The following is a 1,153,433-nucleotide window of genomic DNA, read 5'->3' as shown; positions in this document are numbered from 1 at the left end:
AGATGAATCCCTCACCTTTTGCTGCTGTTTAGAGCTACAAGATGGATCTTGGCATGGAGAGCTTCTATCGTAATCTGGATTTGGAATTGAAATTGTCTTTTGCCTTTGCAGTGGCTTGCAAAGAAGAAGAGCAAGACGGAGAAGACATCATTGCTACTGGCAACACCCCATCGTTGAAGTCTGAGAGAGCCATGGAGCCTACCACTCGTTGTACACCGAGCTGCGTGCAAACTCAGAATGTTTTTGACTACACGAGGATGTCTGAACAGAGCTTCGATGAATTGCTGCAACGTGTGCGAGGATCTATCACCAGGCAGGACACGCAACTGCGTAGAGCAATTCCTGCTGAGGAACGTCTGTTGGTGACCCTGAGTTACGTAATTTTGAAAAATTAACACGTCGTTTGTAATATTGTTAGAAAAGCCATGTACTGATTTTTTTCCCATTTTCTGTTCGTCAGATTCCTGGCTACCGGAGAGACCTTAAGCTCTCTACATTTCCAATTCCGGATTGGAGTGTCCACCCTTTCTGGGATTGTTGGAGAAACCTGCCGTGCTTTATGTGATGTTCTGCGTGCAGAATTCCTTCCACAACTGAACTCTGGCTGTAAGTTTTTATTTTCCTAACTGTGTGGGGGTTGTGGACGGCAAACATTCGGATTCTGAAACCTGTTGGAAGTAGATCCGAGTATTTCAGTTACAAAAAATACTTTTCGATTGTTCTCATGGCAGATTCTGAGGGTCGATTTGTCGCCATTGACGTTGGCTCATTTGGACAAGGAAATGACTCAAAGACTTTCAAAAATTCTGACATGGGACAACATTTGCATGGTAATGATTTTAATTTTTCTCTGCCACAACCTCTTCCGGACACTAATGGACCGCTAATGCCATTTGTTGTGGTTGGGGATGAGGCATTTCAAATGTGTGCCAACCTCATAAAACCCTACTCGAGTCGGGACTTGAATCATGCCAAAAGGGTTTTCAACTACCGACTGACAAGGGCACGAAGAACTCTGGAGTTTTTGCCTTTGGTTTGCTGGCGTCAAAATGGTGTGTTTTGAGAACACCAATCAATCTAAAAACTGAGACAATTGATGATGTGGTCAAAACGTGTGTTGTTATGCACAATTATATCCTGGCAAAAACGTGACTACAATTAGATCTTGACGAACCTGTTGATACCACTTTGCAGGATTACCGTGATCACCCTCTGAGGACTACAGTGGAAGTTTCCCACATGAGGGACAAGTTTGCTGCTTCCTTTGTTTAGGATATTGGACGTCTTGCATGGCAAGACAATATGGTTTAATACACTTTAAGTAACTGTTATATGTTTGCTGACTTTCTACTAATAAAACACCTCCAGTTAAGGTACCGTCACATTTAGCGACGCTGCAGCGATCTAGACAACGATCCCGATCGCTGCAGCGTTGCTGTGTGGTCGCTGGAGAGCTGTCACACAGACAGCTCTCCAGCGACCAACTATGCGAAGTCCCCTGGTAACCAGGGTAAACATCGGGTTACTAAGCGCAGGGCCACGCTTAGTAACCCGATGTTTACCCTGGTTACCAGCGTAAACGAAAAAAAAAAAAACACTACATACTTACATTCCGGTGTCTGTCCCCCGGCGCTGTGCTTCTCTGTACTGACTTCTAATCCCTCATATCCTTCCTGTCTCAAAACCCTAAACAGCTTTTCAACACTTTCAATTCGCTACACCGTCCCCCAGCACCTCCTCCCTCTCCTTTCTGTTGAAGACTTTGCCTCTTTCTTTAAACAGAAGATCAATATGATCAGAGAAAGCTTTGGCTCGCAGCGCCCAATGCCCCTCTTAGCTGCTCAGCTCCTAAACCACCTTCTCCACCATGACCGAAGATCAGCTCTCCACCCTCCTGTCAAGATCACACCTCACCACCTGCACACTTGACCAGCTCCCGTCCCACCTCATCAATAACTTCACCAGTCTTGATCCCAGCTCTAACACACCTCTTCAACCTCTCACTTACAAATGGTGTCTTTCCCTCATCCTTCAAACACACCTCGATCACACCCATCTTCAAAAAGCCCTCCCTTGACCCATCCTCTGTGTCTAACTATCGCTTGATATCTCTTCTCCCTTATGCCCCAAAACTACTGGAACAGCATGTCCATCTTGAACTGTCCACCTACCTCTCCTCCTGCTCCCTCTTTGACCAGTTACAATCTGGCATCCGACCACATCACTCAACTGAAACTGCCCTTACTAAAGTCACCAACGACCTACTAACACCCAAGAGCAAGCGACACTACTCTGTCCTCCTGGACCTGTCTTCAACACTGTGGACCATTCCCTGCTGCTACAGATTCTCTCATCTCTCGGCATCAAAGACTTGGCCCTATCCTGGATCTCGTCATATCTATCATATCTAACGGACATTCAGTGTCTCCCTCTCCCACACCACCTCCGCACCTCGCCCCCCCGACTGTCGGTGTTCCCCAAGGCTCAGTTCTAGGACACCTACTTTTCTCCATCTACACCTTCCTGGGAAAGCTCATAGAATCCCACGGTTTGCAGTATCATCTCTATGCCGATGACACGCAGATCTACCTATCTGGACCTGACCACACCTCCTTACTGACCAAAATCCCACAATGTCTGTGTGCTATTTCAGCTTTCTTTTCTGCTCACTTTCTAAAACTGAACATGGACAAAACAGAATTCATCCTCTTTCCACCTTCTCACTCTACCCCTCCACCAAACCTATCCATCAATGTCAATGGCTGCTCACTTTCTCCAGTCCCACATGCTCGGTGCCTCGGGGTGATCCTCGACTCTGCCCTCTCCTTCAAGCCACATATCCAAGCCCTTGCCTACTCCTGCCATCTCAAACTCAAAAACATTTCCCACAAAAACACTAGTGCATGCCCTTATCATCTCCCGCCTCGACTACTGCAACCTCCTACTCTCTGGCCTCCCCTCTAGCACTCTGGCACCACTCCAATCATCCTACACTCTGCTGCCCGATTAATCCACATGTCTCCCCGCTATTCCTCAGCCTCTCCCCTATGCCAAACCCTTCACTGGCTTCCTATTGTCCAGAGGCTCCATTTCTAAACCCTAACTATGACATTCAAAGACATCCACAACCTGTCTCCTCCATACATCTGCAACATGGTCTCCCGGTACTTACCTACACACAACTTTCCATCCTCTCAAGATCTCCTCCTCTACTCCCCTTTCATCTCTTCTTCCCACAACCGCATACAAGACTTCTCCCATGCTTCCCCCATACTCTGGAACTCTCTACCCCAACACATCAGACTCTCGCCTACCACGGAAACCTTCAAAAAGAATCTGAAGACTCACCTCTTCGACAATCCTACAGCCTGCAGTGATCCTCAGTCTGCTGAACCGCCGCACAACAAGCTCTACCCTCTCCTAGTGTATCCTCACCCATCCCCTGTAGACTGTGAGCCTTCGCGGGCAGGGTCCTCTCTCCTTCTGTACTTACGTGTGCCTTGTTTTTGCTCATGTTTATTGTACTTGTCTATGTATGCCCCTCTTCACATGTAAAGTGTCATGGAAAAAAGGTGCTATAAAAAGTCTAATAATAATAACAACAGGCCGGTGATGCTGTGCTTGTTGATGCTGGTAAAATCCGGCCTGCGTCTGATAGCTTCGGGACTGCTGCTGTAATGCCTGGTAGGCAGCCTGGCAGGCCTGCATGATGTTCAGCTGGAGTTCAGGCGTAAGGTTTTCCGACACTCCCTGCCCTATTGCTGAAAAAAATAGTCTCTGAAGGTCAGCTTCTAGGCAGTAAAGGCGTCTGCAGACATCCTGGAAAAGTGTATTTACCTGAGTGAACCCACTGTCCAGTCTATCTCCAATCACCTTCATCCCATCCTGGAAGACCAAGCTTAAGTGAATAAACTCGGACATGACTGCCCTCTCCCAGGCCCTCTGCCGCTGATGAGAAGTCCCCACAAAAGCAGTGGCAGAGGGCTGGGAGAGGGGATAACCTGATGGACTGGCTGCCTGTTTCCCAGCCTGTGAAGCCTGCCTGGTTGCTACGTCGCTGGTGGATGATTGGGACCGTTGAAACTGTTCGTTGGCTGGTTGATGAGGGGCCACTTCAACAGAGGAAGATCCGGGTTTTATAGTGCTTCTCTAGGTTCTGTGTGGAAAATAAAATAAAAACATTGCAATTTTTTTTTTTAAAGTTTATATAATAGACAACAGAAAAGATACGTTCGCTGAGCAAGCACAGGACTCAGAAAAGCATACGATTATATTTATACTTCGAAAGCTTTGGAGCAGCACCACATTTAACCCGCATCTCCTGTCTGATATCCTTATTGAAGCGATCCTTCATTGAATGCCAACAAACTTTTACTCTCTTCACTGTGAAGGGGAAAAAAACAACATTTACAGCAAAACAGAGACCACATTGCAATACTTACAAAAATCCTTTCTGACTTGTGGCCTTGCATGATCCCAATCATCCAACAACGATCTGGCCACTTCTTCCCAGAGTCGTCGAATCAATACTGAGTCGGAATTATTACGATCACGGGGGTCCCACAATGCTACACACTCTTGAACCAGTGGAATGAGTAGGTCATTGTTAATAACATGTTGACCTTCCTCACGTTGTCGAAGCTATAGATCAAATAAAATAAGGAAAAAAAAATTAAGTACTACAGTTTTAAATAGACAAAACTGAAAAAAAATCCAATTACTAGTCTGATACTGTAATGAAAAGAATACTTACACCCCGTATTTCCTCACGAATTTGAACCCGACCACCCCGGGAAGATTCATTTCTACTTTCTACTTTCTTCATTTCTACTTGACTGCTCCTGCTCTTCCACACTAGAAGGTTCCTATAAAGAAAATACATGATTTACCACATGTGTAGTATTGCCAGTCAACACATACCAATCAGTATATCCAATGTGATTACATAGTTAGTGTCATGTCCACCCTGGGAAGCAGTCAGGTCTTCACTGGAGGACATGTTTGAAGAGCAGGCAGCAGTCAAATGAAACACTACAGAGAAGAACAGAAAAATTGAACTTGTTTAAAAGAGACAAACACAATGTAGTTTAAGCAACAAAAAAAAAAAAATTTGAAGGCCAATACATACACTACAGGCAGCAGTCCATCAGCACAGCAGGCAGCACAGCACCGGAACAGCAGCTCAACACGGGGACAGCAGCACCGCAGCGGAAAAGCAGCTCAACACAGGGACAGCAGCACCGCACAGTCTACAAGAAAAAAATAATTTCAAAAACCTGACCGTCACATCCAAATATAGACTAAGTGTGAACAGGTGCTGAACCTAAAGTTGCCAACTTGTATATAGTTAAGTAAATACCGTATATACTCGAGTATAAGCCGACCCGAGTATAAGCCGACCCCCCTAATTTTGCCACAAAAAACTGGGAAAACTTATTGACTCGAGTATAAGCCTAGGGTGGAAATGCAGCATTTACCGGTGAATTTCAAAAATAAAAATAGATCATTATTTCCCCATAGCTGTGCCATATAGTGCTCTGCACCGTTCATATTTCCCCATAGGTGTGAACCATATAGTGCTCTGCACCGTTCATATTTCCCCATAGGTGTGAACCATATAGTGCTCTGCACCGTTCATTGTGCCCCATAGATGTGCCATATACGGTGCTCTGCACCGTTCACTGTGCCCCATAGCTGTGCCATATACGGTGCTCTGCACCGTTCACTGTGCCCCATAGCTGTGCTGTGCCATATACGGTGCTCTGCACCGTTCACTGTGCCCCATAGCTGTGCCATATACGGTGCTCTGCACCGTTCACTGTGCCCCATAGCTGTGCTGTGCCATATACAGTGCTCTGCACCGTTCACTGTGCCCCATACATAGCTGTGCTGTGCCATATACGGTGCTCTGCACCGTTCACTGTGCCCCATAGCTGTGCTGTGCCATATACAGTGCTCTGCACCGTTCACTGTGCCCCATACATAGCTGTGCTGTGCCATATACAGTGCTCTGCACCGTTCACTGTGCCCCATACATAGCTGTGCTGTGCCATATACGGTGCTCTGCACCGTTCACTGTGCCCCATAGCTGTGCTGTGCCATATACGGTGCTCTGCACCGTTCACTGTGCCCCATAGCTGTGCTGTGCCATATACGGTGCTCTGCACCGTTCACTGTGCCCCATAGCTGTGCTGTGCCATATACGGTGCTCTGCACCATTCACTGTGCCCCATACATAGCTGTGCTGTGCCATATACGGTGCTCTGCACCGTTCACTGTGCCCCATAGCTGTGCTGTGCCATATACGGTGCTCTGCACCGTTCACTGTACCCCATAGCTGTGCTGTGCCATATACGGTGCTCTGCACCGTTCACTGTGCCCCATAGATGTTCCACATAAATTTGTGCCGCCGCTGCCGCAATAAAGAAAAAAAAACACATACTCACCTCCCTTGATTGCAGCTCCCGGCGTCTCGTTCCGGCGCCTCCATCTTCCCGGCGTCTCTGCTCTGACTGATCAGGCAGAGGGCGCCGCGCACACTGTATGCGTCATCGCGCCCTCTGCCTGAACAGTCAGAGAGCGCAGACGCCGGGAAGATGGAGGCGCCGGCCGGGAAGATGGATCGGCGCCCGGCGGCTGGAACGAGGACAGGTGAATATGCTATACTCACCTAGTCCTGGCGATCCTCGCGCTGTCCCCTCCTGTCTTCGGTGCCGCAGCTTCTTCCTCTATCAGCGGTCACCGGCACCGCTGATTAGAGAAATGAATAAGCGGCTCCGCCCCTATGGGAGGTGGAGCCGCTTATTCATTTCTGTAATGAGCGGTCCCACGTGACCGCTGAAGAGAGGAAGAAACTGCAGCGCCGAAGCCCGTGGGACGGCAGGGACAGCGCGAGGATCGCTGGGACTAGGTAAGTATACCTCAGCGCCCTCACCCCCTCACCCGCCGACCCCACCGCTACCGTGACTCGAGTATAAGCCGAGGGGGGCACTTTCAGCCCAAAAATTTGGGCTGAAAATCTCGGCTTATACTCGAGTATATACGGTAAGTCAGCACACTGCAGCGCTAAAACATGCAAACATGAAAATTGAACTGCATTACTGCACTAGAAGTATGAAAAATGAGAGCGTTTAGCGCATAAAAATGGCCATTTTTATGTGTACCTGCTAGCCACATTAGGGCATCTCTCTTATACCAGGTCCTAAACTTGCCTTTCCTCGCTGAGAATAAACGTCTCCATCTGAATGGGTACATGTGAAACCTCTTCTTAGACTAAAATTCTCTCTCTCTGTGGAGGGGTATGGGACCTGCTGTAATTAAAACACATGTGGCTAAGAGGCAGAGTGCTCAATCAGAAGGCTAGAGAATACATTTCAAAAACCTTCTTTTCCCAATGCATTAAATAGCGGGAAAAGCGGAAAAATCTGCAAAATTAATGAACATGCTGCTTTTTTTCTGCGAAAAAAACGCATCATGTGCACAAAAATTGCAGAATGCATTCTAAATTATAGGATGCATATATATGTGTTTTTTATGCGTTTTTATCGTGTTTTTATCGTGAAAAAAATGCGAAAAATCCTGAACATGTACACATAGCCTGAAAGAAGTGGAAGCCAGCATAGACGTCTAGAGAAAGGCATATGAAAGGAGACTTGGAAAGGTGTATCCCAATCTACCTGGGAGTTTGCTGGACCACAGACCTGGAGGACACAGCACACCCGGCTGAGTGCCATAAAGAACTATAAGTAAAAGTCTGGAAACTGCACCTTGCTGTGTCCTTGACGTTATTCCAATCGCACCTGCCCGGCATAGCCACCACCACCATCTTATATCCTCTACACCACATCTGCCCTGGGGTTAGCTCTACCCATGGAGAGCTGAACCAACTGCTGCATCACCATCTGCCCCAGCGGATCTGAACTGCAGCGTCGGCCACCACCTCATTGCCAAACATCACGGGTGGCATCACAAACATTTCCCCTTCTCCCCATAAACTTTATTTCCATTTACCACAAAAACATTGCTTTATTATTGGACGCTTAAGGCCACGGACCGGGTCACTGTTGCGGTGACCTTCCCCTTTAAGAACTGCCGTGTCGGACCTGGTACCGTGTATCCCACGGCGCTATGGGGCACTCCATCCTGCATGTCAGTAATTAAACCTGCAACACTACTACTCAAGCCTGCTAACAAAGATGGAGGAAATACTCAAGCTGTTAGCCCTCACCCAGCAGCATCTGCAGTTTCAGCAGCATGTCCAGCACAATCATCATCAGCAGCTGTTGTATCAGCAGCAACAAAAGACTAATGAGCTGACAGATTGCGGCCCTGCAAGAGATGTCCCCACCAGCGACCCCGATCCATTCGGAGGCACGGTATAAAGTTCGGTCCGCCTTGAGGAAGATGAGTCATGAGGATGATTTAGAGGCTTTCCTCACTGTGTTCGAGCACACAGCAGAGCGAGAGAGCTTGCCGATGTCCCAGTGGGCTGAAGTGGTGGCCCCATTCCTGACAGGAGATGCCCAGAAGGCCTACTTGGACTTCAGTTGGGGTGATGCCCTGAACTATGAGAAACTGAGAGGTGAGAATCTTGCCCGACTGAGGGTTAATACATATGTGGGGGCCCAACGGGTCTTTCAGTGGTCCTTTGCGAAGGCTAGTCCAGCCAGGTCTCATGCATATGACTTGTTACAGCTCGTAAAAAAAAATGGCTTAAGCCTGAGATCTTATCCCCCTTACCAGATAGTGGAGAGAGTGGTTGTTGACTAGCTAGTACGAACTCTGCCAGCCGCTGTTCAGCATTGGGTGGGCCAAGGGGATCCTGGCAGCCTAGAGCAGGTGGTCAGCCTGATTGAGCGTTATATGGCGACTCAGGACTTTATACGGGACTCTGCTCCACTATGGTTATAACGTCGGGCCCCACTAGCCCAGGAGCCTGGGAAAGGTCCACGACCCTCTGCTGGGGCTAATAAGGACCGAGCCTATACTGAGGGGGTACCCCGGAGTAAGAGTGATAAGAGACCCGGTTCCCCTAAATTGGCCCCAAGGTCCAGTCGTGCCGCAGCTATTAAGTGTTGGCGGTGCCAAGGGCCAGGACATGTGGCTTCCAACTGCCCCTGACAGCTGAACCCATGGACTGTGGGTATACTAGCTGTATGTCACTGTAAGCCCAGATTGTTTTCACCATGGATCTGTTCATCCCAGCGGGTGAACCGCATCTGTGCCAGGTGCACGTCAACGGACACCAGACCGAGGTCCTCCTGGACTCAGAGAGCCTGTTGACACTTGTGGTGGGTCATTAATCTCAGGCTTAGAACCCACTGGGAAAAATGTGGGTGTTGTATGCATTCATGGTGAACTCCACGAGTAGCCGACAGTGGAGGTCTCATTTGCTATGCCCTGCAGGGAAATTAAACATATGGTGAGAGTAGTGAAGACCCTTCCTTATGGGGCTGTTCTGGGAAGGGACTTGATCCTCTTCTGGTCTCTATGGAATAATAAAATTACCCCTCCCAGGGTAAATGTTATTCCGGGTGTGAAACCCAAAGATCCCGAGTCAGGGATACCTGCCATAGCGGTTGCCAACCTAGGGACAGAGTGTAACCTTGATAGGTTCCCCTAGAGGTATTGGCAGGAGAGGTTGAGGAGACCCCATCGATCCCCGAACTGCAAGTGTCCCCTGGTATGTTTGGGACAGCTCAGCTCCAGGATGCCACAATGACCCGGACTCGGGAAATAGTAATTGAGGTAAATGGGTTGGCTCAACAACCGGGTCCGGAGATGGTGTTCCCACATATGGCAATCAACCAGAAGTTAATATACTGGGTTGCTAAAATCCGGGATGAGGTGGTAGAACAACTTGTAGTGCTCCAATCCTACTCTCGGGCGGTGTTCAAAATGGCTCACACCCATATGCTTCGAGGGTGCTTGCAGGCCAAAAAGACGCAGGAGCGCACATTGCAGCTTTTTTTTTTTTTGGCCTGGAGTCTACGCTGAGGTGCAGAGGTTCTGTGAAACGTGTCCTGAGTGCCAGCTAACCTCACCCTCTGCAAACTACCGGAGTCTTTTGGTACCTCTACCCATTATAAGTGTTACCTTCCGACTGGATTGCGATGCATCTGGTAGGGCTGATAGTAAAATCCACCCGGAGCCACCAACAAATATTAGTGGTCGTAGACTACGGTACCTGGAGTCCATTCTGCTTTGGCACACCTCGGTTAAGCTTATCGCCCAGGAGTTGTTTGCCATGTTCTGTCACCAGTAGCGTAGCTACCGGGGAGGGGGGCAGAGGGTGCGAGCGCCCTGAGCCTAGTGCTCGGAGGGGGCCTACCCGGAGCTACGCTACTGTAACTGTATCAGCATGCACAGCGTGCCTATACAGTTACATTCTGCTGCAGAGCAGGGAGAACCGATCTCCCTACTCTGCTGCTGGCCGCTGGGGGGCCCGGTGCCAGCAGTGTGCCCCCCCGCCCGTCATCGCAGGGTCAGCTGTATCGGCATTTTAGACAATACAGCTGATTGTATTGATGAGGGAAGGGCGCTCCTCCCATCACTCCCCTGTCAGCGTCTGACGATGCCGACACTGACAGGGGGAGCGATTACGTCACTGCCCGGCGCCCACGGTCCGGAGGTGAGTGGGAGCAGGGAGCAGCGAGCAGCGCAGGAACCAGGAAGAAGAGAGGTATTTATTGTTTTTCTTAATGGGGGTGCTGCCTTATACTACAGAGTTTGCCTGGGGAAGGGGGGGTTCTGCCTTATACTACAGAGACTGCCTGGGGAAGGGGGGTGCTGCCTTATACTACAGAGTCGGCATGGGGAAGGGGGGGTGCTGCCTTATGCAACAGTTTACCAGGAATTCTCGGACGTTTGTGACAAGATAATGGCAGACCAACTCTATCCACATAGACCATATGACTCCCCCATAGAACTTCTTTCTGGGGCAGCGATTCCTTTCGGCCATGTTTACCCATTGGAAGCTCGAGAATGAAAGACATTACAAGAATATATAGATGAGAATTTAGCCAAGGGATTTATCCGACCATCTTCACCAGCGGGAGACCCCATATTCTTTGTAAAGAAGAAAGCTGGGACTCTAAGACCTTGCATTGACTACCAGGAGTTAAATAAGGTAACCATTCGTAACAGGTACCCGTTGCTGCTAATTCCTGAATTGTTGGAGAGAGTTCGCCAAGCTAAAATATTTACCAAATTAGATCTTTGCGGGGCATATAATTTACTCCGTATACGTCCAGGAGACGAATGGAAGACAGCTTTCAGATGCCGGTATGGACATTTTGAATATTTAGTGATGCCATTCGGACTCTGTAACTCTCCTGCTGCTTTCCAACACTTAGCCAACTATATTTTCAGGGATTTACTGGATCATTATGTAGTAATTTACCTGGATGACATCTTGATTCTCTCTTATTCCCTACAGGAACATCAGGAACATGTCAAGACCGTTCTCAGACGTTTGAGGGATAATCATTTGTACATCAAACTCAAAGTGTGAATTTCATTGCTCCAAAATTCAATTTTTAGGCTATGTTATTTCTCCCTAGGTATTGAATATGGAGTCCAGCAAGATCCAGGTGATCATAAATTGGCCGGTACCAGGAAACATTTAAAGAGGTACAACGATCAGGCTCGGACTGGCCCACCGGGAAACCGGAGGATCCCCCGGTGGGCCCCTGACTCCGACAGTCTCTCTCTTCTCAGTATCCCTGCCCTGCACGCACGAGTTAAGCCCCGCCCCTCCCCGCTGAGCTCCCGGCAGGAGCCTCCTGCATTGCCTGGTATAACAGGGTGAGAACAGTGTGCGAGCAGGATCTCTACCTTCTCTCTCCCTCCCCCAGTCTCTGGCTAGGATGGGGGGAGGGAGGCTCAGCACACAGCCATTTCCCTGAGCTACACAACCTAAGATGCTGCTGGAGCAGCTCACAGCAGTAAGCCCCGCCCACCAGCACAGCCGGGTCAGGCTGCTGGAGCATGGGGCCAGGAGAGCTGTGCAGCCGCTGCTGAAGACAGTTCTTAATGACCTGAATGGAAGATGGCCTCTCTCAGAGCCCCATACTGCTGCAGCCTGTCAGACAAGCTCTAAGCTCTGCTGTCGGCACAGTCAGGAGGGGGAGGGGAGCTCCAGAGGAACACAGTGCTGACCTGAAGTGAGTACTGGAGCTTCCTGTTTATGTCTCTATCCTTACCTTGTTCTGTCCTCCACCCCAACAAAAGCTGTTTGTCCTGTTTGCCCCATACATCTGCGCTCTCCCTGCCCCCTCTACCCTTTCTGCTTTCTAGTTGCTGATATCACAATGTCTCCCCCACTGCTGTGCTGTGATGGTGACAGCAGATCCCCATCTTCTTCACAGCGCTTGCTGCACGAGATCCATCTATATTATTTTTGTGTGTGTATAAGGCTCTGTGCACACATTGCTGATTTTGATGCGTTTCCGCAGCGTTTTTGGATCCGCGGAATTGCCTCAAATCCGCGGTGCGTTGTGCACACATTGAGGGTATGTGCACACGTTGCGGTTTTTGCTGCAGATCCACAGCGGTTTTGACGCAGCAGATCCGCAGCTGTCTTCCATGCGGTGTACAGTACAATGTTAACCTTTGGAAAACAAAAACCGCTGTGCACATGCTGCGGAAAAAAACACGGGGAAACGCTGCGGTTTATTTTCCGCAGCATGTCAATTCTTTGTGCGGAATCCGTAGCGGTTTGGCACCTGCTCCATATTAAAAATCCGCAGGTGTCTAAAACCGCAATGGAAACCGCACAAAAAAACGCAATAAATCCGCAGTACTTTATGCACTGCGGATTTAATCAAATCCGCAGCGGAAAATTCCACAACGGAATCCGCAGCGTGTGCACATGGTCTGACACATTGCTAATCAATGGGAAATACAAAACCGCAGTGCACATGCTGTGGAAAAAACGTGCAGAATCGCTGCAGGTTTTTTTCCGCAGCATGTCAATTCTTTGTGCAGAAACGCAATGTTTCTGCACCCCTTGACTATACACTGAGTAAGGCAAATCCGCACATCAAAAAACGCATGACAATCCGCATCAATTCCGCATGAAATTCGCAAGCATTTTGGCCTGCATTTTCTGCCAAGAGATGCAGATTCTGTGTGGAAAATTCCACAGGCCAATCCGCAACGTGTGCACATACCCTAAGGCTAGGTTCACACTTGCGTTGTGCAGTCCGTTCAACAAATCCATTAAACGGACTGCACTAACGCAAGTGCCGACTTTGGCACTGGGCTAGAGCAGATGGAGCATCTGCTAGCTCTATCTGCGCTAGCAGTGCGCTACTAGTGACGGACCCAGAAACGCTGCAGCCCGCGTCTAAGGTCCGTCACTCAATGACGGCACATCCCTAGCATCCCGATGCATTCGCCATTGCAAGTAATGGTGGCGTTAACGGACTGGGCTACACCGCGTTATGCTGCGGTGTAACGTAGTCCGTTAAATGGGTTCACACAACGCAGTGTGAACCCAGCCTAAATGTATATACAAGCGCACACCTATACACTATATAAATAAGTACAGTGTGCATGTCTGCAATGCATTTATGTAAGTGAATTACAATACATTTGCCATTTTTAGTGATGGAGTCAAACATAAAAAAGCATATATGCTTTAGTTAAACGCGCCACAAAAAATGCTCATGAACCTTTAAAAAAAACCTTGCACTTTTAAATGCAGAATGAATAATATATCTATAATGTTATTTATAGCAAAAATATAATAGTAAAAAAAAATTTCCAGCTCCACATGCCCAAATTTGTTCATAAAAGTCGATAATTAAAAGGGTTGTTCCATATTAAAAATTACTTCATAATCTCCGGGATATTAAAAAAAAAAAGGTAAAAAGCAACTGAGTTTTAGGCTGTGTGCCCACATTGCGTTCTTTATACGTTTTTGCCACAGCGTAAACACTTAAAAACACATTCCCATGCAATCCTATGGGATTCCGCACTTGTACCCATGCTGCGGATTTTCTCACTCTGGAATCGCATAGCGGTAAAATAAGCAGCATGTTCATTATTTCTGCAGAATCGTGGCGATTCTGCCACCATAGGAATGCATTGAAACGCTCACTTTACGCATGCGGCTATGCCCACCATGCGTAAAGTGAGCGCTTCATGTGCGGATGGTACACAGGGTGGAGGAGAGGAGACTCTCCTTCAGGCCCTTGGGAACCATATTCATGTAAAAAAATATATATATACGTATCTTCTGATGGCCATCCGGAGTCCTCCCACCTCTCAGCGGTGCACGTGGCAGCTTCCTTTCCCAGGGATGCATTGTGCAAATCACCTGGGATGACATTGCGGTCATGTGACCATGAGGTCACAAAGGTCCTTCACGCAAAGCATCCTTGGGAACGGAACGTGCAGGGAGCGCCGCTGAGGAGATCGGCGGCCTTTGGAAGGTGAGAATAACGATACCTGTATTGAGTCCTGGAGGTATGTCTTCTCCCCGGTGTCAACCGCCTCCTAAACGTCAATTATCTCCCTCTTGCGTCTGTGCGACGCCTCCTGTGTTCAAAATACATGCCCAGCGCCTGCGCTCTGCCAACATTACTCGCCTGATGTAAGTTCAAAGGCAGCGCGCATGATGCATGCCCGAGAAATGTTGGCAGAGTGCAGGCGATGGGCATGTATTTTGAACACAGGAGGCGGCGCACAGACACAAGAGGGAGATGATTGACGTCTCAGATGCGGTTGACACCGGGGTAGAAGACATACCTCCAGGACTTAATACAGGTATGGCGCGAAATTTATAAAAGTGATTATTTCAGCATTCCTAGGGATACTAGACATAAGCGCCACCTTCACAGAATGCAGCCTTGGTGCTGCTGAAGGTGGCTCTCTTACTTAAAAACGCCGTGGGGGGGTGACAGGTTCCCTTTAAATTCAGTGATCAGGTCTTTGTTGTTTCCGTTAGAGTGTCTATCTTTTTAGCGAAAAAAAAAATGTGCAGCATGTTGTACCTGTTCTTCTAATGAATATAATGAAACTTACTACTGAGCCTCCTAACAAATGCTACAAAACAAAGATGTACCTAGCCTGAGCATTGAAATTTAGAGTGGGCCCCTGGAGTCAGTTCCATTGGTGGGCCCTAGGCACCCCAGTCCGACACTGACAACGATTCATTGGTTTTGCTAACTTTTATAGACGTTTTATCCTAAATTTTTCAGAAATTGTCCATCCCATCACTCTCCTCACTAAGAAGGGGAAGAAGTTTGTATGGTCTTTGCAAGCCCAGGGAGCCTTTGATCACCTCAAGGTTTGCTTTACCACGGCTCCGATATTGACGCACCCGGATCCTGCACTGCATTTTGTCGTGGAGGTGGACGCTTCTGACCGTGCACTGGGAGCAATCTTCTCACAACGAAGCAGAGACAAAGGTTTGCTGCACCCGTGTGCCTTCTTTTCTCGCAGGTTATCATCTGCTGAACAGAACTATGATATTGCAGATAAGGAACTTTTGGCAATCATTTCCGTCTTTAAGGAATGGAGACACTGTTTGCAGGGAGCAACTCAACAGGTAGTAGTGCTCACAGATCACCGTAATTTGGAATTCCTTAAGTCCGCCAGATGTCTCTCTCCTCGACAAGCTAGGTGGAGTTTATTCTTGAACCTGTTTGATTTTATTATCTCGTACCGCCCAGGTTCACGTAATGGGAAAGCCGATGCATTATCCCGAATCCACACGATGGACTCCGTGCCTGGGACCCCGTCTAAGACCATCTTGTCTGATGCCAATTTCATAGGAGTGCTTCAGGACCGAGACTTGTGGAAGATCAAGCTGGCCTATGATGGTGACGTATTTCTTGCTGCCCCACCTGACAATGTGAATCTTGTCTTTCAGAATGGTGGTGTATGGCTTAGAGATCGATGTATTTATGTCCCTTAGGCTGTGAGACTTCGAATTCTCAAATTGACTCTGTATTGGCTGGTCATCGGGGGGTACAGAAGACGCAGGAATTTTTAAGTCGCTTTTTCTGATGGCCCACCTGCTTGAAAGATGTGAATGACTATGTCCGCTCTTGTGAGGTTTGTGCCCGGTACAAAGTTCCTCTTGTTTCACCTACTGGCCTTCTTAAGCCGCTACCCATACCACCTCGCCCTTGGGGGTCTATTTCGATGGACTTTATTGTAGAGTTACCCACCTCTGGCGTTAAAAATACTATTTTGGTGGTAGTGGACCGTTTAACGAAGGCTGCTCATTTTATTCCTTGTACCGGTCTTCCCTCAGAGACAGTGGATCTGGTTATCAAGAATGTTTTCCGGCTGCATGGGGTACCAGATGAGATCATTTCTGACCGGGGAATGCAATTTACCTCTAGGTTTTGGAAAGGATTTTGTTCTGCGCTCCACATTAATGTTTGCTTGTCTTCTGCATACCATCCTCAGACCAACGGGCAGACCGAACGGACCAATCAAACCTTGGAGCAATATCTACGCTGTTACGTCAGTCATTTGCAGGATGATTGGCTGAAGCTACTTCCTTTAGCGGAATTTTCGTATAATATCTCACAGAGCAGTTCCACGAAGGTAGCGCCTTTTTTTTGCCAATCTGGGATATCATCCAAATATTTTGCCGAGGTCTCCGGTTGCTACTTCGGTACCAGCAGTTCAAGACAGAGTGGTGGTGTTGCAACGTAATCTTGAAGTTTTGAAAGATTCCCTGACTGCAGCACAGGAGCGTTACAAGAAGTCGGCCAATAGATTCTGGAAACCGGCACCTATGTATGAGGTAGGAGACTAGGTTTGGTTGTCCAAGAATCTAAGATTGGGTGTTCCTTAGCAGAAACTGGGACAGAAGTTCATCGGTCCATTCAAGATCACCGGGATTGTGAGCTCTGTTGCTTGTCGGCTGAAGCTAACACGAACTCTAAAGGTACATCCAGTATTTCATGTTTCTTTATTAAAACCGGTTTCTCTTAACACATTTCAGTGACGTATCGTACCTCCTCCTCCACCAGTATTGGTTGATGGCGAAGAACAATTTGTGGTACAGGACATTATTGATTCAAGACTCCATAGGAATCGGCTTCAGTATCTAGTTAGATGGCAGAGTTACTCTCCTTAAAACGATTCTTGGGAACCAGTAAGTAACATCAATGCTCCCCTGAAGGTTGCTCAGTTTCATCATAGATACCCAGACAAGCCTGGTCCAGGACCGTCCTGAGGCCGTTTCTAGGGGAAGTGTTGTGAATTCTGTGGCAGAGCTCCCTCCTGTGGTCACAAGTGGTACTTCGGCTGATTCTCTCTGTGAGCTTCCGTTGGTGGAGGAGAGTTGTACTGCGGCTTCTGAGTTTCCTTCCTCAGGTGTGGTGGTGAAGTCGTTAGGTGCTGCTCTATTTAACTCCACCTAGTGCTTTGATCCTGGCTTCCAGTCAATGTTCTAGTATTGGACCTGTTTCCTCCTGGATCGTTCCTGTGGCCTGCTGCTCTGCATAGCTAAGTTCTGCTTTGCTATTTTGTTTGCTGTTTTTTTTCTGTCCAGCTTGTCTATTTGTTTTTTCTTGCTTGCTGGAAGCTCTGGGACGCAGAGGGTGTACCTCCATGCTGTTAGTTCGGTACGGAGGGTCTTTTTGCCCCCTTTGCGTGGTTTTTGTAGGGTTTTGTGTTGACCGCAAAGTTACCTTTCCTATCCTCGCTCTGTTCAGAAAGTCGGGCCTCACTTTGCTAAATCTATTTCATCTCTACGTTTGTCGTTTCATCTTAACTCACAGTCATTATATGTGGGGGCTGCCTTTTCCTTTGGGGTATTTCTCTGAGGCAAGGTAGGCTTATTTTCTATCTTCAGGCTAGCTAGTTTCTCAGGCTGTGCCGAGTTGCATAGGGAGCGTCAGGCGCAATCCACGGCTGCCTCTAGTGTGGTTGGAGAGGATTATGGATTGCGGTCAGCAAAGTTCCCACGTCTCAGAGCTCGTTCTATGTTTTTGGGTTATTGTCAGGTCACTGTATGTGCTCTGACCTCTATGTCCATTGTGGTACTGAATTACCTTATCATAACAGTACTGGAAGCCCAAAGTACTAATGATTCCCAATAGAGGGAAAAAAAGAAGTTCTGAGACCATTTTTTTTCCTTTGCACTGTGTTTTGCCTTTTTTTTCCCCTAGACATTTGGGTGGTTCAGGACACAGGTGTGGACATGGACATTCAGGGTCTGTGCTCTTCAATGGATAATCTCGTTATAAATGTGCAAAAGATTCAAGATTTGGTGGTTCAGAATCCTATGTTAGAACCAAGAATTCCTATTCCTGATTTGTTTTATGGTGATAGAGCCAAGTATGTGAATTTCAAAAATAATTTCAAACTGTTTCTGGCCTTGAAACCTCACTCCTCTGGTGACCCAGTTCAACAAGTGAGAATTATTATTTCTTTTTTGCGTGGCGACCCTCAAGACTGGGCATTTTCCCTTGCGCCAGGAGATCCTGCATTAAGTAATATTGATGCGTTTTTCCTGGCGCTCGGATTGCTGTACGATGAGCCTAATTCAGTGGATCAGGCAGAGAAACATTTGCTGGCTCTGTGTCAGGGTCAGGATGAGATAGAGGTATATTGTCAGAAATTTAGAAAGTGGTCCGTACTCACTCAATGGAACGAAGGTGCGCTCGGAGCTATTTTCAGAAAGGGTCTCTCTGAAGCCCTTAAAGATGTCATGGTGGGATTTCCTATGCCTGCTGGTCTGAATGAGTCTATGTCATTGGCCATTCAGATCGGTCGACGCTTGCGTGAGCGTAAATCTGTGCACCATTTGGCGGTATTACCTGAGCTTAAACCTAAGCCTATGCAGTGCGATAGGACTTTGACCAGAGTTGAACGGCAAGAACACAGACGTCTGAATGGGCTGTGTTTCTACTGTGGTGATTCCACTCATGCTATCTCTGATTGTCCTAAGCGCACTAAGCGGTTCGCTAGGTCTGCCACCATTGGTACGGTACAGTCAAAATTTCTTTTGTCCGTTACCTTGATCTGCTCTTTGTCTTCGTATTCTGTCATGGCATTTGTGGATTCAGGCGCTGCCCTGAATTTGATGGACTTGGAGTATGCTAGGCGTTGTGGGTTTTTCTTGGAGCCCTTGCAGTGTCCTATTCCATTGAGAGGAATTGATGCTACGCCTTTGGCCAAGAATAAGCCTCAGTACTGGACCCAGCTGACCATGTGCATGGCTCCTGCACATCAGGAGGTTATTCGCTTTCTGGTGTTGCATAATCTGCATGATGTGGTCGTGTTGGGGTTGCCATGGCTACAAGTCCATAATCCAGTATTAGATTGGAAATCCATGTCTGTGTCCAGCTGGGGTTGTCAGGGGGTACATGGTGATGTCCCATTTCTGACTATTTCGTCATCCATCCCTTCTGAGGTTCCAGAGTTCTTGTCTGATTACCGGGATGTATTTGATGAGCCTAAATCCGATACCCTACCTCCGCATAGGGATTGTGATTGTGCTATCGATTTGATTCCTGGTAGTAAATTCCCAAAAGGTCGACTGTTTAATTTATCTGTGCCTGAGCACGCTGCTATGCGGAGTTATGTGAAGGAGTCCTTGGAGAAGGGGCATATTCGCCCATCATCGTCGCCATTAGGAGCAGGGTTCTTTTTTGTAGCCAAGAAGGATGGTTCGCTGAGACCTTGTATAGATTACCGCCTTCTAAATAAGATCACGGTTAAATTTCAGTACCCCTTGCCGTTGTTATCTGATTTGTTTGCTCGGATTAAGGGGGCCAGTTGGTTCACCAAGATAGATCCTCGTGGTGCGTATAATCTAGTGCGTATTAAGCGAGGCGATGAATGGAAAACTGCATTTAATACGCCCGAGGGCCATTTTGAGTATCTAGTAATGCCATTCGGACTTGCCAATGCTCCATCAGTGTTTCAGTCCTTTATGCATGACATCTTCCGAGAGTACCTGGATAAATTCCTGATTGTGTACTTGGATGACATTTTGATCTTCTCGGATGATTGGGAGTCTCATGTGAAGCAGGTCAGAACGGTGTTTCAGGTCCTGCGTGCTAATTCTTTGTTTGTGAAGGGATCAAAGTGTCTCTTTGGTGTTCAGAAGGTTTCATTTTTGGGGTTCATCTTTTCCCCTTCTTCTATCGAGATGGACCCTGTTAAGGTCCAAGCCATCCATGATTGGACTCAGCCGACATCTCTGAAAAGTCTGCAAAAGTTCCTGGGCTTTGCTAATTTTTATCGTCGCTTCATCTGCAATTTTTCTAGTATTGCTAAACCATTGACCGATTTGACCAAGAAGGGTGCTGATGTGGTCAATTGGTCTTCTGCTGCTGTGGAAGCTTTTCAAGAGTTGAAGCGTCGTTTTTCTTCTGCCCCTGTGTTGTGTCAACCAGATGTTTCGCTTCCATTCCAGGTCGAGGTTGATGCTTCTGAGATTGGAGCAGGGGCTGTTTTGTCGCAGAGAAGTTCTGATTGCTCGGTGATGAAACCATGCGCCTTCTTTTCCAGGAAGTTTTCGCCTGCTGAGCGAAATTATGATGTGGGCAATCGAGAGTTGCTGGCCATGAAGTGGGCATTCGAGTAGTGGCGTCATTGGCTTGAAGGAGCTAAGCATCGCGTGGTGGTCTTGACTGATCATAAGAACTTGACTTATCTCGAGTCTGCTAAGCGGTTGAATCCTAGACAGGCTCGTTGGTCGCTGTTTTTTGCCCGTTTTGACTTTGTGATTTCGTACCTTCCGGGCTCTAAAAATGTGAAGGCGGATGCTCTGTCTAGGAGTTTTGTGCCCGACTCTCCGGGTTTATCTGAGCCGGCGGGTATCCTCAAAGAGGGAATAGTTGTGTCTGCCATCTCCCCTGATTTGCGGCGGGTGCTGCAAAAATTTCAGGCTAATAAACCTGATCGTTGCCCAGCGGAGAAACTGTTTGTCCCTGATAGGTGGACGAATAAAGTTATCTCTGAGGTTCATTGTTCTGTGTTGGCTGGTCATCCTGGAATCTTTGGTACCAGAGAGTTGGTGGCTAGATCCTTTTGGTGGCCATCTCTGTCACGGGATGTGCGTTCTTTTGTGCAGTCCTGTGGGATTTGTGCTCGGGCTAAGCCCTGCTGTTCTCGTGCCAGTGGGTTGCTTTTGCCCTTGCCGGTCCCGAAGAGGCCTTGGACACATATCTCTATGGATTTTATTGCAGATCTTCCCGTCTCTCAAAAGATCTCAGTCATTTGGGTAGTCTGTGATCGCTTCTCTAAGATGGTCCATTTGGTACCCTTGTCTAAATTAAATCAGACCTTGGAAACATATCTGAGATGTTTTGTTTCTGCTGATCAGGATGACTGGGTGTCCTTTTTGCCTTTGGCTGAGTTCGCCCTTAATAATCGGGCCAGCTCGGCTACCTTGGTTTCGCCGTTTTTCTGCAACTCTGGGTTCCATCCTCGTTTCTCTTCAGGGCAGGTTGAGTCTTCGGACTGTCTTGGTGTGGATACTGTGGTGGACAGGTTGCAGCAGATTTGGACTCATGTAGTGGACAATTTGACCTTGTCCCAGGAGAAGGCTCAACGTTTCGCTAATCGCAGACGCTGTGTGGGTCACCGACTTCGTGTTGGGGATTTGGTTTGGTTGTCTTCTCGTCATATTCCTATGAAGGTTTCCTCTCCTAAGTTTAAACCTCGTTTCATTGGTCCATATAGGATTTCTGAGGTTCTTAATCCTGTGTCTTTTCGTCTGACCCTTCCAGATTCTTTTTCCATACATAACGTATTCCATAGGTCATTGTTGCGGAGATACGTGGCACCTATGGTTCCATCTGTTGATCCTCCTGCCCCGGTTTTGGTGGAGGGGGAGTTGGAGTATATTGTGGAGAAGATTTTGGATTCTCGTCTTTCAAGACGGAAACTCCAGTATCTGGTTAAGTGGAAGGGTTATGCTCAGGAAGATAATTCCTGGGTCTTTGCCTCTGATGTCCATGCTCCCGATCTTGTTCGTGCCTTTCATATGGCTCATCCTGGTCGTCCTGGGGGCTCTGGTGAGGGTTCGGTGACCCCTCCTCAAGGGGGGGGTACTGTTGTGAATTCTGTGGCAGAGCTCCCTCCTGTGGTCACAAGTGGTACTTCGGCTGATTCTCTCTGTGAGCTTCCGTTGGTGGAGGAGAGTGGTACTGCGGCTTCTGAGTTTCATTCCTCAGGTGATGTGGTGAAGTCGTTAGGTGCTGCTCTATTTAACTCCACCTAGTGCTTTGATCCTGGCCTCCAGTCAATGTTCTAGTATTGGACCTGTTTCCTCCTGGATCGTTCCTGTGGCCTGCTGCTCTGCATAGCTAAGTTCTGCTTTGCTATTTTGTTTGCTGTTTTTTTTCTGTCCAGCTTGTCTATTTGTTTTTTCTTGCTTGCTGGAAGCTCTGGGACGCAGAGGGTGTACCTCCGTGCCGTTAGTTCGGTACGGAGGGTCTTTTTGCCCCCTTTGCGTGGTTTTTGTAGGGTTTTGTGTTGACCGCAAAGTTACCTTTCCTATCCTCGCTCTGTTCAGAAAGTCGGGCCTCACTTTGCTAAATCTATTTCATCTCTACGTTTGTCGTTTCATCTTAACTCACAGTCATTATATGTGGGGGCTGCCTTTTCCTTTGGGGTATTTCTCTGAGGCAAGGTAGGCTTATTTTCTATCTTCAGGCTAGCTAGTTTCTCAGGCTGTGCCGAGTTGCATAGGGAGCGTCAGGAGCAATCCACGGCTGCCTCTAGTGTGGTTGGAGAGGATTAGGGATTGCGGTCAGCAAAGTTCCCACGTCTCAGAACTCGTTCTATGTTTTTGGGTTATTGTCAGTTCACTGTATGTGCTCTGACCTCTATGTCCATTGTGGTACTGAATTACCTTATCATAACAGGGAAGGGGGAATAATGTCAGTATTCCAGGTTTTCCAAGTCACCTTGTGAATGATTGTTACGACCGCACATACTTACCTGTCTTCATCTATCCCTCGGCGCGCTCCCGACTCTGTCCCCCGCCGCTCTGCTTCTCCCTTCTCTGGGTCGCGGCGTTCAGTTCTTCCATGCATGCGCAGTTGCATTTCCTGCACCGCACAGCCTCCTGGGAGGTTGCGACCCGATGGCTCTGCCCCAACATGGCGGCACCCATCGGGTAATTGTTCCCAGGTAAGACGCCTTTGCTTTGTAGGTTTCTCTGTACTTCTCGTCAGCGTACCTATGTCCTAGGCGCCCCAGTCTCAGTACCTTTCTCTCCACCGTGCCTGCCCTGCGTTCTTGCCTTGTCAACCCTGTGTCTCCGTCGTGCCTGCCCTGCATTCTTGCCTTGTCAGCCCTGTGTCTCTGCTGTGCCTGCCCTGTGTTCCAGCCTTGTCTGCCCTGTCTCTCCACCGTGCCTGCCCTGCGTACGTGCTCGTCAGCCATGTGTCTCCACCGTGCCTTCTCTGTGTTCCAGTCTTGCCCACTCTGTGCCTCCGCTGTGTCTGTCCTCTTCTTTTGTTTTAGTAGCCGTCCCTTTGGCTCCAGTTGTTGTCTCCATCCCCCTTGGGCCTGCTGCTAACACTCCCTGTACAGGGGGTGGTTCCATCTGGTCCGCTCATCCTAAGGGGCTCTAGAGTCACGACCCAGAGGGTCCACTCTTGGGTTCTTCTCCGAATCCCTACAGTAAGCAAAGGCCATGGACCCCGCTGGAGCGTCAGCTGCGCAAAAAGAGTTAGTCTTTTTGCGGGAGAACCAGACCCGTATCATGTCTTTCATGAAAGCTATGGACTCTCGTCTTTCCTCTCTCCAGTCTTCTGACCATGGTAATACCTCTCAACTAGCTGGCTTACAGCAAGAGTTGGTTCAGCAACATGATACCCAGGCTCATATTCTTAGCTACATGGCCTCGGTGGACGACTGGCTGCTTTCTTTGCAAACGGCCGCCTCGGCCTCTGCTCCCCACCCACCTCCCCGCTTAGCTAAACCTCCACGGTACAGTGGTGATCCCAAATTAAGTCGGGGTTTTTTAAATCAATGTCGTCTTCATTTTGAACTTCTGCCCCAGCAATACCCTACCGATCGGGCTAAAATAGCTTTTTTAATTTCCCATCTGGAGGGTGACGCCTTGGCATGGGTTAATCCCCTTTGGGAGTGACACAATCCCATGGTCTCCCGATTGTCTGAATTTTTAGAGACTTTTCATCATGTTTTTGACGAACCCGGAAGTCTGGCCTCTACTACTGAGGCTCTTTTTAATCTCCATCAAGGATCCTTAACTGTGGGCCAATACGTCATTCAGTTCTGTACTCTCTCCTCCGATTTAAGCTGGAATAATGAGGCATTGGTAGGAGCCTTCTGGCGAGGTCTCTCCGGGCGTATAAAGGATGAGCAAGCTGGTCGCGATACTCCTACAGTTTTGGAGGATTTTATTTCCTTGGCTACCCATATGTTGTGATTTCCTCTCTTGGGCTCCCTCCGGTGGTTGTAAGTGGCATTTTTGTGAGTTCTGCTCTTGGGCTTCCTCTTGTGGTTTCTAGTGGTATGGCTGCTCCTTGGAGTTAGCTGTCATCAGCTGCCTCCACTTATCGTCTCTTCTGCTCCGCTATTTAAGTCTGGCTCTTTCTTCAGCCTGTGCCACTTGTCAATGTTTTCTGGCTGGATTCACATCTCTGCTTGGATTCTCCTGGTTTCCTGACCAGTTCTGCAAAGATAAGTTCTGGCTTTGCTCATTTCAGTCCACATGTTGTGGACTTATTGTTCTGTGCATTCTATATTTGTCCAGCTTGTCAGTATGGATTATTTCTGTTAGCTGGAAGCTCTGGGAAGCAGATTTACCCTCCACACCTTTAGTCAGGTGTGGAGATTTTGTAAACTCTGTGTGGATTGTTTTGTAGTTTTTATACTGACCGCACAGTATCCTTTCCTGTCCCATCTATCAAGCTAGACTGGCCTCCTATGCTAAAATCTGATTTCATTTCTGCGTATGTTATTTTCCCCTCCTCTGACCGTCAATATTTGTGGGGGGCTATCTTTCCTTTGGGGATTTTCTCTGAGGCAAGATAGGTTTCCTGTTTCCATCTTTAGGGGAAGTTAGATCTTAGGCTGTGCCGAGGGGTCTAGGGAGCGTCAGGTACCCCCCACGGCTATTTTTAGTTGCGCTGCTAGGTTCAGGGTTTGCGGTCAGTATAGATACCACCTCCTTCAGAGCTTGTCTCATGTTGTTCCTAAACCACCAGATCATAACAGTACAAGTGGCCAAAAATGAATTAAATGTATCTCAAAAGAAGGAAAAGAAAGTTCTGAACCATTTTTTTCTCCTTCGCCTCATTGGGGGACACAGACCGTGGGTGTATGCTGCTGCCAATAGGAGGCTGACACTAAGTGATACAAAAAAAGTTAGCTCCTCCCCTGCAGTATACACCCTCCTGCTGGCTCTCAGCTAACCAGTTCTTGCTTAGTGTCTGTAGGAGGCACATGGGTCTGTTTCAGACCCCAACGTTTTTATTTTATTGTTTACTTTTCTGTAAATTTTTATTTTTTAATTAACGGAGTGAAGGGGGCGATGGTTCCTTTCAAGGTTCTGATCTCCCCCGAACCATCAACAGGCGAGCACGGCGAGTATACCTCCCCGTACCCTCTCCTGCCACGTGGGACGCCATGCCTGAGCTCACCACAGGGGCGACGGTTCCTTCACGGTCCCAATCTCCCCACACCAGCAGCAGGCGAGCACATGGAGTGTCGCCTCCATGTATCCTCTCCTGGAGCCAGGCCTAATGCCGGACAACTGGCCCTGTCCACCCGGACTGAACTCCGAGGATGTACAGACTCTATGGCGTCCGAGCAGCCCCCACTGTCCCACCACTGTGAAAGCGGATGGCACAAGGAGGCGGACGGTTCCTCTCCACCTCCCTAACAAAGGGGTGATGGATTGAGGCTTATCCCTGCACCGTCCACACTGCACAGAACAGCGCTGAAACCCACATCCGCGGCGGCTCCATGCCGGGACGCGCACCAATGGTGAGTGGATCCATCTTCAGAGGGATATTCACATGCCGACAGGCAGCCTCAGCCACTTCCCTGTGGCCCACCTCTCTGAGGTAACGCTCTGGATGGCTGCAAAAATTTAGCCCCCGGCTTCGGCCGATTTGTAGGCCGCATCCTGGAAGTCTTGCCTGGAATGGCCAACTGGTGACTTCCGCCGGCTACAGAAATTTAGGCCCCAGCTTAGGCTCTGTTTAGTAAGTCGGGCCTCACTTTGCTAAATCTATTTCATCTCTACGTTTGTCTTTTCATCTTAACTCACAGTCATTATATGTGGGGGCTGTGTTGTGAATTCTGTGGCAGAGCTCCCTCCTGTGGTCACAAGTGGTACTTCGGCTGATTCTCTCTGTGAGCTTCCGTTGGTGGAGGAAAGTGGTACTGCGGCTTCTGAGTTTCCTTCCTCAGGTGATGTGGTGAAGTCGTTAGGTGCTGCTCTATTTAACTCCACCTAGTGCTTTGATCCTGGCCTCCAGTCAATGTTCTAGTATTGGACCTGTTTCCCTGTGGATCGTTCCTGTGGCCTGCTGCTCTGCATAGCTAAGTTCTGCTTTGCTATTTTGTTTGCTGTTTTTTCTGTCCAGCTTGTCTATTTGTTTTTTCCTGCTTGCTGGAAGCTCTGGGACGCAGAGGGTGTACCTCCGTGCCGTTAGTTCGGTACGGAGGGTCTTTTTGCCCCCTTTGCGTGGTTTTTGTAGGGTTTTGTGTTGACCGCAAAGTTACCTTTCCTATCCTCGCTCTGTTCAGAAAGTCGGGCCTCACTTTGCTAAATCTATTTCATCTCTACGTTTGTCTTTTCATCTTAACTCACAGTCATTATATGTGGGGGCTGCCTTTTCCTTTAGGGTATTTCTCTGAGGCAAGGTAGGCTTATTTTCTATCTTCAGGCTAGCCAGTTTCTCAGGCTGTGCCGAGTTGCATAGGGAGCGTTAGGCGCAATCCACGGCTGCCTTTAGTGTGGTTGGAGAGGATTAGGGATTGCGGTCAGCAGAGTTCCCACGTCTCAGAGCTCGTTCTATGTTTTTGGGTTATTGTCAGGTCACTGTATGTGCTCTGACCTCTATGTCCATTGTGGTACTGAATTATCTTATCATAACAGTACTGGAGGCCATAAGTACTAATGATTCTCAATAGAGGGAAAAAAGAAGTTCTGAGACCATTTTTTTTTCTCTGCACTGTGTTTTGCCTTTTTTTTCCCCTAGACATTTGGGTGGTTCAGGACACAGGTGTAGCGATGGACATTAAAGGTCTGTCTTCATGTGTGGATCAGCTCACGGCAAGAGTACAAAATATTCAAGACTTTGTGGTTCAGAATTCTATGTTATAACCGAGAATTCCTATTCCTGATTTGTTTTTTGGAGATAGAACTAAATTTCTGAGTTTCAAAAATAATTGTAAACTATTTCTGGCTTTGAAACCTCGCTCCTCTGGTGACCCAGTTCAACAAGTTAGGATCATTATTTCTTTTTTACGTGGCGACCCTCAGGACTGGGCATTTTCTCTTGCGTCAGGAGATCCTGCATTAAGTAATATCGATGCGTTTTTCCTGGCGCTCGGATTGCTGTACGATGAACCTAATTCTGTGGATCAGGCAGAGAAAAATTTGCTGGCTCTGTGTCAGGGTCAGGATGAGATAGAGGTATATTGTCAGAAACTTAGAAAGTGGTCCGTACTCACTCAATGGAATGAAGGTGCGCTTGCAGCTATTTTCAGAAAAGGTCTCTCTGAAGCCCTTAAGGATGTCATGGTGGGATTTCCTATGCCTGCTGGTCTGAATGAGTCTATGTCTTTGGCCATTCAGATCGGTCGACGCTTGCGTGAGCGTAAATCTGTGCACCATTTGGCGGTATTACCTGAGCTTAAACCTGAGCCTATGCAGTGCGATAGGACTTTGACCAGAGTTGAACGGCAAGAACACAGATGTTTGAATGGGCTGTGTTTCTACTGTGGTGATTCCACTCATGCTATCTCTGATTGTCCTAAGCGCACTAAGCGGTTCGCTAGGTCTGCCACCATTGGTACGGTACAGTCAAAATTTCTTTTGTCCGTTACCTTGATCTGCTCTTTGTCGTCATATTCTGTCATGGCATTTGTGGATTCAGGCGCTGCCCTGAATTTGATGGACTTGGAGTATGCTAGGCGTTGTGGGTTTTTCTTGGAGCCCTTACAGTGTCCTATTCCATTGAGAGGAATTGATGCTACGCCTTTGGCCAAGAATAAGCCTCAGTACTGGACCCAGCTGACCATGTGCATGGCTCCTGCACATCAGGAGGTTATTCGCTTTCTGGTGTTGCATAATCTGCATGATGTGGTCGTGTTGGGGTTGCCATGGCTACAAGTCCATAATCCAGTATTAGATTGGAAATCCATGTCTGTGTCCAGCTGGGGTTGTCAGGGGGTAGATGGTGATGTCCCATTTCTGACTATTTCGTCATCCATCCCTTCTGAGGTTCCAGAGTTCTTGTCTGATTACCGGGAGGTATTTGATGAGCCCAAGTCCGATACCCTACCTCCGCATAGGGATTATGATTGTGCTATCGATTTGATTCCTGGTAGTAAATTCCCAAAAGGTCGACTGTTTAATTTATCTGTGCCTGAGCACGCCGCTATGCGGAGTTATGTGAAGGAGTCCTTGGAGAAGGGGCATATTCGCCCGTCATCGTCGCCATTAGGAGCAGGGTTCTTTTTTGTAGCCAAGAAGGATGGTTCACTGAGACCTTGTATAGATTACCGCCTTCTAAATAAGATCACGGTTAAATTTCAGTACCCCTTGCCGTTGTTATCTGATTTGTTTGCTCGGATTAACGGGGCTAGTTGGTTCACCAAGATAGATCTTCGTGGTGCGTATAATCTTGTGCGTATTAAGCGAGGCGATGAATGGAAAACTGCATTTAATACGCCCGAGGGTCATTTTGAGTATCTAGTAATGCCATTCGGACTTGCCAGTGCTCCATCAGTGTTTCAGTCCTTTATGCATGACATCTTCCGAGAGTACCTGGATAAATTCCTGATTGTGTACTTGGATGACATTTTGATCTTCTCGGATGATTGGGAGTCTCATGTGAAGCAGGTCAGAACGGTGTTTCAGGTCCTGTGTGCTAATTCTTTGTTTGTGAAGGGATCAAAGTGTCTCTTTGGTGTTCAGAAGGTTTCATTTTTGGGGTTCATCTTTTCCCCTTCTACTATCGAGATGGACCCTGTTAAGGTCCAAGCCATCCATGATTGGACTCAGCCGACATCTCTGAAAAGTCTGCAAAAGTTCCTGGTCTTTGCTAATTTTTATCGTCGCTTCATCTGCAATTTTTCTAGTATTGCTAAACCATTGACCGATTTGACCAAGAAGGGTGCTGATGTGGTCAATTGGTCTTCTGCTGCTGTGGAAGCTTTTCAAGAGTTGAAGCGTCGTTTTTCTTCTGCCCCTGTGTTGTGTCAACCAGATGTTTCGCTTCCGTTCCAGGTCGAGGTTGATGCTTCTGAGATTGGAGCAGGGGCTGTTTTGTCGCAGAGAAGTTCTGATTGCTCGGTGATGAAACCATGCGCCTTCTTTTCCAGGAAGTGTTCGCCTGCTGAGCGAAATTATGATGTGGGCAATCGAGAGTTGCTGGCCATGAAGTGGGCATTCGAGGAGTGGCGTCATTGGCTTGAAGGAGCTAAGCATCGCGTGGTGGTCTTGACTGATCATAAGAACTTGACTTATCTCGAGTCTGCCAAGCGGTTGAATCCTAGACAGGCTCGTTGGTCGCTGTTTTTTGCCCGTTTTGACTTTGTGATTTCGTACCTTCCGGGCTCTAAAAATGTGAAGGCGGATGCTCTGTCTAGGAGTTTTGTGCCCGACTCTCCGGGTTTATCTGAGCCGGCGGGTATCCTCAAAGAGGGAGTAATTGTGTCTGCCATCTCCCCTGATTTGCGGTGGGTGCTGCAAAAATTTCAGGCTAATAAACCTGATCGTTGCCCAGCGGAGAAACTGTTTGTCCCTGATAGGTGGACGAATAGGGTTATCTCTGAGGTTCATTGTTCGGTGTTGGCTGGTCATCCTGGAATCTTTGGTACCAGAGAGTTAGTCGCTAGATCCTTTTGGTGGCCATCTCTGTCGCGGGATGTGCGTACTTTTGTGCAGTCCTGTGGGATTTGTGCTCGGGCTAAGCCCTGCTGTTCTCGTGCCAGTGGGTTGCTTTTGCCCTTGCCGGTCCCGAAGAGGCCTTGGACACATAGCTCTATGGATTTTATTTCAGATCTTCCCGTCTCTCAAAAGATGTCAGTCATTTGGGTGGTCTGTGATCGCTTCTCTAAGATGGTCCATTTGGTACCCTTGTCTAAATTACCTTCCTCCTCTGATTTGGTGCCATTGTTCTTCCAGCATGTGGTTCGTTTACATGGCATTCCAGAGAATATCGTTTCTGACAGAGGTTCCCAGTTTGTTTCGAGGTTTTGGCGAGCCTTTTGTGGTAGGATGGGCATTAACTTGTCTTTTTCCTCGGCTTTCCATCCTCAGACTAATGGCCAGACCGAATGAACCAATCAGACCTTGGAAACATATCTGAGATGCTTTGTTTCTGCTGATCAGGATGACTGGGTGTCCTTTTTGCCTTTGGCTGAGTTCGCCCTTAATAATCGGGCCAGCTCGGCTACCTTGGTTTCGCCGTTTTTCTGCAACTCTGGGTTCCATCCTCGTTTCTCTTCAGGGCAGGTTGAGTCTTCGGACTGTCCTGGTGTGGATACTGTGGTGGACAGGTTGCAGCAGATTTGGACTCATGTAGTGGACAATTTGACCTTGTCCCAGGAGAAGGCTCAACGTTTCGCTAATCGCAGATGCTGTGTGGGCCCCCGACTTCGTGTTGGGGATTTGGTTTGGTTATCTTCTCGTCATATTCCTATGAAGGTTTCCTCTCCTAAGTTTAAACCTCGTTTCATTGGTCCGTATAGGATTTCTGAGGTTCTTAATCCTGTGTCTTTTCGTCTGACCCTTCCAGATTCTTTTTCCATACATAACGTATTCCATAGGTCATTGTTGCGGAGATACGTGGCACCTATGGTTCCATCTGTTGATCCTCCTGCCCCGGTTTTGGTGGAGGGGGAGTTGGAGTATATTGTGGAGAAGATTTTGGATTCTCGTCTTTCAAGATGGAAACTCCAGTATCTTGTTGAAGTGGAAGGGTTATGCTCAGGAAGATAATTCCTGGGTCTTTGCCTCTGATGTCCATGCTCCCGATCTTGTTCGTGCCTTTCATATGGCTCATCCTGGTCGTCCCGGGGGCTCTGGTGAGGGTTCGGGGACCCCTCCTCAAGGGGGGGGTACTGTTGTGAATTCTGTGGCAGAGCTCCCTCCTGTGGTCACAAGTGGTACTTCGGCTGATTCTCTCTGTGAGCTTCCGTTAGTGGAGGAGAGTGGTACTGCGGCTTCTGAGTTTCATTCCTCAGGTGATGTGGTGAAGTCGTTAGGTGCTGCTCTATTTAACTCCACCTAGTGCTTTGATCCTGGCCTCCAGTCAATGTTCTAGTATTGGACCTGTTTCCTCCTGGATCGTTCCTGTGGCCTGCTGCTCTGCATAGCTAAGTTCTGCTTTGCTATTTTGTTTGCTGTTTTTTTTCTGTCCAGCTTGTCTTATTGTTTTTCTTTGCTTGCTGGAAGCTCTGGGACGCAGAGGGTGTACCTCCGTGCCGTTAGTTCGGTACGGAGGGTCTTTTTGCCCCCTTTGCGTGGTTGTTTGTAGGGTTTTGTGTTGACCGCAAAGTTACCTTTCCTATCCTCGCTCTGTTTAGTAAGTCGGGCCTCACTTTGCTAAATCTATTTCATCTCTACGTTTATCTTTTCATCTTAACTCACAGTCATTATATGTGGGGGCTGCCTTTTCCTTTGGGGTATTTCTCTGAGGCAAGGTAGGCTTATTTTCTATCTTCAGGCTAGCTAGTTTCTCAGGCTGTGCCGAGTTGCATAGGGAGCGTTAGGCGCAATCCACGGCTGCCTCTAGTGTGGTTGGAGAGGATTAGGGATTGCGGTCAGCAGAGTTCCCACGTCTCAGAGCTCGTTCTATGTTTTTGGGTTATTGTCAGGTCACTGTATGTGCTCTGACCTCTATGTCCATTGTGGTACTGAATTACCTTATCATAACATCTCCCTATCCGAATTCAATTGGATAATGCCACGGCGGTGCCTTACGTCAGTCATCTAGCAGGTACCCACGGTCAGGCGCCATGACCGAGGTACCTCACTTTCTCTGATGGGCCGAAGTCTATTATTCGGTGATCTCGGCAGTATATATCCCAGAAGTAGAACTCTGAACCGCATACAAATTCAGCCGTCAGGGTTCCGCCTCAAGTCAGTGGGAACTTCACCCCGAAGTCTTCCATCAGATCTGTCCTTACTGGAGCTCTCCAGTTGTAGGTGGGATGACATCCAGACTGAAGGCCAATGTACTCGAGTTCGTGGTTCGGCCTCGAGATCCAAGAGCCATCGCTCTCCATGCTCTGGTTCTGCCGTGGTACCAGTTTCCATAACTCTCCTTCCACTGCTTCCGAAAGCCTTTCGGAAGCAGAAAGGGGCCCCAGTGATCCTCAGAGATCCGCACTGACCACGTCCGTTTTTTGTTTGCGGAGCTAGTATCTTCTCGCCTTATCGCAGCACAACCGCAAGTAGGGACTTTCTCACAGGAAGTTTTCACACGTAGTTCTTCCCTATCGCATACCGTTAGATCATTGGGACCTTAATATTCCTAGGAGCCATACAGTAGGCTCCTTTTTCATCCGGGCAGACTTTACTATCAGGGAAAGTCGTCCCGTTCTCCTCTGCGATATTCTCACTCTGACGAGTCTTCGGAGCTAGCTTCTCTGCTCTTTCAGACTTTTTTCCCTTATTTCCTTCGAGGCAAGGTTGTCCTCAGGCCATCTCCATCCCTTGTTACCAAGGTGGTACTGTATTACCACTGTTATGAGGGCATAGTTCTTCCCTCATCTCTTTTGGCTCCAGTCCACAAAATGGAATAAGATCCCCCATATTCTGGACGAAGTGAGTGCTCTGAGTAGGTACGTCTTGAGGATGGCGTCCTTCTGAAGGTTGGACGTTTTATTTGGGCTTCCTGACGGTAGAGGAAGGCTTCCTGACATTTTCAGGAAGGGTTTAGCCGTTTCATCGACCATGATAACATGGTGAATTCTTTTCACCATCCAGGAGTCCTTCCGTGCTAGATGTCAGCCTATCTCCCTGTCTTTCAAGGGTTCTAGGCACCAGGCGTCAGCAAGGCACGCCTGCAAGCTTGCGGATTCGTCCAGTCCGCATGCATTCTTGAAGCACTATAATTCCCACACTTCCACAGATGTGAGTCTGGGCAGGCGGACTCTGGAGGCCGCGGTGGCACACTTGTAAGCAGCGGTTACACAGGGCCTGATCTGTTGTTGTCCCCACCCAGGGACTGCTTTGGGACGTCCCACGGTCTGTGTCCCCCAATGAGGCGAAGGAGAAATAGGGATTTTTGTGTACTCACCGTAAAATCCTTTTCTCCGAGCCATTCATTGGGGGACACAGCTCCCACCCTGTTATTAGCTTATGATTGTTTTTTTATAATCTGACATGCTATACTCTCATATATAATATGACATGCTATACGCTCATATATTTTTATTGATCTCCTACTGCTTTTGCACCGAACTGGTTAGCTGAGAGCCAGCAGGAGGGTGTATACTGCAGGGGAGGAGCTAACTTTTTTTGTATCACTTAGTGTCAGCCTCCTATTGGCAGCAGCATACACCCACGGTCTGTGTCCCCCAATGAATGGCTCGGAGAAAAGGATTTTACGGTGAGTACACAAAAATCCCTATTTTTCTGTGCTTTGGTTTGTCTTTTTCCTCTTGATATCTGGGTGGTTCAGGATATATGCTTTGGCATGGATGTTCAGGGTTTGTTTTCCCGTGTGGATCAACTTGCTGCAGGAGTACAGAGTATCCAGGACTATGTTGTCCAGACTCCGGCTTTAGAGCCCAGAATTCCTACTCCTGATTTGTTTTTTTGGGACAGATCCAAGTTTTTGAACTTTAAAAATAATTGCAAATTGTTTTTTGCTTTGAAACCCCGTTCTTCTGGTGATCCCATTCAGCAGGTGAAAATCATCATATCCTTGCTGCGTGGTGACCCTCAAGACTGGTCTTTTTCTCTTGAAACAGGGGATCCGGCATTATTGAATGTAGATGCATTTTTTCAAGCGCTCGGATTATTGTATGACGAACCTAATTCTGTGGATCATGCAGAAAAAACCCTGTTGGCTTTGTGTCAAGGTCAGGAAGCGGCAGAGTTATACTGCCAGAAATTTAGAAAATGGTCTGTGCTCACTAAATGGAATGAAGAGGCTCTGGCTGCTATTTTCAGAAAAGGTCTTTCTGAAACCCTTAAAGATGTTATGTGTTATGAACAGGTAATTCAGAACCACAATGGACCTTGAAGTTCAGAGCACACAAGGTGACCTGACATTTACCAAAAACATAGGACAAGCTCTGAGACGTGGAAACTCTGCTGACCGCAATCCCTAATCCTAACACACCACACTAGAGGTAGCCGTGGATTGCTCCTAACGCTCCCTATGCAACTCGGCACAGCCTGAGAAACTAACTAGCCCTGAAGATAGAAAAAAAAAGCCTACCTTGCCTCAGAGAAATTCCCCAAAGGAAAAGGCAGCCCCCCACATATAATGACTGTGAGTAAAGATGAAATACAAACACAGAGATGAAATAGATTTAGCAAAGTGAGGCCCGACTTACTGAATAGACCGAGGATAGGAAAGATAGCTTTGCGGTCAACACAAAAACCTACAAACAACCACGCAGAGGGGCAAAAAGACCCTCCGCACCGACTAACGGTACGTAGGTGCTCCCTCTGCTTCTCAGAGCTTCCAGCAAGCAAGAAAAAACCAATATAGCAAGCTGGACAGAAAATATAGCAAACAAAAATAACACAAGCAGAACTTAGCTTATGCAGGATAGAGAGGACACAGGAACGATCCAGAAGGAAGCAAGACCAATACTAGAACATTGACTGGAGGCCAGGATCAAAGCACCAGGTGGAGTTAAATAGAGCAGCACCTAACGACTTAACCTCATCACCTGAGGAAGGAAACTCAGAAGCCGCAGTACCACTCTCATCCACCAAAGTAAGCTTATAGACAGAACCAGCCGCAGTACCACGCACGACCACAGGAGGGAGCTTGGCCACAGAATTCACAACAGTACCCCTTCCTTGAGGAGGGGTCACCGAACCCTCACCAGAGCCCCCAGGCCGACCAGGATGAGCCACATGAAAGGCACGAACCAGATCGGCAGCATGGACATCAGAGGCAAAGACCCAGGAATTATCTTCCTGACCATAACCTTTCCACTTAACCATATACTGGAGTTTCCGTCTCGAAACACGAGAATCCAAAATCTTCTCCACAATATACTCCAATTCCCCTTCAACCAAAACCGGAGCAGGAGGATCAATAGATGGAACCACAGGTGCCACGTATCTCCGCAACAATGACCTATGGAACACATTATGGATGGAAAAAGAAGCCGGAAGAGTCAAACGAAAAGACACAGGATTAAGAACCTCAGAAATCCTATATGGACCAATGAAACGAGGCTTAAATTTAGGAGAGGAAACCTTCATAGGAATATAACGAGATGACAACCAGACCAAATCCCCAACACGAAGTCGGGGACCCACACAGCGCCTGCGGTTAGCGAAACGTTGAGCCTTCTCCTGGGACAAAGTCAAATTGTCCACTACATGAGTCCAAATCTGCTGCAACCTATCCACCACAGTATCCACACCAGGACAGTCCGAAGACTCAACCTGCCCTGAAGAGAAACGAGGGTGGAACCCAGAATTGCAGAAAAACGGCGAAACCAAAGTAGCCGAGCTGGCCTGATTATTAAGGGCGAACTCAGCCAAAGGCAAAAAGGACACCCAATCATCCTGATCAGCAGAAACAAAACATCTCAGATATGTTTCCAAGGTCTGATTGGTTCGTTCAGTCTGGCCATTTGTCTGAGGATGGAAAGCTGAGGAAAAAGACAAATCAATGCCCATGCTAGCACAAAAGGCTCGCCAAAACCTCGAAACAAACTGGGAACCTCTGTCCGAAACGATGTTCTCCGGAATGCCATGTAAATGAACCACATGCTGGAAAAACAACGGCACCAAATCAGAGGAGGAAGGCAATTTAGACAAGGGCACCAAATGGACCATCTTAGAGAAGCGATCACAAACCACCCAAATGACCGACATTCTTTGAGAGATGGGGAGATCCGAAATAAAATCCATAGAGATATGTGTCCAAGGCCTCTTCGGGACCGGCAAGGGCAAAAGCAACCCACTGGCACGAGAACAGCAGGGCTTAGCCCGAGCACAAATCCCACAGGACTGCACAAAAGAATGCACATCCCGCGACAGAGACGGCCACCAAAAGGATCTAGCCACCAAATCTCTGGTACCAAAGATTCCAGGATGACCAGCCAACACCGAACAATGAACCTCAGAGATAACTTTATTCGTCCACCTATCAGGGACAAACCGTTTCTCCGCTGGGCAACGGTCAGGTCTATTAGCCTGAAATTTTTGCAGCACCCGCCGCAAATCAGGGGAGATGGCAGACAAAATTACCCCCTCTTTGAGAATACCCGCCGGCTCAGACAAACCCGGAGAATCGGGCACAAAACTCCTAGACAGGGCATCCGCCTTCACATTTTTAGAGCCCGGAAGGTACGAAACCACAAAGTCAAAACGGGAGAAAAACAGCGACCAACGAGCCTGTCTAGGATTCAACCGTTTGGCAGACTCGAGATAAGTCAAGTTTTTGTGATCAGTCAAGACCACCACGCGATGCTTAGCTCCTTCAAGCCAATGACGCCACTCCTCGAATGCCCACTTCATGGCTAGCAACTCTCGATTGCCAACATCATAATTTCGCTCAGCAGACGAAAATTTCCTGGAAAAAAAGGCGCATGGTTTCATCACCGAGCAATCAGAACTTCTCTGCGACAAAACAGCCCCTGCTCCAATTTCAGAAGCATCAACCTCGACCTGGAACGGAAGCGAAACATCTGGTTGGCACAACACCGGGGTAGAAGAAAAACGATGCTTCAACTCCTGAAAAGCTTCCACAGCAGCAGAAGACCAATTGACCACATCAGAACCCTTTTTGGTCAAATCAGTCAACGGTTTAGCAATGCTAGAAAAATTAGCGATGAAGCGACGATAAAAATTAGCAAAGCCCAGGAACTTCTGCAGACTCTTCAGAGATGTAGGCTGAGTCCAATCATAAATGGCCTGAACTTTAACAGGGTCCATCTCGATAGTAGAAGGAGAAAAAATGAACCCCAAAAATGAAATCTTCTGAACACCAAAGAGATACTTTGACCCCTTCACAAACAAAGAATTAGCACGCAGGACCTGGAACACCGTTCTGACCTGCTTCACATGAGACTCCCAATCATCCGAGAAGACCAAAATATCATCCAAGTATACAATCAGGAATTTATCCAGGTACTCTCGGAAGATGTCATGCATAAAGGACTGAAACACTGATGGAGCACTAGAAAGTCCGAATGGCATAACCAGGTACTCAAAATGGCCTTCGGGCGTATTAAATGCTGTTTTCCATTCATCGCCCCGTTTGATACGCACAAGATTATACGCACCACGAAGATCTATTTTGGTGAACCAACTAGCCCCTTTAATCCGAGCAAACAAATCAGACAGCAGCGGCAAGGGGTACTGAAATTTGACCGTAATTTCATTTAGAAGGCGGTAATCAATACAAGGTCTCAGCGAACCATCCTTCTTGGCCACAAAAAAGAAACCCGCTACCAATGGCGACGATGACGGGCGAATATGACCCTTCTCCAAAGACTCCTTCACGTAACTCCGCATAGCGGCGTGCTCAGGTACAGATAAATTAAACAGTCGACCCTTAGGAAACTTACTACCAGGAATCAAATCGATAGCACAATCACAATTCTTATGCGGAGGTAGGGCATTGGACTTGGGCTCATCGAATACATCCCGGTAATCAGACAAGAACTCTGGGACCTCAGAAGGGATGGATGATGAGATAGACAGAAATGGAACATCACCATGTACCCCCTGAAAACCCCAGCTGGACACAGACATTGATTTCCAATCTAATACTGGGTTATGGACTTGTAGCCATGGCAACCCCAACACGACCACATCATGCAGATTATGCAACACCAGAAAGCGAATATCCTCCTGGTGCGCAGGAACCATGCACATGGTCAGCTGGGTCCAATACTGAGGCTTATTCTTGGCCAAAGGCGTAGCATCAATTCCTCTCAATGGAATAGGACACTGCAAGGGCTCCAAGACAAACCCACAGCGCCTAGCATACTCCAAGTCCATCAAATTCAGGGCAGCGCCTGAATCCACAAATGCCATGACAGTATAGGAAGACAAAGAGCAGATCAAAGTAACGGACAAAAGAAATTTCGACTGTACCGTACCAATGGTGGCAGACCTAGCGAACCGCTTAGTGCGCTTAGGACAATCGGAGATAGCATGAGTGGAATCACCACAGTAGAAACACAGCCCATTCTGACGTCTGTGTTCTTGCCTTTCAGCTCTGGTCAAAGTCCTATCGCACTGCATAGGCTCAGGTTTATGCTCAGATAATACCGCCAAATGGTGCACAGATTTACGCTCGCGCAAGCGTCGACCGATCTGAATGGCCAAAGACATAGACTCATTCAGACCAGCAGGCATAGGAAATCCCACCATGACATCCTTAAGGGCTTCAGAGAGACCCTTTCTGAAAATAGCTGCCAGCGCACATTCATTCCATTGAGTGAGCACGGACCACTTTCTAAACTCCTGACAATAAATCTCTATCTCATCCTGACCCTGACACAGAGCCAGCAAATTTTTCTCTGCCTGATCCACTGAATTAGGTTCGTCGTACAGCAATCCGAGCGCCAGAAAAAACGCATCAATATTACATAATGCAGGATCTCCTGGCGCAAGGGAAAATGCCCAGTCTTGAGGGTCGCCACGTAATAAAGAAATAATGATTTTAACTTGTTGAACTGGGTCACCAGAGGAGCGGGGTTTCAAAGCCAGAAACAGTTTACAATTATTTTTAAAATTCAAAAACTTAGCTCTATCTCCAGAAAATAACTCAGGAATAGGAATTTTAGGTTCTAACATAGGATTCTGAACCACTAAATCTTGAATGTTCTGTACTCTTATAGTGAGATTATCCATCAAAGAGGACAGACCCTGAATATCCATGTCCACACCTGTGTTCTGAACCACCCTGATGTAAAGGGGAAAAGAAAGACAGATCACAGTGCAAAGAAAAAAAAATGGTCTCAGAACTTCTCCTTTCCCTCTATTGAGAAGCATTAGTACTTTGGGCCTCCAGTACTGTTATGAACAGGTAATTCAGAACCACAATGGACCTTGAAGTTCAGAGCACACAAGGTGACCTGACATTTACCAAAAACATAGGACAAGCTCTGAGACGTGGAAACTCTGCTGACCGCAATCCCTAATCCTAACACACCACACTAGAGGTAGCCGTGGATTGCGCCTAACGCTCCCTATGCAACTCGGCACAGCCTGAGAAACTAACTAGCCCTGAAGATAGAAAAAATAAGCCTACCTTGCCTCAGAGAAATTCCCCAAAGGAAAAGGCAGCCCCCCACATATAATGACTGTGAGTAAAGATGAAATACAAACACAGAGATGAAATAGATTTAGCAAAGTGAGGCCCGACTTACTGAATAGACCGAGGATAGGAAAGATAGCTTTGCGGTCAACACAAAAACCTACAAACAACCACGCAGAGGGGCAAAAAGACCCTCCGCACCGACTAACGGTACGGAGGTGCTCCCTCTGCGTCTCAGAGCTTCCAGCAAGCAAGAAAAAACTAATATAGCAAGCTGGACAGAAAATATAGCAAACAAAAATAACACAAGCAGAACTTAGCTTATGCAGGATAGAGAGGCCACAGGAACGATCCAGGAGGAAGCAAGACCAATACTAGAACATTGACTGGAGGCCAGGATCAAAGCACCAGGTGGAGTTAAATAGAGCAGCACCTAACGACTTAACCTCATCACCTGAGGAAGGAAACTCAGAAGCCGCAGTACCACTCTCATCCACCAAAGTAAGCTTATAGACAGAACCAGCCGCAGTACCACTCACGACCACAGGAGGGAGCTTGGCCACAGAATTCACAACAGTTATGGTGGGCTTTCCTACGCCTGCCGGTTTGAGCGAATCTATGTCTCTAGCCATTCAGATTTATCGGCGTATGCGCGAGCGCAAAGCGGTGCACCATATGGCAGAATCCTCTGAGCATAGTCCTGAACCTATGCAATGTGATAGGATTTTGACTAGAATAGAACGGCAGGAATTCAGACATCAGAATAGGCTGTGTTTTTACTGTGGTGATCCGGCTCATGTTATCTCTGATTGCCCTAAGCGTACTAAGAGAGTCGCTAGGTCTGTTACCATTAGTACTATACAGCCTAAATTTCTCTTATCTGTGACCCTGATTTGCTCTTTGTTGTCCTTTTCTGTCATGGCATTTGTGGATTCAGGCACTGCCCTGAACTTAATGGACTTAGAATTCGCCAGGCGCTGTGGTTTTTCCTTGCAGCCTTTGCAGAGCCCTATTACTTTGAGGGGCATTGATGCTACACCCTTGGCCAAGGATAAACCTCAGTACTGGACACAGATGACTATGTACATGGCTCCTGCACATCAGGAAGATTGCCGTTTTCTGGTGTTGCATAACCTGCATGATGTTGTTGTACTGGGATTTCCATGGTTACAGGAACATAATCCGGTGCTGGATTGGAAAACCATCCCATAAGGGATGGGGGCAGTGTTCTGGAATCACTGCGTTGAGAAACACGTGATGGTGTCTCCGCGGTGTTGGATGTTTTGGTCTCCCCGAGGCCAATCATCTGTGCCTTTCTAGCCTTTTTACTAGGCACTGCTCCTAATAGCCAGATTCCTACTCCACACTGATGAGGGGCAAAAACCCCGAAACAGCTGTCTGTGGATGGATACCATGCTTGGCATAGGTGGCTTTCCTTCATAGGATGCTGCCCTTCCCGTGGTTGTTCCTTCCCGGGGAAAGGCCTGGCTATTCACTGCTTGCGTCGAGAAACACGTGATGGTGTCTCCGCAGCTTCTTTACATGCATCTGCATATTTCCCATAAGGGATGGGGGCAGTGTTCTGGAATCACTGCGTTGAGAAACACGTGATGGTGTCTCCGCGGTGTTGGATGTTTTGGTCTCCCCGAGGCCAATCATCTGTGCCTTTATAGCCTTTTTACTAGGCACTGCTCCTAATAGCCAGATTCCTACTCCACACTGATGAGGGGCAAAAACCCCGAAACAGCTGTCTGTGGATGGATACCATGCTTGGCATAGGTGGCTTTCCTTCATAGGATGCTGCCCTTCCCGTGGTTGTTCCTTCCTGGGGAAAGGCCTGGCTATTCACTGCTTGCGTCGAGAAACACGTGATGGTGTCTCCGCAGCTTCTTTACATGCATCTGCATATTTCCCATAAGGGATGGGGGCAGTGTTCTGGAATCACTGCGTTGAGAAACACGTGATGGTGTCTCCGCGGTGTTGGATGTTTTGGTCTCCCCGAGGCCAATCATCTGTGCCTTTCTAGCCTTTTTACTAGGCACTGCTCCTAATAGCCAGATTCCTACTCCACACTGATGAGGGGCAAAAACCCCGAAACAGCTGTCTGTGGATGGATACCATGCTTGGCATAGGTGGCTTTCCTTCATAGGATGCTGCCCTTCCCGTGGTTGTTCCTTCCCGGGGAAAGGCCTGGCTATTCACTGCTTGCGTCGAGAAACACGTGATGGTGTCTCCGCAGCTTCTTTACATGCATCTGCATATTTCCCATAAGGGATGGGGGCAGTGTTCTGGAATCACTGCGTTGAGAAACACGTGATGGTGTCTCCGCGGTGTTGGATGTTTTGGTCTCCCCGAGGCCAATCATCTGTGCCTTTATAGCCTTTTTACTAGGCACTGCTCCTAATAGCCAGATTCCTACTCCACACTGATGAGGGGCAAAAACCCCGAAACAGCTGTCTGTGGATGGATACCATGCTTGGCATAGGTGGCTTTCCTTCATAGGATGCTGCCCTTCCCGTGGTTGTTCCTTCCCGGGGAAAGGCCTGGCTATTCACTGCTTGCGTCGAGAAACACGTGATGGTGTCTCCGCAGCTTCTTTACATGCATCTGCATATTTCCCATAAGGGATGGGGGCAGTGTTCTGGAATCACTGCGTTGAGAAACACGTGATGGTGTCTCCGCGGTGTTGGATGTTTTGGTCTCCCCGAGGCCAATCATCTGTGCCTTTATGGATTGGAAAACTATGTCGGTGACTAGTTGGGGTTGTCGAGGAGTACATAGTGACGTTCCTTTGATGTCAATTTCCTCTTCCCCCTCTTCTGAGGTCCCTGAGTTTTTGTCGGATTTCCAGGATGTATTTGATGAGCCCAAGTCCAGTTCCCTTCCACCACACAGGGACTGTGATTGTGCTATTAACCTGATTCCTGGTTGCAAGTTCCCTAAGGGCCGACTTTTCAATCTATCTGTGCCAGAGCATGCCGCCATGCGGATTTATGTTAAGGAGTCTTTGGAGAAGGGGCATATTCGGCCCTCTTCGTCACCATTGGGAGCAGGTTTCTTTTTTGTTGCTAAGAAGGATGGCTCCTTGAGACCCTGTATTGATTATCGTCTTCTTAATAAGATCACGGTTAAATTCCAATACCCCTTGCCTCTGCTTACTGATTTGTTTGCTCAGATTAAGGGGGCTAGTTGGTTTACTAAGATTGACCTCTGAGGGGCATCTTGTTCGTATTAAACAGGGTGACGAATGGAAAACTGCATTTAATACGCCCGAAGGCCATTTTGAATACCTTGTGATGCCATTTGGGCTCTCTAATGCTCCATCTGTGTTCCAGTCTTTCATACATGATATTTTCCGCAATTATCTTGATAAATTCATGGTCGTATATTTGGATGATATTTTGATTTTTTTCCGATGATTGGGAGTCTCATGTGAAGCAGGTCAGGATGGTGTTCCAGATCCTTCGTGATAATGCTTTATTTGTGAAGGGGTCTTAGTGCCTATTCGGAGTTCAGAAGGTCTCTTTTTTGGGTTTTATTTTTTCTCCCTCGTCTATAGAAATGGATCCTGTTAAGGTCCAAGCTATTCATGACTGGATCCAACCCACATCTGTGAAGGGTCTTCAAATATTTTTGGGCTTTGCTAATTTCTATCGCCGTTTCATTGCCAACTTTTCCAGTGTGGTTAAGCCCCTTACTGATTTGACGAAGAAAGGCGCTGATGTGACGAATTGGTCCTCTGAGGCTGTTGAGGCCTTTCAGGAGCTTAAACGCCGATTTACTTCTGCCCCTGTGTTGCGTCAACCGGATGTTTCTCTTCCTTTTCAGGTTGAGGTCGACGCTTCTGAGATTGGGGCAGGGGCCGTTTTGTCTCAGAGGGAGTCTGATGGTTCTTTGATGAAACCGTGTGCTTTTTTTTCCAGAAAGTTTTCGCCTGCGGAACGCAATTATGATGTCGGCAATCGGGAGTTGTTGGCTATGAAGTGGGCATTTGAGGAGTGGCGACATTGGCTTGAGGGAGCTAAGCACCGCGTTGTGGTCCTGACCGATTATAAGAATCTGATTTACCTCGACTCGGCCAAGCGGCTGAATCCTAGACAGGCTCGATGGTCCCTGTTTTTCTCCCGTTTTGATTTTGTGGTCTCGTATCTTCCGGGATCTAAGAATGTTAAGGCTGATGCCCTCTCTAGGAGTTTTTCGCCTGATTCTCCTGGAGTCCTGGATCCGGTTGGCATTCTTAAGGAGGGGGTGATTCTTTCTGCTATCTCCCCTGATTTGCGGCGGGTGCTTCGGGAATTTCAGGCTGATAGGCCTGACCGCTGTCCAGTGGGGAAGCTGTTTGTTCCTGATAGATGGACAAGTAAGGTAATTTCTGAGGTTAATTGTTCAGTGTTGGCTGGTCATCCTGGGATTTTTGGTACCAGAGATTTGGTTGCTAGGTCCTTTTGGTGGCCTTCCTTGTCTCGCGATGTGCGTGCTTTTGTGCAGTCCGGTGGGACTTGCGCCCGGGCCAAGCCTTGCTGTTCCCGCACTAGTGGGTTGCTTTTGCCTTTGCCGGTCCCTGAGAGGCCCTGGACGCATATTTCCTTGGATTTTATTTCGGGTCTTCCTGTTTCCCAGAAGATGTCTGTTATCTGGGTTGTTTGTGACCGGTTCTCTAAAATGGTCCATCTGGTACCTTTGCCTAAGATGCCTTCCTCCTCAGATCTGGTTCCATTGTTTTTTCAGCATGTGGTTCGTTTGCATGGCATTCCAGAGAATATTGTGTCTGACAGAGGTTCTCAGTTTGTCTCTAGATTTTGGCGGGCCTTTTGTGCTAGGATGGGCATTGATTTATCTTTTTTTTCGGCGTTTCATCCTCAGACTAATGGCCAAACTGAGCGAACTAATCAGACCTTGGAGGCCTATTTGAGATGCTTTGTGTCTGCTGATCAGACACCAAGCGGACGTGGCTAGTTGAGAACAGCGGAGACTTTTCCTGGATCCATGCACAGACCTGCATCGGAAATAATAAAACCCAGAAAAGGTAGAGATGATTGTTCAAACACGCACTTCTCCAGTTTTGCGTAAAGCCGGTTTTCTCTGAAACGCTGAAGCACTAGTCGAACATCTCTCCTATGGGAGGGCAGATCTGGAGAAAACACAAGAATATCGTCCAAGTACACCACAACACAGGTGTAAAGAAGATCCCGAAATACGTCATTCACCAGTTCCTGGAAGACTGCGGGTGCGTTGCATAACCCGAAGGGCATGACTAGGTATTCGTAACGGCCGTCCCTGGTATTGAACGCAGTCTTCCACTCGTCACCAGAACGGATTCGGACCAAATTATAGGCCCCTCGAAGGTCCAACTTGGTGAAGATTCGTGCACCACGCAGACGGTCAAAAAAGCTCGGGAATAAGAGGGAGTGGGTACTTGTTCTTAATCGTAATGGCATTGAGTCCCCGGTAGTCTATGCATGGCCGAAGGGACCCATCCTTCTTAACGAAGAAAAAGCCAGCTCCAAGCAGGGGAAGAAGACTTCCGAATGAAGCCTCTGGCCAGATTTTCTTGGACGTAATCTGACATGGCTTGGGTCTCAGCAGGCGATAAAGGATAAATGCGGCCTCTAGGAGGAGTAGAACCAGGAACCAGATCAATTGGACAGTCATAAGAGCGATGTGGTGGTAGGATCTCCGCCTCTTTCTTGTTAAACACATCCGAAAAAGAGTGATAGGCAGAAGGAATATTCACAGGTTCCAGAGAGGCTCGAGGGGAGCCGGGTGACGAGACGGAGAGTAGGCATCTGTTCTGACAAGACTGTCCCCAACGTAAAATATCCCCCGAACGCCAATCCAGAGTGGGCTCATGAGCTCTTAACCAGGGGAGACCTAAAAGAAAAGAGTGAGACAAAGATGGTAAAACCCCAAAAACCAATTTCTCACGATGTAGGGCTCCAATCTGAAGTTCAACCTCTTCCGTGACCAAATTGATGGTCTCCCGCAAAAGCTGACCATCAACAGAAGCTATATGTCTAGGAGTCTCCAGAGGTCTTACGGGTATCCCAAGTTTATTTACTACCTCAAGTTGAACAAAGTTACCCGCAGCACCGGAATCAACATAGGCGTCTAGAGAAAAATGACGAGAACCCAAATGTAAAATAACGGACAAAATCAGGGGGGGAGAGGAATCAAAGCTACCTAAGGAGACCTCTCTTACCTGCCCTAGGCAGAGGCGTTTCCCGGCTTCAGAGGACAGGAACGTAGGAGATGAGAGGCACTGCCGCAATAAAAACAAAGACCCTGAGTGAGTCTCTCCTTGCGGCGTTGCTCAACAGGCTTGAGGCGATCTACCTGCATGGGTTCAGGAGACGTAGTGGAAACAGCAGAGGTAACTAGAGGAAAAGAAGACCCACGAGAGGGTGTTGACTGATGGAGGGGTTTCTTCTCTCTGACAAGCTTGCGAGAGCGCTCCTGAAAGCGCAAATCAATACGTATAGCCAAAGAGATTAGATCATCCAGGGAGGTGGGAGTATCTCGTCCTGCCAAATCATCCTTAATCCGAGAGGACAAACCACGCCAGAAAGCACCAACCAAAGCCTCGTTGTTCCAACCTAAATCAGAGGACAGCGTACGAAAACGGATGGCGTACTGGGCTACAGAAAGGGTCCCCTGAAGAAGGTTGAAAAGAGACTCAGTAGTAGAGACCAGGCGACCAGGTTCGTCAAAAACTTTACGAAAGGTGTCAAGGAATGGTGCGAGTTGGGTGACTAACGGATCTACTCGTTCCCAAAGAGGATTAACCCATGCCAGCGCCTCGCCCTCCAAATGAGAAACTATAAAAGCTATTTTAGCGCGGTCTGTGGGGTAGAGTAGCGGAGACAAATCAAAGTGCAGTTGACACTGATTAAGAAATCCGCGGCAAAGTTTAGGTTCCCCTCCATACCGAGGAGGCCTGGCTAAACGAGGCGATGGTTGGGGAGCGGAGGCCTGGACAGGAGCAGAAGCGACATTTTGGAGAGAGCGCAGCCGATCATCCACAGAGGCCATGAAATTCAAAATATGGGATTGAGTATCCCGCTGTTGACCGAGCTCCTGCTGAAGAGCGGCCAGCTGAGTGGCATTAACAGGATCAGACGACTGTAAGGCCGCAAGACGAGACTCCATGCTTTTAAGGAAAGACATGATCCTGGTCTGATTTTCACGCAGGAAAAGTAATTCCTTCTGGGTGGCAGAGACACCAGCGGGGTCCATGGCCTGATGATACTGTGAGGAATCTCGGGGAGAAAGGTGGACCCACTGAGACCATGACGACGAACCCCTTACGGACGAGCTGACCAGGTGGACCACCCCCTATACAGGGAGTGTTAGGGGCAGGAACGCAAGGGACTATCGCCACAGAAGCTGGAGGACCAAAGAGGAAGGAAAAACCAAGAGAACCGCAGGGAGACGGGGATAAGAAGGAACACGGTACCGCTAGAAACGCACAGAACGGAAGCCGGCGTGTGTGCGCACCCGACGATCAGCTGACGCCGGGAGCGAGCGCTGGAGGAGGGACGCCGCAGCAGCAGAGCCGCGCCGGGATGCCAAGGACAGGTAAGTATAGCAGGGAGAAGCGGGTGGCGGCGGCGGCGTAACACTTTGGCGACCCGCATCGATTTACGTTTCCAAGAACGTTCTCGGGAATCCGCTAGGGAGAGAAGGTTTCCTCGTTGTCTTCCGGCTATTCCTAGTACTTCTCGTCCTCGTTCAGAGTTGATTTCTGCTTGTCCTGCTCCTGAACCTATGCAGGTGGATCGCCTAAAGCCTGTAGAACAGCATAGGAAGGAAAGGCTAACCCAAGGTCTTTGCTTCTGTTGCGGCAGTGCATCTCATTTTTTGCGTTCTTGTCCAGTCAGGCCGGAAAACGCCTCCACCTAGGGCAGGTAAGAGAGGTCTCCCTAGGTATCTCTGAACCCTTTCAACCCCTTTCTCTTTCTGTTCTTTTGCATTTGGGTGACAAGCGTTTTTCTGATTTTGCCTATATAGATTCTGGGGCCGCTGGGAATTTCATCTATCTCTAAGCTGTTAGGAGATTTCGGATTCCGGTCAGGTCCCTCGAGACTCCTCGATAGATTGCGTCAGTCGACGGTCAACCTCTGCGGGAGTCCGTTACTTTGGTTACCGAAGAATTGGAGCTTCAAGTTGGAATTCTGCAGCGGGAAAAGATTGCCTTCTATGTGCTGCCTTCCTTGTCCCATACTATTTTGCTTGGTCTTCCTTGGTTGAGAATCCATGAGCCTACTCTTGACTGGTGGTCTGGTGAAATCCTGCATTGAGGTCTCTTCTGTCAGAAGAACTGTCTTCTTCAGCCAAGAAACCTTCTCTTCTTATTTCTGAGTCCTCTAATTTACCTTCCTCGTATCAGGCTTTTTTGGAGGTCTTCAATAAGAGGGAAGCAGAGACCTTACCTCCGCATCGACCATACCACTGCCCAATTGATCTTGTTCCTGGCTCTACTCTTCCTCAAAGTCGAATCTACCCGTTGTCTCCTAAAGAGACACAAGCCATGACTGAATATATTCAGGAGAATCTAGCTAAAGGCTTTATCCGCAAATCCTCTTCTCCAGCAGGCGCAGGGTTTTTCGTTAAGAAGAAGGATGGAACCCTCCGTCCTTGTATAGACTACCGAGGTCTCAACAACCTCACGATCAAGAACAAGTATCCACTTCCACTCATCCCAGAGTTGTTTGATAGTCTTAGAGGAGCACGTATTTTTACGAAACTGGATCTTCGTGGAGCCTACAACCTCATCCGTATTCGCCCAGGTGACGAATGGAAAACCACCTTTAATACCCGATATGGCCACTATGAATATTTAGTCATGCCTTTCAGCTTGTGTAATGCTCCAGCGGTGTTTCAAGAGTTTGTGAATTATGTTTTCCGGGATTTGCTCTACTCCAGTGTGGTGGTATATTTGGACAACATTATTGTGTTTTCTTCAGATCTAGCTTCCCACAGAAGACAATTCCGCTAAGTCCTGTCTCGACTAAGACAAAACCATCTTTACGCCAAACTCAAAAAATGCGTCTTTGAACAAACTTCGCTACCGTTTCTTGGTTATGTCATTTCTGATTCTGATTTGTGGATGGACCCGGATAAAGTGTCTGCAGTGCTCAACTGGCCGCGTCCGCAGGGAGTAAAGGCGATTCAACGCTTTCTCAGATTTGCAAATTATTATCGGCAGTTTATCCCACATTTTTCCTCTCTGGTTGCCTCAATTTCAGCCTTGACTCGTAAAGGATCCAACCCTCACGTTTGGTCTTCGGAGGCTGTAGATGCTTTTCGCTCTCTAAAACAAGCATTTGCCTCGGCTCCTGTACTCCATCGACCTCAGATCAATAAGCCCTTCATTTTAGAATTGGATGCCTCTGCCAATGGCACCGACTCAGTACTCTCCCAGAGATCTTCTTCCGGACAACTGGCTACCTGTGACTTCTTTTCCAAGATCTTCTCCGTCTCAGAGAGAAATTACACCATTGGCGACAAAGAACTATTGGCCATCAAGTTGGCGTTTGAGGAGTGGCGGTATCTGCTAGAAGGAGCTGTTCATCCTTTCAAGATCTATACTGACCACAAAAATCTGGAATATATCCGCTCAACGCAAAGACTTAATCTCCGACAAGCCAGATGATTGTTATTCTTTGCCCCCTTTGACTTTGAATTACATTTCTGTCCCGGCGACAAGAACCTCAAGGCTAATGCTTTATCCAGATCTTTTCTCGCATCTGATGCGGAAGCCTTCACACATCGTTGATCCATGCAAAATCATTCTTGTGGCACCAGTTAGCATGTCTTCCTTGCCCCCTGGTAAGATCTTTGTCCAGGAGAATGAGAGGACTCAGGTTCTTCTTTGGGGTCTTGCCTCTAAACTGGCAAGCCATGTGGGAAACAAGAAGACACTCGCTCTCATCTCGCGCCACTATTGGTGGCCATCTCTTCTTCCGGATGTCCGAGCTTTTGTCACTGCATGTTCTTTGTGTGCAAGGAACAAGGTTCCTAGACGTCTGCCCTCCGGTCTCCTGCATCTTCTTCCAGTTCCTTCGGCTCCCTGGCAACATATTGCAATTTGCCCTATTTGCCATATTACCGATTTACCCCGGTCTTCTGGTCATACAGTCATATTTGTAGTCGTAGATCGATTCTCCAAGATGGCTCATTTCGTCCCTTTGTCAGGTTTACCTTTTTCTCCAGAATTGGCAAAAATCTTCATTACTCATATCTTCTGGATTCATGGTTTCCCGCTACACATTGTCTCGGATAGAGGAGTCCAGTTCACCTCTCGATTCTGGCGGGCTCTTTGCAAACTAATGAATGTTACTCTAGATTTCTCTACAGCTTACCATCCACAGACCAACGGACAAGCAGAGCACACAAACCAAATTCTAATGACTTATCTAATCATTTTTACAACGATCATCAAAATGACTGGTCTGATTTGCTACCATGGGCCGAGTTCGCTTACAATAACCATTTCAAAGTTTCTTCTTCCAACTCTCCCTTCTTTATCGTCTACGGGCAACATCCTGGTATTCCTCTGCCGGTACTTCCTGTCTTGGGTGTGCCGGCGGCTGATCTTCTGTCCGAGGAGGTCTCCAGGGTCTGGCGAGAGACCAAAATCGCGTTAGAGCAGGCAAAGGACAGGACTAAGAGATATACCGATAAGAGACGCCTGGATCCTCCGTTATTTCAGCCAGGTGACAAGGTATGGTTGTCTTCCAAGTTTATTCATCTTAAAATCCCATCATATAAACTGGGTCCTCGCTACGTAGGTCCTTTCGAGGTTTTGTCTCGTATCAATGATGTTGCCTACAAATTGAAATTGCCCACCTCTCTTCGCATTCCCAACTCCTTTCACGTCTCTCTTCTAAAACCTGTCGTTTTCAATCAGTTCCATGTTTCTCCCACTCAAACTCCTTTACCTGTTTCCGATTCGGATGTCTATGAGATCAAAGATATTCTTGCCATGAAAAAGTCTAGAGGTAAAACCCTCTTTTTGGTCGATTGGAAGATTTTTGGTCCCGAGGAGAGTGTAACAACTCTGCTGGCATCACGGCATGGCCTCTCATCTCTCACATTATCTTACCCACTGCTCCAGGTCATGTTGCGGTTTCTGTTTCTAGCCAGTGCCATGTTCTGTGCCTCTGCATGCTTCCTGGCTGTGTGTATAGGGGGGCGGCGCCTGAACTCTCTGGTTCTTATCTCGGTCTCCTTGTCTGTGGCTTCCTTCCCTGCTGTGTCTTTCCTTGTGTTCTCAGTCTGCTTTTGCTCCGAACTCTTGTGACTCTGCTCTGCTTAGATTCTGCGGCTGCAGTAATCTCTTGCTGCAGCTCCTCTCCACATTCCTTATGGCTCTGCTCTGCTTAGCTTCTGCGGCTGCAGTAATCCCTTGCTACAGCTCCTCTCCGCATTCCTTGCGGTTCTGCTCTGCTTTGCTGCTGCAGAAATCTCTTGCTGCAGCTCCTCTCCATATTCCTTGTGGTTCTGCTCTGCTTAGCTTTTATTGCTGCACTATCTCTTGCTGCTATACCGCTCCTGTCCGCAGCCTTGCGGTTCTCTTCCTGTGTGAACAGGTCCCAACCTGTTCCTTCATTCTCCTTTCCTTCTGGCTTGTTTCCTTTCCTGCACCTCCTGTGTGAACAGGTTCCTACCTGTTCATTCATACTACATATCCATACCTGCACCTCCTGTGTGAACAGATCCCTACCTGTTCCTTCATACACCACAGCATCATACACCACACCATCATACACCGTCCCTGCCAGTCCTGTGTTATCTGCCATGTTCCTGCCAGCCCTGTTTTTTGCCGTGCCTGCCAGCCCTGTATTCTCTGCCGTATCTCTGCCAGCTCTGTGTCTCAGCCGTGCCAGCCTACTCGTCTGAATCTCATCCGTGCTCATCTGCTAGTCCTGCCTGATGCCCGCACCAATCCTAGTGTTCCTGTCTCCTAGGTGGGATCAGCAGCCACAGCCAGACACCACCCTGGAATAGCACCTGGCAGCTACCTGCTGCACAAGCCTGACCTCACCATAAGAGGCTCCAGTGAAAACCCAGGCAGCTGTCATAGTCATGCCCCTTCCAGGGTAGTCTGGTTTGTGGCACAGTGGGGCCACAAACCCCCTGAGCTCACGCCCACCAGTCAGGGCATGAGCGTGACAGAGAGGTCTTGGGTGCCCCGTGAGAATATACAGGCTTCTCAGATTTTAGCCAAGTTTCTTTCTGGTCTTCGAAAAAGGGGGAGTAAGAGGGGGAATACTGTCACAGCCTCCGTTCCTGCTGCCGTGCCTGCTGCCTCCTTCCTCGCTCACCGGCATTCTTACAATCTCCGGCGCGCTGTCCCTGTAGGTTCGCGCCCTCCTCTTGTTGATTCACCGCTACTTCCGGGATCTTGCCAGGTGCGCGTGCGCACCTCACTCTAGCTCCCTCTGCGCACGTGCACCTCCTTTCTCTGATCTACAGGCGCTCCATACAAACACTCGATGATCCTGGAGGATCCTGACCCGGAAGTCCTCCTGTACGCCGCATATTTAAGGTGACTCTTTCCTCTACTTCTTGCCTGTCTGTCATTTGTGCTCATTTGACCTAGGTCCTCCTTTGTCTCTGCTCTGTCAGCCCTGTGTCTCTCTCAGCCCAGCCAGTCTCGCCTTCCCTAGAGTGTGAGACACTCTAGGAGTCTTAAGTGTCTCACAGTGGGTGTCTCTTCTTCTTCTTCTACCTTTTCTGCTTTACCCTGTGTCTACAGTTCTTTCTCGGATGTCTTCGACAAGAAGGAGGCAGAAGGTTTACCTCCACACCGACCATATGATTGTCCCATCGACCTCGTGCCTGGGGCTATCCCTCCAAGAGGTAGAATCTATCCTCTCTCCCCTATTGAGACGCAAGCCATGTCGGAGTATATTCAAGAGAATCTTGCAAAGGGATTCATTCGCAAATCCTCTTCTCCTGCTGGAGCAGGCTTCTTTTTGGTAAAGAAGAAAGATGGCTCACTTCATCTCTGCATTGATTATAGAGGCCTAAACAACATTACGGTGAAGAACAAATACCCACTGCCACTCATTCCTGAACTCTTCGATCGTCTCAGAGGAGCGCAAATTTTTACCAAACTGGATTTGCGTGGAGCGTACAATCTGGTTCGAATTCGTGCTGGAGACGAGTGGAAAACCGCCTTTAACACTCGCGACTGTCACTATGAGTATTTGGTTATGCCGTTCGGCCTCTGCAACGCACCTGCGATAGTCCAAGAATTTGTTAACAATGTATTCTGGGATCTTCTCTACTCCAGTGTCGTGGTTTATCTAGACGACATTCTCATCTTCTCTCCGGACCTTTCTTCTCATAGACGGAGATGTACGTCGTGTTCTGCAACGACTAAGGGAGAATCATCTTTTTGCAAAGACTGAGAAATGTGTATTTGAGCAGTCCTCCCTGCCCTTCCTTGGATACATTGTTTCGAAGTCTGGTCTATAAATAGATCCCAAGAAGGTTTCTGCAGTTCTTAATTGGCCTCATCCTCTTGGAATAAAAGCAATCCAACGTTTTCTTGGCTTTGCCAATTTCTATAGGCAGTTCATTCCTCATTTCTCTTCGATTGCTAAGCCTATTTCAGCTCTTGTTCGCAAGGAAGCCAACTCCAATCTTTGGTCCTCTGAAGCTGAAGAAGCTTTCCAGATTCTAAAGCAGAGGTTCGCTGCAGGTCCTGTGCTTCTTCGCCCAGATGCAAATAGACCATTTATCATCGAAGTCGACGCATCGTCCGTCGGAGCCAGAGCAGTTCTCTTGCAAAGATCCTCTTCCGGCCGTTTAGTTACCTGTGTTTTTTTCTCCAAAGCCTTCTCTTCTGCTGAACAGAACTATTCCATTGGAGATAAGGAACTATTGACTATCAAGTTAGCTTTAGAGGAGTGGCGCTATCTTCTTGAAGGAGCCGTTCATCATTTACACAGACCACAAGAATCTGGCCTATGTTCAGTCAGCTCAGAGACTTAATCCACGACAAGCTAGATGGTCTTAATTCTTCGGATGGTTTGATTTTGAGCTTCATTTCCGACCCAGAAATAAGAACATCAAGGCGGATGCTCTCTCTTGATCCTTTCAGCCCATGGATGTAGAAGACTCTCCGGCTCATATCATTGATCCTGTAAGAATCGTCACCCTTGCTCCTCTAAGAGTCGCGTCTCCGCCTCCTGGTAAGAGTTTGGTGTTGGATCAAGACAAAGTGAGAGTTTTACGTTGGGGACACTCCTCCAAGATCGCAGGACATGTTGGAGTCAAGAAGACACTCTCCCTTATCTCTCGTCATTATTGGTGGCCGTCCCTCCGTCAAGACGTCTCTGAATTCATAGCTTCTTGTCCTTCCTGTGTCAAGAACAAAGTTCCCAGACAGCTTCTGTCCGGACTCCTGCATCCTTTGCCAGTGCCTTCCGTCCCTTGGAGCCATATCGCCATGGACTTTGTCACCAATTTGCCCCGTTCCTCGAATTGCTCTGTCATCCTGGTTATCATAGATCGGTTTTCCAAAATGGCTCACTTTGTTGCTTTGCCTGGTCTGCCTTCCGCCCCCGAGTTGGCAAAAATCTTTTTACATCAAGTCTTCCGACTTCATGGTTTCCTGCAGCATATTGTCTCTGACCGTGGAGTTCAATTTACCTCTCGTTTTTGGAGAGCTCTTTGCGGATAAATGAAGATTAACCTGGATTTTTCTTCCACGTATCATCCACAATCCAACGGCCAAGTGGAGTGAGTTAATCAAGTTCTAACTACATACCTGTGACATTTTTCCAATGCTCATCAGGATGACTGGGTTTCGCTTCTCCCTTGGGCTGAGTTTGCTTATAACAATCTTCCCAGTGAGTCTTCTTCCAAATCTCCCTTCTATGTGGTCTTTGGTCCGCATCCGGGCATTCCTCTTCCTGTTTCTCTCACCTCGGGGGTACCGGCGGCTGATTTCTTGTCCCAGGAGTTCTCTAAAATTTGGAGTGAGACCAAAGGGGCTCTCGAAAGTGCTAGTTATAGAATGAAGAGGTTTGCCGATAAAAAGCGTTTGGATGCTCCTCCATATATTCCCGGCGATAGAGTTTGACTATCTTCTCGCTATATTAAGCTTAAGATTCCATCTCATAAACTGGAACCTCGCTACATTGGTCCCTTTCTTATCTTAAGTTGCATCAATGATGTTTCCTACAAATTGAAGCTACCTGCTTCCTTACGTATTCCCAATGTCTTCCATGTGTCTCTTCTCAAACCTGCAGTGTTCAATCGTTTCCATCCGTCTATCCCTCACTTTCCACAACTCAGTACTTCTGATGGTATTTTTAATGATAAAGATATCCTTGCCAAAAAAGTTGTTAGGGGAGGACCTATTTTTTGTTTGATTGGGAGGGATTTGGTCCTGAGGAGAGATCCTGGGAGCTCCGTGAGAACATCAATGCTCCTCTTATCATGAAGAGATTTCTCTCCAGCCTTAAAAAGAGGGGGAATAAGGAGGGGGGGTACCACCTTAATAATAGGGGGCCATGACAAAGGCTCTGCTGAAACGCGCGTTGGGGTGACGTGGACTGTGCTGACGGCTCCCCCATCTATTATTCAAGTTGTCTCCTGTTCATCTATCTAGGTATGAGAAGCTACAAATACTAGTTTCATTATTGTCCATAGCTCTGTGATTGAGGTAATACTATATAGCTTTCTCGTTATCATCGGTGGTCCTTTGTGACCTTATGAGCTACCTTTATATCATTGTTAATACATCCATACTATCCAGGAGTACCTTACCATTATTAATCTTTAGGGGTAATGATTGTGATATTAGTCTATGACTATATAATTACTATATCTTTTGCCGCTGGCCTCTCCATGTCCCGCGTTTCTTTTTAGATTGCACATATGCCCTGTGGGAGTATCCACTGTTTTGCCTGTTATATATATTTATAATAAAGTTTTTTCTACTTTTACTATATTCTTGGCCTGTTTGATCATTTTTTTTCTTTCCTTTCTGTGGTTTAGAAATCTTTGCTATTTGGCCTACTATCTGTCCAGCCTTTTCTGCAGCTATTATAATGAATTATTATATTCTTATACCAAGGTTCTATTGATTTATTATTATTATTTCTCTGAAATGCTGCTAAGGTATACATTGTGATATTTCCTTTACTGAGAGAGGTGTCCACATTTACCTATGCATACAGACATTAGCCTTTGGTAAGTGTTCACATTTGGACAGGGAGGTCAGGGACCCATCAGATTAATGAGACCACCTTGACGATGGTTGATGGGCTCACACTATTTGGTCAAATTCTGTGCAAAGCGTCTCAAATATTTTTCCTAATGTTCAAAAAGCCATTTTGCTATTCATATTTCATATTTGACATGCTTTGGCACGATAGTGCAACCTTTTTTTGTATATTATACTACAGAGTCTGCCAGGGGAAGGGGGGGTGCTGCCTTATACTACAGAGTCTGCCTGGGGAAGAGGAGGGGTGCTGCCTTATAGTACAGAGTCTGCCTGTGGGGAGGGGGGCTGCCTTATACTACAGAGTCTGCCTGGGGAAGGGGGGCGCTGCATTATACTACAGAGTCTGCCTGGGGAAGGGGGGGTGCTGCCTTATACTACAGAGTCTGCCTGTGGGGAGGGGTGCTACCTTATACTACAGTGTCTGCCTGGAGAAGGGGGGTGCTGCCTTATACTACAGAGTCTGCCTGTGGGGAGGGGGTGCTGCCTTATACTACAGAGTCTGCCTGGGGAAGGGGGGTGCTGCCTTAAACTGCAGAGTCTGCCTGGGAAGGGGGGGGTGCTGCCTTATACTACAGAGTCTGCCTGTGGGGAGGGGGTGCTGCCTTATACTACAGAGTCTGCCTGGGAAGGGGGCATGCTGCCTTATACTACAGAGTCTGCCTGTGGGGAGGGGGTGCTGCCTTATACTACAGAGTCTGCCTGGGGAAGGGGGGTGCTGCCTTAAACTGCAGAGTCTGCCTGGGAAGGGGGGTGCTGCCTTATACTACAGAGTCTGCCTCTGGGGAGGGGGTGCTGCCTTATACTACAGAGTCTGCCTGGGAAGGGGGCGTGCTGCCTTATACTACAGAGTCTGCCTGTGGGGAGGGGGTGCTGCCTTATACTACAGAGTCTGCCTGGGGAAGGGGGGTGCTGCCTTAAACTGCAGAGTCTGCCTGGGAAGGGGGGGTGCTGCCTTATACTACAGAGTCTGCCTGGGAAGGGGGCGTGCTGTCTTATACTACAGAGTCTGCCTGTGGGGAGGGGGACTGCCTTATATTACAGAGTCTGCCTGTGGGGGGGGGGGGCTTCCTTATATTACAGAGACTGCCTGTGGGGAAGGGGGGGGGGGTGCTGCCTTATACTACAGAGTCTGCCTGGGGAAGGGGGGTGCTGCCTTATACTACTGAGTCTGCCTGTGGGGAGGGGGGCTGCCTTATACTACAGGGTCTGCCTATGGGGGGCTTCCTTATACTGCAGAGTCTGCCTATGGGGGTGCTGCATTATACTACAGAGTTTGCCTATGGGGTGCTGCCTTACACTACAGAGTCTGCCTATGGGGTGCTGCCTTTTACTATAGAGTCTGCCTATGAGAGCTGCCTAATGCTATAGAGTCTGCCTATGGGGGTGCATTATGCAATATAAAGTAGGCCTATGGGGAGTGCATTATACTATAAGGAGGCCTATAGGGAATCCATTATACTATATTGAGGACTATCTGGTGCATTATACTATATGGAGGCTTTCTAGGGGGCCATCATGCAGTGTGGGGATTACATTAAGTGGGTCATCTTACAGTACTGGAGCCATCAAACAGTTTGGGGGCTACCAAGGGGCCAGTATACTGTGTGGGTGGTACTATATAGTGAGGGGGCGTTATACTGTGTATAAAAGAGCATCATATTGTGTATAGGGGAGCTGTACAGGGGGCAGACTCGGGACATTATTCAATGTAAAGAGGGCACTTTTTGTTATAGGGGAACTCAGGTTTCTGTGACTGACAAAGGGGCACACAGTGCATTATTACTTTCTAGGGGGCAAAATATGGGCACTGTCTTCTAGGGCACTTGCACCCGGCATTACTATATTATAGAGAATTGCTTTAGAATTTAGAAGGCACACAGTACCACACAGTAGGGGCAGTAATAGGGACACATACGGTAGCAGCGGCTCAGTTTTGGGGTATCAGGGGCAGTAATAGGGACACATACTGCAGCAGCGGCTCAGTATTTGGGGTACCGGTAGGATGAGGAGTTTGTGCAGGTTGGGAATAGATGGTGATGGCTGGAATATGAGAAGTGAAATGTGTCTTTGTTGTAATCTCTGCAGATGAGTCCTGGCTTGAGAAGTCGTCATGTTGGTCTGGGCCAGATGGAAAAGATGTGAAAAGTGACGACTCAATCAGAAAGAACGTCAGCGGTAAGACATTATCTGTAACAGTGCTGTGATCTCTTCCATGTTCTGTAGGGCTGGTATCTACCACTAACCATAATATCCATGTTGGTCATTATATAGAGATTATCTTCAGTAACAACGTAGTCATCTGCTGAGGTTCAGCCAATCACAGCGATCGGGAGGGTTGGGGGCAGCGACAGACCCCAGGATGCCGAGGCCATCTATCCTGAGGTAAGATGGCGTCAGAATTTTAATGCGATCACCGCGACTTAAGTCGCAATGTCGCATTAAATGCAGTGACGTACTATCCTGTGGGAATTAAGTCCCAGGTCACCTCGACGGGATAGTACGTCAGATGGCAGAAAGGGGTTAAATGGAAGAAGTTTGGGACCACCAGAAGTCTTCCTAGACCTCGCCGCTCATCCAAACTGATCAATCGTGGGAGAAGAGTCTTGGTGAGAGAGGTAAAGAAAAACCCCAAGATCACTGTGGCTGAGATCCAGAGATGCAGTAAGGTTACTAAGGAGATAGTTTACTTTGTACTTTATCACTGCAGCCCTCCACCAGTCAGGCCTTTATGGCAGAGTGGCCTGACAGAAGCCTCTCCTCAGTGCAATACATATAAAAGCCCGCATAGAGTTTGCTAAAAAATACAAGAAGGACTCCCAGACTATGAGAAATAAGATTCTCTGGTCTGATGAGATGAAGATAGACCTTTTTGATGGTAATTCTAAGCGGTATGTGTGGACAAAACCAAGCACTGCTCATCACCTGCCCAATACAATCCCAACAGTGAAACATGGTGGTGGCAGCATCATGCTATGGGGGTGTTTTTCAGCTGCAGGGACAGGACGACTGGTTGTCATTGAAGGAAGCATGAATGCTGCCAAGTACATAGATATCCTGGATGAAAACTTCTTCCAGAGTGCTCTGGACCTCAGACTTGGCCAAAGGTTCACCTTCCAACAAGAAAATGACCCTAAGCACAAAGCTAAAATGACAAAGGAGTGGCTTCAGAACAACTCTGTGACCATTCTTGACTGGCCCAGCCAGAGCCCTGACCTAAACCCAATTGAGCATCTCTCGAGAGACCTGAAAATGGCTGTCCACCAACGTTCACCATCAAACCTGACGGAACTGGAGAGGATCTTCAAGGAAGAATGGCAGAGGATCCCCAACTCCACGTGTGAAAAACTTGCTGCATCATTCCCAAGAAGACTCATGGCTGTACTAGCTTAAAAGGGTGCTTCTACTGAATACTGAGCAAAGGGTCTGAATACTTATGACCATGTGATAGTTCAGGTTTTCTTTTTTAATAAATTTGCAAAAATGTCTACAGCCAGCACGGTGGCTTAGTGGCTAGCACTGCAGCCTTGCAGCGCTGGGGTCCTGGGTTCAAATCCCACCAAGGACAACATCTGCAAGGAGTTTGTATGTTCTCCCCGTGATAGGGTGGGTATTCTCCGGTTTCCTCTGACATTCCAATTACATACTGATAGGGAATTTAGATTGTGAGCCCCATCGGGGACAGCGATGATATTGTGTGCAAAGTGTAAAGCGCTGCAGAATATGTTAGCGCTATATGAAAATAAATATTATTATTATTCATTTCTCTTTTTTTCAGTCAAGATGGGGTGCAGAGTGTACATTAATGAGAAAAAAATGAACTTTTTTTTATTTTACCAAATGGCTGCAATGAAGCAAAAAGTGAAAAATTTAAAGGGGTATGAATACTTTCCGTACCCATTGTATATATAGAATTGTAATTTCTCCTATCTCCTGCACCCCTTCTCACAGTTTTCCCCACACATGCGTTTGCTTCCGATTTCCTCTGTCCTGAATGTGTGTTTTTATTAAATAAATTTAGTATTTTTGGAATACAACTTTGGACTATCAAAACTGATTTACAGTGTAGCCTTACCACGCCAGTGGGGGGATTTACCTCTGCCTATTGGGGGTATGCAATTGGGGAAGCCAATGTTTTTATTGTTTATTTGTGTCTATTAATTATGGTCAGGGTATATAGTTTTATTTTTTTGTGGATTTCAGCGCAGGGTATATGATTTTTAGGATTAATCTTATCAAAAGTCTCTTCGAATCCATTGACATGGCTATTAGCCTCCTAATTAGAGATGAGTGAACCTGAACTTAAAAGTTTGGTGTTCGTATCTGACAGTTATGATCGGAAGTATGCTAATTTCTGGAACGGGCCAAAATCTACTGTCAAGCCTTTCAAGAACTCATTATTATTATTATTATTATTTTTTATTGTTATAGCGCCATTTATTCCATGGCGCTTTGCATGTGAGGAGGGGTATACATAGTAAAAACAAGTACAATATTCTTAAACAATACAAGTCATAACTGGTACAGGAGGAGTGAGGACCCTGCCCGCGAAGGCTCACAATCTACAAGGGATGGGTGAGAATACAGTAGATGAGGATAGAGCTGGTCATGCAGCGGTTTGGTTGATCGGTGGTTACTGCAGGTTGTAGGCTTGTCTGAAGAGGTGGGTCTTCAGGTTCTTTTTGAAGGTTTTGATGGTAGGCGAGAGTCTGATGTGTTGTGGTAGAGGGTTCCAGAGTAGGGGTGATACGCGAGAGAAATCCTGTATACGATTGTGGGAAGAGGAGATAAGAGGGGAGTAGAGAAGGAGATCTTGTGAGGATCGGAGGTTGTGTGTAGGTAAGTACCGGGAGACGAGGTCACAGATGTATGGAGGAGACAGGTTGTGGATGGCTTTGTACGTCATGGTTAGGGTTTTGTACTGGAGTCTCTGGGCAATGGGGAGCCAGTGAAGGGATTGACAGAAAGGAGAGGCTGGGGAATAGCGGGGGGACAGGTGGATTAGTCGGGCAGCAGAGTTTAGAATAGATTGGAGGGATGCGAGAGTGTTAGAGGGGGGGCCACAGAGCAGGAGGATGCAGTAGTCAAGGCAAGAGATGATGAGGGCATGGACTAGGGTTTTTGCAGATTCTTGGTTGAGGAATGAACGGATTCGTGAAATATTTTTGAGTTGTATTCGGCAGGAAGTGGAAAGGGCTTGGATATGTGGTTTGAAGGAGAGATCAGCGTCAAGGATTACCCCGAGGCAGCGAGCTTGTGGGACTGGGGAGAGTGGGCAGCCATTTACTGTAATGGATAGGTTCGTTGGGGTTGTCGCGTGAGATGGGGGAAAGATGATGAATTCTGTTTTGTATAAATCAGGTTTATTGAAGCAAATAAACAATACAAACAATGGTACAGTGCTGAAACAGTTATTAAATTCAACGGGGTACAACCCATAGATCGTACAAAAAGAGAAAGTCTCAGCAAGTATTAAATGTGGTTGGCCAATGCCAACGATAACACTTTCAAGTTAGCAATGATACTTTTCATAGTTGAAACATACAAACAGCAGCAAAGGCAATCAAGCATTACTAGCTATATTTAATCGTTTATATTAGTATAGAATGTCACTAGGTATAAGAAATAAGTAGAAGTAGAAAGAATGAAAGAAACGGAAAGAGGGGAAAAAAGAAGAGAAAGAAAAAAAAAAAAAGGGGGGGACTAATGGGGGGGGGGAAGCGGGTGAAGGTAAGAGGGTACGCTAAGTATGAGGAATGCGACACCCCTCCCGGGCTGACCCCAGGCCCCATGTAGTGGAGAGAAGATCATTGAGTCACCAACATTGGCTTTAAGCCACGACAGCAGGCCAGAGGATAGGGGCAACAACCATTAAGCGAACGCTTCCATATCGGCTCCAGATATGAATTAGGACCTGGACAACCATATGTCCAACTCCGGGGTCTCCCTGAATACAATCCATGAAGCCCAAGTGTTAAAAAATTTTGCCGAGTCCCCCATGGATTCACTTATCAATTGTTCCATTCTGTAAATGTTGTTAAGTTCCACAACAAAATCGGAGCCTGAGGGGTAGCGATCCTGCTTCCAGTATCTAGGTATCAAGTTTCTGGCAGCCGTAAGAAAATGTCTGAGAAGACTCCTCTTAAAACCAGAGATCGACATGTCACACAGAGACAAGAGGGCCAGTTCCACTGTGGGTTGTATTTTGCGGAAGGATAATTTATTATGGAGATCGAAAACTAGCATCCAGAATTTCTTTATGGGTGGACATTCCCACCAGATATGGACATAAGTCCCTTTTTCTGATGTGCATCTCCAACAAATATCCGGTATCACCGGGAACATAGTATGAACCTGGCAGGGGCATCTATACCACCTCAACAGAACCTTGTAACTCCTCTCCTGTGACACAGCCGACAGCAAAGTCCTAAAGGTGAACAGCAAAATCTTATCCCTTTCCTCTTGGGTCAAAGAAATCCCCAAGTCACTCTCCCATCTTGAGAAGAACGTTGGGAAGTCATGTGTTGGGGTCTGACTCTCCTGGGAAAGATTATATAAGAGGGAAACCTTATGAGACGGGGGCTCCTCAGCGAGACAAATTTTCTCGAAAGAGGTTAACACCCCCATGGACTTATTGAGTTTAAACGATGTGCCTATGAAGCTCTTTAGCTGTTCGTAAAAGAACCAAGAGTCCTCAGGAGGTTCCCCCCCTGGTATATTTCGTGTAGGGACTTAATACCTGTCTGATTTATTAAGTCAAATACAATGGGTTTTGAAGCTGTTTTTACTCAGGAAATTTTCCCTACGGAGACCTGTGGGGAAGTGAGGATTGTCGTAAATTGGGGTTAGTGGACCCGGGGCTGTAGAGGTTATAGTATTTCTGCCACTCTGTCGTACAAGTAGAAGCATGTTCCTAGTCGTGAATGGAAGGTCCGACCTCCCCCCCCTCCTGTGTTCCATAGTATCGTCTGAGGATCCCCGCCAACGAGATCACCCTCCAGGCCCACCCACTTCTTGTTACTGCTGTGGTATAAGTCTAAAATGCAAGTACCTATTGAGGCACGACTATATACTAGGAAGTCTGGTAGGCCAATTCCCCCCCTCCTCTTGGACCTGCTTAATACAAAATGTGATATTCTTGATCTAGCATGAGACCAGACCAATCGGATGACCGCTTTCTTAAGTCGCGAGAAGAAGGACGCGGGAAGATATAACGGGATTCTCTGGAAATAATATAAAAGGCGAGGCAATAAGTCCATTTTAATTACATTGACTCTGCCAAACCAGGACAGTTGAAGTTTATGCCACTTCTCTAAGTCCAGCTCCGCTTTTTGTAACGCCCCGTATCTCGAACGTGTCCGAAAGGGTGCCATTTACTTTCACCTGGGCGTTAGGGGAGGTATACAAGGCCTTGATTCTATGCATCATGTTTTCTCCCAGACCAATGCCCCCTAGGGCCTGGAACAAAAACTCCCAGTGAACCCTGTCGAAGGCCTTCTCAGCATCGATCGACAGGATACACATGGGATCTCCCCCCTCCCGTCCCGCCCCGTCTATTAAAGAGATGGTCCAAATAGTATTGTCATGTGCCTCCCTACCTGGGACAAAACCAACCTGGTCTTGGTTTATCACGTTTGGAAGGAGAGGGCTCAATCTATTTGCAATCATCTTTGCGTAGATTTTAATGTCTAAATTTATAAGAGATATTGGACGATAGTTATTACGCAACAAGGGGTCTTTATCTGGTTTTGGTATGACCGTGATATGAGCGACTAGAGCCTGAGGGGGAAAGGAACCACCCGAGGAGACCGAATTACACACTTCAAGAAAAATCGGGCTCAATAATGAGGAGAATGATTTATAAAAACCAGCTGAGTACCCGTCTGGACCTGGACTTTTCCCTTGCTTCAGGCCTTTGATAGTTTCCACAACCTCCTCCAGTGTAAACTCCCTCTCTAGGCCCAGGATCTCGTCCTCCGGTAGAAGGGGTATATTGTTTTGATGTAGATATCATTGAGATCTCTTTTGTGTTGCGTTTCTAATTTATGAATTTGGTCTGATTAATTATTTCTGCGACCCTCTCCCTCTTCAAGCGTGCACCATGTGAAATGAGAACTCCCCGTGATGAATTCTGTTTTGTCCATGTTAAGTTTCAGAAATCTAGCGGAGAAGAAGGATGAAATAGTGGACAGACATTGAGGGATTCTGGTTAGTAGGGAGGTGATATCTGGTCCAGAGATGTAGATCTGTGTGTCATCAGCATAGAGGTGATACTGAAAGCCATGAGATTCTATTATTATTATTATTATTATACATTTTTATAGCGCCATTTATTCCATGGCGCTTTACATGTGAATACGGGGCAAATATAGACAAATACATTAAACATGAGCAGATAACAAGGCACACGAGTACATAAGGAGGGAGGACCCTGCCCGCGAGGGCTCACAGTCTGCAGGGGGTGGGTGAGGATACACTAGGATAGGGAAGAGCTGGCTGTACGGCTGTTCAGTAGGTTGAGGATCACTGCAGGCTGTAGGCTTGTCGGAAGAGATGAGTCTTCAGGTTCTTTTTGAAGGTTTCTATGGTAGGCGCAAATCTGATGTGTTGGGGTAGAGAGTTCCAGAGTATGGGGGAAGCACGGGAGAAGTCTTGGATGCGGTTATGGGAAGAAGAGATGAGAGGGGAGTAGAGAAGGAGGTCTTGGGAGGATCGGAGGTCGCGTGTAGGTAGGTACCGGGAGACCATGTCACAGATGTATGGAGGAGACAGGTTGTGGATGGCTTTGTATGTCAGTGTGAGGGTTTTGAACTGGAGTCTCTGGGCGATAGGAAGCCAGTGAAGGGCTTGACACAGGGGAGAGGCTGGGGAATAGCGGGGGGACAGGTGGATTAGTCGGGCAGCAGAGTGTAGGATGGATTGGAGTGGTGCCAGAGTGCTAGAGGGGAGTCCAGAGAGTAGGAGGTTGCAGTAGTCGAGGCGGGAGATGATAAGGGCATGCACTAGCGTTTTTGCAGTGTTGCGGTCAAGGAAAGCACGGATCCGGGAAATATTTTTGAGTTTGAGACGACAGGAGGAGGCAAGGGCTTGGATATGTGGCTTGAAAGAGAGGGCAGAGTCGAGGATCACCCCGAGGCACCGGGCGTGTGGGACTGGGGATAGTGAGCAGCCATTCACATTGATGGATAGGTCTGGTGGAGGGGTAGAGTGAGATGGGGGAAAGATGATGAATTCTGTTTTGTCCATGTTCAGTTGTAGAAAGCGAGCAGAAAAGAAGGCTGAAATGGCAGACAGACAGTGCGGGATTTTGGTAAGCAAGGAGGAGAGGTCAGGTCCGGAGAGGTAGATCTGCGTGTCGTCAGCGTAGAGATGGTACTGCATACCGTGGGATTCTATGAGCTGTCCCAGGCCGAAAGTGTAGATGGAGAAGAGTAGGGGTCCTAGAACAGAGCCTTGAGGAACACCGACTGACAAGGGGCGAAGTGAGTAGGTGGTGTGGGGGAGGGAGACACTGAATGTTCGGTCTGTCAGATATGACGAGATCCAGGAAAGGGCCAAGTCTGTGATGCCAAGGGATGAGAGGATTTGTAGCAAAAGGGAGTGGTCTACAGTGTCAAAGGCAGAAGACAAGTCCAGGAGAAGGAGGACAGAGTAGTGTCGCTTGCTCCTGGCAGTTAGTAGGTCATTGGTGACTTTAGTTAGGGCAGTTTCAGTTGAGTGATGGGAACGGAAGCCTGATTGTAACCGATCAAAGAGGGAGCAGGAGGAGAAGTGGGAGGACAGTTCAAGATGGACGTGTTGCTCCAGCAATTTGGAGGCATAAGGGAGAAGAGATATTGGGCGATAGCTAGACACAGAGGATGGGTCGAGGGAGGGCTTTTTGAGGATGGGTGTGATCTTGGCATGCTTGAAGGATGAGGGAAAGACACCTGTTGTGAGTGAGAGGTTGAAGAGGTGTGTTAGGGTTGGGATGAAGACCGTGGAAAGGTTAGGGATGAGGTGGGATGGGAGCGGGTCAAGCGTGCAGGTGGTGAGGTGTGATCTTGACAGGAGGGTGGAGAGCTGATCTTCTGTCATGGTGGAGAAGCTGGTTTTGGAGGAGCAGGGTTGAGCAGCTAAGAGGGGCAGTGGGCGCTGTGGGCCAAAGCTTTCTCTGATCGTATCGATCTTCTGTTTAAAGAAAGAGGCGAAGTCATCAGCAGAAATGAGGGGGGAGGGAGGAGGTGCGGGGGGACGGAGTAGAGAATTGAAAGTGTTGAAAAGCTGTTTAGGGTTGTGGGACAGGGAGGATATGAGGGATGAGAAGTAAGTTTGTTTTGCGGCAGTGAGCGCAGACTTGAAGCTGGCGAGGGACTGCTTGTATGCAGTGAAGTGGTCGGCAGAGTGGGATCGCTTCCATCTCCGCTCAGCAATCCTGGAAGCCCGTCTCAATTCTTTGGTCAGGCTGGTCAGCCAGGGCTGCCTGTTAATTGTACGAGTTTTACTATGCATGAGTGGGGTGGCCGAATCGAGTGTTGTTGTTATTGTGGTGTTATAAAAAGTGGCAGCAGCATCTGTGTCATGAAGGGAGGCTATGTCTGTGAGAGGGAGAAGGGACTCAGAGAGTGATTGTAAGTTGAGATGTTTGAGATTTCTGCGAGGGTGAGTGAGTTTGTGGAGTGGGGGTTGCACACTAGGAGAGGAGAGGGACGAGAATGTCAGTAGGTTGTGGTCAGACAGGGGGAGGGGTGTGTTAGTGAGGTTAGTAAGGGAGCAGAGGCGGGTGAAGATGAGGTCCAGCGTGTGGCCATCTTTGTGAGTGGCCTCAGAGGACCATTGAGTGAGGCCAAAGGAGGCAGTCAGTGATAAAAGTTTAGAGGTAGCTGAGGTGAAAGTGTCAATTGGGACATTGAAATCACCCATGATGATAGTGGGGATGTCAACAGAGAGGAAATGAAGTAGCCAGGTGGTGAAGTGGTCGAGAAAGGTGGAGATGGCTAGTTCTGGGGGGCGGTAGATGACAGCCAGCTGGAGGTTGGAGGGGGAATAGATGCGGACAGAGTGCACCTCGAACGAGGGAAGAGTAGCGGAGGGTGGTAGCGGGATTGGAGTAAAGGAGCAGGTGTCGGACAGGAGCAAGCCAACTCCTCCACCGCGTTTGTTGCTGGGGCGAGGGGTGTGAGAGAGGTGGAATCCGCCATAGGAGAGCGCAGCTGGAGAGGCCGAGTCAGAGGGGGTGAGCCAGGTTTCAGTGAGGCCGAGGAAGGAGAGTTTGTTGGTGATGAAGAGGTCATGGATAAATGGCAGTTTGTTGCAGATGGAGCGTGCGTTCCATAGTGCTCCAAGTAGGGGGAGCGGGGGAGTGGGGGCTGGATGAATGGGTATGAGGTTGTCGTGGTTGGGAAAACGTGCGGAGGATCGTGGCAGGGGGTTAGAAACGAGTGTGGGGATGAATTGGGGAGGGCCGGGATTTGGGGATATGTCACCAGCAATGGGGAGTAACAGACAGATCATTAGAAGGTGGGAGCAGGATAGGACATGATGTGGCCGTGTGTGTCTGGATAAAAAGGATTGTATGTGGAGGAACAGTTCTGAGGGGAAGGTGAGATGGCTGGGGAGTATGGAGGAAGAAATGACTAGTTCCTTACTAGGAGGAGGGATTGCAGGAGATTGTAAGAAGGAAAGTAGTATGGGGGTGAAAGAGAAAAGAAACCGAAACATTGTAGTGGTCGGTGTTCTGTTACCTTCCAGTCAATTCCAGTCCAATTCAGTCTAATTCAGAATCATAATTAAAAAGATGTAATTCAGTCTAATTCAGAATCATAATTAAAAAGATGTAATTCAGTCTAATTCAGAATCATAATTAAAAAGATGTAATTTAAAAGATGGAAGTTAAAAGATGATTTGCAGCAGACTGAGTCTATAGCAGACTCCTGCATGTGAATATATCCCCAGTTAAGGGCAATCAGGTGTGAATGAGGGGGTGGCTGGGTATGGGAGACCAGATGTAGAGAGTTAAGCAAAGGTCATAAAGTGAGGGAGGGGTAAGACTGACCACTCAAAGAGATGCCAGGATCACACAATGAGAGACATGAAAACAGGTCGTGGAAACAAGCTCATAGGTGAGAAAGCATACTAAAAGGATTATATGTGCTGCACCAAGACACTCAGATCCAGGGGAAGCATAGAAAAGCCAGTGCAATATACAGAGACATTCAGAAGCCAGGGAGAGATTCTATGAGCTGTCCCAGGCCAAAGGTGTAAATGGAGAAGAGCAGAGGCCCAAGGACTGAACCTTGTGGGACTCCGACAGATAGGGGGCGAGGTGAGGAGGTGGTGTGTGAGTGGGAGACGCTGAATGTCCGGTCTGTTAGGTATGAGGAGATCCAGGATAGGGCCAAGTCTGTGATGCCAAAGGATGAGAGGGTCTGTAATAATAGGGAATGGTCAACTGTGTCAAAGGCAGCCGACAGGTCGGAAAGGAGGAGGAGGACATAGTAGTGTCGCTTGCTCTTGGAGGTTAAGAGGTCATTGGTGACCTTAGTTAGGGCAGTTTCAGTGGAATGGTGTGACCGGAAGCCAGATTGTAAGTGGTCAAAGAGGGAGCAAGAAGAGAGATGGGAGGACAGTTCAAGGTAAACGTGTTGTTCCAGTAGTTTGGAGGCATAAGGGAGAAGTGATATAGGGCGATAGCTAGATACAGAGGATGGGTCAAGAGAGGGATTTTTGAGGATAGGTGTGATGGAGGCATGTTTAAAGCTTGAGGGGAAACACCAGTTGTTAGTGATAGGTTGAAGAGATGGGTTAGGGTTGGGATGAAAACTGTGGTGAGGTTTGGGATGAGGTGGGATGGGAGCGGGTCAAGTGTACAGGTGGTGAGATGCGATCTTGAGAGTAGAGTGGAGATCTTCTGTAATGGTGGAAAAGTTGGTTTTGGAGGTGGAGGGCTGGGAAGTCGGGAGGAAGGGCTCTGTGGGTTGTTGAGCAAAACTGTCTCTGATGCTATCAATCTTCTGCTTGAAAAATGAGGCAAAGTCTTCAGCAGAGATAAGTTGGGAGGGAGGAGGTGCTGGGGGACGGAGGAGAGAATTGAAGTTGTTGAATAACTGTTTAGGGTTGCGAGACAGGGAGGATATGAGAGATGAGAAGTAGGTTTGTTTAGCTGTGGCGAGTGTGGTCTTGAAAGTAGTGAGGGACTGTTTGAATGAGATGAAGTGCTCGTTGGAGTGGGATCTTTTCCATCTGCGCTCAGCAGCCCTGGAAGCTCGCCTCAGTTCTTTGGTCAGGCTGGTGTGCCAGGGCTGTTTATTTTGAGAGCTTTGGTATGTGTAAGTGGGGCAGCAGATTCCAAAGCTACAGCTATTGTGGTGTTATATAGAGCGGCAGCGTCATCCGCATTGTGTATGGAACTTATGTCTGTGAGAGGGAGGAGGGATTCAGAGAATGAATGTAGGTCAAGGTGTTTAAGATTTCTGCAAGGGTGTGAAAGTTTGTGGGGTGGGTATTGTAGACATGGAGTGGAGAGAGATGAGTATGTGAGAAGGTTGTTGTCAGAGAGTGGAAAAGGTGAGTTAGAGAGGTTAGATAGGGAGCAGAGGCGGGTGAAGATGAGGTCCAGTGTGTGACCATCTTTGTGAGTGGCTGCAGAAGACCATTGAGTGAGGCCGAAGCAGGAATTGAGAGATAGAAGTTTAGTGGCAGCTGAGAGGGAAGTGTCAATGGGGATGTTGAAGTCGCTCATGATGATAGTGGGGATGTCCGCAGAAAGAACATGAAGTAGCCAGGTGGTGAAGTGGTCAAAGAAGGTGGTGGCTGGCTCTGGGGGGCGGTAAATGACAGCCAGTTGGAGGTTGGAGGGGGAGTAGATGCGCACAGAGTGCACCTCAAAGGAAGGGAGGGTAACAGAGGGTGGCAGTGGGATTGGGGTGAAGGAGCAGTTATCTGTCAGGAGAAAACCAACTCCTCCACCATGTTTGCTGCTGGGGTGGGGTGTGTGAGAAAGGTGGAAGCCACCTTAAGAGAGTGCAGCAGGGGAGGCTGTGTCAGAAGAGGTGAGCCAGGTTCCAGTGATAGCGAGGAAGGAAAGTTAGGTAGTAACAAAAAGATCATGGATGTAGGAAAGCTTGTTGCAGACATTGCGAGCGTTCCATTCCACAGAGCTCCTGTTAGTGGGACTGGGGAAGCGGGGGCTGAGTGAATGGGTATAAGGTTAGAGAGGTTACGGAAATTTGTGATATAGCGTGGATGGGCGGTAGAAATGACTGTGGGAATATAGTGAGGAGGACCAGGATTTGGAGAGATATCACCAGCAGTGAGAAGAAGCATAGAAAGTGTTAGCAGGTGGGAGCAGGAGAGGGCATGAGGGGGCTGTCTGTTCTTTGAGACAGAGGATTGTATGTTAAGGAACAGTTCTGAGGAGGAGGTGAGATGGATGGGGAGGATTGAAACAGAGATAAATAACACTGGGGTAAAGGTACCTTCACACATAACGATATCGTTAACGATATCGTTGCAACGTCACGCTTTTTGTGACGTAGCAACGATCCCGCTAACGATCTCGTTATGTGTGACAGCGACCAACGATCAGGCCCCTGCTGGGAGATCGTTGGTCGTTGGGGAATTATCAGGACCTTTTTTTGGTCGCTGATCACCCGCTGTCATCGCTGGATCGGCATGTGTGACGCCGATCCAGCGATGTGTTCACTTGTAACCAAGGTAAATATCGGGTTACTAAGCGCAGGGCCGCGCTTAGTAACCCGATATTTACCCTGGTTACCATTGTAAAAGTTAAAAAAAAAACAGTACATACTCACATTCCGATGTCTGTTACGTCCCCCGCCATCAGCTTCCCTGCACTGACTGTCAACGCCGGCCGTAAAGCAGAGCACAGCAGTGACGTCACGGCTGTGCTCTGCTTTACGGCCGGCGCTGACACAGTCAGTGTGGGAAGCTGACGTCGGGGGACGTGACAGACATCGGAATGTGAGTATGTAGTTTTTTTTTTTTTAATTTTACATTGGTAACCAGGGTAAATATCGGGTTACTAAGCGCGGCCCTGCACTTAGTAACCCGATGTTTACCCTGGTTACCCGGGGACCTTGGCATCGTTGAAGACAGTTTCAACGATGCCGAAGTCGTTCCCCTGATCGTTGGTCGCTGGAGAGACCTGTCTGTGTGACAGCTCCCCAGCGACCACACAACGACTTACCAACGATCACGGCCAGGTCGTATCACTGGTCGTGATTGTTGGTAAGTCGTTTAGTGTAACGGTACCTTAAGCTGGGGTTAGCTGAAAGGCATACCATGAGAATGCTAGAAGCAGAGGAACGTCTGTGAGCAATCGCATCCCACCTCCCAAACACACCACACCCTGAGGCCGATTCCCTGAAACAGAGAACAAGGGCAAGGCGGGTCCCACCCCTCAAAGGTAACACCCCACCTCTTCCCAGCTGCCTGACATGTATATTCTTCTCCAAGAGCCAAATTATTCCATTAGTGATCGTGAACTTTAGCCATAAAATTGGGCTTTGAGGAATGGTGACATATTCTTGAAGGAGCTAAGCTTCTGGTGACTCAAGATATTTCAAGGTTTTATGGTGAATATAAATATTCACCATAAAACCTTGAAATATATTGAGTCTGCTCAGAGGCTGAATTCTCCTGATTTGATTTCATCATCGCCTATGGTCCAGCTAAGAAAACTGCAGGACTGACATCCTATCCAGGTCCTTTTATTCGTCTGATGTTGCTAATGATCCTCTCTCACATGTAATTGAAAATAAATGTATCGTTGCTGCCAACTCTCCTTCTTTCAAATCACCACCTAAGGGACTTTCTCTTGTTTCAAAAGCATTCTGCTGCAAGGTCTTATCCTGGGCATATTCATCCCTTGTCTCCAGTCACGTAGGAGTTAAATATACCACTGAACTTCTCTCCTGTTTCTGTTTCCCATTTCTGGACCAAATGGAAACAAAACGTCAAGGAGTCCTCAGTGTGTGCAGTTCAAACCCTCTCGTTAAGCGCCTCTCGGTCTTCTTCAACATCTTCCTATTCCACAACAGCCTTTGGCTAAGATCTCTATGGACTTTTTTAACAATCTTTCTGAAGTGCAGGGGTTCACTATGTTTTGTTTTGTGCCCCTACCACGTCTACGTCTTCCATCTGCTCCACAGTTGACGCAAGTGTTTTTTAAAGAATTTTTTTGGTTCCATGGTCTTGCAGCTCGTATACTCTCTGACTATGGTGTACTTTTAGAGTGATTCTTTAATTTAAGGAAACAAACTTACAGATTGTAACACTAGTACTAAAAATGTACTAAGGTAGATTTATCTTTATACACAATAGATTTATATCTATATACATTATCGATTTATCTTTATACTGAAAAATAAATTTCTGTTATCTGTTTATGCACAGCCAAAAGACTGGAATTTAGCTAAATTGGGTGCTTTGGACGGTTTTAGACCAGATTTCAGTTAGGCCAGGTTCACATTGTGCTAAAGCAGCCCGTTCAACGCATAGCGTTGACGGGCTGCGTTATTGCTCTAGCGTACATGCCATCGCGTTATACTATACCGCTAGCGCAGATGATTCATCTGTGCTAGCAGTGACGGAGCCTCAGACGCTGCAGCCCGTGTCCGAGGCTCCGTCACTGAATGACGGCACATCGCTAGTACATGCCGATTATGGCATGCGTTGGAGATGCGCCTGATAATAGGGGTTAATGGCAGCGTTAACGGACTGCGTTACACCCCGTTATGCCGCGGTGTAACGCTGTCCGTCTAACGGACTGCATTAACGCAATGTGAACCCAGCCTTATCATTCTCAATGCCCATCTGCCAAAAGCTCTCAGCAGACTCAAGCCAATCCTGACCAGCCAACAGTGAGTTGCTGAAACTCCCCAGTAAACTGATCCATGACTAGAGTATCAGTAGCACAGTTAAGCAGCAGAGACTTTCTTGCAGTTGCAAGGCCATTTCCAGACTGACCTCTACCGTGCCAGCCATCAGAGAGGTGCTTGAACTCTCCAGGAGACTGAGGAAGTTTCAGCAAGACAGATGACCAGCAGACAAACGCCCCTAGTCAAGCTAAGCATGCAAGTGCTTCTCACTAAATTAGAATGTCATCAAAAATTTATTTCAGTTGTTCAATACAAAAAGTGAAACTCATATATTATAGTCATTAGAAACAGAGTGATCTATTTCAAGCGTTTATTTCTATTAATGTTGGTGATTATGCTTTCAGCCAATGAAAACCCACAAGTCATTATCGCAGTAAATTAGAATACTTTATAACACCAGCTTGAAATAGTATTTTAAAATCCAAAATGTTGGCCTACTGAAATGTATGTTCAGTAAATGCACTCAATACTTGGTTGGGGCTCCTTTTGCATCAATTACAGCATCAATGCGACGTGCCATGGAGGCGATCAGCCTGTGGCACTGCTGAGGTGTTATGAAAAAGAAAACCAATGAAAGATGGACACCCGAGCTAAAATAAACAATTTTTATTGAAGACAAAAATCTAAAAAAGTATATAAATACAACAATACAGACAACAATAGAACAGATGCAATGAAAAAAGAAAGGCAACACTAGTGCCACGCACAAGAAAAGATAATCAGGTAAACTTTACACAGGATACATATAAATGTATGCCTATAAATAATCAAAGTAGGTGAGCTGATTACTCCACATGCGAACAGATCCAAGATAATAATTGTGCATATAGCTAATAGAGCATAGGAGTAGCTACACCAACATTAAAAGGCTCCATGGCGTACCACATCAAAAAAAGGGGGGGGGGGGTCCAGAGTATACACATACAAGCAATTACTTTCATATAAACCTAGCACCATCAGGAAACCCATATAGCCTATTGGAAATAGTATGAACCAATATTATACCGGGGACGTCCCATAGATACACAGTGGGTAAAGCCAGGCTAGATCCCGGATGGTAGCAAAGGATAGAGGTGGAGAGTAAGAAATAATAAAAGATTGAAAACACTGAACCAACCTGTTATTTGTGCGTGGTAAGAGGGGCCCCAACGCGCTTTTCGCATATGTTGCTTCCTCGGGGAAGATGCGAACTCGGCTTCAGGAAAATGGCTGTCGAGATCGCCATCTGCGCACGCGCGGCATCCCGTGGCCATTTTCCCGAAGCCCCGGGAAGCCGAGAAGAACCATCTGCGCACGCGCGGCCTCACAAAGATGGCCGCGCCCACCGATAAACGGCTGAATAGCGCAGATTGCGCTATTTTCCTTGAAGCTGCGCAGTGGATTCGCCACTTGAACATGCGCACACCACTACGCCACCAACGGAGATCTGGGGGAGAAACAGCGCTGTCACTACGCCCACCTGACCTGACCAGCGTGACAGCCCAAAACGGCGACTTTACAAAGGTATTTCGGCAGCATAGGTGGGGAATAAAGGCTCCAAAATACACTAATGTAAAGCCCAGCTCTGCCCCATTTAACGCTATTTTTAGCTCTTCTTGAAAAAACGGGGTGACAGGTTCCCTTTAACAATCATGTCAAGGCTGCAGTTATCATGGTTGCTTGTGCACCTTTTTTAATACACTTTTTCCTTCCACTCAACTTTCCATTAATATGCTTGGATTCAGCACTCTGTGAACAGCCAGCTTGTTTAGCAATTACCTTTTGCGGCTTACCCTCCTTGTGGAGTGTATCAATGACTGCCTTCTGGACATCTGTCAAGTCAGCAGTCTTCCCCATGGTTGTGGAGCCTACTGAAACAGACTAAGGGACTTTTTTAAATGCTTAGGAAGCCTTTGCAGGTGTTTTTTTGTTAATTATTCTAATTTACTGAGAGAATAACTTTTGGCAGGGCCGGCTCCAGATTTTTGAGGGCCCTGGGCGAAAGTGTCTCAGTGGGCCCCCCTTTAAAACATACCACGATTCATGATCGCATATAACACAGCCATGTAGTATATAACACAGCCCGTGTAGTATATAACACAGCCCATGTAGTATATAACACAGCCATGTAGCATATAACACAGCCATGTAGTATATAACAGCCCACGTAGCATATAACACAGCCACGTAGTATATAGCACAGCCCACGTAGCATATAGTATATAGCACAGCCACATATTATATAACACAGCCCATGTAGTATATAGAACAGCCATGTAGTATATAGCACAGCCCACATAGTATATATATCATGGCCCACATAGTATATAGAACAGCCATGTAGTTTATAGCACAGCCCACGTAGCATATAACAGCCCATATAGTATATAGCACAGCCACATACAGCAGTATATAACATGGCCCACGTAGTATATAGAACAGCCATGTAGTATATAGCACAGCCCACGTAGCATATAACAGCCCATATAGTATATAGCACAGCCCACGTAGTATATAACACAGCCATATAGTATATAGCACAGACATGTAGTATACAGCACATCCCCCCTCCCCCCAAGAATGGCCCCATAGTCCAGTACTCACTGTTATACTTACAAAAAAAACACTCCTCACCTCTCAACGTGCCCGCGCTGCTCCCTGTTCCGGTCTTGGCGGCTGCCGCTGCACTGCCTAACACACAGCAAGTGCACAATGACGTCATCGCGCACCCGCAGCGGCAGTGTCAGAGGCAGAGTGGGGAATGATGGCCCACTAGAGGCCCCATAGCAGCTGCGTGATGTGCTGCTAGCTGAGGGACCCTGGGGGAGCGGGGGCCCTAGGCAGCTGCCTGCCCCTAACACCGTCCCTGAATGGGCCCCCCTGTCTCGCCAGGGCCCCGGCACTTGCCCAGGTACGCCGGGTGCTGACGCCGGCCCTGACTTTTGGGTTTTCATTGGCTGTAAGCCATAATCATTAACATTAACTGAAACAGACACCTGGAATAGATCACTCTGTTTGTAATGACTCTATATAATATGAGTTTCACTTTTTGTATTGAAGAACTGAAATAAATTTTTGATGATATTCTAATTTAGTGAGACGCACCTCAGTTTGCTTGAAGTTTTGAACAACACAGACAACAAATAGTTAAACAAAATAAACTTGTGGGAAGGCAGTAATTTTGCTACTGCTATATTTAAACTATAAATTATTTTTTCTTTTTTTAGAAAACTGATTTTGCTGACATTTTAATTAGCTCTAAAACTGTTTTTTAAAATAGAGCAACGTCATATAACTTACCCATATTTTGCGTTTTAGGCGTTTTATTGCTTACCGGGAGTGGTGGCTGCGGTGAAGCGGGGTCCAAGGGTCCCTCCTGGTGCTCGGTGGTGCAGGCCGCAGTGGAGCAGGGTCTCAAGGTTGCTGCTGGAGGCAAGAGTGGCGCTACAGGTGTCCGGTGGTGCTGGGGCTCCGCCGACATTTTGTGAAAGCCCAGAGCCCCTGCGCTGTTTATTATGAGGTGGACTCCGGGAAAATAGCTGCCGGGGCAAAGCATGGGCAGATGGAGATATTGGTGCAGAGATCTCCATCTGCGCCTGCGCCGCATCCAAAGCCATTTTCCTGGAGACATCAAGTAGGGACAGGCGCAGATGGAGATCTCGGCTTTCCTCCATCTGCGCCTATGCTGAGTTAGAAGCCAGACCCCGGATGAAGAATGGAGGCCGCCATATGCCGCCACCGCAGGACTACCGCTCGCCACCGTACCACCACCGCAGGACCACCACACCACCACCGCAACACCCCCAGCTCCGGGCCTGCAGTATTGACCCCTCAGTAAGAACAGTGTTCGGTTTATAAGACGCACCACCATTTTCCACCTTATTTTGGGGATCATAAAAGTGCGTCTTATAATCCAAAAAATACGGTACCTTCGGCAAGCCAATGCCCTACTCACAAAGGTAATTTTCTTTTAAAATGTAATATAATATCTATAGCTCAGAGCTACTGCATTAACCAGGATAAAACCACAAATGGCTAAAAAAAACGCTATAAAAATATTATGCAAGCAGACTTTCAGTATTAGCATTATTGATGAAGCACTCTCATTAACTTTTCCCCCTAAACCTGTGTGAATGTTAGTGTAATGTCAGTGTGTTAATATACTCCACGATCACTGTCTTCTCCGGTATCCAATGCTATTCAACTACTCTGCATTTTTACCCTGTCCACACGGGCCCAGGAAGGCATGTAGAGTGAGGGAGGTTGACCCATGCAACCGCTGACGTGGCACTACACTCACCCACAACTCTGACAGGCTGAGAAGCCCCTTTTGCTAGTACCACTGAAACAGAGCGTTGCCAGCCCGATAGGTCTGCCACCAGTTCTACCAGTTCTACGTTATATATAAACGGGATAATATCGGGCCAGAATCCATCCCCGGTAGCCTGGAAAGTTAAAGCCGAGAACATGGACGTGTAGATTCATGGATCGAGATAAAAGAACAGCCCAAAATTAAATTGTATATTTAATCACCTTAAAGGGAACCTGTCACCCCGAAAATCGCGGGTGAGGTAAGCCCACCGGCATCAGGGGCTTATCTACAGCATTCTGTAATGCTGTAGATAAGCCCACGATGTTACCTGAAAAAGGAGAAAAAGACGTTAGATTATACTCACCCAGGGGTGGTCCCGCTGATGGTCAGGTCAGATGGGCGTCTCTGGTCCGCTGCGGCGCCTCCTATCTTCTTTCCATGACGTCCTCTTCTGATCTTCAGCCACGGCTCCGGCGCAGGCGTACTTTGCTCTGCCCTGTTGAGGGCAGACAAAGTACTGCAGTGCGCAGGCGCCGGGCCTCTGACCTTTCCGGCGCCTGCGCATTGCAGTACTATCCTCTGCCCTCACTAGTTTTCATGGAAAACACAAATTGTCTGGGTGACCCTAAACTTTTGAACGGTAGTGTATATACACATCACATGGGAGAAACTGAGACTGCTCTGTATTTATCACGTAGGAGACATTGTGGCTGGTGCATATACATCACATAGGAAAAACTGAGTCTTGTGCATATACAATACATAGGAGAAATCAAGACTGCTGCATGCATTACATAGGAAACACTGAGACTGGTGTATATACATCACATATGATACACTGGTGCATATTCATTACAAGGATACACTGGGGCTCGTGCACATACATCACATGAGAGACACTGGGGTTGGTGCATATACATGAAAAAAGGAAACACTGATGTGTCATAGGAGACATTGTAACTGCCGTCTTTATCAGAGGGATGGGAGCGTCCAAAAATAACATACTGAAGCTGACACTGGCCAGTGTTAGGACATAATCCTTCATTGCATGCGCCACAGCATTCAGTAGTGAATTGTGCGTGATCACATAGTAAGGAGCGTAAGGTCGCTGCAGGACAAATAATGGATAGGAGATAAGTATCACAGAGCTGCATGTCCTCTGTGATATAAACCTGGAGTAATGCTCTAGTACACGTAGTACTAAGAGGCCATGTTAGGGAAAGCTCTAATTGTGAGCAGCTAAAGAGTTAGGGCGGGTAGGCTGCTCACCATATCTCCTCCCCCGGGGGTGGTTCACATTGTAAAATGGGACCTGTTTATCTGACACATGGTTTTGTGTAAGGGAGGTGTGTGAACCTCCTGGATTGTGTGGCTTTACTGAAGGACTAAGCAGCTAGACTCTACGCCAAGCTGGCAAACCTGCACTATTGTATGATCTTGCTACTTGTTTCACTTTGTGCTGGACAAATGCTGTATTTGAGTTTGTTATGTGGTTTATGAGGACTGAAATAAACCAGCCAGACTTTTAAGGAGAAACGCTTCCTGTGATACCTCATCTCGTTCCCAAGTGAAACGCTTTGTTACAGGAGGAATTAACCTCTTTCTGACATATGACGTACTATCCCGTCGAGGTGGGGTGGGCCCGTATGACCACCGACGGGATAGTATGTCATAGCGATCGGCCTCGCTCACGGGGGGAGCGCGGCCGATCGCGGCCGGGTGTCAGCTGCCTATCGCAGCTGACATCCGGCGCTATGTGCCAGGAGCGGTCACAGACCGCTCCCGGCACACCGCGATCAAACATGATCGTGGTGTGCCGGCGGTACAGGGAAGCATTGCGCAGGGAGGGGGCTCCCTGCGTGCTTCCCTGAGCCCCCCGCAGCCCCCCGAAGGTCTCTTACCTCCTTCTTCGCTGCAGGCCCCGGATCCAAAATGGCCGTGGCATCCAGGTCCTGCAGGGAGGGAGGTGGCTTCACAGCGCCTGCTCAGAGCAGGCACTGTGAAGCCTGGAGCTGTGCATGTCAGATCGCTGATCTGACACAGTGCACAGCAAAGTGTCAGATCAGCGATCTTACACTATAACATGTTCCCCTCCCCCGGGGCAATGTTATAGGGTAAAAAAAAAAAAATTTCACATGTGTAAAAAAAATGTAAAAAAATTCCCCCAAAATTCCCCCCCCCCAAAAAATATTGTTCCAATAAATACATTTCTTTATCTAAATAAAAAAAATAAATAAAAGTACACATATTTAGTATCGCCACGTCCGTAACGACCCCACCTATAAAACTGTCCCGCTAGTTAACCCCTTCAGTGAATGCGGTAAAAAAAAAGAGGCAAAAAACGCTTTATTATCATACCGCTAAACAAAAAGTGCAATAACACGCGATCAAAAAGACGGATATAAATAACCATGGTACCGCTGAAAACGTCATATTGTCCCGCAAAAAATGAGCCGCCATACAGCATCATCAGCGAAAAAATAAAAAAGTTATAGTCCTCAGAATAAAGCGATGCAAAAATAATTTTTTCTATAAAATAGTTTTTATCGTATAAAAGCGCCAAAACATAAAAAAATGATATAAATGAGGTATCGCTGTAATCGTACTGACCCGAAGAATAAAACTGCTTTATCCATTTTACCAAACGCGGAACGGTATAAACACCTCCCCCAAAAGAAATTCATGAATAGCTGGTTTTTGGTCATTCTGCCTCACAAAAATCGGACAAAAAAGCGATCAAAAACTGTCACGTGCCCGAAAATGTTAACAATAAAAACGTCAACTCGTCCTGCAAAAAACAAGACCTCACATGTCTCTGTGGATCAAAATATGGAAAAATTATAGCTCTCAAAATGTGGTAACGCAAAAAATATTTAAAAAAATTTTTTGCAATAAAAAGCGTCTTTCAGTGTGTGACGGCTGCCAATTAAAGTAAATCAAACCCCCCTTCATCACCCCCTTAGTTAGAGAAAAATTAAAAAAATTTTAAAAATGTATTTATTTCCATTTTCCCATTAGGGTTAGGGTTAGGGCTAGGGTTATGGTTAGGGCTAGGGTTAGGGTTGGGGCTAGGGTTAAGGCTACAGTTAGGGTTGGGGCTAAAGTTAGGGTTAGGGGTGTGTCAGGGTTAGGGGTGTGTTTATGGTTACTGTTGATATTAGGGTTAGGGGTGTGTTTGGATTAGGGTTTCAGTTATAATTTCCACTGTTTAGGCACATCAGGGGCTCTCCAAACATGACATGGCGTCCGATCTTAAAGGGAACCTGTCACCCTGTTTTTTCAGTAGGAGATAAAAATACCGTTAAATAGGGCCTGAGCTGTGCTTTACAATAGGGTATTTTTTGTCCCCTGATTCCCTACCTATGCTGCCGAAATACCTTACAAAAGTGGCCTTTTTCGCCTGTCAATCAGGCTGGTCAGGTCGGATGGGTGTGGTCACAGCGCTGTTTCTCCCCCACATCTTGCTTATGTTCCCATTGGTGGCGTAGTGCTTCTCGCATGCGCAAGTGCCGAATGCACTGCGAAGCTGTAGAAAAAAGAGCGCGCTCGCCGCTATTCAGCGGTTTCTCGGTGGGCGTGGCCATCTTCCTGAGGCCACGCATGCGCAGATGGAGTCTCCTGCTTCCCGGGGCTTCAGGAAAATGGCCGCGGGATGCCGCGCGTGCACAGATGGACATCGCGGCGGCCATTTTCCTGAAGCCGAGATTCGAACCGAGAAACCGCTGAATAGCGGCGAACGCGTTCTTTTTTCTACAGCTGCGCAGTGCATTCGGCACTTGCGCATGCGAGAAGCACTACGCCACCAACGGGAACATAAGCAAGATGTGGGGGAGAAACAGCGCTGTGACCACGCCCATCCGACCTGACCAGCCTGATTGACAGGCGAAAAAGGCCACTTTTGTAAGGTATTTCGGCAGCATAGGTAGGGAATCAGGGGACAAAAAATACCCTATTGTAAAGCACAGCTCAGGCCCTATTAAACGGTATTTTTATCTCCTACTGAAAAAACGGGGTGACAGGTTCCCTTTAATTCCAGCTAATTCTGCATTGAAAAAGTAAAACAGTGCTCCTTCCCTTCCGAGCTCTCTCGTGTGCCCAAACAGGGGTTTACCCCAACATATGGGGTATCAGCGTACTCAGGACACATTGGACAACAACTTTTGGGGTCCTATTTCTCCTGTTACCCTTGGGAAAATACAAAACTGGGGGCTAAAAAATAATTTTTGTGGGAAAAAAAAGTTTTTTTTATTTTCACGGCTCTGCGTTATAAACTGTAGTGAAACACTTGGGGGTTAAAAATTCTCACAACACACCTAGATAAGTTCCTTGGGGGGTCTAGTTTCCAATATGGGGTCACTTGTAGGGGGTTTCTACTGTTTAGGTACATTAGGGGCTCTGCAAACGCAATGTGACGCCTGCAGACCATTCCATCTAAGTCTGCTTTCCAAATGGCGCTCCTTCCCTTCCGAGCTCTCCCATGCGCCAAAACGGTGGTTCCCCCCCACATATGGTTTATCAGTGTACTCAGGACAAATTGGCCAACAACTTTTGGGGTCCTATTTCTCCTGTTACCCTTGGGAAAATACAAAACTGGGGGCTAAAAAATAAATTTTGTGGGAAAAAAAAGTTTTTTTTTTATTTACACGGCTCTGCGTTATAAACTGTAGTGAAACACTTGGGGGCTCAAAGTTCTCACAACACATCTAGATAAGTTCCCTGGGGGGTCTAGTTTCCAATATGGGGTCACTTGGGGGTTTCTACTGTTTAGGTACATTAGGGGCTCTGCAAAAGCAATGTGACGCCTGCAGACCAATCCATCTAAGTCTGCATTCCAAATGATGCTCCTTCCCTTCCGAGCTCTGCCATGTGCTCAAATGGTGGTCCCCCCCCACATATCGGGTATCAGCGTACTCAGGACAAATTGGACAACAATTTTTAGGGTCCAATTTCTCCTGTTACCCTTGGAAAAATACAAAACTGGGGGCTAAAAAAAATGTTTGTGGGAAAAAAATTTTGTTTTATTTTTACGGCTCTGCATTATAAACTTCTGTGAAGCCCTTGGTGGGTCAAAGTGCTCACCACACATCTAAATAAGTTCCTTAGGGGGTCTACTTTCCAAAATGGTGTCACTTGTGTGGTGTCAATGTTTAGGCACATCAGTGGCTCTCCAAATGCAACATGGCGTCCCATTTCAATTCCTGTCAATTTTGCCTTGAAAAGTCAAACAGCGCTCCTTCCCTTCCGAGCTCTCCCATGCGCCCAAACAGTGGTTTACCCCCACATATGGGGTATCAGCGTACTTAGAACAAATTGTACAACAACTTTTGGGGTCCAATTTCTTCTTTTACCCATGGGAAAATAAAAAATTGGGGGCAAAAAGATAATTTTTGTGAAAAAATATGATTTTTTATTTTTACGGTTCTGCATTATAAACTTCTGTGAAGCGCTTGGTGGGTCAAAGTGCTCACCACACCTCTAGATAAGTTCCTTAGGGGGTCTACTTTCCAAAATGGTGTCACTTGTGGGGGATTTCAATGTTTAGGCACATCAGTGGCTCTCCAAACGTAACATGGCGTCCCATCTCAATTCCAGTCAATTTTGCATTGAAAAGTCAAATGGCGCTCCTTCGCTTCCGAGCTCTGTCATGCACCCAAACAGTGGTTTACCCCCACACTTGGGGTATCGGTGTAGTCAGGACAAATTGTACAACAACTTTTGGGGTCCATTTTCTCCTGTTACCCTTGGTAAAATAAAACAAATTGGAGCTGAAGTAATTTTTTTGTGAAATACCTGAAGGGTTAATAAACTTCTTAAATGTGGTTTTGAGCACCTTGAGGGGTGCAGTTTTTAGAATGGTGTCACACTTGGGTATTTTCTACCATATAGACCCCTCAAAATGACTGCAAATTAGATGTGGTCCCTAAAAAAAAAATGGTGTTGTAAAAATGAGAAATTGCTGGTCAACTTTTAACCCTTATAACTCCCTAAGAAAAAAAAATTGGTTCCAAAATTGTGCTGATATAAAGTAGACATGTGGGAAATGTTACTTATTAAGCATTTTGTGTGACATATCTCTGTGATTTAATTGCATAAAAATTCAAAGTTGTAAAATTTTCCGAATTTTCGCCAATTTTCCAATTTTTTCACAAATAAACGCAGGTAATATCAAAGAAATTTTACCACTATCATGAAGTACAATATGTCACGAGAAAACAATGTCAGAATCACCGGGATCCGTTGAAGCGTTCCAGAGTTATAACCTCATAAAGGGACAGTGGTCAGAATTGTAAAAATTGGCCTGGTCATTAACGTGCAAACCACCCTTGGGGTTAAAGGGCCAGTGGCGAGCAAAACAGGGTAGCCAGCCCGAGCACTGCAGTCCCTGGAGGCCGGAGGAAAGGACATTCAGCCCAAGGGCTGAAGGTTCCGTACCCCTCCTATAGTAGAATGGAGAGAAGGAAATACAATTTTAAAAAAATGTTTTAAAAGCTAAAAGTTTTGACCTATAAAGTAAGTAATGATTGAGGAATACTAATCCATGTGAAAGCCACTATGGCGAAACTGGTTTTGTACATATAAAATACGGGGATTACTATTTTTACCAGGTCCCACACAGTGGCCTTTTTTAAAATTGTTGTTACAAGCTGGACTCCAGGATTTTGTTGAGCAACCTGTGAAGTGAGACAAGTGCAGAAGGCAAAAAGAGGCTTGTGACTTTGAATTCACAAAAAGCAACCTGTGACTCTGAATTCACAAAAAACAATCTTTTGATCCCAGTCGGTTTCCGTAGGTTCAAGTATTGTGGAGACAGAAGTTTTCAATGTAACATCTAATTACATTGTTAGCGACAGAGAAAAACACGCTCTTTGTTGGAGTTAGGACTAAAGCGCTATCACTTCAAGAGAGACATGGGCGACGTGCTGGCCATTTCCATCACTTTGGCTGTCTGTCTAGCCCACTAACTGGGACATGCAAAGGGCAGGAAGCAGTGGTGTACCACATCAATGCGGCAGCATCCGAGCCTGGTGTCCTAAGGCTGCAGATGTCGGGGAATAGATTCAGTCGACGGCTCCATGTTCAACTAATGTGAGGGTCATCATACTGTGTATAGAGGGCGGGGTCCATAATACTGTGTGGGGGCCATAATACTGTATATAGTGAGCTATGAGGGATATCATACTATGTATATGGGTTGATGGGGTCCGTCATACTATGTGGGGCCATAATACTGCATATAGGGAGCTATGAGGGACATACTTTGTGGTGAAATGCTGGACAGGATACTGAGCTGTGGGGAACATCAATCTATGGGGGTGTAATTGGGGGCATCATACTTTGTGGTTGTAATTGTTGATCAAGGTACAAGGGCTGAATAACAGGAGCAGTATTGGTATAAATTTGTTATGAAACTAATATTAGTTATTTTATGAAAAGTTGTACATTTTATTGTTTTGATTAACTGCTACTGATAAAAAATACAAGTAACAATAATCCAAAGCAGTAGGAGCGAGTCAGACTTAAATCTGCTCAATATTAAATTATAAAAATAGAAAAATAAATGAAGTTACGGTATTTAATGTGCAATATCTTCAATGTAATGACTTCTATAAAAGAGGCAAAGAAAAAGTGTTTTATATCTTATGGAAGAAACTTTTGGTTAATCTATTCGATTTAGAATATTAAAATTATTAAAAAATTGCAAGTCAGAATTACATGTAACAGTCATGCTACCAATAAACAGTGAATTAATAATACTTCCAATTACAATAAAGGCCAAACAAAATGAACTGTTCATGTGGCAAAAGAACGCTCAGGAATATTGACTAAAGGTTTGCTTAGCCATGCTATTTTTCAAACCTAGCGACCAGCGGCCTATAGTCACGTTCAAATACTGATGTGCCTTTCTTTCTTGTACAAACTGCTGGATAGTAGGGTGCTTTGAAAGGATTCCCTTTAACAATGACCATAGCACTTGGTGCTATAATGTAGAAGGGTGTAGTAAAAGAGAAACCGCTAAAAAGACTGAAAGACTGCTGGGTGAGCTTTTCCTTTTATTGAAAGGAGCATTTGAAATATAACTATACATATTCCTTATAATAGTTATTTCGGTACGTTACTTCTAAATGCAAATAATTAGAAACTGTAAATGCCGAAGTTACCATGTATCAAGGCTGACTTTGTTGGCTGCAGTCACCAATTATGGAACATTTTCATTGCAGTTAGGAAGTGAAACAAATGAAATTAATTCTGATTGGTTGTGATGGACACCAATGTCATGTTTTCTCTAAAACTGTATTTCAGTATTGATCCATGAGACTTTAAATTGGCATGCTTGATAAAAATATACCCCGCCAAAATCCAGGAACGCCAGTTACCATTAGGGTAGAGGAACAAGTTTAGAGGCATGCACAGCAACAGTTATTGTTCAACCTCCATGCAAGGAAGTATTCCTATATCACCACAGTGTCAGTCATTTCCTTTGTGCCTTATGGGATTTTTAGTCCTGTGCATAGGAAACGTGTGCTGCATATTCTATTGTGAGTCCTGCAACAGGGAATCGTGAGTAAGCAGTGAACACTATTTCCACAGTGAACCAAACTGTGTAGGCACATCCATGGCAGTAATATAACTGAAGGACTGTGTGAATTAATAGAGTAAGGCTGCTTTCACACTAGCGTCGTACGACGCACGTCGCAATGCGTCGTTTTGCTGAAAAAACGCATCCTGCAAAGTTGTCTGCAGGATGCGTTTTTTCTCCATAGGCTTGTATTAGCAACGCATTAGCGTCGGCACCAAAAAACGTTGCATGTAACGTTTTTTGGTGGTTGTGTCCGCCATTTCCGACCGCGCATGCGCGGCCGGAACTCCACCCCCTCCTCCCCGGAGCTCACAATGGGGCAGCGAATGCGTTGTAAAACTGCATCCGCTGCCCCCATTCTGCTGCGCTTTCACAGCATGCGTCGGTACGTCGCCACGACGCAGTGCGTCATGCGACGCTAGTGTGAAAGTAGCCTTACCCGGTATATAACCAGCAGTCAGCCATCACTTTATTTAAGCCATTAACTGGGAAGATTCCAGTCACGGTGACCATCTCTCTTGCTACCTAAAATTTCAAGCTTTTATGAAAGACTGTGATACCATCACTATGGACAATGTATTTGGAAGTGAATACAGTAAAGATCCCTTTTGATTACGTTAATACCCTTGTCAGCATTCATCCTTGAACCTGCGCACACGCACTAAGAGGCTGTAAGGGCTCGGTGTGAGGGACACAGGGCTAGCACGCCACAACGCCACCTGTGAATTCCTAATTTCTTTATTAGTGGCCGGCCCTGGCACCTATAACATCTAGTTCCCCCCTGGGCACTGCAGAGCTGTGCTGTTCTGCTTCCCAACTGATGACATTGGGCCATGCCATCACTGGGAGCAGCTGACAGGCAGAGGTGTCAGTTGTCACACCCCCACTGTATCCCAACAGGCAATCAATAGAAAAGTACTAGACAACCCCTTTAAAACGTACACAGCTCCCTCCAGTGGTACAGAGCAATAACAGCAGGAGTTCTTGAGTCACTGCACAGCGTGAGGCTTCTTTCACATTTCCGTCGGTACTCGACCGTCGCCAAGCGTCGGCGCGACGTATCGATGGAAGTTTGTGAATTTGCGAGTGAAGAGAGCAGCAGACGCAGTGTTTCAACGCGTCTGCTGCCCATTGTAAAGTCCCAGGGAGGAGGGGGTGGAGTTCCGGCCGGGCATGCGCAGTAAAAATGAAGGCCACAACGTACGAAAAAACGTTCCTTTGAACGTTTTTTCGATACGACGGCCCGCCAAATACCGATGCATCCAGTGCACGACGTATGGAACGTGTGTCCATACGTCGCGATGCGTCGGTACAACAAGTCTATGTGAAAAAAACACATCCTGCGGGCAACTTTGCAGGATGCGTTTTTTCAACAGAACGACGCATTGTAACGGTCTGCAAAATACGGAAATGTGAAAGTAGCCTAAGCCAGCATTGATTGTATCAGCTTAGAAGTCAGAAACGTGGTTTTGCATTTACTATCTACATTGCACCTTTCCAAAATTATCCTAATTGTATGATTAATAGTGATGAGCGAATATACTTGTTACTCGAGATTTCCTGAGCACGCTCGGGGGTCCTCTGAGTATTTTTTAGTGCTCGGAGATTTAGTTTTCATCGCCTCAGCTGAATGATTTACATCTGTTAGGGTACTTTCACACTGGCGTTTTTTGTAATACGTCGCAATGCGTCGTTTAGGGGAAAAAGTGCATCCTGCAAAGTTGTTTGCAGGATGTGTTTTTGCCCCACAGCGTAACATTACCGATGCATTGCGGCGTATTGACACACGTCGCAACCGTCGTGCGACGGTTGCGCAGTGTTGTGGCGGACCGCCGGGAGCAAAAAACGTTAAATGTAACGTTTTTTGCTCCAGACGGACCGCTTTTTCCGACCGCGCATGCGCGGCCGAAACTCCGCCCCCACCTCCCCGCACCTCACAATGGGGCAGCGGATGCGCAGGAGAATGCATCCGCTGCACCCGTTGTGCGGTGTTAACAACGCTAGCGTCAGAATCTCGGCCCGACGCAAGGCGACGGGCCGAATTCCGACGCTAGTGCGAAAGTAGCCTTAGCCAGCATAAGTACATGTGGGGGTTGCCTGGTTGCTAGGGAATCACCACATGTAATCAAGCTGGCTAATAGCTGTAAATCATTCAGCTGCAGCGATGAAAACTAAATCTCCGAGCACTGAAAAATACTCAGAGGTCACCCGAGCGTGCTCGAGAAATCCCGAGTAACAAGTATATTTGATCATCACTAATGATTAGGTTTGGAGGGATCCTACCCGCAAAGTGGAAATCTGCAGGTAAACGCAAATTTTAATTTCCTTAGATTTATTAACTCTTTAACCCCTTCCCGACCTTTGACGCCACGTAGGCGTCATGAAAGTCGGTGCCATTCCGACCCATGACGCCTATGCGGCGTCATGGAAAGATCGCGTCCCTGCAGATCGGGTGAAAGGGTTAACTCCCATTTCACCCGATCTGCAGGGACAGGGGGAGTGGTAGTTTAGCCCAGGGGGGGTGGCTTCACCCCCTCGTGGCTACGATCGCTCTGATTGGCTGTTGAAAGTGAAACTGCCAATCAGAGCGATTTGTAATATTTCACCCATTATAACGGGTGAAATATTACAATCCAGCCATGGCCGATGCTGAAATATCATCGGCCATGGCTGGAAATACTAGTGTGCCCCCACCCCACCCCTCCGATCGCCCCCCCAGCCCTCCGATCTGGCCGGTACACTGCTCCGTCTCCCCTCCGTCCAGTGCTCCGCTCCCCCCCGTGCTCTTGTCCGCTCCCCCGTGCTCCAATCACCCCCCCGTGCTCCAATCACCCCCCCTGCACTCCGATCCACCCCCCCGGTGCTCCGTTCCACCCCCCCGTGCTCCATTCCAGCCCCCCCGTGCTCCGTTCCACGCCCCCCGTGCTCCGTTCCACCCCTCCCGCACTCCGATTCCCCCCCCCCGTGCTCCGATCCCCCCCGTGGTCCCCCCCCACCCCATCATACTTACCGATCCAGCCGGGGTCCCGTCCGTCTTCTCCCTGGGCGCCGCCATCTTCCAAAATGGCGGGCGCATGCGCAGTGCGCCCGCCGAATCTGCCGGCCGGCAGATTCGTTCCAAAGTGCATTTTGATCACTGAGATATAACCTATCTCAGTGATCAAAATAAAAAAAATAATAAATGACCCCCCCCCTTTGTCACCCCCATAGGTAGGGACAATAAAAAAATAAAGAAATTTTTTTTTTCCACTAATGTTAGAATAGGGTTAGGGTTAGGGGTAGGGTTAGGGGTAGGGTTAGGGGTAGGGTTAGAGCTAGGGTTAGGGTTAGGGGTAGGGTTAGGGCTAGGGTTAGGGTTAGGGCTAGGGGTAGGGTTTCGGTATGTGCACACGTATTCTGGTCCTCTGCGGATTTTTCCGCTGCGGATTTGATAAATCCGCAGTGCTAAACCGCTGCGGATTTATGGCGGATTTACCGCGGTTTTTCTGCGCATTTCACTGCGGTTTTACAACTGCGATTTTCTATTTGAGCAGTTGTAAAACTGCTGCGGAATCCGCACAAAGAAGTGACATGCTGCGGAATGTAAACCGCTGCGTTTCCGTGCAGTTTTTCCGCAGCATGGGCACAGCGATTTTTGTTTCCCGTAGGTTTACATTGAACTGTAAACTCATGGGAAACTGCTGCGGATCCGCAGCGTTTTCCGCAGCGTGTGCACATACCTTTAGAATTAGGCTATGTGCACACGGTGCGGATTTGGCTGCGGATTCGCAGCAGTGTTCCATCAGGTTTACAGTACCATGTAAACATATGGAAACCAAATCCGCTGTGCCCATGGTGCAGAAAATACCACGCGGAAACGCTGCGTTGTATTTTCCGCAGCATGTCAATTCTTTGTGCGGATTCCGCAGCGTTTTACACCTGTTCCTCAATAGGAATCCGCAGGTGAAATCCGCACAAAAAACACTGGAAATCCGCGGAAAATCCGCAGGTAAAACGCAGTGCCTTTTACCCGCGGATTTTTCAAAAATGGTGCGAAAATATCTCACACGAATCCGCAACGTGGGCACATAGCCTTAGGGTTAGGGTTGGAATTAGGGTTGTGGTTATGGTTAGGGGTGTGTTGGGGTTAGGGTTGTGGTTAGGGGTGTGTTGCGGTTAGGGTTGTGTTTAGGGTTATGGCTACAGTTGGGATTAGGGTTAGGGGTGTGTTGGGGTTAGTGTTGGAGGTAGAATTGAGGGGTTACCACTGTTTAGGCACATCAGGGGTCTCCAAACGCAACATGGCGCCACCATTGATTCCAGCCAATCTCGTATTCAAAAAGTCAAATGGTGCTCCCTCACTTCCGAGCCCTGACGTGTGCCCAAACAGTGGTTTACCCCCACATATGGGGTACCAGCATACTCAGGACAAACTGCGCAACAATTACTGGGGTCCAATTTCTCCTGTTACCCTTGTGAATCAAAAAAAATGCTTGCTAAAACATAATTTTTGAGGAAAGAAAAATGATTTTTTATTTTCACGGCTCTGCGTTGTAAACGTCTGTGAAGCACTTGGGGGTTCAAAGTGCTCACCACATATCTAGATAAGTTCCTTGGGGGGTCTAATTTCTAAAATGGGGTCACTTGTGGGGGTTTCTACTGTTTAGGCACACCAGGGGCTCTGCAAACGCAACGTGACACCCGCAGACCATTCCATCAAAGTCTGCATTTCAAAAGTCACTACTTCCCTTCTGAGCCCCGACGTGTGCCCAAACAGTGGTTTACCCCCACTCATGGGGTATCAGCGTACTCAGGAGAAACTGGACAACAACTTTTGGGGTCCAATTTCTCCTGTAACCCTTGGGAAAATAAAAAATTCTGGGCTAAATAATTATTTTTGAGGAAAGAAAACGTATTTATTATTTTCACGGCTCTGCATTATAAACTTCTATGAAGCACTTGGGGGTTCAAAGTGCTCACCACACATCTAGATAAGTTCCTTTCGGGGTCTAGTTTCCAAAATGGGGTCACTTGTGGGGGGTTTCTACTGTTTAGGCACATCAGGGGCTCTGCAAACGCAACGTGACGCCCACAGAGCATTCCATCAAAGTCTGCATTTCAAAACGTCACTACTTCAATTCCAAGCCCCGGCATGTGCCCAAACAGTAGTTTACCCCCACATATGGGGTATCACCATACTCAGGAGAAACTAGACAACAAATATTGGGGTCAAATTTCTCCTGTTACCCTTGGGAAAATTAAAAAATTCTGGGCTAAATAATTATTTTTGAGGAAAGAAAACGTATTTATTATTTTCACGGCTCTGCATTATAAACTTCTATGAAGCGCTTGGGGGTTCAAAGTGCTCACCACACATCTAGATAAGTTCCTTTCGGGGTCTAGTTTCCAAAATGCGGTCACTTGTGGGGGGTTTCTACTGGTAAGCCACATCAGGGGCTCTGCAAACGCAACGTGACGCCCACAGAGCATTCCATCAAAGTCTGCATTTCAAAACGTCACTACTTCACTTCCGAGCCCCGGCATGTGCCCAAACAGTGATTTACCCCCACATATGGGGTATCAGCGTACTCAGGAGAAACTGGACAACAACTTTTGGGGTCAAATTTCTCCTGTTACCCTTGGGAAAATAAAAAATTGCAGGCTAAAAGATCATTTTTGAGAAAATAATTTTTTTTTTTTTTTCATGGCTCTGCGTTATAAACTTCTGTGAAGCACTTGGGGGTTCAAAGTCCTCACCACACATCTAGATTAGTTCCTTTGGGGGTCTAGTTTCCAAAATGGTGTCATTTCTGGGGGATCTCCAATGTTTAGGCACACAGGGGCTCTCCAAACGTGACATGGTGTCCGCTAATGATTGGAGCTAATTTTCCATTTAAAAAGCCAAATGGCGTGCCATCCCTTCCGAGCCCTGCCGTGCGCCCAAACAGTGGTTTACCCCCACATATTGGGTATCTGCGTACTCAGGACAAACAGGACAACAATATTTGGGGTCCAATTTCTCCTATTATCCTTGGCAAAATAGGAAATTCCAGGCTAAAAAATCATTTTTGAGGAAAGAAAAATTATTTTTTATTTTCATGGCTCTGCGTTATAAACTTCTGTGAAGCACCTGGGGGTTTAAAGTGCTCAATATGCATCTAGATAAGTTCCTTGGGGGGTCTAGTTTCCAAAATGGGGTCACTTGTGGGGGAGCTCCAATGTTTAGGCACACAGGGGCTCTCCAAACGCGACATGGTGTCCGCTAACAATTGGAGCTAATTTTCCATTCAAAAAGTCAAATGGCGCGCCTTCCCTTCCGAGCCCTGCCGAGTGCCCAAACAGTGGTTTACCCCCACATATGAGGTATCGACGTACTCGGGAGAAATTGCCCAACAAATTTTATGATCCATTTTACCCTACTGCCCATGTGAAAATGAAAAAATTGAGGCGAAAAGAATTTTTTTGTGAAAAAAAAGTACTTTTTCATTTTTACAGATCAATTTGTGAAGCACCTGAGGGTTTAAAGTGCTCACTAGGCATCTAAATAAGTTCCTTGGGGGGTCTAGTTTCCAAAATGGGGTCACTTGTGGGGGAGCGCCAATGTTTAGGCACACAGGAGCTCTCCAAACGCGACATGGTGTCCGCTAATGATGGAAATAATTTTTCATTCAAAAAGTCAAATGGCGCTCCTTCCCTTCCGAGCCTTACCATGTGCCCAAACAGTGGTTTACCCCCACATGTGAGGTATTGGTGTACTCAGGAGAAATTGCCCAACACATTTTAGGATCCATTTTATCCTGTTGCCCATGTGAAAATGAAAAAATTGAGGCTAAAAGAATTTTTTTGTGAAAAAAAAGTACTTTTTCATTTTTACGGATTAATTTGTGAAGCACCTGGGGGTTCAAAGTGCTCACTATGCATCTAGATAAGTTCCTTGGGGCGTCTAGTTTCCAAAATGGGGTCACTTATGGGGGAGCTCCAATTTTTAGGCACACGGGGGCTCTCCAAACGTGACATGGTGTCCGCTAAAGAGTGGAGCCAATTTTTGATTCAAAAAGTCAAGTGGCGCTCCTTCCCTTCCAAGCCCTGCCGTGCGCCCAAACAGTGGTTTACCCCCACATATGAGGTATCAGCGTACTCAGGACAAATTGGACAACAACTTTCGTGGTTCAGTTTCTCCTTTTACCATTGGGAAAATAAAAAAATTGTTGCTAAAAGATAATTTTTGTGACTAAAAAGTTAAATGTTCATTTTTTCCTTCCATGTTGCTTCTGCTGCTGTGAAGCACCTGAAGGGTTAATAAACTTCTTGAATGTGGTTTTGAGTACCTTGAGGGGTGCAGTTTTTAGAATGGTGTCACTTTTGGGTATTTTCAGCCATATAGACCCCTCAAACTGACTTCAAATGTGAGGTGGTCCCTAAAAAAAATGGTTTTGTAAATTTCGTTGTAAAAATGACAAATCGCTGGTCAAATTTTAACCCTTATAACTTCCTAACAAAAAAAAATTTTGTTTCCAAAATTGTGCTGATGTAAAGTAAACATGTGGGAAATGTTATTTATTAACTATTTTGTGTCACATATCTCTCTGGTTTAACAGAATAAAAATTCAAAATGTGAAAATTGCGAAATTTTAAAAATTTTCGCCAAATTTCCGTTTTTATCACAAATAAACGCAGAATTTATTGACCTAAATTTACCACTAACATGAAGCCCAATATGTCACGAAAAAACAATCTCAGAACCGCTAGGATCCGTTGAAGCGTTCCTGAGTTATTACCTCATAAAGGGACACTGGTCAGAATTGCAAAAAACGGCAAGGTCTTTAAGGTCAAAATAGGCTGGGTCATGAAGGGGTTAAGGACCAAAAGAGTCTTGGCCCTAAGGGGAACCAATCACTAGGTTGTTTCCACGGTCAGGAATGGCTCAGTATTTTCTCAGGATTTGACGCAGGTAAAATCTGCACCAAGTCTGCATCATATGTCACTGGCAGGTCTCCTGCGTTTTTTTGTAAACTAAATAAATATTATTTAACAACAAAAAAAAGATCTGTGATGTCATTTCTGGTCCAATTTCCTCTTTAATATTTGTCCAACCCACACTCCATTACATAGACAGATAGAGATGGGATATAGATATGGGATAGATCTATCTATCTATAGTTAGATATGAGATTTATAGAAGGAATAAGATAGATACATATATCTATCTATGGATCTATCTCTCTCTCTATATAGTCTATCTATAGATAGACAGTGCCGGGTATTGAGGTGCGAGTTTCTCGCAAGTGTGACCCCGGCCTTAAACGCAATGTCTGTTTAATTAAAAAAAAAAAAAAAAAAGGGAAAAAAAATGTGGGTGGGTTCCTGCGCAATTTCAAGTCTAGAGTGGGAAAGCTGGCGACTGGGGGCCGGTGTTTATAGCCTGGGAAGCGGGTAATACCCATGGCTCTTCCCAGGCTATGAATATCAGCCCGCAGCTGTATACTTAGCCTTTACTGGCTATTAAAATAGGGGGAAACCCCCCCCAAAAAATGACGTGGGGTCCCCCTATAATTTATAGCCAGAAACGCTACGCAGACAGCTGTGGGCTGATATTCATAGCCTAGAGAGGAGCTATAGATATTGCCCCCCCGGCTACAAATACCAGCCCCCAGCCGCCCCAGAAATCGCGCATCTGTAAGATGCGCCAATTCCGGCGCTTAGCCTCTCTTCCCACTGCCCTATAGCTGTGGCATATGGGGTAATAAGGGGTTAATGTCACCTTTGATTGTAAGGTGACATTAAGCCGGCTTACTAATGGAGAGGTGTCAATAAGACACCTATCCATTACTAATCCTATAGTTGGTAAAGGGTTAATAAAACACACACATGCAAAATAAAGTATTTTAATGAAATAAAACACCAAATAGTTTTGCCATCTTTATTGGTGATTCAAGCGAAGCCATCGATCTTCTGAAAAAAAAACAAAAAAAATAAATAAAGCAACAGTATACTCCCTGGCCTGACGCAGTTCTTAATAACAAGTGTCCCACAACGAGTCAAATTCTGCTACATCTGGATGCCTGACATCCAGACATGGCAGAGCTTGCAGATGACCACCGGAGATAATTCTCCAGTGATCACTTACCCTCTAGCTCTTGCAGTCAGCTGACCATGAGAACTAGCCTAGGGTGACCCCCACATCACGTGCACGGCAGTTCTCGCGGTAGTCACGAGACTTGCAGTGGATGCGGACTTCTGGCAGTGTGACAGGCAAGACCTTATTTAACCTCTTAACGACCGCCGATACGCCTTTAAAGAAATTTAAAAAAACGCGATTTCCCATTTAATTTCTCTGTCCTCCGATGTGATCGCACATCAGAGGACAGAGAAATTGGGTCCCCGATCGTCCCTTGGTGCTCTTCGTGGCTCCCAATGGGCGCCATCTTCTTCCAGGAAAAAAATGACGGGTGCTTGCGCAGTGCGCCCGCCGGCTGGCACCCTGCAGATCTTTGGGGGTCAGTTTTTATCGACCCCCGTTTTGCGATCGCCGGTAATTAACCGTTTACCGGCGACCGCAAAAAAAAAAGAAAAAGCGATGTCTGTCATTCTCTGTCCTCTGATGTGATCGCACATCAGAGGACAGAGAAATAGGGGGATCGGGGACCCCTATCCCTTCCTGGCCGTCGGCTTCTTCCTCCGGTAAGAAAATGGCGGGCGCATGTGCAGTGCGCCTGCCTTGATCAGCCGGCAGAGGAAGATTCTTCCTCTTGTTTTATTTTGGTCACTGTGAGATCCTATCACAGTGATCAAAATAGAAAAAATAATAAATAACCCCCCACTATCACCCCCTTAGTTAGGAAAAAACAATAAAATAAAATGTATGTATTTCCATTTTCCAATTAAGGTTAGGGCTAGGGTTGGGGCTAAAGTTAGGGTTATGGTTGGGGCTAAAGTTAGGGTTATGGTTGGGGCTAAAGTTAGGGTTAGAGTTGGGATTAGGGTTGGCATTAGGGTTAGGTTTGAGATTATGATTAGAGGTGTGTTGGGCTTAGGCTGGGTTCAGGCTGGGTTCACACTGCGTCAGTGCAGTCCGTTCAACGCATACATTAAACGGACTGCGTTAACGCAAGTTCCGAAAAAGATCATATTTATGCGATCGCGCTAACACAGATGCTCTATCTGTGCTAGCAGTGACGGACCCGAAAACGCTGCAGACTGTGTCCGAGGGTCCGTCACAGAATGACGGCACATCGCTAACGCATGCTGATTATGACATGCGTTAGCGATGCGCTACATAATGGCAGTTAATGAGTGTGCTAACGCATCCATTACATAGCATTAGTGCCGCTATGTAACGGATGCCGTCAGCGCATTGCCATTAACGCAATGTGAACCCAGCCTTAGGGTTTTGATTAGGGTTATGGTTAGGGTTGTGATTAGGATTATGGATCAGTTGGGATTAAGGTTAGGGGTGTGTTGGGGTTAGGGTTGGAGTTAGAATTGGGGGGTTTTCACTGTTTAGGTACATCAGGGGGTCTCCAAACGCGACAACCAATTTTGCGCTCAAAAAGTCAAATGGTGCTCCCTCCCTTCTGAGCTCTGCCATGCGCCCAAACAGTGGTTTACCCCCACATATGGGGCATCAGCGTACTCAGGACTAATTGGACAACTTTTAGGGTCCAGTTTCTCCTGTTACCCTTGAGGGGGCAAAAAAAATCATTTTTGTGGAAAAATGATTTTTTTTATTTTCATGGCTCTGCGTCAAACTTCTGTGAAGCACTTGGGCGTTCAAAATGCTCACCACATATCTAGATAAGTTCCTTGGGTGGGTCTAGTTTCCAAAATAGGGTCACTTGTGGGGGGTTTCTACTGTTTAGGTACATCAGGGGCTCTGAAAATTCAACATGACACCCACAGACCATTCCATCAAAGTCTGCATTTTAAAACGTCACTACTTCCCTTCCGAGCCCTGATGTGTACCCAAACAGTGGTCCCCCCAACCATTGGGTATCAGCGTACTCAGGACAAAATTGGACAACAAATTTTGGGGTCCAATTTCTCCTGTTACCCTTGGGAAAACAAGAAAAATTGGGGGCTAAAAAAAATCATTTTTGTGGAAAAAAACTTTATTTTCACGACTCTGCATTATAAACTTCTGTGAAGCACTTGGGCGTTCAAAGTGCTCAGCATACATCTAGATAAGTTCCTTGGGGGGTCTACTTTCCAAAATGGGGTCACTTTTTGTGGGTTCCTACTGTTTAGATACATCAGGCGCTCTGCAAACGCAACATAACGCCCGCAGACCATTCTATTAAAGTCTGCATTTCAAAACGGCACTCCTTCCATTCTGAGCTCTGCCATGCACCCAAACAGTGGTCCCCCCACATATGGGGTACCATCGTACTCGGCATAAGTTGCACAATAAATTTTGGGGTCCAATTTCTCTTGTTACCCTTGTGAAAGGAAAAATTTGGGGGTGAAAAAATCATTTTTGTGGAAAAAATGATTTTTTATTTTGATGGCTCTACATTATAAACTTCTGTGAAGCAGTTGGGGGTTTATAGTGCTCACCACACATCTAGATAAGCTCTTTGGAGGGTCTAGTTTCCAAAATGGGGTCACTTGTGCGGGGTTTCTACTGTTTGGGTACATCAGGAGCTCTGCAAATGCAACATGACACCCGCAGACCATTCCATCAAAGTCTGCATTTTAAAACGTCACTACTCCCCTTCCGAGCCCCGATGTGTGCCCAAACAATGGTGCCCCCCCACATATGGGGCATCAGCGTACTCAGGACAAACTGAACAACAAATTTTGGGGTCCAATTTCTCTTCTTACCCTTGAGAAAATAAATTGTGAGCTAAAAAAATCATTTTTGAGGAAAAAAAAGGATTTTTTATTTTTAAGGCACTGCATTATAAAGTTCTGTGAAGCACTTGGGGGTTCAAGGTGCTCATTACACATCTAGATAAGTTCCTTAAGGGGTCTAAATTCCAAAATGGTGTCACTTGTGGGGGGTTTCTACTGATTAGGCACATCAGGGGCTCTCCAAACGCGACATGGCGTTCCAGCCAATTCTGCATTGAAAAAGTCAAACGGTGCTCCTTCTCTTCCAAGCCCTGCCGTGCGCCCAAACAGTGGTTTACCCCCACATGTGGGGTATCCGTGTATTCAGGAGAAATTGCACAACAAATTTTGTGGTTCATTTTCTCCTTTTACACTTGTGAAAATAAAAAAAATTGAAGTAAAAGGTTTGCAAAAAAAAGTTAAATGTTCATTTTTTCCTTCCACGTTTTTTCAGTTCCTGTGATGCACGTAAAGGGTTAATAAACTTCTTGAATGTGGTTATGAGCACCTTGAGAGGGTGTAGTTTTTAGAATTTAACCCTTATTACTTCCCAGCAAAAAAAAATGTTGTTGCCAAAATTGTGCTGATGTAAAGTAGACATGTGGGAAATGTTATTTATTAACTATTTTGTGTGACATATCTCTCTGATTTAACCCCTTCACCCCCGGAGCTTTTTCCGTTTTTCGCTCCCCTCCTTCCCAGAGCCATAACTTTATTATTTTTCCGTCAATATGGCCATGTGAGGGCTTAGTTTTTGCGGGACGAGATGTACTTTTGAACGACATCATTGGTTTTACCATGCCGTGTAACAGAAAATGGGAAAAAATTCCAAGTGTGATGAAATTGCAAAAAAAGTGCAATATCACACTTGTTTTTTGTTTGGCTTTTTTGCTAGGTTCACCAAATGTTAAAACTGACCTGCCATTATGATTCTCCAGGTCATTATGAGTTCATAGACACCTAACATGTCTAGGTTATTTTTTATCTAAGTGGTGAAAAAAAATTCCAAAGTTTGCTAAAAAAAAATAAATAAATAAAATAAAAGATTGCGCGATTTTTTGATACATGTAGCGTCTCCAATTTTCGTGATCTGGGGTCAGGTGAGAGCTTACTTTTTGCGTGCCGAGCTGACGTTTTTAATGATACCATTTTGGTGCAGATACGTTCTTTTGATCGCCCGTTATTGCATTTTAATGCAACGTTGCGGCGACCAAAAAAACGTGATTTTGGCGTTTTGATTTTTTTTTTCGCTACGCCATTTAGCGATCAGGTTAATCCTTTGTTTTTATTGATAGATCGGGCGATACCAAATATGTGTATTTTTGATTTTTTTTATTGTTTTATTTTGATTGGGGCGAAAGGGGGGTGATTTGAACTTTTATATATTTTTTATTTTTTTTATATTTTTAAACACTTTTTTAATTAAATTTTGGCATGCTTCAATAGCCTCCATAGGAGGCTAGAAGCATGCACTACACGATCGGCTCTGCTACATAGAGGTGAAGTACAGATCACCTCTATGTAGCAGAAATGCAGGTGTACTTTGAACGCCGACCACAGGGTGGCGATCAAAGCAATCGGCCATCAACAACCATAGAGGTCTCAAGGAGACCTATGGTTGTTATGGCAATGCACCGCTGACCCCCAATCATGTGACGGGGGCCAGCGGTGCGATCACGTCCGGCCGCGCAGCCGGGAGAGCTAGTTAAATGCCGCTGTCATCGCTTGACGGCGGCATTTAACTAGTTAATGGGCGCGAGCGGATCGCGATTCCGCTCGCGCTCATTGCGCGCACATGTCAGCTGTACAAAACAGCTGACATGTCGCGGCTTTGAGGTGGGCTCACCGCCGGAGCCCACCTCAAAGCGGGGTACTATTCCGTCAGCTGGCAGAAAGGGGTTAAGGGCATAAAAATTCAAAGTTTGAAAATTGCAAAACTTTAAAAATTTCCGGCATATTTGTTTTTTCATAAATAAATCGCAAGTAATATCGAACAAATGTTACCACTAACATGAAGTACAATATGTCACGAAAAAACAATCTCAGAATCAGCGGGATCCGTTAAAGCGTTCCAGAGTTATAACCTCAAAGTGACAGTGGTCAGAATTGTAAAAATTGGCATTAAGTACCAAATTGGCTCTGTCACTAAGGGGCTAAATTAGTAGATATGCGCAGTAAGCTGGGTTTACGCAGTTACTACGCATGTGACTAATCATTAGATGCGGTTTTACCGCATCTAATGATAGTCTATGGGAAATTTACGGTGCGGTGATGGAGCGTCGCCGCATTGTAGACAAACATGCTGCGTTCTGGAAAGATGCGCCACATGTCCGTTTCCGCTGGTCTGCTGCCTGCATCTTTTAACGCATAGTGGAGACAGGATTTCATGAAATCCCCTCCACTATGCTGTAACATCTGGACGCTGCGTGTTTGACGCTGCAGCTGTATGCAACATCAAACACGCAGCGTTTCCTGACAGTGGAAACATACCCAGAGCAAAGTGCTGCAGTGATCACCGGATGATGATGGGTTGACAGAGACCCCAGAGGTCTGCCATTATTCCACACAGGAAGAGTGGCCTTATGGACTGTCACCGATACACTGACATGCAAACTTTTCTTCAGAGCACTAAGTATTCCAAAGAATTATGTAAACATTTGAAGATTCACAGCGTAATGTCCCCTAGTGAGACAAAAATCTATAACATTATACGGATATAGACAGCCGCAAGGGTATTTTTAACACATGTATTTGGGGCTTAAAATTATTTTTTGCAATTGGGGTTCATTAAAAATAATGTTGCAGTTTGCCTTCTATATCTGCAATGTTGGATTGTCCATTGACTGACAGCAAAATGAGTTATCAAAGAATCAGTCAGAGAGGTGTCTATTCTGCCATTTTCCAAGCTCATCTCTGCTGATTTGTAACCACAGACGGCATCAAAATGGAGCTGTACTTTGTGGCCAAATCAGATGAGAGGAGCTCAGAAAAAAAGCCAAGTGTTATAAACTGACCGGTCAGAACAAACTGGCTGACTGATTCTCAGTTAACTCATTCAGCAGCCAGCAATATACAAGGAAATAAAGCGCCTGTAAAAGCCAAACAGTGAAAAATTGTTAATGAAACCCAATAGCAAAACATGATCTTAAGCCCAAAATATACAAATTTAGATTGAAATAAAATTGTCCCTAATGGTGTATAGCCTTCATGCCCCCTAAAATGACACTAATAAAACTAGAACTAAAAGTGCGACTACTAAATAGCATAAAAGGGCATGTAAGCAGGCAAGTGCTGAGAGTAAATGAGATGCAGATGGTAGATTCAGTATGAGAAGAACCTTACCACTCCACCCGGGGAGGCCAGAACACAGTCATAATAATCCAGAAATGTAATACAATAGTGCTGGACAAAGGTCAAGGCCCCCAATACATATTCACTAGGTACAAAATTACAGAGGCTCAAATTTATTCAAACAATATTCTCTTTTTACATCTGCTTGTAATATCAGAGGCCGCACAGTTTAGGCCGGCAGTGCAGCCATGCAACAAGGCCCGAACTGCACGATGTCTCTCCCCGCCGGCAAACATGAAGCCAGGAGGCAGAGGAGTGGTGCATTCTGGGAGAAGGATCATGAGACAACCCCTTTAAAGTTAATATTATGTTGACAGAATAAGCCACGTTCATTCATAGTATCATTTATTAACCTCTTCAGTTAACGATTGTACATTTTTCAGCATTCCTTTTACATTCAGTTTGAACAAAATGTCAGCATTGATCATATAATTTAAGTTTACAATATACATACGGATTAGAACTTTTACAGAATTTACGCCCCAGGTTAAACAAATCATTTATTTATAAATGTAGCACAATGAAAAAGCGATAGGTTGTCCGGCTGTCAGTTTAGTGCTGGCTTTTCAGCTACAGTTCAGAGTAGCAAACCAGGATGCATCTGCCAAATGGGGTAGGTGGTCATTACTATAATCAAAGTGCAATTATAACAGGTGTGTGATGATTCACATAACCTATTAATATTGTACTGAACCGTATTTAACACATTCCAGTCAAACTATGGATATGAATCTTCAGAATTAAAAATAATAATTTAAGAAAATTACTTAAGAAAAACGGTAAATAAAAAATACACATTTTTTTAAAAGTGAGTCTGTCAGGATGATTTTACTGGTGAAACCAGTGGTATGGCATCATTTCTACTATAGGTCCAAATAAAGCGAGGCATGTAGTAATACACCCAGAGCAACGACATGCCCTCAATGCGCTTCCAGGCTTGACTTCTCAGCGCTGGCACACTGGTCCACTACAGAACAGGAATCATTTTTATTGCTGTACCAGGACTACAGGATACAGCCAAAACACTAGTGTCAGGAAATCGTCCCGACAGATTGCCTTTACACAACCCTTACATCTGGAAAAGGCAAGTTTACATCATTTCTATAGCGCTAATTCTTCGATATCATCTTCCACAGAGTTAACAGCATTGACCGCCGTCCGTCCTGGTGTGTTCTGCATGCGACCTCTACTGGAACTTGACATTTTCCCATTCCCAGATAAGAAATGATCACCTTTCCCTTTGATTTTGCTGTTTTGTTCCCAAGGTAAAGTGCTGCTTGAGTCCTGATGTGAGATTCTGCTGCTGTTTGAACTGGGTCCATCTTGGTGGCCAAATTTGTGAACGGAAGGCAACGTAGCATTAGAAGTGTTTCCAAAAAGCTGCTCCATTAAATTAGTTTTTTTGTCTTTTTGTATGTCCAGCTTTGAAGTGCTTATAATCGGCTCCTCCAAGACTTCCTTCCTTTGATTATTAACAGTTGATCTTCCCCTTCCAAAAGATGGAGTGTAACTTCCGAATGTGAACTCCCCATTGGTATCTCCTGTGTTAGAATGACTCTGGACATCTCGTTTTGATTCTCGTCCTCCCTGGACTGGAAGGCCATTGAACAGGTTGTCCGTCGCCTCCGAGAATTTGTATGTTGTAGGCTTTGAATCCATCATGTCGGTCTTTATTGAATTATTTGTAAGAGGTGTTGGAGCAGGTCTAGAGTTGTCAGAATAAAACGGGTCATGGTTTTCGCTGTCAATTTCAAACATTTTTGCCAATAACAGCTCCTTCTTAAGCCTTTCTTCTTCATTTTTGTTTCCTTCTTTTATAATTGTATCTTTATTTAAGAAATCTTTCTTCTTCCTTTCAAATTCTTCATTTTCAAATTCTGCAAGGGGAAAAAAAAGAAAGATACATTTGGATGCACCACACATAGAAATAGAAAGTCTGTTAGATTAGCCATTTAGAGAGAGGTCTTAACAAAATGTCTAATTTGCAATAAGAATTTTTATTGGGAGAAATTGCAGTGAAAGCTATCATGCAGTGGTCTGACAAAAATGGATGTATAGAACTGATCTGTGTGGATGTGTTATACATTTTCTGGTGTACTTGCAGTAAAATATATATATATATATATATATATATATATATATATATATATATATATATATATATATATATATATATATATATATATATATATATATATATATATATATATATATATATATATATATATATATAGTAAAAGGGATGGAGCTCAACTTAAAGATGCACTCCTTCCATCAAAATTTGTATCCTCTTGATATATTGCAGTCATCATATTCTGCAGCACCATGTGCTTACAATTGCTCATTTTGCCCTTCTACCCACTTAGTTATTCTCTTTTCCATTAGGTCGATGACATCACGTGATTAAAAACGGACTAGCTGGGGGGCGTGGCCTAGCGAGCGATGTGAGCGGACGTGCGACGGATCTCTCTCCCCGCACCGCTCCTAAATCCTCACCCTTGAAGGCGCCGCCGAGCGCCGAAAACCGGGCGAAGTTGCTCCGCAGGACCCCTGGGCACGGAGGAGAGTGCCGGAGGCAGCGAAAGGAGAAGAGCGGTAATGCCGCGCAAAAGACAGTCAGCGCCCGCGGCTGGCGCGAAAATCCAAGATGGCGCCGTGGCAGAGGAGGAGGCGGCCAGAGCCAGCACCGCATACCGCCGGAGGCTTGAGGTAATCGCCCAGCTGGAGCGGTTTGCTCGGACAGAGGAGGGGGGTGCCCTGCTGCTGGGCCCTGAGGAAGTCCCGCAGAGACAGGAGAGAGGAGGGGATGACACCCTCAGTGTGGTGGAGGAGCGGCTTTCTCTAGGGAAGAGGCAGGAGATGCAAGAGACAACTAACATGTCACCCACCGCCAGTCCAGTGCAGGCTAAGGACTCTGAGGGTGCGCAGCAATCAAACGTGGGGGAACCTACACTGCAGGACATTTTCTCAGTCGTTATACACTGCAAATCTGCCCTGGCTGCGCTGAACCTAAGGGTAGACGATTTAACAGTTGAAATGAAGTCCCTTAACTCTGCTATGCGTAAAGTGGAGAAAAGAGTGGAGGTGGTGGAGGAGCGCGTGGGCAGTGTGGAAGATCAGACAAATGAACTGTTGAAAAGAGAAAAGAGATACATTCAGCGCATTGCAGAACTGGAATTTAAAACAGATGACCTGGAAAATCGTTCCCGTAGGAACAATCTAAGAATAATTGGGGTGCCGGAGAAGGTGGAGGGGAATAATCCTACGGAATACATTGAGGCATGGCTCAAAAACTCGGTGGGAGGAGCAGACCTTACCAACCACTTTTCCGTGGAAAGGGCCCATAGAGTCCCCACCCGGCCCCTGCCGCCTGGATCCCCCCCTCGAGCTCTGCTGGCAAAAATTTTGGACTATCGGGACCGGGAAACCCTACTAAGGAAGGCCAGGATCAGTGACGGACTGAGCATAGACGGAAATCGGATCTCCATTTATCCGGACTACTCGGCATCGGTGCAGAAACTGAGAATGAGGTTCGGCGAGGTCAAGAGGCGGCTCCGAGACCTGGACCTAAAATATTCGATGTTATACCCGGCTAAGCTCAGGGTGGTGGCGCTGGACCGTGTTCATTTTTTCCAGAACCCGGAGGAGGCTATGCACTGGCTAGATACCAATACTAAGAAAATTGGCGTGGATCGGAGCCGATGAGACTGACGCTGAGACTTCGTCACTCATTTGTTTATACCCCCTGATGGTGATTTTTGAACTTGTCTTACAGAATGCACCTAAAAGTTTGAAATAGTGTGCTCGGCGGCGCAAAGAATATTTCATGTTGATAGCGGTGGGAGGGGGAGAGATGGACTGCAAGGGGCTCAGTTCTAGGTTGTATCAAGAGCTCTCAGTTCTCATACAGAGAAAGAAAGTTTGTACTAGTTGAATTCTATTGAGTTTTAGATGGGGAAGTTGGGAAAGGGGGATGGGAGGGGGTGGGGGGGTGTCGGGGGAGACCTGAAGGAGACTGCTCTAACTCATTGTTTTTTCTCTAGAAAATGGGAGGGGACGTTAATATTATAAGCTGGAATGTTAGGGGGTTAGCGGACGCCACTAAGCGCGCGGCAATATTTCAGTATCTTCTGAAACAGAGGCCCTCGGTGATCTGCCTGCAAGAAACCCACCTAGTGGAGGAAAAAGTTGATATATTACAGAAACGGTGGGTGCGCAAGGCGTATCATTCGACGTTCTCTAGTTACGCGAGGGGAGTGTCAGTCTTAATTCACACTAATACCCCATTTGAGGAAGTTGAGGTTAAAATTGATACGGATGGTCAATACGTTTTGCTAGTGTGTAAAATCTTTGACTGTTTAATGTGCATAGTATCATTGTATATACCTCCGCCATACTCTGGAAGGAAGATCCAGGACATATTGGAGGCTATAAGAGGTTGGGATGGGATCCCCCTTCTGGTGGTGGGTGATGTAAACAATATAGCAAATGACCACTGGGACAAGAGTAACCACGCATCACAGCGCAGGGACGGTAATGACACTCCCTTTGGTAACTATCTCAGAGAAATTGGTTGGATTGATTTATGGAGGGTCCGCAATGCCAATACATATTCCTATTCCTGTTACTCGACTACATACGGCTCGATGTCAAGAATTGATGTTGCCTTGGGTAACGATAGGATGAACGAACTGTTAAACGGGGTGGAATATAATCCCAGGATTTTATCAGACCATAGCCCAGTTCGGGTCTCTCTAAAGTTGTCAGGTCAGGTTGGTTTGAGGAGGGCGGGTTGGAAAATTCACCCAGTCTGGCTACAAATTTTGGACATGGCAAAGGTGGGAGTAGAGATAGAGGAATTTTTCAAAATTAATGAAGGGAGCGCGGAATGCCATGTAGTGTGGGACACCATGAAAGCTTATTTAAGGGGAATTTTGTTTAGGGATATCTCAAGACATAAGACAAAGACCAAAGAGCGGGATCAGGGCGTTTTAGAGGAGTTGAAAGCAGCAGAGGCGGCATTGGGGGAACATCGTACCGGGGAATCTCAGAGTCGTATGAGGGCAGCTCAGCGGGAGGTCGATCAGTTATTTTTGAAAAAGGCGGAGAGGTTGAGGGCCTTCCAGAGAGAAACTTTCTACTCGGAGGGGGAGAAAGTGGGGCATTTGCTCTCGGTAGTGGCATCCGCGCAAAGAGACTCTTCACATGTTTACTCTATTAAGACGGAGGAGGGAACGTTGGTTACTCAGGGGGAGCAGATCCTGGAAGTGTTCAGGAAATTTTATGGAAAATTATATACGTCCAGTGTGGAGAAGGGATCCGAGGATATGGAGAGGTACTTGGAAGAAATTGATATGCCCCGGTTGAGTAGAGAGGAGTGTGAATTATTGGAGGAACCGATTGGGGAGGAGGAACTGGGGGTGGCTTTGGCAGGTGTTGCGGGGGGTAAGGCCCCGGGAGCGGACGGCATTCCAGCTGAGGTTTATAAGACCTTGAAAGAAACTCTGTTGGCCAGGCTGGTGGGGGTGTACAATAGCTCGCTGGAAAGAGGGGAGTTGCCTTTGTCGATGAGAGAGGCTATAGTGGTGGTTAACCCTAAAGCTGATAAAGATCCACTGATGCCAGAATCCTATAGACCAATTTCACTATTGACTGCCGATATTAAGATTTTGGCAAAAGCCTTGGCAAATAGGTTGAGTAGGGTGATAGACAAATTGGTGCACCCTGACCAGTCAGGCTTCATGCCTAACAAGTCAACGGCAATCAACCTGAGAAGGTTGTTCTTAAATTTACAAATCCCTTCAGATAATGCTGGCAAACGGGTTGTGGCATCTTTGGACGCCCACAAAGCCTTTGACTGTGTGGAGTGGAGTTATCTGTGGACAGTGTTGGAACGTTTGGGGTTTGGACCTAGGTTCATCTCATGGGTGCGGCTGCTGTATTCTTCCCCGGTGGCAAAGGTAAGGGTGAATGGCGTCCTCTCTGAGACTTTCTCTTTGTCTAGGGGGACTAGACAGGGCTGTCCTTTGTCCCCACTGCTTTTTGCCCTGGCGGTGGAACCCCTTGCTGCAAAAATTAGAGGTTCCCGGGAGGTGAGGGGATTTATGTACGGTGATTCGGAAGAGAAGGTAGCGTTATACGCAGATGATATTTTGCTCTTCTTGGAGGATTCGGGGGAGTCCCTGACAGGGGCGGAGGCCATTATTGAAGAATTTGGGAGCTACTCTGGCCTGAGAATCAATTGGGAAAAGTCCAATATGATGTTAGTGGATGGGGATTATGAGAATAGTGCTATGAGGGAAATCTCATGCAAAGTTGAGGTTGGTGGATAAATTTAAATATTTGGGGATTCAGATTGCGTTGCCTCTGACGAGTTTTGAGGAACTAAATTTGGCGCCACTACTGCGGAAGATACGTATTAAGGTTCAGGCGTGGAAAAAGTTACACTTATCGGTCATTGGTAGAATAAATCTAATAAAGATGATTGTGATGCCGCAACTTCTCTACGTGCTGCACAACTCCCCTATATGGATATCGCAGAATAGATTTCGGAGGATTAGATCTCTATTTGGCGAGCTGATTTGGGGAGGGAAAAGTCCTAGATTTAAACAGGAAATCCTACAAAGACCAAAGACGGAGGGGGGAGTGGCACTACCCAACCCATGGTTATATTTTTTGGCTTCACAATGTCAGCATTTTAGGGGATGGGGTGTGGAATCGGGTTGGGAGCGGACACCCTGCAGTCTGAGGAAACTGATTGGGTCAAGGGTACTAGTTGAGGGTTTGGAGGGTGGGCATTTCCGAGAGAAGGGGACTAAATTTTGCACTGTTAGGCTCATCCATAAGGTTTGGGACAAAGTTAAAGGAATTAGGGGTGTGAAGGCACTTACTAGGTTTTCGCCCATATGGAATAATTGTCTCTTGCAGGAGTTTAGACAGATGGAGGGATTCCATGTTTGGAAGGGAGCGGGAATTTCTCGGATAAGCCAAGTTTTGCACCAAGGTAGAATTAAGAATTTTGAAACACTACAGGAGGAATTTCAGCTGCCAAGCTCTGAATTGTACCAATACAACCGCATCTCTCATGCATATCGGGCACAATGTAAGAAGGGGCCTATGGAGATCCAGGTGGATCTAATGCTAGATTTTATCCTCATAGGGGAAGGCACGAAGGGGGTGATCTCAGGAATATATGAATTTCTATTTTCCTTTTTAGAGGGGCACCCTATCAGAGCTAGAGCAAAGTGGGAGGCAGACCTGGGGGTGATTGACGGCGATCAGTGGGACTCAATATTGGAATACGTGCCCAGGATCTCGATGAGTGAGCCTGGGAGGCTGTCACAGCTGTTGGTCATTCATAGGGCTTATAGAACTCCGGACATGTTGTATAAAGCTGGTCTAAGACCTAACTCCGAATGCCCTAGGTGCTCGCAGTCCGAGGCGGGTATCCTCCATATGATGTGGCAGTGCCCCAGGCTATCCTCGTTTTGGATCGTGGTGCTAAATAAAGTGGGACTAACATACAAATGTTCGATACCACGGGATCCTTTGGTATGCATATTGGGTTACGTAGAGGAGATTGTAACTGATAACTCGTACAAAACAGTCATTGCAAGATTGCTGTTTATTGCTCGAAAGTTGATCGCTAAGTTTTGGATAAGGGTAGAGCCACCAACGAGAAGAGATTTCATGACACAAGTGGACTATATCGTGGCATTGGAGAAGAGCATTTATTCTAAAAGAAACAAGATGGACCTTTTCAACAAGTTGTGGAACCCTTGGCTCAAGTCGGCGTGATCTGGAGATTGTTTTCTAGTTTTTTGGGTACTCTGCCCCCGTGGGAGCAGTATTGACATGACACCTTCTTGTTCTTGGTTAAGGATAGACGTTTGGGAGGATCTGAGTGGTTCTTCTTGGGTCTCCGGGGATGGGGGGGAGGGGAGGGGAGGGAAGCTGGTTTGGGATTAAAAAGTTTATTGAAAATGCAGAACATATGTATGTACTGTTTACAGTAATGTAATCTCCTTATATTTTTCTTACTGTTTAATAAAAATATTTGATTAAAAAAAAAAAAAACGGACTAGCTGAATCCTTCTAAGCTCTATGTAGAAACAGGAGGTCAATTCTTGCAAAATCATTGGCAGGAGGGGGTGGGGCGGGGGGAGTTGAAGAGAGGGATGACTAATGCAGGGAAAAGAGATTTCCTGTTGCTACAAAGAGCTTAGAGTGATTCAGCTAGTCATTTATTAATCATGGGATGTCATAGACCCAATGACATGGAGTAGAATTTACGGTGTAGAAAGGCAAAAAGAGCAACTGTAAGTACAAAGTGTTATATTATATATTGATTGTAACATGTCAAGAGGATATCAATTTTGATGGCAGTGCTTCTTTAAATTCCAATATGTGTCTTCTCCAAAGGTACTGAACAGGTGGCTAAATTTAAAAGGGAACCTATCAGGAACTTCACGCTGCCCAAACTGCGAGCAACATGAATCACAGCCTGGCTGCACTTTTGCATTCAGGTATATTATTTTGGCATAGTTTGAAGAACCAGATGGGGGCAACAGCTGGAGCAGAGTCTAGTCCAGCTCCGCTCTGCCCTCTGGTCGGCTCGTCACAGAGTTACTACAGGTGATTGACAGGTCTCTTTCTAGCGTGTACACAACAGGTCTCTAGCATGTATATTGACAGGTCTCTCCCAATTTACGCGTGATGGAGACACTTATCAATCACCTCTAGCAATGCTAGTAAGAGGAGGATGGGGGTGTCTCCCTAATTTTTCTGGATCAACAATGTATATTCAAGAGTCCACCGGTGGATTCATAGGCACTACCGGTTTATTGACGTGCAGAATATAGGCCACTTGTTTTTGTCATTGGAGGTACATAACACTGCTTGCTGTATGTCATCTACTGCCTTGTCATCCTGCAACAATTTTAATGGTATGTAACACTGCTTGCTGAATCTTTGCTATAATTCATCTGTTGCAATGTATTCAATACTCACTGCTCTATATCCATGGTTGGGTCACTGTAGATATCTGGTGAAAGGGGTTATAGCATAGAGATGGAGCCAGGTCTAGTGTCTTGGATCATCTATCCATCTTCGGTGCGTTGAGCAGCTGCTAATTTATCCCAAACCAGCTCCCACAATCCCCCTCACCTGACCCTCTAGTGAGCCCTATAAATTTAGAAGCGTTGTAAGGGGTGCACACATGTGGGGTGCATGCATGCATCCCTTCAGCAAAGTATCCCTGTAGCTAAGTATCCAGAAGAAGCAGTTAGTCAGGGCAGGAGTCAGGTATCCCATACTTTGTACTCCCTTTTAGCCATGAGCTTTATTTCTTTCCTCCTGTGTGCCCATACCATCCACATTGAGCGCCCAACCTCCCTCATCAGTAGCGTAGCTACCGGGGGGGGGGGGGGGGGAGGCAGAGGGTGCAGTGGCCCCGATGCACAGAGGGGGCCCACCCGGAGTTACACTACTGTAACGCGTGCCGATACAGTTACATTCTGCGGCAGAGCAGGGAGAATCGATCTCCCTGCTCTGCTGAAATTGGGCCCCTGAGCAGGTGTGGGGGAGGGGGGTGTGTGTTTCGGTGCCAGCAGTGGGCCCCCCCACCCGTCATCGCATGGTCAGCTGTTTTGGCATTTAGCCGATACAGCTGACCGCATTGATGAGGGAAGGAGAGCTGCGCTACGCTCCATCTCTCATCATCCCCCTGCCAGCATCTGACATCACTGACACTGACAGGGGGTAGTGATGACGCCAGTACCCGGCGCCCACTGTCAGATGAGCGGGAGCTTGGAGCACTGCAGGAACAAGGAGGAAGAGAGGCGAGTATTTACTTATTTTATGGGGTGCTGCCTTATACTACAGGGTCTGCCTATGGGGGTGCTGCCTTATACTACAGGGTCTGCCTATGAGGGTGCTGCCTTATACTACAGAGTCTGCCTATGAGGGTGCTGCCTTATACTACAGGGTCTGCCTATTGGGTGCTGCCTTATACTACAGGGTCTGCCTATGGGGGTGCTGCCTTATACTACAAGGACTGCCTATGGTGGTGCTGCCTTATACTACAGAGTCAGCCTATGAGTGCTGCCTTGTGCTATAGCGTCTGCCTAAGGGGGTGCATTATACAATGTAGAGTAAGCCTATGCGGAGTGTATTATACTATATTTAGGACGATCTGGTGCATTATACTATATGGAGGCTATCTAGGGGAGCATCATACAGTGTGGGGATTACAGTGAAGGGGTCATCATACAGTGTTGGAGCCATCAAACAGTTTGGAGGCTAGTAAGGGGCCTGTATACGGTGTGTGTGGTACTATACAGTGAGGGGGCATTATACGGTGTATAAGAGAGCATCATGCTGTGTATAGGGGAGCTGTACAGGGGGGAGACTCGGGACATTATTAAATGTAAAGTGGTCACTTATTGAATAGGGGAACTCAGGTTACTGTGACTGTCAAAGGGGCACACAGTGCATTATTACTTTCTAGGGGGCAAAATGTGGGCACTGTTTTCTAGGGCACTTGCACCTGGTATTACTATATTATAGATTCTTACTTTAGGCACAGAGAACCACACAGCAGGTGCAGTAATAGGGTCACATAGGGCAGCAGCGGCTCAGTATTGGGGTATCAGCAGGATGTGGAGTTTGTGCAGGTTGGGGATAAATGGTGATGTGGCTGGAATATGAGAAGTGAAATGTGTCTTTGTTGTATTCTCTGCAGCTGAGTCATGGCTGGAAGAAGTTGTCATATCGGTCTGTGCCAGATGGAAAAGTGAACGACTCCATCAGAAAGAACATCAGCGGTAAGTTATTATCTGTAACTGTGCTGTGATCTCTTTTATGTTCTGTAGGGCTGGTATCTACCACTGACCATATGGCGTAATATCCATGTTGGTCTTTGTATAGAGATTATCTTCAGTAATAACGCGGTCATCTTCTGAGGTTCTCCTCCACTATTAGGGAGTGTCACCGAGTTGTAATCAAGGTTACCTGGTTAGGGGCCCACTCAATAGCTTCGCCCCTTCCTGAACCACAACCCTAGCTATACCTATGCCCCTCACACATCAGACCCTCTATACTTCCCTCTCCCATATAAAGCTCCCATGCACTTCTCAACTCCATGAAAAACCTCAGCCCATCTTGCCCAAATACATCGCACAAAAAACAGTTCTCATAATTCCAAGAACTACATGCTCTCTTTCTACTGCTACTGATCTCAGGGGATATCTCCTCGAACCCTGGTCCACCATCTCCCAACCTCATCCCCTCCCCCACCTCACATCGAAACCTTACTAACCTGATTAACATTAGTTGCACTCCTTCATCTCCCTCTTTTAAATTGTGCACTATGGAATCCACAGTCTATATGCAGTAAGCTTCCTTTCCTGCACACCTACTTTCTGAACAACTCTTTTAATCTATTGGCCCTCACTGAAACCTGGATTCAGGATTCTGCCACTGTCTCCCCTGCTGCCATTTCCCAAGCCTGGTGGTGGAGTAGGCTTACTCTGGTCCCCACAATGCACTTTCCAGGTCATCCCGCCAATTCCATCTCGCTCATTCCCTTCTTTTGAGGTCCCCACCATCAGGCTCTTCCATCCCCTCTCCCTTAGAGTAGCTGTCATATACCTGCCCCCAGGCTCACCCACCCACTTCCTTGACGATTTCTCTGCCTGCCTGCCTGCCACACTTCATGTCCTCAGAACTATCAACCCTTATTTTGACAGACTTCAATATCCCCATCAACAGTCCCACTTCCACATCTTTATCCCAGCTTCTATCACTAACCACTTCTCTAGGCCTCTCACAGCTCTCAACTTCGAGACACACAAAGACAGTAACACCCTTGACCTGGTTTTTCTCCTACCTAGATAACTTACCACTTCCCCTCTCTGACCACAACTTTCTCTCCTTCACGCTCACAAATCCTCGCCCACCTCAGCACACTCTTACCTACCGCACTTGCAGAAAGTCGTTAACACTCATTCACTTATGGACTCCCTACACCCACCACTGTCCCCAATCTCCTCTTTTTCATGTCCTGATTTGTCTGTACATCACTACAATGACACTCTCAGAAGCACCCTGAACGAAGTAGCGCCCCTCACCTACAGAACCTCCAAACACAGAGTAAAACAGCCCTGGCTCACATTGCAAACCTGATTTCTCCAGCGATGCTCTAGGTGTGCTAAAACGCCTATGGAGGAAAACTCGCACACCAGAAGACTTCATCCACTACAAATTTATGTTAAGGACCTATAACTCAGTCCTTCACCTCGCTAAACAGACCTACTACACCTCCCTGATCTCCTCACTATCTAACAACCCTAAAATACTTTTTGACAACTTTCACTTCCTCCTCAGTCTGAATGCACAGACCCCTATCACAGACATTTGTGCTGATGACCTGGCCTCCCACTTTATAGGGAAAAGAGAGAATATCCGTCAGGAAATCCGCTCCAAGCCATCAAGTGCTGTGACTCCCATCCCTCCCTGCATCTCCCCTGGCTCACTCGCCACATTTGATCCCATCACAGAAGAAGTTTCCAGGCTCCTCTCTTCTTCTCGCCCGACTACATTCACTGCCGACCCCAATCCCTCACATCTCCTCCAGTCTCTCTCTCCAGTTGTCACCACTCACCTAACTACAATCTTCAATCTCTCCCTCTTTCTGGCATTTTCCCTCCTCCTTCAAATACTATTATTACTCCATTATTAAACAAAAACCCTCTCTCAACCAATCCTCAAATACTTACAGATCAGTCTCCAATCTCCCCTTCATCTCTAAACTCTTGCAGAACCTGGTCTACTCCCGCCTTACCTGTTACCTCTCCACTCACTCTCTCCTAGATCCATTACAGTCCAGCTTCCGCCCCCTACATTTGACAGAAACTGCATTCAAAGTGACCAATAACCTTCTGACAGCAAAATTTATCGGTGAACACTTTCTTCTCATTCTTCTCGACCTCTCTACAGCTTTCAACACTGTTGACCACCCTCTCCTACTCTCTAGGCTCCAGTCAATAGGCATAAAGGACACTGCTCTCTCCTGGTTCTCTTCCTATCTTTCTGACCGCTCCTTCAGTGTATCGTTCGCTGGCTCCACTTCGTCTCCTCTTCCTCTAATTGTTGGGGTTCCTATCGGCTGAGTCCTTGGCCCCCTTCTCTTCTCGCTACACGGCCCCAATTGGACAGACCATCAGCAGATTTGGCTTTCAGTACCATCTTTATGCGGATGACACAGCTATACACTTCATCCCCTGACCTTACCCCCACTGTACTACAGAACGCCAGTGACTGACTGTCAGCAATCTCCAACATCATGTCTGCTCTCTATCTGTAACTCATCCTTTCCAAAACTGAACTTCTTCTGCTCGCGCTGTCTACTAACCTCCCTAAATCTGACATCTTCCACTCCATGGGTCGCACCATAATAACGCCTAAGCAGCAGGCGCACTGTCTGGGAGTTATGTTTGACACCAATCTTTCCTTCTTCTCCAATATACAATCTCTTGCCCACTCTTGCCGCTTACACCTAAAGAACATCTCTAGAATCCGCCCTTGTCTCACCATGGAAACAACAAAAACCCTCACTGTGTCGCCCTAATCCACTTACGCCTGGACTACTGTAACGCTCTATTAATTGGCCTCCCCATCAGTAGACTTTCCTCTCTCCAGTCCATACTTAATGCAGCAGCCAGGGTCGTCCATCTGGCTAATCGGTACTCGGACACGTCCGCTCTTCGCCAGTCATTGCACTGGCTGCCCATTCAGTATAGGATCCAATTCAAACTGCTTGTTCTCACCCACAAAGCTCTCCACAGTGTGGCACCCCCCTACATCTCCTCCCTCATTTCTGTTTATTGGCCTACCTGCTCGTTATGCGCTGCAAATGACTTTCGACTAACCTCTCCACTAATCCGTACCTCTACTCTCGGATCCAAGACTTCTCCCGCATTGCGCCAATCCTCTGGAATGCTCTACCCCCAAAAATTAGGACTATCTACAACTTGCACAGTTGTAGGCGCTCATTCCAAACACATCTGTTCAGAGCGGCCTATCACGTTCCCCAATCAAAGTCATTGTGTGGGGTGTGTGTGGCCCATTCACTATCTGAGAATAACCCTCCATTAAACTCTACCGCACCCAACAGCACCACAAATACTGGCTGGTCAGGCAGCTCATGCAGCCCTTATCTATCCCACACTCCCTCAAGATGGCTGGACCATCATTGTAAATACACACCTGTACTTTGTATCTCCCCCACCTCATTGTAGATTGTAAGCTCTCACGAGCAGGGACGTCTTATTTTGCTTGAATTATTGTATTATCTTTAATGTTGCTACTCATGACTGTTGTGTATGGACTGTGAAACTGTAAAGCGCTGCGGAATGTGTTGGAACTATATAAAAAAAAGATAATTATTATTATATCTTCGCTGATCTGCCGAAACGTTTCAGAGAATATCGTACCTGGCTGCAATTGTTCAGCCAAATTGCATTTAATGCTGCATGTGGTTTTAGAAGCATGAGTCACCTACCAGGTTCCCTTCACTAATTATCATACTGTAGTGTACAATATTATGAGACAGTGTTTAACTGGTTTATCATCCAGACAAATTGCCATGTACAGTGGGGCAAAAAAGTATTTAGTCAGTCAGCAATAGTGCAAGTTCCACCACTTAAAAAGATGAGAGGCGTCTGTAATTTACATCATAGGTAGACCTCAACTATGGGAGACAAACTGAGAAAAAAAAATCCAGAAAATCACATTGTCTGGTTTTTTAACATTTTATTTGCATATTATGGTGGAAAATAAGTATTTGGTCAGAAACAAAATTTCATCTCAATACTTTGTAATATATCCTTTGTTGGCAATGACAGAGGTCAAACGTTTTCTGTAAGTCTTCACAAGGTTGCCACACACTGTTGTTGGTATGTTGGCCCATTCCTCCATGCAGATCTCCTCTAGAGCAGTGATGTTTTTGGCTTTTCGCTTGGCAACACGGACTTTCAACTCCCTCCAAAGGTTTTCTATAGGGTTGAGATCTTGAGACTGGCTAGGCCACTCCAGGACCTTGAAATGCTTCTTACGAAGCCACTCCTTCGTTGCCCTGGCGGTGTGCTTTGGATCATTGTCATGTTGAAAGACCCAGCCACATTTCATCTTCAATGCCCTTGCTGATGGAAGGAGGTTTGCACTCAAAATCTCACGATACATGGCCCCATTCATTCTTTCATGTACCCGGATCAGTCGTCCTGGCCCCTTTGCAGAGAAACAGCCCCAAAGCATGATGTTTCCACCACCATGCTTTACAGTAGGTATGGTGTTTGATGGATGCAACTCAGTATTCTTTTTCCTCCAAACACGACAAGTTGTGTTTCTACCAAACAGTTCCAGTTTGGTTTCATCAGACCATAGGACATTCTCCCAAAACTCCTCTGGATCATCCAAATGCTCTCTAGCAAACTTCAGACGGGCCCGGACATGTACTGGCTTAAGCAGTGGGACACGTCTGGCACTGCAGGATCTGAGTCCATGGTGGCGTAGTGTGTTACTTATGGTAGGCCTTGTTACATTGGTCCCAGCTCTCTGCAGTTCATTCACTAGGTCCCCCCGCGTGGTTCTGGGATTTTTGCTCACCGTTCTTGTGATCATTCTGACCCCACGGGGTGGGATTTTGTGTGGAGCCCCAGATCGAGGGAGATTATCAGTGGTCTTGTATGTCTTCCATTTTCTAATTATTGCTCCCACTGTTGATTTCTTCACTCCAAGCTGGTTGGCTATTGCAGATTCAGTCTTCCCAGCCTGGTGCAGGGCTACAATTTTGTCTCTGGTGTCCTTTGACAGCTCTTTGGTCTTCGCCATAGTGGAGTTTGGAGTCAGACTGTTTGAGGGTGTGCACAGGTGTCTTTTTATACTGATAACAAGTTTAAACAGGTGCCATTACTACAGGTAATGAGTGAAGGAAAGAGGAGACTCTTAAAGAAGAAGTTACAGGTCTGTGAGAGCCAGAAATCTTGATTGTTTGTTTCTGACCAAATACTTATTTTCCACCATAATATGCAAAAAAAATGATAAAAAAACAGACAATGTGATTTTCTGTTTTTTTTTTTCTCAGTTTGTCTCCCATAGTTGAGGTCTGCCTATGATGTAAATTACAGACGCCTCTCATCTTTTTAAGTGGTGGAACTTGCACTATTGCTGACTGACTAAATACTTTTTTGCCCCACTGTATGTATTGTAGCTACAGTGAACAAAGAGGATTACACCATGGATTCTACTTTTTCTCAAAATAAAAATTTTGCAATTTGAATTTTTATTCAACAAATTCACACTTTTATCTAGCACTACATATCCTGGCTTCTACTGTCTGATCATGGCAAACATTTTGGAGGTACACAAAACGATATTAGGCAAATATTACTGATCCTGATGGAATTTTGATGACGATCTGTAGCAGCGATTTACAGATTTAAATGGCTGTTTTAGTGTCATAGGTCAGTCTAGGCTGAAACTAATTAAAACTCAGAGTTCGCAGTCCTCATAATTCATAAAATTCTGACTGAGTTAGCATTCATTAATTTCAATATCATCATAGATAATCGTGCAATACCGTCGACTCAAAAATGTGGCATATTTTCACACTGTACAGACAGTATTCATAATTCCATACTTCAGAATGGATAAAGGTGTCAGTTTATATTTCAAGAGGATTCTTACCTTCACGCATTTTCCTTGCCTTGTCCTCCAAGATTCTTTGCTCCTTATTTCTATTCATCCTCTCTTCTTGATCTTGTTTTCGTTCTGCCTGCTCTCGTTCTCGCTTAAGTCTTTCTGCTTCTTGTTTCTCTCTTTTAATCTTTTCTGCCTCCTCTTTGAGCTGCTTTGCTAAATTGTCTTCCCTCTTTGAGAAAACAAAATAGATACTAATGTCAGAGAAGTAGAATTTAATAAAACTGTATTTGGAAACACTTCTCATGCCAAAAGTAGTATCCCAGTTACACATTGTATCGTAAGTTGAATGGTAGATCCACGTTTACTCAGACTTTCTGTAGTTTGAGTTTTTGACAATTGCTCCTCAGCAGCTGTCAATTTTTTTATGGAAATTTTTCTTTTTTCTTTTTCAGGGCTGCAAAGTAAATAGTATTTAGAGATTTAATAGGGAGTAAATGACTACATTTTCTCCCTGTTGTGTTCAACAAAGAGGGAACTAATTTTGAAAATATTTGCAATATTTGCAGGGGGTAAAAATAAATCTGTCTGAATAGTAACAGGAAGGAAGAGAAAAAAAAATGACCATGCATTGTGGATCAGGAGGGGGTTCACCGCATCACAAAAACTATGGCTACCGCCTAGGCCTCATGGTGGCACACAAGCACCAAAATAAAGAGAAGCCAATCTTTGGGTCGTAGATGGGTGCGTTACATTTCATGCAGCAAAACTTACTGAAGGTATAGCTAAGTGTTAAAGAATTTAATGCCATATCTATAGTCATGGCCAAACGTTTTGAGACTAACACAAATTTTTGCTTTTCATGATTTTGCCACTTCAGTGTTTAGATCATTTAGGCTATGTGCCCAAGTTGCAGAATCTATCTATATACATAATTGTCTAAGGGGTACTTCCGTCTGTCTGTCTGTCCTTCTGTCACGTACATTCATTGGTCCTGGCCTCTGTCTATCATGGGAATCCAAGTCGCTGATTGGTCGCCGCAAAACAGCCACGACCAATCAGCGACGGACACAGTCCGGAAGAAAATGGCTGCTCCATACTCCCTGCAGTCAGTGGTCGGCGCCCGCTCCCCGCAGTCACTGTCCCCGGCGCTCCGCAGTCAGTCCCCGGCGCTGCGCTCCCCGCAGTCACTGTCCCCGGCGCCCGCTCCCCGCAGTCACTGTCCCCGGCGCTCCGTTCCCCGCAATGTGTCCCCGGCGCTCCGCTCCCCGCAATGTGTCCCCGGCGCTCCGCTCCCCGCCCTGTGTCCCTGGCGCTCCGCTCCCCGTAGTCAGTGTTCCCGGCGCTCCGCGCACTGTGTCCCCGGCGCTCCGCTCCCCGCACGCTCCATACTCACCTCCGGTCACCGCTAACACAGGGTTAATGCCGGCGGTAACGCATTCCGTTACCGTCGCTATTAACCCTGTGTGTCCCCAACCTTTTACTATTGATGCTGCCTATGCGGCATCAATAGTAAAAGAAAGTAACGTTACAAATAGTACAAAAACAAAAAAACTGCTATACTCACCCTCCGTTCTCCGCTGAGCCGCCCGCCGCCATCTTCCTTTGCCACCCATGCTTTGCGAAATTACCCATAAGACCTAGCGGTCTCGCGAGACCGCTAAGTCATATGGGTAATTTCGCAAAGCATCCTGGGAACGCAAGATGGCGGCAGCCGCGCGCCCATCTGCACAGGATCCCAGCAGGCGGAGAAAAGGGATGCAGAGGAGCAGCGACGAGAATGGTAAGTATGTTCCACTACAAGGGGCCCTCGGATCGTTAGGTGAGTATGTTTATTTTTTATTTTTTGAACCTGTGACATACGTGGCTCGGGAATAGAGTATGTCACTGTGTCATATCCTACGTGGCTCTGTGCTGTACACTACAAGGCTGGGCAATATACTACGTCTACGTGGCTGGGCAATATACTACGTGGCTCTGTGCTGTATACTACGTGGCTGGGCAATATACTACGTAAATGGCCAATATACTACGTGACTGGGCAGTATACTACGTCGCTGTGCCATATACTACGTGGCTGGGCAATATACTACGTGGCTCTGTGCTGTATACTACGTGGCTGGGCAATATACTATGTAAATAGCCAATATACTACGTGGCTGGGCAATATACTATGTAAATAGCCAATATACTACGTGGCTGGGCAATATACTACGTGACTGGGCAATATACTACGTGGCTGGGCAATATACTACGTGGCTGGGCAATATACTACGTGGCTGGGCAATATACTACGTGGAAATGCATATTCTAGAATACCCGATTCGTTAGAATCGGGCCACCATCTAGTCTACTATATAATTGTCTAAGGGTCACTTCCGTCTGTCTGTCCTTCTGTCACAGTTATTCATTCGCTGATTGGTCTCGGCAGCTGCCTGTCATGGCTGCCGCGACCAATCAGCGACGGCCACAGTCAGATTAGTCCCTCCCCTACACTCACTGTCCGGCGCCCGCTCCGTAATCCCCTCCGCTCACACAGGGTTAATGGCAGTGGTAACGGCCCGCGGTGTACCGCACTCCGTTACCGCTGCTATTAACCCTGTGTGTCCCCAACTATTTACTATTGATGCTGCCTATGCAGCATCAATAGTAAAAATGTCATGTTAAAAATAATAAAAAAATTAAAAAAACCTTCTATACTCACCCTCCGCCGCCTTTCTCGCTTCTCTCCACGCTCCCGGGACCGCTCCATTGCAAGTGGCAGCTTCCGCTCCCGTCCCAGGGCTGGTGTGCGACATGGACCTGCCGTGACGTCACGGTCATGTGACCGCGACGTCATCATAGGTCCCGCTCACACCAGCCCTAGGACCGGAAGCTGCCGCTTGCAATGGATCGGTCCCGGGACCGTGCAGAGGAGCGGGAAAGGCAGCGGACGGTAAGTATAGCACGACTTCAACGGGCCTTCGGAAGGTGAGTATATGTTTGGTCTTTTTTTAAGTCTCTATACTACGTGGCTCTGTGCTGGGCAATAAACTACGTGACTGGGCAATATACTACATGGCTCTGCTATATACTATGTGGCTGGACAATATACTCCGTCGCTGGGCAATATACTACGTGGCTGGGCAATATACTCCGTCGCTGGGCAATATACTACGTGGCTCTGCTATATACTATGTGGCTGGGCAATATACTACGTCACTGGGCAACATACTACGTGGCTGGGCTATATACTACGTGGCTGGGCAATATACTACGTGGACATGCATATTCTAGAATACCCGATGCGTTAGAATCGGGCCACCATCTAGTGTTTGCAGAATTTTCCTGATCAAAACCAGACTCCTTTCGCAGGAAATCCGCTCGCGTTTAGTAAGCGTTTTTTAAGCGAAAACAACGCAACGTGTACATATAGCCTTAGGCAGAGGTTACTGAAGTACAAGTATAAACATTTGATAATCTTTTATACTTTTATTGACAAACATCAAGTTTATACAAACACTCAATATTTCCACGCTTTTCAAGACTTCTGCATTGCTTAATATTGGCTTCTGGGCTAAATCCCATTCTTACCTAATCAGCAGGGGTGTATGTAGAAATCATTGGGCCCCATAGTAGATGTCCTAATGTTAATCCCCCCAAAAAAACACTATATAAAATTCAGTGGGGTCACAGAAGAGCATCTCTCACAACTTTGCATCCCTTTCAAAAGTAATTTTGCTGCTATTGAAGCAACTTAGTCTTCACACGCATTAACCCCTAAAAGTATGATGCCAACAAAAGTGCCCCTCCAAACACAGTATTATAGCCCAACAGAGACTTCCTCTACACGCACAGTATGATGACCCGATGACCCTACTGTACCACCCAACCCCAGCAAAGTAACAAACCCCCACAGTGATCCCAACACTGGGTGGAGCTCTGCGATGACAGGCACAGAGGTCAATAGACCCCCGACTGTCATAGCAACCCATTAGCACCCACAATCACATCATGGGAGCGCGGATGGACACATAGAATGATGCTTCCCTGTGCCGAAGCGCTTTTAATGCAGCTTTAATGGAATTTAAATAAGCATATACCATACAGCAAGTAAATAGTAATAGTACATGTAAATAACATAGGGTGCTTAGTTAACGCTAGTTTGATTAAAAAAATAAACATAAAATCCATCCCACCAAGACAAGATGGTTTTGTTTGTGAAATGGCCACAGTGAACATGCTCTTACACTTTGCATGTATACAAACTTAAAGTCCTGCTGATTTCCATGGTTTTGCTGTAAACTCTTGTACTTTGTAAGAACAGGGGCGTGACCGTCCTTTCTGAGCAAAGTATTGCTGGCATCTGTACAGCTTCCCGTGGGTGGGTGTCTCAGTCAGGAACCGGTCCTGCTCTGCCCTTATTCACACTGAGGTGGTTTGACACATGGTAAGGTTTTAATACTAGAGATAGGTTATGACCGATGGGTACACCTTGGGATGGCTTTTATGAGCAAAATAGCGTTAACCCAAGTACCTTATGTTATTTACAGGCACTATTACCATTTAATGATTTAGGGTATATGCTCATTTAGTTTTTTTGTAGTTTTCTTAGGTTGTGTCTTGAAATGGTCACAGTGTGAAAGTGCTCTTACACTTTGCACATCTACCAGTTCATAGTCTTTGGCTTTGCTGTAATCTCTGGTATTTTACACAAACAGGGGCGTGACTTCCCCCTTTTCTGAGCCAAGCATTAATTTGTACAGCTTCCCATTGATGAGTGTCTCAGTTGGAACCCTGTCCTGCTCTGCCCTTAAGGTACCTTCACACATAACGATATCGTTAACGATATCGTTGCTTTTGGTGACGTTGTAACAATATAGTTAAGGAAATCGCTATGTGTGACAGCGACCAACGATCAGGCCCCTGCTGGGAGATCGTTGGTCGCTGAACAAAGTCCAGAACTTTATTTCGTCGCTGGATCTCCCGTGGACATCGCTGGATCGGCGTGTGTGACACCGATCCAGCGATGTCTTCACTGGTAACCAGGGTAAACATCGGGTAACTAAGCGCAGGGCCGCGCTTAGTAACCCGATGTTTACCCTGGTTACCATCCTAAAAGTAAAAAAAACAAACAGTACATACTTACCTACCGCTGTCTGTCCCCGGCACTCTGCTCTGCAATCCTCCTGTACTGGCTGTGAGCGTCGGTCAGCCAGAAAGCAGAGCGGTGACGTCACCGCTCTGCTTTCCGGCCGCTGTGCTCACAGCCAGTACAGGAGGAGTGCAGAGAAGCAGAGCGCCGGGGACAGACAGCGGTAGGTAAGTATGTACTGTTTGTTTTTTTTACTTTTAGGATGGTAACCAGGGTAAACATCGGGTTACTAAGTGCGGCCCTGCGCTTAGTTACCCGATGTTTACCCTGGTTACCGGCATCGTTGGTCGCTGGAGAGCGGTCTGTGTGACAGCTCTCCAGCGACGCTGCAGCGATCCGGATCGTTGTCGGTATCGCTGCAGCGTCGCTTAATGTGAAGGGGCCTTTAGTCACATTGAGGTTGTTTGACACAAGATAAGGTTTTAATACCAGAGACAGGTTACAACAGTCCCGATAGGTACACCTTGATGTGGTGGTATGGTTTTTATTATCAAAATTGTGTTAATTAGGTACCCTATGTTATTTAAATGCACTATTACTATTTACTTGCCGTAGAGTGTATACTCTTTTTTTTTTTTTATTTGGTTACCTCAGTAAAATGGCCTTAGTGTGAAAGTGCTCTTACACGTTTCACGTATACTAACTAATAGTCCGACTTATTTCATTGGTTTCGCTGTAAAAATTTGACAGTGACACTTAGCAGGTTAACAGTCAGGGGCAGAGTTCCACTCCACCCACGGCTGTTAGAGGCAAGACCCGACTGTAACACACAGTCATTACCAGCCGGGTATGGGGTGAGCTTACCAGGCTCCATACACCCACTACTGACTATATACAGCTTTGACAAAAATTTAAGAGACCACTGCAAAATGTTTAGTTTGTCTGATTTTTCTCTATATAGGTATATTTGAGTAAAATGTAAATTGTTCATTTATTCAAAAAACTTCTGACAACATGTCTCCGAATTTCCAAGCAATAAATTTTGCATTTTTTTTTCTGAAAAGGAGAAATGGTCAAAATAAAAAACAAAACAAAAAAAAAAACAGTGCTTTCAGACCTCAAATAATGCAAAGAAAACAAGTTCATAATCATTTAGAAACAACAATACTAATGTTTTAACTCAAGAATTCAGAAATCAATATTTGGGGAATAACCATGACTTTTAAAGGTACCTTCCCACATAACGATTTAGTTAACAATATCGTTGCAACGTCACGCTTTTTGTGACGTAGCAACGATCCCGCTAACGATCTCGTTATGTGTGACAGCGACCAACGATCAGGCCCCTGCTGGGAGATCGTTGGTTGCTGGGGAATGATCAGGACCTTTTTTTGGTCGCTGATCACCCGCTGTCATCGCTGGATCGGCGTGTGTGACGCCGATCCAGTGATGTGTTCACTAGTAACCAGGGTAAATATCGGGTTACTAAGCGCAGGGCCGCGCTAAGTAACCCGATATTTACCCTGGTTACCATTGTAAAAGTAAAAAAAAAAAACAGTACATGCTCACATTCCGATGTCTGTCACATCCCCCGCCGTCAGCTTCCCTGCACTGACTGTCAGTGCCGGCCGTAAAGCAGAGCACAGCGGTGACGTCACCGCTGTGCTCTGCTTTACGGCCGGCGCTGACACAGTCAGTGCGGGAAGCTGACGGCGGGGGACGTGACAGACATCGGAATGTGAGCATGTACTGTTTTTTTTTTTTTACTTTTACAATGGTAACCAGGGTAAATATCGGGTTACTAGGCGCGGCCCTGCGCTTAGTAACCCGATATTTACCCTGGTTACCCGGGGACTTCGGCATCGTTTAAGATAGTTTCAACGATGCCGAAGTCGTTCCCCGGATCGTTGGTCGCTGGAGAGAGCTGTCTGTGTGACAGCTCCCCAGCGACCACACAACGATTTACCAACGATCACGGCCAGGTCGTATCGCTGGTCGTGATCGTTGGTAAGTCGTTTAGTGTAACGGTACCTTAAGTCATAGCTTTCATGCGTCTTGGCATACTTTCCACTAGTCTTTCACACTGCTTCTGGCGCAAAAAATGAAGCAGTTCTTCTTTGTTTGATGGCTTGTGACTATCCAGCATCCTCTTGATTACATTCCAGAGGTTTTCAATGGGGTTTAAGTCTGCAGATTGGGCTGCCCATGACAGGGTTTTGATGTGGTGGCCTCTTAATTTTTGCCAGAGCTGTATACGGCGGATGTTGGTAAGAGGTTGAAGAAACATTGCTCAAGACATGTGTCTTGACTGTCAGGCTGAGAAGCAGCATTTCTTCAGACTGCAGTCAGTCCTACTACGTGAGTAGGATGGGTTGCAGCCTGAAATAGGTGATGGTGGCAATCATGGGTTACTTCTCAAAGAACCCGTTTAAAGTTCCAAGGTAGAAAAATAAACAAAAAAAAAGTTTTAATTTATTACCAGAACTTCCTGCTCACTTTCCAGTTTATCTCCACTTAGAAATGGAGGTGGGGAAGGTGGAGGAGGGAAATCCAGCCATGAGGCACAGTCATTGGTCTGAACACCTACGTTAACATTATGGCTCGTCCCTATGAAGAAAACAATAGATTCTTTTTAGTTACAAATATCTTATACACAGTGTATTACACTCAGCTACTTAAAAGCAGAGTTTCCATATGCTTTTCAAGACAGAAATCTGTTACCTTTCTTCCTAGGTGTAATCTCAGTGTCCTTTTTAGGTGATGGTTTGGACAAGCGCAAAGCATAGATATTTTTTGCATCAAGTTCTCTTTCCTTGTCCTATATGGAGAAAAAAAACAGGTAAAAGGTCTGGAGTTAATACCAGTTGTGGCATTTGCAAGCTGTTGCTGTGCACCCACAAAATGTGGTCAAAGCAGCTGTGAATGCAAGTGAAACAAACCATCATTAGGCTGAAAATAAAAGAAGAAATACATCAGATAGATAGCAAAAATGTTAGTAGTGGCCAAATCAACAGTTTTGTACACTCTGGAGAAAAAAAAAGAGCACTGGTGAGCTTGGGAACTCAAACAGGCCTGGATGTCCACAGAAGACAATAATGGTGGAAGACTGTAGAATCCTTTCCATTTGTGAAGAAAAACCCCTTCACAACATCCACCCAATTGAACAACACTCTCCAGGAAGTAGGCGTTTCAGTATCTAAATCTACCATAAAGAGAAGACTTCACGAGAGAAAATACAGTGGGTTCACAAGGTGCAAACCATTAATCAGCCTTAAAAATAGAAAGTACAGATTAGATTTTGCCAAAAAAACACCTAAAGAAGCCTGATCCTTTCTGGAAACGCATTCTTTGGACAGATGAAACTAAGATCAACCCGTACCAGAATGATGGGAAGAAGAGAGAATAGAGAAGCCAAGGAATGGTTCATGACCCAGAGCACACCACATCCTCTGTAATACATGGTAGAGGCAGTGTGATGGCATGGGCAAGCATGGCTTCCAATCTCACCGAGTCACTATTGTTTATTAACAATGTGACTGAAGACAGAAGCAGCCAGATGAATTCTGACGAGTACAGGGCTATACTTACCTGGAATTCTACCCACTCATACCTCACTTGCACAGTCAGCTATATTCCTTGATCATATCTACTTTGCCTATATGCTTGATCTTGGTTTTATATTGTGTATACAGTTAGGGCCAGAAATATTTGGACAGTGACATAAGTTTTGTTATTTTAGCTGTTTACAAAAACATGTTCAGAAATACAATTATATATATATAATATGGGCTGAAAGTGTACACTCCCAGCTGCAATATGATAGTTTCCACATCCAAATCGGAGAAAGGGTTTAGGAATCATAGCTCTGTAATGCATAGCGTCCTCTTTTTCAAGGGACCAAAAGTAATTGGACAATGGACTCTAAGGGCTGCAATTAACTCTGAAGGCGTCTCCCTCGTTAACCTGTAATCAATGAAGTAGTTAAAAGGTCAGGGGTGGATTCCAGGTGTGTGGTTTTGCATTTGGAAGCTGTTGCTGTGAGCAGACAACATGCGGTCAAAGGAACTCTCAATTGAGGTGAAGCAGAACATCCTGAGGCTGAAAAAAAAGAAAAAATCCATCAGAGAGATAGCAGACATGCTTGGAGTAGCAAAATCAACAGTTGGGTACATTCTGAGAAAAAAGGAATTGACTGGTGAGCTTGGGAACTCAAAAAGGCCTGGGCGTCCACGGATGACAACAGTGGTGGATGATCGCCGCATACTTAATTTGGTGAAGAAGAACCCGTTCACAACATCAACTGAAGTCCAGAACACTCTCAGTGAAGTAGGTGTATCTGTCTCTAAGTCAACAGTAAAGAGAAGACTCCATGACAGTAAATACAAAGGGTTCACATCTAGATGCAAACCATTCATCAATACCAAAAATAGACAGGCCAGAGTTAAATTTGCAGAAAAACACCTCAAGAAGCCAGCTCAGTTCTGGAAAAGTATTCTATGGACATATGAGACAAAGATCAACCTGTACCAGAATGATGGGAAGAAAAAAGTTTGGAGAAGAAAGGGAACGGCACATGATCCAAGGCACACCACATCCTCTGTAAAACATGGTGGAGGCAACGTGATGGCATGGGCATGCATGGCTTTCAATGGCACTGGGTCACTTGTGTTTATTGATGACATAAGAGCAGACAAGAGTAGCCGGATGAATTCTGAAGTGTACCGGGATATACTTTCAGCCCAGATTCAACCAAATGCTGCAAAGTTGATTGGACGGCGCTTCATAGTACAGATGGACAATGACCCCGAGCATACATCCAAAGCTACCCAGGAGTTCATGAGTGCCAAAAAGTGGAACATTCTGCAATGGCCAAGTCAATCTCCAGATCTAAACCCAATTGAGCATGCATTTCACTTGCTCAAATCCAGACTTAAGACGGAAAGACCCACAAACAAGCAAGACCTGAAGGCTGCGGCTGTAAAGGCCTAGCAAAGCATTAAGAAGGAGGAAACCCAGCGTTTGGTGATTTCCATGGGTTCCAGACTTAAGGCAGTGATTGCCTCCAAAGGATTTGCAACAAAATATTGAAAATAAAAATATTTTGTTTGGGTTATGTTTATTTGTCCAATTACTTTTGACCTCCTAAAATGTGGAGTGTTTGTAAAGAAATGTGTACAATTCCTACATTTTCTATCAGATATTTTTGTTCAACCCTTCAAATTAAACGTTACAATCTGCACTTGAATTCTGTTGTAGAGGTTTCATTTCAAATCCAATGTGGTGGCATGCAGAGCCCAACTCGCGAAAATTGTGTCACTGTCCAAATATTTCTGGCCCTAACTGTATGTTACCCTGCTGTGAATTGCGCTCTTCTCCTTTTGGTTGTATGGGTCCCTACAACTTTTTATACTTAGATTATTCAATTTTATAATATTTTAGAATTTAATCACTTTCTGTCATACTGACTTTTTATCGATTTCTTTGTGCTTGATTATATCTAATTTACAGATTAATCATTTGGGAATCAGAATTCAGACATATTTGCATATCTTGAAATACAAATTACCAGCCACAAATTGATACAAAGATCACCAATATATTGACTCTGATATTACATTTGAAAATAAGAGAACCTGAGTCTTCATATATTAGAAAAAAATAGCATTTATTGATACAAAAAACATGAGAAAAGTACACAATACATAAATAAACAAATCAATTCCTATAAATATTACATATGTATGGATAAAAAGTGTGATCCTCAAAAGGACTAAAGATTGAGCAGCCGCAGACCAGGACCCAAATGGCGCAGCACCTAAGGTGATATCCTAATAAACATGTATCTATAGCCACATAGTAAGAAGGGGGGGAGAATATCATGAGCCATTCACCCACATATAGTGAGGGAAATAAAGTAAAGCAACCCTAATTAAGATATATGGCTAAACCAGGCTGGGACAGCCATAAGATAAGTTATACTGAAGTGCTGCACCAAAAACACAGAGCTAAAAATAGATCAGGGGTTAATTACCCATAATGATGGTGTCTCCAGTCCAGTCCAGAGAGCAGCCACTGACCCTGACGCGCGTTTCGAGAGCGTGACTGTCGCTTCCTCAAGGGGGAATCTAAACATACATACATATCTCGTGAATTAAGAGTAAGGGCAAGGGAACATGTGAGGGACATCGTGGCCGCCAAAAACTGTGAGGATCCCTCCGTACTTAAGACGATCCCTAGACACTTCAGGCTGCGCCATGACTGCGACCCCACCGCATTACACGTATGTGGTATTGACAAACTACACTGTGGTATAGGGGAGGTGATTTTAAATGGGTTTTGGCGCAGCTTGAGTCTCAATGGATCGTCTCATTAGGCATGATGTCTCCTCATAGCTTAAATGAGAAGTTAACCTTTGTCCCATTCCTTTAAGTAGGTGGGCTGGGTTTAGATTGCTCGTTCCGTTTTTCTTGTTTTAATATTGTATGTTGGTGATATTTTATTGCTTGTCTCTATGCAGTGTCCAATCTAATTGGGTGAAGGTCTTTTGTACTTCTTTCACATTGGTGTTATGATGTATCCATACCACCCAAGCGGATGAAACAAATTATGTAGAAGATGGCCATACACTGGACGTGGAACCGCGTGGAGAATAATCGAAATATTGAGCATGAAATACATTTGGACTTTTCATTAATGACAGCGGTTCCCTTCAGTTCTATGGATATTATATCTGCCTCTTTAAATTTCCATTTGCTCTTTATTCATTATTATTTTCAGCTATTTTTTTTCTTTCTTTTTTGTCACCCACTTGATGATTGGCACATTTTAACTGTTTGTATTGTCTGCATACGGTATTCTAATCTACACCAGATATGCCTGCACTAATTGCTAATATTTATTGTATTCTGGGGCGGTTTTGCTTTTTGCCCATAATTCTGCCCTTACCTAAGATGTATGCCGCCAGGTGTGCATGCGCCGCGGTTCCTGGGCCTGCCTGCGTCTCAGAAGGCATCCTGATTGCTTTGGTGCGGTTAGTGACGTCACAGGAAGTTTTTCTTTGACCCGCACCGGAAGCTGGATGGCCGGACGTGACGCATTGGCGGGCCCAGGTCCCACTCCACATGCGCCCACAGATGGTGGCATTTATGCAGCACATATAAACTCTGGTATGTCCTGGGGATCCACACTGCCCCCTGAAGAAGCCCGCAATGCGAAACGCGCGTCGGGGTAACGGTTTCACACGGCGAGACGTCACTCTCCCACATTGGTAAGAAACAAAAAAAGTTTATTATTCATCTGCACTATTATCGGCACTTTGTATCATCTTGCTTACAAGATTTCTAGAGATTGGACCGCATGTACACAGAATATTTTCCGTTTTTTTCTGGTCACATAGACAAGTAGCGGTCTCTGGACCTAATTAGGCTCAGTTTCACATACAATCAATGCCATTTTTTGGTGCGTTTTTTTTCTGAGTGACATGTTAAACCTGTAGTGCACCTATCCCTTGTTTCCCTCCCTTCATATGTACTTGTCCTTTGTATTGGATTTAGGGTGAATGGTACCCGATATTTTATCTTGATGTGAGCTAATAAAATTTATATTTATTTGATTATTTACAAAATGTTGTCTCACTATATTGAATTTTTGAGTAACTGAGCTCCATTTTTGTGTAGGTTTATATGTAATATTTATTGGCATTGATTTGTTTATTGTATTGAGTACTTATCTCATTTTTTGTATCAATAAATGCTATATTTTTTTTATATATGAAGACTCAGGTTCTCCTATTTTCGTATGTGCATATCTATTGTATTATTCATTACAGTCTCGTTTATGTACATATTGATTCTGTTGGTTGCTTGCAACCTTTCTTTATGGATCATAATTAGATATATAGGAGAAGTTATTTATTGACTGTTTTGTGTCGTATGACTATCTGGTTTAAAGATATAAGGATTCAAAGTTTGAAAATTGCACATTTCAACATTTTCAAAAAAAAAAGTGCAAAACAGATCGAGCTAAGCTTACCGATAACAAAACCCTCCACAAGCTTAGAATCACTGGGATATGCGGAAGCAGGAGTTATTACCACATAAAGTGACATTAGATTTAAAAAAAATGGGGCTTTGTACTGAATGTCAAAATTGTCTCTGTCACTAAGGTGGTTCTAAAAAAATATATTTTATTAATTCGCTTATTAAAAGATTTTAATAATAAAAAAGGCTTTAGAGGGTATATAAAAGTAATTTTAAAATAGTCTTCAATGATCTTAAAGGAAATCTATCACCTGCTTTTTGCTACTTTATCTGAGAGCAGTATTATGTAGAGGCAGAAACCCTGATTCTAGTGATCTATCACTTACTGGGCTGCTTGTTAGTTTTGATAAAAACAAAAAACACACAATTTTAAGCAACAGGAGATTATTAGAGTACTAGTAAACCTGTTGTCATGTAGTCCACCGAATTCATGAGCACTGCATAACTTCGCCCCCACTGATTGGCAGCTTTCTGCCTTTTTACTGTGTACACAGAGGGCTGCTAATCAGTGGTGTGGGTGGGGTTATACAGAGCTTAGCATTTAGAGAACGGCTAGATCTTAGCAGATAAAACAGGAATTTAAAAAAAAAAAAACACAACAAGCAGCCCAGTAGGTGATACATTGCATTAATCAAGGTTACTGCCCCTAACGACAGGTCCAACCAACGTTAGTCTAATGCATGGGGGCCTTAACTCTTTAGCAGAACTAGGCAGATGCCTTAGTTACAGTGCACCAGATTCATAGTAGACAGACTTCAAACCTAGGGGCAGCACGGTGGCTCAGTGGTTAGCACTGTTACTTTGTAGCACTGGGGTCCTGGGTTCAAATCTCACCAAGGACAACATCTGCAAGAAGTTTGCGTGGGTTTCCTCCGGGCACTCCGGTTTCCTCCCACATTCCAAAGACATACTGATAGGGAATTTAGATTGTGAGTCCCATCGGGGACAGCGGTGATAATGTGTGCAAAACTGTAAAGCGCTGCAGAATATGTTAGCACTATAGAAATAAAGATTATTATTATTTAGATTACAGACAGTAATAAAAGGACACATACCCTTAATTTCTGAGTCAAACGTTGAAGCTCCTCTTGTAACCCTTTGTTGTCCTCCTGAACATCATGGACTTTCTTTTTCTCAGCTATCAGCTGCCTCTGGAAACTGCTCTGTGTCAGTTCAATGTTCTTCTCCAGCTCCTGTAACACAGGAATCCATTAATATCAGAACTATTGCTGGCGTTTCAGAAAGAACGGGAACGGTTTAACATTTCTCAACCAGCTCTTCAACAGGTACGCAGCGATTAGCACACATCCTCAAGACTGAAGAAACAGACTTAATGTCTGAATGGGACAGATAAGCGGGATTTATTTTCATAACGTATCAATTGCATAGCCGATACAAACAGACGCACGGAGACCCCCAATAATTATTATAGGGTCCATCTGGCACTTTTTATCACTTGCTTCTGCTTGCATCAGTTATACAACATGGTAGCAAAGGATGAAAGGCTGATCATTATTGCACATTACATAGGAGTACTACCTTACTATTTGTTTCCTGTATTTTAATGACAGGTCCGTCAGTGACCGGCCTCCTATTTTAAATATCTTGTCGGTGCCAGGTCACCAATAAAATGGGGCTTTCACAAATCATCCATGTGGATTCGGATGTGCACGCGGCATTCTAGTGGGAATATAATGTATGAAACAGTGCAATATTAAAATAGGAGGCGGATCAGTAACCTGTGATTCAAAAACAAGAGGGCGACGGAGGGGCCGGGGCACCAAGATAAGACCCTGCCCACAGTCCCACCCTGATGAATGACTATAAAACCTCAAACAAGGGTTACACAAGAACCACAAAACAGATTTCATCACCACAGGGATCGTTTTACTCAGTATCACAGCGCCAATATGGCCATGTACGGTATATATTTAACAAATTCCTGCTGACAGATTCTCTATAAGCTACACGTGTGCAGTCACTATGTGACTGCAGAGGTGTAAATCCTCACATCCCGCACACAGTACAATGTGAGGATTCTCCGATGCAAGGAGTGGGCGGTCATGTGACTGCAAGTACGCAATTCCAACTAGACCAAACGCAGCCGCGCACCATACACTTGCATTTAGTGAGGCCGTGCCAACCTAGTCGGCAAGTGACTACATGTCAAATTCACGTACTTGTGGTTCACCACGCTGAGACGAATCACAAGCCTGCAGTCTCATAGAATGACTGCAGACTTGTAGTTTAAGACCGGACAACACCTTTAAGCAACGGTAAAATAGATTAATGACAATATATTTTTAAGAGCAGGGCTACATAATGGGTAGGCATCCCATCATTTGATGACTAGGCTCAACTGTCAACTAAACTCTGCTGCCCGACTAATCCACCTGTCCCCCCGCTATTCCCCATCCTCTCCCCTCTGTCAATCCCTTCACTGGCTCCCCATTGCCCAGAGACTCAACTACAAAACCCTAACCATGACGTACAAAGCCATCCACAACCTGTCTCCTCCTTACATCTGTGACCTCGTCTCCCGATACTTACCTACAGGCAACCTCCGATCCTCACAGGATCTCTTTCTCTACTCCCCTCTTATCTCCTCTTCCCACAATCGTATACAAGATTTCTCTCGCGTATCACCCCTACTCTGGAACCCTCTACCACAACACATCAGACTCTCGTCTACCATCGAAACCTTCAAAAAGAACCTGAAGACCCACCTCTTCCGACAAGCCTATAACCTGCAGTAACCACCGATCGACCAAACCGCTGCATGACCAGCTCTACCCTCGCCTACTGTATTCTCACCCATCCCTTGTAGATTGTGAGCCTTCGCGGGCAGGGTCCTCACTCCTCCTGTACCAGTTATGACTTGTATTGTTTAAGATTATTGTACTTGTTTTTATTATGTATATCCCTCCTCACATGTAAAGCACCATGGAATAAATGGCGCTATAACAATAAATAATAATAATAACTGGTTTAAAAGGTTCCCCGGAGAAAGCTGTCTCTGTGCCCCACCTCCCCCACACACACACACACATCAACCAGCAGTCGACTCAATGTGCCGCAGACCTCTCCCTATCTGTAAAACCCACCCAGCATGGTTCACGTGTGTCAGTTGTACATGACGATGGGTAGCTATGAACAATACCTTAACTCTTCTTTCTCGATCATCCAACCTGCTTTCAAGGAGATCCACTTTCTTCGTTAGCTCCTCACGTTCAGCTAGGTGTTTATTTTCAGAAAGCAGCTTCAACTTTTTTAATGAAACATTTGCCCTATACAGCTCTTCTTCTGTTTCCTTCAGTCTCTTTTCTGTATTCCTCTCCCTTTCCTGAGATTTGCGCAATCGTTCTCTTAGTATCCGGATCTCATTATTATGCCGGGATATAAGCTGGGAGACCTCATTTTCTGTATCCTCAAACTTATTTAAGGCCTTTTCCTGTCTGAACTGCAGCCTCTTTAGGGCCTTGTTTTCTTTCTGGCACTCTTCTAGTTTCATCTGAAGCTCCGTTACTTCATTTCTTAGTTCATTTATTTTCAAAAGCCGAGCTGAAAGAACTCTCTTGGTGACCACATCTATGTCCCTTGGTAGAGACTCTTTGTTTAGGCTCTGGGAACGAAATCCCCATCGTGGTGTCTTTTTACTTGATGAAAATTTGCTATTTACTTTTTTTAAACCTGAAACTACAAAAATACTATGGCAATTTCATAGACTTAATCTCTATATGAATGCACTGAGCCTAATGGGAGAGTATAGAGGCAGCAGGTGACGTACAGAGGCGCCAAAAGGATAGACATTGTATTGACAGAGCATAATTTACAGTCCATTACCCTATGGATGACATTGACCGTAGAAATCAACAGCTAGTGATATATTTTAGCACAAGACTAGACAGTGGCTGTAGAGAGCCCCCAAGCCATTTCATCCAAAAGCAGAGGAAATACATGGTCTTTCTTCCCTAATACCTGTCAAATATGTCCAGGAAACAGTCCCAATTCTAATGCTCTGTAACTTGCCTTCCACTCTTTGAGTGGGTGATTCTTCTTCATCCAGCACTAAAGGTGTTGGAGCTTTTAATTCACTTCCCAGTATGCATTGTATCTGTCGAAACTCAAAGCCCACCTCTCTATTATGACTACATGCAGTCAAACAGGAGAGGAAGGAGAGAGACATTGGCTCCAATTCATCAAAACCAGTGCTTTTTCTTACAGGTCTTGATTCAGGGGGCGCTGGTAAAATCAGATGCCCCTTATTCAGGAACGTTTGATAAGTGGCGCGGGCCACTGTGTATAATGCCTGCATTCTTTCTCCAGTCCATTGGGGTTACATTTTCAGCTTAGTGAGGGTCACATCTCATCATGAACTAAATGAGCTTTAGTGTCACACTCCACCGAGACCCTCTGCCCACCCATGTTGGCAGAGCTGGAAAAAACTAGCATGAAATTACCAAATTTTCGCACAACTCTGAGTTGCACTAACACTTTGTGACTTTTTGGAGCAATTTAAGGCAGAAATCTGGCAAAATTGCTTCGATGGATTAGGGCCTTGGTGGTTGCCACTTTGGTATGATTTCTCTGGCAGAAAATTTAATATTGGGTAAGGGAAATTTATTGAAAAAGCAGTGACCAACTTTATTATACAGGGTGGGACATTTATATGGATACAACTAAATAAAATGGGAATGGTTGTGATATCAACTTCCTGTTTGTGGCATATTAGTATATGGGAGGGGGAACACTTTTCAAGATGGAGGGGTGATCATGGCGGCCGTTTTGAAGTTGGCCATTTTGGATCCAACTTTATTTTTTCCAAGAGGGAAGAGGGTCATGTGACACATCAAACTTATTGAGAATTTCACAAGAAAAACCAATGGTGTGTGTTATGAAAGGCAATTCAGTATCACAATGGACATGGAGGTCAGAGCACATACAGTGATCTGACAATAACCCAAAATAATAGAACGAGCTCTGAGACGTGGGAACTCTGCAGACCGCAATCCCCGATCCTCTCCAAACACAACTAGAGGCAGCCGTGGATTGCGCCTAATGCTACCTATGCAACTCGGCACAGCCTGAGAAACTAACTAGCCTGAAGATAGAAAAAATAAGCCTACCTTGCCTCAGAGAAATACCCCAAAGGAAAAGGCAGCCCCCCACATATAATGACTGTGAGTAAGATGAAAAGACAAACGTAGGGATGAAATAGATTCAGCAAAGTGAGGCCCGATATTCTAGACAGAACGAGGATAGGAAAGATAACTTTGCGGTCTACACAAAACCCTAAAGAAAACCACGCAAAGGGGCAAAAAGACCCTCCGTACCGAACTAACGGCACGGCGGTACACCCTTTGCGTCCCAGAGCTTCCAGCAAAACAAATAGACAAGCTGGACAGAAAAAATAGCAACAAATAGCAAAGAAGCACTTAGCTATGCAGAGCAGCAGGCCACAGGAATGATCCAGAGAAACACAAGTCCAACACTGGAACATTGACAGGAAGCATGAATCAAAGCATTAGGTGGGGTTAAGTAGAGAAGCACCTAACGACCTCACCAGATCACCTGAGGAAGGAAACTCAAAAGCAGCAGTACCAGTTTCCTCCACAAAAGGAAGCTCCCAGAGAGAATCAGCCGAAGTACCACTCGTGACCACAGGAGGGAGCTCTGCCACAGAATTCACAACGTTACCCCCCCCCCTTGAGGAGGGGTCACCGAACCCTCACCAGAGCCCCCAGGACGACCAGGATGAGCCACATGAAAGGCACGAACAAGATCGGGAGCATGGACATCAGAGGCAAAAACCCAGGAATTATCCTCCTGAGCATAACCCTTCCATTTAACCAGATACTGGAGTTTCCGTCTTGAAACACGAGAATCCAAAATCTTCTCCACAATATACTCCAATTCCCCCTCCACCAAAACCGGGGCAGGAGGGTCAACAGATGGAACCATAGGTGCCACGTATCTCCGCAACAATGACCTATGGAAGACGTTATGTATGAAAAAAGAATCTGGGAGGGTCAGACGAAAAGACACAGGATTAATAACCTCAGAAATCCTATAAGGACCAATGAAACGAGGTTTAAACTTCGGAGAGGAAACCTTCATAGGAATATGACGAGAAGATAACCAAACCAGATCCCCAACACGAAGTCGGGGACCCACACGGCGTCTGCGATTAGCGAAACGTTGAGCCTTCTCCTGGGACAAGGTCAAATTGTCCACTACATGAGTCCAAATCTGCTGCAACCTGTCCACCACAGTATCCACACCAGGACAGTCCGAAGACTCAACCTGTCCTGAAGAGAAACGAGGATGGAACCCAGAATTGCAGAAAAATGGCGAAACCAAGGTAGCCGAGCTGGCCCGATTATTAAGGGCGAACTCAGCCAAAAGCAAAAAGGACACCCAGTCATCCTGATCGGCAGAAACAAAGCATCTCAGATAGGTTTCCAAGGTCTGATTGGTTCGTTCGGTCTGGCCATTAGTCTGAGGATGAAAAGCCGAGGAAAAAGACAAGTCAATGCCCATCCTACCACAAAAGGCTCGCCAAAACCTCGAAACAAACTGGGAACCTCTGTCAGAAACGATATTCTCTGGAATGCCATGCAAACGAACCACATGCTGGAAGAACAATGGCACCAAATCAGAGGAGGAAGGCAACTTGGACAAGGGTACCAGATGGACCATCTTAGAAAAGCGATCACAGACCACCCAAATGACTGACATCTTTTGAGAGACGGGAAGATCTGAAATAAAATCCATAGAGATATGTGTCCAAGGTCTCTTCGGGACCGGCAAGGGCAAAAGCAACCCACTGGCACGAGAACAGCAGGGCTTAGCCCGAGCACAAATCCCACAGGACTGCACAAAAGTACGCACATCCCGCGACAGAGATGGCCACCAAAAGGATCTAGCCACTAACTCTCTGGTACCAAAGATTCCAGGATGACCAGCCAACACCGAACAATGAAGCTCAGAGATCACTTTATTTGTCCACCTATCCGGGACAAACAGTTTCTCCGCTGGACAACGATCAGGTTTATTAGCCTGAAATTTTTGCAGCACCCGCCGCAAATCAGGGGAGATGGCAGACACAATTACTCCTTCCTTGAGGATACCCGCCGGCTCAGACAAACCCGGAGAGTCGGACACAAAACTCCTAGACAGAGCATCCGCATTCACATTTTTAGAGCCCGGAAGGTACGAAATCACAAAGTCAAAACGGGCGAAAAACAGCGACCAACGAGCCTGTCTAGGATTCAAACGCTTAGCAGACTCGAGATAAGTCAGGTTCTTATGATCAGTCAATACCACCACGCGATGCTTAGCTCCTTCAAGCCAATGACGCCACTCCTCGAATGCCCACTTCATGGCCAGCAACTCTCGGTTGCCCACATCATAATTCCGCTCAGCAGGCGAAAACTTCCTGGAAAAAAAAGCGCATGGTTTCATCACTGAACAATCAGAACCTCTCTGCAACAAAACAGCCCCTGCTCCAATCTCAGAAGCATCAACCTCGACCTGGAACGGAAGAGAAACATCAGGTTGACACAACACAGGGGCAGAAGAAAAACGACGCTTCAACTCTTGAAAAGCTTCCACAGCAGCAGAAGACCAATTGACCAAATCAGCACCCTTCTTGGTCAAATCGGTCAATGGTTTGGCAATACTAGAAAAATTGCAGATGAAGAGACGATAAAAATTAGCAAAGCCCAGGAACTTTTGCAGACTTTTCAGAGATGTCGGCTGAGTCCAATCATGGATGGCTTGGACCTTAACAGGATCCATCTCGATAGTAGAAGGGGAAAAGATGAACCCCAAAAATGAAACCTTCTGCACACCAAAGAGACACTTTGATCCCTTCACAAACAAAGAGTTAGCACGCAGGATCTGAAAAACCGTTCTGACCTGTTTCACATGAGACTCCCAATCATCCGAGAAGATCAAAATGTCATCCAAGTACACAATCAGGAATTTATCCAGGTACTCTCGGAAGATGTCATGCATAAAGGACTGAAACACTGATGGAGCATTGGCAAGTCCGAATGGCATCACTAGATACTCAAAATGACCCTCGGGCGTATTAAATGCAGTTTTCCATTCATCGCCTCACTTAATACGCACAAGATTATACGCACCACGAAGATCAATCTTGGTGAACCAACTAGCCCCCTTAATCCGAGCAAACAAATCAGATAACAAAGGCAAGGGGTACTGAAATTTAACAGTGATCTTATTAAGAAGGCGATAATCTATACAAGGTCTCAGCGAACCATCCTTTTTGGCTACAAAAAAGAACCCTGCTCCTAATGGCGACGATGACGGGCGAATATGCCCCTTCTCCAGGGATTCCTTCACATAACTGCGCATAGCGGTGTGCTCAGGCACGGATAAATTAAACAGTCGACCTTTTGGGAATTTACCACCAGGAATCAAATTGATAGCACAATCACAATCCCTATGCGGAGGTAGGGCATCGGACTTGGGCTCATCAAATACATCCCGGTAATCAGACAAGAACTCTGGAACCTCAGAAGGGGTGGATGACGAAATTGACAAAAATGGAACATCACCATGTACCCCCTGACAACTCCAGCTGGACACCGACATGGATTTCCAATCCAATACTGGATTATGGGCTTGTAGCCATGGCAACCCCAACACGACCACATCATGCAGATTATGCAACACCAGAAAGCGAATATCCTCCTGATGTGCAGGAGCCATGCACATGGTCAGCTGGGTCCAGTATTGAGGCTTATTCTTGGCCAAAGGCGTAGCATCAATACCTCTCAATGGAATAGGACACTGCAAGGGCTCCAAGAAAAACCCACAACGCTTAGCATATTCCAAGTCCATCAAATTCAGAGCAGCGCCTGAATCCACAAACGCCATGACAGAATATGATGACAAAGAGCAGATCAAGGTAACGGACAGAAGAAATTTTGACTGTACCGTACCAATGGTGGCAGACCTAGCGAACCGCTTAGTGCGCTTAGGAGAATCAGAGATAGCATGAGTGGAATCACCACAGTAGAAACACAGCCCATTCAGACGTCTGTGTTCTTGCCGTTCAACTCTGGTCAAAGTCCTATCGCACTGCATAGGCTCAGGTTTAAGCTCAGGTAATACCGCCAAATGGTGCACAGATTTACGCTCACGCAAGCGTCGACCGATCTGAATAGCCAAAGACATAGACTCATTCAAACCAGCAGGCATAGGAAATCCCACCATGACATCCTTAAGGGCTTCAGAAAGACCCTTTCTGAACATAGCTGCCAGCGCAGATTCATTCCATTGAGTGAGCACTGACCATTTTCTAAATTTCTGGCAATATACCTCTATCTCATCCTGACCCTGACAAAGAGCCAGCAAATTCTTTTCTGCCTGATCCACTGAATTAGGCTCATCGTACAGCAATCCGAGCGCCAGGAAAAACGCATTGATATTACTCAATGCAGGATCTCCTGGCACAAGAGAAAATGCCCAGTCCTGAGGGTCGCCGCGCAAAAAAAGAAATAATAATCAAAACCTGTTGAACTGGATCACCAGAGGAACGAGGTTTCAAGGCCAGAAATAACTTACAATTATTTTTTAAACTCAGAAACTTAGTTCTATCTCCAAAAAACAAATCAGGAATAGGAATTCTTGGTTCTAACATAGATTTCTGATCAATAGTGTCTTGAATCTGTTGTACTCTTGCCGAGAGCTGATCCACAAATGAAGACAGACTTCTAATGTCCATCGCTACACCTGTGTACTGAACCACCCAAATGTCTAGGGAAAAAAAAAGACAAAACACAAAGCCAAGAAAAAAAAATGGTCTCAGAACTTCTTTTTTCCCTCTATTGAGAATCATTAGTACTTTTGGCTTCCTGTACTGTTATGAAAGGCAATTCAGTATCACAATGGACATGGAGGTCAGAGCACATACAGTGATCTGACAATAACCCAAAATAATAGAACGAGCTCTGAGACGTGGGAACTCTGCAGACCGCAATCCCTGATCCTCTCCAAACACAACTAGAGGCAGCCGTGGATTGCGCCTAATGCTACCTATGCAACTCGGCACAGCCTGAGAAACTAACTAGCCTGAAGATAGAAAAAATAAGCCTACCTTGCCTCAGAGAAATACCCCAAAGGAAAAGGCAGCGCCCCACATATAATGACTGTGAGTAAGATGAAAAGACAAACGTAGGGATGAAATAGATTCAGCAAAGTGAGGCCCGATATTCTAGACAGAACGAGGATAGGAAAGATAACTTTGCGGTCTACACAAAATCCTAAAGAAAACCACGCAAAGGGGCAAAAAGACCCTCCGTACCGAACTAACGGCACGGAGGTACACCCTTTGCGTCCCAGAGCTTCCAGCAAAGCAAATAGACAAGCTGGACAGAAAAAATAGCAACAAATAGCAAAGAAGCACTTAGCTATGCAGAGCAGCAGGCCACAGGAAGGATCCAGAGAAACACAAGTCCAACACTGGAACATTGACAGGAAGCATGAATCAAAGCATTAGGTGGGGTTAAGTAGAGAAGCACCTAACGACCTCACCAGATCACCTGAGGAAGGAAACTCAGAAGCAGCAGTACCAGTTTCCTCCACAAACGGAAGCTCCAGAGAGAATCAGCCGAAGTACCACTTGTGACCACAGGAGGGAGCTCTACCACAGAATTCACAACAGGTGTGCTTGGTTTAATGTAATTTTAGTCTTTCATGTGTTATTTACAAGTTTATGAGCACTTATAAAATGTGTTCATAATGCTGCCCATTATGTTGGATTGTCAATGCAAGCCTCTTCTCCAACTCGACATGCCAACTCTTGACACACATATACTAATGTGCCACAAACAGGAAGTTGATATCACCAACCATTCACATTTTATTTAGGTGTATCCATATTCAGTGCCTTGCGAAAGTATTTGGGAAAAGGTTGAAAAGTTCCAGGGAGCCACATATAATGCTTCAAACATAAAGATACCAAATGTAAATTTGTGGTGAAGAATCAACAACAAGTGGAACACAATTGTGAAGTTGAACTAAATTTATTGGTTATTTAAAATTTTTGTGGAAATTCAAAAACTGAAAAGTGGGGTGTGCAATATTATTCGTCCCCTTTAACTTAATACTTTGTTGCGCCACCTTTTGCTGCGATTACAGCTGCAAGTCGATAGAGACATACCCCAATCAGTTTAGTACATCGAGAGACTGAAATTCTTGCCCATTCTTCCTTGGCAAACAGCTCGAGCTCAGTGAGGTTTGATGGAGATCGTTTGTGAACTTATTATTCCCACTTATTAAATCTGACAGGGCACACCTGTGAAGTGAAAACCATTCCCGGTAACTACCTCTTGAAGCTCGTCAAGAGAATGCCAAGAGTGTGCAAAGCAGTCATCAAAGCAAAAGGTGGCTACTTTGAAGAACCTAGAATATAAGACATAATTTCAGTTGTTTCACACTTTTTTGTTAAGTATATAATTCCACATGTGTTAATTCATAGTTTTAATGCCTTCAGTGTGAATGTACAATTTTCATAGTCATGAAAATACAGAAAAATCTTTAAATGAAAAGGTGTGTCCAAACTTTTGGTCTGTGCAGTATGGGGTATCAGCGTACTCAGGACAAATTGCACAACAACTTTTAGCTTCCAGTTTCTTCTGTTACCCTTGGGAAAATAAAAAATTGGGGTCGAAAAGATCATTTTTGTGACAAATATGATTTTTTATTTTTACGGCTCTACATTATAAACTTCTGTGAAGCACTTGGTGGGTCAAAGTGCTCACCACACATCTAGATAAGTTCCTTAGGGGGTCTACTTTCCAAAATGGTGTCACTTGTGGAGGGTTTCAATGTTTAAGCACATCAGGGGCTCTCCAAACGTGACATGGCGTCCTATCTCAATTCCAGTCAATTTTGCATTGAAAAGTCAAACGGCGCTCCTTCCCTTCCAAGCTCTGCCATGCACCCAAACAGTGGTTTACCCCCACATATGGGGTATCATCGTACTCAGGACAAATTGTACAACAACTTTTGGGGTCCAATTTCTCCTGTTACCCTTGGTAAAATAAAACAAATTGGAGCTGATGTAAATTTTTTGTGAAAAAAGTTAAATGTTCATTATTTGTTAAACCAGGGCCGGATTTAAGAGGTGGGTGGCCCGGGGCCCATTTTGGAGGGAGGCCCATTTTTCAAGGTGTTGCAATATGTAATGCAAAAGCACAAAATGAAACGAACGCAAGTTTATTTACAAAAAAAACATTTACGCAGAGTAAATCAGGTAAAATCATTCATTTTTTACAATCCAGGCACTGTCCTTGATTTTCGTGCTGCAAAATCACTAATGATGTCACTAAAGTCCAATTCATGCAGTAGATCTGACTCGATGCTCATGATAGCCAAATTTACAAGTTGTTCCTGCTTCATGGATGTCCTTAATCGGTTTTCAACTAATTTGAGTTTTGAGAAGAAACACTTACCACTGCAGTTTGTTACCATCAAATTATTATTTGGGTCCTTTAAGTTAATACTTTGTTGTGCCACCTTTTGCTGCGATTACAACTCCAACTCGCTTGGGGTCTGTCTCTATCAGTTTTGTACATCGAGAGACTGAAATTCTTGCCCATTCTTCCTTGGCAAACAGCTCGAGTTCAGGGAGGTTTGATGGAGATCGTTTGTGAGCAGCAGTTTTCAGCTCTTTCCACAGATTCTCGATTGGATTGAGGTCTGGACTTTGACTTGGCCATTCTAACACCTGGATATGTTTATTTGTGAACCATTCCATTGTAGACTTTGCTTTTTGTTTGGGATCATTGTCTTGTTGAAAGACAAATCTCCGTCCCAGTCTCAGGTCTTTTGCAGATTCCAACAGGTTTTCTTCAAGAATGGTCCTGTATTGTTCTCCATCCATCTTCCCATCAATTTTAACCATCTTCCCTGTCCCTGCTGAAGAAAAATAGGCCCAAACCATGATGCTGCCACCATCATGTTTGACAGTGGGGATGGTGTATTCAGGGTGATGAGCTGTGTTGCCTTTACGCCAAACATATCGTTTGGCACTGTTGTCAAAAAGTTTGATTTTGGTTTCATCTGACCAGAGCACCTTCTTCCACATGTTTGGTGTGTCTCCCAGGTGGCTTGTTGCAAACTTTAAACAACACTTTTTATGGATATCTTTGAGAAATGGCTTTCTTCTTGCCACTCTTCCATAAAGGCCAGATTTGTGCAGTGTGCGACTGATTGTTGTCCTATGGACAGACTGTTCCACCTCAGCTGTAGATCTCTGCAGTTCATCCAGAGTGATCATGGGTCTCTTGGCTGCATCTCTGATCAGTCTTCTCCTTGTTTGAGATGAAAGTTTAGAGGGACGGCCGGGTCTTGGTAGATTTGCAGTGGTATGATACTCTTTCCATTTCAATATGATCGCTTGCACAGTGCTCCTTGGGATGTTTAAAGTTTTGGAAATCATTCTGTATCCAAATCCGGTTTTAAACTTCTCCACAACAGTATCACGGACCTGCCTGTTGTGTTCCTTGGTCTTCATGATGCTTCAAACAGAACCCTGAGACTATCACAGAGCAGCGGAGACTTGATTACACACAGGTAGATGATAAATATAATCATTAGGCATTTAGGACAACATTGGATCATTCAGAGATCCACAATGTACTTCTGGAGTGAGTTTGCTGCACTGAAAGTAAAGGGGCCGAATAATATTGCATGCCCCACTTTTCAGTTTTTTTATTTCCACAAAAATTTAAAATAACCAATAAATTTCATTCAACTTCACAATTGTGTTCCACTTGTTGTTGATTCTTCACCAAAAATTTACATTTGGTATCTTTATGCTTGAAGCATGATATGTGGGAAAAGGTTGAAAAGTTCCAGGGAGCCGAATACTTTCGCAAGGCACTGTAAATGGCCCACCCTGTATTTCTCTTACATTACTATTAGAATTTAGAGAAAAAAAGATACATGAAACATTTTGTTTCATCTGTTGCAGATAAAGTTGATGTTTCAATGTTTAGGCTATGTGCACACGTTGCGGATTGTATGTTTTTTTGCCCCATTTTTTCGCTGTGAAAATGCATACACAACACAGCCCATTGAACTCAATGGGATTCCGCAATGCTGTTCTAAGGCTGCGTATTTTTCCCGGCGGAATCGCATCGTGGAAAAATACGCAGCGTGCTCATTCTTTCATTCTTCACACATAGGAATGCATTGATCCACTAACTTCCCGAATGGGCTACGGCTCTATCTTTGGAACCTCCACTATGTTAGGGACTGCGGCTCTCTGGACAATGGGTCACCACCGTGAGTGATGCCACTGTGAAGGTAAAACTACTGTAAAGTACACTACAATAGCCAGTGTCGCATTTATTCACAAGATCTGTGAGAGTCCCAAAAGGTGAGATTATCACCGATCATGAATTAAGGTTCATTCTAGCAAAAGGTTATTACCCTGGAGCAAAGTGCAACCTAGGGGCCTTTGCTAGTTTAGGTATGGTCAGACCAATACAGCGGTGTCCCGTACCATGTGGCCGCCCCCACCCAGCATCTCACTTTCACAGGTGTCTGCATCCTTGAGACACACATATACCAGTGAAATCAGTGATGGAATAAAGGGCAGTCAGTTCGCTCCTCCATCACTGAGCCTGTGCTTCCGAGAGCGCAGCAGACACGATAACCAGCTGTACTCAGGTACACAGCGCTGACTGAAGGAACAGGGTTAGGAGAGTAGTTTTTTTTTTATTGATAGCACAGGACACAATACTTTGCAAGGGAGATGTATGGCGGCAGCATAATGTGTGAGGGGACATCATATTATGTTGTGAGCTGTTTATCAAGTGAAAAGGGCTGAATAACATAAGTACATTTTATAAAAAGCAGTAAATTATATGCTTTTGATTAGCTGCCATGGATATGATACATGTTATAATAAGCCCTATAGCACTAACAGAGTCAGCACACTTAGTTCTGCTAAATATTAAGTGATACAAATTAATATAAAACAATAATGAGCAAAATTAAGTTCAACACTCCACAACAGTCATGGTCTCTACCGTGGCCCCTTGGGAAAATTAATGGTTGACCCCCATCCTAGAGGATGGCAAAACCCCTTTAGCTAAAAAGGAGGTCAAAGCATTTGCCGAAAAGAGAAAAAACAAAAAAATAACACCACTTACCTCTGTTATGTAATGGTGTGACAGATCTGACTTTATAGCCAGGCTTTTTGGCACGAGGTGACAGGGTCTTGGAGCTCGGTGTTGGTGATCGGTCAGACCCATATGTTGTGTTCTCATAATCATCAGAGTAATAGGAATCACTACTTTTATCATCCTGGCTTCTATTCCGGTTGCCCCTTGTCCTCCCTCGGTCTGTTCTAGCCATGTCCTGGCCATCCTTCATGCTTTTCTTTGCAGTGTACGTTTGTGAGCTTGTAGAACCCTGGCGGGATGAAGGACTCCTTCCTCTACGTCCTTCAGTCTCATGGTCCTGGGAGTGTGGGCTCCTGCTATTCATGTCAATGAGTTATGCATTTCTGTCAGTAATAGATAAAAATGGACATTCATTAATAGGTAGGTAGGTATATACTATGCCTAAAGAACCTAGGGGAAAATTCATCAAAAATGGAGTTTTGATCTTCAGTCTTGATTCGGAGTCCACTGGATTAAGATGCGCCAAATTCCTTAATAGGTTTACACTTCTTAATGAATTTGGCGCATCTTTCAGCGGCCAATGTGCCAGCATCAGAAAATGTACTGCAGTTGTGGACTGGAATATATTTCTACCATAATTTAGAATACCATGAAGTAAATTATAGTGATGGTGTAGGGCCTCGCTAGACTACAAAAATGATAAAACTGACACAAAAATGGGCAACAAAGTGGGCACAGGAGGGCGTTATTAAAGGGTTAAATGACTTTGGGCCACTGATCTCACACTGCAGACACATAGGTCAGAGGGCCCCACATCAAATTCAGGTCACGCCAGCCTGGCCCAAATATGTTATGGGCATGAGAACTAGCATCAAAATGGGCAAATATTCAAATGTGTGAAAATTGGCTAAGTAACTGGGGTTTTTAAGGGGTTAAATGAATTTGGACCACTGATCTCAGACCACCACTATATACATAGTGATGACCTGCATCAAATTCCCGTTACTCTAGCCTGAATTAAACAGGTTCTGGGCAGCAGAGCTGGAATAAAAATGGGCAAATAGCTAGTCTTCACAGATATAAATAAGTAACTGTTTTTTAAAGTTTTAGTTGACCTTGGGCCACTGGTCTTATAACAGCAGCACAAAACAGGACGCTCTACATCAAAACCAGTTTTCTTTCAGGCTCTCCGGAGTGGTTACTGATCAAAGTTGGCAATTTGAAACTTTGTACTGATTTGATTAAGTTGCTTATTCGTTCTAAGGGTTAAAGATGTTGTCCCATATTAAGCTAAAGGTCTGCAGTATCTCTATGACTGCAGACTTGTGAATCCTTAAATCGCACACACTGCTCACTGTGAGGATTCTCCAGTGCCAGCGCCATGAGCAGCGGGCGTGTGACCGCAAGAATGCCATTTGCATACTTTCGGCCACATTCTGACTAGACGTGTCTGGCCTCGCTGAATTCACTTGCATTGAGCAAAGCTGCACCCATTTGGTCGGCACGTGACAGCATGTGTGCAAATCACATACCATATTTTTCAGACCAAAAGATGCACTTTTCCCCCAATTTTTGGGGAAAATGTGGGTGCGTCTTATGATCGGAATATACTTACAAGTACTATGGCGGCGATCCCGGTCCGATGCTGCAGGGACATGCAGCCTACCTTCCCTGGCTGATGTGGCTGTGGGGCAACGGTGATGCTCTGTTCAGCAGCGGGGCTCCGCTGGCATTTTGTGGAGGCCCCCGAAGATCCAGTGGAAGAGATCTCGTTGCCGAGATCTGAATCTGAGCATGCGCCGCCCCCGGGGCCACTTTCCCGGAGGCCACCGCATTGCAGCACTGGATCTGCGGAGGTCTTCGGGCTTTCATGAAATGCCGGCGGAGTCCCGCCATCCCACAGAGCACAGTCGCCGCCCCACAGAGGAGGACCACCGCCGCACCAGCCTGGGATAGGATTTCCCAGAGGCCACCGCACCAGCCTCGACCATTCCCGAACAACCCCTGTGGACCTCTCCTCCACCTGTGCCGATCCCCCCTGGTAAGCTGAATTTGGACTAATACGGACCCCCATTTGACACATTATATATTTTTCCCTCTTTCCTTCTGAAAAGTTGTGGTGTGCCTTACGGTCCGGTGTGTCTTATAGTCTGAAAAATACGGTACTTATGATCATACGCCCGCTGCTCATGGCGCTGGAGAACCCTCACAGTGCTGAAAGAAAACGGATTTTGATGTGAATCTTCCTGTTTTGTGCTGGTGATATAAAACCAGTAGCCCAAGGTCATTTAACCCCTTAAAAACAACAGTTATTTATTTAAATCTGTGAAAACTAGCTATTTGCCCGCTTTTATGCCCAGGACCTGTTTGGGCAAGGCTGAAGTGACCAGAATTTTAATACGGGGCTCCCTGATCTGTGTGTCTGCAGTGTGAGGTCAGTGACCCAAAGTCATTTAACCTTTTCAATAACGTCCTTCAATGCCCGCTTTGATGTCCATTTTTGTGTCAGTTTTATTTTTGTAGCTGGTTTAAGCGTATTTACATCAGGACTCTTGGCTGCATTGTATTTTATTACTGTGATTTTTTTACTTTTGTTGTTAAACCTGTAAAAAACTGGAAAAAAAAATTGTCGAATAAGAAACCAACTTCAACATCATCTGTAATCCCCATAAACTTCTTTAATTTGAAAAAACCTGAAAAGTATATATCTAAGTGTATTTAATTATACAAATATATATCTAAGGGTACGTGTCCACGTTCAGGAAGGCCGGCGGTTTTGACGGAGCGGCAAACTCGCTCCGCCCCCTGGAGACGCGATGATGCCGGATGTGTTCATTGCACACATCCGGAATCATCGCACCCCACACATAGGGCCCTGTGTTATACCTTGTGGCGGCGCAACATCGCCGCAAGGTAAACGGACATGCTGCGATCTAAAAAGACGCACCACATGTCCGGAATCGCAGGGCCGCCGGATGCGTGTTACCACGCATAGTGGAGACGTGATTTCATTAAATCCCCTCCACTATGCTGTAACATCTGGACGCTGCATGTTTGACGTTGCATCTCTATGCAGCATCAAACACTCAGCGTTTCCGGAACGTGGAAACATACCCTAAGCGTATTTAATTATAGAAATGTTCAGAGACAGGCACAGGCTGACCTGTTACATGTACATACAGTTAAGCCCAGAAATGTTTGGATAGTGACAGAATCTTCATGATTTCAGCTCTGCATGCCACTATTTTGGATTTAAAGTGAAACAACAGATACAATTGGAGTGTAGACTTTTAGATTTAATTTAAGGAGTGAAACATTTAGAAATTGCAATCATTCTACAAAGCCTCCTCATTTCAGGGTCCCAAAAATAATTGGATAAATTAAGTTTATCATAAATAAAATGCTAATTTTTAATACTATGTAGAGAATTCTTTGCAGGCAATGACTGACTGAAGTCTGGAAGCTATTGACGTCACCAAACGCTGGGATTCCTCCTTTGTGATGCTTTGCCAGGCCATCACTGCAGAGGACTTCAGTTGTTGCTTGTTTGTGGGTCTTTCTGCCTTAAGTTTTGTCTTAAAGAAGTTGTCCACTGATTGGACAACTTTCTCTCATTCCACACGCTTGGCTCCGATAAAATAATAAAGCTTTTACTTGCCTCGTGTGCTGGTAACATTCCGAAGGTGTCGCCACTTGCGCTCTTCGGTGCTCTGGTGCGGTGACACGTGACCCCGGCACCCAATCAGCGCTGGCGTCACTGTCTCCGCCTCCTGTTGAATTGAACATGACGAAGAAGTCAGGGGTCAGATGCAGCCATGACTTCCTCTTCATGTTCGATTTGTCCGAAGGCGAAGACAGTAACGCCGGCGCTGATTTGGCTCTGGGGTCACAACAACCGCACAAGTAGTTAACCATCTGTATTTGCTGTCATGAAATCTTCTCTTTAACCCATTATCTACCAATGCCCTTTTTTTTGGGATGCCTAATCTTTTGCTTCTAGCAACTAAGATTTTATAATTTTTATAATTAGGTCCAATTTTTTGTGTTGTGTTTGTAAAATGAATGTTTTCAAAATAGGAAATCATGTCATTGTCATTTTTAATTGAATATTGGGACGCCCTTTTCTGAAAAATCCATAAAATGAAAATTTCTAATTTGGCAAGTAATGGGGATTTAGACACTGAAGCACCCACTTCCTTGAGAATGTTCTTCACATGGGAGAGAAGGGGATTTTCTTCACCATGGAAAAAATTCTGCAATCGTCCACCACTGTGGTCTTCTGTGGACATCCATGCCTTTTTGAGTTTCCCAATCTCACCAGTGCACTTTTTTTTTTTTTGCAGAAAGTACTAAATTGTTGATTTGGCCACTCCTAACATTTCTGCTCCCTCTCTCTCCAATGAGCTTTTTTCCTGCTTAATTATGGTCTGTTTCTCTTCAACTGAGATACTCTTTGACAGCATGTAGTGGGTTCACGGAAACAACTTCCAAATGCAAAAGCCATACATGAAATCCGCTCCAGACCTTTTACCTGCTTAATTGATGAAGAATTAATGAGGGAATAGCCTATTAAAGAGCTTTTGAGATAATTTTCCAACTACTTCTGGTCCCTTAAAAAAGAGGCAGCTACATATTAAAGGGTTGTAATTCTTAAAGGGAACTTGTCACCAGGTTTGGCTGATACGGGTTACGGCCACTGCCTTTCCCGGCTTATCTACAGCATTCTATAATGCTCTATATAAGCCCCCAATCCGACCTGCAAGTGAAGAAAAATAGGTTTCATTATACTCACCTGCAGGCCCGGGAAAGGTCAGCGAGACCCGGCGCCTGCGCACTGCAGTACTTTGCCATCAAAAGGGCAGACAAGTATGCCGACTCAGGAGGGTGATGCTGGGGAGCCATGAAGCAAGCAGGAGTACCCGGTCTGGGAAGTGTGAAATTCAGGCTTTCCACATTCATTAATCTACCAAAGGATATCTCATGAACTATACCTTCCAGATTTAACAAATCGCACCTCCAGGGAAGAAAAAGCCCTGTCTAGGAGAGAATACCTGCTGAGTGCAACGGTCGTGAAAAAGGCCGAGTTGGCCGAAACGCATTGACATTCAAAGGTTGCTCTTATTTTTTACCTTAACCCCTTAATCCCATATGACGTACTATCCCGTCCAGGTGACCTGGGACTTAATTCCCATGGACGGGATAGTACGTCATATGCGATCGGCCGCGCTCACGGGGGGAGCGCGGCCGATCGCGGCCGGGTGTCAGCTGCCTATCGCAGCTGACATCCGGCACTATGTGCCAGGAGCGGTCACGGACCGCTCCCGGCACATTAACCCCCGGCACACCGCGATCAAAGATGATCGCGGTGTGCCGGCGGTGCAGGGAAGCATCGCGCAGGGAGGGGGCTCCCTGCGGGCTTCCCTGAGACGATCGGTACACGGTGATGTGCTCACCGTGTACCGAGCGTCTTCTCCCTGCAGTCCCCGGATCCAAAATGGCCGCCGGGCTGCATCCGGGTCCTGCAGGGAGCACTTCCGGGTCAGGATCAGGCTGCAGCTGCAGCTCTAATCCTGCCCGGCTGTATGTCAGATCACCGATCTGATAGAGTGCTGTGCACACTGTCAGATCGGTGATCTGTGATGTCCCCCCCTGGGACAAAGTGAAAAAGTAAAAAAAAAAATTTCCACACTTGTAAAAAAAAAAATAAAAAAAAAATTCCTAAATAAAGCAGAAAAAAAAAAATATTATTCCCATAAATACATTTCTTTACATAAAAAAAAAACAAAAAAACAATAAAAGTACACATATTTAGTATCGCCGCGTCCGTAACGACCCGACCTATAAAACTGGCCCACTAGTTAACCCCTTCAGTGAACACCGTAAGAAAAAAAAAAAAAAAAACGAGCCAAAAAACAACGCTTTATTATCATAACGCTGAACAAAAAGTGGAATAACACGCGATCAAAAAGACGGATATAAATAACCATGGTACCTCTGAAAACGTCATCTTGTCCCGCAAAAAACGAGCCGCCATATAGCATCATAACCAAAAAAATAAAAAAGTTATAGTCCGCAGAATAAAGCGATGCCAAAATAATTATTTTTTCTATAAAATAGCTTTTATCGTATAAAAGCGCCAAAACATAAAAAAAATGATATAAATGAGGTATCGCTGTAATCGTACTGACCCGAAGAATAAAACTGCTTCATCAATTTTACCAAACGCGGAACGGTATAAACGCCTCCCCCAAAAGAAATTCATGAATAGCTGGTTTTTGGTCATTCTGCCTCACAAAAAAATCGGAATAAAAAGCGATCAAAAACTGTCACGTGTCCGAAAATGTAACCGATAAAAACGTCAACTCGTCCCGCAAAAAACAAGACCTCACATGACTCTGTGGACCAAAATATGGAAAAATTATAGGTCTCAAAATGTGGAGACGCAAAAACTTTTTTGCTATAAAAAGCGTCTTTTAGTGTGTGACGGCTGCCAATCATAAAAATCCGCTAAAAAACTCGCTATAAAAGTAAATCAAACCCCCCTTCATCACCCCCTTAGTTAGGCTAGGTTCACATTGCGTTAATGGGTTAACGCTAACGGACAGCGTTGCACGGCGAAAATGTCACAATTAACGCCGTGCAACGGGTCCGTTAGCACAACCATTGACAGCAATGTGATTTTCAGGTGTAGCGCATCGCTAGAGCGTGCCATTTTCGGCTTGTGCTAGCAAGGTGCCATTCTTTTGTGGCGCGCCTCAGACGCTGCTTGCAGCGTCCGCGGCGCGCCCGAGGTCCGATCCCCGATCTTCCAGAGCGGGGACGTTAACGCGACCACTAAACACGACACCTAAAAAGACATTGTGTTAGCGCAATCCGCTAGTGCTAAACGGATTTCCCTAACGCAATGTGAACCTAGCCTTAGGGAAAAATAATAAAATTAAAAAAAAATGTATTTATTTCCATTTTCCGGTTAGGGTTAGGGTTAGGGCTAGGGTTGGGGCTAGGGTTAGGGTTTGGATTACATTTACGGTTGGGATTAGGGTTGGGATTAGAATTAGGGGTGTGTCTGGGTTAGGTGTGTGGTTAGGGTTACAGTTGGGATTAGGGTTAGTGGTGCGTTTGGATTAGGGTTTCATTTATAATTGGGGGGTTTCCACTGTTTAGACACATCAGGGGCTCTCCAAACGCGACATGGCGTCCGATCTCAATTCCAGCCAATTCTGCATTGAAAAAGTAAAACAGTGCTCCTTCACTTCCGAGCTCTCCCGTGCGCCCAAACAGGGGTTTACCCCAACATATGGGGTATCAGCGTACTCGAGACAAATTGGACAACAACTTTTTGGGTCCAAGTTCTCTTGTTATCCTTGGGAAAATAAAAATTTGGGGGGCTAAAAATCATTTTTGTGGGAAAAAAAAGGATTTTTATTTTCACGGCTCTGCGTTGTAAACTGTAGTGAAACACTTGGGGGTTCAAAGTTTTCACAACACATCTAGATAAGTTCCATGGGAGGTCTAGTTTCCAATATGGGGTCACTTGTGGGTGGTTTCTACTGTTTGGGTACATCAGGGGCTCTGCAAATGCAACGTGACGCCTGCAGACCAATCCATCTAAGTCTGCATTCCAAATGGCGCTCCTTCCCTTCCGAGCTCTGCCATGAGCCCAAACAGTGGTTCCCCCCCACATATGGGGTATCAGCGTACTCAGGACAAATTGAACAACAACTTTTGGGGTCCAATTTATTCTGTTACCCTTGTAAAAATACAAAGCTGGGGGCTAAAAAATCATTTTTGTGAAAAAAAAAAAGAATTTTTATTTTCACGGGTCTGCGTTATAAACTGTAGTGAAACACTTAGGGGTTCAAAGTTCTCACAACACATCTAGATAAGTTCCATGGGAGGTCTAGTTTCTAATATGGGGTCACTTGTGGGGGGTTTGTACTGTTTGGGTACATCAGGGGCTCTGCAAATGCAACGTGACTCCTGCAGACCAATCCATCTAAGTCTGCATTCCAAATGGCGCTCCTTCCCTTCCGAGCTCTGCCATGCGCCCAAACAGTGGTTCCCCCCCACATATGGGGTATCAGCGTACTCAGGACAAATTGGACAACAACTTTTGGGGTCCAATTTATTATGTTACCCTTGTGAAAATACAAAACTGGGGGCTAAAAAATTTTTGCGAAAAAAAAATAAATTTATTTTAACGGCTCTGCGTTATAAACTGTAGTGAAACACTTGGGGGTTCAAAGCTCTCAAAACACATCTAGATAAGTTCCTTAGAGGGTCTAGTTTCCAAAATGGTGTCACTTGTGGGGGTTTTTAATGTTTAGGCACATCAGGGGCTCTCCAAACCAACATGGCGTCCCATCTTAATTCCAGTCAATTTTGCATTGAAAAGTCAAATGGCGCTCCTTCCCTTCCGAGCTCTGCTATGCACCCAAAAAGTGGTTTACCCCCACATATGGGGTATCGTCGCACTCAGGACAAATTGCACAACAACTTTTGTGGTCTAATTTCTTCTCTTACCCTTGGGAAAATAAAAAATTGGGGGCGAAAAGATCATTTTTGTGAAAAAATAAGATTTTTTATTTTTACGGCTCTGCATTATAAACTTCTGTGAAGCACTTGTTGGGTCAAAGTGCTCACCACACATCTAGATAAGTTCCTTAAGGGGTCTACTTTTCAAAATGGTGTCACTTGTGAGGGGTTCCAATGTTTAGGCACATCAGGGGCTCTCCAAACGCAACATGGCGTCCCATCTCAATTCCAGTCAATTTTGCATTGAAAAGTCAAATGGCGCTCCTTTCCTTCCGAGCTCTGCCATGCGCCCAAACAGTGGTTTACCCCCACATATGGGGTATCGTCGCACTCAGGACAAATTGCACAACAACTTTTGTGGTCTAATTTCTTCTCTTAGCCTTGGGAAAATAAAAAATTGGTGGCGAAAAGATTATTTTTGTGAAAAAATATGATTTTTTATTTTTACGGCTCTGCATTATAAACTTCTGTGAAGCACTTGTTGGGTCAAAGTGCTCACCACACCTCTAGATAAGTTCCTTAAGGGGTCTACTTTCCAAAATGGTGTCACTTGTGGGGATTTCAATGTTTAGGCACATCAGGGGCTCTCCAAACGCAACATGGCATCCCATCTCAATTCCAGTCAATTTTGCATTGAAAAGTAAAATGGCGCTCCTTCCCTTCCGAGCTCTGCCATACGCCCAAACAATGGTTTACACCCATATACGGGGTATCAGCGTACTCAGGACAAATTGGCCAACAATTTTTGAGGTTCAATTTCTTCTCTTACTCTTGGGAAAATAAAAAATTGGGGGCGAAAAGATCATTTTTGTGAAAAAATATGATTTTTTATTTTTACGGCTCTGCATTATAAACTTCTGTGAAGCAATTGGTGGGTCAAAGAGGTCACCACACATCTAGATAAGTTCCTTAGGGTGTCTACTTTCCAAAATGGTGTCACTTGTGGGGGGTTTCAATGTTTAGGCACATCAGTGGCTCTCCAAACGCAACATGGTGTCCCATCTCAATTCCTGTCAATTTTGCATTTAAAAGTCAAATGGCGCTCCTTCCCTTCCGAGCTCTGCCATGCGCCCAAACAGTGGTTTACCCCCACATATGGGGTATCAGCGTACTCAGTACAGATTGTACAACAATGTTTGGGGTCCATTTTATCCTGTTACCCTTGGTAAAATAAAACAAATTGGAGCTGAAATAAATTTTGTGTGAAAAAAAGTTAAATATTCATTTTTATTTAAACATTCCAAAAATTCCTGTGAAACCCCTGAAGGGTTAATAAACTTCTTGAATGTGGTTTTGAGCACCTTGAGGGGTGCAGTTTTTAGAATGGTGTCACACTTGGGTATTTTCTATCATATAGACCCCTCAAAATGACATCAAATGAGATGTGGTCCCTAAAAAAAAATGGTGTTGTAAAAATGAGAAATTGCTGGTCAACTTTGAACCCTTATAACTCCCTAACAAAAAAAAATTTTGGTTCCAAAATTGTGCTGATGTAAAGGAGACATGTGGGAAATGTTACTTATTAAGTATTTTGCGTGACATATCTCTGTGATTTAAGGGCATAAAAATTTAAAGTTGGAAAATTGCGAAATTTTCAAAATTTTCGCCAAATTTCCGTTTTTTTCACAAATAAACGCAAGTTATATCGAATAAATGTTACTACTAAAATGAAGTACAATATGTCACGAGAAAACAATGTCAGAATCGCCAAGATCCGTTGAAGCGTTCCAGAGTTATAACCTCATAAAGGGACAGTGGTCAGAATTGTAAAAATTGGCCCGGTCATTAACGTGCAAACCACCCTCGGGGCTTAAGGGGTTAAAAAAAAAAGAAATCTTATTTGCATTCAAAAGGAGTGTGCAATTGACACTTATTCTACATGGTCTACGAGGGATTTAACGAATCCCCTCAATTGGCACCTCCACTAGTGAAACTCAGAGTGCACGCCAATATCTATTTTTCATTTTTTTTAAAACAAGTCAGTGAGTCCGGGATTAAAAGCAAATATTGCCATCCACGTTATGGATAGGAGAAGCATTACAATGCGTTTATTTCTCACAAGAAAAAAATCACTGATGGCAAAAGCCGATACACTGACCAAACACTGATGAAAATCGGTCAGTTTTCTTTGCATACCAGAAAGATCACTGACTTCTTAATGAGATATCACGTTCACACTTCTGTATTGTAGTCAGTTTGTTACATCACTTTATGGAAGCTAGACATACACGTGTGATCCAGGCCTCAAAGGGGTTCGCTGTGGTGTTGATACTGATGACACCAATGTAAGGCCTCGTTCAGTATTTCACCTCATTATTTGGATTCCAAAACCAGGAGGAGAACAAAGCCAGGAGGGGAACAAAGCCAGGAGGGGAACAACACCAGGAGGGGAACAATCAGAGGGAAAGTATAATAGAAACACATCACCACTTCCGTACATTATTTGTCACCTTCTCCTGGTGTTAGCTTACAGACACCGAAAGTGTGAACATGGCCTTATGGTAGTGCCAGATTGTGTGGAAAATGTCACCCACTGAGATCGCTTGTCATTCTCTCTAGCCCAGAGGTGTCAAACTGCATTCCTCGAGGGCCGCAAACAGGTCATGTTTTCAGGATTTCCTTAGCATTGCACAAGGTGCTGGAATCATTCTGTGCAGGTGATTAAATTATCACCTGTGCAATACAAGGAAATCCTGAAAACATGACCTGTTTGCTGCCCTCGAGGAATGCAGTTTGACACCTCTGCTCTAGCCCTAACCTAACAATAGGTCATCAATAGTGATGAGCGAATATACTCGTTACTCGAGATTTCCTGAGCACGCTCGGGTGTCCTCCGAGTATTTTTTAGTGCTCGGAGATTTAGTTTTCCTCACCGCAGCTGAATGATTTACAGCTACTAGACAGCTTGATTACATGTGGGGATTCCCTAGCAACCAGGCAACACCCACCTGTACTTATGCTGGCTAGCAGATGTAAATTATTCAGCTGCGGTGATGAAAACTAAATCTCCGAGCACTAAAGTCACCCAAGCGTACTCGGGAAATCTCGAGTACCGAGTATACTCGCTCATCACTAGTCATCAATATCAAATCATGAGGCGCTCCCACTGATCAGCAGCTTTAAGGGCCAAGGTATCATCACTGATCAGCAGGCACAGCGCTGCACCTTTTGTAGCCCCTGTGCCTGGTGCTAAATGGGACTTAGGCTTGGTTCCCATTGCGTTAATAGGAAAGCGCTAACGGACAGCGTTGCACGGCGAAATTAACGCCGTGCAACGCGTCCGTTAGCGCGCCCATTCACGGCAATGGGAACGTGCAGCACTAGCGCGTGCCAAGTTCGGCACGCGCTAGCGGCGCGCCGGTGTTTCCTGGCGCGGCGCGGACGCTGCTTGCAGCGTCCGAGGCGCGCCCGCGGTCCGTTCCCCGCTCTCGCAGATCGGGGATCTGCGAGAGCGGGGACGTTACCGCGACCCCGGGACGCGGCCCCATTAAAAACATTGCGTTAGCGCAACCCGCTAGCGCTAAACGGATTGCACTAACGCAATGTGACCCTAGCCTTATCTAGAGAAAGTCAATACCAGGATCAGCCACAACTAAAGGCGAGACCCCCACCAATCACCTGAGACCCCCACCAATCACCTGAGAGACCCCCACCAATCACCTGAGACCCCCAGCAATCACCTGAGAGCAAGACCCCCAGCAATCACCTGAGAGCGAGACCCCCAGCAATCACCTGAGAGCGAGACCCCCAGCAATCACCTGAGAGCGAGACCCCCAGCAATCACCTGAGAGCGAGACCCCCACCAATCACCTGAGACCCCCACCAATCACCTGAGAGCGAGACCCCCACCAATCACCTGAGAGCGAGACCCCACCAATCACCTGAGACCCCCACAAATCACCTGAGAGCGAGAACCCCACCAATCACCTGAGAGCGAGAACCCCACCAATCACGAGCGAAACCCCCACCAATCACCCGAGACTCCCACCAATCACCTGAGACCCCCACCAATCACCTGAGAGCGAGACCCCACAGTGAGTGAGACCCCACCGATCTGATATTGATGGCTTCTCCTGAGGATAGGTCAGTGATCGCACAGGATAACTACATAGCAGACAATGCCACCTTCTTCACAGTGTGTATTGTACCCCACATGTATGGAATCAGAGACCCCCACATCCCCGACAGAGCAGCACGGCCGGGCGGGCCGCAGGCAGTCGTACCCCGCTGGTCGGTGAGCCGCGGTCGTCCTCAGTCCCCGGGCCTCTGCTGAGCCGTGTAGCTATTTACACGCAGCTCCACGGTAACCGCTCTGTACCGCGCCGAGTTCTATCCACTCACAGGAGCCGCGCCAGGCAACCAGGCAGTGCTGCTGCTGCAAGCGGCCCGCTCATTAGAGGATGTGAGTCCCCGTGCGATTGGTCCGAGCGGTCCGTGACCTGCTGCTCTCCCCGGTGCTGGTTACCAGGCAGCGGCCGTAGTCGCCGGTGTGCACTCACTCGTGGCACAATCACACTGCCAATGTCTTCCTGTCCCACTGGCTCCCAGAGCGGTTCTGTGGCACAAAGCACGCGGCTGCCCTCCCACCATGGCGCCCTCCTAACAGAGCGGGGCATGGGCATTGTGTGCCTGTCCTGGTCACCTTGTGGTAGTGGTGTGCGCTTGCAGCAGGGTCGCCATTGCCAACCTCACTGTTTATTAGTTCTTTAATAAGCCCGGACACAATATTTCTCACTGACACATTAGGAAACCGTAAGGACTGGTGTGATTCTCTGTGTCTGCGGCCCTGAAATCCTATATGAGGCCATTAGCTGTATACACTGTAAGGCCGGGGTCACACTTGTGAGTGCGATGTGAGAAACTCACGCGAGTCTCTCGCCTCAACACCCGTCACTCGGACCCGAGCGTTCAGCCGCATAGAAATACATACAGCCGCACACTCTGACGAGTGCCGGCGGCAGTGCCGGGTACTGAGGCGCGAGTTTCTCGCATTGCACTCGCAAGTGTGACCCCGGCCTAAGTGTAAAAGTTGATAAATCCAGTCATAAATCCGCACTAGTGTCTCCAGTGTCACAACATCCCGCAAGGTAAAAAAGGACCGATGGTGGAGATGAAATTAAAAGATGAAGTCGAGAATGATAATGAGGGGGGGCTCGGCATATAGGATCTGATGGGTTGAGGTGGATTCAGGTATCCTCCGGTAATGTTGATAAGAAGTCAGGACTGGAGCGGAAGGTAATCCACGGTTTCCAGGTAAGTCTAAACGAGGTGAGGGATTCTTGTGTATTGGCAACTAACTCAGCAGTGTGGTATAGAAGGTCAATTTTATCTAGTACTTGTTTTTTGGTGGGTGTGAGAGTAGATTTCCAGAAAGTGGGGATTAGATATTTCCCGGCTGCTATTATGTTGCTTGCTAGTTTCGAGGCCGGGGAATTCTCGGGCCATAGGGGTTGGTTAAGGAGAGTAGATTGAGGAAGTAAGAGAGTGTTTTGATCTAGCACCTTAGAGATTACGTTCGAGACCATTTGCCAAAAGGGGACAATTTTTGGGCAAGACCACCAGATGTGCAGATAGGAGCCTGAGTCTGAACGGCATCTCCAGCACAGATCGGGAGTGGAGGGGTGCCAATGATGGAGTTGGGTTGGAGTGCGGTACCACCTAGATATTACCTTATATGAGTTTTCTTGTATTTTTACGCATTGTGAGGGTCCGTGAGATTTGTTGTAGATAGAGGCAATCTGGTCGTCCGTGAAAGAGATGGTGAGATCTCTCTCCCAGACACCTATGAAGGCTCTTTTGACATCGGCGCCATCCATCAACAGAAGGTTGTAAATTTTTGATAGGACTTTTTTGGGTGGGTTTTTGTGGGCGCACAATTGTTCGAAGGGAGTCAGAGGGCGGAGCAAATCTAACTGTCTTTTGTGCTTATGGCAGTAATCTTTTAATCTTTTGTAGTGAAGAAAAGAAATATTTAATTGTGGGTTCGAGGCCTGGAATTCAGCGAGGCTCATTAGGGACGCGTCGATAAAAAGAGTGTCAAGCAGTATAGGAGAGTTAAAGTTACTGGTGGAGCTGGGGGGATCTTTAGGTAATTTAAAGGGGATGGGTCCCGCGATGTCTTGTATCGTCAGAATTGGGGAGGTAGGCGGGGTTAATTTGGGAAATTCTGTTCTCCAAATTTTGAGAATAGCGGTTGTAATTTCGTTGAGTAGCAGTTGGTCTAGGTTTGTGTGGTTATACAGAAGGGCTAATGTCCTAAGGGGAATAGGTGCTAGATGTTCTTCAATTGGTATCCACACTTTTTCTGAAGGATTTCTAATCCAATCTACTACTTTAGTGAGCATCGCTGCTCGGTAGTATTTGAAGATATCCGGGGGCCCCATTCCTCCTTTTGACTTCGGCATGGCAAGAGAATTGGCATTGATTCGTGGGCGTTTGCCATTCCAGATGTAGTTAATGAAAAAAGAGTTTATCTTCGATAGATAGTGCTTTGGGATGTAGATGGGGAGCATCTGGAATAAATATAAGAATTTGGGTAAGATAATACTTTTCAAGAGGTTTTTTCTGCCCATCCAAGATAGGAAGGGGGCTCTCCAGGACTGTACCGTGGAGGTAGCTTGTTTCAACAGGGGGATGATATTAAGTTCCAGAAGCTCCCCCGTCGATCTCCCGATCTTAATCCCTAGGTTGGTGATGAAACTCGAGGGCCATTTGAAGGGGTATAGTTTTTTTAATTTGTCTATAGCGGGGTTGGGGATATTAATGCTGAGAGCTTCCGATTTAGTAATGTTGATTTTGTAGTTAGAAAGCTTCCCGTATAGGTCTAATATGCGGACGAAGGCAGGGATGCCCTCCTCGGGATCCGATAGGAATACCAAGAGATCATCAGCGAACGCTGCAGATTTATGGTGAAAACTACCTATCTGGATTCCCTTAATGCCTGGATCTTGTTGGATGCTCTGAATGAGAGGCTCCATGGCCAATACATATAGAATCGGAGAGAGAGGGCATCCCTGCCTCGTGCCATTTTGAATGGAGAAAGGGTCCGATAGTAGATTGTTTATTCTTAAACGGGCAGTGGGGGTAGTGTACATCTGGAAAATGGCATCTACAAGTTGAGGGGGGATGTGAAAAGCAAGAAGTGTTTCTCGAAGGAATATCCAGTCCACCCTGTCAAAGGCCTTTTCAGCGTCTGTTCCCAGTAGGACGAGTGGGGTTTTCCGTATTTTTGCGTACTGAATAAGGTGAAGAATTCTAGCTGTATTGTCCCTTCCCTCACGTCCTATCACGAAGCCCGATTGATTGAGAGAAATGAGTTGTGGCATGAGCTCCGCCAATCTCCCCGCAATAAGACTGGCATAAATTTTTAGATCAACATTGAGTAGGGAGATAGGCCTATAGCTTCCACAGCATTCTGGGTCTTTACCTTCTTTATGAAGAAGAGAAATGTGGGCTTCTAGTGACTGAGAAGGGAAAGGATTCCCACCCAGGACTGCGTTACAGACGTTCAGGAGGTACGGGCCTAAGATATCAGCAAAGGTTTTGTAATAGATTTTAGGGAGCCCATCTGGGCCAGGGGCCTTCCCCCCACCCCCCCCAGACAGGGTGGACTGGAGGTCAGAGAGGTCGAAGGGTCTGAGTAGGCAATCTTGCTGGAGGTTGGTTAGTTTAGGGAGGTGTAAGGAGGATAAGAAAGCTTGGACATGGGATCTCCTCTGATTTTTATCTTCTGTTGTGTCATTATGTCGGAGTTGGTATAGGTCTTTATAGAAGGACAGAAAGGAGTCGGTGATTTGATTATAATGCTGGAGGACTTTGCCATCTTTAGATTTGATTCTGTGGATAAATGTACGGGTTTGGCGTTTTTTGATCAGCGAGATCATGAGTTTAGAGGCTTTGTCTCCGTGAGCAAAGATTTTGTTTTTCCAGGATAGATAATGTTTGGAAGACTGTGTGTTGAGGAGGTCCCTGAGAGATTGGCGTTTCTCGGTGAGTTGGGTGAGTGTAGTTTGAGAGAGTTCCTTTATGTGTTGGGTATCCAGAGCTACGATATCATTGTATAAAGGTACCTTCACACATAACGATATTGTTAACGATATCGTTGCTATTTGTGACGTAGCAACGATATCGTTAATGAAATCGTTATGTGTGACAGCGACCAACGATCAGGCCCCTGCTGGGAGATCGTTGGTCGCTGAATAAAGTCCAGAACTTTATTTCGTTGCTGGACTCCCTGGAGACATCACTGGATCGGCGTGTGTGACACCGATCCAGCGATGTCTTCACTGGTAACCAGGGTAAACATCGGGTAACTAAGCGCAGGGCCGCGCTTAGTAACCCGATGTTTACCCTGGTTACCATGCTAAAAGTAAAAAAAAACAAACACTACATACTTACCTACAGCCGTCTGTCCTCCAGCGCTGCGCTCTGCACTCCTCCTGTACTGGCTGTGAGCCGGAAAGCAGAGCGGTGACGTCACCGCTCTGCTTTCCGGCTCCCAGCCAGTACAGGAGGAGAGCAGAGAAGCAGAGCGCAGCGCTGGAGGACAGACGGCTGTAGGTAAGTATGTACTGTTTGTTTTTTTTTTACTTTTAGCATGGTAACCAGGGTAAACATCGGGTTACTAAGCGCAGCCCTGCGCTTAGTTACCCGATGTTTACCCTGGTTACCGGCATCGTTGGTCGCTGGAGAGCAGTCTGTGTGACAGCTCTCCAGCGACCAAACAGCGACGCTGCAGGGATTCGGATCGTTGTCGGTATCGCTGCAGCGTCGCTAAATGTGAAGGGGCCTTAAGGCAAGGATTTTTGATTTCCTTTGTTTGTTTAGGAAAGAGGCAATTGAAATAAAAACCCCTCGGATTGTGGCCTTATGTGCTTCCCATAACACGGGAGGAGCTATGTCTGGAGAAGCGTTAATATTGAAAAACTCTTGAAGCGACTCACGGATACGGTTTTTGAATTCCTCGCTATGTAGTATAGACTCATTGAGCCTCCATGAGTTGAAACTAGAGTATGGTTTGTGAAATTCTAATTTAGTCAGTACCACAGAGTGGTCCGAGTGTATGGCAGGGATTATTTCAGCTTTTAATGTGGAAGGTAGAATGGATCTGGATACCAGTATGTAGTCAAGGCGGTGATAGGAATTATGGGGATGCGAGTAATATGTGATATCAACATCAGAAGGGTGCAGATATCTCCAGGCATCGATCAGCTCTAATGAATGAATGGTTGATTTAAGGCGCGCCAAATCTTTCAGAGAAATAGAGCTTTTTTTTGTAGATGTGTCCAAAGATGGATCTAGAGCGACATTCAGATCACCCCCTAGGATGACTACACCTTCCTGGAATATACGTAGGAGGGATAAGGCTTTGCGAAGCCATTTCAGGTGGCGTTTGTTGGGGGCATATAGACTGCCTAGGGTCACCATGTTACCGGCTATAAGCCCCTTGATGAAAACGTAACGGCCTTCAGGATCAATCTTGCTGTCTAGGAGGAGGAAGGGGACATCCCTAGCAAGGGCTATTGAGACGCCTCTAGATCCTTTTTGGAGGGAGCTAGCGTGGAACCATCTGTCAAAGAAGCATTTCTCAAAGGAAGGGGTCCTGTCGGGGATGAAATGGGTCTCTTGCAAGAGTAGTATATCGTAGCCTGATTTTCTGAAGAAGGCAAGTGTTTGTGACCTTGGGATTGGGGAGTTTAGACCGTGTGAGTTGTGTGAAATAATCTGAAAAGACTTACAGTTTACCGTCATGGTGGAAGTGATTGAAGGCAAGTTGGATGAGGATGAGACTCGACCATCGGATCCAAAGGAGGGAAAGACCCCAGAACTTCAAAGTCTTTTAATGATCAGCGTACTCTCAAACAGAAAGTAAATAGGATCCTCTGGATCACACCTGGGAAACAAGGAAAATCGTGTCAGTGAGACACATATATGTATATATATTAACTAGCTATTGAACCCGTTCTATGCCCGGGTGGCGAGCATTTATATTGGTATATGGTCTCCATCCTAGTATGTGTTGCTTCCATCCTGCGCCCTAATCTTGTCATGTCCTGCTACCATCTTGCGCCCCCATCCTGTCATGTGCTGCTCCCATCCTGCGCCACCGTTCTGTAATTTGCTGCTCCCATCCATATGCCCCATACGCTGCTCCATAAAGGTTGATGGCCCCCATAAGATGCTCCATAGTATATGCCTCATATGCTGCACCATTATGGTTGATGGCCCCCATAAGATGCTCCATAGTACATGCCTCATATGCTGCTCCATTATGGTTGATGGCCCCCATAAGATGCTCCATCCATATGCCCCATACGCTGCTCCATAAAGGTTGATGGCCCCCATAAGATGCTCCATAGTATATGCCTCATATGCTGCACCATTATGGTTGATGGCCCCCATAAGATGCTCCATAGTACATGCCTCATATGCTGCTCCATTATGGTTGATGGCCCCCATAAGATGCTCCATAGTATATGCCACATATGCTGCACCATTATGGTTGATGGCCCCCATAAGATGCTCCATAGTACATGCCTCATATGCTGCTCCATTATGGTTGATGGCCCCCATAAGATGCTCCATAGTATATGCCACATATGCTGCACCATTATGGTTGATGGCCCCCATAAGATGCTCCATAGTACATGCCTCATATGCTGCTCCATTATGGTTGATGGCCCCCATAAGATGCTCCATAGTACATGCCTTATATGCTGCTCCATTATGGTTGATGGCCCCCATAAGATGCTCCATAGTATATGCCTCATATTCTGCACCATTATGGTTGATGGCCCCCATAAGATGCTCCATAGTATATGCTTCATATGCTGCTGCATTATGGTTAATGGCCCCCATAAGATACTCCATAGTACATGCCTCATATGCTGCACCATTATGGTTGATGGCCCCCATAAGATGCTCCATAGTATATGCCACATATGCTGCACCATTATGGTTGATGGCCCCCATAAGATGCTCCATAGTATATGCCCCGTATACTGCTCCATAAATGTTGATGGCTCCCATAAGATGCTCCATAGTATATGCCCTGTATGCTGCACCATTATGGTTGATGGCCCCCATAAGATGCTCCATAGTACATGCCTCATATACTGCTCCATAAATGTTGATGGCCCCATAAGATGCTCCATAGTATTATATGCCCCGTATGCTGCTGCGATATATAAAAAAAAAATAACATACTCACCTACCGTCGCTGGGCGCCGAGTGCTGGGGGCCTGAGCAGGCGGGGACACCGGCGCGCTGTGGGGGTCAGGTGCCGGGAGTCGCCGCTAGCTCAGGCTCCCGACACTTGCTATAGTCACCTGTCCCGTTCCAGCGCTGAGTGCCACTCCGTCTTCCGGGTCCTCTGGCTGTGACTGTTCAGTCAGAGGGCGGCGCGCATTAAGCGCGTCATTGCGCCCTCTGAACTGAACGTCACAGGCGGAGGACCCGGAAGACGGAGCGGCACGCAGCGCTGGAACGGGACAGGTGACTATAGCATACTCACCCTCTTGGCACGTCCCTGCTTCTCCGTTGGAGATCGCGGTGTGCGTTCAGTGCTTACGCATACCGCGATCTCCTGGGTCATTCTGCGGGGTCCAGACTGCGCCAGCGTTTGCGCTTGCGTAGTCTATAAAGGCTTCAGACAGAGTGACGCTCCCAGCGTTATATTATAGATATTTCATACAGCGCTAGATAGCTTAAAAGCCGGTAATTCAATTGCCGGCTTTTCCTATCTCCTTCTCAAACCCGACATGATATGAGACATCGTTTACATACAGTAAACCATCTCATATTCCTTTTTTTGCATATTACACACTACTAATGTTAGTAGTGTGTAAGTGCAAAATTTGGGCACTCTAGCTATTAATTTAAAGGGTTAAATCGCAGAAAAAAATTGGCGTGGGCTCCCGCGCAATTTTCTCTGCCAGAATGGTAAAGCCAGTGACCAAGGGCAGATATTAATAGCCTGGAGAGGGTCCATGGTTATTAGCCCCCCCCCCCCCCCCCCCGGCTAAGAACATCTGTCCCCAGCCACCCTAGAAAAGGCACATCTGGAAGATGCGTCTATTCTGGCACTTGGCAACTCTCTTCCCATTCCCGTGTAGGGGTGGGATATGGGTTAATGAAGGGTTAATGTCACCTTGCTATTGTAAGGTGACATTAAGCCAGATTAATAATAGAGAGGCATCAATTATGACACCTATCCATTATTAATCCAATAGTATGAAATGGTTAAAACACACACACACACACACACACACACATTATTACAAAGTATTTTAATGAAATAAATACACAGGTTTTTGTAATATTTTATTATACTGGTAATCCACCTGAAGACCCTTGTTCTGTAAAAAAGGTACCTTCCGTCGTTCTGTCACGTCCAACGATGTAAATCCATCTGAAGAGGTTAACTAATTTTACAAGCAGGAGCCTGCTAATGCAGCTGTGCTCCTGCCAGTAAAACCCCAGTGAATGAATGGAATGTAGGTCAATGACCTGTAGTCACCTTCAGTCGCGGTGATGCGCCCTCTGCTGGATGTCCTCATATGAATTCGAGCCTGGGAACTTTTCAGAATATTTTCCCACGCTCGAGTTCATATGAAGACATCCAGCAGAGGGCGCATCACCGCAACTCTAGGTAACTACAGGTCATTCACCTACATTCCATTCATTCGCCGGGGTTTTACAGGCAGGGGTGGCTGCATTAGCAGGCTTCTGCTTGTAAAATTAGTTAACCCCTTCAGATGGATTTACAGCGTGGGGCGAGACTGATCATCGGAAGGTATGGAATATTGTTGTTTGTTTTTTTTTTCCAGGTGACAAGGGTCTTCAGGTGGATTACCAGTATAATAAAATATTACAACAACCTGTGTTTTTATTTCATTAAAATACTTTGTAATAATGTGTGTGTGTGTTTTTTAACCATTTCATACTATTGGATTAATAATGGATAGGTGTCATAATTGACGCCTCTCCATTATTAATCTGGCTTAATGTCACCTTACAATAGCAAGGTGACATTAACCCTTTATTACCCCATATCCCACCGCTACACGGGAATGGGAAGAGAGTGGCCAAGTGCCAGAATAGGCGCATCTTCCAGATGTGCCTTTTCTGGGGTGGCTGGGGGCAGATGTTTTTAGCCGGGGGGGAGGGGGGGCAATAACCATGGACCTTCTCCAGGCTATTAATATCTGCCCTCAGTCACTGGCTTTACCACTCTGGCGGAGAAAATTGCGCAGGAGCCCATGCCAATTTTTTCCGTGATTTAACCCTTAAATTTAAAAGCTAGAGTGCCCAAATTTTGCACATACACACTACTAACATTAGTAGTGTGGAATATGCAAAAAAAGGGATATGAGATGGTTTACTGTATGTAAACCATGTCTCATATCATGTCGGGTTTGAGAAGGAGATAGGGAAAGCCGGCAATTGAATTACCGGCTTTTAAGCTATCTAGCGCTATATGATATATTAATATATATATATATATATGATATATATATATATATATGTGTGTGTCTCACTGACATATATATATATATATATATATATAGACAGTATATATGTTTTTACGATTATTTGAGCCTATGGATCCATTGTATGTCCATATGTCGGTTTTGCAAGCCTGCGAGAAAATCTCGCAGTACGGATGCCATACGGATTACATACGGAGGATGCCATGCACAAAATACGCTGACACACCCTGCCTACGGATAACATACGGATCACTATTTTGGGGACTTCTCTGCGTATTACGGCCGTAAAAAACGGACCATATTTTTATACGCTAAGTGTGAGGCCGGCCTGAGGATTGCGAACGTAGTTACTGATGTGATTTTTGAGACCAATCGGCTGGATATAATGGTTCGGGAGAAGGAGGCGGCAGCAGAAAGACGGAGGATGCTTCAATCTTGACGTCGCAGACTATGGATTCATCCCATTAACACACTGCGGATAACCCGGGGCGTCTATTCTACTCTGTACATGGAGTTGCGGCAGAACCCCGAGAAATTTTTAAATTATTTTTGGATGAGGCAGGAGCACTTTGATTTCTTGCTGGAACAAGTTGGGGATGTCATCCAAAGGCAGGACACATGCATGAGGTTTTCCATTTCACCGGCGGAGCGGCTGATGGTGACCCTGCGATAAGTTTTTTTTTTGCTTTTTTTTTTTAATCATTGTTCATAATTAATGCCATGTAAACATATTTTAACCTATGGAAAACCACATCAGCAGTGAACATGCTGCACAAAATACTGCGCTGAAACACTGCGTTGCATTTTCTGGAGCATGTTAATTTTTTTATTGTTTGTGGCCATTCCACTGTGTTAAACTTAACAAAAAAAGAATACAATTTTAAATTTGTGTAAATTGCTTAAAAATGTTATGTTGGTCTTTGTAATTTTTACTAACATTGTCATTTGTTTTTCCCAGATTCCTGGCTACAGGAGAATCCCTAACCTCACTACACAACCAGTTCCGCCTAGGAGTTTCAACTATTTCCGGAATAGTGAAAGTGACCTGCCTGGCTATATGGGATCGGTTGCACACGGAGTACATTCCACAACCAACAATGGACATCTGGCTGCAGAGTGCAGAAGTGTTTGAGAAACTGTGCCATTTCCCAAATTGCTTGGGTGCCGTAGATGGCAAACACATCCGCATTGCAAAACCGGCAGGATCAGGCTCAGAGTACTTCAATTACAAGAAGTACCGTATATACTCGAGTATAAGCCGACCCGAGTATAAGCCGACCCCCCTAATTTTGCCACAAAAAACTGGGAAAACTTATTGACTCGAGTATAAGCCTAGGGTGGAAATGCAGCATTTACCGGTGAATTTCAAAAATAAAAATAGATCATTATTTCCCCATAGCTGTGCCATATAGTGCTCTGCACCGTTCATATTTCCCCATAGGTGTGAACCATATAGTGCTCTGCACCGTTCATTGTGCCCCCTAGCTGTGCCATATACGGTGCTCTGCACCGTTCACTGTGCCCCATAGCTGTGCCATATACGGTGCTCTGCACCGTTCACTGTGCCCCATAGCTGTGCTGTGCCATATACGGTGCTCTGCACCGTTCACTGTGCCCCATAGCTGTGCTGTGCCATATACGGTGCTCTGCACCGTTCACTGTGCCCCATAGCTGTGCTGTGCCATATACGGTGCTCTGCACCGTTCACTGTGCCCTATAGCTGTGCTGTGCCATATACGGTGCTCTGCACCGTTCACTGTGCCCCATAGCTGTGCTGTGCCATATACGGTGCTCTGCACCGTTCACTGTGCCCCATAGCTGTGCTGTGCCATATACGGTGCTCTGCACCGTTCACTGTGCCCCATAGCTGTGCTGTGCCATATACGGTGCTCTGCACCGTTCATTGTGCCCCCTAGCTGTGCCATATACGGTGCTCTGCACCGTTCACTGTGCCCCATAGCTGTGCTGTGCCATATACGGTGCTCTGCACCGTTCACTGTGCCCCATAGCTGTGCTGTGCCATATACGGTGCTCTGCACCGTTCACTGTGCCCCATAGCTGTGCTGTGCCATATACGGTGCTCTGCACCGTTCACTGTGCCCCATAGCTGTGCTGTGCCATATACGGTGCTCTGCACCGTTCACTGTGCCCCATAGCTGTGCTGTGCCATATACGGTGCTCTGCACCGTTCACTGTGCCCCATAGCTGTGCTGTGCCATATACGGTGCTCTGCACCGTTCACTGTGCCCCATAGCTGTGCTGTGCCATATACGGTGCTCTGCACCGTTCACTGTGCCCCATAGCTGTGCTGTGCCATATACGATGCTCTGCACCGTTCACTGTGCCCCATAGCTGTGCTGTGCCATATACGGTGCTCTGCACCGTTCACTGTGCCCCATAGCTGTGCTGTGCCATATACGGTGCTCTGCACCGTTCACTGTGCCCCATAGATGTGCCATATACGGTGCTCTGCACCGTTCACTGTGCCCCATAGCTGTGCTGTGCCATATACGGTGCTCTGCACCGTTCACTGTGCCCCATAGATGTTCCACATAAATTTGTGCTGCCGCTGCTACTGCCGCAATAAAGAAAAAAAAACACATACTCACCTCCCTTGATTGCAGCTCCCGGCGTCTCGTTCCGGCGCCTCCATCTTCCCGGCATCTCTGCTCTGACTGATCAGGCAGAGGGCGCCGCGCACACTATATGCGTCATCGCGCCCCCTGCCTGAACAGTCAGAGAGCAGAGACGCCGGGAAGATGGAGGCGCCGGCCGGGAAGATAGAGCGACGCTCGGCGGCTGGAACGAGGACAGGTGAATATGCTATACTTACCTAGTCCTGGCGATCCTCGCGCTGTCCCCTCCTGTCTTCGGTGCCGCAGCTCTTCCTGTCAGCGGTCACCGGCACCGCTGATTAGAGAAATGAATAAGCGGCTCCGCCCCTATGGGAGGTGGAGCCGCTTATTCATTTCTGTAATGAGCGGTCCCACGTGACCGCTGAAGAGAGGAAGAAACTGCAGCGCCGAAGCCCGTGGGACGGCAGGGACAGCGCGAGGATCGCTGGGACTAGGTAAGTATACCTCAGCGCCCTCAGCCCCTCACCCGCCGACCCCACCGCTACCGTGACTCGAGTATAAGCCGAGGGGGGCACTTTCAGCCCAAAAATTTGGGCTGAAAATCTCGGCTTATACTCGAGTATATACGGTACTTTTCAATTGTACTCATGGCCATTGCAGATGCCTACTGTAAATTTCTGGCTGTGGACATTGGAGCCTATGGCCGGTCCAACGACTCCCAAGTCTTCAAAAATTCACCGATGGGACGTTGTTTGTATGGAGACACGTATGACTTTCCACCAGCCAGACCACTCCCGGGAACAACTGGACCACCTATGCCATATGTCTGTGTGGGTGATGAGGCCTTCCAGTTGTCCCCACATCTCCTAAAAGCATATGCAAGCAGAGACTTGACCCGAACAAAAAGAGTGTACAATTACCGTTTAACAAGAGCAAGAAGAGTGGTGGAGTGTGCATTTGGCATTCTCACTGCAAAGTGGCGCGTGCTGCTCACCTCCATAAGACTGAACACACAAAGAGTGGATGAGGTTGTGAAGGCCTGCGTGGTCCTACATAACTATGTAATTTCCAAGGAGCCTGTTTCCGTGGATGATGAGGACTTGGAAACCACCCTGTGGGATTACCACAGCAGCTCTGTACGTTCCGCCGGTTCTGTTTCCAGAATGAGGGACCACTTTGCAGAGTATTTTGTTTCACCTGTGGGCAGGGTGCCATGGCAAGAGAACATTGTGTGACATCTTTCTTTCATGTCTTGGTGATTAATGTTTGTGTACAAAGTTGTTTTATTGACATCAACTTTCAATAATTAGTTTACAAAACTTTGGTATATTTTGGGTAATAAACCAAATGTTATACTTTCTAACGTGTGGTGTGTAATGTTTTTTTACATTTATTAGCATACTTAAATGAAGGCACTTCACAAAAAAATTGTTTTTAAACCAAACCAAATTTTATTTTACATATTACAACATAATAAACTTTTGTAATACTTTTTTTTATAAAAATATTTGGTAAACCTTTTTTTTTGTTGGTAAACCTTTTTTTGGTAAACCTATTTTTTTGTAAACCTTTTTTGGTAAACCTTTTTTTTTGTTGGTAAACCATTTTTTGGTAAACCTTTCTTTTGTAAACCTTTTTTTGGGAAACTTTTTTTTAATAAAAATGTAACAGTAAAACATTTATAAAACATATATTACAAAACATATATTACAAATCTGTAAAGTGTGGGGTGGAGATACTAGCGGAGGGGCTGTAAGGTTGGACCACGTCGATAGTTGGTGAAAGCCTACTGGGTTGGGGTGTAGTGGAAGGGGGGGAAAAACAGGAGGCTTAGCAGGGGAGGGTGATGTTGGGGTAGGTGGAATACTAAATGGGGAAGGTAAGGTGGACAAGGAAGAAAACATTGGGGAAGACACTGGGATTTGGGGCTGGGATGGGAATTGAGACTTGGTTGGGTATTGCGACTGTGTTTGGTATTGGGCCTGGGGTGGGAATTGGGCCTGGGTTTGGTATTGGGCCTGGGGTGGGAATTGGGACTGTGTTTGGTATTGGGCCTGTGGTGGGAATTGGGACTGGGCTGGGAATTGGGACTGGGCTGGGAATTGGGACTGGGCTGGGAATTGGGACTGGGCTGGGAAAGTTGTAGTGGCTGTGTGGGGAGGTGTGGGAGTTTGGGCTTGGGACATGGCCCGCAATAGAGCAGCATGGCAGTCGTGCATTACCTGCATCTGCTGGTCAAGACTAAGCTTTTCCATGCTCCTGAGCATAGATTGGAAAAAAAGGTTGCTTGGAGCTTGACTTGCATCTGAATGCAGCCTATCCAAGCGACTGCTGTTTTCACTGATGCGTGTTTGCACCATGTTGAACCCAGTAGTCACTTGCTCTCCCAAAATTTTGAAAGAGCTTTGGAAGGATGCATTCAGATGCAAGAACTCAGGAGCATAGCTCCTTTCCGGACCCCTCTGTCGCTGCCGCCACGAACCTAATGGTGGTCTAGAGGTGGCAGGATAAAAAGGGTGTGGTAAAGGGAACGCCAAGTCTTGACCAGCAGCTTCAAGTAACGAAGGCTGCGATGCTGCTCCAGTGCTTTCGGCGGTGGAAGTGGACGGGGCAGAGGTACTGGAAGGGCCAGACGAGGGGTCAGAGGGGTGGGGTCTACCAACATGGCCCTTGGTGGTGGACATCTGAGAGATCGCTCCAGAGGGTTCCAAGGTAGATGCAGGCACCCAATGACTACAGACGGTGCTGTGAAATAGAGAAAAAAACAATATATTGATAGGGGAAAAGCCCTGACTGAAACCAAACAAGTTATACAGGTAACTTTGGTCATTCAATGGGCTGTTGAATACTTACACTCGACTCAGCATACTTTCCCAGAGGAAGGACAGAGCAGGGCCATATTTATAACGTGTCCTTCGCCGACGTGCTGAGCCACTCGGGGCCTGCATCTCCTCGTTAAACTCCGTCTTGAAGCGATCCCTGAGTGACCACCACCGCTTCCTAACCCTTTCAATAACATGGTAAAGCCTGCTTTTATAGGAAGCTCAGAACCAACTGTGTTTGGATGTAATTAAAATCACAGCATGGTGAAGGGCGGGGCGTTCAAATCAGAAAAAATAGTACATAGTAAATATAGGAAAACTGACTGAACAGCAATCTAGTCTGAACTGGTGCATAACCAAAAAAGTCATATAGCAAATAGATCAATGGCTGCACTCAAAATTTTCTGTTTTGGTTATGCACCAGTTCAGACTAGATTGCTGTTCAGTCAGTTTTCCTATATTTACTATGCCCCATAGATGTGCCATAGATAGCTCTGCCATATAGTGCTCTGCACCGTTCATTATGGTCCCATAGATGTGCCATAGAAAGCTCTGCCATATAGTGCTCTGCACCGTTCATTATTGCCCCATAGATGTGCCATAGAAAGCTCTGCCATATAGTGCTCTGCACCGTTCATTATTACCCCATAGATGTGCCATATAAAACTGTTCTACCGGTATATATAATGCTGCGGCTGCTGCAATAAAAAAAAAATGACATACTCACCTCTCTTGCTTGCAGCTCTTCAGCGTCCCGTCCCGGCGTCTCTCCGCACTGACTGTTCAGGCAGAGGGCGGCGCGCACACTAGTACGTCATCGCGCCCTCTGACCTGAACAGTCAGAGCAAGAGGATGGGAAGATGGAGTAGCGCCCGGCGTGTGGAACGTGGACAGGTGAATATGTAATACTTACCTGCTCCTGGTGTCCCGCTCCTTCTCCCGGACAGCTGGTCTTCGGGTGCCGCAGCTTCTTCCTCTGTCAGCGGTCACTGCACCGCTCATTAGAGAAATGAATATGCGGCTCCACCCCTATGGGAGTGGAGTCCATATTCATAAGTTTAATGAGCGGTGCAGTGACCGCTGAACAGGGGAAGAGCTGCAGCACCGAAGACCATGGGACTGCAGGGACAGCGCCAGGAGCACCGGGAGCAGGTAAGTATGCCTCAGACCACTCTCCCCCTCACCCACCGACCCCACCGCCAACCATGACTCGAGTATAAGCCGAGAGGGGAACTTTCAGCCCAAAAATTTGGGCTGAAAATCTCGGCTTATACTCGAGTATATACGGTAATTAACGCATATAGTGATTATAACCGACATTTTAAGTATAGCACGAAAAACTTAAAAAATTTTAAATTACTGCAACACGTTGTCGCTGTGGAGAAGGGCTCTCAGAAGAAGACATATTTACAGGAAGGTCGCCTGTAGTCCCTGGTGGCTCTGCAAGTATAAAAACCCCTTGTAATCTACTATACACATTGAAATGTCAGCTTCATAGAATGCAAGTTTTTATACTTACATCAGCAAAGCGGCTTGCTCCTGTGGCCCTTCCGGGCTGGCGGCTGTGGTCCCTGGCGATTTACATTTTTCACGGCCCGGCGGCTGTGGTCCCGGGTGGCTCTGCAAGTACAGTCATGGTCAAAAGTATTGACACCCCTGCAATTCTGTCAGATAATACTAATTTTCTTCCTGAAAATGATTGCAAACACATATTATTTGGTATTATTATCTTCATTTAATTTGTCTGAAATGAAAAAACACAAAAAAAGAATGAAGCAAAAAGCAAAACATTGATCATTTCACACAAAACTCCAAAAATGGGCCAGACAAAAGTATTGGCACCCTCAGCCTAATACTTGGTTGCACAACCTTTAGCCAAAATAACTGCGACCAACGGCTTCCGGTAACCATCAATGAGTTTCTTACAATGCTCTGCTGGAATTTTGACCATTCTTCTTTGGCAAACTGCTTCAGGTCCCTGATATTTGAAGGGTGCCTTCTCCAAACTGCCATTTTTAGATCTCTCCACAGGTGTTCTATGGGATTCAGGTCTGGACTCATTGCTGGCTACCTTAGAAGTCTCCAGTGCTTTCAAACCATTTTCTAGTCCTTTTTGAAGTGTGTTTTGGGTCATTGTCCTGCTGGAAGACCCATGACCTCTGAGGGAGACCCAGCTTTCTCACACTGGGCCCTACATTATGCTGCAAAATTTGTTGGTAGTCTTCAGACTTCATAATGCCATGCACACGGTCAAGCAGTCCAGTGCCAGAGGCAGCAAAGTAACCCCAAAACATCAGAACCTCCTCCATATTTGACTGTAGGGACTGTGTTCTTTTCTTTGAATGCTTCTTTTTTTCCTGTAAACTCTATGTTGATGCCTTTGCCCAAAAAGCTCTACTTTTGCCTCATCTGACCAGAGAACATTCTTCCAAAATGTTTTAGTTTTTTTTAGGTAAGTTTTGGCAAACTCCAGCCTGGCTTTTTTATGTCTCGGGGTAAGAAGTTGCGTCTTCCTGGGTCTCCTACCATACAGTCCCTTTTCATTCAGACGCCTACGGATAGTACGGGTTGACACTGTTGTACCCTCGGACTGCAGGGCAGCTTGAACTTGTTTTGATGTTAGTCAAGGTTCTTTATCCAACATCCGCACAATCTTGCGTTGAAATCTCTTGTCAATTTTTCTTTTCCGTCCACATCTAGGAAGGTTAGCCACAGTGCCATGGGCTTTAAACTTCTTGACGACACTGCGCACGGTAGACACAGGAACATTCAGGTCTTTGGAGATGGACTTGTAGCCTTGAGATTGCTCATGCTTCCTCACAATTTGGTTTCTCAAGTCCTCAGACAGTTCTTTGGTCTTCTTTCTTTTCTCCATGCTCAATGTGGTACACACAAGGACACAGGACAGAGGTTGAGTCAACTTTGATCCATGTCAACTGGCTGCAAGTGTGATATAGTTATTGCCAACACCTGTTAGGCTGCTGTCACATTATCAGTATTTGGTCAGTATTTTACATCAGTATTTGTCAGCCAAAACCAGGAGTGGAACAATTAGAGGAAAAGTATAATAGAAACATATGCACCACTTCTGCATTTATCACCCACTCCTGGTTTTGGCTTACAAATACTGATGTAAAATACTGACCAAATACTGCTAGTGTGACGGCAGCCTTAGATACCACAGGTAAGTTACAGGTGCTGTTAATTACACAAATTAGAGAAACAGCACATGATTTTTCAAACAGTGCCAATACTTTTGTCCACCCCCTTTTTTATGTTTGGTGTGGAATTATATCCAATTTGGCTTTAGGACAATTCTTTTTGTGTATTTTCATTTAAGACAAATTATATGAAGATAATAATACCAAATAATTTGTGTTTGCAATCATTTTCAGGAAGAAACTGAGTATTATCTGATAGAATTGCAGGGGTGTCAATACTTTTGGCCATGACTGTATAAAAACCCTTGTAATCTACTAAACACATTGAAATGTCAGCTTTATAGAATGCAAGTTTTTATACATAACTAGCTAATATAAAAGATTTAATATCCACCCTGCTCAAATGATGTGAGCAATGTTCATGTAGGTGTACACCAAAAGTTTTGAAAAACAAACCCCCCCCCAAAAAAAAACAAAACAAAAACAAAAGCACACCAGTCTGAGCTGGATTACCTACTTCATTAGTATGTGAAAGCTGTAAAACCATTTCCCCCCACACCAAAAAAAAAAACCAAAAAAAACACCCTCTTGTAAAATTGAAATGCCTACACTCCAGTTGAAAATATATTGAGAACATATATCTGGTTTTTAAAGATCCCTTTTAAAAACACTTTAGAAAATTTAACCCTTTAAAAATTTTAAAGGGTTAAATTTGCCAGGAAATACTCACCCAGCTCCAGCGATGTCTCCTCTCAGCGCCGGCAGCAGGTCTTGTGTGAGCGGTCACGTGTTACCGCTCATTACAGTGAGGAATATGCGCATATTCCTCACTAATGAGCGGGACCATGTGACCGCTCACACAAGACCTGCTGCCGGCGCTGAGAGGAGACATTGCAAGAGCTGGGTGAGTATTTCCTGGCAAGCGGGGAGGAGGTGGCACAGGGGATGGGAGGCGGGAGGGGACGCACAAACTTTATTTTTAAGGGAAAAGAAAATAAAAAAAAGATTTTTAATTCCTTCTCTCCAGTGAACACTGCTTGGAAGAAGGAATGAATTCTGGATTCAGCACCCAAAGCAGGGGACAGCGCTTACTGTAGCGCTGTCTCCTGCACGGTCCGTATGGTCCTCAGTCGGCACACGGGCGGCACACGGCTGCCGCACGTGTGCCACACTGATGTGCTACGTGAGCACACGGACACGGATAATTCCGGTACCGATTTCTCCGGTACCCGAATTATCTGGATGTGTGAAAGAAGCCTAAAAGCAACTCAATGTTGCATGTGTGGCCATTTGTACATACACCATTTTAAAATTTAACATTGTAAAATGATACTACGGACATTTTTTTAAAAATTTTTATTAATACTTTTTTAGTTTTCTTTTTTTTTTACGATCACAGGAGCTACAATGCTCTTTATTTTAAATACAAGTACATCAACTGGAAATGTTTTCAACCATAACAACAACAAAAAAAAACTTGAAAAAAAAAAACTAATACACACACAAGGCACACGCTCACACTGAAACCACATGCTGCACAGATCACACTACTTGGTAAATACATCACATAAAAAAAATGCACATGCACTCACCCAGTCGCACGGATGCATACACCCGCAATCACCCAGACGCATGCACAAAAGCACACTGGCACATGCACAACGAATGCACACGCACAAAAGAAACACAGGCGCAGGCATAACACAGGCGCAGGCATAACACAAAAGCAGGATGCTGGACACAGGGGCAGAATGCTGGACACAGGGGCAGAATGCTGGACACAGGGGCATTATGCTGGACATGCTGGGGCAGACATGCTGGACAAAGGGGCAGTATGCTGGACACAGGGGCAGAATGCTGGACACAGGGGCAGAATGCTGGACACAGGGGCAGAATGCTGGACACAGGGGCATTATGCTGGACACGCTGGGGCAGAGATGCTGGACAAAGGGGCAGAAAGCTGGACACAGGGGCATTATGCTGGACACGCTGGGGCAGAGATGCTGGACAAAGGGACAGAAAGCTGGACACAGGGGCATTATGCTGGACACAGGGGCATTATGCTGGACACAGGGGCATTATGGCATGCTGGACAAAGGGGCAGTATTCTGGACACGGGCAGAATGCTGGACACGCTGGGGCAGAGCTGCTGGACAAAGGGGCAGAAAGCTGGACACAGGGGCATTATGCTGGACACAGGGGCATTATGCTGGACAAAGGGGCAGTATTCTGGACACAGGGGCAGAATGCTACACAGGGGCATTATGCTGGACACGCTGGGGCAGAGATGCTGGACAAGGGGGCAGAAAGCAGGACACAGGGGCATTATGCTGGACACAGGGGCATTATGCTGGACAAAGGGGCAGTATTCTGGAAACAGGGGCAGAATGCTACACAGGGGCAGAATGCTGGACACACTGGGGCATTATGCTGGACAAAGGGGCAGTATTCTGGACACGGGTCAGAATGCTACACAGGGGCAGAATGCTGGACACGCTGGGGCAGAGATGCACAACGAATGCACACGCACAAAAGCACACAGGCGCAGGCATAACACAGGCGCAGGCATAACACAAAAGCACACAGCCGTACGCAAACACACACAGATGCACGCACACAGACTTATGCCTACACACACAGATGCACAAAAGCACACAGGCAGACCAAAACACAAAGACGCACAGACACGCACACACAGGGCCGCCATCAGGGCATGACATCCATGACTGGCGTATGGGGCCCGGTGGACAGAGGGGGCCCGCATCGGGCCCCGTCTCATATGCTCACCGGGCCCCCCCTGCAGGCGCTGCGGCACACTATTGACGTGCGGGCCCGTGCCCGCACGTCAATAGTTAACAGTCGCCGCCAGCCAGTCGGAGGCTGGCAGCTGACTTCAGCGGGCGCAGTCGCACTTCGCCAGCGTCTGACGTCATTGTCAGCCGCTGGCGAGTGCGTCCTTCACCTGCGTCATTGCGTGGAGGAAGTGAGCTTCGCCCGCCGCGGGAGCATGGCGAGGTAAGGACTCCTTTTTTTTTTTTGAGAGCGGCATTATGCTGGACACGCTTGGGCAGAGATGCTGGACAAAGGGGCAGGATGCTGGACACAGGGGCAGGATGCTGGACAAAGGGGCAGTATGCTGGACACAGGGGCAGAATGCTGGACACAGGGGCAGAATGCTGGACACAGGGGCATTATGCTGGACACGCTGGGGCAGAGATGCTGGACAAAGGGGCAGAAAGCTGGACACGGGCATTATGCTGGACACGCTGGGGCAGAGATGCTGGACAAAGGGACAGAAAGCTGGACACAGGGGCATTATGCTGGACACAGGGGCATTATGCTGGACACAGGGGCATTATGGCATTATGCTGGACAAAGGGGCAGTATTCTGGACACGGGCAGAATGCTGGACACGCTGGGGCAGAGCTGCTGGACAAAGGGGCAGAAAGCTGGACACAGGGGCATTATGCTGGACACAGGGGCATGATGCTGGACAAAGGGGCAGTATTCTGGACACAGGGGCAGAATGCTACACAGGGGCATTATGCTGGACACGCTGGGGCAGAGATGCTGGACAAGGGGGCAGAAAGCAGGACACAGGGGCATTATGCTGGACACAGGGGCATTATGCTGGACAAAGGGGCAGTATTCTGGAAACAGGGGCAGAATGCTACACAGGGGCAGAATGCTGGACACACTGGGGCAGAATGCTGGACACGGGCATTATGCTGGACAAAGGGGCAGTATTCTGGACACGGGTCAGAATGCTACACGGGCAGAATGCTGGACACGCTGGGGCAGAGATGCTGGACAAAGGGGCATTATGCTGGACACAGGGGCATTATGCTGGACAAAGGGGCAGTATTCTGGACACGGGCAGAATGCTACACAGGGGCAAAATGCTGGACACACTGGGGCAGAATGCTGGACACGGGCAGAATGCTGGACACAGGGGCAGAATGCTGGACAAAGGGGCAGTATGCTGGACACAGGGGCAGAATGCTGGACACAGGGGCAGAATGCTGGACATAGGGGCAGAATGCTGGACACAGGGGCAGAATGCTGGACACAGGGGCAGAATGCTGGACAAAGGGGCAGAATGCTGGACACAGGGGCAGAATGCTGGACACAGGGGCAGAATGCGCAATCCACTGCTGCTTACCTATGCAACTCGGCACTGCCTGAGGAGCTGACTAGCCTGAAGATAGAAATACAAGCCTGACTTACCTCAGAGAAATACCCCAAAGGAATAGGCAGCCCCCCACATATAATGACTGTTAGCAAGATGAAAAGACAAACGTAGGAATGAAATAGATTCAGCAAAGTGAGGCCCGATATTCTAGACAGAGCGAGGATAGCAAAGAGAACTATGCAGTCTACAAAAAACCCTAAAACGAAAACCACGCAAAGGGGCAAAAAGACCCACCGTGCCGAACTAACAGCACGGCGGTGCACCCCTTTGCTTCTCAGAGCTTCCAGCAAAAGACAATAGCAAGCTGGACAGAAAAAAAACAGAAACAAACTAGAAGCACTTATCTAGCAGAGCAGCAGGCCCAAGGAAAGATGCAGTAGCTCAGATCCAACACTGGAACATTGACAAGGAGCAAGGAAGACAGACTCAGGTGGAGCTAAATAGCAAGGCAGCCAACGAGCTCACCAAAACACTTGAGGGAGGAAGCCCAGAGACTGCAATACCACTTGTGACCACAGAAGTGAACTCAGCCACAGAATTCACAACAGTACCCCCCCCTTGAGGAGGGGTCACCGAACCCTCACCAGAACCCCCAGGCCGACCAGGATGAGCCACATGAAAGGCACGAACAAGATCTGGGGCATGGACATCAGAGGCAAAAACCCAGGAATTATCTTCCTGAGCATAACCCTTCCATTTGACCAGATACTGGAGTTTCCGTCTAGAGACACGAGAATCCAAAATCTTCTCCACAATATACTCCAATTCCCCCTCCACCAAAACAGGGGCAGGAGGCTCCACAGATGGAACCATAGGTGCCACGTATCTCCTCAACAACGACCTATGGAATACATTATGTATGGAAAAGGAGTCTGGGAGGGTCAGACGAAAAGACACCGGATTGAGAATCTCAGAAATCCTATACGGACCAATAAAACGAGGTTTAAATTTAGGAGAGGAAACCTTCATAGGAATATGACGAGAAGATAACCAAACCAAATCCCCAACACGAAGTCGGGGTCCCACACGGCGTCTGCGATTAGCGAAAAGCTGAGCCTTCTCCTGGGACAAGGTCAAATTGTCCACTACCTGAGTCCAGATCTGCTGCAACCTGTCCACCACAGAATCCACACCAGGACAGTCCGAAGACTCAACCTGTCCTGAAGAGAAACGAGGATGGAACCCAGAATTGCAGAAAAATGGAGAGACCAAGGTAGCCGAGCTGGCCCGATTATTAAGGGCGAACTCAGCCAACGGCAAAAATGACACCCAATCATCCTGGTCAGCGGAAACAAAACATCTCAGATATGTTTCCAAGGTCTGATTGGTTCGTTCGGTCTGGCCATTAGTCTGAGGATGGAAGGCCGAGGAGAAAGATAGGTCAATGCCCATCCTACCACAAAAGGCTCGCCAGAACCTCGAGACAAATTGGGAACCTCTGTCAGAAACAATATTCTCAGGAATGCCATGTAAACGAACCACATGCTGGAAGAACAAAGGCACCAAATCAGAGGAGGAAGGCAATTTAACCAAAGGCACCAGATGGACCATTTTAGAAAAGCGATCACAGACCACCCAAATGACCGACATTTTTTGAGAAACGGGAAGGTCAGAAATGAAATCCATCGAAATATGTGTCCAAGGCCTCTTCGGGACCGGCAAGGGCAAAAGCAACCCACTGGCACGTGAACAGCAGGGCTTAGCCCTAGCACAAATTCCACAGGACTGCACAAAAGCACGCACATCCCGTGACAGAGATGGCCACCAGAAGGATCTAGCAACCAACTCCCTGGTACCAAAGATTCCTGGATGACCGGCCAGCACCGAACAATGAAGTTCAGAGATAACTTTACTAGTCCACCTATCAGGGACGAACAGTTTCTCGGCCGGACAACGATCAGGTTTATTAGCCTGAAATTTCTGCAACACTCTCCGCAAATCAGGGGAGATGGCAGACACAATGACTCCTTCCTTGAGGATACTCGCCGGCTCAGATAACCCCGGAGAGTCGGGCACAAAACTCCTAGACAGAGCATCCGCCTTCACATTTTTAGAGCCCGGAAGGTATGAAATCACAAAATCAAAACGAGCAAAAAATAACGACCAACGGGCCTGTCTAGGATTCAAGCGCTTGGCAGACTCGAGATAAGTCAAGTTCTTATGATCAGTCAATACCACCACGCGATGCTTAGCACCCTCAAGCCAATGACGCCACTCCTCGAATGCCCACTTCATGGCCAGCAACTCTCGGTTGCCCACATCATAATTACGCTCAGCAGCAGAAAATTTCCTGGAAAAGAAAGCACATGGTTTGAACACTGAGCAACCAGAACCTCTCTGTGACAAAACCGCCCCTGCACCAATCTCAGAAGCATCAACCTCGACCTGGAACGGAAGAGAAACATCAGGTTGACACAACACAGGGGCACAGCAAAAACGACGCTTCAACTCCTGAAAAGCTTCCACGGCAGCAGAAGACCAATTAACCAAATCAGCACCCTTCTTGGTCAAATCGGTCAATGGTCTGGCAATGCTAGAAAAATTACAGATGAAGCGACGATAAAAATTAGCAAAGCCCAGGAATTTCTGCAGACTTTTTAGAGATGTCGGCTGAGTCCAATCCTGGATGGCCTGAACCTTAACCGGATCCATCTCGATAGTAGAAGGGGAAAAGATGAACCCCAAAAATGAAACTTTCTGCACACCGAAGAGACACTTTGATCCCTTCACGAACAAGGAATTAGCACGCAGTACCTGGAAAACCATTCTGACTTGCTTCACATGAGACTCCCAATCATCTGAGAAGATCAAAATGTCATCCAAGTAAACAATCAAGAATTTATCCAGATACTCACGGAAAATGTCATGCATAAAAGACTGAAAAACAGATGGAGCATTGGCAAGTCCGAACGGCATCACCAGATACTCAAAATGACCCTCGGGCGTATTAAATGCCGTTTTCCATTCATCTCCCTGCCTGATTCTCACCAGATTATACGCACCACGAAGATCAATCTTAGTAAACCAACTAGCCCCCTTAATCCGAGCAAACAAGTCAGAAATCAATGGCAAGGGATACTGAAACTTAACAGTGATCTTATTAAGAAGGCGGTAATCAATACACGGTCTTAGCGAACCATCCTTCTTGGCTACAAAAAAGAACCCTGCTCCCAATGGTGACGACGATGGGCGAATATGTCCCTTCTCCAGGGACTCCTTCACATAACTGCGCATAGCGGTGTGTTCAGGTACGGACAAATTAAATAAACGACCCTTAGGGAATTTACTACCAGGAATCAAATCGATAGCACAATCACAATTCCTATGCGGAGGTAGGGCATCAGACTTGGACTCTTCAAATACATCCTGAAAGTCCGACAAGAACTCTGGGATGTCAGAAGGAATGGATGACGAAATAGACAAAAATGGAACATCACCATGTACTCCCTGACAACCCCAGCTGGTTACCGACATAGAGTTCCAATCCAATACTGGATTATGGGTTTGTAGCCATGGCAACCCCAACACGACCACATCATGCAAATTATGCAGTACCAGAAAGCGAATAACTTCCTGATGTGCAGGAGCCATGCACATGGTCAGCTGGGCCCAGTACTGAGGCTTATTCTTGGCCAAAGGTGTAGCATCAATTCCTCTCAACGGAATAGGACACCGCAAAGGCTCCAAGAAAAATCCACAACGTTTAGCATAATCCAAATCCATCAGATTCAGGGCAGCGCCTGAATCCACAAACGCCATGACAGAATACGATGACAAAGAGCACATTAAGGTAATGGACAAAAGGAATTTGGACTGTACAGTACCAATAACGGCAGAGCTATCGAACCGCCTAGTGCGTTTAGGACAATTAGAAATAGCATGAGTAGAATCACCACAATAGAAACACAGTCTGTTCAGACGTCTGTGTTCTTGCCGTTCTACTTTAGTCATAGTCCTGTCGCACTGCATAGGCTCAGGTTTACTCTCAGGCAGTACCGCCAGATGGTGCACAGATTTACGCTCGCGCAAGCGACGACCGATCTGAATGGCCAAGGACATAGACTCATTCAAACCAGCAGGCATAGGAAATCCCACCATTACATCCTTAAGAGCTTCAGAGAGACCCTTTCTGAACAAAGCCGCTAGTGCAGATTCATTCCACAGAGTAAGTACTGACCATTTCCTAAATTTCTGACAATATACTTCTACATCATCCTGACCCTGGCATAAAGCCAGCAGATTTTTCTCAGCCTGATCGACTGAATTAGGCTCATCGTAAAGCAATCCGAGCGCCAGGAAAAATGCATCAACATTACTCAATGCAGAATCTCCTGGTGCAAGAGAAAACGCCCAGTCCTGTGGGTCGCCGCGCAAAAAAGAAATAATAATCAAAACCTGTTGAATAGGATTACCAGAAGAATGAGGTTTCAAGGCCAAAAATAGCTTACAATTATTTCTGAAGCTCAGGAACTTAGTTCTGTCACCAAAAAACAAATCAGGAATCGGAATTCTTGGTTCTAGCATCGATTTCTGATCAATAGTATCTTGAATCTTTTGTACATTTACAACGAGATTATCCATTGAGGAGCACAGAGCCTGAATATCCATGTCCACAGCTGTGTCCTGAAGCACTCTAATGTCTAGGGGAAAAAAAAGACTGAAGACAGAGCTAAGAAAAAAAAATGATGTCAGGATTTCTTTTTTCCCTCTATTGGGAATCATTGGTGTGGCTCCTTGTACTGTTATGGCTGGCAATCAGGCAACACAGCGTGCAGTAATCAGCGCACATACAGAGATCTGGCAATAACCAAAAACAATAGGACGAGCTCTGAGACGTGGAATCTCTGTAGACTGCAGTACCTGATCTATCCTCACACAACTGTAAGCAGCAGTGGATTGCGCCTAACAACTACCTATGCAACTCGGCACTGCCTGAGGAGCTGACTAGCCTGAAGATAGAAATACAAGCCTGACTTACCTCAGAGAAATACCCCAAAGGAATAGGCAGCCCCCCACATATAATGACTGTTAGCAAGATGAAAAGACAAACGTAGGAATGAAATAGATTCAGCAAAGTGAGGCCCGATATTCTAGACAGAGCGAGGATAGCAAAGAGAACTATGCAGTCTACAAAAAACCCTAAAACGAAAACCACGCAAAGGGGCAAAAAGACCCACCGTGCCGAACTAACAGCACGGCGGTGCACCCCTTTGCTTCTCAGAGCTTCCAGCAAAAGACAATAGCAAGCTGGACAGAAAAAAAACAGAAAACAAACTAGAAGCACTTATCTAGCAGAGCAGCAGGCCCAAGGAAAGATGCAGTAGCTCAGATCCAACACTGGAACATTGACAAGGAGCAAGGAAGACAGACTCAGGTGGAGCTAAATAGCAAGGCAGCCAACGAGCTCACCAAAACACCTGAGGGAGGAAGCCCAGAGACTGCAATACCACTTGTGACCACAGAAGTGAACTCAGCCACAGAATTCACAACAGTATTTATTTTATTTTTTGAGGATACTGTTTTAAATGAGGGGGCGGTCCTGTTACTGTGTAGAGTGATACTATGTCGCCTCTTTTTCTTTATGTGGTGTAATGTAGAAGTTGGGAAAATTAAGTAATGTATTCTACAAGCAGAGCTTGAGATAACTGTGTTATTTCCTGCAGCAACGAGTCCTGGCTGGATGAAATGATGGCGGTCTGTGCTGGATGAAAGATGAAGGACTTCACCTAGAGACGTCACTGGTGAGTCAGTGTGTTACCTATACACTAACACCATACACTGTATACAGAGCTCCTGTGTATAATTTCACTAGTGATCACTGTATTATCTGTACACAGACACTGCATACTAAGTACAGATCTCCTGTGTATAATGGCACTTATGGTGATAGTATGGTGCTTTTTTTTTTTATTACTGATCAGAATTGTAGTATTCAGTCACTATATGGTGGTAATATGCGGTCTGGTCATGGTGTAGTGGTATTTGTTCTTTGTATATGATATTATTCGATCACTGTGGTGGTAATATGTCATCTGGTCATAGTGCTGTGGTATTTGTTCTTTGTATGTGATATTATTGGTCATTTAAAAAATTGAAAAATAAATTAAAATATACCTAAATTGTATTGCATATTTTAACAAATATTTAATAGGTTACAGTAGAGTAGGGCCCGGCCAAAAGTGTCTACCGTGTTATGGTGGCGGCTTAAAAAATCTTTTGGCCAAAACAAAAGCTGCTGGCTATATGTGTGATCTGGTGATGGGAACTGTTAATGTGTGATAGGTGAGAAGTGGAGCTTTTCCAAGAGAGAGAGAGGTGGGACTGTGGACAGTTCGAGGGGTGGAGCGTGGAGGCGGGGCTGGGGTGGAGGCTGGGCGGAGTCTCACACACACGCAAAAATGGTAGGACTCTCGCTGCCTGGATGCTGGCAGGCCTCAGGCTGGAGCTGGAAGCTGGCTGTCTTCACAGTGGCAGGCCTCATGCTGGAGCTGGACTCTGGCAGGACGCTGGCTGGTGCAGGACGATGACAGACCTCTGGCTGTATTGAGGTTTACCTCAGGCTGCATTCAATACGTCATACAGACACATGCACATGCACACACAGACATGCACACAGACGCACGCAAAAATGGCAGTACTCACACTGGCCTCTGGACGCTGGCAGGCTGGGCAGATGCTGGCAGGCTGGGCAGATGCTGGCAGGCTGGGCAGATGCTGTCTTCTCTCTGTCTTCTGGCACATTTGGGGTTGAAGGCCCAGGCCAGGTTTATATAGATTTGGGGGTGTCTGACCAATTGGCTACAAAATCCTGATTCTGAGCATGCTCAGTGTAAAAAAAAGTATTACATTCCGTCATACGACTTGTCCCAACGCATCCTGCGCCCATAGGCTTCCATTCTAGCCAACGACGCATGCCGCAGGATGCGTCGCTACACATTTTCCTGGCACAGACAAAAAACGTTACAATCAACGTTTTTTCCAGACGTGTCGCCAAATTTCGACGCATTCGTCGCACGACGTACACAACGTTTTTTCACAAAACGACGCATTGAGACGTCCGCAGAAAAACGCTAGTGTGAAAGTAGCCTTAAGCATACCTGGCTGACGCCATGAAGCCACAGTCTGACTCATTCTGCCTGTGGATTGGGCAGCATGTATCATCTGTCAGGTTCCCATGTGGGAATAACAATTTAAATGGCTTCTTCTCGTATTCACTTTCTTGTAGGGTTTAAACACTTTAGTTCATTAAACAAATTATTATAGGAAATATTGCAGGATAAACCATTACCAGGACACTAAATTTATACATAGAACTACAGTATATGACAGCATCTGAGACACTTTAGACATTTCTATATGTTGTCATTACTCTGCACTTTGTTTTTTTAGTCTAACAAAGAATTTTTTTCCCTTGTAAACGGTCACAACCTCTAATGCAGCACTTTTCAGTCTGCAGAGCAGGCATCACTGATGAGGTTACCCTAGCTGTTCGTGGGGCACCTCTGGGGAGGCTGAAATCCTGCTCTCATTCAATAGGATTAGGTCTTCGGTTCTTTATTCTATTATATACTAGATACATTTATAAATGTATCCAGGAGGTGGCAGCATCACACATGGAAAGAGGTCACTGATGCTTCCTTCTGCTCACAGAGCCTACAGTCTGTTGGACAAGAGCGAAATGCAATGAGATGACTAATCTGAATTTGCAGTTCGCATCTGGACCACAAACGACACAGTACCAGTTAAGGGTTTGTAAAAACCTCATTCACATATAGCGGAAAACAAACATACAAAAATAACTGCCAGGTGTGGTATGTCCATTTTTGTGGATTTCACCCTATCTAATGCTTTGTAATGGAGTGTGACAAACAGGGTCCAGCTCCAGGTTTTCGTGGGCCCTGGGCGAAAGAGTCTCAGTGGGCCCCTTTAACACACACCACAATTCATGACGCATTCCAAAGACATACTGATAGTGAATTTAGATTGTGAGCCCCTTCGGGGACAGTAATGATAATGTGTGCAAACTGTAAAGCGCTGCGGAATATGTTAGCGCTATATAAAAATAAAGATCATTATTATTATTATGATGCATAGATACAGCAGAGAAATATAGGTCTAGTACAATGCAAAGATTTCACTTACTTCTTACATTACATGAGTGATATATATTGTAAATACTGCAATAGCTCAGAAACCAGACAGTATAGTCCTCCATACAGTATGATGGTCACCAAATAGCGCTCCATACAGAATAATGAGCCCCGTATATTGCTCCATACAGAATAATGAGCCCCATATATTGCTCCATGCAGAATAATGAGCCCCATATATTGCTCCATGCAGAATAATGAGCCCCATATATTGCGCCATACAGTATTATGGGCAGCACATAGCGCTCCATACAGAATAATGAGCCCCATGTATTGCTCAATACAGTATTATGGGCAGTACATAGTGCTCCATACAGAATAATGAGCTCCATGTATTGCTCCATACAGTATTATGGGCAGTACATAGTGCCCCATACAGAATAATGAGCTCCATGTATTGCTCCATACAGTATTATGGGCAGTACATAGTGCTCCATACAGAATAATGAGCCCCGTGTATTGCTCCATACAGTATTATGGGCAGCACATAGTGCTCCATACAAAATAATGAGCCCCATGTATTGCTCCATACAGAATAATGAGCCCCATGTGTTGCTCCATACGATATTATGGGCAGCAAATAGTGCTCCATACAGAATAATGAGCCCCATGTATTGCTCCATACAGTATTATGGGCACCACATAGCGCTCCATGCAGAATAATGAACACCATGTATTGCTCCATACAGAATAATGAACAACAAAGAATCGGACCCAAAAGGCTATGTGCACATGTTGCGGATTTTGTTGCAGATCCGCAGCGTTTTTTCCACGCGGATTTGGACCAAATCCGCAAAGAGTGCTCAGGCAATGTTAATCAATGAGAATCGAGAATTGGTGTGCACATGCTGCAGAAAATTCCGCACTGATTCTCAGCGTTTTAGTTTCACAGCATGTCAATTCTTTTTGCGGATCTGCAGCATTTCTGCACCCATTGACTTACAATGAGTCACGCAAATCCGCAGCTAAACTGCAGGTGTAAAAAGGTCTGCGGATTTGCGCACCAAAAATGCTGCAGAAAGGAAGGAGGAAGAGTGTGTGGGCAGATACTGTGTGTGGACGGAGACTATGTGTGGGTGGAGACTATGTGTGGGCAGAAACTATATGTGAGCAGAGAATATGTGTGGGTCTGTCTGCGGCTGTCTGAGTGTGTGTGCGGGTGTGTGTGTGTGTGTGTGTGTGTGTGTGTGGGTGTGTGTGCGGGTGTCTGTGTGTGTGTGTGCAGATGTCTGTGTGTAGCCAGGTATCGTCTGATGGGACTACAAATCCCATCTGGCTATGTCTGGTGTCACACAGAACAGTGAGAGCATGAGCTGATGATGGGACAGTAGTAGTCCCATCATCTGGCGACTGAGTTCAATTGTAAAACAAAAAAAAATACATTCATACTCAACCAAACACCTAATTAACCGATGCCCTCGATTTCCTGCAATAAAAATAAAATAATAAACCAACATAAAAACTCCCTGTACGCTGTAGTCCATTTAATAATTAGTGTCCCAAGACGATCTCATGTGTAGAACAGTTACATCAGGAGATGAGACCACGCTACACGGCTCCAGTGATACAGTGACAGGAGGTATCCTCCCGCAGTGTATCACTGCGCCACCGTCAGAGATCGTCGTGGGACACTCGGTAAATGGACTACAGTGGACAGGGAGTATTTGTATTGGTTTATTATTTTATTCTTGTTGCAGGAGATCGATGGATTTGGGGATTAGACGATGCAATAAGTATGGTTTATGCTTCTCCATTACTAAGCCGTAGGCTTGATGTCACCGGACAATACAAAGGTGACATCAACCCCATAAATAGTACCCCACTTGCCACCGCTACAGGGCAAGTGGGAAGAGCGAGACTAAGTGCCAGAATTGGCACATCTATAAGATGCACCATTTCTGAGGCAGCTGAGAACTGATGTTTTTAGCCTGGGCGGTGCCAATGTACATGGTGCCTTCCCAGGCTATTACCTAGCCTTTGCTGGTTTAATTTAATTTTATAGGGGGCCGCATGTCAATTTTTTTCTGGGGTTCCCCTGTAAACTAGCCAGTAAAGGCTGAGCAAACATCTGTGAGCTGATATTAATAGCCTGGGAATCTTTATGGCTATTGGCTCCTTCTCAGAATATTAACATCAGCCCTCAGCTTTCCCTCTTCTGTTTATGGAAATTACGTGGGAGTCCACATAATTTTTTTTTTTTTTCTTTTTTAAATAAACAGATATTGCATTTCATGCAAATTTCGTGTGTGTGTGTCTTTTATTTAACTCTTTATGTACCATTTTATTAATGAGGGTATCTGTCTGACACATACATACATACATACATTTATATATACAGTACAGACCAAAAGTTTGGACACACCTTCTCATTTAAAGATTTTTCTGTGTTTTCATGACTATGAAAATTGTACATTCACACTGAAGGCATCAAAACTATGAATTAACACATGTGGAATTATATACTTAGCAAAAAAGTGTGAAACAACTGAAATTATGTCTTATATTCTAGGTTCTTCAAAGTAGCCACTTTTTGCTTTGATGACTGTTTCGCACACTCTTGGCATTCTCTTGATGAGCTTATGAGCTTCAAGAGGTAGTCACCGGAAATGGTCTTCCAACAATCTTGAAGGAGTTCCCAGAGATGCTTAGCACTTGTTGGCCCTTTTGCCTTCACTCTGTGGTCCAGCTCACCCCAAACCATCTCGATTGGGTTCAGTTCTCATGACTGTGGAGGCCAGGTCATCTGGCGCAGCATCCTATCACTCTCCTTCTTGGTCAAGTAGCCCTTACATAGCCTGGAGATGTGTTTGGGGTCATTGTCCTGTTGAAAAATAAATGATGGTCCAACTAAATGCAAACCGGATGGAATAGCATGCCGCTGCAAGATGCTGTGGTAGCCATGCTGGTTCAGTATGCCTTCAATTTTGAATAAATCCCCAGCAATGCACCCGCACACCATCACACCTCCTCCTCCATGCTTCACGGTGGGAACCAGGCATGTACAGTCCATTCGTTCACCTTTTCAGCGTCGCACAAAGACACGGTGGTTGGAACCAAAGATCTCAAATTTGGACTCATCAGACCAAAGCACAGATTTCCACTGGTCTAATGTCCATTTCTTGTGTTCTTTAACCCAAAAAAGTTTCTTCTGCTTATTGCCTGTTCTTAGCAGTAGTTTCCTAGCAGCTATTTTACCATGAAGGCCTGCTGCACAAAATCTCCTCTTAACAGTTGTTGTAGAGATGTGTCTGCTGCTAGAACTCTGTGTGGCATTGACCTGGTCTCTAATCTGAGCTGCTGTTAACCTGCGATTTCTGAGGCTGGTGACTCGGATAAACTTATCTTCAGAAGCAGAGGTGACTCTAGGTCTTCCTTTCCTGGGGGCGGTCCTCTTGTGAGCCAGTTTCTTTGTAGCGCTTGATGATTTTTGCCACTGCACTTGGGGACACTTTCAAAGTTTTCCCAATTTTTCAGACTGACTGACCTTCATTTCTTAAAGTAATGATGGCCACTCGTTTTTCTTTAATTAGCTGTTTTTTTCTTGCCATAATACAAATTCTAACAGTGTATTCAGTAGGACTATCAGCTGCATATCCACCAGACTTCTGCACAACACAATTGATGGTCCTAACCCCATTTATAAGGCGAGAAATCCCACTTATTAGGCCGGCCTCACACTAGCGTGTTTTACGGACATAAGAGAGGTGCTGAAAATACAGATTGCATACGGTAACATAGTAACATAGTAACATAGTTAGTAAGGCCGAAAAAAGACATTTGTCCATCCAGTTCAGCCTATATTCCATCATAATAAATACCCAGATCTACGTCCTTCTACAGAACCTAATAATTGTATGATACAACATTGTTCTGCTCCAGGAAGACATCCAGGCCTCTCTTGAACCCCTCGACTGAGTTCGCCATCACCACCTCCTCAGGCAAGCAATTCCAGATTCTCACTGCCCTAACAGTAAAGAATCCTCTTCTATGTTGGTGGAAAAACCTTCTCTCCTCCAGACGCAAAGAATGCCCCCTTGTGCCCGTCACCTTCCTTGGTATAAACAGATCCTCAGCGAGATATTTGTATTGTCCCCTTATATACTTATACATGGTTATTAGATCGCCCCTCAGTCGTCTTTTTTCTAGACTAAATAATCCTAATTTCGCTAATCTATCTGGGTATTGTAGTTCTCCCATCCCCTTTATTAATTTTGTTGCCCTCCTTTGTACTCTCTCTAGTTCCATTATATCCTTCCTGAGCACCGGTGCCCAAAACTGGACACAGTACTCCATGTGCGGTCTAACTAGGGATTTGTACAGAGGCAGTATAATGCTCTCATCATGTGTATCCAGACCTCTTTTAATGCACCCCATGATCCTGTTTGCCTTGGCAGCTGCTGCCTGGCACTGGCTGCTCCAGGTAAGTTTATCATTAACTAGGATCCCCAAGTCCTTCTCCCTGTCAGATTTACCCAGTGGTTTCCCGTTCAGTGTGTAATGGTGATATTGATTCCCTCTTCCCATGTGTATAACCTTACATTTATCATTGTTAAACCTCATCTGCCACCTTTCAGCCCAAGTTTCCAACTTATCCAGATCCATCTGTAGCAGAATACTATCTTCTCTTGTATTAACTGCTTTACATAGTTTTGTATCATCTGCAAATATCGATATTTTACTGTGTAAACCTTCTACCAGATCATTAATGAATATGTTGAAGAGAACAGGTCCCAATACTGACCCCTGCGGTACCCCACTGGTCACAGCGACCCAGTTAGAGACTATACCATTTATAACCACCCTCTGCTTTCTATCACTAAGCCAGTTACTAACCCATTTACACACATTTTCCCCCAGACCAAGCATTCTCATTTTGTGTACCAACCTCTTGTGCGGCACGGTATCAAACGCTTTGGAAAAATCGAGATATACCATGTCCAATGACTCACCGTGGTCCAGCCTATAGCTTACCTCTTCATAAAAACTGATTAGATTGGTTTGACAGGAGCGATTTCTCATAAACCCATGCTGATATGGAGTTAAACAGTTATTCTCATTGAGATAATCCAGAATAACATCCCTCAGAAACCCTTCAAATATTTTACCAACAATAGAGGTTAGACTTACTGGCCTATAATTTCCAGGTTCACTTTTAGAGCCCTTTTTGAATATTGGCACCACATTTGCTATGCGCCAATCCTGCGGAACAGACCCTGTCGCTATAGAGTCACTAAAAATAAGAAATAATGGTTTATCTATTACATTACTTAGTTCTCTTAGTACTCGTGGGTGTATGCCATCCGGACCCGGAGATTTATCTATTTTAATCTTATTTAGCCGGTTTCGCACCTCTTCTTGGGTTAGATTGGTGACCCTTAATATAGGGTTTTCATTGTTTCTTGGGATTTCACCTAGCATTTCATTTTCCACCGTGAATACCGTGGAGAAGAAGGTGTTTAATATGTTAGCTTTTTCCTCGTCATCTACAACCATTCTTTCCTCACTATTTTTTAAGGGGCCTACATTTTCAGTTTTTATTCTTTTACTATTGATATAGTTGAAGAACAGTTTGGGATTAGTTTTACTCTCCTTAGCAATGTGCTTCTCTGTTTCCTTTTTGGCAGCTTTAATTAGTTTTTTAGATAAAGTATTTTTCTCCCTATAGTTTTTTAGAGCTTCAATGGTGCCATCCTGCTTTAGTAGTGCAAATGCTTTCTTTTTACTGTTAATTGCCTGTCTTACTTCTTTGTTTAGCCACATTGGGTTTTTCCTATTTCTAGTCCTTTTATTCCCACAAGGTATAAACCGCTTACACTGCCTATTTAGGATGTTCTTAAACATTTCCCATTTATTATCTGTATTCTTTTTTTTGAGGATATTGTCCCAGTCTACCAGATTAAGAGCATCTCTAAGCTGGTCAAACTTTGCCTTCCTAAAGTTCAATGTTTTTGTGACTCCCTGACAAGTCCCCCTAGTGAAAGACAGGTGAAACTGCACAATATTGTGGTCGCTATTTCCTAAATGCCCAACCACCTGCAGATTTGTTATTCTGTCAGGTCTATTAGATAGTATTAGGTCTAAAAGTGCTGCCCCTCTGGTTGGATTCTGCACCAATTGTGAAAGATAATTTTTCTTGGTTATTAGCAGAAACCTGTTGCCTTTATGGGTTTCACAGGTTTCTGTTTCCCAGTTAATATCCGGGTAGTTAAAGTCCCCCATAACCAGGACCTCATTATGGGTTGCAGCTTCATCTATCTGCTTTAGAAGTAGACTTTCCATGCTTTCTGTTATATTTGGGGGTTTGTAACAGACCCCAATGAGAATTTTGTTACCATTTTTCCCTCCATGAATTTCAACCCATATGGACTCGACATCCTCATTCCCTTCGCTAATATCCTCCCTTAAAGTGGACTTTAGACAAGACTTTACATAGAGACAAACCCCTCCTCCTCTCCGATTTTTACGATCCTTTCTAAACAGACTGTAACCCTGTAAGTTAACTGCCCAGTCATAGCTTTCATCTAACCATGTCTCGGTTATTCCCACTATGTCAAAGTTACCTGTAGATATTTCTGCTTCTAGTTCTTCCATCTTGTTTGTCAGGCTTCTGGCGTTTGCGAGCATGCAGTTTAGAGGATTTTGTTTTGTTCCAATCTCCTCACTGTGGATTGTTTTAGAAATGTTCTTACCTCCCTTCTGAGTATGTTTTCCTGGGTCGTCTTTGTTCGAGTCTAATGTTTTTCTTCCCGTCCCCTCTTCTTCTAGTTTAACGCCCTCCTGATGAGTGTAGCGAGTCTTCTGTACAAATGCTTCTCGATGCCCCAGCTCCTATCAGCCGTATTTTACTGATCCGTATTGTACAGTGTACTACGGCCGTAGAAAATCGCAGCATGCTGCGTTTGTCACCGTATTGCGCAAAAAATACGCCAATGAAAGTCTATGGGGGCTAGAAAAATACGGATTACACACGGACCAGCAGTGTGACTTGCATGAAATATGCAGCGGTGTTCTATAGAAAAGCGGGCAATTCAGTGCGGTGTACAGTAAAATCACACTGACAGGTTAGAATAGAATAGCTAAAATAAATGTCTATACATAGTATAGGGGTATACATATACAGGTCCTTCTCAAAAAATTAGCATATAGTGTTAAATTTCATTATTTACCATAATGTAATGATTACAATTAAACTTTCATATATTATAGATTCATTATCCACCAACTGAAATTTGTCACGTCTTTTATTGTTTTAATACTGATGATTTTGGCATACAACTCCTGATAACCCAAAAAACCTGTCTCAATAAATTAGCATATTTCACCCATCCAATCAAATAAAAGTGTTTTTTAATAACAAACAAAAAAACCATCAAATAATAATGTTCAGTTATGCACTCAATACTTGGTCGGGAATCCTTTGGCAGAAATGACTGCTTCAATGCGGCGTGGCATGGAGGCAATCAGCCTGTGACACTGCTGAGATGTTATGGAGGCCCAGGATGCTTCAATAGTGGCCTTAAGCTCATCCAGAGTGTTGGGTCTTGCGTCTCTCAACTTTCTCTTCACAATATCCCACAGATTCTCTATGGGGTTCAGGTCAGGAGAGTTGGCAGGCCAATTGAGCACAGTAATACCATGGTCAGTAAACCATTTACCAGTGGTTTTGGCACTGTGAGCAGGTGCCAGGTCGTGCTGAAAAATGAAATCTTCATCTCCATAAAGCATTTCAGCCGATGGAAGCATGAAGTGCTCCAAAATCTCCTGATAGCTAGCTGCATTGACCCTGCCCTTGATGAAACACAGTGGACCAACACCAGCAGCTGACATGGCACCCCACACCATCACTGACTGTGGGTACTTGACACTGGACTTCAGGCATTTTGGCATTTCCTTCTCCCCAGTCTTCCTCCAGACTCTGGCACCTTGATTTCCGAATGACATGCAAAATTTGCTTTCATCAGAAAAAAGTACTTGGGACCACTTAGCAACAGTCCAGTGCTGCTTCTCTGTAGCCCATTTCGGCACCTGTAGCCCATTTCCTGCACACGCCTGTGCACGGTGGCTCTGGATGTTTCCACACCAGACTCAGTCCACTGCTTCCTCAGGTTCCCCAAGGTCTGGAATCGGTCCTTCTCCACAATCTTCCTCAGGGTCCGGTCTCCTCTTCTCGTTGTACAGCGTTTCCTGCCACATTGTTTCCTTCCAACAGACTTACCATTGAGGTGCCTTGATACAGCACTCTGGGAACAGCCTATTTGTTGAGAAATTTCTTTCTGGGTCTTACCCTCTTGCTTGAGGGTGTCAATGATGGCCTTCTTGACATCTGTCAGGTCGCTAGTCTTACCCATGATGGGGGTTTTGAGTAATGAACCAGGCAGGGAGTTTATAAAAGCCTCAGGTATCTTTTGCATGTGTTTAGAGTTAATTAGTTGATTCAGAAGATTAGGGTAATAGGTCGTTTAGAGAACCTTTTCTTGATATGCTAATTTATTGAGACAGGTTTTTTGGGTTATCAGGAGTTGTATGCCAAAATCATCAGTATTAAAACAATAAAAGACCTGACAAATTTCAGTTGGTGGATAATGAATCTATAATATATGAAAGTTTAATTGTAATCATTACATTATGGTAAATAATTAAATTTAACACTATATGCTAATTTTTTGAGAAGGACCTGTATATATATGTGTCAGTGAGACACATATATGTATATATTATTATTTCATACAGCACTAGATAACTTAAAAGCTGGTAATTCAATTGCCGGCTTTTGCTATCTCCTTCTCAAACCCGACATGATATGAGACATGGTTTACATACAGTAAACCATCTCATATCCCCTTTTTTTTGCATATTCCACACTACTAATGTTAGTAGTGTGTATGTGCAAAATTTGGGCGCTCTAGCTATTAATTTAAAGGGTTAAATCGCGGAAAAAATTGGCGTGGGCTCCTGCGCAATTTTCTCCGCCAGAATGGTAAAGCCAGTGACTGAGGGCAGATATTAATAGCCTGGAGAGGGTCCACGGTTATTGGCCCCCCCCTGGCTAAAAACATCTGCCCCCAGCCACCCCAGAAAAGGCACATCTGGAAGATGCGCCTATTCTGGCACTTGTCCACTCTCTTCCCATTCCCATGTAGCAGTGGGATATGGGGTAATGAAGGGTTAATGTCGCCTTGCTATTGTAAGGTGACATTAAGCCAGATTAATAATGGAGAGGTGTCATGTTATGGACCTGGTGGTTAGGAGCACCCGAAAAGACCTGATGGTTAAACTAACAAAGGACAAGCTCTGGGAAGTGGGAGCTCTGCTGACCACAACCCCTAATCCTATCACACACACTAGAAATAGCCGTGCAGCGTTCCTGACTCTCCCTAGACGCCTCTTCACAGCCTAAGAGCTAACTAGCCCTAGAGATAGAAAATAAAGCCTACCTTTCCTCAGAGAAATTCCCCAAAGGTAAAGGAAGCCCCCCACATATATTGACTGTGAGTTAAGATGAAAGTCACAAACACAGAAATGAAACAGGTTTCAGCAAAGGGAGGCCAGACTTACTAAACAGACTGAGGATAGGAAAGGTATCTTTGCGGTCAGCACAAAAAAACTACAAAAAGACCACGCAGAGTGTGCAAAAAGACCTCCGCACCGACTCACGGTGCGGAGGTGCCACTCTGCATCCCAGAGCTTCCAGCTAGTAAGGCAAAATCATGATAGCAAGCTGGACAAGAAAACAATGAACAAATAATAAACTAGCAGGGACTTAGCTTCTGCTGGAGTAGACAGGTCACCAGAAAGATCCAAGACCGAATTGAACCAGTACTAGAACATTGACAGCTGACATAGAGTAACGATCTGAGTGGAGTTAAATAGAGCAGCCAGCCAAAGAATAAACTAAATCACCTGTGGAAGGAACCTCAGAAGCAGCAGCTCCACTCACAGCCACCAGAGGGAGTCCATGGACAGAACTCGCCGAAGTACCATTCATGACCACAGGAGGGAGTTCGATAACAGAATTCACAACAGTGTCAATTATGACACCTCTCCATTATTAATCCAATAGTATGAAATGGTTAAAAAACACACACACATTATTACAAAGTATTTTACTGAAATAAATACACAGGTTTTTGTAATATTTTATTAGACTGGTAATCCACCTGAAGACCCTCGTTCTGTAAAAAAGGTCAAATAAAAAAACAACAATATCCCATACCTTCCGTCGTTCTGTCACGTCCAACGATGTAAATCCATCTGAAAGGGTTAACTAATTTTACAAGCAGGAGCCTGCTAATGCAGCTGTGCTCCTGCCAGTAAGACCCCAGCTAATGAATGGAATGTAGGTCAATGACCTGTAGTTAGCTTCAGTTGCGGTGATGCGCCCTCTGCTGGATGTCCTCATATGAACTCGAGCCTGGGAACTTTTCTGAATATTTTCCCAAATGACTACACAGTATTGAATAGGGTAAAACAATCAAAATGTGTGGTTGTTACATAAGGTTCCAGCAGATATATCACTAATGTATATTAAATAATAGATATTAAATAACAAAACATATCACACAACCACATGAATGGTGTGCTCTCAGCTCAATAAAGAATCGCCCAAGAAGAGGAACCATAAGAATGAACAGGTAATGGAATATGACAAGGTAAGCCTAAAGAACATAAAGAAATCCTATATAATCAAGACTAATAGATGTTTGCCTCCTAATCTGCTAAATAGACGGCAAAACCATTGCCTAAACAAAAGTCCAAACCTCACTCAATAAGGCCTCTTTCACACATCAGTGTGTCCAGTATGTGTGGTGACAGTTATCACACGTATCGGAGACACTGGCACATGTACACCCATTCAAATGAATGGGTCTGTGCACATGTCAGTGTGTTTCCACGGATCGTGTGTCGTTTGCTCCACAGGTAGACACATCCGTTTTTTACCATCAGCACAGGCCACAAAAAGTCCCGCACACAGGCACATAGAGAACACACATGGATGTCATCTGTGTGACATGCATCGGCACCGGGGAACAAGCTCTACAGTAAGCGCTGTTCCCCGGCGCCGGGTTCTGAAGACGACTCTCATCATTCTCCCCTGCTCTGCCGGCGAACGGCATGAGCAGAAGAGAATGATGAGAGTTATATTGAAGCCAGAACAATGACAGCAGGTGGGGGCTTTAGGGACCATTACTCCCATCAACCTACACCTGCTTCCGCTAATAACAGGGACAGCAGGAGTGGATGATGGGGTATTCCTCACCTGCGATATAACTAAATAAATGAATGAAAAACCCAGAGTGGGTTCATCCACATTTTTGATAACAAGCTAGGCAAAACTCATAGCTGGGGGCTGCAACCCTCAGCTGTCAGCTTCAGCAAGCTAGTTATCAAGAATAGAGGGTCCCCACGCTGTTTTTAAAATTATTTAAATGATTCTAAAAATTTTCACCTGTAGCGTCTCCATTTTTTGTGATCTCGGTTTGGGTGAGGGCTTATTTTTTGTGTGCTGAGCTGACGCTTTTATTGATACCATTTTGGTGTAGATACGATCTTTTGATCACCCGTTATAGCATTTTAACGCAATGTTGCGGACACGAAACGTAATTCTGGCATTTTGACTTTTTTTTTCGCTGTTACCGATCAGATTAAGGCCGGCGTCACACACAGCGTATGAAAATACGGTCCGTATATTACGGCCGTAATACGCTGAAAAGTCCCGAAAATAGTGGTCCGTAGCTCCTCCATAGGCAGGGTGTGTCACCGTTTTTTGCGCATGGCATCCTCCGTATGTAATCCGTATGGCAGCCGTAATGCGTGTTTTTATCGCAGGCTTGCAAAACCGACATACGGTTATACAAGGGATCCATGTGTTAAAAAAAAACAAAACATATATACTGTCTCTATATATATATATATGTCAGGGAGACACATATATGTATATATATTATTACTTAATACAGCGCGAGATAGCAGAAAGCCGGTAATTCAATTACCGGCTTTTGCTTTCTCCTTCCTAAAGCCGACATGATATGAGACCTGGTTTACATACAGTAAACCATCTCATATCCCCTTTTTTTGCATATTCCACACTACTAATGTTAGTAGTGTGTATATGCAAAATTTGGCCGTTCTAGCTAGTAAAATAAGGGGTTAAATGGCGGAAAAAATTGGCGTGGGCTCCCGCACAATTTTCTCCGCCAGAGTAGTAAAGCCAGTGACTGAGGGCAGATATTAATAGCCTGGAGAGGGTCCATGGTTATTGGCCCCCCCCTGGCTAAAAACATCTGCCCCCAGCCACCCCAGAACAGGCACATCTGGAAGAAGCGCCTATTCTGGCACTTGGCCACTCTCTTCCCATTCCCGTGTAGCGGTGGGATATGGGGTAATGAAGGGTTAATGTCACCTTGCTATTGTAAGGTGACATTAAGGCTAATTAATAATGGAGAGGCGTCAATTATGACACCTATCCATTATTAATCCAATACTAGTAAAGGGTTAAAAAAAAAAACCACACACACATTATTAAAAAATAATTTATTGAAAAAATCACAAAGGCTGTTGTATTAATTTATTCTACTCTCAATCCACTCACTGAAGACCCTCGATCTGTAAATTAAAAAAAAATAATAAACCAACAATATACATACCTTCCGAGGATCTGTAAGGTCCAACGATGTAGATCCATCTGAAGGGGTTAAAATATTTTGCAGACACGAGCTTTGCTAATGCAGGCTGCTCATGTCTGCAATACCCCGGCGGATGAAGCTAAATATAGGTCAATGACAAGCAGAGCTTGAGATAACTGTGTTATTTCCTGCAGCAACGAGTCCTGGCTGGATGAAATGATGGCGGTCTGTGCTGGATGAAAGATGAAGGACTTCACCTAGAGACGTCACTGGTGAGTCAGTGTGTTACCTATACACTAACACCATACACTGTATACAGAGCTCCTGTGTATAATTTCACTAGTGATCACTGTATTATCTGTACACAGACACTGCATACTAAGTACAGATCTCCTGTGTATAATGGCACTTATGGTGATAGTATGGTGCTTTTTTTTTTTATTACTGATCAGAATTGTAGTATTCAGTCACTATATGGTGGTAATATGCGGTCTGGTCATGGTGTAGTGGTATTTGTTCTTTGTATATGATATTATTCGATCACTGTGGTGGTAATATGTCATCTGGTCATAGTGCTGTGGTATTTGTTCTTTGTATGTGATATTATTGGTCATTTAAAAAATTGAAAAATAAATTAAAATATACCTAAATTGTATTGCATATTTTAACAAATATTTAATAGGTTACAGTAGAGTAGGGCCCGGCCAAAAGTGTCTACCGTGTTATGGTGGCGGCTTAAAAAATCTTTTGGCCAAAACAAAAGCTGCTGGCTATATGTGTGATCTGGTGATGGGAACTGTTAATGTGTGATAGGTGAGAAGTGGAGTTTTTCCAAGAGAGAGAGAGGTGGGACTGTGGACAGTTCGAGGGGTGGAGCGTGGAGGCGGGGCTGGGGTGGAGGCTGGGCGGAGTCTCACACACACGCAAAAATGGTAGGACTCTCGCTGCCTGGATGCTGGCAGGCCTCAGGCTGGAGCTGGAAGCTGGCTGTCTTCACAGTGGCAGGCCTCATGCTGGAGCTGGACTCTGGCAGGACGCTGGCTGGTGCAGGACGATGACAGACCTCTGACTGTATTCAGGTTTACCTCAGGCTGCATTCAATACGTCATACAGACACAAACACATGCACATGCACACACAGACATGCACACAGACGCACGCAAAAATGGCAGTACTCACACTGGCCTCTGGACGCTGGCAGGCTGGGCAGATGCTGGCAGGCTGGGCAGATGCTGGCAGGCTGGGCAGATGCTGTCTTCTCTCTGTCTTCTGGCACATTTGGGGTTGAAGGCCCAGGCCAGGTTTATATAGATTTGGGGGTGTCTGACCAATTGGCTACAAAATCCTGATTCTGAGCATGCTCAGTGTAAAGAAAAGTATTACATTCCGTCATACGACTTGTCCCAACGCATCCTGCGCCCATAGGCTTCCATTCTAGCCAACGACGCATGCCGCAGGATGCGTCGCTACACATTTTCCTGGCGCAGACAAAAAACGTTACAATCAACGTTTTTTCCAGACGTGTCGCCAAATTTCGACGCATTCGTCGCACGACGTGCACAACGTTTTTTCACAAAACGACGCATTGAGACGTCCGCAGAAAAACGCTAGTGTGAAAGTAGCCTTAAGCATACCTGGCTGACGCCATGAAGCCACAGTCTGACTCATTCTGCCTGTGGATTGGGCAGCATGTATCATCTGTCAGGTTCCCATGTGGGAATAACAATTTAAATGGCTTCTTCTCGTATTCACTTTCTTGTAGGGTTTAAACGCTTTAGTTCATTAAACAAATTATTATAGGAAATATTGCAGGATAAACCATTACCAGGACACTAAATTTATACATAGAACTACAGTATATGACAGCATCTGAGACACTTTAGACATTTCTATATGTTGTCATTACTCTGCACTTTGTTTTTTTAGTCTAACAAAGAATTTTTTCCCTTGTAAACGGTCACAACCTCTAATGCAGCACTTTTCAGTCTGCAGAGCAGGCATCACTGATGAGGTTACCCTAGCTGTTCGTGGGGCACCTCTGGGGAGGCTGAAATCCTGCTCTCATTCAATAGGATTAGGTCTTCGGTTCTTTATTCTATTATATACTAGATACATTTATAAATGTATCCAGGAGGTGGCAGCATCACACATGGAAAGAGGTCACTGATGCTTCCTTCTGCTCACAGAGTCTACAGTCTGTTGGACAAGAGCGAAATGCAATGAGATGACTAATCTGAATTTGCAGTTCGCATCTGGACCACAAACGACACAGTACCAGTTAAGGGTTTGTAAAAACCTCATTCACATATAGCGGAAAACAAACATACAAAAATAACTGCCAGGTGTGGTATGTCCATTTTTGTGGATTTCACCCTATCTAATGCTTTGTAATGGAGTGTGACAAACAGGGTCCAGCTCCAGGTTTTCGTGGGCCCTGGGCGAAAGAGTCTCAGTGGGCCCCTTTAACACACACCACAATTCATGACTCATTCCAAAGACATACTGATAGGGAATTTAGATTGTGAGCCCCTTCGGGGACAGTAATGATAATGTGTGCAAACTGTAAAGCGCTGCGGAATATGTTAGCGCTATATAAAAATAAAGATTATTATTATTATTATGATGCATAGATACAGCAGAGAAATATAGGTCTAGTACAATGCAAAGATTTCACTTACTTCTTACATTACATGAGTGATATATATTGTAAATACTGCAATAGCTCAGAAACCGGACAGTATAGTCCTCCATACAGTATGATGGTCACCAAATAGCGCTCCATACAGAATAATGAGCCCCGTATATTGCTCCATACAGAATAATGAGCCCCATATATTGCTCCATGCAGAATAATGAGCCCCATATATTGCTCCATGCAGAATAATGAGCCCCATATATTGCGCCATACAGTATTATGGGCAGCACATAGCGCTCCATACAGAATAATGAGCCCCATGTATTGCTCAATACAGTATTATGGGCAGTACATAGTGCTCCATACAGAATAATGAGCTCCATGTATTGCTCCATACAGTATTATGGGCAGTACATAGTGCCCCATACAGAATAATGAGCTCCATGTATTGCTCCATACAGTATTATGGGCAGTACATAGTGCTCCATACAGAATAATGAGCCCCGTGTATTGCTCCATACAGTATTATGGGCAGCACATAGTGCTCCATACAAAATAATGAGCCCCATGTATTGCTCCATACAGAATAATGAGCCCCATGTGTTGCTCCATACGATATTATGGGCAGCAAATAGTGCTCCATACAGAATAATGAGCCCCATGTATTGCTCCATACAGAATAATGAGCCCCATGTGTTGCTCCATACAGTATTATGGGCACCACATAGCGCTCCATGCAGAATAATGAACACCATGTATTGCTCCATACAGAATAATGAACAACAAAGAATCGGACCCAAAAGGCTATGTGCACATGTTGCGAATTTTGTTGCAGATCCGCAGCGTTTTTTCCACGCGGATTTGGACCAAATCCGCAAAGAGTGCTCAGGCAATGTTAATCAATGAGAATCGAGAATTGGTGTGCACATGCTGCAGAAAATTCCGCACTGATTCTCAGCGTTTTATTTTCACAGCATGTCAATTCTTTTTGCGGATCTGCAGCATTTCTGCACCCATTGACTTACAATGAGTCACGCAAATCCGCAGCTAAACTGCAGGTGTAAAAAGGTCTGCGGATTTGCGCACCAAAAATGCTGCGGAAAGGAAGGAGGAAGAGTGTGTGGGCAGATACTGTGTGTGGACGGAGACTATGTGTGGGTGGAGACTATGTGTGGGCAGAAACTATATGTGAGCAGAGAATATGTGCGGGTCTGTCTGCGGCTGTCTGTGTGAGTGTGTGTGCGGGTGTCTGTGTGTGTGTGTGCAGATGTCTGTGTGTAGCCAGGTATCGTCTGATGGGACTACAAATCCCATTTGGCTATGTCTGGTGTCACACAGAACAGTGAGAGCATGAGCTGATGATGGGACAGTAGTAGTCCCATCATCTGGCGACTGAGTTCAATTGTAAAACAAAAAAAAATACATTCATACTCAACCAAACACCTAATTAACCGATGCCCTCGATTTCCTGCAATAAAAATAAAATAATAAACCAACATAAAAACTCCCTGTACGCTGTAGTCCATTTAATAATTAGTGTCCCAAGACGATCTCATGTGTAGAACAGTTACATCAGGAGATGAGACCACGCTACACGGCTCCAGTGATACAGTGACAGGAGGTATCCTCCCGCAGTGTATCACTGCGCCACCGTCAGAGATCGTCGTGGGACACTCGGTAAATGGACTACAGTGGACAGGGAGTATTTGTATTGGTTTATTATTTTATTCTTGTTGCAGGAGATCGATGGATTTGGGGATTAGGCGATGCAATAAGTATGGTTTATGCTTCTCCATTACTAAGCCGTAGGCTTGATGTCACCGGACAATACAAAGGTGACATCAACCCCATAAATAGTACCACACTTGCCACCGCTACAGGGCAAGTGGGAAGAGCGAGACTAAGTGCCAGAATTGGCACATCTATAAGATGCACCATTTCTGAGGCAGCTGAGAACTGATGTTTTTAGCCTGGGCGGTGCCAATGTACATGGTGCCTTCCCAGGCTATTACCTAGCCTTTGCTGGTTTAATTTAATTTTATAGGGGGCCGCATGTCAATTTTTTTCTGGGGTTCCCCTGTAAACTAGCCAGTAAAGGCTGAGCAAACATCTGTGAGCTGATATTAATAGCCTGGGAATCTTTATGGCTATTGGCTCCTTCTCAGAATATTAACATCAGCCCTCAGCCATCGGCTTTCCCTCTTCTGTTTATGGAAATTACGTGGGAGTCCACATAATTTTTTTTATTTTTATTTTTTTAAATAAACAGATATTGCATTTCATGCAAATTTCGTGTGTGTGTGTGTGTCTTTTATTTAACTCTTTATGTACCATTTTATTAATGAGGGTATCTGTCTGACACATACATACATACATACATTTATATATACAGTACAGACCAAAAGTTTGGACACACCTTCTCATTTAAAGATTTTTCTGTGTTTTCATGACTATGAAAATTGTACATTCACACTGAAGGCATCAAAACTATGAATTAACACATGTGGAATTATATACTTAGCAAAAAAGTGTGAAACAACTGAAATTATGTCTTATATTCTAGGTTCTTCAAAGTAGCCACTTTTTGCTTTGATGACTGTTTCGCACACTCTTGGCATTCTCTTGATGAGCTTATGAGCTTCAAGAGGTAGTCACCGGAAATGGTCTTCCAACAATCTTGAAGGAGTTCCCAGAGATGCTTAGCACTTGTTGGCCCTTTTGCCTTCACTCTGTGGTCCAGCTCACCCCAAACCATCTCGATTGGGTTCAGTTCTCATGACTGTGGAGGCCAGGTCAACTGGCGCAGCATCCTATCACTCTCCTTCTTGGTCAAGTAGCCCTTACATAGCCTGGAGATGTGTTTGGGGTCATTGTCCTGTTGAAAAATAAATGATGGTCCAACTAAATGCAAACCGGATGGAATAGCATGCCGCTGCAAGATGCTGTGGTAGCCATGCTGGTTCAGTATGCCTTCAATTTTGAATAAATCCCCAACAATGTCACCAGCAATGCACCCGCACACCATCACACCTCCTCCTCCATGCTTCACGGTGGGAACCAGGCATGTAGAGTCCATTCGTTCACCTTTTCAGCGTCGCACAAAGACACGGTGGTTGGAACCAAAGATCTCAAATTTGGACTCATCAGACCAAAGCACAGATTTCCACTGGTCTAATGTCCATTCCTTGTGTTCTTTAACCCAAAAAAGTTTCTTCTGCTTATTGCCTGTTCTTAGCAGTAGTTTCCTAGCAGCTATTTTACCATGAAGGCCTGCTGCACAAAATCTCCTCTTAACAGTTGTTGTAGAGATGTGTCTGCTGCTAGAACTCTGTGTGGCATTGACCTGGTCTCTAATCTGAGCTGCTGTTAACCTGCGATTTCTGAGGCTGGTGACTCGGATAAACTTATCTTCAGAAGCAGAGGTGACTCTAGGTCTTCCTTTCATGGGGGCGGTCCTCTTGTGAGCCAGTTTCTTTGTAGCGCTTGATGATTTTTGCCACTGCACTTGGGGACACTTTCAAAGTTTTCCCAATTTTTCAGACTGATTGACCTTCATTTCTTAAAGTAATGATGGCCACTCGTTTTTCTTTAATTAGCTGTTTTTTTCTTGCCATAATACAAATTCTAACAGTGTATTCAGTAGGACTATCAGCTGCATATCCACCAGACTTCTGCACAACACAATTGATGGTCCTAACCCCATTTATAAGGCGAGAAATCCCACTTATTAGGCCGGCCTCACACTAGCGTGTTTTACGGACATAAGAGAGGTGCTGAAAATACAGATTGCATACGGTACAAATGCTTCTCGATGCCCCAGCTCCTATCAGCCGTATTTTACTGATCCGTATTGTACAGTGTACTACGGCCGTAGAAAATCGCAGCATGCTGCGTTTGTCACCGTATTGCGCAAAAAATACGCCAATGAAAGTCTATGGGGGCTAGAAAAATACGGATTACACACGGACCAGCAGTGTGACTTGCATGAAATATGCAGCGGTGTTCTATAGAAAAGCGGGCAATTCAGTGCGGTGTACAGTAAAATCACACTGACAGGTTAGAATAGAATAGCTAAAATAAATGTCTATACATAGTATAGGGGTATACATATATATATATATGTGTCAGTGAGACACATATATGTATATATTATTATTTCATACAGCACTAGATAACTTAAAAGCTGGTAATTCAATTGCCGGCTTTTGCTATCTCCTTCTCAAACCCGACATGATATGAGACATGGTTTACATACAGTAAACCATCTCATATCCCCTTTTTTTTTGCATATTCCACACTACTAATGTTAGTAGTGTGTATGTGCAAAATTTGGGCGCTCTAGCTATTAATTTAAAGGGTTAAATCGCGGAAAAAATTGGCGTGGGCTCCTGCGCAATTTTCTCCGCCAGAATGGTAAAGCCAGTGACTGAGGGCAGATATTAATAGCCTGGAGAGGGTCCACGGTTATTGGCCCCCCCCTGGCTAAAAACATCTGCCCCCAGCCACCCCAGAAAAGGCACATCTGGAAGATGCGCCTATTCTGGCACTTGTCCACTCTCTTCCCATTCCCATGTAGCAGTGGGATATGGGGTAATGAAGGGTTAATGTCGCCTTGCTATTGTAAGGTGACATTAAGCCAGATTAATAATGGAGAGGTGTCATGTTATGGACCTGGTGGTTAGGAGCACCCGAAAAGACCTGATGGTTAAACTAACAAAGGACAAGCTCTGGGAAGTGGGAGCTCTGCTGACCACAACCCCTAATCCTATCACACACACTAGAAATAGCCGTGGAGCGTTCCTGACTCTCCCTAGACGCCTCTTCACAGCCTAAGAGCTAACTAGCCCTAGAGATAGAAAATAAAGCCTAGCTTTCCTCAGAGAAATTCCCCAAAGGTAAAGGAAGCCCCCCACATATATTGACTGTGAGTTAAGATGAAAGTCACAAACACAGAAATGAAACAGGTTTCAGCAAAGGGAGGCCAGACTTACTAAACAGACTGAGGATAGGAAAGGTATCTTTGCGGTCAGCACAAAAAACTACAAAAAGACCACGCAGAGTGTGCAAAAAGACCTCCGCACCGACTCACGGTGCGGAGGTGCCACTCTGCATCCCAGAGCTTCCAGCTAGCAAGGCAAAATCATGATAGCAAGCTGGACAAGAAAACAATGAACAAATAATAAACTAGCAGGGACTTAGCTTCTGCTGGAGTAGACAGGTCACCAGAAAGATCCAAGAACGAACTGAACCAGTACTAGAACATTGACAGCTGGCATAGAGTAACGATCTGAGTGGAGTTAAATAGAGCAGCCAGCCAAAGAATAAACTAAATCACCTGTGGAAGGAACCTCAGAAGCAGCAGCTCCACTCACAGCCACCAGAGGGAGTCCATGGACAGAACTCGCCGAAGTACCATTCATGACCACAGGAGGGAGTTCGATAACAGAATTCACAACAGTGTCAATTATGACACCTCTCCATTATTAATCCAATAGTATGAAATGGTTAAAAAACACACACACACATTATTACAAAGTATTTTACTGAAATAAATACACAGGTTTTTGTAATATTTTATTAGACTGGTAATCCACCTGAAGACCCTCGTTCTGTAAAAAAGGTCAAATAAAAAAACAACAATATCCCATACCTTCCGTCGTTCTGTCACGTCCAACGATGTAAATCCATCTGAAAGGGTTAACTAATTTTACAAGCAGGAGCCTGCTAATGCAGCTGTGCTCCTGCCAGTAAGACCCCAGCTAATGAATGGAATGTTGGTCAATGACCTGTAGTTAGCTTCAGTTGCGGTGATGCGCCCTCTGCTGGATGTCCTCATATGAACTCGAGCCTGGGAACTTTTCTGAATATTTTCCCAAATGACTACACAGTATTGAATAGGGTAAAACAATCAAAATGTGTGGTTGTTACATAAGGTTCCAGCAGATATATCACTAATGTATATTAAATAATAGATATTAAATAACAAAACATATCACACAACCACATGAATGGTGTGCTCTCAGCTCAATAAAGAATCGCCCAAGAAGAGGAACCATAAGAATGAACAGGTAATGGAATATGACAAGGTAAGCCTAAAGAACATAAAGAAATCCTATATAATCAAGACTAATAGATGTATGCCTCCTAATCTGCTAAATAGACGGCAAAACCATTGCCTAAACAAAAGTCCAAACCTCACTCAATAAGGCCTCTTTCACACATCAGTGTGTCCAGTATGTGTGGTGACAGTTATCACACGTATCGGAGACACTGGCACATGTACACCCATTCAAATGAATGGGTCTGTGCACATGTCAGTGTGTTTCCACGGATCGTGTGTCGTTTGCTCCACAGGTAGACACATCCGTTTTTTACCATCAGCACAGGCCACAAAAAGTCCCGCACACAGGCACATAGAGAACACACATGGATGTCATCTGTGTGACATGCATCGGCACCGGGGAACAAGCTCTACAGTAAGCGCTGTTCCCCGGCGCCGGGTTCTGAAGACGACTCTCATCATTCTCCCCTGCTCTGCCGGCGAACGGCGTGAGCAGAAGAGAATGATGAGAGTTATATTGAAGCCAGAACAATGACAGCAGGTGGGGGCTTTAGGGACCATTACTCCCATCAACCTACACCTGCTTCCGCTAATAACAGTGACAGCAGGAGCGGATGATGGGGTATTCCTCACCTGCGATATAACTAAATAAATGAATGAAAAACCCAGAGTGGGTTCATCCACATTTTTGATAACAAGCTAGGCAAAACTCATAGCTGGGGGCTGCAACCCTCAGCTGTCAGCTTCAGCAAGCTAGTTATCAAGAATAGAGGGTCCCCACGCTGTTTTTAAAATTATTTAAATGATTCTAAAAATTTTCACCTGTAGCGTCTCCATTTTTTGTGATCTCGGTTTGGGTGAGGGCTTATTTTTTGTGTGCTGAGCTGACGCTTTTATTGATACCATTTTGGTGTAGATACGATCTTTTGATCACCCGTTATAGCATTTTAACGCAATGTTGCGGACACGAAACGTAATTCTGGCATTTTGACTTTTTTTTTCGCTGTTACCGATCAGATTAAGGCCGGCGTCACACACAGCGTATGAAAATACGGTCCGTATATTACGGCCGTAATACGCTGAAAAGTCCCGAAAATAGTGGTCCGTAGCGCCTCCATAGGCAGGGTGTGTCACCGTTTTTTGCGCATGGCATCCTCCGTATGTAATCCGTATGGCAGCCGTAATGCGTGTTTTTATCGCAGGCTTGCAAAACCGACATACGGTTATACAAGGGATCCATGTGTTAAAAAAAAACAAAACATATATACTGTCTCTATATATATATATATGTCAGGGAGACACATATATGTATATATATTATTACTTAATACAGCGCGAGATAGCAGAAAGCCGGTAATTCAATTACCGGCTTTTGCTTTCTCCTTCCTAAAGCCGACATGATATGAGACCTGGTTTACATACAGTAAACCATCTCATATCCCCTTTTTTTGCATATTCCACACTACTAATGTTAGTAGTGTGTATATGCAAAATTTGGCCGTTCTAGCTAGTAAAATAAGGGGTTAAATGGCGGAAAAAATTGGCGTGGGCTCCAGCACAATTTTCTCCGCCAGAGTAGTAAAGCCAGTGACTGAGGGCAGATATTAATAGCCTGGAGAGGGTCCATGGTTATTGGCCCCCCCCTGGCTAAAAACATCTGCCCCCAGCCACCCCAGAACAGGCACATCTGGAAGAAGCGCCTATTCTGGCACTTGGCCACTCTCTTCCCATTCCCGTGTAGCGGTGGGATATGGGGTAATGAAGGGTTAATGTCACCTTGCTATTGTAAGGTGACATTAAGGCTAATTAATAATGGAGAGGCGTCAATTATGACACCTATCCATTATTAATCCAATACTAGTAAAGGGTTAAAAAAAAAAACCACACACACACATTATTAAAAAATAATTTATTGAAAAAATCACAAAGGCTGTTGTATTAATTTATTCTACTCTCAATCCACTCACTGAAGACCCTCGATCTGTAAATTAAAAAAAAATAATAAACCAACAATATACATACCTTCCGAGGATCTGTAAGGTCCAACGATGTAGATCCATCTGAAGGGGTTAAAATATTTTGCAGACACGAGCTTTGCTAATGCAGGCTGCTCATGTCTGCAATACCCCGGCGGATGAAGCTAAATATAGGTCAATGACCTATATTTAGCTTCATTTGCGGTGAGGCGCCCTCTGCTGGCTGTTTCTAGATCGTGGGAACTTACCTAGAAAGCTCCCTTGCTCGAGTTCATATGAGGACAACCAGCAGAGGGCGCCTCTTATGATCTCGAGCCAGGGAGCTTTCTAGGAAAGTTCCCACGATCTAGGAACAGCCAGCAGAGGGCGCCTCACCGCAAATGAAGCTAAATATAGGTCATTGACCTATATTTAGCTTCATTCGCTGGGGTATTGCAGACATGAGCAGCCTGCATTAGCGGAGCTCGTGTCTGCAAAATATTTTAACCCCTTCAGATGGATCTACATCGTTGGACCTTACAGATCCTCGGAAGGTATATATATTGTTGGTTTATTATTTTTTTTTAATTTACAGATCGAGGGCCTTCAGTGAGTGGATTGAGAGTAGAATAAATTAACACAACAGCCTTTGTGATTTTTTCAATAAATTATTTTTTAATAATGTGTGTGGTTTTTTTTAACCCTTTACTAGTATTGGATTAATAATGGATAGGTGTCATAATTGACGCCTCTCCATTATTAACCAGGCTTAATGTCACCTTACAATAGCAAGGTGACATTAACCCTTCATTACCCCATATCCCACTGCTACATGGGAATGGGAAGAGAGTGGCCAAGTGCAAGAATAGGCGCATCTTCCAGATGTACCTTTTCTGGGGTGGCTGGGGGCAGATGTTTTAGCCAGGGGGGGGGGGCAATAACCATGGACCCTCTCCAGGCTATTAATATCTGCCCTCAGTCACTGGCTTTACTACTCTGGCGGAGAAAATTGTGCGTGAGCCCACGCCAATTTTTTCCGCCATTTAACCCCTTATTTTACTAGCTAGAACGGCCAAATTTTGCATATACACACTACTAACATTAGTAGTGTGGAATATGCAAAAAAAATGGTGATATGAGATGGTTTACTGTATGTAAACCAGGTCTCATATCATGTCGGGTTTAGGAAGGAGGAAGCAAAAGCCGGTAATTGAATTACCTGCTTTTCTCTCTAACAGCGCTGCGTATTCCTCGCAAGTCACACTGCTGGTCCGTGTGTAATCCGTAATTTTGGGGCTTCCATTGACTTTCATTGACGTTTTATTTGCGCAATACGGTGACAATCGCAGCATGCTGCGATTTTCTACGGCCGTAGAAAGCCGTATAATACGGATCAGTTTAATACGGCAGATAGGAGCAGGGGAATAGAGAATAATTGTGCCGTATTTTTTGCGAGTTTTACGGACGTAGTTTCTGCGCTCTTACGTCCGTAAAACTCGCAAGTGTGACGCCGGCCTAATTCTTCTTATAGCTTGATAGATTGGGAGATTCTGAACGCGGTGATACCAAATATGTGTATATTTTATTTTTTTGTTATTCTTTTATTTTGAATGAGGCGAATGGGGGTGATTTTAACTTTTAATTTTTTATATTTTCAAAAACATTTTTTTTTTTACTTTTAGCATACTTCAATAGTGTCTCCATGGGAGACTAGAAGCTGCAGTACTTTGATAGCCTTTGCTACACACATGCGATGATCAGATTGCCTGTGTGTAGCAGAAAAGCTCACTTTCTATGAGCGCTGACCACCGGGTGGCACTCATAGCAATCTGCCTATGACATACATGGAGGTCTGCTGAAGACCCCTGGTTGGCATGCCGACCCGCGATCATGTGACGGGTCATTTATTGGCGGGATTAGTGACGCGCTTCCAGTGCGATCACATTAATTGCTGCTGTGAGAGATTGATAAAGGCATTTAACAGCCGTGGGTGGATAGGGACAGTGATTCCACCCGTGGCTCTTGGGGGCACATGTCAGCTGTTCAAAACAGCTGACGTACCCGAAAAGATGTGGTTTCAGCGCCAAAACCCAAATCAAAGGGAGGGACACGACATGCGCAGCACATGTACGGCTCATGTCGTGAAGTGGTTAAGCACCTGCAGTTTCAAGGTGCCCACCACACATCTAGATAAGTTCCTTGAGGGGTGTAGTTTCCAAAATAGGGTCACTTGAGGGGGTTTCCATTGTTTAGGCACATTGAGGGCTCTGCAAACGCTACATGGTGTCCAATATCTATTCCAGCCAATTTTGTGCTTAAAAAAAGTTGAAGGGTGCTCCTTCACTTCCAAGTGCGCCCAAACAGTATCGGCGAACTCAGGAGACATTGCACAACAAACTGTATGGTCCATTTTCTCTTGTCCGATTGAAAATGCAAAATTTGGGGCTAAATCAGTATTTTGGTGGGAAAAAGCTCAATTGTCACTTTTTCCTTCCACATTGCTTTAATTCCTGTGAAGCACCTAAAGGGTTACTAATCTCCTTGAATCTGGTTTTGAGCACTTTGATGGGTGTTGTTGATAAGATGGGGTGACATTTAGGTATTTTCTGTGACATTGACCCCTCAAAATCACTTCAAATATGATGTGGATCCTAATAAAACATTTTTATACATTTTGTTGGAAAAATTAGAAATTGTTGACCGACTTTTAACCCTTCTCACCTCCTAACAATTTTTTTTTTTACCACTGCCATGAAGTACAATATGTCATGAAAAAACAGTCTCAGGCTATGTGCACACTTTGCGGATTCCACTGCGGATTTTTCCGCAGCGGAATTCCAAAATCCGCAGTGAAAACCCGTCGCGGTTTTTACTGTGGATTCTTATGCAGATTTTCATCTGCATTTTCCTATTGGAGCAGGTGAAAATCCGCAGAAAAGAAGTGACATGCTGCGGAATGGTTTCCGCGCGTTTTTTTCCGCAGCATGTGTACAGCGTTTTTTGTTTCCCATAGGTTTACATTGTACTGTAAACTCATGGGAAACTGCTGCGGATCCGCAACAAAATCCACAGAGTGTGCACATAGCCTCAGAAACACTTGGATATGTTGAAGCGTTCCAGAGTGATTATCACATGAAGGGGTTAAAAACTTCCGTGTGATCTTGCCCTTACCGGTGTGCAGCCGCTGATGTATTCTTCTAGGTCACCACTACTAATCCTAGTTTAGTCACCACAATACCAGGTAATGCAGTAGGCGTCCAGCAGGTGGCGCTACATACTCATATAACATGAGGTATTAAATGATATTACACGAGCCGTACATATCCGTTTTTTTTATTACTGGCGCTCGGCTGTGCCACCTTTTTTGGGGCTGTGCCTTTGCACTGTTGAGGTAATGTTCGGTAAGGTAGCAATGTGCGCCCATATTTCTAGCCCAGCGCCCTTTGGCCGGCCCCTCCTCCCCGGCCTGGGCGGTGCAGTGGGAGGTAGCAGAGCGGAGTGTCGGCCGGGGCATTAGGGACACGCACCCCGGTGTCCTCCTCATCGTGTGCCAGTGATCTGCAGGTATCCCAGGAGGACACCCGTCAGCTGGAGAAGATGGTGACCCGAGTGTACACTGCATCCTCCTCCTGCTCCACCACGGTGAGTGCGGCTCTGGAGTTCCCCCGGCACTTAATGCTGCTTCGTTAGTTTTTCTACGAAGTCTGTGATGTTTGAGTGACCAATGAATTAATATACACCGTGGGCTATGTGTGCATCGTCTATGTGGGGGATGGGTCCAGCTTGGCCCCCTCACCATCCACCTGATCACATAGATGGGGGGCTGACTCCAGCACAGTGCTTGCCTCTGCCACTCTCATTTCTGCCTAGTACACGTTACCGATGTGTTATATACACGGGGTCTTGTATGAAAGTCAGGTCTCCATTTGTTGCCCCATCTGTGGACCCTCCGGCCCAGGGTGGTATATTGTATGGAAGTGAAAGGGCAGCTGAATTTAGCATATGGGTCCTGATAGTGCCACTCCTCTACCTATACAGCCAGTATATAGCAGGCTAGACCTGTCCCACAGGCTTTCTTCCTGCCGCTTGAGAAGGTTTTTGACATTTTTGTTTATGGAGCCATAATTGTCAGGAAAGCACCAAATTCTCCACGTCTGTGGAAAATATCACAACTGGGCCATGTTCAGTATTTGCTCAGTATTTTACCTCAGTATTTGTAAGCCAAAGTCAGGCAGGAGTGGGTGAAAAAATACAGAAGTGGTGACATGTTTTCCTCAGACTGTCCCACTCCTGGCTTTGGCTGATAAATACTGAGGTAAAATACTGACACAAATACTGAGGTAAAAAAAACCTGACACAAATACTGAGTAAAAAAAACCTGACACAAATGCTGAGGTAAAAAACCTGACACAAATACTGAGGTAAAAAAAAAACCTGACACAAATGCTGAGGTAAAAAACCTGACACAAATACTGAGGTAAAAAAAAAAACCTGACACAAAGGCCGGCTTCACACTCAGCGTATGAAAATACGGTCCGTATATTACGGCCGTAATACGCTGAAATGTCCCGAAAATAGTGGTCCGTAGCTCCTCCGTAGGCAGGGTGTGTCAGCGTTTTTTGCGCATGGCATCCTCCGTATGTAATCCGTATGGCATCCGTACTGCGTGGTTTTCTCGCAGGCTTGCAAAACCAACATACCGCTATAGAAATGATCCATGTGTCCCAAAAAGAAAAAAATATATATATACAGTGCCTACAAGTAGTATTCAACCCCCTGCAGATTTAGCAGGTTTACACATTTGGAATTAACTTGGCATTGTGATATTTGGACTGTAGATCAGCCTGGAAGTGTGAAATGCACTGCAGCAAAAAAGAATGTTATTTCTTTGTTTATTTTTTTTTTAAATTGTGAAAAGTCTTTTCAGAGGGTCATATATTATTCAACCCCTCAACCCACCAGAATTCTGTTTGGTTCCCCTAAAGTATTAAGAAGTAGTTCAGGCACAAAGAACAATGAACTTCACATGTTTGGATTAATCATCTCTTTTTCCAGCCTTTTCTGACTATTTAAGACCCTCCCCAAACTTGTGAACAGCACTCATACATGGTCAACATGGGAAAGACAAAGGAGCATTCCAAGGCCATCAGAGACAAGATCGTGGAGGGTCACAAGGCTGGCAAGGGGTACAAAATCCTTTCCAAGGGGTTGGGCCTACCTGTCTCCACTGTTGGGAGCATGATCCGGAAGTGGAAGGCTTATGGAACTACTGTTAGCCTTCCACGGCCTGGACAGCCTTTGAAAGTTTCCTCCCGTGCCGAGGCCAGGCTTGTCCGAAGAGTCAAGGCTAACCCAAGGACAACAAGGAAGGAGCTCCGGGAAGATCTCATGGCAGTGGGGACATTGGTTTCAGTCAATACCATAAGTAACGTACTCCACTGCAATGGTCTCCGTTCCAGACGAGCCCGTAAGGTACCTTTACTTTCAAAGCGTCATGTCAAGGCTCGTCTACAGTTTGCTCATGATCACTTGGAGGACTCTGAGACTGACTGGTTCAAGGTTCTCTGGTCTGATGAGACCAAGATCGAGATCTTTGGTGCCAACCACACACGTGACGTTTGGAGACTGGACCCCAAGAATACCATCCCTACAGTCAAGCATGGTGGTGGCAGCATCATGCTGTGGGGCTGTTTATCAGCCAAGGGGCCTGGCCATCTGGTCCGCATCCATGGGAAGATGGATAGCACGGCCCACCTGGAGATTTTGGCCAAGAACCTCCGCTCCTCCATCAAGGATCTTAAGATAGGTCGTCATTTCATCTTCCAACAAGACAACGACCCAAAGCACACAGCCAAGAAAACCAAGGCCTGGTTCAAGAGGCAAAAAATCAAGGTGTTGCAGTGGCCTAGTCAGTCTCCTGACATTAACCCAATTGAAAACTTGTGGAAGGAGCTCAAGATTAAAGTCCACATGAGACACCCAAAGAGCCTAGATAACTTGAAGAAGATCTGCATGGAGGAGTGGGCCAAGATAACTCCAGAGACCTGTGCCGGCCTGATCAGGTCTTATAAAAGACGATTATTAGCTGTAATTGCAAACAAAGGTTATTCCACAAAATATTAAACCTAGGGGTTGAATAATAATTGACCCACACTTTTATGTTTAAAATTTATAAAAATTTAGCTGAGCAACAAAACTTTTTGGTTTGTAAGATTTATGCATCTGTTAATAAATCCTGCTCTTGTTTGAAGTTTGAAGGCTCTAACTTATTTGCATCTTATTAAAGCTGCTAAATCTGCAGGGGGTTGAATACTACTTGTAGGCACTGTATATATATATATATATATATATATATATATATATATATATATATATATATATATATATATATATATATATATATATATATGTCATTAGACACATATATGTATATATATTAATATTTATTCCAGCGCTATACAGCTTGAAAGCCGGTAATTCAATTACCGGCTTTTTCTTTCTCCTTCTTAAAACCCGACATGATTTGAGACATGGTTTACATACAGTAAACCATGTCTTCTCTCCATTTTTTTTGCAGATTCCACACTACTAATGTCAGTAGTGTGTATCTGCAAAATTTGGCCGTTCTAGCTCTTAAAATAAAGGGTTAAATGGCGGAAAAAATTGGCGTGGGCTCCCGCGCAATTTTCTCCGCTAGAGTAGTAAAGCCAGTGACTGAGGGCAGATATTAATAGCCTGGAGAGGGTCCACGGTTATTGGCCCCCCCCCTGGCTAAAAATATCTGCCCCCAGCCACCCCAGAAAAGGCACATCTGGAAGATGCGCCTATTCTGGCACTTGGCCACTCTCTTCCCATTCCCGTGTAGCGGTGGGATATGGGGTAATGAAGGGTTAATGCCACCTTGCTATTGTAAGGTGACATTAAGCCTAATTAATAATGGAGAGGCGTCAATTATGACACCTATCCATTATTAATCCAATTGAATGAAAGGGTTAAATAAAACACAAACACATTATTTAAAATTATTTTAATGAAATAAAAACAATGGTTGTTGGAGTATTTTATTCTACGCCCAATCCAATCACTGAAGACCCTCGTTCTGTGAAAGAAAAAACATAATAAACCAACAATATACTTACCCTCCGCAGATCTGTAACGTCCAACGATGTAAATCCTTCTGAAGGGGTTAAAACATTTTGCAGCAAGGACTTTTGCTAATGCAGGCTGCTCCTCGCTGCAAAACCCCGGGGAATGAGTCTAAATATAGATCAATGAGCTATATTTAGCTTCATTTGCGGTGAGGCGCCCTCTGCTGGCTGTTTATAGATCGTGGGAACTTGCCTAGAAAGCCTGGGAGCTTTCTAGGAAATTTCCCACGATCTATGAACATCCAGCAGAGGGCGCCTCACCGCAAATGAAGCTAAATATAGCTCATTGATCTATATTTAGACTCATTCCCCGGGGTTTTGCAGCGAGGAGCAGCCTGCATTAGCAAAACTCCTTGCTGCAAAATGTTTTAACCCCTTCAGAAGGATTTACATCGTTGGACGTTACAGATCTGCGGAGGGTAAGTATATTGTTGGTTTATTATGTTTTTTCTTTCACAGAACGAGGGTCTTCAGTGATTGGATTGGGCGTAGAATAAAATACTCCAACAACCATTGTTTTTATTTCATTAAAATAATTTTAAATAATGTGTTTGTGTTTTATTTAACCCTTTCATTCAATTGGATTAATAATGGATAGGTGTCATAATTGACGCCTCTCCATTATTAATTAGGCTTAATGTCACCTTACAATAGCAAGGTGGCATTAACCCTTCATTACCCCATATCCCACCGCTACACGGGAATGGGAAGAGAGTGGCCAAGTGCCAGAATAGGCGCATCTTCCAGATGTGCCTTTTCTGGGGTGGCTGGGGGCAGATATTTTTAGCCAGGGGGGGGCCAATAACCGTGGACCCTCTCCAGGCTATTAATATCTGCCCTCAGTCACTGGCTTTACTACTCTGGCGGAGAAAATTGCGCGGGAGCCCACGCCAATTTTTTCCGCCATTTAACCCTTTATTTTAAGAGCTAGAACGGCCAAATTTTGCAGATACACACTACTGACATTAGTAGTGTGGAATCTGCAAAAAAAATGGAGAGAAGACATGGTTTACTGTATGTAAACCATGTCTCAAATCATGTCGGGTTTTAAGAAGGAGAAAGAAAAAGCCGGTAATTGAATTACCGGCTTTCAAGCTGTATAGCGCTGGAATAAATAGTAATATATATACATATATGTGTCTCACTGATATATATATATATATATATATATATATATATATATATATATATATATATATATATATATATATATATATATATATATATATATATATATATATATATATATATATAATAGGTATATATATATGTGTACACATTTATTCTACCTATTGGACTGTAAGCTGTCAGTGTGATTTTACTGTACACCGCACTGAATTGCCGGCTTTTCTCTCTAACAGCGCTGCGTATTTCTCGCAAGTCACACTGCTTGTCCGTGTGAAATCCGTATTTTTCACGCTTCCATAGACTTTCATTGGCGTATTTCTTGCGCAGTACGGTGACAAACGCAGCATGCTGCGATTTTGCACGGCCGTAGAAAGCCGTATAATACTGATCAGTAAAATACGGCAGATAGGAGCAGGGGCATAGAGAATAATTGTGCCGTATTTTTTGCGAGTTTTACGGACGTAGTTTCTGCGCTCTTACGTCCGTAAAACTCGCAAGTGTGAAGCCGGCCAAATACTGAGGTAAAAAAAAACCTGACACAAATACTGAGGTAAAAAAAAACCTGACACAAATGCTGAGGTAAAAAAAAACCTGACACAAATGCTGAGGTAAAAAAAAACCTGACACAAATGCTGAGGTAAAAAAAAACCTGACACAAATGCTGAGGTAAAAAAAAACCTGACACAAATGCTGAGGTAAAAAAAAACCTGACACAAATGCTGAGGTAAAAAAAAACCTGACACAAATGCTGAGGTAAAAAAAAACCTGACACAAATGCTGAGGTAAAAAAAAACCTGACACAAATGCTGAGGTAAAAAAAAAACCTGACACAAATGCTGAGGTAAAAAAAAAACCTGACACAAATGCTGAGGTAAAAAAAAACCTGACACAAATGCTGAGGTAAAAAAAAACCTGACACAAATGCTGAGGTAAAAAAAAACCTGACACAAATGCTGAGGTAAAAAAAAACCTGACACAAATGCTGAGGTAAAAAAAACTGTGTGCATGTGACCTCAGACAGCAGTGATTTTTCTTGTACGCAACGGAGCGGTCTGAGTTTCATCAGTATTTTGATTTTTTTTTTTTTTTTTTTTATTAGAGCTTGGTCCTTTTTACCATTCCGATTTGGTCAGTCTTAGATTAATTAATAAAATGGTAGAGGTTTCTTCAGCTTCTCCTTTCAGTCTATGAATAATGGACAGCTCACAGGTGAGTAGTTTTTTCTCTTCTTCTTCCCCCACAGTCCCATCTGCATTGGCAATTTTGATCTGAGAGTCGGATCAATAGCGGACATGTCTCTTTGGTTTTGTGCAGACCACCACTTGGTCCACCAAAATACACGGTCATGAAAAAAGCCCCACAGATTATCATAGGTCGAAGTTCTATATGTGATAAACACGGATAGAACGTGTACATGAAAGACTGACAGCTGAATGAGCCCTTAGGTCTAAAAATTAGTCGGCTCTTTTTTTCATCTGTTTTGTCATCCACATGGTATTAGTAAAAATAATATGCTGTATGGGTCACCCTATGGGTCTCTTAATTTGTGCACCCATAGATTTCAAGAGGCGAGTCTCATCTGAAATATGGAAGAGAACAGTGCACGCTGCTTTTTTTTTGTTTTGTTTTTTTGGTCCAAGTAAAACAAAAAAAGAAATAGAAAAAATTGGTCACCTGTACAGCCCAATTAAATAACTTGGGTCCGGGTGTTGTCTGTGCAATGTCAGTTTTTCCACAGACACCATTTTGACTGAAAATACGGTGGTGTGCACGTAGCCTCGGGGCTTATCAATGTGATCATTTTCTATTTCTTTTTTTTCCTATACAAAATCGATTTTGCGCATTGTGCTATAGACGATGTCCATGTACAGTTTGTTGTGATCACACCCTGTAACAGTCAAAGGCACAATTCACACAAGTGATTTTTCCCACATAGAAAACCTCCCAACATGCGCCTACTGTCAAGAGTTAGTTATGCTAAAAGGGACACAAAGCGTGCGCCACATGGACTGCTGTCACATCCACTACTAATGTAACTGGTCCATACCTATACAGTGTTTTGAATAAGTCCTTATCCTATTTGACCCCCTACGTCTGTGATTACACACACGTAACCGTGCATCGGACGTTATCCGGCCTGTAGTGAATCACCTATGTCAGGCACTCCTTGTTTTCCACAGTAGCGCTTCATGAGTGTATTGGGTTTTCTGTGTACAGAACCTAGGTGCAAATATTTGTTCTCACATCACTAATCACAACTGCTGGGACAGATTGGAACATATTGAGCAAAGTTTGCAATTTACTACATAGAAAAGCATGTCTGCTCTGACTTGAGTAGCCAAGAAAGTTACCATACACTATAAGAAATGGCAGAAAGTTAATGACACTCTGACAGACCTTACAGTAACGTCAGATAAGCAGTTTTATGGGATGTTATGAAGGGTGGCGTATCCTTATAACTTGCTTTATTTACTTGATATATACCATAGTTTTGGCTCCTTTTTGTCACAGATTTTCCACAATAAGCCTTAAGCCTCATTCAGACATCAGTTCTTCTCATATACGAGACAAACGGACCAATTTTGATCAGTGTGTTGTCCAAGTGTCATCGTTTTTTCTCATACATGAAGAAAAAGAAAGTTTCTCCAACTATTCCTCTCTGACAGTCTCAAAAAATCAGTCTGATTTTTTTCACGGACACCTAAGGATATGTGTCCACGTTCAGGATTGGATCAGGATTTGGTCAGGATTTTATGCAGGTAAAATCCTGACCAAATCTGCACCTGAGGTCACTGGCAGGTCACCTGCGTTGTTTCAGCAATGTAAGGACATGCTGCGTTCTTGAAAGACGCGCCGCATTTCCGTTTCCGCGGGTCTGCCGCATGTGTCTTTTAATGCATAGTGGAGACAGGATTTCATTAAATCCCCTCCACTATGCTGTAATATCTGGACGCTGCGTTTTTGACGCTGCGGCTTAACGCAGCGTAAAAAAAACGCAGCGTTTCCTGAACGTGGAAACATACCCTTAGACTTGCATTGTTGATTTTGATCTAACGCTTGGATCAAAATCTACAATTTTGCCACTGACTTCTCAGTCAGCGAAAATTCAGATATATGACTGGCCGCATAGAATATCACAGGTACAGGTACCTCCACTTATTTGTCGGCATACAGTTAGGTCCATATATATTTGGACAGAGACAACATTTTTCTCATTTTGGTTATAGACATTACCACAATGAATTTTAAACAAAACAATTCAGATGCAGTTGAAGTTCAGACATTCAGCTTTCATTTGATGGTATCCACATTAAAATTGGATGAAGGGTTTAGGAGTTTCAGCTCCTTAACATCAGCCACACTCAGATGACATGCAAGTACGTTCTGATTTTTTCCAGACATTTTTTTTCGGATGGAAAGCATACGGTCGTGGACCCTAGCCTTTCAGTGCATACATGTGGAGTTGTTTTAGGGTCTTTTCTCATAAGGTGATATGCAGGTGAATATATGAAAAATACAGCAGCCTGCAGCTCTTTTGTGTGGATTTGTGTGATCAATAGAAGTAGAGCATAAAAAGAAAGGGGAAACACACTTTCAAGGTATTTTCCCCATTAGTGCAAGTAGATATGGACTATATTCACATGTGCAGTATTTGGTCAGTAAGGGTGCGTGTCCACTGTCCGGATTGACGGCGCTTTGGACGGAGCGGAAAACCCACTCCGCCCAAAGCGCCGCCCCCTTCTTTTCACGCGGTGATTCCGGATGTCTTCATTGCACACATCCGGAATCGCCGCAAGGTAAACAGACATGCTGCGGTCTAAAAAGACGCACAGCATGTCCGTAAACGCAGGGCCTCCGGATGCGTGTTCGCATAGTGGAGACGGGATTCCATAAAATCCACTCCACTATGCTGTAACATCTGGACGCTGCGGGTTTAACACTGTGGTTGTAGGCAGCGTCTAACCCGCAGCTAATCTGGATGTAATCCGGCCTGTGGACACATACCCTAATTCAGATCAGTATTTGTAAGCCAAAACCAAGAGTGGATGAAAAATACAGAAGTGGTGACGTGTTTCTATTATACTTTTCCTCTGACTCTTCCACTCCTGGTTTTGGCTATAAATACTGATGTAGAATATTGACCAAATATTAAATGTGTAAATGTGGACTTACAGATTTACACAGAGGTCTCACACACTTACCGTATATACTCTAGTATAAGCCGAGATTTTCAGCCCACTTCTTTGGGCTGAAAGTGACCCTCTCGGCTTATACTCGAGTCAGGGGTGGGGTCGGCGGGTGAGGGGGAGCGGCGGCTGTGATATACTTACCTGCTCCTGGCGCTGTCCCTGCATGTCCCATGGTCTCCGGGCAGCGCTTCCTGTGTTCAGCGGTCACGTGGTACCGCTCATTAAAGTAATGAATATGCACGCATATTCATTACTCTAATGAACGGTACGTGACCGCTAAACACAGGAAGATGCTGCCGGCTCCCAGAGACCATCTGACAGTGAGACGCTGCCAGGAACCGCGCGGGGAGCAGGTGAGTATATCAGGGGAGGGGTTGCATTGCGTGATAGTCACCTTCCACGTTCCATCGCTGCGCGCTGCTCTGTCTTCCGTCCTCTGGCTGTGACTGTTCAGGTCAGAGGGCGCGATGACGCGATTAGTGTGCGCGCCGCCCTCTGCCTGAAGTCAGAGCCGAGGATGGATGACAGAGCAGCGCGCAGCGATGGAACGAGGAAGGTGACTATCGCAAGTGCCGAGGGCCTGAGCGAAGAGAGCAAATGGGGCAAATGTATGGAGCATCCTATGGGGCATATATGAGGAGCATCTTATGGGGCATATATGAGGAGCATCTCATTGGGCCCCTAATGTATGGGGCCCCTAATGTGTGGAGCATCTCATGGGGCCCCTAATGTGTGGAGCATCTCATGGGGCCCCTAATGTGTGGAGCATCTTATGGGGCCCCTAATGTGTGGAGCATCTCATGGGGCCCCTAATGTGTGGAGCATCTCATGGGGCCCCTAATGTGTGGAGCATCTCATGGGGCCCCTAATGTGTGGAGCATCTCATGGGGCCCCTAATGTGTGGAGCATCTCATGGGGCCCCTAATGTGTGGAGCATCTCATGGGGCCCCTAGATGGTGGCCCTATTCTAACGCATCGGGTATTCTAGAATATGCATGTCCACGTAGTCTATTGCCCAGCACAGAGGCACGTAGTATAGAGACTTAAAAAAACAAACAAAAGAAAAAAAAAAACATATACTCACCTATAGCCCGTTGAAGTCCTATACTTACCCTTCCGCTGCCTTTCTTGCTCCTCTCCACGCTCCCGGGATCGCTCCATTGCAAGCGGCAGCTTACGGTCCCGTCCGAGGGCTGGTGTGAGCAGGACCTATGATGACGTCGCGGTCACATGACCGACCGTGACGTCACGGCAGGTCCTTGTCCCACACCAGCCCTGGGATGGGAGCAGAACCTGCCGCTTGCAATGGAGCGGTGCCGGGAGCGTGGAGAGGAGCGAGAAAGGCGGCGGAGGGTGAGTATAGCAGGTTTTTTTTTTTTGGTATTATTTTTAACATGACATACTTTTACTATTGATGCTGCATAGGCAGCATCAATAGTAAAAGGTTGGGGACAGAGGGTTAATAGCGGCGGTAACAGAATGCGTTACCGCCGGCACTAACCCTGTGTTAGCGGTGACCGGAGGGGAGTATGGAGCGTGCGGGGAGCGGAGCGCCGGGGACACAGACTACGGGGAGCGGGTGGCGGCCAGTGACTGCGGGGAGTATGGAGCGGCCATTTTCTTCCGGACTGTGCCCGTCGCTGATTGGTCGCCGCAAAACAGCCACGACCAATCAGCGACTTGGATTCCCATGATAGACAGAGGCCAGGACCAATGAATATCCATGACAGAAAGACAGATGGAAGTACCCCTTAGACAATTATGTATATAGATAATGTGTGGAGCATCTTATGGGGCCATCAACCTTTTATGCAGCATTGTATGGGGCAAATGTTTCCATGGAGCATCTTATGAGGCCATTATTAACCTTTGTGCAGCATTATATGGGGTATATTTTAATATGGAGCATCTTATGGGGCCCATCATGAACTGTATGGAGCATTATATGGGGCTCCTGATTCAATATGGATATTCAAAAACACTTAACCTACTGATGTCTCAATTAATTTTACTTTTCCCTTTCGCCACGACAGCACCCCACTGGAGAGAGGGATCCGCCCCGCAGGAACAGGAAACCTACCGAGAAATAAAAGGGGGCGGTCCGCCTCTCCTCCTCAGTTTAGGTTTCCTGTTCCTGCGGGAACATCCAGGAACGACAGGACTACACGTACCTGGGCTAGCATGCCGCCTGCACGGTGTCCTTGAGGACGGCAGGGGCTGCAGCTCAGAAGCAGCGTCAGGGGAGTTCCGTTAGACGGCTCCCTCCTCGTCTGGTGGAGCGGGCAGACGGCCGGGTTACGGGGAGGGCTGCCCGGCGTCTTCCCCTGCGTGCGGTGCGGCCAAGAGCCGGGTAAGGTGATCTCCATTGCGGTCCGGCGCTAAATCCCGGACCGCGCATGCGCCGACCGACGCAATATTGGCTACCCCGGAACTGAAGAAGTCACTTCCGGGGCGCCTAGGCCGGATCTGGGGCGGGGGAGCCAGCGACGATCCGCGCATGCGCATTGCGCAGCGGAAGAAAAAAAAAAAAGGGCGCACTATTTAAAACGCCAAGAAGCAATAATGCGGCGATGCAGAGATGTCGTCCCCAGGTGCCATGGACCCCACAGCTGGAGATCCAGTGCCCCCGCCAAAGATCACAAAGGATCCTCGGAGACCGCTCGTAAGAGTGACGGTTCCAGAACAGGATCTCGGCCTTCTGATCCGGTACTATTCGCTTCACTGGGTGAGTGTTAAAACTCTGCCTATTAAGCTGACGTTGTCTCCCTATCTCTCTCTCTCTTTTCTCTCTCTCTCGCTACTTATTACGCCCAGTCTAAAAAACGACAAAAGTCCAAGCATAAGGAATGTGCCTTGTGTAGCCAGCCCCTTCCGGACTCATACCCCAAAAAACTGTGCAAGGACTGTTTTAAGGAAACAACTCAGGGAGCGACAGTGTCCGTTACGGACTTACGTGCCATTATTAGGGAGGAGCTAAAAAATATGGCCCAGGAAAAACCGCGTAAAGCTAAGTCCAAAACACCAACACTTATGTCAGACTCCGAAAGTGACCAGATGGTACTGTCAGAAGCCTCCCTATTATCATCGTCATCGTCATCATCATCATCATCATCTTCCTCATCAGAAATCGAGGGTCGTTCATGTTTCCCCTTAGACAGTGTGGACAACTTGGTAAAGTCAATCCGCAATACCATGGGGTGTGAGGAGGTAAAGGGTGCGCAAACCACGCAGGAAATTATGTTTGCGGGTTTGGCAGAGAGAAAGAGGAGATGTTTTCAGGTTATACCAGCGGTGAAAGCATTAATTAAAAGAGAGTGGGAGAAGCAGGATCAAAGAAGCTTTTTGCCCTCCGCGTCTAAACGTAAATATCCGTTTAGTGATGAGGAGCTTCTTACATGGGCCAAAGTTCCTAAGGTCGATGCAGCCGTAGCTTCTACCTCCAAACAATCCACTCTGCCTGTGGAGGATGCGGGACTTCTGGTCGATCCATTGGATCGTAAAGCTGAATCATCCCTTAAACGATCTTGGGAAGCGGCTACAGGAATCTTTAAACCTGCAGTAGCCAGCACCTGCGCTGCCCGGTCAATGATCATTTGGATTCATCAATTGGACCAGCAGATCGAAAATAAAATTTCTAGAGAGAAACTACGAGCGGCCATCCCCTTAATACGAGGAGCAGCAGCTTTTATGGCGGACGCATCTGCCGACTCTCTTCGGTTAGCAGCGAGATATGCAGGCCTTGTGAACAATGCAAGACGCGCACTTTGGATGAAAAGTTGGAAAGGGGACGCGCAGTCTAAATCTAAGATATGCGCAATCCCATGTGAGGGTGAGTACCTCTTTGGTAAAACCTTAGATGAGATACTCAAAAAGGCAAAGGACAGGAAGAAAGCTTTTCCTGATTCCTCTATTCCCTTTTACAGGAGAGCCTTTAAGAGGAGACCGTTTGGTAAAAGGAGGCAAATGGATAGGTCTACAACATGGACTGCTAAAGAGGACAGGCAAAGAGGTACCATGTTTAGAAGACCCAACCCCCCAAAAGACAATAAATTCTGAGGATATACCAGTAGGGGTCAGACTGAAGTTTTTCGCCACCCAATGGGAAAAAGTAACATCTAGCTCGTGGGTTTTAAACATCATCCGAGATGGAATTAAACTACAATTCTCTCGTGTTCCCCACGAGTCATATATTATAACATCCCTCAGCTCGCCTGCACAACAACAGGCTCTAGAGCTGGAAATTCAAACCCTATTATCAAAGCGGGTTTTAGTCCAAGTCCCCGAGGGACAGGAAGGCAGAGGATTCTACTCTCCCTTATTCCTGATTTCTAAACCCGACGGTTCTTTCAGGACCATCGTAATCCTTAAAAAACTCAATTCATTTGTTGAAAACCATACATTTAAGATGGAATCCATTAGATCCACTATAAAACTCCTCTTTCCAAACTGTATGATGGGGGCATTGATTTGAAAGATGCTTATTATCTTCTCCCTATCCATGACAGATACCAAAGGTACCTCAGAGTAGCAGTGACAATCAACGGCGAGATTCATCATTTCCAGTATACAGCCATACCCTTCGGCCTTTCAACAGCACCGAGGATCTTTACCAAGATAATGCTAGAGGTGATGGCCTACCTTCGCCAAAAAGAAACCTTAATTGTTCCCTATCTGGATGACTTTTTGGTCATTGGAAATTCAGTTACTCAATGTGCTGATCATTTGGCTCATGCAATTTCCTCTCTACAGGATCTAGGCTGGATAATCAATACCAACAAATCCAGACTCACTCCGCTATCCTGTCAGGCGTTCTTGGGGTTCCATCTAGACTCCGTATCTCAAAAGTGTCTCCTGCCTCAGGTAAAAATACTACTGATCAAACACAAAGTCCTAGCGGCAATAAACAATCCACGTATATCCCTAAGACAAGCTATGTCCTTACTAGGATCCCTTATCTCTTGTATACCTGCGGTAAAATGGGCTCAACATCATACCCGTACACTGCAACACCAGATTTTACAAGAAGATAGACTGTTATCTGGTCACCTAAATGTAAAAATAACCTTATCTCAGGAAGTTTTAACTTCCTTAACGTGGTGGCTGAATTCAGACCATTTGATGAGTGGTGTTCCATGGATAATAACGCCATCTCATACCATAACCACGGACGCCAGTCCTCATGGATGGGGCGCTCATATGGGGAATGATTTTTGCCAAGGGTTATGGAACATGGAGGAAAGCTGCTACTCCTCTAATGTTAAAGAATTAAATGCAGTAAAATACGCCTTATGCCATTTTCTCCCACAGCTACGAGGGAAAGACGTCAGAATCCTTTCCGACAACACCACCACAGTGGCGTATCTAAACAGGCAAGGAGGCACGCGATCAGAGACTCTGATGTCTTCTGCTACAGAAATCCTGAATCTAGCAGAAAGTCACCTAACATCCCTTACTGCACTGCACATAAGAGGGGAAAACAACCAGCAGGCAGACTTCTTAAGTCGACAAACCTTGAAACAAGGAGAGTGGTGCCTAAACCAACAGATTTTTCAAGACATAGTATCCCTATGGGGTCGGCCTCAAGTAGATCTCTTCGCCACAAGAAAAAACAAAAAAGTCCGGAAATTTGCCTCCCTATCTCTAGCGGATCATCCGGACATTCTGGACACTCTCCAAGCCCCTTGGCAGTTCAGTCTAGCATATGCTTTTCCGTCGATCATACTACTACCCCAAGTCATTCGCAAAATCAGAACCGAAGGAGCGAGGGTGATACTAATAGCTCCATTCTGTCCGAAGAGGCCTTGGTTCTCGTGGCTGCAAACCATGTCGGTCTCAGATCCTTGGGTCCTCCCCTCAACACCCAATCTTCTCTTCCAGGGTCCGTTTTTTCCACCCTCAAGTGGACAGTCTACATCTCACGGCCTGGAATTTGAGAGGCAGATGCTAAAATCAAGGGGGTTCTCGGAGGGATTGATAAACACACTCCTCCAGAGAAGAAAACCTTCCACTACAAAAATTTATACAAAAATATGGAAGAAATTCCTGCAATTCCATACATCTTCAAACACGTCAGAAATTCCGATAGTCTATCCTGGAATTTCTTCAAAAAGGGAGAGAACTAGGTTTAACTGCAAACACCTTTAAAAGTCCATGTTTCAGCACTAGGAGCTCTCTATAGCCATAACATTGCGGGGGATAGATGGGTATCCCGATTTATTACAGCCTGCGAACGGATAAATCCAGTTAATATACCTAGAGTTCCTCCCTGGGATCTACATTTAGTTTTACAAGCCCTAACAGATTCTCCATTCGAACCAATAGATTCAATACCAATCAAAATCCTATCGCTAAAAACGGCCCTCTTGGTAGCACTGACTTCAGCCAGGAGAATCAGTGACATCCAAGCACTCTCTATAGATCCACCTTTCCTGCTAACTTTTCAGGATAAGTTGGTCTTTAAACCAGACCCTTACTATCTTCCCAAAGTAGCTAAGAGATTCCATAGGTCTCAGGAAATAATCTTGCCCACTTTCTTCAGTAATCCTTCCACTCCTGAAGAACAAAAGTGCCACACTCTAGATGTTAAAAGAGTAGTGTTAAAGTACATTGAAAGAACCTGTAGCTGGCGACAGTGTAGGGCTCTGTTTATTTCCTTCCAGGGTCACAAGAAGGGTCATGGAATAACAAAAAGCACGTTATCCCGGTGGATCAGAGAGTCTATCAGACTGGCCTATTCCGCGAGTAAAGAAAACCCTCCAGAAGGCATAACAGCGCACTCTACCAGAGCTATGGCATCCTCCTGGGCAGAAAGGGGAGAGGTCCCAATTGAGACTATATGTAAGGCGGCAACTTGGTCAAATCCCTCTACATTCTATAATCACTATAGGCTTGATCTATCGTCAACTTCTGACCTAGACTTTGGCAGGACTGTCCTCAGCATGGTGGTCCCCCCCTAGGTGATGGTCTCTGTAAGATCTCCAGTGGGCTGCTGTCGTGGCGAAAGGGAAAAAGCCGGATTACTCACCGGTAATACTCTTTTAGTGAGTCCACGACAGCACCCTCTTACATCTCTCCCTATATTAATATAGTACTTACTATTGAGTAAAATTCTTTTAATCATACATGAGCAAATAAGTTTGAAAATGAAATAAATTATATTTTCCTAATACTGGCGGTCCTCCGGGTACTCTGAAATCAAAACTGAGGAGGAGAGGCGGACCGCCCCCTTTTATTTCTCGGTAGGTTTCCTGTTCCTGCGGGGTGGATCCCTCTCTCCAGTGGGGTGCTGTCGTGGACTCACTAAAAGAGTATTACCGGTGAGTAATCCGGCTTTTTATTGGTATCTATTTTTATTTTTGACATTAACCGGTAGCTGCTGCATTTCCCACCCTAGGCTTATACTCGAGACAATGTTTTCCCAGTTTTTTGTGGCAAAATTAGGGGGGTCGGCTTATACTCGGGTCGGCTTATACTCGAGTATATACGGTATATGAAAACATCAGATTTTAGAGGCTCAATTGGGAAAATTTGGTATGGAGATCTAATATGGCCATATACATCAGTTATTCCAGATAAATTGACTTGACTTGCAATACTAATATGGCAGATTAGTTTAACCCCTTAGCGACCGCCGATACGTCTTTTAACGGCGGCCGCTAAGGGTACTTAAACCACAGCGCCGTTAATTAACGGCGCTGTGGAAAAAGTAAATAGCGCCCCCCAGAGTCGGATTTTAGGGTTAGGGCTAAATTTAGGGTTAGGGTTGGGGCTAAATTTAGGGTTAGGGTTGGTGCTAAATTTAGGGTTAGGCTTCTTTCACACTTACGTCGGTACGGGGCCGTCGCAATGCATCGGCCCGACATACCGACGCACGTTGTGAAAATTGTGCACAACGTGGGCAGCGGATGTAGTTTTTCAACGCATCCGCTGCCCAATCTATGTCCTGGGGAGGAGGGGGCGGAGTTACGGCCACGCATGCGCGGTCAGAAATGGCGGATGCGACGTACAAAAAAACGTTACATTGAACTTTTTTTGTGCTGACGGTCCGCCAAAACACTGATCCAGTGCACGACTGACGCGACGTGTGGCCATCCGTCACGATCCGTCGGCAATACAAGTCTATGGGCAAAAAACGCATCCTGCGGGTACATTTGCAGGATCCGTTTCTTGTCCAAAACGACGGATTGCGACGGATGCCAAACGACGCAAGTGTGAAAGTAGCCTTAGGGTTAGGGTTGGGGCTAAAGTTAGGGCTAGGCTCGGGGCTAAAGTTAGGGTTAGAGTTGGGATTAGGGTTAGGGTTTGTATTAGGGTTGGTATTAGGGTTACGCTTGGGATTAGGGTTAGGTTTGGGATTAGGGTTAAGGTTAGGGTTGTGATTAGGGGTGTATTGGGATTAGGGTTAGGTTTGGGATTAGGGTTAAGGTTAGGGTTGTGATTAGGGGTGTATTGGGATTAGGGTTAGGTTTGAGGTTAGGGTTGAGATTAGGATTAGGGGTGTGTTGGATTTAGGGTTTTGATTAGGGTTATGGTTAGGGTTGACATTAGGGTTGTTTTGAGGTAAGGGTTGTGATTATGGTTAGGGTTAGTGATTAGGATTATGGATCAGGTTGGGATTAGGGTTAGGGGTGTATTGGGGTTAGGGTTGGAGCTAGAATTGGGGGGGTTTCCACTGTTTAGGTACATCAGGGGGTCTCCAAACACAACAGCCAATTTTGCGCTCAAAAAGTCAAATGGTGCTCCCTCCCTTCTGAGCTTTGCCGTGCGCCCAAACAGTGGGTTACCCCCCACATATGGGGTACCAGCATACTCAGGACAAATTGGACAACAACTTTTGTGGTCCAATTTCTCTTATTACCCTTGTGAAAATAAAAACTTGGGGGCTAAAAAATCTTTTTTGTGGAAAAAAAAAAATATTTTTTATTTTCACGACTCTACATTCTAAACTTCTGTGAAGCACTTGGGCATTCAAAGTTCTCACCACACATCTAGATAAGTTCCATGGGGGGTCTAGTTTCCAAAATGGGGTCACTTGTGGGGGATTTCTACTGTTTAGGCACATCAGGGGCTCTCCAAACGCGACATGGCGTCCGATCTCAATTCCAGCCAATTCTGCATTGAAAAAGTCAAACGGCGCTCCTTCACTTCTAAGTTCTGCGGTGCGCCCAAAAAGTGGTTTACCCCCACATATGGGGTATTGGCGTATTCAGGAGAAATTGCATAACAAAATTTATGGTTACATTTCTGTTTTTACACTTGTGAAAATAAAAAAAATGGTTCTGAATTAAGATGTTTGCAAAAAAAAAGTTAAATGTTCATTTTTTCCATCCACATTGTTTCAGTTCCTGTGAAGCACGTAAAGGGTTAATAAACTTCTTGAATGTGGTTTTGAGAACCTTGAGGGGTGTAGTTTTTAGAATGGTGTCACACTTCATTATTTTCTATCATATAGACCCCTCAAAATTACTTCAAATGTGATGTGGTCCCTAAAAAAATGGTGTTGTAAAAATGAGAAATTGCTGGTCAACTTTTAACCCTTATAACTCCCTAACAAAAAATTTTTTTTTCCAAAATTGTGCTGATGTAAAGTAGCCATGTGGGAAATGTTATTTATTAACTATTTTTAGTGACATATCTCTCTGATTTAAGGGCATAAAAATACAAAGTTTTAAAATTGCAAAATTTTAAAAATTTTCACCATATTTCCGTTTTTTTCATAAATAATCGCAAGTAATATCGAAGAAATGTCACCACTAACATGAAGTACAATATGTCACGAAAAAACAATCTCAGAATCAGCGGGATCCGTTGAAGCGTTCCAGAGTTATAACCTCATAAAGTGACAGTGGTCAGAATTGCAAAAATTGGCTCGGTCATTAAGTACCAAATTGGCTCTGTCACTAAGGGGTTAAGGTCATGTGCACATGGTCAGGATTTGGTCAGAATTTTACCTCCGTATTTGTAAGCCAAAGCCAGGAGTGGGTGATAAATACAGAAGTGGTGACGTGTTTCTATTATACCTTCCCTCTCATTGTTCCTTTCCTGGTTTTGGCTTACAAATACTGAAGTAAAATACTGACTAAATGTGAATATGACTTTAAAGCTATAACTTTATTAAAATTCCTTAAATATATAAACGCGAAGGGAAGTCTGTTTGATTAACATGGAAAAAAAATCTTACCTGCTGTATGTGAGCAGAAGGTACTCCTGCCGTTTATTCCATGAAGTACTATAAATCAAAATGTCAGTGATTTACAACACACTAAGGCTAGGGTCACATTGCGTTAGGGCAGTCCGCTTAGCGCATAGCGTTACGGACTGCGCTAACGCAATGTCCCAAAAGGGATCACGTTTAGCCGATGCCGCTAGCGAGGAACGGACCGCGAACGCTGCAATGTGGGCGTGCACTAGCGATGCGTTCGCCATTACAGGCAATGGCGGCGTTAACGGACTACGTTACACCGAGTTTTGCTGCGGTGTAGCATAGTCCGTTTAACGCGGTCACAGAACGCAATGTGACCCTAGCCTAAGAGATGGAGGACAGCTTAGGTCGGCGTCACACTCAGCGTATAAAAATACGGTCCGTTATTTACGGCCGTAATACGCAGAAAAGTCCCCAAAATAGTGATCCGTATGTCATTCGTAGGCAGGGTGTGTCAGCGTATTTTGCGCATGGCATCCTCCGTATGTAATCCGTATGGCATCCGTACTGCGCCAAGCCTGCGAGAAAATCTCGCAGTACGGATGCCTGCCTACGGATGACATATGGCTCACTATTTTGGGGACTTCTCTGCGTATTACGGCCGTAAGTAACACACCGTATTTTTATACGCTGAGTGTGAGGCCGACGTCACACTAGCAAGTTTTACGATCATATGAGAGGTGCAGAAAATACGGATTACATACGGTACAATGAACTTTTCAGAATATTTTCCCAGGCTCGAGTTCATATGAGGACATCCAGCAGAGGGCGCATCACCGCAACTCGAGGTAAGTACAGGTCATTCACCTACATTTCATTCATTCATGTAATAATGTGTGTGTGTTTGTTTTTTTTGTTTTTTTTTTACCATTTCATACTATTGGATTAATAATGGATAGGTGTCATAATTTACGCCTTTCCATTACTAATCTGGCTTAATGTCACCTTACAATAGCAAGGTGACATTAACCCTTCATTACCCCACATCCCACTGCTACAGGGGAATGGGAAGAGAGTGGCCAAGTGCCAGAATAGGCGCATCTTCCAGATGTGCCTTTTCTGGGGTGGCTGGGGGCAGATGTTTTTAGCCAGGGGGAAGGGGGGCCAATAACCATGGACCATCTCCAGGCTATTAATATCTGCCCTCAGTCACTGGCTTTACCATTCTGGCGGAGAAAATTGCGCGGGAGCCCACACCAATTTTTACTGCGATTTAACCCTTTAATAGCTAGAGCGCCCAAATTTTGCACATATATATTTTGTATATATTTGCCTAGAATACTACTTCCTGCAATTTGTGCCAACTTCCGTGGCTTTGTCCGGAGCTAATGTCCGGAGATTAATTGCCTAGAATACTGCTTCCTGCGATTTGTGCCAACTTCCGTGGCTTTGTCCGGAGCTAATGTCCGGAGATTAATTGCCTAGAATACTGCTTCCTGCAATTTGTGCCAACTTCCGTGGCTTTGTCCGGAGCTAATGTGCGGAGCTAATGTCCGGAGCTAATGTCCGGAGATAAGTGACGTCAACAGTGTCCAGTGTCTGATTGGTTGCCGCCTGCTGTGAGCGACCAATCAGAAACGTGCCGTACTGTGACACACTCCGCCCGCCATTTTGGTGTGATTTTTGAATTTTTACTTCACAGCAAGTTTCTACTGCGTGGAGGCGGGCCCAGTGACGTTGCTCTTCAAGCTCCTGCCGAATTTCGTCAAAAAAATGATAATACCATTTACCAAAACTATATATATTTAGTTGTGAAGTGGTTCAGTGACATTTTCACACCAATTTTGAACTTTTGTTTGGTGTTTTCTCCATATACTGCCTATTATTTTTGTTCTTTCTTACTATTATTTATTAATTGTATTATTCTTACATTTGAATAAATAAAGTATATATGGATTCTAGACTCCCGATTCTTTAGAATCGGGCTGCCATCTAGTATGTGTGTGTGTGTGTGTGTATATATATATATATATATATATATATATATATATATATATATATTTTTTAGACATTTATCTTAGCTATTCTATTCTAGTGTGATTTTTACTGTACACCGCACTGAATTGCCAGCTTTTCTATAGAACACCGCTGCGTATTTTTCGCAAGTCACACTGTGTGTAATCTGTATTTTTCTGACCCCCATAGACTTTCATTGGCGTATTTTTTGCGCAATATGGTGACAAACGCAGCATGCTACGATTTTCTACGGCCGTAGAAGACCGTATAATACGGATCAGTAAAATACGGCAGATAGGAGCTGGGCCATAGAGAATCATTGTACCGTATGCAATCCGTATTTTCTGCGCCTCTCATACGTCCGTAAAACTCGCTAGTGTGAGGCCGGCCTTAGGGTGTTTACATGTGGCTCTAACTTCCATCATGTTTCTTGCTCCCTGTTGCCCACAGGAATTGTCTGCAGCATCAATTTCTGTCTGCTGTTATGAAATATGACACGACTAGAAACATTACTGGATTCTGCATTCTTTCATTTCTGTGAACACTCGGACAACGAGCATATGGAATTTGATTTTTTTTTTTGTGGGGCTATATCATTAGTACATATGAATAAATGAAATCTTGTTCTAAATAATCATATTATCGGCATCTTGCTGACTTTCCCGTAGCTTACAGGATTACTCATTAATCCTTAATTTGTGATAGACAAGACAGAACTAGAACTTGGTCCTAACATAGAAAAGGTTCATATCTTTTAATTATATTTACTCCATTATGTTCCATTACTACTTCTGTATTCTGACCAAAATAATAACCACAGTACTGCCGTATAAGTGTGTGGCCTTAGTCAGTGTTCATATCACGTTTTACCTGACGTTCAGTGGCTCTGTCGAGGCTTGTGTCTGAACCCACTGAAACGGGATTTGGGCATATGTGCTCATGTGGCTATTGACAGCAATGATGCAAATGAAGTAAACGTTTACTGTCGTACACCATTTTGACACTATTGTTTTTTTTTTTTTTTTTTTTTTTTTTTTACATCCTCACTAGAGATGAGAGGTTAGGCAAAATATGACATATTGTACTTCATGATGGTGGTAAAATTTTTCCCTTCACCATGACAGCGCCGCACGTGAGAGATGGCATCCGCCCCCAGGAACAGGAAACCTGTAGCAGAGATATAAGAATGGGGCGGCCCCTCTCTCCTCAGTTTGGATTCCTGTTCCTGCAGGTGGACGCCTGTCGCAGAGCTCCTACCTCCGGAGGGATACCCCCTCTGATGAGTCCGGTCCGGAGGCCGAGGTCCGCGGGGAAGCCAGCCGTACTCGGCGGCATCGCGTGCGGTGCTGTCCGGTGTCGGGCTGCTGGGTCCGCGCCATCCCTTTCCTCGCTGGACTCCCCGGCGACCGCTCTGTGCAAGAGGCCGGTCCGGGGTTGCGGGGGCGTGTCCCTCACTGACGCTGGCGCCGAAGTGAGGGATGACTACTTCCGGTCGCAGGAAGTGACGTCACACGCCGAGGGAGCCGGTGTGCTGGACACTTCCGGGCGGAAGCTGATCCAGTGGCGCGCACACCGCTCCTCTATAAAATACGGCAGCAAAGAGGAGTCGCTGGTCCTGCTCTTCAGACGGAGATGACCGAACCAGCGGTAGATCCGGAGCTGCTGATGCCTGCGCCTAAAATGTCGGAAGACACTCAAGCTGCAGGGGTACCCAGGGTCCTGGAGGGGTGAGTGCCTTTGTAAGGCAAGCTACGCACACACTGATACCTGTACACTGTGTTTTGTAGGAAGGGAAAGCCACCTCCAAGCAAAAGAATAGGGTCTGTCCACTATGTAAAGAAAAACTCCCTAGGCTATACAACAAAAAGATCTGCCAGCCCTGTATTGACAGAACAGTTGCGGAGGAATCTTCTTCCCTATTACAAAACATTAAAACAATCATACGGGAGGAAGTTAAATCTACAGTTAAAGAACAGTTGAGACATCACACAAAGGAGACCCCCCCTCCCCCAACAAGTGAACAAGGGTCGGATGTAGATTCAGGGGATGAGCCGGGAGCCTTAACCCCCTCTGATGCCTCAGATTTAGACTCCTCAGATGAGGAGTATGGCCGCCCATGCTTTCAGTCGGAGGACATTGGAAAGCTGCTCAAACTTGTCAGAACGACTATGGGAGTAGAGACCCCTAGAGAACCACGGACAATCCAAGACACCATGTTTAGCAACTTGGAGGAGAAGAAGCGAAAGTTTTTCCCCTTCCATGATAACATAATTAAATTAATAAAACGTGAGTGGAAAAAGCCTAATAAAAAGATGTCTGTCCCTCAGGCATTAAAACGCAAATACCCCTTTGATGAGGAGGTCTGTGAGAAGTGGGATAAGGCGCCTAAGTTAGATGCAGCCATCGCCAGCACTTCTAATGGGGTTGCGTTACCATTTGAAGACATGGGAGCCCTAAGGGACCCCCTCGACAAAAAAGCAGATGCTTTTCTAAAGTTGGCTTGGGAAGCAGCGACATGGTCATTTAAACCCGGGGTTGCTGCCACTTGCACGGCACGTGCTATGGTCAAGTGGTTAGAGGAGTTAAGTGACCAAATCAAAAACAAATGCCCAAGAGAGAGGCTTCTGGAAGCATTGCCCTCTCTGCAAGGCGCCGCAAGATTCCTAGCAGACGCCTCGATAGATTCAGTTAGAAGTGCCGCACGCGTGTGTGCCTTATCTAATTCAGGAAGGAGAACATTATGGCTGAAAAATTGGACGGCTGACTTCCAATCAAAGGTCAAACTCTGCGGAGTACCCTGTGAAGGGCAATACCTTTTTGGCAAATCTCTAGACGAGATCCTTGAGAAAGCGTCGGACAAAAAGAAGCGGTTTCCACCCCCTTCCTTTCCCAGGCGCCGATGGGATACCTCTCGTTCGTCCTTTCGTGGTGGATATAGAGGGACCCGCGGCCGATCAGATGACAGGTCTAGTCGAGGCAGACCCTGGAGAGAGCGAAAGGAAAGGGGATTCCTTTTCAACAAACCTCCCCCCAAGCCTGATCCCAAAAATCAGTGACGCCAGCATTCCGGTGGGGGGAAGACTCCGGCGGTTTGTCCATCACTGGGCAGCACTGCCGGCTTCTCATTGGATAACAAATTTGTTGTCAGAAGGTCTAAAGTTCAAATTCTCCAACCTCCCACCAAATCGTGTAAAAATGACCCAGGTGGGGGGAAAAAATCAGGCCATATTAGAAAGAGAAATTGATCTCCTCATGCAAAAAGAAGTGTTAGTAGAAGTACCCCATCAAGAGATAGGGAAAGGGTTCTACAGCACTTTATTTCTAACACCAAAACCAGACGGCTCGCTGAGGGTAATATTCAACCTAAAAGCCCTAAACCATTACATTCAAATAGACAAGTTCAAGATGGAGACTTTAAAGACCGCAGTAAAAGTACTCGACCCAAACTGTTACATGGTGGTGATCGATCTTACAGACGCTTACTACCATGTGCCAATCGCCGTCCAACACCAACAATACCTAAGATTGGTGGTAAATCTGGGAAAAACCCCCGTCCATCTACAATATCAATGTCTTCCTTTTGGGGTAGCCATTGCGCCCCGTATATTCACAAAAATTATTTCCGAAGTAGCATCTTTCGTCAGGAAAGAAGACATAATGTTGGTACCCTATTTGGACGATTTTTTGATAATAGCAAAAAACAAAGAAAGTTGCAAAAGTGCGGCCGCAAGGGTGCTGGAGGTACTGACCAATTTAGGATGGATGATAAACCTGAAAAAATCAAGGCTTGTCCCAACTCAAACCCAAGAATTCCTCGGAATTGTGTTAGATTCAGTCAAGCAGGAGTGTGTCCTCCCACAGAGGAAAGTTCAATCTATCCAACAGAGGGTAGAGTCATTCCAATTACAACAGACTATCTCTCTGAGAAACGCAATGTCACTCCTAGGGGTCCTAACGGCAACGATTCCAGCAACGCGATGGGCACAAAGCCACACACGGGAGTTACAATGGCAGATACTAGCCGAACAAGAAAAAAATCCATACAATCTGAATCGGAAGATTCTTCTGTCACCAGAAGTTCAAAACTCACTAGAGTGGTGGCTGAAAACAGAAAATCTAACCAACGCAGTGCCATGGTCAGTACGAGATCCAGTAGTCATTACTACCGATGCGAGTCCGTGGGGTTGGGGGGCACATTTGGGAGATCAGGTCCTACAGGGTCAATGGGGAAGCCCAATGACAACAGCGTCCTCCAATCTAAAAGAATTGTCTGCGGTGAGACTAGCACTTCTTCATATAGGGGAAAGAATTCTGGGAAGACATGTGGTAGTGTTATCCGACAACAACACAACAATAGCTTATATAAACCGCCAAGGGGGCACAAGATCAACATCCCTTATGGCAGAGGCCAAAGAACTTTTTATATGGGCCGAAAACAACCTTCTTTCGCTAACCGGAACATACTTGAAAGGATCAGAGCCGACTACTTAAGCCGTCACACGTTACATCAGGGGGAGTGGTCCCTGAACCAGCAAGTATTTGGGAAAATATGTGCCAGCTGGGGCGTTCCAGACGTAGACCTGTTCGCCACAAAACAAAATCGGAAGATGAAGAGGTTCTATTCTCTGAACCCAAGAGAGCACCCGGAGGGGGTAGACGCGTTCCTGTATCGGTGGAACTTCCATCTAGCATACGCATTCCCCCCAATACCATTAATCCCGGCAGTCCTCAGGAAAATTCGGGAGGACAAAGCACGAGTGATCCTCATAGCTCCCTTTTGGCCGAAGAGAGCGTGGTTCACGTGGCTCAGGCGCATGTCTATCTCGGACCCGTGGATCTTTCCGGATGCTCCGGATCTCCTATACCAAGGGCCAGTTCAACATCCCCAAGTTCACAGATTGCATCTCACCGCCTGGAACTTGAAAGGGGACTTCTGTTAGCAAAAGGATTCTCAAGCCCTTTGGTGACCACATTGCTTGCTAGCAGGAAAAAGGTCACCTCAGACAAATACCAAAAAATCTGGCAAAAATTCCTAGATTTTTCGGGACGACAGTTGTCTGACTCTGGTCAACAGGTCCCAGTAAAAGAAATTCTTGAATTTCTCCAAAAAGGGTTGGAAAAAGGTCTGTCTACTAACACCTTAAAGGTGCAGGTCTCTGCCCTTGGTGCACTGTTCTATCAAAAACTTGCTGACCACCCTTGGATCTATAGGTTCATTCGAGCCTCCTTTACTTCCAGACCCTCAAAATTAATACCTAAGATAGTTTTAAAGGCTCTTACCGTTTCCCCCTTTGAACCTCTGGATTCTATATCAATAAAATCCTTGACTCTAAAAACGGTTCTCCTAGTTGCCTTAACGTCTGCCCGCCGTACTTGTGAGTTACAAGCTATGTCGGTGAACCCTCCTTACACTACTTTCCATGATGACAAAGTAGTTATTAAAACCGACCCTGCCTTTCTTCCGAAGGTCAATTCTAAATTTCATAGAGACCAGGAAATTATTCTGCCCTCTTTTTGTTCCCAACCAAAATCCCAGGGAGAGAAGACCTTCCATTGTCTCGATGTCAGACGCTGCCTCCTTCAATACTTAGAGGCCACAAATTCCTGGCGTCAGTCATCGGCCCTTTTTGTCACCTATCAGGGGACAAACAGGGGAAAAAAGGCCTCAAAGGCAACTATTGCACGGTGGTTGCGTACGGCTATTTCACTTTCGTATTCTTTTTCTGGTCAAGTTCCCCCACAGGGTGTTACGGCTCACTCCACGCGTGCTATAGCCACTTCTTGGGCGGAAAGGGCTAACGCCTCGATAGAACAGATTTGTAAAGCGGCAGTATGGTCATCACCCTCTACCTTCTTCCGACACTATAGGTTAGACTTAGGTCAATCAGACTTGTCTTTTGGGAGAAAGGTGTTGTCTGCTGTCGTCCCACCCTAGGAATCTTCTATTTTTTCCTCTCACGTGCGGCGCTGTCATGGTGAAGGGAAAAATGATAATTACTTACGGGTAATTTGATTTTCCGGAACCATGACAGCGCCGCATTAATTCCCGCCCTATCTTGGTGATGGTTGTGTGATTCACAAAAAAAAAAAAAAAACTTATTGTATATGGATAAATGTATATGTACAAAGCATGTGTGTACACAAGAGCTAACGAAATGGCTATACAAATGTAAGTATGATACATAACTGTGTACTAACAAAGCGGTCATCTTCCATACTCTGCAAACAAACTGAGGAGAGAGGGGCCGCCCCATTCTTATATCTCTGCTACAGGTTTCCTGTTCCTGGGGGCGGATGCCATCTCTCACGTGCGGCGCTGTCATGGTTCCGGAAAATCAAATTACCCGTAAGTAATTATCATTTTCTTTGATATCACTTGCGTTTATTTGTGAAAAAACAAACATAAATTTGGCGAAAATTTTGCAATTTTCAAACTTTAAATTTTTACGCCCTTAAACTAGTCATATCACACAAAATAGTTAATAAATAACATTTCCCACATGTCTACTTTACATCAGCACAATCTTTTAAACAATTTTTTTTGTTAGGAAGTTATAAGGGTTAAAAGTTGATCATCGATTTCTCATTTTTACAACAAAATTAGCAAAACTATTTTTTTTAGGGACCACCTCGTAGTTGGTGACTTTGAGAGGCTTATAAGACAGAAGATACCCAGAAGTGACACCATTCTAAAAACTGCACCCCTCAAGGTACTCAAAACAACATTCAAGAAGTTTAACCCTTCAGGTGCTTCACAGGAATTTTTGGAATGTGGAAGGAAATAATAACATTTACTTCTTTCACAAAAAATTTCCTTTAGACCAATTTTTTTTTTTTTTTACTTTCGCAAGGGCAACAGGAGAAAATGGACCATATTATTTTTTTTTTGTGCAATTTCTCCTGAGCATGCCGATAGCCCATATGTGGGGGAAATCTACTGTTTGGGCACAAGGCAGGGCTTGGAAGTTGATAAGCGCCATTTCACTTTTTGAATGTAAAATTTGCTGGAATAATTAACTGATGCTGTCACGGGGTCCTTCTCCGGTACCACACAATCAACAGAGCCAGCTAAGAGTGAACAATCCTAAGACCTTTATTTAGGCAAAAATACGAAAGGTCCATATACGATCGACCACACAAAGAATCAAATAGTCCAGAACACGAATTCAGTTCAGTAACAGGATAAAAGTCCAACAATCCAGCAGACAGAGGATGGCATAGTCCATATACTCTTCTTTCTCTCTGAGATCCTGTGAACACATCATTCCACACAAGACTGATCTGTGTCTCACCTCCCTGATATTTACAAGTATCCCTCCTCATTCACAGGTCAGGAGGGGGAAGGTCTCAGGGGCTCATTGTTTCAACAAGCTAGGTCAACATGTCATTAGCATACAATACAGTACTGTGGGGGCTGATATCAGATGGCAGCAACAGCCATTCATCAATTAGCTAATAACTCCTTTTACAAGAGAACACCATGAAAATAAGTAAAATAGAAATATACACAAAAATGATACCCACATAGCATATCACACCATCACAACCTCTCCCCCCTCATAATAAGTGAGCAAGCTATGAGGTCTACACAGACGTCTGGCCTGCTCACTTAAGTCCACATTGCTCAATAGTTTATAGTTCGTTGTACAGTGGCAAGGGTTGCAATAATCATGAGCACTTGTCCATAAATTCCCGGGTCCTGGCTTTATGGTCATACCAGGCTTTTTGACTGGACTGGGCCGTTCTCTGATGTTCATTAGCCAAGGTAGCTAGCTGGGCGAGACAGTCTCTGAACTCTAGGGAATGATGGGCGTTCCAGTATCTGCGATATCTCCCTCCAATTGCTCTTTCAGAAGAGTGAGAGGCCCACGGACCTTCTGCTCCCACAAAATTACTTTGTAACTCCCCAATGTCATTTCCAAGGAGGATATCTGCAGGGAGTCCTCCCATAATGCCAATCCAACACAGTTTTTGTCCAAAACCATAATCCAAGCGTACCAAAGCTCGCTGTATATATTTGCGGACACCCCCTGCCAGGACAATGGGAATTTCCGGGCCCTGGTGAATTGCCTCGGGTCGAACCACACGGGGGTCAGCGATAGTCAGGAATGCCCCTGTGTTTCTAAATCCTGACACTTTGTATCCATCAATTAAGACATCCTGCAGGTGGCAATGCCTTTGCTCTGTATTTCTGAGGGACAAAGACCGGAGTCTGTACACTCCAGGAAGGGTATCTATGGTGCCGTGGTCGGTGATCCACTTTGGTGGGGGTGGTGGTAGCTCTTCCTCAGGCGGCATGGAGTGCACAAGATGTACTGGACGAGGTGGGGCTCCCTCCGAATCCTTGAGGTACAGCCAGACTGCAAATGTCCAGGTTGCCCACACCCATAACACCTGCTTGCGACTAGGTGGAAGGGCAGATATAATTGGAGGGGGGCGGAGTGCAGGAGAAGGCAGTGGTTCATTGTCCAGAAGCCTCCTCCATTGCAGTCGGATAATAAGGGCTTCATCGGCCAGGACTGCAGCTCTATCCACGGTGCACGGCGTGCGCTTCCGGACAGGAGTACCATCCGAAACGCGCGTCGGGGCGCGTTTGTATGAGGACCCGGCTGACCCCGCTGACCCAGTCTATCTATTAAGGTATAGTGAGCTCCCCTGTTTGCCACCTTTCATACTAGAATATTCTGGCTGAGGCGGTACTTTCAACGATCTGTGGGCTGTGTGCTTCTATTGCCCTCAACCGTAAGAGGGTGCCAGCAGTATTTCTGCTGGTAGGAAACTTATATTCTATTGGGCACCCTCTCTGCTTTATCGGCTGCATTGCACTTTGGCACTTTCTCTCTATGTACTGACATTATGGTAGAGAGTCAGACTGGATAGACCACTTTTTTTATATTATTATTATTACCTGTCTTTTTACAGTTTTGCACATTTTTTGCACTTTAGTAATATTCCCTATTAATATATTAATAATTACCCTCATTTTGTGGTATATAATTTGTGGCACGTTACACTTTGATCTGTGCAGTCTGACACATCCATACAGGAGTTTTTTTTTTTTGTGCCTTTCATTTTACTCAGCACTTGTATTAGTATCTATTTTTTTACCAAAAATTCCCCCTTGTCTTTGTTTTTTCTTGCTGTATACATTTTAGGGGAGCCACACCCTCGGTCCTAATTGTGGATACTGTTGGGGTCAGCTAGTGTTTTTATTCCAAACAAGCATTTTTTATATATAATAAATTCTTTTATCTATATTTTTGTATTAGATGTTTGGTTAATATTAATATTTTGTCCTTATGCGCATCTCTTATGATTATTTAATATACATATATTGTGCCAATTATATTCAATAAAGGCGTTTTTTTAATATATATCCTGTGTGGTGTCAGATCTTACTTCTATCCATATGCTGGCTATGGTTATACCTATCCCTTGGTGAGTGGGTTCTCCACAAAGTGTTCCACAGCGCACTGGTTATTTGCATAATATTATCTATTTTTATTATTGCCTACGTGGCATGTATATGTATACATAGTACCATTGTGCCCTGTGGATTTGTCTTAATTAGTCATACGGAGAGACTCTGAAGGGATGGAACGCTATTTGCCTCCTGGAATAGATTTTCTAGATTACTTTGCAGATTCCATGTAAAGAGCCCCTAAGTGATAGAAAAGCAGAATCCCTCCTAAAGTGACCCCATTTTGGAAATTATAAGGGTATGTGCACACGGTCAGTGGATGCTGCTTACATCCAAGTCTCCGGAAGATAAATTTCCCCCGTCCAATGTATTGGACGTTGTGATTCCGCACGGTTCAATGAACACATGCGGAATCACCTGTGTTCAAAAGCCGGCAGCGCTTTGGTCGCAGCAGACATGTGCTTTGTCCAAAGCGCTGCCAATTACTGACAGTGTGCACCTCATCCTTTGGGAATTTATCTACAGATGTAGTGACGATTTTGACTCCATGAGTGTTTTCCAGAAACAAGCAACAGTGGATGTTGCTGGTTAAAAATTGCAAACTGCTGTTAGTGACCAGTACATTATGCTCAGCTCATGTTTCTGGAGACACACCTGTAAATAAGGCGGGCTCTCATCACTACAGAAATACCAAACATGTGGACACTAAATGTGGTTTAGGCTAACTGGGGCTCAGAAGCAGCATCGGACTGGAGTACCTTGGGCCCACCAGAGAAAAATCATTCTTGGGGCCCACCATGCAGTTTAAAAATACCACACAGGATAGATCTTATATATGGGCAGCACGGTGGCGCAGTGGTTAGCACTACAGCCTTGCAGCACTGGGGTCCTGGGTTCTAATCCCACCCAGGACAACATCTGCAAAGAGTTTGTATGTTCTCTCCGTGTTTGCGTGGGTTTCCTCCGGGCACTCCGGTTTCCTCCCACATGCCAAAGACATACTGATAGGGCTCACAATCTAGAATTCCTATCGGGGACAGTGATGATAATGTGTGCAAACTGTAAAGCGCTGCGGAATATGTTAGCGCTATATAAAAATAAAGATTATTATTATTTATATACCACACGGGAGAGCTGACAGATCCTCTATATACTACACCACACAGGAGAGCTGACTGATCCTCTATATACTACACCACACAGGAGAGCTGACAGATCCTCTATATACTACACCACACAGGAGAGCTGACAGATCCTCTATATACTACACCACACAGGAGAGCTGACAGATCCTCTATATACTACACCACACAGGAGAGCTGACAGATCCTCTATATACTACACCACACAGGAGAGCTGACAGATCCTCTATATACTACACCACACAGGAGAGCTGACAGATCCTCTATATCAGTGTTCCCCAAGTCCGGTCCTCAAGAGCCACCAACATGTCATGTTTTCAGGATTTCCTAAGTATTGCACAGGTGATAATTGCATCACCTGGACAGGCAAGCATTCAATGACCTGTGCAATACTAAGGAAATCCTCAAAACATGACCTGTTGGTGGCTCTTGAGGACCGGACTTGGGGAACACTGCTCTATATACTACACCACACAGGAGAGCTGACAGATCCTCTATATACTACACCACACAGGAGAGCTGACAGTGTTGTGAATTCTGTGGCTGAGTTCACTTCTGTGGTCACAAGTGGTATTGCAGTCTCTGGGCTTCCTCCCTCAGGTGTTTTGGTGAGCTCGTTGGCTGCCTTGCTATTTAGCTCCACCTGAGTCTGTCTTCCTTGCTCCTTGTCAATGTTCCAGTGTTGGATCTGAGCTACTGCATCTTTCCTTGGGCCTGCTGCTCTGCTAGATAAGTGCTTCTAGTTTGTTTTCTGTTTTTTCTGTCCAGCTTGCTATTAACTTTTGCTGGAAGCTCTGAGAAGCAAAGGGTTGCACCGCCGTGCTGTTAGTTCGGCACGGTGGGTCTTTTTGCCCCTTTGCGTGGTTTTCGTTTTAGGGTTTTTTGTAGACTGCATAGTTCTCTTTGCTATCCTCGCTCTGTCTAGAATATCGGGCCTCACTTTGCTGAATCTATTTCATTCCTACGTTTGTCTTTTCATCTTGCTAACAGTCATTATATGTGGGGGGCTGCCTATTCCTTTGGGGTATTTCTCTGAGGTAAGTCAGGCTTGTATTTCTATCTTCAGGCTAGTCAGCTCCTCAGGCAGTGCCGAGTTGCATAGGTAGTTATAGGCGCAATCCACTGCTGCTTATAGTTGTGTGAGGATAGATCAGGTACTGCAGTCTACAGAGATTCCACGTCTCAGAGCTCGTCCTATTGTTTTTGGTTATTGCCAGATCTCTGTATGTGCGCTGATTACTGCACGCTGTGTTGCCTGATTGCCAGCCATAACAGTACAAGGAGCCCCCCAATGATTCCCAATAGAGGGAAAAAAGAAATCCTGACATCATTTTTTTTTCTTAGTTCTGTCTTCAGTCTTTTTTTTCCCCTAGACATTAGAGTGCTTCAGGACACAGCTGTGGACATGGATATTCAGGCTCTGTGCTCCTCAATGGATAATCTCGTTGTAAATGTACAAAAGATTCAAGATACTATTGATCAGAAATCGATGCTAGAACCAAGAATTCCGATTCCTGATTTGTTTTTTGGTGACAGAACTAAGTTCCTGAGCTTCAGAAATAATTGTAAGCTATTTTTGGCCTTGAAACCTCATTCTTCTGGTAATCCTATTCAACAGGTTTTGATTATTATTTCTTTTTTGCGCGGCGACCCTCAGGACTGGGCGTTTTCTCTTGCACCAGGAGATTCTGCATTGAGTAATGTTGATGCATTTTTCCAGGCGCTGGGATTGCTTTACGATGAGCCTAATTCAGTGGATCAGGCTGAGAAAAATCTGCTGGCTTTATGCCAGGGTCAGGATGATGTAGAAGTATATTGTCAGAAATTTAGGAAGTGGTCAGTACTCACTCTGTGGAATGAATCTGCACTAGCGGCTTTGTTCAGAAAGGGTCTCTCTGAAGCTCTTAAGGATGTAATGGTGGGATTTCCTATGCCTGCTGGTTTGAATGAGTCTATGTCCTTGACCATTCAGATCGGTCGTCGCTTGCGCGAGCGTAAATCTGTGCACCATCTGGCGGTATTGTCTGAGAGTAAACCTGAGCCTATGCAGTGCGACAGGACTATGACTAAAGTAGAACGGCAAGAACATAGACGTCTGAACAGACTGTGTTTCTATTGTGGTGATTCTACTCATGCTATTTCTGATTGTCCTAAACGCACTAGGCGGTTCGATAGCTCTGCCGTTATTGGTACTGTACAGTCCAAATTCCTTTTGTCCATTACCTTAATGTGCTCTTTGTCATCGTATTCTGTCATGGCGTTTGTGGATTCAGGCGCTGCCCTGAATCTGATGGATTTGGATTATGCTAAACGTTGTGGATTTTTCTTGGAGCCTTTGCGGTGTCCTATTCCGTTGAGAGGAATTGATGCTACACCTTTGGCCAAGAATAAGCCTCAGTACTGGGCCCAGCTGACCATGTGCATGGCTCCTGCACATCAGGAAGTTATTCGCTTTCTGGTACTGCATAATTTGCATGATGTGGTCGTGTTGGGGTTGCCATGGCTACAAACCCATAATCCAGTATTGGATTGGAACTCTATGTCGGTAACCAGCTGGGGTTGTCAGGGAGTACATGGTGATGTTCCATTTTTGTCTATTTCGTCATCCATTCCTTCTGACATCCCAGAGTTCTTGTCGGACTTTCAGGATGTATTTGAAGAGTCCAAGTCTGATGCCCTACCTCCGCATAGGAATTGTGATTGTGCTATCGATTTGATTCCTGGTAGTAAATTCCCTAAGGGTCGTTTATTTAATTTGTCCGTACCTGAACACACCGCTATGCGCAGTTATGTGAAGGAGTCCCTGGAGAAGGGACATATTCGCCCATCGTCGTCACCATTGGGAGCAGGGTTCTTTTTTGTAGCCAAGAAGGATGGTTCGCTAAGACCGTGTATTGATTACCGCCTTCTTAATAAGATCACTGTTAAGTTTCAGTATCCCTTGCCATTGATTTCTGACTTGTTTGCTCGGATTAAGGGGGCTAGTTGGTTTACTAAGATTGATCTTCGTGGTGCGTATAATCTGGTGAGAATCAGGCAGGGAGATGAATGGAAAACGGCATTTAATACGCCCGAGGGTCATTTTGAGTATCTGGTGATGCCGTTCGGACTTGCCAATGCTCCATCTGTTTTTCAGTCTTTTATGCATGACATTTTCCGTGAGTATCTGGATAAATTCTTGATTGTTTACTTGGATGACATTTTGATCTTCTCAGATGATTGGGAGTCTCATGTGAAGCAAGTCAGAATGGTTTTCCAGGTACTGCGTGCTAATTCCTTGTTCGTGAAGGGATCAAAGTGTCTCTTCGGTGTGCAGAAAGTTTCATTTTTGGGGTTCATCTTTTCCCCTTCTACTATCGAGATGGATCCGGTTAAGGTTCAGGCCATCCAGGATTGGACTCAGCCGACATCTCTAAAAAGTCTGCAGAAATTCCTGGGCTTTGCTAATTTTTATCGTCGCTTCATCTGTAATTTTTCTAGCATTGCCAGACCATTGACCGATTTGACCAAGAAGGGTGCTGATTTGGTTAATTGGTCTTCTGCTGCCGTGGAAGCTTTTCAGGAGTTGAAGCGTCGTTTTTGCTGTGCCCCTGTGTTGTGTCAACCTGATGGTTCTCTTCCGTTCCAGGTCGAGGTTGATGCTTCTGAGATTGGTGCAGGGGCGGTTTTGTCACAGAGAGGTTCTGGTTGCTCAGTGTTCAAACCATGTGCTTTCTTTTCCAGGAAATTTTCTGCTGCTGAGCGTAATTATGATGTGGGCAACCGAGAGTTGCTGGCCATGAAGTGGGCATTCGAGGAGTGGCGTCATTGGCTTGAGGGTGCTAAGCATCGCGTGGTGGTATTGACTGATCATAAGAACCTTACTTATCTTGAGTCTGCCAAGCGCTTGAATCCTAGACAGGCCCGTTGGTCGTTATTTTTTGCTCGTTTTGATTTTGTGATTTCATACCTTCCGGGCTCTAAAAATGTGAAGGCGGATGCTCTGTCTAGGAGTTTTGTGCCCGACTCTCCGGGGTTATCTGAGCCGGCGAGTATCCTCAAGGAAGGAGTCATTGTGTCTGCCATCTCCCCTGATTTGCGGAGAGTGTTGCAGAAATTTCAGGCTAATAAACCTGATCGTTGTCCGGCCGAGAAACTGTTCGTCCCTGATAGGTGGACTAGTAAAGTTATCTCTGAACTTCATTGTTCGGTGCTGGCCGGTCATCCAGGAATCTTTGGTACCAGGGAGTTGGTTGCTAGATCCTTCTGGTGGCCATCTCTGTCACGGGATGTGCGTGCTTTTGTGCAGTCCTGTGGAATTTGTGCTAGGGCTAAGCCCTGCTGTTCACGTGCCAGTGGGTTGCTTTTGCCCTTGCCGGTCCCGAAGAGGCCTTGGACACATATTTCGATGGATTTCATTTCTGACCTTCCCGTTTCTCAAAAAATGTCGGTCATTTGGGTGGTCTGTGATCGCTTTTCTAAAATGGTCCATCTGGTGCCCTTGGTTAAATTGCCTTCCTCCTCTGATTTGGTGCCTTTGTTCTTCCAGCATGTGGTTCGTTTACATGGCATTCCTGAGAATATTGTTTCTGACAGAGGTTCCCAGTTTGTCTCGAGGTTCTGGCGAGCCTTTTGTGGTAGGATGGGCATTGACCTATCTTTCTCTTCGGCCTTCCATCCTCAGACTAATGGCCAGACCAAACGAACCAATCAGACCTTGGAAACATATCTGAGATGTTTTGTTTCCGCTGACCAGGATGATTGGGTGTCATTTTTGCCGTTGGCTGAGTTCGCCCTTAATAATCGGGCCAGCTCGGCTACCTTGGTCTCTCCATTTTTCTGCAATTCTGGGTTCCATCCTCGTTTCTCTTCAGGACAGGTTGAGTCTTCGGACTGTCCTGGTGTGGATTCTGTGGTGGACAGATTGCAGCAGATCTGGACTCAGGTAGTGGACAATTTGACCTTGTCCCAGGAGAAGGCTCAGCTTTTCGCTAATCGCAGACGCCGTGTGGGACCCCGACTTCGTGTTGGGGATCTGGTTTGGTTATCTTCTCGTCATATTCCTATGAAGGTTTCCTCTCCTAAATTTAAACCTCGTTTTATTGGTCCGTATAGGATTTCTGAGATTCTCAATCCGGTGTCTTTTCGTCTGACCCTCCCAGACTCCTTTTCCATACATAATGTATTCCATAGGTCGTTGTTGAGGAGATACGTGGCACCTATGGTTCCATCTGTGGAGCCTCCTGCCCCTGTTTTGGTGGAGGGGGAATTGGAGTATATTGTGGAGAAGATTTTGGATTCTCGTGTCTCTAGACGGAAACTCCAGTATCTGGTCAAATGGAAGGGTTATGCTCAGGAAGATAATTCCTGGGTTTTTGCCTCTGATGTCCATGCCCCAGATCTTGTTCGTGCCTTTCATGTGGCTCATCCTGGTCGGCCTGGGGGTTCTGGTGAGGGTTCGGTGACCCCTCCTCAAGGGGGGGGTACTGTTGTGAATTCTGTGGCTGAGTTCACTTCTGTGGTCACAAGTGGTATTGCAGTCTCTGGGCTTCCTCCCTCAGGTGTTTTGGTGAGCTCGTTGGCTGCCTTGCTATTTAGCTCCACCTGAGTCTGTCTTCCTTGCTCCTTGTCAATGTTCCAGTGTTGGATCTGAGCTACTGCATCTTTCCTTGGGCCTGCTGCTCTGCTAGATAAGTGCTTCTAGTTTGTTTTCTGTTTTTTCTGTCCAGCTTGCTATTAACTTTTGCTGGAAGCTCTGAGAAGCAAAGGGTTGCACCGCCGTGCTGTTAGTTCGGCACGGTGGGTCTTTTTGCCCCTTTGCGTGGTTTTCGTTTTAGGGTTTTTTGTAGACTGCATAGTTCTCTTTGCTATCCTCGCTCTGTCTAGAATATCGGGCCTCACTTTGCTGAATCTATTTCATTCCTACGTTTGTCTTTTCATCTTGCTAACAGTCATTATATGTGGGGGGCTGCCTATTCCTTTGGGGTATTTCTCTGAGGTAAGTCAGGCTTGTATTTCTATCTTCAGGCTAGTCAGCTCCTCAGGCAGTGCCGAGTTGCATAGGTAGTTATAGGCGCAATCCACTGCTGCTTATAGTTGTGTGAGGATAGATCAGGTACTGCAGTCTACAGAGATTCCACGTCTCAGAGCTCGTCCTATTGTTTTTGGTTATTGCCAGATCTCTGTATGTGCGCTGATTACTGCACGCTGTGTTGCCTGATTGCCAGCCATAACATGACAGATCCTCTATATACTACACCACACAGGAGAGCTGACAGATCCTCTATACACTACACCACACAGGAGAGCAGTAATGTAAGTCCAGTGTGTGTAGTAAAATACTTACCGGTGGCCATATTCCACTGCAATGAAGACACAAGCAACGACACAGCGGCAGAAGACGGCGACTGCTGCGTATTTTATTACACACAGGGAAGTTTTCTGTTGGGGGCGAGACATTGTTTTTATTAGTACGATTTTGGGATAGATGTAATGTTTTCATCATTTGTTATAGGTTTTTTTTGTGGAATTGTGGCGAACAGAAAAAAGGACATTTGGCATTTGTTTCTTTTTACGGTGTTATCTGATCAAGTTAATTGTTTTTATAGTTTGATCGATCGGACTTTTCTGAACCCAGCAATACCAAATATTTGTTGCTTTTTATTTTTAAAATATATTTATTTTCAATGGGATAAAAAGGGTGATTTGAACTTTTAGGAATTTTTTTATTTTCTTTTTACCTTTCACTGGTACAGTTAGCCCCCTTAGGCTATGTGCACACGTTGCGGATTCTCTGCGGATCCGCAGCATTTTTTGCGGTGCAGAAACGCTGCAGATCTGCAATTGATTTACAGTACAATGTAAATCAATGAGAAAAAAAAATGCTGTGCACACTTTGCGGAAAATCCGCTGCGGAAACGCTGCGGTTTAAAAGAAGTAGCATGTCACTTCTTTTTTGTAAACATGCAGTGTTTTTGTACCCATTCCATTATAGAAAACCGCAGGGGTAAAAAACGCAGCAAATCCGCAAGAAAACCGCAGCAAAAACACAAACGCGACAAATCCGCAGGTGCGTTTTCTGCCAGGAGAGGCAGAATCCGCACCAGAAATTCCTAAGCCTAATCTGTAACATGTGCACATAGCCTTAGAGGACATGAAGATGCGATCATCCGATCGCATGTGCTATTATATACAGTGATGCCACAGCATCCCTGCATATAGAAGAAATTATGGTCTCCTTTAAAGCTCGGCTACAGGAAGAAGACCCCTGGCTGTCATTAAAACCCATCGGCAACTCACGATCACCTCGTGGGCACCAATGGGTGAGAGAATGATACGCACGCATGCTGGCATGTGTTATATGCTGCAGTCAGAGATTGACACTGGCATTTAACACGCGCCATACATGTAAGGCAGATGTTGTAAAGGTGTTAATCACCCGAGGACCCCCTTCACCACTGTGTCACCCAATATCCTATGGGCCCCCTCCCCCACTGTTTCACCTCTATTTTCCTGTGGCCCCCTCCCCCACTATTTCACCTCTAATTTCCTATGGGCCTGCTCAGAGAGTGAAAGAGGAGCTACAGTAAGGCTATGTGCACACGATGTGATTTTGCTTGCGGTCCGCAGCAGTTTCCCATGCGTTTACAGTACCATGTAAACCTATGGGAAACAAAAAACGCTGTGCACATGCTGCAGAGAAAACTGCGAGAAAAGCAGCGGATTACATTCCGCAGCATGTCACTTCTTTCTGCATTTTCCGCAGCAGTTTTACAACTGCCCTTATGTAAAACCGCAGTGGAAACGCAGAAAAACCGTGGTAAATCCGCAGCGGTTTTCCACTGCGGATTTATCAAATACGTGTGCACATAGCCTAAAATAGAGGTGGTTGACACAATAGGGGAGGGGGCCCACAAGAAAATTAGAATATCACTGTGGGCCCCCACCCGTGTCACCTTTAGGATGCATGGGGCCCCCTCCCCTAACTGCCTTAGTGGCTGCAGATCTACTCAGGGTGCAGGCATCATAACTATGTACTTACAGTCACACTGACTGCAGCCATCCCTCTGCTCCTGCACTATATAGCCCTGCTGTGTGCTGCTTGGGCAGGACAGCTGACCAATCACAGCACAGCTCCTTGCCTGAACTGTGCTGTGAGCTCACACAAAGAAAACTAACGCTGATTGGCTGAATTGCAGCCAATCAGCGTTTACACTGCTGCCCAGGGATTTGTAGAAGAGGAGCAGAGAGTCTCAGCACAGGAAACAGGTGACTGCGGGTCAGCTGCTGTGTGCTGTCTGCTCTCAGCCTCACAGTCAGCTGTTCCTCTGACGTGGTGGCTGAAGTGAGGGTCGGCGCACACACACACACCTCTCCTGGCAGAGTAATGGCAGCAGCAGCAGGTGATGTGAAGGAGCTGCTCCTGCTCTTCCCATCACCTGTGCAGTCTGCCAGCCGCTGCGGTGCCGGCTATACAATAACGTGTGCACTGCTGGGTGCACGCTATGAGCATGATGCAGGGCAGGCACAAATGAGGGAGGCAGGGGCTCGGGGCGGGGCCCACCGGAGGATTCTCCGGTGTCCAGGTGCCCCAGTCCGACCCTGCTCAGAAGGAAGGGGGGGCAGTTGGATTTGGGAGCAGAGAATTTGCTGAATTTCTTTTGGGAGGGCCAGGAGCCAATTTAGTTTTTCTAGCGCCTTTGTGCTACCAGTAATGTGGAAACCCCCTATATTTCTGTTAACAGATGACAGACCTGAGTGAGGACTTGCTTTTTTGTGTGGATTGAGTTGAAGCTTTTATTGGAAACATTTTATATAACGTTTGGGATCAAATTTATCCGGCGCTCTACGCTGAGCACTTGCATCGGGGTTTCCATCTAAATCTCCGAATGACGTGACAGATGAAAATCTGTTTGATCTTTTCATAATGAGACCGCATGCTTATTCTGGACTATGTCTGGCTTCTGTTCAGCTATGTCCTTTTCAGAAGTGCACAAAACTGGCCAATTGCACTGTAGAGTATCAGATCAGAATCTGACAGGCACTCACAAGCCACTTTTCCTGCAGGACCCAGAAGGACCTTGCGACCGGGGATCTCCATGTAGACCATGAAGACAATATGATTGCATTGTCCCGATGGAAGCGCACAGGGAACGGATTCCCTGCGCGATGCTCCTCTATGCCACTGTCACTACTGACAGCGACATCAGAGGGGTTGTATATCCGTGATTGTGCAAGCACCGATTGTGGGCGTTTCTGCGGGATGTCAACTACAACACAGAGCTGACACCCGCACCCAATTGCCTGCGCGATTGTGCCGCCATACATATACTGCTGATTGTGGGAACGCAGCTCCCACAGAGCAATATGTGTATGGCGCATTTCGGGAAGGGGTTAATGTCCCTCCCTGTGCTCACCTTTCTAGCCTCTTCACTACTCGCGACCATGCGTCTGTTCCTCGCCACATCTACTGATCCCCTAGCACTTGCGTTGAAATCTGCGGTTCTCTTCACTGTGCCAGATTTTCAGATGTCAGTGTGCAGGAAGTCGGCTGCTCACATCGTGAAGTTTTGATGCCTGTATAGCGCCATGACACTGAAGTCCAGCACAGGTTTAGAGACTCGAAGATTCAGTCATGATCAGAAGATGTGACCTACTAAGGGGACGAAGAGGTGAGTTTAACAAGCACAGAATCCGCATTTGGCAAATGTAATTCAGCTTACTTGAATGTATTTACTTATTTCTAATCCGAACTATAAAATTAAATAAAAAGTGATCAAAAAGTTGTTGATGAATGGTATTTAACCAAAACCAAAAGAACTCAGAAGTGCGATTTTGTTTTTTTTCATTCCATCGTCCAAAAAATATAATAAAAAGTAAACAAAAAATTGTATATTAACAAAATTTGGACCAATGATTAGATCCTGTCAGGTGGAAAAAAAAAGCCCTCACACAGGGTCAGTTGACTGAAAAATGATATACTTGTGGCTCTCAGAATATGGTGATACAAAAACAATTTTTTTTTTTTTTAAAGCTGTGTAGTTATTGTATAGATTAATAAAACTATTAATTTGATGTGCAAACTTATAGAAAACTAATACTTTATGTAGCATATGAACAGTGTAACAAACAAACAAACAAAAAAGCAAAAATATAGTGTTTTTTTTCTATTTCTCCCCATACAGAGTTAAGATAGAAAAATAAGTTACGGTATATGTACCCCAACATAGTGCCATAGGCAAATTCATCTAATCCCAAAAAAATAAGCCCTCGTACAACTACGGTATGCTGACAAAAACATAAAAAAAATTACGAATCCTGGAATACAACAATGAAAATAGATGTTTAGAGCCAAATTAGGCCTGGTTCTTAAAGGGTTTTTGTGGTTTAGGCTATGTGCACAAGTTGCAGATTTAGGTGCAGAATTTTCTGCACAAAATCTGAATCTCCTGGCAGAAAACGCAGGTGCAGATTTGATGCGTTTTTCTTGCGGATTTGCTGCGGATTTCATGTGGTTTTTTTTTAGCCCTGCGGATTTCTATAATGGAATGGGTGCAGAACCGCTGCAGATCCGCACAAAAGGAGTGACATGCTCCTTCTTTCAATCAGCTGCGTTTTCTGTGCGGAATTTTCTGCACCATTAGCACAGCATTTTTTTTTTCCTGGACGTCCCCCTGACAGCACATTGGAGGACGTCCTCCTCCTCCTTGCAGGGACAGGAAATACAACACGAGAGGTTAAAAGGTCCCACTCCACCCTCTTTCACTCAGTGTTTTTCCTGTCCCTGCATGGAGGGATACACGAGAGGAGCAGCGCAGCACAGCGCGGAAGCTTACCGGTCCGGAGGGCTCGAGGATCGTGCGGCTGGGCCAATATCCTTCCCCCGCAACAAAAGCCCGAGGCAGAAACTTCCCGGTGGGGAGTCCCTCTGCCTAGAGACCAGTCGAGTGGACGGGCTCCTGGGTTGAACCGCTTCCTCCCGGGGAAGCATTCTTAAGGGCGCACAAAATCTCAGGGCACTTGCAGATCGTCATCCAGCGCTCCTTCTGGTGTAAGAGAGTGCCGGATTTGAATCCCTGCAGAGTATTGTCGGCGGCAGGACACAGAAGTTTGTGGGTCCGTGCTAGCAGGCTACTGAAAAATGCCGGAGACTAAGGGTGAGTGCAGCAGAAGCTGCTATATCCCTTATTTGTGTGGGAGATCACATGTTTATAATGGGCATCTCTCCACAGAGTATACGGAGAACAGAAATGAGGAGACGGGGGTAAGTGCGCAGTGCGCAGAGTACATATATACGCCTGCACACACACTGAGCCGTTCTTATTCTTATATTTAGGACAAAGAGGCCACTCAGACTCCCCTCCCTCAGACAAAAAAGTCTGGAAAGGTGTTAACAAAATCTAAGAGGTGTTCTATATGTAATGTGAAGCTGTCAGAAACATACAAGAAAGATCTCTGCAGCTCGTGTATTGAAAAGATTGTTGGAGATGAATAACCATCGATGTTATCTGAGATGAGTATAATCCGTGAAGAGGTTGAGAATTCCTTGGCCTCAATGTCTCAACGGGACATGTACAGTCCGGGCCCTGCTCGTAAGAGACCAAGAAGGGATCCAGAACAAGAAGATCAGGATGGTTCGTCAGAAGCGGAATCAGAATACAGAGGTTCTGATCAAGAAGAAGGAGAATTGCCAATGGAAGAACAGGAAGGAAAGAGGTATTTCCAGTAGAAGACACAGAAGAGGTGGTTCAGGCGGTCAGACGTACTATGCAGATGAAAGAAGATCCACGTCCGAGATCTAGACATACCAGATGTTTGGAGGGCTCACATATCAGGAACGGACAGTGTTCCCTGTGAGCGAGCATATTCGTCAGATGATATCACAAGAATGGAAAGACGCGGAGCGAAGATTGGTGATGTCCAGAGATTTTAAAAGCGGTCTGCCGTTCGATCCAGAAGAGATCAAGATTTGGGAAGAAATTCCTAAAGTGGATGCCCCTATAGCCAAGGTGGCAAAGAAAACATCCATACCCTTTGAGGATTCATCGAGTCTCAAGGATGCAATGGACCGCAAGGCGGATATCCTTTTACGTCGAGCCTGAGAGACTTCAGCAGCCTTAATAAAAACTAACATCGCAGCCACGTCTGTAGCAAGATCCATGTTCCTGTGGATGGAACAATTGGAGGAACATTTAATTAATAAAACTTCTCGGGCAGATATACCGTATTTTTCGGACTGTAAGATGCACCGTACCAGAAGACGCACCCCAAATTTGGGGTGAAAATTGCAGAAAAAAATATTTTTTAAAAGATGGGGGTCCGTCTTATTGTCCGAATATAAGATCTCTTACCTGAGGGCAGGCACCTGAGCAGGGTCCCATCCTGCTTAGGTGGGCGACACCATAGCGTGGTGTCCATGGGGAGGTTGCGGCAGTGCTGTGGCGGCAGCAGATGTGCGGTCACTTCCTCAGGTGGCAGCGGCCAGGGTCCCTTCCACATTTGAGGTGACGCCGTGGCCCGGTATTGAAGGAGAGCAGCAGAGCTGGGTGAGTCACAGTTTTCCCAGTGGCGGCGGCCATCTTCCTGAGGCCGCGCATGCGTAGATTCAGTACTCTGCTTCCCAGGGCTTCAGGAAAATGGCCGCGGGAGGCCGCGTGTGCGCAGATGGAGATTGCGGCGGCTATTTTCCTGAAGCCGAAATCTCAATCTGCTAACTCGGCTTCAGGAAAATGGCCGCCGCGATCTCAATCTGTGCACGCGTGGCCTCCCGTGGCCATTTTCCTGAAGCTCCAGGAAGCAGAAAACTCAATCCGTACAATAATAAATTTGAAACCTCTGAACGTATTCGTCAAATACAAACGATTCAGAATGGAATCAGTCAGGTCAACCATTCACCTTATAAACAAGGATTCGGTAATGTGCACTCTCGATCTGAAGAGTGCGTATTATCAGGTTCCGATACACCCCTCATCTCAGGAGCTACTGAGATTCTCGGTAAGATTCCCAGACCAGACCTGCCACTTCCAATTTCAATGCCTCCCATTCGGTTGTTACGCTATCTGAGACGAAAGTGAGAGTGGACCCTCTGGACCATGGCAAGGTACTACCTCCGGGCGAGCGGACCAGGTGTTAACCAACCCCTATACAGGGACTGGCTGGGGCAGACCCGAAGAAGACCCTACCACGGTAGCAGATACCAGAAGGGACGGCTCAGGAAGAAACAATAAAGAAAGACACTGAACGGATCACAGGAGCGGGATACACGGAGGCAGGGAAGCTGGAGCACAATGGAAGACACGAAGACTGGCAGACAAGCTGAACTGAAGAGAAGCAGTAGACGAAGGCGAAACTGCAAAGAAAAAAACGGAAGAGGTGACCGGAAAAGTAAAAACACACTGGCGGAAGGAAAACAAGAAGTATCGGACAAGTACGAGCAGAAGAGGCCAGAGGCAAAGGCAAAAAGCTAATGACACTCAGGCACCTCCTAGCAGGGGAGATGGCCTGAAATAGTGAGGGTCTTACCGGGATTGGTTGGACTGCCGGATCCCGGAAGCAGGAGAAGCCAGACAGGAGCGCAGGCGCCCTCCATAGACCCCCGCGTGCCGGCGCAGACACCGAACATCCTCAGCAGGACGAGGAGGAGGCGGGGCCAGCAGACGACGAGCGCGCCGTCCCCCGGAAGTAATGCAGCGGGGACGAGCAGCGGCGAGAGGAGCCGGCGCCGCAGAAGAAGCAGGAGGAATGACGCGCCGGGACCCGAGCGAAGAGCGGCCAGAGCAAGCAGGGGCAGCGCGCCGGCGGCCAGAAGCGGAGCGACGAGGGCAAGTAGCGGCGGCCGTAACATCGGTCTAGCATCTGCTCCAAGAATTTTTACGAAATTGGTAGCAGAAGTGGTGGCTTTCCTAAGAAACCAAGGAATAACAATAATTCCATACTTGGATGATTTTCTGGTTGTAGCACGAACAAGGGACATTCTGCAGCAGCACAGAGATCGGGTCATAGCAGTATTGGAACAACTAGGATGGGTGGTAAACCAGGAAAAGTCGCATCTAAGGCCAGAATCCCGAAAAATATTTCTAGGAGTACTCTTGGATTCTACATTCAGACAATCCTTCTTACCAAGGGACAAACGAATCTCAATAAAAAATGATCTTAGAGTTCCAAAGAAGTCCAGTTACGATAAGAGCGGCTATGAAGGTCTTGGGGAAGATGACAGCTTGCATCCCGTGTGTCAGATGGGCTCAGGCTCACTCAAGACCATTACAAGAACAAGTCCTCCTGGTATGGGATCGTTGTCAATGGTCATTAGACAAAAAACTGCAGCTATCAATGAAGGTAAGAAAATCTCTACGATGGTGGACCCAGGACTACAATCTAAGAATGGGTGTCCCTTGGATATCAACCCCTTGTGTGGTAATCACCACGGACGCAAGTCAGTGGGGATGGGGAGCGCACTTGGAAGGAAAATTCTTTCAAGACAAGTGGCCCAAAGAGATCAGTCAGATGTCGTCAAATTACAGAGAACTATACGCAGTTTGGGAAGCTCTCTGAAGAAACCATTCTCGCCTAAAGGACAAGCACGTAAAAATCCTATCCGACAACATGACAGCGGTATCCTTCTTGAGACATCAGGGAGGTTCCAGACACAAGGCGTTTCAGGATCTAGCGCAAAGAGAAAACGTGGTCCTATCGATAACAGCAGTGCATCTGGAAGGATCCAAAAACGTGCTAGCCGACTATCTAAGCAGAAGGAAAGTTTATCCAACCGAATGGGAACTAAATGAAGAAATGTTCCAAATACTTTGCCACCGTTGGGGAACTCCTTATTTGCCACAAGAAAAAATGCGAAAGTGCCCAGATTTTATTCCCTCAACCCTTCAGACATGCCGGAAGCAGTCGACGCCTTAAGTCAAGCATGGAACGAACCTCTGTCTTATGCGTTTCCCCCAATAGCACTTACCCCAGTAGTGCTCAGGAAGATTCAAGAAGACCAGGCAACAGTGCTGTCGATTGTACCATTTTGGCCAAAGAGAAGTTGGTTCCCATTGTTGGGAGCCATGACAACGGAAAACCCTATCAAACTCCCGTTATGGAAAGATATAATTCATCAAGGGCCCGTTTTACACCAAGACCCGGAGAGATTACATCTGTCAGCATGGATCCTGAGAGGGACATCTTGAAATCCAGAGGTCTTTCAGATGAAGTAATTACAACCATCCAGGCTAGTAGGAAGACTGTCACCTCAGCCATCTACCACAAAATCTGGAGGAAATTTTGTATGGAAAGTGGCGGGTCGGCCGTGATTCCGGGAGCCTTAGATATTCCTAGAGTCTTAAATTTTTTACAGGCGGGCTTTAACTTGGGGCTCAGGCCAAGTACGATTAAAGTCCAGATCTCGGCCCTTAGTACTTTCTTGGATTATCCATTAGCCTCCCACCCCTGGATAATCAGATTTGTGAAGGCCATCCAGAGATTACGGCCTACCTTAAGACAGTTAGCTCCTACATGGGACTTAAATCTGGTCCTCAGGGCTCTGTGTAAAAATCCCTATACTCTTGAGGAGGACATGCCTATTTCAATTCGTACCTGGAAGACGGCCTTCCTAGTAGCGATTACAACAGCTAAACGCGTAGGGGAAATTCAGGCCCTATCAATTAAGGATCAACATCTTCAGGTCCGAGAGGACCATATAATCCTAAAATTAGATCCAGCTTTTATCCCTAAAATAGCCTCAGCTAGAAATCGAGACCAGGAAATAATTTTACCTTCCTTTTGTGAGAACCCTTCTGATGAAAAAGAACAGGCTTTACACTCCCTTGATGTTAGGCAGGCAGTATTAAATTATCTGGAGGCCACTAAGGGTACCGTCACACTATACCATTTCGATCGCTACGACGGTACGATTCATGACGTTCCAGCGATATCGTTACGATATCGCTGTGTCTGACAAGCAGCAGCGATCAGGGATCCTGCTGAGAATCGTACGTCGTAGCAGATCGTTTAGAACTTTCTTTCATCGCTGGATCTCCCGCTGTCATCGCTAGATCGGTGTGTGTGACACCGATCTAGCGATGCGATCCAGCGATGCGTTCGCTTGTAACCAGGGTAAACATCGGGTAACTAAGCGCAGGACCGCGCTTAGTAACCCGATGTTTACCCTGGTTACAAGCGTAAAACTAAAAAAAAAAAAACAGTACATACTTACTTACATTCTGGTGTCCGTCAGGTCCCTTGCCGTCTGCTTCCCGCACTGTGACTGCCGGCCGTAAAGTGAAAGTGAAAGCACAGCCGCTGTGCTCTGATTTCACTTTACGCTTGTAACCAGGGTAAACATCGGGTTACTCAGCGCGGTCCTGCGCTTAGTTACCCGATGTTTACCCTGGTTACCCAGGGACCTTGGCATCGTTGGTCGCTGGAGAGCTGTCTGTGTGACAGCTCCCCAGCGACCACACTACGATTTACCTACGATCACGGCCAGGTCATATCGCTGGTCGTGATCGTAGGTAAATCGTATAGTGTGACGGTACCCTAACTCCTGGAGGAAAGATTCTAATCTTTTCATTCTATTTGGGGGTAAGAATAAAGGTAAAAAAGCTTCCAAGGCTTCAATAGCTAGATGGATCACCACTATAATTTCAAAAGCCTACTCATCTGAAGGGGTAGCCTGCCCAACAGGGATTAGAGCACACTCTACTAGGGCTGTTTCAGCATCATGGGCTGAGCGAGCAGGAGCGTCCCTAGATCAGATTTGCAAGGCCGCAACTTGGGCCAGAGTAAACACGTTCTGTAAGCACTAGAAGCCAGACGTAGTAGCAGCTCAGCAGACGTCTTATGGGAGAAAGGTTCTCCAAGCAGTTGTCCCACCCTAAACGAAGTTTTCTTTGGTATTCTCCAATGTGCTGTCAGGGGGACGTCCTGGAAAATGGGTATTATACCTACCGATAATTTCCAGGAGTCCATCCTGACAGCACCTTTATTTCCCCCCCTATGCATGCCAGTTCATATGCTGTAATATGTTTGGTTAATAAAGTATTCAAAGTAGATCTATTCATGGTGTGGTACTTGTCAAAACACTGAGGGAAAGGGGGTGGAGTGGGACCTTTTTAACCTCTCGTGTTGTATTTCCTGTCCCTGCAAGGAGGAGGAGGACGTCCTCCAATGTGCTGTCAGGATGGACTCCTGGAAACCGAATTATCGGTAGGTATAATACCCATTTTCCTATTGATTTACATTGTACTGTAAATCACTTTGCAGATCTGCAGCATTTCTGCGCGGAAAAAAGTGCTGCGGATCCGCAGTAAATCCGCAACGTGTTACTAATGTTTTTTTTTTTTTTTTTTAAATCCTGTCCTGTTGTCAATCCTGCATGTTTGATTCATGACAGTGTGAAAAAGGCAATGAAGTCAGATTGTAAGTACCGTATATACTCGAGTATAAGCCGACATATTTCAGCCCAAATTTTTGGGCTGAAAGTGCCCCTCTCGGCTTATACTTGAGTCACGGTCGGCGGCAGGGTCGGCAGGTGAGGGGAAGAGAGGTCTGAGGCATACTTACCTGCTTCTGGCGCTCCCCCTGCCCGTCCCACGGTCTTCGGTGCCGCAGCTCTTCCCCTGTTCAGCGGTCACGTGGGACCGCTCATTAAACTTATGAATATGGACTCCACTCCCATAGGGAGCGGTGCCAGTGACCACTGACAGAGGAAGAAGCTGCGGCACCCGGAGACCATCTGTCCGGGAGAAGGAGCGGGACGCCGGGAGAAGGTAAGTATGTCATATTCACCTGTCCACGTTCCACACGCCGGGCGCCGCTCCATCTTCCCGTCCTCTGGCTCTGACTCTGCAGGTCAGAGGGCGCGATGACGTATAGTGTGCGCGCCGCCCTCTGCCTGAACAGTCAGTGCGGAGAGACGACGGGATGCTGAGGAGCTGCAAGCAAGAGAGGTGAGTATGGCATTTTTTTTTTTATTGGCGCAGCAGCATTATATATACCGGTAGCAGTGTTTTATATAGCACATCTATGGGGCAATAATGAACGGGGAAGAGCTTTCTATGGAACATCTATGGGACCATAATGAACGGTGCAGAGCACTATATGGCAGAGCTTTCTATGGCACATCTATGGGGCAATAATGAACGGTGCAGAGCACTATATGGCACATCTATGGGGCAATAATGAACAGTATGGAGCATTATATGTGGCACAGCTTTATATGGAGCATCTTATGGGGCAATAATGAACGGTATGGAGCATCTAATTTTATTTTTGAAATTCACCGGTAGCTGCTGCATTTCCTACCCTAGGCTTATACTCGAGTCAATAAGTTTTCCCAGTTTTTTGTGGCAAAATTAGGGGGGTCGGCTTATACTCGGGTCGGCTTATACTCGAGTATATACGGTACCCTAAATCCTGGATGCATTTGTTTTGTAATGTATTTTATCAGGTTTTAACCTGCATTCAACAAGTGTGTACATGAGCTCTTAGAATAATAGTGCTTTCTGTGTAATGTTTTGCAAATTAGTGTTGTAATGTATTTGTTTTCAGTAGCAGTGCCCTGTGTAGGAGTTTGATGTAATGCTTATCATTCATGGCCAAGTCTTAAGGAAGTAACCAGAGACAGCTGAGTTTACATTTGTGTGCAGGACCTTGGTGAATTTTGCTTACTATTCAGCATTTTTTTTTTTATAGTTTTGCATTAGTTGTGTTTTCATTACTAATGTATCCCATGTCACATTGTCACTGATCACAGTCAGCTGTTGCCATTGTTTTTAACCCCTTAACTCCCAAGGGTGGTTTGCATGTTAATGACTGGGCCAATTTTTGCAACTCTGACCACAGTCCCTTTGAGGTTACAATTCTGGAACTCTTGCATGGATCCTGGTGATTCTGACGTTGTTTTCTCGTGACATATTGTACTTCGTTAGTGGTAAAATTTCCTCGACATTACTTGCGTCTATTTGTGAAAAACGGAAATTTGGTGAAAATTTTGAAAATGTCGCAATTTTCCAACTTTGAATTTTCATGCCCTTAAATCACAGAGATATGTCACACAAAATACTTAAGTAACATTTCCCCATGTCTACTTTACATCAGCACAATTATGGAACCAACATTTTTTTTTGTTAGGAAGCTATAAGGGTTAAAATTGACTAGCAATTTCTCATTTTTACAACATTTTTTTTTTTAACCCTGTTACCCCCAAGGGTGGTTTGCACATTAATGACCAGGCCATTTTTTACAATTCTGACCACTGTCCCTTTATGAGGTTATAACTCTGGAACGCTTCAACGGATCTTGGCGATTCTGACTTTGTTTTCTCGTGGCATATTGTACTTCATGATAGTGGTAAAATTTCTTTGAAATTCCTGCGTTTTTTTGTGAAAAACTTTGAATTTTTATGCAATTAAATCACAGAGATGTGTCACACAAAATACTTAATAAGTGACATTTCCCACATGTCTACTTTACATCAGCACAATTTTGGAACCAACATTTTGTTTTTGTTAGGGAGTTATAAGGGTTAAAAGTTGACCAGCAATTTCTAATTTTTACTACGCCATTTTTTTTTTAGGGACCACATCTTATTTGAAGTCATTTTGAGGGGTCTATATAATAGAAAATACCCAAGTGTGACACCATTCTAAAAACAGCACCCCTCAAGGTGCTCAAAACCACATTCAAGAAGTTTATTAGCCCATCAGGTGTTTCACAGGAATTTTTGAAATGTTTAAATAAAAATGAACATTTAACTTTTTTTCACAAAAAATTTACTTCAGCTCCAATTTGTTTTATTTTACCAAGGGTAACAGGAGAAAATGGACCCCAAAAGTTGTACAATTTGTCCTGAGTACGCTGATACCCCATATGTGGGGGTAAACCACTGTTTGGGCGCATGGCAGAGCTCGGAAGGGAAGGAGCGCCCTTTGACTTTTCAATGCAAAATTTACTGGAATTGAGATGGGACGCCATGTTGCGTTCAGAGAGCCACTGATGTGCCTAAACATTGAATCCCCCCACAAGTGACACCATTTTGGAAAGTAGACCCCCTAAGGAACGTATCTAGATGTGTGGTGAGCACTTTGACCCACCTAGGGCTTCACAGAAGTTTATAATGCAGAGCCGTAAAAATAGAAAATAAATAAATTTCCCACAAAAATTATTTTTTAGCCCCCAGTTTTGTATTTTCCCAAGGGTAACAGGAGAAATTGGTCCCCAAAAGTTGTTGTCCAATTTGTTCTGAGTACGCGGATACCCCATATGTTGGGGTAAACCCCTGTTTGGGCTCACGGGAGAGCTCGGAAGGGAAGGAGCACCGTTTTACTTTTTCAACGCAGAATTGGCTGGAATTGAGATCGGACGCCATGTCACGTTTAGAGAGCCCCTGATGTGCCCAAACAGTGGAAACCCCCCAATTATAACTGAAACCCTAATCCCAACACACCCTAACCCTAATCCCAACGGTAACCCTAACCACACCTCTAACCCTGACACACCCCTAACCCTAATCCCAACCCTATTCCCAACCGTAAATGTAGCCCCAACCCTAACCCTAACTGTAGCCGTAACCCTAGCCCCAACCCTAAACCTAGCCCTAACCCTAATGGGAAAATGGAAATAAATACATTTTTTTCAATTTTTCCCTAACTAAGGGGATGATGAAGGGGCGGTTGATTTACTATTTATTGCGGGTTTTTTTTAGCAGATTTTTATGATTGGCAGCCGTCACACACTGAAAGACTCTTTTTATTGGAAAAAATATGTTTTACGTTACCACATTTCGAGAGCTATAATTTTTCCATATTTGGGTCCACAGAGTCATGTGAGGTCTGGTTTTTTGCGGGACGAGTTGACGTTTTTATTGGTAACATTTTCGGGCACGTGACATTTTTTTTGATCGCTTTTTATTCCGATTTTTGTGAGGCAGAATGACCAAAATCCAGCTATTCATGAATTTCTTTTGGGGAAGGCGTTTATACCGTGCCGCGTTTGGTAAAATTGATAAAGCAGTTTTATTCTACGGGTCAGTACGATTACAGCGATACCTCATTTATATCATTTTTTTATGTTTTGGCGCTTTTATACGATAAAAGCTATTTTAGAGAAAAAAATAATTATTTTTGCATCGCTTTATTCTGAGGACTATAACTTATTATTTTTTTCGCTGATGATGCTGTATGGCGGCTTTTTTTTTGCGAGACAAGATGATGATTTCAGCGGTATCATGGTTATTTATATCTGTCTTTTTGATCACGTATTATTCCACTTTTTGTTTGGCGGTATGAGAATAAAGCGTTGTTTTTTGCCTCTTTTTTTTTATTTTTTTACGGTGTTCACTGAAGGGGTTAACTAGTGATATAGTTTTATAGGTGGGGTCGTTACGGACGCGGCAATGCTAAATATGTGTACTTTTTATTGTTTTTTTTTCTATTTAGATAAAGAAATGTATTTATAGGAATTTTTTTTAATTTTTTTTTTTTTACACATGTGAATATTTTTTTTTTTTTACACTATAACATTGCCAAGGGGGGAGGGGGGCATCATGTTATAGTGTAAGATCGCTGATCTGACACTTTGATGTGCACTGTGTCAGATCAGCGATCTGACGTGCACTTGTCCTGGCTTCCCGGCGCCTGCTCTGAGCAGGCGCAGTGAAGCTACCTCCCTGCAGGACCCAGATGCCGCGGCCATTTTGGATCTGGGCCTGCAGCAGCGAGGAAGGAGGTAGGAGACCCTCGGAGCAACGCGATCACATCGTGTTGCTCTGGGGGTCTCGGGGAAGCCCGCAGGGAGCCCCCTCCCTGAGCGATGCTTCCCTATACCGCCGGCACACCGCGATCATGTTTGATCGCGGTGTGCCGGGGGTTAATGTGCCGGGGGAGGTCAGTGACAGCTCCTGGCACATAGTGCTGGATGTCAGCTGCGATAGTCAGCTGACACCCGGCCGCACTCCCCCCGTGAGCGCGGCCGATCGCGTATAACGTACTATCCCGTCAGTGGTCATACGGACCCACCTCGACGGGATAGTACGTCATATGTCAGAAAGGGATTAAGGACCACATTTTAAGTCACTTAGAGGGGTCTATATGATAGAAAATACCCAAAAGTGACACCATTCTAGAAACTGCACCCTCTCATTTAACGTTTTTTTCACAAAAAATGTACTTCAGATCCAATTTGTTTTATTTTGCCAAGGGTAACAGGAGAAATTGGATTCCAAAAGTTGTTGTACAATTTGTCCTGAGTACGCAGATACCCCATATGTGGGGGTAAACCACTGTTTGGGCGCATGGCAGACCTCGGAAGGGAAGGAGCCCCGTTTGGAATTCAGACTTAGATGGAATGGTCTGCCGGCGTTACGTTGCAATTGCAGAGCCCCTGATGTACCTAAATAGTAGAACCCCCCCCCCCCCCCCCACAAGTGACCCCATCTTGGAAACTTGGAAACTAGACACCCCAAGGAATTTATCTAGATGTATTGTGAGAATTTTGAACAACCAAGTTTTTCACTGAAGTTTATAACGCAGAGCCGTGAAAATAATAAAATCATTTTGTTTCCCACAAAAATGATTTTTTTAGCCCCCAAATTTTTATTTTCCCAAGGGTAACAGGAGAAATTGGACCTCAGAAGTTGTTGTCCTGAGTACGTTGAGTAGGGCAGAGCAAAGTACTGCAGTGCGCAGGCGCCGGGAAAGGTCAGAGAGGTCATATGCCTGCGCAGGAGCCACAGCAGGAAGCAAAGAGGATGTCATTTTATGAAGTTGGGAGGCACCGGCCCCAGACCGCGACGCCCATCGGACCGGACCACATCGGGACTGTCCCTGGGTGAGTGTAATCTAAGGCTACTTTCAGACTAGCATCGTTTTCAATACGTCTCAATGCGTCGTTTAGGGGAAAAAACGCATCCTGCAAAGTTGTCTGCAGGATGCGTTTTTTCCCCATAGACTAACATTAGCAACGCATTGCGACGCATTGACACACGTCGCAACCGTCGTGTTACGGTTGCGCCGTGTTGTGGCGGACCGCCGGCAGCAAAAAATGTTACATGTAACGTTTTTTTGCTGCCGACGATCTGCCATTTCCGACCGGGCATGCGCGGCCGGAACTCCGTCCCCACCTGCCCGCATCTCACAATGGGTCAGCGGATGCGCTGGAAAAATGCATCCGCTGCCCCCGTTGTGCGGCGCATTCACTGTGACGGGCCGAGTACGGCACGAGTGTGAAAGTAGCCTAACATGTTTTTCTTATCTTTTAGGTTACATCGGGGGCTTATTTACAGCATTATAGTACTTTCTGCTACCTAAAGTGAACATGTGACTTCTCTTGGCTCAGCTGTGTTTCACTTGCAAGTCTGTCCCTACATACAGTCATTGTTATACACGTTTATTTACTTTGTTTGTATTGGAACAACACAAAAATTCTGAGAAAAATAGGAAAATTTGACATGATTTCACACACAGCTCCAAAAATGGGCTGACCAAAATTGTTTGCACCTTTCCAAAAATGCTGGTAAACAACTTTGTTTCAGGCGGCCTGTTACGCTTGTTCAAACTCACCTGTGGCAAGTAACAGGTGTGGGCAGTATGAAAATTGCAAGTGAGACCAGATTAAAGGGGAGAAGTTGACTCAATCTTTGCATTGTGTGTCTGTGTGGAGAACAGAACGAGGAGAAGAGAACTGTCTGATGACTTAAAAACCAAAATTGTTGAAAGATATCCACAATCTCAAGTCCAGAAATCTAGATGTTCCTTTGTCCACAATACGCAACTTAATCAAGAAGTTTACAACCCATCACACTTTAGCTAATCTCCCTGGATATGGACAGCAGAGAAAAATTAATGAAAGGTTGCAACGCAGGATAGTCTGGATGGTGTATAAGCAACCCCAATCAAGTTCCAAAGAAATTCAAGCTGCCCTGTAGGCTCCGGGTGCATCAGTGTCAGCATGAACTCTCCGTTGATGTTTGAATTAAATGAAACACAATGGCAGGAGATCCCGGAGGAGCTCGCTGCTGACACAGGGACATAAAAAAAAATCTAGATTTCAGGTTGTCAAAATGTATTTGAGTATGCAAAAATCCTTCTGAGAAAGTGTCTTGTAGACAGATGAGACCAAAATAGAGCTTTTTGGTAAAGCACATAATTCTACGGTTTACCAAAACTGGAATGAGGCCTTTGAACACAGCATCTTCAATCAAATATGGTGGAGGTTCAAAGATGTTTTGGGGTTGTTTTGCTGCCTCTGGCAATGGGTGCTTCGACTGTATTTAAGGCATCATGAATAGTGATGAGCGAGTGTACTCGTTGCTCGGGTGATCTCCGAGTATTTGTTAGTGTTCGGAGATTTAGTTTTCATCACCGCAGCTGAATGATTTACAGCTACTAGACAGCTTGATTACATGTGGGGATTCCCTAGCAACCAGGCAACCCCCACATGTACTCAGCCTGGCTAATAGCTATAAATCATTCAGCTGAGGTGACGAAAACTAAATCTCCGAGCAGGTACAAATACTCGGAGATAACCCGAGCGGCTTCAGGTTTTCCTGAGCAACGAGTACACTCGTTCATCACGAATAATGAAATCTGAAAATTACCGAAGGATTTTGGGTCACAATAGGTGATGAGTGAATGTGTTCAGATAAGGTGCTATCCGAGTATGCTCGGGGGGCAAACGGAGTGTTTTCAGAGTGCTCAAAAAATATGTTTGAGGTTCTGCTGCATGTCTCGCAGCCGCAACACTTGCAGAGATTGCCCGTTTGTTAGGCCAGCAATGAGTCGGATCTAAGACTACTTTCACACTTCCGTCTTTTTTCCTCCATCGCAATCCCTCGTTATGGGCAAAAAAACGGATCCTGCAAATGTGCTTCCAGGATGTGTTTTTTGCCCATAGACTTGTATTAGCGATGGATCGCGACGGATGGGCACATGTCGCAACCGTCGTGTTTTGGCGGACGCGACGCACAAAAAAAGTTCAATATAACTTTTTTTGTGCGACATGTCTGCTCCCTCATCACAATGGGCAGCGGATGTGTTGTAAAACTGCATCCGCTGCCCACGTTGTGCCAAATTTAGCACAACGTCCGTCGGGCCGACGGTTTGCGACGGCCCCGTACCGACGGAAGTGTGAAAGTAGCCTAAATCCCATTGTGGAGAATTCTTACAATTGCTGTTGAGACAAGGCACCCTTCAAATAAGAGACCTGGAGCAGCTTGCAAAAGAAAAGTGATCCAAAATTACATGGAAGCAATTGACTGCAGTTTTCCCTCATCACTGGTGCCAACACTTTGGCCATAATTGTACATATGACAGGTCACTTCTTACATAGACTTAGAGAGCGACTTCTCAGGCAACCAAAGCCAGGCTAGGAAAAGTTGGTGGGAACTCGATCCCAATAACTGTTTCTCTTCGTCATATTGTTTACTGGCAATCTGTTAATAATGTTTTGTGAAACACATATTTGCAATGCTCTAGCTTGTTTCAGATACGTGCTGGCCATGTGTCTTGCAGCATGAATAACCCAACCGGATCCTTTCAAGGGCAATGCCTCCCTAACCTAGACCCTGATTCTCAAGAAATGAACCAGAGCATCTCTTTAGTGCTCAGGATGTATTACTTTCTCTAAAATGTTAGTCTATTATTAATCACACTTTAATTTCCTTCTATGTTGTAATTTTTATTTAGAGGTTAAAAGGGAACTGAAAAGTTAAAAGCTTTCCTTTGTTGCCCTATTCGATCTGGGAGACATTACTCTTTTTTTTTTACATTGTTTTAATAAGTCATACAATTGTTACAGTAAATCACTCTTTAGAAACATCTATATCCATTTTTCCTAATCTATATATGATCAAGATTGAGCATAAATAGATTGGAATCTAGCTAATATATTTCTCTATTGTTCTTGCAGATAAAGAAGCAGCAGCAGGAGCTAATGCAGTACTTGGAATCACATAATATCACTTGTGAAATAGTGGATATCACCATGTCGGAGGAACAGAAGCAGTGGATGTACAAAAATATTCCTAAGGATAAGTGGCCTGAGCATGGCAACCCCCTACCTCCACAGATATTTAATGATGAAACTTATTGTGGGGTATGTGTTCTCTATTTTTAGTTTTATAGGTGCTGTTTAAATGAAAAAAAAAAAAACTTTAATAACACTGTTCTACATATTTTCAAAAGTTGTCAGGTTCAGTTATGAAATAAGCCATTTCTTAAAGATTTTGTCCTCCTGAATTTAAATTCATAGTTTTCCTTTTACTGTTGGATATAATTAATAGCAACAAAATTCTTAGAAGAGAGTTCTTAGTATGGCAGTAAGGCCTAGTGGTAAAAGGGCCAGAGTAGTAAAGGACGTTCCCATTTATGCTAGACGTACAAAGAGGAGAGAGATTTTGTCCAAAATCAGTGATATCAAAATTTGACAAATACATAATAAATTAAGCATAAAACCTCAAAACAGTAATACTAATAGAGAGTAGTGGACACAGGTGTAAAAACACCGTCTATAGAAAAGTAATTCATGAATTGGTTAGGCTAATGAATAGCAGCAAATAGAATAAAGTGCCAGTGCTTATAAAGTTAATACCCCATACATATGTTTACAGATAATCAATATTACATGTTAATCTATATTTTGATAACCCAGTCATTAAACCCCTTCACCCCAAGGTCTGTTTTCAACTTCCTGAGAGCGCCATTTTTTCCAATTCTGACCACTGTCACTTTGAGGTTATAACTCTGGAACACTTCAACGGATCCCGGTGATTCTGAGACTGTTTTCTCGTGACATATTGTACTTTGTTAGGGTGGTTTCACATTTGCGTTTTTTTTTGCGTTTTTGCGGCAAAAAACACACAAAAAAATGCATGCATTTTTCCCCCTATATTTAACATTAACCCCTTTCTGACATCAGACGTACTATCCCGTCGAGGTGGGGTGGGCCCCTATGACCAGCGACTGGATAGTACGTCATGCCCTTTAATGCGACACTGCGACTTAAGTCGCGGTGATCGCATTAAAATTCCGACTCCATCTTACCTCAGGGAAGATGGCCTCGGCATCCTGGGGTATGGCGTCCCCTTCCCCGCCTCCCGATCTCTGTGATTGGCTGTTCAATTCTGAACAGCCAATCACAGCCTTTCTCATTGTTTCAGCCAATCAGCTTGGCTGAAACAGTGAGGTTCCAGGCTAGGATCGAGTACCGATGTACTTCATCCTGGGGCCGGTGCCTGGCAACCCAGGCACCGGCCAAAACCCCCCGGATTGGCGCGATCGACTATCACATCGATCGCGCCAATCGCAGGGCACAGCGGCGGTGTTACCGCGCTGTGCCCTGCCTGAAAGTACCTGATCTGGAGCCTTCCCCAGCTGCCCTGCGGCTCCGGATCCTGCAGCTGTGATTGGCGCGATGGAACAGACCCGCCGGATCGGCGATCGCGCCGATCGCAGGGCACAGTGGCGGTGTTACCGCACTGTGCCCTGCTTGGAAATACATGCAGGAGGGCCCTGCATCTTCCGGCCACCTCCTGCAGCTCTGCCAATCAGGGCACAGCAGCGGTGTGCCCGCGCTGTGCCCTGATGGTCACCTGCCGGTCACTTGCTGGTGACCTGCCGGTGACCTGCCTATGATCGAAGCTGTGAGCTCCGATCATAGGCTGGTGCCTAGCGACACCGGCGTCACCAGGGCCACCTCTGATTTGGTGGGATGGATGTGATCATTCGATCCCACCAATGACAGGTCACAGCAGCGGTGTGACCGCTCTGTGACCTGTCTCACCTGTCCCTGACCTGTCTGACTGCTCTTCAGGAATCCTCACACTTGGTGAGGATTCCTGAAGAGCGGTCACGCTGACAGATCCCCCTCCTGTGCTGAGACTTGTGGTGCCACAGTAGCCTGTGACACCACAATTCTTGCTAAAGAAAGAAGACAGAAGAAAGAAGAGAGACTACAACCGTAAGTGTTCATCCCCGATCCCGGCCCGATCTTACTTCACCCCCCCTTACCCCTTCCCCCTCCACCCCCACTTTGCGCCGCGTCCGTCCGTGCCCAAATTTAGCAGCCGCCGAGCGTTGATTGGTGACGCAGTTCACCGATCAACACTCGTGCTCGCTTTTCTTTCCCACATCCCCGTCCGCGCACCCAAACGCTGCGTCCAAACCCGTGCCTTTCATTTTTCTTTTTCCACATCCCCGGCCACGCACCCCGCCGCTGCGTCTGAACCCGTGCCTTTCATTTCTTTTTTTTTTTTCCACATCCCCATCCACGCACCCCGCCGCTGCGTCTGAACCCGTGCCTTTCATTCCTTTTTTTTTTTTCCACATCCCTGTCCACGCACCCCGCCGCTGCATCTGAACCCGTGCCTTTCATTCCTTTTTTTTTTTTCCACATCCCCGTCCACGCACCCCGCCGCTGCGTCTGAACCCGTGCCTTTCATTCCTTTTTTTTCCCACATCCCCGTCCACGCACCCCGCCGCTGCGTCTGAACCCGTGCCTTTCATTCCTTTCTTTTTTTCCACATCCCCGTCCACGCACCCCGCCGCTGCGTCTGAACCCGTGCCTTTCATTCCTTTTTTTTTTCCACATCCCCGTCCACGCACCCCGCCGCTGCGTCTGAACCCGTGCCTTTCATTCCTTTTTTTTTTTCCACATCCCCGTCCACGCACCCTGCCGCTGCGTCTGAACCCGTGCCTTTCATTTCTTTTTTTTTTTTCCACATCCCCGTCCACGCACCCCGCCGCTGCGTCTGAACCCGTGCCTTTCATTTCTTTTTTTTTTTTTCCACATCCCCGTTCACACACCCAGCAGCCGCCGAACTTTGATAAGTGACGCAGTTCACTTATCAGAGCTAGGGCCTGCTGTTTTAGACTTTTCCTTTTACAGGTATTTTTTTTCCCTTTAGCTTTTTCCTTTCAGAATAGTTTGCACCAAACACTATCCCCCCCCCACACGTACACAGTTACCAATAAATATTACACCCTAGCACCATACTCACACAAAAAATGTCCTGTTCATCCCAGCAGCGCTATTCATTGGAGGAGGCATATGCTTTCATTGCCTCCGACACTGATAGTGAGGGAGAGGATCCCACATTCCTTTACTCTTCAGATTCTTCATCCTCTTCCTCCTCCTCATCTTCCTCCTCGGGTCCTGCGGAACCGCCACGCAGACGCCCCAGGAGAGAAGATCAGGCAGCGCCCACTCCTGAAAATGAACCAGCGCGACCCTCTTCGGACCCCATATGGACCTCGCCCCCCGAAAATTACGAGCCACTGATTCCTGATTTTGTGGCAGAATTAGGAATCAAGTTTGACACCACCGGCCTCACAGAAATAGACTTTTTCAAAGTCTTTTTCTCTGAGGCTTTCGTTAACCTCATGGTGGAGCAAACTAATTTGTATGCTCGGCAATTTTTGGAGCAAAACCCCCGTTCATCATTTTCTAACTAGTCTCCTGTAGACGCAGTTGAAATGACGCAGTTTTGGGGCCTGGTCCTCCATATGGGGATCGTGAAGAAGCCAGAAATTTCGGCAATATTGGAGTGTAGATATTTTATATAACACTCCAGTGTTCCAAATGGTCATGGTTCGGACGCGTTTTGAGGCCATCCATAAGTTCCTGCATTACAACGATAATGCACGGTGTCCCGCACGAGATGACCCCAATTTTGACCGTCTGTTCAAAGTTCGGCCGGTCATCGAACACTTCAGCAAAAATTTTGCTGACGTGTACGTGCCCGAAAGGGACATCTGTGTGGATGAGTCCTTGGTTCATTTTAAGGGGCGGCTCAGATTCCGTCAATACCTGCCCAGCAAAAGGGCCAGGTACGGAATCAAACTCTACAAGCTGTGTGAGAGTACCTCAGGGTACACCTACAGCTTTAGCGTGTACGAAGGGAAGGACAGCAGGATTGAACCGCCTGAGTGTCCTTCCATCCTGGGAGTGAGTGGGAAAATTGTGTGGGATTTGGTGCACCCACTGCTGGATAAAGGTTATCACCTCTACACCGATAACTTTTATTCCAGCATCCCACTCTACAAATCCCTCTCTGCGCGAGGTACCGCAGCCTGCGGTACTGTCCGCAAAAATCAGAGAGGCCTCCCGAAGACGCTACTTGGGCAGATGCTCAGAAAAGGTGAGAGCAAAGCCCAATGTAGCGACCACCTGCTGGTGGTCAAGTACAAGGACAAGAGGGATGTCCTTCTCTTGACCACCATACACGGTGATGGCAGTGCCCTCAGCAGTGTACGGGGTACCTCAACACAGGTCTGCAAACCGGACTGTGTACTGGGGTACAACAAAAACATGGGGGGCGTTGATCTCTCCGATCAACTCCTCCAACCGTACAGTGCTTTGAGGAAGGCCAAGGTGTGGTACAAAAAGCTGTCCGTGTACATCGTACAAATGGCAATGCTCAACGCTTTCCTGCTGTCACGATGTGCACGACACACTGATACGTCGTACCTTCAGTTCCAGGAGGTAGTGGTTAAGGCCCTGATATTTGGCACGAGGGAAGGAGCGGGCCCCAGTACTGCCGGAACTGAGGGTGCTCGTATCGTACCAGGTCAGCATTTTCCGGGGGTGGTCCCGCCAACTGATAGAAAAAGTAAGCCGCAAAAAAGGTGCCGAGTGTGCTACAAAAGAGGAGTACGCAAGGACACCATCTATCAATGCGACACCTGCCCCGACAAACCTGGCCTGTGTATGCAGGACTGCTTCAAATTGTACCACACCTCCATGCACTACTAATTTACTTAACAGGAACCAGTAGATTAGTTCCAAAGAGGGGGCACATCTAAGTAAGTTCCTTGGGGGTCTAGGTTCCAAAATGATGTCACTTGTGGTTTTTTTTTTTTTTACTGTTTAGGCACATCAGGGGCTCTGCAAACGGAACATGACGCCCTCAGAACTAGTCCATCAAAGTCTGCATTCCAAATCGTCACTGCTTCCCTTCTGAGTCCCACATATGGGGTACCAGCGTATGGGGTCTAGTTTCCAAAATGGGGTCACTTGTGGGGGGTTTCCATTGTTTAGGCACATCAGGGGCTGTCCAAACGCGACATGGCGTCCGATCTCAATTCCAGCCAATTTTAGCTTGAAAATGTCAAACGGCGCTCCTTTCCTTCTAAGCCCTGCCATGCGCCCAAAAAGTGGTTCCCCCTCACATGTGGGGTATCAGCGTATTCAGGACAAATTGGACAGCAACTCTTGAGGTCCATTTTCTCTTTTTACCCTTGGGAAATTAAAAAAATTATTGCTGAAAGAACATTTTTGTGACTAAAAAGTAAAATGTTAATTTTTTCCTTCCATGTTGCTTCTGCTGCTGTGAAACACCTGAAGGGTTAATAAACTTCTTGAATGTGGTTTTGAGCAGCTTCAGGGGTGCAGTTTTTAGAATGGTGTCACTTTTGGGTATTTTCTGCCATATAGACCCCTCAAAATGACTTCAAATGTGAGGTGGTCCCTAAAAAGAAATGGTTTTGTAAATTTTGTTGTAAAAATGAGAAATTGCTGGTCAAATTTTAACCCTTGTAACTTCCTAGAAAAAAAAAATTTTGTTTCCAAAATTGTGCTGATGTAAAGTAGACATGTGGATAATGTTATTTATTAACTACATTGTGTCACTTAACTCTCTGGTTTAACAGAATAAAAATTCAAAGTTGGAAAATGGCGAAATTTTCAAAATTTTCGCCAAATTTCCGTTTTTTTCACAAATAAACGCAAGTTATATCGAAGAAATTTTACCACTATCATGAAGTACAATATGTTACAAGAAAACAATCTCAGAATCGCCAAGATCCGTTGAAGCGTTCCAGAGTTATAACCTCATAAAGGGACAGTGGTCAGAATTGTAAAAATTGGTCCGGTCATTAACCCCTTTACCCCCAAGGGTGGTTTGCACGTTAATGACCGGGCCAATTTTTACAATTCTGACCACTGTCCCTTTATGAGGTTATAACTCTGGAACGCTTCAATGGATCCTGGTGATTCTGACATTGTTTTCTCGTGACATATTGTACTTCATGACAATGGTAAAAATTATTTGATAGTACCTGCGTTTATTTGTGAAAAAAACGGAAATTTGGCGAAAATTATGAAAATTTCGCAATTTTCCAACTTTGAATTTTTATGCAATTAAATCACAGAGATATGTCACACAAAATACTTAATAAGTAACATTTCCCACATGTCTACTTTACATCAGCACAATTTTGGAACCAAAATTTTTTTTTGTTAGGGAGTTATAAGGGTTAAAAGTTGACCAGCAATTTCTCATTTCTACAACACCATTTTATTTTAGGGACCACATCTCATTTGAAGTCATTTTGAGGGGTCTATATGATAGAAAATACCCAAGTGTGACACCATTCTAAAAACTACACCCCTCAAGGTGCTCAAAACCATATTCAAGAAGTTTATTAACCCTTCTGGTGCTTCACAGGAATTTTTTGAATGTTTAAATAAAAATGAACATTTAACTTTTTTTCACAAAAAATGTAATTCAGCTCCAATTTGTTTTATTTTACCAAGGGTAACAGGAGAAAATGGACCCCAAACATTGTTGTACAATTTGTCCTGAGTATGCCAATACCCCACATGTGGGGGTAAACCACTGTTTGGGCGCATGGCAGAGCTCGGAAGCGAAGGAGTGCCATTTGACTTTTCAATGCAAAATTGACTGGAATTGAGATGGGACGCCATGTTTCGTTTGGAGAGCCCCTGATGTGGCTAAACATTGAAACCCCCCACAAGTGACACCATTTTGGAAAGTAGACCCCCTAAGGAACTTATCTAGAGGTGTGGTGAGCACTTTGACACAACAAGTGCTTCACAGAAGTTTATAATGTAGAACCGTAAAAATAAAAAATCATATTTTTTCACAAAAATTATCTTTTCGCCCCCAATTTTTTATTTTCCCAAGGGTAAGAGAAGAAATTGGACCCCAAAAGTTGTTGTACAATTTGTCCTGAGTACGCTGATAGCCCATATGTGGGGGTAAACCACTGTTTGGGCGGATGGGAGAGCTCGGAAGGGAAGGAGCGCCGTTTGACTTTTCAATGCAAAATTGACAGGAATTGAGATGGGACGTCATGTTGCGTTTGAAGAGCCACTGATGTGCCTAAACATTGAAACCCCCCACAAGTGACACCATTTTGGAAAGTAGACCCCCTAAGGAACTTATCTAGAGGTGTGGTGAGCACTTTGACCCACCAAGTGCTTCACAGAAGTTTATAATGTAGAACCGTAAAAATAAAAAATCATATTTTTTCACAAAAATTATCTTTTTGCCCCCAATTTTTTATTTTCCCAAGGGTAAGAGAAGAAATTGGACCCCAAAAGTTGTTGTACAATTTGTCCTGAGTACGCGGATACCCCATATGTGGGGGTAAACCACTGTTTGGGTGGATGGGAGAGCTCGGAAGGGAAGGAGCGCCGTTTGACTTTTCAAAGCAAAATTGACAGGAATTGAGATGGGACGCCATGTTGCGTTTGAAGAGCCACTGATGTGCCTAAACATTGAAACCCCCCACAAATGACACCATTTTGGAAAGTAGACCCCCTAAGGAACTTATCTAGAGGTGTGGTGAGCACTTTGACCCACCAAGTGCTTCACAGAAGTTTATAATGCAGAGCCGTAAAAATAAAACAAAATTTTTTTCCCACAAAAATTATTTTTTTAGCCCCCAGTTTTGTATTTTCCTGAGGGTAACAGGAGAAATTGGACCCCAAAATTTGTTGCCCAATTTGTCCTGAGTGCGATGATACACCATATGTGGGGGGAACCACTGTTTGGGCACATGGGAGGGCTCAGAAGGGAAGGAGTGCCATTTGAATGCAGACTTAGATGGAATGGTCTGCAGGTGTCACATTGCGTTTGCAGAGCCCCTAATGTACCTAAACAGTAGAAACCCCCCACAAGTGACACCATTTTGGAAAGTAGACCCCCTTAGGAACTTATCTAGATGTGTGCTGAGCGCTTTGACCCACCAAGGGCTTCACAGAAGTTTATAATGGAGAGCCGTAAAAATAAAACAAAAATTTTTTCCCACAAAAATTATTTTTTAGCCCCCAGTTTTGTATTTTTCCGAGGGTAAAAGGAGAAATTCGACCCCACAATTTGTTGTCCAATTTGTCCTGAGTGCGCTGATACCCCATATGTGGGGGGGAACCACTGTTTGGGCGCATGGGAGGGCTCGGAAGGGAAGGAGCTCCATTTGGAATGAGGACTTAGATGGAATGGTCTGCAGGTGTCACATTGCATTTGCAGAGCCCCTAATGTACCTAAACAGTAGAAACCTCCCACAAGTGACACCATTTTGGAAACTAGACCCCCTAAGGAACTCATCTAGATGTGTTGTGATAGCTTTGAACCCCCAAGTGTTTCACTACAGTTTGTAACGCAGAGCCGTGAAAATTAAAAAAAAAAATCTTTCCCCCCAAAATTATTTTTTAGCCCCCAGTTTTGTATTTTCCCGAGGGTAAGAGGAGAAATTCGACCCCAAAAGTTGTTGTCCAATTTGTCCTGAGTACGCTGATACCCCGTATGTTGGGGGAAACCAACGTTTGAGCGCATGGCAGAGCTCGGAAGGGAAGGAGCGCCATTTGGAATGCAGACTTAGATGGAATGGTCTGCAGACGTCACATTGCGTTTGCAGAACCCCTAATGTACCTAAACAGTAGAAACCCCCCACAAGTGACCCCATATTGGAAACTAGACCCCCCAGGGAACTAATCTAGATGTGTTGTGAGAACTTTGAACCCCCAAGTGTTTCACTACAGTTTATAACGCAGAGCCGTGAAAATAAAAAATCTTTTTTTTTCCCACAAAAAATATGTTTTAGCCCCGAGTTTTGTATTTTCCCAAGGGTAGCAGGAGAAATTGGACCCCAAAAGTTGTTGTCCTATTTGTCCTGAGTACGCTGATACCCCATATGTTGGGGTAAACCCCTGCTTGGGCACACGGGAGAGCTCGGAAGGGAAGAAGCACTGTTTTACTTTTTCAACGCAGAATTGGCTGGAATTGAGATCGGACGCCATGTCGCGTTTGGAGAGCCCCTGATGTGCCTAAACAGTGGAAACCCCCCAATTATAACTGAAACCCTAATCCAAACACATCCCTAACCCTAATCCCAACAGTAACCCTAACCACACCTCTAACCCTGACACACCCCTAACCCTAATCCCAACCCTATTCCCAACCGTAAATGTAATCTAAACCCTAACTGTAACTTTAGCCCCAACCCAAACTGTAGCCCTAGCCCTAACCCTAGCCCTAACCCTAGCCCTAACCCTAACCCTAGCCCTAGCCCTAACCCTAGCCCTAACCCTAGCCCTAACCCTAGCCCTAGCCCTAACCTTAGCCCTAACCCTAGCCCTAACCCTAGCCCTAACCCTAACCCTAGCCCTAACCCTAGCCCTAACCCTAGCCCTAGCCCTAACCCTAGCCCTAGCCCTAACTCTAACCCTAGCCCTAATGGGAAAATGGAAATAAATACATTTTTTTAATTTTTCCCTAACTAAGGGGGTGATGAAGGGGGGTTTGATTTACTTTTATAGCGGGTTTTTTAGCGGATTTTTATGATTGGCAGCCGTCACACACTGAAAGACGCTTTTTATTGCAAAAAATATTTTTTGCGTTACCACATTTTGAGAGCTATAATTTTTCTATATTCTGGTCCACAGAGTCATGTGAGGTCTTGGTTTTTGCGGGACGAGTTGATGTTTTTATTGGTAACATTTTCGGGCACGTGACATTTTTTGATCGCTTTTTATTCCGATTTTTGTGAGGCAGAATGACCAAAAACCAGCTATTCATGAATTTCTTTTGGGGGAGGCGTTTATACCGTTCCGCGTTTGGTAAAATTGATGAAGCAGTTTTATTCTTCGGGTCAGTACGATTACAGCGACACCTCATTTATATCATTTTTTTATGTTTTGGCGCTTTTATACGATAAAAACTATTTTATAGAAAAAATAATTATTTTTGCATCGCTTTATTCTCAGGACTATAACTTTTTTATTTTTTTGCTGATGATGCTGTATGGCGGCTCGTTTTTTGCGGGACAAGATGACGTTTTCAGCGGTACCATGGTTATTTATATCTGTCTTTTTGATCGCGTGTTATTCCACTTTTTGTTCGGCGGTATGATTATCAAGCGTTGTTTTTTGCCTCGTTTTTTTTTTTTTTTTTCTTACGGTGTTTACTGAAGGGGTTAACTAGTGGGCCAGTTTTATAGGTCGGGCCGTTATGGACGCGGCGATACTAAATATGTGTACTTTTATTGTTTTGTTTTTTTTATTTAGATAAAGAAATGTATTTATGGGAATAATATTTTTATTTTTTTTTTCATTATTTTGGAATATTTTTTTTTTATTTTTTTTTACACATTTGAAATTTTTTTTTTTACTTTTTTACTTTGTCCCAGGGGGGGACATCACAGATCAGTGATCTGACAGTTTGCACAGCACTCTGTCAGATCACTGATCTGATAGGAGTGCAGGCTGCTTCACAGTGCCTGCTCTGAGCAGGCTCTGTGAAGCCACCTCCCTCCCTGCAGGACCCGGATCCGCGGCCATCTTGGATCCGGGGCTGGAGGGAGCAGGGAGGGAGGTGAGACCCTCGCAGCAACGCGATCACATCGCGTTGCTGCGGGGGGCTCAGGGAAGCCCGCAGGGAGCCCCCTCCCTGCGCGGTGCTTCCCTGTACCGCCGGCACATCGCGATCATCTTTGATCGCGGTGTGCCGGGGGTTAATGTGCCGGGGGCGGTCCGTGACCGCTCCTGGCACATAGTGCCGGATGTCAGCTGCGATAAACAGCTGACACCCGGCCGCGATCGGCGGCGCTCCCCCCGTGAGCGCTGCCGATCGCATATGACGTACTATTGCGTCCTTGGGAAGTAAAGCCCACCCCACATGGACGCAATAGTACGTCTAATGGCAGAAAGGGGTTAACGTGCAAACCACCCTTGGGGGTAAAGGGGTTAAAAACGCATGCATTTTTTTGTATGCGTTTTGACGCGTTTTTGCAACGCATGCGTTTTTTTCTGCATGCGTTGTGTTGCAGAAATGCAACATGTAGTATTTTTAGCGGCTTTTTTTGCGGCAAAAAAATGCATTGCTGTCTATGTAAACACATGCTTTTTTAACCACATGCGTTTGCATGCATTAAAAACGCATGCGTTTTTAAAAAAAAAAAAAAACATAACGCACTGATAAACCACCCCACACCATGAAATTGATAAAGGGATCCTAACCCTACCCCAAACCCTAATCCCTTTAAGGGTAGGGTTAGGGGTAGGATCCCTTTAGGGGTAGGGTTAGGATCCCTACCCCTAACCCTAGCTCTTTCTGTTTATAGTGGGTTTTTTACTTTATTTTGATGATTGGCAGCTGTCACACATTTGTCTGCATGCGTTTAAAAAACGCAAACGCATGAAAAAACGCATGTAAACGTGTCAAAACGCCGCGTTTTTTTCACCACATGCAAAAACGCATGCGTCAAAAAAACGCAGCGTTTGCACGCGTTTACATGCGTTTTTTCACCATGCGTTTTTTTTTTTTTAAACGCATGCGTTTTGAAACGCAAGTGTGAAACCAGCCTTACTGGTAACATTTCTTCATTTCTTGTGAAAAAACAAACATGCCCTTAAATCAGAGAAATGTGTCACACAATAGTTAATAAATAACTTTTCCCACGTGTCTACTTTATATCAGCACAATTTTGGAAACATAATTTTTTTGTTAGAACGTTACAAGGGTTAAAAGGTGACCAGTGATATCTCATTTTTCTAACAAAATTTGCAAAACCATTTATTTTAGGGACCACCTCACACTTGAAGTGACTTTGAGGGGCTTATATGACAAAAAGTGCCCCAAAGTGACACCATTCTAAAAACTGCACCCCTCAAGGTACTCCGAACCACAGTCAAGAAGTTTATTAACCCTTCAGGTGCCTCACAGGAATTTTGGTAATGTTTAAAAAAAAAAAATGAACATTTAACTTTTTTCACAAAAAAATTACTTCAGATCCAATTTGTTTCATTTTACGAAGGGTAACAGGAGAAATTGGACACTAAAAGTTGTACAATTTGTCCTGAGTACGCTGATACCCCATATATGCATGTAACCACTGTTTGGGCGCATGGCAGAGCTAGGAAGTTTTATAATGTAGAGCCGTAAAAATTTAAAAAATATCACTTTTTTCACAAAAAAGATCGTTTTGCCCCCAATTTTTAATTTTCCCAAGGGTAACAGGAGAAATTGGACAGCAAAAGTTGTTGTGCAATTTGTCCTGAGTATGCTGATACTCCATATGTGGGGGTAAACCACTGTTTGGGCACATGGTAGAACTCAGAAGAGATGAAGCGCCATTTGACTTTTCAATGCAAAATTGGCTGGAATTGAGATCAGACGCCATGTCGCGTTTGGAGAGCCACTGATGTCCTAAACAGTGGAAACCCCCCAATTTTAACTCCAACCCTAACCCCAACACACTCCTAACCCCAACACACCCCTAAGCACAAACCTAACCCCAAAACACCCAAACCCTAACCCTAATTCCAGCCCTAACCCCAACCCTAACCCTAATGGGAAAATGGAAATAAATACATTTTATTATTTTATTGTTTTTCCCTAACTAAGGGAAAGTTTGATTTACTATTTATAGCAGGTTTTTTTAGCGGGTTTTTATGTTTGATGGCTGTCACACACTAAAAGACGCTTTTTATTGCAAAAAATAGTTTTTGCATTACCATATTTTGAGAGCTATAATTTATCCATATTTTGGCCCACAGAGTCATGTGAGGTCTTTGTTTTTTTGCGGGACGAGTTGACGTTTTTATTGGTACCATTTTCGGGCACGTGACATTTTTTGATCGCTTTTTTATTTTTGTGAGGCAGAACAACCAAAAAACAGCTATTCATGAATTTCTTTTTGGAGGGGGGGTGTTTATACCATTCCGCGTGTGATAAAATTGATAAAGCATTTTTATTGTTGGGGTCAGTACGATGACTGTGATCTATTTTTACGTTTTGGCACTTTTACACAATAACAACAATTTTATAGAAAAAATAATTTTGCATCGCATTATTCTGAGAGCTATAACTTTATTTTTCTGAGGATGGAGCCATATGGCAGCTTGTTTTATGCGGGACAAGATGACGTTTTCAGATGTACCATTTTTATTTATATCCATCTTTTTGATAGCGTATTATTGCACTTTTTGTTCAGCGGTATGATAAAGCATTGTTTTTTGCCTCGTTTTTTATTTATTTTTTTACCGTGTTCACTGAAGGGGTTAACTAGTGGGAAAGTTTTATACAGTGGGTCGTTACAGATGCGGCGATACCAAATATGTGTACTTTTATAGTTTTTTTAATTAACATAAATAGCGATTGCATCGCTCTGTGCCGATGGGAGCACAGAAGGAGCTCCCTCCCTCTTCGATGCCCTGTGATGTTTCTGTCTCTGTTGATAGCGGCGTCACAGGGGTTAAATGGCCACAATTGGGGAGGCACGTTTCATTAAAAGTTCACAGGTTTATTGCTCCATAAACCACATAGCAACAGGAACAACAGGTAAACAGTCTTACTTCAGACAGTTGAATCCTCAATGTCCATATTAGAGCTCCGCTCTCTCTCAGACCTGTAGGCATTCAGGCTGTGCCATGTCCAGCACGTAGGCTCTCCAGCCTAAATATGGTCTCTGTGTGCTGTTCAGGACGTCTGTCCCCACTTGGAACCGTCCAACACATAGGCCACTCTGCAGTGTCCAGCCAGGACACATGGAAGTCTGTCCACTCTTGCAGACTCCCAAACACACTCTCCATGTGCTACACACACCTCTTTACATAGGTGTAACCACACCCAGGAACCCATCACATGATTAGACATGTGGTTCTGACATCACCACAGGTCCTGAAACAAACATAGATAGGCACGGTTATGCCCCTTACCCAGGGGTGAGGTATATGGGTAGCCAGACCCTCCCATCTCTCATAGCTACCCGTAACCCGGACCCAAATATCCTAAACAATTTCTTATTGCTTTATGTGCATTACAGAAAACACTCCGGGTCACATCACAGCGACAAGCCTTCTCTGTGATACATACCTCCCGTCGACTATCCAACCTTTAGCCACGTTACATACCTCCCCCCTCTGCCTAAAGCCGTGGGGCTTGGCACTTGTCCTAAACAGACTAGAGACCCCTCTGTCGTCCCTGACAGTCAAACCGTCTGTCTAAGTCAGGGCCTGTTATTGAACCCTTTCGTCGGCATTCGTCATCCCTTTCCGTCACATCCTTTGATAATGATGACCCCTTGTCATCTCGTCTGCTACAGGATCTCCCGCTTAAGTCACTGATCCCTGAGCTGAGAAGTCACTATTTCTAGCTCTTCAATCTGACCACCTTCGGTTCTCTCTCGGTCGTTGATCTCTCCTATTGTCTTTCTTCGGAGAGCAGCTCTTCTCTTTACGTCTATATCCTCTGTTAACTTCAGCTTGAGGTCTTCCAGGCTTTAGAGCACCTCTTCGCCTCTCTAGCAGCTATTTATTAACTTGCAGTCTCAAGTCTCAGCTGCTCTACCTCCCTTAGGTATGCCATGCGATATTCCAGGAGCATGCGGATATTCCTAAGACTCTCTCTGGATCCGACAACCAGGAACAAAACCATCCCATCTTCACCCATGACCTGGACCTCTTCATCAGCGGATATCCTCAGTCTCTTCAGACCAGATTTATCCACCATCTCCTGCATCACTCTCCCAAGTTTCCCAATGACTTTCGCCACCAGACCTTTAGGTACTTGGACTGTGTCTTCCACTAAGCCCAGCCGACTAAGAGCTTTCCTTTCATGCTCCAAACGTCGAACGGCTTCATCATTCTTCAAAATGATCTTCTGCTTTGTACGGAGGCAGTGTAGGTGCATATCCCTCAGGACAGCCACCCGCTTCACTGTGACTTCCCTAGTCGACAGTATGACCAATTGCCGAGTCTCAGGCGCCCAGTGCACACTACAAGCCTCTACTGCCTTTCTAAATGCTTCATGCACACCCTTCCTGGCGCACACTTCTCGCATGTCTTCGGGTACTTCTATTATGCTCTTGAAAAGCGGGGACTCATCTTCACGGACATCTGCCACAACCGGCTGACTCTCTTGTTCCGCTTTTAGCATGAACTCTTCCTCAGTCTTTTCTTCCGTTTGAGCCTTCGCCAAGATGGGCATTGGCAACTCCTCTGCCAGGCAGCAACGTACCTCCTCTCTCTGGAGAAGCTCCTGCTGATGCTTTTCTTGAACCATTCTGAGCACATCCATATCTTTCAATATGGCCCTATTTATGGCCTGACACGCTGATAGGTGACCTCTGAGTTCAACGACCTCCTTCTCTAGGTCACCCACTTTGTGCTCAATTGCTTGCCTCAGGAGTCGGGACCCTTTCTTGTTCAACAGTTTCTTTAAGCAGCTCTATGTTATGGTCCTGCTTTCTTTTGGCCAGCACATGTCGCACCACCAGTTCTTTAATTAAACTTTCAAACGGGGGCTCTTGTCCACCCACACTCTGCCTCTTCAGAGTTCCACCTGTTTCCGCAACCACCTCTATGGTCTCTCCTGGGCTCTCTGCCTGTTTACTGTTCGGTACCTCTGGACTCTTGGTAACTTCAGAGTTCTCCATCTCTTCAGCATCAGGTACTTCATCATACTGAGCCAGTTCAGTCTTTCCGGGCATTGCAGACGTGGGTCTACTACAGATCTGTTCTAATCCCAGCCCGACACTAACTACCTCAGTGCTAGGGTTTGTCAGAGATAAAGTGACCTCCTCATCAAGGACAATAATGTTATCTGCACCTGACCCTGTCTCTTCCTCATCATCTCTCTTCTCAGAGGGTGTAATCTGTCCCGCCTTTTTGCGTCCCCCGCGACGAGATGAAGATCTGTGATTTTTACTCGGCTCCTCCTTACTGCACTCTTTTCCCTTTGCGCTCGAGTCACAGTCTGAATAGGAGTCACCCCCTCTCCCTCTGTCATCCTCGAACAGCAAGTCCCCACTTAAACAGGTGTCAGACCCACACTTTCTTCCGGTCACCCGTAATTCTGGACTATTAACCTTAGATGTCGCTATCTCCTTTTCACACATCACACCACTCGGAATCACTACAGCCGCCTGTTGTGGTGGGGCTCCATTAGGGTCATTCTGGATCCTTTTTGAGCAACCAGACACTTCCCTTTCCTCCCACAAGTCCCAAAACCTTTCAAAGTCCTGGCCTATTACAACAGGGAATGGTAAGTCTGGGACTACAGGTACATCATGGCTGGCAATAATAGTGGGCATCTCAATGATTACTCTGGACACCGGATAATCCCTAGCGACCCCATGAACGCAGTAGGCTTCCATCTTCCTTCCTGGAATCAGATAGACAGGGAGTGTGGCGCTCACCAGTGTCACCAGGCTCCCCGAGTCCAGAGATCCAGTCACGCACACTCCATTGACTTCTACAGAACAGCTCTGTGTCATCTTGCCAGATGAAAAGTCAGTACAATATTCTGAACATGTGCTGTTCGAACACTGAACCCGGCAACAGTCCATCAGTGCATTCACCGCCACCCCTATTTTGGGTCGCCGCCCCCTTTTTGGACTCCACCCCCTTTTGGGTTACCGCCCCTTGTGGACCATTTTCTCCTTTAGGGCCACTGCCCCTTTTAGGGACTCCACCCCCTTTTGGGTTACCACCCCCTTGTGGACCATTTTCTCCTTTAGGGCCACCGCCCCTTTTAGGAACTCCACCCCCTTTTGGGCAACTACCCCCTTTTGAGATGCACCCCCTTTTTGGCCAACCATAATTATTTGGGCACCGCTCCGTTTTTGGGACTCCACCCACTTTTTAGGGACACCACCCCACTCTGGGGTACACCCTGTAGACTTCCCACAGTACTCTCAGGCCCCAGTTTGCACAGCACACCAATGTGACTCTGGCCCTTTAAGAGTCTACACACTCTAAACCAGCACTGTCTTTTTTTTTTTTTTTTTTCTTTTGCTTCAACTGCACTTCACAAGGCTCTGCACCGCGGACTTCGTGGACCCGCCGATCCACAGCAAACCGCTTGTCACCTTCGTGGACCCGCCGATCCACAGCAAGCCACTTGTCACCTTCGTGACCCCACCGAGCCACAGCAAACTTCGTGACCTCACTGAGCCACAGCAAGTCGATCACAGAAGAAAAAAAAGAAATACATGGACTCGCCGGTCCACAGCAAGCACTTGCACATGTGCTTATAGAAAAAAAAACAGTCTCTCAGTGACCTCTGGTCAGCATAGCACAGACTCCTGTCTGTTACAAAAAAATCACTGATCCCAATCAGCACAATACATGGTTTTCAGACCGTTACCCGCTGGCAACCTGCACGGGTTCCTGGACACCTCTTGACCTCAGAGGTGCCCCAGACACAATGTCTCTTTCTTTGTTTCACACTGACCCCGGTCAGCACACCACGGATCTCCATCCGTTCTCAGCTTTACAGCCCAAACACATTTACTCACTGATCCCAATCAGTATAACACGGATCTCCATCCGTTACCTGTTGGTGCCGCACAGGTTCTCGGATACCTCTCTTCTCCTCGAAGGTATCCCATAAACAGCAGTTCTCACTGATCCCGATCAGTATTTACTCACGGTTGTCAAGACCGTCCACTCCTCTGGCTCAGACCAGCCAGCGCTGCAACATATGCTCCTTGGATCGTTGCCCGCATTCGAAACACCAATTGTAGGGATTGTACTCGCTCAGGTGTGGCGGATGACACTCTGGAGGTACGTTTCATTAAAAGTTCACAGGTTTATTGCTCCATAAACCACATAGCAACAGGAACAACAGGTAAACAGTCTTACTTCAGACAGTTGAATCCTCAATGTCCATATTAGAGCTCCGCTCTCTCTCAGACCAGTAGGCACACAGGCTGTGCTATGTCCAGCACGTAGGCTCTCCAGCCTAAATATGGTCTCTGTGTGCTGTTCAGGACGTCTGTCCCCACTTGGAACCGTCCAACACACAGGCCACTCTGCAGTGTCCAGCCAGGACACATGGAAGTCTGTCCACTCTTGCAGACTCCCAAACACACTCTCCATGTGCTACACACACCTCTTTACATAGGTGTAACCACACCCAGGAACCCATCACATGATTAGACATGTGGTTCTGACATCACCACAGGTCCTGAAACAAACATAGATGGGCACGGTTATGCCCCTTACCCAGGGGTGAGGTATATGGGTAGCCAGACCCTCCCATCTCTCATAGCTACCCTTAACCCGGACCCAAATATCCTAAACAATTTCTTATTGCTTTATGTGCATTACAGAAAACACTCCGGGTCACATCACAGCGACAAGCCTTCTCTGTGATACATACCTCCCGTCGACTATCCAACCTTTAGCCACGTTACTATATATATATATATATATATCATCATCATGTTCAGCCGTGATCAAGTGCGGGTGTGGTGTCAGCTCTATATGAGAGCTGATATTCTGCAGCAACACCCACGATCAGTATATATATATATATATATATATATATATATATATATATATAGCACCATGTTCAGCCGTGATCAAGTGCGGGTGTCTGCTCTATATGAGAGCTGACACTCTGCAGAGATATATATATACAGTATATATTAAACACAGCGGCACATTTACATGAATCTAGGCCATGTGATGCAGCTTGCACGTGTTCACATTAGGAGTGCTGATTGGCTTTTATTCTCTTTTTTTTATCTATCTATCTAGCTATTGATTTGTGGGAACGCTGCTCCCGCAGCGCCTTATATATACAGTTATACTTATATGAAAAAGTTTGGGCACCCCTATTAATCTTAAGCCTAATGTTTCATAAAAATAGTTTTTTTTGCAACAGCTATTTCAGTTTCATATATCTAATAACTGTTGGACACAGTAATGTTTCTGCCTTGAAATGAGGTTTATTGTATGTGCAATCTGCATTCAAACAAAATTTGACAGGTGCATAAGTATGGGCACCTCACCAGAAAAGTGACATTAATATTTAGTAGATCCTCCTTTTGCAAAAATAACAGCCTCTAGTCGCTTCCTGTAGCTTTTAATGAGTTCCTGGATGAAGGTATTTTTGGCCATTCCTCTTTACAAAACAATTCCAGTTCAGTTAAGTTTGATGGTCGCCGAGCATGGACAGCCCTCTTCAAATGATCCCACGAATGTTCAATGATATTCAGGTCTGGGCACTGGGATGGCCATTCCAGAACAGTGTAATTGTTCCTCTGCATGAATGCCTGAGTACATTTGGAGCGGTGTTTTGGATCATTGTCTTGCTGAAAGAGCCATTCCCTGCGTAACTTCAACTTTGTCACTGATTCATGAACATTATTGTCAAGAATCTGCTGATACTGAGAGGAATCCATGCGTCCATCAACTTTAACAAGATTTCCGGTGCCAGCATTGGCCACACAGCCCCAAAGCATGATGGAACCTCTACCAAATTTTACTGTGGGTAGCAAGTGTTTTTCTTGGAATGCTGTGTTTTTTGGCCGCCATGCATAACGCCTTTTTGTATGACTAAACAACTCAATCTTGGTTTCATCAGTCCACAGGACCTTCTTCCAAAAAGAAATTGGCTTCTCCAAATGTGCTTTTGCATACCTCAGCCGACTCTGTTTTTGGTGTGCTTGCAGAAACGGCTTCTTTCGCATCACTCTCCCATACAGCTTCTCCTTGTGCAAAGTGCGTTGTATAGTTGACCGATGCACAGTGACACCATCTGTAGCAAGTTGATGCTGCATGCTCTCGGCACCTCTCTAAGGCTACGTTCACATTGGCGTTCCGCCAATGTGCGTCGCTGTTGCGCCGGCGACGCAGCGGCGACGCGCCCCTATGTTTAACATAGGGGACGCGTGCGTCGTTTTGGTGGCGTTTTTCGCCACGTGCGTCGTTTCCGACGCTAGCGTCGGACGCAAGAAAACGCTACTTGTAGCATTTTCTGTGCGTCCGATTTTCGTCGGAAAACGACGCACGCGTCGCAAAACGCGCGCGTTTGCGCGCGTTTTAGCGTGCGTCGCGCGTTGCGTCGCCAACGCACGGCGGCGCAACGCTAATGTGAACGTAGCCTAACAGCTGTGCACGCGTTTATTCTTATATATCTTTTTTTTATCTAAGTGATAAAAATTCCAAACTTTGCCTAAAAAAAAAAAACAATTACGCAATATTCAGTTACTCGTAACATCTCCATTTTTCGTTATATTTTTTGCGTGCCGAGCTGACCTTTTTAATGATACCATTTTGGTGCAGATATGTTCTTTTGATTGCCCGTTATTGCAATTTAATGCAATCTCACGGCGAATAACTACACTGTTTAGCGATCAGGTTAATCCTTTTTTTTATTGATTGGGCAATTCTGAACGCGGCAATCCTAAATATGTGTATGTTTGATTTTTTTTTTTGTTTTGTTTTGTTTTATTTTGAATGGGGCGAAAGGGGGGTTATTTGAAGTTTTCATTTTTTTTTTTTTTTTTTTTTTTTTTTTTCTTCTTTTTAAAACGTTATTTTTTTAACTTATTTGTCCGTCGGATTCGTTTTTTTCAAAACTTGCCGGATTGTGCCTGACGGCAAAAACCTGATGTGTGAAAGCAGCCAGATATATGGATAGATACATCTATGTATCTATAGATATATCTATCTGTAAATATTTCTATAGATAGATATATCCATAGATATATAATAGAAAGTTTCTAAGGCTACTTTCACACTTGCATTTTTAGCAATCTGTCGCAATCCGTCATTTTGGGAAAAAAAATACGTCCGCCATTTTCTACCGCACATGCGCTGCCGAAACTCCGCCCCCTCCTCCCCGGACTTCAGAATGGGCAGCGGATGCGTTGAAAAACTGCCTCCGCTGCCTAAGTCGTGCACAAATTTCACAACATGCGTCGGTACGTTGGCCCGACGCATAGCGACGGATCCGTACCGACACAAGTGTGAAAGAGGCCTTAATGAGCGTTGAATTTAAAAAAAAAAAAAAAAAAACACGGCGTGGGCTCCCGCGCAATTTTCTGCGTCAGAGGGGGAAAGCCGACGGCCGGGGACCAATATCTGTAGCCTGCTATGAATATCAGCCCGCAGCTGACTGCGTAGCCTTTACTGGCTATTAAAATAGGGGGACCCCCCCAAAAAATGACATGGGGTCTCCCTATATTTTATAGCCAGAAAGGCTACGCAGACAGCTGCGGGCTGATATTCATAGCCTAGAGAGGGGCCATGGATATTGGGACCCCCCCCCGGCTACAAATACCAGTCCGCAACCGCCCCAGAAATGGCGCATCTGTAAGATGCACCAATTCCGGCACTTAGCCCCTCTCTTCCCACTCCCGAGTAGCGGTGGGATATGGGGGTAATAAGGGGTTAATGTCACCTTGCTATTGTAAGGTGACATTAAGCCGGGTTAATAACGGAGAGGCGTCAATAAGACGCCTATCCATTATTAATCAAATAGTAATAAAGGGTTAATAAAACACGCACACATTCGGAAAAAAGTATTTTATTATTCTTCATTTAACCATACTTGCCATACTTCTTCAGCGGCTGCAAAAAATGTAAAATAATAAACCGTATACTACCTGTCCACCGTAGTCCAATTAATAACGAGTGTCCCACGACGATCTCCCCTATAGAACAGTGACTTCGGGTGATGTCACTGCTCTATAGGACCCTCAGTGACACACTGACAGGAGACAATGGCTCCTGCAGTGCATCACTGAGGTTACCTTAGGACAAAGTCTCACTTATGACAATTGCTGCGTGGGAAAATTTCTCATACAGCAATACCAAAAGTGAGACTAGGGACTACTTTTTTTTTTACAGCAGCGGGGGAATACAGTGCGGAAGAATACCTTCCTCCCGTCGTTGTGTTCCTGGAACCCCTAGAGAGCGGTCGCATCAGCTGATGCTGCCGTTCTCTACGGGAGATCGTCGTGGGACACTCGTGGATTTCTGCGGACAGGGAGTATATTGGTTGTTTGTTATTTTCATATTTTTTTACAGATGACACTGGCTTCGGGGAACAAAGTGACAAGTAATGGTGAGTATGAACTCTGTTTAATGTATTGTATGTAATGTATGAATGTACTGTATGTAGCATGTCTGTTTTATTTTTTCATTCAACACATTAGCCGGATGATGGGACTACTACTGTCCCATCATTGACTAATGTGTCAATCACTGTCACTGTGGCACAGAGCCCCGGCACGCCGCACATAGCCATGCCACGCCCGCACAGACTCCCCAACGGTCACGCACAGACCCCGCCCGCACACACACGCTGTCTCCGCCCACGCACCGCCCACACTCCATTATAGTGCATCATTGCACTATAGGAACTTCCTGTATCTGATATCGCAAAAGTATCGGAATTCCGATACAGCGAATATCGGCCGATACCCGATATTTGCAGTATTGGAATGCTCAACACTACTATTGACCAAGGGAATTCTGTTTCCAGGTCCTTTTTTACTATATACACTGCGGTTTCAAAGTTTAGGGTCACCCAGACAATCTTGTGTTTTCCATGAAAACTCATACTTTAATTAATCATGAGTTGCCAAATGAATTTTAAAATCTAGTCCAGACATTGACAAGGTTCGAAAAAAAGATTTTTATGTGAAATAATAATTTTCTCCTTCAAACTTTTCTTTTGTCAAAGAATGCCACCAACGCAATTACAGCGTTGCAGATCTTTGGCATACTAGCAGTTAATTTGCTGAGGTAATCTGGAGAAATTTCACCCCATGCTTCCAGAAGCCCCTCCCACAAGTTGGTTTGGCTTGATGGGCACTTTTTGAGTCGCAGAAGGTGAAGCTGCTCCCACAACAGCTTAATGGGGTTGAGATCTGGTGACTGCGCTGGCCACTCCATTACAGATAAAATACCAGCTGCCTGCTTCTTTCCTAAATAGTTCTTGCATAATTTGGAGGTGTGCTTTGGATCATTGTCCTGTTGTAGGATGAAATTGGCTCCAATCAAGCAGGGCTGTGGAGTCGGTAAGCCACAGTTGCGACTCCGACTCCTGGATTTTATCAGGTTTCGACTCCGGCTCCGACTCTTTCATAAATGGCCAATTCTTAACAATAAAATTACTGTTGTCAAATATTAACCGTGCTTATTCAGTTTCTCACCATCATATAAGTAATCAGACTACTTAGAGCAAAAACTATATTTATTAGAATACAATTATAATATAGCAAATAACTTTTATAAACTCTTGTAAGTAAATATGCAATAAACACTGTAAGGCTACGTTCACATTTGCGTTGTGCGCCGCTGCGTCGGCGACGCAACGCACAACGCAAATAAAAATGCACGCAAAAACGCTGCGTTTTGCGACGCATGCGTCCTTTTTTGCCGAAATTTGGACTCAAGAAAAATGCAACTTGTTGCGTTTTCTGCGCCCGACGCTTGCGGCAGAAAAAACGCATGCGTCGCGCAACGCAGCACAACGCATGTCCATGCGTCCCCCATGTTAAATATAGGGGCGCATGACGCATGCGTTGCCGCTGCGTCGCCTGACGCAAACACGCAAAACGCTAATGTGAACGTAGCCTTATGCAGTTAATAAGAACATCTAGTCTAGAGGAGGAGCTTTACTACTAAAGGTACCGTCACACTCAGCAACTTTGCAACGAGAACGACAACGATCCGTGACGTTGCAGCGTCCTGGATAGCGATCTCGTTGTGCTTGACACGCAGCAGCGATCTGGATCCCGCTGTGCCATCGCTGGTCGAAGCTAGAAGTCCAGAACTTTATTTCGTCGCCAGGTTGGCGTGTATCGTCATGTTTGACATCAAAAGCAACGATGCCAGCAACGTTTTACATGGAGCTAACAACCAGCGAGAACGATAAGTGAGTCGCCGTTACGTCACTGGATCGCTCCTGCATCGTTCTGGAGTTGCTGTGTTTGACTTCTCTACTGCGACGCTCCAGCGATCGGCACGTTGTCTATATCGCTGCAGCGTCGCTGAGTGTGATGGTACCTTAAGAATTTGCAACACATTTTCACTTTCAGTTTCATACCTTGTAAGTAGGGGGGTTGGGGCAGCATGAGGTTAACCAAGTATAAGATTAGATAAGGGCAGTGGAGAACAGTGACACACAAGAAGTAAAGGTACCTTCACACTAAACGATATCGCTAGCGATCTGTGACGTTGCAGCGTCCTCGCTAGCGATATCGTTCAGTTTGACACGCAGCAGCGATCAGAATCCTGCTGTGATGTCGTTGGTCGGGGCTAGAAGGCCAGAACTTTATTTGGTCGCTGGATCTCCCGCTGACATCACTGAATCGGCGTGTGTGACACCGATTCAGCGATGTCTTAGCTGGTAACCAGGGTAAACATCGGGTTACTAAGCGCAGGGCCGCGCTTAGTAACCCGATGTTTACCCTGGTTACCATCCTAAAAGTAAAAAAAAAACAAACGCTTCATACTTACCTTCCGCTGTCTGTCCTCCGGCGCTGTGCTTTCCTGCACTCACTGTGAGCACAGCGGCCGGAAAGCAGAGCGGTGACGTCACCGCTCTGCTTTCCGGCCGCTGTGCTCACAGCCAGTACAGAGAAGCACAGCGCCGAGGACAGACAGCGAAAGGTAAGTATGAAGCGTTTGTTTTTTTTTACTTTTAGGATGGTAACCAGGGTAAACATCGGGTTACTAAGCGCGGCCCTGCGCTTAGTAACCCGATGTTTACCCTGGTTACCGGCATCGTTGGTCGCTGGAAAGCTGTCTGTGTGACAGCTCTCCAGCGACCAAACAGCGACGCTGCAGCGATCCGGATTATCACTGCTTATCACTGTTGTTCATAGTTTGATATAAAATATATATTTGAGTAACATTTATAAAATTCATATGAAAGTTCAATTATGAAATATTAATACATTTTTTTAAAAGCTGGAGTCAGTACATTTCTACCGACTCTCCGACTCCACAGCCCTGCAATCAAGTGCTGTCCACAGGGTATGGCATGGAGTGATAGCCTTCCTTATTCAATATCCCTTTTACCTGGTACAAATATCCCACTTTACAAGCACCAAAGCAACCCCAAACCATCACATTACCTCCTCCATGCTTGATAGATGGCGTCAGGCACTCTTCCAACATCTTTTCAGTTGTTCTGCATCTCACAAATGTTCCTCAAACTTGGATTAATCTGTCCATAAAACTTTTTTCCAATCTTCCCCTGTCCAATGTCTAATAATAATAATAATAATAATAATAAACTTTATTTATTTAGCGCCAACATATTCCGCAGCGCTTTACAGTTTAACAGTTTCAAACACAACAGTCATAAGTAACAACGTTAATACAATAATTAAAGCGAAATAAGACCACCCTGCTCGTGAGAGCTTACAATCTACAATGAGGTTGGGGAGATACAAAGCACAGATGTGTATTTACAATGATGTATTTACAATGATAGTCCAGCCATCTTCAGAGGGTGGGGGATAGATGGAGATAGTGAATGGGCTACACACACACAAACATAAAATGACTTTGATTAGTGAGCGTGGTAGGCCGCTCTGAACAAATGTGTTTTGAGCGAGCGCCTAAAACTATGCAAATCGTGGATGGTCCTAATATCTTGAGGTAGAGCATTCCAGAGGATTGGCGCAGCACGGGAGAAGTCTTGGAGTCAGGAGTTGGAGGTACGGATTAGTGCAGAGGTTAGTCGAAAGTCGTTTTTAGAGCACAGCGGTCGGTTAGGCCGATAGACAGAAATGAGGGAGGAGATATAAGGGGGTGCCGCACTGTGGAGAGCTTTGTGGGTGAGAACAAGTACTTTGAATTGTATCCTGTAATGAATGGGCAGCCAGTGTAACGACTGGCGAAGAGAGGAAGCGTCCGAGTAATGATTAGCCAGATGGACGACCCTGGCTGCTGCATTAAGGATAGACTGGAGAGGGGAAAGTTGAGTGAGGGGGAGGCCAATTAATAGATCGTTACAGTAGTCCAAGCGGGAGAGGATCAGGGCGACAATGAGGGTTTTTGTTGTTTCCATGGTGAGAAAAGGGCGGATTCTAGAGATGTTCTTTAGGTGTAAGCTGCACGAGCGGGCAAGAGATTGTATGTGGGAGGTGAAGGAGAGATCGGAGTCAAACATAACACCCAGACAGCGCGCCTGCTGCCGGGGTGTTATGGTACTACCCACGGAGAGGGAAATGTCAGATTTTGGGAGGCTGGTAGATGGCGGGAGCAGAAGAAGTTCAGTTTTGGAGAGGTTGAGTTTTAGATAGAAAGCGGACATGATGTTGGAAACTGCAGACAGACAGTCAGTGGCGTTCTGTAGTACAGCGGGGGGGTAAGGTCAGGGGATGACGTGTATAGTTGTGTGTCATCAGCATAAAGATGGTACTGAAAGCCAAATCTGCTGATGGTCTGTCCAATTGGGGCTGTGTAGAGGGAGAAGAGAAGGGGGCCAAGGACTGAGCCCTGAGGTACCCCGACAGTGAGAGGAAGAGGAGATGAAGTGGAGCCAGAGAACAGAACACTGAAGGAGCGGTCAGAGAGATTGGAAGAGAACCAGGAGAGAGCAGTGTCCTTAATGCCTAGTGACTGGAACCTAAAGAGTAGAAGAGGGTGGGCAACAGTGTCGAAAGCTGCAGAAAGGTCGAGAAGAATGAGCAGAGAGTGGTCACTGTTACATTTTGCTGTCAGAAGGTCATTGGTCACTTTGAGTGCAGTTTCTGTTGAATGTAGGGGGCGGAAACCGGACTGTAAAGGGTCTAGGAGGGAGTGAGTGGAGAGGTAACTGGTAAGGCTGGAGTATATGAGGCGCTCTAAAGGTACCGTCACACTAGACGATATCGCTAGCGATCCGTGACGTTGCAGCGTCCTGGCTAGCGATATCGTCCAGTGTGACAGGCAGCAGCGATCAGGCCCCTGCTGTGATATCGCTGGTCGGGGAAGAAAATCCAGAACTTTGTTTCGTCGCTGGCTCTCCCGCTGACATCGCTGAATCGGCGTGTGTGACACCGATTCAGCAATGTCTTCGCTGGTAACCAGGGTAAACATCGGGTTACTAAGCGCAGGGCCGCGCTTAGTAACCCGATGTTTACCCTGGTTACCATCGTTAAAGTAAAAAAAAAACAACCACTACATACTTACCTACCGCTGTCTGTCCTCGGCGCTCTGCTTCTCTGCTCTGGCTGTGAGCACAGCGGCCGGAAAGCAGAGCGGTGACGTCACCGCTCTGCTTTCCGGCTGCCCGGCGCTCACAGCCAGAGCCGAGGACAGACAGCGGTAGGCAAGTATGTAGTGGTTGTTTTTTTTTTACTTTTACGCTGGTAACCAGGGTAAACATCGGGTTACTAAGCGCAGCCCTGCGCTAAGTAACCCGATGTTTACCCTGGTTACCGGGGACCTCGGGATCGTTTGTCGCTGGAGAGCTGTCTGTGTGACAGCTCTCCAGCGACCAAACAGCGACGCTGCAGCGATCCGGATCGTTGTCGGTATCGCTGCAGCGTCGCTAAGTGTGACGGTACCTTAAGAGTTTAGAGATGAAGGGGAGATTGGAGACTGGTCTGTAGTTGTTTGTGCAGGATGGGTCGAGAGCGGGTTTCTTTAGTAATTGAGTAATGATAGTGTTTGAAGGAAGAGGAGAAAATTGTAGTTACAGGTCCTTCTCAAAAAATTAGCATATAGTGTTAAATTTCATTATTTACCATAATGTAATGATTACAATTAAACTTTCATATATTATAGATTCATTATCCACCAACTGAAATTTGTCAGGTCTTTTATTGTTTTAATACTGATGATTTTGGCATACAACTCCTGATAACCCAAAAAACCTGTCTCAATAAATTAGCATATTTCACCCATCCAATCAAATAAGTGTTTTTTAATAACAAACAAAAAAACCAACAAATAATAATGTTCAGTTATGCACTCAATACTTGGTCGGGAATCCTTTGGCAGAAATGACTGCTTCAATGCGGCGTGGCATGGAGGCAATCAGCCTGTGACACTGCTGAGATGTTATGGAGGCCCAGGATGCTTCAATAGCGGCCTTATGCTCATCCAGAGTGTTGGGTCTTGCGTCTCTCAACTTTCTCTTCACAATATCCCACAGATTCTCTATGGGGTTCAGGTCAGGAGAGTTGGCAGGCCAATTGAGCACAGTAATACCATGGTCAGTAAACCATTTACCAGTGGTTTTGGCACTGTGAGCAGGTGCCAGGTCGTGCTGAAAAATGAAATCTTCATCTCCATAAAGCATTTCAGCCGATGGAAGCATGAAGTGCTCCAAAATCTCCTGATAGCTAGCTGCATTGACCCTGCCCTTGATGAAACACAGTGGACCAACACCAGCAGCTGACATGGCACCCCACACCATCACTGACTGTGGGTACTTGACACTGGACTTCAGGCATTTTGGCATTTCCTTCTCCCCAGTCTTCCTCCAGACTCTGGCACCTTGATTTCCGAATGACATGCAAAATTTGCTTTCATCAGAAAAAAGTACTTGGGACCACTTAGCAACAGTCCAGTGCTGCTTCTCTGTAGCCCAGGTCAGGCGCCTCTGCCGCTGTTTATGGTTCAAAAGTGGCTTTACCTGGGGAATGCGGCACCTGTAGCCCATTTCCTGCACACGCCTGTGCACGGTGGCTCTGGATGTTTCCACACCAGACTCAGTCCACTGCTTCCTCAGGTTCCCCAAGGTCTGGAATCGGTCCTTCTCCACAATCTTCCTCAGGGTCCGGTCTCCTCTTCTCGTTGTACAGCGTTTTCTGCCACATTGTTTCCTTCCAACAGACTTACCATTGAGGTGCCTTGATACAGCACTCTGGGAACAGCCTATTTGTTGAGAAATTTCTTTCTGGGTCTTACCCTCTTGCTTGAGGGTGTCAATGATGGCCTTCTTGACATCTGTCAGGTCGCTAGTCTTACCCATGATGGGGGTTTTGAGTAATGAACCAGGCAGGGAGTTTATAAAAGCCTCAGGTATCTTTTGCATGTGTTTAGAGTTAATTAGTTGATTCAGAAGATTAGGGTAATAGGTCGTTTAGAGAACCTTTTCTTGATATGCTAATTTATTGAGACAGGTTTTTGGGTTATCAGGAGTTGTATGCCAAAATCATCAGTATTAAAACAATAAAAGACCTGACAAATTTCAGTTGGTGGATAATGAATCTATAATATATGAAAGTTTAATTGTAATCATTACATTATGGTAAATAATGAAATTTAACACTATATGCTAATTTTTTGAGAAGGACCTGTAGGTGAGTTGTGACAACTGGAGAGAGAGACTGGAGGAGATGAGGGAATGGGGTCAGTGGTGCATGTAGTCGGACGAGGAGAGGAGTCTGAAGGCTACTTTTTCTGTGATGGGTTCTGTGTTCTTTTGCCCATATTAATCTTTTCCTTTAATTAACCAGTCTCAGATATGGCGCTTTCTTTGCCTCTCTGCCCTGAAAGCCAGCATTTCGGAGTCGCCTCTTCACTGTAGACGTTGACACTGGCGTTTTGCGTGTACTATTTAATGAAGCTGCCAGTTGAGGACCTGTGAGGCGTCGATTTCTCAAACTACAGACTCTAATGTACTTGTCTTGTTGCTCAGTTGTGCAGCGGGGCCTCCCACTTCTCTTTCTACTCTGGTTAGAGCCTGTTTGTGCTCTCCTCTGAAGGGAGTAGTACACTCCGTTGTAGGAAATCTTCAGTTTCTTGGCAATTTCTCGCATGGAATAGCCTTTGTTTCTAAGAACAAGAATAGACTGTCGAGTTTCACATGAACGTTCTTTTTTCTGGCCATTTTGAGAGTTTAATGGAACCAACAAATGTAATGCTCCAGATTCTCCACTAGCTCAAAGGAAGGTCAGGTTTATAGCTTCTCTAATCAGCCAAACTGTTTTCAGCTGTGCTAACATACGTGCACAAGGGTTTTAACCCCTTCATGACCTTGGGATTTTTTGTTTTTCCGTGTTCGTTTTTCACTCCTCCTCCCAGAGCCATAACTTTTTTATTTTTCCGTCAATTTGGCCATGTGAGGGCTTATTTTTTGCCGGACGAGTTGTACTTTTGAACGACATCATTGGTTTTAGCATGTCGTGTACTAGAAAACGGGAAAAAAATTCCAAGTGCGGTGACATAGCAAAAAAAGTGCAATCCCACACTTGTTTTTTGTTTGGCTTTTTTGCTAGGTTCGCTAAATGCTAAAACTGACTTGACATTATGATTCTCCAGGTCAGTACGAGTCCATAGACCCCTAACATGACTAGGTTATTTTTTATCTAAGTGGTGAAAAAAAAATCCAAACTTTGCTGGAAAAAAAAAAAAATTGCGCCATTTTCCGATACTCGTAGCGTCTCCATTTTTCGTGATCTGGGGTCGGTTGAGGTCTTATTTTTTGCGTGCCGAGATGAAGTTTTTAATGATAGCATTTTGGTGCAGATACGTTCTTTTGATCGCCCGTTATTGCATTTTAATGCAATGTCGCGGCGACCTAAAAAACGTAATTCTGGCGTTTTGATTTTTTTTTTCTCGCTACGCCGTTTAGCGATCAGGTTAATGCTTTTTTTTTAATTGATAGATCGGGCGATTCTGAGCGCGGCGATACCAAATATGTGTAGATTTGATTTTTTTTTTATTGATTTATTTTGATTGGGGCGAAAGGGGGGTGATTTAAACTTTTTTTTTTTTTAATTTTTTTCACATTTTTTTTTAACTTTTTTTTTTTACTTTTGCCATGCTTCAATAGCCTCCATGGGAGGCTAGAAGTAGGCACAGCACGATCATCGCTGCTATGTAGCAGAAATGGAGGTGTGCTGTGAGCGCCGACCACAGGGTGGCGCTCACAGCCACCGGTCATCAGTAACCATAGAGGTCTCAGGACCTCTATGGTTACAATGGAGACGCATCGCCGACCCCCGATCATGTGACGGGGGTCGGCGATGACGTCATTTCCGGCTGCCCGGCCGGATGCGGTAGTTAAATGCCGCTGTCTGCGATTGACAGCGGCATTTAACTAGTTAATAGGTGCGGGCAGATCGCGGTTCTGCCCGCACCTATTGCGGGCACATGTCAGCTGTTCAAAACAGCTGACATGTCCCGGCTTTGATGCGGGCTCACCGCGGAGCCCTGCATCAAAGCAGGGGATCTGACCTCGGACGTACTATCCCGTCCGAGGTCAGATAGGGGTTAAAGGGTATTCTAACCATCCATTAGCCTTCTTACACAGTTAGCAAACACAAAGTACCAGAAGAACACTGGAGTGATGGCTGTTGGAAATGGGCCTCTATACACCTATGAAGATTTTGCATTACAAACCACATGTTTGTTAATGTGGTATATGACTATTCTATAGCTGCAATGTATAGAGTGTATTTCTGAATCATTTAATGTTAGCTTCATTGGAAAAAACTGCTTTTCTTTCAAAAATGGGGAAATTTCTAAGTCACCCTAAACTTTTGAACGATAGTGTAATAAAATGGCTCCTGGAAGATGGGGAGGGGAAACTCAAAACCTAACAATGAAAAACTGACTGCGGTCATATAGGGCTATTATCAATGGTAATGGAGAGCTTTTCACCAAGAGTGACCAGAAAGTAACTGTAGGTCATTTACTAATCAGTGTATTGGGCTTTGTTACATAGTATAAATTTTGTATTGTTCATATTAAGCTTCTGTTTTCACAGAGTCAGGGGAATTTCCTGATATTAACTATGTGGATGCCATGGATTTTTTTTTTTTTTTGTTATTGCTTTGTCATCCATAGTGAAGGCAGGATAAACAGACACAGGCACCAAAGTTCTGCAGTTCCAGAAATAAATTATTGTTAGGCTTCCTTTTATGGGCATAACACGATCATCTGATGCTCCCTTTTCTACATTGTTATAAACTATTATGGTATCACATTCTCTGTCAGCACTGACCTCAACTTATACAGTGTTGGCTAATTTGTTAACTTTTTCTAATTTTTTTTCAGGATTATAATGCTTTTTTTGAAGCAAAGGAAAGTAATACAGTGTCGTCGTTCCTACGGATATAGTCAAACTAAATAACAAAGGTAGTTTTTTTTCTTTTATTTCTTGTGTAAACAGTGTTTTTAAGCTGTTACTTAGTAGACATGAGATTAGTTTATTTCCAGTAACTGCTTAAAGCTGATTTTGGGTTAGGCTACATTCACTCTTCCCAAACATTTCCCAAAGTTGTCCCATTCTCTTTTTGGAGTAGTATGCATGAACAGGTTTAATTCCTGCTCCCTGACCCGAGACATTTATGTAAACTAAAATGGACTGGAAATTATGAATAGTATAAGGCTATGTGCACACGTAGAATGGTCCTCTGCTGATTTTTCCGCAGCGGATTTGATAAATATGCAGTGCAAAAACGCTGCGGTTTACCGCGGTTTTTGTGCAGTTTCCACTGCGGTTTTACACCTGTGGTTTTCTATTATGGAGCAGATGTAAAACCGCTGCGGATTCCGCACAAAGAATTGACATGCTGTGGAATGTAAACCGCTGCTTTTCTGTGCGTTTTTTTTCCGCAGCATGTGCACTGCGGTTTGCGTTTCCCATAGGTTTACATTGTACTGTAAACTCATGGGAAACCCCTGCGGAAACGCTGCGAATCCGCAGCGTGTGCACATACCCTAAGGAGGAGCAGATAAAGAAACTTTGCCCCCAACTCCCTAGAAGTGAGGTAGGATGCCCTCTGAGAGGAGGGAAAGATAGTCTGATTACAGAGAGCTGGGGAGATAAACTAACAGTACTCTGTGCCTTGAGGGAGTACCCACCACTGTGTGATTCCTTAGATATTTTCAAGCAAAGACACTTTATAAGCACAGAGAAATTTATTTTGGAAGTAATATTCAGATTAGTCAGTCTCTGCACCATGGGCGGTCTGCAGCACCATCACTCAGTCAATCTGGTTGCTCAACTACTCTACTGCTTGATTAATCCATTGAAGGGTTTGGAGCCATCACATAAATGTTTCAATATACGAAATATAGTGAACTGTTTAAAGTTATGCCATTTTGATTTTTGGACAAGAAGCATCATAAATCAGTCACTCCCTATAGATAACTTCTTTCTCAAATTCTAGAAGCACTTATGAGAACATGTGAACTCTCTCTCTGGGAATCCAAAATTTGGAGGAGTAACCACTTAACACTGTTTTTAAACACAAAACAACATAATGCTGATCAGCATAATATATTCAGACGTTTTTCAGGGCATTACATGAGCAATCAAGCCTTTTGCAGTTCTAGCATGCAAGGAGGACCAAAATAAAAAGTAAAAAAAACAAAAGGCAGTCTATAAGGGCACATTTTGACGGTCAGAAGAAATAGCAGCACGCCTCCTATCTACTGTATATGTTTATTTAGCACAAGTATTTTATTCAAGAATGGATTAAATGATTCGTTTATGTACTTTAATGATGAAGAAAAAAACCTGTCTTTTGAAAATTAACTAAAGCGACAACTGTTAATTGTGAGCCCATAGATATTAAAGGGGGTCCAATGCCATAGCAGAGTGACAACAGTACCTGTTGCCTCCAAAATGCTTTTTAACTGCAGCTAATAATAATAATAATTATTATTATTATTATATATTTATATAGCACCATTAATTCCATGGTGCTGTACATGAGAAAGGGGTTACATACAGAGTTATAGATATCATTTACAGTGACAGACTGGTACAGAGGAGAGAGGACCCTGTCCTTGCCGACTTACATTCTATGGGATAGTGGGGAAGAGGCAGAAGGTAGGGGGCGAGACGGCAGCTCTGGCAATGCGGCAGAATGGTTATTGCAGGCTGCAGGCTTTCTTGAAGAGATGGGTTTTCAGGCTCCGTCTGAAGGATCCGAGGGTGGTGGATAATCGGACTTGTCGAGGCATGGAATTCCAGAGGATGGGGGATATTCAGGAGAAATCTTGGAGGCGGTTGTGTGAGGAACGAATAAGAGTGGAGGGAGAGTAGGAGGTCTTGGGAGGATCGGAGATTACGTGAGGGAAGATATTGGGAGATTAGTTCAGAGATATAGGGAGGGGACAGGTTGTGGATGGCTTTGTAGATCAGTGTTAGTAGTTTGAACTGGATTCGTTGGGGAATTGGGAGCCAGTGGAGGGATTTGCAGAGGGGAGAAGCAGGGGAGTAAGGCCGGGGACACACACAACGTATAAAAAAGGTCCTTTTTTGATGGACGAGAATCGCACAAATGTTACCAAAACAGTGATCCGTGTGCAGTGCGAGGATGCGATTTTCTCACATGAAATGATCCGTTTGACATCCGTGTGACATCCGTATGGCATCCGTATGGTGAGATTTTCTGACACACTTGCAAAAATGGGCAAATAATAGCCGAGCCTTTCCTGTCACCTGCCCAATGCCTGAGAATTTCTCGCAAGTCACACTGATGGTCTGTGTGCTGTGCTATTTTTTCTCGCCCCCATAGACTTTCATTGGCGATTCTCGGCCGAGATACGCTGACAATCGCAGCATGCTGCCATTTCACTCGGATCCTGAATACGGCCAAGAAAATATCGGATGATAGGAGCTGCCCCATAGATTAACATTGGGACGAGCGCTATGCGATTTTCTATCGCATTGCACTCGTCCGTATTACGGTCTAGTGTGACCCCGGCCTAACGAGGAGAGAGGTGGATTAGCCGGGCAGCAGAGTTGAGGACAGACTAGAGTGGTGCAAGAGAGTTAGCGGGGTGGCCACAGAGGAGGGTATTGCAGTAGTCAAGGCGGGAGATGATGAGGGCATGCACAAGAGTTTTGGTAGATTGTGGGCTGAGGAAGGAACGGATTCTGGCAATATTTTTGAGTTGGAGGCGACAGGAGGTGGCAAGAGTTTGGACGTGCGGTTTGAAGGACAGGGCAGAGTCGAGAGTTACCCCCAGGCAGCGGATTTCAGGTGCGGGAGAGAGCGTGAGGCCGTTTACCATAATAGATAGATCAGGTAGGGTGGAAACGTAAGATGGGGGAAAGATGATGAGTTCGGTTTTGTCTACATTGAGTTTTAGGAAGCGAGAGGTGAAGGAGGATATGGCTGACAGACACTTCGGGATTCTGGACAGCAGAGAGGTGACATCTGGGCCAGAGAGGTAGATCTGAGTGTCGTCCGCATACAGGTGGTACTGGAAGCCATGGGATTTTGAGTTGTCCTAGGCCAAGGGTATAGATGGAAAAAAGTAGGGGCCCTAGGACAGAGCCTTGAGGGACTCCAACAGAGAGCGGGTGGGATGAGACGATGGTGTGGGAGTGGGAAACGCTAAATGTGCGGTCGGAAAGGTCTGAGGAAATCCAGGACAGGGCAAGGTCTTTGATGCCAAGGGAAGAAAGAATCTGTAGCAGTAGGCAGTGATCAACTGTGTCGAAAGCAGAGGACAGGTCAAGAAGGAGGAGGATGGAGAACTGTCTGTTAGCTTTGGCTGTGAGTAAGTCATTAGTAATTTTTGTCAGGGCAGTTTCGGTGGAGTGGTGGGGGCGGAAGCCAGATTGGAGGTTTTCAAGGAGAGAGTTAGATGAGAGGTGGGAGGAAATTTGAGCATGGACATGCTGCTCAAGGAGTTTTGAAGCAAACGGGAGCAGTGATATGGGGCTGTAGCTGGGCATAGTAGTTGGGTCAAGGTTAGTTTTTTTGAGGATGGGTGTGATGGTGGCATGTTTGAAGGCAGAGGGGAAGATACCTGAAGATAGCAATAGGTTGAAGAGATGGGTTAGGGCTGGAATGAGCATGTTAGTGAGGTTGGGGAGCAGGTGGAAGGGGATGGGGTCAAGTGCACAGGTGGAAAGGTGCGATTTGGAAAAGAGGTGAGTAAGCTCTCCGTCAGTGATTTTGGAGAGGGAGGTTATTAGGGAAGGGCAGAGGTCTGGTATATGGAGTGGTTGGGGTGGTGGAACAGTTAGGGTTTGCCTTGTTTGGTCGATCTTGTTTTTGAAGTAGGTGGCAAAGTCCTTGGAAGTGATGAGGGGAGTTGGAGATGGCAGTGGTGAGCGAAGGAGGGAGTTAAATGTGCTAAATAGTTGTTTTGGGTTGTAGGATAATGAAGATACAAGGTTAGTGAAATAGGTCTATTTAGCGGAGGTGAGGGCTAATTTGAAGTCAAATGTAGCTTGTTTGAAAGCAGTGAATTCGTCTGGCAGGTGTGTTTTCTTCCAACACCGCTCCGCAACCCTGGATGCTTGTCGAAGTTTTTTTGTGAGATTATGTCAAGGTTGCCTATTGGTTCGTCGCACTGTGCCATGCATGAGAGGGGGACTGAGTCTATGGCTGATGTGAGGGTGGAGTTATAGAAAGTGGTGGCGCTGTCCATGTCGTGGAGTGAAGATATGGAGGACAAGGGTAGGAGAGTCTGAATGTCTAGATGTGCGAGGTTTCTGCGAGGATGTGGTAATGGCTGGACATGGGGGGCAGGTGAGGAGGACAAGGATGAGAAGGTGAGTAGATGGTGGTCAGATAAGGGGAAGGGAGAGGTTGTGAGATTAGATAAGGAACAGAGGCGGGTGAAGATGAGGTCTAGTGTATGTCTGTCTGTCTGGGTGGCTGTGGGGGACTACTGAGTGAGTCCAAAGGATGAAGCAAGGGCCAGTAGCTTGGAGGCTGCTGGCTGGTGGGTGTCAGTAGGGATATTAAAGTCACCCATGATGATGGTGGGGGATGTCAGCAGAGAGAAAGTGAAGGAGCCAGGTGGAGAATTGGTCGAAGGCAGTGGCTGAGCCCGGTGGTCGGTATATGACAGCCATTTGGAGATTGGAGGGAGCGTAGATACGGACAGAGTGAACTTCGAAATAAGGGAGGGTGGGGGTTTTATAGGGTTGAAGGAACAGTTTTTAGAAAGAAGGATACCCACTCCTTCACCATGTCTGTTGCCAGAGTGAGGAGTGTGGGTAAATTGTAGGCCACCGTACCTCAGTGCTGCAGGCGAGGCCGTGTCAGGGGGCGTCAGCTATAAGGATAATGTATTGATAAATTGCTTTTAAATCATGCCTGGCTGGATTATTGGAAGAGCAGTTACAGGGAGAAAATGAAATTCTATTTTATCTGTAGCAGCTCACTTCAATTAATTGGGGTAGTGCCGAAAGCAGTTGCAGTCACTGATCACTATACAGTGAGTGCGCTGTACTTACACACTATACACATACGCTGCAGAGCTGGCTGTTGATCATTATGCCAGGGAGTAATACAGTCATGGCCAAAAGTATTGACACCCCTGCAATTCTGTCAAATAATACTCCTTTTCTTCCTGAAAATGATTGCAAACACAAATTATTTGGTATTATTATCTTCATTTAATTTATCTTAAATGAAAAAAACACAAAAAGAATTGTCCTAAAGCCAAATTGGATATAATTCCACACCAAACATAAAAAAGGGGGTGGACAAAAGTATTGGCACTGTTCGAAAAATCATGTGATGCTTCTCTAATTTGTGTAATTAACAGCACCTGTAACTTACCTGTGGCACCTAACAGGTGTTGGCAATAACTAAATCACACTTGCAGCCAGTTGACATGGATCAAAGTTGACTCAACCTCTGTCCTGTGTCCTTGTGTGTACCACATTGAGCATGGAGAAAAGAAAGAAGACCAAAGAACTGTCTGAGGACTTGAGAAACCAAATTGTGAGGAAGCATGAGCAATCTCAAGGCTACAAGTCCATCTCCAAAGACCTGAATGTTCCTGTGTCTACCGTGTGCAGTTTCATCAAGAAGTTTAAAGCTCATGGCACTGTGGCTAACCTCCCTAGATGTGGACGGAAAAGAAAAATTGACAAGAGATTTCAACACAAGATTGTGCGGATGTTGGATAAAGAACCTCGACTAACATCCAAACAAGTTCAAACTACCCTGCAGTCCGAGGGTACAACAGTGTCAACCCGTACTATCCGTCGGCATCTGAATGAAAAGGGACTGTATGGTAGGAGACCTAGGAAGACCCCACTTCTTACCCCGAGACATAAAAAAGCCAGGCTGGAGTTTGCCAAAACTTACCTGAGAAAGCCTAAAACGTTTTGGAAGAATGTTCTCTGGTTAGATGAGACAAAATTGGAGTTTACAGGAGAAAAAGAGGCATTCAAAGAAAAGAACACGGTCCCTACAGTCAAACATAGCGGGGGTTCACTAGGGTTTTGGGGTTGCTTTGCTGCCTCTGGCACTGGACTGCTTGACCGTGTGCATGGGATTATGAAGTCTGAAGACTACCAACAAATTTTGCAGCATAATGTAGGGCCTAGTGTGAGAAAGCTGAGTCTCTCTCAGAGCTCATGGGTCTTCCAACAGGACAATGACCCAAAACACACTTCAAAAAGCACTAGAAAATGGTTTGAGAGAAAGCACTGGAGACTTCTAAGGTGGCCAGCAATGAGTCCAGACCTGAATCCCATAGAACACCTGTGGAGAGCTCTAAAAATGGCAGTTTGGAGAAGGCACCCTTCAAATATCAGGGACCTGGAGCAGTTTGCCAAAGAAGAATGGTCTAAAATTCCAGCAGAGCATTGTAAGAAACTCATTGATTGTGGTTACCGGAAGCGGTTGGACGCGGTTATTTTGGCTAAAGGTTGTGCAACCAAGTATTAGGCTGAGGGTGCAAATACTTTTGTCTGGCCCATTTTTGGAGTTTTGTGTGAAATGATCAACGTTTTGCTTTTTGCTTCATTCTCTTTTGCGTTTTTTCATTTAAGACAAATTAAATGAAGATAATTATCTAATATATAATTGCCTAGAATACTACTTCCTGCAATTTGTGCCAACTTCCGTGGCTTTGTCCGGAGCTAATGTCCGGAGCTAATGTCCGGAGATAAGTGACGTCAACAGTGTCCAGTGTCTGATTGGTTGCCGCCTGCTGCGAGCGACCAATCAGAAACGTGCCGTACTGTGACACACTCCGCCGGCCATTTTGGTGTGATTTTTGAATTTTTACCTCACAGCAAGTTTCTACTGCGTGGAGGCGGGCCCAGTGACGTTGCTCTTCAAGCTCCTGCCGAATTTCGTCAAAAAAATGATAATGCCATTTACCAAAACTATATATATTTAGTTGTGAAGTGGTTCAGTGACATTTTCACACCAATTTTGAACTTTTGTCAAGAGCTGGTGAGTGCAGCCATTTTTTGTTCTTTCTTACTATTATTTAATTGTATTATTCTTACATTTGAATAAATAAAGTATATATGGATTCTAGACTCCCGATTCTTTAGAATCGGGCTGCCATCTAGTACCAAATAATTTGTGTTTGCAATCATTTTCAGGAAGAAAATGAGTATTATCTGACAGAATTGCAAGGGTGTCAATACTTTTGGCCATGACTGTAAGATGTATACATATATACACTATTTTGTTTCATTGCATATATGAACAAAGTGGCTTAGCTCAATGTAAGGATTTGTATTTATTCTATTTTTTTTTCTTCCACAGAATGAAGAAATGTAAAAAGCATTTGATGCGTTTAACAGAAAAGAAACACTTAATTCCTGTACAGCTCGATACCATATTGTCACATATTATGCAATCTTGACCCGTTTTTTTTTTTAACAAGTGACTGTGGAATAAAATTCCTTATAGATTCCTTTGTACGGTTTCTTATCAGTTATGTGCATACTGTTTCTTTTCTCTTCAAACCTGCAACTCTTTACCAAAATCTCCTTTTACTTAAAGGGGTTATTACTTTTTTTATTGCTATGATGCTAAGATCTTACAGGCAGATAGTTGCTAACTCCCTGCCTATTCTGCCCAGCTCAGAGCAGTCATAGATCACTCCTGAGTACCTAAATGTGACCATATACACTGTGTTCAGAATTATTAGGCAATTTGTATTTTGATCACATTATACTTTTTTATACATGTTGTCCTACTCCAAGCTGTTCAGGCTTGAGAGCCAACTACCAATTAAGTAAATCAGGTGATGTGCATTTCTGTAATGTGGAAGGGTGTTGTCTAATGACATCAAAACCCTATATAAGGTGTGCTTAATTATTAGGCAACTTCCTTTCCTTTGGCAAAATGGGTCAGAAGAGAGATTTGATGGGCTCTGAAAAGTCCAAAATTGTGAGATGTCTTGCAGAGGGATGCATCAGTCTTGAAATTGCCAAAGTTTTGAAGCGTGATCACCGAACAATCAAGTGTTTAATGGCAAATAGCCAACAGGGTCGCAAGAAGCGTTTTGGGCAAAAAAGGCGCAAAATAACTGCTCATGAATTGAGGAAAATCAAGCGTGAAGATGCCATTTGCCACCAGTTTAGCCATATTTCAGAGCTGCAACGTTACTGGAGTAACAAAAAGCACGAGGTGTGCGATACTCAGGGACATGGCCAAGGTAAGGAGGGATGAAAAACGACCACCTTTGAACAAGAAACATAAGATAAAATGTAAAGACTGGGCCAAGAAATATCTTAAGACTGACTTTTCAAAGGTTTTATGGACTGATGAAATGAGTGACTCTTGATGGGCCAGATGCTGGATCAGTAAAGGGCAGAGAGCTCCACTCCGACTCAGACGCCAGCAAGGTGGAGGAGGGGTACTGGTATGGGCTGGTATCCTCAAAAATGAACTTGTGGGACCTTTTCGGGTTGAGGATGGAGTGAAGCTCAACTCCTAGACCTACTGCCAGTTTCTGGAAGACTACTTCTTCAAGCAGTGGTACAGGATGAAGTCGGTATCGTTCCAGAAAAACATGATTTTCATGCAGGACAATGCTCCATCACATGCCTCCAACTACTCCACAGCGTGGCTGGCCAGTAAAGGTCTCAAAAAAAAAAAAGACATGGCCCCCTTGTTCAACCCCATAGAGAACCTGTGGTCCCTCATAAATTGTGAGATCTACAGGGAGGGAAAACATTACACCTCTCGGAACAGTGTCTGGGAGGCTGTGGTGGCTGCTGCACCCAATGTTGATCGTTAACAGATCAAGCAACTGACAGAATCTATGGATGGAAGGCTGTTGAGTGTCATCATAAAGAAAGGTGGCTATATTGGTCACTAATTTTGGGGGGTTTTGTTTTTGCATGTCAGAAATGTTTATTTCTAAATTTTGTGCAGTTATATTGGTTTACCTGGTGAAAATTAAACAAGTGAGATGGGAATATATTTGGTTTTTATTAAGTTGCCTAATAATTCTGCACAGTAATAGTTACCTGCACAAACAGATATCCTCCTAAGATAGCCAAATCTAAAAAAAAAAAAAAAAAACACTCCAACTTCCAAAAATATTAAGCTTTGATATTTGAGTCTTTTAGGTTGATTGAGAACATAGTTGTTGATCAATAATAAAAATAGTCCTCTAAAATACAACTTGCCTAATAATTCTGCACACAGTGTGTAGTAACAAGGCCCTTCCCAATAGAAAGCAAAACGGAGTTTAGCAGCCAAAGTAAAATAGAAGTAATTAATTGAAACATAAACAATAAAAAGTGGATGTCCTACAGAAGGCTGGAAATACATAGGGAGTCCCAGGGGATCAGACAAAATCAGAAAAGACGAAAAAATGCAGGTGTATAGATAGTAAATAAATAGGTCTTGTATATTCAGTGAGGATAGAATACAAAAAAACAGCTTGATAACAAAATTCAAGGGAGCCTTCAAAATGTTATGAAATATTAATAATTACTGAAGAGGATCCAGAAACGCAGGTTAAAAATGTAAATAATTCCTATAGTTTACTGCACTAGATCCATATATTATGGCCAAATATACCGGTATATTAGTACATGGATCTAGTGCAATAAACTTCAGGAATTATTTACATTTGTAACCTTCGCTTCTGGATCATCTTACTACAGTATTTGTTGTTATTTTTTTGAAGGTTCCCTTTAATTTTGCTGTCAAGCTTTTTTTTGTACACCATATTCATTGAATATATAAGAGCTATTTACTATCTTTACACCTGCATGTTTTTTCCTTTTCTGATTTTCTGATCAGCTGGGGCTATCATTGCACCTGGGATTCCCTATGTGTTTGCAGCCTTCTGTGTGACAAAATCTTTTAATGAAATCTTGTCGTCTTTACATGTTTCAATAAAGATTTTTATGTTACTTTGGTTGCTTTACTCCTTGTTGTTCCGTAGGTTTGTGTTTCACAGATCTCTGCCTGCAGATTGGCAGTAGGGAGTGGGCTGTCAGTCAGTATATGATGTTGGCAGAGAAGCCCCATCAACAGAGCAGAGCTCAAAAGAAGCTGCTCTATTGAAATGACATCACCAAAAGCCCTGGAATTACTGGCAGAGATCGTCGCCACACATCTACCTGCCTGTAAGTTCTTAGCCGCATTACAAAAAAATCTGCAAATTCCTGGGTAACCCCTTTTTAATATAGATGAAGCCACTTAGGCATTAAGCGGGCATACAAAGTAAATTAGCCACAGTGGTTACAATACAGTTGCATATACAGGGGCACCCAATAGTGACCACATTTAATTGTAAACATTAATTTGTGGTGCTGTTTGTTCCATTTTCATTTTAGGAATGACAACCTTAATATTATTGAAAAAATATTATACACAAATATGAATGTCACACTAATATGTGTGTATATATATATATATATATATATATATATATATGTGTATATATATACACACCCTGAAGGTAAAACTAATTGTTACTAATAAAGTTGATGTCGAGATTCCCTTTAAATGGTCCCTATTTTGATATTTGAATCCTTTAATAACCATCGTTACCATGAAAGGCTAAAATGCTGCGGGTTTCAGCTGTATACTATAGCTGACATTTTGATGCTGGCAGTGTTGGCACTGATCGTGGCTGTTTAATCCCTTATATGTCGCTGTCAATAGGAATAGAGGCATCTGAATAGTTAAAAAAGGGGAGGGGGCTCCCACTTTTACCCCATCGTTATTTACAAACTTGGGGCCAAATAATGGTCTTTTGCTACAGTGGCCTGTTAAACGCCACTATAAGCAGGGTCTAGCAGGCAAAATGTCAATATGAAATTGATGGGTCTTTTGTGTTGTAATATAGAGGTATAGCAGTGTAGAAGGTCAGTGATCAGACCATTGAAAGTACAAGTCCCACAAAAGGACTAAATAAAACAAAATAAACATTTACTTATAATTGGTAGTTCCACACTTGCAACAACCTTTCACATTATTTATCCTGTATATGAATACTGCAACAAAAACACACCAAAAATTTAGCTTTTTCATCATACTGACACACACAAAAATGGAATAAAAATGATCAAAAAGTCGTTAGTTAAAAAAATGGGTAAAACTAAAATATCAACTTGTTTCGCAAAAAAATAATTCTTCATACCATTATTCCTGCGCCCTGCACTCCCTCAGAAATACATACCTCATTCTCCCTTCTGTGGGCACTGCATTCGGTGATCTTCTCCGCAGGCACCAGCGACTTCTGCTCCAGCGTGTTCACTGATATTTTGCTCTCCCTACTTCCCCTCTGCATAGTCATTGCTGTGTACACATGGTTCCTAGCGATGACTGTGCAAGGAGGAAGTGGGGAGAGCATATTATGCAGGCGCACTCCAGAGGTCTCATTGACTCGCCACATGCGCAGAAGATCCCTGAGTGCAGCACCCACAGACTGGAGGGTAAGGTATGCATTTCTGAGGGAGTTCCGTAACAGACGCTGATGGGGGGAGGTAAGTATTACAATGAAGACAGGAGGCAGGGATTTCTTCCAGGCACCATACGCCCCAGAGCCTGGAAGAAATCATTAGCATAAAGAGAGAAAATAACCTTTCTCAGCAGCTAAACCATTTATATGAGGCATGCAGGTAGGACTAGTGTAACATTTCTATTACCTGTATGGCCCATATTAATAGGTCATATACAGTACGTCCCAGGGTGTGACAGATTCCCTTTAAAAATAAAACTCATCACTTATTCTGCACAGTGAACAGTGTAGAAAACAAATACAACAGTTGCTGGATTGCAGGGTTTTGTTCATTTTGTCCAAAAAATAATTAAAAAAGTACCCCAAAATGGTAATGGTAAAAACTTTAAATCATCCTTGAAATAGAAGGCCCTCCTACAGTTCTGTGGTACAAAAAAATGAAAAGTTATAGCTCTAATAAGAATACAGTGACAAAAAAACAAGGGTATTTTTTATGAAAAAAATCTTTAGTGTTAGTGTTTGAAAATCACACAACTTAAAAAAAAAAATAGAATCTGGTATTGGTGTAATTATAACTAGATGAAGAAAACTGTTTTATTACTTCTACTAAACAATGCAAGGCGTTTAAAAATAAAACTATCCTGTGCTCTACGCTGAGCACCTACAGAATATGTAATAGGCACTAAACTGGCATATTTGCAATTTTCAGTGTGCAACATCCACTACATGCTCCTTTTTTTCTGGAAAAAATAGTCACTTCATTTGTAGATTAATTTACTGAAGGTGGAATTATCAAAATGGGGTCACTTTGGGGTTTTCTACTGTTTTTACACCTTAAGGGCTCTGCTGGAATACATTTTGATCGCTATTTTCAAAGTCTGCGCTCCAAAAGTCAGGCTGCATTCTCTCCTTTTAAGGCCCCTTTCACACATTAGTATCCGGCAAATAGGAAAAAAGTCGGAGCATGCTCAGTTAAAAAAAAAAAAACGGAATCCGTCGCCGGACTCCATCATTTGACAGATCCGGCGCCATAGGTTTCCATTCTAACAAACGACGGATGGCGACGGATCTGTCGCTGTCTGTTTTTTTCAACGGACATAAACGTTACTTTGTCCGTTGTTTCCAGCCGCCGGACAATTTTCGACGGATCCGGCGAACGACTGATTAAACGTGAGGCAATCCGTCACTAATACAAGTCTATGAGAAAAAACTGATCCGGCGGCTTCAGTCGCTGGATCCGTTTTTGTTTTTTGATGTAAAAAAAACTGATGTGTGTAAGGGGCCTAAGCCCTGCTGTGTGGCCAAACAGTAGTTTCTGATGATGTATAAGGCATCAATGAGTTCAGTAGATATTTTGTAACAAATTATGTGGTCTAGTTTCACCTATATTTTTTTTTTTATTTGCACGGCTCAATATTATAAAATTCTGTAAGGCACCTGTGGTTTCAAAATACTCAGTTCAGCCCTGGATGATTTCCTTCAGCGGTATAGTTTCCAAAGTGGGATCACTTCTTGGGGAGTTTCTACTGGTTTGGTACCGCAGAAGCTCTACGAGTGCCACATTTCTTCCACAATCTATTCCAACCAAAATTTCACTCCAAAAGTCAAACAGCGCTCCTTCCCTGCAAATCCCCGAAATGTGACCAAATTATAATATTCAAACTCCATTAGTCATACCACTATGATTGGGAGAAATGGCATTACAAATTTTGTGATAATTTTTCTCTTACTACCCCTTGGGAGAATTAAAAAATTAGGTACTTTGGTAAGATTTTGAAAGAATTTTTCTATCAGTTTCACGGCCCAAACCTATAAAACTGCTCACCATTCTCGTAAATGAATTCTTGCAGGGTATAGTTTTCAAATTTACTAATGGGTGGTTTCATCTTTTTTGCTGCCACCTTTGGAGAGCTGCAAATACACCATGGCATCTGAAATCTATTCCAACCAAATTTCGAAAAATCAAATGGCACGCCTTCTCTTCCGAGGCCTGATTATTGCCCAAATTGACATTTTTGACCACATATGGGATATTGCTGCGTGTGGGAGAAATTGCTAAACAAATTGTGGGGTCCATTTTCTCTCATTAACCTGTGTGAAAATGAAACATTTGGAGCTTACCCAGTGTGTTAGTAGAATAACTTTATTTTTTTTATTTCCTTATACTTTACATTAATTCCTGTGAAGCAACTAAAGGTTAACACATTTCTTGACTATTTTTTTTATAAGATGAGAGGTGCAGTTTTTAAATTGGTATCACTTTTGATGCTGTAATGGTCCATGTAATAATGAGATTTGTAAATTTTCTTTAAAAATGAAAAATTGATGCTAAATATTAACTTTTGACAAAAAAGGATGTTTAAAGCATTATGCTTACGTAAAGTATGTATGGAAAGTGTAGTTTATTAGCAGTTTCAGAACTTAAAGTGAATTTTTCTAACGTTTTGTCAAATAAATCTAAATTTACTATTCGCAAATTATAATGTGTTACGAAAAACAAATCTCAAAAATCACTGAAATGTGTTGAAGCATTTCAGAATTATTTATTATGCTTTACTTATTTAGCACCATTGTATTCCACAGCACTTTACAGAGAGAAAACCCATGCATGCAAACTCCTTACAGATGTTGTACTTGGTAAGATTTGGACACATCACAATGGTGCTAAGCTCTGAGCCACCTTGCTGCCCATATCCTATAAAGAGACACATCTCAGATTTAAATAATGGGGCTTGGTCATTAAGGTTAAAATTGGCTCCATCACTTGGCACCCCCTTTTCGATAACTGTTGAGTACATTGCATGCCAAGTCCCTGACAGTCTGACATGTTTCCCGAACCACATCACCCTGTGGGGCATCATACTGGACATTTGACTATTTAAAGGAAATCCGTAAGATTAACCCCCCCAAACCACATATATTGGCGTTCAGGTTTTTGAAATGTAAATCCATTTACACCTTTTATGTCTTGTATATGTTGAAGAATTTGAGTAATTAGTGTTTGTTAGTTCTGTGGGTGTGAATGAGCACCTAGCAAGTCTCTATCTCCTCAGGTTGTTTTACCACCCAGACTCCTCAGATTGATTGCTCACTGTCTAATTTCCTTGCCTGGTACTTGAGGTTACACAGACCGTAAGCTATCAATCACGCGAAACCGGTCCGAAGCTTGGCGGTAAAACAAGCTGGAGAGGCAGTGGATCCTTAAGCCCTCTGTCAGGCCCAGATCACTTCACACTTAATTTGCATATTAATGAAAACACTAATTACTTTGCAACAGATAGAAAATATAAAGTTGTAAATGGATACACCTGCATTTACAAAACCTGCATCCCACCCATACATGTGATTTGGGTTGGGGTTGATTTACTGACAGATTACCTTTAACTTCACTATCTTAAAATGTATTATTATATGGAAAGAACTATGAAAAAATGTTTCTTGATTTCAAGTGACTATTTCTAATATGAAAAACAATCTCTTTTACAAAAAAGATGTTATTTTTATGTATCTATATTTTTATGTAATTACTTTTTGTTTCAATTTTTTTTCTGTTTCACTTTTCATTCAATGTCAGGTACTGTATGATCCTCTTTAGATGTGGAAGGCAAATGGATGAATGTAAATTATTTTTAAAAAAATGTTACTTTTCATTTATTAATCCACGAAAATGGTTAATAGTTATACTATAGAAGAATGTAGAAAGAGACCTAAATGACACTATTTCTTGCACAACTGAGTATGTTTATCTGGTATTTTCACTGTTATTGTGCGCTTTAGTTTCTTAATAAAAAACGATTAGTGACATGATACTGACCATGATTTTTTTTCACTTACGTTAAACCAACTGTGGGTTTTTAAACACCTATACAGTTGTGCTCAAAAGTTTACATATGTGGTAGTTGTGGATGAGGTTCTATATTTTCTCAGATGGTAAAGCTGCCCACTCTTCTTGGCAAAAAGTCTCCAGTTCCTGTAAATTTCTGGGCTTTCTAGCATGAACTGCACGCTTGAGATCTCCCCAGAGTGGTTCAATGATATTGAGGTCAGGAGACTGAGTTGGCCTCTCCAGAACCTTCACTTCTGCTGTAGCCAATCACAGGTAGACTTGGCCTTGTGTTTTGGATCGTTATGTTGGAATGTCCAAGTATGTCCCATGCGCAGCTTCCAGGCTGATGAGTGCAAATTTCCCTCCAGTTTTTGCTGATAATATGCACTCATCTTTCCTTCAACTTTGACCAAGTTTCCTGTGCCTTTGTAGGTCGCACATCCCCAAAATGTCAGCGATCCACCTCTGTGCTTTACAGTAGGAATGGTGTTCCTTTCATCATATGCCTTGTTTTCCATCTCTTCAAATGTAAAGTCTATGGTTGTGGCCAAAAAGTTCAATTTTGGTCTCGTCACTCCAAATGACCTTGTTCCAGAAGTTTTGAGGCTTGTCTCTGTGCTGTTTTGCTTATTGTAGGCAAGATATTTTGTGGCATTTGCGCAGTAATGTCTCTTCTGGCGGCTTGACCATGCAGCCCATTTTTCTTCAAGTCCCTCCTTATTGTGCATCCTGAAACCGCCACACCGCTAGTTTTCAGAGTCCTGTATTTCAGCTGTTATTTGTGGGTTTTTCTTTGCAATTTTCTTGGCAGTTTTTGGACGGCATTTTTGTTGGTCTACCTGACTGTGGTTTTGTTTTTAGAGACGATGATTTTCCCTTTGTTAATCACAGCTTGGGCGCTTGCTGACTGGCTTTATCAATTCCTTGGATATCTTTTTGTATCCCTTTCCTGTTTTATACTGTTCAACTACCTTTTCCAGTTGATCCGTTGACAATTCTTTTGCTTTCCCCATGACTCACAATCCAGAAATGTCAGTGGCTGGATGAAAGATGCAAACGTCTGTCTGGATCTCAGAAACTCACTCAGCTTTTATGCATACTGATTACAAGCAAACAGGTGACGGGTGAGGATGTTACCTTTAGTAGCCATTCAAACCAAATTGTGGCAACTTCTGTGCATGTTATCAGGCTAAAGTCACCAGGGTATGTGAACTTTGGATCAGGGTGTTTTGGATGTTTTGGGTTGTGATTATGATTTAAAAAGAACACAGAAGTTTGACAATAAATGGCTTCACCCAACCAGTAACCATAAGTGGAGATGGAAAAAAATGGGCCTTCGATGACGTCACGGCTTGTGATTGGACGCGTGAGCGGTCACATGGGCGTCACGCGACCAATCACAAGCTGCGACGTCATCTAAGGTCCTTCAGGCGCTAATTCTTAGGAAGGAAGCGTCCGAGGGTGAGTATATTCGTAATAGGTATATACTCACCCTCGGACGCGCCCTGGTTCTAACCCGCAGCCTTCCTTCCTAAGAATCAGCGCCTGGAGGACCTTAGATGACGTCGCGGCTTGTGATTGGTCGCGTGACGCCCATGTGACCGCTCACGCGACCAATCACAAGCCACGACGTCATCGAAGGTCCTTCACGCGCTGATTCTTAGGAAGGAAGGCTGCCGGTGTGAACCAGGGCGCGTCCGAGGGTAAGTATATCAATATTTTTTATTTTGATTCTTTATTTTACACTTAAATATGGATCCCAGGGCCTGAAGGAGCGTTTCCTCTCCTTCAGACCCTGGGAACCATTAGAAACCCAATGCACTGCATTGGGTTTTGTGTTTCGGCCGACCCCGACTTTTCTATAGGATCCGCCGATTTCACTCGACCCGACTTTTGAAAAAGTCGGGTTTCGTGAAACCCGATCCTATAAAAAGAAAAGTCGCTCAACCCTACTTGGGATACTTGTAATAGTAAATAAAATAAACACACACAAATACTCTAGGAGTAAACCCTGTTGTAACATAACAGTAGTACAGTGGGTACGGAAAGTATTCAGACTCCTTTAAATTTTTCACTCATTGCAGCCATTTAGAAAATTCAAAAAAGTATATTTTTTCACATTAATGTACATTCTGCACCCCATCTTGATTGAAAAAGCAGAAATGTAGACATTTTTGCAAACTCATTAAAAAAGAAAGTTATATCACATGGTCATAAGTATTCAGACCTTTTGCTCAGTATTGAGTAGAAGCACCCTTTTGAGCTAGTACAGCCATTCATCTTCTTGGGAATGATGCAACAAGTTTTTCATACCTGGATTTGGAGATTCTCTGCCATTCTTCCTTGCAGATCCTCTCCAGTTCCGTCAGCTTGGATGGTGAATGTTGGTGGACAGCCATTTTCAGGTCTATCCAGATATGCTCAATTGGGTTTAGGTCAGGGCTCTGGCTGCGCCAGTCAAGAATGGTCACAGAGTTGTTCTGAAGCCACTCCTTTGTTATTTTAGCTGTGTGCTTAGGGTCATTGTCTTGTTGGAAGGTGAACCTTCGGCGAAGTCAGGTCCTGAGCATTCTGAAAGAGGTTGTCATCCAGGATATCTTTGTATTTGGTCGCATTCATGTTTACTTCAATGACAACCATTCGTCCTGTCCCTGTGGCTGAAAAAACCCCACCATAGCATGATGCTGCCACCACCATGTTTCACTGTTGGGATTGTATTGGGCAGGTGATGAGCAATTCCTGGTTTTCTCCACACATACCGCTTAGAATTATCACCAAAAAGGTCCATTTTCGTCTCATCAGACCAGAGAATCTTATTTCTCATAGTCTGGGAGTCCTTCATGTGTTTCTTAGCAATCTCTATGCAGGCTTTCATATGCCTTGCACTGAGGAGAGACTTCTGTTGGGCCACTCTGCCATAAAGGCCGATTGGTAGAGGGCTGTAGTGATGGTTGACTTTGTAGAACTTTCTCCCATCTCCCTACTGCATCGCTGGAGCTCAGCCACAGTGATCTTGTGGTTTTTCTTTTCCTCGCTCACCAAGGCTCTAATCCCACGATTGCGCAGTGTCTGGGCGGCCACGTCTAGGAAGACTTCTGGTGATCCCAAACTTCTTCAATTTAATAATTATGGAGGCCACTGTGCTCTTAGGAACCTTGAGTACAGCTGAAATTCTATTGTAACCTTGGCCAGATCTGTGCCTTGCCACAATTCTGTCTCTTCTCATTTGGTCTGACATGCACTGTGAGGTCTTGTATAGACAGTTGTGTGCCTTTCCAAATCAAGTCCTATCAGTTTAATTAAACGCAGCTGGACTCCAATGAAGGCGTAGAACCATCTCAAGGAGATTCGCAAGGAAATGAACAGCATGTGACTTAAATATGAGTGTCTGAGCAAAGAGTCTGAATACTTATGACCATGTGATATTTGAAGTTTTTTTTTTTATTAAATTTGCCAAAATTTCTGGGGGGTTTTCAGTCAAAATGGGGTGCAGTGTGTACATTAATGTGGAAAAAAATGAACTTTTTTGAATTTGCCAAATGGCTGCAATGGTCCTGAGTAGGGTTGAGCGAAACGGATTAGACAAATTCAAAAATCGCCGACTTTCGGCAAAGTGAAACCCGACCCGATCCTAGTGTGGGATCGGCCATGAGGTCGGCGCTATGCGCCAATGTCGCATTTCGTATGATGCTTTCAGCGCCATTTTTCAGCCAATGAAGGAGGACGCAGAGTGTGGGCAGCGTGATGACATAGGTCTCGGTCCCCACCATCTTAGAGAAGGGCATGACAGTGATTGGCTTGCTTTCTGCGGTGTCACAGGGGCTATAAAGGGGTGTGCACGCCGACCGCTATCTTACTTCTGCCGATCGTAGCATTGGGAGAGGTTGCCGCAGCTGCATCAGAAGAAGGGATATAGTTAGGGAGGGAAGATTAAGCAACAAAACTGCTTGTGCTGTAGCGATTTCCAGTGTCCAATACCACCATTTGTTTGCAGGGACAGAGGAGGCTATATTTTTGTGCATCAGCTCTGTAGCTTATTAGGCTGCCTTATAAGGCTCCCTGATAGCTGCATTGCTGTTTGCACGCCGCTGTGCAAACCAACTGCTTTTTTAAAAGCAAAAATCCTGTTGCTCCTTTCTGCACAGTTATCTTGTTTATTTGTCCACACTTTTGTGTGCAGCAGTCCTTTTTATTGCTGCCATACTTGTCCTGAGATCATTGTAGGGAGATTGAAATTGTACTAGAGGCCTTGTATTTTTTCATATATCTTCCAGCCACTTTCTGCCACTTAGATTGCGTTGTTGTATACACTGGGCCTAAGTTGTGGTTCAGTCTCCCCCTCCCCAAAAAAAGGGAGATTCAAATTGTCACAAAGTGGATATAATTCTGTCCTGTTAGTTTGTCGTATATCAGCCAGCCACTTTCAGCCACTTACATTGTGTTGTTTTTTGCACAGGGCCTGATTTTTTTTTTTTTTTGTTGAGTCTCCCCCCCCCCCCCCAAAAAAAGGGAGATTTAAAATCTCAACACGTTTATATACACCTACCTTGTTTTACAGTACCATATAACGGTTGTTATTTTAGTTAGATTTTCCCAAAAATGAGGAAGTCAGGTGGAAGAGGCCGTGGGCGGTGGTTGCCAGCTGGTACTGATGGTGGTGCATTTGGTGGTAGTGGCAAAAGCACAATAACACCTGGAAGTGTTGAGCCAGCGTCATAGTCTGGCTACACAAGTCCTCGAAGGCTCCCTTATCTGGAAGTAGGAAAACGGCTTTTAAAGCCGGAGCAGCAGGAAAAAGTTTTGGCTTTCCTTTCTGACTCAGCCTCTAGCTCTTTCGCCTCCTCTTCAGAAAGTTCCAAATATAGAAGCAGCGAGTCGTCAGTGGATGCTCCCGGTCAGGAACAAGATGTTTCCTTGTCTTCTTCACCCAAACCAAAAGTGAAGGATGTGTCAGGTGACACTACAGGTTAATCTATGGAGCTCTTTACACATACCGTGCCTGGGTTACAACGAGAAATTGTTAACTGCCCATTGCAAGATGAATCGGACATGGAGTGCACTGATGCACAGCCACAGCTAGATTATAATGCTGTTCCATTGAGTCAGATCACTACATTGCCTTCGCAGTGTACTGAGCCAGAATCTGACCCTGATGAGACTATGGTGTCCAGTCCCGAACGCTATAGCACCTTACATGGTGACACAGAGGAAGGTGCACATGACATTGAAGAGGAGGTGATAGATGACCCAGTTGTTGACCCAGATTGGCAGCCATTGGGGGAAGAGGGTGCCGCTGCCAGTAGCTCTGAAGCGGAGGAGGATGATCCACAGCAGCCATCTACATCGCAACAGCTGTCACCTGGCAGGCCCGTATCAGGCCAAAAATGTTTGTCAAAAACAGTTTTAGGACAGCGTGGCCATCCGGTGAAAGTAGCACAGCGTGCAATGCCTGAAAAGGTATTCCATAGTAGGAAGAGTGCAGTGTGGCAATTTTTTTTAACCAAGATCCGAATGATCAGTCAAAAGTTATCTGTAAGAAATGCTCAAAGACCTTTAGCAGAGGGAAGAATCTCCTAAATTTAAATACAACGTGCATGCGTAGACATTTAACCAGCTTGCACTTGCAAGCCTGGACTAACTACCAAACGTCCCGTACCGTTGGTGCACCTGCTCAGAATGAAGGTGGTCAGCAACGCTACATTGCTTCCCTCACTGTAAGCCCACCGGTTAGGACACCACCAGCCGCAAATGTGGAGGTATCGTCGCAAGGCCAAAGCAGTCAGGGAATCACAAGGTTAGTGGTAGGAAACACTGTACGTAGGCCAACATTGAGAATACTATCACCAACCTTCTCTCAATCCGCCATGTCCACCACCACCGCCAGGACCACAGGGGTTAGTATTGGGCCCTCTTCTTTTTAACATATTTATTAATGTAGGGGGCATTCAGAGCAGAATTTCAATATTTGCAGATGACACTAAACTCTGCAGGGTAATCAATACAGAGGAGGACAATTTTATATTATAGGATGATTTATGTAAACTAGAAGCTTGGGCTGATAAATGGCAAATGAGCTTTAATGGAGATAAATGTAAGGTCATGCACTTGGGTAGAAGTAATAAGATGTATAACTAGGTGCTTAATTCTAAAACTCTGGGCAAAACTGTCAATGAAAAAGACCTGGGTGTATGTGTGGATGACAAACTTATGTTCAGTGGCCAGTGTCAGGCAGCTGCTACAAAGGCAAATAAAATGATGGGATGCATTAAAAGAAGCATAGATGCTCATGAGGAGAACATAATTTTACCTCTATACAAGTCACAAGTTCGACCACATTTAGAATACTGTGCACAGTTCTGGTCTCCAGTGTATAAGAAAGACATAGCTGAACTAGAGCGGGTGCAGAGAAGAGCGACCAAGGTTATTAGAGGACTGGGGGGTCTGTAATACCAAGATAGGTTATTACACTTGGGGCTATTTAGTTTGGAAAAACGAAGACTAAGGGGTGATCTTATTTTAATGTATAAATATATGAGGCGACAGTACAAAGACCTTTCTGATGATCTTTTTAATCTTAGACCTGAGACAGGGACAAGGGGGCATCCTCTACGTCTGGAGGAAAGAAGGTTTAGGCATAATAGACGCGGGTTCTTTACTGTACGAGCAGTGAGATTATGGAACTCTCTGCTGTATGATGTTGTAATGAGTGATTCATTACTTAAATTTAAGAGGGGATTGGATACCTTTCTTGAAAAGTATAATGTTGCAGGGTATATATACTAGATTCATTGATAGGGCGTTGATCCAGGAAACTAGTCTGATTGCCGTATGTGGAGTCGGGAAGGAACTTTTTTCCCCAAAGTGGAGTTTACTATTTGCCACATGGTTTTTTTTTGCCTTCCTCTGGATCAACATGTTAGGACATGTTAGGTTAGGCTATGGGTTGAACTAGATGGACTTAAAGTCTTCCTTCAACCTTAATAACTGTTACTATGTTACCATATGCACCTCTCCAGTCCAGCTCACCCTACAAGAGACTCTTGTTGGGTAAAGAAAGTACTCATCCTCTCATCCGCATACATAGGGTTTGAACGCCCACATTGCTAGACTAATCTCATTAGAGATGATGCCCTACCGGTTGGTTGAAAGCAAAGCTTTCAAAACCCTGATGGCCTACGCAGTACCACGCTATGACCTACCCAGTCGACACTTCTTTGCGAGAAAAGCCATCCCAGCCCTCCACCAGTATGTCAAAGACCGCATTGTCCAATCCCCTTTGAGAAAGCCATCAAAACGTGAAACGCGCGTCAGGGGTCATAGGGCGGACCACTGTACCTCCTCGACTTACAATGGGTAAGCATGAATGCCAGTGACATATATGAGCTTTAGAACTGGGTGGTGCTTTTAACACATGTGTACCTTTGATGCAAGTCTGATTTTCCCTCATATGAATGTGTAGGCACCCGCAGCAATGGAGCTGCTTTATATACATGGATATATGCTATGCCAAGTCTGACTAATGGGGCAGTGCTCCTCCCTTTGAGTGCTCAGTTGTTGTTCCTTCATGTACTCTTGCGTTATATGTCATTAGAATATATGTTTAATAAAATTTATATATTTTTAATCTGGTGATATACGTACTCTATTTCTTTGGTGTAAAAATAGCTGTTTGGAGTATTTCACCTGGCGATATGCCAATTCAATATAAGGGAAAGGTCCTGACAATAATATACCTTTGGCTCTAATGAATATGAAGTGCTGGATTATTTTTGTGTGTACACTTGCAATACTTACCTCTCCCTGCTTCACCACTGTGTAGTCTGTGCTGTTAAATCCTTCAATGGCACTGCCAATACAAATTTGTTGAAATGATAGATGATAGTTAAAATATACAGGGGCCCTGGCCTCCATTTAGACCAGTTAATACTTTGCGCCTACTACCACTGTCTGCTACTCAGCAGAGGAGCCCACCCCAGTACCTAGCTATGCCGCCTATTTAGTCCTGTTACCAATTTTTAACTGCTTTTAGCCTACTTTTGTACCACTCATTACAATTGTCCTCCACTTAACAAAGCTATGCTGCATGTTTAGTCCTGTTACAATTTTTGAACTGCATTTAGCCTACTTTTTTATTTTGGGCCTATATCTCTGTTTCCTCCTCATCCTGCCCATTGCCCAGCCACTGCTAGATGAGTCTGCCGGTATATTGACCCAGACCACTACATTCCCCTTGCACTCTACACAGCCAGAATCTGACCCTGCTGAAAGTCAGGTTCCCCTTCCCGCATACTATACCACCTTAGACGGGGACAAAGAGGAAGGTGCAGATGAAAGTGCAGGTTCCTTCATCAGGTGTGGGGGCATACTCGTTGGCACTGGCACATGGCCCCTCATAGTACGCAAAATTGTCTCTGGCAGTGGGAGGTGCCACCCGCCGTCAAACACCGCCGTACTATGAGGGGCCCCGTGCCAGTGCCAACTAGTGGGCCCCCCCTGCTTGCTTGCGATCACAGCACTTGCAAAGGTGAAATACTTAACTCTTCCTGCTCCACCGCCGTGACGTATTCCGCGTTTCCTGGGCCCACGAAAATCTTGAGCCAGCCCTACCCCCCCACAACTTTAGCCAAATGACCCCCTGTTTTCAATGCCTAACTATTATTATAAAGTAAATTAAGATTGACAAGCTTAAGAAATAAGAATTGATGTTTTTGGCATTAAAGGTTCCCTTTAAATCTCTACTCAGATATTTAATTTGTCTATACCACCTAGACTACTGTACCTTTGGGGAGTAAAATCATCTACCTTCCTTTGAGCTGCACACATGCCAGAGCACCATGGGATGAAGAGTATACCCACTCGTTTACAATGACATTCCTACTGCTACCTGAATTCAGACACATTGGAGCTGGTGGAGTTTTTGCTGCACCTTCTCTGGACATTGCCTCCAACAATTATATTCACGATCAAAGCTGCCCGTGCTCGTATATGTATGTAATTATCTATATATATAATTGTCTAAGGGTTTTTCCGTCTGTCTGTCTTTCTGTCTGTCTGTCCTGGAAATCCTGCGTCTCTGATTGGTCGAGGCCGCCAGGCCTCGACCAATCAGCGACGGGCACAGCGACGATGATGTCATAAAGGACGTAGAAATCCCACGTTTCTGATTCAGCGACGGGCACAGTATCGACGTAGATGTCATAATGGTTGCCATGGCGACGATGATGTCATAAAGGTTGCCTCGACCAATCAGCGACGGGCACAGTCTGCCGTGAATTCTGGAATCATCATTGTCCATATACTACGGGGACATGCATATTCTAGAATACCCGATGCGTTAGAATCGGGCCACAATCTAGTATATGTATAGTCAGTTTAGTTAAGCTGCCATTGAAGGGAATCTGGCAGTAGGATGAATCCTCCTAAGCCATCTATATCAGCACGTAGATCATAGGAAGCTGAATAAAATGATATCTGCGATCTAATGTTTTATTCCAAAGAAATCAATGTTTTTCTTATATGTAAATGATGACTTCCAGGCTCTGGGGAGGACGCTGCCTAGTAGGTAACTCCATCTCCAGAGCGTATTTCAAATAGAAGGAGGAATTACTGGTATGAGACAAGTACAGTATATACTCGAGTATAAGCCGACCCCTCCTAATTTTGCCACAAAAAACTGGGAAAACTTATTGACTCGAGTATAACCCTAGGGTGGAAAATGCAGCAGCTACCGGTGAATTTCAAAAATAAAAATAGATGCTCCATACCGTTCATTATGGCCCCATAGATGCTTCACATAAAGCTGTGCCATATATAATGCTCTGCACCGTTCATTATGGCCCCATAGATGCTCCACATAAAGCTGTGCCATATATAATGCTCTGCACCGTTCATTATGGCCCCATAGATGCTCCACATAAAGCGGTGCCATATATAATGCTCTGCACCATTCATTATGGCCCCATAGATGCTCCACATAAAGCTGTGCCATATATAATGCTCTGCACCATTCAGTATGGCCCCATAGACGCTCCACATAAAGCTGCCCCATATATAATGCTCTGCACCGTTCAGCAGTTGCGTATCTAGGGGGGGGGGCAGCCGGGGCATGTGCCCCGGGCGCAGCCGGCAGGGGGGCGCAGTTGGGCAGCCTAATTTGGCGGTCCGCAGTGTCTCCACCGGCGGCTGCATTCTGCCGCCCCCGGTCTGGGAGTCAGCTGTTCTCTGTGCCGACTGTCAAGCTGACAGCTGGCACAGAGAAGCTGCAGAGCGCCGGCTCCCAACGTGTGCAGAGGTGGAGGGGAGCCCCTGCAGAGTGGCTGCGACGGGCAGGGAGAAATCCCTGCCGCTCCGCTGCCCAGTGATCTGTCTTCCTGCTTCCTCTCACACAGACTCGCCGCTGGATGATGTCATCATTCAGCAGCCGGCTGTGTCAGAGGAAGGCGATGAGATGCTGCGGCAGAGCGTGAGGAGAGGTGTATGTAAATGTGTGTGTGTGTATGTGTTTGTGTGTATGTGAATGTGTGTGTGTATGTGAGTGTTTGCGTGAATGTGTGTGTGAATGTGTGTTTGTATGTGTATGTGAATGTGTGTGTGTGTATGTGTGTGTGGCTCAGTATTGGGTGTGTGTGTATCGCACTGCAGGGGAATGTGTAGAGAAGTGAATCGTGTGTGGGGGGGAGGAGAGGGCAATGATGGGGCTGCCGGGGAGAGAGCAATGATGGGGATGGTGGAGGAGGAGAGGGCAATGATGGGGCTGACAGGGAGAGAGCAATGATGGGGATGGTGGGGGAGAGGGCAATGATGGGGATGGTGGGGGAGGATATGGCAATGATGGGGCTGACGGGGGGCATATGTCCTTTGGGGTAGGGGGGCGCCAAAATGAATTCTTGCCCCGGGTGCCAGAAACCCTAGATACAACTCTGCCGTTCAGTATGGCCCCATAAATGCTCCACATAAAGCTGCCCCATATATAATGCTCTGCACCGTTGATTTTGGCCCCATAGATGCTCCATAGAAAGCTGTGCCATATACAATGCTCTGCACAGTTGATTATTGCCCCATAGATGCTCCACATAAATCTGTGCAATATATAATGCTGCTGCAATAAAAAAAAACGACATACTCCCCTCTCTTGCTTGCAGCTCCTCAGCGTCCCGTCTCGGCGTCTCTCCGCACTGACTGTTCAGGCAGAGGGCGCCGCACACACTAGTACGTCATCGCACCCTCTGACCTGAACAGTCACTGCAGACGACGCGAAGATGGAGCGGCGCCCGGCGGGTGGAACGTGGACAGGTAGCTATGACATATTTACCTGCTCCGGCATCCCTGGCTCCTTCCCCCGGACAGCTGGTCTCCGGGTGCCGCAGCCTCTTCTTCTGTCAGCGGTCACCGTTACCGCTCATTAGAGAAATGAATATGCGGCTCCACCCCTATGGGAGTGGAGACCATATTCATAACTTTAATGAGCGGTACCATGGGACCGCTGAACAGGGGAAGAGCTGCGGCACCGAAGACCGTGGGACGAGCAGGGGGAGCGCCGGGACTAGGTGAGTATGCGACATGCTCTCTCCCCCTCACCCGCCGACCCCACCGCCGACCGTGACTCGAGTATAAGCCGAGAGGGGCACTTTCAGCCCAAAAATTTGGGCTGAAAATCTCGGCTTATACTCGAGTATATACAGTAACTAGCACAGAACATTAGAAAAGAAATTTGTCTTCTTGCACACACATTTTCCTCAGTTCTCCGAGTGCTGCTGTATTGTAACAATATTGCAACTCTGTCTGCCTGTGAGATTGAAGTTGAGCGGAACCTGCAGATGTGTCAGTTATAACCACACACAGCTCTGCAGGGAGAGCATGGAGTGGCCATTACCCATCACACTGGTAACTCTACCTTCATGTAAAATAAGTTCTGGAGGCAGAATTATCATCCAGGCAGCATCCTCACCATAGTTTGGAAGAGGTAATTTACATAAAGTGGTAAAAGATAAATTTCTCAAGTCTATCGCCTGTAAGCCCATTTTAATAGTTTAGATAGGTCAAATGTGGGGACATATTCACGTTAAAGGTGTTGTCCGGGACATTTAGATTGATGGCCTATCTTTAGGATTTGGCACCTGACACCCCTGCCGATCAGCTGTTCCCAATGCTGGTGGTGTGCAGATGTGCTGAGTTGAGTATATCCCCTTTAGGGTATGTGCACACGTCAGGATTTCTTGCAGAAATTTTCCTGACAAAAACCGGACATTTCTGCCAGAAATCCGCATGCGTATTTACCGCGATTTTGACGCGTTTTGATGCGTTTTTGGTGCGTTTTTTCCCAAATGCATAGAATCGCGGGAAAAACGCAGAAAATCCGCAAAAATAATGAACATGCTCATTTTTTTACCGCGATGCGTTTTTTTCGCGGAAAAAAACGCATCCATGTGCACAAAACATGCAGAATGCATTCTAAATGATAGAATGCATAATGTATGCGTTTTTAATGAGTTTTTATAGCGTTTTTAGCGTGAAAAAACGCGAAAAAACCTGAACGTGTGCACATGGCCTTAATGTATTAGATGCATCTGTTAACCAGTGTGCTACGCTGGCAGAAACGTACTTCAGTCAGTGACTGGAGTAGATTGCACTACTAGTTAGCGTAATGTATCATGAATTTGATTGACAGGAGTAGCCTTGCCAATGTCCTGCACAAGATATGCCCATATTGGTGTAGCTGGCTGGAATTGCAAGTAAACATCAAATGTCACAATATTTTTGTGTGACTTCCAAGTTGCGTTAATGAATTGCCATATAGTTTTGTGTGTTTTTTTTTTAAGTAAGGTCAAATCAGAGGCGTAGCTAGAGCTTTTGTCGCCCGGGGCTGATCCCGAGTTTGGCGCCCCCCCATCTCAATACACACAAAGGTTACCAAAAATGGTTTTCCTGTTTTGTAGAACTTAAACTGGGCCTAATGGTGTCACCCCCACATGCCACACCTGTGACTTAATACCACCACACCATGACCAGGCCACAGTGACCGAATAATACTACATACAAGGGACAAATACCACCGCACCATTTCCAGACCACATATTACCACCACATAGTGACTGAATACTACAATACTGATCAGTAATAAAAAAAAAACCACAATACTATCACCATAAGTGCCAGTATTCACAGGAGATCTGTACTTAGTATGCAGTGTGTGTACAGGTAATACAGAGATCACTGGTGACATTATACACAGGACCTCTATATAGTATACAGTGTATAGTGTCAGTGTATAGGTAACACTGACTCACCAGTGACGTCTCTAGGTGAAGTCCTTCATCTTTCATCCAGCACAGACCGCCATCATTCCTTCCAGCCAGGACTCGTTTCTGCAGGAAATAACACAGTTATCTCGAGCTCCGCTTGCAGAACACATTACTTAATTTTTCACAACTTCTACATTACACCACATGAAGAAAAAAAGGTGATATAGTGTCACTCTGCACAGTAACAGGACCGCCCCCCCATTTAAAACAGTATACTCAAAAAATAAAATAAATACATCACTGCAGTAACAATATCCCTTAATTATCCCCTATGGTAATAATATTCCCCACCCTGGCCCCGTTTATCTCATTCCTGGCTCCAGCCATATGTTGTCGTATCCTGCCCTCATGAGTATCCATTCTACCCCATATGATCTCCCCATCCTGCCCCACCAGCCTCCATCGTATCCGTCCTGCCCCATGATCCAATCCTGCCCCGTGTCTCCAATCATGCCCCGTATCTACATTCTGCCCATGCCTCAAGTCCTGGCCCCAGTGTGTCCAGCATATTACCCCCATGTTGTCCAGCAATCTGCCCCAGTGTGTCCAGCATATTACCCCCATGTTGTCCAGCAATCTGCCCCAGTGTGTCCAGCATATTACCCCCAGTGTGTCCAGCAATCTGCCCCAGTATGTCCAGCATATTACCCCCAGTGTGTCCAGAAATCTGCCCTCAGTGTGTCCAGCAATCTGCCCCAGTGTCCAGCCTTTCCCCAGTGTGTCCAGCAGTCTGCCCCAGTGTGTCCAGCATATTACCCCCAGTGTCCAGCATTGCCCCAGTGTGTCCAGTATATTACCCCCAGTGTGTCCAGCAATCTGCCCCAGTGTCCAGCATTGCCCCAGTGTGTCCAGAAGTCTGCCCCAGTGTGTCCAGCATATTACCCCCAGTGTGTCCAGCAATCTGCCCCAGTATGTCCAGCATATTACCCCCAGTGTGTCCAGCAATCTGCCCTCAGTGTGTCCAGCAATCTGCCCCAGTGTCCAGCCTTTCCCCAGTGTGTCCAGCAGTCTGCCCCAGTGTGTCCAGCATATTACCCCCAGTGTCCAGCATTGCCCCAGTGTGTCCAGTATATTACCCCCAGTGTGTCCAGCAATCTGCCCCAGTGTCCAGCATTGCCCCAGTGTGTCCAGAAGTCTGCCCCAGTGTGTCCAGAAGTCTGCCCCAGGGTCTCCAGCATTGCCTCAATGTGTCCAGAAATCTGCCCCAGGGTCTCCAGTATTGCCCCAGTGTGTCCAGCAATCTGCCCCAGGGTCTCCAGTATTGCCCCAGTGTGTCCAGCAATCTGCCCCATGGTCTCCTGTATTGCCCCAGTGTGTCCAGCAATCTGCCCCATGGTCTCCTGTATTGCCCCAGTGTGTCCAGCATTCTGCCCCATGGTCTCCAGTATTGCCCCAGTGTGTCCAGCATTCTGCCCCATGGTCTCCAGTATTGCCCCAGTGTGTCCAGCATTCTGCCCCATGGTCTCCAGTATTGCCCCAGTGTGTCCAGCAATCTGCCCCATGGTCTCCAGTATTGCCCCAGTGTGTCCAGCATTCTGCCCCATGGTCTCCTGTATTGCCCCAGTGTGTCCAGCAATCTGCCCCATGGTCTCCTGTATTGCCCCAGTGTGTCCAGCAATCTGCCCCATGGTCTCCTGTATTGCCCCAGTGTGTCCAGCAATCTGCCCCATGGTCTCCTGTATTGCCCTAGTGTGTCCAGCAATCTGCCCCATGGTCTCCTGTATTGCCCCAGTGTGTCCAGCAATCTGCCCCATGGTCTCCTGTATTGCCCCAGTGTGTCCAGCAATCTGCCCCATGGTCTCCTGTATTGCCCCAGTGTGTCCAGCAATCTGCCCCATGGTCTCCTGTATTGCCCCAGTGTGTCCAGCAATCTGCCCCATGGTCTCCTGTATTGCCCCAGTGTGTCCAGCAATCTGCCCCATGGTCTCCTGTATTGCCCCAGTGTGTCCAGCAATCTGCCCCATGGTCTCCTGTATTGCCCTAGTGTGTCCAGCAATCTGCCCCATGGTCTCCTGTATTGCCCCAGTGTGTCCAGCAATCTGCCCCATGGTCTCCTGTATTGCCCCAGTGTGTCCAGCAATCTGCCCCATGGTCTCCTGTATTGCCCCAGTGTGTCCAGCAATCTGCCCCATAGTCTCCTGTATTGCCCCAGTGTGTCCAGCAATCTGCCCCATGGTCTCCTGTATTGCCCCAGTGTGTCCAGCAATCTGCCCCATGGTCTCCAGCATTGCCCCAGCCCCAGACAGTCAGACATAAAGAAAAAAAAAAAAAAAAAAGTAAAATCCTCACCTCTCCCGCTCCCAGCGTAGGTCCGGTGCAGTAGTCAGCGTCTCTCCGGCTCTGCGACGCTCAGGACAGAGAGGCAGAGCGGCGCGCACAGTAGTGACGTCATCGCGCCCTCTGCTCTGAGACGTCGCAGAGTCAGAGGACGCTGAAGCCGCAGGAACCAGGAGAGGTGAGTATTAGAGCGGGGGGCGGGACCCGGGGGCGGGACCCGGGGGTGGGGGGAGCTGGCCCTGGTCGTGGCGGCGGACGGCGCCGCACGAAGATTTAAAGGGGCGTCTTTTTTTTTTTTTTTTAATCTTCTTCTCCTGCAGCGCCGGCCGCCCCCAGCATTGTGCCGCCCGGGGCGGACCGCCCCCCCGCACCCCCCTTCCTACGCCACTGGGTCAAATTACTCTTACGTGCTAATTGTCTGAACCTCCTCCTGACTCCTGTGTTTATGCATGTTGCAGCCTTAGACCTGATTAACGGCTATGAACCTCATTTGAGTCCCATAAATTAGATAATACATCTGAAATGAGGCCCTGATTCAACAAAGATTTCTCAGCAAAATTCTGATGTAAAAGTTTTGAAAAGGAGCAAAATGTAAGCGCGAAATGGAGCTGCATCTAAATTTTGCATCTTCAAGTCAGTTTCTCCCACCTCTGCCAAAATGGGGCGCTGGGGCATGGCAACTGCAACTAGTCAAATTTATGACGAGTGGTGGCATTTGTGATGCCACATATCTTACTCTAGCTGGAGTAGGATTTGTGGTGAAGTGGACAATGAGGTGTACAGGAGTAAGCCACTGCAGGAATCGGGAGCCTCTGACTCTAGAACAGCCCCTCATCAAGATCGACGTGAAAAGTATTTTTTACAATTGGGAGCCACTCCAATTCAGAAACCCAGGTTACATGGTTGCATCCTGAGTGATTGCACTACGTTCATGATCTGTTGTGTCCAGCAGAGAATCAAAACAGGTGAATGAGATTCCAAGACTCCATCTTTTCTTCTGCGAATGTAGTTGTTATATACTGTCCTATATGGCACTGTGCCTGATTTTATCTTTTCTAGTACCTCCCTGACTCCAATACAATACTTTATTTTGTATATTCAAGATAGACAGCTCTGTATAAAACTGTGCCATATATAATGCCCCATGTAAAATTGGGTCCTTAGTAAGTTTATTATGATGCGCCTGCTAGGGCCGTGGGGTACTTGGGCCGGGTACGACGGTTCTTAAATGGGTGGTCATGGCAACAGTGATCCTGTCCATGGCCCTAGGCATCCAATAAAAGTGAAATTAGATTAAAGGGGAAAAAAGTTTACGGGGAGATTGTTCGTGATGCCACCTGTGGTGTTCGGCAATGATAATATGGGCGACGCTGCAGTTCAGATGCACTGGGGCAGTTGGTGATGCAGTAGAGTTGATACAGCTCTCCACGGGTAGAGCTAGGCCCCAGGGCAGATATAGAGTTAAAGTCAATGTTGGTGAATGTTGTGATGAAGGGCAGGTGATGCAGTAATAATTCAGAGGACACAGCAGGGTGCAGTTTCCACACTTTACTCACAGTTCTTACATGCTATCCCCAGCCGGGTGCTGTGTCCTCCAGGTCTGTGGTCCAGTCAGCTCTCAGGTAATTTGGGGTACACTTCGCCAGAACTCCCTTCTTATGTTCCTTCCCTGGCTGTCACACTGCGCAGGTTCCTGCCTCTCCTGCTGTGCGCCTTCGCACAGTGTCCCGAGCCAGCAGCCTTGGATCCTGTCGGGCGACATCCTCTTGGTCCCCTTGATCGTATGTGGCTGCCTTTTCAGCGAATATGTGTGGATTTGGCTGTGGCACTTACATATACCACAGCGTCCTCTTTGCTAGCTGAGTCCTCAGTTTCTTCACTAGTCTGGGGACAGTCCCCTACTGTGGCCTGGTCCCTCCACCCAACTGCGGTCTGCATGGATTCAGGCCCCACGAGTGGATTCCTCACTACCTGTGCCCCTAGGACCCTTTCTTCCTCTCTCACTCTCTGGAACTTCTCTCTCTGTCTTCCTTGTTCTCTCTCTGCCTGTCCTCCCGTGCTGGGACGAGCTCCTCACTCCTCCAGTCCCCAGCTCCAACTGCCCAACTCCTCCATCCATCCCAATATTGTGAAAGAAACGCACAAAACACTTTTTTGATGTTAAATGGACCAAATTTTATTACAAATCAAATTATTATTATTTCATTCAGTGTTTGAAATTTAGAATCAACCAATTACTATGAAAAAGACACTGAAAATGGCAAACCTGCGACTCACGAAGAATCATCCTTCAGCACTCAGGAGAGGAAAAACCCCCTGTGGTGGAAACCTCTAGAAAGCCATGGCTGGAAAATTGCCTTTCCTTGGGCTTAGAAGGTTAATGCCAACATGTATTATTGTATCAGAATTTGTACATTGTATCATATTTACAATGAGACATAATATACATCCACTATATATATGATAGCAATGACATCACATAGTCACACAGATTACACATTACATCAGCAGAAGGCAGACAGTAATGAAGAAGGTCCAAGCAGGTGCCCTGTGCAAGCACAGTATGGAGAAGCCTAATGTGACCTCTCCAGGCCACAAAGGAGAAAGCGGCTGGTACGGTACGTGAGGAAGATCTGGCTGCAACATCTGTCACCCCATTGATTGCTAGGGTTAGTTTAAAGGGACACTGTCACCTGGATTTAGAGGGAACAATCTTCAGCCATAGAGGCGGGGTTTTTGGGTTTTTGATTCACCCTTTCCTTACCCGCTGGCTGCATGCTGGCTGCAATATTGGATTGAAGTTCATCCTCTGTCCTCCATAGTACATGCCTGCGCTGTGCAAGATTGCCTTGTGCAGGCATGTACTACAGAGGACAGAGAATGAACTTCAATCCAATATTGCAGCCAGCATGCAGCCAGCGGGTAAGGAAAGGGTGAGTCAAAAACCCCGCCTCCATGGCTGAAGATTGTTCCCTCCAAATCCAGGTGACAGTGTCCCTTTAATCTGGCTGGCTAGGCCATAGGGCTGATCTGGCTGGCTGGGCGGTATGGCTGATCTGGCTGGCTAGGCGGATGTCCCCTTCCTCCCATTGTGGAGTGATGAAGCTCCAGGTCTCCAGACACATCAAGTACAGCTCCTCATACCATACGGCTGAATGACCGGTGGTTCTGGAATCTTCTGTATCATAGATGCATGTGTATGTTCATTGGCTAGAAAGTCCCTCCCAGTGTTCCAAAGTATTAACCCTTGAATCCCTGCCATTGTGCTTTTCTTCAGAAGCCTGTAAAATAACCTTGTCACTAGGCAGGACCACTATCATGACATTTACAAGATGCCCCAACCAAAATCTAATTAGTGGGCACATCTACAGATGTGATGTGTAACATTCACATTAGAGCCTACCAGCCTTATAAAGAGCATAAATGTAGTGTTTAATTATATAGGTGGTCCGTCTTGGCCAATCCAAAGTACTATGAGGTCTCATGTACCAGCTCATTCTTTTTGGAAATTGTCTACATGGTCGGAAGGAGTTGACGTGCGAGACAATTTGGTGAATACTTGGATGTTTGTAGCTCATTTACTTCATATAACTCAAGTCGTGTGGCTTCGCTGGCTAAGGCTGTGTTCACAGTCCTTTTGCATGCAGCACTAAGGCTTCCCCATCAAAGAAACTGACATCTTGGTAATATGGCGGTGTTTGCTCATGTATATTCATTTGGTTACAATAAACATATATGGGGGGGAATTATATTGATGGTTCTCTTCAGGATGAAATTAAGATTGGCTAATCTGGCACTTAGTTGGGCTGTTTAGTTGTAAACAAGGTTACCTCGTCCATGGCCCACTCAGAAGTTTCCCCTCCCTGAACCATACCCCTAGCTACACGTCTGTGCTATGCGGATGCTTTTCTTCAGCAGGGACAGGGAAGCTGGTCAGAGATAATGAGAAGATGGATGGAGCTTTGATACAGGGCAATCCCAGAGGAAATTCTGATAGAGGCAACAAAAGACTTGAAAGTGGGGCGTAGGTTCACCTTCCAGCAGGACAAGGATCCTAAACATACTGCAAGAGATATAATGGAGCCTCTAAATGTGCAAAGCTGGTAGAGACATACCCCAAAAGACTAGCAGTAGTAATTGGGTGCTCCTACAAATGATTGACTCAGGGGGAGCTGAATGCAAAAGTATGTCACAATCTGGTTTGGCTCTTATCCTAAGTCATGTGACAAGGCTCGTTAAAGGGTCGACATTGACTGTTAGGATTGCTACTTCCAATAGGTGGCACTAGAGTTCTAGTCCGCTTCCTCTCTGAAGAGACAATTTGCAATTTTCTGTGTTACATGATTATTGTAAAAATATATCATTTATTTTATTCTTCTCTATTACTTGCTACTTTGTATTGGTATATTACATAAAATCCCAATAAAATACATTTAAGTTTGTGGGTGTAACATGAAAAAATGTGGAAACGTTCACGCAGTATAAATACTTTTTCAAGGCACTGTAAAGGTACCGTCACACTTAGCGACGCTGCAGCGATACCGACAACGATCCGGATCGCTGCAGCGTCGCTGTTTGGTCGCTGGAGAGCTGTCACACAGACCGCTCTCCAGCGACCAACGATGCCGGTAACCAGGGTAAACATCGGGTAACTAAGCGCAGGGCCGCGCTTAGTAACCCGATGTTTATCCTGGTTACCATCCTAAAAGTAAAAAAAAACAAACAGTACATACTTACCTACAGCCGTCTGTCCTCCAGCGCTGTGCTCTGCTCTCCTCCTGTACTGGCTGTGAGCACAGCGGCCGGAAAGCAGAGCGGTGACGTCACCGCTCTGCTTTCCGGCTGACCGACGCTCACAGCCAGTACAGGAGGAGAGCAGAGCACAGCGCTGGAGGACAGACAGCGGTAGGTAAGTATGTACTGTTTGTTTTTTTTTACTTTTAGGATGGTAACCAGGATAAACATCGGGTTACTAAGCGCGGCCCTGCGCTTAGTTACCCGATGTTTACCCTAGTTACCAGCGAAGACATCGCTGAATCGGCGTCATACACGCCGATCCAGCGATGTCTACGGGGAGTCCAGCGACCAAATAAAGTTCTGGACTTTCTTCCCCGACCAGCGACAGCACAGCAGGGGCCTGATCGCTGCTGCCTGTCACACTGGACGATATCGCTAGCAAGGACGCTGCAACGTCACGGATCGCTAGCGATATCGTCTAGTGTGACGGTACCTTTGGTTTCCCTTGTTTATTTGTATGGGCATTCCTGGACAGACTATTGTTTTTTTCTCGCACCCATAGACTTGCATTGGCGAGACTCGGCCGATAAATGCGTACAATTGCACCATGCTGTGATTTCACTCGCATGTAGAATAAGCCTGGGAAAAAAAACGGTGATGTGAGCGTCCCCATAAATTAACACTGGTCCGAGTGCTATGCGATGTTTTCTCGCATAGCTCTCGTCCGTATTATACCCTAGCGTGACACCGGCCTAAGATCAGATCTCTCCTATCAAAGGTCTCCGCAAGATTTATAAGTATTTTCATGGTAAACCTAAGATGCTTTTCATCAACAGGCATCTCGCCACGTCAAAAGTGGAATGTTTTTGCTTTCATATTATTGCCGCTATTATCCTTACTTGTTTTTAATACCCACGTTCCAGAGGAATGGGTCTTTGTCTAGTCACCTTCCACGACAGCCATTTCGGAGGTTGTCTTCCCCGCCCTAATAGGGGACAGGAACACAAAGAGGTTAAATACCCCTCCCCTTCCTGCACCGCCAGTGTTTTCCTGTCCCCTATGGGGCATGAGGAGATTCTGAAGGGGCTGCCGTGGCCGGCGACCGGAGCTCCACTTACCAAAGCCGGGCAGCATGGAGGTCGGGCGTTCCCTCCTCAAAGAATGCTGCTCCCGTCTCCTCTCTTCGGAGGGACTCTGGACCTTCCCGCCCCTCCGGCGCTCCCTTCGTGGAGTAATGCGGGGCGGTGACGTGCCTACCGGGGGCCTCCTGCAGCCCCCCGGTTCCCTCCTCCCTGGCTGCAGCGCTGGAGGTGGCGTGCGTCCCGGAGTCTGTGGCCGGCCGAGGCCTGATCACTTCCGGGTTAATGCGCGTCACTTCCGGTTCACTCAGGTGTGTTCCAGGATGGAGCGCACGCTGGCCGGCAATGGCGTCCGAGCAGCAGGCACGCCATACAGCAGCGTTTTTGGGGGCGTTCCAGGACCCTACCCCAATCGGGCAACACGGGGGAGGAGCACTATGATGCTGGGCCACCGATCCTTCATAAAGAGATTCGGGTAGCAAGGTAAACTGTCTGACTGTTAAACTACATGACGGACATCAACGGTGACAGACCCTCTTGCTCTGCATCTGCAGATGCCAGCGTTCCCCCTCCTACCAAAGTAAGTAGCAGGTGTCGGGCCCAGCTATCCCGTATATACGTATATGCATGCATGTATATATGTATATATAGCTATATACCCCTAAGTGGCTTAGCAAACCCTCTTTCTCTCTCTTAAAGGGAGAAAAGGTTTCTGATCCTAAAAAGTCAAGCCGCAAATGTAAAGTGTGTACGGCCAAACTCCCATCAACATACGGGAAAAAGCTCTGCCTGTCCTGTACGGATGAGGTCCTACATGCTGAACAACCCTCGCTGCTGGATAGAATCAGATTCCTCATTAAAGATGAGGTCCATTCTTCTATGGCCACCTTCTCACAAATGTCGGTGCCTCAGCCACCCCCTCCAAAAAGGAGGAAAAAAGCCCCGATAGAATCCGACCCAGACTCGGGAGAGATCCAGTCCTCGGGTTCGGAGGATAACTGGGAAAACGAAGGCTCCACTTCTACCCCCACCTGTAAACCAGAAAACAAAAAATATTATTTTAATTCTGAGGACATGAGTGACCTAATCAGTTTAGTAAGAGGCACCATGGGGGTAGAGGATGAAGAAGTTACACTCACAGTACAGGATGAGATGTTTGAGGGTCTGAAACCCAAAGATCAAAAAGGGTCTCCAGTACATAAGAATTTACGAGATCTAATTCTGCATGAATGGGACCTCCCTGAAAAAGGTCTGACTGTGCCATCAGAGCAAAAGAACCGGTGTCCATTGGACGGGGATAACTCCTTATGGGAGACCCCGAAAGTGGATGTACAGGTGTCCAGGGTAACTAAGAAAACAGCCCTTCCCTTTGAGGACTCTTCGCAACTCAAGGATTCGATGGATCATAAAATAGAGAGTTTATTAAAAAAGTCCTGGGACACCTCCACAAATTTACTAAAGTCCAATATAGCCTCCACTTGCGTGGCCAGATCTCTATTTATCTGGTTACGCAAACTTGAGGATCGCTTGACACAGGGCACCCCAAGAGAGGAGATTTTAGACTCCCTACCCTTGCTACAGAAAACAACAGGGTTCCTAGCTGATGCTTCTGCTGAATCGGTCTGAGTAGCCGCGAAAGCTGCCGTCCTCTCTAACTCATCCAGGAGAGCACTCTGGATAAAATCTTGGGGAGGCGATTTTGTCTCCAAGTCCAAATCATGTAGCATACCCTTTCAGGGTCATAATGTATTTGGACCCGTTCTGGATGATATTTTGGATAAGGCGGCAGATAAAAAGAAATCTCTCCCCGAGCAGAAGATACCCAAAAACGCTTTTTTCGTCCCTCCCGTGACCAATCTTCGCATAGAGGAAAAGGCAAAACGGGAAGGTGGAGCTATCTCAAGGGAGGCAGGGGCAAAAATATCCTGGCCCCTCAGGCCCAGCAAACACCAGATAAGCAATGACTGTGCTCCGGTCGGGAGTCGACTCTCACGTTTTTTCACCAAGTGGCAGACCATCTCCACAAATCAGTGGGTCCTTCGTACCGTTCAAGAGGGACTAAAAATAGAATTCGTGAGACCACCCCCACAATGCTTAAAGATAACCTCCCTTCAAAACCCAGATCTCCAAAACTCCTTGTTACAAGATCTACAAAAACTAATGCAATCAAATGTGATCTCGCAGGTACCAAAATTGGAGGAAGGACGTGGTCATTATTCACGCCTTTTTCTGATAACCAAGCCGTCGGGGAAGAACAGAATTATCATAAATTTGAAACCCTTAAACGAATCAGTCCGATACAGGAGATTCAAAATGGAGACCGTCAAATCAGTAATCCCCCTCATCGGTCAAAATTGGATGATGGCGACTGTGGATCTGAGGGATGTGTATTACCATGTGCCGATCCACCCAGAGCACAGGAAATTCCTCAGATTCGCAGTCTCCAAGGGTCACCAGATCGAACATTTCCAGTTCAATGTTCTCCCCTTCGGCATCTCATCGGCCCCACGGGTTTTCACAAAAATTATGGCGGAAGCGATAATCTTCATCAACAAGGAATATGCATTGTCCCGTATTTAGACGACTTCCTTATCATGGCTCCATCTGCCTCCCGTCTGGAAACAGACGTATCAAAGACCCTAGAGATATTACAAACCCTGGGTTGGATCCCAAATCTGGAAAAATCAGAGATCCATCCCTCCGCAAGAAGGAAATTTCTGGGGGTACTACTGGACTCTGAAGTAAGAACATCGTTTCTGCCCAAAGATCATTAAATCAACCTTGTCCGCAAGGTAGCCAAGTTCAGAGGCCAGCGTGCACCGACCCTCAGAGAATAGATGCCTGCACTAGGGTCCCTGACCGCATGTATACAATTGGTTTCCTGGGCCGAGGCTCACACACACGAGCTCTCCAGACTTACGTGCTCCTACATTCCAGGAGACAACAGACTCCATTGAGTCAAAAGATTCTTCTCCCTGGCCATGTGAAATCAGCTGGTGGCTAGATTACCAAAATCTCTAGAGAGGGGTCAGCTGGGATCACCTTCCCCTGAAAACACTCCGCTCAGATGCCAGCAAAAGAGGCTGGGGTGCGGTGGTAGAGGGTTTCCACTTTCAGGGACAATGGGCATCGAATATCAGCAGCAGCTCCTCGAATCTAAAGGTACCGTCACACTGAACGATATCGCTAGCGATCCGTGATGTTGCAGCGTCCTGGATAGCGATATCGTTCAGTTTGACACGCAGCAGCGATCAGGATCCTGCTGTGATGTCGTTGGTCGCTGCAGAAAGTCCAGCACTTTGTTTCGTCGCTGGACTCCCTGCAGACATTGCTGAATCGGCGTGTGTGACGCCGATTCAGCGATGTCTTCACTGGTAACCAGGGTAAACATCGGGTTACTAAACGCAGGGCCGCGCTTAGTAACCCAATGTTTACCCTGGTTACCAGCGTAAAAGTTAAAAAAAAAAAAAAAAAAAACCTACATACTTACCTTCCGCTGTCTGTCCCCGGCGCTGTGCTTGTCTGCACTGACTGTGAGCGCCGGCCAGCCGGAAAGCAGAGCACAGCGGTGACGTCACCGCTCTGCTTTCCGGCCGCTGTGCTCACAGTCAGTGCAGGAAAGCACAGCGACGGGGACAGACAGCGGAAGGTAAGTATGTAGGGTTTGTTTTTTTTAACTTTTACGCTGGTAACCAGGGTAAACATCGGGTTACTAAGCGCGGCCCTGTGCTTAGTAACCCGATGTTTACCCTGGTTACCGGCATCGTTGGTCGCTGGAGAGCTGTCTGTGTGACAGCTCTCCAGAGACCAAACAGCGACGCTGCAGCGATCAACATCGTTGTCGGTATCGCTGCAGCGTCGCTGAGTGTGAAGGTACCTTAAAGGGAAGGTGCCACCAGTTTTCTTGTATTTTGTTTTTTTTGTGAAATTAAGCTTAAAATAGTAATTAAACTGTATTAATGCAATGTTTGCACTGTTTGCAAACATTTCTATATGAAAAATATTATATATTTTTCTACAAATATACATATTTACCACTAGGGGGAGCATTTTCCGTTTTAGACCTCAAGCAGCTATAGTAAGATTTAGCAGCTCTGCCCCAGGGATATTAGACCACTCAAAAGGGGAGGGAAATGGTGATGTCAGCAGTTACTGCCCCAACAGTAAGAATGAAGAGCAGCATCACAGGGCAGAGCCATTTTGTGTGTGACTGCCCTGTGACCTGCTGTCACCAGCAGTTACTGCATCAGAGTGACAGCTCGTTTACAGAGGAGCAGAACACAGTGGGCTCAGTAGAATCTGGACCCAAGAAGAGTGAAGACATGTGGTGTGCATGGAGCAGCATTAGGAGCTGTCTGGGAGTTCCAGCTCTGCAGTGAATAGCCAGGCATTATGGAGGGAGGGGAGAGATGCATTGTATGGCTAAGGCCGGGATCACACTAGACCGTAATACGGACGAGTGCAATGCGATAAAAAATCGCATAGCACTCGTCCCAATGTTAATCTGTGGGGCAGCTCCCATCATCCGATATTTTCTGGGCCGTATTCAGGATCCGAGTGAAATCGCAGCATGCTGCAATTGTCAGCGTATCTCGGCCGAGAATCGCCAATGAAAGTCTATGGGGGTGAGAAAAAAATCGCACAGCACACGGACCATCAGTGTGACTTGCGGGAAATTCTCAGGCATTGGGAAGGTGACAGGAAAGGTTCAGCCATTATTTGCTCATTTTGCAAGTGTTTGAGAAAATCTCACCATACGGATGTCATACGGATGTCACACAGATCATTGGATACGAGAAAATCTCATCCTCGCACTGCACACGGATCACTGTTTTGGTAACATTTGTGCGATTCTCGTCCGTCAAAAACAGACCTTTTTTTATACGTTGTGTGTGTCCCCGGCCTAAGAGTGACTGATGGAAGAGAAAGAGGCGTGAAGTATGATGAGTGAGACACATATGGAGTGTGACGGGGAGATACACATTGAGGCTGTGTGCACACGTTCAGGATTTTTCGCATTTTTTTTGCGTTTGTTCGCTATAAAAATGCGATAAAAACTATTTAAAAATGCATACATATGCATCCCATCATTTATAATGCATTCCGCAATTTTTGTGCATATGTTGCATTTTTTCTGGGGAAAAAACGCATCGCAGTAAAAAACGCAACATGTTCTGCGCATGTCGTGTCTCCTCCTTTGATGTGGGCTCCGGCGCTGAGCCCACATCAAAGTCACGACATGTCGGCTGTTTTGTACAGCTGACATGTGCGCGCAATAGCGTCAGGATGGTCACCATAGAGGTCCTTGAGACCTCTATAGTTACTGATGCCGGTTTGCTGTGAGGGCCACCCTGTGGTCGGCACTCATAGCAAGCCTGTAATTCAGCTACGGATCAGCAATCTGATGATCGCTGCTATGTAGCTGAGCCGATCGAGTTGTGCCAGCTTCTAGTTTCCCATGGAGGCTATTGAAGCATGGCAAATGTAAAAAAATTTTTTTAAAAATATGAAAAAAAAAATAAAAAAAAATTAAAGTTTAAATCACCCCCTTTTGCCCCATCAAAAATAAAACCATTAAAAAAATCAAACCTACACACATTTAGTATCGCCGCGTTCAGAATCGCCCGATCTGTCAATAAAAAAAAACATGACTGACATGTGCCCGCAATAGCGGCGGGTGAAATCGCGATTCAACCGTTCCTCTGTATGTGTTTTCCGTCCGGCGGAAACAGCTGTTTTGACGGATCCTGCAAAAAACGGATGAAACGTGTGGCCATCCGGCGCTAATACAACTCAATGAGAAAATAACGGATCCAGCGAAAAAAACCTGATCTGGCAGAAAAAAAAGGAACTTGTGGAAAAAAAACAGATCCGGCGGAAAAAAATGGATAAGGCGGGAAAAAAAGGATCCGATGGGAAAAAAACTGATCTGGCAGAAAAAAAAGGAAATTGATGAAAAAAACGGATCAGGCGGGAAAAAAAGGATCCGATGGAAAAAAACCTGATCTGGCAGAAAAAAAAGGAAATTGTGGAAAAAAACGGATCAGGCGGGAAAAAAAGGATCCGATGGGAAAAAAAACTGATCTGGGAGAAAAAAAAGGAAATTGTGGAAAAAAACGGATCCGGCGGAAAGAAACGGATCAGGCGGGAAAAAAAGGATCCGATGGAAAAAAAACTGATCTGGCAGAAAAAAAAAGGAAATTGTGGAAAAAAACGGATAAGGCGGAAAAAAACGGATCCGATGGAAAAAAAAACCTGATCTGGCAGAAAAAAAAGGAAATTGTGGAAAAAAACGGATCCGGCGGGAAAAAACGGATCCGATGGAAAAAAAACCTGATCTGGCAGAAAAAAAGGAAATTGTGGAAAAAAAAATGGATCCGGCGGGAAAAAACGGATCTGGCGGGAAAAAATGGATCCGGTGGAAAAAAACGGATTTGGCAGGAAAAAACGGATTCTGCAAATGTGCTCACAGGATGCGTTTTTTCCCCATAAACTTGTATTAGCGACGGATCGTGACGGATGGCCACACGTCGCATGGTCGCGTCTGTCGTGCAACGGATCCGTCGTGTTTTGGCGGACCGTCGGCACGAAAAAACGTTCAAGTGAACTTTTTTTGTCCAGCGCGTCCGCCATTTTCTACTGCGCATGCGCTGCCAAAACTCCGCCCCCTCCTTCCAGACTTCAGAATGGGCAGTGGATGTGTTGAAAAACTGCATCCGCTGCCCACGTCGGGCACAAGTTTCACAACGTGCGTCGATACGTCGGCCCGACGCATAGCGACGGACTCGTACAGACGCAAGTGTGAAAGAGGCCTTTATGAGGGTTGAAATAAAACAAAAAAAAAAAACGCGTGGGCTCCCGCGCAATTTTCTGCGCCAGAGGGGGAAAGCCGATGGCCGGGGGCCAATATCTGTAGCCTGCTATGAATATCAGCCTGCAGCTGTCTGCGTAGCCTTTACTGACGATGCTGAAGTTGGTTTCTTATTCGTTCAGTTTCTTATTCGGGCTGAAGTTGGTTTCTTATTCAGCAGTTTCTTATTCGGCTATTTTTTATTTTCTGTTTTTTTCAGGTTTTGGTATAAAAATAAACCATTCTGAGTATATAATAATATGCGGTCATGTGTCCTTTTGTGAATACACTTAAAAACAGATACAAAATTTGGAAGGCTGGCACAAAAATGGGCATCAAAGTGGGCACTGAGGTATGGTATTGAAGGGGTTAAATGCCTTTGTGCCACTGATTTAACACCTGATTTACATATTTACTGATGCCCCACATGAAATGCATGTCACTCCAGCCTGGCACAAATGGGTTCTGGGCATCAAAACTGACATCAAAGTGGGCAGAGAACCAATTTTCACACATGCGAATAAGTAACAGCTATTTTTAAGGGGTTAAATGCCTTTGTGCCACTAATCTAACACCTGATTTACATACCTACTGATGCCCCACATGAAATCCATGTCACTCCAGCCTGGCACAAATGGTTTCTGGGCATCAGAACTGGCATCAAAGTGGGCAAATCACCAATTTTCACAGATTTGAATAAGTAACAGCTATTTTTAAGGGGTTAAATGCCTTTGTGGCACTGATATAACACCTGATTTACATACCTACTGATGCCCCACATGAAATCCATGTCACTCCAGCCTGGCACAAATGGGTTCTGGGCATCAGAACTGGCATCAAAGTGGGCAAATTGCACATTTTCACAGATTTGAATAAGTAACAGCTATTTTTGAGGGGTTAAATGCCTTTGTGCCACTGATCTAACACCTGATTTTCATACCTACTGATGCCCCACATGAAATCCATGTCACTCCAGCCTGGCACAAATGGGTTCTGGGCATCAGAACTGGCATCAAAGTGGGCAAATAACCCATTTTCACAGATTTGAATAAGACCAAAGACTACAGTCTCCCATGTAACCTATTGGGCAGAATATTGCAGCGATGTGGGCACAACCCGCTGTCTTATCGCAATTTGCCCACTTTGATGCCAGTTCTGATGCCCAGAACCCATTTGTGCCAGGATGGAGTGACATGGATGTCATGTGGGGCATCAGTAGGTATGTAAATCAGGTGTTAGATCAGTGGCACAAAAGCATTTAACCCCTTAAAAATAGCTGTTACTTATTCAAATCTATGAAAATTGGTGATTTGAGTACTTTGATGCCAGTTTTGATGCCCAGAACCCATTTGTGCCAGGCTGGAGTGACATGCATTTCATGTGGGGCATCAGTAAATATGTAAATCAGGTGTTAAATCAGTGGCACAAAGCTATTTAACCTCTTAAAAATAGCTGTTACTTATTCAAATCTGTGAAAATGGGTGATTTGCCCACTTTGATGCCAGTTCTGATGCCCAGAACCCATTTGTGCCAGGCTGGAGTGACATGGATTTCATGTGAGGCATCAGTAGGTATGTAAATCAGGTGTTAGATCAGTGGCACAAAGGCATTTAACCCCTTAAAAATAGCTGTTACTTATTCAAATCTGTGAAAATGGGTGATTTGCCCACTTTGATGCCAGTTCTGATGCCCAGAAACCATTTGTGCCAGGCTGGAGTGACATGGATTTCATGTGGGGCATCAGTAGGTATGTAAATCAGGTGTTAGATTAGTGGCACAAAGGCATTTAACCCCTTAAAAATAGCTGTTACTTATTCGCATGTGTGAAAATTGGTTCTCTGCCCACTTTGATGCCAGTTTTGATGCCCAGAACCCATTTGTGCCAGGCTGGAGTGACATGCATTTCATGTGGGGCATCAGTAAATATGTAAATCAGGTGTTAAATCAGTGGCACAAAGCTATTTAACCTCTTAAAAATAGCTGTTACTTATTCAAATCTGTGAAAATGGGTGATTTGCCCACTTTGATGCCAGTTCTGATGCCCAGAACCCATTTGTGCCAGGCTGGAGTGACATGGATTTCATGTGGGGCATCAGTAGGTATGTAAATCAGGTGTTAGATCAGTGGCACAAAGGCATTTAACCCCTTAAAAATAGCTGTTACTTATTCAAATCTGTGAAAATGGGTGATTTGCCCACTTTGATGCCAGTTCTGATGCCCAGAACCCATTTGTGCCAGGCTGGAGCGACATGGATTTCATGTGAGGCATCAGTAGGTTTGTAAATCAGGTGTTAGATCAGTGGCACAAAGGCATTTAACCCCTTAAAAATAGCTGTTACTTATTCAAATCTGTGAAAATGGGTGATTTGCCCACTTTGATGCCAGTTCTGATGCCCAGAACCCATTTGTGCCAGGCTGGAGTGACATGGATTTCATGTGGGGCATCAGTAGGTATGTAAATCAGGTGTTAGATCAGTGGCACAAAGGCATTTAACCCCTTAAAAATAGCTGTTACTTATTCAAATCTGTGAAAATGTACGATTTGCCCACTTTGATGCCAGTTCTGATGCCCAGAACCCATTTGTGCCAGGCTGCAGTGACATGGATTTCATGTGAGGCATCAGTAGGTATGTAAATCAGGTGTTAGATCAGTGGCACAAAGGCATTTAACCCCTTAAAAATAGCTGTTACTTATTCAAATCTGTGAAAATGGGTGATTTGCCCACTTTGATGCCAGTTCTGATGCCCAGAAACCATTTGTGCCAGGCTGGAGTGACATGGATTTCATGTGGGGCATCAGTAGGTATGTAAATCAGGTGTTAGATTAGTGGCACAAAGGCATTTAACCCCTTAAAAATAGCTGTTACTTATTCGCATGTGTGAAAATTGGTTCTCTGCCCACTTTGATGCCAGTTTTGATGCCCAGAACCCATTTGTGCCAGGCTGGAGTGACATGCATTTCATGTGGGGCATCAGTAAATATGTAAATCAGGTGTTAAATCAGTGGCACAAAGGCATTTAACCCCTTCAATACCATACCTCAGTGCCCACTTTGATGCCCATTTTTGTGCCAGCCTTCTAAATGTTGTATCTGTTTCTAAGTGTATTCACAAAAGGACACATGACCGCATATTATTATATACTCAGAATGGTTTATTTTTATACCAAAACCTGAAAAAAACAGAAAATAAAAAATAGCCGAATAAGAAACTGCTGAATAAGAAACCAACTTCAGCCCGAATAAGAAACTGAACGAATAAGAAACCAACTTCAGCATCGTCCTTTACTGGCTATTAAAATAGGGGGACCCCAAAAAAAAAAATTGCGTGGGGTTCCCCTATATTTTATAGCCAGAAAGGCTACGCAGACAGCTGCAGGCTGATATTCATAGCCTAGAGAGGGGCCATGGATATGGCCCCCCCCCCCCTCCCTCCCAGGCTACAAATACTAGTCCGCAGCCGCCCCAGAAATGGCGCATCTGTAAGATGCGCCAATTCCGGCACTTAGCGCCTCTCTTCCCACTCCCGTGTAGCGGTGGGATATGGGGTAATGAAGGGTTAATGTCACCTTGCTATTGTAAGGTGACATTAAGCAGGGTTAATAACGGAGAGGCGTCAATAAGACGCCTATCCGTTATTAATCCAATAGTAAGAAAGGGTTAAAAAAAAACACGCACACATTAGGAAAAAAGTATTTTAATATTCTTCATTTCACCATACTTACCATACTTCAGTGCCTGCAAAAAACGTAAAATAATAATCTGTATACTACCTGTCTGCCGTAGTCCAATTAATAACGAGTGTCCCACGACGATCTCCCCTATAGAACAGTGACATCGGGTGATGTCACTACTCTATAGGACCCTCAGTGACACACTGACAGGAGACAATGGCTCCTACAGTGCATCACTGAGAGGTTACCTTAGGACAACGTCTCACTTTATGGCAATTGTTGCCTGGGAAAAATTCTCATACAGCAATGGCATAAAGTGAGACTAGGGACTTTTTTTTCACAGCGGTGGAGGAATACAGTGGTGGAAGGATACCTTCCTGCTGTCATTGTGTTCCTGGAGCCCCTAGAGAGCAGTCGCATTATCTGATGCTGCTGCTCTCCACGGGAGATCGCCGTGGGACACTCGTGGATTTCTGCGGACAGGGAGTATATTGGTTGTTTGTTTTTTTCATATTTTTTTTACAGATGGCACTGGCTTCGGGGAACAAAATGACAAGTAATGGTGAGTATGAACTCTATGTTTAATGTACTGTATGTCTATAAGTATGTAATGTATTGTATGTAGCATGCATGGAGTATGTACAGTGGGGCAAAAAAGTATTTAGTCAGTCAGCAATAGTGCAAGTTCCACCACTTAAAAAGATGAGAGGCGTCTGTAATTTACATCATAGGTAGACCTCAACTATGGGAGACAAACTGAGAAAAAAAAATCCAGAAAATCACATTGTCTGTTTTTTTATCATTTTTTTTGCATTTTATGGTGGAAAATAAGTATTTGGTCAGAAACAAACAATCAAGATATCTGGCTCTCACAGACCTGTAACTTCTTCTTTAAGAGTCTCCTCTTTCCTCCACTCATTACCTGTAGTAATGGCACCTGTTTAAACTTGTTATCAGTATAAAAAGACACCTGTGCACACCCTCAAACAGTCTGACTCCAAACTCCACTATGGTGAAGACAAAAGAGCTGTCAAAGGACACCAGAAACAAAATTGTAGCCCTGCACCAGGCTGGGAAGACTGAATCTGCAATAGCCAACCAGCTTGGAGTGAAGAAATCAACAGTGGGAGCAATAATTAGAAAATGGAAGACATACAAGACCACTGATAATCTCCCTCGATCTGGGGCTCCACGCAAAATCCCACCCCGTGGGGTCAGAATGATCACAAGAACGGTGAGCAAAAATCCCAGAACCACGCGGGGGGACCTAGTGAATGAACTGCAGAGAGCTGGGACCAATGTAACAAGGCCTACCATAAGTAACACACTACGCCACCATGGACTCAGATCCTGCAGTGCCAGATGTGTCCCACTGCTTAAGCCAGTACATGTCCGGCCCGTCTGAAGTTTGCTAGAGAGCATTTGGATGATCCAGAGGAGTTTTGGGAGAATGTCCTATGGTCTGATGAAACCAAACTGGAACTGTTTGGTAGAAACACAACTTGTCGTGTTTGGAGGAAAAAGAATATTGAGTTGCATCCATCAAACACCATACCTACTGTAAAGCATGGTGGTGGAAACATCATGCTTTGGGGCTTTTTCTCTGCAAAGGGGCCAGGACGACTGATCCGGGTACATGAAAGAATGAATGGGGCCATGTATCGTGAGATTTTGAGTGCAAACCTCCTTCCATCAGCAAGGGCATTGAAGATGAAACGTGGCTGGGTCTTTCAACATGACAATGATCCAAAGCACACCGCCAGGGCAACAAAGGAGTGGCTTCGTAAGAAGCATTTCAAGGTCCTGGAGTGGCCTAGCCAGTCTCCAGATCTCAACCCTATAGAAAACCTTTGGAGGGAGTTGAAAGTCCGTGTTGCCAAGCGAAAAGCCAAAAACATCACTGCTCTAGAGGAGATCTGCATGGAGGAATGGGCCAACATACCAACAACAGTGTGTGGCTACCTTGTGAAGACTTACAGAAAACGTTTGACCTCTGTCGTTGCCAACAAAGGATATATTACAAAGTATTGAGATGAAATTTTGTTTCTGACCAAATACTTATTTTCCACCATAATATGCAAATAAAATGTTAAAAAAACAGACAATGTGATTTTCTGGATTTTTTTCTCTCAGTTTGTCTCCCATAGTTGAGGTCTACCTATGATGTAAATTACAGACGCCTCTCATCTTTTTAAGTGGTGGAACTTGCACTATTGCTGACTGACTAAATACTTTTTTGCCCCACTGTATGTAGCATGTATGTAGCATGTATGTATGGAGTATGTATGGAGTATTTTTTTTTTTTTTCGTTCAACACATTAGCCGGATGATGGGACTATTACTGTCCCATAATTGGCTAATGTGTCAATCACTGTCATTGTAGCAGGCATCGGACGATGCTTGCATACACGCATAGAGACCCCCCCCACGCCGCACAGACCCCCCCACGCCGCACAGAGACCCCCCCACGCCGCACAGAGACCCCCCCACGCCACAGAGATCCCCCACGCCGCACAGAGACCCCCCCACGCCGCACAGAGACCCCCCACGCCGCACAGAGACCCCCCACGCCGCACAGAGACCCCCCCACGCCCCAGAGACCCCCCACGCAGCACAGACACCCCCACGCCACACAGAGACCCCCCCAAGCCGCAGAGAGACCCCCACGCCGCAGTGACCCCCCACGCCGCAGAGACCCCCCAATGCCGCACAGAGATCCCCCATGCCGCAGAGACCCCCCCACGCCGCACAGAGACCCCCCCCACGCCGCACAGAGACACCCCCACACCGCACAGAGACCCCCCCATGCCGCACAGAGATCCCCCATGCCGCACAGAGATCCCCCATGCCGCACAGAGATCCCCCATGCCGCACAGAGATCCCCCATGCCGCACAAGACCCCCCCACGCCGCACAGAGACCCCCCCACGCCGCACAGAGACCCCCCCACGCCGCACAGACCCCCCCACGCCACACAGAGACCCCCCCACGCCGCACAGAGACCCCCCCACGCCGCACAGAGACCCCCCCACGCCGCACAGAGATCCCCACGCCGCACAGAGATCCCCCCACGCCGCAGACCCCCCCACGCCGCACAGACCCCCCCACGCCGCACAGACCCCCCACGCCGCACAGAGACCCCCCCCCACGCCGCACAGAGATCCCCCACGCCGCACAGAGATCCCCCCAAGCTGCACAGAGACCCCCCATGCCGCACAGAGACCCCCCCACGTCGCACAGAGAGGGAGAGCGACACAGGGGGAGAGTGCAGTTTACCGGAGATCACTGGGATTGTGGGGAGGTGAAGACAGAGCAGGGGGAAGCACACGGCAGAGTGTGAGAGCAGAGGATGTCTGCCCAGGACGTGCAGTGCCTGGAGTACAGAGGAGCAGTCAGTGCTTCTGTCCTGCGATAGAGAGCAAGTGGAGCTCAACAGATAGCACTGGACTATAATAAAATGGCAGCTAGTCACACCTACAGCAGTGAGTTGTGCAGCCCACAGAGGCGTGCCCAGCTCACTGCTAATGCTGCTGCAATGTTACAGATAGGGTCCAAGCCGGTCTATTATCTCCTATGTCCATGGGGTGCCGTAATCTGACACTGATAGTGACGTGCTACTGCTGCAAAACCAAGATGTCAGCCCCCAGTGCCTTCTTTCTACTCATATATCACACGAAATCTGTTTTACATGCATTCAAATCTGGGTTATAACAGCATGTTATGCTACATTACATTGATTAATTAATGATCTACAAACGCGGTACCTTCCCTTTAAGAGAACTGAAAGCTGTGGAGGAAGCCCTAAAGGCGTCATCTGCACTGATCAAAAATCATCACGTTCGTATTTACTTGGACAATATGACCACGGTAGCCTATCTACGACACCAGGGGGGAACAAAGTATGCCTCTCTAAAGGAGGTAGCTGCAAGAATATTTTTCTGGGCAGAGAAAAACCTATCGGTCACAGCAGTACATCTGAGGGGGTTGGACAACACTCAGGCGGATTTCCTCAGCAGGAAAGACGTTCATCCAGGAGAGTGGTCCCTAGACCAAACAGTGTTTCAGTCCCTAACCGCAAAATGGGGTACTCCAGAGGTGAATCTATTCGCCAACAGGCAAAATGCGAAGGTAGAAACATTTTTCTCCCTTCATCACAAAGACAAGGCACAGGGAATAGATGCCTTCTCACAGCAGTGGAAGTTCAACCTTGCATATGCCTTTCCTCCCATTCCCATGCTGGCAAAAACTCTGCAAAAAATCAGAACAGACGGAATGACCACAATCTTGATTGCCCTATTGTAGCCCAGGAGGAGTTGGTACGCCACCTGTTATGACCTGGTGGTTAGGACAACAATGGACCTGATGGCTAAGAGCACCCGGAAAGACCTGATAGCTACTAAAACACAGGACAAGCTCTGGGAAGTGGAAACTCTGCTGACCGCAATCCCTAATCCTATCACACACACTAGAAATAGCCGTGGATTGCTCCTAACGCTCCCTATGCAACTCGTCACAGCCTCAGAACTAGCTAGCCCTAAGAAAGGAAAATAAAGCCTACCTTGCTTCAGAGAAATTCCCCAAAGGAAAAGGCAGCCCCCCACATATATTGACTGTGAGTAAAGATGAAATCACAAACACAGAGATGAAATAGATTTAGCAAAGAGAGGCCCGACTCACTGAACAGACAGAGGATAGGAAAGGTAACTTTGCGGTCAGCACAAAAACCTACAAAAAGCCACGCAGAGAGTGCAGGGAAAAAAAAACCCCTCTGCGTCCCAGAGCTTCCAGCAAGCAAGGCAATATTCACAATAGCAAGCTGGACAGAAAAAATAGTAAACAAGAAAATAGCAAGAGGAACTTAGCTTCTGCTGGAGTAAACAGGTAACCAGAACGATCCAGGAGCGAACTAGACCAATAGTACAACATTGACAGCTGGCATGGGGCAAAGATCTAAGTGGAGTTAAATAGAGCAGCCCACTAACGAATTAGCCTCGTCACCTGTGGAAGGAAACTCAGAAACACCCACAGGAGCTCGACAACAGAATTCACAACATTACCCCCCCCTTGAGGAGGGATCACCGAACCCTAACCAGAGCTCCCAGGCCGACCAGGATGAGCCAAATGAAAGGCACGAACCAGATCGGCCGCATAAACATCAGAGGCAAAAACCCAGGAATTATCATCCTGACCATAACCCTTCCACTTGACCAGGTACTGGAGTTTCCGTCTCGAAATGCGAGAATCCAAAATCTTCTCCACCACATACTCCAACTCCCCCTCAACCAACACCAGGGCAGGAGGATCAACGGATGGAACCACAGGCGCCACGTATCTCCGCAATAACGACCTATGGAACACATTATGGATGGCAAAAGAAGCTGGAAGGGCCAAACGAAATGACACAGGATTGATAACCTCAGAAATCTTATACGGACCAATGAAACGAGGCTTAAACTTAGGAGAGGAAACCTTCATAGGAACATAACGAGACGACAACCAAACCAAATCCCCAACACGAAGCTGGGGACCCACACAGCGTCGGCGGTTAGCGAAACGCTGAGCCTTCTCCTGGGACAATGTCAAATTGTCCACCACATGAGTCCAAATCCGCTGCAACCTATCCACCACAGTATCTACACCAGGACAGTCCGAAGACTCAACCTGCCCTGAAGAGAAACGAGGATGGAAACCAGAATTGCAGAAAAACGGTGAAACCAAAGTAGCCGAGCTGGCCCGATTATTAAGGGCGAACTCAGTCAACGGCAAAAAGGACACCCAATCATCCTGATCAGCAGAAACAAAGCATCTCAGATATGTTTCCAAAGTCTGATTAGTTCGTTCGGTTTGGCCATTAGTCTGAGGATGGAAAGCCGAGGAAAAAGACAAATCAATGCCCATCCTAGCACAGAAGGATCGCCAAAACCTCGAAACAAACTGGGAACCTTTGTCCGAAACGATGTTCTCTGGAATACCATGTAAACGAACCACATGCTGGAAAAATAATGGCACCAAATCAGAGGATGAAGGCAATTTAGACAAGGGTACCAAATGGACCATCTTAGAAAAGCGATCACAAACCACCCAAATGACCGACATCTTTTGAGAGACGGGGAGATCCGAAATAAAATCCATAGAAATATGCGTCCAGGGCCTCTTCGGGACCGGCAAGGGCAAAAGCAACCCACTGGCACGAGAACAGCAGGGCTTAGCCCGAGCACAAGTCCCACAGGACTGCACAAAAGAACGCACATCCTGTGACAAAGACGACCACCAAAAGGATCTAGCCACCAAATCTCTGGTACCAAAGATTCCAGGATGCCCAGCCAACACCGAACAATGAACCTCAGAGATAACTCTATTAGTCCATTTATCAGGGACAAACCGTTTCTCCGCTGGGCAACGGTCAGGTCTATCAGCCTGAAATTTTTGCAGCACCCGCCGCAAATCAGGGGAGATGGCAGGCAAAATTACCCCCTCTTTGAGAATACCCGCCGGCTCAGAAACACCCGGAGAGTCAGGCACAAAACTCCTTGACAGGGCATCAGCCTTCACATTCTTAGAGCCCGGAAGGTACGAAACCACAAAATCAAAACGGGAGAAAAATAACGACCATCGAGCCTGTCTCGGATTCAACCGTTTGGCAGACTCAAGATAAGTCAAATTCTTGTGATCTGTCAAGACCACCACGCGATGCTTGGCTCCTTCAAGCCAATGACGCCACTCCTCGAATGCCCACTTCATGGCCAACAACTCTCGATTACCAACATCATAATTGCGCTCAGCAGGCGAAAACTTTCTAGAAAAGAAAGCACATGGCTTCATCACCGAGCCATCAGAACTTCTCTGCGACAAAACAGCCCCTGCTCCAATCTCAGAAGCATCAACCTCAACCTGAAACGGGAGTGAAACATCTGGCTGGCACAACACAGGGGCAGAAGAAAAACGACGCTTCAATTCCTGAAAAGCTTCCACAGCCGCAGAAGACCAATTGACCACATCAGCACCCTTCTTGGTCAAATCAGTCAACGGTTTAGCAACACTAGAAAAATTAGCAATGAAGCGACGATAAAAATTAGCAAAGCCCAGGAACTTTTGCAGGCTCTTCACAGATGTCGGCTGAGTCCAATCGTAAATGGCCTGGACTTTAACAGGGTCCATCTCGATAGTAGAAGGGGAAAAAATGAATCCACAAATGCCATAACAGAGTAGGATGACAAAGAGCAAATCAGAGTAACGGACAATAGAAATTTAGACTGTACCGTACCAATGGTGGCAGACCTAGCGAACCGCTTAGTGCACTTAGGACAATCGGAGATAGCATGAGTGGAATCACCACAGTAAAAACACAGCCCATTCCGACGTCTGTGCTCTTGCCGTTCAGCTCTGGTCAAAGTCCTATCACATTGCATAGGCTCAGGCCCATGCTCAGATAGTACCGCCAAATGGTGCACAGCTGTACGCTCACACAAGCATCGATCGATCTGAATGGCCAAAGACATAGACTCATTCAGACCAGCAGGCATGGGAAATCCCACCATGACATCTTTAAGGGCTTCAGAGAGACCCTTTCTGAAGATTGCTGCCAGGGCACATTCATTGCACTGAGTGAGCACAGACCACTTTCTAAACTTCTGACAATATATCTCCGCTTCATCCTGACCCTGACACAGAGCCAGCAAGACTTTCTCTGCCTGATCCACTGAATTAGGTTCGTCATAAAGCAATCCAAGCGCCAGGAAAAACGCATCAACATCACGCAATGCCGGATCTCCTGGCGCAAGGGAAAATGCCCAGTCTTGAGTGTCGCCACGTAACAAAGAAATAATGATCCTTACTTGTTGAACAGGATCACCTGAGGAGCGAGGTTTCAAGGCAAGAAACAATTTACAATTATTTTTGAAATTCAAGAACTTAGATCTATCACCAAAAAACAAATCAGGAATTGGAATCCTAGGCTCTGACATCGGATTCTGAACCACAAAATCTTGAATGTTTTGTATCCTTGTAGTGAGATTATCCATCCAAGAGGACAGACCTTGAATGTCCATGTTTACACCTGTGTCCTGAACCACCCAGAGGTAAAGGGGAAAAGAGAGACAAAACACGCTGCAAAGAAAAAAAAATGGTCTCAGAACTTCTCTTATCCCTCTATTGAGATGCATTAATACTTTGGGCCAGCTGTACTGTTATGACCTGGTGGTTAGGACAACAATGGACCTGATGGCTAAGAGCACCCGGAAAGACCTGATAGCTACTAAAACACAGGACAAGCTCTAGGAAGTGGAAACTCTGCTGACCACAATCCCTAATCCTATCACACACACTAGAAATAGCCGTGGATTGCTCCTAACACTCCCTATGCAACTCGTCACAGCCTCAGAACTAGCTAGCCCTAAGAAAGGAAAATAAAGTCTACCTTGCCTCAGAGAAATTCCCCAAAGGAAAAGGCAGCCCCCCACATATATTGACTGTGAGTAAAGATGAAATCACAAACACAGAGATGAAATAGATTTAGCAAAGAGAGGCCCGACTCACTGAACAGACAGAGGATAGGAAAGGTAACTTTGCGGTCAGCACAAAAACCTACAAAAAGCCATGCAGAGCGTGCAGGGAAAAAAAAACCTTCCGCACCGACTCACGGTGCGGAGGCGCCCCTCTGCGTCCCAGAGCTTCCAGCAAGCAAGGCAATATTCACAATATCAAGCTGGACAGAAAAAATAGTAAACAAGAAAATAGCAAGAGGAACTTAGCTTCTGCTGGAGTAAACAGGTAACCAGAACGATCCAGGAGCAAACTAGACCAATAGTACAACATTAATCTGAAAAAACTCCGGCACACTATTAAATACTAGAAAAGTCTCTTATTCATCCATCAAAAATATTTATTACAGGAAAACATAGGTGAAATTCCAGGATATTCTCAAGATATTCTTATACTTCAAAACAGTAATGGGATTTCCAAAAAATATGTTTCATGTACTCCGTATGGACATATAATTTATCATCTCAACGTTTCGGCTGTGAAGCCTTTTTCAAGAGATTCAATTTCCCTGAAATACATATGAAGAAATATAACAGAAAACAGAAATATAAGTGTCAATATCAGAAAAATATAAACAAAACAAATAAAGGGGAACACAAATGTAGTGTAACTCTCCTAGATGTGTGGACTCTACATCCTTCACCATTCAAATGTCATATTTACGTTAATCTCATATTACCATTACTATCACCGCATCACACACTATATGATTTTCATAAAGTCTCAATAATGACGGTAATCTTAGGGGAGACACCCTAAAATATGTCCACTCAGGTTCCATTACACAAGGTATATAAGTGTACCCATAGGTTCTAATTACAAATAAAGTGTGGCTGATGTTAAAACTACCACTGTCTAGTAATCCATATTGCAGGCAAACCCACATCAAGCCCCGTGAATAGTAACGAATAAAGATTCCATACTTGAGAGTGGGAACAAAGCCGGTTTAGGGAAATCCCCTGTGGAGATAAATAGGCAGGATACTTAGGAATACTGGACCAAAAGGATGTCCGTGCCACCGTAAGAGTGGAAATGTAAACTCATTACCTTAGGAGTAGGAACGCGTCGTATCGGTGCTGGCTGCGACCACAAGACGAACCGCTGAAGGGAGGCAGTAATAAGCTACTGTGCGGCCGGCATTTTATACCGTTCCGGTGCTCGTGCCCGTTAAAGTGAGTCCGGGTGAAAGTGCAAGTGATGGACCCGCGCGCTGAGGTCCGGAGAAAGCCGAGGACGGCCGAAATAGTGCGCCTGCGTGGAAGTGTCTAAGCCCGGACTTCAAGAAGCCCCCGAGTGCTGCAATATGATAAAGAAGGAGAAGAGCCATTAAACATATGATAGATCTTACATATACTTAGTAAATGTAATACTACTATAAATAAACAAATGTATATGAGATTCTACTTGGGTAAATAAACTAACTAATATTATATATTAAGATGAACCTGAGGTAAAAGCCTGGAAGACTCCAATATCCACATACAAAGATAGAGATTAAGGTCGGATCCATAGAGAGAAAGAGTTATAAAAATTACATAATGTTACAACATATATTATGATGTCACATTAGACATGATTATTATAATGTGAAAAAAAGGAAAACTTCAAACCTCAAAATTATACATTTAATAAGATACCTCATATTCTCTGTTAAGGCCATAGGGGGACAAGGTTTGTAATGTGTAAATCCAAAAGGATTCCCGTTCCTTCAACTTCTTGATCCTATCTCCTCCCCTCCTAAGAACCGGCACATGATCTATTACTTGGTACCTAAGTTGGGCCACATTATGATTGTTCTGTAGAAAGTGGGCAGGAATAGGTAAGAGGGTCCTACCACATCTGATGGTAGATTTATGTTTCGAGATGCGGTCTCGGACATGCTGGGTGGTTTCCCCAACATATCCGAGACCGCAGGGACACTTTATCAAATAGACCACAAAGGACGAATTACACGTAAATTGTCCTTTAATAGGAAACCTCTTCCCCGAACGCGGATGTGTGAAAGAGTCTCCTCTCAAGACATTAGAGCATTGGTGACAACTCAAACTACGTGCCATTGCGTGGTGAAGTTAACACACTTTGTATACAACCTCTATTACCAGAGCCCACATCAGCCCTAACCAAGCGGTCCTTAATATTAGAACAACGCTTACTACAGATTATAGGTTTGGAGTCAAACTCTCTAACCTGAGGGTATGCGTTTTTTAAAATATCCCAGTATTGGAGGACACATTTGTTAATTAAATGGTTTAAAGGATGAAATGTACTTACAAAAGCCATCCTAGGTGTCTCAGGACGTACATATGGTCTAACTGGGTCCCTTTTAGATGAAAGAACATGATCCGGGTACCCCCTGGTACGAAATTTATCATTCATTTCCTGATGTCTGATATGGCTAGTCTCAGGGTTGGATACAATTCTGTCTACCCTAACGTGTTGAGATTTAGGAAGAGCTCTTTTGATGTGATGAGGATGACAGCTATCATATCTCAAGAGGCTGTTCCTATCAGTGGACTTAACGAAGAGATCCGTCTCAATCTCTCCATATTCAGTAATGGTGACCCTAGTGTCCAAAAAATTCATGGAGACTGGATCATAAGATATAGAAAAAGTAAGGCCAGGTAAACATAAATTGAGGTCTTCATGAAATTGACAAAGAGTTTTTATGTCGCTAGTCCATATTAGAAAGACGTCGTCTATATAACGTCGCCAGTAAATCACGTGAGACATGAAACTGGGATGTGTATAGACGTATGTTAGTTCGAAGTGATCCATAAAAATGTTGGCGTATGGGGGTGCCACGTTGGACCCCATGGCAGTCCCCTTCTTCTGTATGAAGAACTGATCCTCAAAGATAAAGAAATTACGAGTCAATACTAACGTAAGCAAGTCCTTACAGAATTTCTGCTGTTGATTAGAGAAGTTTGTGTGGGAGGCTAGAAAGGACCTGACCGATTCTATACCATCTTGATGTCTTATGCTCGTATATAGGCTATTAACATCCATTGAGACCAACAAACAATTCATCGGAAGTCTCCCTATGTTTTTGAGAGATGTTAAGAAATCGGTAGTGTCCTTAAGATATGACCTAATACCCGGTACCAGGGGGGATAAAAATTTTTCTAGCGTCATAGCTAATGGAGATAACAGGGATTCTGAAGAGGCCACTATCGGACGCCCAGGGGGCTTCAATGGATGTTTGTGAATCTTTGGAAGTGTATAAAACACAGGTATTACCGGATGTTGTTTCACAAGGAAATCTCCTAATTTGGTATCTATTATTCCTATAGTAGTGTAGTGAGTCACTAGGTCTTTAATTTCTTTACTAATTTCAAAAGTGGGATTGTTACCAATAGGTTGATAGGTGTCTATATCCCTGAGTTGTGTCCTAATCTCCCGCATGTAGTAGTCCCGGTCTAATACTACTATTGAGCCCCCTTTATCAGCCGGTTTTATTATAATTTGTTTATTCTCCTTTAGTGTGGATAAAGCCCTCTTCTCTTCAACTGAAAGATTATGTCTCACGTGGTAATTTCCCTTCTCTATGGATTCCAAAACCTTCTTAACATCATTTTTCACCAATTCAATATATGTTTCAACTGGACGGTAAATATGTGGGGGTTGAAAGGAACTATATGTACGTAAATTTAAAGATTTCAAAGTAAATTCTGGGTCAGTAGAATCGGACACAAGAGAAACATTGGTCAATGTTTTAGAGAAATGTGCTTTCAGCCTAATATTCCCAAAAAAACGATTAAGCTCCTGATCAACCTGGAACGAGTTAAACCTAGGAACCGGACAAAAACTAAGTCCTCTTTGTAGAGCATTCAGTTCAGTAGGGGATAGGCATTGTGACGAGATGTTGTATACGATGTTATTGATGGTATCAATACCTGGGACCTGGTCGCCATTCGGCGTTGTTCTGATCCGTGTCCGTTGCCCCCTCCTCGTTTTCCTCTGTACCCCCGGCCTGGACGCTGTTCTAAAAAAGTAGAGCGTGCTGAACCAATATCGCTTTCTGAACTGGTGGAAAACGGGCTGTAGTCTCTTCTCGTTGGTCTCCGATTTTTGGAATAAGTGGTATATTGCCATTTATATACTTGATTGTTCTTATAATCTTCGGTGTCACGTAAAAATTTATTTCTTTTCCGGATCTGTAAACTGTCACGTAAGTCTGAAGTAGTCTTATCCACTCTGTCCTTTAACCCTTTGAAGTCCTCCGGTGTAGATGTACTCCTTAGTTGTTGCTCCGTAGATGTAATTTTCTTCTTCAATTCAGTAATCTCCTTCTGTAGAAAATCAATAGTTAATATTATCAAGTCCATGGAACACTTATTAAGAATTGCCTCAAATTTACCACAGTATTCGGTATTATCCTGAAATAGTGTTGGTCTTAGGGGAACCCCTATACCGATGCAGAAGGTGTATTTCAGGGAAATTGAATCTCTTGAAAAAGGCTTCACAGCCGAAACGTTGAGATGATAAATTATATGTCCATACGGAGTATATGAAACATATTTTTTGGAAATCCCATTACTGTTTTGAAGTATAAGAATATCTTGAGAATATCCTGGAATTTCACCTATGTTTTCCTGTAATAAATATTTTTGATGGATGAATAAGAGACTTTTCTAGTATTTAATAGTGTGCCGGAGTTTTTTCAGATTATTATTGATTTTTTCCAGAGCACCTACTATTTAGTGAGCACCTTCTGCATCGGTATATTTAGTTTAATTTTTGAAGGTAGCTCCTACTTGTTTTAAATGTCTTTTTCCACTTTATCGTATAACCAGGAGGAAGCATCTACAATTGTTTCTCAAATTACCACACCAGGGACTTTTTTACATACTCCTAGTGAGGAGCTACGGACCAGGGACTTTGAAAAAGATTTGAAGCGCTTTACGGCTCTGGATCTCCATAGCATAACTTTGGCGGAGTACCATCGGGTCCAACGCATACCTCGGGGCCTAAGGGTTCCCCTAAGACCAACACTATTTCAGGATAATACCGAATACTGTGGTAAATTTGAGGCAATTCTTAATAAGTGTTCCATGGACTTGATAATATTAACTATTGATTTTCTACAGAAGGAGATTACTGAATTGAAGAAGAAAATTACATCTACGGAGCAACAACTAAGGAGTACATCTACACCGGAGGACTTCAAAGGGTTAAAGGACAGAGTGGATAAGACTACTTCAGACTTACGTGACAGTTTACAGATCCGGAAAAGAAATAAATTTTTACGTGACACCGAAGATTATAAGAACAATCAAGTATATAAATGGCAATATACCACTTATTCCAAAAATCGGAGACCAACGAGAAGAGACTACAGCCCGTTTTCCACCAGTTCAGAAAGCGATATTGGTTCAGCACGCTCTACTTTTTTAGAACAGCGTCCAGGCCGGGGGTACAGAGGAAAACGAGGAGGGGGCAACGGACACGGATCAGAACAACGCCGAATGGCAACCAGGTCCCAGGTATTGATACCATCAATAACATCGTATACAACATCTCGTCACAATGCCTATCCCCTACTGAACTGAATGTTCTACAAAGAGGACTTAGTTTTTGTCCGGTTCCTAGGTTTAACTCGTTCCAGGTTGATCAGGAGCTTAATCGTTTTTTTAGGAATATTAGGCTGAAAGCACATTTCTCTAAAACATTGACCAATGTTTCTCTTGTGTCCGATTCTACTGACCCAGAATTTACTTTGAAATCTTTAAATTTACGTACATATAGTTCCTTTCAACCCCCACATATTTACCATCCAGTTGAAACATATATTGAATTGGTGAAAAATGATGTTAAGAAGGTTTTGGAATCCATAGAGAAGGGAAATTACCACGTGAGACATAATCTTTCAGTTGAAGAGAAGAGGGCTTTATCCACACTAAAGGAGAATAAACAAATTATAATAAAACCGGCTGATAAAGGGGGCTCAATAGTAGTATTAGACCGAGACTACTACATGCGGGAGATTAGGACACAACTCAGGGATATAGACACCTATCAACCTATTGGTAACAATCCCACTTTTGAAATTAGTAAAGAAATTAAAGACCTAGTGACTCACTACACTACTATAGGAATAATAGATACCAAATTAGGAGATTTCCTTGTGAAACAACATCCGGTAATACCTGTGTTTTATACACTTCCAAAGATTCACAAACATCCATTGAAGCCCCCTGGGCGTCCGATAGTGGCCTCTTCAGAATCCCTGTTATCTCCATTAGCTATGACGCTAGAAAAATTTTTATCCCCCCTGGTACCGGGTATTAGGTCATATCTTAAGGACACTACCGATTTCTTAACATCTCTCAAAAACATAGGGAGACTTCCGATGAATTGTTTGTTGGTCTCAATGGATGTTAATAGCCTATATACGAGCATAAGACATCAAGATGGTATAGAATCGGTCAGGTCCTTTCTAGCCTCCCACACAAACTTCTCTAATCAACAGCAGAAATTCTGTAAGGACTTGCTTACGTTAGTATTGACTCGTAATTTCTTTATCTTTGAGGATCAGTTCTTCATACAGAAGAAGGGGACTGCCATGGGGTCCAACGTGGCACCCCCATACGCCAACATTTTTATGGATCACTTCGAACTAACATACGTCTATACACATCCCAGTTTCATGTCTCACGTGATTTACTGGCGACGTTATATAGACGACGTCTTTCTAATATGGACTAGCGACATAAAAACTCTTTGTCAATTTCATGAAGACCTCAATTTATGTTTACCTGGCCTTACTTTTTCTATATCTTATGATCCAGTCTCCATGAATTTTTTGGACACTAGGGTCACCATTACTGAATATGGAGAGATTGAGACGGATCTCTTCGTTAAGTCCACTGATAGGAACAGCCTCTTGAGATATGATAGCTGTCATCCTCATCACATCAAAAGAGCTCTTCCTAAATCTCAACACGTTAGGGTAGACAGAATTGTATCCAACCCTGAGACTAGCCATATCAGACATCAGGAAATGAATGATAAATTTCGTACCAGGGGGTACCCGGATCATGTTCTTTCATCTAAAAGGGACCCAGTTAGACCATATGTACGTCCTGAGACACCTAGGATGGCTTTTGTAAGTACATTTCATCCTTTAAACCATTTAATTAACAAATGTGTCCTCCAATACTGGGATATTTTAAAAAACGCATACCCTCAGGTTAGAGAGTTTGACTCCAAACCTATAATCTGTAGTAAGCGTTGTTCTAATATTAAGGACCGCTTGGTTAGGGCTGATGTGGGCTCTGGTAATAGAGGTTGTATACAAAGTGTGTTAACTTCACCACGCAATGGCACGTAGTTTGAGTTGTCACCAATGCTCTAATGTCTTGAGAGGAGACTCTTTCACACATCCGCGTTCGGGGAAGAGGTTTCCTATTAAAGGACAATTTACGTGTAATTCGTCCTTTGTGGTCTATTTGATAAAGTGTCCCTGCGGTCTCGGATATGTTGGGGAAACCACCCAGCATGTCCGAGACCGCATCTTGAAACATAAATCTACCATCAGATGTGGTAGGACCCTCTTACCTATTCCTGCCCACTTTCTACAGAACAATCATAATGTGGCCCAACTTAGGTACCAAGTAATAGATCATGTGCCGGTTCTTAGGAGGGGAGGAGATAGGATCAAGAAGTTGAAGGAACGGGAATCCTTTTGGATTTACACATTACAAACCTTGTCCCCCTATGGCCTTAACAGAGAATATGAGGTATCTTATTAAATGTATAATTTTGAGGTTTGAAGTTTTCCTTTTTTTCACATTATAATAATCATGTCTAATGTGACATCATAATATATGTTGTAACATTATGTAATTTTTATAACTCTTTCTCTCTATGGATCCGACCTTAATCTCTATCTTTGTATGTGGATATTGGAGTCTTCCAGGCTTTTACCTCAGGTTCATCTTAATATATAATATTAGTTAGTTTATTTACCCAAGTAGAATCTCATATACATTTGTTTATTTATAGTAGTATTACATTTACTAAGTATATGTAAGATCTATCATATGTTTAATGGCTCTTCTCCTTCTTTATCATATTGCAGCACTCGGGGGCTTCTTGAAGTCCGGGCTTAGACACTTCCACGCAGGCGCACTATTTCGGCCGTCCTCGGCTTTCTCCGGACCTCAGCGCGCGGGTCCATCACTTGCACTTTCACCCGGACTCACTTTAACGGGCACGAGCACCGGAACGGTATAAAATGCCGGCCGCACAGTAGCTTATTACTGCCTCCCTTCAGCGGTTCGTCTTGTGGTCGCAGCCAGCACCGATACGACGCGTTCCTACTCCTAAGGTAATGAGTTTACATTTTCACTCTTACGGTGGCACGGACATCCTTTTGGTCCAGTATTCCTAAGTATCCTGCCTATTTATCTCCACAGGGGATTTCCCTAAACCGGCTTTGTTCCCACTCTCAAGTATGGAATCTTTATTCGTTACTATTCATGGGGCTTGATGTGGGTTTGCCTGCAATATGGATTACTAGACAGTGGTAGTTTTAACATCAGCCACACTTTATTTGTAATTAGAACCTATGGGTACACTTATATACCTTGTGTAATGGAACCTGAGTGGACATATTTTAGGGTGTCTCCCCTAAGATTACCGTCATTATTGAGACTTTATGAAAATCATATAGTGTGTGATGCGGTGATAGTAATGGTAATATGAGATTAACGTAAATATGACATTTGAATGGTGAAGGATGTAGAGTCCACACATCTAGGAGAGTTACACTACATTTGTGTTCCCCTTTATTTGTTTTGTTTATATTTTTCTGATATTGACACTTATATTTCTGTTTTCTGTTATATTTCTTCATATGTATTTCAGGGAAATTGAATCTCTTGAAAAAGGCTTCACAGCCGAAACGTTGAGATGATAAATTATATGTCCATACGGAGTACATGAAACATATTTTTTGGAAATCCCATTACTGTTTTGAAGTATAAGAATATCTTGAGAATATCCTGGAATTTCACCTATGTTTTCCTGTAATAAATATTTTTGATGGATGAATAAGAGACTTTTCTAGTATTTAATAGTGTGCCGGAGTTTTTTCAGATTATTATTGATTTTTTCCAGAGCACCTACTATTTAGTGAGCACCTTCTGCATCGGTATAAATAGTACAACATTGACAGCTGGCATGGGGCAAAGATCTAAGTGGAGTTAAATAGAGCAGCCCACTAACGAATTAGCCTCGTCACCTGTGGAAGGAAACTCAGAAACACCCACAGCCACCAGAGGAAGTCCATGGACAGAACCAGCCGAAGTACCATTCATGACCACAGGAGGGAGATCGACAACAGAATTCACAACAGCCACCCTATTAGATATGGCCCTGGAAGGTCCCTGCCTTCTACCTCAAAAGATCGATCTCCTACACCAGGGTCCCCTACTACATCCGGACCTAAACAGATTGAACTTGGCAGCATGGCTACTGAAGCCACAATCTTAAAAGCTAAAGGACTCTCAGATGACATAACTAAGGCCCTTCAAAAACGCAGAAAGGCGGTAACCAATGCCATCTATACTAAGGTCTGGAAAAAATTTCCGTCCTGGTGCTCCCCAGAAGTTCCAGACCCCTTCAATCCTGATATAGCGAAAATCTTACAATTTTTACAGAAGGGTTTGGAAATAGGTCTTACTGTTATGTTAACCAATTCAGTAACACAATGGACATAGCGGTCAGAACACATACAGTGATCTGACAAACACCCAAAATTAAAGAACGAGCTCTGAGACGTGGGAACTCTGCAGACCGCAATCCCTGATCCTATTAAACCACACTAAAGGCAGCCGTGGAGCGCTCCTGACTAGAACCTAGGCGCCTCGTCACAGCCTGAGAAACTAGCTATTCCTGAAGATAGAAAAATAAGCCTACCTTGCCTCAGAGAAATTCCCCAAAGGAAAAGGCAGCCCCCCACATATAATGACTGTAAGATGAAAACACAAACATAGAGATGAAACAGATTAAGCAAAGTGAGGCCCGACTAGCTGAATAGAACGAGGATAGGGAAGATAACTTTGCGGTCAGCACAAAAACCTATAAATAACCACGCAGAGGGGACAAAAAGACCCTCCGCACCGACTAACGGTACGGAGGTCGTCCCGCTGCGTCTCAGAGCTACCAGCAGACGAGAAAAAACCAATAAAGCAAGCTGGACTGAAAAATAGCAACAAAATAACAAAAGCAAAACTTAGCTTTGCAGAGCAGCAGGCCACAGGAATGATCCAGGGAAAAAACCAGTCCAACACTGGAACATTGACAGGAAGCATGGATCAAAGCATCAGGTGGAGTTAAGTAGAGAAGAAGCTAACGAGCTCACCAGATCACCTGAGGGAGAAAACTCAGAAGCTGCAGTACCACTTTCCTCCACAAACGGAAGATCCCAGAGAGAATCAGCCGAAGTACCACTTGTGACCACAGGAGTGAACTCTGCCACAGAATTCACAACAGTACCCCCCCCTTGAGGAGGGGTCACCGAACCCTCACCAGAGCCCCCAGGCCGACCAGGATGAGCCACATGAAAGGCACGAACAAGATCGGGAGCATGGAAATCAGAGGCAAAAACCCAGGAATTATCTTCCTGAGCATAACCCTTCCATTTAACCAGATACTGGAGTTTCCGTCTTGAAACACGAGAATCCAAAATCTTCTCCACAATATACTCCAATTCCCCCTCCACCAAAACCGGGGCAGGAGGCTCAACAGATGGAACCATAGGTGCCGCGTATCTCCGCAACAATGACCTATGGAATACGTTATGTATGGAAAAAGAATCTGGAAGGGTCAGACGAAAAGACACAGGATTAAGAACCTCAGAAATCCTATACGGACCAATAAAACGAGGTTTAAACTTAGGAGAGGAAACCTTCATAGGAATATGACGAGAAGATAACCAAACCAGATCCCCAACACGAAGTCGGGGACCCACACGGCGTCTGCGATTAGCGAAACGTTGAGCCTTCTCCTGGGACAAGGTCAAATTGTCCACTACCTGAGTCCAAATCTGCTGCAACCTGTCCACCACAGTATCCACACCAGGACAGTCCGAAGACTCAACCTGTCCAGAAGAGAAACGAGGATGGAACCCAGAATTGCAGAAAAACGGTGAAACCAAGGTAGCCGAGCTGGCCCGATTATTAAGGGCGAACTCAGCCAAAGGCAAAAAGGACACCCAGTCATCCTGATCAGCAGAAACAAAGCACCTCAGATATGTTTCCAAGGTCTGATTGGTTCGCTCGGTCTGGCCATTAGTCTGAGGATGGAAAGCCGAGGAAAAAGACAAGTCAATGCCCATCCTACCACAAAAGGCTCGCCAAAACCTCGAAACAAACTGGGAACCTCTGTCAGAAACAATATTCTCTGGAATGCCATGCAAACGAACCACATGCTGGAAGAACAAAGGCACCAAATCAGAGGAGGAAGGCAATTTAGACAAGGGTACCAGATGGACCATCTTAGGAAAGCGATCACAGACCACCCAAACGACTGACATCTTTTGAGAAACGGGAAGGTCAGAAATAAAATCCATAGAGATATGTGTCCAAGGCCTCTTCGGGACCGGCAAGTGCAAAAGCAACCCACTGGCACGAGAACAGCAGGTCTTAGCCCGAGCACAAATCCCACAGGACTGCACAAAAGTACGCACATCCCGCGACAGAGAGGGCCACCAAAAGGATCTAGCCACTAAGGCTACGTTCACATTGGCGTTCCGCCAATGTGCGTCGCTGTTATGTTTAACATAGGGGACGCGTGCGTTTTTAGGGTGGCGTTTTTCGACACTTGTGTCGTTTCCGACGCTAGCGTCGGACGCAAGAAAATGCAACAAGTTGCATTTTCTGTGCGTCCGATTTTGGTCAAAAAACGACGCACGCGTCGCAAAACGCGCGCGTTTTTGCGCGCGTTTTTTCGGGCGTCGCGCGTTGCGTCGCCGACGCAGGGCGGCGCAACGCTAGTGTGAACGTAGCCTAACTCTCTGGTACCAAAGATTCCAGGATGACCAGCCAACACCGAACAATGAAGTTCAGAGATAACTCTATTCGTCCACCTATCAGGGACAAACAATTTCTCCGCTGGGCAACGATCAGGTTTATTAGCCTGAAATTTTTGCAGCACCCGCCGCAAATCAGGGGAGATGGCAGACACAATTACTCCTTCCTTGAGGATACCCGCCGGCTCAGATAAGCCCGGAGAGTCGGGTACAAAACTCCTAGACAGAGCATTCGCCTTCACATTTTTAGAGCCCGGAAGGTACGAAATCACAAAGTCAAAACGGGCAAAAAACAACGACCAACGAGCTTGTCTAGGATTCAAGCGCTTGGCAGACTCGAGATAAGTCAAGTTCTTATGATCAGTCAATACCACCACGCGATGCTTAGCTCCTTCAAGCCAATGACGCCACTCCTCGAACGCCCACTTCATGGCCAGCAACTCTCGGTTGCCCACATCATAATTTCGCTCAGCAGGCGAAAACTTCCTGGAAAAGAAAGCGCATCGTTTCATCACTGAGCAACCTGAACCTCTCTGTGACAAAACAGCCCCTGCTCCAATCTCAGAAGCATCAACCTCGACCTGGAACGGAAGAGAAACATCTGGTTGACACAACACAGGGGCAGAAGAAAAACGACGCTTCAACTCTTGAAAAGCCTCCACAGCAGCAGAAGACCAATTGACCACATCAGCACCCTTCTTGGTCAAATCGGTCTATGGTTTAGCAATACTAGAAAAATTGCAGATGAAGCGACGATAAAAATTATCAAAGCCCAGGAACTTTTGCAGACTTTTCAGAGATGTCGGCTGAGTCCAATCATGGATGGCTTGGACCTTAACAGGATCCATCTCGATAGTAGAAGGGGAAAAGATGAACCCCAAAAATGAAACCTTCGGCACACCAAAGAGACACTTTGATCCCTTCACAAACAAAGAATTAGCACGCAGGACCTGAAAAACCGTTCTGACCTGCTTCACATGAGACTCCCAATCATCCGAGAAGATCAAAATGTCATCCAAGTACACAATCAGGAATTTATCCAGGTAGTCTCGGAAGATGTCATGCATAAAGGACTGAAACACTGATGGAGCATTGGCAAGTCCGAACGGCATCACGAGATACTCAAAATGACCCTCGGGCGTATTAAATGCAGTTTTCCATTCATCGCCCTGCTTAATTCGCACCAGATTATACGCACCACGAAGATCTATCTTTGTGAACCAACTAGCCCCCTTAATCCGAGCAAACAGATCAGATAACAATGGCAAGGGGTACTGAAATTTAACCGTGATCTTATTTAGAAGGCGGTAATCTATACAAGGTCTCAGCGAACCATCCTTCTTGGCTACAAAAAAGAACCCTGCTCCTAATGGCGACGATGACGGGCGAATATGCCCCTTCTCCAGGGATTCCTTCACATAACTGCGCATAGCGGTGTGCTCAGGCACGGACAAATTAAACAATCGACCTTTTGGGAATTTACTACCAGGAATCAAATTGATAGCACAATCCCAATCCCTATGCGGAGGTAGGGTATCGGACTTGGGCTCATCAAATACATCCCGGTAATCAGACAAGAACTCTGGGACCTCAGAAGGGGTGGATGACGAAATTGACAGACATGGAACATCACCATGTACCCCCTGACAACCCCAGCTGGAAACCGACATGGATTTCCAATCTAATACTGGATTATGGACTTGTAGCCATGGCAACCCCAAAACGACCACATCATGCAGATTATGCAACACCAGAAAGCGAATATCCTCCTGATGTGCAGGAGCCATGCACATGGTCAGCTGGGTCCAGTACTGAGGCTTATTCTTGGCCAAAGGTGTAGCATCAATTCCTCTCAATGGAATAGGACACTGCAAGGGCTCCAAGAAAAACCCACAACGCTTAGCATACTCCAAGTCCATCAAATTCAGGGCAGCGCCTGAATCCACAAATGCCATGACAGAATACGATGACAAAGAGCAGATCAAGGTAACGGACAGAAGAAATTTTGACTGTACCGTACCAATGGTGGCAGACCTAGCGAACCGCCTAGAGCGCTTAGGACAATCAGAGATCGCATGAGTGGAATCACCACAGTAGAAACACAGACCATTCAGACGTCTGTGTTCATGCCGTTCAACTCTGGACAAAGTCCTATCGCACTGCATAGGCTCAGGTTTAAGCTCAGGTAATACCGCCAAATGGTGCACAGATTTACGCTCACGCAAGCGTCGACCGATCTGAATGGCCAAAGACATAGATTCATTCAGACCATCAGGCATAGGGAATCCCACCATGACATCTTTAAGGGCTTCAGAGAGACCCTTTCTGAAAATCGCTGCGAGCGCAGCTTCATTCCATTGAGTGAGTACAGACCACTTTCTAAATTTTTGACAGTATACCTCTATCTCATCCTGACCCTGACACAAAGCCAGCAAATTTTTCTCTGCCTGATCCACTGAATTAGGCTCATCGTACAGCAATCCAAGCGCCAGGAAAAACGCATCAATATTACTTAATGTAGGATCTCCCGGCGCAAGAGAAAATGCCCAATCCTGAGGGTCGCCACGCAAAAAAGAAATAATAATTCTCATTTGTTGAGCTGGGTCACCAGAGGAGTGAGGTTTCAAGGCCAAAAACAGTTTGCAATTATTTTTGAAATTCACAAACTTGACTCTGTCACCATAAAACAAATCAGGAATAGGAATTCTTGGTTCTAACATAGGCTTCTGAACCACCAAATCTTGAATCTTTTGCACATTTATAACGAGATTATCCATTGAAGAGCACAGACCCTGAATCTCCATGTCCACACCTGTGTCCTGAACCACCCAAATGTCTAGGGGAAAAAAAAGACAAAACACAGTGCAAAGAAAAAAAAAAATGGTCTCAGATCTTCTTTTTTCCCTCTATTGAGAATCATTAGCACTTATGGCTTCCTGTACTGTTATGTTAACCAATTCAGTAACACAATGGACATAGCGGTCAGAACACATACAGTGATCTGACAAACACCCAAAATTAAAGAACGAGCTCTGAGACGTGGGAACTCTGCAGACCGCAATCCCTGATCCTATCAAACCACACTAAAGGCAGCCGTGGAGCGCTCCTGACCAGAACCTAGGCGCCTCGTCACAGCCTGAGAAACTAGCTATTCCTGAAGATAGAAAAATAAGCCTACCTTGCCTCAGAGAAATTCCCCAAAGGAAAAGGCAGCCCCCCACATATAATGACTGTGAGTAAGATGAAAACACAAACATAGAGATGAAACAGATTAAGCAAAGTGAGGCCCGACTAGCTGAATAGAACGAGGATAGGGAAGATAACTTTGCGGTCAGCACAAAAACCTATAAATAACCACGCAGAGGGGACAAAAAGACCCTCCGCACCGACTAACGGTACGGAGGTCGTCCCTCTGCGTCTCAGAGCTACCATCAGGCGAGAAAAAACCAATAAAGCAAGCTGGACTGAAAAATAGCAACAAAATAACAAAAGCAAAACTTAGCTTTGCAGAGCAGCAGGCCACAGGAATGATCCAGGGAAAAAACCAGTCCAACACTGGAACATTGACAGGAAGCATGGATCAAAGCATCAGGTGGAGTTAAGTAGAGAAGAAGCTAACGAGCTCACCAGATCACCTGAGGGAGAAAACTCAGAAGCTGCAGTACCACTTTCCTCCACAAACGGAAGATCCCAGAGAGAATCAGCCGAAGTACCACTTGTGACCACAGGAGTGAACTCTGCCACAGAATTCCAAACACCTTACCCCTGGTACACTCAAAGTGCAAGTATCGGCCCTTAGTAGCTTTTTTTATTCGAATTTAGCCAATCACCGCTGGATCAAGCGATTTATGACAGCAGCATCCAGAATTCGTCCTACAGTCCGTAGTAGGGTACCTTCCTGAGACATCAATACAGTACTTAACGCACTAACCCAGGATTCATTTGAACCCCTGCATGCTATAACCATAAAGAACTTAACTTTGAAAACAGTCTTTCTAGTCGCAATCACTACGGCTAGACGTATTGGTGAATTACAGGCCCTGTCAATACAGGAGCCCTATCTAACGATCACTACGGATAGCATTATACTAAAACTAGACTGGTCCTTTTTACCTAAAGTGGTCTCGAATTTCCACAGAGATCAGGACATTCTACTACCTTCATTTTGCCCAAATCCCTCCAACCCTAAAGAACAGACCTTCCACACCTTGGATGTTCGCAGGGTGGTCCTATCTTACTTATGACAGACTGAAGCCTGGCGAATTGATCAAAATGTATTCATCCAGTTCTCGGGACAAAACAAGGGAAAGAAGGCGGCAATAAACACCATCGCAAACTGGAGCAAACAGTCTATTTGTCTGGCATATTCATCACAGGGGCTGGATCCACCTGCCTCTCTGAAGGCACACTCTACCCGAGCAATGGCAACATCATGGGCAGAGAGGGGGAATGCCTCATCAGAGCAGATATGCAGAGCCGCCACCTGGTCGTCCATCCATACGTTCACCAGACATTACAGGCTAAATTTCAATAGGGATTTAACATTTGGGAGACGTGTTCTGCAGGCCGTGGTCCCTCCCTAGAGAAATTAGTTGTTGGCATTACTCCGAAGTGGCTGTCGTGGAAGGTGACTAGAGAAAATAGAATTAGTTCTTACCGGTAATTCGGTTTCTAGGAACCTTCCACGACAGCACTAATTTCCCTCCCTATATCAGATATTCTTATTGGATTATTCCTGCACTTTTGTGGTAATTATACATGCTACTGTGTCCAGGAAAACACTGGCGGTGCAGGAAGGGGAGGGGTATTTAACCTCTTTGTGTTCCTGTCCCCTATTAGGGCGGGGAAGACAACCTCCGAAATGGCTGTCGTGGAAGGTTCCTAGAAACCGAATTACCGGTAAGAACTAATTCTATTTTTTATTAAATGCTAATTTCTATGGTTATTTTAATGGGACACGGCTCACAGCATTCTATACGGGATGCATCTTTAAGTTGCTATGCATAATTATCCTGTGAGCAACAGACCTTGGTAAAGACCAAAAACAGTAATAAAATAAGAGTTCCAGATCTCTAGAGCTGTATGGTGGATTTGAAAAAATGAATACTCAGAGGAGCAATGAGAATGAAATAGAAGAATGGCCACCAGGTAGAGATAAGGCTACATTCTGACATCCGTTTGTCATGATCCGAGCAATATATGAGGCTGCTGACTTTGGGTCAGGAGAGCCGCATCTGCTTTGTATTATTATTATTATATTATTATTATTCTGCATCACAGTGACATGACAAACAAATCTAACACAAAGCTCCCTAAGAACAGAACCTGTTAATAATAATAATAATAATAATAATAATTTAATAATTTTTATTTATATAGCGCCAACAAATTCCGCAGCACTTTACAATTAAGCGGGGACATGTACAGACAATAAATTCAGTACAAGTTAAGACAATTTAAACAGTGACATTAGGGGTGAGGTCCCTGCTCGCAAGCTTACAATCTACAAGGAAATGGGGGGACACAATAGGTGAAAAGTGTTTGTTATTTCAGGTCTGGCAATTATAATAAATAGGGATTTTCATATAAAGCTGCATGATCCGGTCATCAGCCCGTGTGTTTAAGTGCAATAGTCAAGTATCAAGTGCAGTTATGTGCATGGAGGGTGTGGAGACAGATGAATAGTAGGGTGCAGATTCACATGCAGATAATATTTGGAAGGAGGGAACAGGGCAAAGTTAGTTTACTGAGTAGTTGATGTGGTAGGCTTGTTTGAAGAGATGGGTTTTTAAAGCGCGCTTGAATAGGTCGGGGCTAGGTATCAGTCTGATCGTCTGGGGAAGTGCATTCCAGAGAGCTGGCGCAGCACGAGAGAAGTCTTGAAGACGGAGGTGCGAGGTTCGGATTACGGGGGATGTTAGTCTTAGGTCATTTGTAGAACGGAGGGCACGTGTAGGGCGATAGACGGAGATGAGAGAGGAGATATAAGGCGGTGCAGAACTGTGGAGAGCTTTGTGGGTGAGAAAGATGAGTTTATACTGGACCCTGTAGTGACCCTGTAGCGAATGGGTAGCCAGTGTAATGACTGGCACAAGATGGAGGCATCAGTGAAGCGGCTGGACAGAAATATGACCCTGGCTGCCACATTTAAGATGGATTGGAGAGGAGAAAGTTTGGAAAGAGGGAGACCGATCAGAAGAGAGTTGCAGTAGTCCAGACGGGAATGAATGAGAGCGACAGTAAGAGTCTTAGCAGTTTCAAAGGTGAGAAAAGGTCGGATTCTGGAGATGTTTTTAAGATGCAGGTGACAGGAGCGAGTGAGTGATCGGATATAGGGAGTAAAGGAAAGTTCGGTGTCGAATATCACCCCAAGACAGCGGGCATGCTGCTTGGGAGTTATGGTTGAACCCTCCAGGGTAATTTCGATGTTGGGTAGAGTGAGGTTAGTAGAAGGGAGAAACACAAGTAGTTCAGTTTTGGAGAGATTTAGTTTCAGATAGAGGGAGGACATGATGTTAGAGACAGCAGACAGACAATCCTTGGTATTTTGAATTAGGGTAGGGGTGATGTCGGGGGAAGAAGTGTATAATTGGGTGTCGTCAGCATAGAGATGGTACTGGAACCCAAATCTGCTGATTGTTTGTCCAATAGGGGCAGTGTATAGAAAGAAGAGGAGGGGGCCCAGGACTGAGCCCTGTGGAACCCCGATAGTAAGGGGACGAGGAGAGGAAGAGGAGCCTGCAAAAGATACAGTGAAGGAGCGGTCAGAGAGGTAGGAGGAGAACCAGGAGAGGGCTGTGTCCTTGAGGCCTATGGAGCGGAGCATGGTGAGAAGGAGCTGATGATCCACAGTGTCAAATGCGGCAGAGAGATCCAGGAGAATCAGCAGGGAGCAATGACCTTTGGATTTAGCTGTTATTAGATCATTAGAGACTTTAGTGAGGGCAGTTTCAGTGGAGTGTAAAGAGCGGAAACCAGATTGTAAGGGGTCAAGAAAAGAGTTATCCGAGAGATAGCGGATTAGACGGGAGTGGACCAAGCGTTCCAGGAGTTTAGAGATGAAGGAAAGGTTAGAGACAGGTCTGTAGTTAGCCGTGCAGTTCTGGTCCAGGGATGGCTTTTTAAGTAAAGGGGTAATGATGGCATGTTTAAATGAGGAGGGAAAGATGCCTGAGGAAAGAGAGAGGTTAAATATTTTAGTCAGGTGAGTGGTGACCACTGGTGAGAGAGACTGCAGGAGAGGTGAAGGAATGGGGTCACTATTGCAGGTTGTAGGCCGAGCTGAAGCGAGGAGCTTGGAAACTTCTTCTGAAACAGGCTCAAAGATGTCTAGTGAGCTTGAGGTGCGGCAGGGAAGGGGATCCAGGCACTGAGGAGATTGGGCTGAGATATCCTGATGGATGTGGTTGATTTTTTCTAGGAAATAAGTGGCCAGATCCTCACCACTGAGATTGGAGATGGGGGCCTGTACTTTAGGTTTCAGGAGGGAGTTTAAGGTTTCAAAAAGTTGTTTTTGGTTGTTGGATAGTGAGGTGATGAGGGTGGTGAAGTAGGATTGTTTGGCCAGAGAAAGGGCAGAGTTATAGGTTTTGAGCATGATTTTATAGTGGATGAAGTCTTCTGCTAAGAGAGATTTTCTCCACTGCCGCTCTGCACACCGCTGAAGAAAGCGTGTTTGCATAGTGTGCCAGGGCTGCTGTTGTCTGTGTCGGGTCTTTCTGCGTGTAGAAGGTGCTGCTTCATCCAGGGCATTCTTCAGTGTAATATTGAAGTGTGACAATGCTAAGTCTGGACAGGGGAGTGAGGCGATGGGGGCTGAAGATGTGTGGAGGTTGTCCATAAGCTGCTAGGTATTAATGGTACGTGTATTCCGATAAGTGTGGTAAGTGGGGGTATCCCGGGTGAGGAGACAATTCTTGACAGAGAAGGAAAGAAGGTTGTGGTCCGAGAGCGGGAGAGGGGAGTTAGTAAAGTCGTGCGGCACTCCGGGACGGGAGAAAACCAGGTCCAGAGTATTCCCGTCCTCATGCGTAGGAGAATTAGTAAACTGTGAGAGGTTGAATGAAGAAGTTAGAGAAAGAAGATGAGAGGCAGATTGGGAGAGGGGATCATTGATTGGGATGTTAAAGTCTCCCATGATGAGGGCGGGGATGTCACAGGATAGAAAGTGAGTAAGCCAGGTGGCAAAGTGGTCTAGAAACAGGCGGGAGGAGCCTGGAGGGCGATAAACAACTGCCACCCGCAAGGGGAAGGGCTTAAAGAGTCTGACGGCGTGGACTTCAAAGGAAGGAAATGTAAGTGAGGGAACCGGGGGGATGACCTGGAAAGCACATTGTGATGAAAGGAGTAAACCAACACCTCCACCCTGTCTGTTCTCAGCTCTGGTGGTATGTGAAAATTTCAGCCCACCAAACGAGAGCGCGGCAGCAGCAGTGGTGTCTGAGTGCTGGATCCAGGTTTCTGTAATAGCCAGAAGGTTTAGGGAATTAGAGAGGAAAAGATCATGAATGTAAGTTAGTTTGTTACACACAGACCGTGCATTCCAGAGAGCACAGTGGAAAGCAATAGGAGAAGGCATGCACTGAAGGTTAATAAGATTAGCAGGGTTTCTATATGTAGCTGGAGGAGAGTAATGTATGCTGGTGGAGGGAGGTCCAGGGTTTGGGGAGATGTCACCTGCAACTAGTAAAAGGAGAAAAAACAGAAAGAGCAGGTGGTGGGATGATTTGTATGAATGTTTTGAGTGCTGCATGGCGGTAGTGGCTGGTTTGGAGTGGGTAAGAAATGTCAGTAGAGCCTCAGAGTTATACATGGGAGAAGGGAGTGGTGGATATAGAGAGAGTGCACAGAATGTGTTAAAGGGCGGGCGAGTTGTGAGAAAGCAGAAGTAAAAACAAATAAGAAGCAGATTGATATGATCAATGCATAATGTTGTCTGACTGACCAAGAAGCATGATTCTTTGAAAAACTTATGCACCTTACCTGTCTCCTGCCCAACTACCATTGTCTAACTGAAAAGCACTTTTATCTGTTGCACTTAAAATCTGTTGCACACGCGAACCCGCACGCGTGCTATCCCAGCCAGACTAAATATATATAAAAAGGAGTGACTGCTCGCATCAGGAGCCAAATGGTCCCAATCAGCAATCAATCAATTAGCATAAGGCCAGAGCAGGCATTACTATGGAGGGTAAACAACCAATGCTGAACAAAGCCATAAAACAGTGGGAAAGAGGAATAAAGAAAAAAAAATATAGCTTTTAACACTTTAAATCAGAAACCAAAAACAGAGGGAAAAAAAAATAACACAGTATGGATGGATAAAATACCGTGAGCAAAGCTTGCTAGATATGAATCTGTTCACACTTGCGGTCAGCACACAAATGGATGGATGGATAAAATACCTGTGTGAAGAAGAGAAGATAGATGATACCATAGAACAATAGCTCACTGAGGGGAAAAACACACAGGAGGAAGGGAAATAAGCAATGTCTTAAATACAGATAATGAATAATTTTATAGCTACAAGGGGCCATTAAATAAGATTAAACCGTCAAGAGATATAGGTAGTTTCTCTATAGTTGAGCAAAATGTCGACCATACGACGGCTGCCGCAGTAGTTACCAAGCCTTTATAGCTGGCATGTTTATCAGAATATCCAAGGGTTACATCAGCGTATTTTCTTTCATCTGAGGCCATTGGGCCGATTATCACACTGTGATGAAACTCTGGTCAGGGTGTGATTATACTGTGATCCGATTCTCTCAGATGAGGAGAAGATGAAGAAAACAAATGTCTCCATCTCCTCCATTCTGTCCGTCCATGGAAATTGGACTGCACTCAGATGTCATCGGAGTGCAGTCCAATTGTTTCTACAGAATCATTGCCTTGCATTGCTGAGTATGATCATAATATCGGACCAAAATGTGGCATGATGCATTTTTATTCCTGACGGCTCTGTGCGAGGAAAAAATCTGATGTGCACGGCCCCATAGACTAAGATTATTCTGAGTGCAATCCAATGTTTTTTGGATCGCACTCAGACAAATAATATGGTCGTCTGCATAAGCCCTTACACAGAAATAAAACTATAAGCTCACAAGGGGCTAATAACACTTTACAAAGCAGATTCTTAAACTAGTAGGAAAGAGAATGCAGCCCTCATTGTTCAGGAGCTGCAAACCAGGAGACTAACATTAGAAACACTGCAGCCCTGATCAAACTGAGCCGGGTAATCCAGAAACACCGGCTAAACCTTACTTATCTGCAATAGTGAAGATTAGCTCTAGAAGTCAGTAAAGACCTACAAAAGAAACAAGCTCCATTAGCCAGTTGCCCATCCACCTATCCCATCATTGGTAGGAAATAAAAATCAGAAAGGGAGTAATGGGGGGAGGGGGTGAACTTACATAGCGTTCAGGTGACAATTACATTTTCCACCTGTACTATCAGCTCGCAAAGTAGAGATATCACCCGTAGGCCTCCTTCACACATCGTTATAAAACACGTACGTGAAAAACCAATACCGGTGTCATCACTGATTTCCATTAGCATGTCCTCCGTGTGTCCATTTCTACTATGTGTGTCTATCTATGTGTCTCAGTGTGTCTGTTTTTACCATCAGTGTTTTTTCAGTATGGAGAAAGAAAGAAATACATTACAAAGCTTCTCATATACTTTGCAATGTTAAATATGTACAGCACACAGCAGTAGCTTAGCTACTGGGGGACAGAGGGGGCTTTCACCCTGGGACCCGTACTTTAAGGGCCCACAGTTACTTACTGTTAACTGTACGGGCATGCACCGTGCACCCATACAGTTAAACTCTGTGGCAGAACTCTGCGGCTGGATGCCGATACAGTTGATAGCAATGATGAGAGCGTCCCCCTGCATCTGACTTCACTGACACAGACACTGACCGTGAGCGTGGTGGCGTCATTACTTGACGCTCGCTGTCCTGAGATGTGCAGGTGCTCGGAGAAGTGGTGAAACGAGAAGGAAAGGTGAATATTGTATTTACTTTTGTTTTATGGGGAGTGCGTTATACTGTATGGAGGCTTGTGGGGAGTGCATTATACTGAAGAAACCTAATGGGGTGCATTATACTATAAAGAGTCTGCCTATGGGGGTTGCATTTTACTATATAGAGTCTGCCTATGAGAAGTGCATTACACTATATAGAGGCCTATTGGGAGTGCATTATATTATATAGTGTCTTCCAATGGGGACTGCATTATACTATATGAAGGCATATGGAGAGTTTACTATACTATATAGAATCTGCCTATGGGGAGTGCATTATACTATTTAGAGTCTGCCTATGGGGAGTGCATTATACTATATAGAGGCCTAATGAGAGTGCATTATCCTATATATAGGCATATGGGGAGTGCATTATACTATATAGTCCTATGGGGAGTGCATTATCTATATATATAATTGCCTAAGGGTTTTTCCGTCTGTCTGTCTGTCTGTCTGTCTTTCTGTCTGTCTGTCTGTCCTGGAAATCCCGGCTCTCTGATTGGTCGAGGCCTCCAGGCCTCGACCAATCAGAGACCGGCACAGCATCGACGTAGAAATCCCGCGTCTCTGATTGGTCAAGGCCACCAGGCCTCGACCAATCAGCAACGGGCACAGCGACGATGATGTCATAAAGGACGTAGAAATCCCGCGTCTGATTGGTCGAGGCCGCCAGGCCTCGACCAATCAGCAACGGGCACAGCGACTATGATGTCATAATGGTTGCCATGGCGACGATGATGTCATAAAGGTTGCCTCGACCAATCAGCGACGGGCACAGTCTGCCGCGAATTCTGGAATCATCATTGTCCATATACTACGGGGACATGCATATTCTAGAATACCCGATGCGTTAGAATCGGGCCACAATCTAGTCTATATATATAATTGTCTAAGGGTTTTTCCGTCTGTCTGTCTGTCTTTCTGTCTGTCTGTCTGTCCTGGAAATCCCGGCTCTCTGATTGGTCGAGGCCGCCAGGCCTCGACCAATCAGAGACCAGCACAGCATCGACGTAGAAATCCCGCGTCTCTGATTGGTCGAGGCCGCCAGGCGGCAGGCGGCACAGCGACGGGCACAGCGACGGGCACAGCGACGATGATGTCATAATGGTTGCCATGGCGACGATGATGTCATAAAGGTTGCCTCGACCAATCAGCGACGGGCACAGTCTGCCGCGAATTCTGGAATCATCATTGTCCATATATTACAGGGACATGCATATTCTAGAATACCCGATGCGTTAGAATCGGGCCACAATCTAGTACTATAATAATTGTCTAAGGGTTTTTCCGTCTGTCTGTCTGTCTGTCTGTCTCTGTCCTGGAAATCCCGCGTCTCTGATTGGTCGAGGCCGCCAGGCCTCGACCAATCAGCAACGGGCACAGCGACGATGATGTCATAAAGGACGTAGACATCTCACGTTTCTGATTCAGCGACGGGCACAGTATCGACGTAGATGTCATAATGGTTGCCATGGCGACGATGATGTCATAAAGGTTGCCTCGGCCAATCAGCGACGGACACAGTCTGCCGCGAATTCTGGAATCATCATTGTCCATATACTACGGGGACATGCATATTCTAGAATACCCGATGCGTTAGAATCGGGCCACAATCTAGTACTATATATAAGCATATGAGGAGTGCATTATACTATTTAGATGCCCATGTGGAGTGCATTACACTATATAGTTGCCTATGGGGAGTGCATCATACTATATGGAGACCTATGGAGATTGCCTTATACTATATGGAGGCCTATGGGGAGTGCATTATACTATATGGAGGCCTATGGAGAGTGCATTATACTACATAGAGGCCTATGGGGAGTGCATTATATTATATTGAGGACTATCTGGTGTATTATACTACAGTATATGGAGGCTATTTAGGCAGCCATCATACAGTGTGGGGATTATTATATAGACCATTACAGTCTATGTGCCGACAGGGCCATAGACTATAATGGTGCCTGTAGAGCAAACGTGTGCTCTGCTGTGCATAATTTTCGAGTGTGTACACCTACTGGAGGCATCTGAGTGTCTGCCTCTAGTAGGCGAATGCACTCAAAAATGATGCACGGCAGAGAGCACGTTTGCTTTGCTGGCACAATTAAAGGCTAAGGCCCCGTCGGTGCGAACGTCCAGATCCCGTTTTGTGGTGAGTGAGATGTAAGCCCCAACAGGGCAAATGAGCGGGTGCCTGAATACAATGTGAAAGCACCCTTAGGTCGGGATCACAAATGCGAGTAATACGGCCTAGTCTCGCATGTTAATACCCGGCATTGCAATAGCAATACATGCAGCCGCACGCTCCGCTCCTGAATGACGGCGGCAATGCCAGGTATTAACATGCGAGACTCGGCCGTATTTCTCGAATGTGTGATCCCGGCCTTAGGGCTCCTTCTCACTTGCATAAAATACGGCCGAGTCTCGCAGGTTAAAACCCGGCTCTGACGCCAGCACTCCAGAGCAGAGCATGCGGCCGCACAGCAATACATGGAGCTGCACGCTCCGCTCTGGAGTGCCGGCGGCAGAGCCGGGTTTTAACCTGCGAGACTTGGCCGAATTTTACGCAAGTGAGAAAGGGCCCTTTGGGTGAAATCTGCAGGACAGAAAATATACTTTTATTATGATAATTATATATAAAATAAAAACAAGACAAAAAAAAGTAACAATAACAGCAAACCTAATAAATAACAGATTCACTATAAATGATGCCCTGTACTGACCCTCTCACAGGGAGCAGGTAGGGTGGGCAGTAACTTCTCTCATTTTTCGTGAAGCTGCTTCACTTGTATGTGTACCAAGTCCATAGCAAACAGCTAGAGTGGGGAGGTACAAACACAAGTGCCATTGTTCATTTCTCCCCCCAGGAGTTAATAGAAGGGTTACAGCTTCATTGTGTGAACTGTTTACTGTTGGCCTTGACAACAGCCTCAGCTTGACAAGGTGCAGCTCTCTATATAGGAGACTGACTGTGAGGGAGTGTAATATTTGTAGCATTAAAGTAGAGGAATGGACGAGAGACATTGGTGGATAGCAGGAAAAGTGCAGCAAGCAGTGGATAATGCCAGCGAAGAGAGCTCCGCTGCCTTAGAAGCCTTCATCCTGGAAGCTGACCATCTCCAAATTCTCAACAGGTTTCTGCAGGGTCAGTACTCCTCACATCGGGAAGGGTGTATATCTGAGGGAGGATAGGAATAACTGCATCTGGAAGGAAAGAGATAACCTCATTTATTCTTCCACACTGAGACAAATTGGTATTTGCAATGTTACTTGCATTAACCATTGGGGGGCATGAGTAACAAAATGTCTTTTGGGCAGCCTATTACTTAAGAGTCTGAAGAAAGTGAAACATTTTAACCAAGCACGTTTTTTTGGAGTGGAATTCTTATTTGATATGATTGTATAAGAAAATTGGTTTTACCATAGCTTCAACATATTTTTCTGACACAAATGACAAAAATTTGGAAAAACAAACCTTCAGACTTGTGCATTGCTTAGCGATCACCGGTCTTACAAGGTCTTACAAGGTCTTACAGTTTGAGTGAACAATTATGATTTACAACAGTGTTCTCTTGCTAAAAATTTCAAAAATGTTCTAGACTTTAGCAAATTTGTAGAAAATCAGCAGAGGAAAAATATGCAAAAATATCTAATAAATTCTTTAAAGGGTTTTCCAGCCCAACACAAAATCACCAGATTTGGGGTGCCCGAGCCGCATGTACCATGAGGCAAGAGGAGCTTCTCACCTCAGGCCGGTTCTGCAATTTCTAAAAGGTGGCAGCACTTGTCGCAGGGCTTCCATCCGAGACAGTGACAACACATAATTCTGGTCAGCACCCTCCTATCTACGTGCTCCATGGGGGCTAAAACATTTCTGTGACCTTTACCTTTTGGCCCGGCTAGCATAGAGAAGCAATCACTATAGCTTCCTTCCAGCCTCATTGAGAGTCTGCAGGACAGGACATGGCACTCAACCCACAGAGCTTGTTTCATGGATGGAAGTGTGTGCAGAATAGTATTTATTGCAACATTGCCAAAATACATGTGTCTACTACTGCACCGAACCACAAGGGCCTATGTTTGTAGAACGTTAGGTGACGAGGAGGAGATAAGGGCAGATACTGCCCTGGGACAATAGTGATTCCAACAGCAGGGACATCTTCCATCAATTCTGCTGCTCCAAATTTTTTCAACTCTTTGGAAAATTTAGAACTACTGACCTACTGCTCTGTGCCTTGCCCCCACTGTTAGATTGCATTGTGGGAGTAAGGGTACCCCTTCGCCAGATGACACTGTGGATGGTAGATGGAGAACCACTGGTAGACGACACTCTGGGTGCAGGGAACTGTTAAGTAATTAAATTGGGATTACAATTGTGAAGCACTCTATATGTTATTTTAGGGGTTCCTTGGGTGAAAAGTTCTTACTTGAATCTGATCTTGTATGAGGGGGTCCCAACTTAAAGTTAACTTTGTTTTGGGGGAGAATAAGTCGTAACCTTCATGCATTGTGTGTAGCTATTGTAAGCAGACTCCTTGAGTTATTCTGTAAGGGGTATACAAGGGACACTTTTTTGTGATAGATGGAACGCCATTAGTTGATACTATATAGGCAATCGGTGGGCCTCAGCTTATGGATAATTCTGTATGGAGACTGTGTAAGGTTGGAGGGTGGCTTCTACCGTGGGATCCAATTTTCTATCTCTATATTTTTAGGAGTTGCCCCATATCATTCTGTATGGGTTTTTCAAAGGGGAGTAGCTCCAGCTTCCAGCATGATGGTCAGGCTTTTTTGTCCTGAAATCCTCTTCCTACCCAAACCATGGATCATCTGCTCCAGTACAGTAGAAAGGTTTTAGGCAGGTGTGAACAAAATGCTGCAGAGTAAAAATGCTTTCCAAATTAGAGGTGTTATTAGTTTATTTTTGTCGATTAACAACAAGCAAAGTGAATGAACAAAAGAGAAATCTAAATCAAAAGAATATTTAGTGTGAACAAACACTCTTTGGGGTTGTTGCTTTTCTCCAGAAGCCAATCAGATGCCTACTTGATGTCATTGCATGATGGATAAGCTTATTCCTGTATTTTGCAGCATTGAGGACACCTTAATCCTGATAAAATCCCAAACTATATTTGCTGAAATGCAGAATCAAACTTGCAAGGAACCTTCACCAACTTCCCAGTTTCCTGCAGACCTCATTATTGTACTGCTCTTCAACCCTTCAGCGAAAAAACTGCCTTCTGTTACATCCAAATATTTCACATTTTCACTTATGAGATCAGAGTTCCTGCTGCCATTTTTCTGCACATCAGTTCCTATGTTTACATGCATATTTGAGTCACTTGGCCTTGTTTCTATGTCACAGACATAGCAATTCTTCCATTAAGACCACGACTGGCAAGTCTTCACTGAACAATAGATGGGTGTAGCTGGGTCCAAATGGTTACTGTCAGTTATTGCTAAATGCCCTCAGCCTGTTGCTGAGAGGCAGAGTCTCTCAGAAGCAAAGACTGATAGCTCTTAGAAGGTGGAGATCAAAAAAATAAAATCACCTGTCAAAATTTCCTAATTCAGCAAGCGGTTAAACATCAACTTAACAAGTGTTCACAATGGAGTGCACTTTGTACAACTTTGAAGGTCTGTCTACTTTTCGAACACGTGGTGCAGAGATTTTTCATTGAATTTACAGCAGAAAACAAAAATATATTGATAATTCGGCCCCAATATCAGAAGTAGTCTTGAAACATATTTATGCATATGGAGCTACAGGTAGAAAGTAATTGACGGTCTCCTTTAAACAGTCCTATTTAAAATATGGTAGCCATTAAATTGGAACAGAATGTGTTGTAATTGGATGGTGTCATTTTTTAAGACTCAATGACATTTCATACACAAGGATATAATAAAGCATTTGACTCTTTTTTTGACTAAAGTAAGACAATATCAAATAGTAGTCATCTTGTATTAATGGGAACTTGTAACTCGATTCATACTGCCCAAACCACAGGCAGCATGAGTCAGAGCCTGGCTGCAAGATTGCAGTCAGGTAGGTTCTTCTCCGAAACGTTCTGCTGTACCAGGGTAAACATAGTTTGGAGAACCAGCTGGGGACCATAGGCAGAGACTACAGTACACAAGTGCCACGGCTGGCATCTCTCCAGCACCACTCTGTTAATTGTCAACCAACTAGAGCACGGTGAAGAAACGTTGACCAGAGGCAGTGTTGGACTACTCTCTTCTCTTCATATGGTCCCCAGCCTGCTCTTCAAACTATGGTTCTTCTAAATTGTTGGAGAATTTCAGACAAATATGTACCTGTCTGCAATCATGCAGCCAGGCTCTGATTTATGCAGCCCATGGATTGAGTAGTACGAATCAAAAATCTGGAAGTGTTTCCCTTAAAGACCACTACCGTCATTGCTTTCATCTTCTAATCTTGACTATGCAATGCTATCGAGGTGACTGCTAAAATGTAATTTTTTGCTACTCAGATGGAGGTCACCAAGCTATCTTTTTTTTGGTTGAAGCTAGCGACAAAATTAATCCATCTACTTGGAAATTCCAAGTCAAGTCTGATCTCCATAGTTTGGAAAGTGTGAACTTAAAGACATCTTTCCCCACATTACTTTATTTTCTACGCTTTGAGGTGAGTGCAAAGATGATACCTTACAATGTTGTCTCTTAAAAAGTATGGTTAGATGCTAATAACATGCTAAAGAATTGTCCCACTAAATACTTTTGACACCTACTTAGGGGTAAATCCGCTCTGCCCCTATTTATCCCATGAATGGAAGTCCATAGTCCAACATGTAAATGGACTGGTAATGCACATGTGCAGTCACTCCATTCACTGCTATGGGACTTGCAGAAAAGCTACCTAGATTCGCTCCATTAATGTGAATGGAGAAATGGCTGCCCATGCTATTTTCCACTCCATTCACACAAGGGACTTTAGGAACCCTGTTCTTGGGATCAGTGGGGATTCCAACATTCGGACCCCCAGCAATCATATACTTATATCACATATCCTGTGGACAGATGATGAATTCGTTTAGTGAAACAAACTCTTCAAAAGAGATTATTCACACATTCTAAACATTTACGACTTAATCAGAGGGTCAGTTGAAAGGGGTCTCCTAGTTCTATCCTCACATACTCTTGCACCTCTCGTCCTTTATCATGTAGCTGTATGCTGCTACTCCCACTTAGGACTTATTCACACGTCAGTATTTATTCAGTATTTTGCATCATTGTTTGCAAGTCCAAACCAGGAGTGGAACTTACAGAGAAAAATTATAATTGAATGATTGACCCCTGTTCTGTGTTTTGTAGACACTCCTGGTTTTGATATACAAATACTGATGAAATACTGTTAAAAAATGCTGATGTGTGAATAAAGCCTTACCTTGCCTGGTAAATCATGGTCCAAGACATCCCTTCCAACAGATAGGTCCCAGAGCGGTTAACCCCACCTATCATATATTTATAGCTTTAAGGGGTGGTTCGAAAGTAAAACCTATTTTAATCCTAAATGCCTATTTAATGTAATAATCTAATCAATTTTCTAACACACTTTGACATGCAGCATCATCAATGACTCCCGTTTCAGGGGCTAAGTGAGTCCCTGCTCTACTGTGCATGCATCGGTTGTCAATTTTTACGTATGCTCAGCAGATTCTGTCAGTAGAGTCTATCACTCACTACCTTTCCAGTACAGTCATCTCTGCTGTCTTCAATCAATTTGCAATTGTAGAAGTTCTTCGATTTAGATTCTCAGTAGATTCTGCCACAATGCAATTTGTACAGTGATAGTGCCCTCCCTTGCAGAAGTAATGAGCCGGCAACAGAACGCACTGTCAGTGTGCATTGTAAGATTACCCAGCGTTGTGCAAGAAAAGTAGAGACCAGTGCTGGTTGCTGCTCTTCCTGTAATCTTACAACACAAAATGACAGAACTGATGCATTTCTAATGATACATTACCTGTAATGAGAATCTCTGAGCAGGTTTTTGTTATGTATGTAATCTGAGAGCAGTATGATGTAGGGGCAGAGACCCTGATTCCAGTATCACTTACTGGACTGCTTGGTGCAGTGTTGATAGAATCCCTGTATTCTTTGTTGTAGATGTAGCAGTGATTAGAATGCTGTGCTGTATATACCCATGCCTACACTCCTGATTGGCAGCTTCCTGTGTACATTGCATTATCAGCAAGTTGCCAATCAGTGGTGGTGGCAAGGTGAAACAAATTAGCCATATTTGCTTGCATGTGAGACCAAGTCCTCAAGTGATAATCTTCTTCTGATAAAACATTGATTGCGTTGAAACTACAAGAAAAAGACAGGAAGCTGCTCCTGGTGTAGATCAAACTGACTATGTAGTGCAGGTATGCTAGTACCACTCACCTGTAGTGATGGGTGAACCCGAACAGTAAAGTTCAGGGTCTGTACCGGACACCTACTATTCGGGCACATACCCCGAACACGGACATCAACTGACATCAAGCCACAGGTTAGTAATGGAGAGGCATCTATAAGACATATCCATTACTAACCCTATAGTCATATTGTAAATAAAAAACATCCAGAATAAAGTCCTTTATGTTAAATAAAAATCCACCCCGTTTTACAAATGTATTTAAAAATAATAATGTTATACTCGCCTTAAGCCCATTCCACTCATTCCACCTTGTCCCCTGTAAAAAAAAGAAAATAATAAACAATAAAAAATGCTCACCTTATGCCTAATCCCCGATGCCCATGTCCCCTGAAAAAAAATTAAAAATAATAAACAACCATATTCCTTCCCTGTCCAAAGTGCAGCTGATCCATACTGTCTCATGACGATTTGGATGATTAGTAAAGCGGTGACCACCACTATCACCACCAGCCGGCACACACAGACAGGAGAGACAGTGAGAAAGTTCACCAGAGATCATTGCTGAACTCCAGTGAACTTACAGCACCGCTCGCTGCATGAGAATATTGCAAAAACAAAATGACAATTTTGGCCAAATTTCCAATATTTTAACAAATAAACACGAAAAATATTGACCTAAATTTACCACTCGCATAAAGTAACACATGTCACCAAAACCCACCTCAGAATCACTGAGACACATTGAAGCGTTCCACAGTTATCACCTCATAAAGAGACACTGGTCAAAATTGTAAAATGCGGCTGGGTCAGGAAGGTGAAAACAGGCTTCGGAATGAAGGGGTTAACATAAAAATCAGATTCAAACACTTATTCCCTTTTAATGTACTCTGTTACAAGCAAGGTGTTCACAGAAGTTTTGTGCAGTCACAAATTGTTCAGAATTGTTTCGTTATTGGATGGTGCAGAAGGGGTTAAGCCATGTGTGGTAGATTTTGAATAACCTTGAGCTCGGCTATTTTTCTTTATTGTGTTCAGATAAATCATGATGTTGAAGCTGGTTTGATGGAAAAAGACATTCTCTGTGGTGAGATAAAGGAAAACCCAGTGGAGAGTCTTCGATGCTTATTGACTGAATTATACATCCCACTTCTGCGTGCTCAAAAAGACTGGGGATCCTGCAATCAGGAGAACGTGGCTGGTTTTCTTTCAGGCCTAGAGAAATATGTATCATCTATTGACGAAGCAGCCACCGTAACTAATCTAGAAAAACACAATATCACAGTAAGTAAGAACAGCAACCGGAAACCCATCATTTGTCTACTTTTGTTTTAGAGTGATGTACCTATTTATTAGCTAAAGAATAATGTCCAAGACAAAGCCGACCAGCTATATTTGACTATGTGGTCTTAGACTTTTATCCAAGAAGTATCGTTTCTCCTTGCGTAGAGTGACATGATAAGCATGTCGAGGTGGGGAGACTTAAAGCCGCAATGCTCCTCTGGGAAATATGCAAATTGTCTCTTCAGAGAGGAAGAGAACTAGAACTCTAGTGCCACCTATTGGAAGTAGCAATCCTAACAGTCAATGTCGACCCTTTAACGAGCCTTGTCACATGACTTTGAATAATAGCCAAACCAGAAATTTGCAAATTGAGATTCTGGTTTGGATATTATCCTAAGTCATGTGACAAGGCTCGTTAAAGGGTCGACATTGACTGTTAGGATTGCTACTTCCAATAGGTGGCACTAAAGTTCTAGTCCTCTTCCTCTCTGAAGAGACAATTTGCGTCTTAGACTTTTGAAACACATGCATAGAAATCTTTTACAATATATATTCTATAAATTGTTCTGATTTGGATTGTAATATGACATGTTTCTTTCAGAATACAGTATATAGGAGTGTTATATGTTATGCCACAATATTGTTAATAGGAATCTATCACCAGGTTTTCAATAATCCAACTGAGAACAGCATTATTTAGGGGCACAGACGATATATAACTGTCTGGGTCGGGCTGTTTGCTGCAGGTTTGATAAAATCGTTGTTTTATTTGCCACAGATATACCAGTTCTCTAATTCTGAGCTCTGTATTATCCTGCCCACACCACTGATTGACTGTGTATACACTATGCATAGGCAGAAAGCTGCCAATCAGAGGAGGGGGCCTTATACAGGGCTCATGAATATGGAAGACTACATATGGCAGCAGGTTTACTACTCGTGGTGATAATTTGATAAAACTGTGATTTTATAAAAACTACAGCAAGCAGCCCATTAAGTGACACATCACTGGAATTGGGGTCTTGGTCTCTATATTTTGCTTCTCCCAGATTAGGTGGCAGGCAACAAACGGATGACAGATTCCTTTTAAGTAAACAGTATCATTGCTTATGAGATCTCACAGACAGAAAGTTAATTAGTTTTGCTGTCATTTCATCCCAAATGGTTTCATTCCTTGTGACTGGGAACATTTTTGTTGTTGCAGATTTTGAAGAGACCACAGAATATTGTCAGTCCTGACTTTCTACTACAGAGATCTGCTGTATTAGACCCAGAAATAGTCAGTGAAAACGAAGCACTTATTTGTGAGTGGATAAAAACCATTGATCAGGTTTTGATGGAAGCCGTTGATGAAAGGTAATATTGTTTAAGAAGCAAAAATAAAGAACTGAGGAGCGTTTTTCAATTTAGACACATTTTAGTATAATAATACCACCCAGTTTAGAAATATTTGATATGAGCCAGTTTAGGTTAAAACCTAGATGTGCTCTAATAGGGCATATAGTAATAATGTGCTAATATAATCATATCCATCGTTTCCAATACATTACAAGTAGACAGTCAGGCAGACAGAGCAATAACGATCACAGTCACGTACCTGGTTCTTCCTTATCACATGAAAAGACAGCCATCTTTTGGTCTCATCCCTTACACCCTTAGTATTTCAAATCAGTTTTCTTGTTATTTTCTAAAACAGCCATAAAATGGAAATGAAAGAAAGAAAGTCAGAAAAAAAAAATAAAAAGAAAAAAATCCCAAACCATGCTGATTTTCCCCCACATCTTTTCCCCAATATTCCTTCTCCTCCCTACTTGTGGTTCACCTCCCAGACATTACATAGTGGAAGAAAGCCCATTTTGTAGGCCATATCAACTCCACCGTCCCTTTGCCCACCCAGTCCTCTTCCTGTACACAATTATGACTTCCTAAAGATCTCTTGCTTCCATCAATCCAGAGACTTCCTTGGTGTCCATAAAAAAAGTGGGAGTTATCGTCTTATATATAATACTAGCTTGAACCCGTTCTACGCCCGGGTGGCTAACATCTATATTGGTATATGGTCTCTATCCTGGTATGTGCTGCTCCATCCTGCATCCCCATCCTGTCATGAGCTGCTCCATCCTGCGTCCCCATCCTGACATGTGCTGCACCCATCCTGCACCCCCATTCTGACATGTGCTGCTCCCATCCTGCACCCCCATTCTGACATGTGCTGCTCCCATCCTGCATCCCCATCCTGTCATGTGCTGCACCCATCCTGCGCCCCCATCCTGCCATGTGTTGTACCCATCCTGCACCCCCATTCTGACATGTGCTGCTCCCATCCTGCACCCCCATTCTGACATGTGCTGCTCCATCCTGCGTCCCCATCCTGTCATGTGCTGCACCCATCCTGCGCCCCCATCCTGCCATGTGTTGCACCCATCTTGCGCCCCCATTCTGTCATGTGTTGCACCCATCCTGCGCCCCCATTCTGTCATGTGCTGCTTCCATCCTGCGCCCCCATTGTGACATGTGCTGCTCCCATCCTGCGCCTCCATTCTGTCATTTGCTGCTCCCATCCTGTCATGTGCTGCTCCCATCCTGTGCCCCCGTTCTGTCATGTGCTGCTCCCATCCTGTGCCCCTGTTCTGTCATGTGCTGCTCCCATCCTGCGTCCGTTCTGTCATGTGCTGCTGCCATCCTGCACCCCCGTTCTGTCATGTGCTGCTCCCATCCTGCGCCCCCGTTGTGTCATGTGCTGCTCCCATCCTGTGCCCGTTCTGTCATGTGCTGCTCCCATCCTGCACCCGTTTTGTCATGTGCTGCTACCATCGTGCGCCAGTTCTGTCATGTGCTGTTCCCATCCTGCGCCCCCGTTCTGTCATGTGCTGCTCCCATCCTGTGCCCCCGTTCTGTCATGTGCTGCTCCCATCCTGCGCCCCTGTTCTGTCATGTGCTGCTCCCATCCTGTGCCCGTTCTGTCATGTGCTGTTGCCATCCTGCGCCCCCGTTCTGTCATGTGCTGCTCCCATCCTGCGCCCCTGTTCTGTCATGTGCTGCTGCCATCCTGCGCCCCCGTTCTGTCATGTGCTGCTCCCATCCTGCGCCCCCGTTCTGTCATGTGCTGCTCCCACCCTGCGTCCGTTCTGTCATGTGCTGCTGCCATCCTGCGCCCCCGTTCTGTCATGTACTGCTCCCATCTTGCGCCCCCATTCTGTCATGTGCTGCTCCCATCCTGCGCCCGTTCTGTCATGTGCTGCTGCCATCCTGCGCCCGTTCTGTCATGTGCTGCTGCCATCTTGTGCCCCCGTTCTGTCATGTGCTGCTACCATCCTGCGCCCGTTCTGTCATGTGCTGCTGCCATCCTGCGCCTGTTCTGTCATGTGCTGCTGCCATCCTGCGCCCGTTCTGTCATGTGCTGCTGCCATCCTGCGCCCCCGTTCTGTCATGTGCTGCTACCATCCTGCGCCCGTTCTGTCATGTGCTGCTGCCATCCTGCGCCCATTCTGTCATGTGCTGCTCCCATCCTGCGCCACCATTGTATTATATGCCCCCCATAAGATGCTCCATTATATATGCCCCCTATGCTGCTGCCATATATATATGAAAAAAAAAAAACATACTCCCCTATCGTCGCTGGGCGCCGAGTGCTGGGGGCCTGAGCAGGCGGGGACACCGGCGCGCTTTGGGGGTCAGGTGCCGGAGTCACCACTAGCTCAGGCCCCCAGCACTTGCTATACTCACCTGTCTGTCCCGTTCCACCGCTGCGTGCCGCCATCTTCCGGCTCCTCTGGCTGTGACTGTTCAGTCAGATGGCGGCGCCGGCACGCATTAAGCGCGTCATCGCGCCCTCTGATCTGGGAACGTCACAGCAGAGGACCCGGGAGACGGAGCGGCACGCAGCGCTGGAACGGGGGACAGGTGAATATACTCACCCTCCTGGCGGTCCCTGACTCTCCGGTGGAGATCGCGGTGTGCGTTCAGTGTTTACGCATACCGTGATCTCCTGGGAGAGTCACTCTGTGAGGCCCAGACTGCGCCGGCGCTTGCGCAGTCTATAAAGGCTTCGGACAGAGTGACGCTCCCAGCGTTATATTATAGATATAACTCTAACTTTTGCTCAAAACAAATAGCCAACGTGTTTGATTCTCAGCTTTTCCTTGATTTCACTAAATGGCATTCTTGTTCATTGAGTTTTCCTTAGAATAGTCTATAAAATATATGGGCGATTCAGCAAACTCTTTCTCCGGAAAACTGGAGTTGAAAAGTTCCAAAATGTTTGTGAAAAAATGATGTGACTTTTGGCCCTTTCATGCCAGTTTGAAGCAGCTCTGCCAAAATGGGCAAGGCTGGCGAGTAGCTGGGATGGGGTGTGGAATACAGCTAATGTATCAATATGGACGGTAATTTCTGTCATTTACTGGAGTAAACCCTCTGCGAAGGCGCATGAAGGCAGATGCTACTAATAAGATGTGTTTAATACAAGGGGTGTGTGTCTGTTTATGAGCTTGGTGCATCTTACTCTTGCACGCTCCTCAATAAGACTATCATATATCAGAGTTTGATTGCCCCAAACCTTCCTTAGTATTTAATCTCTATCTTTGGGGATATGGTTTTAAAATGTCAAAAGCACCTGTGGGATTTTAGATGCTCACCACACTAGATAAATGCTTGGATGTGTGTAGTTTTCAAAATGGGGTCACTTGGGGGGGGGGGGGGGGGGAGGAGGGTTCTGCTGCTTTGGCAACTCGGATGCTTTTCAAAGGCAACATGACATCCTCAGCCTACAGTGTTAAGGCCAAATGAGCGCTCGAAAAGTCAAACTGCGCTTTGTGGTTTCAAGAGGCTCAACACATGCCTAGATAAATTCCTTTAGGGAGTAGTTTCCAACATGGGGTAACTTGTAGGGGATTCTGTTGTTTTGGCACTTTTGAGGGATCTCCAAACACGATATGATGTCCGTAGTCTATTCCAACCAAATCGCAAAACTCAAAAAGCTAAATTGCACTCCTTCCCTTCTGAGTCCTGCCATGTGACCAAACATTAGTTTCCACCACATATGGGTTATCGATGTACTCAGGAGAAATTGCGCAAAACATTTGGTAGTCCTTTTTATCCTGTTAACTTTGTGGAAGTAAAAATTTTTAGTGAAATAATTTTTCATTATTTTTCGGCCACTTTGCTATTATTCCTGTGAAGTACCTGAAAGGTTAACAAACATCCTGAATACTATGAGGGCTGCCGTTTTTACAAAAGAGGTTTTGTTTAGGGGTTTTCTGACAAATAAGACCCTCAAAGTCACTTTAAAGTGGTCCATAAAAAAAAACAGGATTTGTAAATTTCGTTTGAAAAATTAAAAATTACTCCTAAACTTTTAGCGAAAAAATACGTTAAAGAAATTATACTGATAATTTATTGATTATTTTGTGCAGTATGACTATTTTTTGCTGACATAAAATTTTAAAGTTAAAAAATTGCAAATTTTTAAATATTTTTGTGAAATTTTAGATATTTTCATAAATAAACGCAAATCATATCGACCTAAATTTACTGCTATCATGAAAGTCAATGTGTCATGAAGTAACAGTCTCAGAATCACTGGAATATGTTAATGTTATGTGATTGATTGCCTCACTTGGCTGCAAATAGAGTTAAGGTACCGTCACACTAGACGATATCGCTAGCGATCCGTGACGTTGCAGCGTCCTGGCTAGCGATATCGTCCAGTGTGACAGGCAGCAGCGATCAGGCCCCTGCTGTGCTGTCGCTGGTCGGGGAAGAAAGTCCAGAACTTTGTTTCGTCGCTGGACTCCCTGCAGACATCACTGAATCGGTGTGTATGACACCGATTCAGCGATGTCTTCGCTGGTAACCAGGGTAAACATCGGGTTACTAAGCGCAGGGCCGCGCTTACTAACCCGATGTTTACCCTGGTTACCATCGTTAAAGTAAAAAAAACAAACGCTACATACTTACCTATCGCTGTCTGTCCCCGGCGCTGTGCTTCTCTGCTCTGGCTGTGAGCACAGCGGCCGGAAAGCAGAGCGGTGACGTCACCGCTTTGCTTTCCGGCTGCCCGGCGCTCACAGCCAGAGCAGAGAAGCAAAGCGCCGGGGACAGACAGCGGTAGGTAAGTATGTAGCGTTTGTTTTTTTTTTACTTTAACGATGGTAACCAGGGTAAACATCGGGTTACTAAGCGCGGCCCTGCGCTTAGTTACCCGATGTTTACCCTGGTTACCGGGGACCTCGGGATCGTTGGTCGCTGGAGAGCTGTCTGTGTGACAGCTCTCCAGCGACCAAACAGCGACGCTGCAGCGATCCGGATCGTTGTCGATATCGCTGCAGCGTCGCTTAGTGTGACGGTACCTTTAGACATAGAAACACCATCTCTTTTTGTTGGCAAAACAAACATGGCCTTCCTGTCCTGACGGGGAAAACAAAAACATAATGTATGGCACAGTCCTTGTTACTACGGGAATCCGCCCGCTTTAAGAACAAACAACAAAAGGTTCAACTTCCCTTAACATGACACCACAGCTCCAGAGCTTGCACCTCCAGGCCCACCCCACACTAAATGCTCTAGAAGGTTGGGTATTTATCCTCTGGACTCCTCCTACTCTATAGCTGTTCAATCAACCTAGCACTAAACATGGCTGATTAATCCCTCTCAGCCAGGTACCGACTGAAGCTGAAATTCAGCCCTGGCATTTGAAATCACACAGACCCATGTTGTCCTCCTCCCCATGTACCAAATGGGATATATTACTAATATTACCCTGGATGAAGGAAAGGAAGATTTTCTACAAGACCAATATTTCTAATGATACCCGTGGCCTGCTGGGGTAAGTGATGGAGTCAGTGACTTTGTGCTCCATCACAACTCTTAACAGTATTGGAATCTTGAGAACACCGATTCTGTTAACAACGTAGCAGACAAGGCAGCCCATGACCAGACAGGCCCTCCTGGCATTTGCCAGAATTGCCAGATGGCCAGTCTGGCCCTGCTCTCAGCACATGGTTTGCTGGAGCTTATGCTAGATTGCTATCACTGGAGCTAACGCCCTTAGTGAAACTTACCTTCCCTCCAGTACTTTGCCAGTGACTTTGTCTCAGTTATTACTACATAAAGTGACATTGGTCGGACTTGAAAAATTTGGCATGGTTAAGAAGGTGAAAGCAAGCTACGGAGTGAAGGGGTTAAAGAGAATCTGGAAATGGGGTTCATCTGAAAGCCTACATCTTTGGACAGTGCAGGTTTCTTCTTTGTAGAGAAGAAAGACAAGTATCTGAGGCCATGCATAGACTATAAGGATCTGTATAATCTCTCACTAAAAGCTGTTATTTATTGTCACTCATCTCTGAGCTGCTTGATAGGTTTAAGGATGCTACAATCTTCATCAAATTAGATCTATGTAAAGCTTATAACCAAATAGGGCACTTTTTTCCTCTGTCCGTAAAAAAAATTGATGTGTCCATGACTGTTTTGAAACTGGAGAGACCTGTACAGATTTTTATGATGACATTTTGATCACCTTTATACAGTTCACACTGAAGACAGCTAATTTCTTGATATAGGATTTAAGATCTGTAGATATGTGTCATTTATTATATCTTAATGATCCATTTTGGTCATCTAATGCATCTGTAAAAACAGTTGTCTATCCATGATTTTTAAGAAGGTGTCCAGAAAAAAAAAAAAGAAAAAAGTTTCCAACACTGTCAAACAGAAGACTACATTCTACGTGATGATCATTATGAATATCTTGTCATACCTTTTGGATTACGCAATGCATCGGCTGTGTTCCAGCACTTCGTTAACAAAAATTTTATGATGTCCTTTACCAGTATGTCTTAGTCTATCTACAAATTGCCTCTTCAGAGAGGAAGAGGACTAGAACTCTAGTGCCGCCTATTGGAAGTAGCAATCCTAAAAGTCAATATCGACCCTTTAACCATCCTTGTCACATGAACTAGGATAAAAGCCAAACCAGAATCTCAATTTGAAGACACAGTGTTTTAGGATATTGCCCCTCATCAGTGCAAAGTATGAAATCTGATTTGGCTAGGTGAGAGGCTTAAGACTGATATCTAAGGGGTAACGTTTTTACTTGTGGAGTGACAAATCAGGCTTGCTTTGTCATAGTGAGGATGCCATGCATGCTCCTTTGGGAAATTAAATTTGCAAATTGCCTCTTCAGAGAGCAAGAGGACTAGAACTCTAGTGCCACCTATTGAATGTAGCAATCCTGAAGGTCAATATCAACCCTTTAACGAGCCTTGCCATTTGACATAGGATAAAAGTCTTAGTCTATCTGAGACCTTGACTCACATCCTCATGTCCGCTACATTTTTAAGAGATTGTATCAAAACGCTTTCCTTTACCAGCTGGAAAATGTCTCTTTTAGCATAATGAACTGCCGTTTCTCTGTTACTTCACCTCTTCTGGAGGTCTGCTTATGGAGATTGTTTAAGCTATTCTTGATTGGCCATAATTCGGTTTTAAAGCTCTCCAAAGAGTTGTAAGCTTTGCTAACCAATACTCCCAAGTCTTGGATAACAACAGTTATCCAAGACGATAGTTTGGAGAACCCCTCCATGTTCAGTCTGCACCACCTATAGCGAGAGTGCACGTCTTACCCTTTACTACAATACTCCCAAGTGGTTGTTCCTTCTACAGCCCTCACTTGGAAGTGCAGTAATTATACATCATTGTAAGACATACAGAGGCTCTGAAGTGAATTAAGAAATGAAACCACAGAGACGTTACCTCATTCTGAAAGCTACCCAACTCAAAGTCATTATGAAGGGGTATGGTGGGCATTTTAACCTCACAGATGTTTTCCGGAAACCAATGCACAGCTAAGGCTAGGGTCACATTGCGTTATGTGACCCCGTTTAACGGACTACGTTACACCGCGGCATAACGCGGTGTAACGTAGTCTGTTAATGCCGCCATTACTGTCTATGGCGAACGCATCGCTAGCGCACGCCCACATTGGGCATGCACTAACGATGTGCTGTTATTTGAGTGACGGACCGTGAACGCTGCTTGCAGCGTTCGCGGTCCGTTCATCGCTAGCGCAGATCGGGGATCTGCGCTAGCGGGATCGGCTAACGCGATCCCTTTTGGGACATTGCATTAGCGCAGTCCGTAGCGCTATGTGCTAAACGGACTGCCCTAATGCAATGTGACCCTAGCCTAACAGTGCAAAGTAAAAACTGCATTTTTTTCCCACAGATATGCCATTTCAGTGCCAAATATGTTTTGCTAGGCTTGTGTCATTGGAGATACACATCCCTTAATTTATAGAGTAGGTTCTCCTGGTAACAGTAATACCATCTGTGTGAACATAAAAGGCTGCTTTTGCTTGGAAGGGAGGTTTTCCATTGGGTTTTGGAGTGCGGATTTTGTTGACTTGTTCTTGAGCGAAATGGTAATTTTTTGCATATTCTTAAGTTGCTATTACAGTGAAAATATATATCATATCCAAATATGGATGCAACATGTAGTGAAGGGAATCATGACCCCAACAAAATTAAATATAGGGCTTGGGAACTCCTAAATTATACATGATATCTATAGAACTGTGGAGTATATGAACCCCCAATAAAATAGACAAAGAAAGTATATAAAAAAGTATAACCACTTTATTAAATGTCCCCAAAAATATTAACAACACATATAACATAAAGTAGCAAAATGGTTGGTGGGGAGGGCTCAAAGATAGACAGTTAAACACCTACTGTAATTGGACCAATAGAATAAGTATGTAAAACTAAACTACTGATAAATTCATCAGAGTATATCTCTCCACAAGACTATACAGGGTATATGCCTCAGTTTTAACTTTGTACAAACAATCACCCATGCATATCTACTATATAATTGTCTAAGGGTCACTTCCGTCTTTCTGTCCTTCTGTCTTTCTGTCTGTCACGGATATTAATTGGTCACGGCCTCTGTCTGTCATGGAATCCAAGTCGCTGATTGGTCTTTGCAGCTGCCTGTCATGGCTGCTGTGACCAATCAGCGACAGCCACAGTCCGATTAGTCCCTCCCTACTCCCCTGCAGTCGGTGCCCGCTCCATACTCCCCGCAGTCACCACTCACACAGGGTTAATGCCAGCTGTAACGGACCGCATTATGCCGCGGGTAACTCACTCCGTTACCACCGCTATTAACTCTGTGTGACCAAGTTTTTACTATTGATGCTGCCTATGCAGCGTCAATAGTAAAAAGGTCTAATGTTAAAAATAATAAAAAAAATTAAAAATCATCATATACTCACCCTCCGGCGCCTTTCCTGCTCTTCGCGACGTTCCGGTGCTATGGATGGTATACGACAAGGACCTTCCATGACGTCACGGTCATGTGACAGCGACGTCATCACAGGTCCTGCGCGTCTGCGCGAGAAGGACCTTCCATAACGTCACGGTCATGTGACCGCGACGTCATCACAGGTCCTGCACGCCTGCGCGAGAAGGACCTGCCATGACATCACTTTCATGTGACCGCGACGTCATCACACCCTGGGACCGGAACCTGGTGACAGAACTACAAGGGGCCCTTGGATCGGAAGGTGAGTATATGTTTATTTTTATTTTTTTAACCTGTGGCATACGTGGCTGGGCAATATACTACGTGGCTGGGCAATATACTATGTAGCTGGGCAATATACTACGTGACTGGCCAATATACTACCTGGCTGGGCAATATACTACGTGCCTCTGTGCTGTATACTACGTCACTGGGCAATATACTACGTAACTGTGTGCAATTGTCCATCTTTGAGCCCTCACCATCAACCATTTTGCTACTTTATGTTATATGTGTTTCTGATGACATTTAATAAAATTGTTCTACTTTTTTATATATATTTTCTTTGTACATGTATGGATATCCGTATAACATTCAGCAGACACTGAACGATAGTTTGTTCTGAGAAATAATATTTTTTTCCCTTAAATTATTAAATAACAAAATATATGTTGGGTTATTTTATCTCATGCTTTTTTTTTACTGTCATACTAACATTTTGTTTCTTTTTTCCTTCAGAGTACTTGATATAACCACATCACCCCTGACTGAACTTGAGCGTTGGCACCACAGACAGAAAATTTTAGGTTTAATAACTGAACAATTACGAGGAAAAGAGTGTAAATCTGTGATTGGTATTATGATCTCAACAAAATCGCGTCTTCTAAAAAGATGGAAAGCCATTGATATCAGGTTAGGATATTTTGCTATAAAATTCTTAAGATGTCATTTAAAAGCATATGTATTTATATAGTGACATAGATGACCAGTTTTTTATGTTTTTGGTATAATATATATATATATTTATTTATATATATTTATATATATATATATATAAGTACTACCGTGTATACGCGATTATAAGCCGACCTGAGTATAAGCTATGACCCCTAATTTTGCCACAAAAAAACCTGGGAAAACTTAATGACTCGAGTATAAGCCTAGGGTGGGAAATGCAGCAGCTACTGGTGAATTTGAAAAATAAAAATAGATACCAACAAAAGTAAAATTAATTGAGACATCAGTAGGTTAAGTGTTATTCAATATCCATATTGAATCAGGAGCCCCATATAATGCTCCATACAAAATACACCCCATATAATGCTCCATAAAGTTTATGATGGGCCCATAAGATGCTTCATACAAAAATATGCCCCATATAATGCTGCACAAATGTTGATTATGACCCCATAAGATGCTCCATAGAAACATTTGCCCCATACAATGCTGCATAAAGGTTGATTATGGCCCCATAAGATGCTCCATAGAAAATGTGCCCCATATAATACTGCTTAACCCCTTCATGATATACACCAAAACTTCCATATTAAATAATCTTAAATGGAAACATGAAGAGATCCCACAAATGATGCAAATAAAATACAACTTTTATTATACCACATTAAAAACAATTAAAAAAAGCAAAAATACCGTATAGTGGAAACCGAACAGGAAAAACCGGTGAACAAATATAAACCGGTATTATAAGCTGGCAGCAATCATATCTCATGACATAAACTCTGGCACAAAGTATATATAGTATTCCAACATAAATAAATGTCAGGATTTCAATCAATACCGCCCATATCCTAATACATAGCAAAGTATCAATACAAATTTACTCAGCCATGGAGGGGGTAGCAAGGAAAATTCCTAAGCCTAATGTGTGCCCACAAAGCTACACTCTAGATATAATAAAGTCATGTAAGCCAGCCTAACAAATAGAAGTAAATCGTGCTTACCGCATCTCATCTATACATCCGTTCGGCGTCCACTCACCCCGACGTACGTTTCGCCACCTGCTTCTTCCGGGGGCGTGTCAGGGTGAGCGGTAGCCGGGCTTAAATATAATGCTCCACCAATCGGGAGATAATAGGCGGGTAGAGTCCAGCGCAGCCGTAGTGTCCGCATTGCGCCTATGCCCACCCCCTCTAATGGACACTTCCCTGGCAACGCTCAATGGCACGCAAGCACTAAGCCTGCGTGTCATAATAAGAACGCCCAGCGAAGATCCGGGAGGTCTGGGAACAAGCGCATGCGCAAAGGCTCGCTGGCAGAACTTTATAAGTCTATATCACACACGGAGGATGGAAGAAAAATGCCTGGACAGACAAGTAAAGTGCTTATTATAAACAATACACCCAGTGAAGAAAAAGAGAAAAGCCTAATGATATATGGATGTGCACGTGATGTTTATTGAAATAAATATAAAGTGTCCATAATAAATGCCAACATCACATAAAAGTGAATGGTCACTGAACAGAATGACCACATAAACATATATATCTATATATTCTACCTCATAAAATATATTAAATGAGTATAGAAAAACAATACAAATTTACCCACACATATAAGATGAAAAAGATGAAAAAAATGAAAAAAATAAAAATAAAAAATAAATAATAATCAATAAACCCTATAAATACGCTAACACAGACACCTAATGACCATAATATCTGTATATATACTACCCCCTCCATAGTGAATACCATATTTTATCACAATAATATTTTATGTTAAATGCCACATAACCACCTAGTGGTGAGTATAGATTATTTATCGCATGAACACCTAATCAGTCCTACATAATAGTGAACACCATATTTTATCACAATAATATTTCAAATATTTTATGTTAAAAACCACACATAGTTGTGGGTATGGATTATTCCTTGCAAGAATACCTAATCAGACATACATAATAGTGAATACAAAATGCAAATATTCATTATAAATTACATAACAACAATATAAATATACAAAACATAGTATAAATACAGCGTCCACAAATTTATGACATTACACTAATATAAATAATTCTGTCCAAAAAATGTCCATCTCCAGAAAATTCAAATCCTTCCGTGGCAACGATGGTATTGACAACAACCTCTCCCACCATATGTAAGGAATACTAGAATGAAAAAACAAATGTTAAAATCAACATAAAAACACAAATATAAAATACAACCGGACACCTCCCACCCAATAAAAAGAAGCACCTGTTATTTATAAGAATGCTGAAAATCCCATTGTCTCATTGAGACCAAATGGTCTAATTGTCCTCAGACGGTATATCCAACGGCATTCAAGTCTAGCCAAATTTTTGCCTACGTCACCACCCCGTGAACCCAGATCCACTTGATCTATGGCCTTGATCCTGAGACCACGAGGAATACAATCATGGTATTTCTTAAAATGACGAGCTAATGTTTTTAATATTGTATCATCAGTGACATTTTTAGCCTTTTCAATGTCCAAAATGTGCTCTCTAACGCGGATTTTAAGTTCCCGTGTGGTAAGGCCTATATAGACCTTACCACAGGGACATTCGGCATGGTATATAACCGCCCTCGAGACACATGTCAGATGTTTACGGATCTCATACACTCTTGACCCATCAAAGTTTTTAAAGGTTTTCCCTTTTATCAAGTTGGCACACGCCTTACACAGACCGCACGGGAAAAACCCCTTTACCAAAGGACGAGATGTACTACTTTTTTTAGGATCATAATGACTGTGGACCAAAAGATCCTTGAGGTTAGCGGAACGTCTGGCCACACATTGAGGAGTCACAGGCAAAACCTGTTTCAAAATAGAATCTGATAAAAGAACCTCCCAATGTTTTTGGATAATTCCAACCAATGGTTGCCATTGGGAATTATAGGTTGATATAAATCTTACCTGTTTATCATCCTCATTTTTCGGTTTCGCATAATTTCCATATAGCAGTTCATTTCTAGGCGTCCGTTTTGCTCTATTGTAACCCCTCCGTATCATCTTCTTGCTGTATCCTCTCTCCATGAATCTAGCCGACAGATCCGTACATTGTCTCTCAAAAGATTCATTATCTGAGCAAATTTTCTTCATTCTCAGGAATTGACCTATCGGAATTCCCCGAATTGTATTCATAGGATGTGCAGAATCCGCTCTAAGATAAGAATTAGTGGCGGTAGGCTTTCTGTAAACGTCTGTTTTTACACGTCCATTAATGGAAACATCAATCCATATGTCCAAAAAATCCAGGCTCCTACCGGATTTAAAAGTGAGATGTATATTTTGGTCATTATTATTAAGTTTCTCCATCAAACATCCAAGTTCCTCCTCTGGGCCTTCCCACACAAATAGGACGTCATCAATATATCGCATCCAATTATGGACCTGCTTTATCTCGATGATGTCCTCCTCCATAAAGATTTTACGCTCCCAGGCGCCCAAAAATAAATTGGCATATGAAGGGGCACAAGATGCCCCCATAGCCGTACCTTGGCATTGAAGATAAATCTTTCCATTAAAGATGAAGGTGTTGTGCCTTAAAACGAAGTCCAGTAGGATCATAATCAAGTCCACCAAGTGGTTATCCATATTACTCTCCCTCAGAAACCATGACGTGGCCTTCAGGCCATCCTCGTGCCTGATTGACGTGTACAAGGATTCCACGTCCGCTGTTACGAGTAACATATTCTTCTCCATTTCCAACTCATCAATACGCTGTAACACCTGGTTGGTATCCCTAACAAAGGACGGAAGAGAAGATACAATGGGTTTCAAAAAATAGTCGATGACCTCTGAAATCACCTCACACAATCCCCCATTTCCGGCCACAATTGGTCGCCCAGGGGGATCAATTGGGTCTTTATGTACCTTTGGAATAAGGTAAAAGGTACATAACCTTGGATGTAAATCCCGGATCTTCTCAAAAAAGGTTTTCGTTATAAGACCATCCTCCAAAGCCTTACCCAGAATATCCACCAGAATCTGATGAAAAGAGGATAACGGATTATATGTTAACCTTCGATAACACCTGGTGTCTTCTAACAATCTGTATGCTTGTCTTTCATACATGTCTAGTGGCCAGATAATGAGGTTTCCCCCCTTATCTGCCGACTTGAAGACTACATCATCCCAACTCCTAAGTTCGACCAATTCCTTTCGCTCCATTTTAGACAGATTGTTAGCACCCCTCCCATGTTTAGATGCCAACTCTTCAACATCCTGGGTCACCAATTTAGTGAATATGTCCACCGCAGGACATAGTCCCAAAGGGGGAAATTTTTTTGACTTCGGGACCAATTTATCCGGGATCATACTCACCTCAGTAGTCTCATTCTCCAAAAGTAGAGATTCCAAAATTCGACAAGTCTCATTCTCTTCCTCAGTTTCCAAAATAACTTCCAATTCGGGTTTAAAATGAAGTTTACGTAATAAAATCTTCCTGGCAAAAAGGTTGACATCTTTTACCGCATTAAAGGCATCTAAATGTGAAGAAGGTGAAAAAGTGAGACCCCTACACAGAAGGTCCTCCTGTACGGGGGACAAAAGATGTTCCGAGAGATTAATTACCTTCATTTGGTTTCCATACTTTTTGGACTTAGATGGTTTATTAAACATATCCGGAAACTTCTTACGTCCTCCACTACGTAAATGAAAATCCCTGGTATACGAGGTTTCTCCGCCTGACATACCACTTTCGCTCCCCGACATACTTGAGGAGTCAAATTTTTCTCCAGGTACACCATATTTCACATTTCTCATCCTCTGTTGCCAACGAAAGATCTTATTTGTCTCATAGTCCTTAGAGTCTCGTAAGAATTTTTTCAATTTTCCCTGACTCACTTCTTCCTCCCATTTACACTCCTCCTTATTTAATTCCTTAATCCATGCCTCCATTTGCTCCGTAGTAAGACTAGAATGTAAACTCTTATAAATAGATTCCAATTCAACATCAATTGTCTTTAAAATAGCAGTATTATGTTCAATGATGATTTTGATGAAATCAATAGAGCAAACAGAAGCCGTCTCAATCCAGCGATTAGTCAAATCCTCATCATTCAGGTCAAACGTAGGATATATTTGTACTCTTAAACCACGAGGAACAATTCTTTTGTCCACATAATTTTCTAAGGAAGCACGATTCCACCAAATTTTGGTCTTTTTGTGGAGAGCATTCTTATATTTCAGCATTATTTCCCTATTAGATACAGATGCATCTTACGAAACACTAACGGTATTTTGCTTAAAAATATTCACTGCTTTATTACGCCAAGTCAATTCTTTAGCTCTTAAATCCATGGTAGGACGGACTATCTGTCATAAACAGAAAAATACTAATGAACTACATCAAAAAGACGTCCCATATAGAAACAAGGGCACTTCTAATCATAATATACACCAAAACTTCCATATTAAATAATCTTAAATGGAAACATGAAGAGATCCCACAAATGATGCAAATAAAATACAACTTTTATTATACCACATTAAAAACAATTAAAAAAAGCAAAAATACCGTATAGTGGAAACCGAACAGGAAAAACCGGTGAACAAATATAAACCGGTATTATAAGCTGGCAGCAATCATATCTCATGACATAAACTCTGGCACAAAGTATATATAGTATTCCAACATAAATAAATGTCAGGATTTCAATCAATACCGCCCATATCCTAATACATAGCAAAGTATCAATACAAATTTACTCAGCCATGGAGGGGGTAGCAAGGAAAATTCCTAAGCCTAATGTGTGCCCACAAAGCTACACTCTAGATATAATAAAGTCATGTAAGCCAGCCTAACAAATAGAAGTTAAAGGTTGATTATGGCCTCATAAGATGCTCCATTGAAAGGTTTGCCCCATATAATGCTGCATATAGGTTGATTATGTCCCCATAAGATGCTCCATAGAAAATGTGCCCCATATAATGCCGCACAAAGGTTGATTATGGCCCCATAAGATGCTCCATAGAAACATTTGCCCCATATAATGCTGCACAAAGATTGATTATGGCCCCATTAGATGCTCCATAGAAACATTTGCCCCATACAATGCTGCATAAAGGTTGATTATGGCCCCATAAGATGCTCCATAGAAAATGTGCCCCATAAAATGCTGCATAAAGGTTGATTATGGCCCCATAAGATGCTCCGTAGAAACATTTGTCCCGTATAATGCTGCACAAAGGTTGATTATGGCCCCATAAGATGCTCCATAGAAACATTTGCTCCATATAATGCTGTATAAAGGTTGATTATGGCCCCATAAGAAGCTCCATAGAATATTATGTACCATATGCTGCTGCGATTAAAAAAAAAAAGACATACTCACCTCTTGTCCTGAGTAGGCAGGGACATCGGCACTTGCGATATACACCTGTCCCCGTTCCACCGTGCGCTGCTGTGTCTTCCGGCTTTCTGCAGTGACTGTTTAGGCAGAGGACGTGCACTAACCACATCATTGCACCCTCTGACCTGAATGTCACAGCCAGAGGACGCGGAAGATGGAGCCCGGCGGTGGAACAGGGACAGGTGAATATCACAAAGCTCACCCTCCCCTGTCATACTCACCCTCCCGTCGCGGTCCCTGGCACTTTCGCTGATGCGATTGTCTCCGGGCGCCGGTAGCTCTTCCTGTGTTCAGCATTCACATGGTACCGCTCATTAAAGTAATGAATATGTGCTCCACCCCTATGGGAGTGGAGTCACGTTCATATTCATTACTTTAATGAGCAGTACCACGTGACCGCTGAACACAGGAATTGCTGCCGGCGCTCAGAGACCATCGCATTGGAGAAGCTGCCAGGGACCGCGCCGGGAGGGTGAGTATGATGAGACAGCTGCTGCTCCCCCTCCCGCGCTGACCTCCTGGGACAATGACTCGAGCAGGGGCACTTTCAACCTAAAAAAATGGGCTGAAAATCTCAGTTTATACGCGAGTATATACAGTAATTTTCAAATAGGCCAATTCTGCTTCCTGTTCTGCACATAAGAATTTTCAGCAGCCTCATTGTTATCATAGACTGGATTGCAATAAAATATAACACCTCTTTAGGCCACCTTCACACGTCTGTGTCTCCAGTTTTCACACGTACCGGAGACACTTATATAATTAGAGAATGGGTCTGTGCACATATCAGTGTGTTTTCATGGACCGTGTGTCCATGGGCAAAGCAAGCTGACATGTCAGTTTTTTCATCAGCAGCATGGGCTGTGAAATATTCTGCACATGTGCACACTGCTGACACATGGATGACAGTGAGAATTTTCTGATATTAATAGCCTGGGAAGCGGCCAGGGATATTGGCCCTTGTCCCAGACTAACAACATCAGCCCTCAGCCCCCCAGAAATGGCGCATCCATAATATGCCCCAAATATGACGCTTAACCTCACTCTTCCCACTTGCCCTGGAGAGGTGGCAAGTGGAGTAGTGGGGTTGAGGTTGGAGGGTTGAGGTTGATGTCAGCTATTTTATGGCCACTGACATCAAGTCCAAGGGTTAGCAATGGGGAGGCGTCTATTAAGCCTCCATATTCGCATAGTCATATTGTAAAAAATAAACAAAATGAATAAAGTCCTTTTATTGACAGAGAGACACATACTCATTTATTTGACATAAACATTCCCCACCCTCTGTTTCCCATTTATTACTGTCAAATTTAAAATAATAAAGAAACATATTCCTTACCTGTCCAATGACAATTAATTTGTCCTACGAAGAAGTCCGGCTCTGCTACATCTGGATTACATGGCAGGGCAGTGGCATGATGCAACTGCTCAGCAATGAATCCAGTACACACTGAACTGAACTTGATACGCAGCTTCAGTGACAAATGGAAATATCATATAGATTACCGCTGGTTACGGTCAGCTGTTCCCACACTCAGTTGAGTGGGAGCTGGCCTATGAACTGCAGTAACCTTCATGACGTCACCGCTATCATCATGAGAATTTTATAACTAACCAGTAAAGGCTAAGCAAACAGCTGTGAGCTGTTATAAATAGCCTGTGAACTTTTTGGGATATTGTCCCCTTTCCCAGATTAGTAACATCAGCCCCAAGCTTTGGGCTTTCCCTCTGCTGGTTCTGAAAATTACGCGGGATCCCATGGCATTTTTAATTTTTTTAAATTTATTTTACACATGATGTACACAGCGTATACTAAATACAACTCCTATCATTGTCGCCTGGTTTCGCTGATCTCAGGGAGACGAGGCAACAATGATTCGAGCAGTCTTCAGCACCTGGGAACAGTGAGAACTGTACCACTTTTCCCAGGTACCAGTATGTGTCACACTGATACGGCATACGGACAACACAAGGATGCCACACTTGTGCCACATATATGTAACACATTTGACACACGGACACGGATAGCTTCTGTACTGGTTTTTCCAGTACTGAAAATATCAGGACGTGTGAATGAGCCCTTATACAGTAGTTAAGATAAAATACATCATTACCAATAAGTAGTGTTGAGCGATACCTTCTGATATCCGGAAATATCGGTATCGGATTGGATCGGCCGATATCCAAAAAATATGGGATATCGCCGATACCGATACCGGAAACCAATGCAAGTCAATGGGACAAAAATATTGGAATTAAAGTAAACCCTTTCTTTCCTTGTAGGTTAATTCTACATGAAGGAAAACAACTAAGAATTATGTAGAATGTATTGGGGGAGGTGGAGGAGACATTAAAAGCATAGAGGTTTAGGTCAATTAAATGGAATAGCAGGAATTAATTTTTTTTAAGACGTTCGGAGTTACAAAGATATTGACTATGTTAAGCTTTTTTATAGTTTGTCAGATATTTATGTTTCACTACTTCCATGCTCTTCACCTTCTTTTTTACTTCTCCAACACTTTCTCCTTCATCATCCTTAGCAGCAGCATCTTTTTCATCAACTTCTTCTTCACCTTATTCATCTTCTTCTTCTTCACCTTCTTCCTATTCTTCCTTTTTTACTTTCTGCATATTCTTCTTATTCAACTATTATTCTTCTTCATTTTCTACTTCTTCATCTTCTTCTTTTTCATCATATTCTTATTTGTGACAGGCATTCTTGTTGTTGTTATCTATAAAAGTGTGAAGATTACACCTTCCGTTCTGCCTGTCCCAAAAGATTTACAACAGGATTTGTCCGCGTTCAGTTTTGCCTGCAGCAGCAGGTTTTTTCCAGGGGCACCACGAGGAGGAACGGTCTCACCCCCATACACTGCTTAGTCTTCTTCTGCTTATAATTTAGATAATATCTTTTGCTCTGATTTTTAGTCTTATGCTTAATGTACTTCTGCTTTTTGTTCTGCAGCTTCTTGTTCTTCTGCTTCTTGGTCTTCTTCGGGGTGATCTTCAGGGTCGTCGTCTCCAGGGTCGTCGTCTCCAGGGTCGTCGTCTCCAGGGTCGTCGTCTTCTTCGGGGTGGTCTTCAGGGTCATCGTCTCCAGGGTCCTCGTCTCCGGGGTCCTTGTCTCTGGGGTTGTCATTTTCTTCGGGTGGTCTTCAGGGTCGTTGTCTTAAGGTTCGTCGTCAGGGAGATGCAGAGTGATTAGCAAAAAACATTTCCAAAAGCTTGAACTTGGAAATGTAGCAGAAGGTACAAGAAGGCTGAGGAACTGCCGAGAACCAGCTGACAGTACTGGAACCCGGATGGCTACCTGAAGGTACAAGAGCCAATGGAACTACCGAGGACCAGCTGACGGTACTGGAGCCTGGTTACTAAACAGGAGGTACCCGTGCCAGAAAGCACTACCAAGGACCACCAGACGTTGGTGGAACTCAGATACCGAGAAGGAGGCACCTAAGCCAAAGGCTCTGCCTGGAACCAGCTGATGGTACTGGAACCAGGATGGGGAGCAGAAGGTACAAGAGCCAAAGACACTGCCGAGGACCAGCTGACGGTACTGGAACCAGGATGGGGACCTATTCAAGATTGACTTACAAAGAACCAGCTAATGGTGCTGGAGCTCAGATAGGCAGCAGAAGGTCCACATGAAAAAAAAAATTACAAGGCCGCGAGCCAGCCAGAGTTACCGAAAACCCACAGTCCTACAGGGGGAGCTTGTCCTATTGGCACTACGGAACCAGCCTTGATTGCCAGATCCCGCAGCCCACATAGGAAGCACCTAAACTGCAGGCACCATAGAGTCAGCTAACCCGACCGCAACCCGACAGGACATCATATTGGAGGCAAAGTGACCTTGACACTACCCGGAAACAGCTGGCGTGCTGTAACCAGGCTGAGCAGGAGGGAGTACCCGTGCCAAAGACACTGCTGAGAACCAGCTGGCGGTGTTGTAGTGTAGGCCGAGGCCTAATTGGAGCAAGTTTAAAATCTGGAGTAGTGTGAATGTGGAGGGAGCAGGAGAAATTGCTGCACACACAGCTGGGGATCAGCTTATGTTACTGAACCCCAAAACACTGGAGCATGTGTTGACTGTGCAGATGGCACTTCTGAGCAGCAACTGGCGGTGTTGGAGCCCAGGGATCACAGGAGAAACAGAGTGTAGGCTGTTGTGAATTCTGTTGTCGGGCTCCCTCCTGTGGTCATGAATGGTACTTCGGCTGGTTCTGTCCATGGACTTCCTCTGGTGGGTGTTTCTGAGTTTCCTTCCTCAGGTGACGAGGTTAATTCGTTAGCTGGCTGCTCTATTTAACTCCACTTAGATCTTTGCTCCAGGCCACCTGTCAATGTTCCAGTATTGGTTTAGTTCACTCCTGGATCGTTCTTGTGTCCTGTCTTCCCAGCAGAAGCTAAGTTTCAGCTTGTATTTCTTTGGTTTGCTATTTTTCTGTCCAGCTTGCAATTTTTATTGTTGTCTTGCTTGCTGGAAGCTCTGGGACGCAGAGGGAGCGCCTCCGCACCGTGAGTCGGTGCGGAGGGTCTTTTTGCGCCCTCTGCGTGGTCTTTTTGAAGGTTTTTGTGCTGACCGCAAAGCAACCTTTCCTATCCTCGGTCTGTTCAGTAAGTCGGGCCTCACTTTGCTAAATCTATTTCATCTCTGTGTTTGTATTTTCATCTTACTCACAGTCATTATATGTGGGGGGCTGCCTTTTCCTTTGGGGAATTTCTCTGAGGCAAGGTAGGCTTTATTTTTCTATCTTCAGGGCTAGCTAGTTTCTTAGGCTGTGCCGAGTTGCATAGGGAGCGTTAGGCGCAATCCACAGCTATTATTAGTGTGTTTGATAGGATTAGGGATTGCGGTCAGCAGAGTTCCCACGTCCCAGAGCTCGTCCTTATTATCAGCAACTATCAGGTCATTTCGTGCGCTCTTAACCACCAGGTCCATTATTGTCCTGACCACCAGGTCATAACAGTAGGCCAAGGCCTAATTGGAGCAAGTTTAAAATCAGGAGTAGTGTGAATGTGGAGGGAGCAAGAGAAATTGCCGCACACACAGCTGGGGATCAGCTGATGTTACTGAACTCCAAAACTCTGGAGCATGTGTTGACTGTGCAGACGGAACTTTCGAGCAGCAACTGGCGGTGTTGGAGCCCAGGGTCAATGCTAGAAAGAGTGTAGGCTGAGGCCTACACTCGAGGCAGTTTAATATATGTTGTAGTGTGAGAGTGGATGGAGCAGGAGACATTGCCGGATACACAGCAGGGGAGCAGCTGACGTTACTGAACCCCAGTAACACAGCAGAAAGTGTTGACTGTGCAGACGTCACTTCTGAGCAGCAACTGGCGGTGTTGGAGCCCAGGGATTACAGTTCAGGTGGTAGAAACATGAACACAACAGGAGACCTGGATACTGTTGCCAACCAATTATTTAATCTGGAAGAGGAGTGGCAAATTCCTGCGAGATCCAGGCCTTGTTCATTTTCAGAAAAGTAAGCCGGTCAACGTTATCAGAGGATAGTCACATGTGACGGTCTGTTAGTACACCGCCTGCGGCACTAATGACGTGTACCGATAATACACTAGCAGCAGGGCAAGCCAGCACCTCCAATGCATACTGGCTAAGCTCTGGCCATGTATCCAGCTTAGAGAACCAAAACTTGAAGAGGGAAGAGCCGTCTGGGAGTACACTGAGAGGGCAAGACATGTAGTCTGTCACCATCTGAGGGAAATGTTGCCTTCTGCTGATTGGAGCCGTCTGTGATGGTGTAAACATTTGTGGCAGGCACACAAAACTTTGCCACATTTGGGCCATACTGGTCTTGCCTTGTGCTGAGGCACTGCTTCTGCTCCCTCTTTGTGCAGAGCTTCCTCCACTGCCTCGACGCACTGAGCTGCTTTGTAAAGCACTAGCAGCACTGCGCTCGGTTGGAATGGAGAATATGATGGAATGCACCAGTGTGTCTTGGTACTCCCGCATTTTACACTCCCGGTTCAACGGTGTTATGAGGCTTTGTAAGTTGTCCCGGTAGCGAGGATCTAGGAGGGTGTACACCCAATAATCAGCCGTGTTGAGAATGTGGGCGATGTGCGGTCGTTTCTCAGGCACTGCAGCATGAAATCAACCATGTGCTACAGACTGCCAACTGGCCAAGAAACGCTGTCCCCTGCTTGAGGCGTGATCTCTGCCTGCTCTGCATCACCCCACCCTCGCTCTACATACTGACCTCTAGAGCATTGTGTACCTCCCTCCTCTGGACAGATGTCTTCCTCCTCCACTGACTCCTCCTCATCCTTCTCACAAAGTGTCCCTTGCCTAGGCCTTTGTGAGGAAACACGTTGCGCAGACTGTCCAGAAGCAGATGGCATTTGTGACTCCTCATCCTCCACCTCTTCCACAACCTCCTCCCTTAGCGCTTGCAGTGTTTTTTCAAGCAGGCAGATAAGGGGGATAGTTATGCTGACTAGTGCATCATCTGCACTCGCCATCCACGTGGAATCATCAAAGGCACGCAAAACCAGGCAGATGTCCTTCATAGTGGCCCACTCAGTAGTGGTGAAGTCTGAACGGCGCGCAGTGCGACTTTTTTTGCGCCTGATGCAGCTGGTACTCCATTACTGCTGGCTGCTGCTCACACAACTGCTCCAACATATGTAATGTTGAATTCCTCCTGGTGGGTAGGTCACATATGGTGGTCACTGGCCCACCCGCCTCTTCAGATTCAGAGAGACAAAGCAGTTGCGCATTACTGCATACTGCCTCTTCTTCCATTTCTTGAATGCTGCTTGGCTGGCCCCCTCTTTCCAAGCCAAGAGATTCAGAGAACAGAAATAGAGATGGCTCCTGTCCAGGGCTCTCTGACTGCCTGGGCAATTTGGCAGGTGGTGAAGAGACAGATGGGTGCTTTTCAGTGCTCTGGACCTGAGAGGATGTGGCACTAATTGAAGTCGATGCGTTAGCTGCCATCCATCCGACAACGGCTTCAATTTGTTCATCCCACAGCAGCAGGGTACGGCGAGCTCCTACAAAGCTGCGCATAAAGGACTGTTCCCTGGTAAAACTGGGGGATGCTGAGTCACTGATGCCCGCAGCAGGCACAGAATCCCCACGCCCACGACCACGTGCCTTACTCCCTGCCTTCTTCACCTTGGTAGACTGATAAAGATAGGCAGAAAAGTACTAAGGGCATAGTGTGCTTATTCCTGAACAGCTGCTAACAGGTATAAGAAACACTAATTTTATTAAGTGTGGACTGGACTTTAATATGAGCTAATGTGGCCTACACAACTGTAAAGTGGAGTTTTTGGTGAACTTTATTTAGGTTTTTTTTTTTTTGACAAAAAAAAATGGATGTGTCCAAAGATGTAAAACCGATAGTATCACAAACTTTTTGTAGCTATTAAATGCAGGAAGGTAACCTACAATGCAATAGATGAGGCTCCAAAAAATAAGCTAATACTAATCTGGCTGGGGCTGCAGGGCACAAGACTGCAGAAAGGCTACTCTATCTACTCCTATATAGTGCACACAATCTAGCTGGATACGGATGGAAACACACCACTAATAGGAGAAATCAGGAAAAATGGGCTGCACTAATGAAAAAAAGGACAATGTATGAGGCAGTGACGCATGCTGAGCGGACTACAACCAGATGTGGCTGCAGAACACACTGCAGCGAGAGCTGCACTCACACACACAGACCTTGCAGACAGCCGTGAACGGCGCTCTACTCCTATATACTGTTTGTACGCTATCTAGCTGGATACGGATGGAAACACAGTAATAGGAGAAATCTGGCAAAATGTGCATCAGCACAAATGCAAAAAAGGACAATGTAACAGTATGAAGCAGTGACGCATGTTGAGGGAACTACAACCAGATGTGGCTGCAGAACACACTGCAGCGTGAGCTGCAGTCATACACAGAGACCTTGCAGACAGCTGTGAACAGCGCTGCAAGGCCAATAAAAGGTTCTCACACAGCGGTTGCTACAGTAGCCTGGGTAAAGCACAATGAAGCAAATTGCTATCTCAAACTGTCCCTCAGTCAGAACAGCAGCATCCTGTCCCTAACTGAATTCACAGCATAGTGAGCCCAAAATGGCGGCGGCGGCTTTTTATAGTGCATCATGACATCATTTCAGCAGCCAATCACAGCCATGCCAGTAGTTACATGCCTAACATGCATAACAGGATGTGCCCACACTTCTTAGGATTCCTCATTGGCTGAATTAAATCAAACTGGCTCATAGCATTATGGGAACTTCCGATTCCGGTATCCGATATTGTGATTCCGGTATTCCGATAACGCTAATATCGTCTGATACCAGATATTTGCAGTATCGGAATGCTCAACACTAACCATAATTGATGTTACTGCTCCTCCTGTTTCCTTCACAATGACCTTTGCTCTGAAGAAAGCATGCTTATTAACGCTTTAGTGCAAAATGACGTACATGTATGTCAGAATCTTGGTCAACGTATGTGGTGGTTGCTCAAGAGCTGAACTCACCCCCACACAATATAGATGACAGCTATGTTAAATAGCCAGCACATGTCTCCAACAGCAGCAGCCATGGAAGAGCTTTGAGCCCCAACGACTGCATGAACCGATTGGTTACCTGGACAGCCCCACCCTGGACAACATCTGCAAAGAGTTTGTATGTTCTCTCCATGTTTACGTGGGTTTCCTCCGGGTTCTCCGGTTTCCTCCCACATTCCAAAGACATACTGATAGGGAATTTAGATTGTGAGCCCCATTGGGGACAGCGATGATAATGTGTGCAAACTGTAAAGCGCTGCGGAATATGTTAGCGCTATATAAAAATACAAATTATTGTTATTATTTTTATCTGAGTGCTTCTGTGAATTTTAGCCAAAGATGTTCACTATATATTGTAAACTGCAATACTTCTGTAGTATAAGCGATCAGAAGATCAAAAGTGCAAGTCTCTTAGGGAATGTAAAAAGTAAAGTAAAAAATAAAAAAAAGTTTAAAAAAAACTATAAAAATGTAAAAAATATAAAAGTTGTACCTCTCCCCAATAAAAATAAAGAAATGAAATAAACTAAAAAATAACATATTTGATATTGACATGTCAATAATAATCTGGTCTATCACAAGATAAAATTAATTAACCCAAACAGTAAACTCTGTATAGTGAATAAAAAAACAGGATTGTGGGTTTATAGGCACTACACCTCCCTACAAAAACAAAAAACAAACAAAAAGAAAGCTGATTATAATGTTGTATTTACACACAATGGGTATCAATAACACTATCAGTTCACCAAGCAAGAGACAATCCCTCAGGAAGCTTCAGCGATAGAAAAATAAAAACATTACGGTTATTGGAAAATGGCAATGCAAAATAGTTACAATTTTTGTAAAAATGTTTGTCACTACTCATTATAAAAAGACTATAAAAATTTGGAATTACCATTGACCAAACAGCTGCATGACCAGCTCTACCCTCGCCTACTGTATTCTCACCCATCCCTTGCAGATTGTGAACCTTCGCAGGCAGGGTACTCTCTCCTCCTGTACCAGTTATGACTTGTATTGTTTAAGATTATTGTACTTGTTTTTATTATGTATACCCTTCCTTACATGTAAAGCGCCATGGAATAACTGGTGCTATTACAATAAATAATAATAATAATAATAATAATTGTCACACTGACATGCTAAACATATTTTCATGTAATTTTTACAATACAATAAACAACTAAAAAACAACTAAAAAAGAGAAAAAAAACTTTGGTAGAATTGTGAGTTTTTCACCCCATCAACACTCGGAATTTTGTTTTTCACATTTTTCAATGTATTGTATGGAAAAATGGATTGTGTCATTCCAAACTAATTTAAACATTAGGTCATTTTCTGAAGAGACATTCTGTCTCACTGTAAAGGCTTGCTCACACTGGCGTATGTTCTCTCCTGGGAGAGAATCGGGCAGATTAGGCTAATTACACCTGGCTCAAACTCTGTCAGAGGTTGATCCAAGTTTCATCTGAGTGTGATCCCAGAGAATCACAGCACAGGTGTGAAGAAGATGGAGAACTTAAAGGGGTTGTCCACTACTTGGACAACCCTTTCTTGATATAAATGTTTGGCCCCGATAAAATACAAAAAACTATACTCGCCTCCTGTGCCAATGCCATTCCATCGCGGTCCCGGGGCTACTGTACTGTTGTTGTGACATGTGACCCCAGCACCCAATCAGTGCTGGCATCACTGTCCCCACCTTTGGACAAATCGAACATTAAGAGAAACTCCAAGCTGCAGCTGCTATCTCACTACCTCTTCATCTTCTATTCGACAAGAGGAGGGGACAGTGATGCCAGCACTGATTGGGCGCCGGGGTCTCGTGTCACAACAGCACAGGGGCACCAGGAGAGCGACTGCCGGCACAACGGAATTGGCACCAGCATAGGAGGTGAGTATAAGCTTTTTTATTTTGTCGAGGCGTGTGGAATGACAAGAAGATGTCCAAGTAGTGGATAACTTCTTTAACTTCTTCATCTACTCCATTGTCTCTGTGAACTTATATCATATTGCACTCGGATGACATTCGGAGTGCAGTCCGATGTTTCATACGTACCCATTGACTTGTATAGGTGTGCGTGATCCGAATGTCAGAGTCATTCGTAGTATTCTGTGATTGTTTAATCATGCTGAATCGGCATGAGAAAATAATCGCAGATCTACACTGCCCTATAATATAACATTGGGCCAAGTATTACCCGATAAAACATCAGATAGCACTTGGCCTTGTTATGCGGCCCTTAAATTCATGCATTTAACATAATCAGCTGTATACACTATTATTAAAATGCAACTTTTTCTCCTTCAGTATTACAGAGGCAATGAATGCTACAAAGGATCGGGTTAAGTATTTAGAAGCACTTCATCGCCATTTTGATGCTTTGAATACAGACAATGATCCGGAAAATCTTATGAACTGTATTCTACCAGGTTTCTTCAATAGCATCCAACAAATGGAGATACTATCACGACATTTCTCAAAGAATGGATATCTGGGACTACTGCTTACAAAGGTGCAAACTGATAATATGGTCAACATATTAATTTGTTCATTTGGAACCTCCTGCCAATGTGATGTTTTTTACAGGGCTGAGTTCTAATGATCGCATATTGTTAATAGTGTAATCTTTTTTGTTTCAAGTGAACCTGTCGTCAGATTCACATTGCCTGAACCAAGGGCAGCATGAAACAGACGCTGGCTGCACGATTGCAGCGGGGTACTGTATGTTTTTATCTGAAATGCACCATTTTCAGAGTTAACATATTTATAAAAGCCAGATGGGAGCTATTGGATGTGTAGTCCGAGACTCGTCCCTTCCACCTTTTCACAGTTTCCCTTTAAATTATATATGTATAATAAGAACATTTCTCCTTATGGAGATTGCTAAGCTGTCGTAAGGATCTCATAGGCCATGTAATTCTTTCCTGGGAATTTAAATATGCAAATAGCCTCTTCAGAGAGGAAGAAGATTTGAACTCTGGCGTGACCTATTGGATGTAGTAATCCTAAAAGTCAATATCGATCTTTTAACGAGCCTTGCCATGTGACTGAACACAAGAAGCCAAATCAGAAATTCAATTTTCAGACACGTGTTTCAGGGTGTTTGCCCTTCCTTAGTGCAAAGAAGGAAATATGATTTGACTAGGTGTGAGTCTTCTGACTGTGGGTAAAAGGGGGAACATTTCTCCTTGTGAAGAAGCATCCAATAGGTGGCGCTGTATTTCTAGTCCTCTTAATCTGCGTAGATGCTATGTGCATATGGTGATCAGCAAGTAAAGACTTTGAAAAAGATTCTCCACCTAAATCTACATTTTAAAAATGTAATTATTGTGACAGTAAGAAACAATGAAAAACTCAGTGTGAGTACTGTGAGGCCTTATTGTATCTTCTATACTATTAGCCCTCTATCAGACGTCCACAAATAACATGATTTTTCAGGAATAAAATATATATTAAAGTCTATATGGCTGACTGATGAAATAAAGAAGGTAAAATCTGAAACAGGGAACAAACACTGATGAAGATCGGATCCTAACACCGATGAAAATTGGACATTTTTTTTTGCATACCAGTAAAATCATTGATGTCTGAATGAAACCTAAAGCTGCCAATTACAAATGTTTTAAGAATCTCAGAGCAAAACAAATGGAAAATATGAGGATTTTATTTACTTTTTTTGCCAGTGTATGTTACTTTTGAAATGTCTGTGGAAAAAAGGGTTAATTCCTTTGCAACCATATAATTGAAAATATGTCACATGGGGCGCAGGGACCCATGGTGCTGGCCAAGAAACTGAGCCCGCACCATACCCAGCAGATGCCATCTTTGGTTGCCTGTACTAGCAGAAACCAGAGCTTGCTTCAATCTCTGCTATTTAACAATTTAGATGCTGCAGTCAATCACTGACAAAGCCATTGAAATACGTTGGCTGGATATAGGGTTACCAAAACATCCAAGGCCTGATGAGGGCTCCCATAGCTGCTGTGACAAAGTCACTGGTAGAGTACTGGAGAGGAGCTATGTGTCACTACGCTTGATGGCGTCAGAGATATAAAACCAGAGTATTTTCCTCCAGCACACTAAAGTGTTGTGAGGCTTAAGCTAAATTTGCATAAATGGGCTGGTTTTAGGTGGACACCCATAGAGTGGGTGGGAGGGTGTCCACCTTATCCCCACCTGCAGAGCTGGCACCATCATGTCCTGACAGGACCTGTGTGATGTCACAGTCATGTGATCAGTCACATGATGGAGGAGTCACACAGTCCAGGGATTAAGTAGCTGGCATTCAAAGACAGCAGTGTTCAGTGTGCCTGGAGAGGAAGCATTCCAGGAAAGTGTTTGTACCTGTGTTAAAGGACCGGAACCATGGATGTTGCTAACCGTGAGGGGGCTTATCCCCACCAGGAGAAGGACTGTGTTTTTGTTTTGCTGTTTTGCCAGGAAGGCTGTGTTTATTTTTTCTAGCTTGGTTTTTGCTGCCTTCAATAAACCAAGCATGTTCTAAAAGAGACATTGTTCCATTTCTACCTCTGTATCCAGCCAAGGGAGCCGCTCCACCACACTGCATTAATGACCTTGTGGATGGGATTGAGAGTAAAGTGTCAGTCTTTGCTGACGACATCAAGCTATGTAGGATATTAAAATCTGAACTTGACATTATAATATTGCAAAACGATCTGAATAAGATGACTGAATGGACAAACACTTGGCAAATGAGATTTATTGTAGATAAATGGAAAGAAAAGCACCTAGGACGGAGTAATCCTATTGCTACATATACATTAAATGGGAGAATACCTTGGGACTACAGAACAGGAGAAGGACTTGGGTATTCTGGTTACAAGTAAGCTGAGTAGTACTCACTGTCAGGAAGCAGCTGCAAAAGTGAACAAGATTTTAGGATGCATAAAAAGAGAGATAAAATCCCATGATCCCAATGTATTATTACCCCTTTATAAATCACATCTAGAATATGGGCTCCAGTTTTGAGCTCCACATTTTAAAAAGGATATTCAGAAGTTAGAATCAGTTCAATGATAGGCAACTAGATTATTACAAGGGATGGAAGGCCTCTCATATGGGGAGAGGTTGGAAAAGACAGGCTTATTTAGCTTAGAAAAAAAGACACCTCAGAGGGAATCTCATTTACATGTATATATGTGTGGCCAGTACAAAGGACTAGCACATGACTTATTCCTTCCAAAGACTGTCCTGAGGACCAGGGGGCACTTAATATGGGTGATAGAAAGACGATTCTGGTAGCGAAACAGGAAAGGGTTCTTTACAGATAGAGCAGTCAGACTGTGGAATGCCCAACCACAAGAGGTAGTAATAGCAGACACTATAACAGCTTTAAAAAAAAGGGCTGGATGAAAAAGGAAAGTAAAATTAAAAAAAGGTAATAAAATATTAAAATAAGAAAGAAAAATATAGAGCTACACAATGGATGCCATAAAAGCAAACTCCCCCAAAAATGGTAGAATTGCAGAGTGTTTTTTTCCATAATTTCACCCAAGTTATATTTTTAGCATTTTTCAGTACATTATATTTTAAAGTGATTGGTGTCATTAAAAACTGCAATGTGTCCTGATTATTAATATTATTATTATTATTTATTTATATAACACCATTGATTCCATGATGCTGTACATGAGAAGGGGTTACATACAAATTACAGATATCACTTACAGTAAGCAAAATAACAACTACAGACTGATACAGAGGGGCAAGGACCCTGCCCTTGCGGGCTTACATTCTACAGTATCGTGGGGAAGGAGACAATAGGTAGAGGTTTGCAGGAGCTCTGGTGTTGGTGAGGCGGTAGCTTCGGTAGTGGTGAGGAGGCAGCGGGGTCAGCGCAGGCTGCAGGTTTTCCTGAAGAGATGGGTTTTCAGGTTCCGTCTGAAGGATACGAATGTGGTTGATAGTCGTACGTGTTGGAGCAAAGAATTCCAGAGGATTGGGGATATTCAGGAGAAGTCTTGGAGGCGGTTGGGTGAGGAGCAAATAAGTGTGGAGGAGAAAACGAGGTCTTGGGAGGACCGGAGATTACGTGAGGGAAGATATCGGGAGATTAGTTCAGAGATATATAATATGGAGGAGACAGGTTACGGATGGCGTTGTAGTTTAGTATTAGTAATTTGAACTGGATACGTTGAGGGAATGGGAGCCAGTGAAGAGATTTGCAGAAGGGGTAAGTGGAGGAGTAGCAAGGAGAGAGATAAATTAGTCAGGCAGCAGTGTTAAGGATGTACTGGGGAGGTACAAGGGTGTTAGCAGGGAGACCACAGAAAAGCAGTAGTCAAGGCGGGAGATGATGAGGGCATGCACAAGCATTTTAGTAGATTGACGGTTGAGGAAAGGAAGGATTCTGGAGATATTTTTGAGCTGGAGGAGACAGGAGGTGGAAAGAGCTTGGATGTGCGGTTTGAAGGACAGGGCAGAGTCAAGGGCAGTGGACTTCTGGTACGGGGAAAAGCGTGATGTTGTTAATTGCAATAGATAGGTCAGGTAAGGAAGATCTATGAGATGGAGGAAAGATGATGAGTTCAGATTTGTCCACATTGAGTTTGAGGAAGCGAGAGGAGAAGAAGGATATTGCTGATAGACACTCCTGGATTCTGGTCAGCAGAGAGGTGACGTCTGGGCCAGAAAGGTACTGTAGATCTGAGTGTCATCAGCATAAAGGTGGTACTGGAATCCGTGAGTTGTCCCAGGCCAAGTGTATTATAGATTGAGAAGAGTAGGGGTCCTAGAACAGAGCCTTGGGGGACTCCAACAGGAAGGATGCGATGAGGAGGTAGTGTGGGAGTGGGAGACGCTGAATGTGCAGCTGGAAAGGTATGAGGAGATCCAGGATAGGGTGAGGTCTTTGATGCCAAAGGAGGAGAGGATCTGTAGTAGGAGGCAGTGGTCAATTGTGTCGAAGGCAGAGTACAGGTCTTGAAGGAGGAGTACAGAGTATTGTCCGTTAGCTTTAGCTGTAAGTAGATCGCTAGTAATTTTGGTCAGGGCTGTCTCAGTTGAGTGATGGGGGCAGAAACCAGATTGTAGATTGTCAAAGAGCAAGTTAGATGAGAGGTGGGAGGAAAGTTCAGCATGGACGTGCTGCTCCAGGAGTTTGGAAGTAAATGGGAGCAGCGATATTGGGCAATAGCTGGGCATAGCTTTGGGATCGAGGGTTGGCTTTTTAAGGATAGGCGTGATTGTGGCATGTTTGAAAGCAGAAGAGAAGGTGCCAGAAGTTAGTGATAGGTTGAAGGGGTGGGTTAGGGATGGGATAAGAGTGGTGGTGAGGTTGGGGAGGAGGTGGGATGGGGTCGAGCGCACCGGTGGTGAGGTGCGATTTGGAGAGGAGACTATTAAGCCCCCCTTCAGTGATGTTGGATATGGAGGTTATGGGGTTTGGGCATTGGTCTGGTATACAAAGGGATTGTGGTGGTTGAACAATGAAGACTTGCCTTGTTTGGTCGATCTTATTTTTAAAGTGTGTGGCAAAGTCCTCAGCAGAGATGAGGGAGGATGAAGGGGCAGTGGGGGGCGGAGGAGGGAGTTAAAGGTTTTGAATAACTGTTTGGGGTTGTAGGATAGGGAAGATACCAGGGTTGTGAAGTAGGCCTGTTTAGCAGAGGTGAGAGCAGATTTAAAAGCGAGTGTTGCCTGTTTGAATGCAGTGAAGTCATCTTGCGAATGTGTTTTCTTCCAATGCCGTTCTGCAGCCCTGGACACTTAACCATACCATTAAAAAGAGGGGTATAGGACACGACATGAACGTAACAATGTACACCATGACATCACATGAGAAAAAGGGGGAGAGAAACATCCCGCCACCCCGACGTATAGTAAATAGGTGGTTGTAATCTGGCAGCAAATGGAAAGCACCCATATAAGTAACCATGTACCAAGGAAATGGATAGGGTCACGATAATGAATATGTCCCACCAGACAGGCCGGGACCTAATGTACACTGGCCAGACAGGGAGTCCCTGCAGCGGTGGTAGTGCCTGGCTCATACACGGCAAAGTATATAACCGAGCCTAATAACTAGCATCTCTGGCGTTCCCTGTCACACCAATAAAGACACTGTGACATACTGTGAAAGTGATGTGGCGTGAGAGGGAATCGCTGCTGCACTAGTACCCCATGCAGAGTGCACAGCCAGTAACCCTAAATGACCAAGAAACGTCCCAGTGCTAACAGCACCAATTACATGGTAAGCTTACCTACTGCCCGTGGGGGGAGAGGGATGAGGGGATCTCACCGGTAGGAACGCCCCGACGCGCGTTTCGCGGCGTAAACACGCCACTTCCTCAAGGGGAGTATAGGAGAAAGTGAAGCAGGACCTGCCTATAACCTCCCTTACATTTCAAATTAGAGAACGTATATCCTGTGGCTCTACTAATGTCATATATTATGCAACTTGTCCATGCCCCAGGATATACGTTGGTCTCACTACGCGCGAATTGAGAATTCGCGTACGGGAGCATGTGCGGGACATTGGCGCGGCCAGGACCATGTAATTGGTGCTGTTAGCACTGGGACGTTTCTTGGTCATTTAGGGTTACTGGCTGTGCACTCTGCATGGGGTACTAGTGCAGCAGCGATTCCCTCTCACGCCACATCACTTTCACAGTATGTCACAGTGTCTTTATTGGTGTGACAGGGAACGCCAGAGATGCTAGTTATTAGGCTCGGTTATATACTTTGCCGTGTATGAGCCAGGCACTACCACCGCTGCAGGGACTCCCTGTCTGGCCAGTGTACATTAGGTCCCGGCCTGTCTGGTGGGACATATTCATTATCGTGACCCTATCCATTTCCTTGGTACATGGTTACTTATATGGGTGCTTTCCATTTGCTGCCAGATTACAACCACCTATTTACTATACGTCGGGGTGGCGGGATGTGGGATGTTTCTCTCCCCCTTTTTCTCATGTGATGTCATGGTGTACATTGTTACGTTCATGTCGTGTCCTATACCCCTCTTTTTAATGGTATTGTTATAATAAAGTTTGTTTTATATGTTTACTATATGCTCCTGTTTCTCCTTTTGTTGCATTCAGTGTTTGGAGCGATTATATAGAGTCTGGGTGACTACTACATATACTTGCCCATTTTTCCCAGATTTTTTGATATTATGTACTCGGTATCCTGGTTGGCAGCCCTGGACACTTGCTGGAGTTTTTTAGTGGTGTTATTGTGCCAGGGTTGTCTATTGATACATCGAACTCTGCCATGAACGAGAGGGGCAACCGTGTCAATCGCTGATGCGAGAGTGGCATTGTAGAAAGCAGTGGCACTGTTTGTGTCGTGGAGTAAGGATATGGATTCTAGTGGTATAGAGTCAGAGAGTGTGTGGGTGTCTAGGTTTTCAAGATTTCTGCGGGGGTGTGCAGGTTGCTGAACATAGGTGACCGGTGAGGAGGACAGGGATGAGAAGGTGAGCAGATAAAAAATGTATGACTCTAGAGAAAGGGGAGGACAAAACAAAAGCACAAAAACAGAAAAATCGTTTAGTCCGGAAAGGGTTAAATACAAAATAGCACATTGTTGGGGAAATTGGAACAGATACCTTTTGCCACATCCATTTGCGTTTTGCTTACATCAGGACATTTTACATATTTAGGCACAGTTCACATTATTTTTTTTATTGAGTTTGTAAAGGTATAAATGTGTGCATTAGTATAGTCAAGTCAACTTGTATAGTAACAGAATTATGATCCTTACTAATCCTAATCGATCCTTTTGATATACAATGAGGTTTAGTTTCTAGTGTTTTTGAGAGCAAGAAGCAGCATAGACTATAATATTAATTCTGTCAAAAACATACGAACAGAAACAAAACTCGATCAGAACCTTATCTATAATTTTATTAAGAAACTATGTAACGTGTACTTATCTCATTGTGCTTAAAAAAAGTGGAAGCAGGCCAAAATTAAATTTATTACACTTATTTACTTTAAATTCATTTTAATGATGTGTACTTTTGTTATTTAGGTATCAAATCAGTTGGCTCTAAATTGCAAGTCTTTCCTAAAAGAAATGATTTCAACAGAAGATTCAAATGATCGACTTTGGAAAGTTATTAAAGAAGACATTATGAAAGACAAGAAGGAAAAAGTATCAATGAGTGGTGTCGGAGAAGAAAGAATCCTTAAAAAAGAGAAATTAAAAGTAAAGGTGTTAAAAATTGACAGTGGTTTTTATGAACGGTAAGAGATGAGTAAGAAAGAACACATATGTGCTCATATTAGTCACACTACATTATTATATCACACAATGACATATATGTGGAAGCTATTATTTAGAGTTAAAATTAAAAGTCTGATATTGAACCACTTGAAAAAGTATAAATAAGTTCTTACAGTTGTAATCAAAATTATTCAAAAAACAATTACATTCATTAGCAAAATTTACAAACTTTCTGCAGTTTTATATAAAGCACTCAAACAAGAACAATTACAATTGTTCAAAACAACTAATATAACAAAAGTTATTTCCTAATTCAACACAAAAATACCACTTATAGTAACTACTGCAGTCTCAGAAGTATTAAACCCTTTCATAACAAACCACTTTAGTACTTAGTACAGCACTTTTGGCTGTTATGACCTGCTGCAAACATGAAGCGTAACCAAACACCAGCTTCTGGATGTGATTTTGAGGATTCTTTGCCCAGTCCTCATGGGCAATGCCTCTGATTCACTAATATTCTTGCATTTGCATGCTGCACATGCTTTCTTCAAATCCCACAAAAGATTTTCAAAGAGGCTCAAGTTAGGCCACTCTAATTGCCACAGGGGAATCTTCTAGAATTTCTAAAACAAAGCCTTGGTGAGCTTTGAGACATGCTTGGCATCATTGCCCTGTTGAAAGGTCTAATAATGCCCAATCTTCAGCTTCCTCACAAAAAGTATGACATTTTCTTCTAGAATTTACTGATACTTGATTGAATCCATCTTTCCCTCCACATGATGCAGGTTTCCAATGCCAGAGGAAGCAAAGCAGCCATAAAGCATCACCAAGCTACCACCATGCTTCACTGTAGGCATGGCGCTTTTTTCATTCTTTTTTCTAAAGACATACATCTGATCCATAGGCCCGAAAAGTTTCAGTTTTGTTTTATTGCTCTACAGAACAGAATCCCTAAATCCTAATTTGCAATTGGGGCAATTTTGATTGCATTTACACTAAGAATTTGTTTCTCTTACTCATGTAAATTGTCCAGCCCTGGTCTAGTTACTTTATTATGTCTTCAATTATGTTTTTTGTTTTTATGCAGCATTCAAGCTTGCCTGGCAGTATATACTTGCTTTCAAGAAGAAGTGCAGCATTTACGTGAATGGTTATTAGGGGCACACGGACTGCAGAGATATTCATCTCTAAGCTCGGTTTCTACTGCACCTGGAAGATTGTCTTCATTGCAAACTTCTAAAACGAATAAAACCAATACGAGAGTGACAGTATCAGTGCCATCCAGTTCCGGTAAGTAGATATTAAATGTTTTCCTTTTTTATTTTTTACAGTTTTACTGTAAGTCCTACTGTTCTTTCTCAAAGTCTTTTTTTGTTTATTTGCCTGGAACCTTAACAGATTTTAAAATATTTATCATGTTAAGTGGGCAATTGGTATAGATTGTGCGGTAAGCTAATCATATGGGTATAAAACCTACAGTAGCTTCACTTTCTATGTAGCAGCTATGCTAAATAACAGTTGTGGTCTTTGACCCCCTCTTCTATACTTTAGTATGCAGCTTGTTTTTCATTTGTCGAAATTGCTTTGTGATTGCACTGATCTGAATGTCTAATTATAAGCCTTTATTTGCATAGTGTCCCAGAGTAATAAAAGATTGCAAATAAAAGGACAATAGAAATCAAGCAAACCACAGACCAGAATGTGACAAGAAGATGCTTAAGCTATTCTGTCTTAGTGGGACATGCCTAGTAAAACGTAATGAAATTCCATTGTAATAAGGTCACTACTACTTGGTGATGTGCATAATATAGAAAAAGCTTAAAAGTCTGTGGGAAGATTTTAGTATTTACAATGTCGGAAAAATGCTCATAGAAACTGCAGAACACAAATTTCAATGTCTTCTGACAGGTCATAAAAGTAAAATCAGATGAAATGTAGACATTGGACACGGATAAACATTGTTTCTTTGTGCACTGCTACACCCCACCTAGTGCTTGCTTAGTTACCACCAGCAAACAGTTTAAAGAGTTTGTCCAAGACTTTAGCACAGATGGACTATCCTTAGGATAGGTCATTAATGTCTTATTGGTGGGGGTGCAAAATCAGGCACCCCCGCCGATCAGCTGTTCTGGTTTTGATTTGACTAGGGGTCGGATGTGCGTTACCAGGCCGCGGCCACTATACAGTTGATGGAGCTGTGCTGTGCAGCTCCATAACTGAGCAGTTTCACCCACCGCCAACACTGGGAATGGATAATCTGTAAAGGAGATGGGTGTCACACCACCACCAATCAGACATTGATGACCTATATTAAAGATAGACCATCAATGTTAAAAACTCCTTTAAGAAGCTTGTCAAACATCACTCAGTAGTCCAAAATCTAAACAAAGCACCGACAACTTCTAATAATCATTTTTTTTTCATTTTGTTCAACCCTACAATTGCTCCTAACTTTGCAGCATTTAATGCTACCTATTTATGCATCCCCCACATGTATCACATGTATATTTTAACTTATTTCCATTGCAATATTATTTTTTTTTAGACCAACAACATGACTGCCAAAGCAGTGGTGTGGCTATAACAGATGATGTCACCATCATGTATCATCTGGAAGCATTGAGTGTCAAGCTGAAGCAAACATTGGACATAGTGGACAAGCTCCAGCAGGTAGAATGGTGGCTATGGCTGCGTCTTAGACATGCTACACCAGAAATCCTAAAATCATGAATGAGCTGGTTTCTAAAAAAATTAATCATTTTTAAAATGTTTGACGTCTATATATCAATATAAAGGACTACCGTTATAATATTCAATACTTGCCATGTTATACAACATGAACAAGGAAGCCAATCTATGCTAAGAATCAGAAAACTCTTTTTGAAGTCTTAACTTAAATTTCTGCCATTTGATTATAACCTTTATTTACAGCATATTAAAATCTGAATTGAGATCAATGCGCAACATATTGGAGACCAACCCCAAATGATTGTATGCCACTTTATTCTTATGAGAAAGCTTTTGCCCGCAGCGCACAATGCCCCTATTAGCTGCTCAACCCTGTTCCTCCAAAACCAGCTTCTCCACCATGACAGAAGATCAGCTCTCCACCCTCCTGTCTAGATCACATCTCACAACTTCCATGCTTGACCCGCTCCCATCTCACCTCATCCATAACCTCACCACAGTCTTCACCCCAACCCTAAGGCTACTTTCACACATCAGGTTTTTGGTTTCAGGCACAATCCGGCAAATTTGCTAAAAAACGGATTCGGTGTACATAGTGAAAAAACGGATGCAAACTGATGCACCGGATCCGTTTTTTAGCTGGATCCGGCTCTATGTACTGCGCATGTCTGTAACAACTCTGCTGGCATCTCAGCATGGCCTCACATCTCTCACACAATCTTACCCACTGCTCCAGGCCATGATGTGGTTTCTGTTTCATGCCAGCACCATGTTCTGTGTCTCTGCTCTGTGCATGCTTCATGGCTATGTGTATAGGGGGCCGGCGCCTGAACTCTCTGGTTCTTATAGGAATCAGGTGCATCTGTCTAATCAGTTCCTGACCAATTACCTAGAGGCCTCCTGTATATAGTGCAGCTCCACCATGTGGACTGGGCCTGTGCAACTTACTCCCTCAGTCAGTTCTTAGCTGCTGAGGTGCCAGGTCCTGTCTCGGTTACTCTCTCTTGTCTGCCACCCAGGGGGGCGTTGTACCCTGGTCTTAGTCCTGTGTAGCCACCCAGTGGGGCTTAGTACCCTGGTCTCTGTCTTGTGTAGCCACCCAGCGGGGCTTCGTACCCTGGCCTTTGTCTATGTCTCTGTGTCTTGTCTCGTTCCTGACTCTGTCTTACTCTAGTCCTATTCCACTGTCTGTTCATATCTGTCTTGGTTTGCCTTTTCTGCTCTGTTCGCCACTGTCTGTGGCTCTGCTTCTCTTTGCTCAGTTCTACCACAACCTGTGCTTCTGTGTCTCTCAGCTTTTCCCTCAGCTCTGCTCTCTGTAACCTTGCTCTGCACTCTGACCTTGCTTCACACTCTGTGGCTTTGCTCTGTGGCTCCGCCTCCAGCGTCTCTGCTCTTGGCTCCGCCTCCAGCGTCTCCGCTCTTGGCTCTGCCTCCAGCGTCTCCGCTCTTGGCTCCGCCTCCAGCATCTCCGCTCTTGGCTCCGCCTCCAGCGTCTCTGCTCCTGGCTCCGCCTCTTGCGGCTCCGTCCTTGGCTTTGCCTTCTCCTTCTCTTCTCTTCGTTCCACCTTCTACTCGTACTCAGCCTCCTGCATTTCTGTTCTTGGTTCTAGCTCTTTTGCTTTCGCTCTGCATCCGCTCTTGCGGTCTTTCTCTATTTGTTACTTAGTCCTCCTGTCTGAACAGGTTCCTACCTGTTTCACATACCTGAAGACACAAAAGAGAATAGTAAAACCAAAAACACTCAGTTTGAAAAAATGTTGCAGTAATCCGCAAGTGCTAGTAAAAGATGTAAAAAACAGGGTATTTGGTTGATACGTTTTTTGCAAAAAATGTATACTAAGCTGCTCTACCAATCTTCACGGTATACCCTTATCAGAGCAGTCCTAACTAATGTATGCAATCCCTATCTGATGTATTTAAAAACCTGATCATCTGTATATAACCTGTGTGAACAGGGTTCAGAGAGGAAAAATCCATGTGTGCATACAGGGTAGAACAGCTTTTGTGCAGATAGCCCAAGAGGAGTGGTGGAACTCCCCAGTCTTGTAGACACAAGAGAACAATTATGGAAACAGGAACACATGGGCTACTTGCACAGTGAACAAGTCTGTATGATCATGTTCACACACCACCAAGAAACCTGAAGACACAAAAGAGAATAGTAAAACCAAAAACACTCAGTTTGAAAAAATGTTGCAGTAATCCGCAAGTGCTAGTAAAAGATGTAAAAAACAGGGTATTTGGTTGATACGTTTTTTGCAAAAAATGTATACTAAGCTGCTCTACCAATCTTCACGGTATACCCTTATCAGAGCAGTCCTAACTAATGTATGCAATCCCTATCTGATGTATTTAAAAACCTGATCATCTGTATATAACCTGTGTGAACAGGGTTCAGAGAGGAAAAATCCATGTGTGCATACAGGGTAGAACAGCTTTTGTGCAGATAGCCCAAGAGGAGTGGTGGAACTCCCCAGTCTTGTAGACACAAGAGAACAATTATGGAAACAGGAACACATGGGCTACTTGCACAGTGAACAAGTCTGTATGATCATGTTCACACACCACCAAGAAACCTGAAGACACAAAAGAGAATAGTAAAACCAAAAACACTCAGTTTGAAAAAATGTTGCAGTAATCCGCAAGTGCTAGTAAAAGATGTAAAAAACAGGGTATTTGGTTGATACGTTTTTTGCAAAAAATGTATATTAAGCTGCTCTACCAATCTTCACGGTATACCCTTATCAGAGCAGTCCTAACTAATGTATGCAATCCCTATCTGATGTATTTAAAAACCTGATCATCTGTATATAACCTGTGTGAACAGGGTTCAGAGAGGAAAAATCCATGTGTGCATACAGGGTAGAACAGCTTTTGTGCAGATAGCCCAAGAGGAGTGGTGGAACTCCCCAGTCTTGTAGACACAAGAGAACAATTATGGAAACAGGAACACATGGGCTACTTGCACAGTGAACAAGTCTGTATGATCATGTTCACACACCACCTGTTTCACATACCTGCCTGCAGACCGGTCCCTACCGGTTCTTCCTATGTTCCAGCCGTACCTGCCTGCCTACCAGAGAGCCAGTCGTGTCCGCCTGCCCGCCAGTGTCTGTTGTACCCATCTGCCTGCCTGTGTCCCAGCCGTGCCCACCTGTCAGCCAGTGTGCCAGCCGTGCCCGCTCCGTTCCTTAGTGGGATCAGCAGCCACAGCCAGACATCACCCTGGAGTGGCACCTGGTAGCTTCCTATTGCACAAGTCTGACCTCACCATCAGAGGCTCCAGCGAACACCTAGGAATCTACTTAGTTACGCCCCTTCCAGGGAAGTTTGGTCTGTGGTCCAGTGGGGCCACACCCCCGTATGCCTGCGCCAACCAGTCTGGGCGCGTGCGTGACAATGTCTTTTGAGGAGAGAGAGAGAGAGAGAGTTCTCGTTCTCCATGCCAGAATCAAAAACATAGCTTCTGGGCATGCTCAGTGTATTAAAAACGGATTCGGTCGCCAGAAATGCTCTTTCACACATCAGTTCCATGCGTTTATTGCCGGATACGTCCCTTCAGACTTTTTCGCCGGACACAAAAAACGTTGCAGGAGACCTTTTTTGTGTCCGGCAAAAAAGCCTGAAGGGACGGATCCAGCACAAAACAGATGAAACGCATGTCCTTCAGGCACAATCCGGCAGTAATACAACTCTATGGGGAAAAAACGGATCAGGCGTAAGAAAAAAACTGATCCAGATTGTGCCTGAAACTGCCGGATTGTGCCTGAAACCAAAAACCTGATGTGTGAAAGCAGCCTTACACACCTCTTCAACCTTTCACTCACAACTGGTGTCTTCCCCTCATCCTTCAAACATGCCAAGATCACACCCATCCTCAAAAAGCCCTCCCTCGACCCATCCTCTGTGTCTAGCTATTGCCCGATATCTCTTCTCCATTAAAACTACTGGAACAGCATGTCCATCTTCAACTGTCCTCATACCTGTCCTCCTGCTCCCTCTTTGACCGGTTACAATCAGGCTTCCAACCCCATCACTCAACTGAAACTGCCCTGACTAAAGTCACCAATGACCTACTAACCACCAAGAACAAGCCACACTACTCTGTCCTCCTTCTCCTGGACCTGTCTTCTGCCTTTGACACTGTGGACCATTCCCTCCTGCTACAGATTCTATAATCTCTTGGCATCACGTCACTGCCCGGCGCCTGCTGTCAGGAGATCAGTGGGAGCAGCGCAGGAACCAGGAAGAAGAGAGGTGAGTATTTTTTTTAATGGAATCTGCCGCCTTATTACAGGGTCTGCTTATGGGGGGGCTGCCTTATTACAGGGTCTGACCATGGGGTGCTGCCTTATTACAGGGTCTGCCTATGGGGGGCTGACTTATTACAGGGTCTGACTATGGGGAGCTGCCTTATTACAGGGTCTGACTATGGGGGTGCCGCCTTATTACAGGGTCTGACTATGGGGGGCTGCCTTATTACAGGGTCTGCCTATGGGGGGCAGCCTTATTACAGGGTCTGACTATGGGGGGGCTGCCTTATTACAGGGTCTGACTATAGGGGTGTTGCCTTATTACAGGGTCTGCCTATGGGGGGCAGCCTTATTACAGGGTCTGACTATGGGGGGCTGCCTTATTACAGGGTCTGCCTATGGGGGGCTGCCGTATTACAGGGTCTGACAATGGGGGGCTACCTTATTAAAGGGTCTGCCTATGGGGGGCTGCCTTATTACAGGGTCTGACTATGGGGGTGCTACCTTATTACAGGGTCTGACTGGGGGTGCTGCCTTATTACAGGGTCTGCCTATGTGGGGCTGCCTTATTACAGGGTCTGACTATTGGGGTGCTGCCTTATTACAGGGTCTTACTATGGGGGTGCTGCCTTATTACAGGGTCTGACTGGGGGTGCTGCCTTATTACAAGGTCTGACTATGAGGGTGCTGCCTTATTACAGGGTCAGCCTATGGGGGCTGCCTTAATTACAGGGTCTGACTATGGGGGCTGCCTTATTACAGGGTCTGACTATGGGGGCTGCCGTATGCTATAGAGTCTGCCTATGGGGATTGCATTATACTAAATTGTGGACTATTTGGTGCATTATGCTACTTTATATGGAGGCTATATAGGGGGCCATCATACAGTATGGAGATTACAGTGTGGGGTCATTATACATTGTTGGAGCCATCAAACAGTTTGGGGGCTACTAAGGGGTCAGTATACTGTGTGGGTGGTACTGCATCATGCTGTGTATAGAGGAGCTGTACAGGGGGAGACTCGGGACATCATTAAATGTAAAGTGAGCACTTCTTGTTATAGGAGAACTCAAGTCACTGTGGCTATCAAAGGGGCACACAGGGCAGTATTACTTTCTAGGGGGCAAAATATGGGCACTGTTTTCTAGGGCACTTGCACCCAGCATTACTATATTGTAGAGAGTTGTTTCAGAATTAAGAGGGCACAGAGAACCACACAGCAGGTGCAGTAATAGGGACACATACGGCAGCAGCGGCTCAGTTTTGGGGTATCCGGAGCAGTAATAAGGACACATACAGCAGCAGCAGCAGCTCAGTATTGGGGAATCAGGAGCAGTAATAGGGGCACATACGGCAGCAGAGGCTCAGTATTGGGGTATCAGGTGCAGTAATAGGGACACATACGGCAGCAGCGGCTCAGTATTTGGGTATCAGGTGCAGTAATAGGGACACATACGGCAGCAGCAGCTCAGTGTTGGGGTATCAGGGGCAGTAATAGGGACACATACGGCAGCAGCGGCTCAGTATTGGGGTATCGGGCAGTAATAGGGATACATACGGCAGCAGCGGCTCAGTATTGGGGTATCAGGGGCAGTAATAGGGTCACATAGGAAGGTCTTCAGGTTTCATTTAAAGGATTCCACGAGAATCTGATTTGTTGTGGTAGAGAGTTCTGTGTTGTTATAGAACATTTGAGGCCCAGTTGAGAAGTTATGTGGGGCGATAGCTAGATACAGAGGATGGTTCAAGTGAGGGCTTTTTGAGGATGGATGTGATTGAGGCATGTTTGAAGCAAGAAGGGAAGACACCAGTTGTTAGAGATAGGTTGAAGAGATGGGTTAGGGTTGGGATGAAGCCTGTGGTGAGTTTTTGGAAGAGGTGGGATGGAATCTGGTAAAGTGCACAGGTGGTGAGATGTGATCTGGAGAGTAGAGAGGAAAGTTGATCTTATGTAATGGCGTAGAAGCTGGTTTTGGAGGAGGAGGGTTGAATAGTTATGCATAGGGGCTGTGGGGACTGTATGCCAAAACTTTCTCTGATGTTATCAATCTTCTGTTTGAAAATGAGGCAAAGTCTTTAGCTGAGATGATAAGGAGAAGACACTGAGGGATGGAGATAATTGAAGTGCTGAATAGCTGTTTCAGGTTTTGGGAAATAGAAGATATGAGAGATGAGAAGTTTGTTTGTTTTGTTGCAGTGAGTGTGGACTTAAAAGTAGTGTGAGACTGTTTGAAAATGATGAAGTGCTCATTGGAGTGGGATCTTTTCCATTTCTGTTCAGCAACCCTAGAAGCCAGCCTGAGTTCTTTAGTCAGGCTGGTGTGCCAGGATTGTCTGTTGAATGTGAGAGTTTTAGTGTGTGTGAGGGGGGCGATCGATTAGAGAGCTGCAGCTTTTGTGCTGCTTTATAAAGCGGCAGCAGCATCTGCGTTGCGTAAGGAACAAGCGGGAGAAGAGATTCAGAAAGTGAGTGTATATCAAGGTGTTAGATAGAAGCTTAGAGACAGCTGAGTGGGAAGTGTCAATGGAGATATTGAAGTCACCCATAATGATAGTGGGGATGTCAGTGGAAAGGAAATTAGTGCACCTCAAAAGAGGGGAGAGTAACAGAGGATAGCAGTGGAATTAGGGTGAAGGAGCATTTATCTGACAGGAGAAAACCGACTCCTTCACCATGCTTGTAGCTGGGGCGGGATGTGTGAAAAAATTTAAACCCACCTTAAGAAATTGCTGCTGGAGAGACTGTGTCAGAGGGGGTGAGCCAGGTTTCAGTAATGCCAAGGAAGGAAATGAAAAGATCATGTATGTATGAAACTTTGTTGCAGACAGAGCGAGCGTTCCATAGAGCCCCTCTTAGGGGAACTGGAGGAGGCTGGACAAATGGGTATGAGGTTAGAAAGGTTGTGGAAATTCGTGATAGATCATGGATGGGAAGTAGAAGTGACTGTGGGGATGTGGTGAGGAGGACCAGTATTTGGAGAGATATCACTAGCAGTGAGAGGAGCAGAGAAAGTGCTAGTATGTTGGAGCAGGAGAGGGCATGAGGTGGCGGTCTGTGTTTGGAGATATCGGATTGTATGATGAGGAACAGTTCTCTGGAGGCGGTGAGATATATGGGGGGGATGGAGGGAAAGTTCATTATTAGGTGTCAAGATTGGGGGGATAGTAGGAAGTGAAGGATTATGGTGGTGAGAGTGCAAACAAACAAAAAGATTGTTTGCTGTGACTATGTATCCATTTACTTTCAGTTCTCTTCTGGCTCAATTCTGGTCTAATTCATTGCAGCACATTTAAGTACTGCACTTAGGTGATGCATTGAGCAGAAAAGTCTATGCAAACTCCTATCTCACAATAGATTTGCTTATAGATGCATTCAGGTATGAAACAGAGGGGAGATGCCTGTACTCCTCTTTACTAGATAATTAAAACTGAGCCAGATGCAGGATATATCACAAGCAGAGTAAACAAGCAGGTCCTAAAGAAGAGTGGTGTGGGGGTTATGCAGTGGCCAGTGGTATTTCATCTTTTCGAGCCCTGCTGTGTGTGGGGTATTGCCATGTCATGTATAAATTTCATAACAAATTGTGAGATCCATTTTCTATTACCGCATGAAGAATTTGGGGCTAAAACAAAATTTTACCCGAAAAAAAACATAATTTTGCTTTTTCATGTCCCAATGTTATAAAGTTCTGTAAAGTACCTGTGGGTTCAAAATACTTACCACATCACTATCTTAATTCTTTGAGAGGTCTAGTTTCCAAAATTGGGTAACTTTGGGGAGGTTTCTGCTGTTTTGGCATCTGATGGTCACTGCAAATGCAACATGGTATCTGCAACATATTCCAGACAAATTTGCGCTTCAAAAATGAACAAGTGCTCCTTCCTTTCTGAGAACACATAACTTTCAACTGCATATGGGGTGTTAGTGCATTCAGGAAAAATTGTGCAACAATTAATTGTGGGGTCAATTTTATCTCTTTAACCTGTGAGAAATTGAAAAATATTGGGGTTTTAAATAATAATTTTACTGGAAAAAAAATATTTTTTTCATTTTCACATCCTATGTCATAAAGTTCTTTGATCCAAGGGGTAACATTTCTCCTTATGGAGAGTAACATGTCAAGCCTGGCATGTCAAGGTGAGGAGAGTTTTAAGCTTTGCAATGCTCCTCTGTGAAGTATACAAATTGTCTCTTCAGAGTGCCAACTTTTGGAAGTAGAAATCCTAAAAGTCAGTATTGATCCTCTAACGAGCCTTGCCACATGACTTAGGATAAAAGCCAAAACCAAAATCTGAATTTACATGCACTGTGTTTCGGGGTACTGCCCCTCGTCAATGCAAAGTGCGAGATCTAGTTTGGCTGGGTGAGAGGTGTCTGACCGAGATCCAAGGGGTAACGTTTCTTCTTGCGGAGAGTGACATGTTAAGCCTGACATGCCAAGGTGAGGAGACTTTTAAGTCTTGCAATGCTCCTCTGGGAAATATGCAAATTGTCTCTTCAGAGAGGAAGAGGACTAGAACTCTAGTGCCAATCTATTTCCGATAGGTGGTGTCATGTAGATGAAAGAAGAACATGTTTCTCAGAAGGTCATAAGAATAATGCTTTCTCCCGTGAGATTAAATAATTAGACATAACTTCTCACAGCCCTTATCTCTGCACCTCATGTATACTATAGAGGCAGAGTGTGATTACACCTTCAGCTTTTATCCTACAGCAGTCTGTGTGGAGCAGAGGGGATACAGATGAATTGACATCACTGTGAGAAGAGAGCTGTAGAGGTGTTTGTAATTAAACTCAGCTTGGCTCTACTTCTTCCACACTGACTGCTTTGGGATGAAAGCTGAATGTGTTTGTAATGACACTCAGCTCTTCTGTACCAGCTCACTCAACACTTGCTGTTCAGAAATTAAAGCTGGAGATGTTAGCAATGAACCATAGCTCTGTTGTAACCCTTTCCTTACAATGTGTGCTGTGACATGTAAGATCTACTTTATAATTGTCTAAGGGTCACTTCCGTCTTTCTGTCTGTCCTTCTGTCTGTCACGGATATTCATTGGTCGCAGCCACTGTCATGGAAATCCAAGTCGCTGATTGGTCGTGGCTGTTTTGCGGCGACCAATCAGCGATGGGCACAGTCTGGCGACAAAATGGCCGCTCCTTCCTCCCCGCAGTCAGTGCCCGCTACATACTCCCCTCCAGTAAGCCCTCACACAGGGTTAATGCCAGCGTTAATGGACTGTGGTGTAACGCCCTCCATTAATGCAGCTATTAACCCTGTGTGACCAACTCTTTACTATTGATGCTGCGTATGCAGCATCAATAGTAAAAATATCTAATGTTACAAATAATAATAATTAAAAAAAAACCGTTATTCTCATCCTCCGACCTCGAGTCCTCTCCTCGGCAGTGCAAGCGGCAGGTTCTGGTGGCAAGGATGCTATGCGAGAAGGACCTGCTATGATGTCACGGTCATGTGACCACAACGTCATCACAGGTCCTGCGCTCATACCAACCCCGGGACCGGAAGCTGCCGCGTGCACCGCACACAAGCGCCAGAACTACAAGGGGCCCTCGGAAGGTGAGTATATGTTTATTTTTTATTTTAAGTATTTTTTAACCTGTTACATATGTGACTGGCCAATATACTTCGTGACTGGGCAGTATACTACGTGTCTGTGCTGTATACTACGTGGCTCTGTGCAATATACTATGTGGCTGGGCAATATACTACGTGGCTGGGCAATATACTACGTGACTGGGCAATATACTATGTGACTGGGCAATATACTACGTGGCTGGACAATATACTATGTGGCTGGGCAATATACTACGTGGCTGGGCAATATACTACGTGGCTGGGCAATATACTACATGACTGGGCAATATACTACGTCACTGGGCAATATATTACGTAGCTGGGCAATATACTATGTGACTGGGCAATATACTACGTGGCTGGGCAATATACTACGTGGTTGGGCAATATACTACGTGGCTGTGCAATATACTACGTGAGCTGTGCAATATACTACGTGGACATGCATATTCTAGAATTCCCGATGCGTTAGAATCGGGCCACCATCTAGTGAATATATAATCACACTCAGTCTTGCTGTTCCCCTTCCCCCAACACTGATTGCTGTGATATTAAAGTTGGAGGTGTTTTGAAATTTCACTCGGCTCTGCTTCACTCTATACAGTAGTTCCAGAGATCAGGGCTAAGAGCAGGGCTGTATATCATAACATCTCACAGGATAAAGCATTTTCTTCTGACCTTCTTGTGACATGTTCTTTTTTCTCTACATGGCACCTCCTGCTTATAATTGGCCTGCACCATACAGGAAACAAAGTGCATGCCAGCAGAGTGAAATCTCTGGTAACTTCCTGTTGGGTTTATCATGAATTTTAACCTAAACCTTACAGTATACGCTAATATCTCTGCAATAAAGGTGGGAAATTAAAAAATGAAACTAAGCTTTATTCAGCGCTGCAGCCATTATTTTATGAATGTGGCCAGTTTCACATGCTCAAACTGTTGAAAGGTCCTCAATAAGGCCAAATGTGTCTCAGTCACTAAGTGGTTAGTAATGTGCTTCAATTGTTAAACATGCTTTATCTTTCCAGTACAACATATTATCTAAGCAGACAGAAGGCCTGAGAAAACCTGCCCCCGAAGATCTTATGGAAGATGAAGATGTGGAATCTGGAAGTGGCTTTGATAGTGTTTTATTTGATGATCCAAGAGAGTCAGGTCTGAATATAGAAAGAAACATGTACCGTAGTTCAATATTTGATAGTAAAATTTAGTGCGCAAACTCTATTAACTTTTCAACTAAAAACTATTTACAACCTTCTTATTTATTTGCTCACTACCAACTTATCTAGGATCTCAGACTGTCAATCACTTTTGCAATCTTGTAATCACATTTAGGGCTCATTCAAATTTTAGATATAGAACACATGAGTAATATAGCATATGGTGCTGTTCATAGTTCCGTGTATTTTTGAAGATGGAGTGGTTCACACCAAAACGCAGAGACATGTCTGATTTTAATCCAAGTCACGGATCAAACTAGCCAATGCAAGTTTCTGGGTCCGTGATAAAATTGGACGGCACTCAGATACCATCTCAGGTATCATCTGTATGCCATTCATGTGTCATCCAATTTTTAATGTTTGTTTAATATTTTTGATTGCTTTGCTTATTGTTTTTTTTTCTTTAAAAGCTAAAACTATACCAAATGATCTCAACATTTTGGTGAAGACCAGTAGTAGAGAAATACTGTGTGTGCCAAACTAATATATGGCTATTGTTATGGAGACTATTAGGCTATGTGCACACGTTCAGGAAAGTGTGCAGAATTTTCCTGAACAAAACCTGACTTTTTCTGCAGGAAATCTGCATTTTTTTTGTTTTTTTTGCAGATTTTTCGCTTTTTTTCCAGAAGCTTCCCAATGCAATAATAGCATCAAAAACGTGAAAAATCCGCAAAATTAATGAACATACTGCGTTTTTTTTTACCACGATGCGTTTTTTTTTCATGGAAAAAACGCAGCATGTGCACAAAAATTGCAGAATGCATTAAAAATGATGAAATGCTTATGTATGCGTTTTTTTAGCATTTTTTCCGCGGAAAACTGCTGAAAAAAACGCAAAATAAAACACAAAAAAATCCTGAACATGTGCACATAGCCTTAGGCTACTTTCACACTAGCGTCATTCGACGCACGTCACAATGCGTCGTTTTGAAGAAAAAACGCATCCTGCAAAGTTGCCTGCAGGATGCATTTTTTCTCCATAGACTTTCATTAGTGACGCATTGCGACGGATTGCCACACGTTGCATCCGTCGTGCGATGGATGCAATGAGTTTTTGCAGTCTGTCGGGACAAAAAAAGTTGCTTGCAACGTTTTTTTGTCCGTCGGGTCTGCTTTTTCCGACCGCGCATGCGCGGCCGGAACTCCGCCCCCTCCTCCCCGGACCTTACAATGGGGCAGCGGATGCGTTGTAAAACTGCATCCGCTGCCCCCATTGTGCGTTTACTTCACAGCATGTGTCGGTACGTCGGCCGAACGCACTGCGACGGGCCGTACCGACGCTAGTGTGAAAGTAGCCCTAGAGGTAGGCCAGTCTTTGAGATAGGTTTTTGCTTAGCAGTTCTCAAGGAATGCTTTGTTATTCACCCTTTTAGAGAGAACTTTCTTACTCTACAAAAGCACCTTTGTTGCATTCTCAGAGTAGCTCTTGACTGGTGGAGCAAGTTGTCTGTGGGATGGTTAACAAGCTAGGTGAAAAACAAAGGGGTATGTGCAAGCAACTTCTTTTTTAGTTGGATTATGCTTGGAACCTGCAAAAAAACTGCTAAAAAACACCAAGAAGAATGTAGACATGCTCAGCAATATCACAATGCTCTGCATATGTTCCATCTTTTGTAACTTCTTTCAATCAATTGAGGCTTCGAAGCGAATAAAAGAAGTGGCTGGTCCATACTTCTGGCAGTTTTTTGTTTGGAAGCCGCTGCTATGTTATGTATGGAATTAAAATAAAATACTGGTGGCAAATCTGCTGCAAGGCGTCCAATGGGAGATCAGAAAAGATGCTTCAGGGCAAACAAAAAGATGCTGTGTGCACATACCCTATTGGTTACGAGGAGAAACTCAAAAGGTATGGATCAAGTCAAGTGGATAGCCAGGATCAAAACCAGAAAAGCAGAACCAGAATCCAATTCAGCAGACAACAAAAGGGTTAACTCAGTTCAAGGTCAAGTTCAAATGGGGGCTAACATTATTTCATTATTAACATTATGTCAGCACCACACCTGATAGTGGAAATAGATGGTGTTAGGCCGTCGATGGGTAGGCATGTGACTACTTGCTTAAAGAGGTATTCTCACTTTTGAAAGTTACCTCCCCCAGTGCACATGCGCCTGATTGACATCCGCTCCATTTACACTGGGCTCGGATTGGTTGGAGTCCCAGTAGTCAGACCCCCAAAGGATAGGGGAGAATTTTCAGACATGAGAATACTCTTTTAAGACAGTTTTAAATGTATCTAAAAAATTAACAGCTAAATGAAAAAGACGTCTAAATGAGTACACATCGTGATAACTTGTCAGTATATATCGTGATAACCTGCAGATTTAAAGGCAACCTGTCACCAGAAGATATGGGGTTAATCTGTAGATTAATAGCCTTACTAACCTGCCCTGAACAGTGTGAGGAGAAAATGAACTTTATCCCCCCTGGCAGCGTTATGGTTTCAGTCACGGCTGTGGTTCAATCACCTCTCTGTTTATAGAGATCGGCGGCTGTAACCGCCCTCCCTATACCGGCTGACAGCTGGTCCCAATGTTCTGCCAGTGTCAGTCAGAACCGGGGGCACGGTTACAGCCGCCCCACTATATTGTCAGAGCTGTGAGTGAACCCGAACTGACGCTGCCCTCGTGACTGAAGCCAGAACGCTGTGGGGGTGGGGGGATAATATTAATTTCCTCCCCGCAGCGTTTGGCTAAGTGCCGGAGCCGGGCAGCTTAATAACGCTGTTAGCCTGAAGATTAACCCCATATCTGCAGGTTGATAGCATTTTTTTCTGGTGACAGGCTCCCTTAAAGCGAGGTGTGTAGTATATGATTGCATCTATAACATAATGTGTAGCATTGACATTACAATTTTCTTTTGGTGGCTTCGTGTTCTGACATTCTGCATTCCTTTCTTTGTTATCAGTAGATGCCCAGACTGAACCTCTGTCTTACCTGCCTCAAATTCTCCGACAAATTCAAAGTACGCCAGGGAAATTGCAGACTCTTATAGAAGAGGATGAACCACAGGTAAAAAAAAATATCATTGTTTAATTGAAAAAATTAAAATATTGTTCGTGTAAACTAGAAGACAAACAAAAGAAAAAAAGTCCGCACTAACAGCTGGTTAATGTCAGAGGCAGGGGATGAAAGCAAGCTTGCTCTGCGTAAATCATGCCAGTTTTAAGGAATCGGGTGCTCCGTGAAAAACAGCCAAAGTTCAATACAATATGCAAGAAGCAAAAGAGAGCACTCACCATCCGGAGAAAACTTCAGTCTTTATTGTGGCAATAAAACATAGCAAGGTCTTACAGGAGAACGAAAGGTGTCAGGATTCGACGGCCGTTTCGCGCTGCCGTGCTTCTACGGGTCTACTAGATCTGGCGGAGACATTATTTATTTTTTTCTCATTGAGACCTAATTCAGTTTGGATGAATCCATCACATGATGCCTCTAATCAATGACTGTACGTATCCAATGTGTCTATGCCTTGCTGGCAAGGTCAAGGATTTATTTCACATCCCTGTTGATGTTGTGTAAGGCAGTGGCGTTATGTAAAGCTCAGGCGGCTATGTTTATTTACAGGATTTTAAAGGTAAGTCTATCATCACTTATAAGCATATCTACACACAGAGGGGTTTTTCTTGAGGCTTTTAAACATGATGAGTTTTCTAGTGGAAGCCACTTCAGGAAACTTTTCTTCTGTTTTTTTTTAATTTCCTGAACTATTTCCAAAAGTGGTTTTGAAGAGTTTTTCAAGTATTTTGGAAGCGTTTTTATTTTTTCCTCAGGTAATTTTTGCAACTTTTGGATTGGACAATGCCTAGTTTGAAGTGAATTTCATTATGAACCACTTCAAAGAAGTGACAAGCACTTTCTCTACTCCCATCAAAAGCAAAAAACGATGAAAGGACTGCGCATGAGATTATGAAGCTGTTTCTCAATAAAAATTTATAGGAAAAATCGTTCAAGTGTTTTTTGAGCATTTTTTCCAGGTGTCTTTTGGAGCAGACACAATCAAAATGACTCCTCAAAAAACATCACTCTAATATGTTGACCTCCTGAATTGCAGCTTATTATAAATACAGATCGCCTATACCTCTGTCCTATAAACCCCATGAAGTACACAGCAATTTGTCCAATCTGAGTGAATGGCGAATTTCATTGATTTCTGGGATTATGGGAAATTATAGGGAAGGTGCCATCCCCCAAAAAGTTTTTCAGCAATTGAAAAAATGTAAAGAATTAATGTTTAAATTTTGTTAAAAAATATTTTAATGTGTTTAAAATTTAGTAAAATATGAAAAACTTTGTTTTTTCCACTTTTAAACACTAGGAGGAGCAGCTACTGAAATTTGACACAAAAACCTAATGTACAACTAGCTCACATTACGACTGCTGTCACTCCTCTCCTCCCCTTCTGGGTGTTTGCTAAGGGACCAGAGAGGATAACATTTAGGAACACAGTGCTGAGCCATTTTGTTTGTGACTGCAAAGTTCCACTGACAAGTAGACAGTCACTGGAGATGGCAGGCAGCAAGGATTATGTTAGTTGTTGCTGCTTGCTGTATCATAAACTGAGAAATACACATGCACACACAGGAAAATACACATGCACGCTCACACACACATGCATGTTCACACACAGGAAAATACACCCTCACGCTTACGCTCACATGCACGCTCACACTCACATGCTCTCACGCTCACGTGGAACACCCGCCAGGGCCATGGGGCACTCGGTACCGGGTCCAGTACTTAAGGGGACGTGTCACGGCGGTGACCCGGTCCGTGGCCATGGGCGCCCCTGTAAAAGGAATATTGATTAAAGTTTATGTTCGTGACGCCACCTGTGGTATTAGGTCAGTAGGGACCGATGCTGCTTAAAGGGGTCCTCTGGGGTGATGGTTTGGCAGCTAGATGGTTTAACTTCCCACAGGTGAAGTATGTCCCCAGGGCTCCCGGTGAGTAAGTGAAGATGGTGGGAAGTGCAGTGAAGAATGAGGACACAGGTTTGCAGTCTCTTTACCTAGTTTACTGAAGCTTCAGGCAACTGCAGTCCAGGGTACCAGATCACAGGACAGGCAGGGTCCAGCCGGCTTGGAAGTGAACCCAGAGTTCCCTTCACCAGGAGCAGATGAAAGCCTTCCTCAAAGCACGGTGGTGTTGTAGTGTAAGTGGGGTGGTGCTGTTATGGACAGTAAGGAACACGCTGTCACTTTAAGAGACTGCACCCCTTTGTCTGGCGTGATGTGTTGTGAATTCCGCTCTTGGGCTCCCACCGGTGGTTGTAAGTGGCACTTTTGTGAGTTCTGCTCTTGGGCTCCCTCTTGTGATTTCTAGTGGTATGGCTGCTCCTTGGAGTTAGCTGTCATCAGCTGCCTCCACTTATCGTCTCTTCTGCTCGGCTATTTAAGTCTGGCTCTTTCTTCAGCCAGTGCCACTTGTAAATGGTTCCTGGTTGGATTCACATCTCTTTGGAGTTCCCTGTTATCCTGACCAGTTCAGCTAAGCTAAGTTTTTGCTTGCTCTTTTCTGTCCATAGATTGTGGACTTATCCATTCTGTGCTTTCTATGTTTGTCCAGCTTATCAGTGTGAATTAATTCTGTCTTGCTGGAAGCTCTGGGAGGCAGATTTGCCCTCCACACCTTTAGTCAGGTGTGGAGATTTTTTTGTAAACTCTGCGTGGATTTTTGTAGTGTTTTATACTGACCGCACAGTATTCCATCCTGTCCTATCTATTTAGCTAGACTGGCCTCCTGTGCTCATCCTGGTTTCTTTCTGTGTATGTCTTTTCCCTCTCCACTCACAGTCATTATTTGTGGGGGGCTAATCTATCCTTTGGGGATTTTCTCTGAGGCAAGATAGTTTTCCTGCTTCTTTCTTTAGGGGTAGTTAGTTCTTAGGCTGTGATGAGATGCCTAGGGAGTAGTGTTGAGCATTCCGATACCGCAAGTATCGGGTATCGGCCGATACTTGCGGTATCGGAATTCCGATACCGACATCCGATACTTTTGTGGTATCGGGTATCGGTATCGGATCTATAGGGATGTGTAAAATAAAGAATTAAAATAAAAAATATTGATATATTCACCTCTCTGGCGGCCCCTGGACATCACGCTGGTAACCGTCATTATCATTCACTAAACTCCTAATTCTAGGAATTTAGGACCTGCGAATGACGTCACAGCTTCTGATTGGTCGCGTGGCGGTCACATGGGCGGCACACGACCAATCAGAAGCCGGGACGTCATTCGCAGGTCCTAAACGCGCGCATTTTAAACAAAGAAGCCTGCCGGTTACCAGCGTGATGTCCAGGGGCCGCCGGAGAGGTGAATATATCAATATTTTTTATTTTAATTCTTTATTTTACACATTAATATGGATCCCAGGGCCTGAAGGAGAGTTTCCTCTCCTTCAGACCCTGGGAACCATCAGGATACCTTCCGATACTTGGTGTCCCATTGACTTGTATTGGTATCGGATATCGGTATCGGCGATATCCGATATTTTTCGGGTATCGGCCGATACTATCCGATACCGATACTTTCAAGTATCGGACGGTATCGCTCAACACTACTAGGGAGAGTTAGGAGCATTCCACGGCTACTTCTAGTGTTGTGTTGAGCTTAGGGACTGCGTTCAGTACAGTTACCACGTCCTTCAGAGCTCGTTCCATGTTGCTCCTAGACCACCGTATCATAACAGTACAAGTGGCCAAAAATGAATTAAATGCATCTCAAAAGAAGGAAAAGAAAGTTCTGAACTATTTTTTTTTTCTGTGCTTTGGTTTGTCTTTTTTTTTTCCTCTTGATATCTGGGTGGTTCAGGATATATGCTTTGGCATGGATGTTCAGGGTTTGTTTTCTCGTGTGGATCAACTTGCTGCAAGAGTACAGAGTATTCAGGACTATGTTGTCCAGACTCCGGCTTTAGAGCCCAGAATTCCTACTCCTGATTTGTTTTTTGGGGACAGATCCAAGTTTTTGAACTTTAAAAATAACTGCAAATTGTTTTTTGCTTTGAAACCCCGTTCTTCTGGTGATCCCATTCAGCAAGTAAAAATCATCATATCCTTGCTGCGTGGTGACCCTCAAGACTGGGCTTTTTTTCTTGAAACAGGGGATCCGGCATTATTGAATGTAGATGTATTTTTTTCAAGCGCTCGGATTATTGTATGACGAACCTAATTCTGTGGATCATGCAGAAAAAACCCTGTTGGCCTTGTGTCAAGGTCAGGAAGCGGCAGAGTTATACTGCCAGAAATTTAGAAAATGGTCTATGCTCACTAAATGGAATGAAGAGGCTCTGGCTGCTATTTTCAGAAAAGGTCTTTCTGAAACCCTTAAAGATGTTATGGTGGGCTTTCCTACGCCTGCCGGTTTGAGCAAATCTATGTCTCTAGCCATTCAGATTGATCGGCGTCTGCGCGAGCGCAAAGCTGTGCACCATATGGCAGTATCCTCTGAGCAAAGTCCTGAACCTATGCAATGTGATAGGATTTTGACTAGAATTAGAACGGCAGGAATTCAGACGTCAGAATAGGCTGTGTTTTTACTGTGGTGATTCGGCTCATGTTATGTCTGATTGCCCTAAGCGTACTAAGAGAATCGCTAGGTCTGTTACCATTAGTACTATACAGCCTAAATTTCTCTTATCTGTGACCCTGATTTGCTCATTGTCGTCCTTTTCTGTCATGGCATTTGTGGATTCAGGCGCTGCCCTGAACTTAATGGACTTAGAATTCGCCAGGCGCTGTGGTTTTTCCTTGCAGCCTTTGCAGAGCCCTATTCCTTTGAGGGGCATTGATGCTACACCCTTGGCCAAGGATAAACCTCAGTACTGGACACAGATGACTATGTACATGGCTCCTGCACATCAGGAAGATTGCCGTTTTCTGGTGTTGCATAACCTGCATGATGTTGTTGTGCTGGGATTTCCATGGTTACAGGAACATAATCCGGTGCTGGATTGGAAAACTATGTCGGTGACTAGTTGGGGTTGTCAAGGAGTACATAGTGACGTTCCTTTGATGTCAATTTCCTCTTCCCCCTCTTCTGAGGTCCCTGAGTTTTTGTCGGATTTCCAGGATGTATTTGATGAGCCCAAGTCCAGTTCCCTTCCTCCACATAGGGACTGTGATTGTGCTATTAACTTGATTCCTGGTTGTAAGTTCCCTAAGGGCCGACTTTTCAATCTGTCTGTGCCAGAGCATGCCCCCATGCGGAGCTATGTTAAGGAATCTTTGGAGAAAGGGCATATTTGGCCCTCTTCGTCACCATTGGGTGCGGGTTTCTTTTTTGTTGCTAAGAAGGATGGCTCCTTGAGACCCTGTATTGATTATCGTCTTCTTAATAAGATCACGGTCACATTCCAATACCCCTTGCCTTTGCTTACTGATTTGTTTGCTCAGATTAAGGGGGCTAGTTGGTTTACTAAGATTGACCTCCGAGGGGCATATAATCTTGTTCGTATTAAACAGGGTGACGAATGGAAAACTGCATTTAATATGCCCGAAGGCCATTTTGAATACCTTGTGATGCCATTTGGGCTCTCTAATGCTCCATCTGTGTTCCAGTCTTTCATGCATGATATTTTCCGCAATTATCTTGATAAATTCATGGTCGTATATTTGGATGATATTTAGATTTTTTCCGATGATTGGAAGTCTCATGTAAAGCAGGTCAGGATGGTGTTCCAGATCCTTCGTGATAATGCTTTATTTGCGAAGGGGTCTAAGTGCCTATTCGAAGTTCAGAAGGTCTCTTTTTTGGGTTTTATTTTTTCTCCCTCGTCTATAGAAATGGATCCTGTTAAGGTCCAAGCTATTCATGACTGGATCCAACCCACATCTGTGAAGGGTCTTCAAAAAGTTTTGGGCTTTGCTAATTTCTATCGCCGTTTCATTGCCAACTTTTCCAGTGTGGTTAAGCCCCTTACTGATTTGACGAAGAAAGGCGCTGATGTGACGAATTGGTCCTCTGAGGCTGTTGAGGCCTTTCAGGAGCTTAAACGCCGATTTACTTCTGCCCCTGTGTTGCGTCAACCAGATGTTTCTCTTCCTTTTCAGGTTGAGGTCGACACTTCTGAGATTGGGGCAGGGGCCGTTTTGTCTCAGAGGGAGTCTGATGGTTCTTTGATGAAACCGTGTGCTTTTTTTCCAGAAAGTTTTCGCCTGCGGAATGCAATTATGATGTCGGCAATCGGGAGTTGTTGGCTATGAAGTGGGCGTTTGAGGCGTGGCGACATTGGCTTGAGGGAGCTAAACACCGTGTTGTGGTCCTGACCGATCATAAGAATCTGATTTACCTCGAGTCGGCCAAGCGGCTGAATCCTAGACAGGCTCGATGGTCCCTGTTTTTCTCCCGTTTTGATTTTGTGGTCTCGTATCTTCCGGGATCTAAGAATGTTAAGGCTGATGCACTCTCTAGGAGTTTTTCGCCTGATTCTCCTGGAGTCCTTGAGCCGGTTGGTATTCTTAAGGAGGGGGTGATTCTTTCTGCTATCTCCCCTGATTTGCGGCGGGTGCTTCAGGAATTTCAGGCTGATAGGCCTGACCGCTGTCCAGTGGGGAAGCTGTTTGTTCCTGATAGATGGACAAGTAAGGTAATTTCTGAGGTTCATTGTTCAGTGTTGGCTGGTCATCCTGGGATTTTTGGTACCAGAGATTTGGTTGCTAGGTCCTTTTGGTGGCCTTCCTTGTCGCGCGATGTGCGTGCTTTTGTGCAGTCCTGTGGAACTTGCGCCAGGGCCAAGCCTTGCTGTTCCCGCACTAGTGGGTTGCTTTTGCCTTTGCCGGTCCCTGAGAGGCCCTGGACGCATATTTCCATGGATTTTATTTCGGATCTTCCTGTTTCCCAGAAGATGTCTGTTATCTGGGTTGTTTGTGACCGGTTCTCTAAAATGGTCCATCTGGTACCTTTGCCTAAGTTGCCTTCCTCCTCAGATCTGGTTCCATTATTTTTTCAGCATGTGGTTCATTTGCATGGCATTCCGGAGAATATTGTGTCTGACAGAGGTTCTCAGTTTGTCTCCAGATTTTGGTGGGCCTTTTGTGCCAGGATGGGCATTGATTTGTCTTTTTCTTCGGCGTTTCATCCTCAGACTAATGGCCAAACTGAGCGAACTAATCAGACCTTGGAGACCTATTTGAGATGCTTTGTGTCTGCTGATCAGGATGATTGGGTGGCTTTCTTGCCGTTGGCCGAGTTTGCCCTTAATAATCGGGCTAGTTCGGCTACTTTGGTTTCACCTTTCTTTTGTAATTTTGGTTTTCATCCTCGTTTTTCTTCTGGGCAGGTTGAGCCTTCTGATTGTCCTGGTGTTAATTCTGTGGTGGACAGGCTGCAGCAGATTTGGACTCATGTGGTGGACAATTTGTCGTTGTCTCAGGAAAGGGCTCAACGTTTTGCTAACCGCCGTCGGTGTGTTGGTCCCCGGCTTCGTGTGGGGGATTTGGTTTGGTTGTCTTCTCGTCATGTTCCTATGAAGGTTTCTTCTCCTAAGTTTAAGCCTCGGTTTATTGGTCCTTATAAAATTTCTGAAATTATTAATCCGGTGTCTTTTCGTTTGGCTCTTCCTGCCTCTTTTGCCATTCATAATGTTTTCCATAGATCTTTGTTGCGGAGATATGTGGTGCCCGTTGTTCCCTCGGTTGACCCTCCTGCCCCGGTGTTGGTTGAGGGAGAGTTGGAATATGAGGTTGAGAAGATTTTGGATTCTCGTTTTTCGAGGCGGAGGCTTCAGTATCTTGTCAAGTGGAAGGGTTATGGCCAGGATGATAATTCTTGGGTTGTTGCCTCCGATGTCCATGCCACCGATTTGGTTCGTGCTTTTCACTTGGCTCGTCCTGATCGGCCTGGGGGCTCTGGTGAGGGTTCGGTGACCCCTCCTCAAGGAAGGGGGGGTACTGTTGTGAATTCCGCTCTTGGGCTCCCTCCGGTGGTTGTAAGTGGCACTTTTGTGAGTTCTGCTCTTGGGCTCCCTCTTGTGGTTTCTAGTGGTATGGCTGCTCCTTGGAGTTAGCTGTCATCAGCTGCCTCCACTTATCATCTCTTCTGCTCGGCTATTTAAGTCTGGCTCTTTCTTCAGCCAGTGCCACTTGTAAATGGTTCCTGGTTGGATTCACATCTCTTTGGAGTTCCCTGTTATCCTGACCAGTTCAGCTAAGCTAAGTTTTTGCTTGCTCTTTTCTGTCCATAGATTGTGGACTTATCCATTCTGTGCTTTCTATGTTTGTCCAGCTTATCAGTGTGAATTAATTCTGTCTTGCTGGAAGCTCTGGGAGGCAGATTTGCCCTCCATACCTTTAGTCAGGTGTGGAGATTTTTTTGTAAACTCTGCGTGGATTTTTGTAGTGTTTTATACTGACCGCACAGTATTCCATCCTGTCCTATCTATTTAGCTAGACTGGCCTCCTGTGCTCATCCTGGTTTCTTTCTGTGTATGTCTTTTCCCTCTCCACTCACAGTCATTATTTATGGGGGGCTAATCTATCCTTTGGGGATTTTCTCTGAGGCAAGATAGCTTTCCTGCTTCTTTCTTTAGGGGTAGTTAGCTCTTAGGCTGTGACAAGATGCCTAGGGAGAGTTAGGAGCATTCCACGGCTGCTTCTAGTGTTGTGTTGAGCTTAGGGACTGCGGTCAGTACAGTTACCAAGTCCTTCAGAGCTCGTTCCATGTTGCTCCTAGACCACCGTATCATAACAGTGATGGAATGTTTTGCTTCTCCACTGCAATAGACTGTGTGAATGAACTGGACTAAGCAGAGGGTGGGGGTGGAGCCTGATCAGCATGTGAGAACTGAAGCTGCTGCAGAGAGAACTTTGTGCTGATAGCTGCAAGAGAGGACCCACAGCCTGAACGCAGTGGACTTGTGAAATCTGGCAGCAAGAGTCGTTGTCCTATGTGAGTTTGAGAAACCACGAAGATGCCGAGAAAGGGATTTACAGTTTCCAGGAACACCTCCAGGACCCTGAAGCAAGGAGAAGACCACGTTTCACAGAGCTGGCAGAAAGCCGTGCGCACCACCGTACTAGACTGCTGGGGGCCCCGGAACTGGATTTGAGTCCCCAACATCACCGTGAGCTTGTTCCTGTTTTGTGCACATGTCAGGGCCTAGTGTAGGCTTAAGTATTCAGAACATGGCAGACGTAAGGCCTGCTTAGTAAAGGCCAGGGAGGTTATACGTAAAGTAGCCTTTATTCTTTGTTTATTGTTTGCATTCACTTGTGTGATATATATTGAGTCTGTACCAGTTAGAGCATCATGCTATTTTACAGACAAGCTAAAGAATATAACTCTTGTAAATTATCTTTTGCCATTGCATACCCCTGTTTGCATCTACCCTTTGTTGTTTGCACCTCATCTTGTGTACGGTAGTCTTCATGCACCGTGGTGGTCCCCCGGCCATCGCTTCAAGTAGCGCTGTGAGCAGGGTACTGTCACCAAGATGGAGGCAGCAGATAGCAATGGCGGGAATGTTAATGGAGATGCTGTGGGCATTGGTAGAACCCCTGCAAGGACACTCCCTATGGGCACCATATTTAGTGTGTTACCAAGGCTTGACGGCAATAATATGCCACTGTCCAACTGAGCATCCCAGCTGCAAAGCACCCTGAAGATTTATAACATCAGTCCAGACCACAAAGCGGACATTGCTTTAACTGCCGTAGAGGGAGAAGCCCGTAGAAACGTCTGCCTTCAACCAGAACTCACCCGCAGTACACTGAAGGAGCTAGTGAAGTTCCTGGAAGAGATCTACGGCAAGACTGCTAGCGCTGGACACCTTCTCGCCAAATTTTTTTCTAGGCTGCAGCGGGAAGAAAGAATTTCTCAGTATGCAACAGCACTGCAAGAAGTGTTAGCAGAGGTGCAGAGAAAGGAGGCAGATGGATTTTACGGCATGGGCTCTAAAGACCGGATACTCTGGGATCAATTCATTCTGGGACTGCACAGCACATCCTTGAGGCGAGCACTGTCAGAACGGGTCTGGGCAGATCCGGCTCTTTCGTCAAATCCTGGCAGAAACAGTGGCCCGAAGTAAAGAGGAGAGCTAGGCGTCTGGGGTGATGCGTGTCCAGGGCGCCAATACCAGAGGGGACCCAAACCATCAGGAGGTGCTGGTCCAGGTGGTGCAAGACTTACAGCGGTCCCTTGTCAATGTGCAAGAGAAACTGACCCAGATGGAGCGAAGAGTGGGGGAACTACAACAGTCTGACCCACTGTACTCACGCAACCATTCTTTGGTCGGACCAATAAGGGATCAGTGGGAGCAAGCCCCCTCCCATCAGGCTTCAGAGGCACAAGGACAGGCTCGAGGTACCCCCCGGTGAGGAGGAGGCATCCAATGCTGGGAATGTGGAGGACGGGGGCACCTTGCCAGAGACTGTCGGAACTATACTCAAGGCCAGCGGATGCCGCCGTTAAACTACCAACCCCCGCAGTAGTGCGGCACTCTGCGGGGGAGGCGAGGAGAGAGGCCACTCCATATCATAACGAACACTTGATTGCTAGGTGTCCCATCATACGTGCTGAATTCGAGGGAGTTCTAGTGGATTGACTGATAGATACCGGGTCACAAGTGACGACAATGCCAGAAACTTATTTCAAGCAGCATTTCCAGGCCCTGGCCAAGCCAGAAAAAGAGACATTGATCCGGTTGTTTGCTGCCAACCAACAACCGATCCCGGTCACAGGGGTCGTGTGGATGAATATTTGAATCTGTGGACAAGAAGTGGGGAGAAATGGGATCCTGTTAGTCCCTGAGCCTATCAAAGAAGATGTGCCTGTAGTACTGGGAATTAATATCCTACGTGAACTCGATCAGATTATGTTTACCAAACGGGGACCTGGATATTGGAAGAAGGCTACTACACATAAGCCCACTCAAGAAGCCCTTCAACGACTGATCTGCGTCTGTGGGACGCAGAATAGGGTGCCATCCTATCAGATGGTAGGGGACATCAGGGCTCCTGGTAAAGAACCTGTAATCCTGCCTCCCGAGCGAGAAACTATAGTATACCTTCAAGTGGGGACGCATCGCAACCTTAATGGGTTGGAAGTGATTGTTCAGCCTGTGGTAGGCGGAGGAGTGGACCAAGAAGTCATGATAGCTCGTACGATAGCTGTAGTCCAGCAAGGACACGTCCCCATAAGAGCATTGAATGTGGGCCCCGGGGAGGTCACCCTGCCACGATGGACAGATCTGGCCCTGGTGTACCTACATAAGGGTGAAGTGGTGAGTCAGAAGGAGATGTCTTTATCGCCGAAAGGTGCGGGGTGGACCCTAGCAGTCGCTGCGGGGACCGAAGGGACACCATCCCCGGGGTGGAGTGGAGTGGACGGGTCATCCTTGATCAAATGGAAGTGGATGTGAAGACTCTGGGCCTGAGCGTGTGCAAGCAATAGAAGCTATGCTGTGGGAAAATCAGGCTGCAATTGCCCATCATGCCGAGGATTACGGCTGTACTGAAGCCATCACGCATGAGATACCGACTGGAGAAGCTCGTCCAATTCGAGAATGATACCAGCAGATCCCGCCCAAGATGAGCTTCTCCACCCTGGACCTAGCAAGTGGATATTGGCGAGTAGCCGTGGCAGAGAAAGACAAAGATAAAACCATCTTCATCCTCCCTATGGGGCTGTTCGAGTTTAACCGGATGCCCTTCGGGCTCTCCAATGCTCTGGGCACCTTTCAACGGCTGATGGCAAAGTGTTTGGGAGACTTAAATTTTGAGGCTACCCTGATTGATCTGGATGACATAATTGTGTTTTCGGCCTCATTCGAAGAACACCTTACCCAGCTTGGTCAGGTACTCGGAAGACTGAGGCTCATAACCTGAAGGTGAAGCCAAAGAAGTGCCACCTTTTCAAGAGAGAGATCAAGTACCTAGGCCACATAGTGTCACAAGATGGAGTTCTACCCTCACCAGAAAAAGTGGCTGCTATCCAGAAGTGGCCAATCCCTCGAACAGTGAGAGAACTCCAGGCCTTTCTGGGGCTCGCCGGGTACTACCGCCAGTTCGTTAAAGACTTCGCGAAGGTGGTGGGTCCTCTCAATGAGCTGCTCAGGGGGACTGCTGGAGTCCCAAAGACCCAGTACATCCCTTGGGCCCAGAAACAAGATGAGGTCTTCCAGGCTATAAAGAATGCCCTTACCGTAGACCCAATTTTGGCCTACACAGACTTCGATCAACCGTTCCTGTTGTACACAGATGGTAGCCTTCATGGACTCAGTGCAGTACTTGCTCAGATACAGAATGGACATGAGAGAGTCATTGGGTATGCCAGCAGGTCCCTGCGAGACAGCGAAAGAAACCTCACAATTACAGCTCCTTTCGGTTAGAGCTCCTGGCCCTGGTGTGGGCCATGACAGAGAAGTTTGTGGGCTTCCTGACAGGGACAAAGATTCAAGTTTGAACAGATAATAATCCCCTGGCCCACCTTGAGAATGCTAAATTGGGGGCCTTAGAACAACGGTGGGTGTCTCGCCTAGCCAAGTTTGACTTTACCATCCGTTATCGCTCTGCTACCGAAAACGGAAATGCTGATGGGCTGTCAAGAGTGACTGTGTAGACTCCAATGGGGGATCTCGATGAGCAACTCGAAGAGGAGGAAACCCTAGACTTTCGTAAGTTTAAGCCCCCAGTTGCGGCCCAGTCAAGAAGGGAGGCCTGCGCATTACCCCGGTCTCTGGGGAGAACCAATGAGGAGTGGGGACTTGTTCAGGATGAAGACGAAGGGCTGAGACAGATAAAATGGTGGTTAACTCAGAAGCGGAATCCTGGCAAACAAGAGAGAGATGATCTGGACTCTGAAATGAAGAGTGTGTTACACCAGTGGGATAGACTGGGTGTGCGAGAGTCAGTGCTATATCGTAATAGACAACAGTCAAAAGATATGGAAGTGAGGTGGCAGGTGGTCATCCTAGGAAGATTGGCTCAAGAAGTAGCTAAAGAAGCCCCCAAATTTGGAGCTCACTTTGGGCCCACAAAGACCTACCAATTGTTACAGTGGTATGTGTATTGCCCCCTGGTTGTAGTCTGTGGTGGGAGAGGTTTGCCGGCAATGTCAAGTATGTGACCTCATTAAGAGTACCGAACAGAGGGCACCCATCCAGACCATACAAACTAAGGAGCCGCTAGAAGTCTTGATGATTGACTATCTCCTCATGGGACACTCGGTCCGGGGGCTACAGTACTGTTTGGTGATGACCGATCATTTCTCTAAGTTCGCAGTAGTCACCCCGACTAGAGATCAGACTGCGGAAACGGCAGCGTGAGCCATCTGTCAAGACTTCATACGGGTGTATGGGTTCCCAAAGCGCATCCACTCCGACCAAGGCGCATGTTTCCAAGGCAAGGTGATGGAAGAACTGTATTGTATGTATGGCATCGAGTGGTCCTGGACCACCCCTTACCATCCTCAAGGCAATGGAGAATGTGACCGCTTCAACTGAACCTTACTTCAAATGCTGAGAACGTTGGAGGAGGATAAGAAGGCGTGTTGGCCAGACTACCTGCCTGAGTTGGTCTGGACCTACAACAATCGGGTCCACTCCTCCAGGGGTTATACCCCCTATCTACTGCTATTTGGAAGAGCTGGACGAGAGATCATTGAGCTGAATTTGGAACAGCCAGAGGAGCTGATGGAGCGAACTGTCACCTCATGGGTGAAAGAGCATCGGCAAAGATTACAAACGATACGGTGGTTGGCAGGTCAGCAGCTGCAAGAAAAAGAACATACGGGCAGTAAACTGCATGAAGAGTTACCACTCCAACCCGGAGACCGAGTATTAGTCAGGGAGAAATGCCACAAGGGAAAACTAAGTGAGAGATGGGAAGTACAGCCTTACAGAGTAATTGAGCGAGTGTATGCTAATGGCCCTGTCTACAAGGTGCAGATTGAGAGTGGGGAGTCCGCCCCTAGAGTACTTCACAGAAATATGCTGCTGCCCTGCCAGTCTGAGATCTGTTCTATGCCATTGTCGCCTGAAGGCGCTACTCCACTTCCTGAATCTGTCATGCCTGATGGTGAAATCGATGACGAGTGGTGGACCGTCCCTGACACAGTAGGGGGTCCTCAGCCGAACAGAGACGGTAATCCCATGGATGTACCAGTACTGCCACGCGAGGGCGAGACCAGACAGGAGCCCACGATGACTCCTGCAGCAAGTGTTCCTCTGGAAGATAGACAAGCTTTGCCTGAAAGCCAAGAGCTATGGAGATCCCAGAGGTCTAATGCAGGGGTTCCACCAGTCTGATATGTAGAACAGTGTGCTCTGTCTGTTTTTCCAACTTTGTTGCCTCTTCTATAGGTGCTGTTTCTGCATTGCACGTTCCTTCATTACACTTTGACCTTGAAGCTGTGATGGCTGAGGACGACCATCATTAAGAAGGGAGGCATGTAAGAGGGTGGTGCTGTTATGGACAGTAAGGAACACGCTGTCACTTTAAGAGACTGCACCCCCTTGTCTGGCATGATAGAATGTTCTGCTTCTTCCCTGCAATAGACTGTGTGAATGAACTGGACTGAGCAGAGGGTGGGGGTGGAGCCTGATCAACGTGTGAGAACTGAAGCTGCTGCAGAGAGAACTTTGTGCTGATAGCTGCAAGAGAGCACCCACAGCCTGAACGGAGTGGACTTGTGAAATCTGACAGACTTTTCCTGGTGCAGCAAGAGTGGATGTCCTGTGTGAGTTTGAGAAGCTACGAAGATACCGAGAAAGGGATTTACAGTTTCCAGGAGCACCTCCAGGACCCCGAAGCAAGGAGAAGACCACGTTTCATGGAGCTGGTAGAAAGCCGTGCCCACCACCGTACTAGACTGCTGGGGGCCGCCCGGGACTGGATTTGAGTCCCCAACATCACCGTAAGTTTGTTCCTGTTTTGTGCACATGTCAGGGCCTAGTGTAGGCTTCAGTAGTCAGAACACGGCAGCCGTGAGGCCTGCTTAGTAAAAGCCAGGGAGTTTATACGTAGAGTAGCATTATTCTTTGTTTATTGTTTGCATTTACTTGTGTGATATATATTGAGTCTGTAAAAGTTTGAGCACCGTGCTATTTTACGGACAAGCTAAAGAATATAACTCTTGTAAATTATCTTTTGCCATTGCATACTCCTGTTTGCATCTTCCTCATCCACTTCATTCCTTGCCTTCCAATAAATCTACCCTTTGTTGCTTGCACCTCATCTTGTGTACGGTAGTCTTCCTGCACCATGGTGGTCCATCGGCCATCGCTTCAGTAGTCCCTTACTGCCTATGGCTTCTGGTAGGGTCCTCAGAGTTCCTCTCTGTCCCCCATAAAGGTTAGGACACAACCCATTTGACAGGTGCAGCAGGCCTTTTTATAGGGTCTCTATCACGACCTGGGCCCTATAATTATCACTATGTCTCCTGGGTGTAAAGGCGGACAGGTAACTTGAAGTTCAGCTGTTCTGCCGGTTTCAGCTATGCCACTTAGAGTTCAGCACGGCCACGGTCTTCCAGTTACCGGAATCTGTGCCAGCCAGGGAAGTAGCTAATGCAATGCTTTGCTCCGCTGGTATCACTCTCCTGCACACTTTCCACAAGTTGTTCGTTCTTTCTAAGTTCTCTTTTCTCCAGGAGCTGTAGTACCTCAGACTACATGGCCCCTTCAGACCTTCTGACACTCTGTCTGTCTGCCCTCTTCCCTGTCCTCTGACAGTCTGACTGAAATCTCCCTTTCCCTCCAGACCAGAATGTATTTATAGGGGAGGTCACCCTAAACCAGGTTTAGAGCTCCTCCTTCTGGCCTGGAGTGTGAACATGTTGTGTGTATGTGATTACCTGGTGAAAGATATCCTTTATCGCTTCCAAGCGTGACATCACTCTCCTTCGAGGGGAAAGCAATGCCACTGTGACGACCAGGACCCTGGGGCACCACACACGCACAAGCTCACACGCTCACACTTTCACACTCACGCTCACACACTCATGCTCACACTCACACACTCACACTCTTACACACTCTCGTGCTCATGTACACGCTCACACTTTCCCACTCACGCTCACACACTCATGCTCACACTCACACTCTTACACACTCTCGTGCTCATGTACACGCTCACACTTTCCCACTCACGCTCACACACTCACACGCTGACACTCACGCTCACACGCTCATGCTCACACACACTCACACTTTCACACTCACGCTGCCATGCTCACACTCACACAATCACACTCTCAAGCACACACGCACACACTCAGACTTACACTCATGCTCTCACTGTCGCTCACACACTCACGCTCACACTTTCACAGTTACGCTCTCATGTACACACTCAGACTCACGCTCACATGCTCATGCACACGCTCACGCTCAGACACACGCTCAGACTCACGCTCAGACTCATGCGCACATGCATACGCTCACATGCACACTGTCATGCTCACACTGACATGCTCACGCTCACTCACACTTAGCCCCAACACCCTCATTACTAAGCCGATAAGTAAACATAAATACACACAAACCTATGCACACATTGTCACCAGCCTATGTAGTAGCGTTAACAGAACAAATGTACATAGGCTTTAACCAGACAGCAACTCTTAAATATAAAGATTAAAACAAAATTTAAAAAATTTGTGTGAGCTCCTGCTTAATTTTAATAACCAGCAGAGGGAAAGCTGATGGCTGGGGGCAGATGTTTATAGCCTGGGAAGGGGGTAATACCTATGGAGCTTCCCAGGCTACATCAGCTCACAGCTGTATACTTAGCCTTTACTGGCTATTAAAGTGAAGGACCCCCCCAAAAATGACATGGGGTCCCCCTATAATTAATAACCAGCAAAGACTATGTAGACATCTGGAGGCTGATATTAATAGCCTAGGAAGGGACCATTCATATTGCCCCCCCCATCTAAAAGCATCAGCTCTCAGCTATCCCAGAAAAGGCGCATCTATAAGATGCGCCAAATCTTGTGCTTAGACTTGCTCTTCTCACTTACTCTGTAGCGGTGGAAAGCTGGGTACATATTTGTAGAACTTCGTTATACCAAGAAACAGAAAGATGATCGGCACAGAGCTTCACTATAGCGCAATTGGAGTTTCGCTTAAACGATCTGTTTCAGAAGGACAGATGAGGTCTCCCTTGGACCTGTAGAAGCGCCGTAGCGCGAAACAGCTGTCGTCCGGTCTCTCCTCACTCCCGCTCCCTCACAGATCACTGCGTATGCCGGTTCATACTATGCATAGTATGTTTTGCTGAATAAAGAGCACACTTGGAAGAAGCGCAAGGGTGAGTGCTGCATCATTTTTCTTCTCATTATATGGTCTTGTACATATTTGTAGGGTTGATGTCACCTTTGTAATATCAACTGACATCAAGCCCCGAGGTTAGTAATGGAGAGGCGTCTTTAAGACATCTATCCATTAGTAACCCCATAGTGATATTGTATAAAAACACAGACACCCAGAATAAAGTCCTTTATTTGAAATAATGACACAGACTCCTATAATAATCTTAATTAAACCATACGTACCAAACGTATAATCCACCGAAACCAACGTCTCCTGCAACAAAAATAAAATAATAAACCACAATATTCCTCACCTGTCTGCAGAGAAGAAAATCTATAATGACCCATGATGATCCTGATCACTTTGAGAGCTGTCACATCAGTGATGTGACTGCTCTCAAAGACAGCCAGTGATACAATGACAGGAGGTGAGTGCTCCAGCAGTGTATAACTGAGCCGCCGTGAGAGCACACCGGAGATCATCAGTTGTTCAGTTCCGGTGATCTACCTTATGGCACTACTGCTGCCTGGGAAAGTTCTCACGCAGCATTGCTGTAAGTGAGAGCACCGGAGCTAACTCCGGTGAACTCTCACAGCAGTGCAGTGAAACACTGCAGGAGCGATTACCTCCTGTCATTATATCGCCGCCAGCTGGGTAGAGCGGTGTTCTACATATGAGATCGCCGTGGGACACTCGGGATTACGTGGACTACGGTGGACAGGTGAGTATATGTTAGTTTATTATTTGACATTATTTCTAGGAGACGAGGGCATCGGGGATTGGGCGAGTATAATTTTTTTTATTTTTATGTGCATATGTATGTAATGTAACTTTTTTCTTTTTAACAGTGAGCACAGGTGCCCGCAGATGATTCTACTCTCCCTTCAGCGGCACCTGCTGTCAATTTTATCAGTGACAACAGACATAGCCCGATGGGAGCAGTAGTTTAATCGGCCCATGCCTGCTTTTATACCGCAGGTCACCGCTGCGGATCACAGTCAGCACCGGGATAACGCTGACATCTGCCAGCATGATCCTGCAGTGCTGTGACCGACAGTACCAGCAGTAGGGTTACCACAGGTGACAATCACAGCTGCGGGGTCACGCGGACATGTGACAGCATGACCCTGTAGTGCTCTAACTGGTGGTCTTACCAGCAACTCCTGTCATCGCACGCACTGAGCAGTGTGTGCAATGACGGGAAAATAAAGCCCACAGCATACCCTGCGGGCTACAACAAAATGGCCGCAATCTCATCCCACAGCTGTGAGTTGGACAGCCCAGGAGGGCGTGCCCAGGTCACAGCTATGAGGCAGGAGGAACTGCCTCAATGCAAGAGATGCGGTCGGAGGCTGACCATTGGCATCTATGCCCATTGCTGCCGTAAGTGAGGGGTGCAAGTGTCGTGTCCAGACACTTACGCCTACACTAATGAAAATGGCAGCCCCAGTGGCAAACATAAGTCATTAAATGAAAAACTATAAAAGTAGTTAATTTAATTTTGTATTTAAAATAATTGATTGTATAATCAATTATTATTAATACAAAAATTAAAATCCCGGCACCTTTCCTTTAAGATTAGAAGGAAGGAAGAGCCATGCAGCAATTATTTGTGTACCAGAAAGAAATGCACCCCAAATAAAATTAGCTAAGTTAAAAATGAAAAAGAAATACAGTACCTGCCAATCCCCACGTCCCAAGTGAGCTTAGCTAACAGTAGAGTATTCATTGCTTTGTTGAGGGTCCTTTAATTTTCATATTTTGCCTTTCTAAGGGTATATGCGCACAGGCTTGGACTTGCCCACAGGTTGAATCTCGACTGCTTTATATATGGAGATGGGAGCGTACAATAATAGTAGAATTGTAGTGTGGAGATTATGTGCTTCTATATCTGTTCTTGTTTCCATCTGTTCATTTCTCCATCTATCTCTTTTCCTACAGTCTATAAATCGGTTTTACTACTTCATTTCTAGTCTGATACCCATTTACATGTTTTAGGTTTTCTTTTTACATTAGTTGCACATGTTTTTCGTTATTAGATTCACTTGCATACTTTCCCGTTTCATTTTTATAGCCTAATTAAAAATGCTGTAGACTAAATGTTCTCACGAGTTTAATAACATGGTTGCAATGTAAAGCGGAGCACAAAGCGTTATTGGCAGAGAGGTACGTATGGTATTAATTTACTGAAACTCACATGCGCTGTCTTATTCTAGATGTTTGTGGAAGACTCCTCCATACTAAGTATCCCGTCTGTGAAATGTGGGGAGAGCTCTACTAAATCCGCATTAGATTTGGGGAATGATCAACTCTCACCAAATAAGGAAGAAGATGGAGAAATTGGGCTTTCCAATGAGGAGAAACACATGTTAGGTATGGATGAGCAGGGATGAACTCTGAATCAACCGTTATTCGATCTCTTTTAAAACCTTTCCACATAGATGTTCATTCTGATGAGCTAATGTTGACTTAAAAAGTTCATTAAAAAATTGTTCACAATTCAAGTCCTACAGACTAATGCTAGATTTACACCTTTAGCAGTCAGCAGTCGTTTAACCCCTTAAGGACCAAGGGTATTTCCATTTTTCACTTTTCATTTTTTTGCTCCCTTTCTTTCCAGAGCCATAACTTTTTTATTTTTTCCATCAATGTGGCCATGTGAGAGCTTCTTTTTGTGAGACGAGTTGTACTTTTGAACCAAACCATTAATTTTACCATGTTGCTTACTGGAAAACGAGAATTTTTTTTTTTTTTTTTTACCATATTCACTAAATGCTCAAAAACTCACCCGCCATTATAATTCTCCAGGTCAAACGAGTTCACATACAGTACAGACCAAAAGTTTGGACACACCTTCTCATTTAAAGATTTTTCTGTATTTTCATGACTATGAAAACTACATTCACACTGAAGGCATCAAAACTATGAATTAACACATGTGGAATTATATACTTAACAAAAAAGTGTGAAACAACTGAAATTATGTCTTATATTCTAGGTTCTTCAAAGTAGCCACCTTTTGCTTTGATGACTGCTTTCAGAGACAATATTTGCAATTGTGTTCCCTTTAAAGGACATTTTGGATGTTTCTCCTCAACAGATAGAAGATCTGAAAGATGTCCATGTATTTACATTTCAAAGCCCTGGGTGCCCATATATGCGATTTGGAGAGGGCTGATTATATTAACAGATACCCTTTACTGTTATTTTAATTTTCATTCCATAATCCAGATTTTCCCATTACTGATATAGATGACAATTGGTGCTGAGAAAGTTTTCTGGAGACCTGTAAGTATCATTTCTGGAGCACCTGCAGCAGAATTTTTGTGTGTGCCTCTAGCTCCTCCCCATAGAAGTTTATGAGCACCAACTGTCTCCTATCTCAGTAATGTGATTTACTGAAGACAGATTTTACCTAAGAAGTGAGAGTGAAAGAACAGTCAGTGAAGAGAATAAAGCAGATTGCTCTGATAAGCTATGTTACAAAGTTTCTTATTTTCATATGTATTATAGATATATGAAAAACAAAACAAAAAAAAGTTTGCTCTTTAAGCGAGCAATAAAATCTATATAAAACAGCTGAAAGCCAATAATATATTGATCTGCTTTGTAGCAAACCTGTACAACAGGGAAGATGTAGATGACGATGACTGCACTCTGTCCTCCGTTCTTCTGGAAAAGCTGGAGCAGATGATTGAACTGCTGAGGCAGTACATAGATGCAGATACATTACTGGATACAGAGAGGAGGTGAGCCATATGATAGAGACATCTTACTATGTATTTCATACCCATTCTACGTTAGTTCATACATTAAGTTTAAAAATTTATAATTTAAAATAGATATTATCATATGGATGTATATTTATGATTACTTTTACAGGAGATAACCAAAAAAACAAAACGCAACAAGGATCCTTAAAATATAACTTTTAATATTTAAAGCTAAAAAAGTTTGTTCCAATATATGCAACAAAGGTATTACAAGTTATAACCCATGAAAGTCAGATACAAACTACCTTACCCTGTCTGGTAGCCTATTCTCAATCACTACCTGACAGCGGAGGTTGGCACCCTAAGTTTCTGCGGTAGGCGCCCCCGCTCCTCGACGACTGGCCCTAATAGCCCTAAATAGACCCTATATTCCCTAAAAAAGGCGTGTCAAATCTATCCACCCCAGAAAAAATGAAAGAAATATAAAAAATCAAAACACTACACAAATAAATTTTCTTGATCCGTCGAATCAGAGAGTCCCTTAAATAGGGATATTTGGAAATGTCACTGCCAAAGGGGTAGAAATAACACCCATGTCTCTTTAATCCAGAAAGATATCAGCGGGCCACACCATCACATATATATACTTCAGGGTGATCATGTGCTTCTGTACATTCAATGATGTTTCCCAAAAAGGGACGTATCCAGTATAAATACCCCCCAAAGAATGAAAGAAATATAAAAAATAAAAAAAACTACAAAAATAGAAATAAAAAATGAAAAAAATAAACACAGCAAAAAAACACAAAATTGTTGTCTGCCAGAGGAAAAAAGTCCCTTAAAGGGAAATAGTCCAAAATCACATCCCAATAAGTACAAATACCAATGTCTCGTTTATCCATAAAATATCAGCGAGCCACTCCATCCCGTATATTTTTACTTGCAAGAAGAAAAAAATAATAATAAGTATAATCCAGAAAGTAAATCCAAAATCAGTCCAATGACTCCCAAATAAATGGATTTCACAAGAGGACAGTGGCCCACCTCATACCAAAGACATCCCAGCAAAAAGAAAAAACAGAGGACCATCAAAGCCGGTTGAAAAAGTTGTCCCAAAGACACCCCATAGTTCAATACTGTATCCAACGCTTCTACTCATCTGCGTCCCAGAGGCGTTGTGGGTGGTGATGCGATCATCCAGCTCCGTTAAGACTTCTGCCGGGATGTCCTCCCTATTCTGCCCGACGCGTTTCCCCCCCGTGAAAATCCTGGGGGTTCATCAGGGGACATGGATCAATGCCACAGAGATATCAAGATGCATGCATCTCTGTGGCATTGATCCATGTCCCCTGATGAACCCCCAGGATTTTCACGGGGGGGAAACGCGTCGGGCAGAATAGGGAGGACATCCCGGCAGAAGTCTTAACGGAGCTGGATGATCGCATCACCACCCACAACGCCTCTGGGACGCAGATGAGTAGAAGCGTTGGATACAGTATTGAACTATGGGGTGTCTTTGGGACAACTTTTTCAACCGGCTTTGATGGTCCTCTGTTTTTTCTTTTTGCTGGGATGTCTTTGGTATGAGGTGGGCCACTGTCCTCTTGTGAAATCCATTTATTTGGGAGTCATTGGACTGATTTTGGATTTACTTTCTGGATTATACTTATTATTATTTTTTTCTTCTTGCAAGTAAAAATATACGGGATGGAGTGGCTCGCTGATATTTTATGGATAAACGAGACATTGGTATTTGTACTTATTGGGATGTGATTTTGGACTATTTCCCTTTAAGGGACTTTTTTCCTCTGGCAGACAACAATTTTGTGTTTTTTTGCTGTGTTTATTTTTTTCATTTTTTATTTCTATTTTTGTAGTTTTTTTTATTTTTTATATTTCTTTCATTCTTTGGGGGGTATTTATACTGGATACGTCCCTTTTTGGGAAACATCATTGAATGTACAGAAGCACATGATCACCCTGAAGTATATATATGTGATGGTGTGGCCCGCTGATATCTTTCTGGATTAAAGAGACATGGGTGTTATTTCTACCCCTTTGGCAGTGACATTTCCAAATATCCCTATTTAAGGGACTCTCTGATTCGACGGATCAAGAAAATTTATTTGTGTAGTGTTTTGATTTTTTATATTTCTTTCATTTTTTCTGGGGTGGATAGATTTGACACGCCTTTTTTAGGGAATATAGGGTCTATTTAGGGCTATTAGGGCCAGTCGTCGAGGAGCGGGGGCGCCTACCGCAGAAACTTAGGGTGCCAACCTCCGCTGTCAGGTAGTGATTGAGAATAGGCTACCAGACAGGGTAAGGTAGTTTGTATCTGACTTTCATGGGTTATAACTTGTAATACCTTTGTTGCATATATTGGAACAAACTTTTTTAGCTTTAAATATTAAAAGTTATATTTTAAGGATCCTTGTTGCGTTTTGTTTTTTTGGTTGTTTTCTAGGATCCTGATACTATTTGCTTTGAGTGGTTCTTTTTTTTTTTACAGGAGATACTAATTTAAAGGGGTTGGACACTATTTTTTTTTTATTTTTGCCTATCAAGGATGGGCCATTAATATCTGATCAATGGGATAATTGGGGCCACCAGCAGTTACTGGCGGCGACTCAGTCATTTCTACAGTGGCCATGGCTGGGTACTGCAGATCCCCCCCCATTCAAGTATATGGAGACATGTGCAGTACGTAGCCGCTGCCACTATAGTTTTGATGGAGCTGCTGTGTTCCGCAAGCATGTGAGAACTTCTGGCTGCTGGAGATGCCGGTAACAGCTGGTTGATGGGGTTGCGCCCCCACTGATCAGATATTGAAGGCCTATCTTAAGAGTAAACCATCAGTAAAAAAAGTAATGATCAACCTCTGTAAGTTAAAAAAGAATGATCATGCTGTATATTTGATTTAAAAAAATGTGGAAACTAGTAGCGGTATAGTAAAATATAATAAAAAATAACTTCATGGCCAAAATACATATTTCTCTAATAATAATAATAATAATAATAATAATAATAATAATAATTATTATTATTATTATTATTATTATTATTATTATACATTTTTGTAGTGCCATTTATTCCATGGCGCTTTACATGTGAAAAGGGGGCAAATATAGATAAATGCAATAAGCATGAGCAAGAAACAAGGCACTAACAAGTACAGAAGGAGAGATAATAATAATAATAATAATCTATATTTATATAGGGCCAACATATTCTACAGCGCTTTATAATTCAGAGGTTCATTTACAATAGTCATTCATAACATAGCTAAAGATAATACAATAACTAAAGCAAAAATAATGACGACCCTGCTCTTCAGAACTTACAATCTACAATGAGGTGGGGCTGGCACAATTTACAGGTACTTATTTACAATGATGGTTAAGCCATCTTGAGGAAATGGGGGGTAGATAAAGGCTGCATGAATCTTTTGGGTACGGTTGGGTTTGATGGCGAGTTCAGAGAAGTAGAGAATAAGCTATATATATATATAAAAAGGACTTTGATTAGGGAATGTGATAGGCCGCCCTAAACAGATGTGTTTTTAGGGAGCACCTAAAGTTGTGGGTAGTCCTAATTTCTTGGGTTCTATTATTTCTTGGGTTCTATTATGGATGCCTCTTTGCCAGTACAATACATAACAGTTTTGGTCATTAGCAAACTACCGTAAATATTAGTAATATAGATTTTATTTTCTGGTTTTTTTTTCCCCCACTTTTGTAGGGACCATGACCCATTTGAAGAAGGATACTCAGAATTTTTAGTTATGAACCAACAAGCAGAAAAGTATATTTCTGTGTATATACAAGCTTTGTTCCTTAGACAAATTCCTTGCAAGGATGCCCTTTCTATTATTCAAAGGTAACAACAGATTTGTTGAGCAAAATTGTTTAGCATTATTATCACATACAAACAATGTATTTTTAAATATTGCATTATGTAAGTTGCATTGTCAAAAGTAAAGTAAATGAGCTTGAATATTTTGGGAGTGGCAGGCAGGTTAGTAGTGGGACCTGGCACTCCTACTCCCTGCTGTACAGGTTTTGGTTACGTTACAATTAAGCCCAGTTGAATCTTTAGTTTTGGCTCAAGTACTGTCCTTGAAAAAACTGACAGTACTCAGACCAATATTATTGTTGGCAGCGGATTAATTTCTGTACTGTTCAGCTGTTCAAGAGTTAATATATATTTATTCAGAAAAAAAGATAACACAGCTTACAACTGATATTTCATATAGCTTAGAATCTTAGCATCTTGTCTGCTTGAAAAGTGAAAGTAAAACTGTGCTCCAGCTACACACACACACACTGAGTGAGCAAGAGCTTCCTGTTTATTTTTTTAAACAGTGCTTTACTGGTAATATGTTACAGGAAAGATAAATATCTTGGTACCGTGTTAGCCAGTAGATAGAAAAATATTTAGAATTGAGAGTCCTCAGTGGTTGATACCTTTTAATGGCTAACTGAAAAGATGGTAACAAATTGCAAGCTTTCGAGACTACACAGGTCTCTTCATCAGGCAAAGACTAAAAGAAATTCTGAAGAATCACATATTTATGCACAACATAGCACAGAAACAACAAAAACAAAAAGGAAAAACCATGGATAAGGCAGGTGACATGAAGCAGAATTACCATGAGTGATAAACAGTTATGTCCATAAATATTGGGCCAGTTCTTAGATAAGGATTGTTTTATTGTCCTCTGATTAGGGTCTCTGTTGTGATGACCCCTCATAGTCTGAGGGGCAAGTTCCTTAGTTGATGTAATCAACTAAGTTGATGTACATCAACTAAGGAACTTGCCCCTCAGACTATGAGAGGTCATCACAACAGAGACTATTACACAGTAGTAAATAGTAGTTGTTGCAATATATACAATAACAATCATTATTCCTTCACTCCCACTCCTCAACTATTTATCCTGTTGTCCCATAATCTATCACCTGGTCAGTCTTGCAATAAACAAACTCAATTTTGACACATTCTATCAAATCACCCAGGTGATGATGTTTAATATCAATGTGTTTGGTTCTCGCGTTGATCTTCTCCCTGGATGCAAGTTTAATTCATTCTTGGATGTCTTAATAAATCACTGTCAGTTGAGTTGATGGCTTTCTAATATCACCTAACAACTGGTTTAATCAAATGACTTCTTGACTGTGGCTGCAGACACATATTTCATTTCACTTGTGTAAATGAGGAGGCTACAGACACATGTTTTCTTTTAGACCAATAAATTTACTGTAACTGTCTCCAAGCTTCAACAAATAGCAACTTGTTGATTTATAATCACTTAAGTAAGTAGCACAGTCTGCGTCCACGTAGCCTGTGAGTTTTCTATATCCTGCTGCAGATAGCCTTAAATTAATGTATTGAGTGTATTTCAAGCCTCCTACCCTGCTTGTAATTGTTGGTAGGCTTTGCACTCAGTGCATAGCCTTTATGAATCTATGAGTACCACTACATTACAATTTGAATAGAACGTGTATGAGGCCCTCCTTTGTGTCTAAGGGCTCATACTCACTTGCGAGAAATATGGACGAGTGCAATCTGAAAAAAAATTGGATTGCACTCGGACCAATGTTGTTCAATGAGTTATGTGGCACCCCTGAGGGTCCAGTCGCCATAGAGTATTGCACCTCACCCAGAGGTGTGATACTTCGCTCTCAGGTAAGGAGGGGCATGGCACAGAACCCTACACCTGCATCCAACACCAGACAATTCTGTCAGGGCACCTGGACGCACCCTAAGGGAGGAAGGTCTCATCTCAGGCTGGATAGGAAAGGGTGTTGGAGGAGTGGGTGGGGTTGGTAGAGTAGAAGTGGAGCATGTTAGGAACATCAGCTAGGCGCAGATTGAGAGAGGAGTGGAACTGAGCAGAAGTGAGGGCCTGCATCTCCTGTGAAACTGCCGGAAAGGAGTTCCCAGGAAGTGAGGAAACTAAAGGAAAGTGACATGACAGAAAGAACTGAAGGAAGTGGTTCCAGGGGCACGGGTAGTGAGCAATCCACCCGTGGAGCCGGCATCCAGACATGGAGGAACCAGGTCGCAGTGAGGGACAGGTCCTCAAACTAGTGGAGAAACTAAGGACTCAGCTAGCTAACCGGAGGCAGTGGTGTCTGTATGTGCTACTGCCACATCCACACATATTCGCTGAAAAGGCAGCCATATAGGAGCAAGGGGACTCAGAGGACATCACCTGACAAGGTCCGAGGCTGCTGTATTGGGACACTGTGTGTGAAGTCACAGGGCAGAAGGGTGGAAGCCAGCGTAGTGAGACGCCCTGAGAAAGGAACATAAGAAAGAGGGTTTTGGAAAGTGTACCCAAATTGCTTGAGAGCTAGCTGGATCACCTACTCGGAGGACACAGCACCCCGGTTGTGGCAACTAAGAACTGTGAGTAAAGCATTGGAAACTGCACCACGCTGTGTCCTCACATTTATTTACTGCGCCATCCACCCTGCACCACAGCTACCCCAATTATCACAACAGCTATCACCACCATTTACAATCTAAGTGCTCTGGGACTAAAGCTCTGCTTGTGGAGAGCTGTACCAACTCTGCTGCATCACCATCAGCCCCAGCAGTCTTTTCAAGCAGTGTCGGCTAACATCTCACATTTGCCAAGTACCACAGGTGGTGTCACGAAAAAATAACTTTCATAAACGTTATTCCTCATTCAATTCAACCCCTTTTATTGGATGCCCAGGGCCACGGGTCACTGCTGCCATGACACATCCCCTTTAAGAACCAGAATGGTACCGAGTACCCCACGGTCTTAGCGGGCGCTCCAAGTTACATCTCATCTGTGATTTTTTTTCTCGGCTGAAATTGGACTGTGAAAAAAATCGCAGCATGCTGCGCATTGCTGCGTATCTCAGACGAGACTCGCCAATGTAAGTCCGATTTTTACGCACCGGTGTCCTTTGAAAAGCCAGCAATTTATGTACAGTAAAATCACACTGACATGTTAAGAATAGAAAAGATAGAATAGATATATACACACATATATATATATATATATATATATATGTCAGTGGCACGAGGTGAACTCTTGAGCGTTTGAAAGTGACAGTTTACTTTCCCACGCTGCCGAGTTTATCACAGGTCAGGCTGGGAGTCTGCGCTTATGTCACTAATGCTGATGCTGGCAGCTTCTCATACATTCCCCAGTAGTTTACAGCTGGGACGGTAGCATTAGCACTGCTGCCAGTTGTAAACTATATATCCATCAGATATGGATTACACTGTGGGACTGACTGTACGCTGGACAGGTAAGGGTATATTGTTGGACTTTTATTTTTTATTTATTACAGTAGATCGAGGGCCTCATTTGGACTGGAAGAAGAATAAAGATGGCAAAACTGTGTGTTCTTTCATTTCATTAAAATAATTTGTTCTGCATGTGTGTATTTATTTAACCCTTCACAAACTTTAGGATTAGTAATGGATAGGTGTGTTATTGACACCTCTCCATTACTAAGCCAGGCTTAATGTCACCTTACAAAACAAAGGTGACATTAACCCTTATTACCCCATATTGCACTGCTACAGGGCAGTGGGAAGAGAGAGGCTAAGTGCCAGAATTGGCGCTTCTGACAGATGCACCTTTTCTGGGTGGCTGGGGGCAGATGTTTTTAGCCAGGGGGGGGGGGGTGCAATAACCATGGTCCCTCTCTAGGCTATTAATATCTGTCCTCAGTCACTGGCTTTCCCTCTCTGGCACAGAAAATTGTACGAGAGCCCACGCCAGTTTTTTCAGTGAAAACATTATTTTATTAAATACATACAGGTCCCAAATTTTACACACACATAGTACTAACAGTTTTAGTCACTGACATACACTATATAAATCTAACTGTTCTGCAATGGTTTACTGTATGTAAACCATGTCTTCTATCCTGTCGGCTTCTGCATTAATTTTAAAGAAGCCGACAAATGAACTATCAAGTAAACCAAAAAGAAAAAGTATTACTGCACAAAAGCTGCACACCATCAAATAAGTAGATAACAAAAGATAAACATAGACTGATTTTATTCACGGATCAGAACATACAACATAAATAATAAAAACATAATTAAAAACATGAAAACAACATCATGAACACACAGGGAAATGCGTATAATGACTCAGTATAATGAGCTAACCCAACAAAGACCGTTGGCTCATGGGGTGTTGCGCAAAAATTTATAATGTCAAAAGGACAGTGCTGAAATTTAGCTCGTATGGCCGCTACCACAGACCAAAAGCGAGCAAAAATAAATAAACGCACAACAACGTCCAAAGCAAAGAGCAGCAACTAGCCAAAAAGGACATATACAGGGCAGCCTATACAAAATGATACCACTGAGACACAGCATATAAACAGGCGAACCGGGCTTCTTTGCTTTGGACGTTGTTGTGCGTTTATTTATTTTTGCTCGCTTTTGGTCTGTGGTAGCGGCCATACGAGCTAAATTTCAGCACTGTCCTTTTGACATTATAAATTTTTGCGCAACACCCCATGAGCCAACGGTCTTTGTTGGGTTAGCTCATTATACTGAGTCATTATACGCATTTCCCTGTGTGTTCATGATGTTGTTTTCAGAAGCCCGGTTCGCCGGGCGATACGCGTGGGGCATCACGTCACCAGGTGGTATACATTTGGGAGGTTTCTCCTGTTTATATGCTGTGTCTCAGTGGTATCATTTTGTATAGGCTGCCCTGTATATGTCCTTTTTGGCTAGTTGCTGCTCTTTGCTTTGGACGTTGTTGTGCGTTTATTTATTTTTGCTCGCTTTTGGTCTGTGGTAGCGGCCATACGAGCTAAATTTCAGCACTGTCCTTTTGACATTATAAATTTTTGCGCAACACCCCATGAGCCAACGGTCTTTGTTGGGTTAGCTCATTATACTGAGTCATTATACGCATTTCCCTGTGTGTTCATGATGTTGTTTTCATGAAGCCCGGTTCGCCGGGCGATACGCGTGGGGCATCACGTCACCAGGTGGTATACATTTGGGAGGTTTCTCCTGTTTATATGCTGTGTCTCAGTGGTATCATTTTGTATAGGCTGCCCTGTATATGTCCTTTTTGGCTAGTTGCTGCTCTTTGCTTTGGACGTTGTTGTGCGTTTATTTATTTTTGCTCGCTTTTGGTCTGTGGTAGCGGCCATACGAGCTAAATTTCAGCACTGTCCTTTTGACATTATAAATTTTTGCGCAACACCCCATGAGCCAACGGTCTTTGTTGGGTTAGCTCATTATACTGAGTCATTATACGCATTTCCCTGTGTGTTCATGATGTTGTTTTCATGTTTTTAATTATGTTTTTATTATTTATGTTGTATGTTCTGATCCGTGAATAAAATCAGTCTATGTTTATCTTTTGTTATCTACTTATTTGATGGTGTGCAGCTTTTGTGCAGTAATACTTTTTCTTTTTGGTTTACTTGTTCAGTTTTTATTACTGTTGTTTTGCACCCTCAGCACTTTTTATTTGATCTATATAGCTGTGCGCCCTAATCGTTTAGATCGACAAATGAACTATCGTCTATTCTTCTATCTCTCTATGAAATATAAAGATACAGTATATCTAATATATAAAGCTGAATGTGTGTGTGTATATGTATGTATATATGTGTGTATGTCCGGGACTGGCATCTGCACCGTTGCAGCTACAGCCACAAAATTTTGCACAGTCACACGTCTGGACCCCGAGAGCATCATAGGCTATGTTGTGAGGTGAAATTTTAACCCTGCGTGTTCCAATTCACGAAACAATTTTGCCCCTATCTACATAATGGGGAAAAAGTGAAAGGAAAAGTGTTGGAAGCAAATTCAGAGCTGCCAGATGTGAACAAGGGGGACTTAAAGAATGAGAGCGATGGCGCCAAAGAGTATATACCGTACAGTTGCTAAGGTGGGGCCCCGACATGGGATACTCACCACACACGGGGATATGAACACACATACAAAATGCGCCACACATTTATCACCCCCAGCACACATTTCACCACAGATACACCAACCTCGCCACATAAAAGTCGAAACACAAAAGTCGCCACTCAAAACTCACTATGCGCAAAATTCGCCACATGCAAAACTCGCCACATGCAAAACTAGGCTCACGCAAAACTTGCCATACGTGCAAAACTCACCTCATGGAAAACTCGCCACACGCAAAACTTGCACATGCACAAAAGTTGCAAAGCATGCAAAAGTTGCTTCACACAAAACTTGCACATACTCAAAACTCGCCACGCGCAAAACTCGCCACGCGCAAAACTCGCCATGTGCAAAACTTGCTGCACACAACTTGCTACACTAACCTGTCACATGCAACTTGACACACAAAAAGTTGCTACACGCATGTTGCCACACAAAACTCATCTCACAAAAGTTGCTACATGGATGTCGCCACATGCAACTCAACACACACAACTTGACACATGAAACTCGCCCTAAAACACACACGAGTCTAGTATTATCCTTCAAAAATAAAAATCTGATTAATAAGCAGACAAACTACAAGAGCAACAAATGTACCATATAGGAAATACAGCAGCTGTCAGTCACATGACCTGTCAATTATGTGTATGTTTGAGCTAATATCTATTGCCAGGGGGGAGGGCTTCCTATTGGCTGGGGATTTATCAGGCTGCCAATAGCAACCAATCACAGCTCAGCTTCTATTTTGCTACAGTTAATTAATCTGAGCTCTGATTGGTTAATATAGGCAACAAAGGACATTCTCAGTATAACTGTTATGATCCGGTGACCTTGGAGCTGCATGAGAACTTTCACTGGAGAAAGTGGCCACTATACTGACCACAACCATGAACTTAACACCGCAACTAGAAGTAGCCGTGGAGTGTACCTAACACACCTAGACACCTCTTCACAGCCGGAGGACTAAATACCCCTAAAGATGGAAATCTGAATACTATCTTGCCTGAGAGAAAATCCCCAAAGGATAGACAACCCCCCACAAATATTGGCGGTGAGTCGGAGAGGAAAAAACATACACAGGCAGAAAAATCAGGATTTAGCACAGGAGGCCACTCTAGCTAGATAGGACAGGATAGGACAGAGTTCTGTGCGGTCAGTATTAAAACCCTTCAAAAAAAAATCCACAGCAGAATATACAAAAAAACTTCCTACATCTAACTAAAGATGTAGGAGCGTATATCTGCAACTCCAGTGAAACCAACCAGACTGAGAAAACACAGACACAGTCTAATCTGGACAAAAGAAAAACAAACGAACAGTACTGAAAATAAGCACACTGCATGTGTGCCACAGGAAAAGAAACAGACACTTATCTTTTCTGAACTGGGAGATAAGCAGGAGAGGCCAGACAGAGATCCAACACTTCCAAAGAAACATTGACAACTGGCAAGGGCTAAAGGATCCTGCACACCTAAATATCCCAGTCAGAATTGTAATTATCCGATACACCTGGCCAGGACTGCGAGTCAGAGACAACTGAATTCCCACCAACAACCACTGGAGGGAACCCAAGAGCAGAATTCACAACAATAACAAAGCTTGTGTGAGGTAATAGCATGTCAGTTAGGGTGTATTGGTGGAAAGGCTGATGTCAGTCACATTACCTCTATGTGAGAGGATATAGAAACTGCCAGTTACAGACTATTTTTACCACACTAATGCCTCATAAAAAATGGAATTCCATGGCACGAATGTCAGCTGATGTGAAAAGAAAAGCTGCATTACGGGCCAATGAAAAATGTGAAGACAGAGAAACAAGGCTGACACACATGAGAACAACAGCTGCTGCCTCAAGAGCCATATCCAACTGAGTTCCTCAATTCCTTGGAGACACAAGGACTTCCTCCTCACAACCTCTTTCTAAAACCTGGCGCACCTATTCTGCTATTGAGAAATTTGGATCCACCAAAGCGCTGTAATGGAACAAGACTCTTGATTAAGAACCTGTTTCCACATGTAATTGAGGCAACCATTTTGACAGGATGTGCCACAGGAGAAGATGTTTTCATTCCAACAATTCCTCTCATTCCATCTGATTTGCCTTTTGATTTTAAACGCCTCCAGTTTCCTGTTCGACTGACATTTGCTATGTCCATCAACAAGGCTCAGGGACAATCCTTGAAAGTAGTTGGAAATGATTTACAATCTCCATGCTTTTCTCATGGTCAACTTTATGTGGCGTGTTCAAGAGTTGTAACAGCCAAAAATCTGTTCGTCCTTGCACCTGAAGGAAAAACCAAGATTGACGTTTATCAAAAGGCTCTCGAATAAGTACTAGAAGATTCACATTACTTGGCCAATTTAGTTAAATCTGTGCGTAATATCTCCGTTGTTTCAGATGCTGGAGTCATCTGAAGGCAATTGTCTATGCTGTGAAGATGCGAGATGTGCAGCATCTGAAACAACGGATACTGGAAGCCTGTGCTAGCATTTCTTCTGCGGTGGATGAGCCCTAATATAGGGTTTATCTGAGTCCTTCTTCCATCACATTTTTGCCAGTTCTTGCTTCCTTCATAAATTACACTGAAATTTCCAGTTTTTTAATACAAATTTCAATTTTGGTTTACGTAAATTATTATTATTTTTTTTAATCTGTTTTAAATTTTGCCTTATATACAAGTCATTATACAGGAAAGAGTGTTTCTTGATATTTTTTTTTCTGTAAACTCCAATTTCTCGTTGATTTTGAGTGTTTTATTGTCTGTAATTAAAGTGGAGTAAAAGTGACACCATTGTTTTCAGCAGCGATCTGTGAGTCAGAGATGCTTCCAGGGATCTTGCCCATGCTGTTCTCCTTACATTCAGCACTTTTACCATCCATTTCAACATTTTCATTGCCCCCCAGACTTCCTTGTAGGGTTTGCAGAAAAAATGCTCAGATTTCACATTGACTCCCATTATACTTAATCGAAACGAGCATCCGAGCATTAGGAATTGCTCAGTTCGAGTAACGACCATCCAAACATTTTAGTGCTCGTTCATCTCAAGTTATAATGCAAGCTTTCCTTCAGAGGTTAACCCCTTAATGACCGGAGGTATTTTCTTTTTGCTCCCCTTTTTCCGAAAGCCATAACTTTTTTATTTTTATGTCAAAATGGCCATGTGGGTGCTTGTTTTTTGCGGAAAAAGTTGGACTTTAGAAAGACACCATTGGTTTTAACATTTAGTGTACTGGAAAACAGGAAAAAAAATCGAAGTGCAGTGAAATTGCAAATAAACGTGCAATTCCGCAGTTGATTTTTTTTTGTTTACCATGTTCACTAAATGTTAAAACTGACCTGCCAGTATGATTCTCCAGGTCATTACAAGTTCATAGACACTAAGCATGTCTAGGTTCCTTTTTATTTAAGTGGTGAATAAGGCGACCTGTAGCGTCTCTATTTTTCATGATTTGGGGCTGGATGAGGGTTTATTTTGTGTGTGCCAAGCTGACATTTTTATTGATACAATTTTGGTGCAGATACAATCTTTTGATTGCCCGTTATTGCATTTTATTGCAATGTTGCGACCAAAAAAATGTAATTCTAGCTCTTTGAATTTTTCTCTCGTTAGGATGTTTAGCAGTCGAGTTAATTTATTTTTATATTGATAGATTGGGTGATTCTGAATGCGGCAATACCAAATATATGTATGTTTGATTTTTTTATTGTTTTATTTTGAATGGGGCAAAAGGGGGGTGATTTGAACTTGAAGTTTTTAAAAACTTTTTTTTTTTTAACTTTTGGCATGCTTAAATAGTTTCCATGGGAGACTAGAAGCTGCAGTACTTTGATTGGTTCTGCTACATACAGGTGATGATCAAATCGCCTGTATGTAGCAGAATTGCTTACTTGTTATGAGCGCCGTCCACCGGGCGGCGTTCATAGCAATACTGCTATGACAACTATAGAGGTCTACTAGAGACCTCTGGTTGTCATGCGAACCCATCGGTGACCCGCGATCATGTAACAGAGTCATCGATGGGAGGAATTTCCGGCACGCTTCCGGAAAGTAAGAGTCAAATGCCGCTGTGCGAGATTGACAATGACATTTAACTAGTTAACAGCCATGAGTGGATTGCAATTCTACCCGCGGCTGTTAGAGGCACATGTCAGCTGTTCAAAGCAGCTGACATGTGCCTGGAAAGATGCTGGCACAGCATCAAAGGGAAGGATTCCAACGTGGGCGTACTATTACACCCTATGTCGGGAAGGGGTTAAACCCACTACTAGTTGGTTTTGCAGCACCTCATCCAGCGGTCACAGTCCCCGATACTCTTCATGAGTCTTCTTCATGACATGGTCTGTTATATATTGTGTAGAGCGTTCGCGTAATGTACCACTATCTCTGCTTCACCCTCTGTATCGGACAGAATAAGCGAACATGCAAATTTCCCAAGTTAGTAGTATTGTCATGCATGTTCCCTAGGATTTTAATCACTTTGTCTACAGTATCACGGTCTAATGTTGTCTGAACATAACCGTCTGTCCGGCCTCTTCATCTATGGTCAAATGTATCAGCTCCGCCTGTAAGGCAGATATCATGGGGTGTATGCACAGCATACTTTTCAATTGTTCTACCTAATCCCATAGCAACAAATTATTCCCCTTAAATTTTATTAGGTTGCTTAGCACAGCCCCTAGGGGAATGCTTCCCCTGGTGGACTCGGTCACTGACTGGTACAACATTTCTGCTATGGAATGTTGCATCCTGCCGACTACGCTACGTGTAAGCAGGTTGTTTGGAACAACAGTGCAGACAATGAGGAGAGATTGATAATCAACCAATATTATTTATTGGACTAACACAAAAGGAAAATCCATCTATAAGTATACATAAAAGTGCTTCTCACTAAATTAGAATATCATCAAAAAGTTAATTTATTTCAGTTCTTCAATACAAAAACTGAAACTCATCTATTATATAGAGCCATTACAGAGTGATCTATTTCAAGTGTTTATTTCTGTTAATGTTGATGATTATCGCTTACAGCCAATGAAAACCCCAAAGTCATTATCTCAGTAAATTAGAATAATTAACAAAAAACACCTGCAAAGGCTTCCTGTTGTGGATTCTGTTTTTGGGCTCCCTCTGGTGGTTACTGATGGTACTGGGTGACTTGTGTTTTCTGCGGTCTCTGGTGTCCACTTGTTCTATCAGGATATGGGAGTTTCCTATTTAACCTGGCTTTCTTGTCATTTCCTCGCCGGCTATCAATGTAATCAGTGTGTCTTGTTACCTCTGCTTCCCGCTTCTGTAAATCTTCAGGACAAGCTAAGTTTTTGATTTTCCTGTTCCACGTTTTGCTTAATTTTTGTCTTAGTCCAGCTTGCAGATATGTGATTCCTTTTTGCTGGTTGCTCTAGTGGGCTGATATTACTCCTCATGTTCCATGAGTTGGCACATGAGTTCAAGTAATTTCAGGATGGTTTTTTGTAGGGTTTTTCGCTGACCGCGCAGTTCACTTTTGTATCCTCTGCTATCTAGCTTTAGCGGGCCTCGTTTTGCTGAATCTGTTTTCATAACTACGTATGTGCTTTCCTCTCATTTCACCGTCATTACATGTGGGGGGCTGCTATTTCTGTGGGGTGTTCTCTGGAGGCAAGAGAGGTCTGTGTTTCTTCTAATAGGGGAAGTTAGTCCTTCGGCTGGAGCGAGACGTCTAGGATCATCGTAGGCACGTTCCCCGGCTACAGCTAGTTGTGTGTTTAGGTTCAGGATCGCGGTCAGCTCAGTTTCCATCACCCTAGAGCTTGTTTTGTTTTTTGTGCTTGTCCTTTTGTGATCCCCTGCCATTGGGATCATGACAGTATAGCCGGCCAAAAAGTGTATCGTATTGGCTGAAGTAGGAGGAAAAGTAGTCTGAGGAAGTTTTTTTTTTTTTCCCCTCAGAGTTTGCTGCCTAGCATTAATTGCACCCTGGCTGCGTCTTACCTCCTCTTAATCCTTGAATGGCTCTGACCTCAGCTGTTTATCATGGACGTCCAGAGTTTGGCTTCCAGCCTGAATAATCTTGCTGCTAAGGTTCAAAATATACAAGATTTTGTTGTACATGCTCCTATGTCTGAACCTAGAATTCCTATCCCAGAGTTTTTTTTCTGGAGATAGATCTAGTTTTCTGAATTTTAGGAACAATTGCAAGTTGTTTCTTTCTTTGAAATCTCGCTCCTCTGGAGACCCTGCTCAGCAAGTCAAAATTGTTATATCTTTCCTGCGGGGTGACCCTCAGAATTGGGCATTTGCATTGGCACCAGGGGATCCTGCGTTGCTCAATGTGGATGCATTTTTTCTGGCATTGGGTTTGCTCTATGAGGAACCTAACCTAGAGATTCAGGCTGAAAAAGCTTTATTGGCTCTCTCTCAGGGGCAAGATGAAGCAGAAATATATTGTCAGAAATTTCGGAAATGGTCGGTGCTTACTCAGTGGAATGAGTGCGCCCTGGCTGCAAGATTCAGAGATGGCCTTTCTGAGGCCATTAAAGATGTTATGGTGGGGTTCCCTGCGCCTACAGGTCTGAATGAGTCTATGACTATGGCTATTCAGATTGATCGGCGTTTACGGGAGCGCAAACCTGTGCACCATTTGGCGGTGTCTTCTGAACAGGCACCTGAGACAATGCAATGCGATAGAATTCAGTCCAGAAGTGAACGGCAAAACTATAGGCGGAAAAATGGGTTGTGTTTTTATTGTGGTGATTCAGCTCATGTTATATCAGCATGCTCTAAACGCACAAAAAAGGTTGATAAGTCTGTTGCCATTAGTACTTTACAGTCTAAGTTCATTCTGTCTGTGACTCTGATTTGTTCATTATCAGCCATTTCCGTCGATGCCTATGTGGATTCAGGCGCTGCCCTGAGTCTTATGGATTGGTCATTTGCCAACCGCTGTGGGTTTAGTCTGGAGCCTCTGGAAGTCCCTATTCCTTTGAAAGGAATTGACTCTACACCTTTGGCTTTGAACAAACCTCAGTACTGGACACAAGTGACCATGCGTATGACTCCCGTTCATCAGGAGGTGATTCGCTTCCTGGTACTGTATAATTTACATGATGTCTTAGTGCTTGGTCTGCCATGGTTACAAACTCATAACCCAGTCTTGGACTGGAAAACGATGTCTGTGTTAAGCTGGGGATGTCAGGGGGTTCATGATGATGCACCTCCGATTTCTATCGCTTCATCTACTCCTTCTGAGGTTCCTGTATTTTTGTCTGATTATCGGGATGTTTTTGAGGAGTCTAAGCTCAATTTGCTTCCTCCTCACAGGGATTGCGATTGTGCTATAGATTTGATTCCTGGCAGTAAATTTCCTAAAGGACGTTTGTTCAATCTGTCAGTGCCAGAGCATACTGCTATGCGGGATTATGTTAAGGAGTCCTTGGAAAATGGACATATCCGTCCATCTTCGTCCCCTTTGGGAGCAGGTTTTTTTTCGTGGCCAAAAAAGATGGTTCCTTGAGGCCTTGTATAGATTACCGTCTTTTGAATAATATTACAGTCAAATATCAGTATCCTTTGCCATTGTTGACTGATTTGTTCGCTCGCATTAAGGGGGCTAAATGGTTCACTAAGATTGATCTTCGGGGTGCGTATAATCTTGTGCGGATAAAGCAGGGTGATGAGTGGAAAACCGCATTTAATACGCCTGAGGGCCATTTTGAGTATTTGGTGATGCCTTTTGGACTTTCTAATGCTCCTTCTGTCTTCCAGTCCTTTATGCACGATATTTTCCGTGAATATCTGGATAAATTTATGATTGTGTATTTGGATGATGTTTTGGTTTTTTCTGATGACTGGGAGTCCCATGTTCAGCAGGTCAGGAAGGTGTTTCAGGTCCTGCGGGCCAATTCTTTGTTTGTAAAAGGTTCAAAGTGTCTCTTTGGAGTCCAGAAGATCTCTTTTTTGGGGTATATTTTTTCCCCTTCTACTATTGAGATGGATCCCGTCAAGGTTCAGGCTATTTGTGACTGGACGCAGCCTACATCTCTTAAGAGTCTACAGAAGTTCTTGGGCTTTGCTAATTTTTATCGTCGTTTCATAACTAATTTTTCTAGTGTTGTTAAGCCTTTGACGGATTTGACTAAGAAGGGTGCTGATGTTGCTGATTGGTCTCCTGCGGCTGTGGAGGCCTTTCAGGAACTTAAGCGCCGGTTTTCTTCTGCTCCTGTGTTGCGTCAGCCAGATGTTTCGCTTCCTTTTCAGGTTGAGGTTGATGCTTCCGAGATTGGAGCGGGGGCGGTTTTGTCGCAGAGAAGCTCCGATTGCTCAGTGATGAACCCATGTGCATTCTTTTCTAGAAAGTTTTCACCCACTGAGCGGAATTATGATGTTGGTAATCGGGAGCTTTTGGCCATGAAGTGGGCATTTGAGGAGTGGCGTCATTGGCTTGAGGGTGCTAGACATCGTGTGGTGATCTTGACTGATCACAAAAATCTGATTTACCTTGAGTCTGCCAAGCGTCCGAATCCTAGACAGGCTCGTTGGTCACTGTTTTTCTCCCGTTTCGATTTTGTGGTTTCATACCTGCCAGGTTCAAAGAATGTGAAGGCGGATGCTCTTTCTAGGAGTTTTGTGCCTGACTCCCCTGGAAATTCTGAGCCCACTGGTATCCTTAGGGATGGGGTGATTTTGTCGGCTGTCTCCCCAGACTTGCGACGTGCTTTGCAGGAGTTTCAGGCGGATAAACCTGATCGTTGTCCGCCTGAAAGACTGTTTGTTCCGGATAATTGGACCAGTAGAGTCATCTCCGAGGTCCATTCTTCTGCGTTGGCAGGTCATCCTGGAATATTTGGCACTAGAGACTTGGCGGCCAGGTCTTTTTGGTGGCCTTCCTTGTCGAGGGATGTGCGTTCTTTTGTGCAGTCTTGTGAAGTTTGCGCTCGGGCTAAGCCTTGCTGTTCTCGGGCCAGTGGATTGTTGTCACCTTTGTCTATCCCGAAGAGGCCTTGGACGCACATTTCCATGGACTTTATTTCGGATCTCCCTGTCTCTCAAAAAATATCCGTCATCTGGGTTGTGTGTGACCGCTTTTCTAAGATGGTTCATCTGGTACCCTTGCCTAAGTTACCTTCCTCCTCTGAGTTGATCCCTCTGTTTTTTCAGAACGTGGTTCGTTTGCATGGGATTCCGGAGAACATCGTTTCTGACAGGGGATCCCAGTTTGTGTCTAGATTTTGGCTTACGTTCTGTGCTAAGATGGGCATTGATTTGTCCTTTTCGTCTGCATTCCATCCTCAGACGAATGGCCAGACGAAACGAACTAATCAGACCTTGGAAACTTATTTAAGGTGTTTTGTTTCTGCTGATCAGGATGACTGGGTTACCTTTTTGCCACTTGCCGAATTTGCCCTTAATAATCGGGCTAGTTCTGCTACCTTGGTTTCTCCTTTCTTTTGTAATTCGGGGTTTCATCCTCGTTTTTCCTCTGGTCAGGTGGAGCCTTCTGATTGTCCTGGAGTGGACATGGTGGTGGATAGGTTGCATCAGATTTGGAGTCATGTGGTGGACAATTTGAAGTTGTCCCAGGAGAGGGCTCAGCAGTTTGCTAATCGCCGTCGCCGCGTGGGTCCTCGACTTCTTGTTGGGGACTTGGTGTGGTTGTCTTCTCGTTTTGTTCCTATGAAGGTCTCTTCTCCTAAGTTCAAGCCTCGGTTCATCGGTCCCTATAGGATCTTGGAAATTCTTAACCCTGTGTCGTTTCGTTTGGATCTCCCGGCATCGTTTGCTATTCATAATGTGTTCCATCGGTCGTTGTTGCGGAGGTATGAGGTACCTGTTGTTCCTTCGCTTGAACCTCCTGCTCCGGTGCTGGTGGAGGGAGAATTGGAGTATGTTGTGGAGAAGATCTTGGATTCTCGTGTTTCCAGACGGAAACTCCAATATTTGGTCAAGTGGAAGGGTTATGGTCAGGAGGATAATTCTTGGGTGGTTGCCTCTGATGTTCATGCTGCTGATTTGGTTCGTGCATTTCATAGGGCTCATCCTGGTCGCCCTGGTGGTTCTCGTGAGGGTTCGGTGACCCCTCCTCAAGGGGGGGGTACTGTTGTGGATTCTGTTTTTGGGCTCCCTCTGGTGGTTACTGATGGTTCTGGGTAACTTGTGTTTTCTGCGGTCTCTGGTGTCCACCTGTTCTATCAGGATATGGGAGTTTCCTATTTAACCTGGCTTTCTTGTCATTTCCTCGCCGGCTATCAATGTAATCAGTGTGTCTTGTTACCTCTGCTTCCCGCTTCTGTAAATCTTCAGGACAAGCTAAGTTTTTGATTTTCCTGTTCCACGTTTTGCTTAATTTTTGTCTTAGTCCAGCTTGCAGATATGTGATTCCTTTTTGCTGGTTGCTCTAGTGGGCTGATATTACTCCTCATGTTCCATGAGTTGGCACATGAGTTCAAGTAATTTCAGGATGGTTTTTTGTAGGGTTTTTCGCTGACCGCGCAGCTCACTTTTGTATCCTCTGCTATCTAGCTTTAGCGGGCCTCATTTTGCTGAATCTGTTTTCATAACTACGTATGTGCTTTCCTCTCATTTCACCGTCATTACATGTGGGGGGCTGCTATTTCTGTGGGGTGTTCTCTGGAGGCAAGAGAGGTCTGTGTTTCTTCTAATAGGGGAAGTTAGTCCTTCGGCTGGAGCGAGACGTCTAGGATCATCGTAGGCACGTTCCCCGGCTACAGCTAGTTGTGTGTTTAGGTTCAGGATCGCGGTCAGCTCAGTTTCCATCACCCTAGAGCTTGTTTTGTTTTTTGTGCTTGTCCTTTTGTGATCCCCTGCCATTGGGATCATGACAGCTTCCTCAGTGTTTAAAAAGGTCCCTTAGTCTGTTTCAGTAGGCTCCACAATCATAGGGAAGACTGCTGACTTGACAGATGACCAAAAGGCAGTCATTGACACACTCCACAAGGAGGATAAGCCACAATAGGTCATTGCTAAAGAACCTGGATGTTCAGAGTTTTAATTTAGTGAGAAGCACTTGTATATACAGGTGCTTCTTATCAGCTTAAATAGGACCTGCCTGACAAAGTGAAGTAGACCAAAAGCACCTTTAAAGCTAGACATCACTCTGTTATCCAAAGAAATTCTGGAACAAATAAGAAACAAAGTAATTGAAATCTATCTGTCTCGAAAAGGTTATACAACCATCTCCCAAGCTTTGGGACTCCAGTGAACCACAGTGAGAGCCATTATCCACAAATGGTGAAAACATGGATCAGTGGTGAACCTTCCCAGGAGTGGCAGACCGACCAAAATTACCCCAAGAGTTCAGCCACGACTCATCCAAGACTTCACAAAAGATCGCACAGCAACATCCAAAGAACTGCATGCCTCACTTGCCTTAGTTAAGGTCAGTGTTCATGACCCCATCATAAGAAAGAGACTCTGCAAAAATGGCCTGCATGGCAGAGTTCAAAGACGAAAACCACTGCTAAGTGATAAGAACTTAAATTCCCATCTCAGTTTTGCCAGAAAACATCTTGATGATCCACAAGACTTTTGGGACAATACTCTGAGGAATGACAAGACAAAAGTTGAACTTCTTAGACGGTGTATGTCCCATTACATCTGGCGTAGAAGTAACACAGCATTTCAGAAAAGGAACATCATGCCAGCAGTAAAATATGGTGGTGGTAGTGTGATGGTCTTTCTCTCCCAAAAAGTTAAGCTGGGTGAGGTATTGTAATCAGGTAGTACTTGTTGGTGCAGCAGCTTAGGTGCTGTGCCGTTTTGTTTAAGATATCTCCAGGCTGGGTTTTATTGGAATAGTGATGAGGTTTAGTGGTGGGACTCATCACTCCCACTCCCGCTCTAGTACAAGTTTTGCTGAAGGCATAGCCAGCTCAGCTGAGACAGGTCATGTCATTATAGACACAGAAAAGGCTGATGGAAAAGCTTCAGTGACACAGCCTCTGGACTAATATGATGTGTTACTGGAAAGGCAAGCCCCGCATGCATCCCTGGTAGCATGAGTCAGCGGTATTATATGTTAGTTAACAACTGCCGTTATGCATATCTCCCCTACAGTACTTTGCAAGTGACTTTGTCACATTTCCCTCCTGCCTAATGCTGGCAGTTTTGGCACCTTCAGTCACCAAACAGGGAAGTCTAGACAGGGCATTTGCGTTACCGTACAGCTTGCCAGGCCTGTGTTCTGGCTTCAAAGTTGAAGTCCTATAGTCCTAGAAACCATCTAGTCACCTGGGCATTCTCCTTCTTCCGTTCCCGAATCCATCTCAGGGGCTCATGATCTGAGACTAGCCTGAACTTCCGACCTAACAGGTAGTACCTCAAGGTGTCAATTGCCCATTTGATTTTCAAGCAGTCTTTTTTTGTAATAGTTTTTCTCACAGGAGAAGAGATTCCTACTTAAATACAGGAATGAATGTTCCTCCCCGTTTACTTCTTGAGACAACGCAGCTCCCAACCTGACCTCTGAGGTATCTGTCTGGACCACAAATTCTCTACTGTAGTCAGTTGCAATCAAGGCCGGCTACTTACATAGGGCAAGCTTCAAGTCTTGGAACGCCATCTCTGCTTTAGGAGACCATTTAGAAATCGACGTCTTCGTGCCCTTAGGAAGGTTGGTCAGGGGTGCGGCGATCATGGTGAAATTCAGGATAATCCGCAGATAGAATCTCACGATTCCCAGAAACGCCAGATCCTGTTTCTTGGAGACTGGTTGCATCCAATTTTGGATTGCCTCCACCTTGTTCACTTTTGACTATATTTCGCCTCTTCCAACAATGTAACCCAAGTCTTTTGCCTCCTCTTTCCCCATAACGCACTTCTTTGGGCTTATGGTAAACCTTTCAGCACATTCAGCATGGCCTGGATCTACTGTAGATGACTTCTCCAATCCTAGCTGAATATTACAATATCGTCAAGGTAAGCTATGGTATACTTTTTGTGAGGGGCTAGGATCCATTCCATGGCCCTCTGGAAGGTAGCTAGGGCTACTGGAAACAACCATCATGTGTAGAAAAGGCCAATTTTTCCTTGACTATTTAAGAGGGATGGATTTGCCAGTAACCTTTCATTAGGTCCAGGGTGGTGATGCATCTGGTGGACCCTAGCCTCTCTATGAGTTCATCAATGCAGGGCATCAGATATGCATTGAATTTAAACATCTCATTTGGTTTCCTGTAGTCATTGCTGAAATGCCACTCTCCATCAGGCTTCTTGATGTCAGGCGGGGTGGTGAGATGCAGCTCCTTCTCATGTTGTGGCAGCGTGGTGGTATTGAGATTATAGTGTGTGAGTGTGGGACCCATATTCCCAGACACTAAAGACTACCAGCAGTAGCTTTTGCTAATGGGGTGTTTAATCAGCTCAGCACTAGACAGTCTGAGTGCAAATACTGTAAGGTGTGTGGGTGCATCAGGTTTCAGCACTGTGTTCAGTGACCATAGATTGCAAGGATGTCCAGTGACATCAGGGGAAAAAGCTAGAGAGATGGCTAATACTACTAGGAGTGCAGCCCAGGCTCCAAAGAAGCCAGTCATTGGCAGCCAGTCCCGCATTGGGACGCTCACCACCCACCCATCCCCCCAGCCAGGCAGGCTCGAATGCCCTCATGAAAGTTGTCCGATCCAGTTTCCAGGCTGGAGAAAAGGCCTCCTACTAGACCCTCATGGCAGAACGTTGCAAAGCTGCAGAATGTCAGTGTGAGTGAGAGCACCAGCGACACGTGCTTGAGCTCCAACTCCAGCTCCAGACCCCAGCTGACATAATATTGATGTAAGGTGGGGTGGCAAGGTACAGATCCTTCACACCATGGTGACTTCAAAATGTATCCTGTAGCCCTTATGATAATAGAGACATCATATGGGATAAGGACTTCCCTAGAGAAAACAAAATTATCCCTGATTCCCCAGTGATATGTTAGGTAGAGTAAATACAGGATAAGTTTGGTACGGCTCAATTGAAGGATGACTCCCTTATACCTTATATATACAAGGGAGAATGTTGTCAATGTCAATGGGGTTTCCCAATATCCAGGAGCTGACCAACAGTTTCTTCACGTTGCTATAAATAATGAGCTATTACATAGCATGATCCAGAAAGATCTGGAAATTATTGAGCAATTGCTTGTTCCTAAGGCTTATCGGTGCAGGGTGCTTGAAAGGGCTCATAGTCATGTTCTAGGGGGACGCTTGGGAACTGAGAAGATCCAGGTGAGGATTCTCTGGAAGTTCTTCTGGAAGGCGATCTACAAGGAGATTGAGGATTATTGTAACTTGTAAGTCCTTCTCCGTATGCCAAATAACTGTGTCCATGACCCATTTTTGTAGCCCACTAGTACTTCTCCCCATGATTGAAATACCCTTTGAGAGGATTGGGATGAATTTGGTGAGGCCAATTGTAAAATCAGCTAGAGGGCACCAGTATATCCTTGTCGTAGTAGATTATGCCATGCTCTATCCTGAAGCGATTCCCCTAAGAAATACCGCATCCAAAAGTATCGTCCGTGACCGTGAGTTATTTTTTATGTTTTCCCAGACATGGATTCCAAAAGAAATCCTTTCTGATCAAGGCACACCCTTCATGTCAAAGGTAATGAAGGAGCTGAGCCGAATTCTCAACAGATGGACTAGTTGAGAGGTTCAATAAGACACTGAAGCAGATGTTAAAAAAGGTAGTGGAAAAAGATGAATGTGATTGGGATTATCTTTTACCATATTTAATGTTCTCCATGCGAGAAGTACCACAAACCTCTGATTTCTCACCTTTCGAGTTAGTGTATGGGAGGCACTCAAGAGGTCTGGTGGATATAGCCAAAGAAACAGGGGTAGCTAAGTATAGAAGTGTTATTAATCATATAGCGCAGATACAGGACCGAATCAAAAAAATGTGTTTAACCTATTGTCGGAGAGCACATGCAGAAGGCTCAAGAGGTTCAAAGCCGAGTGAATAACAGGGTGGCTAAAATCAGAAACTTAAACCCAGGAGATAAGGTCTTGGTCTTAGTGCCGACAGTTGAAAGCAAGTTTTGTCGAAGTGGTAGGGTACATATGAGGTAGTGCAGAAGGTTGGAAAGTAGATTATAAGGTACATCAACCAGGAAGATGTAACCGTACCAGCTGTATCATGTGAGTCTATTTAAACCTTGGAAAGACAGGGAATCGTTGGGCGCTGCCGGGATAAAGTGTAGTATGTTACCACAACTGGTTCCAGCAGTGAAATTAGGGGATGCCCTTTATCGGCCTAATGACAGGAAGCGCAATAATTCCTACAGAGGAACAAAACAAAGTTCTCTGACTTGCCTGGGAATACCCTTCTAATAAAACATGATATAGTTGCCAAACCAGGTAACTATACCATCTGAACTGGGCTTCGTCGTCGTGGCCTTTAATATTTAACAACTGAGGCACAGTTGTGACCTTACCCGGTGTCCCTTTCAAATTCTTCCCTTCAAAGAACTTACTCTCCGTTATTCAGTTCCTGTCTATCCAGTCCAACCAACAGATGGTGGTATTTACTTGCAGGTGCTGTGCAATGTTGACTGAATGCATCTCCTATTCGCCACCCTATTACATACAGTAGGGAAAATAAGAATTTGATCCCTTGCTGATTTTGTAAGTTTGCCCACTGACAAAGACATGAACAGTCTATCATTTTAAAGGTAGGTTAATTTTAACATTGAGAGATAGAATATCAAAAATAAAATCCAGAAAATCACATTGTATAAATTATATAAATGTATTTGCATTTTGCAGTGAGAAATACGTATTTGATCCCCTACCAACCATTAAGAGTTCTGGCTCCTACAGACCAGTTAGTCGCTCCTAATCAACTCATTACCTGCATTAAAGACAGCTGTGTTACATAGTCACCTTTATGAAAGACTCCTGTCCACAGACTCAATTAATTAGTCAGACTCTAACCTCTACAACATGGGCAAGACCTAAGAGCTTTATAAGGAACAGCCTCAAAATCTTAATGATTTAGAGATGATCTGCAAAGAGGAGTGGACAAAATTCCTCCTAACATGTGCGCAAACTTCATCATCAACTACAAAAACCGTCTGACTGCTGTGCTTGCCAACAAGGGTTTTGCCACCAAGTATTAAGTCTTGTTTGCCAGAGGGATCAAATACTTATTTCTCACAGCAAAATGCAAATACATTTATATAATTTATGCAATGTGATTTTCTGGAATTTATTTTTGATATTCTATTTCTCAATGTTAAAATTATCTCACCCTTAAAATTATAGACTGTTCATGTCATTATCAGTGGGCAAACTTACAAAACTTACAAAATCAGCAAGGGATCAAATACTTATTTCCCCCACTGTACATATGCACAGCTCATTTATTTCTATGGGAGCTCTGAAAATTAACAAGTTCTTGTGTGATTGTTGTTCTACTGTATCAGCGTCGGACTGGAGCACCTTGGGCCCACCAGAGAAAATCATTCTTGGGGCCCACTATGTAGCTACATAGAAATAGATACAAGACCACCAATTGTGCGGTAAAAAGCTCTAATATCATTGTATAATATAATGTAGTACATGTCTTAATTATGTAGCAAGGGTTGGGGTAGCCCCCTCACAGAATATAATTTAGCCCCCTCACAGAATATAATTTAGCCCCCCTCATAAAATATAATGCAGTCCCCTCTAATAGAATATAATGCAGCACCCCACAAAATATAATGCAACCCCCTCAGGTATAACGCAGTCCCACCATAGAATATAATGTAGCACCCTCATAGGGTATAATGCAGCCCCTCATATAGTATAATGCAGCCACCACAGAATATAATGTAGTCAACTGAGAGAATGCAGCCCCACCACAGAATATAATGCAGCCCCCCCATAGAGTATACTGTAGCTCCCTCACATAGTATGATGTAGCCCCCATAATATAATGTAGTCCCCTGAGAATAATGCAGTCCCCCCACAGAATATAATGTAGCCCCCTCTTAAAGTATAATGCAGCCCCTCTCCACCCCCATCATTGTCCTCATCACCACCTCCATCATTGCCTTCTCCCCCACCACCCCTATCATTCTCCCCCACCACCTCCATCACTGCCCATTCCACCACCTGCATCATTGCCTCCTCCCCCACCATCATTGTCCATTTCATCACCTGCATCATTGCCTCCCTGTTGTGAATTCTGCTTTTGGGTTCCCTCCAGTGGTTGTAGGTGGTAATGCAGTTGTCCCCGAGTTGCAGTCCTGGTCAGGTGTTTCTGCTGATTGCAGTTCTGACTGGGGTATTTAGGTGTGCAGGATTCATTAGTCCTTGCCAGTTGTCCATGGTTCTGGGAGGTTTTTGATCTTTGTCTGGTTCCTCCTGCCTTGCTGCCAATTCAGCAAATATAAGTGTCTGTTTTTTGTTTCTGTGGCACACATGCTGTGTGCTTAATAATTCTGTGTTATTCATTTGTTTTCTCTTGTCCAGCTTAGACTGTGTCAGTGTTTTCTCAGTCTTGTTGGATTCTCTGGAGTTGCAGATATACGCTCCACATCTTTAGTTAGATGGTGGAGTTTTTTGTATTTTCTGCTGTGGATATTTTTGGAAGGATTTTAATACTGACCGCTTAGTATTCTGTCCTATCCTTTCCTATTTTAGCTAGAGTGGCCTCTTTTGCTAAATCCTGTTTCCTGCCTGCGTGTGTCTTTTCCTCTACTACTCACAGTCAATATTTGTGGGGGGCTGCCTATCCTTTGGGGTTCTGCTCTGAGGCAAGGTAGAATTCCTATTTCCATCTGTAGGGGTATTTAGTCCTCCGGCTGTGTCGAGGTGTCTAGGATTTGTTAGGCCCACCCCACGGCTATTTCTAGTTGCAGTGTTAAGTTCAGGATTTGCGGTCAGTATAGTTTACACCAACTCCAGAGAAAGTTCCATGCGGCTCCAAGGTCACCGGATCATAACAGTACAACTGGCCAATAATTAGTTAAATGCATCTCAGAAGAAGGGAACAAAGGTGTTGAGCCATTTTTTTTCCACCCTCTGTTTTGTCTTCTCTTCCCTCTTTTTCTCTGGGTGGCTGAGGAGTTGTGCTAGCATGGATATTCAGGAATTAGCTTCTCGTGTGGACCAGCTTGCTGCTAGGGTACAGGGTATTTCTGATTATATTGTTCAGACTCCTGTTTTAGAGCCGAAGATTCCTACTCCTGATTTGTTTTTTGGTGACAGGTCCAAATTTTTGAGTTTTAAAAACAACTGTAAACTGTTTTTTGCTCTGAGACCTCGATCCTCCGGGGATTCCATTCAGCAGGTTAAAATCCTCATCTCCCTGCTGCGTGGCGATCCACAGGATTGGGCATTTTCCCTGGAATCTGGGTATCCGGCTTTGCTTAATGTAGACTCCTTTTTTCAGGCTTTAGGTTTATTATATGATGAACCTAATTCTGTGGATCAAGTGGAGAAGACCTTGTTGGCCCTGTCTCAGGGTCAAGAGGCGGCAGAATTGTATTGTCAGAAATTTAGAAAATGGTCTGTGTTGACTAAATGGAATGATGATGCTTTGGCGGCAATTTTCAGAAAGGGTCTTTCTGAATCCGTTAAAGATGTTATGGTGGGGTTTCCCACGCCTTTCGGTCTGAGTGATTCTATGTCTCTGGCCATTCAGATTGATCGGCGCTTGCGGGAGCGCAGAACTGTGCGCGCTCTTGCGTTGTCCTCAGAGCAAATTCCTGAGCCAATGCAGTGTGATAGGATTCTGTCTAGAATGGAACGACAAGGTTTCAGACGTCAGAATAGGTTGTGTTATTATTGTGGCGACGCTTCTCATGTCATTTCTGTCTGCCCTAAGCGGACAAAGAGGATCGCCAGTTCATTTACCATCAGTACTGTACAACCTAAATTTCTGTTATCTGTGTCCTTGATCTGCTCATTGTCATCATTTTCTGTCATGGCGTTTGTGGATTCAGGCGCCGCCTTGAACTTAATGGACTTTGAGTTTGCCAGGCGTTGTGGTTTTCCCTTGCAGCCTTTGCAGAACCCTATTCCTTTAAGGGGCATTGATGCTACACCCTTGGCAAAAAATAAGCCCCAGTTTTGGACACAGGTGACCATGCGCATGGCGCCAGCCCATCAGGAAGATTGTCGATTTCTGGTGTTGCATAATTTGCATGATGTTATTGTGCTGGGTTTTCCGTGGTTGCAGGTACATAATCCTGTGTTGGACTGGAAGTCTATGTCTGTGACTAGTTGGGGTTGTCAGGGGATTCATAATGATGTTCCTTTGATGTCAATCTCCTCTTCTTCCTCTTCTGAAATTCCTAAGTTTTTGTCTGATTTTCAGGATGTATTCGATGAGCCCAAGTCCAGTTCCCTTCCACCGCACAGGGACTGTGATTGTGCTATTGACTTGATTCCAGGCTGTAAGTTTCCTAAGGGCCGACTTTTCAACCTGTCTGTGCCTGAACATACCGCCATGCGGAATTATATTAAGGAGTCTTTGGCGAAAGGGCATATTCGGCCATCTTCTTCACCGTTGGGAGCGGGATTTTTTTTTGTTGCTAAGAAGGATGGCTCCTTGAGACCCTGTATTGATTATCGCCTCTTGAATAAGATCACGGTCAAGTTTCAATACCCTTTACCTTTGCTTTCTGATTTGTTTGCTAGGATTAAGGGGGCTAGTTGGTTTACTAAGATTGACCTTCGGGGGGCATATAATCTTGTTCGTATTAAGCAGGGTGATGAATGGAAAACTGCGTTTAATACGCCCGAAGGTCATTTTGAATATCTTGTGATGCCATTCGGGCTCTCTAATGCTCCATCTGTTTTTCAGTCCTTCATGCATGATATCTTCCGGACTTATCTTGATAAATTCTTGATTGTATATTTGGATGATATTTTGATTTTTTCCGATGATTGGGAGTCTCATGTGCAACAGGTCAGGATGGTATTTCAGATCCTTCGTGACAATGCTTTGTTTGTGAAGGGGTCTAAGTGTCTCTTTGGGGTGCAGAAGGTTTCTTTTTTGGGCTTCATTTTTTCTCCCTCATCTATGGAGATGGATCCGGTTAAGGTTCAGGCCATTCATGATTGGATTCAACCGACATCCGTGAAGAGCCTTCAGAAATTTTGGGGTTTTGCAAATTTTTATCGCCATTTCATTGCTAACTTCTCTAGCGTGGTTAAACCCTTGACCGATTTGACGAAGAAAGGCGCTGATGTGGCGAATTGGTCCTCTGCGGCTGTCGCTGCCTTTCAGGAGCTTAGAGGCCGATTTACTTCTGCTCCGGTGTTGCACCAACCAGATGTTTCTCTTCCGTTTCAGGTTGAGATTGACGCTTCTGAGATTGGGGCAGGGGCCGTTTTGACTAAGAGGAATCCTGTTGGTTCCTTGATGAAACCGTGTGCCTTCTTTTCCCGTAAGTTTTCGCCTGCTGAACGCAATTATGATGTCGGCAATCGGGAGTTGTTGGCTATGAAGTGGGCGTTTGAGGAGTGGCGACATTGGCTTGAGGGAGCTAAGCACCGTATTGTGGTCTTGACCGATCATAAGAATCTGATTTACCTCGAGTCTGCCAAACGGCTGAATCCTAGACAGGCTCGATGGTCCTTGTTTTTTTCCCGTTTTGATTTCGTAGTTTCGTATCTTCCGGGTTCTAAGAATATTAAGGCTAATGCCCTCTCTAGGAGTTTTTTGCCTGATTCTCCTGAGGTCCTTGAACCGGTCGGCATTCTGAAAGAAGGGGTGGTCCTTTCTGCCATTTCCCCAGATTTACGACGGGTTCTTCAGGAATTTCAGGCTGACAGACCTGACCGCTGTCCAGTGGGGAAACTGTTTGTTCCTGACAGATGGACTAGTAGAGTGATTTCTGAGGTTCACTGTTCTGTGTTGGCTGGTCATCCTGGTATTTTTGGTACCAGAGATTTGGTTGGTAGGTCCTTTTGATGGCCTTCTTTGTCACGTGATGTGCATTTTTTTGTGCAGTCCTGTGGGACTTGTGCGTGGGCCAAGCCTTGTTGTTCTCGTGCTAGTGGGTTGCTTTTGCCATTGCCAGTCCCTGAGAGGCCCTGGACGCATATTTCTATGGATTTTATTTCTGATCTTCCGGTTTCCCAGAAGATGTCTGTTATCTGGGTGGTTTGTGACCGGTTCTCTAAGATGGTTCATTTGGTGCATTTGCCTAAATTGCCTTCCTCTTCAGAGTTGGTTCCGTTGTTTTTTCAGCATGTGGTTCGTCTGCATGGTATTCCGGAGAATATTGTGTCCGACAGAGGTTCCCAGTTTGTTTCTAGGTTTTGGCGGGCCTTTTGTGCTAGGCTGGGCATTGACTTGTCTTTTTCTTCTGCATTTCATCCTCAGATAAATGGCCAGACCGAGCAAACTAATCAGACTTTGGAGACTTATTTGAGATGCTTTGTGTCTGCTGATCAGGATGATTGGGTGGCCTTCTTGCCATTGGCCGAGTTTGCCCTTAATAATCGGGCTAGTTCGGCTACTTTGGTTTCGCCTTTCTTTTGTAATTTTGGTTTTCATCCTCGTTTTTCTTCTGGGCAGGTTGAGCCTTCTGACTGTCCAGGTGTTGATTCTGTGGTTGACAGGTTGCAGCAGATTTGGGCTCATGTGGTGGACAATTTGGTGTTGTCTCAGGAGGAGGCTCAACGTTTTGCTAACCGTCATCGGTGTGTTGGTTCCCGGCTTCGGGTTGGGGATCTGGTCTGGTTGTCTTCCCGTCATGTTCCTATGAAGGTTTCTTCCCCTAAGTTTAATCCTCGGTGTCTTTTCGATTGGCGCTTCCGGCTTCTTTTGCTATCCATAATGTCTTCCATAGATCTTTATTGCGGAAATATGTGGTGCCCGTTGTTCCCTCTGTTGATCCTCCGGCCCCTGTGTTGGTTGATGGGGAGTTGGAGTATGTGGTTGAGAAGATTTTGGATTCTCGTTTTTCGAGGCGGAGGCTTCAGTACCTTGTCAAATGGAAGGGTTATGGCCAGGAGGATAATTCTTGGGTTTTTGCCTCTGATGTCCATGCTGCTGATTTGGTCCGTGCCTTTCATCTGGCTCGTCCTGAGTTCCCTCCAGTGGTTGTAGGTGGTAATGCAGTTGTCCCTGAGTTGCAGTCCTGGTCAGATGTTTCTGCTGATTGCAGTTCTGACTGGGGTATTTAGGTGTGCAGGATTCATTAGTCCTTGCCAGTTGCCCATGGTTCTGGGAGGTTTTGGATCTTTGTCTGGTTCCTCCTGCCTTGCTACCAATTCAGCAAAGATAAGTGTCTGGTTTTTGTTTCTGTGACACACATGCTGTGTGCTTAATAATTCTGTGCTATTCATTTGTTTTCTCTTGTCCAGCTTAGACTGTGTCAGTGTTTTCTCAGTCTTGTTGGATTCTCTGGAGTTGCAGATATACGCTCCACATCTTTAGTTAGATGGTGGAGTTTTTTGTATTTTCTGCTGTGGATATTTTTGGAAGGATTTTAATACTGACCGCTTAGTATTCTGTCCTATCCTTTCCTATTTTAGCTAGAGTGGCCTCTTTTGCTAAATCCTGTTTCCTGCCTGCGTGTGTCTTTTCCTCTACTACTCACAGTCAATATTTGTGGGGGGCTGCCTATCCTTTGGGGTTCTGCTCTGAGGCAAGGTAGAATTCCTATTTCCATCTGTAGGGGTATTTAGTCCTCCGGCTGTGTCGAGGTGTCTAGGATTTGTTGGGCCCACCCCACGGCTATTTCTAGTTGCGGTGTTAAGTTCAGGATTTGCGGTCAGTATAGTTTACACCAACTCCAGAGAAAGTTCCATGCGGCTCCAAGGTCACCGGATCATAACACATCCCCCACCACCATCATTGCCTCCCCCACCACCATCCTTGCCCATCACCTCCATCATTGCCTCCCGCCACCACCATCATTGCCCATTTCATCACCTCCATCACTGCCTCCCACCACCACCATTGCCCATCACCTCCATTATTGCCTCTCCCCCACCACCATAATTGTCCATCACCTCCATCATTCCCTCCCCCCACCACCATTGCCCATTTCCTCACCTCCATCATTGCCTCCCACCACCACCATTGCTCATCACCACCATCATTGCCTCCCCCCACCACCATCATTGCCCATCACCTCCATCATTGCCTTCCCACCATCATTGCCTATCACCTCCATCATTGCCTCCCATACCATCAACAATATCACCTCCATCACCTCCCCTCACCCTCATTGCCCATCACCTATATCATTCCCTCCCTCACCATGATTACCCATCACCTCCATCATTGTCTCCCCCACCATCACTGCCCATCACTTCCATCATTGCCTCCCTTCTCCTCCATCATTGCCTCTCCACCACCACCACCATTGCCCATCACCTCCATCATTGCCTCCCCTCACCCTCATTGATCATCACCTCCATCATTCCCTCCCTCACCATGATTGCCCATCACCTCCATCATTGTCTCCCCCACCATCACTGCCCATCACTTCCATAATTGCATCCCCTCACCTCCATCATTGCCTCCCCACCACCATCATTGCCCATCACCTCCATCATTGTCTCCCCCAACCACCATCATTGCCCATCACCTCCATCATTGTCTCCCCCCACCAATATCATTGTCCCTCAACACACACAGCTCACCGCAGCTCATCACACACACACACACACACACACACACACCCTCACACACACACACTCTCTCACAAACACACACACTCTCTCTCTCACACACACACACACACACTCTCTCTCTCTCTCTCTCTCTCCTCTCTCTCACTCTCACTCTCACACACACACACACGCAGGCAGGCACACGCAGGCACGCAGCACAGCTCACCTCCCCGCAGCAGCAGCTCATTCCAGCAGCCTCTTCCTCGCTGGATTCCTGGAAGCTTTCTGACTGAGACAACAGCACGCTGAATGATGACGTCATCCAGCTGGGCTGCCTCCTCAGACAGGAAGCAGGACGCCGGGAGGTGAGCTGCTCTGTGAGTCTGTGTGCCTGCGTGTGTATGTGTGCGGTGCTGTGTGTGTGTGTGGGTGTGCGGTACTTTGTGAGTGTGTGTGTGTGGTGCGGCTTTACATGCGGGCAGTGTTAGCTGCACCCTGCTGCTAACGCTGCCCGCTATTTGAGAAATGGTATTCACGCCTCTTCCATGCCCATAGGGGCATGGGGAAGCGTGAATATTCATTTGGCTTTTCCAGCGGGGACAGGATTCGGTCTCCAGCTGCTGCTACTGGCACAGAGCAGGCCCCCTTGACTCAGGGGCCCTATAGCCACTGGCAAGGGGCCCTAGGCAGCTGCTGGCCAGTATGCCAGCAGGTGTCAGTGACTGGGCCCACCGGAGAATCCTCCAGTTCTCCGTTGGGCCAGTCCGAGCCTGTACTGTATAATGTACATGGTGTTTTACTACAAGCTGCTTATTACTATGCTGATTATGACTCTTATGAGCTACTTTCAGCTTAAATAAGCCATATTTGTGTAGTCATTATTGAGACAATAGAACTACTGTGAATTGTGCAAAGAGGGGTCTCAGCTTTATTACATTTTCAAATCTGTTTTACTCCTTTTTTCAACTTATGGTTGCTGTGAAATCTTGGGATAATAGAGAGAGTTGCACCTGTATTGTTTGAAAAATATCATCCCTTGAGTATGGTTTGTGGGATGTCATGAATAATGATGGTGTCATTTCTACCATGGGTAGTAATAAATCACTGAGAGAAAAATCAATTCTCTATCACATGCAGGAATGGAATACTTCAATATATAGGAAAAAGAGGCTTATACTGTGCTCCTTGCTGTGCTTTTATTTACATGATAGGCACATGACAATTTAAAATGAAAAGGTAATGAAAACAGTAGTGGACATTTATTGCTGCATTGACACCAGAAACTGGCTTCAAATAGTAGCAAATGATGATGCACGCCATATGTATGCTGTAGTTTGTGACTTTTTATTCTAATATTCTTCACTGTTCACAGCAGTTTTTTAAATATCTGTGGAGCAGAAGAGTTTAGCGTCACACAACCTGACAAATTTAATATCATTTACTCCAGATAGTGGTGTAAATTTTACTCATAGGAAAGAAAATATGCGGCACTCACCCCAATTCAGCAGTGAAAAGCGTGAATTTTAATGGAAAACATAAACAGATAAAAATCCGTTACATCAGGTAAGCAGGAGGGTGCGGTGTTGGAGCTTGGACCAAGCTCCAACACCGCACCCTCCTGCTTACCTGATGTTGTAACGGATTTTTATCTGTTTATGTTTTCCATTAAAATTCACGCTTTCCACTGCTGAATTGGGGTGAGTGTCGCATATTTTCTTTCCTATGTGTATATACGTTGGAGCTTGGACCAAGCTCCAACACCGCACCCTCCTGCTTACCTGATGTTGTAACGGATTTTTATCTGTTTATGTTTTCCATTAAAATTCACGCTTTCCACTGCTGAATTGGGGTGAGTGCCGCATATTTTCTTTCCTATGTGTATATACGAACTATTGGTTTTCATTTAGTATGCTGAGCACCAATACCCCCTAGCATGCGTGACGCCTAGCGCTCTGGATCCTACATTTTTTGTCCTGGCTTCTGAAAGTGGTATCGCTCTAGTGCCGTCCTGTTCTACAATTCTATGCGGTATGTAAATTTTACTGCATTTGTTTTGCACATACAGCAAGCAATGCGCCTGAGGCACCTACCTATTAGCAAATCAGGCATACCAATGTGCTTTTTATTAAAACCATCATAAAGTACAGAAAGCAAAGACCTGGCCCTAATAAATCTCCCCCAGGGTTTTAATTTCAGTACTGGGGTTTCACATCCAGCCAGAGAATGATTAATGTAGATGAGTCTGAAAATCTGCTTAATTCTTTCAATTTACTTCTTGTTCTGGGATGGATGTGAAACCAAGAGATGGGACCCACATCAATCCAGCATTTATAGCAAATCTATAGACTATGTCTAAAGGTGCAATATCTCTTATGCTCAGACTTTTTTTTGTAGCGTTTTAAAACATTACGGCCAGGGTCACACTTAATAATAATAATCTTTATTTATATAGCGCCAGCATATACCGCAGTGCTTTACAGTTTCAAACAAACAGTAATAAGTAACAACCTTAACAATACAATAATTAAAGCAAAATAAGATGACACTGCTCGTGAGAGCTTACACTCTACAATGAGGTGGGGGAGATCCAAAGTACAGGTGTGTATTTGTAATTATGTATTTACAATGATGGTCCAGCCATCTTCAGGGGATGGGGTATGGATGGAAGTAGTGAATGGGCTACACACACACGCAAACGTAAAATGAATTTGATTAGGTAATGTGATAGGTCGATCTGAACAAATGAGTTTTGAGCGAGCGTCTAAAACTATGTAAATTGTGGATGGTCCTAATTTCTTGAGGTAGAGCATTCCAGAGGATTGGCACAGCACGAGAGAAGTCTTGGAGATGGGAGTGGGAGGTACGGATTAGTGCAGAGGTTAGTCGAAAGTCGTTTGCAGAGGGCAGCGGTCGGTTAGGCCGATAGACTGAAATGAGGGAGGTAATGTAAGGGGGTGCCGCACTGTGGAGAGCTTTGTGGGTGAGAATAAGTACTTTGAATTGGATCCTATAATGAATGGGCAGCCAGTGTAACGACTGGCGAAGAGTGGACACGTCTGAATACCAATTAGCTAGATGGACAACCCTGGCTGCTGCATTAAGGATAGACTGGAGAGGGGAAAGTCGAGTAAGGAGGAGGCCAATTAATAAAGCATTGCAGTAGTCCAGGCAGGAGTGGATCAGGGCGACAGTGAGGGTTTTTGTTGTTTCCATGGTGAGAAAAGGGCGGATTCTAGAGATGTTCTTTAGGTGTAAGCGGCAAGAGCGAGCAAGAGATTGTATATGGGATGTGAAGTAGAGATCGGAATCAAACATAATACCCAGACAGCACGCCTGCTGCCGGGGTGAAATTATGGTGACACCCACAGAGAGGGAAATGTCAGATTTAAGGAGGCTGGTAGATGGCGGGAGCAGAAGAAGTTCAGTTTTGGAGAGGTTGAGTTTCAGATAGAGAGCGGACATGATGTTGGAAACAGCGGACAGACAGTCACTGGCGTTCTGTAGTACAGTGGGGGTAAAGTCAGGGGATGACGTGTATAGTTGCGTGCCATCAGTGTAAAGATGGTACTGAAAGCCAAATCTGCTGATGGTCAGTCCACTTGGGGCCGTGTAGAGTGAGAAGAGAAGGGGGCCAAGGACTGAGCCCTGAGGTACTCCGACAGTGAGAGGAAGAGGAGATGAAGTGGAGCCAGCAAACAAAACACTGAAGGAGCGATCAGATAGGTAGGAAGAGAACCAGGAGAGAGCAGTGTCCTTAATGCCTAGTGACTGTGGCCTAGAGAGTAGGAGATGGTGGTCAACAATGTTGAAAGCTGCAGAAAGGTCAAGAAGAATGAGCAGAGAGTGGTCACCATTGCATTTTGCTGTCAGAAGGTCATTGGTCACTATGATGAGTGCAGTTTCTGTTAAATGTAGGGGGCAGAAGCCGGACTGTGAAGGGTCTAGGAGGTAGTGAGTGGAGAGGTAACAGGTAAGGCGTGAGTAGAGTAGGCACTCCAAGATTATAGAGATGAAGGGGAGATTGGAGACTGGTCTGTAGTTATTTATGCAGGATGGATCGAGAGAGAGTTTCTTTAATAATGGAGTAATGATAAAGTGTTTGAAGGAAGATGGGAACATGCCTGAGGAGAGGGAGAGATTAACGATTGTAGTTAAGTGAGTTGTGACGACTGGAGAGAGGGACTGGAGGAGATGAGAGGGAATGGGGTCAGTAGAGCATGTAGTCGAATGAGAAGAAGAATAGAGGAGGCTGGAGACTTCTTCTTCTGTGATGGGATCAAATGTGAAGAGTGGGCCAGGGGAAATGCAGGGGGGGATGGGAGTCACTGAACTTGGTGGTTGGGAGCGGATTTCCTGATGGATGTTATCTATTTTCTCTATAAAGTGGGAGGCCAGGTCATCAGCACAAATGTATGTGATAGGGGCTTGTGTTTTTGGCCCGAGGAGGGAGTGAAAGGTGTCAAAAAGTTTCTTGGGGTTGTTGGATAGTAAAGAGATCAGGGTGGTGTAGTAGGTCTGTTTGGCGAAGTGAAGGGCAGAGTTATAGGTTTTTAACATAAATTTGAAGTGGATGAAGTCTTCTGGTGTGCGAGTTTTCCTCCATAAGCGTTCAGCACTCCTAGAGCATTGTTGGAGAAATTGAGTTTGTGATGTGAGTTAGGGCTGTTTCACTCTGTGTTTGGAGGTTCTGAGGGTAAGGGGTGCTACTTGGTCCAGGGTGCTTCTGAGAGTGTCATTGTAGTAGTGCACAGCCAGATCGGGACAGGAAAAAGAGGAGATTGGGGACAGAGATGAGTGTAGGGAGTCTGAAAGTGTATGAGGGGTAATGGCTTGGTAGATTTCTGAATGTATGGTAGGTAGGAGTGTGCTGGGGTAGGTGAGGATTTGTGAGCGTGAAGGAGAGAATGTTCTGGTCAGAGAGGGGAAGTGGGAGATTGAACAGAGCTGGACAAAGACCAGGTCAAGGGTGTTGCCATCCTTGTGTATCTCAGACTTTGAGAGCTGTGAGAGGCCGAGAGAAGTGGTTAGTAATAGAAGCTGGGACACAGATGTGGAAGTGGGGCTGCTGATGGGGATGTTGGAGTCTACCAGGATAAGGGTTGGGAGTTCTGAGGACATAAAGTATGGCAACCAGGCTGAGAAATGGTCCATGAAGTGGGTGGGTGAGCCTGGGGGCTGGTGTTATGATCTGGTAATTCAGTACCACAATGGACATAGAAGTCAGAGCACATACAGTGACCTGACAATAACCAAAAACATAGAACGAGCTCTGAGACGTGGGAACTCTGCTGACCGCAATCCCTAATCCTCTCCAACCACACTAGAGGCAGCCGTGGATTGCGCCTAACGCTCCCTATGCAACTCGGCACAGCCTGAGAAACTAGCTAGCCTGAAGATAGAAAAATAGCCTACCTTGCCTCAGAGAAATACCCCAAAGGAAAAGGCAGCCCCCACATATAATGACTGTGAGTTAAGATGAAAAGACAAACGTAGAGATGAAATAGATTTAGCAAAGTGAGGCCCGACTTTCTGAACAGAGCGAGGATAGGAAAGGTAACTTTGCGGTCAACACAAAACCCTACAAACAACCACGCAAAGGGGGCAAAAAGACCCTCCGTACCGAACTAACGGCACAGAGGTACACCCTCTGCGTCCCAGAGCTTCCAGCAAGCAAGAAAAAAAACAAATAAGCAAGCTGGACAGAAAAAATCAGCAAACAAATAGCAAAAGCGGAACTTAGCTATGCAGAGCAGCAGGCCACAGGAACGATCCAGGAGGAAACAGGTCCAATACTAGAACATTGACTGGAGGGGGGATGAGGTGGTGAATGTGGATGGCAAGGGAACATAAGGGGATAGGAATAAAGCACATGGATATAAGAGCAGAGTGTGGGATACCTGACTCCTGCACTGACTAACTGCCATAGAGTAACTGATTTTAGCTTGATGCTTAGCTAATGCGATGCTTTGCTGAATGCGTGTGACCCCACATATGCGTGCACCCCTAAGAATGAATCTAAATTTATGGGCCCCCAGTCCAGGGAGAGGAGAGCGGGATTATGGTAGCTGGTTTGTTATAAATTAGTGACAGCTGCTCAACACATCCTGGTGTGGAGAAGATGATGAAATACGCCGCCCTGATTACATCTCTATACTATAGCCCCTCTCCTGAGATAACATCTACAGAGATCCCCCTCCCCGGATCTACAACAGTAAGAGATTCCCCCCGGATCTACAACTGTAAGTACCAGGAACCATGTAACTGATGAATTCTAGCAAAGGAGTTGAATGACATGGCTGCTTGCTGACATTGAATGGAGTGAAAAGACATGCATGGTAGTTCAGTTCAGAGGTTGAATGACACTTGCGAGTGCAATGCGAGAAACTCACACGAGTCTCTCACATCAATACCCGGCACTGCCGCCGACACTCGGGACCGGAGTGCTTAGCTGCATAGAAATACATGCAGCTGCACGCCCCGATCCCGAGTGGCGGCGGCAGTGCCAGGTATTGATGCGCGAGTTTCTCGCATTGCACTCGCAAATGTGACCCCGGCCTACATAAGATGCTGGGCATCTTTCATCTGTGTTTTTGGGCTACTCATAGAATTCTTTATTTAGGTGGAAAATGCCAGACGAATGGTCACATCTTTGAACCACTTTGCCTCTTTTGATGCCTTAAGTTGTTAAAAGGAAATCAAAAGACTGAACATCTGAACAGACGTTTTGACATAAAAATGCATGTGTACAATATTTTCATCATTTTTAGTGCGCTTTTTCAAATGGATTTCAGAGCCGGCCAACCCCCTGAAAAAACCTTAATGTGAAAATTCCCTAAAATATGACTAACCCTTTAAACGAACATTTAAAGGTCAAGGTCTTAAAATCAGTAGGGGATACTGAAAATAATAAGACTATAAATATTTGCACAATACGTGTATACAACTACCGGTAATATGCAAAATAATTGCTCACAACTTATGTGGTTTGTTATGCTTTTTTTTATCAATAACCTATATTAAGAGATCAAATTTTCCTTTTGTTTCTGCAGGTTTTCTATTGTCAGCCAAAGGCAAGGGATACAGCACATTGTCAATGAGTGCTATGTGGAGGTATTCGACTGGTTTTACCTTGAACTCAAAGACGTTCAAAAAGAATATGAGACTTTTAAGGTAAAATTTTACTTTTCATTGTAATCAAATCCCATAATAGTAGACAACTCGTATTACTCTGGTTAACGAACTTTTTCTGGCAAAAGGTTTTAAACATATTTTAAGTCAATTTTGGCTGCTGATTACAAATATGAACTCCGTTTTGGCTATCACATCAGGATTTCGAGATATTTTCAATTTTTGATGAAAATTACTCCTAATGTTTTATGATAAAAACACATGATTTTCGGTACTACATTATGTATATTTTTAATCAAGGAATAACAAAGATTACAAAGTCTATTTACAGCAAATCAAATAATACTTACAGAATTAAACTTCAAAATATAAAAACACATATACAGTGGGGCAAAAAAGTATTTAGTCATTCAGCAATAGTGCAAGTTCCACCACTTAAAAAGATGAGAGGCGTCTGTAATTTACATCATAAGTAGACTTCAACTATGGGAGACAAATTGAGAAGAAAAAAAATCCAGAAAATCACATTGTCTGTTTTTTTATCATTTCTTTTGCATGTTATGGTGGAAAATAAGTATTTTGTCAGAAACAAACAATCAATATTTCTGACTCTCACAGACCTGTAACTTCTTCTTTAACAGTCTCCTCTTTCCTCCACTCATTACCTGTAGTAATGGCACCTGTTTAAACTTGTTATCAGTATAAAAAGACACCTGTGCACACCCTCAAACAGTCTGACTCCAAACTCCAATATGGTGAAGACCAAAGAGCTGTCAAAGGACACCAGAAACAAAATTGTAGCCCTGCACCAGGCTGGGAAGACTGAATCTGCAATAGCCAACCAGCTTGGAGTGAAGAAATCAACAGTGGGAGCAATAATTAGAAAATGGAAGACATACAAGACCACTGATAATCTCCCTCGATCTGGGGCTCCACGCAAAATCCCACCCCGTGGGGTCAGAATGATCACAAGAACGGTGAGCAAAAATCCCAGAACCACGCGGGGGGACCTAGTGAATGAACTGCAGAGAGCTGGGACCAATGTAACAAGGCCTACCATAAGTAACACACTACGCCACCATGGACTCAGATCCTGCAGTGCCAGAAGTGTCCCACTGCTTAAGCCAGTACATGTCCGGGCCCGTCTGAAGTTTGCTAGAGAGCATTTGGATGATCCAGAGGAGTTTTGGGAGAATGTCCTATGGTCTGATGAAACCAAACTGGAACTGTTTGGTAGAAACACAACTTGTCGTGTTTGGAGGAAAAAGAATACTGAGTTGCATCCATCAAACACCATACCTACTGTAAAGCATGGTGGTGGAAACATCATGCTTTGGGGCTGTTTCTCTGCAAAGGGGCCAGGACGACTGATCCCGGTACATGAAAGAATGAATGGGGCCATGTATCGTGAGATTTTGAGTGCAAACCTCCTTCCATCAGCAAGGGCATTGAAGATGAAACCTGGCTGGGTCTTTCAACATGACAATGATCCAAAGCACACCACCAGGGCAACAAAGGAGTGGCTTCGTAAGAAGCATTTAAAGGTCCTGGAGTGGCCTAGCCAGTCTCCAGATCTCAACCCTATAGAAAACCTTTGGAGGGAGTTGAAAGTCCGTGTTGCAAAGCGAAAAGCCAAAAACATCACTGCTCTAGAGGAGATCTGCATGGAGGAATGGGCCAACATACCAACAACAGTGTGCGGCAACCTTGTGAAGACTTACAGAAAACGTTTGACCTCTGTCATTGCCAACAAAGGATATATTACAAAGTATTGAGATGAAATTTTGTTTCTGACCAAATACTTATTTTCCACCATAATATGCAAATAAAATGTTAAAAAAACAGACAATGTGATTTTCTGGATTTTTTTTTCTCAGTTTGTCTCCCATAGTTGAGGTCTACCTATGATGTAAATTACAGACGCCTCTCATCTTTTTAAGTGGTGGAACTTGCACTATTGCTGACTGACTAAATACTTTTTTGCCCCACTGTATATGGCACACAGATGAATGATAAATGGCAGTTATTTGAACTTTCTTTTCTTGGCTCATCTTTCATGTACAGCTTCTGGGTTGTCTCTCATCAAGCTCCAGCAATAGTCAGCCATAATATGTGAGTCCCACCGGCCGTGATACCGTTCTTCCATTGTTTTAATGTCCTGATGAAAACGCTCCCCTTGTTCCTCGCTCACATCCCCAAGGTTCTCTGGAAAAAAGTCCAAATAGCTGTGTAAATAGGGAATCTTGATACTCATTCTACATCCAAGATTTTGCAGACTCATTAGTAGCTCTTCCACAATCTCTTCATAGTTGTCGGCTTTCTTATTCCCTAGAAAATTCAGCACCACATTACAAAAATTCATTCCAAGCTCTTTCTTCTGTCTCATTCATTGATGTGATAAAATTTGGGTCTCTCATAAGTGTTCTTATTTGAGGTCCATCAAATATTCCAGCCTTTTTCTTCTCTTCACTAAGACCAGGACAAGTTGAACATATATAGTTAAAGCATTCTCCACTGTGATTGAGAGCTTTGACGAACTGCTTCATCAATCCAAGTTTTATGTGTAAGGGAGGAAAGACAATGTCCTTCCTATCCACTAGAGGATCATGGATGACATTCTTATCGCCAGATGCCAAACTCTGTCACTGAGGCCATTCAGTTTTCACCCAATGCTCTGCTGTAGCTCTACTGTCCCAGTAGCACAGAAAACAAGGGTGTTATAATAACAAATGGGAATTATGCATGTTCAAAGAAAACAAAGATATTCTCACATTTATTGGGAGGCTAAATGAAAACTAAATTTACCTTAGTGAACCGTATAACACTGACACTTTTCATACATTACTTATATTTATCATGGAATTCATGAAAATGGGCTATATACCTATAGCGCAAAAACGTGATGGGATAGAGAAATTATAAGATCAGATTTGAATTCAGCACCCTCAAATTAGTCTAAAACTGTTCTTAAAGTCCATGCCAGAATTTTTTTTTTTTTGTAAACCAGTGCTATATATCTTTTAATGATGGAGAATGAAAATATTGCTCTGCAGTATAACTACCATTTATCTATCTGGATGTATTCCAGCCTTTTTTCTGATGGGCATCTATGTATCATAGTGCCATCTAGGTCATTACTTGGTCTGCTAGGATGAGGGTATACCATTTGATCACTCCCTACTTTTCCATCATTAATTGTTGTTGTACTTAACAATCGTGTTCTTGATTTATTGAGTTATGTATTGTTTCACTGGCTGGAACATTATTTAGATTTGGATACATTGTGTTTATTGAGTTTCCTATAGTTATTTATGATTATTAATTGTGATCATGTTATTGATTTTTGTATGTATATTAATTTGCTAGCTAAATATGTACAATATGTTGTAACCGAGAAGAGATTTTAGTGGCTTTATTATATGATAATTATTGGAGTTTGTTCATTTAAAGGGAATTTGTCAGCAGCTTTTTGCTATGTAAACCGAGAGCAGCAGGGGCAGAGACCCTGATTCCAGTGATTTGTCACTTAACCTGTGTTTTACTGTTACAATACAATCAGAGTTTTATCAGGTGGAGATTATCACTACAGGACTGCGTTCTTGTTCAACTCCACCCTCTCCCCTGTACACAGAATGCTGCCAATTGGAGGCGAGGATATACACACCTCAACATTCTGAGCTCTGCTAGTACCGCAGCAAAAAAACTGTGATTCACAACTGCTGCATCCAGTAAGATAAGTGATACCTCACTGGAATCAAGATCTCTGTTCCTATGTCATGCTGCTCTCAGATTACATAGCAGACAACTGCTGAGAGACTCCCTATAACAATGTGGTTTTAAATGGTTTCATCTTTTTTATCATGTTTTTATTTTGGATACTAATAAAATACTATTTTTTATACATTTTGGTTGTTCCTAATTTAATCATTTTTGTTATATCTTTGTTTTTTTATAACTGTATTTGTACACCAGTCCTTGCACATTCCATATTATTGCTATGTTTGGTGCCCTCCTGTGTTCTCTTTTAGCTTAACTGGTTTTTACTTAGATAAGGTGTTCTGCAGAAGAAACGCACTAAAAACACAAAAAATCCACACAATTTTAAATATAACTTTGTGTCTAGCCAAATATCAGGGAGTATCATAAACAAATCAGCCTTATTTAACCTCTTAACGACCATTGTGCTGCCCAGCTACCAAAATTCCAGTGGGTGGCAGCTGTACATGACAGCTGCCACCCTGCGATATCGTCCCTGGAGCCGATTGGGGCTGACTAACCCCCTTAAATATGGCTTTTAATCGCGAAAACGGTATCTGTTTAAAAGGGGATAAAAAGACACCTTATTGCAGGATCCAGCCCTGCCAATTATTGCTGTGGTATCCTGCGTTCAGTCATCTGACAGTGTATGGTGGCTTGTGAGATCCAGCTATAAATAGGCTCTCCCAGACACAGTCACTGACTTAGTGACAGGTCTCTGGCAAAGCAATACATGAGCATGGCAGTGCATGAGACCAAAGATCAGAGTAAAATTTATATATGTCCCACAGTGAGACTAAGTAAATTAGTCACTGCAGCCATAGATAAATTCATTGAGATGTGCAATTTCTCTTTTGGGGTTTTTCTGGTGTTCTGGCACCTTCAAGGCTCCGCAAATGTCACCCGCAAACTACTGTAGCAAAATTTGTGCTCCAAAAGTAAAATAGCATGCCTTCCTTCTCAGCCTTGATGTGTGGCCTAAGCTCCCATACTCATCTGTGAGGAAAATGGACTAGTATAATCTGATAAAAAATCAGATTGCACTATGGCCAATGTTAAGCTATGAGTCAAAGCTCATCTGCGATTTTTTTTTGTCAGCTGAAATTGGACTGAGAAAAAAATTGCTGCGATTGTCCTTTTATCTCGGACAAGACATGGCAATGCAAGTCAATGGGTGTGAGAAAAAAATTGCACTGCACTCAGACCATGTGAATGCCATCCGATTTTTACACCTCAATGTCTTTTGAAAAATCGGCAATCTATCTACATTGTACAGTAAAATCACAGCGTGACCCGACACAATACAATAGATAGAATAGTTATAGATACATAGAATAGATAGATATAATGATATCGGTCACATATATAATTAGTACAGTGCTTTTGTAGCTTACTGTACATGTGTTTTTTTAATTACTAAATTATTTTCTGAATAAACGGAGCGGGATCCCCCGACATTTTATTAACCAGCAGAGGGAAAGCAGACAGCTGGGGTCAGATGTTTATAGCCTGGGAAAGAGGTAATACCCATGGAGCCTCCAAGGCTATTAATATAATCTCACAGTTGTATATTTAGCCTTTCCTAGTTAATAAAATGGGGGACCTCCCCAAAACTGATGTCGGGTCCTCCTATATTTAATAACCAGCAAAGGCTAGGCAGACATCTGTTGGCTGATATTAATAGCCTTGGAAGAGGCCCCCTCCTAGATTATAAAAATCAGCTTTCAGCCACCCCTTAAATGGCACATTTGTAAGATGCACCAAATCTGGCACTTAGTCTCACTCTTACTACTTGCCCTGGTGCAGTGGCCAGTGGGGTGATAGTTGAGGGGGTTGATGTCACCTTTTTATTGTCAGGTGACATAAAGCCCAGAGGTTAGTAATAGAGAGGCGTCTATAAGATGTCCCTATTACTAACCGCATAGTGATATTGTATTAAAAAAACACACACTATGAATAAAGATCTTTAAATGAAAAAATGACAGAATCCTTTAATTAATCTAAATTAAAACATACTCCATTAATCGCCCAATCCACTGATGCCATTGTCCCCTGTAACAGAATTAAAATAATAAACAAAATTCCTCACCTGTCCACCAAGAAGATAATATTCCACTTGACCGGTCTAGCTCTGTTACATCTAGGTTGCATGATGTGACTATACAGTCTGCCATCCAGCAGAGAAAGTTACCATGCTTGTGGTGCCATCCGGAAGGTCCGGAGAGTTCACAGCCAATTAACTCAGTTCAACTCACTGACATCAGTGCGAGTGGCATTAGAACTTTTCCAATGGCGCTTGCACTGATGTCAGTAAGTTTAACTCAGTTCATTGGCTGTGAACTCCCAGCCTAACATAAAGTACAATGTGTCACAAAAAAGCAATCTTAGGCCATGTTCACACAGTGCGTTTTTTTCTGCGGAACCGCAGCGTTTTTGCCGCTGCGGTTCCGCAGCTGTTTTCCATGCAGGGTACAGTACAATGTACCCTATGGAAAACAGGAACCACTGTGCATATGATGCGGGAATCGGGAAAAAAAGCCGCGCTGAATAGCCGCGGTAAAAAAGTAGTACCATGTCACTTCTTTTTTCGGAGCCGCAGCGGTTCTGCACCCATAGACCTCCATTGTGAGGTCAAACCCGCAGTAAAACCCGCAGATCAAAAATATATCTGCGGGTTTTATTGCGGTTTGTGGTGCCGAACCGCTGCAGCAGGAAGTGCGGGGAAGCGGGCGGAAGTGCGTGGGCGGAGTGCGGCTGCCCCGATCCCCCCCCCCGTGCTCCGATGCCCCCCCCCGTGCTCCGATGCCCCCCCCGTGCCCTAATCTCCCCCCTTATACTTACCCGGCCTCCCGGTGTCCGTCCGGCCGTCTTCTCCCTGGGCGCCGCCATCTTGCAAAATGGCGGGCGCATGCGTAGTGCGCCCGCCGAATCTGCCGGCCGGCAGATTCGTTCCAAAGTGCATTTTGATCACTGAGATATAACCTATCTCAGTGATCAAAATAAAAAAAATAGTAAATGACACCCCCCCCCTTTGTCACCCCCATAAGTAGGGACAATAAAAAAAATTAAGAATTTTTTTTTTCCCACTAAGGTTAGAATAGGGGTAGGGTTAGGGTTAGGGTTAGGGGTAGGGGTAGGGTTAGGGGTAGGGTTAGGGTATTTTCAGCCATTTTAACCCTAAAAAACTTCCTAGAAAACACACAGATTCTGCATAGAAAACTGCATCAAAAAACGCATCAAAAAACGCATCAAAAAACGCACCAAAAAAAAGGACCTGCGTTTTCTGCAAAGAGCTGCGGTTTCAGTCCTGAAAAAAAAAGCATGGAAATCAGGAACGTGTGAACATACCCTTAGAGTCACTGAGTTACATTGATACATTCCAGAGTATTACCAAATGGAGTGACACTGGCCAGATTTAAAAGTTTTGCCCTGGTCATTAAGGTCAAAATTGGCTAGGTCGCTAAGAGGTTAAGACATGACACTCCAACATAAAATAGAAAACGCAGCGTCAAAACATGATAAAAATGCATGTAAAAAACACACTCAAAAACATTATGGAAATAACGCAAGTAACGTAATTTACCTAATGAGTGCAGAAATGCTGCAGCAAATCTGCACCATCAAATTATCACCAAAATCTCACAGTGGGAACATAGTTTTATTTAGGCACCATATGGAACCTACTGAATAATTAGTAGAATGGCAATATCAGTTTTGCACAAAATATATATATAAAAAATGACATATCTAGTCATGAGCACGCTCGGGTGACCTCCGAGTATTTTTTAGTGCTCGGAGATTTAGTTTTTAGCGCCACAGCTGAATGATTTACATCTGTTAGCCAGCATAAGTACATGTGGGGGTTGCCTGGTTGCTAGCAACCAGGCAACCCCCACATGTACTTATGCTGGCTAACAGATGTAAATCATTCAGCTGCGGCGCTAAAAACTAAAACTCCAAGCATTAAAAAATACTCGGAAGACACCCAAAGGTGCTCGGGAAATCTCGAGTAACGAGTATATTTGCTCATCACTAGACACATCCTCTTACTTCTGACATCAATGTATTCCCATTTTACAAAAAGTGCACTTTTGTTGTTTTTTTGTTTTTTTTTCAGGAAGATCCAGTTTTGCCAAAAAACATGCCACCTACAGTGGGAGCTATTGTCTGGTCAAGAAAGTTGATGTCACGGATTGAAAACACAATGAAGGTTAGAGTAAATGTGCACATACTTCTCTTTATCTGGTTACTTATCTATTAAAGTACATGAATAAGATAAAATTCTACACTATTTAAAATATCAGTTAATTGTAGACTGTGAGCCCTCGGGGGCAGGGTCCTATTTCCCCCTGTGCCAGTCAGTGACATGTTTTATTCATGGTTTGTACTTGTTGTTTGCTATGTACATCCCTTTTCATATGTAAAACACCATGAAATAAATGGCGACATAATAATAAATAATAATAATTGATATGCCTTTATTACAAACTAGATTGTGGCCCGATTCTAACGCATCGGGTATTCTAGAATATGCATGTCCCCGTAGTATATGGACAATGATGATTCCAGAATTCGCGGCAGACTGTGCCCATCGCTGATTGGTCGAGGCAACCTTTACGACATCATCGTCGCCATGGCAACCAATATGACATCTGCGTCGATACTGTGCCCGTCGCTAATTGGTCGAGGCGAGTTCGCGGCAGACTGTGCCTGTTGCTGATTGGTCGAGGCAACCTTTATGACATCATCGTCGCCATGCTGTGCCCGTCGCTGATTGGTCGAGGCCTGGCGGCCTCGACCAATCAGAGACGCGGGATTTCCAGGACAGACAGACAGACAGACAGAAAAACCCTTAGACAATTATATATATAGATAAGATACAGGTGCTCATGTTGTATCCACTTGACTTTCTTACTTGTTCCTTTTTTTAGGCATTTAAAAATGTGCGAATTGTAGCGACTTGTCTCACATATTTAGATACTGTCAAGCTGTACAATAAAATAGCTTCTGCCCTGTTGTTATATGAAGATGTGTGGTACCAGAGGTGGAAGTCACATATAGATAAAAGTCTGAATGGACTGAATTTGACATTACTTGTCCGGGATCCTGTTACACTGCAGCTTATGGTGAACACAGATATGAGGTAAGTGTAATGGCCTATCTACTATACTTCTATCATTGTGCACTATCAAGGGAGAGTCACACAGCCTCACAACTTGGATGAGGATCGCAACGCAATGCTCGGATTGGCTGTCGGATCTCCCGACAGGAGCATTACAACATGTATTCCTATGCAGCTGTCACACTCGGGTCAAGAGAGCCGACGGCCAGTCCGAGCATTTCATTGTGATGCTCATCTGAGATAGATGGCCGTCTGACTCTCGCCTCTGTGGAAACATTATTCCTTTTTTTATTGGTTTGTAAGTCGTCGATATATCTTTGTGATCTAAACTGTTATATTATTTATACTAGAATGTTCCAACTGATTGAAGAGACAAAATGGATGTTAAGATTTGGGATCCGTGTTCCGGAAGCAGCTGTGCTGGCTTTTCATCAGGTACCTAGCTAATGGACACGAGGTGTAACCGGCATGGCATATAGATGGGAAGCTTCAGATGACTGGAAATCTGCATTAAATGCAGTACATTCTGAATTTTATTCATCATTCTGCTTTGTGTAGTTACGTGCAGAAAACAGCTCTGGTAACTGTCTCATGTACAGTACATTCTACGAGAATGTACCGTGTGGCGCCCCAGGGTCCTGGTCATCACAGTAGCATTGCTTTCCTCGCGGGGAGAGTGATGTCACGCTTGGAGGCAAGGAAGGATAACTTTCACCAGGTAAACAGAAGCATGCAACATGTTAACACTCCAGGCCACAGGGGGGAGCTTTTGATCCTATTCCTAGGTGAGTCCCCTATATATATTGTGGTTTGGAGGGAAAGTTAGTTAGTTCCTGTCAGAGAGACAGAGGGAAAGGAAGCAGAGGGGCTGTGCAGCCACGAGAAAGTGCTGCAACTCCTGGACAGAGATAACACAGAAAGAAGAACAGATTGTAGTGAGCGTGTAGGAGAGAGAGGCACGGGCGAGTGACACCTGGGGAGGAAAGCAGTGATTGGACTGTCTTCCTGGCAAAGCGCAGACACCAGTAGCTGGAAGACCGAGGCTTTTGTGGGACTCTAAGACACATACTAGAAACCGACAGGACACCTGGATTATACATCATCTGTTCGCCCTAACTCCCAGGAGACACAGTGACACATAGAGCCCGGGTCGTGATAGAGACCCTGTAAAAAGGCTTGAGTCACCTGTCATGCAGGTATTGTCCTATCCTATATGGGGGACAGAGAGAACTGTGAGGACCTTATCTGAAGCCATAGGCAGTAAGGGACTACAATACCACCGCGCTTTAAGGAAGGCTTTAATCTCCACCTGGAAAAGGGGACTCCCAACTTGCTTCCAAGCCGGCCGGACCCTCCCTGTACCTGTAATCTGACTGGTGCCCTGGACTGCGGTCGCTTGAAGCTACAGTAAACCAGTTAAAATACTGCAGACCTGTGTCCTTGTTCTTTACTGCACCACTCACCATCTTCACCTATACACCGGAAGCCCTGGGGACCTAGTTCACCTCTGGGAAGTTATACCATCTAGCTGCCATACCATCACCCCAGAGGATCCCTTTATGCAGCGTCGGTCCCTATTGACCGAATACCACAGGTGGCGTCACTAACAAACTTTCTTCTCAAAACCCCTTTAAAGACATTCCCCTTTAATTGGGCCCCCAGGGCCACGGACTGGGTCGCAGCCACCGTGACATTCCCTTTAAGCACCGGACCCGGTACCGAATACCCCGCTGCCCTGGCGGGGCATACCATACAGCGATCGTGGTACTACTGTACATTGCGTGATGCAGGAAAAAACATTACATGATTTGTTGTTTTTCAAAACTGAATATTAAATTGTGTTCTCATAGAATGTTTTTTAGCATATTGCTCACATTTATTAATTTTACTCACTTCTACAGCTTCATTAATTCCACAGACATTATCGTCACTGTCCCCTGGGGGCTCACAATCTAGATTCCCTATCAGTGTGTCTTTGGAGTATGGGAAGAGACCGGCGAACCTGGAGGAAACCCACACAAACACGGGGAGAACATACAAACTCCTTGCAGATGTTGTCCTTGGTGGGATTTGACCCCAGCACTGCAAGACTGCCGTGCTAACCACCAAGCCAACTTGCTGTCCATTGAATGTTCTGGCCCCAATTCATCATTGTCTTCTGGTATTCACTCTCGTTTTATGCGTCCGATTCATAAAAATACTGAAAGAGAGTCACAAATTTTGTGAGAAGTCAAAAGTGGGCTTGTTTACCTGTCATCAACCATTTATGGGACTTTTTGAAGAAAAAGTTGCATCTTTTTCAAAATGTTGCAAAAGATGGTACTTTTTACTCCACGTGCAAATGTACTGCAATTGAATGTAATCAAGAAATTACTAATTTTTATTTGTTAAAGATGTGGAAAGATGATAGATAGATATGGGATAGATAGATAGATAGATAGATAGATATGGGATAGGTAGATAGATAGATAGATAGATAGATAGATAGATAGATAGATAGATAGATAGATAGATAGATATGGGATAGATAGATAGATAGATATGGGATAGATAGATATGAGATAGATAGATAGATAGATAGATAGATAGATAGATAGATAGATAGATAGATAGATAGATAGATAGATATGGGATAGATAGATAGATATGAGATAGATAGATATGAGATAGATAGATATGAGATAGATAGATAGATAGATAGATAGATAGATAGATAGATATGGGATAGATAGATATGGGATAGATAGATATGGGATAGATAGATATGAGATAGATAGATAGATATGAGATAGATAGATAGATAGATAGATAGATAGATAGATAGATAGATAGATAGATAGATATGAGATAGATAGATAGATATGAGATAGATAGATAGATAGATAGATAGATAGATAGATAGATAGATAGATATGAGATAGATAGATAGATATGGGATAGATACCGGTAGATAGATATGGGATAGATAGATAGATAGATATATAGATAGATATCTGTCATATATATAATTTCACAACCCCACAACAAATTATAAACTTGCACCTTTTTGTGCCTTTCATGTGAAGTTTATTTTATAGCTTTGTATTAATCTAATAAATAAATGAAACATATTACGTGGGGTTTTCTTTGCAATCAGCAAAGGTAAAGTAGATAGCTGAGAGCTGATATTTTCAGGCTTGGAACATCCCTGGTTATTGGGCCCTTCCCAGCCTAAAAATACCAGCCCGCTGCCTCCCCAGAAGTAGCGCAGCCCATAAGATGGGCATGTGTGGCCGTTCATCTTGGCTCTTCCTGATGTCCTGGTGCGTTGCCAATCCAGGTTAATGGGGCTTGGAGTTGATGTCAGCTGTGAAGGGTTTAAAAACACAGCTGGCATCAAGCCCTGGTGCTAGTAAAGAAGGGGTGTCCATCCGACACTCCCATTACTAACCCAGAAATAAAAAGGAAATATACATAAAAAATACTTTATTGAAAAAAACTGCCCCGACAATTTCCCTGGTTTCCCAATTTATTTAAAAAAAAAATTCCCACGCAGGTCTGACGTAGTCCAAGCGAATCCAACAAATCTGCCGTGCAAAGCCTATGGAGCCTCATTCTGGCATTCTGCAGGCTTAGCAAACAACAACTTCCAAGTCACGCAGCGCTGCATGAGACCTGGCGACTTTGAAGAGCAGGAACATCTGTAACTTTTTTCATGTATTTATTTATTAGGTTAATAATAATAATAATAATAATAATTTTATTTATATAGCGCCAACATATTCCGCAGCGCTTTACAAATTATAGAGGGGACTTGTACAGACAATAAACATTACATCATAACAGAAATACAGTTCAAAACAGATACCAGGAGGAGTGAGGGCCCTGCTCGCAAGCTTACAAACTATGGGTTAATACAAAGCTGTACAATAAACTTCACAAGCTGCACATCTTTAGCGCATGTAAATCAGTAATTTCTTTAATGCATTTTATTCCGGTACGTGTTACTTGGATAGCACACAGGTCGTACACACTTACACATGGATGACACACGGATGGCACTCGGATAGCACACAGATGGTACACACTTATACATGGATGACACACGGATGGCACTCAGATAGCACACAGATGGTACACACATGGATGACACACGGATGGCACTCAGCTAGCACACAGATGGTACACACTTACACATGGATGGCACTCGGATAGCACACAGATGGTACACACTTACACATGGATGACACACGGATGGCACTCAGCTAGCACACAGATGGTACACACTTACACATGGATGGCACTCGGATAGCACACAGATGGTACACACTTACACATGGATGACACACGGATGGCACTCGGATAGCACACAGATGGTACACACTTACACATGGATGACATACGGATGGCACTCAGATAAACATATGGTACACACCTACACATGGATGACACACAGATGGCACTCGGATAGCACACAGATGGTACACACTTACACATGAATGATACACGGATGGCACTCAGCTAGCACACAGATGGTACACACATGGATGACACACGGATGGCACATGGATAGCACACAGATGGTACACACTTACACATGGATGACACACGGATGGCACTCGGAGCGCACAGAGGGTAGACACTTACACATGGATGACACACGGATGGCACTCGGATAGCACACAGATGGTACACACACATGGAAGACACACGGATGGCACTTGGATAGCACACAGATGGTACACACTAACACATGGATGACACACGGATGGCACTCAGCACACAGAGGGTACACACTTACACATGGATGACACACGGATGGCACTCAGCACACAGAGGGTACACACTTACACATGGATGACACACGGATGGCACTCGGATAGCACACTGATGGTACACACTTACACATGGATGATACACGGATGGCACTCAGCTAGCACACAGATGGTACACATATGGATGACACACGGATGGCACATGGATAGCACACAGATGGTACACACTTACACATGGATGACACACGGATGGCACTCGGATAGCACACAGATGGTACACACTTACACATGGATAACACACGGATGGCACTCGGATAGCACACAGATGGTACACACTTACACATGGATAACACACGGATGGCACTCGGATAGCACACAGATGGTACACACTTACACATGGATGATACACGGATGGCACTCAGCTAGCACACAGATGGTACACACATGGATGACACACGGATGGCACATGGATAGCACACAGATGGTACACACTTACACATGGATGACACACGGATGGCACTCGGATAGCACACAGATGGTACACACTTACACATGGATAACACACGGATGGCACTCGGATAGCACACAGATGGTACACACTTACACATGGATGATACACGGATGGCACTCAGATAGCACACAGAGGGTACACACTTACACATGGATGACACACGGATGGCAATCAGATAGCACACAGAGGGTACACACTTACACATGGATAACTCACGGATGGCACTCAGATAGCACACAGAGGGTACACACTTACACATGGATGGCACATGGATAGCACACAGATGGTACACACTTACACATGAATGACACATGGATGGCACTTGGATAGCACACAGATGTACACACTTACACATGGATGACACACGGATGGCACTCGGATAGCACACAGATGGTACACACTTACACATGGATGACACACGGATGGCACATGGATAGCACACAGATGGTACACACTTACACATGGATGACACACGGATGGCACTCGGATAGCACATAGATGGTACACACTTACACATGGTGACACACGGATGACACTCGGATAGCACGCAGATGGTACACACTTACACATGGATGACACACGGATGGCACTCGGATAGCACACAGATGGTACACACGTACACATGGTGACACACGGATGGCACTCGGATAGCACACAGATGGTACACACTTACACATGGATGATACACGGATGGCACTCGGATAGCACACAGATGGTACACACTTACACATGAATGATACATGGATGGCACTCAGCTAGCACACAGATGGTACACACATGGATGACACACGGATGGCACATGGATAGCACACAGATGGTACACACTTACACATAGATGACACACGGATGGCACTCGGAGCGCACAGAGGGTAGACACTTACACATGGATGACACACGGATGGCACTCGGATAGCACACAGATGGTACACACACATGGATGACACACGGATGGCACTCAGATAGCACACAGAGGGTACACACTTACACATGGATGACACACGGATGGCACTCAGATAGCACACAGATGGTACACACTAACACATGGATGACACACGGATGGCACTCAGATAGCACACAGAGGGTACACACTTACACATGGATGACACACGGATGGCACTCAGATAGCACACAGAGGGTACACACTTACACATGGATGACACACGGATGGCACTCGGATAGCACACAGATGGTACACACATGGATGACACATGGATGACACACGGATGGCACATGGATAGCACACAGATGGTACACACTTACACATGGATGACACACGGATGGCACTCAGCTAGCACACAGATGGTACACACATGGATGACACACAGATGGCACATGGATAGCACACAGATGGTACACACTTACACATGGATGACACACGGATGGCACTCGGATAGCACACAGATGGTACACACTTACACATGGATAACACACGGATGGCACTCGGATAGCACACAGATGGTACACACTTACACATGGATAACATACGGATGGCACTCAGATAAACATATGGTACACACTTACACATGGATGACACACAGATGGCACTCGGATAGCACACAGATGGTACACACTTACACATGAATGATACACGGATGGCACTCAGCTAGCACACAGATGGTACACACATGGATGACACATGGATGACACACGGATGGCACATGGATAGCACACAGATGGTACACACTTACACATGGATGACACACGGATGGCACTCGGAGCGCACAGAGGGTAGACACTTACACATGGATGACACACGGATGGCACTCGGATAGCACACAGATGGTACACACACATGGAAGACACACGGATGGCACTTGGATAGCACACAGATGGTACACACTAACACATGGATGACACACGGATGGCACTCAGATAGCACACAGAGGGTACACACTTACACATGGATGACACACGGATGGCACTCAGCACACAGAGGGTACACACTTACACATGGATGACACACGGATGGCACTCGGATAGCACACTGATGGTACACACTTACACATGGATGATACACGGATGGCACTCAGCTAGCACACAGATGGTACACACATGGATGACACACGGATGGCACATGGATAGCACACAGATGGTACACACTTACACATGGATGACACACGGATGGCACTCGGATAGCACACAGATGGTACACACTTACACATGGATAACACACGGATGGCACTCGGATAGCACACAGATGGTACACACTTACACATGGATGATACACGGATGGCACTCAGCTAGCACACAGATGGTACACACATGGATGACACACGGATGGCACATGGATAGCACACAGATGGTACACACTTACACATGGATGACACACGGATGGCACTCGGATAGCACACAGATGGTACACACTTACACATGGATAACACACGGATGGCACTCGGATAGCACACAGATGGTACACACTTACACATGGATGATACACGGATGGCACTCAGATAGCACACAGAGGGTACACACTTACACATGGATGACACACGGATGGCACTCAGATAGCACACAGATGGTACACACATGGATGACACACGGATGGCACATGGATAGCACACAGATGGTACACACTTACACATGGATGACACACGGATGGCACTCGGATAGCACACAGATGGTACACACTTACACATGGATAACACACGGATGGCACTCGGATAGCACACAGATGGTACACACTTACACATGGATGATACACGGATGGCACTCAGCTAGCACACAGATGGTACACACATGGATGACACACGGATGGCACATGGATAGCACACATATGGTACACACTTACACATGGATGACACACGGATGGCACTCGGATAGCACACAGATGGTACACACTTACACATGGATAACTCACGGATGGCACTCAGATAGCACACAGAGGGTACACACTTACACATGGATGACACACGGATGGCACATGGATAGCACACAGATGGTACACACTTACACATGAATGACACATGGATGGCACTCGGATAGCACACAGATGTACACACTTACACATGGATGACACACGGATGGCACTCGGATAGCACACAGATGGTACACACTTACACATGGATGACACACGGATGGCACATGGATAGCACACAGATGGTACACACTTACACATGGATGACACACGGATGGCACTCGGATAGCACACAGATGGTACACACTTGCACATGGTGACACACGGATGGCACTCGGATAGCACGCAGATGGTACACACTTACACATGGATGACACACGGATGGCACTCGGATAGCACACAGATGGTACACACGTACACATGGTGACACACGGATGGCACTCGGATAGCACACAGATGGTACACACTTACACATGGATGATACACGGATGGCACTCGGATAGCACACAGATGGTACACACTTACACATGAATGATACATGGATGGCACTCAGCTAGCACACAGATGGTACACACATGGATGACACACAGATGGCACATGGATAGCACACAGATGGTACACACTTACACATAGATGACACACGGATGGCACTCGGAGCGCACAGAGGGTAGACACTTACACATGGATGACACACGGATGGCACTCGGATAGCACACAGATGGTACACACACATGGATGACACACGGATGGCACTCAGATAGCACACAGAGGGTACACACTTACACATGGATGACACACGGATGGCACTCAGATAGCACACAGATGGTACACACTAACACATGGATGACACACGGATGGCACTCAGATAGCACACAGAGGGTACACACTTACACATGGATGACACACGGATGGCACTCAGATAGCACACAGAGGGTACACACTTACACATGGATGACACACGGATGGCACTCGGATAGCACACAGAGGGTACACACTTACACATGGATGATACACGGATGGCACTCAGCTAGCACACAGATGGTACACACATGGATGACACACAGATGGCACATGGATAGCACACAGATGGTACACACTTACACATGGATGACACACGGATGGCACATGGATAGCACACAGATGGTACACACTTACACATGGATAACACACGGATGGCACTCGGATAGCACACAGAGGGTACACACTTACACATGGATGATACACGGATGGCACTCAGCTAGCACACAGATGGTACACACATGGATGACACACAGATGGCACATGGATAGCACACAGATGGTACACACTTACACATGGATGACACACGGATGGCACATGGATAGCACACAGATGGTACACACTTACACATGGATAACACACGGATGGCACTCGGATAGCACATAGATGGTACACACTTTCACCTGGATGTCACACGGATGGCAAACAGGATTTACACACTTACACATGGATGGCCAACAGAAAACCGCATGGATAGTAAAAATGGAATCTCTCACGTGTACATCTTTTTTAAACAAACCTGTGAAGGAGGCCTAAAACTGAATTTATTTCCAACAAATCTAAATGTTATCCTGTTCAGGATGTCTTATACCATGCTGCCAACAGATCCGACTGCATGTATAAAGAGACATGTTCTCCTTAAAATCATACCTGCCTGACTTTCTGTAAGAATAGCAGGGAGAAAAAGAAAATTAACTTACAGGTCCTTCTCAAAAAATTAGCATATAGTGTTAAGTTTCATTATTTACCATAATGTAATGATTACAATTAAACTTTCATATATTATAGATTCATTATCCACCAACTGAAATTTGTCAGGTCTTTTATTGTTTTAATACCGATGATTTTGGCATACAACTCCTGATAACCCAAAAAACCTGTCTCAATAAATTAGCATATCAAGAAAAGGTTCTCTAAACGACCTATTACCCTAATCTTCTGAATCAACTAATTAACTCTAAACACATGCAAAAGATACCTGAGGCTTTTATAAACTCCCTGCCTGGTTCATTACTCAAAACCCCCATCATGGGTAAGACTAGCGACCTGACAGATGTCAAGAAGGCCATCATTGACACCCTCAAGCAAGAGGGTAAGACCCAGAAAGAAATTTCTCAACAAATAGGCTGTTCCCAGAGTGCTGTATCAAGGCACCTCAATGGTAAGTCTGTTGGAAGGAAACAATGTGGCAGAAAACGCTGTACAACGAGAAGAGGAGACCGGACCCTGAGGAAGATTGTGGAGAAGGACCGATTCCAGACCTTGGGGAACCTGAGGAAGCAGTGGACTGAGTCTGGTGTGGAAACATCCAGAGCCACCGTGCACAGGCGTGTGCAGGAAATGGGCTACAGGTGCCGCATTCCCCAGGTAAAGCCACTTTTGAACCATAAACAGCGGCAGAGGCGCCTGACCTGGGCTACAGAGAAGCAGCACTGGACTGTTGCTAAGTGGTCCCAAGTACTTTTTTCTGATGAAAGCAAATTTTGCATGTCATTCGGAAATCAAGGTGCCAGAGTCTGGAGGAAGACTGGGGAGAAGGAAATGCCAAAATGCCTGAAGTCCAGTGTCAAGTACCCACAGTCAGTGATGGTGTGGGGTGCCATGTCAGCTGCTGGTGTTGATCCACTGTGTTTCATCAAGGGCAGGGTCAATGCAGCTAGCTATCAGGAGATTTTGGAGCACTTCATGCTTCCATCGGCTGAAATGCTTTATGGAGATGAAGATTTCATTTTTCAGCACGACCTGGCACCTGCTCACAGTGCCAAAACCACTGGTAAATGGTTTACTGACCATGGTATTACTGTGCTCAATTGGCCTGCCAACTCTCCTGACCTGAACCCCATAGAGAATCTGTGGGATATTGTGAAGAGAAAGTTGAGAGACGCAAGACCCAACACTCTGGATGAGCTTAAGGCCGCTATTGAAGCATCCTGGGCCTCCATAACATCTCAGCAGTGTCACAGGCTGATTGCCTCCATGCCACGCCGCATTGAAGCAGTCATTTCTGCCAAAGGATTCCCGACCAAGTATTGAGTGCATAACTGAGCATTATTATTTGATGGTTTTTTTGTTTGTTATTAAAAAACACTTTTATTTGATTGGATGGGTGAAATATGCTAATTTATTGAGACAGGTTTTTTGGGTTATCAGGAGTTGTATGCCAAAATCATCAGTATTAAAACAATAAAAGACCTGACAAATTTCAGTTGGTGGATAATGAATCTATAATATATGAAAGTTTAATTGTAATCATTACATTATGGTAAATAATGAAATTTAACACTATATGCTAATTTTTTGAGAAGGACCTGTATATCGTCAATCGAGCCGCTCACATTCAGTGATTGGGGTGTGCAATGAACTATTCACAGTCAATGCTCAATAGGCATCGAGCACAGGTGTACTTATTCCCCATCATTTTGACTGACAGTCAGCTGTACACATATATGCTGTGCACACACTGCCAAGCAGGCTGTCAATCAAAGTGCTGGGGGGTAATTACAGCTGGGCTCACTGCTTTTTGAACAGTGTCTATAAATTCCCCATGCATCGCCTTTGTGACTGAAAGTGAGCAGGTACATGGAGGATGTAACTTCATTTTCATGCTATAAACCTACACAAAAGTTTCAAATAATGCATGTAAAAATAAGTGGGTATCCTAAACTGGGAACTTCAAAAATTGGATAGCCACAAAAATAACTGCAAATATAATTTATACAAATATTTTTAAAAAAACTACATTTAAAACATGGAGAACATTACGTAGAAGATACTTCATGGAAAATGTTTCAGATATGGGTATCGTGTATACATAGTAGATATAGTTAGTGTTGCATTCTACAGAGTGGGTCATTTATATGGATACACCTAAATAAAATGGGAATGGTTGTGATATCAACTTCCTGTTTGTGGCACATTAGTATATGGGATTGGAAAAACTTATCGAGATGGGTGGTGACCATGGCGGCCATTTTGAAGTTGGCTATTTTGGATCCAACTTTTTTTTTTCACATTATGGGGGTCAGGTCCGAGCATTCCTACATGAACAGTTTCCTGGAAAGTGGATTGGTCGTCGTGGGCCAATTGAATGGCCACCAAGGTCTCCTGATCTGACCGCCTTAGACTTTTATCTTTGGGGTCATCTGAAGGCAACTGTCTATGCTGTGAAGATACGAGATGTGCAGCATCTGAAACAGCGGATCCTGGAAGCCTGTGCTAGCATTTCTTCTGTGGTGTTGCTATCAGTGTGTCAAGAGTGGGAGAAGAGGGTTGCATTGACAATCCAACACAATGGGCAGCACTTTGAACACATTTTATAAGTGGTCATAAGCCCATCTTGAAAAGTTTTTCCCCTCCCATATACTAAGGTGCCACAGACAGGAAGTCGATATCACCCACCATTCCTATTTTTAGGTGTATCCATATAAATGGCCCAATCTGTATATAATAAATTGATGGCTGTATACAAAGGGTCATAGCACAGAAAAAGTAAATAGAATATAGTAATATGCCAGTAAAATATGTAAAATATAGCATGAATGAATAATAAATACCAGAATTCAATGCAACTTTCAAATAATCACATACCATTAATATCAAATATAGAAACTGACCAGATAATAAAGACCACAGCACAAAAACGTATATGTTTCACCTTGGCTTTCTCAAGTCTTGACTTCTTTCTTCTATGTAATGCTCTCCATGTTCTAAATGTAGTTTTTTAATATTTGTATATGACTGTCAATAAAATGTTGTTTGTAGTTATGATTTTTGCGGTTATCCAATTTTTGTAGCTTTTTTCATTTTCACTCTGTAGCAGCGCTCTTCCAGTAAGGCAGGCATGGTTTTTAACGCCATTTACCTGCAGATTAACCTGATATATGTAGGTGAAAAGCATTTCTGGGCTTGACAGGTCCCTTCTAAACCCAACATAGCGTTACAACGAATAATCAGTAACCTCTGTATATAGGGCATACCATGTTCTCCATTTGGCTGTCTTTGTGAACAAACCTCTACTGATCAGACTTTATTGGATATAAAACCATTACTGTTATCCAGGTAATTTTAGTATAGATCTTCTATTACAGGCAGAAAAATTTAAAATGTATAGAAGCAGTTTAGAAGATGTTGTGAAGGAGTATGGAAGAATTCAACAAGAGATTCCTGAGGAATTTGCAACATTGTTCTCTGTTCATCTTGAGCAAGTAAATCATCAGTTCCAGCCAGGCCTGTCTACTTTATCATGGAGTAGTGTGAACATAGAGGGATTCCTCCACCAGACCAGTGCTGCTGTGAAGCGGTAAATATTTACTGGGGTCTAGTACGTTTCTCACAAAGTAGACCCCTTGACCAGCCCAACAATGCCTGATGTAATTGGGACTTGTGACTGCAGATTTATGAATCCCCCCAGTGCATGTACTGTGTGCTGCAGAGATCCAACAGTTTCTGACCAGGGACCGGAGGGTATGTACGCGTTATATATACTCCTGGCCAGGGCCCGTTTAGTGCACATGACCTCACTCCATACACTTGTGATGAGCGAGGCCACACCAGGCCACACCAGTCTAGTGACGTGGCCGTGCAGTAGGCGATGACTGACTAGAGGGCGCTGCCTTGTTCGATTCAAGTGTATGGAAGCAAAGCTGCGCCCACTGGCCGGGAGTATGTACAAGTCATACGTACCCTCCGATCTCGGGTCTGAAACTGATGCATCCCCATAGTGTACAGTGCATGTGCTGGGGGGATTTATAAGCCTCCAGTCACACAGAGTGACTACAGACATTGATTTGGACCGACAACCCCTTTAAGATTTACTTGGGTCAATGTAAAATTTTTGTTGATATACTGTATATTTTTATTATTAGATACACTTCCCATAATGGCTAATTGAAGTTGGATGTGTCAGCACTACAGTTGTGCTCAAAAATTTACATATCCCAGCAAAATTTTTACTTTCTTGGCCTTTTTTTCAGAGAATATGACTGATAACACCAAAACTTTTTCTTCACTCATGCTTAGTGGTTGGGTGAAGCCATTTATTGTCAAACTATGGTGGTTTCTCTTTTTAAATCATAATGACAACCCAAAACAACCAAATGTGGGTTTCTTTGCAATAAGACATCGGATCGCAGCTATCAAGGTATCATTTTTAACTTCCTATGACTTACACACCCATGTAGATGGCTTAGGAGGATTGATCTTACTAATAGATTCCCTTTAGATTACACTCCGGCCATATTTACTCTAGGTACAACTCTTGAAATTAAGTCAATTATTTCATTCATACCATATTCTCATCCTTTGCCGCTGTCCATGGCCCATAGTCCTACTAAAAGTAGCTTCTAACAGAGAGCAACAAAATTCCTGCGCGCCAGTCCGCTGCCTTTGGTGAAAGCCCTGGTTTAATTTATTTACTGGAAGCAATATACGGTATATATTTTTTTAATTTGCTGGTGTGAATATGTCAAGACTTAAAAAAAATATCAAAAATAATTTAAAGGTACATTTAACCTAAAAATCTGATTTATACAATAATAGCTCCTTTTCTGACATGCTCATTTTAAGCACTAATTTCTTAGAATGTGACATTCTGAAATTTATTTGCGGTTGTGTAAAAAAACTATATTAATTACACAAAATCTTTACTTGTTAATCCTTTTTTAACATTCTTCCTAAAAAAGATATCACATATCATCCACTTTTTCTTTATTTCATAGGCTACAAACTATTGTTACTAAAGTAAAAGAAATCAAAGAGCTGGTGATTGAAAAGATCCTTGAAGAGATCTCCTATTTTGATATGATCCCAATGGATGAAATTACAAGTGCACCAAAAGTACAGTATTGCGAACTTTTCCCGACCTGGTCACGTTGGTAGCAACAATACATCTTGTTATTGGGGGCTTCCCACAAAAAATATGTCTCACTTATCCATAGGATAATGTTTTGTTCATGACACATACAAAAAAGTGTTACTTTGTATACCCTCATCAGAAAATTGGAAAAAAGTGCAATTCTACAATTGTTTTTTGGTTTTTTATTTACCATGTTCACTATATAGTAAAACTGACCTGGCAATATAATTCTCCGGGTCAGTATGAGTAAACAGATATCATCGTTTTATTTTATTTAAGTGGTTAAAAAAACTTTTTCACTATTTTTAGAGTCCTGTAGCCTTTTTATTTTTCAAGATATTGTTTTGGGTGCTGACTTATTTTTTGCACCCTTAGCTGACATTTTTATTGACACCATTTTTGGGTAGATACAATGTTTTTATTTTTTCCTTTTGCATTTTATTTCAATGTTGCGGTGGCCCAAAAAACGTAATTGTGTCGTTTTAAAATTTTTTTGTGTTAAGTCGATTACTAACTGGATTAAATTATTTTAGATTTTTACGGATCGGACATTTCTGAACGCAGATATATCAAATATATGGTTTTTAATTGTTTTATTTTCAATGGTGCAAAAGGGTGGTGATTTAAACTTTAGTGGGGTTTCTTCATATTTTTTAAAACTTTTTTTTTTACATTTTACTGTATTTAATAGTCCCATTAAAGACTTAAAGGGGTATTCCAATCTCTATCCTAATATGTAGAAGGGGAAATAATAATAATAATTATTATTTATTATTATAGCACCATTTATTCCATAGCGCTTTACATAATAATATAATAATAATAATATTAGCAAACACCTCCAATTAGAAATGTAGTACAGTTTTTCTGGTTCACTTTGTCTCTTTTCTCATGTGCAGACATTGCAGAACCTTAGTTATCCATGGTTACGACCACTAACAACTAGCTAACTAACTGTCACTATATCAGTGGTCGTAACCATGGATACCGAAGGTCCTGCAATGCCTGCACATAGGTAAAGAGACATAGCGAATCAGAAAAACTATACTACATTTCTAATTGGAGGTATTTGCTAATAATATTATTATTACACCTACTACATATTGGGATAGGATCTTGGAGCTGGGAATACCCCTTTAATACCTGTGATCGTACAATCACTTGTGCTATATATAACAGTGCAACAGCACTGCTATGTGTAGCAGAAATCACGATCTCTTATGAATGCTGGCAAACACGCCAGTGTTCACAAGAGGATTGTAAACACAGGCGAGGGTCATTCTTGAACCCCCAACTGTCATCACAACCCATCATGTCATGGGTGTGTCGATGGGAGTGTGGAATGAAGAGCTACCTGCCGGCACGTGTTACATCACCCTGTCAGAGATTAAAAGTGGGATTTAACAGTTTAACAGCAACGGGAGGAACACTGCTCCATCCGTGGCTGTTTGTGGCCCGTGACGGCTGATTAAATCAGCTGTCATGTTCCGAGAAAAATGCGGGCTTGGCATGTGAGCCCACATCAAAGCAGAGACAAGACATATGATGTAATTATAAATATACGTCTTATGTCATGAACGGGTTAAAGAAAAATGCTTAAAAATGTATACTGTAGCATTCTCATACCTTAGTTATTCAAAACTGCAAAAAAGTATGTTTTAGAATATTAACCTTTCGGTAAACCGTGTTTTGCTTTGTAGAAGTGTGACTGCAGACTTGTGAATCCTCACAGTATGCGTGCTGCGTGTTGCGAGGATTCTCCAGTGTTGTGAGTGGGTGACTTGCACACTTCTGGCTACATTCCAACTAGACGTGTCCGGCCTCTCTCAATGCACTGGCACTGAGTGAGGCCACTCATGTCTAGTCCGTACCTGACCACATGTATGTAAATCGCATATTTGTGGTCATGCACCCGCCTCCTGGCACCGTCACCAGAGGATCCTCACAGCGTGAAGTGTACCCTCAGGCCGAACTACCCCTTTTATGGGGTTATCAATACTTATGGCAGCTTATTTGGTGATGGACAAAGTACGGTAATGTTTAAGCGCTAGTTAGAACACTCCCGGAACTGACACAGCTTTTTCACAACCCAATAAGTAGATCTCTTGCTTAACCCCTTAGTGACCGAGCCAAATTTTTGAAATCTGACCAGTGTCACTTTATGTGGTAATAACTCTGCAACGCTTCAACAAATCCCAGTGATTTTGAGATTGTTTTTTCGTGACACATTATACTTTATGATAATGGTAAATTTAGTTCAACATTTTTTGTGTTTATTTATAAAAAATATAAAAAATTTGAGAAAAAGTTAAAAAATTAGCAATTTTCTAAATTTGAATGATTATCCCTTTAATCCAGATAGTCATACAACAGCAAACCATTAATAAATAACATTTCCCACATGTCGGCTTTACATCAGCACCATTTGTAAAATGTTATTTTATTTTGTTAGCATTTTAGGAGGTTTAAAAATTTAGCAGCAATTTTTCATTTTTTCAAAGAAATTTACCACATTTATTTTTTTAGGGACTTATCCATGTTTGAAGTGACTTTAGGGGTCCCATATATTGGGAAACCCCCAAACGTGATACCATTTTAAAAACAGCACCCCTAAACATATTGAAAACTGCTGTCAGGTAGTTTATTAACCCTTCAGGTGCTTTACAGGAATTAATGCAAAGTGACATGACAGAAATGAAAATGTGTATTTTTACCATCTAAATGTTGCTAACTTCTAAACAGATTACTATAGCCGGCAGACTCTAAGGCCGCTATTTGGTCATGAATTGCCATCGCAAACATCAAGACCACAAAATCATGATCTAAGTGCACCAATTGGGATAAAGAAGAAGCCCCCACACTCTGTTAACCATTTATAATGAAGTAGTCACTATTGACAGCAGCATCTAAGGGGTTAAACAGATTTGGACGGTGCAAATACTGATCATGGCTGATACAGCAAGTTGTCAGCTATAGTGTACAACCAACAGATGCTGGATTGTCATCTGTATGGGGAGGCCATTCTCTTATATGTCAGGTCAGTTAAAAGGCGTATTGGCGGTCATTAAGGGGTTAATATACTGTATTTATTAATTCCTTACACATTGCAATTACACATTTTACATGATATATTATGGGGTGTTGTCATTTTAAATGAGACTCTTTTTATTGCTAATAAAGCAAAGTGTTACATTAGTTACATTACTTACAAGCACAAGCCACTTTTATGACCGACATTATCTTTTCAGAGTCCCGATGAGTTTTTGCACCTGATGCAGATTTCCTTGATAACAAATAAAACCAAGTTAGAAACCATGGGATGTCTCATTAAAAGTGGATATGAAGATATCTTAACAATACTGAAGAGGTTTCAGGTAATGTAAATTATACAATGTATATGTATCCTAGTTCTAGGTAGGAGCCTACATGGATTGGTATATGTACCAAGCTATAACCTTTACAGGAAAAGCTTCTAGTGTGTGAGATAGATATATAGATAAAAGTATTGACTGCCCCCATAGCACCAGAGCTTCACATTACATGGAAGCATAGGCACGGACCTTTAAATTGGCATACGGTATCTTATGTATGGTGGCCTGAAGCTGATTTGTCTCCAGCCTATGGTATGCGGACACCGAGACTCCTATTCATTCTGTCTGGTGACATTTTGCATTTCTACTAAATGATGTTCCAGGATACCATGCAAGAAAACAGCAGATCATCCGGCCAAACTTGGAATACATCTCCTAGTTCCCTGGCCAAAAAGGCTTCACGGAAATCTCAAACATTGTCAGTGGTTTCCTCCAGTAAGACATTCCCTGAAGAAATTACCAGTCAAGTCCAAGGTGTGTATCACTTTTTCTCATTGCAACATTTTTTATTTTATTTTTTTATAAGACTGCGTTCACACGTTGCTGCTTTTTTATGTAAATTTATGCAAAAGCCATGAGATTTCAGAAATGTCATGTAAACACATTGCTTTTTTCTTGACTGATATGAAAAACTGCTGTGTTTTTGCAAACTCCAGCATATCACTTCTCTCAGTGTTTTTTCACCCATAGAAAGCAATGAGTAAGTGCAAAAATGAAGTAAAACCACAGGTATCAGATTTTTCTGCATTTTTCATGCAAAAACCTTAAGGAAGTTGCATCATGATTTTTTGGGGGGCACTAAACTTTATCAGCATGTACAAAAGACAACAAAAACACAGAAAAAAACGCAGCAAATATGCAGCAAAGCACACAGCAAAACCAGCTTTTTGTAAGCAGCTTCTTTACTGCCAAGAGAGCAGGTTTTGCCTGCAGAAAAAACTCACCAAAAACGCAACGTGTGAACGTAGGCTTAATGCCCCAAAACGTATAAGATTACATTTCATGATGCTATTATAATAAGCTGTGGTTCATGGAAACTAATGCTAACTACAGTGCACTCTCATTTTAGTTAGATTTTAAAGGCGTTTTCCCACAAATAAAGTTAATTGTAATCAACATTTTAATTACTAGATCTTTTGTGCTAAAATGTATTCCATACAAATAAATAAATGACTGTTAAGCCACTCATTTATTTGTATGGAATACACTTTAACACAAAAGTGATGTTTTTGTTGGATATATTCAGAGAAGTAATAAAAGGCATCCTATGTTTCATTCACACCTTCCACATAGACAACTGTTTGCCTCTGTTTGATTCTGTTCAATTTATTTATTACTATATTAACTCGCTTATTTGTGGCTGGGATCATCCTTTATCCATAATGAATACGTTTGTTTTCTTGCGGTTTGGTACATATGAACATTTATATAAGGAAGACAATATTACGTGATTTACTGACTGTGTTATACAATTACAATGTTTTTTTTCAGAGTCAATTAGTAATCAACTCTATCAAGCAGTGTACACTTGTATTTTGCGCTCCTTGGCTATCCTAGCACAGCTCGCAGGATGTGAAATGGAAAGTATTACAAGAGGCCTCTTACATCTATTAAATAAACCACCAGATGCCCTGAACACCCCAAACAATAAGCCTCTGGTTAATGAACATATGCTTAAAGATACGCTTTTCAGATCTAGAATTCAGGCACAGAGAGTAAGGTAAAGTTGAACTAAACACCATAATGGTATATGTAGCATGTATTAATTAGAGGTGAATAATATTGCAACCCAATAAATATACTCAAGCAAATGTGCCAATAAATAACAAAAGACTGAATTCCAGGTTACCTGAGTTCGAAGCCACCAGGTCTCCAAGCAGCTGTGAGGCCTTGAAACCTCATATGAAACTTTTGAGGGACATTTTAAGGTTACTGAAGTTTCCAGCTGCTGGAACACCTAAAGGCTGTAAAATAAGGTTATCTTCAGTGTGTATTTTACTGTACTTGTTAATAAATTTAAAAAAATTAAAAAATGTAGTGGGGTCCCTCGTAAGCTGAGTGAAAGCCGACGGCTGGGGCCTGATGTTAATATTCTGGGAAAGAGACAATATTCATAAAGATTCCCAGGCTATTAATATCAGCTCACAGTTGTATATTTAGCCTTTCCTGGTTATTAAAATGTGTGTTCCCCTGTATTTTTAATAACCAGCCAGGCAAAGCTGACAGATAGGGGCTGCAACCCTCAGCTTCAGCAAGGCTGGTTATCAAAATAGAGGGGCCTCCACATTTTTTTTTTACATAATTTAAACAAATAATTAAAAGAAAACTGCATGGGGTCCACCCCATTTTTGACAACCAGCCAAGCTAAAGCTGACAGCTGGGGGCTGGTATTCTCTGGATGATAAGGGGCCATTAATATTTGCTCCCCAGCCTAAAAATAGCAGCCCGCAGCTACCCAGGAGTGGCACATCTATTAAATGATCCAATTCTGGCACTTTGCCCGGCTCTTCCCACTTGCCCTGTGGTGGTGGCAAGTGGGGTTTATATTTGTGGGGTTGATGTCACCTTTGTATTGTCCAGTGACATTTAAGACGCCACTCCATTACTAATCCTATAGCTATATTGTAAATAAACACACAGCCAGAATAAAGTCCTTTTACTGAAAGAATGACACAGACTCCTTTAATGAGTCTAAATTAAACCATGCTCGCATCACCCATTCCCCTGAAGCCATAGTCTCCTGTAATAATGCAAAAATAAAAAATAACCATATCCCTCACCTGTCCATTGTTCTGTCCCACGCCGCAATCTATGTCTGGGGATAAACAGATTATATTTTTAGGCTGGGGTGAATTACTCAATAAATATTTTTATTTTACAGGTTTAAGTTGTCCCTCAAGTTTCAGATACCACAAATTCTGATAGATCCTTCTATAGATGTAGCTGAAGATGCCTTGCATCAGGTTGTTCTTTCCATAACAGATGTCAGCAGTTGTTTGAACTGGTGGTCAGGAGAGAACAAAGGGCAATCATTTCATGTACATCTAGCTACAGATGAGTTGCTGCAATATATTGCAACAAAGGTGGTGGAATCAGTAAAAGGTATTTTATCTATCTCCTCTCTTTTACATGTTACATTTTATGCTTGACTTCAAAGGTTTAAAGCACCACTCCAGATTTTTTTTTTATTTCAGCTCTGGAGTGGTGCTACTAATCTTAGCTTCCTGACTCTAGTTTTATACTTACCAGACGCCGTCTTCTGCTGTTTCCAATGCCGCTTCAATCCCGCACCTCCATCCTGTGACCGCAACCTCTGACTTTCAGAAGTCAGAGGTAATGGTCACAAGTAGGGATCAGCAAACTGAAACTGGAAAGTTTGGAGTTCGTACCAAACTTCTAGTGTCCAGTACCCGACCCTGAACACTTACTATATGTCCGGTTTCCTGTTCGGGTTCATCATCCTAATAAAACTTGTTGGAAGGCTGCAGCACAGCCAATCAATAAGCCTTAAGGCTGTGGGCACTTCCGGCTCCATCATAGCTATGTCAAGTAATGTCATGGCTGTGACTGGCTGGAGCAACACGTGACCTGACCTGACTGTGTTAAGTAAATAATCTAAAAAACAAATAAACCATGTGCGGTCCCTGTCTTTTTTAAACCAGCTGAGGGAAACACAGACAGCTGTGAGCTGTTATTATTATTCTGGGATGGGGCCAATATTCATAAAGGTTCCCAGCCTATTTAATATCAGCTCACACCTGTCTGCATAGCCTTTACTGGTAATTATAAGGTGGACCCCCCAAAAAATGATGTGGGGTCCCAATATATTTAATAACCAGCAAAGGCTATGCAGACTGCTGGATGCTGATATTAATAGGCTGGGAAGGGGCCATGGATACTGGCTCCCTCCCACACTAATAACACTAGCCCTCAGTCACCCCAGAGATGGCACATCCATTAGATATGCCATTTCTGGCTCTTAGCTTCGGCTCTTCCCATGTGCCCTGGTGAGGTTGGCAATAAAGGTAATGGTTTTGGGGTTGATGTCAGCTGTTTTATGTTCGCTGACATGAAGCGCAGGGGTTAGTAATGGAGGGTCGTCTATATGATACCCCGTTACTAACCCCATAGTCATAAGCAAGAAAGACACCAACAGAGAAAAGTCCTTTATTTGAACAAAATACTCCTGACAAATCCCCCTTTACTCATTTATAGAAAAAATTAAAAACAAAAAATCAAAGTAATCTTCACCTGTTCATAATGATGAGGTCCCACGATGATCCTCAACTCTGCTCCATAATGTGACCGCTCAATATGAGCAGCCAGAACACACTGACAGTAGCATGTGAATCCGGCTGTTGCAACAAGCAATGAAGTCACTAAGGTTATCACAGTTCATATCATATGAACTGTGCTAACCTTACTGAGGTCACCTGAGTTCACAAGATCTGGTCCTCATGAGTTCAACGCGAGTGCCAGACTGATGAGCGACCACAGTGGGATAATACAATCTATAATATCTATATTTTCATTTGATTATCTCATCCAAATTTCTTGAGAGAAAAAAAAAATATCTTAATCAAAATGGAGCCGGCAGCCGTGCTTGTGCAGTAGTATCATTCGGAACGCGATTGATGCTACTGCACAGGCACCGGCGTCATTTAGCTAGAGAGAAAATTTTTTTGGCTCCATCAGGATGGCGCCGGCGGCACCTGCGCAGTAGCATTTATCGTATCATCGGTAGATGCTACTTCGCAGGTGCCACCACGGCACCATTTTGATGGAGCTTTTTTTTTTCTCTAGCAAAATGGCGCCTGTACATTAGCATTGCATTCCAAATGATGCTACTGAGCAGGCATGGCCAGTGCCATCTTGATTGAGGCAATTTTTTTCTCTAGCCCCTGCGCAGTAGCATCTATCGCGTTCCGAATTATGCTACTGCACTGGCAAATCCACTGGCGCCATTTTATTAAGATAATTTTTTTCTCAAGAAATTTATATGACAAAATCAAATGAAAATATGGATAGTATAGATCGTATCATGCTATAGCTCAGGAACAGCCACCGGGGCCTTCATGATGAATGTAATTTTTCTTTTTCAAACAATAAGATATGCAGTATGTAAAATAGGGGGCAGGTCACTGATACATCAGTGACCTGTCATAAGCTATAAGAATGAATATCTAAGCAGAGCACCACATAAAGACCACCCCAGAGGCCCGCCCGAAGCGCAAGAATCTCATTAGCTGAAAACGGCAAATAATGATTAAACAACCACAAGATGGATTTCATCAACCCAGGTATCATTTTAAGGCCAGGGACACACTTGCATGTGCAATGCGAGAAACTTGCGCAAGTCTATCGCATCAATACCTGGCAGGCTGGCACTGCCACTGGCACTTGGGATCGGAGTGTGCTGCTGCATGTATTTCTGTGCAGCTGAATGCTCCTGTCCAGAGTGCCAGATATTGATGTGCGAGTTTCTCGCATTGCACATGCAAGTGTGACCCCGACCTAATCAGTATAATGGTGCCAACTTGACACTGTCAGTAGGTTACTGAGCACAATCCTGCTGACAGGTTCACTTTAAGGTGTTGTCATCAGTATATCCAAAAACATGTTAAATTAATTATAACCCTCCAATTTACGCATCTTAAATATTATCTCCAGATATCTTCATGATATGCTGTGAAAAGTAATTAATAGTTTTGCTTTTAAGATGTTTAAAATAAAATAATCTGATATATACTATGTGGATGTTTAAAATAAAATAATACAACATGTATATAAGATATGTCAGTTATTTTGTTGTCTTTTCATAGAGCTACGGTCTGTGGTTAAGAAGCATGTATTCTCCTTAAGCTGCTACAACTTCTTGTGGGCAGACAACATGTATACACAGAGTCAGGAGTTTTTAGCCAGCGCTCCAAACCTAGCTGCAATGCACAAAGAAGTCAAACATTTCCTCAAGATTGAAGAACAAATTAAGGAATACTCGGAAGTAAGCATCTAACATAGTATGAAACAAAGATAACGTTATGTGATGACAATATGTCAATTTGCCACTTCTATTGTGGTGACGTGTAGTAGTCAAGCTCTGTGATGGTCACGTAGTAGTATTAGTAGTAGTAGATGTTGTAGTGGTAGAAGAGGATCAAGGATTTGAGTAAAAATAAATCACTTCTTGGTAATTAGTAAAGAAATTGTCCTATTAATAAAACCTTTTAGTTCCCACCAATACACCTTTTTACTAACCTGAAAAATAACAAAAAAGCATGTCCTGATGGAGGGAAATGCAGCATCTGTCAGCTGTACACTATACGGACACCCTGTTGCATCGGCCACTATCGGTCTTAGCACCGATCATGGCAGTTTCACCGTTCAGATTCTTCAGTAGTAACATAGGCATCCAGATGGTTAACAGAGGGAGAGGGCTCCCTCTCTAAAACTATCAACACCCTGAGATCTTGATAGTGTGGTCTTGATAGTTGCCAAGTAATGACCACGGAACTTGAGAGCTCTGGTGGCTGTCGCGCCTGTCGCTTCTCCTCCTGACCGCCGACATACTTACCCTTACGTGCTCCTGTTGCTGCTGCCGCGTCTTCCGGGTCTTCCTCCGGCTCCTGGCGTTCCTCCCTGCGTGCACCCGCCATGTGTGCGCGCCGCCCGTCCTCCTCTCTTCCGGTCTCTTCGCCATCGGGTGCGCATGCGCACTTCGCCTTCTGGCTTCTGTGGCGCACGCACACCTCCACTGGCTGGTTCTCGGTCGCTCCGTTCCTCCTTTCCTTGACCCTGGTGGTTCCTGACCGGGAAGTCCTGTGGTACTCCTATATCAGGTAGCCTCTCCCCCTGTTCCTTGGCTGATTGTCAATTGTGTTTTTCGCTTGATTCAGGTCCCTCCCTTTCCTGCGTTTCTCTGTCTACCGGCTACCCAGTCCTGTACCTTGTCCTGCTTTGATTACTGTGCCGTCTACCCCTTTCCTCCCTGTTTGCCCTCTTAGCAGCATTCATTCATCTCCATCAGCTTCTTGTCAGTTTTCGTGTCCCCTGCATGTCCTACTGCCCTCTTCCCTTGTTGGACCATTAGTATCCTTTTCCTGTAGTCCCCAGTCTCTGCTACTCATTTTCTTGTCTGCTTTTTCCTGTGACTCCTACCCTCTGTCCCCAGGTATCAGCTTCTGCGGCAATAGTCTCCCTTGGGCCTGCCCCTGACACTCCCTGTATAGAGGGTGGTCTACCAGGCCAGCTCACCCTTGGGAGGTTCGTTGTCTCGGTCCTGCGGGTTCACCTTAGGAGTTTCTCTCTCTCCTTAGTCTCATACCTTACAGTGGCCTGTAAGAATGCTAGCAGCATTTCATCGGAAATAATATACAGTATATATTTTTTTTATCTCATTCATTCTACTTTGCGTTGACTCCTATGAAGAACATAAAGTAATAACAAACTATCTTACAATAGTTTTGAATACTTTAAGTGGTGCCATTTGAAAATTGTTTGAATTCTGACTTTTATTTATATCTCAAAGACACTTGAAAACTGAATAGGCCTCTGAAAAATAAAATTCTTCTAATATTTTAACAAAATACAGTATAAGGACATTTGATGCTGATGTCCAGTTTTGTGCACCGGTGCTCAGGAAGGATATAATGGAACTAGAGAGAGTACAAAGGAGGGCAACAAAATTAATAAAGGGGATGGGAGAACTACAATCCCCAGATAGATTAGCGAAATTAGGATTATTTAGTCTAGAAAAAAGACGACTGAGGGGCGATCTAATAACCATGTATAAGTATATAAGGGGACAATACAAATATCTCGCTGAGGATCTGTTTATACCAAGGAAGGTGACGGGCACAAGGGGGCATTCTTTGCGTCTGGAGGAGAGAAGGTTTTTCCACCAACATAGAAGAGGATTCTTTACTGTTAGGGCAGTGAGAAACTAGAATTGCTTTGCCTGAGGAGGTGGTGATGGCAAACTCAGTCGAGGGGTTCAAGAGAGGCCTGGATGTCTTCCTGGAGCAGAACAATATTGTATCATACAATTATTAGGTTCTGTAGAAGGACGTAGATCTGGGGATTTATTATGATGGAATATAGGCTGAACTGGATGGACAAATGTCTTTTTTCGGCCTTACTAACTATGTTACTATGTTACTATGTATGTAAAGTAGACATATGGGAAATTATATTTATTAATTTCTTTTTATGCAGTATATTTATCTGATTAAAGAGTATAACATTCAAAGTTTAAAAATTGAAAAATTTCCCTCAAATTTCCAATATTTTCAAAAATAAAACATATTGACCTCAATTTATCAATAACATAAAGTACAATGTGTCACAAAAAAAGTCATTCTTACAATCACTGGGATATGTTGAAGCATTTCTATCACCACATAAAGTATTACGTCAAAATTAAAAAATTTGGCCTAGTTACTAAGGTACCGTATATACTCGAATAAGCCGAGAATTTCAGCCCATTTTTTTAGGCTGAAATTGCCCCTCTTGGCTTATACTCGAGTCATTCCCAGGGGTTGGCAGGAGAGGGGGAGCGGCAGCGGCAGCTGTCTAATAATACTCACCTGCTCCTGGCGCAGTCCCTGGACGTCCCTGGATCTCTGGGCGCTGACAGCTTCTTCCTGTATTGAGCGGTCACATGGTACCACTCATAACAGTAATGAATATGGCCCCGTTTCCACTCCCATAGGGGTGGAGCCGCATATTCATTACCGGTACCATGTGACCGCTCAATACAGGAAGAAGCTGTCAGCGCTCGGAGAACCAGGGACGTGCAGGGACCGTCCCGGGAGCAGGTGAGTATGGCGAGTATGGTGAGTATGGCAGTGCGCTATATTAACCTGTTCCTCATTCCACCGTCAGCGCCGCTCCATCTTCTGCATCCTCTGCAGTGATGCTCAGGTCAGAGGGCGCGATGACGCAATTAGTGTGCGCCGCCCTCTGCCTGAGCATCAGTGCGGAGGACGGGGAAGACACAGTGACGCTCGGCGGTGGAACGGAGTGCAGGTGAATATAGTAAGTGCTGAGGGCCTGACCAACGAGAGGTGAGTATGTGTTTTTTTTTTTTTTTTAAATCGCAGCAACAGCATATGGGGCAAATATCTCTGGAGCATCTTATGGAGCCATGTGCAGCGTTATAAGGGGGCAAATATCTCTATAGAGCATCTTATGGGGCCATATGCAGCGTTATATGGGGGCATAATCAACATTTGTGCAGCATTACATGGGGCACATTTTAATATGGAGCATCTTATGTGGCTCATCATAAACTGTATGGAGCATTATATGGGGCGTATTTTGTATGGAGCATTATATGGGGCGTTGTTATGAATAGGTAATTCAGAACCACAATGGACCTTGAAGTTCAGAGCACACAAAGTGACCTGACAATAACCAAAAGACATAGGACGAGCTCTGAGACGTGGTAACTCTGCTGACCGCAATCCCTAATCCTATCCAACCACACTAGAGGCAGCCGTGGATTGCGCCTAACGCTCCCTATGCAACTCGGCACAGCCTGAGAAACTAGCTAGGCCTAAGAAGGAAAAATAAGCCTACCTTGCCTCAGAGAAATACCCCAAAGGAAAAGGCAGCCCCCCACATATAATGACTGTGAGTTGAGATGAAAATACAAACGCAGAGATGAAATAGATTTAGCAAAGTGAGGCCCAACTTACTGAACAGACCGAGGATAGAAAAGATTGCTTTGCGGTCAACACAAAACCCTACAAACAACCACGCAAAGGGGGCAAAAAGACCCTCCGCACCGACTAACGGTACGGAGGTGCTCCCTCTGCGTCCCAGAGCTTCCAGCAAGCAAGAATAACCAATAAAGCAAGCTGGACAGAAAAAATAGCAAACAAAAATAACACAAGCAAAACTTAGCTTATGCAGGAAGACAGGCCACAGGAACGATCCAGGAGGAAACAAGACCAATACTAGAACATTGACTGGAGGCCAGGAGCAAAGCACTAGGTGGAGTTAAATAGAGCAGCACCTAACGACTTCACCACATCACCTGAGGAAGGAAACTCAGAAGCCGCAGTACCACTTGTGACCACAGGAGGGAGCTCTGCCACAGAATTCACAACAGGGCGTATTTTGTATGGAGCATTATATGGGGCCCATCATGAACTGTATGGAGCATTATATGGGGCTCCTGATTCAATATGGGTATTTAAAAACACTTAGCCTACTGATGTCTCAATTTATTTTACTTTTATTGATATCTATTTTTATTTTTGACATTTACCGGTAGCTGCTGCATTTCCCACCTTAGGCTTATACTCGAGTCATTAAGTTTTCCCAGTTTTTTATGGCAAAATTAGGGGTCTCGGCTTATACTCGGGTCGGCTTATACTCGAGTATATAGGTAGTTAAATAAAACCAACTTTAGTCACAAGTATGCTTTGACAAATCTAGCAAAATAAAAAAATGCACACTTGGTAATTTATAAATCTAAATGTCTTTCATTCACAGTATTATAATTATTTTTCTACTATACATAATTCATACATTAATACATGCACTTTGCTTACTAGGTTTTGCAGTTGGGTTGTATTTCTCTTGATTACTCATTAATAAAAGAGACCTTAAAAGGTTTTGTTGGAAGTTGGAAGTCTCATTATGCAGCTATTTTACATCATCATGTGAAAGTAAGTGCACTTTCTATACTAATCTACTCTGTAGGATAGATTATTTTTATTAATACTTATGACATTACAATCTTATTTTCCTTTCAGGAAGAACTTAGACATGTTGTACACTATCGTGAGGAAGCATGGCAGAAACTTACAATGCCAGTAGAAAGCCTGGAACAGTTAAACTCTATTTTAACACTATTAGAAGAACTACAAAATATGGAAAATAAGATTGATGAGTTGTATCAGCCTATAGAGCGCACATATGAACAACTAAGGTATATCTGTCAGGTCCAAATTCTGTATATATTGAAATGATAAATATACAGTGGGTACGTAAAGTATTCATACCCTTTTCAATTTTTCACTCTTTGTTTCATTGCAGCCTTTTGGTAAATTAAAAAAAAGTTCATTTTTTTTCTCAATAATATACACTCTGCACCCCATCTTGACTGAAAAAAAAAACAGAAATGTAGTAATTTTTGCAAATTTATTAATAAAGAATACTTATGACCATGTGATATTTTAGTTTTTCTTTTTTATTACAGAAGGACCCTGGCCTTCACTCATTTACCTCTGTACACAGATGTAGTTGAGTCGCCCGCCAGGGCTGTGGGGTACCCGGTACTGGGTCCAGTGTTCACAGGGGGATGTCACAATGGCTGTGACCCGGTCCTTGGCCCTGGGCGCCCATGTAAAAGGGAAAGGTCTTTAAAGGGAATAAATTTTATGTTCGTGACCCCACCTGTGGTATTCGGTCGGGGTGACCGATGCTGCTTTAAGGGGTCTTCTGGGGTGATGTTATGGCCGCTAGATGGTATAACTTCCCACAGGTGAAGTATGTCCCCAGGGCTTCCCAGTGTGTAGATGATAGAATGGTGAAAGGTGCAGTAAGGAATGAGTACACAGCTTTGCAGTCTCTTTACCTCGTTTACTGAAGACTTCAGCAGCCAAAGTCCAGGGCACTGGATCACAGGGCAGGTAGGGTCCGGCCGGTTTGGAGGCAAGTCCAGAGTCCCCTTATCGAGGTGGAAAATAGAAGCCTTCCTTTGCGCTGTAGTGGTGTAGTCCCTTACTGCTAGAAGCTTCACATAAGGTCATCACAGATGTTATCTCTTTCTCTCTGTCCCCCGGATAGAATAGGACAAAACCCATATGACTGGTGACTTGAGCCTGTTTATAGGGTCTCTTAGATGACCCGGCTCTGTGGGGTGTCACCGTGCCTCCTGGGTGTGGGTGCGGACAGGTAACATGCTATTAGCTGTCCTGCCGGTTTCTGATGTAAGGCGTGGAGGTCCTTACAACCTCGGTGTTTCGGCTACCGGTGTTCTGCGCCTCAGGAGGAGGCAGCCTGCTTGGGGCTGGTCCCCTTCTGGTATCCTCTTCTGTGCTTCCTCTCCTGCACGCTCACAGCAATCAATTCTACTTTCTAAATGTCTCTTTTCGGGAGCTGCAGCTCTGTGGCATGCACAGCTCTGTAAACCCTCTGTCCTCCTCAGACTGATATCTGGAACTCACTAACTTTCGCTACAGACTACCAGTTATATATATATGGGGAGTCACCTAGTAAGTAGGATCAAAAGCTCCCCCTGGTGGCCTGGAGTGTAAATGTGTTGCATGTTTGTGGTACCTAGTTACAGTTATCCTTTCTTGCCTCCAAACGTAGCATCACTCTCCCTGTGAGGTAAGCGACATTACTGTGATGACCAGGACCCTGGGGCACCACATAGTTCTATAATGGGATCTACTTGATAACTTCTGCAACGTGGTGGTAGCCATGGGAGAGGTACTCATCTCTTGCGCTATGGCACCTTACATGAAGTTGGAGGTCCTGGCTAGGTGCGTGGATTTGTGCTGTTGGGGTGTTATGCCCTTGCAGGTTGCATGTAACCGATAACATTGGTTGGCTAGGACCAGATGTTTCACAGTTCAATAAGGGAGACCACCAGTCAAATATAACCTTTTACTCAATGATAACTTGGAGGGGATTATATACAATAGCTAGTAAGCACACAACTTGATGAACGTTTCCTGTACAATATGGAGCATTTTTCACATACAATTTCACTTTCTTCCTCTTTACTTACTTGTTCTCTATCTTTGCTGTGGAGCATCTGCTCACTTAGCTGATCCCGAGGTAGACACATGAACACTTTGTGTTAACGTTTCTGGGTAGTTTATTACTTAATGAACCATAAAGCCCAAAATAGTAACAAACAGCCTTTCTGGCACAAATGAAAAGAAAAAGTCCATACAATGTCCTTCCCATTATGGCTCCCGCCATCTGGGCTAAGCACTCATGGCAGCTCTCACTGTAGCTTCAGCCTGTGGGCTTCATTCATCCAAAACAACATAGACCGAAAAAAACCCTGTCTGGACATTTAACTCCCTCCAACTACACCCTTGAGGTGAAGATATGGTGAGTAGGCATCCTGCCCATCTCTTAGTTACTCACTGAAACCCAAACCCTGGAAACGACAAATTTACTGTGAGCACACATCATCCTGGAGGGAAACTTATGGTTTCACATCACACAGGATAACAAACTTTGCGACACATATCTCCCCTCACATATGGCGCCAGTGACCCTGTCACATTGCCTTTTCTTTCTACTTCACCACAGCCCAGCCCTGTACTATAGTCCCGTTAGCAACAGTCTTTTTCTCAACTTATAGTTCCGCATCTTCCTTCCCCTGTAAGGAACCATATTGCCAATATGCCTGGTACTTATCTCCTCTGACGCTCTGGATTTCCAGTCAAGGGCACTCACTTTGTCTCACCTGCTCTGTTCCGACCAGGCCTATTACGTTTATGAGCTATAAACTCTGGGCCATATTGCTAGGTGTCCTGATCCAGAACCCATCTCCGATCAATCACTCTGTTATTTCGGTCACCTCTCTCTCATTCTCTCTTCTCGGATCTCGCTATCTTTTGTCTCTGTCTCCTCTATCATTAGTGACACCCATGTCACGTGGCACTGCTCACACTCTGGGCCTTTTCTGACACGAAACTGTCTCTGTCCCTTCAATTTTAACCCTGCCACTCTGGGCTAGTCCCAACCAGTAACTCTTACTTTCCCTATTGTCAAATAACACACATCATTAACCCTGTTAACGCATAGAACAATTCCCATTACACAATATAACAATATGTTTGTACTTCAAGAGGGAATATTGATCAATATGTCCATTTCTTTACATGTCCACAGAAGGGCTGTTGCCCGGAGGAGCAAACCAGAGGCAATAAGAGTAGTCAGGTGGGACTAATACCAAAAAGTCACATCAGAGACAGAATCAGACAGCAAGCAGGTAGTCAAAATACAGCAGGATTACAAAAGGATATACAAAATAGCACACGAGCAAAGGATCAGAGTGACCAGGTCTAGCTGAACAGAATACCTGGCTGTTAGGCTAGGGATATAAGACTGCATTTTCTCTTATCCAACAAAATTGGTCTGATTGTGCTAATTATACTCTGATCACACTCTGATCAGAGTATAATCAGAGTGTGTTCATAGTGTGATTCGATTTTCTCGTATGTGGAGAATATGGAAAAAAAAAATCTCAGTCTTCTCCATTATGTCAGTCAGCGAAAATCAGAAAACATTCGGATGTCATCCAAATGTGGTCCAATTTTGTTTCTATAGACCCATTGACTTGCACGGTCAAGTGTGATCCAATGTACCGATTCAAATAGTTTTTTTTCTTGAATAGAGTCAGTCTGGGGAAAAAATTGGACATGTGCATAACCCCATACAATCACATTGGTCCGAGTGTGATCCGAGACAGAAAATATGGTCACCCTTAAGAGATGTCTGCTGGGGTTTATATGAGCTGAGCCTTGACAAGATCTCCCACCATAGAGCTAATTACACACCAGCTCACTTCAGCAAAACACCGGTGGACAGGAAAGGGACAGCTAGTCTAAGCAATCTACAAGCTAAACTCCCACATGCTGACGGAGTCCAGCAGTAACTGTAGTATTAATACAGCGCCTCCTAACTACCAGGGCAGGAAATGCAGCAGCGTGTTCAGACACTGATGTAACAGCTGGTTACTGTCACCACTAGTGATTTATAAGAAAAGGCCTTCCACTGAGAATATGGTTAGCTGAGCTTTCCTAAATGTGGAGTTATATCTGATATGTATGTCATTACTAGTCTCAGCAGATTAGTACTTAAAAGATTTAGCTGCTTAACTCTATAACTAGTGAAATAATGTTGTTGTCATTTCCTTGCATTATTATGAAAGTGCAGGTTCACTTATTTATCTCGTTTTCTTATATATTTAATTATATATGTCATGTATTTAATGTCTGTAAATTAGTCCTGTGATATAAATGTCTCCTGGCTCTTCAGAATTGCAATGTGACCATGTTATATTAGTGCATTTCTCCATGAGTGCATAAGGAGCCTTCTTGGCTTTCATCTGGACATCACCCAGCCTACAGATATGTATTGACTTCCCAGAATAACCATATAGTATAGTTTCTCCAGGATGCTATCAATATTGCTTATTGATTTGTGACTCATTCATGTTTGCGTAGGCTTCTTTGAAGATGAGCAGGCACTCAAGCTGCGATTTTCGAGTTACCATTTACCTAAGATCCTTATTCTATGGATTAATATATATTGTAAAGTACATTTGTGCAGACTCGGCTATCTTTTTCTACTCATTATGGGGGGTTTGTAGCCCTTGAAGTTCTTTTTTTGGATTCTGTGTAGTAACCGAACACAATGAAACAATTGATAAGACAGAAGGAACGTGAGAGGTGGTCTGGCAAGACAAGTAGCATTACATAATCCACAACAGTCTGAATGTCTGTGTCAATGTTTTAATGGCTTGACTAGGTATTTGTCTTCTCTCTAATGACAAGCTATTTTACTACAGTGTCAGATAGGGAATAATTGGCTGCACTGTCCGTGAAGATTCCAAAGATATACTGATAGGGAATTTAGATTGTGAGCCCCATCGGGGACAGATGATAATGTGCGCAAACTGTAAAGCGCTGCAGAATATGTTAGCGCTATATAAAAATAAACATTATTATTATTATTATAAGATGGACAGAGGTCAAGAACTTACCCATCCTATATGATCATCACTACTAGGGTTGAGCGACTTTAGTCGCTAGAGCGCTGAAATTTTGCACATACACACTATTAACATTAGTAGTGTGGAATATGCAAAAAAAGGGGGATATGACATGGTTTACTGTATGTAAACCATGTCTCAAATCATGTCGGGTTTTGGCAGGAGAAATGAAAAGCCGGTATTGAATTAACGGCTTTTCTGCTATATCGTGCTGAAGTTAATATAAATATATATATATATATGTGTCTGAATGACACATATAAAACCTCAACCATGAATCTGCAAAAACCCTAGTCCATGCCCTCATCATCTCTCGCCTTGACTACTGCAACCTCCTGCTCTGTGGCCTCCCCTCTAACACTCTCGCAGCCCTCCAATCTATTCTAAACTCTGCTGCCCAACTAATCCACCTGTCCCCCCGCTATTCCCCGGCCTCTCCCCTCTGTCTATCACTTCACTGGCTCCCCATTACCCAGAGACTCCAGTACAAATGCCTAACCATGACGTACAAAGCCATCCACAACCTGTCTCCTCCATACATCTGTGACCTTGTCTCCCGGTACTTACCTACCCGCAACCTCCGATCCTCACAAGATCTCCTTCTCTACTCTACTCTTATCTCCTCTTCCCACAATTGTATACAAGATTTCTCTCGCGTATCACCCCTACTCTGGAACTCTCTACCACAACACATCAGACTCTCACCTACCATCGAAACCTTCAAAAAGAACCTGAAGACCCACCTCTTCAGACAAGCCTACAACCTGCAGTAACCACCGATCGACGAAACCGCTGCACGACCATCTCTACCCTCACCTACTGTATTCTCACCCATCCCATGTAGATTGTGAGCCTTCGCGGGCAGGGTTCTCATTCCTCCTGTGCCAGTTATGACTTGTATTGTTTAAGATTATTGTACTTGTTTTTATTATGTATACCCCTCCTCACATGTAAAGCGCCATGGAATAAATGGCGCTATAACAATAAATAATAATAATAATAATAATAAAACGAAACCCGACTTTTAATTAGAGACCGCCGACCCGATCCCAGAGTGGGATCGGGTCGGGTTTCACGAAACCCGATTTTGCTAAAAGTCGGCGACTTTTGAAAAGTGCCTATCTGTTTCGCTCAACGCTAATCACTAAGTCTACAATATCTTTAGATAGAACAAGCTGGAGAAGCTTTAAAAATCTAAATCTGCATAAATATGTCAAACCAGGTATCTGAGATCACCCCCCAAGCTGAAATTTTTAGGAAGCAAAGAATGATATTTTGTTACAAAAAACATTGCATTACGTTATTGGTCCATTTAAAGTTGTCCAGCGTCATTTCTGATGTGACCTACAGTACAGACCAAAAGTTTGGACACACCTTCTCATTTAAAGATTTTTCTGTATTTTCATGACTATGAAAATTGTACATTCACACTGAAGGCATCAAAACTATGAATTACCACATGTGGAATTATATACTTAACAAAAAAGTGTGAAACAACTGAAATTGTGTCTTATATCCTAGGTTCTTCAAAGTAGCCACCTTTTGCTTTGATGACTGCTTTGCACACCCGGGCATTCTCTTGATGAGCTTCAAGAGGTAGTCACTGGAAATGGTTTTCACTTCACAGGTGTGCCCTGTCAGGTTTAAATACTGGGATTTCCTGCCGTATAAATGAGGTTGGGACCATCAGTTGTGTTAAGCAGAAGTCTGGTGGATACACAGCTGATAGTCCTACTGAATAGACTGTTAGAATTTGTATTATGGCAAGAAAAAAGCAGCTAAGTAAAGAAAAATGAGTGGCCATCAATACTTTAAGAAATGAAGGTCAGTCAGTCTGAAAAATTGGGAAAACTTTGAAAGTGTCCCCAAGTGCAGTTGCAAAAACCATCAAGAGCTACTAAGAAACTGGCTCACATGAGGATCGCCCAAGGAAAGGAAGACCAAGAGTCACCTCTGCTTCTGAGGATAAGTTTATCAGAGTCACCAGCCTTTGAAATCGCAGGTTAACAGCAGCTCAGATTAGAGCCCAGGTCAATGCCACACAGAGTTCTATCAGCAGACACATCTCTTCAACAACTGTTAAAAGGAGACTTTGTGCAGCAGGCCTTCATGGTAAAATAGCTGCTAAGAAACCACTGCTAAGGACAGGCAACAAGCAGAAGAGACTTGTTTGGGCTAAAGGACACAAGGAATGGACATTAGACCAGTGGAAATCTGTGCTTTGGTCTGATGAGTCCAAATTTGAGATCTTTGATTCCAACCACTGTGTCCTTGTGCGACGCAGAAAAGGTGAACGGATGGACTCTACATGCCTGGTTCCCACCGTGAAGCATGGAGGAGGAGATGTGGTGGTGTGGGGGTGCTTTGCTGGTGACACTGTTGGGGATTTATTAAAAATTGAAGGCATACTGAACCAGCATGGCTACCACAGCATCTTGCAGTGGCATGCTATCCCATCCGGTTTGCGTTTAGTAGGACCATCATTTATTTTTCAACAGGACAATGACCCCAAACACACCTCCAGGCTGTGTAAGGGCTATTTGACCAAGAAGGAGAGTGATAGGGTGCTACGCCAGATGACCTGGCCTCCACAGTCAACAGACCAGAACCCAATCGAGTTGGTTTGGGGTGAGCTGGACCGCAGAGTGAAGGCAAAAGGGCCAACAAGTGCTAAGCATCTCTGGAAACTCCTTCAAGATTGTTGGAAGGCCATTTCCGGTGACTACGTCTTGAAGCTCATCAAGAGAATGGCAAGAGTGGGCAAAGCAGTCATCAGAGCAAAAGGTGGCTACTTTGAGGAACCTAGAATATTAGACATAATTTCAGTTGTTTCACACTTTTTTGTTACGTATATAATTCCACATGTGTTAATTCATCGTTTTCATGCCTTCAGTGTGAATGTACAATTTTCATAGTCATGAAAATACAGAAAAATCTCTTTAAATGAGAAGGTGTGTCCAAACTTTTGGTCTGTACTGTACATTTAATAATTTTATTTATTTATGAAGTGCTGGACCTAGTAAATGAAACATATATTCTAACAAATCCCACAACTGTTATTACAGGTCTTATCAGCTGCGCATCCCAAGGGGAGAAGTCAATGATGTAACAGACTTGAGGAGTAAATGGGCTGATTTGATGGATCTTACCAATGTTGTGAGTCTTAATCTTTGTGATTTTTTTCTCAAATGTCCTATTCAGATGCTTAAAACAGCTCCCTGAGCTTCTGTAAAAAGAAAGTGTGTGTGTATATTAACAGAACTTGTCTGCTGTCTCCCAGAAACAGTCCCACTCTCGTACAATGCAATGTGTTCCCTGGAAGAAATCCACCACATTTATGTAGTTTAGCAAACTTTGTCACCAGCTTTTTGCTATGTTGTCTGAGAGCAGCATGACGAAGGAGCAGAGACCCTAATTCCAGCTATTTATCATTGCTTACAGCAGTTGTGATATAGTCACAGTTTTATCTGCTGCAGATCTATCAGTTCTCTGAATTCTGAGCTCTGTATAACCCCACCCCGTTACTGATTGGCAGCTTTCTGTGTATACTGTGCATAGGCAGAAAGCTGTCGATCAGTGGAGGGGGCGGTGTTATACAGGGCTCATGAATATGGAGGGCTACATAGCAGTGGTTCTTAATGATAATATCCTGCTGATAAAAGTGATTTTCTCAAAACTACAGTAAGCAGCCCAGCAAGTGATACATTGCTGGAATCAATGTCGCTGTCTCCATTATGCTGCTCTCAGATTAGGTGACAAAATCTGCTGACAGATTCCCTTTAAACATCACTGCTTAAGATGGAACATCTTGTCGGGACTCGTCACTAATCACCAACTTTGAATCACATCAGGGATATGACTTTTGTGTATTTGTAAAGGAAAATGAAAAGATCGGTTTACAGAATAGAAATAATTTAATATATGTAGCAATTGGAATCACTTATTCCTTAATTCATAATTTCCCAAACATACACATAAACAAAATGGGTAAAGTAGCATCCTTAAAAGGGTTGTCCGGTCTTGTGGTGAATGATTAGCTTTTAAAAGGATTGTCCGGTCCAAATCGATAAGTCTGCAGTCTTATGGATCCCCCCAGCACATGCACTTTGCAGTGCGGGGATTCGCCAGTTTCTGAGTTGGGAGAGAGGATGTATGCGTTATACATACTCCTGGCCAGTGGGCGCGCCCTCGCTTACATACACTTGTATGGAGTGAGGCCGCACCCTCTAGTTGGTCACGCCCACTGAGCGATCGTATCACTCGTTGGGCGTGGCCTCGCTCACTACAAGCCTAGGGAGAGAGGCCACGCCCACTCGACAGGCCCTGGCTGGGAGCATGTATAACTCATACATACCCTCTCGTCATGGCTTAGAAACCGGTGAATCCTCGCAGTGCACAGTGAGTGTGCTGGGGAGATTTATAAGATTTGGACTGGACAACCCCTTTAAGGCTAAATTCATACAATGCAGATTATTAGTAGCATGATTAGACAGGCCGGTCTCTCAGGGCGCTCAGACCGCCGTATTACTCACACAAAGACCACATCACAATCTTCGGACTGGCCGGCGGCTCTCCTGACCGGAGCGTGACAGCGGGATGTATTTCTATGCAGCTGTCATGCTCAGGACAGGAGTGGTGATAGCTGAGGATCGCGATACGGCCGCCAATGTGCACAGAACGATCTGAGCGCGTAGAATGTCACTGCTCTGATTAAACAGGACATGTGCATCCGAGAATATTGATTTCTAATCATGTTTCCTGGAAGTACTCAAGTTGGTCTGTCTAAATGTATTGTGGTGTAAAGTCAGACTAGACAGTATAAAGATGCACCAGATTTATCAAGCAGCATGGACTACTACGAAATAAATCGGGCACATTTCAGGACTATCTAGCATAAGATTGCACTAATGTAATGACCAGAGGTCCGAATATGATCCAGTGAGTCACAAACCAAGACCAAGGCAGAAATCTCCAACTGTATTTACTCAAAGGCAAAATAATCAAGGTAATATGGAGAATATTAAGGCAGATGCACCCCAAAGATACACTAGCTCAGCAGCAGCTGAAATCACTGTGCCACTCCAAGGTCTCCTGAGAACTGTATACTACAACAGACTAGTAAGAAATTTACCTAACAGGCAACTAAAAACAGGAACAAGTGTAAATTGAATGTAGTGTTATTAAGGGAGCCCCTGGAATGGCACATTGAGTATAACTTACACAACTCTAATATAAGATACACCTCTAAAGTAACAACTTAACACTCTGAGCAGAGATACCCGGGTATCTATAACTATGGTACCGTATCCTGAGATAGATTTCCTCTCAGGCAGGAATCCGCACAGGCTGTAGCCAGTCCATATCTTCAGCGCCAATAAGTTACAGCAAGCTCCTCTTGTCTTGTCGGCCGATGCCGAGCCCAAACGCCGGGGACTTAGTGGTCTCACGATGTTGTCTCTGCTTCTGTAGCTCCTAGGAATGCTTCCACGACAATCCATCCGTCTCTGTATCAGCCGTCTGTCCAGACTTGTTTCTCCACTCAATGCACAGGGAATCCACAGACTTCCAAATTCGTACTGGGTTCTTAGTAAAGTCTCAGTCTTTCCTTAGATAAAGGGTTAGCTCTTCTCCAGGAAACGTTAGCAACACAAGTCTCTCACAGAGTTAAACAAAAGGTTAGCTCTTCTCCAGGGGAACGTTAGCAACAAAAAGTCTCTCAAAAGCTTCTTTTCCTCCAAAAACACTTGCAGTAAATCCACACACAGTCTCTCTTTTTTTTAAGATCTCACAGCAGCTTCTCCTTTTCTTCCCGCCTTTTCTCTCTCAGCTCTCACTTCCAAATTTCACTTCACACACGAGTCACTGGACCCCACCCCCCAGCACACATTGTCTCTGGGAGTTTTGCACTGTCTGTCTTCTGCTGCAACAGGCAAAAACCACAGGGTCCTAGTGCCCTCTCAGTGGGACTACAGTTCACCCTCTTACATGCCACCCCACTAGAGGTTGGCGTCCTCGACATACCTCCCCACTCAAATTCATCTTGAGCATATCGCTGAGGCGGTATTCCTGCCGTCGATCGTGTAGTTCTCCTGAGTCCTACATCAACAGGTGCGACCTTAGAGGGAGCTAGAGTCTCTTCCGTGGTCGTGTTAGTGGGCGTAAGTGGAGTTGTCTCCTCCTGCGGCTCGATGTCCTGTGATACAGCGTCAGGACCAAGCAGTTGACCTGATGCACTCTCCTCAACAACATCCTCCATATCCCCAACATTCTCATCACCCGAGGCCAGATCGGTCACAGGGGGCAAATAAGCAGGCGCAGGAGTAAGCACACCATCAAACTCAAGATCATTCAGAGCTTCCGCCCCTTGAAACATGGCCTCTGGCTCTAGGGGGGTAGGCGCCGAATCTTCAAACCAGCACCGCTGTAACATGTTACGATGCAAATTACGGGTTGGCCCCCCTGTCCCCACTGGTTCAACCTCGTACACTGGAATCTCAGGGTTCACCTGTTTTTTTATCAGATACGGTATCGCCTCCCATCGGTCACTCAGCTTTCCTGACCGTCGTTTTGTCCTCACCAACACTCTGTCTCCCGGAGAGAACAGCTCTGTTTGTACAGGTCGCGTGTCCTTATGGACCACCTGGCGAAGGCGGTCGCCCACCACCTGATGCACCACCCTCAACCGCCGCCGATGCTCTCGTACCCACTCGGATGCAGTCCGAAGGGGGGCGGAGGAGGGATCTGGCATGTTCAAATCCTCAATGTCTCGGCCAGGTCTACCAAACATCAACATGTGTGGTGAGTAACCAGTAGTACTGTGCACCCTGTTATTGTAAGCCCACATCAATTCGGGGAGATACTCAGGCCAGCATGTCTGTTGCTGACTCTCTAAGGACCTCAACATTTGCAACAGGGTCCGATTAAAACGCTCACACGCCCCGTTACCCTGAGGGTGGTAAGGCGTTGTTCTCGACTGCTCGATACCATAGAGCTGGTGCAACTCTTTCATCAGCGTCCCCTGAAAGCAAGCCCCTTGATCTGAATGTATTCTCTGCGGACACCCGAACACTTGGAAGAAATGTCGGCACACTGCCTCAGCCGCCGACTTGGCCGTCTGATCTCTTGTCGGCACCGCTACAGCATACTTGGTAAAGTGATCTGTCATCACCAGGCAATAGGAGTACCCTGACGTAGAGTACCCTATCAACACGTAGTCAATCATGAGTAGTTCCAGTGGAGCTGAAGTCTTAATAGACTGTGTGGGAGCCCGCTGCTCAGGGCTTTTGTTGAGCCCACAAATTCGGCACTGCCGACACGCGTCGGCCACCATCCCTCCCAACTCAGGGCAGTAGAGGACTCGCTGCAACCACTGAAGTGTCTTTTCACTTCCAAAATGGGCCCCCTTCTCATGCGCCTCACGAGCGACCACTGGCCCCATCCCCACAGGAATTATCAGTTGGTACCGATGCTGCAGCTCCGATGGCAGGTACACCTTACGATACAAAAGACCTTGTTCCACACACAATTTATCCCATTGTCGAAGGAGTTTCATTCCTTCCATGGACAACTGAGCCTTGTCCTCTGCACTGGGCCAGGCCTTGTTTTGTACCCAACGGCGCACAAGTGCAACGTCCGGACACTCATCCTGGACTCTTGTCCAATCTGAGGGTGTTTTACCCAGGACACAGGGCATCCCGGTGGCCACCCCACTTGAGTGTACCACACTTTGGAAGATAGGTATTTGCCCCAAAGCTGGAGTTTCAGTATCCTCAAGTTGTTCGTCAACATCTTCCCCGGATGACCCAAGGGGCACTCTTGACAATGCATCTGCATTGCCGTTCTCTCGACCAGAGCGAAATTTAATGCGGTAATTGAACTTGACCAGTCTGGCGACCCACCGCTGCTCCAACGCCCCCAGTTTTGCATTCTCTAAGTGAGCTAGCGGGTTGTTATCTGTCATGACTAGCACCTCAGCTCCTGTTAGATACTCGGCGAAGCGTTCTGTCATTGCCCACACCAGGGCCAGCAATTCCAGCCGGAATGAGCTGTAGTTAGCCGGATTTCGCTCGGAGTCTCTTAAAGATCTGCTGCCATAAGAAATCACTCGTTCTCGCCCGTCCTGCACCTGTGCTAGTACTGCCCCCAACCCATGAAGACTACCATCGGTATACAACAAAAAAGGGGTGTCAAACCGGGCGTAGGCCAGCAATGGGGCACTCGTTAGGGCGGTTTTCACTCCATCAAATGCCTTTTTCTGTAGGGGCCCCCATGGAATGGGGCGATTTCGAGGACCCAGCGCTGTCCCTCTCAAAAGTTCATTCAAGGAACTCACCACTTGTGAGAATTTAGGCACAAACCGCCGATAGTATCCTGCTAGGCCCAGGAAGGCCCGCACTTCTCGCAGGTCACAAGGAGGTGGCCACTCTTGTACCGCCTTAATCTTACTGGCTAAAGGTAGTACCCCATCCGGGGTCACCAGATGCCCCAAATATTCAATCTGGTTTCGTAACAGTTGACATTTTTTTGGCTTTATTTTCAGGCCGTAGCTCTTGAGCCGCCGGAGATCTTGACGCAGCTTCTCCAGATGATCTTCAAATGAGGTTCCGAACACCACAATGTCGTCTAGATATATCAGGACTGATTCAAAATTTAGATCGCCCAAGCAATGTTCCATCAGGCGTTGGAAGGTTCCCGGGGCGGTAGCGAGGCCAAAGGGCATCCGGTTGAACTCAAAGAGCCCCATTGGCAAGACAAACGCCGTCTTGGCCCGATCATTTTCAGCCATTGGGACCTGCCAGTACCCGCTTGCCAAATCCAACGTTGAGAAATACTTGGCCCGACCCAGGGCCGACAGGGATTCTTCAATACGGGGTAAAGGATATGCGTCCCGTACGGTGTGGGCATTCAATTTCCGATAGTCCACACAAAATCGGAGTGTCCCATCCTTCTTGCGGACCAAAACTACAGGGGCCGCCCAGGGACTCCGGCTCTCTCGGATCACTTGGTTGTCCAGCATACTGGCCACCATGCTCTTCACCTCTTGATAGAGCGCCGGAGGAATTTGACGATATCTTTCTCTAATGGGTGGAGTATCCCCCGTTGGAATCTCATGCTCAATCGTCTGGGTACACCCGAAGTCCTCTCCATGTCGGGAAAAGGTCTCTTGATGTTCCCACAAAACTCTCTCCAACTGCTCCAACTGCACGGGGGTCAGCTTCTCCCGATCCACTCCCATCTGCTCCATGATCACATGAACATTCCATTCCTCCATAGGAGGTTCAGTCCGGCCTACCTCGACCGCGAATGTCCAGGATGACTGTTGGTCTGGTCGCAATTCGAACCCTGCATTTTACGGCACCTTCTCTGCCGGCACGAACAGTTCAGCCAGTATGGTCCCAGCGGGAATTGCAACAGCTTCATCTAAAACATTGATGCATCGGACCGGCACTCGTCCATTCTTCACAATCGCCAAAGACCGGGCCACGTGTACCTTGGCAAATGAGGAACCCTCTCGGGCGGGCTCAAGTAGCACTTCAAGCCCATTCAATCTCTGTGCAGCTCCCACAGGCAGCATTAAGAGTTCCTCTTGTCTGGGTCCCAGCAGGATCGGGGCCCTCGAAGTCACTCGGACCCGGCCCACCCGGCCACCTGGGACCGCACTTTTCAGCAAGTCGCAACTCAGCACTAGATGGTGTAGAATTCTCTGTGTGGGTCGGTGTCTTGTCGCACGGGCCCAGTATCGGGGTCCTTCACTGGCATACATCTGGTGATTCAAATCTCGCAGCACGTTCATTCCGAGCGTCATTTCCATCCCTCTTCTAGGGGGGTGATCCACCAGTACTACCCCTTTCTGCCCCAGCTCTTGACCAAACATTTTTAGTTGCATCCACACGATCCCTTTGACTGACAATTGACCATTATTTGCGGCGGTCAGTCGTATCACTCGGCCATCCTCTGGAATCACTAGTCGACTGAAGTATCTCTCATATACTTCTAGAGGCATTATAGTACATTCGGATCCCGTGTCAACCAAGCACCTCATCTTCCGCCCTTCAAACTCTGCTTCTATCACTGGACTACATGCAAACAAATCTTGTTCATTCCGTCGAGGGCTTTGTGTGGGTGGGACCACTGCTGCTTGCCCTCTCATGGCAGCGGCCGGAAGTTTAAAGCCGGCGACGTGGTTTCTGGGGCTGTAAGCGCCCGGCAGTAACGCGACATGTGTCCCTGGCGGCCACACTTCCAGCAGGTGATTGTTCCTCGTGGGCGAGGGCTTGACTCATTCTGATAGGACGACCTGGCCATTTGCGGGGTCACCGTTCCAGGGGGTGGGGCAGGAGGTTCCCATGAGGGGGTAGAGGCGGGATCAACTGTCAGTTGAGACAATTTCAGCTTCAACTCCTTCACCTCAGCACGCAAAGCTTGTACCACGCTTACCAGCCCCTCTCCCCCCGACCCTGATGACCCACCTTCCTCCAGCTGGGCACTGTTCACTGACCCCTCGGGAACATAGGCTCATTTCTCTTCCCTTTCCACTGCAGCTCGGTAAATCTGAAGACACAAAAGAGAATAGTAAAATCAAAAACACTCAGTTTGAAAAAATGTTGCAGTAATCCGCAAGTGCTAGTAAAAGATGTAAAAAACAGGGTATTTGGTTGATACGTTTTTTGCAAAAAATGTATACTAAGCTGCTCTACCAATCTTCACCGTATACCCTTATCAGAGCAGTCCTAACTAATGTATGCAATCCCTATCTGATGTATTTAAAAACCTGATCATCTGTATATAACCTGTGTGAACAGGGTTCAGAGAGGAAAAATCCATGTGTGCATACAGGGTAGAACAGCTTTTGTGCAGATAGCCCAAGAGGAGTGGCGGAACTCCCCAGTCTTGTAGACACAAGAGAACAATTATGGAAACAGGAACACATGGGCTACTTGCACAGTGAACAAGTCTGTATGATCATGTTCACACACCACCAAGAAACCTGAAGACACAAAAGAGAATAGTAAAACCAAAAACACTCAGTTAGAAAAAATGTTGCAGTAATCCGCAAGTGCTAGTAAAAGATGTAAAAAACAGGGTATTTGGTTGATACGTTTTTTGCAAAAAATGTATACTAAGCTGCTCTACCAATCTTCACGGTATACCCTTATCAGAGCAGTCCTAACTAATGTATGCAATCCCTATCTGATGTATTTAAAAACCTGATCATCTGTATATAACCTGTGTGAACAGGGTTCAGAGAGGAAAAATCCATGTGTGCATACAGGGTAGAACAGCTTTTGTGCAGATAGCCCAAGAGGAGTGGTGGAACTCCCCAGTCTTGTAGACACAAGAGAACAATTATGGAAACAGGAACACATGGGCTACTTGCACAGTGAACAAGTCTGTATGATCATGTTCACACACCACCAAGAAACCTGAAGACACAAAAGAGAATAGTAAAACCAAAAACACTCAGTTTGAAAAAATGTTGCAGTAATCCGCAAGTGCTAGTAAAAGATGTAAAAAACAGGGTATTTGGTTGATACGTTTTTTGCAAAAAATGTATACTAAGCTGCTCTACCAATCTTCACGGTATACCCTTATCAGAGCAGTCCTAACTAATGTATGCAATCCCTATCTGATGTATTTAAAAACCTGATCATCTGTATATAACCTGTGTGAACAGCTCGGTAAATCTGCCAGAAAGATAACTCTGGTGCAACCCGGGCCATTTCCAACAGTTTGTCCCGGAGAAGTCTATTGGCTAAACCGGTGATGAATTGGTCCCGGAGCAAGCGGTCTACCTCCCGGAACGCCCCCATGGCCCCCGGGTCTAGTCGCTGCATCTCATTCAACATCTCTTGCAAAATATTAGAGTACTGCATCAGGGACTCACACTCTCTCTGGGGACGATTAAAGAATAGGGACCGAAGCTGGGCCACACGCGCTCGGCCCCCCAAACTCCCCTCTAACAGTTCTAAAATCTTTTCTAATGTATCCCTCTCTGATTCTGGGCGCACCATCACCATACGCCTAATATCACCCTCCAGTGCATTTAATGCCAGCTCAGCGCGTAACGCGGGGGTCAAATTACACATGCGCAGAATACTCCGGATTCTCTCAGCCCAATCTTGCAACGCCATATTGCGCCCATCGTATTTCGGCATGTGCTGAAGTAAAGCCCCTACAGGCACATACCCTCCCGGGGTCGCCGCGGCTGTCAGGGGAACCCCAACCCCCGAGGAGGATGCGGATACAGCGGGGTCATTTCCACCCTCGCCCTCGTCCATGACAAACACTGGATCCTGCCGACTACGCCAAAAATGTAATGACCAGAGGTCCGAATATGATCCAGTGAGTCACAAACCAAGACCAAGGCAGAAATCTCCAACTGTATTTACTCAAAGGCAAAATAATCAAGGTAATATGGAGAATATTAAGGCAGATGCACCCCAAAGATACACTAGCTCAGCAGCAGCTGAAATCACTGTGCCACTCCAAGGTCTCCTGAGAACTGTATACTACAACAGACTAGTAAGAAATTTACCTAACAGGCAACTAAAAACAGGAACAAGTGTAAATTGAATGTAGTGTTATTAAGGGAGCCCCTGGAATGGCACATTGAGTATAACTTACACAACTCTAATATAAGATACACCTCTAAAGTAACAACTTAACACTCTGAGCAGAGATACCTGGGTATCTATAACTATGGTACCGTATCCTGAGATAGATTTCCTCTCAGGCAGGAATCCGCACAGGCTGTAGCCAGTCCATATCTTCAGCGCCAATAAGTTACAGCAAGCTCCTCTTGTCTTGTCGGCCGATGCCGAGCCCAAACGCCGGGGACTTAGTGGTCTCACGATGTTGTCTCTGCTTCTGTAGCTCCTAGGAATGCTTCCACGACAATCCGTCCGTCTCTGTATCAGCCGTCTGTCCAGACTTGTTTCTCCACTCAATGCACAGGGAATCCACAGACTTCCAAATTCGTACTGGGTTCTTAGTAAAGTCTCAGTCTTTCCTTAGATAAAGGGTTAGCTCTTCTCCAGGAAACGTTAGCAACACAAGTCTCTCACAGAGTTAAGCAAAAGGTTAGCTCTTCTCCAGGGGAACGTTCGCAACAAAAATTCTCTCAAAAGCTTCTTTTCCTCCAAAAACACTTGCAGTAAATCCACACACAGTCTCTCTTTTTTTTAAGATCTCACAGCAGCTTCTCCTTTGCTTCCCGCCTTTTCTCTCTCAGCTCTCACTTCCAAGTTTCACTTCACACACGAGACACTGGACCCCACCCCCCAGCACACATTGTCTCTGGGAGTTTTGCACTGTCTGTCTTCTGCTGCAACAGGCAAAAACCACAGGGTCCTAGTGCCCTCTCAGTGGGACTACAGTTCACCCTCTTACACTAAGAATAGGAAATTACCGTATTAAAAAATATGCCCGGATTGGTTTACTTTTTGTTATTCGATCTTTAATAGATATTTACTATGAGACTGCAAATCTAAGTTATACATAAGTGAATAAATAAAATTCACCTAACGAAGCAGGATAATGTGTTAAAAAAAAAAAGAATTGTTTTTTTTTTACAGGTAAAGGACAATTTATTGAAAGAGAAACAGGAAATCTTTAAGCAAGAACTTGATAAACAAGTTAAAGTAAGAATGCATGTCTTATAGCGTACGTCATGTTATGCTCTAATCTCTTCTATGCGTAGGAGCCGCAGAAATATTATTACACCAGCAGTTCTGGGAAGAATTGTATCCCTGTTTGTCTCTGCTCAACGGTTAGAAATTATGTAATTCAGTAGATGCTGTAAACAGTATAATATTTCCCCCAAATAATAAAAGAACATCAGAGCAACAGGAAGTAAAAGACACCCTACAGATTACAGACAAGTGTTCGATTTACAGTTAGGGTAAGTGTACTCGTTGCGGATTTTGCTGCGAATCCTCAGCGGATTTGCATCTGCGGGTCCGCAGCAGTTTGCCATGAGTTTATAGTACCATGGAAACCTATGGGAAACAGAAAACACTGTGCACATGCTGTGGAAAAAACTGCGCGGAAACGCAGCGGTTTACATTCCGCAGCATGTCACTTCTTTGTGCGGATTCCCCTGCGGTTTACTCCTGCTCCACAATAGGAATCCGCAGGTGTAAAACCGCAGTGGAATCCGCACAAAATCCGCATAAAAGCTGCGGTAAATCCACAGGTAAAACGCAGTTCCTTTTACCTGCGGATTTCTAAAATCCGCTGCGGAGAAATCGCCAGAGGTTCATTCTACGTGTGCACATACCCTTAAAAGAAACCCGTCGTGTCCAAAAACTCTTTATCTGCAGAAATCGTGTTAATCTGCAGATATATAGCATTAAAATCCTGTTAGGCTACTTTACTATTTTTTGGACCATTTATTGGACTTTTCTTCCCAGAGCTTTGTGGTGGAGGTGATCCAGTTTAGGAACCGCTTTGACACACAGGGCCCAGCAGCCCCCGGAGTGAGGCCAGAGGAAGCTGTGACTCGACTACATGATTTCAATGAGAAGTAAGTAAACTGATATTATTTGTTCTCATGTCTGAAACATATTTGAAAACTTTGTATGCTTGTAAAGAAACATTTTAAAAATCTTGCAATGAGAAACTAGAACACAAAAAATACCAATGTAAGTCATCTCAAGCTGCATAAGCGTATGTGCGCACGCAGCAGCAATTTCTGCACCAAAAAGCATCTCTTGGCAGTAAAAATGTTGCATAAAATATGTGCATTTTTGACGCAGTATTTTGTACATGCTTTTTGTACGCGTTTTTATTCAGTTTTTTTTCTCCATTCATTTGAATGGGTGAAAAAAACTGAAAAAAAGATGAAAGAATTGACACGCTGCAGATCTGGTTCGAATATGCAAGAAAAAAATAAGCAGCGTGTGCGTAAGATCTCACAAATCTCATTTACTTTGCTAGTACTGTGGCAACAGCACAAGGAAAAAATGTGGGAAAAAGAAGTCAAAAAAGCAGCTTGTGAATATACCTTTGGACTTTGCCTTTTGTTTTACACTGGGTTTTCTGTCCCCATTTTGCATTGTGAAATTAATTTCTCTATCTAAAAGAATGTGCCAGAAACAATGGGTCGTGTAAGCAAAACTGAAAAAAAAAGCTATACTGAGTATGTGTGTGTGTTATACACGCTTACATATTTATATATGTACAGTATTTGTGTGTTATGTGTGTGTCTGTATTATGTGTATGTTTATGTGTATGTGTGTATTATGTGTATATGTATTATGTGTGTGTTATGTGTATGTGTGGTATGTGTGTGTATTATGTGTAGGTGTGTTTATTATGTGTGTGTTATGTGTATATGTGTATGTGTGTATTATGTGTATGTGTATATGTATTATGTGTGTGTTATGTATATGTGTGGTATGTGTGTGTATTATGTGTAGGTGTGTTTATTATGTGTGTGTGTTATGTGTATATGTGTTGTGTGTGTATTATGTGTGTGTGTTATGTGTATGTGTGCATGTGTGTGTTATGTGTATGTGTGCTATGTGTATGTATTATGTGTATGTGTGTTATGTGTATGTATTATGTGTATGTGTGTGTTATGTGTCTGTATTATGTGTGTGTGTTATGTGTATGTGTGTTATGTGTGTGTATTATGTTTATGTGTGTGTTATGTGTGTGTTGTGTATGTGTGTGTATTATGTGTGTATGTATATATAATATTTAGTAGAGGACTAACACTTGGAACTTGCAGTGTATCTCAACTACAAACTATACAGGTACATATGGAATTGTTTGCAGCTCACACTTAACTGTGTAGGAAGAAAACCTATTAGCTAACCTCCCAGGGCCGTGGAATGTATGAAATGTGGGAGCTGGAAACCTGTTTCAGAGATTACAGTAAACTGATGCCGTGATTCTAACCATGGCTGTTATAATTATTTAGAAAAAAAACCTTTCAACCTTTTAATAATAATAATAATAATAATAATTTTATTTATATAGCGCCAACATATTCCGCAGCGCTTTACAATTATAGAGGGGATTTGAACAGACAATAGACATTACAGCATAACAAAAATCACAGTTCAAAATAGATATCAAGAGGAATGAGGGCCCTGCTCGCAAGCTTACAATCTATATCTGAGTTTTGTCATTTAAATGTCTTCTTGCTCTTTTGTTACTCCTTAGTAACTAGCGTTTTAAAGTTTATTTGCTAAATCAATAGTAGACATGAAAAAAAGCAATTTTGTAATATATAATATCTGCTTCTTTCTCCTCCTCATTTTAAAAATTCTCTATTCACAGATAACATTAGTATTTAGCGAATATAAACTTTTCCATTTCTGGGAGAATCTTACCAGGAGCAAGTGTCTTCTATATAAATGGGGGAAGGAGGGAGGAGCTCTGCTTTTTGCTCCTCCCTCCCATCTACATAGAATCTTGGAAGCACCAACTGTCATCTCCTATCTCTATAATGTAACAATCTGTCTTCAATGAATACAGATTTTACCTGTGAATTGAGAATTTTGAAATTGAAGAATCAGTCCTGGAGGAGAAAGAAGCAGATTTATCTGATAAGACATATTACAGGGTTTATTTTTTGTATACTATTGATTTATGAAATGTAAATTACAATGGGAGCTAGTCTATAAAGGGTTATCCCCATCTCAGCCTTTCTTGGGTAAGATGGGAATGACTTCTTCAGGCTCTGACTACTAGGGTTGTAGCTGTGAAATAAATGGGATTTATGCATACGGTGTTTGAGTGTTTCAGTGGCGGGACCCTGGACGGAGTTATTTCTGTCTCAGCCATACAAGGCTTAATAACTTTTTAAGTGTTTTATGCATTTGTTTTACATTTGTGGGAATAATATTTAAGGCAAAATACTACCACTTTTTACAGGTACCAGGCCTTTGATGCTAAAAGAAAAACCCTCAACTCAGTGCAAAAACTATTCAATATTGTTCCAAAGAAATTTTATGAACTGGACAAGACTGGAAAGGTAGAGCGATAAGTGAAAACTGGATAATAATGCATGTCAAAGTATAGTTATATGATCAATTCCTGTTATTTTCTGTGTCAGTTATTGTGACTGCACCGACATGACAAGGACATGATGGGAGGACCATTGTGAGTAGAGTCATTTTAGTAAACTACTTGGCTTTGTCAAACAGCGGGTCTTTGATTGAACTTACTAATGTTGAAGGCAGATACAGATAATAGAATAATTGCTAAGTGATAGTTCACAATTAATTAGAAAAAATAACGTAACTTGCAAGCAGTGTTCCCACTAAAGGTGCATTTAGAGTGCGCGACGAGCAGCATTAAACAGTGCTGGCGAGTAATTATAAGATAACAAACAAGACTGTTGCATCATATACTGAAAAATGTGAAATGATCATCATGTTAACAACATCTATCAGTGTTGCATAAAGTAAAAACATATCTGCGTGACTTTCAGGAGAATGAAAAGGAAAAGACTGTTAAACCATGTTTAGTATTTGGTCAGTATTTCACATCAGTATTTTATATTAGTATTTTTAAGCCAAAACCAGGAGTGGAACAATCAAAGTGAAAATATAATAGAAAAACATCATCACTTCTGCATTTTTCACTCACTCCTGCCAAAAAAGCTGCATAAAGCTGTCCCGGGTTAGGCTCACCATCTATTGTGTACTCAGCTGTGCCAACTCTCCCCCTAACAACAGATGTTGGAGGAAAGAAGGATCGAGTATATATCAACTTTCAACACATTTGATGCTTTTGTTCTCTTTATCAAAGTCTGTATAATTATTAGGCAGTTTGTTTTCTTCAGCAAAATGGGCCAAAAAGAGATTTAACTTACTCTGAAAAGATATCCTTACCTGCACTGTCCCTCATTACACAAATACACCTTACCTGATCTGCTTCATCCAATAAGCATTCAAGTTTATACAGCTTGGAGTTGGAAAATCTGCATAAGAATGATGATATGGTCAAAATACCCACCTGCACACAGTGTAGGATGAAAGGTTTTAAGGAAACTTAACCTTACAATTGGTTCTTGCTATAAGTAAGTCAAAGAATTGGGAATTGTGGATTGAGGAGAAGGCTTTTGTTAAAATATGCTTATTTTACACATTTATTTAATCAAGACTTTACCAGGTACTATACTCTTAAAGAAAAAATGTCATGATATTTTCATAAAAAATGTAGTGGTTTATTAAATTGTCCACAGAAAAACCACATTGCAGCAAAACATATAAATAGATGAAACAGATTGTCCATTTGTAAATATCAGCGCTTGTTACTCATCTTTCCCAAAGTTCTGAATGGTAAAAGCCGTCTGTGTGAAGTCTGAAGTCATCATGGCTACCAGCTCTTCCCTCCTTGTGTGACTTGTCTGATGTCCATGGAGAATGATGGTGAAGGCAGGAGGTGACAGCTCCCATGTGACAGCCCCACACCCTCCTAAGAGACGTCATTTATATGTCCCACAGAGCACGTGTTCCCTTTATATATGGTGTTGACTTATACTCTGAATTACATACACAGAAATAGCTTCTGTAATGTCAGCGAGAGACAATGTGTTCTGTACAAAATTGAGAATAAGAATAATTCAATTACTAATTAATATTTAACACTTTTGGAGTAGTTATGCAGCATATGCTAAAATATTTTCCAATGTTCTTTTAAGCTTATATTTAGTGAGCTACTTTTTTTTTTACAAATACATTTTATTTATATCATGTATGTGCTAACAAATATTAATTTGTCTCTTCAGGATTTGGAGCTATTGGGAACACTCTATATCCTGTTCCAGAAGTTCATTGAGTTTGACCAGCAATTTCGGAACACACTTTGGGCAGATGTACACCTTCAAATTAGTAACGAGGAGGTAAGCTTAAATTCCATGAGCATGTTCGTCTGTGCATTGTCTTATTTTCTCTCATTCAAAATTCCAAAAGAAATGATATTGTGTATGCAAATTATTGATCAAACATTTGTTAAAAATATCCTATTTTAGAGATACTATCTCAACTTGCAAGGCTGTTAGAAAACAGTTTGGTCCCTATTCTAGAGCTTCAAAGCATCTTTCCCTGTAGTACAACCCTAAATCCCCCAAAGGCATGTAGAATAAACTCTATCTAACGTGACAATGGGCTGGTGTAGCCAATATCTCCCACCTTTTTCACCCAACTGAGCTCAGATGGCTGACAAGCATGGAGTGTCTAGAAAAATATCACCTACACTGCTCTCAATATTTACAATACAGACAAATTAGACTCTCCAACATGGCTAATTTACGAGATGTCATCTTTGAATCAAAACAGAAATGTATGGACACTATTCTTCTCTCTCCAGTGTGCACTCCCTCGATATCGTCACTTTATTCTCATGATGAAATCTAAACTACTATGGATACAACCAGGCATGTTTTTTAAATACTGGAGTAAGCAACTCGATGATGTTGATATTTCCACCTAAATCAAAAAAGAGGATTCTTCAGTCAGGAAAAACTTTATTAACAAATCTTGGGGGGAAATGCAAATTAAGATCATGCACTAAACGCTTTAAACATACTTTCTAACAGATTAACTGCATGCCTCAAATGCCATTTCCCTGAATCTGACCTAATCCATGGTCTCTGGTTTTCTCCTAGTACAGAATCCTTCTTGAAAATTGTATTAGATATTGTAGACACCCTTTGGAGTTCTGATTGTTCTTTGTACCCTCAACTACATAGTTACATAGTTATTAAGGTTGAAGGAAGACTATAAGTCCATCTAGTTCAACCCATAGCCTAACCTAACATGCCCTAACATGTTGATCCAGAGGAAGGCAAAAAAAAACCATGTGGCAAAGAGTAAGCTCCACACTGGGGAAAAAAATTCCTTCCCGACTCCACATACAGCAATCAGACTAGTTCCCTGGATCAACGCCCTATCAAGGAATCTAGTGTATATACCCTGTAACATTATACTTTTCCAGAAAGGTATCCAGTCCCCTCTTAAATTTAAGTAATAAATCACTCATTACAAAATCATATGGCAGAGAGTTCCATAGTCTCACTGCTCTTACAGTAAAGAATCCACGTCTGTTATTATGCCTAAACCTTCTTTCCTCCAGACGTAGAGGATGCCCCCTTGTCCCTGTCTCAGGTCTATGATTAAAAAGATCATCAGAAAGGTCCTTGTACTGTCCCCTCATATATTTATACATTAAAATAAGACCACCCCTTAGTCTTCGTTTTTTCAAACTAAATAGCCCCAAGTGTAATAACTTATCTTGGTATTGCAGATCCCCCAGTCCTCTAATAACCTTGATCACTCTTCTCTGCACCCGCTCTAGTTCAGCTATGTCTTTCTTGTACACCGGAGACCAGAACTGTGCACAGTATTCTAAGTGTGGTCGAACTAGTGACTTGTATAGAGGTAAAATTATGTTCTCCTCATGAGCATCTATGCCTCTTTTAATGCATCCCATTATTTTATTTGCCTTTGTAGCAGCTGCCTGACACTGGCCACTGAATATGAGTTTGTCATCCACCCATACACCCAGGTCTTTTTCATTGATGGTTTTGCCCAGAGGTTTAGAATTAAGCACATAATTATACATCTTATTACTTCTACCCAAGTGCATGACCTTACATTTATCCCCATTAAAGCTCATTTGCCATTTATCAGCCCAAGCTTCTAGTTTACATAAATCATCCTGTAATATAAAATTGTCCTCCTCTGTATTGATTACCCTGCAGAGTTTAGTGTCATCTGCAAATATTGAAATTCTGCTCTGAATGCCCCCTACAAGGTCATTAATAAATATGTTAAAACGAAGAGGGCCCAATACTGACCCCTGTGGTACCACACTGCTAACCGCTACCCAGTCTGAGTGTGCTCCATTAATAACCTGTTGTGAATTCTGTGGCAGAGCTCCCTCCTGTGGTCACAAGTGGTACTTTGGCTGATTCTGTCTATGAGCTTCCGTTGGTGGATGTGAGTGGTACTGCGGCTTCTGAGTTTCCTTCCTCAGGTGATGTGGTGAAGTCGTTAGGTGCTGCTCTATTTAACTCCACCTAGTGCTTTGCTCCTGGCCTCCAGTCAATGTTCTAGTGTTGGTCTTGCTTCCTCCTGGATCGTTCCTGTGGCCTGCCTGCTCTTCATAAGCTAAGTTTTGCTTGTGTTATTTTTGTTTGCTATTTTTTCTGTCCAGCTTGCTTAATTGTTTTTTGTTGCTTGCTGGAAGCACTGGGACGCAGAGGGAGCACCTCCGTACCGTTAGTCGGTGCGGAGGATCTTTTTGCCCCTCTGCGTGGTTGTTTGTAGGGTTTTGTGTTGACCGCAAAGTTATCTTTCCTATCTTCGGTCTGTTCAGTAAGTTGAGCCTCACTTTGCTAAATCTATTTCATCTCTGCGTTTGTATTTTCATCTCTACTCACAGTCATTATATGTGGGGGGCTGCCTTTTCCTTTGGGGTATTTCTCTGAGTCTAGGTAGGCTTATTTTTCTATCTTAGGCCTAGCTAGTTTCTCAAGCTGTGCCGAGTTGCATAGGGAGCGTTAGGCGCAATCCACGGCTGCCTCTAGTGTGGTTGGATAGGATTAGGGATTGCGGTCAGCAGAGTTCCCACGTCTCAGAGCTCGTCCTATGTCTTTTGGTTATCAGGTCACTTTGTGTGCTCTCAACTTCAAGGTCCATTGTGGTTCTGAATTACGTAATCATAACAGTACTGGAGGCCCAAAGTACTAATGCTTCTCAATAGAGGGAAAAAAGAAGTTCTGAGACCATTTTTTTTTCTTTGCACTGTGTTTTGCCTTTTTTTTCCCCTAGACATTTGGGTGGTTCAGGACACAGGTGTAGTGATGGACATTAAAGGTCTGTCCTCTTGTGTGGATCATCTCACTGCAAGAGTACAAAATATTCAAGACTTTGTGGTTCAGAATTCTATGTTAGAACCAAGAATTCCTATTCCTGATTTGTTTTCTGGAGATAGAGCTAAATTTCTGAGTTTCAAAAATAATTGTAAACTGTTTCTGGCTTTGAAACCTCGCTCCTCTGGTGACCCAGTTCAACAAGTTAGGATCATTATTTCTTTATTACGTGGCGACCCTCAAGACTGGGCATTTTCCCTTGCGCCAGGAGATCCTGCATTATGTAATATTGATGCGTTTTTCCTGGCGCTCGGATTTCTGTACGATGAACCTAATTCGGTGGATCAGGCAGAGAAAAATTTCCTGGCTCTGTGTCAGGGTCAGGATGAGATAGAGATTTATTGTCAGAAGTTTAGAAAGTGGTCCGTGCTCACTCAATGGAATGAAGGTGCGCTGGCAGCTATTTTCAGAAAGGGTCTCTCTGAAGCCCTTAAGGATGTCATGGTGGGATTTCCCATGCCTGCTGGTTTGAATGAGTCTTTGTCTTTGGCCATTCAGATCGGTCGACGCTTGCGTGAGCGTAAATCTGTGCACCATTTGGCGGTATTATCCGAGCATAAACCTGAGCCTATGCAGTGCGATAGGACTTTGACCAGAGTTGAACGGCAAGAACACAGACGTCAGAATGGGCTGTGTTTCTACTGTGGTGATTCCACTCATGCTATCTCCGATTGTCCTAAGCGCACTAAGCGGTTCGCTAGGTCTGCCACCATTGGTACGGTACAGTCAAAATTTCTTTTGTCCGTTACTTTGATCTGCTCTTTGTCATCTTATTCTGTCATGGCATTTGTGGATTCAGGCGCAGCCCTGAATTTGATGGGCTTGGAGTATGCTAGGCGTTGTGGGTTTTTCTTGGAGCCCTTGCAGTGTCTTATTCCATTGAGAGGAATTGATGCTACGCCTTTGGCCAAGAATAAGCCTCAGTACTGGACCCAGCTGACCATGTGCATGGCTCCTGCACATCAGGAGGATATTCGCTTTCTGGTGTTGCATAATCTGCATGATGTGGTCGTGTTGGGTTGCCATGGCTACAAGTCCATAACCCAGTATTAGATTGGAAATCAATGTCTGTGTCCAGCTGGGGTTGTCAGGGGGTACATGGTGATGTCCCATTTCTGTCTATTTCGTCATCCACCCCTTCTGAGGTCCCAGAGTTCTTGTCTGATTACCGGGATGTATTTGATGAGCCCAAGTCCAATGCCCTGCCTCCGCATAGGGATTGTGATTGTGCTATCGATTTGATTCCTGGTAGTAAGTTTCCTAAAGGTTGACTGTTTAATTTATCTGTACCTGAGCACGCCGTTATGCGGAGTTACGTGAAGGAGTCCTTGGAGAAAGGTCATATTCGCCCGTCATCGTCGCCATTGGGAGCGGGGTTCTTCTTTGTGGCCAAGAAGGATGGTTCGCTGAGACCTTGTATAGATTACCGCCTTCTAAATAAAATCACGGTCAAATTTCAGTACCCCTTGCCGCTGCTATCTGATTTGTTTGCTCGGATCAAGGGGGCTAGTTGGTTCACCAAGATAGATCTCCGTGGTGCGTATAATCTTGTGCGTATTAAGCGGGCGATGAATGGAAAACTGCATTTAATACGCCCGAGGGCCATTTTGAGTACTTAGTTATGCCTTTCGGACTTGCCAATGCTCCATCGGTGTTTCAGTCCTTTATGCATGACATCTTCCGAGAGTACCTGGATAAATTCCTGATTGTATACTTGGATGATATTTTGGTCTTCTCGGATGATTGGGTGTCTCATGTGAGGCAGGTCAGAATGGTGTTCCAGGTCCTGCGTGCTAATTGTTTGTTTGTGAAGGGATCAAAGTGTCTCTTTGGTGTTCAGAAGGTTTCATTTTTGGGGTTCATTTTTTCCCCTTCTACTATCGAGATGGACCCTGTTAAGGTCCAGGCCATCTATGATTGGACTCAGCCGACATCTCTGAAGAGTCTGCAAAACTTCCTGGGCTTTACTAATTTTTATCGTCGCTTCATCTGTAATTTTTCTAGTATTGCTAAACCATTGACCGATTTGACCAAGAAGGGTGCTGATGTGGTCAATTGGTCTTCTGCTGCTGTGGAAGCTTTTCAAGAGTTAAAGCGTCGTTTTTCTTCTGCCCCTGTGTTGTGTCAACCAGATGTTTCGCTTCCGTTCCAGGTCGAGGTTGATGCTTCTGAAATTGGAGCGGGGGCTGTTTTGTCGCAGAGAAGTTCTGATTGCTCGGTGATGAAACCATGCGCCTTCTTTTCCAGGAAGTTTTCGCCTGCTGAGCGAAATTATGATGTTGGCAATCGAGAGTTGCTGGCCATGAAGTGGGCATTCGAGGAGTGGCGTCATTGGCTTGAAGGAGCTAAGCATCGCGTGGTGGTCTTGACTGATCACAAGAACTTGACTTATCTTGAGTCTGCCAAACGGTTGAATCCTAGACAGACTCGTTGGTCGCTGTTTTTCTCCCGTTTTGACATTGTGGTTTCGTACCTTCCGGGCTCTAAAAATGTGAAGGCGGATGCCCTGTCTAGGAGTTTTGTGCCCGACTCTCCGGGTTTGTCTGAGCCGGCGGGTATTCTCAAAGAGCGAGTAATTTTGTCTGCCATCTCCCCTGATTTGCGGCGGGTGCTGCAAAAATTTCAGGCTAAGAAACCTGATCGTTGCCCAGCGGAGAAACTGTTTGTCCCTGATAGGTGGACGAATAAAGTTATCTCTGAGGTTCATTGTTCGGTGTTGGCTGGTCATCCTGGAATCTTTGGTACCAGAGATTTAGTGGCTAGATCCTTTTGGTGGCCGTCTCTGTCGCGGGATGTGTGTTCTTTTGTGCAGTCCTGTGGGATTTGTGCTCGGGCTACGCCCTGCTGTTCTCGTGCCAGTGGGTTGCTTTTGCCCTTGCCGGTCCCGAAGAGGCCTTGGACACATATCTCTATGGATTTTATTTCGGATCTCCCCGTCTCTCAAAAAATGTCGGTCATTTGGGTGGTTTGTGATCACTTCTCTAAGATGATCCATTTGGTACCCTTGTCTAAATTACCTTCCTCCTCTGATTTGGTGCCATTGTTCTTCCAGCATGTGGTTCGTTTACATGGCATTCCAGAGAACATCGTTTCTGACAGAGGTTCCCAGTTTGTTTTGAGGATTTGGCGATCTTTTTGTGCTAGGATGGGCATTGATTTGTCTTTTTCCTCGGCTTTCCATCCTCAGACTAATGGCCAGACCGAATGAACCAATCAGACCTTGGAAACATATCTGAGATGCTTTGTTTCTGCTGATCAGGATGATTGGGTGTCCTTCTTGCTTTTGGCGGAGTTCGCCCTTAACAATCGGGCCAGCTCGGCTACCTTGGTTTCGCCGTTTTTCTGCAACTCTGGGTTCCATTCTCGTTTCTCTTCAGGGCAGGTTGAGTCTTCGGACTGTCCTGGTGTGGATACGGTGGTGGACAGGTTACAGCAGATTTGGACTCATGTAGTGGACAATTTGACCTTGTCCCAGGAGAAGGCTCAACGTTTCGCTAACCGCAGGTGCTGTGTGGGTCCCCGACTTCGTGTTGGGGATTTGGTTTGGTTGTCATCTCGACATATTCCTATGAAGGTTTCCTCTCCTAAGTTTAAGCCTCGTTTCATTGGTCCGTATAGGATTTCTGAGGTTCTTAATCCTGTGTCTTTTCGTTTGACCCTTCCAGATTCTTTTTCCATCCATAACGTATTCCATAGGTCATTGTTGCGGAGATACGTGGCACCTATGGTTCCATCTGTTGATCCTCCTGCCCCGGTTTTGGTGGAGGGGGAGTTGGAGTATATTGTGGAGAAGATTTTGGATTCTCGTGTTTCGAGACGGAAACTCCAGTATCTGGTTAAGTGGAAGGGTTATGTTAAGGAAGATAATTCCTGGGTCTTTGCCTCTGATGTCCATGCTGCCGATCTTGTTCGTGCCTTTCATATGGCTCATCCTGGTCGGCCTGGGGGCTCTGGTGAGGGTTCGGTGACCCCTCCTCAAGGGGGGGGTACTGTTGTGAATTCCGTGGCAGAGCTCCCTCCTGTGGTCACAAGTGGTACTTCGGCTGATTCTGTCTATGAGCTTCCGTTGGTGGATGTGAGTGGTACTGCGGCTTCTGAGTTTCCTTCCTCAGGTGATGTGGTGAAGTCGTTAGGTGCTGCTCTATTTAACTCCACCTAGTGCTTTGCTCCTGGCCTCCAGTCAATGTTCTAGTGTTGGTCTTGCTTCCTCCTGGATCGTTCCTGTGGCCTATCTGCTCTTCATAAGCTAAGTTTTGCTTGTGTTATTTTTGTTTGCTATTTTTTCTGTCCAGCTTGCTTAATTGGTTTTTCTTGCTTGCTGGAAGCTCTGGGACGCAGAGGGAGCACCTCCGTACCGTTAGTCGGTGCGGAGGGTCTTTTTGCCCCTCTGCGTGGTTGTTTGTAGGGTTTTGTGTTGACCGCAAAGTTATCTTTCCTATCTTCGGTCTGTTCAGTAAGTTGGGCCTCACTTTGCTAAATCTATTTCATCTCTGCGTTTGTATTTTCATCTCTACTCACAGTCATTATATGTGGGGGGCTGCCTTTTCCTTTGGGGTATTTCTCTGAGGCTAGGTAGGCTTATTTTTCTATCTTAGGCCTAGCTAGTTTCTCAGGCTGTGCCGAGTTGCATAGGGAGCGTTAGGCGCAATCCACGGCTGCCTCTAGTGTGGTTGGATAGGATTAGGGATTGCGGTCAGCAGAGTTCCCACGTCTCAGAGCTCGTCCTATGTCTTTTGGTTATTATCAGGTCACTTTGTGTGCTCTGAACTTCAAGGTCCATTGTGGTTCTGAATTACCTAATCATAACAATAACCACCCTTTGTTTCCTATCCCTGAGCCAGCTCTCAACCCACTTACACATATTTTCCCATATCCCCATTATTCTCATTTTATGTATCAACCTTTTGTGTGGCACCGTATCAAAAGCTTTTGAAAAGTCCATATACACTACATCCACTGGGTTCCCTTTGTCCAGTCCGGAAATTACCTCTTCATAGAAGTTGATCAAATTAGTCTGACATGAACGGTCCCTAGTAAACCCGTGCTGATACTGGATCATGAGGTTATTCCTCTTCAGATACTCCAGTGTAGCATCCCTTAGAATGCCCTCCAGGATTTTACCCACAGTAGAGGTTAAGCTTACTGGCCTATAATTTCCGAGTTCAGTTTTTGTCCCCTTTTTGAATATTGGCACCACATTTGCTATACGCCAGTCCTGTGGTACAGACCCTTCTACATATTGAAGTGACTCACATACCGTAACCAACCAACTTCAGAGCCCTCCAAAGCTTCTTCACACTCTACTTTTAATAGCAAAAAAAAATCCTCAAATATTGGTTATAACCCACCACCTCCTCTATTCCAGAACCGCTAGCTCTGGTAAAACATTTTTTGTAGGTGAAAAAGGGGGCTGTGGTTATTAACAAAGCGTAATAAGCAGCCAAATTTCTCTTGATGTGGAAACAGTTTTTAATAACGTTTTGCACTTCAGAGTAAAAAAGGATAATTGTAGAACCCTTAAAAACCTTAAATAAAGTGCCAGTGCTCATGTCCTACCCCTAAACCTCCTCCTTACGCCAATAAAGGAAAAAATACAGTTTCTGATGATTGGTGGGAGCCTCCCTCAGTCATCCATTTATCACTTATTAAGTAGCAAGATGATAAATGTACTTTGTACAAAACCCTGTAAAGCCCTTACTAAGATGTTGCAATTCAGTTATAGCTTTTGTGCCGCTATAACTCATCTTCAATGTTTAAATTAGGCTTATTAGTGACTGCAGACTTGCAGTTTAAGACCAGACAACCCCCTTAAGGTCCTTATACACAGTAGATTAAAGTCAACCTAACTCACCAATTTGTGTAGGATTTGTCAACCATTAAATGTGTATGAAGGCCTCCTGACTGTTTCCTGTCAAATTACGTTGTGGAAGTGAAGAATCTGGCAGTTGAAATTTCAATGAGCTATTGTTCAGTTTAGCGGGAAATTAAGCAGCTGCCAGAGGAGTCTGCTATTGGCTCTGTCATAGTGAATACAGGAGGGCTCAGCCGAGTCAAGCATTCCTGTGCGTGGGAGAGTCGGGAAAGATACCTGTTGGTTGAACTGTTATTTGTCCGACAACCATCAAATGTGTGTGGACAGCTTTAGACTTTATTTTTTCTGGTGTTCCCATTATTTTTTCCTCATGTGTCCTTCATTAGGACTAATGGTTTACCTAGTACCTTCCAAAACCTGTGCTTAATGTCTTGGGGCTACCCTAATTTAAAGGTTCCAACAAATACCTATACTGTTTAGCATCAGGATTTAGGGTTAAACAAAGGGTCAATACTATGTTCATGTCTGAAAGCTTGTTGACATTTACACTAATAATAACTTGAGTCAAACTCCTAAAAGCAAATCTCAAGGGTAGTCATCTTGCAAGTGTTTTAATAATTTATAGTTCTGTCGATCATCTTCAGCTAATGGACTGTGGTTCCAAGACAAGCATCCCATTAGAAATTACTTTGAAAGTTTCCTTTAAGCTCAACTTTCTCCATCTTGTTCCACATGCATATCTTTATAACTTAAAAAAAAAATCAATAAATATTGAAAAAAATAAAAAGACTAGCACTGGCTTCTTCATTGCATATGGGTTTTCAGACTTTGTTAAAATGCAGTTTTGAAATATTTTTCAGATTAAACAATATTCTTCTGAGTGCCAGATTTGGAATGATAAACTGAAGGACTGGGATGCATACAATGAAATGGCTCAAGACATTAAATTTTATGAAGATGTCTTCCCTATTCTACATGAATTAAAATCCAAGGTATTCTAACTCTCAACTGTGAAAGTCAAGTATAGAGTATTTTTTCTTGTTTGGGTTGGTCTTTACTTACCTAGTTTCCTCCCAATGATCTTTGCTGTGGCCATTGTGAGGTTGCAAGCATAGAAAATAACAAACACACCAATACTCACCCTCCCCCAGGACCAGCATTCCATCTCCGCTTCTTCTTCAGTCTTAATGTTTTTGCTATTTTTTATGTTTCAAACTCTTTAATAAAAAAAAAAATTTTTTTGGATAACCAATTTAAAATCAATATAAACTTTTATACTTTATTCTTACAGCATGTTTGACAAAGTTGCATTAAATGTATTTTACAAAAATGATGATCATATGATTACTTATGTATGGTCGGTAGCTAAAGTGCCCCTGTAAGCCATTCTCCCATGAAGTTATATGACCATGCTCCTGGTGTTTGCCCCTATTTGTGTGATGTCTTGTGCTATGTACACATGATTATCTACCCTCTCCTCTTCCCTGTGGTGTAAGAAATTATACATCTCTTGCCTCATTTTTCCACTGCTACCTGGCTTTTCCACCTGGAGAAATCATGTTTAACATGCTGGGCAGCAAATAGATAGTAACTACACAACTACCTAAGGCTAGGTTCACATTGCGTTAGGGCAATCCGTTTAGCGCATACGCTAGCGGATTGCGCTAACACAATGTCCCAAAAGGGATCACGTTTGGTGATCCCGCTAGCGCAGATACCCGATCTGCGCTAGCGAGGAACGGACCTCGGACACTGCAAGCAGTGTCCGCGGTCTGTCCGAAACTAACGGGACATCGCTAGAGATCGCTAGAGATCCGATAGCACATTGCAGTCAATGGGTGCGCTAACGGATCCGTTACATAGTGTTAATTGCCACAATTGCGCCATGTAACGGAGTCCGCTAGCGGACACCCATTAACGCAATGTGAACCTAGCCTTAGAGAAATGCAGACAGCTTTAAAAAGAGGCAATCCCTGGGAGATGGGACAAGAATCCTGCGTACTAACCTATGCAGCAGCCGTATAGTACTGATCCCAGGCCATGGCAGCATTAAAACAAAGGTACCGTAAAGCACTGGGCAATATAATAGAAATGAAACAATGATTATTTCTGAGCTATAGTAACATTATGTGGGTACTATTCAGACAGACACATATATTATAGGTACTTTTATAACGATGAAGGAAATTAAAGATAGCCATAGATGCACTTAAAGGGAAGCTATTATCAAAAAAAAACGACCCATTTTATAAATCTTTCTTTGTGTTAAATGTGTTTTTTTACATTTTTAGCACTGTTTTTTTTCACAATCTGTATTAAAATATAAAATGGAAATCTTTCACACTGGCCACTTGGGCTTTTTTAAACTGTAACTTGTTTCAGGAAATACGGTAACACATGGACATTAGTCACAATTAACAGACTCCGACCCTATTATTTCTTTCGAAGCATCCTAATGAGTCTGTGATTGTGTTTCCGGCTGTGACATCCCCTGTTGTGAATGGTGGATTCCCTGTTATGACCTGGGTATAGAGGTGTTACCTGTCTTTGTAATCCTGCTTTTGATGATAAGGAGTCTTGCTGGAAACTTTCTGGAAGGACAGAAAGCATGGATCAATAAATAGCTCTAGTGACTAATGTGAAAATTGCAAAATGACTAATTTTAGTTTTTTTTTAAACAGTTCATGACCTTGCCATTCCCCTCCTCCTCCTGATCAAGCAGAGTTTAATTGTACATGCACTTTTAGCAGCTCTAAAAAATATTCTCCTTTGGATAGTCAAATAAGTTTTAAAATTACTTTTATTATTATTATTATTATTATTATTATTATTATTATTATTATTATTATATATTTTTTTTTACCACAATGACTAGTAGGCAGCAGTGAAGAGGTAGGGATTTCAATAAGAAAGTAATGCTGAGCTTATTTTGTGTAGGATGTATATTTTAAAGCATTAGCAGTCTTGGTTCCAGTTTTGATAACTGACAATCCCTTCAGGACTTATAGCGTATATTTACGTCATATATCCAATCCCTGACTTTCATACAGGCTCCAGTGCTGAGCCTGCATCTTTTACCGCACATGACAGCTTATTTAATTAACTGTCATGCCTTTAACACCCTCGGCTGTTAACCAGTCAATCTCACAGCGGGATTTAGCACTCGCCAGCCAGAGGTGTGTCCCAAATCCCACCCATCTGCATCCCTGTTATGGGATCCGCGTCCCTGTCACCTGATTCAGAAATGTGCAGTCTATAAAAATATAAGGTAAATTAATCAGATTGGTAAATGGTGTAACAAGAAAAAAATCGGAACTCCGGAATTACAGTTTTTTGACCACTGCAACATTGCAATAAGAGGCGATCAAGACATTGTATCTACTTCAAAATTATATCAATAAAAACATCAGCTTGGGGCACAAAAAAAGCTTGAACCCTGCCGCAGATCCTGAAGAATGAAAACGCTACAGGTCCCGGAAATTATCGACAAACTCAAAAACTTCTTTTCATACAAATTTCTGATTTTTTTTTCACCACTTAAATAAAAATTAAACTTTACATGTTTGGATTCTGCGTACTCGTACTGATCTGGGGAATCATATTGCCAGGTTAAGTTACCACATACAGTGGGGCAAAAAAGTATTTAGTCAGTCAGCAATAGTGCAAGTTCCACCACTTAAAAAGATGAGAGGCGTCTGTAATTTACATCATAGGTAGACCTCAACTATGGGAGACAAACTGAGAAAAAAAAATCCAGAAAATCACTGTCTGTTTTTTTTAACATTTTATTTGCATATTATGGTGGAAAATAAGTATTTGGTCAGAAACAAACAATCAAGATTTCTGGCTCTCACAGACCTGTAACTTCTTCTTTAAGAGTCTCCTCTTTCCTCCACTCATTACCTGTAGTAATGGCACCTGTTTAAACTTGTTATCAGTATAAAAAGACACCTGTGCACACCCTCAAACAGTCTGACTCCAAACTCCACTATGGTGAAGACCAAAGAGCTGTCAAAGAACACCAGAAACAAAATTATAGCCCTGCACCAGGCTGGGAAGACTGAATCTGCAATAGCCAACCAGCTTGGAGTGAAGAAATCAACAGTGGGAGCAATAATTAGAAAATGGAAGACATACAAGACCACTGATAATCTCCCTCGATCTGGGGCTCCACGCAAAATCCCACCCCGTGGGGTCAGAATGATCACAAGAACGGTGAGCAAAAATCCCAGAACCACGCGGGGGGACCTAGTGAATGAACTGCAGAGAGCTGGGACCAATGTAACAAGGCCTACCATAAGTAACACACTATGCCACCATGGACTCAGATCCTGCAGTGCCAGACGTGTCCCACTGCTTAAGCCAGTACATGTCCGGGCTTGTCTGAAGTTTGCTAGAGAGCATTTGGATGATCCAGAGGAGTTTTGGGAAAATGTCCTATGGTCTGATGAAACCAAACTGGAACTGTTTGGTAGAAACACAACTTGTCGTGTTTGGAGGAAAAAGAATACTGAGTTGCATCCATCAAACACCATACCTACTGTAAAGCATAGTGGTGGAAACATCATGCTTTGGGGCTGTTTCTCTGCAAAGGGGCCAGGACGACTGATCCGGGTACATGAAAAAATGAATGGGGCCATGTATCGTGAGATTTTGAGTGCAAACCTCCTTCCATCAGCAAGGGCATTGAAGATGAAACGTGGCTGGGTCTTTCAACATGACAATGATCCAAAGAACACCGCCAGGGCAACGAAGGAGTGGCTTCGTAAGAAGCATTTCAAGGTCCTGGAGTGGCCTAGTTAGTCTCCAGATCTCAACCCTATAGAAAACCTTTGGAGGGAGTTGAAAGTCCGTGTTGCCAAGCGAAAAGCCAAAAACATCACTGCTCTAGAGGAGATCTGCATGGAGGAATGGGCCAACATACCAACAACAGTGTGTGGCAACCTTGTGAAGACTTACAGAAAACGTTTGACCTCTGTCATTGCCAACAAAGGATATATTACAAAGTATTGAGATGAAATTTTGTTTCTGACCAAATACTTATTTTCCACCATAATATGCAAATAAAATGTTAAAAAAACAGACAATGTGATTTTCTGGATTTTTTTTTCTCAGTTTGTCTCCCATAGTTGAGGTCTACCTATGATGTAAATTACAGGCGCCTCTCATCTTTTTAAGTGGTGGAACTTGCACTATTGCTGACTGACTAAATACTTTTTTGCCCCACTGTAGTTACCACATTTTATTTTATGATAAATAAAAATAAAAATGTGTAATTGCATGTTTTTTGCAATTTCACCGTACTTGGAATTTTTTCCACATTTTCTAGGACACTATATGGTAAAATCAATGGTGTCATTCAAATGTAGAACTCATTCCACAAAAAAACAAGTCCTCATATGGCTATATTGATGGAAAAATAAAAAAAAGTTATGGCTCTTTGAAGAAAGGGTGGAATAAACGAAAATGAAAAACGGAAAATGGCCATGGTGTGAATGTGTTAAACAAGATGCAAAAGATTTAAAGTGAACACTAAGTAGGCCATGACTTTTTCATTAATGTTTTCCTGTCAAGTTTTAGAATACTCATATGGATGACGGGAATGGTAAATTCAACACATTATATGCATATTTAATGTTATTTTTATTTGGCTGTACTTGACATGAAAATGTATCTTTTTAGGAAATTCGGAATCGTCACTGGCTTCAAGTCATGTCTGTAACAGGAAGCTCATTCCCACTTGAAGCTAATGTCTTTAAAGTATTCCACCTTCTGGATATTGGGCTATTAAAGTATGTGGAACAGTAAATTACTTATTTAGATAAACCAGATATGCTCTTCTTTATATATATATATATATAGTTACAGTATTTCTACTTTTAAGCATCATAAACTGAAAGTAGGCCTCTTGTATAACTTTAATACTTATTTAGAGTTCTTCTGATTAATTTCAAGTAAGATTTCATGAAATTCAGAGATCCTAGTGGATTTGAACAATTTGTGTTTTGATTTGACAAATGAAATGCCTCACACCTCTGTACACAATGCATAGAATTCCCATAATTCCTTGTAGCTGTCACATCACATGGCATAGAGCATCCAAACTGTAGAGTCCGAGACACTATAAAAACTGACCTATGCAAAGTAGCAGCCACTTTAGAGATTTTAGAGCCATGTTATAATTAAAAAAACTTGGCACTCAAAGAGGTAGTGTTGAAAGAAAAAGTTCCATTTTATTTTGCATACATGAGTTGAACGTTTTCAGTCTATATCCAGACCTTCATCAGAAACTGTATGCATTTGTGAAAGGAATTAACAAAAAACATATATTGCAAAGCAAGGGAAAATAATCAAGCATATAACATGTAGTCCCTTAAAAATCAAATACTTTAATATAATAATATTTAAAAATACCTTATCCCAGTGCAAAACATAATAATACAATAGGTCTATTACAATAACCTAACAATTTCCCTATACTTAACTGCTATCCCTTCCTAGCAGTGGAGGTTGGCACCCTGATAGACACGATTATTTGGCGCCCCCACTCCGCGACAGCTTTCCCCGACTAGCCCTATTAAATCCTGCTTCACTATAGGTGCTCTAGAGAGTGCATCAGCTTTAACGTTCCTATCAGCTGGATGGAAATGAAGAACAAAGTTAAATCGGGCAAAAAACAAGGCCCAGCTGGCCTGACGAGGATTCAGTCTTTGTGCAGATTGGAGATAAGCAAGGTTCTTATTTTCAGTGAAGATGACAAACTGATAGGCCGCTCCCTCGAGGAGATGTCGCCACTCCTGCAGGGCTAACCTGATTGCCAATAATTCTCAATCTCCCACGGAATAGTTCCCTTCTGTGGTAGAAAAGACCTTCGAGAAGAAACCACAGGTGACCATCTGACCGGAGGATGACTTCTGGGTGAGAACCGCACCAGCACCTATGGATGAAGCGTCTACCTCCAGCAAGAAATGTTTCTCTGAATCCAGTCGATGAAGAACGGGTGCAGAGGAGAAGGCCTGTTTAAGAGAAACAAAAGCCTTCTCTGCCTCAGGAGTCCAATCCTTGGCATTAGCACCTTTCCAGGTCAAGGCTGAGATGGGTGCCACACGGGTGGAAAAGTGTGGAATAAATAAACGGTAATAGTTGGCGAACCCCAGGAACCGTTGTATAGCTTTCAGACCGGATTGGGCTAGGCCACTTATGGATGGCAGATATCTTCTCCGGATCCATCTTTAATCCTGTGGACGAGACAATATAACCAAGGAAAGGCAGAGAGGATTGTTCAAAGACATTTTTCAAATTTAGCATAAAGTCTGTTCTCCCTGAGTCTTTGTAAGACCAGACGTACTTGTCTCCGGTGGGAGGCTAAATCTGCAGAGAAGATCAGAATATCGTCCAGGTAAACAACAACACATGAATAGAGCAGATTTCTGAAAATATAATTTACGAATTCCTGAAAAACTGCAGGTGCATTACTTAAACCGAACGGCATAACCAGGTCTTCGCTGTGTCCGTCCCGGTGTAAAAGCGGTTTTCCACTCATCTCCTTTACGAATACGTATAAGTTGTAGGCCCCTCCGAGATCCAGTTTGGTGAAGATTTTAGAACCCCTAAGACGATCAAACAACTCTGAGATAAGCGGCAACGGATGCCTGTTTTTTACCGTAATCTGGACAGCCCCCTGTAATCGATACAGGGCAGAAGAAATCCATCTTTTTTCTTCATGAAGAAGGATCCTGCTCCAGCTGGTGAGGAAGACTTCCGGATAAATCCTCTGGTCAGCTTCTCCTGAATGTAGTGTGACATGGACTGTGTCTCTGTTTGAGAAAGAGGATAGATTCGCCCCCGAGGAGGAAACATTGCGGGGAGCAGATCAATCAGGCAATCATACGACCTGTGTGGAGGTAATTTATCTGCCTCCTTTTTCCCAAAGACGTCAGCAAAGGCCCAGTAAGAGGAGGGTAGACCCGGCAGGGCAGTGGGCTGAACTGGAGGAAGAACAGATTGAATTGGAATGATACATCTATCCAAGCAGGAGTCTCTTCAGCACAGAACCTCTCCCGTCTTCCAATTTAATACTGGTTCATGCATCCAAAGCCAGGGTAGACCTAAAGCAAGGGGTGAGAGGAACCAGGCAGGACATAAAAGCGAATTATTTCTGAAAGCGTTAAATCTACCCGGAGTTCCACTGGCTCAGTCTGGAACCAAATGGACTTGGACAGGAGTTTGCCATCCACGGATGTAGCCTGCGAAGGCGTTGGACTGGTATCTGATAACGATCCACGACCGCCTGCTGAATGAGATTCCTGGCAGCTCCAGAATCCAGGTGATAGAGTTCAGAAAATTTTACCATGCCAAAGACCACGGAAACTGTCATTTGCAGTGGTGGAGAGAGATGATCCTTACCAAGGGCTGCCTCTCCTACAGACCCAAGGCACTGTAGCTTCCCGACTTCTTTGGAATTGCCTAAACAGCTCTCCTCCTGGCGATGCACCTTCTGGCGGTGATTACTGCCAGGGAAATTAGGTCATCCAGTGTTGTAGGCATGTCCCGTCCCACCAGCTCATCCTTAATCCTTCCTGAGAGACCTACCCAGGAGATAGTCACCAAGGCCTCATTGCTCCAGGATAATTCAGATGAGAGCGTACGGAACCACACTGCATACTGAGCCACAGTAAAAGCCTCCTGGCATAGTCGAAGAGCCGAAGCTGTCGATGTAGCATGACCAGGTTCGTCAAAGGTCCTGCGGAATGCATACCTCTAGAAAAGACTGAAGATTAGTAACCAGAGGATCCATTCTCATCCACAGCGGATTCAGCCAGGCGAGAGCCTCTCCGTCAAGGTGAGACATGATGAAGCCCACCTTGGCCCGATCAGAAGCAAACATATGCCACAGGAGTTCAAAGTGCAGCATGCACTAGTTAATGAACCCCCGACACTGAATGGGGTCACCACGGAAGCGGGTGGGAGCAGCAAAGTGAGGACCTCTACTTGCTGAGCAGCTAGATATCTGTATGCCAGTGGCAGAGTTGGGGTGCAGGTGAAGAGGCCAGGGTTTCCATGCGAGTACACCAGTTGTGCAGAAAAATCGTGAGCTTGTCCTGTTGACTCCTCAGATTGGTAACCTCCTGACACAGCTCCACGGCCAGTGGTGACTGGGATTCAGCGGGTTCCATGGCCAGAGCAATCTGTTACGAATGGAAATGGAGGCACAGGTGGTAAAGTTCACATTCGTTTTCATTGTAATTGAACGTGGAACCTCTGGACCATGGTTTGGGGGGATCTGAAGGGGGCGTGACTACGTGAGCCCCAGGCACGTGTAGTAAGACCCCTCGAACAGGGTCGGAATGGGATACCTTGGGGACATGGGTGCTACCTCCAGTTAGACCCCGGACTCGTGGTAGCTGACCCAGTGGGACAGATAGACTGACATGGTTAGCGGGTGATGTAGAGCTAAACGGTGGATATCGGGGGTACGGGTAAAAGCTGGTTCCCGCGGTACTGACGTTGTCCTGAGGTTCAGGTGACTGAATGGTGGGACGAGACGGAACTGGAGTAAGCAGGTTTGAGATCATCCAGAAAAGCCAGGTAATGGGTGTGGAGACAAACAGTGTAAGTGAAGCACTGACAGAGACTTCAGAACAGAAGCACATGCTAGCAGGAACCGGAAGTTAGCAACTGAGGATGCTTGTTGCTCCGGCACCCTCCCTATGGTGGAGGGACTAGAAATAGCAATCATTCACACGCCGTTAATCAGAAGCACTTTTTGGAAAATGTGCGCTGTCTCTTTAAGAGACCGGGAGCGAGCGCGCGTGTGACCTAAGCACACAGCACGAGGACCTGCTGGCTGCATGCCAGGAAGCAGAGGAGGGAGGAGAAGCAGAGGTCCCGTTTGGACAGCGTGGAGCCGGCACAGAGCGGGAGTCCCGACGGGGACCCCGCGAAGGTACAGGAACCAGACCGGGTGTGACAGAGTCACTCCTTTGTTGCCCTTACTGTGTTTTTCAGGTTATTGTCATGCTAGAAAACCCAGCCATGACCCATCTTCAATGCTCCTACTGATGGAAAGAGGTTGTTGGCCAAAATCTTGCAATACATGACATCATCCATCCTCCCTTCAATACGGTGCCGTTGTCCCGTCCCCTTTGCAGAAAAGCCCCCCAATGAATGATGCTACACACGTTGGGACGGTATTCTTGGTGTTGTACTCATCCTTCTTCTTCCTCCAAAAACAGCGAGTGGAGTTGATATCAAAAAGTTCTATATTTGTTTCTTCTGACCATATGACCTTCTCCCATGTCTCCTCTGGAACAACAGCAAACTTCAAACAGGTCTGGACATGTGCTGGCGTGAGTATGGGGACCTTGCTTGCCCTGCATGATGGCGTACTGTGTTACCAACAGTAATGTTTCAGGTCATTGACCAGGTCCTCCCATGTAGTTCAGGGCTGATTCCAGACCTTTCTCAGAATTTTCCTTCCTCCACGAGGCGAGATCTTGCATGGAGACCCAGACCGAGAAAAATTGAGTCATCTTGTGTTTCTTCCATTTTCTAATAATTGTGCCAAAAGTTGTCTTCTCACCAAGCCACTTTCCTATTGTCCTGTAGTCGATCCCAGCTGTGTATAGGTGTACAGTTTTGTTTTTGGTGTCCTTAGACAACTCTTTGGTCTTGGCCATGGTTGAGAGGTTGGATTGTGATTGATTGAGTGTGTGGACAAGAGTCTTTTATGCAGGTAACAAGTTCAAACAGGTTCAATTAATACAGGTAATGAGTGCAGAGTAGGAGGACTTCTTAAATAAAAACAGGTCTGTGAGTGTCAGAATTCTTGCTGGTTGGTAGGTGATAAAATACTTACAGGAGGTTCTCACAAAATTAGGCTGGTTTCACATTTGCGTTTTTGCGCAAAAATGCAAAAAAACGCATGCATTTTTTCCTCTATACTTAACATTAAAAACGCATGCGTTTTTTTGCATGCGTTTTGACGAGTTTTGACAATGCATGCGTTTTTTTCTCTGCATGCGTTGTGTTGCAGAAATGCAACGTAGTGTTAGGTCTCGAATTCCCGCTTCTGCACAGGGGGAATCTCGAGCCATCTCCGCTGCGGTCTCCCATTCTTGTTCAGCCGCAGCGGAGTCTGCTCAGCAGGGACGTCGGTCCCAGCGTCTTGCTCAGTCTCACGCTGTACAGAGAGTTACTGCTGCTTCTTCAGCTTCTGCCATTGGAGTCAGTGCTGGTCAGCAGCGAGCGGACTTCTCTGGGACTAAGTCCTTGTCTGCACACACTGAGCATGCCCAGGGCAAGATCTCCCGTTGGAGATCGAGGGTCATGTGCTCAGGCTCTGCAGCACATTCCATTGGTCCTCTTGGCAGGTCTTGGAAGGGCAAAGTTTCTGTGGCCACTTCCTGTGCTGCAACTATATAAACTGCGCATGACCGCACGGCCATGCGCTAGTGTACAATTGTTAATGTGTGTATGTTGTGAGTGCACGTCGTCCTTGGATACCCCTACCCTATTGAATGTCTGTTCGCGGAAGGTGTATGGTTGCTATCTAGCGCCCGACTTAGCCTACAGCACGAATCACACATTACAGCGTCCAGTTGCTGTGACCGCCAGTACGGCGCCATGCACTTCCTCTGTGCTTTCCTTACCCAAGCCTGGGTGGTTAGTGGCGTTCGTCAGTGCGGCACCGCATGCACTCTTGTGCCTTAAAATCGTTATTTAGTTTCCTTACACACCCAGTTGCGGTGTTATGCCAGCAAGGGTCTAATCGGACTTCAATCCTTCAAGTAGTTCGCTGACTACTTGCTCGCGCTCTATGTGCGGTACCGCGGTCCTGTGACGCAACAGGATCGCTTCCTTCACGTTGGGTGAAGTTTAACCCACGTGTGTATACTTATGAGTACCGCCATATAGTCCGTCGTTACTTGGCAGCAGGTTCCATCTCTGCACGGTGGACCCTGGGCTGCGAACGCACCATACTCTATCTGTCTTAATATTTGGTGCGTTCCGCTAGCGCTAACATTACACTAGTGCCAGGGTCTGGCTAGTAATGACGGACAAACAGCAATCCTTGCGGTATATCCAGCAGCTGGAGGGTAGGTTGGCGGCTCTTGAGAGCGCAACCTCAGCTGTGGATGTTACCGCGGTTGCTTTACAGGCTGCTAGCGTGGCTGCAGCAACCCTGTCCATTGCCACCCCTGCTCCGACATTTTCTCGCCTCCCGCTGCCAGAAAATTTTTCTGGTGATAGCAAGTTTTGTAGGGGATTTGTGAGTCAGTGCTCTATTCACCTCGAGCTCCTGGCTGCACGTTTTCCCACAGAGCGGGCTAAGGTGGGATTTATAGTGTCTCTCTTGTCGAACAGGGCGTTGGAATGGGCTACGCCGCTGTGGGAGCGTGGCGATCATGTGGTGCAGAGTGCTCCGCTGTTTCTGAGCACTCTGAAACAGGTCTTTTTAGGACCTCAAGTCACCCATGATACGGCGCTCCAACTGCTGGCATTAACTCAGGGTGAGTCCTTGGTCAGTCAATTCGACGTCCAATTCCGCACTTTAGCTTCTGGGCTGGATTGGTCGGATAAAGCTCTTATCCCCATATTTTGGAGGGGCCTGGCTGACCACGTTAAGGACGCTCTGGCCACTAGGGAGATTCCTGCCACACTGGAGGAGTTAATAACTGTCTCCACTCGAATTGACCTCCGTTTTAACGAGCGGAGGTTAGAGCGAGCCCAGTGTAGGCAGAGGTTTCGGCTGGCTCCTACCTTCGCCAAACCTCTGGAATCTCCGGTCCTGGTTCCTGAGTCACATGAAGCCAGGGAAGTGTCACAAGCGGGATCTAAGTCCCGGACCGCTTGTGCACTCAAGGTCTGTCATGTTTGCCAGCAGTCAGGACATCTAGCCACCAGATGTTCTCAGCGATCGAGGAAACGTCAGCGTTTAGTGGTAGTAGGTGGAGGTACACTAAACACGGTGATGTTTGCCTCTAAATTGTCCTTTAAGGGGACAATTACTATAGGCTCATTCTCCCACTCGGTAGAGCTCTGCGTGGATTCTGGGGCGGAGGGCAATTTTATGTCTTCTGCCTTTGCCCAACGTCACGCAATACCCCTGGTTATGCTAGCTCAACCAGTAATGGTACGAGTGGTGAATGGGTCGGCACTGCCCTCACAGATAACACACCAGACCATCCCTTTTACTCTGTCCATGTCGCCATCTCATCAGGAGATTATATCTCTGCTCGTCATTCCTGAGGGAATTGATGAGGTCCTGTTGGGAATACCTTGGCTACGGTACCACTCTCCTCATATCGAGTGGTCCTCTGGCAGAATCCTGGGATGGGGCGAATCTTGTGGGGGTAGGTGTCAGAGGGAGTGCGTTCAGGTTGCTACTACAGAGGTACCCGCAGATCTTTCCTCTCTCCCCAAGCAGTATTGGTCTTATGCAGACGTGTTCTCCAAAAAGGCGGCGGAGATCCTAACGCCCCATCGCCCCTATGACTGTCCTATTGATCTCTTGCCTGGTGCTGAGCCTCCCCGGGGTCGAGTCTATCCGCTATCTCTCCCGGAGACGGAGGCAATGTCACAGTACATCCAGGAAAATCTGGCAAGAGGATTCATTAGGAAGTCAGTGTCACCTGCTGGGGCAGGGTTCTTCTTCGTGCAGAAGAAGAATGGAGAATTGCATCCATGCATAGACTACAGGGGTCTTAACGCCATCACCGTTAAGAACAAGTATCCTTTGCCCTTGATATCTGAGCTCTTCGATAGGCTTCGGGGAGCAAGGGTATTTACTAAGTTAGATCTGCGGGGTGCTTACAACCTGATTCGCATCCGTGAGGGGGACGAATGGAAGACGGCTTTTAACACCAGGGATGGGCACTATGAATATCTGGTGATGCCCTTCGGGCTCTGTAATGCCCCAGCCGTTTTCCAAGACTTTGTGAACGATATCTTCCGGGATATGCTTTCCACCTCGGTCGTAGTCTATCTGGATGATATTCTCATCTACTCTCCAGATATTGACTCCCACCGGAGAGATGTTTGCAAAGTCTTCGACCTCCTACGAGCAAACTCCCTCTATGCCAAGTTGGAGAAGTGTATGTTTGAGCAGGAGTCCTTACCTTTCCTAGGCTACATCATCTCTGCCCAGGGATTGGCTATGGATCCTGCCAAACTACAGGCTGTGATGGACTGGCAGGAACCCCATTCTCTTAAAGCGGTGCAGCGCTTTATGGGGTTCATTAATTATTATCGCCAGTTCATTCCGCACTTCTCAACTTTGGTAGCTCCCTTGGTTGCCCTCACCAAGAAGGGAGCGAATCCCAAATTGTGGTCTGAGGAGGTCTCCAAGGCCTTTGACTCTATAAAGTCACACTTCGCTAGCGCTCCCATCCTACATCGCCCCGATGTTGATAAGCCATTTATCATGGAGGTGGATGCCTCTTCTGTTGGTGCTGGAGCAGTCCTCTTCCAAAAGGATGCTCAAGGTCGGAAGCATCCCTGCTTCTTTTTCTCCAAGACCTTCGCACCAGCAGAGAGGAATTATTCCATCGGGGACAGGGAGTTGCTAGCCATGAAGTTGGCTTTCTCGGAGTGGAGACATCTCTTGGAGGGAGCACGTTTTCCCTTCCAAGTCTTCACAGACCATAAAAATTTGGTGTACCTACAGACAGCCCAGCGGTTGAATTCTCGCCAGGCCAGATGGTCCTTATTCTTCTCCCGGTTTCATTTCACCCTCCATTTTCTTTCTGGGGAGAAGAACATTCGGGCCGACGCTCTCTCTCGCTCCGTTGTGTCATCTGCGGAGGAGGAGGAGGAGCCTCGGCTTATTGTCCCCACCGAGAGCTTGAGAACTGTGGCCCCGGTTTCGCTAGAGTCTGTGCCCCCGGGCAAGACTTTTGTTCCATCCAGTTTGCGACCGGAGGTTCTCTCTTGGGCACACTCGTCCAGGGTGGGTGGACATTTTGGTACCAAAAGGACATCTGAGTTACTGGCGAGGACATACTGGTGGCCGCATATGGCTCATGATGTCGCAGAGTATGTTCGGGCGTGTGTCTCTTGCGCCAAGAACAAGACTCCTCGGCAACGGCCAGCTGGTTTGCTTTATCCTCTGCCGGTGGCGGACAGGCCCTGGGAGATGGTCGGGATGGACTTTGTGGTGGGCTTACCCAAGTCTCGTAATTGCACCATTATCTGGGTGATCACCGACCATTTTTCCAAAATGGTGCACTTGGTGCCTCTTCCACGGCTACCTTCTGCACGGGCGTTGGCTGTCTTGTTCGTTAAGCATATCTTTCGCCTACACGGTATGCCAGACAAAATTGTTAGTGACCGGGGTCCCCAGTTTGCGTCTCGATTCTGGAGAGAGCTTTGTCGTCTACTCAGTATTGAGTTGAATCTCTCTTCGGCATATCATCCCGAGACGAATGGGTTGGTAGAGAGGGCCAACCAGACCTTGGTCACATATTTACGACATTTTGTTTCTGCCAGGCAGGATGACTGGGCATCCTTGCTACCGTGGGCAGAGTTTGCACTTAACAATGCCGTAGCCGACTCTACCTGTCAGACTCCATTCCTCCTAAATTACGGCCAGCATCCGCGTGTTCCTGTGCCCATGCCTGTGTCTTCTGCTGACTCCAGGGTGGCAGACTGGGCTGTGGAGGCACGGGACATTTGGGACCGCACGCAGGATGCCATTCGGGCGTCCAAGGAGAGAATGAGGTCCTCCGCCGATGTTCATCGGCGTCCCGCTCCGACCTTTGCTCCTGGCGACTGTGTGTGGCTCTCCGCCCGTAACATCAGGCTGCGAGTTGAGTCCACTAAGTTTGCTCCTCGCTACTTGGGTCCCTTCAAGGTTCTCGAACAGGTTAATCCTGTGGTCTACCGTTTGGCTCTTCCTCCACGCTTGGGTATCACCGACACCTTTCATGTGTCCCTCTTGAAACCCGTATACATGTCCCGGTTTTCCGAGTCATCTGCCGGGACATCGGGTTTGTCTACGGACGATTACGAGGTGAACGCTATTTTGGGGTGCAAGGTGGTACGCGGCAAAAAGTTCTATCTGGTGGATTGGAAGGGTTATGGCCCAGAGGACAGGTCATGGGAGCCTGCTGAAAACATTCGGGCCCCACAGCTCATTGCTGCCTTCGAGCGTAGCGAGGCCCAAGGAGGGGGGGGCCTTAGGAGGGGGGGTAATGTTAGGTCTCGAGTTCCCGCTTCTGCACAGGGGGAATCTCGAGCCATCTCCGCTGTGGTCTCCCATTCTTGTCCAGCCGCAGTGGAGTCTGCTCAGCAGGGACGTCGGTCCCAGCGTCTTGCTCAGTCTCACGCTGTACAGAGAGTTACTGCTGCTTCTTCAGCTTCTGCCATTGGAGTCAGTGCTGGTCAGCAGCGAGCGGACTTCTCTGGGACTAAGTCCTTGTCTGCACACACTGAGCATGCCCAGGGCAAGATCTCCCGTTGGAGATCGAGGGTCATGTGCTCAGGCTCTGCAGCACATTCCATTGGTCCTCTTGGCAGGTCTTGGAAGGGCAAAGTTTCTGTGGCCACTTCCTGTGCTGCAACTATATAAACTGCGCATGACCGCACGGCCATGCGCTAGTGTACAATTGTTAATGTGTGTATGTTGTGAGTGCAAGTCGTCCTTGGATACCCCTACCCTATTGAATGTCTGTTCGCGGAAGGTGTATGGTTGCTATCTAGCGCCCGACTTAGCCTACAGCACGAATCACACATTACAGCGTCCAGTTGCTGTGACCACCAGTACGGCGCCGTGCACTTCCTCTGTGCTTTCCTTACCCAAGCCTGGGTGGTTAGTGGCGTTCGTCAGTGCGGCACCGCATGCACTCTTGTGCCTTAAAATCGTTATTTAGTTTCCTTACACACCCAGTTGCGGTGTTATGCCAGCAAGGGTCTAATCGGACTTCAATCCTAGTTGGGGTTGAGTTCGCTGACTACTTGCTCGCGCTCTATGTGCGGTACTGCGGTCCTGTGACGCAACAGGATCGCTTCCTTCACGTTGGGTGAAGTTTAACCCACGTGTGTATACTTATGAGTACCGCCATATAGTCCGTCGTTACTTGGCAGCAGGTTCCATCTCTGCACGGTGGACCCCGGGCTGCGAACGCACCATACTCTATCTGTCTTAATATTTGGTGCGTTCCGCTAGCCCTAACACGTAGTAATTTTAGCGGCTTTTTTTGCCGCATAAAAACGCATGCGTTTTTTTGCGGCAAAAAAACGCATTGATGTCTATGTAAACGCATGCGTTTAAGCACATGCGTTTGCATGCGTTTTTATAGAAAAACACAAGAGTACACACTGAAAAGCCACCCCCCAACCCAAACCCTAACCCTAGGGATCCTAACCCTAACCCTAAGGGTTAGGGTTTGGATCCCTAGGGTTAAGGTTAGGGTTAGGATCCCTAGGGTTAGGGTTAGAGTTTGTGTTTTAGGGTTAGGGTTAGAGTTTGTGTTAGGGTTAGAGTTTGTGAGTTTGTGTTAGAGTTTGTGTTAGGGTTTGGGTTAGGGTCCCTAGGGTTAGGGTTAGGATCCCTAGGGTTAGGGTTAGGGTTAGAGTTTGTGTTTTAGGGTTAGGGTTAGAGTTTGTGTTAGGGTTAGAGTTTGGGTTAGGGTTAGAGTTTGTGTTTTAGGGTTAGGGTTAGAGTTTGGGTTAGGGTTAGAGTTTGTGTTAGAGTTTGTGCTAGAGTTTGTGCTAGAGTTTGTGTTAGAGTTTGTGTTAGGGTTAGGGTTCGGGTTAGGGTTAGAATGTGTGTTAGTTTGGGTTAGGGTTACAGTTTGTGTTAGGGTTAGAGTTTGTGTTAGGGTTAGAGTTTGTGTTAGGGTTAGAGTTTGGGTTAGAGTTTGTGTTTTAGGGTTAGGGTTAGAGTTTGGGTTAGAGTTTGGGTTAGGGTTAGAGTTTGGGTTAGGGTTAGAGTTTGTGTTTTAGGGTTAGGGTTAAGATCCCTAGGGTTACTAGGGATCCTAACCCTAACCCTGGGTATTTCTGTTTATAGTGGGTTTTCTAGTTGATTTTGATGATTGGCAGCTGTCACACACTTCTCATCATGCGTTTCAAAAACGCAAACGCAGGAAAAAACGCATGTAAACACATCAAAATGCCGCATTTGTATTAAAACATGCAAAAACGCATGCGCCTAAAAAACGCTGCGTTTTTAAACGCAAATGTGAAACCAGCCTTAGAATATCATCAAAAAGTTAATTTATTTCAGTTCTTCAATACAAAAAGTGAAACTCATATATTATATAGAGTCAATACAAACAGAGTGATCTATTTCAAGTGTTTATTTCTGTTAATGTTGATGATTATGGCTTATAGCCAATGAAAACCCAAGTCATTATCTCAGAAAATTTGAATAATTAACAAAAACACCTGCAGAGGCTTCCTAAACGTTTGAAATGGTCCTTTACTCTGTTTCAGTAGGCTCCACAATCATAACATTACTTTACATACATTAATTTGCCAACCGAGGACCGTTCAGCTTAAATGACAAGTGTAGGAGGTTGCTCTTCTTTGAGCCACTCTCCATGACTGACCAGTCTCTCACTATGTATATAGAGACCTGATTCTCAAGAGGAGCTGGTGAGGAGAAGCCACCGATGACTGGCATCTTGGTCATTTTGGTTCTTACCCAGCCTTTAAATGCATTTTCCCTGAAACACTGCAGTGTTTCAGAGTAAAAAAATACATGGCTGAAGTGATGTCTAGCTCTGATGGCATGTAGCTGCCATGGTCAACCTGAATCAACAAGTGCTGCATAAAAATGACTTGAGAGGTTTAAGATGATGGCACACCAAATGTATTGATTAAAACATCAAGTTCTGGGAAGATAGCCAATAAGTGGTGTGGGTAAGCAGTCTGGCAGCATATCCACCTGCATAGACTATAATGGAATCTCATGTAATATTGCTCACACCTATAAACAATTTGTATAATCATGGAAACCACAGTTTAAGGTCGGAGTCACACTACAGTAGAATATGGCCGAGTGGTATGCGAGAAAACATCACTTAGCACTCAGCCCAGTGTTAATCTATGGGGCTGCTCATATCAGCTTTTATTTTCTCAGCCGTATTCTGCATGTGTGTAAAATCGCAGCATGCTGCGATTGTCACTGAGACTTTGCCAAGACTCACCAATGCTAGCCTAGGGGTGCGAGAAAAAAAATCGCACAGAACACGGACCATGCGAGTGCTGTCTGATTTTTATGCACCGGTGTCCTTTGAAAAGCAGGCAATGCATGTGCCGCATACAGTAAAATCACAGAGTGACAGGTTACAGTATACAGTATACACATAGAATACATAGATATATAGATGTCAGTGACACATACATATATATGCACAGTGTGTACGGAAAGTATTCAGACCGCTTTAAATTTTTCATTCTGTTTCATTGCAGCCATTTTGTAAATTCAAAAAAGTTCTTTTTTTTCTCACTAATGTTCACTCTGCACCCCATCTTGATTAAAAAAACAGAAATTTACAAATATTTGCAAAATTATTAAAAAAGAAAAACTGAAATATCACAAGGTCATAAGTCTTGAGACCCTTTGCTCAGTATTGAGTAGAAGCACCCTTTTGAGCTAGTACAGCCATGAGTCTTCTTGGGAATGATGCAACAAGTTTTTCACACCTGGATTTGGGGACCCTCTGCCATTCTTCCTTGCAGATCCTCTCCCGTTCTGTCATGTTGGATGGTGAACATTAGTGGACAGCCGTTTTCAGGTCTCTCCAGAGATGCTCAATTGGGTTTAGGTCAGGGCTCTGGCTGGGCCAGTCAAGAATGGTCACAGAGTTGTTCTGAAGCCACTCCTTTGTTATTTTAGCTGTGTGCTTAGGGTCATTGTCTTGTTGGAGGTCTAACCTTCGGCCAAGTCTTAGGTCCAGAGCACTCTGGAAGAGGTTTTTATGCTGGATATCTCTGTACTTGGCCGTATTCATATTTTCTTCAAGGGCAACCAGTTGTCTTGTCCCTGCAGCTGAAAAACACCCCCATAGCATGATGCTGCCACAACCTTGTTTCACTGTTGGGATTGTATTGTGCAGGTGATGAGCAGTGCCTGACTTTCTCCACACATACCGCTTAGAATTATCACCAAAACGGTCTATCTTCGTCTCATCAGACCAAAGAATCTTATTTCTCATAGTCTGGGAGTCCTTCATGTGTTTTTTTTAGCAAACTCTGTGCGGCTTTCACATGTCTGGCACTGAGGAAAGATTTCCTTTGGGCCATTCTGCCATAAAGGCCTGACTGGTGGAGGGCAGCAGTGATAGTTGACTTTCTGGAACTTTCTCCCATCTCCCTACTGCATCTCTGGAGCTCAGTCACAGTGATCTTGGGGTTCTTCTTTACCTCTCTCATCAAGGCTCTTCTCCAACAATTGCTCAGTTTGGCTGGACAGCCAGGTCTAGGAAGACTTCTGGTGGTCCCAAACTTTTTCCATTTAAGGATTATAGAGGCCACTGTGCTCTTAGGAACCTTGAGTACTGTAGATATTCTATTGTAACCTTGGCCAGATCTGTGCCTTACCACAATCCTCTCTGTGAGCTCCTTGGCCAGTTCCTTTGATGTCATGATTCTCATTTGGTCTGATATGCACTGTGAGCTGTGAGGTATTATATAGACAGGTGTGTGCCTTTCCAAATCAAGTCCTATCAGTTTAATTAAACACAGCTGGACTCCAATAAAGGAGTAGAACCATCCCAAGGAGGATCACAAGGAAATGGACAGCATGTGACTTAAATATGAGTGTCTGAGCAAAGGGTCTGAATGCTTATGATCATGTGATATCTCAGTTTTTCTTTTTTAATAAATTTGCAAAAATTTCTACATTTCTGTTTTTTTTCAGTCAAGATGGGGTGCAGAGTGTGCATTAATTAGAAAATAAAGAACTTTTTGGAATTTACCAAATGGCTGCAATGAAACAAAGAATGAAAAATGTAAAGGGGTCTGAATACTTTCTGTACCCATTCTATATTTATTACATAGATAGATGAAAAGCTCAGAATTCAGCAGCAACTTAGTGTGAAATGACAGCAGGAGCCAACAGGATAGAAGAGATCGATTACATATAGTAAATACAAATTGAATAGGTAGATATACAGACGTCTATGACAAATACAATTAGTACAGTATGTGTGCAGCTTACTGTACATGTACTTAATTAATAAATGATAATATTTCTGAAAAAAAATGGAGTGGGCTCCCACATAATTTTTGTAATCAGAGGGAAAGCCGACGACTTGGGGGAGATGTTTCTAGCTTGGGAAGGGGGTAATACTCATGGAGCTTCCCAGGCTATTAATATCAGTTCACAACTGTATACTTAGCCTTTCCTGGCTATTAAAATGGGGGACCCTAAAAAAGAATGACGTAGGGTCACCCGATAATTAATAACCAGCAAAGGCTATGCAGACAGCTGTGGGCTGATATTAGTAGCATATGAAGGGGCCATGAACACTGTCCCCCCCCCACCCCCACCCCCAGGCTAAAAACATATTTTTTTCTCTTTTCAGGGTTGGAAGTGGTTGTGGTTTAGGGGATTTATGAAATGCTATGTTTTGAAATGTATGCTTAAAAATGATCTAATATTAAATATCTATGTGTTTATGGACTGTAAGTCTAAACGGGTAGCCCTCTGCATAATACACTTGTCTAATTGGAGCTCATATAATGTAGAAAAGCAAAAAACGCTATGCAAATCAATATGCACAAAACCAAAACTATTTATAGTCACCTTTTAGTCATGTAACTCATGTTTGCTTTTCACAAGTAAGATCTACCTTGGGTAATGTCCTGTAAAATGTTTTCATTATTGATACTTTTATGCTCATTATTCAGAAATAATTTGCAAGTTCTCACAAAGCTAAAGAAGTGATGTCTAAATAATATTTTACTAATATGTCGTATACGATCCAATAAAAGTGACTTTAAATCTTAAAAGAATTGTATATGCTTTCATCAGTGAAAGAATAGTGTAAATCTTTTTGCATTGTTATTTCTTTTTGCAGTGCATCGTTTATTTATTCACTTATTCAATATTTCCTAAATAGGTTTCAGAAGCAACTAATTTCAATAGCAAAAGTAGCAAAGAAAGAAATGGATCTGGAAATAAAAATGAGAAAGGTGGAAGAAGAATGGAGTGAGCAGGTATATGAACATTTACATTAAACAAGATTTCACCTGCACAACTGACTATTGAATATCTGTAACTCAGCTTGTCCTATTTTGTTCGAAGCTCTTATCCCCATATTAGAGGAGAAATTAGTTCTCGACTGGATCCCTGGATCAACATCCCATCATACAATTCAGTACCCATATTCTGTAATGTTAGATTTATCAAGAAATTTATCCAAGCCCTCCTTGAATTTGTTTTGTGAATCGATCATTACAACATATAAGAGTTCCATCGTCTCACTGTACCTACAGTAAGAATTGCATACATTGCAGATGATTAAATCTTCTTTCCTCTAGTCGTAGAGAATGCCTCCTTGTCATCATTGCAGGCCTAGATGTAAAAAGATCATTAGAAAGACATCTGTACTGTCCATTCATATGTTTGTACACTATTTATTTGCCCCTAAGCTTTTGTTTGAATAACTCCTAGTTTTACATTTATCTATGTTAAACTTCAATTACCATTTCTCGGTCCAGCGCTCCAACTTCTCAAAATCCCTCTGCAATATTAAATTAAAATCCACTGTGTTGATTGCCTTGCAGTGTTTAGTATCATCTGCAAATATTGAAATTCTTCTCTGTATGCCCTTAACAAGATCATTAATAAATATAATGAAAAGAAGAGGGCCCAATACTGAGCCCTGTGGTAACCCACTTTCCACCAATAACTCCTGTTTCCTACCATTGAACCAATTCTTAACCAAATTATACATATTTACTCATTTTATGTACTAACTCTTTATGTGGCACCATTTCAAAACTCTTTAAAAAGTCCACATAACAAATATACAGTTAGGTCCATATATATTTGGACAGAGACAACATTTTTCTAATTTTGGTTATAGACATTACCACAATGAATTTTAAACAAAACAATTCAGATGCAGTTGAAGTTCAGACTTTCAGCTTTCATTTGAGGGTATCCACATTAACCCTGCTGTTCTGTTCGGTCTGGGGAGACCTATTTTGAACTTTGGTATTTTTTGGGGTGTTCAAGATGCGGTTCTGAAACTTGTGGTTGATTGACTTAAATGAGGATGGGTCGGTCGGCCACGGGTTTCAGAGCCGCATCTTGAATATTTTAAAGAATATTGAAGTTCAAAGTCGGTCATTTTTGACCAACAGAACAGCAGGGTTAAAATTGTATGAAGGGTTTAGGAGTTTCAGCTCCTTAACATGTGCCACCCTGTTTTTAAAGGGGCCAAAAGTAATTGGACCGATTCAATAATTTTAAATAAAATGTTCATTTTTAGTACTTGGTTGAAAATCCTTTCTTGGCAATAACTGCCTGAAGTCTTGAACTCATGGACATTACCAGACGCTGTGTTTCCTCCTTTTTGATGCTCTGCCAGGCCTTCACTGCGGTGGTTTTCAGTTGCTGTTTGTTTGTGGGCCTTTCTGTCTGAAGTTTAGTCTTTAACAAGTGAAATGCATGCTCAATTGGGTTGAGATCAGGTGACTGACTAGGCCATTCAAGAATATTCCACTTCTTTGCTTTAATAAACTCCTGGGTTGCTTTGGCTTTATGTTTTGGGTCACTGTCCATCTGTAGTATGAAACGACGACCAATCAGTTTTGCTGCATTTGGCTGAATCTGAGCACACAGTATGGCTCTGAATACCTCAGAATTCATTCGGCTGCTTCTGTCCTGTGTCACCTCATCAATAAACACTAGTGACACAGTGCCACTGGCAGCCATGCATGCCCAAGCCATCACACTGCCTCCGCCGTGTTTTACAGATGATGTGGTATGCTTTGGATCATGAGCTGTACCACGCCTTCGCCATACTTTTCTCTTTCCATCATTCTGGTAGAGGTTGATCTTGGTTTCATCTGTCCAAAGAATGTTCTTCCAGAACTGTGCTGGCTTTTTTAGATGCTTTTTAGCAAAGTCCAGTCTAGCCTTTTTATTCTTGATGCCTATGAGTGTCTTGCACCGTGCAGTGAACCCTCTGTATTTACTTTCATGCAGTCTTCTCTTTATGGTAGATTTGGATATTGATACGCCTTCCTCCTGGAGAGTGTTGGTCACTTGGTTGGCTGTTGTGAAGGGCTTTCTCTTCACCATGGAGATTATTCTGCGATCATCCACCACTGTTGTCTTCCGTGGGCGCCCAGGTCTTTTTGCATTGATGAGTTCACCAGTGCTTTCTTTCTTTCTCAGGATGTACCAAACTGTAGATTTTGCCACTCCTAATATTGTAGCAATTTCTTGGATGGGTTTTTTCTGTTTTCGCAGCTTAAGGATGGCTTGTTTCACCTGCATGGAGAGCTCCTTTGACTGCATGTTTACTTCACAGCAAAACCTTCCAAATGCAAGCACCACACTTCAAATCAACTCCAAGCCTTTTATCTGCTTAATTGAGAATGACATAACGAAGGGATTGCCCACACCTGTCCATGAAATAGCCTCGGAGTCAATTGTCCAGTTACTTTGGGTCCCTTTAAAAACAGGGTGGTACATGTTAAAGAGCTGAAACTCCTAAACCCTTCATTCAATTTTAATGTGGATACCCTCAAATGAAAGCTGAAAGTCTGAACTTCAACTGCATCTGAATTGTTTTGTTTAAAATTCATTGTGGTAATGTCTATAACCAAAATTAGAAAAATGTTGTCTCTGTCCAAATATATATGGACATAACTGTACATGGCCGTAATGTATATACATGGTCCTGTCTGGAAATTACCTCCTCATAACAGCTGATCAGATTAGTTTAACAAGATCGATCCCTCATAAACCCATGTTGATGCTTGTTATGAAAGGCAATTCAGAATCACAATGGACATGGAGGTCAGAGCACATACAGTGATCTGACAATAACCCAAAATAATAGAACGAGCTCTGAGACGTGGGAACTCTGCAGACCGCAATCCCTAATCCTATCAAACCACACTAAAGGTAGCCGTGGAGCGCTCCTGACCAGAACCTAGGCGCCTCGTCACAGCCTGAGAAACTAGCTAGTCCTGAAGATAGAAAATTAAGCCTACCTTGCCTCAGAGAAATTCCCCAAAGGAAAAGGCAGCCCCCCACATATAATGACTGTGAGTAAGATGAAAACACAAACATAGAGATGAAACAGATTTAGCAAAGTGAGGCCCGACTAGCTGAACAGAACGAGGATAGGGAAGATAACTTTGCGGTCAGCACAAAAACCTATAAATGACCATGCAGAGGGGACAAAAAGACCCTCCGCACCGACTAACGGTACGGAGGTGGTCCCTCTGCGTCTCAGAGCTTCCAGCAGGCGAGAAAAACCAATAAAGCAAGCTGGACTGAAAAATAGCAACAAAATAACATAAGCAAAACTTAGCTTTGCAGAGCAGCAGGCCACAGGAACGATCCAGGGGAAAAACAAGTCCTACACTGGAACATTAACAGGAAGCATGGATCAAAGCATCAGGTGGAGTTAAGTAGAGAAGAAGCTAACGAGCTCACCAGATCACCTGAGGGAGGAAACTCAGAAGCTGCAGTACCACTTTCCTCCACAAACGGAAGATCCCAGAGAGAATCAGCCGAAGTACCACTTGTGACCACAGGAGTGAACTCTGCCACAGAATTCACAACAGTACCCCCCCCTTGAGGAGGGGTCACCGAACCCTCACCAGAGCCCCCAGGTTGACCAGGATGAGCCACATGAAAGGCACGGACAAGATCGGGAGCATGGATATCAGAGGCAAAAACCCAGGAATTATCTTCCTGAGCATAACCCTTCCATTTAACCAGATACTGCAGTTTCCGTCTTGAAACACGAGAATCCAAAATCTTCTCCACAATATACTCCAATTCCCCCTCCATCAAAACTGGGGCAGGAGGCTCAACAGATGGAACCACAGGTGCCACGTATCTCCGCAACAATGACCTATGGAATACGTTATGTATGGAAAAAGAATCTGGAAGGGTCAGACGAAAAGACACAGGATTAAGAACCTCAGAAATCCTATACGGACCAATAAAACGAGGTTTAAACTTAGGAGAGGAAACCTTCATAGGAATATGACGAGAAGATAACCAAACCAGATCCCCAACACGAAGTCGGGGACCCACACGGCGTCTGCGATTAGCGAAAAGTTGAGCCTTCTCCTGGGACAAGGTCAAATTGTCCACTACCTGAGTCCAAATCTGCTGCAACCTGTCCACCACAGTATCAACACCAGGACAGTCCGAAGACTCAACCTGTCCAGAAGAGAAACGAGGATGGAACCCAGAATTGCAGAAAAACGGTGAAACCAAGGTAGCCGAGCTGGCCCGATTATTAAGGGCGAACTCAGCCAAAGGCAAAAAGGACACCCAGTCATCCTGATCAGCAGAAACAAAGCACCTCAGATATGTTTCCAAGGTCTGATTGGTTCGCTCGGTCTGGCCATTAGTCTGAGGATGGAAAGCCGAGGAAAAAGACATGTCAATGCCCATCCTACCACAAAAGGCTCGCCAAAACCTCGAAACAAACTGGGAACCTCTGTCAGAAACAATATTCTCTGGAATGCCATGCAAACGAACCACCTGCTGGAAGAACAAAGGCACCAAATCAGAGGAGGAAGGCAATTTAGACAAGGGTACCAGATGGACCATCTTAGAAAAGCGATCACAGACCACCCAAATGACTGACATCTTTTGAGAAACGGGAAGGTCAGAAATAAAATCCATAGAGATATGTGTCCAAGGCCTCTTCGGGACCGGCAAGGGCAAAAGCAACCCACTGGCACGAGAACAGCAGGGCTTAGCCCGAGCACAAATCCCACAGGACTGCACAAAAGTACGCACATCCCGCGACAGAGAGGGCCACCAAAAGGATCTAGCCACTAACTCTCTGGTACCAAAGATTCCAGGATGACCAGCCAACACCGAACAATGAAGTTCAGAGATAACTCTATTCGTCCACCTATTAGGGACAAACAGTTTCTCCGCTGGGCAACGATCAGGTTTATTAGCCTGAAATTTTTGCAGCACCCGCCGCAAATCAAGGGAGATGGCAGACACAATTACTCCCTCCTTGAGGATACCCGCCGGCTCAGACAAACCCGGAGAGTCGGGTACAAAACTCCTAGACAGAGCATCCGCCTTCACATTTTTAGAGCCCGGAAGGTACGAAATCACAAAGTCAAAACGGGCAAAAAACAACGACCAACGAGCTTGTCTAGGATTCAAGCGCTTGGCAGACTCGAGATAAGTCAAGTTCTTATGATCAGTCAATACCACCACGCGATGCTTAGCTCCTTCAAGCCAATGACGCCACTCCTCGAATGCCCACTTCATGGCCAGCAACTCTCGGTTGCCCACATCATAATTTCGCTCAGCAGGCGAAAACTTCCTGGGAAAGAAAGCGCATGGTTTCATCACTGAGCAACCAGAACCTCTATGTGACAAAACAGCCCCTGCTCCAATCTCAGAAGCATGAACCTCGACCTGGAACGGAAGAGAAACATCTGGTTGACACAACACAGGGGCAGAAGAAAAACGACGCTTCAACTCTTGAAAAGCTTCCACAGCAGCAGAAGACCAATTGACCACATCAGCACCCTTCTTGGTCAAATCGGTCAATGGTTTAGCAATACTTGAAAAATTGCAGATGAAGCGACGATAAAAATTAGCAAAGCCCAGGAACTTTTGCAGACTTTTCAGAGATGTCGGCTGAGTCCAATCATGGATGGCTTGGACCTTAACAGGATCCATCTCGATAGTAGAAGGGGAAAAGATGAACCCCAAAAATGAAACCTTCTGCACACCAAAGAGACACTTTGATCCCTTCACAAACAAAGAATTAGCACGCAGGACCTGAAAAACCGTTCTGACCTGCTTCACATGAGACTCCCAATCATCCGAGAAGATCAAAATGTCATCCAAGTACACAATCAGGAATTTATCCAGGTACTCTCGGAAGATGTCATGCATAAAGGACTGAAACACTGATGGAGCATTGGCAAGTCCGAGATACTCAAAATGACCCTCGGGCGTATTAAATGCAGTTTTCCATTCATCGCCTTGCTTAATTCGCACCAGATTATATGCACCACGAAGATCTATCTTTGTGAACCAACTAGCCCCCTTAATCCGAGCAAACAGATCAGATAACAATGGCAAGGGGTACTGAAATTTAACCGTGATCTTATTAAGAAGGCGGTAATCTATACAAGGTCTCAGCGAACCATCCTTCTTGGCTACAAAAAAGAACCCTGCTCCTAATGGCGACGATGACGGGCGAATATGCCCCTTCTCCAGGGATTCCTTCACATAACTGCGCATAGCGGTGTGCTCAGGCACGGACAAATTAAACAATCGACCTTTTGGGAATTTACTACCAGGAATCAAATTGATAGCACAATCACAATCCCTATGCGGAGGTAGGGTATTGGACTTGGGCTCATCAAATACATCCCGGTAATCAGACAAGAACTCTGGGACCTCAGAAGGGGTGGATGATGAAATTGACAGAAATGGAACATCACCATGTACCCCCTGACAACCCCAGCTGGACACCGACATGGATTTCCAATCTAATACTGGATTATGGGCTTGTAGCCATGGCAACCCCAACACGACCACATCATGCAGATTATGCAACACCAGAAAGCGAATAACCTCCTGATGTGCAGGAGCCATGCACATGGTCAGCTGGGTCCAGTACTGAGGCTTATTCTTGGCCAAAGGCGTAGCATCAATTCCTCTCAATGGAATAGGACACTGCAAGGGCTCCAAGAAAAACCCACAACGCTTAGCATATTCCAAGTCCATCAAATTCAGGGCAGCGCCTGAATCCACAAATGCCATGACAGAATACGATGACAAAGAGCAGATCAAGGTAACGGACAGAAGAAATTTTGACTGTACAGTACCAATGGTGGCAGACCTAGCGAACCGCTTAGTGCGCTTAGGACAATCAGAGATAGCATGAGTGGAATCACCACAGTAGAAACACAGACCATTCAGACGTCTATGTTCTTGCCGTTCAACTCTGGTCAAGGTCCTATCACACTGCATAGGCTCAGGTTTAAGCTCAGGTAATACCGCCAAAGGGTGCACAGATTTACGCTCACGCAAGCGTCGACCGATCTGAATGGCCAAAGACATAGACTCATTCAAACCAGCAGGCATAGGAAATCCCACCATGACATCCTTAAGGGCTTCAGAGAGACCCTTTCTGAATATTGCTGCCAGCGCAGATTCATTCCATTGAGTGAGCACTGACCACTTTCTAAATTTCTGACAATATACCTCTATCTCATCCTGAGCCTGACAAAGAGCCAGCAAATTTTTTTCTGCCTGATCCACTAAATTAGGCTCATCGTACAGCAACCCAAGCACCAGGAAAAACGCATCGATATTACTCAATGCAGGATCTCCCGACGCAAGAGAAAACGCCCAGTCCTGAGGGTCGCCACGCAAAAAAGAAATGACGATCCTAACCTGTTGAATTGGGTCACCAGAAGAGCGAGGTTTCAAAGCCAGAAATAGTTTACAATTATTTTTGAAACTCAGAAATTTAGTTCTATCTCCAAAAAACAAATCTGGAATAGGAATTCTCGGTTCTAGCAAAGAATTCTGAACCACAAAATCTTGAATATTTTGAACTCTTGCCGTGAGCTGATCCACACATGAAGACAGACCTTTAATGTCCATTACTACACCTGTGTCCTGAACCACCCAAATGTCTAGGGGAAAAAAAAGACAAAACACAGTGCAAAGAAAAAAAAATGGTCTCAGAACTTCTATTTTCCCTCTATTGAGAATCATTAGCACTTTTGGCTTCCTGTACTGTTATGAAAGGCAATTCAGAATCACAATGGACATGGAGGTCAGAGCACATACAGTGATCTGACAATAACCCAAAATAATAGAACGAGCTCTGAGACGTGGGAACTCTGCAGACCGCAATCCCTAATCCTATCAAACCACACTAAAGGTAGCCGTGGAGCGCTCCTGACCAGAACCTAGGCGCCTCGTCACAGCCTGAGAAACTAGCTAGTCCTGAAGATAGAAAATTAAGCCTACCTTGCCTCAGAGAAATTCCCCAAAGGAAAAGGCAGCCCCCCACATATAATGACTGTGAGTAAGATGAAAACACAAACATAGAGATGAAACAGATTTAGCAAAGTGAGGCCCGACTAGCTGAACAGAACGAGGATAGGGAAGATAACTTTGCGGTCAGCACAAAAACCTATAAATAACCACGCAGAGGGGGACAAAAAGACCCTCCGCACCGACTAACGGTACGGAGGTGGTCCCTCTGCGTCTCAGAGCTTCCAGCAGGCGAGAAAAACCAATAAAGCAAGCTGGACTGAAAAATAGCAACAAAATAACATAAGCAAAACTTAGCTTTGCAGAGCAGCAGGCCACAGGAACGATCCAGGGGAAAAACAAGTCCTACACTGGAACATTGACAGGAAGCATGGATCAAAGCATCAGGTGGAGTTAAGTAGAGAAGAAGCTATCGAGCTCACCAGATCACCTGAGGGAGGAAACTCAGAAGCTGCAGTACCACTTTCCTCCACAAACGGAAGATCCCAGAGAGAATCAGCCGAAGTACCACTTGTGACGACAGGAGTGAACTCTGCCACAGAATTCACAACAGATGCTGGTTCATGAGCTGATTTTTATTGAGAAAGTCCAGTATAGCATCTCTAAGAAAACCATCAAATATTTTGCCCACAATTAGGCTTAGGTATGTGTGATTAAGTCGAAGGTATTAGTTATGTCTACATTAAAATGAGTCATTTTCTGAATTGGTATGAGTGGTTGAGACATTGTTATGTGTGATTATCTGCACTCATATTACTATACACAAATGTATCATACTTGTGATAAAAAGAATCAAGAACATTGAGAGTAATCGAGAGGATAACTGAGATTATAGATTCAAATCCCATGTGAGGATTGTTCTTATATTAGTATTTTTTCTGGGTTCTATGGTTTCTTCCCTGACTCTATAGTGAAATCTAAAGTCAAATATAGACATACTGCATACTATAGATACAGTGGCATGTAAAAGTTTGGGCACCCCTGGACAAAATTACTGTTATTGTGAAGCAAGCTGAAGATAAAATGATCTCTACAAGACCTAAAGTTAAAGGTGTCACTTCTGCTTTGTATTTTATGAATAATAATATATATATATATATAAATATATATATACTAGATTGTGGCCCGGTTCTAACGCATCGGGTATTCTAGAATATGCATGTCCCCGTAGTATATGGACAATGATGATTCCAGAATTCGCGGCAGACTGTGCCCGTCGCTGATTGGTCGAGGCAACCTTTATTACATCTTCGTCGCCATGGCAACCTTTATGACATCATCGTCGCTGTGCCCGATGCTGATTGGTCGAGGCCTGGCGGCCTCGACCAATCAGAGACGCGGGATGTCTACGTCCTTTATGACATCATCGTCGCTGTGCCCGTTGCTGATTGGTCGAGGCCTGGCGGCCTCGACCAATCAGAGACGCGGGATTTCTACGTCGATGCTGTGCCGGTCTCTGATTGGTCGAGGCCTAGCGGCCTCGACCAATCAGAGAGCCGGGATTTCCAGGACAGACAGACAGACAGACAGAAAGACAGACAGACAGACAGACAGACAGAAAGACAGACAGACGGAAAAACCCTTAGACAATTATTTATATACTAGACTGTGGCCCGATTCTAACACATCGGGTATTCTAGAATATGCATGTCCCAGTAGTATATGGACAATGATGATTCCAGAATTCGCGGCAGACTGTGCCCGTCGCTGATTGGTCAAGGCAACCTTGACCAATCAGAGGCGCGGGATTTCTACATCGATACTGTGCCCGTCGCTGATTGGTCGAGGCCTGGCGGCCTCGACCAATCAGAGACGTGGGATTTCCAGGACAGACAGACAGACAGACAGACGGAAAAACCCTTAGACAATTATATATATATATATATATATATATATATATATATATATATATATATATATATATACTAGACTGTGGCCCGATTCTAACGCATCGGGTATTCTAGAATATGCATGTCCCCGTAGTATATGGACAGTGATGATTCCAGAATTCGCGGCAGACTGTGCCTGTCGCTGATTGGTCGAGGCAACCTTTATGACATCATCGTCGCCATGGCAACCATTATGACATCTACGTCGATACTGTGCCCGTCGCTGATTGGTCGAGGCCTTCTAACGCATCGGGTATTCTAGAATATGCATGTCCCCGTAGTATATGGACAATGATGATTCCAGAATTCGCGGCAGACTGTGCCCGTCGCTGATTGGTTGAGGCAACCTTTATGACATCATCGTCGCCATGGCAACCATTATGACATCATCGTCGCTGTGCCCGTTGCTGATTGGTCGAGGCCGCCAGGGATGTCTACGTCCTTTATGACATCATCGTCGCTGTGCCCGTTGCTGATTGGTCGAGGCCTGGCGGCCTCGACCAATCAGAGACGCGGAATTTCTACGTCGATGCTGTGCCGGTCTCTGATTGGTCGAGGCCGCCAGGCATCTGGTATTCTAGAATATGCATGTCCCTGTAATATATGGACAGTGATGATTCCAGAATTCGCGGCAGACTGTGCCCGTCGCTGATTGGTCGAGGCAGCCTTTATGACTTCATCGTCGCCATGGCAACCATTATGACATCATCGTCACTGTGCCCATTGCTGATTGGTTGAGGCCTGGTGGCCTCGACCAATCAGAGACGCGGGATGTCTACGTCCTTTATGACATCATCGTCGCTGTGCCCGTTGCTGATTGGTCGAGGCCTGGCGGGATCAGAGACGCGGGATTTCTATGTCGATGCTGTGCCAGTCTCTGATTGGTCGAGGCCTCGCGGTCTCGACCAATCAGAGAGCCGGGATTTCCAGGACAGACAGACAGACAGAAAGAGAGACAGACAGACAGACAGACAGACGGAAAAACCCTTAGACAATTATATATATAGATATATATATAGTGTATATACGGTACAGACCAAAAGTTTGGACATACCTCATTTAAAGATTTCTGTATTTTCATGACTATGAAAATTGTACATTCACACTGAAGGCATCAAAACTATGAATTAACACATGTGAAATTATATACGTAACAAAAAACGTGTGAAACAACTGAAAATATGTCTTATATTCTAGGTTCTTCAAAGTAGCCACCTTTTGATGACTGCTTTGCACATTCTTGGCATTCTCTTGATGAGCTTCAAGAGGTAGTCACCGGGAATGGTCTTCCAAAAATCTTGAAGGAGTTCCCAGAGATGCTAAGCACTTGTTAGCCCTTTTGCCTTCACTCTGCAGTCCAGCTCATCCCAAACCATCTCAATTGGGTTCAGGTCTGGTTACTGTGGAGGCCAGGTCATCTGACGTAGCACCCCATCACTCTCCTTCTTGGTCAAATAGCCCTTACACAGCCTGGAGGTGTGTTTGGGGTCATTGTCCTGTTGAAAAATAAATGATGGTCCAACTAAACGCAAACCGGATGGAATAGCATGCCCCTGCAAGATGCTGTGGTAGCCATGCTGGTTCAGTATGCCTTCAATTTTTAATAAATCCCCAACAGTGTCACTAGCAAAGCACCCCCACACCATCACACCTCCTCCTCCATGCTTCACGGTGGGAACCAGGCATGTAGAGTCCATCTGTTCACCTTTTCTGCGTCGCACAAAGACACGGTGGTTGGAACCAAAGATCTCAAATTTGGACTCATCAGACCAAAGCACAGATTTCCACAGGTCTAATGTTCAATCCTTGTGTTCTTTAGGTCAAACAAGTCTTTTCTGCTTGTGGCCTGTCCTTAGCAGTGGTTTCCTTGCAGCTATTTTATCATGAAGGCCTGCTGCACAAATTCTGTTGTTGTAACAGTTGTTGTAGAGATGTGTCTGCTGATAGAACTCTGTGTGGCATTGACCTGGTCTCTAACCTGAGCTGCTGTTAACCTGCGATTTCTGAAGCTGGTGACTCGGATAAACTTATCCTCAGAAGCAGAGGTGACTCTTGGTCTTCCTTTCCTGGGGCTGTCCTCATGTTAGTCAGTTTCTTAGTAGCGTTTGATGGTTTTTGCCACTGCACTTGGGGACACTTTCAAAGTTTTCCCAATTTTTCGGACTGACTAACCTTCATTTTTTAACCCCTTTCTGACATCTGACGTACTATCCCGTCTAGGTGGTATGGGCCCGTATGACCACCGACGGGATAGTACGTCATCACCGATCAGCCATGCTCACGCAGCTAACATCCGGCACTATGTGCCAGGAGCGATCACAGACCGCTCCTGGCACATTACCCTTGGAACACTGTGATCAAACATGATCGCAGCGTTCCGGCGGCACAGGGAAGCATCGCGCAGGGAGGGGGCTCCCTGCGTGCTTCCCTGAGACCCTCAGAGCAACGCAATGTGATTACATTGCTCCGAGGGTCTTCTACTTCCTCCTCCCTGCAGGCCCCAGTTCCAAAATGGCCGTGGGGGGCCTTCCGGAGCCTGCAGGGAGGTGGCTTGCAAGTGCCTGCTCAGAGCAGGCGCCGGCTAGCCTCCTTCAGTGTCTGTTTGATCGCTGATCTGACACAGTGCACTGCAAAGTGTCAGATCAGCAATCTGACGCAATAGAATGATGCCCATCCCCCCCGGGGCAATGTTATAAAGTATAAAAAAATATATATTTACACGTGTAAAAAAAAAAGAAAAAAGCCTAAATAAAAGAAATATATATATATTGTTCCAATAAATACATTTCTTTGTCTAAATAAAAAAAACAAAACAATAAAAGTACACATATTTAGTATTGCCGCGTCTGTAACGAACCGACCTATAAAACTGTTCCACTAGTTAACCCCTTCAGAGATCACCGTAAAAAAAAAACGATGCAAAAAACAACGCTTTATTATCATACCGCCGAACAAAAAGTCGATCAAAAAGAGTGATATAAAAAAACATGGTACCGCTGAAAACGTCTTCTTGTCCCACAAGAAACGAGCCACCATACAGCATCATCAGCGAAAAAAAAGTTATAGTCCTCAGAATAAAGCAATGCAAAATAATTATTTTTTATATAAAATAGATTTTATCTTATAAAAGCGCCAAAAGATAAAAAATGATATAAATGAGGTATCGCTGTAATCATACTGACCCAAAGAATAAAACTGCTTTATCAATTTTATCAAACGTGCAACGGTATAAACGCTCCCACCCCCAAAAGAATTCATGAATTGTTGTTTTTTGTTCATTCTGCCTCACAAAAATCGGAATAAAAAGCAATAAAAAAATGTCATGTTCCCGAAAATGGTACCAATAAATACGTCAACTCGTCCCACCAAAACAAGACCTCACATGACTCTGTGGACCAAAATATGGAAAAATTATAGCTCTCAAAATGTGGAGATGTAAAAACTATTTTTTGCTATAAAAAGTGTCTTTTCGTGTGTGACAGCTGCCAATCATAAAAATCCGCTAAAAAACCCGCCATAAATGTAAATCAAACCCCCTTTTATCACCCCCTTTGTTATAGAAAAATAATAAAATTAAAAAAAATGTATTTATTTCCATTTTCCCATTAGGGTTAAGGCTACAGATAGGGTTAGGGCTACAGTTAGGGTTAGGAGTTAGGGTTGGGGCTAAAGTTAGGGTTAGGGTTGGGGTTAAAGTTAGGGTTAGGGTTGGGGCTACAGTTAGGGTTGGGGCTACAGTTAGGGTTAGGGCTACGGTTAGGGTTGGGGCTAAAGTAAGGGTTAGGATTGGGACTAAAGTTAGGGTTGGGGCTAAAGTTAGGGTTAGGGCTACAGTTAGGGTTGGGGCAACAGTTAGAGTTTGAGTTGGGGCTAAAGTTAGGGTTAGGGTTCGGGCTAAAGTTAGGGTTGGCGCTAAAGTTAGGGTTGGGGCTAAAGTTAGGGTTTGGATTACATTTATGATTGGGATTAGGGTTGGGATTAGGGTTAGGGTGTGTCAGGGTTAGGGATGTGGTTAGGGTTATGGTTGGGATTAGGTTAGGGGTGTGTTGGAGTTAGGGGTGTGGTTAGGGTTGAGATTAGGGTTAGGGGTGAGATGGGGTTAGGGATGTTGTTGGGATTAGGGCTAGTGACATGTTCTGGTTAGGGGTGTGGTTAGGGTTATGGTTAGGGTTGGGATTACGGTTAGGGGTGTGGTTGGGTAAGGGTTTCAGTTAGAATTGGGGGGTTTCCACTGTTTAGGCACATCAGGGGCTCTCCAAACGCGACATGGCGCCCCATCTCAATTCCAACCAATTCTGCGTTGAAAAAGTAAAACAGTGCTCCTTCCCTTCCAAGCTCTCCCGTGCACAAAAACCAAGGTTTTCCCAAACATATGGGGTATCAGCGTACTCAGGACAAATTGGACAACAACTTTTAGGGTCCAATTTCTTTGGTTACCCTTGAGAAAATAAAAATTTGGGGGCTAAAAATAATTTTTGTGGGAAAAATGATTTTTTATTTTCACGGCTCTACATTATAAACTGTAGTGAAACACTTGTGGTTAAAAGTTCTCACAACACATCTAGATAAGTTCCTTGGGGGTCTAGTTTCCAATATGGGGTCACTTGTGGGAGGTTTCTACTGTTTAGGTACTTCAGGGGCTCTGCAACCGCAATGTGATGCCTGCAGACCATTCCATCTAAGTCTGCATTCCAAACAGCGCTCCTTCCCTTCCGAGCTCTGCCATGCGCCCAAATGGTGGTTCCCCCCACATACATGTTATCAGCATACTCAGGACAAATTGGACAACAACTTTTGGGGTCCAGTTCCTCCTGTTACCCTTGGGAAAATACAAAACTGGGGGCTAAAAAATATTTTTTGCGGGAAAAAAAAATAATTTTTATTTTCATGGCTTTGCGTTATAAACAGCAGTGAAACACTTGGGGGTTCAAAGTTCTCACAACACATCTAGATAAGTTCCTTGGGGGTCTAGTTTCCAATATGGGGTCACTTGTGGGGGTTTCTACTGTTTAGGTACATCAGGGGCTCTGCAAACGCAAAGTGATGGCTGCAGACCATTCCATCTATGTCTGCATTCCAAACGGCGCTCCTTCCCTTCCAAGCTCTGCCATGCACCCAAACAGTAGTTTTCTCCCACATATGGGGTATCCGCGTACTCAGGACAAATTGGACAACAACTTTTGGGGTCCAATTTTTCCTGTTACTCTTGGAAAAATACAAAACTGGGGGCTAAAAAATAATTTTTGTGGAAATGTTTTTTTTTATTTTCACGGCTCTACGTTATAAACCGTAGTGAAATACTTGGGGGTTCAAATTGCTCACAACACATCTAGATAAGTTCTTTAGGAGGTCTACTTTCCAAAATGGTGTCACTTGTGGGGGGTTTCAATGTCTAGGCACACCAGGGGCTCTCCAAACGCGACATGGCATCCCATCTCAATTCCAGTCAACTTTATATTGGAAAGTCAAACAGCGCTCCTTCCCTTCCGAGTTCTACCATGCGCCCAAACAGTGGTTTACCCCCACATATGGGGTATCAGCGTGCTCAGGACAAATTGCACAACAAACTTTGGGTCCAATTTTTTCTGTTATTTTTGGAAAAATAAAAAATTGGGTGCGAAAAGATCATATTTGTGAAAAAATATGATCATAAATTTTTACAGGTCTACATTATAAACTTCTGTGAAGCACTTTGTGGGTCAAAGTGTTCACCACACATCTAGATAAGTTCATTAGGGGGTCTACTTTCCAAAATGGTGTCACTTATGGGGAGTTTCAATGTTTAGGCGCATCAGGGGCTCTCCAAACGAGACATGGCATCCCATCTCAATTCCAGTAAATTTTGCATTGAAAAATCAAACAGCGGTCCTTCCATTCCAAGCTCTGCCATGCGCCCAAACAGTGGTTTACCCCCACATATGGGGTATCAGCGTACTCAGGACAAATTGCAAAACAACTTTTGGAATCCAATTTCTTCTGTTATTTTTGGAAAAATAAAAAATTGGAGGCGAAAAGATCATATTTGTGAAAAAATATGATTTTTTATTTTTACAGCTCTACATTATCAACTTCTGTGAAGCACTTGGTGGGTCAAATTGCTCACCACAGATTTAAATAAGTTCCTTAAGGGGTCTACATTCCAAAATAGTGTCACTTGTGGGGGGTTTCAATGTTTAGGCACATCAGGAGCTCTCCAAACGCGACATGGCGTCCTATCTCAATTCCAGCTAATTTTGCATAGAAAGTCAAATGGCGCTCCTTCCCTTCTGAGCTGTGCCATGCGCCCAAACAGTGGTTTACCCCCACATATTGGGTATCAGCATACTCAGAACAAATTGTACAACAACTTTTGTAGTCCAATTTCTTCTGTTACTCTTGGTAAAATAAAACAAACTGGAGCTAAAATAAATTTTTTGTGAAAAAAAGTTAAATGTTAATTTTTCTTTAAACATTCCAAAAATTCCTGTGAAACACCTGAAGGGTTAATAAACTTCTTGAATATGGTTTTGAGTACCTTGAGGGGTGCAGTTTTTAGAATGGTGTCATACTTGGGTATTTTCTATCATATAGACCAGTGTTTTTCAACCAGTGTGCCGCGGCACACTAGTGTGCCGCGACACATGGTCGGGTGTGCCGCGGGGAACGGGAGTCAGCTGTTCTCTGTGCCGACTGTCAAGCTGACAGCCGGCACAGAGAAGCTGCAGCGCGCCGGCTCCCGGAGATCAATTGTACTCGCAGACATCTACCAGCTGCGAGTACAATTGAGGCTCTGACCGCTGGGTCAGAGCGACGCCAGCAGCGTGATCAAGTCATGTGATCACGCTGCTGGCGTCATTATCCGGCGCGCAGGAGACAGAAGACACTTGGTGGTAAGTGCTCCTGTGCTGTGGAGCTGAAGACACCGAAGATTCAGCGTGGGGTGGGTTTATGGGGAGTATGTGGGGGGATTTATTAAGTGTGTGGGGGGGATTTATTAAGTGTGTGGGGGGATTTATTAAGAGTGTGGGGGGATTTATTCAGTGTGTGGGGGGGATTTATTCAGTGTGTGGGGGGGATTTATTCAGTGTGGGGGGGATTTATTCAGTGTGGGGGGGGATTTATTCAGTGTGGGGGGATTTATTCAGTGTGTGGGGGGATTTATTCAGTGTGTGGGGGGGATTTATTCAGTGTGTGGGGGGATTTATTCAGTGTGTGGGGGGGATTTATTCAGTGTGTGGAGGGATTTATTCAGTGTGTGGGGGGGATTTATACAGTGTGTGGGGGGATTTATTCAGTGTGTGGGGGGATTTATTCAGTGTGTGGGGGGGATTTATTCAGTGTGTGGGGGGGATTTATTCTGTGGGGGGGGATTTATTCAGTGAGTGGGGCGATTTATTCAGTGTGGGGGGGATTTATTCAGTGTGTGTGGGTGGGATTTATTCAGTGTGTGGGGGGATTTATTCAGTGTGTGGGGGGGATTTATTCAGTGTGTGGGGGGATTTATTCAGTGTGTACGTGGGGGGGGGCTGGAATTTATTTAGCATGTGTGGGGCAGGGTGCATTTATTCTGTGTGGAAGGGGATGGATTTATTCTATCGGAAGGGGAGTGGATATATTCTGTGGGGGTGAGTGGGGAGATGGGGGTGGACACAGTAGCGAGGGGAAAAATGTGTGCTGACAGTACTGGGAGCATCGGTGATGGGATGTGTGAGGACAGTATGGGGAGTCGGGGGAATGTGTGAGGGGGGAATGTGTGAGGAGGAAATATGGAGAGAGCAAAGGGGTATGTTAGCAGGGGGGGATGTACAGGAGGAGGCTATTAGAAATGTGTGCAGACAGTATGGGGGGATGAAAGTGTGAGTGGACACATAATAGATACTGAGTAGTGTGAGGGTAACAGCCAGGAGGAGACAGTATGCCAAGTAGGAGGAGTGTAATGAAGGGGCACAGTAGAGAGACTGGGCTCTCTATGAGGGACACAGTATGAGAAGGCAGTGTGAAGTATGGAAAAGAGAGAGGGTAGTGTGGATGGCATGTACCATAAGAGGGACAGTGAGGGTCATATTATGTGCTGGGAATAAAGTGAGGGGCAATTATTTACTCAGGGGCTCAGCCTAGGGCAGATATTGTTATTCCGGAGCATTATAATAACACTGCTATCTTTAAGGGTGTTGTGTCGGGATGTGCTGCAGAAGACAGGAGAAGATGGAAGTCTGCAGAAACGAGCTCTGCCGGTGGATGAGAAGAGTCATCATGGCATCTGGACAAGGTGAAGATGAAAAGAAAGAGGCGACTCCACAAACAACGTCATCTATCAGGTACCTGGATGTAAATGTGTTTTTTTTGTGATACTAATTCTCATTTTTATTTGTTAGGAACATTAAAGGGGATGTCCAAGGTTGTGATGAGTCTGCAGTCATACTATGTGACTGCAGACTTCTGAATTCTCACAGTGCGCACTGCTATCATAATTCTCTGATGTTGGTGATTTACATACATGCGGTCACGTGCTGACTACACATGTGTGGCCTCATTCAATGAAAATGAATTGACTGAGGCCGGACACGTCTAGTTAGAATGTGGCCAGAAGTATCCAAATCACATACTTGTGCTGTCATGACCGTCCACTCTGGCCACCGGCAAGGGAGAATCCTGAAAGTGTGCAGTGCTTGCGCTGTGAGAATTCAGAAGCCTGCAGTCACATAGAATGACTGCAGACTTTCATCTCAAACCTGGACGCACCATTTTGTGCCATTTTGGTTGGTGGTGTGCCTCGGGATTTTTTAAGTATAAAAAGTGTGCCGCGGCTCAAAAAAGGTGAAACTCACTGATATAGACCCCTCAAAGTGACTTCAAATTTGATGTGGTCCCTAAAAAAAATGGTGTTCTAAAAATGAGAAATTGCTGGTCAACTTAACCCTTATAGTTAAAAAAATGGTTCCAAAATAGTGCTGATGTAAAGTAGACATGTGGGAAATGTATTTTGTGTGACATAACTCTGTTATTTAAGGGCATAAATATTCAAAGTTGGAAAATTGCGACATTTTCAAAATTTTCTCCAAATTTCCATTTTTTTTCACAATTAAGCGCAGGTAATATCAAATAAATTTTACCACTATCATGAAGTACACTATGTCACGAGAAAACATTGTCAATATCACTGGGTTCTGTTGAAGCGTTCCAGAGTTATAACCTCATAAAGAGACAGTGGTCAGAATTGTAAAAATTGTCCCGGTCATTAACGTGCAAACCACCCTTGGGGGTAAAGGGGTTAAAGTAATGATGGCCACATGTTTTTCTTTACTTAGCTGCTATTTTCTTGCCATAATACAAATTCTAATAGTCTATTCAGTAGGACTTTCAGCTGTGTATCCACCAGACATCTGCTCAACACAACTGATGGTCCCAACCCCATTTAAAAGGCAAGAAATCCCACTTATTAAACCTGATTGTGACTACCTCTTGAAGCTCATCAAGAGAATGCCAAGAGTGTGCAAAGCAGTCATCAAAGCAAAAGGTGGCTACTTTGAAGAACCTGGAATATAAGACATATTTTTAGCTGTTTCACACTTTTTTGTTAAGTATATAATTCCACATGTGTTAATTCATAGTTTTGATGCCTTCAGTGTGAATTTACAATTTTCATAGTCATGAAAATACAGAAAATTTTTTAAATGAGAAGGTGTGTTCAAACTTTTGGTCTGTACTGTATATATTTATTTATTTATTTAACAAAATTCCAAAAAGAAAAATGTGCCGATGGACAAATTTGCGCACCCTTGGAGATTTGTGTGCTCAGAACATAGCCTGTTGGGGTTATGGCTTGTGTACTATCATTGTTAGGAAAGGCCAGGTGATGCAAATTTCCCAGCTATATAAAAACCCAGGCTCCTCTAACCTTGTGCCAAAAAACAGCAGCCATGGGATCTTCTAAGCAGCTGCCTAGCACTCTGAAAATGAAAATATAAAGCCCACAAAGCAGGAGAAGGCTAGAAGAAGATAGAAAAGCATTTTCAAGTTGTCCTTTCCTAAGTTTGAAATGTAGTTAAGAAATAGCATTTAACCAAGCAAAATTTAAGTGAGAGCTGCTCGTAGGATTGTTAGAGAGGCAAATCAGATCCCACCCTTGACTGTAAAAGACCTTTGAAAAGATTTAGCAGACTGTGGATTTGTGATACATTGTTCAACTGTTAAGAGACACTTGCACAAATATGGCCTTCATGGAAGAGTCATCAGAAGCAAACCTCTCCTACGTCTTCATTATAAAATTCAGCATCAGAATTGTATAAAATAACATCTAGACAAACCTGATGCATTTTGGAAACAAGTCCTGTGTACCAATGAGATTAAAATAGAACTATTTGGCCACAATGAACAAAGGTATGTGTGGAGAATAAAGGGCACAGAATTTCAGGAAAAAACATCTCATCAAACAGTAAGCATGGAAGTGGATCAATCATGCTTTGGGGTTATGTTGCAGCCAATAGCATGAGGAACATTTCACGGGTATAGGGAAGGATGAATTCAATTCATTTTCAACAGATTCTTGATTCCAACATAGCAACCTCTGTAAAAAAAAAAGCTGAAGTTGAGAAGAGGATGGCTTCTATAAATGGATAATGACTACATCATAAAGTGCAAGGTGTATGTTTTTTACAATGGCCTTCACAATCACCTGATCTGAACATCATTGAAAATCTGTGGCCAGACCTTAAAGTAGCAGTGCATGCAAGATGACTCAGGAATCTCATAGAACTGGAAGAATTTTCCAAAAAAGAATTGATGAAAATCCCTCAAACAAGAACTGAAAGACTACAAACAGCGTTTACAAGCTGTGATACTATAAAAATGGCTTTCTTCTAGGTATTAACCATGCAGGCTGCCCAAACCTTTGCAGCAGACCATTTTTCTTTTTGTACCTTTTAAAATGTAAAATATTAATTATATACAGTGGGTACAGAAAGTATTCAGACCCCTTTAAATTTGTCACTCTGTTTCATTGCAGCCATTTGGTAAATTCAAAAAAGTTAATTTTTTCACATTAATGTACACTCTGCACCCCATCTTAATTGAAAAAAAACATAAATGTAGAAATTTTAGCAAATCTAATAAAAAATTAAAACTGAAATATCACATGGCCATAAATATTGAGACTCTTTGCTCAGACACTCATATTTAAGTCACATGCTGTCCATTTCCTTGTGATCCTCCTTGAGATGGTTCTATTCCTTCATTGGAGTCCAGCTGTGCTAAGAGAATTAAGATTTTTATAAACCTATAAAACTGTCCACTTGGCCAGATTGGACACCCGTTTAAGTCTAAACAACCAACCCCCCAAAAAATATGGATCTACTATTTTATGGAAGTTCACGTAAAAGGGGGTTTGTACAAATCAATATAAATTTTATTGAACATAAATAGAGATAAAGGACAAAAAATACAATTATTAAGGCAAGGTAAAATACAAAAGCAGCTAAAAATCGGTGCTAACAAAATATGTAGATAGAATTTTTAATGCACCAGGAAGAGAAACAAGTGTCTCACTGCAGACACCCGCACAAGGCTAAATAATCCAAGAGTAAATGTACAAGGAATAAATAAGTAGATGGACAATATCACCAGTTGCCAACAACAAACATATACAAGCCCCAGTACAGAGCATGAGAAAGTTATCTGCCATATATTAGCATTGAAAAATAGGCTAAAGTTGCCTCATGCAGGCATAAGGCATGGTAGTCACATAAGGAGATCATCTGCTATATAGCGCATATAAAGCATAAAGTACATAAAGTGTACTTAAAGTGTATAAGCCAAGAGATCAAAAACCTAATGAAAGCATCAGAGGCAAGATAGTCCCAAATCTAAAGATATGTAAGTGAGAAGAAAATGCAAAACAACATTACCTTGCGACATGATGTTGGCCATGTGCGGGGGGTAGGCGTGAGACACGCTGGAGCCACGACGCACGTTTCACCGCCCATGGCTTCGCCCCATGTATGCCTTGTACATTTACTCTTTGATTATTTAGCCTTGCGTGGGTGTCTTGTTTCACTTCCTGGTGCATTAATAATTCCATCTACATATTTTGTTAGTATCGATTTTTAGCTGCTTTTGTATTTTCCCTTGCCTTAATACTTGTATTTTTTGTCCTTTATCTCTATTTATGTGCAATAAAATGTATATTGATTTGTACAAACCCCCTTTTTTCATTGGAACTTGGGTTAAACATTTTTATACTCATGTTTACACTCATCAGATCCTCTACGTGGGCATCCATACAACAGTAGATCTTCTTTTGGTGTTGGCTTTATAAGAATTAAGATTCTCTGGTCTGATGAGACAAAGATAGGCCTTGTTGGTGCTAATTCTAAGTGGTATGTGTGGAGAAAGCCAAGCAATGCTCATCACCTGGCCAATACAATCCCAACAGTGAAACATGGTGGTGGCAGCATCATGCTATGGGGGTGTTTTTCAGCTGCAGGGACAGGACCACTGGTTTCCATATAGTAATATTTCCCCATCTATGATTACACATATTATTAGTGCCTCCACTGTGCCTCCAAATTGTAAAGGTCCCCATAATTTCATTTGTCCAGAGAATTCTTAGACATGATATGTTTCAATGTCATCACAGTGATTGGATGTAATTTAGAATCTCTTCCATGTGTAGGTTCTAAGCTTCAAACCTTACAAAACCAAAGTGCTGTTGGCAAAGGATCAGACACTAATTTTACTAGAAGCATTAGAAGATGCCCACATGCTCCTTGCACAGATGCTGTCCTCAAAGGAAATTGATCCCCTAAGAGAGGAAGCGACAACCTGGGCAGAGAAACTAAAGCGTGTGGGTGACGTCTTGGAGCTGTGGATCGATGTACAAGAGCTGTGGCAGCATGTCGAGGAAGTGTACAATAATCCCACTACTATCCAAGTAATGTATACCTGTTTCATTATAAATTGTAATTGCTGTAGAATACATATTGTTTGTAATATTACAACTATAACTTCTCTTTTTGTTTTTCAAAATAATAATTTGTGACCTTTCAATGCTTCCTTTTTTTTATTCTCAATAAACAGGAACTACCACGGGATGCAAGAAGATTTGCAAAAGTAAACAGACGATGGACTTTGATGATGGTTTCAGCTTACAAGACAAAAAATGTCCTGCAGGTGAAGGAAATTCTAATGATTTTGAAGCAAATACCATAATTTTTATTTTATACTCATTCAATGAGAACTGTACTTTCAACAAACTTTGCATAAATCAATAGTACAAGCGAAGCTATGTATCTTTCCAATATATAATTTTTTTTCTTCACTTCCTTTCCCTCCTGCATTCTGAACTCACTATCCACTCTGGAAAAAAAGCCAGCTTAGCTTTATCTTGCTCAAGGTCCGACCGACGGCCAGCACAGTGAGGTCTCAGGTTATATAGCATATTGAACTATGTAGAGGGAAGGTAGAAGAAGAAATGAAGAGTAGAGTGAGAAAACAGGCAGCAAGAAATGCAAAAAGATTATGCTGAGCACTCAAACCAGTCTTTTTCCTCACTCTAGAGCTGGATTCATATCTACACTGCTGAGTACTGCAGTAAAATATATTCAATTCTGTTTCTGCTTTTGTCAGTTTGCTAAAAAAAAGGAAGAGCAAAAATGCATCTCTTTGTGAGCTGTGCTTTGTATTGGGCTGCTCAGAGTTAATTGCAAATTAAGCGATAGAGTCTAGAGGGGTGGAAAATGGTGGCAGTCTACAGTAGATATACATAGGGATGAGAGATAATGTTATTTCTCATGTATACAGTGGGGCAAAAAAGTATTTAGTCAGTCAGCAATAGTGCAAGTTCCACCACTTAAAAAGATGAGAGGCGTCTGTAATTTACATCATAGTTAGACCTCAACTATGGGAGACAAGCTGAGAAAAAAAAATCCAGAAAATCACATTGTCTGTTTTTTTTAACATTTTTTTTGCATATTATGGTGGAAAATAAGTATTTGGTCAGAAACAAACAGTCAAGATTTCTGGCTCTCACAGATCTGTAACTTCTTCTTTAAGAGTCTCCTATTTCCTCCACTCATTACCTGTAGTAATGGCACCTGTTTAAACTTGTTATCAGTATAAAAAGACACCTGTGCACACCCTCAAACAGTCTGACTCCAAACTCCACTATGGTGAAGACCAAAGAGCTGTCAAATGACACCAGAAACAAAATTGTAGCCCTGCACCAGGCTGGGAAGACTGAATCTGCAATAGCCAACCAGCTTGGAGTGAAGAAATCAACAGTGGAAGCAATAATTAGAAAATGGAAGACATACAAGACCACTGATAATCTCCCTCGATCTGGGGCTCCACGCAAAATCCCACCCCGTGGGGTCAGAATGATCACAAGAACGGTGAGCAAAAATCCCAGAACCACGCGGGGGGACCTAGTGAATGAACTGCAGAGAGCTGGGACCAATGTAACAAGGCCTACCATAAGTAACACACTACGCCACCATGCACTCAGATCCTGCAGTGCCAGACGTGTCCCACTGCTTAAGCCAGTACATGTCCGGGCCCGTCTGAAGTTTGCTAGAGAGCATTTGGATGATCCAGAGGAGTTTTCGGAGAATGTCCTATGGTCTGATGAAACCAAACTGGAACTGTTTGGTAGAAACACAACTTGTCGTGTTTGGAGGAAAAAGAATACTGAGTTGCATCCATCAAACACCATACCTACTGTAAAGCATGGTGGTGGAAACATCATGCTTTGGGGCTCTTTCTCTGCAAAGGGGCCAGGACAACTGATCCGGGTACATGAAAGAATGAATGGGGCCATGTATCGTGAGATTTTGAGTGCAAACCTCCTTCCATCAGCAAGGGCATTGAAGATGAAACGTGGCTGGGTCTTTCAACATGACAATGATCCAAAGCACACCGCCAGGGCAACGAAGGAGTGGCTTCGTAAGAAGCATTTCAAGGTCCTGGAGTGGCCTAGCCAGTCTCCAGATCTCAACCCTATAGAAAACCTTTGGAGGGAGTTGAAAGTCCGTGTTGCCAAGCGAAAAGCCAAAAACATCACTGCTCTAGAGAAGATCTGCATGGAGGAATGGGCCAACATACCAACAACAGTGTGTGGCAACCTTGTGAAGACTTACAGAAAACGTTTGACCTCTGTCATTGCCAACAAAGGATATATTACAAAGTATTGAGATGAAATTTTGTTTCTGACCAAATACTTATTTTCCACCATAATATGCAAATAAAATGTTAAAAAAACAGACAATGTGATTTTCAGGATTTTTTTTTCTCAGTTTTTCTCCCATAGTTGAGGTCTACCTATGATGTAAATTACAGACGCCTCTCATCTTTTTAAGTGGTGGAACTTGCACTATTGCTGACTGACTAAATACTTTTTTGCCCCACTGTATATGCTGGACAGCTTATTTTGATTAGTTACCTGAGGTATAGTTCCCCTTTCATTTTTTTTATCAAAAAGGTAATAAAATGTGGTTATTTATTGATGCATAGTTAACAGATGAATATAATGACTCACTGTGTCTTTAAACAATAAGGGGATCCATAATAACTCAGTGTGATTTGTTGCCTGTAATAGAGAGCTAAGTTATATTTTTATATAAAGTATATATTTTAAATCACTGTAAAACATTGGGTTAAATGTCTACTAAAAACTTGAAAATGAGTTTTTATGGCATAGGTTTAGTTTCCAGATTCCATCATAACTCTAAGATCCCAGTAGACTTGTCCCTTTCTCACTGGTGTAAGCAGCAGCTTTAAAAATATGATTCTAGAAAATAAAACAAGAAAAAGTACATGTCCCATTGTTTAACAAAGGTGTGGATGATCTTTGTTTGCACAGTCCTAGTGGGAACGTTATTCATTCTTTTGTGTAACTCCTGTCCTTCCCCTTACTGAAAAGCAAATAAAGATTCCGCAACACAGATAAATATGAGGAAGTTAGTATTCAAAGCATGTGCATGAGAACACTTGTGAGAATGTCATTTTTTGTAGACCCTTGTATTCCCAGAGAAAACAAATCTGATGGACACTTTCTTAACACTATTCATCCCTGCTAGTAATATGTGACTGATTTGATATCTGGGTGTTACCAATATTGGGTGCGTCCCTTCACAGTCTGATATTGTCCAATCAATGCTGCTAGTAGGAGGCCTGATAGGGACACACTGCTTTGAGGCTATGTGCACACGTTCAGTTTTTTTCGTGTTTTTTTCGCGTTTTTCACGATAAAAACGCTATAAAAACAAATTAAAAATGCATACATTATGCATCCTATCATTTAGAATGCATTCTGCATGTTTTGTGCACATGATGCGTTTTTTTCCGCGAAAAAAAAAAGCATCGCGGTAAAAAAAAGCAGCATGTTCATTAATTGTGCGGATTTTCTGCGTTTTTCCCGCTGTTCTATGCATTTGGAAAAAAACGCACAAAAAACGCATTAAAAACACGAAAAAAAAAAGCGTCAAAAACGCATGAAAAAACGCGAAAAAAACGCATGCGGATTTCTGGCAGAAATGTCCGTTTTTTTGTCAGGAAAATTTCAGAAAGAAAAACCTGACATGTGCACATACCCTCACTCAGTTGTCCATGTATATATTTTTAAAAGGAATAACACAATCCGCAGAGCTAGCACAGAATTTGGCCCCGATTCATCAACAGTTTTCTCCAGAATTCCGGCTTGAAACTGTTTAAAATGTCGCTAAATCATTGCACAGCTCTTAATTGCACAATTTAAAAAAAAATTATTTTCTTTTGTTAGCTTCTCCAACTTTGATGAAAAATGATAGAGGGCGTCTGACAAATGCATTATAATTTCCAGCACAAAAGTCCTGTAAATTACAACAAAAATGTACTTCAGTCCATGGAGTACACGGCAGATGTAGGACACTCCAAATTCATTAAGAGGTTCATGCCTCTTAACCTCTTATAATGTAAATATGGGGTGATTTGTACTGCTGGTATATGCCTGCAACAACAGTAACTGGTGCTAGCTTTTACCATTGCTGTTTAGCCATTTAGATGTTGCACCATTTTAATGTATTTGGCCGTGGGAGTGCTAATGTACAAGTCTACATTACCATTCCCCATTTGACCTGATGACATGTTGAAGGCCTCCATTGCTATGTTGGTCCACCTATAAAGTCCAGCCATAGGCTAGGGAGAATATCAATTTGACTATATGCTGCAATATTTTGAAAGCATAATGCAAAATTGAAAAATTGCACGGTCTTGAAGGGGTTAATGAATTTGGTGCATCTTACACCAGTAAACCCTTCATGAAGATTGCCATACTATACACCAGTCTAGATAAATGGGCATTTCATGTACAAGATAATTAAATTTGAAGCTTTTCATTTTGTGTGAAGACTAAATGCATAGATATCAATTGAACTAAACATATATTCTACACTCTTTCCTGTAGTGCTGCTGTACAGGAGATGTTCCCAAGGAAGTTCTTCTAAGACACTTCTACCAGGAGCTTGAGATCTGTTTTTATGCCTTAAATTCTTACCTTGGTAGAATGAGACAGAGTTTCCCTCGCTTCTACTTCTTGTCAGATTTAGCTCTGGTATCTGTGCTTAGCCGGCCTTATGATACCAAATATCTTCGCCATCATTTAAGGTACTGTATGTGTTCTTAGACATATTCTACAGGGACTTGCAGACATCAACCTAAATTCCTTATCAGTATGTCTTTGGAATGTGGGAGGAAATCGGAGAACCCGAAGGAAACCCATGCAAACAAGGGTAGAACATAGAAACTCCTTGTACATGTTGTTCTTGGTGGAATTTCAGTCTTCAGTCGCCATGCTTTGTATGTATATAAATAATGTAATACAGAAATCATATTACTTTTTAACGTTTACATTGGAAAGTATGGTATTGATAGACAGTACCATTCACATGGATTTAAAATATTTTCAGGTAACTACAATATTACATCGAGTATTTTTTTTCTGTCTAATAACATCATCATTGGGCTCACAGGGATTTAATTGTTGTCCCTTTAATGTTCTTTAAATAATGGTTGTCAATCTGGGACTTTTAAAAGGCCCCATCTATCTTATGATTTATATACTGTAAATGTGACATGCAGAAATAGTGATAACTGCTGTTGCCTCAAAAGAATCCCGCAATCAGAGGGGTTAACACAGTCACAGGAGACAGGGAGTGGTTATCAGAGCCCCAGGGGGATTGTGGGAAACTTGTTTACTGTTCTGGCAGCAGCCAAAGGAATGAGTGACGTGTTTCTGTGATCTGTCTCACAGAAGTTCAGGCAAGTGAACCATAGGTATTCAGGATTCCATTACAGAGTGGAATTGGGCTAACCCCCTGTACTGCTAGTTGAGGAAGTCTAACAGGAACAGGAAGATAAGTACTGGAAGAAGTTGTGTTGCAGGGATTATCTCCCTCAGCAAACCCTCCTCCCCTCCTCCATTACACTGTGCTAGAAGGAATGTTGTGTACTACTGTGCTTTTGCAAAGAGTCTTAATCTGTGCTGAACTCTGCTATCAAAAGAGACTGTTAGCCAATGTGCCTCTAAGAAGCAGCTGTACTGTTTATAAAGCCTGTGCTTAAGAGACTTGAATTGTACTGGATGTGCTCTGACATTAAACTACACTATTCATGAGGACTCTATCAATCGTATCTGTGTGAGCAAGTAGATCTATTTTGTGCCTGAGGAAGCTGCAGTGCATGGTCGCCCTGAGTAACGGTTCCCCCAGAGTTCTAAAGAAATCATGAGACCTGTCCTGCCCCTATCTGATCCTAGCGGCTTAAGGTACCGTCACACTCAGCGACGCTGCAGCGATATAGACCACGAGCCGATCGCTGGAGCGTCGCTGTTTAGGTCGCTGTAGAGACATCAAACACAGCAACTCCAGAACGATGCAGGAGCGATCCAGTGATGTAACGGCGACTCACTTATCGTTCTCGCAGGTTGTTAGCTCCATGTAAAACATTGCTGGCATCGTTGCTTTTGATGTCAAACATGACGATACACGCCGACCTGGCGACGACATAAAGTTCTGGTCTTCTAGCTCCGACCAGCGATGGCACAGCGGGATCCAGATCGCTGCTGCGTGTCAAACACAACAAGATCGCTATCCAGGACGCTGCAATGTTACAGATCGTTGTCGTTCTCGTTACAAAGTTGCTGAGTGTGACGGTACCTTTACACGTAACATATACCATGCAGTTCAAACATTAGGTGAAATCGTTACACAAGTCATTTAACGTGTCTAACTGTATTTTATCTTCATGATTGTTTTATCATTGAAATGTATTGCCTTTTAGGAACTTGTTTGGTGGGGTTTCCTCTATTGAAGTAGAGAAAGTCGAAGAGGTGGAAAGTGAGATCTCTGATGAAGAGGAGGTTGAAGCAACAGGTCCTGTTCTTGACTTTTTAAGTGTTCGGTCTGGAAATGAAGGCTGGTTTTCAACAAGTCAAAGGACCACAACACATGTCACAGACACTGAAAGTATATTTCAAAGATCATTAAAATCTGTAAGTTAATTTTTGTTTATTTATTTACTGTAACTTGTATTAAAATGTTGTAGAGTTTTCAGCTCTCTGGTAGGTGCTTGGATGCACACAGGCACAGAGTTTTTGTATCAAAACAGAATAAAGTTTATTGTCCTAAACTTTACAGATCCAAAATGAAACAGCCTTTCTTCAGCACAAATGAATAACCAGACAGTCGTTTTTTCAATAAATAAAAAAAACAGTCCTCTCTCTGATTAAGGCAAAGTAAACTAAATGGTTTCACCAACTTGGTATTACAGGAACCTCTCAGGCTGCAGTACAGACTATTCACCAGCTCTGCCTTTCTCCAGCCTCAGCACACTACTACTACTACCTGAGCTAGACCAGGTGCATTTCATTAGGCCAGAAAGACCTGGACAGGAATATGGGGGCAACCTTTTCCACCCAGTCTCTTTTTGCCATTCCTAAATCCCGGACTCAAAATCAAGTAAAAATAAAAAAACATCTCAGTATCACATACCTGCCATCCAGAACCTTATTTCCTGCCTTCTTACATAATCTATGCACTCACTGCGAAAATATATGTTCTGTTTAAATTGTTTTCCCACAAAAGACAATGGAGCAAATTTATCAAGTAAAAAGCACCAGACTTTTGGTGGAATTTGCATGTGAAATGTTTTGTTTTAGACACTTTTTTTTAAAGTTGATCGACATGGATAGGATGTCCTCATTTTAATGGGTCATGGCTTTTCAGAAATGAGGCATTAACTTGCAACTGTCATGCACAGTGTAGGAAAGACTAAGTTGAAATTATGTGCAATATTTATTAGTAGACATAATAAAACCATTAAAAGACAAAACGCATAGCCAGAAGTCCCATATGACTATGACATAACAATACAATGTCAAGGCAAAGTGCAGCATATACCGTATATATGTGTGCACACATGGATAATTAGCCCTGGAAAACAATATCAATGCCAATAAATCTTAAATCACATGAAGTCTCACACCAGGCGTCCCCAGGGAGACAGAAGAAAAAGGAACTTAATGCAAGATCACAATAAATCCTGATATAGAACTATAAACCCCTCTTAGCAAGTAGAAAAGTAAGCAGTTCCTGGTTGTGTAAGAAATGGAGGAACGCTGAAAACAATTGCAAAAAGAGAGTGGAAAAGAGAGAGAGAAAAAAAAAAGAGGACGTCCAGGATGAAAAAGCCATCCGATTTACCAGATGAATCAGTGAAATGGGAATCAGGGCATGAGGTCCATGGGTCAATAGCCAAGGGACTGAGGCAATGTGGGGAGCCCCACGCGTATCGCTGCAACCAGCAGCTTCGTCAGGGGAAGTGTGCTGGGGAAGGGGATCAACCAACCTTAAATAGTGGAGCAATCAGGCATAACATGTGGCTGGTGTGTGGAGAGCAGAGCGGTGAAAAGCCGGAAGACTATCCTGGCCAGGATAGACGCATGCGCAGAGAGAAAAAAAAAACCCTTTCATGTGGGAGGAATATAGAAATATCAAGTGCACAGAGACCATTGAACAGAGGGCCCATATTTGCTAGTAGACTGGCGCCTATACCATGAGGCAAATTATGCTGATAGAAAGCGCAGCACATATAAATCACACATTACACGAGCACATTGCACATAAAGAAAAAAGAGAAAAAAAAACACAAAAAACAAAAACCTATATAACATACAAAATACAATAAATAACAAGTAAATGAAGAGATCATCCCAAAATGCTTGTGTAAAGGTGCTCCTCATTAAGGCCATTGGGAGCTAGGCTTCGTAGGTTGAAGATCCAGCGTGATTCGGTTTGAAGTAAAAGTTTCTTGAGATTTCCACCTCTAGTATTCAAGTGAACCCTCTGTAAACCAAAAAATCGAATATTAGTGACCGACCAACCATGTTTGGTCAAAAAATGGGAGGCCACCGGGGTCAGGGTCTTACCCTTTTTGACATCAGAGGACGCTAAATGTATTGTGGAAAGGTGCTTCTGTGCTCTTTTCCTGAATTCCTGTGAGGTTTGACCTATATAGACCCTGCTGCAGGGGCAAATGATAGCATAAATGATAATAGAAAAAACTTGGCACTCAGTAGTGAGAAAAATTATTTTGCTTCTTTTTATTATTGATGCATCCAGACAAAATTGATGAATAAACGTTTTTGGTCCGGCAAACAACCTTCATCAGACAATTCTTTAGTGTGAACTTGATGTAGAAGCAATCTAAGAAGGTATAAGAAGCGTCCACAGATCATATAGGTTATATAACAGCCTGCTGCAATAGGTATAATCTGCTGCAATAGGTATGATCTGAGATATGGAACACCAATCACACAGGGAAGATAAAGCGCCGGGGTATGTAGCAACATCAGTTGCAGAGGCAAAGCACTGCAACTGATGCGTTCACAGATTATATAGGTTATATAACAGCCTGCTGCAATGGGTATACTCTGCTGCAATAGGTATGATCTGAGATATGGAACACCAATCACACAGGGAAGATAAAGCGCCGGGGTATGTAGCAACATCAGTTGCAGAGGCAAAGCACTGCAACTGATGCGTTCACAGATTATATAGGTTATATAACAGCCTGCTGCAATGGGTATAATCAGCTGCAATAGGTATGATCTGAGATATGGAACACCAATCACACAGGGAAGATAAAGCGCCGGGGTATGTGGCAACATCAGTTGCAGAGGCAAAGCGCTGTGTCCGGATCAGTGAGGAGGAAGCTATCTACTTCTACGATAGCATAAATTATGTTAGTGGTCTTGCAGTTAATATATGACCTTAAATGATAAATTTTCTGGTTAGTGGGATTGGTAAAGAAATCCTTAGTGACAGGAACATAGGGACAGACACTGCAATCCCCACAAGGAAAAGACTCCATCAAGCGGGTACCCCAATTCAGTCTGATGGAAGGACTTGTAAAGTGGCTCCTTGTCAAAATATCCCCCAAATTGGGGGCCCTCTTAGCAGTCATGAGGGGACGAGGGGCTACAAGAGGCAAAGTTTGATCATCCGTAGTAAGTATGTCCCAGTGGATCGTAAGAATGTTTCTCACCTGACTCCATTGGTCGTTATAGTCCGAGATGAAATGGACAAATTTGTCCTTGGAATGTTTGTTGGAAGAAAGTAATGAATCCTGGGTATGCCCCCTGGCCCTTTGAAATGCAGAAGAGATCAATTTCTTGGGGTAGCCACGTTCTCGAAACCTGGTCGTAAGGATTCTAGATTGGAGAGAAAAATCTTCATCCAAAGTACAATTACGGCGAATTTGCAAGAATTGGCAGACAGGAGTGTTGTGAATTCTGTTGTCGAACTCCCTCCTGTGGTCATGAATGGTACTTCGGTGAGTTCTGTCCATGGACTCCCTCTGGTGGCTGTGAGTGGAGCTGCTGCTTCTGAGGTTCCTTACACAGGTAACGTGGTTTATCCTTTGGTTGGCTGCTCTATTTAACTCCACTCAGATCGTTACTCCATGCCAGCTGTCAATGTTCCTGCATTGGATCAGTTCGCTCTTGGATCTTTCTGGTGACCTGTCTACTCCAGCAGAAGCTAAGTTCCTGCTTGTTATTATTTGTTCATTGTTTCCTTGTCCAGCTGCATATTAATATTTTTGCCTTGTTAGCTGGAAGCTCTGGGATGCAGAGTGGCATCTCCGCACCGTGAGTCGGTGCGGAGGTCTTTTTGCACACTCTGCGTGGTCTTTTGTAGTTTTTTGTGCTGACCGCAAAGATACCTTTCCTATCCTCTGTCTGTTTAGTAAGTCTGGCCTCCCTTTGCTGAAACCTGTTTCATTTCTGCGTTTGTGACTTTCATCTTTACTCACAGTCAATATATGTGGGGGGCTGCCTTTTCCTTTGGGGAATTTCTCTGAGGCAAGGTAGGCTTTTTTTCTATCTCTAGGGCTAGCTAGCTCTTAGGCTGTGAAGAGGCGTCTAGGGAGAGTCAGGAACGCTCCACGGCTATTTCTAGTTGTGTGATAGGATTAGGGGTTGCAGTCAGCAGAGCTCCCACATCCCAGAGCTTGTCCTGTGTGAGTTTAACTATCAGGTCGTGCCGGGTGCTCCTAACCACCAGGTCCATAACACAGGAGTACCCCTTTTCGTGTGATGGGGGTGGAAGCTATCGTACCTGAGTAAACTGTTTGTTGCTGTGGGTTTACGAAAAAGGTCCGTGATAAGGCCATCCTCCTGAATGGAGACCTTCAAGTCCAGAAACGTAAGTGATGTAAAAGAAAAAGTATGTGTCAAGATAATGTTAAACTCATTCCGATTTAATTCCTGTAGATACTTAAGACACTCCTGTTCAGTATCGGTCCATGTGAAGAAGACATCATCAATGAACCTGTGCCACTGTTGAACATGTTTTCTAAAGGAGTCGGATTTGTAGACAAAAAATTCTTCCCACCAGCCCAAAAAGATGTTAGCCAGGGCTGGCACACAGCGTGCACCCATTGCCACTCCCAATACCTGTCGGTAGAAGGAGTGGTCAAAGAGAAAATAATTATGCTGCAAAATAAATTTCAAAAGATCAATCAAAAAACAAGCATGAAGACGATCGATAGTACTCTGTCTCCTAAGGAAGTGACCCACTGCCTCCAAACCATCTTGATGGCCGATATTCGAGTACAAAGACTCGACATCACAATTTACCAGTAAGGTTCATCCTTCCAGAGAAACATTTCGGCAAATGTGAATGAAATGGGCCGAGTCCCTAATGTAAGAGGGTAAGGCAGTGGCAATTGGCTGTAGGTAGAAAACAAAGTAAACATTGGCTTTTTCACAAAGGCTCCCTATACTGGACACATTTGGGCATCCAGGCGGTGTGACAAGATCTTTGTGAACTTTAGGAAGCAGATAAAAGGTGGGAACGACTGGAAACTGAACCCGGAGATATTGTTTGGTACTGTTGTTAATAATACCATAGTCAAAAGCCTGACCCAATAACGAATTGAATTTATTTGAGAATATTTCCGTTGGGTCTGAAGGTAATTTAACATAGAATTTCCTATTGTTAAGCTGTCTCAGAGGTTTCTCAATATAAAGATGTAAAGATGTACGGGCCACAAAACCACGTTCCCACCCTTATCTGCCTCATTAATAATGAAATCTTTATTGTTTTTGAGTGAGGTAAGTGCCCTTTTCTCATTGGGGGTAAGATTGTTAGGGACCGCCGAGAGGGATGAAAATTGCATAATGTCCCTCTTGGTCAGTTCAAAGAAAATTTTTATCGCGGCAAAAAGAGAAAAAGAAGGGGAAGCCAATGATTTATTTCTGTACGGAAATAAAATCCTACCTTGTGTACCCTCATTCTCCTGTAGGAGGTCAAGAAGATCCTGAAGAGCCTGTGTTTCTTCCATCCCCAAGTTGCTTGCCATTTCAGGTTTATGGTGAATAGCCTGTAAGACTAATTTCCGGCAGAACAAAAAAAGATCCTTAACAAGAATAAATGTATCTAATGTTTGGGATTGGGGAGAGCTTTTCACCGCTCTGCTCTCCACACACCAGCCACATGTAATGCCTGATTGCTCTACTATTTAAGGTTGGTTGATCCCCTTCCCCAGCACACTTCCCCTGACGAAGCTGCTGGTTGCAGCGATATGCGTGGGGCTCCCCACATTGCCTCGGTCCCTTGGCTGTTGACCCCTGGACTTCATGCCCTGATGCCCATTTCACTTATTCATCTGGTAATTCAGATGGCTTTTTCATCCTGGACATCCTCTTTTTTTTTTCTCTCTCTCTCTTTTCCCCTCTCTTTTTGCAATTGTTTTCAGTGTTCCTCCATTTCTTACCCAACCAGGAACTACTCACTTTTCTACTAGCTAAGAGGGGTCTATAGTTCTATATCAGGATTTATTGTGATCTTGCATTAAGTTCCTTTTTCTTCTGTCTCCCTGGGGACGCGCGGTGTGAGACTTCATGTGATTTAAGATTTATTAGCATTGATATTGTTTTCCAGGGCTATATGCTGCACTTTGCCTTGACATTGTATTGTTATGTCATAGTCATATGGGACTTCTGGCTATGTGTTTTGTCTTTTAATGGTTTTATTATGTCTACTAATAAATATTGCACATAATTTCAACATTGTCTTGTGATTTTGGGTGTGCGCCTTTAATGCACGGATCTTTTTCTCCTCCTCTCCACCCTGTCTTCCCTAATCATCCCTATATTGGTTCCAAACCTGTCCCCGAACAGGACACCTAAACCCTAGCTTAACCCTAGCAATACACCCTGCTTAGGGAAGGATGGGTAAAACTGGTCGATCCCCACTATAACTAAAGGCAGAAGGGATACACAAACAAGGGGAACACTTAGCTTGACTCAGAGAAACACAAACGTCCTCCAAACACCAAAGAGGAAGATAGTCAACTGCTATAGCTCCAAGCCTCAACATGGAAATGGAAATATCACCGGCAACTTCCAGCAGCAAGCTGGGAGTTATAAACACCCAGGTCTAGGTGTGTCCATTATAAAAGGGGAAGGTTGCCACTGGGACCTAGAGTCAGAAGGTTCCGGAGGAAGTCTGCAAAGCAAACTGTTGAGACCTTCTGCAGTCAGATGGAGAGCGACGGTCTGCAGCCTTTGACACACCCGTGACAGCAACACAGTAACCAAAAACAGCGCCAGAATTTTGGAGCTCATTTCTGGCACACAATAAGTCAACTAATAGGTGATGTAAACATTGACTAGACAGTCTGACAATTTTCACTGTCTTTAATTAAATAATGTTGATAAGTCTGTCCCATTACTATAAATTAGATTACTAGGTTTGCCTGGCCACCATTTTCAGAGAAGAAGTAGCCTTTGAGGCATGAATAAAGAAAATGCTTAGTCTATATTGTCTCCTCTACCGGTTGTCTACTGCATAATAATACTTCAGATCTCCTGGTCAGTCTAGGTCTGTGGACATGAATAATGCACATGGTTAGTAGTAAAACTTACTATTGCAATGAGAGTCTTATATGGCTCTGTACAATACAACCGTGATATGTCAGCATGCCTGATCCATCGGTACTTCATCATTAAAACAGCACTAATGATACTTGATGCCATTTTTATAATTATAGTGTTATTATTTTCTAAGAACAATGAAATCAACGCACTTATACATTAACAGCCACCTTTACCTAATACATTGCAGGCTGGGATATCAGGAAACCAGGAAAGGAATCGAGCCAATGAATATAAGGAACCTTGCTTGCAAATCAATGCAGTGGCTGTGAGAGGACATGCAGAGGAATGTTTGCAGTTGGATGAACAGGTCACTATTGCCTATCACCTATTCTTTTACCTCGCATTCATGTCTTGAAACTTGTCTTACTACTCAGCGAGCTGTTTTCCGTGTGAACGTTTGAAATGACTTTGTCTCCAATTGCTCAGCTTTTTAGATAGCGTACATTTACATATGTGCCCTTCTGTTCTCATTTTACAGGTTGCTCTTACTTCTAGCTTAGGTACCTGGCTGAGTAAATTACACAGCAGCCTACGTAATTCATTGAATAACAAAATCTGTGGTATCGTTGAAGACATTAATCAAGGGATGGCTATAGAGGAGTGGACCCAAAAGGTATCACAAAGAAATGATTCATGCTGTGTAGGATCTGGTTCTAATTATGCATGTAATTAGTGAACTGCTACATTTCTGTTGACTATTATTTAATAATAATGGTCAATAAAAATGTAAATAGGGAAGTAGGGGACATTAGCTTCTCATTAATTTTTGGCAAGTGTACCATTACTGTGTTTAGGTAACCATACACCTTAGATATCTGTTGGCTAAACACTTGTGTTCTCTATAGGGACAGCGGAGTAAGTTACTACCAGACTCATCTGGAATTGGCTTATTTACCTGAAGAACAAAATAATGAAGTGATTAAATTGACTACACTTTTCCACCCAACGTCATCTGTTGGGGAACAGTTGAGAGATCCAAATACATAGATAATTGCCCGATTCAAAAAAAAATAAATCTGGTTTATTTTGTTAAATTTATGTTTAAATTTTTTGGCAATGCCTTCTTTTTTCCATATTTGTCCCATTTCTGTATCAAAAATAAAAAAATTAAATCTTGACATTTTCAATGGCTAGACGCTGACCCTATATTTTGAAGTGAAGTGTATTGAACGCGTGAAAAGGTCATTGTGAAAGGAGGGGGAACAGGGAGGGCTTTGATATCAGTTATTGTGATTGGTGTATCCTGTGTTATCAGCTGTGTGTTAAAGGTACCTTCACACATAACGATTTCGTTAACGATATCGTTGCAACGTCACGCTTTTTGTGACGTAGCAACGATCCCGCTAACGATCTCGTTATGTGTGACAGCGACCAACGATCAGGCCCCTGCTGGGAGATCGTTGGTCGCTGGGGAATGATCAGGACCTTTTTTTGGTCGCTGATCACCCGCTGCCATCGCTGGATCGGCGTGTATGACGCGGATCCAGCGATGTGTTAACTGGTAGCAGGGCCGCTTAGTAACCCGATAATTACCTTGGTTACCATTGTAAAAGTAAGAAAAAAAAAAAAACAGTACATACTCACATTCCGATGTCTGTCACGTCCCCCGGCGTCAGCTTCCCTGCACTGACTGTCAGTGCCGGCCGGCTGTAAAGCAGAGGACAGCGGTGACGTCACCGCTGTGCTCTGCTTTACGGCTGGCGCTGACAAAGTCAGTGCGGGAAACTGACGCCGGGGGACGTGACAGACATCGGAATGTGAGTATGTACTGTTTTTTTTTTTTAACTTTTACAATGGTAACCAGGGTAAATATCGGGTTACTAAGCGCGTCCCTGCGCTTAGTAATCCGATATTTACCCTGGTTTACGGGAACTTCGGCATCGTTGAAGACAGTTTCAACGATGCCAAAGTCTTTACCCTGATCGTTGGTCGCTGGAGAGCTGTCTGTGTGACAGCTCCCCAGCGACCACACAACGACTTACCAACGATCAGGGCCAGGTCGTATCGCTGGTCGTGATCATTGGTAAGTCGTTTAGTGTAACGGTACCTTAAGAAGCTACCTGTCATTTTAATTCTGTCTCTACTGATAAGCAAACTCCTGTAAACTTTTCCTGAAAGGACAGGCAGTATGAGTCTAAGGCCGTGATCACACATGCGAGAAACACATCCGTGTCTTGCATGTGAAATCCATGCTTTGGCGCCGGCACTGTGGAGCGGAGCGTGCGGCCGCATAGGAACACATGGAGCCGCATGCTCCTCTCTGGAGTGTCGGCGCCAGAGCTTGGATTTCACATGCAAGACACGGATGTGTTTCTCGCATGTGTGATCACGGCCTAAAAAAAAGTATCAGTGGCCCACGTGAAAAACCTATTTTTGTCTCTTTTTAATATATTCATTATAAAACATTGCCACATTAAAAAAAATACATGTAACACAATAACCTGATAAAAAATGTTATTTTTCTGATAATAGTTTACCTTTGAAATAATTTGTTTGAAATCATTGCAGTGACAAGTGAGTATCTAGCAATTTTTTTTTAGAATTTTAAAGCAATTTAAAAAGTAGATGAAAATAGCTTTTGAATTTTGTAAAAATCACTAAACTTTGGATTTGTCTTTTAACCCCTTTATCCCCTTATCAGTGTTTGCGTTTTCGATTTTTGCCCCCTTTCTTCCCAGAGCCATAACATTTTTATTTTTTCATCAATATGGACGTGTGAGGGCTTGTTTTCTGCAATGTGAGCTGTACATTTGAACAACACCATTGGTTTTACCATATAGTGTACTGGAAAATGGGAACAAAATTCGAAGTGCGGTGAAATTGCAAAAAAGTGAAATTCCACAATTGTTGGGGTTTTTTTTGTATAGGTTTTTTTTATCTAAGTGGTGAAAAAATTAAAGTTTGTATAAAAAAAAAGTTGTTATTTTCCGAGACCCGTAGCGTCTTCATTTTTCATGATCTGGGCCTGGGTGAGGGCTTTTTTTTTGCGCTCCAAGATTACATTTTTATTGATACTATTTTGGTGCAGATACGATCTTTTGATCTCTAGTTATTACATTTTAATGCAATGTTGTTGCGACCAAAAAAAAAACTAATTCTGGCTTCTTTTTTTTTCTCGTTACAACATTTACCAATCAGATCACTGTATTTTTTGCTTTGTAAGACGCACTTTTTTCCCCAAACTTGGGGGGAAAATGGGGGTGCGTCTTAGAAAGCGAACATGCCTTCCCAGGGGGGGTGTCTGGGTGTCTCCGGGTGCCCGGCGGTTGCTGGCCGTTGCTGCGGGTGTCTCCGGTGCCCAGCGGTGCTGCGTGGGTGTCCGGCGCTGCCAGGGGCTCTGCTGACATTTTGCGACAGAGCCCCGGACAGCGCCAGACACCCACCCAGCACAGCTGGGCAGCGGAGACACCCGCAGCAACAGCCAGCAACCACCGGGCAAGCGGAGACACCCGGCAGGAGAACAAAAACCCCGCAGCAGCACAACATCCCGACAGCAGCGCACCACACATCGGAGCCCCCACTCATCCCTGCCTGCAGCTTGGAGCATCACTCCACTCCTGCCTCCTCCAGCAGCGACCCTATGACCCCACTTCACTGCAGGCACCACCCCCCAGTACGCAATAAGATGCAAGGATTGTAAGAAGCACCCCCAATTTATTAAAGAATATTTTTTTCTTATTTTTCTCCTCAAAATTTGGGGTGCGTCTTATAATCTGGAGTGTTTTATAATCCGAAAAATATGGTAATTCTTTTTATATATTAAAAGATCGGGCAACTATAAACTCGATGATACCAAATATGTCTATTTTTTAATTCTTTCACTGTTTTATTTTGAATGGATTAAAAGGGGTGATTTAGTCTTTTATTTATTTTTTTTAAATATTTTTAAAAACTTTTTTTTAACTTTTCACTGCATTCAATAGTCTTCATGGGAGAGTAGAAGCTGCGATGATCTGATCGCTTATGCTACATCAGCCCTGCTGTATGTAGCAAAAATGCCAACTCATCAATGACCCGTGGTTATGTGACACTGTGCGATGGGCAGGATAAGTGAAGCACTTCCAACATGTTAAATACCGCTGTTGGAACTTGAAAGCGGCATTTAACATATTAACAGCAGCAGGTGGATTGCGATTCCACCCGTGGATGTTAGGCTATGTGCCCACGTTGCGTTTTTTAAGCGTTTTTTCCACTGTGGAAACGCTTAAAAAAGCTTACAAAACGCATCACATTATTTTTAATGGAATTCCGCATTGTTGTGTCCATGCTGCGATTTTTCCGCAGCGGAAACACATCGCGGAAAAAAATCACAGCATGTTCATTAATTTTGCAGAATTGCCGCTATATAATTGTATTGGGACGCATGGGGAAAAAAAAGCATGAAAAATGTGACAAATACGTGATAAAACGTGAAAAAAATGCTAGAAAAATGCAAGCGGATTTCCTGGCAAGGGAGTCCGGTTTTGATGAGGAAAATTCTGCTTACATTCTGCAACGTGGGCACATAGCCTTAGGGGTACATGTCAGCTGATAAAACCTGACATGTGCAGGAAAAGTTGTTGACTCCTCTCCGGAGCCCACATCAAAGAAAGGGAGGCGACCTTGGACGTGCCTAAAAAGGGGGGGGGGGGGGGGGGTGTTAAAAAAGGCCTTAGGTTGGAGTGCCGCAAAGAGATCGACGCGCAGCTAGCACACGGCAGAGTTATGGATGCCATGCAGCTGCTTCTTAAAGCTTGCAGGAGCCTTCTGCTGTGTCACTTGAATTTCATTGCAAACTGCATGCCTTTTGTTAATTGTCATATGGATGTACAAAAAAAAATTGCGGCCATTAGCAAGAATCAAGCAATTTCTAGTGATACAGAGGAAAGTCACTGTGACTTTTATAATGTGGCGCTGCATGGAAGCTGCACCTCATATGTGTGATAGCCGCTTGCCAACCAGCCAAAATGTGATTTTATGCGATCTTCTGATTACTCCAATTACTTTGATCTGACGTTAGGATTATTTTCTACTAGTTGTATGTAGTATAATGGATTATGAGCTGAATTTCATGTTTCCTTATCACGATTTCAGCTGTTAAGTATTTATTATGGGTTCATGCTCTTTCACCCCCTCTGAGTACATCATCTAAAACTGTAGCTACAGTATGGTACTGACCGTATATTTACTGCTTAGCAGCAGAGGACATAATTGGTGAATTTGTCAATGAATATAGCTACATGTGCTGTGAGCTTTTAGATTTCGTTATTTAAAAAAAATCCTTTTTCTGTTTTGAAGTTCCCAACCCAAGCTGCAATCCTTGGCCTGCTCTACCTATGGACTAGAGATTTTGAATGCTCTATTTCTGAAACAAATCGGGATCACAAGGCTCAGTCTCGTATTCTGAAGAAGTATACAGCGATTGTCATCAAGCTATCTACTATCACTGCTAAGGGGTACTGGAAAAATATGGAAGATGTAATCTCCCAGTCACAGAGGCTAAAACTGGAAAATATAATCTTGGTATGATTTTTATCTGATCCTATGAAACAGATGTCCATATATCTGAATATAAGCTTTAAAATGGTCTGACAATAGCATTTAAACTAACTGACCATTTATTGGGAAAGGGGCGCTCATTTCTGATCATCGGCAAGTATAAGTAGGCTGATAGTTTTCTAATGAAAAAAGCAAACTTCTCATTCGTTTGGTGAATTGATTTTTAAGCTTGCATAAAAGTAATAATTTTCAGCAGCATATCATCCTATGTAAATATGCCATGTGCTGCAGAAGACAATGGTATACTATGTGCACAAAATGAATGTATTTCCAATCATTTTATGTGCATGAGATATGTGGTTGGTAGGAATAAAAAGGCTATTAAACAACCATCAATTGTCTTCTATATAGCAATCAGTATATTCTGCCACCGATGTACAGAGGTGAGATGTGTCTGAGGGATGTGAGCACAGTGCTCTGTACAGATAATGGCAGATAGTGTTACTCGCTATCCTCGCCTCTATAGCCTGACCAGCTGCATATGGATGATCCAGCAAGGAAGATGCTGTAGCTGACCTTTTAGGAAGTTTACTCACAGTACTTTGACAAATGATGAGGTTGAGATGTCAGTGGAGATGAAGGGATGAAGATGAGGTAGAAGATGGAAGTTGCAGTTTAGAGGTAACAGGAGTATTGTCTCTCCATCTCTGGTTCATGCTCCTGCCAAGATTGGGCAGGAGAGAGGCATGATGGGAAATTACATCAGCAATATACGAGAACATAGAATAACAATGACCATTAAATGGCAGCATATGACAATAAACTCTGTAACAAGCATAATAATACAAATAAGACATATTTATGTCCTACATGCATATTTATACATACTGTAAGATTGCTCTCACTAAGTGTATTGGGGGACACTCGCTTGGCACGGGATTGACGTAGTCAGGCACGATTTTTGAACACAAAACAGTCCATACGGTTTACTAAAGGGTCATAAACCGGGTTATGCACAGTTCATATTATACATTCATCAAACACAATAGGCACCAACTGGTGATATTAACTTGCAGCTTTGACTTAAACACTTCTTTTACGGCTTTGTTTCACGGACACTAAACATGCTGGGCCTCTCACTTCGCCCAGTATCATGGGTGTCCGTATGCCGTACACTTCACCAATGTCCATTGAGCACAACAGGCACCAACATACGACATTACAGGTTTGCAGCAACTAAACACGCTGGTCCTCCCCTGACCAGTTGCTGTGGGATACCGCAGTTCATTTCACACAGGTACCAACAGTCTGTACAAGTACCTGACGGGAGCTCCTGCTCCACCTGCTGACTCCTTGTCAGTCCTCTGGAAAAGCTGCCTCACGGGAATCACCAACTTGCCTGGCGGCATATCTTAGTCAGTCCAGACCCACCGAAGGACGGTTGCTTCTCCACACGAACCGCACATGTGACCTGTCCAGGTGCTATTCAGGACCTCGTCCAACACCCCAGGCCACCAGTAAGTCCAAAACCCACCATGTGCTCTTCAGAACTCCTACTCCCAGGAAATTCAACACACCCGGCTCACCAGGTCCAAAGCCCCACCATGTGCTATTCAGGACCTCGCCCAACACAGGTGGTTCAGTTTGCTATTCAGGGATCCGGTCCTACTCCCAGAACCTCCCAACACACAGGCTCTCCTGGACCTTCCACTGGAACCACACGGGAACCATACACAGGGCGATGTGACCCACACCCTGGTCACATTATATACCTTGAACAACTCCCCTTGGTGGGAGTGTGGGTGTGTGTGGCTAGTCTGACCCTCCCATCTCTCATGACTAGCCCTGCCAATCTCCCATTAGAACGTATACATTTACTTGTGGGACTACAGGTCCCAGCACACCAACCAAACTTCAGACTGGCAGCGCAGAGTCCCCTCCTCTGCGACACATATATCGGCCATTCACCACAACGCCGGATTTTGTCACATCATCACATCCATGGCTGTGATTCCCATGCACTCTCACGGCCTCAATACACCTCTGTGCACATACTGGGGAGACTATGCAGCGCCCCCTACCTGTTACAGAGGTCACTGCATCACAATACATATTTGTAAGTCCTGAGGAAGATGACAGGACAGCACACGGTAGTTGTTTAATGGCTGCTATGGGGCAGTATAAATGCAACCCAAGGGTAGGTGCACAAAATAGTTTTCTCTCCATCTAATAAAATGGTCCGATTTTTCTGATCAGACCATGATCAGAGTTTGAGCAGAATGGCATAAGTTTTTTTCGGAGGTGGAGGAAAAAAAAGTTTTGCCCCATCTCCATTGTCAGTCTCTTAAAATCGGTCATGTCATCCGAGTACGATCAGACATGCACAGATATCATGGGTGAGAGTGCTATCCGTGATAGCCCTCGTCTGATATAATCGGTTGTATGAACGAGCCCTAAGGCTAAGCACTTTATCAGTTTAATTACTTTGTATATCCAATGTACACTAGCATATACTGTGGCTATATGTAATCCTATAAGTTTTCTGAGTGTGTCATTATAATTTGTTCATTATAGAACAGTAGCAGATGAGAAAATAGAAATCTAGATTCAATATAGCTTCTATTTTTATTTATCTATTTATTTATGAGTTCATTTTAATTCATTCTGATTCTGGTGATCTTCCTTTCTCTATGGGTGGCCATTCATTAGAAGGTGGTACACTGGACTCCTAAGCTCAGAGGAAACAAAATTAATGAATTCCCACATCTCCTGAAACTTTCTCCACATAATGTACTCATCTACTGCTCCCCGTAACCTGTTATGCGCAGATCGGACAGCATATGATAGAATGCCTTCAAAACAGCAAAGATTTGATCAAAACATCAAAGAACATTAGGCAGCTAATTGTCAAATACTAGCTGAAAGGGTATTTACAACTTTACAGCCAGTTTCTTGATACAAGGGCCTGGCCAGCAATTGTTCTCCCTGTTGTGGATCCAGATCTTTGCACTGACTGTCCATTCTAGAAAACCTAGTGAATGTCCTGATTCCGCCACTCACAGTATCCTAGGGACGCTGTGAATCACAGCTCTGCCGCCCTATTACATCAAGGGCTGGCTGACCTGTCAGGATTGTGAGTGACATCTCTACCGCTCAATCTAAGGAAGAGTTCTGTGTATTGTGATTGACAGATCATTCGTCCTATCTGGCTGAGTCTGTGGGATTTCCTGCAGACGATATCTATTCTGGGTGATTACAGGGCTATTTAGTATTCTGACAATTGTCAGACCTTTGCCAATTGTAGCTTTGCTCAAGTGTTCTGTGTCTTTGCTCTTGTACTCGGAGTTATATTTTGATCTCGGTTGCCGACCTTGGATTTACCTTTCTAACCATCTGTTTGACTTATCCCTTTGTGTTGATCACCTGCCTTTCTGATACTCTGACCTCAGCCTGTTACCTGACTACACTTTTGTCTTTTACCTTTTGTCTATTATGAGCCCTCTGACCCTGGACCTCTTGACTATCCTGCCTCACAGTAAGTCTGTGGGTAGTGACTAGTGTGACAGTGAACTTTGTGTTCAACCTGCTTTTGGTTTTGGAGATTCCATATTTAATCATAAATCTGGGGAATGGCAAATAATGTTAATGAAATGACACTTTCTGATAAAAGACAATCTATTTTCATAAACTAGAAATATGGAATGTTCCTTTAACAGCACGCTACATTAGTCCAGTAGAAAACTGAAGGGCATAAAATCATTCAATATGAAGTTCAATGTAAAAAAAACTTTACCAAATAAATGATTACTGCATACAAACAGCCTAGTGTGATGTGATCTGATCTCCCAGAAAAGAATATAGCAGGCCATAAGATGTCCAATGTCTCTCAGCACTGTCGAGAATGCACATTATTTCAGTGGGGACAGGAGAATAAACTACAGATAAGTCCTGAGAAGAAAAACAGAGAGAAGAACAGGTGTGTTAAGTCCTTTTTTTTTTTGCATATTAAATTTCCCAGAGGAGCATTGCACGGCGAATAAGCCTCCTTACCTTGACAAGACAGAGCTGGTATGTCACTCTGCACAAGGAGAAACCTTGGCCCTTAGACCTCAGTCCAGAGCCTCTCACCTAGCCAAATCAGATCTCATGCTTCGCACTGACAAGGGCCAACAGCCCGAAACACCGTGTCAGCAAATTGAGATTCTGATTTGGCTTTTATCCCAAGTCGTATTGCAAGACTCGCTAAAGGGTTGATTGTGACTTGTAGGATCGCTACTTCCAAAAGGTGGCGCTATAGAGTTCAAGTCCTCTATTTCTCTGAAGAGGCAATTTGCATATTTAAATCCAACAGTAATTGTTTGGGGGCTGTCATGCTACCCTTGTTTTATAGGTGCTGCCAAAATTACTGTGTATGGCCAGAGGAAAACACTAATAGTAAGATTGTAAGGAGACTGTTAAATCTCAGACGTGTATGGGTTTTCCTATATACTTAATTTCCCTGAAAGGGAATGTATGGTCTTAAACTACAATTTTGCAGTCGCTCTATATGACTGCAGATGTAACGAGAATACTGCGACAAAGAGAGGCCAAAAGGCTAGAACTGCTGACCATCATACAAGACAGTGCAAGTTTTCTTTGCTCCGGAATTGCCAGGATTAATCAGTTCAGTTGATTTCCTAGAGCTCTTCATCATGTATTGTCTCAGCTGTTCTGTGTTGGACACACCCCTGGGGTATATATGCTTGTCACTGGCATTTGGGAGTTGCGTGTGATAGTTAATTCTTCCTGGTTTGGAGCTGGAGAAGTTGTTTGATGTTTGGAGTTGGCATTTGGAGAGTTGTTCTTGTGATTTCTGCGTGGTGTTTTGTTTGCATGTTCATCCTCATCCTCTCCTATTTGGTTTCACTTACCTTACCCTTCCCTGTGTTCCATTCTGTTGTTTGGTGAGTTTATTTTGTATGATTGTATGATTGCAGTTTTCATTCATCTCTGTTGCCTTCCCTTGTCTGTCTAGTTAATATAATCCTATACACTTTGTCCTCACACTATACTGGGTGGGTGATAGAACAGATAAGAGTAAGTCTGGAACATAGCAAAGCTTGTGACCTCAGCATCTCCACCTTCCGGGGCGCCCCCTAACATGAGGGATAGGGAAGGAGCCCTTTTCCCCGAGAGTACCGTGACAGCAAACTAGTGAATCTTTACAACGCATGCACTGCATGCTGTGAGGGTTTTCCCTGTTGTCGTGAATGGTGGTCATGTATATGGTATGCATGCTCCCTGCCATTTTCCATTCAGTAACAGATTTCAGACCGCTCAATGGACTTTACTAAGGAGAAGTGGGCCTGGGAATTATGAGAACACGGCAGCATGTCTGAGAATGAACAGACAGTAAGGAAAAACTAGGGGGACACTGAGTGGGCACAAAAGTAAGAGATTTTTCAACCAAAAAATATGTACCAATTTGCAGAATTTATCTTAGATGTGGTTTCAGTGTGAACTTAATGATATGTTACTGATAAAATCTGTTTAAGGCCTCATTCAGACATTAGTGTTTCACATACATATTCCATACATATTCTATCCATTTTTTAATGGATATAACAGGTACCTATGCACAGAGATTTTGGTGCCAGTGATGTCTGAACGGTTTTATATTCAGTTTATGGTGCTGATTAAGAATATAACTCCGGGTTTTCCAGATTGGCTCTAGTTTCTGAGCTATTTAATAGTTAATTAATTACAGTAGAATTCTGGCTTCAAAAAGCCTACAAATTGAAATACAAAATAATTTTATGGGATATTTTATTTTCTACGACACTGTTAAATAGTAAAAAAACAGACCAAAAGACCAAAGGCTATTGCATTTGTTATCACACACAAGTTTCATCGAGGGAATGTATTATTTTCATCACCCTCCTCCGCCCACCACTGCCCTCTCCGACTTCCATAATCTCTATCGAGGACTTTGCCACACATTTCAAAAATAAGATAGACCAAACAAGGCAAGTCTTTATTGTTTGACTACCACAACCTTTTGTATACCAGACCAATGCCCCTACTCATAACCTCCCTCTTCGACATCAGTGATGGAGAAGTTACTAATTTCCTCTCCAAACCACACCTCACCACTTGTGCACTTGACCCCATCCCACCTCCTCTCCAATCTCACCACTACACTTTTCCCATCCCTAATCCATCTCTTCAACCTAACACTAACTTCTGGTACCTTCCCCTCTGCTTTCAAACATGCCACAATCACACATATCCTCAAAAAGCCATCCATTGACCCAAGCATTATGTCCAGCTTTCGCTCCATATCATTGCTCCCATTTACTTCCAAACTCCTGGAACAGCACGTCCACGCTGAACTTTCATCTCACTTTGCATCTAACTCACTCCTCAACAACCATACAATCTGGCTTACGTCCCCACCATCCACTGAATACCAAAAATACTAACGACTTACAGCCAAAGCTAGCAGACAATACTCCTCCTTTTAGACCTTTCCTCTTCTTTTGACACAGTTGATCACTTGATCCTGCTACAGATCCTCTCTTCCTTTGGCATCAAAGACCTTGCCCTATCCTGGGTCTCCTCATACCTTATCGACCACACATTTAGCGTTTCCTACTCCCACACTACCTCCTCATCTCGCTCTCCTTTTGTTGGAGTCCCTCAATGCCAGGGGTGGATTAAGCGTAGCCAGGGCCCCGGGCTGTTCAGAGATTGTGTGACGGGGGTGGGGTCATGTGACGGGGGGTGGTCATGTGACGGGGGTGGGTGGTCATCATGTTATACCTGAACCTGATTATTCAAGAAAAATAGTTGCTGTGTGAAACTATAACCTGTCAAACATCCATTGATGTAGTCAATTTTCCCTTCAGTTAGGAAGAAAAACAAAACAAAAATAAAAACACTTTAAACCATAGCTTTGAACAGTCCAATTTTAACCACAGTGATCAAATTATATCACATACAATGAACAAATGCCAGACCACATATTACCACCAGTGACCGAATAATATCACATACAAGGAACAAATACCGCTACACCATGTCAAGAGCACATATTACCACCACTTGGTGACCAAATAGCACATACAAGGGACAAATACCGCAACACCATTTCCAGACCACATATTACCACCACATAGTGACTGAATACTACAATACTGACAGTAATAAAAAAATAAAAAACAAAATACTGTCACCATAACTGCCAGTATTCACAGGAGATCTGTAATTGGTATGCAGTGTCTGTGTAGAGGTTATACAGCGATCACTGGCGACATTATACACAGGAGCTCTGTATATGGTTTACAGCAGGGGTGTCAAACTGCATTCCTCGAGGGCCGCAAACAGGTCATGTTTTCAGGATTTCCTTGTATTGCACAGGTGACAATTTAATCACCTGCACAGAATGATTCCAGCACCTTGTGTAATGCAAAGGAAATCTTGAAAACACGCACGGTCTGAGCTGAGGCCCTCGAGGAATGCAGTTTGACACCCCTGGTTTACAGTGTATAGTGTCAGTGTATAGATAACACTGACTCACCAGTGACGTCTCTAGGTCCTTCATCTGTCATGAAGCACAGACCGCCAACATTTATTCCAGCCAGGGCTTGTTTGTTGTTTCTGCAGGAAATAACACAGTTATCTCGAGCTCCGCTTGCAGAACACATTACTTAATTTTTTCCAATTTCAACATTACACCACATGAAGAAAAAAGGCAATATAGTGTGAAAAAAGGCAATATAGTGTCACTCTGCACTGTAACAGGACCGCCCCCCCCCATTTAAAACAGTATACTCAAAAAATAAAATAAATACATCACTGCAGTAATAATATCCCTTCATTAGCCCCTACGGAAATAATATTCCCCATCCTGGCCCCGTGTATCTCATTCCTGGCTCCTGCAATATGTTCGCGCATCCCGCCCTCTTGAGTATCCATTCTACCCCATATGATTTCCCCATCCTGCCCCATCTGTCTCCATCCTGTCCCATGACAGTGTGTTCAACAATCTGCCCCAGTGTGGCCAGCATATTATCCCCAGTGTGTCCAGCATATTACCCCCAGTGTGTCCAGCATATTACCTCCACACACTGTATCCAGCAATCTGCCCCAGTATGTCCAGCATTGCCCAGTTTGTCCAGCAATCTGCCCCAGTGTGTCCAGCAATCATCTGCCCCAGACTGTGTCCTCCTGCATTGCCCCCCCAGTGTCTCCTGCATTGCCCCCCCAGTGTCTCCTGCATTGCCCCAGTGTATCCAGCAAATGCAATCATCTGCCCCAGTCCCCTGACTGTGTCCTCCAGCATTGCCCCCCAGTGTCTCCTGCATTGCCCCGTGTCTCCTGCATTGCCCCAGTGTGTCCAGCAAATGCAATCATCTGCCCCAGTCCCCAGACTGTGTCCTCCAGCATTGCCCCCCCCCAGTGTCTCCTGCATTGCCCCTCCCAGTGTCTCCTGCATTGCCCCCCAGTGTCTCCTGCATTGCCCCCCCAGTGTCTCCTGCCTTGCCCCCCCAGTGTCTCCTGCATTGCCTCCAGTGTCTCCTGCATTGCCCCCCAGTGTCTCCTGCATTGCCCCCACCCCCAGTGTCTCCTGCATTGCCCCCCACCCCCAGTGTCTCCTGCATTGCTCCCCCCAGTGTCTCCTGCATTGCTCCCCCCAGTGTCTCCTGCATTGCCCCCCCCGTGTCTCCTGCATTGCCCCCAGTGTCTCCTGCATTGCCCTCCAGTGTCTCCTGCATTGCCCCCCCAGTGTCTCCTGCATTGCCCCCCAGTGTCTCCTGCATTGCCCCCACCAGTGTCTCCTGCATTGCCCCCCCAGTGTCTCCTGCATTGCAACTCCAGTGTCTCCTGCATTGCCCCCCCCCCAGTGTCTCCTGCATTGCCCCCCCAGTGTCTCCTGCATTGCCCCCCAGTGTCTCCTGCATTGCCCCCCAGTGTCTCCTGCATTGCCCCCCAGTGTCTCCTGCATTGCCCCCCCAGTGTCTCCTGCATTGCCCCCCAGTGTCTCCTGCATTGCCCCCCAGTGTCTCCTGCATTGCCCCCCCAGTGTCTCCTGCATTGCCCCCCAGTGTCTCCTGCATTGCCCCCCCAGTGTCTCCTGCATTGCCCCCCAGTGTCTCCTGCATTGCCCCCCAGTGTCTCCTGCATTGCCCCCCCCAGTGTCTCCTGCATTGCCCCCCCAGTGTCTCCTGCATTGCCCCCCAGTGTCTCCTGCATTGCCCCCCAGTGTCTCCTGCATTGCCCCCCAGTGTCTCCTGCATTGCCCCCCCAGTGTCTCCTGCATTGCCCCCAGTGTCTCCTGCATTGCCCCCCCAGTGTCTCCTGCATTGCCCCCCAGTGTCTCCTGCATTGCCCCCCCAGTGTCTCCTGCATTGCCCCCCCAGTGTCTCCTGCATTGCCCCCCAGTGTCTCCTGCATTGCCCCCCCAGTGTCTCCTGCATTGCCCCCCAGTGTCTCCTGCATTGCCCCCCAGTGTCTCCTGCATTGCCCCCCAGTGTCTCCTGCATTGCCCCCCCAGTGTCTCCTGCATTGCCCCCCCAGTGTCTCCTGCATTGCCCCCCCAGTGTCTCCTGCATTGCCCCCCAGTGTCTCCCGCATTGCCCCCCCAGTGTCTCCTGCATTGCCCCCCAGTGTCTCCTGCATTGCCCCCCCCAGTGTCTCCTGCATTGCCCCCCCAGTGTCTCCTGCATTGCCCCCCCCAGTGTCTCCTGCATTGCCCCCCCAGTGTCTCCTGCATTGCCCCCCCAGTGTCTCCTGCATTGCCCCCCAGTGTCTCCTGCATTGCCCCCCCAGTGTCTCCTGCATTGCCCCCCAGTGTCTCCTGCATTGCCCCCCAGTGTCTCCTGCATTGCCCCCCCAGTGTCTCCTGCATTGCCCCCCCAGTGTCTCCTGCATTGCCCCCCCAGTGTCTCCTGCATTGCCCCCCAGTGTCTCCCGCATTGCCCCCCCAGTGTCTCCTGCATTGCCCCCCCAGTGTCTCCTGCATTGCCCCCCCCAGTGTCTCCTGCATTGCCCCCCCAGTGTCTCCTACATTGCCCCCCCCAGTGTCTCCTGCATTGCCCCCCCAGTGTCTCCTGCATTGCCCCCCAGTGTCTCCTGCATTGCCCCCCAGTGTCTCCTGCATTGCCCCCCCAGTGTCTCCTGCATTGCCCCCCAGTGTCTCCTGCATTGCCCCCCAGTGTCTCCTGCATTGCCCCCCAGTGTCTCCTGCATTGCCCCCCAGTGTCTCCTGCATTGCCCCCCCAGTGTCTCCTGCATTGCCCCCCCAGTGTCTCCTGCATTGCCCCCCAGTGTCTCCTGCATTGCCCCCCAGTGTCTCCTGCATTGCCCCCCCCAGTGTCTCCTGCATTGCCCCCCCCCCCAGTGTCTCCTGCATTGCCCCCCCAGGCTCCCAGTGTGTCCAGCAAATGCTTCATTTGAGGCCCCCAGTCCCCAGACTGTGTCCTCCTCCAGCATCATTGCCCCAGGCCAGTGTGTCCAGATTCAATCAGACTGCCCCAGACTGTGTCCTGCTCCCAGCATTGCCCCCAGTGTGTACAGCAACCTGCCCCCCAGCCCCAGTGTCCGACTCCTCCGCTCCACCGTTATAAAAAAAAAGAAAAAAAAAAAAAAGAAAAAAATTCTCCTCACCTTACCAGCGATCCAGGCGGTGAGCTCCCTCCAGCAGCGCGCACTCGCCAGAGACTGACAATGACGTCAGACGCCGGCGACATGTGCGCTGCGGCCGACGGCTGTTGTTAACTATTGCACGCAATAGTTGCCGCACGGCAATAGGAAACCGCCGCAGGCAGCGCCACTAGGCGCCCCCTCTCTCTGCCCACCGGGTCCGGGGGGGGGCTCCAGGAACGGCATGGCAATCAGGCAGTGAGTCAGTGACGGCACGGCAGGGGCATGGCCGCAGGCCCGCACGGCACATAAATCAGGACTCAGTCAGGAGGTTATAACGTGGCGGCACCACCAGTCTGACAGGGGCGGGCGGGCGGCTGGTGGGTCACGGCACGGGTGCCACTGTCTGTCACTGTGTCACTCACTGACTCTCTGGACTAGTCTCTGCACAGTGCGAGTAATGCCCTGATGATGGCAGCGGCCGGCGGGCAATCTGTGTAGTCCAGGGCCCCCCCACACCACTGGGCCCTGGGCTACCGCCCAGATTGACCCTCTTATAATCCGCCCCTGCTCAATGCTCTGTCCTAGGACCCCTACTCTTCTCCATCTTGGCCTGGAACAACCCATAAAGTCCTATGGCTTCCAATTTCATCTATTTCCTCATGACACTCAGATCTACCTCTCTGGCCCAGATGTCACCTCTCTGCTGTCCAGAATCCCAGAGGGTCTATCAGCCATATCCTCCTTCTTCTCCTAATAATCTTAATAATAATAATCTTTATTTTTATATAGCGCTAACATATTCCGCAGCGCTTTACACACATTATCATTGCTGTCCCCATTGGGGCTCACAATCTAAATTCCCTGTCAGTATGTCTTTGGAGTGTGGGAGGAAACCGGAGTGCCTGGAGGAAACCCACGCAAACACGGAGAGAACATACAAACTCTTTGCAGATGTTGTCCTTAGTGGGGCTTGAACCCAGGACTCCAGCGCTGCAAGGCTGCTGTGCTAACCACTGCGCCACCGTGCTGCTTCTCCTCTCATTTCCTCACGCTCAAGGTGGACAAATCTGAACTAATTATCTTTCCTCCATATCTTTCCTACCTCATTTATCTATCACATTAAATGGCATAACACTTTCCCATGTACTTGAAATCTGCTGCCTCGGAGTAAGGGTACCGTCACACTATACGATTTACCAACGATCACGACCAGCGATACGACCTGGCCGTGATCGTTGGTAAGTCGTAGTGTGGTCGCTGGAGAGCTGTCACACAGACAGCTCTCCAGCGACCAACGATGCCGAGGTCCCCGGGTAACCAGGGTAAACATCGGGTTACTAAGCGCAGGACCACGCTTAGTAACCCGATGTTTACCATGGTTACCAGCGTAAAAAAAAACAAACATTACATACTTACATTCCGGTGTCTGTCCCTTGCCGTCTGCTTCCCGCACTCACTGACTGCCGGCCGTAAAGTGAAAGCACAGCACAGCGGTGACGTCACCGCTGTGCTCTGCTTTCACTTTACGGCCGGCAGTCAGTGAGTGCGGGAAGCAGACAGCAAGGGACCTGACGGACACCGGAATGTAAGTATGTACTGTTTTTTTTTTTTTTTACATTTACGCTGGTAACCAGGGTAAACATCGGGTTACTAAGCGCGGCCCTGCGCTTAGTAACCCGATGTTTACCCTGGTTACAAGTGAACGCATCGCTAGATCGGTGTCACACACACCAATCCAGCGATGACAGTGGGAGATCCAGCGACGAAAGAATGTTCCAAACGATCTGCTACGACATACGATTCTCAGCAGGATCCCTGATCGCTGCTGCGTGTCAGACACAGCGATATCGTATGGATATCGCTGGAACGTAACGAATCGTACCGTCGTAGCGACAAAAGTGCCACTGTGTGACGGTACCCTAACTCTTGATTCTGCCTTGTCCTTCAAATCGCATATCCAAGCTCTTACCACCTCCTGTCACCTCCAGCTCAAAAATATTTCCAGAATCTTTCTTTTCCTCAACCCTCAATCTACTAAAATGCTTGTACATGACCTAATCATCTACCGCTTCGAGTACTGCAGCATCATCCTCTGTGGCCTATCTTCTAACAGTCTTGCACTTCTCCAGTCCGTCCTTAACTCTGCTGCCCAACTAATTAATCTCTCCCCCCTTTGCAAATCCCTTCATTGGCTCCCAATTTCCCAGTGTATCCAATTCAAACTACTAACACTGACCCACAAAGCCATCCATAACCTTTCTCCTTCGTATATCTCCAAACTAATCTCCCGATATCTTCTCTCATGTAATCTGCAGTCCTCTCAAAACCTCCTTCTCTCCTCCAAACTTAATAGTTATTCACTCAATTGCCTCCAAGACTTCTCCCGAATGTCCCCCATCCTCTGGAATTCTGCTCCCCAACACCTCCGATTATCCAACACATCCGGATCCTTCAGATGGAACCTGAAAATTAATCTCTTCAAGAAAGCGTACAGCCTGCACTGACCATGCTGCCACCTCAACACCATAGGAGCTACTGCAACCCGCGACCTACTCCTTCCCCATAATCCTGTAGAATGTAAACCCAAGGGCAAGGTCCTCTTTCCTCTGTACCAGTCTACCATTGTTAGTTTGTCTTCTGTAAGTGATATATGTATTTCGATGTAACCCCTTTCTCATGTACAGCACTATGGATTCAATGGTGTTATATAAATAATAATAATAAAAAAAATTGATAAATTATCTAAAAAAATGAATAATTCAGCAAAAGTAATGGGATTTTTAAATTCAGCACCTTAAACATACCCTAAGTCTATTCAAAAAACCTTGGCACCTGAAAAAATGTAAACTTTTTTTTGTACACATGTCTTATGATCTATGGTGTTATGTGCATATCAGTGTTTATACATGGACCGTGTGTCCGTGCAAAACACATGTAAACATGTCCATTTTTCTCTGGTGATTTTCAAGGGAAAAGAAAGCGGTCACTAGGGAGCTCCAGCCTTTAACCTTCTAGGAGGATACAAAATACAGTAAAGAATAGTAATAACGGTCCTAGGAGCGCTGGAAATGAGACCAAAACAAGGATTTTAGTGTTGAACCACAACGCATTTCAACGATTAAACCGTCTTCATCAGGTGGAAGTTTATTAATGGAGAGCAGGAAGGGGTATTTAAACAAATAGCAACCTTCTGTATTTGCATTGTTTCATCTTTTTCTTATTATGGAATATTTGAAGCTCCAAACTGAATCCCATAGGATTACTAGCAGCTCAACCCTCCTCCCTCCTGAAACTGGATGAAGCCAATATGAAGGATTTGATAAAATTATTCTCAGAATATGAGAATCAAAGCAAGATAGAGATCACCCATCACATTGATGTGTTATTCCTGAAGCGTTATATTGCAGAGGGTTTAGTGCCCAAGGGTTTGGTTATTGCTCAGCAATCCTATTTTTTGAATTATATTGAATTCTCTAGATTATGGGATGCTGTGCGACAGAAATGCTCCCTTGAAATGATGAAATTGCTGATCATTAAAAGAGAGTCATTAGCAGATTCTGCCCTATCTGAGCTGGCCACACTGAAACACAAATTGGCTATATATGCTGCTTCTGGTGAATTTGGTGAATTGAATAATAAGCTCTTCTCCAAACGAAATAAATTTGAGGAGGATCTTATTAAGAAAAAAGCCACCAAGTTTTTAAGGGACAGAAAAGGCCATTTTTCTAGCACTGAAGTGCTTCCCATGGAAACCAACGTGCCCATTTAATCTTCTGCCAGCTCAGGAGCAAATCCCTTACCTAACTCTAACACACATAATTCCTTATTGAGTTTGAGTAACAAACAGCAGAAATTATACTATGAACAGCATAGAGAGAGTTTGAAGGGTAGTACCAATGATAATAATAGGAGTAAGAGCAATGATACAAATATTTCCGATTCCCTGGCTCATAGCGGAAAAGAGCACTCTCCGCTTTGTTCTGATCTTACAGTAATCCAATTGAGCCCTGAATTAGACAAAAACCTGTTGTTGGATGGGAGTAATGGGGCCTTCTTGAATTGTACTGATAATAATTTGGCTGAGGTGGACCATTACCCAGGTCTATCACAGCTTACTATTCATGACGGTGGACTCTCCCTACCCACTTCTCCATCCACATCTTTTGCTTCCCTCCCTGTTATGAGAGCATGAGGATGTAGGGGCAAGGGAAAATAAAAAAAAAAACCTTCGGGCTCCCCCTAAATCCACTACTGAACTAACAAGCATCTTCAATTTATCAGATTATAGTCTCAATAACGATGAAAGGTCACTGCTTGAACGTGGTCTATCCTTCTGTCCAGACTCGCCCCTTAATGCTTTTAGTCTTTATTTGGATTTGAATGATTTTATTAGGAAACTTACGGTACAGAGACACTTCCTGATTGATGGTAAGAATAAGCCAATGAACTCTAATCTAATTTGATAACTAATGAGGCTAACTCTTTTCTACAGTACATGTTGACCCCAAAGCCACCTCAAGCCATTTTTATCCCCTCTATCACAGGGGATCGCACAGTGAAACATTCCAGCAGCTCATCTTTAAAGAAATTCGGTCTTTACCTTTATTTAAAAAGAAAAATGGTAACCTTACTATAGGTGAGAAAGCGGCCGTGAAATCCCTAAGGGAAAACGTGAATATTATTATCAAGAATGCTGACAAAGGGGGAGGAGTGGTGGTCATGAACAGAAACTGGTATACTCAGGAGGGTTTTAGAATTCTAAATGATTGTGAATTCTGTTAGATTCGACCAAGATATCTCCCCAATAACTTTTTCTGAGTACAATAATTTTATAAAAGGAGCTTATTCCTTAGGTCTTTTTTAATAAGAAAGAATTCAGATTTCTTAATATCTCTCGTTACAGAATTCCATTTTTTTATTTTTTGCCTAAGATACATAAGAATCCCTCTAATCCCCCAGGTCGCCCCATTATCTCCGGTATTATCTCACTTCGTAGATTTATTTTTGCAGAAATATGTTGTTAGTCTTGGGTCATACCTTAAAGATTCATCTGACCTAATTGATACTCTCCAGGCTTTCCCCCGTGTCCCTAATTGTGTCCTCATAACAATGGATGTTCAAGCCCTCTACTTCAATATACCCCATGATCGGGGTGTAGAGGCGGTTGAACATTTCTTGTCTTTGGATGATCAGATGCCTAAACTGCAAAGAACTTTTTTGTTAGATGTTATTAAATTTGTTCTACATAATAATATTTTCACTTTTGAGCATTTCTTTTATCGCCAGATAAAGGGCTGCGCGATGGGGACAAGATTCGCCCCTAGTTACGCAAATCTGTTTATGGGGGCTTTTGAGTCCGTCCTCATCGCGCAGTCCGATCTGGCTGCTGGTAAGCTTGTTTTTTATCGTCGCTTCACAGACGATCTCTTTTTAATTTGGACAGGCACTGAATTGGAAGCCTTTGAATTTGTTCACAGTCTCAACTCTAATTCTTGGGGTCTTACCTTCACCGCTAATTTCTCACGCTCCTCAATTCAATTTTTAGATCTAATAGTACATGTTGACACTGAGGGCTGTTTCTCCACCACTACACACTTCAAAAAGGTGGATGTGAATAGTTACTTGAATTTTAATAGTGGACACCTTCCCAAATGGATCCGTAACATCCCGTATGGGCAGTATTGGCGCATAAGAAAAAATTGCACAAGAGACAAGGATTTTTTTTTAAGAGGCCAAAGTCTTAGAGCAACGTTTTTTATAGAAAGGCTACCCTAAAAAACTGGTTCAAGACTCCCTTTCTAAAACAGGAATATTGTCCCAATATGAATGTATACAGAAAATTAAAAGTAAAACTAGTAGGGGTGCTAAATCTGTGACCTCTGAATTTGCCAAGTGGAGCTTGGTTACAACTTTTAATCAATCTCATGCTACTATCCAAAGACTTTTGAAAAAATATTGATTCATATTGGAAGGTGACCCAATATTCTCAGGTCACATCCCTACCCACCCCAGAATAATTTATAGGTGGAATCGCACATTCCGCAACCTAGTTGCACCCAGCAATACAGTTATTAGCCCCAGTGCCATATCCGCGACCCAGCTAACAAAAAATCCAGCTGTTTTGCGTGCAGATCTGCAAAATGTCTGTGTTGTAACTCCATCAGAAATGGTGTTAAAGAATTCACATCCAATACTACTAATATTAATTACAGAATCAACTACCATGTTAACTGTCAATCCTCATTTGTAGTATATCTAATAGAATGCGGATGTGGGCTCCAATATGTTGGACAGACTATACAGACCATGCACGCAAGACTGAACAAGCATCGCCAAAATATTAGGAATGGTTTTATGTTGCATAGCCTATCAAAGTATTTTTTAATCGAGCACCAACAAAAATTTAGAATCTCTTAAACTAACGATTATAGATTTTATACCAGACAATGTATCTGATCGGTGTTAGGGGTCGAGTTCCCGCCTCTGCACAGGGGGAATCTCGGGCCATCTCCGCTGCGGTCTCCCATTCTTCTCCTGCCGCAGTGGAGCCTGCTCAGCGGAGACGTCGGTCCCAGCGTCTTGCTCAGTCCCACTCTGTACAAAGAGTTACTGCTGCTTCTCCGGCTTCTGCCATTGAAGTCAGTGCTGGGCAGCGGCGAGCAGACGCTTCTGAGACTAAGTCTTGCTTTTCTCGTTCTGAGCATGCCCTGAGTAAGACCTCTCAGTGGAGATCGAGGGTCACATGGTCACATGGATACTGCAGCTAAGTCCATTGGTCCTTTTCTGGAAGGTCCTTCAAGTGCTAGGACTAAATCCTGCTTTGCACACTGAGCATGCCCAGGGCAAGATCTCTCAGTGGAGATTTAGGGTCACATGCTCAGGTATGGCACTCTCTCATTGGTCCTTCTAGGAAGGTCTTTTACTTGCTGCAGCTATATAAGGCTCGCATGGCCGCACGGCCATGCGCTAGTGTCAATTCATATATGTACTTTGCGCCAGTGTGGTTATGCATGAGTGTGTTCAGGGACCCGGCTGAAATAAGCCCCTAGAATACCGGCTTCTCCGGTGAGGAGATTGCGTGTTGCATAACCACTGACTGCTATCAGCTTGGCAGTTAGCTTGTGCTCCTGTGAGGCTAACAGGGTGCAGTGCTTTCCTTTCACGGCTACTCTGTGGAGTAACAGAGCTAGCCTATACCGCCAAACAGTGCTGCCATTTGCTAGCAGCAGGTTCTTCCTGCACGGTGGACCCCGGACTGCGAACGAACCAACAATAATAAACATCTCTACTTTCTCGGTGCGTTCCACTAGCCTTAACAGTCGGTATGGGAGCTTGATTAATAGGGAAAGTTTCTGGATTTTTAAGTTGGGGACTCCGGCGTCTAAAGGGTTAAATCTTACCATTGAAAGGGTTAACAAGTGATCTCTCTGTTTTTAAGTCGTTTTTATAGTGTTTTTATAGTGTCATTTTATTATCTGTTGTTTTATTTCTGCTTTTTATCATGTTTTATATTTTAATCAGGTCTAGGGGCTTTAATTAATCTTTTTTTATATATACATAGTTTTGTTCCTATTGTGTTTTTACCATGTGACCTTACTATTTTATCATGTGACTTGTTCTTATCATGTGACCTGCTGACTGTGAATTTTATTGGTTGCTATTTGTTTAAATACCCCTTCCTGCTCTCCATTAATAAACTTCCACCTGATGAAGACGGTTTAACCGTTGAAACGCGTTGCGGTTCAACACTAAAATCCTTGCTTTGGTCTCATTTCCAGCGCTCTTAGGACCGTTATTACTATTCTTTACTGCATTTTTCTCTGGTATCTTGGATGAAAATAGCGAAGATAAGTCTCTGAAAAACACATGCAGCACACTGATGGAATTTATGTGCTGTTCGTATTTAACATTGCAAAGGATAGAGAATAGTGATGAGTGAACGTGCTTGGTTGAGTCATCATCAGAGCATGCTCGTGTGCTAACCAAGTGTCTCTGGAAAAATATGCTCTAAAAATATGTTTGATTCCCTCGGCCGCAACACATGCAGGGTTTGCCTAAAACTGCAAGACATGCAGCCACAGGGACTTGAACATATTTTTCAAGTACATCGAAGACGTGCCTATTACTATTAGAAAAGCTTTGAAATTAATTTATTTATCCATTCAAGAAAACACTGATGACACACTGATGGCAAAAACGCACACAAGGACCGTACACTGATGACATGCTGATGGTAAAATCGGACACATGGACAATATACAGATGACACATCGAGGGTAAAAATGGACGCATGGACCATACACTGACGACATGCTGATGGTAAAATCAGACACATGGACTATATATTGATGGCACACAGATCCAAAACACTGATGACAGTAGTAACATTTTTTGTCATTTTGTCATATGTGTTTACACACACATGAATAAGGCCGAAGTATGGTTTCTTTATGGCACCTTAAGAGAGTGAAGAACACAAAATCTTGGAGCAATGAAATTCAGGTGTTCCCATCTTCGGACACTTCCTTAGTAAAAAATTAAGGATTGAGGAAGGTGAGAGGTAAGCAAGGGGAAGGAGCTTCATTATTTCTGTGAAAGTCCTTTTCCAAGAATAGGGGCACACGTCAAATCAGTGCAGTATAGCTAATGCTAAATGGTATTATTTTGTAGTGCAAATTTTAACTGCCAAGTACTGCCATCTGGTAATGGAGCATGCTGAAGGTGTCAGTGCTTTGATTGACAGCTCAGTGTCCAGTCTGATGCAAGGGAATGCTGAGCTGTCAGTGTTTTGATTGACAGGTTGGCCGTCCAGGTATTCATTGTCCCAGGTGATTGCTCTGCTACTTAGCTGGGCTGTTAGTCTCAGACCTCTGCCAGATGTAGCTGCAGCTAAGTATGTTTGGTTATCTCTATGCCTAGTGTTTTGCTGTAAGATCTTTCGCTGCCTGACCTTGGACCTCATTCTGACGATCTGTCTGTTTAACCTCTGTATTCTGATCCTCTATCCTCCTGATAGTTTGACCTCGGACCGTGACCTGACTACGCTTTTGTCTCTTCCCTCTGTTAATAACATACCCTCCTGGCTTTTGACCTTGAACTCCCAGACACCTCCCAGATCTTGACTCACGGTTTGTCAGTGAGAAGTGACTCAGCGTCGCAGGAAGTTTATAAAAATAAGGCAGAAAGAATAAAAAGTCTGCTAAATAGTCAAACTGCACTATATACTACATCAAATATACATCTATATCTGCCCAAGGTATGATTGTAGTTATTTAGAAATCAGTATTCATAAATATAACAAGTGCTTTATATATCAGCCAAATGTGCAACTATTGTATTATACAGCAGGTGTTTATTCTACAAACTTCATTTGCCTTTCCTGTGTGATGTGAAATGATACCTAACAGAAACTAATGATGAAGATGAGCCATCTGTGTACGTATTTCATACGCTGTCAGACATCCTGAATAGGGTTGAGCGACCTTGACCTTTTTAGAGTCGAGTCGTGTTTCGCGAAACCCGACTATCTTAGAAGTCGAGTCGAGTGGAATCGGCCGATTATGGCGAAAAGTCGGGTATCTCCCGAAACACGAAACCCAATGCAAGTCAATGGGGGAGCATAGTCGGCAGTGAGTGGAGGCCAGGAAAACACCTACACTGCCCATTTTAATGGCAAAAACATCCATTCTTGTTACAGAAGCTTGTCAATCGTAATTTAGCTTATAATAATTGGAAGGCATTTTAAATTGGGGGTCATTTGGCTAAAGTTGTGGGGGGTAGGGCTGGTTCAAGTAATTAGTGGGCCCAGTAAATCTGGACCACGTCACGGCAGTGGAGCAGGGAAAGGTAAGTATTTCAACTTTGCAAGTGCTGTGATCCTGAGCAAGCAGGGGGGGCCCACTCGTTGGCATTGGCACTGGCACAGGGCCCCTCAAAGTACAGCGGTGTGTTTGCACGGCGGGGGCGCCTCCCACCGGCAGCAACACTTTTGCGTACTATGAGAGGCCCTGTGCCAGTGACGTCGCCAACTAGTATTCCTCCCCCCACCTGATGAAGGAACCTGCACTTTCATCTGCACCTTCCTCTTTGTCCCCGTGTAAGGTGGTATGGTATGTGGGAAGAGGAACCTGACTTTCAGCAGGGTCACAATCTTGCTGTGTAGCGTGCACGGGGAATTTTGCGTTATGGGTCAATGTACCAGCAGACTCATCTATCACTGGCTGGGCAATGGGCAGGATGAGGAGGAAACACAGATATAGGCCCAAAGAATAAAGTTGGCTAAATGCAGTTCAAAATTGGTAACACAGGACTAACCAGGGGGCATTGCAGTGGAGGACAACTGGAATGAGAGGCTGACACAGAGAGTAGGCCCAAATCAGTAAGTAGTTGAAATGCAGTTCAAAATTGGCAACCGTAGTAAACAGGCGGCACAGCTTTGTTCAGTGGAGGAGAACAGCAAGGAGTGGCAGACACCGATAGTAGGCCCCAACCCAACTAGTAGGCCAAATGCAGTCTAACATTAACAACTACTTAACGAGAGCCTGAAAATGGAATTTCAGGACAGGAAACCAGGAGAACAGCAAGGAGTGGCAGACACCGATAGTAGGCCCCAAACCAACCAGTACGCCAAATGCAGTTGTTCCATTTAACCACAATTTAATGAGAGCCTGAAGATAGAAGTTCAGGAAAGGCAACCTGGAGAACACCTTGGAGTGTAACACACCATCTCTCTACACCCCATACCCAATTTGTACGCCTAATGCAGTGTAGTTTTCAACAACTACTAAACGAGAGTCGGAAGATCGAAGCAATGTGGACGAAACCTGGGGAACACCTGGAGTGTAACACACCGTCTCTCTACACCCCATACCCAATTTGTAGGCCTAATGCAGTGTAGTTTTCTACAACTACTAAATGAGAGTCGGAAGACCAAAGCAATGTGGACGAAACCTGGGGAACACCTTGGAGTGGAACACACCATCTCTCTACACCCCATACCCAATTTGTAGGCCTAATGCAGTATAGTTTCCAACAACTACTAAACGAGAGCATGAAGATCGAAGCAATGGACAGGAAACCTGGGGAACACCTTGGAGTGGAACACACCATCTCTCTACACCCCATACCCAATTTGTAGGCCTAATGCAGCGTAGTTTCCAACAACTACTAAACGAGAGCCAGAAGATCGAAGCTCAGGAAAGGCAACCTGGAGAACACCTTGGAGTGGAACACACCATCTCTCTACACCCCATACCCAATTTGTAGGCCTAATGCAGCGTAGTTTCCAACAACTACTAAACGAGAGCATGAAGATCGAAGCAATGGAGAGGAAACCTGGGGAACACCTTGGAGTGGAACACACCATCTCTCTACACCCCATACCCAATTTGTAGGCCTAATGCAGTGTAGTTTCCAACAACTACTAAACGAGAGCCAGAAGATCGAAGCAATGGAGAGGAAACCTGGGGAACACCTTGGAGTGTAATACACCGTCTCTCTACACCCCATACCCAATTTGTAGGCCTAATGCAGTGTAGTTTCCAACAACTACTAAACGAGAGCATTAAGATCGCAGCAATGGAGAGGAAACCTGGGGAACACCTTGGAGTGGAACACACCATCTCTCTACACCCCATACCCAATTTGTAGGCCTAATGCAGTGTAGTTTCCAACAACTACTAAACGAGAGCCGGAAGATTGAAGCTCAGGAAAGGCAACCTGGAGAACACCTTGGAGTGGAACACATCATCTCTCTACACCCCATACCCAATTTGTAGGCCTAATGCAGTGTAGTTTCCAACAACTACTAAACGAGAGCATGAAGATCGAAGCAATGGACAGGAAACCTGGGGAACACCTTGGAGTGGAACACACCATCTCTCTACACCCCATACCCAATTTGTAGGCCTAATGCAGCGTAGTTTCCAACAACTACTAAACGAGAGCCAGAAGATCGAAGCTCAGGAAAGGCAACCTGGAGAACACCTTGGAGTGGAACACACCATCTCTCTACACCCCATACCCAATTTGTAGGCCTAATGCAGCGTAGTTTCCAACAACTACTAAACGAGAGCATGAAGATCGAAGCAATGGAGAGGAAACCTGGGGAACACCTTGGAGTGGAACACACTATCTCTCTACACCCCATGCCCAATTTGTAGGCCTAATGCAGTGTAGTTTCCAACAACTACTAAACGAGAGCCGGAAGATCGAAGCTCAGGAAAGGCAACCTGGAGAACACCTTGGAGTGGAACACACCATCTCTCTACACCCCATACCCAATTTGTAGGCCTAATGCAGTGTAGTTTCCAACAACTACTAAACGAGAGCCAGAAGATCGAAGCAATGGAGAGGAAACCTGGGGAACACCTTGGAGTGTAACACACCGTCTCTCTACACCCCATACCCAATTTGTAGGCCTAATGCAGTGTAGTTTCCAACAACTACTAAACGAGAGCATTAAGATCGCAGCAATGGCGAGGAAACCTGGGGAACACCTTGGAGTGGAACACACCATCTCTCTACACCCCATACCCAATTTGTAGGCCTAATGCAGTGTAGTTTCCAACAACTACTAAACGAGAGCCGGAAGATCGAAGCTCAGGAAAGGCAACCTGGAGAACACCTTGGAGTGGAACACACCATCTCTCTACACCCCATACCCAATTTGTAGGCCTAATGCAGTGTAGTTTCCAACAACTACTAAACGAGAGCATGAAGATCGAAGCAATGGAGAGGAAACCTGGGGAACACCTTGGAGTGGAACACACCATCTCTCTACACCCCATACCCAATTTATAGGCCTAATGCAGTGTAGTTTCCAACAACTACTAAACGAGAGCCGGAAGATCGAAGCTCAGGAAAGGCAACCTGGAGAACACCTTGGAGTGGAACACACCATCTCTCTACACCCCATACCCAATTTGTAGGCCTAATGCAGCGTAGTTTCCAACAACTACTAAACGAGAGCATGAAGATCGAAGCAATGGAGAGGAAACCTGGGGAACACCTTGGAGTGGAACACACCATCTCTCTACACCCCATACCCAATTTGTAGGCCTAATGCAGTGTAGTTTCCAACAACTACTAAACGAGAGCCGGAAGATCGAAGCTCAGGAAAGGCAACCTGGAGAACACCTTGGAGTGGAACACACCATCTCTCTACACCTCATACCCAATTTGTAGGCCTAATGCAGTGTAGTTTCCAACAACTACTAAACGAGAGCCAGAAGATCGAAGCAATGGAGAGGAAACCTGGGGAACACCTTGGAGTGTAACACACCGTCTCTCTACACCCCGTACCCAATTTGTAGGCCTAATGCAGTGTAGTTTCCAACAACTACTAAACGAGAGCATTAAGATCGCAGCAATGGCGAGGAAACCTGGGGAACACCTTGGAGTGGAACACACCATCTCTCTACACCCCATACCCAATTTGTAGGCCTAATGCAGTGTAGTTTCCAACAACTACTAAACGAGAGCCGGAAGATCGAAGCTCAGGAAAGGCAACCTGGAGAACACCTTGGAGTGGAACACACCATCTCTCTACACCCCATACCCAATTTGTAGGCCTAATGCAGTGTAGTTTCCAACAACTACTAAACGAGAGCATGAAGATCGAAGCAATGGAGAGGAAACCTGGGGAACACCTTGGAGTGGAACACACCATATCTCTACACCCCATACCCAATTTGTAGGCCTAATGCAGTGTAGTTTCCAACAACTACTAAACGAGAGCCGGAAGATCGAAGCTCAGGAAAGGCAACCTGGAGAACACCTTGGAGTGGAACACACCATCTCTCTACACCCCATACCCAATTTGTAGGCCTAATGCAGTGTAGTTTCCAACAACTACTAAACGAGAGCATGAAGATCGAAGCAATGGCGAGGAAACCTGGGGCACACCTTGGGGAGGCAGACACCGTTAGTAGGCCCTACCAAAGTTGTACCCCCAATGCAGTTTTAAAATTCCTAGAGGCTGAAAACAAGACTATTGACGCTCAGCTTTTTTCAAAGGAACACAGCTGAATTGAGTGGCGCAGACAGACACAGGTAGTAGGACTTAAACCAAAAATGTGGCTCACTGCAGCTTAAAAAAGTTACAGGGGTACACAAGCAGCAGTGCTCTGGGCAGTGGAGGACAATTTCAATAGTGGACCGCAGACAGACTTTGTACGCCTACTATTAAAAAAAGGATGCTCTATGCAATTAATAATAGGTTCCAGGGGTCCACGGGCAGCAGTGGTGTGGTTAGTGGACGAGTATTGGAAGGAGGGACCGCAGACAGGCGTAGTAGGCCTAACATAACAAAATTAGGCTGTAGACACTGTAAAATTGGTTCCAGGGGTACACAGGCAGCAGTGGTGTGGTCAGCGGAGGAAAATTGGAATTAGGGACTGCAGACAGACTTTGTAGGCTGTCCCCTGTGGACCATGCATCCAACACATTAACCCAGTGCGCCGTAATGGACACGTAACTTTTTGTGGACATGCCTACTGGTCCATGCGTCTCTTGTCAGATGCACCTTTCTACTGTTTGATTGCCTGAGTGCTATGACAATGCAGACTTTTTCATGCCGGTGGAGGGCTGGGATGGCTTCTCTCGCAAAAGAAATGTCGACTGGCTAGCTTGAACCGTTGCACAGCGTAGTTCATCTGGGCTTTCTAAATATAAAACAAAGAAAAAAAGGAGGCTACATGCACTTTCAGCTGGGTTCCAGGGGTACACGGCCAGCATTGGTCTGGTCAGTGGAGAACTATTGGAAGGAAGGACCGCAGACAGGCATCGAAGGCCTAACATAATAACAGATGGCTGTAGGCAATTTTAAATTGGTTCCAGGGGTACACGGGCAGCAGTGGTGTGGTCAGTGGAGGCCTAGTGGAAGGAGTGACCGCAGACAGGCATCGAATGCCTAACATAATAACACATGGCTGTTGGCAATTTTAAATTGGTTCCAGGGGAACACGGGCAGCAGTGGCCTGGTCAGTGTAGTAGTAGTAGAAAGAACGGACCGCAGACAGGCATCGAAGGCCTAAAATAAAAAAATTGGGCTGGCTGTAGGCAATTTTAAATTGGTTCCAGGGGTACACGGGCAGCAGTGGTGTGGTCAGTGGAGGCCTAGTGGAAGGAGGGACCGCAGACAGCCATCGAAGGCCTAACATAATAACAGATAGCTGTAGGCAATTTTAAATTGGTTCCAGGGGTACACGGGCAGCAGTGGTGTGGTCAGTGGAGGCCTAGTGGAAGGAGTGACCGCAGACAGGCATCGAAGGCCTAACATAATAACACATGGCTGTTGGCAATTTTAAATTGGTTCCAGGGGAACGTGGGCAGCAGTGGCCTGGTCAGTGTAGTAGTAGTAGTAGAAAGAACGGACCGCAGACAGGCATTGAAGGCCTAAAATAAAAAAAATTGGGCTGGCTGTAGGCAATTTTAAATTGGTTCCAGGGGTACACGGGCAGCAGTGGTGTGGTCAGTGGATGCCTAGTGGAAGGAGTGACCGCAGACAGGCATCGAAGGCCTAACATAATAACACATGGCTGTAGGCAATTTTAAATTGGTTCCGTGGGTACACGGGCAGCAGTGGTGTGGTCAGTGGAGGCCTAGTGGAAGGAGTGACCGCAAACAGGCATCGAAGGCCTAAAATAAAAAAATTGGGCTGGCTGTAGGCAATTTTAAATTGGTTCCAGGGGTACACGGGCAGCAGTGGTGTGGTCAGTGGAGGCCTAGTGGAAGGAGTGACTGCAGACAGGCATCGAAGGCCTAACATAATAACACATGGCTGTAGGCAATTTTAAATTGGTTCCGTGGGTACACGGGCAGCAGTGGTGTGGTCAGTGGAGGCCTAGTGGAAGGAGTGACCGCGAACAGGCATCGAAGGCCTAACATAATAACACATGGCTGTAGGCAATTTTAAATTGGTTCCGTGGGTACACGGGCAGCAGTGGTGTGGTCAGTGGAGGCCTAGTGGAAGGAGTGACCACAAACAGGCATCGAAGGCCTAAAATAAAATAATTGGGCTGGCTGTAGGCAATTTTAAATTGGTTCCAGGGGTACACGGGCAGCAGTGGTGTGGTCAGTGGAGGCCTAGTGGTAGGAGTGACCGCAGACAGGCATCGAAGGCCTAACATAATAACACATGGCTGTAGGCAATTTTAAATTGGTTCCGTGGGTACACGGGCAGCAGTGGTGTGGTCAGTGGAGGCCTAGTGGAAGGAGGGACCGCAGACAGGCTTCGAAGGCCTAACATAAAAAAATAGGGCTGTTGGCAATTTAAAATTGGTTCCAGTGGTACAAGGGCAGCAGTACAATGGTCAGTGGAGGCCTAGTGGAAGGAGGGACCGCAGACAGGCTTCGAAGGCCTAACATAAAAAAATAGGGCTGTTGGCAATTTAAAATTGGTTCCAGGGGTACACGGGCAGCAGTACAATGGTCAGTGGAGGCCTAGTGGAAGGAGGGACCGCAGACAGGCTTCGAAGGCCTAACACAACAAAAATGTCAATACAATGGTATTGTCAGTGCCAGGCATTGAAGGATGTCAGCGCATAGACTAAACATTGGTGGAGCTGTGAGAGATAATTTTGCAAGTGGTAGAGCACTGTTTGAGCTGGGGGGGGGAACTGTCTTGTGGCCGGCGGTACAGGCCCAGGGCCCCTCATATTACAACGGTGTGTCTGACGTTGGGTGCGCACCACCACCGCCAGAGACACTTTATTGTACTATGAGGGACCCAGTGGCAGTGCCGTCGACCAAAAGCGGGCACACCCACCTCTTCAGACAAACAGCACTCTCACGGGTGCTGGCGCCAAGTGGCGATACCACAGCCCCGTGTGGGGAGTTTGGCCATTTAGTGAGGTGTAAACATGTCGTATGCTGGACAATCAGGTGCAGAAAATTACGAGATTGGAAAAGTCATTCAGAATAGTCCACAGGCAAGACCTTTTCATAGGAAAGCTAGGTGTCAGCCGGGCAAGGTGGGCCAAAAGATTTCGAAATCCAGTTGTGGTTCATTTTAATGAAGGTTAGATCATCTACATTTTGGGTAGCCAGACGAGTCCTTTTTTCTGTTAGTATTGAACCTGCAGCACTGAATACTCTTTCTGATAGGACACTAGCTGCCGGGCAAGCAAGCTCCTGCAATGCATATTCTGCCAATTCTGGCCAGGTGTCTAATTTGGATGCCCAGTAATCAAATGGGAATGACGGTTGAGGGAGAACGTCGATAAGGGATGAAAAATAGTTTGTAACCATACTGGACAAATGTTGTCTCCTGTCACTTTGAATTGATGCTGCAGTACCTGTCCTGTCTGTGGTCATAGCAAAATCACTCCACAACCTGGTCAGAAAACCCCTCTGGCCAACGCCACTTCTGATTTCTGCCCCTCTAACACCTCTGGTCTGCTGGCCCCTGCAGCTCGTGTGAGAACGATCACGGGCGCTGTGTGCAGGGAATGTCAGAAGCAAACGGTCAACAAGAGTTGATTGTTTGGTTGCTAATATTAGTTCCACGTTCTCATGTGGCATTATATTTTGCAATTTGCCTTTATAGCGAGGATCAAGGAGGCAGGCCAACCAGTAATCGTCATCGTTCATCATTTTAGTAATGCGGGTGTCCCTTTTGAGGATACGTAAGGCATAATCCGCCATGTGGGCCAAAGTTCCAGTTCTCAAATCTGCGGTTGTGCTTGGTTGAGGGGCAGTTTCAGGCAAATCCACGTCACTTGTGTCCCTCAAAAAACCAGAACCCGGCATTGCCGCGCCAACAATTTCCAGTGGCCCCGGAAAAGCTTCCTCATTAAAAATATAATCATCCCCATCATCCTCCTCGTCCTCCTCCTCCTCTTCGCCCGCTACCTCGTCCTGTACACTGCCCTGGCCAGACAATGGCTGACTGTCATCAAGGCTTTCCTCTTCCTCAGCTGCAGACGCCTGATCCTTTATGTGCGTCAAACTTTGCATCAGCAGACGCATTAGGGGGATGCTCATGCTTATTATGGCGTTGTCTGCACTAACCAGCCGTGTGCATTCCTCAAAACACTGAAGGACTTGACACATGTCTTGAATCTTCGACCACTGCACACCTGACAACTCCATGTCTGCCATCCTACTGCCTGCCCGTGTATGTGTATCCTCCCACAAAAACATAACAGCCCGCCTCTGTTCGCACAGTCTCTGAAGCATGTGCAGTGTTGAGTTCCACCTTGTTGCAACGTCTATGATTAGGCGATGCTGGGGAAGGTTCAAAGAACGCTGATAGGTCTGCATACGGTTGGAGTGTACGGGCGAACGGCGGATATGTGAGCAAAGTCCACGCACTTTGAGGAGCAGGTCGGATAACCCCGGATAACTTTTCAGGAAGCACTGCACCACCAGGTTTAAGGTGTGAGCCAGGCAAGGAATGTGTTTCAGTTGGGAAAGGGAGATGGCAGCCATGAAATTCCTTCCGTTATCACTCACTACCTTGCCTGCCTCAAGATCTACAGTGCCCAGCCACGACTGCGTTTCTTTCTGCAAGAACTCGGACAGAACTTCCGCGGTGTGTCTGTTGTCGCCCAAACACTTCATAGCCAATACAGCCTGCTGACGTTTGCCAGTAGCTGCCCCATAATGGGAGACCTGGTGTGCAACAGTGGCAGCTGTGGATGGAGTAGTTGTGCGACTGCGGTCTGTGGACGAGCTCTCGCTTCTGCAGGAGGACGAGGAGGAGGGGGTGCGAACGGCTACAGCCAACTGTTTCCTAGACCGTGGGCTAGGCAGAACTGTCCCAAACTTGCTGTCCCCTGTGGACCCTGCATCCACAACATTCACCCAGTGTGCCGTGATGGACACGTAACGTCCCTGGCCGTGCCTACTGGTCCATGCATCTGTTGTCAGGTGCACCTTTGTGCTCACAGATTGCCTGAGTGCATGGACGATGCGCTCTTTAACATGCTGGTGGAGGGCTGGGATGGCTTTTCTGGAAAAAAAGTGTCGACTGGGTAGCTCGTAGCATGGTACAGCGTAGTCCATCAGGGCTTTGAAAGCTTCGCTTTCAACTAACCGGTAGGGCATCATCTCTAACGAGATTAGTCTAGCTATGTGGGTGTTCAAACCCTGTGTACGCGGATGCGAGGCTAACTACTTCCTTTTTCTAACCATAGTCTCATGTAGGGTGAGCTGGACTGGAGAGCTGGAGATCGTGGAACTAGCGGGGGTGCCGGTGGACATGGCAGACTGAGAGACGGTGGGAGATGGTATTGTTGCCGCCGGTGCCCTAGATGCAGTGTTTCCTACTACGAAACTGGTGATTCCCTGACCCTGACTGCTTTGGCCTGGCAAAGAAACCTGCACAGATACTGCAGGTGGTGCGGAAAATGGTGGCCCTACACTGCCGGAAGGGATGTTGCGTTGATGACTAGCTTCATTGGCCGAGGGTGCTACAACCTTAAGGGACGTTTGGTAGTTAGTCCAAGCTTGCAAATGCATGGTGGTTAAATGTCTATGCATGCAACTTGTATTGAGACTTTTCAGATTCTGCCCTCTGCTTAAGATAGTTGAACATTTTTGACAGATGACTTTGCGCTGATCAATTGGATGTTGTTTAAAAAAATGCCAGACTGCACTCTTTCTAGCATCGGATACCTTTTCAGGCATTGCAGACTGAGCTTTAACCGGATGGCCACGCTGTCCTCCAACAGGTTTTGGCTTTGCCACGCGTTTTGGGCAAGATACGGGCCCGGCAGATGGAACCTGTTGCGATGTTGATGCCTGCTGCGGCCCCTCCTCCTCCGCTTCAGAACTGCTGCCGCCTGCACCCTGTTCCCCCAATGGCTGCCAATCGGGGTCAAGAACTGGGTCATCTATTACCTCTTCTTGTAGCTCGTGTGCAACTTCGTCTGTGTCACCGTGTCGGTCGGTGGTATAGCGTTCGTGATGGGGCAACATAGTCTCATCAGGGTCTGATTCTTGATCATTACCCTGCGAGGGCAATGTTGTGGTCTGAGTCAAAGGACCAGCATAATAGTCTGGCTGTGGCTGTGCATCAGTGCACTCCATGTCAGATTCAACTTGTAATGGGCATGGACTGTTAACTGCTTCACTTTCTAAGCCAGGGACGGTATGTGTAAAGAGCTCCATGGAGTAACCCGTTGTGTCGCCTGCTGCATTCTTCTCTGTTGTTGTTTTTGCTGAAGAGGACAAGGAAGCGACTTGTCCCTGACCGTGAACATCCACTAACGACGCGCTGCTTTTACATTTACCAGTTTCACGAGAGGAGGCAAAAGAGCTAGAGGCTGAGTCAGCAAGATAAGCCAAAACTTGCTCTTGCTGCTCCGGCTTTAAAAGCGGTTTTCCTACTCCCAGAAAAGGGAGCGTTCGAGGCCTTGTGTAGCCAGACGACGAACCTGGCTCCACAGCTCCAGACTTAGGTGCAATATTTTTTTTCCCACGACCACCTGATGCTTCACCACTACCACTACCCTCATTACCAGCTGACAATGAACGCCCCCGGCCACGACCTCTTCCACCAGACTTCCTCATTGTTTTAAAAACGTAACCAAACTAACGGTATTTGTTGCTGTCACACAACTTACACGGTGAGCTATAACTTCAGTATGATTTAGCTACCCCTTTACAGGTGGGTGAGACCGCAAGGAAAATCAGGCACAATGTTACACACTCTGTTTTTGGTGGCAACAAATGAGAGAGATGCCACACACGCAGGACTGTCACTGAAGCACAAATGTAAATATTTATCTCCCACTGATTGATTTAGTGATTTTTTTCAGGTAGATTTTGGAACCCAAATCAAGCAAAAAAAATTATAGGCTTTCTATGGCCCACAATTGGAGAGAGAGAGAGATGGCACACCCAGGAGTCAAGACTGGCACACAAGCAGAAAGGGCAATATTAATCTCCCACTGATTTGATTATTTTTTTTTTCAGGGAGACTTTAGAAAAAAAAAATAATAAAAAAAATGATTTTTTTCAGGAAGAATTTAGAAACCAAATAAAATAAAATGATTTTTTCAGGGAGAATTTAGAAAACAAATAAAACAAAAAATAGGCTTTCTATGGCCCACTGAGTGAGAGATGACGCACACAGGAGTCAGGAGTGGCACACAAGCCCAGAGGCCAATATTTATCTCCCACTGATTGATTTAGTGATTTTTTTCAGGTAGATTTTGGAACCCAAATCAAGCAAAAAAAATAATAGGCTTTCTATGGCCCACAATTGGAGAGAGAGAGAGAGATGGCACACCCAGGAGTCAAGACTGGCACACAAGCAGAAAGGGCAATATTAATCTCCCACTGATTTTATTATTTTTTTTTTTTCAGGGAGACTTTAGAAAAAAAAAATAATAAAAAAAAATGATTTTTTCAGGAAGAATTTAGAAACCAAATAAAATAAAATGATTTTTTCAGGGAGAATTTAGAAAACAAATAAAACAAAAAATAGGCTTTCTATGGCCCACTGAGTGAGAGATGACGCACACAGGAGTCAGGAGTGGCACACAAGCCCAGAGGCCAATATTGTTCTCCCAATGATTGATGTAGTGATTTTTTCAGGTAGATTTTGGAACCCAAATCAAGCTAAAAAAATAATAGGCTTTCTATGGCCCACAATTGGAGAGAGAGAGAGAGATGGCACACCCAGGAGTCAAGACTGGCACACAAGCAGAAAGGGCAATATTAATCTCCCACTGATTTGATTTTTTTTTTTTTTTCAGGGAGACTTTAGAAAAAAAAAATAATAAAAAAAAATGATTTTTTCAGGAAGAATTTAGAAACCAAATAAAATAAAATGATTTTTTCAGGGAGAATTTAGAAAACAAATAAAACAAAAAATAGGCTTTCTATGGCCCACTGAGTGAGAGATGACGCACACAGGAGTCAGGAGTGGCACACAAGCCCAGAGGCCAATATTTATCTCCCACTGATTGATTTAGTGATTTTTTCAGGTAGATTTTGGAACCCAAATCAAGCAAAAAAAATAATAAGCTTTCTATGGCCCACAATTGGAGAGAGAGAGAGAGATGGCACACCCAGGAGTCAAGACTGGCACACAAGCAGAAAGGGCAATATTAATCTCCCACTGATTTGATTTTTTTTTTTTTTTCAGAGAGACTTTAGAAAAAAAAAATAATAAAAAAAAATGATTTTTTCAGGAAGAATTTAGAAACCAAATAAAATAAAATGATTTTTTCAGGGAGAATTTAGAAAACAAATAAAACAAAAAATAGGCTTTCTATGGCCCACTGAGTGAGAGATGACGCACACAGGAGTCAGGAGTGGCACACAAGCCCAGAGGCCAATATTTATCTCCCACTGATTGATTTATTGATTTTTTCAGGTAGAATTTAGAACCCAAATCAACCAAAAAAATAAATAGGCTTTATATGGCCCACTATTTGTGAGAGAGATGGCACGCTCAGGACTGGCACACAAGCCCAGAGGCCAATATTAATCTCCCACTTTTTTTTTTTTTTTCAGGGAAAATTTATAAACCCAATTAAAAAAATAATAAATAGGCTTTCTATGGCCCACTATCTGAGAGAGAGAGATGGCACGCTTAGGACTGGCACACAAGCCCAAAGGCCAATATTAATCTCCCTTTTTTTTTTCAGGGAGAATTTATAAAACCAAAAAAAATAAATAAATAGGCTTTCTATGGCCCACTATTTGTGAGAGAGATGGCACGCTCAGGACTGGCACACAAGCCCAGAGGCCAATATTAATCTCCCACTTTTTTTTTTTTTTTTCAGGGAAAATTTATAAACCCAATAAAAAAAATAATAAATAGGCTTTCTATGGCCCACTATCTGAGAGAGAGAGATGGCACGCTTAGGACTGGCACACAAGCCCAAAGGCCAATATTAATCTCCCACTGATTGATTTATTGATTTTTTCAGGTAGAATTTAGAACCCAAATAAAGCAAAAAAAAAAAATAGGCTTTCTATGGCCCACTGAGTGAGTGATGATGCACACAGGAGTCAGGAGTGGCACACAAGCCCTGAGGCCAATATTTTTCTTCCACTGATTGATGTAGTGATTTTTTCAGGTAGATTTTAGAACCCAAATCAAGCAAAAAAATAAATAGGCTTTCTATGGCCCACTGAGTGAGAGATGGCACAGACAGGGATGGCACTCTAGCAGAAATGCCAATCTTAATCTCCCACAAAAAAAACAAACAAAAAAAAAAAGGAACTGTCCTTCAATTACTATCTCCCTGCAGTAATCTCAGCCAGGTATGGCAGGCAGCAATAAGGAGTGGACTGATGCACAAATTAAATAAAAAGTGTGGACAAACAAACAAGATAGCTGTGCAGAAAGGAAGGAACAAGAGGATTTGTGCTTTGAAAAAAGCAGTTGGTTTGCACAGCGGCGTACACACAGCAATGCAGCTATCAGGGAGCCTTCTAGGGCAGCCCAATGAGCTACAGCGCGGAGGGAAAAAAAAAAAATGTAGCTTCCACTGTCCCTGCACACCGAAGGTGGTGTTGGACAGTGCAAATCGCTACAGCACAAGCGGTTTGGTGGTTAATGGACCCTGCCTAACGCTATCCCTGCCTCTGACGAAGCGGGAGCAACCTCTCCCTAAGCTCAGATCAGCAGCAGTAAGATGGCGGTCGGCGGGAACGCCCCTTTATAGCCCCTGTGACGCCGCAGACAGCAAGCCAATCACTGCAATGCCCTTCTCTAAGATGGTGGGGACCAGGACCTATGTCATCACGCTGCCCACACTCTGCGTTTACCTTCATTGGCTGAGAAATGGCGCTTTTTGCGTCAGTGAAACGCGACTTTGGCGCGAAAGTCGCGTACCGCATGGCCGACCCCGCACAGGGGTCGGATCGGGTTTCATGAAACCCGACTTTGCCAAAAGTCGGCGACTTTTGAAAATGAACGACCCGTTTCGCTCAACCCTAATCCTGAATACTTGGGGGATGTGAAGAAGAATATTACCGAGTGAACTGCCATTGACTTTGGAGCTTAACCCCTTAGCGACCGCCGATACGCCTTTTAACGGCGGCCGCTAAGGGTACTTAAACCACAGCGCCGTTAATTAACGGCGCTGTGGAAAAAGTGTATAGCGCCCCCCACAGGCCGATTTTCTCCGGGGTCTCGGCTGCCGAGGGTAGCCGAGACCCCAGAGAACATGATTCGGGGGGTTTTTAACCCTCCCCGCATTTGCGATCGCCAGTAATTAACCGTTTACCGGCGATCGCAAAAAAAAAAAAAAAAAAGCGATCTCTTTTTAATTTCTCTGTCCTCCAATGTGATCGCACATCGGAGGACAGAGAAAAGGGGTCCCAGGTGGCCCCCCAATACTCACCTAGCTCCCCCGATGCTCCTCGTGTCTCCCGGTGGGCGCCGCCATCTTCAAAATGGTGGGCGCATGCGCAGTGCGCCCGCCGGCCGGCACCGGGAGAATCTTTGGGGTCTCGGCTGCCTGGGGTAGCCGAGACCCCAAAGAGCATGATCGGGGGTCGGTTTTAGCGACCCCTGTTTTGCGATCGCCGGTAATTAACTGTTTACCGGCGACCGCAAAAAAAAAAAAAAAAAAAAAAAGTAAAGTGTAATTCTCTGTCCTCTGATGTGATCGCACATCAGAGGACAGAGAAATAGGGGGATTAGGTGACCCTAGCATACTCACCTAGGTCCCTGGATCCTCTTGCTGCTCCTCCTGGCCGCCGGCAGAAGAACATGGCGGACGCATGCCCAGTGCGCCCGCCATCTGTCTCCATCTGCCGGCCGGCAGGAGAACAGCGGTTAGGGCTAAAATTAGGGTTAGGGGTAGGGTTAGGGTAGGGGTAGGGTTAGGGCTAGGGTTAGGATAGGGGTAGGGTTACGGCTAGGGTTAGGTTAGGGGTAGGGTTAGGTTAGGGTTAGGGGTAGGGTTACGGCTAGGGTTAGGTTAGGGGTAGGGTTAGGTTAGGGTTAGGGGTAGGGTTAGGTTAGGGGTAGGGTTGGGGCTAAATTTAGGGTTAGGGTTGGGGCTAAATTTAGGGTTAGGGTTGGGGCTAAATTTAGGGTTAGGCTTCTTTCACACTTACGTCGGTACGGGGCCGTAGCAATGCGTCGGCCCGACATACCGACGCACGTTGTGAAAATTGTGCACAACGTGGGCAGCAGCTGTAGTTTTTCAACGCATCCGCTGCCCAATCTATGTCCTGGGGAGGAGGGGGCGGAGTTACGGCCACGCATGCGCGGTCAGAAATGGCGGATGCGACGTACAAAAAAACGTTTCATTGAACGTTTTTTTGTGCCGACGCTCCGCCAAAACACAACTGATCCAGTGCACGACGGACGCGACGTGTGGCCATCCGTCACGATCCGTCGGCAATACTATGAGCAAAAAACGCATCCTGCGGGCACATTTGCAGGATCCGTTTCTTGTCCAAAACGACGGATTGCGACGGAATGCCAAACAACGCAAGTGTGAAAGTAGCCTTAGGGCTAGGGTTAGGGTTGGGGCTAAAGTTAGGGCTAGGGTTGGGGCTAAAGTTAGGGTTAGAGCTGGGATTAGGTTTAGGGTTTGGATTAGGGTTGGTATTAGGGTTAGGGTTGGCATTAGGGTTACGCTTGGGATTAGGGTTAGGTTTGGGATTAGGGTTAAGGTTAGGGTTGTGATTAGGGGTGTATTGGGATTAGGGTTAGGTTTGAGGTTAGGGTTGAGATTAGGATTAGGGGTGTGTTGGATTTAGGGTTTTGATTAGGGTTATGGTTAGGGTTGACATTAGGGTTGTTTTGGGGTAAGGGTTGTGATTATGGTTAGGGTTAGTGATTAGGATTATGGATCAGGTTGGGATTAGGGTTAGGGGTTGGAGCTAGAATTGGGGGGTTTCCACTGTTTAGGTACATCAGGGGGTCTCCAAACACGACAGCCAATTTTGCGCTCAAAAAGTCAAATGGTGCTCCCTCCCTTCTGAGCTCTGCCGTGCGCCCAAACAGTGGGTTACCCCCACATATGGGGCATCAGCGTACTCGGGATAAATTGGACAACAACATCTGGGGTCCAATTTCTCTTGTTACCCTTGTGAAAATAAAAACTTGGGGGCTACAAAATCTTTTTTGTGAAAAAAAAAAATATTTTTTATTTTCACGACTCTGCATTCTAAACTTCTGTGAAGCACTTGGGCATTCAAAGTTCTCACCACACATCTAGATAAGTTCCTTGGGGGGTCTAGTTTCCAAAATGGGGTCACTTGTGGGGGGTTACTACAGTTTAGGTATATCAGGGGCTCTGCAATCGCAACATAATGCCCACAGACCATTCTATCAAAGTCTGCATTCCAAAAAGGCGCTCCTTCCCTTCCGAGCTCTGCCGTGCGCCCAAACAGTGGTTTACCCCCACATATGGCACATCAGCGTACTCGGGATAAATTGGACAACAACTATTGCAGTCCAATTTCTCCTGTTACCCTTGTGAAAATAAAAACTTGGGGGCTACAAAATCTTTTTTGTGAAAAAAAAAATATTTTTTATTTTCACGACTCTGCATTCTAAACTTCTGTGAAGCACTTGGGCATTCAAAGTTCTCACCACACATCTAGATAAGTTCCTTGGGGGGTCTAGTTTCCAAAATGGGGTCACTTGTGGAGGGTTTCTACTGGTTAGGTACATCAGGGGCTCTGCAAATGCAACATAATACCCGCAGACCATTCTATCAAAGTCTGCATTCCAAAACGGCGCTCCTTCCTTCCGAGCTCTGCCGTGCGCCCAAACAGTGGTTTACCCCCACATATGGGGTACCAGCATACTCAAGACAAATTGGATAACAACTTTTGGGGTCCAATTTCTCTTGTTACCCTTGTAAAAATAAAAACTTGGGGGCTACAATATCTTTTTTGTGGAAAAAAAAAATATTTTTTATTTTCACGGCTCTGCATTATAAACTTCTGTGAAGCACTTGGGCATTCAAGGTTCTCACCACACATCTAGATAAGTTCCATGGGGGGTCTAGTTTCCAAAATGGGGTCACTTGTGGGGGATTTCTACTGTTTAGGCACATCAGGGGCTCTCCAAACGCGACATGGCGTCCGATCTCAATTCCAGCCAATTCTACATTGAAAAAGTAAAACGGCACTCCTTCTCTTCCAAGCTCTGCGGTGCGCCCTAACAGTGGTTTACCCCCACATATTGGGTATCAGCGTACTCAGGAGAAATTGCACAACAACTTTTGTGGTCTAATTTCTCCTGTTACCCTTGTGAAAATAAAAATTTGTGGGCAAAAAGATAATTTTTGTAGAAAAAATGTGATTTTTTTTTTTCACGGCTCTACGTTATAAACTTTTGTGAAGCACATGGGGGTTCAAAGTGCTCGCCACACATCTAGATAAGTTCCTTAAGGGGTCTAGTTTCCAAAATGGTGTCACTTGTGGGGGGTTTCCACTGTTTAGGCACATCAGGGGCTCTCCAAACGCGACATGGCGTCCAATCTCAATTCCAGCCAATTCTACATTGAAAAAGTAAAACGGCGCTCCTTCACTTCCAAGCTCTGCGGTGCGCCCAAACAGTGGTTTACCCTCACATATGGGGTATCGACGTATTCAGGAGAAATCGCACAACAACTTTTGTGGTCTAATTTCTCCTGTTACCCTTGTGAAAATAAGAATTTGTGGGCAAAAAGATCATTTTTGTGTAAACAAAAGCGATTTTTTTATTTTCACGGCTCTACGTTATAAACTTCTGTGAAGCACTTGGGGGTTCAAAGTGCTCGCCACACATCTAGATAAGTTCCTTAAGGGGTCTAGTTTCCAAAATGGTGTCACTTGTGGGGGGTTTCCACTGTTTAGGCACATCAGGGGCTCTCTAAACGTGACATGGCGTCCGATCTCAATTCCAGCCAATTCTGCATTGAAAAAGTCAAACGGCGCTCCTTCACTTCTAAGTTCTGCGGTGCGCCCTAACAGTGGTTTACCCCCACATATGGGGTATTGGCGTATTCAGGAGAAATTGCATAACAAAATTTATGGTTACATTTCTGTTTTTACACTTGTGAAAATAAAAAAAATGGTTCTGAATTAAGATGTTTGCAAAAAAAAGTTAAATGTTCATTTTTTCCTTCCACATTGTTTCAGTTCCTGTGAAGCACGTAAAGGGTTAATAAACTTCTTGAATGTGGTTTTGAGAACCTTGAGGGGTGTAGTTTTTAGAATGGTGTCACACTTCATTATTTTCTATCATATAGACCCCTCAAAATGACTTCAAATGTGATGTGGTCCCTAAAAAAAAATGGTGTTGTAAAAATGAGAAATTGCTGGTCAACTTTTAACCCTTATAACTCCCTAACAAAAAAAAATTTTGTTTCCAAAATTGTGCTGATGTAAAGTAGACATGTGGGAAATGTTATTTATTAACTATTTTTCGTGACATATCTCTCTGATTTAAGGGCATAAAAATACAAAGTTTGAAAATTGCAAAATTTTAAAAATTTTCGCCATATTTCCGTTTTTTTCATAAATAATCGCAAGTAATATCGAAAAAATGTTACCACTAACATGAAGTACAATATGTCACGAAAAAACAATCTCAGAATCAGCGGGATCCGTTGAAGCGTTCCAGAGTTATAACCTCATAAAGTGACAGTGGTCAGAATTGCAAAAATTGGCTCGGTCATTAAGTACCAAATTGGCTCTGTCACTAAGGGGTTAAAGGCACTCTGTCAGCACAGAATGACTGTTTAAACTAAGTGCCACCACTCGTTGCTTCACAGCGGAGCCAATCATTTAAATACACCTTCCCAAGTGCATATTTTTCCCTCTATCGCCACCCCCATCTATTTTCATTGACCGCTCATAGAGCCAGAGAAGGGAGGAGATACAAAGAAAATGAGCAGGTGGGAAGGTGTCTTTAAATGATTAGGCCCACCATATCGCCAGTAAAAAAATAAAAAAAATCCCTAAATAAAAAAAATATATTGTTCCCATAAATACATTTCTTTATCTTAATAATAAAAAAACAAAAGTACACATATTTAGTATCGCCGCGTCCATAACGACCCCACCTATAAAACTGTCCCACTAGTTAACCCCTTCAGTGAACGACGTTAAAAAAAAAACGAGGGAAAAAACAACGCTTTATTATCATACCTCCGAACAAAAAGTGGAATAACACGCAATCAAAAAGACGGATATAAATAACCATGGTACAGCTGAAAACATCATCTTGTCCCGCAAAAAATGAGCTGCCATACAGCATCATCAGCGAAAAAAAAAAAAGTTACAGTCCTCAGAATAAAATGATGCAAAAATAATATTTTTTCTATAAAATAGTTATCGTATAAAAGCGCCAAAACCTAAAAAAATGATATAAATGAGGTATCGCTGTAATCGATCTGACACAAAGAATAAAACTGCTTTAACAATTTTACCAAACGTGGAACGGTATAAAAGCCCCCCCCCCCCCTCAAAAGAAATTCATGAATATCTGTTTTTTGGTCATTCTGCCTCACAAAAATTGGAATAAAAAGCGATCAAAAGATGTCACATTCCTGAAAATGATACCAATAAAAACGTCAACTCGTCCTGCAAAAAACAAGATCTCACATGACTCTGTGGACCAAAATATGGAAAAATTATAGCTCTCAAAATGTGGAGACGCAAAAACTATTTTTTGCAATAAACAGCGTCTTTTAGTGTGTGACAGCTGCCAATCATAAAAATCCACTAAAATACCCGATATAAATAGTAAATCAAATCCCCCTTCATCACCCCCTTAGTTAGGGAAAAATAATACAATTTAAAAAATGTATTTATTACTATTTTCCCGTTAGGGTTAGGGCTAGGGTTAGGGCTAGGGTTAGGGCTAGAGTTAGGGTTAGGGCTAGGGTTAGGGCTAGAGCTAGGGTTAGGGCTAGGGTTATGGTTAGGGTTAGGGCTAGGGTTAGGGTTGGGGCTAGGGTTGGGGCTAGGGTTAGGGCTAGGGTTAGGGTTAGGGTTGGGGCTAGGGTTGGGGCTAAAGTTAGGGTTAGAGCTGGGGCTAAAGTTAGGGTTGGGGCTAAAGCTAGGGTTAGGGCTACAGTTAGGGTTGGGGCTAAAGTTTGGTTTAGGGTTTGGGCTAAAGTTAGGGTTGGGGCTCAAGTTAGGGTTAGGGCTACAGTTAGGGTTGGGGCTAAAGATAGGGTTTGGATTACATTTAAAGTTGGGATTAGAGTTAGGGGTGTGGTTAGGGTTATGGTTCGGATTAGGGTTAGGGGTGTGTTGGAGTTAGGGGTGTGGTTAGGGTTGGGATTAGGGTTAGGGGTGTGTTGGAGTTAGGGGCGTGGTTGGGGCTAGGGGTGTGGTTGGGATTAAGGGTGTGCTTGGGTTAGGGTTTTAGTTACAATTGGGGGTTTCCACTGTTTAGGCACATCAGGGCTCTCCAAACGCGACCTGGCGTCTGATCTCAATTCCAGCCAATTCTGCGCTGAAAAAGTAAAACAGTGCTCCTTCCCTTCCAAGCTCTCCCGTGTGCCCAAACAGGGGTTTACCCCAACATATGGGATATCAGCGTACTCAGGACAAATTGGACAACAACTTTTGGGTTCCAATTTCTCTTGTTACTCTTGGGAAAATAAACATTTTGGGAGCTAAAAAACATTTTTGTGGGAAAAAAATGATTTTTTATTTTCACGGCTCTGCGTTATAAACTGTAGTGAAACACTTGGGGGTTCAAAGTTCTCACAACACATCTAGATAAGTTCCTTGGGGGTCTAGTTTCCAATATGGGGTCAGTTGTGTTTTTTTTTTTACTGTTTAGGTACATTAGGGGCTCTGCAAACGCAATGTGACGCCTGCAGACCAATCCATATAAGTCTGCATTCCAAATGATGCTCCTTCCCTTCTGAGCTCTGCCATGCGCTGAAACAGTGGTTCCCACCACATATTGGGTATCAGCGTACTCAAGACAAATTGGACAACAACATTTATGGTCCAATTTTTCCTGTTACCCTTGGAAAAATACAAAACTGGGGGCTAAAAAATAATTTTTGTGGGAAAAAATTTGTTTTATTTTTTACGGCTCTGCATTATAAACTTCTGTGAAGCCTTGGTGGGTCAAAGTGCTCACCACACATCTAGATAACTTCCTTAGGGGGTCTACTTTCCAAAATGGTGTCACTTGTGGGGGGTTTCAATGTTTAGGCACATCAGTGGCTCTCCAAAAGCAACATGGCGTCATATCTCAATTCCTGTCAATTTTGCATTGAAAAGTCAAACGGCGGTCCTTCCCTTCCGAGCTCTCCCTTGCGCCCAAACAGTGGTTTACCCCCACATATGGGGTATCAGCGTACTCAGGACAAATTGTACAACAACTTTTGTGGTCCAATTTCTTCTCTTACCCTTGGGAAAATAAAACATTGGGGGCAAAAATATCATTTTTGGGAAAAAATATGATTTTTTATTTTTACGGCTCGGCATTATAAGCTTCTGTGAAGCACTTGGTGGGTCAAAGTGCTCACTACACATCTAGATAAGTTCCTTAGGGGGTCTACTTTCCAAAATGGTGTCACTTGTTGGGGGTTTCAATGTTTAGGCACATCAGTGGCTCTCCAAACACAACATGGCGTCCCATCTCAATTCCAGTCAATTTTGCATTGAAAAGTCAAATGGCGCTCCTTCCCTTCTGAGTTCTGCCATGCGCCCAAACAGTGGTTTACCCCCTCATATGGGGTATCGGCGTACTCAGGACGAATTGTACAACAACTTTTGGGGTCCATTTTCTCCTGTTACCCTTGGTAAAATAAAACAAATTGGAGCTGAAGTAAATTTTTTGTGAAAAAAGTTAAATGTTCATTTTTTTAAAAACATTCCAAAAATTCCTGTGAAGCACCAGAAGGGTTAATAAACTTCTTGAATGTGGTTTTGAGCACCTTGAGGGGTGCAGTATTTAGAATGGTGTCACACTTTGTTATTTTCTATCATATAGACCCCTCAAAAGGCCTTCAAATGTGATGTGGTCCGTAAAAGAAAAATGGTGTTGTAAAAATGAGAAATTGCTGGTCCACTTTTAACCCTTATAACTCCCTAACAAAAAATATTTTGGTTCCAAAATTGTGCTGATGTAAAGTAGACATGTGGGAAATGTTACTTATTAAGTGTTTTGTGTGACATATCTCTGTGATTTAAGGGCATAAAAATTTAAAGTTGGAAAATTGCAAACTTTTCAAGATTTTCGCCAAATTTCTGTTTTTTTCACAAATAAACGCAGGTAATATCAAATAAATTTTACCACTATCATGAAGTACAATATGTCACGAGAAAACGATGTCAGAATCATCAGGATCCGTTGAAGCATTCCAGAGTTATAACCTCATAAAGGGACAGTGGTCAGAATTGTAAAAATTGGCATTGTCATTAACGTGCAAACCAACCAAACCAAATATGACAGTATTTCATTGGAAAACATACACGTATACAATAACACAGTTGGTCTTCGATTCATGCTGCCACTGGTTCAGGCAGCATGAGTCAGCAGTCAGGCTCCAGTTCATTGTTTGGTCAAATCAGTTTTTTAAATTAATTTTGTTACTTTTTTCTTTTTTGAATTTTCTGTTTAAAGTCATTTATTAGTATTAAATATAAAATTTTGTATTAAATACTATTAGTAGTAATAGTATTAACATAGTAACATAGTTAGTAATGCCGAAAAAAGACATTTGTCCATCCAGTTCAGCCTACATTCCATCATAATAAATCCCCAGATCTACGTCCTTCTACAGAACCTAATAATTGTATGATACAATATTGTTCTGCTCCAGGAAGACATCCAGGCCTCTCTTGAACCCCTCGACTGAGTGCGCCATCACCACCTCCTCAGGCAAGGAATTCCAGATTCTCACTGCCCTAACAGTAAAGAATCCTCTTCTATGTTGGTGGAAAAACCTTCTCTCCTCCAGACGCAAAGAATGCCCCCTTGTGCCCGTCACCTTCCTTGGTATAAACAGATCCTCAGCGAGATATTTGTATTGTCCCCTTATATACTTATACATGGTTATTAGATCGCCCCTCAGTCGTCTTTTTTCTAGACTAAATAATCCTAATTTCGCTAATCTATCTGGGTATTGTAGTTCTCCCATCCCCTCTATTAATTTTGTTGCCCTCCTTTGTACTCTCTCTAGTTCCATTATATCCTTCCTGAGCACCGGTGCCCAAAACTGGACACAGTACTCCATGTGCGGTTTAACTAGGGATTTGTACAGAGGCAGTATAATGCTCTCATCATGTGTATCCAGACCTCTTATAATGCACCCCATGATCCTGTTTGCCTTGGCAGCTGCTGCCTGGCACTGGCTGCAAAAAACATATTAACCAGAAATTAGCACTAATACCAAAGTTCAATCACAAAAAAAAAAACTGCATTTTTTGTGCACAGTAATGTAAACTATGTACTTCCTGTTGAGTTTTGCATTTGCACAACTATTTTCAGCTTTCACAAGTAACAAACATTGCATTTGTTTACAGCAAGTACTTTATCTTCGTGATGTTATGGGAAATATTTGGTCTCGGAAAGTACGTGAGAATGCTGATTTTGAGTGGAAACGAAGTATAAAGTTTTACCAAAAGGAAAAAGGTAAAAAAGTAAAGACATAGCCACACATTAAGTTTTTTATGCTTATGTGGAGAGGAGAGTATGAGATGTTTACAGGAAAGCAATGTTACCAATAACCCAACACTGGGACCATTAATATTATTTGAATTTATTTATATAGAATATCATCTTACATGGTGCTGTGTAATGTAGTCTAATGTTCATGTAAAAAACTGTGCATATAAAGTCAAAACAGTGAACTTTTTATAAGAAAAAATGTATAATCTGTGTACAGTAAAGCCATCTATTGATAACAAACTACCGTATTCCTCTACCCCCATTTTTCTAAAAAACTATTTTGCAATTTTGACCCACACCTTCCAAAAGTTAGAACAATAGTCACTACTGAGGTATCTGAAGAGGTAAACTACATGAGTATAATACAGCCGACCCTCGCCATTTATGGAACGGTCTCAGCTCCTGAGCCTGCTCCCAATATGCACATCCAAAATGTCACATATATCTGTTCGACACACGGTGAGAAGCAGGGGCATACTGACTATAGTAGCAAACTGCATTGCCACTACAGGGCTCGTAAGCCATGGAAACCCGAAATCATTCTGTTATCAGTGATGATTATACAGGTCATGTGTTCCCACTGTTCTGAGCCCCAATAAATAAACATAAATTAATACATATAAAATAAGGAAAAGTTTTTAAAACACCTCTCTATAAGGCTAAGTTCACATTACGTTTCCGTAGTCCGTTAGATGGACTGCATTACACCGCAGCATAACGCGGTGTAACGCAGTCCATTAACGCCGCCATTAAGCCATATGTGGGTGTGCGCTAGCGATGTGCCGTCATTAAGTGATGGACCCTGGAACGCGGGCTGCAGCGTTTCTGGGTCCGTCACCGCTAGCGCAGATAGAGCATCTGCTCGCTCTATCTGCGCTAGCGCAATGGCATGTCGGCACTTGCGTTAACAGCATGTATTGAATGGGCTGCTGTTAACGCAATGTGAACCTAGCCTAACCATACATGTTACAAATATACTTCCTTCCTGGCATAAACGCACTCAGCAATTGTGTTATGGGATCAGCAATTAATATGGTTCACATCACACAGAATACATGGTAGTTCCCACAAACATACAAAAATTATATCCCAGCGCCAATTTGTGTCTGTTTCATTGCTCCCTGTATTATTTCATGGTCACAGATTTGGCATTGTAAGTACATATTTTGCTTGGCTTAAAAATGCCCAAAATAGACATGAAAGGGTTAAAGTAAATTTAGTATATAATATTTGAAGCATTCTTTTTATTCTTTCCTCCCAGATGGATCGTGCAGACATGAGCTTAATATATTGGACGCTCAATACACTTACGGATGTGAATTCTATGGTGCAAAAATTCCTTTCATTATGAATCCCGTAACTGAGAAATGTTTTTTTAAAATATCTCAGGTAAATATTGCTGTCTTTAGAGCGTTGTCTTAGCTATAAGTGACATGGGAGCAAGTCATCAGTGGGGGGGTTGGCAGAAAAATGGCATAATACACTTTAAAAAGTCAGTGTGGAATTGCGCAAAAATGTTTCATCTTTTGATGTTTTCTTGACAGTTTAAAGTAGCTCCACTAAAATGGGTAGACCCGGGAAGGAGCCGAGACAGGGTGGGGTATAGCTACCCCCATCCTTCATATTCATTGAAAATGGTGAAATACATGATGCCAGAAGTGTTACTCCAGTCAATGATTGGAGTAAAATTTCTGGCTAAGCATACAAAAGCTGATAGCACGCCTGCACTTGTTAATAACTTTGGCACATCTCGTTATTGCACGCCCCTCATTAAGATTTACATACAAAACGCCAGCATTAATGAACAGGGCCCAATGTGTTTATACAGTCTATTGCTTCGATGACCAAAATATTTTCTGTTGGGTTAAAACAATGCTAATCTTTCCTGCTATATCATCTTCATCTCAAATAAATTCATATTAAACATCGTTAAGATATAAACCACTTATTGAGTTTTCTTTTTCTAGATGTCATTACAATGATGCCACTAATGTATTTTTATTTCTGTGTTTTGCTCTTCTGTCATTTCAATTGGTATGTAAATTAATGCAATGGAAATCTGCCCCAAGTTGACTCATGTAGTTACCGCCTTGATACAAGGACATTGATCAATGATTCCTATTGTCAGCTTCTAGTTCTGTTCCATATACCAACATGTCAGACAATATATTATGTATTTTGTAGGGAATAATACATCAGATATTGTGTTTAGTATTTTACATTTTTTTTAGATTATTATTTTTTTTAATTATTATTTCCTTTGATAGATATTGCAGCAGAATAATGGTGTAATCCTACAAGGAGAGCATGGTGCTGGCAAAACAGAAACAGTAAAGGTATACCATATATTTCTAATTTAAAAGCAGCTTTAATTGACAATTACTATATATCCTACTCGCAATCTCTGACTTTAAAAACCAACTAGTCCAGCTCTTCCCAGCGATATTAGAGGTGATTGACAGGTCTCTTGATTTGGCAGAGATCTGTGATCAACTGCAATAGCGCTGGGAAGAGACGGTCAAGGGTGGAGCCGGACTAGTATGTCTCTATTATCCCCAGCCAGATCATTAAAGTGTCCGGGATCCAAGTCATGCTGCCTTTGGTTTGGGCAACATGAAACAGCTGGCAGGTTCCCTTTAAAGTTACAAGCCTATAGTTGCATTGTATTTATGCCCTATAAAAGTCCAGTAGCACTTAACCCATCAATAAGGCCCTCCACAAATGGATTGCAAATATACTCGGTGGCCGAATAATCAAACGTGGAGTCATGCAAAAAAATCTGTGACTTTTCACGCCACTTAGAATCAACTCCAATGACAAGGGCAGAGCTGGGCGAAGCTAGGGTGGGTTTGGCGTGGTCACACCTACTCGTCCGATTCATGAAAAGTGGTAACATTTTGTACTCCAGTCCCTGTCTGGAGTAGCATTTCTGGTGTGGCACATGCGGTCACGCACCACTCAGAAGAGGCACTAACTTCATTAAGCGGCATGTGTCTCCTCCATTGTGACTGGCATAGCTTGAGCGTGCACTACGCCAGTCATGTTGACCATACACTTGCATTGACTCACATGTTGCTACTTCTCCTATTCGCTCTTCATACCAATAATTATATATGGCATCATTTACCCAGCACTGTAACTATGAGACTATCAGAAATCATTAGGGAGATCTGTCACCATGAACAGCATTAGGCCACGAGTTGTGGCCCCATAAAGTGCCAGTCACAGTGTACTCTGTGTGGTGAGCCAGCGTCATTTATGCTCTACCGGTCTCATATGCCACATGGACGATCCATCACAAGCCACAACCTCGCAGGTGTCATAAATATACAATTCTACATACTTATGTATGAGTGTGCTATTAATTCTTGAGTTACTCATGTGTTTTTTTCTATATGTCCTAGGGGCTGTCATATCTACTAGGAAAGTTCCTTTACGTCTTCACATGTTCTTCAGTGACAAATGTATCGGCTCTCAGCAGAGTTATACACGGAACAGGTCTGGTGAGTAACTCGCATTATAAGCTGCTCATGCCAACAAATACACCAGGGGTGGGGAATCACTCTGACAGATTGTGGCAAAATAGTCAATCATCTTTTGTGAATTGTTCTTGAGATTAAAGGTACCAATAAATATGCATACAAAATTTAAATGCAAACCAAAGCTCAAGATCCCCTAATAGTGTCAGCATGAGGACCTCCACACCAGGCCTGCCACAGGACCTCATCATAGGGCTTACCACAGCACTCTTACGAGAAAGGCAAAAAGGTAACATAGCCTTAGGACCCCCTATAGCAATGGTTATGGATTAAAAGGATTGTCCACTACATGATATTTACATGAACGGTTGTTTTGATAGGTCATCAATATTATAGGTCACCAATATTGTAGGTCACATAGTAACATAGTAACATAGGTGGTTTTCCTTTATTGGATGTTTTCCTTTATTGGATGCTGCCCTTCCCTTGGTTGTTCCTTCCCGGGGAAAGGCCTGGCTATTCACTGCTTGCGTCGAGAAACACGTGATGGTGTCTCCGCAGCTTCTTTACATGCATCTGCATATTTCCCATAAGGGATGGGGGCAGTGTTCTGGAATCACTGCGTTGAGAAACACGTGATGGTGTCTCCGCGGTGTTGGGTGTTTTGGTCTCCCCGAGGCCAATCATCTGTGCCTTTATAGCCTTTTTACTAGGCACTGCTCCTAATAGCCAGATTCCTACTCCACACTGATGAGGGGCAAAAAACCCCGAAACAGCTGTCTGTGGATGGATACCATGCTTGGCATAGGTGGTTTTCCTTTATTGGATGTTTTCCTTTATTGGATGCTGCCCTTCCCTTGGTTGTTCCTTCCCGGGGAAAGGCCTGGCTATTCACTGCTTGCGTCGAGAAACACGTGATGGTGTCTCCGCAGCTTCTTTACATGCATCTGCATATTTCCCATAAGGGATGGGGGCAGTGTTCTGGAATCACTGCGTTGAGAAACACGTGATGGTGTCTCCGCGGTGTTGAGTGTTTTGGTCTCCCCGAGGCCAATCATCTGTGCCTTTATAACATAGCAACATAGTTAGTAAGGCCGAAAAAAGACATTTGTCCATCCAGTTCAGCCTATATTCCATCATAATAAATCCCCAGATCTACGTCCTTCTACAGAACCTAATAATTGTATGATACAATATTGTTCTGCTCCAGGAAGACATCCAGGCCTCTCTTGAACCCCTCGACTGAGTTCGCCATCACCACCTCCTCAGGCAAGCAATTCCAGATTCTCACTGCCCTAACAGTAAAGAATCCTCTTCTATGTTGGTGGAAAAACCTTCTCTCCTCCAGACGCAAAGAATGCCCCCTTGTGCCCGTCACCTTCCTTGGTATAAACAGATCCTCAGCGAGATATTTGTATTGTCCCCTTATATACTTATACATGGTTATTAGATCGCCCCTCAGTCGTCTTTTTTCTAGACTAAATAATCCTAATTTCGCTAATCTATCTGGGTATTGTAGTTCTCCCATCCCCTTTATTAATTTTGTTGCCCTCCTTTGTACTCTCTCTAGTTCCATTATATCCTTCATGAGCACCGGTGCCCAAAACTGGACACAGTACTCCATGTGCGGTCTAACTAGGGATTTGTACAGAGGCAGTATAATGCTCTCATCATGTGTATCCAGACCTCTTTTAATGCACCCCATGATCCTGTTTGCCTTGGCAGCTGCTGCCTGGCACTGGCTGCTCCAGGTAAGTTTATCATTAACTAGGATCCCCAAGTCCTTCTCCCTGTCAGATTTACCCAGTGGTTTCCCATTCAGTGTGTAATGGTGATATTGATTCCTTCTTCCCATGTGTATAACCTTACATTTATCATTGTTAAACCTCATCTGCCACCTTTCAGCCCAAGTTTCCAACTTATCCAGATCCATCTGTAGCAGAATACTATCTTCTCTTGTATTAACTGCTTTACATAGTTTTGTATCATCTGCAAATATCGATATTTTACTGTGTAAACCTTCTACCAGATCATTAATGAATATGTTGAAGAGAACAGGTCCCAATACTGACCCCTGCGGTACCCCACTGGTTACAGCGACCCAGTTAGAGACTATACCATTTATAACCACCCTCTGCTTTCTATCACTAAGCCAGTTACTAACCCATTTACACACATTTTCCCCCAGACCAAGCATTCTCATTTTGTGTACCAACCTCTTGTGCGGCACGGTATCAAACGCTTTGGAAAAATCGAGATATACCACGTCCAATGACTCACCGTGGTCCAGCCTATAGCTTACCTCTTCATAAAAACTGATTAGATTGGTTTGACAGGAGCGATTTCTCATAAACCCATGCTGATATGGAGTTAAACAGTTATTCTCATTGAGATAATCCAGAATAACATCCCTCAGAAACCCTTCAAATATTTTACCAACAATAGAGGTTAGACTTACTGGCCTATAATTTCCAGGTTCACTTTTAGAGCCCTTTTTGAATATTGGCACCACATTTGCTATGCGCCAGTCCTGCGGAACAGATCCTGTCGCTATAGAGTCCCTAAAAATAAGAAATAATGGTTTATCTATTACATTACTTAGTTCCCTTAGTACTCGTGGGTGTATGCCATCCGGACCCGGAGATTTATCTATTTTAATCTTATTTAGCCGATTTCGCACCTCTTCTTGGGTTAGATTGGTGACCCTTAATATAGGGTTTTCATTGTTTCTTGGGATTTCACCTAGCATTTCATTTTCCACCGTGAATACCGTGGAGAAGAAGGTGTTTAATATGTTAGCTTTTTCCTCGTCATCTACAACCATTCTTTCCTCACTATTTTTTAAGGGGCCTACATTTTCAGTTTTTATTCTTTTACTATTGATATAGTTGAAGAACAGCTTGGGATTAGTTTTACTCTCCTTAGCAATGTGCTTCTCTGTTTCCTTTTTGGCAGCTTTAATTAGTTTTTTAGATAAAGTATTTTTCTCCCTATAGTTTTTTAGAGCTTCAATGGTGCCATCCTGCTTTAGTAGTGCAAATGCTTTCTTTTTACTGTTAATTGCCTGTCTTACTTCTTTGTTTAGCCACATTGGGTTTTTCCTATTTCTAGTCCTTTTATTCCCACAAGGTATAAACCGCTTACACTGCCTATTTAGGATGTTCTTAAACATTTCCCATTTATTATCTGTATTCTTATTTCTGAGGATATTGTCCCAGTCTACCAGATTAAGGGCATCTCTAAGCTGGTCAAACTTTGCCTTCCTAAAGTTCAATGTTTTTGTGACTCCCTGACAAGTCCCCCTAGTGAAAGACAGGTGAAACTGTACAATATTGTGGTCGCTATTTCCTAGATGCCCAACCACCTTCAGATTTGTTATTCTGTCAGGTCTATTAGATAGTATTAGGTCTAAAAGTGCTGCTCCTCTGGTTGGATTCTGCACCAATTGTGAAAGATAATTTTTCTTGGTTATTAGCAGAAACCTGTTGCCTTTATGGGTTTCACAGGTTTCACTTTCCCAGTTAATATCCGGGTAGTTAAAGTCCCCCATAACCAGGACCTCATTATGGGTTGCAGCTTCATCTATCTGCTTTAGAAGTAGACTTTCCATGGTTTCTGTTATATTTGGGGGTTTGTAACAGACCCCAATGAGAATTTTGTTACCATTTTTCCCTCCATGAATTTCGACCCATATGGACTCGACATCCTCATTTCCTTCGCTAATATCCTCCCTTAAAGTGGACTTTAGACAAGACTTTACATAGAGACAAACCCCTCCTCCTCTCCGATTTTTACGATCCTTTCTAAACAGACTGTAACCCTGTAAGTTAACTGCCCAGTCATAGCTTTCATCTAACCATGTCTCGGTTATTCCCACTATGTCAAAGTTACCTGTAGATATTTCTGCTTCTAGTTCTTCCATCTTGTTTGTCAGGCTTCTGGCGTTTGCGAGCATGCAGTTTAGAGGATTTTGTTTTGTTCCAATCTCCTCGCTGTGGATTGTTTTAGAAATGTTCTTACCTCCCTTCTGAGTATGTTTTCCTGGGTCTTCTTTGTTCAAGTCTAATGTTTTTCTTCCCGTCCCCTCTTCTTCTAGTTTAACGCCCTCCTGATGAGTGTAGCGAGTCTTCTGGCAAATGTGTGTTTCCCAGGTTTGTTGAGGTGTAGTCCATCTCTGGCGAGGAGTCCATCGTACCAGTAATTCACACCGTGGTCCAGGAATCCGAATCCTTGTTGTCTGCACCATCGTCTTAGCCAGTTGTTTGCATCAAGGATCCTGTTCCATTTCCTGGTGCCATGCCCGTCTACTGGAAGGATAGAAGAAAAAACTACCTGTGCATCCAGTTCCTTTACTTTCTTCCCCAACTCTTCAAAGTCTTTGCAGATTGTCGGTAGGTCTTTCCTTGCCGTGTCATTGGTGCCAACATGTATCAGAAGAAATGGGTGGACGTCCTTGGAGCTGAAGAGCTTTGGTATCCTATCGGTCACATCCTTGATCATCGCACCTGGAAGGCAGCATACTTCTCTTGCAGTTATGTCCGGTCTGCAGATGGCTGCTTCTGTGCCTCTGGTCACCAATATTATAGGTCACCAATATTATAGGTCATCAATATTATATGTCAACATATGTCATAGGTCACCAATATTATAGGTCATCAATATTATAGGTCACCAATATTATAGGTCATCAATATTATAGGTCATCAATATTATAGGTCACCAATATTATAGGTTACCAATATTATAGGTCATCAATATTATAGGTTACCAATATTATAGGTTACCAATATTATAGGTCATCAATATTATAGGTTACCAATATTATAGGTCATCAATATTATAGGTCACCAATATTATAGGTCATCAATATTATAGGTCATCAATATTATAGGTCATCAATATTATAGGTCACCAATATTATAGGTCATCAATATTATAGGTCATCAATATTATAGGTCACCAATATTATAGGTCACCAATATTATAGGTCATCAATATTATAGGTCATCAATATTATAGGTCACCAATATTATAGGTTACCAATATTATAGGTCATCAATATTATAGGTTACCAATATTATAGGTCATCAATATTATAGGTCATCAATATTATAGGTTACCAATATTATAGGTCATCAATATTATAGGTTACCAATATTATAGGTCATCAATATTATAGGTCACCAATATTATAGGTCATCAATATTATAGGTCATCAATATTATAGGTTACCAATATTATAGGTCATCAATATTATAGGTTACCAATATTATAGGTCATCAATATTATAGGTCACCAATATTATAGGTCATCAATATTATAGGTCACCAATATTATAGGTCACCAATATTATAGGTCACCAATATTATAGGTCATCAATATTATAGGTCATCAATATTATAGGTCACCAATATTATAGGTTACCAATATTATAGGTCATCAATATTATAGGTTACCAATATTATAGGTCATCAATATTATAGGTTACCAATATTATAGGTCATCAATATTATAGGTCACCAATATTATAGGTCATCAATATTATAGGTCACCAATATTATAGGTCATCAATATTATAGGTTACCAATATTATAGGTCATCAATATTATAGGTTACCAATATTATAGGTCATCAATATTATAGGTCACCAATATTATAGGTCATCAATATTATAGGTCATCAATATTATAGGTCACCAATATTATAGGTTACCAACATTATAGGTCATCAATATTATAGGTTACCAATATTATAGGTCATCAATATTATAGGTCACCAATATTATAGGTCATCAATATTATAGGTCATCAATATTATAGGTCACCAATATTATAGGTCATCAATATTATAGGTTACCAATATTATAGGTCATCAATATTATAGGTCACCAATATTATAGGTCACCAATATTATAGGTCACCAATATTATAGGTCAACAATATTATAGGTTAACAATATTATAGGTTACCAATATTATAGGTTACCAATATTATAGGTTACCAATATTATAGGTTACCAATATTATAGGTCAGTAATATTATGTGTTATCAATATTAAATGGTGGAAGTTGGATACCCAACACTTCCATTGATCAGCTGTTTTCAGCTCCAGCAATGGCCGGATGTAAAGAGCGTACGGAGCAGAACACCCCACCTCGGAAAATCTGTTAGTGGCTTCTGCTTTGTACTGCTCGTCAGTTCCTATTGAAGAGAATAGAAGCAGAACTGCAGGACCCACAACAGTGACCACTGAACAGCGTTGGTGTTCTGCCCCCATATGCTGTTTGCATCCGGCCATTGCGCGAGCTGATAACAGCTGATTGGTTGGGGTGTTGGGTGTTAGACTCCGGCCAATTGATGAAAGTTGTGGACAACCCCTTTAATGGAACCGGTTGCCTGTTTCCAGGGCAATATTACTCATGTATAACACAATCTTCATCCGTCTAATCCTTATTGGAGGGATGGAGTAATACGGTTTGTTTTTTCATATACTGATCTCAACAGTATTTTTCCAAGAAGTCAAAGAAACCCTTTAAAGTGAATCTGTCACTAAGTTTTTGCTATCTAATCTTAGAGAATCATAATTTAGACACAGAGACCCTGATTCCAGCAATGTGTCACTTACTGGGCTGCGAAGTGTAGTTTTGAGAAAATCACTGTTTTATCAGCAGGAGATTATTCACTAGAGTAAACCTGCTGCCAGATAGTCAAGCATATAAATGGCCCCAATCTCACCACTGATTGGCAGTGTATACAGAAAACTGCCAATCAGTGATGGGGGCGTGGTTGGACTACCTGGCAGCTGGTTTACTAGTCCTCTAGTGATAATCTCCTGCTGATAAAATTGTGATTTTGTTGAAACTATACAAATCAGTGCAGTAAATGACAGATTGCTGGAATCAGGTTCTCTGTCTCTACATTATCCTACTCTCAGATTAGTTGGAAAAAATGTGGTGACCGAGTCCCTTTAAGAGTTCCTCTTGTAACATGCAAGAAATCAGCTCAAGTGAAAATGATGTCTGCATTTATTTTGTAGGATGGATGCTGGAGCTGCGTTGACGATTTCCATCTCCTCCCTGAGGGTGCGGTGTCTGTCTTTATGCACAGTTCACAGGCTCTTTACGAATCACTACAGGCAAAACTGCCCCAAATCACTTTCCAGGATGGATCTCAGGTCAGGGACTATTTGCATTGAATCCTTTTATCTTATGACTGTTTCTTTGGAGATAATCTCCGTGCCTAATCTTTCGGAGGCCTAACGCCATCCTTTTTTTGTGCTGTTTTACATACGCCTGACATATGAATATGATGGGCTTTCTTTTCCCTACAATCTAGGATCTCTAAATGTTTGCTTTTCTAGCTTTGTTTCCGGAGGATGTTAGTACATTTTAGTTTATTAAACCGTTTCCTAGCACGAGTTGCAATGACGCGGCCTGTTCTTATGTGTGCACATGTCGTGTCTATGGAAAGCAGAGGGAAATAATGCAGCGATATTTGTCTTCCTCAAAACGAAACAATTATGTAATCTCATCCTGTCACTGGGATTGTGGCGGTCAGTTTAGTATTGAAATCCGCTAGCACCATCTAGTGGTCAGTTTTATACTTGTTCGCTTCAATTAATTTCTCTTAAAAATGTTGATTATTCTTTCTTCCAAAAAAAAATGGATAAGCATAAGATATGTATTGAGGAAATATACTTGAGGGGATCTTTCATTAATTGATTATTTGTATGTGTATAGGATTCTTTCTAAGGTCGTGAGGTCATAAAATCATGCATAATTTTAAGCTATATTTTATTTTCATGAGGTCACAATAATGTCTTTGTGAGTTTTTATAGGCTAAGAGCTTCTGTGACATTGTGATAATATTGTGTTTGTTTTCACAGCCTGCCCTCCCCTGTAGTTAAGTCACAATGGTCTCTGTGTATTTATAGGCTGGAGCATATTGTGATGATGTCATAATAGTCGTCTATGTAATGTCTGCACTATATACTGAAGATATTACACTACCGATGCAGATTTACTAATCACGGCTATTTGTACACAGAGCAAAGTTAGGCTAGACAGTTGGAAAATGTGACAAGTGAATCATAATGTATCAGGCTAGATGATGAATTTAGAGAATCTTTAAAAAATATTAAAATTCAAGAGACCTCAGTGGTTGATACCTTTTAATGGCTAACTGAAAAGATGATGGCCATTTTAATATTTTTCAATCTACTGGCTAACTCAATACAAAGATATATTTTTTGAGTATTTTTAGACATGTTTGTCTAAATCTTTTCTATCCCAATGCTTTTTTTTACACTAAGGGTGGCACAGTTTTACACAGACATCCCCCTCCCACACAGGCAAAGGGAGGCACGGGGAGTGAGAGAGGGTGGCCCAAGCAGTCGCCAGCGTGGCACAACACTCGCTCACAACCCTGGCAGGCTGAGAGGCCCCATTCACTAACACCAGAGGAACAGAGCTTTGCCAGTCTGGCAGGTCTGCCACCAGTTCCTCATTAGATATAAACCTGGTCCATTAACGGGATTATTTCAGGCCAGAAACCAGCCCTTGTAGCATGTGACGTTAAACCGAAAAAACAGAGGCATGGATTCATGGATCAAGATAAAAGAGCAGCTACGGTTAAATTAGATATTTAATCGCCTTAAGGGCAAACTAGACAATATAATATATACACATTGGATTTACATATGCAATTGTTAGATATGCAAATACAGGTAATAGTACAAAAAGTATAAGCATATGAAACATATGACGGTTACCACCTTGATGTTAGGCCTTCAAGCTGGACCACATGTAAGTTTTCGAGAGCCAGCTGTTTCTGATTTCCTCCAACACGATGCACGTCGTGACCCCCCAAGAAGTTTAAAAAGGTGCACACGGCCTCATACAAGCACTTAACTGCTTGGTCTGTCACTGTCACTCCCTTTCTCACGCCGATGATAGTCCTAGTCCCCTTCCCCTGGGCTCTTGGTAGCTGAAACTCCAAAACCTATGATGGATCATAACTTCTCTACGGAAGGTTATAGGACGGCAGTTTTGGCACCATAGGATTCGGCCGTGCCCTCGTAACGCTTAGAGACCAAACACGGCTCGCTATATGGCTTCTACTAGCCGTTCTGCATATCTTCCCACCCTGGGGTGCTAGAACAGATTGAGACACTTGTAGGAATTCAGCTCATTCCCGAGATCTCGAATGTAACTGTTATATGGCTAGGACGTACGGTAACTCTATAATCTCCTTATGACTAATTTGATTGAAGCAGTTAACTTCTTAGACTCTCAGCAGGGGTTCATCCTGCCAGGAAGGTCTTGGTACCAGCTAGGCTGCTTGAAGTGTGAGCTTTTTCGTTTGGAGCTGTTGACGCTTGACCACCTGCTAAGTCAAATGTCCTGTCTCAGCTTCACAAGGATATGATATGGTTGATTGTCATGAAATTATATCGCCCATATTCTTCAAAAATGGTTTAAGAGCTAACAGGCAGGTAGTTGCCAACTACTAGACCGCTGCTACAGGTTTCAGCTGACATCATGTGTCGACAAAACAACTGCTTCTCTTTCGCTCTGCTCTGTTGACAGGGCCTGACTGCCAAATTCATGCTTATTTACAGCCATCTCCCTGCAGCCAATTGTCAGTCAGTATGATGCTGGCAGTCACTCCCCGCTTACAGAGCAGCCCAGAAGAGGATGAGCTGCTCTGTGGACATGAAGTAGCAGAATCTACTTCTAGCGCTCTGAGCCAATGCTGGGTAGAACAGTAAGGTTGTTACCAACTATCTGCTTGCAAGTTCTTAGTTCCAGAGTAAAAAAAAATAAAATAGTCCGGGAAATCCCCTTTAAGGATTTGTCAGATAACAACAGGCAAAATTGTAACTAAAGCTTATAATACAGGATAGAACAAGATACATAATACCAGGCGTTTATATATCATGCCTACCTCCTAAACAGATAATGCCTATATACAGAGTGATTAAAAGTGGATGACGCAAAATTACAGGCTTGGTATTAATAACCTAGAGAACAAAACACAAGTATGTTAACATGAAAATGCATTCACATGAAAAGACACACTATCTATCCAAGTTGTATCTATACACTACAGATGTTCAAAGTGATTTCCATTGGTGATACGCCAGACGTCTATGCGATAGTCCAAGTCTGTCCGTCAAGACAAGTGCCAGCTTATCCTTGGCTATGGATTCCACTATTTCTGGTGGTGGGGCAGATGCACTGAGTATTTGATGTAGCCTCACTGAAAAAAGTCACAGGGTGATAGATCTGGTGATCAAGGAGGCCAGCACAACATTGGTGACTAAATGAGTTAAAACATCAATGAAATTGGAGGTTCTACTTCCTTGGATATGCAAATGCCATCCAACCACTTCATGGTGACCCTTATTGGGAAAATATTAGCTCTTAGATTAAAAACCTTAGCGTTTGTCAAGTGACATGCATGTGGCTAAGGGCTGAGAAGGACTGGGCCCAACTAGTGGACACACAGCCATGGGAGATCACATCAATATAATGTCCAGCTCAAAGGAAAGGCAGGCCACACCTGCATATGTACAAGATGCAACCAGACAGAAAAAAACCCAAAGGTATGAACTGGGATATAGACTGGTGTGCATGTATGTACATGTTCACATTGGCCACTGAAAAGAAAAAAACAGACAGAAACACAATGATTAAATGCCCTACAGTAAATAAACAGCATGGTGCATGAGAAAAATATACGGTACTTAGTTAATATGTTTTTTAATCAAAATAATGCAAAAGCCATGCCGCCACTTATTGTCTACAACAGACCTGCTGACAGAATCCTCAGCAAGAAGAAAGGATCTGTCAGGTCGCCATTATCACCGCCGCGGCCCCTGCTGTCCGCTTTTACTTACCGCTCCTCGGCGTCCCGGCGCGCTCCTGTTCCTTCTCCAGCGCCGCCTTCTCTGCTCGCTCTCCCGGCTCCTGCTTCCTGTCGGGCGCGCGCGCACTAGGGTGTCCTGCGCACGCGCACTCTGCCTTCCCTGCTCCGGTCAGCCCTGTGTCTCGCTGGCAGCGCTGACGTTACTAAGCAGTGCTCCTGCGCGTCCACAGCGCCCTCTACTGGGAGCACATGTATGCGCACTCTGCCTTTTTCTTTGGACACTCTTTCCCCTGCTCTCTGTGGTCCTGGAGGACCATGACCCGGAAGGTACGCTGCCACTCTGCATTTAAGGCCGCCTCTTCCTTTTGGCTGTGCCTGTCTGTCATTAGTTTTCCGGCAAATGCCTCTGGCTCCCTCGCTTCCTAGCGTACCTTACGTTCTCCCTGCTGCTTGTCTCTGACTTTTCGTTTCTGTGTATTATCATTAACTGTCTCCGTGCTTCCCTTGCAGCTCCAGTTCTCCTGTACCTTCGTTTCTTCCCGGTGTTCCAGATCCTCTGCCTAGTCCTTCCGCCATCATCTCCTGCGCTTCCGTGGTCTTGTGTCTCCATCCTGTCTTCCGGTTTGTCCTTCCATTCTCTGTCTGTCTTGTCAGTTCCCGTTACCCGTTCCGCTTCTCCTTCTTCGTTCTCTTTTCCGTCATCCCTGCCCTGACCTTTTCCTTTCCCTGTACTTTGGTACCGGCTGCCGTTCAGTAGTCTCCCCTGGGCCTGCTCCTAACGCTCCCTGTATAGGGGGCGGTCCACCTGGTCCACTCGTCCTGGGGAGGTTCGCTGTTTCGGTCCAGTGGGTCCACTTATCTCGCTTTCCTGGTCCCTGAGCGTAACAGTACAGACAGGCCATGGATCCCGCTGGTACCTCGGTTTCCACCCAAAAGGAACTCTTGTTTTTACGGGAGAACCAAAGCCGGATTATGGGTTTTCTTAAATCTATGGAGTCCCGTTTAGCTGCTGTTCAACCCTCCGACCCGGGGAGCGCAACCCAGCTGGCCAGTCTCCAGCAAGAGCTCGCCCAGCAACGTGATACCCAGGGCCACATACTGAGTTACATGGCTTCTGTGGATAATCGTCTGCTCACCCTTCAAACTGCCGCCTCGGCCCCTGCCCAGGCTCCAGCTTCGCACCCTCCTCCTCGTCTGGCTAGGCCACCGCGATACGGTGGAGATCCTAAATTGTGTCGAGGTTTCCTAAACCAATGCCAGATGCACTTTGAACTTCTGCCACAACAATACCCCACTGACCGAGCTAAGGTGGCCTTTATTGTGTCTCACTTGGAGGGTGTGGCTCTGGCCTGGGTTAACCCCCTTTGGGAACGTGATGATCCTCTCGTCTCCCAACTCTCTTCTTTTCTAGAGACCTTTCGTAAGGTCTTCGATGAGCCGGGACGGTTGGCTTCTACTACCGAGTCTCTTTTTAGTCTCCGCCAGGGTACTCTTTCTGTCGGCCAGTACGCCATTCAATTTCGTACCTTGTCATCTGAGCTGGGCTGGAACAATGAGGCTTTGGTTGGGACCTTCTGGCGCGGTCTGTCTGGTCGAATTAAGGACGAGTTGGTGGGTAGAGACACTCCTACAATTCTGGAGGATCTGATTTCCCTGGCGACCCACATTAACTTGCGTTTTCAGGAACGTCTCCGTGAATCAGCCAGGGAGAGGAGACCGCCTCGTCCAGTCCTATCTTCTCGCAGTCCTCCTCGTTCTCCTCAAGTCTCTCCTTCTGTGGTATCTGCTCCTGAACCTATGCAGGTGGACCGTATCAAGCCGGCGGAGCAGCGTCGTAAGGAGAGACTGGCACAGGGTCTCTGCTTTTACTGTGGCAGTGCCTCCCATCTTCTGCGTTCCTGTCCGGTGAGGCCGGGAAACGCCACCGCCTAGGTCAGGTAAGGGAGGCTTACCTGGGTGATAGTGATTCCTCTCTACCTTTTACTATTTCAGTTCAGTTGCATATCGGTTCCGCTCGCCTTTCTGAAGTAGCGTATGTTGATTCTGGAGCGGCTGGAAATTTTATTCAATTCGAGGCGGTCAGTAGGTTTCAAATTCCTGTCAGATCCTTGGAGTCTCCTCAGCAGTCAGCTTCAGTTGACGGTCGGCCCTTGCAGGAGACCGTTACTTTGGTCACAGAAGAAGTGGAACTGCAAATCAGAGCTTTACATCAGGAGAAGATTGCCTTCTACGTGTTGCCATCTTTATCTCATACGTTTCTCCTGGGTCTTCCGTGGTTAAGAATACACGAGCCAGTTTTAGATTGGCGTTCTGGTGATGTCCTCTATTGGGGTCATTCCTGTCAAACTAAATGTCTATGTCCTGTTCTTCCTTTAAGGTCATCCATGTCTACTTCTCCTCCGGCAGGTTTGCCTTCAGCCTATCACTCCTTTGCTGATGTCTTCGATAAGAAAGAGGCGGAGAACTTGCCCCCGCATCGCCCATATGACTGCCCGATCGACCTCGTTCCTGGTTCAACCCCACCCAGAGGACGAATCTATCCACTGTATCCTCTTGAGTCTCAAGCCATGTCCGAGTATGTTCAGGAGAATTTGGCCAAGGGTTTCATCCGGAAGTCTTCCTCACCTGCAGGTGCAGGTTTCTTTTTTGTTAAGAAGAAGGACGGAACCCTCCGTCCCTGCATCGACTACCGTGGTCTTAATTGTATTACTATTAAGAACAAGTATCCACTGCCTCTTATTCCTGAACTTTTTGATCGGCTACGGGGAGCTCGAATTTTTACTAAGCTGGATCTTCGCGGGGCCTACAATCTTATCCGAATTCGTTCCGGAGATGAGTGGAAGACCGCTTTCAACACCAGAGATGGTCACTACGAGTACCTTGTCATGCCCTTCGGCTTATGCAATGCCCCCGCGGTATTCCAAGAATTTGTGAATGACATTTTCCGTGATCTTTTGTATTCTTGCGTGGTGGTATATCTGGACGATATTCTCATTTATTCTCCTGACCTGTCTACTCACAGAAGGGACGTTCGTCTTGTTCTTCTGCGTCTGAGGGAGAATCGTCTATTCGCCAAGATCGAGAAATGCGCCTTTGAGCAGTCATCTCTTCCTTTCCTGGGATACATTATCTCCGACTCTGGTCTATGCATGGATCCGGAAAAGGTGTCCGCCGTGCTCAACTGGCCACGTCCTCTTGGTACCAAAGCTATCCAGCGATTCGTCGGTTTCGCAAATTACTACCGACAATTCATTCCTCACTTTTCTTCTCTAATCAAATCCATCATCTCCTTGATTCACAAGGGATCCGACCCTCACATCTGGACCCCTGAAGCTGAAGATGCCTTTCTTTCTTTGAAACAAGCCTTCTCCACAGCTCCCGTACTTCATCGTCCTGAAGTCAATAAACCTTTTATTCTCAAAGTGGATGCTTCTGCAGTAGGAGCAGGGGCAGTACTGTCTCAAGAATCCTCGTCTGGGCGATTTGTCACCTGCGGTTTCTTTTCCAAGACCTTCTCTCCTTCTGAGCGAAACTATTCTATTGGTGACAGGGAGTTATTGGCCATAAAGTTGGCTCTGCAAGAGTGGAGATACCTTTTGGAGGGAGCTGTTCACCCGTTCAGGATCTATACGGACCACAAGAATCTAGCTTATATTCGTTCGGCTCAGAGACTTAATCCCCGGCAAGCTAGATGGTCCCTTTTCTTTGCTCGTTTTAATTTCGAGTTACATTTTCGTCCTGGCAATAAAAATCTTAAGGCCAACGCTCTCTCCAGATCCTTTTTGCCTATCGACTCAGAGGAAGAGGCTTCGCATATTCTGGATCCCTCCAAGGTCATCGTAGTAGCTCCCGTCAATCTGTCTTCGCTGCCTCCGGGCAAGACCTTCGTCTCTGAGCGCAACAGAAGGCGAGTTTTACGTTGGGGCCATGCCTCCAAGTTTGCTGGTCATGCCGGTCTTAAGAAGACGCTCTTGCTTCTTTCCCGCTACTACTGGTGGCCAACTCTTTCCCAGGATGTTCAAGATTTTGTTGCTTCTTGTCCGTCTTGTGCCAAGAACAAGATTCCTAGACGACGGCCCTCAGGACTTCTTCATCCGCTGCCAGTTCCTTCAGCTCCGTGGCAACACATTGCAATGGATTTTATCACCGATTTGCCTCGCTCTTCCGGCTGCATTGTCATCCTTGTTGTTGTGGATAGGTTCTCCAAAATGGCTCATTTTTTATCCCTTCCTGGTTTACCCTCTGCACCTGAACTGGCAAAAATTTTTGTCCGCCATATTTTTCGTATTCATGGCTTTCCTCAACATATCGTTTCGGATAGAGGAGTTCAGTTTACATCTCGGTTCTGGAGAGCGCTCTGTAAATATATGAACATCTCACTTGACTTCTCTTCTGCCTACCACCCTCAGTCCAACGGTCAAGTGGAACGCACCAATCAGACTCTGGTAACTTATCTTCACCATTTTTCCAATTCACATCACAGTGACTGGTCTGATCTTCTTCCTTGGGCGGAATTTGCATACAACAACCATCCCAGTGAATCTTCTTCCAAGTCGCCCTTCTTTATCGTCTACGGTCAACATCCTGGTGTACCTCTACCGGTTCCTCCTGTCTCGGGGGTGCCGGCGGCTAATCTTTTGTCCGGGGAGTTCTCCAGGATCTGGCAGAAGACCAAGACCGCTCTTGAATTTGCGCGAGACAGAATGAAGAGGCATGCTGACAAGAGGCGCCTAGACCCCCCGTTATACCATCCCGGTGATAGGGTATGGTTATCCTCTAAATTTGTTCGCTTAAATATTCCTTCTCGTAAATTGGGTCCTCGTTATATTGGGCCTTTTGAGATTCTGACCCGTATTAATGATGTCTCCTACAAGTTAAAGCTGCCCTCCTCGCTACGCATTCCTAATTCCTTCCATGTTTCCCTTCTGAAGCCACTTGTTCTCAATCATTTTCATGCGCCTTCTTCCCGGCCGGTCTCCGCTAATTATGTTTTTGAGATTAAGGACATCCTTGCCATGAAGAGAGTGAGGGGGAGGACCTTTTTTCTGGTAGACTGGAAGGGTTTTGGTCCAGAGGAGAGATCCTGGGAGCCTCGGGAGAATATCCAAGCTCCTCAAGTTTTGGCTAGATTTCTTTCTGGTCTTAGAAAGGGGGGAGGTAAGGAGGGGAGTACTGTCAGGTCGCCATTATCACCCCGCGGCCCCTGCTGTCCACTTTTACTTACCGCTCCTCGGCGTCCCGGCGCGCTCCTGTTCCTTCTCCAGCGCCGCCTTCTCTGCTCGCTCTCCCGGCTCCTGCTTCCTGTCGGGCGCGCACGCACTAGGGTGTCCTGCGCACGCGCACTCTGCCTTCCCTGCTCCGGTCAGCCCTGTGTCTCGCTGGCAGCGCTGACGTTACTAAGCAGCGCTCCTGCGCGTCCACAGCGCCCTCTACTGGGAGCACATGTATGCGCACTCTGCCTTTTTCTTTGGACACTCTTTCCCCTGCTCTCTGTGGTCCTGGAGGACCATGACCCGGAAGGTACGCTGCCACTCTGCATTTAAGGCCGCCTCTTCCTTTTGGCTGTGCCTGTCTGTCATTAGTTTTCCGGCAAATGCCTCTGGCTCCCTCGCTTCCTAGCGTACCTTACGTTCTCCCTGCTGCTTGTCTCTGACTTTTCGTTTCTGTGTATTATCATTAACTGTCTCCGTGCTTCCCTTGCAGCTCCAGTTCTCCTGTACCTTCGTTTCTTCCCGGTGTTCCAGATCCTCTGCCTAGTCCTTCCGCCATCGTCTCCTGCGCTTCCGTGGTCTCGTGTCTCCATCCTGTCTTCCGGTTTGTCCTTCCATTCTCTGTCTGTCTTGTCAGTTCCCGTTACCCGTTCCGCTTCTCCTTCTTCGTTCTCTTTTCCATCGTCCCTGCCCTGACCTTTTCCTTTTCCTTTCCCTGTACTTTGGTACCGGCTGCCGTTCAGTAGTCTCCCCTGGGCCTGCATCTAACGCTCCCTGTATAGGGGGCGGTCCACCTGGTCCACTCGTCCTGGGGAGGTTCGCTGTTTCGGTCCAGTGGGTCCACTTATCTCGCTTTCCTGGTCCCTGAGCGTAACAGGATCGGCACTTCGAAATCGGACATTCTGGATTCTTAGGTCCATCTACATCATCTGTTTGGGTAGAGTCTGGAGACCCCATATAAATTAGACTGTCGGTCGAAACTACTAATGTCGACGGGTTCGGCCGACGTTAGTTTTTAGAAGGGGTTTTAAAGCTGAATGTTCAATTTAAAATGGGGTCCTATCACTTTAATGTTTGTTACTAATATAGATGAAGGTCCAGCATGACTAGTGATGTGCCATGTTTTTGCAAGCTACATATCAAATGAAAATAAATTAAATAAATTACATGTTCCTTGTGTGTTTTAACAGATTGAAGTGCAACCCACTTGCAGCATATTTGTCACCGTCTCAAAATCTGGATTCCGGAAACTTCCAAAGGACATGCTGGCGATCTATAGAGCAGTTTCTTTTGTTTTTCCTGATCACACAATACTTCTCAAGGCCAAACTTACCAGCCTTGGCTTCAAAGGACCAAAGGCCCTCGCCACAAGACTTCAGCTCACCTCAGATCTGCTCAAGGAACAACTGTTAGTCTTCTGAGCTCTACATATATCCTGCAATATTTTTAAGTCATGGTTTACATTGGGCATTGTAGGTGCACCTTTAATCACAGTAGCCATATGCTGGCTTTGGGTGAATGGGAAAATATTTATTTGCAAAAGTGTGCAATTTTGGAAACTACTGTAAGTCAGAATCGTCAGCGAGTTTGGTGATGATGTTTCATTTTGACCACACAGGAAAGCCCACCATTTTAAAAATACCCAATGTGAATCAAATAGCTTAATCAGAAGTTTTCTACATTATACAATTTTACAGCGAATAAAGAATCAAAATCTAGCTAGTAGTTCCATTAAGAACAGTGAGAAAAATGCTCCCAAGCCTTTCTCCTATGGAGTATAAGGCTTCTAAAGTTACTGGGAGCAAGTCATACAGTGTGCGACTTTTAAATAATCACAAGTATATTTTATAACAATTGATTTTCTTTTTTTTCAACAGACCAGAGGAATATCACTGTCATTTCAGTTTACGATCTATGCTACAAGTCATATACCGGGCCGTTCAACGTCGAGAGATGGAAAAGATGATTAGTATGGAGATTGAGGGAGTAAGCGTCTCCCGATCAAGTAGTGTTATGTCATATCAACAGTTTACAGCATTTGCAGCAAGTATGATATTTCCTGATGAATTTTATGTAAAGTTGCATAATATATTAACAAATGATAAAAAGATTTCAATTGGCCTTTTAGTAACTTATGTATACCATACTAAAGTGTTATTATATCCCCCATATTATACAGGAGCAGGGGAGCAGAAAATCACAATAGGGTCACATGTGGTTATATCCTAAGGAAGAAGTTTCTGTACTTCGAAACGCGTCGATTAAAAACCGCATTAATTACAGTTCCTGTTCTGGACTTCATTTCTACTCCTAAACTGCACGAAAAATCCACAGATTTTCTTCTATACTCATTATATCCCCCATACTGTTGGATAAAAGTAATTTTATAAAACAATTATAGGGACAGTCTCAGCTAAGCAAATGATGACCTGTCCACAAGATAGGTGATAACTTGCTGATCTCTGGAGGTCCCACCACTGTGACCCCTACCAATCCCGAGAACAGGGTTCTGAATAAAGCAATCACAGTGTATGTTCACCACCACTCTATTTATATCTGTAGAAATGTTAGAAATAGCCATGTGTTGCACTTGGTGATCATCAGAAGTCATCTAGACATGTACCATTACTTCACTGGTTGAATAGGGCACTTCAGAACCCTTTTATTGAGTTTGTGTTGAGTGAGTCACAGTGATGGTTCCTCCAGAGATCAGCAAGTTGTCAACCATCCTATGGATAATTTGCTAAATTGTGATGAGCCCTTCAATTGTTTAACAAACCCTTGGGATACATTTTTATCTTGCAGATATAATAATTGTTGAGACTCCTAAGATGCATCTGAAAGATGATCGTGATTGAGCGTTCTTAAAAATGCTCAATCATGATTCTTTCAGTGAAAGCAAGCTGCAAATCACCTAATGAACAACAAAAATGCTCATTGATTTGGTGACATGATTTTCACGCAGCTCAAAAGATCTTCATTCTTGGCGGTGCATTGTTCTGTGTAAACAGATCCCGCACTGGCGTGAACAATGGCAGCCTAAGGGTACCGTCACATAGTGGCATTTTGATCGCTACGACGGCACGATTCGTGACGTTCCAGCGATATAGTTACGATCTCGCAGTGTCTGACACGCTCCTGCGATCAGGGACCCCGCTGAGAATCGTACGTCGTAGCAGATCGTTTGAAACTTTCTTTCGTCGTCTAGTGTCCCGCTGTGGCGGCATGATCGCATGGTGTAACAAAGGTGTGCACGATATTGTATACGATGTGCGCATAGTAACCAACGGCTTCTACATCGCACATACGTCATGAAATTATCGCTCCAGCGTCGTACATTGCAAAGTGTGACAGCAGTCTACGACGCTGGAGCGATATTGTTACGATGCTGGAGCGTCACGGATCGTGCCGTCGTAGCGATCAAAATGCCACTGTGTGACGGTACCCTAAGTGCACTGAGCAATCCATTGCAGATTGCTCATTACTCATTATTTACTTTGGTTTACCTGTGTAAACAGGCATGTAAATGACCATCAGTCAGTAATGGTTTACTGGTCATTACATTGTGCCATGCAACTGGACCCTTAGCAGTCAGCATGTTATCCCCTATCCTATGGATAAGGCTTCTTTCACACTTCCGTCGGCCGTCACGAAGAGTCGGCGCGATGTACCGATGGAAGTGTTTGCTTTCACATTGCCGAGCAGGAAAGAGTCAGAGACATTTCCTGCCGGACATGCGCAGACGGGAAAACTGGATGCGACATACAGAAAAATGCTCCCTTGAACGTTTTTCCGAGACGGGCCGCCAAAACCCGACGCATCCAGTGCAGGACGGACGCAACGTGTGGCCATACATCGCGATCCATCGGCAATACAAGTCTATGGGGAAAAAACGCATCCTGCGGGCAAATTTGCAGGATGTGTTTTTTTCCCAAAACGACGTATTGTGACGGATATAAATAAATGGAAGTGTGAAAGTAGCCAAAGTAATAACTTACAAAACTCCTTTACGTGCACTGATATCAGAAGAAGGTGCATTTATACAAGCAATATGTCTAACATAGCGATGAAACAGGCATGGAAGAAATGATAATCAACAGCGAATACTCAGTAATAGGGTTGAGCGACTTTTACTTTTTTAGGGTCGAGTAAGGTTTCGCGAAACCCGACTATCTCTAAAGTCGAGTCGAGTGAAATCGGCCGATTATGGCGAAAAGTCGGGGATCGACCGAAACACGAAACCCAATGCAAAGTCAATGGGATTTTGTTTTCTCTCTCTCTCTCTCTCTCTCTCTTTTGAAAATGAACGATCCGTTTCGCTCAACCCTACTCAGTAATTAAAGTTTTAATACTTTATCTGATAACACAGTTTTAGATTCTTGGTGGTAATACCAATTCATCATCTCTGGTGGTCAAAAAGTAAAAAAAAAGACTAAAACCAGAAGAAGAGTAGCAGTAGCACATTTGTCTTTTTCTTTGTGCTAGTTTGTGCATATAATAGCTATATGATAGCTACACGGTCTCTTTATCATTGAAGTTTTACATATAAAGGAGGCAGTCGACTTTATACAATTTAGTTAGTTAAAAAGTGCACATACGTTTGTGGCTTGAGGCCCATGGTGTAAGATTGTATAGCTTGAAAGGCCTGCAATAAAATTGCAAAATAGCATAAATCACATATGTAGAACAAGTTTCATTGTCATAAGTCTTTAATGTTTTTTTCAGTCTATTCTGAAGCCAAATAATGGCTATATTCGTGCAATGTTGCCATATGGAAACATCACAAGTTGTCTTAGGATACTGTCTCACAGTGGCACTTTGGTCGCTACGACGGCACGATCCGTGACGTTCCAGCGATGTACTTACGATCTCGCTGTGTCTGACACGCTACTGCGATCAGGGACCCCGCTGAGAATCGTACGTCGTAGCAGATCGTTTGAAACTTTCTTTCGTCGTCAAGTGTCCCGCTGTGGCGGCATGATCGCATCGTGTAACAAAGGTGTGCACGATATTCTCCACCTCCGCTGCTGATTCTACATCGCAAATACGTCATGAAATTATCACTCCAGCGCCGTGCATTGTGAAGTGTGACCGCAGTCTACGACGCTGGAGCGATAATGGAGCTACGCTGGAGCGTCACGGATCGTGCCGTCGTAGCGACCAAAGTGCCACTGTGAGACGGTACCTTTAGTCAAAGTGGTGTATTACATCTGTAATTAAATCATTAAAATGCAATCAGGCTGCAACACAATAGGACTCTGTGCTTCTGCCTAAATGCCTTGTGCCATTGTAAGTGAGTGTACAATGAAAGCTGAGAGTCCCCAGCAGTGTGCACCATTTGTGATTAGAGACTGCCATCTACTGCCAAGGCGGGAAGGAGTTTGACGCCAATGAGTGAGACCAGCAGGACATGCTGAGAGAGACGTGGTGGCCGAGTCACTAGTATGGGCCAGGGAGCGTCACGTGGGAGTCTCACTCCGATGAACAGTACCCAGTCAACAATGGTTAAGACCCACGAGCCAGACTACACCTGTCAAGACCTGGAGCCTAGCCCTATGCCGGTCCAGATCCGGGAGCCAAACTACACATGTCAAAATCTGAGGCCTAGCCCTGCACCAGTAAAAATAAGTGACTCAGATTATGCCTGTCAAGACCTGAGGCCCAGTCCTCATCTGTCCTGGCCCGCCAGATGACCATCGTAGGTCAAGTACTGAATACAGAATGCGGACTCCAATGTGGAATTGGACGTTCACTGCAGTGATCGAGAGGCGCAAGTGAGCCAGGTCGCTACTTCCAACACGGATGTATAGTACAGGGGTGAGTTAGGGGTGGTACAACAAATGGGGTCAGGACCGTCCAGAGTGCGAGAGGCATTGGGTGCATTGATTGACCTCTTGAAAAGGACTTGCAGCCTAGCCGGAAGAACCAGAGACCCCCCGCTAGTGCTTATTGTGCAAAGGCGATCGTTATAGGGGTACCCTAGGACTTTAAACACTGCCCTTATAAGAAATGGGATATATGTAACGTAATGAAATCTCTTTGCAAGAGTTATAGTGCATTGATAACAACTGTGATATTATTGTATATTGAATACTGTGTCCTGGAATTACCCTGCTATCTGTGAACTACTTGTTCAAATCACCCCTCTCCTATATTTACACCCGGAAAATAAAAAGTTAATTTGGTTGCCTTGTCTTGTCTGAGTGTTGCATCCCAGTAACACTCTTACATCATGATATGGGGGACAAGTGAAAAAAAAGTAACACTACAGAATGCCTATAATGTCTGGCAAAAAATGTCCACACCTTCTGTATATTCCCTGGCCTGCCTCTCTGCTGATCCTCTATTCGTTGTCAGGACAGACCAGGCTTGCTTCAAATCTGTGCAACTATAAATCCTCAAGAAGTATTGTACAGTGATATTACCCTCTAATGAGGATGCATTAGTATAATGTGATATTTGATTTATAGGGTGTTATTGTGAGTTTAAAGTTTGTTTAAGCCACAAATGCATCAATGTGTATTAACCATAATATTCATGAAATGTTTGATCTTGGTTTTGTCTAAATCAGGTCCAGTGCCTAGTATAAAAACTGGTAACAGTGCCGACAGAAATAAGAAAGCCATCTCAACTAATCCTGTTCTTGCTGCCACAAAAGAAAGTCATGCACTGATAGCCGATTCCCTTCAAGATGTCATTGGCCCGAGAATGACTGGTGATGTAAGTAGCAGAATGTCAGAATGATATTGGACCCTCTGAAACACTGCAATGTTTTAGAGTATGGATACTTTTAAAAGCTGTTATATGATTATGTTAAATGATTATGCATCTAGGATGACTAGGTCAAGAAGCTGGTTCCTGGAGGCTTCTTCCGACCCAATGGGATAGACTTGTCATTCTAGAACAGGGGAGGTGGGGTTCAAGGAGAAGGATTGCACTAGTGATCCTAATTGTATCATCTGTAGCTGGCTTTTAAAAGTATATTTTCTGTGAAACTATCCAAGGTCGATCACTGTTTCATGCTGGTTTGGGCAGCATTAATCAGCGGTCAGGTTCCCTTTAAGATTGTTACATCTTATGTTTGAATCCACTTGTGAAGAAAGTACAGTATCTACAAGTAGTATCATATTTGCTCTCACTGAGATCTTCAATTTTCTTTTCCTTAAAGTAAATTATAAAAACGAATTCCAATATAATTAGCTGATTAATTTCATAATAGATTTTTATACTGTTTGATGCTTAACCCCTTAGGGACAGAGCCAATTTGGTATTTAATGACCAAGCCAATTTTTACAATTCTGACCACCGTCACTTTATGAAGTTATAGTCCTGGAACGCTTCAACGTATCCCACTGATTCTTAAAAATTTTTTTGTGACATATTGCACTTTATGTTAGTGGTAAAAAGTTCAAAAAGTTTGAAAATGTAGCATTTTTCAAAATTTAAATTTTTGTGCCCTTTATTCAGAGAATGGTGTCACACAAAATAACTAATGAATTGCATTTCCCACATATCTAATTTACGTTGGCACAATTTTGGAAACATAATTTTTTTTGTTAGGACGTTATAAGGGTTAAAAGTTGACCAGCGATTTCTCATTTTTCCAACAAAATTTACAAAACCATTTTTTTAGGGACCATCTCACATTTCAAGTGAGTTTAGGGGGTCAGTATAACAGAAAATACCCAAAACTGACACCATTTAAAAAACTGCACCCTTCAAGGTGCGCAAAACCACATTCAAGAAGTTTATTAACCCTTCAGGTGCTTCACGAGAACAAATGCAATGTGGAAGGAAAAAATGAACATTTTACTTTTTTTCACTATAAATTTACTTTGGAACCAAATTTTTTTTTATTTTCACATGGGTATCAGGAGAAAATGGACCACAAAATTTGTTGTGCAGTTTCTCTTGAGTACGTCGATACCCTGTATGTGGGGGAAAGCCACTGTTTGGGTGCATGGCAGAGCTCAGAATGGAGGGAGCACCGTTTTACTTTTTGAACGCAAAGTTCACTGGAATCAATGGTGGCTGACATGTCACATTTGGAGACCCCTGATCTACCTAAACAGTGGAACCCCCCCAATTCTAACTCCAATCCTAACCCCAACACACCCATAACCCTAATCCCAACCCTAACCTCAACCATAACACACCCCTAACCCTAATCCCAACTATTAACAGTAATCCCAATCATAGCCTCAACCCTAACCACAACAATAACCCCAACACAAACCTAACCCTAGCCCAACCCTAACCCTAGCCCAATCCTAACCCAAGCTCTAACCCTAGCCCCAACACTAACCCTAACCCTGGCCCTAGCCCAACCTTAACCCTAATGAAATAATGGAAATAAATAAAAAAAATTGTATTATTTTTACTTAACTAAGGAGGTGTTAAAGGGGGGTTTGATTTACTATTTTTTTTAATCTTGATCGCTGTGACAGGGTCTATCACAGCTATTAAAATGAACCTATAGGATAAATTTCCTGTTGCCGGGTACTGGCCGGCACATCTCGGCGGATGCACTGCGCATGCGCCTGTGATTTTCTTCCTGGAAGAAGCTGCCAGGGGAAAGGATCGGGGGATGCAGGAGGGTCTAGGAACATTGGAGGTACTGGTGGGCTCGGAGGACCCTATTTCTCTCTCCTTTGATGTGCTAGATCATATCAGAGGAGAGAGAAATTAAATGGGAAATCAGACCTTTTTTGCGGTCGACGTTATTCCAGGAATAACGGTGATCGTAACACTGGGGTCAGTAAAAACCGACCCGAATCATTTTCTCTGGGGTCTCAGCTACCCCCGGTAGCCAAGATCCTGGAGAATTTCCGATTCTGGGGGGGGGGCGCTATACCCTTATTTCTCAGCGCTGTTAAAAAGCAGCGCTGAAGAATAAGTACCCTTAACTGCCGCCGTTAAACGATGTATCGGCGGTCATTAAAAGGTTAAATGTTTTGTAACAGAGCTTCAGATCCATGACTACAGTGCCGGCAAAAAAAATCTTTACACTTGCGCAGCAAAAAAAAACTTTACATATAAAATCCACATCATAATTTCACTTTTTAAAAGTGTACAAAATGGGGGAGATAATTAAAAACGGTCTAATATTAAAGCTGGCTTTGTTACAAATATCAACCAATCAATGCTCAGTTTTCACTTCATTGGTAAAGCGAAAGCTGCACTCTGATTGGTTGTTATGTGCAGCTCAGCCAGTTTTGCTATTAGGCAGTCTTTTATTATCTCCCTCGGTTTTTTATTATCTCCCACAATGGGTCGAAAGAAGCTTAAAATGGAAGAGAAATCCCGTGTCTGCTCGAGAAGGGGGATTCGGTGATTGCTGTAGTTAGAGATCTGGGAGTGTCAAGAGAAGCAATTTATCAACTAAGTTGATAATTTGTTGATAAGTTGTTAATTAACAGTTGATAAATTGCTTCTCTTGACACTCCCAGATCTCTAGCTACAGTAATCACCGAATCCCCCTTCTCGAGCAGACACGGGATTTCTCTTTCATTTTAAGCTTCTTTCGACCCATTGTGGGAGATAATAAAAAACAGAGGGAGATAATAAAAGACTGCCTAATAGCAAAACTGGCTGAGCTGCACATAACAACCAATCAGAGTGCAGCTTTCGCTTTACTAATGAAGTGAAAACTGAGCGTTGATTGGTTGATATTTTCAACAAAGCCAGCTTTAATATTAGACAGTTTTTTATTATCTCTAACATTGTGTACACTTTTAAAAAGTGAAATTATGATGTGGATTTTATATGTAAAGGTTTTTTTTGCTGCGCAAGTGTAAAGATTTTTTTTGCCGACACTGTACTTTTACACAGCTATATAGATAAAAGGGTGACCCATCAATGTAACCCCTTTTCCACATGTAGACCCAGTAGCAGACCAAAGTACTTCCGATATCATAAAACACCAGTAGAAATCATACAGTATCTAGATGGAGTATAAAAATTTGCCTCTTAAGAAGCTCAGAGCATTTTAGTTTCCTTAGTTGCCTTTCTTTCTGGTTTATAGCATGGCGGGCTCTCCTCTTTTAATGACCGTTCTGGTGAATAGACTTGAAATATTTGTAGAACTATAAAGTTCAGCACAAGTTCTGCTATAAGGCATTCAGCGGTCAGTGGTTTGTTCTGGAGTCTATACTGCTATCCCTGAATATACAGATAGAGATAGCAAGTTATCTGAGCAAGCACATATCTCAGTGAGAGCAGAGATTTAGAGACCTGCTGTGAAAGTTGATGAGTTATAACTGTATCTCTTCAGAAGATGAACGGGATAAGCGCTAGCTGCTGTATAGAAATCAATCTGGGGAGAGCTGATTGGAATGCTATGAGTTGAATCCTGGAATGTAAGTACTGCACACTCTCGGCCAGGGTCTAGTGGCCGAGCATAATGAAAACAAGCTCTACACTATAAAAGACTAAAGCTGTTATTGCATGAGAATAACAGCAGATAGAAATAGCAAGTCAGTAGCTTATTTCCATGTTCTCTAACTAATTAAAGCAATTTAAGATCTTGAGAAAGACTGAAAAAAACATTTATCATACTTTTCCTCTTCTGCAAGTTCTTAAAGATTTGCCTTGAATTAAGATGAAAGAACAATTTTCTTTTCAGAAACACACTTGTCATTGCCCAGTATCTAGTGTTTGAACCCTACTGACTTGAATAGAGATGTGCTACGATGCCAGACACAGCCCATAAACAAGTGTAGGACTATTTCTAAAGGTAGAGAAGGTTTGGGGGAATCAAGCTCAATTTTGTAATCAAGGACAATCACTTTAAATGGAACTTCTTTTAGCATAAAATAGTCATATTGCGGCCTAAGGTTTTATTATAGAAACAATAGATCATAATTTGTTTAATTCTTGGTCTTTATGACTGCATAAGTACATTACAGCTTAAAGTTTATTTTATACATTTAATCTTTACTTTTTTTTAACAAAATAGATAAAATACTGTTCATATACTTACAGAATTATTTGGTGTTTAAACAAATTGTTGGAGACGTGTTTACAGGAATTTACGACCCATCAGATACCAGACAGATTCTTCAAAAGGAAATCGAAAGAGCCATTTTATTGAAATCAGAAGAAAGTAAATTGCTTCCCCATTTTCCGTGGCTCAATAAAGTCAAACAGCTATTTAATTTATCTCTTGTAAATTCTGGTAGGTTTGCCAAATATATCTGCAGGATTTTTTTTATCTTGATTTGTGTACTTAATGGACCTTAATGGAACATCATTATTATTGTGTGGCAGCAAAAACATGATCTAATTACATGATTATAAAAACAATACGGCTTTGAAATTGTATAATTAAATGTATAAGTATTTTATTTCTATGACTGTAGTTAGGTTCTTCAGTTCTTCATTTTCAGTTGAAGCTTTGATATATTTGCTTTGATGGGGCTATCTGACCTACAAGATGTATTCTACATGACATGAGAGTGACACCTAAGCTGTCACAGCCATTTGGCCATCAAATCAGTATGCATATCCCAGGTTTATGGAATGGGGCCATGTGAGTCTCCTTAAAATCAGAGCCTGGCAACTAACTAAGATCCAGTTCTATGCCAGTTCTGATCTGTGTTCAATATATGTTATACGTCAACTTAGAGTAGTGAGTGTAACGCATATTTTTAGAAGGATGCGTAAGAAAATGTGTATTCTACATGAATATTTTATGCTATTTTTCCTGAAATTAGAAAAACATAAAGACATATTTACCAATCTAAATGTTCTAGAATTCTCATACAAATTGTTTAAGAAACTGCCTTACACGACTTGCACCATGTTTATTTATTTCACTTACATAGCACCACTAATTCCACAGCGCTTTACATACATTGTCATCACTGTCCCCACTGAGGCTCAAAATCTTAATTCAATACCAATATGTCTTTGGAATGTGGGAGGAAACCGGAGAACCCAGAGGAAACCCACACAAACACGGGGAGAACATACAAACTCCTAACACATGTTGTCCTTGGTGGGATTTGAACCCAGGACACCAGCGCTGCAAATCAACAGAGCTAACCACTGAGCCACCGTGCTGTCCCATATTATGTGTTTTAGACACTTTCTGCACCTGTCTGACAAGGGGGCTTAGCCATTCAGAAAAAGGAGAGGATTAGCATGTAACAGTAAAAAATGCAGCATAATTTGGCTACAGTTTTTGGCAAAAATTAGCCATCTAATATGTAGTGTAAATGTAGACTTGATGGTCCTAAAATATTCAACATTTATTGAACAGCATAAAACATAATCATAAATCCGACGCATTTTAAGACTGTCTAGTGTAAAGTTGCATTATCTGAGAATTAGACAGTATTCATAAAAAAACTCAGTCATTAGGATTCTAAAACATATTAGTCATGTAGTGATGGTTCCATCTTAGGTTTTGCATTGCTTGTAGTTGGAATATTATCACACAAGATAAATGAGCAGAAGTTACAGCACATGGCAGCATTTATTCACTGTTACTTGGAAAAGAGAAATCCATCTTTTTAGTTGGCTTGTCTGAACTGTGATGTAACAAACGCTAAACATATAAGATTATATTTCGTCATGCAGATTTGAAGATCTTCCCAATGTGATACAGTTTACTATTTCTTTGTGTGCTTAATGCAGTATAACTCCTCGGATATACTGTATGCCATACCATTTTGTACATATCTATTTTATTTCATTACAGGTGTAATAGTTGCAGGACCACCCGCTTCTGGAAAAAGTTCATGCATTAGTGTATTAATTCAGGCACTTAATCATATACAAGTCTCTAGTGGAGAAGCATCCCATAAAATTGTGAAGGTTCATCCTCTGAGTGTGGACAACAGGACTCTGATGTTTGGTGGTCAAAACACATCACATATGTGGCAGGATGGAGTTATTAGCTATTTATGGAAGAAGGCAATTCGGGTAAGTTTTTTTTGCAATTTAGGATACAGCAATAATTGATGCTGGGGTGTATGGCAAAATAAATATGTGGTGTCATATGACTTTGCCATGTGCCTAAGGATTTAATTAGATGTTAAATTTTAAAATGATACTAGTCATCTTTCACATGCTTACGTTTCCTCATTCTCTTAAATTAAAGGGAATCTTTCACCCCCAAAATCGAAGGTGAGCTAAGCCCATCAGCATCAGGGGCTTATCTACAGCATCGTGGAATGCTGTAGATAAGCCCCCGATGTATCCTGAAAGATGAGAAAAAGAGGTTAGATTATACTCACCCAGGGGCGGTCCCGCTGTGGTCCGGGTCTGATAGACGTCGCGGTCCCGTCCAGGGCCTCCCATCTTCTTACGATGACGTCCTCTTCTTGTCTTCACGCTGCGGCTCTGGCACAGGCATACTTTGTCTGCCCTGTTGAGGGCAGAGCAAAGTACTGCAGTGCGCAGGCACCAGGAAAGGTCAGAGAGGCCCAGCGCCTGTGCACTGCAGTACTTTGCTCTGCCCTCAACAGGGCAGACAAAGTACGCCTGCGCCGGAGCCGCAGCGTGAAGACAAGAAGAGGATGTCATCGTAAGAAAATGGGAGGCCCCGGACCGGACCGCAACGCCCATCACACCAGAATAGAATCGGGCCCACCCTGGGTGAGTTTAATCTAACCTCTTTTTCTCATCTTTCAGGATACATCGGGGGCTTATCTAAAGCTTTACAGAATGCTGTAGAAAAGCCCCTGATGTTGGTGGGCTTAGCTCACCTTCGATATTGGGGGTGACAGGTTCCCTTTAACTGAAACATCTATATGTCTAAATGTTTCCACTTCTAGAATCACTGTAATTCTTGGCTTTGGTTTGATGGCCCTCACATCGGGGGCTTATCTAAAGCTTTACAGAATGCTGTAGAAAAGCCCCTGATGTTGGTGGGCTTAGCTCACCTTCGATATTGGGGGTGACAGGTTCCCTTTAACTGAAACATCTATATGTCTAAATGTTTCCACTTCTAGAATCACTGTAATTCTTGGCTTTGGTTTGATGGCCCTCTGAACAGTAGCTGGGCTGACAACTTCAACAGCGTACTTGGACCAGAGAATGTAAGTACAGTACCCAATATTACCAGACTTAAAACATACAGGTATCCTTCACAGTTCTATGTGATTATATCAGATTTGGAATTGTTCAATTAGTCTTTTTTTCCTTCCTTTCTTCTCAAATTTGTTGTCTTACGCCAGTTTTGTTTGTCCCATGTGTTCAGCTGGGCATCTATGCAGGAACAATGCAAAATATTGCTGTCACTGCTCTCGTAGACTATGATTATTGGTTTATATTTATACTATTATTATTTTTTTAGGTTTTACAGCTTCATAATGGTGACTTCTTGGAACTTCCAGAAAATCTAAAATTGATTTTTGAAACAACTGATTTGCAAACAGCTTCACCTACAACCTTGACAAAAGCCGTGAGTGGAACCATTGTTATTTATTAGAAGCCTTTCATAAACTTATAGCGCAATCATCATTTTAATTTTTATTTCATAAATCAATAGTACACATAAAAATAAGCAACTTTGTAATATATCTTATCTGAAAAATGTACTTCTTTCCCTGCCAAAATTTATCAATCATTGTTGAAATTTTCAATTCTGAGGTAAAATCTGTAGTCAGTGAAGACAGACTTTCCCATTACTGTAATGAAAGATGGCAGCTGCTACTAAAGAGATTCTATCTAGATATGAGAGGGAGTAGCTCTGTCTCCAGCAACTGTCATCTCCTATCTCAGTAATGGGAAAATCCGTCTTCTTCACCAAATACAGATTTTGCCTCAGAATTGAAAATTTTGATAATCATGATCAACTCTGGCAGAAAAAGAACTGAATTTCTCTGACAATATATTTTACAAAATTGCTTATTGTCATACTGTATGTACTATTCATTTATGAAATAAAAATTAAAATTGTGGTTATCCTTTAAAGAAAATTGCTTATATTTTATTACTTATTATATTTTAGGGGGTATTATATATTGAAGCTGAAGCACTTGGGTGGAGACCCCTGTCTAAAATTTGGCTAGATGGAAGAAACCAACAAGAAAATGCTGTAAGTTTAATGAGAATACAACACATTGGTTTTTATGTTTAAGCTTAAATTTTAAAAATGGCCATCTTCTAAGATATACAGACTTCAAGATTATCACGTGCATAGGAACGCACAGTCATGATAATCTTGCAGTGTGTGTGGACCTTGTTAGTCTACCATCGGTTTCTGAGAAGGTAAATGAAAAAGTGACATTCAATGTATCTTCACATCCTGTTGTCACTTTTGAAATCTATTATTCATAACAAAAAAAATACAGAAAAAATGCTTGCATTCCTGATAGTAAAACAGTATTAACAATGTTTTTTCTTTTTACTGTCATAAACTGATATATGCTTGTATATCATTTCTCCATGAATGCATTATAATTTTATGTGCACTTGTATTTTTAATACTTAAATATTCTATCTTTAGGTTCTTTCAAAAGCTTTCTACCGGACTTTGGACCCTATCTTCAATCTTGTTCTTCATGATACCAAGTAAAGTAACTTAGTTGTGAAACATTTTACACATATGCTATAATCTGGATCAAAGTGTAATCCTCAAAAACCCCATGTGGACAGTATGATTCCACAAATGGTCAGCTAAATAGAGAGGAGGAGGAAAGAGACCTATTGACCCAAGCTAGAACATTGAGAGAAGAGGACAGCAGTATACATACTTCTGTTTCATCTATCAAAGGCCAAAGACTCAAAAAGGCTACCTCGGAAAGACTTGGCACAAGCACCTATGTCTGGCAGATTCTAGAGGATTACTGATCTTCACTCAGGATCTGGTCTTACAACGGGGTACATTAGATTGATTCCATGGAAGAGCTGCTTTCCAGAGGAGCAAACCAGAGGCAGGAAGGGATAGCAAGCAGGGTAAAAGCTGAGAAATCACATCAAGGACAAAGTTAGGAGGCAATTGGGTGGTCAAAAATCAAGCCAGAGTCAGAACACCGAAATACAAAACAGCACACAAGAGCCAAGTAACAGGCAGCCAAGCCTAGCAGAAATAACTAATAACTGGCAGCTAGGGACTGTCTGTTGGAGTTTTTATAAAAGGGAACCAATGGCTCCCAGCAGAGAGCAGATTACCTACCTGCTCACTGCAGCAAAACACAAGTGTATTGCAAAGAGAACACTATTCTCAGTTAAATAAAAGCTAAACCTCCACATGCTGCCAATGCTCAGCACTAACAGTAGTGTTAGTGTGGCGCTGCCTAGAGAATAGGGCAGTAGTTGCAGCAGTACGTTCAGACACTGATGTGACATCACAGGGAACACTCACTGAGCTCTGAACCTGCAGCTAAATAAACATGTCAGAGAAAGCAGGTTTGGAAAATTAAAGATCAAAGAGAAACATCAACAACAAACAATGATATGCAACTTAAATCTCTCTGGATACATGGAACGCCTGCCAGGGCCGTGGGGCACTCGGTACCGGGTCCGATACTTAAGGGGACGTGTCACAGCAGCGACCCGGTCCATGGCCCTGGGCACCCATGTAAAAGGGATATTGATTAAAGTTTATGTTTGTAATGCCACCTGTGGTATTCAGTCAGTAGGGACCGACGCTGCTTAAAGGGGTCCTCTAGGGTGATGGTTTGGCAGCTAGATGGTATAACTTCCCACAGGTGAAGTATGTCCCCAGGGCACCCGGTGAGTAAGTGAAGATGGTGAGAAGTGCAGTGAAAAACGAGGACACAGGTTTGCAGTCTCTTTACCTGGTTTACTGAGGCTTCAGGCAACCGCAGTCCAGGGCACCAGATCACAGGACAGGCAGGGTCCGGCCGGCTTGGAAGCGAATCCAGAGTCCCCTTCACCAGGTGGAGATGAAAGCCTTCCTCAAAGCGCGGTGGTATTGTAGTCCCTTACTGCCTATGGCTTCTGATAAGGTCCTCACAGTTCCTCTCTGTCCCCTATAAAGGTTAGGACACAACCCGTATGACAGGTGAAGGACTTTTTTATAGAGTCTCTATCACAACCGGGGCCCTATATGTATCACTGTGTCTCCTGAGTGTAAAGGCGGACAGGTAACTTGAAGTTCAGCTGTCCTGCCGGTTTTAGCTATGCCACTTAGAGTTCAGCATGGCCATGGTCTTCCGGCTACCGGAATCTGTGCCTGCCAGGGAGGTAGCTAATTCACTGCTCTGCTCCGCTGGTATCACTCTCCTGTGCCTTTTCTCTTCTGCACACTTTCCACAAGTTGTTCTTTTCCTTTCTGTTCTCTTTCTCCAGGGGCTGTAGTACCTCAGACTACAGGGCCCCTTCAGACCTTCTGACACTCTATGTCTGTCTGCACTCTCCTCTGTCTGTCTCAGACTGCTGTCTGGCACTAACTGAACTCTCCCCTCCAGACCAGAATGTATTTATAGGGGAGTTCACCCTAAACCAGGTTTAGAGCTCCCCCTTCTGGCCTGGAGCATGAACGTGTTGTGTGTATGTGATTACCTGGTAAAAGATGTCCTTCATCACTTCCAAGCGTGACATCACTCTCTCCAAGGGGAAAGCAATGCCACTGTGATGACCAGGACCCTGTGGCGTCACATACACAGAAATATATCTACATTTTATCCATGAAAAAGTTCTATATATACTTAGAAAAAATGCATACTTACCGTATATACTCGAGTATAAGCCGAGATTTTCAGCCCATTTTTAGTCCCCCTCTCGGCTTATACTTGAGTCATACCCAGGGGTCGGCACGGGAGGGGGAGCGGGGGCTGTCTAATTATACTCACCTGCTCCTGGTGCAGTCCCTGCACATCCCTGCTTCCCAGCGCCCCAGCTTCTTCCTGTACTGAGCGGTCACATGGTACCGCTCATTACAGTAATGAATATGCAGCTCCACCTCCCATAGAGGTGGAGCCGCATATTCATTACTGTAATGAGCTGTAACAGTGACAGCTCAGTACAGGAAGAAGCTGCAGCACCAGGGAACAGATGTACAGGGACCGCACCAGGAGCAGGTGAGTATAACGGGGACGGGAGCACTGAGTGATAGTCAACTGCTCCTCGTTCCGGGCGCCGCTCCATCTTCTGCAGTGACGCTCAGGTCAGAGGGCGTGATGACGTGGTTAGTCTGCCTGTACGTCAGTGCAGAAGACGCTGAAGATGGAGCGGCGCCCGAGCGAAGTCAGGTGAATATTAAAAGTCCCGGAGTCTGAGCGACGAGAGGTGAGTATGTGATTTTTCATTTTTATTGCAGCAACCGCAGATGGGGCAAGTGTCTGTATGGATCATCTTATGGGGCCATAACGTTTGTGCAGTACTATATGGGGAAAGTGTCTGTATGGGGCCATAACGTCTGTGCAGCACTATATCGGCTTATACTCGGGTCGGCTTATACTCGAGTATATACGGGTATATTGTTATAATTTAACCATTAAATATGTTGATATATAATGTTTTGCTGTAAAATGCTTTAGATTAGTGTTTCATGTCACTAAAAAAACGGAAATTTTTATTGAATTTAGATTCATTTTTAGTCTGCCTGGCTCAATACATTTTACATTCCTCCTAACCCTATAAAATAGACCCTATAAAAAAAAGAACAATATATTTACAAATGTTTTTATATTTATTCATAAGGGCAATTGTTCCAGTAACAGAAGTCGGCTTGTTTCATTCTTTTACCAACTTATTGACTGTCCTGCTTAATGATAAGGCCCAGAGTATTGGCGGACAGCTGCATATTGAGAGACTTTTCATCTTCTGCCTTATCTGGTCGGTAGGATCACTTATTGAATATTCAGACAGGAAGAAGTTCAGTGATCTTCTAAAGGTCTACACATCAGTGTAAGTGTAATTTATGCCTCATATATCATTTATACCTGTCATAATATTATATTATCAATATCTAATACTCCATCCAAGATTGAAAATAAAATGTCAAGCAAACCACAAACATATCTTTCCATTTATTATTATGCATTTTTCAGTGCAGAATTGACACTTCTTCATGTATCATTTTCAGCTTGTAGTCAGTGGTGGACAGCACTTATCTTTTGGGAAATTTCCCTCACAGGCTTTACAAAGTCTGTTTGTTGCCTTTTAGCAAGATACTGACAATATTTTAGCAGTCACTGCAAGGCCTGATTCAGAAGTCCATATTTCAAGTCATTGTTCTGTGTTTTTCACAGCTAGAACTCATACTAATTATATTCAACTAGATGGTGGCCTGATTCTAACGCATCGGGTATTCTAGAATATGTATGTATATATGTATGTATATGGCAGCCACATAGTATATAGCACAGGCCATGTAGTATATAGGAGCCACGTAGTATATAGCAGCCATGCAGTATATAACACAGCCACATAGTATATAACACAGCCCACATAATGTATAGCACAGACCACGCAGTATATAACACACGCCACACAGTATTTAACACAGCCCACGCAGTATATAACACAGCCCATGCAGTATATAACACAGCCCACGCAGTATGTAACATTGCCCATGTAGTATATAACACTGCCCACGTAGTATATAGCAGCCACACAGTATATAACACAGCCCACGTAATATATAGCACAGCCCACGCAGTATATAACACAGCCCATGCAGTATATAACACAGCCCACGCAGTATATAAGACTGCCCACGTAGTATATAGCAGTGTGGGCACCATATCTGTAACAGGGTCTACCAAGCTGGGGTACCTCTCTCAGTACCACCCCGCATTTCAGGAGGTCCACTCTGCTTTGGTTGGAGTCTGAATGAAGGACGCTGGCTAGAATTGCTTGGTTACATGGGCACATTTAAAAGATCACTGCTTCTCCACGTATTTCCAGTCTGACAAAACTTTACTCACAGGACACAGAATACATCACACTGATACAGAGGGTAGGCCAATAGAAAAGCGGCAGGCCAGACATATATTACAGTAGCCGCAGGTGGCTGGAGCCTGCCGATATTTACTGTGGGAATTACAAAGGTGGGGGGAGGACAAAAGGGGAATATCGTGTCCCCTCTGCCCAGGGGCGCAGCCTGTGGGCTGATGCATTAGGGACATGCATCTCACATGGAACCTATTATCCATACATATAACTGCACAACATATTCTGGGTGCTGAGTGGTTCCATAACACGTAATAATATCCCTGTTAAAAAAAATAATAGTTATATACTCACCCTCCGGCATCCAGCGAAGCTGTCCCGACGCGCGCGCAGCTGCCGCCAGATTCCGTTCCCAGAGATGCATTGCGAAATAGACCGTTAAGTCTTCTGGGTAATTTCGCAATGCATCTCTGGGAACGGAAGCTGGCGGCAGCCACACACGTATCGGCAGACGGAAGGTGAGAATAGCAGATTTTTTGTTTTTTTATTATTTTTAGCATTAGATTTTTTTACTATTGATGCTGCATAGGCAGCATCAATAGTAAAAAGTTGGTCATACAGGGTTAATAGCAGCGTTAACGGAGTGCAATACACCGCGGCATAACGCGGTCCGTTAACGCTGCTATTAACCCTGTGAGCGCTGACTGGAGGGGAGTATGGAGCGGGCGCCGGGCACTGACTGGATGGAAGTAGGGAGGGACAAATTCTCTGCCGGGCTGTGCCCGTCGCTGATTGGTCGCGGCCTGGCAGCCGCAACCAATCAGTGACGCGGGATTTCCCTGACAGACAGACAAAAGTGCCCCTTAGACAATTATATATATATATAGAGGTGTCTATTCACATGTCCAAGGTCTTTTTCTCCTTCGCCTCATTGGGGGACACAGGACTGTGGGTGTATGCTTCTGCCGCCAGGAGGCTGACACGAAGTAAACATAAAAAAAGTTTAGCTCCTCCTCCATCGTATACACCCTGACACTGGCTACCAGAGAATCCAGTTCATGCTTAGTGTCTGTATGAGTGTTAGGATTTGAACCTGTGACTCTTTGTTTGCTAGTCTGTTCCTTTGCTTGAGGAGCTATTCGGAACTTGCTTGACTTCTGCCTTAAACCATATGAACTTCGTCTGGGATAGAGATCATTACCTGCCCTGCTGATTTGTCCCAGCCCTGATTGAGCTTGATTGGACCTGCTATATATACCTGGCCCTGTGCAGCTTCCTGTTGCTGAGTATTTTGTGTGCTCAGTCTAACTGAGTGAAGCAATCTCTGAGCTCCTGGTTGGAAGGTGTCTTGCTGGCATCTCCCTGCTTCTTATTGATATTCTGCTGCTACTACCCTGAACTCCTGCTGCTCATACGGACTTTGTGCATGTGTATGATCCAGGCCGACCCTTGCTCGGGCTGGTCCCTGCATCTGCGGATATATTGAACTGCCACTGCCATATATTGCATCTCCAGAGGCCTTTCCACGGTCCGATCACTAGAATACATCTGCTTCGGCCACTAACCTTCAGTCCTGTATCGCCAGTAACGTGACAAGGAGACACACGTCTAGGTCCGGATCCCATGGACCCTTGTTTCAACTTCATATGGATTGAGAGGGGCGACGGACCCTTTTGAGGGTCCGATCTCCCCAAACCAGCAGCGGGCAAGCACGTGCAAGTTTTTCCTCCATGTATCCTTTCCTGCAACGTGGGATTGCATGCCGGACTTAGCCCTGACCACCCTAAGGTACTCTTAGACCATAGGCTGTACAGGAGCCCACAGATGTTCGAGCATTCCCCCTGATTCCTACACCTATGTTTTACTGCGGTGATAGAGGGGTGGTAGATGGTCCCTCTCCTAATCCCTGGCGGAATATGGAGCCAGGGTTCCTGTACCGTCAGGCTTTCGGCTCTCTCCACTATATTTTGTAATGCTACAGCTGCTCCTCTCCTTCAGAGGAGTACAGCTTGCAAATGGAGGCGGCAGAAGAAGGGGGGGCTCCGGATTAATGCGTTTTACCTTAGGGTCTTCACACCGTGCTGCGTCAGCTGTCGCCGGCAGCGGTGTCGCATCCCCCATGGGCCACAGAGCTCCGGTCGGAGTTTTGGGCCCCGGCGCTTGTCGGCGCCACAGCGGTCCTATGCAGTCGGCGCCGCGGTCATCCAGAGGCCCAGGACCTGGCCTTGCGTCCCGGGTGCATTTCCAAGTCAGTCTTCGCGCTGAGGCAAATCTAGGTCCCGGCTTCAGCCTGCTGCAGGCCGCATGGCACTACAACCACGGCGCTTCCGCCCCTTGGGGGTAGATGAGATAAAAAGGGGCACTTTTCTTGCTTCATTTGGTGTCGGTTCCACACTGTATGTGCGGGGACACAGGACTGGGGTAAGTGCTTCTACCCTCCAGCCTGACAGCAGAAGCTTTGTTTTTTCCCAGTATAAGGCCTGGGTTGAGCATATCAGTCGCTATGTCTAGAAAAGTAAAATCTCACACGGTTCTATATACCGTTTGTGTAGCCTGTCGTTCTGCCTTCCCGCATGCCCAGAGCAATCGCCTCTGCGAGGCCTGAGACTCCGAACGCGCCCAGGAGCCCCCCCCCCACGAGCTCCCCAGCAATCTCCCCGGCAATTTCTCCTGCCCCTCAAGGGGAGGCTGGGGTGGTTCCACCGGAATGGGTCACCTCCTTGTCGCAATCCATGGCATCCCTAACTGAAGCAATCAAGTCCCTTCAGACCCCGGCGGTCAGGGCCAGCAGTCCATCTGTCTCGGAGAGGGCCTCGGTGTCTCAGGAATCTTCAGCCTGCAGGGGCCACGCTCGCACTAGACAGACATGTGGAAAGCGAATTCGCACAGCGTCGCCCGGGCCGTCAGGTGCTTCGGCATCCTGGAGCTCCGTATCACGCTCTCCCAACCCCAGCAGAGAGCGGGGAAATTGAGACAGACTATGAGCCAGAAGGGTCCCTTAATTTGGAGACTCCTGGGTTTCAGGAGTCTGTAGATAGCCTGATTGAGGCTGTCAATCAGTCCCTGGGGATAGAAGACAAACTCGCCTTATCCTCAGATCACAAGGTTTCATTTAAGTGGGCCAAACGGGCCCATAAGGTGTTTTCCTCTCACCCTGAGTTTGAGGACCTGATTCGGCAAAACCGGGAGCACCCAGACAAGCGTTTTTCAGGGCAAAAGGCCTTGAAGGCTAGGTACCCCTTTTCTGCTGAGCTATGTAGTAAATAGGCAGAAACTCCTTCAGTAGATCCACTGGTGTCCCATTTAGCCTCTAACTCTTTGTTATCCCTTCTGTTATGAAAGGCAATTCAGTACCACAATGGACATAGCGGTCAGAGCACATACAGTGATCTGACAATGACCCAAAATCATAGAACGAGCTCTGAGACGTGGGAACTCTGCAGACCGCAATCCCTAATCCTCTCCAAACAACACTAGAGGCAGCCGTGGATTGCGCCTAACTCTGCCTATGCAACTCGGCACAGCCTGAGAAACTAACTAGCCTGAAGATAGAAAATAAGCCTACCTTGCCTCAGAGAAATACCCCAAAGGAAAAGGCAGCCCCCCACATATAATGACTGTGAGTTAAGATGAAAAGACAAACGTAGAGATGAAATAGATTCAGCAAAGTGAGGCCCGACTTTCTTAACAGAGCGAGGATAGAAAAGGCAGCTTTGCGGTCTACACAAAACCCTAAAGAAAACCACGCAAAGGGGGCAAAAAGACCCTCCGTACCGAACTAATGGCACGGAGGTACACCCTTTGCGTCCCAGAGCTTCCAGCAAAAAATTAGACAAGCTGGACAGAAAAAATACCAAACAAATAGCAAAGAAGAACTTGGCTATGCAGAGCAGCAGGCCACAGGAATGATCCAGGGAAAAGCAAGTCCAACACTGGAACATTGACAGGAAGCCAGGATCAAAGCATTAGGTGGAGTTAAGTAGAGAAGCACCTAACGACCTCACCAGATCACCTGAGGGAGGAAACTCAGAAGCCGCAGTACCACTTCCCTCCACCAACAGAAGCTCACAGAGAGAATCAGCCGAAGTACCACTTGTGACCACAGGAGGGAGCTCTGCCACAGAATTCACAACACCCTTCCTAATGGCTCGTCTATTAAGGATCCTACGGATCGTCTTATAGAGAGCTTGACTCGTTCCATTTTTTGAGGCTTCGAGTTCAGCACTTTTTCCCTCTTTTGTGGCAACTTGGGTTCCTAAAGCTATGATGTCTTGGTCAGAGTCTTTAACAAAGGCTCTTCAAGAAAAGGATTTGCCAGCGGAGCTGGCAGAAATGTCAACTCAGATAGCGCTTGCTGGAAGCTATCTGATCAATGCATCCTTTGATGCTGCTGACTGTGCCTCATCTGCAGCGGCAAATGCAATTGCCATTAGATGGGCCCTCTGGTTAAGAACATGGCGGGCAGACTCTACCTCTAAGAAGTCTCTTACAACCCTACCGTATCAGGGGGGTCACTTATTCGGAGAGAAGCTGGATCAGCTTATTTCAGATCCCACAGGAGGGAAAAGCAAGTTTCTTCCACAGCAGAGGATTAGACAGCCTTTTCGTTGCCAATTCCAGGCCCGTTTCAGACCCTTTCGTGATACTAGATGGGCTCCAGCAGCGGGCTCTGCTGCGCAGGGTCGACCCAATCAGGACCAAGACAATCGGATCTCCTATACGGCCAACCAGGGGGGAAGAATGCGTTCCCCGCCAACTAGATCCAGAGGATCTAGGACTCAAAGGTTTTCGGCCAAGTGACTGGAGGCCTCCTCGGAGTGCCTCCAACAGAGTAGGCAGACGTCTACTTTTGTTTAGTGAACATGAATTCCCATAGCAAATTTTATTATAACAATCTTAAAAAACACACCAACCCAGTGCTTATTGGCAGAACAATAAATCTACCAAAAAAATAAAAATTGACCAAGGTCTAGCGCGTACCCTACAATGACCTTTCCTGTCACCTGCCTTGCTGTGGAGGTTGGCACCCTAATAACGATTTTTTGGTGCCACCACTCAACATGGACTAACCCTCACTCCCCTATCTCACCCTACTATGCAGGTGGGAAAACAATGATATATAAGAACAGAAATGAAGAAAAGCAAAAAAAATGGTCAAAAAAATCCCAAAATACCCCAAAACACAATATATTGCAATTAGCAAAAAAGACAGGAGTAGGACAAATGTTAGGATTGTCCCAGGGTTCCAGCCCCTGTGATACACTAATCGCTAATTGCTGCTAAATTGCAGTGGGTATGCTACCAGATATGCCACATAAACATGCTAATTCAGCATGAAAAAGAACTATTACCCATACCACACATCATTACCTCCTATACACTGTCTAGCTGACGTGAACACGGATATGTATCAATTGTCAGTCTAACAAACGCCCCTAGATGGGGCTAACAGCATCAGTCATTAATCTAAGATGTATGCCTAACAAAAATAATGATACAAATTGCCCATCAAGATGTACTGAGCCTGGCTACAGGATATATCAATAATATAAGCAATGATGCGTGTTACTTATCAGGGTATGTTGCGCCTCAATGCGTTTCCCCGTGGTACGGTTCATCAGGAGGCCCGTCAAACATGTCAGATACCAGATGTCATGGATAAGTAGCATAACCGGCGGTCCACAACGGGTGGAGTTAAATACCCCCGTTCATACGCTTGCTCCAATCAGCGCCATCGCTAATCAATGATGGCAAAAAGCAACCTGGGTAATAAGTTATTTACCTGCCATATCCCAGACGGTCATACTGCTTCAGCGTGGGTTTAACCCTACTGCGCATGCACGGAAGTCTCCGTCTACTCCCGATCATTCATGCGTTTCAGGTTGCAGCGTGCACTCCAATCCCATGCGCATGAACGGAAGTCTTACCTCCGTCTATTGTTGATGCCTCATGCGTTCCACGCTGCAGCTGCAGCCTGCGTTCCAGCCTACTGCGCACAACCGGAAATGATGTTCCATATGCAACAATAACATAGATGCTGGAAGCGACCTGCTTCTTAACTGGTTCCGGTGCGCCCAATTAAAATAGACTCCCCGGACACCTAGTATTACAGAGCGGCAGTTTAGGGTTCCGATGTCACACGTATGCCGCCAATGCATACCTTATTAAACATCTAGACACCCGGACAAATAATATACCCTAACCCGTTTATCAAACGCACTATGTACATATACTCATATATATAGGAGCATATGCGACCCCTTGCTGGCTTATAGATCGCAGGGAAAAAGCAGAATTATTAAACAATAATAAAGATAAAACGTCCAATGTAGACATAGACATCTTTATTTTTGATAAATGCTCCCTACAATGTGGCGCATGTACAAACATGCTAAAAACATGCAGTTTTAACAAGAAAATATTCACCCTCACACCTTTCCATAAGGCACTCAACCCCAAACCACCCCAATATAATCAGAGAAAGGGAACCATTAGATGAAGCAAAGCACGTATATGAAAGATATTCATTGAGCCCCTTAGGGGACAATGATTGTAATCTATACATCCATTCTGTTTCTTTCCATTGGATGGCTTTATCCAAATCACCCCCTCTTACTTTAGGTCTAATCATTTCCACCATATTGAAGGTGATTTCTTTCAAGTTGCCCCCATGTACTTCATTCATATGACGAGCCACCGGGGTGTCTCACTTATTTCTTATATCTCCCACGTGCTCGCCTACCCTTACCCTTAGTTCCCTAATCGTTTTACCAATGTAATCTTTCGGGCAGGTGCACGTGGCTTTATAGACCAACCCGGTGGATTTACAGCTCCCGAAATCTCTGATATATAGGTTTCTCTACCATTCGCTGCACTGCAAAAGGTCTTACACTGTGTCATCATTACACATCTGGAGCAATTCCCACATTTAAAAAAAACATTTGGTTTTCTATCAAGCCATGTACCTTCCTTTTTGGGTTTTTCATATAGACTATGGACCAAGGTATCCCCTATGGTCCTCCCCCTCCTATACGTGATGCTAGGTTTAGAGGATATCAAATTACTCAAATTAGGGTCTGCGAGCAGAATGCCCCAATGTTTCTGAAAAACCTGAAAAACCCTTTCCGACTGCCCGTCATATGTACCAATCATTCTGACTATTCTCTCTGTTTCCTCCCGATCTGTTTTAAACAAGAGAGACTGTCTATTGACTGTCAGCACCTCCCTAAATGGACCATCTAATACATTTTTAGGGTATCCTCTCGCCCTAAATGTGCCATACAGATCTTCCGCCTGTTTTCTGTACACCCCCACATCCGAGCAGTTCCTCCTAATGCGCAGGAACTGCCCTTTTGGTATTTCTTTTTTCAAGGGCACGGGATGATGGCTGGTCCACCGTAATAAATTATTGGCCGCAGTCGGTTTCCGAAAAGTGCATGTCTCAATACCTCCATCCTGCCCTTTTGAAATGGTCAAATCCAGAAAATGTATACTATGCTCATGGTACTCAGATGTGAATCTCAAACCAATAGTGTTGATATTAATGACCTCCACAAATCTACAGAAATCATTTGCAGAGCCGGACTAGAATATCAGAATATCGTCGATATATCTGGCCCATAGATTAATAACCGGGCTCCACCATGCCTCCTCATCTCCAAAGATAAGTGTTTCCTCCCACCAGCCCAGGAAGATGTTAGCGTACGTGGGGGCACAAGGGCTCCTCATCGCTGTACCCCTGAGCTGGTGGAAGTACTTCCCATTAAACAAGAAGTAATTGTGGGTCAGGACAAACGACAAAAGGTTCTGGATAAAGGTATTATGTTCACCACATTCCACCGCTCTAGTCCTCAGAAATTGGACCACATCCTTCCTACCATTCTCATGTGGGATGCAACTATACAGCGCCTCCACATATATTGACGCTATATCATTACCCAGAGTAATCCCCTCCAAACTAGACAATAGATGGGACGTGTCTCTCACATGAGATGGAAGTAGTGTAACAAATGGTCTCAATACCCTATCCAGGTATACCCCACTGTTTTGTGTCAAAGAATCTATCCCTGATACTATCGGACGCCCTTTCAACGGCACCAGACCCTTGTGTACTTTAGGCAGGGCGTAGAAAGTTGGGATCATGACTTTTTCAGGTAACATGAATAAGATGAATACCAAAAGGGCAGTTCCTGCGCATTAGGAGGAACTGCTCGGATGTGGGGGTGTACAGAAAACAGGCGGAAGATCTGTATGGCACATTTAGGGCGAGAGGATACCCTAAAAATGTATTAGATGGTCCATTTAGGGAGGCGCTGACAGTCAATAGACAGTCTCTCTTGTTTAAAAGAGATCGGGAGGAAACAGAGAGAATAATCAGAATGATTGGTACATATGATGGGCAGTTGGAAAGGGTTTTTTTACAGGTTTTTCGGACACATTGGGGCATTCTACTCGCAGACGCTAGTTTGAGTAATTTGATATCCTCTAAACCTAGCATCACGTATAGGAGGGGGAGGACCATAGGGGATACCTTGGTCCATAGTCTATATGAAAAACCCAAAAAGGAAGGTACATGGCTTGATAGAAAACCAAATGTTTTTTTAAATGTGGGAATTGCTCCAGATGTGTAATGATGACACAGTGTAAGACCTTTTGCAGTGCAGCGAATGGTAGAGAAACCTATATATCAGAGATTTCGGGAGTTGTAAATCCACCGGGGTGGTCTATAAAGCCACGTGCACCTGCTCGAAAGATTACATCGGTAAAACAATTAGGGAACTAAGGGTAAGGGTAGGCGAGCACGTGGGAGATATAAGAAATAAGAGAGACACCCCGGTGGCTCGTCATATGAATGAAGTACATGGGGGCAACTTGAAAGAAATCACCTTCAATATGGTGGAAATGATTAGACCTAAAGTAAGAGGGGGTGATTTGGATAAAGCCATCCAACGGAAAGAAATAGAATGGATGTATAGATTACAATCATTGTCCCCTAAGGGGCTCAATGAATATCTTTCATATACGTGCTTCATCTAATGGTTCCCTTTCTCTGATTATATTGGGGTGGTCTGGGGTTGAGTGCCTTATGGAAAGGTGTGAGGGTGAACATTTTCTTGTTAAAACTGCATGTTTTTAGCATGTTTGTACATGCGCCACATTGTAGGGAGCATTTATCAAAAATAAAGATGTCTATGTCTACATTGGACGTTTTATCTTTATTATTGTTTAATAATTCTGCTTTTTCCCTGCGATCTATAAGCCAGCAAGGGGTCGCATATGCTCCTATATATATGAGTATATGTAAATAGTGCGTTTGATAAACGGGTTAGGGTATATTATTTGTCCCGGTGTCTAGATGTTTAATAAGGTATGCATTGGTGGCATACGTGTGACATCGGAACCCTAAACTGCCGCTCTGTAATACTAGGTGTCCGGGGAGTCTATTTTAATTGGGCGCACTGGAACCAGTTAAGAAGCAGGTCGCTTCCAGCATCTATGTTATTGTTGCATACGGAACATCATTTCCGGTTGTGCGCAGTAGGCTGGAACGCAGGCTGCAGCTGCAGCGTGGAACGCATGAGGCATCAACAATAGATGGAGGTAAGACTCCGTTCATGCGCACGGCATTGGAGTGCACGCTGCAACCTGAAACGCATGAATGATCGAGAGTAGACGGAGACTTCCGTGCATGCGCAGTAGGGTTAAACCCACGCTGAAGCAGTATGACCGTCTGGGATATGGCAGGTAAATAACTTATTACCCAGGTTGCTTTTTGCCATCATTGATTAGCGATGGCGCTGATTGGAGCAAGCGTATGAACGGGGGTATTTAACTCCACCCGTTGTGGACCGCTGGTTATGCTACTTATCCATGGCATCTGGTATCTGACATGTTTGATGGGCCTCCTGATGAACCGTACCACGGGGAAACGCATTGAGGCGCAACATACCCTGATAAGTAACACGCATCATTGCTTATATTATTGATATATCCTGTAGCCAGGCTCAGTACATCTTGATGGGCAATTTGTATCATTATTTTTGTTAGGCATACATCTTAGATTAATGACTGACGCTGTTAGCCCCATCTAGGGGCGTTTGTTAGACTGACAATTGATACATATCCGTGTTCAAGTCAGCTAGACAGTGTATAGGAGGTAATGATGTGTGGTATGGGTAATAGTTCTTTTTTATGCTGAATTAGCATGTTTATGTGGCATATCTGGTAGCATACCCACTGCAATTTAGCAGCAATTAGTGTATCACAGGGGCTGAAACTCTGGGACAATCCTAGCATTGTCCTACTCCTGTCTTTTTTGCTAATTTCAATATATTGTGTTTTGGGTTTTTTGGTGATTTTTTTGACCATTTTTTTGCTTTCTTCATTTCTGTTCTTATATATCATTGTTTTCCCACCTGCATAGTAGGGTGAGATAGGGGAGTGAGGGTTAGTCCATGTTGAGTGGGGGCGCCAAAAAATTGTTATTAGGGTGCCAACCTCCACAGCAAGGCAGGTGATAGGAAAGGTCATTGTAGGGTATGTGCTAGACCTTGGTCAATTTTTATTTTTTTGGTAGATTTATTGTTGTGCCAATAAGCACTGGGTTGGTGTGTTTTTTAAGATTGTTATAATAAAATTTGTTTTAAGGGAATTCATGTTCACTAAGTTTCTGTATAGTTCCCAGTATGAGATTCATTTCTAGTGCTACTACTTTTGTTTTACCAAGTCTGGCTTCAATTAATCCACAACCGGTGGGTGGGAGAGCTCGTGTCTTCAGGTTACAAGATAGAGCTGGTCTGTCAGCCTCCTCGCCGGTTTTTCCCATCCCGTCTTCCCAGGTCCGAGTCCCACCGACAAGACCTGTTCAATTCCATAGAGTCTCTTCGTCTCAGCGGGGTCATCTCTCCTGTTCCAAGGGAAGAAAGGTTTCAGGGGTTTTATTCCAATCTTTTTATAGTACCCAAAAAAGACGGAACAGTAAGGTCCATTCTGGATCTGAAACGCTTAAACAAGTTTGTCCACGTTCGTCACTTTCGGATGGAATCTCTACGGTCAGTTATTGCCTCAATGGAAAAGGGAGAGTTCTTGGCCTCGATAGACATTCAGGATGCCTACCTACATATTCCCATTTTTCCTCCTCATCAAAGATTTCTCCGTTTCGCCCAAAACAACTTACACTTCCAATTCACGGCTTTACCCTTCGGGCTGGCCTCCGCCCCCAGGGTGTTCACGAAGGTCATGTCAACTGTGGTGTCCATTCTGCACTCCCGAGGCATAGTAGTCTTGCCATATTTAGACAATCTTCTGATCAAAGGGCCGACCTTTCAAGCTTGCAAGGAAAATGTCAGCATTGCTCTACACACCCTTTCTCGTCTGGGTTGGCTAGTAAATTTAAGGAAGTCATCCCTAGAACCGTCTCAGAGGATTTCATTTCTAGGAATGATTTTCGACACCTCTCAAGCCCTATCAATCCTTCCCCAGGACAAGGTCCTAGCCCTTCGGCGGGAAGTGAGGAATCTTCAGCAACCATACCGTCATACGATCCGGTCCTGCATGAAGGTCTTTGGAAGGATGGTTGCAACTATAGAAGCAGTGCCATTTGCACAGCTTCACCTCCGACCTCTCCAACATGCAATATTAGCAGTTTGTAACAAGAATCCACTCTCCCTCAACCGCAGATGTCGGTTGTCTCCCCAGGTCAGGCAGGCTCTTTCATGGTGGTTAAACAGCTTGTCCTTACTGAAAGGGAAACCCTTTCCTCCAACCAATTGGGTAGTGCTTACAACAGATGCGAGTCGCCTAGGTTGGGGAGCGGTGTTCTTTCACCACACTGCTCAGGGGCGCTGGTCTCCTCGGGAATCAGATCTTCCTATCAATCTCTTAGAGATTCGGGCAGTTTGACTAGCTTTGCAGTATATGCACCATCTTCTGGCGGGTCGCCCTGTCTGGATTCAATCGGACAATGCCACAGCCGTGGCCTACATAAATCATCAGGGGGCACCCGCAGCCATGCAGGAGGTAAAACGAATAATGTTCTTGGCCGAGAGGAATCACTCGGTGATTTCAGCAGTCCACATTCCGGGCGAAGAGAACTGGGCAGCAGGTTTCCTCAGTCGACAGGGTCTAGCGTCCGGGGAATAGTCTCTCCATCCTGAGGTATTTCAGCAAATATGCCATCTATGGGGGACTCCGGACGTGGATCTAATGGCGTCCAGGAGGAATGCCAAGGTACCCAGATTTGTCGCCCGGTACCGAGATCCACAGGCAATCGCCGTGGATGTGCTAGTGCTGACTTGGAACCAGTTTCATCTCTCTTATCTGTTCCCTCCTCTGGCACTGCTCCCAAGGGTAATCAAGAAAATCAAGTCAGAAAGAGTGCCTGCTATTCTGATCGCCCCGGATTGGCCGCGGCGGACCTGGTACGCGGACCTAGTACAAGTTCTCACTGGAGTTCCGTGGCGGCTCCCCGATCATCCGGATCTTCTATCTCAAGGGCCGATGTACCATCAGAACTCAGGGGTCCTACGTCTGACGGCCTGGCCACTGAATCTTGGGTTTTAACTCAGGCAGGGTTCTCCCAAGAGGTAGCAGATACCATGATCAGTGCACATAAAACCGTTTCGGCCAGGATGTATTATCACACTTGGAAAGTTTTTCTTTCTTGGTGTAGAGGGCGCGGGCTGCCTCCTCTGCGTTTTTCCGTCCCAAATATTCTAGCCTTTTTCCAAGCAGGCCTGGATTCAGGGCTGGCTCCAAGTACTCTTAAAAGGCAGATTTCAGCCTTGTCGGTCCTTTTTCAGCGCAGGATTGCTACTAACCGACAGGTCAGGACTTTTTTTTCAGGGAGTCGCTCATAAGGTCCCTCCTTATAAGACTCCTTTGGAAGCTTGGGACCTTAATTTGGTCTTAAGGGCTTTACAGGAAGTTCCTTTTGAGCCTCTTCAAGATATTTCCTTGACTTTCCTTTCCTGGAAAGTTGTATTCTTAGTGGCCATATCTTCCATAAGGCGGGTATCAGAGCTGGCAGCCCTCTCCTGTCGTACTCCTTTTTTATGGATTCATCAGGATAAGGTAGTGCTCAGACCAGCACCTTCTTTTTTGCCGAAGGTTGTTTCCTCATTCCACATTAATGAGGATATAGTTCTTCCCTCTTTTTGTCCGGCGCCTACGCACCGTGTGGAAAAAGCTCTCCATACGTTGGACCTAGTGAGAGCGCTGAGGAGATACATTTCCCGAACAGCTCCTTTTCATCAGACGGATGCTCTGTTTGTCCTCCCAGAGGGTCGCAGGAAGGGATGTGCGGCCTCAAAATCTACCCTGGCCAGGTGGATACGTGCGACCATTCAGGAGGCCTATTGCGCCAAGGGCATGATGGTTCCGGCTGGAATCAAAGCTGACTCCACTAGAGCAGTGGGGGCTTCCTGGGCGATTCGGCATCAGGCCTCAGCAGAACAGGTTTGCAAAGCTTCAACCTGATCTAGTTTGCATACCTTTGCCAGGCACTACAATGTCCACTCCCAGATCTCTGCTGATGCGAGTCTGGGTAGAAGGATTCTTCAAGCGGCGGTGATGCACTTATAGACAACAGTTGTCTGGATAATTATTACTGGTGAGTTAATTTCCCACCCAGGGACTGCTTTAGGACAGGGGTCCCCAACTCCAGTCCTCAAGGCCCACCAACAGGTCATGTTTTCAGGATTTCCTTTGCATTGCACAGGTGATGCAATTATTACCTGGGCAAGACTAAGGAAATCCTGAAAACATGACATGTTGGTGGGCCTTGAGGACTGGAGTTGGGGACCCCTGCTTTAGGACATTCCACAGTCCTGTGTCCTCCAATGAGGCGAAGGAGAAATAGGGATTTTTGTGTTACTCACCGTAAAATCCTTTTCTCCGAGACGCTCACTGGGGGACACAGCTCCCTCCCTGACGGCTACTGTCTTCTTGTATCTGATATTATCAGTTAGCGAGGTCTTTTCTAGACATAAGTTTTCTGTATTTATGCTGATAATATTATTTTCTGGTTCTCCTACTGCTTTTGCACTGAACTGGATTCTCTGGTAGCCAGTGTCAGGGTGTATACGACGGAGGAGGAGCTAAACCTTTTTTATGTTTACTTAGTGTCAGCCTCCTGGCGGCAGAAGCATACACCCATAGTCCTTTGTCCCCCAATGAGCGCCTCGGAGAAAAGGATTTTGCGGTGAGTAACACAAAAATCCCTACTTCCAGGTCTAATGTCTGCAAAATAAAACAAAAAAAAAGTCTGATTTTGATCTGAGTGATGGATAAAAATCGCACTTTCAAATATGAGGCTGTGAAAAATTTGGACGTCACTAGAACACAACTTGAATCCATCAGTGTGCTGTTCAAATCTTTCATTGTCTGTTTGCTATGAGAAAAAGGCATCAGTTTTTTGCATTTGAGAAAAACTGCTGAAACACTGATGGTAAAAACTGACAAACTGACTAAAATCTGATCCCAAACACTGATCAAAATTGGTCCCCTTTATCCATGTACAAGTGAAAACATACACCCGAATGAGGCCCAACAGAAGATTGTAGTCAGTCATGAAGGTCAATCAATTGAGGAGTTGCTGACCTGTTTGTCTTTTTGTGTAGTTTGCCAGATGATGACCAGGAGATTTCGGTATTTGATTATTTTCTTGATGAGTCAGGAGAATGGGATACATGGCAGTCACGCTTACCAGATATCACATATGTTGGGAACACAGACATCATGGGAGAAACATTCATTGAAACCCAAGACACGGTGAGTTGTGGCAAAACAAGTAGGAAAGTAAAATCCTATTTGGGGGAAAAAGAGAACATATTTCTATGTTTGTGAAAATGTGCAAACAATGTCAAGTTTGATGCTTGACCTAAAGGGAAGGCACCGCGTTTGTAGATCATTAATAAATCAATATAATGTGGCATACCGTGCTGTTATAACCAAGTTTTGATTGCATTTGAAACATTTTTTGTGTGTTATAGGAGTTTAAAGAAGGCACTGGGGGCTGACATCTTGCTTTCACAGTAGCTGCACGACACTTTCAATGTCATAAAACGGCACCCCATGGTCATAGGAGATAACAGAAGGACGCCGACCCTATCTATTATAATTGAGATGTCACTGCTGTGAAATGGGCACGCCTCTGCACAATTCACAGTAGTGGGAGTGTTCTGCTGCCATTTTCATGGAGCCCTCGGCATACTACATATATATCTCTCTCCCATCAGTCTCCATGTGTCTCTCAGCCAGACTAAATATGTCCCTCTCAGCCAGACTAAATATGTCTCTCTCACCCCCTCCACAATGCAGCCATTCACTGCAGACCTGCAGCTCCTTATCTTATTTTACTGAGGGATGAATTACAGCTCCTGCCAACAGCTCTGCTCCATACACACCAGATGTCTTCGCTCTTCTTCCGGTCCATGATGTTCTCCACTGTAAACAAGCTGTGCTTCCGATGCAGTAGCTGCTGATGATAGCAGATCACAGGGCAGTCTCCCACAAAATGGCGCTGCCCTGTGATGCTACTCTTCATTCTGCCCCAGGGATACTAGACCACCCAAAAGGGGAGGGAAATGGTGATGTCAGCAGTTACTGCCCCAATTTTCCAGCTAACAGTAAAGCTGGTAAGTCTTACTATAGCTGCTTGAGGTCTAAAACGGAAAATGCTCCCCTAGTGGTAATTATATATATTTGTTAAAAAATATATAATATTTTTCATATAGAAATGTTTGCAAACAGTGCAAACATTGCATTAATATATTTTAAGTACTATTTCAAGCTTAATTTCACACAAAAAAACTACAAGAAAACTGGTGCACATTCCCTTTAAAGGACAGATTGATTTTTTTTACCAAAGCAATTATGGGATTTACGGAAATTTATATTGGCATTTTCGCTACAATGGGCAATGTGGAGTAGATACACAAAGCAGAAGGCACCAGGATGATATCACAAGACAAGGAGAACATGGCATGAACCATTTTATTTAGGTGTTTTCAGTTATCAAAAAATCAAAAGCATTTGGAAAAAGGCATGAACAACATTATTTTAAATGTTAGATCTATTTTATTTGTGTTTTATAGGTTATAGTGCGCACTTTCTTAGAGTTTGCCAGCATGGGATCCCAACATGTCTTATTAGCTGGACCTCCAGGGTGTGGGAAGAGCGCATTAATGAATGACTTCATTTCTACACAAGGTATATGGTGGATTTATTAAAAAAATATATATATATTTTAGAATGATCAATTAATTTTATAAACCTAAATTTATTTGTATTGTTTTTCTGCAGACCGGACACGCACATTGCTCAAAAGAATGGTGTTTTCAGGATCTTCAAAGGCCAAAGAACTCCAAGAATTACTGGAACAAAATATCGTTCACAGACAAGGTAATTACATTACCATTTCTTAGGCTTTTTACTTTAAGTCAAGAGTTATAATAATTTATTTAAAAACAAAAACAACATATATTTACATATGCAGCGGCGGGCATAGTTCTGCTGCAACCTGTGCAGCTGCATAGGGGCCTAAAAGGTAAGGGGGGCTCACGACCACCTTCAAGGCAAAAAGCAGCTTCTGTTACAGGGTCCCTCTTCTATCTGTTTCCACCCCCATATATATATACAGTCATGGTCAAAAATATTGACACCCCTGCAATTCTGTCAGATACGGTAATACTCATTTTCTTACTGAAAATGATGGCAAACACAAATTACTTGGGATTATTATCTTCATTTAATTTGTCTTAAATGAAAAAACACAAAAGAGAATGAAGCAAAAAGCAAAACATTGATCATTTCACACAAAACTCCAAAAATGGGCCAGACAAAAGTATTGGCACCCTCAGCCTAATACTTGGTTGCACAACCTTTAGCCAAAATAACTGCGACCAACCGCTTCCGGTAACCACCATCAATGAGTTTCTTACAATGCTCTGCTGGAATTTTAGACCATTCTTCTTTGACAAACTGCTCCAGGTCCCTGATATTTGAAGGGTGCCTTCTCCAAACTGCCATTTTTAGATCTCTCCACAGGTGTTCTATGGGATTCAGGTCTGGATTCACTGCTGGCCACCTTAGAAGTCTCCAGTGCTTTCTCTCAAACCATTTTCCAGTGCTTTTTGAAGTGTGTTTTGGGTCATTGTCCTGCTGGAAGACCCATAACCTCTGAGGGAGACCCAGCTTTCTCACACTGGGCCCTACATTATACTGCAAAATTTGTTGGTAGTGTTCAGACTTCATAATGCCATGCACACGGTCAAGCAGTCCAGTGCCAGAGGCAGCAAAGCAACCCCAAAACATCAGGGAACCTCCGCCATGATTGACTGTAGGGACCGTGTTCTTTTCTTTGAATGCCTCTTTTTTTTCTCCTGTAAACTCTATGTTGATGCCTTTGCCCAAAAAGCTCTACTTTTGTCTCATCTGACCAGAGAACATTCTTCCAAAACGTTTTAGGCTTTTTTAGATAAGTTTTGGCAAACTCCAGCCTGTCTTTTTTATGTCTCGGGGTAAGAAGTGGGTCTCCAACCATACAGTCCCTTTTCATTCAGATGCCGATGGATAGTACGGGTTGACACTGTTGTATCCTCGGACTGTAGGGCAGCTTGAACTTGTTTGGATGTTAGTCGAGATTCTTTATCCAACATCCGCACAATCTTGCGTTGAAATCTCCTGTTAATTTTTCTTTTCTGTCCACATCTAGGGAGGTTAGCCACAGTGCCATGGGCTTTAAACTTCTTGATGACACTGTGCACGGTAGACACAGGAACATTCAGGTCTTTGGAGATGGACTTGTAGCCTTGAGATTGCTCATGCTTCCTCACAATTTGGTTTCTCAAATCCTCAGACAGTTCTTTGGTCTTCTTTCTTTTCTCCATGCTCAATGTGGTACACATAAGGACACATATTCTACACACTAAATTATTGGACACATATTGTAGACAGTAATGTGCTGTAAAACGGCAGCACTAAAAAAGATAAGAGTAATAGTCTGGGGATAATACAGATATTGAATTGATAAAGGGAGAGAGAAAAAAGAAAAAGTGCCAGACTCAGTGTTATTGATCAGTGATATTGTGTAGCCAGCATCTATACCAGGGCCTGGACAAGGTATTTTCGTGCCTTAAGAAGATAAGGCAAATTGTGTCCCCCCTTCCTTTTTCAACAACCAAAGCATGCAAACCAAACTGCATGCAAAAATGTATGCAATAAATTCAAAGAGTGCAGTGATCATATAGACACCATGGGTGTGTCACAGAATTTTACACCATTGGGCAGTGAAGAGATAATATTGACATTTTTACCACAGAAATTTAGTTTTATCCTCAGATTTTACATTTTCACATAGGGAAATAGATATAAATGACACCAAAATTTGTCCCACAATTTCTGCTGAATGTGGAAATATCCCATATGTGGCTATACAGTTCTGCTTAACCACACGGCGAGACTCGGGAGGGATGAGGCACTATTTGATTCTTGTAGAACAAATTATCATAGAATTGTTTTTAGACTCCATATACAGAGCCCCTTAGTGCTAAAAGAGCAGGATACCCCCTCAAGTGACATCATTTTGGAAATTATTTATCCACAGTGATAGTGACAATTTGACTTCAAAGGAATTTTTTCGAAACAAGCAGCATTGGATGTTGCTGAGTGAAAATTGCAAATCTGCCATTGTTGGGCCCATACTTTGTAGTGCCCAGTATGTTCTAGTGCCCAGTAAATTATTCTCAGCTTGTGCTTCTGGAGACATACACCCATAAATTAAGTGTGTTCTCATCGCTACAGAAATGCCAAATATGTGTATGCTAAGTGTGGCTTGGGCACACTGTAGAGCTAAGAAGGGAGGGGGATATTTGGATTTGGGAGCACAGAATTTGCTGAATTTTTTTTTTAGGGGAGCCATTTCACTTTTCCAGATCCTTTATGTTACCAGTAACATGAAAGTCCCCTATATTTCTGTTACCAGATGACAGACCTGAATGGGGACTTGCTTTTTTTCTGGATTGAGTTGAAGCTTTTATTGGGAACAGTTTACATAACATTTTGGATCACAGTTATCTTGTGCTCTACGCTTACCACTTATATCTGGGTTTCCATTTAAATCTCTTAATGACATGACATAGATGAACCCTCCCCCCCCCCCCCCCGAGTGATCCAATCACTATAATGAGGCAGCAGAGTTACTCTGGACTCCAACAAGCCTCTGTTCAGTGGTGCCCTTCTTTTCAGAAGTGCAAAGAACTGTAGCCTGTTCGAGCTTTTGTTCACACTTAAAAAAACACTGCTGGGTAACAGTTCAGACAGCGTCCAGAGTGTCTCAGTCTGCCTCATTATAGGAAAACTTCCTTCAGGGATTCCATCTGAATAACGTATTTACGCGGAAAACTCGATGTAAGTGCTCAGCATAGAGCGAAGGATAAATGTGTGCCGAGCCTTACAGAAAGGCAGAATGAACAAATCAACAGCAGGTCAAGAATTGGTTTCATTTATTTTTTATGCTATTCCTTGTGCAGTGTAAGTAATTAGATGACTTTACTCTTTGGGTCGGTGCTATTACTGGGATATCAGATTTATATATTGGATTTTTTTGGCATCACACACTTAAAGACTTTTTTTGCAAGAGAAAGGTTTTGCATCATCATATTTTGAGAGCTATAATTTTTCTATATTTCTGCTGACAGAGTCATGTGAAGGCTTGTTTTTTGTTTTTTTGCAGGACGAGTTGATGTTTTTATTGGTACTATTTTCTGTCACATAACAATTTTTGATTGCTTTCTATTCCAATTTTTGGGAGGCAGAATGAGCAACTCAAGAATTGTTTTTTAGGGGGGGTTATGTCATTCCATATGTGGTAAAAAATGATAAGACAGCTTTATTCTACTGGTCAGTAAGATTACAATGATAACACATTTATTTTTTTTATGCTTTGCTGCTTTTATACTAAACTTTTATTAGAAAAAATAATTGTTTTTGCATCGCTATATTCTAAGAGCTAAGCTTTTTGATTTTTGCTCTGATGGAGCTGTGTGACAGCTTATTTTTTGTGACAAGATAATGTTTTCAGCTATACCATTTTACTTACATTCATCTTTTTATAGCATTTTACTCCACTTTTTGTTCAACAGTATGATTAAAAAGGCATAGTTTTTTGCCCCCCTTTTAAATTTATTTTGTATGGTGTTCACGGAAAGGGTTAATTACTGTGACTCTTTTATAAACTCAGTGCTTGGCTATCTCCAGCAGTACCATTGCAATGAGTGGAGCGACAGTGTGCAGAATCGTGGTTCTTGGGATTGGTGAGGGTCCCAGTGATATGACCCTGACAGATCTGAAAGTTATTCCTTATCCTACGGATAAGGGAAAACTTCCAAACTTGTGAATACCCCTCTAAAGAAGAGGTGGGACAGAGATAGATGGAAAACAAGTAGTAAACACTGCAATAGATATGGGATAATAAAAGTAGGATTTTTATAGGGCTATATCCCTTACAAGGTGCTGTGATTAGTTTGTACAGCTGTCACGCTCAGACACGGGTAAGTCCAGTGGACACCACAGCATATAAACACAACGGGTTGGAAAAAGAAGACAAAGGCCCTAACAGTTGGAAATGGGGATCGGACACCTCCTGACACCAACCTGTGCCTGTCCCTAAGCTTCCCTAGTGCCCTATGTGAGTCTTTCACCCCATCACCTGCACGTCCATAGTCCTTGACTGTCACCTCTACAAACCCTGGCTAGTGCACTGGCTGGCAAAGACACTAGCCTCGCCACTGCAGATGATAACACACAGGGGAAGAGACAAACACAGGACAGACAAAAAGAAAAATACTCAGCTCAGGCTCTGCTGCTAAGCTCCACAGCAGCAGAGAAAATTGGCACCAGGATAACAGAACTCAAACAGCAGCAGCAACACCATCACAGGCGAGCAGCACACACCTAGGTGGTCAGCATAGAAAAAAACTCTATAACCGATGTTCAGCTGATGCGCCATGTGACTATTTAAAGGGAGGTGGGAGTGGTTATACCAACCAACATCAGCTGACCAGCCTAAAAGAAATGCTTTTTACATGTCAACGACATGCTCCACATTGACCCATGCTAGCATACTGTGTTTCTTCCTCTTCTGTATTTTTAGCAACTATTCTCTGTGTTTGGTGGCCCATCTGCAGAAATGCATGTGTTCCACCAATCTCTCTCTCTCTTTATAAGGCCAGGGTCACACGAGCATAGATTCTCTTATGCACCTATGCTACGGTTTTCTCATGCGAGAGAACCAGATCAATTATGTAAATAACACTCAGATCAAACTCTGATCCGAGTGTCATCTTAATGTGATCCGATTCTCTCAAATGAGAAAACCGTAGCACAGGTGCGGTAAAGATGGAGAACAATATTTCTCCATCTTCTCCATTATCTGAGTCTACTATGTCTGAGTATCTGTCTCCAGTAGGCATACACGCCTGAAAAAGATGCATGACAGAGCACATGTTCGCCCTGTTGGCACCCTCATAGTCTATGGCCCCATCGGTGCATCCGCCAGAGTCCCATTTTGTGGGGGAGGGTTCAGACGTAAGCCCCAATGGGACCAACGAACGGGGTGCCATAGTGCAGCAACCTTAGGCTATATTCAAATATCCAGTAGTGATCAGGTAAAACGGATCAAGCAGCAATCCATTGGCAAAAAAGTTGTGCAGACACAACTTTTACTCCATTTTTAAATAACTGATCTGGATCTGTTTTGTTAACATTGAAATATATGAAAAATTGATCCGTTAATTAGCCATCCGTTTTTCTTTCATTAGTAACAGATACATATTTTTATTACTGTATATAGTAAGCAAAAAACAGATGGCTCATTGACGGATCCATTTTCCATCAAGAGTTATGAACAGCTAGGAATAATATAGTGTACAATATAGCAACAGCATGCCAAACATAGCAACTGAGTGAGACTAATTGTAATACATTGTAGCTCAGTAACTCATTACCTAGTTATCTATACACAGCAGCAAAGTAATTTTGCTATCCTAGGGGAGAGCCCGATGCGCATGGATAACCCTTTGAGAAAGCAAATGCGAAACACACATGCTCTCCCCTGGGATTCTAAACAGGAACTTTATAAAGGGGAAGCGCTCTACTTTGACATGTTCATGCATTTTGTTCATAGCAAAACTACTATGCTGCTAGGTATAGGTAATTAGGTAATGAGTAAATGAGCATTAGGCTGGAGTCACACTACCGTACAACACGGCTGAGTGCTATGCGATAAAACATCGCCATAGCACTCGGCCCAGTGTTACTCTATGGGGCTGCTCACATCTGTGATTATTTTCTCATGGCGAAAAGGCATGCGAGAACAATCGCAGTATGCTGTGATTGGCAGTGAGACTCGGCTCACTCACACCCATATAAGTCTGTGGCTGCGAGTGACACAAAGCATATCACTCAGAGTGCAGTGCGATATATGCTGATGCCGGCAGTGGAGGAGATGGAGAGACTACTTTCTCTGCCTCCTCCATAGCTGTGCTCCGATCATCTCTGTGCAGGATTATTGGAGTACAGTAGCATGACCCTCGGCTCCCGCTTGCAGCATTGCTGGAGCCCAAGGGTCATTAGCATATCGCATCCGATGCTCTCACATCGGACGCCATATACTGGTATGACTCTAGCCTTACTATTAGTCTCATTCAATTACTATGTTTGCCATGCTGTTGCTATATTGTTCTCTATATTACATTACTACTAGCTGTTCATGACTATTGCCTGTTGCCTGCTAGTCCTTGGGATTTTGTATCTTCTCTTGTTCATTTTATCACTTTTTCACCAATAAAATTGATAATTTTTTTGATATATAATTTTAAGTCCGTACTCCATTTTCTGTATATCAAATAGGTTGCCAGAAACGAGAGATGAACGCTGTCAGCAAATCACATTTAGCTCTGCTGTACTCCAGCACATCTTCACACTTCAGTGAAGAGAGCACACTGTTTGTCAATGCTATTGTGCGGCGTGTTCTTCTTTCCCTAGTGTGTTGCTGCCTGCTTATGATTATTCAGCATAATGAATAGGAAGAATTACACACCCCTAGTAATGCCTTTCTGGTAATGCTCACTTGGACTGAAACAAAATGTAACTGTTAAGTCACAAATATTTTAATTGCTAATATCTCCACAACAAAAAGACAAAATAAAAAAGTTTTATTGTGCTCTGCATTGCCTTTTACATTCTATGTCTAGTTCATCCTGAAAATTTTGATGAAAGGTCCTCTTTAATGGTCTGTCATTATTCTGAAGTGTATACTGTTATCCGTATATTTCCACATAGAGATAACAGGACATGGCCTTTGAACATGAAAACTGCTCAGGAAAGTGAGAGCTGTGATTAAGACAGCTGCTGTAGGATCTGGCAATAGAGGGTGGGAGCCAGGGATTGTCCTCATGCAAAACTGATAACAGCAGCTTTGTCAGGAACTAAGAGGGAGGGGGAATGGAACTGAGCAGCTCAATGCTCTATGGAAATCAATGACCTGGAGAGATGTGGCTTGCAACTCAGGAGTTAATTCTTTGTCCTGGAATGTAACTACTACACTCTATCAGGATTTAATGGCTAGGCTCATTGGAAACAATCTGTACACCTTGTAAGATAAAAGCTCTTACAGCAGGAGAATAAAAAAGAAAAAGCAAGTCCATTGCAAACTTGCTTATTTTCATGTTGTCTAGTCAGCTATACCAATTTAGTAGCTTGAGAATACCCCTTTAAGTAAAATGTGTTTCTGTCTATGGAATGTAAATCTGTTATTTTGAAATCTTTTGAAGTATACTATACATTTCAGGTTTCATATATGGTGCAAAGGATGGAAAAACTTTGCAGTTATTTATTGATGATCTGCATCTCCCTACACCTGATGAGAATGGCATACAGCGCTGTAACGAGGTAAATTGATTTGTGTTAAAGGTACAGTAAACAAAGTGAAGCCTAAAGAACTGTTAATATAAATTATTATTATGTAGAAATATGTTTCTGAAAGTAGTGATAATGGATGTAAATAATTTTCTGCATTTTCTGGCAGGTGATACATGCTGTCCAAACCGTGGGCAGGATGTATCAGCCACTGGCTGTACAATCAGACAAACGCATGCTTCTAGTAGCTGCCGGGGACCGAGCTGCACTGCACACTAGTTATACGGGAGGTCCTCGGTGAATTCTCTCCTCCCACTGACAGTGATTTACAAATCTCTGCCTGTACACTCATATGTCAGTCTTTGTTGCGCCTTTAGATGTGCAGTTCCTTCCTTCCATTCGCTATGGATCTACAGGGGCTCCATGGATGGCTCCAAAGGATGTAGCACCCTATACAAATTTATACTGTCCTCTAAGGGTGTGCCACCTACCCTATTCATTATTTATTGGCAGAGTACCTGGAGCAGCCAGTGCCAGGCAGCAGCTGCCAAGGCAAACAGGATCATGGGGTGCATTAAAAGAGGTCTGGATACACATGATGAGAGCATTATACTGCCTCTGTACAAATCCCTAGTTAGACCGCACATGGAGTACTGTGTCCAGTTTTGGGCACCGGTGCTCAGGAAGGATATAATGGAACTAGAGAGAGTACAAAGGAGGGCAACAAAATTAATAAAGGGGATGGGAGAACTACAATACCCAGATAGATTAGCGAAATTAGGATTATTTAGTCTAGAAAAAAGACGACTGAGGGGCGATCTAATAACCATGTATAAGTATATAAGGGGACAATACAAATATCTCGCTGAGGATCTGTTTATACCAAGGAAGGTGACGGGCACAAGGGGGCATTCTTTGCATCTGGAGGAGAGAAGGTTTTTCCACCAACATAGAAGAGGATTCTTTACTGTTAGGGCAGTGAGAATCTGGAATTGCTTGCCTGAGGAGGTGGTGATGGCGAACTCAGTCGAGGGGTTCAAGAGAGGCCTGGATGTCTTCCTGGAGCAGAACAATATTGTATCATACAATTATTAGGTTCTGTAGAAGGACGTAGATCTGGGGATTTATTATGATGGAATATAGGCTGAACTGGATGGACAAATGTCTTTTTTCGGCCTTACTAACTATGTTACTATGTTACTATGTAGTATGATCTGGTGTGAAACCAGCCTTATCCGAGTGCAAAAAGAGGAGATAAAACGCGATTTATGCCCACCTTAGGGCGGATTTGTACCCACTTATTTCCAGCTTCACGAGTAAACATAGTCAAAGACAGAGGTAGAAGAAAAATTACAGAAAAAAGGCAACCATATTTACCAACACAGGTCACAATACTAATGCACTACAGGATGCAGCAGGCCATCATGATAATACAGAGGCACTACAGGTACAAAACATTTATGAAATGGCCACTTGCACACCTACCATTCATGGAGAGGGTGGCTGCCTAGTATTAGAATTGCACATGGATGGGGCTTGTATAGGGCTCTGGTCACACAAATGTAGTGCACAAATGTAGTGCACAGAGCCTCCAACGCAGCCTATTAGTGATGCCCATACTATTAGATAATGTGAGCTGCCCAGCATTATATAAGTGCACCCCACAAGGGCAGACACCCCAATTTCCACAGCCAATAGTGAAAGGGCTTGGCTGCATCTTGCATAGAAATGAAAAACACGTGCAACAGAAAAGATGTAACAGGTGCGTAACATGCAAGCAACCACCCCCTCCATGAATTGGCAGTGGCGTAACTTGAAGCTCATGGGCCCCAATGCTCCAACGGGTCCCCAATTATTGCAAGCCTTATAGTATTGGTCTTTTCATATAGGTCAAAAAGACTTTTTGGGCCCCTTAGGTTCCAGGGCCCGGGTGCGACTACAGACCCCACACCTGTTGTAGTTAAGGTACCGTTACACTAAACGATTTACAAATGATCACAACCAGCGATACGACCTGGCCGTGATCGTTGGTAAGTCGTTGTGTGGTCACTGGGGAGCTGTCACACAGACAGCTCTCTCCAGCAACCAACGATCAGGGGAACAACTTCGGCATCGATGAAACTGTCTTCAACGATGCCGAAGTCCCCGGGTAACCAGGGTAAACATCGGGTTACTAAGCGCAGGGCCGCGCTTAGTAACACGATATTTACCCTGGTTACCAATGTAAAAGTAAAAAAAAAAAAAAACACTACATACTCACATTCCAATGTCTGTCATGTCCCCCGGCGTCAGCTTCCCTGCACTGTGTAAGCGCCGGCCGTAAAGCAGAGCGGTGACGTCACCGCTGTGCTCTGCTTCACGGCCGGCGCTGACAGTCAGTGCAGGGAAGCTGACGCCGAGGGACGTGACAGACATCAGAATGTGAGTATGTAGTGTTTTTTTTTAACTTTTACAATGGTAACCAGGGTAAATATCGGGTTACTAAGCGCGGCCCTGCACATAGTAACCCGATGTTTACCCTGGTTACAGGTGAACACATCGCTGGATCGGCGTCACACACGCCGATCCAGCGATGACAGCGGGGTGATCAGCGACCAAAAAAGGTCCTGATCATTCCCCACAACCAACGATCTCCCAGCAGGGGCCTGATCGTTGGTTGCTGTCTCACATAAAGATATCGTTAGCAGGATCGTTGCTACGTCACAAAAAGTGTGACATTGCAACTATATCGTTAACGAAATCGTTATGTGTGAAGGTACCTTTACACTCCTTTTTTTTTTTTTTTTTTTTACTTTTAATATTTATTTTATTTTCACAAAGTAACACATAACAACAAAAACATAGATTATTTCCATTACAAATTATAATTACATCACAAAAGGTACCTTTACACTCCTGTGCATGAGTGAATGTTTCATCAGCATTTTACATGTGTGTTACCCTTTATAAAGGGGGTCTCCTGCATCCTTTAGGTGCATTAGTTTCCGTGACCTGTTATTGGTGCATGTGGCTGCCTTTTTCCTGTGATGTTTTTTTTTATTTGATTTTCTTTTCGGTGTATTTCTTTAAATTTTTTGTAGGGATTAGCAAGACAATGAGGACTCTTGACGCGATTTGCAAGCCTGAGTATTTTGGACAAAATATCAAAAATACTAATGCATTTTATACATCTAGTTATTGTAAATTTTTTCAGCTTTACGTAGGATACAGCTAGCACTTTACTATCCGCTAAGGAAATTGGGGTATCTGTCCTTGTGGGGTGCGCTCATAAAGTGCTGGGCAAGTCTGCCTGATCTAAAAGTATTGGTGTCACTCATGGGCTGCAAACCAGACACTGTGCACTACACGTATCTGTGTGACTGTCACCCTATGAGGCTCATCATCTGTGTTCATTTATAAGTCTAGGCAACCACCCCCTCCATGAAAAAATGCCACTATTATCAAACTTTGGCTGAATTGCTATGCAATGGCCATGCTAGAATGCAAAATGGTAAGGGGCGACCTACCTTGGATTTGCAACATGTTATCTGTGAACAAGAATCTGAAGTATTTCTCCAGCGTTGTTCAGTATTATTATGTGTGTGGGTCAAAGTGACTAAATCCAAAATATTATCCTCATATATCCATCTAGCTGTTGAGAATGCTTCTGGATGACAAAACTCTGGTGAGATTCAACAAACCTTTCGAGTGGCAGACTTTAGAAGGGCTCCTCGTAAAAGCTATTATGGGTCAACCCAAATATGCCAACAGTGCCCACAGAGTTTCAGCTCAACGACTATTGGTGAGTTTTTAATAAAAATAGACACATTCCAATGTCAGGGTACATAAACGGCACAATTATAAGGAATGTAAATCCTACAGTATTAATTGCTATCTGGATCCTAGGTTACAAACAGTGGTATATCAAGCGTGGTCACCAAGGATGCAACCACAACCAGACTCATAAAAAGGGGACATGCCTCCTCACAGTTGATATCCCTGCTGATTAGTAACTCTTGGATTGTATCAATAAAGGACATGGGTTGGGTCTCAAAATGCTTTAATCCTATATGTGCATCTTTTGTATAATGTTCTAATTGCACTGTACATGATGACACGTCAAAAATTAACATTGTGATACCACCTAATGAGCGCCATATTTACCTGTTTGGTGTAAAAATCCAGTGGTCATGTGACATTCTATATGTCGTGAGACAGGTCGGGAATACAGGGCTCAGAGCAAAGGTGCCATGTTGGTCCGGGAGGAAAGTCTTTGAGTTATTTATGGGTTGTACAGTGGTGGTCATCTCCTTTAAATATATTTTTTGCTAAATTAAATATTTAAAAATGTTTTTTTATTTTTTTATTTTCATATCACGATATACATGTGAATGAAAAAAATCGGAAATCTTGCAATTTTCACACTCACCACCAGGGCTAACATTAGACAGATACTTAGGGCTCATTCATACATCTAATTTTTCCACGTAGGAGAAAAACAGATCTGTTATTATGTTCAGACTTTGATCAGAGTTTGATCAGAGTGTGGTCCAAGTGAGAAAAAAATATATCTCCATTGTCCATTCTGATAGTCCGTGGAAAAAATTTTTGTTTTCACGGAGCCATTGACTTGAAATGCCAATTTTGACCAATAGGTCTGCGAAAAATATTGGCCATGTGAATGACCCATAGACTATCACAGGTAAAAGTGCTATGTTAAAAAAAAATAGCACTCGTACATGAAAATTGGATGTCTGAATGAGCCTTTAGTGGTTTTTTTTTTTTCAAAAGATACAGGAGCGTCTCACAAAATTAGAATATCATCAAAAAGTTAATTTATTTCAGTTCTTCAATACGAAAAGTGAAATATATATATGTATATTATATAGAGTCATTACAAACAGAGTGATGTATTTCAAGTGTTTATTTCTGTTAATGTTGATGATTATGGCTTACAGCCAATGAAAACCCAAAAGTCATTATCATAGTAAATTAGAATACTTTATAACACCAGCTTGAAAAAATGATTTTAAAATCTGAAATGTTGGCCTACTGAAATGTATGTTCAGTAAATGCACTCAATACTTGGTCAAGGCTCCTTTTGCTTCAATTACTGCATCAATGTGGAATGGCATGAAGGCCATCAGTCTGTGGCACTGCTGAGGTGTTATGGAAACCCAGGTTACTTTGATAGCAGTATTCAGCTCGTCTGCATCGTTGGGTCTGGTGTCTCTCATCTTCCTCTTGACAATACCTGTTATGACCTGGTGGTCAGGACAATAATGGACCTGGTGGTTAAGAGCACACGGAATGACCTGATAGTTACTGATACTAAAGGACGAGCTCTGGGACGTGGGAACTCTGCTGACCGCAATCCCTAATCCTATCAAACACACTAGAAATAGCCGTGGATTGCGCCTAACGCTCCCTATGCAACTCGGCACAGCCTAAGAAACTAGCTAGCCCTGAAGATAGAAAAATAAAGCCTACCTTGCCTCAGAGAAATTCCCCAAAGGAAAAGGCAGCCCCCCACATATAATGACTGTGAGTAAAGATGAAAATACAAATACAGAGATGAAATAGATTTAGCAAAGTGAGGCCCGACTTACTGAACAGACCGAGGATAGGAAAGGTTACTTTGCGGTCAGCACAAAAACCTACAAAAAGACCACGCAGAGGGCGCAAAAAGACCCTCCGCACCGACTCACGGTGCGGAGGCGCTCCCTCTGCATCCCAGAGCTTCCAGCAAGCAAGACAGCAATAAAAATAGCAAGCTGGACAGAAAAATAGCAAACCAAAGAAATACAAGCTGGAACTTAGCTTCTGCTGGGAAGACAGGTCACAAGAACGATCCAGGAGTGAACTAGACCAATACTGGAACATTGACAGGTGGCATGGAGCAAAGATCTAAGTGGAGGTAAATAGAGCAGCCAGCTAACGAATTAACCTCGTCACCTGTGGAAGGAAACTCAGAAACACCCACCAGAGGAAGCCCATGGACAGAACCAGCCGAAGTACCATTCATGACCACAGGAGGGAGCCCGACAACAGAATTCACAACAGTACCCCCCCCTTGAGGAGGGGTCACCGAACCCTCACCAGAGCCCCCAGGCCGACCAGGATGAGCCAAATGAAAGGCACGAACCAGATCGGCAGCATGAACATCAGAGGCAAAAACCCAGGAATTATCTTCCTGACCATAACCCTTCCACTTGACCAGGTACTGGAGTTTCCGTCTCGAAACACGAGAATCCAAAATCTTCTCCACCACATACTCCAACTCCCCCTCAACCAACACCGGGGCAGGAGGATCAACGGATGGAACCACAGGCGCCACGTATCTCCGCAATAACGACCTATGGAACACATTATAGATGGCAAAAGAAGCAGGAAGGGCCAAACGAAATGACACAGGATTGATAACCTCAGAAATCTTATATGGACCAATGAAACGAGGCTTAAACTTAGGAGAGGAAACCTTCATAGGAACATAACGAGACGACAACCAAACCAAATCCCCAACACGAAGTCGGGGACCCACACAGCGCCTGCGGTTAGCGAAACGTTGAGCCTTCTCCTGGGACAATGTCAAATTGTCCACCACATGAGTCCAAATCTGCTGCAACCTATCCACCACAGTATCTACACCAGGACAGTCCGAAGACTCAACCTGCCCTGAAGAGAAACGAGGATGGAAACCAGAATGGCAGAAAAACGGCGAAACCAAAGTAGCCGAGCTGGCCCGATTATTAAGGGCGAACTCAGCCAACGGCAAAAAGGACACCCAATCATCCTGATCAGCAGAAACACAGCATCTCAGATATGTTTCCAAAGTTTGATTAGTTCGTTCGGTTTGGCCATTTGTCTGAGGATGGAAAGCCGAGGAAAAAGACAAATCAATGCCCATCCTTGCACAAAAGGATCGCCAAAACCTCGAAACAAACTGGGAACCTCTGTCAGGAACGATGTTCTCCTGGATACCATGTAAACGAACCACATGCTGGAAAAATAATGGCACAAAATCAGAGGAGGAAGGCAATTTAGACAAAGGTACCAAATGGACCATCTTAGAAAAGCGATCACAAACCACCCAAATGACCGACATCTTTTGAGAGACGGGGAGATCCGAAATAAAATCCATAGAAATATGCGTCCAGGGCCTCTTCGGGACCGGCAAGGGCAAAAGCAGCCCACTGGCACGAGAACAGCAGGGCTTAGCCCGAGCACCAGTCCCACAGGACTGCACAAAAGAACGCACATCCCGTGACAAAGACGGCCACCAAAAGGATCTAGTCACCAAATCTCTGGTACCAAAGATTCCAGGATGCCCAGCCAACACTGAACAATGAATCTCAGAGATAACTTTATTCGTCCACCTATCAGGGACAAACAGTTTCTCCGCTGGGCAACGGTCAGGCCTATTAGCCTGAAATTTTTGCAGCACCCGCCGCAAATCAGGGGAGATGGCAGACAAAATTACCCCCTCTTTGAGAATACCCGCCGGCTCAGGAACACCCGGAGAGTCAGGCACAAAACTCCTTGACACGGCATCAGCCTTCACATTCTTAGAGCCCGGAAGGTACGAAACCACAAAATCAAAACGGGAGAAAAATAACGACCATCGAGCCTGTCTCGGATTCAACCGTTTGGCAGGCTCAAGATAAGTCAAATTCTTGTGATCTGTCAAGACCACCACGCGATGCTTGGCTCCTTCAAGCCAATGTCACCACTCCTCGAATGCCCACTTCATGGCCAACAACTCTCGATTACCAACATCATAATTACGCTCAGCAGGCGAAAACTTTCTAGAAAAGAAAGCACATGGCTTCATCACCGAGCCATCAGAACTTCTTTGCGACAAAACAGCCCCTGCTCCAATCTCAGAAGCATCAACCTCAACCTGAAACGGGAGCGAAACATCTGGCTGGCACAACACGGGGGCAGAAGAAAAACGACGCTTCAACTCCTGAAAAGCCTCTACAGCTGCAGAGGACCAATTGACCACATCAGCACCCTTCTTGGTCAAATCAGTCAACGGTTTAGCAACAGTAGAAAAATTAGCGATGAAGCGCCGATAAAAATTAGCAAAGCCCAGGAACTTTTGCAGGCTCTTCACAGATGTCGGCTGAGTCCAATCGTAAATAGCCTGGACTTTAACAGGGTCCATCTCGATAGTAGAAGGGGAAAAAATGAACCCCAAAAATGAAACCTTCTGAACTCCAAAGAGACACTTTGACCCCTTCACAAACAAGGAATTCGCACGAAGGACCTGGAACACCATTCTGACCTGCTTCACATGAGACTCCCAATCATCCGAAAAGACCAAAATATCATCCAAATACACAATCAGGAATTTATCCAGGTACTCTCGGAAGAGGTCATGCATAAAGGACTGAAATACTGATGGAGCATTGGGAAGCCCGAATGGCATAACCAGGTACTCAAAATGGCCCTCGGGCGTATTAAATGCGGTTTTCCATTCATCACCTTGTTTAATACGCACAAGATTATACGCCCCTCGAAGATCTATCTTGGTGAACCAACTAGCCCCTTTAATACGAGCAAACAAATCAGACAGCAACGGCAAAGGATACTGAAATTTGACTGTAATTTTATTAAGAAGGCGGTAATCAATACAAGGTCTCAAAGAACCATCCTTCTTGGCCACAAAAAAGAACCCTGCTCCTAACGGTGATGACGACGGGCGAATATGGCCTTTCTCCAAGGATTCCTTTATATAACTCCGCATAGCGGCGTGTTCTGGCACAGATAAATTGAACAATTGGCCCTTTGGAACCTTACTACCAGGAATCAAATTAATTGCACAATCGCAATCCCTATGAGGAGGTAGGGCACTGGATTTGGGCTCATCATATACATCCCGATAATCCGACAAAAACTCTGGAACTTCAGAAGGAGTGGAAGACGAAATAGACAAAAATGGAACATCACCATGTACCCCCTGGCAACCCCAGCTGGACACAGACATAGATTTCCAGTCCAATACTGGATTATGAACCTGTAGCCATGGCAACCCCAAAACGACCACATCATGCAGATTATGCAACACCAGAAAGCGGATATCCTCCTGATGTGCAGGAGCCATGCACATGGTCAATTGGGTCCAGTACTGAGGCTTATTCTTGGCCCAAGGCGTAGCATCAATTCCTCTCAATGGAATAGGATACTGCAAGGGCTCCAAGAAAAAACCACAGCGCCTAGCATACTCCAAGTCCATCAAATTCAGGGCAGCGCCTGAATCCACAAATGCCATAACAGAATGACAAAGAGCAAATCAGAGTAACGGACAATAGAAATTTAGACTGTACCGTACCAATGGTGGCAGACCTAGCGAACCGCTTAGTGCGCTTAGGACAATCGGAGATAGCATGAGTGGAATCACCACAGTAAAAACACAGCCCATTCCGACGTCTGTGTTCTTGCCGTTCAGCTCTAGTCAAAGTCCTATCACATTGCATAGGCTCAGGCCCATGCTCAGATAGTACCGCCAAATGGTGCACAGCTTTACGCTCACGCAAGCGTCGATCGATCTGAATGGCCAAGGACATAGACTCATTCAGACCAGCAGGCATGGGAAATCCCACCATGACATCCTTAAGGGCTTCAGAGAGACCCTTTCTGAAGATTGCTGCCAGGGCACATTCATTCCACTGAGTGAGCACAGACCACTTTCTAAACTTCTGACAATATATCTCCGCTTCATCTTGACCCTGACACAGAGCCAGCAAGATTTTCTCTGCCTGATCCACTGAATTAGGTTCGTCATAAAGCAATCCAAGCGCCAGGAAAAACGCATCAACATCACGCAATGCCGGATCTCCTGGCGCAAGGGAAAATGCCCAGTCTTGAGGGTCACCACGTAACAAAGAAATAATGATCTTTACTTGTTGAACAGGGTCACCTGAGGAGCGAGGTTTCAAGGCAAGAAACAATTTACAATTATTTTTGAAATTCAAGAACTTAGATCTATCACCAAAAAACAAATCAGGAATTGGAATCCTAGGCTCTGACATCGGATTCTGAACCACAAAATCTTGAATGTTTTGTACCCTTGTAGTGAGATTATCCATCCAAGAGGACAGACCTTGAATGTCCATGTTTACACCTGTGTCCTGAACCACCCAGAGATAAAGGGGAAAAGGGAGACAAAACACACTGCAAAGAAAAAAAAATTGTCTCAGAACTTCTCTTATCCCTCTATTGAGATGCATTAGTACTTTGGGCCACCTGTACTGTTATGACCTGGTGGTCAGGACAATAATGGACCTGGTGGTTAAGAGCACACGGAATGACCTGATAGTTACTGATAATAAAGGACGAGCTCTGGGACGTCGGAACTCTGCTGACCGCAATCCCTAATCCTATCAAACACACTAGAAATAGCCGTGGATTGCGCCTAACGCTCCCTATGCAACTCGGCACAGCCTAAGGAACTAGCTAGCCCTGAAGATAGAAAAATAAAGCCTACCTTGCCTCAGAGAAATTCCCCAAAGGAAAAGGCAGCCCCCCACATATAATGACTGTGAGTAAAGATGAAAATACAAATACAGAGATGAAATAGATTTAGCAAAGTGAGGCCCGACTTACTGAACAGACCGAGGATAGGAAAGGTTACTTTGCGGTCAGCACAAAAACCTACAAAAAGACCACGCAGAGGGCGCAAAAAGACCCTCCGCACCGACTCACGGTGCGGAGGCGCTCCCTCTGCGTCCCAGAGCTTCCAGCAAGCAAGACAACAATAAAAATAGCAAGCTGGACAGAAAAATAGCAAACCAAAGAAATACAAGCTGGAACTTAGCGTCTGCTGGGAAGACAGGTCACAAGAACGATCCAGGAGTGAACTAGACCAATACTGGAACATTGACAGGTGGCATGGAGCAAAGATCTAAGTGGAGTTAAATAGAGCAGCAGCTAACGAATTAACCTCGTCACCTGTGGAAGGAAACTCAGAAACACCCACCAGAGGAAGTCCATGGACAGAACCAGCCGAAGTACCATTCATGACCACAGGAGGGAGCCCGACAACAGAATTCACAACAAATACCCCATAGATTCTCTCTGGGATTAAGGTCAGGCGAGTTTGCTTACCAATCAAGTACAGTGATACTGTTGTTTTTAAACCAGGTATTGGTACTTTTGGCTGTGTGGACAGGGGCCAAGTCCTGCTGGACAACAAAATTTCCATCTCCGAAAAGCTTGTCGGCAGAGGGAAGTATGAAGTGCTCCAAAATTTCCTTGTAGATGGCTGTGCTGACTTTGGTCTTCATAAAACACAGTGGACCTACACCAGCAGATGACATGGCTCCTCAAACCATCTCTGATTGTGGAAAACTCACACTAGACCTTGGAATTCAAGGTCCCAGAGTCTGGAGGAAGAGTGGAGAGACAAACAATCCAAGCTACTTGAGTGTTGTGAATTCTGTGGCTGAGTTCACTTCTGTGGTCACAAGTGGTATTGCAGTCTCTGGGCTTCCTCCCTCAGGTGTTTTGGTGAGCTCGTTGGCTGCCTTGCTATTTAGCTCCACCTGAGTCTGTCTTCCTTGCTCCTTGTCAATGTTCCAGTGTTGGATCTGAGCTACTGCATCTTTCCTTGGGCCTGCTGCTCTGCTAGATAAGTGCTTCTAGTTTGTTTTCTGTTTTTTCTGTCCAGCTTGCTATTAACTTTTGCTGGAAGCTCTGAGAAGCAAAGGGGTGCACCGCCGTGCTGTTAGTTCGGCACGGTGGGTCTTTTTGCCCCTTTGCGTGGTTTTCGTTTTAGGGTTTTTTGTAGACTGCATAGTTCTCTTTGCTATCCTCGCTCTGTCTAGAATATCGGGCCTCACTTTGCTGAATCTATTTCATTCCTACGTTTGTCTTTTCATCTTGCTAACAGTCATTATATGTGGGGGGCTGCCTATTCCTTTGGGGTATTTCTCTGAGGTAAGTCAGGCTTGTATTTCTATCTTCAGGCTAGTCAGCTCCTCAGGCAGTGCCGAGTTGCATAGGTAGTTATAGGCGCAATCCACTGCTGCTTATAGTTGTGTGAGGATAGATCAGGTACTGCAGTCTACAGAGATTCCACGTCTCAGAGCTCGTCCTATTGTTTTTGGTTATTGCCAGATCTCTGTATGTGCGCTGATTACTGCACGCTGTGTTGCCTGATTGCCAGCCATAACAGTACAAGGAGCCACACCAATGATTCCCAATAGAGGGAAAAAAGAAATCCTGACATCATTTTTTTTTCTTAGCTCTGTCTTCAGTCTTTTTTTTCCCCTAGACATTAGAGTGCTTCAGGACACAGCTGTGGACATGGATATTCAGGCTCTGTGCTCCTCAATGGATAATCTCGTTGTAAATGTACAAAAGATTCAAGATACTATTGATCAGAAATCGATGCTAGAACCAAGAATTCCGATTCCTGATTTGTTTTTTGGTGACAGAACTAAGTTCCTGAGCTTCAGAAATAATTGTAAGCTATTTTTGGCCTTGAAACCTCATTCTTCTGGTAATCCTATTCAACAGGTTTTGATTATTATTTCTTTTTTGCGCGGCGACCCACAGGACTGGGCGTTTTCTCTTGCACCAGGAGATTCTGCATTGAGTAATGTTGATGCATTTTTCCAGGCGCTGGGATTGCTTTACGATGAGCCTAATTCAGTGGATCAGGCTGAGAAAAATCTGCTGGCTTTATGCCAGGGTCAGGATGATGTAGAAGTATATTGTCAGAAATTTAGAAAGTGGTCAGTACTCACTCTGTGGAATGAATCTGCACTAGCGGCTTTGTTCAGAAAGGGTCTCTCTGAAGCTCTTAAGGATGTAATGGTGGGATTTCCTATGCCTGCTGGTTTGAATGAGTCTATGTCCTTGGCCATTCAGATCGGTCGTCGCTTGCGCGAGCGTAAATCTGTGCACCATCTGGCGGTATTGTCTGAGAGTAAACCTGAGCCTATGCAGTGCGACAGGACTATGACTAAAGTAGAACGGCAAGAACACAGACGTCTGAACAGGCTGTGTTTCTACTGTGGTGATTCTACTCATGCTATTTCTAATTGTCCTAAACGCACTAGGCGGTTCGATAGCTCTGCCGTTATTGGTATTGTACAGTCCAAATTCCTTTTGTCCATTACCTTAATGTGCTCTTTGTCATCGTATTCTGTCATGGCGTTTGTGGATTCAGGCGCTGCCCTGAATCTGATGGATTTGGATTATGCTAAACGTTGTGGATTTTTCTTGGAGCCTTTGCGGTGTCCTATTCCGTTGAGAGGAATTGATGCTACACCTTTGGCCAAGAATAAGCCTCAGTACTGGGCCCAGCTGACCATGTGCATGGCTCCTGCACATCAGGAAGTTATTCGCTTTCTGGTACTGCATAATTTGCATGATGTGGTCGTGTTGGGGTTGCCATGGCTACAAACCCATAATCCAGTATTGGATTGGAACTCTATGTCGGTAACCAGCTGGGGTTGTCAGGGAGTACATGGTGATGTTCCATTTTTGTCTATTTCGTCATCCATTCCTTCTGACATCCCAGAGTTCTTGTCGGACTTTCAGGATGTATTTGAAGAGTCCAAGTCTGATGCCCTACCTCCGCATAGGAATTGTGATTGTGCTATCGATTTGATTCCTGGTAGTAAATTCCCTAAGGGTCGTTTATTTAATTTGTCCGTACCTGAACACACCGCTATGCGCAGTTATGTGAAGGAGTCCCTGGAGAAGGGACATATTCGCCCATCGTCGTCACCATTGGGAGCAGGGTTCTTTTTTGTAGCCAAGAAGGATGGTTCGCTAAGACCGTGTATTGATTACCGCCTTCTTAATAAGATCACTGTTAAGTTTCAGTATCCCTTGCCATTGATTTCTGACTTGTTTGCTCGGATTAAGGGGGCTAGTTGGTTCACCAAGATAGATCTTCGTGGTGCGTATAATCTGGTGAGAATCAGGCAGGGAGATGAATGGAAAACGGCATTTAATACGCCCGAGGGTCATTTTGAGTATCTGGTGATGCCGTTCGGACTTGCCAATGCTCCATCTGTTTTTCAGTCTTTTATGCATGACATTTTCCGTGAGTATCTGGATAAATTCTTGATTGTTTACTTGGATGACATTTTGATCTTCTCAGATGATTGGGAGTCTCATGTGAAGCAAGTCAGAATGGTTTTCCAGGTACTGCGTGCTAATTCCTTGTTCGTGAAGGGATCAAAGTGTCTCTTCGGTGTGCAGAAAGTTTCATTTTTGGGGTTCATCTTTTCCCCTTCTACTATCGAGATGGATCCGGTTAAGGTTCAGGCCATCCAGGATTGGACTCAGCCGACATCTCTAAAAAGTCTGCAGAAATTCCTGGGCTTTGCTAATTTTTATCGTCGCTTCATCTGTAATTTTTCTAGCATTGCCAGACCATTGACCGATTTGACCAAGAAGGGTGCTGATTTGGTTAATTGGTCTTCTGCTGCCGTGGAAGCTTTTCAGGAGTTGAAGCGTCGTTTTTGCTGTGCCCCTGTGTTGTGTCAACCTGATGTTTCTCTTCCGTTCCAGGTCGAGGTTGATGCTTCTGAGATTGGTGCAGGGGCGGTTTTGTCACAGAGAGGTTCTGGTTGCTCAGTGTTCAAACCATGTGCTTTCTTTTCCAGGAAATTTTCTGCTGCTGAGCGTAATTATGATGTGGGCAACCGAGAGTTGCTGGCCATGAAGTGGGCATTCGAGGAGTGGCGTCATTGGCTTGAGGGTGCTAAGCATCGCGTGGTGGTTTTGACTGATCATAAGAACCTTACTTATCTTGAGTCTGCCAAGCGCTTGAATCCTAGACAGGCCCGTTGGTCGTTATTTTTTGCTCGTTTTGATTTTGTGATTTCATACCTTCCGGGCTCTAAAAATGTGAAGGCGGATGCTCTGTCTAGGAGTTTTGTGCCCGACTCTCCGGGGTTATCTGAGCCGGCGAGTATCCTCAAGGAAGGAGTCATTGTGTCTGCCATCTCCCCTGATTTGCGGAGAGTGTTGCAGAAATTTCAGGCTAATAAACCTGATCGTTGTCCGGCCGAGAAACTGTTCGTCCCTGATAGGTGGACTAGTAAAGTTATCTCTGAACTTCATTGTTCGGTGCTGGCCGGTCATCCAGGAATCTTTGGTACCAGGGAGTTGGTTGCTAGATCCTTCTGGTGGCCATCTCTGTCACGGGATGTGCGTGCTTTTGTGCAGTCCTGTGGAATTTGTGCTAGGGCTAAGCCCTGCTGTTCACGTGCCAGTGGGTTGCTTTTGCCCTTGCCGGTCCCGAAGAGGCCTTGGACACATATTTCGATGGATTTCATTTCTGACCTTCCCGTTTCTCAAAAAATGTCGGTCATTTGGGTGGTCTGTGATCGCTTTTCTAAAATGGTCCATCTGGTGCCCTTGGTTAAATTGCCTTCCTCCTCTGATTTGGTGCCTTTGTTCTTCCAGCATGTGGTTCGTTTACATGGCATTCCTGAGAATATTGTTTCTGACAGAGGTTCCCAGTTTGTCTCGAGGTTCTGGCGAGCCTTTTGTGGTAGGATGGGCATTGACCTATCTTTCTCCTCGGCCTTCCATCCTCAGACTAATGGCCAGACCGAACGAACCAATCAGACCTTGGAAACATATCTGAGATGTTTTGTTTCCGCTGACCAGGATGATTGGGTGTCATTTTTGCCGTTGGCTGAGTTCGCCCTTAATAATCGGGCCAGCTCGGCTACCTTGGTCTCTCCATTTTTCTGCAATTCTGGGTTCCATCCTCGTTTCTCTTCAGGACAGGTTGAGTCTTCGGACTGTCCTGGTGTGGATTCTGTGGTGGACAGGTTGCAGCAGATCTGGACTCAGGTGGTGGACAATTTGACCTTGTCCCAGGAGAAGGCTCAGCTTTTCGCTAATCGCAGACGCCGTGTGGGACCCCGACTTCGTGTTGGGGATCTGGTTTGGTTATCTTCTCGTCATATTCCTATGAAGGTTTCCTCTCCTAAATTTAAACCTCGTTTTATTGGTCCGTATAGGATTTCTGAGATTCTCAATCCGGTGTCTTTTCGTCTGACCCTCCCAGACTCCTTTTCCATACATAATGTATTCCATAGGTCGTTGTTGAGGAGATACGTGGCACCTATGGTTCCATCTGTGGAGCCTCCTGCCCCTGTTTTGGTGGAGGGGGAATTGGAGTATATTGTGGAGAAGATTTTGGATTCTCGTGTCTCTAGACGGAAACTCCAGTATCTGGTCAAATGGAAGGGTTATGCTCAGGAAGATAATTCCTGGGTTTTTGCCTCTGATGTCCATGCCCCAGATCTTGTTCGTGCCTTTCATGTGGCTCATCCTGGTCGGCCTGGGGGTTCTGGTGAGGGTTCGGTGACCCCTCCTCAAGGGGGGGGTACTGTTGTGAATTCTGTGGCTGAGTTCACTTCTGTGGTCACAAGTGGTATTGCAGTCTCTGGGCTTCCTCCCTCAGGTGTTTTGGTGAGCTCGTTGGCTGCCTTGCTATTTAGCTCCACCTGAGTCTGTCTTCCTTGCTCCTTGTCAATGTTCCAGTGTTGGATCTGAGCTACTGCATCTTTCCTTGGGCCTGCTGCTCTGCTAGATAAGTGCTTCTAGTTTGTTTTCTGTTTTTTCTGTCCAGCTTGCTATTAACTTTTGCTGGAAGCTCTGAGAAGCAAAGGGGTGCACCGCCGTGCTGTTAGTTCGGCACGGTGGGTCTTTTTGCCCCTTTGCGTGGTTTTCGTTTTAGGGTTTTTTGTAGACTGCATAGTTCTCTTTGCTATCCTCGCTCTGTCTAGAATATCGGGCCTCACTTTGCTGAATCTATTTCATTCCTACGTTTGTCTTTTCATCTTGCTAACAGTCATTATATGTGGGGGGCTGCCTATTCCTTTGGGGTATTTCTCTGAGGTAAGTCAGGCTTGTATTTCTATCTTCAGGCTAGTCAGCTCCTCAGGCAGTGCCGAGTTGCATAGGTAGTTATAGGCGCAATCCACTGCTGCTTATAGTTGTGTGAGGATAGATCAGGTACTGCAGTCTACAGAGATTCCACGTCTCAGAGCTCGTCCTATTGTTTTTGGTTATTGCCAGATCTCTGTATGTGCGCTGATTACTGCACACTGTGTTGCCTGATTGCCAGCCATAACACTTGAGGTCTCGTGTGAAGATAATGACTTTTGGGTTTTCAATGGCTGTAAGCCATAATCATCAACATTAACAGAAATAAATACTTGAAATAATGAATCTATATAATATGAGTTTAACTTTTTGTATTGATGAACTGAAATAAATTAACTTTTTGATGTTATTCTAATTTTTTGAGATGCACCTGTATATGGACTTCAACAGCAATAGTCTGAGATGCTTTTGAGTTTTATTGAAATATTTAATGAGCATGGTCCATTCAGGAAAAAGGGATAGAAGATGAGCTGTACCAGCACCTAATTGTAAATGTTCGATCCTGTGGTATCTAACAAACATAGAGGTGTTATATTCCATTGAAATCCTGTCTGTGATGATAATGAAACTGTTGAAAAGTCTTCTGCAAGCATCAGAATGTGTGAGTTTAATACAAGGCCTATTAGATAAAGTAAAAATTGTAAGATTCCTACTTTTTTTTTACAATATAATTATATAAATAAGAAGATATTATAAAAATGCATTTAGCATAAACACCTTATTTAAAGGGAACCTGTCACCAGGTTTGGCCGGTACGAGTTACAGCCACTACCTTTCAGGGCTGATATACAGCATTCTATAATGCTGTATATCTGCCCCTAACCCAACCTGTAAGAAAGAAAAATAACTTGTATTATACTCACCTGCGGGCGGTCCGGTCCGAGGGATGTTACTCTTCTTGGTCCAGCACCTCCCATGTTTTTGCGATGCCGCCCTCCTGCTTGGTTCTTGTAGATGACGCATCCCTGCATGATCCACACAAACCAGGGACGCATCATTCACATGAACCAAGAAGGAGGATGGCATCGCAAGAAGATGGGAGGTGCCGGACCAAGAAGAGCGACATCCCTCAGACCGGACGGCCTTCGCAGGTGAGTATAATACAAGTTATTTTTCTTTCTCACAGGTTGGGTTGGGGGCAGACATACAGCATTATAGAATACTGTGTATCAGCCCTGAAAGGTAGTGGCTGTATCGTATCGGCCAAACCTGGTGACAGGTTCCCTTCAAACCATAACGATTTTCTAATTACACGTTCCCTTTAAATACAACACTTAAAATAACAAATTATTTGAAACCTCTAACAGTACAGTAGAATTAACCCCTTCACGACCTTGGGATTTTCCGTTTTCGTTCTTTACTGACCTTCTTCCCAGAGCCATAACTTTATATGTTTTTCCATCAATATGGCCATGTGAAGGCTTGTTTTTTTGAGGGACAAGTTGTACTTTTGAACGACACCATTGATTTTACCATATCGTGTATTGGAAAACGGGAAGAAAGTTCCAAGTGGGGTGAAAGTGCAATTCCACAATTTTTTTTTTTTTATTTACAATGTTCACTAAATGATAAAACTGACTTGCCTTTATGATTCTCTATGTTAGTAAACAGATTCCAAAAATGTATACTTTTTTTTAAGTGGAGAAAAAAAATCCAAAGTTTGTGTAAAAACCCCCCAAAAAACGCCTTTTTCTGAGACCCTTGGCGCCTCCATTTTTCTAGTTCTGGGGCTGTGTGAGGGCTTACTTTTGTGCGCCAAGCTGATATTTTTATTGATACCATTTTGGGGTAGATAAGAATATTTTGATTGCTTGTTATTGCATTTTACTGTAATATTGCGGCTACCAAAAAATTGTAATCCAGGAGTTTTGATTTTTTTCTCATTATATCGTTTATTACTCTGATTAATTTACTTTACATTTTTATAGATCGGGAGATACTGAACTCAGCGATACCAAATATGTGTAATTTTTTTCATTGTTTCATTTTGAATAGGGTAAAAGGGGAGTGATTTGAACTTCTATATTTTTTACATTTTTTAACTATTTTTTAAAACATTTTTTTCTACTTCTTGCTTCAATAGTCCCCTAAGGAGATTTTTCAAGCTGAGATCACCTGATCGATTATGCTACTGTATGTGTAGGAGAAATCATCATCTCCTATGAAGGCCGGCGTTCATAGGAGATCTGCAGTAACAAGCAAGGGGTTCTGCTGCAGACCCCCAGCTATCATGCCAACCAATCGGTGCCCCGCGATCATGTGGCAGTGGCGCCGATGGGCAGTGTTTGTGACGCACATAAAGTTTGCTCAAGTTAACATGTCAATCTCTGATAGTGGCATTTAGCAGCCGAAAAGTGGATCGGGATTCCACCTGCAGCTATTAGGGACACATGACAGCTGATCAAATCAGCTGTTATATGTCAGAAAAGATGCAGGCTCAGCGCCGGAGCCCGCATCAAAAGAAGGGATATAACCAATGACTTACCTATATGTCAGGGGTCGTGATGGGGTTAAAGAACATTTCATTCAGTTCAATTAACCCCTAAATTGTTCAGTAATAACATAACTTAACCATAGCTCATGGGTTTTCATTAACATAAACCTTACAATGTTATTTTTTCTTAGCGCCATTTTTCCATATTCCACCTACCGGATTTGGAAGGTGCCCAGCTGCAGAAAGTGATTTTCTCTGTGCTGGAGGTAAGTTTTAATATTTTGCTTTCATTACTTAAATAGTTCTCGAGTGTTCACAAAAATGTTTATTTATCACCCATGGTTGTTTTAATGTCAGTTTCTTTTTTTAAGTGCTTTGAATTTTAAGGTTTCTTCTTTTATGGTTTTCACGGATAACACTCGTACCTATGATACTCTAAGGGGCTGCGCACATGTCCAGTTTTTGTCCAGTTCTCCGCACTAAAAATCAGAGAGGTATTCGATTTTGTTCTGAGTTTTGAATCAAAATCAACAATGCAAGTCTATGGGGCCATGAAAAAAATCGGATGTATCAAAAATAATAGTGATTACATGAATGTGTTGACCGAAAATGATCATTTAGTTCAATTAAAATTCTGTTTTAATTATTATATTGTTGACAACACACACCTTGAATCATATACACGTGTATTCACTACTGGTTATTTTTGTATATGCAGGCAAATATGGGTGACAAAGATGGCCTCTCTCTACAAGAAGATCTTCATTTATCCTTGGCGAAAGCCTCATGCCATCTTTTGGAATCTGTGAAAAAAGTCTTAGTTATTTCCTCAACACCAGGCAGACAGCACTATCTATTTTCGTTGAGAGAAATAACCAAAGTATTTCAGGTAATATTAAGAATTTATGGACATATTTGTAATGTAAAAGACCTATAAAGTGCTCTTCCTACTTATACCATCCTCCATATGGGGTTTATGTGTTTTCCACCTCACTTCCAGCTCATCAGTAATGAACGTTGTATTACCCATCAGACACAATCAGACACAGTCAGACCCATTCTCAGTATAAAAGGCGCTAGAATAATTATTTGGATTGATTATAATCTAAACTGCAATCCCACTTTGTAAGCAGTTTATAATAGAAAGATAATTAAAGGTTTACAGAAAATAAGTATAGGGACTAGTGATCAGCAAGTATACTTGTTGCGCGGGTTTTCCCGAGCTCGCTCAGGTGGACTCCGAGTATTTGTTAGTGCTCGGAGATTTAGTTTTTGTCGAAGCAGCTACATGATTTATGGCTGCTAGTCAGCCTGAGTAAATGTGGGGGTTGCCTGGTTGCTAGGTAATCCCCACATGTATTCAAGCTGTCAAGCATCCATAAATCATGCAGCTGCGTCTACAAAAACTAAATCTCCGAGCACTAACAAATACTCGGAGACCACCCAACCATGCTCAGGATAACCCGAGCAACGAGTATACTCGCTCATCACTAATAGGGACCAGAACATGTTTGCCAGCATTCCCTATTCATTCATTATCACCAGGGCCTGGCTAGCACTTTTTAGTCTAGGGGACAATCACAGGGCAATGGCCCTCGAATTCCGGTGGCTCACCTTTGGCCTGCTTATCTCTGGCCCCTGCATTTAAGCAGCAGAGATAACAGTCTTTAAAAAAAGGCTGGTACATAGATATGGGAACAGAACGGAGCTTGCTGCATAGATATGGGAGCAGAAGCAAGCTTACTGCCTACATAAATACTGCAAAAGAAACAAGCGAACTACATAGACATGAGAAAGTAACTAAGATTACTACATATACACTATATAAGGAGGCTAATGGCCATATAATCGATGGGAGGTATGAGTTGCAGAGATGGGTGCTCCCTGCGATGCAACCCAGGGTATTTTGCTTTGGTGCGCGTGAGCGCTAAGATGTCATTTAGTGCACCTGGGTCCGGGTTGCAGGTGGCTATGAGAGATGGGTGGGTCTGGCTACCCATATACCTCCCCTGGGGGTGTGATTACAGTTTATGTAATGGAGGCTGTTGTTTGGCACAGGAGCTGTGGCTGGAGGTGTGGAGACCTCCATGGTCTGTGTGCAGAGAGGGAGAAGTCTTCCAGTGTATGTGGCTCCAGACCAAGCCTGAGTGCTGAACATTACCCGAGCCTGAGCGCTGGACATTACCCCAACCTGTATGCCTAGAGTCCTGAGGGAGCAGGATCATATCAGGACCTGTGTGAGGTCAGGGTCATGTGACCTGGCCATGTGAGTTAGTGGCTGTTGGTGTCTTGGGAGAGCAGGAACTCCAACATAGCCCTCGGAGGAGCTAGAGGACTGTGCTATGGACACTGATGCTTTGTTTCTGCCTGCCCTAAAGGCTCTTTTTTCTTTCTGTTGGTGCTTCCGGGGTTATGAAGCAAATAAATAAATATGGACTTTGAAAAGAACGTGCCACCTGTCTTCCTCCTGATGCACTTGAGTGAGTACGATCCCTACAATTGATGCTAAACTGCGGGCATCTGTCCAGGAGGTACCTGGGAGGACTACAGCATGTGTTTGCTGTAGATTGGTGGGTCCATGAACTCCAAGCAGCTGACAGTGACTCGGAGGGGCCACAAAGATTACAAGCTTCTGGTGATAACTTGGCTAGGTTATGAAGATTTGCAGTGGCTCAGATAATCATGCCAGGACCAAGAGCAACCACAAAGCCATCCCGAGGTCCGTAGAGCCGTCCAGAGGTCCGTAGAGCTGTCTGGAGGTCCACAGAGCCGTGCAGAGAGGTGCAGAGCCTTGCAGAGCTGTGCAGAGCCTTGCAGAACAGTGAAAAGCCTCGCTGTGCAGAGCCGTGCAGAGCCTTGTGGAGCTGGACAGAGCTGGGCAGAGTGATGCGGAGCCACGCTGTGAGTAACTGTTGAGGCACAGGCGGTGAGGGCCTGAGAGAGCATGGGGAGTCCACGGCGTGCACCCCAAGGAGAGATGGTTGCCCAAAAGGGGGTGTAGTCCCAAAATGGGGCGAAGACCCAATCAGGGATGGTTGCCCAAAAAGGGGTGGAGTCCCAAAAGGGGCAGTGACCCTAAAGGTGGTGGAGTCCAAAACACGGGCAGTGACCCAAATAGGGGTGGTGGCCCAAAAACGTGATACAGTTGTCCCTTTAGTCTGTAGCCAGGGACAGCGAGATTCCTGCTGTGCAGGTCCACTTTATAGTGTGGAGTGCTCAGCCAATGAGGTGTCACGACTGTGTCCCATCTACCTGGATGGAAAACATGTGATGGGACTGATAGACCCGGGTAGTGGAGTGTCCTTACTAAGAGCCCCTCCAGAACACTCTAGGTTGCCTGGGTCGAAAGAAAGCGGCGAATGTGAGGACAGTAAATGTCTTATGATTGCCTGCCTTTATATTGTCATGGCTGAGGTTTCCACGTACCACGAGGTGGGTGTAGTCCCGGACTTGTGGTATCCTGTGGTAATAGGTCGGGACTTGGAAGTACTGTGGGACTGCTGAATAAAGGGAGAGGTGTCTGTAGAAATAATGTGTGTAAGATCTAATAATGAGGAGAATGAGCCCCCTACAGTTGATAGTCCCGAGTTAGGCGTGACCAAGGGAAATTGTGGATGGGCCCAACTTAGTGACAAGAAGGGGAAGGCAATACAAGAAAATATGACCAGATGGAAGTGTGGGTCTGACCAACTCTGGGACTTGGCAGATGTGACCAAAAGTGTGACTTTTGAAGACAGGCTAGTTCCAGGAAAGGGGTTCGACACCTGTTAAAGTGGGGACTGCTGGTTCCAGGATGACAGACTGAGTAGTGGTGACTCCCATACAGGCGCAAGGGAAAAAGAGTGCAGTAAGGTTGACCCGGGTACAAATGGCCAGTCTTCCTGTCATCGCTGGAGACACAGCAGCCGCAGAAAAGCAGGTCAGGCTATACCTTCTGAGAAGACAGATAAAGAAGAGACAGGGACAGATGCCAACAAGGTTAATGTCCTTGATAAGGGGGTCACTTTACCACTGACAAACCTTAGCACAGAGGTAGTCGATGAGGTACGGAAGATAAAGCTGACACAGAGTGGCGGAAGAAATCCAACAGCAAAAATCGCAGTAGGTGAAGAAATACTTATTTCTCACTTCAAAATGCAAATAAATTTATATAATTTATACAATGTGACTTTCTGGATTTAATTTTTGATATTCTATCTATCAATGTTTAAATGAGCCTACACTTAAAATTATAGACTGTTCATGTCTTTGTCAGTGGGCAAACTTACAAAACCAGCAAAGGATCAAATACTTATTTCTCCCACTGTATGGAGAGACATGCACTTTAGGGCTTGGGCTCCTGATCTTTTATGACTCTAACAACCTCTTTCCCTCTGCCAGGACATGAAAAATGGTTTGTGGCTGGGTCTTCCAGCAAGACAATGACCCAAACATACAGCCAAGGCAACAAAGGAGTGGCTTAAAAATAAGCACATTAAGGTCATGGAGTGGTCTAGCCAGTCTCCAGAACTTAATCCCATAGAAATCTTATGGAGGGAGTTGAAGCTCCGAGTTGCCAAGCGACAGTCTCAAAATCTTAATGATTTAGAGTTGATCTGCCAAGAGGAGTGGACCAAAATTCCTCCTGACAAGTGCACAAACCTCATCATCAACTACAAAAAACATCTGACTGATGTGCTTGCCAATAAGGGTTTTGCCACCAAGTATTAAGTATTGTTTGATTGAGGGATCAAATACTTATTTCTACTGCAATGCAAATCAATTTATATAATTTATACAATGTAATTTTCTGAAAATTATTTTTGATATTCTGTCTCTCAATGTTAAAATTAACCTACCCTTAAAATTATAGACTGTTCATGTCTTTTCCAGAATGTGTGGTGAAATACATTTTTTGGGAGTTCCTAAAGAATGATAGAAAACCACCACGACTTGAACTACCCAGATACAAAAGCATAAAATTAAAATAAATAAATCGTTATACTGCCCCTATTGGACAAACAATCAGTAGATTTGGTTTCCAGTACCATCTCTATGCTGACGACACCCAATTATACACCTCCTCTCCTGTTATCACGCCGACCTTTTTCGAAAACACCAGTGATTGTCTTACCGCTGTCTCTAACATCATGTCCTCCCTCTATCTGAAACTGAACCTGTCAAAAACTGAACTCCTCGTGTTTTCTCCCTCTACTAACCTACCTTTGCCTGACATTGCCATCTTCGTGTGTGGTTCCACCATTGCTCCCAAGCAACATGCCCACTGCCTTGGGGTCATCTTTGATTCCGAGCTTTCATTCATTCCCCACATCCAATCACTGGCTCGCTCTTCTTATCTGCACCTCAAAAACATTTCTAGAATTCGCCCTTTTCTTACTTTCGACTCTGCAAAAACTCTTACTGTTTCACTTATTCATTCTCGTCTGGACTATTGTAACTCTCTACTAATCGGCCTCCCTCTTACCAAACTCTCCCCACTCCAATCTGTCCTGAATGCTACAGCCAGGATCATATTCCTCACCAACCGTTACACCGATGCCTCTACCTTGTGCCAGTCATTACACTGGCTACCCATCCACTCCAGAATCCAGTACAAAACTACTACCCTCATCCACAAAGCTCTCCATGGCTCAGCACCACCCTACATCTCCTCTCTGGTCTCAGTCTACCACCCTACCCGTGCCCTCCGCTCCGCTGATGACCTCAGGTTAGCATCCTCAATAATCAGAACTTCCCATTCCCGTCTCCAAGACTTTACACGTGCTGCGCCGATTGTTTGGAATGCACTACCTAGGTTAATACGATTAATCCCCAATCCACACAGTTTTAAGCGTGCCCTAAAAACTCATTTGTTCAGATTGGCCTACCGCCTCAACACATTAACCTAATGATCCCTGTGTGGCCTATCATAAAAAAAAAAAATGTTCCTCGTATCATGTTCTCATACACTTTATACAGTTAATAGCCCACTGTGTCTGTACTGCTACATACTTAGGCAGTTAACTGGTTCATGCAGCTTTACATGAACACCCGAGCCTTACACTATGGCTGGTCCGAATAACTAAAGCAATTGTTACCATCCACCTCTCGTGTCTCCCCTTTTCCTCATAGTTTGTAAGTTTGCGAGCAGGGCCCTCATTCCTCTTGGTATCTATTTTGAACTGTGATTTCTGTTATGCTGTAATGTCTATTGTCTGTACAAGTCCCCTCTATAATTTGTAAAGCGCTGCGGAATATGTTGGCGCTATATAAATAAAATTACTATTATTATTATTATTATTATTTATACAATGTAATTTTCTGAAAATTATTTTTGATATTCTGTCTCTCAATGTTAAAATTAACCTACCCTTAAAATTATAGACTGTTCATGTCTTTTCCAGAATGTGTGGTGAAATACATTTTTTGGGAGTTCCTAAAGAACGATAGAAAACCACCACAACTTGAACTACCCAGATACAAAAGCATAAAATTAAAATAAATAAATCGTCATTATGCAAATTATTAAAACATTAAAATAAAAAATAGGGAAAGAGAAAAAAACCCAAAGACAAAAAGTGGTATACAATCGATTTGCAAATAAATAAATTCATGTACATAGTTTTGACAATATTTGTATAAAACATTACATCAACATTCTATTTGTAAACATGATTAAGTTTAATAATGTCTTTGTCAGTGGGCAAACTTACAAAATCAGCAAGGGAACAAATTCTTATTTCCGCCACTGTACGACCCCCTTTGGCCATTTAAATTGGCAGAGTCTACCCTCTGCCCATTCATTTCCCAGCGATGTGCTTTAGGAAAGTGGATGTCAGAGACGGAGCATGCGTAGATTTAGCAATGGGCAGAGTGGGGACTCTTTCTTCTACTTGACCGCCGACATCTTGTTGAAACGCAGCCCTGCAGCCTCGTACCACCAGGACAACCCCTCCTCTGTTGTGAATTCTGTGGCTGAATTCACTCCTGTGGTCACAAGTGGTACTGCAGCTTCTGAGCTCCTCCCTCAGGTGTTCTGGTGAGCTCGTTAACTGCTTCATTACTTAACTCCGCCTGATGCTGCTATCCTTGCTCCTTGTCAATGTTTCAGTGTTGGATCTGAGCTTCTCCTGATTGTTCCTGTGACCTGCTGCTCTGTATAGCTAAGTGCTTTTTGCTTTTTTGTTGCTTTTTTTCTGTCCAGCTTGTCTTTTGTTTTGCTGGAAGCTCTGAGACGCAAAGGGTGTACCACCGTGCCGTTAGTTCGGCACGGTGGTTTTTTTTTGCCCCCTTTGCGTGGTTTTGCTTTAGGGTTTTTTGTAGACTGCAAAGTTCGCTTTACTGTCCTCGCTCTGTCCTAGAATATCGGGCCCCACTTTGCTGAATCTATTTCATCCCTACGTTTTGTCTTTTCATCTTACTCACAGTCATTATATGTGGGGGGCTGCCTTTTCCTTTGGGGAACTTCTCTGGGGCAAGTCAGGCCTATTTTTCTATCTTCAGGCTAGCTAGTTTCTTAGGCTGTGCCGAGTTGCCTAGGTAGTTGTTAGGCGCAATCCACAGCCGCTTTTAGTTGTGTTTAGGATAGGATCAGGTGTGCAGTCTACAGAGTTTCCACGTCTCAGAGCTCGTTCTTGTATTTTTGGGTATTTGTCAGATCACTGTGTGCGCTCTGATCGCTAAGCACACTGTGTTTCTGGATTGCCTTCATAACACCTGTCATTAGCAAACATAACAGTACAAGGAGCCAACTAATGATTCTCAATAGAGGGAAAGAAAAAGTTCTGACATCATTTTTTTTTTTTTTCCTCAGCTCTGTGTTCATTTTTTTTTTCTTCTTCTTCCCCTAGACATTTGGGTGATTCTGGACACAGGTGTGGACATGGATATTCAGGGTCTGTGCTCTTCAATGGATAATCTCGTTATAAATGTACAAAAAATTCAAGATACTATTGATCAGAAATCTATGTTAGAACCAAGAATTCCTATTCCTGATTTGTTTTTTGGAGATAGAACTAAGTTTCTAAGTTTCAAAAATAATTGTAAGCTATTTCTGGCCTTGAAACCTCATTCTTCTGGTAATCCTATTCAACAGGTTTTGATTATTATTTCTTTTTTGCGCGGCGACCCTCAAGACTGGGCATTTTCTCTTGCGCCAGGAGACCCTGCATTGAGTAGTGTCGATGCGTTTTTCCTGGCGCTCGGATTGCTGTACGATGAGCCTAATTCAGTGGATCAGGCTGAGAAAAATTTGCTGGCTTTGTGCCAGGGTCAGGATGATATAGAAGTATATTGTCAGAAATTTAGGAAATGGTCAGTACTCACTCAGTGGAATGAATCTGCGCTGGCAGCTTTGTTCAGAAAGGGTCTCTCTGAGGCTCTTAAGGATGTCATGGTGGGATTTCCTATGCCTGCTGGTTTGAATGAGTCTTTGTCTTTGGCCATTCAGATCGGTCGACGCTTGCGCGAGCGTAAATCTGTGCACCATTTGGCGGTACTGCCTGAGGTTAAACCTGAGCCTATGCAGTGCGATAGGACTATGACTAGAGTTGAACGGCAGGAATACAGACGTCTGAATGGTCTGTGTTTCTACTGTGGTGATTCCACTCATGCTATTTCTGATTGTCCTAAGCGCACTAAGCGGTCCGCTAGGTCTGCCGTCATTGGTACTGTACAGTCCAAATTCCTTCTGTCCATTACCTTGATATGCTCTTTGTCGTCGTTTTCTGTCATGGCGTTTGTGGATTCGGGCGCTGCCCTGAATCTGATGGATTTGGATTATGCTAAACGTTGTGGGTTTTTCTTGGAGCCTTTGCGGTGTCCTATTCCATTGAGAGGAATTGATGCTACACCTTTGGCCAAGAATAAACCTCAATACTGGGCCCAGCTGACCATGTGCATGGCTCCTGCACATCAGGAAGTTATTCGCTTTCTGGTGTTGCATAATCTGCATGATGTGGTCGTGTTGGGGTTGCCATGGCTACAAACCCATAATCCAGTATTGGATTGGAATTCCATGTCGGTATCCAGCTGGGGTTGTCAGGGGGTACATGGTGATGTTCCATTTTTGTCGATTTCGTCATCCACCCCTTCTGAGGTCCCAGAGTTCTTGTCTGATTATCAGGATGTATTTGAAGAGCCCAAGTCCGATGCTCTACCTCCGCATAGGGATTGTGATTGTGCTATCAATTTGATTCCTGGTAGTAAATTCCCTAAAGGTCGATTATTTAATTTATCCGTGCCCGAACACGCCGCTATGCGCAGTTATGTGAAGGAATCCCTGGAGAAGGGACATATTCGCCCATCGTCATCACCACTGGGAGCAGGGTTCTTCTTTGTAGCCAAGAAGGATGGTTCGCTGAGACCGTGTATTGATTACCGCCTTCTTAATAAGATCACTGTTAAATTTCAGTATCCCTTGCCATTGTTATCTGACTTGTTTGCTCGGATTAAGGGGGCTAGTTGGTTCACTAAGATAGATCTTCGTGGTGCGTATAATCTGGTGAGAATCAGGCAAGGAGATGAATGGAAAACTGCATTCAATACGCCCGAGGGTCATTTTGAGTATCTAGTGATGCCGTTCGGACTTGCCAATGCTCCATCTGTGTTTCAGTCTTTTATGCATGACATCTTCCGTGAGTATCTGGATAAATTCCTGATTGTTTACTTGGATGACATTTTGATCTTCTCAGATGATTGGGAGTCTCATGTGAAGCAGGTCAGAATGGTTTTTCAGGTCCTGCGTGCTAACTCTTTGTTTGTGAAGGGATCAAAGTGTCTCTTCGGTGTGCAGAAAGTTTCATTTTTGGGGTTCATCTTTACCCCTTCTACTATCGAGATGGATCCAGTTAAGGTCCAAGCCATCCAGGATTGGATTCAGCCGACATCTCTGAAAAGTCTGCAAAAGTTCCTGGGCTTTGCTAATTTTTATCGTCGCTTCATCTGTAATTTTTCTAGCATTGCCAAACCATTGACCGATTTGACCAAGAAGGGTGCTGATTTGGTTAATTGGTCTTCTGCTGCTGTGGAAGCTTTTCAGGAGTTGAAGCGTCGTTTTTGTTCTGCCCCTGTGTTGTGTCAGCCAGATGTTTCTCTTCCGTTCCAGGTCGAGGTTGATGCTTCTGAGATTGGAGCAGGGGCGGTTTTGTCACAGAGAGGTTCTGATTGCTCAGTGATGAAACCATGTGCTTTCTTTTCCAGGAAGTTTTCGCCCGCTGAGCGTAATAATGATGTGGGCAATCGAGAGTTGCTGGCCATGAAGTGGGCATTCGAGGAGTGGCGTCATTGGCTTGAAGGAGCTAAGCATCGCGTGGTGGTATTGACTGATCATAAGAACTTGACTTATCTCGAGTCTGCCAAGCGCTTGAATCCTAGACAGGCCCGTTGGTCGTTATTTTTTGCCCGCTTCGACTTTGTGATTTCGTACCTTCCGGGCTCTAAAAATGTGAAGGCGGATGCTCTGTCTAGGAGTTTTGTGCCCGACTCTCCGGGTTTATCTGAGCCAGCGGGTATCCTCAAGGAAGGAGTCATTGTGTCTGCCATCTCGCCTGATTTGCGGCGGGTGCTGCAAAAATTTCAGGCGAATAAACCTGATCGTTGTCCAGCAGAGAAACTGTTCGTCCCTGATAGGTGGACTAATAAACTTATCTCTGAACTTCATTGTTCGGTGTTGGCTGGTCATCCTGGAATCTTTGGTACCAGAGAGTTAGTGGCTAGATCCTTCTGGTGGCCATCTCTGTCACGGGATGTACGTACTTTTGTGCAGTCCTGTGGGATTTGTGCTAGGGCTAAGCCCTGCTGTTCTCGTGCCAGTGGGTTGCTTTTGCCCTTGCCGGTCCCAAAGAGGCCTTGGACACATATTTCGATGGATTTCATTTCTGACCTTCCCGTTTCTCAAAAGATGTCAGTCATTTGGGTGGTCTGTGATCGCTTTTCTAAAATGGTCCATCTGGTGCCCTTGGCTAAATTGCCTTCCTCCTCTGATTTGGTACCTTTGTTCTTTCAGCATGTGGTTCGGTTGCATGGCATTCCTGAGAATATTGTTTCTGACAGAGGTTCCCAGTTTGTTTCAAGGTTTTGGCGAGCCTTTTGTGGTAGGATGGGCATTGACCTATCCTTTTCCTCGGCTTTCCATCCTCAGCCTAATGGCCAGACCGAACGAACCAATCAGACCTTGGAAACATATCTGAGATGTTTTGTTTCTGCAGACCAGGATGATTGGGTGTCCTTTTTGCCGTTGGCTGAGTTCGCCAGCTCGGCTACCTTGGTTTCTCCATTTTTTTGCAATTCTGGGTTCCATCCTCGTTTCTCTTCAGAACAGGTTGAGTCTTCGGACTGTCCTGGTGTGGATTCTGTGGTGGATAGGTTGCAGCAGATCTGGACTCAGGTAGTGGACAATTTGATCTTGTCCCAGGAGAAAGCTCAACTTTTCGCTAATCGCAGACGCCGTGTGGGTCCCCGACTTCGTGTTGGGGATCTGGTTTGGTTATCTTCTCGTCATATTCCTATGAAGGTTTCCTCTCCTAAATTTAAACCTCGTTTTATTGGTCCGTATAGGATTTCTGAGGTTCTCAATCCTGTGTCTTTTCGTTTGACCCTCCCAGACTCCTTTTCCATACATAATGTATTCCATAGGTCGTTGTTGCGGAGATACGTGGCACCTATGGTTCCATCTGTTGAGCCTCCTGCCCCGGTTTTGGTGGAGGGGGAATTGGAGTATATTGTGGAGAAGATTTTGGATTCTCGTGTTTCTAGACGGAAACTCCAGTATCTGGTTAAATGGAAGGGTTATGCTCAGGAAGATAATTCCTGGGTTTTTGCCTCTGATGTTCATGCTTCCGATCTTGTTCATGCCTTTCATGCGGCTCATCCTGGTCGGCCTGGGAGCTCTGGTGAGGGTTCGGTGACCCCTCCTCAAGGGGGGGGTACTGTTGTGAATTCTGTGGCTGAATTCACTCCTGTGGTCACAAGTGGTACTGCAGCTTCTGAGCTCCTCCCTCAGGTGTTCTGGTGAGCTCGTTAACTGCTTCATTACTTAACTCCGCCTGATGCTGCTATCCTTGCTCCTTGTCAATGTTTCAGTGTTGGATCTGAGCTTCTCCTGATTGTTCCTGTGACCTGCTGCTCTGTATAGCTAAGTGCTTTTTGCTTTTTTGTTGCTTTTTTTCTGTCCAGCTTGTCTTTTGTTTTGCTGGAAGCTCTGAGACGCAAAGGGTGTACCACTGTGCCGTTAGTTCGGCACGGTGGGTTTTTTTTTGCCCCCTTTGCGTGGTTTTGCTTTAGGGTTTTTTGTAGACTGCAAAGTTCGCTTTACTGTCCTCGCTCTGTCCTAGAATATCGGGCCCCACTTTGCTGAATCTATTTCATCCCTACGTTTTGTCTTTTCATCTTACTCACAGTCATTATATGTGGGGGGCTGCCTTTTCCTTTGGGGAATTTCTCTGGGGCAAGTCAGGCCTATTTTTCTATCTTCAGGCTAGCTAGTTTCTTAGGCTGTGCCGAGTTGCCTAGGTAGTTGTTAGGCGCAATCCACAGCCGCTTTTAGTTGTGTTTAGGATAGGATCAGGTGTGCAGTCTACAGAGTTTCCACGTCTCAGAGCTCGTTCTTGTATTTTTGGGTATTTGTCAGATCACTGTGTGCGCTCTGATCGCTAAGCACACTGTGTTTCTGGATTGCCTTCATAACACCTGTCATTAGCAAACATAACACTCCTCCCAGCCCGGGACCTACAGCATCACCCCACTCCTGCCGCTGCCGGTTTCCTGCAGCTGCGATCCTGCCCTCCTGTGACCCCACTCAACAGCCGCCATCTCCCGGTAAACTACCGTAAATTCGGACTCTAAGACAGACCCCCAGCTGTAATCACTTCCCGACACTTTGACTAAGAACTTGCTCTGCACATACAAACTTCAGAGCAAGCTGTCAATCAAAGAGCCAAGGAGTGATTATATCCGCCTCTCACAGTATAATGAGGGGTGACTTAATAGCACTGTGCACGCCCCTAGGAAGCGATTAGCGCCTGAGAAGATACTGTATAAGTTTGTTTCCTCCTCGTAGCCGTGTTTTTAGAAAAGTTGGCCAGGTAGCATTTTAATGCTATTGTTTACCCCAAATCTGCAGGTAACCCGCATTTTGTCATTGTCAGGTTCCCTTTAAATTAAAAAAATAGAATGATCTACAACTAGAAAATACAGAAGACTATAAAAATGTATATGTGTTGTACATAGTTTTGAAGATATGAACTTAAAAACCCCACAATTGTCTTTTGCTGTACACTGCTATATAAGATGTTTACACTTGCCACAAAAGGATTTGATGTAACATCCTTGTATCATTGTGAAAATTATGTTTACGCAGAATTTGACATATTCAATTAAAAATTTGAAATGATAATATAAAAAAATTTTGATAGCAGGTAAACAAAAACTATATATTTCTTTGCAGTCCCTTTGGAAGCTTTCTAATGAAGACCGTGAAGACCATTATACTGTTATAGCATACTGGGAGCATGAAATGAATCGTGTCATAAGGGACAGGCTGTGCCGGCAAGAAGACATTAGTTGGTTCAACTCAGAATTAGCAACAACAATAAAAGAGGTACAAGCATACTTGGATTATTTAAAGAAAAAAAGGATCTAAAAAACCCCAAAACTTAATAGTGCAACCTGACTGACACTGACAGTGACACTGACAGGCATTAGTCTATCTGTAAGGCTATGTGCACACGTTGCGGATTGGGGTGCAGAATTTTCAGCGCCGTTTTGATGCGGAATTTATGTGGATTTTGTGCGGATTTTCTGCTGTTTTTACCCCTGAGGATTTCTATTATGGAAGGGGTCAGAAACGCTGCAGTTCCGTACAAAAGAAGTAGCGTGCTACTTCTTTTGTTCCACAGCGGTTTTTTTCATGTGGATTTTTCCGCACCATTAGCACAGCCTACAATTGATTTACATTGTACTGTAAATCACTGTGCGGAACTGCAGCGTTTCTGAGATCCACACCAATTCCGCATCGTGTACACACAGCCTAAAGGTTTGTCCCAGCTATTCTCTCATACAGCTGAAGTCATAAACCTACATGCACCTTAGCCACATTTATTAGAACTTGGTTTTCCACAATTGATAATCAATTAGGCGTACTACTATAACACAAGGGGTAAAATTTCTCCTTGTGGAGATTGCGCAGTCGACATTAGTAGACTTATAAGCCATGCTATGCTCCTCTAGAAATTTATATATCAATATACCCTCTTCAGAGAGGAAGATTGAAGGAATTCTAGCATAGCAGAAGTATACATGTGTTCCGGTGTGTTTACCCTTCATTAGTGCAAAGCAGAAGATCTGATTTAGCTGTTTAAGATGCTTCTGACTGGGAGATAAACTTTACCTTTTAGAAGTCGTGTCAGAAGCCTCTCTCCCAGCCATATAAGCTGTCCTGCTTTGCACTGATGAGAGGCAAACACACTGAAACACGTCGGCAAAAAGAATTTGGCTACTTATCCTTGGTCATGTGAAAAAGCCCTCTACATAGCCGATATTGACTTTTAGGATTGCTAGTTCCAATAGATGGCATTAGAGTTTATGTGTTCTTCCGCTCTGAAGAGTTTATCTGCATTCTATAATTTAAGTACTGTATGTGAAATGTCAGAATAATGTTATGATTTACAATTATTCATTTAAGGTTTTAATCTTCCACACATTCCAATCGAGTTGCTGGAAGTTTGGCTCAATCTGTTTGAGTTAGTTCTGTAGGGCCCCTTACGTGCACATGCTTTTTCACCCGTTTTTTTCCCAGTTTCAATCTAAATAAATATGTAAAAAAAATAATAAACATAATTGGTATTACCGCATCCATAAAAGTCTGGTCTATCAAAAAAAAAAAAAAAAATTAAAACATAAGTTAAACGCTGGAACTAAAAAAATCTAAGTGCCAGATTTCTGTTTTTCAGTCATCGTTCTGTGATAGAAATGTTTCTATCATGTAGATCTCACTTGCATGTATACTCCTCTATAATCATATATACTCATATAAACGCAAATATATCTATATACACTATAATCAATTGCTTAAAATGGCTGACATAAACTGATATAAGCCAGACAGACTGTTCGGTGATTTCCACCCAAAAAAGCGGAAGAACTCCAGATGTCTTAAGTGCTAATGAGATGTCTCAACTTTGTCCTAGATGCAGAGATACATTTTATTTGCTTAATCAGCATTCAGATGTGCATTAATCACAATATTCCATATATATTCAGATATAACAGAGGAGCTAGACAATATGTTAATTAATTAACTAACCACCCTTAACCACTCCTTTCTATATGCAATTATAAAACTATGTATCAGGAAATAAAGGATCAGTATTGATGGAATGCTTTTCTGTCACAATGGTGTACAGACTCATTCTTGATGAGCGCTCAAAATACTCAGTCTTATTGGGAATGGCCGCAGCACACACGGGATAGATTTATCCAACCCAAATTTACATATCAGTTCCACCACCCAAGAGTAAATAAAAAGTGATCAGTATGTCTTATTTACCCTAAAATAAGGTCAATAAAAATGTCATCTACTAAATATAGAAAAACTTCACAAGCTAGGTAGTGGTGCAATCGAACTGGCCCGGAGAATCCTGTTGCTAAGTCAATTTTGCTGCACAGTCCTCACCATAAAAAACAAAACTGGAAAAACAATGGTGGAATCGTATTTTTTTCCAATTTCCATTCGGATTTTGTTTCTCATTTTTCAGTACATGATATAGTAAAATGAATGGTTTCATGCAAAACTATAAACTTTTCCCACATAAAGCAACCCTCATACAGTTGTGTCGATAGAAAAATGAAACCACAAAAACAAATTGTGAGGTCTCAAAGGGATTAAAATACCATGTGACCTTTAAATGCTGTACAATTAACTCAAATTATGTTAAAGGGATTCTGTCCGCAGGTTTTTGCTATGTGATCTGAGAGAAGCATGAGATATTAACAGAGAAAAAAACAGGGAAAAAATAATAAATTACTGATAGGGGTTTGTTATAAATCTCCAAAAATAATGGAAGCAATGGAGAATATCCTCGTAAAGCAAATAGATGAAGCTGCGACTCAAGGAGAAGTCATTATTATGGGGGACTTCAACTACCCTGAAATAGATTGGGGAATAGAAACCTGCAGTTCCAGCAAAGGTAATCAGTTTTTGACAATTATGAGAGACAATTACCTTTCACAACTGGTTCAGGACCCAACAAGAAGGGGGGCACTGCTAGACCTAATATTAACCAACAGGCCAGACCGCATATCAAATATAAGGGTTGGGGGTCACTTGGGAAATAGCGATCATAAAATAATAAGTTTTCAAGTATCCTTTAAAAAGATGTGTAGTAGAGGGGTTACAAGGACACTAAACTTCAGGAGGGCAAATTTCCAACGGATGAGAGAGGATCTTGGTGCACTTAACTGGGACGATATCCTGAGACACAAAAATACACAAAGAAAATGGGAGACGTTTATTAGCATCCTGGATAGGACCTGTGCACAGTATATACCGTATGGGAATAAACATACTAGAAATAGGAGGAAACCAATATGGCTAAATAGAGCTGTAAGGGGCGCAATAAGTGACAAAAAGAAAGCATTTAGAGAATTAAAGGAAGTAGGTAGTGAGGAGGCATTAAATAAATACAGAAAATTAAATAAATTCTGTAAAAAGCAAATCAAGGCAGCAAAGATTGAGACAGAGACTCATTGCCAGAGAGAGTAAAAATAATCCTAAAATATTCTTTAACTACATAAATAGTAAGAAACTAAAAAATGATAGTGTTGGCCCCCTTAAAAATAGTCTGGGTGAGATGGTGGATGAGGATGAGGAAAAAGCCAATATGCTAAATGACTTTTTTTCATCAGTATTTACACAAGAAAATCCCATGGCAGACAAAACGTCTAGTGATAAAAATTCCCAATTAAATGTCACCTGCTTAACCCAGCAGGAAGTGCGGCGGCGTCTAAAAATCACTAAAATTGACAAATCTCCGGGCCCGGATGGGATACACCCTCGAGTACTGCAGGAATTAAGTACAGTCATTGATAGACCATTATTTTTAATCTTTAAAGACTCCATAATAACAGGGTCTGTGCCACAGGACTGGCATATAGCAAATGTGGTGCCAATATTCAAAAAGGGGACAAAAACTGAACTCGGAAATTATAGGCCAGTAAGCTTAACCTCTACTGTGGGTAAAATACTGGAGGGCATTCTAAGGGATGCTATACTGGAGTATCTGAAGAGGAATAACCTCATGACCCAGTATCAGCACGGGTTTACTAGGGACCGTTCATGTCAGACTAATTTGATCAGTTTCTATGAAGAGGTAAGTTCCAGATTGGACCAAGGGAACCCAGTGGATGTAGTGTATATGGACTTTTCAAAAGCTTTTGATACGGTGCCACACAAAAGGTTGATACATAAAATGAGAATAATGGGGATAGGGGAAAATATGTGCAAGTGGGTTGAGAGCTGGCTCAGGGATAGGAAACAAAGGGTGGTTATTAATGGAGCACACTCGGACTGGGTAGCGGTTAGCAGTGGGGTACCACAGGGGTCAGTATTGGGCCCTCTTCTTTTTAACATATTTATTAATGACCTTGTAGGGGGCATTCAGAGTAGAATTTCAATATTTGCAGATGACACTAAACTCTGCAGGGTAATCAATACAGAGGAGGACAATTTTATATTACAGGATGATTTATGTAAACTAGAAGCTTGGGCTGATAAATGGCAAATGAGCTTTAATGGGGATAAATGTAAGGTCATGCACTTGGGTAGAAGTAATAAGATGTATAATTATGTGCTTAATTCTAAAACTCTGGGCAAAACCGTCAATGAAAAAGACCTGGGTGTATGGGTGGATGACAAACTTAAATTCAGTGGCCAGTGTCAGGCAGCTGCTACAAAGGCAAATAAAATAATGGGATGCATTAAAAGAGGCATAGATGCTCATGAGGAGAACATAATTTTACCTCTATACAAGTCACTAGTTCGACCACACTTAGAATACTGTGCACAGTTCTGGTCTCCGGTGTTTAAGAAAGATATAGCTGAACTGGAGCGGGTGCAGAGAAGAGCGACCAAGGTTATTAGAGGACTGGGGGGTCTGCAATACCAAGATAGGTTATTACACTTGGGGCTATTTAGTTTGGAAAAACGAAGACTAAGGGGTGATCTTATTTTAATGTATAAATATATGAGGGGACAGTACAAAGACCTTTCTGATGATCTTTTTAATCATAGACCTGAAACAGGGACAAGGGGGCATCCTCTGCGGTTGGAGGAAAAAAGGTTTAAGCATAATAACAGACGCGGATTCTTTACTGTAAGAGCAGTGAGACTATGGAACTCTCTGCCGTATGATGTTGTAATGAGTGATTCATTACTTAAATTTAAGAGGGGACTGGATACCTTTCTGGAAAAGTATAATGTTACATGGGTATATACACTAGATTCCTTGATAGGGCGTTGATCCAGGGAACTAGTCTGATTGCCGTATGTGGAGTCGGGAAGGAATTTTTTCCCCAATGTGGAGCTTACTCTTTGCACATGGGTTTTTTTTGCCTTCCTCTGGATCAACATGTTAGGTTAGGCTATGGGTTGAACTAGATGGACATATAGTCTTCCTTCAACCTTAATAACTATGTAACTATGTAACTATGTAAGATCCTGATTCCATTGATTGCTAATAAGAGGGAACCCTCCCCCCCCCCAAAAAAAAAAAAAAAAGAGATCTAAGAGCTAGCCTTCTATAAGTGTAGACATACTTTGGGGATGCATTTGTGCACTATTATTCATGTACATTTATTCAAAGTACTTTTTTCTAAGTGCTGGCAGTTATACCATGGCAGTCAGACAGGTAAGACAATCTAAATCTATTCCCTGTTCATTTGGCACAGAACAAATACTCACCATATGTATTTGTATATTCTATAACCTGGCTGCCGCATTCACTCACATTCACCGCCCTTGCATAAACTCTTTACACTCCATCCATATCGGCCCCTCTGTCCTTGCCTCTCCTATGTATAGCACTCATGCTCTGTTCACATTGCTCAACAGCACAGATCCATTCAGTCCCACCATCCAACACAAGAGACGCTCTCACAAATCATTTAACCATCTGCTCACTCTTTCTATCCTCCTTCTCCTAGTCGCTGGAGACATCTCTCCCAACCCCGGCCCCCCCATATTATAGCCAGTCAAACCTCCCAACTGCTACACTCAGAAACCCCTCTAACCTTATTAATATTCCATGCATGCCTTCTGTCTTTTTCAATTGTGCCCTTTGGAATTCTCGCTCTGTGTGTAATAAACTCTCCTTCATCCATGACTTCTTCCTTTCTAATTCTCTTAATCTCCTGGCTCTTAAGCTGGAGTCACACATAACGATATCATTAACGATATCGTTGCAACGTCACGCTTTTGGTGACGTAGCAACGATCCCGCTAATGATCTCATTATGTGTGACAGTGACCAATAATCAGGCCCCTGCTGGGAGATCGTTGGTCGTTGGGGAATGATCAGGACCATTTTTTGGTCGCTGATCACCCGCTGTCATCGCTGTATCCAGCGATGTGTTCACTTGTAACCAGGGTAAATATCGGGTTACTAAGCGCAGGGCCGCGCTTAGTAACCCGATATTTACCCTGGTTACCATTGTAAAAGTTAAAAAAAAAAACAGTACATACTCACATTCTGATGTCTGTCACGTCCCCCGGCGTCCACAGGGTTAAAACTGCTTTTGGCAGGTCCGCAGGAGCGCTGCTAATGTGTCAGCACCGGCCGTAAAGCAGAGCACAGCGGTGACGTCACCGCTGTTACTGCCGGCGCTGACACAGTCAGTGCAGGGAAGCTCTCGGCAGCAGCGCGTGCATTAGCAGCGCTCTTGCCGAAAGCAGTTTTAACCCTGTGGACGCCGGCGGGGGACGTGACAGGCATCAGAATGTGAGTATGTTGTGTTTTTTTTTTTTTTACTTTTACAATGGTAACCAGGGTAAATAGCGGGTTACTAAGCGCAGCCCTGCACTTAGTAACCCGATGTTTACCCTGGTTACCCGGGTGCTGCAGGGGGACTTCGGCATTGTTGAAGACAATGATGCCGAAGTCTTTCCCCTGATCGTTGGTCGCTGGAGAGAGCTGTCTGTGTGACAGCTCCGCAGCGACCACACAACGACTTACCAACGATCACGGCCAGGTCGTATCGCTGGTCGTGATCATTGGTAATTCGTTTAGTGTGACTAAAGCTTTACTGAAACCTGGATCCAGCAAGCAGACACCACCGCTGCTGCTGCTCTTTCATATGGTGGACTACACTTTTCTCATACCCCAAGATCGGACAACAGAGGAGGTGGAGGCGTTGGTCTGCTCCTTTCACCCAAATGTACCTTCCAAGTTATCCCCCAAGTGCCCTCACTTGTCTTCCCTTCCTTTGAGGTCCCTGCTGTCAGACTGTACATCCCCTTCTCCATGCGAGTGGTGGTGGTGTATCGTCCTCCCGGCCCCTCTCATCAATTCCTGGATCACTTTGCCACCTGGCTTCCACACTTTCTCTCCTGTGACACCCCCACCCTCATCATGGGTGATTTCAACATCCCCATTGCTTCTCCCCTCTCCCCATCTGCTTCTCACCTTTTATCTCTAACGTCTTCTTTCGGCCTCTCACAGCATACTATCTCTCCAACGCATGAAGATGGAAACTCCCTCGACTTAGTCTTCTCCCGGCTTTGCTCAGTGGATGATTTCACAAACTCCCCTCTCCGGCTCTCTGACCACAACCTTCTTTCATTCTCTATCAAGAACTGCCATCCCGCTCAGGTCACCCCCACTTTCCACACTTATAGAAACATACAGGCCATTAACACCCAGAAACTTATGAAGAACTTGCAGTCCTCATTGGCCCCAATCTCATCCATCTCATGTCCTGATTCTGCTCTGAAGCATTACAATGAAACCCTGCAAAGTGCCCTGGATGAAGCTGCACTTCCTATACATAAAACAACTCGGCACAGACGGCAACAACCGTGGCACACGCTGCAAACACGTTTCCTGCAGCGGTGCTCCAGGTGCACTGAACGTCTGTGGAGAAAATCTAATCTACCCGAAGATTTCATCCATTATAAGTTCATGCTAAAAACATACAACTCTGCCCTTCACCTCTCCAAACAAACCTATTTCAACACCCTCATCACCTCGCTGCCCAATAACCCTAAACGTCTCTTTGACACTTTCCAGTCCCTACTCAACCCAAGAGTGCAGGCCCCAACCACGGATCTCCGCGCTGACGATCTGGCCAATTACTTCAAAGAAAAAATTGACCACATTCGACAGGAAATCATCTCCCAATCTCTTCATACCATTCACTGTCCTCCCTCCCCCACTGCATCTAGTTCACTCTCTGACTTTGAACCAGTTACAGAAGAAGAAGTAATCAGGCTCCTTGAATCTTCTCGCCCAACCACTTGCACCAGTGACCCCATTCCATCACATCTCCTCCAGTCCCTTTCCCCGGCTGTCACCTCTCACCTAACAAAAATATTCAAAGATAAAGCCGTGTGCACTACTACTAGTGGTGCCCAGGTAGATTCCCACACCATGTGATACTAAAAGAAAGAACCTGGCACTCAACTTAATGCTTGTGAGATTTTAATCGTAGTAGCCAAAAAACGTTTCGGTCCTATATCTGGACCTTCATCAGTTACGTACTATGATGAAAAAAGTGAATGACTGTAGTGTCATATAAGGCACAGCATGGTCTGCGTCTGGTATTTGCGCAGATAGGTTTAGGCACACAGACTGGACTTATTCACGCTGATAGGTGCTGTGCTTGTGTCCAGACACGGAATCCCCGAAACGTTTTTTGGCTGCTACGATTAAAATCTCACGAGCATTAAGTTGAGTGCCAGGTTCTTTCTTTTAGTAACAAAAATATTCAACCTTTCTCTCACTTCCGGTATTTTTCCATCCTCATTTAAGCATGCCATCATGCATCCATTACTTAAAAACCATCCCTCGATCAAAACTGTGCCGCTAATTATAGACCTGTCTCTAATCTTCCCTTCATCTCTAAACTCCTCGAACGCCTGGTCCACTCCCGTCTTACCCACTATCTCTCAGATAACTCTCTTCTCGACCCTCTTCAATCTGGTTTCCGCTCTTTACACTCTACTGAAACTGCCCTCACTAAAGTCTCTAATGACCTACTAACAGCTAAATCTAATGGTCACTACTCCATGCTAGTTCTCTTGGATCTCTCCACAGCATTCGACACTGTGGATCATCAGCTCCTCCTCACTATGCTCCGCTCCATCGGCCTCAAGGACACCGTTCTCTCCTGGTTCTCCTCCTATCTCTCTGACCAATCCTTCACTGTATCTTTTGCTGGTTCCTCCTCCTCTCACCTTCCCCTCACTGTTGTGGTTCCTCAAGGATCAGTCCTAGGCCCCCTCCTTTTCTCTTGGTATACTGCCCCTATTGGACAAACAATCAATAGATTTGGTTTCCAGTACCATCTCTATGCTGATGACACCCAATTATACACTTCTTCTCCTGTTATCATGTCGACCTTTTTAGTAAACACCAGTGATTGTCTTACTACTGTCTCTAACATCATGTCCTCCCTCTATCTGAAACTGAACATGTCAAAAACTGAACTCCTCGTGTTTTCTCCCTCTATTAACATACCTTTGCCTGACATTGCCATCTCCGTGTGCGGGTCCACCATTACTCCAAAGCAACATGCCTGCTGCCTTTGGGTCATACTTGATTCCAAGCTTTCATTCACCCCCCACATCCGATCACTGGCTAGCTCTTCTTATCTGCATCTCAAAAACATTTCTAGAATTCGCCGTTTTCTTACTTTCGACTCTGCAAAAACTCTTACTGTTTCACTTATTCATTCTCGTCTGGACTATTGTAACTCTCTACTAATTGGCCTCCCTCTTACAAAACTCTCCCCGCTCCAATCTGTCCTGAATGCTGCAGCCAGGATCATATTCCTCACCAACTGTTATACCGATGCCTCTACCTAGTGCCAGTCATTACACTGGTTACCCATCCACTCAAGAATCCAGTACAAAACTACTACCCTCATCCACAAAGCACTCCATGACTCAGCACCACCCTACATCTCCTCTCTGGTCTCAGTCTACCACCCTACCCGTGCCCTCCGCTCCGCTAATGACCTCAGGTTAGCATCCTCAATAATCAGAACCTCCCATTCCCGTCTCCAAGACTTTACACGTGCTGCGCCGATTCTTTGGAATGCACTACCTAGGTTAATATGATTAATCCCCAATCCCCACAGTTTTAAGCGTGCCCTAAAAACTCGTTTGTTCAGATTGGCCTACCATCTCAACGCATTAACCTAACTATCCCTGTGTGGCCCATTAAAAAAAAAACAGAATCAGGTTCCTCGCAACATGTTCTCATACACTTTATGCAGTTATTAGCCCTCTGTATCTGTACTGCTACATACTTAGGTAGTTAACTGGTTCATGCAGCTTTACATGAACACCTGAGCCTTACATTGTGGCTGGTCCGAATAACTAAAGCAATTGTTACCATCCACCTCTCGTGTCTCCCCTTTTCCTCATAGTTTGTAATCTTGCGAGCAGGGCCCGCATTCCTCTTGGTATCTATTTTGAACTGTGATTTCTGTTATGCTGTAATGTCTATAATTGTCTGTACAAGTCCCCTCTATAATTTGTAAAGCGCTGCTGAATATGTTGGCGCTATATAAATAAAATTATTATTATTATTTATTATTATTATTATTCCAGGGATGTGTCACTTACTAGGCTACATGTTTCTGTTTCAATAAATTCAGTGTTTGATCAGCAGGAGCCTGTCACTATCTGACTAGCTGCCATGTGCTTACTGGTCCAATCACACACCCACCACTGATGTGAATATACATTGTACAGAGAAAGCTGACACTCAGTGGTGTGGGTAGGGCTCAACATTCCAAGCACTGCTAAATCTGTAGCAGAGACAACCCAGTAAGCTAAGTGTTACATTGTTGGAATCAGGGTCACAGCTCCTTTTTATGTTGCTCTCAGATTTCATAGGAAAAACCTGTGACAGATTCCCTTTAATTAGCCTATTGGGAGCTTCTAAAGCTTCTAATTTTCTGAGATTGTCCAAGGTATCGAAAGACACAGGCAGCTGTGTATATAAACCTCTGACACAATGGAATCTTGATATAGTGAATTAGAAATGCTTGTCATGTACAAAATAAACAGCTAGAGATTGTTGACCTTAAATCTATGGAGGGGATAAATTGGAGCTTTAGTTATTTCAGCCTAAGTGTATGTAAACTTCTGACGTCAACTGTATATATTATTGTGTCCCACGCTGCCTGATTTGTGAGCTCTATAATTGGATATACTATATGTACTATGCATATATTATAGGCTTTACCAATGTTTATTTGGTTCTTGAAAATGTCGAATTAGGCAGTCTATATTTCTAGAGACATTTGGGACCACTTATTAATATTAATATGAATAAATTCAGAATATTTATATACACTTTGGTTTGATTATAAATGAGTATTTTAAATAAGTTATTTTGTATTATTTAATAAAAAGGGAATATAATTTCTCTGTCTACTACTAGTCTTTTCCAGACATAACAACACCTGCACTTCAAAACCTATATACAACAATTCCCTTGGAGATGAAATTTTCTCATCAAGCCAGCACAGATAGCAGAGATGTTAAGGTAAGTTTCCATGCGTCATGTTGTCCTATACTCCATAATTGATATTATTTTTTCCTCATCAATCCTACATGTATACTCGTTGTCGTTGCCTAGGTCTTGTTGCAGTCTCTTGAAAAACTTGATGAGGTACAAAGCTTCTTGGCGACCATTGTCCAGCATTATAATGAGGAACTTGGGCATCAAAAGCTGCATATAGAATTATCAGAGAATGTTGTAATTCAAGTGATCCGCATACACAGAGTCTTGAGTGGTGAGAATGGGTGAGTAATGCTATAATGATTTGTGTAGGTCTATTCTCTGTTCAGAGTTAAAGGAGTTGTCCCCTTTCAACAATGTTTTCACCATAGGCTTACTCGTGTGTAAAAAAGTGGCTGAGACACAGTACTAGATCCTGAAAGGATAAGGAAAGCCCAGTTTGTTTTTGGCATATAATTGAGCTCAACTTTGTTGAAGTGGGACAACCCTTTTAATGATAATTTGTGAGCTTTCATACGTTAGTTAATTTAATAGCCCATGACTATGGCTGTTAAATTTTTCTAATTTTCAATTTCGGGAGTGCTGCCTTCATTTTTGTATGTTTAGTTAACAGTAAGATATTTTTATCAAGGTCTAAGGTGTCTGTATTGCAGATTTATTGCACTGTACATGTGATACATTGAAATGGACACTGCTATTGTGAGCAGGTTGCAAGATGCAGTAATGGGCAGGAGGCAGAGCAAGGGTTAATGGGTGATTTACTATAACAGGGAATACTCCATGCAGGGAAAGGGTAATGTACAGGAGAGTAACAGATTATTCAAAACGCGGTACAACAGGAATAGGGAATTTTAGAGAGGCGTTCAGTAACGATAAACTTATTAGTCTGACGACATCCAGAATGTGGAATCCCAGATTCAAATGTGGCGCCAAGGCAGTGGCGCGTGAGAGGTCCGGTGTGGTACTGAAGCAGATGAGGATCCGGTTCCCCGCGGTGTCCTGAAGGGAGTCCTGGGTACAGAGGCTGCTGTGTAGGAATGTGGGTAGTCTCTGGATCTGCTGGAGTTTAATGTTACTCGGCAGCTGTATACGGGTGAATCAGGGTACAGTTCACAGCGGGTCACCCGGGTTCTCTGTCTCAGCATGCGTACGTCTAATCTCTGACTGGGGATTTTGTCACTCCCGTTCAGCAGGCATTTAACAAGTCTCTGTCGACAGTCTCTGTGTGAGGATATTGGGCCCCTGTGGTGTGGGCCTGCTCCGTCTGGACACTCAGAGGATGGAGCACCAAAACTGTCTGCGCACCGCGCGTTCCCGCCAAGTCTGCCTGGTTTCCGTGCGCTGTGGATTTTTTAGCTTAGCCGCACCCCCTGCCACTGAATGCAAAGGTCGGTCCGGGGTTTTAAGCTTTCCCCCGTACAACATGGGTGACAGCCCCGACAGTTCCGTGTCCATCCTTCGGTCCTTTTTGTCCTGCTTCTTACACTATCAATACTTTTGTTACTGAGGAACTGTTTAACACTCTGGCCACATAAGGCTGGCAATGTCCTATACGAAGATGAACACAGAGCTCACTGCACCAATGTAAAGTCTGATATTGGCTCTGAGTATATTATCTCAGTAACTAACTGCAGTCAGGGTACCTCTGGATATCACTTGTGCCAGTGCCAAATCAGTCACGTTCTATATGGCATCTCAAGACTCACACATCTGTCACACGGGCTCAGTGGAAACCTTCTCTCATCAATGAAGAGAATAGGGAGCCAAAGATGGACCTGTCAACTCTGGTGTTCTCTGGTGAATGCCAATCAAGCTGTGTGGTGCTGGGATGTGAGCACACATCCCACTATTGGACATTGCGCCCTCTGGCCATCCTCATTGAGTCTGTTTCTGACAGTTTGGTCACACACATTCACACCAATAGCCCACTGGACATCATTTTGTAGAGCACTGGCAGTATTCCTCCGGTTTTTGTTCATACAAAGTAGCAGATAACCTGCTGCTGCCTTCATGCCCCACTACTCCCTTCATGCCCTGTCTTTCCTTGGGTTCTGATATCTGACCTATGGTCTTGAGACTGTGCTGGGAGACACAGCAAACAGTCTTACAACAGTATGTGTAGATCTGCTGTCCCAGAGATAATGGACTACCTGTGAACCTGCATAGTCAATATACAGTACTACCTCATGCTATTGTAGAGAGACGAGACAAGACATACTGAGTAACTGTAAGCGAACAGAGCCATCTTATTAATTGTGATAGCAGGAACCAAATTGTGCTGAGAGATTTGCAGGGGAGTGAATTTGCCGGCTGAACCTGATCAGGTGACACACAGGAAGGAGTTCCTGAATATAAAAGGCCTGGCCAGGCTGAGAAGAGAAGTTGGTGCCACAACCTGCACCAGGGCAGGTTGTATGCCTGCAAGGAAGCTTGCAGAGTGCGGGAGTGGTTGGATGTCGGTGAATGGCTGAGTTGTGAGGAAAATTTGTGTCCTGCACCAATAGAAGGCCATGACCAGAGCCAATCCAGGCCCGAGGGATGCTGTGGCTGAGTTACTGGGACATGCTTGGAGAGCGAGATGGCCGGGACGCCGTGTGCCAGTGATTTGGACATCTGCAGTCGAGGCCTGGGATCCAGACTATGCTGGTTAAGTGCCGAAGACCAGAGCAATGCCGGTCAAGACCCGGAACTTAGACGATGTCAGTCAAGAGTCAAGGACCAGTCTCCACTTAACCAGATCAAGGAGACCTGTCAGCAGTCAAGCACTGAAGATAATATGCAACCAGAGGCTCTCACCTAGGCTGGTGATCAAGGACGTGAGTGAGCAGGGCCGTTGTTTTCAGCACAGACTCATGGTCCTGGGTGTGGGCAGGGGGAGGTTGCAGATGAGATGGGGCCTGGCTGATGCTAAAGCCCAGAGAGCCGCAATGGTGACCCAGATACTATTCCCACCAAATACAGCATTTGCCCCAGGTTGGACTGCAGACCCCGAACTGATCTCGAGGACATATCTCTTGTAATGCATTAACCAATGTTTCTCTATGCATGTAATTGCCTGTAAATGTGTGACGCCCCAGGGTCCTGGTCATCACAGTGACATTGCTTTCCTCACGGGGAGAGTGATGTTACACTTGGAAGCGTTGAAGGATATCTCTTTATCAGGTAATCACAATGCGCACAACATATTCACACTCCAGGCCACAAGGGGGACCTTTGATCCTATTCCTAGGTGACTCCCCTATATATATTGTGGTTTGGAGGGAAAGAGGAGTTAGTTCCTGTCAGAGAGACAGAGGAGAGGGCAGACCGATATAGAGTGTCAGAAGGTCTGAAGGGGCCCTGTAGTCCGAGGTACTACAACCCCTGGAGAAAGAGAGATACAGAAGGAAAGGACATAATTCAGTGAGCATGAAGGAGAGCGAAGCACAGGAGAGTGATATCAGGGGAGACCAGCTGCGAACGAGCTGTCTCCCTCTGAAGCGCAGATCACCGGTAGCCGGAGCACCGAGGTTGTAAGGGACTCTATGACTTACAGCAGAGACCGGCAGAACAGCTGAACTGCAAGTTACCTGTCTGCCACACACACCTGAAGACACAGTAACACATAGAGCCCGGGGTGTGATAGAGTCCCTGTAAAAAGGCTCGAGTTACCTGTCATACAAGTATTGTCCTATCCTATATGGGGGACAGAGAGAAGAACTTTGAGGACCTTATCTGAAGCCACAGGCAGTAAGGGACTACAACACCACCGTGCTAGAGGAAGGCTTTTAACTCCACCTGGATAAGGGGAACTTTGCATTTGCTTCCAAGCCGGCCGGACTCTGCCTACCCCGTGATCTAGTGCCCTGGACTGTGGCTTCCTGAAGTCTTCAGTAAACCAGGTAAAAAGACTGCAAACCTGTGTCCTCGTTCTTTACTGCACCATTCACCATCCTCCATCTACACACTGGGAGCCCTGGGTATATACTTCACCTGTGGGAAGTTATACCATCTAGCTGCCAGAGGACCCCTTAAAGCAGCGTCGGACCCCACTGACCAAATATCACCGGTGGCGTCACGAGCATAAACTTTATTCAATTTCCCTTTTACATGGGCGCCCAGGGCCACGGACCAGGTCGCCACCGTGACATCCCCCTGTGAACACCGGACCCGGTACCGGGTACCCCACGGCCCTGGCGGGCGACTCAAATGATACTGTGAATATTGTTCTTGTACGATTTATCTGTGAAGTAGATTGTTGATCTCACCTGTTGTCTCCGCTGTTGCATTCAGATCACCTGCATTATATTTTCAGTAGTGACATGAACACTTGCAAAATGCAAAACTAGAGAAGAATCAGTCAGGAAGGGTATGAAGAGACCAGTCGCCTCCCCTGTCCCCTGTTCGTCTCTTATTAAATCTGCACTAAAGCAGGAGAAATTAATCCACAATCACTAATGCTTCCTAACTAGACAGATTGATATCCTTAAAGTTTAAGGTGACCATTTTACTGCACATTTTATGCCCATTGTTTCCTAGACAGCTGCCAGATATGAAAACAGTAATCGTACAGCAGAAGTTACTGCCTTAGGCAACTGCCTACACATGCTATAAATGCTTTGGATGAAGACTTACATTAAATATCATCGTATCTACCTATTTTTTTTTACTATACTTGGCTTTATATTGTTTTAACTTGGTATATTTTGCTACTATTGCTACACACACATTTGAGCTAACTGCTGGGTGTTGTTTTGATTCCCAGCACTTTTATAGGACTACTCTGTATATATATTCTTCACGTAGTAATAAATGTTTTTGATCATTCATCTTGAATGATATTATTGTCTTTGCAGCGGCAATGCTTTATTAGTAGGATGCGTGGGATCCCACCTGCCCACCCTAGTAAAGCTGGCTCTCTACGTTGCTGACATACCTCTTCATGCATTGGACATATCTGGAAAAAACAGCCTAATGAGCAGTTTGAAATCAGCGATTGAGATCTCAGCTGTGGAAGGGAAGCCAACAGCCATTCTCTGCAACGTAAGTTTACAATATCCGAATGATAGTCCGTCCTGATTACTAATTCATTCATTAACAGGGTTATCCTGGACTTACCCTATAAGGCCGGCGTCACACACAGCGTAAAACAATACGGTCCGTATATTACGGCTGTAATACGCTGAAAAGTCCCGAAAATAGTGGTCCGTAGCTCCTCCGTAGGCAGGGTGTGTCAGCGTTTTTTGCGCATGGCATCCTCCGTATGTAATCCGTATGGCATCCGTACTGCGTGGTTTTCTCGCAGGCTTGCAAAACCAACATACCGCTATAGAAATGATCCATGTGTCCCAAAAAGAAAAAAAAATATATATATACTGTCTATATATATATATATATATATATATATATATATATATATATATATATAGACAGTATATATATATATAATGTCATTAGACACATATATGTATATATATTATTATTTATTCCAGCGCTATACAGCTTGAAAGCCGGTAATTCAATTACCGGCTTTTTCTTTCTCCTTCCTAAAACCCGACATGATTTGAGACATGGTTTACATACAGTAAACCATGTCTTCTCTCCATTTTTTTTGCAGATTCCACACTACTAATGTCAGTAGAGTGTATCTGCAAAATTTGGCCGTTCTAGCTCTTAAAATGAAGGGTTAAATGGCGGAAAAAATTGGCGTGGGCTCCCACGCAATTTTCTCCGCCAGAGTAGTAAAGCCAGTGACTGAGGGCAGATATTAATAGCCTGGAGAGGGTCCATGGTTATTGGCCCCCCCCTGGCTAAAAATATCTGCCCCCAGCCACCCCAGAAAAGGCACATCTGGAAGATGCGCCTATTCTGGCACTTGGCCACTCTCTTCCCATTCCCGTGTAGCGGTGGGATATGGGGTAATGAAGGGTTAATGCCACCTTGCTATTGTAAGGTGACATTAAGCCTAATTAATAATGGAGAGGCGTCAATTATGACACCTATCCATTATTAATCCAATTGTAGTAAAGGGTTAAATAAAACACAAACACATTATTTAAAATTATTTTAATGAAATAAAAACAATGGTTGTTGGAGTATTTTATTCTACGCCCAATCCAGTCACTGAAGACCCTCGTTCTGTGAAAGAAAAAACATAATAAACCAACAATATACTTACCCTCCGCAGATCTGTAACGTCCAACGATGTAAATCCTTCTGAAGGGGTTAAAACATTTTGCAGCAAGGAGCTTTGCTAATGCAGGCTGCTCCTCGCTGCAAAACCCCGGGGAATGAGGCTAAATATAGATCAATGAGCTATATTTAGCTTCATTTGCGGTGAGGCGCCCTCTGCTGGATGTTCATAGATCGTGGGAACTTTCCTAGAAAGCCTGGGAGCTGTATAGCGCTGGAATAAATATTAATATATATACATATATGTGTCTCACTGACATATATATATATATATACCTATTCTATGTGTACACATTTATTCTACCTATTGGACTGTAAGCTGTCAGTGTGATTTTACTGTACACCACACTGAATTACCGGCTTTTCTCTCTAACAGCGCTGCGTATTTCTCGCAAGTCACACTGCTTGTCCGTGTGTAATCCGTATTTTTCACGCTTCCATAGACTTTCATTGGCGTATTTCTTGCGCAGTACGGTGACAAACGCAGCATGCTGCGATTTTGTACGGCCGTAGAAAGCTGTATAATACTGATCAGTAAAATACGGCAGATAGGAGCAGGGGCATAGAGAATAATTGTGCCGTATTTTTTGCGAGTTTTACGGACGTAGTTTCTGCGCTCTTACGTCCGTAAAACTCGCAAGTGTGACGCCGGCCTAATATTGTTTGTTTACCACTATCAGATCATTGGGTGTTTAACCCCTTAGTGACAGAGCCAATTTGGTACTTAATGACCGAGCCAATTTTTGCAATTCTGACCACTGTCACTTTATGAGGTTATAACTCTGGAACGCTTCAACGGATCCCGCTGATTCTGAGATTGTTTTTTCGTGACATATTGTACTTCATGTTAGTGGTAACATTTCTTCAATATTTCTTGCAATTATTTATGAAAAAAACGGAAATATGGCGAAAATTTTTAAAATTTAGCAATTTTCAAACTTTGTATTTTTATGCCCTTAAATCAGAGATATATGTCACGAAAAATAGTTAATAAATAACATTTCCCACATGTCTACTTTACATCAGCACAATTTTGGAAACAACGTTTTTTTTTGTTAGGGAGTTATAAGGGTTAAAAGTTGACCAGCAATTTCTCATTTTTACAACACCTTTTTTTTTTAGGGACCACATCATATTTGAAGTCATTTTGAGGGGTCTATATGATAGAAAATAACGAAGTGTGACACCATTCTAAAAACTACACCCCTCAAGGTTCTCAAAACCACATTCAAGAAGTTTATTAACCCTTTACGTGCTTCACAGGAACTGAAACAATGTGGAAGGAAAAAATGAATATTTAGCTTTTTTTGCAAACATTTTACTTCAGAACTATTTTTTTAATTTTCACAAGTGTAAAAACAGAAATGTAACCATAAGTTTTGTTATGCAATTTCTCCTGAATATGCCAATACCCCATATGTGGGGGTAAACCACTGTTTGGGCGCACCGCAGAACTTGGAAGTGAAGGAGTGCCGTTTTACTTTTTCAATGTAGAATTGTCTGGAATTGAGATCGGACGCCATGTCGCGTTTGGAGAGCCCCTGATGTGCCTAAACAGTGGAAACCCCCCACAAGTGACCCCATTTTGGAAACTAGACCCCCCATGGAACTTATCTAGATGTGTGGTGAGAACTTTGAATGCCCAAGTGCTTCACAGAAGTTTAGAATGCAGAGTCGTGAAAATAAAAAATATTTTTTTTTTCCACAAAAAAGATTTTTTAGCCCCCAAGTTTTTATTTTCACAAGGGTAACAAGAGAAATCGGACCCCAAAAGTTGTTGTCCAATTTGTCATGAGTATGCTGGTACCCAATATGTGGGAGTAAACCACTGTTTGGGCGCACGGCAGAGCTCGGAAGGAAGGAGCGCCGTTTTGGAATGCAGACTTTGATAGAATGGTCTGCGGGCGTTATGTTGCGTTTGCAGAGCCCCTGATGTACCTAAACAGTAGAAACCCTCCACAAGTGACCCCATTTTGGAAACTAGACCCCCCATGGAACTTATCTAGATGTGTGGTGAGAACTTTAAATGCCCAAGTGCTTCACAGAAGTTTAGAATGCAGAGTCGTGAAAATAAAAAATATTTTTTTTTCCACCAAAAAAGATATTGTAGCCCCCAAGTTTTTATTTTCACAAGGGTAACAGGAGAAATTGGACCGCAATAGTTGTTGTCCAATTTATCCCGCGTACGCTGATGCCCCATATGTGGGGGTAACCCAATGTTTGGGCGCACGGCAGAGCTCAGAAGGGAGGGAGCACCATTTGACTTTTTGAGCGCAAAATTGGCTGTCGTGTTTGGAGACCCCCTGATGTACCTAAACAGTGGAAACCCCCCAATTCTAGCTAGAACCCTAACCCCAACACACCCCTAACCCTAATCCCAACCCGATCCATAATCCTAATCACTAACCCTAATGATAATCACAACCCTTACCCCAAAACAACCCTAATGTCAACCCTAACCATAACCCTAATCAAAACCCTAAATCCAACACACCCCTAATCCTAATCTCAACCCTAACCTCAAACCTAACCCTAATCCCAATACACCCCTAATCACAACCCTAAACTTAACCCTAATCTCAAACCTATCCCTAATCCCAAGCGTAACCCTAATACCAACCCTAATCCAAACCCTAACCCTAATCCCAACTCTAACCCTAACTTTAGCCCCAACCCTAGCCCTAACTTTAGCCCCAACCCTAACCCTAGCCCTAAGGCTACTTTCACACTTGCGTCGTTTGGCATCCGTCGCAATCCATCTTTTTGGGCAAAAAACGGATCCTGCAAATGTGCCCGCAGGATGCGTTTTTTGCCCATAGACGGATCGTGACGGATGGCCACACGTCGCGTCCGTCGTGCACTGGATCAGTTGTGTTTTGGCGGACCATCGGCACAAAAAACGTTCAATGTAACGTTTTTTTGTACGTCGCGTCCGCCATTTCTGACCGCGCATGCGTGGCCGTAACTCCGCCCCTCCTCCCCAGGACATAGATTGGGCAGCGGATGCGTTGAAAAACTACATCCGCTGCCCACGTTGTGCACAATTTTCACAACGTGCGTCGGTATGTCGGGCCGACGCATTGCGACGGCCCCGTACCGACATAAGTGTGAAAGAAGCCTAACTCTAAATTTAGCCCCAACCATAACCTTGAATTTAGCCCCAACCCTAACCCTTAATTTAGCCCCAACCCTAACCCTAGCCCTAACCCTAGCCCTAGCCCTAACCCTAGCCCTAACCCTAATTTTAGCCCCAACTGCTCTTCTCCTGCCGGCCGGCAGATGGCGATAGATGGCGGGCGCACTGCGCATGCTTCCGCCATTTTCTTTTCCCCGGCAGCCAGGAGGAGCAGCAGGAGGACCCAGGGACACCAGTGAGTATGATAGGGTCCCCAAATCCCCCTATTTCTCTGTCCTCTGATGTGCGATCACATCAGAGGACAGAGAATTACACTTTGCTTTTTTTTTTTTTTGCGGTCGCCGGTAAACAGTTAATTACCGGCGATCGCAAAACAGGGGTCGGTAAAACAGACCCCGATCATGTTCTTTGGGGTCTCGGCTACCCCCGGCAGCCGAGACCCCAAAGATTCCCCCGGGGGAGATAGGTAAGTATTGGGTGGCGACCTGGGACCCCATTTCAGAGAAATTAAAAAGAAATTGCGTTTTTTTTTTTTTTGCGATCGCCGGTAACGGTTAATTACCGGCGATCGCAAATGCGGGGTCGGTAAAAAACCCCCCCAAATCATGTTCTCTGGGGTCTCGGCTACCCCTGGCAGCCGAGACCCCGGAGAAAATCTGACTCTGGGGGGCGCTATTTACTTTTTCCACAGCGCCGTTAATTAACGGCGCTGTGGTTTAAGTACCCTTAGCGGCCGCCGTTAAAAGGCGTATCGGCGGTCGTTAAGGGGTTAAAGGCCCCCCATAAACATGTGAAAATTGATTGATGAACCTTTGGTGATAGATGCATTTAATCCGTCACTGAAATTGGGGCTTGTTTACACTGGCATATAAAATGACCAATGTGATATTTTATTGGATAGCACTCGGCCCAATGTTATACTATGGGGCAGTGGTGACCAGCGCTTTTTTTTCTCATGCCGGTTTAGCATGAGAAGACAATCGCAGCATTCTTTTACTGGCTCCAATATTTGGATCACGCCCACCCATACAAGTCTATGGATGCGTACAAAACATTAGACTGCACTCAGATGTCATCGAGTGCAGTCTGATATATGCTCATGGAGACAATGGAGAAGATGGGGAAATTAAGTTCTCCATCTTCTCCACATCGTGCTGCCATTCTCTCATGTGAGACAATTAGATCACACTCAGATGACACTTGGCTCAGACTCTAACAGCGTACAAACAGAGTGTCATTAGCATAATCTACCTGATTCTCTCTGGGAGAATATACCCCGGTGTGAGCGAGCCCTTAAAGCCAAAGTAGCAGACATCATTGAGCTCTTGTTAGTTAAATTCATAACAACCAAACGCCATACATTTTTGGAGCTTGAGGTTTTAACCCCTTGTTATTGTAAATTTACAGTTTGGTTTAAAGCTCCTGATTATGAAATCTAGCAGGAGCATGTCAGTTCCCTCACTGCCAGAAACAGCTGGGGCCCTAGGAGAAGACAGAAGTGATTCATCTCCGCTTCTCTCTTCTATTTTTCTGGCTACATAGCGCTCAATGAGCTCAATGTACAGGACCTGGCAATCACATGATTACTGGGTGTCTGCTGTCATACAGTGGGTACGGAAAGTATTCAGACCCCTTTAAATTTTTCACTCTTTGTTTCATTGCAGCCATTTGGTGAATTCAAAAAAGTTCTTTTCTTCACATTAATGGACACTCTGCACCCCATCTTGCCTGGAGAAAAAAAACAGAAATGTAAAAGTTTTTGCAAATTAAAAAAAAAAAGAAAAACTGAAATATCACATGGTCATAAGTATTCAGACCCTTTGCATACTTAAGTCACATGCTGTCCATTTCCTTGTGATCCTCCTTGAGGTGGTTCTACTCCTTCATTGGAGTCCAGCTGTGTTTTGATTTGATTTGGAAAGGCAAACAACTGTCTATATTAAGGTACTGTCACACTAGACGATATCGCTAGCGATCCGTGACGTTGCAGCGTCCTCGCTAGCGATATCGTCCAGTGTGACAGGCAGCAGCGATCAGGCCCCTGCTGGGAGATCGCTGGTCGGGGAAGAAAGTCCAGAACTTTATTTCGTCGCTGGACTCCCCGTAGACATCGCTGAATCGGCGTGTGTGACACCGATTCAGCGATGTCTTTGCTGGTAACCAGGGTAAACATCGGGTAACTAAGCGCAGGGCCGCGCTTAGTAACCCGATGTTTACCCTGGTTACCATCCTAAAAGTAAAAAAACAAACACTACATACTTACCTACCGCTCTCTGTCCTCCAGCGCTGTGCTCTGCTCTCCTCCTGCTCTGGCTGTGAGCGTCGGTCAGCCGGAAAGCAGAGCGGTGACGTCACCGCTCTGCTTCTGGCTGCCCGGCGCTCACAGCCAGACCAGAGAAGCAGAGCGCCGAGGACAGACAGCGGAAGGTAAGTATGTAGCGTTTGTTTTTTTACTTTTTAGGATGGTAACCAGGGTAAACATCGGGTTACTAAGCGCGGCCCTGCGCTTAGTTACCCGATGTTTACCCTGGTTACCGGGGACCTCGGGATCGTTGGTCGCTGGAGAGCTGTCTGTGTGATAGCTCTCCAGCGACCAAACAGCGACGCTGCAGCGATCCGGATCGTTGTCGGTATCGCTGCAGCGTCGCTATGTGTGACGGTACCTTAAGACCTCACAGCTCACAGTGCATGTCAGACCAAATGAGAATCATGAGGTCAAAGGAACTGGCCAAGGAGCTCAGAGACAGAATTGGGGCAAGGCACAGATCTGGCCAAGGTTACAAAAGAATTTCTGCAGTACTCAAGGTTCCTAAGAGCACAGTTGCCTCCATAATCCTTAAATGGAAGACGTTTGGGACCACCAGAAGTCTTCCTAGACCTGGCCGTCCAGCCAAACTGAGCAATCGTGGGAGAAGAGCCTTGGTGAGAGAGGTAAAGAAGAACCTCAAGATCACTGTGGCTGAGCTCCAGAGATGCAGTAGGGAGATGGAAGAAAGTTCCACAAAGTCACCTATCACTGCAGCCATCCACCAGTCAGGCCTTTATGGCAGAGTGGCCCTACAGAAGCCTCTCCTCAGTGTAAAGGTACCGTCACACTCAGCAACTTTGCAAAGAGAACGACAACAATCCGTGACGTTGCAGCGTCCAGGATAGCGATTTCATTGTGTTTGACACGCAGCAGCGATCTGGATCCCGCTGTGCCATCGCTGGTCGGAGCTAGAAGTCCAGAACTTTATTTCGTCGCCAGGTCGGCGTGTATCGTCATGTTTGACATCAAAAGCAACGATGTCAGCAACGTTTTACATGGAGATAACAACCAACTACAACGATAACTGAGTCGCCGTTACGTCACTGGATTGCTCCTGCATCGTTCTGGTGTTGCTGTGTTTGACGTCTCTACAGCGACCTAAACAGCGACGCTCCAGCGATCTAGTTTAGGTCGGCTCGTTGTCTATATCGCTGCAGCGTCGCTGAGTGTGACGGTACCTTAAGACATATGAAAGCCCGTATAGAGTTTGCTAAAAAAAACACATGAAGGACTCCCAGACTATGAGAAATAAAATTTTCTGGTCTGATGAGAAGATAGACCTTTTTGGTGATAATTCTACGTGGTATGTGTGGAGAAAACCAGGCACCGCTCATCACCTGCCCAATACAATCCCAACAGTGAAACATCGTTGTGGCAGCATCATGCTAATAATAATAATCTTTATTTAGCGCTAACATATTCCGCAGTGCTTTACAGGTTGCACACATTATCGTCGCTGTCCCCGTTGAGGCTCACAATCTAAATTCCCTATCAGTATGTCTTTGGAATGTGGGAGGAAACCGGAGTGCCCGGAGGAAACCCACGCAAACACGGAGAGAACTGTTATGATCAGGTGACCTTGGAGCAGCATGAAAACTTTCACTGGAATAGGTGGTAACTATACTGACCGCAAACCCTGATCTTATCACCGCAAATTGAAGTAGCCGTGGGGTGTACCTAACAAAACCTAGACACCTCGACACAGCCAGAGGACTAAATACCCCTATAGATGGAAATAGGAATTTCTACCTTGCCTCAGAGCAGAACCCCAAAGGATAGGCAGCCCCCCACAAATATTGACTGTGAGTAGTAGAGGAAAAGACACACGTAGGCAGAAAACAGGATTTAGCAAATGAGGCACACACTAGCTAAATAGGAAAGGATAGGACAGGATACTAAGCGGGCAGTATTAAAACTCCTTCCAAAAATATCCACAGCAGAAAATGCAAAAACTCCACCATCTAACTAAAGATGTGGAGCGTATATCTGCATCTCCAAAGAATCCAACAAGACCGAGAAAACACTGACACGGTCTAAGCTGGACAAGAGAAAAACAAACGAATAGCACAGAATATAAGCACACTGCATGTGTGCCACAGGAACAAAAACCAGACACTTATCTTTGCTGAATTGACAGCTGAGAAGGAGAAGCCAGAAAGTGATCCAACACTTCAGAAGAAACATTGACAACTGGCAAGGGCTAAAGAATCCTGCACACTTAAATATCCCAGTCAGAACAGCAATCAGCAGATACACCTGGCCAGGACTGTGACTCAGAGACAACTGCATTCCCACCTACAACCACTGGAGGGAACCCAAGAGCAGAATTCACAACAGAGGACATACAAACTCTTTGCAGATGTTGTCCTTGGTGGGGCTTGAACCCAGGACTCCAGCGCTGCAAGGCTGCTGTGCTAACCACTGCGCCACCATGCTTTCCCATCATATCCTGGATGAAAACCTCTTCCAAAGTGCTTTAGACCTCAGACATGGCCAAAGGTTCACCTTCCAACAAGACAATGACCCTAAGCACACATCTAAAATACCAAAGGAGTGGCTTCAGAACAACTCTGTGACCATTCTTGACGGGCCCAGCCAGAGCCCTGACCTAAACCCAATTGAGCATCTCTAGAGCCACCTGAAAATGGCTGTCCACCAATGTTCACCATCCAACCTGACGGAACTGGAGAGGATCTGCAAGGAAGAATGGCAGAGGTGTTAAAAACTTGTTGCGTCATTTCCAAGAATATTCATGGCTGTACTAGCTCAAAAGGGTGCTTCTACTCAATACTGAGCAAAGGGTCTGAATACTTATGACCATGTGATATTTCAGTTTTTCAGTTTTAATAAATTCGCAAAAATTACTACATTTCTGTTTTTTTTTCAGTTAAGATGGAGTGCAGAGTGTACATTATCTCCTTTCTGCTATTGAACGTACTATTCCGTCCATGTGGGGTGGGCCCTACTTCCCAAAGATGGAATAGTACTGGGGGGAGCGCTGCCGATCGCGGGCGGGCGTCAGCTGACTCTCGCAGCTGACATCCAGCACTATATGCCAGGAGCGGTCACGGATCGCCCCTGGCACATTAACCCCCGGCACACTGCGATCAAACATGATCGCAATGTTCCGGCGGTATAGGGAAGCATCGCGCAGGGAGGGGGCTGCCTGCTTCCCTGAGACCCTCGGAGCAACACGATATGATCGCGTTGCAAGCGCTGGTAAGCGTCCCTACTGTGCCTGTGTGATCGCTGATCTGACACTGTGCACAGCAAAGTGTCAGATCAGTGGTCTGTCAATACAATAAGGTGCTCCAACCCCCCAGGGCACAGTACAAAAAGAAATAAACATTTTTTACATATGTGAAAAAAAAAATCCTAAATAAATAATATTAAAAAAAATATTGTTCCAATAAATACAATCCTTTATCTAAATAAAAAAAATAAAAGTACACATATTCAGTATCGCCGCGTCCGTAACAACCCGTCCTATAAAACTGTCCCACTAGTTAATCCCTTCAGTGAACACCGTAAAAAAAAACAAGGCTTTATTATCATACCGCCGAACAAAAAGTGGAATAACACACAATCAAAAAGACGGATATAAATAACTATGGTACCGCTGAAAACATCATCTTGTCCCGCAAAAAAAGAGCTGCCATACAGCATCATCAGCGAAAAAATAAAAAAGTTAGTCCTCAGAATAAAGCGATGCAAAAATAATTATTTTTTCTATAAAATAGTTTTTACAGTATAAAAGCGCCAAAACATTAAAAATGCTATAAATGAGGTATCGCTGTAATCATACTGACCCGAAGAATAAAACTGCTTTATCAATTTTACCAAACGCGGAACGTTATAAACGCCCCCCCCCCAAAAAAAAGAAATTCATGAATAGCTGGTTTTTGGTCATTCTGCCTCATAAAAATCAGAATAAAAAGCGATCAAAAAAGGTCACAAGCCCAAAAATGTTACCAATAAAAACGACGACTCGTCCCTTAGTTAGGGAAAAATAAAAAAAATAAAAAAATGTGTTTATTTCCATTTTCCACAAGGGTTAGGGCTAGGGTTAGAGCTAGGGTTAGGGTTAGGGTTGGGGCTAGGGTTAGGGCTACAGTTAGGGTTGGGGCTAAAGTTAGGGTTAGGGTTTGGATTACATTTACGGTTGGGAATAGGGTTGGGATTAGGCTTAGGGGTGTGTCAGGGTTAGGGGTGTGTTTAGGTTTACCATTGAGATTAGGGTTAGGGGTGTGTTTGGATTTGGGTTTCAGTTATAATTGGGGGGGTTTCCACTGTTTAGGCACATCAGGGGCTCTCCAAACGTGACATGGCGTCCGATCTCAATTCCAGCCAATTCTGCATTGAAAAAGTAAAACAGTGCTCCTTCCCTTCCGAGCTCTCCCGTGTGCCCAAACAGGGGTTTACCCCAACATATGGGGTATTAGCATACTCGGGACACATTGGACAACAACTTTTGGGGTCCAATTTCTCCTGTTAGCTGTGGGAAAAAAAAGATTTTTTTATTTTCACGGCTCTGCTTTATACACTGTAGGGAAACACTTGGGGGTTCAAAGTTCTCACAACACATCTAGATAAGTTCCTTGGGGGGTCTAGTTTCCAATATGGGGTCACTTGTGGGGGGTTTCTACTGTTTAGTTACATCAGGGGCTCTGCAAATGCAATGTGATGCCTGCAGACCAATCCATTTAAGTCTGCATTCCAAATGGCGCTCCTTCCCTTCCGAGCTCTGCCATTCGCCCAAACGGTGGTTCCCCGTCACATATTGGGTATCAGCGTACTCAGGACAAATTGGATAACAACTTTCGGTGTCCAATTTCTTCTCTTACCCTTGGAAAAATACAAAACTGGAGGCTAAAAAATAATTTTTGTGGGAATTTTTTTTTTTTTTTTTACGGCTCTGCGTTATAAACTGTAGTGAAACACTTGGGGGGTCAAAGCTCTCACAACACATCTAGATGAGTTCCTTAGGGGGTCTACATTCCAAAATGGTGTCACTTGTGGGGGGTTTCAATGTTTAGGCACATCAGTGGCTTTCCAAACGTAGCATGGCGTCCCATCTCAATTCCTGTCAATTTTGCATTGAAAAGTCAAATGGCGCTCCTTCCCTTCCGAGCTCTCCCATGCGCCCAAACAGTGGTTTACCCCCACATATGGGGTATCAGCGTACTCAGGACAAATTGTACAACAACTTTTGCGGTCCATTTTCTCCTGTTACCCTTGGTAAAATAAAACAAATTGGAGCTGAAATAAATTTTTTGTGAAAAAAGTAAAATGTTCATTTTTATTTAAACATTCCAAAAATTCCTGTGAAACACCTGAAGGGTTAATAAACTTCTTGAATGTGATTTTGAGCACCTTGAGGGGTGTAGTTTTTAGAATGGTGTCACACTTGGGTATTTTCTATCATATAGACCCCTCAAAATGACTTCAAATGAGATGTGGTCCCTAAAAGAAAAATGGTGTTGTAAAAATGAGAAATTGCTGGTCAACTTTTAACCCTTATAACTTCCTAACAAAAAAAAAATTTGGTTCTAAAATTGTGCTGATGTAAAGTAGACATGTGGGAAATGTTACTTATTAAGTATTTTGTGTGACATATCTCTGTGATTTAAGGGCATAAAAATTCAACGTTGGAAAATTGCAATATTTTCAAAATTTTCGCCAAATTTCCATTTTTTTAACAAATAAACGCATGTAATATCTAAGAAGTGTTACCACTATCATGTAGTACTGTCATGAGAAAACAATGTCAGAATCACTGGGATCCGTTGAAGCGTTCCAGAGTTATAACCTCATAAAGGGACAGTGGTCAGAATTGTAAAAATTGGCCCAGTCATTAATGTGCAAACCACCCTTGGGGGTAAAAGGGTTAATGAGAAAAAATGAACTTTTTTGAATTTACCAAATGGCTGCAATGAAGCAAAGAGTGAGAAATTTAAAGGGGTCTGAATACTTTCCGTACTCACTGTAGCAAGCTGGATCCTTGCAGGCAGAGATCCGCTCTGTCAGTGAATTATGTCACTATATTACGCTATTTTCCCTTGTAGCTAGGACTTCTAAGGATGTACCAGTTACAGTAGAACAAAAGTGATTAATAATATAAAAAATAGGTGTTTTTTTATATAAAATAGATATCAATATATATGGAAAATAAAAACCTACACATTATCCACAAGACCATAGTAACATGGATAATTAATTCAAGTGGTTATTTGGTGTAAAATATGAACAGTAAAATAACGCATCGGGTATTCTAGGATATGCATGTCCACGTAGTATATTGCCCAGTCACGTACTATATTGCCGAGTCACGTAGTATATTGCCCAGTCACGTACTATATTGCCCAGTCACGTAGTATATTGCCCAGTCACGTACTATATTGCCGAGTCACGTACTATATTGCCCAGTCACGTACTATATTGCCCAGTCACGTAGTATATTGCCCAGTCACGTACTATATTGCCCAGTCACGTACTATATTGCCCAGTCACGTACTATATTGCCCAGTCACGTACTATATTGCCCAGTCACGTAGTATATTGCCCAGTCACGTACGATATTGCCCAGTCACGTACTATATTGCTCAGCCCGCGTAGTATATTGCACAACCTGCGTAGTATATTGCCCATCCCGCATAGTATATAGCAATGTGGGCATCATATGCCTGTTAAAAAAAAGAATTAAAATAAAAAATAGTTATATACTCACCTTTCGTTGGCCCCTGGATCCAGGAAGCGTTTACCGACACTCCTCGCGCGCTCCGGTCTCAAGAGTTCATTGCGGTCTCGCGAGATGATGATGTAGCGGTCTCGCGAGACCGCTACGTCATCATCTCGCGAGACCGCAATGCATGGACCGGTTAACGGAGCGGGAAAGGCGCCAGAAGGTGAGTATATGATGATGTTTTATTTATTTTTTATTATTTTTAACATTAGATCTTTTTACTATTGAAGCTGCATAGGCAGCATCAATAGTAAAAAAGTTGGTCACACAGGGTTAATAGCAGCGTTAATGGAGTGCGTTACACCGTGGCATAACGCGGTCCATTAGTGTCTGCCATTAACCCTGTGTGAGCGCTGACTGGAGGGGAGTATGGAGCGGGCACTGACTGCGGGGAGGATGGAGCGGCCATGTTGCCACCGGACTGCACCCGTCGCTGATTGGTCATGGCAATGGTCGTGGGCGCTTTGGATTCCATGACAGACAGAGGCCGCGGCCACTGAATATCCGTGACAGAAAGACGGAAGTGACCCTTAGACAATTATATGGTAGATATATACTGCAGTAATTTATATGTATGGTATTTGAAAATAGTACTAAAAAATAATACAATTTGTTCTGCATAAAACGGAGACTCGTACAACCATGTCAGTGCCAAAAAATTTTTGGGAAAAATGAATAAAATTGGTCAGACCTTATGGCTCTGTCTGACTTGGTCAAAAATGGGATAGTTAGAAAGATAAAAAGGCCTGCAGGACAAATGGCTGAACTATGAAGGAAAAGTCTGAGAGCACTGCATTTATTTGTCACTTTGATTTTCAGCTTGGTTTCAAATTTTAATTGACAATGTTGACATTAATGATCACTCATGTTCAAAGTTGTTCATGTATTTATGAGCCATGGCTTAATAGAAAAGCTGTGTGTATTACATCAACTCAGTTGAAAAAAATGTATGCTGATGCTAAGGAGTTAATTACAATTACCCTTAATTATTTTAATTATGATCTTTATTGCGGCCACCATGGCTCCTGGAGCTGAACAATAGACTGATTTATTTGTAGAGATAAGTGCACTCTGTTGCCATAGTATTTATCAATGTCTGCTATGTGCAATCATGCTATGATTACAGTGTAGATAAAAGGCCAAGCCGGTGTCTGCTATTAGCTTATTAGTCATAAGCATGGACCACATTAATCTATGTCCAAACAAAAAGTCATTGTTTCGCTTTTTAATGTTAATGTTTGCTCCAGCTAAATTATCAATTACTCAGCGATGTGGAGAACCTCTCAGACATCGCAAGAGACATTCCAATAAGAAATCTATTCCCTTTATTTTTCACTGAGCAGAATATCAAAATATTCACTAAATAGTTCACAATATTCAAAATGCGAGAGTTTTCAATGTATTATTCAATTTTCTATTTCAAGTTAATCATTATCATAGTAATAATTTGCTATAAGGTAAATATATTTGTATTTTGATTATTTATTATTGTTAAAGCATCATTTATTCCATGATGTCTTACATGTTAAGGGTTTACTTTACATATATATATATATATATATATATATATATATATATATATATATATATATTACATACAGTATATAAGATACAGTAAACAAATGAACATTGACAGACTGGTGCGGAGGGAGAGGACCCTGCCTATGCAGGTTTACAATCTATATGAATTTTTTGAAGAATAAAACGGTAGGTCAGGGGGTAGGAGCAGCACATGGCAGCTGAGTTATTGCAGTTTGTCCATTTTTCTGAAGAGACAGATGTGTTTTAGTTTGCACCTGAAGATTTCAATTGTGGCAGACAATCAAACATGTTGAGGAGCTAAATTCCAGAGGATCCGGAAAATTCTTTTAGGTAATTGGGTGAGACGCGTACAAGGGTTACGGAGAAATAGGTCTTGTGAGGACTAGAGAATAAGTGTGGGGAGATGTTTGGAGATTAGTCTGGAGATATATAGGGGAGACAGATTATTGACAGTCTTGTAAATCATTGATAGTAATTTAAACTGGATTTACTGGAGAATTGTAAACCAGAGAAGGGATTGGCAGAGTGGAGAGGCAGAGGAGTAGTGAAAGTGGACATGCTATTCTAGAAGTTTTGATACAAAAGGGAGAAGCAATATTGTCGATAACTGGATGTAGAGAATGAATATGATGGCTGTATATTTGAAAGAGTAAAGAAAGACACCAGAGGTTAATGGTAAATTGAAGAGATAGATTAGCACTGGCATAGGCATAGGGGTATGGTGAGCGAGGACATGGGATGGAATAGGGTCACGTGCACAAGTAATGAGGAGTGATTTGAATAGAAAATGAGCAAGCTTTTGTGCAGTCATTATGGGGAAAGAGGTTATGAGCGAAGGGCATTGTGCCCTCTCTTGTTATATTGTTATGTAAAGTTCCATCCCTTACATATTGGATTATGTAGAGCCCTGGTTTTTTTTTGCATACCGTCCTGTTTTGTTAGCTGTATAATGCAATGACTGCTGATTGAGCATGGGAAAGCTTTTTTTCTAATTGAGGAGCTGATGGACTGGTTGTCTGCTCACCGGCTCCTCCATCCGCAGTCATTTTATATCTAAAAAGAGAGGGGGCTATGTAATAAAACAGGGCGCTGTGAATAACAAAATTAACAAGAATATACTATATAAGAGACAATACTGTACATAACAGCAGAGGAAGCTATATAATAAGGGATGGCACCATATATAACTACAGTAGACAGGATGGTCCGTGATTAGGGACGATGTTATACATAATAAAAAAGGAAACTCTGTAAATAAGGATGGTGCTATACAGAATTAGTGAGTACACTATATAATAAGGGACTGTGTTATACATAATAAATATGTACACTCTATACTAAGGGACTGTGTCAGACAAAATAAGCGATAACATCTTCCTCCACCTCCCCTTGTAACTAAGTCCATTATAAGTCCCGTTCCTCCCAACCCAATCCCACACACCCCTCACTGTCCTTCTCCCCCCACATCCCATTATTGTTCTCTCCCCCACCCCATCATTGCTTTCTTCACCACCTCCATCATTGCCTTCTCCACCACCACTATCATTGCTTTCTCTCCCACCACCCCATATCATTGCCCATTCCACCACCTCCATCATTTCCTCCTCCCCCACCACAACCATCATTGCCCTTTCCACCACCACCATCATTGTCCTTTCCACCACCACCATCATTGCATTCTACCCCACCACCCCATCATTGTTCTTTCCACCACCTCCATCACTGCTTTTTCCCCCACTACCCCATCATTGCCCTTTCCACCACCTCAATCATTGCTTTCTCCCCTACCACCCCATTATTGCCCCTTCCACCAACTCCATCACAGCCTTCTCCTCCACTCCCCCATCATTGCCTCCTTCCCCACCACTCCCATCATTGTCTTTTTCACTACCACCATCATTGCCTCCTCCCCCACCTCCATCATTGCCTCCTCCCCCACCACCCAATCATTGCCCATTCCGCCGCCTCCATCATTTCCTCCTCCCCATCATTGCCCTCTCCATCACCCCCATCATTGCCCTTTCCACCACCTCCATTACAGCCTTCTCCTTCACCACCCCATCATTGCCTCCTTCCCCACCACTCCCATCATTGTCTTTTTCACTACCACCATCATTGCTTCCTCCCCCACCTCCATCATTGCCTTCTCTCCCACCACCCCCATCATTGCCCATTCCACCACCTCCATAATTTCCTCCTCCCCTACCATCCCCATCATTGCCCTTTCCACCACATCCATCATTTTCTCCTCCCCCACTGTCCCCATCATTGCCCTTTCCACCACAACCGTCCTTGGCCATTCCACCATCTCCATCATTTCCTCCCCCCTCCACCACCATCATTGTCCTTTCCACCACCACCATCATTGACTATTCCACCACCTCCATCATTTCCTCCTCCCTCACCACCCCATCATTCCCCATTCCACCACATCAATTATTTCCTCCACCCCATCATCCCATCCTTGCGCATTCCACTTCCTTCATTTCCTTCTCCCCCACCTCCCCCATCATTGCACTCTCCATCACCCCATCATTGCCTTCTCCCCATCAGCCCCATCATTGCCCTCTCCATCACCCCATCATTTCCTTCTCCCCATCACCCCCATCATCACCCTCTCCTCCCCCTACACACACACACAGACACACACAACACCATTCACCTCTCTGCACATTCCCTGGCAGCGCTACCCATTCACGCACACACATACACACATACAGCACCTGTCACCTCTCCGCGTGCTCTCCCGCAGCTGAATCATCACCGTCTGCAGCTTCCTCTCTCTGGCACAGACAGCTGCTGAATGATGACGTCATCTAGCGGCGCTTCTGTCTGTGTGAGAGGAAGCGCGGGCAGAAAGCAGGACAGATCGCTGCAGCTCTGCTGCTATTTTCTCTTGTAGGCAGCTGAGCTGCAGGGATCTCTCCCTGCCCGCTGCACATGAGGACAATATGTCCAGGGGCCAGGTTGCCCTCATTATTAGCCACCCTGCAGGGGCCCCCTCCACCTCCGGGCCCCGGTGCAGCTGCACATGCGGTATGTCCGCCCATACTGGTGAAGTTTCTCATGAATCCAAGTGTATTCAGTCTCCACTCCAGGAGCTTCTTGACTCATTAGGTAGAATCCAGCATATTAGAAGTGGTGGCTGGACAACAGCTAAAGCCCCCTATACACATTAGACTGTGGGCTGAACTCATTGATATTGACAGGTTTCAGCCAACCGTCTAATATGTATGGGGACCATAAAAAACTAATAGTCGAGAGAGTTAACGATCTGGTATATCCAGTACAGGCTGCTGGTCATTTTTTCTTTTTGAGATAAGCAGTCTCCATTTCTGGTGGAGGCCCTCTCAAAGAGAGTACAGGAGTGATCGGCTGAAAAGCACGTATGGGAGTGCCAAGAGAGGTGGCTGCCAGCCAAATGATTGGTCAAAGCATCATGTAGACAACAGTCATCTCCTGTGTTTGGCAGGCCTGAAAGTTTGCTGTCTGAACCTCGCTCAAAAACCTGCCCAGTGCCTCTCTCACAACAATTCTCTCTTTACCCCTGATCTTGTACTCACTCAGAGCTTCCTGGTTACTTGGAGCCAGCTCTGCTCTGGACATGGAGGTGAGAGGATGTTTGCCTCTACCATTCTGCTCCACCCAAACAGCCTGACTGACAACTGCAGATTGTACTGAGCAGCCTGAGATCACAGCTGACGCAGCAGAGAGGAGGGACACTGAAGAGCTGTCCATCAGACTAGATGGGGGAAAGTGGGATCCTGAAGGATTATACAGCCGTTCTGATATGAATGTTCCACGTAAAATGCATAATCAGATAAGAGAGCAGTTTAATAACATTTGCCATTTGTTTTGTGAAATCTGGTGATGCCTGTCTTTGGTGCCTATGTAAATGAAACCGTCATAGCATTCTAAACATAAAAAAATATCTATTTTAGGATCTTGTCACTGATGGAACTAAATATTATGTCCAAACAATTTTTCAATTAAGTTATTTGCTAGTCATGTTTGCTGTTCACAAGCCGTACTGCTCTAGGTAAATCTTATTGTTTTAGTGAAGGTAAAGCCATTAGCAAAATTTACATTTCCAAACATATATCTTTGACTCTCTGTATGCTGAAACCCACATTATATATCAAACAGCAGAGGGCGCCAGTGATCTATGTTTCGAGATAAAAATGTAACTATAACTTGGAGGCACTAGTGTTATTCACATATATAGTCAGCCAACTAAAGCATAAGCCATCTGTCAGGACCATTGTGATTAAACTGGCCATACCTCTCCTAGGTTTTAAAAGATATATTTTACACATGTATTTTTATTAACTTTTAAATAACAATTCTTTATCTCTACAGACATTTTTTTTTTATTATAACGGTGAGAATATTTCTGAAACAATTTTTCTCCTAAAATTAGTTACTCTGATAGAGAGCTACCAGATCACTGCACAGACAACTTATTAAGAGAGTTTGCTGTATACTGTTTTATTAGCGCGTTTGACGTACAGTAATAATATATGTTGTAGGGTTAACACCTATATTCAGGAATTCTGTTTGTCGGTATCATTATTTAGAATGGAAAAAAAGCATGTAATGCAGAACTTTTTTCTATTCTAAGAAGTGACATAGACAAAGTCCATAATAATCAATGGCGCACTAATGCAACTGATTCATTTCAGACAAATTCTGATTGTTCCCAAAACAGAAAGTCCTGAATGTAGTTGTGAACCCATCTTAATATGCTTAGTGTCCTTTACTGGCGACAACAGAAAGACAGAAGGTTTATCCTTCAAGCCGCGGCCCTTTTTCATTTTTGCGTTTTCATTTTTCGCTCCCCTCCTTCCCTGAGCCATAACTTTTTTATTTTATCTTATTTTTTGCGGGACAAGTTGTACTTTTGAACGACACCATTGGTTTTACCATGTCTTTTACTAGAAAACGGGAAAAAAATTCCAAGTGCAGTGAAATTGCAAAAAAAGTGCAATCCCACACTTGTTTTTTGTTTGGCTTTTTTGCTAGGTTCACTAAATGCTAAAACTAACCTGCCATTATGATTCTATAGGTCATTACGAGTTCATAGACACCTAACATGACTAGGTTATTTTTTATCTAAGTGGTGAAAAAAAATTCCAAACTTTGCTAAAAAAAAAAAAAAAAAAAAAAAAAAAAGTGCCATTTTCCGATACCCGTAGCGTCTCCATTTTTCGTGATCTGGGGTCGGGTGAGGGCTTATTTTTTGCAAGCCGAGCTGATTTTTTTAATGATACCATTTTTGCGCAGATACGTTCTTTTGCTCGCCCGTTATTGCATTTTAATGCAATGTCGCGGCGACAAAAAAACGTAATTCTGGCGTTTCGGATTTTTTTCTCGCTACGCCGTTTAGCGATCAGGTTAATGCTTTTTTTTAATTGATAGATCGGGCGATTCTGAACACGGCGATACCAAATACGTGTAGGTTTGGTTTTTTTTTTATTGTTTTATTTAGGATGGGGCGAAAGGGGGGTGATTTAAACTGTTATATTTTTTATATTTTTTTCATATTTTTAAAAACATTTTTTTTTTACTTGTGCCATGCTTCAATAGCCTCCATGGGAGGCTAGAAGCTGGCATAGCCTGATCGGCTCTGCTACATAGCAGCGATCATCAGATCGCTGCTATGTAGCAGAAATGCAGGTGTGCTGTGAGCGCCGACCACAGGGGGGCGATCACAGCAGACCTGCATCAGTAACCATAGAGGTCTCAAGGACCTCTATGGTTACCTTCCTGATGCATCGCCGACCCCTGATCATGTGACGGGGGTCGGCGATGACATCATTTCCGGCCGCCCGGCCGGATGCGGTAGTTAAATGCCGCTGTCTGTGTTTGACAGCGGCATTTAACAGGTTAATAGCGGCGGGTGAATAGCGATTTCACCCGCCGCTATTGCGCGCACATGTCAGCTGTACAAAACAGCTGACATGTCGCGACTTTGATGTGGGCTCACCGCCGGAGCCCACATCAAAGGGGGAGACACGATATGAGCAGTACATGTACTGCTCATGTCATGAAGGGGTTGGACCTTTCACAAGTTTTTCATGTTGAACTGGACATAGGATGTAAACATGGCAGCAGAGCGGATTAAAACATTATTTCATTTTTTTTTTATTTCTCCTCTCCATTGCGGATATATTAGAAATCAAAGTACTTGGCATTTAATGAGTTAAGTTTTTTTAAAACTCCAAGTGGGCGTTATCAGAGAGGTGTCACTAGGGATGTGTTTTTCTTCTCCTGTATGATGCTGACCACTGATAAGCAGACAGCAACACTTAAAGAATTTGCCCACTACTTGAACAACTTCTCAAATAATAAAGGTTATCCTCACCTCCCACGCTGGTGCCATTTCCACAGCGTCGGATCCCCGCTTCCCGAAACTCCCGTGCTGTTATGACACGTGATGCCACTGCCCAATCAGCACTGGCGTCACTGTCCCCACCTCCTGTTGAATTGAGCAGGAAGAGGAAGTCCGAGATCATCTGCAGCCCGGACTTCATCTTCATGTTCAATTTCTCCAAAGGCGGAGAAAGTGTCGCCGGTGCTGATTGGGCACTGGCATTACGTGTCATAACACCCACAAGGAGCCTCGGGACCGCAAGTGTCAACACTACAGGAACGGCAGCCAAACATTGTGACCAAGAAGGGATTGTTCTAGTAGTGGACAACAGCTTTAAAGAAAAGAAGACTAAACCTCCACCACAGCTTAGGGCAGATTTCTGCTTCCCGCATGAGTCAGTGTGGTGGCAATGCAACACAGCTGAGTTTAGCTGTGTCACTTAGAACAAACCTTTTATCAGCTCTCCTGATTACAGACTGTATCAGTATCGCACTTCTATCTGTTGTACTTAGGCAACTTGTACTTGCTCTGCAGTGAGAGCAGGGTTGTCAATGCAGAGTAGCCTGAAGGTTTGAGGCTAAGCCTGTATGAGGTTTATTGAGACTTCGCTTCTATCTCACTGCATAGTGATTACAAGTTGAGCCCAACTGACATAAGTGTGATTACTGACACATTGAGCATAGCTGATCGTGCTAGTTGATGAAGAGAGCTAATAGAAGGGTTTGTAATGTGACACAGCTAAACTCAGCTGCACAGGCTCTCCCCCCACACTGACTCATGCAGGAGATCAGTGCTGTATCATTATACCTCACACACTGACATACTGAGAAATCTGTGCTAAACTATGCTGGAGGTGTGTTCTTCTTTCCTTTGAGTGTTGCTGCAAGCTTATGATTGGTCAGTATCATACAGGGAGAAGATGTACATGCCTCCAATAAAAAATGCCTGATAGCACCCACTTGGACTAAAACAGAATAAGTCATTAGGTGCCAAATACTTTGATAATATCTTTGCAACACATAGAGGAAATTAAAAAAAAAATGTATTCCCCTCTGGAGTCACTATTACTCTGGATGTCAAGTTCAGTATGACAAATTTGGTGAATGGTCATATTTAACATGATGTCTAAGCAGTGGCTTTGGAGCAATGAAAATCAAATCTGGGACAAAGCATAAAGATATATTAAGAAATGAATATAGAAATCTTGACCTTCGTAAGCCACGTAAAAATTGGAATTGGTATGAGGACATTTGAATAGAGATATACAGGTCCTTCTCAAAAAATTAGCATATAGTGTTAAATTTCATTATTTACCATAATGTAATGATTACAATTAAACTTTCATATATTATAGATTCATTATCCACCAACTGAAATTTGTCAGGTCTTTTATTGTTTTAATACTGATGATTTTGGCATACAACTCCTGATAACCCAAAAACCTGTCTCAATAAATTAGCATATCAAGAAAAGGTTCTCTAAACGACCTATTACCCTAATCTTCTGAATCAACTAATTAACTCTAAACACATGCAAAAGATACCTGAGGCTTTTATAAACTCCCTGCCTGGTTCATTACTCAAAACCCCCATCATGGGTAAGACTAGCGACCTGACAGATGTCAAGAAGGCCATCATTGACACCCTCAAGCAAGAGGGTAAGACCCAGAAAGAAATTTCTCAACAAATAGGCTGTTCCCAGAGTGCTGTATCAAGGCACCTCAATGGTAAGTCTGTTGGAAGGAAACAATGTGGCAGAAAACGCTGTACAACGAGAAGAGGAGACCGGACCCTGAGGAAGATTGTGGAGAAGGACCGATTCCAGACCTTGGGGAACCTGAGGAAGCAGTGGACTGAGTCTGGTGTGGAAACATCCAGAGCCACCGTGCACAGGCGTGTGCAGGAAATGGGCTACAGGTGCCGCATTCCCCAGGTAAAGCCACTTTTGAGCTACAGAGAAGCAGCACTGGACTGTTGCTAAGTGGTCCCAAGTACTTTTTTCTGATGAAAGCAAATTTTGCATGTCAATCGGAAATCAAGGTGCCAGAGTCTGGAGGAAGACTGGGGAGAAGGAAATGCCAAAATGCCTGAAGTCCAGTGTCAAGTACCCACAGTCAGTGATGGTGTGGGGTGCCATGTCAGCTGCTGGTGTTGGTCCACTGTGTTTCATCAAGGGCAGGGTCAATGCAGCTAGCTATCAGGAGATTTTGGAGCACTTCATGCTTCCATCGGCTGAAATGCTTTATGGAGATGAAGATTTCATTTTTCAGCACGACCTGGCACCTGCTCACAGTGCCAAAACCACTGGTAAATGGTTTACTGACCATGGTATTACTGTGCTCAATTGGCCTGCCAACTCTCCTGACCTGAACCCCATAGAGAATCTGTGGGATATTGTGAAGAGAAAGTTGAGAGACGCAAGACCCAACACTCTGGATGAGCTTAAGGCCGCTATTGAAGCATCCTGGGCCTCCATAACATCTCAGCAGTGTCACAGGCTGATTGCCTCCATGCCACGCCGCATTGAAGCAGTCATTTCTGCCAAAGGATTCCCGACCAAGTATTGAGTGCATAACTGAACATTATTATTTGATGGTTTTTTGTTTGTTATTAAAAAACACTTTTATTTGATTGGATGGGTGAAATATGCTAATTTATTGAGACAGGTTTTTTGGGTTATCAGGAGTTGTATGCCAAAATCATCAGTATTAAAACAATAAAAGACCTGACAAATTTCAGTTGGTGGATAATGAATCTATAATATATGAAAGTTTAATTGTAATCATTACATTATGGTAAATAATGAAATTTAACACTATATGCTAATTTTTTGAGAAGGACCTGTATAGTGCTGTATGTTACCAAATTATTATTTTGTAATAATTAGTTGAACTAAAAGACTTATGGACTGATCCTTAACTGATCTGTGAACTGTATATATTTCATAAGGAATATATGACTACTCTTGTCTTATATTAATTTGTGCATCAAATAATAACAGGCAGAGGAGCTGGCCACCGAGGGCTGTCTTAATGCCATTAACAGTCTGCTGATCTGTGGGGAATATTTGCCACTGTTCACAACTGAAGAGATGAATGATCTCCTGCAGGTAAGCACCTGATAGGTCACTGGGTCATGGTTGTAATATATGTGGTCAGGATCTGATTTTCATTTTTAATGTAACATATCTATTGTTATTCTATGTGGAAACACTTTTGATTGTCTTGCAGCTGATCCCAGTGTGAAGATGAAGACGCATTTCAATCATCCATGATTTTTAGTGAAGGCTTTTGACTATACAATTTCCCCTAAGGAAAGCTGCAGAAGAAATTAAGCATTACATAGTGCCTGTGAAGATCAACCATAAAAATATTTATGGGTCAGGCCTGAGTGCAATATTTTGCATCTGATCATAATAATTTAAATCGAATTAAAAATCCAATTAAAATAAAACAAATATGCTAAAAAAAAGATAAATACTGAAAAAATAGTCATATAGTGATTGTTACTTTTTATAGTGACAAGGAGTATAGCCTACAATAAATACATCCCATAGAAACAACCAGACATCAAAGAAAAGATACACAGTAGTTACCAAGAAACCTAAAGATATAGGTAGCCCCAAGCTACCCTCTGCTTATGGGCCTTAACAAATGCTCAAGAAATCGGCATGCTTATATTGTATGCTCACGTTTAGCTGCAAATTTCATCTTATGTATTGAAAAAGGTGAAAATCTGCAAATTTTCAGCAACGTAATGATAGATCATTATCAATAGGTCCTGTTCATTTTTTGAAGATTGATTGATTCTGAACTTACATCCATTGTTCTGAAAACTAATTTTTTACTGAACCCAATGAAATATGCCTTAATCGTATTTCCTAATGCCGCCACCTAATTGATCAGGATCCACCAGAATGCAGGGTCCTTCAGCAATTGTAGAGCACATTGGTTGTTTCAATGTTTTTCTTGTACATTGGCACCGTGATGCTACCGATGTATCCGCACCACGGCCCGAGGGTTAAGGAGGCCCACTTCCAAAGCAGCACATAAAGGAGTGCAATATCATGAACTCTATGGTTGTGTAGGGCTCGGATACTGTTTTTTTTTACAGGTCCATTGTTCTCACTCTATCTGCCCCTGTTTGCCACCATTCATTTCCTCTTCGTTGTCTATGTTCGGTGAGGTTCCAAAAGTTGGACGCAGAAAAAAATCTTTTGGAATATCCGACTGATATGCCAAAACAATATATGGTGTCAACGCTGTCTTATGTAGATTATGACGGGACACCAAACAACTTTGGTTGAGGAAATGTATTTTGTTTGTTTTTTTTCTCAAATGGATTAAAAAAAAACAGATTGCAAAATGAATGGATCATGTTGTCTATTTATCATCACATTTTGAATGCATATTGACCGCCACTAAAAATTCAAAATCCCCCCCCAAATTACATATTTTATTAGAACCATGTATATTTTTTAGGTTTTAGGACCAGCACTACGCAGGAAACATCCACATCTTGGTTATGACCCAACCAAATACTTTATCTCGCAAGTGAAATCCTATCTGCGGATAATAGTTTGTATTTCTCCATGCCATGAACTTCTGCAGACAGCCTCAGGGTAAGCCTAATATTTGGGTTTATATTGGTATGTATATAGTATATACTGTAGTATGAATATCTTTGGCATGACACAAATATATTTTTAGTTCATAAAATTGCACTCAGTTTCAGTCTACGATTTTCATTCCTTTATTTTCAGACCTCCTAATTTGCAGTTTGCTGACTTATCCCAGTTTGAGATTAATCTTTAGAGTGTTTCTTTCAGTAATAAAGGTTAGATGCAGTGTACTTCAATATTCAGTAGTTCATATATCAGACAGCTTCTTTCCTGCACTTATCTTCGATTTCACGTGTTTTCATCCATTTCCTGCTTTCTCTGCTCTCTATGAGACTCTAGATACTTTTTCCCGGTTATACTATTGATATATGTGTACAAACCCTTCCCTACTTTTATTTTTAACAATGAGAGAAGGGGGGGGGGGGGGGGTGATCGGAGAGAACCAGCAGCATAAGGAGCAGGATCTCTGATGGATTTGTAAAATGTTTGCAAACCAGTAAGGTAGATAAACGACATACAGGCACTCTGTGGCAACAAAGCTGTAAAAAATAATTTTCATGAAGGCTATTTAGAAATTTGTTTAACTTTGCATTTAGGCAGCAAAATAACATTATAGGAGTTATCTGGTTAGATGATATTGATGTCCATTGACTGAGATGGATCATTAATATCAGATTGGTGGTGGTCCGACACCATGCAAATCAGCTGTAAACATTGTCATTGGACGCGTGTGAACATGGAAACTAGCTGCACTGTCCCACTCCATTCATGTAGTGGCCACTGCCAAGCACTGCAGAGCAGCTCCTATTCTTTTGAACAAGAACTGATGCGCAGTACTTGGCAACTGGCGAGCAGCAACCAGCTGATTGGTGCCAGTGTAGGGTGCTGGACCCCCACAAATCTGATATTAATGGCTTATCTTAAGGATAAGTAAGCAATTTCATATGCTTGGAGAACACCTTTAACATTATACTGTGTGTTCTTCTGCAGCATAGGGAGAGAGGAGTGTAGTGTACCTTAGCAATTATGTATTTCATGATGTTGTATGAATTTATAAGAAATGATTAAATTAATTAAGGCGCCAGAATGTATGGGGATATACACCGAGGTCTGAATAGGAAATAACAGCTGGACATGTTGGTACTTAACATATTCTACGGGTTTAATGAGTTTCCATTTATACATATATTCTTTATAGAAAATATCCTGGATTCTTAACTGGGTGCCAACTAATCTGGATTGACAGTTGGTCACAAGATGTTATTAACAGGGAAGCCAAACACTACATAATGCAGCACAGGATTATGGAAACCCACACAGAAGAAACCCGGTATGGCTGCTGCTCACGTGTCATTGTCCATAGATCAGTATTCATGGAACATGTCCTGTATTATTCATATACCTTTGTATGGAACAGATTCTGTTTCAATGAAAATACATTTTTAATGATCGGAAATAAAGCTTAAAAAATAAAAACATGTTTACTTCACTAATTCTTATTTTCCATTGTGTTTTAGTGAGAATGTAGCGACAGCTATTACCTTGATTCATAGTTATATGCTCCATGAAAATGAGCAGGTTCCATGGACGGGAAACAGTCATAGCAGCATATTATCTAAGAACGCAAATGATTCCAGCCAGAGTAACCGTGCACTCGGAGATGGCGGTCCTGCCCGGGCTCTTTACTGTAAAGATATTACTCAGGTATAGTTCATAAAACAGATATCCCGCTTCTCAAAACGAGGACATGCTGGCAATAAACTCAGTGTCCCAGATCTGGAAGTTAAAAATTGGTCCTACATTTCTTCTGCTGGATGTGGTATTACAGCGCTCATTGCAATGGACGACCATGCAATACAATACGTATGGGTGCTGGGTAGTGATGAGCGAGTATACTCGTTGCTGGGGTTTTCCTGAGCACGCTCGGATGGTCTCCGAGTATTTGTAACTGCTCAGAGATTTAGTTTTCCTTGACGCAGCTGCATGATTTACAGCTGATAGACAGCTTGAATACATGTGGGGATTCCTTAGCAACCAGGCAACCCCCACATGTATTTAGCCTGGCTAGCAGCGATAAATCACACAGCTGCATCAACAAAAACTAAATCTCTGAGCAGTTACAAATACTCGGAGACCATCCGAGCATGCCCGGGAAAACCCGAGCAATGAGCATACTCTCTTGTCACTAGTGCTGGGCCCTGCAAAGCAAGAGCACCTAGTAGGGGAGAGAGTTTAAGAAAGGCCATTACTCTGTATTCGCTTTGTGGTGTTAGATTGTGATATATTCCAGTTTCACACTTTACTTTTTTTGAGTTAAGTTATACAATCTGTCATAATATCAATTCAATATTTATTTGCCTTTGTAGCAGCTGCCTGACACTGGCCACTGAATATGAGTTTGTCATCCACCCATACACCCAGGTCTTTTTCATTGACGGTTTTGCCCAGAGTTTTAGAATTTAACACATAATTATACATCTTATTACTTCTATTAATTCTTCGTTTTTCCAAACTAAATAGCCCCAAGTGTAATAACCTATCTTGGTATTGCAGACCCCCCAGTCCTCTAATAACCTTGGTCGCTCTTCTCTGCACCCGCTCCAGTTCAGCTATATCTTTCTTAAACACCGGAGACCAGAACTGTGCACAGTATTCTAAGTGTGGTCGAACTAGTGACTTGTATAGAGGTAAAATTATGTTCTCCTCATGAGCATCTATGCCTCTTTTAATGCATCCCATTATTTTATTTGCCTTTGTAGCAGCTGCCTGACACTGGCCACTGAATTTAAGTTTGTCATCCACCCATACACCCAGGTCTTTTTCATTGACGGTTTTGCCCAGAGTTTTAGAATTTAACACATAATTATACATCTTATTACTTCTACCCAAGTGCATGACCTTACATTTATCCCCATTAAAGCTCATTTGCCATTTATCAGCCCAAGCTTCACACAGACAGCTCTCCAGCGACCAACTATGCGAAGTCCCCTGGTAACCAGGGTAAACATCGGGTTACTAAGCGCAGGGCCGCGCTTAGTAACCTGATGTTTACCCTGGTTACCAGCGTAAACGTAAAAAAAAAAAAAACACTACATACTTACATTCCGGTGTCTGTCCCCCGGCGCTGTGCTTCTCTGCACTGATTGTGAGCGCCGGCCAGCCGGAAAGCGCAGCGGTGACATCACCGCTGTGCTCTGCTTTCCGGCCGGCGCTTACACAGTGCAGAGAAGCACAGCGCCGGGGGACAGACACCGAAATGTAAGTATGTAGTGTTTTTTTTTTTTTACGTTTATGCTGGTAACCAGGGTAAACATCGGGTTACTAAGCGCGGCTCTGCGCTTAGTAACCCGATGTTTACCCTGGTTACCAGTGAAGACATCGCTGAATCGGCGTCACACACGCCGATTCAGCGATGTCTGCGGGAGTCCAGCGATGAAATAAAGTTCTGGACTTTCTGCTCCGACCAACGATGGCACAGCAGGATCCTGATCGCTGTTGCCTGTCAAACTCAATGATATCGCTAGCCAGGACGCTGCAACATCACTGATCGCTAGCGATATCGTTCAGTGTGAAGGTACCTTAAGGCTATCACTGCCTAAAAGAGGGTAACTTGTAATTACCTTTCTGTGAGAATCTGCCAACAAAATCTTCATCGGGGCCTTGTCAAAGTTTAATCTACCGTACTTACATAGTTATTAAGGTTGAAGGAAGACTTTAAGTCCATCTAGTTCAACCCATAGCCTAACCTAACATGCCCTAACATGTTGATCCAGAGGAAGGCAAAAAACCCCATGTGGCAAAGAGTAAGCTCCACCTTGGGGAAAAAAAATTCCTTCCCGACGCCACATACGGCAATCAGACTAGTTCCTTGGATCAACGCCCTATCAAGGAATCTAGTATATATAACCTGTAACATTATACTTTTCAAGAAAGGCATCCAGTCCCCTCTTTAATTTAAGTAATGAATCACTCATTACAACATCATACAGCAGAGAGTTCCATAGTCTCACTGCTCGTACAGTAAAGAATCCGTGTCTGTTATTATGCTTAAACCTTCTTTCCTCCAGAAGTAGAGGATGCCCCCTTGTCCCTGTCTCAGGCCTATGATTAAAAAGATCATCAGAAAGGTCTTTGTACTGTCCCCTCATATATTTATACATTAAAATAAGATCACCCCTTAGTCTTCGCTTTTCCAAACTAAATAGCCCCAAGTGTAATAACCTATCTTGGTATTGCAGACCCCCCAGTCCTCTAATAACCTTGGTCTTCTCTGCACCCGCTCTAGTTCAGCTATGTCTTTCTTATACACCGGAGACCAGAACTGTACACAATATTCTAAGTGTGGTAGAACTAGTGACTTGTATAGAGGTAAAATTATGTTCTCCTCATGAGCATCTATGCCTCTTTTAATGCATCCCATTATTTTATTTGCCTTTGTAGCAGCTGCCTGAAACTGGCCACTGAATATGAGTTTGTCATCCACCCATACACCCAGGTCTTTTTCATTGACGGTTTTGCCCAGAGTTTTAGAATTTAGCACATAATTATACATCTTATTACTTCTACCCAAGTGCATGACCTTACATTTATCCCCATTAAAGCTCATTTGCCATTTATCAGCCCAAGCTTCTGGTTTACATAAATCATCCTGTAATATAAAATTGCCCTCCTCTGTATTGATTACCCTGCAGAGTTTAGTGTCATCTGCAAATATTGAAATTCTGCTCTGTATGCCCCCTACAAGATCATTAATAAATATGTTAAAAAGAAGAGGGCCCAATACTGACCCCTGTGGTACCCCACTGCTAACCGCAACCCTGTCTAAGTGTGCTCTATTAATAACCACCCTTTGTTTCCTATCCCTGAGCCAGCTCTTAACCCACTTACACATATTTCCCCCTATCCCCAATATTCTCATTTTATGTATCAACCTTTTGTGTGGCACCGTATCAAAAGCTTTTGAAAAGTCCATGCACACTACGTCCACTGGGTTCCCTTGGTCCAGTCCAGAACTTACCTCTTCATAGAAAATGATCAGATTAGTCTGACATGAACGGTCCCTAGTAAACCCATGTTGATATTGGGTCATGAGGTTTTTCCTCTTCAGATACTCGAGCATAGCATCCCTTAGAGTGACTTACCCAAAGCCCTAACTTTCCTCTTCAGATACTCCAGCATTGCATCCCTTAGTGTGACTTACCCAAAGCCCTGACTTTCCTGTACTCTGTTATGTGTACCACTTATGTCACCTTGATAGACCGTTTAGAAACAAGTTAAGGAAGGACGCGGTGGGGTAACTTGAAGCTTGTGGGCTCCAATGCAAAATCTTCAACAGGTACCCAACTATCACAGGTTTTTGATTGCAAAAGGACTTTTTGGACCTGCAATTTCCAAGCGCAATTGCAACCCAGTACCTACTATAGTTACCCCACTGGAAGGACACCTCTATCAACTCCCTATAACAATTGCTTAATGGGGCTAGGTCATCAATAACAGAGCTGAGCTGCATTTTTTGACGGTGGCCACTAAACCACATCCAGAGCCGTGCTGTTCCACTCGCTACACTTATTACATTTAGCTGCTGCCGGAGCTGATAACAAATAATTGGTAGGGATGCCAGGTGTCAGACACCGATACATCTGATATTAATTTTACCTATTCCAAGAATAGGCTATCAGTAGTCATGAGCGAACATGCTTGGATAAGGCGTTATCCATGCTCATGTGCTAATCGAGTTCCCGCGGCTGCATGTCTCGTGGCTGTTCGACAGCTGCAACACATGCAGAGATTGCCTAACAAACAGACAGTCCTCGCATATGTTGAGGCTGTCTAACAGCCGCGAGACATACAGCAGTGGGGACTCGATTATAACTTTTGATCATGCCGAAGATACTCAGCACGAGTATCAAGATCAAGATTGAACAAGGGTATAAATAGGGTTTGTAGTACATTAGGAATGTTACACATGTATTAACATTATACATTTTTACCATTTAGGAAAAACTCATGCTTCTACTATCAAAGGATACAATAATAACAGACAACGTTTTTGTTGGTCCCAGTACATTACAACTGTTTTTGGATAACTTTAAATCCATTTTCCTGAAGAAAATGGAAGAACAACTAAACACAAATAATCGGCTGAAGTAAGTATTGATTTTGTGCTTGCTTGGTATTAGAGACCATGTCGCTCCTGGTTTTTAGTGTAATTTTTATTATATGAAAACACTAACCAAATCCTAACTTTGTATATCTTTGTATATAGTGCTGCACAATGTGTGCCTCGGGGTCCACTTGTAGCCCACCATGGCATTTTGTTTTTCCTTGTATACATTGTATTTTCCATGTCAGATTGAAGAAGAATAGGATCTGCATCTCTTAGACATTTATGGCATTACTTTTGATATACTATAAATCTCTCAAAAGGTGATGCCCCTTTAAATTTTGTTGTGGCCCTTGGACATTGTTGAATATGATGTGTCCGAAAAACCAAGCAGAAATTCTAGTAGGGAAAAAAGAAAAGTGTTGTCAGCCAGGTTAATTTTATCTATAAATATGGTACAAAAACTGTAATACATTCCTATCAATTCTATACACAAAAAAAGATAGATAGATAGATAGATAGATAGATAGATAGATAGATAGATAGATAGATACTGTAGATAGATAGATAGATAGATAGATAGATAGATAGATAGATAGATAGATAGATAGATAGATACTGTAGATAGATAGTGTCACGCTCACGCCCTGACTGGTGGGCGTGAGCTCGGGGGGTTTGTGGCCCCACTGTGCCACAAACCAGACTACCCTAGAAGGGGCGTGACTATGACAGCTGCCTGGGTTTTCACTGGAGCCTCTGATGGTGAGGACAGGCTTGAGCAGCAGGCAGCTGCCAGGTGCTACTCCAGGGTGGTGTCTGGCTGTGGCTGCTGATCCCATTTGGGAGACAGGAACACCAGGATTGGTGGGAGCATTAGGCAGGACTGGCAGAAGAGCACGGCTGGAACACAGACGAGTAGGCTGACACGGCTGAGACAGGGCTGGCAGAGAACTCAGGGCTGGCAGAGACACGGCAGGAAACAGGACTGGCTAGGACAGCAGGAACACAGGACTGGAAGGCAGGGCAGGAACACAGGATTGGGAGGCACTGCAGAGAACACAGGACTGGAAGGCAGGGCAGGAACGGCAGGACTGGCAGGAACACAGGATACACAGGACGGGTTGATGTGATGTATGAATCAGGCTGCACTCTGATGACACCCGAGTGCAGTCCTATTGTGAGTGTGATGAAGGAACAGGTAGGGACCTGTACACACAGAAGATGCAGGTACGGAAACAAGCCAGAAGGAAAGGAGAATGAAGGAACAGGTAGGGACCTGTTCACACTGAAGGACCAAGTAACAAGTAGAAGGTGGAACTAAGAGAAGAGAAGGAGAAGGCAGAGCCAAGGACGGAGCCGCAAGAGGCGGAGCCAAGGGCGGAGACGCAGGAGGCGGAGCCAAGAGCGGAGACGCAGGAGGCGGAGCCAAGAGCGGAGACGCAGGAGGCGGAGCCAAGAGCGGAGACGCTGGAGGCGGAGCCAAGAGCGGAGACGCTGGAGGCGGAGCCAAGAGCGGAGTCGCTGGAGGCGGAGCCAAGAGCGGAGACGCTGGAGGTAACGCCAAGAGCGGAGACGCTGGAGGCGGAGCCAAGAGCGGAGACGCTGGAGGCGGAGCCAAGAGCGGAGTCGCTGGAGGCGGAGCCAAGAGCGGAGACGCTGGAGGTAACGCCAAGAGCGGAGACGCTGGAGGTAACGCCAAGAGCGGAGACGCTGAAGGCGGAGCCAAGAGCAGAGACGGAGCAAAGTGCAGAAACACAGGAGGCGGAGCCAGATAGTACCGCAAAGAGCGGAGCCAGATAGAACCGCAAAGAGCGGAGCCACAGAGCAAAGCCAAAGAGTGCGAAGCAAGATCTGAGTGCAGAGCCGCAAGAGTGCGGAGTGTAAGCAGACAGAAAACACAAAGAAAGAAAGCAGGGAAGAAAGCCACAGACAAGGAGACCGAGAAAAGACAAAGTACAGACAAGGCAATAGAACAAGACACAGGGACAAAGACACAGGGACCAGGATATTCTGCCTCCTGGAGGGCGGACTACAAGAACAAGGCAATAGCACAGAGAAAAGCCTCCAGAGAGGGAGTAACTCAGAGCAAGGCCAGGCAAACTCAGCAGCTAAACACTAACTGAGCTAACACATTGCACAGGCCCAGACCACAGGGTGGAGCTGCACTATATACAGGAGGCCTCTTGGTAATTGGTCAGGAACTGATTAGACAGATGCACCTGATTCCTATAAGAACCAGAGAGTTCAGGCGCCGGCCCCCTATACACACAGCCATGAGGCATGCAGAGAGCAGAGACACAGAACATGGAGCTGGCATTAAAGAGAAAGCACATCATGGCCTGGAGCAGTGGGTAAGATTGTGTGAGAGATGTGAGGCCATGCTGTGATGCCAGCAGAGTTGTTACAGATAGATAGATAGATACTGTAGATAGATAGATAGATAGATAGATAGATAGATAGATAGATAGATAGATAGATAGATAGATAGATAGATAGAAAAAAAAACCTGACTAGCACCTCCTAAGTGTGAATATGTGAAAGCTGCGAGTTTGCATTATATAGAAAAAGTAAGGTACAGCAGCACTATGCATAAGTTTAGACCATGTGAATACACAGAAAAACATTAACCCCTTCATGACATGCACCGTACTAGTACTGCGCATGTCGTGTAACCCCCTTTGATGTGGACTTCAGCGCTAAGCCCACATCTTTCCCGGAACATGTCAGCTGTTTTGAACAGCTGACATGTGCCCGGAACAGCCGCAGGTGGAATCGAGATCCACCCCGGCTGTTAACCCACTAAATGTATTTAATGCCGATTCCAGCAATTGCGCTGGAAATCCCGCCCATCCGTTACCTCATCACATAATCGGGGCTCACCGATGTTTCGGCATGACACCCAAAGGTCTCCTGCCGACCTCTATGATTGTCAATACCAGATTGCTGAGTGCCGCCCGATGGTTCGTGCTTATAGCAAGTGAGCAATTCTGCTACATACATGGGATCTGATCACAGCCTGTATGTAGCAGAGCCGATCAGGTTATGACAGCTTCTAGTCTCCTATGGAGGCTATTGAAGCATTTCAAAAGTAAAAAAAAAAAAAAAGTTGAAAAAAAAAATTAAAAAAATATAAGTTAACCCCTTCCCGACCTGTGACACAGCGTATGCGTCATGAAAGTCGGTGCCAATCCGACCTGTGACGCATATGCTGTGTCACAGAAAGATCGCGTCCCTGCAGATCGGGTGAAAGGGTTAACTCCCATTTCACCCGATCTGCAGGGACAGGGGGAGTGGTAGTTTAGCCCAGGGGGGGTGGCTTCACCCCCTCGTGGCTACGATCGCTCTGATTGGCTGTTGAAAGTGAAACTGCCAATCAGAGCGATTTGTAATATTTCACCCATTATAACGGGTGAAATATTACAATCCAGCCATGGCCGATGCTGCAATATCATCGGCCATGGCTGGAAATACTAGTGTGCCCCCACCCCACCGATCGCCCCCCCAGCCCCCCGATCTGGCCGGTACACTGCTCCGGCTCCCCTCCGTCCAGTGCTCCGCTCCCCCCCGTGCTCTTGTCCGCTCCCCCCGTGCTCCAATCACCCCCCCGTGCTCCAAACACCCCCCCCTGCATTCAGATCCACCCCCCCGTGCTCCGTTCCACCCCCCCCATGCTCCGTTCCAGCCCCCCCGTGCTCCGTTCCACGCCCCCCGTGCTCCGTTCCACGCCTGCCGCGCTCCGATTCCCCCCCCCCGTGCTCCGATCCCCCCCCCCGTGCTCCGATCCCCCCCCCGTGGTCCCCCCCACCCCATCATACTTACCGATCCAGCCGGGGTCCCGTCCGTCTTCTCCCTGGGCGCCGCCATCTTCCAAAATGGCGGGCGCATGCGCAGTGCGCCCGCCGAATCTGCCGGCCGGCAGATTCGTTCCAAAGTGCATTTTGATCACTGAGATAGATTATATCTCAGTGATCAAAATAAAAAAAATAATACATGACCCCCCCCCTTTGTCACCCCCATAGGTAGGGACAATAAAAAAATAAAGAAATTTTTTTTTTCCACTAATGTTAGAATAGGGTTAGGGTTAGGGGTAGGGTTAGGGTTAGGGTTAGGGTTAGGGGTAGGGTTAGGGCTAGGGTTAGGGCTAGGGGTAGGGTTAGGGGTAGGGTTAGGGCTAGGGTTAGGGCTAGGGTTAGGGCTAGGGGTAGGGTTAGGGCTAGGGTTAGGGTTAGGGTTTCGGTATGTGCACACGTATTCTGGTCCTCTGCGGATTTTTCCGCTGCGGATTTGATAAATCCGCAGTGCTAAACCGCTGCGGATTTATGGCGGATTTACCGCATTTTTTTCTGCGCATTTCACTGCGGTTTTACAACTGCGATTTTCTATTTGAGCAGTTGTAAAACCGCTGCGGAATCCGCACAAAGAAGTGACATGCTGCGGAATGTAAACCGCTGCGTTTCCGTGCAGTTTTTCCGCAGCATGTGTACAGCGATTTTTGTTTCCCGTAGGTTTACATTGAACTGTAAACTCATGGGAAACTGCTGCGGATCTGCAGCGTTTTCCGCAGCGTGTGCACATACCTTTAGAATTAGGCTATGTTCACACGGTGCGGATTTGGCTGCGGATTGGCCGCTGCGGATTCGCAGCAGTATTCCATCAGGTTTACAGTACCATGTAAACATATGAAAAACCAAATCCGCTGTGCCCATGGTGCAGAAAATACCGCGCGGAAACGCTGCGTTGTATTTTCCGCAGCATGTCAATTCTTTGTGCGGATTCCGCGGCTTTTTACACCTGTTCCTCAATAGGAATCCGCAGGTGAAATCCGCACAAAAAACACTGGAAATCCGCGGAAAATCCGCAGGTAAAACGCAGTGCCTTTTACCCGCGGATTTTTCAAAAATGGTGCGGAAATATCTCACACGAATCCGCAACGTGGGCACATAGCCTTAGGGTTAGGGTTGGAATTAGGGTTGTGGTTAGGGTTGTGATTAGGGTTATGGCTACAGTTGGGATTAGGGTTAGGGGTGTGGGGCGGTTAGTGTTGGAGGTAGAATTGAGGGGTTACCACTGTTTAGGCACATCAGGGGTCTCCAAACGCAACATGGCGCCACCATTGATTCCAGCCAATCTCGTATTCAAAAAGTCAAATGGTGCTCCCTCACTTCCGAGCCCTGAAGTGTGCCCAAACAGTGGTTTACCCCCACATATGGGGTATCAGTGTACTCAGGATAAACTGCGCAACAATTACTGAGGTCCAATTTCTCCTGTTACCCTTGTGAATCTAAAAAAATGCTTGCTAAAACATCATTTTTGAGGAAAGAAAAATGATTTTTTATTTTCACGGCTCTGCGTTGTAAACGTCTGTGAAGCACTTGGGGGTTCAAAGTGCTCACCACATATCTAGATAAGTTCCTTGGGGGGTCTAGTTTCTAAAATGGGGTCACTTGTGGGGGGTTTCTACTGTTTAGGCACACCAGGGGCTCTGCAAACGCAATGTGACACCCGCAGACCATTCCATCAAAGTCTGCATTTCAAAAGTCACTACTTCCCTTCTGAGCCCCGACGTGTGCCCAAACAGTGGTTTACCCCCACACATGGGGTATCAGCGTACTCAGGAGAAACTGGACAACATCTTTTGGGGTCCAATTTCTCCTGTAACCCTTGGGAAAATAAAAAATTCTGGGCTAAATAATTATTTTTGAGGAAAGAAAACGTATTTATTATTTTCACGGCTCTGCATTATAAACTTCTATGAAGCACTTGGGGGTTCAAAGTGCTCACCACACATCTAGATAAGTTCCTTTCGGGGTCTAGTTTCCAAAATGGGGTCACTTGTGGGGGGTTTCTACTGTTTAGGCACATCAGGGACTCTGCAAACGCAACGTGACGCCCGCAGAGCATTCCATCAAAGTCTGCATTTCAAAACGTCACTACTTCAATTCCGAGCCCCGGCATGTGCCCAAACAGTAGTTTACCCCCACATATGGGGTATCACCGTACTCAGGAGAAACTGGACAACAAATATTGGGGTCAAATTTCTCCTGTTACCCTTGGGAAAATTAAAAAATTCTGGGCTAAATAATTATTTTTGAGGAAAGAAAACGTATTTATTATTTTCACGGCTCTGCATTATAAACTTCTATGAAGCACTTGGGGGTTCAAAGTGCTCACCACACATCTAGATAAGTTCCTTTCGGGGTCTAGTTTCCAAAATGGGGTCACTTGTGGGGGGTTTCTACTGTTAAGCCACATCAGGGGCTCTGCAAACGCAACGTGACGCCCACAGAGCATTCCATCAAAGTCTGCATTTCAAAGCGTCACTACTTCACTTCCGAGCCTCGGCATGTGCCCAAACAGTGGTTTACCCCCACATATGGGGTATCAGCGTACTCAGGAGAAACTGGACAACAACTTTTGGGATCCAATTTCTCCTGTTACCCTTGGGAAAATAAAAAATTCTGGGCTAAATAATTATTTTTGAGGAAAGAAAACGTATTTATTATTTTCACGGCTCTGCATTATAAACTTCTATGAAGCACTTGGGGGTTCAAAGTGCTCACCACACATCTAGATAAGTTCCTTTCGGGGTCTAGTTTCCAAAATGGGGTCACTTGTGGGGGGTTTCTACTGTTAAGCCACATCAGGGGCTCTGCAAACGCAACGTGACGCCCACAGAGCATTCCATCAAAGTCTGCATTTCAAAATGTCACTACTTCACTTCCGAGCCCCGGCATGTGCCCAAACAGTGGTTTAACCCCACATATGGGGTATCATTGTACTCAGGAGAAACTGGACAACAACTTTTGGGGTCAAATTTCTCCTGTTACCCTTTGTAAAATAAAAAATTGCAGGCTAAAAGATCATTTTTGAGAAAATAATTTTTTTTTTTTATTTTCATGGCTCTGCGTTATAAACTTCTGTGAAGCACTTGGGGGTTCAAAGTCCTCACCACACATCTAGATTAGTTCCTTTGGGGGTCTAGTTTCCAAAATGGGGTCATTTCTGGGGTATCTCCAATGTTTAGGCACACAGGGGCTCTCCAAACGTGACATGGTGTCCGCTAATGATTAGAGCTAATTTTCCATTTAAAAAGCCAAATGGCGTGCCATCCCTTCCGAGCCCTGCCGTGCGCCCAAACAGTGGTTTACCCCCACATATGGGGTATCAGCGTACTCAGGACAAACTGGACAACAATATTTGTGGTCCAATTTCTCCTATTATCCTTGGCAAAATAGGAAATTCCAGGCTAAAAAATCATTTTTGAGGAAAGAAAAATTATTTTTTATTTTCATGGCTCTGCGTTATAAACTTCTGTAAAGCACCTGGGGGTTTAAAGTGCTCAATATGCATCTAGATAAGTTCCTTGGGGGGTCTAGTTTCCAAAATGGGGTCACTTGTTGGGGAGCTCCAATGCATAGGCACACAGGGGCTCTCCAAACGCGACATGGTGTCCGCTAACAATTGGAGCTAATTTTCCATTCAAAAAGTCAAATGGCGCGCCTTCCCTTCCGAGCCCTGCCGTGTGCCCAAACAGTGGTTTACCCCCACATATGAGGTATCGGCGTACTCGGGAGAAATTGCCCAACAAATTTTATGATCCATTTTATCCTACTGCCCATGTGAAAATGAAAAAATTGAGGCGAAAAGAATTTTTTTGTGAAAAAAAAGTACTTTTTCATTTTTACAGATCAATTTGTGAAGCACCTGAGGGTTTAAAGTGCTCACTAGGCATCTAAATAAGTTCCTTGGGGGGTCTAGTTTCCAAAATGGGGTCACTTGTGGGGGAGCGCCAATGTTTAGGCACACAGGAGCTCTCCAATCGCGACATGGTGTCCGCTAACGATGGAAATAATTTTTCATTCAAAAAGTCAAATGGCGCTCCTTCCCTTCCGAGCCTTACCATGTGCCCAAACAGTGGTTTACCCCCACATATGAGGTATCGGCGTACTCAGGAGAAATTGCCCAACACATTTTAGAATCCATTTTATCCTGTTGCCCATGTGAAAATGAAAAAATTGAGGCTAAAAGAATTTTTTTGTGAAAAAAAAGTACTTTTTCATTTTTACGGATCAATTTGTGAAGCACCTGGGAGTTCAAAGTGCTCACTATGCATCTAGATAAGTTCCTTGGGGCGTCTAGTTTCCAAAATGGGGTCACTTGTGGGGGAGCTCCAATTTTTAGGCACACGGGGGCTCTCCAAACGTGACATGGTGTCCGCTAAAGAGTGGAGCCAATTTTTGATTCAAAAAGTCAAATGGCGCTCCTTCCCTTCCAAGCCCTGCCGTGCGCCCAAACAGTGGTTTACCCCCACATATGAGGTATCAGCGTACTCAGGACAAATTGCACAACAACTTTCGTGGTTCAGTTTCTCCTTTTACCATTGGGAAAATAAAAAAATTGTTGCTAAGATAATTTTTGTGACTAAAAAGTTAAATGTTCATTTTTTCCTTCCATGTTGCTTCTGCTGCTGTGAAGCACCTGAAGGGTTAATAAACTTCTTGAATGTGGTTTTGACTACCTTGAGGGGTGCAGTTTTTGGAATGGTGTCACTTTTGGGTATTTTCAGCCATATAGACCCCCTCAAACTGACTTCAAATGTGAGGTGGTCCCTAAAAAAAATGGTTTTGTAAATTTCGTTGTAAAAATGACAAATCGCTGGTCAAATTTTAACCCTTATAACTTCCTAACAAAAAAAAATTTTGTTTCCAAAATTGTGCTGATGTAAAGTAAACATGTGGGAAATGTTATTTATTAACTATTTTGTGTCACATATCTCTCTGGTTTAACAGAATAAAAATTCAAAATGTGAAAATTGCGAAATTTTCAAAATTTTCGCCAAATTTCCGTTTTTATCACAAATAAACGCAGAATTTATTGACCTAAATTTACCACTAACATGAAGCCCAATATGTCACGAAAAAACAATCTCAGAACCGCTAGGATCCGTTGAAGCGTTCCTGAGTTATTACCTCATAAAGGGACACTGGTCAGAATTGCAAAAAACGGCAAGGTCTTTAAGGTCAAAATAGGCTGGGTCATGAAGGGGTTAAAATCACCCCCTTTTCTCTCCATTCAAAGTAAAACAATAAAAAAAAAAATCAAACATACACATATTTGGTATCCTTGCTATCAAAATCGCCCAATTTATCAACATAAAAAAAAGAAGTAACCCCATCACTAGACGGCGCAGCGAGAAAAAATATCAAAACATCAGAATTACCTTTTTTTGGTCGCCGCAACATTGCATTAATACGCAGTAATGGGTGATCAAAAGACCGTATCTGCACCAAAATAGTTTCATTAGAAATATCAGCTCGGCACGCAAATATTAACCGCTCATCCAACCCGAGATCATGAAAAACGGAGACGTTATGGGTCTCGGAACATGACACATTTTTTTTTTATTAAGAAACTTTGGATTTTTTTTCACCACTTAAATAAAAATGAACCTGGACATCTTTGGTGTCTATGAACTCATAATGACCTGAAGAATCATAATCGTAGGTCAGTTTTAGTATCTGGTGAACATGGTAAAAAAAATCCAAAAAACAATTGTGGAATTGCACTTTTTTTGCAATTTCACCGCACTTGGAATATTTTTTCCATTTTTGAGTACACGATATGGTAAAACCAATGGTGTTGTTCAAAAGTACAACTTGTCCTGCAAAAAACAAGCCCTCACATGGCCATATTGATGGCTCTGGGAAGGAGGAGAGTGAAAAACAGAAATGCAAAAGCGTAAAAGGGCTCCGTCACGAAGAGGTTAAAATATTGAATCTAGATTTTACTACTCAAAAAAATGTACTTACAAAGATGAATGAAAATTAAGGTTCTTAGAGCATAAATTGGCCAATTCATGTATGCCCATCAACCACGGCATGCTGACCTCTCCCTGATGGGTCCCTGTTCTACTGTATATGCTACTCTCCGACTATCAACCTGCAGTTAAATGAACACTATGCATAAGTTTAGGCCATGTGAAAACATTAAAAAACATTAAAAACATTGAATCTAGATTTTACTACTTCAACCCCTTCCAGACCTGAGATGCCACGTAGGCGTCATGAAAGTCGGTGCCAATCCGACCTGTGACAACTGCGTGGCGTCATGGCAGGATCGTGTTCCTGCAGATCGGGTGAAAGGGTTAACTGAAATTTCACCCAACCTGCAGGGACAGGGGGAGTGGTACTTGAGCCCAGGGGGTGGCTTAACCCCCCCATGGCTATGATCGCTCTGATTGACTGTTTCACTTTCAACAGCCAATCAGAGCAATCGTAATATTTCACCAATGAAAATTGGTGAAATATTACAGTCCAGCCATGGCAATATCATTGGCCACGGCAGGAGACCCCGATCTGACCCCGCCACCAACTAACAGCGCCGTCAGTGTTTCCTACCCCTCCGTCCTGTCCTCCACACCCTCCTCTCCCCTCTGCCCCTTGTTCTCCCCTCTGCCCCCCCCCACTGTCCGATCCCAACCCCCATACTTACCGAGTCCCGGTGTCCCTCCATCTCCTCCTATGGGCGCCGCCATCTTCCAAACTGCCGGCCGGCAGATTCATTCCAGGTACATTTTGATCACTGTGATAGTTTCTATCACAGTGATCAAAATAAAAAAAGAGTAACTAAACCCCCCTTTGTCAGCCCCCCATAGGTAGGGAACATGATAAAATATATTTATTTTTATTTTTCCACTAGGGTTAGGGTTAGGGTTGTAATTAGGGTTAGGGTTAAAGTTGCAATTAGGGTTAGGTTTGCAATTAGGGTTAGGATTGCAATTAGGGTTAGGGTTAGAATTAGGGTTAGGGTTAGAATTAGGCTATGTGCACACGGTGTGGCTTTGGCTGCGGATCCGCTGCGGAATCGTAGCAGTTTTCCATCACGTTTACAGTACCATGTAAACCTATGGAAAACCAAATCCGCTGTGCCCATGGTGTGGAAAATAACGCTCTGTATTTTCCGCAGCATGTCAATTCTTTGTGTGGATTCCGCAGCGTTTTACACCTGTTCCTGTATAGAAATTCGCTGGTGAAATCCGCACAAAAAAACACTAGAAATCCACAGTAAATTTGCAGGTAAAATGCAGTGCGTTTTACCTGCGTATTTTTCAAAAACAGTGCGGAAAGATCCGCACACAAAGCCGCAACATGGGCACATAGCCTTAGGGTTAGGGTTGGAATTAGATTTAGGGTTGGAATTAGGGTTAGAGTTGGAATTAAGGTTAAGATTAGGGCTAGGGGTATGTTGGGGTTAGGGATAGGCTTGTGGTTAGGGTTATGGTTATGGTTGGGATTAGGGTTAGGGGTGTGTTGGGGTTAGGGTTTTGGTTAAGGTTGGGATTAGGGTTCAAGGTGTGTTGGTTTAGGGTTGTGATTAGGGTCATGGTTAGAGTTGGGATTAGGGATAGGGGTGTTTTGGGGTTAGTGTTGGAGTTAGAATTGAGAGGTTTCCACTGTTTAGGCACGTCAGGGGGTCTCCAAACGCGACATGGCAGCACTAATGATTCCAGCCAATTTTGCGTTCAAAAAATCAAATGGTGCTCTCTCCCTTCCGAGCCCCGATGTGTGCCCAAACAGTGGTTTACCCCCACATATGGGGTGCCAGCATACTCAGGACAAACTGGACAACAACTTTTGGGGTCCAATTTCTCCTGTTACCCTTGTGAAAATAAAAAATTGCTGGGTAAAAAAACATTTTTGAGGAAAGAAAAATGATTTTTTATTTTCACGGCTCTGCGTTATAAACTTCTGTAAAGTGTTCACCACACATCTAGATAAGTTCCTTGGGGGGTCTAGTTTCCAAAATGGGGTCACTTGTGGGGGAGGTCCAATGTTTAGGTACACAGGGGCTCTCCAAACGCGACACGGTGTCCGCTAACGATTGGAGCTAATTTTCCATTCAAAAAGTCAAATGGCGCTCCTTCCCTTCCGAGCCCTGCTGTGCGCCCAAACAGTTGTTTACCCCACATATGAGATATCGGTGTACTCAGGGGACATTGCCCAACAAATTTTAGGATCCATTTTATCCTGTTTCCCATGTGAAAATGAAAAAATTGAGGCTAAAAAGAAATTTTGGTGAAGAAGTACTTTTTCATTTTTGAAAAAGAGTGGTATTCACCTGCGCTGTCTACAAAAATGAACAATATGATGAAAAATGGATGAATAAATGAATAAGAGAGCACTTACTTAATGAGTAATCATTGGTTATGCAGTGGATGTTGTAATAGGTCCTTAAAGTACTACCAGAATCTTAGGGGAATGAGGAGTATATATTATAAATCTATTTAGTCTCACTATATTCACCAATACAAACATTTACCCTTTTTTTTTCCTCTCCTCATTCCCCTAAGATTCTGGTAGTACTTTAAGGACCTATTACAACATCCACTGCATATCCAATGATTACTCATTAAGTAAGTGCTCTCTTATTCATTTATTCATCCATTTTTCATCATATTGTTCATTTTTGTAGACAGCGCAGGTGAATACCACTCTTTTTCATTTTATATACTTTACAGGTCTACACAGAACCTGTCACAATCACCAGCAGCACTCTACATTCAGTAATTTTGTTTCCCCACTAGGGACTATCAGGAGCGCCAGTGCTTTTTACTTACTTTTTCATTTTTATGGATCAATTTGTGACACACCTGAGGGTTTAAAGTGCTCACTATGCATCTAGATAAGTTCCTTGGGGGGTCTAGTTTCCAAAATGGGGTTACTTGTGGGGGATCTTAGGCACACATGGGCTCTCCAAATGCGACATGGTGTCCGCTAACGATTGGAGCTAATTTTTCATTCAAAAAGTCAAATGGCGCTCCTTCCCTTCCGAGCGCTGTCGTGCGCCAAAACAGTGGTTCCCCCCACATATGGGATATCGGCATACTCAGGGCAAATTGGACAACAACTTTTGGCATCCAGTTTCTCCTTATACCCTTGGTAAAATAAAAAAAAATTGTTGCTAAAAGATCATTTTTGTGACTAAAAAGTTAAATGTTCAATTTTTCCTTCCATTTTGCTTCTGCTGCTGTAAAATACCTGAAGGGTTAATAAACTTCTTGAATGTGGTTTTGAGCACCTTGATGGGTGCAGTTTTTAGAATGGTGTTACTTTTGGGTATTTTCAGCCATATAGACCCCTCAAACTGACTTCAAATGTGAGGTGGACCCTAAAAAAATGGTTTTGTAAATTTTGTTGTAAAAATGAGAAATCGCTGGTCAAATTTTAACCCTTACAACTTCCTATAAAAAAAAAAATTTGTTTCCAAAATTGTGGTGATGTAAAGTAGACATGTGGTAAATGTTATTTATTAACTATTTTGTGTCACATAACTCTCTGGTTTAACAGCATAAAAATAAAAAATTTGAAAATTGCGAAATTTTCAAAATTTTTGCCAAATTTCTGTTTTTTTCACAAATAAATGCAAAAATTATCGACCTAAATTTACCACTAACATGAAGCGCAATATGTCACGAAAAAGCATTCTCAGAATCGCTACGATCCGTTGAAGCATTCCTGAGTTATTACCTCATAAAGGGACACTGGTCAGAATTGCAAAAAATGGCCAGGTCATTAAGGTCAAAATAGGCTGGGTCATGAAGGGGTTAAAAAATGTACTTTCAAAGATGAATGAAATTGAAGGCTCTTAGTGCATAAATTGGCCAATTCATGTATGCCCAGGAGAGACATGAGTGTTCATTTAACTGTAGGTTGATAGCTGGAGAGTGGCATATATAGTAGAACAGGCACCTATCAGAGGGAGGTCACCTTGCCGTTGTTGATAGGCATACACTACCGTTCCAAAGTTTAGGGTCACTTAGAAATTTCCTTATTTTTGAAAGAAAAGCACAGTTTTTTCCAATGAAGCTAACATTACATGATTCAGAAATACACTCTATACATTGTTAATGTGGTAAATGACTGTTCTAGCTGCAAATGTCTGGGTTGTAATGCAATATCTTCATAGGTGTATAGAGGCCCATTTCCAATAACCAATACTCCAATAGTCTTATGGTACTTTGTGTTTGCTAACTGTGTAAGAAGGCTAATGGACGGTTAGAATACCCTTGAAAACCCTTGTACAAGTATGTTAGCACAGCTGAAAACAGTTTGGCTGATTAGAGAACCTATAAACCTGACCTTCCTTTGAGCTAGTTGAGCATCTGGAGCATTACTTTTGTTGGTTCCATTAAACTCTCAAAATGGCCAGAATAAAAGAACTTTCATGTGAAACTCGACAGTCTATTCATGTTCTTAGAAATGAAGGCTATTCCACGTGAGAAATTGCCAAGAAACTGAAGATTTCCTACAACGGTGTGTACTACTCCATTCAGAGTAGAGCATAAACAGGGTCTAACCAGAGTAGAAAGAGAAGTGGGAGGCCCCGCTGCACAACTGAGCAACAAGACAAGTACATACATTAGAGTCTTTAGTTTGAGAAATCGACGCCACACAGGTCCTCAACTGGCAGCTTCAATAAATAGTACACGCAAAACGCCAGTGTCAATGTCTGCAGTGAGGACGCGACTTCGGGATGCTGGCCTTCAGGGCAGAGTGGCAAAGAAAAAGCAATATCTGAGACTGGCTATTAAAAGGAAAAGATTAATATGGTCTAAAGAACACAGACATTGGACAGAGGAAGATTGGAAAAAAGTGTTATGGACAGACGAATCCAAGTTTGAGGTGTTTGGATCACACAGAAGAACATTTGTGAGATGCAGAACAACTGAAAAGATGCTGGAAGAGTGACTGACGCCATCTGTCAAGCATGGTGGAGGTAATGTGATGGTCTGGGGTTGCTTTGGTGCTGGTAAAGTGGGAGATTTGTACCAGGTAAAAGGGATTTTTGAATATGGAAGGCTATCACTCCATTTTGCAACGCTATGCCATACTCTGTGGACAGCGCTTGATTGGAGACAATTTCATCCTACAACAGGACAATGACCCAAAGCACACCTCCAAATTATGCAAGACCTATTTAGGGAAGAAGCAAGCCGCTGGTATTCTATCTATAATGGAGTGGCCAGCACAATCTCCAGATCTCAACCCCATTGAGCTGTTGTGGGAGCAGCTTGACCGTATGGTATGCACAAAGTGCCCATCAAGGCAAACCAACTTGTGGGAGGGGCTTCTGGAAGCATGGGGTGAAATTTCTCCAGATTACTTCAGCAAGTTAACTGCTGGAATGCCAAAGGTCTGCAATGCTGTAATTGCAGCAAAGGTAGCATTCTTTGACTAAAGCAAAGTTTGAAGGAAAAAATTATTGTTTCAAATTAAAATCTTTTTTTCAAACCTTGTCAATGTCTGGACTAGATTTTCAATTCATTTGGCAACTCATTTGATTAATAAAAGTAGAAGTTTTCATGGAAAACACAAAATTGTCTGGGTGACCCTAAACGTTGGAACTGTAGTGTACATGAATTGGCCAATTTATACGCTAAGAACCTTCATTTTCATTCATCTTTGTAAGTACATTTTTTTGAGTAGTAAAATCTAGATTCAATGTTTTTAATGTTTTTCAGTGTTTTCACATGGCCTAAACTTGTGCATAGAGCTGCTGTACCTTTCTTTTTCTAGATAGATAGATTTAAAACAAAAATAGATTTTTTAAATAATTCTGTGTGAGTTGATTTTACATAAAACATTTGGATTTCAACAGGCATGCAATTGAAACACTTGATAATACAAGGATGGATGCAAGGAAAACTCAAGAAAGCATTGGTGGTCTTGAAGAAAAGTACAAAGAATCACAGATAATTGTTTCAAATATTTTAGATAAACTTATTACAAAGACTTCTATGTTGGAGCAGCTTAAAGCTATTTTAGGTAAGGTTTAAATATTAAAACTATTAGTACTTTTGAGAATTATATATATAACGTTAAGGCTTTCATAATCTCAGTATCAGGATCGCAACATCAATTTTTACTTTTTCTGCACAGTTTATCAAAAAATCACAGACAGACAATATTTTTTACGGACAGATTGGAAAACCATAGTAAATCATTGAGATTTATGAGTGATCTATGTATGCAGCCCATAATACTGATATGTAGATATCAGCTGCATTCACTGTACGCTTTAAAATTATTATGATTACAGTCAAAATAATCTGTAAGTTTCAAAAAACTCACAGACGCCTTACATTTATTTTTACGGACAAGGAAAGAAGTGCCTTTTTACTGACTATCCTGAAATTTCTGGACAGCTGGCAAACCTGCTCAGTATTGTTTTTTTTTAAATCATATTTTTAAAACATTTCTGTACTATACACAGACATGCTACAGCACTGCAATGTATAGCGAAAATCATGGTCTCCTATGAACACCAGCTACAGGCTGGCTTTCACAGGAGCTCCATAATGATATGCATGTCATGGCCACCCACAATCACATCATGGATGCACTAATGGGTGCATAAAATGAATCACACCCTTGCAGAAATTGACAAAGGCATTTAACAAAATAACAGCCATTGGCGGAGCTTAACATTATCTGCCGGGAACGATGTGGGCTCAGCTTGCGAGCCCACACCAAAGTCGGGGACCTGACATATGACGTAACTGTAGATCATGTGTTGGGAAGAGGTTAAAAATATTTATAAGGAATGAGCTGGACAGATCGGCAGGAAAACATTTCTCTAGGCAAGGACACAGTGTGTTTAAAATTCTTAATACTGAAAGGTCATTTTAAGGATACGCAAATGGCGTCCCCACTCAACGGCGGCTAACCCTGATGACGCTAGAATTCCCTGCTCAAACATCATTGAGTCCTTGTGTGGGCAACGACATTCTAGTATGCACCTTTATATCTGTACTATGTAATTTTCACCACAAAAAATTCCACTAAAATAGTCTGATGGATTGTTTTAAATAAAGGGGTTAGTACTGAGCAGTTCCATTTAGCTTTTTTCTGGGACTAGGGCCCATTATAATAATATCCCTTTAGTTTTTCTGTCCCTTGTTTTTGCCTTATCATTATTTTCTTTCGTGACTTTGGTATCTATTGAAGGGAGAGCTGTAGGAAATTGTTCAGGGGCTGCCTTCAGTGAGCGCGGGCGCCACTTTGCGTATAAATCTAGAGTGCCAACGTCTGCAGCCGGGTAGGGACTCCGTAAATAGGGATTGTGGAGGGAATTTTTCCACTCCCTTGTTTTCCATCTTTTCCAGTTTCCTTCTGGCCATAAAAATCAATTTGTTTTATACAAGGAATGCATTTTTTGTGGTTTGCTGGATTTATCATCATGCTGTGACCAAATTGTTGGCATAAATTTGTTTATTGGGTGAGGTAGTAATTTGTTATACCCACCCTACCCTGATGTTAAGGACTGCCCAGTGACTAGCAATAGCAGGCGGTTGGACCAACATAGCCTATTTGGTGTTGTTTATGGTTTATTACCTGTACATTTGTCATGTGTTTGAACAGGAAATTCTAGGGTCATTAGGGTTAGCCGCCGTTGAGTGGGGGCACCATTTGTGTATATTAGGGTGCCAACCTCCGCTGACAGTCAGGGATCGGTAGGAGATCCTAGGGCTATCAGGCCCACCCATTACATGATGTTTTGCAGGTTGGCTTTTTTCATAGCTTCATTTTTATGGTATTAGTTTTTTCTTTCTATGAGCACTCATTTTAAGGATAGTAGAGAGACAAAAATCTGTGAATTAAAGTTGATGAGAATGTTCAGGTCTTTGACAGTAGGACTCAGTTTAAAGTCTGGATTTATGGCTCACTATATGGACACAGTTCATGCCTCCACCAGACGGACTCCATATCACTAAACCATCACTCCCACCACCTCTCCATTTGTAAAAAATATATAATTTGATTAATCGGCTTATCTTTAGTAGGCATCACCCCATCTTCTCTATTCACAAATGTTCTTCGGGAGAGACTACCTGCATATCAAATGTCCTGTTGTAAAATCTCCTAAATGTTGTGCACTTGTCTCAGTAATTCATTTGTAAACCAGCCTGAAGAAAGAGCCTCTGTCTCTGAGAGCCTGCAAATATAAATTTTCTGGTTAGCCAATAAAGGTATTTATACAGTCCTTGTCCTTATTGTGAGACCATTGTCAGACCATTTTTGTTATCATATAATAAAATTAATGACATTTTTTTCTTAGCAGTCAATATGTAGTGAAGTTAGAAAAGCCGCGGAGAAACCATCACGTGTTTCTCAACGCAAGAAATAAATAGCCAGGTCTTTCACCGGGAAGGAACAACCACGGGAAGGGCAGCATCCAAAAAGGAAAACCACCTATGCCAAAACATGGTATCCATCCACAGACAGCTGTTTTTTTTTCCAAAATCCCTATTTAATCTGAGCCCAAATCCAAGCATAATTAATTGTCTGGTTGTCAGTGTGGAGAAGGTCACTTGGTTTCTAGGTGTTGTGAAGGTATACACAGGTGTGTAACAATTACTACACATTGGAGTGAGCGTCCATTCAGCTAATCCATTTTTTATTTCTTTCAGGTATTGGAGATGAGACCCTACACATTTTTCTTTCACAAAGTGAAAATGAATTTGACCACTTTGATGAAAATGATGATTTACTAAAAGATGGTAGTACTTTTTTACAACTATTTGTCTCATTCTCTTCTACTAAATTGTCATTCACAATCTGTTAAGGCCTAGAAATAAACTATCGTGCTTCGCAATAATGTTAACCTGCGAACAATGTGCTAAAGTTTGCGGAGTTCACTGCCTACATGTATACTATGGCTATTTCATGCAGGATAAAAAGTAAATGTCAATAAAAATGTCACCAAAGGAATAATTGGGATACTATTCAGATTTACTATTTTTCACTTTCTACCTTTCTTATAAATTGAATAGACTTTGATTTTAAAAGGAAGTGAAATTGAACTTCTTAGAACTTCTTTAGTATAGATTAAAAAAAAGTGTTCTCTTAATGTAGAGAGTAAATGACAAAATGTGATACATTTATCTATACAGATAGTCCTGGGCTTATAACTTCTTAGAAATGTGAATATAATTTTATCAAAGACCTATGTTTTGATGCTTTGCTGGTGTAATAACTAGAACCTTCTACATGTCCTTTTGTATTTTAGATGGTTGTGATGACTATGATGAAGCATTTTATCGCATGAAAGAGGCAAATAAACATTCATATCTAAATGATATCCAGCAAAAGACAGAGAAAGCTGCTGATGAGCTAGAGGAGCTCAAGAAAAACCAAAGATCTATAAAGAATGAGGTAAATCTCCATTGAGCTGCAAAGAAAAATTGTAGCTGATTTATTTGATCGTTGGATTAAACATTTTAGCTCATGCTGTGTTCTTAATAGAAAAGGCCTGCATATGTTTAGGTAAATCTAATTTATTCTACAAATTGCCACTAATAGGAGAATTCATCACTTTCATGAATCTCTTTACCACTTCATTAGACATTAAAAAAAAAAGATAAATATTAAGTATTCGGGTCTTTTCCTTCTTCAAAATGTTAACTAGCAAATGAAGAATTATAGCTTGCCATGCACATTAGAAAAAGGTCATGCTGATTTTGGTGGTACTGACTGATGAGTTTGTGTGGGATTTTTCCTTAATGGCAGATGTCAGAGGAGAGAGGGATTAAATAATTTGGATTTCAACATGCCCAATTATTTGTTCTCATGAGAGATTGCCTACTACTGGAGGTGTATGGCAGTTGCTTTTTACCCTGTCAATTTTATTACTCTCTGTGGAAAAAAACACACACAAGCATGTGAGAGGAGGAAGTAACAGCTGTCAGCTAAATGGGCCTATGAATAAATCTGAACCCCCTATGAGAGCTGAAATGGTTGATATTTATTGCCCTATACCTTTAAATATACCTAATTTTTTGGACAATAGGACATAAATCCTTACTATAAGGGTACGTGCCCACGATCCAGAATAGTAGCGTTTTGGACACAGCGCACTTGTACAGTACAAGCACAGTGGATGCGGGTTTACGAGCCGCAGCATGTCAATTTCCATTGCAGAGATGCCAGTCTTCGCAACAGAAATTTCCACAATAGATATGTATTGGATGCGGTAAATCCACATCGTTCAGTGAACACATGCGGATTTACCTGCGTAATTAGAACGCAGTCCTTTGGACTCAGCGAAAATACGCTGCTTCCAAAACGCTCCTACTTCCTGATCGTGGGAACATAGTCTAAGATATAGCCCAGGTTTAGACAGCATAAGGTAAGAAATACACATTTCCTACTGAGTAAAACTTCACTGGCGATGTAAACAAGTGAAGGATCCAATACCACTAATTTTAATGCACTAAGGTATGTTAGGGAGGTAGTACATCTATTCTTTCTCGGCAGCATGTGTATTATACAGACAGTTAGGTGTAGAAATATTTGAACAATGTCATGCTGAAGACTCACCACCTGGCTATAGAGCAGGAATTTTTGCTTCCCTGGCCTATCCCTGCCAGCAGTGTATATGTTAGGCAGCTCCTGCCTCCACACATTGCCTAAGCTTTGGTTCTGCTGCAGTTCATCTCCAGTTCTCAGTCCAGATGTATTATTGTTTAGTTTCTCCTGTTACCGACTGGGCTTGTTTACGCATTCAGTCTTATTTCCTGAGCATGGCTTCATATTTCGAAGATGTACTACCCACCTCGACCTCAGCCTGCCTGATCTTGTCTTTGCCTCTGTACTTCATACCTGTGCAGTTCAGCTGCTGTATGTTCGGGGAATGCCCTTGAGTGGCACCTGGTGACTACGGCCCAAGCCTATCCTCACCATCAGAGGCTCTAGTGAAGACCAGGTAGTCATTTAGTTACGCCTCTCCAGGATAAACCAGGCCAGTGGTGCAGTGGTTACATTACCACCATTGTCACAGTAAATTCAGGCAACAAGTTGAGACCTAGAGATACTAAATCTAATGTATGAATCCTGTATGAGGAAGTTAATTTGCAACGTGAGCATCAAGACCAGCTGATGCAGGCAATTAATGTGGTAGCAACTCAGTTTCAGAATTTGTCCATCTCAGTTTCCTCCCAGTCCTGCACCTCTGTCATGACAGGTCAACCATCCTCAGGAGTGACCTCCTCTCCAAGGGAACGTCCTAAGGCTCAACAAACCAAGATTGCGTTATGGTCTGTCTGCTGTCTGGACAAGCCTTGGCTTGGGCAAATCCTTTTTGAGAGCGTGGGGTTCCAGAGACTTGCAACTTAGGGAGGTCCCTTGAGAAGTTTTGAGCGGTGTTCGAGATACCAGGCCATACCTCCTCAGTAGCCTCATCACTTTTGACTCTAAAACAAGGCACGAAAAAAGTGATTTAGTATGCTTCATGTTTCCATACCGTGGCTGCGAACCTGTATTTGAATGAAGAGGCCCCAGTGGCGACCATCTGGCAGGATCTTTCCGGTTGTGTTAAGGATGAATTGGTAGGTGGAAATCTTCCATCCTGCCTGGATGCTTTTGTACACCTGGCTACTAGAATTGACCTCAGTTTCCATGAATGAGCTCTGGAACAAGCTCAAGTATCCTCTTGTGTCAGAAGATCAACCAGGCTGGCTCCAACCTTCCAGTACTCATTGCTGCCGCAAGTCACACCTCTGTCACATCTCCACCAGAACTTACTCCTGCAACTTCTGCTTCTGTTGTCAGGTGCCGCTGTACTCACTATGCAGGTGGTGCTGGTGATATAAATGTCAGAATCAGAAGTTCTGGAAGGTAGGCTCTGTCCAGCCACTAAGGTTAGTGTGGCTTGGACCTATAGTGTCGTCCAGTCTGCCTGTATAGGTGTGCGCTTCCAGTTTCGTCAGTCCACAGAGTATTTTCCCAAAATTCTTGGGGATCATCAAGGTGTTTTCTGGCAAAACTAAGATGAGCCTTTATGTTCATATTGCTCAGCAATGGTTTTCGGCGTGGAACTCTGCTATGCAGGACATTTTTGCCCAGTCTCTTTCTTATGGCGGAGTCATGAACATGGACCTTAACTGAGGCAAGTGAGGCGTGCAATTCTTTGGATGTTGTTGTGGGGTCTTTTGTGACCTCTTGGATGAGTCGTCACTGCGCTCTTGGGGTAATTTTGGCCGGCCTTCCACTCCTGGGAAAGTTGAGCACTGTTCCATGTTTTTTCCATTTGTAGATAATAGCTCTCACTGTGGTTTGCTGGAGTCCCAAAGCTTGAGAAATAGCTTTATAACCTTTTCCAGACTGATAGATCTCAATTACTTTGTTTCTCATTTGTTCCAGAGTTTCTTTAGATCGCGGCACAATATCTACCTTTTGAAGATTTTTTGGTCTACTTCACTTTGTCAAGCAGGTGATTCTTTGATTGAGAACAAGTGTGGCAGTAATCAGGTCTGCGTGTGGCTAAGGAATTTTAACTCCGCTTCCAAAGATGTGATAAACCACAGTAAATTTATGTTTTATGGTGGTGGGGGGGCAATAACTTTTTCACACAGGGCCCTGTAGGTTTGGATTTATTTTTCCCTTAATAATAAAGACCTTAATTTAACCTCTTAACGACCGCCGATACGCCTTTTAACGGCGGCAATTAAGGGTACTTAAACCACAGCGCTGTTAATTAACGGTGCAGTGGAAAAAGTGAATAGCGCCCCCCAGAGTCGGATTTTCACTGGGGTCTCGGTTGGTGGGGGTAGCCGAGACCCCAGAGAACATGATCCGGGGGTTTTTTTACCGACCCCCGAGTTGCAATCGCCAGTAATTAACCGTTTACCGGCGAACAAAAAAAAAACAAAAAACGTGATTTCCCTTTTAATTTCTCTGTCCTCACACATAAGAGGACAGAGAAATGGGGTCCCGATACCCCCCCAATACTCACCTGTCTCCCCCGGTGCTCCTTGTGGCTCCCGATGGGCGCCGCCATCGTTTTCCGGCAAAAAAACGGCGGGCGCATGCGCAGTGCGCCCGCCGGCTGGCACCGGGAGGATCTTTGGGGTCTCGGCTGCCGGGGGTAGCCGAGACCCCAAAGAACATGATTGGGGTTGGTTTTACCGACCCCTGCTTTGCGATCTCCAGTAATTAACTGTTTACCGGCGGTCACAAAAAAAAAAAGTGATGTGTAATTCTCTGTCCTCTGATGTGATCGCACATCAGAGGACAGAGAAATAGGGGCATTCGGGGACCCTATTATACTTACCGGTGGCCCTGGGTCCTCCTGCGTCCTCTCCTGCCCGCCGGCATCTTCTTTGGGAAACAAAATGGCGGGCGCATGCGCAGTGCGCCCACCATCTGTCGCCATCTGCCGGCCGGCAGGAGAAAGCAGTTGGGGCTAAAATTAGGGTTAGGGTTAGAGTTGGGGCTAAATTTAGGGTTAGGGTTGGGGCTAAATTTAGGGTTAGGGTTGGGGCTAAATATAGGGTTGGGGCTAAATTTAGGGTTAGGCTTTTTTCACACTTGCGTCGGTACGGGGCTGTCGCAATGCGTCGGCCCGACATACCGACGCATGTTGTGAAAATTGTGCACAACGTGGGCAGCGGATGCAGTTTTTCAACGCATCCGCTGCCCAGTCTATGTCCTGGGGAGGAGGGGGTGGAGTTACGGCCACGCATGCGCGATCGGAAATGGCGGACGCGACGTACAAAAAAACGTTACATTGAACTTTTTTTATGCCGACGGTCCGCCAAAACACAACTGATCCAGTGCACGACGGATGCGACGTGTGGCCATCCGTCGCGATACGTCGGCAATACAAGTCTATGGGCAAAAAACGCATCCTGCGGGCACATTTGCAGGATCCGTTTTTTGTCCAAAACGACGGATTGCGACGGATGCCAAACAACGCAAGTGTGAAGGTAGCCTTAGGGCTAGGGTTAGGGTTGGGGCTAAAGTTAGGGTTAGGGTTGGAGCTAAAGTTAGGGCTAGGGTTAGGGTTGGGGCTAAATTTAGGGCTAGGGTTGGGGCTAAAGTTAGAGTTAGAGTTGGGATTAGGGTTTGGAGTAGGGTTGGCATTAGGGTTACGCTTGGGATTAGGGTTAGGTTTGGGATTAGGGTTAAGGTTAGGGTTGGGATTAGGGGTGTATTGGTATTAGGGTTAGGTTTGAGGCTAGGGTTGAGATTAGGATTAGGGGTGTGTTGGATTTAGGGTTTTGATTAGGGTTATGGTTAGGTGTTATGAAAGGTAATTCAGTACCACAATGGACATAGAGGTCAGCGCACATACAGTGACCTGGCAATAACCCAAAAAACAAGAACGAGCTCTGAGACGTGGGAACTCGGTTGACCGCAATCCCTAATCCTCTCCAACCACACTAAAGGCAGCCGTGGATTGCGCCTAACGCTCCCTATGCAACTCGGCACGGCCTGAGAAACTAGCTAGCCTGAAGATAGAAAATAAGCCTACCTTGCCTCAGAGAAATACCCCAAAGGAAAAGGCAGCCCCCACATACAATGACTGTGAGTTAAGATGAAAAGACAAACGTAGAGATGAAATAGATTTAGCAAAGTGAGGCCCAACTTTCTGAACAGAGCGAGGATAGGAAAGGTAACTTTGCGGTCAACACAAAACCCTACAAAAACCACGCAAAGGGGGCAAAAATACCCTCCGTACCGAACTAACGGCACGGAGGTACACCCTCTGCGTCCCAGAGCTTCCAGCAAGCAGTAAAAAACAAATTGACAAGCTGGACAGAAAAAAACAGCAAACAAATAGCAAAGAGTAACTTAGCTATGCAGAGCAGCAGGCCACAGGAACGATCCAGGAGGAAACAGGTCCAATACTAGAACATTGACTGGAGGCCAGGATCAAAGCACTAGGTGGAGTTAAATAGAGCAGCACCTAACGACTTCACCACGTCACCTGAGGAAGGAAACTCAGAAGCCGCAGTACCACTTTCCTCCACCAACGGAAGCTCACAGAGAGAACCAGCCGAAGTACCACTTGTGACCACAGGAGGGAGCTCTGCCACAGAATTCACAACACTACCCCCCCTTGAGGAGGGGTCACCGAACCCTCACCAGAGCTCCCAGGACGACCAGGATGAGCCACATGAAAGGCACGAACAAGATCGGGAGCATGGACATCAGAGGCAAAGACCCAGGAATTATCTTCCTGAGCATAACCCTTCCACTTAACCAGATACTGGAGTTTCTGCCTTGAAACACGAGAATCCAAAATCTTCTCCACAATATACTCCAACTCCCCCTCCACCAAAACCGGGGCAGGAGGATCAACAGATGGAACCATAGGTGCCACGTATCTCCGCAACAATGACCTATGGAATACGTTATGTATGGAAAAAGAATCTGGAAGGGTCAGACGAAAAGACACAGGATTAAGAACCTCAGAAATCCTATACGGACCAATAAAACGAGGTTTAAACTTAGGAGAGGAAACCTTCATAGGAATATGACGAGAAGATAACCAAACCAAGTCCCCAACCCGAAGTCGGGGACCCACACAGCGTCTGCGATTAACGAAACGTTGAGCCTTCTCCTGGGACAAAGTCAAATTGTCCACTACATGAGTCCAAATCTGCTGCAACCTGTCCACCACAGTATCCACACCAGGACAGTCCGAAGACTCAACCTGCCCTGAAGAGAAACGAGGATGGAACCCAGAGTTGCAGAAAAACGGTGAAACCAAGGTAGCCGAGCTGGCCCGATTATTAAGGGCGAACTCAGCCAAAGGCAAAAAAGACACCCAGTCATCCTGATCAGCAGAAACAAAGCATCTCAGATATGTTTCCAAGGTCTGATTGGTTCGTTCGGTCTGGCCATTAGTCTGAGGATGGAAAGCCGAGGAAAAAGACAAGTCAATGCCCATCCTACCACAAAAGGCTCGCCAAAACCTCGAAACAAACTGGGAACCTCTGTCAGAAACGATATTCTCTGGAATGCCATGTAAACTAACCACATGCTGGAAAAACAATGGCACCAAATCAGAGGAGGAAGGCAATTTAGACAAGGGTACCAAATGGACCATCTTAGAGAAGCGATCACAGACCACCCAAATGACTGACATCTTTTGAGAGACGGGAAGATCTGAAATAAAATCCATAGAGATATGTGTCCAAGGCCTCTTCGGGACCGGCAAGGGCAAAAGCAACCCACTGGCACGAGAACAGCAGGGCTTAGCCCGAGCACAAATCCCACAGGACTGCACAAAAGTACGCACATCCCGCGACAGAGATGGCCACCAAAAGGATCTAGCCACTAACTCTCTGGTACCAAAGATTCCAGGATGACCAGCCAACACCGAACAATGAACCTCAGAGATAACTTTATTCGTCCACCTATCAGGGACAAACAGTTTCTCCGCTGGCCAACGATCAGGTTTATTAGCCTGATATTTTTGCAGCACATGCCGCTAATCAGGGGAGATGGCAGACACAATTACTCCCTCTTTGAGGATACCCGCCGGCTCAGATACACCCGGAGAGTCGGGCACAAAACTCCTAGACAGAGCATCCGCCTTCACATTTTTAGAGCCCGGAAGGTATGAAATCACAAAGTCAAAACGGGCAAAAAACAACGACCAACGAGCTTGTCTAGGATTCAACCGCTTGGCGGACTCGAGATAAGTCAAGTTCTTATGATCAGTCAAGACCACCACGCGATGCTTAGCTCCTTCAAGCCAATGACGCCACTCCTCGAATGCCCACTTCATGGCCAGCAACTCTCGATTGCCCACATCATAATTTCGCCCAGCAGGCGAAAACTTCCTGGAAAAGAAGGCGCATGGTTTCATCACCGAGCAATCAGAACTTCTTTGCGACAAAACAGCCCCTGTTCCAATCTCAGAAGCATCAACCTCGACCTGGAACGGAAGCGAAACATCTGGTTGACACAACACAGGGGCAGAAGAAAAACGACGCTTCAACTCTTGAAAAGCTTCCACCGCAGCAGAAGACCAATTGACCACATCAGCACCTTTCTTGGTCAAATCGGTCAATGGTTTAGCAATACTAGAAAAATTGCAGATGAAGCGACGATAAAAATTAGCAAAGCCCAGGAACTTTTGCAGACTTTTCAGAGATGTCGGCTGAGTCCAATTATGGATGGCTTGGACCTTAACAGGGTCCATCTCGATAGTAGAAGGGGAAAAGATGAACCCCAAAAATGAAACCTTCTGAACACCAAAGAGACACTTTGATCCCTTCACAAACAAAGAATTAGCACGCAGGACCTGAAACACCGTTCTGACCTGCTTCACATGAGACTCCCAATCATCCGAGAAGATCAAAATGTCATCCAAGTACACAATCAGGAATTTATCCAGGTACTCTCGGAAGATGTCATGCATAAAGGACTGAAACACTGATGGAGCATTGGCAAGTCCGAACGGCATTACTAGATACTCAAAATGGCCCTCGGGCGTATTAAATGCAGTTTTCCACTCATCGCCTCGCTTAATACGCACAAGATTATACGCACCACGAAGATCTATCTTGGTGAACCAACTAGCCCCCTTAATCCGAGCAAACAAATCAGATAACAATGGCAAGGGGTACTGAAATTTAACCGTGATCTTATTTAGAAGGCGGTAATCTATACAAGGTCTCAGTGAACCATCCTTCTTGGCTACAAAAAAGAACCCTGCTCCTAATGGCGACGATGACGGGCGAATATGCCCCTTCTCCAAAGACTCCTTCACATAACTCCGCATAGCGGCGTGCTCAGGCACAGATAAATTAAACAGTCGACCTTTTGGGAATTTACTACCAGGAATCAAATCGATAGCACAATCACAATCCCTATGCGGAGGTAGGGTATCGGACTTGGGCTCATCAAATAAATCCCGGTAATCAGACAAGAACTCAGGAACCTCAGAAGGGGTGGATGACGAAATAGTCAGAAATGGGACATCACCATGTACCCCCTGACAACCCCAGCTGGACACAGACATGGATTTCCAATCTAATACTGGATTATGGACTTGTAGCCATGGCAACCCCAACACGACCACATCATGCAGATTATGCAACACCAGAAAGCGAATAACCTCCTGATGTGCAGGAGCCATGCATATGGTCAGCTGGGTCCAGTACTGAGGCTTATTCTTGGCCAAAGGCGTAGCATCAATTCCTCTCAATGGAATAGGACACTGCAAGGGCTCCAAGAAAAACCCACAGCGCCTAGCATACTCCAAGTCCATCAAATTCAGGGCAGCGCCTGAATCCACAAATGCCATGACAGAATATGATGACAAAGAGCAGATCAAGGTAACAGACAGAAGAAATTTTGACTGTACCGTACCAATGGTGGCAGACCTAGCGAACCGCTTAGTGCGCTTAGGACAATCAGAGATAGCATGAAGTGGAATCACCACAGTAGAAACACAGCCCATTCAGACGTCTGTGTTCTTGCCGTTCAACTCTGGTCAAAGTCCTATCGCACTGCATAGGCTCAGGTTTAAGCTCAGGTAATACCGCCAAATGGTGCACAGATTTACGCTCGCGCAAGCGTCGACCGATCTGAATGGCCAAAGACATAGACTCATTCAGACCAGCAGGCATAGGAAATCCCACCATGACATCCTTAAGGGCTTCAGAGAGACCTTTTCTGAAAATAGCTGCGAGCGCACCTTCATTCCATTGAGTGAGTACGGACCACTTTCTAAATTTCTGACAATATACCTCTGTTTCATCCTGACCCTGACACAGAGCCAGCAAATTCTTCTCTGCCTGATTCACAGAATTAGGCTCATCGTACAACAATCCAAGCGCCAGGAAAAATGCATCGATATTACTTAATGCAGGATCTCCTGACGCAAGAGAAAATGCCCAGTCCTGAGGGTCGCCACGCAAAAAAGAAATAACGATCCTAACTTGTTGAACTAGGTCACCAGAGGAGCGAGGTTTCAAAGCCAGAAATAGTTTACAATTATTTTTGAAACTCAGAAATTTAGTTCTATCTCCAAAAAACAAATCAGGAATAGGAATTCTCGGTTCTAACATAGAATTCTGAACCACAAAGTCTTGAATACTTTGTACTCTTGCCGTGAGCTGATCCACACATGAAGACAGACCTTTAATGTCCATCGCTACACCTGTGTCCTGAACCACCCAAATGTCTAGGCGAAAAAAAAGGCAAAACACAGTGCAGAGAAAAAAAAATGGTCTCAGAACTTCTTTTTTCCCTGTATTGAGAATCATTAGTACTTTTGGCCTCCAGTACTGTTATGAAAGGTAATTCAGTACCACAATGGACATAGAAGTCAGAGCACATACAGTGACCTGGCAATAACCCAAAAAACAAGAACGAGCTCTGAGACGTGGGAACTCTGTTGACCGCAATCCCTAATCCTCTCCAACCACACTAAAGGCAGCCGTGGATTGCGCCTAACGCTCCCTATGCAACTCGGCACGGCCTGAGAAACTAGCTAGCCTGAAGATAGAAAATAAGCCTACCTTGCCTCAGAGAAATACCCCAAAGGAAAAGGCAGCCCCCACATATAATGACTGTGAGTTAAGATGAAAAGACAAACGTAGAGATGAAATAGATTTAGCAAAGTGAGGCCCAACTTTCTGAACAGAGCGAGGATAGGAAAGGTAACTTTGCGGTCAACACAAAACCCTACAAACAACCACGCAAAGGGGGCAAAAAGACCCTCCGTACCGAACTAACGACACGGAGGTACACCCTCTGCGTCCCAGAGCTTCCAGCAAGCAGTAAAAAACAAATTGACAAGCTGGACAGAAAAAAACAGCAAACAAATAGCAAAGAGTAACTTAGCTATGCAGAGCAGCAGGCCACAGGAATGATCCAGGAGGAAACGGGTCCAATACTAGAACATTGACTGGAGGCCAGGATCAAAGCACTAGGTGGAGTTAAATAGAGCAGCACCTAACGACTTCACCACATCACCTGAGGAAGGAAACTCAGAAGCTGCAGTACCACTTTCCTCCACCAACGGAAGCTCACAGAGAGAACCAGCCAAAGTACCACTTGTGACCACAGGAGGGAGCTCTGCCACAGAATTCACAACAGTTAGGGTTGACATTAGGGTTGTTTTGGGGTTAGGGTTGTGATTATCGTTAGGGTTGTGATTAGGATTATGGATCGGGTTGGGATTAGGGTTGGGGGTGTGTTGGGGTTAGGGTTGGAGTTAGAATTGGGGGTTTCCACTGTTTAGGTACATCTGAGGGTCTCCAAACACGACAGCCAATTTTGCGCTCAAAAAGTCAAATCGTGCTCCCTCCCTTCTAAGCTCTGCGCACAAACAGTGGGTTACCCCCACATATGGGGCATCAGCGTACTTGGGATAAATTGGACAACAACTTTTGGGGTCCAATTTCTCCTGTTACCCTTGTGAAAATAAAAACTTGGGGGCTAAAAAATCTTTTTTGTGGAAAAAAAAAAATATTTTCACGACTCTGCATTATAAACTTCTGTGAAGCACTTGGGCATTCAAAGTTCTCACCACACATCTAGATAAGTTCCATGGGGGGTCTAGTTTCCAAAATGGGGTCACTTGTGGGGGGTTTCTCCTGTTTAGGCACATCAGGGGCTCTCTAAATGCGACATGGTGTCCGATCTCAATTCCTGCCAATTCTACATTGAAAAAATAAAACGGCACTCCTTCTCTTCCAAGGTCTGCGGTGCGCCCAAACAGTAGTTTATCCCCACATATGGGGTATTGACGTACTCAGGAGAAATTGCACAATAACTTTTGTGGTCTAATTTCTCCTGTTACCCTTGTGAAAATAAAAATTTGTGGGCAAAAATATCATTTTTGTAGAAAAAAATGTGATTTTTTATTTTCACGGCTCTACGTTATAAACTTCTGTGAAACACCTGGGGGTTTAAAGTGCTCACCACATATCTAGATAAGTTCCTTAAGGGGTATAGTTTCCAAAATGGTGTCACTTGTGGGGGGTTTGTACTGTTTAGGCACATCAGGGGCTCTCCAAACACGACATGGCGTCCGATCTCAATTCCAGCCAATTCTACTTTGAAAAAGAAAAACGACACTCCTTCTCTTCCAAGCTCTGCGGTGCGCCCAAACAGTGGTTTACCTCCACATATGGGGTATTAACGTACTCAGGAGAAATTGCAAAACAACTTTTGTGGTCTAGTTTCTCCTGTTACACTTGTGAAAATAAAAATTTGGGGGCAGAAAAAAATGCTATTTTTTATTTTCACGGCTCTACGTTATAAACTTCTGTGAAGCACCTGGGGGTTTAGAGTGCTCACCACACATCTAGATAAGTTCCTTAAGGGGTCTAGTTTCCAAAATGGTGTCACTTGTGGGGGGTTTCCACTGTTTAGGCACATCAGGGGCTCTCTAAACGTGACATGGCATCCAATCTCAATTCCAGCCAATTCTGCATTGAAAAAGTAAAACAGCGCTCCTTCACTTCCAAGCTCTGCGGTGTGCCGAAACATTTGTTTACCCCCACATATGTGGTATCGGCGTATTCAGGAGAAATTGCACAACAAAATTTATGGTTTAATTTCTGTTTTTACACTTGTGAAAATAAAAAAAAATGGTTCTGAAGTAAAATGTTTGCAAAAAAAGTTAAATGTTCATTTTTTCCTTCCACATTGTTTTAGTTCCTGTGAAGCACATAAAGGGTTAATAAACTTTTTGAATGTGGTTTTCAGAACCTTGAAGGGTGCAGTTTTTAGAGTGATGTCACACTTGGGTATTTTCTATCATATAGACCCCTCAAAATGACTTCAAATGTGATGTGGTCCCTAAAAAGAAATGGTGTTGTAAACATGAGAAATTGCTGGTCAACTTTTAACCCTTATAACTCCCTAACAAAAAAAATGTTGTTTCCAAAATTGTGCTGATGTAAAGTAGACATGTGGGAAATGTTATTTATTAACTATTTTTTGTGACATATCTCTCTGATTTAAGGGCAGAAAAATACAAAGTTTGAAAATTGCAAAATTTTTAAAATTTTTGCCATATTTCTGTTTATTTCATAAATAATCGCAAGTAATATCGAAGAAATGTTACCACTAACATGAAGTACAATATGTCACGAAAAAACAATCTCAGAATCCGTGGCATCCGTTAAAGCATTCCAGAGTTATAACCTCATAAATTGACAGTGGTCAGAATTGTAAAAATTGGCTCGGTCATTAAGTACCAAATTGGCTCTGTCACTAAGGGGTTAAAAACTGTATTTTGTGTTTACTTGTGTTAACTTTGTCTAATATTTAAATTTGTTTGGTGATCTGAAACTTTTAAGTGTGACAAATATGCAAAAGAATAGGAATCAGGAAGGGGGCAAACACTTTTTCACACAACTGTATACCAGGAAGGAGTCCAGGATGGGGAACATTGCATAAGGGGAGAGGTGGCAACTCATATGTCCTTTATCAGATTTAAAAAGCTAAAAGGACCCATACATCTGACCAACATGGTGTACGTTGGGTGGCAGGTCCAAATTTTTCACTAGTTATGCCACTGTCTACTACATATACACACAGCTCTGCCAGGCATAACATATAATTTAAAAAAAATTGGTATCTTAATGAAATGTGTGAGGCATATCTCAGGATAATGTCCCAACATATACCCAGAATATACACAAAAACAAGGTATAAACAGCATAAAGCCTACATATTCACACCTAATGAATAATCGTTGGGTAAAATTAAACAATGCATGATAGTTTTAGCAAACCAATAATTCAATGAAATGATTTTTTACCAGATGATTATTCCTTCAACATTTGTTTAACCATCAGCCAATTTTTTTCCAATGTGAAGGCTGCAGATGTTATGGAATATTTATACACATATATTGTAGACATTTTTAATTTACTGTCTTGTTTCTGTCTCCTTGTTTACCTGACATAGGTGATGCACTGGTGTAGTAAAGTAGACAAATCATGCGTTGAAAGACTTGTCCGATGTCAAAATCCCCCATACTTGGTTGCTCAGGTAAGAATGTACAAATAAGCAAGAAAAACAATATTTTAAAACATATTTTAATTTACTGTTGAATGTGTTATTGGTGCCACAACTGGTACATAGATAAAAAAAAGATCTAGGTTGTATTTCACATACAGTGATACATGTGTCTTCTGGCCTCTTCTCTGGTCTAGATTTTGGAAATGGCGTTGGTCATGATCAGTTTTCTCCCCAAAGCGGAAAACATGAATGAACTCAAAAAAATGTCTTCTTCTGTAAATGAGAAATCAGAAAGTAGAGCGAGTACCAGACTTCAGCCCTCTCCTGTAGGCAAGCCGACTGCATTAAAGAGAGGTGAGAAACGCTGCCCATTTTTTTAAAGATAGTGTGATAGTTATTCTGATATATCTACAATTCTTTAGAATACTGTCAGACAAGCTGTTTAGTGCAGCAATTTATGTAAGTAGGCTGTGATATATATGTATATTAAAAGCAATTTTTTTCTGTGCAAAAATGTTAGGTATGAGAGAATCTACTGATAAGGTTGACAGAGCAAGATGGAAGAACATACAATATCAAATTGGGGAGACTAGTAAATTTGTTGAAATGATACATCAGTAAGTGTGCATGAAAAACCAGTGCATGCAATATTATTGCTATAATCACATATATCAATCATGTATAGCCTTGCCCATTTCCAACAAGGGGCAAACACTGAAAGCAAAGAGCTCCTGTGTGAGGCATGTGTCTACGCCCACCCACTTGTACACATACACATTTATATTCACTTTAGGTAAACATATACTGTATACACACACATAACAAATGAGCACATTCTAATACAATGTGCATGAATTTAGATATTACATACTCCCATACATAGTACACACATGCACACCTTCCTTCAGTTTCCTGCTTCAGTGGAGTAGACTCTACAGGGAAATCTGACAGTAAACATGGTAAGATGGCAGAGCACACATAGCAGCATCCTCAATAAGAAACAACACACAATGTACAATATAGCAGGACTGATCAGTTTCCCCGCGGCGCCCTACAGGCAGCGGCGATACGACAACCGGTCATAAAATTAGGCCTTCTGACTTTGCTATTGCATCTTGTTTATTGTGATCTTTTTATAAAACTAGGATTGCTAGGCTTGAAGATGGGCTTCCAGACCAAACAGTAAAAGATGTTGAAGCCTACCTTGGCAAAGCTAAAGAAGGGACCCATGGTGTGACTGGTGAAGGCTCCTTGTTGGAAAATGCTGCTCCAAGTAAGTATAGTTGATGTAGAAACATGTTACTGTAGTCTTGCTTTTGGAAAAGTGATAGTCTCAAGATATTGGAGAAATTGATCCATGGGAAGGGGCATGTACTATTACCACATAACAAATTTACTATATGATGTGCCAGAAAACTGGTATACTTTTTAGCTGGGTTCACGGCTGACCTAGATTTCATGTTTTGGAGCACGGTCACCCCAGAAATGTGCCAGATTTATACAGTAGAGAGGCGTGCATGTGTTAATAAATTTGGTCCCCCTTACTTCAGTGGGCTAAAGGTTCAAGACTGGTAAATGAAGCACCAGTATAGGTAAATTCTCCCTATTATGTTCTTTTTGCACAGATTGAAAACTATAATGTTGAGATATTAAAAATCATAAATAAAACTTGAAAATTAAGTGTTTCAAAAAACCCAAAAAGTTAAAACATGTTTTCATGTAGATCATACTAAGAAAATATACATATTCACTACAGGTCATACAGCTGTTACTAATATGTCATCAAATACGTTATAGGCTCTCAGTTTTGAACAGCTTTAGGATTGTATTTTGTCAGTAGACAAATACAAAAAGTACAAGTTTGCATAAACATATTTATCTTGTTATGTTGTCCATTATCCATTTTTAATCATTACCCATTACGTAACGTTGAAAACACATTGAAAATTAAGTAAACATACACAGTGGGGGAAATAAGTATTTGATCTCTTGCTGATTTTGTAAGTTTGCACACTGACAAAGACATGAACAGTCTATAATTTTAATGGTTGGTTAATTTTAACATTGAGAGATAGAATGTCAAAAATAAAATCCATAAAATAACACTGTATAAATTACATAAATTTATATGCATTTTGCAGTGAGAAATAAGTATTTGATCCCCTACCAACCATTAAAATGAACTCGTTACCTGCATTAAAGACAGTTGTCTTACATGGTCACCTTTATAAAAGGCTCCTGTCCACCGACTCAATTATCATTATTTTATGTTTTGCCGCTTTTACACAATAAAAACAATTTTATTAAAAAAAAGAATTGTTTTTGCATTGCTTTATTCCGAGAGCTATAGCTTTTTTTATTTTTCTGCTGTTGGAGTTGTATGGCAGCTTGTTTTTTTGTGGGACAAGATGATGTTTTCATAAATACCATTTTTATTTACATTTACTTTTTTGATCACATTGTATTCCACTTTTTTCAGTGGCATGATGAAAAAGCATCTTTTTGCCATATATTTAATTAATTTTGTTTTTATGGTGTTCAATGAAGGTGTTAATTAGTGTGACAGTTTTATAGATCGGGTCGTTCCGGATGCTGCAATACCACATATGTGTCCTTTAGAGCAGGGGTCCCCAACTCCAGTCCTCAAGGCCCACCAACATGTCATGTTTTCAGGATTTCCTTAGTCTTGCCCAGGTAATAATTGCATCACCTGTGCAATGCAGAGGAAATCCTGAAAACATGACCTGTTGGTGGGCCTTGAGTACTGGAGTTGGGGACCCCTGCTTTAGAGGTTAATTTTTGGTTTTACATAAATATATATACTTATTGATATGTTTTTTTCGTTCTTTATTTTGTGATTTAAAAAAAAAAATGTTAAACATGTTTTAAAACTTTTATTTTACCTTGTCCCAGCATGTGACATCAATTTTACCTGTCCTGATTGCTGATCTAATACTTTGCAATACTTTTTCATTGTAGGGTATCAGTTCAGTATATCGCACACAGGCAGGAGGTGTGTCAGCACCTGCTCCCAGCAGAAGCTTACAGGCCACCGTATCTTGGTCACCTCGCTGCCATATTTCAGCCTGTGGTCACGATTGAGACCATTGCCAGTCGCAGGCCCGGATTTAGGGGTGGGCCCTAGGGGCCCGGGCCTGGGCCACCCACCAAGCGGGGGCCTCCCACCAATATAGGGATAAATATCTCAAAACATGTAAAATACACGTCTCTTTGCTGTGAACCATTTCTAATGATAAGGAACATTTAACAATAGAGAAACTATTGAAAGTGTAGGGACCTGGCTACGGTCCTACATCTCAGTGGCTGGCGCAGAGTGGCAGAGTCATGGCACCTGACCTATGTCAGCATCCACTGACCTGGCTAGCCTAGCCAGACTTCCTTACCCTCCCTGTACCTAATGCTTAGCTTATGGCATGCGGCAGCCTTCCCCGATCCCAACAGAAGCTTCTAGGCGCTACCTATTCAGCTATATGATCGCTCCCTTGGGTTGATCAAATGAGAGTTTGTTCAGCTACCTACGAGGAAGGAGGCGGATCAACAATGTCGGCTCGAGAAGAGCACGGCAGCACAGCAATAGCCTCTGATATATACAGCCCAACAGCAGCTTCTAATATATACAGGTCCTTCTCAAAAAATTAGCATATAGTGTTAAATTTCATTATTTACCATAATGTAATGATTACAATTAAACTTTCATATATTATAGATTCATTATCCACCAACTGAAATTTGTCAGGTCTTTTATTGTTTTAATACTGATGATTTTGGCATACAACTCCTGATAACCCAAAAACCTGTCTCAATAAATTAGCATATTTCACCCATCCAATCAAATAAAAGTGTTTTTTAATAACAAACAAAAAAACCATCAAATAATAATGTTCAGTTATGCACTCAATACTTGGTCGGGAATCCTTTGGCAGAAATGACTGCTTCAATGCGGCGTGGCATGGAGGCAATCAGCCTGTGACACTGCTGAGATGTTATGGAGGCCCAGGATGCTTCAATAGGGGCCTTAAGCTCATCCAGAGTGTTGGGTCTTGCGTCTCTCAACTTTCTCTTCACAATATCCCACAGATTCTCTATGTGGTTCAGGTCAAGAGAGTTGGCAGGCCAATTGAGCACAGTAATACCATGGTCAGTAAACCATTTACCAGTGGTTTTGGCACTGTGAGCAGGTGCCAGGTCGTGCTGAAAAATGAAATCTTCATCTCCATAAAGCATTTCAGCCGATGGAAGCATGAAGTGCTCCAAAATCTCCTGATAGCTAGCTGCATTGACCCTGCCCTTGATGAAACACAGTGGACCAACACCAGCAGCTGACATGGCACCCCACACCATCACTGACTGTGGGTACTTGACACTGGACTTCAGGCATTTTGGCATTTCCTTCTCCCCAGTCTTCCTCCAGACTCTGGCACCTTGATTTCCGAATGACATGCAAAATTTGCTTTCATCAGAAAAAAGTACTTGGGACCACTTAGCAACAGTCCAGTGCTGCTTCTCTGTAGCCCAGGTCAGGCGCCTCTGCCGCTGTTTATGGTTCAAAAGTGGCTTTACCTGGGGAATGCGGCACCTGTAGCCCATTTCCTGCACACGCCTGTGCACGGTGGCTCTGGATGTTTCCACACCAGACTCAGTCCACTGCTTCCTCAGGTTCCCCAAGGTCTGGAATCGGTCCTTCTCCACAATCTTCCTCAGGGTCCGGTCTCCTCTTCTCGTTGTACAGCGTTTTCTGCCACATTGTTTCCTTCCAACAGACTTACCATTGAGGTGCCTTGATACAGCACTCTGGGAACAGCCTATTTGTTGAGAAATTTCTTTCTGGGTCTTACCCTCTTGCTTGAGGGTGTCAATGATGGCCTTCTTGACATCTGTCAGGTCGCTAGTCTTACCCATGATGGGGGTTTTGAGTAATGAACCAGGCAGGGAGTTTATAAAAGCCTCAGGTATCTTTTGCATGTGTTTAGAGTTAATTAGTTGATTCAGAAGATTAGGGTAATAGGTCGTTTAGAGAACCTTTTCTTGATATGCTAATTTATTGAGACAGGTTTTTTGGGTTATCAGGAGTTGTATGCCAAAATCATCAGTATTAAAACAATAAAAGACCTGACAAATTTCAGTTGGTGGATAATGAATCTATAATATATGAAAGTTTAATTGTAATCATTACATTATGGTAAATAATGAAATTTAACACTATATGCTAATTTTTTGAGAAGGACCTGTACAGCCCAGCAGCAGCCCCTCATATATATATATATATATATATATATATATAATTGTCTAAGGGTTTTTCCGTCTGTCTGTCTGTCCTGGAAATCCCGGCTCTCTGATTGGTCGAGGCCGCCAGGCCTCGACCAATCAGCAACGGGCACAGCGACGATGATGTCATAAAGGACGTAGACATCTCACGTTTCTGATTCAGCGACGGGCACAGTATCGACGTAGATGTCATAATGGTTGCCATGGCGACGATGTCATAAAGGTTGCCTCGACCAATCAGCGACGGGCACAGTTTGCCGCGAATTCTGGAATCATCATTGTCCATATACTACGGGGACATGCATATTCTAGAATACCCGATGCGTTATATATATACAGCTCAGCAGAAGCCCCTCATATACTGTATATACAGCCCAGCAGAAGCCTCTCATATATATATATATATATATATATATATATATATATATACACAGCCGAGCAGAAGCCCCTCATATATATACAGCCCAGCAGAAGCCCCTCATATATATATATATATATATATATATACAGCTCAGCGGAAGCCCCTTGTATATATACAGCCCAGCAGAAGCCCCTCATATATATACAGCCCAGCAGAAGCCACTCATACATATACAGCCCAGCAGAAGCCTCTGACATATAGAGCCCAGCAGCAGTCTTTGATATAGACAGCCCAAACTTCTACAATATACATACATATGTACATATTTTAATCTTTAACACCTTTTCAGGACTTCAAGGACTGACAAGGTAAGATATACTGCGTGAATTGGACTTTAGTGACATCATTAGTAATTTTGCAGAACGAAAATCAAGGAAAGTGCCTGGATTGTAAAAAATGAATGATTTTACTTGAATTACTCTGCATAAATGATTTTTGTAAATAAACTTGCGTTCGTTTCATTTTGTGTTTTTGCATTACATATTGCAGCACCTTGAAAAATGGGCCTCCCTCCAAAATGGGCCCCGGGCCACCCACCTCTTAAATCCGGCCCTGGCCAGTCGTGTTGTGCAGATAGGAGCAGAGAGGGAGCTCCCTCCCTGTGCTAAGCAGATCAATGCCACTGTCACTATTGATGGCGACATCAGAGGGGGTTAAACAAATGTAATCAATGGGGACACAGATAAGTTCCTATATGTTTTTCTGTAAAATAATATTACAAATGAATATCTTTTTACTGAGTCAAGTTGTTATCGTTTTTTTTTTGACAGCATAAGTCGAGTATATTGTAGAACCATAATGGGGACTATTAGCTCATTATTTAGGATTACTCATGTTCAACATTGTTGCCTCTCACTGCACTTTATCATTTTCAGATGCAACTCCGCAATCCATCACTCCTGCCAAAAAATATTCACACATTGATTCTAAGAAAAATAAAGATGCAAAAGGAGGAGGAATCACTATTGCTACAGCCAGGTACAGCTCCGAGGATGCGGCATCTTTGGTGGCCTTTGTTGTTGCCATTATTGAGTACACAAGACTTTGTATACCCGTAAAGGAATGTCAGAAAAAGTTATCCAACATAGAAAAGGAGAAAGAAGATCTGATATTAAAGGAGGCACAGTCTAGAATGGTGAGTATATGATAACGCGCAAGGTTAGTGAAGAAAACTCTATGTTAGAGCGTTTACACTGAGTAATAGCCATAGATGGAAAGGAAGATTATTTTTGTATCCTGTAGCATTACCATACACTGTTAAAACTGGGACTAGCCCAAATCTTGAAGACCAGCCCATACCTTTATTTTTCTTCTACCAAATATTGCAGTAAGAACTCTTTATTTTAGTCAGTAGTGTGTTTCTGGGTATTTGCAAAATCCAGATTCATCCATCAAACTGTTACTTACTGACACAATTTATTATTCCACAGAACATGGATCAACTTCTCCACTGTCCATTTAGGTTTGTCTTGAGCTGCTCATCTTGTAGCAATGCTACCATTTTTTTTTTGCTTGGAGATTGGTAGCCTAATGTGCATGATTTCATGCCCATGTTTGCAATTGATGTGACTGAAACAGTTGAAAGCAATAATAACGGGGGATGTCTAGATACTTTTGGTCATATAATAATACAGAACGAGATATAAATAGCTAAGATTTTACTAGCGCTCCCACAGACCCCTGTGTCTTCACACTGTTTATTAACCTCTTCACCACCTTGGGGTTCTTGCGCTTTAATTTTTTGCTCCCCTTCTTGTCAGAGACATAACTTTTTTTATTTTTCTGTCAATATGGCAGTCTGGGGGCTTGTTTTTGCGGGACGAGTTGTACTTTTGAACAACACCATTGATCTTACCATATAGTGTATTTTAAAATGGAAAAAACATTCCAAGTGCGGTGAAATTGCAAAAGAAAGTGTAATTACACACAACAGTTTTTTTTTCTTTTTCCATGTTCACTAAATGCTAAAACTGACCTGCCATTATGATTCTTCAGGTCATTACGAGTTTGTAGATGCCAAACATGTCTAGGTTATGTTTTATTTAAAAGGTGAAAAACAAATCCAAAGTTTGTAAACAAAAGAAAAAAAGAAGCATCATTTTCCGAAACTCGTAGCGTCTACATTTCTCCTTTGCCTCATTGGGGGACACAGACCGTGGGTGTATGCTGCTGACACTAAGTGATGCAAAGAAAATTAGCCCCTCCTGTGCAGTGTACACCCTCCTGCTGGCTCTCAGCTAACCAGATCTTGCTTAGTGTCTGTAGGAGGCACACGGACAGGTCTGCTATTCAGACCCAAAACTCTTTATTATTTTATTTTTTACCTTTTACATTTTTGATTTTACTTTCTACAACGAAGGGGCGGTGGATCCTTTCAAGGCTCCGATCTCCCCGAACCATCAACAGGCGAGCATGGAGAGTGTCGCCTCTCCGTATCCTCTCCTGCGACGTGCCACGCCTGAGCTGATTCTTAGGTGCGAAGGGTCCCTTCAAGGGCACCGACCGATCTCGCCGCACCCTGAACGGACGAGCACATGGAGTGTCGCCTCCACGTACCCTCTTCCCCAGCCAGGCCTAATGCCGGACAACAGGCCCTGTCCACCCGGGAGCTGAACTCCGTGGATGTACAGAGGCCCCTCTATTCGGCGTCCGAGCAGCCCCCACTGTCCCACCACTGTTAAAGCGGATGGCACAAGGAGGCGGACAGTCCCTCTCCACCTCCCTAACAAAGGGATGGTGGATTGAGGTCCATCCCTTTACCCTGCACCGTCCACGCTGCAATACCTGACCTGCAGCAGAACAGTTAGAGTGCACACGATTCCTCGGCGCTGAAACCCAGTCATTTGTGGCGGCTCCATGCCAGGACGCGCACCGAAGGTGAGTGGATCCAGTCAGCGATGGGCCTCTGCAGTGGGATATTCACATGCGGACAGGTAGCCTCAGCTTCCCTGTGGCCCACCTCCCTGAGGTAACGCTCCGGCCGGCTGCAAAAATTTAGCCCCCGGCCTCGGCTGATGTGTAGGCTGCATCCCAGAAGCCGCGCCTGCACTATGGCTTGCTAAGGCGGGTCCGCCTACCTTTTCTGTCGCTTCTCCCCTAGCATGGGAACGCTCGCTTCTCTCGATCAACCACCAATGTCCCTTTATTCTACCCCTGGTATTGCTCTCGCCAGCTGCAGAAATTTAGGCCCCGGCTTGGGCCTATTCATGGAAGTCACAGGGGTGATAGTTTTGTGTTGAAGGGGCACATGCAACTGGGTAGAAAGTACTGCTCTCCCCCCTGCATCTTCCCCCTGTGCTTAAAGGCACATGACCAGTATTCCCTAGTCTTAAAGGCACATGACCAGTATACCCTTGTCTTAAAGGCACACGACCAGTATTCCCTAGTCTTAAAGGAACATGATCAGTATTCCTGGACTTAAAGGCACATGACCAGTATTCCCTGGTCTTAACAGCACATGACCAGTATTCCCTGGTCTTAAAGGTGCATGACCAGTGTTCCCTGGTCTTAAAGGTGCATGACCAGTTTTCCCTGGTCTTAAAGGTGCATTACCAATATTCCCTAGTCTTAAAGGCACATGTCCAGTATTTCCTGATCTCAAAGGCACATGAAAAGTATTCTCTGGTCTTAAAGGCACATGACCAGTATTCCCTGGTCTTAAAGGCACATGACCGGTGTTCCCTGGTCTTAAAGGCACATGACCGGTGTTCCCTGGTCTTAAAGGCACATGACCAGTGTTTCCTGATCTTAAAGGCACATGACCAGTATTCCCTAGTCTTAAAGGCACATGACCAGCATTACCTGGTCTTAAAGACACATGACCAGTGCAGCGCCCCAGGGTCCTGGTCGTCACAGTGGTATTGCTTTCCTTTCGGGGAGAGTAATGCTACGTTTGGAGGCAAGAAAGGATAACTGCATCCAGGTATCACAAGCATGCAACACACATTCACACTCCAGGCCACCAGGGAGAGCTCCTGCTCCTATTTATTAGGACACTCCCTACATATATATAACTGGTAGTCTGCAGGGAAAGTAAGTCAGTTACAGACAGGAGTTAGTTTCTGACAGAGCTCCAGACAGGAGTTCTGTAGGAGTCAGTTCCAGACAGTAGTCTGAGGAGGACAGAAGGTTAAAGGAGCTGTGCATGCCCTCAGAGCTGCAGCTCCCAGAAAGAGACATTGAAAGGCAGAATTGTATTGCAGCAAGTGTGAAGGAAGTTGAAGCAAAGGAGAGGATACCAGAAGGGGACCAGCCCCCCGCTCAGACTGCCTCCTTCTGAGGCGCAAAATCCCAGTAGCTGGAACACCGAGGGAGTAAGGACCTATATGCCTTATTTCAGAGACCGGCAGGACAGCTAATTGCAGGTTACCTGTCCGCAGCTACACCCAGGAGGCACGGTGACACCTACAGAGCCTGGTTACCTAAGAGACCCTATAAACAGGCTCAAGTCACCAGTCATATGGGTTTTGTCCTATCCTATACGTGGGACAGAGAGAGCGAAACATCGCATCTGCGAGACCCTTATGTGAAGCCATAGGCAGTAAGGGACTACACCACCGCATTGCAAGGGAAGGCTACTGATTTCCACCTGGACAAGGGAACTCTGCACTTGCCTCCAAACCGGCCGGACTCTGCCTGCCCTGTGATCTGGTGCTCTGGACTGTGGATGCTGAAATCTTCAGTAAAGGTAAAGAGACTGAAACCTTGTGTCCTCGTTCTTCACTGCGCCATTCACCATACCACCATCTACATACTGGGAACCCCTGGGGACATACTTCACCTATGGGAAGATACACCATCTAGCTGCCATAACATCACCCCAGCGGACCCCTTAAAGCAGTGTCGGTCACCGTGACCGAATACCACAGGTGGCGTCATGAACATAAACTTTATCCCTTTAAAGACCTTTCCCTTTTATACTGACGTCCCATGGCCACGGACCGGGTCAGCCACCGTGACATCCCCCTGTGAACCGAAGGACCCGGTACCGAGTACCCCACGGCCCTTGGGGGGCGATCCAACCAGCATTCCCTGGTCTTAATGGCACATGACCAGCATTTCCTGGTCTTAAAGGCTCATGACCAATATTCCCTGTCTTAAAGGCACATGACCAGTCCGAAACCGGTCACCCTAAATGACCTCAGTAGCCCTTTGCCGACGACCCCAGCTTATCCCAGAGTACCTAGTTCCCTGACTGGGCTTCGTCACTGTCGCAACCCATGGCTTCTCTGACCATGAGATTGAATCCCTCTGTGAACCCTCTGTGGCTCAGAGTGCTCACAGGACCAATATAGATGGTCCCTCTCCTTCATGCGAGCCGTCGGCTAGCAAGTGCCGCAAGTATTCTAGAAACGTACAGGCGTCTAGAAAATGGAAGTTTCATTTCCTGATCCCTTATCAATGATTTGCTGAGAACAAGACTCTGAATATGGATTGGGTATTGCCTTGGTTCTGGACTCCCCAGAACTTCAGATAAGGATGGATTCGCCTATTTATATCATCAACCAATCTCTGTAGATTGACGAGGACTTTGGTTCTACTCTAGATCACACAGTGTCCCTCATAAGGAGACCAAACTCCCAGCAGAGCATTTGCCATTCATCCTGACAGGGAGCGTCCGGATAAGCAATTCACTAGACAGAAGCCTCTGCCAGTGCGGTATCCTTTTTTATTATTATATTATTATTATACATTTTTATAGCGCCATTTATTCCATGGCGCTTTACATGTGAATACGAGGCAAATATAGACAAATACATTAAACATGAGCAGATAACAAGGCACACGGGTACATAAGGAGGGAGGACCCTGCCCGCGGGGGCTCACAGTCTGCAGGGGATGGGTGATGAAACACTAGGAGAGGGTAGGGCAGCCAATATGCGAACACGTGGGGTGTCACTTCCACGTATACCTCCCTAGGACGTGGGATGCCATGCCTGGTCTGATTCTTAGGGGCGACGGGTCCTTTTAAAGGGCACTGATCTCCCCACACCATAAATAGACGAGCACACAGAGTGTCGCCTCCTTGTATCGTCTTCTGCAGCCAGGCCTAATGCCGGACAACCAGCCCTGTCCACCCGGTGACCTGAACTCTGTGGATGTACAGAGGCACCCTTTTTGGTGTCCGAACATCCCCCTCTGCATCACCACTATTTAGCAGATGATGCAAGAAGGCGGACGATCCCTCTCCACTTCCCTGCTAAGAGGATGGTGGATTGAGGGTTCATTATTTTAACTCAAAAGAGAGTGGCAATTGCAAGAGACGGCTATTCCTGACCTTCCGGATGCAGCTGCGCATTCTGCCACTTGACAGATTAACCAGGTAGATTCTCCTGTGGTATACTTTCCAGTACCCCTGCCCGATGGGTCATCAATTAAAAATACAACGGACTGTCAGATAGCAAATCTGGTTAGTTTCGTCTTGTGGCCTCAGGTTCAGCCTCGGCTCTACCCTTCCTTAGCCGCCGCATGGGTTGCTACAGCAATGGTCTCCTGGTCGGAGACCATAACTTCCTTGATTCACAACAGTAACCTTCTCCCGAAGACAGTACAAATTTCTTGAGTGGGAGACTAGCTGCTTTACGTCTCTCGGATGCGGCTATTTACGCGGCACTGTCAGCAGCAAATGCCATTACACTCAGAAGGACTTTATACCTCAGAGAATGGAAGCGTACTCTGCATTCAAAAAGCCTCTGACATCACTCCCTTACCAGGGTGATCGGTTATTCGGTGATAGTTGGGCACGTTCCCCAAGCAGGAACAAAGGATCGCATGTTTCCTATAGACCCAACCAGCAGTGGATGAGTTAAACAGGACGGTCTAGATCTAAGGGATTTTGGTTCCAAAAACAGGACCAAAAAGTAAGACCGATCCTGGACCTCAAACTTTTACCAAGCTTGATAAGGTCTCCCTTCTTCGGATGGAGTTCCTCCTCCTCAGCCACTACTTCAATGGAAAAAGGTGGAGTTTCTGGTATCCACCGACATTCGGGATGCTTACCTTCACATTCCTATTTTTTTCCCTCTTCAAAAATTCCTTCGCTTTCCATTCGCCAACAGCATTTTCAAATCACGACCTTGTCCTTCGGCCTTGCTACCGCACCCAGAGGATTTGCAGGGGTTATGGCGGCTGTCATGTTCCTCTTGCACACTAGAGGCATGGTCATCCTGCTCTATCTGTTCGACTTTTTAGCCACTCTTCCAAGACTGCGCTGAGTCGTCTATATATTTTGCAATACCCTTTCTCACCTGGGCTGGCAGCTAATCTTAGATGTCTGTTTTCCTCATTTCCAGCCCAGCAGATATCCTTTTTAAGGATGATCCTGGACACTTCAAGAAGGTTGGTAATTCTCCCTTGAGACAAGGCCGTGGCCTTTCAACAGGGAGCTCACGCACTTGTTCGCCCATCCCTTTATTCCATTCGATTTGCTAGGAGGGTTCAAAGGGAAAATGGTGATGACAATGGAAGCGGGTTCCTTCACTCCTCACATTTTCTGCAGGTCAAACAGGCTTTCAGATGGTTGTCTCTGAGCTCCTTCCTTATCCAGGGGAGATCCTTTCTCCCGATCCAATGGTTATTAGTGACTACTGATGCCAGTCCTCTTCTCCTGATCATTGTTCTGGGGATCCGAACGGTATGGCTAATTCTACAGCAGGTCCACTGCCTTTGGCGGGTCACCCCATCCGAATTCAATCGGACAATGCCACGGCTGTGCCATACGTCAATCATCTAGCAGGTACCCACGGTCAGGCATCATGGTCGAGGTACCTCACATTCTCCGATGGGCCGAGATCTATCATTCAGGAGATCTTGGCACTACAAATCCCAGGAGTAGAACTCTAGATGGCAGACGCCGTCAGGGTCCCGCCTCAAGTAAGTGGGAAATTCACCCGAAGTCTTCCATCAGATCTGCAGACTCCAGACTGAACGCCAATGTACTCTAGTTCATGGTTCGGCCTAGAGATCCAAAAGCCATCGCAGTGCATGCTCTGGTTCTTCCATGGTACCAGTTTCCATAACCCCTCTTCCACTGCTTCAGAGCGCCTTTCGGAAGCAGGAAAGACCGCGAGAGATCCGCTCTGACTACGTCAGGTTTATTTATTTCCGTTTGCGGAACTTTTATTTTTCCGTCTTATTGCAACAAAACTGCAAGTAGGGACTTCCTCACAGGGAGTTTTCACATGTAGTTCTTCCCTATCACATAACGTTAGATCTTTGGGACCTTAATGGTCCTAGGAGTCTTACAGTAGACTCCTTTTGATCCGGACAGACTTTACTATCAAGGAAGGTCGCCCTTTTTTCTCTGCGATCTTGTCATCCTGATGACTCTTCGGAGCTACGGAGCTAGCCGCTCTGTTCTTTCAGACTTTTTTCCCTTATTACCTTCAAGGCAAGGTTGTCCTCAGGCCATCCCAATCCCTTGTTACCAAGGTGGCATTGTATTTTCACTGTTATGAGGGCATCGTTCTTCCCTCATCTCTTTCGGCACCAGTCCACAAAACTGAATGGGTTCCACATATTCTGGATGAAGTGAGTGCTCTGAGTAGGTACATCGCGAGGACGGCGTCCTTCCGAAGGTTGGACGCTTTATTTGGGCTTCCTGACGTTTAGAAGGGAAGGCTTCCTGATGGTTACAGGAAAGGTTTAGCCGTTTCATTGGCCATGTTAGCCTGGTGGATTCGTTACACCATCCAGGAGTCCTTCCGTGTTAGATGTCATCCTATCTCCCTGTCTATCAAGGTTTCTTGGGTTCTAAGCACCAGGCATCGGCAAAGCACGCCTGCAAGCTTGCGGGTTCATCCAGTCTGCATGCATTCTTGAAGCACTATAATTCTCAGACTACCACAGATGTGAGTCTGGGCAGGCGGACTCTGCAGGCCGCGGTGGCGCACATGTAAGTAGCGGTTACACAGGGCCTGATCTGATGTTGTCCCCACCCAGGGACTGCTTTGGGACATCCCACAGTCTGTGTCCCTCAATGAGGCGAAGGAGAAATAGGGATTTTTGTGTACTCACCGTAAAATCCTTTTCTCCAAGCCATTCATTGGGGGACACAGCTCCTACCTGTTGTTAGCTTGTGCTTGTTTTATAATTTGATGTTCTATACTCTCATATATAATGTGACATGTTATGCGATCATATATTGTTATTGATCTCCTATTGCTTGTGCACCAAACTGGTTAGCTGAGAGCCAGCAGGAGGGTGTATACTGCAGAGGAGGAGCTAACTTTCTTTGTATCACTTAGTGTCAGCCTCCTAGAGGCAGCAGCATACACCCACGGTCTGTGTTCCCCAATGAATGGCTCGGAGAAAAGGATTTTACGGTGAGTACACAAAAATCCTCATTTTTCGTGATCTGGGGCTGGGTGAGGGATTATTTTTTATGCACCAAGCTGATGTTTTTACTGATACAATTTTGAGCATTTGATCGCCCATTATTGGATTTCATTGCAATCTTGCGGCAACCAAAAATACGTAATTCTGGCATTTTGATTTTTTTCTCATTACACCGCTTACCGATCGGATTAAGAGGGAACCTGTCACCCCCAATATCGAGGGTGAGCTAAGCCCACCAGCATCAGGGGCTTATCTACAGCATTCTGGAATGCTGTAGATAAGCCCCCGATGTATCCTAAAAGATAAGAAAAAGAGGTTAGATTATACTCACCCAGGGGCAGTCCCGGTCCGGTCCGATGGGCGTCGCAGTCCGGTGCGGCGCCTCCCATCTTCATCAGATGACGTCCTCTTCTGGTCTTCATGCTGCGGCACAGGCGTAATTTGTCTGCCCTGTTGAGGAGCAAAGTACTGCAGTGCGCAGGCACCGGGCCTCTCTGACCTTTCACGGCACCTGCGCACTGCAGTACTTTGCTCTGACCCCAACAGGGCAGACAGAGTACGCCTGCATCGGAGCCACAGCATGAAGACCAGAAGAGGACGTCATCCTATGAAGATGGCAGGTCCCGGACCAGACCGCGATGCCCACTGGATCGGACCGCCCGCCCAGGTGAGTATAATCTAACCTCTTTTTCTCATCTCTTAGGATACATCGGGGGCTTATCTACAGCATTACAGAATGCTGTAAATAAGCCCCTGATGCTGGTGGGCTTAGCTCACCCTCGATTTTGGGGGTGACAGGCTCCCTTTAATTATTTTTATATTTTGATTGATCTGGATTTTCTGAGCACAGCAATACCAAATGTGTTTTTTTTCATCATATTATTTTTAATGGGGCAAGAGGTTTGTGCTTTGAACTTTTATGTTTTCTAATTTTTTTTAATTTATTTTTTACTTTTTACCTACTTCAATAGTCCCTTTAGGAGGCTTGCAGTTGCAATCTTCTGATCTCTTGTGCAACACATAGCAAGACTTCAGATCTGCAATGACAAGCACGAGTTTCTCCTGCAGACCCCAATTGTCATCCTAACCAATCGGCGTCCAATGATCATGTGACAGGGGCACCGATGGGTGTGGTTTGTAATGCGCTTCCGACATGCGCATGTTAAAAGCCACTGTCAGAGATTGACAGTGGCATTTAACATTTTAACAGCCAGGGGTGGATCGTGATTACAACCGCAGCTGTTAGGGGCACATGACAGTTGATTAAATCAGCTGTCATGTGCCTGACAATATGCAGGCTCAGCGCCGGAGCCCGCATCCAAGGGAGGAAGGCAACCTTTAACGTATAGGTACGTCAAAGGTTTTAAAGGGGTTAATAGGATATTTCCAAAAAATCATGGTATCCACATGCACAGCCTAGGGAATAACTTGCTGATGAGTCAGGGACAGACCTCTGTGACCCTAGCGATGCCAAGAACAGGGCTCTAGAACAGAGGTCCCCAACCGCCGGTCCGCGGACCAGGACCGGGCCGTTGAGGTTTTTCAGCCGGTCCGCTGTGCCGCTGACAGCTAGCTTCGCGGCCCTGCGCCTGGTCAGAGAACGCTCTGTGACAGCTCGCAGCTCCCGGCAGAGAACATTATGCAGGACAGGGCGGGGCGTCAGGCGGGTCTTAGTGACGCAGCCCTCCTGCGCAGCATGGTGTGTTCCTGATGGGGTGGGGCGGCAGGCTCTCCTCACTGACACGCCCAGTGGTGTATCTAGGGGGGGGGCAGCCGGCAGGGAGGGGCGCAGTCGGGCCGCCTCATTCGGCGGTCCGCAGTGTCTCCCCCGGCGGCTTCATTCTGCCGCCCCCGGTCAGGGAGTCAGCTGTTCTCTGTGCCGACTGTCAAGCTGACAGCCGGCACAGAGAAGCTGCAGAGCGCCGGCTCCCAACGTGTGCAGAGGTGGAGGGGAGCCCCTGCAGGGTGGCTGCGACGGGCAGGGAGAAATCCCCGCAGCTCCGCTGCCCAGCGATCTGTCTTCCTGCTTCCTCTCACACAGACGCGCCGCTGGATGACGTCATCATTCAGCGGCCGGCTGTGTCAGAGGAAGGCAATGAGATGCTGTGGTAGAGTGCGAGGAGAGGCGAGAGGGGTGTGTGAATGTGTGTGTGAGAATGTGTGTGCGAGAATGTGTGTGTGTGAGAATGTGTGTGAATGTGTGTGTGTGAGAATGTGTGTGTGTGAATGTGTGTGTGTGTGTGAGAATGTGAATGTGTGTGTGTGAGAGTGTGTGTGTGAATGTGTGTGTGAGAATGTGTGTGTGTGTGTGTGTGTGAGAATGTGTGTGTGTGAATGTGTGTGTGTGTGTGTGTGAATGTGTGTGTGTGTGAATGTGTATGTGTGTGTGAATGTGTGTGTGTGTGAATGTGTGTGTGTGTGCGTGAATGTGTGTGTGTGAATGTGTGTGTGAGAATGTGTGTGTGTGAATGTGTGAATCACATTCTCATTATAAATGTCATAATTACATGATAAGTATGCACTAAGCTCCACCCCTCCATAACCCCACCCCCATATGACCAGAGCCCCACCCCTGCCCCACCCCCACCCCACCGGGCCATGGAAAACTGGTCTTGCTTAAAGCCGGTCCCTGGTGCAAAAAAGGTTGGGGACCTCTGCTCTAGAACACAGAGATCAGAGCTTTTTAGCCTCATTCTCAACAAAGTGAAGGTGTACATGCATGGCCTCTGCTTCATTCATTATCTTTGGGACTGCTAAGCATAGCGCTCAGCTATTCCTGTCAGCTCTATAGATGTTGAATTGAGCAGAGGCCTACAGGCACACCTCTGCTCTGTTCAGGATGGGACTGCAGATCCATATTTCCAGGGTTTTGAAGCCTCGTTCTGAGAATTGTTAAGAGTCCCGGTGGGCTGCCCCCAGCAATCAAGTTGTCCCCTATACAATGGATAAGGGATAACATGATATTTTGGAAATACCCCTTTAAATGGTTATTATATATTGGATGTTATGAATAAAGTAAATTTATGTAGTAAAAATGAAGATTTTTGGTAACATAAAATCTCTCTTTCATAGCCTTTACTGGGGGGCACAGAAACCAAGGGTTATATGCTGGAGGCTGACTGCAACAGCCATTGCCAGCACCCTTGCATGGTTACCCTGCTCTCTGCATGCAGGGACCCCTACACACTAACCGCCCCGGCCACATCAGCGTCCTCGCGCTCCTCCTCCCTCTGTACAAGCCGCACTGTCCTCCAGTGGTGCACCTAGTGCGCTCATGCTTCCTGCTCTTAAAGGGGCAGCGCGCACACCTGCAAGGATGCCAATAGCTGGGAGGAATCTTGTATATAAGGCACCCTCCTCAATAGGGCAACCCCTATAGTTAGTTTGTTATGGGTGTTGGTGTGTGCAACTGTATGTTGCCAGGTCTCCTGCCCTTGGTCTGTTATAGTTATTCACTTATCCTATGTTGTTTCATTAGTCTAGTACAGTGTGTATGTGATCCTATGGCCGCTTCAACGGTATCTGAACCCAAAACTGCAGCGGCATTATTTGAACCGTTTCCCGTTAAACTGCATGTCTGAACAAGAACCTATCTCTGAGATCCACATTATTCAGACTGTCCGTCAGTCTCCGAATCCTGCTTGCCAGTGACTTTGGTAATGTCTCCCCGTCCAGCTAACCTGACCCATTGAGATTGGCAACTGCAGTGTCGGGGATTACTTGGGAGTGGTACCTGGTGGCTACCTGCAGCTCAAGCTTGAATCCACTTTCAGGAACTCCAGTGAACACCACGTAGCCGCTTAGCTACACCCCTCCTAGGCACGGCCAACCCTGTGGTACAGTGGGTCCACTAACCACGTGCGCCACCTGTGAGCGTGACACTGACATCAAGAATACATCTTAGAAAAAAAAAGCAGACTCCTCCGAACAGCCTATATTTGGCCAACCACCACCCAGCTTTTAAGTTAAGACAAAAGCAATAGGAGGAACAAAATCAAGACCTTCCCAAACAAGGGAGGTTTCTGTGTCCCCCAATAAAGGCTGTGAGAAAGAGATTTTTTTTTTGCTCGGACACTTCTTTGAGGGACACAGGAACCATTTTACATCTAAAAGTAGTCCTTGAGGTGGGAAATCTAATACCAGTATTGCAAAAGGAGTAATAGCAAACCCTTAAGTTGCTACCCAAGCAACTGCCACTTGTAGTACCCTTCTGCTAAGACTTGCATTCATAGATGCAAAGATTAGAGCTCTGCAAAGATGTGACCTGAAGACTAATTAGTGGCCCTACGGAATAGAAGATCAATTCCAAGGCAAATACTGGCCTGAAAGTCATATCTGTGTCTGCCTCCAACGTGACACTAAGCTAATGGGTGTTGGATGGCTAGTTGTCAGCGGTTGGGGAGTTGCCAGCTTTTTTGCTAAGGTGTATTCTTAGTGTCAACCTCCAGGTGGCTGCCTATAACCCACGGTTCCTGTGTCCCTAATGAGGTGTCTGAGAAACTACACACAAATTAATTGTTAATTGAAATATTAAGTTAGTAAAACTTCATCGAAAACATTCTTTTAACAATTTTATTGAGCCTAAAACCCAATGCAAGTATTAATTCTAAGATTCTGTAATTAAATGTTTATTTTATCTAGATGCAATAGTAGAGAGCAAGACTTTAATCAAACCACTCTTTATTCAATTTAATGAGCATTAAACCCAAATGCAATGCACATATTAATGTTATATCAAGATAATTAAATACATGCTTTATTTAGACAACAGGAAGCTTTGAAGAAGAGCCAACTGTGTTATATCACCAGACGCTGAGCTCTCTCACAGCAGATGATCTCCCGTTTCTCCAAAAAGAGGTAACAGTTCATATTTAGTTCAGGTCCATAAATTGTTACAAACACATCTTCACATGCAACTTTGATGTAAGTTTATTATTTTATATTAATTATTTGGACTCCTTTCATACAAGTTATAAAGTTATTTGCATCACAGGGAAAAAATATATTCTTTATGGTTTTGGTGATTTTATATAATTACATATTTTTTCAGCTTTTTTTTAACAGTGCCTTCACCTCCTAAGCTAGAAAGTAATATCACCTCTTAAGCTAGAAAGTAATATTTACCGTAATATTGCTCTAAATAGTTTAAGCGATCAACTGATCACAGGTTCAATTGCGGTCCATAGGTGGACTAAAATATTTAATATACTGTATAATTAAGCAAAAAAAGATAATTATAACAAAAATACCTAAAGGTTTAAAATCACTCCTTTTTTGCCCCTTCAAAATAGAGATTTTAAAAAAATATTTAGTAAGGTCATGTCCAAAAAAGACAAATCTCTCAAAATCCAAAACTTTTAACCAGTGGTTTAAACAATTTTATATCTCCAAAAATGCCATTTTTCAGTTGCTACACTTACCTCCAAAAAATGCAATAAAGAGGTCAAAATGTCAAATGTACCCCAAAATGATATCTAAAAAGCTGTCAGCCCAGGACACAAAATAAAAGCCCTCACACAGATCCAACTACAAAAAAATGTAAAATGTTCTGTGTTGCAGAAAATGGCAACACAAATAGATACATATATTTTTTACAAATTGCAGATTTTTTTCTCCACTAAAATAAAAAAAACTGGATAACTTTGGTATCTACATAATTCTACTGACATGAGAATCATATTTTCAGGTTGTTTCTACCACACAATAAACACAAAACCCCAACAACAAGCATTAGATCCATAAACAAACTTTTCTAAAATTAGATTACTTAGGCTAAGTTCACACTGCGTTATTGCAGTCCGTTCAACACATCCGTTAAACGGACTGCACTAACGCAAGTGCCGACGTTTACACAGCGCTAGCGCAGATGGAGCATCTGCTAGCTCCATCTGCGCTAGCAGTGCGCTAGCAGTGTGCTTGCAGTGACGGACCCGGAAGCGCTGCAGCCTGCGTCTCGGGTCTGTCACTCAATGACGGCACATCGCTAGCGCATGCCCATTGTGGGTGTACGCTAGCGATGTGTCCGCCATTGAAAGTAATGGCGGCGTTAACGGACTACGTTACACTGCGTTATGCCGCGGTGTAACGTAGTCCGTTAAACGGGTCACACTAACGCAGTGTGAACCCAGCCTTACACGCTTTCTTTAGCAGGTAAAACTCAAGCAACTTCACTTTACCACTTACACTACTCAAGCAACCATGCCTCTTTCTATGCTAAGCTACAACATATGAGGTCACGACTGAGCATGATATTTCCCACCCTTGACATCATCTGCAAGGAGTTTGTATGTTCTCCTAGTCTTTGCGTCGGTTTGTTCCCACATTATAAAGACATAATGATAGGGAATTTAGATTGTGAGCCCCATTGGGGACAGTGATGATGATGATGACTGTAAAACACTGTGGAATTAATGGCATTATATAAGTGAGAAGAATAAAACAACAATGCTATACAACTAGAATAGACCTACTCCTCCTCAAGGACTCTTTGCAGTATATTTGCCACTAAGTTACCTGTATTTATATAGAATGGATGGATGGCCTTAAAAAAAACACCGCAACTATTTTTCCCTTAAGCCTCTTGATTGTATGTAATAAAATGTAAATGTCTTAAAATACTTACAGATTTCTGTCTTTTCTGGTTTCCGGCATCACTCCTGTCCTCTTCTGAATGCAAATCAGACTGGCAAGCTCATTTGGCCATTTACAGGTGCTTCTCACAAAATTAGAATATCGTCAAAAAGTTAATTTATTTAAGTTCTTCAATATAAAAAGTGAAACTTATATATTATATAGAGTCATTACAAACTGGGGCGTACATAGAAATCATGGCACCCCATAGTAAAAGTCTGAATGGGCCCCCCCACAAAAAAAAATCATCGCCGAGCCCAGCTCACCGTCTTGAGTCTCCATACAGCCTCAGCTCCTCGTGTTCTGCCTCCAACAGCCAGTAGCCACCCTCACATGCGCAACTACTTTCGGACGGGCCCAGCATACACTGCTCTCTCTGGCTCGAAAGCTACATCATCCAGGAGGTGTGGCGTCATTAATTATGCAAATCCAGCCAGAGAGTTCAGCCGAGAGCAGTGCAGGACTAGAAAGGAAGAGTTAGGAGGAGCCAGGTACAGAGTGACGGTGGCGCGCACATTTAAATAAAGACTCATGGCACAGCACAGCCCAGGGGCGGACACTGACAGCTTGGGGCCCCTGTGCAAGAAATGTGTCTGGGCCCCCTCCTTTCATGGCGACAAAGCTGCGTATATATACACTACCGTTCAAAAGTTTAGGGTCACCCAGACAATTTTGTGTTTTCCATGATAACTCATACTTTTATTAATTAATAAATTGAAAATCTAGTCCAGACATTGACAAAGTTCGAAAAAAATATTTTTATTTGAAATAATAATTTTCTCCTTCAAACTTTGCTTTCGTCAAAGAATGCTCCCTTTGCAGCAATTACAGCATTGCAGACCTTTGGCATTCTAGCAGTTAATTTGCTGAGGTAATCTGGAGAAATTTTACCCCATGCTTCCAGAAGACCCTCCCACAAGTTGGTTTGGCTTGATGGGCACTTTTTGGCATACCAAACGGTCAAGCTGCTCCCACAATATTTCAATGGGATTGAGATCTGGTGACTGCACTGGCCACTCCATTACAGATAGAATACCAGCTGCCTGCTTCTTCCCTAAATAGTTCTTGCATTATTTAAAGGTATGCTTTGGGTCATTGTCCTGTTGTAGGATGAAATTGTCTCCAATCAAGCACTATGGCATGGCGTTGCAAAATGGAGTGATAGCCTTCCTTATTCAAAATCCCCTTTGCCTTGTACAAATCTCCCACTTTACCAGCACCAAAGCAACCCCAGACCATCACATTACCTCCACCATGCTTGACAGATGGCGTCAGGCACTCTTCCAGCATCTTTTCAGTTGATCCAAACACCTTAAACTTGGATTTGTCCGTCCATAACAATTTTTTCCATTCTTCCTCTGTCCAATATCTGTGTTCTTTTGCCCATATTAATCTTTTCCTTTTATTAGCCAGTCTCAGATATGGCTTTTTCTTTGTCATTCTGCCCTGAAGGCCAGCATCCCGGAGTCGCCTCTTCACTGCAGACATTGACACTGGCATTTTGCCTGTACTATTTAATGAAGCTGCCAGTTAAGGACCTGTGAGACGTCGACTTTTCACACTACGGACTCTAATATACTTGTCTTGTTGCTCAGTTTTGCAGCGGGGCCTCCCACTTCTCTTTCTAGTCTGGTTAGAGCCTGTTTATGTTCTCCTCTGAAGGGAGTAGTACAAACGGTTGTAGGAAATCTTCAGTTTCTTGGCAATGTCTCACATGGAATAGCCTTCATTTCTAAGAGCAAGAATAGACTGTTGAGTTACACATGAAAGTTCTTTTATTCTGGCCATTTTGAGAGTTTAATGGAGCCAAGAAATGTAATGCTCCAGATTCTCAACTAGCTCAAAGGAAGGTCAGGTTTATAGGTTCTCAAATCAGCCAAACTGTTTTCAGCTGTGCTAACATACTTGCACAAGGGTTTTCAAGGGTATTCTAACCATCCATTAGCCTTCTTACACAGTTAGCAAACACAGAGTACCATAAGAACACTGGAGTGATGGTTGCTGGAAATGGGCCTCTATACACCTATGAAGATATTGCATTACAAACCAGATGTTTGCAGCTAGAATAGTCATTTACCACATTAACAATGTATAGAGTGTATTTCTGAATAATATAATGTTAGCTTCAATGGAAAAACTGTGCTTTTCTTTCAAAAATAAGGAAATTTCTAAGTGACCCTAAACTTTTAAACGGTAGTGTATATCTAATATATAAAGCTGAATGTGTGTGTGTATGTGTGTGTGTGTGTGTGTATGTATGTCCGGGATTGGCATCTGCACCGTCGCAGCTACAGCCACAAAATTTTGCACAGTCACACGTCTGCACAAAAGTTGCAACACATGCAAAAGTTGCCTCACACAAAACTTGCACATACTCAAAAGGCACCACACATAAAACTCGCCACGCGCAAAACTTGCTGCACACAGCTTGCTACACTAACCTGTCACATGCAACTCGACACACAAAAAATTGCTACACGCATGTTGCCACACAAAACTCATCTCACAAAAGTCGCTACATGCATGTCGCCACATGCAATTCGACACACACATCTTGACACATGAAACTCGCCCTAAAACACACACAAGTCTGGTATTATCCTTCAAAAATAAAAATCTGATTAATAAGCAGACAAACTGCAAGAGCAACAAATGTACCATATAGGAAATACGGCAGCAGTCAGTCACATGACCTGTCTATTATGCGTATGTGTGAGCTAATATATACTGCCAGGGGGGAGGGCTTCCTGTTGGCTGGGGATTTATCAGGCTGCCAATTTAGCTTACAAATACTGAGGTAAAATTACTGACCAAATAACGTGTGAACGCGGTCTAATACAGGAGGGGATGACATACAGATATATACTATACACAGGGGAGATGACACACAGATATATACTATATACAGGAGAGATGACACACAGGTATATACTATATACAGGAGGAGATGACACACAGGTATATACTATATACAGGAAGAGATGACACACACATATATACTATATACAGGTGAGATGACACACAGGTATATACTATATACAGGAGGAGATGACATACAGGTATATACTATATACAGGAGGAGATGACACACTGGTATATACTATATACAGGGGAGATGACATACAGGTACATACTATATACAGGGGAGATGACACACAGGTATATACTATATACAGGAGGAGATGACACACTGGTATATACTATATACAGGGGAGATGACATACAGGTACATACTATATACAGGGGAGATGACACACAGGTATATTCTATATACAGGAGGAGATGACACACAGGTATATACTATATACAGGAGGAGATGACACACAGGTATATACTATATACAGGGGAGATGACACACACATACTATTTACAGGGGAGATGACACACAGGTATATACTATATACAGGAGGAGATGACACACAGGTATATACTATATACAGGAGGAGATGACACACACATATATACTATAAACAGGGTAGATGACACACAGGTATATACTATATACAGGAGGAGATGACACACTGGTATATACTATATACAGGGGAGATGACATACAGGTACATACTATATACAGGGGAGATGACACACAGGTATATACTATATACAGGAGGAGATGACACACTGGTATATACTATATACAGGGGAGATGACATACAGGTACATACTATATACAGGGGAGATGACACACAGGTATATACTATATACAGGAGGAGATGACACACAGGTATATACTATATACAGGAGGAGATGACACACAGGTATATACTATATACAGGGGAGATGACACACACATATATACTATTTACAGGGGAGATGACACACAGGTATATACTATATACAGGAGGAGATGACACACAGGTATATACTATATACAGGAGGAGATGACACACACATATATACTATAAACAGGGTAGATGACACACAGGTATATACTATATACAGGAGGAGATGACACACTGGTATATACTATATACAGGGGAGATGACATACAGGTACATACTATATACAGGGGAGATGACACACAGGTATATACTATATACAGGGGAGATGACACACAGGTATATACTATATACAGGGGAGATGACACACAGGTATATACTATATACAGGAGATGACACACAGGTATATACTATATACAGGAGGAGATGAATTACAGGTACATACTATATACAGGAGGAGATGACACACAGATATATACTATATACAGGAGGAGATGACACACAGGTGTATACTATATACAGGAGGAGATGACACACAGGTATATACTATATACAGGGGAGATGACACACAGGTATATACTATATACAGGGGAGATGACACACAGGTATATACTATATACAGGAGATGACACACAGGTATATACTATATACAGGAGGAGATGAATTACAGGTACATACTATATACAGGAAGAGATGACACACAGATATATACTATATACAGGAGGAGATGACACACAGGTATATACTATATACAGGAGGAGATGACACACAGGTATATACTATATACAGGGGAGATGACACACGTATATACTATATACAGGAGGAGATGACACACAGATATATACTATATACAGGAGCAGATGACATACAGGTATATACTATATACAGGAGGAGATGACACAGGTATATACTATATACAGGAGGAGATGACTTACAGGTATATACTATATACAGGAGGAGATGACACTTGTATATACTATATACAGGAGGAGATGACATATAGGTATATACTATATAAAAGAGGAGATGACACATAGGTATATAGAGGAGGAGATGACATACAGCAGGTATATACTATATACTGGGGAGATGACATACAGGTATATACTATATACAGGAGATGACATACAGGTATAAACTATATATAAGAGGAGATGACATACAGGTATATAGTATATACAGAAGAGATGACATACAGGTATATACTATATACAGGAGGAGATGCCATACAGCAGGTATATGCTATTTATAGGGGAGATGACATACAGGTATATACTATATACAGGAGATGACATACAGGTGTATACTATATATAAGGGAGATGGCAAACATGTATACAGTGGGGCAAAAAAGTATTTAGTCAGTCAGCAATAGTGCAAGTTCCACCACTTAAAAAGATGAGAGGCGTCTGTAATTTACATCATAGGTAGACCTCAACTATGGGAGACAAACTGAGAAAAAAAAATCCAGAAAATCACATTGTCTGTTTTTTTTAACATTTTATTTGCATATTATGGTGGAAAATAAGTATTTGGTCAGAAACAAACAATCAAGATTTCTGGCTCTCACAGACCTGTAACTTCTTCTTTAAGAGTCTCCTCTTTCCTCCACTCATTACCTGTAGTAATGGCACCTGTTTAAACTTGTTATCGGTATAAAAAGACACCTGTGCACACCCTCAAACAGTCTGACTCCAAACTCCACTATGGTGAAGACCAAAGAGCTGTCAAAGGACACCAGAAACAAAATTGTAGCCCTGCACCAGGCTGGGAAGACTGAATCTGCAATAGCCAACCAGCTTGGAGTGAAGAAATCAACAGTGGGAGCAATAATTAGAAAATGGAAGACATACAAGACCACTGATAATCTCCCTCGATCTGGGGCTCCACGCAAAATCCCACCCCGTGGGGTCAGAATGATCACAAGAACGGTGAGAAAAAATCCCAGAACCACGCGGGGGGACCTAGTGAATGAACTGCAGAGAGCTGGGACCAATGTAACAAGGCCTACCATAAGTAGCACACTACGCCACCATGGACTCAGATCCTGCAGTGCCAGACGTGTCCCACTGCTTAAGCCAGTACATGTCCGGGCCCGTCTGAAGTTTGCTAGAGAGCATTTGGATGATCCAGAGGAGTTTTGGGAGAATGTCCTATGGTCTGAAGAAACCAAACTGGAACTGTTTGGTAGAAACACAACTTGTCATGTTTGGAGGAAAAAGAATACTGAGTTGCATCCATCAAACACCATACCTACTGTAAAGCATGGTGGTGGAAACATCATGCTTTGGGGCTGTTTCTCTGCAAAGGGGCCAGGACGACTGATCCGGGTACATGAAAGAATGAATGGGGCCATGTATCGTGAGATTTTGAGTGCAAACCTCCTTCCATCAGCAAGGGCATTGAAGATGAAACGTGGCTGGGTCTTGCAACATGACAATGATCCAAAGCACACCGCCAGGGCAACGAAGGAGTGGCTTCGTAAGAAGCATTTCAAGGTCCTGGAGTGGCCTAGCCAGTCTCCAGATCTCAACCCTATAGAAAACCTTTGGAGGGAGTTGAAAGTCCGTGTTGCCAAGCGAAAAGCCAAAAACATCACTGCTCTACAGGAGATCTGCATGGAGGAATGGGCCAACATACCAACAACAGTGTGTGGCAACCTTGTGAAAACTTACAGAAAACGTTTGACCTCTGTCATTGCCAACAAAGGATATATTACAAAGTATTGAGATGAAATTTTGTTTCTGACCAAATACTTATTTTCCACCATAATATGCAAATAAAATGTTAAAAAAACAGACAATGTGATTTTCTGGATTTTTTTTTCTTAGTTTGTCTCCCATAGTTGAGGTCTACCTATGATGTAAATTACAGACGCCTCTCATCTTTTTAAGTGGTGGAACTTGCACTATTGCTGACTGACTAAATACTTTTTTACCCCACTGTATACTGAGGGGAAAATGAGAGGTGTGAGGTGAAAATGAGGGGTGTGAGGTGAAAATGAAAAGGAGTGAGGAAAAATAGTGGAGTAATCAGAAAATGACAGATGTGAGGTCGAAATGACTAGTGTTAGGGGGAATGAAGGGAGTGAGGGGGAAAATGAGAGGTGTAAGGGAGAAAATGAGAGATGTGAGGGTGAAAATGAGAGGCGTGATGGGAAAATAAGAGAAGTGAGGTGCTATAACTAACCACAGATATTTACTATGCCCAGGCAAAGTAACAACAATACACTATGTAAGAGGCAGCACTGTACATAACACATAACAGCAGAGGAAGCTATATAATAAGTGACGGCACCATATATAACTAAAGAGGATGGTATGTAATAAGGGACGGTGTTATACATGAAAAAAGATTAAACTATGTAACTAAGGATGGTGTTATACATAATAAGTGAGTACACTATGTAATAACGGACTGTGCTACTGTATACATAAAAAGTGACTACACTATATACTGAGGGATGGCGCTATACATAATAAGCGAGTAAACTATATACTAAGGGACTGTGCTAAACATAGTAAGTGAGTACACTATATGCTAAGGGGCTGTGCTATAAATAATAAGTGAGTACACTACATAATAAGGGACTGTGTTAAACATAATAAGCAATAATAACGTCTTCCTCCTCCCCCTGTTCCTAAATCCATTATAAATTTGTCTTCCTCCCCAGCATCTCATTATTGTCCTCTCCCCCACACCATCACCTCCATCATTTCCTCCTCCTCTATCACCCCATCATTGCCCTTTCCACCATCATTGTCCTTTCCACTACCACCATTATTGCCTTTTCCCCTACCACCCCATCATTGCCCATTCCGCCACCTCCATCATTTCCTCCTCCCCCACCCCATTATTGCCCTTTCCACCACCCCATCATTCCTTTCTCCCCCACCACCTCATCATTGCCCTCCCTGCCACCCCCATCATTGCCTTCTCCACATCACCCCCATCGATGCCCTCTCCTCCACCTACACACACTCACAGACACACAGCACCATTCACCTCTCTGCATGGTCCTCCACAGCGCTACGCATGCACGCACGCACACACATACCACCACTCATCTCTACACACACACACACACCAGGCAGCACCTCTCACCTCTCCGCATGCTCTCCCGCAGCCGCAGCATCACTGTCGCCGGCAACTTCTTCTCACTGGCACAGTGGCCATGGCACTGAATGATGATGTCATCCAACCGTGCCGCTGACTGCTGTGTTATACAGGAAGCGCGGGCAGGAAGCAGGACGGATTGCTGCACATCTGCTGCCATTTTCTCTTGTTGGCAGCGGAGCTGCCGGGATCTCTCCGTGCCCGCCGCACTTGAGGGCAATCTGGCCAGGGGCCTCTTGGGGCCAGATAAACAGGTTAGATTGCCCACATTATTAGCCACCTTGCTCTGCCCCCCCTCCCGAGCCTCTGGGCCCCCCTCACCCCTCAGGTCCCATAGCAGTCGCGTGGCCTGCCGCCATTGGCAGTACACCACTGATTACAAACAGAGTGATCTATTTCAAGTGTTTATTTCTGTTAATGTCGATGAGTATGGCTTACAGCCAATAAAAACCCAGAAGTCATTATCTCAGTAAATTAGAATACTTTATAACACCAGCTTGAAAAATGATTTTAAAGTCCAAAATGTTGGCCTACTGAAATGTATGTTCAGTAAATGCACTCAAGACTTGATCGGGCTCCCTTTGCATCAATGTGGCATGGCATGGAGGCAATCAGCCTGTGGCACTGCTGAGGTGTTATGGAAGCTCAGGTTGCTTTGATAGCAGCCTTCAGCTCATCTGCATTGTTGGGTCTGGTGTCTCTCATCTTCCCCTTGACAATACCCCATCGATTCTCTATGGGGTTAAGCTCAGGTGAGTTTGCTGTCCAATCAAGCATAGTGATACTGTTGTTTTTAAACCAGGTATTGGTACTTTTGGCAGTGTGGACAAGTGCAAAGTCCTGCTGGATAATTAAATTTCCATCTCCAAAAAGCTTGTCGGCAGAGGGAAGCATGAAGTGCTCCAAAATTTACTGGTAGACGGCTGCGCTGACTTTGGTCTTGATAAAACACAATGGACCTACACCAGCAGATGACATGGCTCCCTAAACCAGGGGTCTCAAACTGCATTCCTCGAGGTCCGCAAACCATGTGTGTTTGCAAGATTTCCTTAGCATTGCACAAGGTGCTGGAATCATTATGTGTGTATGTTATTAAATTATCACCTGTGCAGTACAAGGAAATCCTGAAAACATGACCTGTTTGCAGCCCTTGAAGAATGCAGTTTGTGACCTCTGCCCTAAACCATCACTGATTAATGCAACTTCCCATTAGACCTCAAGCAACTTGGATTGTGTGCCTCTCCACTCCTCCTCCAGATTTCGGGGTCTTGATTTCCAAATAAAATGCAAAATTTACTTTCCTTGTGGAGTGTGAAAATGACTGCGTTCTGGTCTTTTGTCAAGTCAGCAGTCTTCCCCATGATTGTGGAGCCTACTGAAACAGACTAAGGACTTAAGAAGCCTTTCCAGGTATTTTTTGTTAATTATTCTAACTTACTGAAAAAATTATTTCTGGGTTTTCATTGGCTGTAAGCCATAATCATCAACATTAACAGAAATAAACACTTGAAATAGATCACTCTGTAATGACTCTATATAATCCATGAGTTTCAATTTTTGCATTTAAGAACTGAAATAAATTAACTTTTTGATGATATTCTAATTTTGTGAAATGCACCTGTACAGTGGGGCAAAAAAGAATTTAGTCAGTCAGCAATAGTGCAAGTTCCACCACTTAAAAAGATGAGAGGCGTCTGTAATTTACATCATAGGTAGACCTCAACTATGGGAGACAAACTGAGAAAAAAAATCCAGAAAATCACATTGTCTGTTTTTTTATCCTTTTTTTTAGCATATTATGGTGGAAAATAAGTATTTGGTCAGAAACAAACAATCAAGATTTCTGGCTCTCACAGACCTGTAACTTCTTCTTCAAGAGTCTCCTCTTTCCTCCACTCATTACCTGTAGTAATGGCACCTGTTTAAACTTGTTATCAGTATAAAAAGACACCTGTGCACACCCTCAAACAGTCTGACTCCAAACTCCACTATGGTGAAGACCAAAGAGCTGTCAAAGGACACCAGAAACAAAATTGTAGCCCTGCACCAGGCTGGGAAGACTGAATCTGCAATAGCCAACCAGCTTGGAGTGAAGAAATCAACAGTGGGAGCAATAATTAGAAAATGGAAGACATACAAGACCACTGATAATCTCCCTCGATCTGGGGCTCCCACCCCGTGGGGTCAGAATGATCACAAGAGCGGTGAGCAAAAATCCCAGAACCACGCGGGGGGACCTAGTGAATGAACTGCAGAGAGCTGGGACCAATGTAACAAGGCCTACCATAAGTAACACACTATGCCACCATGGACTCAGATCCTGCAGTGCCAGACGTGTCCCACTGCTTAAGCCAGTACATGTCCGGGCCCGTCTGAAGTTTGCTAGAGAGCATTTGGATGATCCAGAGGAGTTTTGGGAGAATGTCCTATGGTCTGATGAAACCAAACTGGAACTATTTGGTAGAAACACAACTTGTCGTGTTTGGAGGAAAAAGAATACTGAGTTGCATCCATCAAACACCATACCTACTGTAAAGCATGGTGGTGGAAACATCATGCTTTGGGGCTGTTTCTCTGCAAAGGGGCCAGGACGACTGATCCGGGTACATGAAAGAATGAATGGGGCCATGTATCATGAGATTTTGAGTGCAAACCTCCTTCCATCAGCAAGGGCATTGAAGATGAAACGTGGCTGGGTCTTTCAACATGACAATGATTCAAAGCACACCGCCAGGGCAACGAAGGAGTGGCTTTGTAAGAAGCATTTCAAGGTCCTGGAGTGGCCTAGCCAGTCTCCAGATCTCAACCCTATAGAAAACCTTTGGAGGGAGTTGAAAGTCCGTGTTGCCAAGCGAAAAGCCAAAAACATCACTGCTCTAGAGGAGATCTGCATGGAGGAATGGGCCAACATACCAACAACAGTGTGTGGCAACCTTGTGAAGACTTACAGAAAACGTTTGACCTCTGTCATTGCCAACAAAGGATATATTACAAAGTATTGAGATGAAATTTTGTTTTTGACCAAATACTTATTTTCCACCATAATATGCAAATAAAATGTTAAAAAAACAGACAATGTGATTTTCTGGATTTTTTTTTCTCAGTTTGTCTCCCATAGTTGAGGTCTACGTATGATGTAAATTACAGACGCCTCTCATCTTTTTAAGTGGTGGAACTTGCACTATTGCTGACTGACTAAATACTTTTTTGCCCCACTGTATGTGCTGAACAGAAATTGCATTTTCAATGAATGTCTATGTAGCTTTATTCCGAGTCTCATAGACTTACCCTGGGAAAGCAGTTGATGCTCTACACAGAAGACGTTGGTTAAGCCAGCAGTCACGTAGGCCACAAGAGGAATAAAACACAGCTGGAAACTGGAGAAGATAGCAATCAGTAAGCATTTTAGTACACTAAAGGTACCGTTACACTAAACGACTTACCAACGATCACAACCAACGATACGACCTGGCCGTGATCGTTGATAAGTCGTTGTGTGGTCGCTGGGGAGCTGTCACACAGACAGCTCTCTCCAGCAACCAACGATCAGGGGAAAGACTTCGGCATCGTTGAAACTGTCTTCAACGATGCCGAAGTACCCGGGAAACCAGGGTAAACATCGGGTTACTAAGTGCAGGGCCGCGCTTAGTAACCCGATATTTACCCTGGTTACCATTGTAAAAGTAAAAAAAAAAACACTACATACTCACATTCCGATGTCTGTCACGTCCCCCGCCATCAGCTTCCCGCACTGACTGTGTCAGCGCCGGCCGTAAAGCAGAGCACAGCGGTGACGTCACTGCTGTGCTCTGCTTTGCGGCCGGCGCTGACAGTCAGTGCAGGGAAGCTGACGGCGGGGGACGTGACAGACAGTATGTACTGTTTTTTTGTTTTTTTTTTTACTTTTACAATGGTAACCAGGGTAAATATCGGGTTAGTAAGCACGGCCCTGCGCTTAGTAATCCGATATTTACCCTGGTTACAAGTGAATACATCGCTGGATCGGCGTCACACATGCCGATCCAACGATGACAGCGGGTGATCAGTGACCAAAAAAAAGGTCCTGATCATTCCCCAACGACCAACGATCTCCCAGCAGGGGCCTGATCGTTGGTCGTTGTCACACATAACGAGATCGTTAGCGGGATCGTTGCTACGTCACAAAAGGCGTGACGTTGCAACGATATCGTTAACGAAATTGTAATGTGTGAAGGTACCTTTACACTACATCACTACATATTTAGATTAGGGGGGAAATTTGGCTTGGAGAGTCACTTTAAAAATGCTTTGTAAGTTTTTTCTTATTAAGCTTATAGATAGGTTTCTAGAAACAACATTAAGTAGAATATTTGTTTCAATAATAGATAACACAGCTCCATGAAGAGTATGATGCTGCTGTCAATCTTAAGCACCAAGTGGAGGAAAAATTGGAGTCCCACAAAGAGAAGCTACAGGCGGCTGCAAACATGCTGAACAGGTTGGTCAATGGTCCATTGTTCAAATAATATACCATATAACTAAGTAGACTTCACACCACCCCACAGTCCTGTGCACACGGTGGGCATCTGCTTAGTCTATTTATCTGATTTTATTGATTAATGTTTTCAAGATTGAAAACGCAAGAACAAGGATGGAAAGAGAAACTGAACCGAAGTAATGTTGGCGATCTACTCACAAACTGTATACTGGCGGCAGCCTTTATCACATATTGCCCTGCCCTAAGTATGGATAGAAGGTGAGAATAGCTGAAAAATTTGAATGTTATTTAAAGAGTAACCGTCATATTCATTTTTATTGCATAAACCAATACTACACATGAAAATATGCAACTTTGTGATATATCTTATTAGAAAAATCTCCCAGGTGGACTGATTATTCATTCTCAATTCACAGTTAAAATCTGTCTTCAGGGAAGACTGATTTTCCCATTACTGAGATTGAAGACGACAGTTGGTGCTCAGAAAGTTCTTTGGAAAACTGTAACTATCATTTTGGGAGAACATGCAGCAGAATGTTCCTGACTCTAGCTCCTCTCTCTTCCTCCTCACCAGTCAATACAATCTTAAAAGCACCAACTGCCATCTCCTATCTCAGTAACGGGACAATCTGTCTTCACTGAGTACAGATTTTACCATGAATTGGGAGGGAAATATCAGTCCAGGAGGAGAAAGAGCCAGATTTCTCTGATAAGATATATTACAAAATTTCTTATTTTTATGTGTAGCATTGATTTATGAAAATAAAAATTGAAAGAACAATTACGCTTTAACAACCTAAATTTCCTGTTATGGTATAATAGTAATGATAGTCAGATTAAAAATGACAAATTAAACATTATTTCTAAAATGTTGTATTTTATGTTAGGAGCAAAGTGACTAATTTGCTTTTCAAAGTATGTGAGAGCTGTGGTCTTCCTCTTCCGCATACAACACTGCTGAGAAACCTTCCTCTCATTCAGCTCATGCAGACTCCGGTAATGTAATTATTATTTATGCTGTGCAATATATTACTTATACCAATATTCAGGAAAAATGTTGCCTGCAATATTTTTTTTTTCAAGAAAAGGAGTAACACTTTCCTTTTTTTCCTAGATTGAAATCAAGACTTTGGAGGAAAGGGGGCTTTCAACAAATCCCCTTGCTTTGAATAATTCATGTATATTTTCCAGTACAATGGGCAGTAATTCCTGGGTTTTAGTGTGTGACCCCACAGGACAGGCTATAGACTGGATCAAAGGTCACTTACCAGAAGATACAGTGGAAGTAATGTACAATGTAAGCAAAAGAATAGATATGTTTTTACGCCTGTAGTACTGGCTATGTATTTTGTAGAAAGCTTACTTTATGTAAAGTTTATTTCCAATGCCTCACTACATACTTACTACTAATTTACTTTCCACTGGCACAACAGTATTGAGTTTTAGTGTTAAATACACAGTAAGGTCTTTTTTAAAGCAGGGGTCTTAAACGCAGCTGGGTATATGGACCGCACATAGGAAAAATGTAAATTTGATGCACTGCACTCTTTGCAGAATGAGAACATTTTTAGTGATACCACATTTTTTTCTATACGTTTTTGATAAATTTTTTTACATTTTTGGTGTGTTTTTGTATGGGATATGGTACAGTTTAAAAGCTTGGTTTGTTGCTGATGTAGTGATAACAAATGTGCACTATTTTGTTTACCTTTGTCTGCACATAAAAAGATTTGTTTGTGGTGAAATATCTTTGGATTACTTTTTCATTTTTTTTATTTTGAATATTTGTGTTACATTTTGAATTTTTTTTCTTTTATTTGTCTCCCAATTGGCCTTATAAGGTAGCATTGTCTTACAATTAGCACAATATAGTAATTCTGGCCAACATCTTGTAGTAATAGTCCAATCCTGATCCTCATCTTGTATTACTGCCCCCTTCCCATCTTGTAGTAATGTCCCCAACTTGTAGTAATAATCCCATCCTTGTCTCTATCTTGTAGTAATGCCCTCATCCTGTAGTATTGTCCCCATCCTAGTCCCTATATTGTAGTAATCCGGGCTGTGGAGTCAGTAAGCCAAACCTCCGATTCCGACTCCTCAATTTCCATGACACCAACTCTGACTCCACCAAAATGTGCTCCGACTCCACGACTCCAACTCTGACTACACAGCCCTGACAGGGCTGTGGAGTCTGTAAGCCAAATCTCTGACTCCTCAATTTCCATGACATCGACTCCAACTCCACCAAAATGGGCTCCGACTCCGACTCCACAACCCTGGTAGTAATGTCCCCATCCTGGTCTCTATCTTGTAATAATGCACTCTATGCTGGTCCCCATCCTGGTCCTTAACTTGTAGTAATGTCCCCCATTGTGCTGCTCCTCACATACACATACACATTAAAAAGAAATCTTTCTCACCTGACCTTGGTCTCTCTATATATAGCATCCTCTTCTCTTCCACAGCCGGGGCGACACGTGGCACTAACGTCATACACTGCTCGAGTCAGGCTAACCGACATCAACTCTGTTTGGCCAGAGGCTGGTATTGGTATTGCGGTGCAGAAGGCTGGTCTATGCACCGTGCTACATTTCAATAGAACGTGCGTCCAAGGATGCACATTCAACTGAAAAGAAGCACTGTCATCAGTAACCCCCTTGACCGGGACGCAATCTTCTCGGGAGCTCAAGTGCTGCATGATGTAGCCTCAGGGGCCGCATGTGAGATTGAGATCCTTGCTTTAAAGTGTAACCAAGATTTTAATTTTTATTTAATTAATCAATGGTACACATAAAAATGAGCAACTTTATAATATACAGCGGGTTGAAATAAGCATTGAACACGCCATCAATTATTTAAGTAAATATATTTCTAAAGGTCCTACTGACATGAAATTCTCACCAGATGTTGGTACTAACCCATCCAATACCCACAGGCAAAAAAAAAATCAAAGGCCAGACTAAGTGACTTTGATGGTGAGGATAGGTTTTGGCCATTAGGGTAGTCACCAGGTGCTACTCCATGGCAGAGCCTGGACCTGCAGCAGCTGACCAACAGGTCAATGAAGGGATACAGGGCACCGAGGACATAGGCAGAGATGAGGTCAGATATGCCGAGGTCAGGGCAGGCAGCACAGGGTCAGAGCACAAAGCTGAGGTCAGGAGCAGAGAGATCAGACAGGATGATTAAACAACCCAGGTTAGGAGAGACTAAACATGAAAACACCTAGACTGGAAATTAGAAGTGGAGTGCAAACTAGAACTTAGACGAAGGCAAGAAGTGGATGGAGGAGGAAGATGCAGCAGTGCTGGGTATGCTGAAAGAGACAACTCAGGTATACGGCCTGACACGAGGAGAAGCAGAGAGTTGACCGCAGTGAGTAAGAGGGCGATGGGATGGTGTTCGAACTACCAGAATGACACTAGGAGAGTGTATTCTGGTCAGATGACACAAAAATTAAACTCTTTGGATGCCATAATACACACCATGTTTGGAGGCCAAAGGGCACTGCATATCACCCCAAAAACACTGCACCATTAGCAAAGTTTGGAGGTGGGAGCATCATGGTGTTTTTTAGCATATCGTACTGGCAAATGTCATATAATTGAAGGAAGACTGAATGGACAAATGTACCAAGACATTCTTGATAAAAATCTGCTGCCATCTACCAGGATATTTCCACAAGACAATGATCCCAAACACACAGCCAGGGAAACTCTCAATTGGTTTCAGAGAAAGAAAATAAAGCTGCTAGAATTGACCAGCCAATCACCTGACCTGAATCCAATAGAAAATTTATGGAAGGAACTAAAGCTAAAAGTTCATAGAAGGAGCTCATGGAACCTTCAGGATTTGAAGAGTGTTTTGTGTGGAAGAATGGGCCAAAATCTCACCCAAGCAATGCATGTGACTAATTTCTACATACAGGAGGTGTCTTGAAACTGTAATCACCAACAAAGGCATTTGTATGAAATATTAAATACCTTTCACTAAGAGTGTTCACTACTTTTTCTCTGTGTCATTTCTAATTATTAAAGGGAACCTGTCACCCCGTTTTTTGAGATTGAGATATAAATACTGTTAAATAGGGCCTGCGCTGTGTGTTACTATAGTGTATGTAGTGTACCCCGATTCCCCACCTATGCTGAGAAATAACTTACCAAAGTCGCCGTTTTCGCCTGTCAATCAGGCTGGTCAGGTCGGGAGGGCGTGTTCACAGCGCTGGTTCTTCCTCAGCTTTACGTTGGTGGCGTAGTGGTGTGCGCCTGTTGAAGTGACTAATCCACTGTGGGCACGTGAACAAGCAGCGCGCGATCTGCGCTGTCATCCCTTTCGTCGGTGGGGGCGGCCATCTTCCTGGGGCCGCGCGTGCGCAGATCGAGTGCTCTGCTGCACGGGGCTTCAGGAAAATGGCCGCGGGATGCCGCGCGTGCACATTAGAGATCGCGGCGGCCATTTTCCCAAAGCCATTTTCCTGAAGCCCCGTGCAGCAGAGCACTCGATCTGGGGTCCTCATTCAAATATTTTTAAACTGTAGTTGTTGTACTCCTACGTTCATAAAGGTTTTCCTACAAAGTGCAAAGCCAGGAATAAATTATAAGAAAGGTCATCAATACACACTTGAAGGCAGCAATTGGAGGGCCTCATTCAAATATTGAATATTAAAAACACTTTATGTGCTGCTGTCATCTGGTGGTATGTAAAAGTAGGGGTTAATTAAGGTTTTCATTTTTATGAGAGTGACCATATCAACATTTTCTGTTAACAGGCAAAAGTGCCTGTCTGTTATGACCCCCTCAGTGGCACTATAAAACTGTTCAGACAAGACGCCAGCGGCAGGGCAGCACAACACCTCCAAGGCATAGCGGGACAGCTCATGCCAGGTGTTCAGTTTTGAGACCCAATAGTTGAAAGTCACAGAGGATTTAGGGAGTATGCTGTTTAGTCAGCCACTTATTGCTTGACCACCTTCAAAAACATTTCTCTCCTAGAAACTGGGGTGGTGTCATGAAATTAGCCCAGGTCTTTGACAGTGTGCCCCTGCATTTGCTGTGTGTCTCCCTCGCCTCTCCTTCTTTGCTTGGCAAGGAAAATTGCCCCCAGATGCTAGCATTATCTGATGGGAATTTTTTTAATATTTTCCACAATGGCCTACTGGTATAGCACCATATTAGAAGAGTAATCCACCTCAGGAAGAAGAATGCAAAGTTCTTCTTGTTGCGAGGGTCTACCAGGATGAAAAAACAGTACAATTTTTTGGGCCAAGATGAATGTAAATTGAGGGTCATGGGAAAGGCAGCAGTGCATAAAGTGGGCCATATGTGTCAAGAACCCTACAGCGAACACCATGATGGCGACTCTCCACCTCCTCCTCCCTCTCTTCCTCCTCATTCTGTTCCCATCCACATAGAGATGGGATGAAAGTTGTGTGGGTACTAGCCTCTGTTACACTAGTTAACAGCTCCTGTTCCTCCTCCTCCTTCTCCTCAGCCTCCACCTCCTCATTGTTACCCAATCCGCACTGAGCAGATGAAATGAGGCTAGGCTGGGTAGTATTTCCCTGTCTCATGTTTTCCTCCATTTCCACTTGGTCTGCATGCATAGCTTCAGGTTTAATTGTGAGCAGTGACTGTTTAGGTAGGCACAGAAGCGAGACGTTGCTCTGACTATGGTGTCATCGCCGCTCACCATCTTTGTGAAGTTCTCAAAGTCTTGGAGAACTGCACAAATGTCAGACATCCATGCCCACTTTTCAGTTGTTATGTGTGGAGACTGACCAGAATACCAACAGGTGTATTGGAGCTGGTACTCAACAACTGGCTTCTGCTGCTCACAAAGCATTGCCAACATGTGCTGTGTGGAGTTCCAACACATGGGTATGTCACACACTAGTCAGTGAGCTGGCACTTGCATGTGCTGTTGCAGCAATTGCAGAGCGGAGGCAGCTGGAGCCAACTTGTGGAAATGGCCGCTGATGTGGTGTACCTTGACTAGAGGCTCTGCCAAATCTTGGTATGTTTTTACAAAATGCTGAACTACCAAGTTGAGCACATATGCCAAGCATGGTACTATTGTGAGCTTGCCAAGCTTCATATCCACCACCAGATTAAGGCCATTATCACACACAGCCATGTCTGGTTGGAAGTTCAGTGGCAAAATCCACAGATCTGTTTGGTCTGTTATTCCTTCAAGTAACTCTGCCACGGTGTGTGGTTTGTCACCTAGAAAAATTAGCTTCAGCAAAGCCTGTTGCCGCTTTGCTGAGGCAGTGCTGCAGATCTTCCAGCTGATGTGGACAACGTGTTCTGAGATTACACATTGGAGATGGAGGATGAGGAAGAGCAGGAATGGGTGCAGGAATTGATGTCTAACGTGGAGGAAACTCCAGCTCCAGCCTCCACAATGTTCACTCAGTGTACAGTCATAGAAATGTAGTGTCCCTGGCCACAAGCGCTTGTCCACGTGTCGGTTGATAAGTGGACAATCCCAGTAACTGCATTGGTAAAGGCACGGGTGATGTTCTGGGACATGTGCTGGTACAAGGCGGGAACACCACAGCAGGAGAAAAAGTGGCGGCTGGGGACTGAGTACCGAGGGATGTCTGTCGACATGAGTCAGCTGAAATCCTCTGTGTCAACAAGTCTAAACAGCAACATTTCCATGGCAAGCAGCCAGGAAATTTGCCCATTTAGCCTTTGGACCTGTGGTTGGGTGGCTGGAAACTTTCTCTTTCATTCCAAGCCCTGGGGTAGAGACAGCTGTACGCTGTGCTGGAACAAGGATTTGGAAGTGCCTGATGATGGTGCGTCATAATGTGCAAGGACAGGTGTAGGGCGGGAGGCATCTGTGTCAATGTCATGGACAGGGGATTGGGAAGCAATGTACCGCTTTGTACCATACGTGGACCCAGGCATTTGGCCCACTGAGCCGGGTACTTAGATGACATGTGCCTGATCATGCTGGTGGCGGTTAGGCTCATAGAGGTCAGGCCTTTGCTGACCTTGGTATGGCACAGGTTGCAAATGACCATTTTTTCTCTCAGAACTCTTTAAATGTCAATGCTGGTTCTTACCCATACTCATGACTATGAGTGTGACACACGCGCCCCTACGTGCGTTTCGTGTTGGCTTCCTCAGGGGGCCAAGATCTTGCTCTTTTTGCCACAGTTAGGGTTAAAAACTTGGATGGTCACTGACCTTAAAATGAGTAACCGTATTATATATTTTTCCCTATGTGGTAATAGTGAGCCTGTCATTTTTTTAACTAATTTGTGTATAATTAGTTGCACCGGCACTTTATGTATGTACCTGGTTGATGATTATGGTTCTGTGTTCCTCCCTTTTCCCCGTATTCATGCCTATGGAGTGACACCGTATTTCTGGTGCACCTTTCACTGAATTTGAACAGCTCTGTTATTGATAAAAAATGTTTTGTGAAATATGTCCTGTACTGTTTTTTTATGATCTACTTTGTCATTAAAAAATATACCTTTTTAATTATTACGTAATCTTTGGTGGTTGAAATTATCCGCGTTTCTATGTTCTAATGTCTCTTGAAACTTAGTTTATTTTTAATATAAAAAAATGGTCACCTGCAGCAGTCAAAGCATTTTTTGGAGTTTATTACCACTGTAATTTCACACAAAGCGCACAAAAGTGTATGGTTGACAAATTCAATCCAGAAAAATGTTACTACAATGCACGTATTATTACTCTACTGGTGAGTAACTGAATTTAGAAAAGTATTTTAATGCTTTTTGGGAGTGTTATATAACACTGAAATGTACCACAAATCACATAATACTCTACCAATGATAATATAGTCATTTTTTTCACCCTCAAATAATGTGGTCAACTGCCGCAGCTATATATTTAGCAATTTACTGCAAAGCCATAGTCCCTGCCTAGAGACTATATTCAGCCACTCTCCCTACTCCTGCAACTCTCTCTCCCTCCCTAGGCTAAATGCACAATGTATCTGATACAAACAGCAAAGTAAAAAATTACCGGATTTTTCAGACTATAAGACGCACCGGACCATAAGACGCACCTCAAATTTGGGGTGAAAATTGCAGAAAAAAATATTTTTTTATAAGATGGGGGTCCGTCTTATTGTCCGAATTTAAGGTATCTTACCTGAGGGCTGGAGGTGGCAGAGCAGGGTCACAGGAGGCATGGTGTCGGCAGAGGTGTGGTGATGCTGAGGCGCGGTAGGTGGTACGGTGTGCACCTGAGCAGGATCCCTTCCTGCTTAGGTGGGCGACGCCGCCTGATGTCCATGGAGAAGGTTGCGGCAGTGCTGTGGCGGCGGCAGAGGTGCGGTCACCTCCTCAGGTGGCCCGCTATCCAAGGCGAGCAGCAGAGCCGGGTTAATCACCGGTTTCTTGGTGGCGGTGGCCATCTTCCTGAGGCCACGTGTGCGCAGATTGAGTGCTCTGCTTCCTGGGGCTTCAGAAAATGGCCACGGGAGGCCGCACATGCGCAGATGGAGATCGCAGTGGCCATTTTCCTGAAGCCGAGATCTCAATCTGCGAACTCTGCTTCAGGAAAATGGCCGCCGCGATCTCCATCTGCACACGTGCGGCCTCCCATGGCCATTTTCCTGAAGCCCCGGGAAGAAGAGAACTCAATCTGCGCACGCGTGCCCTCAGGAAGATGGCTGTCACCACCGAGAAAGCTGTGATTCACCCGGCTCTGCTGATTGCCTTGGATACCGGGCCGCGGCGTCACCTCACCTGTGGAAGGGACCCTGCTCACACCATACCGCTTCATCATCCCCGCACCTCTGCCACCTCCACACCACTGCCGGTAAGCTTGCATTCGAACTATAAGACGCACCCCCCATTTTCCTCACAATTTTTATGGGGAAAAAGTGCGTCTTATAGTCCGAAAAATACGATAGCCCTTAGAAGGACTGCTAGTATGATCATTCACCTTTGGGATTAGTATCAACAGTACAGGCCTCTGATTTGTTGTACTGTGCACACACAGGCCTAGACAAACACTCATTCCAATAATAACTGTCACAGAGCTGTGCAGTGGCATCAGTGTGCCTGATGATATCACATGGCCAGCCAATCACAGTAATGCCACTACCAAGATGGCTACAGCATTACTGTGACTCACAGGCAATCCATGCATGCTTATTGGCTGTGTAATAGGCACCATGCAACATGCAGGGCGGGGATTCAAGTTTGAAATCAAACACCACCTAAAGCTCGCCGAGCACATCTGATCACCCAGATACTCGAGTGATATCCGAGTATCACCGAGCACATTCACTCATCCTTACACATAACATAATTTATGGACACATATGGCTTGATTTCTTTGCATGTGTGGATTGGATGAGTTGTTAACGACATCTGGTGAGAATTTCATGCCAATAGCACCTTTACAAATATTTACTTAGAATATTGGGGAAGTATACTTATTTCACTCTCCGTGTCTTATGAATGAAATCCGTTTTTTCTCCCCCTGGACTGAGGTTTCACTTTCAGTTCATGGGTAAAATGTGTCGTCAATGAAGACAAACTTTCCCAGTAATGAGATAGGAGATGACAGTTTGTACTTTAAAAATTTCATGTAGAGGGAAGAAGGAGGACATAGAGAGAGACATTCCAATGCAAGATCTTCACAAAACCTTGTGAGCACTAACTCTCATTTCCTATCACAGTAATGTAAAAATCTGTATTCACTGAAAACAGATTTTAGTATGAATTAAGAATTTTGAGAATTAATGATCAGTCCAGGAGGAAAAAAGAAGCAGAATTCTCTCATATTACAATTATGCTTATTTTAACTTATTTTCTTGTGTAGAGTTGAATTATAAAAAAATGTCAAAAACCCCACCACGGATACTCTTTGCTCTTTTATTTTTACAGTTTTGCATTGAACAGTTCTGCCATGTGTTTTTAGCTGAATTTCACTTACCCAATGTAATTTAATCATTTGCAGGCACTACTTTCTGAGATGGATACATGTCTGACAGTTGGACATTCACTTTTGTTGACCTATTGTGAAATGCAAGATTTATCTTGTGATGTGCGCTTTAAGCAGATTCTCCGTTCCAAAAGAGAATTTTTTCAGCATCATGTGCCATTTAAAATGATGGTATGTGCAATCATAATTAAATGCCAAGTAACATTATATAATAATAATAATAATAATAAAGTGAAAAAAATATAATGACCAATGTAACTAGATTGGTCCCCTTTCTCCTTTACAGGTGGGAGTACATGAAGTTGAATGCCACCCTTCTTTCCGTATGTGCCTTCATACAACCAAGATGCCAGAAGAAGTGCCTCCAGAAGTAGCCTCTTTCTGCACCACTCTGTACTTCTACCAAGACAGAGAAGGACTAGTGGAGCAGCTGTTAGACAGATTTGTTTCTTTAGAAAAGCCTAGACTAAAAGAAGAACATGTACAACTGAAACAGGTCATCTTTTCTGTTATCTTTTATGGTTTGTTTCGAAAATAAGATTATGAAATAAACACTAACTAATCTTCTAATCTTTTATCAGGAGGGCTTGACCAATATGATAATTCGGTCAGCTTTGGAGGAAAAAGTAATAGTAACTCTTCAAAGTCATGAGTCACTCTTGCACAGCTTATCTGTAACTAAGAAATTGGGAGATTTGACACTGCAGCATGAAGAAGCCTCAGAAATGTATGTTCAGTAACCATAAATATGTTATTTAGTAGCGTTAGGTATCTATTTGTTGGTATTCTAGAGGTTTAGACTTCAAAGATTCTACTCTAGTAGAAAGTTGGGCATTCTATACCATCAGTTCTTAGTATGGGTGGACATGGTTAAGATCTCCAATAGAATCGTTTCGAAGGAACTTAAAAAGTTGAAAATTAACACGTAAAAGTCAAAAGGCAAAACCAGAATATGATTTATTTTCCTAGCAATTTCTCATTGTGCAGCCTACAACATGGGGTCTTTTGATGTTAAGATCTCAAGTGCTATTTCTACTTGTCTGCTCTGTGGACTTGCCTACTCTATACATATACATAGATTTATTTATGTATGTGTTTATATGTACAACTAAATGAGTCACTGTGCACCAAGGTTTATTTTTTTTATACAGACAAACTGAGTTTTTGACTGCACACTGCAAACTGAGAAGGGTGATTTGCTAGAAGAAGCCAAGAAGTATCTTGCACTTTGGTCTTGACTTGGAGTAGTGCAAGATATAGGTAAAGGGTGCACTCTAGCTGTAAAAGAGAACTAATAATAAACTGGGTGCAATGCCAAGTCCACTATTGTATAGTAGCCAGAATAAAGAAGAAAAAAAGAATGGACTAAAAAAGGCCTGCACAACCGTGTAATGTAGAAAAATAACGCAACCATTTTATTAAACACCACAAAATCAACATAAAAACATTTAAAAATACATAACAATGTATACCACACCCCTAGTCATCCTAATAAATATGCAGCAATTATAGAATGTACATATTCTGGCCAATAGAAAAACACACAACACCATGTATTAGCTATAAAATATGTGCCAGGGATAGAAAAAATCCGCGTATGCGTAATTATAACAATATAGAAAAGGTGCACAGCAGCATAAATGCAATACTGGATCCTCTAATAGAAATACCCCCAAAGTAGGCACATTAAATATCAATGTATAAGATATGACACATAGGTGTCCAGGTAATGTTAGCTAGATGTTGCATCCATGGGGTTTGACCTAGATGTAGCGATCAACAAATCCCCCCTACACAATGAAGATGGCATCATGCCAGGAAAATACTCAGCTGAGTCTGAAATGAGCCAAAAGGAAGCCAGAGAACCAATAAGGCCGAAATGATGCTGCCAGACCGAAAGTCATGAATGACCGGCATATGATAAGGAGGGGGTGTGAGGAGAGAGCCCCACGCGTATCGCCGCCGCAGCGGCTTCGTCAGGGAAAGTCACTTTATTTTTAAATGTTTTTATGTTGATTTTGTGGTGTTTAATAAAATGGTTGCGTTATTTTTCTACATTACACGGTTGTGCAGGCCTTTTTTAGTCCATTCTTTTTTTCTTCTTTATTTTGACTTGGAGTAGTGGCACTGAATTTATCTTAACCATTTTTTTCTCAAAAGGTACATGAAGACAGTTGCCGCAGAAGACAGCATGTTACTTGCCAGGGGAGTTTTCCGTGAGATCGCTGTGCGTGGTGCTGTGATGTTTGACACTTCCAGAATGCTTCAGCAACTTAACAGAATGTATAACACCAGTTATAAACAGTTGCTTCAACTCTTTGATGCATCTGTGGCGCATTCAGAAAGGTGAGCTTCTAGAATATGAAAAATTGTGCAATTGTGTACAGTGTGATAGGCACACTCAAAACAAACACAACCTTACTCGATAATTAAAGACATAGGAGGCCCAAGATTTAATGGCTAGGTGAAATTCTAAAAAATAATGTAAGTATCTATTAAAGTCTACTTACACAATGTGCATAATTTTTCCTAATAGGGTCTGCGGATCGTATGTCACCAGATATGCCTCTCCATTAGCAGCCATGTTTAGGATCTTAATGTAGTGCTGTCTATGAAAAATATTGTTCTGAACAAAGGAGTCTTTGAATATCCAGCCTCGCTTGTTTGAAATCCCAGCAGAGACTTGTCTCATTCAAAGACCAGAGGCAGGCGGAGGGGTCAGGGATTCACAGACAGGGAGGAGAAGACCCAGTGTACAGTCCAGCCCCTGTGCACCGAAATCTAATTGGCAGAAACCTTCAACAGGTGATTAAAGAAGAACAATAAAGTGGATTTCTTCACCAAAGGTGTTTTTACTTTACTCCTTTATTCAGAACAGTATTTTCCATAGACAGCACAACATTAAGATCCTAAACATGGCTGCTAATGGAGAGGCATATCTGGTGACATACGATCCACAGCCGATATTTTAAAAAAATGATGCACATGGGTAACTAGACTTTAATAAATACTTACATTATTTTTTTATAATTTCACCTTTTATTTACCAAAGGTATCAATTTATTCTATATTTCATTACCATTCGAGCCATGCCTTTACTTAACATTTAAAAAATTGTGCTAACAGGTTCTCTTTAACTTATAAAGCCGATCCTGCAGATTTGGTAAATCATAATAAATTGGTCAGTGACTTTAAGTCTTGGTCTGTGCAGGACATTTGATGCTCTATAAGACAAACTCCTCTTTAGCCATTCTAAAGATATATTAAAAAATTTATATATGCATAATATTGGACATAAAGAGAGTGGAAACATAGGTGAAGAGTCACTTGTTTAACCTCAAAGACAAACTAAATATAGTCATGAATACAATTCTACTTCTACAAGGTTCACTTAAAGACGTTGTCCACTAATAGGACAACCTCTTAACATACTCCTCGCTTGGCCCCCATAAATAATAAAGCTTATACTCACCTCTTGTACTGGTGCCATTCCCGCGTATCCGGCACTCGTTCTCCCAGGGCTCCTGTGCTGTTGTTGTGACTCATTCTGCTGGCGCCCAATCAGCAGTGGCCTCACTGTCCCGTCCTCCTGTCGAAGTCAGGGCTGCAACTGCACTTTGGACTTCCTCTTCCTGTTTGATTTGTCCTAAGATGGGGATAGCGATGCCCGTGCTGATTGGGCGCCAGCATCACGGGTCACAACAACAGCATGGGAGCCCTGGGAGAATGAATGTCGACACCGGGGGAACGGCGCTGGCATAGGAGGTGCATATAAGCTTTATTATTTTTAAGGTGGTCAAACATATTGATCAAGAATGGGTTGTCCTAGTAGGGGACAACCCCTCTAATGACTCTTCATTTCAGTCCAAATTTACATGACACTAAAATGATCTGATCTTTTGTATTGAGTCTGATCTGTCAGACGCTCATGTCTTATTGAGCTGCATGAAATAGATGAAACGCTGTACAGCCAAATGATTTCTAAAAAACCCCATAAAATATATACTATATAATTATCATGTCTCAAATGCATTACTCATTTTCTTCTGCCTTTAATTTTAGGTATTCACTCAAAGGAATAGTGGCCTGTGTGACCAGTAACATATTCTCATACATATCAAGGTCCTTGCTGGACAAGGATAGACTGGTTTATGCCTTACTTCTAGCATTTGAGGTGAAGGTCACTTAGCAGTAAAGTGTATTATTATTTTATTTTCAAGTGGTAAATAATCTTGCTAACAAACTGTTAATTCTTATACAAGGTGCAAGACTCACTAGGACGAATAAGCCCCGGTGAGAGAGAATTCATCATTTCTCCAGTACTTTGCGTCACAGTGCTACATGGGAGAAACAGTAAAATGTCGGAGTCACGGCCGCAAGACAAAAATCCATTTGACTGGATGAGTGAAGAGCAGTTTAAAAATGTGCAGGTAAAAAATAACATTCTGTTTTGGGATTTTTGTCCTTTTCAGCAAATCACTTACTTAAAGGAGCTATTCCATTAAAAGTTTTTTTTTAACTAAATCTGTGTATGTAGTTTAATTTGTGTTCACTTACTCACCTGCTGCTCTCTCCAGTGTCAAACGCCATCCTTCTCCTCTTCTCATTGACGTAACTGCTCTTCAGACTATCCAGGCAAAAGTGCTTTCACACTGCGTTCTGTGTCCCCATTGGGGCATACATCCAAATTACCCCACAAAACAGGGTCTGGACATATGCGCCGGAGGGTCTACAGACTATAATGGTGTCAGCAGAGTGAATGTGTGCTATGATGTGCACCATTTTTGGGAGTGTACACCTACAGGAGGAAGATGCTCAGACGTTATAGACTGGGTCTGGGTGTCTGCTTCCTGTAGGCTTACACTCCTGATAAAATTGTATGTCAGAGTGCACGTTCACTCTGCTGTGACCATTAAAGTCTATGGCCCTGCTGGTGCATACGTCTGGACCCTAGTTTGTGGGGGATTACGGTCATAAGCTCTGACGCGAACAAAGAATGAAAGGTGAAAGCACCCTAACACGTCACTCTGCATAACTCCAAAGTAGCTTTTGCAATGTAAGTCTATGGAATATCAGAAGGAGGCCCCAAAGGCTTACATTCTAAAAAAGACTCCCGGCTCACTCATAGAGCATAGAGAGAGCCTCAGAATCCATATATCAGTGCTATCACAGGTAAGAGGAGTGGAACGGTGCTGGATACTGGAGAAGACAATAGGAAGCGAGTATATTAATGCACTCACACTGCCGTACATACAGATATAAACAGATTTAGTTAAAAAGAAAAAAATTAAGGAGTACTACTTTAAGTGCTTTGGACTTAACTGGATGCCAAGCGATATTTGATATACATATGGTATAGTTGTGGTTAGTTTAGTACTATCCCCTCCTTTGCCCACCCACACAAAAAAGCACTGATTTGGGTAATAATTATTCGTATGGTAACACATAGCAATCATCTTCCATTAATATAAATGGAGAGTGAACAGGCAGTCTTTGGGTGGTCCCTGTTCTTAAAATTCTACCAGTTACACTTTATGATGGACTGGAAAAATAGCTATAAATTACTATGAAACATGCCAAGATTCTCCTATAAAGACTGTGAGAAAAGCAAGACCTACTTCAGTCACAAATAAAAAAATAAGCATGTGATCATCATGTTGATGTTATACAGTATTTGTTAAAGCCAGACTGGTACATACAGTAGATGAGAGAAAGTTTTGTTTTCTTTTGTAATGTGTATTATATTTAATAAAGGTTCTTGCCACGTGCTTTGACTGGTTTGGAGACCTCTTTGATCGAATGTACAAAGATGTTAAAGACCTAACATGGAAAACATTTTGTGAAAGCGAACAGCCAGAAAATCCTTCAAAGGTAAATCATTTGTCATAATCTCACAAATTTTAGTTCTCCAGGAAATAGTTTTTCATGTAAACACTGGATAGATATTATTTAATGATATTAGCCAGACATTTAAAAGCTATTGCTTGGTAAAATATTTTATAAAAATAATATTTTGTTCCAGGGAAATACTTTCACATTTCAGATTTGTAATAAAAACATTTTTGGGGTTAGTACCCACCAAAAGTGGTCCAAGGAAGGACAACCATGGAGCCCATGTCTTGTGTCATTGTTCTCTCTGTACATTGACTTGTATTGGTTTACAAACTAATATTTGTAGTCTTTAGTTTACACTGACATCACAGAATTACAGTTATAAAGTAATGTATCTAAGTCATGCATATATTCATGTTACTAATGTTTTGTATGCTATTTTCAGGTCAAATGGCCTGAAGGAATTGAGGCACTAAGTCCACTTCAAAAATTCATGATTTTGCGAGCTGTACGCCAGGACAGAATACTACCATCTGCCTCTAACTATATCAGTGCTGCTCTAGGGAAAACGTATGTAATGTGTGAGATTCCAATTGATATTGATATATAAAATGCAACAGTATAATGATCTGTTTGTACAGTGAGTACGGAAAGTATTCAGACCCCTTTAAATTTTTCAGTCTTTGTTTCATTGCAGCCATTTGGTAAATTCAAAATTCCATTAATGTACACTCTACACCCCATCTTGACAGAAAAAAAACAAAAATGCAGTAATTTTTGCAAATTTATTAAAAAGAAAAACTGAAATATCATATAGTTATACAGTACAGTCCAAAAGTTTGGACACACCTCATTTAAAGATTTTTCTGTATTTTCATGACTATGAAAATTTTACATTCACACTGAAGGCATCAAAACTATGAACTATTACCAGATGTGGAATTATATACTTAACAAAAAAGTGTGAAACAAAGGAAATTATGTCTTATATTCTAGGTTCTTCAAAGTAGCCACCTTTTGCTTCGATGACTGCTTTGCACACTCTTGCCATTCTCTTGATGAGCTTCAAGAGGTAGTCACCGGGAATGGTCTTCCAACAATCTTGAAGGAGTTCTCAGAGATGCTTTGCACTTGTTGGCCCTTTTGCCTTCACTCTGCGGTCCATCTCACCCCAAACCATCTCGATTGGGTTCAGGTCTGGTGACTGTGGAGGCCAGGTCATCTGGCATAGCACCCCAACACTCTCCTTCTTGATCAAATATCCGTTACACAGCCTGGAGGTGTGTTTGGGGTCATTGTCCTCTTGAAAAATAAATGATGGTCCAACAAAATGCAAACCGGATGGAATAGCATGCCACTGCAAAGATGCTGTGGTAGCCATGCTGGTTCAGTATGCTTTCAATTTTGAATAAATCCCCAACAGTGTCACCATCAAAGCACCCTCACACCATCACACTTCCTCCTCCATGCTTCACGGTGGGAAACAGGCTTGTAGGGTCAATCCGTTCACCTTTTCTGCGTCGCACAAAGACACGGTGGTTGGAACCAAAGATCTCAAATTTGGACTCATCAGACCAAAGCACAGATTTTCACTGGTCTAATGTCCTTTCCTTGTGTTCTTTAGCCCAAACAAGTCTCTTCTGCTTGTTGCCTGTCCTTAGCAGTGGTTTCCTAGCCGCTATTTTACCATGAAGGCCTGCTGCACAGTGTCTCCTCTTAACAGTTGTTGTAGTGATGTGTCTGCTGCTAGGACTCTGTGTGGCATTGACCTGGTCTCTAATCTGAGCTGCTGTTAACCTGCAATTTTTGAGGCTGGTGACTTGAATAAACTTATCCTCAGAAGCAGAGGTGACTCTTGGTCTTCCTTTCCTGGGGCAGTCCTCATGTGAGCCAGTTTTTTTGTAGCACTTGATGGTTTTTTCCCACTGCACTTGGGGACACTTTCAAAGTTTTCCCAATTTTTCGGACTGACTGACCTTCATTTCTTATAGTAATGAAGGTCACTCATTTTTCTTTACTTAGCTGTTTTTTTCTTGCCATAATACAAATTCTAACAGTCTATTCAGTAGGACTATCAGCTGTGTATCCACCAGACTTCTGCACAACACAACTGATGGTCCCAACCCCATTTATAAGGCAAGAAATCCCACATATTAAACCTGGCAGGGCACAGCTGTGAAGTGAAAACCATTTCCGGTGACCACCTCTGGAATCTCATCAAGAGAATGCCAAGAGTGTGCACAGCAGTCATCAAAGCAAAAGGTGGCTACTTTGAAGAACCTAGGATATAAGACACAATTTCAGTTGTTTCACACTTTTTTGTTAAGTATATAATTCCACATGTGTTAATTCATAGTTTTGATGCCTTCAGTGTGAATGTACAATTTTCATAGTCATGAAAATACAGAAAAATCTTTAAATGAGGTGTGTTCAAACTTTTGGTCTGTACTCTTAAGTATTCAGACCTTTTGCTCAGTATTGAGTAGAAGCACCCTTTTCAGCTAGTACAGCCATGAGTATTCCTGGGAATGATGCAACAAGTTTTTCACACCTGGATTTGGGGATCCTCTGCCACTCTTCCTTCCAGATCCTCTCCAGTTCTGTCAGGTTGGATGGTGAACGTTGGTGGACAGCCATTTTCAGGTCTCTCCAGAGATGCTCAATTGGGTTTAGGTCAGGGCTTTGGCTGAGCCAGTCAAGAATGGTCACAGAGTTGTTCTGAAGCCACTCCTTTGTTATTTTTTATGTGTTCTTAGGGTCATTGTCTTGTTGCAAAGTGAACCTTCAGCCAAGTCCGAGGTCCAGAGCACTCTGGAAGAGGTTTTCATCCAGGAAATCTCTGTACTTGGCCGCATTCATGTTTCCTTCAATGGCAACCAGTTGCCCTGTCCCTGCAGCTGAAAAACACCCCCATAGCATGATGCTGCCACCACCATGTTTCACTGTTGGGATTGTATTGGGCAGCTGATGAGCAGTGCCTGGCTTTCTCCACACATACCACTTAGCATTATGACCAAAAAGGTCTATCTTCGTCTCATCCAACCAGAGAATTTTATTTCTCATAGTCTGGCAGTCCTTTGTGTGCTTTTTAGTAAACTGTATGCTGGCTTTCATATGTCTTTCACTGAGGAGGAGAGGCTTCCATCGGGCCACTCTGCCATAAAGGCCCGACTGGTGCAGGGCTGCAGTGATAGTAGACTTTGTGAAACTTTCTCCCATATCCCTACTGCATCTCTGGAGCTCAGCCACAGTGATCTTGGGGTTCTTCTTCACCTCTCCTACCAAGGCTCTTCTCCCATGATTGCTCAGTTTGGCTGGACAGCCAGGTCTAGGAAGACTTCTGGTGGTCCTAAACTTCTTCCATTTAAGTATTATGGAGGCCACTGTGCTCTTAGGAACCTTGAGTACTGCAGATATTCTGTTGTAACCTTGGCCAGATCTGTGCCTTGCCATATTTCTGTCTCTGAGCTCCTTGGCCAGTTCCTTTGACCTCATGATTCTCATTTGGTCTGACATGCACTGTGAGCTATGAAGTTTTATATAGACAGATGTGTGCCTTTCCAAATCAAGTCCTATCAGTTTAATTAAACACAGCTGGACTCCAATGAAGGAGTAGAACCATCTCAACGAGGATAAGAAGGAAATGGGACAGCATGTGACTTAAATATGAGTGTCTGAGCAAAGGGTCTGAATACTTATGACCATGTGATATTTCACTTTTTATTTTTTAACAAATATGCAAACATTTCTACATTTCTGTTTTTTTTCAGTCAAGATGGGGTGCAGAGTGTACATTAATGTGAAAAAAGAAAAAAATGAACTTTTTTTGAATTTTTCAAATGGCTGCAATAAAACAAAGAGTGAAAAATTTAAAGGGGTCTGAATACTTTCCTTACCCATAGTATTTTAATTTGTAATTTTCCTTTTGCAAACCTGAAATATGAGCGAATACACATAAGTGGCAGATTTTAGCAGAAATTTCTGCAACTGAAAATCAATTCCATACAAGTGAAATGGATTTCTGTAAACCCTATTTAGTTTATTAGGAGAGTTGCAGAAATATCTAAAATCAGTCTGATAGAAGTGAATGGAATCTATCACCAGGATAGACCGCTTCAACCTCTTTCAGCTCCATGACATACCATCCCATCATGGAGCAGGTGTGGATGTATGGGTCGGGCTCAGGAGCTGAGTCTGCTCTAGACAGGACAGGTGCCAACTGTCTCATACAGCTAGCACATGCATTTAGCTCTGATGTAATTTTGTTATGTAACAATATAGTGTGAAGTTTATTTTGGTCTTTGAGGGTCTATGGAAAACCAACCAACAAACCCTGTGGGTGGCTGATGTAAATTTTTTGACAGCAGCATTTAAGTGGCGCAATCCTAGTTGGGTGTCTGGTCAGGCACTAATTGTCCATCCAGTAGAAGAAACCTTTGGCACAGAATAAGGAAGTCTTGAAAGCGTATTTTTATTGAACTGACTAGTGTATAACAGAAAAAAATCCCAATATTTCAGCCTTTCTCAAAGATATCTGACTGTTTACTAGGTGACCTGCCCAGGTCCCAGAAACTAATGCATAATGACTAATTGTCCATCACACTGTGCCAATGAGTTGACATGGCAGCCTTGAGGCTGGTGGAGGTCCCCATCCCTGCTGTCTTGGAGCTATTGTGAAGCCAAGCTACATGATGTGATTCATATGTCAGTGATTTTCACTATATTCTACAATACTAATACATTTCAATAATAGTACAAGAGATTGCAGGTTCATGTCCCCTATGAAAAGGGTGGCCAACTAGACTTTTTATTTTTTCTGGACAGCTTTCCAAAAAATCACAGACAGACAATTTTATTTATGGACACATTGTAAAACTTTAATAAATCATTATTATTATCATCAGTGATCTATATCTACAGCCCTTAATTCTGACATCAGCTGCATTCACTATAAAATTATGATAATTACAGTCAAATAATCTGTACAAGTTTCTTCAGTTTCAAAATAATCACAGCCTTTAAAAAAGTGCCTTATTTTTCCTGACTGTCCTAGAATTTTTTGATAGTTGGCAACCCTTCCAAAGGAGACAAAAAAGTATAGTGAACAGTTAAAATAAAGTTTTAAAAAAATGTCAAAAAATAAAAAAAATAAACATTTTCATCACCCCTCACTTTCCTATCAAACAATAAAGAAAATAAATAAAAATATAATTATATTCAGAACTGCCTTATCAGTAAAAGTATAAAATCTTTCACATCTCAAAGGTTACCTAAGGCCTCATTCACATGTCCATGTTTCCAGTACATATGGCATTCGTTTTTTTACGGATACCATTAGGATCCAGCAAGGTCTTTTTGCAACCCACTAATTAGGCCTGATGCTAAGCAGTATTTGTAATGCCTGTCAAGAAACTGGTACTTCACAAAAAATTCTGTTCTGTTGGGGGGGTTGCCTGACCTCTAGAAAACAGGTAGGATTTTCTTGTTTTGGCAAAGTGTCACTTTAAACTATGTACATGCTACCTTATTGTGCGGTCATTATAATGGTTATTGCTATGAAAGTACCCTCAATTTTTAGTGTTGACAATTTGTGACATGAAACCATCAGAGAAAATGTGTTTTAACTGATATGTAATAATAACAGGTATACATCAGATGTAGCCATTGATCTTCAGGCAACTCTGTCATGGATTTCACCACAGGAGCCAGGGTTATTACTTTATGGTACAGATAGTAAGTTGCCACGTACCATGCTTGAAGCATTTGCAGAAGCAAATAACCAAAAAATTACTGTATTCCCCATTGGATTCTCTGAAGCCAAAACTAAGGATGTCTTGATGCAAGCAATGACTGAGGTATTTATTGATCATTTATCTGAGTGATTTTAGAAGTTAAAGGGGTTTTCCCACCAACAAAGTTCATTTTAATTAATAGATCTTGGAATAATAACAAGTTCCACAATTAAATGTGTTAATAAAATATCCCTGTGCTGAGATAATCTGAGCACACAGCTGGAGCACATAATAAATAAATAAATAATCTTTATTTTTATATAGCGCTAACATATTCCGCAGCGCTTTACAGTTTGCACACATTATCATCACTGTCCCCGATGGGGCTCACAATCTAGAATTCCTATCAGTATGTCTTTGGCATGTGGGAGGAAACCGGAGTGCCCGGAGAAAACCCACGCAAACACGGAGAGAACATACAAACTCTTTGCAGATGTTGTCCTGGGTGGGATTAGAACCCAGGACCCCAGCGCTGCAAGGCTGTAGTGCTAACCACTGCGCCACCGTGCTGCCCTATATTACACATATATGTGTAATGCCCGTTTCTGGCTATGTAGTTCATGGTCTTCACATACCACACCTACTGACCAGTGGGGGAAGCATACCTTACTATTTATAAGTCAGTATACAGCAGGGACTCACAGCTGCTACTTTCTGAAGTAACAAATTTCCTTGCCTGCTTTATCACAGGGGCGAGAGTTTCTGCCGTGTCTCTTGCCCTTTGAGCTCATCATAAATTATGTCAGAGACGTAAGATCTCCTGGTGTCCCTGAGCTTATCTGTCATTGACTTGGTTTATGATGAGCTCAGAGGGCAAGAGACATGGCAGAAACACTAACTCCTGTGATGAAACAGGCAGGGAAATATGTCATCTTAGAAGGTAGCAGATTCAAGCCCATTCTGTATTGTGTCTCTGTGTGGACTCAATTATCATAAGTAATTTATGACTCTTTCCCGGTTCTGTGGTATGTGCAAACCATGAACTGCAGCAGCTCTTCATGGTTGAACACAACAAATAAAAAAATACTCAGTAGCGGCACATTTATAAGTTTATCTCAGCACAAAACATTTTTTGTAACACATCCAATTGTGAAACTTATTATTAGTCTATGATCTATTCATTAAAATGTACTTTGTCAGTAGGAAACTATTTCAAGGATATTTCTTGCTTTTTTGGGTTTCTTATCGTAATATAATGATTTATAGTTGAATAGGGTGTGGTTTTCCTATACTGTCCTAGCAGAACAGTGTATAAAAAATTTTAATAAACAAGTCACACATTGCTGACTTTTTAAAACATGCGTTTGTGTGTATCTCTAAAATAATTGTTGCAGTGGGCTTCATAGATATTGTGTTGGAACCGAACAAGATGTCAAACTAAGCATAAATACAAAAATAGATTTGCCCCAAAATTCTTATTTTAAATGATCCAGAAAGATGATGTTTAGTCTTGCCATAAACTCCTTTTTTTAAACTTAAGAGGCATTATCAATAAATACAAATTATTTAATTGTACACACTATGACATCAAACATGAATTTTAAGTTCAACTAAAATATTTCTTTATTGTAAGCTTCATGGACCTTCCAGTGCAGAGTGAAGTGAGTTATATTTCTCACTGTTTTAAGTAATCTAAAATGTATTTTTTAATATATAGGGTAGTTGGATGCTAATGGAGAACATCCATAATTCTCCCAAACTAATGATGTCACTTGGAGAAATTCTAAAGTCTAAGAAGAACCCTGACAAAAACTTCAGACTTTGGCTTTCTGTTCAAGCAAGAGAAGATCTACCAACATCACTGCTTCATTCCACTGTAAAAACTGTTGTGGACATCCCAATGGTAAAGAATAAAATCAGTAGTGCTGTAAAAATACTTAGATTTAACCTTAAAGGGGAATTCCCATCTCCAACTTCCTATCTCAATATGTAGTAGGTGTAATAGTAATAATATTGGCATATACTGTATCTCCAATTATACAGCTCTGGCAAAAATTAAGAGACCACTGCAAAATGTTCAGTTTGTCTGATTTTTCTCTTTATAACTATATTTTTCAGTAAAATGTAAATTGTTCATTTATTCTATAAACTACTGACAACATGTCTCCGAATTTCCAAGCAACAAATTTTGTATTTTTTTTTATGAAAAGGAGAAATAGTCAAAATTAAAAAAAAAAAAACAGTGCTTTCAGACCTCAAATAATGCAAAGAAAACAAGTTCATAATCGTTTAGAAACATCAATACTAATGTTTTAACTCAGGAAGAGTTCAGAAATCAATATTTTGTGGAATGACAATGATTTTTAATCACAGCTTTCATGCGTCTTGGCATGCTTTCCACCAGTCTTTCACACTGCTCCAGGCGCGAAAATGTAATCAGTTCTTCTTTGTTTAATGGCTTGTGACTATCCATCATCTTCCTGATTACATTCCAGAGGTTTTCAATGGGGTTCAGGTCTGGAGATTGGGCTGCCCGTGGAGATTGGGCTGCCCGTGACAGGGTTTTGATGTGGTGGTCTTTTAGTTTTTGCCATAGCTGTATATGTAGCATAGTTCTTCTGATTTGTTATATTGTTTACCCCATGTGCAAGGCATTGCAGTAACTTAGGCTGTGTTCACATTAGCGTATCTGTGCGCAGCGTATGCCTGTGTACAGATCCGCATGCATCTTGCGTACCTATATTTAACATTGTATACGTAGGGACATGCTTTGGCATTAGTTTGTATGTGGATGCGTCCGCATGCGTTGTTTCGCCGTGCCCGCCGAACGCAACATGTTGCATTTTTTGTTGCGTCAAATATGCGCAGGAAAGCACATGGGGATGAGTGTGTCAAAACAGTGCATTACTGTCTATGGGAACGCATTAGTATGCAGGGACATTCGTACGCATGCGTTCTAGGCATTTGCGTACTTCGGATTGCGCATGTCCAGGAACTGATTGAGACACACCCTCCTGGAAATATCGAACGCATGCGCATAAACAACTCAAACGAATACCAACGCAGCTTTTTTTTGGCGACATGTGTAAGCTGATGCGGATAAATGCAGCGTAAGCATACGTTTAAATGTGTTTTGGCATGCAGATGATATGCTGCGCACAAATACGCTAATATGAACCTAGCCTTAGGTATCCATGGTTAAGAACACTCATACATAGCGATTCAGAAGAACTATACTACATTTCTATTTGGAGGTATTTGCCAATATTGTTGTTATTGTTACACCTACTACATATTGGGATAGGATCTTAGAGATGTGAATACTCCTTTAAAGACGTGGTCTCTGTAAACCCTCCTTTCTGAGGCCAGTTTCACACGTCAGTGGCTCCTGTAGTAAGGTGACAGTTTCTTCACGTACCGGAGACACTGACTCACATAGACACATTAAAATCAATGTGTATCTGCATATGTCAGCGTGTTTTCACGGACCGTGTGTCCGTTTGAAAAACACGAAGACATGTCAGTGTTTGTGGGAACGCACGGATCACACGGACCCATTAATGTCAATGGGTCCGTGTAAAACACGTACCGCACACGGATGCTGTGCCGTGCAGGAGACAGCGCTACAGTAAGCGCTGTCCCCCCCAGCTTGTAGTGCTGAAGCCCTATTCATTTCTTCTCTCCAGCAGCGTTCGCTGGGGGTGGGAGGGGGGAGATTACCGGGAACTTTATTTTAACAACAAAAAAATTTTAAAAAAATGATTTTTCATTCCTTCTCTCCAGTGAACGCTGCTGGGAAGAAGGAATGAATTCTGGATTCAGCACCCAAAGCAGGGGACAGCGCTTAACTCTAGCGCTGTCTCCTGCACGGTGCGTGTGGTACCCAGTCGGCACACGGACGGCACACGGCTGCTGCACGTGTGCCACACTGATGTGCCACGTGAGCACACAGACACGGATAACACCGGTACCGATTTTTCCGGTATCAGAATTATCTGGACGTGTGGGACAGGCCTGACCGCTATGTTCCCCAGTTTCCAGCGCTGCTCTGCTTCTCTACTGGCCTACATGATCTGAAAACTTGGAAAAATTGGAAAAGTAGCAGCGCCCTACAATGTGGGAGCTGGGAAAGCTGAAGACCTGTTATATTTCTCTGTTGTGCTAGCAGCTTGGGATTTTTAATATATTTGTACTACATCATATACATAATTAAAAGGGTTTAGGGAGAGAAAATGACCGCGACTTTAAGGTTTATATTTTATAATTGACAAAAATGTGAATGTTTTAAATTATACATTTTAATAGTCCATTTAAAGTGCACTTTTTAATATTCTATTTTAATTCCACATTTCATATACCGTACATTCTATTTTTATATGTATACACGAATACTGAAGGTGTTTATTACTAAACTAGATGGTGGCCCGATTCTAACGCATCGGGTATTCTAGAATATGCATGTCCACGTAGTATATTGCCCAACCACGTAGTATATTGCCCAGTCACGTAGTATATTGCCCAGTCACATAGTATATTGCCCAGCTACGTGGTATATTGCCCAGCCACTTAGTATATTGCCCAGCCACGTAGTATATTGCCCAGCCACGTAGTATATTGCCTAGCCACATAGTATATTGCCCAGCCACGTAGTATATTGCACAGCGATGGAGTATACAGCACAGAGCCCTGTAGTATACAGACTTAAAATAAAAAATAAACATATACTCACCCTCCGTTGAAGTCCTGGCCCTGTGTGGCAGCTTCCGGCCCAGGGTTGGTATGGGCGCAGGACCTGTGATGACGTCGTGGTCACATGACCGTGATGTCATGGCAGGTCTTTCTCGCAGGACCTGTGATGACGTCACGGTCACATGACCGTGACGTCATGGCAGGTCCTTGTCGCATACTATCCTTGCCACCGGAACCTGCCGCTTGCATGGAGCGGTCACCGGAGCGTCGCGAGGAGCGGGAAAGGCGCCGGAATGTGAGAATATGATGATTTTTAATTTTTTTATTATTTTTAACAATAGATCTTTTTACTATTGAGGCTGCATAGGCAGCATCAATAGTAAAAAAGTTGGTCACACAGGGTTAATAGCAGCGTTAATGGAGTGCGTTACACTGCGGCATAACGCGGTCCATTAGCGCTGCCATTAACCCTGTGTGAGCACTGACTGGAGGGGAGTACGCAGCGGGCACTGACTGCAGGGAGGAAGGAGCGGCCATGTTGCCGCCGGACTGCGCCCGTCACTGATTGGTCGTGGGCGTTTTGCCACGACCAATCAGCAACTTGGATTCCATGACAGAGGCCGCGACCAATGAATATCCATGACAGAAGGACAGACAGGCAGAAAGACGGAAGTGGCCCTTAGACAATTATATAGTAGATTAAAATACTGTCCTCAGACGTGAATGTAACTTTTTATTTGCCACCATATCCCGATTCTGTCTTACACACTGGTCTGTTAAAGTCTTCTGAGTGTGAGATTTGAAGATGCAGGATTTTACACAAGTCTTTTCTAGGGTATGCTCTCCAATATGCAGAAGGGCCTATATTAGTAGAGGATTCCTAGAACAATAACATAAAATGCCGTTCTTTTTAGCAATTTCTAATAGAAACTGTTTGCATTTTGTTTCCTATGATATTTATTTATTCTTATGTTACAGAATATAAGGCGTGGGATCATTCGTTCTTGGAAGTTAGTTAATCATGAAGTGCTAGCTGCAAGTTCCCGCCCAGAGTGGCCTCCTCTTCTACACAATCTCTGTTTCTTGCATGGTGCCATTCGCTTTAGAACATTGTATGGTGGAGGCTGGAATTGTCCAGGCACAATGACATTTGGCTGTGCAGAATTAATGGTATGTAAACATGCAACTGTAAATTAATGATATTATGAAACAAAAAATAGTAGCAATATCTGAGTTATGCATAAGTTCTTGAATCAATAATGGAGCTTTGATATTATGTTTATTTAAAAATAAGATGTTTGATCTCATCTCATTTAGTAATGTGATGGATCCTCACCTCGCCACCCTGCATGATATTAATATTACATCAGCGGGATCACATAAGGTCTCCAAACTTGTACCAATGTGAAGCTCTGCACCCCCGGAGGGCACGTAAGGTCAGCTTGGCACAGTTTTACACAGACACTCTCTGTCCACATGGGCTCAGGAAGGTCCAGGGAGTGAGAGGAGTCACACAGCCACACAGTCACTGACGTGGCAGCACACTCTACCACAACCATTACAGGCTGAGAGGCCCCTTTCACTAGCCCCAGTAAAACAGAATCTTATCAGCCCGGTAGAACTGCCACCAGTTCCTTGTTCTCTACAAGCCTGGTACGTTAATTGGATTATATTGGACCAGAAACCAGCCCCGGTAACATAGGAAGTTAAACCGAGAAATGGACATGTGGATTCTTGGATTTAGATAAAAGAACAGCCCAGGGTTAAATTATATAATCGCCTTAAGGGCACACTAGACAATACACTATATACACAAAGGTTATGCATATAATGATCAGATATGCAAATAGAGGGTATAGTACAAAATATATAAGCAAATGGATCATGTCACCTACCAGTGTGACGTCCAACCAGGTGTGCACTGGGCCTCAGGAGGCATCGGCTTCCAGCTGGGTCCTAGGTCCTTCATAGCTTGTTACTCGATGTGACCTCCCCGTTTGAAATGGATCACATACATCAGAGAGAGAGACAGACCACATGGCCTTACGCTAGATTTTATCCCCTTTGGTTCACTCCCCTACTGCCCTCCCGGCTGAATCTAAATCCCCTCCCCCGGAGTTTTGTAGCTAAATCTCCCAAAACCTAGGAAAGATTATAACTCCTTTCTGTACGATTCTAGGGTGGTGGTGGTTCATGGGATCCGGCACGGCCCCTGCTACACGTTAAGACCAAACACAGCTTTACTACCTGGCCTCTAGTAGCTGTTCTATGTGTCACCATACCTCTGGCTGTTAGAACAGATTGAGACCCTGGAAAGCATTCGGTTCAGTCTGGGGATCTCAGAAATACTATACATCCTAGCCATACATTGTGTGTATCTCCATAACGCCTTATTGAATCATAGTTGACAAAGTTAACAACACAATTTTGACCGCATGGTATCCACATGGCAGCAAGCCTTTTGTTCTGCTCTGAGTTGGTTCATTTGTGAGATCTGTCACTCACAGCCCTTTGACTCTCCAGCCCTTTGCTGCTGCTAGTTGTTCTGGTACAACTGCGCACTGAAGGGGTTTTATAATCCCATGCAAATAAGATACAAATGATTGAAATGGAATGTCTGTCTCTCTCTCCAATATTCTTCACAGATAATTTTACACTTTGTGGCACACAACCATGCAATTTGTTATAATGTTCTGAGACACTAGTGACTGGGAATTTGACTGGTGAGAGTTTGTGACTTTTTACTACTTGTAGCTACAGTTCCTTGAAAAACTATTCATACCCTGTAAACTTTTCCACATTTTTTCACATTACACCCACACAATTAAATATATTTTATTGGGATGAATTTTATATGTGATATAGCAACACAAAGTAGCAAGTATTTGTGACATGTAAAGGAAATTATACATGATTTTCTAACTTTTTAAAAATCTTAATCTGGATATTGTGACGTGCATTTGTATTAAGCTCCCTGTAGTCTGACAGCCCTATATAAAGTCCTGAATGACTAATTACCTCCAGAAGTCACATAATTAGTAAATTGCATTCCTGTGTGTAGTTTATTCTCGGCTATGTGCACACGTAGGAAATGTGGTGCAGAATTTTCTGCACTAAATCTGCATCTGCAGATTTGATGCAGTTTCTGTGCAGTTTCTATGCAGTTTCTATGCAGTTTCTGTGCAGTTTCCGTGCAGTACAATGTAAATCAATGTGAAAAGAAAAAAGCTGTGCACATGGTGCAGAAAAATCTGCGCAGAAACGCTGCAGAACTGCACTTCTTTGAAATCTGCAGCGTTTCTGCGCAGATTTTTCTGCACCATGTGCACAGCTTTTTTCTTTTCACATTGATTTACATTGTACTGTAAATCACAGTGCAGTTCTGCAGCGTTTCTGCAGCAGAAAAATCTGCTGCAGTTCTGCACCAATTCTGCACTAAATCTGCATCGTGTGCACATAAGGCCATGTTCACACTTTGCGGCGTCCCTCTGCGGGTTCTCCCACAGCGGATTTGATAAATCTGCAGGGCAAAACCGCTGCGGTTCTCCCTGCAGATTTATCGCGGTTTGTTCCGCGGTTTCCGCTGCGGGTTTCCGCCTATACTATTGATGCTGCATATGCAGCATCAATAGTAATGTTAAAAATAATAAAAATTGGTTATACTCACCCTCTGATGTCCGGATCTCCTCGGCGCTGCACCCGGCGGTCCGGTTCCAAAGATGCTATGCGAGAAGGACCCTTCGTGATGTCACGGTCATGTGACCGTGACGTCACCGCAGGTCCTATTCGCACAGCAACTCTGACCGGACGGCCGCGTGCAGCGCTGAGAGGTGAGTATAACATGATTTTTTATTTGTATTCTTTTTTTTACCCCAAATATGGTTCCCAGGGCCTGGAGGAGAGTCTCCTCTCCTCCACCCCGGGTAGGAACCGCACATTAGCCGCTTACTTCCCGCAACGTGGGCACAGCCCCATGCGGGAAGTAAGCAGTTCAATGCATTCCTATGGGTGCAGAATCGCAGCGATTCTGCACAAAGAACTGACATGCTGCGGGTTTTAAACCGCTGCGTTTCTGCGCGGTTTTTCCCGCAGCATGTGCACAGCGGTTTGCGGTTTCCATAGGGTTTACATGTAAATGGAAACGCTATGGAAACTGCTGCGGACCCGCAGCATCAAAATCGCGGCGGTTCCGCGGTAAAAACCGCAAAGTATGAACCCAGCCTAAAACTACAGCTGTTCTGTGAAAGCCTCAGAGGTTTGTTTGAGAACATTAGGGATAAAAAAGCATCATGAAACCCAAGGACTACACAAGATAGGCCAAGGATAAAGTAGTGAAGAGTAAAGTAGGGTTAGGTTATAAAAAAAAAAGAAAAAAATCTTAACATCTCTTGGAGCACTGTTCAATCCATCATCCAAAAATGGGAGCAGTATGGAACACCTGCAAATCTACCAAGACAAAATTATCAACCTAAACTGACATCCCAAGTAATGAGAGCACTAATTAGAGAAGTAGCCAAGATGATCATGGTCACTCTTGAGGAGCTGCAGAGATCCTCAGCTCAAGTTGGAGAATCTGTCCACAGGACAACTAGGCTATGTCCACACATTGCGGTTTTTACCATGGAACCGCGGCGATTTTGCAGCTGCGGGTCCGCAGCAGTTTCCATAGCGTTTACAGTAACATGTAAACCCTATGGAAACCGCAAACCGCTGTGCACATGCTGCGGGAAAAACTATGCGGGAACGCAGCGGTTTACAACCCACAGCATGTCACTTCTTTGTGCAGAATCGCAGCGATTCTGCACCCATAGAAATGCATTGATCCGCTTAAGTAAGCGGATAATGTGCGGGTGGTACCCGGGGTGGGGGAGAGGAGACTCTCCTCCAGGCTCCGGGAACCATATTTGAGTAAAAAAAAAAAAAATTAAAATAAAAAATCATGATATACTCACCTCTGAAGTCTCAGCGCTGCACGCGGCCATCCGGTCTCAGGTTTGCTATGCGACCAGGACCTGCGGTGACGTCGCGGTCACATGACCGTGACGTCACAAAGGTCCTTCTCGCACAGCATCTTTGGAACCGGACCGCCGCCTGCAGCGCCGAGGAGATCGGGACATCAGAGGGTGAGTATATCATGATTTTATTATTTTTAACATTACTATTGATGCTGCATATTGCTCCATATGCAGCATCCATAGTAGGAGTAAATCCCGCAGGGACAGGACGCTATGTGTGAACATAGCCTTAGGGTATGTGTCCACAATCAGGAAACGCTGCGTGTTTGACGCTGCATAGAAACGCAGCGTCAAACACGCAGCGTCCAGATGTTACAGCATAGTGGAGGGGATTTAATGAAATCCCGTCTCCACTATGCGTGGTAACACGCACCCGGCGGCCCTGCGACTCCAGACATGCGGCGTGTCTTTTAAGATCACAGCATGTCCGTATATCTTGTGGCGACGCTGCGTCGCCGCAAGGTATAACACAGGGCCCTATGTGTGGGGTGCGATGATCCCGGATGTGTGCTATGAACACATCCGGCATCATCGCGTCACAGAAGGCGGCGGAGCTTAGCGCAGAGCGGGTTTGCCGCTCTGACAAAACTGCCAGCCATCTTGAAGGTGGACACATACCCTTAGTCGTATGCTCTACATATCTGGCCTTTATGGAAAAGTAGCAAGAAGAAAGCCATTTTTGAAAAGCAAGTCATAAGAAGTCGTGTTTTCAGTTTGCAAAAAGCCATGTAGGGGACACAGCTAGCATGTGGAAGAAGGTACACTGGTCAAATGGTTTAAATGATTGGATTCATTTAAAACCACAATTCATCGCACAAAAAACAAGCCCTCATACATCTATGTGGATGGAAGAAAAAACCCTGCTAAAATGAAAATTGGCTGATAAGGGAAAGATTTAAAGGATGTGCCTACTATCTACAATATATCTCACTTCCCGGATGACGTACAGTACAGAGCAAAAGTTTGGACACACCTTCTCATTTAAAGATTTTTCTGTATTTTCATGACTATGAAAACTGTAAATTCACACTGAAGGCATCAAAACTATGAATTAACACATGTGGAATTATATACTTAACAAAAAAGTGCAAAGCAGTCATCAAAGCAAAAGGTGGCTACTTTAAAGAACCTAGAATATAAGACATTTTCAGTTGTTTCACACTTTTTTGTTAAGTATAATTCCACATGTGTTATTTCATAGTTTTGATGCCTTCAGTTTGAATTTACAATTTTCATAGTCATGAAAATACAGAAAAATCTTTAAATGAGAAGGTGTGTCCAAACTCTGCTCTGTACTGTAGGTGTTTTTCTTCTTGTGTTTGGTGGTGTCACTAACACTGTACTACAATAGAAGGACAGAAAGGCAGAGGGGGAGGGCAGGCTTTCTGAGATTAGATAAATTTTTGTGTCATTAGATCTCTTGGAAACAGGATCACACTCAGCTATGAAACAGTGTTGTACAATTGACTGCAGTAGTCTAAAGGAGATGTGTGAAGAATATGGGGGATATAATTTCATGCCAATCAATTATTTCATATCCGTGTGAAGCAGAGACAGGACACCTGGCTTAGTAGGTTGTCTAGCTTTACCAGCCCCAAGTGAGAAAGCTCCCACTCCCAGCAGCTTCGCTTGTACAAAGGTCTTCTTAGCAGGATGAACCCCTGCCAGATGTGTGGGCCACCCTCTCTCAATCCCCGTGCCTCCATGTGACTGTGTGGACAGGGGTGTCTGTGTAAATCTATGCCGCGCTTACATTATATATCCCCAGTGGGGAGACCATATCGTGTTACCTGTTGTGAATTCTGTTGTCGAACTCCCTCCTGTGGTCGTGAATGGTACTTTGGCGAGTTCTGTCTATGGGCTCCCTCTGGTGGCTATGAGTGAAGCTGCTGCTTCTGAGGTTCCTTACACAGGTGACGTGGTTAATCCTTTGGTTGGCTTCTCTATTTAACTCCACTCAGATCGTTACTCCATGCCAGCTGTCAATGTTTTAGCATTGGTTCAGTTCGCTCCTGGATCTGCCTGGTGACCTGTCTTCTCCTGCAGAAGCTAAGTTCCTTATTGTTATTTTTGCTCTTTGTTTCTTTGTCCAGCTTGTTATCCTGATTTTGTCTTGCTAGCTAGAAGCTCTGGGATGCAGAGTGCCTACCCCCCCCCGCACCGTGAGCCGGTGCGGAGGTCTTTTTTGCACACTCTGCGTGGTCTTTTGTAGGTTTTTGTGCTGACCGCAAAGATTCCTTTCCTATCCTCTGTCTATTTAGTAAGTCTGGCCTCTCTTTGCTGAAACCTATTTCATTTCTGCGTTTGTAACTTTCATCTTTTCTCACAGTCATTATATGTGGGGGGCTGCCTATTCCTTTGGGGAATTTCTCTGAGGCAAGGTAGGCTTTATTTTCTATCTCTAGGGCTAGCTAGCTCTGAGGCTGTGACGAGGTGCCTAGGGAGCGTCAGGAGCGCTCCACGGCTATTTTTTAGTGTGTGTGATAGGATTAGGGCTTGCGGTCAGCAGAGCTCCCACATCCCAGAGCTCGTCCTGTATGAGTTTAACTATCAGGTCGGGTGCTCCTAACCACCAGATCATAACAGTACAGCTGGCCCAAAGTATTAATGCATCTCAATAGAGGGATAAGAGGACTTTGACTAGAGCTGAACGGCAAGAACACAGACGTCGGAATGGGCTGTGTTTTTACTGTGGTGAATCCACTCATGCTATCTCCAATTGTCCTAAGCGCACTAAGCGGTTCGCTAGGTCTGCCACCATTGGTACGGTACAGTCTAAATTTCTTGTGTCCGTTACTCTGATTTGCTCTCTGTCGTCCTATTCTGTAATGGCATTTGTGGATTCAGGCGCTGCCCTGAAATTGATGGACTTGGAGTTTGCCAGGCGCTGTGATTTTTTCTTGGAGCCCTTGCAGTATCCTATTCCATTGAGAGGAATTGATGCTACGCCTTTGGCCAAGAATAAGCCTCAGTACTGGACTCAACTGACCATGTGCATGGCTCCTGCACATCAGGAGGATATTCGCTTTTTGGTGTTGCATAATCTGCATGATGTGGTCGTTTTGGGGTTGCCATGCCTAAAGGTCCATAATCCAGTATTGGATTGGAAATCTATGTCTGTGTCCAGCTGGGGTTGTCAGGGGGTACATGGTGATGTTCCATTGCTGTCAATTTCGCCTTCCACTCCTTCTGAAGTCCCTGAGTTTTTATCAGATTACCGGGATGTATTTGAAGAGCCCAAATCTGGTGCCCTACCTCCTCATAGGGATTGCGACTGTGCTATTAATTTGATTCCTGGTAGTAAGTTTCCTAAGGGCCGTCTGTTTAATTTATCTGTGCCAGAGCACGCCGCTATGCGGAGTTATATAAAGGAATCCTTGGAGAAGGGTCATATTCGTCCGTCGTCGTCACCATTGGGAGCAGGGTTCTTTTTTGTGGCCAAGAAGCATGGTTCTTTGAGACCTTGTATTGATTACCGCCTTCTTAATAAGATCACAGTCAAATTTCAGTACCCTTTGCCGCTGCTGTCTGATTTATTTGCTCAGATTAAGGGGGCTAGTTGGTTCACCAAGATAGATCTTCGAGGGGCGTATATTCTTGTGCGAATTAAACAGGGTGATGAATGGAAAACAGCATTTAATACGCCCGAGGGCCATTTTGAGTACCTGGTTATGCCATTCGGGCTTTCTAATGCTCCATCTGTGTTTCAGTCCTTTATGCATGAAATCTTCCGAGAGTACCTGGATAGATTTATGATTGTATATTTGGATGATTTTGGTCTTTTCGGATGATTGGGAGTCTCATGTGAAGCAGGTCAGAATGGTGTTCCAGGTCCTTCGTGCGCATTCCTTGTTTGTGAAGGGGTCAAAGTGTCTCTTTGGAGTTCAGAAGGTTTCATTTTTGGGTTTCATTTTTTCCCCTTCTACTATCGAGATGGACCCTGTTAAAGTTCAGGCCATTTACAATTGGACTCAGCCGACATCTGTGAAGAGCTTGCAGAAGTTCCTGGGCTTTGCTAATTTTTATCGTCGCTTCATCGCTAACTTTTCCAGTATTGCTAAACCGTTGACTGATTTGACCAAGAAAGGTGCTGATGTGGTCAATTGGTCCTCTGCGGCTGTAGCGGCTTTTCAGGAGTTGAAGCGTCGTTTTTCTTCTGCCCCTGTGTTGTGCCAGCCAGATGTTTCGCTCCCTTTTCAGGTGGAGGTTGATGCTTCTGAAATTGGAGCAGGGGCTGTTTTGTCGCAAAGAAGTTCTGATGGCTCGGTGATGAAACCCTGTGCCTTCTTTTCTAGAAAATTCTCGCCTGCTGAGCGCAATTATGATGTGGGCAATTGGGAGTTGTTGGCCATGAAGTGGGCATTCGAGGAGTGGCGACATTGGCTTGAAGGAGCTAAACATCGCGTGGTGGTCTTGACGGATCACAAGAATTTGACTTATCTCGAGTCTGCCAAACGGTTGAATCCTAGACAGGCTCGATGGTCGCTCTTTTTCTCCCATTTTGATTTTGTGGTTTCATACCTTCCGGGATCTAAGAATGTGAAGGCTGATGCCCTGTCAAGGAGTTTTGTGCCTGACTCTCTGGGTGTTCCGGAGCCGGCGGGTATTCTTAAAGAAGGGGTAATTTTGTCTGCCATTTCCCCTGATTTGCGGCGTGTGCTGCAAAAGTTTCAGGCTGATAGACCTGACCGTTGTTCTACGGAGAAACTGTTTGTCCCTGATAGATGGACTGGTAGAGTTATCTCGGAGATTCATTGTTCAGTATTGGCTGGTCATCCTGGAATCTTTGGTACCAGAGATTTGGTGGCTAGATCTTTTTGGTGGCCTTCTTTGTCACGGGATGTGCGTTCTTTTGTGCAGTCCTGTGGGATTTGTGCTCGGGCTAAGCCCTGCTGTTCTCATGCCAGTGGGTTGCTTTTGCCCTTGCCAATTCCGAAGAGGCCCTGGACGCATATTTCCATGGATTTTATTTCTGATCTCCCTGTTTCTCAAAAGATGTCGGTCATTTGGGTGGTTTGTGATCGCTTCTCTAAGATGGTCCATTTGGTACCCTTATCTAAACTGCCTTCCTCCTCTGATTTGGTGCCATTGTTTTTCCAGCATGTGGTTCGTTTGCATGGCATTCCGGAGAACATCGTCTCGGACAGAGGTTCCCAGTTTGTTTCGAGGTTTTGGCGGTCCTTTTGCGCTAAGATGGGCATTGATTTGTCTTTTTCTTCGGCTTTCCATCCTCAGACTAATGGCCAAACCGAACGAACTAATCAGACTTTGGAGACATATCTGAGATGCTTTGTTTCTGCTGATCAGGATGATTGGGTGTCCTTCTTGCCTTTGGCTGAGTTCGCCCTTAATAATCGGGCCAGCTCGGCTACTTTAGTTTCTCCTTTTTTCTGTAATTCTGGTTTCCATCCTCGTTTCTCTTCAGGGCAGGTTGAGCCTTCGGGCTGTCCTGGTGTGGATGCGGTGGTGAACAGGTTGCAGCAGATTTGGACTCATGTGGTGGACAATTTGACATTGTCCCAGGAGAAGGCTCAACGTTTCGCTAACCACCGGTGTTGTGTTGGTCCCCGACTTCGTGTTGGGGATTTGGTTTGGTTGTCATCTCGTCACGTTCCTATGAAGATTTCCTCTCCTATGTTTAAGCCTCGTTTCATTGGACCATATAAGATTTCTGAGGTTCTTAATCCTGTGTCATTTCGTTTGGACCTTCCAGCTTCTTTTGCCATCCATAATGTGTTCCATAGGTCGTTGTTGCGGAGATACGTGGCGCCTATGGTTCCCTCCGTTGATCCTCCTGCCCCGGTGTTGGTCGAGGGGGAGTTGGAGTATGTGGTGGAGAAGATTTTGGATTCTCGTGTTTCGAGACAGAAACTCCAGTACCTGGTCAAGTGGAAGGGTTATGGTCAAGAAGATAATTCCTGGGTTTTTGCCTCTGATGTTCATGCTGCCGATCTTGTTCGTGCCTTTCATTTGGCTCATCCTGATCGGCCTGGGGGCTCTGGTGAGGGTTCGGTGACCCCTCCTCAAGGGGGGGTACTGTTGTGAATTCTGTTGTCGAACTCCCTCCTGTGGTCGTGAATGGTACTTTGGCGAGTTCTGTCTATGGGCTCCCTCTGGTGGCTATGAGTGAAGCTGCTGCTTCTAAGGTTCCTTACACAGGTGACGTGGTTTATCCTTTGGTTGGCTTCTCTATTTAACTCCACTCAGATCGTTACTCCATGCCAGCTGTCAATGTTTTAGCATTGGTTCAGTTCGCTCCTGGATCTGCCTGGTGACCTGTCTTCTCCTGCAGAAGCTAAGTTCCTTATTGTTATTTTTGCTCTTTGTTTCTTTGTCCAGCTTGTTATCCTGATTTTGTCTTGCTAGCTGGAAGCTCTGGGATGCAGAGTGGCCCCCCCCCCCGCACCGTGAGCCGGTGCGGAGGTCTTTTTTGCACACTCTGCGTGGTCTTTTGTAGGTTTTTGTGCTGACCGCAAAGATTCCTTTCCTATCCTCTGTCTATTTAGTAAGTCTGGCCTCTCTTTGCTGAAACCTATTTCATTTCTGCGTTTGTAACTTTCATCTTTTCTCACAGTCATTATATGTGGGGGGCTGCCTATTCCTTTGGGGAATTTCTCTGAGGCAAGGTAGGCTTTATTTTCTATCTCTAGGGCTAGCTAGCTCTGAGGCTGTGACGAGGCGCCTAGGGAGCGTCAGGAGCGCTCCACGGCTATTTTTAGTGTGTGTGATAGGATTAGGGCTTGCGGTCAGCAGAGCTCCCACATCCCAGAGCTCGTCCTGTATGAGTTTAACTATCAGGTCGGGTGCTCCTAACCACCAGATCATAACAGTTACCCCCCTGACGTATTAGTGACGTCAGGGGCGGCTGCGAGGTGCGGTTCTTTACATTGGGTTTTTCACCTGCGGCTGACATATTGGGAAGTACAGCCTCCTGACAGTCACTGTAGAACCGATCTGGGTGTAAAGTAACAGTTACAATCAGTACAGTAACAGTAGCAATCACCTGATCGCTGGGGTTAGCAGCATTGCCTGTTTCTACACCATATACACGATGCTCGTTGGGTGCCATATATTCAGTGATCAAGAAAACAACAATTGACATGCCACTCCTGATACTGTATGAATTCTTATAAAGCTGCAAATTCTACACAGATGTTTAGAAATGTCTGCCGTGTTGTATGCAGATTGGTTTTACAGTAGCATTTTAAGGAATCTACAGGACTTAGCACCCAAAACTGTTTATTTACGCATGTAGCTCACAGACTAGTCCAGCAATACCTCTATATGGCTAATTTGTGCCCTGTTACTGAGAAATCTGCATTTGAATTGACATGCAAATGAGGCTGAAGAGCTATTGTAGGTCTGAAACCTCTGTCACTCCAGCTCTATTCCACGCATAGTGCCACTTACTCCTGCTTGACCCATGACACCACTACCTAACATAACACAGCATAGAGGTGATCAGTCAAGCAGAAGGGGGCAACACTAGGCAGACAAAAGAAACCAGTGGGTGCTCATTACAGGTGAAAGAAAGGCGATTCCAGCAGCTAAACAGGAAAGGGTTCTTTACAGTTAGAGCAGTAATACTGTGGAATGCTCGACCACGACCAAGAGGTAGTAATGGCAGACACTATAAGAGCTTTTAAAAAAGGGCTGGACGATTTCCTCAAGACACATAACATTGTGGGTTATAGTTAGTTTAGTGACAAAATGTATAAGGCCGGCTTCACACTTGCGAGTTTTACGGACGTAAGAGCGCAGAAACTACGTCCATAAAACTCGCAAAACATACGGCACAATACGGCAGAGAATGTAGGTAAAGTAGGTCATTGACCTATATTTACCTGCATTTGCAGTGAGGCGCCCTCTGCTGGTTGTTCCTAGATCGTGGGAACTTTCCTAGAAAGCTCCCAGGCTTGACTTCATATGAGGACAACCAGCAGAGGGCGCCCTCTTATGATCTCGAGCCAGGGAGCTTTCTAGGAAAGTTCCCACGATCTAGGAACAGCCAGCAGAGGGCGCCTCACCGCAAATGCAGGTAAATATAGGTCAATGACCTACTTGACCTACATTCTCTGGGGTTTTGCAGACATGAGCAATGTTGCATTAGCAAAGCTCGTGGCTGCAAAATATTTTAACCCCTTCAGACTGATTTACATAGTTGGACTTTACAGATCTGCGGAAGGTAAGGATATTGTTGGTTTATTATGTTTTTTTTGTTACAGAACGAGGGTCTTCAGTGATTGGATTGGGCGTTCAATAAAATATTAAAACAACCTTTGTTTTTATTTCATTAAAATAATGTTTAATTTTGTGTTTGTGTATTTTTTTAACCCTTTACTAGTATTGGATTAATAATGGATAGGTGTCATAATTGACGCCTCTTCATTATTAATTTGGCTTAATGTCACCTTACAATAGCAAGGTGACATTAACCCTTCATTACCCCATATCCCACCGCTACACGGGAATGGGAAGAGAGTGGCCAAGTGCCAGAATAGGCGCATCTTCCAGATGTTCCTTTTCTGGGGTGGCTGGGGGCAGGTGCTTTTAGCCGGGGGGGGGGCCAATAACCATGGACCCTCTCCAGGCTATTAATATCTGCCCTCAGTCACTGGCTTTACTACTCTGGCGGAGATAATTGTGCTGGAGCCCACGCCAATTTTTTCCGCCATTTAACCCCTTAATTTACTAGCTAGAACGGCCAAATTTTGCATAGACACACTACTGACATTAGTAGTGTGGAATATGCAAAAAAATGGATATGAGATGGTTTACTGTATGTAAACCATGTCTCATATCATGTCGGGTTTAGGAAGGAGAAAGCAAAAGCCGGTAATTGAATTACCGGCTTTCTGCTATATCGCGCTGGATGAAATATTAATATATATACATATGTGTGTCTACTGACATATATATATATATATATATATATTTTTTTTTTTTAACACATGGATCCCTTGTATATCCGTATGTCGGTTTTGCAAGCCTGCGATAAAAACACGCAGTACGGATGACATACAGATTACATACGGAGGATGCCATGCGCAAAAAACGCTGAAACACCCTGCCTACGGAGGAGCTACGGACCACTATTTTCAGGACTTTTCAGCGTATTACGGCCGTAATATACGGACCGTATTTTCATACGCTGAGTGTGAAGCCGGCCTAATTGGTGGAGAAATGTTCAACTTCATTGACCTAGGTCTTTTTCAACCTAAGTAACTATGTAATATGTAACTGTATTGCTTAACTTGTCTTTGAAAGAACTGCATAAACAGTTTAAGGGTGAAATCCTGCTGATAGATTCCTTTTAAACACACTTGGTTTCTTTTATAGACAAATATGTTTGAATTATTTGTAGCAATTCATTCCTTCCATTGCATTTTATGTATTATCTTTAGGAAAGCTTTGAGATTTTAAAGCATGAATTTAAGGAGGACCCTGAGAATGCAGGAAAGATTCCATCTTGGACTGCTCTGAGATACCTACTGTCAGAAGTATGTGTTTTTTCCCAACTTGTCACTTCTATGGGTGCCATACCTTAAGTGGTATTCCCACTTTCCAGGCGCACTGTATCCTATATTCTTCTATTGCAATCCGTATATCTGAAGGTCGTGAAAACTGAAACCAAAATGTCATATATGTTGATTGAAAATGAATCATCTTTTTTTCCACATCAATTAAAGGGACTCTGTCACCTGAATTTGGAGGGAACAATCTTCAGCCATAGGGGCGGGGTTTTCGGGTGTTTGATTCACCCTTTCCTTACCCGCTGGCTGCATGCTGGCTGCAATATTGGATTGAAGTTCATTCTCTGTCCTCCATAGTACATGCCTGCACAAGGCAATCTTGCCTTGCGCAGGCGTGTACTATGGAGGACAGAGAATGAACTTCAATCCAATATTGCAGCCAGCGGGTAAGTAAAGGGTGAATCAAACACCCGAAAACCCCGCCCCTATGGCTGAAGATTGTTCCCTCCAAATTCAGGTGACAGAGTCCCTTTAAGTGCCAAGTTCTTCATATATTATGCTTCAGACAGAGGGAGGACATGATGTTACAGACAGCGGACAATCTCTGGTATTTTGTACTAAGGCGGGGGTGATGCCAGGAGAAGATGTGTGTAATTGGGTCATCAGCATTCAGATGATACTGGAAACCAAATCTGCTCGTGGTTTGCCCAATAAAGGCAGTATATATGGAGAAGAGGAGGGGACCCTGTTCTGAGCTTTGATGAACCCAGATATTAAGGAGAAGAGGGGAATATGAGCCAACAAAAGATACAGTGAAGGAACGGTCAGAGAGGTAGAGAACCAAGAGAGAGCAGTTTTTTTCAGGCCTATAGAGAGGAGCATAGTGAGGAGGAGCTGGTGATCCACAGTGTCAAATGCTGCAGAGAAATCCAGGAGAAGCAAGGAGTAGTAACCATTAGATTTTGCTGTTGATAAATCGTTAGAGACTTTAGTGAGGGCAGTTTCAGTAGAGCGTAAAGAGAAGAAACCAGATTGTAAAGGGTCAAGTAGAGAGCGTTATCTGAAAAATAGTGGGTTAAGGTACCTTCACACATAACGATATCGTTAACGATATCGTTGCTTTTTGTGACGTAGCAACGATATCGTTAAGGAAATCGTTCTGTGTGACAGCGACCAACGATCAGGCCCCTGCTGGGAGATCGTTGGTCGCTGAGGAAAGTCCAGAACTTTATTTCGTCGCTGGACTCCCTGCAGACATCGCTGGATCGGCGTGTGTGGCACCGATCCAGCGATGTCTTCACTGGTAACCAGGGTAAACATCGGGTTACTAAGCGCAGGGCCACGCTTAGTAACCCGATGTTTACCCTGGTTACCAGCGTAAAAGTAAAAAAAACAAACACTACATACTTACCTACCGCTGTCTGTCCCCGGCGTTCTGCTTTTCTGCACTCCTCCTGTACTGGCTGTGAGCATCGGTCAGCCGGAAAGCAGAGCGGTGACGTCACCGCTCTGCTTTCCGGCCGCTGTGCTCACAGCCAGTACAGGAGGAGTGCAGAGAAGCAGAGCGCCGGGGACAGACAGCGGTAGGTAAGTATGTAGTGTTTGTTTTTTTTACTTTTACGCTGGTAACCAGGGTAAACATCGGGTTACTAAGCGCGGCCCTGCGCTTAGTAACCCGATGTTTACCCTGGTTACCCGGGGACCTCGGGATCATTGGTCGCTGGGGAGCTGTCTGTGTGACAGCTCTCCAGCGACCAAACAGCGACGCTGCAGCGATCGACATCGTTGTCGGTATCGCTGCAGCGTCGCTGAGTGTGAAGGTACCTTTAGACAAGAGTGGAACAAGCATTCCAGGATGTTAGAGATGAAGGGAAGATTAGAGACAGATGTCTGTAGTTAGCAGAACAGTTTAGGTCCATGTATCTTTTTTTAAATGATAGGATACCAGAGGGGCTATAATGGCACATTTAAATAAAGAGGAAAAGATGGCAGAAAAAATAGAGATGTTTAATATTTTAGTTAGGTGGGCAGTGACAGTCGAGGAGAGTGACTGAAGAAGATGTGAGGGAATAGGGGCATACATCACAAATATAAACCAGATGTTTATTGATCACAAATTCGAATTGTCATAAAAGATTATATCACCTTTGGTAATCTTAATCTATCCTTATTTTAATTACTTAATCTCTGGTCCTTATGAACCAATGTTTCTGCATAAAACAAAATACTGTTGTTGCTGTACTACACAACGCCACTGACTGTCTGTCTGCAGTCTCCAACATCATGACTTCTCTTATCTGAAACTCAACCTCTCCAAAACTGAACTTCTTCTGCTCCCGCCATCTACTAACCTCCCTAAATCTGACATTTCCCTCTCCGTGGGTGGCACCATAATAACACCCCGGCAGCAGGCGCGCTGTCTAGGTGTTATGTTTGACTCTGATCTCTCCTTCACCTCCCATATACAATCTCTTGCCCGCTCGTGCCGCTTACACCTAAAGAACATCTCTAGAATCCGCCCTTTTCTCACCATGGAAACAACAAAAAAAATCCCTCACTGTCGCCCTGATCCACTCCCGCCTGGACTACTGTAGTGCTCTACTAATTGGCCTCCCCCTTACTTGACTTTCCCCTCTCCAGTCTATTCTTAATGCAGCAGCCAGGGTTGTCCATCTGGCTAGTCATTACTCAGATGCATCCGCTCTTCGCAAGTTATTACACTGGCTGCCCATTCATTACAGGATACAATTCAAAGTACTTGTTCTCACCCACAAAGCTCTCCACAGTGCGGCACCCCCATACATCTCCTCCCTCATTTCGGTCTATCGGCCTAGCCGACCGCTGCGCTCTGCAAATGACTTTCGACTAACCTCTGCACTAATCCGTACCTCCCACTCCTGACTCCAAGACTTCTACCGCGCTGCGCCATTCCTCTGGAATGCTCTACCCCAAGATATTAGGACCATCCACAACTTGCATAGTTTTAGGCGCTCGCTCAAAACACATTTGTTCAGAGCAGCCTATCACATTCAGTAATCAAAGTCATGTTATGTTTGTGTGTGTGTAGCCCATTCACTATCTCCATCTATCCCCCATCCCCTGAAGATGGCTGGACAATCATTGTAAATACATCATTGTAAATACACACCTGTGCTTTGTATCTCCCCCACCTCATTGTAGATTGTAAGCTCTCATGAGCAGGGTCGTTTTATTTCGCTTTAATTATTGTATTGTTAACGTTGTTACTTATGACTATTGTGTTTGAAACTGTTAAACTGTAAAGCGCTGTGGAATATGTTGGCGCTATATAAATAAAGATTATTATTATTATTAATAGAAAGGAATTCGCAGTTCCAATATAGAAAAATATTGGCAGCTACAGAAGTTAATATTGCTCTGCTCTTGGTCACATTGCACAGAAAAGTGGCATTGGTAACTTCTTAATTGTCAATTGTTGTGGTCTTCTTTTTTGCAGATAATCTATGGTTGCAATGTTTCAGATGACTTTGACATGACTGTCTTGACTTCCATGATTGATTACTGGATCAGTGTTAATACTACGAAGAAAGACAGCGAACTCACTAAATGTATGCTATTATCTAATACAAATATGTCTATTAAAGAACACACGGGCCAAATGGAAGCTTTGCAATATGCATTATGCAGGTCCTGAGGAATGGAGCATGAGCACCCTCCCATTCCCAGGCGCGGCACTAGATATAGCACAGCATGTCAGTTTTACTTTAATGATTTTTATTACAGTCTGTGTTTTTATTAGCAGTGGTATCTTGTGTTGAACATTGCACAATATAGGGTTTTAGCTGTTATTAAAAATGTGGCGAGATAATAGGATTAAATGAAACTAAAAACAAATGGGAAATATAAGATATGAATATTGTCTTACAATATTTTAATAGTTGAAATTGATTCTGTAAAAATAATATAATTTATGCTAATATTTGATTTAGCGTTAGCATATTATTTATATGACTTCAGGGACAAGTATAGTTTGGTGAAATGTGTAATTATATTTATTTTGCTGTTATATCATTTTGCAGTAAAATTCAGAATTCCATCATCTTTCTTTAATCTGGATTTAAATCCTTCTTCACTGGCACAAGCGATGGAACTCATCCCCCAGTATTCATTAGACGCTCCAGAAGCTTTCCACATGCACCCCTCTCCAGTGGTAATAAAAGCACGCACTGCATAGTATCACCTTACATAACAAACATCTCTGTATTAACACCGGTGGTTTACAACTTCTTATCCAGGTTCAGTTTGGAGAACAAGGTTACATTATTTCTCAACTCAGCCAAATGTATGGATACAAAGGAGGGTTCTCCAGACATGGTGAAAGATCTTTACAAACTTCTCAGAAAGGTACATGGCTACTAGAGTATTTAACATAGAATCAAACATTAGACTGTGGGTACCATTATTAGGTCCAATTCTTGAAACAATTATCCTGTATGTATTGTATTTGTTTAACTTTTTTATTAACTAATTTCTATTTGTAGAATCCAAAAAGGAAGGAGAATGAAACCACGATATTAAAACCTATCTTTTGTTAGGACAGTTTAAAAAAAATAACCAAAGAGAACTGGCAATAATCAACAACACAACAACAAAAAATAAATGTGCAAAAAGACAGAGTTAAAGAAAAGTATTCTCAGCAGCTGTCGATCCCCTATATTTAGGCAGAAGACTGGATACTAGATTAGCAGGGATTGGTTCTGCCCTCCTCATCACCATCTTTATCCCCTGATGACCCAAGGGGGAAACGCATCAGGAGTGAGACAATGTGAAGGTTGAGAGATGACACATCCTCTTGTATGAGGACAGGTTATATTGATAACCTAGGCTTTTTTATGTCTGTGTACATGTAATAATCCTGTGTACATGACTAGGTGCTGTTGTGGTTACCTCGTTTCTGCGTTATTTTTCAGTGGGCTATACTGTATACAGTGGATTTAGACATTTTGTTTTAGAGATGTATATGAAGGAATTCTTTAGGTGTTAAAGAGGCTGTTACCAGTGAGGGTTTGGTGCTAACCTCCATGGCTAGGTAGCGTTTAAGAATATTTATTAGGGGCATATTAGGGCCAGTTTCCACGGAGATCCCCCCCATACTTGTGGATCTTTACATCCTAGTTCTTGCACCCTCCAGGGAGCTCATATATTATCAATTACCTCAAAACTGGATATGAAATTATAGGGATCACTGCTGAACTTTATCTTGTTTAACTCACTCTGTCACACACTGGGTTCCATTGTAAAAGAGCATATATTTTACAGTGGTTGTTGTATAGTATAGGACAGGGGGCAATTAATTTTCCCAAGGGGCCACATGAGAGACCATGACTGTTGTGGAGGGCTGAACTAATAGCTTTAAATTAATTCTACTCAATAATTAATTTATTATTAATTGTATCACTTAATATTGAGCATAATTAAGTTGCTGACACCCCCTATATATCTTTGAACCCCACACAGCCCCTTATATACAGCACGAGCCTCACACAGCCTCCCTATATATAGCATGAGCCCCACACAGCCTCACCATGTACAGCATGAGCCCCACACAGCCTCCCCATTTACAGCATGAGCCTCACACAGCCTCCCCATTTACAGCATGAGCCCAACACAAACTCCCCATGTACTGCATGAGCCTCACACAGCCTCCCCATGTACTGCATGAACCCGTTTCCCCATATACTGCAAGAGGCCCCACACGGCCTCCCCATAAACTGCATGAGCCCCACACAGCCTTCTTATATTCAGCATGAGCTCCACAGTCTCTCCACATACTGAATGAGACCCCACACAGCCTCCCATATACTGATTGAGCCCCACACAGCCTCCCCATATATTGCATGACAGTATACAGCCTTCCCATAGCCTCACCATGTGCAGCATATCACCCCCATAGCCTCCCCATGTGCAGCATGATACCCCCATAGCCTCTCCGTGTGCTGCACCCCCATAGCCTCACCGTGTGCAGCATGACACCCCATAGCCTCCCCGTGTGCAGCATGTCACCCCCATAGCCTCCCCATGTGCAGCATGTCACCCCCACAGCCTCCCCATTTGCTGCATGTCACCCCATAGAATCCCACCTTGCACCCCCATAGAATCCCCATGTTCTCCCCATGTTCATACACATGAAAGAAAAAACCACATACTCACCTCCGTCCCATTACCAGGCGCCGCCCTGCTTCTGTTGCTGGCTCCGATGCGCTGACTCTCTGGCGGTACACAGCTGACGCGATGACATGACTCATTGCGTCAGCTGTTTCACATGCTGATTGGTGGAGGAAGTGGCTGGAGGTCCCTCCTCCACCAATACTAACTGCTGGAGACAGCGGGTGGGCGGGCACGGTGCAGCCCTCACATTTCAGTTCCACGGCTGTCTCGGTCTCTTCGCCTCAGTTGGGTGGTATGCATCTGTTTTGCAACTGCAGATGACTGTCCTATACCAGACCTGGGCAAAGTGTCCAGGTCTGGTATAGGACACTCAGCTGCAGTTGCAAAACAGGTACATAAAACCCCAACTGAGGCGAAGAGACTCACTAAGGTTATGTGCGCACGTTGCAGATTTGACTATGGAATTTTCTGCACAGATTCTGCATCTCTTGGTAGAAAACGCAGGTAAAAATCCACACGAATTTAATACTTTTTTTCCATGCGGATTTGTATGCGTTTTTGAAAGCTAAATAAAGATCTATTATTGAACAAAAAAAAATTATTGTGATGTCATTTCTTGTCCAACCTCTTCATTTACATGCTACATTGAAGAATAATGTTTACACACTCAGAATGATAGATAGATCTATATATATAACTATAGATATATCTATAGATAATACCAAGCCCGATGTTTAGTAATAAAACATAATAAAATGGTACATAAAGAGTTAAATAAAGACACACACACACACAAAATCTACGTTAGGCCGGGGTCACACTTGCGAGAAATTTGCACCTTAATACCTGGCACTGCCGCCGGCACTCGGGATCAGAGCGTTCAGCTACATAGAAATACATGAGTGCTGGCGGCAGTGGCGGGTATTGATGCGAGAGACTCGTGAGTGTGAGTGTGACCCCAGCCTTAAACACAATGTTTAATTTATTAAAAAAGAATTTTTTTTTTCAATGGCGTGGGCTCCTTCGCAATTTTCTGCACCAGAGAAGGAAAGCCAGCAAATAGGGGCCGATGTTTATAGCATGGGAAGGGGTTAATACCCATGGATCTTCCCAGGCTATGAATATCAGCCCGCAGCTGTATATTTATCCTTTACTGGCTATTAAAATAAGGGGACCCCCCAAAAAACGACGTGGGGCACTCCTATAATTAATTGACAGAAAAGGCTATGCAGATAGCTGCGGGCTGATATTCATAGCCTAGGAAGGGACCATGGATATTGGCCCCTCTCCAACTACAAACACCAGCTCACAGCCGGCCCAGAAATGGCGCATCTGTAAGATGCGCCAATTCTGGCATTTAGCCTCTCTTCCCACTGCCCTGTAGTGGTGGCATATGGGGTAATAGGGGATTAATGTCACCTTTGAATTGTAAGGTGATATCAAGCTGGCTTAGTAATGGAGAGGAGTCAATAAGACACCTATCCATTACTAATCTTATAGTTGATAATAGGTTAAATAAACACACACACACATGCAGAATAATGTATTTTAATGAAATAAAACACCAGTTTTGCCATTTTCATTGTTACTGGTAGTCCATGCGACGCACTCGATCTCCTGGAAAGAAAGGAAAAATAATAACCCAACACAGATACTCCCTGGTCCGGCGCAGTCCATTTAATAATGAGTGTCCCACGACGATCTCCCCTATAGAGCTCTATAGGCCTCTAGTGACACACTGACAGGAGACAATGGCTCCTGCAGTGTTATCACTGAGGGTTCAATGGCCTCTCACTTAACGGCACTGCTGGATGAGAATTTTCCCATGCAGTGGTGCAGCAAGTGACAGTATGAACTATACTGTATTCACAGCGGCGGAGGAATACAGTGCGGAAGGATACCTTCCATTATTATATCCCAGAGCCCCTAGAGAATGGTCGCATCTGCAGATGTGACAGCTCTCCACGGGAGATTGTCTTGGGACACTCATTATTAAATGGAATACACTGGATCAGGGAGTAAAATGTTGGTTTATTATTTTAATTTTTTGTTTTTACAGGTGATCGAGGGCTTCGGTGATTAGCTGCATGGTATGTACTGTATGTTGTATATACTACTGTATGTGTATATGTATGTACTGTATATGTGTGTTTGTGGGGTTTTTTTTACACTTGAACACAGTAGCCAGAAGATGGGACTACTACTGTCCCATCATCCGGCTGTCACTGTAGCAGGCATAGCCGGATGGGACAAGTAGTCCCATCGGACGATGCCTGCCTACACAGACCCGCACGCACACACATACAGCTCCACACACACAGATACACACAAACACCTGCACACAGTCTCCGCCCACACACACACAGTATACGCCCACACACTCTTCCCCCTCCCGATCTGCAGCGTTTCTCGCAGGCACATCCGCAGATCTTTTTTAAACCTGCGGTTTTCCTGCGGATTGGCATGACACAATGGAAGTCACTGGGTGCAGAAATACTGCAGATCCACAAAAAGAAATTACATGCTGCGGGAAAAAAAAGCTGCGTTTTTTTTCTTTATTGACTAACATTGCTTGTGCACTACACTACGGATTTGATGCAATTCCGCGCATCCAAAAATGCTGCAGATCCGCATCAAAATCCGTAACGTGTGCACATAGCCTAAATAGTCAATGTGTGCACGTGGCCTAAAAATCACAAAATTTTGAGCTACACAAAAATTTTTACTTTTCAAAGGGGTTTTTTTAAACTCAGAATTCTGGTATAATTGCTTTGATGAATTGAGGACTGTCTTGAATTTTTCCGACTCAGGTGAACATACTCTAAAATACATAATACTAGTGTTGTAAGATAACACATTCATAGTTGCAATAAAACCTTTAAGATCCATTTTATATGTTTTACCATAAGGTGTGAAACTGGCGTCATTTCAAAGTCCTCGTTCCTCATCATTGACTCTCCCAGAGGTTTTGCCCAGGCCTGCTGAGATATCAATACCCAGGCTGTCAGACCTTCATGACATCTGTGCTTCCATGTTGTCCAAGCTACCACGAGGATGGAGTCGGGTAAATATGTAATCTTCCAAGTTGCATAAACTATTATAAACTACATGTGTGACACTAGTATATTCAGATATACGACATTGGCAATACATAACTTTCTGTATTCCTAATTATTTTTATTCTGCTACAAGGATTTTATCAATGACCGTCTAAAAAAACTTGGAGGAGACACACCGTTCAATCTCTTTTTGAAGAAAGAACTTGGTCATCTTATGTCTTTGGTATCTGAAATTAGAAACAATTTGCAGGTAAATATCAATGTAGATTAAGTGTTCATAAATTGTCTTTATGTGTTATTTAATGCTTTGGATACGGATATATGGTTATAGAGATCACTGACTTATTTGTAAATGTGAAGTTTTAAAGCTTTTTTGGTACACATTTTTCCCAGTTTTCACTAAGGCCTCATTCACATGTCCGTGTTGCACATATATGTTGTATCCATTTTTTTTTCACGGATACAGCATGTACCCAGGGTAATTTATGTTGCTACTCCCCCTCTCCTTTTTTCCCCAGTAGCACTGATGACAAGGGCCAATACACTTTTAGGAGTCCGTGAAAAAATACATACTGCGCCTGGATGGCATCCATGTGCTGTTCGTGTTTAACATTGCAAAGTATAGCAGAAGCTGTCATTTACTTGATCTATCCGTGAAAAAATAAAGGTGACACACCGATGATAAAAAACGGACACACTGATGCAAAACACGGATGACACAGTGCCTTCTTTTTCACATACATGTTTAAACATGGAAGTGTGAATGGAAACTACAACTGAAACAGACCGTGGGCTAGAAAAATATATAGATCATTTGTTTTCAAATAATGAAAACAATGACTTGGGGGCTCCCTATTTTTGATAAACAGCAAAGGTAAAGCAGACAGCTGTTAGCTGATATTCTCAGGCTGGGGAGGTCACTGGCTATTGGGTCTTTCCCAGCCTGCAGTCGCCCCAGAAGTGGTGCATTACATTAGATGCTCCAATTCTGGTGCTTTACCTTCGCTCTTCGGGCAAATTGGACTTGACTTGGGGGGGGGGGGGTGATGTCAGCTGTGAACTGTGATGAAACACAGCCGACATCAAGCCCTGGTGGACTCCCATTACTAACTGTGTAATAGAAAAAAACCACACAAAATAACACTATTTCTTCTTCTAAGAGCCATAACTTTATTTTTCTGGTCAAAATGGCCATGTGAGGGCTTGTATTTTGCGGGACAAGTTGTGCTTTTGAATGAAACCATTGGATTTAACATATCATGAACTGGAAAATGAGAGAAAAATCCAAGTTCGGAGAAATTGCAAAAAAAAGTTCAATCCATAGTTTTTTTTTAACCATGTTCACCAAATGCTAAAATACACCTGTCATTATGATTCTCCAGGTCATTACAAGTTCATATGCATGTAAAGAAGCTGCGGAGACACCATCATGTGTTTCTCGACGCAAGCAGTGAATAGCCAGGCCTTTCCCCGGGAAGGAACAACCACGGGAAGGGCAGCATCCTATGAAGGAAAGCCACCTATGCCAAGCATGGTATCCATCCACAGACAGCTGTTTCGGGGTTTTTGCCCCTCATCAGTGTGGAGTAGGAATCTGGCTATTAGGAGCAGTGCCTAGTAAAAAGGCTATAAAGGCACAGATGATTGGCCTCGGGGAGACCAAAACATCCAACACCGCGGAGACACCATCACGTGTTTCTCAACGCAGTGATTCCAGAACACTGCCCCCATCCCTTATGGGAATTATGCAGATGCATGTAAAGAAGCTGCGGAGACACCATCACGTGTTTCTCGACGCAAGCAGTGAATAGCCAGGCCTTTCCCCGGGAAGGAACAACCACGGGAAGGGCAGCATCCTATGAAGGAAAGCCACCTATGCCAAGCATGGTATCCATCCACAGACAGCTGTTTCGGGGTTTTTGCCCCTCATCAGTGTGGAGTAGGAATCTGGCTATTAGGAGCAGTGCCTAGTAAAAAGGCTATAAAGGCACAGATGATTGGCCTCGGGGAGACCAAAACATCCAACACCGCGGAGACACCATCACGTGTTTCTCAACGCAGTGATTCCAGAACACTGCCCCCATCCCTTATGGGAAATATGCAGATGCATGTAAAGAAGCTGCGGAGACACCATCACGTGTTTCTCGACGCAAGCAGTGAATAGCCAGGCCTTTCCCCGGGAAGGAACAACCACGGGAAGGGCAGCATCCTATGAAGGAAAGCCACCTATGCCAAGCATGGTATCCATCCACAGACAGCTGTTTCGGGGTTTTTGCCCCTCATCAGTGTGGAGTAGGAATCTGGCTATTAGGAGCAGTGCCTAATAAAAAGGCTATAAAGGCACAGATGATTGGCCTCGGGGAGACCAAAACATCCAACACCGCGGAGACACCTGTGCCTTTATAGCCTTTTTACTAGGCACTGCTCCTAATAGCCAGATTCCTACTCCACACTGATGAGGGGCAAAAACCCCGAAACAGCTGTCTGTGGATGGATACCATGCTTGGCATAGGTGGCTTTCCTTCATAGGATGCTGCCCTTCCCGTGGTTGTTCCTTCCCGGGGAAAGGCCTGGCTATTCACTGCTTGCGTCGAGAAACACGTGATGGTGTCTCCGCTGCTTCTTTACATGCATCTGCATATTTCCCATAAGAGATGGGGGCAGTGTTCTGGAATCACTGCGTTGAGAAACACGTGATGGTGTCTCCGCGGTGTTGGATGTTTTGGTCTCCCCGAGGCCAATCATCTGTGCCTTTATTACAAGTTCATAGACACCAAACATGTCTAGGTTCTTTTTTTATTTAAGTGGTGAAAGAAAAATCTAAACGTTTGGGGGGAAAAATGGCGCCATTTTCCGAGACCTGTAGCGTCTACATTTTTCGTGATCTTGGACTGGGTGAGGGCTTATTTTTTTAGCACTGAGCTGACGCTTTTATTGATATCATTTTGTGTAGATACGATATTTTGATCGCCCGTTATTGCATTTTATTGCAATATAGCGGTGCCTGTATGTAGCAGAAATGCTCACTTGCTATGAACGCCGACCACCGGGAGGCGCTCATAGCAATCTGGCTAGGACAACCATAGATGTCTGTTGGGGACCTCTGGTTGTCAAGCCAACGCATCGGTGACCCATGATCACGTCATTGATGGGCGGGATTTCTGACACTTCCGGAAAGCGCGAGTTAAATGCCAATGTCAATCTGACAGCGGAATTTAACTATGGATCACCCACATCAAAAGGAAGGGGTTCCGACGTGGGTGTACTATTACGCCCAATGTTGGAAAGGGTTTAAAAAACACTTCCCCACACTTTCCCTGGCTCACCAATTTATTTAAAAAAAAATTAAAAATCCCACGCAAGTCAGACGTAGTCCAGGGAATCCAACTCCCACAAATGGAAACCTGAAAAACAAAAGAGAAATAAAAACAAGACACTGTACCTCGTTCACCAATTTATTATAAGAAAAAAGTTCCAAAACAGCTCTGACATAGACCAGTGTCTTGTATTTATATCTCATTTTTTTAGGGCTTAATGTCAGCTGTTTTTTTCACAATTCACAGCTAACATCAACCCCAAGCCCCATTAGCCCGATAGTCAATGCATCATGGCAATTGGGAAGAGCAAAGGCGAAGCGCCAGAATTGGAGTATCTAATGTGTTGCGCCTCTTCTGGGGCGGTTGCGTTCTGGTATTTTTAGGCTGAGAAGGGCCAAATACCCACGGACCTTCCCAGCCTAATAATATCCGCTCACACCTGTCATGCTTTACCTTTGCTGGTTATCAAAAATGAGGGGATCTCACATTGTTTGCATTTATTAGGTTAACATGTACAGTAAGCTACATACGCAAGGTACTAATTCTGTATCTCACAGATATCTATCTATTCACCGCATATCTATATAAATCTTAAAAAGCTAAACATCTGTAATTTTAATTCCGCTTTCTATTCTGGTGCATGCCACACGGACAACGCACATGTACAGCACACAAATAATGCACATACACAAGTATGTCACACGGCCATGCAACACTGATAACACTGGTACTGTTTCTTTCCCATTGCCGGTAAAATCAGGACGTGTGAGATTTTTTTTCCCACATGGACCAGAAATCTGTGGATAATCATCCATGCGCACTAGCATATAGCCCAACATCGCAAATTAATTGGTCCAGAACTATTCTGTGTGCAGCTTTAAAAACCTGGGGGGAAAGATTTCAAGTAATTTAATTAAATATGTTGAATTAAGAAATTAAATTTGGTGAACTTGGGTTTCCCTTTTTACATAACACACCATACACCAGGAAGAATACATCTATATACCCTACTTAAATACAGAAACTGGTAAAAAGTGAAGGAAAACAAAAAGAAACTTGTAGATTCAGCCACTAAATTATTTTTTTCTCTCTCATTCATTAAGATGATAAAAAATTCTCTGGAATCATCTGAAATTTTAGGAGATCAACTTTCAGATTCGGACACCGTTACCATTGTCCATGAATTGTATCACAAGAAACCTCCATCACACTGGTGTAATATGGCATGGAACTTTTCTTGCCCATCTGATTGGACTGTCGCTTACTTTATACAAGATTTACAACAGAGAATATCACACTTTGAGAAGCTGCTTCAACTTGTAAGTAAATTCAAATGGAGTACCTCCTCCTCCAACGCTGCTCCGCTGATTTTGGAAGTTTTTCTTTCTTCTGTACCTTTCACCCTTGGTGCAGAAAATCATCAGCAGAATGATTAGGGTCCATACGTCTTAAATGTTTTGCATTATATTAATCTCTGATTGGGATCCATTGCAGGTTTTTATTACTTAAAAAGGTAAATGCAAAATAACCTGGTAAATTTCAGACACTATGGATGAGACCTAAGGGATACTTCACACTAGTCTATGAAAATAGAGGCCTCAAACGGATGCACATCACAGATTGCATATTACTTGGAACTCTGCTGCGCATTTTTTCGTTTATTCCTCTTTCAAATATAAATACTTTGTGTTAATATTCCCATCGTCAAAGGTTTGTGCCCTTACTCTTTTTGGATAAGCAAATTATCTCTTCAGAGAGGAAGAGGACTAGAACTCTAGCGCCACCTATTGGAAGTGGCAATCCTAAAAGTCAATAGGTGGCGCTAGATTCTAGTTCTCTTCCTCTCTGAAGAGATCATTTACATATTTAAATTAATCAAAGGGGCATGCAAGGCTTATAAGTCTCCTCATTCTGACATGCCAGGCTTGGTACCCTTAGTACTCTTTTTGGACAATGTCACCCCTCTGTAGAGGCACCCCCAACCCAGCTGTTAACTCACTCAAATTTCACAGAGGAATAACAGAGGAACAGTGCAGATAGATATTTTCTAGAACAGATCAAGCAGAGAGGGCATTTTTTTAAATATATTAGCATCATTTTTTCAATACACAATGAAATATGGACCCACAAAACGTATCAAGGTCAGAGGGTTAAGTGGAATCTTCTTTTATCTATCAGGTTCGCATTGCTTGTAATTTCTTTGCTGTTTTAAAAACAGGGCCGTGAAAAAATGCCAATATATTGGCTTGGAGCATTTCGTAATCCAAAGGGCCTATTATCTGTGCTGAAACAAGAGGCAATTCGCAGATACACAGAGAGAACTGAGAATGTGGACTCCATAGTGTTAACAACAGAAATGACACAAAGGGACAAAGAACATGTAAGTGGTTTTTCATTGCAGCTTAACCTTCCTTCCGTGACATGGTGAATTTTTTCCCCCCTTCTACTCTTTTCAGGAGCCAGAACTTTTTCGTTTTCCACTGACATAGATGTGTGAGGGGTTCTTTTAGGAGGGTTGTATTGTATTCGAGAATAACAACATTCATTCTGCCATTGAGTGCACTGAAAAAAACAGGATTCAAGTGTGGTAAAATGGTGACAGAACAATTCTGCCGTTATTTTGTGGGGGTTTTGGTATGAGGGCTTGTGTTCTGTGTGCTGAGCCGTGGTATTTGATAAAGCACCACTCCAGCAGTCTTATTTTTATTGTACCACTGGAGTGGTGCATGCAAGCCCCCTGTCCCTTACTCTCCTGCTGCCGGCTTCATCCTTTTCCAGCGTCGCTTCCTGGAGAAAAGTCAGCTCCAGTGTTTCACGGATCGAGCTGGAGGTCATTTTTCAATACATCTCTACGAGAGCTTCGTTCTGGCTCTCACAGACTTGCATTGAGCTCTTGGGACGTAAATTTCTGACTTCCGGCCAGTCAAAAGTTACGGGAACAAGATGGCACCGCAGGACCATTTCTGCTTATCTATATTCGAATAATAATCTATTATTAACAATCTGTTAGATAAATTGTACTCACAATTAATTTATACAGACAAAAATGATAATATGAGCATGTTAAATGGTTTTTGTCTATATGCTGTAATTATGGTGCTGACAGTGACATCTTGCTTACATTTCTAGAGCGGTTGTTGACGTATGACCTTTTAGGCCATATGATAAGGTTAAGAGTAGTGGTCCATTTAGTATGTCATATTATGCGTGCACGAACGTCATTTAGGCTACGTTCACATTGGCGTTCCGCCAATGTGCGTCGCTGTTGCGCCGGCGACGCAGCGGCGACGCGCCCCTATGTTTAACATAGGGGACGCGTGCGTTTTTAGGGTGGCGTTTTTCGACACTTGCGTCGTTTCCGACGCTAGCGTCGGACGCAAGAAAATGCAACAAGTTGCATTTTCTGTGCGTCCGATTGTGGTCAAAAAACGACGCACGCGTCGCAAAACGCGCGCGTTTTTGCGCGTTTTTTCGTGCGTTGCGTCGCCGACGCAGGGCAGCGCAACGCTAGTGTGAACGTAGCCTAACATACAGTAACAGTGGGGATGGTGATAGGGTTGGAGGGACTATGGGTAATCACTGAATTATAGAAAAATATTCATGTACTTTTCCTCTCACACATATGTTCACTTGTTTTCTAATATTTATTATTCACAAGTCTTATCTTCAATTTTACCACCAATCCTTAAATAATACATTCATCTATTGATACATCCTATTGTATTGGTATGTGCACGTCTACTCCTAGTTCCATGTATTGTGTATTGGTTACACATCCACATTTACTTTGTTTTCATTACATTTAGGTTTATGCTTTATGTACCTCTTCATCCAGTCTCTCCTCCTCCCTTCTTCCTATTCAGTATGGTGTCCCCCATTCCAGCTTTGAAGCGGCATAGGACATTTATTTTATTGACAACTGATGACAAATTTCCTTACTTGACTACCGACAAAAGCAATCGTGAGCAATCATGTGTGTGCTGCTCCCCGGGTTTGTGTCGCCCACACATGCACCTTTCTGGTTACCACACTTTAGATGGGGACAGGCTGGCAAGCGCCCCAGGCGGCCATATATGCATCTGTCATAATGAGTACCTTCTCTTTTCTATTTATACCATGTCATTGTCATTTCTCAACCCCTTCGCAACATGTTTCTTTCTAGATTCGAGATCCACCCCAAGAAGGAATCTTTGTACATGGAGTTCATCTTTGGGGAGTGAATTGGAACAAGACTGATGGAGAGATTGTGGATTCCCCTCCAAAGCATAGGCTGAATGTCCTTCCCGTTATTCATCTGCAGTGTTCGCCTACATCAGAAAAGTCTGGGATTCACGATACTCACAAATCCGATACATTCCAGTGTCCAGTGTACTGTTCATCAACATCTATAAGAGAGCCAGTTTTTAACCTGGACATTCACAAAGAAAATGTTTCTAGCGCGAGGTGGGCTCTGAGGGGTATGAAAGCAACAATACATCCATTTTGATTTATTTTCCATTCTACTATATATCTACATCAATAATACATCCATTGCTACAGAGCTCATTTAATAATGATATGGAATTGAATTGATACATGTAACACAGATCTAAAAATAAAAAATTGCTTTTTAATGAACATTTTGTGCATTCTATATGTGAATAACTATGGGGGAGACATACTTCAATGGGCATGCCTGAAAGTCAGTATGGCGCACACTTGGCCCTCCGTGTTCTAAGTGATAAATCTATGCCATAATTTACACCAATTTCTCACATTCTACATGCTAAATGTCAGACCAAACGTGTCACAGCTCCACCCCATTGCATCCATAAGTATATTTTATCGTTTTTACATTATAGAAGTTATCATAAATTGTTTAATTAGGACTCCCTACTTATCTTATTGCCACATAACGCTATGTAATGTACAAGTTATTAAAGAAGCACTCCTCCCATCAAAGTTTTGATCCTCTTAATATATTGCAGTCACCATATTATATAGCACTGTGTACCTACAATTGCTGATTTTGCCTTTCTAACCAGCTAATTCTTCTCTTTTCTCTGCTCTATATAGAAACGGGAAGTCTCTTGTCCCTGCATTTATCATTCCCCTCTTCACATTCTGATGGAGCTACTCTGCTCCTCCTCATGCCAGGGACTTTTACAGTGACTCACAAGTCATGCAACTCACATTACTCTAGTACATCAGTCAAGTCTCTGGTCGCTGGATGGGTGACTGACAAATCTTGCTTGATCCCCGACAGAGCTTTTCATTAGCTATGGCTGGAAAGGCTCATGATTGTGACATGACGCACAGCGCGCCGATGCAGTTACACTTTGCGGCAGAGCAGGAAGAATCGATCTCCCTGCTCTGCCGCTATGGGGCCCCTGGGCAGGCGGGGGGGCCCGGTGCCAGCAGTGGGCCCCCGCCCGTCATCGCATGGTGAGCTGTATCGGCATCTAGCCGATACAGATCAACGCAGTGATGAGGGAAGGCGCGCTGCACTCCTCCCATCATCCCCTACACCGTCTGACAGCGGGCGCGATTACGTCACCGCCCAGCACCCGCCGTCAGATGAGCAGGAGCAGGAAGAACCCTTGAAACAGGGGGTTAGAGAGGTATTTATTTACTGTGTTTTTATGGGGGGGGGGAGTGCTGCCTTATTCTACAGTATCTGCCTATTGGGGGGAGTGCTGCCTTATATACAGGATCTGCCTATGGGGGGGAGTGCTGCCTTATTCTACAGGATCTGCCTATGTGGGGAGTGCTGCCTTATTCTATAGTATCTGCCTATGGGGGGAGTGCTGCCTTATATACAGGATCAGCCTATAGGAGGGAGTGCTGCCTTATTCTACAGGATCTGCCTATAGGGGAGGGAGTGCTGCCTTATTCTATAGTATCTGCCTATGGGGGAGTGCTGCCTTTTTCTACAGTATCTGCCTATAGGGGAGGGAGTGCTGCCTTATATACAGGATCTGCCTATAGGGGGAGTGCTGCCTTATTCTACAGGATCTGCTTATGGGGGGAGTGCTGCCTTATATACAGGATCTGCCTATGGGGGGGGTGCTGCCTTATATACAGGATCTGCCTATGGGGGAGTGCTGCCTTATTCTACAGTATCTGCCTATAGGGGAGTGCTGCCTTATTCTATAGTATCTGCCTATGGGGGAGTGCTGCCTTTTTCTACAGTATCTGCCTATAGGGGAGGGAGTGCTGCCTTACATACAGGATCTGCCTATAGGGGGAGTGCTGCCTTATTCTACAGGATCTGCCTATGGGGGAATGCTGCCTTATATACAGGATCTGCCTATAGGGGGGGGGGAGTGCTGCCTTATTCTATAGTATCTGCCTATGGGGGAGTGCTGCCTTATTTTACAGTATCTGCCTATAGGGGGGAGTGCTGCCTTATTCTATAGTATCTGCCTATGGGGGGGTGCTGCCTTATATACAGGATCTGCCTATGGGGGGGGAGTGCTGCCTTATTCTATAGTATCTGCCTATGGGGGAGTGCTGCCTTATTCTACAGGATCTGCTTATGGGGGGGTGCTGCCTTATATACAGGATCTGCCTATAGGGGGGGGGAGTGCTGCCTTATTCTACAGGATCTGCCTATGGGGGGAGTGCTGCCTTATTCTACAGGATCTGCTTATGGGGGGAGTGCTGCCTTATATACAGGATCTGCCTATAGGGGGGGAGTGCTGCCTTATTCTACAGGATCTGCCTATGGGAAGGGGTGCTGCCTTATATACAGGATCTGCCTATAGGGGGGAGTGCTGCCTTATTCTACAGGATCTGCCTATGGGGGGAGTGCTGGCTTATTCTATAGTATCTGCCTATGGGGGAGTGCTGCCTTATATACAGGATCAGCCTATTGGGGGGAGTGCTGCCTTATATACAGGATCTGCCTATGGGGGGGGGGGTGCTGCCTTATTCTATAGTATCTGCCTATGGGGGGAATGCTGCCTTATATACAGGATCAGCCTATAGGAGGGAGTGCTGCCTTATTCTACAGGATCTGCCTATAGGGGAGGGAGTGCTGCCTTATTCTATAGTATCTGCCTATGGGGGGAATGCTGCCTTATATACAGGATCGGCCTATAGGGGGAGTGCTGCCTTATTCTACAGGATCTGCCTATGGTGGGGTGCTGCCTTATTCAATATCTGCCTATGGGGGGGGGAGTGCTGCCTTATATACAGGGTCTGCTTATTGGGGGGAGTGCTGCCTTATATACAGGATCTGCCTATGGGGGGAGTGCTGCCTTATATACAGGATCTGCCTATGGGGGGGTGCTGCCTTATTCTACAGGATCTGCCTATGTGGGGAGTGCTGCCTTATTCTATAGTATCTGCCTATGGGGGGAATGCTGCCTTATATACAGGATCAGCCTATAGGAGGGAGTGCTGCCTTATTCTACAGGATCTGCCTATAGGGGAGGGAGTGCTGCCTTATTCTATAGTATCTGCCTATGGGGGGAATGCTGCCATATATACAGGATCGGCCTATAGGGGGAGTGCTGCCTTATTCTACAGGATCTGCCTATGGTGGGGTGCTGCCTTATTCAATATCTGCCTATGGGGGGGGAGTGCTGCCTTATATACAGGGTCTGCTTATTGGGGGGAGTGCTGCCTTATATACAGGATCTGCCTATGGGGGGACGGTCACATACGGCAGCAGAGGCTCAGTATCGGGGTATCAGGTGGAGTAATAGGGACACATACGGCAGCAGCGGCTCAGTATTGGGGTATCAGGAGCAGTAAGGCTGGATTCACATTGCATTAGTGGGTGTCCGCTAACGGAATCCGATACATGGCGCAATTAACGCTATGTAACGGATCCGTTAGCGCACCCATTGACCGCAATGTATCTAACGCATCGCTAACGTATGCAATTTTTGGCATGCGTTGGCGATGTTCTGTTATTTTCTGACGGACATCGAATGCTGCTTGCAGCGTTCAAGGTCCGTTTCTAGCTAGCGCAGATCGGGCATCTGCGCTAGCGGGATCGCTAAACGCAATCCTTTTTGGACATTGCGTTAGCGCATTCCGTTAACGCAATGTGAACCTAGCCTAATAGGGACACATACGTCAGCAGCGGCTCAGTATTGGGATATCAGGTGCAGTAATAGGGACACATACGGCAGCAGCGGGCTCAGTATTGGGGTATCAGGTGCAGTAATAGGGACACATACAGCAAGAGCGGTTCAGTATTGGGGTATTAGCAGGATGAGGGGTTTGTGCAGGTTGGGAATAGATGATGATGGCTGGAATGTGAGAAGTGAAACGTGTCTTTGTTTTCTCTGCAGACGAGTTGCAGCTGGAAGAAGTTGTCATGTCGGTTTGGGCCAGATGGAAAAGACGGGAAAAGTGACGATTCCATCAAAAAGAACGTCAGCGGTAAGTCATTATCTATAACTGTGCTGTGATCTCTTATATGCTCTGCTCTGTAAGACAGGTATCTACCACTGACCATATGGCGTAATATCCATGTTGGTCGTTATATAGAGATTATCTTCAGTAATAGCGCGGTCATCTGCTGAGGTTCTCCTCCACTATTAGGGGGCGTCATCAGAGTTGTAATCAAGGTTACCTGGTTAGGGGCCCACTCAGAAGCTTCACCCCGCCTGGACCAAAACCCTAGCTACACCTCTGGTAAACATACACATACATACAATACGCAGACATGCACACACACACAGTACGCAGACATGCGCACACACACAGTACACAGACATACACACACACACACACAGTACACAGACATGCACACACACACACACAGTACTCAGACATTCACACACACAATATGGAGACATGCACAGCACACACAGTAAAATACGCAGATAACACATACAATACGCAGATATTTACATACATATATTTGAAGACAAATACACAAATATATAGTCATACACACTGATATACACACAGATTCACATCATACATGCATACACAGACACAAGCCTCACTCACCTCCCCCTGGCTTGTCGCTCATCAGGCTGCTCTGGCATGTGGCTATGGAGGGCACGCTGTTTGATGGCAGTCAGACATGGCCGTACACAGTGCACTCTGCAGCTGTGTCTGCTACTAAATGATGCGGTCGGGCCGGCACTGTGCCTTTAACTTTGCTTGTGTGTCTGCCCGGCTGCATCATTACTACAGCTGCAGAGTGCACTGTGCGCGACCATGTTTGTTTAAGTGACGGCTGAGCTCAAGTAGTGCCGGAGCTGCTGGGGGAGCAGCCAGGGCTCCCTGGTGTCCCGGCTACCAGTGGGCCCCCCTTTTGTTCAGGGCCCCGGCAGTTGCCCGGGTACGCCAGGTGCTGACACCAGCCCTGTTTGTCACTGTAGGTAGAATTTAGAGTTTCCTGCAGTTGCAAAAAAGTTTAGAGAAAAAAAGACCATTTTTTACTGTATGCAAAATGTTATGAATAGTATGCCTTGTTTTGAAAAATTTGCACAAAAAATTGCAACAAATGCAAGACCCCCCCAAAAAAAATTGTGACTGTCAGAATATTTGATGTCAAATTTTGCTCAAATTTCTGAAAAAGTTACAGCCATTTACTACATGTGAACACATGAAAAGCTAATTTTTTTTTATCATGATGTGTCCATAAGTAATTGTACTTTCTACTCTCACTCTAGTCCAAAGAGTATTTGCTACACCACTTTGATTGATAAAAAATAAAAAATCTCTTCAAATTATGTAAACCTATAGATGACAGAGCCCGGCTTCTGGGTAGATGCAGATGCCAGCAATGGCACCTGTATCTATTTATAGAAAGGGCCCCGATGCACACTGCTGTCAGAGAAGAGATGGCTGGAATACCATTTATATTGTATAGGAGTTCCAACCACATCTCCAATGTCAGCTGTACCAGGTAGGGCCCCATTCTTGAGATAGTCAGGTTCAACTGGTGGCATATCCTGTGGATATGAAAAAAATGAATGTGGAGACACAGCATTGTATCTTACTTAACCAGATATCTAGTTTTCAGCATGCCAGGAAGAATAAACATCTATGTGTTAACTTTTGAATTTGTGTTTTGTTCTGGTTGGTCAAGAAAGACAGACTTTTCCTTGTGTAAGCCTGTAATATTGACTTGTTCGTTGATAATTTGTCGTAACACATTCTACTCTTATCCTAGATGACTAGTGAGGTTTGCTGATATGTTGATTACACATTGTCCAGGCCAGCCAGTTTGTTGCCTTATATAATAGAGGAAAAACTATGCAAATAGACTACATAATCAAATAATGTGAGTTGGTCTTATTAGCATTCTTCCCCTTTACCTGTAAATATTGAATGAAGAACACTTGTTAATTGTAAAAGAGGTTTTATGCCTCTGTGTGAAAAGAGAGAGAGAGGTTAAACCAAGACATCCAAAGGACCAGAGACAGGACATCATGGTTCCATCTCAAGGGACACAGATTGGTCATTCTACAGGATGTCAGCTTAGGGGACCTCAGTTAGAAGAATACACAGCTGCTCCATTGACCATCGCTGAACCATGGATAAGTTTGCAGAAAGCCAGGAATGGCACCCGCTGGGCAGATGGCTCCATGGAGATGTTTGGAGAAGCCAGGTTGTGACCCTCCGGACATCAGGCCTGGTATCTGAATAAACCGTCATCTTCCTAATAGTGATGAGCGAGTGTACGCTCGGGTGATCTCCGAGTATTTGTTAGTGTTCGGAGATTAAATTTTCATCGCCTCAGCTGAATGATTTACAGTTATTAGCCAGGCTGAGTACATGTGGGGGTTGCCTGGTTGCCAGGGAATCAAGCTGTATAGTAGCTGTAAATCATTCAGCTGCCACGATGAAAACTTAATCTCCAAACACAAATACTCGGAGACCACCCGAGCAATGAGTTCCCTCGCTCATCACTATTTCCTCAGCTTGTCATTACCTTCTCTCTGTGTAGCCTGTGTGTGAGTAGCGTTACGCTCACAGTGTAAGGAGTGCGGGTATTCGGTGGGACGATTCGTAGTCCACACGGTTTCTGACAGCAGACCAGGGTGCCTGCCACCCCCCCGTGTCTCCATAATGAACAAAAGAGGAATAACTTTAAATTTCACATAACGTTGTCAACGTTTCAAGGCATCCAATATCCCATTAGAAAGGTCCATTGTGGAAGATATTAATTAGTAACAAATGTGCAGAAGAAGAAAATTTACAGCAGTTTATTTCTTTGCTAAAGAAATCTAGAGGAAAATCTGCTCTATTTACTGTGGAAATTATTTAAAGCAGATCAGACTAGTGTGGTATTTTAGAAATGAACTTAAACACACGAGAGAAGAAAATAAAGATAAAAACTAAATAATAAATATAGGCACCTTATGCACTTAAAGGGAATCTGTCACCTCAAATTGGCAGGTTATGTAAATGCCCCGTCTCCGGTCCGAACACAGCAAAATACTTCCGGGACATAGCGCGCCAGCGCATGCGCAGTAATGCTTTTCGGCTTTGCCCTCAGTTGGGCAAAGCATACTGCGCGAGGCAAGATTGCATTGTGAACGCGCGAATTATGGAGGACACCTACTCAAATTGACGAAAATATTGCAGATGGCGGGAAGGATGGGGTGGAGAAAGGAAGACGAAACACCACCCATCGGACCGGATGCAGGGCATTTACATAGCCCGCCAATTTGAGGTGACAGATTCCCTTTAAGCTGAAAAATTTAGGAGCCAAATTCTTCTTTAGCCACCAAATGTCAGACAATCATTAGCTAAATGTTATAGACACAAGTAGCTATTAACCCCTATCTGACCTCGGACAGGATAGTACGTCCGAGGTCAGATCCCTTGCTTTGATGCAGGGCTCCGCGGTGAGCCCGCATCAAAGCCGGGACATGTCAGCTGTTTTGAACAGCTGACATGTGCCCGTAATAGGCGCGGGCAGAATCGCGATCTGCCCGCACCTATTAACTAGTTAAATGCCGCTGTCAAACGCAGACAGCGGCATTTAACTACCGCTTCCGGCCGGGCGGCCGGAAATGACGTCCTCGCTGACCCCCGTCACATGACCTTGAGACCTCTATGGTTACTGATCGCCGGTGGCTGTGAGCGCCACCCTGTGGTCGGCGCTCACAGCACACCTCCATTTCTGCTACATAGCAGCGATCAGCAGATCGCTGCTATGTAGCAGAGGCGATCGAGTTGTGCCTGCTTCTAGCCTCCCATGGAGGCTATTGAAGCATGGCAAAAGTAAAAAAAAAAAAAGTTGAAAAAAATGTAAAAAAATAAAAAATATAAAAGTTTAAATCACCCTCCTTTCGCCCCAATCAAAATAAATCAATAAAAAAATATAAAATCTACGCATATTTGGTATCGCCGCGCTCAGAATCGCCCGATCTATCAACTAAAAAAAAAGCATTAACCTGATCGCTAAACAGCGTAGCGGGAAAAATATTCAAAACGCCAGAAGTACGTTTTTTTGGTCGACGACATTGCATTAAAATGCAATAACGGGCGATCAAAAGAACGTATCTGCACCGAAATGCTATCATTAAAAACGTCATCTTGGCACGCATAAATAAGCCCTCAACCGACCCCAGATCACGAAAAATGGAGACACTACGGGTATCGGAAAATGGCGCAATTTGTTTGTTTTTTTTAGCAAAGTTTGGAATTTTTTTTCACCACTTAGATAAAAAATAACCTAGTCACGTTAGGTGTCTATGAACTCGTACTGACCTGGAGAATCATAATGTCAAGTCAGTTTTAGCATTTAGTGAACATAGCAAAAAAGCCAAACAAAAAACAAGTGTGGGATTGCACTTTTTTTGCAATTTCACCGCACTTGGAATTTTTTTCCCGTTTTCTAGTACACGACATGCTAAAACCAATGATGTCGTTCAAAAGTACAACTCGAAAATCTATATCTATTCTACTCAGAATGTTTTTTTGAAGCATATCAAGTTACTTTTGAGGTATGTGGATGACCTGTTCCTGATATGGGACGGCACTGAGACAGAGTTCCAGCTATTTGTTAATTATCTTAACAGTAGTAACACGATGGGGATGTCCTTTACACATAAATTTGGGGGTCTAGCTTTAGAGTTTTTGGATGTGTGGGTGGAGGTTACAGAAGGGAAGGTGTGTACCTCCATATTTCGCAAACCTACTGCAGTGAATTCCATCCTACATTCTAATAGCTTTCACCCCTATCACACAAAAAGATCCCTACCTTACAGTCAGCTGTTGAGGACACGCCGTGTAAATAACACTCAGGAGGGTTTTAGACGCCAGTCGGGGGAGCTTTTTGAGAGGCTCCGTGAAAGAGGATATCCGGAAGAACTATTAAATTCTGCATCCGAGCGGGTCGAAGCAACAGGTTCTGACCCTGGAGGGAGTTTGCTGAGTACAGTGTCACAACGTTTCTCGTTTTGCTTTCAGTATGGTCCCCTAGATAAAGAAATTAGAGCCACTCTACGGAAGCATTGGCATATCTTGGAAAGAGATAGAGAATTGATGAGTAAAACCACAGGAGGGCCATTGGTTTCAAATAGGCGGGGAATGCGCATTAGAGATGTTCTTATACACAACCGAGTTACAAAAGATAGATCAAACTGGTTGGAGCGAGCCATTCCGAATGGTAATTATCGTTGTGGACAGTGTCAGTATTGCAGATTCCATTTATTGGGTCAGACCCTACATATCGGACCTATAACGCACCAGATCCGACAATTCATTTCCTGCAAAACTGAGTTCGTAGTGTATGTGATCTTCTGCCCATGCGGGCGCTTTTATATTGGTAAGACGATCCGCAGATTATATGTGCGGTTTAGAGAACATTTTAAATCCATTACATCCGGAAAAGGGGTTCCTAGGTTAATCGACCATATAAAAGAGAACCATGATGGCAATCCGGAGGTATTCACTTTTGCAGGCATTGAGAAAATAGTTCTACCAGCTCAGGGTGGTGACCTTCATAAGATACTCTTGAGACAAGAGGCGAAATGGATTTTGCGAACGAAAGCCACTGGTCCAGTTGGCCTGAATGACAGAGTGGACATGTCGGTGTTCTTGTAGCTTCAGTGTGGTGAGATGCATTTTTTTTCATTTTGCTTTGTTTCCTTTTGCCTCGTTTGATGTATTCTCCGGCGAATATATATATATTTTTTAGCGTAACCCTACCACTATTGTATATAGTTCTCTCACGGGGTTGACGCGATTAGCAGTAATAGACGTGGCTCTGATGCCATTCCTGCTCTGCTTATTGCGGACACCATTTTTTGCTAAGTATCTGAGTTGTCGTGTTGCATATGAATAATTCATATTGTTTGGAGAATTATTTTACATGTCTCTTCCCTATGTCAGTATTATGTAATTGCTTTTAATAATTTTAATGTATTTGTGCACTTTTTCTATTGCCTGGCGGGTTAATGACACAGGTGGGGTTCGCATGGTTTTTGCTTACTTAGCCTGGCGTCATTTCCCGTCTAGCTATGGACCCGTAGAAGCGCTCTTGCGCAGCGCGAAACGGCCGTCGTCTCACCTGTTGCACTCTCCCTGTGTGTTGCCCTCTCCCCCGTGCCGTGAAGAATGTGCCGGCTGGCACTGAAATAAAGGATACTTGTTTACTGCATTTGGTGAGTGCGTCCACGTTTTTTCTCTTATTATTAAGACCAAAAGTACAACTCGTCCCGCAAAAAATAAGCCCTCACATGGCCAAATTGATGGAAAAATAAAAAAGTTATGGCTCTGGGAAGGAGGGGAGTGAAAAACGAACACGGAAAAACGAAAAATCCCAACGTCATGAAGGGGTTAATATTATAAGAGTATTTTCATGATTGCCATAAAATGCACTTGTTTTGCATTTTCTCCCACAATTAACTTGAAAGGAAAAATACAGATAGTTACACACAAGACTATAAGTAGCTCAATGAGGAAATTGATATAGAAGTCCGTCATTGGGCTACTGAGATACAGAAGGTTAAGACAAAAAAAATTTCAGAGGGATACTTATAACCAGAAAACAGTTTGAGAGTGTACAAATGGAGGAACCCATAAGATTGGTCATGACCCCAATACACAGGGGGATCTACTTCCCGATATAGATCGGCATCTATTAAATCTTGTGCCTCATATGATGATCAATCGAATCATCAAAATGGTTAAGAGCCAGATAATGATGAGGCCCGTCAAATCAATAAAATTAAGACCAGACAGACTACCAGAAACAAAGGAGCAACCAATAGACAACCTAGAGCGGTTCCTCAGGGAGGGCTACAGGTAATCCACCCGTCCACTCGTGTGTACTAAAACACAACTGGAGGTATTGGGGCAGGGGCTGACCTTCACCCCTACTAACTCTTGTAATTATTTTTCAGCCTTCAAAGACTTGCACATCTTCTCCTGCAAGCTCACCTTGTTGGAGTCTTATCTTTCTGCCATATATAGTATTCTCAGACACCAGGTGCAGCAGTGATATATGTATGAGCCTATAACAAGTAAGGTATGCATAAAAGAATAATAAATATGGCTTACGTGTGTCTACGTGTTTATTTTTGGTGTCAGTGCTGGAAGATAGCGAGTCATAAAAGTGGGACAATATTTTTCAGACTTGTCATCCGTGTGCGATCCATATGCAAAGTTTTTTTTGGCTGTTTTTACATTAAAAGGGTTGCTTTGAATTTATATTGATCTTACATTAAGTCCCTACCTTTCCCACTGAAATCTGACTGCTTTTTTTTTTTCTCATATATTTCCGTTTTGATGACGCTTTGAGTATCCCAGCATGGAATGGGGATTATCAAACGAGACATCACTACCACAACCTCTGTCCCCACCCTAAAACATAGATTCATCAGTGACATCCAATTCACGGGCTTGGCTAGACCCCGCTGTACTGAGCGGTTGCTGGTTGTCAATCCTACGTATGCGCAGTACAAGCTCCCTTCTTACTATGCAATATACTTCTCCGTGTACAGAGGCAGTGTGCTCCCTTGTTGGCTCCAATCAGAAGTTACGGGCCGGCGACAGAGCGGTGTGCATTTTAAGAACGCTGTGAACAGAAATTAGCCCTGCCCCCAAGTGACAACACTGGTCTCTCCTTACAAAGCGATTAACTACAAGAGTTAGGGTCCATCCTGATTGGGTACACCCTGTTGAATTTTACTCATTTTGATCAAAATAGTGTCAAATCAGGTACTAGAGATGGGCAGATCACTCATGCCACCGCTCAACACATCATCCATATGTAGCAGAGTTGGGGATTGTCATGGAATGCAAGATGTATTTATGGTGAACCCCCCATTGAATAATTTGATTTTTTTTTTTAAAGGTAATAAATGGGTAAGAGACAGTTGGAGAGGACTTTTATCTGCCTGTATGTGTTTTGCTTTAAACTTACGGGATCAGTAATGGAGGCGTCATATAGACGCCTCCATTACTAACCCGGAGCTTGATGTCAGATGACATTACAAAGCGGACATCAATCAATAAAATACACACTAATCCGCCTCAGTCCAAATAGAGGTCCCATGACAATCCAAGTCTTTTTCAGACTGGAGCAGCAGCTACTACCAGGACTAGCGCTGTGCTCCGCCAGGGATCCATTTATTAATATGGCACAGCGACAAAGGCAGTATTACATTGACTTTTTGTTTTTTTTTTCCAAGAAAAACTTTAAATGATGTGAAAGTTAAAGATGTAATATAATATACAACATAAGTATCAAAACACTGCAATAGATTTTTCGAAAGAGGAAAATATTACACAGCATTATACATTTTATTGAAATAACATTTTAGTTTACATTAGTAACATTGACATGATAGCTTCTCTTCTCATGTAAGAAAATAGACCTGTGTGGCTCAAGCCCTGTTTAGTCCAAGACCAGGTCTACACTTAAAGGGCATCTGTCAGTAGGATCAACCCTCCTAAGCCGTCTATATGGGCATGCAGGTCATAGGAAACTGAATAAAATACCTTGATATCTGCGATCGAATACCTTATTCCAAAGATATCCACATTTTTCTTACACGTAAATGACCTGTTCAGGACAATGGGCCGGACACTAGTCTGCATGAGAATCTGCCTCCAGAGTAAACAGAAGAGGGTGTTAACGTGAGACATGTAATGACTGACAGACTTCTCTCCTTATCCCCCTGCAGAGCGTTGTGCGAGTATAAGGCTAGGTTCACATTGCGTTAATGGGTTAACGCTAGCGGACTCCGTTACATGGCGAAATTGTCGCAATTAACGCCATGCAACGGATCCGTTAGCGCACCCATTGACGGCAATGTGCTAACGGATCTCTAGCGCATTGCTAGCGCATGCCATTTTCGGCACGCGCTAGCGATGTCCCGTTGGTTTCGGACGGACCGTGGACGCTGCTTGCAGCGTCCAAGGTCCGTTCCTCGCTAGCGCAGATCGGGTATCTGCGCTAGCGGGATCGGCAAACGCGATCCCTTTTCGGACATTGCGTTAGCGCAGTCCGTAGCGCTATGCGCTAAACGGACTGCTCTAACGCAATGTGAACCTAGCCTAACAGATGTCGGCAGGTTATCAGCTTCCATCTTACAAGCAGCCAGTGTTGCAATGCAGCAGAGCTGTGAGAGCTGGAGAAAAAGTGCTTGTAAAGAGACAAAGTTCACTTCTATTGTTCCATGTTCCAAGTTTCATATGAAAGGGGGCGTTATCAGTGTAAGATAAGGACTATGGGTAGCACACTGATCTGCATGACTATCTGCCTTCAGGACTTAAGGCCCCTTCACATTAAGCGACGCTGCAGCGATACCGACAACGATCCGGATCGCTGCAGCGTCGCTGTTTGGTCGCTGGAGAGCTGTCACACAGACAGCTCTCCAGCGACCAACGATGCCGGTAACCAGGGTAAACATCGGGTTACTAAGCGCAGGGCCGCGCTTAGTAACCCGATGTTTACCCTGGTTACCAGCGTAAAAGTAAAAAAAACAAACACTACATACTTACCTACCGCTGTCTGTCCCCGGCGCTCTGCTTCTCTGCACTCCTCCTGTACTGGCTGTGAGCACAGCGGCTGGAAAGCAGAGCGGTGACGTCACCGCTCTGCTTTCCGGCTGACCGACGCTCACAGCCAGTACAGGAGGAGTGCAGAACACAGCGCTGGGGACAGACAGCGTTAGGTAAGTATGTAGTGTTTGTTTTTTTTTACTTTTACGCTGGTAACCAGTGTAAACATCGGGTTACTAAGCGCGGCCCTGCGCTTAGTTACCCGATGTTTACCCTGGTTACCAGTGAAGACATCGCTGGATCGGTGTCACACACGCCGATCCAGCGATGTCCACGGGAGATCCAGCGACGAAATAAAGTTCTGGACTTTCTTCAGCGACCAACGATCTCCCAGCAGGGGCCTGATCGTTGGTCGCTGTCACACAGAACGATTTCCTTAACGATAGCGTTGCTACATCACAAAAAGCAACGATATCGTTAACGATATCGTTATGTGTGAAGGTACCTTAAACAGCTCTGGTTTACATAAGAATACCATGGACAGCTCTGGAGTCAGACATCAGATTACATATATCAAGGTGTCATCGCAGTCTGCTTCCTATGACCTACATGCCCATATAGATGGCTTAGGACGGTTGGGCCTAGTGACCAGTTCCCTTTAGTATTGCTGTGATCTCTTCAAATGCAGTCACACAGCAATATTGCATATGACTTCTAGAAAAAAACAACGTTTGGAGAAATTTCCCCTGGGTCACATCTAGTATGCTTGCACATACTGGGGATCTGTTCTATATTAATACTAGCATAGAAACACAGCCTATTATAAGTGAAGAGTCCTCTATGATAGACTGTATATAAGCCCATGCTTATTCCTTTAACCCCCATGCATGCCATATGGGCTGAAACTTTATCATCACATTCAAAAATGATATACTTATGGACAGACTTTTTCAGATAAAAAGTACATTAGCGTTTGATACAGACAATCAAAATCCCCTGATTGGTTTCGAAAAATAAATAACACGTTTAAATGTACGACACATTTCCCTTTCCTAATCTCCCACACATGAGGACACATTAATACAAGAGCCCAAAATAAATAATATATGCAGAAATCTTACTATATTCAGATTTCATGACCTGTGCTTATAAATTATGACATGAAGAAAAAGGAAATAAAATATGTATTTCACCTTATGATATGGCTCAATCCCCTTCCTTCTTGCCATTACATGTCTTCCAGTTTACATACATCTGTGTCCATAGTCAGGAATACATACAGGCTTATGTATCACACGCTACATATTTTTATTAAATCTCTTATCTAACAGTAATAATACTCAAAAGCACCAAATAAATGGTCATATTGTACGGAAGCATACACTAATTTTCTATGTGCTATTCTAAAAATTTGCAATTTGGAAAACACAAACGAAAAACAAACGGTAAAGACGTTAGGACCAGTGATCATTTTCACAAAGCATAACTACGGAACACAGCAGACAATATGTCTGTAGAGGGGCTGCCTGGCTTAGATATCCTTCTGTTACCTCATTAGCGCATTGTACTATGTAAGAGGACGCGTCATCCACTGAAAGTGCTTCACTTTTGTATTCATTAAGTTCACCTTTTTATTTCATCATCATGTTTTGGTTTTTTATTTGAGCTACGATTGCAGAGATATTCTGCGCTTTTTTTTAATGGGGCTCTAAAAACCAAAACATTGTCATCTCTACCAATGCAGCGGTTCCCTATGGGTATATATTTAGACTCTTCCATGACACAGTAGAAGTAATCAAATCACAGAGCAGCCTGTCACAGAGTGGTCTAGGGACAACAGATTGAACACACAGGGTCACAGAGAGTGGAGCTAGATTGGGCTGGCAACCGGGGCACATACAGATGCGGCAGATCTGGGCTGGCGACCGGGGCACATACAGATGCGGCAGATCTGGGCTGGCGACTGGAGCACATACAGATGCAGCAGATCTGGGCTGGCGACCGGGGCACATACAGATGCGGCAGATCTGGGCTGGCGACTGGAGCACATACAGATGCAGCAGATCTGGGCTGGCGACCGGGGCACATACAGATGCGGCAGATCTGGGCTGGCGACCGGGGCACATACAGATGCGGCAGATCTGGGCTGGCGACCGGGGCACATACAGATGCAGCAGATCTGGGCTGGCGACCGGAGCACATACAGATGCAGCAGATCTGGGCTGGCGACCGGGGCACATACAGATGCGGCAGATCTGGGCTGACGACTGGAGCACATACAGATGCAGCAGATCTGGGCTGGCGACCGGGGCACATACAGATGCAGCAGATCTGAGCTGGTGACCGACACACATACAGATGCGGCAGATCTGGGCTGGCGACTGGAGCACATACAGATGCAGCAGATCTGGGCTGGCGACCGGGGCACATACAGATGCGGCAGATCTGGGCTGGCGACCGGGGCACATACAGATGTGGCAGATCTGGGCTGGCGACCGGGGCACATACAGATGCAGCAGATCTGGGCTGGTGACCGGAGCACATACAGATGCGGCAGATCTGGGCTGGTGACTGACACACATTTGTTCTCACCAGAGAAAGTTGTGTGGACCACCATTTTGGTAGAGCAAAATTTTCTTCATTATTTAATTTATAACTATAATCTATAACTGTAGATCAAATTTAAAAAATGAAAAAAAAAAAAAAAACCATGTAATGATCAGGACAAAACTGGCAAATTTAATGAACACAAAAACCAAACAGTTTTGATGTCTTCTTTAAAAAGGAATTTGTCAGCAGGTTTTGCAATGTAATCTGAGGACACCATGAGGTAAGGGCTGAGACTGTTATTTCATTGGTGTGTCACTCACTAGGCTGTGTACTGTTTCAAAAAGTGTTTTATCAGCAGATCAGTGCCCAGACTACAGCTTTGATTAGCTTACTGTCTATATAAAATGTACGCAGAAAGCTATGGTGTAGGTAGGGGCAGCTTTTCAGCTCTGCTACATGCTATATCTAAAAACTGATAGGTTTACTGGGTGTAGCAGTTGTGATACATTGTGGAATCAAGATCTCTTTTCCTACATTATGCTGCTCACGGATGAGTTAGCAAAAGCCTGCTGACAGATTCCCTTTAAAGGGTTATTGTTAGATAGTACTTGTAGACAAGCAATTTTGCAATTCTCTGCTTATTAAAATTTTCAGCTGACCTTGAGATATCAACAATATCCTTTTGTTTACAGCTGATTGTATTGGAAACTGACCATTGCTGCTGGACAGCTGAACATGCTCAGTGTAACAAGCTTTTCTACCTAGCTTGTAAGCAGAGCTTTGAAGCTGGCCAGGATGGCTGGAGTTTGCCATTGGCCAGCTTCAGTACAGTGCTTACAAGCTAGATAACAGAGGTGGCTGGTCTCCTAGGTAACAAGCTGTAAACAAAAGAAAAAAGTTATCAGGGATAGGAAACAAAGGGTGGTTATTAATGGAGCGCACTCGGACTGGGTCGCGGTTAGCAGTGGGGTACCACAGGGGTCAGTATTGGGCCCTCTTCTTTTTAACATATTTATTAATGATCTTGTAGGGGGCATACAGAGGAGAATTTCAATATTTGCAGATGACACTAAACTCTGCAGGGTAATCAATACAGAAGAGGACAAGCTTGGGCTGATAAATGGCAAATGTGCTTTAATGGGGATAAATGTAAGGTCATGCACTTGGGTAGAAGTAATAAGATGTATAACTACAGTTAGGTCCATATATATTTGTACAGAGACAACATTTTTCTAATTTTGGTTATAGACATTACCACAATGAATTTTAAACAAAGCAATTTAGATTCAGTTGATGTTCAGACTTTCAGCTTTCATTTGAGGGTATCCACATTAAAATTGGATGAAGGGTTTAGGAGTTTCAGCTCCTTAGCATGCGCCATCCTGTTTTTAAAGGGACCAAAAGTAATTGACAATTGACTCCAAGGCTATTTTATGGATAGGTGTGGGCAATCCCTTCATTATGTCATTCTCAATTAAGCAGATAAAAGGCCTGGAGTTGATTTGAGGTGTGGTGCTTGCATTTGGAAGGTTTTGCTGTGAAGTAAACATGCGGTCAAAGGAGCTCTCCATGCAGGTGAAACAAGCCATCCTTAAGCTGCAAAAACAGAAAAAAACTCATTCGAGAAATTGCTACATTATTAAGAGTGGCAAAATCTACAGTTTGGTACATCCTGAGAAAGAAAGCAAGCACTGGTGAACTCATAAATGCAAAAAGACCTGGGCGCCCACGGAAGACAACAATGGTGGATGATCGCAGAATAATCTCCATGGTGAAGAGAAACCCCTTCACAACAGCCAACCAAGTGAACAACACTCTCCAGGAGGTAGGCGTGTCAATATCCAAATCTACCATAAAGAGAAGACTGCAGGAAAGTAAATACAGAGGGTTCACTGCACGGTGCAAGCCACTCATAAGCATCAAGAATAAAATGGCTAGACTGGACTTTGCTAAAAAACATCTAAAAAAGCCAGCACAGTTCGGGAAGAACATTATTTGGACAGATTAAACCAAGATCAACCTCTACCAGAATGATGGAAAGAGAAAAGTATGGCGAAGGCGTGGTACAGCTCAGGATCCAAAGCATATCACATCATCTGTAAAACACGGCGGAGGCAGTGTGATGGCTTGGGCATGCATGGCTGCCAGTGGCACTGGGTCACTAGCGTTTATTGATGATGTGACACAGGACAGAAGCAGCCGAATGACTTCTGAGGTATTCAGAGCCATACTGTGTGCTGAGATCCAGCCAAATGCAGCCAAACTGATTGGTCGTCGTTTCATACTACAGATGGACAATGGCCCAAAACATAAAGCCAAAGCAACCCAGGAGTTTATTAAAGCAAAGAAGTGGAATATTCTTGAATGGCCAAGTCAGTCACCTGATCTCAACCCAATTGAGCATGCATTTCACTTGTTAAAAACTAAACTTCAGACAGAAATGCCCACAAACAAACAGCAACTGAAAACCACCGCAGTGAAGGCCTGGCAGAGCATCAAAAAGGAGGAAACACAGCGTCTGGTGATGTCCATGAGTTCAACACTTCAGGCAGTCATTGCCAACAAAGGGTTTTCAACCAAGTACTAAAAATGAACATTTTATTTAAAATTATTGAATCTGTCCAATTACTTTTGGTCCCTTTAAAAACAGGGTGGCACATGTTAAGGAGCTGAAACTCCTAAACCCTTCATCCAATTTTAATGTGGATACCCTCAAATGAAAGCTGAAAGTCTGAATTTCAACTGCATCTGAATTGTTTTGTTTAAAATTCATTGTGGTAATGTCTATAACCAAAATTAGAAAAATGTTGTCTCTGTCCAAATATATATGGACCTAACTGTATGTGCTTAATTCTAAAACTCTGGGCAAAACTGTCAATGAAAAAGACCTGGGTGTATGGGTGGATGACAAACTCATATTCAGTGGCCAGTGTCAGGCAGCTGCTACAAAGGCAAATAAAATAATGGGATGCATTAAAAGAGGCATAGATGCTCATGAGGAGAACATAATTTTACCTCTATACAAGTCACTAGTTCGACCACACTTAGAATACTGTGCACAGTTCTGGTCTCCGGTGTATAAGAAAGACATAACTGAACTAGAGCGGGTGCAGAGAAGAGCGACCAAGGTTATTAGAGGACTGGGGGGTCTGCAATACCAAGATAGGTTATTACACTTGGGGCTATTTAGTTTGGAAAAATAAAGGCTAAGGGGTGATCTTATTTTAATGTATAAATATATGAGGGGACAGTACAAAGACCTTTCTGGTGATATTTTTAATCATAGACCTGAGACAGGGACAAGGGGGCATCCTCTACGTCTGGAGGAAAGAAGGTTTAAGCATAATAACAGACGCGGGTTCTTTACTGTAGGAGCAGTGAGACTATGGAACTCTCTGCCGTATGATGTTGTAATGAGTGATTCATTACTTAAATTTAAGAGGGGATTGGATACCTTTCTGGAAAAGTATAATGTTACAGGGTATATACACTAGATTCCTTGATAGGGTGTTGATCCAGGGAACTAGTCTGATTGCCGTATGTGGAGTCGGGAAGGAATTTTTTTCCCCAATGTGGAGCTTACTCTTTGCCACATGGGTTTTTTTTGCCTTCCTCTGGATCAACATGTTAGGGCATGTTAGGTTAGGCTATGGGTTGAACTAGATGGACTTATAGTCTTCCTTCAACCTTAATAACTATGTTACTATCTAAAGAACAGCTGCTTGTTTTACTAAGCAGTAAAATGCAAAAGTATGGGTTTTTACAAGCACTATCCGACAATATCCATCTATGGAGGTATTCTGTTCTTGGGTGTCTATGGCAAACATGCATTATGCCCCCTTCTGCACCACAACGCATGCAGAGAGAAATGAGCATTGGTCTCGAATCTGACATCATTAGTCAGAACCAAACCGCACGCATAATACAGTGTTATCTGGGAGGCATGGTCCTTCCACCGCTTACGACAGTAGCTCTATATGAAATGTAGGCAGTCGTATCAAAGCGATGTGTACAGACTGTGCCAGATAATGTGCTCAAACCAACGTAAATCACGAAGATTTTACAATGCATAAAAGCAACAACAAAAATAAAAAGGACAAACTGCAACATAAGCAATCTGTGAACGAAGATGTAGAAAGACCTTCACATCAGTAATGGCAGAATTGCAAAGCTTATGGTGCGCCAACATACAGGCAAAAATGAAAATTATTTTGCACTAGGCTGTGTACGCTTATAGAAAAAGGTGTAATAGTTTTGTATTAAATAGAAATACAAAAGCTAGACTAAAAAAGTGGTGTAAAACAGCCGTCAGCCTGAGGCAAAATTACTGAAGAATGGGCGCTGCTGTAGGAGATTGCTAATGATGCCGCGTATCAAAACCAGGTATAGTATCGCTGATATTGGGCAAAAGGCCGATTCCAAAAACGGGATATTAAATTGCACAACTCATGTTCACCTCACATAATTCACATCTTCCAGTGAAAGAAAAAAGTCAAGCAGCAAAAAGAAAAAAAAAAAAAAATCACAGTGGCCTTTAGGGGCCAAAAACTGACCTCCTCTCCAGCATTTTCTATTTACTAGGTCACATTCTGTGTGTTTCTTTGAAGACCCATGTTTATGTATTCGGTCATCTACCTGGGCAGCTTACTAGTAGAACAAGTTATCAAGCAGGGCTGTTGCAGTACTAGATTGGCTTAAAAATTACAAGCAAGTGTACCCTTCAAGTGAATAAGGAGCCGCCTTGTGTCTAGGCCAAAGTCACTATGGCCCAGAAGATTCCTAGACTATTTGGGTTTCAAAATCGTAACAAAAATGAAAAGACGTGTCGCCATTTTATGACCAGTTATAGTAGCATTTCTAATGGAAGATGACCAGCCCAGTTAATGAGCACCAGGGAAACGATTTGCTTACAATTACTGCCCCAGCATAGCATCAGTTCTTGTGTATTGTGTAGTCTAAGGCTACTTTCACACTTGCGTTGGTCCAGGGCCGTTGCTATGCCTCGGGCCGACGTACCTACGCACGTCGTGAAATTTGTGCACGACGTGGGCAGCGGATGCAGTTTTTCAACACATCCGCTGCCCATTCTTAAGTCCGGGGAGGAGGGGACGGATTGTCGGCCGCGTACGCGCGGTAGAAAATGGCGGACGCGACGGACAAAAAAAAAACGATCACTTGAACATTTTTTCGTGTCGACGGTCTGCCAAAACACGACGGATCCGTTGCACGACGGACGCGACGTGTGGCCATCCGTCGCTAATACGAGTCTATGGGCAAAAAACTCATCCTGCGGGCACATTTGCAGGATCTGTTTTTTGCCCAAAACGACAGATTAAAAAAAAACGCTAGTGTGAAAGTAGCCTAAAGCAAAAAACAAAAGGTTATTAGCCAATATATATTGGATGAAAATGGTCCGAAACCACAGATGACAGTGGGACCGGCTGACCAACTGATGTGTACAGAGGTCTCCCAACTCTCCCTCGAAAGACTAAGGCTCTGTTCACATGTCCAGTAATCAGGAAATATGCAGCAAAAAATAGGAACAGCACCAGACCAAATACCTTATTGTGTGACCTGACCAGCAGTCAAATGGCCTCCCAGATAATAAGCAGAAAAAAATACATACACACTGCTCAAAAAAATAAAGGGAACACTTAAACAGCAGAATATAACTCCAAGTAAATCAAACTTCTGTGAAATCAAACTGTCCACTTAGAAAGCAACACTGTTTGACAATCAATTTCACATGCTATTGTGCAAATGGAATAGACAACAGATGGAAATTATTGGCAATTATCACGACACACTCAAAGGAGTGGTTCTACAGGTGGGGACCACAGACCACATTTCAGTACCAATGCTTTCTGGCTGATGTTTTGATCACTTTTGAATTGTGCTTTCACACTTGTGGTAGCACGAGCCGGACTCCACAACCCACACAAGTGGTTCAGGTAGTGCAGCTCATCCAGGATGGCACATCAATGCGAGCTGTGGCAAGAAGGTTTGCTGTGTCTGTCAGCATAGTGTCCAGAGGCTGGAGGCGCTACCAGGAGACGTGCAGGGGGCCGTAGGAAGGCAACAACCCAGCAGCAGGACCACCATCTCAGCCTTTGTGCAAGGACGAACAGGAGGAGCACTACCAGAGCCCTGCAAAATGACCTCCAGCAGGCCACAAATTTGCATGTGTCTGCACAAATGGTTAGAAACTGATTCCATGAGGATGGTCTGAGTGACCGAAGTCCACAGATGGGGGTTGTGCTCACAGCCCAACACCATGCAGGACGCTTGGCATTTGCCACAGAACACCAGGATTGGCAAATTCACCACTGGCACCCTGTGCTCTTCACAGATTAAAGCAGGTTCACACTGAGCACATCTGACAGACGTGACAGAGTCTGGGGATGCCCTGGAGAGCGATCTGCTGCCTGCAACATCCTTCAGCATGACCGGTTTGACAGAGGGTCAGTAATGGTGTGGGGTGGCATTTCTTTGGAGGGCCACACAGCCCTCATGTGCTCGCCAGAGGTAGCCATTAGGTACCGAGATGAGATCCTCAGACCTCTTGTGACACCATATGTTGGTGTGGTTGGCCCTGGGTTCCTCCTAATACAGGACCATGCAAGATCTCATATGGCTGGAGTGTGTCAGCAGTTCCTACAAGATGAAGGCATTTAAGCTATGGACTGGCCTGCTCGTTCCCCAGACCTGAATCCGATAGAACACATCTGGGAAATCATGTCTCGCACCATCCACCAACATCACGTTGCACCACAGACTGTCCAGGAGTTGGCGGTTACTTTAGTCCAGGTCTGGGAGGAGATCCCTCAGGAGACCATCCGCCGCCTCATCAGGAGCATGCCCAGGCATTGTAGGGAGGGCATACAGGCCCGTGGAGGCCACAATCACTACTGAGCATCATTTCCTTGTCTTGAGGCATTTCCACTGAAGTTGGATCAGCCTGTAACTTCATTTTCCACTTTGATTTTGAGCATCATTCCAACTCCAGACCTCTGTGGGATATTAGTTGTGATTTACGTTGATCACTTTTAGGTTTTATTGTTCTCCACACATTCCACTACGTAATGAATAAAGATTTACAACTGGAATATTTCATTCAGTGATATCTAGGATGTGGGATTTTAGTGTTCCCTTTATTTTTTGAAGCAGTGTATATTTCAACTGGATCTGTTTTTTTTTTTTTTTTTTTTTACATTGAAGTCTATGGAAAACTGATCAGATAAATATAGTCATCAGTTTTCTTTTCATTTGAAACTGATCCAGTAAGCAAAAACAGATCCAATTCAAATAAAAGAAAAACAGATGGCTGATTAACGGATCGGTTTTCCATAGATTTCAATGTTAAAAAACCAGATCCAGTTGAAGTCAGTTTTTTTAAGCTGGACAAAAAAAGTTGCATCTGCACAACTTTTTTGCTGCTGGATCTGTCCTAACTCATGATCACTGGACAGGTGAACATAGTCCAAGGCAGGAAAAAGAAAAATCACAGTCCAAAGAAGAATCACACCTGACACTTGTTTGAAATGTGAGATAAGCCACTGCCAGAGGTGTCTGGCAGCAGCTTTATCCTCTTTATCCATTTGAAAACACACGACTGCTCAGTTGAGCCCTCATATTTATAGGAGGGATTTAAGAAAGCTGTTCAATAACTACTTCATGTCTATGACCTTACGGGGATTCCACTTTCAGGAAAAGCTCCAAAGCAAATAGAGCAGACCCAACCTTCACCAGGTCTGGCATTAGCTCCCCACCGCTGCTGAAGTCACAGTGCGATGGATGCAGCGGTAATATTACGCTGGCAGCACACAAGACTGCTGTAGCCACTTGATCGTTGAGCTGAAGCAGATAGCGTGAGTTCCTGAGCTCAGTGATTGGCTACAGAGGTAATGCGAACTGTAGACGCGATGTCAACTCTGCCTCGGAAACACCGAGACCCAGGGTGGAGAGTGCAAGTGGAAAAACCCTTTAAAAAGTATGTTAGTCACCCAAGCAGTATTTGGGAAGAGCGGAATGGGAGTGTGAAGTTGCTTTTTAAAGTCAAGATATTATATGCCACCACCCCCTATATATTTGAGAAAATGTTAGGGAGAAATTGCCTATTTATTTCCCTATGAGGCTGGGTACTGGCTGAACATGCACTTACCAAACCAGTGTAATTCAGATAGAGTTTAGAAAAAGGGGATTTGAGCCATTGTGTGGCTCTTTCTGGTATCTCCTCCAGATAAATTGCAGGATGGGGCGTTTTTTTTTTGTATTCTAGGAGCAATTAAACATAATAATATTCTCACAGCTAAACACTGAGAATGCGCCATAATATTTTGACATGCTTAACGCAAGAATAGAATGATCCCTTTAGTTCATTTCTCTTGCAGCGATTTCTGCCTCCTCCTTAATCATCTGAATTACTGGTTATAGGATCCTCCTTGCTCCTACAACATATTATTCACTAAGAACTCCCTCACTGTGCACAAGCCAACAGAGGCAGGAATCCCTCCCTGCAGAGAAACCGGAAAAATAGAGCCGTTCTGGCTTGTTCACGGCAGGCTGGAAAGAATAAATTAGGGACATATCAAGCACCGTCAAATAGAAAGGAAATAATACATGAACCTAAACCGCTTTTTAGAGCTGGATCAACTGTATACTAATGGGGACGGCTCCCTCAGATCACCGAAGGATAAGGCGTGGGGTAATCACTCTCGCTTTGCTTTACCCTTCCTCCTTTTCCTTCCATGCTCTACTCCCGCTTTGTGGTTCTCATGCTTGAGCAGAGCACCATTAGTAACAGCTCCTCCATTCACCACTGACTTTGCATTCGCCATAGACTTTCCATTTATCACTGATTTTCCGTTCACCAGAGACTTTCCATTCACTGCAGACTTTCCATGTTGGACATGCTTTCCGCTTCGTGCTGATCCTTTCGGTGTTTTGTATGTCCGGTAGTAGAAATTTGCAAATAGAAAAATGAAGGTGATGGCATATACAATCAGCGCCCAATGCATCCATTTGGGGAAGGGACAATCAATGTAGAGAGACAAGGCAGTGTGACCAATAGTGACGTGGAACTGGACCTAGAAACCAAAACCAAAGAACCATTAGATGGGTGACCAATAGTAATTGCATAGCAGTCATACTTCTGAATTGCTCTGTGTGGTCATATTTCTACAACATGCTGTCTAATAACTGTGAGAAATCAAAATATTTTCTTCTACCTTAATCCCTTCATCCCCCAAGCCTGTTTTCACCTTCATGACCAGGCAAAATTTTCAATTCTGACCACTGTCAATTTATGAGGTTATAACTCTGGAACGCTTCAACGGATCCCACTGATTTTTTTCTTGACATATTGTATGTCATGATAGTGGTAACATTTCTTCAATAGGACTTATTTTTATTTGTGGAAAAAAATAAAGTTTGACAACAATTTAGAAACATGTTGCAAGAAAGAAAAAAAAAAAAAAACGAACATGTAACTTTTTTCACAAAAATTTAAAGCCAACTTTTTTATTTTCACAATGGTAACAGGAGAAAATGGACCCCAAAACTTGTTGTGCAATTTCTCCTGAGCATGCAGATACCCCATATGTAGGGGAAAACAGGGATTTTTGTGTACTCACTGTAAAATCCTTTTCTCCGAGCCAATCATTGGGGGACACAGGACCATGGGTGTTATGCTGCTGCCATTAGGAGGACACAGAAAGAATAGCTCCTCCCCTGCAGTATGCACCCTCCTGCTGGCTCCAAGTGAACCAGTTTGGTAACAAAGCAGTAGGAGCTTAAGGGTACCGTCTCACACAGTGCCATTTTGATCGCTACGACGGTGCGATTCGTGACGTTCCAGCGATATCCATATCGCTGTGTCTGACACGCAGCAGCGATTAGGGATCCTGCTGAGAATCGTACGTCGTAGCAGATCGTTTGGAACATTCTTTTCGTCGCTGGATCTCCCGCTGTCATCGCTAGATCGGTGTGTGTGACACCGATCTAGCGATGCGTTCGCTTGTAACCAGGGTAAACATCGGGTTACTAAGCGCAGGGCCGCGCTTAGTAACCCGATGTTTACCCTGGTTACCAGCGTAAATGTAAAAAAAAAACCAAACAGTACATACTTACATTCCGGTGTCCGTCAGGTCCCTCGCCGTCTGCTTCCCGCAATCACTGACTGCCGGCCGTAAAGTAAAAGCAGCCAGTGAGTGCGGGAAGCAGACGGCAAGGGACAGACACCGGAATGTAAGTATGTAGTGTTTGGTTTTTTTACGCTGGTAACCAGGGTAAACATCGGGTTACTAAGCGCGGTCCTGCGCTTAGTAACCCGATGTTTACCCTGGTTACCCGGGGACCTCGGCATCGTTGGTCGCTGGGGAGCTGACTGTCACAGCTCTCCAGCGACCACACTACGACTACTACAAACAGGGCATCTGACCTGTGGAAGGACGCCGTCCGCGAGACGTACCTCTTGAGAGCTCTCACTAAATCCAGTGTGTGGAGGGCCTTCTCGAATCGATGTACTGGTGCCGGACACAGTGACGGTAAGACAATCTCCTGATTGAGATGGAAGGATGAGACAACTTTTGGCAAAAAGGACGGGGATGTTCTCAAAACCACCTTATCCTGATGAAAATTCAGGAACGGAACTTGACAGGACAAAGCCGCCAGCTCTGAGACTCGTCTAATGGACGTGACCGCAACCAGGAAGGCAACCTTCCATGAAAGAAAGGACAGGAAAACTTCCTGTAGAGGTTCAAAAGGAGCTTCTTGCAAGACTCAGAGGACCAGATTAAGGTCCCATGGTTCCAACAGCATCTTATAGGGCGGCACCTTATGGGAGGCTCCCTGAATGAACGTTTTCACTTGTAATCTGTTGGCAATCTTGCGTTGGAAAAGAACGGACAGGGCTGAAATCTGCCCTTTGAGAGAGCTAAGGGCGAGACCCAAGTCCAAACCGGTGTGTAAAAATTCGAGGATGGAAGGAATGGAAAATTCAAGAGAACGTCCCCGGTCGTTGCACCAGGAAAAGAAGGTCTTCCAAGTGCGATATTAAATACGCATAAACGTAGGCTTTCTAGCGCTGATCATGGTAGAGATGACTTCCGGAGAGAAACCTGCCTTGGTTAGAACCCAGGACTCAACAGACATACCGTTAAACATAGGGCCTCGAAGTTCTGGTGGTAAATGGGGCCCTGTGATAGCAGGTCTGCGCAATTCGGTACTCGCCAGGGAACATCGGCGACGATTTGAACTAGTTCCGCGTACCACGCCCGGCGCGGCCAATCTGGCACAATCAGGATTACTGGTACTCGCTCTGCTCTGATCTTCTTGATGACTCTCGGCAGTAAGGTGAGCGGGGAAAATATGTACGGAAGCTGAAAATGATGCCACGGGAGTACGAGTGCATCTGCCCCGATGGCTGTTGGATCGTGGGACCGAGCTATGAAGTTGGGAACTTTGGAATTTAGCCGTGAGGCCATCAGATCCACGTCCGGAGTTCCCCAACGACAGCAGATCTGGTGGAAGATCTCCGGATGGAGAGACCACTCCCCAGGGTCGAGGTTTTGACGACTGAGGAAAACTGCCTCCCAACTGTCCACTCCCAGGATGTGAAACGCAGAAATCATTGAGCGGTTTTCCTCGGCCCAACGGAGAATGTAGCCTACCTCGCTCATGGCTGCCATGCTGCGGGTTCCCCCGTCGGTTGATGTATGCCACTGCAGTGGCATTGTCGGACTGAATCCTGATGGGACGACCTGCCAGGAAGGGGTGGAACTGGAGAACAGCTAACCTGATTGCCCGAATTTCTAAGATGTTGAACGGAAGGCGTGATTCCTGAAGTGACCAGCGGCCCTGAGCAGTGTGATGTAGGAACACCGCTCCCCAGCCAAGAAGACTGGCATCTGCTGTCATAACTAGCCAATGTACTGGAAGAAAAGACTTCCCTTGATTCAGGGAGGATTTCAATTTCCACCACCTGAGAGACTGTCTGACTCGCTGGGGAAGAAAGAACCGACGGTCGAGGGAGGACGGGTTCCTGTCCCAAACAGCCAGGAGGGCATGCTGTAAGGGACGGAGGTGTAAATGGGCAAATGAACTGCCTCCATAGCTGCTACCATCCTGCCGAGGACTCATACTGAAGCGCAGAGAGGGAGTGCGAGGTTGAGAGAGCTTCTGAGCTTCCCGCTGTAAGGCCGAGATCTTTTTCGGGAGAAGAAGGACCAACCCCTGGGACGAATCCAGTATCATTCCTAGAAAGGAAATTCGCTGAGTACTGGGGAAGATTTTTTGAAGTTTATCTTCCAACCCAGGTGAGAAAGAGAATCCATTGTGATGTTCACAGCCTCCTTGCAGGCGCAGAAAGAGGGGCCTTTGATGAGGATATCGTCTAGATACGGTAGCACCACCACGCCTCGGGTGTGAAGGATGGCCATGGCGGCCGCCATGACCTTGGTGAATACCCTGCTAGCGGTGGCGAGGCCGAAGGGCAAAGCAACGAATTGGAAGTGTTGTTCCTGAACTGCGAAGCGAAGGAACCTCTGGTGAGAGGGGAAAATTGGAATGTGGAGGTACGCGTCCTGGATGTCTATAGACGCCAGGAACTCTCCTTTTTCCATGGAGGCGATGACAGAATGAAGCGATTCTATTCGGAACCGTCATACCCTGACAAACCTGTTCAGCAGTTTTAGGTCCAGTATGGGCCCGTACTGTACAGTCCTTCTTTGGAACAATGAACAGGTTTGAATAAAAACCTTGAAACCTTTTGCTCTGAGGGACCATGATAATAACCCCGCCTTCTTTTAAAGAGCTTATGGCTTGGAAGAACTCTGATGCCTTTGCCCTGGGAGGAGAAGACAGGAAAAAACAATTTGTTGGGAGAGAGGAGAATTCTATCTTGTATCCGGAGGACACTAGGTCGCGGACCCATTCGTCGTGAACGACCGAGAGCCATGCGTTGCTGAAGGAAAGCAGGTGGCCGCCTACTTTGAGGGTGTCCCCCGGATACCACCGGGAGTATGAGTGGGAGATCTGCCTGGTCTGGACACCCTGGATCCTGACTGCCTTGGCCTGCCTCTCCATGAAGGGGAAGGTTTGTAAGAGGTCTGGGGGACCTCTATCCCTACGCTGTGCCCGGCCGGGTCCGGAAGATGCTGAAGTGGAGGACCAATTTGAGTTGGAACGAAAAACAAAGTCGGGACCGAGCCTGCTGTTGCTGGTTCCGAAAGGGTCTCTGTTGTGGGAGAAATGTACTCTTCTCTCCAATGGCGTCAGAAATTAATTGATCGAGTTTTTCGTCAAAAAAGCGACCGCTCTGATATGGTAAAGAATTCAATGACTTTTTGGAATCAGAATCCGCACGCCAGTCCCTGAGCCATAAGGACCTCCGATTGGTGATGGCATTTGTTGCTGCTTGAGAAGCGCAGTCAGTGGCATCCAGAGACACGGTCACCAGAAAATCCCCAGCTCTGGCTATCTGAGCAGCAAGGTCTGCCACCTCGGGGGGGAAGATTGGTATTCAAATCAGCTGAAGACAAGACCTCAGCCCAATGGGTCATAGCCTTAGCCACCCAGGTAGAGGCAAAAGATGGAAAGAGTGCGGCTGCTGAGGTTTCAAAGGCTGAACGAGCCATATTGTCGATCTGACGATCGGTGGGGTTTTTAATCGAGGCGCCCTCTGAGGAGGATAAAATAGATTTAGTAGCTAGGCATGATACTGGAGGATCTACCGGAGGAGACTGTGATCAATCTTTTCTTAGATCAGGAGCAAAGGGATATTTTGACTCCATGGGCTTTTGCCCTGTGAAGCGTTTATCTGGACGGATCCTATGAGATTCAACGATTGGGATGATTGGCGAACACTCTTGAGCCCGCTTTGTCCTCTTAAAGGACACAGCATCATCCGTTTTAGATAAAGTTTCCTCATCTAGCTTCAGGGCCTTGTTTACTGACTCAATGAGAGAGTCGAGAGTCTCCTGATCATGTTGGAATTCCTGATCTAGGGACGTGTTAGAATCGTCCTCTGAGACAGGTTCTCTACTAGCCTCAAGGGAAGGGGAGCGAAAAATGGAACGCTCAGAACCCGATACCTGGTGATGGTCTGGGGACAAGGCATGAATCCTTTTCCTGGAAGAGCGAGAGCTCCTTGGTAAGGTACGACCCCTAGTGTACAAGGGGTTCTGATCATTGGAAGCGTTGTGCATAAAGAGTGCCCTGGTTAGAGGAAGGGTCTCAGAACGAGTCTAACGCTTTAGCCAGGGATGCCATAGACCGGGTAAGGGAGGTAGCCCACTCAGGGGGACTAGGCTCACTGGGTTCGGTATCAGTAACAGGTGGTTCCTGAGCAGTCACCGGTTCACAAGCTGAGCATAACGCAGTATTGTGACCACGGGGTAGAGGTACAAGCAGCAAAAAACAGTGTGGGTTTTTCCCAGACTTTTTGTTAGGCTTTGATTGAGACATAGTGTAGCCTTGAGGAGAGCGCTTACTAGCAGGGGAAGGGTTAAGCTATGTTTCTGCAGCTTACTGGTCCTCTGTCTTGAGTCCCCGGGGGATGTCCGCAATGTCCACAGAAATCGCTCCCTGAAGCTGTGATTCAAAACGCTGGAGCAGCGCTGCAGCATCAGCCTGTGTGGTGTCAAAAGATGGCCGCCGAGATCAGGAAGAGAAGGCGCTTCTCGCAGAACGAGAAGCGGCAGAGAGTGGGCGGCGGTAACTGCCAGTGGGCGGAGTCAACATTCCGGCCTGGAAAAGGAAAAAGCCGGGGGCTAAATTTTAAGTTTGCGGTTGCGGCCTGTAGCGCCGCTACCGCTATTTGTGCGACGTGACGCACGGACCCGGGCTTTAAGGTATCTGCAGACCTCCCTTATCCCAGGGACCAGGATTCCCCGCGCCTCGGCCATGCAGGTGTACTCACGGTAGATGCGGTGGCCCGGTGCTCAATCCACCATCGCCATAGTCAGGTAGGGGGCGTAGAGCTTCTGCCGCCTTCCATCATCGGCTATAACAGTGGTGATGCAGTGGGAGGCTGCACGGACGCCATAAACATCATGTCCGGTTATGCACCTGGCTCCAGGAGAGGTAAATGAAGGGCTACTCCATGTGGTCGCCTGCTATGGAGGAGGGGGGGGGAAGGTCGTAACACGAAGGAACAGTCGCCCGTAAAGTGAGCTCAGGGCTGGCATCCAACGGTGCAGGAAAGGGTATGGGGAGGGACGCTCCGCATTCTTGCCTGTTGATGGTTCGGGGAAGATCGGAACCTAGAAAGGGTCCATCGCCCCCATTCGCTCCGTTAAGGGAAAAAGAATAAAAATAAAAATGGTGGGGTCTGAAAGCAAACCCAAGTGCCTCCTACAGACACTAAGCAAGAACTGGTTCACCTGGAGCCAGCAGGAGGGTGCATACTGCAGGGGAGGAGCTATTCTGTCTGTGTTACTTAGTGTCCTCCTAGTGTCAGCAGCATAACACCCATGGTCCTGTGTCCCCCAACGAGGCGTAGGAGAAACTACTGCTTAGATGTATGGCAGGGCTCAGAAACAAAGCAAATATAAAATTGCTGGAATATAATTAGCAGATAGCATATTGCCTCTGCAGAGCCTCTGAACAGTGCAGTGGAAACCCCTCACAAGTGGCACCATTTTGGAAACTAGACGCTTCAGGAAACTTATCTAGATGTGTAGTGAGTACCTTGAACCCATATGTGTTTCACAGATGTTTATAACGTTGAGCTGAGAAAATAAAAATCACATTTTTCCCACAAAAATGTTCTTTTAGCCCTCAAGTTTGCCTTTTCACAAGGGTAACAGGAGAAATTTGACCCCAAAATTTGTTGTGCAATTTCTCTTGAGTACGCCGATACCCTATATGTGGGGGAAAACTACCATTTTGGCACACAGCAGGACATTTTGTAACACAGACTTTGATGGAATGGTCTGAGGGTGTCATGCCGCGTTTTGAGAACCCCTGACGTACGTTAACAGTGGAAACCCCCCACAAGTAACTCCATCTTGAAAACTAGACCCCTTAAGGAATTTATCTAGATGAGTGGTGAGCAGCACCTTGAACCTACATGTGCTTCACAAAATTTTACAAAGTTGAACTGTGAAAATGAAAATATATAAATACACCATATTTTTCCCACAAAAATTTAGTTTTAGCTCCAACATCTTTCCTTTTTTCACAAGGACTGCAGGAGAAAACGGACACCAAAATTTGCTCACAGGACCAGCTAGTCACAACAATGATAAGCTACTAGTGCTAAAACAATCAACCAATGTAGATTTAGGCATTGTTGAAATCTGTGTTTTAACCCCTACTTCATGCAGTCTTCAGATTACAAAGCAAAAGTCTGCTGACAGGATAACCCATTGAAAGGGAATCTGCAAACAACATTTATCACCTAATCACAGCACAGGTGATCACGCATTTAGTCTTCACAGGGTACATATGGGACCTTCCTTCTCAGGATGGGTGGGGCTCCTAGCGATCATACATTTACATTATGAAAATTGACAACCAATTCTATTAGTTCTCATACAGTCATGGCCGAAAGTGTTGGCTCTCTGTAAATTGTTCCAGAAAATGAAGTTCGGCATTTCTCCCAGAAAATTATTGCAATTATATATGTTTTATTATACACGTTTATTTCCTTTGCGTGTACTGCAACTACACACAAGAGAAAAATATGCAAATTGGACACAAAGTTACACAAAATCCCAATATGGTCCTGACAAAATTGTTGGCACCTTTCCAAAATTGCAGGTAAACAACTTTGTTTCAAGCTTGTGATGGTAGTTCAAACTCACTCGTGTCAAATAACAGGTGTCGACAATAAGAAAACCACACCAGGATAAAAACGGGATAAGTTGACTCAAACTTTGCCTTGTGTTAGCGTGAATAATCCGCTTACATTTGAATGAAAAGAAATGCTATGGCATGAGACCCAGGAGGGCCCCACTGCTGACACAGACATAAAAAAATCTAGACTGCAGTTTGCGAAAATGTATGAGAGTATGCCAAAATCCATCTGGGAAATTGTCTTGTGGACAGATGAGATCAAGATAGATCTTTTTGTTAAAGCACATCATTCTATTGTTTACCCAAAATCGAATAAGGCATACAAAAAAAAAAAGAACACAGTACCTACAGTGAAATATGATGTAGGTTCAAAGATGGTTTGGCAGCGGATGCCTTGATTGTGTTTAAGGCATCTAGAAATCTGAAGTTCGCATAGTGCCCAGTGTCAGAAAGCTGGGTTTGCGTCCCAGGTCAAAGTGTCTTCCAGCAGAACAATGACCCCCAATCATACTTCAAGAAGTACCTAGAAATGGATGGAAACAAAGTGATAGAGAGTTCTGAAGTGGGCATCAATGAGTCTGGATCTAAATCCCATTGAACACCTATGAAGAGATCTTAAAATTACTGTTCGGAGAAAGCACCATTCAAATATGAGAGACTTGGAGCAGTTTGCAATAGAAGAGTGGTCCAAAATCCCAGTTGAGAGGTGTAAGAAGCTAGTTGATCGTTATAGGAAGCGATTGATTGCAGTTATCTATTCCAAAGGGTGTGCAACCAATTTAAGTGGAGGGTGTCAACAATTTTATCAGGCCCATTTTGGGAGGGGGGTTGTGTGAAATGATGTCCAATTTGCCTTTTGTCTGTATTTTTGTGCTGTTCCAATACATACGAAGGAAATAAACGTGTGTAACAAAACATGTGTAACTGCAATAACTTTCTGGGAGAAATACTTCGTTTTCTAGAACATTTTAATGGGTGCCAATGCTTTCGACCATGATTGTACATATTAAAACCCACAACTTCCATATTCATCTGAACAGTGGTAACCTTTCTTGCACTTATGGGTTCAAGGTGATGTCCATCTTTTTTTTCTTAGCGGTCACTATAGTGTGTTGGTCCCCTTATTAGGGACAGTGTAATATACAGTCATGGCCAAAAGTATTGACACCATTCTGTCAGATAATACTCATTTTCTTCCTGAAAATGATTGCAAACACAAATTATTTGGTATTATCTTCATTTAATTTGTCTTAAATGAAAAAACACAAAAAGAATTGTCCTAAAGCCAAACTGGATATAATTCCACACCAAACATAAAAAAGGGGGTGGACAAAAGTATTGGCACTGCTCGAAAAATCATGTGATGCTTCTCTAATTTGTGTAATTAACAGCACCTGTAACTTACCTGTGGCACCTAACAGGTGTTGGCAAAAACTAAATCACACTTGCAGCCAGTTGACATGGATTAAAGTTGACTCAACCTCTGTCCTGTGTCCTTGTGTGTACCACATTGAGCATGGAGAAAAGAAAGAAGACCAAAGAAATGTCTGAGGACTTGAGAAACCAAATTGTGAGGAAGCATGAGCAATCTCAAGGCTACAAGTCCATCTCCAAAGACCTGAATGTTCCTGTGTCTGCTGTGCGCAGTGTCATCAAGAAGTTTAAAGCCTATGGCACTGTGGCTAACCTCCCTAGATGTGGACGGAAAAGAAAAGTTGACAAGAGATTTCAACACAAGATTGTGCGGAAGTTGGATAAAGAACCTCGACTAACATCCAAACAAGTTCAAGCTGCCCTGCAGTCCGAGGGTACAACAGTGTCAACCTGTACTATCCGTCGGCGTCTGAATGAAAAGGGACTGTATGGTAGGAGACCCAGGAAGACCCCACTTCTTACCCCGAGACATAAAAAAGCCAGGCTGGAGTTTACCAAAACTTACCTGAGAAAGCATAAAACGTTTTGGAAGAATGTTCTATGGTCAGATGAGACAAAAGTAGAGCTTTTTGGGCAAAGGCATCAACATAGAGTTTACAGAAGAAAAAAAGAGGCATTCAAAGAAAAAAACACGGTCCCTACAGTCAAACATGGCGGAGGTTCCCTGATGTTTTGGGGTTGCTTTGCTGCCTCTGGCACTGGACTGCTTGACCGTGTGCATGGCATTATGAAGTCTGAAGGATACCAACAAATTTTGCAGCATAATGTAGGGCCCAGTGTGAGAAAGCTGGGTCTCCCTCAGAGGTTATGGGTCTTCCAGCAGGACAATGACCCAAAACACACTTCAAAAAGCACTAGAAAATGGTTTGAGAGAAAGCACTGGAGACTTCTAAGGTGGCCAGCAATGAGTCCAGACCTGAATCCCATAGAACACCTGTGGAGAGATCTAAAAATGGCAGTTTGGAGAAGGCACCCTTCAAATATCAGGGACCTGGAGCAGTTTGCCAAAGAAGAATGGTCTAAAATTCCAGCAGAGCATTGATGGTTACCGGAAGTGGTTGGTCGCAGTTATTTTGGCTAAAGGTGGTGCAACCAAGTATTAGGCTGAGGGTGCCAATACTTTTGTCTGGCCCATTTTTGGAGTTTTGTGTGAAATGATCAATGTTTTGCTTTTTGCTTCATTCTCTTTTGTGTTTTTTCATTTAAGACAAATTAAATGAAGATAATAATACCAAATAATTTGTGTTTGCAATCATTTTCAGGAAGAAAATGAGTATTATCTGACAGAATTGCAGGGGTGTCAATACTTTTGACCATGACTGTAAGTAGTTTTGCAAGACCTGGTCCATTGGTCAAATCAGTAATCTGTTTTCGCCGGCCGGGCGTCCTGATAAGCACCTTTTACCTGACGGAGTCCATGGCTCTTTATTACCTGGCCTGTAACCACGTCACATCTGCATCAAGCTGCAATGATGATGTTGCGCCAGGCTGCATAATCAGGTAATAAGTGGTTCTCAGGACTCCTGTATGGGTGGCTGAGTATCAAGTCCTGTGAATGGAGTTGGACCAACTAACGTAGCACTGTATATAACACTGCTGGAGCAGACTTGGAGAAATGGCATGGCCAGCACGGCAATTTATGCAGGTATAAAAACCTCCTTTTATACATAAGGCAGTTACCAATAATAAAAAATCCTGAGAGGTTAAAGTTAGAAACCTCTAGTAGAAATCAGTAGTCGAAGCTTAGAGGTAGAAAACCTACAGACAGGTTTCCAATACTAAAGGAGTATCCTTTTATAGATTTTTTTTTTTTGTAAATGAATAATTTATATTTTACCAGTTGTAAAATTGTCAAGTATCGTTTCCACCAGAGATACTTCTGAAGATGGGGCCCACAGGCAGCTAAGCCATAATACAAGTACATCACAACATGGATCAAGGCGTTCATATGTGCACCAAAGAAGGCTGGAAGGTAATAAGACACAAAAATGTATCAGAGACCACAAAGTCATGTAAACGTACAATCACGTCACCTCATTAAGACACAGCACATAATAGTTACATGACAAACTCGGAACACAAGATTTACGGCTATTTAGCTTCTCCCGAAGTAACGGACTGGCGCATTTATCTTTTATAGTGAACTTGTCACCAGGTTTGGCCGACATAAGATACGGCCATCACCTTTCAGGACTGATATACAGCATTCTATAAGCCCTGAAAGGTGATAGCCATATCTCTTCTCGGCCAAACCTGGTGACAAGTTCACTTTAAACACAGTGTCAAGTATATGCTCACCATGCTCGGGTATATGTTATTACCGCCAAATACACTTATAAAAGAGATTAGGACAAATGGACCAAAGATAATGTTCAATCTGTATACACAACTGTCACGGCAAAGCGCAGAAGATGGTCACAATGGTTAAGGGAATCTGTCAGGTGAGTCATGCTGCCCAAACCATGTAAATCACTGATCAAATCTTGGTTGCATGATTATGCCAGGTATGTTTTACTCTGAACGCCTTCCAGAGAAGTTATAGTTAGAAGATCCAACAGGGGAACACAAGCAGAGAAGTAACTAGGCCGGCACTCACCTCCTGCCAGCTTCACCCACTCACATCTACAGGTGATTGGTTGATCTATGTGTACACATGAAGACCCCCCCGCCATCACCAGTAGCGGAACGTGAAGCCGGGTCTTCTAACTAGGTTTCCTCTGAAAAGCTGGAGTGTAGTGGAGAGAATACACCTGATCCTGGCTCAGATTCGTGCTGCCCGCGGTTTGTGTAGCATGAGCTGTCTGCCATGTTCCTTTTAAACCGGCAGGTGTAACTCTACAGCTGGATGCCAAACACAGATGTATCGGCCGATGCTTCTTAGACGGAGCGGGCGTCACTTGCAAGAATCTCCCATTTTGCTGGCGCACAGTGGGGAGACAGTTACTACAGAAGGGATTATAAGCAGCACAGGCCTTTCTCTGGCTGCAGGAAACTATAGTTTAGCAACACGATTGACTCCTTTTCTTCCTACGTTAATGTTTTTCCAGGAGTCAGACGACAAAGGAAAGATTCATATATCGAGCGAGATTTTTAATTTTGCATGGTGTATAATTAGTGGTGAGGATTTGGCTTCTTAGACTATGTTGCTGCTGTTTTATGCAAATTGTAAGCTGTGTTTTACAGTAGCAGCTAAGTCTATGAGCTTTCAGAAATCTCACTCACACACATTGGGGTTTTGCCTGACTGATATGGAAACCTGCTGCGTTTTTGCAAACATCATGGCACTTCATTCAGCAATTTTTCTCCCATAAAAAGCAATAAGTACAAAAATGCAGCAAAAAACACAGGTATCACAGGTTTTTATGAGTTTTTGTTTTTTGGTGCAAAATTCTCAAGTAGTTCTTTTTTTATGCACTAATCTTTATCAGCATGCCCGATAGGCAAATGCACCGGATAAAAACGAAGCAAGGAAAAACACAGGAAATATGCAGCAAAAAATAGGAACAGCACCAGACCAAACACCTTACTGCATGCACGCTTCCCTGACCAGCAGTCAAATGGCCTCCCAGATAATAAGCAAAAAAATATATCTACACACATTGCTCAAAAAATAAAGGGAACACTTAAACAACAGAATATTACTCCAAGTAAATCAAACTTCTGTGAAATCAAACTGTCCACTAAGGAAGCAACACTGTTTGACAATCAATTTCACATGCTGTTGTGCAAATGGAATAGACCACAGATGGAAATTATTGGCAATTATCAAGACACCCTCAATAAAGGAGTGGGTCTGCAGGTGGGGACCACAGATCACATCTCAGTACCAATACTTTCTGGCTTGTGTTTTGGTCACTTGAATGTTGGTTGTGCTTTCACACTCGTGGTAGCATGAGATGGACTCTACAGCCCACACAAGTGGCTCAGGTAGTGCAGCTCATCCAGGATGGCACATCAATGCGAGCTGTGACAAAAAGGTTTGCTGTGTCTGTCAGCGTAGTGTCCAGAGGCTGGAGGTGCTACCAGGAGACAGGCCAGTACACCAAGAGATGTGGAGCGGCCGTAGGAGGACAACAATCCAGCAGCAGGACCACTACCTCAGCCTTTGTGCAAGGAGGAACAGGAGGAGCACTGCCAGAGCCCTGCAAAATAACCACCAGCACGTCACAAATGTGCATGTTTCTGCACAAAGCGGTTAGAACCCGACTCCATGGGGATGGTCTGAGTGCTCGACGTCCACAGATGGGGGTTGTGCTCACAGCCCAACACCATGCAGGATGCTTGGCATTTGCCACAGAACACCAGGATTGGCAAATTCACCACTGGCGCCCTGTGCTCTTCACAGATGAAAGCAGGTTCACACTGAGCACGTGACAGACATGACAGAGTCTGGAGACGCAGTGGAGAGCGATCTGCTGCCTGCAACATCCTTCAGCATGACCGGTTTGGCAGTGGGTCAGTAATGGTGTGGGGTGGCATTTCTTTTCCCTCCATGTGCTCGCCAGAGGTAGCCTGACTGCCATTAGGTACCAAGATGAGATCCTCAGACCCCTTGTGAGACCATATGCTGGTGCAGTTGGCCCTGGGTTCCTCCTAATCCAGGACAATGTCAGACCTCATGTGGCTGGAATGTGTCAGCAGCAGTTCCTGCAAGATGAAGGCACTAAAGCTATGGACTGGCCCGCCCATTCCCCAGACCTGAATCCGATAGAACACATCTGGGACATCATGTCTCACACCATCCACCAACGTCACGCTGCACCACAGACTGTCCAGGAGTTGGCGGATGCTTTAGTCCAGCTCTGGGAGGAGATCCCTCACGAGACCATCCGCTGCATCATCAGGAGCATGCCCAGGCATTATAGGGAGGGCATACAGACTACTGAGCATCATTTCTTGTCTTGAGGCATTTCCACTGTAGTTGGATCAGCCTGTATCTTCATTTTCATTTTGAGCATCATTCCAACTCCAGACCTCTGTGGGATATTAGTTGTGATTTACGTTGAACATTTTTAGGTTTTATTGTTCTCAACACATTCCACTATGTAATGAATTAAGATTACAACTGGAATATTTCATTCAGTGATATCTAGGATGTGGAATTTTAGTGTTCCCTTTATTTTTTTTTTAGCAGGGTATATTGCCCCTTACATGGGAGAAACCCATAAGTATAATATTTCACGTAAACACTCCAAATAATAAATATGCCAAATATAATGGAATCGGTGCAGACTGATTTTCAGGACCAAGCCTAGGTCGGTTATTTCTGGACGGGAGAAACACCTCTTATCTTCAGGCATCCGCAACTCTTCTTTTGATTAGCTGACCTTGTGTGACATCACATGTGTGTCAAGCTGCAATGATGATGTCGCACCAAGCAGGCTAATCAGAAGAAGAGCTGTGGATGTGAGAATGTGGTCACAAATTACTGACTGGATCGGTGAACTGGGTCGTGCGAATCGATTGTCACCACCGCGAATAATAAACATACATTTTTCCTTGTTTTAGTTGGGTAAGAGAATAAAACGGATACTTACATTGTCCCCCAGCGACCCATTTGATTCCAATCCACCACAAGGTAAACATTGTACAGTGATGATATACATGCAGAAAACTGATCTGATTAAACTTTTTTCTCAGAATGAAAAACACTGTATCAAAGTATTCGACTCCTTTAGAGACATAATACCACCACAGGGCAGAGGCTACCTGAAAGAAAACAAGAGGACCAAAATAAATGTTAGAGGTAGGAGAAAGAGTATATAGTATTTGTGTTATATGTATTTTGTAAAGTTAAAAGGTGTTGTCCACTACTTGGACAACCCCTTATTAATGTCTGTTTGCCCCCAGTAAAACAACAACACTATGTGCGCAGTCGGACAGCTGTATAAAAGCAGACAGCAACGCACAGACTGGCTGGCGGTCCTCATCACCTGTGCGTGATCGCTGTATAGATATACGAGCTCTTGCAATCAGGTTGGAAGAGTCATCAGCCAGTCTGTGTATTGCGGTCCCATTTATACGGCTATCTGACTGCGCCATTATACTTACCGCCAGTGCTGGCACAGTTTCAGCAGTACTGGCACTGGTTCTCCCGAGGATCGCGTGGCATTATGTTTTTCTCTACATTCCTGCAAGTATGTGCAGGAACACACAGTTTTTAAGAAATATTGGCGGGAGGTCCGCTTTAATGGAGCAAAATTTGCTATTGTGTGTAGTATTGAATAGCGCAACAGGCTACATTACACTAGGAATTAAAAACCAAGTTGGCAGGAGACCGATGGTGACCTTTGGATGTCTGCTGCAAATCCATCCATGTGGATTAACACCAGGATTAGCCCCATTGTCATTCACAGGCTAGTTTATGCAGAATCTGCAGGAAACAAATAGCACTTTGCTTGTTTCCATGGACAGTTTATCGCCACAGAGGCAAAAATAATCCACAGTGAAAATTCCTGATCCATATTAAAGTGGATGTATGGGATGCAGATTTCGTGGTTAGGTTCAAAATCGGTGCCAAAACCTGCATGAGATCCAACCTGTGTGCACAGATCCCTTGTTTGTCACACGGATAACATGTTGTCACATATTTGCACAACAGCAGCATCCAAGTATGTCACAAGATACTTTTATTTTCGCTATAACAATCTAGATTGAATCTAGCCTGAACAGAGTCTGAGCTTTGATTTACCATCAATTTTAGGCGGTTGTGTAAAAGCAACTAGAATATTTGAGAATTATAAAATAAAAAATAAGCCACTTACTAGACATAGGACATCTTTATATTTCCTCCACTCCCTAACACTGGATAGCAGCACTGATCAGAGAAGTATGACACTGGAAATGGAGAAAGGTTTATTCCCGAGTAAGGCTCTGTTCACATGTCCAGTAATCTATTTATCCCACTTATATAGCGCCATTAATTCCACAGCGCTCCCATCAGATCAAATCAGTTAGAATGAATCCAGCAGCGCAGATACAACTTTTTGTCCGGCTAAATTTGGCTTCAACTGGATATGTATTTTTTTTATTTATTTATGTTTTAACACAGTCTATGGAAAACAGATCCGTTAAATAACTATCAGTTTTGTTCCATTTGAAACTGATCCAGTAAGCAAAAAAAAGATAATATTAATGATGAAAGAACGTACTTGGATAATGTGTTATCCGACCATGCTTGGGTGTTCTCTGATTACCTTGGCCGTGCTCGGATAATATAATCGAGTCCCAGCGACTGCGTGTTTTGCGGCAGTAAATAGCCGCAACCTATGCCGGCATTGCCTGTTAGGGAATCCCCACGTGTTGCCGAAAAACATGCAGACACAGGGCTTCGAACATATTATACGAACACGCCCAAAATAAGAAAGCACCCGAGCATGCTCAGATAACACATTATCCGAGCATGTTCGCTCATCACTAATCATGTTCAAATGAAGGAAAAACGGATGGTTAATTAAGTGATGCGTTTTCTATAGACTTCAGAATTAAAAAAAAAAAAAATATGGATCCAGCTGAAAGCGGATTTTTTTCAGTCGGACAAAAAAAACAACCCTTTTTTATATCTGCAAAACCTTTTGTCAACAGATTGCTGGATGTGTTCTAATATTCGATTACCTTAAAGAGGAACTTTCCGCACATTTTTAGGTTGAACGGGACATAATGTAACAGTGGCTGCAGAGTAGAATAAAATGTGCTTTATTTTTTTTTCCCTCTGTTGTGGAGATATTAGCAAAGTGTTTACTAGATAGCTAAAACTAATTAAGTACAAGTGAGCATTATCAGGGAGTTTTTCACTGTAGGCGTGTAATTCTTCCGCCTGTATTATGCTGACCAATCATAAATAAGCACACAGCAGAACACTCCCCCACAATAGCTTACAGCCACATTACTCACCGTGAGGTATAAAATAACAGTCTGATCTCAAGGTGGAGCTATTACAATTTGCAGTGAGCACAGTAGACCAGACACAGTTGAGCTTTCATCTCTTGTGGAGGGGTGGACAGTGCAGCTGAGTTTAGCTGTGTCACATTAAAAACCCCTTCATCAGCGCTCGTCATCACGCACTGTGACACCTGATCTATTGCCGCTCCTCCAAACGGCACGTCCAGCACTAAGAACTTACCATGTCAGTATTTACTTATATTTGTTGTGCTCAACTTGCCTGATCTCATTGCAGAGCCATTACAAACTGAGCCCAATGGACATTAGTGTGATTACTAACACCCTTTTGAGTTCTAAGCTCTGGCCAGGCAATGTAGAGAGGAGCTATAGTGCAGCAGAGGTGACAGTGATATGACAGGATGAGCTGACTGGAGGAATTGTAATGTGACACAGCTAAACTCATGTGTGCTGCCCCATCCTTAACTCTGCCAGGAGATAAAAGCTCAAAGTTGTCAGTAATCAGACTTATGTCTGTTGTGCTCATAACTCTGCAGAACTAATTTTCTGAAACAGTGAAGGTGGCTTGTTTGACATCACAACCTCAAGTGAGACCTGGGAACGAGAGTGCCGCCACCACTCGAACAGCGCCGGCACTGGAGGGGAGTTTTAAGTGTTTTTATTTTAACGGGGTCCAGACATGAGGAATGAGAAGGGGTTGTCTTAGTAATGGACAATCCCTTTAACCTCTTTCCGACATCGGGAGTAATAGTACGCGGATTTCGGAGTCCCTCCCTTTGATGTAGGCGCTTGGATTTTTCAGGGCTCTTATCTGGACTTCTTTAGATTCAGTAGCCAGCCTATGCCCTTTAGGGTAGTCATCACCTCCTCCAGTCGACCCGTACAATGGTAGACTGACTTGCCTACTACCAGGAAATCATCTAGATACGGGATTATCAACACATCCTTTTCCTGGAGATGAGCCATCACCTTTGAGAAGACACGAGCAACTATGGCTAGCCCAAATTGGAGGACCTTGAAATGAAAGTGCCTAACTACTCCCTAAATCGCTATTGCTTCCCTAAGGTATTTCTGACATGCCATGTGCATGGGAACATGAGAAGAAGCATCTTTAAAACCCAGGACTGCCCTGAAACAATCGGAAAAGGGCATCTTTATTGCCGACTTAATAGATTCCATGTTAAAAGAATGAACACTCAAATTTGATCAGGGTCTTCAGATTTATTATAGTCTTAAAGGAACCATACGGCTTATATATTAGAAAGCCAGGGGAGTAGAACCCCTCCCCCTTTTCAGACCCTGGGACTTCCAGGAGGACAGCTTTCCCAACAAGGTCCAAGACCTCTGCCTCTAGGGCCAACTTCTCTCTTGGTTATTAAAAAAAAAAAAAAAAAAAAAAAAAGTATGAACCGAGATATAAACTGGTGTGCATGCAACGTGTAAGTGCATGTTCACATTGGCCACTAGACAGAAAAAAAAAAACAAACAAAGACAAATTAAACACCCTGCAGTAAACAGCATAGTGATAGTGTATGAAAATAATATACGGTACTTAGTTAACATGGTTTTTTTAATAAAAAAATGTGAAAGCCATCCCACCACTCTACGGTGACCATAATTGGGACAGTTCTAACTCTAATATTGAAAACCTTTGCGTTTGTCAAGTGACATGCATGCGGATAAGAGCTGAGACGGACTGGGCCCAACTAGTGGACACACAGCCATATAATGCCCAGCTCAAAGGAAAGGCAGGCCACATCTTTATATGTACAAGATGCAACAAGACAGAAAAAACCCAAAGGTATGAACTGGGATATAAACTGGTGTGCATGTATGCGCATGTTCACATTGGCCACTGAACAGAAAAAAAAACAGACAAATACAATGATTAAATTCCCTACAGTAAATTAACAGCATGGTGCATGAGAATAATATACAGTACTAAGGCCATGTTTCCACGGTCAGTAAGGCTACGTTCACATTTGCGTTGTGCGCCGCTGCGTCGGCAACGCAACGCACAACGCAAATAAAAACGCACGCAAAAACGCTGCGTTTTGCGACGCATGCGACCTTTTTTGCCGAAATTTGGACGCAAGAAAAATGCAACTTGTTGCGTTTTCTGCGCCCGACGCTTGCGGCAAAAAAAACGCATGCGTCGCACAACGCAGCACAACGCATGTCCATGCATCCCCCATGTTAAATATAGTGGCGCATGACGCATGCGTCGCCGCTGCGTCGCCCGACGCAAACACGCAAAACGCTAAGGTGAACGTAGCTTAAACGCTGCGGATTGGATGCTATGTACATCCGCTGTGGCCAGATGTTACAGCATAGTGGATGGGATTTTATGAAATCCCATCTCAACTATGCGTGCAGGGATGCAGGTGGCAAACCTGCGTATACGCACATGCAGCACGTCTTTCCAGACAGCAGCATGTCTATTTATCTTGCAGAGACGCTCAGTCTCCACAAGATAAAAATCACAGTCCAAAGTATAGGATGCGGTGATTCTGCACGGTTCAATGAACACATGCAGAATCACCGCACGTACAAGAGCCGGCAGCGCTTTGGACAGAGCGGACATGTGCTGCGTTCAAAGCGCTGTCTGTTTGTGCCCGTGGAAACATACCCTTAGATGACATATTTTTGGACTATTTACTGTTGATGCATCAGATGCAAATCAGATTACAAAAATATTTAAACACGGGTGATAATGTAACAAAACAGGTAAAAAGGGGGTGAATACTTTTGCAAGCCACTGTATACAAGGATGAGCCACATATATACCAGGAAGTGGCCCAGGATGCGGCACATTAATACAGATTTGGGGGCACATTACCCCCCTAGCAGTGTCAGCAGTAGATCCCCCCCCCCCCCCCCAGTGCGTCATGACCACATATTTTGCTTCAAATTATTTTTTCCTCCTCTAAAACCTAGGTGCGCCTTAGGGTATGTGTCCACTTTCAGGATGGCCGGCGGTATCGCCGGAGCGGCTTAGCCGCTCTGCGGTAAGCCCCGCCCCCTTTCTGGGACGCGATGATGCCGGATGTGTTCACAGCACACATCCGGCATAATCGCTCCCCACCATAGGGCCCTGTGCTATATCTTGCGGCGACGCAGCGTCGCCGCAAGATATACGGACATGCTGCGATCTGAAAAGACGCGCAGCATGTCCGGAGTCGCAGGGCCGCCGCGTGCGTGTTACCACGCATAGTGGAGACGGGATTTCATTAAATCCCCTCCACTATGCTGTAACATCTGGACGCTGCGTGTCTGACGCTGCGTCCCTATGCAGCGTCAAACACGCAGCGTTTACTGCACGTGGACACATACCCTTATGGCTCCGTGCGTCGTAACCCATTAGTGACTGGGCCAAAGTTTTCCAATCTGACCAGTGTCACTTTATGTGGTAAAACAATCGGAACACTTCAACAGATCCCAGTGATTTTGAGATTGTTTTTCCATGGCCCATTATAATTTATGATAACGGTAAATTGAGGTCGATGTTTTGTGTTTTTCAAACGCTGAATGATTTTCCCTTTAATTCAGATAGTCATAACACAGAAAAACATTAATATAACATTTCCCTCACGCCTGCTTTACATCAGCACCATTTGTAAAATTTATCTTATTGTGTTAGCAGCGATTTTTCATTTTTTTCAAGGAAATTTACAAAATGTATTTTTATGGGGACCTATCCAGGTTTGAAGTGACTTTGGGGGTCCTATATATCGGAAACCCCCCAAAAGTGATACTAGTTTAAAAACAGCACCCCCTGACGTATAGAAAACTGCTGTAGTTTATTAACCCTTCAGGTGATTTTCAGGAATTAATGCAAAGTGGCATGACAAATGAAAAAGGTCATTGTTACCACCTAACTGTTGCTAACGACTAAACAGGTTACAACAGCCGGCAGACCTTAAGGCGGCTATTTGGCTGTGAATTGCCACAGCAAACATCAGGACCACACGATCAAGATCTCGGGGTGCAGCTGGGGATAAATAGGGAGCCCCCACACTGTTAATCATTTGTATGACATAGTCACTATTGACAGCAGCATCTAAAGAGGTTAAACAGACTGTGCCAATACTGATCGTGGCTGATGCAGCAAGTTATCAGCAATAGTGTACAGCCGACAGCTGAGGGATTGTTACCCGTACGGTGATGCTAGTCTTCTATCTCAGGTCACTAAAAAGATGTATTGGTAGTCATTAAGGAGTTAATAGTCCAAAAAATATGGTGTATATGATAAATAAAAGCTATGTTTAATCATATACCTAGTCCCATTTTCCTACAATATATAGGCATATAGACATCGTGCAATTCATGACCGGGACCTGAACAGAGGCTGCATGAGCGGAAGGACCTTCCTCACAACTCAAAAACCTTTCGGGTCAAGTGATCAGTCACATGACCTGAAAGGTCCTTGAATTACTTGTGCACAAGGTCCTGCAGATGCTCAGCCCGCGCAGTCTCCATTCATTCCCGATAGCTTCCTCTCCTGCTCTGCACAGATGACAAAGATCAGTATCAGATAGGAGGAAAGAGGGAACTGCCCCTGATCAGGATGAGTGTCAGCATTCCCCTCCATCACAGTTAGCTGCCTCTGGACTATAAGACGAGCACACTTTTTAACAAGAGTTTTCTTTGTTAACAATTGCATCTTATAGTCTGAAAAATATGGTATCACTTAGTACATTTGCACAGGGATCAAATACTTACTCTGACTTCATTAACATCATCTGAATAATCTACAGTCTGACAAATGTAACTGTATCCTGCTGCTTTCGCTCCTTGGAATAGCTGAAAAGGAAACAAGAAAAAGAAGTAATGTGGAACTACACACCATTCTACTGGAGAGAGTGCAAAGAAGAGAGTGTGAAAAAGAAAGTACAAGAGAGCGTGAAAGAAGCAAAGAAAGATCTACGTCTGCAATTAGGACCCAAGCAGTACAAGATGGCACATGTATGACAACAATAAATACCAACCTCCTTAAATATAAAAAAGTTTAAGATAACCATGCCAAAATTGTAGCCAATCAGCGGATATCGCAACTGGAAAGGTTCTCGATTCTTCATGAACTTGGGACCCAGCCACACAATAAGTAGGTAAAGTGTGCTGATGGCCAAGGTGGGTAGCGGAGACTGCATCAGAGTCCATTTTTCAACCCTTTTGTCTGGGGAGAAAGAAAAAACAAAACATTGTGATACAGTCAATTCAATTTGGAACAAAATACATCCTTATATATGTAGTATTTGCAGCTTTGTCCCCTGCAAATGAATGTAACATATCTTTAATACCAAGCACAACTGATAAAGTGAATCCGTCAGCAGGTTTTGCTCTGTAATATGAGAGCAGCATGAAGTAAGGGAAGAGACCTCGATTACAGCGATGCGTCACTTACTGGGCTGTGTTTTGCCGTTTCAGTGTTTTATCCACAGATTATCACTACAGGACAAGTGGCCTAGTGCCTCCTAGTCCCACCACACCCCCTGCACTGATGAGCAGCTTTGTCAATATACGGTGTACACAGAAAGCTGCCAATCAGTGGGCATAGTTATACATAGCTCAGCATTCTGAGCACTGATGAAGCCAGCAAACTAAGTGATACATTGTTGGAATCAGGAGCTCTTTTCCTACATTATGCTGCTCTCAGATGAGGTAGCAAAAACCCAGTGACAGATTCCCTTTAAAGGGGTTGTCAGTCTTAATTTATAAGTCTCTGTGACTGCAGATTTATAAATCCCCCCAGAGCACGCTACATGGATTTGACCTGAGGGCGTGTATGAGTTATACATACTCCTGGCCAGAGTCCGTCTTGTGGGCATGGTCTCACTCCATACAAGTGTATGGAGAGTCAAGCCGCGCTCACTGGCCGGGAGTATGTACAACTCATGCATGCCCTGAGGGGGATTAATAAGTCTGCCGTCCCACAGAGTGATTGCAAACTTATCAATTTGGATCAGACAACCCCTTTAAGCATCAGAGGCACCCAGGATGCCTGGAAGAGCCCTAGTCCAGATGCTAATTTAGAAAAAAAAAAAACACAACACCACTACCGAGCTGTAGACCAGTGGTTAAGGCAGTGCCCGGTGGCTTCTCCCAGCTTGCTGCCCTGGACTAACATGTCTCTATTCACACACACATATATGCGCCCAGTGAGTGGTCCTACTCTGTGACTGACAGCTTTCCCTGAAAGGCCTCTTTCACACTTCCGTCCTTCAGATCCCACCACAATCCATCAATTTTTGAGAAAGCAGGATCCTGCATTTTCTCATAGATTTGTATTAGCGACTGATGGCCATCCGTTTCATCCGTCGTGCACTGGAACCTGCCCAAAAAAACGGTCCATAGGGCAAAGAAAACGTTCAGAGGAACATTTTTTCTGCATGTCGGAAAATCGCTCAGCGACGCATCCTGCACTGCCCGTCACTGGCTACAATGGAAGCCTATGGGTGCAGGATGAGTCGCTGCCTGTGAAAAGCAGGACTCCAGCGACGGGTCCCGTCTTTTCAAACTGAGCATGTGTGGAAGAATTTCCCATTAGGAAAATTCTCTCTCGCTCTCTTTTTTTTTTTACTATTGATGCTGCCTATGCAGCATCAATAGTAACAAGATATAATGTTAAAAATAATAATAAAAAATAAAAAAAAAAATAATCGCAGTATTCTCACCTACTGGAGTCCCGAACCGCGTCACCGATGCTCCCGGCAGCTAGCGTTCCTAGTAATACATTGGGAAATCTCGCGAGAAGTCGCAATGTATTACTAGGAATGCTAGCTGTCGGGAGCATCGCTGCGCAGGAGGCCAGTAGGTAAGAATACTGCAATTTTTTTTTTTTTTTAAACCTGGTTTGTGTTGTGCATGTGCATACAGAACAGGTGCACATAGCCTCGACAGGTCCGTCAGAAAGACAGGCCCAGTGCACCCGTTTTTTACAATCTGCACATGACCTGTCTTTTCAACATTTTGACGGATCCTGTGCAGATTATAAAAACGGAAATGTGACAGAAGCGTCAGTCAAGTAGTATGCCCGCTACTAGACTCCTACACAAACACCAAAGATTTCAAGAAATAAAATATGAGTTAAAGGGAATCTGTCACTCCCGGGAAATATAGGATTTGATATTATGGGCATACAGGTAATAGAAATTTTACACTAGACCTACCTGTATGCCTCATATTAACGGTCTTGTTGCTGAGAAATGTTATTGTCTTTCCTTATGCTAATGATTTCTTCCAGGCTCCGGGGCGTGCGGTGCTTAGAAGAAATCCATGCCTGCCTCTTCTCTTTATACAATACTACCCTCCTCCCATACACGTCAGTTATGGCCCCGGAATCCCGCGCCTGCGCCCTGCACTTCCCTCACAATACATACCTCTTCATCCCTGGGCTGTGCCCAGTCTAGTGGGCGCGGTCATCTATTGGGCACGTCCTTGCTCCATACACTTATATTAAGTGAGGCAGCCCCCACTAGACGATTTCTGCCTGCGTATCGCTTACTTGACCACCATTTCTGGGTCAGACACCCTGGCGAATCCCTGCAGTGCACAGTATGGAAGCTGGGAAGATTCATAAGTCTGGAGTCCCACAGGGTGACTGCTAACTTTTCATTTTAGATCCTTTTATGCAGTGCGATATGACAAGATTATCACATGATCTCATTTAGTTGGATATAAACCTTTGCCTTAGATTTCACAAGTTTTGTAAAATCTAAGTAGTAAGGCTTAGAACTGTCACATGGGCAGAAACTATTTCTAAGGCTACTTTCACACTAGCGTCGGGGTCGGCCCGTCGCAGTGTAGGCCGAGGTTACCGACGCTAGCGTTGTTTGCGCCGCACAACGGGTGCAGCATCCGCTGCCCCATTGTGAGGTGCGGGGAGGTGGGGGAGGAGTTCCAGCCACACATGCGCGGTTGGAAAAAGCAGTCCGTCGGCAGCAAAAAAACGTTACATGTAGCGTTTTTTGCTCCCGGCGGTCCGCCACAACACGGCGCAACCGTGGCACGACGGTTGCAACGTGTGGCAATGCGTCGCTAATGTTAATCTATGGGGCAAAAACGCATCTTGCAAACAACTTTGCAGGATGCGTTTTTTGCCATAAACGACGCATTGCGACGTATTGCAAAAAACGCTAGTGTGAAAGTAGCCTAAGTAAGTAATTTTCTTCTTTATTATGTCACCTTTTCTTTTGATAGCGATGTCATACTTCCACTTTTATCTAATAGAAGCCTCTGTCAGCAAGGTGGACAAGCCTTGTATACCAACTGATAATGTGGTGTATGTACTTATCACCAATCGACTGATGCCCCGAGTTGGTCAACACTGGCAAACACAGAAAACCCCCTTGCATCTGCCCTAAAGCTCTATCTAAAGGGGGTTTCCACTAAATAATAAACCAGCAAATGACAAGAGAAGAGGAACCCACACGTATCAACACTGAATGCTAGTTACAGGAGCTGGTCATTTGCCACCAGAACGTCAACCTTCCACAGGTTTCATTACAAAGTGATTGTATCAGGGTACTTCATCCATACATAACACATGTACCAAGAAGATCACATATTCCGCCATCTTCGGTGCAGCATAGAAACCTAAGCACAAGGAAATCAATACGCATTTCTTACTATGGCTCATGGTACAAAGCCAGAACTGATTTCCCCCAGGAAATCTATACAATGGCATTATGAACAGCCTAAAGGAAATTCGTAAGATGCTAACACACTGATCTAAAGCATCTTCAGCGGTTCTTCGTTATTACAAGGCCGTGAAAAGAGAATGTAAGGGTATGTTCACACATTGCGTTTTGCAGCAAATTTTTTTTGTGCAACAAAAATTAGAGTGGTGGCAAGAAAAATGCAGTGTACAATACGCAGATTTTTGTCCAAATTTCTACACGCGCTTATCACCCATTCATTTTAATGGCTGAAAATAGCTGTAAAAACGCTGAAAGAATTGACATACCGTATCTTGGCAAACACACAGAAGGGCTCAAAATACAAGCAGAAAAAAACTGCAGCGTGTGCAGGAAATTTCAGAAATCTCATTGGATATGCTGCATAAAATATACAGTAAAAACCGTCTCCTATAATCAGAGCAAAAGGCAAAATAAATGGTATCATAGTTACATGCACAAGAATATCAAAATGATGTAAATATTAAAAGGGGTTGTCCAGGTTTTCCACACATTCGCTTGTAGTGAGCAAGGCCACGCTTGTCTAGCCGCAGGCACCCAAGGACACTCACAGCGCAGACTGAGGATCCACAAGTCTGCAGTCATATAGCAGACCGCAGACTTTTGTGAACAAGCCCTTTAAAGTTCCCGTGAAGAGTATTTGGTGAGGTTTTGATGTTGCAGATTTTCTGCACCTACTAGCTAAATTGGGTTACTTTTGTTTTTTTCATTGCACTTTTTTTTTTTACTTTGATCTTCTGGGAAATACCATTTTAAAATGTATGGAATGGGAAGTGCGGGTGCCGGGAGATGTATGCCCGACAGATGTATGCTTCCAGTCATTGGGATGGCACCAGAGCAATGAATAGTCAGCGCTGTAATCACGCCCCCCACTAATTGATTGACAGCCGGTTCTGCGTACACATGCTCCAGAGCTGGTAATCAGTCGAGGGATGGCGGCATAATTACAGTGCGCTCTCTGTGTAGCGGCTGTAGGGAGAACATAAAGCAGAGACTGTAGGATCCCGATCAGGTACAGTGAGTTGCTAAAGTATGCTCTCCCTTTGCTTTTTACCTGTTTTGTTCCATTACAACCTGGGTTCAGTATTTTTTGTAATCTGATTTGTGTGTGATGCATCAGCACTAAATAGTCTAAGATGGTGAAGAGGGAAAAATACAGGCATAAATAAAATTTATGGGATCAAATAACTAAAAATTGGCATGTGCATATGTATTCACCCCTTTTGCTATGAAGCCCCTAAAAATTTCTGGTGAAAGCAAATACATTCACAAGTCACATGCATAGTGAAAGGAAGTCCACCTGTGTGCAGTAAAGTGTCACATGCTCTGTCAGTGTCCAAACACCTTTTCTGAAAGGCCACAAAGGCTGCAAAACCAATAAGGCACCACTGACCAAACGACACCATGAAGACCAAGGAGACCTCCAAACAAGTCAGGGACAAAGATGAGAAGTACAAGTCAGTGTTGGGTTCTAAAAAAAAATATCCCAATCTCTAATGACCCCCAGAGCACCATCAAATCCATCATCATCAAATGGAAGAACATTGTACCACAACAAACCTGCCAAGAAAAGGCCGCCCACCAAAACTCTAAGCTTGGGCATTGCTCAGAAAGGCAGCACAAAGACCAAAGGTAACCCTGGAGGAGCTGCAGAGTTCCCATGCAGAGACTGGGCGTATCTGTACACACGACTACAATAAGCCATATGCTCAATAGAGGTGGCTTTTATGGAAAAGTTGGTAGAAAAAAGCATTCACTTATAATTTGTGTGTGTAAGGCTCGTTCTGAGTTTGCCAAAACACATGTGGGAGACTCCTCAAATGTACGGAGAGAGATGCTGTGGTCAGATCAGACCAAAGTTGAACTTTTTGGCCACCAAGGTAAAAAATTATGTTTGGCGCCAATCCAACACATTTCATCACCCTAAGAACACCATCCCCACAGTGAAACATGGGGGTGCCAGTATCATGCTGTGGGGATGTTTGTACCAGCAGTGACAGGGAAAAAGGTCCAAGTCAAGGGGAAGATGGATGGTACGAAATAAAGGTATATTCTTTACCAAAACCTGTTTCATTCTGTCAGTGATTTGAGACTGGGACAAAGGTTCACCTCCCAACAAGATAATGACCCAAAGCATACTACTAAAGAAACACTCGAGTGGTTTAAGGGGACAAAGTGTAAAGGTATTGGAGTGGACGAGTCAAAGCCCAGACCTTAGTCTAATTGAGAATCTGTGGTCAGACTTGAAGATTGCTGTTCACCAGAGGAAACCATCTAACTTGAAGGAGCTGGAACAGATTTGCCTTGAGGAATGGGCAAAAATCCCAGTGGCAAGATGTGTAAAACTAGTGTCATCAAAAGCCAACTGCAGCAGTAACTACCGCAAAAGCAACTGTATGTTTGTCTCAAATGCTGTGGAGGTTCAGAAAAAAAAAATACTTTAAAGGGAACCTGTCACCCCGTTTTTTCAGTAGGAGATAAAAATACCGTTAAATAGGGCCTGAGCTGTGCTTTACAATAGGGTATTTTTTGTCCCCTCATTCCCTACCTATGCTGCCGAAATACCTTACAAAAGTGGCCTTTTTCGCCTGTCAATCAGGCTGGTCAGGTCAGATGGGCGTGGTCATAGCGCTGTTTCTCCCCCACATCTTGCTTATGTTCCCGTTGGTGGCGTAGTGCTTCTCGCATGCGCAAGTGCCGAATGCACTGCGCAGCTGTAGAAAAAGAGCGCATAGGTAGGGAATCAGGGGACAAAAAATACCCTATTGTAAATCACAGCTCAGGCCCTATTTAACGGTATTTTTATCTCCTACTGAAAAAACAGGGTGACAGGTTCCCTTTAATAGCCATCGGTGCCCAAGCTGCCCTGGAGTCGCAGGTTTCTCCCTATGAGCAAAAAAGCAGGGAGAGAAGTGTCACCCAATGGGCGTGAACAGAGAGAAGCCACCTAGTTTCCAGTGCGGTTTGGTCCCCAGCAACTTCTCCCGACCCGCTGCCCTGGATTGACAGATTGGGCAGAAACTTGTCTATAGAGGACAGCGGAAGGGGAGAATCCTCCAGAGACCATCCCCCCTCCCCCCCGTCTTACTAGGCTCCAGTGCAGCTCGGACTGCGGCAGCCTTTTTAAGTATATTTTACTTTGAAACTGCGCAGCGTATCAGAGTGAAGCATAGCTGGCTGAGATCGTACAGCTAGTGCCCGGTACAAGATGCCCATGGATAGGGCATCATGGATACGATCTCAGGTTCATTTTACCGGGACATTCTCACCATATTGAATTGGCATACTGAGAGAGCATGGAAATAAGCAAGTTTGCAAATGGCTTGCTTTTTCTATCTGCTGTCATTCTCTTCCAATGAGAGCTTTTATCTTTCATAGTGAGTAGCTCATTTCCAAGGATTCCAACCCCCACAACCTGGCAGAAAATGCCGTAGTTACATTCCACGAGAGAAATTAAAGGTGTGATCCAGCAACTAAAATGTATTTTCTAAATATCTATCCTTACACCATAACCACTTTTGTAATTTATTTTATTATACAATGCCCTACACTTTTCCCTATCAAGCTAATCCCTAAATGTGGGTTTTTTATTGTTTTTTTTTTTAACTGTACTTGCGGCATTTCGTTTGAGAAGAGTCTCAAAAGTGACATCACAGGAGGCTGGGACTGCACTCACTCCCCGTAGTATTGATCACCCCTCCCCCCATACCCCTCTAAGGTTAATCAACCTGAGATTATAGGTCTCCAGTAGAAGCAGCCCGGAATTATTTCTAGGATTGCACACAAAGTAGAGATGTGATAATGTAACACACACTCCGCCATGCCGTTCCAGTGCCTGTGCTCTGGTGGTCGTTAGGCTACATTCACACTGCGTTTAGCAATGCTTGTATTCAGGTTTTCATCTAAACTGGAGAAATATGGGGTGTGCATTATACTCTATGGGGAGCGCACTATACTGAATGGAGGGCCGTGGGGAGCGCACTATACTGAATGGAGGGCGCACTATACTCAATGGAGGGCCGTGGGGGGCGCACTATACTCAATGGAGGGCCGTGGGGGGCGCACTATACTCAATGGAGGGCCGTGGGGGGCGCACTATACTCAATGGAGGGCCGTGGGGGGCGCACTATACTCAACGGAGGGCCGAGGGGAGCGCACTATACTCAATGGAGGGCCGTGGGGGGCGCACTATACTCAACGGAGGGCCGAGGGGAGCGCACTATACTCAATGGAGGACTATGAGGAGTGCAATATAATATATGGAGGACTAATGTTTCTGTGCGATCATTATATGTTAGCAGTTTGGGCCCCACTTTGTCTAAAAGTGTGTGTGTACCTGTCACTCCAGGGTAGCGGGCGGGGAGCAGCCATTGGGGACCTGCCTATCTGACTAGTACCCCGTGACTCGGTCCCGTGCAGCTTATAAAGTATATTTTTCTCTGAAATGCCACAGCTGAGCCCATATGGCCAGTATCTACTTCTTGCTGCCTATAGATCAGCTGTCAAATCCTTTTAAAGGGAACCTTCCTGTTCCAAAAACAAACAAAAAAAAACATCAGCCAGTTGAAAACGCTTTTTAAGAATAAAAATAACAATAATCTTTACTCATCCTCCCTGGGTCCAAAGATGAGTCTCCATCACTCCTTCTGGTGTCGGTTATTATCTGGAGCTCTTGAGAGCGCTGCAGCCAATCAGTGAGCTCAAGCTGAACAAATGGCATGCGCTACTGAGCGCACTGATTGGCTGCAGCGCTGCGGATAACTGACACCTGGAGACTCAGTGCCGGACCTGGGGACATGATGAAATAAGAGCTGCTCAGGTCTGATCCCTCGCTGGCCTCAGCTTACACCCTGAATGAAGGCGGTAATGGAGCCATCATCCTCTCAGGCCCGGTGCACACGGGGTCTCGCGTCTTACCAAGTGGGGGCCAAGAGTCAGCAGTCTCCATGGGGGAGGGGAGACCAAGGCTGAGTGTGCACTAACCCCGCTGTGGGGGGTCCGCCATGCCAGTGCCCTCTGTAGGACATGGGCTTATGTGGGAGACACACACTCTGCATTGGATGGAGAAGCCGGACGGCTGCTGATAGTGTGAACAAGCCCGTAGAGAGGGCCCGCACCGGGTGAGGGACGGCGTCCCCCCGGCCCCTTCCTCAGCCTCCGTCCTACCTGCGATGCTCAGGCTCCAGCTGTACAGCCGCAGCGTGTCATTGAGGAGCTCGGACACCGCCGTCAGCGCCATGCTGCCTCCTCCTCAGCCGGGGGAATCCTGCAGACGGTCAGTGAGAGGCGGCTGCGCGGGGCATGGCGTGTGCGGGCTGCCGGGCAATGATGGCGGCGGCCGAGAACAACTGCGCCACCTCTACACACGTGACGCGGTTACCCTGGTTACAGCCGCATCCCAGGTACTGGCCGCCAGTCACCACAGGGACCACTGATGGTGGTGGGGCGTGGCTTCTATGCTAATGAGCTGGGAGGCTTTGGCGCAGTGCTGCTTGTACACAATAGCGGCGGGATGTCCGGGGAAGGACCGCAGCTCAGAATGCGGTCTGCTGGGACTAAACGACGTCATGTCGTGACTAGCAATAGCGCTACGATAGTGTGCGGTGATGTAATAACGGAGGCCGGCTATTAGAGGGTCCCACGTGATCTCCCCGGGGTGCAGAAAGACTGACTGAGACTGACACCTCACGGACGCTGTGCAGCTGCGCACTGAGTGCAACGTTAACCCCTTCAGGACCAGGGAGTTTTCCGTTTTTGCGCTTTCGGTTTTTCCATAGACGCAGAAGTGCCACCAGACCAGGCTGCTAGGAGAGATAGTGAGTTCTCCTTCAATGGAAGTCTTCAAACAGAGGCTGGGGAGGCGCCTTTCTGAGGTGGTTTAGTGAATCCTGCATTGAACGGGGGTTGTACACGATGATCCTGGAGGTTCCTTCCAAATCCCCAACATTCTATGATCATAGCAGCTTCTGTCTCTTGAATCTACAGACTCTATGTCTGTTCCCCTCAATAGATATCGTGTCTCAATTCTCTGGGCAGGTGAGCCTGATGTGGTCAGTTCGGCTACAGGTATAGCACCGCAGGAAGTCTGATGGAGGCAGGGTGCTGGAGGATCCGGTGAGACCCCTTGAGGATCGGCTAGCACGGGCTTTGGGTGTCATCTTGCCCCCTTTCCAGCTAGTGGTAGCTGACTTCCGTAACTGAGGTGTATGGTTGGCCTCATGAGTATCGTCAATCTGTGCGGTCTTGGCGTCCTCCTTTGGCTCCTGGTACAACACAAAATGCCGCACCTCCACAGGAGAAAGATGAATGAATTGTTCCTTTACCATCAGGTCCTTCAATTTCTCGAAGTTGGTAACCGATAGTCTCTGGACCCACTGTTTGAAGTTCTAAGATAATCCACCACATCACCATAGCTGTCGTGAGGTCCACGTTGGAGGGTCCAGAACTTTTTCAGTACATTTCAGGAGGCCGCGGATATTTCCTTATGAGGGCCTTTTTGATGGCCTCAAAGTCTTCATCTTGTTCTCGAGAGAGAGTGGCAAATACCTCCATAGTTTTGCTTTCTAGCCCTGGTGTTAAAGATCGAGCCCACCAGGTCATCAGGCAACTGCTTCTATCTGCAGGCCTTTTCAAACCCTTTAAAAAAATGTGTCCAGATCTGCATCCTTGTCCATGATAGGAAAATGCACAGGAGAGGTTTGAAAAGTGTTCACATTAGAGGACTCTCTGTTCAGTGGGGTAGAGTGGAGTCACGGTAATTCCAGGTGGTGCGCTCTCAACTTGTCGATATCTTGCTTGGCTTGTCACTCTGCAAACTCATACTTGCAGCACAAGCTGCATCCGCATTTGAGAGTCACATCCTCCCATTTGCTAACGAATGAGTGGAAAGCAAGACTCTTCTACTCCAGGAACTGTGGTTGCTGTTGGCCCCTTTTGAGTCAGGCAGGCCTGGAACCAGATACACAACTGGGCATCCTGGTGCTCCACTGGTCCCAGGCTCTGGTGCCACATCATGTCGGTGTCTGGCATCATCCTCCACCAAGGCACAGATCATCATCTCTTTGGTCTTGTCTGACCGATCAAGGCCTACAAAATACAATACAAATACAAAGTAGAATAGAAAAATGAGAGGGGGAAGGGTATAACTGCAGAACATACAGTATTGTCCCGGGTATAAATAAACACTGACTCTGAGGCCGGCGTCACACTAGCGAGTTATACGGACGTATGAGAGGCGCAGAAAATACGGATTGCATACGGTACAATGATTCTCTATGGCCCAGTTCCTATCTGCCGTATTTTACTGATCCGTATTATACGGTCTTCTACGGCCGTAGACAATCGCAGCATGCTGCGTTTGTCACTGTATTGCGCAAAAAATACGCCAATTAAAGTCTATGGGGGGCAGAAAATTACGGATTACACACGGACCAACAGTGTGACAGTGTGACACAGCGGTGTTCTATAGAAAAGCCGGCAATTCAGTGCGGTGTACAGTAAAAACACACTGACAGGTTAGAATAGAATAGCTAAGATAAATACACATAGTATAGGGGTATATATACCCCTATACTATGTGTAGACATTTATCTTAGCTATTCTCTCAGGGAGACACCTATATATATATATATATATATATTAATATTTCATACAGCACTAGATAGCTTAAAAGCCGGTAATTCAATTGCCGGCATTTGCTAAGTAAATAAGGCAGCACACTGTAGCGCTAAAACATGCAAACATGAAACACGAAAATTGAACCGCATTACTGCACTAGAAATATGAAAAATGAGAGCGTTTAGCGCATAAAAATGGCCAATTTTATGTGTACCTGGTAGCCACTTTACGGCATCTCTCTTATACCAGGTCCTACACTTGCCTTTCCTCGCTGAGAATAAACGTCTCCATCTGAATGGGTACCTGTGAAACCTCTTCTTAGACTAAAATTCTCTCTCTCTGTGGAGGGGTATTGGACCTGCTGTAATTAAAACACCTGTGGCTAGCAGGCGGAGTGCTCGATCAGAAGGCTAAAGAATACATTTCAAAAACCTGACCGTCACATCCAAACATAGACTAAGTGTGAACAGGTGCTGAACCTAAAGTCGCCAACTCGTATATAGTTAAGTAAATAAAGCAGCACACTGTAGCGCTAAAACATGCAAACATGAAACACGAAAATTGAACTGCATTACTGCACTAGAAATATGAAAAATGAGAGCTTTTAGCGCATAAAAATGGCCAATTTTATGTATACCTGGTAGCCCCTTTACGGCATCTCTCTTATACCAGGTCCTAATCTTGCCTTACCTCACTGAGAATAAACGTCTCCATCTGAATGGGTACATGTTTCATGTTTGCATGTTTTAGCGCTACAATGTGCTGCCTTATTTACTTAACTATATACGAGTTGGCGACTTTAGGTTCAGCACCTGTTCACACTTAGTCTATGTTTGGATGTGACGGTCAGGTTTTTGAAATGTATTCTTTAGCCTTCTGATCGAGCACTCCGCCTCCTAGCCACAGGTGTTTTAATTACAGCAGGTCCAATACCCCTCCACAGAGAGAGAGAATTTTAGTCTAAGAAGTTTCACAGGTACCCATTCAGATGGAGACGTTTATTCTCAGCGAGGAAAGGCAAGTGTAGGACCTGGTATAAGAGAGATGCCGTAAAGTGGCTACCAGGTACACATAAAATTGGCCATTTTTATGCGCTAAACGCTCTCATTTTTCATATTTCTAGTGCAGTAATGCAGTTCAATTTTCGTGTTTCATGTTTGCATGTTTTAGCGCTACAGTGTGCTGCCTTATTTACCTAACTATATACGAGTTGGCGACTTTAGGTTCAGCACCTGTTCACACTTAGTCTATGTTTGGATGTGACGGTCAGGATTTTGAAATGTATTCTTTTGCCGGCATTTGCTATCTCCTTCCCAAACCCGACATGATATGAGACATGGTTTACATACAGTAAACCATCTCATATCCCTTTTTTTTTTTGCATATTCCACACTACTAATGTTAGTAGTGTGTATGTGCAAAATTTGGGCGCTCTAGCTATTAATTTAAAGGGTTAAATCGCGGAAAAAATTGGCGTGGGCTCCAGCGCAATTTTCTCCGCTAGAATGGTAAAGTCAGTGACTGAGGGCAGATATTAATAGCCTGGAGGGGGTCATTGCCCCCCCCCTTCCCCGGCTAAAAACACCTGCCCCCAGCCACCCCAGAAAAGGCACATCTGGAAGATGCGCCTATTCTGGCACTTGGCCACTCTCTTCCCATTCCCATGTAGCGGTGGGATATGGGGTAATGAAGGGTTCATGTCACCTTGTTATTGTAAGGTGACATTAAGCCAGATTAATAATGGAGAGGCGTCAATTATGACACCTATCCATTATTAATCCAATAGTATGAAATGGTTAAAAAACACACACATTACTACAAAGTATTTTAATGAAATAAATACACAGGTTTTTGTAATATTTTATTATACTGGTAATCCACCTGAAGACCCTTGTTCTGTAAAAAAGGTAAAATAAAAAAACAACAATATCCCATACCTTCCAAAGATCAGTGTCGTCCTGTATGAACTCGAGCGTGGGAAAATAATCAGAAAAGTTCCCAGGCTCGAGTTCATATGAGGACATCCAGCAGAGGGCGCATCACCGCGACTGAAGGTAACTACAGGTCATTGCCCTACATTCCATTCATTTCCCGGGGTTTTACAGGCAGGAGCACAGCTGCATTAGCAGAGCTTCTGCTTGTAAAATTAGTTAACCCCTTCAGATGGATGTACATCGTGGGACAAGACTGATCATCGGAAGGTATGGGATATTGTTTTTTTATTTTACCTTTTTTACAGAACGAGGGTCTTCAGGTGGATTACCAGTATAATAAAATATTACAAAAGCCTGTGTATTTATTTAATTAAAATACTTTGCAATAATGTGTGTGTTTTTTTTAACCATTTCATACTATTGGATTAATAATGGATAGGTGTCATAATTGACGCCTCTCCATTATTAATCTGGCTTAATGTCACCTTACAATAGCAAGGTGACATTAATCCTTCATTACCACATATCCCACCGCTACACGGGAATGGGAAGAGTGGCCAAGTGCCAGAATAGGCGCATCTTCCAGATGTGCCTTTTCTGGGGTGGCTGGGGGCAGATGTTTTTAGCCAGGGGGGGGGGGCAATAACCATGGGCCCTCTCCAGGCTATTAATATCTGCCCTCAGTCACTGGCTTTACCATTCTCGCGGAGAAAATTGCGCAGGAGCCCACGCCAATTTTTTCCGTGATTTAACCCTTAAATTTAATAGCTAGAGCGCCCAAACTTTGCACATACACACTACTAACAGTAGTGTGCAATATGAAAAAAAAAGGGATATGAGATGGTTTACTGTATGTAAACCATGTCTCATATCATGTTGGGTTTGTGAAGGAGATGGCAAAAGCCGGCAATTGAATTTTAAACTATCTAGTGCTGTATGATAATAATAATAATCTTTATTTTTTTTATAGAGCTAACATATTCCGCAGCGCTTTACAGTTTGCACACATTATCATCGCTGTCCCCGTTGGGGCTCACAATCTAAATTCCCTATTAGTATGTGTTTGGAATGAAATCTGAGTACCCAGAGGAAACCCACGCAAACACGTAGAGAACATACAAACTCTTTGCAGATGTTGTCCTTGGTGGAGCTTGAACCCAGGACTCCAGCGCTGCAAGGCTGCTGTGCTATCTACTGCGCCACCGTGCTGCCCATACATATTTGTGTCACTGACATACATATAAATATATATATATATATATATATATATATATATATATATATATATATATACACATTATATATAGACATTATATATGTTTTTACGATTTTTTGAGTACATGGATCCATTGTATGTCCGTATGTCGGTTTTGCAAGCCTGCGAGTAAATCTCGCAGTGAGGATGCCATACGGATTACATACGGAGGATGCCATGCGCAAAATACGCTGCCACACCCTGCCTACGGATGACATACAGACCACTATTTCGGGGACTTTTCTGCATATTATGGCCGTAAATAACGGACCGTATTTTCATACGCTGAGTGTGACGCCGGCCTGATCTTCAAAACTCTGCACAGAATCCTCTCAGGGAAAATGCAGGTTTTTAATGACAGGGATGATTGCTCACCCCAGATCAATGCTATTTGATATCCCACAGCTTGCAACTAGTTTGCCACAGATAACAGCAGGGATGATCACGCAGATTCAACCAGTTGGTCAGGGAGGCACAACTCTGCTGCCTCCATTGATTGGGACAATTAAGCCCTTAACCCCCAAGGGTGGTTTGCACGTTAATGACCGGGCCAATTTTTACAATTCTGACCACTGTCCTTTTATGAGGTTATAACTCTGGAACGCTTCAACAGATCCTGATGATTCTGACTTTGTTTTCTCGTGACATATTGTACTTCATGATAGTTATACAATTTCTTTGATATTACCTGAGTTTATTTGTGAAAAAAAATGGAAATGTGGCGAAAATTTAGAAAATTATGCAATTTTCCAACTTTGAATTTTTATGCAATTAAATCACAGAGATATGTCACACAAAATACTTAATAAGTAATATTTCCCACATGTCTACTTTACATTAGCACAGTTTTGGAACCCCAATTTTTTTTGTTAGGGAGTTATAAGGGTTTAAATTTGACCAGCAATTTCTCATTTTTACAACACCATTTTTTTTTAGGGACCAAATCACATTTCAAGTCACTTTCAGGGGTCTATATGATAGAAAATACCCAACAGTGACACCATTCTAAAAGCTGCACCCCTCAAGGTGCTCAAAACCACATTCAAGAAGTTTATTAACCCTTCAGGTGTTTCACAGGAATTCTTGGAATGTTTAAAAAAAATGAACATTTAACTTTTTTTCACAAAAAATTTACTTCAGCTCCAATTTGTTTTATTTTACCACGGGTAACAGGAGAAATTGGACCCTAAATGTTGTTGTACAATTTGTCCTGAGTACGCTGATACTCCAAATGTAGGGGTAAACCACTGTTTGGGCGCATGGCAGAGCTCGGAAGGGAAGGAGCTCCGTTTGACTTTTCAATGCAAAATTGACTGGAATTGAGATAAGATGCCATGTCGCGTTTGGAGAGCCCCTTATGTGCTTACACATTGAAACCCCCACAAGTGATACCATTTTGGAAAGAATACCCACTAAAGAACTTATCTAGATGTGTGGTGAGAACTTTGAACCTCCAAGTGTTTCACTACAGTTTATAATGCAGAGCCGTGAAAATAAAAATTCTTTTTTTTCCCACAGAAATTATTTTTTAGCCCCCAGTTTTGTATTTTCCCAAGGGTACCAGGAGAAATTGGACACCAAACGTAGTTGTCCAATTTGTCCTGAGTACGCTGATACCCCATATGTGGGGGGAACCACCGTTTGGGCGCATGGCAGAGCTCGTAAGGGAAGGAGCGCCATTTGGAATGCAGACTTAGATGGATTGGTGTTATGGACCTGGTGGTTAGGAGCACCGGGAACGACCGGATGGGTAAACTCACACAGGACAAGCTCTGGGAAGTGGGAACTCTGCTGACCGCAACCCCTAATCCTATCACACAACTAGAAATAGCCGTGGAGCGTACTTAACTCTACCTAGACGCCTCTTCACAGCCTAAGAGCTAACTAGCCCTAGAGATAGAAAATAAAAGCCTACCTTGCCTCAGAGAAATTCCCCAAAGGAAAAGGCAGCCCCCCACATATATTGACTGTGAGTAAAGATGAAAGTCACAAACACAGAAATGAAACAGGTTTCAGCAAAGGGAGGCCAGACTTACTAAACAGACTGAGGATAGGAAAGGTAACTTTGCGGTCAGCACAAAAAACTACAAAAGACCACGCAGAGTGTGCAAAAAGACCTCTGCACCGACTCACGGTGCGGAGGTGCCACTCTGCATCCCAGAGCTTCCAGCTAGCAAGGCAAAATCATGATAACCAGCTGGACAAGGAAACAAATAACAAATAATAACTAGCAGGGACTTAGCTTCTGCTGGAGTAGACAGGTCACCAGAAAGATCCAAGAGCGAACTGAACCAGTACAAGAACATTGACAGCTGGCATGGAGTAACGATCAGAGTGGAGTTAAATAGAGCAGCCAGCCTAAAACTAAACTAGGTCACCTGTGGAAGGAACCTCAGAACCAGCAGCTCCACTCAAAGCCACCAGAGGGAGTCCATGGACAGAACTTGCCAAAGTACTATTCATGACCACAGGAGGAAGTTCGATAACAGAATTCACAACAGTACCCCCACCTTGAGGAGGGGTCATCGAACCCTCACCAGAACCCCCAGGCCGATCAGGACGAGCCAAATGAAAGGCACGAACCAGATCGGCAGCATGAACATCAGAGGCAACAACCCAGGAATTATCTTCCTGACCATAACCCTTCCTCTTGACCAGGTACTGGAGTTTCCGTCTCGAAATACGAGAATCCAAAATCTTCTCCACCACATACTCCAACTCCCCCTCGACCAACAGCGGGGCAGGAGGGTCAACGGAGGGAACCATAGGCGCCACGTATCTCCGCAATAACGACTTATGGAACACATTATGGATGGCAAAAGAAGCTGGAAGGGCCAAACGAAATGACACAGGATTGAGAACTTCAGAAATCTTATACGGACCAATGAAACGAGGCTTAAACTTAGGAGAGGAAACCTTCATAGGAACATAACGAGACGACAACCAAACCAAATCCCCAACACGAAGTCGGGGACCAACACAGCGCCGGTGGTTAGCGAAACGTTGAGCCTTCTCCTGGGACAATGTCAAATTGTCCACCACATGAGTCCAAATCTGCTGCAACCTGTCCACCACAGTATCCACACCAGGACAGTCCGAAGGCTCAACCTGCCCTGAAGAGAAACGAGGATGGAAACCGGAATTACAGAAAAAAGGCGAAACCAAAGTAGCCGAGCTGGCCCGATTATTAAGGGCGAACTCAGCCAAAGGCAAGAAGGACACCCAATCATGCTGATCAGCAGAAACAAAGCATCTCAGATATGTTTCCAAAGTCTGGTTAGTTCGTTCGGTTTGGCCATTTTTCTGAGGATAGAAAGCCGAGGAAAAAGACAAATCAATGCCCATCTTAGCACAAAAGGACCGCCAAAACCTCGAAACAAACTGGGAACCTCTGTCCGAGACGATGTTCTCCGGAATGCCATGCAAACGAACCACATGCTGGAAAAACAATGGCACCAAATCAGAGGAGTAAGGCAATTTAGACAAGGGTACCAAATGGACCATCTTAGAGAAGCGATCACAAACCACCCAAATGACCGACATCCTTTGAGAGACAGGGAGATCTGAAATAAAATCCATGGAAATATGCGTCCAGGGCCTCTTCGGGACCGGCAAGGGCAAAAGCAACCCACTGGCACGAGAACAGCAGGGCTTAGCCCGAGCACAAGTCCCACAGGACTGCACAAAAGAACGCACATCCCGTGACAAAGAAGGCCACCAAAAGGATCTAGCCACCAAATCTCTGGTACCAAAGATTCCAGGATGACCAGCCAACACCGAACAATGAACCTCAGAGATAACTCTACTAGTCCATCTATCAGGGACAAACAGTTTCTCCGCTGGACAACGGTCAGGTCTATCAGCCTGAAACTTCTGCAGCACCCGCCGCAAATCAGGGGAGATGGCAGACAAAATTACCCCCTCTTTGAGAATACCCGCCGGCTCAGGAACACCCGGAGAGTCAGGCACAAAACTCCTTGACAGGGCATCAGCCTTCACATTCTTAGAGCCCGGAAGGTACGAAACCACAAAATCAAAACAGGAGAAAAACAGCGACCATCGAGCCTGTCTAGGATTCAACCGTTTGGCAGACTCGAGATAAGTCAGATTCTTGTGATCCGTCAAGACCACCACGCGATGCTTGGCTCCTTCAAGGCAATGTCGCCACTCCTCGAATGCCCACTTCATGGCCAACAATTCTCGATTGCCAACATCATAATTGCGCTCAGCAGGCGAGAATTTTCTAGAAAAGAAGGCACATGGTTTCATCACCGAGCCATCAGAACTTCTTTGCGACAAAACAGCCCCTGCTCCAATCTCAGAAGCATCAACCTCGACCTGAAACGGGAGCGAAACATCTGGCTGGCACAACACAGGGGCAGAAGAAAAACGACGCTTCAACTCCTGAAAAGCCTCTACAGCCGCAGAGGACCAATTGACCACATCAGCACCTTGCTTGGTCAAATCAGTCAACGGTTTAGCAACACTAGAAAAATTAGCAATGAAGCAACGGTAAAAATTAGCAAAGCCCAGGAACTTCTGCAGGCTCTTCACAGATGTCGGCTGAGTCCAATCATAAATGGCCTGAACTTTAACAGGGTCCATCTCGATAGTAGAAGGGGAAAAAATGAAACCCAAAAATGAAACCTTCTGAACTCCAAAGAGACATTTAGACCCCTTCACAAACAAGGAATTTGCACAAAGGACCTGGAACACCATTCTGACCTGCTTCACATGAGACTCCCAATCATCCGAAAAGACCAAAATATCATCCAAATATACAATCATGAATCTATCCAGGTACTCTCGGAAGATGTCATGCATAAAGGACTGAAACACAGATGGAGCATTAGAAAGCCCGAATGGCATAACCAGGTACTCAAAATGGCCCTCGGGCGTATTAAATGCTGTTTTCCATTCGTCGCCCTGTTTAATTCGCACAAGATTATACGCCCCTCGAAGATCTATCTTGGTGAACCAACTAGCCCCCTTAATCCGAGCAAACAAATCAGACAGCAGCGGCAAAGGGTACTGAAATTTGACTGTGATCTTATTAAGAAGGCGGTAATCAATACAAGGTCTCAAAGAACCATCCTTCTTGGCCACAAAAAAGAACCCTGCTCCCAACGGTGATGACGACGGGCGAATATGACCTTTCTCCAAGGATTCCTTTATATAACTCCGCATAGCGGCGTGCTCTGGTACAGATAAATTAAACAGTCGGCCCTTAGGAAACTTACTACCAGGAATCAAATTAATAGCACAATCGCAGTCCCTATGAGGAGGTAGGGCACTGGATTTGGGCTCATCAAATACATCCTGGTAATCTGACAAAAACTCAGGGACTTCAGAAGGAGTGGAAGGCGAAATTGACAGCAATGGAACATCACCATGTACCCCCTGACAACCCCAGCCGGACACAGACATTGATTTCCAATCCAATACTGGATTATGGACCTGTAGCCATGGCAACCCCAAAACGACCACATCATGCAGATTATGCAACACCAAAAAGCGAATATCTTCCTGATGTGCAGGAGCCATGCACATGGTAAATTGAGTCCAGTACTGAGGCTTATTCTTGGCCAAAGGCGTAGCATCAATTCCTCTCAATGGAATAGGATACTGCAAGGGCTCCAAGAAAAAACCACAGCGCCTGGCAAACTCCAAGTCCATCAAATTCAGGGCAGCGCCTGAATCCACAAATGCCATAACAGAATAGGATGACAAAGAGCAAATCAGGGTAACGGACAAAAGAAATTTAGACTGTACCGTACCAATGGTGGCAGACCTAGCGAACCGCTTAGTGCGCTTAGGACAATCGGAGATAGCATGAGTGGAATCACCACAGTAAAAACACAGTCCATTCCGACGTCTGTGTTCTTGCCGTTCAGCTCTGGTCAAAGTCCTATCACATTGCATAGGCTCAGGCCTATGCTCAGAGAATACCGCCAAATGGTGCACAGCTTTGCGCTCACGCAAGCGCCGATCGATCTGAATGGCCAAGGACATAGACTCATTCAGACCAGCAGGCGTGGGAAATCCCACCATGACATCCTTAAGGGCTTCAGAAAGAACTTTTCTGAAAATTGCCGCCAGGGCACACTCATTCCACTGAGTAAGCACAGACCACTTTCTAAACTTCTGACAATACACCTCTGCTTCTTCCTGACCCTGACACAAAGCCAGCAAGATTTTCTCTGCCTGATCCACTGAATTCGGTTCATCATAAAGCAATCCAAGCGCCAGAAAAAACGCATCTACATCACGCAATGCAGGATCTCCTGGCGCAAGGGAAAATGCCCAGTCTTGAGGGTCACCACGCAATAAAGAAATAATGATTTTTACTTGTTGAACGGGGTCACCAGAGGAGCGGGGTTTCAAAGCTAGAAACAGTTTACAATTATTTTTGAAATTCAGAAACTTAGATCTATCTCCAGAAAACAAATCAGGAATTGGAATTCTAGGCTCTAACATCGGATTCTGAACCACAAAATCTTGAATGTTTTGTACCCTTGCAGTGAGATGATCCACACAAGAGGACAGACCTTGAATGTCCATATCTACACCGGTGTCCTGAACCACCCAGAGGTTAAGGAGAAAAGAAAGACAAAACACACTGCAGAGAAAAAAAAATGGTCTCAGAACTTCTCTTATCCCTCTACTGAGATGCATTAAAACTTTGGGCCAGCTGTACTGTTATGGACCTGGTGGTTAGGAGCATCGGGAACGACCTGATGGGTAAACTCACACAGGACAAGCTCTGGGAAGTGGGAACTCTGCTGACCGCAACCCCTAATCCTATCACACAACTAGAAATAGCCGTGGAGCGTACCTAACTCTACCTAGACGCCTCTTCACAGCCTAAGAGCTAACTAGCCCTAGAGATAGAAAATAAAAGCCTACCTTGCCTCAGAGAAATTCCCCAAAGGAAAAGGCAGCCCCCCACATATATTGACTGTGAGTAAAGATGAAAGTCACAAACACAGAAATGAAACAGGTTTCAGCAAAGGGAGGCCAGACTTACTAAACAGACTGAGGATAGGAAAGGTAACTTTGCGGTCAGCACAAAAAACTACAAAAGACCACGCAGAGTGTGCAAAAAGACCTCCGCACCGACTCACGGTGCGGAGGTGCCACTCTGCATCCCAGAGCTTCCAGCTAGCAAGGCAAAATCATGATAACCAGCTGGACAAGGAAACAAAGAACAAATAATAACTAGCAGGGACTTAGCTTCTGCTGGAGTAGACAGGTCACCAGAAAGATCCAAGAGCGAACTGAACCAGTACAAGAACATTGACAGCTGGCATGCAGTAACGATCAGAGTGGAGTTAAATAGAGCAGCCAGCCTAAAACTAAACTAGGTCACCTGTGGAAGGAACCTCAGAACCAGCAGCTCCACTCAAAGCCACCAGAGGGAGTCCATGGACAGAAGTCGCCGAAGTACTATTCATGACCACAGGAGGAAGTTCGATAACAGAATTCACAACAGATTGGTCAGCAGGCGTCACGTTCCATTTGCAGAGTCCCTGATGTACCTAAACAGTAGAAACCCCCACAAGTGACCCCATATTGGAAACTAGACCCCCCAAGGAACTTATCTAGATGTGTTGTGAGAACTTTGAACCTCCAAGTGTTTCACTACAGTTCATAACGCAGAGGTGCGAAAATAAAAAATCTTTTTTTTCCACAAAAATTATTTTTTGGCCCCCAGTTTTGTATTTTCCCAAGGGTAACATGAGAAATTGGACCCCAAAAGTTGTCCAATTTGTCCTGAGTACGCTGATACCCCATATATTGGGGTAAACCCCTGTTTGGGTGCACGGGAGAGCTCGGAAGGGAAGGAGCACTGTTTTACTTTTTCAACGCAAATTTGGCTGGAATTGAGATCGGACACCATGTCACGTTTGGAGAGCCCCTGATGTGCCTAAACAGTGGAAACCCCCAATTCTAACTGAACCCCTAACTCAAACACACCCCTAACCCTAATCCCAACCATAACCCTAACCACACCCCTAATCCTAATCCCAACCGTAAATGTAATCCAAACCCTAACTTTAGCCCCAACATTAACCCTAACTTTAGCCCCAACCCTAACCCTAACTTTAGCCCCAACCCTAACCCTAAATTTAGCCCCAACCCTAACTGTAGCCCCAACCCTAACTGTAACCCGAACCTTAACTTTAGCCCCAACCCTAATCCTAATTTTAGCCCCAACCCTAACTTTAGCCCCAACCCTAACTTTAGCCCTAACCCTTACTGTTGCCCCAACCCTAGCTGTAGCCCCAACCCTAACTTTAGCCCCAACCCTAACTGTAGCCCTGACCCTAACTTTAGCACTAACCCTAACCCTAATGGGAAAATGGAAATAAATACATTTTTTAAATTTTATTATTTTTCCCTAACTAAAGGGATGATGAAGGGGATTTGATTTACTTTTACAGCGGGTTTTTTAGAGATTTTTATGATTGGCAGCTGTCACACTAAAAGATGTTTTTTATTGCAAAAAATAGTTTTTGCATCTCCACATTTTGAGGGCTATAATTTTTCCATATTTTGGTCCACTGAGTCATGTGAGTTCTTGTTTTTGCGAGACGAGTTGACGTTTTTATTGGTACAATTTTCGGGCACGTGACATTTTTTGATCGCTTTTTATTCCGATTTTTGAGAGGCAGAATGACCATAAACCAGCTATTCATGAATTTCTTTTGGGGGGAGGGCGTTTATACCGCTCCGCATTTGGTAAAATGGATAAAGCAGTTTTATTCTTCGGGTCAGTGCGATTACAGCGATACCTCATTTATATCTTTTTTTATGTTTTAGCGCATTTATACGATAAAAACTATTTTATATAAAAAATAATTATTTTTGCATCGCTTTAGTCTGAGGACTATAACTTTTTATTTTTTTCGGTGATGATGCTGTATGGCAGCTTGTTTTTTTGCGGGACCAGATGACGTTTTTAGCAGTACCATGGTTATTTATATCTGTCTTTTTGATCGTGTAGTATTCCACTTTTTGTTTGGTGGTATGATAATAAAGCGTTGTTTTTTTTTTACGGTGTTCACTGAAGGGGTTAACTAGTGGGACAGTTTTGTAGGTCGGGTCGTTACGGATGCAGCGATACTAAATATGTGTACTTTTATTTTTTTTTATTTAGATAAAGAAATGTATTTATTGGAACAATATTTTTTATTTCTTTATTTAGGAATTTTTTTTTTTTTACACATGTAAATATATATTTTTTTTACTTTATAACATTGCCCCGGGTGGGGGGGACATCACTATATATTATCAGATCGCTGATCTAACACTTTGCAGTGCACTGTGTCAGATCAGCGATCTGACAGGCACTGCAGGGAGGCTTGCTGGCGCCGCTCTAAGCAGGCGCTTGCAAGCCACCTCCCTGCAGGACCCAGAAGGAGCCCCGCAGCCATTTTGGATCCGGAGCCTGCAGGGTGGAGGAGGTAGGAGACACCCTGAACAACGCGATCACATCGTATTGTTCCGAGGGTCTCAGGGAAGCACGCAGGGAGCCCCCTCCCTGCGCGATGCTTCCCTATACTGCCGGAACGCTGCGATCATGTTTGATCGCAGTGTTCCGGGGGTTAATGTGCTGGGAGCGGTCCGTGACCGCTCCTGGCACATAGTGCTGGATGTCAGCTGTAATAATCAGCTGACACCCGTTGGCGATCGGCCGCGCTCCCCCCGTGAGCATGGCCGATCGACTATGACGTACTATACCGTCACTGGAAATAAAGTCCCAGGTCACCTCAACGGGATAGTACGTCATATGGGATTAAGGGGTTAAGCAATTGACTAGTATTGGATGCGGATGCTTCCACTACTAGACCGGTTATTGGGGAACTCACGATGAGCGTATGGTATATACACGTCCGTTGCCAGGTAATGAAATACAGTCATGGCCAAAAGTGTTAGCACCCTTGAAATTGTTCCAGAAAATGAAGCATATCTCTCAGAAAATAATTGCAACTACACATGTTTTGTTATACACATGGTTATTTCCTTTGTATTGGAATAACACAAAAAATGGAAAAAAAGGCAAAAGGAAAATAGTTTCACGCAAAACCCCAAAAATGGGCCGCTTTCCAAAATTGTGGGTAAACAACTTTGATTCAAGCATGTGATGGTCGTTCTTGCTCACCTGTGGTAACAGATGTGAGCAATATGAAAATCACACCTGAAACCGGATAAAAATTGGAGAAGTTGACTCAGTCGTTGCATTGTGTGTCTGTGTGTGCCACACTAAGAATGGAGAACAGAAAGACAAAAGAACTGTCTGATGACTTGAAAACCAAAATTGTTGAAAAATATTAACAATCTCAAGGGTACAAGTCTGACTCTAGAGATCTTGATGTTTCGTTGTCCACTGTGTGCAACGTAATTAAGATGTTTACAACCCATGGCACTGTATCTAATCTCCCTGGATGTGGACTGCAGAGAAAAATCAATGTAAGGTTGCAACGCAGGATAGTCTTGATTATCATTATTATTATTTATTATTATAGCGCCATTTATTCCATGGAGCTTTACATGTGAGGAGGGGTATAAATAATAAAGACAGGTACAATTATCTTGAACAATACAAGTCACAACTGGTACAGGAGGAGAGAGGACCCTGCCCGCGAGGGCTCACAATCTACAAGGGATGGGTGAGGATACAGTAGGTAAGGATAGAGCTGGTCGTGCAGTGGTTTGGTCGATCGTTGATTACTGCAGGTTGTAGGCTTGTCGGAAGAGGTAGGTCTTCAGGCTCTTTTTGAAGGTTTCGATCGTAGGTGAGAGTCTGATATGTTATGGTAGAGAATTCCAGAGTAGGGGTGATGCGTGAGAGAAATCTTGTATGCGATTGTGGGAAGAGGGGAGTAGAGAAGGAGATCTTGTGAGGATCGGAGGTTGCGTGCAGGAAAGTACTGGGAGACGAGGTCACAGATGTATGGAGGAGACAGGTTGTGGATGGCTTTGTATGTCATGGTTAGGCATTTGTACTGGAGTCTCTGGGTAATGGGGAGCCAGTGAAGGGATTGACAGAGGGGAGAGGCCAGGGAATAGCGGGGGGACAGGTGGATTAGTCGGGCAGCTGAGTTTAGAATAGATTGGAGGGGTGCAAGAGTGTTCGAGGGGAGGCCACAGAGCAGGAGGTTACAGTAGTTGAGGCGCAAGATGATGAGGGCATGGACTAGGGTTTTTGCAGATTCTTGGTTTAGGAATGTACGGATCCGTGAAATATTTTTGAGCTGAAGGCAGCAGGAAGTGGAAATGGCTTGGATATGTGGTTTGAAGAAGAGATCAGTGTCAAGGATTACCCCGAGTCAGCGAGCTTGTGGGACTGGGGAGAGTGGGCAGCCGTTTTGTCACGGGGCTACCGCGACAGAGAGGTTCCAGAGAACCGCAGCGCTCTGGGCCTCGTTCACACACTGTGAACAGAAGCTCTTCACCTATATTCTGACCTGGCTGCTTTGTGCCAGCAGTGCAGGAGTTAACCTTATTGCTGAGAGCTGGGTCTCTCTCAGCTGAGCTGGATTTTGTAATCTGATCTTCTATATAGACCCAGTCCTGACTTCAGCTATTGTCAGTGATCAGTTCTACTGCCTGGCTGGAGGTTGATGGAGAGAGGTGTTGGTGTTGGAGGTTTATTTACAGAGATTGGTGTCTTCAGTTTTGGTTGCATGTTAAACCTGTTTTCCTTCCTAAGTTTATTCCTTCTCTTCCCTTCTCTGTTTCCTCTGTGGTTGTGTGAGCATTTGGTGAGTTTGAATCTTTTAGTTACCTTGTCTGTTTACCCTGTTATTTGTTGTATTGTTACACAGGTGCACTACACCTCCTTTGGGGGAGAGGGGGCCACTCAAAGGGCCTGCACAGGAGACAGGGATACGCTGGCGGCTCGGGCCTCCTAACCTTCATAGGTACCCCCGAGATAAGGGAAAGCCAGGGCCCCATTAAAGTGGTAGGGTCAGGTGCGGGTCCCAGTACGCTGTCCTGCCCCTTTAACGCCGCTTACGGCGTGACACGTTTACTGTAATGGATTGGTTCGTTGGGGGGTCGCGTGAGATGGGGGAAAGACAATGAATTCTGTTTTGTCCATGTTAAGTTTTAGAAATATAGCGGCGAACGATGACATAGCGGATAGACATTGAGGGATTCTGGTTAGTAGGGTGGTGATATCTGGTCCAGAGATGTAGATCTGTGTGTCATCAGCATAGAGATGATACTGAAAACCGTGAGATTCTAAGAGCTGTCACAGGCCAAAAGTGTAAATGGAGAAGAGCAGGGGCCCTAGAACTGAACCTTGCGGGACTCAGAGAGATAGGGGGCGAGGTGAGGAGGTGGTGTTTGAATGGGAGATGCTGAATGTTCGGTCAGTTAGGTATGACGAGATCCAGGATAGGGCCAAGTCTGTGATGCCAAGGGATGAGAGGGTCTGTAGTAATAGGGAATGGTCCACTGTGTCAAAGGCAGAGGACAGGTCCAGGAGGAGGAGGATAGAGTAGTGTCGCTTGCTCTTGTCGGTTAATAGGTCATTGGTGACCTTGCTAGTGGATAAGCAGCCCCAATCAAGTTCCAAAGAAATTCAAGCTGTTCTGCAGGCTCAAGATGTATCAGTGTCAGCAAGAACTATCCATCAACATGTGAATGAAATGAAACACTATGGTAGGAGACCCAGGAGGACCCTACTGCTGACACAGAGACATAGAAAGATAGACTGCAGTTTACCAAAAATGTACATGAGTAAGCTAAAACCCTTCCGGGAAAGCGTCTTGTAGACAGATGAGACCACAATATAGCTTGTAGTAAACAACATCATTCTGTTTACCGAAAAAAGAATTAGGCCTACAAAGAAAAGAATACAGTACTGTTGTGAATTTGCTTTTTGGCTCCCTCTAGTGGTTACTAGTTTTTTGACTCTGGTTTTTCTGTCTTTCCTTTTATCCGCACCTGGGTCGTTAGTTAGGGGCGTTGCTTTATAAGCTCCCTGGACACTCAGTTCTATGCCTGGCAACGTAGTTATCAGAGCTAATCTGCTGTGCTCTTGTCTACTGATCCTGGTCCGGTTATTCAGCTAAGTCATTTACTTTGCTTTTTGCTATTTGTTTTTGGTTTTGTATTTTTGTCCAGCTTGTTCCTAATCTGTATCCTGACTTTTGCTGGAAGCTCTAGGGCGCTGGTGTTCTCCCCCCGGACCGTTAGACGGTTCGGGGGTTCTTGAATTTCCAGTGTGGATTTTTGATAGGGTTTTTTGTTGACCATATAAGTTACCTTTCTATATTCTGCTATTAGTTAGCGGGCCTCTCTGTGCTAAACCTGGTTCATTTCTGTGTTTGTCATTTCCTCTTACCTCACCGTTATTATTTGTGGGGGGCTTCTATCCTGCTTTGGGGTCCCTTTCTCTGGAGGCAAGAGAGGTCTTTGTTTTCCTCTACTAGGGGTATTTAGATTCTCCGGCTGGCGCGAGTCATCTAGGATCAACGTAGGTATGACCCCCGGCTACTTCTAGTGTTGGCGTTAGGAGTAGATATATGGTCAACCCAGTTACCACTGCCCTATGAGCTGGATTTTTGTATCTTGCAGACTTCCACGTTCCTCTGAGACCCTCGCCATTGGGGTCATAACAGTTTGCCAGGCCTATATTAAATGTTTAATGCATTGCAAAAGAGGGATTATAAGAAAGAAGATTCTGAGTTTTTTTTTTTCTCCTCTCTCATTTTTTTTTTTTTTTTTTCTTCATCCCCTTTACCTCAGAGTGGCTTATGCTTGCTGCAGACATGAATGTCCAGACCTTGATTACAAGTGTGGACCAGCTGGCTACTCGTGTGCAGGGCATACAAGATTATGTTATCAGAAGTCCTGGGTCAGAACCTAAGATACCGATTCCTGAACTGTTTTCCGGAGACAGGTTTAAGTTTAGGAATTTCAAGAATAATTGTAAATTGTTTTTGTCCCTGAGACCCTGTTCATCTGGAGACTCCGCTCAGCAAGTAAAAATTGTTATTTCGTTCTTACGGGGTGACCCTCAAGATTGGGCTTTTTCGCTGGCGCCAGGAGATCCGGCATTGGCTGATATTGATGCGTTTTTTCTGGCGCTCGGTTTACTTTATGAGGAACCCAATCTTGAGATTCAGGCAGAAAAGGCCCTGCTGGCTATGTCTCAGGGGCAGGACGAGGCTGAAGTGTATTGCCAAAAATTTCGGAAATGGTCCGTGCTGACACATTGGAACGACTGTGCACTGGCCGCTAATTTTAGAAATGGTCTTTCTGATGCCATTAAAGATGTTATGGTGGGTTTTCCCATTCCCACAGGTCTGAATGATGCTATGGCACTGGCTATTCAAATTGACCGGCGATTGCGGGAGCGCAAGACCGCAAATTCCCTCATGGTGTTGTCTGAACAGACACCTAATTCGGTGCAATGTGATAGAAAAACCGCAAATTCCCTCATGGTGTTGTCTGAACAGACACCTGATTTAATGCAATGTGATAGAATCCTGACCAGAAATGAGCGGAAAATTCATAGACGCCGGAATGGCTTGTGCTACTACTGTGGTGATTCTACACATGTTATCTCAGCATGCTCTAAACGTATAGCTAAGGTTGTTGGTCCGGTCACCGCTGGAAATTTGCAACCTAAATTTATTCTGTCTGTAACTTTGATTTGCTCACTGTCGTCTTATCCTGTCATGGCGTTTGTAGATTCAGGTGCTGCCCTGAGTCTTATGGATCTGTCATTTGCTAAGCGCTGTGGTTTTACTCTTGAACCATTAGAAAATCCTATTCCTCTTAGGGGTATTGATGCTACGCCATTGGCAGCAAATAAACCGCAGTATTGGACACAGGTTACCATGTGCATGACTCCTGAACACCGCGAGGTGATACGTTTTCTTGTTTTACATAAAATGCATGATTTGGTTGTTTTAGGGCTGCCATGGTTACAGACCCATAATCCCGTCCTGGACTGGAAGGCTATGTCAGTTTCTAGTTGGGGCTGTCGTGGTATTCATGGGGATATCCTGCCTGTGTCTATTGCTTCTTCTACGCCTTCGGAAGTTCCGGAGTATTTGTCTGATTATCAGGATGTCTTTAGCGAGTCCAGGTCCAGTGCATTGCCTCCTCATAGGGACTGTGACTGTGCTATAGATTTGATTCCAGGCAGTAAATTTCCTAAGGGAAGACTCTTTAATCTGTCGGTACCTGAACATACCGCTATGCGTTCGTATATCAAGGAGTCTTTGGAGAAAGGACATATTCGTCCGTCTTCTTCCCCTCTTGGTGCAGGATTCTTTTTTGTGGCTAAAAAGGACGGATCTTTGAGGCCTTGTATTGATTATCGGCTTTTAAATAAGATCACTGTCAAATTTCAGTATCCTCTGCCGCTGTTGTCTGACTTGTTTGCCCGAATTAAAGGTGCCAAGTGGTTCACCAAGATAGACCTTCGTGGTGCGTACAACCTTGTGCGCATTAAGCAAGGTGATGAATGGAAAACCGCATTCAATACGCCCGAAGGTCATTTTGAGTACTTGGTGATGCCTTTTGGGCTCTCCAATGCGCCTTCAGTTTTTCAGTCCTTTATGCATGACATTTTCCGGAAGTATCTGGATAAATTTTTGATCGTTTATCTGGATGATATTTTGGTTTTTTCTGATGATTGGGACTCGCATGTGGAGCAGGTCAGGTTGGTCTTTAAAATTTTGCGTGAAAATTCTTTGTTTGTCAAAGGCTCAAAGTGTCTCTTTGGTGTACAGAAGGTTCCCTTTTTGGGGTTTATTTTTTCCCCTTCTGCTGTGGAGATGGACCCGGTCAAGGTCCGAGCTATTCTTGATTGGACTCAGCCCTCGTCAGTTAAGAGTCTTCAGAAGTTCTTGGGTTTCGCTAACTTCTACCGTCGTTTTATCGCTAATTTTTCTAGCGTTGTGAAACCTTTGACGGATATGACCAAGAAGGGCTCCGATGTAGCTAACTGGGCTCCTGCTGCCGTGGAGGCTTTCCAGGAGTTGAAACGCCGGTTTACTTCGGCGCCTGTTTTGTGCCAGCCCGATGTCTCACTTCCCTTTCAGGTTGAGGTGGATGCTTCGGAGATTGGAGCAGGGGCCGTTTTGTCGCAGAGAGGCCCTGGTTGCTCTGTTATGAAACCTTGTGCCTTTTTCTCTAGGAAGTTTTCGCCTGCCGAGCGAAATTATGATGTGGGCAATCGGGAGTTGTTGGCCATGAAGTGGGCATTTGAGGAGTGGCGTCATTGGCTCGAGGGTGCTAAGCATCGTGTGGTGGTCTTGACTGATCACAAAAATCTGATGTATCTCGAGTCTGCTAAACGCCTTAATCCGAGACAGGCCCGCTGGTCATTGTTTTTCTCCCGCTTTGATTTTGTTGTCTCGTATTTACCAGGTTCAAAGAATGTGAAGGCCGATGCTCTTTCTAGGAGCTTTGTGCCTGATGCTCCTGGAGTCGCTGATCCTGTTGGTATTCTTAAGGATGGAGTTATCTTATCAGCTATTTCTCCGGATCTGCGACGTGTGTTGCAGAGATTTCAAGCTGATAGGCCTGAGTCTTGTCCACCTGACAGACTGTTTGTTCCGGATAAGTGGACCAGCAGAGTCATTTCCGAGGTTCATTCCTCGGTGTTGGCAGGTCACCCGGGAATTTTTGGCACCAGAGATCTGGTGGCCAGGTCCTTTTGGTGGCCTTCTTTGTCAAGGGATGTGCGGTCATTTGTGCAGTCCTGTGGGACTTGTGCTAGAGCTAAGCCTTGCTGTTCTCGTGCCTGCGGGTTGCTCTTGCCCTTGCCTGTCCCGAAGAGACCTTGGACACATATCTCCATGGATTTCATTTCTGATCTTCCGCTATCTCAGGGCATGTCTGTTATCTGGGTGATATGTGATCGCTTCTCCAAGATGGTCCATTTGGTTCCTTTGCCTAAGCTGCCTTCCTCTTCCGATCTGGTTCCTGTGTTTTTCCAGAACGTGGTTCGTTTGCACGGCATCCCTGAGAATATTGTGTCAGATAGAGGATCCCAGTTCGTTTCCAGGTTCTGGCGATCCTTTTGTAGTAGGATGGGCATTGATTTGTCGTTTTCCTCTGCTTTCCATCCTCAGACTAATGGACAGACGGAGCGAACCAATCAGACTTTGGAGGCTTATTTGAGGTGTTTTGTCTCTGCTGATCAGGACGATTGGGTGACATTCTTGCCGTTGGCTGAGTTTGCCCTTAATAATCGGGCTAGTTCCGCCACCTTGGTTTCGCCTTTTTTCTGCAACACTGGTTTCCATCCTCGCTTTTCTTCAGGTCATGTGGAGTCTTCTGACTGTCCTGGGGTGGATTCTGTGGTGGATAGGTTGCAGCGGATCTGGAATCATGTGGTGGACAACTTGAAGTTGTCACAGGAGAGGGCTCAGCGCTTTGCCAACCGCCGCCGCGGTGTGGGTCCCCGACTACGCGTTGGGGATTTGGTATGGCTTTCTTCCCGCTTTGTTCCTATGAAGGTCTCCTCTCCCAAATTTAAACCTCGTTTTATTGGTCCTTACAAGATATTGGAAATCCTTAATCCTGTGTCTTTTCGTCTGGATCTTCCTGTGTCGTTTGCTATTCACAATGTATTTCATAGGTCCTTGTTGCGGCGGTACGTTGTGCCTGTAGTTCCTTCTGCTGAGCCTCCTGCTCCGGTGTTGGTTGAGGGCGAGTTGGAGTACGTGGTGGAGAAGATCTTGGATTCTCGCCTCTCCAGGCGAAGACTTCAGTACCTGGTCAAGTGGAAGGGCTATGGTCAGGAGGATAATTCCTGGGTGGTCGCCTCTGATGTTCATGCGGCCGATTTAGTTCGTGCCTTTCATGCCGCTCATCCTGATCGCCCTGGTGGTCGTGGTGAGGGTTCGGTGACCCCTCACTAAGGGGGGGTACTGTTGTGAATTTGCTTTTTGGCTCCCTCTAGTGGTTACTAGTTTTTTGACTCTGGTTTTTCTGTCTTTCCTTTTATCCGCACCTGGGTCGTTAGTTAGGGGCGTTGCTTTATAAGCTCCCTGGACACTCAGTTCTATGCCTGGCAACGTAGTTATCAGAGCTAATCTGCTGTGCTCTTGTCTACTGATCCTGGTCCGGTTATTCAGCTAAGTCATTTACTTTGCTTTTTGCTATTTGTTTTTGGTTTTGTATTTTTGTCCAGCTTGTTCCTAATCTGTATCCTGACTTTTGCTGGAAGCTCTAGGGCGCTGGTGTTCTCCCCCCGGACCGTTAGACGGTTCGGGGGTTCTTGAATTTCCAGTGTGGATTTTTGATAGGGTTTTTTGTTGACCATATAAGTTACCTTTCTATATTCTGCTATTAGTTAGCGGGCCTCTCTGTGCTAAACCTGGTTCATTTCTGTGTTTGTCATTTCCTCTTACCTCACCGTTATTATTTGTGGGGGGCTTCTATCCTGCTTTGGGGTCCCTTTCTCTGGAGGCAAGAGAGGTCTTTGTTTTCCTCTACTAGGGGTATTTAGATTCTCCGGCTGGCGCGAGTCATCTAGGATCAACGTAGGTATGACCCCCGGCTACTTCTAGTGTTGGCGTTAGGAGTAGATATATGGTCAACCCAGTTACCACTGCCCTATGAGCTGGATTTTTGTATCTTGCAGACTTCCACGTTCCTCTGAGACCCTCGCCATTGGGGTCATAACACAGTACTGTACGGTGTTGGGCTGTGAGCACAACCCCCATCTGTGGATGTCAGGCACTCAGACCATCCCTATGGAGTCAATTTCTAACCGTTTGTGCAGACACATGCACATTTGTGGCCTGCTGGAGGTCATTTTGCAGGGCTCTGGCAGTGCTCCTCCAGTTCCTCATTGCACAAAGGCTGAGGTAGCAGTCCTGCTGCTGGGTTGTTGCCCTCTTACGGCCCCCTCCATGTTTCCTGGTGTAGTGGCCTGTCTCCTGGTAGCGCCTCTGGACACTACACTGACAGACACAGCAAACCTTCTTGCCACAGCTCGCATTGATGTGCAATCCTGGATGAGCTGCACTACCTGAACCACTTGTGTGGGCTGTAGAGTCCATCTCATGCTACCACGAGTGTGAAAGCACAACCAACATTCAAAACTGACCAAAACATCAGCCATAAAGCATTGGTACTGAGATGTGATCTGTGGTCCCCACCTGCAGAACCACTCCTTTGTAGGGGGTGTCTTGATAATTACCAATAATTTCCGTCTGTTGTCCATTTCATTTGCACAACAGCATGTGAAATTGATTGTCAAACAGTGTTGCTTCCTAAGTGGACAGTTTGATTTCACAGAAGTTTGATTTACTTGGAGTTGTAGTTTGTTGTTTAAGTCTTCCCTTTATTTTTTTGAGCAGTGTATATATCTATATATATAAAACTCCAAATCTGTAGTAGCCCGCTCTATACAAATCCACAGTTCTCGCCCGATTTGGGTGGCATGCCCCCTCTCCGGCCACAGGAGCAGAATACTGCACACGTTAAATTTCGCTAGCGTCCCCCTGTCATGAGATTGGGGCCCCCGAAGTTAGGCCCTATACATATAATGGAGAAATGTGAAGGTGAAAGTAAAAGTGCAGATGGGGAAAACAACAGTTGTGACTGATAGGGACGGATTATAGCGACAGTGCCAGACAGAGTTTCTGCTAAAGGGGCCGCACCACCACACACAACACGCAAACATTTCACAAACATCATAGACAGCACACGTACACCAACCCACAAGCACAACACCACACAAATGCCACAACACACCACACAAACACCAGACCACTCTAGACACACACAACACAAACACCACCCCACAAATACTACAACACCACTCCATAAATATAACATGCACGCCACACACATGCACGCAAGGTCCACACACGCATGCAAACACACTAAGGTGGATGCACCCTACACACACGGACGAACATTACTGAGCAGCAATATTGGTCAGGCGAAAAATGCCTCATAGTAAGATTGCCATTATTGCTTACTAGACAGGGAGCTGTCATCACTGAAGCTGCTGAGGTAAAGTGAAAGCTGAGCTCTGATTGGTTGCTATGGGCAACTAGACAAGTCTGCCTGTGAGGCGGTTTTCATTACTGAGATGTGAGCTCCTTCAGGTCATAGTAATACTGTGTGAGGGCTGCGCTGTATTTACTATTCATACTATTACATCTCTTATCAGTGTCAGGTGAATGCTAAAAGGCAGTGGCATAACTTGAAACTCATGGGCCCCGATGCGACAACTCCAACGGGGCCCCCAAATATTTTAAATCTTTAATAGCAATAGTCTTTTTCTAAAGGCCAAAGGGACTTTTAGGGTCCCCCTAGGCTCCAGGGCCCGGGTGCATTTACAACCCCTGCACCTGTTGTAGTTACACCCCTGCTAAAAGGTCATAATTAGTGATAAGCGAATATACTCGTTACTCGAGATTTCCCGAGCACGCTCGGATGTCCTCCGAGTATTTTTTAGTGCTCGGAGATTTCGTTTTTATTGCCGCAGCTGAATGATTTACATCTGTTAGCCAGCATAAGTACATGTGGGGGTTGCCTGGTTGCTAGTAACTAGGTATACTAGTAACGAGTATATTCGCTCATCACTAGTCATAATACTAAGAACTGTTTTTTAAAATGCTGCCAAAAATCTACCATCTATTGGGCAAGTTCATCCAAAAGCTAAGGAAGCAAAATTGTGTCAAAGAGCTGAGACAAGTGAACAACATGACTCGTGGCTTGAAAAGAAATGGATGAGACAGGGAAAATGTAAGGCAGCTGAGACATCAGAGCAACGGGGTTGTCGTCTTCACAATAATCGGATGAGGCAGGCTGAAGCAAAGAATATGGAAAAATCTGAACAAAAGGTTCAACGTTGTGAAAATGACCGCATACAACATATGCAACGTGTGCAAAGATGTAGGCAGGCTGATTTGGGTTTGGAAACATTTCACTACAACCCAATTCAAGACTATAGGTCACATCAGAAAGTCATAATACGGTGGCTCTGTGGTTAGCACTGCAGCTTTGCAGCACTGAAGTCCTGGGTTCAAATCCCACTAAGGACAACATCTGCAAGGAGTTTGTATGTTCTCCCCGTGTTTGCGTGGGTTTCCTCCGGGTTCTCCGGTTTCCTCTCACATTCTAAAGACATACTGATAGGGAATTCAGATTGTGATCCCCATCGGGGACAGCGATCATAATGTGTGCAAAACTGTAAAGCGCTGCCGAATATGTTAGCGCTATATAAAAAAAAAAAATAAAGATTATTATAATTGGCAAAATGGACATAATATGCAAACATTGTCAAGCAAAGAAGTTTAACTTGGAATCGCCTGGTATGTGCAGCTCAAATGGCAAAGTCAGTTTGTCACCTTTAGATCTACCTCCTGTACCACTTCTTTCATACATGTCAGGAACATCTCCCGAGTCCAAGCATTTTCTGCAAAATATTAGGAGATACAATTCATCTTTACAGATGACATCCTTCGGTACGACTGCTGTGCTACAGGAAGCAGGATTTATGCCAACTTTTAAAGTCCAGGGCCAAATATATCACAAAATTGGTTCAATGCTTCCTGTAGCAAATGAAGATTCAAAGTTTTTACAAATGTAATTTTTGGGAGATGAACAAATGCAAGCTGATAGACGTTATGGAGCTATACTTGACACAAAAAAAGAGATTGTGTTGAATTTGCAAAGATTTTTCCATGAGCAAAATCAGTTATTAAACCTTTTCAAAATAGCCTTAGAAAGAATGCTAAATGATGAATAGCAAGTTGTAATAAGTGCAGACAAGACACCGGTTGGCGAGGATGAAAGGCGATTTACTTCTCCCACTGTTAACGAAGTAGCTATTGTAATGGTAGGACAGGACTTTCAAAGCCGAGATATAATTAATCAGCAACAAAGCGACAATCTTCAACGTATTGCAGAAAAACATAGATCATATGATGCTCTGCAATATCCGATAATATTTTGGAATGGCCAAGATGGCTATCACTTTAATCTAGCACAGACTGATCCCAAGACTGCTAGACCAACCAATAAAAAAATATCAGCAATGGACTTTTATGCCTACCAAATAATGATCAGACATGGGTCTTCTAACCACATTTTACAATGTACGCAACTTTTTCATCAATTTATAGTTGATATGTATGCCAAAGTGGAAAGTGAGCGTTTTTTGTACATACGATTGAAACAACAAAAACATAGAGTGGATGAATGCATTCATTTAAGGGATGCTGTTGCTAATGATGGCAACGTGGCTGACATTGGGCGTATGTTTATTTTACCGGCTACATTTACTGGAAGTCCCAGACATATGCATGAGTATGCGAAGGATGCCATGACATATGTTTGGATATACAGTTAGGGCCAGAAATATTTGGACAGTGACACAAGTTTTGTTATTTTAGCTGTTTACCAAAACATGTTCAGAAATACAATTATATATATAATATGGGCTGAAAGTGCACACTCCCAGCTGCAATATGATAGTTTCCACATCCAAATCGGAGAAAGGGTTTAGGAATCATAGCTCTGTAATGCATAGCGTCCTCTTTTTCAAGGGACCAAAAGTAATTGGACAATGGACTCTAAGGGCTGCAATTAACTCTGAAGGCGTCTCCCTCGTTAACCTGTAATCAATGAAGTAGTTAAAAGGTCAGGGGTGGATTCCAGGTGTGTGGTTTTGCATTTGGAAGCTGTTGCTGTGAGCAGACAACATGCGGTCAAAGGAACTCTCAATTGAGGTGAAGCAGAACATCCTGAGGCTGAAAAAAAAGAAAAAATCCATCAGAGAGATAGCAGACATGCTTGGAGTAGCAAAATCAACAGTTGGGTACATTCTGAGAAAAAAGGAATTGACTGGTGAGCTTGGGAACTCAAAAAGGCCTGGGCGTCCACGGATGACAACAGTGGTGGATGATCGCCGCATACTTAATTTGGTGAAGAAGAACCCGTTCACAACATCAACTGAAGTCCAGAACACTCTCAGTGAAGTAGGTGTATCTGTCTCTAAGTCAACAGTAAAGAGAAAACTCCATGACAGTAAATACAAAGGGTTCACATCTAGATGCAAACCATTCATCAATACCAAAAATAGACAGGCCAGAGTTAAATTTGCAGAAAAACACCTCAAGAAGCCAGCTCCGTTCTGGAAAAGTATTCTATGGACAGATGAGACAAAGATCAACCTGTACCAGAATGATGGGAAGAAAAAAGTTTGGAGAAGAAAGGGAACGGCACATGATCCAAGGCACACCACATCCTCTGTAAAACATGGTGGAGGCAACGTGATGGCATGGGCATGCATGGCTTTCAATGGCACTGGGTCACTTGTGTTTATTGATGACATAAGAGCAGACAAGAGTAGCCGGATGAATTCTGAAGTGTACCTGGATATACTTTCAGCCCAGATTCAGCCAAATGCTGCAAAGTTGATTGGACGGCGCTTCATAGTACAGATGGACAATGACCCCAAGCATACAGCCAAAGCTACCCAGGAGTTCATGAGTGCCAAAAAGTGGAACATTCTGCAATGGCCAAGTCAATCTCCAGATCTAAACCCAATTGAGCATGCATTTCACTTGCTCAAATCCAGACTTAAGACGGAAAGACCCAAAAACAAGCAAGACCTGAAGGCTGCGGCTGTAAAGGCCTGGCAAAGCATTAAGAAGGAGGAAACCCAGCGTTTGGTGATGTCCATGGGTTCCAGACTTAAGGCAGTGATTGCCTCCAAAGGATTTGCAACAAAATATTGAAAATAAAAATATTTTGTTTGGGTTATGTTTATTTGTCCAATTACTTTTGACCTCCTAAAATGTGGAGTGTTTGTAAAGAAATGTGTACAATTCCTACATTTTCTATCAGATAGTTTTGTTCAACCCTTCAAATTAAACGTTACAATCTGCACTTGAATTCTGTTGTAGAGGTTTCATTTCAAATCCAATGTGGTGGCATGCAGAGCCCAACTCGCGAAAATTGTGTCACTGTCCAAATATTTCTGGCCCTAACTGTATGGTCGTCCTGATTAATGGGGGAATTGTTGTAGTTTTTGCAGGTGACTTCTGCCAGACATTACCTGTTCTTAAGGGAGCAACACCAACGAATGAGCTGAATGCCTGTCTAAAATCTTATCTGTGGATACATGTTCAGCAGCAAACTCTTACTATTAATATGCAGGTTCATTTGATGGGAAATACAACTGCGGACAAATTTACACACCAGCTACTATGCCTTGCAAATGAAAGGTTCCCTACTGATTCCACTACTGGTCTCATTTCCTTTCCGGAAGTTTTTTGTGAAATGACATCTTTGGTAATGGAACTTATTGACCAAGTTTTCCTTGATATTTGTAACAATTTTAACAAACATCAGTGGCTTTGTGAACGTGCAATCCTAACGCCTAAAAATGATAGTGTCAGCTCCATAAATCTACTAATTCAGGGAAGGCTGCCTGGTCTAGCGACCACATACATGTCCATTGATTCTATCATGGAGAGTGAACAAGCCGTAATGTATCCATTGGAGTTCCTGAATTCTTTGGAGCCTCCTTGAATGCCACCGCATAAGCTCACTTTAAAAATAGGAGCCACAATAATTTTGATTCGGAATATTGACCCACCAAAAATGTGTAATGGTACAAGATTGTGAATTAAGAATCTCATGCCCAATGTTACTGAAGCCACTATTCTTAAGGGAAACTCTAAGGGAGCAAATGTTTTCATTTCGCGTATTCCTTTGCTACCAAGCAACATGCGCTTCAATTTTAAGCCTTTGCAGTTCCCAATGCGACTTGCATTTGCTATGACAATAAACAAAGCACAAGGTCAATCACTTAACCCCTTAGTGACAGAGCCAATTTGGTACTTAATGACCGAGCCAATTTTTACAATTCTGGCCACAGTCAGTTTATGAGGTAATACTGTAACTCTGGAACGCCTTAACGGATCACGCCGATTCTGAGAATGTTTTTTCGTGACATATTGTACTTCATGTTAGTGGTAACATTTCTTCGATATTACTTGCGATTAATTATGAAAAAAACAAATATGGCGAAAATTTTTAAAATTTTCCAATTTTCAAACTTTGAATTTTTATGCTTTTAAATCAGATATTTCACACAAAATAGTTAATAAATAACATGTCCCACATGTCTACTTTACATCAGCACAATTTTGTAAACAAATTTTTTTCTTAGGAAGTTATAAGGGTTAAAAGTTGACCAGCGATTTCTCATTTTTACAACAAAATTTAGAAAACCATTTTTTTAGGGACCATCTCACATTTAAAGTCACTTTGAGGGGTGTACATTACAGAAAATATCCAAACTTGACACCATTCTAAAAACTACACCCCTCAAAGTGCTCAAAACCACATTCACGAAGTTTATTAACCCTTTACGTGCTTCACAGGAACAGAAACAATGTGGAAGGAAAAAATGAACATTTTACTTTTTTTGCAAACATTTTACTTCAGAACGAATTTTTTTAATTTTCACAAGTGTAAAAAGAGAAAATGAACCATGAAAGTTGTGCAATTTCTCCTGAATACACCGATACCACATATGTGGGGGTAAACCGCTGTTTGGGCGCACGGCAGAGCTTGGAAGAGAAGGAGCACCGTTTGACTTTTTCAATGCTGAATTGTCTGGAATTGAGATTGGATGCCATGTCGCGTTTGGAGAGCCCCTGATGTGCCTAAACAGTAGAAACCCCCCACAAGTGACCCCATTTTGGAAACTAGACCCATTACGGAACTTATCTGGATGTGTGGTGAGCACCTTGAACCCCCAAGTGCTTCACAGAAATTTATAACGTAGAGCCATGGAAATAAAAAATCCTTTTTTTTCACTCAAAAATGATTTTTTAGCTCGCAATTTTTTATTTTCTCAAGGGTAACAGGAAAACTTGGACCCCAAAATTTGTTGTCCAGTTTGTCCTGAGTACGCTGATACCCCATATATGGGGGGGGGACCACTGTTTTGGCGCACGTCAGGGCTCAGAAGGGAAATAGTGACGTTTTAAAATGCAGACTTTAATGGAAAGGTCAGCGGGTGCCATGTTCCATTTGCAGAACTCCTGATGTACCTAAACAGTAGAATCCCCCCAAAAGTGACCCCATTTTGGAAACTAGACCCCCCAAGGAACTTATCTAGATGTGTGGTGAGCACTTTGAACATCCAAGTGCTTCACAGAACTTTATAATGCAGAGCCGTGAAAATAAATCCTTTTTTTCCCTTGCAATTTGTTATTTTCTCAAGGGTAACAGGAGAAATTGGACCCCAAAATTTGTTGTCCAGTTTGTCCTGAGTGCGCTGATACCCCATATGTGGGGTGGGGACCGCTGTTTGGGCACACATCGGGGCTCGGAAGGGAAGTAGTGACGTTTTAAAATGCAGACTTTGATGGAATGATCTGCGGTCGTCATGTTGCATTTGCAGAGCTCCTGATGTGCTTAAACAGTAGAAACCCCCCACAAGTGACCCCATTTTGGAAGCTAGACCCCCCAAGGAACTTATCTAGATGTGTGGTGAGCACTATGAACCCCCAACTGCTTCACAGAAGTTTATAATGTAGAGCCATGAAAATAAAAAATCATATTTTTTCCACAAAAATAATCTTTTCACCCCCAAATTTTTACTTTCACAGGGGTAACATGAGAAATTGGACCCCAAAATTTATTGTGCAATTGATGCTGAGTATGCTGATACCACATATGTGGGGGGACCACTGTTTGGGCGCATGACAGAGCTCGGAAGGGAAGGAGCACCGTTTTGGAATGCAGACTTTGATAGAATGGTCTGCGGGTGTTATGTTGCGTTTGCAGAGCCCCTGATGTACCTAAACAGTAGAAAGGACAAACCCCCACAAGTGACCCCATTTTGGAAACTATACCCCCCCAAGGAACTTATCTAGATGTGTGGTGAGCACTTTGAACCCCCAAGTGCTTCAGAGGAAGTTTATAATGCAGAGTCATGAAAATACATTTTTTTCCCCCACAAAAAAAGATTTTTTTAGCCCCCCATTTTTAATTTTCCCAAGGGTAACAGGAGAAATTGGATCCCAAAATTTGTTATCCAATTTGTCCTGAGTACGCTGATACCCCATATGTGGGGGGACCACTGTTTGGGCACACATCAGGACTCGGAAAGGAAGTAGTGACGTTTTAAAATGCAGACTTTGATGGAATGATCTGCGGTCGTCATGTTGCATTTTCAGAGCCCCTGATGTGCCTAAACAGTAGAAACCTCCCACAAGTGACCCCATTTTGGAAACTAGACCCCCAAGGAACTTATCTAGATATGTGGTGAGCATTTTGAACACCCAAGTAGTTCACAGAAGTTTGACGCAGAACCGTGAAAATAAAAAATCATTTTTTTCCACAAAAATTATTTTTTAGCCCCCAATTTTTTTTTATTTTCGCAAGGGTAACAGGAGAAACTGGCACAGCAGAGCTCAGAAGGGAGGGAGCACCATTTGACTTTTTGAGCGCACAATTGGCTGTTGTGTTTGGAGACCCCCTGATGTACCTAAACAGTGGAACCCCCCCAATTCTCACTCCAACCCTAACCCCAAAACACCCCTAACCCTAATGCCAACCCTAACGCCAAAACACCCCTAACCCAACCCTAATCAAATCCCTAAGCCCAACACACCCCTAATCATAATCTCAACCCTAACCTCAAACCTAACCCTAATCCCAACCCTATTCTCAATACACCCTTAACCCTAATCCCAACCCTAACCTTAACCCTAATCCCAAACCTAACCCTAATCCCAAATGTAACCCTAATGCCAACCCTATTGCCAACCCTAACCCTAACTTTAGCCCCAATCCTAACCCTAACATTAGCCCCAACCCTAACCCTAACTTTAGCCCCAATCCTTACTCTAGCCCTAACCCTAACGTTAGCCCCAACCCTAACTTTAGCTCCAACCCTAACTCTAACTTTAGCTCCAACCCTAACCCTAACTTTAGCACCAACCCTAACCCTAATTGGAAAATGGAAATACATATATTTTTTCATTTTGTTTTTTCCTAAGGGGGTGATAAAGGGGGTGATAATATTTATTTTTTCTATTTTGATCACTGTGATAGGATCTCACCAAAATAAAACAAAAGAATCTTCCTCTGCCGACCAGCACATCACGGCGGGCGCACTGCGCCCGCCATTTTCTTCCCGGAGGAAGAAGCCGGCGGCCAGGAGGGGATGCAGGAGGACACAGGGACACCGATAAGTATAACAGGGTCCCCGATCCCCCTATTTCTCTGTCCTCTGATGTGCGATCACAACAGAGGACAGAGAATGTCACACCGCTTTATTTATTTTTTTTCGGTCACCGGTAAACGGTTAATTACTGGCGATGGCAAAACAGGGGTCGGTAAAAACCGACCCCGATCATGTTCTTTGGGGTCTTGGCTACCCCCGACAACCAAGACCCCAAAGATCTGCAGGGTGCCGGCCGGTGGGTGCACTGCGTATGCGCCTGCCATTTTTTTCCCGGAAAAAGATGGCGGCGCCCATCGGGAGCCACGAGGAGCATCGGGGGAGATGGGTGAGTGTCGGGGGGCGATCGGGGACCCCATTTCTCTGTCCTCTGATGTGCGATCACATCGGAGGACAGAGAAATTAAATGGGAAATCGCATTTTTTTGCGGACGCCGGTAAACAGTTAATTACCAGCGATCGCAACCCGGGGGTCGGTAAAAACCGACCCGAATCATGTTCTCTGGGGTCTCGGCTACCCCGGCAACCGAGACCGCAGAGAAAATCCGACTCTGGGGGGCGCTGTACACTTTTTCCACAGCGCCGTTAATTAACGGCGCTGTAGTTTGAGTACCCTTAACTGCCACCGTTAAAAGGCGTATTGGCAGTCGTTAAGGGGTTAAAGCAGCCGGCATTAATTTGGAGAGCCAATGTTTTTCACATGAACAGTAGTACGTTGCTTGATCTAGAGTGGGTAGCCACAAAAATCTTTTCATATATGCACCTGAAGGTAAAACCAGAAACCTTGTTTACCAAAGAGCACTACAATAGATAGTTGTTTAACTATAAACCAATTTTACTCTTTTGTCCGTGAACTACTTATAGATTACACTGGAAAGAGGGGGGAAGGGTTGCTCTATTTTGTTAATTGGGTGTAAATGTTTTATATGTTTGTGTAAGGTGCATACCTTTTCATTTGTGATAAAAAAAAATAGTTAAAAAAATAGTTGTAATAGTTTATACTACATAATATGTATTGAATATGTAAAATCAATAAAAAATTTAAATAAAAAAAAAAAGTAGCTGTTCGCATCAATGTTACGACAAATTAGTAAAATGCTAAAATAATAAAAATTTAAAGTGAAATTTTTTTTTACTTTAGCACTCTGAAAATGTCAATTTCAGGGCAACACTGAAAATGTTACTTTAGCTACCTTAACTAATACTTTAACATATTTTTCTTGAGCGAAGCCGTGGGTATTCTACTAGTATATATACAGTGTGTCTGTAAAGTCATGGTGCACTTTTGACCAGTCACTGGAAAGCAACAAAAAAGGACAGAAATGTGAAATCTGCTCCAAATAAAAGAAAAACTTCCAGTTTCATACCTATTCAGTGCAGTTCGATGTGGGCTCCATTTGTTGCCCTACACACATCCAAATAATAGTGAAGTTCTTGCCACACACAGGTAAAGACGTCTGGTGTAACAGAGTGAATAACGTCTGTGATTCTCTGTTTTAAGTGATTAATGTCGTTGATACATTCAATGTGCACATGTTGCTTCACATAACCCCAAAAGTAAAAGTCTAAGGGCGTCAGATCCGGGTGCGTGGTGTCCATGGCTTGACAGAACCCCTGCCTATCCACCTCCGGGGGAATGTTCTATCCAGAAACTTACGAACAATGGTGGCGTAGTGTGGAGGAGCGCCGTTCTGTTGAAAGATGACACCTTCTGGAAATTGTGTCACTGCATACAATTTCAACATGTCAAGATACATGTTTGCCGTCACAGACTGCTCTGCAAAAAAAAGTGGGCATATCACCTTAAGGTACCGTCACACTAAGCGACGCTGCAGCGATACCGACAACGATCCGGATCGCTGCAGCGTCGCTGTTTGGTCGCTGGAGAGCTGTCACACAGACAGCTCTCCAGCGACCAACGATGCCGGTAACCAGGGTAAACATCGGGTTACTAAGCACAGGGCCGCGCTTAGTAACCCGATGTTTACCCTGGTTACCATCGTTAAAGTAAAAAAAAACAACCACTACATACTTACCTACCGCTGTCTGTCCCCGGCGCTGTGCTTCTCTGCACTGGCTGTGAGCGCCGGGCAGCCGGAAAGCAGAGCGGTGACGTCACCGCTCTGCTTTCCGGCCGCTGTGCTCACAGCCAGACCAGAGAAGCAGAGCGCCGGGGACAGACAGTGGTAGGTAAGTATGTAGTGGTTGTTTTTTTTACTTTAACGATGGTAACCAGGGTAAACATCGGGTTACTAAGCGCGGCCCTGCGCTTAGTAACCCGATGTTTACCCTGGTTACCAGCGAAGACATCGCTGAATCGGCGTCACACACGCCGATTCAGCGATGTCAGCGGGAGATCCAGCGACGGAACAAAGTTCTGGACTTTCTTCCCCGACCAGCGATATCACAGCAGGGGCCTGATCGCTGCTGCCTGTCACACTGGACGATATCGCTAGCCAGGACGCTGCAACGTCACGGATCGCTACCGATATCGTCTAGTGTGACGGTACCTTTAGCGAAAGCAATTGTTACCATCCACCTCTCGTGTCTCCCCTTTTTCCTCATAATTTGTAAGCTTGCGAACTGGGCCCTCATTCCTCCTGGTATCTGTTTTGAACTGTGATTATTGTTAGGCTGTAATGTCTATTGTCTGTACAAATCCCCTCTATAATTGTAAAGCGCTGCAGAATATGTTGGCGCTATATAAATAAAATTATCATGCATCGGGCCACACCACACGTTCACTTTGGGGGTGTTACGTTTGTACTCAACTTAGGCATGAGGATGTTCAGCAGCCCATATTCGGACGTTATGGCAATGAACATGTCCACAGATATGGAAGGTCGCCTCACCGCTAAACACAATCTTCTGCACAAACTGAGTAATGTTGTTCCTATGTGGTGGCGCTTCCCTATAAACGCGCCGATATTCACGTAGCACTTTGGTCACGGATTCGAATTTAGCGAGCCAGAGGACACACTGACCTTGCTTCTGTACCGTCAACATCTCGACTGGCATGAATTATCACACAGCTGGCATAAGCTTGTGGTTGCATAATGTCACAGACCTGGCAGTGTATTTATCAGAGTTCAGATTATCAGGGGTTAATCTGACTGGGGGCTCAGCAACAGCTTAAATGAGTTTGTGTTGTTTGATTGGTTATTGTTATCTCTCCTCATGAACAGGTCTGATATGATTGGGCCAGAGAAAGAGCGCCAAAATGTAAACTATAAATAGATCCTGTGACTGATCAAAAGTGCACCATGACTTTACGAACACACTGTATATATCCCAGAACAGTCCCTGCCAACTCCACAATAACAAAAGGGAACTACTAGCTGTCACCGCCAGTCGTTTATGCAGGCCAATTGGACACTCATTACTGGTAGCGTATGGTTTCAGTACTGCAGCTTATGGAGCAAGAGGAACAGAGCTATTAAATTTTATATATTTAATCCAGAAAGGTAGTGTCACAGTGGGTGAAGGATAAGTGCACAACAATGGGAATACGGAAGGGGGAGCCCAAACACCAGGGAACAGGGGAGTGGAGACCCTTAGGCAGATCTAAAATCACCCTGTCTTCCCTAAACATCCCTATATAGGTTCTGCACATATAGCCGAGCAGGAACCTAATCCCTGCCTGACCCTAGCGATAGGCTCTACATAGGGAGGGAACAGGGGTAAGCATTAGTTAGTCCCCACTAAAACTAAAGACAGGGAAGACGGATGGGGGGAAAACACATAGCTTGAGAAGACAACTGAGATGTCACGCCAGCAAACCTCCAATGGTCCTCAGGAAGAGACACTAACCACCTGCTAGAACTCCCAACATGACCGAGGTAATGAGCTAATACCTGCACCATGCTGCAGCAATTGAATGTATTTATACCTTCAGCCCAGGTGTATGATTAGCAGCAGAAGGTGGAGGTAACTATTGGCTTCTAGAGTGAGAAGGATATTGCTTCATAACAGAGACACAAAAATCAAGAAGATGCTTGAGCTAAACGCAAAGACCTTCTACAGTCGGATCCAGTACAGTCTGTCACACCTGTTACCCCCGTGACAGGTAGGCAATGTTTATAAAAAATATGCAAAGATGATACAAAATGTGAACAACACAATACAGTATATACAGCTATATAAAATAACAAGGAATAAAAAAAGAGAAGTACTAAACCTGATGTTGCAGGAATGGCTCTTTTCTTTATGGAGGGAAGCACTCCGATTAGGAATATGGGACACTATCACAGCGAAATACGTCCTCCAGGAATGACCAATGACAGACACCCAAAATCCGTTTTTTATTAGATCAAGGTTAATGCCCACATACCTCCCCTTGGTGAGCTCATATGGAGCTGGCTATGAGATGTGCTGCATCTTTTAACAGATTATGAGATCCCCAACTTATAGGATATTTTCTCCACTGGGGATCACAGACAGTCAACATTGTCATGTTTCCTTTTGAGATTTTACCTTTCTATAGAGATGAAACATGGCATGTATAGCATCATCCATCGGTACAATATTAAGTTAGAATGCTGTTACAGTGATGTGAGGGAATGTGTTATGTCCGTCCCTTCATTACGACACCGAAAATACATGTCTTTATGGATTTTATTTTTTCAGTATAACATTATATATTTCCTTTACAAGCCCCCATACACATTAGCTGGCTTTTGGTCGGCTGTCATCCCGGCCATTTTTCCTATGTATTCTCAATGAGAGAACTACTGCAGATTATTAGCATTCTAAAGCCGTGTGGTCACCACACTGAAAGCTCGGCTGCCAGGAGTAAATGAACTTTATTACTCTGGCTTTCAATCATAGAGGCATGGTCCAGTCACTGCGTTCCTGGTACTGATGGTGAGTGCTTACATCTGCAGCCCACTATGTACTGGTGTAACTGGTGTTTTTCAGGGGTTAAATGACTTTGGGCCACTGATCTCACACCAGCATTAAATACATAGTGATGGTTCGCATCAAATTCAGGTTACTCTAGCCTAGCCCTATTGGGTTCTGGGCATCAGAACTGGCATCAAATTGGGCAAATAGCCAACGTTCACAGATATTTCACAAAACCTAATCGATAAGGTAAACACCTGAAGCCTTCAGACGAAGCCCCAAGGGTGAAACACGCGTCATGGTGTTTCAGGCCCCCAGCTTTGCTGGTCTTTGGCGCAGACACGGTTTGAAAATATGGCTTCAGGTATTTTCCTTATGCATTAGGTTTTTTTCTTTCCATATTCATAACTGGCAAATTGTGCTGGAACATTCTATATCCTAATGCGCTCCTCATGTGGATACTTTATATGGACTTGTTTTTTGTGGTGATGTAACCGTGGTTACAAAATCTGTGTCCCCTGATTAGCATATTAGGCCATCAGGTTATTGTTCCTACATATTATTGATCCTTGGATTGCTACAAGAGTCATAGACGTTGAATATTATTGTCATTAAGGAACTAACAATAAAATCGTATTACTATTTGCCATGAAGTGACACGTTATCATTTTGGCTCCCTATTGGACTCACATAGCTGTAGTGCTGCCATGGTTATGTATATGGATAGTTCCCCAGTACATAGGACGCCTGTTCCCTGGGTTACCGGTAGTTTCGCTGACCTTTCCCTGTACGGATCATGAACATTAATATCCAATAAAGGATATTCCCGTCTCTCCTTACCATCACCTCACGGGGTCACATTTATGGGGGAGAAGGTTCCGCGTGAGCCCCTTACCGTGAGGTTGAGCTATAGTTTTGGTTCTTCACCCCCTGATCTATGTGTCTGCAGGGTGAGAGCAGTGGCCAAAAATTATTTAACCCTTTCACTAACGCTCACATTTGTGCCATTTTTATAACCTTTGTAGCTGCTTTTAAGCGTATTCACATCAGGGTTCCTCGCAGCATTGTATTTTTTTTTTATTATTGTGCGTTTTTATTTTGTTAAACCTGTAAAAAAACAGAAAAAAATGAATTGGCAAATAAGAGACCAACGTCAGCATGGTACGTCATGTAGACATCACAGATATGCCACATGCCCAGTCCCTGCGCCACACACATAGCCCAGACACCACTTCTTCCTCGGCCGGCTCTCCGGTCCGGTGCAGGCTCTGGGCAGTAGACAGCTCTGACTCCCGCGCACACTGTGTTTACGCGACTGCTGCCGGAAGTCACATCCTGCCCCAAACAAACATGGCTGCCAAAGACAGAGAAGGGCAATCGTCACTTCCGGGTCCGTTTGCGCTAGCCAATCATATTGATGCATCGAGGAGGTGGCAATTTTCAAACTAACGCCGTGAGCCGATGCTCGAGCGTTGATCTCCGGGGCGCGGACCGTCCTCCGTTACCGGCCTGACTAGCTGCCGGGCCGCTGGCTGACAGGTGCGTGGTTATGGCCGCCGTGTACCGGACGCTGCTCGGCTTCTGTGTCCCGGGGATGGTGACACTGCGCCCGGTGCAGCACTGCGCCAGCTGTTCTAGGTGTGACAGCACAGTGAGGGATGTGGGGTCCCAGGCGCCAGTGTGTGGTAGGACAGCAGCCCTCTCCGCGCATGGGCAGAATGGCTGATTGGCTGCAGCGCTGTTGACATGTCACCGTCTGCTGGATCTGGGGAGGAGAACTGTCTGCAATGTGTTTCTCCATAAAGAGTTAGGCTACGTTCACATTTGCGTTGTGCGCCGCTGCGTCGGTGACACAACGCAAATAAAAACGCACGCAAAAACGCTGCGTTTTGCGGCGCATGCGTCGTTTTTTTGCCGAAATTTCGACGCAAAAAAAAATGCAACTTGTTGCGTTTTCTTTGCCCGACACTTGCGGCAAAAAAAACGCATGCGTCGCACAACGCAGCACAACGCATGTCCATGCGTCCCCCATGTTAAATATAGGGGCTCATGACGCATGCGTCGCCGCTGCGTCGGGAAACGCTAATGTGAACGTAGCCTTAGGAGTCATCACTGCTAGGACCACACTTCCTCATATTTGCCCCCCAGTAAAATAAACCAGCTTGTACTCCCCTCCAGCCCTGGTGTCATGTGAGCCCTGCGCCCAATCAGTGCTGGCGTCACTGCTCCGCCTTAACACGTATTCCTAGGACACATACGTTATAGTTTATGGCGACGATCACGTCTATTTTTTATGGACAGTGTGTCTGTGCAAAGCTCAAGGAGAAATGTCCTTTCTTTTTCCCCCAGTGTCAGGATGAAACAAGCCAGTACAATTCTATGGGTCTGTGAAAGGCCCGTACAATATCCGTGTGTACGTACCTAACCCCTTCACGGCCTTGGACGTATCCACACGTGTAGGTCAGTAGGTGCTTGCTGATCTTGGATGTATGGCTATGTGATGGCGATTTTGTGCGCACGCGATTGCGGACAGCCAGCACTCACTGCCAGGAGCGCTCCGCGCATCAATCCTGTCAGTTTAACCCGTTAAATACTGCAATCGCAGCATTTAGAAGGCAGAGGGTGGGGCCTCCTCTGCCCACCAGTGGGTGATCCCACAATCGGGAGCCGATGACATCATGACGACATCCACGTCACCAGAGCTAGCAAGCTTCTTATGCCATGCTCTGAGCACAGCACTGACAGTGTATAAAGCATGGCTATGTTATTTAAGTGATCAAGGAGAAAAAAGTAAGGGAATGTGCAGACGATCCGAAAGTAGCAGCGCTTTGTACCCAGCACACATCCTCTGTGTCTGGAGCGCTGCCAGCTATTGTACACAGGTGGATTTGGAGCGCCCCTGCCACGGCCTAGGGGTTACTCAGTACTGGGTCCGGTCGTCATTAAAGGGGTGGTCACGGTGGCAGCGACCCAGTCCGTGGCCCTGGGCGTCAAAGTTCAAGGAAAGGTCTTTAAAGGGGTTTTTAGGAATAAGAATGTTTGTGACGCCACCTGTGGTGTTCGGTCAGGGATGACTGACGCTGCTTGAAGGGGTCCACTGGGGTGATGTTATGGCAGCTGGGATGGTATGGCTTCCCACAGGTGAAGATGGGTTCCCCAGGGCTCCTGGTGTAGATAAAGATGATGTAGTAAGGCAGCCACAGTCCAGGGTACCGGATCACATGTATTGGTACGGTCCGGCAGACTTGGAAGCGACTCAGGAATCCCTCTAGCCAGGTGGGGTTGGAAGGCTTCCTCTCAGCGCTGTGTTGTCCCTTTCTGCCTTAGGCCTCACACAAGGTCCTCACGTTCTCTCTGTCCCCCTTGTTGGTAGGACATTAACCACATGGCAGGTAACTCGAGCCTTTTTACAGGTGTCAGGATTACTCAGGGCTCTATCTGTTACTGTGCTTTGGGGTGTTAAAGGTGGGCAGGCAACCTGCAATCTCCTGTCTTCCGGTTTCTGCCATGGGGCATAGTTACCCCCACAACCTCGGTCTTCCGGCTACCGGAATACTGAGCTTCAGCATGGAGGAAGCTCAGTCGCAGCTTCTCTCCAGCTCTTTACTTCTCCTGTTCTTCTCTTCCCCTTTCTGTCTCCTACAGACTGCTCTGTTCCTCTCTCCTTCCAGGAGCTGCTGTTCCACGGGTCTGCACGGCCCCAGTTTTCCTCTCTGACACTCTCTGAAGTCCCCTTGTTTGCACACTTCCCGGACACCCACACTTCCTCCTAGCTAATAAGCTAGGTAGTGAAACGGCGCTCGTCGGGCGCAGGGTCTGGTGCAGTCCCCTTTTTTGCACTGCATTCCATTTCAGGTAATATCGTTTTCTGATTTACAGCCAATATCTGTACATTATGGTGTTATTCCTAGTCTGTGTATGTACTCTGTAACAGCCGCTATAGGAGTTCCACAAATACACTATGGCCATCTCACCTCAAGTGTCTTTGCTATGTATAGGGATTTGTTTTTTTCCTTCAAGCAGGCTCTTACTTACAAAGTATTTTCCTTCATCTATCCTGGTTTTGGTTGCTGTAATGCTATATGTATAATTTTGGAAAAGCCGCTGAAATAATGTCAATAAGATAATATCTCTGCATAGGTGGATTTTTTTTCTTTTTCCACCCAGCAGGCTAACATATACAGCTTTTTTCCTAAATTTGCAGTATTATTGATTCATTCCAACTGACTATCATTCCCTGAATATTTTGGAGGTATTTTCCCTTTTCCCCTGTCTTTTTTTAATTTTACATTTTTGTAATGAATAAAATAATTTTTTTATCCTCTAACAATTTCCTAATCACTTTGTACCATTGTTTGGTAGATTGTGTTTAATTACCGTATGTTCACATGTTGCGTTTTTTTGCTGCAGGTGGAACCTGCTCTTTTGTCAGTAAAGAAAATGCTTACAAGAACCAGGTTTTGCTTCGATTTTGATTTTGTTTTTTTTTTGCTGTGTTTCTGCTGCTCTTTTGTGGTGTCTTGGTCATGCTGCTAAAAAAAAAAAATCATGAAGCAAAACCTGATACCTGAGTTTTTGCGGCATTTTTGCACTTACTCATTGCTTTCTATGGGTGAAAAAATGCTGAGAGAAGTGACCTGCTGGAGTTTTCAAAAACGCAACAGTTTTCCAAATCTTTCAGGAAAAGTGTGTGCACATGAGATTTCTGAAATCTTATAGCCTTTGCTGGTACTGTAAAACGCAGCTTAAATTTGCATTAAAAAAAACCTCAGGAAAAATGCATTGTGTGAACGTAGCCTTATTGTCTTGGCATTTCTGTAGTGATGAGAGCCCGCCTAATTTATAGGTGCTTGTCTCCAGAAGCATGAGCTGGGCATAATGTACTGGTCACTACAACGTACTGGTCACGACAATGGCAGCTTGCAATTTTGACTCCGCAATTGTTTCTGGAAGGCACCCATGGAGTCAAAATCATCATGCATTCCTAGATGAATTGAGAGGTGGGTGTAATCTATAAAATGGGGTCACTTATGGGGAGTTCTTCTATTCTGGCACCTCCATGGGCTCTCCCAGTGGGCCATGGCACCATAACAGTAACATCTACACTATAATATGGTGCTCCTTCACTTATGAACTTTACACTGTGCCTGAAAAGTATTTCCCGATTAGGCTAAGTTCACACTGCGTTAGCAGCAGCCCGTTCAACACATACGTTAACGGGCTGCTGTAACGCACGTGCCGATGTTTACATCGCGCTAGCGCAGATAGAGCATCTGCTAGTTCTATCTGCGCTAGCAGTGATGGACACGGAAACGCTGCAGCCCGCGTCTCCAGGTCCGTCACTCAATGACGACACATGGCTAGCGCACGCCCATTGTGGGCGTGCGCTAGCAATGCGTCCGACATTGCTGTCAATGGCGGCCGTAACGGACTACGTTACACCGCGTTTATGCCGTGGTGTAACGTAGTCCGTCTAACGGACTGCCTAGACGCAGTGTGAACCCGGCCTTACATGTAGGGCATTGGCACACTAAGGGTGCGTGTCCATGGTCCGGATTGTCGGCACTTTGTACCGAGCGGAAAACCTGCTTCTGTATGCGCGGTGATTCTGGATGTCTTCATTGCACACATCCGTAATCTCCGCACCCTATACATAGGACCCTGTTATTTACCTTCCGGCGACGGAGCGTTGCCACAAGGTAAACAGACATGCTGTGTTCTAAAAAGACGCACCGCATGTCCGTAAACGCAGGGCCGCCGGGTTCGTGTTCGCATAGTGGAGACAGGATTTCATAAAATCCCCTCCACTATGCTGTAACATCTGGACGCTGTGGCTATATGCAGCATTCAATCCGCAGCTAATCCGGATGTAATCCGGCCCGTGGACACATACCCTAAGGCCTCTTTCACACTTCAGTTATTTGGCGTCAGTCTAAAACCGCCATTTTCCTCAAATAACGGATCCGTCATTTTTTTTGACGGATCCGTTATTTTCCCATAGACTTGCATTAGTGACGGATTGTGACGGATGGTCGTCCGTTCCATCCGCCATGCGACGGATCCGTCGACATTTGGCGGACGTTTTCTGAAAATAGACGGACATTGGAACGCTTTTTGTCAACGCCGAAATGGCGGATCGCGACGGATCCGTCGCGTCCGCCATTCCATAGAATGGACGCCTATGGGCGACGGATCCGCCGCAACCGTTTTTTCGGCGGATCCGTCGCCCCAATCCGTTTTTTCAATTGCGCATGCTCCAAAAAGTAGATACTTCTCCCAGACAACCCCCAAGTAACGGATCCGTCAAAAAAACAGATCCGTTAGAACCGTTTTCGCAACAATTGTGACGGATCCGTCAATCCGTCACTATGTCGGTAGTGACTGACGCCAAAAGACTGAAGTGTGAAAGAGGCCTTAGGAGGAATTTTTACAACAAACTAACTTCGATTTATTTTTTTCCTGTCAGCCCTTAGAAAAATTACCGTACAAACTTTAGTTTAGTTGTTAAAATGTAAGTATTCTTTTTTTCACCTCCAAATGGTATAAAAATGTGACACACCCGTGGTGCCAATATGATCACTGCACCCCTAGGTGAATTAATTGGGGGGGGGGGGGTGTAGTTTTGTAAAACAATGTCACTTATGGGGGGCTTTCTGCTGTTCTGCCACCTCAACATGACACGGCACCTTAAACCAGTCTAGCAACATCTGAACTCCAATATGGCGCTTCTTCCCTTCTGTGCTTTGTACTATACCTCGAAAGTAGTTTTCGACAACATATGGAGTATTGGCGTACTCAGGAGAAATTGCACAACAAACAATTCCAGTTTCTCCTGCTATCCTTGTGAAAATGACAGTTTGGTGATAAAACAACATTTTTGTGGAAACAATATTTTACCATTTTCAGAGATCATGTTGTAACTTCCGTGAAGCACCTGTGGGTTCAAGGTGCTCACCACACATGTAGGTAAATACCTCGAGGGGTCTAGTTTTCAAGATACGGTCACTTGAGTGTTTTTCACTGTTTAGGCACATCAGCAGCTCTCCAAACATGGCATGGCGTCTGCTAATTATTCCAGCCAATTTTACATTCGAAAAGTCAAATGGCGCTCCTTCCTCTCCGAGCCGTGCCATGCGCCCAGTTTTCCCCTACATATTAGGTATCTGTGTACTCGGGAGACATTGCACCATACAATTTGTTGTGCACTTACCCATGCAGAAATATAAAAGGTGTCACTTTTGGGTATTTTCTGTCTTACAGGCCCCTGAAAGTCACTTAAAATGTGATGTGGTCCATAAAAAAAAAAAATGGTTTTGCAAATTTTGTTGGAAAAATGATAACTTTTAATTCCTATAACTTCCTAACAAAAAAAGGTTATGTTTCCAAAATTGTGCTGATGTAAAGTAGACATGTGGGAAATGTTATTTATTAACTATTTTGTGTGACATATCTCTCTGATTTTTAAGGGCATAAGAATTAAAATGTTGAAAATTGCAAAATTTTTACCAAATTGCCAATTTTTTTTACAAATTAACACAAGCCATATTGAACAAATTGTTACCACTATCATGAAGTACAATGTCATGAGAAAACAATGTCAGAATCATCAGGATCTGTTGAAGCGTTCCAGAGTTATTACCTCATTATGTGACACTGGTCAGAATTGCAAAATTTAGCCTGGTCATGAAAGTGTAAAAACACTTGGCAGTAAAAATTGCAAAATATAGGAGAAGATTTATTTATCAATTTCTTCATCCATCCGTGAAAAACAGAGTACACTCTGGTCATAAAAATGGACTGTGCACAGATGAGACCTTGGTTGTAAAAATGGACGCATGGACTGTACACTTATGACACACTGATGGCGTGTCTGCTTTTACCATCAAGGACCCATCATTGTACAGTCCATGTGTCCATTTTTACCGACTACACTGGTACCATTTTTCCCTCAATCCTTTTAACCCAGACTTGTGAATGAGGCCTTACAATGTGCACTCTTGCTACCTCATACCTTCTTATTAGCTTCAGCGAGTGAGCACACTGTCACTGTACTTTAAAAAGAATATAACACTGTGACAAGATCCTACTGAGCTTACACCGGAGTTAACAATCTGCACATGCTCCGTAGAGTAGGGTCTAGCGCAGCTCCTGAAACTGACCTCACTGATGACTTTGTTTGAGTGAGGAAAACTGTGACAATGACAGCAGCCCTGGCCCACAGATGATCTATATGGCTATCCCAGCATGCACTAGGGATTCTCAAATAAAATGTCATGAAAATGGAGTTAAAAAATAAAAACTAAAGTAGTTTTAGAGGGAACGGTAGGGAATTTTTAGAGTACTTCAGAAGCTCGATTTGTTTATTACATTAAATCAGCATTTAGGATTGAAATCGACGTAGTTTTGGATCAACACTTTAAGCATTATGGCCGTTTTTCGTCATAAGAAACTACATTTTAAACGGAACCTGTCACCCCCAAAATCAAAGATGTGCTAAGCCCACCGGCATCAGGGGCTTATCTACAGCATTCTGTAATGCTGTAGATAAGCCCCTGGTGTATCCTGAAAGATGAGAAAAAGAGGTTAGATTATACTCACCCAGGGGCGGTTTGGTCCGATGGGCGTCACAGTCCCGTCCAGGGCATCCCATCTTCTTACGATGACGTCCTCTTCTTGTATTCACACTGTTGCTCCGGCGCAGGCGTACTGATTTGTCCTGTTGAGGGCAGAGCAAAGTACTGCAGTGCACAGGCGCCGGGAAAGGTTTGCTCTGCCCTCAACAGGACAAATCAGTACGCCTGCGCCGGAGCGACAGCGTGAATACAAGAAGAGGACGTCATCGTATGAAGATGGGAGGCCCCGGACCGCGACGCCCATCGGACCAGACCGCCCCTAGGTGAGTATAATCCAACCTCTTTTTCTCATCTTTCAGGATATATCGGGGGCTTATCTACAGCATTACAGAATGCTGTAGATAAGCCCCTGATGCTGGTGGGCTAAGCTCATCTTCGATTTTGGGGGTGACAGGTTCCCTTTAATAAGTTCTGTCTCGTGTTCTTATACAAATCCCTGTGCCAAGCTGAACTGTGAGGAGAAAATGGAGGCTTCCTGAAGAGTGCTAGCTCTTGAACCAAATGTAGCAGTTTTGGGTGATTATTTGTGAGTGGGAGACGCACTTTGTGAGCTGTAGTGATTTCAGATGAGATTAGGTAGTCTTGTAGTGGTTTCACCCACACGTCATTGTCCAGGGAGCGTGGTTGTGACTCCAGACCTATGGCTGATCACGGGGTTAGCTTCTCTTATAAGAGGACACGTGGACTGGTGCTGTCTTCATGAGATAAGTGCCTCATTATTTCGCTTATTATAATGCAGACATCCTTTACCATTCTGAGGTGTGTTAACTCTGACATTGTCATCTATGTCTAGATTTGTACAAAATGGAGGATGAAGATATAAGTGAACGGAAGTTAAAGATTGCCTCCATTTTGGATAGAGTTAAGAGCTTCAAGACCAAGTATGGTAATGAAGATAACTGGACAGATGAACTAACTTTCACCAAATCTTCTGCTGACACGACAGGTAAGTGACATAATACCGGTATTGACCATCTGTTGTGTAAAGCTGCACCCTATGCTGCTTTCCTTGTGTGTTTTCATGCAGTTTTGTTTTAGTTTGGGAAACACTTAACCCCTTTAGGACACATGACGTATGTTTAAGGCTAAGTTCACATTAGCATATCTGTGCGCAGCGTATCATCTGCATGCGCAAACGCGTGCTTACGCTGCATTTTTTATCCACATCAGCTTAAGCATGACGCCAAAAAAACGCTGCGTGTGCATGCGTTTGTGTGAGCTTTTGCCTGCGTTTGCGTTGTTTATGCGCATGCGTTCTATATTTCCAGGAGTACGTGTCTCAAAACAGTTACAGGACATGCGCAGTCCGAAGTACGCGAGTGCATCAAACGCATGCGTATGCATGTCTTTGCGTACCAATGCTTTCCCTTAGACAGTAATGTGTTCTGACGCACTCATCCGCATGCGCATATTTGCCGTGACAGAATGCAACATTCAGTGGGCACGGCAAAAAACGCATGCTGACGCATCCGCATACAAACTGATGCCAACGCATGTCCCTGCGTACACAATGTTAAATATAGGTACGCAAGATGCATGTGGATCTGTACGCAGGCATACGCTGCGCACAGATACGCTAATGTGAACCTAGCGTAAGTCCTATATAGTGTCCCTGACTTTAATGTGAGCTCTGACACCGAGCCTGCACCTTTCCCGTTTTTAACAGCTGTGTGTGGGTTGGGGGTTGGTACACTGCCAGCGGCTGTTAACCTGTTAAATCCCGCTGGCAACCACTAGCAGAGGGATTGAGCATATACCATCCGGAAGCGTGTCAATCGGCGCTCCTGTCACTTGATCACAGGGCGCCATTGGGTTGTCATGTCAGTTTGCAGAAGAGCCCTGTGCCTGTCATTGATACTCCTGTGAATGCCAGCTTGTGCCTGGCATTTATAGGAAAGCATGATTTCTTTTTGCTGGAGCACTGCCATGTTTAACACAGATGATCACATCTTCAGTTCTCCTAAGGGGACTATTGAATAAACTAAAAAGTGAAAATAAAAATTGCAAAGGAATAAACCCTCCCCCCAACAGAAGTTAAAATCGCTCCTCTCTTGCCCCATTGAAAATAAAGCAATAGAAGACTACACGTATTTAGTATAACTGCTTACAGAAATGTCCAATCTGTCAAAATATAAAATAAATTAAAGGGAACCTGTCACCCCGTTTTTTTCAGATTGAGCTATAAATACTGTTAAATAGGGCCTGCGCTGTGCGTTACTATAGTGTATGTAGTGTACCCTGATTCCCCATGTATGCTGAGAAATACATTACCAAAGTCGCCGTTTTCGCCTGTCAATCAGGCTGGTCAGGTCGGATGGGCGTGTTCACAGCGCTCTTTTCTTCCCCAGCTTTCCGTTGGTGGCGTAGTGGTGTGCGCATGTCCAAGTTCCGAATTCCCTGCGCCCACGTGAAGACACAGCGCGCGATCTGCGCTGTCATCCCTTTCATCGGTGGGGCGGCCATCTTCCTGGGGCCGCGTGTGCGCAGATGGAGTGCTCTGCTGCACGGGGCTTCAGGAAAATGGCCGCGGGATGCCGCGCGTGGGCACGAGATCGTGGCGGCCATTTTCCCAAAGCCGAGTTTGCAAAACAATTTTTTTTTTTCATGCAAATTTCTAAAAAAAAAATTCACCACTTAAATAAAAAATATTCTGTGTATGCTAATCTGCAAATTCATACTGACCTGGAGAATCATATTTTCAGGTCAGTTTTACCCGATATGGTAAACTCAATGGTGCCATTCAAAAGCGCAACTAATCCTGCAAAAAACAAGCCCTCGTATGGCCATATTGATGGAAAAGTAAAGAAGTTATGGCGCTGGGAAGAAGGGGAGGAAAAACCGAAAATGACCCAGTGGTGAAGTGGTTAAAGGGGTATTCCCATATTTAAAGGGAATTTATCACCAGGTTTGTCCCATGTGATATAAGACCACCACCTTTCAGCCCTCATATACAGCATTCTATAATGCTGCATATCTGCCCCCAATCCGGCCTGCAACACAAGAAAAAGACCTTTTATAATACTTGCCTATAGGGCAGTCTGGTCCGATGGGCACCGCTGTTTGGCACCTCCTCTCTTCTTACAGTGCCATCCTCCTTCATGTGAATGACGTGTCCTACGTCATCCACTGTGTGCCCGTACTTCTCTGTCCTTTCGAGGGCAGAGTAAAGTACTACAGGGTGCAGAAGGTGGTGGTCAAAGAGTGTGAATGCTGCATATCAGGTCTGAGAGGTGGTGGTTTTATCTCATATCTGTTAAACCTGGTGACCGGTTCCCTTTAAAGTATACCTCCACATTACGCATTTTATTTAATTTATTTCTACATATTACCTTATTTTTTCCGACTATAAGACGCACGGTACCATAAGACAATAGGAATATAGCAGAAAAAAGATTTTTATAAGATGGCGGTCCATCTTATTGTCCGAATTTAAGGTATCTTACTTGAGGGTAAGGCTACTTTCACACTAGCGTCAGAATTCGGCCCGTCGCATTGCGTCGGGCCGAGATTCCGACGCTAGCGTTGTTAGCACCGCACAACGGGTGCAGCGGATGCATTTCTCCGGCGCATCCGCTGCCCCATTGTGAGGGGCGGAGTTCCGGCCGCGCATGCGCTGTCGGAAAAAGCGGTATGTCTGGAGCAAAAAAACGTTACATTTAACGTTTTTTGCTCCCGGCGGTCCGTCGCAATGCGTCGGTAATGTTACGCTATGGGGCAAAAACGCATCCTGCAAACAACTTTGCAGGATGCGTTTTTTCCTCTAAACGACGCATTGCGACGTATTAAAAAAAACGCTAGTGTGAAAGTACCCTGAGCGGTGTTAGATCGGGGTCACAGGAGGCATGGTCCCTTCCTCAGGAAGCCGGTGGCGGCAGAAGTGGGGCAATGCTGGGGTATCCCAGCGGTGCGATGTTGTGGGTCCAGTGTCGGCGGTGAGGCAGAGTCCCTTCCTCAGGATGCCGGTGGCAGAAATGTGGTGCCGCTGCGGCCCGCTGACCAAGGTGAGCAGAGCAGAGTGCATCACCGGTTTCTTTGCGGCCATTTTCCTGAGGCCGTGCATGCACAGATTGAGATCTTTGCGACCCCTGGCTTCAGGAAAATGGCCACCGAAATCTTCAGCGCCCATTTTCCTGAAGCCGAGGGTCGCCGAGGTCTCAAGCCCAGAGCCTCAGGAAGATGGAGCCCGAGAGGTCAGCTGAGATCTCAATCCGACTCCGGCGGCCCACTGCTTCAGGAAGATGGCCTCTGCCTACGTCTGTTCCCTGACAAAGGGACGCTGCTGCACCACTGCCGCAATCCTCCGGTAAGCCTGCGTTTGGACTATAAGATGGACCCCCCCCCTCCCTATTTTCCTGGCAAATTTTTTGGGGAAAAAGTGAGTCTTGTAGTCCGAAAAATGTCTTTAAGCATCTTGCAGATCACTGAGGGGCCAGTTGCTGACACTCATGATCACTCAAAACACTGTCTCAATGTGCTTAAATCATAAGACAGAAGCGTGAGCCTGTGCACAGAGCATACAGTCCCAGCCCGTCCGCTGCTCTGTGCATACTGTATGTGGGAGAGGAGTCCAGAGACTAGAGCACCTGTCACCAAGTGCAAACTGTCCAGCTGTCGCTCCAATGAACATTCCGCTTTTTTCATTTATATAATCCGGCATTCGGTTACATAGAGATGAAACTTTTTATTTTATTCACAGCAGAATACAGATCAGAAGATGAACATCAGACATTTTTCCATTTCATTTGACAAAATTAACTCATTGTGTAGCATCCCCTCTTTATACAGCAGTCTGTATAAACCTGTGAGACCAAATGTTGTTTTTTTTTCCTTGCCATTGCTTTTACGCCACTTTTGTCTTTAAAATTGAAATCGGGGCCAAAGTGATCACAAGTTAAATTTAGTCTGTCATAGAGGCCGTTGGTGCAGTGACGTTAGGCTTAGCAGACATTTTGGGTACACAGTGGCTTGATCTGGAATTTTATATGTTACTTAGATTAGTTTTTGCAGTGATTTGTGTATGTTTGTTAGTCACTATATACTGATATATCTCCTATATATGTCCTTTCTCACAGAGCACTCCGGGTTCTTCAATCATCTGTTAACCCCAAAGACTCCAGAAGAATGGCTGTCTTTCCTATTAAAACTGGAGAGTACAGGCCTGCCGCAGAGTGATAGGATGCTGCTGAATAAACTAATCGATAGTTACACGAAAGCCGTTGAAATGCTTTCTCCAGAAAAGCACAGCCATAATGAGAGCTATGCAAAGATCTCTGTTCGATTTGCAGAGTTAAAATCGTAAGTATGAGGACTTATCTTTGACAGCAATTGTCATATGTGGCGTTCTATAAAGTGTTGCACTAGATTAATGTGCAAGAGTTAAGGTTTTTTTTTTTGGCTTCCTAAACAAATTGTACAAGCTCTTGTGTCTGATCGGACATGTAGAAAGAAGAAACTGCATCCTGGCTGGTACAGCTGCCAAGTCTGCCATCCAGCACCCAGTGAGAATCATGCATGGGTCCCATTAATCAGAATAGGTCCTGTGCACAATATTCATGGGGCCTCAATTCAGTCTCTTTGCAATTTTGCCCGAGGTGCAGTGTCACCAGGGTGTCTGTTGCAATTTTTGCCCATTCATCCAAAAGAGCGTTTGCAAGGTCAGACACTGATCTTGGATTTGAGTTCCTGGTTGACATGTCCGTTGAGGTCAGACACTGATCTTGGATTTGAGTTCCTGCTTAACATGTCCGTTGAGGTCAGAGCTCTATGCCTCCAGTTATGTTCTTCCAAATCAAACTCGCCCAGCCATGGCTTTGTGGACCTTGCTTTGTACACTGGGGCACAGTCATGCTGGAACAGAAAATGGCCTTCACTAGACTGTTTCCATAAAATTAGAAGTATATCATTGTCCAAAATGTCTTGGTATGCTGAAGCATCAAGATCTCTCTTCACTGCCTCTAAGGAGCCTTTGCCAACCCCATAGCATTATCCCTCCTTCGCCAAACTTTGCAGTTGGCTTAATGGATACAGGCGGGTAATGTTCTCCTGGCATCCGCCCAACTAGCATGTGGAGATATCTGGACTCTTGGTTGTTCTGTCACTGTTTTTGTAGAACAGGTCCTCAAAGCTTGGGCTAAAAAACATTGATCTAGATGTTATTGGGCTTAAATAGCAGATGTTTGTTAAAATTTTTACTTTTAATAAGATGGAATAATTAAGGTTATTAAACCACCGTGCGCAGCTCTAAATAATGGTATGGGTTGTAATGGGAAGTCTTCTCATTGTTACTATGTACACTCTTATTGACCTCTCGCTTGGCACAGCTTGGCCAGTCTGTGCTTCACATGTTGACTGTGATGTTAAGCTGGTATACAGTGGGGCAAAAAAGTATTTAGTCAGTCAGCAATAGTGCAAGTTCCACCACTTAAAAAGATGAGAGGCGTCTGTAATTTACATCATAGGTAGACCTCAACTATGGGAGACAAACTGAGAAAAAAAAATCCAGAAAATCACATTCTGTTTTTTTATTATTTTTTTTTGCATATTATGGTGGAAAATAAGTATTTGGCTAGAAACAAACAATCAAGATTTCTGGCTCTCACAGACCTGTAACTTCTTCTTTAAGAGTCTCCTCTTTCCTCCACTCATTACCTGTAGTAATGGCACCTGTTTAAACTTATCAGTATAAAAAGACACCTGTGCACACCCTCAAACAGTCTGACTCCAAACTCCACTATGGTGAAGACCAAAGAGCTGTCAAAGGACACCAGAAACAAAATTGTAGCCCTGCACCAGGCTGGGAAGACTGAATCTGCAATAGCCAACCAGCTTGGAGTGAAGAAATCAACAGTGGGAGCAATAATTAGAAAATGGAAGACATACAAGACCACTGATAATCTCCCTCGATCTGGGGCTTCACGCAAAATCCCACCCCGTGGGGTCAGAATGATCACAAGAACGGTGAGCAAAAATCCCAGAACCACGCGGGGGGACCTAGTGAATGAACTGCAGAGAGCTGGGACCAATGTAACAAGGCCTACCATAAGTAACACACTACGCCACCATGGACTCAGATCCTGCAGTGCCAGACGTGTCCCACTGTTTAAGCCAGTACATTTCCGGGCCCGTCTGAAGTTTGCTAGAGAGCATTTAGATGATCCAGAGGAGTTTTGGGAGAATGTCCTATGGTCTGATGAAACCAAACTGGAACTGTTTGGTAGAAACACAACTTGTCGTGTTTGGAGGAAAAAGAATACTGAGTTGCATCCATCAAACACCATACCTACTGTAAAGCATGGTGGTGGAAACATCATGCTTTGGGGCTGTTTCTCCGCAAAGGGGCCAGGACGACTGATCCGGGTACATGAAAGAATGAATGGGGCCATGTATCGTGAGATTTTGAGTGCAAGCCTCCTTCCATCAGCAAGGGCATTGAAGATGAAACGTGGCTGGGTCTTTCAACATGACAATGATCCAGAGCACACCGCCAGGGTAACGAAGGAGTGGCTTCGTAAGAAGCATTTCAAGGTCCTGGAGTGGCCTAGCCAGTCTCCAGATCTCAACCCTATAGAAAACCTTTGGAGGGAGTTGAAAGTCTGTGTTGCCAAGCGAAAAGCCAAAAACATCACTGCTCTAGAGGAGATTTGCATGGAGGAATGGGCCAACATACCAACAACAGTGTGTGGCAACCTTGTGAAGACTTACAGAAAACGTTTGACCTCTGTCATTGCCAACAAAGGATATATTACAAAGTATTGAGATGAAATTTTGTTTCTGACCAAATACTTATTTTCCACCATAATATGCAAATAAATTGTTAAAAAAACAGACTGTGATTTTCTGGATTTTTTTTTCTCAGTTTGTTGCCCATAGTTGAGGTCTACCTATGATGTAAATTACAGACGCCTCTCATCTTTTTAAGTGGTGGAACTTGCACTATTGCTGACTGACTAAATACTTTTTTGCCCCACTGTATGTGCAAAGTGATGTCCTCCTAGACACAATTAGTGTGGCAACACCGAGGTGACCCTGGTGCTCTGATTTTATAGGGTCCTGCCAGTGGTTTTTATATTTTGGACAGTGCTGAAACGAGTAGACTGTTTTAACCTGAATAATATTTGGTTACCGTTTTTTTTGTTTTTTTTTGTTTTCATACGTTTAATTTTGATGACTGGTTCCCTTTTACTTGCTATGATCTTTTATGCTCCTTACTTCATTTTGTATTTTTAGTATACTAGACCAAGATGAAGCGCGTGATCAGTTCCAGCTTGCAAGACTAAACTGCAAAAAGTTTGCTTTTGTGCATGTAGCTTTTGCCCAGTTTGAATGGTCTAAAGGTAATGGCCTAAATGTATTACTTCTATCTTATCCTACTCTTCTGCTGTGTGTGCACTCGGTTCATTTTATGATTGTTGGCTCTGTTCTCACCTGCATTATGTTTATTATGATGGACCGCATTAGGCTTAAGCAACCACACGTGCACAGGAATGTGGAGTCAGTAAGCCATACCTCCGACTCCTCAATTTCCCTGACTTCCAACTCTTGTACATAAAGTGGAGCACAGATTCATCTTAACTAAAAGCCGAGCTCCTTAGATCAGGAATAGAACTGATATTTATAGGACATTTCATAACTTTCCCAAATTGTTATGAAGAGATTTACATCACATCCTGCATTGTATTACTGTACCCAATTTATTATATATTGTCGGAGTCAGTCCATTTTATACCGACTCCTCCAAAATGGACACCAACTCTACAGCCCTGGTAGTGTATCTGGTTCTGGCATGGTACTTGTCATTTAGAACAAAAGTACTGCTTCCAAATTTGCTTTAGCCTCTTCCACAATAAATGTTTTTTTTTTTTTTTTTTTTTAAATATATATTTTTTTCTTCAAGGTTTGCAGGCTTTAGCTTAATGTTGGCAGAGGATGACTGGCTAGGGCTCTGGAGCTGAGTCCTCTAGATCAGGGGTAGGCAATTAATTTTCCGGAGGGGTCACAAGAGACTGTGACCATTGTGGAGGGCTGAACCAGTAGGCCAAAATTATTTCTGCTCAATATCGTCGACTTATATTATTGATAATTTTATTAATATTGTATAGTTAACTTAATATTGAGCAGAATTAAGAATGCTGACATCCTCCTATATATCGTGTGAACCCGAGCACAAACCCTTCAGTATATCATATGAGCCCCCCAACAGCCCCTTATATGCGGCATGATCCCCACACAGCCTCCCTCATATGCGGCATGAGCCCCACACAGCCTCCCTCATATGCAGCTTGAGCCCCACACAGCCTCCCTATATACTGCATGAGCCCCACACAGCCTCCCTATATACACAGCATGAGCCCCACATGGCCTCCCCATATACAGCATGAGCCCCACACAGCCTCCCTATATACTGCATGAGCCCCACACAGCCTCCCTATATACACAGCATGAGCCCCACATGGCCTCCCCATATACAGCATGAGCCCCACACAGCCTCCCTATATACTGCATGAGCCCCACACAGCCTCCCTATATACACAGTATGAGCCCCACACAGCCTCCCTATATACACAGCATGAGCCCCACATGGCCTCCCCATATACAGCATGAGCCCCACACAGCCTCCCTATATACTGCATGAGCCCCACACAGCCTCCCTATATACACAGCATGAGCCCCACACAGCCTCCCTATATACACAGCATGAGCCCCACACGGCCTCCCCATATACAGCATGAGCCCCACACAGCCTCCCTATATACTGCATGAGCCCCACACAGCCTCCCTATATACACAGCATGAGCCCCACATGGCCTTCCCATATACAGCATGAGCCCCACACAGCCTCCCCATATGCTGCATAAGCCCCACAGCCTCCCTATATACTGCATGAGCCCCACACAGCCTCCCCCATATGCTGCATAAGCCCCACAGCCTCCCTATATACTGCATGAGCCCCACACAGCCTCCCCCATATGCAGCTTGAGCCCCACACAGCCTCCCTATATACTGCATGAGCCCCACACAGCCTCCCTATATACACAGCATGAGCCCCACATGGCCTCCCCATATACAGCATGAGCCCCACACAGCCTCCCTATATACTGCATGAGCCCCACACAGCCTCCCTATATACACAGCATGAGCCCCACACAGCCTCCCTATATACACAGCATGAGCCCCACACGGCCTCCCCATATACAGCATGAGCCCCACACAGCCTCCCTATATACTGCATGAGCCCCACACAGCCTCCCTATATACACAGCATGAGCCCCACATGGCCTCCCCATATTCAGCATGAGCCCCACACAGCCTCCTCATATGCTGCATAAGCCCCACAGCCTCCCCATATACAGCATAAGCCCCACAGCCTCCCCATATACAGCATGAGCCCCACACAGCCTCCCCCATATGCTGCATAAGCCCCACAGCCTCCCCAAATACAGCATAAGCCCCACAGCCTCCCCATATAAAGCATAAGCCCCACAGCCTCCCCATATACAGCATAAGCCCCACCGCCTCCCCATATACAGCATGAGCCCCACACAGCCTCCCCCATATGCTGCATAAGCCCCACAGCCTCCCCAAATACAGCATGAGCCCCACACAGCCTCCCTATATACAGCATGAGCCCCACAGCCTCCCCATGTGCAGCATGTCACCTCCATATGCATCTACATGTCGCCCCCCCATGTGTGCAGTACCATGTCGCCCCCCCCATGTGCAGTACCATGTCGCCCCCATGTGTGCAGCACCGTGTCGCCCCCCATGTGTGCAGCACCGTGTCGCCCCCCCCATGTGTGCAGCACCGTGTCGCCCCCCCATGTGTGCAGCACCGTGTCGCCCCCCCATGTGTGCAGCACCGTGTCGCCCCCCCCCCCATGTGTGCAGCACCGTTTCGCCCCCCCATGTGTGCAGCACCGTGTCGCCCCCCCATGTGTGCAGCACCGTGTCGCCCCCCCATGTGTGCAGCACCGTGTCGCCCCCCCATGTGTGCAGCACCGTGTCGCCCCCCCATGTGTGCAGCACCGTGTCGCCCCCCCATGTGTGCAGCACCGTGTCGCCCCCCCATGTGTGCAGCACCGTGTCGCCCCCCCATGTGTGCAGCACCGTGTCGCCCCCCCATGTGTGCAGCACCGTGTCGCCCCCCCATGTGTGCAGCACCGTGTCGCCCCCCCATGTGTGCAGCACCGTGTCGCCCCCCCATGTGTGCAGCACCGTGTCGCCCCCCCATGTGTGCAGCACCGTGTCGCCCCCCCATGTGTGCAGCACCGTGTCGCCCCCCCATGTGTGCAGCACCGTGTCGCCCCCCCATGTGTGCAGCACCGTGTCGCCCCCCCATGTGTGCAGCACCGTGTCGCCCCCCCCCATGTCTGCAGCACCGTGTCGCCCCCCCATGTGTGCAGCACCGTGTCGCCCCCCCCCATGTCTGCAGCACCGTGTCGCCCCCCCATGTGTGCAGCACCGTGTCGCCCCCCCATGTGTGCAGCACCGTGTCGCCCCCCCATGTGTGCAGCACCGTGTCGCCCCCCCATGTGTGCAGCACCGTGTCGCCCCCCCATGTGTGCAGCACCGTGTCGCCCCCCCCATGTGTGCAGCACCGTGTCGCCCCCCCATGTGTGCAGCACCGTGTCGCCCCCCCATGTGTGCAGCACCGTGTCGCCCCCCATGTGTGCAGCACCGTGTCGCCCCCCCATGTGTGCAGCACCGTGTCGCCCCCCATATGTGTGCAGCACCGTGTCGCCCCCCATATGTGTGCAGCACCGTGTCGCCCCCCCATATGTGTGCAGCACCGTGTCGCCCCCCCATGTGTGCAGCACCGTGTCGCCCCCCCCATGTGTGCAGCACCGTGTCGCGCCCCCCCCATGTGTGCAGCACCGTGTCGCGCCCCCCCATGTGTGCAGCACCGTGTCGCGTCCCCCCATGTGTGCAGCACCGTGTCGCGTCCCCCCATGTGTGCAGCACCGTGTCGCCCCCCCCATGTGTGCAGCACCGTGTCGCCCCCCCATGTGTGCAGCACCGTGTCGCCCCCCCATGTGTGCAGCACCGTGTCGCGCCCCCCCCCATGTGTGCAGCACCGTGTCGCCCCCCCCCCCATGTGTGCAGCACCGTGTCGCCCCCCCCATGTGTGCAGCAACGTGTCGCCCCCCCATGTGTGCAGCACCGTGTCGCCCCCCCATGTGTGCAGCACCGTGTCGCCCCCCCATGTGTGCAGCACCGTGTCGCCCCCCCATGTGTGCAGCACCGTGTCGCCCCCCCCATGTGTGCAGCACCGTGTCGCGCCCCCCCATGTGTGCAGCACCGTGTCGCCCCCCCCCATGTGTGCAGCACCGTGTCGCCCCCCCCCCCATGTGTGCAGCACCGTGTCGCCCTCCCCCCATGTGTGCAGCACCGTGTCGCCCTCCCCCCATGTGTGCAGCACCGTGTCGCACCCCCCCCATGTGTGCAGCACCGTGTCGCCCTCCCCCCATGTGTGCAGCACCGTGTCGCACCCCCATAGCTTCCCCATGCCCACACAAACAGCCCATACACATGAGAGAAAAAAAACCACATACTCACCTTGGTTCCGTTCCCTGGCGCTCTGCTTCTCTCCCTGCCTCCGCTCACACGCTGATTGGTGGAGGAAGTGGCCGGAGGCCCCTCCTCCACCAGAGGAGTCAGCGGCGGGCGCAGCTCAGAGCCGCACATGGAGACAGCGAGCAGGCAGGCACTGTACGGCCCGTGGACCTCTGATTTCCAGCCCCACGGCTGTCTCGGTCCGCGGGCCGGACTGAGGCAGCCAGCGGGCTGGATGTGGTCCACGGGCCGCACTTTGCCCAGGCCTGCTTAAGGCTACTTTCACAGTAGCGTCATACGACGCACGTCGCAATGCGTCATTTTGCAGAAAAAACGCATCCTGCAAAGTTGTTGTGGCGGACCGTCTGCACCAAAAAACGTTGCTTGTAACGTTTTTTGGTGCGTTGTGTCCGCCATTTCCGACCGCGCATGCGTGGCCGGAACTCCGCCCCCTCCTCCCCGCAACTCACAATGGGGCAGCGGATGCGTTGTAATAATGCATCCGTTGCCCCCGTTGTGCTGCGTTGGCACAGGATGCGTCGGTACGTCGGCCCGACGCACTGCGACGGGCCGACACTAGTGTGAAAGTAGCCTTAGATGATTGCTGAAGACCTTTTTGCCTGTCATGACTTTAGTCCTGTGAACAACCGCTTCTGGCTGGTGTACATAGGACACGGTGATTTTTGCTTTGTGTGGCAATACTGGGATGTTGCTGTATATACTTCAAGCTATCTCCGAGGTTCAAGTCCTCTGAGGGGACAAATGCAGGAAAAAAGTGTTTTGGACAAAAAAAAAAGCTACTTGTTCCCCCATTTAAGATAGAGCTGAATAAATTGAATACACATGGTATCACTGTGTCCGTAAAAGTCCATTCTATCAAAATATAACATTAATTAACCCGATTGGTAAATGATGTAAAGAGAAAAAAAATCAAAATGCCAGAATTCATGTTTTTGGGTTGCCACAACTCCTTTAAAATTGTCGTATTCACCCCAAAATAGAAGAAAGAAAAATATCAGGTTGCCCGACAAATACAATCCCCTCGCTAAGCTCCATGAACTCCAAAATAAAAATGACACAAGCACTTTTTTTTTTTTTTTTAATGAATTTCAGAATTTTGTTTTCACCACTTAAAAACAAAAGCTGTGCAAGTTTATCGCCGTAATTGTACTGACATGAAGAATATTATTTCCAGGTAATTTTTCCCCTCACCCATGACAGCACACATGAGAGAGAGTAGGATTTGCCCCTATTACTGCACAGGAAGCCCAGAGCTCAAAATAAAGGCAACTCCCAGTTCCTTCTCCAATGTGGCTTCCTGTCCTTTGGTTATAGGAGCCTTGAGTACATGACTGGAGCAGCCGTGAACAGGGTGGATTTGATTTAAATCTAACTGATTTAATTCACGATTTAAATCACTAGTCAGTAAGGCTTGATTTAAATCAGTGATTTAAATCAAAGTTTCTACCTAACTGAATTTGACTCCGCAGAGGTCCCAGCCTCTTCTTCACGGTAAAAATGTTACAACATGAACAGAGTTGAGAAAAAGACCTTAATCATATTGTTCTACAAACCTATGAATACAGAATCAACCCCTTCAGTGCCAAGTCCAAGAAGTTAGACAATATCTGGATCTGTTTGTGTGTACGATCTGAGGTTTATTACATTCTTTCCTTATAATGGCAGCAGGCCGTAAAAGAGACCTAGTTTGGGAATATTTTAATGAAGCTCCTTCGCCTATCGGTAAGGCAGGCATGCGTGCAAAATGCAAACGATGCAACAAAGATGCAAGGCCTGGTGGCGCGAATGAGGCAACATCATGAGAAGTGCGGTGATGAAGATTTTGCAGTTTTGAGAACTGCGTAAGTAAAGCGAGCGTCTGTGATAATATAGGAGAGAAACTGCCCACGAATCCTACAGAAACCTCTGGAAGAGCATGGCATTGTGAATGTTACACATATACAGCCTTTATTCTGAGTTAAACAACTCAGCTTTATCTCATGATGGAAGAACCTTTGGATGGTAAAATATTTTCCTCAAAAAGCAGTTTATTGAAAAAAATCCGATTTAAATCAAAAAAATCCGATTTAAATCAAAAAAATCCGATTTTTTTTTTTTAATTTATTTTTTTTTTTTTATTTAAAACAAAAAAACATTGATTTTTATCCACCCTGGCCGTGAATCATGGAACACTATGGTGTGTTCTATAGTAGTCTCAGCATGGCAGTGAGTACGTGGGCCCAGTTGGGCTTGAAATGCTAACATCAGTCTGGGAGAATCTACATTTAACGATTCAGTACCTAGTTATATTTGATGTCCGACAACCTTGCCGTGTTCCTTGCAGCCTGGCGTTTCTTGTTTAGGTGCTGTGGCTTAGTTGGCTAAAGAGTCTATCTTGTCAACAGATCCTGTGTTCGATTCTTGGTAATGTCTTGCGTAATGCTTGTGTATTGAGCCTCAAATCTGGCCTCACAGCTTGTGCGTTGAGCCTTGGGACTGGCCTCACGGCTTCTGCGTTGAGCCTCTGGACTGGCCCCCCGGCTTGTGCGTTGAACCTCTGGTCTGGCCTCACGGCTTGTGCGTTTAGCCTTGGGTCTGGCCTCACGGCTTGTGCGTTGAGCCTCGGGTCTGGCCTGAGGTCATGGCTGCCATCAGGTCTTGGGTGAGGGCCTACCGACTCGGGTAGAGTCTCATGTGGACCATGTCACCTCATGTCTGGTGTTTGGCTTGCCACTTCAAATCTGGCCTTATGTTTCATGGTTAACATGCCACCTCAGGTTTTGTTTGGCCTGCCTGAAGGCTTTATGGCCGCTTCATAGTTGTTGAAGAGCCTGCCATGTTAGGTCCACGATTTTCCTCAGCTGTCTGTCTCACAGAGGGACTTGATGGGGCTTTAAGTGGTATGTGCAGTGTGGTGTGTATTTTGCATTGTTGGCCAGACAACTTGTGGCTTGTAGATCTGTTTTTACTAAGGTCTCAAAGCTTCACTACCATTTACTAGCAATATTGCTGATATTGGTAAAGATGGCTCCGGACAATGCCCCCAGTGTAATGATTTTATCAAACGCAAGGAGGGGGCCTTAATAAAATAGCACAAAGAGTAGCTGGTGAGTCCTACAGATTCCAGTCAATCCCTCATACTTGGATTACATATTAAACTGGTCTGCATTTACCATTTATGTCACAGTGGTCTTTGTGGTAAGGCGTGTAAATGGTGGCAATAATCAGAATTATGCCAATTTAAGTCCAGTTGATCTTTCCAGTCTGGGGTCATAAGATGGACGGCTAAGCATTTAAGCTGATAAACATCCACAGCTCAGTTTGCCCTCTTAGTTGGAGGTGCAAGATGGACATGGCTGTGCTAAGCTAAATAAAACCTCCCTAAGTCCAGTTAAGGCTCCTAGCTGGAGTCTCCAAAAGGCCTTCTGGACAAGTGATTTAAGCTCTCAATACTCCTATCTATCCCCCTGATATGGAGTCGTAAGATAAACTTGATTGTCCCAAGTCTGGAGGCACTATATCGGATTGCCCTCCTAAAGGAGGGGCAAGCTGGACTTGCTGGTATGGCAGGGATGAACCAGCAATATCCCAGTCCATTCTCCTAATAAATGGAGTTGCACGACAGACATGATGATACGGGATCTGGTAAAAATATTTCAAGAACAGTGTATCCTCCCCGTTAGATGGGAAAATTGGCTGAAAGGAAATTAAGTCGGTGGAACCATAATACCCAATAAGTATTTCACCTCACTTGGAATCTTGTTTACTATTCTCCAGTACATTATAAAGTAATATGACTGATGTGGTGTTTTTGTTCTCTACATTGTTCACACCTGACTGCTGTTAGTGCTGCAGATGGTGGATCGGTGGGGTTGCCATGGGTCGAACCCCCACTGATTTGATATTAGAGACCTATCCTAACTCCTCAATATCTAAGGTTAACCTATCCAGAAGAGCATGAATGCGACCAACCATTAATGTGAAAAGTTACATACTGTATTGAGAAATGGTAATAAAACCAGTACAGTAATCCAAGCAAAGCACAGAACAAAAAAAAAAGCAGAAAAAAGGTATGGAGCAAGTCGAAGACCCAATGTTATTTATATGCTCATGTTGATATTGATGGGGATAAAAATCCATGGACATAAGTATATGGATATGTTGTTGTGAGTGTACTTGATGGCGCCAGAGATAGCAAAAAATAATAAGTAGCATGATGTCCGCTAATATTTAGATATAAGCTAGAGCAATCAAACTGCTGATACTTAGAGGGTGTCCAATCCCGAAAATCATAATGGTTTTTTAAGCTGATCTGTGCTGTAGTTTACTATATAACAACCCTATACATTTTGATTTTTTTTTTTCTAACTTTTGTTCCTCCTGAATTTCACTTTGAGCCCCGCCCCCACTTTGTTTACCTGCGGCTCTACCAAACGTGACAGCTCCCTGTGCTTTATTGTCTAACCTCACAGCCAGAGCTGGCACTGCCCCTGCTCAGTGGCGAGCACTGCAAACTCCATCTTTCCTTTGTGTAATTTTTAAAATGTAAAAAAAAGTGTGTATGTGAATAATAATAATAATAATAATAATAATAATCTTTATTTTTATATAGCGCTAACATATTCCGCAGCGCTTTACACACATTATCATTGCTGTCCCCATTGGGGCTCACAGTCTAAATTCCCTGTCAGTATGTCTTTGGAATGTGGGAGGAAACCGGAGTGCCCGCAGGAAACCCACGCAAACACGGAGAGAACATACAAACTCTTTGCAGATGTTGTCCTTAGTGGGGCTTGAACCCAGGACTCCAGCGCTGCAAGGCTGCTGTGCTAACCACTGCGCCACCGTGCTGCCCTTGAATGTATATATGTATGTATATTTATTTATTTGTGCTGAAGACGCCCCCTCGGCTTATACACCAGTCATTGTGACAGAAGACGGAGGAGGAGCAGCGGGTCACAGGAGGCAGGAGTGGTGGTAACTGTGCCCGTTGCTAAAGAGAAATGAATACTCACTGCACTGGCAATGAATATTGATTTCTCTTATTGTGCACACAGTTGCAGCTGCCGGCTTCCAGCAGCTGCCAGGCTATCATAGGTGCCCGCTCATTAAGGTAATGAATATTCACCTCTCTCCACTCCCACAGGTGTGGACAGAGGTAAATATTCATTCTCTTAATGAGCGGGGACACGTGATTGCCCGGACGCAGCAGCAGCTGCTGTCACCCGAACAAGATGTGAGGGTGCGCAGGGAAAGTAGGCAGGATGTTCTTTTTTTTCTTTTCTCATGGGGGCCATGCATGCAAGGATGGGGATGAGGAGCCATGCATGCAAGGATGGGGATGAGGAGCCATGCATGCAAGGATGGGGATGAGGAGCCATGCAGCCAAGGATGGGGACGAGGAGCCATGCAGCCAAGGATGGGGACGAGGAGCCATGCAGCCAAGGATGGGGACGAGGAGCCATGCAGCCAAGGATGGGGACGAGGAGCCATGCAGCCAAGGATGGGGACGAGGAGCCATGCAGCCAAGGATGGGGACGAGGAGCCATGCAGCCAAGGATGGGGACGAGGAGCCATGCAGCCAAGGATGGGGACGAGGAGCCATGCAGCCAAGGATGGGGACGAGGAGCCATGCAGCCAAGGATGGGGACGAGGAGCCATGCAGCCAAGGATGGGGACGAGGAGCCATGCAGCCAAGGATGGGGACGAGGAGCCATGCAGCCAAGGATGGGGACGAGGAGCCATGCAGCCAAGGATGGGGACGAGGAGCCATGCAGCCAAGGATGGGGACGAGGAGCCATGCAGCCAAGGATGGGGACGAGGATGAGATGAAATCTAAATTATCTGGCTATAAAGTTTCACTATTTCAATACATTAAGATTGGGCGTTGTGCCTCCTTTCTTTTTCCCAGCTTGCAGATCTCTATCCGAACGCCCTTTGAACGTTGCTTTTTGCATTACTCCGAAGTATCAGCATATTGATTGTTCTAGTTTTATACCTTTTAATATTAGCTGATATCCTGCACTTAGCAACTTATTTTTTCCCTATCTCTGGCGCCATCATGTACACTCACAACAGCGTATCCATATACCTATGTCCATGGATTTTTATCCCCATTTAAGTGAACATTAGCATATAAATACTATTGGGTCTTCTACTTGTTGTTTACATCGATTCTTGTTTTGGTTTTTAGTGTGTTTTATTACTAGTTTTTTTTCAGTAAAGTATGTATCTTTCTACATTGTTAGTTTGACGCATTCATGCTCTTTGTAATATGTGCATGGGACCCATTAAAGAGACCCCTTTTTATTGCTGCAACCTCTAAGTACAAGAGAAAGCATTTAAGTATATGTCGCATAGGATCACCCGTTACTAATCGGTGATCAGCTAAGAAACAAAGTGATATTAATGCTTGTTTGATATGAAATAATGTCCAATATTTTAATAATATTTGGCATACTTGTTTAAAAATCCCTCCATACATAGTTTACAGGTTTGTGTAGATGTAGGTCTGTTCAGTCGCCATTAACTCCTACTATAAACAGTTTTGTTGTTTACTGAGATACTTATTTTATTTAAAAATAAATAAATAAATGTGCCGACCTTCATTAAGGGTATGTGCACACGATGCAGATTTAGTGCAGAACTGCAGCAGATTTTTCTGCTGCAGAAACGCTGCAGATCTGCACTGTGATTTACAGTACAATGTAAATCAATGTGAAAAGAAAAAAGCTGTGCACATGGTGCAGAAAAATCTGCGCAGAAACGCTGCAGATTTCAAAGAAGTGCATGTCACTTCTTTTGTGCAGTTCTGCAGCGTTTCTGCACCCCTCCGTAATAGAAATCCGCAGGTGCGTTTTTTACGCGTTCTGTGCGTTTTTGATGCTTTTTTTATGCGATTTTTGTGCAGATTTGTGCACAAAAAACGCATCAAAAACGCACCTGCGGATTCTGCCAGGAGATGCAGATTTAGTGCAGATTTTATGCAGAAAATTCTGCACCAAATCTGCATCGTGTGCACACAGCCTTATAGTCATCAGGAGTTTTATTGACGCCTTGGTAAGACTACTTGAAGTCACAGCAGAGTTCTCTGGGTGTGATCTAAAAATAGGAGACGGTAAAAATACAGGATACATTGCTGAGCTGTCAGACATTGCAGGAATGGACTGTGCGCTACAGAAATCCTAGTATCATTCCTTCCTTCCTGTCGGAAGTATTGGCCGGTGCACATCAATCAGAATTCTGACATTTAATCTGCTTTTCACCTGCTGTAGACAGTTAGTACAGCTGGCCAAGTGTCAGCGATCCCTGTATAGATGCTGTGACATCTAACACGTCTGGCCAAGTGTCAGCGATCCCTGTATAGATGCTGTGACATCTAACACGTCTGGCCAAGTGTCAGCGATCCCTGTATAGATGCTGTGACTGCTAACACGACCGGCCAAGTGTCAGCGATCCCTGTATAGATGCTGTGACCGCTAACACGTCTGGCCAAGTGTCAGCGATCCCTGTATAGATGCTGTGACATCTAACACGTCTGGCCAAGTGTCAGCGACCCTGTATAGATACTGTGACCGCTAACACGACCGGCCAAGTGTCAGTGATCCCTGTGACAGATACTGTGACAGCCAGTATTGTCGGCCAAGTGTCTGTGATCCTTGTATAGATGCTGTGACCGTTAACATGACCGGCCAAGTGTTAGCGATCCCTGTATAGATGCTGTGACAGCTAGTATTGTCGGCCAAGTGTCAGTGATCCCTGTATAGATGCTGTGACAGCTAGTATTGTCGGCCAAGTGTCAGTGATCCCTATATAGATGGCTGTGACAGCTAACACGGCCGGCCAAGTGTCAGCGACCCTGTATACAGGTCCTTCTAAAAAAATTAGCATATAGTGTTAAATTTCATTATTTACCATAATGTAATGATTACAATTAAACTTTCATATATTATAGATTCATTATCCACCAACTGAAATTTGTCAGGTCTTTTATTGTTTTAATACTGATGATTTTGGCATACAACTCCTGATAACCCAAAAAACCTGTCTCAATAAATTAGCATATCAAGAAAAGGTTCTCTAAACGACCTATTACCCTAATCTTCTGAATCAACTAATTCACTCTAAACACATGCAAAAGATACCTGAGGCTTTTATAAACTCCCTGCCTGGTTCATTACTCAAAACCCCCATCATGGGTAAGACTAGCGACCTGACAGATGTCAAGAAGGCCATCATTGACACCCTCAAGCAAGAGGGTAAGACCCAGAAAGAAATTTCTCAACAAATAGGCTGTTCCCAGAGTGCTGTATCAAGGCACCTCAATGGTAAGTCTGTTGGAAGGAAACAATGTGGCAGAAAACGCAGTACAACGAGAAGAGGAGACCGGACCCTGAGGAAGATTGTGGAGAAGGACCGATTCCAGACCTTGGGGAACCTGAGGAAGCAGTGGACTGAGTCTGGTGTGGAAACATCCAGAGCCACCGTGCACAGGCGTGTGCAGGAAATGGGCTACAGGTGCCGCATTCCCCAGGTAAAGCCACTTTTGAACCATAAACAGCGGCAGAGGCGCCTGACCTGGGCTACAGAGAAGCAGCACTGGACTGTTGCTAAGTGGTCCCAAGTACTTTTTTCTGATGAAAGCAAATTTTGCATGTCATTCGGAAATCAAGGTGCCAGAGTCTGGAGGAAGACTGGGGAGAAGGAAATGCCAAAATGCCTGAAGTCCAGTGTCAAGTACTCACAGTCAGTGATGGTGTGGGGTGCCATGTCAGCTGCTGGTGTTGGTCCACTGTGTTTCATCAAGGGCAGGGTCAATGCAGCTAGCTATCAGGAGATTTTGGAGCACTTCATGCTTCCATCGGCTGAAATGCTTTATGGAAATGAAGATTTCATTTTTCAGCACGACCTGGCACCTGCTCACAGTGCCAAAACCACTGGTAAATGGTTTACTGACCATGGTATTACTGTGCTCAATTGGCCTGCCAACTCTCCTGACCTGAACCCCACAGAGAATCTGTGGGATATTGTGAAGAGAAAGTTGAGAGACGCAAGACCCAACACTCTGGATGAGCTTAAGGCCGCTATTGAAGCATCCTGGGCCTCCATAACATCTCAGCAGTGTCACAGGCTGATTGCCTCCATGCCACGCCGCATTGAAGCAGTCATTTCTGCCAAAGGATTCCCGACCAAGTATTGAGTGCATAACTGAACATTATAATTTGTTGGTTTTTTTGTTTGTTATTAAAAAACACTTTTATTTGATTGGATGGGTGAAATATGCTAATTTATTGAGACAGGTTTTTTGGGTTATCAGGAGTTGTATGCCAAAATCATCAGTATTAAAACAATAAAAGACCTGACAAATTTCAGTTGGTGGATAATGAATCTATAATATATGAAAGTTTAATTGTAATTATTACATTATGGTAAATAATGAAATTTAACACTATATGCTAATTTTTTGAGAAGGACCTGTAGATGCTGTGACAGCTAACATGGCCGGCCAAGTGTCACAGCATCTATACAGGGATCAATGACACTTGGCCGGTCGTGTTAGCGGTCACAGCATCTATATAGGGATCACTGACAGTGATCAGTGTCAGTGATCCCTGTTATAGATGCTGTGACAGCCAGTATTGTCGGCCAAGTGTCAGTGATCCCTGTTATAGATGCTGTGACAGCCAGTATTGTCGGCCAAGTGTCAGTGATCCCTGTATAGATGCTGTGACAGTTAACATGACCGGCCAAGTGTCTGCAATCCCTGTATAGATTCTGTGACAGCCAGTATTGTCGGCCAAGTGTCAGCAATCCCTGTATAGATTCTGTGACAGCCAGTATTGTCGGCCAAGTGTCAGCAATCCCTGTATAGATTCTGTGACAGCCAGTATTGTCGGCCAAGTGTCAGCAATCCCTGTATAGATTCAGTGACAGCCAGTATTGTCGGCCAAGTGTCAGTGATCCCTATATAGATGCTGTGACCGCTAACACGACCAGCCAAGTGTCAGCGATCCCTGTATAGATGCTATGACAGCTAACATGACCGGCCAAGTGTCAGCAATCCCTGTATAGATTCTGTGACAGCCAGTATTGTCGGCCAAGTGTCAGCAATCCCTGTATAGATTGTGACAGCCAGTATTGTCGGCCAAGTGTCAGCAATCCCTGTATAGATTCTGTGACAGCCAGTATTGTCGGCCAAGTGTCAGCAATCCCTGTATAGATTCAGTGACAGCCAGTATTGTCGGCCAAGTGTCAGTGATCCCTATATAGATGCTGTGACCGCTAACACGACCGGCCAAGTGTCAGCGATCCCTGTATAGATGCTATGACAGCTAACATGACCGGCCAAGTGTCAGCAATCCCTGTATAGATTCTGTGACAGCCAGTTTTGTCGGCCAAGTGTCAGCAATCCCTGTATAGATTCTGTGACAGCCAGTATTGTCGGCCAAGTGTCAGCAATCCCTGTATAGATTCTGTGACAGCCAGTATTGTCGGCCAAGTGTCAGCAATCCCTGTATAGATTCTGTGACAGCCAATATTGTCGGCCAAGTGTCAGCATTCCCTGTATAGATTCTGTGACAGCCAGTATTGTCGGCCAAGTGTCAGTGATCCCTATATAGATGCTGTGACCGCTAACACGACCGGCCAAGTGTCAGCGATCCCTGTATAGATGCTATGACAGCTAACATGACCGGCCAAGTGTCAGCAATCCCTGTATAGATTCTGTGACAGCCAGTATTGCCGGCCAAGTGTCAGCGATCCCTGTATAGATTCTGTGACAGCCAGTATTGCCGGCCAAGTGTCAGTGATCCCTATATAGATGCTGTGATCGCTAACACGACCGGCCAAGTGGCAGCGATCCCTGTATAGATGCTATGACAGCCAGTATTGTTGGCCAAGGGTCAGCAATCACTATATAGATTCAGTGACAGCCAGTATTGCCGGCCAAGTGTCAGTGATCCCTATATAGATGCTGTGACCGCTAACACGACCGGCCAAGTGTCAGTGATCCCTATATAGATGCTGTGATCGCTAACACGACCGGCCAAGTGGCAGCGATCCCTGTATAGATGCTATGACAGCCAGTATTGTTGGCCATGGGTCAGCAATCACTATATAGATTCAGTGACAGCCAGTTTTGTCGGCCAAGTGTCAGTGATCCCTGTATAGATTCTGTGACAGCCAGTATTGCCGGCCAAGTGTCAGCGATCCTTGTATAGATTCTGTGACAGCCAGTATTGCCGGCCAAGTGTCAGCAATCCCTGTATAGATTCTGTGACAGCCAGTATTGTCGGCCAAGTGTCAGCGATCCCTGTATAGATGCTGTGACAGCCAGTATTTTCGGCCAAGTGTCAGCGATCCCTTTTTACACTGTATACAGAATTATTAGGCAAGTTGTATTTTGATTACATGATACTTTTTATACATGTTGTCCTACTCCAAGCTGTTCAGGCTTGAGAGCCAACTACCAATTAACTAAATCAGGTGATGTGCATCTCTGTAATGAGGAGGGGTGTTGTCTAATGACATCAAAACCCTATATAAGTTGTGCTTAATTATTAGGCAACTTCCTTTCCTTTGGCAAAATGGGTCAAAAGAGAGATTTGATGGGCTCTGAAAAGTCCAAAATTGTGAGATGTCTTGCAGAGGGATGCAGCAGTCTTGAAATTGCCAAACTTTTGAAGCGTGATCACCGAACAGTCAAATGTTTCATGGCAACTAGTCAATAGGGTCACAAGAAGCGTGTTGGGCAAAAAAGGCACAAAATAACTGCCCATGAATTGAGGAAAATCAAGCATGAAGCTGCCACTATATTTCATAGCTGCAACGTTACTGCAGTAAAAAAAAAAAAAAAAGCACAAGGTGTGCGATACTCAGGGACATGGCCAAGGTAAGGAAGGCTGAAAAACGACCAACTTTGAACAAGAAACATAAGATACAACGTCAAGACTGGGCCAAGAAATATCTTAAGAATGACTTTTCAAAGGTTTTATGGACTGATGAAATGAGAGTGACTCTTGATGGGCCAGATGGATAGGCCAGAGGCTGGATCAGTAAAGGGCAGAGAGCTACACACTGACTCAGATGTGAGATGGGAATATATTTGGCTTTTATTAAGTTGCCTAATAATTCTGCACAGTAATAGTTACCTGCACAAACAGATATCCTCCTAAGATAGCCAAACCGTCATTCCATGTCAAGTGAACCAATGATTTTTACCACTATATTTTTAATTCTTATGAGATTTTGTTATTTGGTAATAGTGTGTCAGAGAATGCAAAATGTGAAGAAAAAAAAATTCTAGATTTTTTAAATTTTTTATTGATTTTCAAAGTTCGGAAAAAGTGCGAATTTCGTTGTTGCCTGCCATTACAATTCTCCTCATAACTCAGGCTAGAAAAAATAGAAAAAAGATAGAGAAACCAAATAAACACCATTCTACTCAGAACTGTACAGGCTTTCACCAGATATGTCACAAGAGTATCTTTGATAATATTTTACCTATGCAAACGCAAGCGCAAAACTTTAAAACTCATTTCAGAAAAAAAACGTTTAATTTAAAAAAATTTCAAAAACTGCACATGTGCCTGCTATGCTCCTTATCCACATATGTACCAAAATACAAGCTGGGATCGTAATGGGGTCATATTTTAAAAAATAAAACTACCGTATATACTCGAGTATAAGCCGACCCGAGTATAAGCCGACCCCCCTAATTTTGCCACAAAAAACTGGGAAAACTTATTGACTCGAGTATAAGCCTAGGGTGGAAATGCAGCATTTACCGGTGAATTTCAAAAATAAAAATAGATCATTATTTCCCCATAGCTGTGCCATATAGTGCTCTACACCATTCATATTTCCCCATAGCTGTGCCCCATATAGTGCTCTGCACCGTTCACTGTGCCCCCTAGCTGTGCCATATACAGTGCTCTGCACCGTTCACTGTGCCCCATAGCTGTGCCATATACGGTGCTCTGCACCGTTCATTGTGCCCCCTAGCTGTGCCATATACGGTGCTCTGCACCGTTCATTGTGCCCCCTAGCTGTGCCTTATACGGTGCTCTGCACCGTTCACTGTGCCCCATAGATGTGCCATATACGGTGCCCTGCACCGTTCACTGTGCCCCATAGCTGTGCCTTATACGGTGCTCTGCACCGTTCACTGTGCCCCATAGATGTGCCATATACGGTGCTCTGCACCGTTCACTGTGCCCCATAGCTGTGCCTTATACGGTGCTCTGCACCGTTCACTGTGCCCCATAGCTGTGCCATATACAGTGCTCTGCACCGTTCACTGTGCCCCATAGCTGTGCCATATACGGTGCTCTGCACCGTTCATTGTGCCCCCTAGCTGTGCCTTATACGGTGCTCTGCACCGTTCACTGTGCCCCATAGATGTGCCATATACAGTGCTCTGCACCGTTCACTGTGCCCCATAGATGTGCCATATACGGTGCTCTGCACCGTTCACTGTGCCCCCTAGCTGTGCCTTATACGGTGCTCTGCACCGTTCACTGTGCCCCCTAGCTGTGCCTTATACGGTGCTCTGCACCGTTCATTGTGCCCCCTAGCTGTGCCTTATACGGTGCTCTGCACCGTTCATTGTGCCCCCTAGCTGTGCCTTATACGGTGCTCTGCACCGTTCATTGTGCCCCCTAGCTGTGCCTTATACGGTGCTCTGCACCGTTCATTGTGCCCCATAGATGCTCCACATTAATCTGTGCTGCCGCTGCTACTGCTGCAATAAAAAAAAAAAACCACATACTCACCTCCCTTGATTGCAGCTCCCGGCGTCTCGTTCCGGCGCCTCCATCTTCCCGGCGTCTCTGCTCTGACTGATCAGGCAGAGGGCGCCGCGCACACTATATGCGTCATCGCGCCCTCTGCCTGATCAGTCAGAGAGCGCAGACGCCGGGAAGATGGAGGCGCCGGCCGGGAAGATGGATCGGCACCCGGCGGCTGGAACGAGGACAGGTGAATATAACATACTCACCTAGTCCTGGCGATCCTCGCGCTGTCCCCTCCTGTCTTCGGCGCTGCAGCTTCTTTCTCTATCAGCGGTCACCGGCACCGCTGATTAGAGAAATGAATAAGCGGCTCCGCCCCTATGGGAGGTGGAGCCGCTTATTCATTTCTGTAATGAGCGGTCCCACGTGACCGCTGAAGAGAGGAAGAAGCTGCAGCGCCGAAGCCCGTGGGACGGCAGGGACAGCGTGAGGATCGCTGGGACTAGGTAAGTATACCTCAGCGCCCTCACCCCCTCACCTGCCGACCCCACCGCTACCGTGACTCGAGTATAAGCCGAGGGGGGCACTTTCAGCCCTAAAATTTGGGCTGAAAATCTCGGCTTATACTCGAGTATATACGGTATTACAGTGTCAATTCGAAAATCTCGCATTCAGATCTGTTCAGCCTGTGGTCTAACAGTGTGGGGTCTATATTTCCCAAATAATCCATGATTTTTAGATATTACTGTGTTATTTTATTATGTTACAGCTTAGAAGCAGGAGAGGACAGAGGAGAAAGCTTTGTTAGGGCTGAGAAGGACCAGGGGTAGACAGTGAATGGAGAGCAGATGACAGGCCAGCAGCTTCAGCCTCCAGAGGCCATAATCACACCAAATCTTAATACCCAGGCAACTCCTCAAATGGAGGGATGAAAATATTCTTAACATCCAGTTCATGTATTGTACAAACCAGGACTACGAGGAGGAGGAGGAGAGTTTGTGAAAACCTTGGTTATAGGAAGCAGAAATGGGGACTCAGCAGCTGTCATCCCATGTAGTGAAACAGAAATAAAAACAAGGGTTTTTTCATTCAGCAAAGAGAGTGACGTCTATGACGTGGTAGAAGGCGGCACAAGATCGGCAATGGATGGCATAACTGGTGATGTGACCTGTGAATATGGTGGTGGCTACTGTACTCTCCAAAGATTGTGAAAATGAAGAAGTAGAAAGGACTTTTCTGCAGCTTCTGGTCCAGCGCCGTCTTTTGTGTATGCAAGAAAACCAGACATTGTAAAAGTTAACAAAAATCAGATATTGACTCAGGTGGAGCTGAGCACCATGACAGGCCGCACATACTCTGACACAAAAGGAAATGGCCATTGCTAGTAAGCGCTTATGGACAAGATGACATTTCACACACGAGAAGGGACACATTGATGATAAAAGGCCAGTGTAAAAACCTACTATTAATTGTTTGATTAGTTCATATTTTATAAAACGAGGATTTAACTACTGTACAATTCTTCTTAAACACTTCATAAATGACATGTTTAGTGATATAATAGAAAAAAATTGTTAAATGTAAAAATAGGTGGTAAAAATATTGGTTCTTTTAATCTTGTTTTTAACATATAATTGGGATGAGACTGTATTTGGAAAATCACACTTGAGGATATGATGACCTGTTATCTTTTGGCTTGTTCAATGAATTCAGGTTGAAAATGCTGAGCAAGTTGTGTTATGATGATTAAGATGTATTTATTCTGGCACTTCAGTATATGTTTTTTGTGTTTCTTTATTGTTACATGTAAATGTTGAATTCAATAAGTTGTTATTTGAAAAGAAAAAGGGAAGAAACTCACACAAACATAAAATTAGATGATGCAAGGCTTAAAAAAAAAAATACAAAATTGTCAGGTCCCAAGTTGAATCCCTGTACAAATATAAACAAGAACACAAGTAACACACATGCATGTTTTCACAATTTTAAAACATACGTTTTTTTTCACAATTGTGCATCAAAATTTTGAATTTGATTTCTCCAAAACAAAATATCAAGAAACACAGTCTTGTGACATATCAAATGAAAGCCGTTACCGTTCTGAGAAAAAATGATGCCTCCCCCACCTCTTTATCTTAATTCTAGCCCGAGATATGATAAAAAATGTAAAGCCATACCAGGCCAAAATCTGCACTTTTTCAAAACTTTAAAAATCTGTAAAAAATTAACTGATGAAGAAAAAAATTCTAAACTTTTAATTTGTAATTAACTAAAGTTGTACTTCATAAAAACAAAAAATAAAAAAAATCTAAAGATGTCTGGTAAAAAAAAATATTCATATTTGGATCACTTGATATGGAATGACCCCAAATCTAAATTTAAAAAAAACCACTTCCAAAAATATTAAGCTTTGATATTTGTCTTTTGGGTTGATTGAGAAGATAGTTGTTGATCAATAATAAAAAATAATCCTCTAAAATACAACTTGCCTAATAATTCTGCACACAGTGTAGATGTTGTGACAGCCAGTATTGTCGGCCAAGGGTCAGCGATCCCTGTATAGATTCAGTGACAGCCAGTATTGTCGGCCAAGTGTCAGTGATCCCTATATAGATGCTGTGACAGCCAGTATTGTCGGCCAAGGGTCAGCGATCCCTGTATAGATTCAGTGACAGCCAGTATTGCCGGCCAAGTGTCAGTGATCCCTATATAGATGCTGTGACCGCTAACACGACCGGCCAAGTGTCGGCAATCCCTGTATAGATGCTGTGACAGCCGGTATTGTCAGCCAAGTGTCAGTGATCCCTGTATAGATACTGTGACCGCTAGCACAGCCGGCCAAGTGTCAGTGATCCCTATATAGATGCTGTAACAGCTACTATGACTGGTTGAGTGTGAATGATCCTATATATGCTATGACAGCTAGCACAGAGATTATGGTTATGGCCCATTGACCAGTCTTGCTGTTCCATTGTAACTATTCACCTTTCATATTGTTTTTATCGTTTTCATTTTCAGTTGTGGCCAAAAGTATTGACACCCCTGCAATTCTGTCAGATAATACTCAGTTTCTTCCTGAAAATGATTGCAAACACAATTTCTTTAATGTCTTCATTTATTTTGTCTTAAATGAAAAAACACAAAAATAATTGTCCTAAAGCCAAATTGGATATAATTCCACACCAAACATAAAAAAGGGGGTGGACAAAAGTATTGGCACTGTTCGAAAAATCATGTGATGCTTCTCTAATTTGTGTAATTAACAGCATCTGTAACTTACCTGTGGCACCTAACAGGTGTTGGCAATAACTAAATCACACTTGCAGCCAGTTGACATGGATTAAAGTTGACTCAATCTGTGTCCTTGTGTGTACCACATTGAGCATGGAGAAAAGAAAGAAGACCAAAGAACTGTCTGAGGACTAGAGGAAGCATGAGCAATCTCAAGGCTACAAGTCCATCTCCAAAGACCTGAATGTTCCTATGTCTACCGTGCGCAGTGTCATCAAGAAGTTTAAAGCCCATGGCACTGAGGCTAACCTCCCTGGATGTGGACGGAAAAGAAAAATTGACAAGATATTTCAACGCAAGATTGTGCAGATGTTGGATAAAGAACCTCGACTAACATCCAAACAAGTTCAAGCTGCCCTGCAGTCCGAGAGTACAACAGTGTCAACCTGTACTATCCGTCGGCATCTGAATGAAAAGGGACTGTATGGTAGGAGACCCAGGAAGACCCCACTTCTTACCCCGAGACATAAGAAAGCCAGGCTGGAGTTTGCCAAAACTTACCTGAAAAAGCCTAAAACGTTTTGGAAGAATGTTCTCTGGTCAGATGAGACAAAAGTAGAGCTTTTTGGGAAAAGGCATCAACATAGAGTTTACAGAAGAAAAAAAGAGGCATTCAAAGAAAAGAACACGGTCCCTACAGTCAAACATGGCGGAGGTTCCCTGATGTTTTGGGGTTTCTTTGCTGCCTCTGGCACTGGACTGCTTGACCGTGTGCATGGCATTATGAAGTCTGAAGACTACCAACAAATTTTGCAGCATAATGTAGGGCCCAGTGTGAGAAAGCTGGGTCTCCCTCAGAGGTCATGAATCTTCCAGCAGGACAATGACCCAAAACACACTTCAAAAAGCACTAGAAAATGGTTTGAGAGAAAGCACTGGAGACTTCTAAGGTGGCCAGCAATGAGTCCAGACCTGAATCCCATAGAACACCTGTGGAGAGATCTAAAAATGGCAGTTTGGAGAAGGCACCCTTCAAATATAAGGGACCTGGAGCAGTTTGTCAAAGAAGAATGCTCTAAAATTCCAGCAGAGCATTGTAAGAAACTCATTGATGGTTACCCGAAGTGGTTGGTTGCAGTTATTTTGGCTAAAGGTGGTGCAACCAAGTATTAGGCTGAGGGTGCCAATACTTTTGTCTGGCCCATTTTTTGAGTTTTGTGTGAAATGATCAATTTTTTGCTTCATTCTCTTTTTTGTTTTTTCATTTAAGACAAATTAAATGAAGATAATAATACCAAAAGAATTTGTGATTGCAATCATTTTCAGGAAGAAACAGTATTATCTGACAGAATTGCAGGGGTGTCAATACTTTTGGCCACAACTGTAAATTGTATATAGCTTTAAGACTTCTGCGTGTCACTAGAAAGAACTTGTCTAAGCCCCCTCATCACCAGCTGGCCCCAATGATTCCTAATGGTGCTGGATACAGCCCTCCTCTAAGCTCTTCTATTGCTTTTCATGTGATCACAGGGGCTATAGATCTCCATTGATAAAAACTGACGCATAACCCACATCCATTGTCACAGCGCTGTACTCCCTACTCTCCCATGACCATGAATGGAGCAGGAGTGTGTAAGCTCAGCCACCTCTCCAGAGCCCTACTTCTACTAGTGGGTCTCCCCAGTGACCAGTAATTTAGCACCCAACCTGTGAATAAGTGGTTACAGTGGACCAGCCCCTCTGAGATGCAGATGAGAAGTAGCAGGTGTTTTTTAGGAACACATATAGACCTAAAATTATGATCCTTTTGCCAGGAAACTTTAAAAAGAGTAAGCAAATTCTCCAGAAAGGAAGGGATTGCGGAGCTGCGCCAGCAGAAATGATGGACTTGGCTATGAAGAACTTGCAGCTGAAGAAACCTCAGTTGATTTCTGAAGAAGATAAAGAGAACTTGTCCTGTAAGTGACTTAAGTATGAATGTGGTGTTATGTCATCAGCAGATGCAGGCTGACTACTTATTTCGGTTCATTGACTTTTTTCCCAGTGTCTTTGAGCCACACAAATGGTGAAAATGTGCAGAGTTCGGCGTCGGGAAGGACTCAAAGGATGCACAGCGACAGCTCAGAGGAGCTTTCCAACAGCCTGATTTTTTCATTTGGGTATCAAATTATATATTTTTATTTAATTTAAGGATTTTTTTTTTAAATTTTGAGTGTAATATGAGTGTCTTTGTACCAGAACTTAGCATGTGCCTGTTTTCTAGACAAAAGTTGAGCTCACCAGAAGATTGTGATGAAGTTCCGAGGAGGCCTCCAGTGAATGTGCCTAAGGTAATGTTACATTGTAGCTTGCCCTGTACAGCGCTGCTTCCAGTCTACTATATACTAAACCTCCTGTGTTTTATGCCTGCCAGTTTGGGAGAGTCCCTGTACAGTCCACAACCCCTCCAGAAGCAGATGCCAGCAATAGTGACACCTTGTCTTGCTCAAGTGTTAAAAGGTACTATATATTGTTCAAGTCTCATCAGGACACAGGCTTCTTTACAGTGATTCTGGGATTAAAAAATGGCTAAAACATTTGACATTTATCTGATATATGTAGCAATTATTCATCGAGAATATCAGGACTTGCTGTGAAATAGAATGATATAAATAATATGAAATTTGTCCATATTCATGTGCGTCACGGGTGCAGGCCGGGTTTTGGAACAAGCCATGTACCTGTGTTTCCATCACATCTCTAGGGCAAAGTTGTACCTACTGGAAGTAAAACCGATAACACTGCTAGGACAAGCCCTTCTCAATCTGTAGGTTTGCCCATATTACAACAATAACATTTCTAATGAGCAGATTATTACACTGTCCGTGTGTACCCATTAAATTGATATTTTATTTGGCATCTACAAAGGTTTTATAAAAGTATATTTTGGATGTGTTTCTATTATCACGTCAGCGTGAGTTTACGTTAAATGTTTTAAATTATGATGTAAAATATTAAGAATAGACAGTGTGATATTTCGGATTTGCATAAGGCTCCGTTCACACTGATACTGTATTCCAGAAGCCATGATCTCAGGACTGTTCCTGTTTTGTATTGGCTCTTGACTGATCTTGTCTTGTATTGAATCTGTCTCATTTCCATTGTGGTGCTGGATAGAATACAGCATTAGTGTGATCATTTCAGTAATCAAAACCCGCAGATTGGTTGCTAATAAGTCTTGCAAGTAGACGTGGCCCATAGTGTGTGAATCAATAGTTCCTATTTTTAGTTTTTCAGTTACCGGTAAGTTCTAATTATAACTTACATTTAAATTTTTTATGTCTTTTTTATTTCAAGGCCACCACTTAATGCAATGCGTGTGCCAGTTCTGCCTTTCTTGTCAAAGCCGAAGTATAATGGCAGTGAAGATCATGCTTTTGGGAATAAGGTTGGATAAGGTCTTTTTTTTATATAGACTTATTAACTTTAGAGAACTTGTCATAAATATTTTATACCCCAAATTAATGTCATGTATGTAAAGGCGCTTTATTCCTCACCTTTCTTGTACAGATCCATTTTCCTGTTTTAGAAAAAGACATGGTTGGAATTGTATTCTAATGAGCTGTAAGTTCAGTGGGGGTGGGCTCTGCAGTTACAGCTTTCCTGCGCCTTTCCTATTCCCCTCCCGCTGCCTGCCTCTGACTGACCGGTCACAAACATGAGTCCCATGTCAGTCAGACAGAAGGCAGGGAGGGGGACAGGAGTGCTGTAAGTACAGAGCCCTCCCCCGCTGTACTTACAACTCATTAGCATACAATTTTAACTATGCATTTCTCCAAAAAAGTAAAACTGATTCATACAAGAAAAGCTGAGGATTTACTGAGCATTCGCCCTTTCCCAACATGTCGATTTTTCATTTTTGCACTTTCATTTTTTTACTCTTCATCTTCCAATTGCTATAACTGTTTTTATTTGTTTTGTTTTGTTTAGTTTTTTCTGTCTACCATAATCATTAGGGCTGGGGTATTTTCTGGACGAGTTGTACTTTTGAATCACACCATCCATTTTATCATGTAATGCACTTGAAATTGGCTTACGCAGTTGGAGTCGGTGTCCATTTTGGTGGAGTCAGTATAAAATGGACCGACTCCTAAAATATATAATGAATTGAGTGCAGTAGTTCAGTGCAGGATGTGCTCTAAATGTTTTCATAAGAATTTGGGAAAGTTCTGAAATGTCCTATAAATGTCTGTTCTGTTCCTGATCTGAGGATCTCTGCTTTTAGATGAGATGAATCTGTGCTGCACTTTGTGTACATGCTCAGTAGTTACCAGGGCTGTGCGGTCGTAGTGGAGATGAATCTGTGCTGCACTTTGTGTACATGCTCAGTAGTTACCAGGGCTGTGCGGTCGTAGTGGAGATGAATCTGTGCTGCACTTTGTGTACATGCTCAGTAGTTACCAGGGCTGTGCGGTCGTAGTGGAGATGAATCTGTGCTGCACTTTGTGTACATGCTCAGTAGTTACCAGGGCTGTGCGGTCGTAGTGGAGATGAATCTGTGCTGCACTTTGTGTACATGCTCAGTAGTTACCAGGGCCGTGCGGTCGTAGTGGAGATGAATCTGTGCTGCACTTTGTGTACATGCTCAGTAGTTACCAGGGCTGTGCGGTCGTAGTGGAGATGAATCTGTGCTGCACTTTGTGTACATGCTCAGTAGTTACCAGGGCTGTGCGGTCGTAGTGGAGATGAATCTGTGCTGCACTTTGTGTACATGCTCAGTAGTGACCAGGGCTGTGCGGTCGTAGTGGAGATGAATCTGTGCTGCACTTTGTGTACATGCTCAGTAGTGACCAGGGCTGTGCGGTCGTAGTGGAGATGAATCTGTGCTGCACTTTGTGTACATGCTCAGTAGTTACCAGGGCTGTGCGGTCGTAGTGGAGATGAATCTGTGCTGCACTTTGTGTACATGCTCAGTAGTGACCAGGGCTGTGCGGTCGTAGTGGAGATGAATCTGTGCTGCACTTTGTGTACATGCTCAGTAGTGACCAGGGCTGTGCGGTCGTAGTGGAGATGAATCTGTGCTGCACTTTGTGTACATGCTCAGTAGTGACCAGGGCTGTGCAGTCATAGTGGAGATGAATCTGTGCTGCACTTTGTGTACATGCTCAGTAGTGACCAGGGCCGTGCGGTCGTAGTGGAGATGAATCTGTGCTGCACTTTGTGTACATGCTCAGTAGTGACCAGGGCTGTGCGGTCGTAGTGGAGATGAATCTGTGCTGCACTTTGTGTACATGCTCAGTAGTGACCAGGGCAGTGCGGTCGTAGTGGAGATGAATCTGTGCTGCACTTTGTACATGCTCAGTAGTGACCAGGGCTGTGAGGTTGCAAGTCTGAGAAATTGAGGGTTAATGACGTTGCTGGTTAGCTAAAAAGAACTTTAAATATTTCCATAGACAGGAGTAGAGCAACTTGCCCACAGGAGTCTTCCTCTCCCCCTTAAGTTGATTTACTCTACTGTTAAGAAGTAATGTCACGTACAGCTCATGCCATCTAGATCCCTGGCTTGTTGGTTGCCCGTCTCTTGCTCAGGCCTGCCGTTTAAGCTGAGAGATCCAACATGTCTAATCTTTGTTTCCCCCCAATGGCAGATGTAACGAGCAATTTTCCATTTTCTCTGATTTCGGATGAGGATCTGGGTGCGATTCTCTGTTCTCAGCTAACTGGCCCTAATCTGAAGTAACATGGGGAAAGCTTTACATCACAGATTACATATTAGCTAACATATTTTGAGAATCTTCCATTTTCTCTCCATACAACGGTGCTGAGTCATCCAATGTCTTGTTCTTAGTCGTCCTCCAGTCTTAGCCCTGCTAGTCCACAGCTGTCGACAGAAAACAGTCTGGAAATGAAGACTCCTTCTTCAGTGATCATCAGGGGAGCGGATGCCGGCACCCATGGCCGAAGAGATAATGGCAAGTTGTTTTCTTTCTGGTCTTCTTTCCTATAGAATAATATTGTTGGAGGTTTAGTTTGATTTTGTGTCCTGTATTTGATCAGTGTTGTGTAGAAGCTAGCCAGTATCGGCACTGCTTTCTCATCCCAGTCCTATAGCTGAGCCGTGGTGGCCAGAGATCTCACATAGTGGTTGTTCAGTCCCGAAACCTCACAAAAATCATTCAGGTCATAAATGTCATTAGTTGGGGTCCAGGTGCTGAGCGCTCCCTTTTGCTGGAATGTGGAACATGCCAAGTAATGTGCCCTTTAGACCAGGGCTGTGGAGTCGGAGTCATGAAGTCGGAGCGGAGAGGTTTGGCCAAAGTCGGTAACCACGGAGAGATTTGGCTTACCGACTCCATAGCCCTGCTTTGGGCTTCATTGAAGGAGATGTGAATATGGAGCCATGAGGCTCAATCTCGGTGACCACTTACATGCCGAGAGTTTCCTAATGCTGGGAAGAGAAGCGTACAAGAGGCCATATTTCATAAAATATACTGCTAACTTTATATATTACTCTCGTTTTTTTCCCTTTTATATTTTTAGATATAAATATGAACGATACAGACTCTACTACAGCTCCGTATCATCCTCCAGAAATGAACCAACAGTCTGAACCTTCTCCAATTCCTACTCTTGTCAACCACAAGCAGACTGAGCCACCAAAACCCCCAAATGTGGAGGCAGAATGGAAATGGAAAGTTCCTGAGGTGCCCAGTGACCTTTTCCAAGGAGAGGTGCTTACTCTTTTAACTTTTTTTTTTTTTTTCTTTCAACAACTCTCATTAGGGTGCTTTCATGCAAACAGATTACTGCAGTTTGTGGGTTTTCCTTCCATAGCAGGTTTTTATGTACACTAAAGTGCAGAGAATAATTAGAGATTTACACCAAGCCTTCTAGTAGACGGACGGGCATAAGTGACGGTGTAGGCCTGGTAGGGGCAGATTTCTACCATTTTCTCTCTTACGGTATTTATTTCTATTCATTCATAAATTTGATGCTTTAAATGGGTTGTACTCTGACGACCCCTTCTCAGTTGCAATATTTTGCCATGTGAAATAAAAAATAGTCTATAATCTCCTCCATTGTGGGCTCTGTTCTAGCTATGTCGGTGCCTGACCTCATGGGGCTCGTGTGACGTTGTTGGGCCTTCGTGTGACTTTGTAGGGCCCTCGTGTGACGTGAGCACTGCAGCCAATCAGTAGCTGCTTCATTCTCGCTTCCTGCAAACAAAACTGACACCCAGAAGAAGCAGCTAGATCTGCTACTCTGTTGACTTCTTCCAAATGTCCGTTAGTGCCGAAGGAAGTGAGAATGAAGCTCATGACACATAACAATGTCACACAAACCCCATGATAACAGACCTTGCTGAATCGGCACCGAATGTTAGTAACGGGCTGTCTCTATTTTACACTGGCAAATCGAGCAATTGAGAAGCAGCTGTCATGGGTTGTAGACAACCTCTGTAATACTGCAGGATACCAGTGCTATGCAGTGTGTCTTAATATATTTCAGAATATTGGAGTGTAAAGGGGTTGCCGCATCATGTCAGGTAGACTACATTCAGGGCTGACACGTTGATGCCTGTCCAGCTGTGGCACCAGTGGGGAAGGAGGATCTGTCTTTAAAGGGTTAACACTAGTGATGAGCGAGCGTGCTCGAATACGATTTTCGAGCTGCCGTGGCTGCAGGTCTCGATGCTGTTCGACGACCGCAATCCATGCAGGGATTTCCTGTTTGTTAGGCTATCTCTGCATGTGTTGGGGCTGTCGAACAGCTGTGAGACACGCAGCCATAGTTACTTGCGCATAGTATTTGAGCACGCTGAAGATGCCATATTAGCACACGAGCGTGCTCGGATGGCACATTACCTGAACACGCTCGCTCATCACTAGCTAATACTGTGGTTGCATAGCCATTGTAAATTACTGTCCTGCATAACATGATGTGCAATGGTTTTGAAGTACCTTATTTTTCGGACTATAAGACGCACTTTTTTCGTCCCAAAATGTGGACGAAAATGGGGGTGAGTCTTATAGTCCGGATACATTGGTTCTGGCTGTGGTGGGGAGATGGGGGAGCGTTATCTGAGGAGCAACAGGTCACAGAGGCAGGAGCCGGCGGCTCCTGCTAACTCTCGTGCCCACTGCTAAAGAGAAATGAATATGCACTGCATTCCACGCTTATGAGCATGGAGGGCAATGAATATTCATTTCTTCCTGGTATGATTGATTGGCCCCAACCCAGTCCTGGTATCCATGGCCCCATCAGAAAAGTTAAAAAAAAGCAAACCTTTACTCTTGCTTTCCTCCGCTCCCTCGCAGTCGCAGCGTCCTGCTCCGGTGCCAGCAGCTGCTTAATTCTTGTAAGCAGCGCGTGGCAGGGATGTCATGTGCTGCTCACAAGCAGAGCACAGCTGCCAGAATACTCACCGGGTGTTCATCAGAGATCGCGGTGAGTATCCATTCTTCAGCAGCGCACACTGTCTGCCGCCTGCTACTGCCGGCGGTCACGTGTGCCGATACTTAAGAGAAATGAATATTGTTAACTCCTAATGTCCCAGGCACCTCTCCAGCTCCTTAATTTCTATACAGCAATTAGTAACTCGCCACCTTCTCCCTCACCTTCTGCTTCTGTTGTGAATCCTGTAGAATCACAATCCCCTGGCACTGAACATCATGGCTCTCACTGTCCTGAGCAGGTTGCTTGTTCAAAAACCCTGATATCTATATAAATAAATACAGAGAGAACACTATACTCCAGAACAAACAACTGATAAATAAGTGCTACGGTAGGAGTTGTGTTCAGTTTTATAGTTGTAATAACATAGCTATACTACTTACCACTGTTATTCAAGGAGAGTGCCCACCCTGTCAGACACCAGGAAGTATGGGGACTACAGAGTTAACTGTTCCATAGACCATTTTATCACTTTAAGTTAATTGAGGTTTGTGGGAAATTGTTTGTGCACAGCTCTCTTAAAAGGAAGCTGTCATCAGGATTTTATACCTCAAAATAATGTCATGTATTTAACCCCTTAGCGACCGCCGATACGCCTTTTAACCGCGGCCGCTAAGGGTACTTAAAGCACAGCGCCGTTAATTAACGGCGCTGTGGAAAAAGTGAATAGTGCCCCCCAGAGTCGGATTTTCTCCGGGGTCTCGGCTGCCGCGGGTAGCCGAGACCCCAGAGAACATGATTCGGGGGGTTTTGTACCGACCCCACATTTGCAATCGCCGGTAATTAACAGTTTACCGGCGATCGCAAAAAAAAAAAAAAAAAACGCGATCTCTTTTTAATTTCTCTGTCCTCCGATGTGATTGCACATCAGAGGACAGAGAAAAGGGGTCCCCGATCGCCCCCCGATACTCACCTATCTCCCCCGGTGCTCCCGGTGGGCGCCGCCATCTTCAAAATGGCGGGCGCATGCGCAGTGCGCCCGCCGGCCGGCACCGGGAGAATCTTTGGGGTCTCGGCTGCCGGGGGTAGCCGAGACCCCAAAGAACATGATCGGGGTCGGTTTTACCGACCCTGTTTTGCGATCGCCGGTAGTTAACTGTTTACCGGCGACCGCAAAAAAAAAAAGAAAAAGTAAAGTGTAATTCTCTGTCCTCTGATGTGATCGCACATCAGAGGACAGAGAAATAGGGGGATTCGGGGACCCTATCATACTCACCGGTGTCCCTGGGTCCTCCTGCTGCTCCTGCTGGCCGCCGGCAAAAGAAAATGGCGGGCGCATGCGCAGTGCGCCTGCCATCTGTCTCCATCTGACGGCCGGCAGGAGAACAGCAGTTGGGGCTAAAGCTAGGGTTAGGGTTAGGGCTAAATTTAGGGTTGGTGCTAAATTTAGGGTTAGGGTTGGGGCTAAATTTAGGGTTAGGGTTCTTTCACACTTACGTCGGTACGGGACCGTCGCAATGCGTCGGCCCGACATACCGACGCACGTTGTGAAAATTGTGCACAACGTGGGCAGCGGATGTAGTTTTTCAACGCATCCGCTGCCCAATCTATGTCCTGGGGAGGAGGGGGCGGAGTTACGGCCACGCATGTGCGGTCAGAAATGGCAGACGCGACGTACAAAAAAACGTTACATTGAACGTTTTTTGTGCCGACGGTCCGCCAAAACACAACTGATCCAGTGCACGACGGACGCGACGTGTGGCCATCCGTCACGATCCGTCGGCAATACAAGTCTATGGGCAAAAAAACGCATCCTGCGGGCACATTTGCAGGATCCGTTTTTTGTCCAAAACGACGGATTGCGACGGATGCCAAACGACGCGAGTGTGAAAGTAGCCTTAGGGTTAGAGTTGGGATTAGGGTTAGGGTTTGGATTAGGGATAGGTTTAGGATTAGGGTTAAGGTTAGGGTTGTGATTAGGGGTGTATTGGGATTATTGTTAGGTTTGAGGTTAGGGTTGAGATTAGGATTAGGGGTGTGTTGGATTTAGGGTTTTGATTAGGGTTATGGTTAGGGTTGACATTAGGGTTGTTTTGGGGTAAGGGTTGTGATTATCGTTAGGGTTAGTGATTAGGATTATGGATCGGGTTGGGATTAGGGTTAGGGGTGTGTTGGAGTTGGGTTGGAGCTAGAATTGGGGGGTTTCCACTGTTTAGTTACATCAGGGGGTCTCCAAACACGACAGCCAATTTTGCGCTCAAAAAGTCAAATGGTGCTCCCTCCCTTCTGAGCTCTGCCGTGCGCCCAAACAGTGGGTTACCCCCACATATGGGGCATCAGCGTACTCGGGATAAATTGGACAACAACTTTTGGGGTCCAATTTCTCCTGTTACCCTTGTGAAAATAAAAACTTGGGGGCTACAAAATCTTTTTTGTGGAAAAAAAAAAAAATTTTTTTATTTTCACAACTCTGCATTCTAAACTTCTGTGAAGCACTTAGGCATTCAAAGTTCTCACCACACATCTAGATAAGTTCCTTGAGGGGTCTAGTTTCCAAAATGGGGTCACTTGTGGGGGGTTACTACTGTTTAGGTACATCAGGGGCTCTGCAAGCGCAACATAACGCCCGCAGACCATAACGACCGCAGACCATTCTATCAAAGTCACCATTCCAAAACGGCGCTCCTTCCCTTCCGAGCTCTGCCGTGCGCCCTAACAGTGGTTTACCCCCACATATGGGGCATCAGCATACTCGGCATAAATTGGACAACAACTTTTGGGGTTCAATTTCTCCTGTTACCCTTGTGAAAATAAAAGCTTGGGGGCTAAAAAATCTTTATTGTGGAAAAAAATTTTTTTTTTTATTTTCACGACTCTGCATTCTAAAGTTCTGTGAAGCACTTGGGCATTCAACGTTCTCACCACACATCTAGATAAGTTCCATGGGGGGTCTAGTTTCCAAAATGGGGTCACTCGTGGGGGGTTTCCACTGTTTAGGCACATCAGGGGCTTTCCAAACGCGACATGGCGTCCGATCTCAATTCCAGCCAATTCTACATTGAAAAAGTAAAACTGCGCTCCTTCACTTCCAAGCTCTGCGGTGCGCCCAAACAGTGGTTTAACCTCACATATGGGGTATCGACGTATTCAGGAGAAATCGCACAACAACTTTTGTGGTCTAATTTCTCCTGTTACCCTTGTGAAATTAAGAATTTGTGGGCGAAAAGATCATTTTTGTGTAAACAAAAGAGATTTTTTATTTTCACGGCTCTACGTTATAAACTTCTGTGAAGCTCTTGGGGGTTCAAAGTGCTCACCACACATCTAGATAAGTTCCTTAAGGGGTCTAGTTTACAAAATGGTGTCACTTGTGGAGGGTTTCCACTGTTTAGGCACATCAGGGGCTCTCTAAACGTGACATGGCGTCCGATCTCAATTCCAGCCAATTCTGCATTGAAAAAGTCAAACGGCACTCCTTCACTTCCAAGTTCTGCGGTGCGCCCAAACAGTGGTTTACCCCCACATATGGGGTATTGGCGTATTCAGGAGAAATTGCATAACAAAATTTATGGTTACATTTCTGTTTTTATACTTGTGAAAATTAAAAAAATGGTTCTGAATTAAAATGTTTGCAAAAAAAAGTTAAATGTTCACTTTTTCCTTCCACATTGTTTCAGTTCCTGTGAAGCACGTAAAGGGTTAATAAACTTCTTGAATGTGGTTTTGAGAACCTTGAGGGGTGCAGTTTTTAGAATGGTGTCACACTTGGTTATTTTCTATCATATAGACCCCTCAAAATGACTTCAAATGTGATGTGGTCCCTAAAAAAAAATGGTGTTGTAAAAATGAGAAATTGCTGGTCAACTTTTAACCCTTCTAACTCCCTAACAAAAAAAAAATTTGTTTCCAAAATTGTGCTGATGTAAAGTAGACATGTGGGAAATGTTATTTATTAACTATTTTTTGTGACACATCTCTCTGATTTAAGGGCATAAAAATACAAAGTTTGAAAATTGCAAAATTTTAAAAATTTTCGCCATATTTCCGTTTTTTTCATAAATAATTGCAAGTAATATCGAAGAAATGTTACCACTAACATGAAGTACAATATGTCACGAAAAAACAGTCTCAGAATCAGCGGGATCCGTTAAAGCGTTCCTGAGTTATAACCTCATAAAGTGACAGTGGTCAGAATTGCAAAAATTGGCTCGGTCATTAAGTACCAAATTGGCTCTGTCACTAAGGGGTTAAAGTCTCTGAACCGTTGAAAAACAGAGTGCCGATTGCGCCAGACACTGCCAATCTTTATTATCAGGATCTTACTGCCCATGCATCACCTCAGGGAATTACCTTGCTTGCGGTAGATCTCGGTCAAATGAGTCACTGGAACAAGAGTGAACTGTCAGTCACTGACAGGTGGTGGGCTGGGGATAGGGAAGAGAAGCAGAAGAACTGTAAGTGCAGTCCGCACCCTGCTGCACTTGCTGCTCATTTTCATAAAAATTTGACCATGGTTTTCTCTAAAATGGAAATGCTGAATTCTGAAAGAAGGGTATTAATTTTATCAACATTAAATCAACTTTACATAAATGACATTATTTTAAGGTATAAAAATGTCCCATCACAGCATTTCAATTGGTTTGATGTCTGCACTTTGACTGGGCTATTACAACACATAGATTCTTTTCCTTTTTAACCATTTTGGATGTAGGTTAACTGGTGTTATTGGGATCATTGTCCTGTTATGACCCAGTTTCGGTCACGCTTCTGCTTTTGGATAGAAGGACTCACATTTTTACTCCAAAATACTTTGGTTTCTCAGGCGTTTTTGATCAACTTAATACTTATCCTTAATACTGTGACTGGAAAGTCAAATCCTCACCCTTCCACCAGCTTTCTTGACGGTTGGTTTGATGTATTTGTATGAATATGGTGTAATTGGTTTTCACCAAATGTAACAAAGGACATTAAGCCTAACCTTCTCCACTTTGTTCTCATGTGTCCAATGGACTTTGTTACAGAAGCCTTATGGTTTGTTCATGTGCAACTTTGCACATTTTATCCATGCTGCCATGTTCTTGTTCAGTCTTATTCTAATTGTACTGTCAGAGACTTAAACATTTAACAAGCTACGACCTTTAGAATCTGAGCTGAATCTCTTGGGATTTTACAATTTTCCTGAGCATTGCACGCTCTGACTTTGGGGTTAATTTGCTGGGATGTCCACTCTTGGGAAGATTGTCAAATGTCTTGAATGCTGTCTTCTAAATAATTGTTTTCATTGTGGAATGATGGACTTCACTGTTTCAAAATGACCTTTTACAGATTTATGGCCTATTTTGGTGAATAAATAATGACACGGTGTAATTTGTCATGTGTTCTTCATCTGAGGTGGTTTCCCTTAATTTTAGACAGTCTAATGATTTTTTTTGTTCTTTTGTGAGACATAAAACTATATAATTGAAAGAGGGTCTACTTAGTTTTTCTGATAATTGTTTTTATGTTTTACACTGTGTACTTTTGGCTATTCTGTGTCTTGTGGGCTATACCTTACCATACACGGCTGCATTAAAATATTTTAAAGGGAATCTGTCAGTAGAGTCAATCCTCATAAGCCGTCTATATCAGATACTGGTGATAGGAATAAAATATCTGCGATCCGATGTCTCACTCCAGAGAATAAGGGGGGCATCACCAATGTGAAACATATGACTGACATGATCTACTTGTCCTACGCTAGTAACGCCCCCTTTAATTTAAAAGAAGCTCTGGAGGCAGATTCTCGGGGAGATCTCTGTCCGGCCCCTGGATCTTAACAGCTTATTTACATCTAGAAGAAAAACATGGATTTCTCTGGAATAAGACATTGTATCAGAGATATCAAGGTATCGCTTTATGCAGCTTCCTATGACCCACTTGCCCGTATAGATGGCTTAGCGTTGGTCGTACTGACAGATGCTCTTTAAGGCATAAACATTTTTGTGGTTCTAATGCATCAGTAATGTAACTGATTAAATAACATGTCACCTTTAGGCAAAAAGAATGAGTATCGAGCCAAGTGCTTATCCTTTGTCCAAACGAGCATCTCCACCTGGGCCATTTCTAAAGCACGATCCTGCATTAGTATGTGGCACGCCTGCCAAACCACAGGAAGATTACATGAACTGGTAATTGTGTACTTATTTATTATTATTCCATTGATTCCATGCTGCTGCACATGAGGAGGGGCAATATACAGGATACAAATATATTACAATGAACTAACAAAGACAGGCACAGAGGGGAGAGGGTCCTGCCCTTGCAGAGATGAAGTATAATGGGGAAGGAGGCCATAAATTAGGGGGTTGCGGCAGCTCTGGTAGTGGTGGGATGGCAGCGGTGTCAGTGCAGGCTGTGGTGAGGTGGCAGTGGGGTCAGTGCAGGCTGTGGTGAGGTGGCAGCGGTGTCAGTGCAGGCTGTGGTGATGTGGCAGCAGGGTCAGTGCAGGCTGTGGTGAGGTGGCAGTGGGGTCAGTGCAGGCTGTGGTGATGTGGCGGTGGGGTCAGTGCAGGCTGTGGTGAGGTGGCAGTGGGGTCAGTGCAGGCTGTGGTGAGGTGGCGGTGGGGTCAGTGCAGGCTGTGGTGATGTGGCGGTGGGGTCAGTGCAGGCTGTGGTGGGGTGGCAGCGGGGTCAGTGCAGGCTGTGGTGGGGTGGCAGCGGGGTCAGTGGAGGCTGTGGTGGGGTGGCAGTGGGGTCAGTGGAGGCTGTGGAGTGGCAGCGGAGTCAGTGCAGGCTGTGATGAGGTGGCAGCGGAGTCAGTGCAGGCTGTGATGAGGTGGCAGCGGAGTCAGTGCAGGATGTGGTGAGGTGGCAGCGGAGTCAGTGCAGGCTGTAGTGATGTGGCAGCAGGGTCAGTGCAGGCTGTGGTGGGGTGGCAATGGGGTCAGTGGAGGCTGTGGTGGGGTGGGAGCGGGGTCAGTGCAAGCTGGTAATGTGGCAGCGGGGTCAGTGCAGGCTGTGGTGAGGTGGCAGCGGGGTCAGTGCAGGCTGTGGTGGGGTGGCAATGGGGTCAGTGGAGGCTGTGGTGGGGTGGGAGCGGGGTCAGTGCAAGCTGGTAATGTGGCAGCGGGGTCAGTGCAGGCTGTGGTGGGGTGGCAGCGGGGTCAGTGCAGGCTGTGGTGGGGTGGCAGCGGGGTCAGTGCAGGCTGTGGTGGGGTGGCAGCGGGGTCAGTGCAGGCTGTGGTGGGGTGGCAGCGGGGTTAGTGCAGTATGAGGTGAGGTGGCAGCGGAGTCATTGGAGGCTGTGGTGAGGTGGCAGCGGGGTCAGTGCAGGCTGTGGTGGGGTGGCAGCGGGGTTAGTGCAGTATGAGGTGAGGTGGCAGCGGAGTCATTGGAGGCTGTGGTGAGGTGGCAGCGGGGTCAGTGGAGTTTGTAAGCGTTCTTGAAGAGTTTGGTTTTCAACTTCTGTCTGGAAGTTCTGAATGTGGTGGATAATTGGACGTTTTGGGACCCAGAATTCCAAAGGACGGGGGACACTCATCACTCAGGAGATATCTTGGAGGCGATTGTGTGAGAAACGTGCGATTGTGTGAGAACCGTACAAGTGTAGGGGAGATACTGCAGTTTTGGGAGGACCGGAGATTACGTGTGGGAAGGTATCAGGAAATTAGTTTGGAGATTATACCAAGGAGTCAGATTATTGGCAGCTTTGCAGGTCCATGAGAATAGTTTGAACTCAATATGAGCCAAAGAAGTGATTTGCGGAGCCGGAGAGGAGTGGACTCTGTAAGCAAAGAATGACTGTTCAAACTAAGTGCCGCAGCTCGGTCCATGGCCAATCATTTAAATACACCTTTAGCATGGCTATGTATAGTACAAGTGATTGGATGATGCAGCTTCAAGTCCCCCCAAAAGGGGACTGGTAAATCCAGTAAAAAGTGTGGGGGGTTGAAAATATTAAAAAAAAAAAAAACACAAGTTCAAATCATTGCCCCATTTGAAAAAAAAATTTAAAAAATCTATACACACACATATATTTGGTATAGCTGCATTCAGAAATGTCCGATGTTTCAAAACCTGAATAAAATAATCCGATTGGTAAACGGCATAACAAAAAGAAAAAATACAGAACTCCAGAATTGTTTTTTTTGGCTACAACATTGCAATAAAATGTAATAAAAGGCTTTCAAGACATTGTAACGGGTCTTGGAAAATGGTGGCACAAGCATATTTTTTTAATTACAAATTTCCAATTTTTTTTAACCACTCCACTAAAAAAAAGTCATGGGTTTTTTCCCCCTGCTTTCTGGTGCATTATTTGATAAAATAAATGATATAATGCAAAAGTACAACTTAGCGCAAAAAGACAAGTCCTCGTACGGCTATATTGACGGAAAAATAAAAAAATTATGGCTCTTGGAAGAAAGGGATGATAAAGTGGAAAATCTCACGGTCGTGAAGGGGTTAAAATGCACCACACTTGTAGTGTTTCATGCTAGTCAATAAAGCTGACACATTTTAAAACTTCCTGGTCCAATATTTTTCTGTAACAATTAGACAGCATTGATGAGTTTGCCTCCATGTATGGTTAATCTCATATATCCCTAATTTCAGCATGAATGAACTCTACAAGTGTTTTTGTCATACCTGTTTTAGTTTTCGTACTCCTGTGGTGAAAGGTTCTCTAGGACCGCTATCGCTGATGTCCACTCCATGTGACAACCGTCCCAGCTATCTTCCACATACCCCAGCTAATTCCCATTTGCAACCTTTTCCGGTAATATAACAGATTTCTACTATACAGTATGTTGAATGTTTGTGTCTCTCTCTTTGTCTGTCAAACTCTTTTACTCCTGCCTGTCTCTCTGGGTCTGTCTGCCTTTTTCTCCTTATCGCTCGTGTATGTGTGTCACTCTGTTTTTGCGGGCAGTCTTGTCTCTGTCTCTTTCTGTCTCGTTTGCCTCTTTCTGTCTCATTTGCCTCTTTCTGTCTCTCTCTGTCACAACACAGCTGACGGGTGACCCGGGACCAGGGTCTCCTTCCATGTCCCTCACACTAGGGGGATCCCTAGCTCGCCCTATTCCCCTGGAAACTTCTGAAAGTGAAGATGCTGGGACCACCACCCTTGCCACATCTCCTGAGTCAGCCTTCTGTCTGTTCTCCCCCCATTCCCCCCCCCAGTGAAGAGGGGTGATACTGTGCACCGTAGTGCCCCAACCCGACAAACAAGGCAACATAAACAAGGGTTAACAGGATACTCCAGGCATGCAAAATATTTACTCGCATATAACAGAGGAATGCACCGGGGCGTGGAGGTAGTGGGGAAATAAACCAGCATAGAGAAGGATAGGGAATTAGCACACATACAAACCAAATAGTCACAGTTAATTCCTCCAACACTCCAGAAGCCATGCAGTAAATGCTAGCTCTGGCAAGGATTTGCAACAGAGCCCAGATTATAAAGGGGAAAGGAGTGGCTAACTGAGCTCAGCTGCGAGCACATAGATTTCCAACCTGGCTGATTAACCCCTGTTCTGCCAGAATGAATAAACACCATTAAAATTAAGAAGTGCTTCTTCTCAGCGCCAGAGTAGGAACAAGCAGACACTGCGGTTTTCTGGCTCCACGCTTTCACGGTAACCCTGTTTCACTCATTCTGTCTCTCTCTTGCTCCATGTGTGTCTCCTTGCGGGCGGGCTTTTTTCCACTCTTTCGCACTGTTTCTCTTTCTCGATCGCTGCATCTGTCTGTTATTTCACATCTTACGGTACTTTCCTGGACCATTGGCTTGTTTCTTTTGTAGATTGCTGCCCCTATCCCAGCCAGTGAGTGCATTGTTGTGAAAGGTCGGGTGTACGCAGTATTGAAACAAATCGGCACTGGTGGATCTAGTAAGGTAAAACTGTCGTTCAACAACTCAATAAGCGAGCATGCTTCTCCTCACATGGATGCTCCCACGGACCTGTTCTTGGTGTTTTTGTGCCAAGTGACTATAAACGTCAATGCCACAGTTGCTTAGATTGAATCTCCTTTATAGCGGCTGCTCCCTACAATAGGTGTTTAGTGTATAGTACTCCTCCAGCACCGCTTTACCCCTGAGTGCCTGATATTGGGAAGGGCATGGCTTATCGTAGCTGGATGTGTGTAAATATGAAGTGACTACAGGAGAAATCCTACAGGAACCTGTTTTATCTTGCAATCTTTTATAGTTGTGTAGGTAATTTTCATGTCTTGTCACAGGTCTTTCAAGTCATGGATGACAAGAAACACTTGTATGCAATAAAGTATGTGAACCTAGAGGAAGCCGATAAACAAACTATCGAGAGCTACCAGAACGAGATTTCACATTTAAACAAACTTCAGCAACACAGTGATAAAATAATTCGTCTGTATGACTAGTAAGTATTCTTCTACTATAATAAGGACGAGATCTAGTCAGAAGCTCTAAGTACTTATAGCTGTCGTTTCTCAGTGAAATAACCAAGGAACACATCTACATGGTGATGGAGTGTGGAAACATCGACCTTAATACTTGGCTCAGGAAGAAGAAGACGATTAATCCATGGGAAAGAAAGAGTTACTGGAAGAACATGTTAGAAGCTGTCCATACAATCCACCAGCATGGTAGGTAGTTTACTGCAGCTTTTCAGTTTCATCTTCCAAAAGATAGGAGATAACTTTTCTCATCGCTAGGCGTCTGACCACCGTGGACACCACAGATTGCGAGAACTAATGGAGTAGAAGTCGATCATGGTGGACTCTTCATGATCATCCTAATAGAAGCGCCAAAGATCAGCCAAGTGCTGCGCTTGGCAATCTCTGGTGCTCCCATTAAGAATGAATGGAGCAGTAGTGCACTTGATTGACCTCTGATCCGTTTTGCATAGATAAACCTGTCTATTTATCTATCTGTGTATGTAGCGAGGGGATCAGGTCCGTAGTCCTGCTGTGCCGTGGTCAGTGCCTCAGAATAGGGGGCAACAATCAGGTAACAGATTCCCTTTAAGGCCTTAAGGACTTTTCCCCCTTTATTAACCAGAACAAACATTTGCCTTGTACGTTTTTCGGTTTGGAAATCCTTTTACAGGGACAGTTATGCACTAAGTGGGGTTCAATGGCTTCATCTAGGTTCTCATTCCACAGCGCCCACTTGGGTGTGGGGAAATAATGATGTAAACAGAGAAAGAAAGAAAAAACACGGGGAAACAAATTCTTGCATATGTAGCTCTTAATTAGACTCAAATACATTACCCCGGCACTGCAAGTCAGTGATGCTAACCACTGAGCTACCCAGCTAATAGTTAAGGCACATTATTTTTGACAGATTTTTTGAAGTCTTCCCTTGTATTTTTATTCTGTGATCGTCACACACATAACTGTATATCTTCTAGGTATTGTTCACAGTGATCTGAAGCCAGCAAACTTCTTGATTGTTGATGGGATGCTTAAGCTGATAGACTTCGGCATTGCAAACCAAATACACCCAGATGTGACCAGCATTGTGAAAGACTCTCAGGTATGTATACTGAAGATTGCATTTCGGCTTAATGTTTGGATATGTACATTTCCATGGCTAAATGTTGATATTGTTAGCAGCAATAAATCGGCTCTTTCATTGCCAGACCACTATAGGATCACTATATCCAAGCGTGGCTTTCCTCTAGACACCAGGTCCACCCATAATTGTTCATAAGTTGACCTCTCTCCGTGTAAAGCGAGTGTTATCTACAGCAATCAATTTGGGGTCTTGGCAGTTGTACCATTACAATTTAATTATATTTATTACTTGGTATGGCAAAATACATTTGATTGCGATACGTTACTTGGGCATTTTTTAGATATAGATTTAAATAAGCCTACTGTTTTCCTTAAAGGGAACCTGTCACCCCCAAAAATCGATGGTGATGTAAGCTCACCGTCATCAGGGGCTTATCTACAGCATTCTGTAATGTACGTTAGATTATACTCACCCAGGGGCGGTCTCGCTGCGGTCTGGTCAAATGGGTGTCTCAGGTCCACTCCGGCGCCTCCCATCTTCATTCCATGACGTCCTTCTGGGCTTCACGCCGCGGCTCCGGCGCAGGCGTACTTTGTCTGCCCTATTAAGGGCAGAGGAAACTACTGCAGTGCGCAGGCTGTTGTGAATTCTGTTATCGAACTCCCTCCTGTGGTCATGAATGGTACTTCGGCGAGTTCTGTCCATGGACTCCCTCTGGTGGCTGTGAGTGGAGCTGCGGCTTCTGAGGTTCCTTCCACAGGTGACGTAGTTTATTCGTTGGCTGGCTGCTCTATTTAACTCCACTCAGATCGTTACTCCATGCCAGCTGTCAATGTTCTTGTACTGGTTCAGTTCGCTCTTGGATCTTTCTGGTGACCTGTCTACTCCAGCAGAAGCTAAGTCCCTGCTAGTTAATTATTTGTTCTTTGTTTTCTTGTCCAGCTTGCTATCATGATTTTGCCTTGCTAGCTGGAAGCTCTGGGATGCAGAGTGGCACCTCCGCACCGTGAGTCGGTGCGGAGGTCTTTTTGCACACTATGCGTGGTCTTTTTGTAGTTTTTTGTGCTGACCGCAAAGATACCTTTCCTATCCTCAGTCTGTTTAGTAAGTCTGGCCTCCCTTTGCTGAAACCTGTTTCATTTCTGTGTTTGTGACTTTCATCTTAACTCACAGTCAATATATGTGGGGGGCTGCCTTTTCCTTTGGGGAATTTCTCTGAGGCAAGGTAGGCTTAATTTTCTATCTCTAGGGCTAGTTAGCTCTTAGGCTGTGAAGAGGTGTCTAGGGAGAGTTAGGTACGCTCCATGGCTATTTCTAGTTGTGTGATAGGTTTAGGGGTTGCGGTCAGCAGAGCTCCCACTTCCCAGAGCTTGTCCTGTGTGAGTTTAACCATCAGGTCGTTCCGGGTGCTCCTAACCACCAGGTCCATAACAGTACAGCTGGCCCAAAGTATTAATGCATCTCAATAGAGGGATAAGAGAAGTTCTGAGACCATTTTTTTTTCTCTGCAGTGTGTTTTGTCTTTCTTTTCCCCTTAAAGGGAACCTGTCACCTGAATTTGGCGGGACCAGTTTTGGGTCATATGGGCGGAGTTTTCAGGTGTTTGATTCACCCTTTCCTTACCCGCTGGCTGCATGCTGGCCGAAATATTGGATTGAAGTTCATTCTCTGTCCTCCGTAGTACACGCCTGCCCAAAGCAAGATTACCTTGCACAGGCGTGTACTACGGAGGACAGAGAATTAACTTCAATCCAATATTGCGGCCAGCATGCAGCCAGCGGGTAAGGAAAGGGTGAATCAAACACCTGAAAACTCCGCCCATATGACCCAAAACTGGTCCCGCCAAATTCAGGTGACAGGTTCCCTTTAACCTCTGGGTGGTTCAGGACACAGGTGTAGATATGGACATTCAAGGTCTGTCCTCTTGGATGGATCATCTCACTGCAAGGGTACAAAACATTCAAGATTTTGTGGTTCAGAATCCGATGTTAGAGCCTAGAATTCCAATTCCTGATTTGTTTTCTGGGGATAGATCTAAGTTCCTGAATTTCAAAAATAATTGTAAACTGTTTCTAGCTTTGAAACCCCGCTCCTCTGGTGACCCCGTTCAACAAGTAAAAATCATTATTTCTTTGTTGCGTGGTGACCCCCAAGACTGGGCATTTTCCCTTGCGCCAGGAGATCCTGCATTGCGTGATGTAGATGCGTTTTTTCTGGCGCTTGGATTGCTTTATGATGAACCAAATTCAGTAGATCAGGCAGAGAAAATCTTGCTGGCTTTGTGTCAGGGTCAGGATGAAGCGGAGGTATATTGTCAGAAGTTTAGAAAGTGGTCTGTGCTTACTCAGTGGAATGAGTGTGCCCTGGCGGCAATTTTCAGAAAGGGTCTTTTTGAAGCCCTTAAGGATGTCATGGTGGGATTTTCCACGCCTGCTGGTCTGAATGAGACTATGTCCTTGGCCATTCAGATCGATCGGCGCTTGCGTGAGCGCAAAGCTGTGCACCATTTGGCTTTATTCTCTGAGCATAGGCCTGAGCCTATGCAATGTGATAGGACTTTGACCAGAGCTGAACGGCAAGAACACAGACGTCAGAATGGGCTGTGTTTTTACTGTGGTGATTCCACTCATTCTATCTCCGATTGTCCTAAGCGCACTAAGCGGTTCGCTAGGTCTGCCACCATTGGTACGGTACAGTCTAAATTTCTTTTGTCCGTTATTCTGATTTGCTCTTTGTCGTCCTATTCTGTTATGGCATTTGTGGATTCAGGCGCTGCCCTGAATTTGATGGACTTGGAGTTTGCCAGGCGCTGTGGTTTTTTCTTGGAGCCCTTGCAGTATCCTATTCCATTGAGAGGAATTGATGCTACGCCTTTGGCCAAGAATAAGCCTCAGTACTGGACTCAATTGACCATGTGCATGGCTCCTGCACATCAGGAGGATATTCGCTTTTTGGTGTTGCATAATCTGCATGATGTGGTCGTTTTGGGGTTGCCATGGCTACAGGTCCATAATCCAGTATTGGATTGGAAATCTATGTCTGTGTCCGGCTGGGGTTGTCAGGGGGTACATGGTGATGTTCCATTGCTGTCAATTTCGCCTTCCACTCCTTCTGAAGTCCCTGAGTTTTTGTCAGATTACCGGGATGTATTTGATGAGCCCAAATCCAGTGCCCTACCTCCTCATAGGGATTGCGATTGTGCTATTAATTTGATTCCTGGTAGTAAGTTTCCTAAGGGCCGACCGTTTAATTTATCTGTGCCAGAGCACGCCGCTATGCGGAGTTATATAAAGGAATCCTTGGAGAAAGGTCATATTCGCCCGTCGTCATCACCGTTGGGAGCAGGGTTCTTTTTTGTGGCCAAGAAGGATGGTTCTTTGAGACCTTGTATTGATTACCGCCTTCTTAATAAGATCACAGTCAAATTTCAGTACCCTTTGCCGCTGCTGTCTGATTTGTTTGCTCGGATTAAGGGGGCTAGTTGGTTCACCAAGATAGATCTTCGAGGGGCGTATAATCTTGTGCGTATTAAACAGGGCGATGAATGGAAAACAGCATTTAATACGCCCGAGGGCCATTTTGAGTACCTGGTTATGCCATTCGGGCTTTCTAATGCTCCATCTGTGTGTCAGTCCTTTATGCATGACATCTTCCGAAAGTACCTGGATAGATTCATGATTGTATAATTGGATGATGTTTTGGTCTTTTCGGATGATTGGGAGTCTCATGTGAAGCAGGTCAGAATGGTGTTCCAGGTCCTTCGTGCGAATTCCTTGTTTGTGAAGGGGTCAAAGTGTCTCTTTGGAGTTCAGAAGGTTTCATTTTTGGGTTTCATTTTTTCCCCTTCTACTATCGAGATGGACCCTGTTAAAGTTCAGGCCATTTATGATTGGACCCAGCCGACATCTGTGAAGAGCCTGCAGAAGTTCCTGGGCTTTGCTAATTTTTACCGTCGCTTCATCGCTAATTTTTCTAGTGTTGCTAAACCGTTGACTGATTTGACCAAGAAAGGTGCTGATGTGGTTAATTGGTCCTCTGCGGCCGTAGAGGCTTTCCAGGAGTTGAAGCGTCGTTTTTCTTCTGCCCCTGTGTTGTGCCAGCCAGATGTTTCGCTCCCGTTTCAGGTCAAGGTTGATGCTTCCGAGATTGGAGCAGGGGCTGTTTTGTCGCAAAGAAGTTCTGATGGCTCGGTGATGAAACCATGTGCCTTCTTTTCTAGAAAATTCTCGCCTCCTGAGTGCAATTATGATGTTGGCAATCGAGAGTTGTTGGCCATGAAGTGGGCATTCGAGGAGTGGCGACATTGGCTTGAAGGAGCCAAGCATCGCGTGGTGGTCTTGACGGATCACAAGAATTTGACTTATCTCGAGTCTGCCAAACGGTTGAATCCTAGACAGGCTCGATGGTCGCTGTTTTTCTCCCGTTTTGATTTTGTGGTTTCGTACCTTCCGGGCTCTAAGAATGTGAAGGCTGATGCCCTGTCAAGGAGTTTTGTGCCTGACTCTCCGGGTGTTCCTGAGCTGGTATTCTCAAAGAGGGGGTAATTTTGTCTGCCATCTCCCCTGATTTGCGGAGGGTGCTGCAGAAGTTTCAGGCTGATAGACCTGACCGTTGTCCAGCGGAGAAACTGTTTGTCCCTGATAGATGGACTAGTAGAGTTATCTCTGAGGTTCATTGTTCGGTGTTGGCTGGTCATCCTGGAATCTTTGGTACCAGAGATTTGGTGGCTAGATCCTTTTGGTGGCCTTCTTTGTCATGGGATGTGCGTTCTTTTGTGCAGTCCTGCGGGACTTGTGCTCGGGCTAAGCCCTGCTGTTCTCGTGCCAGTGAGTTGCTTTTGCCCTTGCCGGTCCCGAAGAGGCCCTGGACGCATATTTCCATGGATTTTATTTCAGATCTCACTGTCTCTCAAAGGATGTCGGTCATTTGGGTGGTTTGTGATCGCTTCTCTAAGATGGTCCATTTGGTACCCTTGTCTAAATTGCCTTCCTCCTCTGATTTGGTGCCATTGTTTTTCCAGCATGTTGTTCGTTTGCATGGCATTTTGGAGAACATCGTCTCGGACAGAGGTTCCCAGTTTGTTTCGAGGTTTTGGCGGTCCTTTTGTGCTAAGATGGGCATTGTTTTGTCTTTTTCTTCGGCTTTCCATCCTCAGACAAATGGCCAAACCGAACGAACTAATCAGACTTTGGAAACATATCTGAGATGCTTTGTTTCTGCTGGTCAGGATGATTGGGTGTCCTTCTTGCCTTTGGCCAGCTCGGCTACTTTGGTTTCGCCTTTTTTCTGTAGTTCTGGTTTCCATCCTCGTTTCTCTTCAGGGCAGGTTGAGCCTTCGGACTGTCCTGGTGTGGATACTGTGGTGGACAGGTTGCAGCAGATTTGGACTTATGTGGTGGGTAGGGTTGAGCGAAACGGATCGTTCATTTTCAAAAGTCACCGACTTTTGGCAAAGTCGGGTTTCATGAAACCCGACCCGATCCCTGTGTGGGGTCGGCCATGCGGTACGCGACTTTCGCGCCAAAGTCGCGTTTCGTATGACGTGCTTGGCGCCATTTTTTTCAGCCAATGAAGGGGCGTGGGCAGAGTGATGACATAGGTCTTAGGGGCGTGGACGCCTATCGCCATGTTGTCGCTTGTGCGCTGTAGCGATTTGCACTGAGAGAGAGAGAAAAAAAAAACCCATTGGCTTTGCATTGGGTTTCGTGTTTCGGTCGATTCTCGACTTTTCGCCATAATCGGCCGATTTCACTCGACTTTTGAGATAGTTGGGTTTCGCGAAACCCGGCTCGACCCTAAAAAAGTCAAGGTCGCTCAACCCTAGTGGTGGACAATTTGACATTGTCCCAGAAGAAGGCTCAACGTTTCGCTAACCGCCGGCGCTGTGTTGGTCCCCGACTTTGAGTTGGGGATTTGGTTTGGTTGTCGTCTCGTTATGTTCCTATGAAGGTTTCCTCTCCTAAGTTTAAGCCTCGTTTCATTGGTCCGTATAAGATTTCTGAAGTTCTCAATCCTGTGTCATTTCGTTTGGCCCTTCCAGCTTCTTTTGCCATCCATAATGTGTTCCATAGGTCGTTATTGCGGAGATACGTGGCGCTTATGGTTCCCTCCGTTGGTCCTCCTGCCCCGGTGTTGGTCGAGGGGGAGTTGGAGTATGTGGTGGAGAAGATTTTGGATTCTCGTATTTCGAGACGGAAACTCCAGTACCTGGTCAAGTGGAAGGGTTATGGTCAAGAAGATAATTCCTGGGTTTTTGCCTCTGATGTTCATGCTGCCGATCTAGTTCGTGCCTTTCATTTGGCTCGTCCTGATCGGCCTGGGGGCTCTGGTGAGGGTTCGGTGACCCCTCCTCAAGGGGGGGGTACTGTTGTGAATTCTGTTATCGAACTCCCTCCTGTGGTCATGAATGGTACTTCGGCGAGTTCTGTCCATGGACTCCCTCTGGTGGCTGTGAGTGGAGCTGCTGCTTCTGAGGTTCCTTCCACATGTGACGTAGTTTATTCGTTGGCTGGCTGCTCTATTTAACTCCACTCAGTTACTCCTTTGTTTTCTTGTCCAGCTTGCTATCATGATTTTGCCTTGCTAGCTGGAAGCTCTGGGATGCAAAGATACCTTTCCTATCCTCAGTCTGTTTAGTAAGTCTGGCCTCCCTTTGCTGAAACCACCAGGTCCATAACAGCAGGCGCCGGAAAGGTCAGAGAGGTCTGGCGCCTGCGCACTGCAGTACTTTGCTCTGCCCTCAACAGGGCAGACAAAGTACGCTTGCGCCGGAGCCTCGGCATGAAGACCAGAAGAGGACGTCATGGAATGAAAATGGGAGGCGCCCGAGCGGACCTGAGACCCATCGGAGCAGGACCGCCCGTGGGTGAGTATAATCTAACCTTTTTCTCCTCTTTCAGGTAACATCGGCAGCTTATCTACAGCATTACAGAATGCTGTAGAAAAGCCCCTGATGACGGTGGGCTTAGCTCACCATCGATTTTGGGGTTGACAGGTTCCCTTTAATTGAGAACACTTAATGCTTTGGTGTAATACTGTACGGTACATATTTCAGGTTACAATCAGTGGGAAGTTTGTTATTAAATAGACTAATACGTAATACGTACGCTACAATGTGCTTAACCACTCCTCCACATTGGACCGTGCTGGAACATCAAATGTTGGGTTCTTGTCTTTCATGCAGGCTCTGGGGGGTGGGGGCTGATCCTGCATCGTAGATGGCAGATGATGGCCTTTTTACAGCCATCATCTGTCTCTAGCATTTAGCAGGGAGGAACAAAACGGAAGAGCAAAAATCCAGAAAATCGCTTGGGTGGGAAAGTGTTTAAAAAACAAAATATCAGTAGTATGTTGAGATTCATATTTTTCGGGAAAAAAATTTAGAAAGTTATTTTACCATAGTTGGATACTCATTGATTGATTTTTTTTTTTTTTTTTTATTCCTTTACTTTCATTTAGGTGGGCACAATAAATTACATGCCGCCTGAGGCCATCAAAGATACCACATCATTTGGAGATAATGGAAGGCCTAGATCAAAGGTAAAATCTGCCCGTGCTTTGTCCATCATTGGAACTGTGTATGCTTAGATCCTAGTTGATTATGTAATTATTTATTTTGCTCATAGGGTAGATCTAGGATAGAGTATTTCAGTGTTAAATTCAGGCCTATGTCTTCAAACACTTGTATACTTAGTGATTCTGCCAAGTTATCACCTGTCCATAGAAAAAAGGATAAATTTCCTATCTCCAGGAGTCCAACTGCGGGGAGCCCAACTGTTTCTCAGATTGGGCCTCTGAAGAGCCTTGTCTGAAGGGTGCAGAGACAGAGCATGCACACCACTGCTCCATTCATCCTCAATGGGACTGCAGAAATAGCATCGCTTGGCTGGTCTACAGCACTCCCATTAACAATGGATGGAACAGAGGTGCACATAATCCATTCAGATGGGGGTCTTCAGTTGTGAAATGATTGAGGTAACCATCACCACATGTTAGACTTATAGGATGTGATCAAGAATGGCTCGGTAACACCAGTAGATCTGTGCTTCTGGTTGCCTTCCTATAGGTGGCACTGGCCTAGTACTTATGAAAGCAGGACTAGTGTGTATTATTCACCAAGGCATTATTATCTACTATAGTATAGTCCTTGTAAAATATCTCTGAATATATTCCCTATGACATAAATACTTCTTTTCTGTTCTTTCTAGATAAGTCCAAAAGGAGATGTGTGGTCTCTGGGATGTATTCTTTACTGCATGACCTATGGGAAGACCCCATTCCAGCATATTACTAATCAGATCACAAAGCTACATGCAATCTTGGACCCCAGTTATGTTATAGCCATACCGGATATACCAGAGAGGGACCTTCAGGACGTGCTCAGAGTAAGGTTTCTCTCATGTCTTGAAAACTAGGGCAGCCAGTACCTCAAACAACTTGAATGTGTGGAGGACCTTTTTTAGGAGCTGATCAATGGCGCTGAACAGCCACCGATCAGCTACATGTTTACCGGTCGGCAATTGTTTAATATCCTCTTTACAATTCAGAGGTGCACTGAATGATGATTCAGTGCACATTGGCATGATCGTTTTGTGACGATCACTTCACGTGATTGTCAGACTGCTTAGGCTGCAAGGTTACCATGAAAAGAGCGTTCCTAGAAGCTCTTCTCAATGATCTTCCAATGTTAGTGGATCTGCTGCAGCAACAAATATCATGAAACTTTCTAGATACTTAGAGGTTGTCCACTGATCAGTCAACCCCTTCTCATTTACTATATTCCTCCTAATTGATTAACAGTCTGTACTCTCCTCCTGCGCTGTTCCAGCTTGTCTCCCAAGCTTGCATGATGTTATGATATGTGAGACCGGCCACCAACCAGCAGCCGCTATTGGGCCGCGTCACCCTCGCTTCCTTCAAAAGAAACGGACTTCCTATAGATGTCAGCTTTGTCTGAAAGAAGTGACGTGACATAAGAACGTCATTCGAGCCCCAGTGCCGACCACTCAGGTGTCAACAGGCTGTATTATTCCAGAAGGGAGACTATTGCAGTTAAGGGGTTGTCTGAGTAGTGGGTAACCCTTTGAAGGACAAATCTTGTACGTTATGTTTTACTCACACCGAAATTGAAAATAAAATTTAAAAAATCAGTTGTTTATACAGTATGTAGTTTATATGCACTTTGCTGCTGTTCATGTGTAATACCTCCAATCTAAGTATAAATCCACACGTGGCAGAAATTTTCCACTGGAAACTGTCAGCAAAATCCACACATACTGCAGGTTAGCAGTGGATTTTATTCCTGTTTTATTCCTGGGTGAGTATAATCTAACCTCTTTTTTTCGTCTTTCAGGATACATCGGGGGCTTATTTACAGCATTACAGAATGCTGTAGATAAGCCCCTGATGCCGGTGGGCTTAGCTCATCTACGATTTTGGGGGTGACGGGTTCCCTTTAAAAATACAATCCAGAAAATCACATTGTATAAATTATATAAATGTATTTGCATTCTGCAGTGAGAAATAAGTATTTGATCCCTCTGGCAAACAAGACTTAATACTTGGTGGCTAAACCCTTGTTGGCAAGCACAGCAGTCAGACGTTTTTTGTAGTTGATTATAAGGTTTGCGCACATGTCAGGAGGAATTTTGGTCCACTCCTCTTTGCAGATCATCTCTAAATCATTAAGATTTTGAAACTGTCGCTTGGCAACTCGGAGCTTCACCTCTCTACATAAGTTTTCTATGGGATTATGGTCTGGATACTGGCTAGCCCACTCCATGACCTTAATGTGCTGCTATTTGAACCACTCCCTTGTTGCCTTCCCTGTATGTTTTGGGTCATTGTCTTGCTGGAAGACCCAGCCATGACCCATTTTAATGTCCTGGTGGAGGGAAGAAGGTTGTCACTCAGGATGTTATGGTACATGGCTCCATCCATTCTCCCACTGATGCTGTGAAGTAGTCCTGTGCCCTTAGCAGAGAAACACCCCCAAAACATAATGTTTTCACCTCTATGCCTGTCAGTGGGGATGATGTTCTTTGAGTCATAGGCAGCATTTCTCTTCCTCCAAACACAGAAAGTTGAGTTAATGCCAAAGAGCTCAATTTTTATCTCATCTGACCACAGCACCTTCTCCCAATCACTCACAGAATCATCCAGGTGTTCATTGGCAAACTTGATGGGCTTGCACATGTGCCTTCGTGAGCGGCGGGGGACCTTGCGGGCACTGCAGGATTTTAAACCTTTACAGCGTAATGTGTTACCAATGCAGGTAACAAGTTGATTAGGAGTGTCTAACTGGTCTGTAGGAGCAAATATTCCTGAGTCCACATAGAGCATCACGTTCATGCACTGAAAAAGAGAAACCTCAGGGATTATATCTCACGGTTGAGGAAATCAGAGCACCAGGGGCTAGGTGCGTCGGGTGAATCGCACCACTTTTCCCAAATTCTATGAAATTTCTGGGGACATCCTCTGTTCTGTATAATATGTTCTCATATGGAATTATATCATTCACTAATTTTTTCCACTGATTGAAGGAGACTTAGTTCCCCCTCCCCCCCCCCCCATCCACCTCAGCGCTATTGCTTTCCTAGCCAAAAATAGAGCCTCTCTGAGGGATATTCTGTCATAATGAGTCCACATTTCTTCATCCACAGCACCCAACACACACCGCTCTGGACTACATTCAACCGGTATCCCAAGTATCCTTTCTAGTGTAAAAATCACATCCTTCCAATATCTTCTTATAAGTCTACAATCCCAAATGAGATGCCAAAAATCCGCTCCCACCTCCCCACATCTGACATTCATCATTTTACTCTTCTACCGAATTTATGCAATCTACTCGTGGTAAAATAGGATTGGTGGAAGATATATAAAGGTACCTTCACACATAACGATATCGTTAACGATATCGTTGCTTTTTGTGACGTAGCAACGATATCGTTAAGGAAATCGTTCTGTGTGACAGCGACCAACGATCAGGCCCCTGCTGGGAAATCGTTGGTCGCTGAACAAAGTCCAGAACTTTATTTAGTCGCTGGATCTCCCGTGGACATCGCTGGATCGGCGTGTGTGACACCGATCCAGCGATGTCTTCACTGGTAACCAGGGTAAACATCGGGTAACTAAGCGCAGGGCCGCGCTTAGTAACCCGATGTTTACCCTGGTTACCAGCGTAAAAGTAAAAAAAAAACAACCACTACATACTTACCTACCGCTGTCTGTCTGTACGTCACCGCTCTGCTTTCCGGCCGCTGTGCTCACAGCCAGTGCAGAGAAGCAGAGCGCCGGGGACAGACAGCGGTAGGTAAGTATGTAGTGGTTGTTTTTTTTTACTTTTATGCTGGTAACCAGGGTAAACATCGGGTTACTAAGCGCGGCCCTGCGCTTAGTAACCCGATGGTTACCCGGGGACTTCGGGATCGTTGGTCGCTGGAGAGCTGTCTGTGTGACAGCTCTCCAGCGACCAAACAGCGACGCTGCAGCGATCCGGATCATTGTCGGTATCGCTGCAGCGTCGCTTAATGTGAAGGGGCCTTAACTGAATGAATTTATTTGCTGCTGGAGACACCATCGTATGCGCTTCCAGTGCTTCATTCCACTGGTCATCCGCAATAGATGGGATTAGGTGCCTCCATTTATCCTCCACAGCCAGTTGGGTAGAAGCAATTTTGGAATTTAACCCCTTCCCGACCTTTGACGCATACGCTGCGTCATGAAAGTCGGTGCCATTCCGACCCATGACGCAGCATATGCGTCATGGAAAGATCGCGTCCCTGCAGGCCGGGTGAAAGGGTTAACTCCCATTTCACCCGATCTGCAGGGACAGGGGGAGTGGTAGTTTAGCCCAGGGGGGGTGGCTTCACCCCCTCGTGGCTACGATCGCTCTGATTGGCTGTTGAAAGTGAAACTGCCAATCAGAGCGATTTGTAATATTTCACCTAAAAAAATGGTGAAATATTACAATCCAGCCATGGCCGATGCTGCAATATCATCGGCCATGGCTGGACACACTAATGTGCACCCACTCCACTCCTCCGATCGCCCCCCCAGCCCCCCGATCTGCGGTCTGCTCCCCTCGGTCCTGTGCTCCGCTCCCCCGTCCTCCTGCCCGCTCCCCCCGTGCTCCAATCACACCCCCCCGTGCTCCAATCAAACCCCCCCGCACTCCGATCCCCCCCCCCGCACAGCGATTCACAGAGTGAATTTTGATCACTGAGATAGGTTATATCTCAGTGATCAAAATAAAAAAAAAAGTAAATGACCCCCCCCCTTTGTCACCCCCATAGGTAGGGACAATAAAAAAAATATTTTATTTTTTTTCCACTAAGGTTGGGGTAAGAACTAGGGTTAGGGGTAGGGTTAGGGGTAGGGTTAGGGTTTCGGTATGTGCACACGTATTCTGTTCCTCTGCGGATTTTTCCGCTGCGGATTTGATAAATCCGCAGTGCTAAACCGCTGCGGATTTATGGCGGATTTACCATGTTTTTTCTGCGCATTTCAATGCGGTTTTACAAAAGCGATTTTCTATTTGAGCAGTTGTAAAACCGCTGCGGAATCCGCAGAAATAAATGACATGCTACGGAATGTAAATCGCTGCGTTTCCGTGCAGTTTTTCCGCAGCATGTGTACAGCGATTTTTGTTTCCCATAGGTTTGCATTGAACTGTAAACTCATGGGAAACTGCTGCGGATCCGCAGCGTTTTCCGCAGCGTGTGCACATACCTTTAGAATTAGGCTATGTGCACACGGTGCGGATTTGGCTGCGGATTCGCAGCAGTGTTCCATCAGGTTTACAGTACCATGTAAACATATGGAAAGCCAAATCCGCTGTGCCCATGGTGCGGAAAATACCACGCGGAAACGCTGCGTTGTATTTTCCGCAGCATGTCAATTCTTTGTGCGGATTCCGCAGCGTTTTACACCTGTTCCTCAATAGGAATCCGCAGGTGAAATCTGGACAAAAAACACTGGAAATCCGCGGTAAATCCGCAGGTAAAACGCAGTGCCTTTTACCCGCGGATTTTTCAAAAATGGTGCTGAAAAATCTCATACGAATCCGCAACGTTGGCACATAGCCTTAGGGCTAGGGTTGGGTTGGAATTAGGGTTGTGGTTAGGGTTAGGGGTGTGTTGGGGTTACGGGTGTGTTGGGGTTAGGGTTGTGATTAGGGTTACGGCTACAGTTGGGATAAGGGTTAGGGGTGTGTTGGGGTTAGTGTTGGAGTTAGAATTGAGGGGTTTCCACTGTTTAGGCACATCAGGGGGTCTCCAAACGCAACATGGCGCCACCATTAATTCCAGCCAATCTTGTATTCAAAAAGTCAAATGGTGCTCCCTCACTTCCGAGCCCCGACGTGCACCCAAACAGTGGTTTACCCCCACATATGGGGTACCAGCATACTCAGGACAAACTGCGCAACAATTACTGGGGTCCAATTTCTCCTGTTACCCTTGTGAAAATAAAGAAATGCTTGCTAAAACATCATTTTTGAGGAAAGAAAAATGATTTTTTATTTTCACGGCTCTGCGTTGTAAACGTCTGTGAAGCACTTGGGGGTTCAAAGTGCTCACCACATATCTAGATAAGTTCCTTGGGGGGTCTAGTTTCTAAAATGGGGTCACTTGTGGGGGGTTTCTACTGTTTAGGCACACCAGGGGCTCTGCAAACGCAGTGTGACGCCCGCAGACCATTCCATCAAAGTCTGCATTTCAAAAGTCACTACTTCCCTTCTGAGCCCCGACGTGTGCCCAAACAGTGGTTTACCCCCACACATGGGGTATCAGCGTACTCAGGAGAAACTGGACAACAACTTTTGGGGTCCAATTTCTCCTGTAACCCTTGGGAAAATAAAAAATTCTGGGCTAAATAATTATTTTTGAGGAAAGAAAACGTATTTATTATTTTCACGGCTCTGCATTATAAACTTCTATGAAGCACTTGGGGGGTTCAAAGTGCTCACCACACATCTAGATAAGTTCCTTTCGGGGTCTAGTTTCCAAAATGGGGTCACTTGTGGGGGGTTTCTACTGTTAAGCCACATCAGGGGCTCTGCAAACGCAACGTGACGCCCACAGAGCATTCCATCAAAGTCTGCATTTCAAAATGTCACTACTTCACTTCCGAGCCCCGGCATGTGCCCAAACAGTGGTTTACCCCCACATATGGGGTATCAGCGTACTCAGGAGAAACTGGACAACAACTTTTGGGGTCAAATTTCTCCTGTTACCCTTTGTAAAATAAAAAAATTGCAGGCTAAAAGATCATTTTTGAGAAAATAATTTTTTTTTTTTATTTTCATGGCTCTGCGTTATAAACTTCTGTGAAGCACTTGGGGGTTGAAAGTCCTTACCACACATCTAGATTAGTTCCTTTGGGGGTCTAGTTTCCAAAATGGGGTCATTTCTGGGGGATCTCCAATGTTTAGGCACACAGGGGCTCTCCAAACGTGACATGGTGTCCGCTAATGATTGGAGCTAATTTTCCATTTAAAAAGCCAAATGGCGTGCCATCCCTTCCGAGCCCTGCCGTGCGCCCAAACAGTGGTTTACCCCCACATATGGGGTATCAGCGTACTCAGGACAAACTGGACAACAATATTTGGGGTCCAATTTCTCATATTATCCTTGGCAAAATAGGAAATTCCAGGCTAAAAAATCATTTTTGAGGAAAGAAAAATTATTTTTTATTTTCATGGCTCTGCGTTATAAACTTCTGTGAAGCACCTGGGGGTTTAAAGTGCTCAATATGCATCTAGATAAGTTCATTGGGGGGTCTAGTTTCCAAAATGGGGTCACTTGTGGGGGAGCTCCAATGCATAGGCACACAGGGGCTCTCCAAACGCGACATGGTGTCCGCTAACAATTGGAGCTAATTTTCCATTCAAAAAGTCAAATGGCGCGCCTTCCCTTCCGAGCCCTGCCGTGTGCCCAAACAGTGGTTTACCCCCACATATGAGGTATCGGCGTACTCAGGAGAAATTGCCCAACAAATTTTAGGATCCATTTTATCCTGTTGCCCATGTGAAAATGAAAAAATTGAGGCTAAAATAATTTTTTTGTGAAAAAAAAGTACTTTTTCATTTTTACAGATCAATTTGTGAAGCACCTGAGGGTTTAAAGTGCTCACTAGGCATCTAAATAAGTTCCTTGGGGGGTCTAGTTTCCAAAATGGGGTCACTTGTGGGGGAGCGCCAATGTTTAGGCACACAGGAGCTCTCCAAACGCGACATGGTGTCCGCTAACGATGGAAATAATTTTTCATTCAAAAAGTCAAATGGCGCTCCTTCCCTTCCGAGCCTTACCATGTGCCCAAACAGTGGTTTACCCCCACATATGAGGTATCGGCGTACTCAGGAGAAATTGCCCAACACATTTTAGGATCCATTTTATCCTGTTGCCCATGTGAAAATGAAAAAATTGAGGCTAAAATAATTTTTTTGTGAAAAAAAAGTACTTTTTCATTTTTACGGATCAATTTGTGAAGCACCTGGGGGTTCAAAGTGCTCACTATGCATCTAGATAAGTTCCTTGGGGCGTCTAGTTTCCAAAATGGGGTCACTTGTGGGGGAGCTCCAATTTTTAGGCACACGGGGGCTCTCCAAACGTGACATGGTGTCCGCTAAAGAGTGGAGCCAATTTTTGATTCAAAAAGTCAAATGGCGCTCCTTCCCTTCCAAGCCCTGCCGTGCGCCCAAACAGTGGTTTACCCCCACATATGAGGTATCAGCGTACTCAGGACAAATTGCACAACAACTTTCGTGGTTCAGTTTCTCCTTTTACCATTGGGAAAATAAAAAAATTGTTGCTAAAAGATAATTTTTGTGACTAAAAAGTTAAATGTTCATTTTTTCCTTCCATGTTGCTTCTGCTGCTGTGAAGCACCTGAAGGGTTAATAAACTTCTTGAATGTGGTTTTGAGTACCTTGAGGGGTGCAGTTTTTAGAATGGTGTCACTTTTGGGTATTTTCAGCCATATAGACCCCTCAAACTGACTTCAAATGTGAGGTGGTCCCTAAAAAAAAATGGTTTTGTAAATTTCGTTGTAAAAATGAGAAATCGCTGGTCAAATTTTAACCCTTATAACTTCCTAACAAAAAAAAATTTTGTTTCCAAAATTGTGCTGATGTAAAGTAAACATGTGGGAAATGTTATTTATTAACTATTTTGTGTCACATATCTCTCTGGTTTAACAGAATAAAAATTCAAAATGTGAAAATTGCGAAATTTTCTAAATTTTCACCAAATTTCCGTTTTTATCACAAATAAACGCAGAATTTATTGACCTAAATTTACCACTAACATGAAGCCCAATATGTCACGAAAAAACAATCTCAGAACCGCTAGGATCCGTTGAAGCGTTCCTGAGTTATTACCTCATAAAGGGACACTGGTCAGAATTGCAAAAAACGGCCAGGTCTTTAAGGTCAAAATAGGCTGGGTCATGAAGGGGTTAACAAAAAGGTATACAGAGAGGAAATCACACCTGTAGGTTCCTGAGTTGACAATATTCCTATTAGTGGATATCTAGATATTCGCATTCTAGGAAGTGGGAATTGGTACATTATGGCATGTCTCAGCTGCAGATATCTATAAAAATCACTATGAGGGATTCCTCATTTTATATGAAATTGTTCAAATGATGATAAAATTTGATTTTCAAAGATCTGATTGAGCGCTGTTATACCATATTGTTTCCAGAAACTTGGGTCTTGTAAATTCTGAAAACGCGAAAATTCAGGATTATCCCATATCCAAGTCTCCCCAACCTGATCAGAGAACTTTAAAATGCCCTTACTTTCCCGCCAGACCTGTATTGCTAAACTAAGTGCAAACAGCAGGCCCCGAGGTGGTCTGTATGAGCCCTCCAATATTGCCCATGGTGTGTCCCCCCAGAAAATGAATGAGATGAGCCTCTGCATTATTAAGTTTATCATTGATTAACCAATATTTTAACTATTGTAATTGGCCAGCTAGATAATATAGAAAAAGGTCAGGCACCGCATATCCACCCTCTCTTTTGGGCCTTTGTAAGGAACCAATATTTACTTTAGGCCTAGATGAGCCCCATATAATCGCTGCCATTAAGCCATGCATTTTCTTAAAGAAATACTTAGGGACTTGAATTGATGTATGTTCCTACATATATAAACTCTTTGGGAGGATTATCATTTTAATTAGTCCAATTTTGCCCGCTACAGATAAGGGGAGTCGAGACCATATCTCAAACTTTTTTTTTTTTTTCATCATATCCTCGAGGGGGTATATATTGTCTCCAAGATGTTTAACCCCTTCATGACCTTGGGATTTTTCATTTTTCCGTGTTCGTTTTTCACTCCCCTCCTTCCCAGAGCCATAACTTTTTTATTTTTCCGTCAATTTGGCCATGTGAGGGCTTATTTTTTGCAGGGAAATACTTAGGGACTTGAATTGATGTATGTTCCTACATATATAAACTCTTTGGGAGGATTATCATTTTAATTAGTCCAATTTTGCCCGCTACAGATAAGGGGAGTCGAGACCATATCTCAAACTTTTTTTTTTTTTTCATCATATCCTCGAGGGGGTATATATTGTCTCCAAGATGTTTAACCCCTTCATGACCTTGGGATTTTTCATTTTTCCGTGTTCGTTTTTCACTCCCCTCCTTCCCAGAGCCATAACTTTTTTATTTTTCCGTCAATTTGGCCATGTGAGGGCTTATTTTTTGCGGGACGAGTTGTACTTTTGAACGACATCATTGGTTTTAGCATGTCGTGTACTAGAAAACGGGAAAAAAATTCCAAGTGCGGTGAAACTGCAAAAAAAGTGCAATCCCACACTTGTTTTTTGTTTGGCTTTTTTGCTAGGTTCACTAAATGCTAAAACTGACCTGCCATTAGGATTCTCCAGGTCATTACGAGTTCATAGACAACTAACATGACTAGGTTATTTTTTATCTAAGTAATGAAAAAAAATTCCAAACTTTGCTAAAAAAAAAAAATTGCGCCATTTTCCGATACTCGTAGCGTCTTCATTTTTCGTGATCTGGGGTCGGTTGAGGGCTTATTTTTTGCGTGCCGAGATGACGTTTTTAATTATAGCATTTTGGTGCAGATACGTTCTTTTGATCGCCCGTTATTGCATTTTAATGCAATGTCACGGCGACCTAAAAAACGTAATTCTGGTGTTTCGCATTTTTTTCTCGCTACGCCGTTTAGCTATCAGGTTAATGCTTTTTTTTTAATTGATCGAGCGATTCTGAGCGCGGCGATACCAAATATGTTTAAATTTGATTTTTTTTTTTATTGATTTATTTTGATTGGGGCGAAAGGGGGGTGATTTAAACTTTTTATATTTTTTTTTATTTTTTTCACATTTTTTTTTTAACTTTTTTTTTTTTACTTTTGCCATGCTTCAATAGCCTCCATGGGAGGCTAGAAGCAGGCACAACTCGATCGCCTCTGCTACATAGCAGCAATCTGCTGATCGCTGCTATGTAGCAGAAATGGAGGTGTGCTGTGAGCGCCGACCACAGGGTGGCGCTCACAGCCACCGGCGATCAGTAACCATAGATGTCTCTAGGACCTCTATGGTTACCATCCTGACGCATCGCCGACCCCCGATCATGTGACGGGGGTCGGCGATGACGTCATTTCTGTCAAAACAGCTGACATGTCCCGGCTTTGATGTGGGCTCACCGCGGAGCCCTGCATCAAAGCAGGGGATCTGACCTCGGACGTACTATCCCGTCCGAGGTCAGAAAGGGGTTAATTGGATTTTGGTTAATTACAATAACCAAATACTTAAATTGTTGTACTACTTTTAAACCAAACAACACGGATACTGTTATATTATCCACTAATGACATAACTACCGATTTACTCCAATTAATTTTAAGGCCCGACAATTCTCCAGAGCAATTAATAAGGCCATTCGCTCTAGGAAGGAACTGTCCAATCTTATCCAGGAAGAGCACCAGGTCATCAGCATATAATCCTACCTTATCCACCCTAGAGATTGTCGATTCCCTCCACCAAATGATCTTGTGTAATTTTAAGTGCAGTTGTTTCAATCGCCAGGGCAGAGAGCATTGGGGATAGTGGGCAGCCCTGTCTGGTCCCCCTGCTCAGATTGAAATATTCCGATAGCACGCCATTTACCAGTATATTAGCTCTCGGCATGCGATAAATTTTGCAAATGGATTGAATTGCTTTATCAGAGTAACCAAATTTCAGAAGCACCCGTTGCAAAAATTTCCACTCTAATGAATCAAAGGCCTTTGCAGTATCTAAAGAGGCTATCGCCCAAGGTCTTTTATATTTATGGCCTATCTGCGTCAGAACCTGCAATTTTCTTATATTAGAGGAGGTAGATCTTCTTGGCATAAAACCAGTTTGGTTCTCATGTAGAATGCCCAATATTACTGCCTTCGGTCTATTAGCAATAAGTTTCGTTAGAATTTTATAATCAGTATTGAGCAAGGATATGGGACGATAAGAACCACACTCCTCAGCAGGCTCGTCAGGCTTTGGAATCGCCACAATAGTGGCATCATAAAAGGATTGGGGGAGCGAGTGTCCTGCAAGTGCCTCAGAAGGGGTTTGCAACAGAACTGGCCCTAACTGGTCTAAATACCTTTTATATTGCTCCTTGGGCATACCGTCAGGTCCGGGAGTTTTTCCATTAGAAAGGGACATGATTGCTTCCCAGATTTCCTCCAAAGTGATGTCCCTATCCAAGAATGTCTGGACCTCATAAGAAAGTTTAGGAAATTCAATCTGGTCTAAATACTCATCAGTTTCTTCTACGGTGTGGTTTAATTGAGAATTATACAACTCTCTAAAGTACTCTTCAAATCTGTTTGCAATTTGGTCAGACTTGAGTAATGGGGTTCCCTCCCTTGTGTTAATGGACAGAATGGATGGGGTCTGGGGACATTTGGTTTTGTTGGACTATATATGCCAGAAATGTACTTGATTGGTTCCCTAGTTCAAAATAAGTTTGTTTGGTAAAGCTTCCTCTGGGCTTTTTCCTGTAAACATAACAGATATTCCCTCCCCTTCCCAAGCCATTTATTCAAAGAATTTTCAGAGGGGTTGTTAATATATTCGGCTTCCAGTGATTTACAGTGCTCAGCAAGCCTTTGTTCCCCAATACTCTCTTTTTAATATACGAAATTGTGGATTTAACACATCCCCTCAAATATGCCTTAAAGGGAAGGTGCCACCAGTATTCTAGTATTTTGTTTTTTTTGTGAAATTAAGCTTAAAATAGTAATTAAAATGTATTAATGCAATGTTTGCACTGTTTGCAAACATTTCTATATGAAAAATATTATATATTTTTCTACAAATATACATATTTACCACTAGTGGGAGCATTTTCCGTTGTAGACCTCAAGCAGCTATAGTAAGATTTAGCAGCTTTACTCTTTGCTGTAAAATTGGGGCAGTAACTGCTGACACCACCATTTCCCTCCCCTTTGGGTGGTCTAATATCCCTGGGGCAGAATGAAGAGCAGCATCACAGGGCAGCACCATTTTGTGTGTGACTGCCCTGTGACCTGCTATCACCAGCAGTTACTGCATCAGAGGCACAGCTTGTTTACAGAGGAGCAGAATGCAGTGGACTCAGCAGCATTTTTTGTGAATAACATTCTTGCCATCCACCTTAATCCCTGTCCTGTCAGCTGCCCTGCTCTCTCTCTCCTGGTGTCACCTCCCTCTCTGCAGGCTGTGAGTGCAGCTTACCAGAGATCACAGGGACTGTGGGGGAGGGGGAGACACAGCAGGAGAAGCACACAGGGCAGCCTGTGAGGAGCAGAGGATGTCTGCCCAGGATGTGCCTGCCTGGAGTACAGAGGAGCAGTGAGCCCTTCTTCTGTCCTGTGATAGAGAGTAAGTGGAGCTCGGCAGATGGCACAGGGCTATAATAAAATGGCAGCTAGTCACACCTACAGCAGTGAGTTGTGCAGCCCACAGAGGCGTGCCCAGCTCACTGCTAATGCTGCTGCAATGTTACAGATAGGGTCAGCGGCGGTCTATTATCTCCTATGTCCGTGGGGTGCCGAAATCTGACACTGATAGTGCCCTGCTACTGCTGCAAAACCAAGATGTCAGCCCCCAGTGCCTTCTTTAAACTTGTATAACACATGAAATCTGTTTCACATGCATTTCAAACTTTCTTATAGCAGCATGTTATGCTACATTACAGTGATTTATTAATGACCTACAAACGCGGTACCTTCCCTTTTAAGCGTATCCCACAACACTAACCCATAAGGGAAATCATTATGATCTGTTATAACGACATACAGCTGGTCTATTATTCTAACTTGCTCCCCAATAAGGGATAGCCAGAATGGATGTATACGGAATCTCTTATGTCTACCAGGACCTCCCAGATGAAGGCTCAACATCAATGGAGAGTGATCTGATGCTGCTCTAGGAAGGTACTCACGTCAATCCGATAATACATAATATTTCCAAATGCATGATCACTTCAGGATAAACAGCGAGCGGCTGACGTGTAGCAGGAGAATTCTTTCTTAAAAGGATGCTGTTGTCTCCATAAATCAATCCAGCCTATCTCCGCTATAAAAGCACCCAACACAGTAGTGTCTTGGCTTCCGGGCCTAGGATTTGCAGCACTCATTCTATCCAAATAAAGATTAAGAATCGTATTGAAAGCTCCCAAGCATAATATCTTAGCATCAGGATATTGTGATACAAAAATCATCGCCTGGTGGAGTACTTCCATGTTGGCCGGAGGGGGCTTATAGATGTTGAGCAGTATGTAAGGTATCATATCTATAAATGCATATAAGGAGCCAGAATTCTTAATGGTTGGTAGGTGATCAAATACTTATTTCTTACTGCAAAGTGCAAATAAATTTATATAATTTATACAATGTGATTTTCTGGATTTTATTTTTGATATTCTATCTCCCATTGTTAAGATTAACCTAACCTTAACATTATAGAGGGCAAACTTACAAAATCAGCACGGGATCAAATAATTATATATACGGTATACACTGCTAAAAAAATAAAGGAAACACTAAAATATCACATCATTGATATCACTGAATTAAATATTTGGGTTGCAAATCTTTATTCATTACATAGTGGAATGTGTTGAGAACAATAAAACATAAAAATGATCAATGTAAATCAAAATGAATATCCCATGGAGGTCTGGATTTGGAATGATACTCAAAATCTAAGTGGAAAATCAAATTACTGTCTGATCCAACTTCAGTGGAAATGCCTGAAGACAAGGAAATGTTCAGTAGTGTGTGTAGCCTCCATGTGCCTGTATGCCCTCCCTACAATGCCTGGGCATGCTCCTGATGAAGCGGTGGATGGTCTCCTGAGGGATCTCCTCCCAGACCTGGACTAAAACATCCGTCAACTCCTGGACAGTCCGTGGTGCAACCTGACGTTGGTGGATGGTGCGAGACATGATGTCTCAGATGTGTTCAATCGGATTCAGGTCTGGGGAACAGGCTGGCCAGTCCATAGCTTCAATGCCTTCATCTTGCAGGAACTGCTGACAAACTCCAGCCACATGAGGTCTGGCATTGTCCTGCATTAGGAGGAACCAAGGGCCAACCGCACCAGCATATGGTCTCACAAGAGGTCTGAGGATCTCATCTCTGTACCTAATGGCAGTCAGGCTACCTCTGGCGAGCACATGGAGGGTTGTGCGGCCCTCCAAAGAAATGCCACCCCACACCATTACTGACCCACTGCAAAACCGGTCATGCTGAATGCTGTTTCAGGGAGTAAATTGTACTCCACGGCGTCTCCAGACTCTGTCATGTCTGTCACATGTGCTCAATGTGAACCTGCTTTCATCTGTGAAGAGTACAGGGCGCCAATGGTGAATTTGCCAATCCTGCTGTTCTGTTGCAAATGCCAAGTGTCCTGCATGGTGTTTGTCTGTGAGCACAACCCCCATCTGTGGATGTCGGGCACTCAGACCATCCTCATGGAGTCGGTCTCTAACCGTTTGTGCAGACACATGCACATTTGTGGCCTGTTGGAGGTCCTTTTGCAGTGCTCTTCCTGTTCACCTTGCACAAAGGCTGAGGTAGCGGTCCTGCTGCTGGGTTGTTGCCCTCCTATGGCCCCCTCCACAACTCCTGGTGTACTGGCCTATCTCTTGGTAGCACCTCCAGCCTCTGGACACTACGCTGACAGACACGGCAAACCTTGCCACAGCTCGCATTGATGTGCCATCCTGGATGAGCTGCACTACCAATTGCCAATAATTTCCATCTGTTGTCTATTCCATTTGCACAAGAGCATGTGAAATTGATTGTCAAACAGTGTTGTTTCCTAAGTGGACAGTTTGATTTCTCAGAAGTTTGATTTACTTGGAGTTATATACTGTTGTTTGTGTTCCCTTTATTTTTTTTTGAGCAGTGTATATAATGTAATCTATTAATATGTGTGTAATTAAGTATATCATGTTGAAATATTGATAATTCTTGTGACCAAATAAAAAAAATTTTTATTTAAAGAAATGTTTAGTGAGAAATCCCAAGACCCGAATATCCATTGCAGAGCTGCTAGGCCATCCGTACGTTCAGATCCAGCCTCACACACGGACAGGTATGTGTAAGACTTGCTGACCTGCAGTAAATGATCGCACACCGGTTCTCTCCTGTAGCCCTGTGCCATGTTATCTGACCACATTTTTCCTTGCCGCTGGAATGAAAGTGCCCTGGGTAGAGAATGCATAATGGTAGGGTGTGGCTAATCTGTAACCAGTGCTATTTAATGGTTAACACTCTGCAGATAATCAATTACGCTTTATTGGTGAGACGTAAAGCACAATTCTGCTTTGAAACGACATCTCTGTTATCTGCATATAAGCTATTCGTACCTTCAGGAGTCAGGTGATGGCTGTTATAACAGACAGTGCTTTATCTGCGCCCGGCCAGACGTGTTACTGAGCAGCTCAGCTTTAGTTGTGTAACTGTCACCTGCGCACTAGTGATAAGTGAGGGTAAGGCGTTATCTGACCATGCTCGTGTGCTAACAGAGTGTATTTGGCGTGCTTGAAAAATACATTCAAGTCCCCGCGGCTGCATGTCTCACGGTTGTTCGACAGTCACAAATCCAGGGATTTCCAACAACCAGGCAATCCCTGCATGTGTTACAGCTGTCGAACAGCCTCAAGACATGCAGCCGCGGGGACTCGAACATATTTTTCGAGGATGTCGAAGACCATCTTTTAGCACACGAGCATGGTCTGATAACGCCTTACCCGAGCACGTTCGCTCCTCACTTCTGAGCACCCATAATGCATTTCTTTCCAGAACGCAGCAGCAATCTGGGAATAGCACACTATGCCTTTCCACCAGTGATTCTAATTCCGGCAGTCCTAAGGAAATTCAGGGAAGTGCGAATTCTCAAATATTGCTCTATTCATTCCCTATGGGGAAACTGTGCTCTGCTTTTTTCGGCATCCACAAAGCGAATGAATGTAGAGGATATCAGACATCTGACCGGCTTCTTCATGTTGTAATGGTGATAAAAGTTACCCACTCTGTCAATTTCTGCGGGTCCCTGCAGTCACACGCCCACCGATCAGCATGATATTTCCTATCTCATGGATAAGTGATAGCTTGTTTTATCAAGGTTATATAATATAAGCCTTAGATTTTAACTATTGTGGTTAAGTGCACATCTGAATTAATGGGGTTGTCTTGTAAAAGATTGAGTGGGTCTGATTCTTGCTGATTTCTAGAAGTAGTAGGGGCGCTAGGAAATGGTAAGTCCGTGTGGGGGACATGTTTTATTTCTACTTCCATGCTTTCCCAGTCTCTGAGGCGTTGTAAATAGAGATGAGCGAATAACTTTGGATAACGCCTTATTGAATAGCTGCATCGGTTACCTGGAGCGCTCCCGATAATCAGCAGTTTGGCTCCGCAGCTGCATGTGTCGCGGCTGTATAACAGTCAAAGCACATGCATGGAGATCCCAATAAACAGGCTGTCCATGCATATGCTGTGACTGTGATACAGCCGGGACACATGCAGCTGCGGAGCCGAGCAGCTGACTATCAGGAGCACTTCAGGTATCCAGGTTACCGATGCAGCTATTCGATAAGGCATTATCCAAAGCTATTCCCTCATCCCTAGTTGTAAACCTTGGCATTCGCCCCACCTATCTTTCAGATCATCTGTCTAATCCCTTCTCACTTTGTCCTGTCTCCAGCACCAAACATTTCTCACATCTGCTTTTTACTCCACTTTCACATTTATATAAATGTGCTCCATGATTGCAGTGCATCCTGAACTCTACTGCTTGATTAATCCTGGTCTTCCTTCATTGGTCTGGCATCGCTCCACCAGTGATTTTACTGCCTGCTTGTCACCCAGTGTATACATCACTGGCGGACACAGTCAGAAAAGGGCCCCTGTGCAAGAACAATATTATGGACCCTTTGCAGCCCGAGAACTCCTAAAAATGCCAAATTGCACTTGCTTTGGAGCGAGGAATGGGCCCCCTTACCTCTTGGGCCCCTGTGCAGCCGCACAGGTTGCACCAATGGTATGTCCGCCCCTGGTATACATGTCAGAATGCTAGCAACACACGGGTCATTCAACCACTTGTGTCCTTCATACATCTGTGTCCTAATCTCCCGCTATCTTCACATATGTAATCTCATCTTTCTAGGAACTATTGCTCTGCTCCTCTCTTGTCCACCGTTACATCTCCATTGTCACTTTGTGTTGTGACTCCACCATCCCAGCACATCGGAGTATCTCCCACTCTTCAGAGGTTCAAAGCCAACCAGGAACCCTACCTACTCTATAAGCCTACAAGCTGCGATAATGCTATCTTCACTACAAGAAGTCATCAGCTGTTTCTTTTCTCACACCCTGCCTTTCTTCTTTTCCTTTTAAGGCTAGGTTCACATTGCATTAGTGCAATCCGTTTAGCGGATACGCTAACAGATTGTGCTAACGCAATGTCCAAAAAGGGATTGCCGAAGGCAATCCCACTAGCGCAGATGCCTGATCTGCGCTAGCGAGGAACGGACCCTGAACACTGCAAGCAGCGTTCGAGGTCCGTCCGAAATTAACCGCACATCGCAGACGCATGCCAAAAATGGCATACGTTAGCGATGCGTTAGCGATCCGTTGGCACATTGCAGTCAATGGGTGCGCTAACGGATCTGTTACATAGCGTTAATTGCGACAATTGCGCCATGTAACGGAGTCCATTAGCGGACACCCACTAACGCAATGTGAACCTAGCTTAAGACTGCGCCTGGGCAGGGGTGCTCTCTCCTTCCATACCAGTTTAATTTCTGAGCTTGTATAGTCCATGATATCTGTGTTATTAATTAATAGGAGTTAGTCAGGACTATTTTATTGTTTCCTTATTGGCCTAAAAATGTGCAGGCAGTTGCTAACTTCCTTCCTGTTCTGCATGGTTCATGTTGACAGAGCAGCGGCTGCTCTTTTATTCTCTTCCGCTCTGCTCTGTTGATGGGGCGTTACTGCTGACATCATGCTGATTGTCAGCCTGCTCCGTACTGCCTAACCGCTGTCAATCAGCATGACCTCCGCAGTCATGGCACATAGGCCAGGCGTCCTAGAAGAGGAAGAACTGCTCCATTGACGAAAGGTGAAATGAAGCAACAGACTCGGCGGCAGTAGTAGTCTGTGATTCCTTGAAGTCTGCAAAACGCAAGCAGTTGGCAATTACCTGCCTGTTAGTTCTTGGCTCTATGAGAAAATAAATAGTCCTGGATAACCACTTTAAATATATATATAGATTTCTTGAAGTTAATAGCAGTATAAATAATAGCATTTCATTACAGAAGACCAAGTGCAGAAGGGTACCACAGAGGAAATGAAGCGTATTCTTGGCCAACTCATTGGACTGAATTCACCAAATTCGATTTGTAGAGCTGCCAAGGTGAGTACACCCAGTTCAACAGTGTAAACTAGTTATACTTTATCTTTGTAATTAAGTTTTTGGTTTTTTTTACCCTCTATAAGATCCCAAGGTCTCCTACTTATCAGTCACACAGGATTTCCCCATGCATTCCTGACTATCTTATTAGTACATTGTATTCATAGAGCTGGTGTCAACACTGCATTGTAAAGTTTTATGACAGGCGATTCATTCTGTGTTCACTTTCTTTTAGATTTGGTGCCTTCATTGCTGTATGCCCCTATGTATTTAGTGATTATCAGCCTGCCTATTTTCTCATTTCAGTTGAGGTTATGTCCACGGGAACGTATATTAATTACGGGGGACCTGTCAGCATTTCTCATAAGTTTAATTCAGTAATGCTTATCCTTTTGAATCCATTAAAAAATTAAAGTTTTAAAATAAATTTACGCAGAATTGCTATATCAAAAGAAATATTTTCTTTAGCAGGGAACTGTGTTGTTTACTTAAATCAATAGTACATGAGAATGCAATAGACTTTTATAATATGTCTAATAAGAGAATTTTGCTTTTTCATCCACCTATGAGCCACTTCTTCACCTACTCCCTGCCTCATGAACTCTCCATCCATGCTGAGAAAATGGCTAAATTTAGTTTGGTGTTCTGCCAGATCACTGTGGTGTCAGGTTACATATCTACTATACTCTATGGAGAGGGGAGGAGGAATGAGTAAGAAAAGGGGCTAATGGAGATTGAGACAGATCATGCTGAGCTTTCTAACAAGTCTTTTACCTCACCCCAGTTCACGATTCACTTCTACACAGTGTTCTAAATTATTACGCAATCTTTTTCAGATTTTCCTAAATGGTCGATGTAAATGACTCAGTATAATGTTCAATTCTTCAGCCGTTGGGGTATAAATCACATTTTATTGGATATACCTCCCAATGATAACAGTATTTTTTTTTTTTTCAAAACTAAAAAAAACTCAAAATGCACAGTTCTAAATTATTATGCACAACAGAGTTTTCAAGCATTTTATAGTTTGTAAAGAACTGAAAATGGTCATTGGTTGGATTTTCAGCATTAGTTCACATTTACTGAAATCAAAAGCTTTTTCAATCAAATACATCTTAACAGGCCAAGTTACATGTTATGAACACACTCACAGAAATAACATGGATTCCACATGACACATCTAAAGATATAAGATGTCTAGTTCTATCCATGGAGATGTAAAAGGACAGTAACGTATACTCCTAATACTTGAGACAACAAAGGAAAAAATGGAGTTCCATACGAGAATAATACATATAAATATATTTTATTAATTACATATAAAGAGTAAACCATACATAAACAAAATGGAAGCCAGGAGACCCTAGTACAGAAACATCCTAGCCCCAGGCACAAAAATAGTGCTAAAACCATGGTATTAGTAAAATAAAAAGCACCCATATATAAATCTAAGGAGAGATATGGTATATACTATATGTAACTAGCCGGCAATAGCACACAATACACACCACCATATATCAGTAGCAGCAATTGCTTCTATATAGACAAGTGTCACCCACATATGGAGGGAGTATATATACAAGGAAAAATATGGTGTATACTATATGTAACCAGCCAACATTAGCGTGCAATACAAATCACCATATATCAATAGCGGTAATTGTCTCCATGTAGACAAGTGTCACCCACATATGGAGGAAACAAAGCCAATAAAGTGCATATAGAGAGTAAACCATCTTACCCATGGTATGAGTGACCAGTGCCTGGGACCCTGGATAAATCCCCCTAACGCGCGTTTCGCGTAGCTTTCTCAGCTCAACTGCAACCCATATAACATCAAGCTAACATACAAGGCTCATAAGTATAAAATCGACTTTTTGGATATCTGTATAGAGGTGCATGGGGCGGGGATGCTGCATACAGATGTATTTAGGAAGGCCACTTCGGTGAATTCCCTACTGCATGCATCCTCCTCGCATACCACACATACTATATGGTGGTGTGTATTGTGTGCTATTGCCGGCTAGTTACATATAGTATATACCATATCTCTCCTTAGATTTATATATGGGTGCTTTTTTTACTAATACCATGGTTTTAGCACTATTTTTTGTGCCTGGGGCTAGGATGTTTCTGTACTAGGGTCTCCTGGCTTCCCTTTTGTTTATGTATGGTCTACTCTTTATATGTAATTAATAAAATATATTTATATGTATTATTCTCGTATGGAACTCCATTTTTTTCCTTTGTTGTCTCAAGTATTAGGAGTATACGTTACTGTCCTTTTACATCTCCATGGATAGAACTAGACGTCTTATATCTTTAGATGTGTCATGTGGAATCCATGTTATTTCTGTGAGTGTGTTCATATACTTAATTTATTCTGTGTTGTTCACAGCAGCTGACTCCAGACAGATGGACTTTAGAGCCAGAGACTCCTCGTGGCTCAGTCAGATTAATGAAGTCTTTAAGGATGACCCCAGTTTGATTTTAAATTGTAACTACAGAGAAAATCAGGAATTGATCCAGAAACTCAAACTCCTTCTGCACAGGCGAATGAGGACGTGGTGGAATAAGGGCTTTCTAGAAAAATATGTTGCCAAGGGACTCATACCCAGAGGCCTACGTGTGCAGGTCTTTCCCTCTTTTGAAACTGATTTGTCTTGGTTTAAGAATGGATGGGAGGAGTTAGCTGGGAACTGCTCCAGAGGCTTCATGGAGCTACTTATCAAATTTAATGAATTTACGCTTAGTGAACTTGAAAGGGAAATTGATAGTATTCAAACATCTTTGAAAAAAGATCTAACATCTGAAGCCATTAAAAAAGTAAATGAGGATCTAGAAAAGGACTTTCTCAAATGGGAAGAAGATATTAAGATTACCAAGACCAAAAAGTTTCAGAGGGATGTACTTGACTTCCAAAATAATCAAGTCTACAGGTGGAGACACAACAATAGGAGAAGGGGTCGTTCCGTATCTAGAGTTAGAGAATCTCCTGGCTTCCATTTTGTTTATGTATGGTTTACTCTTTATATGTAATTAATAAAATATATTTATATGTATTATTCTCGTATGGAACTCCATTTTTTCCTTTGTTGTCTCAAGTTACATGTTAGCATAGGACCCCTTCTTTGATATCTCCTTCACAATTCTTGCATCTATTGAATTTTAGTTTTTTTGGAGAGTTTCTGCTTTCATTTATTTTGCATGAAGTCAGAATAGCTTCCCAGAGCTGCTGTTTTGATGTGAACTGCCTCCCACCCTCATAGATCTTTAGTTAGAGATCAGGTTTTTGCTGAAAAAAAAAAAGCCTTAAAAGGGTAATGTGTGAACATAACCTTAGACTGGTGATCCTTGCTGTCGGCATACTGCATTTTCTTGCATCCACATTTTACAATGTACGGTTACAAAACTCAGGCTGGGGTTGTTGTGTTTTTTTCTTCCTCAACTGAAGTATTTCCATTGCTTTGATAGAAGTGATTAACAATAATTAATTTATGTCCCTTTCTTTCAGAGTTTATATGATCAGTGCAGCAGTGGTCAAAGCCTAGATTTATCTACAATTAGGAAACCGACAAATCAAAACTCCCAGACAATGAAGTAATAGCCAGCCTCAAAAAGCAAGACTAAAAATCGAAGCATTGGTAATTTTGGACATTTCAGTCCCAGAATGTAATCATTTAATGACAATACTCGGTGATTTATGCTCCTGTCTAGAGAAGAGCGAATATTTCAGTATTATTTCGGATTACGATCACCGTATTTGCAATCTTTGCCGGACGCCATTGGAGTCAGTGTGAGTACCGATGAGCGCATATGTTCGGAAACGATCGTCAAACATAAAATCGTCACGAATATGGAAAATTCGGATTTGGCGATCGTTTTCTGAACTTTTTCGCTCATCTCAACACCTGTCAGCTCATCTGCTATTACCATTGCAATCCTCAAAATAAATGTGCATTTTGTATATATTTTATATTCTGTCCAGAACTCTTAGAAATCCAAGGTTTAGTATATTCAGATTCTCGTTTTGTATGAACTGAATAAGAATTTACAAAAAGTATAAAGTTGGGATACATTAACCACCATTGCGTAATTGGCAGGATGGGATCATGTATGTATGTATGTATGTATGTATTCATTAAATACCGACTTGTAAATATCTTTTATTTAAGATTTTTCACGATGGAAGCTGATAAAACATCCTCTGAGAGATCATCACAAATTCACGTAGGCAAATTACATGCTGTTAAAAAAAAAAAAAAAAAAAACAAGAATGAAGTTCAAACGTTTTTACCATGAACATAAGTTTATTTTATTCACTTGGATGTGATTAAAAAAAAATGTGCTGAGATAATCTTATAAATGTGCCCCTGCTGTGTAATGGCTGTGTCTGACTGTACGTGAACATGGTCTGATAGGCAGGAAAGGAAGCAAAAGAGCATATACAGACAATCACAGCGGATCCTGTGAGGTAAAACATTTCTCTGCCTGTTTTTAAAAAATGTTTTACCTCACAAAACGAATCATCTGAGATCCTATGCTGTCCTGTCAGTTTACATTTTTTAGCTTCCTCCCCTGCCCAGGAGCTGTTGTATGATCAGACCATGTTCCTGTATGGTCAGACACAGCCATTACACAGTACAGGCACATTTGTAAGAATATCTCAGCACAGGAACATTATTTTTAACCACTTCCTACTGTGGACCTCATTATCATTCCAAGACCTAGTGAATAAAATGGACATTTGCTCATGGGCAAAACCCCTTTAAGTCATGCACTTATATAATATAGTGCCACCCGTTGTTCAAAGTATATAGCATGGTGCGGTTCCACTGGTCGTAGATGTCTGCATAGTGTGTCACTGCAGAGCAGCCAATAGCAATAGACTCCTTCCCAGTTTGGGCTTTCCTTTGGCTGTTGTGCAGTACATGGAGGGCTCCTATATAGAGAACTGGTTTTGGGGAGAGGAGCAGACAATGCATGACTAACAGCAGGTGTGAATTTAAAAAATCTGACCGTCACATCCAAACATAGATCAAGTGTGAACAGGTGCTGAACCTAGAGTCACCAACTCGTACACAGTCAAACAAGGCAGCAAACCGTAGCGCCAAAGCATGCAAACATAAAATATGAACGTTAGACTACATTACTGCACTAGAAATATGAAAAAATGAGAGCGTTTAGCGCATAAATTGGCCAATTTACGTGTACCTGGTAGCCACTTTACGGCCAATTTATGCGCTATACGCTCTCTCATATTTCTAGTGCAGTAATGCAGTCTAACTTTCATATTTTATGTTTGCATGTTTTGGCGCTACAGTGTGCTGCCTTGTTTAACAGCAGGTGTGGACCTAGCCACACTGCTGCCTGAGGCGAGCTTCAAAACAGCGTCCCCCAAACACATATACAGTACAGCCCCCCTATAGGGCTCCCATCTCATATACAGTCCCCCCCATACATTACATGAGTGATAACTATTGTACATTCTACAATAGGTCATAAATCACACAGTATAGTCCTCTATACAGTATTCTGGGTACCACAGTGCTCCATACAGAATAATGAGCCCCATATATTGCTCCATACAGTATAGTGGGCACCGCACAGCACCCCATACACCATAACATGCCCCATATATTGCTCCATACAGTATGAGCCCCACATGATGCTCCACACTGTATAATGGCCCCACATGATGCTCCATACTGTATAATGGCCACACATGATGCTGCATACTGTATAATGGCCACACATGATGCTGCATACTGTATAATGGCCACACATGATGCTGCATACTGTATAATGGCCACACATGATGCTCCATACTGTATAATGGCCACACAGTGCTCCATACTGTAGAATGGCCACACAGTGCTCCATACTGTATAATGGCCACACTTGGTTACTCCTACACACGCTGCTGCGCTCCGTACACCTTGCGCACACGGCTCCACTCCGTACTCACGCGGCTCCGCTCCGTACACCTCATACACACCTGGCTCCGCTCCGTACACCTCATACACACCCGGCTCCGCTCCGTACACCTCATACACATGCAGCTCCGCTCCGTACACCTCATACACATGCAGCTCCGCTCCGTACACATCATACACATCCGACTCTGCTTCGTACACCTCATACCCATCCGGCTCCGCTTCGTACACCTCACACACACGCGGTTCCACTTCGTACACCTCATACACATTCAGCTCCGCTCCATACACCTTAAACACACACGGCTCAGCTCTGTACACCTCGTACACATTCAACTCCGCTCCGTACACCTCATATACACACGGCTCCGCTCAGTACACCTCATATACACACACGGCTCCGATCCATACACCTCATACACACACTGCTTTGCTCCGTACACATTCAGCTCTGCCCAATACACCTCATACACACACTGCTCCGCTCCGTACACCTCATACACATTCAGCTCCGCTCCGTACACCTCTTACACACACTGCTCTGCTACATCCAGGCTGTAAACCCTTCCTGACCCCACACATAAGGCAGCTTACCATGGCAACCAGCACAGCAGAGTCCTGCTATCCATGGAGGTCCCGATAAGTGCTCCATGCTGTATAATGGCCACACAGTGCTCCATACTGTATAATGGCCACACAGTGCTCCATACTGTATAATGGCCACACTTAGTTACTCCTACACACGCTGCTGCGCTCCGTACACCTTGTGCACACGGCTCCACTCCACTCCGTGTGTGTGTATGAGGTGTATGGAGCGGAGCCGTGTGTGTATGAGGTGTATGGAGCGGAGCTAAATGTGTATGAGGTGTATGGAGAGGAGCCGTGTGTGTATGAGGTGTACGAAGTGGAGCCGTGTGTGTATGAGGTGTATGGAGTGGAGCTGTGTGTACGAGGTGTTTGGAGCGGAGCTGAATGTGTATGGAGCGGAGCCGTGGGTGTACAAGGTGTACGGAGCGGAGCCGTGTGTGTACGAGGTGTACGGAGCGGAGCCGTGTGTGTACGAGGTGTACGGAGCGGAGCCGTGTGTGTACGAGGTGTATGGAGCAGAGCCATGTGTGCGGAGCGCAGCCGCATGTGTATGAGTAGCTATGTGTGGCCATTATACGGTACGAAGTATCATGTGCGGCCAATATACAGTATGGAGCATCATGTGCGACCATTATACAGTATGGAGCACTGTGTGGCCATTATACAGTATGGAGCATCATGTGGGGCTCATACTGTATGGAGCAATATATGGGGCTCGTTATACTGTATGGAGCAATATATGGGGCTCATTATTCTGTATGGAGCACTGTGGTACCCAGAATACTGTATAGAGGACTATACTGTGTGATTTATGACCTAACAGCAGGAGAAGCAGCCAACACGCCCCCTTGTTAAGCCATGCCCCTTCCCCTGCAGTCTGTTTTTCTTCCAGTGTGAGCGGTACAGCTCAGAGGGAGAGAGAGGGACATTTTTGAGGTACGTGTCACGCCCCCTTGTTAGGCCACTCCCCTTCCCGGTATGTTCCTGAGTGAGTCTCCAGTGTGCGTGCGGTGCAGAACTTCAGAGAGGGTGACACTGAGAGGGGACACTTCTGTTCTTTGAGGTACATAAGTTACAACACAGTCAGTCACCACCTCCAAGGCTTATCTGCCGAACACAGCCCTGGGTGCCGCAATAAGCAGCAGACCAGTGGACTGCTGAGCTAATCATGCCTGGCTAGTAAACTAATCGTGCGTGGAATGAGTGGGGCTGAGCAGGGTGGGATGGAAACACTCACAGCCTCCTCTGTTACTGGCCTCTGCTGCTGTAATGGCAGATCGACGTATCAGGTATGGAGAAGTCTGTGCCGTCATTATACAGTATGGAGCATCATATGGGGCCATTATACAGTATGGAGCATCATGTGGGACTATTATACAGTATGGAGCATTGTGGGGCCATTATACAGTATTGAGCATCATGTGTGGCCATTATACAGTATGGAGCACTGTGTGGCCATATTTTTTTGTTTATAATTATTCTTTATGAAACAGTGTGATCAGCAGTGCTAAATGGGTGTGGTTGGGATGTGGATATGGGTGAGACTAGTTATGAATGGGTGTGGTCAGAGGCGTGGCCTAAAATTTGCCGCGTTGCGCGACGCAGATTTTGTCCCTCTTTCCCATCTTCAAAAGTTGGGAGGTATGTTCCACTCCATACACCTCATACACACACGGCTCCGCTCTGTACACCTCATGCACATTCAGCTCCGTACACCTCGTACACACACGGCACTGCTACATCCACGCTGTAAACCCCTCCTGACCCCACACATAAGGCAGCTTACCAAGGCAACCAGCACAGCAGAGTCCTGCAATCCATGGAGGTCCAATCATGTGACCACGGACTCCTCCCCTCCTGTGACCTCATCACAGGTCCTGTTTGAACAGAGCAGCCAATATGTGGTGTACTGCTCTGCGGGTGCAGGGATGACCGGCTGATATTGCACACCGTGGGCTGTGACTAACCTAACGGTTAGGTTGTGGGTTGTGAGCAGGGGCGCGCGCACCGCACTAGTGACACTCAGCAAATGTCAGGGATTATGGAGAGTCGGCACCAGGTGTTCTGACCGCCGCTCTGCCGCCCCCTGTCCTTCAGTGACGACTGCCGCCTGAAGCAAAGGGCTCAACTTGCCCCATGATAGCGGCGCCCCTGACTAACAGCATGAAACCAATTATGGGGAAATGCTCCGTGCTAAACATTTTGAACAACAAAGCAACATAAGAAAATGGAACACTTAAAGATAATCTGTCACCCTTTTGAGCTATTTGAGTAAATAATACGGGCACACAGTTTGTATACAGGTGAAATTAGACATATATGTATGCCTCCTTGATGATGATTTGTTTAGTAAAAAATCATCTATAGCTTTGATCTTCCAGGCTTTTGGTTGTACGCTGCTCAGAAGATAAGAGCCTCCGATCTTCGTTATACAAGATCTCTCCTCCCCTTTTCTTTTGAAGTCTTGTGCGCAGCCGGAAAACCTGCGCCTGCATGTTCTGTCAAGTCTCTCCTGTGCTCTTCCGCCCCTTTCCATTTGCGCTGTCTTCAATTTTGATATGTGCGGGCGTCTGAGTCACTGTAACTTCCGGTCCCAGTGATCTCTAGCACACAGTGAAGGTGAATTCCCCACCGTACAGAAGAGCGCTAGCAGGCAGAGCGTGCAGAAGAGTGCAGGCGTCGGATTTCTGCTTCGCACATAAGGTCGAAGGGGAGTAGAAATCTTGTATAATGAAGACCGGAGGCAGTTTTATCTTCCAGGCAGCCTGCGCCCCAAAAGCCTGGAAGATCGAAGCTGTAAAAGATGATTTCTTTCTTGCTTCATTGGGAGACACAGGTAACCATGGGTGTATGCTGCTGTCGCTAGGAGGCTGACACTATGCAAATAAGGAAACGTTAACTCCTCCTCGGCAGTATACACCCTCCGACAGGCACAATGCAACTCAGTTTTTGCTTAGTATCTGTAGGAGGCAGACCTGGATCTAACCACCAGATCTGCATTATTTTCTTTTACAGGGGTTTTTGTTTTATTAATCATTTCCCTTTCTCTTTGATTCACTTCTTTGGGTAACAAGGTGCAGCTTCTCAGGGTATGTGCACACGTTCAGTTTTTTTCGCGATAAAAACTCATTAAAAACGCATGCATTATGCATCCTATCATTTAGAATGCATTCTGCAATTTTTGTGCACATGATGCGTTTTTTTTCCGTGAAAAAAAGCATTGCGGTTAAAAAAGCAGCATGTTCATTAATTTTGTTTTTTTTTTGCGTTTTTCGCGCTATTCTATACATTTGGAAAAAACACATCAAAAACGTGCAAAAAACGCATGCGGATTTCTGGCAGAAATGTCCGGTTTTTGTCAGGAAAATTTCTGCCAGAAATCCTGACGTGTGCACATACCCTCACCCTGTTTTTCCCACATTTAAGCGACCGAGAGAGCAGTGTGGTACTCCCCACATTGCCCACTCCTCTCGGACCCGCTGGCAGGACTTCGTTCCCTGTCACCCTTATGGGTGTTTCAGGGTGACTTCTTGCTGGCCAGTCCTCGCCTTTTCCCCTCCTCACCCCTCTCCTCGGAGAGAGGGCTGAGAGGAAGACAGTGGTCATCTATAGTGACCTCCCCCTTCTCGTAAGGGGTTGACGCCGTCTTCTGCACCGTCCGGAGATGGTACGGGAAGGAGGATCTTACTCCCAGGACCCCTTCTTCTCCGAGGGATTCTGACGCGATCCTCAGACACCAAGGAGCCGGATTCAAGCAAGATAGCAAGTGTGTGCAGGAGTCTACTCCCTACCCCAACGCCTCAACCTCACCCACCATACCCCCCCCTCCACTCCCCCCGGTCTACGCCTATCAGCACCGCACTTTCATTTTTTCCAGCGCCGGGCACACCCCCTCTGCTCTGCACTGCCTTGGCTCTCCACTTTGACACGCCTCTTCAGGTGTGTCGTCCTATCAGGACGCCGGTTTCTTTTTCTTGTGTACGCCCACACTTCTGCGTGCCCGAACACAGCTTTGCCCGCCTACCGCTCGTTCAAGTGTCGCATGGCCAGAGAGAACTGTGTCCATTTTGGCGGGCTCCTGCAGCGCGTTCAGGATTCGGAGGGGGACACAGTACCTGCGCTGCCTCTGCAATCGCTGGGTGTCTGGTAGGCTCTGCATTCCCTGCCTCCTTCCTCGGCTTTACTCCCTTCAGCAGCATCGCCTTCTTAGCGTTCTGCTGCACTCTTCACTTAAGCAGTATAGCCGGCATAGTGTTCTGCTAGAGCCCTCTTCAGCAGTATCGCCTTTATAGCGTCCTGCTGTAGTCCTCAGGCTCTAGCTATGCCCAACCCCACACATGCCTCCGGCTACAAACCCACGGTGACCAATTATGCTTGTGCCCGCTGTAAGAGAAAGTGGGCTTCAGGCCAGCCGTCGCCTTTCTGTCTGTACTGCAGTCCTTCCACCATGTCCGTCCCTCAGGAAGCTCCTATTGCTTGGGATGAGTGCACTCCCCCGGAGTGGGCTGTTGCTATGTCTCAGTCAGTCTCAGACCTGACAAAAGTGCCCCAGTCCCTGGTACAGGTCCTGGAACGCTTGCCGCCTCTATCTTCTGCCACCAGTGCCACAAACTCCTCCCACGGCGATTCGCTCGCACCTGACCATGACCCACACAGGGTCAGATTGGAGAAAGGATCCAGAAAGAGGACTCTGTCTAGCTCTTCATCCAGCTCTCCGGAACCCGCGGCACCATCTAGAATACCCCTCTCCACCCGTTCCCCCTCCTCTGAGGCAGACATCTGGTCGGATGTACTTTCGAACTCAGTCTGATTCAGATACAGATCAGTCCTCTGGCATGCAGGACATGGTAGATAGCCTTGTTTCGGCTATTATTCAAACCCTTGACCTTGAGGAGGATTCCACCTCCCAGGAGGATTCAGTTTCATTCAGGCGGGTGAAACGGCCCTCTAGAGTTTTTCCCAATCAGAAAGAGTTTGAGAATACTACCTCTAGACACTGGGAAAACGTTTTCCAGGAAGAAAGCGTCTGGATATCTTGTACCCCTTTTAATCCAGACCTAGTTAGCAAATGGTCTGATTCCCCTAAGGTAGATCCGCCTGTCTCGTTTATCCTCACAGACAGTTCTGTATATCCCTGATGCAGCATCTCTTAAGGACGCTACTGACAGGCAAATTGAGGCTTTAACCAAATCGGCCTTTGAGGCGTCCGGCACACCTCTCTGCCCGAAGTTCGCCTACTGTTGGGTGGCGAAAGCCATGTCTGCCTGGTCCAAGATACTTCGCAGGGGCATCGTTGCTTCTGCTCCTTCGGAAGAACTAGCTGATTTAGCGGACCAGATTGCACACGCGGGGAGATATCTGTTAAATGCCTCCTTGGATACGGCTGCTTGTTCCGCAAGAGCAAACAGCAACATCATTGCCATTCGCTGTGTCCTTTGTCTGAAGGCGTGGAACTGACCCTGCTTCTAAAATGTCTCTTACTGGCCTTCCTTTCCAGGGCTCCAGGCTCTTCGGCACTAAGCTAGACCAGATCATCTCAGACACTACAGGTGGAAAGAGCACCTCTCTCCCTCAATCCAGGCCTAAGCGCCCCTTTATTTGTAGGGGACCCCAGTCCTTTCGTCCCTTCTGGCCCTTCCCCTTCTCTGGCGGTTCCCGCTTAGGGGGAATGGAGAAAACCTTCCTTCAGGCCTATTCCTCACTGGAGGGCTAAGAGCCACTCCTCTAAGCTTCCGGATCTCGTGGCAACAGATTCGCTTCAAAATGACGGGTCACCCCCGCCTGGAAATCTTTCCAGGGTGGGAGGCAGGCTTCTTCTGTTCACAGAGGCTTGGTTATTGGTAGTCGACAACGCCTGGGTCAGGGAGATCGTCACATCAGGCTACAAAATTGAATTTTCTTCGTCCCCCAGGAAGACGTTTCTTCCTCTCCCGTCCACCCAAGCAGCCGTCCCATGCCCCAGGGCTCCTCCAGGCCGTCGATCCCCTCCTCACCTCAGTGATCGTTCCTGTTCCTTACCGCGAGCGGTTTTCGGGTTTTTACTCAAATCTGTTCATGGTTCCGAAAAAAGACTGGTCTCTCCACCTGATTTTGGATGTCAAACAGTTGAACCGCCACCTTCGGGTTCGACACTTCAAGATGGAGTCACTGCGCTCGGTGATCGATTCCATGGAACCGGGGGAATATCTGTGCTCTGTGGACATTCAGGATGTGTACCTGCACATTCCGATTTGTCAGCAGCATCAGAGGTTCCTTCGTTTCGCAATCCAGGAACAACATTACCAGTTTACAGCTCTCCCGTTCGGCCTAGCGTCCGCCCCCCAGGGTCTTTACGAAAGTAATGGCAGCGGTCATGGCCATCCTTCGTTCAAAGGGGATCCTCATAATCCCCTATCTCAATGACGTTCCGGTCAAGGGTCCGTCTCACCGGGACTGCGACCAGAGTCTCCAGATCATTCTGGACACGCTGATCTGCCTCGGCTGGATAATCAACAGGGAGAAGTCGACCTTGATTCCAATTCAACGCCTCGAGTTCCTGGGCATGGAATTCAACACCACCCAAGCTCGGGTCTTCCTCCCGAAAGAGAAGTTCTTCTCTTTACACTATGCCATCAAAGCCTTAAAGCGCCCGGTTCCTCTGCCTTTACGGCTCTGTATGAAAGTTCTAGGGAAGATGGTCGCTTCCATGGAAGCAGTACTTTATGCTCAATTTCACTCTCGCCCTCTCCAACTGGCTCTCCTGTCTGCCTGGGACAAGAACCCACTTTCCCTAGATCGCCCAATTCACCTTCCTCTCAATGTAAGACACTCTCACTTGGTGGACGCTTTCCGCCTCCATGCAGCGCGGAAGATCATTTCTCCCCCTCCGCTGGCAGATCATCACCACCGACGCCAGTCTTCAGGCGTGGGGTGCGGTCTTTCTCAATCACACAGCACACAGTCGCTGGAAGGTTCAGGAGACCCTTCTCCCCATCAATCTCTTGGAGATCAGGGTGATCTTCCTCGCGGTAAATCCGATCCGCGTTCAGTCGGACAACGCCACGGCCGTGGCTTACATAAACCATCAGGGAGGGACTCGCAGCAATCAGATCATGAGGGAGGTGTCAAACATTCTACGCTGGGTAGAGAACCACGTTCCCGAGATCTCAGCTGTCCACATTCCAGGAGTGGAAAATTGGGAAGCAGACTTCCTCAGCCGTCAGGGCCTCGCGTCAAGCGAGTGGTCTCTCCATCCCACCGTCTTCAACCAAATATGTCAGAGATGGGGAGTTCCGGACGTCGACCTAATGGCCTCCCGAACAAAACAAGGTTCCCCAGTATGTAGCCAGGTCTCGGGACCCGATGGCCGTCAGTTTCGACGGCCTGGTGATCCCGTGGGCCCAGTTCCACATGCCCTATCTTTTTCCCCCTCTTCCCTTGATCCCAAGTGTCGTAAAAAAGATAAAGGCAGAGAGGGTCCCCGTTCTCTTAATAGCTCCAGATTGGCCTCGCAGGGCCTGGTACGCGGAGCTAGTAAACATGCTGTCGGACGTCCCCTCGAGACTCCCAGACCGTCCGGATCTTTTATCACAGGGGCCCCTCTTCCACCCGAATTCTCGGTCTCTGAATTTAATGGTATGGCCATTGAGGCCGCGGTCCTAAGGGACGCAAGTTTTTCTCACAGCGTCATACAGACCATGATAAAAGCTAGGAAACCGGCTTCTTCTCGCATCTATCATAGATGTTGGAAGGCCTTTTTCCGATGGTGCGACAACAACCGCTTGTTCCCTATGGTTTTTTCCCTTCCTTCAAGCGGGTCTCAATTCGGGCCTTTCTTTGAGTAGTTTAAAGGGCCAGGTCTCCGCCCTGTCCATCCTTTTCCAAAGGGACCTAGCTTCCCTTCCCCAAGTCAGGACCTTCCTCCAAGGTGTTGCCCACATAGCACCTCCTTATCATTCCCCGGTTGAGCCATGGGATCTCAACCTCGTTCTCTGCGTCCTCCAGCGCGCGCCTTTTGAACCAATCCAGGACATTTCCTTTTCTCTCCTATCTTGCAAGGTGGCCTTCCTGGTCGCCATCACCTCTATTAGGAGGGTATCCGAGTTAGCGGCATTATCCTGCCGTTCTCCTTTCCTAATTCTGCACCAGGACAAAGTAGTCCTGCGGCCTGTTCCTTCCTTTCTACCAAAAGTAGTTTTGGCTTTTCACATCAACAAGGACATCGTCCTTCCTTCCTTGTGCCCTTCCACGGTCCATCCCTTGGAGAAATCTCTCCACAAGCTGGATTTGGTCAGGGCTATCCGAGTCTATCTTACCAGAACTCCTCCTTTTCGCCAGTCCGATCCTCTGTTGGTTGTCTCTGAAGGTCGTCGAAAAGGGCTCCCCACTTCTAAATCCACTATTGCTCGTTGGATTTGTTCGGTGGTTCTGGAGGCATACCACGTTCAGGATACACAGCCTCCTCCCGGGGTGAGGGCTCACTCTACCCGGGCTGTGGGAGCTTCTTGGGCTGTTCATCACCAGGCTTTGGGTTTGCAGGTTTGGAAAGCTGCAACCTGGTCATCCCTTCACACCTTCGTAAGGTTCTACAAAGTGCATACTCAGGCTTCTGCGGATGCAGGCCTGGGTAGGAAGATACTGCAAGCGGCGGTTTCCCACCGGCTGACCTAAGTCTTCTTTTCTCGGACTATTTTTTTTTCCCACCCTTGGGACTGCTTTTGGACGTCCCATGGTTACCTGTGTCCCTTAATGAAGCGAGAAAGAAAGAGGGATTTTTGGTTCTTACCGTAAAATCTTTCTTGGAGCCTTCATTGGGGGACACAGCACTCTCCCAAATTGTACCGTGTTGGCCAACGTGCCGTTGTTTTAAGTTGGTACATAGGTTGAGTTCCTTATACTTACTCCTACGACTGTTTTAGCACCAAACTGAGTTGCATTGTACCTGTCGGAGGGTGTATACTGCAGAGGAGGAGTTAACGTTTCCTTATTTACATAGTGTCAGCCTCCTAGCGACAGCAGCATACACCTATGGTTACCTGTGTCCCCCAATGAAGGCTCAAAGAAAGAGATTTTACGGTAAGAACCAAAAATCCCTCTTTTTTTTACTAAGCAATGCGCCATCAAGGAGGCATACAGGAATGACTAATTTTTTTTAAACATGTGCATTTCAGATTGTTTTATTCAGTGGATGTAAAGTCAGGCCATTTTATAGAGAGGGCAGATGATTTTACGATCTGACTACAGGCAGGTTTGTTTGTAGTCTGTATCCATAGTAACACACAGATCTGCAGAAATGCTGTTAACAAAAAAATGATAGGACATTGTAAATTGAGACTTTTTGCTAATTATGTTCATTTTTTTTGTTTTAGATGCAACGAACAAATAAAACCTTTCAGGACATGATCTTTAGTGTATCTTTTCTTGGAGAATCTACACAATTATCCCTCAGCTTTTACTGCCTTTGAATTGAAATAAAACTAGTATTGTAGTTATAGTGAACTAATATGGTAGAATAAAGGGGCAGAGCGTTTTCTCTTCCTTGTAGGAATGGCCTTTAAGGAGACTATGCTGAAGTGGTCAATACTAGAGAAACACTAAGCCCGTTCCGAAGTTCAGACGAGCCGTAACCTCTGCTGACCAGTTATGTCCACAGCTCTATGTGCTCGTCCTCCTAGCGGAATGATGCAGGAGCTGCCAGCTATATACCATTCACTAGTCTTGGAGGTAAATTGAGTCAAACAAGCACATGTTTGGGATTTTTTCCATGAGGACATGAGATCCATGCTGAAAAAAGTCAATGCGGACCATATTAACCCTATATGAGGAACATATAGTAAGCATTTCGTCTGTACAGGGGGAAGCCCTTAGTGTGTTCATTCGTGCTGTGAATATATTTATTTCAGCTTCTTTCAAGCTGTTATTCATTAGAATCCGAGAATTCCCAGCATTTCTTCATCCATCACTATGTAAATGTTGTACCGTTACTGTTTTGTTTGTTTTTTTCCTCTCTGTATAAATCTATGCATCATCAATCCAACAACTTGTATTTGGAAGTCGATACAAATGTATACACTGTTATGCACTGGTATATTTTTTTCCTTATCTTTGTGTATGTCTACACCTTACTCCTTTTATTGCAAGATGTACATATTCTATTTTTAAAGTTCTAACATTTTCTTCTACATTTGTGCCAAGGAAATCCGTTTGATGTCCACACTGAAACCATTAAAACAAGTAATGTTGTACTGGAGTCGTGTAGTTTGTAATTTTTGGTGATATGAAATATGTAGACATTGAGCATGAGACGGATATAGGCAGGTTTAACACTATCACTTCTTACAAGGCAATGAGTATCTCAGTATGTGGATATGCACTAGTAGTTTACATTCCTTCCTTAGAAGCCTTACTAGACATGCCAGTGCTGTGCCCTGTGCTATATTATAGGACCCTATAAGTTAGTGACATAGCCCATACTGAAGACTAGTCATTAGGCTTTTAGACCCACTGCGCTTGCTTTGCAAGACTTTGCAGCACAGGATTACCACATTCAATGTATAATTAATACATTTATAAGGGTAAGGTGACACAGTGTAGTTTTGATGCAGTCCAGTTTTGATTGTTTCCATAAAAAAGCAAGTTTTTGACTGTGTTTTCTGATTTTGTTTAGCAATGTGTTCCACGCTGATTTAAATTGGTTTATTACATTTGGGCCATGTAGACAAAAAAAAAAACGCAAGTGCAGATTTGTCAAAAGTGGTGCTAAAAAAATGCGAAGTAGTTCTCCAATACAACCAATGAGATCAATTATTCTGGGAAATGAGGTTTCTGATGGGTTATTTTGGGAAACTACTATCTCATCAGCAATGTCTAAAACCATGTTTGTCTAAGCATAATCGAATGCAGTTTTGGACTATGACAGAACTGCACTGTGTGAACTTACGCTTGGGATGGTCACTGAAGGTAGTGGTTAACAGGAGCAGAGATGGTGCATATCGGTGAGTGTTTGCAGCTGTTAGCCTCAACATGTGGGGATTCCTTAATAAACAAGCAATGCCCGCATGTGTTGTCTAACCGCCACAAATCATGCAGCCGCAGGGTCTGGAACATAATATATGAGCACTCCCAGATGTTTGGATAACACCCGAGTGTGCTCGGACAAGACGTTAACCGAGGACATGCGCTCATCACTAGTACAAATCTGTTTGCAGG

At 44.3% G+C, this 1,153,433-nt stretch overlaps 5 protein-coding genes and 1 long non-coding RNA gene across 6 annotated transcripts in view; 4 read left to right on the top strand and 2 right to left on the bottom strand.

The window, feature by feature from the left end:
• Positions 1-1,338, top strand: part of LOC138680721 (uncharacterized) — an 8,032-nt gene extending 6,694 nt beyond the window's left edge. Inside the window, exons 2-3 of the long non-coding RNA XR_011321748.1 lie at positions 112-606; positions 732-1,338. This is a non-coding gene — a long non-coding RNA (uncharacterized lncRNA). The remainder of the gene's footprint in view (positions 1-111; positions 607-731) is intronic.
• Positions 1,339-101,099: 99,761 nt separating this feature from the next.
• On the bottom strand, positions 101,100-158,904 carry LCA5 (lebercilin LCA5). Its single transcript, XM_069726458.1, has 8 exons — positions 158,508-158,904; positions 145,777-146,132; positions 133,740-134,275; positions 131,635-131,772; positions 125,262-125,358; positions 125,020-125,147; positions 117,515-117,698; positions 101,100-102,648 (listed from the first exon to the last, which is right to left on the bottom strand). Exons 2-8 carry the CDS (start codon positions 146,111-146,113, stop codon positions 101,873-101,875), a joined length of 2,196 nt encoding a protein of 731 aa, XP_069582559.1. The 5' UTR covers positions 146,114-146,132; positions 158,508-158,904; the 3' UTR covers positions 101,100-101,872.
• Positions 158,905-215,315: 56,411 nt separating this feature from the next.
• Positions 215,316-314,283, top strand: SH3BGRL2 (SH3 domain binding glutamate rich protein like 2). Its single transcript, XM_069726457.1, has 4 exons — positions 215,316-215,591; positions 273,011-273,196; positions 305,093-305,173; positions 312,532-314,283. Exons 1-3 carry the CDS (start codon positions 215,547-215,549, stop codon positions 305,153-305,155), a joined length of 294 nt encoding a protein of 97 aa, XP_069582558.1. The 5' UTR covers positions 215,316-215,546; the 3' UTR covers positions 305,156-305,173; positions 312,532-314,283.
• Positions 314,284-387,004: 72,721 nt separating this feature from the next.
• On the top strand, positions 387,005-956,269 carry LOC138637623 (dynein axonemal heavy chain 5-like). The gene is made up of 106 exons (XM_069726456.1): positions 387,005-387,188; positions 390,535-390,689; positions 393,456-393,701; positions 394,906-395,057; positions 404,742-404,915; positions 422,196-422,400; positions 429,885-430,099; positions 431,170-431,372; positions 432,628-432,752; positions 443,652-443,778; positions 446,751-446,854; positions 466,310-466,466; positions 467,707-467,842; positions 471,548-471,685; positions 508,350-508,470; positions 516,302-516,394; positions 517,116-517,327; positions 517,657-517,741; positions 530,531-530,742; positions 532,160-532,277; positions 535,545-535,670; positions 535,991-536,141; positions 537,159-537,387; positions 538,549-538,769; positions 541,490-541,668; positions 546,227-546,340; positions 546,428-546,603; positions 554,484-554,574; positions 564,993-565,058; positions 565,830-565,942; positions 568,303-568,402; positions 570,164-570,277; positions 579,983-580,114; positions 584,805-584,914; positions 601,196-601,292; positions 623,872-624,129; positions 624,276-624,368; positions 628,636-628,835; positions 630,510-630,720; positions 637,859-637,978; positions 638,150-638,284; positions 642,949-643,173; positions 687,196-687,304; positions 688,602-688,729; positions 689,608-689,676; positions 690,745-690,843; positions 697,855-697,992; positions 708,088-708,305; positions 708,775-708,944; positions 713,469-713,617; positions 717,881-718,073; positions 719,601-719,824; positions 720,856-720,942; positions 721,200-721,307; positions 721,857-721,943; positions 722,355-722,419; positions 725,516-725,722; positions 741,328-741,478; positions 742,804-742,918; positions 743,012-743,110; positions 750,558-750,658; positions 754,257-754,406; positions 770,159-770,233; positions 770,686-770,856; positions 783,391-783,543; positions 794,608-794,712; positions 794,806-794,972; positions 799,524-799,710; positions 823,961-824,068; positions 825,441-825,580; positions 826,779-826,910; positions 827,098-827,284; positions 831,578-831,726; positions 847,341-847,507; positions 850,153-850,242; positions 850,752-850,897; positions 864,410-864,493; positions 864,658-864,817; positions 864,984-865,080; positions 865,609-865,736; positions 871,046-871,305; positions 884,271-884,363; positions 898,335-898,447; positions 898,580-898,705; positions 899,335-899,443; positions 899,562-899,744; positions 908,404-908,559; positions 908,675-908,884; positions 908,970-909,115; positions 910,549-910,734; positions 912,451-912,562; positions 912,651-912,818; positions 914,143-914,259; positions 914,666-914,790; positions 919,865-920,075; positions 921,670-921,855; positions 925,620-925,811; positions 939,061-939,156; positions 942,605-942,716; positions 943,188-943,318; positions 943,404-943,512; positions 948,186-948,340; positions 948,469-948,585; positions 952,756-952,971; positions 953,871-954,032; positions 955,815-956,269. The coding sequence occupies exons 1-106, from the start codon at positions 387,053-387,055 to the stop codon at positions 956,136-956,138; spliced, it is 15,603 nt and encodes a 5,200-aa protein (XP_069582557.1). The 5' UTR covers positions 387,005-387,052; the 3' UTR covers positions 956,139-956,269.
• Positions 956,270-979,331: 23,062 nt separating this feature from the next.
• On the bottom strand, positions 979,332-1,012,525 carry ELOVL4 (ELOVL fatty acid elongase 4). Its single transcript, XM_069726455.1, has 6 exons — positions 1,012,114-1,012,525; positions 1,003,240-1,003,427; positions 1,002,974-1,003,054; positions 995,890-996,061; positions 992,190-992,317; positions 979,332-981,207 (listed from the first exon to the last, which is right to left on the bottom strand). The coding sequence occupies exons 1-6, from the start codon at positions 1,012,184-1,012,186 to the stop codon at positions 980,830-980,832; spliced, it is 1,020 nt and encodes a 339-aa protein (XP_069582556.1). The 5' UTR covers positions 1,012,187-1,012,525; the 3' UTR covers positions 979,332-980,829.
• Positions 1,012,526-1,052,227: 39,702 nt separating this feature from the next.
• TTK (TTK protein kinase) lies at positions 1,052,228-1,152,474 on the top strand. Its single transcript, XM_069726453.1, has 23 exons — positions 1,052,228-1,052,343; positions 1,060,231-1,060,383; positions 1,064,510-1,064,732; positions 1,067,664-1,067,770; positions 1,090,762-1,090,905; positions 1,090,992-1,091,106; positions 1,091,211-1,091,277; positions 1,091,361-1,091,446; positions 1,092,284-1,092,374; positions 1,094,775-1,094,898; positions 1,095,467-1,095,657; positions 1,103,354-1,103,487; positions 1,105,955-1,106,075; positions 1,107,102-1,107,194; positions 1,107,539-1,107,696; positions 1,107,771-1,107,922; positions 1,108,690-1,108,814; positions 1,116,255-1,116,335; positions 1,117,004-1,117,180; positions 1,132,311-1,132,401; positions 1,135,628-1,135,725; positions 1,139,237-1,139,366; positions 1,151,594-1,152,474. The coding sequence occupies exons 2-22, from the start codon at positions 1,060,242-1,060,244 to the stop codon at positions 1,139,324-1,139,326; spliced, it is 2,610 nt and encodes an 869-aa protein (XP_069582554.1). The 5' UTR covers positions 1,052,228-1,052,343; positions 1,060,231-1,060,241; the 3' UTR covers positions 1,139,327-1,139,366; positions 1,151,594-1,152,474.
• Positions 1,152,475-1,153,433: the final 959 nt, after the last annotated feature.

Source organism: Ranitomeya imitator, chromosome 5 (assembly GCF_032444005.1).
Source record: "Ranitomeya imitator isolate aRanImi1 chromosome 5, aRanImi1.pri, whole genome shotgun sequence".
NCBI lineage: Eukaryota > Metazoa > Chordata > Amphibia > Anura > Dendrobatidae > Ranitomeya > Ranitomeya imitator.
The sequence above is the reverse complement of the archived record's forward strand: the minus strand, read 5'-3'. Positions and strand labels throughout refer to the sequence as shown.

Excerpts from the sequence above, each read along its gene's own strand:
- LCA5 (XM_069726458.1), bottom strand. The coding sequence starts at position 146,113 with ATGAATAGCAGGAGCCCACACTCCCAGGACCATGAGACTGAAGGACGT. Across the intron at positions 125,359-131,634 it reads GTTTGACTCAGAAATTAAGG|GACAAGGAAAGAGAACTTGA; the intron begins GTATGTGTCCTT and ends TTCTCCATATAG. Across the intron at positions 117,699-125,019 it reads AAAGTGAGCAGGAAGTTCTG|AGGGAAGACAATTTAGCAAA; the intron begins GTAATAAATTAA and ends GTTTTCTCAAAG.
- SH3BGRL2 (XM_069726457.1), top strand. The coding sequence starts at position 215,547 with ATGGTGACCCGAGTGTACACTGCATCCTCCTCCTGCTCCACCACG. Across the intron at positions 215,592-273,010 it reads CCTCCTCCTGCTCCACCACG|ATAAAGAAGCAGCAGCAGGA; the intron begins GTGAGTGCGGCT and ends TTGTTCTTGCAG. Across the intron at positions 273,197-305,092 it reads ATGATGAAACTTATTGTGGG|GATTATAATGCTTTTTTTGA; the intron begins GTATGTGTTCTC and ends ATTTTTTTTCAG.
- LOC138637623 (XM_069726456.1), top strand. The coding sequence starts at position 387,053 with ATGGACGAGAGACATTGGTGGATAGCAGGAAAAGTGCAGCAAGCAGTG. Across the intron at positions 404,916-422,195 it reads TGGAAAGCCATTGATATCAG|TATTACAGAGGCAATGAATG; the intron begins GTTAGGATATTT and ends TTTCTCCTTCAG. Across the intron at positions 584,915-601,195 it reads CTGGATATTGGGCTATTAAA|GTTTCAGAAGCAACTAATTT; the intron begins GTATGTGGAACA and ends TTTCCTAAATAG.
- ELOVL4 (XM_069726455.1), bottom strand. The coding sequence starts at position 1,012,186 with ATGGCGCTGACGGCGGTGTCCGAGCTCCTCAATGACACGCTGCGGCTG. Across the intron at positions 1,003,055-1,003,239 it reads ACTTTTTTATATTTAAGGAG|CTATTCCAAGGAGCGAAAGC; the intron begins GTTGGTATTTAT and ends TTTCCTTTTCAG. Across the intron at positions 992,318-995,889 it reads ATGGGTCGCTGGGGGACAAT|CCTTCTTTGGTGCACATATG; the intron begins GTAAGTATCCGT and ends ATTACCTTCCAG.
- TTK (XM_069726453.1), top strand. The coding sequence starts at position 1,060,242 with ATGGAGGATGAAGATATAAGTGAACGGAAGTTAAAGATTGCCTCCATT. Across the intron at positions 1,060,384-1,064,509 it reads ATCTTCTGCTGACACGACAG|AGCACTCCGGGTTCTTCAAT; the intron begins GTAAGTGACATA and ends CCTTTCTCACAG. Across the intron at positions 1,107,697-1,107,770 it reads ATAATTCGTCTGTATGACTA|TGAAATAACCAAGGAACACA; the intron begins GTAAGTATTCTT and ends GTCGTTTCTCAG.